The sequence below is a fragment of the Myotis nattereri genome (genome assembly GCF_964212035.1).
Source record: "Myotis nattereri genome assembly, chromosome: 4".
NCBI classification, from domain to species: domain Eukaryota; kingdom Metazoa; phylum Chordata; class Mammalia; order Chiroptera; family Vespertilionidae; genus Myotis; species Myotis nattereri.
In genome coordinates, this window is record NC_138079.1 from 52,150,001 (window position 1) to 53,037,500 (window position 887,500).

The following is an 887,500-nucleotide window of genomic DNA, read 5'->3' on the forward strand; positions in this document are numbered from 1 at the left end:
GCCAGGCACCCCAGTGGGGACCCCCATCCTGATCCAGGACACCATTCAGGGCAAACCAGCCGGCACCCACCCATGCACCAGGCCTCTACCCTATATAGTAAAAGAGTAATATGCCTCCCAGCACCGGGATCAGCGGAGCCACGAGGCCTCCCAGCACCAGGATCAGCGTGACAGGGGGCAGCGCCCAAACCCCCTGATTGCCCTGCAGCTCTGTGTGTGACAGGGGGCGGGGCCACAACCTCCCTATCCAGCCTGCTCTGTTCATGACAGGGGAAGGCGCCCCAACCCCCTGATCAGCCCTGCTCTGTGCCTGATGGGGGGGAGCTCCCCAACCTCCTGATCGCCCTGCGGCTCTGTATGTGACAGGGTGCGGCGCCCCAACCCCCCCCCCCCACGGGCCCTGCTCTGTGTGTGACAGGGTAGAGCCATAACCTCCCCATGGGCCCTGCCCTGAGTGTGAGAGTGGCGACGCCCCAACCCCCTGATGGGCCCTGCTCTGTGCATGACAGGGTACAGAGCCCCAACCCCCCTAATGGGCCCTGCTCTGTGGGTGACAGGGGGTGGCGCCGCAACCTCCCCATCGACCCTGCCTTGAGTGTGACAGGGGACAGTTCCCCAACCCCCCAATTGGCCCTACCCTGAGCGTGACTGAGGGTGGCATCACAACCTCCCAATCGCCCTGCTCTGTGCATGCCAGGGGTTGGCGCCCCAACTCCCCAATCGGCCCTGCTCTGAGCCCAACCAGGGGCTGCACCTAGGGATTGGGCCTGCCCTCTGCCACCCAGGAGCAGGCCTAAGCCAGCAGGTCGTTATCTCCCAAGGGGTCCCAGACTGCGAGAGGGCACAGGCCGGGCTGAGGGACCCCCCTCCCCCCGAGTGCACAAATTTTTGTGCACTGGGCCTCTAGTATATTGATATATATATATATATATATATATATATATATATATATATATATATATATATATATATCATAAGAATGATATGTAAATCATTTACTTTCTTATCAGGTCAATACATTAAGTTATAGAGATTCACTTTGTTTTATAAGGCAACTTGCAACAAGATATATTTTTCTTCAGTCATGAAAAAGGACATCATCTTGCAATGTTTCTTATTATAAAAGAGTACTGTTCATAGCATTGAGATAGTTTGGCCAAAATATGCCCAGATTTCAACATAAAATGCAGTTTTTGACTTATATTAAAAGTGGATCAAAATTAGATCATTGCTACATAACCTCCCCCCTACCACCAATGAAATAGAATGAAATAAAATCAATCTTTTGACAACTTGGATAATTCAACCATTTAGTGGTTAATCATCTCATTTTAAACTTGAGGGGGGAAAACATGTTGTGTATAGATGTAAGTACAGATTCTTAAAACTATTTCCCTAAATGCCTGGCTGGTGTGGCTAAGTGGTTGAGCATCAACCTATGAACCAGGAGATCATGGTTTGATTCTCAGTCAGGGCACATGCCTGGGTTGCAATGAGTCTCTCTAATCATTGATGTTTCTATCACTCTATCTCCCTCTTCTTTCCTCTCTGAAATCAATAAAAATCTATTTTAAAAAAACAATATCCCTCAATATTAATTATCTACTTTTAAATGAATGTTAAGAGGTCATTTCATCACAGCTTTTTTTAAAGTAATGTAAAAATATCCTAACTTGATGTAGTATTAAAATATTTTTTTCCTTTTTTTAATAAGATATATTGACAAAATAAATGAATTTGAACATTTGATTCTTCCTTCAAATAGGATTAGTCCATGTTATTAAAAAGGATTTATTTTCTCCATTACTCAAATGGTAGCAAATAATTATAAGAATAAAGTAAATTAGAGGTGAGATCGATGTAATTAGAGCTCATTGTGATGTATACCTCAGGTCAAGGAGTTTCTTGCCAAACCTAAGGGAATATTAACGTGAACTTTTAGACTATTTTGTAATTTAAAGAAATGTTCAGATATTGTCACGTGATTTCATGGCATCTCTCACTATGCTATATAGAGAATGTTCTCATGGAGGAGAAGTAATTTATATACCCTTTGCAGCCTAAACTCTCTTATCTACTTTCTGCTCATCTGTCTCCCCCCAAAATTATGTTTTTTCCCCTTTCATGGAGTATTTAATAGCCTTCACTTTCATCTGATCTGTACATGATAGAATCAGGTGGGCATTATTTTTCTTCAGAGTCTAATTATGTACTATAATGAAATGTACTAGATTTTCCCTGGTCTGTGCTATTTCTCCTAATTTAAAAGCATCAAATAATTATGTTTACCCTAGGAACAGAGAGAATAAACTTTAGCTTGATCCAGAAAAGAGAATACATGTCTCCATGAGATACAAATGTTAGAATGTTGTGGCATACATAGGGATCATTTACTTGACTGGCTCAGAAAAGTTATCTTAGACTTTGAATATTCAATTTTTTGCATTCACCTATCTTGAAAACATTTCTAACATCAACTATATACTTAGCATATCTCTTTTGTCATATTAATAATGACAATATTCATCAGTGAGCAAATAAAGCTTTTTTGGTAAAACAAGGAAAAAAATTCTCTTTTATTAATAAAGAGCAACAACAAATTGATTCATTACTTGTATTAACTAAAGAATTGATTCTAAATAACTTTTATTCCTAAACTTTAACAGAAAACATTGGCAGCCCTGGCCAGGAGGCTTAGTTGGTTGAAGCATCATCCCATAGACCAAAAGGTTGTGGGTTTGATGTTTGATTCCCAGTCAGGGCATACAAGAGGCAACCAATCAATATCTCTCTCTCTCTCTCTCTCTCTCTCTCTCTCTCTCTCTCTCTCTTCTTCTTCTTCTTCTTTCTATAAAATCAATAAAAAATATCTTTAGGTGAGGATTAAGAGAAAAAAAATAAAAAGCTGTCAAAACTACCTAGAGAATCTACCTTGTACAAACCACTGCCACTGCCCCTCTCTGGAATGAGAGAGTATATGCTTGTATATTCACATACATACACACACTTGTACATGCCCAGGTTTATTTATACACATTGTTATATCAATATCAGGTAAAACCATTGTGCTGGATTAACAGTTTTATTTATCCTGAAGATTTTCATTTTAATTGAAGCTTCTATTGGAACCCTGATGGAAAACTATAAGCTCTGAGTCTATTCCAAATTGAACCAAACTCCAGATAATGTACCAGTAGTGAACAATAGTAACTACAGTGAAGGATCTGAGGTGCTATTTATTTCTAACTAACAGACAGCACCTGACAGTATTTGTGTATCAACTGTTATTTAGGTCCTATGAATGCTAAGCTGACTTATTTAACAACTAATAGCCTTTTACAATTAATCATGAAGGGTGTAAAAACTTTGGTAAGTAAAATCATCCAATTTGGCAAGGGGCATCCACACTAATAAAAGACAAACACGCAAATTGACCGTACCTTCGCTACGCCTTAAGCCATGCCCACCAGCCAATCAGAGCGACTATATACAAATTAACCCAACCAAGATGGCGTCCAGCAGCCATGGAGCTGGAGCAAGCAGGAGGCTTGGTTGCCCCAATGATGGAGAAAGCCAAGCTTCCTGCCTGCTGCGGCCAGCTCTGAACTCCACTCAAAGCAACAAAGTTTCAATTATAGAAGGTAAATAAATCCCAGAATAAAAAAAAAAAAGAAAATAATAAAGGAGAGGCTGGGAGCTTCCGTTGCCGGGGGAGCTTGGCCAGCCTGAAAACGGCCCTCAGCCCCTCACCCAGACTGTCCAGGCACCCCAGTGGGGACCCCCCACCCTGAAGGGGGTGTGGCCAGCCTGCAAACAGACATCAAGCCCTCACCCAGGCTGGCCACGCACCCAAGCGGGAACCCCACCCTGATCCGGGACACCATTCAGGGCAAACCAGCCGGCCCCCACCCGTGCGCCAGGTCTCTATCCTATATAATAAAAGGGTAATATGCAAATTGACCCTAACAGCAGAATGACTGGGAATGACTGGTCACTATGACACACACTGACCACCAGGGGCCAGACGCTCAATGCAGGAGCTGCCCCCTGGTGGTCAGTGTGCTCCCACAGGGGGAGCTCTGCTCAGCCACAAGCCAGGCTGATGACTGCCAGCACAGCGGTGGTGGTGGGAGCCTCTCCCGCCTCCTCAGCAGCACTAAGGATGTCCGACTTCAACTTAGGCCTGCTCCATGCTGGCAAGTGGACATCCCCCGAGGGCTCCCGATCTGCCAGAGGGATATCTGACTGCCAGCTTAGGCCCAATTCCCTGGGGAGCAGGCCTAAGCCAGCAGGTGGTCATCCCCAGAGGGGTCCCAGACTGTGAGAGGGCACAGGCCAGGCTGAGGGTACCCCCCTCCCGAGTGCACAAATTTTTGAGCACCGAGCCTCTAGTATTAAAATAAAAGAATTTATGCCATAAAATATACTGGAGAAGTTTGTTTTCAAGATTGTCAAATGCAATGTCATAAATTTATCACCATGAAGATCTTCTAAGAAACTTTTTTCTCATATTAAGATGAGATTTATAAATAACCATAATTCAAAAAATTTTAAATGTGTTTAAGAAGGGCAGAGAAGCCTATTCTTTGAGCTATCGCTCCAGAATGTCAGTGCAGGTAAAGAGTAACTGCCATGGGTAGGGGTCCTACATAGGCACTCTTCTACCGTTACCCAAGAAAACAAGGTACACAAAACTCTCATCCCTACTAAGAAAAATAAAGCAGAATGTAGGTGATAGATACCATTTAGATGTACGCCACAGAAAAATCCTCCTTAATCAGAATTTTCTGCCTATCATGTTTATCGCTTTTATTTGAATTCAAATTTATTCTTTAAAACTAAATACTAAATGTGTTTCATTGGTAACTGATGGAAAGCAAGTAAGGAATTTCATATGGCTTTTGATAGTCATAAAAGCAGGTCTGCCACACATGGTAACACAAGTTGTACCCTGTACAATTACACATAACAATGAAAGAGGGCACAAACCTAGCTCCCACTCCATGCAGCCTGGCAAGATGCTTCTTTCTCTGTTTTGGAGTAACACAAAAGTTCACCATGCTTGAAACCCAAGAGTCTATGTTTGTGTGGAGGGGATATACCAATTCACATAATGGTATATATGAAATATCAGAGATCTTTGTTTAAAAAAAATGTACAGCCAATCTCAAAAGTCAGTTTAAACTTGTTTTGAGTGAGACAAACTTGACCTTTAAATTACATAAAACCTGGAAATTTTGAAAACAATGTCTTTTATGATACCTAATTTCTCATAAGACACCACAATCCCCCATTACTGAATCCCCTTAACCAAACTGCTTTACTATTTCATAACTAATGTATTTTATGATTATTATACTTTAATTATATTTAAATTTCTTCCAAATGGTTATGCATTGATGTGTCACCAGTATATCCATATCCATAATAGAGTTCTAAATACAAAGACACTCACTTTTCTCATGTTCACCAGATCAAAAACAAAAGCTGCACTAAGAAAACCTCTTTGAGAGAAGAGAATGTCTAGAATGTGGCAAAATTTTCAAATTGAAGCATTAAAGAACCTAATTTGGCCTATTTTCTTAGGTTATTGATGTGCTAGTGCTAATCTTGCACTAGGTCAGGGTTAACCCCAAGGAACAAGCTATTGAGCTTTGCTAATATCTTTGTGGTACTTGTCAAAAACAGTCTGTGACTCTGGTTTGCAAGACTCACTCTCAAATAGTGTTTTCTGTAATAAATGCAATAAAAGAAACATGGATATTTGTTCAGGCCCTGTATAAAATGCTTTTTCTTTATTGAGCAATTAATATTGACTGAGTATCTACTATGAAAATACATTTGGAGTAAAAAGAAGGGTTTAATGAAAGTTGATTTTATAGATTTACCTATCCTCTCCTATCACCTAAAAAGATGTTTAGCACCACTTAGTAGAAAATATACTTATTTTGTGCTGTGTGTTCTTGTGATAATCTCCTATATTCAATGAGATGGTCATAGAAATTAGTTTCTTTTTTTTATTGAAGACATATTGGATATTTTAAAAACATCTTCAAAAATATGGGAACCTTTTATGTTCTTGCTTATCTTGAGAGTGCCAGTGAATTACAGAAAATCACAAGAGGTTATATGACGTATGGACTCCAAAGCAGTATTTTACCATAAAAGCATGGAACCCTGCTGGCATATGTAATTTAATGTGCACCATGCCTCCTCTAATTCAATCAGGTCTCTACATCCCTTCTTTTATATTCCAATTGGATTTCATGTGCTAAAGCCATCAAGATTTTCAGGATGAAATGAATGCTTGTATTAATCCTGCAATTTCCATTTAAAACACAGCATCGATTTGATTAATAAGGTTTGATGCTGAATAATTATATGGCAGATATGTAGGCTATAGGAAAACCACAGATGTGACCACCAGCAAAAGCCTTGTGGGAGAAGGAGGTCAAAGGGAAGCAATGGCCATGACTGAGGTGATGAATTCTTTGGCTTTTCTTTTATGCAATTAACAAGCAGGGCTTCTATTAATTTGCCACCCCTAGAGCCTTGACTGGTCAGATGTGTCTGGGTCAAGGGTCACAGGAGCAGAGTAGGGGTCAGCATCACAGCAGCCCTGAAACAAAATGGGAAAACTAAAGAAATCTAAATGATATGGCTGAGTATACATTCTGCAGTACAGAGGGGATTGGGAGAAAGTGCATCTCCTTAATGTTAAGATTGCTGTTTTAGAATAATAAAAATGTTCTGTGCACATTTAATTCAAAGTAATCAATCTAAGGTGCAGTGGTTGAGCATCCAATAAAAGAAAATCAATGTGGTCTCTACAAGGGAAGACAAACAATGCTCGCTTTTACTAAAGGGATTATAGGTTAACATTTATTCAGTGTATTGTAATCTGATGTCAAGTGGTATAAAATCAAGCCAACAATCCATTACCACCCGTTATAGGCTAGGTGCTGATCTCATGCAAATTGACTTTCATAGAACTTATTAAATCACTTCTGTGTTCTACCTATGAGACATTTTTCTACAGTGATTGAACTTCATTTTCTTTCACAAATTGAATGAAAATATATTAAAAAATATATTTGTCATTTCTAAACAAAGATTTTTCACAACTTTCTTATGCTGCCAGTCATTTATTATATATTGTATTACATGATGTTTCTGTGAAAACAAACTAAAGAATTTGGTCATGATACTGGACCTGAATTATTTCCCTCCAAAATCTTTTTATTTCAGTACTGCATATATCATTGTACAAGGTCACCTATTTTATAATACTTTGAGATAAAGTGCAATTCATTTCCAAATTTTGATGGAATTTAGATTTCCCTAGAATTTAAGAGAAATAATTTATGCTTCATGAGTACTATTTATGTTCCTAATTTTGAGTTTATTTTCTGTAAAATAAAAGTCTCTAATTCATATTGTCAACCTTGTGAGAACAGGATTTTTTAATAATATGTTTCACAAAGTAGAATATATGAGTTCCACAATTTTGGAATTAATAATTGTTGAAATTATAAGTATCTTAAATATAGGTAACCTAATTCATTAATGTTTTCATTTATTGCATCTACTCTTTGCTTGAGCAATAAAGATTTATAGTGATTACTGCACCTCTCCCCCCCCCGCCCCACCCACCAAAATGTGGTGATCTTTTGAAGTATCAGAAGAAGTTAACGATCTTTCATTAAACATAATAAAAAATGGCTAGCAAACCTGTCAAAGTTAGCATTTTTACTGAAGCAACTGTGCTTATTGTTAGAATTGGGGCCACTTTTAAGTGTAAGGAAAATCATTACCACATGTTTGAAAATATTGGTGATATTTTGCAGATTGCATTACTCTGCAGCCTGGTACTACTTCAAAACATTTCAGAATTACTGGGCAGTAGAAAGGGAAATTGAATTTGACGCTATTTTTATTATAAAAGCTAAGTTTAGTTTTATTACCCTTGCTTTGATGAAAACTTTTACCTTTTTATTTGTTTGGAAGTAGAAGTTTACCTATTCTGTATACAAGACACAAAGAAACAGATGGCCTATTACTTTAAATCTTATCCACAAAATCCAATATATGTATGTGTGTAAAATATTATTGTATTATTACATTATCCATAAATTAGTATTTTTAGGCATACTAAAATTTGTAAAATTTTATCACAAGAATAGCTGCCATTATTATCTTTCTTAAATATTGTGATTTTTCCTGATATTTAAATCAAAATAGATTATACTTTTGCTGACTCTGCATAATAAAACAAATATTTTTAAACACATTTGCTTTATTATAGTAACTAATTGGCGATTCTGTTATTGTCGCCCTGTTTTGCATTTTGCAAAGTAAAATAAATGTTTCAAAGAATCCACTGAAATCATCTTATAAAGCCAATAAATCAAATTGGAAATAAAAGCAAAATGATTATTTGGTCAGTAAACCAATGGTACTTACTCGAGCTATTAGCTTGCCTGTCCAAGACCTGAATTTGGTAAAATCCATCCCATTTAGATGAAGCACTCTGAACTGATGAAATGGAGAACTTAAAATCTAACAATACAATTTGATATGACCTTGTAACATAGCTTGAAATGAGATCTTTTTGGTCAAGTGTTGAATTCACTCTGAAACAATAGATCACTGGTATTTAAAATTAAATTGAAAAACAAAATGAAAGGCTAGTAAAACATGTCAAGATATAGTTATTCATCTTCAGACTGTGAATACTAAACCTGGGTTCTCTCCAGTATATGGATTTTACTAGGATTTTTCATGAGCCCTGAATTTTTTGTCTCATTTGTGTTAACAAAATAAGGTAGAAACAGTTGCTCATTTCTACTGTTCATAAACTACATTTGATATTCTGCTTTTTCATTCTATAGCAAAATATCATGCTTTAAATAAATAAAAAGTAATCACGTACCAAAAAATGCAAGTGAGCCTTGTGGGGGAAAAAAAAAGGTTCCTTTTCATTTTTATTTGCAAAAGACTGACTTGCTTTAGGGGATCTAGATAACACAAAATCACTCCACAACCAGAAACGATGAATATATGAACTCTGGGCTAACAGTAATGGTAAAAATAATTTCAAACTGAAGGCAAAACCACTTCATTTTGTGCACAATGTCTGAATGCCTTCCACTGGATTTTAAATAAAAAATGGAAAACATTTTAGCAAATAGAGAGAAGCAGAGAGTATATGGCACTGAGAGGCATTTTTGATGTTTTTGCATTTTTGTGCAGAGAGAGCCATAAAAGGTTGCCAATGGGGTATTGTAAAACCACAGTTAACAGTGAATTTTAGATAGATATAACCAGTTAAAGGTGATTGAATATCAAGGGTTGAGTAGTGCTTATTATACCTGCTGTTGGGAGACTTCAATTCATTATTGTAACAGAATGAAAACAGCATTGCTGCTGTCCAGGACATGCTTGTAGTATTGATTGGATTTCTCCAAAGTCTTCTCTTAGGATGCAGAGTGCAGTCAAACATGCACAAACATCACTCAGTTCCCCTGATTCTGTCATGTGCTCCTTGTACCTCAAACTAAAGCAGCCTTAAGACACAGGAAAAAAAGCTTCTTTATTTGAAGGCAGACAGGGCTCTAAGCCTGACTCCAGGCGCTATGCAGATGTGGTGACCTTTCTTCCAGAGACCAGATTTTACACTCAAATTGTCATTAAGGCTTGATTTTCCCTAGAGGTTCCCAGTCAACTTGTGTTCTCTCTCCATTAGGGTTAAAAGTCAGAGTGGCACCATGCCCACTATGCATACTAAATGAAATGGAAAATAAATAAAAGGGGAATGACCCTCCCTCCTGGAGAAATGGCATCATCCACAGTCCAGCCAGATGTAGTCAGGCCTGGTCAAAATTACACAAATCCAGGGTAAACACTGGCCAGAATTTCATAGGATTCTGTGTCTCTAGCAATGTATCTCTGAACTAAGATGTTATCCCCTCCTTTTAATTTCCAGAACCAGTAATAACTACTGACTCAGCCTATGTAGATCTAGAGACCCTATGTCTTTGTCACATCCTGTGGCTGTACCTATACACTTAAAATAATTAATAGTATAGGAACAAAGTTAAAAAAAATATAGCCTATAAGATAAAAATGAACTGATTTGGGGCCTTTAATTATTAGAATAGCAAAGTAAGTATATACATCAATAGAGTTAACTGATAAACGAGGTTGTTGTTGTTTTTTTCTTGCTTATGTAGGTTGCCTGAGGATAAAATAACCTTAAAATTGCCACGATCTCTCAATCTCATAATGCAGCTCATTTTAAGGTTATCTCATACATTAAATTTGGAAAGAGAAAAATTTTCTGAAGTCCCAAATGAATCAGCCTAACATTGCAGGGATGGGAAATATTCTTGACCTACTGATATGTTGTGTTTACCCCCACAGATCAATGCCAAGAATATGCTTCACCAAATTGGAAACCCTTCTGCTTAATTAAGCACCTCTTGATTTGCAATGCCAATGCAAGCAACTCTATTTTCTCCTTAAAAAGGGGAGAAATGGTGAGAACTGAAATTTTTCATAGAAACATTTCTTAAGACTTTTGGGAATCTAATTCTAGGGAACCTGAGAAGTGAGCAGAGTAAATCTCAATCATATCAGACCTGTAGATGAAAATAGCAGCAATAGATCTGAAACCAGGATATACTCCGGCATCTAAATATGAGATCTAGTTTTAGTATCTGTATGACCTGATGTTTTTGTTTGTTTTTATTCACAAGTCTTGATCTCACATTTAAAATGGTGTTTTGTATCTGAGGAGATGCAGAACATACTATAATGTATACTGTAGGTAGACTTTTATCAGAAGACATAACTTCTAGTCCTAACTCCATTATTTATCTTATAACTTTGAGCAAGTCACTCTCTCTCTTTGAACTTTTTATTTTTAATCTGCAAATTGAGGCTAATAACATATGCTTTGACTATTTCTCGAGATTGTTCTGAGACTAAATGACCTAATCTATATGAAAGTCAGTGGACAATTATGAAAATAAGAGAGAGAGAGAAAGAGAAATAGTGCACCCTACTATTATCAATTTGCTACCTAAAACTTAAACTGTGTAAGATAAATAAAATTCCTCCTGCTAACCTTAAGTTCAATCATGGCTTCCTAGATCACTTTTGCCTTTTCTCTGCTCCAAGTTTCCCAGAAAAACCTTTCTAACAAAGTGCCAACATCATCTTTAATTAGATGATTCCCAAAGTCAAGGTCATCCCCCTTGGTGTTTTGTTTCATACCTCAACCCCTGTGGGTTTCATGGTCACATAACTAGCCTGGCACTGTTCATAAAGCCTAACTAAAGAGAAAGATCCCATATTCTTACCTTTGAGCAAACACTCTGTCATTGCTTTTAAAAATATATATTATTATGTTTATTATTATTAATGTTGACGGTATAATTTCCATTCTGCCCCAAACTACATTTTTAGCTTGCCTTCAACCTTTTATTTCATGATAATGAAACCAGTGATTACTTTTTTCTAATAATTTTCAGAAACACTCATGTATTTTAAAAGTGTTTTTGAACTGTTCAACTGGATTATAAGCTTGAAAGAGAAGGAGTGTTTCCTGTTCAGGTTCTGAGCTTGGTCCCACAGATGTCACAATAAACAATCCTCAGCTTGTCATGATGGAGTGTATGCAGTCTTTGTCTTTACAACTAATTTAAAGGTCACTTACAACTTCTCATCTGCTCTCCCAAGGTACAGAGAGAGAAGCTAATTCAATCCTCTCCTTCCCCAAAAGGATTCTCACAACTTCCCATGTCCTCAAATGGCAATTGCATACATTACATACAATGTTTAATCAATGAACATTCCATTCACAATCCTGACTCCTACCACATTCTCATCTACCCCACCTCCCAGCCCTGTCTTGTTACAGTAAACCAGTTCACAACCTTTGAGGACAAATGAAAGTAACTACCAGTTATTGGTAAAGACCAACTATGCTTAAGACCCTTAACATACATGATTTACATTTATTTTTTTTAAATATATTTTGTTGATTTTTTACAGAGAGGAAGGGAGAGGGATAGAGAGTTAGAAACATCGATGAGAGAGAAACATCGATCAGCTGCCTCCTGCACACCCCCTACTGGGGATGTGCCTGCAACCAAGGTACATGCCCTTGACTGGAATCGAACCTGGGACCCTTCAATCCCCAGGCCGACACTCTATCCAGTGAGCCAAACCAGCTAGTGCAGTGATGGCGAACCTTTTGAACTCGGCATGTCAGCATTTTGAAAAACTGTAACTTAACTCTGGTGTTGTGTCACATATAGAATTTTTTTTGATATTTGCAACCATAGTAAAACAAAGATTTATTTTTTTGATATTTATTTTATATATTTAAATGCCATTTAACAAAGAAAAATCAACCAAAAAAATGAGTTCGCGTGTCACCTCTGACACGCGTGTCATAGGTTCGCCATCACTGAGCTAGGGCATGATTTACATTTATTACCACAAACTCTTTCTGCAGATGAAAAAGTTGAGTTTCTAAAAGATAGAATTTACGCATGCCATAAAGATAGTAAAGACCTGAATTAAGGATTCTTAAATTGTTCATCAGGTCACTCTGACTTTGAATTCTGTAATAAATTTCCTCACAGCTCAGAATATTGACTTCCTTCACTATATATTGACTTCCAAAATCCCATTTCGGGGAGCTTACTCTTATACACATCTTCATTCCAGGATGCTTCATTACTCATCATTACTCATGTTCTGCTTTCCTGTGATCATTTTCTAGTTTCCTGAGATTATGCTTTACAGTTTTTCAGAGCACTTTTGCATAAATAATCCCATTTGATGATCATGGGAAACCTAAGCAATACTAGACAGGTGTTAAAAGACACATTTTTTTCTAATCTCTTCACCTTCTTTTATCAAGTCCTCCCCATTCATCTCCTCTGACCTCTGTTGGTCTGTTCCATGCATCCATGTCTCTGGTTCTATTTTGTTTACCAGTTTATTTTGTTCATCAGCTTCCACATATAAGTGATATCATATGGTATTTGTCTTTCTCTGTCTGGCTTATTAATAAACTAAAATAACAAGAATTATGACAAATGGCCGGGTGGAAGGAAAGGGACATTAGTTTGGAGGGTTGTAGTCTCATATACCAAAATGAGGTTTATTCTCTTAGCTTTATTTGTCCTTGGTTTAAGAAGATAGGATTTACTAGATGGCTGCAGACTGCTTGGCATCTGGATTTTCTAGATGGCTGCAAACTGCTGTTTAACTATCTCAGTTTCCCTAGAAAGCTACTGTTTAACTATCTCAGGCCTGTTCAAAATTACACAAATCTAGGGTAAACACTGGCCAGAATTTCATTGGATTCTATGTCTCTAGCAATGCTCTGAACTAAGATATTATTCCCTCCTTTTAATTTTCAGAACCAGTAGTAACTACTGACTCAGCCTATGTAGATCAAGAAACTCTGCAGTCTGTTGTAGGACTGCAGTTTCCAGGCCTCCAGCACCTTGGATTTAAAAATGCTATATTTTACCTTAGAGATAACATGCTAAGGTTTGGGTGATAATGAGTTCAGCTTCTGATAGCAGCAGGACTGTTAAGTAAGTGTTTGCAGTTTTGTAGTAAATAAACTTGTTTTTTGGGAAGGAGGGGTGAGAAGGCACTAAGGTGAGAGCAGTTTTAAGAGCATCAAAGGGTTTAGAGTGTGGGCCTTGGGCTCTAAAGGCTCAGTGAAGGGTCCCATAGCTCATCATAGATGGGCTTTGTGAGAAGATAAAAGTTGGGAACCCAGAGGCAAGAGTACCCAGCGAGCCGAAGAAATGAAAGAATTTCTTATCATAAAGGAGATAAGACATTTACAGTCTAAGGTAATGGCTTGACTTTGTGGGATGAGAGTGAGTCACATGAAGTATATTAACCACACCAGAGTAATGAAGACCTTAACAAGATACCAGTTAGAAAATTTACTATCTCAGAGACATAAAATGCTTCACATAGACTAGTGCCTTATGCCTGTCTGGACTATCTGATGTCCTTAAAAATCTGTCCTTATGGGCATGGTCCTACTTATATGTCAAGAGATATGTATGGCTCTTTTTAGAATGTGAAATGATAAATCTGTTATATCATATCCTAAAATATAACAGTATCAAGGGCAAAGTATGCATTCTAATAATAAATTTTTATACTTAAATTCAATATTGTCATGTAGGTGATTATAGTATGCACACTTCTTACTTAAATATAATTTACTCACAATATTGGCATAGTTTTTGAAAAGAAGAAGCAGTAAGAATATTTTAGTGAACATATCTGAAATCATCATTAAAATATTTATCTTTAATATCTTAGAAAAATCAGTGTTTTATCATCTCCAACATTTTGTAAAATTAAGATTAGAGTCATAGATACTCCTCACAGTTGAATTTCTTTTCCTAACACATGAAGTAATTTTTTCAGAAAACCTAAATAGTTGTAATATATTTAAATAAGGAAAATCATACATTATAACAGAAACTTTTGTCTTCTGGGCTAGATTAAGCCACCACAGGGCCATATTTACCCTCCCACATGAGATAACCCAAAAAATGAACACTGGTTTTTAAGACACTGGACATGGGGGGGAGGGAGGCGGTGTAGCGGGGAAAGTGATCTCTGAGTGACAGGGAACAAATGAGACAAGCCCTTTGGTTACCCCAGTCATGGCTGGGAGAGTTTCTGGCCTGTGGTGCAGGAATGAGGAGGTCAGGAACTCAGCAGACTCCCTGAGTTGAGGAGATGGAGCTGCGGGTCCCGGAAACCAAAGGCAGATAAAGTTCACAGGGCAGGGTACCAGAAAGGAGGAAACTAAAGAGAAGCCTGGAGATCTGGAGAGGATCTGCCTGGGGGTTCTCCTGGGTGCCGAGCAATTCACGCTCTGAGGACAGTACTGGGAGCCGGGGAAAGAGGCAAAGAGGAGCAGAGGTAACAGAGCCGACCACTCTCAGGACCAGACTGGAAAACGACGATCCACAGGGCATTGGGCAGAATAATAAGGAAGACCTCGCCTCAGTCCTGGTGTTCCTTAGCCTGATCATTGTCTGGGCCAATAAATCTTCAAAGAAAGACCCCGAAGTATTTCTAAGTAATCCAGCTGCATCACAAAACATTTCACAAGAATACTTATGGAAATACAAAAATATCCCGCACCCAACACAGTACAATTAACAATAGCTGGCATCTAATAAACATACTAGGGAGAGAGGTCCGAGGTGGCAGTGGCCTAGAGAATTCTGAAATCGCCCCTCTCGTGGGCTAAGTCAAAGCTACACATACTTAAAGGACAATTACTCTTACGAGACAACTGAGGGCTGAATTAATAGCATTTAAACAAACAACAAGAAAAGGAAGCCAAATAGAAGAAGGCCTGGAAGCCGCAGGAAATTTCCAGTAGCTGCGGGATCTTTCTGGGGCGGAAGAAGGCAGTGAGTACCCTGCTTACGTGTATGTACACACACACACACACACACACACACACACACACACACACACACACACGGCAGCTGAAGCTTTCTTTGGGTGCAAGATCACCACAGTGCACTCCCAGCATTCCCAGGAAGAAAGCAGCCACGACAGGCCCTCACCACACCCATGGGGCCTCCCTGCCCAGACCTGCTCCAGCCGGGCCAACTAACGTAGTGCCCAGACAGCGTGAGCACCTGCTCCATTCGCAGCGGCTTCCCCCAAACTACCGGGCGCACAGAGCCTGCACAGAGGTCGCTTCCACACAAGACCACTTTCGGTCCAACAAACCTGAGACAGTGTAGAGAGGGCTGGGGAGTCGCGGGAGCTCTCCGGGGACCGTGGGAGTTCTCGCGCGGCCGGTAAGCACCATTCTTCATGTCCCCCTCCATCTCCGCAGGGTCGGTGAGGCTCTGGCTAACCTGCAAGGTTGCTGCACGTTCACATCTGAACCCAATCAGCCCCAAGCAAAGGGAGCAGGCAGGAGGATCAACAGGGCCTTACTGCATGCACCTGGCCTCCCTGCCTGGAGCCACTCCCGCTTGCTGGGTGGGTCTGTGTCCTGGATGCTTAGGTACCCGCTGGGCTGCCGTCAAAATCACTGGGCACGCACAGTCTACAGTGGTCACTTCTACATAAGGCCACTTTTCCACACTTCCGGCTAAACTCATCCAAAAAAGGAAAGAACCCAAGTAATAAAATCATAAATGAAAGAAAAGTTACAACTGACACCACAGAAATACAAAAAATCATTTTAAAAAAATACTATGTATAATCATATACTAAAGTAATCATAATACCAATCATGCAAAGAAGGAAGAACATACCCATAAACAGGAAAATAAACTATTAAATCAACTCAGACTTGGAAGATGTTAAAATTAACAGGCAAAGACATGAAAACAATTTAGTATAACATTATTCTCAAAAAGTTGAGATATGAAAATATAAAAATATCTGAATCAAACTTATAGAGATGAAAAAATATTTTAAAAACTAAACAGAGCATCAGTAAGCAATGGGACAACTTTAAGTTACCTAGTATACATTTAATAGGTGTTCCCAAGGAAGAGGGAGGGAATTGAGTACAGCAAGTGTTGGCAGTAGTGTATAGGAACTAAGATTTTCCTACACTGTTGGTGGGAATTTAAATAATACAATCACTTTGAAACAATTTTCAGTGTAATAAAAAGTTTAAAAAAATAACAAAAAAACCTACCATATGATCCAGCCATTCCACTCCTAGATGTTCATCTGAGAGAAATAAAGTATATGTTCACACAGAGACTTATGTACATACTAGGGGCCCAGCGCACAAATTCGTGCACCTTGAAAGGAACTGTGGGCCATGAGGCTACGATGGGCACAGGGGTGAGTCTCGGCCCATCCTCTGCATCCCCGCCCGGTCCCTCCCACTGCCGCTCCCACATGCTGACAGTGCCGGCCCCACTCGCACCTGCTGCAGCACGTTGCAATTGGGGCTGGTGCCAGCAGCGGGTTCAAGTAGCAGTTGCTGCCCTGATCGCCCCTCGGGAGCAGGGGGAGGTGGAGAAGCCCTCAGGGATGATCGGGGCCGGCAGCCACTGCTGGCAACCGCTGGTGGCACTGAGCTATCGGGATCAGCGCCAGGCACTGGCAGCGGGCATGAGAGTGCCAGCAGCAGGTGTGAGCGCCCAGCGGGACTGTGGTGCATGGGAGCAAAGAATTTTCAGTAACCACCAGAGGCTCGCCCCAATGACAGCTACTGGTGCCCCACCTTGGTCTGGTGCCCATGCTCACCTGCTGCACCATCCTGCCACAGCCGATGCCCACCATGTTCTGCACACGCCCCCTGGTGGTCAGCACATGTCATAGCAGCCGGTTGTTCGGTTGTTCAGTTGTTCCGCCATTGGGTCTATTTGTATATTAGGGTTTTATATAGAGAGATTTGCATAACTTTTATTTGTAATAACTACCAAATGGAAACAATCCAAATTTGCATCAACATATGAAAAGATAAAGAAACCCTAGTATATCAATATGAAATACTACTCTCCCATAAAAAGGAGTTAAATACTCCTTCACACTACAAGATGAATCTGAAAATAATAAGCTAATGAGAGAAGCTAGATTTAAAAATATATGATTCTATTTATCCTATATAATAAGAGCCTAATATGCAAATAGACCAAATGGCAGAACAACCAGGACAACCAAACAACTGAACAGCCGGTTGCTATGACGTGCACTGATCACCAGGGGGCTGTGTGGAACATGGCGGGCATTGGCTGCAGAGGGATGGTGGAGCAGGTGAGTGACGGCACCAGACCAAGGTGGGGCGCCAGTAGCTGTCATCAGGGCTAGCCTTTGGTGGTTACTGAAAATTCTTTGCTCTCACACACTGCAGTCCCACCTGGCACTCGCACCTGATGCCAGCCCCGGCCCCGCTCACACCCACTGCCAGCGCCGGCCCTGCTCGCACCTGCAGCCAGCACCAGAGCCACCGCTTGAACCCACTGCCAGTGCCTGGTGCTGGTCCTAATCACTCAGTGTTATCAGTAGGTGCAAGTGGCAGCTGCCAGCCCTGATCACCCCGAGGGCTTCTCCACCTCCCCCTTGTCCTCAGGGGCAATCGAGGCAGCAGCCGCCACTCCCACCCGCTGACGGCACCAGACCCGCTCACACCCACTGCTGGCACTGGCCCCAATTGCTCCACACTATCAGCAATTGCAAGCAGGGCCAGCGCTGTCAGCGCATGGGAGAGGTGGTGGTGGGAGCAGGGCTATCAGCAGACAGGGGATAAGGGGCTGTGACGGGAGGGGCCAGGCGGGGCCATGGAGGATGGGCCAAGGCCCACCCCTGTGCCTTCCGCAGCCTCGCAGTCCACAGTTCCTTTCAAGGTGCACGAATTTGTGCACTGGGCCCCTAGTGTTATATAATATGTAAACAAATCTGTTGTGACACAACATAGATTAGTGTTTCTGTGGGGTCCATATGGGGGAAGAGATTATAAGGGGCATGAGTACAGTTTTAGGGGTGATGGATATGTTCGTTTTTACTATAATGATAAATGAGTTCACATAGGCATGAAAACTTTTTAAGTTTTTTACCTTAAGTTTATATTATGTCAAGTATATATTGATAAAGCTACTTTTACAAACCACATACACATAAAAAATGAAAGTTTCACATGAGAAAAGGATATTTTTTATAATACGATTTTATAGCACATGACCAGACCACTTAAAATCTGCTTCACCCTTTACCTCTTCTTCTAATTTTACACTTGAGTTTTTAATCATATAAAATCCGATTTAAGAAAAAAATTTGACAGAGAATATATTTTTCATTACATTGAAAGTAAATTTATAGACATTTTCTCCATGTTTATTTTTTAAGTAAATAATCAAATGTGTTCATGAATAACTCATGCTCAATATTTTATATTCAGGTCACAATATGTATTTAATATCTATGCCACAATTTGTTGGGGAAAATAATTTACTAATATATATTTGAGGAAAAAGAAAAAGAAAAAATGGGTTTAAGGTATAATTATGAGACTGCAAAGAAAATTTTGAGGTTTTAATATTCTTTTATGGCAAATACTTCGCTGTAATTGAACATTACAGCAATTTAGAATTTTATGTTATCTCAGGACAATAGACCTAGGTAATTGTGAAATCTTAGGTGTGAATTGTTGCTAGGGATTTTAATGCTCTTTACCAGAAGATAATTTCTGGAAAATGATCTGTTTCAGAGAATATTGCCAATGGATAACAATCAGTGAGAGTCCTATCATGTAAAAAGAGGCTCCTATAAGATTTTCTTCCTCTAGTTTTTTCTTCTTACAGTTCATTTTTCATATTGCTTCTAGAGTTTCTGAAATAAAGATTTGATCATGTCACTCCTCTATTCTAAAGCCTTCCATAATTTTGCAGTATTTGCAAGTTCTCATTTAGAATATGCCCTTCATTATTTTCCACCACCACTAACACTACCGCTTATTCATTCTAAGTTTTAGCTACAAAGAACTTATAAATATTTTTTATTTATAAATACATATATAGTGACATTATTCTCTTTGTATTTTATAAAGGTCACTCCTCTGCTGGGTGGGAAATGAATTGCCGGAGAGTGAAAAAGAAGGAAGGGAAACTATAGCAGTAACCCTGGTGAGAGATGCTAGTGACTTGAGGTAGTGTGGTGGCAATCAATGCTCAGGGAACTCCTTGCAATGGCTCCTCCTCTGCTTTTACACCTAAAGATTTTCTAAACAATATACAGGAACCTACATCCTCATTAATACATTTTTCCCAATTGCCAGGCCATGTTCCTTTTTTCTACCAGCGTACCTATCCCAAATCAGAAGAAATATTTGTCACTATGCTTTATTTCCCAAGACTTTCTCAGGAGCTGCTATAAAGCTACTTAATATCTTGGTCAGGGTCCCCTTAGGAAAATCATGACACACTCAAAAGGAATAACAGAAGAGAGTTTAACCACAGGGCTCTTACAAGGCATGAACAGAGTTACATGAAATTGATAAGGGAAAGGGAAGCATCTGGGTTAGACAATCTTAAGGAACAGTTAATCTTCCAAGTTTGATGGGACAAAAGAAGAGAGCATTACTGGAATCTGGCATGTCTTAGAGCTACAGTGCCTCCAATTGAATGCTTGAGTAGAAGAATTCAGCCACGGACACACTTCTCTTAGAAGGGAGCACAGAAAAATAAATGCCCTGACTTTACTCTCCACTGACCTAAAGGCAAGGGACACTGACTGATGCCATCCTTAGAGTCTGGGCTCAGGGACACAAGGCAAGTCAGACAGGTTGACAGTGGATTTGGAGAGGAAATGCAAAGCTGCCAGCAATTCAATATAAAAACTAGATGAGTCACTGAATTAACAGATGACAAGGTGAAGGAGAATCCATACATGGAAAGAGAATAGAAAACTTGGAGTTTTATGGGCATCTTATTGTCTGACTGCAACAGGGCCAAGATAGCAGCTAAAAGTTAAATTACAGGTCTCTACAAATTCTGCATTAGTCCTTCATGAAGTTTTTTCTTAAAAACCACCTCGTTCAGAATTGACTAGGTTGCATATTAAAACAAGATGTCTAGGCACTGCGTTAGGCCTACTGAATCAGAATCTCTCAGGATAAGGACCAGCATTTGCATAATTAACAAATTCCAAGACTGATTCTGACTAATTTCTTTCATTCTTTCTTTCTTTTTGAGAACTATTGTTCTGGATATTTTTTAAGTTATAAACTTTATAAAATTGTAGGCAATTTTCCCCAATTTATCACTTTACACTGGCTCCAACCTTCATGATAAACTGTACACCTTAGTTAAGGTGTTAGTTTTAACCTGGAGATAATGTGAGACAAGCAAAATACTTACTGCAAAAGAAAAACAAGTTGCCAGGCTGTGAGCCCCTTGATTCAAACTGTCATTGAATCAAAAGGAAATCTGCATCCAAGAGGCATATTTCTTTCCTTCTTCTTTTCCCATGCAGAGTGAATCTCAGGGATGTCTCAACTCCCCAGCCCTATGTCACAGACAGGTGGTCCGGAACCAGGCTTAGTGATTACTATGCACCCTGCTCCCAGAGGTTCCGCAGCACTTAGATTAGCAAAGCAAACTCATTTTCAAGAAACTTAATGGTGATACTTCATCAGGTATTAGCAAATGGCCCCCCTAACAAACACATCATCAGAAACAATGTTGGCAAAATCAGCGAGTGCCAACTTGAGGATGACAGCTCAGTTCCTAACGGAGCACCACCGGGGACTCATTATGAGGTGGTGGGAAACAGGGATGGAAGCACTTCTAGGGCCACATGTGTGGGACTGATGCAGCCAGCCTCCCAACCATGGCGCTGCAATCCGGTACACTGAAGAAATATCTGTGATGGGAATTGGAGCTGTGTGACATTGACACCAGACACCAGAATGTTTTCTTTTCCTTTTTGCCATTACACACACACACACACACACACACACACACACAATTGTGAGGAATTTTTAAAATACGAAAATAGAATCTATACTATCAAAGAATTAGCTTCCTATACTGATAACTAAAGCACCATTAAAAATATATTGTATCTTATTAAACATCTTTTGGTCAGAGATGTCCTTATATGTTATCTTACGAAGGCATTCTGAGTGTCTGTGAGATTAATTAATGCTTACAAATATTTCAAAATACTTTGAAAAAATATTAGTTGGACATAATTATAATAGCAATACTATTACAGACAGTCCTCAGATTATGTTGGACTCAACGTACATTGTTTCATGTTTATGTCACCATCTCCCATCCTATATAATAAAAGGTTAATATGCAAGTTGTCCCCTCAACCAGGAGTTTGACCAGGAGGCAGGGACAGCCAGCCAACCTCCTGCTTCCCCTCCCTCCCATCGGCTCTTATCAGGGTGGGCCTGCCAGACCCCACCTGTGCACGAATTTGTGCACCAGGCCTCTAGTTTATTTATTTTTTTAAAAAAAGTTCCATCATTTTGACGTATGTACATATGTGCTTTATGTTTTTTATTATTTATTTACCACAAGTAAAGGTCAGGAATTGTTATCTTTCTTTTAATTTTTTTTACTGTTTCACTTCATTACTGCTGTGTATGTGCTTCATGTGAGTGATGTAGGTGCTTATGTAGGTGGTTCCGACTTATGGCGAAAATCGCTGTACATCGCACCATAGGAACAGATCTCCAACATAAACTGAGGACCTACTGTATTACCTGGTACATGTTGAGTAGTTATTTTGTTTCACAAGTACTAAACACTTTGCAAAAATTCTCTAATTTAATTGTTTAAACAACAACTTGGTATTATAGGTGTGATTTTTTTTTTCTATTTTATAGAGCAAATGAGACTTACCAAAACTTTTGGCTTAAATTCCCAAAATCCTAAAGTTTATAAGTGGCATAGTTGGAATTCTAATTGAACAACGACAAGCCCTATGTTTTTGGTTAAAATAGTCATTCTATACCATTCAACTTATATCAACTTTAAGTTCTCAAAGATCAGTATAATTCTAGAAATATTTACACTGAATTTTAAAAAACGCTTTCAAGGTAATATGTGGAATGTTACATATATGAGAATTACAGGGTAAAATTCTAGGTTTTGGAGTCTGACCGCTGTACAAATAAAAATTATGGTAATAATTAGCTACAAGGCTTTGATATATTTGAAATGTTGCTATGAGTTTATAGAATGTGTATTGAATACATATGACAGTGTAGATATTCATTCAATAGAGACCATTATTTAATGGATTATGTAGTATCCATTTTAAAACTCAAGGGAACATTTCAGAAAGTGAACACACTTATTTATATTTACTAATCAGCATACTAACATATTGTCTTTCAGAGAAAAAGAATGTATTAGAATTCTGGATGTAGGAGGATCAGTCTTACAGAATAATTATTTTTCAGCTTAAAATACATGCCATTTTACCTTCAATTTAAAGTATATTTTTATTCACTAATTGAGATTCTTAAATCTGAAGCTGCAGGTCAAGATCATGGTAGAGAAGCAGATATGAAAAATGATGATGGCATGTGAAATGTAGACGTGTTTATAGATTGCTTAGGTGAAATGAGATGTACTTAAATAGAGCTGAGGAAGTCAAGGGACTTTGAAACAATGATGTTATTAATGTGAATTGTGAAAAAAATGGGAGGATAATGTCAAGATGTAAGGAGAAAAAGATTGTGATCTATATATTGAAATTACAGAAGCAGAAAAGGATCATGGAACTTGGTAGACAAGAACAATAAAGAAAATAGTTTACTGAATTTTTTAAGATACTGAAAAAAAAGTTTGGAAGCTGCAATAGAAAGAGGTTGGCTGATTCCCTAACCCAAATAAGCCAGGAATGCCAGTGTTTCCGCTCTTGAATTTTCAAGTTATACTGGAGAGAGCTCTATAACAAAACAACTGGTTCCATCATTAACTACAAAGAAACCAGCCACTCACTAGTCCTAATCAATGTTTTAATTTGTCTTTAAATTGACTGCATTTCCATAAAGCTGTTTCATTTCCTAAAGAAGGGAGCCCCAATTCATATTTAGTATCTACAAATAATCTCACCTTAAGTGACATCAAGACCAGAAGCAATGAACTTCCTCAACATCTCTCCCATTTCTCTTCAAAACTCAGCTTCTTCACCCATCTTCTCCTCTCTCCCTCCTATTGAAGATAAAGAAGTAATTTAATTGTGACCCTTCTCCACCCTCTGAGAGCTTGTCCCAATAGTCATGTACCATTTCTCTTCTCTCTCCCTCTCCCTCTCCCTCTCCCTCTCCCTCTCCCTCTCCCTCTCCCTCTCCCTCTCCCTTTCTTTCTCCCTCACCTTCTCCCTCTCCTAGATCCTTTTCCTCAAAAGGTAAGACTGCACACATGCTAGTGCCTCTGATCCCATCACCATTGCCCTGCTGGATGTTCCCTTTACTGGTAGATTCCTCAAAAGATCATTCTCAGAAAAAGAGCCTCTATTTCCTAATGTTTTCTTTTTCCACTCGCTCCATTGATCAAGGGCTTCACTCTCTCAGAGACGTAATAATAATCTGCCAAATCTAAGATTTTTTTCTTCTATCCTTATCTTGAATGTTCTGTAGAATTTTTTCATCACAGTTCTCGTCCTGTGGCTTCCATGATGCTGCTCTCTCAAATTGATTTTTTTTTAGGCCTTTTTCTTTTAGACTGTTATTTCTCATTCTGCTCCCTAAATAGAAGTTCCCAGTTTTTATCCCTGTATGTTCTTTCCCTTTAAAACCACCTATATTAGACTGGCTTTAACTATCATTTCTAAACAACCATCACGTACATCACAAGCTTTCTCTCACTTCAAAAATTCCTTCCAAACATCTCTAAAAAGATGCCCTACAAGCACCACACACGAAACCCAACACCCTTCTTGGATCATCCAGTTTCACACTTGGGGCCTTTCTGATTGCAATATCACCTCTTTTCCTCACATTCAAATAGATGCTAAATCCTATGCATTCCACTTTTCTAATATCTCAGACAATCACTTCTCTGTTTCTATCAGCACTCACTTCACTATCTTCCATCTGGTAGTAAACAATATGTTTTAAACAGTAACTTTAACAATTGGACTGTGAATTTAAAATATTGGAACTTAATGAATATAAATATGGTAAACAAGTCTGGGGTTTCCTCACTTCAACATCTTCTTTAAAGTCTTTTCCAGTCTCTCACTCTAGTCTGCCATAAACAGCAAGCTTCCAGAAATACTGCAAAAGAGAGAACATTCTTGAGATTCCCAGAACCTTTTTATTCTTTTTTTAAATTAATTGATTTTTTTTCTTTTTTAGAAAGAGAAAAGAAGAGAGAGAAGCATCAATTTGTTGTTCCACTTATTTATGCATTCATTGGTTGATTCTTGCATGGGCCCTGATCAGGTTCAAATCACAACCTTGCCATATCGGGACATTGCTCTAACCAACCGAGCTACTTGGCTAGGACATCACCCTTTTGTCAACATTTGGAGACTCTCTTAGGTTTTTAAAAATACATTTTTTATCAGTTTTAGAGAGAGAGGAAGCGAGTTGAAGAGAGAGAAACATAGATCAGCTACCTCCTGCATGCCCCCTACTGGGGATTGAATCCAGTCATATACCCAGATGGGGAATCAAACTAATGACTTCTCAATGCATAAGATGACACTCAACCAACCGAGTCACACCTGCCAGGGTGAGACTCTCCTAGATTTAAGTAAACCTCTGGCTTTGCAAATCTCCCAGCGAGGTGCCTGCCCTCTATAGGCATTTTCCCTCACTGCTTCTCTAGTCCCTCTTTAAAATTCATCACCCTCCCTTTTTTATTTTAAATCATGGTATTGTGGAAGGAGTTTGAGATTTGGAAAAGACTAATATCAAATCCCACTGCTGCAAATTACTGATGCTGAGACTTTGGAGAAATATTTTGTAATATTTCTGTTTTTTTGAAATCTGTGAAAAGGGTTGATAACACCTATCTGAGCATAATTGGTGAAGATCAAATGAATTAATATATGTAAGGCACATACCACACAATGTAAACACTCAAGAAACATAAGCTCCTTCTAATTTGATATCAATTTATATTAATGTAATACAATATCTGGTACTATTTGATGGTATCCCTTCGGGAGTAACAATATTGTATTGCAGACAAATCCTGAGTGGAGGTGTATCTCTGATAAACACAGTTGGCATATAAGAAGGTTCTTCCTACCATTCTTTAAAATAATTCCTACTTTGATTTATTCTGAATCATTTTTATGACAATGTGGATAAAATTATTTTTCTGTTATACTTTGCTTTATGATGTCATTTTTTCTAACCAGATGAAATCAGGAGTTGAAGTGACTTTGAAAGAATGAGCATGCTAGTGAGGTTGACTAAAAGCTGGGCGAGGATGAGGGGGACAGGTTTGGGGTGAGAGGTGGCAATTTTGTCAGACAGATGGCAAGGGATAAACTGAGAGGCACAAAGGATGGGCTGGCAGGCTCAGGGACCCCCTTATCTTAGCCAAGATTCAAGGAAATGTGGAGGTGTGAAGAGGATTGAAAACTCAGGTGGACAGTCTTTCTTAACTAATTAATTAGTCTTGCCTGAAAGAAAACACACATACACACTTCCATGTTAAAAAAAACAACAACAAAAAACAACAACAACAACATAAAACCCCAACACTGCAGATCGTAATGTTGTTTGTTTAAGACTCTGGATTACGCTTGGCCATAACAGACTGCAATGGATACTCTGTGTGCTACTTTTCATCTCAAATTTTGTGCTTAACATGTGAGCATATGATTCATATTCTAGCAGTTTATTACCATCAATAAAATTATCTTGGGCTAATGTTGATTTCAAGGTAGGTTACATGTCTGTAATTCTATCTTTACCGCTTAATATTTTTTCCTCCTCAGGGTCATGTTTTAAATGTGACCTAAAATAGCAAAGTCTTTGAAGAGTCTTCAGCATTGTGGTCAGGTTCGCAGACTGTGAAGCCAGATGGCCTAGTTTCGAAAGCTATTTCTACCACTTACCAGCTACATAACCTTGGGTACTAGTATTCATTTCACTTCTTCTAGCTTCAGTTCTCTTATGTGTAAAATGGGAATAATAATGGTAATCTCACAAAGCTAATGAGAATAGTCAACAAATTAATATATATAAAGTCCTTAAATCATGCCTGGCAAGTAGTTTTAAGTTAGCTACTAGCCTGGCACCTAGTAAATGTTACATGAGTGTTAGCTATTGCTGCTGCTAGAAGCTGTCAGAGTAAATTCCACATGCTATATTATTACTTTAAAAACAGTACACTGATCTATCCTCATAGAGGAATTTATTCAAGCGTGCCAGATAAATGTCTAAATACACTTACTCATCAAACCAAACATGAGTTTACCCCAGAAGTTGAAGAGAAGCACAGTGAAAACAATCATTTTTTAACAGAAAATTGTTTATGTTATAGTAACTTAATATAGAGTTAAATACTTTATAAAAGCATTTGGCAGACTCTGATGTTGATCAAGTTCAAAAATAATGTGAGAACAAAATAAAAACATTATTTAATGATTTATCAATTCACTCACTAAGCAATTAACTTATGCTTGCCCTACACAGAAGCTTGAAGAAAACAAAAAGAAAAATAAGAGCAATTTCCTACCTTTTTTGGAGTTATAATCCAGTAAGGAAAACTCAGATAATTAATTTTAAATCGTGGTCCTGAACACAATGATAGTCAAGTGTGAAATAATAGGGGAACATACAGAAGGAAGTGATGTGTATTTATGGGAGTACTTGGTGATGGTGTGTGACTGGCAGAAGGCAAGCATTTATCGCTATCCTTAAGTTAAATCTCTGGTGTATAGGAAGGGTAGACACTCATGGCATCAATAGTCTCTCGTTATTATACTTAAACTTTTTTCAGCCCAGCCTGTGAAAAAAGACATAATAACATATAGACTTGACCCCAAAACACAAAGCATCCAAAGTCTTCAAATTTAGTAGGAAAAAATAATTAGACCAAAAAAATATTAATGGATTATATTAATGCAACATTGTAATTAATATTTTGAATGTCTGGGAGAAAAAATTTCCAAAACTTTACTGCAAAGCACAGACAGAACTTTAGGAGAATCATGTGAGAAAGTTTCTCCTTGACGCTTATGTTGTCCCTGGGATAATGTGATCTGTCAGGGCCCCCACATAGCAATGAGGGCTATGGAAGTACACAGGTAGACACTCAGCAAGACAGGAAGATAGGTCTTTTCTGGCTATTGTTCCCACAGTCAGTCAGCCCCCTTCATACAGCCATCCAGCTCCTCAGTGGCCACGTGTGAAGTCCCAAAGCACAGAGAGCTTCTTGGTCTCATTCAGCATTATCCAGCCAGAATGAATCACAGTTTTTTGTTTGTTTTTTCTTGAAAGGAAAATCTGTAAGAAAACAAGTTCAGAAACTGAAATACAACCTGGGTAATATTAAGTGGGTTTTTAAAATATATAAATATCTTTTCAAAGTTTCTTAACTTCACTAGATGGAAGATACACAAATTTAAAGTATTTTATAGGTTTCATAGTATAATGTCAAAACATAAACTACCACTAGGCATACATACTTTTTAAAAGGCTAAGCTTTTTGATCATCATAAGGTTCTCTAACTGTGACACTTCCACACTGAGTGTAAGCTTAGGAAGTTAGGAAGATAAAAATCTTGGAGGCCCAAACCCTGGAAATTTGAGTAGCATCCTGTGGTAATTCATTCACTCTGATGCTAACATCAGTACTGTTGCTCTAATTATAGACATAATTAAAACAGTTAATCACTGCTATAGCCAATTAGGAAACATAATGCAAAGAGAGATTCCATTCATAATAACAACAAAAAATATAAAATACAAAGAAAGACAGTTGACAAAAAGTAGGCAAGATAAAAATAAGGAAAATTATAAAATAATGTATGTATTAAAAAATAAAATAAATAAAAGAAAATAAAAAATAAAAACTTTGAGAAACTAGAGCACCTTATGATTGTCTGGCCACATTAGCTAAGGTACCACTCTTCTCTATCCTGCTAGCCCTATTGCTATCTAAAAGTTCAGATGCAAAAAATGGCTTTGTCTGAAACACAGGGATGTCTGTTTCCTTGTTTGTATATTTATTTTCTGTCTTGGAATGCAAAAATAAGCTGTGAAAGCAAGTAATTTTTATTTCATGTTACTCATGTCTGGCACACATTGTAAGAATTCTTAACATGTAACAAATTTTTATATCCCAATATATAAGATAAATTCTTGCTGCAGAAAAATAAAAATTTAAATGCATACATAATAAATACTAATTGCTAATAAATAAAAAAGTTAAATTTTAGTGAGTAGCCAAAAATATAAATTGAAAATACATGAGATAGCATTTTGACCTCCAGTTTTTGTAAATATATATTCAAAATGTAAATTGTGTAAGCCCTTTCATTCAATAATTCTACTTCCCATGAAGGAATAGGAAGTTTACCAAAAAAAAGAGGATGTATATAGATCCTCAGTACAGAGTTCTAATAGAAAAATGGAAAAACCACCTAAATATCCATCAGTGTGCTAGCGACGGCCATCTGAAGTAATAATATGAAGACATTAAGCATTGTGCTTCGATGGATAAAAAATGTTTTGGGAAAATATACAGAAAACTGATGGCAAAAAGACCAAAACAGGATGCCTATAGAGTTCAGATGTGTGTGTATGTGTGTATGTGTGTGTGTATACACAAACACATCAAAACAAATAAAGACTCTCCCTGGGTGTTGCAAATTTTGTTTCCTTTAATATGCATTTCTTTATATTTCAAAAGGTCTACAGTGAAAATTACATTCATATTATAATGTTAAAGTCAATTAAAGTTATTAATTTAAACTGGAGGCCCGATGCACAAAATTTGTGCAAGGGACTCGGCCCTCACAGCACCAGCTTCATCCAGAAGGACATCCGGAAGGTCGTTCCACTATCTGGTCTAATTAGCATACTATGCTTTTATTATTATAGATTGCCAGTTATCTTATTTTTAAAATATAACTTAGAACTTAGCTCTTGAAATGACAGCATGTAAAAGAGAGTGTTGTCTGATGTGTGTAGTCTAATCGTTACATCGGAGAAAATTTACTCTCATACCTATTTTTACTTAGTTTTAAGTTGAACCGTGTAAAATTGTTTTTCAAGCTTTAGCACATTATGGTAGTTGGTTTAATATTTTCCCAGGTTAAAATGCAAGTGTTTCATTAGTGTGCTTTGGTACTCTGGGCCCACATTCTTGCTTTAGGAAGAACCAGTAAACTATGACCCATTAACTTAGATGGCAACTGAATGCTCAGCTAGTCACATTAGAGTTGTTACATTTCCTCAGCATAGAAATCAGACATCATAATTGTTTTAGATCTTTACGAATATTGAAATATATCTCCTCTCTGGTTCTTAATGATGAAAGGTAATCGCTGAGTCTTTAGAACACAAGAAGGCTCAGAAGAATTTATTATCAACGCCATATACATTTCATTATTATTAATTTTAGATATGCCTTGATATTATTTTAAATGTGGATACAATTAGATAAGCCACACTTACACCAATGGCAAAGTTTATATATCCTTTTTGTTTTAATACCTCATAGGCACTTTGACCCACCAAATTATAGACCCCTTTCTAAATCTCATTGTCAAGGTTCATTTTCATTTCTTAATTCAGTATAAAAGGCAAAGTTCTTGCCATAGTCACTCCACTCCATATCACCACACTTGAATCACTATGGTCTTCTGGAATCCATCCATGGCAAGATGAATGCCAAGATCTTCGTAGATAAAATATCCTGATCTTGTAGAATCTAGACTAAATTCATTTCTAATCACACAGGGCTTGCTTGGGTTATGTTCATTGAGTCTCAGACAACATATGCAAGATCACCCACTAGGTTGGAAACCATAATTCTGACACAACTATACTGTTCTAAATAATCTTAAACATAATGAATTTGAAGATGGTAATTTTTCTCTGGATCAGGTTGAGGTAACTCTTTCTCTGTTCCTGACAAAATCCTGTGATTATCTCTAACTCCAAATCTTTGCAAATTAAAGTTTCTCCCCAACCCACTGAAATCCTAGAATAGGGAGGAGGAGTGAACATGAACAATTTCTGCCCTGCCCCTCCACCCATGGGGAATTTTGTGGCTTTTTATAAGTTTCTTTCAGTTTGCTGCCATTGAACCCTCCCTTGTTACCTCTGCTAATGGTAGTTCAGCCCCTGTCGTGTTCCTTCGCCCAAGTGGTTTAGTGAAATGGAGTCACTGAAGAGAAGACTCAGGGAAGGTTCCCTTCCTCAGGGTTCCCATTGGCCCTTTACACAACATGCAGTCACAGTTTGCTCTCTGCTGGGCTCTCTCCTCATCACTGTGTTACTCTGGAAATTCTCCCTGTAGGGGGCAGGGGCCAGGTCCTGTGGCCCTCAAATTCCAAGGAATTGTAAAACTCTTCAAACATTTCTTTTGAAGGAAACCCTCTTCACTTGATAGGGGTAAGGGAAAGTGCCACAGTGAGGGGAGGATTGTAGGAGTTAAATTGTCCTTTCCATTTTTTCTCTTCCAAAACCTACAGATGGGCAACAGACTAAGGCTGCAGAAATTGCTTCACAGTCTTCAAGTGGTACCGAGATAGCACAGCAACTTGCTTGGGGATGTGAACAGGGTTGGTGCAAATCCAACTGAGACTTCTGCTTAAACTCCAAAACAACAGGAATGGCAACATTTACCATTATCTTAGATACATGTATAATATTTATTTATATACTAGAGGCCCAATGCACGAAATTCATGCACAGCTAGGGTCCCTAGGCCCGGCTGGTGATCAGGGCTGATCTGTGGGGCGACCGGCGAAGTGATTGGGGGCCCCCCACTGGCACCCACCTTGACCGGCCTGGGGCCTGCGGGCTGGGGGCAGATCCTGCATTGAGCATCTGCCCCCTGGTCAATGCACATCATAGTGACCCGTTGTTCTGCCATTTGGTCGATTTGCATATTAGGCTTTTATTATATAGGATACATGATACTCCTGTGCTTCTATATTACATATGAATGTATTCAGAGTGTGGTGTATCTAGGTATCATAATATAGAAATAGATAAATTTGGAGGAGAGGGACAGAGAAAAGTTATATGAACCCATATAATATTTAAATCCTAGAATAGGACTTGGGGCAGCATTAAGTCTTTAACATAACTTTTACATCAATTAATTGTAACATTTTGAAAGTATATTCCTAATACCTCTGTCTGTAGCTATAACTCTCACTTATCTTTAGGACCTAACTGAGCATGTTAAGATCTCCATAAATCTGTTCCTCTGGTCTCAGTCCTGACATGGAAAACTCTCTTGTAAGGATACTTATTTAGATTTTGGTTAAAGTTTTGAAACTTGTGAAAAAAAAACTTGAGGAGGTGCCAGCTACTAAAATTTTTTTTAATCTCTGGGTAAATCCAGTTCAAATATCCAATTTTTAAAAGTCCATGCATCATGAGAAGTATCTCCATGAAGTTCTAGTGCCTGTAAGAAAATAATCCGTGCAGGGACATTCCAAAGGTTTGTATTTGACCTTTCTTTGGTTTTAATCACTGAAGTTCTAGACAGCTTAATAAGTTGAAGGTGCTGGGTCACAGTCTAACTTAATGAGGCCTGCTGCAGAGACTGGGCACCTCTGATTGCTCCCATAAGTCTTAGCACATCTGGTGTACTGTCCTTGGATGAGAAATGTTTTCCATAACTTTTCTCTTGTTCACTACCCTGCATATAAATTGTTTTTATTAACCCGAGAATGATACAGCACTGTATATTTGTGTGAGCTTTTGCCATTTTCAGCTTTATCCTACAGAAAGAGAGTTGATTGTTTTCTCCAAAAAGGAATTAAACACTGTTTATCACCAATGTCTTCTTTTCTATTTTTCTACCCTTACTTAATATGGGTCAAACTAACCTTCAGTTTGACATCAGATTAAAGAACTAAACATTGTAACAAGACTCTTCGAGACAATTTACAATATGCCATAGTTGTGGAAGAAAAGAACCAGATAAAAACAATAGATCACTTTTAAAGACTTTTTCCATAAGACAACATATCCAGATGTAAATATCAAGGAGATTCAATTGTATAGGGAAATATATATATATATACACACATTTGGGTGATTGGCACATTCCTTTGTCCAGAATGATAAACAAATTGATAGACAATCTATTCTGTTTTATTTCAGGATATTTTACAAATCTAATGAAAGCCATATTTCTTCTTTCTTTGCTATTTCCCATATGGATACTAGTAGCATGGAAGTTGATCCAGATGGATAAAACTACAGTTTTATAGGATGGTGTTACATCTGCATCCTCCACCTTAACCTTAGTCATGAAGAATGCATCTCAGGGCCCTTATAGCGCAGTAAAGAAAATTGAGTGTCTTTATAAAGAAAGTGGACCAAAGACAACATGACCATATTTTTACTAAGGAAATTCTGCAGGTGGAAGCAGTTTGTATTGGAATCCATCTTATCTCTCTGAAAGCCAAAATATTTGCATACTGAAGTCATCTGCCATCCCATCATTGACACTTATCTTTTGAACAGAAAACATTGCTTGCATTCTTCTCTGATTAACCCTGTCTAACCTAAATTCATACACAAATACCATATTTCACATAGCATTATATTAAAAATATAAAAAGAAGAGGAAGTAGCTAGATGGTGTCAAAGGATAGTTAGTCATTCTATCAGACACAAGGTGAAGACCAGTTCTGGTCATAATTAGGTCAGCTCCAGAGTAAGCAGAATGTCTCTGGTATCAAGCTAATGGAAGCTTTGGAAAGAGTAAAAGTAATATTCTAGTTGTATTATTTTTAATTTGACTACTGAAATGTTGAATAAAACCTGCGTATGTTTTTTCCTATGTCATGTTATATGTCACTAATGTAACTCTGTACAAAACACTGGTTTTGCCATATCACTTTAACATTAGCAAGATTCTTACTCTTGTATATTCTTTATTCAATTAAAGGACACATCAAAGCACTCATGATTTTTGTTGTTTACATTTTACAACTCAACCACTCTTTCAGATTTTCCTTTCATACAACTCATTTGTGAAGGAAGCTTCATGTGACTCCAATATAAAATTCTTAGATTAACATTTTTAACAGCTTTGTCCATTCCCATAAATCTAGATACCTGACATATGAAAATGTAGGTATCACCCAAATCTACCTGCCATTCTTCTCTTTCTCATTCATTTCCTCACTGATATTCTTACCTAGACAATATTAAAGTGCAATTTCTTATAGTTCTTCCTTATACATTGCAAGGTCACCTTCTCCATTATGTATTTGCTACTTGATCATTTAGCTATCTAATCACAGGCACATATAAAAATTTTATTTTAAGTTTTATATAGTACTGCCCACAATTCCACACCTTTAAGGATACCTCAATTAGATATTTACAGAATTCTAAGATTCTAATTTGCCATCATAATTGTATAAAGATCAATACTGAAAGAGCCTCAAAGACTTTCTATTCCATCTCTTACATTTGCAGCTAAGAAAAATGCTCTAGGTGGCAAAGACGAAATCAAAACACCAATCACTATATTTCAAGTTCACAGCTCTTATTGCAACAGCTTGCATTTACAACCCAGAAAAACTGCTGCAAATTAGTCCTCTGCAAATTATCAGTCTTAAAAATGTCAGTATTCTCTACTCTACTATATTAGGGTTCTCCAGAGAATCGAGAATCGGAATCAATAGCATAAATACAGATATCTATAAGAGGAGAATTATTATAGAAACTGGCCCACATAATTACAGAGGCTGAGAAGTCCCACGGTCTGCTATCTGCAAGCTGGAGTCAGGGATATAATCCAGTCTGAGTCCGAAGGCCTGAGAACCAGGGGATCTGATCATGTAACTCCCAGTCTAAAGGGTATAAGTCCCAGAGTTGGAAGGCCTAAGAAACCAGCATATCTAGTGTTCAAGATCAGGAGAAAATGGACAGTCCTGTTCTAGAACAAAGAGAGAATTCACCTTTTCTCTACCTTTTTGTTCTTTGGTCCCTCAACCAATTGGATTATGCAAATCCACACTGGTAAGGGGATCTTTTATACTGATTCAAATGCTAATCTCTTCCAGAAACATTCTCACAGAGACACACAGAAATAGTGTCCACTGGGTATCCTGGTCAAATTGACACATACAATTAACCATCACAACTGCTCAGTTCTTCCTGCAGATCCCAAGCCATGTGCTTCAAAATTTGTCAGAATTCCCTGCCTCATCCTTACCCCACTATCTTCTCAGGCATACTTATTCATGTTTACTACCTATCTTGAGTCTACTTTTTTGTCTAAAAGCCATCCTCTATGCATTCTTCTCCAAACCACTACAGCCATTTTAATTTTAACTGCCTCCATTTTAAAAGTTCCTAAAAATTCTTTTAACTTCTCAGACTAGGTAACTTCCTCCACCAGTGTTGATAGTATCATACTTCTGTTGATAAAAGCCACAAATATTTTTGATGCTTCTTATGAGTTAGTCTCTGTTAAAACCCTGAAGATACATATCGCCATGCACCAGCTCCTGGACTCACCTATCTCTTGTCCCAGTGCCCATTACACAACTGGCTCTGAAGGGGCTCTGACCAACTTCATGCAGGTACTCTGACGGCATGATGCCATCACAAACAGAGGAAGTTGAAGAATTGGAGATAAGAAAGTTTTGAGTAGAGATATTTTGATATATAAGAAAATATATTACTTATATAAAAACGCTTGGAGTTTCCTAAGTGATTAAGAGTGGTAACGATGTTTTTGTTATGTTAATATGGTGACCTTTGGGAAGCATCTAAGGATATGACTGATTGTGACTGAAGGACTGGAACTTTCAGTCCCCACATTCGCCTTACCTCTAGACCAGGAGAGGCATTGGAGGTCAAATAACTGATGGCCAGTGATTTAATTAACCATGCCTATGTAATGAAGTTTCCATTAACAACCAAAAGGGTAGGATTCAGAGAGCTTTCTGTTTTTTTGGTGAATAGGTCTCACCTTCAGACCTGATAATATTTTGAATAAAGTTTAGAGAGATGAGGCTGAAAAGAGAAGCAAAGGCCAGATCACGAAGTTTTAAAGACTACTTCAATACACAAAGGATTTTTGAATCTATTATCACAATGGTAACCTGAAAGAGGTAAATCTCAGTTTCAATGTGCTTTAAAAAACACACAAACATTAAAATTTAAGATAACTAATGAGATTCCTGCATTTGAAGGCAGATCTAGTTCCAACCCTCAAGGCATAAAACTCTTAATTTGCTTGTGTCTTCTGCATACCACTCTCCATTAAATCAATATTAGAGTCCTAGCTGGTTTGGTTTAATGGATAGAGCATAGTCCTGCAAACTAAAGGGTCCCAGGTTCGAGTCTCACCAGTGGCATGTACCTTGTTTACAGGTTTGGTCCCTGGCTTCAGAGGCACATTCAGGAGGCAGGCAACCAATCAATGTGTCTCTTTCACTCTGTCTCTCCTTCTCCCTTCCACTTTCTAAAAACCAATGGAAAAAAAATGTCCTTGGGTGAGGATTAACCTAAAAAGTAAAATAAATAAGTAAAATCAATATTGGAGACTTGAGATTTTATTATGAGTGGCTTCAGAGAATTTCATAGTAGGAATGCATTTTAAAGAACATCTGGTTCAAGTTTCTTAGCTTTCAAATTTTTTAATCTCAAAAACGCACTACAATTTACATAAAAGTTATAAAAATAAAATAAAGAAAATAAATATCAAATAAAAGTTTTCATATAAATTAAGATTCTGAAAACCCAAAAGTCTTTATTTACCAGACAGGGAGGAATATGAGCAAAATGAAATAAGAATACAATGATAGAGTATGATGTAGATATTTCAGATAACTGTATTGAGTGTGCTCCATGACCTTTGCAGCAGGGTTCAGGATCGGAAGGAGGGGCCAATGCACAAATGAAAATGCTATACAAGAAATATAAATTTAGAAGGCATTGGGGGCCAGTTGGAGCCTCTTTCTTGAAGCGACACACAGCTTTCTGGCCTGGTCCACTATTTATTTTCTTGAATACACATTTGCCTTTTAGCAAAGTATACAGTCATATCAAAGGTAAAGTTTGGTAAATAGTAAAAGGATTATCACATTAGGGAATTGCCTTGAGCCAGCACTGTCTCAACAGACAAGGTGCTTAGCACCAGCCCTGCTAAAACCCAGGGTCCATCAGCCTTCCGTGTTCCTTGGTGCACTCTCATGATAGTATCAGCAAGCAGTGGCTTCCCACAGTGTGCCTCTTATAAAAATATTTAAATTCTTTTTCTTTTTTTTTTAAATTGAGTTCCATATCTGTGAGCTCATTTGTGGTTACTAATACATAGAACCAAACTGGATGCAGTTGGTGTTTACAAAAATTAGATGATCATCAGAATCACTGGGTAAACTACTAAAACATTGAAATTTTGGTGTTCTACCTTACAGTGCTTGTTTTTGTATGATTGGTTTTCATTTGTTTTGGTCTTTTAGTTTGTCTGTCTCTGGTCAGAAAAATGATTTAGGTGCATTTATTCAGCAGTTTATCTAATATTTAATATTTGTCAGGAACTGTTCTAGGTGCTAGGGATATAGTAGTAAATAAGCCTATTTTCCTAATCTCATAAATCTTATATTCTAAGTAACATAATAAGAATAGGCATGTATATACTCTTAATGGCAACCTGATAAAATAAATTTTACCATTTTCCAAGGTTTAATTAAAGTTCTAATTGGTGATTTAAAGAAAAGATACTGATTCATTTATTAACAAAATCAAATCATAAAATCACAATATCTTCCAATCTTTTATTACTTCTAATATTTAGAGCAATTATACTCAATAGTCTATTTATATAAGTCACTTTTATAAATTCAGTTTTATAAAATCATGTGAATAGAATAGCTTACATAAGTTTTACTCAATTAATATTAAATTATTCATTGACATTTCAATACACTTCAAAATAGAATGTAAAAAAATTAAAATATTTATGATAGGATTCATCTATTTTCTTTATTCTATGAACTTGACATAGCCTTAATACATACCTTCTCCTTTCTACAGCACCTCTCAAAGCTGTCTTCTGTTTTGTGTTCATTTTTAAGAGCTGATCATCAGAGGTAGGCTTATAATCTGAAATACAACATAAATTGCTTAGGACAACCATTTCATGGCCTCTTGCCATGACAGAATTTTCCCTAAGAACTTTGCATTTTTTCCTTTTGAGTCACGTCAAATAGTTTCTTTCACTTCCACCCATCCTGGTCTCATCCACTGGGTGGCCAGCATTACTGTCTGCTTAAAAGCAGCTGGGGGAGAAAACCACCCTGAATAACCTCCATTTTTATATAAAAATTATAACTCCCAAGAGACCGGAAGCACTGTAATGCTGACTTTCTGACCTCAGCCAACTGTTGTGGCTGCTCACAAATGAACCCACCAATAAAGAGATTAGAAAAACTCTGGAATGTGGTTTTTGGCCAGAATAAACTCAATCTAGATAAAGGGAAAGAGACTGTCCATTTTATTTTTCAGGGTAATGTCTACCACATTGAAGCACTAATGAATACTCAGACACACTAAGATTTTTTTTTTTTTTTTTTTTACATTCTTGGCTACACATTAATTTTAGGTGGACATTCCTTAATCTAAGGTTCTTTGAGGGTAAGCAGCTGCACTGTGGAATTATTCTGGTAGTTAAACAAAAATAAAAGTGTTCTTCCTTTTGAAATGTTTAAAATAAATTCTTTAGATATTAAAGATGGAGCCATGTAGCATTAACTAAAAATATTCTCTTATTAGAACAAGTTCTTCTCATCTATTTTGTTTATTCAAACACTAGCACCCGGCGCACAGATTTGTGTACATTGAAAGGAAATTAATTAGAAGGTGGCAGGCAGGGTGGGACTGAGCAAGATGAGCCAGACATGCCCTGGAGCCAACCTCCAGGGGTCCCTCCCCAGCCAGCGCACTAGGTGGTGCTGTAGCTTGAAGTGTGTCTACGCAATGAGCCAGGTCCCTCAGGCAGTTGGGGTCCCTTGGCCTAGCCTGCAGGGATCAGGCCAAAACTGGCTCTCCAACATCCCCAGAGGGGTCCCAGTGTGAGAGAGGGCACTCTGCAAAGTTGCTATCGTACAGGGTATGGAACACAAACACAAGTTTGCAGTAAACCAGATTCAGAACAGACAGTGCCCCAGCAACAACATAACCCATGGCCAACGGTATAATTGCGCGGCCCCACGAGGAATCAGGTTCCCTTCTCTCTCTGGTTTCGGAGTGCGTTACTCAAGAACTGCCACTGCCAACAACTCCACAGCTCCTGCATCGAGCATCTGCCCCCTGGTGGTTAGTGCTCATCATAGAGACTGGTCAGATGGGCAGAGGGACACTTAGCATATTAGCCTTTTATATATATATATATATATATATATATATATATATATATATATATTAGAGGCCCATTGCACGAAGAGATTTGTGCAGTAGTCCTTCCCTTCCCCTGGCTGCCAGCACCGGTTTTCCTCCGGCACCCGGGACCCAGGCCTTCGCTCCAGACGGAGCCTTCAGTCTTCACGGCTCCGGATGGAGCCTTCAGTCTTGGCTCCGCCGCTTCGCCCCTATGTATGCAAATTAACTGCCATCTTTGTTGGGTTAATTTGCATACTCTCCTGATTGGCTGGTAAGCATAGAAGAGGGATGGTTAATTTACATGTTTGTCTATTATTAGGTAAGATTTTATTCCATATCTGCTATGTGAAAGGAACTAGGTAAAGTGCTGATTTGTTTGATATAAAAAATTAAATCCTTTGTTAGCTGAGTAATTCACAGCAATTCCATGATCATCAACCTCTTCCAGTAGATTACCGAATTTTTATTTAGAAAAAGAAAACTTGTTGGACAAATTCAAATGCATAATACACTTAAAAACCGGGTTCTCTATAATAACTTATGGGCGGGAAAAAGCCCTAGTGCTGGCAGAGTTAATAACTCATATATTTCACAGGAACAAGTTTGTTTTGGGATAGCTGAAACATAATAGTCCCTAATGATTTTTCTTTCAAATCTTTCCTGTAAGCATACATCTGCTCGTTTTGAGATTTAATTGTAGATACTGCCTACATTGGCAGGAAAAAAAAAAGTGTTCTCTTCAAAATACCTCTCATTTCCCATTTAATCAAAGGACTGAGTTCATTTGATCTCAGTTCCACATTGCTATTCACACTTAAACTTAAAGGCAACAGGCTTACCAAGTAGGAGTACTACTTGGCATTGATGGGCAAGTTTCACCACAAGCATAATGTTGAACTGCTGGGCTCGTCTTTCTTATTGAACTGTTTGCCAAGGAAATCCAGTCCATGATAAATAGACAAATGTCTGAGATCACTGTGGCTCATTCTCTGATGAGGCAGCTGCCTCCATGCTGTGTTTGTTGTTCGAGGATATTGTAAATACTAATATTTTATAAGCGATAGTGCAGTTTAGAAATGAATCTCATAAACATAATTCCCTATTTCCCAGTTTTCAAAAACACAGAGCCTGAGCGAATATCATTAGTGGTCAGTCTGTAGATTCGGTTCTCAGCTCCATGGGCTGTGATGGGCAGAGGAAATTTGGGATGTGCAAAGTCTTAATCACTCTGTCTCTCAGAAAGTCAGGGAACTTTTGAGTTCACGTAATTCCTTCTGATTTAAAATGACAGGCTATGGTACCTGCATTTAAAATCGATAAAAAGTGTTACAGCATAAATTAAAGAAACCAGTTTGAAAGGATAGGCTAAGAAAAAAGTGTTGATTATTAGGAAGGCGCCATAATTATTTATTTTCTTTTCAAGGTGAAACAAAAGATGTTATATCATATGGTGTACAAATCATTAATTGAGGGTATTCTCCTAAAATGCTAAACCTATTAAGTCACATTGTGTTTGGACCCTCGCCTTCATTTTGAAGTCTGATCTATATCTATGGTCTCTTTCTCCCTATGTGCTTATTTCTATATTCACAGAACCAAGCCTCCTCTGCTCCATCTTCCTTCTTTCCTTTTCTCTCATAATTAACTTGTCTTCTTTGAAGGAGGTAACTCTTCTACCCACAAGTCACTTACCTTGGCTTGCGAAGAAGTACCTCTCCTTAAAGGGTGCTTCTCAGTATGTCCAGTTCCTGGAATTGCAACAAAAAATAAAGATGCCAACCCCCTTTTAAATACTGAAGACTGAGTTGGTAAATTTTATTAGGTAGCTCAGTGGATATGCAGGCAAGTGGAATAAAGACAAATAAAGTCCACATCTTAAATCACGGAAACCAATAAAAACATATGGATTAGATCATGGCTAAGACAGACACTATGTAAGAGTAATAATGTAGATGAAAATATTTTGCAAATTCCACAGCACTGTACACACATTACTGTGATTGTTTTTCCTTTAAGACACCGCAGTGAGAGTGAATTGAATAAGATGCCAATTGCCTATTAAAAAATGTAGCCTTAATTAGAGTTTGGAACCCCCGTCTTTGTATGAAAGGGCAATAATGATGGAAAGACCTGCTACATGTGGGATCTTTCTTTTCTTTATCCTCAGTCGGTGATGCTATTTGGGTAATAACTGATGAAAGGACGAGGGTGCCAACCACTTTGCAGTTAAGTGGCTGATTAAGGCCCAAAGCAAAGCTGCCAGGAGCTTGGGTCTCCCAGCTTTAAAGTGACACATAAGAGCAATTAGAATGCGGCTGGCTTTGCTAGGACATATTTAAATTTGGACAAAAGTTTGGGCCAGTTATTATTTCATGTTAATATATTCTTCTCTAAGACAGCATCAGAGAGAAAGGGACATCATTTAGAGCATAAGAAATAAATTAGAATATTACTTAGATTCTCTGAATTCAGATGTGAATAAAAAGAAAAACTATAAAATCATTTCTATGTTTGCATTCATAATGGGGACACTACATGTAATTAGATCTCCTAATCCTAGAGGAAAAGAGAATAGGTGCATGAAGCACACTGCTATCCAAGAGGAGAAATCTCTGAATTCTTGGGCATATTGTCACCTGCCTGTCATATTGCACAAGTGTGACACCTAGCCCAGAATGGCAAGGTTTTTAGAATTGTTATATTTCAACTTGGGACAATCATTATTGCATTTAAATATAGCTGCTCTAGGAGCACAGTGAGGAAAAGAGATTCTTTCTGTGTTTAGAAAAAAGGTTTGAAGTTGGTGAGGGAAATTAGAGAGAATTAGAGAAGATGAAAATTATAACACATGTTCTCCATGTATGAGGGAATGGTAGTTGGAGAGAGTAGATGACTTAAAATCACAGCTCTAATGGCATCTTAGGGTTGTGGGGTAGCACAGTCCATTTATACTTTGCTCTTGTGATTTATGATGTCACCATTAAACCCCTCGATGGCATTATATCCTTGTAATTTGCAGTTGCCTAGCATTTTTTCTATATACAACTCAATAACTCATTGTGTAGCTATTTCACACACACATAAACATACACATTAGTGTGAATATGTGTGTGCTGAATCTGTCGTCGGTGGAAACCATGACTTTTGATGTAATAATAAGTCTGGTTAATAAAAGGCAAGAAATCATGGGCTGGATATGTAGTCACTGCCTCCCCAGCTTTGTCATGAAGCATCATAAGAAGACATGCACTGTGTGTTACTATAAAGAGATTTCACTTAGATTTTGTATATATTCTTATTAAGAATTAAATAAGCAAAACTGTCTGTAAGGTCAGCCAAAAGTCATCATTACAGGAAATGTGAGATTGCACAGAGATAAAGAAGGAAATACATTCAATTCACCTCAACATTACAGTAATAGAATTAGAAAATAACAGGATTAGATATATTAAACCTTCAGGGCTAAATTCTTCTGCCCCAGGAGAAATATGGTTGGGTCTCCTCACTGTCCAAGAGGAATATCTGTTTCCTTCCAGAGTCTGGCCCTGGTCAGTAATTGTAACACCATAAATCCAGGAAAGAGAAAGTTTGGGAACATTTGCTTTAAGACTATAATACAATGAGTCATTAGTATGTCTGTGTGTGGTGGGGGTGGGGGGTAGGGGGGAGAATGAGAGGTGGTATTTCAACCTCTCTTATTCCAGCTTTTAAACCGACTTCTGTAATTATTCTCCAATGAAAACATGAATGCCGGCGACTTTCTGGAGAGTTATTTTTATTTCTCTTTGAATATTTTAGCTCCAATACTAGATATGCACTGCTGGAGCTCTGAGTATGCTGTTCTAAAATACTATATTTATAAAATGACCCAAGAGCACATGCTGCCTGGATTAAATTTATCCCAAGATGAGAGGTTTTATCTCTAATCATCTGCTTGCTGACAAATCTGGGCGCATCTTGTGCAGGTTTGATGGTTGAGATGCGCAGGCTAAAGTGATCCAGATCCTGGAGGGGCATCCCTTTGTCTTGCCTTTGCCTTCCTGAGACATGGAGATAATGAACATGGCTTCTCTGAATTCATCATGATTTAGAGTAACATCCTCACTGAATGAGACTGTTAGTTTGATCCCAGAAATAGTGGGATGCTCTTCTTAAAGCAGCATAACATAAAAGATGGCAAAATTATTTAAGTTCTCAGGAAAATACTTCTTAAAGATATAGAATAGCTTTTTCACAATGTGTGCAAAATCTATACCAGGCATAATTTTGAAGAGTACTTGTTTCTGTGGAATTGTATTCATATCTATTCTGTGGCCCATGTCACATTATAATATTATTTTTATTTAAGCCTCATACTAGACTATGAGCTCCTTGAAAAAGGGAACCTCTGCTTGCCATTTTTATGTTCCCTCCAGAATTCCACTCAACTCCAGGCACATTGTAAGCATTCACTAAATAAGTACACCTTGAGAAGGATTGGTTGCTTCTCTGTGTTTGAGACACTTAACGGTGGATGATACATCCCTATTACCAGCAGCAACTTCTTCCATGTGGCTGCCTTCCTTTGCACTTGGGGTTAGTGACAGAAGTCGAAATTGGGATTAGATCCTGTGTCTTGCAGATCTTCCTTCCATGGAGTGAGGAAATCAGCAAGAAGAATACTCATGACAAGCTCAAGATTCCATCCCTTCTCTTTGGAAGCTTTTAATGCCAGTAAAGAAAAATAATAAATGAGAAACTCTTAGCATAGTTTTGGAGTGAACATAGAATCATTTGCTTTTCTGCTAGATTAGGGCCTAAGCAGCTTTACTGCCGGCTACATTTCCCCCTATGGGTTATTTTCTTTTCTATTAAGTAATTCCCTTAACGCCCAGGAAGTTAAAGATTCTGTTGAAAATAGAGTTTATGAACTCTAAGATTCAAAGCCTTACTGTAATGGTTGTTTTTTATCTTGTAATCTTAAAGAACTACCAGCCTAATTAAATATCTCTCTCATATTTAGTTTAGTGATATTTCTAAGGTTATGCATATTTGAGGATAGATGTCGTGCTATAAGAATCTCACTCTGCAGCACTTTCTCCCTCATTTTGCTATATTATCTAAAACTTTTGGGGAAGCTATCCAAACTTTTGTCTTTTTCTAATTCTTATCCCAATGCAAAAATCATTGTAGTAGCTCAAGAAGAAGAAAGAATTAAAGGTATGTCAAGCCCTGACTTGTTTTGTTTTCCCCTGTGGCTGATTTAAGCATCATCTAATTTCCAAGCAACATTTTAGAGATGTATGAGATTGTCCACCAAAAGATGAAATGCTTTTAAACATATTTTGTGAATGCATTCAATACTTCTTCACTAATGAAAAGCATGCATTACAGTTTTTGTCAAAGGCAGCAAAAATTATTTTTTTTTCATTTTTGAATGGAGATATGATTCAATTATAAAGTAATCTTGATTTCTTACATAATCAGAGAGCATTATTTACCAATTATTCCCTTTCTTGATCATGATAAAAATCATAGACTGTTCTTTGAACCTTTGTTAATTCCAGTTGTCCAAAGTCTTACTGGCCTTGCTCAGGGGGAGAGCAGCTTTTGGAAATGGTATGCTGCTCTTCAATATCATGGTGATGTATTATTTGAAAGATGACAAGTTTTAGCACTTTAGAATTTTAAAGAAAGTTGCCAGAATAGATACAGTGTGTGTGTGTGTGTGTGTGTGCGCACGTGCGTAAAAGCACGCACATGTGTATGTAATACTAAAATGAAGAGACATCTATTTTGGTAACAGCCATGTACTTGGACCCATCTACAGTTCGATTGTACATCAGTTATGATGTGTCTCTTTCTAACAGCAAGGATACTGATCTTGATGAATAGCTAAAAGGTAAGATCATTCTTAAAGGTGTGAGTGATTAATAATGGCCATGCATAGATTTTTTTCTAAGAGTGTAAATAAAATATATCATTTCCATGAAGGGCAGGTGTTTGGCAGAATGATTCATAGTGCATTTGAAAGCATAAAAAGTCAAACCCAGGGTCTCTCCTAAGCATGTCAAAAAGAAAGCTGGTTTATTCATTTGAAATATTCTAGTGGATGCTGAAATAAATAAGTGGATATTTTTTAAAAAGCATATGCTATAGGATACTGGAGATAGAACTAAGATTTTTATTTACCAGTAATTAAACAAAATAAAAAAAATTATCTTTTGATAGCTAAACAATCTATAATAATAAAAGCATAATATGCTAATTGGACCAGACATCCTTCCAGACATCCTTCCTTCCAGACAAAGCCACAGCAGGTGGGGCCACAGCAGGGGCAGCAGAGGCCTCCCAGGTGCAGTAGCGGTGGGCGGGGGCCGCAGTGGCAGTGGGCAGTGGGGGCCAGGGCCAAGGCCCTTGCACAAATTTTGTGCATTGGGTCTCTAGTAATAGAATAACAGGGAAAGATAAATAAAAATATAAAAGTAGCTTTTCTGTACATAACACTTGAATCATATACTTCATCCAACCAAGATTTACTATGTAACTTTTAGATTGAAGATTCCTGTGGGAAGCTACAGTATTAGCATAAAGTTCGGCTCTATTGTGCTTGGCATTCATGCCAAAGTACATGGGGTTCTATTAAATTATCACAACACAGTATAAGACTGGGAAAGATGTTCTTTGAAACAGAAGAATTATTCCAGTGGTAATATCTAAGTACTCTGCTAATGGCCTAGAGCAGTTGTCAGCAAACTGTGGCTCGCGAGCCACATGCGGCTCTTTGGCCCCTTGAGTGTGGGTCTTCCTAAGGCTTAGAGTACCCTAGTTAAGTTAATACCACTGTACCTACCTATATAGTTTAAGTTTAAAAAATTTGGCTCTCAAAAGAAATTTCTATCGTTATACTGTTGATATTTGGCTCTGTTGACTAATGAGTTTGCCGACCACTGGCCCTAGAGCACATGATATTTTGACAATGCATAAGAAAACCAGCCTCATGATGCTGCAATACTGCATGTCATGCTCTCCTATGGCCCCAGTACCACAGAGATCGTGCATGTCCCAGACAGAAAAAGTCTTAAGCCTGGGTCAGGTAGGATTCAACTTTCCTTCCACAAGTTACAGTTAAATCAAGGAGCATCAGTTTTGTCTTTCTATCATCCAGTGAAGGTGAAAAAGCAGATAATTGTCATCATAGAGTGTGTAAAAAGAAAACTTGACTGTCAAGAATCAAATGCCTGTACCCACTAGAGATAGAAACAAGTCATCATGTCTACTCTTTTAAGAATGAAAATTCACAATTCACTGAATTTTTTAAAGTCTGTATTGACTTAATATCTTAGAAAAGATTTCATGAATGTTATTTTCCTCATTGGATGCCTCTCCCTGTAGGGACTAGGGCATATCTCCTAGCATTGATAGAAGGCATGGTGACATTCTCTCTCTGCAGTTGGCATGGCCTTCTCCCTGTGTTCTGTGGCTGCCAATGTTTCCTGCAAGTCAGAGCTTATATAGATAAGCCAAGCATAAGGCCTATTGATGGATGGAGATATGGCAAATATACTGACACCTTAGAAGCATTACTTTTGACTGTGAAGGATAAAACCATAAGAAATACCAAAAGATTGTGTTATACATGAGACTTCGCTATATCAAGGACTTATCTGTATTTTTGGAAACTAAACTCCCTTTGAGAAAATCTAAATAATCCTATGCTTTTCTGACTTGGATACAGCAGAGTCTGCCCTCCCACTCTTTTAATTCTTTCTCTCTCAAAATACACACGTCGAGGATCATTTTGCCGCTGGGCCTGGGGTGCAGATATGTGTGTCCATTACAGGCATCGATTTTCTGGATATCCTAGGCTTCCTGAAGTAGGAGGTTTTAAAATTGGTTCAGTCCTACTCTCTAATACATTTCAGGACTTGGGAACCTTTGGATAAATGTGGAACATGTTGCTTATAACACATGTTCAGTGTGTCTCCAGAATAAAAATATATAAATAATTATATATTACCAGATAATATATCATTCTAGTGAGACACTGTCATGTGCTGTACTTAAGTTCTAACTCAAAGTTATAATGTCTCAGTGTAAGTAAAAATGAAAATGCCAGATAACTCACAGAAATCAGACTGAGAAGGTAATAGTTAGGAAGATAGATAATGGGAGATAGCTACAGAATATCCAAAGTTCCTTTTTTTAAAAAAAAAATATATATATATACTAGAGGCCCGGTGCACAAAAATTTGTGCACTCGGGGGGGAGGGGGGTCCCTCAGCCCAGCCTGTGCCCTCTTGCAGTCTGGGACCCCTCGGGAGATAACGACCTACTGGCTTAGGCCTGCTCCCGGGTGGCAGAGGGCAGGCCCAATCCCTAGGTGCACCTCCTGGCCGGGCTCAGAGCAGGGCCGATTGGGGAGTTGGGGCGCCAACCCCTGGCATGCACAGAGCAGGGCGATTGGGAGGTTGTGATGCCACCCTCAGTCACACTCAGGGTAGGGCCGATTGGAGGGTTGGGGCACCGTCCCCTATCATACTCAAGGAAGGGTCGATGGGGAGGTTGCAGCGCCACCCCATGTCACGCACAGAGCAGGGCCAATCAGGGAGTTGGGGCACTACCCCCTGTCACTCACAGAGCAGGGCCCATCATGGCGGTTGGGGCTCCTTACCCTGTCATGCACAGAGCAGGGCCAATCAGGGGATTGGGGCACTGCACCTTGTCACACACAGAGCAGGGCCGATCAGGGGTTGGGGAGCTCCCCCCTATCAGGCACAGAGCAGGGCTGATCAGGGGGTTGGGGCGCCTTCCCCTGTCACGAACAGAGTGGGGTGGATAGGGAGGTTGTGGCCCCGCCCCCTGTCACACACAGAGCTGCAGGGCGATCAGGGGGTTTGGGCGCTGCCCCCTGTCATGCTGATTCCGGTGCTGGGAGGCATATTACCCTTTTACTATATAGGATAGAGGTCTGGTGCACGGGTGGGTGCCGGCTGGTTTGCCCTGAAGGGTGTCCTGGATCAGGGTGGGGGTCCCCACTGGGGTGCCTGGCCAGCCTGGGTGAGGGGATGATGGCTGTTTGCAGCTTGTCACACACCCTTCAGGGTGGGGGTCTCCACTGGGGTGCCTGGCCAGTCTGGGTGAGGGGCTGAGGGCTGTTTTCAGGCTGGGGGTGACTGAAGCTCCCAACCGCTCCTTTTCTTCTTTATTCTGGGCCAGCTTTAGCTTTGAGGCTTGGCTCCAGCTCTTAGGCCTCCGCTGCTAAAAGTAGGTTTCTGGCCTTTGCTTACAATGTTGCAAACCTGCTGGCTGAAGCCGGGCGACTAAAGCAGGTTTCTGGGGTTTTGTTTAGCTTCTATATTTGTTACATAGTTGCTTAGAGTTGCAGCTCAGAGGCCTGCAGCGGCAGGCGGGGAACGTTGGAGTCCTCTGTCACTGAAGCAAGCAAGCCTCATGTTAGTTTCAAGCTGCCTGGCTGCCGGCCGCCATCTTGGCTGGCAGTTAATTTGCATATTGCCCTGATTAGCCAATGGGAAGGGTAGCGTTCGTACGCCAATTACCACGTTTCTCTTTTATTAGATAGGATATATATATATATATATATGTGTGTGTGTCTATATATATATATATATATACACATATATATATATATATATATATACACATTTCATAAATATACATATTTAACTAACCCAACTTTGATGAGAACACACTGATCTGAAAGACAGATGCCATTTTAATATAACGTGGGTCATAATATAAAAAATCGCATTGTGGCCTATGGAGAAAAGAAATATACTAACCAGTCATCAATCAGACAACTAAACAACCACTTCGAACCTTTCTCAACAAATTGTCTTTATTTCTCTTGACTTTGCCTCTAGAAAGTGAGGGGGAGCTGGTCCTTTCCTCCTTTGTCTCTCCTGTCTGCTAGGCTGCTGCGGGAGTGAATGAGTCTATGCCAGTGGTTGGCAAACTGCGGCTCTCGAGCCACATGTGGCTTTTTGGCCCCTTGAGTGTGGCTCTTCCACAAAATACCATGTGCGGGCACACACGTACAGTGTGATTGAAATTTTGTGGCCCATGCGCAGAAGTCGGTTTTCGGCCTGGGTGAGTCTATTTTGAAGAAGTGGCATTAGAAGAAGTGGGTGTACGTTCGCTGAGGTCGACCCCTCAGATTGAGGACATTTTTAGCAAAGGCCAGCTTAGGAGCACCCTAATTAAGTTAATAACAATGTACCTACCTATATAGCTTAAGTTTAAAAAATTTGGCTCTCAAAAGAAATTTCAATCGTTGTACTGTTGATATTTGCCTCTGTTGACTAATGAGTTTGCCGACCATTGGTCTACGTGACTGTTTCCCACATCCCATGTGGCCTGGGTGGTTAGGGATTCTGCTAATTTTCCAGACTTTTGCCTGTAGGGATTCTTCCCAAGTCTCCATTCCTCTCCCTTAAAGGAATCTTCAGGGAACAAGTGTGTGCCACTAACCAACAAGCAAGTTCAGAGAGAATGAACTCACCCTAGTTGTTGTCAGGGCCAAGTGGCAAAATGAGACTCATAGGTTAAGGACAAGATAACAATGATATGATATATTTATTTGCAACACAAGTGAGAGAGAATCAACTAATTGAAGTGGTTAAGACACTGCCATACTCACATTTGGTTTCTCCAAAGGGCACATTCTCTCAAATCTATCTCTGATTTTATGCCTTCTGTGATGACATGAAGGTTCTTTCATTTATTTTTATTTTCCTTTTTTTCATCTTGCTCAGACCTTCACCACCTCTCTCCTGCCAACACCTCAACTGCTCAAGATCTAGGAAGACTCCAGGGTTGCTTGGGCAAAAATCTTTCAACGCTGAGGTCCCTGACTATGGAGCCACCAATGGTTTCCAGATTTAGAACATGGTTATTATTTTCTTATCCTCTTCTCTTGTACTTCTCCATACTTCCTTTCTCACCATAGTACCATTTGCAGATTAGCTCTCATTTGAGAGCCAGCTAGTTTCAGAACTTAGTGGATCAATGAGTTGCTCACCAAATGACCAGGAAAGAGATAATCTAGTAGAAAGTAGTGTAAGAAATTAGTTTCTTTTCCCTAGAATCTGCCCATTTATAGTCATCAATACAATGTATTGTACAAAAGGGGGAAACTATTCTTTTTTAGAGTTGTAATTAGCACTTCCATTCAGAATACAGTCATACTTTAATTTTAATGGGTTGTTTTAAATGCATTTTGTTTTATTCCTTTGAAATATGCACCATCAGACCAAACAGGTGTTTTAGTGAGAAGAGTGTTTACAGAGCAGTTCAGGTGAGGTATTCCCAGATTGACTGGATGCAATTTTAATGGCACAATCATCCTCAGGTGTGTGCTAACTCCTACTATATTCCAATGACTTATTTATCAACATCACAGGGTACAGGAGGATTTTCCTCTCACTTTAAATTTTTTATAGTGATTTGAAATCACCAGAAGAAAAAGAAAGAGGAGAAGGAGGAGGAGGAGAAACCAGTGAAGAAAAATAAAATCACAGGAATACATTCTAAGGATGCTAAACGCTACTTCAATTAAATTTATCCCTTTTGTCTTCCAACTCACAAGCCTCCCTTTGTGTCATCATGCTTCAATATACTTTTCAGTAAGTCTAAAATGTAAATAATACTACATGTTCAGCATCTGAATGTTACAGAAAACTTCTCCAAAATGGTCCATATGTTCTTCTAGAAAAATCAGCAGTCCTGACAGTGAACCATGAAATATTCTGGAGACAAATGGCAGAGTGCCAGTGTCTTAAGGGACAGCATTTTCCACTTTAAATAACAGACAAAATAAAGCTTTAAAATGTTCTTGGTGATGTATGATTCAGTAAACCCTTCAAGGCAATGTAAGGAAAACCCTTTCTTCTTAAGACTGATGTTGGAAAGAAACAGACAAAAATTAAGAATTGCTCTGCCAGGCCACATAAAGAATCAATTGATGTCTTTCTGAAATTCAATGAATCGATAGATTGTTCGGAACCAGGCCACACACACTGAGAGTGATTCTGTGTATGTACATAGTAGATACCAGAGATCACACAAAGCTCTTCAGAAAGCCCTGGGCACAAACATGCATTAAAAGAAACTAAACTGTATTTAACCAGAAATAAAAACAGCCTGGTTTTTAAAAAACGTCTGCAAATGGGGACATTTGACAAGGATAAACCAACAGTTAACTGAAAAATAAGCAATTTACAGGTAAATATCAAACATTATTTTTTCATTTCTCATGTGATTTTTGTCATTTCTAGTTCACTTATCCTGTCTCTAAAAATGGCAAAATCTCTGTTATAAAATAATTTGGATTTAATTGACATTCCCCAAGGCAAGAAAGCTGGTAGTATAATAATCCTTTTGAAAGCAAACACCCTTTGATGACTACAAAATTCAAGTATGATTAGAGAAATTTTTTTTGGTCATTTTACTAAAGTCTATGTGACCTATGACACAAAACTCCTTAGACATAAGCTCTGTCTTCCTACAGTAACAACATATCTCTTTCCATCTTACCAATAATTGTATTTTCAGATCTACTGCCAGACAGTAGGCTACCCAATAATATTAGAATAGCCTTGCTGGAAAAGATCATGTCTTACATTTTTGTTCTGCTCTATAAAACCCAGCCCAGGGTTAGTCATGTAAAAGTCAACAAACACTTCATGATTCATAATAACTATTTACCGAGTATAGTTAGCAGGTAAGAAATTAAACTGGTAAACAAGAGAAGGTAAGAATTATTGATACTGTAAAAGTAATTGTCACTGGAAAATCAATTCATAGCAATAGTAGTCATTCTTCGTCATAAAGATTTCAACCTAAAGAAAATAGTGCCACCAACCAATTCTTTGGTTGAAGTGAAAGTGCTAAGTGGGTATGACATTTCCTAAGATGATTCACCAAATTAATTTTTCAATATTGTTTTTTTTTCTTTCTCTATTTTCATTATTGAGAACATGCATATCTTCCTCCTTTTTTACTAAAACAAGTTCAATACTTCAGTATATGTAAAATTTAATAATGACCTTTCTCTATGACTAATCCTACTCCATAATGATCTACTATTTAAAATTGAAGTATTGAATTTTTACTTTCAATACATGGTCTATACCACATTGACTGTCATCTATCCATGTATGTTATTTAGATATATATGCATGCCCCATGTCCACAAGAGTATTGTCCTTTATGCTAATGAGCATATTTCTAATAGAGCATGAAGAACTTTCCCAGACAGAGTAGGAGCTGAGAAAAGTTTCCTACATTTGGTTAAGATTTGAGCTCACCATTCTATGCCTTGCCTTTGAAATCATTTGAAAACTGTGATGCTCATTACATGTAAATAAGACTTGTGATAGACATAAATGATTATTGCATCCCATTTAAGCAAATCTATGGTAATAGACAAAATAGGTTAAGGAACTGAACTAGAATGGATTTTTCAGGTGATATGTGTACAAGTCCCAGGTGATATACTTATTTCCCAACGAAACCAAAATTATTGATAATCATCATCATTATTTACCACTACTCTACCAGCACAACCAAACATGCTAGATTACTAAGTCCTTGGGAACTGAAGCCATACATTACTCATTTTTCTATCCTTAAGTAAATAGCACATAGTAGTACTCAATAAATATTTATTGGGAGATAAACAAAAATCTACATTGATTTCCCTTCGTAAGCTGACCTAGTCATATCTGAGTCAACACTAATCATGTAATTTCCCTTCTTCCACAAATTTTACCAGAAATTCTGTGACAATAACAATTACCTTTCCAGAGTTGTGAGCCCTACACAGGAAATCTGTTCCCTGGTTACAAGGCTACACAGATCACTTTGCTCATTCTTTTCAAGGGAAACCAAGCAGGAGGATATTGCTGGCTTTTCTTTTCAATCATCACTGTAAGAAAAAAATAATAATTTATCATCTTCATTTATGAAAATATTACATTAAGCAAAAACAGGAATGAATGACATTATTTAGAAAAAAGGATAAATATGGCACTCTGGAAAATGAATGGTTGAGGAGAAAAAAATAAAGTGAAGATGCAAAATTTAAAGCTTGTGAAGAGAAGACGAAAAGTCCTCAGCAGTGCCAACAAGTGCTTAGAAAATGGCTACAGTTCAGAAAATAAGACATTGTCATAGCTTTTTAAAACTTAGATTATCTTTTGAAATGTGATTATGTATATCTTCAAGTTTAAGCTACAGAAGCATGTGGAATAGAGATTACTAAAGCTTGTAATCATATTCTGATTATACTAAAATAAAGTCATTGAAAGAAAGAGATAGTTTAATCCTTATTTCCAGTTCAAAACAAGATAATCTTCCATAGCCTCGCCATCGGGTGGATTCTGGGAGATAATTATCTTGAATGTTCAGTTCAGGTTCTTTATTTCAGTGCAGGAGGTTACTACAGGCTTTAGAGTCCAAGATACATAAACTTTATTGTTATTGTTGCCCATTTGACAAGGTAGTATCCCAAATGAATGGACATTGGCCATTCAGATGGAAAACAAAAGGCTGTTTATCAGCTGGTTAATTGCACTCAGATATGAAATAAGATTCCCAGCAGTGAAGCTCCCTCACATTTCTATTTCTCACCTAAATTATAAACCACCTTTGAACAGAACCATTTCCAGCATCTAGGTGTTTATCATAATAAAGCACATCTGCCACAGATGACAGCTGACCTTTCAACTTTGGTCAGCACTTGGGCAGCTGGCACAGCCACAGGAAAGGGGTTGGATACCAGTTTCCTGGCCCTGTCATTTTCCCTTTATTTGTATGGTTTAACTCCGAGATGAGGACATAACTAAGTAATGCCGCAGAACACTGAAAATACTCCTTGCACAAAATGAGTCTGGTGAATGCATTTACTTTCCATCAAATTTTCTGAATTTTGAAAAGGCTGGGATTTTTGTTGCTGTCAACTCCTTTTGTTACTTTTTTTTTTTTTTTTCAAATTTAGCAGCTGGTAAGGATTATTCATTGTATAATTTTTTTAAAAAGTGGTTACTAAAACATAATTTATTCTGTTTAAATTCTTAATCATAAAGATGTCAACCTAAAGAAAATAGCTCCAGGCCCTGGCCTAGTAGCTCAGTTGGTTAGAACATCGTCCAAATACGCCAAGGTTGGGGGTTCAATCCCCAGTTGGGACACACACAAGAACCAACCAATGAATGCATAAACAGCAAATCGATGTTTCTCTCTCTCTTTCTAAAAATAAATACATACATATTTTTAAAAAAGAAAATAGTGCCATAAGCCAAATCTTTGGCTGCAGTGAAAACCAAACACTTAGATCACCTAAGAATCACCAAAGATTCTTATCTTAACAATGGAAAGAGATTTAAACATAAGGCTTTATCTTTCCTCTGTGAAGTTTTTGGACAAAGCTGGATGATAAATAAAGGGCAAATAAAAAAAGCAAATGTAAAACACCCTCTGCTCTAGTGGAGAAGCCTGAACTCTAATTGGAGTGGAGAAACCACTGCTAATTGACTAAACACCTTCAATAGATACCACACTCAAAGTATTATTATATACATTCCCTGTTCATGTGTGGACTTCCCAGTTTGTGCACAAACCCTCAGTGCACAGGGATCACAGGTTTTAGAAAATAGCCTTCTAGATGGTCTGCATACCTGGTTTTGACTCATGTGAGCATCAGAATAATGACTGCTTTCATGGATACATCTAGCCCAGCTATACAATTTAAATAGCTATTAATGTCATCTCAAAAATATTAATATATTTTTATTTCTATTAGCACATATATGACCACTTATTGTCCAAGAATTCTTTTAACATATGAAGTAGTATAAGGCTAATCATCTACTTAGAGTTTAGTAAATAGATGGCTGTTCAGCATTCATGCTGCTTCCTATTGATCCTTCAGTTTCCTTTTTGGAAATCTCCTCCCTCTTCATGTGTGTAAATTCAATACCACTGTTTGCTCCCTCCTTTCTAGACTACCCATAAAGAGTATTTACGCCCAATCCCACCTGACCATGCCTGTTCCAGCTATTGGAAAGTTATTGTGGTTCCTACTTCCTAAATCTTATCCTTCCTGAATTCTCTTGGATCATGATCTGTAGCCTGCTGTACAAGTTTCCTGTTAATTATGTGAGCCTCCATCTCCACTAGTCTATTGCTTATATGAAAGAACCATTACTGATATGTAATGCATGTAATTATGAAAGTTTGTAATGCAAGATGTCATGTGATATTGGAAATGGAACTGACAAAAACCTCCAAGGTGTTTAACGAAAGAGGAATCAGCTAACCAATAGAGGATAATAAAAATAGTGACACTTAGGGAAGAAACGGATTTTAATCAATGTAATAGGATAGACGGCAACCAATGGGCAGGGAGAAGGGGCAAAACGTACTCAGGGGACAATGAATAGAACAACTCAGATGGAGTAGGGATTGTGCTCAGAGTGTTCTTCCTGCCACAAACATTGGTTTAGTATCTTCTACTGTTGGGCACTGCCGCGACACAGAGAGCATTAAGATCAGAGACTTGCCGCTGGGGAGCATAAGGGCCAGTCATCTCAAGTAGAGAGGGATACTCTTGGAATCCTATATAATAAAAACCTAATATGCAAATTTTCCCTTCAACCGGGAGTTGGAACGCTGGCTATGATATGTGCTGACCACCAGGGGGTGGCACGGAATATGGTGGGTGTCAACGATGCACTGCAACCTCTCTCCAGCTACCTGGGGTTGGGGGTGATGGGGACGGAGGTGTGGTGAGAATGCGGGGTGTCCACCAAGCTTGCTTTCATGCCCCCTGACATCCTCCCCGGGATGCCAGGGCTTACATGCCAGGGAAGCACTCAGGTGCCGGACACCCACAAGGAGCCCACAAGGCATCTTCTGGGTGAGCTGGGCCACAGCCACGGGACCGCAGGGGCTGGTAGGGCTCCCCGTGAATTTGCTCAGGAACCAGTCTGCAAGGCCTGCTGGGAGAGAGTGTGCTGCCTGCCCATCTTCTGTGCAGCACCGCTGGGTGACCCAGAGGCCCACGCTGCCCCCAAGCCTGCAGCATGTGGCCATGCTCACAGCATTTCCATGTGGGGACTCAGGCACCGTGACTCAGGCGGAGGGGGGAGCACAGGGGCCCAGGGCCCAGGAGCTGCCCAGGGCCCAGAGTTTAGCTGGGATCTGCCCTTCCACACCAGATGCTCATGCTTCAATCACCTGCCAGGCCTAGGCACTGCACCTGTGCACAAATTTCATGCACCAGACCTGTAGTGGGTTAATAAAAGATTTCTGACTACTGCTCCAAAGCTATTCTGTGACAAAACAGCATCTTCTCCAAAGCAAATGTATGATGTTACCAACGCATTATTTACATGTAGAAAAAGGAAAATAAATGCTAGATTTAAATAAGTGCATTTAAAACTGTAATGAGCAGACATTTGAAACCTTCAAAGGTAGAAAGAACTCCATAAAAAGTGTGAGAATTTCTAGCTTCGATTGCTTCCCACTTTAACACTTGGAGTTAAGTGCAAAAGCATTCATAAAAAATATATAGCCTATATGTGAAGAAATTTTAATTTTACAATTGTGGCTGCTTTATGTAATTCTCTGAGTCATCAAAGACTGCTTCTTTCTTAGCTAGTTTCTTAATCAAATTTTTTTCTTTAGGGCACAGGTAAAGCAAAGATGATTTCTGTGGGCCATCTTATTTATATCTTCTTTTTACATCTTGCTATACTATGGTATTTAAAGTTCCATTACATGTAAAGAGTAACTTCCTACTTGGTAATCAAACTGAACCTTCCCACTGGAGGCACATGGGTAGCAAACAGTCATAGCAGCTTAGTGGAACAGCTTCCCTGTCTCACATAGTTGAGGAGATGAACATATTTAAGCATTTCATGAAGTATGAGGTATAGGCTACCCACATAGAGTACCTGTGCCCAATCCCAAGGGCTGCTAATCAAGAATAACGCTCCACTTGACCTTAACTTAGAACAATTGTCAATAGTGATGATTTTTCATGGTTGGAATTAAGCAATAATAGCCATATGGATATAACCTAATTTACTTAATCAATCTTTTACAGTTCACATTTAGGTTGATTCCACTTTAATTACCTGGATTATCCGATTATTTATTTTGGATAGATTCCAAGCAGTAGAATCATTAGTATATACACATTTTCTTTTCTTTTTTTTATTTTACTCTTGGGGCATTTGTTTGCTTTTTTCTGCAGAAAAATTATGCCAATTTATATTGAAACTGCACTGCATAAGTCACTGATACATTGCCTTTTTAATTCAAGTTTAGGAAGAGGAAGGACATGGGTGGGTCACTCCAGGTGTGGCATGAATGTCTAATCAAAATTTCATTCTCAGTCAGAAAAGTGGTAAAATAAAGTTTACATTGCCAGGTTATCAAATCCCATCCCGTCTCTATTTCTCGGTGTTTGTTATATTAAGATAAAATTTCTCCTTCATGAATTTTAAAAATAATATAAATAGAAAGTAATAAATTTTCCTAAAATATCATCAAAGAATTTTGCTTCTCAACATGAGGTTCTCCATTCAGCATCTATCTATTTATTGACCTATCTATTTATCTATCGAATTATCTGTCATTAATGCATGTATGTGTGTAGATATGTATCTATGTATGCAAAGGGAAAGTCAAGGCTTGGACATTTTCCATCTATAGCCATCCTCACCCCTGTGTCTTTGCTCCTTTTGCTGCTTTTGCAGCATGGTTCTTTCTCCTCTTCCAGAGCTATTCTAAATGCTTTCTTCAGTCTAGAGTGTATACCCCACTCTGCCAGCCGCTTCCCGGGCTACCTGGCTTATAGTGATCCTTTGCTCCACTCCTCAGCCCTGACACTATATCATTAAAATCTAGATCATTATTGACTAAAATACATATACTACTATAATTTGGATGAATAGATTTCATAAGGAAAGCATTTATCACCTACTATTTATAAATGATTGTAGGCTGGGAATTTTATCTCTTCTCTTGACCACTTTGCTCTTTGTCATTGGCGGGGGGGTGGGGGGGGGTGGGGGAGGGAAATAAAAGTATTCACAGAAATAAATAGTTCAGAAAATAATTACCTTATTCATAAAATATGTTAATATTTCTGTTATTTCAGGATGGGGATGATCAACATAGATTCTATAGTTTTAAGATTCTGAGATTTTTTTCTTGAACTCTCACCAAGAATTGTCAAGATATGACTGGCCCCACAGGTGATTATTTTTTTTAAATAATTTGAATTTCTCAATTGTAGAGTAAATATCTTGTTAAATATAAATGAAAACAAATTTAGTATCTTCATTTTTAAAAGGTTCTAGTATGAAACAGTTACTATTCAAACATAATTATTCCTACTTTCTCACTATTATTATACACACACATATACACACACATACACGCTCACACAATCCACAAATAAACTTCTGGTTTAAAATAATAATTACTCTATTAGCATTAAGAAAATATTTTTATGGAACACCTAAGTAGTAATCTTTAATTTGTAGTCATTTGAGCCCTTCTTCGTCCCCCCAAAAAAGAAATTGTTTTTTTAAATGTGTTTACATTTCATTTTGTTGGTTAAAAGTTGAAATTTGGCCTCCTATTTTCACTCAAGTTAAATCTTTATACAATGTGACTTCCATAACTATGTATTGCTAATAACTAAAACCAATATAGACTAATCATGAATATTAAAATAATTTTATATGCGACTTTCAATTTTTTTTAAAATATATTTTATTGATTTTTTACAGAGAGGAAGGGAGAGAGATAGAGAGTTAGAAACATCTATGAGAGAGAAACATCGATCAGCTGCCTCCAGCACATCTCCTACTGGGGATGTGCCCGCAACCCAGGTACATGCCCTTGACTGGAATCGAACCTGGGACCTTTCAGTCCGCAGGCCGACGCTCTATCCACTGAGCCAAACCGGTTTTGGCAACTTTCAAATTTAATAGCTATAAACCTATCAATATCTATTTTGACAAGACGATTTTTAAAGTTATTATTTTCCTTAGGAGTTTTTTTCATGTAGACCAACATGAAAAAAGTAGCAAAATAAAACGACTACAAATAAGGACTCTCTATGAAACATTCCAAATATTGAATGTAACATATCTGTTTGGACTTCTGAAATAAGTACTCAAATGTTGCAGTTGAAGTTATAGCCACTGTGCATGAAAAATAAAAATATAATTCAGCAATCTTGCTCACTTATTTGTGCAAATATATATTTCATATGCAATCAAGGAAAAATTTCATATCATCAGTTTGTCAAATATTCTGCAAATCAATGTCTTGAATATTAAGTTGGAGTCTACATGACTGTTTCCTGTCAAGTACTTTCAACTTCCAAATTTTAAGACTAATTATTATCCATATTTGATAATAAAATGCAGGGCATTCGTTCATGTCCACCCTTTTAAGATTTTTTTTGTTCTTTGCAGCAGCCAGGAACAAATAAACAAAAGATATAATCAGGAAATTAACTTCCTCCTGTTTTTCTTGTTTTATTTCAGTTCTGCTCTCTCCCTTCTTTCTTCATTTCTCCCAAAAGATTTAGAATGTGTAGTTAACACCTGCTGGGGTGGTAACAGCAGTTGAGCTTTGCCTTAAAGGTGCCCTGTGAGTGCTTAGAGTGACACAGATCACGGTCTCTACACTCCTTCTGCTGTTCATTGCCTGGTTACGCTTGGCATGAGCAGGTTGGCCACAATGAACTATCTTCATGCCCACCAGGGCCAGACCTAGAAATGTGGGGCTCTGGGCCGCTGTGTCCCTTCCCCAGCCCGGCGGAACTGAGAATAGAATCTTTGTCCTCCCACTACAGATGGTCAACAGACTGGAGTGTGCCAGTAATCTGAGAAGAGGCCAGGCTAATTTTAATTACAAATTGCTCCGTCACTTCACGTTTGTTATCTCGCTGTACCTGTACATGCAACAGACAACTTAATATACATTCTTTAAATAATCATCAAAACCTTTCCGGCTTCAGCACTTTCCACCTTTCCCTGGAAAGCCTGTGCGTTTGTAGGGATTTACAACTGCAAGTGCCTGAAGTCAAGTTTCAGTGCCAGCAAGTGTGGGGTAGATGGAACTTTAAAATAAACTGATCAGGCATTGGAACAACAAAGACAGGAGGATTAAGGCTGTCTGTGAAGATGAAAGTGTAAAGAGATCTTGGGGGAAAATAGCTTGAGAGGAGCCTTTTAAAAATCAAACAGAAAACTCCCATCACTTGTCTCTTAGTTCTTTTTAAAAATTTTAGCAACATGTGCAAGGAGTTTTATTTATCAAGTCAAATCTTCCATTCTTTACATTTTTTAAAAGGAAGTCAGAAAAAAGCAAGTTCATAACCCTTCAGCAGTTTACCCAGTTATGTAGCATTGTTGTCACTAGAAAAAACACTAAATAACTTGATAATGTTTTCAGCAAAAAATGCATGGGACTGGAAGGAAACCTCTGTGCCCATATGGAAATGCTTAGTTGCTTCTTCTATATTGAACTCGTCTGTGCATTCATAGAGAACTTATGACATATTTCCTTGTTATGTATACATTTTTTTTTTGTTTAACAATGCCAAAAAGTGATAACTTGGAGACTGAAAATTATCCTGACAGTCACCTGTCATTCATTGTCCTTTATTCTGACAACCTCAGGCATTCAGGCATGGATTTATGGGTTTTCCCTTCTCGTGCTTTATTTTTAAAGGAGTTGGGGGATGGGGAAAAATATCAGAGGATTCAGTCCTGAATAGACTTTTGTTTTGCTCTTTCTTTTACCTCTTGACTGTGTCAAATGCAGTGTGTCTCTCATGCAGTTTCTCTCTTTAGAGAGCCTCGGCTGGGCCAGCTAGTTAGTATTCAGACACAAGGCAAAGAGGATAAAATTCTCTCTGCTTGCTGAGACTGCAAATCAGCAATTAGACTAAAAGCAATGTATTGGAGAAAGAGGGCCATCACAGACATCATTGTTGACTGGAACCTGCCAATGTAACTTTAAAATTGTAAAAACTTCATAGCAGGGAGGAACAGTCACTTAGAGGCATATAAGTTGGTTAAGACACTGAGGCAGTATTCACTACAGACATTTCTGCTGTGTAATGGACTCTGTGAACTGTAAGATTTTCCATTAATCTTGTTTACTTATTGTAATGAGAAGCAAATGGGTGAAATTAGTAATGGTGATAGAAAATTCAGCTTTTTATTGTATTGCCTGTTATGAAAACATTTTCTAGATTGGCATGTTACTCCCATTTTCATTTGAGCTCACTTTAAAGGATTGTAATGGGGGGTTGAAGGTTACAAACTGTTTTATGTTTGACCAAGCAATATCATGTAGCTCTGCTGAATAGTTATATGAGATGCTTAAACAGTATATGCCAGCCATTTCCTGGGTATTTATGATGGTATATGAGGTAATTCTTAAGACTCTTCTTCCTCCTTTTAATATAGAGACTTTTATGCTGGGTTTTAGCAACTGACACATTTCTTGTGCAAATGCTCAAGAACAGTTACTCTATTAAACTCTTATTATCTGATTCTGTTTTGTGATAGACCAATTTCCAGCGAGCCTTCAAGACTGTCTAATTGATGGGAGGTAGCAGGCAGACCTTCCTGATGTCATATATTTAATTCATCCCTTTTTTTCCTTTTACCCCCATTCTTCCAAACCAGCCGTGGGCAAACTACGGCCCACGGGCCGGATCCGGCCCGTTTGAAATGAATAAAACTAAAAAAAAAAAAAAAAGACCGTACCCTTTTATGTAATAATGTTTACTTTGAATTTATATTAGTTCACACAAACACTCCATCCATGCTTTTGTCCCAGCCCTCCGGTCCAGTTTAAGAACCCATTGTGGCCCTCGAGTCAAAAAGTTTGCCCACCCCTGTTCAACCATGTTTCCTAAAAGTGGATAAATGCTGGTCTGATGAATTTATTTTTACATATTCTAAAGAAAAAGAAAGGAATCTAGATTATTGACATTCTTTACCGGAACTACAGTAGACTAGAGTTAGCAGAAAAAACTGCTAATCACCACAGTTTTCGTGGTGGAAGCAATTTGTCTATAATTAGTAAGTTGATAAATACCAACAAAATGGGTGCTAAAATGAACAACTCTTGTGCTGAGAGACATTTGACTCTACATTGCACTTTGCATTTTGATATATGCAGCATTACATTTTGTTACAAAGAGCGACAACTTTAATGGCAGCTAAAGACTCTAATCTGTCTTCTGAAGGAGAGCACACATACATCTTAATATAACGGCTTCTTTTATAAAACGTATCTTTTTTTTTTTTTCAAGGAATGAGCAATGTAAGGATAAGAAATAAAGGCTGGTCTTTTATTTATTGTATATAAAATGGTGGCAAAAGATGGAAGATTTGTGTTGCTAGATAATGAAACACCATAGCATGTAAGATTAAACAATACCACCGATTTAGGGTAGATTCTTCACTGGAAATACCAAATTCACATTTGTTTGTAGACATTTGCTTTCTACGTTTCATATGACGTGCTTATTATACTAAATGTTTCAACCCCATATATAATCAAACTCATGACCATTTTGGTAAATTCAAACAAGGAAGTTTGTGTGGTGTGCTAAAGTGTGAGACAAATATTTAATTCAAATAAACAAGATACAGCATATTATATCTTTGAAACCAAATAAATTATGTCTGAAATGTTTTCATAAAACACTAGCTTTGTAAGAGTTTAAATCCCACTAGGTGCATTATACAATAAAGGGACGTGATAGTTTATAAGTGATTTGCTGAAATTCTTACTCTCATAAGAAAAAAATAAATATCAAAATAAGTTTAACCTGCATGATCTGATAGAACAAAAGAGATTATCCTAAGAAAGAAACTGTGAGGATATAAATAAAAATTATTTATGTTAATGTGGTTGGAAAAATACATCTTCCTAAATGCTTTTTAAAATGGTTAACGTGTTTGCCTGGCTGGTTTGGCTCAGTGGTTGAGTGTCAATCCATGAACCAAGAGGTCACATGTGTGATGCCTGGTTAGGTCACATGCTCGGGTTATGGGCCCAATCCCTAGTAGGAAGCATGCAGGAGGCAGACAATCGATGTTTCTGTCTCTCTATATCTCTCCCTCCCTCTCTCTCTAAAATCAATAAAATATATACTAAAAAAATAATAAAGTGGTAACATGTTTATAGACATAAATTTAGAAGCATCCTTATCTACAGCCACTTCATAGGTAACTTGATTAGCATATGTGTTTATTGCAGATCTCAGAGATAGAGATCTTGAACTGTCTTCATATTACAGACCATGTGGTAAATGGACTTATTGCTAATGATCAAGTATCTTCTAATAGAACCTTTAAAAATATTCTTGCATTTCAAAACATTTGACTAAGTTTGTTTCTTTCCTTCTCCTTAAACCATATGCTTTTGGTATTCTTAAATACTGAATGAGAGGTTAAAAAATGACCACCAACAAAATAACTGCATGTGTTGTTGTTGTTTTTTCCTCTTCTGAATGTTGTATAGTGGGTGTTAGAATATTTAAGACATTTCAAAGGCATGTTAACTATCCCAAATATGTCAGGGGAAGAAGAAGCTGTAATTCATTATTTTTCTGCAATGAATCAACATGAAAGAGAACATTTTAAGGGCCCAAGAAGCTTTGTTTTTATTTACAGTTTGTATCAATAATTTTATACTATGAGAATTTTCCTTATTTGATATATAGTATATATTTGATCAGTAACAGATTGATGATTATGAAATAAAAAGGTAAAGATTTTGAGAAAGTTTATGTTGCAGTTATTTGTGAAGTAGGTGTTCCATCTGAGTTATTATTGTTGTCATTGTTTTTCTTCATATTTATCCAGGTTGAAACCTGGGCTGCGTTTCACTGGGCACATACACCTTTAGAGATTACTTATTTATAGGATGGGATCAAAATTCATATTTGTACATGTAAATTTTTCATGGCATACTATTAGATGAAAACAAAGTAAATATTTTAATATTTAAATTTAATTTTGTGCCTTGGCTGGTATGGCTATACACCATTGGTTGGCTATACACCAAAACGTTGGGAGTTTGGCACATACCCACATACCCAGGGCACATACCTAAGTTGGGGGTTTAATCTCCAGTCAGGGTGTATGAGGGAGGCAAGTGATTGATGTTTCTCACATCAATATTTCTCTCTTTCTCCCTCCCTCCTTCCCTCTCTCTAAAGACAATTAAAAGGGAAAAAAGAAAGAACAAAGTTTAATTTTGTAACTCCTTTTGAAAAGCCTTATTTTTATTTACTTTTCGAAATCAAGAACAACACATTGAAAGAGAGTAGCTAAGCAACTTGGATCTGGTCAAATCTGCTGCCATTCTTTTCATCAATATGATTTAATTTAGTGTAGGTCATTTTCTTTCAACGTATTACTTCATTTAAGAGGTAGCAATAGTTTGCAAGTGGGGTATAACCTATCTTCATGGAATATCTATCGCTTTCTAAAACAAAGTTACACACAGTGAGCTACAAGAGTCTTTGTGCTTGGTTTATTCCCAGCCTTTTTTTTTTTTTGCCATTCAAAAACAATGCTGACACATGCATAAAATGACAAACAGCATTAGTGGAATAAAGGAGTTAAACCAAACCCAGTCATATATTAAATTGTTTTTAAAAATACTGACCTAAGCACCTCTATGAGATGTTATTAGTAAAATCTGAAGAAGAAGAAAACTTGAAAGTGAGATGTGCTCTCCTTTGCAGCCTGTATGATTGCTGATTTGCCATCATGTTTGCATGCAATGCTTTTGTCAGATATTATTTCAAGTCTCTTTGTCAAAGGAGAGGTTTTGAAGCCCTTTTCTGCATCTGGGTGACTGCTATTAGGGCTCAGGCCAAGCTTCCCTGGGCTATAGATACATGACCAAAATGCTTTTGGGGGGGAAAAAAAACACCTTTTGAGCAGCCCCTCATTTCCACTCACCAGGTCAATGCATATGTTTTTACATTTCAACATCAGCTTCAAACACCGCAACTGTAATTTAGTGACAATTTTTTATCAAGACCGAGTGTTGAACTCTTGCCCACTCCCATACAAACTAAAATCTAATACAACCGTTATGTCATCTTTCCTGGTATGTGGTGATTTTCTAGAATTTCATGATTTATAAAGCTCTTCTAAAAATAGTTGGCATTTCTAAGTAGAGGCTTCCTGACACTTAGTCCACTCAGAGTAAGATGGAGTTAAAAGAAGTTTAACTTTCATCCATTTATGTCTTCCTGAGAAGTTAAGCTAAAAAGTTATGGTAACGCTTTTCATTATCAGCCACCAAAATCAGGAAGAGAAATAATTGTAAAACATACAATAATAGAACTATTTTCTGCAAAGATCCAACTATGTGGAGAACTACTCAATTAGGACTTATAGTTACTTTTAATGAGGGTTGTTGTGGAATAAGTGGAAACATCTGTTACCCATGAACCACCATAATGGCTACACAAGAAAAAACAGTTCTCTCTTCCACTGATTGAGACTGGTCTTCATGGAACATTCTTATTAGTATGCTTAGAACAATCATGCAAATTTCTAAGCCAGATTAATTATTCGTGGCATTCCCAGGAGGTAATCCTACAGTCATTTTTTACCAAAGGCAGGGAACAGGGAACCCTTTCTCTGTACATATTTTATTATGGTAGGCAATGCCTAATTGTCCTACTGTATGTCACCCTATTTTACCAGCTACAGTCTGAATTCATTCCCATCCTCAACTTAAAAGTTTGAAACCCCCTAGTGACAGGAATATTAATGTGCCAACACTGTCATATCTATTTCAGCTCATACATATGCAATGTCTTTGTTTTCAAAGATTTATGTCAGACTTTGCTGAAGTGAGGTATTCTACCATTTTAGATAATAGCATGCCAAAGTGATGTTATCAGCCACATTCAGCACTCACTCAAGCAAACGGGAGGAGCATCCTTTCCTTCATGGCTTAAACTCATAGAAACTGTTATTTATCCTTATTTGATGAGAAAAATCTTTCAGGGGGAAATGTTGTATTTTTAGGAGAAGATTATGGCCATCCTGTGGATTATCTTTTAATTAAGAATGGATGATTTGTGCCCACTCTGCTGTAGCAAACGTCTTGCTGCTAATGAAGTTTAAAAAGACTTACTTTATTTAATTACAGCTAATCACCAGGGTAAAATGTGGAATGTTCTTTGATCCTACATGTATTGTGGCAATCCCTCTGGCAGATAGCATCTCCTCAAAATATTTTGAGTTTTTTTGGTCAGTCACATCTTGGCAAAAGGTGCAACCACCTTACACAAAGGAATGTCTTTCATCCCCTCTGTCGTTGCCTATCCTGGCATAAAAATTACATGGAATTTTTTTAGGTGATACTTTAGACAGAATACTGAAGTTTTCAGATATTTGAAATTTTACCTTATCCAATATTCAGAATAGAGTTCTTTGCTATTGTTCAATGATTCAAGTCAACCAGCATTATTGGGCATGGCGATGTACCAGGCACTGCGCTGGGCACTAGGAGTAGAAATATGAAGAGAACACAGGCCCACAACAAACCAAACTTCAAAGATGAATGACCTGTGTTCACTTTCTACTACATCCAGTCCACGTGGATATAAATAGGTAAATGTGCTTTAAACCGAGGGGCTGCTTTGACTTTGGTTTAAAACCAAACCTTTGTCTTTGGTTAGGTTTGTTTTTAATCACCAAATTAGAATTACTTGGCTTGCTCTAGGCTTCTAAGATAAAGCAAGGCTATCCTTTTTGTTTTACTTCCCTCTTGACTCTTCCCTTTGGAATCAAGTGCAATATATTAAACCCCATCTTTTGGAATTATTCCTTCCTGATAATAATCCATGTAAGAATAATGATAATATACATTATACTTATTTTAAGTACTACTTTTGTGGTTGGTTTTATTCTCAAAGAGATTATTGTTAAGAATACATACTAAGCCAGTCCTAATTCCAGGTAATATCTGTCTCTTATTATTTTGCCTTTATAAATACCAGATATAACAATTTCCAGATGAATCTAATTCTTTACTCGGCAGGTGTGCTCAGTGGTTGAGCATTGACCTATGAACCAGAGGGTCGTGGTTTGCTTCCCAGTCAGGACACATGCCCAGGTTGTGGGCTCGATCCCCAGTGGGGCGTGAGCAGGAAGTGGCCCCTCAATGATTCTCTCTCAGTATTGACGTTTCTATCTCTCTCCCTCTACCTTCCTCTCCCAAATCAATAAAAATATATATTAAAAAATAAAGATGAATTTATTCTTTAATATGCTTCATAATATTTACTATTTTGCATTTAATTACATTTTTCTGAAGCACAAGCCCATCTAATAATTAGTGGGGTTTGTGTTTTTAATTTCATAGAAGTCATCCTGTTTTTTCAAAAAATTACCTTTTATTCCTTTTTCTATGATTTGTTCTGTAGTCTTCAGTGCATGTGATTCAACAATGTAGGCTTATTCGATATAAGGCCCTCCAGGGCAAGGTCCTGTGGGCTCCCTGAGAAAGGAAAAAAACTGCGTAAATAGCAGAGGAGGGCAAGGCCTGTGCCCGGCAGAAGAGGGCACCAGCCAACTGACCTATTCCACCCCAACTGCAGACACCACTTAGAGACAGGATCAAAACAGCAGCTGAACAGAGTAGGTGGGCTGCTTTTATTTGGAAAACAAACCTGTTTTAGAAAATGACTACATTTAAACTACTCAAAATGAAAGAAATATAGGTTTATGACTTTACAATCAGCTAGTTTCAATAACACAAAAATAAAAGACCAGCAGTTCCTGAAAAAAATAATTCTCACCAAGGCAAATAATTCCTTTGAAACTATATATAACCTATTAAGTAATTACTCTATCATTTTTAACTTAAAAAAAAGGAAAACAAATCATCTGAGCAGAAATGCTTACTTCACATATCCAAATGTTTTCTACTTTGCTTAACAAATCTGAGTTTCTTTTTGTTTGCCAGGACTTTGAACAGATTTAAAGATTTGTTGTCAAATCAGTGCACAGGTCTCTACCTCACACGTAGGGTTCCATTATCACACAACAATGAGAACTCTCTTTCCACCACCTTACACAAATGCTTACACATATCTCTCCCTCCTTCTTTCACAGGATCCCATGCCCAGGTAGTATGTAATCTGCCACTTTACCTACAGCTCCCTGCATCTTAGTAGTAAGCAGTTAGACTTAAAAAATGATTAAGGTTGGAGGAAGTTCTTCAAAAATGCAATTGCCATGTCTCTACAAAAATTAAACATTATAAAGTAGGAGAAGCAAAACAGATTTTGCAGTTAGTTCCTGTAATATATTACACATCTGCAGTTTTGTCTCTCCATCGGGATGTGGGGTTGTGCTGAAGTCACATCCTGATAACATCTGCACAGTACTGATAGCTCTTGCTTTATTCTTTATGGTCTGCTGATGAGAGATTCTTTAACATCCCTTTAGTCATCAAGACCCCAGTTGGATTTCTTTGCCTGTGACAGACTTAAAGGTGGTCTCATTTACACTTGAGAAAATTTCACAATATAGGAGGATATTTTCAGTTTGATGTTTCATCCCTTCCCTTTTTTATCCAGATGCTACATTTAGCTTCTCAAATGAATGTCGATCTCAAAATAGATTTTTCATGAAATATATTTTGTCTGATTTTTGAAACACTATGTCTACAGCAGATGATTTCCCCCCTAACCGCCCCCCCCCCCCCGCAAAAAAAAAAAATTCAGCAAGAAATGGCACCTCTGCTTCTACTTGCACTGCAAGAACAGCTATGATACCTGGTAGGGGATAGGTGATTTGATATCCAGTACAGAGAAGGTACCCACTATTTTAAAGGACAGGATCTGAGCTGCTTCTGCTTTGCTAATGACCCCAATAACATTGGAGCTGAGTCAATAAACAATGGCATTAACATATGTATAAAAAGTGTTTGTTTTACGTTTCCAAGACTTGGCAAGTCCCTCTCCTGTTCCAGGAAGACTGAAATCTTAGAAGTTTTTTAAAGATAGAACCATGAAAAGTAATATAGGGTATCTATGTCAACAATTTTAGGATATCTGAAAGAATTATTGCTATCGCTGAATATACCTTTACTGATGCAGCCAGTATTTAACAGCAATATATGATAACTTTAAAGAACCTGATTACACATAAATTTCAAAGGTTTATCTGGTTTTGGTATTAATTTTTTGACCAATTCAGTGGAAATTTTTCTTTTCCCACCTGAAATTCATAGAGTTAAATAAGTTGTTTTACTGACATTCTTTTAAGAGTTGCAAGCAGAAAGCATATTTTTTTTCACTTTAAAATATTTGGAGATTTTTTTTATATGTCATTGATTTCTCATGTATTTCTTTTGTGGTTAAAGAGCGTGCTCTATAAGATTTCCTTCTGTTTTTTACTGTTGATACTTTTTAGCCTATCCTGTTGTCTCCCTTGGTGCACTCCCCATATACACTAGAAAAAGAATGGCTATTCTGCAGTTTTTGGTGGAGTGTTCTAAAACGCAATTTAGGCCAAGAGTGTCAATTATACTGTTCACATTTTGTATATCTTTATTGATATTTTTGTCTATATATTCTATCAATTATTAAGCATGGAATATTAAAAATACCCAATTATGATTGTGGATTTGACTATATTTTCTCTGCTTCAGGGATTTTGACCCTCCTTTATTAGGTGAATAAACATTTAAGATATGTCTTCCTGATGAATTGACCCTTTTATCATTATGAAATGCCCTCTTTATTTCTAGCAATACTCCTTGTCTTAAGGTCCACTTTGTCTGATGTTAATATAACCACACAGCTAGGAAATACAGATTTCATTTTTAAATGTCTGGCTATTTTTGTGGGTCAAATGTTTAGAAAGAGTTCATCAGCTTACCTGTCACCTTGCATTCCCAACAAGCTCCACTGCAGGGGAGAGCTTATGCTTTCTCATGGGTAAGTCCCAGCCTTCTGACACAGGACCAACTGGGGACAGAGGAATTAAACTAAATGAAAAATGAGTGAGGATGTGATATAATATAAACCAAAAATATAATCTTTATTATTTAGAAAATGAATTATTTTAATATTTTCTGAAATTTTGAACTCATTTATGAGCTGTTATGAAGTTGAATAGTATCTCCCTAAAACTTATGTCCACTGAGAACTTCAGAAGTATCTGAACATATACCTGTTCAGATACTACTGTATGTAAAATACAATAGTATCTGATTTTCCCCACCCCTGTAGATAATACTCTTCCTGCCTTTGAACTCACATGGAGAAAGATTTTTTGAAAAAGTACTATTATGTAGAATTTATATAGTCGTATAGTAATTCCACTTTCAGTTTGGTCAAATAAATATATTAAATATATTATTTTACATATCAAGTAACTTTGATAAGTGAAGAGGAGAAAGCATAAAATAATATTAGCAAAAATATTAATAAAATGCAAGTCAATCTAGAGAGCTAATTTCGTAGGGAAAAATCTCTTCAGAGTAGATTAGCAAGATAGTATCTCCAAAATACATAAAGCACAAGTTCCCAAATTTCACCTTGCCCCACTTTCCCGGTCTCTAGACTACTGGTTCTTTATGTGTAAGAGCGAGACATAGAAGATTTCCAGGTATAACTTTGTCCTGTCATATTTTAGTTGTATCTAGAGAGAAATCAAAGGCAAGAGTTGATCCATTATACCGCCACAGTGTTGATTTTCACTGTTCTCCCTGAAAGATGAGAGAGCTGGCAGAGCTTACTGCCCGTTTCTTCCTCAATGCACTTTCTGTCACAGCACTTATCAAATAAAGCTTCTGCTTTAGTTACAAGTATTTGTCTGTGTTAGGTATGCAGTCCACATGCCTTTCTCCTTGTAAACACTTGGATTAACTTCTGGATTTTGTTATCATGTGAATAGAGATCAGCTAATTCCAGAAGTTGCCAACTACTATAACATTTCCTGGAATTGATTTTGCATTACTTGGCATGAAAATTCTTTCAAGGATTCTTCCATTCTCAGAATTTACAGTCTACATTTGTGATTCTTTCAAGACATTCTAAATGTAAACCTCTAAAATTTGATTAGGGATTGGTAGTACTGGCCAAACCTACAATGTTCTGGAAAGTAAAATAAACACCTGATTCTTTTATGAGAACATTTACATCATATGCTCTATCTTTTACTGTGATCTGTCATGACCTATGTCAATCTAAATACTATGTAGATGGCTGGTTTCAAACAAAATACTCAAAGATTGAAACTTTTCCATCTCTATTGATAAGATCCTATTGGACATTTTCTCTTTGCCAGGTTTCTTGGACCCCTATAGTTTCCCAACTCTCTTCCTACTTCTCTGATTCCATCACTACATGCTCCTTTTTTCCTTACCCTAAGGTTAGGTTTCCTCTCAAAGATCTTTCTAGGATGTTTTTCTCTGTTATACTTTTTAAATTACTTTGAAAATAGTCCCTTATATATCATAGACATGCAATAAAATGTATTGCATACAAGGTAGAAAACGAGGGCTGTAAATAAGGCACACGTGAGGTGTTAAATGAGAAGGAACAAAGGGAAAAGTAATTTCCATCCAGATAAAAAGAGAAAAACATTTCAGACAGAATTTAAATTTTTAAATGATCTTGTAGTATGCAGTATATAGAATTTGGGAATGCAGGAATGGAGAGAAAGAAATCCAAGACAAAAAATTCAGCATAAGAATATAAAAAGTGCCCTCGCTGGTTTGGCTCAGTAGATAGAGCATCAGCCTGCGGACTGAAGGCTCCAGGTTCGATTCTGGTCAAGGGCACATGCCCAGATTACAGGCTTGATCCCCTGGTTGGGGGCCTGCAGGAGGCAGCCGATCAATGATTCTCTCTCATCATTGATGTTTCTATCTCTTCCTCTTCTTTCCTCTCTGAAATCAATAAAAAACATATTTTTTTAAAAAAGAATATAAAAAGTATCTTGTAAATAGTAAGAATTTAAGTGAGATTAGGGTCAATTATAACATGAAGTTGAGTGGTGAGAAATATTGGGAAGGTCCAGATCTGGATTCCTTAAGGACAATCACTATAAAGTTCAGACTTTATTCTCTTAATAATGGGAAATATTCTGAGTGTGTGAATAGGAGTCCTGCATCCACATGTAGTCTGAAACTATATCTGAGATGGATTCATAGAATGGGAAAACAAGGGTCAACTTAGGAAATCATCACACAGGATAGGTGAATGATAAGCCATGCTGGCCTGGAGTCAGCCTGCACTGGCTCGTGAGAGCCAAATGCTAAATTTTCAGGATTTTTGTGAGTCAGTTTTTACATACAATCATTATTAAAAATTAAATTATTTATGTTTATAAATAATAGAGGTAATAAATAGAGGTAATAAATACTCAAAACTACTCACTGAATACTTATTTTACTATTATCTATGCCTTTGAGGTTATATGTCTCTGTAAGATGCAAATAATATGAAATGGTGTACTGTTGTACACCTCTTCCCAACTCAGTGTTTAGTGACTTCATGGTGGTAGCTTGAAATCAGTCAGGATTGGAATATTTACACTATAGCAATTGACAAATGCTAAAATCACAATCATGATGATTTGTTTTGTTGATTTTCTAGATTTAAGAAAATAATGGAGAAAATTATAATAAGGTAAATTCAACTTAAAAAGTATGTCATACCTTTAGTTATTCCATTGTGAATAGCACAAAACTTTATACACTATAATTCTAATAAAAATTATCCAGAAGTTGTTCATGTCATTATTGAGTAAGTAAAGTTCCAACTTATGTCTTTACTTTTTCAGAAGGTTTATATCAGAATCACAGTTGTCATTAGTTGCAACCATAAGTTGGTTGGCTATGGGTACAAAAGTTTAGCAAATTTCAACAAAAGCATTCTGTGAGAATCAATTAGCTCTATGGAATTTACAGTAAAGAGTATAATGCATTTTTTTATAATTTTAAATTGGTGCTACATATGCTTTATATAGATAAAATTTATAATAAACATGTATATTTTTGTGTGCGCATATATACATACACATTTTGGGGGGTGGGGATGTCATTACACACTGCTGGCAGTATTACCTTAGCAGTAGAAATGGGGAGGAAGGCATACTTTCAAAAAATATTTGAAGGTGATAATAGAATGAAAACTAATTAAATATAAGGGGATGAGTAGTGATTCAGAGATGTGTGAAGTTCTGAGGGCATTGACATGTAGTTTGGGTAAATATGAAGCAGAGGTAGAAAAGATTTGTGAGGAATACTAGTTCAGTTTTTGACTGCTGTATAGATTTGGGAGTCATCGGCATTGAGAATAGTGCCAATGACTCCCAAAGGAAACCCTCCCGTTCTAGTGAAACACAGTTAAGAGAGGAAGACAGCAAATACATGATTATAGTGCAGTATGTAAAGTGCTATGGTAAAGGAATGCACCTTATGCTAAGAGAGCCAAGCCAAAAAAAGAGATGAAAAGCATTATAAGAGGCTGAGCAAATTCCATGTCCTGCCTCATGTACTGAAGGAAGATAGTGTATTTGATGCATAGATATAGCCAAAGAGTATCTGGAGGAAAGAGTACACAGAGGAAAGAAAAAAGGTATGGAGGAGAGGCAAAAATCCATCTATGCCAAAAAGCTTTAACTTTATTTTGTAGAAAATTGATAACTTTCAAAGGATTTTATGCAGTTATCACTTTGACAGCACTGTGGACGATGGATTAAAAGGATAAAAGCTTGGGAATAAGACCAGACAGAAGTCTTTCAAAGCAATTTTGGAGAGAAATGCTAAAGCTTTGAACTCAGGTAGTGATAGAGAAGTGGAAAGTTAGTTAAAATCATAATTACTTAGTGACTGGATGTTTAAGTAAAAAGGGTCAAATGACTTCCAGGTATATATTTTGGTTCAATGGATGGGTAGTAATGCCTTTTAAATAGGTAGCATAATTATATAATTGATCCTATAAACCAGGACAGATTTGGGAGCTAAAATTAATGGACATTATAGAATTTTTAAATTATCTTGCATTGACTAAAAATCATTTTTATATTATAGGTGGAACTATATACTAGCTCTACTCAATAATAAATTTCAAAAATAAAATTATTTCTAAAAAACTGTCACTTTTATTTTTATGACAAGAATATATCAGTTTGTTTACACACAGCTATGGCGTATCTGTGTACCATGATCAATTCTACTCCATATATGCCTACTCCATATGCCTGCTCCATAATTTTTATAATTTGTTAAGAACAGTGTTTTTACTATAATGCTGAATTCTCCACAATTTGTTTGAAAACTAAATAATGCAACCCAAGTAGCTTTTCATAGCACATTACTTTGTTCAAAAAATGTTACCTATTATTATTTTTATTACTATGAAATTTGTTTGCCCTAAGATTTGGAGTAAAGATAAAAGCAGATAACAATGTGTAAAGGTATCTATTCCAAGAGCAGCTGCAAGATCCTCAGATACCATGGTCACCACAGATACCCTCAGACACCACACAGCATAGAACTCTGCTTCACATCTGTTCAAATGTAAACTGAAGGTATCTATTTTCTCTTTTCTGCAGAATTTATGAGTGAAATTTTGTTTTTCAAACATAAGCACATTACTGGTTAATCATCTGTAGATTATGCCCCTTGAACCCTATGTCCTAAGAGTGGAATCAAATTGGAACTGAATTTCACATGCAACCTGGTGAAGAGAAGGTGAATGAATCCGTGAAGTTTTTTCATTGTCTTCTAGATCCCCAACCTTCCATTTATATTCCTCCTTACCCCCTCTCAATGGTAATTCCACCCACATATGCAGAAGCATTGAATTTCTAAGTTACTTTCTACCATCTCCTCCACCCCCACCCCCCCACATACACTCTCATCAAAAAAGGAAGAGATTTAATATCTGCCATTTATAGATGTTAACTGATTGATTGACTAATGGCACTTGAGTGTGAATGAGTTTCTGTAAATGCCTAACCATAGTCAGGCCTATGTATTTTGATCCTTTTGTCTCTAATTAGAACTGAAAAAACTGTATCCCTGTTAAAGCAATTTCAAGCATCTGAGAGAAGAAAGGCAAGAATGGTTCTGAGAGGTAAGGCCCACACTAAAGGTAAATCTGCTTGACTCCTTTTAGGATAATTGCGTGTGTGTTTTGGAGGGACAAAAGGCTTCTCCTTGAAATGGACTCTTAATCACTGAAGGAGACAGGTGAGGTTGTTAGAGACCTGTTCCTCAGTGTGTGGCTGCTGCTGTTTCCTGACCTCTGCACTGGCCTGGCGCCCTGCCACCCAGGACAACTATGTTTCTTGGGGTTTCTTTTACAGAAGCTTCACTTGATTCCAGACCAGATCATACACTGGGGCTGGAAGGAAATCCCACTAATGTAGGGTAGGTTGTCAGATGAATGAGTTGCAGGTAGATTATGGTGTGAGTTAAGACCAGCAGTCAAATTCATGGTTGTGCTCAAAGATGCTAAGTAGAGAATCCAGCTCTCTGGATTAATAAGATGCTCAAGGAGCCTGGACCAGACATCAGGAAGAAATCCAGGTCATCAGTAGGAGAAAGTGAAGGCATAATCTTCAAGATCAGGGTCCTAGGCAAGCCTGTGGTATTTGAGAAGAACGCAGAATAAAAGTACTGATTTGGAAACCAAGACTAGATGAATCATTGAGACTGTAGTCCCTGGAAACAGCTGCCACCTTGGGGTGAGGCAAGAAGGTTCCATATTCTGTGCAAGAATTCTTTTGGGGTCCTCCTCTAGTCATGCTACTTCACATGAACAAGGAATATACTATGCTAAAGAGAAATGCCCATCTGCAGCTTGTACCCAGAATCTAGACTCTTGCTCGGATGACCCTGAGCCTGTTTCTGGAGCCTGAACATGACCTTTCCTTGTCCATTATTTAAGTAACTGACAGCCCCACCTGTGTGGGCACCATTAGTGCTGAGCTGAGGCTATGAGGTGACTTTTAGGGAAAGAGGAAAGATAGACAGAGCTAGCATTTGGACAGGTAGTTCTAATTTCTACTCACTTGCACAGAAGACCCATCAAGGTGCAAAATGAAGCCGGAACTAGGAAGAGAAGGGTGAATGGCCAAGGGGCTCTCATTTGTGTTCTTGGGCCTGGTGCTTCGTATACTTCCCTGACCAAAGGAAAAAACTGACCCCAAAGCTTGAGATCTTCTTGAACTTCCAGGTAAGAATTAAGATGTTAGAGGACAGCCTGGCCTGTGTGGCTCAGTGGTTGAGTGAGCATTGACTCATGAACCAGGAAATCAGGATTCGTTTTGATTCCCTGGCAGGGCACAAGACCAAGTTGTGGGCTTGATCCCCAATAAGGGACAAGCGGGAAGCAATGATTCTCTCTCATCATTGACATTTCTATCTTTCTCCCTCTTCTTCTCTGAAATCAATAAAAATATTTTTATAATATATTTTATTGATTTTTTACAGAGAGGAAGGGAGAGAGATAGAGAGTTAGAAACATCGATGAGAGAGAAACACCGATCAGCTGCCTCCTGCACATCTCCCACCAGGGATGTGCCCGCAACCCAGGTACATGCCCTTGACCGGAATCGAACCCGGGACCTTTCAGTCCGCAGGCCGACGCTCTATCCACTGAGCGAAACCGGTTCCGGCAAAAATATTTTTTAATAAATGATGTTATAGGACACAATGTTTCTAAATCACAGCCCTTTCTCAAAAGAATTACCAGAATTTTCAAGTGTACAGGGTTTTACTTGTTTAATTAGTGCTTAATATTTTTTAAAAACTCCAGTTTGGGGGTTGTGAAAACAAATATCTGGGGCTCAGGAGTGGGAAGAGTCTGTGGTAGCTTCAGGATACAAGAATCCCCCAATGGCATTTACATTGAAGAAAAAAAAGTTAAGTGAATTGGAAGAATTTAGATCCACTAGTCTGCCATCTTTAAATAAAACTTACTTTCCTTATTGACTTCCTAGAATATATCCCTATGCTTTCTTTGGTATTTCTGGAAATGAAGTTTCTGTAAAAAAAGTGTGTTATTAGAATATACATGTTTATTAATTTGCATAATGTATTATTTGTGTTCATACTTTGCTTCTCATTTCTAAATGTACTAGAAGAAAAAATATATGTTTAATACTAATGTTGTTCATAATCCTATGTCTATCTGTGAGATACTATGATATATATGTCCAGAATTTGTCTGGTTAAAACACACACAAATCCTTGCTTTGATGTAAGGTTTTTCCCACAAGTACATAAACATTTTGAAATCATACAAGAGATGTTTAATGTATAAGATTGGTCACTTAGCAAGTTGATTTTTAGAGAAAATATGAAGGATACAATTATTAAATAATATAACCAAAATTTAATCAACCAAACAAGAATAAATACCATAAAATTAGTGTTGTCAATTTCAAATTAGTCACTTCAGGAAGACAGACATTTAATCCACTACTCAGAATATTTTTGGAAGTTCTCTTTTGGGAATTTTGGGTACCTTTGGTACAAATCCTTTGAAATATCCTAAGTGATGTGAATCTTCATCAATTGAGGTCAGATTTTATTTTTAGAGAGAGCAAGAAGCCAATCAAAGCCAAGGCTGCTAGATTAGACACATGATCAAACTGAGTTGTTCCACTTCTGACCAAAATCAAAGCATACTTACAAATCCTAGAATGGTGTGTTTATGTGGCTTTATACATTTCTACTGCATTGAAGACAATTTTAGATAAAAGTTAAAAATATGTTCTGCGTATCATTAGAATTTGTGATTAGCTTCCTAAGGTTATGATTTTAAAGAAAAATTACATTTGGGTATATAGCTTTTAATATACATTTTTTAAGTAGAAAGTTTTTATTTCCACCAAAATGAATTCTAGGTGAATTAAAAATATTTTTTAAATTAAGCTATAAGATTTTAGAAGAAATTACAGGTGATTAGCTGACATCATAACAAAGTGAGAACCTTTAAAGAACATATTGAGCCCTGGCAGCTGTGCCTCAGTGGTTAGAGTGTCAGCCTGTGCACTGAAGGGTCACAGGTTCGATTCCTAGTCAAGGGCAGGTACCTGGGTTGCAGTTTTTATCCCTGGTCCTGGTCAGAGTGTGTGCAGGAGGTATCCAATCTCTCTCTCTCTCTCTCTCTCTCTCTCTCTCTCTCTCTCTCTCTCTCTCTCTCTCTTTCTCTCTTTCTCTCTCTCTCTCCCCCTCACTTCTACTCTCTCTAAATATTAATGGGAAAAATATCCTCAGGTGAGGATTAATAAAACAAAAGAACATATTGATATAATCAATGGTTTAAAAAATAAAACAACAGAAAAGATGCATTTAGAAAATGAAAACAAATGGATAAAGAGGTTTAATAAAGCCACATTTCTTTTAAGTAAAAAACACCTTAGACCTAGCCAGTTTGGCTCAGTGGATAGAGCATTGGCTTGTGTACTGAATGATCTCAGGTCCAGCCAAGGGCACATGCCAGGTTGTGGGCTTGATCCCCAGTAGAGGGCGTGCAGGGGGCAGCCGATCAATAATTCTCTCATCATTGATGTTTCTATCTCTCTCTCCCTCTCTCTTCCTCTCTGAAATCAATAAAACTATATTTTAAAATAAACAACCTTAAATTCTTATACTCAGTGAAAGTAAAGAAACACTCTCCTAGGCTATGGGAGTATAAATTGTCATGACTTTCCTCTCGGGCAAATTGGTGGTGATATGTAAGAAATGACTGAAAAACATGTTATATTCTTTGACCTAGTAAGTTAAGTCATAAGAATGCACTTTAAGAAAGTTATTATAAATGCATGCAAAGATTTATATTCAAGTAACGTTTTTGTCCTAGTGAAAGAAAAGAAAATAATCTGATGTCCAACTATAGGGGATTAAATTAGTAAAAGTCGGTATTTCCATATATAACAGAATAATTAATGACAGGAAAAAGTTGATAATACACAGGTTTTCTAACAATAACACAACTACAACCATTTTACTTCTATAGACAGACAGACTAATCTATTTTCAAATACTCTTAATTCAGTCTTTTAACGAGGAACAGACCCGTGTGGGTGTGTATTATATATCCGTACTTTTGAAACACTCCCATGAGGCTATGCTGCACACTCCCTTCATTTCTGCATACAGTGTGATTTCTAGTCATGAACGTTTCCTCACTGGCAATGCCATAGACTTTAACCCAGCCTCGAACGAGGGCAGGAACCTCGCTGCCACCCGCACAGAGCTGCCTTCTTCGGTGGGCACATTGTACTGCTTTACTTTTTCATCCTGAGACATTCAGAGTAGGTGATTTAAAGTTTGTGATTATCACTTCAAGACTGTGTCTGTTTTTAATGACAATTTAAGTCACAGAGAACAACATTGCCCAATCTACCGATACCTTTTCTACACCAGATGACCACTTAAGCCCTATCTTTCTGCAGATCTTTGCACCCTCGCACATGTGTTTTCTTTTAGTTAATACTAAGAATATGATTTCGATTATGCATTTATTCTAGTGTGCTAAAGCTTGGGCTCCTTCATCATATTTCAGTTTTGTTTAATAGTTTATAGGGGTTAAAATATCTCCAATGAGGTAACCAAGCTGCATTCAACTACATAGCAGAGGGTATTTTCTTAGTACTTGAGAAGAAAATACCCAAAAGGGGTCCTTTTAGGAATTATGGAAACGTCTCAATTGGAAAAAAAAAAGGGGGGGGATTTTTTAAGCTGAAAAGTAGTTCTTGAGAAAAGGATAATACTGAAATATTGGAGATTTTTAAAGTTTGATTAAAAATGACATCTTTTATGGCATTTCAAAAATATTGATGAAACAATTTTTAATCATCGGGTTTATATTGTAAACTAAAGAGGTAAAATAAGTTGTACATTTGATTTAGCGTAAAGCTCTAGAAAAGTAAAAACGTTTTTAAAAATTTTATTAATATGAATAATCTTCTATCTAAACTATAGGTATGATACAGTTATGTTTCTCACCTTGGCATAAGGAGCAGTGTAGAACAGTAGTTAAGATGATGGACTTCAGAGCCAATCACAACCCATTTGAGCTGTGGTTCTACCACTCACTCCCTGTGTTACCTTAGGCAAACTTCTATTTCCTTCCAGGTACAAAAGGCATAATAATCCGTACCTTGAAAGTTCATTAAAAGATAAATGAAATAATATATAAAGACCTTTGTAGAGTTCTTGGCTCATAATAAGCACTAAATAAGTGGTGGTTGTCATTATTACTACTAATTATACTCATTTTAACACTCACTAAATATCATATTGTTCTCTTCTAAATTGTCCTCTCACTCAGTTATGCTGCCGCTCTAAATCCATTTTAATTTCGATATTCTCCTGAGACATCCTTTACTTTTCTGGTTTGTGTTGATCTCTAATTGCTCCTTGAAATATTCTTACTCCTTAGCCCAAATAAACTATAAACTACTAGAAATTAGGATGCCTTCTATTATTTCTGAATTCCTTAAATTTATTACTAGAGGCCCAGTGCATGAATTCGTGCATGGGTGGGGTTCACTCGTGTGGCCTGCGGAGATTGGGCCGAAACCAGCAGTCCAAAGCTGCCTGCCGCTCCTGCCTGCCACTCCCGCTCATCCTGGCCCAGCTGCGCCTGCCATGGGCTCACACCCAGTCAGTTCTGATTGGGAGAGGCTTGTGCTCACCAACTGTGAGCCCTGTGTCTGGCGCCCATTCCGAGGGGGTTCGGGGGGGGCAGGCAGGGAGGGATGCAATTTGCCCTCCAGGTAGGCAGTGGGTAGCCCTTGCCCAGATCCTGATCTGTCTCACTGACATTTGTGCTGGTTGCTAGGAGCCACCTGGCAGTCACTTTTATATTGTTTCTTCCTTGTGGAGCATCTAGGAAGGGGAAGCAGCCACGGTTACCCCCCTCCCCGCCCCCGCCCCCCCCCAGGCCAACTTCCAGGAGGTCAGCGGGGCTGTCAGGATTGTGCTGGTAGTGCCAGACCATCAGTGCCTGGACCATTATCTAGAGCAGTGATGGCGAACCTATGACACGCGTGTCAGAAGTGACATGCGAACTCATTTTTTTGGGTTGATTTTTCTTTGTTAAATGGCATTTAAATATATAAAATAAACATCAAAAATATGTCTTTGTTTTACTATGGTTGCAAATATCAAAAAAATTCTATATGTGACACAGCACCAGGGTTAAGTTAGGGTTTTTCAAAATGCTGACACGCTGAGCTCAAAAGGTTCACCATCACTGATCTAGAGATTGGACCTGCAGGACTACTGAGGGAGTAAGTGGCTGCCACCAGGCTGGTGGGCCGTTGGGATGGGTCTGTCAGCTCAGCAGCACTCCTGCTGTGGGAGCGCACTGACCACCAGGGGGTAGCTCCTGCGTTGAGTGGCTGCCCCCTGGTGGTCAGTGTGCATCATAGCGACTGGTCAACTGGTCATTTGGTTGTTTGGTTGTTCAGTTGCTTAGACTTTTATATATAGAGATATCCCTGTTCTTGCTATTTATTTTACATAATAAACCACAAAATTCTGTAGCTTAAAACAACGACCCATCTTGTTATGTCTCATAATTTTTATGGGTCAGGAATTTGGACAGGGTTTGGACAGGTGGTTCTTCTATCTTATGGGGTATTGACAGAGTCAGTTAGTGGTAGATGGCCTGGTGTGAGAAAGATTACTTTACTCACATTCTGGTGCCTTGGTAGGGGTGGTGGGAAGACAAGGTTTAGCTGGGACTGTGAACATACTAATGCCTGCATGTGGAGTGCATGCTGTCTCCAGCATGGAGGCCTCATGATCATTGTTGAGGCTCTTATATGTCAGCTCAGGTCAGCATGGCCTTATACAACTAAGAAGTCTTGCAGCGCCATCACCATTTGTTGAAGCAGTCACAAGCCCACCCATATTCATGGGGAAGGGGACACAGATCTCACCTTTTGGTGGAAGGAATGTTAAAGAATTTACAGCCATGGTTTAAAGTTGCCACAATCCCCTATGACACAGAGTCCTTTGAGAGTAGAGACTATGTCTTGGTCATATTAATTTCACTATCAATGCCTTGCAGATAGAGAGATATTTTAAAAATAAATTTTTTAAAAGAACCATAAGGCATAAACTTTAAAAAAATGATTGTAAACTTAGCCTTTGTTCATATTGTCCATAGTTAAGAAAAACAAAACTAATTATTTGAAAGGTTTTTTTAATACCAAAATCTAACCATCACTGAATTTTACTACCATGAAACCAGTGGCCATATTAAACATTCCCTTACTGACTCCTAAGCCTTGTTAGTTCCTATCTCAATTTTTTTTCTTTTTTAATTTTCACATACAAGTGTGTGTGTGTGTGTGTGTGTGTGTGTGTGTGTGTGTGTGATTTAAAGTCAGAAGATATGGTGTTTTCTTCCAATAATTCTGTGTAAGCCACTTCTTTACTTCAGAGCCAATTTTTATTCCTTTTTAATAATAATAATAATGTTGCATTAGATAATATTTAAGGTTTAATAAGGCTCTAAATAAAACCCTGCAATTATGGTTTGACTATTCTTACAATAATAATGGGAGAGAGGCATAGAGACATGGAGCGGTAGAAAGAATACTGGTATCAAACGAAAACGGATTTGGGGTCCAGACCTCCCACCTTCTAGTGGTGTAACTTTGGGGATAATAATAATTTCTCTTCTAATAAATCTGGAGGTTGTGGTAAATCTAATGAGGTCATATATATGAAAATATTCATACAACATTTGGGAACTTTTCTCTCTTTATAAAGGTGCAGAGTGGAAAGCCATATAGGGTTTTAGACAGAATCTGTCCTTATACTAAGCACAAGTTTGGAGCATTTCTGTGAACAGGCATCTAGGCTGGAATATCTCCAGGTCCAGAACCTGCAACTAAATATCACCCCCTTCCCTTGGAGGCTGCATTTCTAATCATTGAAAACATGATAATTCAGCCGCTGAGCCAGTGGAGAGAAATTATTCATTACTGGGTTCAAGCCAAGGTCAAAAACATCAAACCCCAACCATTAAGCAAAATGGTGACAGCCATGGTAGTGATGACCCAGAGTGAATATATTGCTCATGGGAAGCAAGGTCAGGACTACAGCAGGCCTGAAAAAGGTTGCCGAGTCCACGTCAGGAACACCAGCCTGCAGTCCAGAGATGTGTGTGAAACAGCACGTTCCAGGTGGCGTAGAAGAAAGAGTTCAGCAAAGGAGAGGCCAGCCACCAGCAGACAGGCACTGCAATGGACATCCTCGCTCCGATGGCATTTACAAGTTCTGTTTCTGTGTTTCAAAACTCCTTCTTCTTCCAGCCTACACCTCCTCGCCTTGGCAAATTTGGGAAAGACATGGACAAAAGATATATTTTCGCTTCCCTGCTGAAAAAAGGCAGTTTGCTTTTTGCCTCCCCAACTCAGAGTAGAGACTGTGCTCACTTCTTGAAATCCACCTGCTCAGTCAGCCCCTGCCCCACGATTGCTTTAGGCATTTATACTTTCACAGTCCAAGTAGAAGGATGCTGATCCCAGTGGGTTTAAGGACTATAGATGTTTTTAGAAGTTGGTACCTGTGTTCTCAGCAATGAGAATTGTTTTCTAACATTTCTTTAATTTGTCTAGGCTTAACAAAAAATAGCACTTGTATCAGGGCAACATATGAAATGCAGAGTTCTGTGTCTAGTGCCTAGGTAAAAAATGGAATTGTAATGCTTTACTTGGGGGACTACAATGTGTGATAATGTATAAAAATATAGAAAGGCATGGTTGAATTCTGTATCCTATTCTCTATAGAGCTGACTATAGGAATATCCACCCAGATATGAAAGTCAAGAAAGGGTCATGCTCCGCCTTGCCTTTGTTTAAGACACCTTCTTGAAGCCCAGTTTTGGCCAGCCTGGGCCGAAGATTCACATACAGCTTTGGGTGTCTGGGAAAGGCCTGTTTCATTAAGGCCCCTGAACCCTATCATGTTACACTTCAGAAGTAGTGACCAGCTTACTTAAAACAAAGAAGCTTTGACCTTTCTCCCCTCCTGAAACCAAAAACAGATGAAGTTAAAGCGACTCATTTCCGGCTTTAAATATGCTCTAAGAAAAAGTTTTCAAGTAGTGTAGGGCCACGGGATTTTGTTATGTTTTGTTCCGGGTTGTTCTTTTGCCTTATTTTGATTCTGTGTTTTCACATAAATATCTCATTCCCTTCTTGTCAAGGTCAACATATTTATTACTTATATTCTTAGTACAGCTATACTTCCTCTCTCTCTCTCTCTCTTTCTCTCTCTCTCTCCTCTTTCTCTCTCATCTGTCTTGTTTATAACCATGACTCTTGATATTCCAAGTTTTAAAACAGCTTGGCTTTCAGCAGCTAAATCTGACAAGGTCAGCATTTTTTCTGTTTATTCTGAGAATACTATTTACCCTCTGGCATTTTTAAAAAACAATTCTGTAAAACATCACTTGGCAAAAGTTTGTAGCATTCATAGAGTCTTCCATAAAGTCACATCACAATAAATGACAACTTCTTGCTCTGATTTTTGAACTCTGGGACAGTCATCTCTACCTGAGTATTTGGTGCCTAAGCAGCTACAGTAATCCAATTTTTTAAAATAAAATTATACATTTAAAATAATCTAAATGATTTAAAAATAATTACTTTCACTTCCATATGATATTCTGCTAACTTCAATAAAAACTAATCATATGATTCTTATCTTTTACCAATCTTCAGAAAATATTTCCATTAGAAATTACACAATGCATCATATTATTTATTTTAATTTATAAATGAGGAGAAAGAAATACCTTCAGTAGTCAAGCCATAGGGGAGGAAAATCTACTTTTGATCAGAACATATACTAGTATTGTGAGGCAGTTGGGGATTATAACATGCTTAAGGGGACAAAAGCTGTTTCAGAACTGTGGAAATTGAGAATGTTATTTGAAAAGAGCCTAACATATTTGTCAAAGATTCAAAGACAATCCACCAGGCCTGGGTACAGTTTTATGTTCACTAGAGCTACTGCAAATGCTTCTGCTTTAGCATGAACACATCAGATCCCAACAGCCCTTGGGACCAGGCTAAAAGCATAACTTCTAGCTGTGAAGTTTGAGTACAGAACATGTCTCCGTGACACTCAGAATTCCTCTCCACTGAGCTTGACGGTGAAGCCAAAGCATGGAATACCTTCCAATTTTGTTAAGAAGAATTGTATTCACGGGACTGTGAGAAGAAAACATTTAACTCTAGCAAACACACTGCTCGTTCAGAATACACTGCATTAACACATAGATGTCTTTTTAGTGGAGGTGAGGGTTGGAGTGGGGAGAGAGAGCACACATGTCATTGGGAATGTTTTGTGGTTTCTTCAAGAAGAGTAGGGAGGCTTGAATCTCTGGCTCAGGAGAATTAAGGAGCAGGTGATGCCTGGGAGGATAAACATTGCTAAGTCTGCATTTATTTTTTTAGCTCTAACTGCACATTAATTCAATAAGATGATCTAATAAAATAATGCATTTTTCAAAATGCTTAGCTAGCATTTTGGGAGGGTGGGCATTTTTATTATTTACCAAGGAATGCATCTTGGAACTGGTGAAGGAAGGAAGCTCTCGCTGTAGGCTGCTCTGGCCTCCAGGGGTCACCCTTCCCTTTAATGACTCTACAACAATAGTCAGACCCCACCCTACGGGACTTTGGTCTTTTAGCAATTTCTTGTGCCCTAGTAACTCTGAGAATCCCCGAGATTGCTTTTATGTTCAAGAACGTGTGCTGCTTGTCACTTTCTTCCTCAGACAGCCATCTGTCTCTGGCGGCCACACCCTCTGCCGGCAACCTCCTGCTGCCCGAATCTGACTTCCCTAAAGTCATTTCTGCTCTCCTCTTGCCAGTTTGTACTAAATGTAGACATGGGCTTATCTGGTTATTCCCTACAGCACAATCAATAGCAGGATGAGAGAGTTAGCAAAACTTGGCTGAAGGCATAAGGAAAACAGAAGGAAAGAAATTACAAGGAAAAAAATTTAAAAATAGAAAAGTAGAACAGGATACTTGATTTTTCTGACTCTCCCCCAGAGTGTGTACACTTCCACAGGCATTCCCTACAAAATGTCTCTCTTTTACCACCCCCCCCCCCCACACACACACACATACACACCACCCTTCTTAGTTCATTTTCCACAGGCCAGCTTGCTTCTCTCTCATCTGGAATCAAGACCCTCAAATCCTTTGTGACTGCCACAGACGGGAAAATTTGTTTTCCTAAAAGGAAACGTAATACGAGACACAAAGAATATAACCCTTTATGCTATCATATATATGCCAGCTTCTCTCTCCAATGCCTCAAACTTTCTCAGAATAAAATATTTGTGTTATCTTATTTTAGTCAAGATGGGGGAGGGCATAAGCTGTGTGATTTAAAAGGCAGGATGTTTCTATATTCTGTCATTCATTTCTAAACAAATATTGGCATCCACAGGGGTACCCTGTTCCACTTGAAAGTTAATGACTAAAGTGAAGCACCCAGGGTGTCTTGCGATCATGTAGAATGAAAAGAAATAAGTGATAGGCATAGACACACGTATAAAAGGATAAAGCATTTACTAGATTGTGGAGGCTGACAGGTTAATCAGTTCAGACCCTAGGCATTGTAGACTGAGGAACTGTTAGGAATTAGAAAGATGGTGAGACTTCTGGGGGGAAAGCAAAGACTAGAGGTGAAGTAGGAGATGGAAAAGAAACTGCAAAGCTGATCTCAGACTAGGTTTTTTAATATATTGCATCTCTGCAGCGAAATGGATTTCCTTGTTAAAGACTAGAGATTGATTAGAAAAAAATCAGGATGACTAACTCTGGGTTAGCCAGGGGCCAAGACCAGAGACACGAAATACAAAGTTCTCTGAGGCCTGACATTGTGCTTTCATGTGTCCTGTTACCCAGGAACTTCAATCAGGCCTTTAGGAAGGGCAACAATTTGGTGTCCCTGTGAACCAGTATAGTTAAAGTATTTGTTCACATGTATTCGAAGCAGGGCCTCATGAGGGAAAAATTAAGAAGGAAGTTTTCTATTGGCAGCAGCTTTTATATCTGACCCAAAGTTGAATACTCCCTTCAGTAAATCAAAAACATTTTGGAGACGACATTCTGGTGATCAACTATTGTTATCTGACCGGCTCATCCCCACTCCAAATAGTCTTTCTAAGTAATTTTCCCAACAGGATATTGAACTTTCCTTGGAAATTTTGTAATAAATTTAATTTCCATCCTGTTAATTTTTCAATGATGCCTCAATGTACCTTAGAGTCAAAGGCCCTAGCATCTAGCTGCTCCACCTTTCAGCATGACTTTGCCAGTCTCATGCCACTACCACCTGGAGTTACTGGTGGCGGCACCATTAAACATGCCTTGCTCTCCACTTACCTACATGATAGAAAACAAACAGTGCATGTCAGAGCACAAGATCCTTTCTCATGAGGACCCCCACTAAAAGCTCGTGAATTGAAATGGATAAAAGTGGTGGGTCTAGGGCACAAAGAACAGTGGAAATGGAGGTCAAAATACAGAAGATCTATATCCAAAATGATCCTCAACCCCAGTCATCTGGGTGTGATGAGTCAAATGAGGTTTGGGGCCACCTTTTTTTGCTGCTATGTCTTCAGAAGTATTTAGAAATTTTCCTGAGAAATGTGCTACTTTCTAACTCACTTAGGAAATAAAACTTTGAACATCTCAATCCTGTCATTTCATTAACATGTTTTGCATGTAAACTTCTAATTGGTTTCTTTATTCTCATTTTTAAAATGAATATATTCTTCTACATTAACATTTTATATAAAATCATGGTCTAGACATGTACATGTACTGCTAAAATTAAATCATCAATAATCACTATCTAAAATGAATTACATTCCAAAAGCTCTGGCTAATGATTTATCTCTTCTTCATGGAACCGATCTCTATCAGATTGATTTATGTAGCAGCCAATCATGTTTCAGTAAACTGCAGCATGCACATGCATCTTTAAGTGATGATAAGCTGTGGCTGTCCATTTGTTTGTACAACACTAGCAAGAAAAAAAAAAGAAATAAAAGAAGGAAAAAGAAAATCTGAACCTCTTTCAAAAGCCTCATATGATGACCAAATTCTCTAAGAAATAATAATGGTCAATTCAATATCAAAGTTCAGAATAACTGATGTAGTATCAAGCTTATGCAAAAATATTCAAAAATGATGAACATTAAAATGATGACATTTGATGCAGGGAATTATTTGCCTTTGCATGTTTACAGTGTTTGCTTTGATAGCAAGGTACCTTTTTGCACATTTACATTATTTGCTTTGATAGTAGATGCTTTTGTTAGTTGTTAAAGTGATTGACAACCTCATGCTGTTCTATTTAATTGCCTTTTCTGCAGTGCAAGGTTCTGTGTTTAGAAGACTCTGTTTCATAAATAAATCCAAATTGTGTGTGTGTGTGTACGTGTGTGTACTACAGAGGTTTCATTTCTCAAGCCAGTTCTATAACTGTTCAGCTACAGCTGTCGCCATATTTATCTGTATTTACATTAGAGTTCACTCTCATCCTTCATGTTTTTTGCCTTTTCTATGTTTAAGGAGATTAATGGATCTCCTTGTGAGAATGAAAGCCTTTTTATACAGCTCATCATGTTTGACGGAAGAGTGGTGGTATTGGACCTATAAGGTTTTAGTAAAACATTCAAACTTTCAAGGCCTAAACAATTATTCCCCACAAGACTATGTCTAAGATTTGAAACCTGTAAGGATTTTACATTCCACCTGAATTTATAGTCTAGCTTTTATATTTGTTCTCTCAATTATTAAAGGTTAGGTAGCAATTTTTTTAAGTTATCAAAATAAAATATAGAAATACTGCTTTTAAAGGGATTGTCACATGATAATTTCAAAAAGAATCTCTCATTGAGCATCTGGTCAATATTGTGGAAGATAACATATGTAGCTCAATAACATTAACAATATTTTTTAATCAACCTAAAAATTCAGTTCAAGCAATCTTAGAAGTTATTACTATTATGATGTCTTATTCTACTCTTCTTCAGGATATATTTCAAGATGGTTATTATTCTAATTTTTTTTACATTTACTCACTCTTGGTTATTTGTCGAAGGTCTAGATGATTTTTAACACATTTGATAACAAATTCTGAAATGGTTCTACAGGTCAACACACATGGTATAAACACTATGGTAACTGTTCCTCACCATGTGTTTTGAGCTTAAGTAAAAGAGACAGTGATTTTAGAAACAAAGAGATGGAGAAATGAAGTTCAGACTAGTGCTTTCAACTAGTCTGAGAAATAAAAGTTGAGTCATGTCTGGTTGTTTCCATTGTTAAATGAGGCAGGATGATGTGGAAAAAATGCTTAAATTTAAGCCCCGACACTGCTATTTTTACCTATGTGTGAATCTCTTAACCAATCTGGGTTGTTTCATCATCTATAAAACAGAAATACACAATATCCTAATATATAAAAAGCCAGGGGCCGTCATGACCGAAACAACTGGATGGACGACCAAACAGCAGGCTGCGTGGGATGACCAAGCCAGCAAGGGGGTTTGTAAAGAATGACCAAATGATGGAACATCAGGCTGCATGGGGTGACCAGGTCGGCACGGGGGTGAGGGACAACCAAACGACTGAACAGCAGGCTGCGTGGGATGACCAAGCTGGCGGGGGGGGGGGGGCAGTTTGGGGAGACCAGGCCAGCAGGGTGGGGGAACAGTTGGGGGCAAACAGGCCGGCGGGGGGTGGGGGGCAGTAAGGGGTGATCAGGCTGGCAGGCAGAGGCAGTTAGAGGTGATCAGGCTGACAGGCGGGGAAGTTAGGGGCGATCAGGCAGGCAGGCAGGTGAGCAGTTAGGAGTCAGAAGTCCTGGATTGTGAGAGGGATGTCCGAGGGGTCCTGGATTGGAGAGGGTACAGGCTGGGCTCAGGGGACGCCCCCATTCATGAATTTCATGTACCAGGCCTCTAGTCTACTTTATAAAAAAAAACAGCCAACTCTGAGTGACATGGAAGGACGAGAGTCACAAGAATAATATATAGCCTTCACTCCTCACATTCTGAATCGCCCTCTCATTGGGTAAATCCAACCTGAATCCAGAGGCCAGGGAGCTCACTGATGTACTTCATAGGGCAAGTCTCCAGGACAGAGGAAGAGTGAAGAATGGTGAAGAATAGATTATGAGAGATAAATGGAAAATACCAACATAGATATGAAAGAAAAGTAAGGCCCTGAAATAGATAATCCAGAGTTAATCATATTTTGATAATATAGTCAGAGCAAGACTATGGAGGAGGTACATATAGATGGAGCTCTAAAGAATAAGAAGGAGCCAACCACACAAAGAGATAGGCAGAGTGAATTCTAAGCAGAAAGAATATTATCGGCAATATCTTTAGGGCAGGAAAGATCTCTTTATGTTATGAGATTTGAAAGAGAAACCATGTGGCTTCATAAGTTAAGTTAAGAAATTTAGACCTAATTAATTGTGCAATGGATTTTAAACAGGAGAATGACATTTCGAAGGACCCTTCTGGATACTGTGTAAAGAATGAATTGAACAAGAAGAATAGGGGGAAATTTTTTAAAAGACAAAGAAAAAAATTGTTTAAACTAAGCATACAATAGATGAGATGTCACTAGGCAAAACCAAATGATTAAGTACTAAATAAGTCATACAGACCACAAAGCTTATAAGTGTTCAGAGAAAGGATAATGCCTCTCAACTTCAGTTAGTAATGATGGTTTGTGGAAGACAGGATTTAAGCTAGACCTTAAAGGCTAATATAGAATTAGAACAAATGGAGAGAAATGGGGTGCCATTTCCAGAATACAAAGTAATGGAAGTCGGGTAGTATTTGGAAAAGGATCAATGAAGCATTTTTATTTTTTTGAGAGAGGAGCAAAGAAAGATGGGATTGGATCCAGAAAAGAGGAGGATATACATGATTCTGGGCCTTAGTTAATTAATTATCTGCTTTTCCCAGATAAAGTTTAACTCTTAAACAGGTCTTTCAATAAGTTTGGAGAGATTTTTCAGGTACTTTGAACCCTAAAGAGGTAGGTACTTTTGGATTTGCCCTCTCAAATCATATCACATAATCAAGTTATCAGCTACAGATCCAGTTTAAAGCTGGCCCTGACTAATAATTCCCCAAGTCTTGCCAAGCCAATGGCATAAGTATTGATTACATTATCTGCTATTTTAGAGTATCCGCATCATAGCTTGCTTGGTACAGAAAACTAGAATGAACTAGTATTTTTTTTGTTCTTACTATTTTTTTAAACTTGAAATCTGATACAATTGATGATGGAAAATGAGTTGTTTTTTTTATTGGCATACAAAATACTAGGAAAAGTAGAGACACCAGTTATACAAAATTTCTAAGAATATAATTTTAGTTTTTAAAAGAGGACTACAGAAAGCTATTTTTGAGACATTAAAGCTTTAACCTCATTTGTGTACTGTGCATGTATATTTCATTTTGAATTGTTTGGTTATTTTTTTCCCTAGAAAATGGCATAAAATTTTCAATTGGTTGGTGTTTTTAAATTTCAGAGTGCATTTGTTTATTTTCATGTAAGAGGTGTGATTGTCAATATACTTAATTCTATAAGTAATATTTAATTTATCATATTTAATATATCAAGCAATCAATGATATAAATATTATATATTCACATGAAGAATGGAAGAGTCAGAGCATTTAAAACATTTGCTCTAGGTCACATAATAAGGACACAACTAAAATTTGAGTTGAGAAATGATTGAGGCAAATAATCTTCTTACATTGCTTATTTACAATACTTTGAACCTCCTTCTGAGGGCATCAGAGTCATTAATAAAACTCACAATAATCTCAATTCTCCTGTGAGGAAAGTGAAAAGTTATACATATGTTAGTATTTCACAATAAGGCTAGTAATGACCAAGTGAAATTAAGGTATAGAAAGCAAACTAGGAAACTCAGCCAAGACTCATGTTACAAAGTGGCTTCTTCACTTATGGGACCCAAACACACCTTCATTTGTAATTCTATTGTATCTGTGATTAACAATCTATCTCAATAGATTGTTAAGAAAATGAACAACTGAATATTAGTAATTCAAATTGGATCATTCTTGAAATGCTTTTGGCTTCCTTTCTATGCCCATCTGAATCCCTCACTTGGTTGAAAGCTGTGCTAAATTTCCACCGACTCCATGTAGGCTTCCTGACTAAAGAGACCATTCATTATCTTTTGCTGAGACTACCATGTCCCATTCTTTTGGGCAGCACTTTTTCCCTAATGAGTGCAGTCCTAGGGGGATAAATCCAGGTGCCTATTTTTACCTCCAAGAGATAGAAAAAGTTTGGTTCCTTCTGCCAAAACTTTCCTCTTACCACCACATTACAGCTTCATTTAAATGTGGACAACTAGATCCTCTTTACTAGGACTTTGAATCTTGAGCAGAGTAATACAAGAGCAGAATAGAAAACAAACAAACAAAAAAGACTAGGTAGACAGAGTTGTTTTGAAGGACCACCTCAGAAGCATACACAGGAATTTAATCAACATTTGCTGAATTAATTTTCCATGAGAAGAGTGAATAAGAACGTAATCATCAAGTAAGAAACTACTCATTGATTACACTTGCCCAATAAGATCTGAAAACATCAAAATGCAGACTATTCACTAATTACAACATCGATAAATATAGAAATTCTACAATTTTTTGCTAAACACTATACTGAAGACTTTTAGCTCATTATTAAAATCCATTAATACAACCAACAGAAGAGAGAGGAATGTGGAATTAATAGTCAAAGAAAAGTAAAATAATAAAATGGAGTTCGTCATGCCCCATGGCCTTTTCTGCAATATTTTAGTGCATTCCTTTGATAAGCAAATACCAAGATCACATTGCATTCATAACACACTAGGAACTTGCACAAATAGGGATTGATTTCATTTTTTATTATTCAAAAATTCTAAATGATTCTTTTAGAGTGCTTGTGAACAGCTTAGTTTGTGGTATTTGGAAAGTTCATTGTGTTGTCAATGATTTTCACAAATAAAAGAATACATAAAATGCAGAAAGCAGTGTACAGAGGTATAAATAAAGCATAGAAGTAATAACAATACTGCCTAATGGTATAGAACTTTACTGTTTAAAAGCACTTTAATGATTATGGTTCAAATGATTTATATTATATGAAAGGAATTAGAATGACTATGGAGGAATTAAATAGTCTTTAAATACCACTCATACATACATTTAGAGACACTACGTTTTCAGAAAAAAAAATACTTTATTCTCGATACATGGTATATTATATATAATATAGTATAGATTAAATTTACTATTATATATAGAAACTTTTAAAAATAACTTTGGCATAAGAATGTATTTCATTTTACTCTGAGTAAGTAAATGTTGGCATTTTACATACAAAGGATGATAGGAATAATATTAAAATATTACTTTTCATAGTGATGCTTAAAGCATTTGGCTTTCCTCCATAATTCATGTAATTTTTTCCTCTTTTAATAGCCATTTATATAACTATGTATGATGAAAGTTAAGAAGTGCCCCATCAGGAGGGGATGAAAGGCTGGCAAAACTTGAAAAATTATAAACTAAACAGAAGTGATGGTTATAGTCCCCCTTTCACATAAAAATATCATAAAGTATTTCCTGTTTTGTCCCATTTCTCAGTTGGAACATATTCTCATAGAGGGAACATGAATAGATTAAAATTTAACTTTTTCTTCTTTAAAAAAACATAAGCATAATCACTTCTGATTTCTTTTAAGTAGTTCAATAAACAATGAGTACTATTTTAAAACTACAGGCATTCCATGGGAATCTCTCTGGAAAGAACTAACTTATATTGGATGTCATTTTATGAATTAAGTTTATGAACAACTATAATCATTTTTGCAATATACAGTGCAGTAAAAACTAATTCTTACATGTCCCTTTTCATCCAGGGTACACAAAGACTCAAATTATATCTGTCAAAATAACCTAAGGTGATTTTTTTCTGTGTGAAAGGAGGGGATATTAAAATTGCTGATACTTGTCAGGAGTTTCCTAAATTTACAAATGATCTTCTTGAGGCCGAGTACACTGGGATGTCTTAGTTTGTCCTTAATAGGATTTTCAGATCATCTTCCCATATAAAGAGGGTTTCTGCACCGTAGATGAAATGTGTGTGGGCATAGGGAGAGGACAGCAAGCAGGTTTCTCAAACCAAGCTCTTGCTTGAAGAACTAGAGAACTTTTACTGAGAGCTTAGGAGGTTCACTCAGAGACAAAGGAATAAAATACTAAAATTATAATAACATGCCCTAGACATTATAAACTTGGGAAGAAGATAGTGAGAAATCATGAAGGGCTAGCCACACATACACTTCCATGTAGTCTAGAGGCAAATGTGCTGAAATATATTGACGTATATTAAGAAACAAATGGGCCCTGCACATTTGTTTCAGGATCATGTAGGAAGAGGACCAGGGGGCATGTATCACATTCTGGAGATGGGTGGGAAGGAATTCCAGAAGATCTACCTGTGTTGGCGAAGTGGGAGAAAATAAAAATGAATGATATTTTGTCTTGCGAAAGAAATAATAAAGAGGACGAGAGTAAAAGGTCACAAATAAAATAATATTCCTTTGTCAATAATATTTACTAACACGTATTTTATTCTATTTCTACCTTTCTTAGAGTCTAGGTCTCATAATACATATGTATACGGACAATAAGCCATTAATAATTTCATGCTGGAATAATATTTGCTTCTGTCCTGTACACATTTATACATCAGCTTAGTTGATATTCATATCCATCAACCACATTTTATGTCAGAAAAATGAGGCTTAGAAATACTAGTTTTTAGACCTATTAGTTGGAGAAATAAACTAGAACCTGAGTTTCTAATTATCTATTTTGTTTTAAATTAAGTAAATGAGTTTGGATATAAATTGTTTTTTTTTTCCTTTGAGTAAAGGAGAACTAGAATGATTCCGAAAGCTATAATACTAAATCTAAAATATTGTGGCTAGAAGGGGTAAATGGGGAAATAAAGGGGACATATGTACTATTTTCAATAATACTAGTAAAATATAAAAATTATATTGTAGTCAATATGTATTACATTATGAATATTTCAGCATGAGTAATTACTGGCTGCCTTGTTGAGACCTGCTTTTGCTCATCTAGCCCAACAACTAAATCCTTAAAAATTATTATCAATTTAATTTTAGTTTTCTTGAAGTAGAGAGGCAGGTATTTATGCAGTGTTCCCCCTGCTAATCTTCTAAAAACTCCTCTAGCTCTTCCCTCTCCCCAAATGTCCCAAACACAAGATCTCTCTCTCTCTCTCTCTCTCTCTCTCTCTCTCTCTCTCTCTCTCTCTCTCCCCTCCCTCCCTCCCTCTCTCCCCCTTGCTGCTCACACCCTACTGCTCCAAAAGCCTCACTTTTCATATATGTGACCCTTTCTGCTTCTCATATCTTCAGATATTATACCCTGACCCTCCACTCTAACCTCTTAGCTCTGGGAGCAGCTCCCCAGAATGCTGGTGGATAAAATTCCCATTACTTTTTATATATTGATCACCAAAATTCATTCCATTTTTTTCTAAATTTCAAATATTTCTTCTTGGGGGCAGTCACCTAATTCACAATGGTTCCTCTTTTCCAAAGATGGCTTCTTGATTCATGACTATAAAAGGAGGCTCTTCCTCTGGAATACAGATTATTGATTCAGGATAGGTGATTGTATTAAGGGCAGCTGATCCAAGCTAATAGAATCAGCTTCTCTTTCCCAGAAACTTGACACTTAAAAACTAGAGTCACAGACTGAGAGATGCTGGGGCTCACGCAAGCAGAGATGAAATGAGAAGAGTTACAAACTGAACTGCTTCTGCGCCCTCCAGAGCTTTCCTGCTCCCTTCCCTCCTAGGGTCTTGTTTACTTCATCCTGGGATGTCAGTGAAATACCCCATGTTACTAAAGTAAATCCCTAACAAGAGTTAGTTTTTGTTATGGATAAATCCATTTTTCAAAATCATCTAGACCAGGAGATGGCTGGTTAATTGAAATGTCTCTTCAAGTGGGAAATCATAAAGGTGTTGAATACGTCAAACCCTTTATTTTAACTTAAAATATAAAAACATATACATATTTACCAATTATTTTTATATCTTCTAATTGAAGTTTGCACTGTTATTCTTATACAAACCACAGCCAAAATACAATTACCGTAATTTCTAGTTTAACCTTCTTCAAAGTGAAATGGGAGCTTTAAAGCTAATTGTAAAGCAATCTGGGTACATAATCCTTCCAAATTTTAAAGATATTTTTCTGATTCATTGTTGTTTTATCCACACACAATTCTTGACCAATATTGTTTTAATCATTTGTCTTTACCAAGTTTCTCAAATATTTCATTTTGTGTTTTTTTTTGTTTGAAGTATCATCCTTTATTTTTTATTAATTTTTTTATTTTTTATTAAATGTATTGTGGTGAATTGATTAATAAGATCATATAGCAGCGGTTCTCAAACTGTGGGTCATGACCCCTTTGGGGGTCGAACAACCCTTTCACAGGGGTCGCCTAAGACCATCGGAAAACACATATATAATTACATATTGCTTTTGTGATTAATCACTATGCTTTAATTACGTTCAATTTGTAACAATGAAATTGGGGGTCACCACAACATGAGGAACTGTATTAAAGGGTCGCGGCATTAGGAAGGTTGAGAACCACTGTCATAGAGGTTTCAAGTGTACATCTCTATGTTACATGATCTGTATACTGCACTGTGAGCCCACTACCCAAAGTCAAATTATCTTCCATCACCATATATTTGTTCCCCTTTACCATTTGCTACACCTTCACCCACCTCCCTCTGGTAAACCATAGTGTTGTCTGTGTCTACGAACTTTAGTTTTATAACCCACACATGAGTGAAATCATATGTTTCTCAGCTTTTCTAACTGACTTATTTTGCTTGGCATGATATTCTCAAGGTTCATCCATGTTATCACAAATGGCAGTATTTATTCTTTTCTTATGGCTGAGTAGTATTCCACTGTATAGATGTAGCCACATCTTCTTTATCCAACCCCCTATCAATGGACACTTTGGTTGTCTCTATGTCTCGGCTACCATGAATAATGCTGCAGTGAACATAGAGGTACATATATCATTATGGATAAATTTTTCCCAGTTTCTCAGGTATATAACAAGAAGAGGGATTGTTGGGTCATATGGTAGCTCTATTCTTAATTTTTTGAGGAACCACCATACTGTTTTCCATAGTGACTGTGCCAGTTTACATTCACAATAGCAGTGAATGAGGGTTCCTTTCTCACAACTTCTCCAACACTTATTATTATGTGTCTTGTTTACAATGGCCATTCTAACAAGTATAAGGTGGTATCTCATTGTAGTTTTGATTTGCATTTCCCTAATAGCTAGTGAAGTTAAACATCTTTTCACATATCTATTGCCCAATTGTATGTCTTCTTGGGAAAGGTGTCTGGTCAGTGCCTCTCTCACATTTTTTAATTGGATTGTTTGTTTGGTGTGAGTTGTATGTGTTCTTTATATGTTTTGGATATTAACCTCTTGTCAGAGCTGTTGTTTGCAAATACGGTCTCCTGTTATATTGGTTGCCTTTTTGTTTTGTTGGTGGTTTCTTCTGCTGTACAGAAGCTTTCATTTAGTTTTAATACACACAACTCTCTTTTTTTTACATTAATTCATCAGGAAATAGGCATTAAGTTAGATAATTATAATACCACAACAGGCATAAATAGGTCGGGAGAGACACATACTTTACTAAGCATTCAGCTCACTGGTAGGAGAAAATGTGCACAAATGTGATAAAGAATAACCATCTAACACTAGCGTTTAGTATGCTGCGGGCATTAGTGCATTTTACAGGGGAAATAGAAGGCGCCTGTCAATCTAGAGAACTAGTTAAGTGGAGGTAGATTAGATGAGTATCCATTGGACTTAAAATCCAGAAAAGGTCTGGCCAACATGAGTAGGATATTCAGTACAAGTCAAAGGAAAAATGTTAAGTAAATGAAAATCCTGCAAATTTACCCTTTTTCACAATTTTGCATATATTAATAGTTTGATACTAAAGAGATAGCATGGCTCATTGAAATAAATCATAAGCAGCATTTGGGTTTAACAGTTACATTTACCCAAGCTGAACACATCTTAACAGACAAAACAACTACATTTTTCAATAACCAAACAACTACATACTTCATCTACTTCATTAAATTCAGGCAGAAAGAGTTTTAAGAAATCTTTTAGATTCTCTGAAAAAAAAAATCTGTAGTGATATTATTTATAATGAAGACTGCACTTTTCAACAATAATTATTATCTATTTCTTATTATGGCTAAAAATAGCTTTAATCAATAAGGGGTCATTAAAAATTACAAAATGAGCCCAACCAGCGGTATGGCTCAGCAGTTGAGCATTGACCTATGAACCAGGAAGTCTCGGTTTGATTCCCAGACATGCCCCTGTTGTTGGCTCGATCCCCAGTGGGGGGTGTTCTTTATATGCTTTGGAGGCAGCTGGTCAATGATTTTCTCTCATTATTGATGTTTGGAGGCAGCTGATCAATGATTTTCTCTCATTATTGATGTTTTTAATCTCTCCCTCTCCCTCCTCTCTAAAATCAATAAAAATATATTTTTTAGAAAAATAATAATAAAATGTAATTTTTAATTAAAAATATCTGTATATATATCACTTCAGACAATATTACTGGACACTCTTGCTATTAGTTTTATTGTATCTCTGACTTAGATTTTGTGTGGCCCTAAGTTTGTTATAAAATTGATACTAGAATGTGAAGTATGATTTTAGTTGACTGTGCTAGAGGATATAATAAAGAACATGGAATTGCCTCTTGAAAATTCATCAGATGATCTTTCATATCATTCGGTTGTAAATTTCTAAAATTCTATGGTCCTCAATATGTATTGATTAGTCTCTGAATCAGTCAGTAATTATGGTTTATTTGTGAAGTCTACACAACATTGTCCATCATCAATCCAAACGAAATATTTGTAATCTATCTGTATTAGAGGAGCAGCATATATTCAGAATACCTATAGGCAATTCAGAGCTAATGAGATTGTTTTAAAGGATTAATTGATACACAGGGTACCAAATTCCTAACTCTTAGCAATTGGAATCACCCCAAATTTCTTGATTGAACCATTCTCTAATGGAACTTCCAAGTTACACCCCAGTTCAGAATCTCTTGTGTTCATTTTCCCAGTTACAACTGTGTGTAACTTCAAATGAAAGAAGGAGTCACCAGTACTGAGTTCCTACTCTACAAGCCAACTGTCATCAAAGCCAAATCCACTGCCACCAAGGACTGTGGAGGTAGGAGTGCGAGGAAGACCAACAGAGACAGATGCTAAAGAAACAGTGGAAAGGGAAGCTAAAGCTGCTGATCACAGTGATGAGAATGCTGTGAGACACCACCAGAGGCAATGTGGAAAAGCTGTCATTTTCTGGGTCACAACAGGAGTACATGCTGGCATGTAGCAATCAGAATAGGGTGGCTCACAGTAGAGAAATAATGTCACACTGTCCAAGAGTGAACACACAAGTGGGACTGCTAACAGCAAAAGGATTCCCCACCAGCAGCTCCTAGGCTAGGAAAAGGACTAAGTCATTCATACTGTCTGTGGAACTCTCTGCAGGGCTCCATTGATCCTGTGGTCTGCACTCACGCATGTGGCTTGAAATACCTCCAGCTCAGTCATCTGTAAATATAAGCAAAGATTGTTTCCTCTCCCTGTTATTAGAAAGGACGATGACAATGACTGCACAGGCTCTGCAGGTAGGTAAGTGTTAGGGCAGTAATTTAACACTGTCTTTTACATATCCCTCCTTCACCCCATGAGACATTTTTGGGACTGAAATGCGATACCTTCATTTGATAATATACTAGAGTCCCGGTGCATGAATTCGTGCACAGGTGGGATCTCTCAACCTGGGGGTTGTGGGGGGAGGACCATAGGAGGTTGGTCAGCCACGGGAGGTTGGCTGTGGGAGTGCACTGACCACCAGGGGGCAGCTCCTGCATTGAGCATCTGCCTCCTGGTGGTCAGTGCGCATCATAGCTACCGGCCAATCAGCTGGTCGTCCAGTCGTCTGGTTGTAACAGTTGCTTAGGCTTTTATATATACAGATCAAGATGAAGGTGGGGGTAATATCTTAATCTGATCAAATCTCTATACATGTAACAAACATTCTGTGGATATTTCAAATGATACATTCATTAACTCCCACCCTAATACATAAGATGCCTATCTCTGAATCCCAGTGCTTTGTGGGTACTTCTCTCATAATGCTTACATTTGAAATATAGTAATTTGATCATCTACTAATTCATCCACTCAGCAAACATTTTTAAACACCTGTGCTAAGTATTGTCTTATCAATGAACAAGACAGAAAAGGTTACTACCTTCATGAAGTCACAGCTCAGGATTATAGACATTTTAAAAATTAAACAAATTATTATAAAAATCACAATTTAAATAAGTCACAGATACGAAGAAAGGCCAGTTGCCTAGACTATAGTCCCTTTGTCAAGACTGACTTACCAAGTCTATGTCCAGTAGCAAATGATATCTGGCACAGAGTAGATGCTTAATAAAAAAATATTTTATTAAATTGAGCTAATGAGTGTAAGAAAAATTTATTATAAGATGGTAAGAACAATTTAATTTGTGAAACTTTATAAGTAATGTCTTTTCCCTCCCATCATTATTTTGCTTTTCATTCCTTAAATAGTATTTGAATGTTTTTTTAAAAAAACTGTTTCTAAGAGATACAGACTATTTTTAATGTGCTAGATTTTCAGATATGAGCCATATTTTTGGAAATCTAGGGCAAACGTTTGCTGTAATCCACTGTAACATTTGACCCTGACTCAGAGGTCCCACTCTTTTTGATGCATAGGCTAAAATTCTATCCTGCTTCTCTTATTTTAGGTGAGGTGCTTATCAAACCTGCATCAGTTATTTAAAACTCTCAGATATACTTTTGAACAGAGCATAGGAGGGCAAAGAGAAAAAATGAAGCTGCCTTTTGAAAAGCCCTGACATCTATACATTCAACTGTTCTGAAAGAGTGAGTGATGCATATAAGATTCTGTTACCCTTGAGTCTGACTGGTGAGGCTCAGTGGTTGAGCATTAATCCATGAACCAAGAGTTCATGGTTGGATTCCTGGTCAAAGCACATGCCTGGGTTGCAAGCTTGATTCCCAGGACGGGGCATGCAGGAGGCAGCCCATCGATGTTTCTATCTTTCTATTCCTCTCCCTTCCTCTTTCTCTGAAATCAATAAAAACATATTTTTAAAAAAGGCTCTGTTACTTTTGGGAAATAGTTGGACTACAGAATGTAAGCTAAGTACTGTATCTCTTATGCCTTCCTGAGGTTTGCCTCTGTTCATTGGTATTTCCAGAGCTGATCATGAGTTCCTACAGTCAAAGAGTTAGTGCTTAGCACAGCAGGGGACCCAAACTCTGCCCCAACCCTCAAGACAGTATGGCTCAGTCCCTATGCAATGATGATTACTAATTATTTGGAATATTACTCATGGACAAATCTAAAAGTATCTATAAACCCAATCCTAAAAACTGTGAAAAATAATATACATACTTATTATAGGTTCCGTTAGTAAGGGACACAGGTTTACACATGCATCGTTACCTAAAAATTCTCTTCCAATTCTGTGCTTTGTATTTCCTTATTGCTTATGACCATCAGAGATGGATGATCTCTGGCAATACTAAGGGTCAGGAAAAGGTGGTGAATGGCTTGCTACTAAACATTTAAATCTGTAATTGCCACCATAAGGAATATGAGTCCGTCCACTGAGGTATACTCTTTTCTGGGATACTAGAAAACAAAAATATATTGCCCTTAAACCCTCAGGCAATTTACAATTTAGTGAGAAGAAACAAATATTACCCAAGTAATGCTGATGCAAGGCAGAAGCTAAATACAAAAGCAAAAGTATCAATGCATGGTCATGAGGGCACAAAGGAGAAAAAGGGAGAAGGGAGGAATTTGGAAGCAGAGACATAAGTCCAGCATCAGTGGACATTGGTGCCTAGTATCTGTACTCTGCAGGCTCTGATAACAGAATGAAGCAATGAGGACTAAAAGCATGGAAGGAGGCAGAATCAAGAAGATGAAGTACTCTGTTGAACAGAGGTGGGGGCAGCGATGAGATGGAGCCAACGATGGCATGGACTTCAGCAGCCACCAAGTTCACCCACTAGATGTCTCTAACCTTTGTAAAGCTGTATCTGCAGGGATTATTTATTTAGTTTAGGTTTGGGACATTATCCTATGAGAATCCCGATGCTTCGGTACATTTTGTCTTCAGAATTTAACAGAAAACTCTATCCTTGCCGAGGGTGGCATTTGCTGCTATAAATCACGACATGCTGGGTTTTAGTTGCAGCTGTAAGCTGAAATATGTCTCCTTTTAACTTCTACTCAGTGGTCCCAGTTCTGCCCTCAGGAGCTAACATAGATTAAGTTGCATCCCTCTTCCATACGGCAGCCCTTGAGCTGTCACTGTGAGACAGCGCCAAGTCCCTCAGGCCCTCAGCTCCTTGAGCTATCCATGTGGACATGGACTCTGCTCCCTATGTTGTCCTGGTCACCCTCCTCTGCACATACTCTAGTTTGTCATCTCTCTCCCAAGATAGGAAACCTGCCCAGGACACCAGTTTCCAGGGGACTCTGACTGGGGAGAGTAGCCAGCAACTGCTGCTGCTTCCTCCTGCCCTCTGTGAAGGCACCTGGAATTGCTAGCAGTCTTTTTAAGCAGCCCTCTCACTAGTGGTGCTTCCTGGGCTTACAGTGTACCCACACTTGCAGACAGTTATCACATAGACTCTGTAAATCCATCTGTTCCTGTGCAACTCCTTCTCATTTAACTTCAGAGTTAAACTATAGTACTTATTAGAACAGCAGCAGAGATGTCTATCACATTTCATGCAGAAAAGGAGCATTTATTATTGGCATTATACAAATTGCCAGCAGCTACTGAGCTCTTGTAGGTGCTAGATAATGTTCATCTTTTTCATGAATTGCATCCTTTTAAAAATTGCGCTATGAATTTTATCATAAAAATAATATGAACAAATAATAAGTCATCAAATAGTATAAAAGGATACAATATGAAAAAGTAAATCTTGTCCATATCTCAACTATCACAGAGTCCATATTTTGCATATCCTACCAAATTTTGTCTGTGCATATATGTCATATATCATGTTTTTACATAATATGTATAATACTCTTATCTTAGATATTTTCAATCTAACTAGTTCTAGGAAATCATTTTGTAACATTACACACAGAGCCATCTGAATCTTTCTAAGAGCTACATGTATTTTATTGTGTGAATGTGCCACAATTTGCATCTGCTTTAATTCTAAGGACAATCTTATGCATTGGGTCTCATTATCTTTACTAAACATACAAAAACCGAGGTTTAAAGAAATCATTACCTTGCCCAGAGCCATACATTTAAAACAATAACTCGGGAAAGGTTCAAGTGCATATTTGCCTAACTCCAGTATTTATCTATGCCAGCTATTCCTAAGCTCCCTAGAAAAATAATTTTCAGGGGTGGATTTCATAATACTTCACAAAAAGACTTTTTAAATGCAAAATGGGTTTTCCTTTATATTTTACAATTGGTACAATAAGATTTTAAAAGTGGCTTTAGCATTTTATTATTACCATAAATGTTAAAATAGCTCAGATTCCCGTGACCTAGTTCAGCCTCTGGAATCCAGGGATATCAACAGTAATTTCCCATATTCTAATTGCAGGATGAAATAATATAGTCCATATTCACGGGCATTGTTAACTTCTATACAATCTAAAATTTTTGTTCTGTAGGCACCTTTTGTTTTGTTTATTTTTAATAGAAAGTGTCACAGCAATCAGAAATGTCTCAAATCAGGTACTAAAAATCCATGTTTTTAAAAAATTTGTGTTTTATTTACAAAATTTTAATATTTTTATTTACCCTATTTCAGAAAACCATAGTTGATTCTATCTCCTGGACTCAAATGCCATCATTGTCTCTTGAATAAAACTGCTAATTGCATGCAGAAAATATTGAAACATGATTATGATGCTGCTAAAAGAATAAACATGTCAAGTGTCAACAAAATATTGTATGTCTGCTGTGTTTCAAACTGAGTCAAAATAGATTGTCTTTTCCGTGCCTATTTGAGAAAGTAAAAAAGATACACCTGTTTTATTAACACATTCACTGTGCATCAAAGCTGCTCATCTTTACAACAAATAAATTAAGATTTTTGGGTCCTCTTGCAATTCTCAGTTCAATCTGACTGACTCTGACACCTCTCTAATCAAATATATCCACATGATATTGTAAGCCCCATTATAGTACATTAATAGCTTGTAAAGTGAAATTGATGCAGCATGATGGACTGTATTCCTGAAGCACTGACAAACATCAATGATAGATGCACTAATGGATATGTTGAATTGCAATAAATATAAATGCAGAATAGCAATTGCAGAGCATTAAAAATGTCATCTTGTGAGTTTAGGTATTTATGAGGCTGAGCCAGCTGGAAACAAGAGTGGTGTGTTCCTATGAACCACTGCAACTCCGAGGTTCCAAAGAAAGCAGAAGGCCTTTCATCAGCTAGGTCAGACCGCCAGCAAATTGTTGTCACAGCTGTGCCATTGTCAATTAGGCCTCCAATGACTCAGCCCTTTGTTTTTTCCTGCTTGCACATCTCACCCCACCTTTTCCCTGGGCTTGGGTGCTTCACTCCTGCAACCTTTCCAACACGTTTCCCCTTGGTGACTCTCCTCACATGTTTTGATTCATCTCCCAGGCATTGATCTAAAACTCAAAGAAGTGACATTAGGAAAGCATCTCAGTGACTTCAAAAGACACTGCTATCCCTTCTGGGTTATTTTGGCATGTCCAACCCAACAGGCCAAGCAGAAATGCTCCACACTGCTACACATGTGCCTCTGATGTGTCCAGTGCACCTGCCCAGGCTTCCTGAAGCGTAAAGTCTTTGTTTAATGTCAGCAAAATCTGGCACAACAGCAGGGTCCAGGACACAGTGAAGGACAGGAACAACTCACGCGGATTTTTGTCATGCTCAGGCAAGAACCGTAGCATCAGGACCAAGTCACAGATAGCTATCGCAGAAAAGGAGTGGACCTACAAGTATATTTTTCTTGTAGCCAGTGGTTAGTTATGGCGTTTTTTCAAACATGCTGATGTGTGGTAGATTAAAATTTAGCAACACTGTTTAATATATGCCAATCTCAACCTCAGGTTTGATGACGGTGTTATAGTTACCCGAATATGCTCCTTTCATTTCTTGGGCTTTCATCTGCATCCAAAGTTTTCATAAATTGCCGTCACATATTAAAGTAAATTACTCAATACTTTTTGGAATCCAGTTGTTACAATGTGTTCTTGATGATGACAGAAGATTGTCAAACTGAAGTTATGTTAGAAAATTACTAGATTTGCCAAAATATAAATAAATATGTGGCCACTATAATTCAGTTTTTAATTACAAATTCAGTTTATAATTTACTTTATCAGGAAAATAAGTTAAATTGTTTGTGCTCATCATCACAAAACCATGATAACTAAACTCTATTAAACTTTGGTGACATTCCTCTGTCATTGTTATTCAGTAGAGGTAAACAACAGAACTAAAAAAACTAAAGAGAAATATGCAGCACAACACAATTCAGTAGACAGCATGACATTTTTAGTCTAAACATAATATTTCTCACCTAAAAGCCTAGACAAATCATATAAAAAGTAGAGGAATCACATAAACTTCACCGTCCAAAATATTTCCTGTTGGTTGCTTAATCAATAGTGAAATATGTAAAAACCATGTCCACCTTAAAAGGAAATTTTAATATAATGCTAAAATCCACCAACACTTGTATGGCTCATTTTGATTTTTAAATAGCTAAGATTTTAAAAATCAAGGCCTTTTACACCAAATTAGTAAATAGAAGGAAAATGTTCAAGAAAATTGAGAGTTAAAAGGGATAACTTTATTGGAACTCCCCCATTATCATTTGTCCTCAAATTTAGTTAAACAACTTTTTATTAAACATCAATTATAATCCAAACACTTTTTAAACTTTAGTAATTAAAAATTATCTCTCTACTGAGTAAATATTATTTGGATATCTTTTATTGTCAACCAAAGGCTATAAAGGGGACAAGCAAGATCCTGTACTCATATGGTCTTATATTATTTATGCCCGGGTAAGATGCAAGATAAACACTCTTTTTTTAAAAAGGTAAACCTTAAAAAATATTAGATAGTGATGAGTATAATGCAATACAAATAGAGTGATGTCAAATGAGGAAAAAGTGCTTTTTTCAGAATGGTGACAAAAAGCCTCTCTGAAGAGACTGATGTTTGTATTTAAAACTAGAAATGATGGAAAGGTAGTTACATGAAAACAAAGGAAAAGCATGTCAAGTATCAGAATCATTGGTGCAAATATCTTGAGGCAAAGACAAGTGTGGAAGTTTAAGGAACAAAAAGAAGGGCACTTTGACAGAACCATAGGGGAAACAAAGAGTGAGATGTGGTTATCAAGATAGGCAGGGCTAGATTAACTAACAATTTTTCAAAATATATTATTATTGATTTCAGAGAAGAAGGGAGAGGAAGAGATAGAAAAATATCATTGATAAGAGAGAATCATTGATCAGCTGCCCCCTGCACGCTGCACACTGGGGATCGATCCTGCAACCTGGGCATGTGCTCTTGATCAGAATCAAACCCAGGACCTTTCACGGAGGTCAATGCTCTGTCCCCTGAGCCAAACTGGCTAGGGCCAGAAACTTCAACTCAGAAAAGAGTTTGGATCTGATGATGAAAAGTCCCTGGAGGGTTTCAGCAGGGTTATGCCATAACCTGAATTATTTTTTTTTTTAAATATTCTAGAACAGAAGGAAGGGAAGCAGGAGAGAAACCATTTAGAAGACTATTGCCGAAATCCAGGTGGTTTGGGCTATGGTCAAAGTAGCAGAGATACAGAGAAGTGGGAAGATTCAGGATAGGTTTAGAAATGTTTTGATAGCAGGGTTTTTAGCACTTGTTCATAAAACTGATGTAGAGGGTAAGGAGAAGAAATGAATTATTCTTAGATTTGCTTATTTCCTTGAGCCACTTACCATTTACCTAAATGGGAAAGACTCAAGTAAGAGTAGATTTTGGGGAAAATAAAGCATTCTGATTTAGTGATGTTAAATTTGAGATGCTGTGGAGTAAAGAATTACCTCAAAAACTTGGAGAGTTAAAATTCAGCACAACCCTTAGAAAAGACTGGCCCTTCACCAGCTCCTGGGAGATAACCTGTACTCTCTTGGAATAACCTATCTATCTGTTAAGAGTGTCTTTGTATACCTGTAGCCTTGGGCAATGCTAGTTTATGCTAACAAGGTGATTTATGGTGAACACCTATTTTTGCTCCCTTGAGCCCTGGGTTTGACTTCTGGTGGAGCTGTGGACTGAGAAGCTGAATTTAGTCACATGGGCATTCCATATTTATGTGACTAACGCCCAACCAAAATCCTGGACACCAAGGCTCAGATGAGCTTCCCTGATTGGCAGTACCTCATATATTTTATCACACATTTTTGCCAGGAGAATTAAGTGTGGTCCTAGAACTCCACTACCAGAGAGCAAATGGAGACTAGTGCCTGATTTCTCCTAGTCTTCTGCATTTGTAACTTGCTGATTTTCACCTGTGTATTTTCATTGTATTAAAGTGTCACCATGAGTGTAAGAGCTTTCTGAGTCCTGACAGTCCTAGCAAATCACTGAAGCTGAGAGTCGTCTTGGGGACTCTAACTCAGATGTATATTGACTGAGAATCAAAGAGGAGATGCATATAGGCTGTTGGCTAAGTAAGTTGAAAATTATAGGAGGAATCAACTGGCGATAATGATTAGAGTCATTGGTACATGGATGACAGTCCAAAATGTGGGAGTGTCACCTAAGAAGTGTACCTAGGCATATCACCTAGAGGAAGTTAGCTGATTTTAAAGAAAAACAAGCTAAATTGGATTGAGTCCTTGCTTTTAGGAACTCACATTATTGGCAGGAGTCCAAGAGGACACAGATGGAGGTGGACACAGAAGCTACTACCTATAAATAGAGGAGAGAAAGTAGTAATCAGATGCCTCAGAGGAAGGCGCAGAACCCTGAAGACAAGGAGTAGTTTCCTGATCATTTGGAAAGGGACACACATGCAGAGAGGAAAAATTACTCATGATTTATTTAGTTTGATGAAACTAATATATTTACTGATTTGGCATTTGAGGAAGGGACTTAAAATACTGTGATAGGCAGAATAATGGATCCCCAATTGTTCACATCCTAATCCCAAGAATCTATAAATATGTAAAGGAAACTTTAAGAATATGGACTTTGGGCCGAAACCGGTTTGGCTCAGTGGATAGAGCGTTGGTCTGTGGACTGAAAGGTCCCAGGTTCGATTCCGGTCAAGGGCATGTACCTGGTTTGCGGGCACATTCCCAGTGGGAGATGTGCAGGAGGCAGCTGATCGATGTTTCTCTCTCATCGATGTTTCTAACTCTCTATCTCTCTCTCTTCCTCTCCGTAAAAAATCAATAAAGTATATTAAAAAGAAAAAAAGAATATGGACTTTGGGGTGAGATTATCCTAGATTATACATGTAAACCCAATGTAATTCCATGAGTTTTTAAAATTGGAGATGCTTTCCTAGTTGTGGTCAGAGAGAGATATGGAATGATGGAAGCAAGGTCAAAGAGATGCTAAATTGCTGGCTTTGAAGATGGAGGAAGGCATACACACATTAAGTGGCACAGGTGACCTCTAAAAGCTGGAGAAAAACAGGGAAATGAATTATTTTCCAGAGCCTCCAGAAAGGAAAGCAGCCTTGAAAAACCTTAAAATTGGTCCAGTGAGATCCATGTCAGATTTCTGATCTATAGACCTATATGATAATAAATTCATGTTGTTTTAAATTGCAATAGCAATAGAAAACCAATACAAATTCAGGAAAATATTGGTGATATTCAAGTTTTGCTCTTTTTGTCATGCACTTTATATAGTCTTTATTTTTTTTAAGAAATCTAAGGAAATAATATTTGAAAAACTCATTTTAGTTGTGATCTTCAAAAATTCAAGAAACTTAACAAGAATAACCATTTTATAATCTTTGAATTCTTGTTATAACATAAGATGCTTATTTTTTTTAAAAAAAATCAAAGGTTTTATGAAGATAAATCCTTGTTTTCTGGTGCTTTATTGAACAAAATAAACAATATCCAGACTACTGCAGCACCAGGAGTTCATGCTTAAGGGTGACTTTATATAAGTTTCTTCAGGAGGCCAAAGAAAAAGACTTTATAACCCTACCCCAAATCAACCAAACCAGCCTGCTTTGTATCTATTTTACATATTGTATGTCTATGGAAGAATACACTTTTAAAAAAAAGCTCTGTTGCATCTTTCAATAGTTGGAAAACTAGCAACCTGGATCATCTCAGATATGAAAAACTCATTAGACCTCTGGTAGTCTATTGTGAATAAAAATCATGGCCAATGGTACCATCGTACTACTTAGCCAATAATAAAATTTATCCAATTAGGACTCCTTTTCATGGAACGCCACACAAGATGAAAAAAATATGTCTTGGTTGCCCACAATGCCCAATGCAGTGTTAAATGATGTAAGTCACTACTTCCTATGTACATTGAACAGAATACCGATACCATGAGAAACTCCAAACCAAAAATTGTCAATATTCATATAAATTTTATGAAAACTGCATCTTAATACATCTCTTAGGGATTTACAATGCTTTTGAAAACTCTGTGATAAAGATGGCTATTTAACTTTGTTCAATCCAATATTCCCCAAAGTTATATGATCAACAAATTATTTAGAATGCGGTTTGGGAAACATGGTGGGAGGACATTCCAAGGAGCTAGTGTTCCTACAGAACACAATATTCAGAAATGCTTTCTTAAACTGTTTTCAGAAAAAGAAAATATTTTCAAACAGTTCTTTGCTTCAAGATAGTTTTACTCTAATTATGCTATTTTTCTTTAAAGAACTTAATTCTTTATTATAGATAAAGAAGTCCTGACATATCTCTGTGTCTCCATAAATGATGTGTGTGTGTGTGTGTGTGTGTGTGTGTGTTGTTTTTTCTTCAGTGGCTATCTGTCGATGTCTTTGTCACTGTCTCGTACTTGTTTCTGCTTTTTCTCTGGGATTGCCTTGGGTCTCAAGCCACTGTGGGAGCTGACTCTACTCTAAAGGCCAGTTCTCAGCCTCAAGGACACCTAGAAGGATAAACAGCCTTAAGGACACCTAGATAGGTTAACTTGGGAATATGGAAACATGATTCAGAATAGACATGCCAAGATGCTCTGAGCATATTGGCTCTTTAAAGAAGAGGAAATCCTTAACTCCGTCTTTCTCTTGGTTGACTTCTGTACCCTGAGCTAGCTGAGACAGAAAGCAGCCCTCTTTCAGCCCATACTAGAACACATTGTCAGAATTTTCATCAAGGTCATGATGGGAGATATGGCCCTCAAGTTATCTGACTATAGGGCAGTTCTGTTCCTTGAAAAGAATTTGTAGCCTGATGAGTTCCTTGTTTGAAATTCTGATAAGTAAATCTCTGTTAACTGAGTGATAGTACTGCTGCCATTTATATATTCCTAGATTTTAATGAAGCCATTAAATCCTTTTTTAAAAGAAGATACAGCCAGATATCAACCCTGACCTTGAGTGTCTCGTTGACAACCACTTTTCATATAATAGAAAACATAACTTTGAATGACAATGTTGGTTAATTTTCCCCTTGGAAAAAAAAAGTTAACCTCTATACTACTCAGTTCTCTCATCTGTGAAATGAGAGAATTTGTTTGGAGTGCTGCTAAGGCCCCTTACATTGCTAACATTTGTGACTAATATAACATAAAATGGTATATAAATGTAAACTTCTATTGTTCTCATTGTTGGTAATAATAAAGTAATTCCATGGACCAAAAATTATGTTGTATCTAATTTGTGTAAGGTGTTTATCTTAGCAATTTTGTGAAAAGGGTCAGCAAGGAAAACTGCTACTGAAACAAAACAAACAAAAAAAATAGAGATGTAATTATATACATAGATAAAATTTGTCAAATGACTCAGATTCCCACTTTAATGAATTGATATTCTCATCATCTTCTCAACTTCATAAAACAGTCTTAAAATCTGTGCTTTATTTTATTAAATATTGTGATACTTTTCGTAGGTATTGTTGACTTGTGTTCCATATACCTAAATGGAATTTTGTGTTCCTCTCTTACAGTTGTGTTCCTGAATAACCTAAGAAGTAGGCTTTAAATGTGACAGTTTGGGAGGTCCCTGAGAGGGACTTAAAGGCTTTTTCCTGTGCCTTCCTGTGAAAACATCTCAGAGAACCCCAACTATTCTAACGCTAGTCTCTCAGTTACTTTCTGATGCTAGTTCATCTTTCTTCCTAAAAATGAAGTTGGATCTACAGAGTTTCTCCCAGTAGCCTCCATATACCAGGTAGTCCAACTCTGATTAGTACATTCAAGTATTCATGACAATTAAGTATCTACTCTATGCCAAGGATTATGCCAGAGCCTAGAACCACAAAGAAGCAATTAGGGAGTTCAACATGTAGTTTCATTTAGCCAATGAATATAATTTAAATTTACAAATATTGGAACATGGTAGAACATCAGTCAATACTGTTGAAAGAAAAAATAAAAAGCAGTCCTTGGCACCTGTCTGCGTAGATCCTAAAAAAAAAAAGGATCGAAGGAAAACTACCCATATATTAGAAGGTAGTATCGCTTTATTCTAACTGATTATTATTCTGGTATAACTCATTGGCGTAGCATGAGGTAGTGATATTTTCATCCCACACCATCTTGTGCCACAATTGTTTTTCATGTTAAGTAAAGGACCAACAACAACAAATCCCTGGAGATAGTACAGCTTCCTGACAAGTTTAGTGCTAGAACTAGCCCTATGCAATTAACTAGTGCTCACTCTTCTTCACTGCACTGTGCTGAGGATAAAGAACAAAAGTGAGGCCTCAAGCAGGGTCATGTGCACATGGCTGGCACAAGAAAGCAGTGGCCAATGAGCTGAAGCTAGCAGCAGAGAGCAATGCAGCTGTGAGTACATGTCTGTACTGAGATGTTTTCCCTCTTCTGCTGTTCTAGTTATACCAGCAAGAGCAGAACCCACTAAGAGCTAAGGCAATGGGCAGGAAAGAGCATAGAGATATACGAAGTCTCTTGCTATAATTTGAAAACAGTGGTTTTCGAAGTGCAGAATAGTAAAGATTGAAGCTCCAAGAAGCATCCCACTATTGGTGGGAAAGAGGGATCATACAGTCTTATACATTTGCTTATTCAAAATATGCATTTCATTATTTTAAAAAGATATGATGATAGTATGCTATTATAAATGCACTTAATTTGAGGTGACAGTTTCCAGACTCTCTCATCCAAGCAAGAGCTTCATTATTTCTGGCAAGGATCCCAGAAAGGATCTCCATAACTCAAAAACTTACATATTACTTTGGTTCAGAACCAACCCTTGTACTACTGCCAAAAATGCTAGAAATGCACATACCCCCAAATCAATCTTAGCAACAACAATGGTTATAGCAGGTAGGTATCTAATTTCCAATTTCAAATAGACTTTATATTCAGAAATGTATCCATATATTCAGAAATCAGACTTTGATCACAAATAAAATGCAGTATTGGTAAATCTTTAGTAGAATTTGTCTACTTTTTATTGCACAAGACTTCTTCTTTTGTCCTTGTCTACATATAAAATTCATCTGTTCCACGTTTTTTTTAAAGTACCACAAACCATATTTAATGAAAACCCAAGAGCAGAGCAAATAATGCTCATTTCAGTCCTTGCTAATTTAAACAAAATTTTAAAATACTGAAGCACCAATAAAATCAATGTATGGAACACCTTAAATTATATTATTAATGTGCATACTTCCTATTGCTATCACTTAAATTCCTTTAGCTTTAAATTCATATTGCTAAAATAATATTCAAGTTTAATTTTTCAAATTATTTTGAAACTCAAGGGAGAACTCACGTGCCATGTAATGAACTGTAAGCTCTTTGAGAGCAGGGACCATATCCATTCATTATCTCATGTTCAGGCCAATTATACCCTCCACCTGAACATTGCTCACTATTGTTTAAATGAACAAGTGAATGGAAGAATGAATTTAAAAACACACACAAGAATTTAAACAATATCCTGATAATTCAGGCACAACTGTCCCTTTGTAGGAAAGAAAGGACGATTTAAAAGACTGGGTTATTAAAATTAATTGTCCATTATAATTGAATTCATAAGATAACTTGACTTAAATTCACTAGATAATTTCTCTCCAATTACAGACACAATAATCTGATATGGGCACAGTGCCAGCATGAACACTGGATCACTGTGATCACTCAGAATTAGCCCTGTTTTATTGGACTTTGTATTCTTTCCCAGAAGATAAGATTATTTCTTACCACTGTTTAGAATTATATTTATGTCTGCCCATCTCTATTTCTCTAAGTAACCAATATATTAAGCAAATGTTTCTATTTTGATCAGGACAAAATAAAATTGGATTAAACTATGTTTAGGCCTGATTTCTGATTAACAACTTCTTGTCTGTTTTTTAAAATTTGCTAAATTGCATATTTATTTTCTTGACTTTAAAGAGATAACTCTCCCTTAAAAAAAAAATCTGAAAACAATGCATAATGTTTATGATATCTTTATTCTAAGTTTATAATCAGCATTTTTTTATATCTAAAGAAAGAAAGAAAATCAGTCACAAAGGAAATAGAGAATAAATGCTGTTTAAAAACACAAAATAGTACTATATAGGAACATAGGGGAAAAAGTGAACTAAGATCTATTTAAAATCTTAACAACTCAAGTATCATTTCCTGACATAATTCTAGAAACCTCATGAAATATTTGTCCTTAATATAAACCCTTGTAACTTTCATGGTTGTATGGTTTTTAATTATTTCACAGCATGGCATGAACTTAATTCTCTAGAGGCAAATACTCATGAGTCCATCTTGATTACTTTTTACCCAGCATTTACTCAGAATAAATCAGTGAAAATAGCATATTAATATAACATTTCATATACATAGATGTCTTGGGTATTTTCAAAAACTCCAAAGATTTAAGTTTTCAAAAAAGATGACATTCCCACTTTTGTTCAAGTATTTTTGAGCTTCCTCTATAATTTCACTCAGAAACTTAAGATTCATTTTTGTATTACTACCCTAAGTATGCAAAGTTTAATAAATTATTGTCTTTGAATTATGGAACATTTTAAGAATTTAATGCAATAAAACTTAACTTACCTTAAAAAAGACTTATTTTCATAAATTCTTCTTTTTACAACCTTGGTTCTCTAGTCAAAAGCAATATAGAGACTTCCCTCTCTTCTCTTCCTCTTCTGTGAGACCCAGTGGGTTGACGGTTCCCTCTCTGTCTGTGATGAACACAGCAGAAGACCCAGGGTTTGTCCTCACTCCTGATGCCACACACCTTTTCTTGGCACTTCATTTGGTCCCAAGGGAAAATGCTTACAGAAATCTCCTTCTCCAAAATCTCTTGACAGATGGCTCTGCTGGCAAGAGCCTTAACTCTTAGAAGTGCTTTAATGGGCTTTTATTCTCCCACTTTGCATCTTCACAGGTTTTATTTTTTAATTGCACATTGGTTAATGCTTCAGTGTCCTAACTGGCCAGACCATCATTGCCCCCTTGTAGTACTCCCAGCGAATCTGCTTTTCTGTTTTTTATTTCAATAAATTTGCAAAGCTAGTTTTCTTTTAATATTTTATTATTTTTCTGCTCCTATACTCAGAAGCAGTTGTTAAAAAAGAAAAAAAAGCTCAATCACTTACTTTAAAGCACAAACTAAACAAATATTGAACCTGTTCAAATACAAATAAAGTAAATTTATATGGTCATTGATAAAGTTGTAAACCAGAAAAAACAACAAAAATAGCAATTTTTATCAACATCACATGTATTCCTCTGATAAGTGCCTTTGTTATGTGGTTTCTCTCCTCACCTCTCCTCCCCTCTCCCTTCCTCTCCTTCTTCCTCTCCCTCTTTGACATCTTTGGAGAAACAAGAAGACACACCCTGAAATTACAGGCTCATTGTCATCTCGATGATGTTAGTTATGAGAGTAAAGGGATAACCCAAGTCTTGCAGCCTTATCCTTAAATACGATAAAAAGCAGGATGATTTTCAAAAGACTAATAAGCGAATGACTATAAACTTAGGCAACAATTTTGAACCAATAATAAAATAAAGTAGGGAGTGACAGGACCATGGCAAACTAGAACACGTATGCCCATTTATCAACGATAGTGGCTGCTCATCTCCAAATAGTCACTTTCTGCGGAAACTCAAACTCTGCATTGTAAGAATAATGTTTTTCAATGGAATCCCCATATATAGATTTTTATGTGAAAAAAGATATTATGCTTTTTAAATGTTAGAGGATACTATGGGAGCTAATCCCAACACCTAAGGCCCAGCCTCAGCCCGTGTACTGCCATCTACTGACTTCTGATCTAGAACATACTGAAATGAAGCTAATGCCAATGCCAAAGCATTGCCTTTATTAATCATGAACTCCTTTCTTGTTTGTAAAAATTATCAAAGTGTAGACTTGTTAAGTTTTAAAAAAATAAGAATCCTTATTAAAAACCTTAGGAAAGGCATTCACCAAAAAAATAGGTAAATAGTGTGTGCAACATATAGCTCAAATCTGTGTGAGAAGGACCATGTTTACCAAAAGTAATAATACAAAGCAATTTTATGAAGTGAGAGTGAGAAACTTTATTTTATTTTATCTATATTTCTTTCTCTTTCCCTAGTACTGATCTATCAATAATTATTTTACTTTTAATTACACAATTCATGTTAAATACAGAAAGAATTTTCAAAAATTCCTATAATTCCATTACTATACTTTATTATTTATAATTTTCTTGAATGTATCTCTCTCTATATATATATACACATATTTATGCATAAGTACAATTTTACATACATGTATTTTATATTATATTCATATATAACTTAACATTCTTTATAACAATCACATACTGAATATATTATTTGATATATACTACTAGAAATATAATAATATATTATTAGTCTGTTTTTTCACTCAACATTAACTATAGTAACAACTTTTCCCTAGTTCAATAATTAATCTTCCACACGTGATATTTAAATGGCTATGCCATACCCAATTGTTTAGGTATAATTGACTTGGCTCATCCTCTATTACCAGGTAAATTTTTTCAATTTTTTCTTTACAATATAGTACCTATAATTAAGAACTGTTATCTTTGTGAACATTCTTATTATGTCAAAATATATGCATATTTCTTTTCCAAAGGTTGTGCTAATTTACAATCCTACAACTAACTGTGATAAGTGAATTCATTTCCCCGTATTCTCAACAGAATTAGGAATAATCTATTTTAGGTGGAAAAGAGATGAGGTAATATTTAAATTTTATAAAATAAAACTTATTTTCACATATATCAGCTGAATTACTATTTTGATTAATATTTTTCCTCTTGACTGACTGCAAACTGTAACATGGAGAAATGGAACCATCCAAAGAGATGTCTGTGGCTAAAGTACCTGACATCTGCTGGCAGCAGACACTTGATGCTAATCAGATGCTTCATGTGTCAACTGGACTGGGTCACAGGGTGTTCAGATATTTGATTAAGCATTAGTTCTGTGTGTGTCTGTGAAGGTGTTTCCAGAAAAGACTAGCTTTTCAATCAATAGACTAAGTAAAGCAGATTGCCCTCCCAAATCTGGGTGGGTATCTGCCAATGCCTTAAGGGTCTAAATACAATAAAAAAGCAGAAAAAGAAGGAATGTATTCTCTTTGCACCAGTCTTCTCCTGCCCTGGGACTGGGACTTACACTATCACTGCTCCAGTTCTCAGGTCTCCAGGCTAGAACTGAAACTATAACACTGGTTTTCCTCAGTCTCCAGCTTGCAGAGAGCAGACTAGGACTTCTCAGCCTCCTTTATCATATAAGTCAATTCCTCATAATAAGTAAATATATTTCTTTCTCTCTGTGTCTCTCTTTTCCTCTCTCTGTCTCTGTCTCTTGAATGACAGTTGATGATAGGTAGATAGGTAAGTAGGTAAGATAGATGCTAGATATCCGAAACCGGTTTGGCTCAGTGGATAGAGCGTCAGCCTGCGGACTGAGAGGTCCTGGGTTCGATTCCGGTCAAGGGCATGTACCTGGGTTGCGGGCACAGGATGTGCAAGAGGCAGCTGATTGATGTTTCTCTCTCATCGATGTTTCTAACTCTCTCTATCTCTCTCCCTTCCTCTCTGTGAAAAATCAATAAAATATATTTTTAAAAAAAAGATAGATGCTAGATAGATGCTTGCTAGATAAATGATAGATAGATAGATGATAGATAGATGATAGATAGATAGATAGATAGATAGATAGATAGATAGATAGATATCCTATATTTGTGACTAATGCAGTATGATTAAGATGGGAAAGTGGGGGAATTTGTCACCTAGCAAAAAGTTGGTAAACTCTTTAATAAACATATCCTAAAAATCAATGACTGATTGTAACATACTTGTAACTGGGAAGAGAAATATAATACTAAGATTAGTACCCACTGCAGCCTGTTCAGAAGTGCAAGTAATATATATTCTAGGCAATATTCTAGATATTCTGGAAATAAACATCCTTTTACAAGGCATGATTTTGGAAAGACCTACTTGGCTCAGTGGTTCCCATACACAGGGCCCTTTGTAACTGTTTTCATGTGCTAATGAATCTCTGACACAACTAAATCTCCCATCTGTGAGAAGTGATTCCTCTCAATGGACCCAGAATTACTGAGTGACATTAAACAAATAACTTCCTATATTTCAGTTTTCATCTGTAGGATGGGAATAATAATTGTAGTGCTTATACTTGTTATCATTAAGATTAAATATAAATTGCTTAGATGACTGCCTGGTATAGATAAGACCTATATAATTTTTGTTATTGTTATCACCACTGTATTTTGCAATACTCTCCTCTAGTTTTACAAACTAAAGTACATTATAATAATTTATATCTTTGATGTATACCCTAAAGATGAATTCCTTAGGATCTAGGTCTGCTTTCCTTCATTTTTATATTACAAAATTTAACAATTGCCTAGAGAATATTAGGCCCTGAATAAATGTTTCCTTAATGGTGGACAGGTAAGTAGACAAAATAAAACAATGAATGTATTTTTGGCCAAATCATATCAGGTTGAATCTGTCCTGTTGTAGTTACTTTTTCTGGTTTCTAATTCTAGTTCCAATTTTTACTTTTTAATTATTTGTACAGTCTTTAACAAACATATACATTTCAGTTAAATTGAAATCAACAAAGTTAATAGCTAAATTCAATAAAAATATATTGTACCCAAACATAAACAAGACACTCATTGTCATAGGGCTGTTTCCCTCAATAATAGCATGTTTGTCACAGAGGACCTAGAACATGACAACTGATACTATAATAAGAACATGTAAAATACTGGCCTTCACCTTAAGGGGAATATATTTAGTTTCATGTGAAGGACCATGATTTAGCTTGTAAATAAGAGCGTTATCAAAATGTGATCACTCGGGTCCTGGTTGACATGGCTCAGTAGCTAAGCATCGACCTATGATCCAGGAGGTTATAGTTGGATTCCCAGTCAAGGCACATGCCCGGGTAGCAGGCTCCATCCTCAGTGTGGCACATACAGCATCATCATTGATGTTTCTAACTCTCTTTCTCTCTTCCTTCCTCTCTGAAATCAATATATATATTTAAATGTAATAATTGGGGTCTAAAGCTGCTGTCTGTAAAACAGGTTATCAGTGTGAAGGTAGAGAACCACATGACCTAAACAAGTCAGCTGTTGAGCTTCAGAAACCTATGAAAATGCCAAAGACAGAATTCTGGTGTGTGATCCAGATGAAATGCACAACAGTTTTTAAGGTTAAAAAGACTGTTTCTAGTTTCCTCCTTTTAATCAAGGTAAAAACTGTTTATTCCACATATTAATAGTTCTGACTTACAGCCTGGCCGGCATGGCTCAGTGGTTGAGCATCGACCTATGAACCAGGAGGTCATGGTTTGATTCCAGTCAGGGCACATGCCTGGGTTGCGGGCTCCATCCCCACTGTGGGGCGTGCAGGAGGCAGCCGATCAATGATTCTCTCTCATCATTGATGTTTCTCTCTCTTCTCCCTCTCCCTTCCTCTCTCTCTAAAATCAATAAAAATATTTTTTAAATAGTTCTGACTTACTACATAGATGTCATTAATGTGAAAAACAGCTCAATCTGCATGGTCCTGAAACTGACAAATGCTAACTCAACAATGAACTTTTACATAGTTCAACCCATTTACAATTGAAATAAACACTGAAAGTTTTGTCTTCCATGTAGGGCAGAAAGCAGTGTGACTGCACACTCACTGAAGAAAGGCTATAGTGAATTTGAATGCTGAATATATAGCAAAAAGGGAAGTTATTTTATAAAGTTATTGTTTGCTTTTTGTACTCAAACCAAAGGAAAAATATTTTAGTCAGATAATCTTTAAGGGGAGTGTTGAAACCCTGTGGAAATGTGTAAGTAATTATCAGGGTGGTTCATATGCCCAGAAACTGGTCATGTTGTCTTTTCCTACATGTCCTAAAAGATGAATTGATTTTATTAAATGGCAGGCAGAAGAAGTTTTCATGTTGGTATTTAAATAGAATTAGAGAATATTAGATCTGAAAGGGAACTTAGAGCTCATCTGATTCAATTTCTTCCCTTTTACCGATAAGGAAGGATTGTGAAAATTAAAGTTGTTGAGCGATTTTGCCAATTTAAAAGTTAATAATTGGTACAAACAAAACTCAATCCAAAATTCAATTCCTTTTGAAATATTAAAAAAAAAAATACTTCCTTCTCTAGATAAAAGTAGCTTTGACTTCCAAAAACTTGAGAAGCTCAATTTAAAAATATCTAAACTTGTCCTGGACACTTTCGCTAGGAGCCATTATAGGAAATCATATGCCCTTCCAGTATTCTCAGTGGGTCACATTGTATAAACTGGGAAAGGATGACTGCATCTGAATAAAATAAATTAAAGTATTAACTGTGAGCACACTCTCACCTAAGACTAACATGTATCCACTTATTAAAGTATTAAAATTAGTTCATACTAACTCAAGTTCCCCAGGTGCACACCCTGGCGTCCCCACCTTCCTCATACCCCAGTCTTCCAATAATTCAGCAACAAAGGTGTTAAGTATTACTATGACAGGAGTCCCCAAGACCCAAGCCTAAGGCTGGATTCCATTGTCAGCATTGGTATTCATGGTTGTTAAATACCTTTATATTATCCCTGGATCTATCTCCTTAGTTTCTCTTCTATAAATGCTAAATAGCAACATTCACTTCAGGTACCCTTATATATCTCTATTTGTCTAAAGATAAACTAAGCATCATGAATAAGACCTATTCAATGAACTAACAAGAACCAAATGTCTAAATATATAATGGTTCTATTAAAAAGTCAGCTGAAATGCTACTCTGAAAAAGTCTAGGATAACTGTTGAAAGATGAAAAGACACTTCCATGTAGCACAACACTCAAACCAGATAGTCTAAGGTTTCCACTACCAATTTGGATACAACTTTGTACCCCTGCTTTAGTCCAAAAGCATGGTAGACAACTAAGAATATTCAAAGGCTGAGCAAGAATCCAACTTCTGCCTCCAAAATTGCCCCTTAATCCTGTGAAAATCTGGCCCATCAAATAGATGAAATATTTAGTTTAAAAAGCAGTCAGACTTGTAGTGGGAAGTAGTCAATGAACCCTTTCCCCTTGAGGGGGTGGGAGGGAGATAACAGTGAAACCAAGTCAGTGGTTGAGATTAGATAGAAAGAGGAAATTACAACTATAACAAAATATTACATAAAAGCCAAATCAGCACAGAACAAATAAAATAATGCATAACAGGAAGGGATCCAAACCAATACAAACAACTGCAAAGGGTCTTACTGGCAGGCTTTCAGACACCGAATTTGAGGAGGACAGAAACATTTAATTGTTGAGTAATACTTCTTAAATGATGTTTTACCTCAAGAAAATCACATCAGTGAAGAATGTGAAAATGGTTGGGCAGCTGCATCCATCCCTTCTAACGAAAGCCCAGCTGCAGGAAGAAAAGCCAGAAACAGAGAGAAGACAAAGAATAATAAATGAGAGGATGAGATCTATAAAGAAAGAGAGAAATTAAAATAAGACAGTGAAAAATTAAGCTGCAACTCAGAAATATAGGCCAGAAAAAAGGCTTTCAACAAACTGTAGTAAATGTAATGTTTTTAAACTCAACTATTGAAAACAAGTCTTTCTGAAACTAATTAGTAAGACCGGCAGACACTTGGTATTCTTGTCTCAGTGGTGGAATGACTGCAAAATAGTACTATGCACTCACCATGTGGGCTCCATGTTTGCTAAGAGCTGTTTATAAAGTGGGTATAACTGATAAAATAAGTGAATAATTGGATATTTTCCTCTGATATCTAAGACAAAGTACAAAACCTCCATGGTTCTCTGATACAGCAAAAAGGAAAATATGGTTTGTATCTAAGCAAAGTATATAATAAACTTTATATTAAAATTACGATAGTGGTCTAGAGCTTTAAAATCTCACAGTAAACAAATGTAGACTGTGAGAGGCAATTCAGCTCAGGGGATGGGCAGAGCTAGCAGATTACCTGTATTTGAAACCCATTCTGCCACTTCCTAGTTATGTTCTTAGTGAAGTTCCTTAACCTCTTTGAACCTCAGGTTACCGACAACTGAAATGAGAATAATAGTACCTAACTCACAGGATTATTGTGAAGAGTAAATAAGCTAAAATATACAAAACCCTTAGTAGAGTGCTTGTCCAGAGCTCAAAAAATTTCTCTCATTTTTCTGTGTATCATGCATGCCCTCTATGGTATACTCCAAAAGGTCTGCTTTGATTTCTTTCATATTGAGTGCCTGTTGTTAACACATATAATATGTTTAGTAAATAAGTAAGTATTAGATGACCTGTATTAGGCACTTTTCCTGGACTCAACATTGCAGGGGGGAAATATGGACCCTGCCCAAAAGGTGTTTATTCAGTGAAACAATCTGTGACCAATTCCAGAGAGTACATCTTTGTCTTAAAGTGGGTAGTAGAAAGATCTAAGTTCATCTGATGTTAAAATGCAGGGTAAATCAGTGAGAACTGGGGTAATTGCAGAAGGCTTTGGAGGAAGTAGAAAATAAAGTGAGCTGTGGAAGATGTGTGTAATTGAGACAGACATAGAGAAAAAAACATGTGCTTCCTGCTAAAGGAAATGATGTTAGCAGGATTATGGATGAATATGGGGTGTATTTGAGACTAGCTTGCCTAAGTGAATGGAGATTTTTGGAGACAAAATGGGAAATGGGGCTTTTTTGTAGAATTGGAGTAAACTGTGGAAGGCCTTAAGAGCCTGAGGAGTTTTTACTTGAAATATTATGAGATAAGGATTATGTCTTATAAAGTGAGGTGGTAGAAACAGTGTTTCATAAAAATTGGCCCTGTTAAGGTATGCGGGCAGATCAAAATCAAGACAGTGTAGTATAAGAAGGTTTGGAGGATATTGCAGTCATGTAGGTATGACATGATGATGTACTAACTTAGGTTGAAGAAAGAGAAATGTAAGTTTTATTGTGAGTGAAATGACAGGCACTGGAGGGTTTTGAGCAAAGAGTGATATTATCTGATTTGTTTTTTAATAGGTCTCTCTGCACAGTTGAGAATACATTGAGAGGATCGGGAGGTAGAACAGGGTAGACCTGATAGGACCCCATTTAAGTAGTTCTCAAAAAAATGATGGTAGCTTGAATCTCATGTGACTGAAGAAGAGGTGGGAAGTAGCTAGAATTAATATATTGTGAACAGGCTTCTTAGGCAAGTGTTTTAGGCTATTACACAGGACTCTGCCCTTGGTTTAATGTTCTGCTGCTATAGTCTTGAAATTCTTAGTATGTTTAAATAAATGGCCCCACATTTTCATTTTGCACTAGGCCTCACAAATTATGTAAGCAGTCCTGATTGTGAACATAAAAATGACAGAATTAATTGATGTGTTGGAGTTTGGGGGTCTAAGGGTGGGGGGAGGAGCCAATAATTACCTTGAAGTCTGGGCCTTAATATTTGAAAGAATGAATTTAGTGAAATGGAAAAGACTATGGAAGCATAAAATTATGAAATTATGAGAAGGGATCAGAAGCTCAGTTTTAGACACATGAAATTTGAGATTTTTATTAAGTATCCAAGTAGAGATGTCTGAAGTTCACAACAATGGATATATGTCTGGAGTGACCAACATTTGGGTGGTATTTAAAGCCATTAATTTGAAAGAGAACATCTGCATAAGGAGTATAAATATAAAAAGAAGTCTAAGCACTGAGCCATGATGAGGCACCAGCAAAGGTGACTGAGCAGGATCAGCCACAAAGACATCAGGATACTTGGAAGACTGTGTTGTACTAGAAGCCGAAGAAAGAAAATGTATCAGGAAAATGCTAGCGACAGTACAAGTGAATCAAGTGCTGGGACTTGAGCACTGAATTTAACAACATGGAGGTCATTAGTGATAGCATTGTTTCCATGGAGAGGTGGGGTTTTATAAAAGCCTGCTTTGATTGGATTCAAGAGGAAGAGAAGAGACAGCTTAGGAACTATAAGCATAAGCACCTCTTAGAAGAACTTAGCTATAAGGAATGGAAGAGAAAGTAGTTGGAAAAGAAAGTAGAGGTCGATGCCATAGAGATATACAGGAGAGCTGGCTGACTAATCCAAGATGTGATTTTAGATTAATAGCTTGATTTTAAGTACATGGAGTTTGGGATTGTAATGAGTCAAATGGAAATGTCCATTAGGCAACTAGAAAGGTAGAGATAGATAGTCTGAGAAGAAGAATTGAGGTTTTTTTCATTGTTTAGACTTTATATTCACACAGAAGTCCAATTTTGGGGTTGTAGTAAAAATAAATTAGCTCATAATAAAAGTGTATGGAGAACAATGGAGGATTGATGAAATCAATATTCTGAGTAAAGTAATAAAACAAAATCAAAAGCACTGGACTACAGTCCCAACTTTAACTCCATTTAGGTGTAGTTGTATTTCCATTGGCAAATTAAGGTCACTACCTGCATAATTAAGTATGCACACAAAAGCTTTCCAAATTAGCTGGAAATTTTACACAAAAAGAGACTCTGTTATAAATGAGAAAATCTATTATTAGATCCTTTTTTTTTTCTTTTTTCAGTTTACACAGACAGGTTACAGATGAATGACCCTGTTTAATTTATAGCAGGTTATTTAAAAATAAAGCAGTCCAGAAAACCCTGCCTGCTACCTGACACCAAGGACTTCACCTTCCACTTGGGTTTCCATATCCTTCAAGCTGAGATTTTTAGAATTAGATGAAGATGCAAACAGAACGACATAATTTGGCTGAAGCATACCATTTGTCAAAATGTATGAAATACCAATGAAGGAAACGTATCAGCAATGATTGCTTTTTACCAAGGACTCAGCGAAGTCCTCACAGTTCTGGCCTAGTGTGACTTGTAACATTGCAAACAAAACTGAAGCGGTACTAGCTTTCTAAGCAAGAACTTGCCCCACATACATGCACACATATGAAAGAAAACGCAAGCCAGTCACACAGCCCTAGCAGTGGAATGAAAATTTAGGTCCTGTTCTTAGTAGAAGGAGAGTCAGTCAGGTTACTCATTGAAATGACACTGATGGCAGACAGGTCACTCCTCTGCAGGCATAGGGTGCTACAGCAAATGGAACAGTTCAGATGTGGGGGTTGGACGCTCATGTTTTCCTTTATTTTCCAAGAAGATCCCGCTGACAATGGTTATTGTCTAAGGATTGTAATCTAAGAAGTACTATACAGAAATATAAGAAATGACACATTGGAACTGACAAATGAGCTTTATTATGATTCTGACAGGAGCACCAAGGGACATTCTGTGACAGAGCATCAATGTTACTCCAGTAACCCAAAGGCTATTGCTCAGAGAGTTCTCCCCCACTTTTTGAAGCACTTCAATAAAGATCTCAAGAAGAGGACATGGGAAGCCAGCCAGAATATACTTGGCACATCCCTGCATCTTCTGGGCCCCAGAAGATGGCAATGATAGCAGCTTCACTTCAGCTCCTGAGGAGAGTGCCTTGGGAAATGAATCTTCACCAGAGAAACCAGCTTATCAATATTCTTGTAGGCATGCAAACAGTATTCTCTGTACTGTCATCAGCTAAGCCTGGATGGAAGTAATCGTTTTTTGGATATCCAAGATTTTCCAAACCCTAATTTCTGCTCACTTCTCTGATCTTGGCCTGGGCATTCAAAACATTCACCTTCAGACTTTCTCAACCAAAGTTCCTCTTTGGAGCCAGAAAACGCAGACAATAATTCAAGCTACAAAATTAAGACCTTTCTAGAGGCAAAAGAAACAGGTTTATTCATCACATACCTGTATGCTTTAGGGTTTAGTGCTTCTCCTGAATAAAGCTGGTCAGATTGCAACTGGGGTTAGAGGGTAGATCCCAGGAGAGTCAATCACAGATGTAGGGAGATAGCAGCTCTCTTTCCACTGTGTTGGGTTGGAACGAGGATCCCTGGAACCACGGGTGAGTGTGTTCCTTAGCCTGCAGAGGAGAGAATGAGACTACTTTACAAGGGGTGGAGCAGAACCAGTGTGAGCAAGAGCTAGAGCGAGAGGGCAAGAGAGACCTGACAACATCGTTTGAGTCTCCGAATCTACATGAAAGCCAAACCCAAGACCACCCATGAGCTAATTCGTTACATGAGCCAGTGGTTGTAATTTTCTTAAAATTACTTTGCAATGGTTTCTGTTACATATAATTGAAGAGTCCTGAATGATATCATAGGAATGTATCATTATAATTAGTCAACATATAGGAAAAACTCTTAAATATTTAAAGCGTTAGGTAAAAACAGCAAAGATATACCATTCCCCCTCCTAGCCTAATTTCCTTTTTCTTAATAATAACTATAATATTTTGTATCTACTAAGTGCAGGTGCTCTGCTAGGAATTTTACAATAACTAGCCCATGGAAATCTTATGAAGTAGGAATTATATCTATCTTAGCAACCTAAGAATCAGAGAGATTACAAAATTTGTATGAAATTAAAATTCTAGCAGATACTAACGAGAAGTGAGATTTGGCTCTAATTTTAACTGAAATTTAAATTATACTACCAGGCCACTAAATAACATTACTATGCCTATAGATACTAAAAATTAGTATATACATCATGGTAACTATCAGTCTTCTATCTACTCAGCAAATTTTTTATTTCCTTTCTTATATCAGAAGAGAAAATAAAATAATAACAGTTTAATAAAGATGACAGTTAAATCTAGAAAATAAAGCATAATATCTTAAATTGTTGTCAACGCTATATATTTGTGCACATTTTTAGAAGATCATATCAGGAGCTCATCAGAACATTATATTATTGTCCTAACTGAGACCCCTATAAAAATTAGAGAAAGTGTCATTCATAATTAATGCTGAGACCACAGGAGTAAACTAGGACATATAGTCACCCTATTTATTTAGCATTGTGTGGTGCAGAAACTGAAGTAGACCTGTGAAAGTAATTGACATGAGCCCTTCCAAAAAGAGAGATATTTTTATTATTATTATTATTATTATTATTATTATTTATTATTATTATTATTATTATATCAGTCTATATTTTCTGTTATTAAACTACTTTCACAAGCCAAGTAATACACTTTGTCTATTTAATCACTAAATATTTATTGTGTAACTGCTCTGTCTGTGAGCCTATAAAAACCAGGCTGCTCCATAATCCAAGTCTTAAGCCACTGCTTCAAGTTTGCCCATTTTTTTGGTTTTCCTCTTAAGGCCTTCTTCTTTTTTGGCATCTTAAGGAGTTGTTCTTCCTGTTTTCTCCACTATCTGATCATACACTAAGTGGGAGGAGGTCCAAATTGTCTCTCTACAGCTCTATTTCCATGCTCTTTTGCATAGCTGATTACATTCAGTTTGCAGAGTAAGACAATCGCTTACCAGTATTTATCTTTTTATTATTTGACATCTTTATGGGCTCAGAACTCTCCGGTCCCTATAGCATCTACGCACTCTCCACCTCCACCTCCAATTATGGCATCAGCTGACATCAGTAACAATAAGGCTCATGCACTCTCATGGCTCCCTCCTTGTCTGACTTCCATGTATAAGACACCCCTCGATTTACAGTTTAATGATTTTAGGAAAAAAATAGCATCTTATACATGGAAAAATACTGTATTTCCATCATATCTCATATCAGCATTCACCTTCCCAGATTCGTGTTCTAATGCTGTTAAACTGTTCTAACATCATTGATTATTTAATTGCCAATATCAGAAATCTTATTCTCTGTCTTGGATTCCCCCAACCAAAACTGAAAACTTGTTGGTGTATGTGCTTAGAGTATAGACAAACAAAAGATGGGTTTGGGAGCAACATTTTTTCATTGGTATTCTTCTGAATTGTCAGTGCAGGCTGATTTTTAATTAGTTTTGGTTTCATTTTTAATTATACAAACAATGTCCCTTTTATTGCCTCCACCCAGAGTGGACTGCTCCCACAGTTCATCCTTGGTATGCCACTTATACAACTTTTAAACACTTTAAAGGTATAAAACTCCAGCTTTACATACTTAACTGACTATGTACACTTCCACCAGGTCCTTCCACATGGACTTCAACTTCTGCAAATCCAAAGCCAAACTCCTTGGATCTCATTTCTTTCTCCCACCAAATCTGTCCCAAAGTTCCTCTTATTCTGAATCTTTGTGGAAAAACAACCCATGTACTTCTACATAAAACTGGCTTTTCTACTACTTTGGCCTTCCTCTTTCCTAGTCATTTTTCCCAATTTGGTATTTTGCACTTTATTTTTGGTTTGTTTCTTTGTATTTTTCTTTGGCTCCCATCAAGATAAACTATATTATTTATAATTAGCATGCAATAGCCAATGTAAATTGTAATTGTGAGAAGAAATCCTTATAAATAGCTGTGATATATATATATATATATATATATATATATATATATATATATATATATATATAAATGTGTCCTTGTTATAAGCAAAATAAATTTTACAATCTACTATTTATAAGTTTTTATTGCTGGTAGGAAAATAAAAATTTGGACTATCAAGAAATATCAATGACACGCTATTCATAATGGGCTTACTTAATACCTGGCACTAAATTTAGCAACTTATATACAGTATCTAATTTAATCTTTACCACAACCTATGACATAGACATTATTACTGGTAATTCACTGAAGAGAAATTTAAAGCCTGGAGACATTACATATGTTATACAAGGTCATGCTATTTAACAGGTTAAGCAGAAATTTGGACTCATTTTTTATTAATTGCAGAGATTGTGCTACATTAACAATTTGGTTAAGCTACATCTAAACTACTTGTATGTACTCCTTAAAAATATTTTTTGAGTAGAGAGAGAGATTGATAGTTACGTGACTATGATCACTTTCTCAACACTGGTATAGCAAATCACTAATCTTTGACACTTTCCTAAAAAGTATCAAGGAACCATTTTGGAGAGAGAGAGAGAGAGAGAGAGAGAGAGAGAGAGAGAGAGAGAGAGAGAGAGAGAAAGAAAGCATAAGGAAGAGAAAAGAAATAACTTCTCACTTCCTTGGTTGATGTTCAAAGTCCTGAGTCAAATGAGCAGGGAAAGTGTGAAAGCAACGCAGAATTTTCCTTTTTACTATAGTGACAGATGTTATCTTACCAAAATTTTTTACACTTACCTATTTCATTATTTTCATCAGTTTAGTCATGCAGCAGTGTTTGAAGCAGAAGCTGAATTCAAGGGAAATGCCACAGGCAAGAGCAACTTTTCAGGGACAAAGAGATTCAAGTGGTAATTCTCCTCTTGCAGATCCTGGCTGGGCCCCATCCCAGAAAAACACTTCTGCATCCTCAGGACCTCAACTGAGCTTGAATGAGATGCTGAGAACTTGAACTTATCCTACATTCTGGATTTCACATTTCTACTCCGAGTATGGACCAGAGGAAAATAATAAAAAATACAGCCAACTGCCAGAAACTTTCTGTCACCTCGGTGCATACATAGCTACTTTTTAGCTGACTGACTTTTATTGTTAGATTTTTTAATTGCTGTGTTAGAATTGTCCCTTTTCTCCTGGCAGTTTCTTAATACCACTTCGGAGAATCTTTTGTGCTCAAAACAGTGACAGTACCACAGAGATCCCTAGATAAGCATGAAAGCCTGGATCTAACACCTTTTTGTTGCTTTCCTCCTATCCAATAGGCCTGCTTGAGTATCTTGCTGTGATGATAGGAGGACTTAGAGGAATGCTTACTGAGAAAAAAACTAAGAAGGGTAGGAAAGCAGAGAGGAAGAAATTCTTGCCAGAACACTGATTTGATGACTGATCAAATCGCACACACATTATGTAACCAGAGAGCTTACAGTGGTGAAGACAGCAGCAGAGAAAGTGAGAGATGGAGAAAGCCAGCTCCTGGGCCTGCTTGGACAGCTGTGCAATGCTCTCCAGGAGGAAAAAGTAAGGAACCACAACCACTCACTCTTTATTCACAGAGATAGAAGAACAGTTTTGATCATGTCTGTGGAGTGCTTTGAGGACTTTGGAACAGAGGCCTTCTATTAATATAAATATTTTTCTATGTATGAGGTATGTGTGTGTGTAATTTCTCTTGAGTAATAGGAAAGAAAGGGAGACTTTCCCACATGACATGCCAAGTACATTTCATAGTCTCTGTGTGTTGTGTGCTCATATACGCAAATATTTCACAGGTAAGTTGCTTTCTGTCTTATGAGAAATGTCTGTTGGATGTATTGGGTTTTCAAATATCCATGGTACAAAATGGCAGCTTAACGCTCTTCACTCAGTGTCCAGAACACGAGCAAATCCCAGGGCTGAGCTAGTGATCCAGCTGAACTTACAGGCACTATGTCCTTACTCTTATGGCTCAGTAGCCTGAGACGTAATCTACCAAATAATTTTGGCATTCTTCAAAGTGATTTTCCCTTGGGGTAAGAAAAACACAGTTGGAATGATGCAAAGATATTTCACTGCATTCAACAATAAAAGGAGCATTTTAAATAAGTTTACTGAGACAAGCCTAATTGTTTTGTTTATGGTTGATGTTGTTTTTGTTTTATTTTGTGGTTATTTCCACTAAAAAGGCCAAAACAGTGTAACTTTAATCAAAATCCTTTTAAAGCAATTTTAACCTGATCATCATGATCTAATCTCTTATTCTTTCTTTTTAATCACTCAGGATTTGGGGAAAATACTTAATTTTCAAGTGAACTTTTATTAATGTTCATTATTGCACTGTTATATGTATCTTGACTTTTTGTTTCTTTTTTAAATTTATATGTCATTATTCTTAAGATGTGAAATACTACTTTTCTGTTTCACGTGAAAGAAAGAAGAAGACAGAGAAACAATCTGTGGTCGCCATGAACAGAAGGGACGTGTCAAGATCCTTATTTATTAGTCTATTCTCTTTTAAAGACATGGGGTTCAAATTAAATAAATAAATAAATAAAATATTAAAATAAAGGCACAGGCTTCAAGTGCTCAGGAAGATGACCTGGATGTTTAGTCCAGGGAAGCCAGTTAGCCTTTGAATTCAAATCAGAGTTTAACCAAGCTTGCAGGCTAAGTGATCAGGACTGGTATAAGACTCAGTTTCTTTCCCTGTAAAATGACACCACATCTTCAAGTCAGTGTGACTCAGGTTGAAAAAAAATATATTTTTAAGGCATTTAGCACAATTCTGGAAATAGTGACCATTCAAAAATAAGTCCTTAATATTTCAAACAGTAATATGTCAGTAGCAGTAATGGTACAGTCATGGGACACAAGACTATAGACTAAACTCAAGTAAGTCACACTTTTAAGAAAAATACTTACTGCCTACATAATGTACTAGGCACTGGGGGTCTCAATTAAGAAAAATAATATATGATGTCTGCCCTAAAAACTCTCTAGTTAAATGATGCATGAGAAATATATTTACCATACGAGAATTAAGGATCAAATGAATAATAAAGATAATAATAATAATAATAATAATAATAATAGGGGGTTAGAGGATATAGAGTTCATAGAATGGAATAAGTAATAACATTCATTATCTGGCCGAGGCCGGTTTGGCTCAGTGGATAGAGCGTCGGCCTGGGGACTGAAGGGTCCCGGGTTCGATTCCGGTCGAGGGCATGTACCTGGGTTGTGGGCACATCCCCAGTGGGAGATGTGCAGGAGGCAGCTGATCGATGTTTCTCTCTCATCGATGTTTCTAGCTCTCTGTCTCTCTCCCTTCCTCTCTGTGAAGAATCAATAAAATATATTTTAAAAAAATAAATAACATTCATTATCTGATAAAAATGCAGAATTTGGAGATTATATATATATATATATATATATATATATATATATATATAATTTAAAGAGAGGGAGAGATTTCTTCAATATTTGTATCCACAACTTCTCAACCCATATTTAAGATAAATAGTAATTTGGCAAAAACAAAAGCCATTTAATCATTATCTAAATATTAAGTAATTCTAGGAAATCAATTTCTATCTGATGAACTAAAAAAAGCCAATCATAAAAAAGAGAGTTAGTACAAGCAAGAATTTGAGTAGCCTCAGAAGCCCAACGTCAGGCATTACATTTCAATTAGCTTGTGAGAAATTAATTGGGATAGAAATCAATAAGAAATGAGGGAAGTGGAGCTCTTTTTAAACAAAAGTACAATTGGTCTATAATCATATAATCAATAGCCTCTTTTAGCTGTTGCATGGACAAGTGCCCAGAGCATTGAACTGAAGATTTTATGTATATGATAAATGAAAGAATCATTGGCTAATAATCATCTTGGTAATCATATCAAGTGGACTTATTAAGATAATATTGATTATTATTTTTTATTACTATACATAACTTGGTTGAGTTGCAGAGGTCAAAGATAAATTTATACTCAGAATGCTCCAGTCCTCTATTTTGCTATTATCTCATATTGATGAGATTTGAAAGTAAAGACTATTTTAAGATACTGATATATAGAGAGAATTTAATTTTATTACTTTAGATTTATTTATACATTTATTACTTCAACAAATGTCCTCAGGGCTGGGGATACCACTGTGCATATAATACATGAAATATCAATAAATCAATGCATATAATAAATTATAAATTACATATTATATAAGAATTGTTAAGTAATGAAAGTGGTTTTAAGAAAGATGAAGCTGAATCCTACATGAGCAGAGATTCTTTTTAAAGCTCTCTAAGGAGACCAAATTAGGTGAGAGACCAGGGAACCATGCATATCATGTGTAGGGTAAGATCATTTTAGGAGAAAGAACGAGGGTGCGATGACCCTAATGCTGAAGCAGATGCAGATTATTTAAGAAGAGCAAGAAGGCCAATATGTCTAGAGGCAGAGAGAGGTCTAGTAAGTTAACTTAAATTCTGCTCTCAGTTTGAAACTCAGAATTTTATTTTTTACTAGAGGCCTGGTGCATGAAATTTGTGCAGGAGGGGGTGGGGGGGAGTCCCTCAGCCTGACCTGCACCCTCTCCAATCTGGGAGCCCTCGGGGACCTCTGGCTCCTAACTGCTCACCTGTCTGCCTGCCCTAACCACTCTGCCTGCCTGCCTGATCCCCCTAACTGCCCTCCCCTGCCAGCCTGGTTGCCCCCTATTAACTTTTTTTTTTTAATCTATCCCCTTCACACATAGTTGTATTTGACTTCCTTATTGGCTTCTCCCTCTCACACAATTTTTCTCTCTCCTTTATGTAACACTTTTTCCTACTGACTCATCATTTATAAACTTTACTTTTCTCCTTATTTCCTACTTCTGTTCCATCATCCTTCTTCCCATCGTTCTCCTCCCCTCCCTCCCTCCCCACATTTCTTCTTTCCTTTATCTTTACCCCTCTCCTCCCTCCCCTTTTCCTTCCTTCCCACCTTAATTTTTTTCTTCACTTCCTCCCTCAGACCTGCTTTGCTCCCTCCCCCATTTCTTCCTTCTTCCCATTCTCCTTTTAAGCTCTACCGGCTCCCCTTTAAAACTTTTCTTCCCTCCCTCTTTCTCTCTCATCTTACCTTTCCCATACATTCTTCTCTACTTACTTCCACTGTTTTAATATCTATCTACATGCCTAATTATTCATTATCATTTATCTTTTTTTCTTTTCTGACTCCTACTTTTAAAATCTGTCCCCAGCACACAACTATACGTGATTTTCATTATAGCTCCTACAGTTGACTCACACATCCTCTTTCCTTCTTTAACTCTGCTCTCTACTAACTCCTTTTTAAAGTTCTTCCTTCCCTCCTTCCCTTCTTAAAGCTTCTGTTTTTTGGGGGGCGGGGGCATTAACCCCCAGCCCAGGGCTCAGCCCCGGCCAGGTGTTTACTGCCCCCCCCCTCCCCAGCCACCCCACTGCTGTCCTGCCCAATTCCCTGTCTGGGACGCCTAGGCTAGCAAGGGTGGCCGAGGCCTGCGTGGTCCAGGCACTGCTGCTGTGAAGCAGGAGTACCTCCGCCCAGAAGGCCTCGGACCATCCACCACTCCGTCCTGGACCTGTGGGCACCTCCCCACTAATGGCCCAGTCAGGGGACACCGCCTTCCTCCCATGTCTGGGGAGGGCTCCCGCTCCGCACTGTCTGCACCCTGCCCCTTGCCCCGCACACCTGCTCTGTCCCCTGACAGTCGTCACCCACGCCTGCGTGCAGCTCTGTGTTCCTTCCCTTTTCCATTCCTGCGTCTTTTTCTTGTTCCCTTTCTGCATTTCTGTTTCTCCTCTTGGCCTGTCTGCATGCAGGCCTGCCTTCCTCTCCCTCTCCTTTCTTATCCCCTCCTATCGTATCCTATCCTACCCTGGGCCTTGCAGCTGGCTGAGCAGAGGGCGGGGATGCAGCCTGCTCATCCAGTCATGACATGATGCTGTAGTGGACAATTTGCATATTCCTCTATTATTATACAAGATGACTACACTTGATTAACCTTGTTTTATGTATCCAAAAACTGCCAAATTATTATCTGAGTTATTTTCCAATATATCAAACTACAGGCCCGGTGCACAAAATTCGTGCACAGGTAGGGTCCCTAGGCTTAGCTGGCAATCAGGGCAGAGCTGTGGGGCAACTGGCAGGGTAATCGGGGGGTCCCCATTGGCACCCGCCTTGGCCAGCCTGGCACTGCCTGCTTGCTGGCCCTACCCCCTGCTGGTGGGGAGATTGGAGAGGCAGCCCAGCCCACTAGTCAGCCAGCCCCACCCCCTACTGCAGGTCACCCCACAAAGGGAGGTGACCTGCAGGGTGATGGGGGAACCCCGCTGGCACCTGCCTTGGCTGGCCTGGGGCCTGTGGGCTGGGGACAGTTTCTGCATTGAGCATCTGCCCCCTGGTGGTCAGTGCACATCATAGTGACCAGTCTTTCAACCGGTCATTCCGCCATTAGGTTGATTTGCATATTAGGCTTTTATTATATAGGATAACTAATGATACTTTTAATAAACTCATTTGAAAAGAGAAATCTAAAAGAAATTTCTCTTTCTTTAACACACTTACTAACATAGTGATTTCTTAAACTGAGGCCCAGTGATGACCTGGATCCTATCCAGACATATCTGAGCTTAGGAATCTGAATTTGTGATGGACTCCCAGCAGTTGCTGATGCATACAAGTTTGAGACTCACTGACATGGAGGAATCAATCAGAAAAATTAATCTATAGTGGCACACATGAGGAGTCAATATTTGCCTCAGAAACATACACCTGCAAAGCAGTAAGCACATAAATTGAGGCATTATCACAAAGACCCTTGGAAAATCAGTCTGGGAGTCCAGAGAATGGCTTCCAAAAATGTATGTTTGGATTGACCTTGGGAGTTGACTTCCCACACAGTCCTATGCACTGAGACTGAAGTAGATGCAATAGGGCAGCTCCAAGGGTAGAACTCGCCACCAGCCACACTTAGTAAGGACAGAAGGAGACCAGCTATGCCTTTCCCCTGTGAGCACTTCGGCTGTGGCCACCCTTTAGGTCAGCACACAGACACTTTAGCTTCAGACTTCTGCCTTATTCTCTTGACATTACAATGGACCCAATTTTCTGAACCTCTGCTTATTGCTATATCTTCCTGTCATCCTGTGACTATGAATTGCGTGTCAATAAAAGATGAGTATGTATTCAAACTCTACAGAACAGAATAAAGAACGAATGCAGACTTTTCTTTAAAAAGCTAGACATCAACATCCTTTTTCTTGCAGATAGAGACAGGTGAATGGAAAAATCTGATACCTGACATGACGGTGGGGCTCTGACAGCAATAAAGTATAACTGAGGATCTGCCAGCCTGCGTGGGGCTTGTTTGTTCACATTCTGGGCCAGTTTCATGAGAGGGAAAAATAGAATTATATATATTTTTTTCACTTGTAGAGCCATATAAAGGAAATGACATTTTCATTTGCTATATGAATAGTTTTCAATTATTTCTAAGTTTCCTTGAAACCAGTTTTTTAAAAATATTTCTGAGGATGTTAATCAATGTTCTTAAGTAAAATAAAATTGTGCTTTAATCTACATTTTCAGTTTTTCAGAGTATAAAGAGAACTTGGCAAAATCATCAGCATTTCCGTAAAATCCCAAATGTAAACAAAGAGTAAATACAAATGCCAGGAGTCTGCTAAAATTCGACAGATGTGTCTTTACCCAGTATGTTTTTTCTTGAATCAGGTTCTTCGCGCCCCCATGTCCCCCAGCCTCAGCCACGTGCATTCTGTCTCTCACTAGTGCCCTGAGGATGATGGTACAATGGTGCGCATTCATTGCAGCGGCATTTGCAGAACTATGGTTCAAGGTCCCTTTTTTGTTTCCTAGGGTAACCATTCCATGAGTGAGTGCTACTTGTCTGTAAGGATGGGCACTACAGAATTTTGACCCTCTCAGTGGCTAGAAATCTCTTTCATCCCCCAAATTTTTAAGGTAACCATTTTTCTTATACATAGTATAGAAGAAATTCATGGACATACAACATATTTTAAATAGCACGTTAGGAAAAAAAAAAAGAGAATATCTTTGCTTCCGCGCCTCCCCCCTCCCCCCCAACTTCCAATATGCTCACAGTTTCAGAGTGTTTGGCTGGAATTTACTTTTAATTTATAATTGTTGTGAAGCAAAAATTGAATTCAGAATCTGTATAAAGTGATAAAGTAATTCCAAATAGCAGTTGTATTCATATTCATCACAGATCACCAAATGGGACTGATTATAAATGTACTGGGAGACTACCAGAAAGGCACTGTTGATTTACTTTATATACAAGATAAACAAGGCATATGCAAAATGAAAGCACAATGCTTACTGAATTGTAAGTGATTAAACATTAATGACTGTAAAGCTTAGTCAAACAGAGAAAGTCTTAAAGTCTTCCACAGTACATCATGGTGAGTGTCAATGGATAAAGCAGAATGCCAATATTAGTTGGAATGTTCTTGAAGAGAGTTAAGCTTTGTCAATAGCTATAAATGTACATGTGCCAATATCTTAAAGGCTATCGATCTCTACACACTATTTGTAAAGGCTTGATTAGTCTGACTGTACCAGAAATATTCTGGTACTGGTTGGTATTGAAAATAAACAAATCTGAAAGTAATTTTATATTCACTTATTTGGAGGGTTTTTGTTTTGTTTTGTTTGTGCCATGTGTATGAATTTTGGTGTTGATTTAGTCAAATATTTATTATCTGTACTAAAAGTAGAAAGAGAATGAATAAACCAAATATTTGTTTTCTTTCTTCATCGCCTTTTGACCAAGTGAATGAATACAAGTTTAAACAAATACCTGTCAAATATGAAATAAGTATTAGAAAAAAAGAACAAAAACAGTCTTACATCCTTTTTTTATCATCTCAAGGAAGTCTCCAAACTCCATCCTTGGCCACTTTGGACAATCACCTTGCAGGAAAAAAAAAAATGTAAGAATTCAGGATGGGTGGCATTGAAATCCCAAGTTCTGTTTTGTCCAGTGCCCCACTCCTATCACAGGTGAATTTGTGGCCTTATCTGACAGAAAAGGTTGGTTGACCCTGCTATTAAAATATCATTTCATTAGCCTCCAATACCCTTTTTACACAAGGACTCAGGGGAACAGAATATTTCCTACCAATGTGGGAAATTCCTAATAGTAGACGACCAGCAAGTCAGAGCATTACCAAAAAGGTATTGAGGACAGTTTAGAGGTTGCAAAGCATAGTTTGGATATATTTTGGAATTGACAGTGGATCCAGCATGAGATAATACTCAATAATAAGTTTTAGATTGTTAGGTGTGACGATGTAAGAAAATACTTCTGTCTTTTTTTGAGGGGAGGGAGGATGTTACATTGTCTGTGTAATATTTGATCTTGCCTCTCCCCCACTACCACTCCACCCCATTTCAGAGAAGAGTCATCAAATTCTTGCTGTCAATTCCACATCCATTTAACTGTAGATGTTTTCTGGTGACTATTTAGGTATTTATTTATCCAGCTATTGTTTATGGCTGATGTAAGAGAAAGCACTGCACTTGGCATCCAAAGACCTGGGTTCCAATCTTTTCTCTGCTGTTAAATCATACGACCTTATTTTTTTTAAAATCACTTAACCTATTTAAATGAGTTATTGTTGCTTTAACCTCTCTTGTCCATTACCTAGTTGTTTTGAAGGATCAAATGAAGCAGTAAATTAAAAAGTTCAACTTGAGATGAACCACACCACATCCTTGTGAGGTATCGTTGAGAGGTTCCTATAACCCTGAGAAAGTTGCAGGAAGAAATGCAAATAAGGGGTAAAGTTTATGAGCAGCATGCACAAAGTACAATAACTTTAACAACTGACACTGAATAGTTTTGAAGGATAAAGCTGTATTTTTCTGGGAAAATGCACTGAGTGTTCCGAGTTTGAGGGATAGCAGGGAAAAGGCCTAGGAGGAAGAAGAAGCTGCTCTACATAACAGATGAAAAAGAGCCTAGCCCGGCTGGTATGTGGCCGATTGATGATGTTCCTCTCTCACTGATGTGTCTATCTCTCTATCCCATTCCCTCTCCCTTCCTTTCTCTCTAAAAATCAATAAAAATATTTTTTTTTTTAAATTGTAAGAAAAAAAAGAATCTAAAACTGTGAGAGGAGAAAATCCTGAGTAGAGGAAGGAAGAGCAAAGATTCAAGGTAAAGTTCAAGATTTAAAAAATAAAATAATGGCATAAGGTCGCCTTTCTGTATTCTTCATTTTTTTTCTGCAATTTTTTTCAAGTTACTGAAAGCCTCATATATGTGGATTTTTGTGGAAACCAGTGAAAGCACTAAATTTCTGGTCCAGTTTGGGTTAAGGTAAATGATACCACATAGAGACATTAGAGGAGGTAGTATTTCATATCTTATGGCAGAGAAGACGTGGAAAAAAAAACCCCTCAGAAATGTATAAAAGTTGGATTTATATGACCAATCATAGGCTGTGGGTTTTGGGTTTTAGTCAAATTTACCGAGTTGGCTAATAAACCAGGAGGCTTCAGCTGGCCCAGCTACATTCACAGTTAAAAATAACATGGCAGTAACAAAAATACTCTCAGAGAGATTATAGTATTATGGGATATTAAAAGAGAGAATATCGCGTCTGGTTGAGGATATCAGGTTTTCATCTAAGAGGGGGATTTGAGCTTTTTAAAAAATATATTTTTATTGATTTCAGAAAGAGAGAGGAAGAGAGAGATAGAAACATCATCGATTGGCTGCCTCCTGCATGTCCCCTACTGGGCATTGAGCCCACAACCCCTGGCATGTGCCCTGACTAGGAATCGAATCTTAACCTCCTGGTTCTGAGCCCCACCAGCCAGGTGGGATTTGAGCTTTTTTAATTTTTATTTTGATTTATCTCATTTTGCTTGTTTTATATTAATGTGTGAGTAAAGTTTAAGGAAGATAAAGATATCTCAGTGAAGTTATTCCCCTTCAAGTGAATATCCAAATTTCACTATAGAAACCTAAAATTCACCCAAACTCTCCACCCCTACTTTATCTAAAGGTCTTTATTTATTCTTTCACTCATTAAGTCAAAAGAATTTTACTTTGTTTCTACTGTGTGCCAAAAACAGTGCTAGCCATTAAACTCACAAAAATAATTGCAGTACTGTCCTTCCCTCAGAAAGCTTATGCCTGAGGGAGAGGGCTTGTTGTCTTGCTTTCTAATGTATATTGAGCTCATAAACATCACTTCCTAAAAGCATTGTCTAAAGCCATCTTCTGTCTTATGTTAAAAGTTTATGGTAGGTAATGAAGGTTTTTATTTAATTCCATTCTCATCATTACTGACAAATATTTCTTGGGCATTAAAAAAGGATCACCTTTCAAAGATAATTTGAATTTTATACTATTTTTCCCTTTTGTTAGTAAAATACAACTTGAGATGAACCTGCAAAACATCAGCATTCTCAACTAAGTCATTAGGAAAAGACATAAAAATGAGATTGTTAAGGACATAAAAGTTTATAGAGAGGATGATTATAATTAGACTTTTTTGGTTGATATAGCTACAGTACAAGAATACAGTAAACTATGAACTCAAGAACCTAATCTTTCCTATACTTATATTTCTGATGGCAAATAAGTTAACTGTCATTTCAATTTTTGCAAAGGAATCCTTGCCTTTAAAAATGTAGAATCTAATTCAGCATTTCTTATTTTCTTTTGGATTATGGAATTCTGAGACACAGAAAAAAAAATCTAAATCCTTCTACAGAATAGTGCACATATGGATCTACACACAAAATATTTGTATATAGATTAGGGGATTTTTTTTAAAACTCCAGTTCTAGATAGTGGATGAAACAACCAAGTTCACAAATGATTACAATAAATGCTATTACTTGCAAGACCATGATATTTACAGGACTTGAACTAAACTGTGCATACTTTATGATCTTGGATCACTTTGTGGAGACTGTAGATATAATTTGAAAATGTGTTTTTTTAAAAAGCCAATCAAGAAGGAAGGAAAGATTCTGAGATACTGAAGGGCAAAGACAGTCTTTTTTATGTTATATCCCTGGAGCCAAAAGCAATCTCTGGCACATTTATAGGTGGTAGGTGCAAAATAACCTTTGTTGAAAAAAGCAAAGGTCATGGATAAGCCAACAACAAAATATTCATTCTTACAGTTTTCCGCCTGATACCTAATAGTTCTTATAATACTTCTAAGGTAAAGAGTCCCTATTAGATTCAGCCCCTTTCATCCCCAACTGCCTCTAGCAGGGTCTGGGTAGCCTTTGCATTTTTACTGTGGTTAGAGATCAACCCTATGGCCATTAGACCATGATCTCTTTTGTTTTAAGACAAAATGTTAGAGCTTAAGTATTGCTGTAAAATGAAATAATATCTTTGGCACTGCATTTAAAATAACAACCTGCCTAAAGGCAACATTTTCTTTCCCTCATCACACTGTAATTTCTATTTCACATTCTGCCTTTGTTCAGTGAGTCCCATCCCCAGACACTGTGAGGAAAAATGTAAGAAGGTAATGAGTGCAGAAACTGAGAGAGACAGGCAGTGCAGGAACAGGCTGTATGTTGTGTTTAAAAAAAGATTTGACCCAAAAGCAGTCACTAAATAGACACTGTGTTGATGATGAAGTTAGGAAAGGTGAACTAAATAATGCATTTTGATATTTTAAAGCTAATCCTCTCTTTATCCAAATATTTTTCATTCAAGAAAGCCATTCTTACCAAGAGGAAAGTTTTGCCTTTTCAGACATACTATTGTGGGTATGTTATGGGAATCTGCACCATGATTAGTCTATAGATTAGAGAAACTATATAAGAAAGAAATCCTGAGGCTTGAAATGATATCTAACAATGTGTCTGAGAATAAGGAGATGTTTTGCTACATTAAACAAGGTCTTAAAAGCTTAGATTAGGAATTAATAAACTAGGGTCAGTGATTCAAATCTAGCCGGTGGCCTTTTTATCCTCAAGCTAAGGGTGGTTTTAAAATTTTAAATGTTTGTAAAACAAAACAGAGAGAAATATATGACAGAGACCATATGTAGCTCCCAAAGCCAAAAATATTTATTATTTGGCCATTTACATAAGTACTTTGTTAGAAATACTTTAGATTCTAATGTACTAGTGATCAGTCTTAATGTGCAATTTTGGATTCAGTTGGAAATACCGCACTACACCAAAAACACTTCTCTTCTGCAGCAGTTAAATTGTGCCATTTAGAACCAGAAAAGATGGAAAATTTCCCTAGAAATAAATCAAATGTCCAAATTTCTTATTAATTTAAATCACTCTAACTAGAATTGACTTCCATATCAAGCATAATGCTTTAGGAATAAAGTTGCCCAATGATAATTTTTAAATTGAGCAATTTCTTAACATATTTTAAAAAAGCATGGATCTGAGATCCAAAGCACAGACTTTTTGAAAGCATTGAAAAATTCTTATACCCAACTGTAATATTCTTTCCTATGAATTCTTCAGAAAACATCACCTCTCTCCATGTTTTTGAATATGCAGTTTCACATAAAGATACTTAGGTATTTGAATCTAACAAATTTTCAATAGTATTTATTCAATAACATAAAACCCTTTAAATGTGCTTAACTACCTTGTGGATTAACTACATAGTTGAGAATTCAAGCTCAATTAATATAACTTTATCATTAAATTTATTACCATAACTGATATTCTTTTTTAATTAGTTTCATGTAAATCTAACTTTTATGTTATGGCACTAAAAATTAAGATTCATTTGGCCATGAGCATATAATAGAATGGTCTTTTACATCAAATAGGAATAAAATAATTTTAACAAATTAATTTTTCTAGTTTTTTTTTTTAATATATATTTTTTATTGATTTCAGAGAGGAAAGGAGAGGGAGAGAGAGATAGAAACATCAGTGATGAGAGAGAATCATTGATTGGCTGTCTCCTGCAGGCCCCCTACTGGGGATCAAGCCCACAACCCCAGCATGTGCCCAGACCAGGAATTGAACTGTGACCTCCTGGTTCATAGATCAATGCTCAACCACTGAGCCATGCTGGCCTGGCAGTTTTTCTATTTTAAACAAGTTATGCTTTTAATACAATGTCAAAGATGTCTTATTCCTTATAATGTGGAATTATTCATTGTTATTTTATCTCTAATTATGAAAAGTGGTATATAGAGAGAAATATAAGTACTATGAAAGATAATTTAATTAGAATGTATTCTCACAAACATAAGAAAGGTGTATTTTTTCTTTAAAGTGCATTTGAAAATAATTACAACAATTAAAAAAATAAAATTTCATTTTGATAAGTCCATGTCATGCAAGTAAGAAATTCTCCCCTATTTAAGCCTTTTTTTATTATTATTAAGTAGACTCTTTGCTATAATTTTAATTTGAGTTGTTCACTCTAATGTCTGGGATACCTATCTAGCTATCATTACCTATATATTTCTAAGTATTTTACTAGTAAATTACTGCCACTTTACTTAGGGAAAAATGTGTTTATTTAGTCTACTTTAAATCTTTGACAAACTCTACATCAAACAAGGTCAAGCCACAAATAATGCCCAAGATCAACTTAAGATCAAATAAAGATCAGTGAGTTATAATATGAATTTGAAATATTGTGGATCATTATAAAGGCTGCAAGGTTTCTTCTTCATTATTTTAAAATAAATGCACATCGTCTGTGGGTAAAACAGCCCGAAGCATTTTCTTTTAAACCATTTATTCCAAAAGATAAAATATCTCCAAAACAACAAGTCTTTGACATCTGTGACACAGGAGACATGCAGAAGTCATTAAGGGTTTCCCGAGGGGGTTCCAACAGTTGCTTCACTTTAGGGTGGGTGTGAGAAGGCTGGAAATTAAATTACTTTAAAATAAAGTTAGAACACTAAGCAATTTCCTGCTTTTGACTCAGTAGGGTTTCCCATGAGAAAAGAAAGTAGGCAAAAAGCTCAGACAGACAGACAAACATATTTACCCCTAGGTGGAAGGTACAAATTAAATTAGCCTGCTACAAAAGGGAGATGTTTTCTCCTTCTGTTCAGATGTCATGGTAGTGAGGAAACATAGTCTGGGGCCAAGAAAAATGGCACAAATGCATTCATCTGAGCTACCATTCATCCTGATCCAAGGTCTAAACAGAACGCATAAAAGAACAGCACTGTGGAAGGACTTCCTCTCCCTAGTTACCAAGTTGAAACTTGCAAAGGAACATGGGAGCAGGGGGTGGGTTCCTTCCAGAATGTTTCAATGCTGATGGAAGTGTCAGAGGTGGTTATGGAGTTAATGACTGAATCTGAAATCACATCAGTATAATTTGATTTCATATTTCATAGAAAGAGCTGTATTTACGGTACACAGTATGGTGTGTTTAAAGGTACATTGTGAACTTCCTTTCCCTCTGAAGCTGGAAACCAATATAGGCACTTCCAAAGAGTCAAGTATCTATTATAGCGCCTCATTAATATGCATGTTTTTGGCACTCAGTTTGGTTCAGCTGGTATGCTTTCCAGTATCTCATTCTTTATTTATATGAGACTAGGAGGTGTGACCTATGGAGCCAGTTGGCTGTCATGAATTGGAATATTCATTAAGCCTCATGAATTATGCATTAGGCTGCTTATAATACTGAGATCCACATTTGATCTAGCCAGAACTCTCAACTGCTTCCCATTCAATGGAATGATCCACATTTTGGTCAAACTATATATGTGTTCCATACACTGCAGTGTTTAGAACACAAGTATTTGCTATCCAGAAATGCAACTTGCATCTAAGTGGGTTTTATATTTTTTTATGTTTGAAGGTCGCAACAGACATGGTTCTCTTCCGGCTAACTATGAGTAGCATTCTTCTCTAGCCTGATTACTATTTCCATCTATTACTTCCCTTGCCTATAAAAGTCACCAATGACTGGTGAGCAGCTTGTATTACAAAAGATATGTAGCTATCTCATGGTGATACACACATAAATGCAAAGACAAATACAAAGGACAAGAGGAGTGCTTTAAAAAATGTAGCTTCTCTTATCTAAAATAAGGAAATGCTTTTACTGATAATCGTATCATTTTGTTGCTTTCTTTTTTTTATGAATAGGTATATCCAGGCCACACACAATGTAATTTGTAGTTTTTGGTGATTTTATAATATTTTATCAAAATTCAAAAACAATATTTTTAGGCATTAAGTGTTTTAATTTTTTAAATATATGCATCAATATTAAATTCATGCCTTGTTTAAATCCATACCTTTTTAAATAAAAAAAAGCTGAAAAGATCAACTGATAATGATTAATATAATCTCTTAAACATACAGGATGCAAAAGTAGGTTTATAGTTCTGAGTATGCAAAACACAGTTTATTCTTGTATCATTATTTATGAATTATTGTATTATTTTCTAAAAGAACTGGAAACCTACTACTTTTGCCCCACCCTATATTCCAATAAGTGTAAGTGCTAGAGCCATTTCACTTTTTAGATTCTTAGTACAAACTACTCAAGTTAAAATTTCCCCCACAAAAATATATTCTTAGAAAAAACAAGGTTTTATGTAATATGGATCTCAAATCTTTGATCACCATTCACTTTACAAAGTTTCCACTCCTTTTTTAATGTAGACCTGCCTGGGAAGGAATGTTTATTCAGGGTAGTAATTATTATCCATTAAAGTCTAAGACATAATTTGAATTTAGCCCATTCTGTTTGCTATATTCTGGAAGACTAGACTAAAGAATCTATAGCCAGTTTTACCAAAGGTCATGGGTGAGTCCTGGGTAAAATAGCATTGTTTACAGATTTTTTAGTGAAGAGATTAGCTGTCATTTATTTTCACATACCTAACTGAGGAGCTTTAGTGGTTCCCAGTAAGAGTGTGTTCTCTTCTCTTTCTTAGCCTGTCACATCCTTGTCAGTTTCAATAAAATTACTTACCTGAATTATGCAAATGAGGTTTTGTTATGTCCAGCTCCCATCATTGTTCATCTCCACTATAGCTGAAAATTCTAGCAGACCCCTTGCTTACACTGTCTGATTCCAGGACTCCTTAGGTCAAGACCTTTCAACCTCGGAGCTTGACTTATGCCACAACCATTTGACAAATCGCCCAGACCTTCACAAAAGCCGGTTGAGCTCCAGAGTAGCTGCTCTCTCTATACACCACTGTTTCTCTGTTTTGACATTTCCTTCTCACTTTTCCTCTCAGTAATTAGACAAAGAGAGAAAAAGACATTTGTGTTTCAAGAATGCTTTCATTTAGGACTGTGATAAATGGCTCTCCTTTCCAAGAAGCTGCAATCCCACTGCAGGACAGAAGGTTCCTTCACAAGGGGCCTGGGCAGTGGAGGCCGCCCACCAATGCCTTCCCAGACGTCAGCTTTTGCCTGCAGAGAGTGTCCACTAATCTCATCTGTATTTTCAGAAAAAAGGGGGAAATGTGTCCTAAACTCCCCATATTACTAGTAAAACTATCATGGTTGTAAATACAAGGACACTGAGTTTATAATATATGTTTCTAGGAATGTTTGAAAACAAAACTAGAACAAAAAGACATTGGGATTGTTTAAAAGTCATCTTAGTGCCCTTAAAATGTCTCTGTTCAATTACTAAATTCCAGATTATCATATATCCCCTCTCCAATGTGTTTCACATATCATCTTGAAAATGAATGAATGAACAGAACTATCAGAGATCTGGCATTTTAGTAGTCCATGATAAATCTGAAATATTTATGGGGAAGTTTTATTGTCTTATTTTAAAAATAAAATACAACTTTATCATGCTGCAAAAGGGAAAACTGGCATATAATTAAAAAATTAATAATGAGTAATTTATGTCAACCATGTTTTCATATCGGCTTCTTTCAAAATAGTGAGTTAATGTTTATTATTCCATTGGGGAAAAAAGATTGCCAAACATGTAAAATAATGGAAACTGCATGTGACTCAACAGTTGAGAGTTCTGATGAAGAATTAGTGTGTTCCTGTGCATGCTATAGTTAATCTGTTGCCTTTGTTCATGGTAATGCATTAATCAGAACATCACCACATGACATTCCTAAATGAGGCAAATCACCTCTATGATCTGACATCACACTAGAATTACTAAACCAACACATCCACCTTTAAAGCTTAAAGTATAATACACAGATTTATTCATAAATTAAAGGGGGAAAAGAAGAAAATGTGGGTTTTTTTTTAAATATTCATTAGAAATTGGCATATGGCATTTATCTGATTTATGGAGCACTCCATTTAGACTCACTAGTAAGTTAGTTCTGTGAAATTATGATACTTTAAATGTTTACCAAAGAGCATTATTTTTATTTTGCTCTATTTTTTAGTAATTAATAGATCTTACAAATAGCTCCTACTAATGTATTTATAATAATACTTATTTTAATAATAATAAAATGTGCCACATGATTTTTAAAAGCCAGTGTCAATTTGTGTAAACAAACTATTTGTGGTCCCTTTCATTTCCTTGTGTTTGGTTGTGGGAGCTAAAACAATGTAAGTGAATAAACACGCCAAAGCTTCTATCTCCAAATCAAAACAAAGCCAAAGGAGAATCAATTTCATTGGGATTTTTATTGAAATCTTTGTTAGGGAACAGGGTCTTTAAATGTTTCCCATGTAAAAGGCACTAGACCAGACAGCTGATATGCTTGAAATAATGTACCCTCAGGCCTAAAGGCCAGGATGCATTCCACTTCGGAGTTCTTTTCCAGCATGCGGGAATGCATTTAGTCAGAAAAGGAAACCATGGGAACTCATTTGGTAAACCTTTAACTGATCCAGTATATGCTTAGTTTATGGTTTCCAGTCAGTCTGTGAATTGCACAGAGCAGAGGTGAACCTGCTGATGCATAATTGAAAATGAGTATCAGTGAAACCTTACAGAGCCCATGTGTAAAGAGGAATACAGTTTAATGTGAAAGAAAGTTCATTATCTTTGACAAATATGAAGTAATATTAGATATATAAGTTCTCACTATGGTATAAAAACCTAGAAGTTTAAAGGTAAGTATACCCTAACTCAAAATGTATATGTGTTAGTATACGATTCTGAATATTTCTGGGACTTCTCTTTTGACTAGATTTTGTGCTCTCCAATAGCAAGACACTCAAGTTTTTAAAAAGTTGTTCTGTATAGTTTTAGTGACCTACTATTATATGCTTCTATATGAGTTTTGTCAACTAGGTAAGCCTACTTACCTCTGTTGCTATTACACAATGCAATATCTGGCTCTCAAAGAGAAATTACAAGGCATGACAAAAGGCAAGAAAAAAATACAATCTGAAGAGAGGAAGCAATCATCAGAACTAGACTCAGAAATGATATACATGCTGGAATTATCAGATAATTTAAAATAATCATGGTTAATATGTTAAAAGCTTTAATGGGAAAAGAAAACAGCATGCAAGAAAAGATAATTTATGTAAGTAGAGAGATGAAAACTCTAAAACAAAATTCAAAAGAAATGCTAGAATTAGAAACATAGTAACAGAAATAAAGCATGCCTTCAATGGACTGATGGGTAGGTGAGATGTGCCAAGTAAAGAACCTAGGTCAATAGAAACTTCCCAAACTGAAATGCAAAAGGAACCCAGCCTGCATAGCTCAGTGCTTGAGCGCCAACCTGTGAACCAGGAGGTCATGGTTCAATTCCCGGTCAGGGCACATGCCTGGGTTGTGGGCTCAATCCTCAGTGTGGGGCATGCAGGAGGCAACCAATCAATGATTCTTTCTCATCACTGATATTTCTATCTCCCTTTCCCCTCCTCTCTGAAATAAATAAAAATATATTTTAAAAAAACAAGTGCAAAAAGAAAAATGAATGAAAAAAAACAAAACATACAAGAATGTGGGACAATTTCAAAAGGTATAACAAATATCTTACTGGAATAGCACTAAAGGAAAAGAAAGATCAAAGCAGGAGGAATATTTAAAGTAAAATTGCCAAGATTAATGATAGACCTTAAACCACAAATTAAAACAAAGCAAAAAATCCTAGCTAGACATATCATATTCAAATGGCAATAAATGGAGGACAGAGAAGCCAGAGGAAAAGACACCTTATCCAGAGAAGAAAATAAATAAGAATTATAGTAGGATTCCCACCAGAATTCATGGAAACAAGAAAAGAGTGCCATATTTAAAGATCAGTGGTATACAATTGAGAGCCCAGAAACAGACCTACACAAATATGGTCAAATGATCTTGGACAAGGGTACAATTCAATGGAGAAAATATAGTCTTTTCAACAAATGGTGTTGGAACAAGGAGCATCTATAAACAACTGAACCTAAAACTCAACACTGTGAAACTTCTGGATAAAAACATGAGATAAAATCTATGTGACCTTGGATTTGGTGGTGAGTTTCTGTCTATAACACCAAAAGCACAATCCATGAGGAAAGATTGATGGGTTGTATTTTATTACAATAGAAAACTGATCTTTGAAGGATAACATTGTAAGTATGAAGGAACAGGCCATATTTTGATGATTTACAAAACACATATATGAAGGGGGGGATTATACCAGAATAGAACATTTAGGGATCAACAACAGGAGAAAAATGGAAGAATGGGCAAAAGATCTAAATAGACACTTCACTGATGAGAACATATAGATGGCAGATAAGGATATAAAAGGATAATTCACATAACTTGTCTTTATGAATATTATATTCCTGGATGGGTTCCTGGAACAGAATAAAGAGTAAAAGGTAGAAACCAAGGGAATCTGAATAAAATAGGTACTTTATTTAATAATGTATCAATATTGATTCATTACCCATGACAAATATACCATAATGTAAGATGTTAATTATAAGGGAGATTGTTTAAGGATATATGGGGTGGGGGAGGACTGCCTATACTAGTTTTGCAATTTTTCTGTAAACCTGAAAACATTCTAAAATAAAAATTTTAATAAAAATATGTATAAAAATGGATATATCTCTTTTAAGGTCACATGTGTACAAGGATAAGGGGAATTTCAGTCACTTTCAACTCTGAATGTGCCTTATTTTTATACATAATCATTTTTAACATACACTATCATTCATGATTCTGTTAGCAAATGCTTCAAGCTTTTCAACAATTCCTAGCATACAGCTTGACCTTTCATATTTTCATACATTTTGCCATAAGAAAAAAATGTTTCCTTGTAATGAGCTTGATCTTTTACTATGTCGCTTAGCACTGCGACTAACAAGGGCTGACAAGGAAGCATTCTCTGCCCTGACTCCCTCCTGCCCAGGCCCAGCCCAGGTCCTCTCCAGTGAGTCTGGTTGGGGCGACATGGGATAAGACAGCAACAAATAGAGCACCACCCTCTGTCCTGTGTTACTGAGACAACAAGTCTACAGTGGCCAGCGTGGAGAACATGGACTGGGTTTCAGCCAGGGAACTCTAGAAAAACAATGAAGTGAAATCAGAAACCACGTAGAACATCTATTCCTCAGTCTTCCCACTGTTAAATGATAAGATTTGAAATGGTCCCTCACTTCATCTCCTAATGAGAACACACCCCAAGGTAAGACCCAAGTAAGAAGTTCATCACAGACTCTGCTGGCAAGGTCAGTGGGATCCGGGTGCTAAATTACTCCCCTGAGATGCAGGAGCTGAACTGCTCCCAGAGTCATAGGCTCCTAGAGTGAAATGTCTTAGCCATATTCATGCCCTCTGTTCCCCCTCTCAGCGGGGACAAAGGGAGGTCAGAATAGGCCCCTGGAGGGCAAGAGTAGGAAAAGGGATGTGTGCAGTCTTTCCTGGGCAGACAAATATTCATTTTTATGAGTTGGAAGCCTCCGGCTCCCTCCCCTGAATCGGGGCCTGCTGCAGCTCAGGCTGCTGCAGGATGTATTCGTCTTTCCCTGCACATTATTATTTTATTGTTATTACTCTCATTCCTTTCTAACTGTGAGCCAATGAGCAAAATTATTTTTATTTACTCTGATTTTTTGGATGCTTGAATATATTACTTCAATATAGTTTATAATCCCTATAATAGCACATAATGGTTATACTTTAGACATTTAAAAGCAATTGGGCACATTCAATATGCTCATGACATATAACTTTATAATGCCCTATCTCTTTCTGTATTAAATGTTTCATGTTAATAAATTCTAGCCTATTTTGTATATTTCATATTTGAGTATATAAACTCATAAAAATAATAATAACTGGCATGAATTTTTCCGGTAAACTTATAGTGTGAAACTGTAATGGAAAACAGTTGCTATCAGAGGAAAAGCTCCACAATTGAGGAAATTAAGTAGAACAGAAAGATATCCTAAAATTCAAACGCAATAGGATTCTGAACAAATCCAAAAAATAACATCTTGGAGATACATTTAAATAAAACTTCTCCTAGTGTCAAGAAAGCAATATACCCTATGGCTGAGAGGGGTCTATGTGCAGATGAATCACCCTCTGTCTGACCCAGACTCCTGACAAAGAGCAATTTTTATCATAAACTAATCTTTATAATGCCACACCTTCAATGTCACCTGTGTCACTGAGAACATTCTTACAAAATGCGGACTCTGTCTTTTACAAGCTCTGCAGCCTCTCCCTTTGACAAGTCTAAAGAGAAGGATCAGTAACAAAGCATGATGGAGTGTGATGATATGACATCATCCTCAGAGGTGACCCAAGATCCAGGGCCAAACCAGAGCTCACATCCCTGGCACACATTACTGTTGTCAGCTGCAGCTGATCTTTTTGTCCCATCAAACATGTGCAGGGTGATGGAAAGAATGCATTCTGGTAGCTGGAGGAAGGGGCCAACCATCCTTGGAAGTCATTTTGAATAGGGTAGACTTCTGTTCTTTATTTTTCCAGAAGAAATGTATGTTTCACAGTACGTATGTAAGGAAAGTAGAGTGTGAAACTAAGGGAAAAGACACTTAAATAAACTGTCCAGTGGGGTTTCAGGAATTTAATAAGCATAATACAGTAGCCTTAGGTTTAATCCCTTGTGTCTGCACAAGCTAATCCTTTATTTTTGTGCTGAAAGATATTTAACAGCTTTTCTCTCTGGTCTCTCATTATTTATATCTCTCCCATAACAACATTCCTTTCTCTAAAGCCAAGCTGACTCATAAGAAAAAAAACTATTTTTTATCAGATCCCTCCGTAGGTCATGGCCAGCTTTGGTCTAATATGGTAACTATCATTCTGACCCAGACTTTTTTTTTTTCTCCTGAGATAACTTCACTCCATTTCTTTTTTGTTTTTATTTCCGTGTAAGTTGTACAGCATCATATTTAAGGAAAATACTATTAGCTATTATGTCAAATACCTCATAAAACAGAGGTTAACTTTCAGTAGGTGTTCAAAAAACAGTTCTGTTAGATAACAGAAATTTAGTTTTTAATGATTTGATCTGATTTCACTGGACTTTCTTAAACTACTATAGCTAAAATTTTCTTGTATAACAGCAAAACCAGAGTCACACCAATCCTGACATTTAATAACAATTCTCCAGTGTATTATCAAATGATTTTAATGGAATCTTAAAGATTCACTTTACTATTTCTTTTTCTATTGAAACTGGAGACTAACTTACATTACTACTAGAGTATTTGGGATTAAAGAATAAATGTAAGATAAGGAAAGGTTGACAAAGTCAGAGAATCATTCTTAGATTGCATAATTAATTTTTTAAATTTTTAACTTGTTGCTGTGGATGAAACAAATCATTTAATCAAGAAAATAATATTTTTACCCTTTGAAATTATCTTGCACAGAAAGATATAAAGATATAATTTGAAACATCTTTGCCTCAAGTGATAGAAATAAAGTAATTTTATAAGTTCATAAAACAAATATTTACTTTTTTAATGACAGCCATTTCCTCATTTTAATAAAGACAGCAATACTTTCCTAATTAATAAAGTTTGAGAAAGTATACACGTATTTTTTTTAAATTTAAATTTAGGTAATATTTTTAAAGTATATTACACATACACATGTTAATAATCCTCTAAATAGCACAAATGAAAATGTTTAAAAATCACTAAAATATGAATCAGCAAAATAAGAAAATAACTACAGTAAATATTTTTAAGATACTGATCTGAAAATTGAGTTTGTTAATACCACAAAACACCACAATGCAGGAGCTTCAGACTTAGCTAAAAATTTAAATGTAGCCCTAACTCCATCTGGCTTACTACTGGTATGTGGTCTGGGCAAGTCATTTGATTTCTCTAGACCTCTGTTTCTTATTCTTGAAGAACTGACAAAATTTTTGTATTCCCATTTGGCCTCCTACATTTTTGGAAATTATGCATTCATGTCCATTATTATAATGGTTATCTTTGAGTCAGCTGATAATTAACTCTTGAACATTGGAATAGCAGTCCCAATTGCTTGCAAAGGGTATCCTTTCTCATTGATCTGTGTTCCTTTATGGTTAGCTGTTGTCCAGGCCATGTTAATTGTAATATTTTGAATTACTGCCTTAAATATTTAGCATGTATTTTTCAAGAAAATCCAAATATTTTTTCTGTGAAATCTCCCCAAGTCTCAGTGTTGGAAGCCAATTTTTATAAAGGTTCTGGTAATCATAACTGCTTGCCTACTGGCCATATCTGCAAGCATGTATTTGGGAATCAGATATCTTGACCTAGATTTTAGCTTTTAGAAAGCAATTTACTTAATTTCTCTAAGCTTTAGTTATAGCTGTAAAATGGAAACCATGAACTCTTATGATAACTTAATGAGAAAAATCAGGTAATGAATTTTAAACAGTCCTCAATACATAGTAGTCATTTAATAAAGTTCTACAGCATAATATTCTTGAGGTTTATAAATATTAAACTTTATCCTCAGTATCCAATCCAGAGTGGTACTTATTAGGTAGCTATTAATAACTCAACAACTGTTAGTTGAATGAATGATTAATGTTTGCTGAATAGATTTTTGTTTACAAAACTGATCGTAGTCCACAAATATTTAATATGTAGTATAATAGAATTAACTGATATTTTCCATAAAGTTTGTGAAATTAGTATAAGCAATGAGTAGCTGTAAATTAATTCACTCAACTTGTAAAGCTATTCCTGGAAAAAGGTAAACAAAATTATACACTGCAGACAGTATTTCATATTTCAGTAGTCTACTTACTAGTGTTCTTTCCATACACGCATGTGATCAGTAGCTAAGGTGTAAAAGATCCCAGGATCTTATCCAAAGGGAGGGTAGAGAGGAAGAAATCTGACATTATAGATCATTTCCCTGGTTCACAGGAGCTCATAGTTTGATAAGAGAGAAAATAATGTACCCCTTTTAAAAAAGTATGTTTGAGGACAAGAAGTGGTTGGTTAGAGCAAGGATTATCAGCAGACACCTCTAAGTTTCCAAATAATGCACTGGGTTTCTGAAAAGTGCCCTTTTAAATCCTTTCCACGTGCACAGTAGTTGGCAACATGCACTAACCAGATCTCAAGGCTGAAGAACAGCCTGTTAAGTCAGTCTTTTAAATCCTCTCTTAGCGACATCTCTAAAGGTCATGGTTCTAAATTCATTTAGGTTTGGAATTCAAGGCTATTTGGATACTCATTCATAATCTTAGTTTGGATCTATTTTGAATTGATTTCCATGTGTGTTATAGTAAAAGAAGCACATTTTAGCTTTAGTTATGGGCTTAGTACATTTTTGAAGTTCAATGTCAGGTTCTATCATTTCTTCATGTAGATTATGTCCATATTTAGATGGATTCAGAAATGTAAGAATCCTGGTATTAACTGGGGCTTACCCTAAATGACCCAGTTTTCTGAGAATGAAGCCACTCTCCTACACTCTCCAGGGATGTGGCTTTGCTGAATTCTCTGAGAGGAATTTGGTAGCTATCAGCATGCCTTCTCTCATGACAAGAAGTAAAATTCATACATTTTATTTTGTGAACTTCCTAAAATATTTTCTTAATTTATGAAAATTAACTTGAATAGTTTCATTCCTCATTCAGAACTTTGACCCAAAATACATATAACTGCCAAAAATTTTATAATGTAGACTGCTAAATGGAACTAATAAATATTTCCTCACCCTAGCCAGTTTTGCTCGTGGATAGGGTATCAGTCTGCAGACTGAAGGGTCCTGGGTTGATTCTGGTCAAGGGCAGGTACCTAGGTTGCAGGCTCTATCTCAGGCCCTGAGGCAATTGATGTGTCTCTCTCACATTGATGTTTCTCTCTCTCTGTCTCTCCCCCTCCCTTCCACTCTCTCTAAAGAAAAAAAAAAAAAATCCTCGGATGAGGATTAACAAATTTTTTTTTTCTCTATCCCATAGCTCTTCTCCTATGTGTTAAGCTCCCATCTGTTTGCCTTTTGTTTTTGTTTATGTGAAGCTTTACATTTTGCCATCAAAATGTTATGTTGTGCTGTGTTAACTTGTAAGCTCAGACATAAAGATAATAAAGTATACACATTCATCAATATTTTAGTTGACTAGCTAGTAAAATCTGATTCAAAATTTTAGTGAGATGTGATTAATTTAATGAGATTGCATTAAGACTACGTGAAAGGACTGGTAATGTCTTAAAGGACAAGGGCCTAAACAAAGGTGTCTCTATGTCACAAGTGACAAGTGCATACACTTGTGGGATAAGAAGTCCAATTTCCAGAGAAGACTTTTTCCCATGTTGCCTTTCATGCTCCTCTTTATGGAAAATGCCTCCAACTTGGTGATCTAAGGATTTGAGCTAGTTGAAGGGTTTTCTGTACCTTCACTTTAATTTGGGCAATAAGAAGAGGGAATAATCAGAGAACTAGTAATATATAAAGAATGAAACAGGCATGTGAGTAGATGCCCATGTTTTAGAGTTTATATGAGGCAACTAGTTCTGTATATAAATGCTAATTATATAGTACCGTGGTTAACAAACACAGCTTATTGCGGATGTATTAGCTGCCACACTCAGAGATATATTATCATCATCTTTAGTCTCTTTATCATCATTGATTTGTTCTGCAGATAATGACAATGTTTTGGCTGTAAGAATGGGCCATTTTAAGGACAGTTTAAAGAGATTTAATTCTGTGGTAGCCAAGAGATGGTGTTACCAAAGTAGTGTCATTGCCTCAACCAAACAGTGACACCACTTGAATGCACTGTGGTGTGAAGCAAGGCAAGGAATCCTTTTTTTTTTCCCCTATTGTTCTACATATATTTGAATGCTAAATACACTGCATTTATTGAGTAAAAGTCAACTTATGAATTCACATCTGCTGTGTTCATAATCATATAGTGAGAGAAACACTTTCTCTGATTCTGATTGCTGCACTACCCTAAGATCTTACAACTTCAGAGTGTCAGTTTTGTCCTCTAACCATTTAAATATGATATATGTCCAAATTTTCATTTGACCTTAAATATGTGTGTGTGTGTGTGTGTGATATGTTTGCAAAATAGGTTCATAAACCACTTTTTGTAGAACCTTTAAGGCAGGGGTAGGTAATGTTCAGTCTGTGAACCGTATAAGGTCCTCTAAATCATTTGGTCTGGCCCTGCCAAGGCATTAGGGGTGAGTTAATTAAATTTTGGACCAAATATACCAGGTTAATTTTTAAGTTGGTAATTTTGTATGACCTGCGAATGATGTTATAAATATTCAAATGGCCCTTGGCAGTAAAAAGGTTCCCCACTCCAACCTAGCCAGTTTGGGTCGGTGGATAGAGTGTCGGCCTGCGGACTGAAGGGTCCCAGGTTCGATTCCAGTCAAGGGCACATGCCCAGGTTGCGGGCTTGATCCCCAGTGGGGGGCGTGCAGGAGGCAGCCAATCAATAATGATTATCTCTCATCATTGATGTTTCGATCTCTCTCTCCCTCTTCCTTCCTCTCTGAAATCAATACAAAAATATATTAAAAAAATAAAATTTAAAAAAAATAAAAATAAAAAATAAATAAGATTAAAAAGGTTCCCCACCTCTGCACTCTAAGGGGTGCTGATTCCTAGTTGCCTTAGAAGAAACTCAGATTCACAGGAGCCCTTAGCACATGTACAAAGGACACTTCTCTCAAGGGGGCAGAATCTGTAAGAGAGAATGACACTTATGCTAATATTTATGTATGTGTGCTGAAAGTGTACATATTCAATGTCAAAAACAGCCAAAAATCTATGAGTAATCTAAAATCAATAGCAAAGTGAGCCAAAAATTGACTGTGACTTTAAAACATTTTATAACAATCAAACATAAATGTCCAGAAAGGGTTAGACCTCACAATAATCATTAATACAATTCTGTACTTGTAGCCACTGCTCACAAACAGGCTTGGATATTATTTTCGCCAAGGACATAAACACTTGTCTTTGGACTGACTCCCATGTGGCAGAACCAGGGTAAGGCAGTTATTGCTATTCTGCAGCCCTTTGAAAAATCAACCCAAAAGAAAAACTCGGTAGAAGACCCATCTCCTTGTTCTTTCTCTGGTACACTACACTCAAAAAAATGAACTAACGTGAAAAAAGAAAATGAAAGAGGCACACAGAGAAACAAAGACAAATGCTACAGAAAGCAGAACCAGTGCTTCCAAACATCAAATCAGTGTTGCGCTTGTCTTGGAATTCCCCTAGAGTTACTTAGGACAAGAATCTGGTCCATGGAGATCAAAGCCAGGAAGAACAAAGAAAGTCAGAGTGATAAACAGCCTACTAGGAAGAAATCTCAAACAAACACTGGCAGCTTGTGGAATGACTGGGATAAAAATCAGCTGTTCAAACTAATCTCTCGTTTCTTCCATCAAAGTAAAGACAAAGCTTTCTGTGTCCCTGATGAGAGCTGGGCACACTCAGCCGGAGTACTTAAAGTGAAAGAACTATAATTTTTTTTAGCTGACTTATACTCACAATCAAATCAGGTCTTTCATACTTCCCTCCCAAGGATTTATTTTTAAAGGAGAAGCCATGTTCATTCTCACTGAAAACCCCCTGAAACTGAACGAACTAGAATTTCTGAACACAGTAGTCCCTCCCTTATCTGCAGTCAACTGCAGTCCAAAAATATTAAATAGAAAACTCCAGAAATAAACAATTCGTAAGTTTTTAAATAGTGCACAGTGCTGATGAAATCTCACGCTGCCCTGCTCCATCCTGCTTGAGACATGAATCCTCCTTTGCCAGCGTATGGAGGCTGTATTTGTTGATCAGATCACTGTTGAAGTATCCCAGTGTTTGTGTTCAAGGAACCCTTATTTTACTTAGTAATGGCCCTGAAGCACAAGAGTAGTGGTACTGGCAATGCAAAGAGAAGCTGTAAATGCTTTCTCAAAGTGAAAAGGAAAAAGTTCACTTAGTAAGGAAAGAAAAAAATTCACATGCTGGGGTTACTAAGATGTACACGAACAAATCTTCTATCCATGAAATTGCCTAATTTATAAATTAAACGTCCTCATAGGTATGTATGTATGTATGTATGTATGTATGTATGTATGTATGTATAGATCTAGGGTTCAGTATCTTTTGTGGTTTCAGGCATCCACTGGAGGCCTTGGAACATATCCCCCTCAGGAATAATAGGGGGACTCCTGTAGTATTAACCCTGCTAATTGCTCCATGATCCCAAAGCCTTTCTATAGTATGCAACACTGGTCTGACATAATATTTATAACAATAGACTCCTTGATATGCCTCATTTCCTAACTATCTGGACAAAGCAGGGTATCAAATACACTTACATCTCTATGTGGAAATAAATTATCTTTATATATACATACATATATATCTGACTCATTTTCAAAATTTCTTCACCCTTCTGCATAATGGAGGGTGGGTTAGAAGTGACTATAATTTACTCTAATTGGTTAACCTTAGTCCAACTTAATGATTAAAACAACCTTGGTAGGTAACTGTGATTCTGACTGGATCACTCTTGCAAAGTTCTCATCCCTGCCCCTGCTCCTCTCTGAGAAGACATCTTGGTGTGTAGGCCATGTAGCTTTGTGTTGGGTAAGAAATGAGAAGGGCAGGGATGAGGACACATTTGTAATACCTTAACTAATAATTAAAAAAAAAAAAGAAAAGAAATGAGAAGGGCTTTTCAATGTGCAAGGTTCCTTCAGGATCCTTGCAAGTCTCTGGCTGCAGAGTGGCTGGACTATCTGTTCCCTGGAGTAGTGACAACTGAGAAGCAACTTTAGCCATCCAGCGCTCTCCCTGTGACATACTGGCACTGTGTTTTAAAATATTTTTCACATTACACTTTGAACTAAGAATTTTAGATACATAAAAGTATATAAGGTTTGATACCATGATATTCTTTCTGGCTAGGACTTAACATGGACGGTGTCCCCCACCTCATGATTGCTGCTACAAAACTTAGAGAAATATTTCTACCCTGTTTCAATCAACTGTTTAACAGCTGATGTAGCAGTGCATTTTGTTTACTAATCTCCCTTGTGGCTCCCTCTAATTTTCCTATCTCTATTTTCTTTTTTGTTACATTTTTATTATTTTCAATTTTCTTTTTGTTGTTCATAAACGACTGAAAATCCTCTTTTGGGGGAAAATGAGAAAAAATTCAATCAAATTTCAAATTCTTTAAATATAAGTATTTTTTTTTTCTGAGCTTCAAAGAAATGGTTAGGATGTCTATTCTTTGATGCTCCATAAACATCTCAAGTTATAAACACAAAGTCAACCATAAATTTTTCTAAAATCATACCCACCCATGTCTATATTCCCTGGAATATTAAAGGTATCACCTTCTACCAAACTAACCAATACAGAAACCGGCATGTTATCCTCAAATTCTTCCCTTCCATTGTCCAACCTATACTACCAATTGTACACTCTAAACTTTTTAAAATATATTTATTTTTATAGAATTATCACTAGCACTATCTTCAAAGACTCTTAGCCATAGTTAAGTAGATTCCTACATTATGCTGCCCACTTCCCTTCATTCTTTTAAAGATAAATCCTTACACAATATTATCATACCATTTCCCTGCTCAGCATTTCACTGAACACCCTTCCTGTCCCTTCACCATTGGGCCCTGTCTTTCTCTCCAAAAAAATGTATGTGTGCATGTTTTGAACTTGTTGTATTACTTACAGACATATATTTAAATAACATATTTTGTACCTTTTTTATCAACATTTTAATTAAAAATGTAATAAATTCATTAGAGAAGTGAAGAATTCAGGAAAAAGTGATAATAAAAGTATTTTTTTAACTTGTCAATACATGAGTCATGGTATCTTCCTTTTAAAAAATGATTGTAAAGCCCTAGCTGGTTTGGCTCAGTGGATAGAGCGTCGGCCTGCGGACTCAAGGGTCCTAGGTTCGATTCTGGTCAAGGGCATGTACCTTGGTTGCGGGCACATACCCAGTAGGGAGTGTGCAGGAGGCAGCTGATTGATGTTTCTCTCTCATCGATGTTTCTAACTCTCTATCCCTCTCCCTTTCTCTCTGTAGAAAATCAATAAAATATATTTTAAAAAATGATTGTAGTGAAATTAGATCAAGTTCCACTGGTGATAGTCAAGTTTAATAAGTCACCTTCAAACCAGTTCTTACTAACATATCAAAGCTATAACTAACATTTTAAAAATAAATGTTAGGAGAAAAAGATAAAAATGAAAAAAACAGAAGAGTAGATATGTAAGATTATGTCAGAGGGAGAAATCAAGAAAATACTTTTTAAAGAAGAGGAAAGGCCATGAAGAAGATAATTTAGGGTTGAAAGAAATAGATATTACCTTTGTTCTTTTTTATTTTTCCTTTATATATTAACGAGTTTTGTCTTCTCATAACTGTTTAGCTGAATATACTTGACATGCATTCAATTTTGCTTATCATCCCACAAAGTTCATACATTTAAATTTTATTATAAAATTATTACTTAATGTGATTTTCACACTGTGTTTTAGCTAATATAAGACATATTTGAGAATAATATCCAATACATATTCCTAATAATTTTTGAACATGAAAGATTTCTGTGAGCTTTTTTTATTTTTTAATTAAATATTTTACTTGTCATGAGATACTTGGTTTGTCTTTATATGACATTTTTATTGAATTGAATAGTATCCTGCCAAAATTCATATGTACCCCAAAACCCAGAAAATGTCCTTATTTGAAAATAGGTATTTACAGGTGTATTAGTTAAGATGAGATCACGGTGGATTGAGTTCACCCTAAAGCCAATAACTAATGCCCTTGTAAGGAGAGAAAACTTTGGACAAAAACACATACACAGTGATGATACCATATGACAACAGAGACAGAGCCTGGAGCTGTGCTTCCATAAACCAAGAAACACTAAGGATTGTCTCCTGCCATATAAGCTGGGAGAGAGGCATGGAACAGATTCCTTCCTAGAGGCTACGCGGGAACATAGCCCTGGAGATCATTTGATTTTAGACTTCCATTCTCCAGAACTGTGAGAGAATAACTTTCTCTGATCATTTGTTATGGCAGCCCCAGGAAACTAATACAATAATAAAATTATTCTTTACATTAAACTACTCTGAGATTGAGTTGTAGAAGAGGTTATGATGAATTTTGTTGCAAAAATCAAACACGTTTTTAAAAAGTTACTAGAGGTAAGATTTTATGTAGAGGGGATCATTAACGCCCTCAAATTTATTATTTCCTTGCCCTAAAACTGGAAAAAAAAATCAGAAGAGGGTTTATAATACCTATGTAATTGAAACAGGACAACTGGATGTAGTAACTCAGTTCAAGGATAGCAGATTCTCTTACTTCCATCCAATTCCCAGCCCTACCCCAAGGTAACAGGTAAAGCTCATAAGGGTCATATGGGCTAAACACCTCTCAAGTGAACTTACCTTGGAAATACTTAAAAATAAATAACTTAAAAATGACTAATTTTTCAAAGGAAGAAAGGACCTTGCAAAACACTTGCTTTAGTCCTCTTGTTTTAAAGACAAGAAAACTAGGTTCAAAAGAGCTTGAGTAGCTTTTCTTGGTTATACAAATAATTAGTGAAAGAATCATAGCTTGCACCCGGATCTACAAACTTTTCAAACTGTATTGTCTTTCTACTGCAGCTACCATTTGTAGTGTCTGGCATTGATCTAACAAAGTTTCCCTCACCATATCTCATGTTATAAGAGATAGGCAAATGTGTTTTCTTTGGTTTTGCTTTTAGTGAATCTCTATTTTTAGGAGTGTTCAAATGATATTTTTAATACGGTAAAACATTCTTATAGATAAATAATACATTCAGCTTAACTCTTCTTTTTCTTAAGAGAATTGTAATGGTGGCAGATGCTAGACTGACAGACTTGAAGACTTGTTTTCAAATTATTATTACCAGAATATTTAGCTCACAAAAAGTACATGAAATAATTTCATTGATGCTTACCAGGCTAGATCATTTTTAAAATGTCAATGTATTGAGAGTAGCTTTATGACAAAAATTAAAGCTACAAATGGTGTCTATATCCAAGAGAGATATTATAGTAAAATACACACACGTAGAAATGTGATAAAGCACGTGCGCACACGCGCACGCGCAAACACACACACACAAACACACACACACACACACACACACACACACACCAGCAAACATTCATATGTATAGAAATGACTGAAGCAAAACAAAATTGTTCACTTAGAAATCTACCATAAATTTGAAGTTGTAATCAGTGGCTAAATTCTAGTCATGATTGATGCCAGAAAGAAAAATAATGGCTAAGAGAATGTAATTAATCACTGTATTTACATAACTATCATTTTCCTATGTAAAGAGCTACCCTGGTGAGTGTTATAACACTTGTCAATTAGTTCTAATTAGTGTTTCTGCTTCTAAATGTTTGACTCCACTTTCACATACAATTGTTTGTGATCTTAACAACTACTGTACTACACATGTTGGCATGAGGCCTGCTACATTTTAAGCATAACTATCCAACCTCAACACCCCCAACTCAGTCACGTAAGCAGCACCATGATGTCCTCTTTGTAGGTATGGCAATTTCCTGGACTTGATATGGGCATCTAAGAATGACCCAATGTTTTGACTGTCTGCATAAAGACAAATTAAACTTCTTCCTCAGATATCCCACAGAAACAACTAAAACTTCATTGCAAAAATTTTACAACAATCCAGCCTCTGACTTGGTCATCCCTTCAACGGTTCTCAACCTGTGGGTCGCAAACAATGAAAATACATCCTGCATATCAGATATTTACATTACGATTCATAACAGTAGCAAAATTACAGTTATGAAGTAGCAACGAAAATAATTTTATGGTTGGGGGTCACCACAACATGAGAAACTGTATTAAAGGGTCGCGGCATTAGGAAGGTTGAGAACCACTGCTTAGAAGATCTACAAACAACTCTGAGAGCAGAGGTTTAGAGATAACTAAATAGAAAGACATGTCAGCAAGTGAGTTGTACACATAGTGTGGAATGAACTTTCTCCTTCATGAATAGATTTGTAGTAAGTGGTGAATATCCAAGATGTGAATACCATATTTTATATATCTTCCTTACCAACAGAATTATGCTTTTTTGAAACTGACAATAGGCATACATTATTAAAAACTGTTCTGAAAGTAGAGTGATTTCATATGTAACAAAATATTCCTTTATCCAGTTTTGTAATATATTCTCATTGCTTTTTATTAAAAACTAGAGGCCCAGTGCACAAAAATTTGTGCACTTGGGGGGGTCCCTCAGCCCGGCCTATGCCTCTTGCAGTCTGGGACCCCTCAGAGGATGTCCACCTACTGGTGTAGGCCTGCTACCTGGGGGATTGGGCCCAAGCTGGAAGCCAGACATCCCTCTGTCAGCCCGGCAGCCCTTGGGGGATGTCTACTTACCAGCAGGGAGCAGACCTAAGCTGTAGTCAGACATCCTTCATGCTGCTGAGGAGGCAGGAGAGGCTCCCGCCACCACCACTGAGCTGGCAGCCATCAGCCTGGCTTGTGGCTGAGCAGAGCTCCCCCTGTGGGAGTGCACTGACCACCAGGGGACAGCTCCTGGATTGAGCATATGCCCCCTGGTGGTCAGTGTGTGTCATAGTGACCAGTCATTCCCAGTCGTTCTGCTCTTAGGGTCAATTTGCATATTACCCTTTTATTATATGGGATAGAGGCCTGGTGCATGGGTGGGGGCCGGCTGGTTTCCCTGAAGGGTGTCCCAGATCAGGGTGGGGGTCCCGCTGGGGTGCCCGGCCAGCCTGGGTAAGCGGCTGATGGCTGTTTTCAGGCTGGTCACACCCCCTTTAGTGTGGGGGGTCCCCACTGGGGTGCCTGGCCAGTCTGGGTGAGGGGCTCAGGGCCGTTTTCAGGCTGGCCAAGCCCCTCCAGCGACGGAAGCTCCCAGCCTCTCCTTTTTTTTTTTTAATTCTGGGATTTATTTACCTTCTATAATTGTAACTTTGTAGCCTTGAGAGGAGCTCAGAGCCGGCCAGGGCAGGTGGGAGGGAAGCCTCCTGCTCGCTCCAGCTCCGTGGCCATGGCTGGCTGAAAGCAGGTGTCTGGGGTTTATTTACCTTCTATAATTGAAACTTTGTTGCTTTGAGTGGAGCTTAGAGCCACCGCGGCAGGTGGGAAGCATGGCTTCCTCCATCATTGGGGCAACCAAGCCTTCTGCTTGCTCCAGCTGCTGGCTGCCATCTTGGCTGGGTTAATTTGCATATAATCGCTCTGATTGGCTGGCGGGCATGGCTTAAGGCATAGCAAAGGTAAGGTCAATTTGCATCTTTGTTTTTTATTAGTGTAGATACAAGCTTCCAAGAAATTTTCATTAATATTTTTAACTTTTAAAATGTAATTTATCTGTTGAATAATATTTATTATTATATCCAGAGGTCAAAAATTTATTAGTGAAAGTGCACTTTTCATTCCCATATAAAATATAACCAGAAATCAAAATTTATTTGAGGAAACAATAGGTAGAATTAAGTAGTTATGGGAAGATGCAGAAGATGTTTAGGTTTTGTTTTGCTTTGCTTTTTTTTGTTAGACTTTCAGTAAACTTAAATATTCCTTTTATCTTTACAGAAGATACATGATTGCACATGATAGGTTTGAGATAATAGCCTTGATTATTTTTGATAAAGAGTTATACCAAATTATGTTTTAGGTTATAAATTACTGTAATAAAATTGTTAAACTGATATTGTAAATTGTTTTACCCTTTTTGGAAGAAAATTTGCAATTTCTATTAGATATTTTTAATAACTATCATTTATCAAATGCTCATCATATACTAGGAACTGTTATAAGCAGTTACAGCCATTCTTATAACACCCCTATAAGGTAGGTACTAATATATTTCAATGAACCAAAAAAGGCATTAATTATAAGAGACATATTTATATTATGTATATCCAAGAGAAAGAAAAAATAAAACTACTGTGAATTTTACTATGTATAACATTTTCTTGTCCTTTACAAATTTTACTTTTTGTTACTCAAAGAGCTCTTTTATGTTTATGCCTTGACTTTATCATATATTACTCCTATGCATACATAACACTGAATATATAAATTAAATCAATTGGTTGAGATCTTTACATTTGGGGTCCAACTCTTCTTAAATACTTTTTGACTCAGAGTTAGCAATGCCTGTTTTTTTCTGACAAAAATTATTTTCTATTCCATTAAGATTGTTGGTGATACAATATTCTTTATAGAATTTTCTACTATTATCTATATGGTTTTCTTCCAGGCTTTCGATACCCATTTGTTAAGTTTTGTTACTGGTACTTTCTATTTAAATGAAGGTACCACATTTTCAAACAACTACCGGGACTCAAGGTCCTGCCTTCAAGTTCCTTACATGGCTCATTGAGGGGTTAAAGGTGTCCAGTCATGGAGCGAGTATCAATCTAAGTCCACATATGTCAACAGTGACACCTATGTCATGCTGCCAGCTGACTGACAATGATTGTCAAAATGGCATCAATAGGGAGCTGGATTCCAACCTCAGAAATATTAAATTATAAAAATAATTGACATACTAAGAGCAGAAATCATTAGCGACAGCTTTGTAAAGTAATCTGTAGTCAGATTGTGTGAATACTATACTCATTCAAGAGGTAGACATGCAACCTAGCTTTTCTACTTACTAGCTACATGACTTTGGATAGGCTAAACTTTTTACTCTTTATTTTACTTATCAATAAAATGAATACTAGTATAATAACAGTAATCTTACCTTGCAAGATTATTTTGAGAATTAAAGGTAGTAATAACAAGTTACTATGTATGGTATTAGGTGAGTACTAAACTTATACGGTGATCACTTTGTAAGTTATATAAATGTTTAATCGCCATGTTGTACACCTGAAACTAATATTATGTTGTATTAGAGGTCTGGTGCATGGGATTCATGCACTGGTGGGGAAGTGTGGCCTGCAGGGATCAGCCCACTATGGGAGCACTGCTAATCCCGGTCAGCCAAGTGGCTGTGGACCCGCCTTCTGAGCAGCTACTCCCACTGCAGGAGTAGCCGCTCATCCCAGTCAGCTGAGCAGCACTCCCACTGTTGAATGTCTGCCTCTGGGTGGTAAGTGCGCATCATAGTAACTGGTCAACCAGTCATTCTGGTCATTCTGCTGTTTGGTCGCTGTGCTTTTATTATACAGAATGTCAATTTTAATTAAAAATAAAAGAAATCAAGAAAATAAGTAGTAATAAGGAATCCACTTCTGGGCACTTATTCTATAGAAATACTAATAAACATACAATCCTAATATATAAAAAAAACAGGGGCCATCACGACCGAAACAACCAGACAGACTACCAAACAGCAGGCTGTGTGGGGCGACCAGGCCAGCAGGGGGGTTAGTGAGAGACGACCAAACAACTTAACAGCAGGCTGCATGAGGCAACCAGGCTGGCGGGGGGGCATTTAGGGGTGACCAGGCTGGTGGGGGGGCAGTAAGGAGCAACCAGGCCAGTGGGGGAGGCAGTGAGGGTCAACCAGGAAGGTGGGGGAGGGGCAGTTAGGGGCAATTAGGCAGGCAGGCAGGCAGGTGAGCAGTTAGGAGCCAGCGGTCCTGGATGGTGAGAGGGATGTACCAGGTTGGAGAGGGTGCAGGCTGGATTGAGGGGACCCCCTCCCCCCACTATGCATGAATTTCATGCACCAGGCCTCTAGTTATATATAAATATAGAGACAAATATACAAATGAAAGGCCATTGCTTTTAATATTGAAAAATTAGAAGCTCCTACATTTCTATCAATATATTAGTTGCATAAATTAAAATATATACAATCACCAGAGTAATATAGCTATTAAAATAATGAAATAAGTCTACAGGTGCTAACAAAGAATAAGCAAACTATATTAAATGAAAAAGCAAGTTTTAGAACAGAATGGCCCCATATTTAAAATAAATGAACAAGCAAATGAATAATCATACACATGCATACATAAGTTCATGAGTGTATATTTGTATAAATATTGTTTTTTTAAAGTCTAAAATAATTTATAATCAGAAAAACAAAAACTACTGTGAGACTATACATTATATGTACTTATTATATGCATTAGGTGTATATTATAAGATAAAACCACATACCTGTAAGATTTTAGGAAAATAAAAGGAATGTAACAATCTGAACAATATTTTCCCTGAACACTTTATCAAAAATAAATTACCTTGGTCAAATTTTTTTATATCAGTCAACAGTCACTATATATATGTCAGTGTATTCCTTCAACATCCTTCAACATTCCTTATTCTCTATATCCTCTCCCATATATTTTATATCTAAATAGGGAGTTTTCTATCCCCAACATCTGCTATCTAACTGTAGCAGATGCCCCCACCCCTCATAGTAGAAGCAGTCCTATTAAAAGATCTGGCCCATTTCTGAGCTCATCCTCTGAAATGTGAATTTAAAAGGCCGCTTCTAATCACTTACACAAGTGAGGTTTGGGAAACTGCCCCCCTCTGCCTGGAATCCTGCTTTTCCTGTGTTCTGATCAAGTAGAAGACAGAGCCATAAAGGTATTTGATATATGGATGCTCTCTTCAGAGCCAAGCCACAGACCTTATCATTAAAAACACATTTTGAATTTGTATGTGTTTTTCAAACACTTCACTTCCAGGTAAGCAAAATTTATTGTATAAAAGCACCAAAAGTAATAGAAGCTAACAGATGAACAAACAGAAAGATGAGATGACATATTATGCTTAGAAAATATTTATTTTTTAATGTTAGCTCAGAGTAACACATGAAATACTTTGTGTACTGCCACTGACAGGAAGGAATTAAATAAGAATCTTACAGTAACCTGCAATCAGCAGCATTTCTGCATCTCCATTTCATTAAGGCATCTTGGCTGTCAACTAAGGATATGTTTTCTCTCATGAAACTCTGTATATTCATCTTTAATTGATTCTTTTGTACCATTACTAAAAGGTAAGTCTCTAAACACAAACATTGTGACATCTTTATTGTTAACATAAAGGTACAAATAGGTACAAGCCTTTGGAAATGTAACTTAGATCAATATACCTATGCAGATTCCTGAATTAATATCATAATAATACTCTGGAAAACTAAGAATATTGAAATCCTATATGGGATTACAACTTTACTAAGTGGTTTACAAGGATTATCCAGTGATACTCTGTAAACCTACTCTCCAGGAAGGAACAGGAAAAGTCTAATTGGCAGCAATTGCCATTTCTATGGTGTAAATGCTACTTCCATGGCTGGTTTGAAGCTAGTAAAATTTTCATATCCACATCTCAAAATTCCTAAATAATTAACAGTAGGCCAGCTCTAACACATGATCACATTCTATTCTCAAAACAGAACTTTATGATAGAAATTGTTACCTGTTTTTGTAGATGTTTAAACTGAGATAGAAATTAATGAAATAATTTTCCCAAATTTGCACTGTTAAGTGGAGGCCAGGGGTTGTCTATCTTAGCTTTATGCTTTTGCATATGTATTATAATTCTAATCTGTTTCAGAGAAAAAATGCAAATTAGCAACCAAAGAATAAACTAAATCAGAAAGAAAACTCAAAGCCAAACTTTCCTCTGGTGTGCTATTTGCCTAGAAAAACCTGCCACGGTAACGGATTCAAATGGGGTGTATCACTTAGCAGTTAAAAAAATACTCTAGCCTGAAAACAGAACTGACAAAGCTTTAGTACATACTTCACATCATTTTTAAAAGTATTTTTTAAAAACTGTGCTTAGTAGCTACAAAATAAGAGTTAATTAAGTGTCTATAAAGTTGCTGGGCCCATACTCTGGTGATATTTTGGTGGAAAAAAGTGAATACTTCTCCTATAATTATTATTAATCATTTAATAAATGTCATGCCTCAGTATTATAAATATTTCTGTAAAAGGGTATAAAGAATAACTCTCACAGCAGATTTAGCAAAATAGATCAGAGAAAAGGAGATTTAGAAAGAACTGCAGGGATGACTTTTCCATATTAATTACAAACATTATCCTTTCAAGGAAGTCATGGAAATGAAGCTATTTCCAAAGAAAGCTAATGTAGTAGAAAGAAAAAATACTGAGATGTAAATCACTTGGCACTGAAATCTGAGTGTGAATCCCAGTATTTCTACCTATGATTTGTATATCCATAAATAAGTTGCTAAGTATTTTTCTGAGTTAAAATAAAAAAGAATTCCTGACCAAATTCAAGTGCTATGATAATAACAGCTCATTTATTTTTTTATCAATTTGAATGTGGAAAGTGATTCACATGCACTGTTTCATATAATCCCCTTTACTCCATGAGGGAGTTTCTAGCTCATTTTACTGATGGGAAGCTGCTCTGTGTAGAACACAGCTATTAACTGGTAGGAGAACTCAGAGCCCAGGCTTCTCTTCTCCAGATCTCCTCCACATTTGGTTCACATATAATGAGCACTTCTAAAACTGATGTGATGATGTCATTTCCTGCAAAAGGTTGTGGTTTCTTGAGATCTGGAGCTGTGTCATGTTCCTGCCTGTGTCCCCAAGTATAGAAACACACTAAATGTGTGAATGAATGCAGGGATGAGTGAGTGTGTTATTGATAATAGCTGATCATAATCAATACTGTGAATACTGTCATAAATCCCGAATCTATCTCTGTGTTATGTTAAATATTTTGAGAAAACCTTGTGAATTCCAAAGAAATGAGTTTGGGTAGTGATTGGTAAACTAATTAATAACATTTACCATCCAAATATCAATATGGTAATGTGTTTGCAAGGGATTTATTAGAAACTATTTTTCTGCTGAGTTGTAATTGAAAGACCTTTGAATACTTAAGAAAACATTTCTTTACCATGCCCTTTTCTATATTTTAAAAATGTAAAACTTAGTCTTATGTCTGCCTCTGACTACCTGTCTGTAGTTATTGACCTGGAAAAGGACTCACAGTGGGATGTTTGAGGGAAAGAAGATACTGTTGAGCATAAGTCTCCATGTCAACCTTAAAGGTCAAGAACAGGATACTTTAATGGAATTTTGCTTAACTTCATTTCTTTGTTTCATTTTTTAAGCTATTTCTAGAGTTGGTATTTATTATTTTGAGCTAATAAGACCAACAATACTAGGATGATCTCTGTTTAGCAGTTACTATTTCTATTCTGCTACATCCCACATACATGAAGCCTTGTGCTCCAAATCACAGAGAGGTGAACACAATTCATTATCTTTTAAAAACAAAGTTAACAACACATGCCCTACTATAATGGATTAGAATGCCATGATTCTTTTTTATAGGGCAAAATATATAATTTTCCTCATTATGAATTATCCTAAGCTTTAAAAAATATATATATAGTAGAGCCCAGCTGGTGTGGCTGAGTAGTTGAGCATTGACCTGTGAACCAGGAGGTCACAGTTGTATTCCCAATGAGGGCATATGCCCAGGTTCCGGGCTCGATCCCCAGTGTGGGGCATGCAGGAGGCAGCTGATCAATGATTCTCTTTCATCATTTATGTTTCTGTCTCTCTCTCCTTCTCCCTTCCTCTCTGAAATAAATAAAAAATATATTTTAAAATATATATAGTAGATAAGCTTAATATACATTGCCACTAAATGTTTAATCAGTTAAATGTGTGTTATTTTCTCTATGCAACTCCTATGTATAATATGGTATTGACAAAGAAGACAGAGAGGGAAGTGGAAGGGAAAGAGAGAATGTGTCCTGTTTTGTCCACCTCTAAGCATTAATCTAGTTTTTTAGCATTAAACTGAGCACTGTCACACATAGTACTATCAGTATAAATAGAGTCTTTGGAAGAGAGATTTGCAAGAGAATGTAAAGGAATTATTTTTCCCTCAAGAACTAGCAAGCATAATTTATTCACTGGAGGGGGGACAAGTTAGGATAGTCCATAAAGATTCTTGTATTTTGTAAAACCAGCAACACAAGCCCCTCACCCTTTCTTTAGCATTTAATCCAGTGAGTATGTTTATCAGACACATTAAGAGGTTCACAGTTTCTCAAACTTCTTACAGATGAACTCTAGAGATGGACTGTGAATCAAAGTTTTGTGCTATGTCTTTCTTGATAAAGCAGATCATGAGCATGCTCATTATAAAGCAACTCCATGGTTGGCATACCGAGAGTATTGGCCCTGACTGAACAGATGATGAGATTCTATTACAGTCCATCACATCCATAAGCTGGGTCCTACTAGACAAAGCATTTTATGTTTAGCCAGTTTCAACCAAGAATAACATAATTACAATTTCATATTATTTTGTTTAACCCCAGGCTCTAGATTAAGAAATCTGAGCTCTGGTTTCCCTTAGGACTCACTCCTCAAAGATTTGAAACAGCTTATAAAAAATACAAAGATTGGAGGCAGGGATGGGAGGGAGAAAGGAGGGGATCATCACAGCCAACATGACATCTTTGTGGAGTCATCTGATTCTGTCAGCACAGTAAATAAAAAGAGTGTAATGAAGAACAATTGGGTTATTTTACCAACCCCTTATAGCTTAGCCTACTAGGGTTAACTGTTCTGGGAAAGAATTCAAAAGAAGCAGAAGAGTCCAATGAAATTTCAGCCCTTACTCTGCCAGTTAAAATGACCATCCTGCAGGCCAGGCTTACTGGGGATTCCGGAGGAGAGTTCTCATCTACTCTAAGGGTCACTGGATTTGGATATGGCCAACACCCCTGGCACTAGAACTGTAATCTGATGAGAGAGCTGCAAAAAGATGAGTTCCATTTCAGCAGCTTTGTAAAGGGCCATAAAATATTGTTGTGAGGAAAACATCCTGGCTGGCTGGCTGTTTCCTTTCCAGACTTTCCTTGTAAGATACTGTTCACCAGACTAGAAATGATATAAATCTGTGAAACAAGCTTATCAGAGGGTAACCAAGAAGTGATCCAGCAATGGACTCAGCAGAACAGAATGCTGGAAATCAGTTCTACCAAAAAGGAGATAGTAGAGTAGACTCCATTTGGACATCTCAGATTAGAAGTGGAATATTAATGGTACCATGAGAAGCAACAGCATATTAGACATTAATACAAGGTAGCAACGGTGCATGAATGACAGGGTTTGCTTGCTCCAATCAATCTATGCATTGATACATCAGTGTATGTGCTGCACTTAGGGGAAACACTTCAAATTGTTATGTTCAAGAAAAGCAACTAGCTATATGTACTCTACAAAATAGTATTAGTGAATAAATAAACAAAATTAAAGCTAACAACACTTTAGAGTAGAAAGATGATCATTCACATCAAGAATCTTCAGAGTATTCATGGATGAAGTAGAATTTAAGCCAGTCTTGATAAGTAAACAGATACAAGGAATCAAGAAATGCATTAAATATAGTCCAGGTGTGGTAATGGTCTACATTACAGGAAACTAGAAAAGCAGAAATACTGGTACATAAAGCCTATCTACATGTGTGTGTGGATGATGAGTTGTATATAATGACATATAACAGAGACGCATATGTTGAGATTCATCTATTTATCTATCTATCCATCCACCTCTTTCTGTCCCAATTCTATTTCCCTTTTCTTGGCTAAAGCACCACTTACTAGTTTTGTGACCTTGGGTAAGTTAGTTAACCTCTCCTAGTTCTGTTAATTGCAATATGGAAATGATAATCATCCCTAACTCACTGAGTTGTTGCATAAGTTAAAATAAAGGCTTGAAACAGAGATTGGACCATCGTAAGCACTCAAAACATGTTTGTAACATAATTATTTCTATTATCATCTCTTTAGGTCACATATCCTTCATTCTCTTATGGTCCTTTCACCAGACTTTGAGCTCCACGAGGGCAGAAACTGTGCCTTATTCAGTTTGGACTCTCAGCATTTAGCACCTTCCCAGGTGCATAGTTAGTGCTCATGATTATCTCTTGCATATTGGACTGGTTTCTAACGCTATTCACCATATCCACATTTACATATCATGGAATTTCTAAGTTCACATGCTCACTTTCTCAGGCTTTCTCTTCCTAGATGGCTCTATGTTCTCCATCCTTTCCTGAAGTTATTGGCATTCTTCTCTATTATTATACTTAGTCTAATGGTTATCATGATCCACACTGTTAGTTTCACCCATAGAATTTCAGAGCAAGTAGAAATTACTGTAATCAGTAATCCATGATTCTGGCTCTGACCTCCCAATTCCATATAACAAGTTAGGCCTGCTCAAATGTGAACCCTGAAAATAATCTAAATAGAGTACCTAGTTAGCATGCCTTGTAAGTTCTACACCATCACTTATATTTCTACATTAAAACAATTGGTTGCCTATAGAAGATAAAGTACCATTATGCCTGCTTACATCCTGGAAAAGATCTATTAGCATCCACACATTCTGGATGGTTTAGGCTAAGATAAAAAATTATTTTCTTTTCTAGCTATTTAGATTACCAAAAAAGATAGCCATGTAACATTACTTTGCCTTTCCTGACTTTATAAAGTTGCCTGCTTGTTACCTTTTTTTATCTGAAGCCTGTAGGCTGATTCTAATTTGGCCCTGCAAAAAAATCTGTTTGGCCCTGGGCTGAGGGAAGATGTTAATTTTCATGACTGTTTTAGAACACATCAAAATTCAGTATGCATTTTTTTTCAGGATTTCAAAGCAATATGCTTAAAACATGCAATTTAGAACTAGAACATATACAGCATTTAAAAATATTCAGGTTCTACCAAGAATCCATCCGGTCTATTATTGCAATAAGTAGGATACAAAGATATCTTTATCTGGTTGTGAATGAAACTATCTACTTAGAAAAAAGTTCAAAGTAGAATTTTATCTCTTAATTCTACAGAGGTTTTCTATCTTTAACAGAAATTTGTTGTAGTTGAAAAAAGAGAATTTATAAAATTGAATATGCATTAAGTCTGTCTTTAAAAAATAATTTTAAAGAAAATGGTTTGTAGTCCTTAATATTTGTCTTTAATATATCTTAAGCAAAACTTAGCTTAGTCAACAATTGTAACAAAAGTGAATGAGAATATGACTAATTTCACCATGAAAGTCTGTTAAGATGGCTATGCTGAACATTTCCCCAGGTTCATCCATTGAAAAAGTAGGTTTACAGTTGCAAGTACCTGAAACACAGTCTATTCTTGCATCATTATTTTAATTATTGTATTACTTTTCATACCAACAACTATAAACCTACTTTTGTCCAGCCTTGCATTTATGCTCTCTTAGGTCAAGCAATGGTGACTCCTTCCTGAGACCAGTAGGTAAGGACTTTTAACAAAGGTCTGAAAGAAATTAATTTGTAATTATCCACCTGTGTACCAGAATGCATTAATAATCAGTCTAAACGAATCTGATCCTCTTGGGTTTGCATTGTCCTGTCCTGCAAGAATACCAGAAGTTGGAAGCTGATTGGAAGTGTGGTTACACATGTTAAGTTGTTTTTAGTTGAACCAAATTAATGTTATTAAAATGCATTCTGTTACTTTCTGCCCTCCCAACCAAAGTCTACATACTTCTAGTATCAAAAGGAGATCAAGGATGAATTATTGAATAGTCCTGTATTCATGTAAAGACTTCAGAGAGTTCAGTTTAAAACATAAAAAGCTGGAGAGAAATGTGCAATTGTAACTTTTTGGGCCATTTTCTTAGGTGAAAACTAGCTGCTGCTGGCTTATCCACTTTAATGTTGCTCCTAAAATGAAGCAACAACATATAGCTTTTCAGAGGCAACTAGATGTCTATCATGCATGGTTGTTTTGTTTTGTTTTTTAATGTTTTGTTTTTGCATAAAACTCAGCTATTGCTGAGGCATTAATACTTTTTGGAAATTGATGCTCTATGAACACAACAGTTAACATCATTTGAGGGTCTACTGTGTGCCATTCTCTCTGCTAAAATTTTTATATATATATCGTCTCATTTAATTTCACAATGACGCATAACATAAGTACCATTGAACTCTCCATTTTGAGGCTCAGAGAGGTAAGTAGTCCAACAAATCACAGGTAGAAACAATTAAAGCAGAAATCTGAACACACACAGAGTAACCCCAGGGCACTCACCTAACTACCAGGCTACTTTGCCTCACTTTCATTATGCTGGTAGTATAAAAAACTGGAAGAAACCTTAACTTTTTGAAACAACAAAACCAATTCTAACTAAGTGAGATTTGGAGAGATAGGTAAGTGGGTGCAACACCAAAGCAAAGGATGGAGCAATGGAGCCTTAACAATAGCCAGCGCATGAGAGTTTACCTGGCAGTTACCTGCCTGTTTGGATGTGCTTCATGTTAACATATTAGAAAAGCAAAATTCAGATGAGACCATAAACCTGTGGACCCTGGGAAAGGCAGCAACAAGAATGTACCTAGCATGCTACCAAAGAAATAAGACAGCACAAGGAGACATATGCCTGAGGTTCTACGGGCGGGTGCAGGAGTTTCAGATTGCAGGAGGCCAAACATGAAGGTGCCCACTGGATCAGCATTGAGCCTAAGTATTCAAAATCTTTTGGAAGCTTTCTTGGGAATGGCTTTCAAAGATCACGGTGCAAAGCCACCAATACTTCTGAGGGGATTCACACAGTACCAGGTAAGTTAAGTACTTTATCAGGTAAATTTTAAAAAAAAATAGTTGTTTGATTTCTGTAAATCAATTGAATTTGATTTATTCAATTTATTCAGGTTGATTTCTTTGAATCAATTGAATCGAATTTAGTTTAGTGTTCACAGTTGTATGAGTTTTCGAAGGCTTCCATAACATAATAGCGCTAACTGGGTGGCTTAAACAACAAAAACGTATATCTCATAGTTCTGGAGGGTAGAAGTCCAAGATCAAGGTGTCAGCCAGATTGATTTCTTCTGAGGCCTCTCTCCTTGGCTTACAGAAGTCAGCCTTCTTGCTGTGACTCCCGTGACCTTCACCCTGTAAGTGTGCCTTCCTGCTGTCTCTTCTGTTTTATCCTAAGTTTCCTTTCAGGTAAGGATACCAGTCAGATGGTCTTAGTGTCCACCTGAACAACCTCATTTTAACTTGATTACCTCTTCAAAGGCCCTATCTCCAATTACAGGCACATTCTGAGGCACTGGGAGTTAGGTGCTCCAACATCTGAATTTTGAGATGACTCAATTCAACCCATAACAACAGTACACACCAAATTATGAAATGTGTTCTGATTTTTTTTTTGGTTGATTCAATGTATCCAGCAAGTCATTAGTGACACACAGACTTAGAATATTAACAATAAGTAAATAAATAGATCGATAGATAAAATGTAAACAAAAAGAAATAATATTGAAAGTCATTTTAATTAAACAAATAAACCCCCAGTATTGTTGCCACATTCTGGACACTATTGCTTTACTATATTTTAATTAAAAGATAGGCTCATTGGATAGATTCTTGAAATAGCCCAAATTCTTTGTATGTAAAATTAAAAAATAAGTAATTGCTGCCATTGAAAATCTATGGTGTTCTGGGCACTGGGATAGATCTTTTAAACACATTATTTCACTTATTGTCACAATAGCTCGAGGAGGTAGAGATTATTATCCCTGTCTTACTAATAAAAACCCCAAAGCTTAAGTATTTTAAATACTCTTGCCAAAAGCACATGCTAGTAAGTGATAGAGCCTAGATCCCAACACTAGTCTGCTTGTCATGAAGGCTCTTGTTGTTAGTCATTCAAAGCTAGTAATGCTCAATTCTGTCAGATGAAATATTTTTATAACTGTGTAAGAATATCAAGGGTAAGAATCATGTTGCAAATATAAGTTCTCCTTACAGTTATTGATTACTTGGATATACTAAGTACTGTGCTAGACACTGAGGTTAGGATAATGAATAGGACATAATCCTTCAAGGAACTCACAAACTGGTGAGAAAGACAGACATTTACACAAGGAACGGCAATGGAATGGAGTAAGTCCTAGAGACTTTTATTCAAGCAGCATGTTGCCCAAGGCATTATTTATTAAAAGGATAAAGGTATTCTAGATTATAAGATACATTAAATACTACAGTAATTCTTACCATAATAAATGTGAATATCATTTTAAAATAAAAAAAATGACTAGACAAATGTCAAGAAATCCTGCTTTCATGTTCTTAAGGCACAGTTCTATCACATTCTATTTCAGTAAATTACAACAAAGCTCAGCTGAACTGTTTCATTTAACTTCTACTATAACATTTTTACAAACCAGTTTCTGATCAATGATGCCTTGGCTGTGAAACTGAGTACATAGTATTACTTATCCTCCTATAGTTTGAAATCCAGCCCTCTATTTACCAAGCATAAAGGCAAATGCCAGTTAAACTACTCTTAGTTCCATCTTTCTGATGTTCAAGTGCAGGAACAATTATCTCCATCAATATTTAATGGCCTAATCCTAAGCAGAAAGTGCCACCGTGTAGGCAATAGTCCTGTTAACATGTTGTTAATTTTCAGGCATAGAGGCAGAAATGGACTATACAGTTACTGAAAATGCACAGCAGTACATTTCCCCAAGGTAAAATTCTCTTCGCAGTCTCCAGTCTACCTTCACTGATAATAAGGGAATTAGAAACATTTCAGAGTTGTGTTCAGTGGGTTAAGCTTGTTCACTCTTTAAAATTCATGGAAAGAATAAAGCTTTCTACTTCCCAGTTTTTTAAAAACAAGGTTTTGCATCTACCTAATTCAAGCCAAATATCTCATGACCCCACCCACCTGCAATTTTATTTTATTTGCTTTGGTCTTTTTCTGATTTAATGGTTTAAATGACCTTTATTATGTAACTAGAATCATTGCCTAAGATTTGTGAAATCTAGACCATTGTTGGATGTCAATTAGAAATCTTCCTCTAAATGCCAACATTAAAAAAATATCACAAGAAATTTTTAATGCAAATTATTTTTATAGCTACACCATGAATAGAGAGAATTTTTGTAGCGTAATAATTTCATTGAGAAGATCACTGTGTTGACTGTTTATGATTAGCTCTCTTTCTTTCCCAGTTCTTTAAAAAAGATTAAAGACTCGGGTGGAGGGATGTAGGAGGAAATCTTCCATTAAAACCTTCCTTTGGGAGAAAACTTAGAGGAAATGTGGGCAGAGAAATCATGTCAATATTCAAAGAGCAAGAGTAATGATAGAAGAAACAAAATATCTTTATATGTTTATTAAGAGACTAAATACATTCCTGGCAGTTGTATTTAAGAATGAAGTTTCTGTTGGGAGTCTGTATAATATTCTTTATTTCAGTCAGTGTATACTTAATTTCTAGTTGGTCCTTTATCACAACATCGAGGGTCTCATTAGATTTCTTGTACATCTCATTAAATTTATCAGCAGTCTCTAGAAGACTCTTGAAAGACCTCAAAAGTGTGGTTTTGAATTCTATATCCAGCAGCCTGCTTTCCTCCATTTCTGTCATTTGTGTCCTGTTTCTTTGTCTCGGCATTTTTTATGCTTCCCTGTGTTGATAGAGTGGCTTTCTGTGCTCAGTGTCCCAATTACCTGAGGTAGACACTCTGGGTGCACCCCCTTGTGGTCTTTGTGCGCAGTCTTGTTGTAGCTAAGCCTTGATTGTTGTAGGTAAACTGGGAGGGATTTGACTTCCAGGCCAATTGGCTGTGAGAATCAGCTGTGTCTGCAGTGGGAGAACTTCTGTCCTAGATCTCTAGGGCAGTGCTAATCTAGCCTCTGCATGAGGCTAACCAGCAAATGCCTCCATGCAAGGCTTGGGCGAGATGGGTCCCAGGGGATCAACAGGGCAGGCAGAGCAAGCAGTTATGGCTGCTCTCAGTGTCGTCCCCAGAGGCTCTGCCTCTCAGTGTCCCAGCAACTGCTGCAAACCTCGGAGAGAAAGCTGCCCTCGAGTTCCGACCGATGCCAGACAGTCCCGCTTCTCCAGTTTGAGTCTGAGTCCCCAGAGACTCGCCCAGAACTGGAGCTCAGAGCCTGAGACTCCCTCCCGATTGAAAAAGACAACCATGTCCTCAGCCGCCAGCCCACTCCGCACCTTAGTATTTTACTTCAGCACCGCACCTCCTCTGAGTCTTGGTATGCTTTTCTCTTTTCTTCTAGTTGTAGAATTTCCCCTCAGCCAGCCTTCCTGTGGTTCTGGGTGATGTCCGTTCCATCTTTTAGCTGTATTTTTGAAGTGGTTGTGCGAAGCAGCAATCTCCATGGTTACCTATGCCGCCATCTTGGTATTTCTCATTCAAGTCAAAGATTTGAAATACGAAGAAGCAAAAAACACCCAACAGCAAGAGAAAGAAACTCAGCTACCTACAAGGGAATACCCATACGACTGTCAACTGATTTCTCAACAGAAACTTTGCAGGCCAGAAGGGAGTGGCAAGAAATATTCAAAGTGATGAATACCAAGAACCTACAACCAAGATTACTTTATCCAGCAAAGCTATCATTCAGAATTGAAGGTCAGATAAAGAGCTTCACAGATAAGGAAAAGCTAAAAGGGTTCATCACCACCAAACCAGTATTATATGAAATGCTGAAAGGTATCCTTTAAGAAGAGGAAGAAGAAGAAAAAGGTAAAGATACAAATTATGAACAACAAATATACATCTATCAACAAGTGAATCAAAGAATCAAGTGAATAAATAATCTGATGAACAGAATGAACTGGTGATTATAATAGAATCAGGGACATAGAAAGGGAATGGACTGACTATTCTTGGGGGGGGGGAAGAGGTGTGGGGGATGGGGGAAGAGACTGGACAAAAATCGTGCACCTATGGATGAGGACAGTGGGTGGGGAGTGAGGGCGGAGGGTGGGGGGGGGGAACTGGGAGGAGAGGAGTTATGGGGGGAAAAAAGAGGAACAAATGTAATAATCTGAACAATAAAGATTTAATTTTTTTAAAAAAAGAATGAAGTTTCTATTATCTTTCTTATGACTTCAAGTTTGACCTTAAAAATTATCTAAGCTTCTGTAGGTCCAATACAATTGATTTTAAACCCAACTTAGTTATGATTTTCCACTGAAGAGAACATTTCTGCAAGTTTCCCTCTTAAAGGTGATGTATTCCTTAAAATGCCTTCAGGCCACTTTATTTTTCTTCTTTTTCAATACCTCATGAGTATCCAGTTTTCAAGTACTAAATAAATGTCAAACAGCTTGTCAATAAAACTCAAATACATTTATCCTAAGTATAAAGGTAATAAATATCAAATTCTTCAGTGTGTTCCAACTGGAGTAAAAGCAAGAAAGTTTGATCAGTTTATAGATTTGAGGGGAAATGACTTCATGTTTTCATACAATTCTCTAGTTCTTGCAAGGAGGGGTGCAGAATGTCCAAATAATAATATTTCTTGTTCCTTTGCCAAATCCAGTACATAAGTACTATGTTTAGATAGTGATCTGCCATGTTTATGTAGCAGAACTCAAGTGCAGATATCTCTCATCTGTCAGAAGCATGGTCATGCCCATAAGCCTATCTGTTATATAAATTATTTGGGGTAGGTTAGAACCTTTCTCCATAAATGTTCATCAACTAAGAAGCAGGGTCAGGCCTAATGTAAAATGGAGGAGCAGGTGGCTGTCTAAAATTCTGCCCCTTTCTATTGCCCTCCATCAGGAATCTAGTGACTCTTCATTGGCTGGTATCTTTCATTCCACATCTCACCTAGACAATGGTTCTGTTCATGACCTCCCTTCATTCATTCAACAAATATTTATTGAGCACCTAGCATGTGTTGTCAGGCAGTGTTCCAGGTAGGTATTTGGGTTTTATCAGTGGATCAAACAGAGATTCCTGGCCCCAGGTAGCTTACAGTCTAGTAAGGGAAATAGAAAATAAATAATGTAACAAATAAGTAGCTTATATAGACTGCTAGCGGAGAATATGGCTATGGATAAAAGAAAAGTAACGCATGATAAAGAAGGTGAGGATTGTAGGAGTGGGAGGTGTAGGGAGAGCATTGTTGTTTCAAATAGAGAGGCCATGATAGGCCACACAGAGAAGGTAGCTTCTGAGTAAGGAAGTCAGCCAAGTGGAAGTCTGGAGGAGAGCTCCGAGGAGGAAAAGACCAGTACCCACAGGGCATAGGGTGTGCCTGATGTGCTTGAGAAACTACACAGAGGCCACGGTGACTGAAATGGAGTGAACAAAGAGAGAAATAGGAAAAGAGGTGCGAAAAGAAATCAGGCTGAAGAAGGAGTAGAGATCTTGATAGGCACTAGGAGTAGCTTTGGCTTTTAATCTGTCTTGAATCTCATTTCACAAAGTTCCATGCTTCTTTGAGGTTTAGAGCTGATGAGATTGACAATATATTTTGTTCATTCATTTAACCCTTTATTTATCAATTCACTCAACAAATACTATTCATAGAGGTCACAATACTATTAAGTATGATAGGCCTAAAGTTGCATGACAGGAAGAATATAACAGTAAGCAAAAGGAGACATAACCTCTGTCCTCAGGGAGTTTATGATCTAGTGAAGAAGACAGACAGGACTGTGGTAGTCACAGGAGCTATGCTACGAAGCCAGCGAAGCACAGGGCCATGATGCTGCGGGAAACTGGAGTAAGAGAATTTGACTTAGTCAAGAAGGTCAGAGACCACTGTTTTGAGAAAGCAGCCATTAGGTGGCAAGTGAGAGACAAATAGTGACTAGGCACTCTAGAAGTGCTTAGGGCAGCGGTTCTCAACCTGTGGGTGGCGACCCCCTTGGGTGGTCGAACGACCCTTTCACAGGGGTCGCCTAAGACCATCGGAAAACACATATATAATTACATATGGTTTTTGTGATTAATCACTATGCTTTAATTATGTTCAATTTGTAACAATGAAATTGGGTGTCACCACAACATGAGGAACTGTATTAAAGGGTCGCGGCATGAGGAAGGTTGAGAATCACTGGTTTAGGGAAACAGCAAGTGGCAAGCAGAGGGGGCTGCAGGAGACTGAAAGAAGGTGGACAGTGGTTGGAGCCCAGAGAGCTGGAGGAATATAACAGGGATGAGTCTGGAGAGATGGGTAGGAGGGTGGGGACTGAATGTGCTAGGGCTCAAAAACCACAATAAGCAGTTTGTCTTTGTCCTAAGCTCAATAGGTAGCCAGTAAAAGAATAAAAAATAAAAATAAATTAAGTAAGGGAGTGACCTGGTCAAATTTAAGTTTTACAGATCACTAATCCATATTTGATATGTATTAGTGAGTTTAGATAATTCCTCTAAATAATTTGTGTGTATTTTATGGGAGCCTATATAGATAATCCTGAACCCAGGCAGATCCTGGTGAGAAATTTAATTAAAGCAAGCTGATGAGAAAAAATAAGTTGGATAGCGAAATTATTGAGCAGCCCAAAAATTAAGTCAAGGAATAAGGCCAGATTCTATGTATTAAGCCAGTAAAATATGGCTTCCATTAAATTATTCAGATGCCAGTAAAGAACAAAATGTTCGTTTAGAGTGAGTACTAAATTCCTTTCGTTTTTTATAAGCATTTTGAGGCCTAACAATGTTAAATGACTTTCCCAAGGTCACAGAGAAATGTCAGAATAGTTCATCCAGCATATATTGCTTTAAAAAACTAAAATGCTTTCCACAGTGGCTGCACCAATGTACTCCCATCAACATGTTTGTTATTGATGATAGCCATTCTAACAGGTGTGAGGTGATACTTCATTGTGGTTTTCATTTGCATTTCACTGATGATTAGTGAAGTAGAGCATCTTTTCAGATGTCTATTGGCCATCTGTATGTTCTTTTTGGAGAAGGTTGTCCAGGCCCTTTGCCAATTTCTTATTAGTAAATTGGGTTGTTTTCGTGGTGTTGAGTTTTATAAGTTCTTTATGTATTTTAGAAATTAACCCCTTATCAGATGTATTATTGGTGAATAAGTTCTCCCATTCAATGTGTTGTCTTTTCATTTAGTTGATGGTTTCCTTTACTGTGCAAAAACCTTATAGTTTAATGTAGTCACATTTGGGTTTTTTGTTGTTGTTGTTGTTTTGCTTCCCTAACACAAGGAGATATATTGGCAAAAATATTGCTACAAGAAATGTTTGAGATTTTACTGCCTATATTTTCTTCTAAGATTTTTATGGTTTTGAGTATAATATTTAAGTCTTTAACCCATTTTGAGTTTATTCTTATGTATGGTGTTAGTTGGTGGTCTAGATTTTTTTGTTTTTGTTTTTGTTTTTGTGTGTGTGTGTGTGTGTGTGTGTGTTTTGCATGTATCTGTACAACTTTCCCAATACCATTTATTTAATAGACTGTCTTTACCCCATGTATGTTCCTATCTCCTTTGTCAAATATGAATTGACTATAAAGGTGTAGATTATTTCTGGGCTCTCTATTCTGTTCCATTGGTCTATGTTTGTTTTTATGCTGGCACCATGCTGTTTTGCGTGAAATGGCCTTATAGTATAGTTTCATATCAGGTAGTGTGAGACCTCCAATTTTGTTCTCTTTCTCAAGATTGCTGTGGCTATTAGGGTTTTTTTTGTGGGACCTGGAGAGTATTATGCTCTGTGAAATAAGCCAGTCAGAGAAAGACAAGTACCATATGATTTCACTTATATATGGAATCTAATGAACAGAATTAACTAATAAACAAAATAGAAACAGACAAATAGATACAGAGAACAGACTGACAGCTGTAAGTGGGGAGGTTGGGGGCTGGGTGGAAAAGATGAAGGAATTAAGGGGGAAAAAACTCACAGATACAGACAACAGGATGGTGATTCTCAGAGAGAAAGAGGAGTCAGGGGAGGCAGAAGAATATAAAGGTGTGATAAATGGTGATGAAAGGAAACTTGATTTGGGGTGGTGAATACACAATACAATATACAGATGATATATTATAGAATTGTACATCTGAAACTTATATAATGTTATTAACCAATGTCACCCCAATAAATTCAACTTAAAAAATAAAATAAAACTTAGATACATTTTTTAAAAAAAGAGAAAACATTTAAAAAGTAAAATGGACAAATTCATCAAGGTAAAACCAGGAGGTGTGGACATCTTAATGACTCCTAACTCTTTTGTTTTTAACCACTAAAACATTATGGAACACTTATGTCCATGCAGCCTTAAAAACCCTGCTGTTCTCTGGGCACAGGTCATAAATCCCAGTCAACAGCCTCATCTGCAATATCCTTCTCAGAGCTGTATATTGAGTCTCCTCAAATCAGAAGAAAATCTGTGTAGTGTGTTCCCTTCCTCTCCCTCATCTTCAGCACTAACCCCTCCCACCATTACCACTGCCATACACATTTAATTCAGTCAACAAATATTTATTGAGCATCAACTATATACCAGGTAGTCTGATAAGATGCAAAGATTTTAAAAATGGAGTAAAAACAGTTTATTCAATAAATAGCACTGGGAAAATTGTACAGGTGTATGCAAAAAAATAAAATTGGACCACTAACTTACACCACACACAAGAGTAAACTCTAAATGGATAAAAGACTTAATATAAGTCATTAAACTATAAAAATCCTAGAAGGAAACATAGGCAGTAAAATCTCTCAGAGTAATATTTTTGCCGCTATGTCTCTGAGGGCAAGGGAAACATAAAATAATAAACAAATCGGACTACATCAAACTAAAAAGCTTCTGCACAGAAAAAGTAACCATCAAAAAAAAAAAAAAACAAAAAAGGAATACACCATATGGGGGAAAACAATTGCTAATGATTCATCTGACAAGGGGTCAATCTCCATATATATAAAGAACTTATACAACTCAACCAGGAAGACAAAATATCCAATTAAAAAAAAAATGGGCAAAGATACTTCTGAATAGATACTGCTCTAAAGAGGACAGACAAATGGCCAATAGACATATGAAAACATGCTCAGCATCACTAATCATCAGAGACATGCAAATTAAAACTACAGAGAGGTATTACCTCACACCTGTCAGAATGGCTATCATCAAAAAATCAACAAATGACAAGTGCTGGTGAGGATGTGGAGAAAATAGAACCCAGTAAAGCGCTATTGGTGGGAATGCAGACTGGTGCAGCCCCTGTGGAAAACAGTATGGAGTTTCCTCAAAAAATTAAAAATGGAACTTCCATTTGACCCAGTGATCCCACTTCTGGGAATATATCCTAAGAATCCCGAAACGCCAATCAAAAAGAATATATGCACGCATACATTCATTGCAGCGTTATTTATAATACTAAGATCTGGAAACAGCCCAAGTGTCCATCATTAGATGAGTAGATAAAAAAGCTGTGGTACATTTATACAATGGAATACTACATGGCTATAAGAGAAGGAACTCTTACCTTTTAGGACAGCATGGATGGACCTGGAGAATATTATGCAAGTGAAATAAGCCAGTCAGAGAAAGATAAATACCGTATGATCTCACTAATATATAGAATCTAATGAACAAAATAGAACCAGAGGCATGAATACATGGAACAGACTGATGAATCTCAGAGGAGAGAGGTTGAGAGGGACTGGATAAGGAAGGTGAAGGGATTAGCTAAAGAACACATAAGCATAGCCCATGGACACCAACAATAGTGTGGTGAGGGCCAAGGGAGGAAGGGTGGCAGCTGGGTGGAGGTGGGCAAAGGGGGACATCTGCAAGAGTGTCAACAATAAAAAGGAAGCAGGAATGACATAAGTAACCAGTTCTGATGAACTTTGAAGTTTACTAATCAGACAGGGGTGTAGGGATATTTCAGGTAACAGAACTACACATATAAACAGTTACTTCAAACAGTGTGACACCTACAGCATGGGGTGGGTATAGGGAAGTAAAGCATGATAAGACTACAAAAGTAGAGAGGACATAAGTCCTAGAAGAAATTTTATGCCAGTCTAAGGATTTGGAATTTTCTCCTTAAGGCAATAGGAAACCAAGAAGGCTGATTATAGATGTGCCCTAGCTGGTATGGCTTAGTGGATAGAGCGCTGGCCTGCAGACCAAAGGTTCCTGGGTTGGACTCTGGTCAAGGGCACATACCTTAGTTGCACACCTCCCCAGCCGGGGCCCAGGTCAGGAGGCAACCAGGCGATGTGTTTCTCTCACATCGATGTTCCTCTCTGTCTTCCCCTCTTTCTTCCACTCTCCCTAACATCAATGGAAAAATATTCTTGGGTGAGGATTAACAACAACAAAAATAGATGTAAGATGTACGGTAAGATAAAGAAAAACTGATAAGATTTGCCTCTGTTATAATTTATAAATACCATTGTATTATTAGCTTAGTTATTATATGCTTTACCTATTTCTGGGAATATGTTTCTTGAATTTGATAACTACATTGGCATTCATTCTAAATTGTCATTGTCCTGAAATAGTAAAACAGTCATCATTTTAATTATACTAATCCACATTACATCACATAAAATATTCTCTGTACAAATAAACTGATATTAGAACTGGAAGTTACCTTATTTCTTAAGAGTATCAAATGGTACTCACGTAATCTGAGAGTTAAGTGTTCAATTCCCGTCTAAGGAAAAAATTACTGACTATAAAAAAAAATATGTCAATAAAACAAAATTTCACAGTGTGTCTGTTTAGAGCAGCGGTTCTCAACCTGTGGGTCACGACCCCTTTGGGGGTCGAACGACCCTTTCACAGGGGTCGCCTAAGACCATCGGAAAACACATATATAATTACATATTGTTTTTGTGATTAATCACTATGCTTTAATTATGTTCAATTTGTAACAATGAAAATACATCCTGCATATCAGATATTTACATTACGACCCATAACAGTAGCAAAATTACAGTTATGAAGTAGCAACGAAAATAATTTTATGGTTGGGTGTCACCACAACATGAGGAACTGTATTAAAGGGTCACGGCATCAGGAAGGTTGAGGACCACTGGTTTAGAGCATGTTGGAAAACAGTGCATAGGTTTAAAAAAGAAAAAGGAATGTCATGATTAGCAATAGTAAGCCTTAAACAAGATAGCATTGAGTAGATAGACCTCCCAACTCATTACAATCAGAATGACCTATGAGTCAAAAACTGCTGCCTAGAAGAGCTGACAGAGTTAGACTAAAAATAAGTTAAAGAAAATTGCATAGGCCATACCAAATCTCCAGGAATTATCGAAGAGATAATGGGAACATCAGAAGTATATTATTATTGTACAAGAGCAAAACTCTACTACATACACACACACCACACAGACATATTTGAGAATCATATAGGACAATAACTGAAAAAATCTATGAGTATTATGCATTCAAGAAATAGTCAATAAAGTATTCCATTAAAAAAAATCTTAAAATATTTAAATTGTCATTCCTTGAATGTTACAGTGTATATCACTGCTATTTTACCTACTGTACGTGCATATTTAAGGATCCTTATTTCTCAAAGACGAGCATTCTGGGGACAAACAAGGGGTGGGGGAAACCACATATTGTTTGAGTTATAATTTGGCCATAAACATCTAAAATTAATGTTCTTAAGATAATAAAAATGATTGGCGATGAGAAAAGGAGACCATATTTTTACATTCTAATTTTAACCCAAAGAGAGAAACCCCAGCAGAGTTGGCAGAAAAAGCAATTGGAAAGGATTCAACTCTTCCAAATATTTATCAATACAGAAATGGTTTTGAGCACACGTGGCGAGGAAATCCTACAGACTGAGTTGGTATGGATTAAAGAAATAACATAAAAAATCGTGGAGGTTTAGTCCATGCAGAAGGGGAAGGATTGAACTGCCCTAAGAGGCCTATACTTATAATACACTACATTAGTATACTAAATTCCTAATTTGCTACTTACTAGCAAGTCTTCAATATAACGTTTATTTTTTTAACAAGGTCATCCATGAATCAATCAACAGTTAATACCAAGGGCAAAAGAAAAATCACCCAAGGACTGCTGCAAAAGCTTGCAAAAACACCAGTTGATCACTAGTGATCATTGGTACAGCAAACTTCTGTCCCTTTAGGGATTTGCCTAACCACAGACTTTCTCTGGAACCAAGCTCAGAATGCAGCAGCCCTTTGGATCTTCGGTAACCTCATTAATGGCTGCCCTGTGCTCCCTGTCTACTTTTAATTTCTTCTAGTAATAGAAATACTTCATAATGGAAGATTTAATTAACTGAGTTTCCAAAAAGCTATTTCCAGTGAACTGGGAACATTAGCTTTAATTTTTATTGTCCAAGAATGAAGATACCCTTTTTACAACAGATTAAATGCAGCAGGGAAACAACATTTTCACCACACTGAAGTGTGGGAACCCACTGGCAAAAGTCAATGGTGCTGCTGAGAAGACGAAGGCTATGCGAGTGTGGTCTGAGGGGAGGGGCCTGCTGGAAGCTTCTCGTCCTTTCCTTAACTCCTGTGGCTCCTAACATGGCTCACTCCTGCCTGTCGGAACTCTACCCTGGGTGAGGATCAGCTTCCTACCTCCGGGAGCAAAGCATTGCAGTGAGTGTGCCAGACAGAGGGTCCTTTCCTCGCCTCTTTCCCCACAAACATATAAAGGTATTACCAGCCCCGTTAGAGACGTGCCTTACAGCTAGGGCCTGTTTCCAAGAAGTACATCAATGGGCAATATTAAAGTCGGGGGAAGAAAAATCAGCATGACCTTGCAAAACAGAGAGGTCTGAGGTCAACCAGCTGAATTTTTGTGCAGAAATTTTTTCCACAGCATTTATTAATGTATCATCTTTGTGCTTGGCCTGACATAACGCTTATCATACTCATAATTTGGTTTATTTACCTGACAAACGGATGAAGCACCCAGTGAGTCATCCCAATCCCTCACATACACACATATTTGGGGTAAGCATACACCCTGTTTAAACTGTGTCTTTAAAAACCCTTACGGAAATTAGGAGCTGAATATTACTACACACTAGCCATTTTCAAAGTGAATATGCTTCACAGAGTTACCTTTTCCCCTTGTTTACCAAATGAAATTAGACCACATGACAGTCTAATACCTTGTGAATTTTACTTATTAGATCAGATTTGGTTTGAGTTATGGAGGCATATGCACCCAGAAGCACTAAATGCCCTGTGAAAAAAGCAGAAAGGTGGCTTAGAGGTTTATGGCATCAGTAGCTTTTCATCTGTGAAAGACCTGGGTTCAGTTCTTTGCTTTTATCCTGAGTAAAACTTACTTTCATGGCTCTATCATGTCTTGTATAACACACACACACACACACACACACACACACACAACCCCCCCCCCCCAAATTGTTGCTTTGCTTCAAATGTGGAAGCTGAACAAAGAATGTAGCCATATGTTGCAAATTTCCATACAAGTGGACATCACAAGTCTTGATCCATTTCTGACTCCACTATGCACAGGTTAGGAAGAGAAACCTATGTGTGAGAGGTCTACAATTTACTCCCCTATAAAAACAGAATAATTTTCATCCATATTACCCAAAGAATACTTGATACAATTCACAAGAACCAAGCTTTAGAGACAAACACAAATCCCCAAATCTCTGATTTGGAAAGGTTTAAATACTGTAGCTTTCTTTGTATTTGGACCTCTAAAGCAACTGATTTAAGAGTTAACTTTTGTAGGAGTTTACTGCTCCCCCAAATAATTCATTACCGATGGTTATTCTTTCTGCCTTTGCAATTAATCAGGTTTGAAAGTGCTTCATTTGGTGCATTTGTATTGTTTAAATAAATCTGGAAACACTAACCCTGTCACATTCAGGGGTCGAGTGTGGGAATGGATCTGTAGGCACAGAGGGTAAAATACTTCAAGGCGTATCCCCAAGAGATTTCCAGCTGGACAATCAGAATTTATTTTCCAAGAGGAGGGTATCTTCGTGCAAGTGAGCCTGTGGTGTGTTTTAAGGTCTCCTTAACCTGTCTCGGCAAATCGCATAAATCATGGCAATAAAGTCTTCCCATTCAGCATGTTAGGGATAGGGAAAGCTGACCAGCTTTTGACCTCTTGTTTGGGGCCCCAGCTGACCCTAACTTAGAAGTTCAAGCGGTCAATTGCAGGTCACTGAGGGCAGTCTCGGCGCCTTTTTAATTTCACTTGGGCTACAAGGTTACATTTATGCAGCACAGGTATTTTCCTAGGTTTGGGGATGTGCTGCTTATGGAATCACACCAGGATGACCAAAGGAGGGGGAGGGGAGGAGAGAAAGAAAAAACAAACTTTAGGTTGGTGTCCTCCTAACCAGCCCCACTTTAGTATACACCGAGTCGGTCGTTTATCAGTATAATGGATCTACAGACAACCTTAAACAATTGTCAAACATTCTTTTAAAAGCCATTAGTTTTTCAACTAATATATATATCTGTTTTGTGCATTTGTTGAACCCTTCACTTGTCACTGAGAGCGGCCTGTTAAACTAAGCAGAGGCCTGATCAGTTCTCAGTGAGCACAGAGCCTCAGGGTTCCCCTGGGTCAGCCACAAGATTTATGAGGCCCAGTGCCAGTATCTGATTGGGGCTGTTAGTGCTAAAGAAAGCTGACACTTCCTCCCTTCCCCTCCTCTCCAGCTCAGCACACAAAGTCCAGTGACTTAACTTGTACATTCCCACTGGCTGCCTGAGAGGCAGCAAAATTGATGACCTGTACAGACACCAAAGTGGACATCAATAAAAAAAAGATGGATGTGGACGAGTGGAGTGACATGCCTCATTGCTGAGGGGATCGGGGAGGGAAGAGAAAAGGTTAAAAAAACACTGGAAAGTTATTTATATAAGCTTCAAGGACAAGGATTTTGTCACTACTTGCCTAAGAATTTGCTCTTAAAATATTTTTTCCTCTGGCTTCTATCCTTCTCCCATTGGCAGTGAAGTCTGGGGACCTCAGCAATTACTAGATATTTTTATTTGTTGGCTTATGTTCAGAAGTTTTTATTAATTTTTTTGGTCACCAAAGAGTGATAGCATGATATGGACTGAAAACTATTGAGACATATGCAAGAAAAATGTAAGGTACATGCTTGATGAAGCATTACCATTGGCTTCGTCATTAATAAGGATAGTTAAAAGCTGAGCAGATTGTAGTTTCTATAAACTAGTAGAGATAAGTGCTCTAAATACCATAATCTTGAAGCATCTCCCAAGGAACTGCCCTGAAATAACAGGAACTGTGCTCTTGAAGTTGGAATCCATGGAGTAGTTTACAAGTGGAAAATGAATAAAAGTAACTGGAGTAGACATTGGTATGCTGAGTGCTTTTCTATTTTAAAGAGCTGGTGACAAAAATTATTTGGTGGCTTAGCTTGCGCTCCAAATCAGATCCAGAAAAAGACAAGTAAACTGAATAAAAGAATTATTACCTTTTCTCTTTCATTCTTGATGTGTTTATTTGTCTTCCAGGATGTTTTCTGCATGCTTATGTATTATGTAAATGAGGTCTAAATCTAAATGTGATCAGTGAGGTTGGGAGTGATTACGTGCTCGACTGTATCACAATATTTACAAGTGATCTTTCCATACTAATTCTGCCTCAGTTGGCTGTTTTCTTCAGTAAACATGATCTGTTGGTCTTCTATCCAATAGCAGAAAATTGAAAAAAATATGAATTTTATTTTTAATAATTTCAGGTGCTCCAGGGGACAACAGTTTATATTATGTTAAGATAAACCCTTTTTAGGTTCAAAATCAAGATAGAAAAATATTGATGCTGTTACACTGTCCCTGTGTGTACAGAAACTAAGCTTGACATCTTTAGGAACTTGAGTTTGAAGTTCTTATCGTTTCAGCCATGTAAAAGTGGGTCACTTTCACAGTACACAGTCTAATGACTCTTCCTATTCCTGGCTATGGCAGTAGGATGGGTTTTGCACTAATGTCACAACAGGGCTTGTGACAAAGTGAAGAGAGGAAGTGCTTACCTCTGATGATTCTGTTTACTAGCTCAGAACAGCCATCTTATCCAGAATCAAAAACCCTAAATGAGGGTGTCTGTGAAATTCACACTTGGCCATGAAGGCTTACTGTTCAGGCTAGAGTAATATCAGCCAATTTTTGTTAATCATCATTTCTGTTCTATCTTAGCATATAGGACACTGTCAAATGTGACATCCAAAAATGACACTGCCAAGGGGCTCAGGGTCACCTGTTTGGGAGAGGATGTGAGGTCCTATAGGGTTTAAAGTAACTGATTCTTCAAGGGCTCACTCTGGATCCCTCTTCTGCCAGGACACTTCTAATCTTCTCTTCTTATTAAACTGACAATATGGATTTCCTATTAGCATCAGGTAGTAACATGTGAAATTTTTTTCAAGCTGCTCAGGATTGGAATCTAGTATGTTCTTTTCTGGGTGGTCAGACACATGTCTTTTCTGAGGCATCTTGGCTGGAAAAATCCCAAGCAGAGATCATTCAGATATATCCGAGTAACATGGAAGAATTCTGAAATTCTTAATTCAGGGTGTAAGTATGTAAGAAGATTCTGAGACCACTCGGGCTAAAATAACTGGGTCCTGCTACCCAAATGAACCTACAAGTTTGAGGTATTAAGCTCTGACTTCAAACTAATGTCAAGCCCTGACTGGTTTGGCTCAGTGGATAGAGTGTCGGCCTGCAGACTCAAGGATCCCAGGTTTGATTCCGGTCAAGGGCATGTACCTTGGTTGCGGGCACATCCCCAGTAGGGGGTGTGCAAGAGGCAGCTGATCAATGTTTCTCACTCTCTATCCCTCTCCCTTCCTCTCTGTAAAAAATTAATAAAATATATCTAAAAAAAAAAAAACTAATGTCAAATTGTTCTGATGGCTGACCTTGGCCTTTTCTGGGCTGGAAATAGATGTCAAGTGAAGGTACATTTTTCTAGCCTCCTGGAATTCTGTGAAGTGACATTCCAGGGTTTCTCTAGTTTGAAGCAAATAATTGTTTCTGTCTCACTTGATCTTGAAGAAGCATCTTAACAAAGTCTCCTTGGTGTCTTTTTATGTAATACAAAACTTTCCTGGAATTTGAAATAATATTGTTATTCTTAAAAAGCATGCATTTTAGCCTGGCCAGTGGTTCAATTGCTTGGAGCATCATTCTGTACACTAAAAGATTGCAGGTCAGGGCACATAACTAGATGTCGGGTTCTATCTCTGGGTCAGGGCACGTACAAAAGGCAACAGATCTCTCGTTCTCTCTTCCTCTCTCTCTCTTAAAAAAATCAGTAAGAACATATCCTCAGGTGAGAATTTTAAAAAAACATGATTTTTATCAAAGAATGAATGTACCTAAAATATGTAACAAAGATTTAAAAACAATTTAACTGATAAACACCAAAAGTATGCCAACTCTGATTGTTTTTACTAGTTCTCTCTCCATAAGAAAGAAAATCATAGTAGAATGAATCAAATCACTACCACTTTGTTGATATTTTATATTATTTCTCAATTTAAAATATCAACCATTATAACAATTATGTCTTAAACCTTTAAAAAAATGTACTAAGAATTAAATTAGAGAACCAACCAATGCTGGTAGTTTAGTGGAATCACAAGTGAATTCTCTTGAATTCATTAATTAGAGTGGATGTCTCAACTGAAAGATTGAATTGTAAAGTTACTATCTCAACCTAAATTTCTATTTGATATGTATGTAGATAGCCACATACTTCATTTTCCTTCCTGAAGATAGATGATAAAATGACCAGATGCCAACACAATATGATAGTCCAGCCAGCTGTCTCCCATAAGCAGTGGTCCAGGCATCTTAATAATTTAGTATAGTATACACCATACCATCCAGAACGTCTCTCAGAATTAAAATAGCAAAAAAATCTAGTGTCAAATGGTTTTATTCAGAAAATATGGTTTTGTCAGTCTTCCGTCATTGACAAATAAAGCATTATCAGAATGGACTAGCAGAGGATGCTTTTGAAGCTTTCTGTTTTAAAAACTATTTGCTTACTTCCTACCAAGCAAGTTTATACTCAGTATCTACTCGGTTTCTAGTGGTTGGGCATTCCTGGCATATAAGAACACTTCATAGGGACCTCAACAGCAACGAACCACCTAGTGTGCTGCCACGGCAAGATAGTCTTTTGCCACAATGATCAAAAATTTCATTTCCACTCAAAACATGTCTTAATAAAATAAGTGTTTGCTTTGGAAATTCCTTCTTAAGCTATTTGAACTCCACCAAGTAAAATATTTATTTGGCAAAACTACTATTTTATAAGGAAAATATTTTTCAAAGTACATGCAATTAAAGAAAGCCTGTCTACTTTTTAAATGGAAATAGAATCAGTTACTTTAAAATATAAACTTCTATTGCTTATTATTATTATCATTATTATTATTACTTTTATAGGAAGGAAGAGGGAAAGGAGAAGGAGGAGGTGATAGAGGAGGAAAGAAAAGCAAAAGGTATTTCATTTTTTGCCCAAAATTATCAAAGGCCTTTCTTCATGCATAGTTTCACTGAAATGTGCATATTACTTCTACCTGGGATTCTTTAGCTAGTTCACTGAAACCATCTGTTAATAATTTTGGACAAATAGTATAACCGAAGTTGAAAAGATGGCAGTTATGTAGTTCATTTAATTAAATGGCTGCCTGCATTGATTCATTAAAGAGATGTATACATCATTGCTAGAACAACAGAGTACCCCACTCTGATCACGTAATCCACACAACCACCTTCATAATCCATGTGGACCATCCAACTTGAATGTAATGTTCAGGTGCTCATAGTCATTGACAGTATAATCATAATCATCTGCTGGTTACAACAGACTTCTTTGCCAGGCTGGCATCCAATTTGTATTTTCCCCCCAGATATAGCCACTATTCAAAAGCACAGAAATTTCTCTTTTTTAAAAAAAATTACTTTCAAGCACTTATTCTATTCTTCTGTGATTAAAAAAATATCTATATTGCAAACTGTGGGTAATACTTTGCATTGTCTATTCCCAGGATAACTTTTTAAATTATGTTGTGGCTCCCGATTGTGCAGCTACTCATTTGACTAATAAAACTTACACCTCGGTAAACAGCAAGTCTGCATATTAGATGAGAAGAGGGTGTGCAGTAAAAAAACAGTTTCTAAAAAATAAGAAAAATAAATAAGAGAAATGCCTGCAGTGCAAATTGGAGAATGGGGTTTTACCCCCTATTCCAGAGGGTTGCTTCTGTCACCAAGATTTCTCTCATTTCTATGAATTGCTTTTTTTCGATTAAGATCTTCTGGGGAAATAAAAGCAGAGTAGAGCAGAACTTGCTAGAGATGACAGATGGCTCTTCTTTAATGAGTTATAAAATAAAAGTGGTATCCCACGTTTTACTTTATGGAACACAGAAGGAAAATGTTAAGCAATGCTATAGATTTTATCTAACATGCCTATTTTGCCTATTTGTGGAAATATTATCATTTTACTATTATGATTATTAACACATTTCTAAGGAGCATGTCTATTAATCTTTAAAAGATTAGGTAAATGCAAATCCTATCCAAGTCCTTTTTTCCCCCTAAGCTATTATTAAGAATGAATGTCCTTGCGCTAACTGGTTTGGCTCAGTGGATAGAGCATCGGCCTGCAGACTCAAGGGTCCCAGGTTCAACTCCGGTCAAGGGCATGTACCTTGGTTGTGGGCAGTGTGCAGGAGGCAGCTGATCGATGTTTCTCTCTCACCGATGTTTCTAACTCTCTATCTCTTTCCCTTTCTCTCTGTAAAAAATCAATAAAATATATTTTTTTAAAAAAAGAATGAATGTCCTTAAAGGGAAGCATCTAGTCAGTAAAGGGGTAAATTCACAGGTAAATGGACTAGTTGTAATAACATAAGGGGTTTTCTCCAGCCAAATAAATCTTCCATTAACAATAAAGAACCTTATGTTTTCTACTTTATGGCAGATATTCAATAAAATATTTCTTATGAAAATTTAACAAAGCATATTTACTTTAGTGAAGTTACAGGTAAAAACAAACAAAACTAAAAAAATAATAATAATAACACACCTGTTACTATACTGTCAATTTCCTCTACAGGGAACATTACTTTTTTTTTTTTATCATGATGATAACCAGAGGCTGGTGCACGAAATTTGTGTATTGGGGGGAGGGGGCTCCCCTCAGCCCAGCCTGCACCCTCTCCAATCTGGGACCCCTCTCACAATCCAGGACCACTGGCTCCTAACTGCTCACCTGCCTGCCTGCCTGATTGCCCCTAACTTCCCCCCCCTGCCAGCCTGATCACCCCTAACTGCCTCTGCCTGCCAGCCTGATCATCCCTAACTGCCCCCCCTGCCAGCCTGGTTGCCCCCAACTGCTGCCCCTGCCAGCCTGGCCACCCACAACTGCTCCTCCTGCTAGCCTGGTTGCCCCTAACTGCCCACCTGCCAGCCTGGTCACCCCACGCAGCCTGCTGTTCAGTCATTTGGTTGTCCCTCACTAACCTCCATGCTGGTCTGGTCGCCCCATGCAGCCTGTTGTTTGGTCGTTACTGTTACTGTGATGGCATCCCAGACAATTTGCATATTCCTCTATTGTTAGTATAAATGATGATATAGTCATTGCAAACAAACAAACAAAAATCACTAGAAAGCCCAACATCAACCATAATCAAAATTCTGGTGAACATTCTTTCAGAATATATGTATCTGGGACGGGGGCGGGCGGGGGATGGCCAGGGACACACACACATACCTATGAAAGAATTCATTCTTTAATAAATAAAATTATATTATTCTACAAGCTATTTTTAAACCCAATAGTACGTCAAAGACATAATTCCATGCTAATATAGATCTGTAGCAAAATTTTAAATAAGTACATAGTAGTCCATTTGTTAAGTTACTTTATCATCTCCCCATTGCTAATATTTTAAGTTGTTTCAAATTACCCTTTAGCTTACACTTTTTGGTATGACTTTTTAGTGTATATTTCTAGAGAAAGAAAAATTAATACATTTTCTTTTTTTAAATATATTTTTATTGATTTCAGAGAGGAAGGGAAAGGGAGAAATAGAAACATCAATGATGACAGAGAATCATTGATCAGCTGCCTCTTGCATTGACTATACTGGGGATCAAGCCTAACCAGGAATTGAACCATGACCTTCTGGTTCATAGGTCAACGCTCAACGACTGAGCCATGCTGGCTGGGGGAGAAATTAATACATTTTAAATATTTTGGTTTTTTTTGTGTCTTCAAAAACTCACTTATATTCTGTTTTTCTTTTTATGGCCTACGTACTTAGCTTTCATTGTTTTTAATTTTAGGTCCTTGAAAACATTATACTGTTCAAATAGCAAGGGGTCCAAATTTTGCTTAAGAAAAGAAAAAAAAAAGAGAAAACCCTCAGAATGTACTTATTCATATGCTATTACATGTAATATTTCCCCCTCAAATAATTCAAAAATAAAATGTCTCCTTAGATATTTTTATCCTTCTTGCACTTAATATAGAATATAAGATCTTTCAATCTTAAAACAATTTAAAATGTATAATGATTATCTTCTTTTTAGACTCACAGAAAATAATAAGGTTATGGAATCCCTCAAAATCAAATGGTTCAAGAAGCTTCTAGATCATATTTTTAGTTATAAGAACTAAACAACCTCAATTATACTTTCTTATCATATTGAACCTCTAAGCTTTTACATCACTAGAAAAGCTTAGTGTTATATTTTAAATTAATCTTACTATGTAGTTTGTTTTGTTCACGACAAAGATCAGGAGACTCCCTTTTCCTATGTCTTTAAACTAGTACATAACTTCTGTTTAAGGGCCTAGTGACAATTGTAATGGATAATTTACAACCTACAGGACTTCTGGATTAAACAACAGAGGTTCTGTAAACCAACAGGCTTCAGACTTTGGTGAAAGCACCAGTAATTTGTTTATTGCCTTTTCTCAGTTTCTCAATTACAATTGATCTCTGCTAAACACTCTACTGTTGCTAATTGTTTGGAAAGGGAGAAAATAACTTAATCTTTATAGGCAGATTCTAGCCTAGTATTTGTCCTTATAATTCAGTGCGATAATCTCACCTAAGCACAGATAAATGAAATCCATACATCTAACCATAACAAGTACTTTCAAATTTAAGGTATAAACAATTCAAGTTGAAGTAGCTGTGTTTGGACCAGAAGAAATGGTGACTGATTGTATCTGATATTGAGCCAATGACAGACAAACAAGAGCACTTGATTAGAGCTCTTGTCCTGCCAGATTACTATTTGAATTCTACTGATAGGAGTTTAATCAGGACTTAATCTTCTTATCATGTCTAGGGTGTTGACCAACTTTAAGTACTTAACATAATACAGAACCCCTGCCGGCATTTCCACTTCAAAGTCTGAGTGCAGTGGTTAGGTGTCTCCTAATCTTTTTTTTCCCTCTTAATAGTGTTGAAAAGAAATACTTGTCCTCATCAACTAAGCATGTCCTAATTTTGTCTGTTTAACTTCTAAATTGTTTGTTTTAGAAAGGTTTGGCTTATTTATTCTAAACCTTCATTTTCTTGCCCCACCATGGTAGAAATTGAAAGTTTATTCATTATACACATCTATATGTATGTGTAAAGCATATCCTGATTTACAGTTTAACTTGTGAATTATTTGTTTTAGAAAGGTTTGACTTATTTTTTCTAAACCTTTATTTTCTTGACCCAACATTTTCAAAATTAAATATACACATATACACACATACATATATGTGTGTTTGTCCAATAGGTACTTTAAATTCTAGCTTCTTGCTTTAATACAGTCTGTTACTGAATGTCCAACTGGACATGTAGTACATTAAAGAACAAAGCAAAATTATCCTCAGGTATATATATTATAATACACACACACACACATATACATATACATATACATACACACACTGAGTGGCCAGTTTATTGTGACCGGCCAGATTATTATGACCACCCATCAGTACTTTGTTGGGCCACCTTTTGTCTTCAATACTGCAGCGATTCTTCTTCGCATTGACTCCACGAGATGTTGAAAGGTGATGTGAGGAATCTGACACCATGCCTGATGAATAGCACTGTCCAGTTCTGTGAGATTTGATGGTTGTGGAACCAGCTGCCTGATGGCTCTTTTAACTTCGTCCCACAAATGCTCAATTGGATTGAGATCTGGTGATTGTGGGGGCCACCTAAGCAAGGTAAAGCCTCCCTCATGTTCTTGAAACCACTCCTGCACAATACGAGCACCGTGGCATGGCACATCGTCTTGTTGGAAGAAGCCATCTCCATTGGGATACACCATTAACATGATAGGATGAACTTGATGAGCAAAGATACTTAGGTATGATGTGCTATTCAGACGTTTATAATGACCTGGCCCTCTAGCAACTTCAGCAGGAAATTATAGCTAATTTGCCTACAAACGTCAAGTGGTCATAATAATCTGGCCACTCAGTGTGTGTGTATATATATATATTAATTGATATCAGAGAGGAAGGAAGAGGGAGAGAGAAATAGAAACATCAATGATGAGAGAGAATCATTGACCGACTGCCTCCTGCATGCCCCGTACTGGGGATCAAGCCCACAAACCTGGCATATGCCCAGACCAGGAACCCAACCATGACCTCCTGGTTCATAGGTTAAGGCTCTAACACTGAGCCATGCTGGCTGGGCTAGCCTCAGGTTTCTTAAACATTATACATTACAGGTAAAGTTCAATGACAACTTTTATATATTACTCCCTGATTTAGCATTTTACTTTTCCACATTAAAGTTCTTTCTTTAATCCTTACAGCAACCTAATGAGAGAGAGCAGCTATGTTTACTATTCATTTGCTTTAGGTTAAAATCACGTATTTCATTATAAGGCAGTGGTTCTCAACCTTGGCTGCACATTAGAATCACCTGGGAATCTTTTTAAAATCCTGATTTCTGGGCCTCATCCTCCAGAAATTCTGTTTCTTTGTTATGGAGTGGTGAGGTCACAACATTAATATCAAAGAAACAGAATTTCCAGAGGATGAGGCCCAGAAATCAGGATTTTAAAAAGATTCCCAGGTGATTTTAATGTGCAGCCAAAGTTGAGAACCACTGCTATAAGCTATCCTCCTGAAGACTAGCTACCCATAATTTTCTTTTGGTTTCTTGTGGGATTTTTTGGCCTTAATGAAAATATTTGTCCTGTAAATTGTTTTCATTTCTCCACAACAAACTGGTTACTTTTTAAAAAATTAAATTAAATTAATGAAATTGATACTCCAAATAATTAAAACTATGTAAGCCAAATATTATGGATCTAGAAATGAGAATTTTTACAGTTGGTGTTTAATATACTCTTATTAATATTTTAATTACTTCATATGTTCTAAGTCTGCTTCACTTTATATCAGCACATAGCAAAATAATGCATAATACCTCTATTTTGTCTAATGTACTTCAACTGGAAGAAGTAACATCAGAGACAAAAGATATTTTATTATTTGGAAAGATAGGTAAGCTCAAATGTTCAGCTCAATTTAAATTAATCTTTTATAAAAGAAATTGTTTAGAACCAAATAGAACAAGTTCCCCAAGTTACATTTTGCTCAACTCAAAATACTATACTTTGGAAGCTTTATCTTTATGTTGTCTTCTCTGAAATAAGTTTATTCATTCCTAGCTTTAAATATACCCATAAGGCTAATTCAAATGCTAAATATCCAACCGTTCATGTTGCAACCATGTGTGATTGACTTTACTAGGATATTCCCATTTGAAATAGAGACTTGAGACCAACTATATACTTAAAAGATAAAGGAGGCAAAGCACTTTAAATGTTCCTTCAATTTTCATAGAAAAAATGTCCAGCAAATTTTTACTATCTCTACAAACACGCATAGACATTACTCTGTAGTATCTCATTTAACTAAGAAGGTAATCTGCAATACATGCCCCTGTACTATCATATACATAAAATTTAGAGATCAATTAAATAGGTTGTAAATGAAACCTTTTAAAGGACATGTATTAATGATATTTTATAAGCCTATTTTAATAACGTATTTTAAACAAATATAAAACACAAAAGTTGATTTATATAAATAATGTTCCAATCTTGGAGTTTCTGATAGATAGGTTTAATTAAATTTAAATTTGGAAAGATCGTGCAAAATGGGCAAAATTGAGCTAAATAACAATGTTGGTGAAGTAGCACTGAGGCATAAACAGGGAAAAATAAAATAAAATTCTATTATTTCTTGACTATGAATGCTTTCTAAAGTAACTCAGATGCTTCCATTTTATTTGAATATTGCTTTTTGTTTCCTCTATTTCCTCTGTGCTTAAAAACCACAACACAGTCAATCAGTAAACAGGATCATTACTTCTAAGTGTTTCAGATTCTAAATCAAGGGTTTCATTTAATTTTCCTAGCAGAATAATGCATATAGATGAGGATGTCAAATAGCAAATAACCTGTATTAGAATAGCGTTTACAGTGCTTATGGTAAGCAATCAACATTATTGACTTAGCTCAGGAATTTAAAATACTGAAAAACACTAATAGAATAAATTTATTGGAATAGAGAAGTCCATCACTGTGTTAAAGATTTGAAATAAAAGTGAAATGCATTATATGATTTTGTGTTTTAAAAGTACATGTGCATATATAGATATGCACGTAGATGGATAATGTGGGCATTATTGATTTAAATTCTCTATTGGGATTAAAGAGAGAATGCCTAGTTTCATTTCAATGGTAATGTTCATATTCATTATCAATATGATAAAATACAAATTGGTGGCTCTGTAATACAGATTTAATGCCCCTGCTGAACTTTTTTCCATTAGTAGCTAATGGCTATTCCTGTCTACCTTCTATGACTCCAAATGCTCATTTCATCTTTTGTTCTGTGATCATGGTGGTTAAACAGGAAATGATTTTGCAAAAATAAAAAGAAAGAAAATATTCTACTTTATTTTAAAAGTGATAGAACTTGCATCTATAAACATGTCTTTAATCTATGCCTTCCATGATGTGTCAGCATTCTCAAAAAGAATCTTGTTCTGAGTTTATAAAATATAAGTGAAATATTTCATAACTTGGAATAGTAAGAAAAAAGCTTGTAGAAATTATTAAAGTGAAATGTTTTGCTCTCAGAATAGTGTATATTTAGTGTATATAACATATATACATAAGATAAGTATCTCCTTTCCTTATTAAAATCTTTTGATCATGATAAACAGATCTGTTCATTGAATTGCTTTTCTCTATACTTTATAGCAACAATTTATTTTTAGGATGGCTTTCAACTACTAAGTCAGATTTATTTTAAAGAAAAAAGAGTACAAAAACTCTTCTTAATTTATTTTAATTAAGCCCATTGCAATAATTCATAGGAAGAAAATAATTAAACATTGAATCAGGAACAATTAAAAAATCAAGATCATTTTCTTTTTGCAGTTGAGTTCCCTTAGTCAACTCTTTTTCTCAAAGGCTTTAAGTTTTAAAGATTTTTTTCAGTGAAATAGCATAGTTTTAAATGAAATTATAATGCAATTGCTTAATATTATTGCACATCAACTGTATACCAGACACTATTCTAAGTACTTAATGTACCTGCATAATTTTCCCAAACTTATAATACAATACAAAAAAAAATAACCCAATTACAAAATAGTTACTGGATCCAGACATTTTTCCAAAGACTTACAAATGCCCAAGAAACACATGAAAGATGCTTAAAATTATTAGCTATCAGGGAAGTGCAAATCAAAGCCATAATGAAATTAACCTTCACACCCTATCCTATCTAATAAAGATGGAAATACAAATTGACTGTAACTTTACAACAAAGATGGCGGCGCCCACAGCCAATAAGGAGGGAATATGCAAATTGGCGCAACAAAGTGAGAGGCGGAAAGGCGGCTCTGGGCCGGAGTCAAGGCGGTGCCGGCAGCCAGGGGAAGGAAGGCCTATTCTTGCACAAAACTTTGTGCATCGGGCCTCTAGTAATTTATATAATCAAAATTTCAGGTAATAGCAAGTGTTGGCAAGGATGTGGAAAACTGAAACCCACATCACTGCTGATAGGAAAGTAAAATTGTACGGCTCCATTGGAAACAATTTGGCATTTCCTTAACAGATTAAACATAGGGTTATTATATGATCCAGCAATTCCATTCCTAGGTATATACCCAAGAGAAATGAGAGCACATGTTTACACAAAACTTATGCAGATGTACATTAATAGCCAAATAGTGGAAACAACCCAAATGTCTATCAAGTGATAAATAAATAAGTAAAATATAGTAATCCATACAATAAAATGTTATTTGACAACAAAAAGGAATGAACTTCTGATACATGCTACAGCATGAACTTTTTAAATATTATGCTAATGAAGGGAAGTTAGACACAAAAGATGACATATTGTATGATGTTATTTTTATGAAATTTCCATAAAAAGAAAATCTATTAAAATAGTAGGATAGTGGTTGCCAAAGCTTGAAGAGGTTGGGGGAATGGACAGTGACTGCTAATCATTAAGGATTTCTCTCTGAAGTGATGAAAACGTTCTAAAATTTGTTTTGGTAATGGTTGCACAACTCTGTGGAGATATTTAAAAACATGGACTTGAACACTTTAAGTGGGAAAATTGTATGGTATGTGAATTTTACCTCAATAAAGCTGTGAGCTATATATTTTTCAAAGACAGCAAGGACAGAGAGGTTATACAACTTGTGAAAAGTGACAGTGAGGAATAATCCTGACTGAACCCATGGAATCTGGCTCCAAAAATACACCACTAAGCTTACTGGCTCGTTGATGGCAGTTTTGCTCTTCAATGTGATGATTGATTTCATTGAATCAAGTATTTTGTTTAAAAAGCCACTCCCCAACCTGGCTCTAAATGCAAGTTTTCTGAATAAATACAGATGGGTAGTTCTTTCTATAATAGAAAGTATGACAATGTTGACTAAGTCATTTCAAGGTATCATATAGTTAATGCTGAATGCTCAGATTCTTAATAAATCAGGACAACCTGCAAGGAAAGGAGCATATTCAATTGCTAACAACAGCAAATTCTCCATAGATACTTAAGAGTTTCCATTTTTATTACCTTATCACAAAAGATTTGCAGTGTTTATTTATTTATTTAATTTCATACCTACCACCCAGACACCTCATGGAGCCTGTCTCCTGGGGCTATAACAATTCTTGACCTGTCATCAGGATGCAGACCCCTCTGCTTTCAGAACTCATCACTGCCATTTTGGACAGAAAGTCCTGTCTAAAAATTATAGGACTATAGTATGTTATCCTATCTAATAAAAGAGAAACATGGTAATTAGCCATACCTCTGCTACCCTTCCCATTGGCTAATCAGGGTGATATGCAAATTAACTTCCAGCCAAGATGGTGCCGGCAGCCAGGCAGCTTGAAGTGAACATGAGGCTTGCTTGCTTCAGTGACGGAGGACTCCAACGTTCCCCCTCCTGCCGCTGCCGGCCTCTGAGTTTGCAGTTTGAAACATTGTTACGAATATAGAAGCTAAACAAAACCCCAGAAACCTGCTTTCAGCCAGCCGAGATCTCAGAGCTGGAGTTGAAACAGTGTTTCGATTATAGAACCCAAACAAACCAGATACCTGCTTTCAGCAGCCGAGGCCTCAGAGCCGGAGCCAAGCCTCAGAGCTAAAGCTGAATAAAAAAAAGGAAAAAAGGAGCGGTTGGGAGCTTCAGTCACCCGCCAGCCTGAAAAAAGCCCTCAGCCCCTCACCCAGGCTGGCCAGGCACCCAAGCGGGACCCTCACCCTGATCCAGGACACCCTTCAGGGCAAACCAGCCGGCCCCCAACCATGCACCAGGCCTCTATCCTGTATAGTAAAAGGATAATATGCCTCCCGGCACCGGGATCAGCGTGACAGGGGGCAGCACCCAAACCCCCTATCTGCCACAACCTCCCTATCTGCCCTGCTCTGTTCGTGACAGGGGAAGGCGCCCCAACCCCCTGATCAGCCCTGCTCTGTGCCTGATAGGGGGGAGCTCCCCAACCCCCTGATCGCCCTGCGGCTCTGTGTGTGACAGGGTGCGGCACCCCGACCCCCTGATTGGCCCTGCTCTGTGTGTGACAGGGTGCGGCGCCCCCACCCCCTGATCTGCCCTGCTCTGTGTGTGACAGGGGGCAGTGCCCCAACTCCCCTATAGGCCCTACTCTGTGAGTGACAGGGGGGAGCTCCTCCACCCCCTGATCGGCCCTGCTCTGTGCATGACAGGGGGAGATCCCCAACCCCCTGATCGACCCTGCTCTGTGCGTGACAGGGTACGGAGCCCCAACCCCCCTGATGGGCCCTGCTCTGTGAGTGACAGGGGGCAGTGCCCCAACCCCCCTGATTGGCCCTGCTCTGTGTGTGACAGGGGGTGGCGCCGCAACCTCCCCATCGACCCTGCCTTGAGTGTGACAGGGGGCAGTGCCCCAACCCCCCAATAGGCCCTACCCTGAGCGTGACTGAGGGTTGCATCGCAACCTCCCGATCACCCTGCTCTATGCATGACAGGGGGCGGAGCCCCAACTCCCCAATCGGCCCTGCTCTGAGCCCAACCAGGGGCTGCACCTAGGGATTGGGCCTGCCCTCTGCCACCCGGGAGCAGGCCTTAGCCAGCAGGTCATTATCTCCCGAGGGGTCCCAGACTGCGAGAGGGCACAGGCCAGGCTGAGGGACACCCCTCCCCCCCGAGTGCACAAATTTTTGTGCACCAGGCCTCTAGTAACACTTATAATATAATATGTAATAATATAATGGCATTTGTATCATTTTTCCTTTTGAGAAATACAGTTGTATTTACTTAATTTGGATTGATAACATTTTTATATTTATTAACTATGATTCATAAATTTTGGTTTAGGGACAAGAGTTCACCACTTGAAGAGATAAGACATGTGGGCTTTAGTATCCTTTAATTTTTCAAGAGACTTTTTAAACTTTTGGATGGAAATACTGATGTTACACACTGGTTATTTTGAAACAGTGAAGTGACTTTCAGATCAGATGGGATCTCTACCACACACTTGTAAGTACAAAGCGGTAATCTAATCCTCCTAGCCCATATATTTATAAGAAAACATAAGTGCCTTGTTTGCCTATTTGATCTTCCTTTACTTTATCCCTAAGAGCATTAGATTTCCATTCATTTCTGTTGGGGCTGAAAAACCTAATTCTCTGCTGCAGGCTAGACCGGGGATATGCCCCATGAAGCAGCAACTGAGAGCCTATTTCTTGTCACATGTTATTGCTGCTGCTGCAGATGCTCAGAAGAGCTACACCTTGGGTGCCTCCCATCGTGGTTAATAGGCATTTATTTGGGATCGTTACCACAGCAGCTAGAGAATCCCTGTCTGCAGGGTTCCCCAAAAGACACGATTTTGTATGACTACTGGTGCGAGCCTCCTGTTAATGATGGCAGCTCCAGCCACTGTGTTCATGAGTGGGGCACTTCTTATAAATCCTGTTCAGTCCATGTCAGGCAGCTGGTATGACAACACTCAGTTGGATTTTTTGTTTTCCTACCTGCTAAGCATCTTTATATGTTTGCTTAGTATCTTTAAATACCATCATTCCTAATCTGAAAAGTTTATGTTACTATACAGAATTTTTTTATACTAGATTCGGACTAACTGCCAAAAATAAACAAATGAATAAGTATTTCTTAAGAAATCTCAGAAGTGCTTGTGCTTTCAATTAGATTTAGACCAGGACAGATTTTTGTGCTCCTTCCTAAGAGCAAATTTAGAGAGAAAGAAAAGAGGCATTAAGAAGATTTTTCCCTCCAGGAATTTTTAATATTATTTTATTGAAATGGGAAAGTACAAAATGTGAAATGCATTCAAAGTGTCATCATTTGACTCTAATTATCAGTCTGCATTTGAATGCATTTTATCAGTACCACAGGTTCACTATCCTTTACTCACAATTCTAAAACCCAACAGATCTAAAAACAAATATTTTATAAAGTGATTCCAAGATTCATTTTTGTGGCAAAAACAGACTCAAATTGCATGAGGCTATTTATCCACTTAAAGTGAGTGCTCATATATGTTATTTCAGAAGTACGAACAAGTTTGTTGTCCATATGTCGCCCCAGCCCCACAGGCAATGCATGTAATACATGGTATATTCACTTTCTAAATGCTAAAAATTTTAAACTATGATAGCACATCTGGCCTCAAAGCTTTCATATAATGGATTGATAACTACACAGCTGAATGTCAGTGCTAACTTAGGAGCTATGCATAATGTGTCATATATATATATATATATATATATATATATATATATATATATTTCCATGAATACTCAGAATTGAAATAAGTCAAGAACCAGGAGAGAATTAAGAATATGTTGAACTTCAAGCTCAACTCATCATTGTATTATGTAAAAGAAAACTTAAAACATAATAAATGAACAAAAACAGGATAGTGGCTAAAAATATTCAGGCACGTCTGTAAAAGGGATCCAGGCAGTTATGAAATGATACAAGTATAGAGCATTTCATGATATGGGAAATGTTGACAGTACATTATTAATGAAAAAGCAGGTTAGCAACAGTTTGAATAAAATGCCACTTTTGCAAAACTACATATATACAGATATAGAAATTGCTGTGAGCAAATATATAACAACTAGATGCCTGGTGCACAAATTTGTGCATGTGTGGGTCCAGTGAACCCACCCTGATCGGGGCCGTTTGGGGCTGGGCTGGCCAGGAGGAGGGGCTGAGGGAGGTTGGCTGCTGGCCCTGCCCCTGATTGGAGTCCAATCAGGACTGGGCTGGCAGGGGGTGGGAGAGGGGCTATGGGAGGTTGGCCAGCAGGCCTTGGTCTCGCCCCTGATCAGGGCGGTTGGCCAGCTGCAGTGTGCATCATAGAGACCAGTCATTCTGGTCGTTCTGGTTGTTCCGGTTGCTTGGCTTTTATGTATTTAGATATACTAATGGTTATTTCTGGATGATGGTTTTTCAATGGTTTTGATTTTCTACCATTTGGTTTTTCTTTAGTTTCTTTTTTACCATAAAATTTTATTGCTCCTGTATTTTCTCAAGCTTTCGTTTGTTTGTTAAGAAAAATTAAGAGTACATGAAAGAAAAAATTTGGACACATACTTGAAGGAAAAACAAATAATAACTGAGCTTCAAATGCTGAATGATCAGTCACTTGCCCTTCCCTAGCTGTGTATATGAGGAGCTGGTGCAGTGCTTGTTTGCTCTGGTGGGTAACAGTTCATCTCATGAAAAGAGAATTACACAGAAAAACACAGAGAAACTAGCATTTATGGGCTGTGCTTTGTATATAAAGATGATGTTATTGACTCCCGGACACTGAGGAAACTTTAGTATTTCTTCATGGCTGCAATTACCCAACTTGGGAAATAAACCAGACACCATAGCTTCATCTAGAATGATAGCTAGAGACATAAAATGCTGTGGCTACCATTTTTTTTCAGCTTCTATTGCATCAGCAAAGCAATAATATGCAACCCTAAACTCCCATTCTCTTTAAATTGTATATGTTCTTTAACTAAACAATATTTCAAATTTAAGAAGTAAATATTACTCTCACTCAGCACACTATATGTGACATCATCTTTGTTGTTATACTACAATATTTTAATAAGCATATAAAATACCATTTGATTGTAGTGCTACAGAAGGAAAAATTTTCAGTGAGAATAAGCCATCAATTTAGCCTTCTGTGATTTTATATCCTTGAACTTTGAAGGCCAATCTAAATATTGATCTAAACTGCTCATATCAATCTCCAGGACTCCAAAACACATAACTCCATATGCAGCATAGTTCCTTCTAGATTAAGGCTAATAGGCCAGGTTATAAAGTATTTTGTTAATATATCAGCAAAGACACATTAAATATCTTTTGTATACATAATCTCTCCTTCATTTGATGTCCAAAGCACAGGTCTTGCCCTGTCCTTGGAGAACTTATATTCTACTTGGGAAGAACAAATATTCATATATGGAAAGTAAAATCAAAATACAAAAATTCAAAATGATGTAAGTCAAGAGAGGTCTCAAGGATGCACATGAATAAATGCCAAATATGTGCAAGTACTTCTAAGTCAAGCATTGTTGATTCCTCGGGTTTGGAGATGCATAATGCAAGAGCATGAAGGAGGCTGGGTTTTGAACTTGCCTTGAAGAAACTGCAGGATATGAGCAGAGAGGGGGATGCACATTGCAGATGGGGAGAATAGTATGGATCAAGATTCAGAGGAGTCAAGGACAAGGATGCTGTAAGATTCCCTGGGAGTTTACTATGTGGCTAGTATTGTTATCTCGTTTAATCCTCACAAAATCTCTTTGAGATTAGTACTACTATCAGCCCACTCATGACCACCCCGCCTAAAATGGCCTTCCCAACACTCCCATCCCCTGCCTCTCATTAATAGTGTGATTCATTTTCTTCATAACATGTTCATTATTGAAACATATCTCATTTATTAACTTATTTACTCCTTTAATGCAACCTCCAGGAAGGCTTGGACTTATTCAACCACCACATCCCTCATTCCTGAAATCATTCTTGGCCCCTCCTCATCACAAAAGTCCTTATGAATGGAATCATCTCCTTTTCCATATGAGGACCCTAATGCACTAAGACAGTGGTTCTCAACCTTCCTAATGCCGCGACCCTTTAATACAGCTCCTCATGTTGGGGTGACCCCCAATTTCATTGTTACAAATTGAACATAATTAAAGCATAGTGATTAATCACAAAAACAATATGTAATTATGTATGTGTTTTCCGATGGTCTTAGGTGATCCCTGTGAAAGGGTCGTTCAATCTCCAAAGAGGTTGCGACCCACAGGTTGAGAACGGCTGCACTAAGAGGTTACATAACTAGCCCAGTACCTCATGGTTAGGGCCTGGATTCAGAGCTCTCCTTATTTAAGAACTATATGTTACACTACCTCTCATTGAACCATTAGAAAACAAGTACGTCCTTTTTCAGAGAATATACAAATTCTCTTAGGTTTCTTGTTTTAGTTATTTATTGCTAATTGCATCCTAAAAGTAGGAAATACAATTACAATGAAAGGTTAGTGTCATACTATAAAGGCACTGATTTTCAGGTTAAGATTTCTGAATTTTATTATAATACATTATAGAATGTAAACAGATCTGGGGAAAATTAATGCATTTGTTATGTTGTAGAGGTTGACATGAGGGAAACTAAGCTGAAAACCAGAACTCTGTAAGATTGCTGAGGACAGTCATGAGCACACTAAATTCTAGACTAGGTTTTAGCAGTGTGTATGGAAGAGAGAGAAAAAACAAGAGGAATTACAATGAAAAAAATTATTTTTGTTGTGCAAGTCTCTGTGCCTGAAGTCTCCCCCCCCCCCCCCCCCCCACTTCTCTATGGAAATCTTAGCCTTCAAGACCAGTATAAATCTAGACTCTTCTGGGATTCCTTCTTATGGAAGGAACTCCTCCAGTAATACCAGGCCTAAATGCTTTGAGGCACTTCGCTCATGTTCACACAGTGCCACACTAGCATGTGATATAGTTAATGGCATAGGGAAAGAAACAAATGTGTAGGTCTTCCCGGTGCTTCTTGAGAGAAGAAATATTTTCTTCATTTTAGCTTCAGCATCTACCACAGTACCAGGTCCTTATGACACTAACATTTATTACATGGGCAAAGCAGATGCATGCCCTGAGATTCTCAGGTCTGGGTGTTGGCAAGAGTTGGCTATTCTGACAGAAATAGGTGCTCCAGAACTGGGCTGGAACAAAAGCTTAGGAGTTACTGATATATACAGATGCCTAGAAGAGGAGTTATGGAAGGAGGACATCTGCAACTTTAGACATAATTATTAGCTGAAGTGACAGTCAGGGAGTCAAGTTGAAATGTTTCACTAGGAGCAAGTAGGATAGTGAAGTTCTGAAGGCCAAGACGGAAGATGTGGGAATTAAATATTATTCACATAAAGATGAAACCTGAAGATCTGAGAGTAGATGTAACCTTTAAATTCACAGCAGCTGTAACAACAAGAGACCAAAGAGCTAAGAGCTAAATCATGGCATAAACCCACAGGGAGGAAGCAAAGGGAGAGAGAGCTATCCTGTGGAGAACCACAGAAAGAATAATATAACATAACCTCCTTGTCTATTTTTATGCAAATTTATTTTACAAAGCTTCTTTTTCCAAGTAATGTGTGTACTTATTTTTACATTCAAAATTCAGCTTTTCTGAAGATAAATATTGGTAGATATCAAGTTTCTCTTGTCCTCTCTGCCAGGTTGCTATCAAATTGTGAGTATATTGGCATATAAGTATGTGTCAGTGATGATTAATATAGTTTAAGATTTTCATCTCATCAGATATTACATATTTACAAAAGTTTGCACAGAATACACTAATAACAAGGAAACTGTGAACTTCAATAATTTCTCTTGGTTATAATAACCATACAAATTGCATTTTTAAATTATTCTAACAGATATTCAGTATCAAAAGATTGTAATTCACCAGCAAGGTATAAAATAGGTATTAAAACTATTTCTAAACTATCATATAGGATGATGTATGAAACATTTCACATAATAGCAGACTAAGTATCATAAAATATTAATTAAGTACCAAAGTAGTCATTAATACTCCTCTTTAACAAAAGGCAATTTCACAGCCTCATTTACCAACTAGAATATCTCAAGTCTACTTCATAATTATGCTTTTTATTCATCTCTGTAAATTCCACTTAGTACTTTTTGGCAATTTTTTAACATAAATGCCCTGGATGTTGTTAAATTGGATTAGCAGCTCTATATGTAATATATATTATATGTATATATTTAACTGTAGGTGATTCAACCTGTATTGTGGCAATCACTTTTTAACACCCTATTATGTGTTTAGAATTTATTTTATTACAACTAATTTTTAACCTCAACATTTTTGCAACATCTCTTTATGATGTTAGTTTTATAAATAGAAGGATATGGAGAACTAGGGGTTGTGGTCAGCCCTAGTTCTCTTCACATTGTTTTGGCCTGAGGCATGCCTGAGGATGGAATCATTTCAGGAGGATTAGAACCCAGATAAATAACCATAAAAGTCTTGCAACAACATCTCCTTTTAAAAATATACATTTCCAACAATGCGGATAGAGTATCAGAGTAAACAACTTCATTAGGCATATGAAAGCACATTTTAGAGAAAGTACATTTGGCTGAAAATTATATGCATCTTTCTGCATCAGCCTTTTTTGAATTTAAGGACAATCTTTCAATTAACTGAGCCTGCTGCTACATACTAAAATGTAGTCTGAGTTAACAGCAGTTTGATTGGACATTCAGAATTACTGCTCCTGGAAGTTCTTAAAAGGTCACCTACTCCTTCTCTCTGCACTTAAGCAATTAAAATTGCACTTAAATATGGGACGAAAGGACAGAAAGGGAAAAGCAGATTTATTGAAGACAAACAATAGGACAAGCACCATTGGTACTAGGATGAATAAGACAAGGCCCTCATCTCAATGAGTTCACAGACTAACTTGGTTTATGGGCATATAAACAAATAACTAAGAGAAAGCAGGCAGTTTTTGCATAGCACCTCACACATAAGTGATCAGTAAATAGTGGTCCCTATTTTAGCTCCTAATAAAGTGCTCACCAAGTGCAAGAAGTCATCACTAATGTACAATAGTCCAGAGAAAACATGCTTACATTTCAGTCTGCAGGATCTCAAAACAAAGTGATGTTATTCATTTATCCATGCATGCATTCATTCATTCCTGAAAGGCGCTAATTACAGTGCGGTGACTAAGAGTAGAGGTCATTGCAACTGTTTGGCTTCCAAGCTAAACTCTAACACATAACTAACTACCTGTTCCCTTATTAGCAAAACAGGGAGGTAGCTACTTCACAAGGTTGTTTTGAGAGCTGATACATTTCTATAAATTGGTACATACAAAAGTGCCTGACACAGAGAAAATGCTTTAAAAATCCAGTGATCATTATGTTTATCGTATTAATATCCAGTGTTTACAGAGCAAAGTACTAGGTGTTCTTTGGAACCAAAAACGCTACACCAGTTGTCCCAACCATAACCTCGGTGTCTCCCCTCACTCTCTGTGCCTGTCACACAGCATTCTTTGGCGTCCTTGACCTTGTCACAATTTGCTCCTCCAGCCCATAAACTGTACTCATACTGTTCCTTTTGTCTGGAACACTCTCTTTTTCTATTCAGGACTAATTAATTCCTTGTATTCAGGTCAACCATCCCTTTCTTGAGAAGCTTTTCCTGACTGTTTAGTGTAAATCTTGTTTCTTTGCTCCCTGCTATCATAAAATTGAGTCCCTTCACTGCACTGCCAGTCAATTGCTCTGTGATACTTTGATCAGTGTTGGTCTTTGCTACCAGAGGATAAGCTCGATGAGGCCAGGCCTCTTATCAATTTTTCTCAAACTTGTATCCCAGTTCCTTGTGCAGTGCACAGTGCAGTACATAGTGATCCTTCCATAAGCATTTATTGAAAGAATCAATGAGTGTACTCACATATATTTTGATTTTAATAATATAAAAATTTCCTACTTTAAATCTCCCATAGTAAAGACCAAGTCAGGCTACTGATGCAAAGAAAGCAGCCACATGAACCTACAGAATGTGTTGTTCTTTAGCCTAAGGCCATAGATATGATGTCTCATCCAGGCCTTTGATCATGTGCACTGAGCTGACAACTGGTGGGTCCATATAGAAAACCATAACCTAGAGCTCTCCAAGGAGAAGCCTCTGACACGCTATCTTTGCATTGGCTGTTATATTTAATATTTGTTAATATTAAACCCTCATAAAGCAAATCCTTTATGAATTATTTCTTAATTCATAAAATTGTTTTAAATTGTAATGCCATACATATATTTGGTAAAACAAAAATTTAAATTACTAAAGAATGGTATATAATGAAAAGTAAAATATTCCATTCCTAAAACATCTCCAATTCCATTACCAGAGGCAACTTCTTTCAACAATTTCTATTACTTCTTTTTACAGTGATTATTATTATACTTATAAATAAAATATTTATAACTCTAAGTCTTTATAACTTTTAGTTAGAATCTACTAAGTTCTTGCATACCTGAAACTAATATAATATTGTATGTCAACTATTTATACTAATAATAGAGAAATATGCAAATTGTCTGGGATGCCGTCACAGTAACAGTAACGACCAAACAGCAGGCTGCATGGGGCAACCGGACCAGCAGGGGGGTTAGTGAGGGACGACCAAATGACTGAACAGTAGGCTTTGTGGGATGACCAGGCTGGCAGGGGGGGCAGTTGTGGGTGACCAGGCCAGCAGGGGGTCAATTGGGGGCAACCAGACTGGCACGAGGGGCTATTGGGGGTGACCAGGCCGGCAGGGAGGGGTAGTTGGGGGCGACCAGGCCAGGAGGCAGACGTGGTTAGGGGTGATCAGGCCAGAAGGGGGGGGGAATTTACAGGTGATCAGGCAGGCAGTCAGGTGAACAGTTAGGAGCCAATGGTCCTGGATTGTGAGAGGGATGTCCGGGATTGGAGAGAGTGTAGGCTGAGCTGAGGGGACCCCCAACTGCTCCTCCCTGCCAGCCTGGTCACCCCCAACAGCCCTCTAGTACCTAAATTAAAAAAATGGTTTTTAAATGGAAGGATTAAATGTTTCTATTTTAAAATAAAAGAATATATATATATATATATATATATATATATTCGACTAATTTCTACTATGAAAAACAGACCAATTATAGTACCTCTCATGCCTCCTCTCCTTCTAATTCTTGTTTTTGTTAGTAATATTGTATAATTCTAATTTTTCTAATAGCTATATTTTATCATATATTATTAACTTCAAGCCTCTAGTTAGTCATTATTCATCATTGTTAGATAGTATCTATTTACTATACACTATATAAGATAAGGAAATTAGCACACCTACATTTCCATCTCTGCTGTCTATTTCTTACCTTATTCTATTGGCTAACCAATTATTCATATTATCAAGGTTTATAATATTTACATTACCTTACATCCTACATTTATTTTAGCTTTTTAAAATTTGTCTGCAGATGGATTTAAAAATTTGAAAACAATATATAGCATTTTTATAATCATTATTATTATACAGTTGATTTTTACTATGAAATTAATTAAGGAATTTGGGGTTTTTCAGATTTTTGTAAGATACTGGTTTCCATTTAATTTGAATCATTAGACATCTGCCAAAAAACATGCAGAGACAATATTTATTTCAAATGTCTTTTGAATAAAGTACTCTCAGCATCCTTTGGGGATATAGTCGAAGGACAGATAAGGTTAGCAAAACAATCTTAAAACTCACTTTCTAGTTTTATTTTTAGTAGTAATTAATAACAATTTTATTTGGGGGGTTGTAAAGACTAAATTCTGCATCTTAATAAGATGTGTTCAGTAAGTGTCAGATTTAAAATTTGGTATTTCAAAAGCAAATGTTTAAGGCCCATTACAAAACAAGAGGGGGCGGGGGACATAGGAGTGGTGGTGGTAGTGACCAAATCCTTACTATGAGAAGGAAAAAGGACAATCTAGTACCCTTTCCTTTATAACTTTAGTCAAAAAGGTAACAATTGTATGTAAGTTTAAAACCTTAAACCAACAAATAGTCAAGTTTGAGAAATTTTGAGAACCTTAAAACATTAACTCAGGCCTTTAATTTGTTTATGCTATATACTGATGAAATTGGGGAAGTTTAAAGAACGTATTACAACATGTGTTCTGAAGGACACACCATGATGTCATTTCCTGGCTACAAGAAATTAGTCTGACCCAGAATTACACCTCTTACATTCTTAAATAAGATGAATGATAAGAACCAAGCAAGTTCTCCATCTATATTTGCATCTGACATCCAGAAAAACAATTCAAACCTTTGGTTTCCTAGAGCATCAGCTTTCTACTTTGGAGACCATATATATCACACAAGGCAGGTAGAGGAAGTAAGTATTTTGAATGATAGGCTTTGGATGACAAAACAAGAATGGTGGGATTTTTTTTTAAATAAGCATGAAAGATTATTTTAAAATTTTAATTCTATATATTCAAGATGGAAGAAACCAGGTTTAACTGCTGTTAATTTTATTTGGTTTTATTTTATTTTACTTTATTAATTTTTGGAAAATTGGCCACCCTTGAGAATGAGCAAATATGTTACCATGTAGGTGTGGAAAAATGAATACAGTCATGGGTTTGAGAGAAAAGCTAGCCAGAACAAAAGAAGTATCAACTTCCTTACTCTGTACATTGCAGACCAAATCTAGATACTATTTAATTCTAGGCATGCCATTTTAGAATATAATATTGATAGAGTGTAAATGATCAACATTCTTATCTCATAGTTTCTTGACCTTTTTTCATCGTCAAGGACTTGCCCTCCAACTTTCCTTTTAGCTTCCTCCTCCCATGGACGATGGGAGGCAGAGTACATCGCTTATCTATGTTGATTGTCTTGTCCCAATCTCTGGCTGCACATTAGTATCACACGGGAGGCAGTAAAATATATCCCTGCTTGAAACTCACTCTAGAAAAATTACAAAGGATTGGGGTGAAGGGTGGGAGGAGTGCTGGGCACTTTTAAAAGCTCCACAGATGTTTCCAATGTGCAAGCAGAGCTGAGAATCCCTGTCCAAAACAGATCCTATCGGCTTCTCGGACAAGGGTTAACATTTCCCTCTCAGTGCTGAGATGTGCTTTCTGAGTTCATGCATTTTCAAATTCTAATTTATTAAAGTGCGAAAATATACTAAGCTACTTAGGCATTGTATTCTGGGTAGTTTCTCAAAACATTAACTTATGCCCCAAGAATTTATAAACATCATTTCTCAGACAAGGAGAAAACACTCTTGGGTAATATTTTGATAGAAGCTTTCAAATTCAGTATTGTAAATATAATCGATGAGATGGTTTTTCATAGGTCAAATACTAAAAGTGTTTGGTGATTTACATATAGGTATTTCAAAATAAGAAAATGACCTAGTGAAACACTGTTCTATTTTGTTTTTAAGAAAGCTGCTTTGGCATGATAGTTTTTAATTACAACATACACTCTAGGGTTGAATGTCTTAGAGGAATGAGAAAGTCTCATATGCATTGGCTGATAGAAGATGACAGAAAGGATGTAATTAAATGTAAAATAAATATATGCTTTGTTTTCTTAAGGATGAAGCAAGTGTTAAAAACTGTGGTAGATCTTTTAATCTGTTGCTATGCCAACAGAAAAATTTTAAATGGATTCAAGAAATGGGACAATTTTCAGGAATATAAGCACAACCTATTTCAAATAAGTAAAATTGTATTCATATTATCCTCCCAAGGGGATAGAGTCTTAAGGGAATTAGTGTAGAATTAATGGATCAGGTTTTTTTTTTTCCTCTAACCACAGCAGACATGAGGCACAAAATCTCAGGCTATATTTCTCTCAGATGTAGACCTGAATTTAGGTTAAACTTTTTGAGGATTGTGGGCAGCACTGTTCCCCAGTGTGTAGGTAGCAGGACAGCTTGTTTCTACCATTTTAAGACTGACTAACGCACACAAGAAATAAAAGTCAATAAACCTCGACCTGTATTTGTCTGTATAATACCAAGATGATATAGTTTTCCAATATAAAAACATCTTAATAAAATACATCTTTTTGCAAATCACCAGCATTCTTCCTGAATCAGACAAAGATAGGCATTATTTTTCCAAAGAAGAAACAAAGATTAAAGTAAAGGATGACCTGAAATCTATGAATTATAGAGAATTAAAATGATAAATTCCTTCAAGTTCCATTTATATGAGATAGGACTTTAACAATTGGATATTCAGTGCTATGATCAACTTCATAGCTTTCTCACAAATAAATACAGGCATTTCTCTTTTTGAGGGAAGTTATGTTTATTAAAAAATATATTTAAGAAAACATTTTAGTACATGCAGAGGGTCTTCCCTTAAGTGTAGAGCAAGTCAAGTATAGATTGCCTCCACACAATAAAGATGAAAATTTAGTTCAACTGCCTTTCCTGAATGTATTTCTATAAAGAGAGAACTAGATAATTCACAGTAATTAAAAAGTGTTTTCAATTAAATGCTTGTCTGTGTGGGTGAGTCTGTCTTATTGCTTATGAGCAATAAAAGAAAAACCTTTACTTCAGCTTCTTTCAAATGTTTATTTTTAATTACTTAATTATCAAATGGAATGACTGTGAACTATTATTTTTTATATTGTGATTATTTTGTTTTGTTCTGAAGCTGAGAAAACATCTGAAAGTGAGTAGCATAAGGAGAGAAGTGGCATTCCTTTTTTTCCACTAGGTTTCTATCATCTGCCCTTAGTTTTTGCTTTATTTTTTAAACAGGTGGAGCTAAACAGATCCACAAATACACGGTTTGAGCTCATCTCTAAATCCTGAGCACATTTGCCCAGAGAGAAGGATTACCTGTTGGCTATTGGATATCACTGAGTTTTACTTCATCTTTGTTTTCTGAATAGTGAGCCACCACTATTACCTTCATAAATCCTATATAATAAAAGACTAATATGCAAATCGACCAAACAGCGGAACAACTGGTCACTATGATGCGCACTGACCACCAGGGGGCAGATGTGCAATGCAGGAGCTGCCCTCTGGTGGTCAGTGTGCTCCCACAGGGGCAGTGCTTCTCAGCCAGAAGCTGGGCTCACAGCTGGTGAGTGCAGAGGCTGTGGCGGGAGCCTCTCCGGCCTCCGTGGCAGTGCTAAGGATGTCCAACTGATGGCTTAGGCCTGCTCCTCATGGGGAGCTGGCCTAAGCCATCAGTCGACATCCCCCGAAGGCTCCCAGACTGTGAGATGATATAGGCCAGGCTGAGGGACAACCCCCCTCCCCGAGTGCATGAATTTCATGCACTGGGCCTCAAGTATTACATAATAAATGACAGCTTTATCATTACATCAGTGCCCTTCAGCAGTCTTCTAACATGCTTATGCATTTATCTAAGAAATATAAGCTCTACTTACACCTATTTCTATACTTAGTGTACATTATTTCCTGGAATATCTAAATACCATAGGTACAGTGGTAGCTTATGTAAGTTACCAAAAAAAAGTAATAAATTTGGTGAACATACATGATCATTATATTCTTAAACATGGTTGATTGATTGTCCTATCTTATGTCACAAAGTGTGTCCCACTTCCCCACCCCCCACCCCCATTAAAAAAAACAAAACAAAAAACAGTAGCTTTGGGGGAAAAATAATTCATGAGTATGGTTGAATACATACAGGAAATTTTGATCTATACTATTGGCATTCAAACTTTTTAACTTCAGAGTACTTTTATTGGGAGAAGAGTCCAAGATATAAAAAGATAAACAAACAACAATGACCTTCACTGTTGGCTCTCCTGGCTCACTAGGTACCTCCAAACTATCTACTAAGGATAGTTTGAAAACTGCTAGCCTTCATTTTCATTATATTTGTTTTCTATATTTTCCCTTTCAATGTGGAGTACTATACATTTTAATCTGTAAAGATTTAGAAATGCCTTCACCCTCTCAGTTATATTAGAAATGATATTTCTGCATCTTCTATCTCATGTTTTATTCAACCTGCCCATGCCTCTTTCCTCGTCTGTAAATGAGGATTAGAATAGTATTTAACTTTTGCAAGTATTATATTTATACATTAAAAATAATATATAATTAACATTATTTAATATTTCATAAGCACATTTATATATTACCTAGATGTACTGTATGAGATAAGAAACTGTATTTTTATTTACATGTACAAAGTGCTTGGGACAATCAGCAATAAATAAAGCATTTGTCAAATACAAAAATAAAAGCTTAAGTGGAGTTGATACAACTTATAAGTTTGAAAGTAACATGTTTTATATAAAAGGCCAAAATATTATTTTCTATTTTGTTTCTAATTTTATGCTTTAGGCTACTCTATAGTTGTTGATTTGCAAGGTTGAGCTGCACCAAATTCGAGTTGAAGTACTCAGGAAATGACCGTCCACAGAGCTTTTATTTTCCATAAATGGACATTTCCAAAAGTCCAGAGGCTCAGCCACACACGGTTAGATATCCGGGGTTCATTCCCCTCACGGCTGCTCCCAGTCAATCTCATCTGCACTCATCAGGCGCACGACACTGTAGCTTGTTCTCATCAGTCTGGTCTGTCAGAACTCTGAGGAGCTGAACATCATCTCCAACCTAGTGATTTCATTGTTTACTCTTTTTCAGAACATTTATAACATGTTAAATATGACAGCAGCCCTGGGCCTTCAGAGACACTTCTGTTTCTACTTCTCTCTCCTACATTTTGTTTACTTTATATCCTTTAATGAGGATTGGGATCCTGATTGGTTTAACTCTTAGGATAACTCCAAGGATCTTTTTCTTGGGAAGGGGTAGGAAGAAAGAAAATAATTTATGTCAAAAATTTCTTAGTGGCTTAAAAATCTAGATAAACATGAGAGTAAACAAAATTAAATGCATGAAAATAGAATGCCCAAGGCCAGAACGCAAAGGCAAGTGCCTAGCTGCCACAAATGTCAAACTGTCTTTTCTTCCTGTATTTTTCTCATAAGTTGTTATATTTCCTGTTTATAGGGTTATTTTCGGGGCTTCTAGTATCCTTTATATGATTTTGAGTAAATTTAAGTGCTGCTCAGGTATTCCTCATTTCATGACAAAAGCAGTTCAGACCACAAAGCTGCGATCTTGAGAAATTCATAAATGAAACCAAAGTTCTGTGTGAGAACCCATAATGAACTGCTATAATTTGGAGAGATCTCACACAAATATTATATTCCAGAAAATGTTATAACAGGACCATTCACTGAGTATCCTGGGTATTTCAATAGAAACCCTTCCTACTCTTTCTATTCAAGGAGTAAAAATAAAATTAATACAATTTTCAAAGCAATGAGCCCTTCTACTTGAATGTACTTAAAAAAAAACTTTTTTTAAAACACTGTGTAAAAAAACCATTATCCTATAGGAGACATTCATAATTGAATGCTTAAAAATTGATATAAAACATTTCTAAAACTTGATAGGTTAAGAAAACATTTCTAGCGTAGCTGGCATGGCTCAGTTGTTGAGCATTGACCTATGAACCAGGAGGTCACAGTTGGATTCCTGGTCAGGGCACATGCTCAGGTTGTGGGCTCAATCCCCAGTATGGGGCGTGCAGGAGGCTGCTGGTCAATGATTCCTTTTCATCATTTATGTTTCTATCTCTCCCTCTCCCTTCCTCTCTGAAATCAATTAAAAAATATTTTTTTTAAAAAGAAAACATTTCTAAAACTGGGTGCTTAAATTCTACTAAAGAGGGAGCTCAAGTGAGGCCTAAAGATGTTTTTTCTTCCTATATTCTATCTAAAGTCATTGAACAGAAATCCTAACATTTTAGCTAATTATTTGAAGAACAAAATTTAATTATGATTCAACATATGTTTATTAAGCACCAACTATATGAAAGTCCCTGTGCTAAGTGTTGCACTAAACTCTGGGAGGTGCAACAGTGTACAAATTTTTCTAGATAGCATTCCTTCAAAGAACATGGAGACTAGCCAATAAAATATTACATTTCCAAAAATAACTATTATAATACTATCTAGTGCTTACTAAGTAAAGGCTATCCTCTAAGTACTTTACCTGTATTAATGCATTTAATCTTCACCACAACCTTGAAGTTTATATGTGAGGAAACTAGGCACAAAGAGGTTAAGTGACTGTCTGAAAACCACAAAGCTATCAAATGACCAAGCCAAGATTGAACCCAATCAGCCTAGACCCCAAGTCCACACTCTGAACCTCTGATCCTCTCTATTCTGTCAAACAAAATTGTTCATTATGCCAGATAACAGTTAAAGAGTGCAATAAGAATTAAGAAAAAAACCTAAGAATTAAGGGCTCACAGTGAAAGCATCTCCCACTTGGGTTGGCTAAGTTACTGTAACAGGAATTTGCATGAGGCACACCGAAGTTGGCTTTTCCTTGTAGTTCTTGATCAAGGTGTTATATTTTAATCATCTCAGTCACTGTAATAGTCTCCTATGTGTCTTAGTCCATTCTGGCTGCTACAACAAAATGCCATAGGCTGGGTGGCTTATACACAACAGAAATGTATTTCTCACAGTGCAGGAGGCTAAAATATCTGAGATCAGAGCGTCAGCACGGTTGGGTGAGGGCCCTCTTACAAGCTGCAGATGTCTCCTTAAGTCCTCACATGGCTAGCACTCTGGGACCTCTTACAGAAAGCAACTAATTTCACTTATGAGGGCTCTGCCTTCATAACCCAATCACCCCCACACCAATACCATCACCTTGGGGATGAGATTCAACATATGAATTTGGGGGTGGGGGACAGAAACATTCAGACCAAGGCACTATTTTACATGGTAGTTCATTTTCATTTACTGAGCGTAGGAATTATTACTTCCATGTTACAGGTGAAGAGATGAAGGCTCAAATAATTTAAATATTTTCCAACGCTCCACCATAACTAAGTTGCCGAGAAGAGTCTGAAAGATGAATGTTGAGTTAGATCTTAAAATAGAAGTATTTTAACAAGTAAAAATAGGGTGTAATTTTAGGCAAAGGTTGGATAAAGCACAAGATTCAAGAGCAGATAGGGTAAAAAATTGTAGGAGGAAGTTGTGAGTAGTCTACTTTGACTGGTATATAGGATTCATCTAAGAGATAAGATGTTGGCAACAAGAAGTATGAGAATGAGACTGGAGAGGTGTTGGTGCTGGCCATAATAGACTGGAAGTCCTCTTGTGCAAGTGGTAACTGAGGCTCTGGGAAAAAGCAAAATTGTGAAGGGAGATAAAGCAAGACTAGGGTTATAGAGGGAGGCCAAGGGACATGCAGGACGGGAAAAAGAAGAGAAAACCATGACTAAAATAGGAAATAGTCATCGGATAAGAAATGCAGAATAAGATAGCAGTGCCCAAGAAAGAAAAAGATGATCTCAAGTGCTTTTACACAAATACACACACACACACACACACACACACAGTGTATCCACATTGATTCTTTAAATGTCATTTACTTACACTATACAACCTATCCTACAAAACAACTTTATAAAACATCATCAGCAATTGCATATGGATTTGAATTTTTTCTTGTCACCAAAAATTTTTGAAATTTTATAGGAACACTAAGCATGGTAATACTTTATTTTCTCCAACATACATCTGGTAATTTAAAGAAAAAACACACAGTATTTATTTTAAAAATACAATGTAGCCCTAGCCGGTTTGGCTCAGTGGATAGAGTGTCAGCCCTCGGACTGAAGAGTCCAGGTTCAATTCCGGTCAAGGGGGCGTATCTTGGTTGCAGGCTCGATCCCAGGCCCTGGGTGGGGCATGTGGAAAGCAACCAGTCAATGTTTCTCTCTCCCATCGATATTTCTCTCTTTCTGTCTCTCCTCCTCCTTTCCACTCTCTCTAAAACTCAATGGAAAAATATCCTCAGGTGAGGATTAACAACAACAAAAAATACAATATAATAGTTATGTGACCTGACCTTCAGTCAATCAACATGTAGTCTTGGTAGTCAAGTCCTATATCCAGATCCTTTTTCTCAATTATCTTAGGTAAGAGACCTTCAGCCCACACCTCTCAAAATATCTTTTCAACAAAAAGAGTACTTTACCCCCGCCCCCAAAAAAGCTGTGTGCCAATTGTCTTCTGGAGTTTCTGATTTCTTTCCAGCTCACACATGCTCACACATGCTATTATCCTAACAACTCACCGAATCCTTAGCAATTTTAAAAATACACACTGTATCCCAGATATTAAAATCACACTTACCAAGTTTAATAGAATGTACTGAAAGCAGCATTGGAGTACCAAATGCACATCAATTTTTATAAAGATCTTCCTCTGTCTACTATGCAACCTAAAATAGTTTTCTCAAAAAGAAACTTCTTTTCTCTTGCCTTCTTAATTCATCCTCTCCCTCCTTTCTCCTGTCTCTGTTTTTCTGCCTTTGTTATTCTGTGAAAAATTGAACATATTATCACATTGATATTTCTCCCTAATGATAGCAACATTTATTCCTGGAGGGTTTCTTAGCTAACTTGTTTCACCTGTGGCAGTTTCAGCTAAATCTCAGATCGGAATTTCTATACCTATCTAAACGGATCCTTTCTCATCCTGCCCCTAGGCCTCAGAGGTATGGAATCCACGGTGTGTTCTGATGTTATTCAACGATAAGGCAGGAGCAGAGATTAGATGTGTTCTGAACTGTATTCATGTTCTCTTTTTGGTTGCCTAGGAGAAGGAAGAAATCTTTAGAAAAATATTTCAGAAAATCTTTTCTGAGTTGATATGTAGTGCATTTCTCCTTTTTTATGCAAGGTGACAGTGTGTGTGAGATGTAAAGATGCGTTTGCTCAGGCAATTACCCCTTGTTGATCGCAGATTATTTCCTCTGGCAAACTCGAAAATAACTTGTTGGTGTATAAGTTACTGCTGTTCTGGGATGTAGTAATTTACTCTCCTGCCTTTTTTATGAGCACATTTATTTTAATCAGTAGAGTTCAGAATAGCTCTTTTTCATCTAGCTCCATCTTTTTTGGAGTTATGCACCTTCTAACATATAATGAAGGAAGGTCCTTTTGCACACACAGGAGAAAAGAGGCATGATATATTACTGGGAAAAAAATGGTCTTTGAACAGGAACTCACATCCCATGATCTTTGTTTTCATGTTAAAAACACAATTTATTCTCTACAGCTCTAGCCAAATTATTTTTCTTACAAAAACAATGTTTCACCTCACAGAGCAACTCAACCTTATCTTTCATTCTGGGGACTGATAACATAGAATAGTTACACACGTAGGGTGAAGAAGAACATGAAAGAATTCAGGTTGACAAAACCGATACAACTTTTAAGAAATATTGCAGGTTATACACACTACTGAATGCTTACAGGATAAAAGCAAGCTGGGGAGTTTTACGCCCTTCACGATTTTGCAGATGAAAAATGAAAGAGCCAAGAAAAGAAAAAGATAACTTTCCCATGGCAGCTTGGAAGTTTAATAGAGATCAAACAAATATTTTAACTAAGATCCCTAGCCTCTCCTGTTACACAGTTTCTCTTAAGGGGAACCCTTAGCCACCTCCTCACAGAGCTCTTGCTAATTCTAATAGAGGTATACCCACTTCTGGGTAATTATATGAAAAATATCCAAAGACACTAATTCAAAAAGATATATGCATTCCTATGTTCTTTGCAGCATATTTCCAATAACCAAGATATGAAAACAACCTATGTGTCCATCAATGGATAAATAAGATGTTGTGTGTGTGTGCATGGGCTTGACAGATCTGCTGCTGATTCTTTATGTTCTTGTTACTTTATTCTCCCAGTCATAAAGATGAGCAAACTCATCTTTACATCTCACACACACTGTCACTTTGCATAAAAAGTATAATATGCAAATCAACCGAACAGCTGAACAGTGGAAGGGCCTTCCGGATGACCTTCCAGACGAAGCCAGGGCTGCGAGGGCCTACTCTTGCATGAATTTCGTGCAGTAAGCCTCTTGTATATATGTAATATTTCACATATACATTCCATATATATATATGTATTCCATATGTGTACATATGTATATGAAATGGAATACCACTTAGCCATAAAAAAATGAAATCCTGCAATTTGTGTCAACATAAATCAACCCTGGGGATATAATCCTAAGTGAAATAAGTCAGAAGGAGAAAGACAAATACTGTATGATTTCACTAACGTGGAATCTAAAACAAACACATAGGTACAGAGAACAGAGAGAAAGGGTGTTTGGGATGATGGAAGGAGTAAAGGGGGTCAATTGTATGGTTATGGACAGTAACTAGACTCTTGCGGGTGATCACTTTGTAGCATATACAGATGCTGATTTATAATGCTGTATACCTGAAGCATATAATTTTTTTAAAAAGAGGTGTATCATTTAGTTTTCTCTGGAACATTGTAACAATGACCATGTTAGTGACTCAACCACTCCACTAAAGTATTTCCAAGGGAAGTGCAAAGTTTTCCTGATTGAGCACAGATACCAAAAGCTGAGAGCTGTGCATTCTCTTTTTTAAATATATTTGTATTGATTTCAGAGAGGAAGGAAGTGGCAGAGAGAGGTAGAAACATCAGTGATGAGAGAGGATCATTGACTGGCTGCCTCCTGCATGCCCCACACTGGGAATCAAGCCCGCAACCTGGGCATGTGCCCTGACCAGGAATTGAACCATGACCTCCTGGTTCATAGGTCAGCCACTGAGCCACACCGGCTGGGCTTGACAGCATCTGCTGCTGATTCTTTATGCTCTTGTTACCTTATTCTCCCAGTCATAAAACACTAAGTAAAAAGTTTCCTCTCATCTTGAGGTTTATTAAGAGGACAAAGGAAAACTAAAGATGTAGGAGCATTTGGTTTTCTTGAAAATAAAAGGAAAGTAATTGGAAAGCATTACTTCCTTGTGCTTCTATAATTTATAATGCCAGTTCAACATACTAGTACAAACACATTCCTGATGACATTTTCATCCCGAAATCACATGCATCAATGCTATATATAAAAATGTTAATAATTAAACAGAACAGCAGCAAAGGTTTTTACTTCTTTTATTTTTTGTTACTCCTCACCTGAGGATATTTTTTCCATTGATTTTTAGAGAGTGGGGAGGGAAAGACAGAGAGAGTGAAGCAATCGATGTGAGAGAGACACATCTATTGGTTGCCTCCCACACATGCCAGGACTGGGGCCTGGGATCAAGCCTGAAACCACAACCGAGATATGTGCCCTTGACTGGAATCTAACCCAAGACCCTTCAGCCGCAGGCCAACGCTCTTTACATTCTTGTTATTGTTGTTGAATAAGTAGAAATTCTCTTTATCTGACTAGCAGTAAATTTGCTTCCCATGCCTTAGAATTAGATGATTGCAAGGAAACAGCCCAAATATATGCTGAAACCATGGTGGTGTTTTTTTTTAAATATATTTTAAAAGTAGTAAGTTTACAAATCTATTCTCCCTAATAAACTGTTGTAAAATCTGGAAATATATACTAAATCAATGCTTTGTTTTTTTTAATATAAACCTTGTGTGAAGAGAAAGTAGAGAATGATAACTATATATACACTAGAGGCCCAATGCACAAATTTCATGCAAGAGTAGGCCTTCCTTCCCCCCAGCTGCCAGCACCGGTTTCCCTCTGACACCCGAGACCCAGGCTTCTCTTGCAGCCCCAGCTTCGTCCAGAAGGTCGTCCATCGAATTAGCATATCATGCTTTTATTATTGTAGATATGTGTATATACTAGAATATATATACACTGAGTGACCAGATTATTATGACCACCTGAGGTTTGTAGGCAATTAGCTATAATTTCGCACTGAAGTTACTAGAGAGCCAGACCATTATAAATAGGAAAGCAGGTTGTTTTACCACGACAGTAAAAGTGATTTTTTCTGAAGATATGGATAAACAACGTGATTTAACAGCCTTTGAACGTGGGATATATATATGTATGTATATATATATATATATATATATATATATATATATATCTACACTAATAAAAGAGAAAAATGGTAATTGGCGTACAGCGATACCCTTTTCATTGGCTAATCAGGGCTATATGCAAATTAACTGCCAACTAAGATTGGCAGTTAACTGCCAACAAGATGGCGGCTAATTTGCATATGTAGGCACAATGCAGGGATGCGAAAGGGAAAGCAGGAAGAAGCCCCCTGCCACTGACAGTGATCGGAAACCCAGGGGGGAGCTAAGAGCTGGGGGGCAGGGCAAAGGTGGCCCTGGGGCCGCCTTTGCCCTGCCCCCCAGCCATGATCGGAGAATCAGGCACCTTTGCCACCCTGGCCAGTGATAGCAGGAAGTAGGGGTGGAGCCAGCGATGGGAGCTGGGCACGGTTGAAGCTGGCAGTCCCAGGAGCTAGGGGTCCCTTGCCTGGGCCTAAAGCGAAGCCCACGATCGCGGCGCCCCCTGCTGCCACTGCGGGTCCCCGCTGCCTGGGCCGGACACCTAGGCCAGAGGCATTAGGCCTGGGCAGGGGCAGAGCCTGCAACCGCGGGGAGCTGGGGGTCCCCTGCCCAGGCCTGACACCTCTGCCGGAGGCCTCAGGCCTGGTCAAGGGGCCAATCCGGTGATTGGTGATCAGAGGGTGATGAGGGTCAACTCCTCTGGCTGAGGCATCAGGCCTGGGTGGGGGGCGGAGCCGGGGATTGGGGGGATATGATGGTCCCCTTGCCCAGGCCTGAAGCCTGGGCCAGAGGCCTCAGGCCTGGGCGGGGGCCAGAGCCAGTGATCGGGGGGAGATGGGGGTCCCCTGTCCAAGCCTGACACCTCTGGCGGAGGCGTCAGGTCTGGGCAAGGGGCTGATCAGGCGATCGGAGGGTGATGGGGGTCAATGCCTGAGGGCTCCCAGTATGTGAGAGGGGGCAGGCTAGGCTGAGGGACACTCTCCCCGCCCCCACACCCAGTGCACGAATTTCGTGCACCGGGCCCCTAGTATATATATATTGAGTGGCCAGATTATTATGACCACCAATCAGTACTTCATTGGGCCGCCTTTTGCCTTCAATACTGTGGTGATTCTTCTTGGCACTGACTCCATGAGATGTTGAAAGGTGATGTGAGGAATCTGACACCATGCCTGATGAATAGCTCTGTCCAGTTCTGTGAGATTTAATGGTTGTGGAACCAGCTGCCTGATGGCTCTTTTAACTTCGTCCCACAAATGCTCAATTGGATTGAGATCTGGTGATTGCGGGGGCCACCTAAGCAAGGTAAAGTCTCCCTCATGTTCTTGAAACCACTCCTGCACAATACGATCACCGTGGCATGGCGCATTGTCTTAGAAGAAGCCATCTCCACTGGGATATGCCATCAACATGATAGGATGAACTTGATCAGCAATGATACTTAAGGTATGTTGTGCTATTCAGATGTTGTTCCACACAAATTAAAGGGCTCAAATCATGCCAGGAAAACATTCCCCAAACCATAACATTGCCCCCACCAGCTTAAAGGATTGTACTCATACATGTGGGGTGCATGCTTTCATGCTGTTTCCACCAAATTCTCACTCTGCCATCTGCATGATGCAACTGGAAAAGTGATTCATTGGACCACATGACTTTTTTCCAATGCTCGACTGTCCAATCCTTGTGTTCCTGTGAGAATTGGAGATGTTTTATCTTGGTAACTGCAGACAGCAAAGGTTACTGCTGTTCAAACACAGCAAAGGTGTTTGAACAGGCTTTCGGCGTCCATATCCCATATGATGCAGAGTATGGCTAATTTGCCTACAAACATCAGGTGGTCATAATAATCTAGCCACTCAGTGTGCATATATATATATATATATATCCCACATTCAAAGGCTGTTAAATCACATTGTTTACCCATATCTTCAGAAAAAAAATCACTTCTACTGTTGTGGTAAACAACCTGCTTCCCTATTTATAATGGTCTGGCCTTCTAGAAACTTCAGTGTGAAATTATAGCTAATTTGCCTACAAACGTAAGGTGGTCATAATAATCTGGCCACTCAGTGTATATACATAAATGTGTATATATGTACACTGTATTAATATATAGGGTGTCCCCCAAAAAATGTATACACACTTTGAATAATTATAAAGGCAGTGTTTATTAAAAATACATTTCATTTTCATAATTGAAATCAGCTGTTAAAAGTATGTATACATTTTTGGGGGTACACTCTGTATATATCAATTATGTTTGTAATTAGTTATTGTTCAAATAACTTGTTCAAAAAATAATATTAAATATACAATTTGAAACATACAGCCTTATTTGTCTAATTTCTAATAATTATAAACAATTTAAATTTTAATGTTATAAATATCACTTCTGTTACTTGACTGATATTTAAAAGTAATAAAATTGGTAGGAATTATTTTATTTTAATGATGTAATTATCAAACAGTTTGCCAATAAGTACCATAAAAGACTCAAAAAATTAAGAGTAGCTAATTTATTTAATGTGGAAATTATGGGAAATTAAAATATCTGGGAGATTATATCTTAATTCCCTGATCAAATGAAGTTGAGAAAAGCAAAAAAGAATAATAATAATATAAAAAACAGAATTACCTCATAGAGATTCCAAGAAAAAAATAAAAATAAAATAGATAAAACAACATAAAAAGCCATAAAAACTAGTAGTTTTATCATAGAGAACATTATCTCACTGATATAATATATAACGTGAAGAACACTAAATCACATCTAAAAATTAACTTATTTTTTTTTTAATCTGGAATCCAGTCTAATATCACTGTTTTGGGTAGTTTTGCCAACACGAGAGCTGGTTTCCCAAGTGACTCAATTTCATAATTTTAATACCAACCAAGCTATATAGGACATAACAATGACCAATAAGAGTTAGATATTGGTCCTAATAAAATTTTAATTATATAGTTGGCCAGACAACTTTCTTAAACTTAAACATATCAACTTACCTAAGAGAGATATTTATCTATGAGAATTAAAATTATATACATTGAAAAGATTCTTACACATTACAACACTAATTTGGAATACTTAATACTGGCTTCATAAGAGTAACGGATCTAAATACCATGAGCTACATTATTATCTACATTATTATCTGTTGAAAAGGCAAGTGAGTTTGGGAGGGGGTGGGGAAGATCAAATAACTAATATATTATGCATCTTGTATCAGAAGATAACATTTAGTGGCAGCAGTTAGGGGCTTGGATTTACTGTATGGCAACCATGGTTTGGTGGGTCATTAGGTGTTTTCAGGTATGTAGAGGCTTACTAGGAGGGTGAATATTTAGGCTTGAATTAAAGCAACTGCAAATTCAATAACAGCAGCTCGAGGCAGGAATCTTCTAAAAAAAGAGAATGCATACAACAGAGCTGCAACAAGGGGGCTGAGCAATAAGGAACTAGCCTTTGCTATTCATGCTTTCTCTTCCTTCCTGTTGTTTTTGACTGATGGTTATGGGGAGGAATAGAATTGCTCCAGGAAAAACTCTGTCTAGTAGAGAAAGGGGGAAAAACACACACACAAAAACCTCCATCTGCTTGGTGATGAAAAATAGTCTGAAGCCCAGCAGCTTAGGTTAGAATTGCTGGACAACCCCTTGGGCAATTTGTGGAATATTTTAGCCTAGGTTATCGAGAGAGAGAGAGAGAGAGAGAGAGAGAGAGAGAGAGAGAGAGAGAGAGAGAGAGAGAGAGGAAGAAGGAGATGGAGGAGGAGAAAGATAATTTCCCATCTATAAAAATGAATAATAACCTTGTTTGAAGATTAAATATACAACCCTTAGAATAATGCCCGCTAGATAATAATTCCTCAGTACATGTTGACTAACATACCAAAGGCAAACAATAAAGCAGGAGAAGCAGTGGTGGCAACAACAATTATCTGCTTTCACAGAACACGATCTGTTTTCCTTGGGGGAGGCTGTCTTTGAAGGAGGCAGCGTGACAGAGTGGAGTTTGCCTTGTGGTGGCTCTGCCATCACCTTGTTGTGAGTCGCTTACTATCTGTATATGCCTTGGTGTTCTTATCTAGAAAGGAATTTCAGTTTGATGATTTCTAGGCTCTCTGGCAGCCATGGCATGGTTTATGCTCATGAAGACGGGTCTTTTCTTATGTTTTTCTTTCTACCTCTCAAAGGATGCAGACAAGCAACCAGAAGCAAGTGGAGGGTGGAATGTTGCAATGAAGTAGAATTAGGTTCTCAAATGGGATGTCATTTAGTTCCTAGACTCTCAGAACACTCTGCATGTGTGTTCTTAGGCATCTGTACCCACAAACCATATGCACTAAAGAGTGGTGTGCCTTACCGTGGTGCTCTGATACAATAAATTCCCACCCCATAGTGAATTTTTAAATCGAGACATTTATTTTATTTCATTATCATGCATAAATTGTTACTTTATACTCGAGTGCCCGGAGGTAAATTGAAGATGTGTATACAAAGTGAGACTATTCCTCTAATAAAATCACTGACATGTTAAGAGGGTTCCCATTTTAGTTATTTATGCTGTTTTCCTTCAGTTTTAAAGATGACACTATCCTTTATTACACATTCTGGATGTGTCTTATACTTGTACAACGTATTTTCTTTCCATGACCCATTAAAGTAGCATAATGCTTTCTATATTCATGCATCTCTTAGCACACAACCTATAGTTTTAAATATTTTTGCCTTCTCTCTCTGAGGGAAAAAAATTAGTTTTGTAGTGAAGAAAAAATCTTAGCCAATTATGTCATTTTTTTTTTAATCTCGGTTTCAACTTAGCATTATCTTGGGCTTAGTAGTAACAAATGATAAAATGACAAATAAATTCTGACATTCCCTGCATAATCTACATTCTTGGCCATCGAATCTTCCCTTTACCAGCTTCGTAAGAAATGTTTTATAAAAAAAGAAAACCTCAAGCATGACTGCCAATCTAACCCATGGCATTATGTGTGTCGTGCTGCCGAAGCGCACTTGGAATCCAGAAGTACAAAGTGCCACAATTCGTCTCCTTGTGACTCATGGCACCAGATGACAAACAAGTCTCTGTCCTCCAACAGCCCCAGAAACAGTGGAGGATCCGTGTGGGTGTTCGTGGCGTGAACAGACCAAGTGGGAGGCAGGAGTCCAAGACTCAGGCTTCCGGCACATACCAGCATGCTGACAGATGGCATGTTCTTGGCCAGAGTCCAAGGATCCTGGTCACCTAGTGAACTTTCCCTGACTCGGTGGTATGTCAATATCCCAGACATCCAGGGGCACAGGCCTCACTCATGAATCATTCTGCTAGAAGCTGCCTCTGTGCCTGTTTTCTGAATGAATGCTCATAAAGGTATTTTTCCTCAACCAAGAAGACTGTTTAGCACTTTGTCGCACAATTACTGTGGGTTATATCAACACAGAAAGTAAGTTTTATAATTCAGCCCTAATGAATTTTTTGACCCATAAATCAATAAAGCTGTTATAGATTGACTAATAATATTTGCTTCCTGAAAGCATGTATGATATCAACAAGGTCGAGTTTACTGTCATTTTTAATAGGGAAAAAAAAAAACCTGTACTCAAGGGGCATTTAACATATTTTGACAAGGTGACCCACAATTATCCATTAACATTGTATTTGTCTAAGCTCTACTGCATTGATATGCAGGGACCATGTAATAGTTCACTGATATCCCACTTGGGGGTGGAGAATAAGGCAAGAGGGACCTTTCCAAGGTCTTTCACAGCCAGAATGCATTTTGCTATTGCTGTATTGATTAAACATTTGGATAGTTAATCAACACAGCTCAGCCCTTTTAAACTGCCATATGCAGTATACCAAAAAAAAAAAAAAAAGAAAAGAAAAAAGGAAAAAAGAAATGCCTGGAAGATAAAACATGGGGATATATTTTTTCTTATTTTCAAATGTAACAGAGAAAGTATGTCTTTCCAGACAATAAGGCTATAATAAAATATAGTGTCCAATGTGGTCTTGAATTAAAAGATATCTGGACTTTTCTTACTGTTTTGCTTGATTTCATTTTTCAACATTGTAAGTGGGTTAAAATCTCACACTCGGTAAGCATCACGTTGTGTTCTTTACAATCATCTAAGTTCAGTCCATGCATGTTTTCCTTTTCAGATAGAATATTCCTCAGATTAAAAGTAGACCTCACTGGAGTTTCCCATTTGAAATTTACTGGTTAGTTTCTACCCCTAGATTTGCCTTTCTTATCACATGTACCAATATTCTGATATCTTCTTCCCTTCTATAACTATTCTCAGTGCACTGTCTCATTTTCTCTATTAGGAAATCTAGGTATCCATCCATTTTTCTATGTAGAAAACCCTCAGTTTGGCTTCTACTTATTTCCTTTGTTTTCTCTTTATTTTTTTAACTGATAATTTTTTTAAGCTGAACAATTATAATCCTCCTTTAGGAAATCACCAATTCCTGCCATTCTCCCCTTAAGCTTCTTACCAACTGGTAAGGAACAGGTTATATACCACTCACCTCACATTCTGCCAGATGGATCTGTTTTGGATTTGAAATCATATCCTCCACTCAACATACATAATTCATGTGCAGTTGTGGTGAGTTACATTAATTTACTTCACCTGTTTATTTGCTGAACAATTTCTAACATTTTACTTAAACCAGTTTTTCCCAAACTTGTGTGATCATAACAGTCACCAACTCCAATCAGAACTACTAGATTATATCGAAGAATAGGACCCAGGAATGTATAGGTTAACAAAAACCTTGGGAGATTTTCAGAATCAAGAAAGTTTAGGACCCACTGATTTAATCCATTCTTCATTCATTTATTTCATAAGGCCATAGATACTCCAGCTGACTTTTTACACCATCTTCTTACACTGTACACAAGAATAAACTCAAAATGGATTATAGCCTTAAATGTAAGACTTAAAGCCACAAAAATCATAAATGAAAACATAGGCAGTAAAATCTCAAACATTCCTTGTAGCAATATTTTATTCTGATATATCTCCTTGGGCAAGAGAAACAAAAGAAAAAAATTGGACTATATCAAATTAAAAAGCTTTTGCTCCATCAACAAAATTAAAACACAACCCATTGAAGAGAATAACATATTTGCCAATGATACATCTGATAAGAGGTTACTTTTTAAAATTTATAAAGAACTCAACTCAACATGAAGAAAACAAGCAACCCAATTAAAAATGGGCAAAGGACTTGAATAGACACTTCTCCAAGGAAAACTTACAGATGGACAATAGACATATGAAAAGACCTCAACGTCACTAACCATCAGAGAGATGCAAATTAAAACCACAATGAGATACCACCTCACACCTGTCAGAATGGCTATCATAAACAAACAGCACGTATTGGTGAGGACGTGGACTGTTGATGGGAATGCAGATTGGTATAGCCACTGGTGAAAACAGTATGGAGTTTCCTCAAAAAATTAAGAATAGGCCCTGGCCAGTGTGGCTCAGTTGGTTGGGCATCATCCCATGCACTGAAAGGTTGCTCCATCCCTGGTAGGGGGCATGCAGGAAGTAGCCAATCAATCAATGTTTACTTCTCACATTGATTTTTCTCTCTCTTTCTCCCTCGCCCTTCCTTTCTCTCTCTCTCTCTCAAAAAAAAAGGGGGAAATCAATAAAAAAAATGGAACTGCCTTATGACCCAGCATTTCATTTCTGGGAATATATCCAAAGAAACCCAAAACACTGATTCAAAAAATATATATGCACCCCTATGTTCATTGCAGCTCTATTTATAATAGGCAAGATTTGGATCAGCCCCAGTGCCTATCAATCGGAAGATGAGTAGATAAAAAATGTACCTTTATACAATGAAATACTGCTCAGCCATTAAATAGAAGGAAAGCTTATCTTTTGCAACAGAATGGATGGATCCAGAAGATATGCTAAGTGAAATAAGCCCGTCAAGGCAAAACAAATACCATATGATTTCACTAATGAACAAAATAAACTAACAAACGAAATAGAAACAAACTCAGAGATAAGGAGAAGAGACTGACAGATGTCAGGGTATAGGCCTAGGCCAGGTGACAGGAAATAGGTGAAAGGGTCAGGCATCAAGAGGGAGAGGGTAGCCCTGCAGCAATAAGCACTAAGAAAGTAAGAACCCAGTGTGGCAGCCTGCAAAGAATTGAATGCCACCAACAATCATGTGAGCGTGGAAGCAGATCCTTTCCCAGGCAAATCTCAGATGAAACCACAGCCCCACCAGAACCTTCATTGCAGCTTATGAGACTTTGAAGCAGAGAAGTCAACTAAACTGTGCCCAGACACCTAATCACAAACGCCATAAGATAAAAAAATGGATTTTTTTCTCTTAATTGCTAAGGTTGTAGTGCCTTTATTACATACAGCAGATTAATAATACAGAGTACTTTAACTTTATAGCCATTGTTATTTCTGACTCCCCTGAAATTTTGGGATTCTGATTTAATGACATAACTATCGAGTGCTACCATTCCCATTTACCATCCTCTGTTCATTACACTATATTCCAAAGTGTGCCATATGAAGTACATATTTTAACTCCTTATGCAATAAAAATAACATTCATGTGTATTTCTCACCTGCACTTTCTCCAGAAGAAGCAAGCTTATCATTCATAAGCTGGAACAGCACAAATAAGTTTGTTTTCAGAAGTTTGAGTTAAATGAAATCAAGTAAACGCCCTGTTTATCAAATCAAAGAAAATAGACTATTTTTTCTACACAAAAACGAGATTGCAGATCTAGATTATTGGGCTTTGTTAGGTTTAGAGTGCTTTCTGTATAATTCTTTCAAGTTCATCAGAAGCTTCTATGGGCCCTAAACCCATTTATGACCAATGGGTGTACATTTGTAAAAGTGTTGCCTGCAGATGAACCTTCAGAAAGTAACCCAGGAACAAAGCAAAAACTATTGATACAACCAGGAAAAAAGATTGTCATCATCTGTGCAGTCTCTTAATCAGCTTCAGCCAAGGAAGGGGTTGCAAGTAGTGGGGGAAAATAACATAAAATGCATGCACGCAGAAAACTTATTATGATCACGATGGACGGGTTCCTCAGTTTGCTAAAAATAGAGATCCCATTGTGTAGTAATTATATCCCTAAAGATTTAGAATAAGATGAGAATCTCAGAAATAGGTCAGTTTTAACTGGAAAATATGATTCTAGTCTTTAAAAAAAAGACTAGAAAATTAGTGGTGGCCATTAATTTCTTGTTATTTATGAAAGCACTTTGGGAACAGGGTCCATTGAGTCTCATTTCCTTTTTATGGAAACAGACACCATTATTCAATTTTGTCCTATCTTTTTATTAATAAGTGTAAAACACCCCAAGGGAGTTTCAAAGCTGTGCAGAAACCAGGAGCAATATAATATTTTACACCTATGTGCTCTCACGCAGCCTGGAGTCCTCCAAACCACACGGAGACCAAGCAAGACTGGTTGGTTGGTTCTGTCTTCTGAAGGGACACGTGATGATATTACTGGAGCAGCGGTCTCTGAGCACAAGAGCTTACCACAGCATCTCACATTGTTTTTCTCTTCGAGTGTTCTTATTTTGTGTTAAGAATGCCTGCTGTAGGTACCTCCTTTAAGATGCACAATTCTGTAGGAAGATAAGAACATCCCAAACTGAACTTCTTAAAAGTAACTTTTTAGAGTATCTTCTAAGTTGAAAGTGTGATTCAATAGAATATAGTGACTGGATGAGGAGAAAAAAAAACTAAACCATAAAAAAGGGGGAAAGACATAGAAATTATGGAGAAAATTTATAAAGAAAATTAGCCTGCCTTCACTCTGGACTGGCTAAAGACATACCAAAAGATGTCACTCATATTTAACCCTCAGAACCTTTGCTGAGGTCAATCCTCTGAAGAAACTGGGTTCTTTTTGCAGGCTGGTCACAGATAACAACTCTAATGCTGATTGGTGTTAAAGTCTATTTCAGTCATGATACATTCTAATGAATAACTAAAAATTGTGAGTAAAAACTCATAGAATAGAAGGGTTAAAATAGAATAATTCTCACTTAACTATATTACTAATTGAGAAGACTCTGATCCAAGATTTTGTGCCCAATAAACTGGCTGACCTTAACTACTACATAATAAATCCTCCCTGATGATGAACTGGGGCGAGATAAGCAGGCAGCCAACAATCTAGAACTTTGATCATAAGAAGGTAATTTTACTGAACTACCAAAGCTCACTCAAGAAGATAGGAAGCTGAATCTCTGTCTCAAGAGGTTACTATTTGAGATTTTGCAGCTATCAGTCAACTTCCTCCCTTTGAAGTAGGAAGAGTAAAAATAAATAGATGACAATAACATGGAAGGAGAAGAAAGGAGATTTTAAAAGGATGAGAGAAAGAATGGAAATAATTTAAGAGAACCCAAATGTTAAAGTAATTTTAAGTGTTACGATTTTATTGGATAGTGATTATGTAGATTGCATTAAAGGAAGCACTGTTGAGAATATCAAAGACGTATTAGCTGACTTGACATCTGAGCCAAAGACCCTGCAATTTTACTGGTGTGATATAAGACTGTTAGTAATTTTGCTGTTAAGATATATTAACAGAATTGCAGATCTGCCAAAGGGTACAGCCAGGAAGGAACATGCCTTGATAAGGTGTCCTTCTGTAATGGATGCTGCATCCCGGTCTGCAATCCGGACTACAGAATGTTAACTTAAACTATCATTTCACTCTACTTGATCCATAATAATAATAATGAAGTGTGAAAGGTTATTTATCTTGAGATTTGATTTTTAAATAATTTTAAAAATAAGGATGATCAATAAAATATGATGAAATGAACACTCTGTACTTCACTAAACGGTTTAATTAAGCATAGCTATATGTATGTGAGAAAACTACAAATAATATAGACTATTGTTTTGATAATAATTAAGGAAGTAAAATCTTAGCCATATATAATTTAGGAATACACCTGCATGGTGGTTTTGCCCAAGGATTTTCTCTTTTCATAATCCTGTTCCATTTTGCTCATTGATAGTTTTACATAAGCCCACATATGTGACCTGAGTGGTTCTACTTCCTACGTTGCCCATGCTGTCTTGTGTTAGAATATTGATACTCTCTTGTCTCTCTTTCTCCTGGGACAAGCCAAGGTAGAAAGCAGGCCAATGCCATTGTTTTAAGAGCTGAGTAAAATGAGAGGGAATGTCTCAGGTGAAAATTAGGAAAAGCAAAGTCTACTGTTATATCTACATGAGAGTAGGACAGCAAACATGGGAACAAATCTAAGGTGTCAGGGGTCAAGAGGAAGATGGTCTACAGGCACACAATGAGGACAGGAGTACAGTAAGAAATACAGAAATGTTGCCACACAATGATTTTGCTGTCCCTGGCCCCTGGTCACATAGTGTGAGACATAGTATGCTCAGTGATTCATAACCCTAGTTGTGCATTAGAATCACTCAAGGGCTTTTAAAATCCCCAATCCCAGGTACCACCCAAGACTCCTAATGTCAGAATCTCTGGGACTTGAGACACAAGCAAGCACTATTTTTAAATATAATTGATGTGATTACAATATGTAGCTCATGCTAAGAACCACTGGCATAAAGGCATATATAAGTGAATTATTTTCTTTTATTGGAAATTAAAAGCAATAGGAAAATCTTAAGTCTTTCTGTCACTGTTTTAAGTTCACCATTTAAAGAGTTTTCAACATATGGGGTTTTATGGCTCTTCTATTGCTCTTAATCTGTTACATGAAACTTGAAAATGTTTATTGCCTCCAATGCACACTCTTCAATGTGTGCTTGTTGTCTATTACCTAGGTACAAGTTCTCACTCTTTCTTTCTTTACACACTTTTTTTTTTTTTTTTTTGCATCAGGAAAAATACCTGCAAACCAATGTTTTGGTAAAAAGACAATATTTATATGGAATATCACTCCCCAAAAACATCTTAGAATAAGCCTAGATTATAGCTGCAATGTCACTTTCTGCATTGACCTATCAAACGTCCTCCCTGACAGCAGCCAACCAATATTAGATTGTTGAATAATTTGAACTATAGATGTGGGTTCAATAACAAAGTCACATGTACACAATGTACTATAAATGGCATAAATTATATGAAAAACTTGTGAATGAAATAAAACTGGAAGGTTGTTCAGAAGAAAAGCAATTGGGAAGGGAGAATCATAAATTATACCTAAAGTAAACAATAAATCTAGGTTAATTGACAAAGCAAGAAAAAGTTATTAGAAACGAACTGTACATAGGCCACCCTTGGGTCTCAATTCCCCATGCTCAGAAATCATAAGGTATTCCCTATTTCTCTTACAGCTCCTTAGTTCTTGCCTTTAATAGTCTCTGATTTGTTTATATTATCCTTAAATTAAATCATAAAAGCACAAAAATACTTGATAATCCTGTGTATTATGTCATTGACATACTCTAGTATCATATGCGATTCTCTCCAGCAGATATTGTTAGTTGTTTTTAGTGTATTTCATGTTTGTCTACCCATGTCTCTCTTTCTTTCATTTTTGCCAATCACTCAAACCTCATTTTTGCCAATCACCCTAACCTCATTTATGACTCCTCTCCTGAGATGACTTTTCAAGGTCATGTTGAATTATAAATAGATCTTACAAGGTTCATGTTACCTCTTCCAAGTTAGAGTTTTCCATGAAACTTTATGAGCATGTTCCATATTTTATCATCCAAGTCATTGATAAAATGTTAAATATTACCACCCTAGACAGATCCTGCAGAACATCATTTGATGTGTCCTTTTAGGTTGCCTCTGAAACATTAATAATTTCTGATAGAATATGATCCTTGAACCAGTCTGTACCCAACTAAGAACCAGAGCTGTATTTCCCTAGATTGATAGTGCTATTTTAAATCTATATGCTACAACCCTGAGGAGGAAATTTTGTCCTCTTCTATTCTCTCTCAGAGATTTAAAAAAAAAAAAAAGAAAAAGATTTTTTAATTTCAGCAGCTTAAAACTGACCGGTCAACATATGCCAAACAATAACCCAGGATAATTTAGCACTGTTCATAAACGTGATATTTCCAAAAAGCCATGAAAAAGAACTCCCCATTAATAACTCTGACTATAAAGGTTCGTCATGGGCTACTATTCTCACCTCTTTGAACTTAATGACAACTCAAGTCAATGCCTTCCTTTTTTCCTTTGTTGCAGCTGCTATTGGGTTGGAAAAGACTGTTGTTGGAAAGGACTGTTGTCCAGGCTCCAAGAAGTCCAGACAAGGTCTCCAGAGACTCTATTTTTTCTCCAGATCCTTTTACTGACATTAATGATGAAGCAGCTTTGTCTGTGTCTCTGCCTTGGTTAGCAATGCCTTAGTGACAGGGCAGCTCCAGATGCATTAGATCAGCAGCTGATGCCATCATGCGAACGTCTAACACTTACTTTAGGTAGGTGACACTTCTTAATATTCAATCCTGTCTTCACGATGTCGACTTGTCCCACCACACAGGGTGTTCTTTTTAGCATTATTATTGGGATTGTTAATATTTTTGCTTGTGATTTCTCTAAAGGGCATTTTTTAAAAAGCATAATTATTTACAACTTTTAATGCCAGGAGGTCAGTATAGTATGCCTGGAAGAATATGCATCACAGAGTTATTGTTTAGAAATGGTAATTAATTTTACAGTCAACAGTAGTGTGACACACTGTCTCTGACTAGACGTCCATTGTGGCTTTCTGCCAGCCCTTTGTAAGAATATTAATTGACGTCCAGCACTAAGCAGCCTCTTTGCTGTGTTTTTGAATGAAACAACATGCTTTAAATTAAATACCATCTACACTCACATGTTAAATATCAGATTTTGTATCTTGATGTCACCAAAATACAGTTGGTTTATATCTTTATATTTCCTCTTTTTCCCTCAGCTTTATTAAGGTGTACAATGAGGTGTTTTGTTACTTTTCCTTTTCTGTTTCCTTTTTGCTCCTTCTCCTCCATTCCTGACTCTTAAAAACAAAACAAAACAGCCTATTATTTGCTTTCCCTTCATTTTAACTCACTGCTTTTCTTCTAACCTCTTACAATATGTGGTGGTAGGAAATATTCTGCAAATACTTTGTGTCTCCAATATTCCCAAACATTTATTCCTAGGTTGCTGCTCCTTCTCTTTCCAAGGTTTCCCAAGTAACAATACTCAACAGTTTTATTTTATTAATATCATGGATGATGTGCTCATTAACACAGCAAGGATGTCAGATTAGTTTGAATGGCCAGCATTTAAAAAAAAATAAAATTCAAATTCAAAATGACCTTGACAGATTAGAGAACTGGGCCCATAAACAGGATTTAGTTTCATGGGAGAAAATTCATGATTGTTCACACTGAGGGGACAGCACTGTACAAATAAAGGAGAGCAGTATGGTTAGCTAACATGAGTGTGGAGTGGGAAGGGAGGGGGCCAGCTTCTACGTAACAGCCAATTGCCAAGGGGATAAATTAGTCATTAAGAACCCAAGATGGCGGAATGTAGAAATGAGGACATCACATGGCCATGTTAAAAAACAAAAACAAACATACAATCTCTAGTTTATTAGATCTCTGTTAGGATATATACGTATATATCTTAGTAATCCACAGCTGTTATAATAAGGTGGCCGGAAAAAAATGAGACAGAAAAAATAATGTTTTAAAAATGAAAACTCATAAGTACAGGTATGCATTCTCTCCACGTTCACACAAAAATCAAATGATGAAGTTCATAAGATATTCATTCCCTGTTTTAAAGCAAGTCTCTTCATCTACATGATTTAGAGAAAATTGTCATCTGAATCCATTATCCACATAATAAATACAATTTTAGGTCTGACTATAAGTACCTTTCTTTTTTGTTTTCTTTATATACCAGTGGAAGACTTTCTTCATTTAAAATCTTTCAGGAAACCTCCATATTCCTAAAAAAGGGAAGGAGTCTGGAGCCCAGCCAACACAGTCCTCCTCTCCCACCAGGGAAACACTGACCCCAGCTGAGGTCAGGAATAAAGATGGGCTTCTTGAGGGTCAGAATCAGTACCAACAGCATTATTTGAACCCAAGTCTGTGATCCCCCAGTTCAGGGCTCTATCCATGGAATTTTATTGACTCCTGAAAAACAGGTCTTACTTGCGGCGTTTTTCAGTTTTGCTGATCACGGATTTGTTCCAGTCCCCCTTTTATGCCGTCTTTTAAGTTTCTTCTCTCATGTTCTCTCACTTATTTCCCAAAAGCCATTTGTTATGTAACAGATACATATGTGTTCCTGTTTATAAATACTATACAGTGACTAAGAAAATACGGGGAAATGAGGGGGAAAGTGCCTATGACACTCAAACCGCAAATGTTGGAAACGCGCTCAGTGTCTTGGGGGCAAAGGTCACAAACGAAGGCCCCAATTGGTATGCAGCATGTGATCCTGTATCATAGGATTTCATACCATCTGTTTCCCTCTCCGTTTTCAGTCTATACAAAATTTGGATGCTTGGTGCCACAGAGGATAACCTGGGGATAATCGGTAGGGCACCAGCATGACTCTGTGATGATACTGCAGAAAGCAAGAAGCTCAACATCAAATTCATTACCCGGGAATTGAATCCAGGGAACATGACTTCATTAAAAAGTATGACTTTATAAATAACTACACATAAACAGACTGCTTTGCCTTAGAGACTAATATATTTCAAAATTATTATCTACTTAAAATATTTACCTAAAAGAATTCATAATTAGCTTTCAATATTTAAACAGTACATTAGAAAGGGAATGTTTATAAATATCAGAAATAAACGCCACTTCATTACAATATGAACATATGCTCACACACCACATCCTGGCTTTTGAATTTAATACTGATATGGTTTACTATATCTGTTTCTTTTTTTTTTTCTTAACTGACATAAGGGTTCAGATAATAGCTAATATAAATTTATGAAATGTCAAATTTAGAAGACAGTGTTTGAACATTTGTCTTACGGAGAGTATTGTTAAATTTAACTTTTATTAACTCAGAAAAATCAAAGAGAAATATGGTGATGCTAGTGAACCTTTGAAAATCTTTTATTTTATCACTTTTAATGCATGTTTAATATTTAACATTCATCTTATTACAGACAGGAATTGTGAAATGCTTGTGCTGTCTCTAAACAGTTTTAAAGTTCAATGCACAGTCACAATTCAGAGGGGAGATTTCACACATTTATGGAAAATAAGCCATTTTTGCAGTAAAGTTGCAAAGTGTGAAAGAATTCTTGTTTTATCTGCCTTACTTATCATGTTTATGAGTTATTTTGCCTGGAAGTAAATTGACAAGTTGTCAATGAACAATAGACAGTGCCCCAGCTAGGCTTTTCACAGGTTCAGATGCCTTTGGGCAAAAGGGCTAAATCTGTAGTTGCAATCTAGCATATGGAGCACTGAAAAAAGTGGCAACGGGGTGAGAGACATTCCCTGTGAAATGCATGCGGTCTTGCTCTCTAACCAATCTGCCTGGACCACTGCACATTATGAATTCATGTCCCATTGCCTTGCTGTCCAGGAATAGGATTGCTTACCTCCATATAACAACTCATTTCTGTTTTATCCCCAGTGCATTTGGTCCATTTTGTCACCTTGAACCATTTTATTCCTCCAGACAATTATTATTAAATATTCATCTTAAATAATAAAAGACCACTTCCTCATTTTAGGTGAGTCTCTGTTGGAAACTTCCCACACAGTCTCAGAGGAAGGAAAACAGTCTCAGAGTCCCTTTTCTCTGTGGTTCAGGGTCGACCTTAACTTCCATCTCTGGCCATCACATATTAGAATCACCTTGCTGTAACATTTCATGCCTTTTTCTCCCATCTCAATTTTCCAGAAAGCTATTTTTGAGCCTATTTCATAGTAACTCAGGCAGCTGAATAAATTACTGGAGAGCTAAGTGGTCTTTCAATAGATGGCACTCTTTGTTCTGAATCGGCCTGAATACTATTTTGCTACCTCACTCATGGGCCAGTTGTTCTTTGAAGCTCCTGCCCGCCCTGCAAACCAGTCTTGAGAATACAGTTAGGGTGTGATTTGAAGTAAAAGCTAGAGCTGAGATTTCTACTCCACAGAAACCAGGAGGACCACAAAAGACACAGCCTCGTCAGGAAGAGTGTTTTTAGAAACACTCTTGAGGTTTGAATATAAGGATAGCCAGATCCAATGCCATTGGGGATAGATGGAGTCATAGAGTCAAGAGTTTGAATGTAGCTCTAGTTTTATCATCATAATTAGCTAGTTTATTAATATTCATAAAAGGAATAGAGCAAAGGGGAGACCAGACCTTATAAATATGGTCATCTGGGCAGCTTCACCAGGAAGCTATAGCTTCATACTACCCAGGGAACCACCAACCCATTCCCTGCAAAGCACTGGGGGGAAGGGATCAAACAAAGGGGGAGATAATCATATGTGCAGTGAAGTTGGGGTGACTTATGGAAGGTACTCGCCTATCAGTCTAGCCTGGGAAAAAGATCATTGGCTAAAAGAGTGCTTGAAATCTTGGAAGGGTAAAATCCCCCAAAGAGTTATATTTCTATTGCCTCCTGTTCCCTCTTGCTCCCTTGCTCTGTGACCTGCACTCACCCGTGTGTTCTCTCTTTATAGCCATGTGGCCTTACCACCAGCATGACCCAGTGCCATGCAGACCTCACACACAGGACGCTGTACTGGACAATACTTTAATATGAAACAGAAACTCTGACCAATGGTCTTAATCCTGGCCCTGCTGAAGATAAGACTGGACTTCTTCCATGGTGAGATGGACGGAAATGGGAACTTCATTTAGTATCATCAATAAAGCTTTCCAGGAAACCCCATCCTCCCAGGGGGAGCCTCAGGAAATTTTTTCCCATGTGGCACACCAAGAATTTCACTTCCACCAATAAGAATAGGAACAGAGAAAATACATGTAGGGAAGAAGCAGTGTGGTAGATAACTGGGAATTCACTACCAAATCTAAAGGTGATCACTACTAACCATTATGGGCCATGATGTATGAGGGGATCAGGCTGGAGGCTGAAGACAAAGGAGGAATATATTTCTGTTCTCTGGTGGCCTCCAGCTATCACCCCCACTTCTCTGCCCTGTCTCCTTATTTACTGACAATTTGACACCTGGTTTGGAATTCTTTCCTACTTCCGCCATTGTATTGAGTCACTTCCACACCAAGTAGATAATCCTTTCATTACTTTAACCCTTCTCCCTTGAGATCTACTCCAGGCTCCATCTCCATTCCACTTCAACAGCTCAATGTCTTGGCTATACCCCAAATCTTGTCGCCACTTTTAATGGGACCTCCTACTGTTTCCATACTGTTATAACTTATGTCTCCTGCTACTGTATTAAAATCCACTCTTCAAACTCAGCAAGTTCTCCAACACTTCATGCCCTTCCTGTGTTTGTGCCCAACTCTATCTACCTTCCTTATTGTTTATAATTTTAATGAAAATATTACCCAAACTCCCAATGCAGTCACTCTCTACATGTGAAGTATAGTGGAGAAGTACAGTTTCTCTAAAATCAGAGAAACATGGGCTCAAACACTGGCTTTTGCCACTTTGGAAAAAACTGCTGTGCCTCACTTTGGTCACTTAGAAACTGGACCCAACAATTAATAAATACTCTGTCTATTGAAAAAGTCTATTTCCAGAGGCTGCTGATTTAATGAGGTGACAGGGTTAAGTTCACTTCAGATCAGTCTCCTCCTCCCCTTCTCCTTCCCTCACTCTTAGGTTGTGCCCAACCTGCAAATCCCTAATCAGGGATTCATGTTTGTACCCATTTTTATCTGCTACTTCTCCTAAGCTGCTGAAGGCACCTGGGGAAAAACCTCAGGACTAAGCTATTAACCTTGCAAATTTAGGAACTCCTCAAACTTTGGCACTATCCACGATGATTGTACCTTTACTTGACTCCCTTTCCAAGTCCTCACACTTGCTAATCCACTGTCTTCAAGCCTCCTGCCCAACTATCTCTAAGAAGATGGGTGTGTCTCGTCCATTTCAGTGCATATGGAGTTCATTGAGCATCAGGTATCTCAATGCCCACCCCCCGCTCCCATCTCAATATACACTGGGTGGCCAGATTATTATGACCACCCCATCAGTACTTCATTGGGCCACCTTTTGCCTTCGATACTGCAGCGATTCTTCTTCGCATTGACTCCACGAGATGTTGAAAGGTGATGCGAGGAATCTGACACCATGCCTGATGAATAGCACTGCCCAGTTCTGTGAGATTTGATGGTTGTGGAACCAGCTACCTGATGGCTCTTTCAACTTCGTCCCACAAATGCTCAATCGGATTGAGATCTGGTGATTGTGGAGGCCACCTAAGCAAGGTAAAGTCTCCCCCATGTTCTTGAAACCACTCCTGCACAGTACCAGCACCGTGGCATGGTGCATTGTCTTGTTGGAAGAAGCCATCTCCATTGGGATACACCATCAACATGATAGGATGAACTTGATGAGCAACAATACTTAGGTATGATGTGCTATTCAGACGTTGTTCCACACGAATTAAAGGGTCCAAATCATGCCAGGAAAACATGCCCCAAACCATAACACTGCCCCCACCAGCTTGAAGGGTTGTACTCATACATGTGGGGTGCATGCTTTCATGCTGTTTCCACCAAATTCTCACTCTGCCATCTGCATGATGCAACTGGAAAACGTGATTCATTGGACCACATGACTTTTTTCCAATGCTCGACTGTCCAATCCTTGTGTTCCTGTGTGAACTAGAGATGTTTTATCTTGGTAACTGTAGACAGCAAAGGTGTTTGAACAGGCCTTTGGCTTCCATATCCCATACGATGCACTGTACAGCTAATTTGCCTACAAATGTCAAGTGGTCATAATAATCTGGCCATCAGTGTATAGCTATCATTATCCGTTGTTTGCTGTTTCACCTTTTTGGAGAGTGGTACCCTATTCCTTTCGAAGGCTAACTCATCCACCTATATCCTTTATATCATTCTCTATCTATGCAGAGTTGCCATGCAGCACTCATAAATATTTTAAGATGCCCTTAATGCTATATTGGACCAATTTTAATGTCAAAATAGAAAGAAAAAAAAAACTATCTCTCCTTCTCTGTAACTTAAACTTTACTCGGCCTTTGCTTTCAACATCTGCCCTTTGCCAGTTTTTGCAATGATTTATAGGAATAAAGTGATTTATTTTTATTTCTTCCCCTTATCTTGCCTTTGGAGGTTGTGCTAACAAATGGGAAAATGGCCAGGAGGGAGGAAGATACCAAGCAAGGGAGAAAAGAGTTTGTCAAGAAAAGCCTATAAAATGAAATATGTAAGCCAGATAAGAAAAAGTTGAATGTTAATCTCTTTGAAAACAGATAGACTCTAGGATGAGCTCAAAATTAATTAAGACAGACAACAACTAGGATTATGAAAGTATGCCCCTCATTGTTTAAATTTATTTCCCCATTAAAGTAGTATTATCCACGATGGATAGATTAACAAAGTACTACAAAGCTTATTTTTTACATCTGAAATATAAAAATGAATACCATAACTTTATCTCAGCCCTGAAAAAGAGGCATTCCAAATCCCATCTAAGTCTCCAGAAACCCACATGGAAGGAGTAGTTCCTCCTGGGACGCTCTCTGTGTCCACTTAAGCAAAAGCAGCTTTCCACAGTGTCAGTGGGGAAAAGGTCATTGCCCAGGTCCCTATGGATTTATCTACATTATATTTGCATACTTACTTTTATGTTTGTCTTATATCCTGTTTTTTTCTCCCTTTGTCCAAATATTCAATTCCTGTTTTATTTGCCTTTGTTTTGCTTCTCCATCTCCTCTTTCTTTCTTATTTTAACACCATTTTCCTGTTGCTCCATTGACTCCAAGGAGGGAGTTAAGTGGGATCATATGGCTGACTCTCTAATTTTACAAATGAAGAAATTGAGACCCAAAAGGTTTAGTGACTCACCCAACATCTCATAGCAGTTAGAGCAGAATTTCAAGGTTAAATTAAAAATCTCTTGAATAACCCTGGATTCTTTCCATCACAGCCTTAATCTCTGCCAAACTGGCTTTCAGACATTTTTGGACATAATGAACATAAACACAGTGAAGGGATATAATAGTGTCAGGATATATGTCTCAGGCATGTTTGGTGAGTGCAATGAGCTCCTAATATGCCCACACTTTCCTGTTATGAAAAGATGCCATAAACCTAGCCAAGTACCTTTGCTGTGTCCTGCTTGCCTATAACTGCCTTTTTGTCAGCATCTCTGCCCCCACCCCTCACTGCTGTACACATGAACATATGTACCCTTCTCAACACTCTATTGAATGCTACAAATAGTCCCATGCCCTTCATTCCTCTGCTCTTCCTATTCTCCATGGCATTTATTACCTTGCAATATATGATATACATTATGCAATTATTATGGGTATTGTTTTATTTTTCACTGACATCTCTCTTTGAAGCTATATAAGCTTCATGATGACAGAGATATTTTTCTCTTTTATTTATCAGAATATTCCAAGCACCTTTAACAGTGCCTGTTGCATTGTAGGTACCAATATTTGTTAAATGAATATATTGAATGAATGAATCAGAATGACTGGCACACATAACACTTCTTCTTCAGGTTCCTAGAGACCTGAGGGTAAGATCAAAACCAAAAGGAATTTATTATGCAAAATAATTAAATTGTTCCACTGTGTGCTCTGCTGAGAGAGAGAGAGAGAGAGAGAGAGAGAGAGAGAGAGAGAGAGAGAAAGAGAGAGAGAGAAGTGAGAGAAAGAGGTTCAGGAGAGGAAGAAAGACAGCTGAAGGGAGATGTTAATAAAGTATTTATATTAAAAATTGGGCAATTTAGCCTGGCTGACATGGCTCAGTGATTGAGCATCAACCTGTGAACCAGGAGGTAACGGTTCAATTCCCAGTCAGGGCACATGCCCGGGTTGCAGGCTCGATCCCCAGTGTGGGGTGTCCCTCTCTCTCTCCCTCTCCCCAGTGTGGGGTGTCCTTTCTGAAATCAATAAAAATATTTTAGTGGGGAATTTATAAATGATATACTTTTAAAGTCTAAATCATGAAAGATGAGTTTTTAGGTGCAATGATTTTTAGTCCTCCCTGTTGGGACTTCTGGTACCAATTTATCAAATCTCTCTCTTCAGAAACAATTGATATTTCTCAAGTAGAAATAAAAAGATCATATTTGTTTTATTTTTATTGCTGGCAAAATATGTTGGGAAAACATAGTCTGGAACTAAGTATAATTGGGCTTCCTACTTGTAAGACCCTGTGTCAAAATTTCCCATGTAGTTGGTCACAGGAGGAACAGCTGGACAGCTACTGACCTCCTTTCATTGAGGTAGAGTGGGTTCTCTACACGGCTCTCCAAAACAGGAGGAAAGAAGCTGAGTCACTGGCAGGAAGGAGAGCTGAGAGGAAACCCACAGCCAGAGATGCACATGCTCCATGATCTTTTCCTCCAACTCTGTGAGAGAGGGTGACTGCAAGCTTTCCTCCAAATACTACCAAGAGGGCAAAAGTTCCTATTTAATGAACCATAAATTTCAGAAGTTTCCTACGACATTTCACCAGGTCACAACTTTTCAAAAAAAAAAAAGATTCTACAAACATAAGGTGCCAAGATTATTTCGGTAGTTGACCCCAGGACATGTCTGTGCTGACTTCTTGACCCCCGCCCCTCTTTAAAAGAGGAAACTGGAGCCAGAAAGCATCTCTTTATACACACTGAAACAACCCACTCAGGCCCATGCATCTGGAGTAAGTACAGATAACATTCCCTTCCATAAATTACAGAAAATAAATAAAGGTAAAATGCAATCATGACATTATATCTAAGAGAAAAACACATATCACAAGTAACAGGTGCAGAATTATAAATGGTAAAGCAAAGCTAAGCGATGAAAACAGAAGTCTCTCCAAGAAATAGTTTGCAATCATTAAGATTTCCTTTTTATCTTCCAAAACAGCTCTTCAAAAATCAGCAAAGTTTCTTGACCAGAGCATCTTTGTCACTTTTATGAAATTATGAGAAGGCATGTGGTTTGTTGGAGTCAAGAAATTCTGACAACTGCAGTGCTCCTTGAAGTTTTTTTTAAAATTAGACTCAATCCCAGGACCCAGGATTTCTGTTAATTGACTCATGGTTCCAATTTGTGGATAACATTAGTCTTTAGCAGGGAGCCACAGAAAAACTATTATTCTCTAGAATTCTGGGGATCAAGATAGATCCATTATCATAAGATATAATGTCTGTGGCTTAAAGAAAAATGATGCCATAGTCATTTCAAAAAAGCCAACTACTATTTAGTGTTCTAAAATATATATTTATACAGATATGGTAGGCTGAATAATGCCCCCCAAAGATGTCTATGTCCTAATCCCTGGAACCTGTAATTATGTTACCTTACACAGTGAAAGATTTGCAGATAGGGTTAAATTTAGTATTTTGAGTTGGTAAGATTATCCTGGATTATTTGGGTGGATCGGTTTAATCACAAGGGTTCCTATAAGAGGAAGTTGAGGTCAGAAAGAGGAGAAAGTGATGTAACTACAGAATCAGAGACTGAAGTGGTGCTGCCATGAGCCAACAAAGTCTAGCAGCCTCTATAAACTGAGAGAGGCAAAGAATAAATTTTCCCCTGGAGCCTCAAGAAGGAACCAGCCCTGCCAATACCTTGATTTTAGACTTCTGATCTCCATCTGTACAAGAATAAATTTGTGTTGTTGTTTTATTTAATTTTTATTTATTGTTTATAGAAAACATGAGAGGAAAGGGGGAGAGGGAGAGGAGAGGGAGAGAGAGAGAGATCTGTTTCCATTTATTTATGCATTCATTGGTTGATTCTTGTATGTGTCCTGACCAGGGATCAAATGCATGATCTTGGCGACATATCAAGACAATGCTCTAACAAACTGAGATACCTGGCCAGGGCCAGATTTGTGTTGTTTTAAGCTACTAACTTTGTAGTGCTCTCTTATACCAGCTATAGTAAATTTATGAAATAGGAAAGTAAAATTTGACAGGAAGCTTTTCTAGGAAGAAATGAATTATCTCAGTAAAGGATTTCTTTAGGGTAAGAAGAAACCTGATATGAATTTAGCAGTTATAAGAAGGCCACAAGTTCTTGATTTGTGTTTTGTATAACAGTCTAGATTGTTGAGAAAAGGAATGTGCAAATAAAGCTCCTCTGGAATTCCCTAGCCTTAATTCACTAATTAAAACACAGGCATACCTGAGCATCTCAAGCCCTTCCCAGCATTTCATTTTTTTGGGGGGAAAATCTGAAAAGTCCACTTTAAAGCTTGTATCATTAGTAAGGTCTACATTTAGAGATTCATATCTGATCCTAATTTAAAGACACCTTATCTGACTAGATCTCAAATTCATATGTGGGTGTTTTTCCTTAGAAGAAAGGCATATGTGAATAATCCTCAAGTATGTTAAAGTAATGGCCATAAATTGCTTTTCTCTGCCATTCAACTGAATTACTCTAACCATATGAATACTGTGTTCTACATGTGTGAATGAAATTCTTCACACAGAAGAAGTATAGGCCTTGCTAACTTGAAGAATGAAGACAACAGCTATTGCAAATCTCCTTTTCAGAAAATAATTTGGATTTATTCAACCATTGTGGTTTCATTGCAGTTAAAATTGATTGCAATTTTGCATACATGAACAAGTATTGCTAAGATTGCAGTGTCTTGGACCGTGAGGTTGGGCATGACCATCATGTAAATAATTAAGAATGCCTCATAGCACAGTGACTCAACTTCTTTTTATGGTGGTCTTTTCAATGGTGAATATGTATATGTGCTTGAATAGACACAGATATTATTGTGGCCTTCTTTCTCCTAAGACTAAACATGGATTAAAACAACCGAATTTATTCCATAGTTTTTTATAATACACATTCACTGTGCTTTGCTGCCCCTTTTTCCAAGAGTTTCTTATCTTTGTGTTTAGGAATAGCTCTTCTAATTTCTGTTACATGTACTATATCATCTTACTACCTACAGCTTTTGTTGGGGCTACTATAAATTTCTAATTGGGTTCAGTTAAGAGGTGCTGTTGGAGAACTTCATTATGAACTCCAGGTAATAGATAATTCTACAAACCATCTAGGAAGTTTCTAGCATGGCAGGAATGAGGAAATCAGGTAGCAGACATGTCCACATCTAGCACATGTACATATCTAAACAGCAAATATAATTATGTAATAATTTTATCCCATTTTTTAGTTCAAGTTAAGAACCACTGAGAGCCACTAGTAGGGCTTTGTGTTTTAACTCTACAGATGGTCAGGAGCTCAGCAGGGTGTTTAAGAGATTTTGTTGTATGCATGTCTGAAAGCATGTGGATTGGAATCAATCTCCTCGGTCATGTATCCATTCAGTGAATTTACAAGTAATGCATGTCTTATTATTGTTTTAAACAGGATTCTTTTTTGTTTGTTTTTATCATCAGCAGATATAGATAACAGCAAAATAGTAAAAAAATAAACATAAATCTAACAGTTACTTAATATATAAAATCAATTGTGGGTTTAGAAGGGCCTTAGAATATAGGAATTAAATATGTTCTGTGGGATCAAATAGATTTGGGTTTAATTATGGCTTTCCAGATTAGTGAGCTCTAGGAATTACTTACATCTTTTTCTCATCTGTCAAATGGAGATGAAAATATATAATTTTTAGGATTATAAGTGTTATATACACTTAAATCAATAAATGTAAAGAGCTTAACATTGTGCCTTCCATATAGAGAGTACTCAAAATTTCAAAACAGTTAAAATTTTCAATGTTATTAATAATAACATTTAAAAATATTGTTAAGTTTACTGGATTGGCTTTTAACCAAACTTAAAAAGTTTATTTTTGTCACTTAATGAAGAGTCTAGAGATAGGGGAAATCAGGAAAAATGTAGTAGATAGAACATTTTCAATGTCCCAGGCTCCTATCTTTCTCCCCAGGGACCCCTAAGTATGACTCTTGTCCTCTTGATTGCAAGATGGCTCAAGCTTCCTCCTTGCCCCCTCTTTCAATATTATGCCAACATTTCAGGCTAGAAAAACAAAATGGCCCATAACAGTTAAATCTATCTCCCTTTTAAAGAGTTCAACAAAAAGCTCCACCCAATTATTTTGCTTATATCTTTTGTTTGTTTGTTTTCCTCACCTGAAGATATTTTTTCCATTGATTTTTTTTAGACAGAGTGAAAGAGAGAGAGAGAGAGACATTGATGTGAGACACATTGATGTGCTACACATCGATTGGTTGCCTCCTGCACACACCCGAACTGAGGCCAGGGAACAAATCTGCAACCCAGATCAACCCCCTTGACTGGGAATGGAACCCTCCACCCCTAGGTGCTTTGGTGTGCTCTAACCATAAAACCACACTCTCCAGCGCTATAACCACTGAAACCACCGGCCAGGGCACTGTTGTTTATATCTTATTGGCCAGAAATATGTCACATGTCCAGCTTCTGCTTCAAAGAAGCCTAGGAAATATAGCTTCAGAGAAGGCTGGGATCAGGATTCTTTTAGTAAAATGGGGGTAGGGAGGCAGTGAATATATCGAATAGGAAATCAATAATCACTGCTGTATTATTTGATGACTTCATGTAATAAACCAAAGGAATCCAGATGCAATAAAACTAACAGAGAACCAATGACCCCTCACATAGTTAACACTCTTTTTCTTGACTTTTCTTTAACCACAGATAGATAATTTTTGTGGTTTTCTTGCTAATTGTTTCACCTCCTCTAAGGGACCCTTCCAAAATAGTGGCCATTAACACTGAGCAGTAGGGTTCAGAATGGCTTTCAGTTGTTTTGTTGAAATCCTGTTTAAAATTAGGAGTATAGCATATATCTGTATCACTGACAATAGTGTTGTTTTAATATGATTTGGGGTTTTTTCAGCTATTGGAAATGCCAAAATTGTTTTTTAAGAAATATTTATGCAACCATGAAGTAGAGAACATGATAGTAATCAATTAACATAAGATTGGATAAGAGGAAACACTAAGGCTTATGATAAATGATGTATGAAAGAATGCTAAATTAGACTTGTCAGACGTAATTAGAAGACAATTGTGATTTTTCTTGATGTCGATATCTTATGTCTGACAAGGGTAAAACACCTATACTAGTTGATATTATCTGAGCAAAAAAGAATATAGTTAAGCAAGAGGGATTATGTAATGCTCTCAATAGATTTATAGGAAATAATGAACCCATTATACTTTAATGTCTTATAAACTACCAAATTATTAATGATCTGGAGAGACTATTTGCACTTTCTCATTTAGAAGTTGTTCCGACTTTAATTAAATATCTTCATGCAACAATGAAGCACTCTTTCTAGCTCTCTGCGTTGCGCATGTGGATTAATGGGAGGAATACCCATAGAGTTCTGATGTGCCCTTTCACGGAAGTGACTACAATGCCTCCAAAGCAAAATAAGTATACTGATGGGGTCAGGCCTTGGGAGTTGGGGTTAATGCTGGGAAATGTTGAGAAGAAGAAAAGAGGACATGATATTGACTCCTTCCCTAACAAGTTATTATCTGAAGTTGCTTACAAAAGGTACTTTGAAATATAAGCCAACAAAGTTCAGGATGCCTTGGTTTCTTCTAAGTACTGTTGACCATGCTTTGATGTTAATAATATGGACCTAGATGTTTTTTATTACTTGTGTTATTTTCCAAAAGTATGCATCAGCCATTTCAGAGAATGTAAAACTCTGTTGGCAGACTTTTAGACAATGTTTTAAAAAGTATACTTCCTTCCTGATTCTACCAGAGATGAAGTTCTCTTGAATATCACTTTTCTCTGAAGTACTAAAATATTAAAACTTACTTGAGAGTGTGAATTACAGATATTTTTCAAGTAAGACACTTAGTAATTTAATTAAGCTACATTGCTAAAATTAATTTGAAGCTAGCAAAAATTATAAAACATTTTGCTATAGCAATTATGGGGAATTGTATGTATTCCTTGACAAGTTTTCAAATTGAACAGAAATATCTGCCTTGTTAGAGATTTTTTAAATGTCCTGGCTAAGTTTTCCTTAATTATTTCTCCCCTTCTGTCAGCTGTGTTATTGCCCTACTGGTTTAAAGGTTAAACAAAGTACTAGATCTGTCAAAGTGAGTGAAACCAACTGGTGAGGAGCTATCAGAAGGTAATCAGGGCTAATAGGTACATAATAGCTAACAGGGTCCTGTTTGCACTCAGATACATCACCACAGACAGAACACAGTTTTCACTGATGTCCTTGTTAAAGAAAACGTGGAGCACTCCAGCTATTCTGTGGTTAAAACCAAGGGAGCAGACAGATCTCACTCCCTTAAGCCCATGCCCAGGATAAAGGGCTGATAAAACTCAAGCTCTAAAAGTAGTAGATTGAAATTTGCATTTGTGTAGTGAAACTATTGTTTCAGAACAGAAATTGCAAATTGTGCCCGTATCCTGTGTTAATTTTTAAACTAACAGGATTCCCACAAAAGATATAGGCTTCTTTCGAAGATACGGAAATCTAGTGTCTCTCAAAAGACCTTTTAAAACAGTACTTACACGAACACCTGATTTAAGCAAAATAAATCAGATGAAGGGAGAAAATATGAAAACACTAATAACAGAGCTTGTAGGCCTAAAATTCTTCCTGCATTTTTTTTTCTTTTTGGTGCTTATGATCTATTTTCATAAATTACTGCTTTCCCTAAACAACTAACAAACTAGGTGTAAGCTCTAAGCCTTACTAGTCGTTTCCTACAACAACATCTATACTGTAACTGCTGGCTGCGTGTGATTTTACTGCTTCATCATTTTGACAATTATCTGTTGTGGCTGAAGTGCTTGCATAGCTTAGTATAAACAATAATGCATGGCATTAAAGCATTTATTTACTGTGTGGTGAAACGAATTCTTTTTGGTAGTATTTGCAATAGCTGACAGGAAATAAAATCTGAGATACATGCAAGAAACAATGGGCCGCTTACAGTAATAGCTTAATCTTTTAGAGGCCAGTGAATAAGCTCAGAATAAAGCTTTAGTTTTCAGTTATATGTATCTATAAATCTTGGAGTTTAACATCATCTTCATGGATAACAACCATACATGTATCTCCTATTTATTTTGCGTAAGGTTTGTACAGACTGCCCCAGAACTGAGTTCAGAATCTGCAGAACTTGGAAAATGGCAGTGCTTTCTCAGCATCTAAAGCCTTGGGAGAGTCTTTTGAGTTCTTCCAGGGGGTCGCTAATGCCAGGATATTTTGTTCAAATAAAATGATCTGAACAAATTGGGAGCCAAAGCAAGTAGTAAAGGCAGAAATGACAGCACCAAGGCTTTCCCATCCCACCCCACCACATTTTGTGGGTATCAGAAAAACATGACAATTAAGGCTGCAGTAGCTTTAATTTGTCAGCTTGCTCTCCAAGCCAACAGGTTTCCAAGTCATATTTTCATAGACATCACTTTCTATTGTAGTGTTGTGTTTTATAAGAGAATCAGAACCATAAAGTTAAGCAGAACTTTTTTCCAATGTATTGTTCTGTTGTGTATCTGAGAAACTTCTGCTTTGTTTGAAACCTGGTTTAAATGAGCTCTTCCAAACATTCTCACAAGAAGTTTGAGACCTTTAGCTCACAGAAACTTGGAGGATCACTGACAATTCTCCTTCGTCAGATCAAATTCCCAAGCAACAGGTTGATTCTTTAAATCTGTATTTACACAAAATAAATTTCTTAGATCTGATTAGAATTCACTCACACACACACACACACACACACACACACACACACAACATGAATCAGCATTACAGGCAAGTTTCAAAAAACATCCCTTTGGGGGGGGGAAAAAAAAACTGCATCATGTATTCCCTCAGATATAGAGAATCTAGATTTAAACAAGACTGGTTATTAACCAAAAACATCATATATGGAAAGGTGTTTGTTTTTCCACCTCTGCGTGAGCATGTGTGGATGCACTTGCCCACCGATGTGTGCACACCTAGGAAGGACAATCCTAGTATTTAGGAAGAATAAAAATAATCTGTAAGATGGAATAGAAAAGACATCAAGCATCAGTCTACTACACCAAAATATCTCATGTGGGAGGCTATTCTGGTGCATGAAATCATCACTCAGTTAATGGGATTATAGCCATGATCTTCTGAGAGCTAATGGTGATATTCAAATATATATATTTGAATGCATCATCTGTTTCACCTTGGCATGAGTCAGTTTATTAGTTGTGTGGTTCTGATGAAATGGAGTCAAGACAAGGATGCTAGGGAAAGGTCAAGAGAAGGAGAATTTTCCCACGGGTGAAATTTTGGGTACACCATCTCCCTGAAGAGAAGTCTCAGCACATGGGTATAAATTGACTCTAGAGACTGAAGAGTCTATAGGAAACTGAGGCAATGATTCACTAAAAATAAATACTACAACTTCATATTTTGCTCTCTCATTATGTATAGTTTTTCCTTCTCTCTTTATCTCTGTATATGTATGAATCTAGATATACACATATATTATTGAGGCAAGCCCATGAATATTTGTATTTTCACAATATTTATATTTTCCATTATTACTATTTACAAAAATCTGCCTTGATTATACCTGTGAAGTAATTTATATGCAAATAGCATTTACATTAATTAGGACAACATGACTATTTTTCTCCTAAAATAATATGCAAGTTTATTCCTAGCTCTCTCTTTTTAAAAGAAATCAGTTATTAATATATGTATGCCAGTTCCTATTGACATAAACTCAAGTCTTATAAAAGGTGGCAAGTTAGACAAAGAATCTATCTAATCTAATAAAAGAGAAACATGCAAATTGACTATACCTTTGCTATGCCCCAAGCCACTCCCACCAACCAATCAGAGCGACTATATGCAAATTAATCCAACCAGGATGGCAGCCGGCTGCCACGGAGCTGGAGCAAGCAGGAGGCTTGGTTGCCCTGGCAATGGAGGAAGCCAAGCTTCCTGCCTGCCCTGGCTGGCTGTGGCCTCCACTAAAGGCAACAAAGTTTCAATTATAGAAGATAAATAAACCCCAGATACCTGCTTCCAGCCAGCCTCCACTGGGAGTTTGGGTGGCTGAGGTCATGGCCAGCCTGCAAACAGCCATCAGCCCCTCACCCAGGCTGGCCAGGCACCCCAGCGGGGACCCCCACCCTGAAGAGGCTGTGGCCAGCCTGCAAACAAGTCATCAGCCCCTCACCCAGACTGGCCAGGCACCCCAGTGGACCCCCACCCTGCAGGGGCTGTAGTCAGCTTTCAAACAGCCATCAGCCCCTCACCCAGGCTGGCCAGGCACCCCAGGTGGGACCCCCACCCTGAAGGGGGTGTGGCCAGCCTGCAAACAGCCATCAGCCCCTCACCCAGGCTGGCCACACCCTCAAGGGGGTGAGGGTCCCTGCTGGGGGGCTTGACCAGCCTGAAAACAGCCATCAGCCACTCACCCAGGCTGGCCAGGCACCCCAGAGGGACCCCCATCCTGATCCGGGACACCCTTCAGGGCAAACCAGCTGGCCCCCACCCATACACCAGGCATATAATAAAAGGGTAATATGCAAACTGACCCTAACAGCAGAACAACTGGGAATGACAGGTCACTATGACACACACTGACCACCAGGGGGCAGACGCTCAATGCAGGAGCTGCCCCCTGGTGGTCAGTGTCCTCCCATAGGGGGAGCTCTGCTCAGCCACAAGTCAGGCTGACGGCTGCCAGCACAGCAGTGATGGCAGGAGCCTCTCCTGCCTCCTCAGCAGCACTAAGGATGTCTGACTGCAGTTTAGGCCTGGTCCCCGCTGGCAAGTGGACATCCCACGAGGGCTCCCGGGCTGCCAGAGGGATGTCTGACTGCCAGTTTAGGCCTTATCCCCTGGGGAGCAGGCCTAAGCCAGCAGGTGGACATCCCCCAAAGGGTCCCAGACTGCAATAGTGCACAGACCAGGCTGAGGGACCCCCCACCCCCCCCAAATGCACAAATTTTTGTGTACTGGGCCTCTAGTCCTATATAATAAAATGGTAATATGCAAACTGACCCTAACAGCAGAACAACTGGGAATGACTGGTCACTATGACACACACTGACTATCAGGGGGCAGATGCTCAATGCAGGAGCTGCCCCCTGGTGGTCAGTGTACTCCCACAGGGGGAGCTCTGCTCAGCCACAAGCCAAGCTGACGGCTGCCAGCACAGTGGTGGTGGCGGGAGCCCCTCCCGCCTCCTCAGCAGCGCTAAGGATGTCCGACTGCAGCTTAGGCCTGCTCCCCACTGGCAAGTAGACATCCCCCGAGGGCTCCTGGGCTGCCAGAGGGATGTCCGACTGTCAGCTTAGGCCTGATCCCCCAGGGAGTGGGCCTAAGCCAGCAGGTGGACATCCCCCAAGGGGTCTCAGGCTGCGAGAGGGCACAGACCGGGCTGAGGAACCCCCCGAGTGCACAAATTTTTGTGCACCAGGCCTCTAGTATATATATATATATATATATATATATATATATATATATATAAAACCCTAAGCAACCAGTCAACCATTCAACCGGTTGACAGTTTGACCGATTGCTATGACACACACTGACCACCAGGGGGCAGACGCTCAACACAGGAACTTCCCCCTGGTGGTCAGTGTGCTCCCACAGCAGGAGGGCTCTTCAGTGAGCTTACGGAGTGGTGGTGGGCACAGCAGGGCTGGGATGAGTGGGAGCGGCTGGCACCTGGCCTGGGCTCAGGCTCCTCCCAGGCCCCCTGCCACTTTGCACACTACTACATCCCTCAGGAGATGTAGGACTGCCGGTTTTGGGTTGAAACCAGCAGTAATTGGGCCAAAATCGGCAGTCCGACATCCCCTGTGGGGTCCCAAGTTGCAAGAGCATACAGGCCAGGCTGAGGGACCCCACTGGTGCACAAATCCATGCACCAAGCCTCTAGTACAGCCGTGGGCAAACTACGGCCCGCGGGCCGGATCCGGCCCGTTTGAAATGAATAAAACTAAAAAAATAAAAGACTGTACCCTTTTATGTAATGATGTTTACTTTGAATTTATATTAGTTCACACAAACACTCCATCCATGCTTTTGTTTCGGCCCTCCTGTCCAGTTTAAGAACCTATTGTGGCCCTCGAGTCAAAAAGTTTGCCCACCCCTGCTCTAGTATAATGTAATATAATATAATACAATATAATTACTAATACTCAATAAACACTGTTGACTGGTGATCTTTTTCTTAGATCACATTTCAGATATTATAAGTATTAAATTATCTATTAGGAAAATCACTTATTAAACTATTTCATGGGTTTATATTTATTAAAATGTTTAAAGCTATTAATGGCAGCCTACCTTCCATAAAAATTTGAACAAGCAAAATAGAGACAGACTCATAGATAGAGAGAAGGCTGATAGCTGTTAGGGGTCTGGGGGTGAGTGGAAGGAATTAAGCAAAAAAATAAAAGAGAACTCATTGATGTAGACAACAGTGTGGTGACCATGTGGGGAAGGCGGGGAGTGGAAGTGGGCATGGGGGGGATAAATGGTGATGGAAAATTTTTTTAATTTTATTTAAAAATTATTTAAAACATTTGTAATCACTTTGAAGTTTTAATATCCTCAATCATTCTTTAATATTTACCCTAAATGATTTAAATATGTCAAAAATCCTGACTTCTGAAATCAGGGATGGTGGGGAGATAATGATCTCATATTAAATATTAGGTAGTTTTTCCTAGGAACAATTGCAATGAAAACATGTATCACAATTAATATTTTCACTGAACCACTTCCACTACTCTGCAGTATTTTTTTTTTTAAAAAAAGGAACATCTTCATAAAAAAGCAGACAATATCATCTCATTACCTACTGAGGGGCCACATTGTATATCATGAAACTCATTGAGAATAACTCACACTCAGCATTCTCTTTTTGCTGGGCACAAGTTCTGGGGTAGAAGGAGAAGCAAAATGGGTATGTTGATCATAAAATCAGCTAATATGTTTCATAGATAAGTCTCTCCAGAATACTGTTCAGTTTATAACAGCTAAACAACATCAAAAGACCTGAGGCTTAAGTACAGAAAGCCTGGAGCAAAAGAGCTCAAGTTATAAATGGAATCACTTCCATATATCAAACATAAGAGAAAAGTGGGGAGGGACAGAGAAAGGATTTTATAGAACAAAGAAAAGTGAAAAGGGTTTAATTGTTTTATTTTCAAATGGCCCTTTCCCTGTCCTTTTTCCACAACGTTCTCATTGGCATTGCCCTTAGATAGGCTTGGGAAAATGTTATTGTCTTTGGGGGGGGGAAAATTGCCACCTGTAAGCCATTAAGCGTGGGATAAAATCAAGCCTGAAAACTGCCAATGGTCCTAACGTTTAATTTTAAATGAGAGGGGAACAAGTCAGAGGCAGATAGTGGCTCAATGAATCCAAGTCCCAAAAGAGAACATTTGGGATCCTCGCATTTAATCAGGCCCACCACGTTGCTTGAGCCTACACCTGCAGAATGCATTGCCTTTGATATTTGTTCTCTTGGATAATAAATGGAAGTAAAACTATAGGGACTGGAACTATGCAACCATGGTAATGTTAATATTTAATCGGCAAAAGTATAATTATGTCATCTCTTCACAGGATGAAAACATTCCTGTATTTTTAAAAAATCCCAATTTGCCATCTCCAATCATTCAAGTTAAAACTTTCAGAATCTAGTTTCCCCACTGTTTTTTCCAGCAGATTGGAATGGTAGGGAGATGTAGAACCTAACGGTGGGATTTTGATAGCTTCTGTAATGCTGAGTTTCTATGTGTGATAATTGCCCTTTTCGTCAAACAGAATTGCTCATGACTTGTAACACAGTAAAAAGACTATTGTATAAAACATTCATATAGAAATTAAAACAACTCAGAGCAAAGTAATTTTGGAGCTTCTCTCATGTCAAGCACTTCAAACATTGCATTTGCACTTTAATTCCACCTCAATTGCACTTAGGAATTATGAAATCAGCTTCCAGCCGGCCTTATTACCTAGCATGGAGTCTCAGAGGTATCCCAACAAAATGTATTTTAAAGTCTGCTAAGTGCATTGCAGAAAAGTGATGCAAATTAAATGCTCCAATTAAGCAATAACAAATGTGTCTTTTTCTTAAATTTGATAATGAACATTTCAGAAATATTTAGAAATATTCTAGGGTATGTTTTTTTTTTGCCTCATTTATAGACAAATACTTCCAAGATTCACTCCATGTTGGTAATACAGAGCACATTTAGAGAACTAATGGACTCATTTAAACTAAAGTATTTGACATTCAATAAAATATCATCAGTCAATAAAATATCAGACATTCAGCAGTATCTTAAGTAGAACTACAAACAATATGTTCTTCCTCCTATTTCTCAAATTCCTTTCCAAGAAAACACTATAGTCCTTTTTTCTTCTCTTAACTCCAGAACTTTTCTCCATCAATTACTCATATATTTGTCAGTATCTTCATAAAACCAGCTTCTCTCTTTAAAAGAAAGTAAAGTAAAACAGGTATTTAAACAAATATCTGTGCACAAAGTTTATAGAGAAGCACCACTGACAATAGCCAAAAGGTGGAAATAACCCACATGTCCAACAACTGATGAATAGATAAACAATATATGATATATCCATGTAATGGAATACTACTTAGCCCTAAAAAAGAATGAAGTGCTAATAGATATTACACATGGATGAACTTCAAAAACATTATGCTAAGTGAAAGAAATCATACATGTACTGTATTTTGCATTTATATATATTATCCAGAATAGGTAACTCCATGGAAACAGAAAGATTAGTGGTTCCAGAACCTGGGGAAGTGAGGAGCAGGTAAAATGGGGAGAAGTTACTAATATTAGTTATTACCTGGCCAGCATGGCTCAACGGTTGAGCATCCACCTATAAACAAGGAGGTCATGGTTCTATTCCCAGTCAGGGCACATGCCCAGGTAGTGGGCTCCATCCCCCAGTGTGGGTCATGCAGAAGGCAGCCGATCAATGATTCCCTCTCATCATTGATGTTTCTATTTCCCTCTCCCTTCCTCTCTGAAATCAATAAAAATATATTTAAAAAAATATATTATCAATTTTGTCCTGCTTATTAAATCTCTAATAACAACTTTTGTATCTTTAGTGCATTAGACTCTAAGTTCCTTCAAAGAGGTGACTGTGTCTGTCATGTTCACCCATTTATGACCCAGTATCTAGTATATTTTCTAGAAAGTGGGTACTTAATCGGTATTTATTGAGTTAAAATTTATTAGAAATTTGTTTTTGCATTCTCTCTCTTCAGCATTTGACATTATTGAGCATTCTCTCCCCTCTTGACTTCTATGACATCACTACCCTGCCTACCTTGTCCAACACTGATTATTTTTCCCTTTCCCTGGACCTCATACCTCAATGTCCTCAGGAGTTCATCCCTCTGTGCTTGTGTCATCTTACTCTATATGCTCACTCAAAGCAATCTCTTCAATCTTCCCACTTTTACCTACTATTAGTCAATCTCAATTTTTTCACTCATCTTAATAAATGTTACTCATCTTTCAGGTCTCTGCCAGTTGTAACTTCCTCAGGAAAGGCTACTCTAGGCCTCTCCATCAACCTTGAAAGATAAGATTAGATATCCTTTTTTATTTGGTTTTTCTTTATATCATTGTGTACTCACCCTGTTGTGGACTTTGAATGGCATTTGATTACTTACTTACTTTCTCTCCAACTAAGCTTCATAAATGAAAATGAGGATTATATCTTGTTTATTATTATACCTCAACCGCATAACACACAATGAAAAATCAGTTAACAAATTAATGTATCTATAGCTCCAAGCTCTCTTCTAAGACATTATGCAATACCTCTAACAGCTTATTGACTCTCCTTTAGATGACCTACAGACACTCCAAACTTGGAGATGAACTTATCCCCACCCACACCCCTGCCGAACTTTCTAAATTCCTATCACAGTAACATTGCCCTCCACCATGTTAACTAACCGAGATATCTGAGAGCTCGCCTCAGTCCTCATTCGAACTCTAGGTCCCATTTTTCTGTCTCTAAGTGTGTGTGTGTGTGGGGGGGGGGGGGGAAGAGACATATGTAACACTCTTTCTAATACTTTAAGCAATAAAACAAAATTTAAAAAAACAAACAAACCTGTTTTCTATTCCCAACTGCTCTGCCACTACATTAGTTCTGATTCTCATTCACTATATCTCCCTTGAATTATGAAAAAAAATCCTTAAAATGTATCTTCCTTCATCCAGTTTTTACCCCTCCAACTCAGCCTCCTCACTACCACCAGAGTTATCTTTCTAAACAGATCACATCACATCAGGCTTTAAAATCTTCAGTGCTTTTGTATCAGCTATGCAGCGGTTCTCAACCTGTGGGTTGCGACCCCTTTGGTGGTCAAACGACCCTTTCACAGGGGTCATCTAAGACCATCCTGCATATCAGATATTTACATTACGATTCATAACAGTAGCAACATTACAGTTATGAAGTAGTAACGAAAATAATTTTATGGTTGGGTCACAACATGAGGAACTGTTTTAAAGGGCCAGGAGGTTGAGAACCACTGAGCTACAGGATGAAGAACATTTTCGTATAGCACAGAACATGCTCCAAGACATGGTTCACATTTACCTTTCTAGCTATATTCCCCATCCCTTCCATTCAAAACACCTTATCTTCCAGCCCATACTGAATTAGTCTCTTGTTATAAAACCTATGAAGTTTGTTCATGCACATGTCTGCAAATGTTCTTACCAAAATTTTACTCATCTTTCAAGATCCAACATAAAGATCCTAATCTCTCTGAGGCATTCCCCAGCCTTTCTAGAAAGAGTTCCTTCCTCCCCTCTTTGTTCACTTATAGTGTGCCATGGCAATGCACTCTAATTATCACTTTGCACTGATCACGTAATAATTATTTGTTTCTAAGTCTTTCTCCCCACCCTCTGAAAGCCAGATAATTCTGTACAAGTCTTCTTGGCTTCTGTTGCAGTGCTGGATATAGACTTGATGCTCAATGAATGTTTGATGAATGAATGAGTGTATGTGTGTATACATACATGTATTTATTTACATATATACATATATATAATACATTGAATATGAAAGTAAATTTGATTATATTTAATTTAAAGTATATTTGTAATTTAGTACATCTGTGCATTTCCAAGTAAACGTTACACATTCTGAAATAGTTATTAAAGAATTCACACTATGGACAGATGGTAAAGAATAACTGAGAATCCTGAAGGATACATATGTGCTCACACATTCTCCTTCATTCTCTCTGCCTCACTTATGCCTTCCTGGCCCCACCAAGCCTGTCACTTTTCATCTTCCCACCCTGCCAATTCCCATGATCAAAGAAGGCAAACTGAAAAGGGTGCCATTGGAGAGGGTAATGGGTGTAGAAGGGCCATGGAGTCTTAGAAGTTTGCAAAGTGTACTGTTCTATACAAGAAAAAGAAAATGCTGTAAAAAGCACCTCTATTAACCAACCATGACAGCTAATGAGTTTCCCAATACCAATCCATTATGTCTGATAATAGATTGAGATATGTTGCAAATTTCACAGGGAAAAAAAAGCACTCCATATTTCCCATCTAATCTGTATCCGCTGTGACATAAAAATACATGTCTGTTCTTCCCTATAGTACCTTTAGAATGGGTGGTAGCTTTTGTTTGTTTTTTTATCATTTGTTTGTTTTTCTACCTGTGACATTTTATTGCTCACAGAATAGTTGTTAAAGGTCAAAATATAAATAAAGCCATATGCCTTGATAATGCTTCAGTATCACTCCAAATAGTCTGAATTTAAAGAAAGTCTCTTTTTTTTTCAAATAATGAATAGCATGATAGTTAGTATAGATAAAAACATCCAAAAGAAAATATTAATGTTATGGGGGAATATGATTTGGAATTACATAAACATAACAGAGGGAGAAAAAAGCTACTAATTAGAGGATCTTTATCACTGGTTTTAAATCTGTAATTGAGATTCTAAAAAATCTAAAATCTAGATTTAAAAACCTAAGAGTTATTTTGGGAGATTAACATAACCAAATTATCAGATGATTATGAAAATACTTCATCACCAATTCAATTCACTTGTTATTAATGCACTATCTCTATATGGTGGTTAAGCCCATATATTAAAAAATTCAAATCAGAAAGAAACACTAAGATTTAGAATTAAAGTATTAATATCCAAATTAATGTCTTAGAAAGCAATTTAGAAAAGTAAGGTATAGTTACTTTTATTGTTATTAAGTTTTTAATACATTCTTAATTGCTGTCAACAAAAATTAATGCATGTCTTCCATTTTTCTTCATGTTTAAATAACAACAGCATCCACAGCAACAACAACAAATGCAAGTAATCATAGCACCAGGTCTCCCAAATCTGATGTTGCCCTGGAGTGGCCAACTCATTCATATCTGTGGATAGGACCATAGATCAAGGTGGCATAACTACTAAATAAGTTCCACAAATGAGGCTATTGAAACAAATAATAAAAGCAATAAAAGTAGATTTATTTCTGAGCAAAGAGAATTGAAAGGGAAAATGAAAAGCAGGAAGGAGATGTTGTGAGACTGAATTTCAGGTAAACCTATTATAGACAAGGGGGACTTGTTGGCATGTGATCTTTTCTCATACCCTGTGTCCTTAACTTCTATTACTGTGAACACTCCAGTTCTTTAAAATACAGCTACACCATTCTTTTCAAGATTAATATATAAAGGAGCAAAAGATTGCTCCTGGGCTAGGACCCTGTATGCTAAGTTTCAGTCTGGAGCACATTTTTATAGCTGAGTTATAAACCTTTGAAAATAGGTGTTTAGAATGGAAATGTTAAGAGACCCCCAACTGTAGTGGCACAAATATACTGGCATCATTCATCTAGAAAAGGCAGCTATAGTATGAAAGTTTACACTTCAGATAAAGGACTCTGGAACATGGTCAGGTTGTGTTCTGCCAGGGATTTAAACACCTTTTGGAAAAAGTTATGGTGATAGGGAGGTGGGGTGAAAGAAGGGTGGAAGTGGGTCAGGGAACAGGAGAAAAAGCTTGATATGTCATTTGGATGTTATTCTTTTCCTGAGGTGTCATGGAAATTTCTTATAACAAACTGAGCTAACTAAAACTGCAAACAATAAATAATGACTGGAATTATGACATTATAATGAATTTTTACTGTTCTTACAACATACAATACTATTTAATATATTATTTAAATAAAGTTATGTTGCCCTTATAACAAGCAATTTTTTATTTGGAATGCATATGTCCATATACCCATAGAAGAAAACAAATTTCACATTTATAAGAGTGGAAATAAAATGATGGACTATTTAGAATCTTCTAGATTGTCTACCTGTCTCTTTTTTCCTGTTTGGTTTGGAAGTAAATATTCATGTTCTTAAAGGTAACAGTTCTAGCCCTGACCGGTTTGGCTCAGTGGATAGAGCGTTGGCCTTCGGACTGAAGGGTCCCAGTTTCAATTCCGGTCAAGGGCATGTACCTTGGTTGCGGGCACATGCCCAGTGGAGGGTGTGCAGGAGACAGCTGATCAATGTTTTTCTCTCATCAATGTTTCTAACTCTCTATTCCTCTCCCTTCCTCTCTGTAAAAACAAAACAAAACAAAACAAAAAACAATAAAATATATATATTTTTAAAAGGTAACAGTTCTATAATAAATTTTTCCTAGTTTATAGTATCTCTTAGAATATTTGTGATATAGTTTAAAATATAATATATTGCTTCCAAATATGCCTTTCTGATATAACTTATCTCCTACCTGAAGTTTCTATAGATTTTCAGACAGCATAAGTCTTCTTTGACATAATTTTTTTTTTCTGGGCAGAAAACGTAATAATATGGTTTACAACAAGATAAATCTATGCACAATATCTGAGAACATTAAACTTTTAGTGTAAAAGTAGTGTATGGTGGTATAGTGAAAATTAGAAATTGGTATTCAAATACTCAGATGATTAAGTCATTCGCTTCTAAAGCCATTACTTGCCCAGAGAAAGAAGCAGCAAAGGAGGAGAAGGGAAAGGAGAATTCATCTGTCTCCATGGACAGATTATTTCAGATAAATTAAATAGATAACTGAGAAGGCTCTCAAGTTATTATTGCTCAAGGATCTGGAGACCCAAACGCAAAGAGAAGGCTCTTAACTTGTAGTAGTTGTAACTGACACAGTAATAAGTTAATGGAACTGTAGGTCCACTGAACACATCCTGGTATATTAATCCTCTGATTTAATTCAGGAAATTTAAACTTGTGGATTCATGTTAAATAATATAGACATTCCACATTATGTGATTCCTGGTAACAATCCAGACTAAGATTTTACTGTATGCCCTCAAAGTAGAGGAAAAAATAGCAACCAAATTTCTCAGATATCAGATACTAATCATTCAAGCGCTTATTCAAAGCTGATTGGCAAAATCCACAAGACTTGTTTTAAAATATTGCAAAACCTTCTTATGTAAATATTACATATACATACATCAATAGTTCCAAAGCTAATGTTTCAAATGACACACTTGAAAAATCTTAAAGTCTATTGTCTGAGACTGTATAAAGGAAACATTTATGGTGGTTTTAAGAAACAAACAAATTTTCTACCCTTTGTTGTTATATTACAGAGCTGTGAAATTTCAGAATAATTAAATTAAGCTGTTGTAAGTGATTATGCTGCTCAGTTAATATGCATCTATAATAAAAACTTAGCTATGATTCAGACATCTAAACTTCCTGAAGGGAAGACAGCATTTGTGTTTCCTGTTCTTTCCCCAGTCTTGCTGCATGATTCAATACTGTCTTCATTAACAGATAGAGACACTGAACTGAGAGTTGGGAGGTTAAAAAAAACTCCCAGCTGTTCACCTCTAATATGAACTTAGTTGTCCATATTTTTAGGATTCCATATTCATCCTTTCCAGGTGTTTCAAACAGTTAAAAAACAAATAAAATAAACATGTTAAATAAACATCTCAATTCCTCAGTGATTTTAAATGCTGTGAATTTTAAGAAGGTAAAAGTATTGCTGAAAGATTTTTTGAGGGGGTCACAGAACCATTCTATGGATCTATTTGTGGCTCTTAAGATTTAATAATGTTGCTGGAGGAATTCATTCCTAATCAGGAAATGTGTCATTTGCCCTTGAGCATGGTCTATGGAGTCTGAGAATAGTGCCAGGCACATGCCATAGGTCATGTAAGAAGGCCACCTTGTGACTAGCTGTTATAAATAAGGGCTCTGGGGTCAAACCTGTCTGCTCTTTGAAGAGGCTGGGAGGTTTCACCCTGAAAGTAACACCAGTCCTCAGTCTGAAAACCAGGTCCCCAAGGACACTCTGGGCAAGCACTTTCAAACAGCTCAGAGTGAGAGAAGAGGCACAGCAAATGTCAACTTACATAAACTCATAAGAGAAGAGATGAGAAAATAGTGTCCTTTTTCGCAAGGGCAGAAGTCTTAACTTTCTTAGGAAAAAAAAAAGTGCAAAAATGAGGGCACACTCAAAATATGTAAAGAAGTGGGCAAGGCTAGTAAATAAGTCCAGGTGTTGGCCTTCATTATAAGTGGACAAAGAGTTTAGATTAAATAACCTGCCAAAAAGAGAAGGAACATCAGTTTAGCTTTCCCTATCACTGACAGGGGTTGTTTGGAGAGGCTATGAGCTTTTACACAATGGGGTCAGTAGGAATATCAGTCCTAGTAAAGAAGGTGCAATACATAAATTGATTCATTATAAAGACTTAGTACAATGTCACTGTTATTTATAGGAAAATACACTCCAAGGAAAATGCATAATTCCATAGCCCAAAGGATGATGAAATGTAAATAGCCCCCAAAGGTTAATCTTCCGATGTCTGCCCTGACCAATTCTCTCTTGAATTCCTCAGGCCCAGGACATTATCCCCAGGGTCCTCCTCCTGGACCAGTCCATCATTTCCATTTCATTGAGCTAATAAAATCATCGTCTCCATTACCTCTTCCATTGCCTGTCATTCTCATGTCTTATTCATGTTTTGCACTTACACTTATTCATGTTTTACACTTTATATCCCTTTCCCAGAATCCTGAAACCAAAGTTTGCTAAACCAATTATACAGACAGAAGCTGGACAGGATCATTTAGGTTGCACCCTTATGGTCCCAAAACATCTTGCATTAGCAATATTTTTACCTACAAAAGTTTTGTCAACCCTGAAGAGTTGATTTCACATTACTGTCCTGAGAAAGGTATAAAGTACTCTGTGTATGTGTGTGTGTGTGTGTAAATAAATACATATATACACATATATGTACATAAGATCAGTAAAGCTTTTGTTTTCTATTTTAAAGTGTATTATAATTATTACAGTAGTATCTACAGATAGCTTACTGACATGTATGATGGATTATTTTTATATATAAACAAGACTTTGGTATATATTTATTTGAGCCACTTGTAACAACTCTGTCACCAATATCACCACTTAACAACACACAACCTACAGTAATAGGGAACTACTGCTCTTACTATTTGGGACCTGCCTGCGTTTGGTCAGAAAATCTGGCCTGAATCATCATCTCCACCCAATAGAAGTGCTTATCATGGTGCTTTCACATAACATCTGGACATTGGCATCAGGTGAATCTGAGTCTCACCCTTCTCAGAGTAATATTCTTCCTGCCTTCTCGGCCATCCATGCCACCTCAAAAGGGCACTGTCCACTCACCTTGCATTATTACACTGACCCTTCTTTGAAGACACCAAAATATATCTGTATGGGCCCCAAATCCTCCTGGCTCTAGTATGGGAGAGAGTTAAAAGGCAATTATATGATGAGTGCTAATGCTGAGAAGATGTGGCAGGAAAACCATCTTTTTCGTGGCTCTTGGATTATGCCATGTGAGCAGTTCTCCATGTAAGCAAGTTTGGCCAAAATACTCTTTAGTAGGAGATACTCATCAAAAGTAGGCAGACTTGAATATAGAAAGAAGTATAAATAGACCTTAATTCTTGCCTAGCAGTCCACTAACTTAAATTTGTACCCATTGAGGAAAGAATTTACTCCCACTGAAGGAGGTGGTGCTAAAATAAAAAGAGTTCCCACACTCCAGGAACCCAGTGATCATGTCTGAGGCAAGAGCCAGAGATGACCTGTTTATTTCAGAGTGCTTAGAATAATTGGACGGCGTGTGTCTGTGTGTTTACCCATCCTATAGTCTTACAGCTAGCATTCCAACATAACCGCCAAACTTCGCCCGGGAGTACTTCTGAGTAGGGTCAACTTTTAGTTAGTTTTCCCCAGAGAGTCCCAGATTATACCTATTAACTTGGAGAAATAATCACTACTACCGTTCATGCTCAAAAGTAACCTAGTTTGTTAGACAAATTATATATTAGCTCTAATTATAAACATTATCCCCAAGTGTTAAGCACTACAAAATACCATATGGGACCACAACGTGTGCATCCTATGTCAGGTTTTCTTGACTGATGACAGTGGTTCCCTAAGGGTCTCCCTAAAATGCAGATTCCTAGACCCCGATCCACATTCCTAGGGAGAGTCTTGGGAATGGCTATGCTGGATACTAGGTGCTACAGGTGACTCTTCTGAGCAATGAAGTCCAAGCACAGCCATTCTCGAAAATTCTGTAGAGTCTTGTCCCATGGACTGTATTTCTGTGTAGCACCGCCATTCTGTACACTTCTTCTTGCTCCTTTGCCTTTGGAAGGTGTCCCCTTCCTGAACTTCCAGACTATTCTTAAATCAGAAGTGCTTCTGCCCCTAATTTGCCTCATGCCGCCCTCACACAGACTGTCCCATATAGAGATCTGGCTGCCCCAGTGGTATGCTGGGATTAGCTGCTACCAGTGCTTGAGAGTTGGTGTTATGTTGGGAGCTTGAAATTAGCCATAGTGAGAATTTTTATACCATTTGGTAAAAAAAAAAAAAACCTTTCCCCACTGACCCTATCTATCCCCAGAGCCTCTTGTTAAATATTAACCAGCACACCACTAGCTAAATATTTACTGCTAATTATTCTATTACCCCCTTAGATAAACAAAACATACAAACAAAACATCAAATGTCCCCTACACAGAGCCAGCCCTTGTTTTAGGCATATGGGATCAAGGCAGAGAGAAGATTCCACCACAATTGTGCATTATCTCCTATGGCATTTTATTCAAAATTTTTCTTTTTCTAAATATAAAATGTTTAAGTTGTAGAAAGTTTACTTCAAGTTCAAACTGTGCTGAATTTCAGACTTGTGTAAAAATATGGATATTAAAATATTATTTTTGTTACAAATCAGTAAAAGTAGATATAAAAACAATGCACATTACAGAAATACCACATTTTTTTAATTTTTCTTAGTCCTATATACCCCAAAATATCTATCATTAACCCTTTGGTTTTTCGCTATGTTTTTCATTTTATTATAAACATCATTCCACATTAGTGAATATACTTTTACACATAAATATAACAGATGTAATATTTCACTGTGTGAACATAATTTGATTTATATGATAATCTGATTTATACATATTTGCTTAAACTATGTTATTAAACTATGTTATTAAAAATAGCACTAATATGAATGTTATTGAACATATTTTTGCATGCATCTTTAACTGCAATCAGAATACATTTATTGAAGAAGAATTGTTCTGTTAAAGTGTATTTATTTTAATACTTTCAATAGGTACCATTAAATTACCTTTCCAGAAAGGTTATATCAGTCTGGTTACCTAAATCACCAGTAATATGTTAGTTATTTATCTTCATTATTAGATCATTGCCCGCAAACCAAAGGGTCTCAGTTAGATTCCTGGTTAAGTGCAGGTACCTGTGTTGTGGGTTTGTTCTGGCCTAGCTCAGGACACATGTGGGAGGCAACCAATCAATGTGTCTCTCTCACATAGATCTTTCTCTCTCTCTCTTTCCCCCTCCCTCCCTGCCTTCCTCTCTCTCTAAAAATCAATGGGAAAAATGTCCTGGGGTGAGGATTAACAAAATTAGATATATTAACAAAATTAACATCCTATCTAATAAAGGACAAAAAGGGTAATTAACCATACCTTCACTATGCTTCCCATTGGCTAATCAGGGTGATATGCAAATTAACCGCCAACAAAGATGGCAGCTAATTTGCATATGTAGGCGCCAAGCGATGGAGCGAAGCCCGCTGGCCCTGGGCAGGTGCAGCGAGCGAAGGCCAGTGTGGCAAGTGAAGAGCGAAGCCGCCCCTCACCCACGGCGCCGGCCCTGCCCCCGGGGCCCGCTCCACTGGCGCAGAGCTAAGCGCAGAACCACCACCACCCCCCCCCCACCCCACGCCGGCTCCACCCCCGGAGCCCCAGTGGCCAGCACAGATTGAAGCCTGCCGCGCCGGCCCCTCCCAGGCAAAGAGCGAAGGCCTGGGTTCCAGACACCAGAGGAAAACTGGCGCCAGCAGCCAGTGGATGGGGCCCTCGAGGGGCCTCAGACTGTGAGAGGGCACAGGCCCGGCTGTGGGACCCACCTGAGTGCACAAATGTGCACTTGGCCTGTAGTGTATGTATATATATATATATATATATATATATAGAGAGAGAGAGAGAGAGAGAGAGAGAGAGAGAGAGATGACATATATATTTATTAAAATAGAGATGCATATATATATATATAAATAATATATATTACTTGATTATCTTCACATTCTCCTGCTTTGGGGTTCTTTTCTGTAATTCTACAGTTTGAATTTCTTCAGTGAAATTACCATCATTAATAAAATAAAGATGCTGAACTTTTATGAAACATTCATTAAAGTGGCTTTGGATTAAATATAACCTTTTAAATTCTGATTTGAACCTCAAGCCAAAGCAAATACAGAGTTTTCTCACTTATGGTCAAAGCCCCACAGTACTTTTTCTTTTTTTAAGAACATATTCCAAGCTTTCTGCAATAGGGTCATCTGCTATTGTTAATACTTAAAGGGATGGAGGGAAAGAGAGCAGGGGGGGGGGGAGAGAATGAATTGTGTTTATTCTCTAAGAAAACTAGAACATTTGAATTTTATATTTTTACTAGAGGCCTGATGCACAAAATTCATGCAAGAATAGGCCTTCCTTCCCCCTGCTGCCGGCACCGGCTTCCCTTTGGCACCTGGGACCCGGGACCCGGGCTTCCCTCACAGCCTTGGCTTCCTCCAGAAGGTCATCCAGTCTAATTAGCATATTATGCTTTTATTATTATAGATATTCTACAGTGGTGAACATAGTTCAGCCAATAATCACTGCCTAGTAAAAAAGGGCAGGGTGTTTTTTCCAACCACACAAAACAATAGCAACCCATACATCCTATAAAGACAATTTAAAAGGCACTTAAGCATAGTTAAGTTAGTGTAAATACTTAAACCTTTTATATGCATAATTGAGGCTCCCTTGGATTTCAACCCACTTCATTTCTTAAATAGCACATTATTATTTGCCTAGCGGAAGAATTGTCACATAAATATTGGTATTGTACTTTAAGGAAAAAAAAGACTTAATTTTCAAGATGAATATTCACTGATTTCTGATATCTTTGATAGTTCTTCAAGTAGGTAAGTAAGCTCTGTGCCTAAGAATATGTCCAGTGATTAAAAAACTAACCTTGCTCTTGTTGGATGTTGCTCATTTAAGCATGGAAGAATTAATACATTTCTTATGTCCAATAATTCCTAAGATATAAGAGATAGTATAATCCTGACTCTATTTGAAGATACATTTTGTGGAGAAATAAAATATCCAAAATATAGTAAAGCATGACTCAAAATTTTACCTACCTCTTACATGCATGTATCAAATGTTCTCTTTACCTTCTAGTTTGACCATGGCATTCCTGAGCCTCTTATGTGGATTAGAATGTTATAATTATTAAAATAAAAATGTGTTATGCTCATTGAATTTTTAGAATGTTATAAAATGAACTCCTTCAGTTTATGAAATTATTCATGCTGGAGGCAAACCCCTTTGTATTTTATGTCAGAGACCTGGTGAGAATCTTCAAATAGAAATAGTAAGAAAGAATATCTACTGATTATAACAGATTTTCCTTTGAATGAAAATCCAGTGTTTTGTTTACAAAAAAGAATGTCTTACATATCAAGCAGAAAAGCCTGATCTTAAACAGAACCCTATAATAGTTGTAGCAGACTCAATTAGCAAACCTCTGAAAAGAGCCAGAAGAAAACATAAGATTTCTTCTATCTTTCTGTTTATGTCACATTCCTCACTATATCTAAATCCAAACAGACATATTTTTCCATCAGTGTTAGTCTACAGAAAATTTAGTGAATAAAACAGAAGCTTCCCCCTCGAAGACAATGAATTTTGACCTCCCAAACATCTGTTAAATAGAAAACTGCAACAATGAATATTAAATTGAATAAGCTGGCTTGGGGTTTAAGATCTCGTCCCTTTTTAGGTTTAATTAAAATAAATTGCTTCTTCCTTTTTATTCTTTTTATGGGAACTTTTTTAACTATTAAATTTGTTTATATGAGAAGAAAGTTAACTAGAGGTTAAAAAAAATTGAGGTAAAGTATTAAGCAAATTCTAAAATACCAAAGTGAAATTTTATAATGAATGACAAAATTTATAAAATAGTTTGACAAAATACTTTTGAATGACCCAAATTCCTAAACATATGTCACCAATTATAGTCACCAATTAAATTTGAATCTTCATTTGTCGAGGTTCTCAAAAACTGGTGATAATCTAGAACAAACAAGTTTTGAGCATGTACGAGAAAGATTAAACTGACTGCAGTTTCTTTGCTAAAGGAAATTCACTGAAAACCTTTCATTCTAATTTGTTATGGAATGTGGAGCCATGTTTTGTTTCTTTCCATCCTCTGTGTGTGTGTGTGTGTGTGTATACACACACATATATATTAATCTGATTAAATAATTAAATAATCAGAGGAGATGACTGATACCTTCATGTCCTAAAGGGCTTTTCCATAGGTAAAGAGAGCAACTGAGGGAAGTCAGGATCCAGCCAGCCCTATGTAATAAGAAAGCCTGCCCCAATCACTGGACAAGAGTGATGACACCAGAACTGAACCCAGAGTTGGTCTAAAATGAAGAATACCAGTGTGAAGGTCACAGATGTTACCATTAGAGCAATGTAGATGGAGTTTGGTTTCTTTTTTTGTTGCTGTACAAATTTTAAGCAGGTTATATAATATCACTAAGCCTCCATTTCTCTTCTGTAAAATGTGAATTAACAATAGTGCTAATTCTTAGAGCCATATTGAAAATTCAATGAGATTATGTTAGTAAGGACATTAGCACTTGGCTAAAATAAATGTTAGCATTTATTATTATCATTTACATCCAGCATATAGTAGTACACATTCAGAAATTCAGAAAATCACTCCAACTCTTATGCCTTCTCTTTCCTCTTCCCCTTCCTCTTCCCCTTCCCCTTCTCCTTCTTCTTGTCAATCCTTACCTGAGGATATTTTTTCTATTTACATTTTTTTTGTTTTGTTTTAGAGAGAGTAGGAAAAAGGGAGGAGTGGGAGAGAGAAAAACAATCATCAATGGATGTGTCAATCAATGTGAAAGAGACATATGGATTGGTTGCCTCCCCCATGTGGTTCGAATGGGGCCAGGGATCGAACCTGCAACCTAGGTATGTACCCTTGACTAGGAATCAAAACCATGACCCTTTGGTCCTGGGGCCAATGCTATAACCACTAAGAAAACCAGCCAGGGCTCATGCCTTCTTGAACAGAAATTGCTAGAAATGGATTTTGTATTTTCATAATTATTTGAGACTGTTTCTGCACTTTTGGCTCCAGCATATTTGGGCATTATTTTAAGAGAGGGTGTTCTGTAAATGAAGGGAGACTGAACAGTCACCCATCCCTCCCTATCTCACCCAACTTGGAGAGAGTTGATTCTACAGACTTGTATTCAGAGTCTTGAAGGCTGGGAATCTATAGGGTGGTTGCCTGGATATGCCTAAGGGTCTCTGAAGCATATGGTCTTGTGAGTTGATAAGCCATTAGGTGGTGTCATGGGAAAGGCCTCAAAAGGCCCACTGGCCCAAGCATGCTTCCCCTACCACTATCCTGAGGTGTCATCAACTAATTATGTAAGAAAATGTGGGTGAGATGCTCAGAACAGGTAGCAATTCAGTTTTTTTAAATGCATGCCTATGCTACCTGGAAGGGGCCCCCAAGAGCAGATTAACATAAATTAATTTGTCATATTAGCTACCTGACATTTGGGTCCCTGAGGGGAAGAGCAGGAAATTTTGTGTGAGAGGCAGAGTGGCAGGGAGAAGGGTGAGTGCAGATACCAAGAGCAAAGGGTAGGAGGGAAAGCCTCTGAAAAGACAGAGAGGGGCCTCAGGATTGAACTTCACTGGACCATGTTGCCCACACTTGCCCTGGAAGCAAAGGATCGCTTTATGGAGGTGCCAGATAATTGAACTAAGTCCTTGACAAAGTCCCAACTGCTCAGTAAGAAAAAATAAATCATTGATTGATTGCAAGTTGAATCAGCCTGAGAACATTCAAGAGAAAGTATTTTGCCTATATTACATTCAATGCTTTTTAGTAATATGAATATTTCAGAAAAAAATGTGATTTGTCAGCAAAGGATAACATGGTTCTGGATAAACAAAAGAGAACTCCACTCAGAAAAATTCCTTAGCCATACAATGTTACAAGTCAAATATTGCTATCAGTTTCCCTTTTGCCCCCTCTGGCATAGATTTGGTCACTGACTATCAGCAAAATACTAGATAGGAAGCAAGGTGGTATGTATCCATAACAGTCCAGAACATATCCCATAGAGCTAGTAAAACCTTAAGTAGTATTAAAAGAACCACTCTAAAATGTTTAAATATGTTGCCCAACTGAAATTTTGTTCATTTATCAAAATGCTAATTAAAATTTTTGTAGCCATTTCACATCATCTAATTTCCCACAGGAAAGGTGAAACTTGAAAGGTCATTACAGGTGTGCCTGCTGTGAAGTAAGTATAAAAAGTATTTTTTAATACCCCCTTTGCTCTTAGCGGGTTCGCCACGTGTCAAAAGCAAACAGATAATTAATATTTTGGAACCCAATAAAGGAAACTAAGGGAAAGGGAATCTGTTTCATAAGATAAAATATATTTGTTCATTTTTAGTCAAATATTTTTCTTTTTTGTAAAATAATCGTGGGGATGCAAAACTATTTTCTCAGCAGGAAAAGAAATATCTGATATTCAGATTTGAACTAGTTGACTAGTTATGAGGTGAGGCAAAAGTAATATTTGCATCTCTTTAAATACTTGTGTATATATTTGTCATCACTAAGTGAGGCTTTGTCCATTTATCCAAAGCAAACTTCAGCAGAATTTGAGAAGTGAGTCAGAACATCCCTAGGAGCCAAAAAGGCCATTTGCTCTCTTGATCTTTTACACAGTGGAATCCAAGCATAATCAAAGGACAGCAGTATCCTTCACTATTTCAATAAATAAACATGAGTGAAAGAAAAACATGCAAAAGAATCTAATGCCTAAAAATCCTTTGTTGCATTACATATTCAGCCTTGAGCACTCATTTTAAAAAATACAGCTTAGCCTTGGGAGACATTAATTTTCAGGCCATCTAGTCAATTTCCGACAAATGTTGAATGGCTAATCATTAGAATAATTTTATAGAGCTTTTTGTTGAGTTGTTTTCAGTCTTCAGTTAAATGATTCACCAATGGAGTCAGCAGTGAACATTGTTATCATTGGTATAAAATCTTTCTGTTTTTCATTTGGGTGTATAATTTTGTTATTCTTATTCTCTCAGTTGTGTTGCTAATGAGTACTAAAAATACTTGTTGTATAACCGCTGTTATTCATCACTGAACACAGAATTTAGAAACTTAAAAAAACACACAACAACATTGACTAGAATGTTGAGACATGAGAAATACACTGGAAATGACGTGGTTTTGTGGGTGAGCGACCCTATTAAAGCACATTCAACTTTTGTCATTAGGATATTAATTTCATGCCCAGTTTATAGGGCGATGTGAAGGAGTGAATGAACTTCTGCCAAAGTGAGTAATGTGGTCCTTTCTCACTGCTAAGATCAAGACCAATACTTTCCCAAGTAGTGTTGAGTAGCAATGAACTTCGTCATCCTTGTGAACAGAGCTTGACAGACATTGTCAGATTCTCACTCCTGAGGTATCATTGTCATTCACTCCGCATTAACCCTGCTAGAGCTACTGCTGGATTTAGCCTTCAAAGTCTCCTCGTTATTTGACAAGTTAGAAGAGATAGTGGAACTACTAGTAATTGGGGAACTACAACTCCATCCCAGCAAGTGACCTTGTCCCCAAACTGAGCTCTGGCTGGCCCCAAGTAGAACACCTTAATTGGCAGAGTAGTTATTATGGCAGCTCCTCAACAGGCGCATTTCAGGGAAGGAATGGGTGAGAAGAATTTCAGCTCAATGCAGTGCAGGTGAAATGCTGATAACTCTATCTGAGGCTGGCATATTGTGTGCAAGTGTCACTAGTTTGGGATTTAGCTCTGTCACTTATTTCCCATCTCAAAGAAGAACTTGATTTCATGCTTCAAAAAAATCAACTGCAAATGAATGAGTAGCGAATATATTCAAAAACATTTTTAAGTGGGAGGTTAGGTTCCCTTCTGCCCTCCTATTTTAAAAATCTGATCCCTCAGCATAAAGTCTGATTGATATTAACTTAATATTCAAATAACTTCGTTCAAAACTTTCAGTATTTACACTTTTCAGACCTCTAGATTCTTAAGTACCATCTGAAGCTGGAAACTACAAATAATACAGAGACTATTTCTTGATTCCTGATAGTTTATTCTCATGATCAAGTAGGTTATATATTTTAGATCTCACTGGAAAGCTCTGAGACCTAAAAGGTTTGAATACTAATGAGAAGACTTTCATAAATACCTTAACCCTGCCACAATTAAAAATAAATTAACATGCAGAAGTTTGTTCAGAACTTTAATTAATGAAACATCTCTTTGGTCACTTGTGTATGAAATATTCAAGTTCTAGGGAATATTTTGAACTACTGCTTCAAGTCTGTTTGGTTTTCTAAAAACCAAAGCCTAATTATATTAGTTGTTTGACATACAGAAAAATGTGTATCTTAAACTCATTCCTAGGATCTAAAATATCCCTTTATAACATAGTTACCAAGGGCAAATGACACAATGCTCCTCTCCCTGCTATTCAAAAAGAAAAAAAAAAGGTCCAGTTTCATCACCATGCACAACTTACAGAAATGTGCAACAGAATCAAAAAAACATACATGCTTATTGCTTCTCCCCAGAATAACTCAACATACGGCAGGAAGAACTGGTTATCTGAAATGTTTCCACATACTTCTTAAGGGAAATACTATTTGTACTATTGTTTTTATACTTAACTTACTGATCTAAGTAGAATTTTAAATTCCTAGTAAAACTTCAGAGTGTTTTTAAAATTGTTTTGCATTCTATATGCAAAATAAAAAGAAGAAAAGAAAGAAAGAAAGAAAGAAAGAAAGAAAGAAAGAAAGAAAGAAAGAGGATCTATATTACCCTCTGAATTTGTGTGTGTGTGTGTCCAAGCAGTCATTCAAAATACTTAAGGCAAAGGATAAAAGAAAAAAATAAACTTATCTTCAAATTAAAGTATGAGATTGTTCAGGTAAAGGTAGCTGTATAAGTCTAAGTTATCCAAATTCACTAGATAATTTTGTAATCTTTTCTTTTTCCACTGTCAAACAGACACAATTTGGATTAATTTAATTATAGCAAATAAATATAAAAAACTTTCTAGTCTTTGAGGTATAATTCCAAATATAACATGATATATTCTTTAGTCTCATAGCTTCTATGATTGGCTCTCAGGAATGAAAATTTTCATTGAATTCATTTTTTCATTTCTTTTACATTAAGAGTATCAATCCTGGACTCTTCCTGCTGCAGAGGAAAAAACAAACAAACGAACAAACAAACAGCCCAAGAAACCTTCAACTCCAGGCACAATAGTTACAACATTAACAGACTATAGGAACCCGAGACAGTCAAGTAGACAGAGGGGCCAACAAGCCCAATCTGTCCAGGACAAGAAAAGGGTCCTGGGCTGTAGGACTTTGAATGCTTAGAGGTCAACCAAGGACAGAGCACCATAGCTAATCTAATATAATGCGTTTTCAAACTTTCTCCAAAGCAAAACAGTTATTGGGGAAATAAAGGACGTGATGAAAAAAAATTTTTTTTTCAGGTACATCTTAATTTTTTTTTTGAAACTCTTTTTTTTCGTTTTTATTTTTTATTTTTATTGTCTAAAGTTTTACATATGTCTCCTTTTTCCCCAGTTGACACCCTCCCTCCCCCCCCCCCCCCCCGCAGCCATTCACACCACGGGCAAGCCCCCACCGCCCCAGTGTCTGTGTCCATTGGTTATGCTTTTATAGTGTTAGTCTTAAGAATATGGAGAATGAGGGCATGTAAGGCATTTTTGTATTCTCTCCAGTCGCCTTTTATAACCATTTCAATGTATCTTCTACCCCTGTTTTTAAACACTGCCAAGCTTTCATTTAAGGTGCTGGAAATATTGCTGACACAAGAGAGCTGTGCTTTATAGAGAAGTAGGAGAAAGCTAAATACAGTTGTACACATTCCATAGTTTTTATCTAAATAAAACACAATGGTTAGCTACACTGTTTGCTTTAAAAGTCTCTTAAGATTCCACTTTTTCCTCATGGCCACAAGCTGGCAAATTGTCTTGAGTAATCTAACATGATGCTGTAGCCTGTACCTATAAAAAAAGAGAACTTATCAGTGTAACCGGTAATGGTTGAAAGATTAGTAAGGAGTAGGGTTGTGGGCAGAACATCCAGTAATTTCTTCTCAGTAGTCTTTCTGAAACATCTGAGATACACAGCCATAGTCCCCGCTAAATTAAACATTTCAGCCCAGCTTACTAGCACCACAATACACAGGTAGAAGTAATAAGTAATAATGAGTTTTGGGCCATTGAACACTGTGAATTTTCCCAGTGTACTGCAATTATAGAAACATCTGTGCTAAATAAGTTCCTACTGAAAGCTAGGAGTGTTTAATAATCCTCACAATTTCTCATTATCAACCCTAATAGAAGAGAGAGTAAACTCTGCAAAAGTTTACCATTTTCAAAGAAAATTGCCAGCAATGTGATCATTTCTGGTACCACATTTCCCTGGACTATAAAAACACCAGAGACAATCTCCTTGGGAAAGAACATTAAACAGTAGCTTTAATAACATGTACCAGAGCACAAGGCAAATAATGCCACTTTCAACAGCCAGGCCATCCGGGCGAGGGCATCCCGGTGCTACAACCTGACAATTAGGAGATTGATGATGCTCCTCAGCTCTCTCTACGGCTGCTGACAGGAGAGAGGTGGTCTAAAAATACACATCGCTTTCCTGGACCTGTCCTAACCACCAAGCCCCCATGGAAATAGCTCCACACCTGCTGATTGCTTCCCACAGGGCTCATTCCAAAACAAGTGCAGGTTTCAGAGTGAGGGTCTGAATAACATTAACAACCACTAATGGCTGCTGGCCAGCTATTGTTACGAGAGGAATGTCACCCCTCTGGAGAAATGGGAGTGGCTTGGATGTATCAATGGTTGAATAGGCGCCTCTATAATTAGTTTGGGAACAATGCAGCAGATATTACTTTGGAAGAAGGTAGTATGTGAGAGCCAGTGAATGACCTTAGTTTGTGGAGAAAACCAGACAGAACTCATCACAGAATATGACTGCTGCATTATTAGCAAGGAGAAAAAGCGGTTTGCATCCCAGTCTGTCAAAATAATAGTTGGTTGGAGTTGTATGACTGAAGCAATAGTTTCACTGATGCCAGACCAGACATTGAAATCTTCTTTAAAACATGGTTAAGATGCTTCAGAACTGTGATGGTTAATTATACATGTGTCACCTTGGCTGGGTCATGGTGCCCAGATATGTGTTTAAACATTATTCTGGATGTGCCTGTGATGATAATTTTGCATGAAAATAACATTTAAATAACTGGGCTTTGAGTAAACCAGGTCATTCTCTGTAGTGGGGGGTGGGCCTCATCCAATCAACTGAAGGCCTTAATAGAAAAAATCATTGACCTCCCCTGAGAAAGGGGGAATTCTACCAGCAGACCGCCTTTGGACTTGATCTGCACCATGGGTTCTTCCCTGGGTCTCTAGCCTGCTGGCCCATCCTGCAAAATTTTTATTTACTGGCCGCCATAAATGTGTGAGCCAATTCTTTTCTTTAAAAAGTATTTTTTATTGACTTTTTGAGAGAGAGAGAGAGAGAGAGAGAGAGAGAGAAACATTAATGTGAGAGCAAAACATCGATTGGCTGCCTCCTGCATGCCCCCTACTGGGGCACCAAGCCCGCAACCCCTGCATGTGCCCTGACTAGGAATCAAACTGGCAACATTTCCATGCATGCAATGACACCCAACCAGCTAAGCCACACCAGCCAGGGCACCATTCTTTAAAAATCAATCAATCAATCCTATTGGTTCTGGTTGGTTTTTTTTGTTTTGTTTTGTTTTTTATTTTGATTTTGTTTTTTTGGAGAACCTTAATACTGAAACAAAATCAATATTCTGTTTCTATGCAATCCTTCTATTTTTTTGCTAATATAGGCAATGTCTAATATGTATTATGTGCCAAGTATATTATGTGTGCATACATGATTCTATTATTATTTTCATTTGACAGACGAGGCTTACAGAGGTTGGTCCAGTTGTCTAAGAACACATGACTAGTAAGTGATAAAAGCAGAATGCAGGTCCAGGTCTGGCTCTTTCAGAGCCCAAACTCTCCACTGCTATGATGGACTGCCCTTCCAATAAAGTGATAGCAAAAAAAGAGAAGTAATTACAATTCAAAATATACACGTTTTATCAGAGCCAAGAGTTTTATCCTTAATCACCTTTGTTGCTTGCTTTGCAAGGAAGGAGCCTGAGGCTGGGCTTCAGCCAGCCTGCTGCTCAGTCCTGCTTGCTCAACAACGGGACACATTTCATGACAAATTATTTATGCTCTTTGGCCACTGCTTCACTCATATGTCAAATGTACATGACCCTGGGAAAGTCCCTTAACCTCTCTGGGCCTCAAAAACTTTTTAAAAATCTATTAAAAAGAAAGGAAATTCAGGCTATTGATCAATAGGCTTCCTTCTAGCCTAGATGGTAAGGGAGCCTCAGTTTGAATAGAAAGTTATTACTTGCTTTAAAAATTCTCTTGAGAACTAAAGAAGAATAAATTTTAAAGTGTGGGAAAAATGAAAAGGCATTAGGCAGATATTTGATCTTCTAAAAATCGCTTAAGAGAAAATACTGCCTTGCTTAATGTGGGAATACAAGTAATAATTTAAATGAAGTTTTGATTCCTGTGATTGCAATTCACCGAGCATTTTCATATGGAGAATTGAGTTTTTTACTGCTTAATGGAGGTGCTGCATTCTTGAACTCTTATCATTATAATACATTTCCATGAAGTTCTGGTCCTAAAACCAACCCAGAATGACCTATCCCTCTGCTTCTTCCCACTCTCTTTTCCTCTCAATTGTCCTATGAAGACCAGCCACTCAGAATATCTGCAACATCACATTCGTCTATGTCATTATTCATGCTTGTTCTCAAATTTCATTTCCAATAGATAGTAAATGCCATGAAGGCAAATAAAATACCTTTAATTCTTTGATTCCCACTGCCTAACAGGACATAGCAATTACTTATAAAATACATGCTAATACTTGTGAAATTAGTAAATTAATGATTGAGATGTTTAGGTCAAATTACTATTCCAAATGACTCAAGTTGATATTTTTAAATTATTGTGATACCTGATTTTTCCTGAGCATTTTTTTTGTGCTGGCTTGGTCCTAAATGATCGTATATGATGTCTCAGTGAATCATACTGCATAAGGTAAGTGAAATGTGGTTTCACAAAGCCTTTTTCTTTTGTTTTTAATTTGAAGATGTGAATTTTTAAATTTTTTTATGTTATTTTGGTAAGAACACTTAACAGGAGATCTACCCTCTTAACAAATTTTGAAGTGTGCAATACAGTGCTTGGCTCTGTATTGTAGGTCCAATATTGACTGTAGGTTCAATATTATACAGAAGATCTATAGAACTTAGTCATCTTCCTTAACTGGAATTTTCTTCCTGCTGAATAGTAACTCCTCATTTTTTCTTCTGCCCAACCCCTGGCAACTACCATTCCACTCTATGATTCTATAAATTTGACTATTTTGAATACCTTTATTGCCTGGAATCAGACAGTATTTATCTTTCTATGACCAACTTATTTCACTTAGCATAATGTCCTCAAGGTTCACTTATGTTGTGGCATATTCCATATTCTTTCTTTTTTATTTTAAAGCTGACTAATATTTCATTGTATGTATATACCACATTTTCTTTACCCATTCATCTGTCAATGGACATTTACGTTGCTTCAACATCTCAGTTACTGTGAATAGTGCTGCAGTGAACACGGCAATGCTAATATCTCTTCAAGACCCTGATTTCAGTTCTTTTGAATAATCTCAGAGGCGGAATTTCTGGATCACAGGGTAGTCCTATTTTTAAATTTTTTACGGAAGCTCTGCCCTGTTTTCCATAGTGGCTGTACCATTTTGCATTCCCACCCACAGTGTATAAGGGGTCCAAAATCTCCACATCCTCACCAACTAACAGTTCCCTATCCTTCCTACATCTGGTTCTTCAAATTCTTTTCTACCTTAGGAACTACCCCAATATTGTCCCCATACATTTTCTTTTTTATTTAGAGAACTCCAGTTCTGCTGCTTACAACCATGGAGTCCTAATTGACACACAAATTCTGCCCCGGGGGAGAATTCTCTTTGCCCATTTCAAGCACCTGCTATTATTTTTGTGGCCCACAGGTCAGAAGCATAATAGAAATGCAATTCACATCCTGGGAAGTTTGATGCTCTTCTCAAAAGACTTGTTTTCAATCAGGATCTGTGACTTGGATACAGCAAGCAAGCACGCAGAGTGAAAAATGTAAGGAGGCTCTCACTGTCATGGCCACACAAGGGCAAGTCAGGTCCTGAGAGGGAGTATCTCCTGAAATGTGTCCTACATGCCTTCTTGCCTCACCCTTGTCCAGCTATTGTCAAGCTATGTTTAGAATCAGAGGTTTGTTTCTTTGATGAGGAAATGTTTATCACTATAGGACCACAGAACTTTGTATTACAATGTCAAGGTTACAGAAGGAGTTCTGGTCTGAGGATCTGGAAGCATCAGAGGCTTCACAGGACACGCGAGAATTTCGAGGCTCTATACATGGCCGTCTCCTACTACAATCATACAAGGCCTGATTCACACACGTTCCAGGGTATATACTGGCTGGTGCTTTGTCACAATACCGAACAGTTAGAAAGAAAATGAGCTTCCCAAGCAATTTCACAAGCACAAAATGATTTAGGAAGACTGACGGCCCCTGAGGCTTCACCAAAATGGGGGAGGGAAACGTAGTTGCTCTTTGGAGAACTAATGGGAAATGGAGCAGGGAAGATTTCAATGGGACTTGAGTAGGAACTTCTTAATTAGGAGAGTGATAAAACACAGGAGATTTTAAAAGAGACTGTAAGTGAGCCCTCGAACTCTTGAGGGCTTTATAAAACACCTATAAAACCATCTCTCCTGTTAGTCACTCACTGGCCCTACTAGATAATTTGTATTCCATAGCTTAAAACTCTCTTTTGGGTGGTTTGCCCACATGCCTGATAAGGGTTCAAAACATTATTAACACTAGAAGAAATAACTACATTTAAAAAATAGAGAGACATAGATACACATACAATATTTCTATAATATTGAATATACTGTTTGCCTCATACTTTTTAATATCATGTTGGTGATAATATCTATTTCATACATTACTGGCTTTTATCTCTACTAAAAGAAGTCCTATAGCTGAAATGTTTCATGGATCAACAGAGCACATAGGAAAATGAAATATGTAGGTCTTGTATCTGTAATAAAGTTTTTGAAAGAAAGAGGTCGTATCTTTGCTTGGTCCAGGCAGCTGGCACATGTAGAGTAAAAAAAAATCAATTAATCGGAGTTAAAATTTTAGAAATATGATTATACCATCATGATAATGATACTATAGTAATATGATGCCAAGTACAACACTCCTAAGTAAGATATACATAAAATTAAAAATTAATGCAGTGGCTTTATCTAGAGCTCCTATTTCCATGAAGAGCTGATGATAATCCATAGGACAATCACTTTCTTTTGCTCCCTTTCTGTTACTACATCTGTTCCTCTTCCTGAATTTCCTTTATTAATCATATTTGCTTTTCTCTTCAGAGTTATCTTCTATTTCTTTCTTGCCCTTGTCTCATATTCAATCAGCCTATATCTTTCATTGTTCCACTTTCTCACAAACGTTGCTTCTTTCCGATTCCCCTAAAATGGACTTTTTTGTCTCTCACTGGACTATTGCAGTAGCCTCCCATTCTCTAACCATCTTAGTTTTTCTTAAACTTTCTTTCAATCTTTTCTTCATGATCCAAAGGAGTCTAAGACTCCCCATTAGTTCAGAGATTAACTACAAAACCCTTTTAATAGCTTTCACATACCTCCATCATTTGGCCTTCATAGAACTTATTTTTCCAATCTTATCTTTATTTCCTTTTGTTCATGAATTACTTACAGTTTACCATTTTGAACTCACACTTTTCCTCTTAGATAACTTCATTCATGCTATGTCCTTGTATTAGAATGCTCTTATAAATCCTTCGCAATAATTAAATCACAGTTAAAACCATTTATTTTATATAGCATTTCTCAATCATACCAGACAGAAGTCCTCTAACCATAAAACTATTTCTGTACATCTTATGAGATAGATATTACAATTACTTATTCTCATAACTTGTGTGCTTATTAGATCACAAAATCCCTGACTAATTCATCTTCATTTTCTCATATGGTAGACTAGCAATATGCTTTGCATTCAATAGATAAACAGTGACTTGATGGTTATGAATTAGTATACGTCTAGCTGGTCCTTAGACTTTTTTTCTCCTTAATTGTACTAAATATTGGAGTAATCATTACACCATTTATTCAACTGTGTACATACTCAAGGGCTGCACATTTTCTTAGGTCTTACGCAGGTTAATTACCTATTTTCTTAGTATCATACAAAGAAGGAAAATCTGCCACCTCATTCTCAACTCCCTCTATCAGCCCATCTCTTCCTAGCCCAGCATCAAGATTATTAGTCAAAGTGTAGTGTGCCCGTAGGGTTTTTCCTTATTCAGGGGACCTCTTGAGGGCAGAGGCCCTCCAGGACTTGCCTGGAGAAATGCTGTGTGTTGGCGATGCTATGGTTACCTATACTCCTCAGTTCTGAGGATTATTAGACATAAGCAGCCATTTCATTCACAGATGCCACAGAACTCAGATTTCCAGCAGAAAAAAAAATACACACAAAAAGGAAGTATCACTGTTCATTAGACTAATACTGAACTTGATCTGTCAACTTGATAAAAACATTTGCCCTGCTCACTTTTGAAACTCTGGTGAGTCAGCTTACTGGGAGCTCTGGCTACTACCTACTATTGCCTTGTTTTGGTAAAAAATAAGTCAGAGCAAATAGTCAATGCCAACATTTCTTTCAATTCTAAAGTTTATGAATAGATGCTTTGTTCTGCATGGAATTATATGATTTAAAAGGTAAAGCAGAATTTTATTTAATTTTTTAAAGCACTTAATTGAAGACTCACAATTCCAAAATTCCCCACAAATGCCTTATCTTACATTTTAAGTAAATGATGTATTATTTTCAAACAAATACTATAGTATGTAAACTGAAGCTATTTGTTCACAAAGAATATAAAAATCTTTAAATACTCCCCCTTCAAAACTTAGAAAAACAGTATGTATCATTTACTTGAATTAATTAAGACAAGTGAAAGAACAAAAGCAGAGACTATTCATAAATTACATGACTAAACAACATAAAAAATAATTGGTAAAATGTTATGATAGGGATATTGTAATGATTTATTAATGAGTAAAGGAACAAGTATTTTTAGGGGGCATGATATTAATTGCATGTCATATGTCATATTATTTGAGGAATATTTCTCTATTGGCTATTTTCCCTTAATGACATGATATTTAATAAATGCCATTTATCTAAATATTATGCATGACAAAAAAAATTCTATTAGTTTATTTCATGGAGAAATACTTCTATCTATAATAATAAAAGCATAATATGCTAATTAGACCAGACTTCCTTCCGGACGACCTTCCAGATGAAGCCGGGGATGCTAGGGAAGCCTGGGCCCCAGGTGCCTGCAGGCGACCAGAGGGAAGCCTGGGTCCCCGGTGCCAGAGGGAAGCTGGTGCCAGCAGCCAGGAAAGGAAGGCCTACTCTTGCACGAATTTCGTGCATTGGGCCTCTAGTTTAGAATAAAATATAATGTGAAAATTGGACCTCTTTCAGCTTCAAAGTGATCCAATACCTAAAGTACCTAATGTTCAACCCAAATAAATTCAGAGTAGCTTTTTTTTAAAAATAAAAATAAAAATAAGTCTTTATTGTTCAGATTATTACAGTTGTTTGTTTTTCCCCCCATAGCTCCCCTCCACCAGGTTCCAACCCCACCCCATGCCCTTACCCCCCTGACTGTCCTTGTCCATAGGTGTAAGATTTTTTGTCCAATATCTTCCCACACCCCCCTCATTCCCTTCCCCCCAAGAATTGTCAGTCTACTCCCTTTCTATACCCCTGATTCTATTATATTCACCAGTTTATTCTGTTCAGCAGATTTTTTATTCACTTGATTTTTAGATTCACTTGTTGATAGATATGTATTTGTTGTCACTTTGTTGTTCATAATTTTTATCTTTACTTTTTTCTTCTTCTTCCTCTTCTTAAAGAATACCCTTCAGCATTTCATATAATACTGGTTTGGTGGTGATGAACTCCTTTAGCTTTTTCTTGTCTGTGAAGCTCTTTGTCACTTTGAATATTTCTTGCCACTCCCTTCTGGCCTGCATAGTTTCTGTTGAGGAATCAACTGACAGTCATATGGGTACTCCCTTGTAGGTAACTAACTGTTTTTCTCTTGCTGCTTTTAAGATTCTCTCTTTGTCTTTCACCCTTGCCATTTTAATTATGATGTGTCTTGGTGTGGTCTTCTTTGGATTCCTCTTGTTTGGGATTCTCTGTGCTTCCTGGACTTGTAAGCCTATTTCTTTCACCATGTAGGGGAAATTTTCTGTCATTATTTCTTCAAATAGCTTTTCAATATCTTGCTCTCTCTCTCTTCTTCTGGCACTCCCATAATTCAGATGTTGGTGCACTTGAAGTTGTCACAGAGGCTCCTTACACTATCTTCATATTTTTGGATTTTTTTTTCTTTTTGCTTTTCTGGTTGGGTGTTTTTTGCTTCTTCATATTTCAAATCTTTGACTTGATTCTTGGGACCCTCTAGTCAGCTGTTGGATCTCTGTATATTATTCTTTATTTCAGTCAGTGTATGCTTAATTTCTGATTGGTCCTTTTTCATATACTTGAGAGTTTCACGAAATTTCTCAGAGGTTTCTACAAGATTTTTGAGTAATGTTATAACCATGGTTTTGCACTCTATATTCAGTATTTTGCTTTCATCCATTTCTTTCATTTGTGACTTGTTTCTTTGTCTCTGCATTTTGGCTGCTTCCCTGTGTTTGTTTCTATGTACTGAGTAGCTGCTAAGTCTTCTTGAGTTGATAGAGTGGTCTTGTGTGGTAGGTGTCCTATGGGGCCCAGTGGCTCAGCCTCCCCAGTCACCTGAGGTGGACGCTCTTGGTGTACCCCTTTGTGGGCTGTTTTCACAGTATTATTGTAGTTAACCCTTGATTGCTGTTGGTATCACTGGGAGGAATTGACCTCCAGGTCAATAGGCTGTGATGACCAGCTGTGTCTACACTGGAAGATCTGTTGTACAGGAGACATCCTTCTGGGGCAGAACTTGCTTCAGTGGGGCTTTGGTACTCACTGAGTCTGCCCCTTGAGTGTGTCTCTTACGGATGTGAAGATCTGTAATCCGGTATGGTCTCACTCTGACCAGTAGGTACACTGGTTCTTGGATCTCCAAGGAGGTGCAAGGTCAGCCACTGTCTAGGGCCGCCCAGCAGAAGCTACAGAGACATCTGCAGATTCCTCCCTTTGTATGGGATTTGGAAGTGCCCAGATGAGGCCCAGCTATGAAGCAAGGCCAGCAGGGCTTTGGGCCTTCTTTTGGAAGCTCTGGGGCTCTCTGACCCATCTGCAGTTTGACAGGTTTTAGGACATTCATATGCAAAAGTTGATGCACACAGCTTGGGTGGGGTTGTAAATTGGGTGGGGCGGGGTCTCTGGGAATCACCAGGGCGGAGCAAACAGCAATGGCTGCCAGTCGGCCCTGAACTGGAAAAGTCCCCAGTTCTCTGAGTCCTGTGCCCCCATGCAGGAACAATGATTGCTGCAAACCAATCTAAGAGAAAGCCACCCTCACGTTCCTGTCCCGATGCCAGACAGTCCAGTTTCTCCCCGTATGTGCCTGGGTCCCCCAGAGTTTTGCCCGGAACTGGAGTTCAGAGCAAGTGGGAGCTTGTATCTCCCTCCTGATTAAAAGAGCAGCACATCCAGGTGCCAGCACTTTCCACGCCTCTGCACCTCCTACCAGTCTCAATGTGCCTTCTTCACCTCTCTAATTGTGGAACTTCCACTCAGCCAGCCTTCTCGTAGTTCTGGGTGGTAGTTGTTCTGCCATTTAGTTGTGGTATTGATGTGGTTGTGAGAGGCAACAAGTACAGGCGCTTACCTATGCCGCCATCTTGGTTCTCCAGAGTAGCTATATTTATAATGAAATCATTCTCTTTTAAAGATTGTATTGAAAATCACAGCTTTCCTCTTTTTAGGTCATGTCCTATAAGTAAGTTAATAAAAACCAGCTCTAACAAAATGGGACTTGATTGATTCCCTTAACTGAAAATTTCAAGGCATGGCTGACTCTGCCATGATTGCCCTCAGGGCTCCAAACTACTAGTATGTTATCTGAGTGCATTTTTTTCCTCCATCTCTCACATCCATTCCTGCTGTTAGCTTCAGTTTCTTCTCCACCGATTGCTTAAATGACTTCAGCAGGTCCCCTTTCACTGTTTTTCTCTGTCATAGAAAAATCCTAGCAATAGTCTCGTAGCATTTCATTTGCTGTAATAGAATCACATGCCCACTCCTGAAGGAATTGTATGGTCCCAAGAGAATCTGGGGGTTTCATTCATCAGGTCTGAATCACATGCTGTCCTTGGTGCTGAGGCTCTAGTCAGCTCCACCAAGATCCCAGGAACTGCTTGTGGGAAGGGCTAACTCCCTCACTAACATGGAAGTGGGGTAAATGAATGGTGGAAAGTTCAAAAAGCACAAATACCTACTATGAGTAAAAAGAGCACACTCTCAACACTCTTGTTCATCAAGGAGCCTAGAAGTAATGCCACTTCTACCAATGCCACATCTACCTGTCACAACAGAACCTGAATAATACCTCGTTCTCTTCTGCATCACTGTTCTAGCCTCTTTGCCCACATGTATTCTACTCCAATCTCTTCTAAGCACTGCTAGGATTCAGTCCTAATTCCCCAACATTCCCTGCATGGTCAGCCTCTTCTCAAAAAGAGTGACTCTCTCCTTATCACTACCTGAGCCCCCAAAACCCAGTTTCTTTTTTTTTTTAATTTTGTTAATTCCTTAACTGTAATGGCCCCTGCAACGGAGCCTGTGCACATTCTCTACTGACGGCCTAGACCTCTCTTTCTCCTTTCTTCTATTTGCTTAGTGAACCCCTATTCATCTTCAGATATTAATTCAAACATTGTTTCTGCAAGGAAGTTTTCTTAACACCATTGCCACTGGGGTCAAGTTCCCCTACAATACACTCTCATGAAACATATCCTATCTAATAATAGACAAACATGATAATTGATCATACGTTCGCTATGCCTCCCATTGGCTAATCAGCAAGACATGCAAATTAACAGCCAACAAAGATGGCGGTTAATTTGCATACATAGGCGCAAAGTGGCAGAGCGAAGACTGAAGGCGGCTCCAGCCGGAGCGAAGGCCTGGGTCCTGGGTGCCAGAGGAAAACCTGTGCTGGCAGCCAGGGGAAGGGAAGGCCTATTGCACGAATCTTTTCGTGCAACAGGCCTTAGTCATTTAATAACACTTACTACAGCTTTTATTTTGTATGTATTTGTAGTTTTTCTAATCAAGTATGAATATTTTTCCCTCACTGAAGTATAAGCTCCATGAGGATAATAATATATCTATATTTGCTCACCACTATATCCCTGTGCCTAGCACATTGTCAATACTCAATAAATAAATAAATGAAGGAGTAAATAAAGATACTTTATTACAATGTGTCTCAGTTTCTTATCTAAGAAATCTCAAACTATCATCCACCTCTTAAAATTCTCTGAGTCTAATAAATGCTCTACATTGTGGGTGGGTTAAATATTTTTAAGTAATACTTCTGAAGAAGCCACAAAAGAAAATGGTTATTTAGCCACTAGATCATATAGCTAATGAGTGAATAAAAAGCCTTCAAGTTAGTGAAATTTTTCCATCCAAATTATAATAACTAGTTCTCCATTTCCAATGATGTGGCATTATACACATATTCCACCCTCAAATAAGATCATTTAAGTTAGTTTGAAATCACTCTATAAGTCATTATTAGGACCATGAACTTCTTTGGGATGGGTGGGACCATGGCTAACAATGGAATGAGACAATTAAATTTTGTCCTCTGTACCCTTCCTGTTGTTTGCCATTTCTCTCGCATTTTGGGGCCATGCACATCCCATTATCTGCAACAAAATACCCAGTGCCTTCTCTCTCCTCATTGGTTATCCTCAGAGCCCCAACCTACTGCAAGAGAACCTGAGTAATACCCAGTACACACACTATGAATCACCATCTTCTCCTTCTCTGCAGAAACTTACCTGTCCTTGCTTCTATTTCGTCACAGCCTTGATCTTTACTGGGTGTCAATGGTTGTAATAGGTTATTAACAAGAAAACTCATCCTTTCTAATATGTTATATAGTTAATTAATGTTACCTCCCTCAAGATAATAGGGCATATGTCCTCTTAAAGGCTTTTAAGAAATGACAGTAATGGTGGAAATTTCAGGCACCACTGCAGACTGATGAGGGAGACAGATTTTAAAGCATGTGGGGGCCTCTCATTGATCCTCAAATTATTCCATGTAGGCAGCTGCTGACTCTGCCCATGAGTAAGCCAGTCTCTCTCTGGAGAACTTTATAAACAGCATGAATTTCACTGTTTGACATGGGTGAAGCATAGTTTTCCCTGAAAAGAACTGCTTTTAAGGTATCATCTGTTTATGAAGCTGTCGTTTAGATGTTCTCAAGACTAGGACGACCTCACTCTGAGATCAAACAGGTCAGTCTGCCCTAGGAGACTGATGAATTTGGGGTATCTTTGAGCAGCCAGCTGATTTACTTATCATTTTCATTTTGGATTCCAATTCAAGCATATCTACTGCTAGAAATGAAAGAGAACACTGAAATTCCCATGGTGCGCCCTGCTCACCCGGAACATAATCCTCCCCACCCCTCCATCTGAGAATCTTGTTGATATCAGGGAAAGTCACCGTGTGCAGAGAAGGGAGACACATGCCAGGAGAGGGAAGCCCATTATGCAGCTGAGAGCTAATTTTGCTTAATCTTCTTGATCTCCATAAAGAGCACTCTGAGACCCCACAGGATTTAAACAAAAAAGATAAAGATGAAGAGGGACTGCTCAAGCAGGGCCAATGTGAAACTTACTTATTAAGGTCGTCCATCACAGCGTGTTTACATGCCTAACCAAAATTTAAAACTGCCTGATTGAGAACAGAAGAGGAAAACCGATTGCTGCATCAAGGCAAAACAGATTCACTCCATCCCGACATGCTTACATTTAGAAAATAAGACGAAATGATATGGCCACCATATTAAACACTTATGCCTCCATTTAAAATGAAAAGAAAGATAAGTAAAAGCATAAATCTGTGACCCTGGGTTTATTCTTCAACAGGAACCTCATCTTAAAGGAGAATGCATGCTTAAGAGCAGAATTAATATTAAAGGCACCTTATTCTTGACTTTTCTCCACTGCCTTCTGGGGAGAAGAGAGCTGGGCAAGAGAGTCCAAAAAAGGCAGAGGGAGAGGGGCTTCACACAGCTTAATGAGATCAGCTTCGAGAGTAGAACCATTGAATCAGAATATCAGCATTGAAAAAATACCTTATAGGCCTCCAGCTCAAGCAAGAGGTAATGCATTTTGTGCTTGAACTCTTCCAGCGACAGGAAGCTCATCACCCCTCAGGCATCCCATTCTAGTTTTGGGTAGCTTAGCACAGTAGAAATTTCTCCCTGGTAATATTCAGAAATCTGTGACCTTGTAATTTGTCCTTATTGGTCCTACTCTGCCCCTTGGAGCCAACCACACAGAATGAATCTAATATTTCTTGAAGAGTATGGACCTTCAAATATTGGAAGACAGTTTTCTTTGAATATCACCAGCTTTTCTTACCTGTTGGCTTAATCTGCAGCATTATAGCTATAATATCATTGCTTGAAAATTTTCCAAATGGCCCGAAGTTTCTCTGCATTTAAAAAAAAAAAGTTTCCCTTTCTTATTTGAGAGTTAGTTAACCTGTAGTATTGTATACTTGGACTAACAATTTTGGATGTTATAAAATTAAAAGTATTTGTTTGAAGAGCAGGGTAAATGTAATTAGGTATGTATTTTTGAGTCCTCTATGGCACTCCCCCTTACACATGAGGGCTTGAAAATTCCTGGAAGGAATGAATGAAAAGTCCTTGTATTCTAAGATTTGTATAGATTTTGACACCTTACAAAGGGATTTAATCAATTATCTTACTGTCACAATAAACAAGAAGTCATAGAAAGAGGTCATATTATCCCTATCGCATATGTAAATAAGAAAATAGCAACTCAGAAATTAGTGCATTTTGAAGAAAAGTCCTCTATTTAGACAAAAAAAAGTTTGAATTTACTCCACCCTACGTTACTGCAGCATACACTCATAGAATTTCAAAAGGACAAGGTTCCTACAAAATGTCTTTGCATTATAGACAAGTTGCTAATTTTTACAGTTCATTTTTATTTTAATATGATACTTTTTGGTTGAAAGAGTAATACTCTAAAATATTTTTCCTGATGTAGTGAAAAAGCCACAATAACAAACTATGCTTGCATTTTTAAAAAAAACTATTTTTTTATCTCAAACTTTTTTAAGTTTTATTTTTCAATTACAGTTTATATTCAATATTATTTTGTATTAGTTTCAGGTGTGCAGCATAGTGGTTGTATACTTTACAAAATGTTCCCTGATATTTCTAGTACCCACCTGGCACCATAGTTATTATATTATAGATTATATCCCCTATGCTGTACTTTACATTGCTATGACTATTTTGTAACTACAAATTTGTTCTTAATCCCTTCACCTTTTTCATCCAGTCCCAAATCCCCTCCCCTCTGGCACCAGTCTTTTCTCTGTATCAATGAATCCATTTCAATTTTATTTACTCGCTTATTTTGTTTTGTAGATTCTACATGTAAGTGAAATTGTATGGTACTTGTCTTTCCCTGACTGGCTTATTTCACTTAGCATAATACCCTCTAGGTCCATCCATGCTATAGCAAATGGCAAAATTTCACTCTTTTTTTATGGCCAAGTAATAGTCCATTGTGTAAATGTACCACTGCTTTTTCTATCTACTCATCTTTTGATAGGCACTGAGGTTGCTTCCATGGCTTGGCTATTGTAAATAACTCTACAATGAGCACCGGGTTGCATATATTCTTTCAAATTCGTGTTTGGGGTTTTTTTTTTGGATACTTAACTGGAAGTGGAATTGATGGGTCATACAGCAATTCCATTTTCAATTTTCTGAGGAATCTTCATACTGTTTTCCACAGCGGCTGCATCAATCTGCATTCTCAGTAACAATGCACGAGGGTTTCCTTTTCTCCACATCTTCACCACCATTGTTGTTTGCTGATTTATCGATGATAGCCATTCTGACAGGTGAGGTGGTATCTCATTGTGGTTTTAATTTGCGTCTCTCTGACGATTAGTGACACTGAGTATTTTTTCATATGTCTATGGGTCATCTGTATGTCCTCTTTGAAGAAATTTTTATTCAGATCTTCTGCCCATTTTTTAATTAGATTATTTTATTTTAGTGTTAAGTTGTATGAGTTCTTTATAAATTTTGGATATTATCCCCTTACTGTATGTGTCATTGAAGAATATGTTCTCTTTTCAATAGGTTGTAATTTGTTGATGGTTTCCTTTGTGGTGCAAAAACTTTTTTGTTTGATGTAGTCGCATTTTTGTTTACTTTTTCTTTTGTTTTCCTTGCCCGAGGATAAATATCAGAAAAAAGAAATGTCTGAGATTTTACTGCCTATGTTTTCTTCTAGAATTTTTATGATTTCAAGTCTTACATTTAAATCTTTAATGCATTTTGAGTTTATTCTTATATATAGTGTAAAGTGGTCTAGTTTATATATTTATATATATATTTCCCAACACCATTTATTAATAGGCTATTTCTATGTTCTTGCTTCCTTCATCAAATATTAATTGAGCATAATGGCTTGGGTTACTGGACTCTCTATTACGTTTCATTGACATAGATGCCTGTTTTTATGCCAGTCCATGCTGTTTAGATTGCTATAGCCTTGTAGTATAGTTTGATAGGTAGTATGATACCTCCAACATTTTCTTCTTTCTCAAGATTTCTGTGGCCTCTGGGAGTCTTTTGTGGGACATATAAATTTTAACCTCAAAAGTTTAACAATTAACATTATATTTATAATAAGAAAATCACTCTTTTTTAAGGGAGATATATTGAGGAGAAAAATTCAATCTCATAAATCTATTAAATAAATATTGATTGAGATTCTATTGTGTCCAGAGTAATTTAGAGTAGTAAAGAGGGACCCAAGAAAGAAACGATGGAGTCCCAACCACATAGGTAATAACAGTATGTGAAATAAGGACAGTATATGTGATAATGGGATGAAATTTTAGTGTGGAGATTTTCTGGGGAAATATTTAAAGGAATGGTAATTAGAGGATGGAAACAAAGTATATTCCAGAAAATTAGTTGGTTGTTGAACTACGTAAAATAATTTCGTATGTCTTGTGTTCCCTTCGCTTTTCATTTCACATCTATTTCAGGTAACTTTTATCATAACTAAATCCATGCATGCAGCCCAAAGTCCCTGGGTTGAGGATAATGGGGGAAGGAATACTTGTTCCACAATGGCAGACACTCCTGTTGTTACTGCCCCCAGGAGACTTAGGAACTTGTTGCTGTTTGCACCAAATTACTGTGACAAGAGTTTTCTGTCTCACCAGCAACTTGCAGAGTCCATTGGAATCATTTCTGGGATGCCCAGGAGGAGTTCTCACCACTTGTCTGCCCAGTGACTACCACTTGTCTGCCCAGTCCCAGTGCATTGCGGCCCGTCAGCTCTCTATCTTGCTCTACCACTGCTCTTCTCCCAGCTGTGCACCTCACCATTATGGGGAGAAACTCCTCCCAACTGTGTTCAGGCACAAAGAAACCTATTCTAGGTCGCCTATGTCCATCCATCACCCCTCCAATTCAATAGCCCCAATGAGGCTTACAGTGAGCCTTGTCAGGGTCTCACACCACTTACTCATCCTGTCTCACTGAAAGTCATTTGTAAACTACTTTCAACTCTCACTTCCTACCTGATGATCCCAAATCCTTTAAGTTAGTCATTGTGCTCATTTCATAATTCTTACATTTTTTTGTATCTTTTCCCCTTTCTCTGTGAAATGTGTCCCAGTGTTCCCTTAAAGTCCCTACCAGTACCATTTATTCATGATGAATTGTTTTTATTTTTTTAATCCTACAGATAAAAGGATTTCTTTAGTTTCCCTAATATCCCACAAATATTTCATGAGTAATGCATGCCAAAATGAGACTCTCGTTCTGGTAGATAGTGGGTGGCTTGGCCTATGTGACATCAAAGCATCTGCAGTCTGATAATATCTGTTAGATACCTGGGCCATGGTGAACTGATTACTGCAGATAAAGGCAAGAGGGAAGGACATTTTTGGCTTGATCCCATACCCCCTGTATATGTGCTGTGTTACCAGGCAAACTAGCAAACCTCACATAACAATTTGGTATAACAAAATTGTGATCTTGACACAACTCATACAACTACTGAGTATTAAACTAAAAAAGAAAAATATTGCAACAAGCACCATCACCGTTAATTTTATGTGAACTGCTATATAAAATAAAGAATATTTCATTTAAATGAAAGTCACTTCAAATTTAGCAAATTCAAAAAAATGTTGAATAAATCTTAATCAACTTCATAATCAAGCTCCAATATCATACAGTTCTAGGATGTACTATATGATGTAAATGGCCTTCTCAAAGATTATTTAAAACTATGAGATCATGATTTCCTATATTTTGACATAATGTATTTCCTATATTATGCTTCCTCACTCTCAACTTGGTTCTGCTCAAATTCAAAAGGATGGACTGCAGACCTTGAAATAGTCTATGAGACTCTCAAGTGGAAGAACCCCCATCTGTCAAGGTCTTTGCACAGCATATCTCACATCCACCAGATGTCCAGAATATGGTCACCTCTCCCATTCGAGTGCTCCCTTTGTCAGCCCCCTCTAGTGGCTCTCGTTTCAATGCTAGTCTTTAACTTGTCCGCTCCTGACTACAGATATTCCCATTCTCCCTCTGGTCTCTATTTCCTTTCAGGTATGATCTTTTCAACGAATCTTTATTCCCTACAGAAGAAATATTTTATTATTTCCAGAACTCTCACTTGCTCTAAGGAAATCTATTTCAAGATCTTCTGAAGAGTTGTGTCCCTACTCACCCTTAGAGGACCCCATCAATTTATTAGGTCCTGGGTAAAAAAAAAATTAGAAACAATGCACAAGGCTAATAACGGTGAGATAACTTAATAGATATAAATGTTTCACAAAGGTGTTGCACAAGAAGAGGCTTATTAAGTAGATGTGTGAATCTGGAGGAGGGGAAAGAGTAATTCTGTTTAATAAGACGTTTCCAGAATTATCTTACTAATTTGCTGAGGTGCAGGTACAGGCCATACAGCACTTATAAAGTAATTAGAAATCCTTGATAATTGTTTTTTTAATTAACATCAAAAAAATTTTTTTAAAAAAAACTGCTACCCATTCCCACTTCCCTTCTGGATTAATTGTGGTAGATTCAGGAAAGGCAGTTTATGCACAAGAGATTTTTCCAGTCCAAATTACAAGGTGAAGATGAGCAAATTGGATACTCCTGTGTAATTTATGAAGGCAGGAAGAGTTCTTTTATTCCCACCCCTTTTTGTGTTCCCAAGAAACCTGCTGACCATTTCTGACAAACTTTTGCTCCCTTATTATGGGAGAGAAGATCTCAATATAGACACTTGCTTTATCCTCGGCACTTAATGCCATGTTCCATCCTCAATTATTGAAGGCCATTGAGTCACATAAGGCCAACAAAGAGAATTCTGATCATTAGCAGTGACGACAAGGCCATCAGCATAGCTATAATGAGACCTGGTCCACAGAAACAAATAAGAATATTACTGTGATAAATCCAGACACTTCATACTGCAAGCAAATGACTGATCACTCAGAGACCCAGAATTGTCCCCCCATGTGTTTAGGCTTCTATTTCATTTCATATCAGCATTCTGCCTGCCCCCATGTTCCTCTAAGCCAAGAACAATTCTCTCTCCCAAAGAATGACTGCTCCACCAAAATTGATCCCTTCCTCTCCATCAGAATCTTACCAAATTTTGAAGTTTACAATTAAAAGTGGCATCTACTGGGAAGTAATTTTCTTCTCTGAGAATTTCACCAGCTACTTGGCTTGACACTGCTCTGTGTCAGTTTTTAATCTTCCATATTCTAGTATGAGAAACAATACTACTGCTCTTCCATTCTATTTTGTGCCTAGGAATTGAGATTTGCTTTGGGATTGGATGGAAAATACAGGAAAGAGCCCAACCTTTTGCATATATATATTTTTTAAAAAAGGCAATTTGGAGAAATGTAAAATGTCCTGTGTGTGTCATCTCTTGCTTCTTTCATGGCCACTGAAGGAAATGAAAGGCAGATTGTCACAATGGCAACCAATGATTCATAAAATAAAAATATATGCATAACTAAATGACCATACATCCTCATTGTCCAAGGACAGCCTTGGCTAATGCCTACAGCTCTGACATAATTATTAAAAGTGCCCTTTTTCACCCTCAAAAATGTCCCAATTTGGACAATAAATTATATGGTGGCCATATTTAGATTCAAGTTAGAAGAGAGAAGCCTACAAGCTTCTTAAAGTGACCTTGTGAGTCAATATGAGGTTTCTGCTGGCACTCAACCTCAAAAAAATACTTCAAGGACTAGGATCTGGTTTAATCTGTTTTTCCCAGGTTTTTGCCTTCAAGAATAAAATCTTTATAACTTCATAATTAAATATAAAAATCATCCCAAACTACTCAAAGTTTTCAATCTAGCTAAAATCAACAGAGATTGAAAATATTAAATGACACATCACCAGTTTTCACCCATATTCATAGACCCAAAGGACTTGGCTAACTGTCCCATACTCATTTATCCTTTTAACAGATATTTTCGTGAGTACGAGGGACTGTGCTAAATGCTATGGTACACAGAAATCAAGCCAGACATGGACACAGCCCTCATTATAGTCTATAGAGAAGGTAAGAAATGTAAATGATAAATGTCCACAAGCAGGGAAACTATGCAGTACTAAGTGAGCTTAGTGGGAGGGGAGATGACATTGTTATCAGGGGACACGGATGTATACTGGCATTACCATCCTGGTTGTTAACATTTAAAATACTTCCAAATTCTCTATTTACTTAGGCCACAATCAACTACGATGTCCCAACATGAGGCCCCAAAGCAGGCAAGAGTCCAGTTAGTAGCATTTCTGGTGAGGAGAAAGGAGGGGGATAAATAGCCGCCGAGTAGACTGAGGCAACTGTCAAGGCGGTGGTGAGCATGGAAGCTAGAAAGGTGAAGGACCTGCCCACTCCTTGGGAACAGCCACGGTGTTGGTGGGCCTATAGAGGGTGGTGCTGGTGTCAACTTTGTCAGCAGTGGTCTGGGCCTGAGCTCTTTCAATCAAGTCATCTAAGAAATGCTGGTTTCCAGATGCATTCCCATCCATAAAGCACGGGCAGCACACCCAGCTGCCTCCAGCTGCAGCAAAACAGCAGGTTCCAGGGGCCTGGTGACCATGTCATTTTATTCACTGTAGAAACACATTTATGTAATTGCTGTGCCATATTAGCCCCTTGATTTTTACCAAGGATCACTATAAGAAATGACCCTATGAATACATTTTCTTCATGTTCTCTAAAGGCCACGATTAAAGGTGGTTTCTTTTATTATAGCAATCCGGGATTAGAATCCTGTTAGCGTTTATTTCCGGGAACATTTTCCTCTTACCAACTGGCGTATATTCTTTTATTAGAAAATGAATACTACGTGATTCATGGAACTTCTTTATTGGCCTTTGTGACCTGCACAGGAACTGAATTTAACATGCAATTGCAGAAACTATCCTTAGCTTCGATTTCAGATCCAATAATTTCCTCCCCTCCTTTATATGGCTCTTAGTACTTTAGCCTTATTTTAATATCATATTGCATATGTGAAACCCACATCAAATCTTTCTAAAATAAGCAGCATACAGCAAGTATCAGATATCTGTATGCATATATTACATATTTAAATATTTTGAAATCTTAAAATTTTCATGACAGTGTTAAACTGATGCAGTACTTACTCACCTTAACTCTCACTCCCTAACAGGCAGTCTCATAGGACTCATAAGACTCCATCCTATCTTGAGTGCCTACTACAGTTCTTGGCACATCTTTGTTGAATAATGGAGTAAATGAATACCACATTGAAAGAGTATTATTCTCAAGATTGTAATGGGGGAAAATGCCAGTATAATGATGTCAAAATACCTTCATTTACTAGTATCTGAACTAAAGATGTAATAAATATTGCTGAAAGCAAATTAATCACCATCTGTGACCAGGAAATATTCTTTGATTATTTGGATATTTCACAGCACTTGATAGACAGGGATTTGAACTTCAATGAAACTTAAAAGGAAAATCCTGTCTGTAACTAGAAAGCAAAACTTTCTACTTAGCAGGAGGATGCCCAGTATGTCTGCATCTCAAGGAGCCTATTCATTTTCAGTTTCCAGGGTTGAGGTCCCCCTTTGGAACTACAGCAAATTAAGAGGTGTGCGGTTCTTGATGCTTTATCTCTCTTACATTAATAAAGATTCATCATGTTTAAACATGTTAGCACAGCTAGCCCAGGGACGTGGGGTAGGATGCCAGCTCTAATGTGAAATTAGTTGTGTGAAGGCAGCTCTGTGAAAAATCGTGGAGAGAAATTGATTGAAAATGAAAATGAGGTGTCTTTTTAGGAAGATGGCCTAGAAGCCTGACAGTGTGAACTGACAAAATAAGGTTAAAAATACAATCAGAAAAGGCTGGCCTCTGTGAGATTCAAATAACCCATTTGCTACTCTCTACAGAGCAACTGCATTAAGAGGAAGAGAAATCATAGCTACCAAATCGCACAGAAGATGGCTTTCAGAAAATGCTCTGTGTACATGAAAACAAAAAACAACAACAAGAGATTCTTTTCTTTAAAACCAGTGATATCTTCTCTCTCTCTCTCTCTCTCTCTCTCTCTCTCTCTCTCTCTCTCTCACACATGCACATGTGCGCACACACATGCACACACACACACACACAGCTTTTGCCTAGCTCCCTCCATCTTTGACATACCTAAGAACATATCCCTAAAGCTTTCTCAGCTCTCTGATGGGAGCCCTCCAGCAACAGGAGCCTGCTAATCTCTGCCTCCATTAGCTGTGAAGCTTGGCTCCCTCTCTTATTCCTGCTTGTGTCAAGTGCTTACATTTATAACTTATTTTAACCACTTACCATGATGGCCTGTGCCTATAGTCATCCCTCATGATTGCTAAGGAGAATTAAGGCATTACCTGGGTGCCAGGTACTCCATGTTCGTGGTGAGAATTGCCACGTGCCGGCTGTAAGGATAGAGAGTGGAACCTGCACATTTGTCCCAAGCTCCCTTCTGAGGAGGACAGCAGCACACAGAGGGCACACACAGCGAATCAGGCTGTAATGAGCCACAAACCGCTTGTTGTGAGCGGTTCACAAGCTGCACGGTGAGTGCCACTGCCTTGGGGTAAGTCGTTCTCACAAACAAGGAGTCAGGACCTCCAAGGGCCACATTCATTTGCTGTAATTTCTTCATGCCAGATAGAATTTCCTTATGTTTCTTCTCATATTATATTCAACTAAGATAAAACATTTGGGGCCAATTGCATTACTACAAATTCACCTTATGGTATACCTATTCCATGTAGCTGTTTAAATTAATCATGATAATAGGAGGAGGAGAAGGAGGAGGAGGAAGAAGAAGTATTTTTTGCTTATGTGCTACGAACTTTATGGGCATTATCCCATCGGAGCCTTGTGCCAAGGAAGCCCGGATTATTTGTGCCCCCATTTTTTAGTTTTCGGATAAAGAGCTAAAATTTGAGCACTTGGGATTTTAAGTGTGGCCATGATGAGTCAAGGCTTAGTTTACCGAAAAGTGAGCATTTGTAAAACACAGATTGCTTTTTTGTAGCTCTCTTACCTTTAACCCCAAACGTGGCAGTGGGGCTCTCACCCACCCACCTGTCCCTGGCCATGCAGCACTGCCCTTCATTTAATTGATCATTTTTAATAGAAGGAAAAAAGATTATTACACAATCGGGCAAGACATCTGTCTGTAAAGACATGCATGTATCTAAGTACTCAAATTTATTTAAGGATGTATGTGAAAGCGTTAGATGTTGTCAAACACTATACAGCATAAGTCACGCTGCCTTTGGTGAGGGGTACGTTTCTTACCTCAAGGGTCTGCTATGAAGCCATTAATCTAAAGAGGGAACAAAGCTCCAGGCACTCTCAGAGGCTGGATCAGTTACGAGTGGGAATCTGGGTATTGAGTGAAAGGGAAAGGCATTTCGTAATTTCCTTTTATCCCCTTCTCCCTACCCATGACCAGCTGACAAGCTGAATAGCTCCTGTGGGTGACTTGATCAGGAGGAGTGCGTGGGGGAGGCTGAGGCAGACAGCTCTCCCAAATTAGCCCGCTGCCAGTCTTGGTTCGCTGGCACTTTGACACCAACGTTAGGACGCAGAGCTTTACTGCAGTGGCACTTTGGCAGGATACCATTTCACAAGGAGCTCCCAGCTCCAAGAGGGAGAACAGGCCTGTTATTACCGGATGCTTTAAATTCATGGCCCTTGCAAATGGAGAGATGTGTTTGTCAAGGAGTCCACATTTAAAAGAAACACTTGATGTTGACTTTTTGTGTGGGTGCAACTCACTTAACCCGCTGAGGTCTCACATGTCAGCTGAGAAAGAGCAGTGGTTAGCTGGATTCTAAAAAAGGAATGATAAGGATTATAAATTATCTTCTAAAACCCAAATTTACTCAAGAATGCACAATGGTAATAAACATTTATAAATGCCAAGAATATAAAGTATTTCGTGCGAAGGTTGATGTTAGATTGTACCTATTTGTCATAGGATTTCACTGGAAGCCTTTTAAGTAAATTCCTGCAGTTCCAACAAATAATGTGGAGGTTGACACAAATGCTGTGATGTGTTGCAGATGCTATAAGCCCTCTAACACTGTGAGTGTGAGCAAGACCAGCAGGACCCTTTTTTAAGTTGTAAGCAGACACCATGGACCTCAAAGTGTGAAGGTTAAACCTAAGAGATGTGAAGTAACAAGACCAATTATAACATGAGAAGTTAGTCTCACTGTTCTAGAGTCATAGTCTTTGAAAGTAAGGAGTTGACTTTAATCAAATTCAACTTAACAAATTAACCCAAGACATACTCAACGATGACTGTTATGGAATGAAAACTAGCCATAATTGGTAAGTAGTTTACAATATGATTAAAACTGCAATTACCTTTTCATCATCATATTTCTCACTATGATTCCTCCAGTATTTGAAATCAATATGAATATAACCAGGCATTCCCAAACTTTGCGCCAACATGCCCCAGCATTCCACAGTGAATTCACCATAGGATAATTTTTAATTTTAGAGAGAGACACGGAGCTACTCTATGTCTGTCAGAATATACCCCACACACTAGCTGCTTGAGTTTGTTCCCAGTTTAAGTGTTAGATTGCCCTAGATTCCTTTTGATGATATCACATCTTTGTGACACTGGGCTGCACAAAGCAGCTCTGAGCAAGTACCACACAAAAATCAATGTAGGACGTGGAACAGAAACTGAGGCTAACAAGGTCTAATCGGATTCTCAAGTTTGAGAAGTTGTGCAGTGCTCTGAAGACACACATCTCATTTGTATATAAAATTAAATAAAAATGAAATTTAAAAATACATTTTTAAATTTATGTACATCTTAAAATGGCCACTAAGTTTTTAGGATACAAATACTTAATAAATGGTTTGCACCCAACCATTAAATGGAACTGTAGCACATTTCTTTTGGCCTGAGAATGCTGAAAAAAATTGATGAGACACTAAAAGCACTGTGAACCAAAAAAGTTTGAAAACCTCTGATGTAACGTTTTTCTAGATCTTTCTCCCTCTCCTACACACACACACACACACACACACACACACACACACACACACTGATAAACACAATTAAAGGGTTTGCCTCTTTTTTTCCATTCAATGGATATTCCATAGATATGTATTGAACATCAAATATATGCTAGACATTGAGTTAGAGGTTAGAAACTCAGTGTGAGTACAACTGATGGTCTCTGTTTTCATGAAGTATAAGCTCCTTGAGAGACAGGGAGCTAATGAACAAGTCAACAAACAAACACAAAATGCAAAGTGTTCTAAAGAATAGGAAAGGGTTTCTATCTAGATTTTGCTCTAACTGCAGGGCCTCCCTTTCCCATTTGCCAGCCTACAATATTATGCTTGGCTTCCCTCCAAAAATCCCCGAGACGTTCTTAACACCATACATGCCCACCTGCTCACCGACTGTAGGCAACATCATAATTAACACCCAAGTGGCATGAGAGAGAAGACCAGTGAGAAGGGGCTCTGGCCATACACATAGTCTTGAGGCAAAGGGACAGAGGTGTGTGGGACAGGGAGTTTGGATGAGGTAAGAAACTCAGGAAAAGAAAAGGGGGACTGAGTGGGGGCAACCTTAGGACAAGCCACATCCTCAGGGAGGACCCCTCGGACGATCTGCTACTCTAAGGGGCCAGTGGTTCCAGAGTGTGTCCCTTTCCACCCAGCTGCGTCTGAGAGCAAAAAAAGAATACAATCAAAAGTCAGGAGGATGCCACTGAAAAGAAATATGGGAGATTTGACATTTGGCCTAAATTAAGTCCTCTTTGTCCTTGATGCTCAGACAAATAAAATGGTGCACTGAGAATCTCCTACACAAATGTAGGCTTTGCTGCTACCCCTTCCTGCTCCTTACAGAAAGGATGCCTGGCAGTATGAAAGGCACCACCAATACAAACCAGAGCTCATTTAGAGCCCACAGGCCCATAGCTCCACAGAGAGAGAGGATTAATATGTCCTTGGCAGAAATAGCTGTGTCTCCACATCCCTCACCAAAGAATCCCTGAGAAATTCAAGTAACGGGGAATTTCACCTAGAATCAAATTCTCTACCTCTATGTATGCATCCTTACTCCAAAAAGATTGTGCCTTATGTGAGAAAGTCGTGCCAGAACAAACTGTTGGTGAGAAGCCTTGCCTCTCCAAAAAGAGTGAGATTTCAGGACTAGAGTATCTGTCCTCTTTATTAGTCTTGTGTGATCTTAGCAGTGATACTTGATAAAGTCAGTCCTTCAGTGCCATCAGAGGAAGGATAGTATAATCTAAGTTAGAATTTAGAGCCTGTGAGGGGTTTTTGTTAGACTCCTGTTACAAGAGGAGAGCAGGGAAAATGAAACGATCCCCTGCCTACATTTAACAAATTAGGGTTGTAGACTATCCTGGGCCATTAAGACTTAGAGCTGTGCAAATCACTCCATGCTTTCTCAGCAAGGGGACTAGAGCAATTTGTCTTACATGGGGAAAAAGTAGAAACGGAAGGACAGGAAAAAGGCAATTTGAAAGGTGGTGTGATGATCCGCCACCTCAAGATACTGAGACAATGCTGCTTGTGGTTTCTGCCCTGCTGCAAAGATAGCTGTAATTACGGAATAATCTGCCAGCCTGCGAAAGCTCATGAACCTTCTGGGTGGGAGCCATGTTTATTCCCTCATTGACGCATGGTGTGCGATAATGTTGGCCGTGCCTCTGCTATCAGGTGTTCTCAGCTGCTGGGGAATCATCTATACGGGTGTGTTCTCTTTTTTCATCTGAATCAAGAGTCCTGCACAAGGAAAGCGGGTTTCAAAAGGAAAAGGGGAACATTGACAAATGGAGGATTTTTTTTTTTTTAGAGAAAAGAGTGAAGTTTTTATAAAGCATTATCATGCTCAGCACACAAATTAGCAATTAACTGTATACTGCCTGGTTTTGTTCTCTGCTTGAACTGCTGAAATCTAGAGCTGGACATGACCTTAGCCCTCATCTAGCCCAACTCTCTAATTTTAAAGTTTAAGGAGAACACTATGGAGCCAGATTTTGAGATTTCTAGACTGGTGTTTGACCCTCTTCTGCCTTTCTCAAAGGTTCTAGAAGACAGTTGAGTTTGAGATTTCAAATGTGCCTGTGTGTCTTCATAACAGTGCTTGAGTATTTACCCCTGATAAATTTTTAGTTTTCTTTTCTCTTTCTCCTGTAAGTTTAAGGAGAAATTGTAAGAATGAGGTAAATCCAGACAGAAAGTATGGTATCCAGGCTGTGGGTATTTTTCTTTTAAAAAATTAATAATAACCAGCAATTATTTAATGTTTACACTATTCCAGATACTGGGGATAAACAAGTGGGCGAAAGTAGACAGTGTCCCTGTGATCAAAGAGCTTATAACCTAGTGGAGTCATACACTATTTGTAAAAAGTAGAAACTGACATTTACTGTTTTTTATGTGCCCAGACACACTATAAATACATTTATCTCATTTAATCCTAACAAAAAAAAATGTAAAGTGAATAAGACTCCCTGTATTGGCATCATCCCATTCCACACATGAGAAAAACCAAGTCACCATGAGTCAAGGTCTGCAAGGTTTGGCCAACAAAAATTAAGAGGCGGGATTTGAACAGGAAATTTAAAGCCAGTCAGCTCCCACTTGTTAACCACCATGAACTATGAATAGGAAACAAGATAGGAAATGCACAAATGCTATTAGAGAAGCCCACAGTATTACATTCTCCCTTTCAAAGAACTAGATTTATAACTTGAAACTGTTAACCCTACATCATGGACCTCATCAATCTGGCTTTAAAAAAAAGTGAAATCTAATCTGAAATGAGAGAAATCATCAGAAAGGACAATTCCCAGATCTACAAGACATTTTGTGACAGTGGGACAAAACACTTCTCATTTAGGTCATGTTACCTTTTCATGGGCAAACCTCCACGATGACTTATCCCTTTAGACATTGGGCAGGCATTGCCATCTGCCCACTTCATGGTCTGAGCAGCTCTCCTTCTTGTCACCATGCCATTAGAGGAAGCATCTTCCTATGAACTTAAAGGTAGGGTGATATACTGTCCTGGATTGCCCAATAAGGCATTCCCCCAAAACACAGACTTGCAGTTCTGCAATTGTACAGTCCCAGGTTCTCCCTACTCATGCCTCAGTCTGGCATCTGAGTGCATGTGGAGCTTATACAGCCCACATGGGTGGAGCAAATTCTAGCCCTGCTGATCTCTGGGTATCCAATTCTGTCTTCATTGACTCCATGGCTAATCTGAGCTGGTGAAAATTGTGGTGCTTTTTCTTGGCAGTAATAGCACCCAGTGACAGCTCTCTGGTGAAATGAGCCATCTCTCCTAATTATAGGGCCTCTTTGGACTATAGATTGCCTGAGCTCTGCATGTGTCTTTCATTTGAGCCTCAACATGCGCCGTCTGCTCTGCAGCCGCCCTCTGCCACAGGTCACTATGACAGTCACCTTAGTAACTGCCTTGGGAATTAGCCAGACAACAGCTTCAGCTCCATCCCACACATCTGAGATCATGTCTCAGGCTGTGTCTGCCTGAACAAGCCATCCGGCCATATTTCCTCTGCTGCAGCCACCTCCTGCTAGGAAGGATTTTCTATGAGAAACTTCCTCCCAGAATTCTAAATACTAAACATGCACACTGACCCTCTGCTGAGTCTTCAGTCTGAAGCCATGACCCACAGTCTCACTACCTCTCCCACTGACACCAAGGGCTTAAACCCCAGAGGTAAGCCTGGACATTAGTGTCTCAGTTCCTGCATCTGCCCCTTCCCTCTTCTTTCTAGCACTCCCTTCACCATCAGAAGGCTTTATACTTCCCCCTAATGAGAACTTTGCTTCCATGTGCTCCGTGTCTCTGCGGTGGAACTGGCACGTGGAGTGGAGCTTACAGAATTGAGAAAGCCCTTCTACCTAAGAGCGTTGTCTCTATTTTGAAGGATTCAGCCTGAAACTACAAATGCTATTGGTTCCGTGGATAAGGAGTTACTAAGCAACTTGCTGAACACATCAGCAATACTTTCAAAAACATTAACCTCATTTTGCTTTTTTAGTTGTCTTAATTTGGCACTGGCTTTCTTATTTTTTTCCTCTATTCTTTACTATTATGATAGCAAGTGAATCTATGGAACGTTGCCTTCATCAGATTGGCACAGGAGGACAGTAAAAGCCTCGCACTTGAAGGGGGGTGACATGTAAAAGATTATCTTCCCCCTACCCTACCAGCTACAAACTACCCATTAAAATAGCAAGTGAGCCCTGGCCAGGGTGCTCAACAGTTAGAGCGTAGGCCTGCACATTGAAGGGTCTCAGGTTCAATTCCTGGTCAAGGGCATGTAACTGGGTTACAAGTCCAGTCCCCAACCTGGGTCAGGGTGCATGTGGGAGGCAACTAATAGATATGTCTCTGTCACAATGTTTCTTTCTCTCTCTCTCTCTCTCTCTCTCTCTCTCTCTCTCTCTCTCTCTCTTCCTGCCCCCCCCACCACCACCACCACTCTCTCTAAAATCAATGGAAGAAATATCAATAGCAAGTAAAAGATATCCATGTGACTACCATTAAAACGGGTTATTTACATTCATTTCTTAAATAGGCTTCTTTTTATTTTTTCTGTCATAGGAAAAAAACAAAGTTTTTTATAAGTATGATAAGACCCCTTATTTTCCTCACCAATAATTTCCATTTCAGATACAATGCTGTATCTTGTGATGGTTTTTCCACAAGATATTTGACACAGAATATTACAGCTGACTGGGCCCTAAGAGATCATCTAGTCCAGTCCTTTTTAAACATTTTTTTAAACTAGCAGAATTATGAAATATTACCTTTCCCCCCAAAAAAATCTTGCTCCAAATCCCATATTAAACAAGCAATGGTACTATACCCTGGTTGAAACAAGGATAGAGTGTGGGTGCCTAGCCCCCAGGGGCCTCTGATACGTGGGCACAGCAGAATCCTAAAGGGTCCTTTTGCCAAGCATTGCCAACCACCAGTGAGGGCCAGGAAACCTACATCCAGAGAAGCCTCTCACCTCCATAGGTCACATGGCAGGTTCGGCTTCTTGACTCTCCACCATTCATGCTTGGGTACATTTTGGAGTATTTTAACCTAGGTTTGGTGTTTTATTAAAGGTGTGTGTGTGTGTGTATGTGTGTGTGTGTGTGTGTGTGTTGGGGTGGGGGCAGTGTTGTTTGCTTTTTGTTTGGGGGGTTTTATGCCTAGTTAAATGTTTTCCAGTTATTTCAGGAAATAATTTTTGTTTTTGGTTTAGTGGTGATATAAATTTAAAAAGAGAAAGTGATTTGATTTTTAACAAATCTGTATTCAGAAAAAGTTATTAAAACAAAAATACAACTATTTACCAGCACCTCTTTCAATAGGAAGTTCAAAAACTAAGATTCTGAAACAAGCCAAATGAATCCCAAGAGAAATTTCAAGAAGATACTTTCCCACTTCAGCAAATCATTGTTTGACATAAAGCCAGTAGAATAGAGTTGGGGATTTAAACAATAATATCAGAATAAAGGGGAAAAAAAAGTTAACCTGGTTGTCCAGATGACAAAAAGGTGACAGCTGTAGGGTTGGGGGGATTTTCTCTCTTTTAATTTCTGAGATTTGAACATGCAATAAGTTGTCTTATATTTTAGAGGACTTTGTGCCAAGCTTTAAACTTCAGGAACTACGAGTTTTCAAAGCCATGGAAGATTGATTTCATGTTTTTCTTTTACAACATTTTGATGTGGACTTGGCGAAGAATGAGGTTCCTGTGCTAATTTCCTCTTGCTCTATGTAATTAGTCAGCATTTGAAATGAGGTAACAGGATATAATTGTCTACTGACCACCGCAAGCCCATTTGTTTATGACACACTCTCCCGGCTTTTAGATGTACAATGTTATTACCCACCTCTTCATTTGTGTCACTGTCTCTTTCCTCTTTTTTAATTTCTCCAGTTCTCCTCTCCTCACTCCCCGCTTCCTTTGTGGGCAATACAAGAAAGCACTTTTCTTTCCAGCTGGCAAGGCATTAAGGAGGTCTGAGGAGGGTGTACAGAGTGACTTACACACTCCCTGGAGGCCAATTACACTTGGAATCCTCCTGATCTGCCCTGATCAGGGAGTGGGGCTTCCCCTCACAGCCTATTGTGCTCGTTCTGAGCCACCTGATCAGCCAGGTCCTACCCAGTATTTAAATTAGGGCATCACCAATCCTGGACCCATGTCAGGGCCTCTAGGTAACACTGGGGAATAAATTAACATTCTGCTCTTCTTCCAAAGCCACATGAACACCATTATCAGAAACCCATCAGCAATAAAGGGGACTGTTATGAAAGTCTCAAGAAGAAAGGGGATGGAATAGCATCATGTAAATGTGTGCCGTTGCACTGTGCCTTAATACAAAAATTACATGCTACCTTTGTTAGGTTTGGTGGAGGGACGATTAAAATTTCACATGGCATCATGTTATGTAGCTAGTAATGTAAGCTTACTGCAAACAGTTTTTTTAAGTTTGCCAAATATAGCAAAGGAGGAAAAGAAGAGAGGGAGAGAGGGAGGGAGGGAGGGAAGAAGGAAGGGAGGAAGGGAGGAAGGGAGGGAGGGAGGGAGGAAGGAATATATATGCAGCCTTTATTTATGTGTCAGCTAGAATTGTAATGCAATGTTAGTGATCAAGCCAGTTTAGAGGAACACTTGCATTCTAAAGCAGACAGGAAAGAAAGGCTATAGGACAATGACTAATAGGCAAGTTAGCAGACATCAAACAAACTGGCTTTGAGTAAGAATTATGTGAGAAAATATATGTTTCAAAATCAATAGCAAGGCACTTTACAGAATTTTGGAAAGTAAAAAGAAGGACTTTGAATTTATTGAGGACAAATCTTGGCAGGACATCATGATGAAATGCTTTCATTTTACAGCACACACACAAAATTCTTTGCTGAAATGTCCTGCATTCTTTTTGTTTTGTTTCCCAAGACAATTTGTGATATTGCTACTGAAATTGCGCAGTGAATTTCCACAATAAGTTTCATAGTCCTTCTCATTCAAAATACATGTCTATTATGTAATTGCATCTACCTATATAGCACCCATTTTACTTTCACTACTTTTATAACTTTTATAATGTCCTGAAATGATAATAAGAGGAGGGAGTGAAATGGTATTCTTTCAATAATTCAAACAGCTTTTTAAAATAGGCAACAAAAACAGTTTTAGGTAGAATATATTGTCATTCTTCTCTCAAAAGAAACTGTATATAACAATAATGTGAAAAATATTCAACTTGCTATTATTTTATAAATGTACAAATCAGAAATGATTACTTTTTCATTCTATAATAAAAGGACAATACAGTTAATATAACTTCCAGAATTTTAGAAACATTAAATAAATTTATTTTAAAAATGAAAGTAATCAAATTTTATGCTGATATCAGAGTATATTTTGCATCTTTTTTTATAAATGAATTTTTAAAAACTGCATACTCATCTTAATTTTTATTATCTTTCTGCAGAGCCCAGATTAAGTAACAATAGCAGTAAAACAATGCCAATAATAAAAATAACCAAAATTATTTCAAAAGTATTTTAAATCTAATTCAAATTTATGACAGATAGAGAAATCCTAAGATATGTGAATATTATTAGTTTGAATTTCTGTTCCAAAAGTACTTAGACATATTTTATCACAATTTATGTTTGTAAAATAGTTATTTAATATATAAAGAGTTCAGATAAATTAATTTTAAAAGTAGCATCTCAACAGATAAATGGGCAAATATATGAGAGGAAGTAAATAAATAATAAACATGAAAATATTTCATTCTTACTAGTGATTACATAAATACAAATAACATCAATAAGATATTTATAACAATCAAATATACAAAGACTTAAAAATGAAATTGCTGATGAAAGCATAGTGAACAAGCAATTTGACCATCGATAATACCAGCCTTAAAATTTTTCATACCTTTAGTTAAGTTTGCTTCTTGAACTATATATTAAGAAACCGATACAAAATTCAGGCAAAAATTTATATACAGCAATTTTTCTTACATATTATTAGTGTAATAAAAATGTTATTACTTAAAGGACAATAGAATAGTGGCTTAATGGATTACACTGTATAATATGCACTATTATGCAGCTACCAAAATCAATATTCAAGAAAGTTTTGTGGAATGCTTATAACATGCTCTTAAATTTTAATTGCAAGATTTAAAACTGGGTATACAGATGAATTCCAATCATATATACATACATATATGGAGCATTAAGTCTTAGAATTCAACCCCCATGCTATGAGGAAGCTCAAGCAGTCCCAAGGACAGGCTCAAAGGGAGAAGGGCCAAGAGCTCCAGTTGGGCCAAGTCTTACGCAGCCATCCTGTCAAGTTCCAGACCTGTAAGGAAAGCCATCTCAGACCTTCCAGACGAGCCTATTTGCCAAGCGGAATATCCCCAAGTGACCTCGGGCAATGTCACAGAGAAGAAGAAGGAATGCCCAGTCAGTCCTGACCAAATCTCAGATTCACAGAACTCTGAGGTACAATAACAATATTGTTAATAAGCTAATATATAGATATAGATAGATATAGCTGTGGATATGGATGAAGATACGTAGGTGGGAACCTAAAACAAATGACTGGAAGAAAATACTCTAAAATAGTAATAGTGATTATCCTTGGATGGGATGTTTATCAATAATTTTTAATTTGCTTTTGTGCTTACCAAGTTTCCAATGATAAATATGTAATACTTTTATTAAAAAATATTTTTAAAAGAGAAAAGTGCATTAATCATGATTGTTTAAAACAAAACACATCTGTAACATAATATATCCAGAGAAAATATGGCATTTTGGGATTTAAAAAACTTAACCAAGTTATTATAATTTTAAAAATAAAAATGTTTTGCCCTAACCGGTTTGGCTCAGTGGGATAGAGCGTTGGCCTGTGGACTGAAGGGTCCCAGGTTTGATTCTGGTCAAGGGCATATGCCTTGGTTGCGGGCACATCCCCAGGAGGGGGTGTGCAGGAGGCAGCTGATCGATGTTTCTCTCTCATTGATGTTTCTAACTCTCTATCCCTCTTCCTTCCTCTCCGTAAAAAAATCAATAAAATATATTTTTTAAAAAATAAATAAAAATGTTTTTCATAAATGTTTGCTACGTAGAGTATCTCTTAAAGAATCTGATCAAATTCAGACAATAGCAAATGATCATTTTAAACATGGGTGATGTTAAGCTCTGAGATCTTCAGTGATGATAATGTACTCACATAGCACAATCTACTTTGGGGTTAGTGAACCACATTATTCAACCATCAGTTCATGGACATTTCTAGTTTTGTTCACTAGTTTCATTTTAAATTCCCAAGATCTGAATTAATTGCAGGTGTCCACTTCCAACAGGGGTGTAGTCTTGAAATTATACATGTCAGTGCATCTCTTACATCATGTCACATCCTGTTATGTTTCTTTTCACCATAAACTGGCATAACACAACATGACACATGCACAGAAATACATTAACATGCTGTGAGACATCAAAAAATGAATACTAAATTTTAGCAGATAATATGGTAGAGATCCTTTGAGTTATCTGAATTCTTCTGAGCAACTTGGTTTACTTTATTAAAGTTGGTTCTTGAAAAAGCTGGTGGTGAAATTGTTGTAGTTGATCCTAGGAGGCTTCAACTTAAGTTTGAAGGTTCAAAATGTTACTTGAGAACATAGCATAGGGGAAATATTTACATTTAATCAGATAGCATTGGGAAATGCTTTAGTATAAGTAACTCAAACCATCAGAAAAGTATGTAGGATTTGTATTTTAATGGAATAATGGGCATGGCTTCACAGGACAAGAGCACTATTACAGAAAGAATATTGTTTTAATGTACTGTACAACCATGAGGCAGGATTTACAAACAGCATGCTCACAATGGCCAAGTGGTCAAAAGAAACAAATAATAGAAGAAGGGCAGGCAAGGATCCCAATAGACAGGACAAGGCATGCCTAACAGTGTTCAGGTCCAGCCTATTGTTGCCTTATGGGAAAAGGTGGGCCCAACGTCCCAGGTCTCCCTGCTCTTCAAGAGAAGAGGTCAGTGCAGATGTTCAGTGTGTGGAACATATTAATTTTCAAATGTTGGCAACTAATTCATAGTTTTAACATATGACACAGGTTAAACAAAACATACCAGTGAGCAAAAAACAAAGAGCCGCCCAGGCTATACAGCAGACTAACTTTGCCCCATGATTTTCAATATGAACAAACCACCCTTATGTCTGCTGCTCAGACATAGAATAATGCTAACCACAAATAAAGCTTAAACATTCCCATTGGAGAGTCAAAGCTTTATCTGAAAGTAATTTTATACCCACATGTTCCAAAACTTACTGTGAACCCAAAATTCCCAGCTATACTTTATAGTAACTTCCACTGATTCTGCTAAGGGGCCTGGGGACAACGGACCCAGGAAAGACGGAGAAGTAGCTCTTTGAATTCACAAAACCTTTGAATTATAAAAATTGTAACCTAGTTTTGTAACTTTCATAAAAAGATAGCACACTTTGTAGACTTGCAATTACGGTGACATTTACTGATGAGCTATTACATGCCAAGTACTATGCTAAGGGTGGGCATACAAAGACGAGCAAAGCCTGGTCCAGCCTTGTCAACAAATCTTTGCCAAATAGTGTGATTCCTGCTCTACAAGGGGAAAGCGCAAAGCAGACTTCCCTAAAAGAGAGAGGGACCAAGTCCACGTGGCCTGGAAGAAGAAAGCTTTGCAGAAAAGGAGACACTTGAGCGGGTCCCACCCTGAGGACTGGAAGAGTATGGCCAGTGGGGAGCCCTACAAGCACAGAGCAGTAAATTACAACCCGTGTGCTGCGAGAATTTTTAAAACATGCAATACCTGACTATTTAGTCAGGAGCACTGACCTCTTTTCCCTTAGATTGTAAAATAAAAAAAAATTTAAAAAAATGACAACAGCTAACACAACAATAGCCATCTGGTGTGAATGAATCAAAATTAAACCTAGTTTTGGTCAGACTGGCAAAAAAAAAAAAGACATTTTTTGGTGCGCCACAGAATTTTAGTAGTTTATGTGTTTCATAAGATGAAAAAGGTTGAAAATTGCTAAATTGCTGGATTATAGTATCAAATACTTCAATTTTGATTTATAGCATGGATAAATGAAAAAGCAAATTTCTTAAAACATGGATAAATAATGTGTGAATTAATATTACCTCTATTTACATTTCTATTATCAAAATAAAAATGATTTTATTTATTCACACAAGTTTATAAAGAAAATTATTAAGTACATACATTTTAAAAGATGGTAAAAGAAAAAGTCAGTCTCACCTGACTATCACTTAATTGCTGACCTACAAATGATGAAACATAGTTCATTAACATTGGGCCGAACTTGAAACCAACATCTAGAACTTTTCTTATTGAAGATCTTGTTTAGACTGTCTCATCAATAAAATTGTTCCACCGAGCCCCTTATTAGTGAGGTTCCGGCGGAGACTTATTCATATCTTTTTTCTTTCAAGGCAGCATTAAATAAAATGTGTGTGAAAGTTCAGTGTTCAGGTTATACTCTGAGTACAAAACCACTCCAACTCCCCGTGGGCAAAGGGCAGATAAAATCTGCCCAAGGACAAGCTCAGCTAAAGCCTCCATCTTCACGAAGTTGATCAGACCTGATGGTGTGTTCTTCCTAGCATATAACTCTCATCATCACAAACATCACACTGGCTCTCTTTTATCCCATCTGCCTTCCAAATACAACAGAATCTAAGTCTTCATCCCTCTTTAAAGTCAAACTGGATGTTATTCTTTCCCACACCCTGGGGGACCCAGTTACAATTCTTGTTTTATTTCTCACCAAATCTCTAACCTTTCTCTTTCTTGGCTCTTTCTCATCCGCCTTCAAATCAACAGGAACTTCAAAAGCCATTTTAAACAAATATGCCCTTGACCTCCATTTTATTCCAATTACTATTGTGTGTTTTTTCTTTTTTCTTTTTGCCATTTTCAAGTGAGTGATCTCTACTCCGTGTTTCAATTTCTGCCATCTCCTATAAAATGGTTTTCCTATAACAATGCCCCTAAAAAAAAAAAAAAAATACATCCACCTGAGAACACAAGCTCTCTCCCTCTCAGTACCTGCAGTGACCTTTCCTCCATCCTCAGATCATGCTGAACTTGTGAGCTGCATGTGGCCCTGGGACCATGCCTCCATACGGAAATAGCATGCTCCTCTTCCTACAGCTAAAATTGCCCCTGGCGTTTCCCCCATGGCTCCTCTTCACTTTATCATTTTATCTGTGGATGTTTCCTAAACTTGGTCTTTTTCTTCTGTTTGGAGAACAACATTTCTGAATTAACTTTTACATGTGCAGATGTAAAAGTTACATCTAATTTTTATTACCACTCTGGGGTTTTCACCCAAGTTCTAAACTCATATTTTCCTGAGCTCACAGAGCACCATTTTTACAAAAATGGCATGTCAGAAACCACATTCATTTTTTTATAATCCGGACTCTTTATAAACCAGCTCAATTTTAATATCAAAATTTGCTGCTTCTCACAGATTAAAATCTTAGAATCATAAATTAATTCTCTTCCTTTTATTCCAGAACTCAAACTCTGATCACATTCCTTTAGACCCTTATTTGCAATAATAATACTGAAAAAACTAAGATATACATATGTAATTCCTCGAACTCATGTCATCATTTCTATTCCGCCTAACATCCTCCCAATTAGAACCCATCGTAATTAAATTACTGAAACAGCTATCTTACTTTATTTTCCTTCCCCACTTACTCATTTCCAATTCATCCTTCCACATACTGCTAAATAAATATTTTGATTCTTGCCATAACTTTTAAATGTTCATTATAATTTGTGTGAACTATTGATGGTCCAGGCATGCACATGTGCTTCCAATTTATTGGCTAGGCATCACTAATGGTTTATTTTCCTTCTGGATCATGAACCATTGATTGTAAAGGTAAAAATGACCACCTGTGAGGTCTCCTGGTACCTCCATACTGATCAGGATAATTTTGGCTTAGCCTACAATAGCACTCAACCCCAAAATCTTAGTGCTTCCAAGCAAAAATTAGAATTTTAGAGAACCTGCTACTATGTATTTGACACCTTCCCAGTACTTAAAAACTTGTGAAGAGATCAGTGATGATATTCACCAAATGTGATCTTTAGATATTGTCTAATGAAATGTGTCAACAAACAGAAGATCTGCAAATTTAGTAAACACATATTTTCCAAATGATCAAAGCATGATGTTCTGAAGTCATGCACAGGTAAAAGATTCATTCAAACTGCAAGATAGCCAATGGATTTTAATGAAGCCAAGTACAAAAAGCTGGTTAATATTTCAGATTCCTCATTGCAACACTTTAAGAAACTACCACTAGCCAGGTTCAAAGGAGAATATCCACAACTCTCCAAGAGGCAGTTAAAATACTCTTCCCATTTCCAACTACATATCTATGGAACATCAGATTTTTTTCATATCCTTTAATCAAAACATTATGTCACAACAAAGTGAATGTAGAGGCAGACATGAAAATTCAGCTATCTTCTGTTAAGTCTCACATTTAAAAGATATGAGAAAATGTAAACTATGCTACTCTCCTCACTAAATTTTAAAGGGGTTTGGAAAACATAGTTATTTTCATAAAATACATGTTATTGTTAACATATATTGGTTTGCTATTATTTTTTTAATTAAAAAATTGTAAATTTTTTTTCTCTATTTAAATCTCTACTAGAGTAAACATCAATAGATACAATCCACATAAACAAAAGGTAGTCAGATTCCCAATACTTAATAGTGTTAAGGAGCCCTGACACTAAAAAGTGTGAGAATCATTGACCTAAGCCTTCAACTTTATTTTTTCTTTTTGTCCCTGTGAACAAACGGTCCCTTTTTGTTGCCTGAACTAAACCTTTTCCTGCTGATATATTAAATACTTTTTATTTATTTGGTCATTTAGTTTTTTGTTTATTTATTGCTTCAGGGGCTAGTCATTTTATTAAGCTCTAAATTAATTCTACCAGTTTTTTCAATAAATTGTTTGGATTTTTAGGTCTACAATGACATCACTGGGCAATCATGAAAACTGAATCTCCTTTCTAAACGAGGGCTCTAGTCCTATTTGTTTATGTCATTGGCCACTACTTCCAAAACAATAATAAGTAATAACAGTGTGGCATTTTCATCTTTTTCTAACTTTATTAAGAACATCTCCAGTGTTTCTTAGCAAAATAAGATAGTGATTGTTGGTTTGTAATGCAAATGCTCACAATCTTGGCAAAGTATCTTTCTGGTCCTCATTTGATAATAATTTGATCAGAAGAGATGTTAAATTTATTTAGATTAGGCGGGGGGTAGTAAAAAGAATAATGACTCCAAAGATGTCCTCATCCTAATCCCCAAAACCTGTTACTAGATTGCTTTGCATAGTGAAACGTACTTTGCAGAGGCGATTACATTAAAGGCCTTCATATGGGGAAATTATCCTGTATTATCTGGGTGGCCTCATTATAATCATAAGTATCCATATAAGATGGAAGCAGGAGGTCAAAGTCAGAAGACATGATGACAGAAGAAGTGACTGTGAGAATAAGAGGAAGGGGACAGGAGCCAACGAATGCAGGAGCCTTTAGGGGCTGGAAAAGCATTAAAAACAGATTCTTCCCTAAAGCTGCCATAAAAAATGCCATCCTGTCGACACTTTCATTTTAGGACTCCTGATCTACCAAACTGTAAGATAATAAATTTGTGCTGTTTCAAGCCATTGAGTTTGTGGTGATTTGTTACAGAAGCAATAAGAAGCTAATATATTAAGCATCACTCATATTACTTTTACTCTGCAACCTATGACATAATTAATTATTATTTTGAGAAGTAAATGCCAGTTTTGGTGTTTCATTATTTTAATATACTTCTACATTTTATTTTCTTTAAAATATTTTTTAAGTATATTTTATTGATTTTTTACAGAGAGGAAGGGAGAGAGACAGAGAGTCAGAAACATTGATGAGAGAGAAACACTGATCAGCTGCCTTCTGCACATCTCCTACTGGGGATGTGCCCACAACCCAGGTACATGCCCTTGACCGGAATCGAACCTGGGACATTTCAGTCCGCAGGCCGACGCTCTATCCACTGAGCCAAACCGGTTTCGGCATACATTTTTTTTTTCTGACATTTTTGAAATATTTGCAGCTGTGCATTACATAACAGTGAGATTAAGCTGTAGTTTGTACTGCTGTACTAACTTGTTATCAAAGTTTACTAGCTTCATAAAATAACTTAAGAAATGTTTTCTCTTCTTTTATGCTTATATTCTATCAGAATTTCTAATCCCTGCAACTTTGAACACAAAATCTTAAAACCTGAATTTACTTCTTAATTTTTTCCCAACAGTGGTAGGTTTACTTAAATTTTCTGCCTCTTTTCGACCAATTTTGGTAACTTATGCCTTGTCAGGATCTTAACCTATTTCATTGAGAATTATAAATTCATTAGCACAGAGTGGTATGTAAAATTCTCTTACTATTTTTAAACTCTCTCATCTACTGATATATATACTGATATATCCCCTTTTTTAACTTTTACATTTAGCTTTCCTTTTTTTTTTGTTCTCGACTAGATATGCCAAATGTTTTTCTAATAGTTTTTCTGCCTTTTTTGCTGTTGTTTCCTAAAAATAAATTGCTGATTAAATCAGTTCCTGAGTTTCTTGTTATTGCTTTGTTGATTTTCTTCAAAATTTTTGGGTTAACTATTAAATTGATTGATTTTCATTGGCATTGAATAAGCAAGGAACTCCAGACTATAAATTTGCCTTCAAAACATTACTTTTGGAATACCACAGGGGTTTAATTTAAAAAGTTGTCCTTATCTTTCTAAATAGCTCTTTAGCAAAATGGTCTGATTTTTGTTTCAATTTATACAACTAAATTATATCATTGCAATGCCATTTAAAAATATAGCTTACATAGTTTCCACTCCTTTCCTTTAATTAAGATTTTGAAGGTGTGTGTTTACTATATAATCACTTTTTGTAAATATTTCTGAGGCATTAGCAAAGAAACTGTTGTTTCTATAGAATACAGAGCTTTTCTATAGATTATATGTATGTTTTATAAAATGTTTAGTGTATACATACCATGTGTCATATATAAGACATAGATATAGGTATAATTATTATGTTGAGTGCATTTTTCAAGTCCTTTAACTTGCTTATATTTTTACTTTTTTATCTGTCAACAAGAATAGTGTATGATGGTGTTTGTCAGTCACTCCATGTATTTCTAACACTTAAGCTGTGTATAGTTTGATATATCTTTATTACATGTTTAGTTACTTTTTTCATGTATATATATGAAACTAATATATATTTAGTTACATGTTTCATGACTGTTTATAACTTTATTGCATATATTAGCTTTTATCAATATAAAAGCATCACATTACATGCTTTTTGTTCTAGAATTCTATTTTGTATTAAAATTATATAGCTTCTTCTGTTCCTTTTTTTAACAGTCTGATGCATCTTTGTCTATAACTTTATAGTTAGCATTCTCTTTCATGTTGTTTTGTATGTCGTCCAAAAAATATATTTGGAGAAGTCTACAGCCAGCCTAAATTTTGTTCTTTATAGGTAACATGATTTTCCTGCTAATACTTCTGAGAATTTTGTTCTATTTTAAAATAAAATAATTTAACCAATATAAGTATAGTGAAATTAATATTTTAAGTACTTCATGAGCTATTTCTCTTTTAAAAATTCAGATCTTACTTTTGCTAATAAGTATTTTTCTGTTATAGCTATGCTTATTACTTTTTTTCATCTACTCTATTCTCTCTTTTTATATATGTAGGTTGGGTCAGATAGGAGTGTCTATATTACTAATTTTTTCATTATCTTTAATTATTTATACTTTATCTGAAATTATAATATTTTATCACCTCTATTTCTTTCATTTTTTATTTTGTAAATTTGATTTTCTTCCTGCCAATTTTTTGTAGCCTGCTTTCCTTCAAGTTACTAATTCAAAAGTTGTGTTTTTTATATCTACACAATACTTCCATATCTCAATTTTGTTCTATCTATAATTGCTTGTTAAGATCTAATAAATAGTTTGCTAATCTCATTGCAAAAATGAATCAGAAATTTTCTATAATTTTTTCATATTTCAGAACACAGATGTACTACAAAGACTATACCCTCTACCTCTGATTCTACAAGGAAGTTACATGCTTTTGATCTCAAGTAACTGCCTGCTAATATTTACTGCCTCAGGTAGTAATCTATTCAATACCAGCCTTCTGAAGGAAGGAGCCCCAGTGTGTGGTGTTATGCAATATGTGGCCATCCTTCCCACAGCCTGACTTCAATTTTTAGGACTCTGAAAGAGGAAAAAGAATATTTTGAACAGATCTGAGAATACTGGTAATATCAAACCAATATAATATAATATTCAAAGAAATGGAGATACTATTTGAGCAGAAAGTCATATTGTGTACACACATCTTTTCCCCCTCCCACCTAAAGTCCTTGGAATGATAGAAAATATACTTTCTAAATGATTTCATGTACAAGATAAATGAGAGTGCCATTAGTGTGTACCAGAATATCTCAAGAATTATTGACAAACATAACCAATGACATGTGCAAGAGAGAAAAGCAACCCCAGGGTGCTCTGGGCTTAGCAAGAAATGTACCTGGAACTCATTCGGTTGATTGCCGATTGCCCAGAACAGTGGGTGGCAGGAGCGTTTGCCTGAAAGCTGCAGCTAAGGTCTGGAAAGGCAGCACTTTGGCCCACATAGCTCACAATGCACAGGAAGAATGGGAATCCCCTATTCCTAGAAGAACCTGCACTATGCATACACCAGTATGTATGGTCTGTCCCCCAGAATCACCAGACACAATCTATAAATTGTGAACAGGGATATTTACACACAAAGATGAGCAGAAAGATAATCACCAAACATTTGAGGAAGCCATCAGCAGGATAAAGACAACAAAATCACCAAATAAAGAATTAACAGCTAAGAATTAAAAGTTTGCTTAGCAGAGCAAACATTTCAGGCTTATGCCTATAATGGTACCAAACCCAGAGGCTTATATAAGAAAGTCATAGTAAACACTTCCCAAAACAGATAATCTTCATGAGCATAGAAAAATAGGGAAATGTAAAAGCCTACCCAACATATTCTTCAAGAGTAGAAAAATCATGATAGCAAAAATTGGACAGGGATGAGATAATAAAAATTATAGTCCAATTTCACTTATTATATAAATTCAATAATTAGATGAGTCCTACAAAATAAAACATTGTTATCAAGTAGAATTTATCACAGAATAAAAGGTTGATGTAACACTATGGAATTTATTGCAATGATTCAGTATAAGAAGTAGATTAAAAGAAGAAAATTATAAGATAACCTCAATCAATGCAAAGAATATTTAATAAAATTTAACCCCCAATGTTGATTTGAAGTGGTGATTAAATGCTTCTGCCACTCAGAAACCCTATCATCCACAAAAATAAGTCCATTTTTATTGGGTCATTATCTACCATAATCCCCACTTACAGAGGACAGCTACTGCTAATTTTCTAAAGAATTTTGGTATTCCCTGACCAATGTATTTCTCAAGGCCTCATTGAAAAAAATGCTCTCTGGACTTCTTGAGAAATGTTAAAGACTGTATGAGTAGGTTACACATAATTCTGCTGCAATATTTCTATCCATCCAATTATTTTTATTCCTTTCCTTATAAAATAGCCAAAAATGTCTGGTATCTCAACTTCATTTAATGTTGGCCACCACAAAGAACAGATTTCAATCAATCATCAGAGTAAGCTATTAGAACCAGTCCCTGCTTCACTGCATATTTGTAAGCCCCATGTGCTCTGCTTTGTGGTTATTTGGTATCATCCTATGATTAGAAGGGAAACTCAACTGAAAGACTGGAACATCTTTTACTTTTAAACATTTGCATCTGCTATAATATTTAGAACAGTATCTTGTATAGGTCAGATGTTAATAATTATTTTCTTATTAATTTAATTTTAATAAGTAATAAAGGTTTGATCCACATCTGACATAACATAGAAATTAAACCTTTAAAATAGTCATAAGAAACAAATAAATATTTTTAAATATGTATTTTTATTGATTTCAGAGAGAGGAAGAGAGAGAAACAATGATGATGAGAGAGAATCATTGATCAGCTGCCTCCTGCAAGCACCCCACTGGGGATCAAGCCCACAACCTGGGCATATGCCCTGACCTGGAATCAAACTATGACCTCCTGGTTCATAGGTTGATGCTCAACCACTGAGCCACACCGGTCGGGCTCGGAGGGCTAGGAGAGAATATTTTCAAAACATATATCTGATAAAGTATTTGAAATCAAAATATAAAAAGATCACTTAAAACAACAAGGAAACAAATAACCCTATTAAAAAGTGGGCACAACTGAACCGGTTTGGCTCAGTGGATGGACCGTCGGCCTGCGGACTGAGGGGTCCCAGGTTTGATTCCGGTCAAGGGCATGTGCCTTGGTTGCAGGCACATCCCCAGTGGGGGGTGTGCAGGAGGCAGCTGATTGATCTCTCTGATCGATGTTTCTAACTCTCTATCCCTCTCCCTTCTTCTCTGTAGAAAAATCAATAAAATATATTTTTAAAAAGTGGGCACAAGGTTGAAACAGACATATATCTTACCAAAGAAGAAATACAGATGACAAATAGCCAGGACCTCCTGGTTCATAGGTTGACACTCAGCCACTGGGCAACACTGAGCAGGCACAAATAAATATTTTTAATAAAAAGTTTTTATGTATTCAACTTTATTTTAACCCATTGGACAAATAGGGAGGCATTTGTTTTTCTCATTTAATTATATTTTAAGGTCTAAGTCAACCTTTTTTCTGCACTTGGGACCTTCCTATCTTCCAACAAGCCAAGGTCTTTGTCACCATAATGGCTGCTATGTAAGAGCCATAACATTCAAAGTGAGATGTAGAGTGCGGAACCCTAGACACCTGGAAAAGCTAATGCCTAATTCCTTAATAACCACAACTGTGAGCTGTGTAGCTGCCATTGCATAGCAGTACATTTTCCATTATCAGAAATAATGAACCAGATTTCCCCAGTACCCACTTGACTAGGGTAATACATTTGAGGCTTTGTGGTAGAAATTAATGATCTTAGTAGTACTCCAGTGGCCTGGAATCCTTAATGAACATCCCAAAACACTTTACCTAATGCTGAGAAGAGACATAAGCACTATGGGGAAAAAAGAAGCCATAATTACTTAGCTTTTTATTTAAATCACCTTACAAATTGTTTAGTCTATCCTTACATAATTCGAAGTGTAGACTTTCTTACTCCTGAATGTGTCTTGGTGTTAAGCACATTACATGTCCTGACACATGTGATTAGAGGGGTGGGAAAGAATATGTATTTTAAAAAGTATCCCTTCCATTAATATTTGACAAAGGAGGCAAGAACATACAATGGAGTCAAGACAGTCTCTTCAATAAATGGTGCTGGGAAAATTGGACAGACACATGCAAAAAAATGAAACTAGACCACCAACTTACACCAAACACAAAAATAAACTCAAAATAGATAAAAGACTTAAACCTTAAAAGTAAGATGGGAAACCATAAAAATCTTAAAAGAATCCATAGGCAACAAAATAGCAGACATATCTCATAGCAATATGTTTACGCATATGTCTCCTAGGACAGTATGGCGAACCTTTTGAGCTCGGTGTGTCAGCATTTTGAAAAACCCTAACTTAACTCTGGTGCCGTGTAACATATAGAAATTTTTTGATATTTGCAACCATAGTAAATTTTTGATATTTATTTTATATTTTTGATATTTATTTTATATATTTAAATGCCATTTAACAAAGAAAAATCAACCAAAAAAAATGAAAAATAATGAGTCTTTACTTTAGCAGAGCTAACTTATATGCCATTGGCCACCCACCCAGTTCTGGTCTATCAAATGCAAAAGGAAAGTTATAATTAGCATTTGAATGGGGTAGAGCTCTGTAGATAAGAACTTGCTTTTGATTTAAAGTCATTTTAAAAAACTGCCTCTATCTATAGAAAATTAGCCTTGAAAACTTACCTTACCACCATGACATTTTTTAACTTAGTTTTGAAGTCACAGGGCAGAATCTGATTCATACTATTAATGTCTCTTTGTTCTTGGTTCTACTGCTTTCTCAAAAATGCCACAGGCAGTTCACTAGAATGACTAATTTACTGGAGAAGTTATCAGAGTCCAGTCAGTTGCAACTATAAAATAACTCAAGTAAGACAATGGTGCCTGCTAGCACTCCATGGCAAAGCTTCCTGCCCAAAACTATTGATTCACCCCGACATATTTGTCCATGAAGTTAAAGAACTCATCTAGAATGTCCTCTTCATAATCAATTTGTCATTTCTGTTATAAATTAAGAAATTAAAATAGGAGAGTTTTTTAAGGTAAAACAAAGTCAAAATATTTTTTACATCACTCAAATGAATTTTTCATCACAAAATTTAAATACTTTAAATACTATTTATATTATAATATTTAGAAGAAAAATGCTTTCCCTGTGTTAGTTTCAAAAGAAATTCTTTGTTGTATTTTTCCAGTAGGTGTGAAATATTCAAGAATTCATGTATATGTACTATTTGCCATTTTTAATTTTAAAAATTATCATGAGCATAACAAGAAATACTAATCTTAGGCTTAGAATATAAATATAATAAAATTATAGAAATTATCACATTTGCTATTACTATTACAGTGCTGCTACCCAGATACATGAATTTCCAATGGGTTCTGTTAATAAACTATATGTTACTTTTTTAATTTTTCTTTTTTTCTTTATTAAGGTATTAGATATGTGTCCTTATCCTCCCATTGCCCCCCTCACCCCCCGCCCCCGCTCATGCCCTCACCCCCCTAGTGTCTGTGTCCATTGGTTATGCTTGTATGCATGCATACAAGTTCTTTGGTTTATCTCTCTCCCTTCTTCCCAGCCTCTCTACCTTCCCTCTGAGGTTTGATGGTCTGATCGATGCTTCTCTGTCTCTGGATCTGTTTCTGTTCATCAGTTTATGTTGTTCATTATATTCCACAAATGAGTGAGATCATGTGATATTTATCTTTCTCCAACTGGCTTATCTCTCCAGGTCCATCCATGCTGTTGCAAATGGTAGAAATCCCTTCCTTTTTACAGCAGCATAGTATTCCATCGTGCAGATGTACCACAGTTTTCTAATCCACTCATCTGCTGATGGGCATTTAGGCTGTAATCCTATATAATAAAAGGCTAATATGCAAATTGTCCCTTCAGGTGGAAGTTCAACCTATCGAGAGTTAGATGTGCACTGACCACCAGGGGGCGACATGGAACATGGTGGGCATCAGCAACAGGGCACACAGCCAGGGGAAGGGAGGCCCCCCTGGCTGGCAGCTGCTAGGGACCCTACCAGTGCACGATTTTCATGCACTGGGCCTCTAGTAAACTATATTTTAAAATAACTCACCCAATATTAATTGAGCTAATATCCCTCAAACATTTTATAACTGATTTTATTCATATAGAAATTGAGAAAATTTAGTCTTCAAATAGTCATTCAATATTCAGAATTATTGTTTCCTTACAACATTAAAGGTATGCTGGGGTCCAGCCCCAGCAGGTCCAGGGGTCCCCAAAGGTGTGGACGGAGTCGGCGAAGAAGGAATGACATGGAGACAGCGTTCAGTGATCAGCAGCCTAGCCAGGATCTCTAGCCAAGTTCTGGTCGTGATCAGCAGCCTAGCCAGGATCTCTAGCCAAGTTCTGGTCAGGATCTCCAGCGAAGTTCTGATTAGGATCTCCAGCCAGGTTCTGTGGCCATGTTCCCTCGCTAGGTTCTCCAGCCAGGTTCTCCAGGTTCTCCAGCCAGGTTCTGTAGCCAGGTTCTAGTAGGTTCTCTTGCCATGTTCTATCCAGGTTCTGTAGCCAGGTTCTGTCTCTAGGTTCTTCAGCCATGTTCTGTCTCTAGGTTCTGTCTCTAGGTTCTGTGTCCAGTTTCTGTCCAGGATCTTTTGCCATGTTCTCTCCAGCAAAGTTCTTCTGTCTCTAAGTTCTGTGTAGGTTCTGTGTCTAGGTTCTGTGTTCTGAGTTCTGTGTGCTGTTGTCTTGTTACATCTGTATTTATACCAGTTGATTCAATTCTATCAATTTCTATTACAAAGGTTAGGGCGTTTCTTATCTCCATTCCAGGGAGTAAAGATTATGTAGCTTAAGCATGATTGTTCATAGTTAAAGTGATTAATTACCCGCCTGGCACTTAGTTGAGGGGTTTTATTCCCTCCCTAACTTCAGGGGAAAATCCCTACCTGGGGAAACAACCTTTCTCAGAGAGGTGGCCTTGGTTAAAACACATAGTGCCAAGAAGGTGAGCAAACATATTAAGAACAGTATGCCATATATGCCAGGTCCTTTGAAACAGCAAGGATGGACCGGCTCCCAGCAAAGGTAAAGGATGTGAGATTATGCAGTAGTTGTCAAATCATTCAAACTTATAGTACCTACCTTTCCTGAAAACTGCTACTCAAAACCAAATTAAGTAAAGAGAGAATAAGATTAGAATGTAAATATAAATAGAATGAAAGAAAATAAAAATTAGAAAAGTGACATAATATAATGCTTCCTGTCTCAAAACTTTTAATATTGTTTGTTGCCCCTCCCATTACTTAGGGTTGGGATGGGTTAAACAAAGACATTGGAAAAGGCTCAGAAATGTCAGCTCGAACATCAAAAGAATATAATTCCGTCAAAAGCTTTCATGCCCTGGGCCCAGTCCCCAAGTCCAGCCTCAGCTCTTAATCTTCCCCAGCTTCACTTGTTTTTTGTTAAAATATTGAACTCTTTTAAATTCCCTAAACATGACAGACCTTTGCCCATCTTCTTGCCTTTATGAATAATGTTTCCTCTTACCTGCTTCTGATAAATTCCTGTTTGACTATGTTTTAGCCCAAATATAACTTTCTCTTGGAATCTTTCTCTTATTGCCCCAAACAACCTATCTTCTCTTTTCTTTATGTTCCCACCATGTGTTATACAGGTAAATTAGCAGAAATGCTCTCATTTACTCATTTTACCATAATTGTGTTCTTATCTTCCTCCTCACTAAGCATTTCTTTTAAGAGCAAGAATATATCTGATTCATTTTTATATTCATAACATTTATTATAGTTCCTGGCACACTATGGATGATCAATAGATTCTTTAAGATTAAAATGAGGGAATTAAAATAACAAAGTTATGAATTCTGCCTGAAATTTCATAAAGGATGTTTTGAAGTGGGAGATTAAAAAGTATATATAAATAGGGCTTTTATGAGCATTTCTAAGTGGAGACTTCAAAATGGCAACTCTAGAAACCATAGTTGCCATGAGACCAAATTCAGTAAAGGGAGATAATACTATGCAGATAGAAGAACGAGGACTCCAAACGGACCCATAGGAGTTCTACTTTTTACAAATTTTAGAGGAGAATAAAGGAGAAAAAGGAGTCAACCACCAAAGAGATGAGAATGAAGCCAGGTGAGTGTCCTAGAAGCCAAGTAGAGTCTTTCGTGAGGAAGGGGATGGTCACCTCAGTGAAATATTGCTAAGAAGTAGAGTAGAATTAGTACGTAAAAGAGTTCCTTGGACTGGACAATGCGGAGGCTTTTAATGATGTTGACAAGAGCAATTTGTTTTCAGTGGGGAGTAGACTGGAGATTGAATGGAAAGGGAAGAAGTGCAGATAGCACACACAGTTAAATCTTTTGTGAAGTTTGGTTGAGAAAACAGGGCAAGAAATGGAAAGGGTCCAGCGAAGGGGATGTGGAGCCAAGAAAGAATTGCTTTCAGCATGGACAATACGAATGATCTACTGGAGGGGGAAGATTGATACTGCAGAAGTTAACTCAAGGAGAAAAGACTCTGTGTGGGAGGAGCACAAGCAGAGGACTTGACGGTTGTTCAGAGGAGGTTCACTCTACCTGTGAAAGGGAAGAAGGAGATGCGTGGAAACAAGGGGGCTCCTACATACGGTAGCAGGAAGATGAGAGCTGTTTTCACCCCCCAGCTCAGAGTCATAATTAATCCAATTTTCTTTAGCTCATGCTAAAGCGGTACAGTTTACATCTGTCAGTCAGGACAAGCTATGTTTTGCAGGGGTAACAGACAAAGGCAAAATCTCAACAGCTAACAATAACAAAAATGTATTTCTCAGGCACACTATTGTGTAGACCACAAGTCAGCTGTGACTTGGCTCCACTTTGTCCTTTATCCGGAACTTTGCAGATTGCCATACAAAGGGAAAAGAAAACGCCCTGGCTCTTAGGCTTCTGCCTGGGAGTGACACACCTCACTTCTCACATTTCATGGACCAAACCACATCAAACGGCCACAGCAGACATGTATCACCTTCCTGTAGGAAGACACTGCAGAGGAAGCCACGGAGTATGGGCAAAGAGTGATGCAATCTATGACGTCTTATAGACAGTTCATTCATGTCTTTCAGTTAAAAAGTCTAAGGCAAAGCTATTATCCCCAATCCAGTCATGTATCTTTGTTAATCCTATGACTATCTATTCTCCATATCTTTGCTGGCTAGATTAAAATGAGTAACAATGACTAGTGTATTTTAGAGCCTTTACTGGGCTATTGCCACCACCGAAACTGGCATCCAGCTCTAACTCTATAGTCTTCCCTTTGATAGATGGTCACAGATCATTTCTGCCATTCACTCATTCAATAAGTATCTATATACATATATAAAATCCTAATATGCAAATAGACCAAATGGCGGAACTGAACAACCAGTCACTATGACGTGAGCTGACCACCAGGAACATGCATGGAACATGGCAGGCGTTGGCCGCAGTGGGATGGTGGAGCAAGTGAGCAAGGGCGCCAGACCAAGGTGGGGCGCTGGTCACTATCATTGGGGCGAGCCTCTGGTGGTAACTGAAAATTCTTTGCTCCCGCATGCCGTGGTCCAGCCCAGCACTTGCACCTGTTGCCGGTTCCAATCGCTCAGCACTGTCAGTGGGTATGAGTGGCTGCTGCTGGCCCCAATCATCCCTGAGGGCTTCTCCATCTCTCCCTGCTCTTGAGGGGCAATTGGGGCAGCAGCCACTGCTTGCACCTGCTGATGGCTCTGGTCCCACTTGCATCCGCACCTGGCACCAGCCCAAATCACTCTGTGCCATCAGAGGGTGCGAGTGGGGCCAGCACCATCAGCACATGGGAGTGGCGATGGTAGGAGCAGGGCTGCCAGAAGATGGGACCAGGGGCTGTGGCGCAAGGGGCCGGGTGGGGGCATGGAGGATGGGTCAAGACCCACCCCTGTGCCCACTGCAGCCTTGCAGCCCACAGTTCCTTTCAAGGTGCATGAATTCGTGCACTGGGCTCCTAGTTTACTATATGCTAGTTATGCCATGAAGGAAATTGTTTTACTTTACATTGGATAAATAGGTAAAATATCATCTTTATGATAACATTCATGTGGCCGAATATCTTCTAGGTTTGAAATAACTATAGGACACATTACTTGTGAAATCTGAAAGCTGGCTACTAAATTAAATTATGCATACTCTACATTTTAGGACAATTAATAGCTTTTCTCTTTCTTGGAGAAGAAAGAAATACTTATGATAAATTCTACCCTTTGATATCATGCCTGAATTGTGTCATTTTTATTCAAAAGAGCAGTAGAAAAAAATTTATCACTCGATTAATTAGATGATTGTGTAGGATGCATACATTTGGGGAAACATTGTGAGATTAAGACTTGTTCTGCTAAGGTTCAAAATGCAGACAGATAATTTTTAAATTACAGACTTCAATGACAGATAGAAGAAAGCAAGGTTGAACTAGCTCATCTGTAAATGAAGAAATATAAGGCTTCCAAAGCCTTCCATAAATTAAAACACCCTCACTGGTAACTGACCAGCATAGCAATAAGTTAGCAGAAAATTTTCTAGCAAATATTGTTTACCCTTTTTAAAAAAAAGTTCTTTACGGCATTTTCCTATATTTAAAATGATTCCTGTCCAGGGCACATTGCTACTTTGTATTCCTCTTGATATTTTCATTTAAAAGAGAGCTGCTGTGCAAAATAATGTCCTTGTCTGTCCCTTTCTCATACAAACCTCCAATCAAATTTAATAAAGCTAGTTTGATACAATGCCAGCCTACACTTGGTTTACCCTTGGTCGACTTTAATAGGGTCAAAAATATTTTCGCATTGGCAGTGTACGCATTAATCATTTTTCCAGAGGATTTAGAAAATTGGAAGAGACAAGGCCAAGCAAAATTTTAAATTAATTGGGCCTACCCCAGCCTTCAGGGTCACCTTGTGGCAGTTGTCCCACATTTTCCAGGTCATGGAGTTCCTGTGTTTCCTACAGCTGCCATGAGGGGAGATCCATGCTGTGGGCACACAAAGGTGAAAGAATTTCTCTCAGAAAGTGCGAATTTTCCTACGGCAACCACAACAATTGCAGTTTCCAGATTGTCGCCAGACACCAACCACTTAAATAATGCATGCTCGGCTGACGCCTCCACTTGTGCATTTTCTAATCGAGTAGTCAGGAAAATTTGCAAACACTCTGTCATTTACCATAAATCCGCTGCCTACTTATAACCACAGAGTAATTAATTTTAGTACTGCTCAGAATTATTAATTTCAGCCAGGAAAAATCTGTTTTCACAATTGCTATATCCCCCATTTTTTCCCCTCCACCAATATTTGTCAAAAAGATTGAAGCAGTTTTTTATATATATATATACAGGAAGATTTATTCAGAGTAATGTTGCTGAGAGTCTGTGTGATAGCAATAATGAAATCTATATTTCTGATTCTAATCTAGTCTCATGATCGCAGGTGTCTGACTGACTCACCTGATGAAGATGGCAACATACAATAAAGGCTTTCCCGAAAGAAAGGATATGTGGCCCTTAACTCCTTGCTATGGGATAGGCAACCACCACATGGTTTGGCTCTTCTAATGCAAGGTAGCAATGGGCTACCAGGGGCTCTCAACCTGGGGGTCACGACCCCTTTGGCAGTAGAATGACCCTTTCACAGGGGTCGCCTAAGACCATCCTGCATATCAGATATTTACATTATGATTCATAACAGTAGCAACATTACAGTTATGAAGTAGCAACGAAAATAATTTTATGGTTGGGTCACAACATGAGGAACTGTATTTAAAAGGCCAGAAGGTTGAGAACCACTGGGCTATACCCTCTGTGCAGAAAGTACTTTCAGCTTTGTGGAAAATTAGCAAACATTTTTCACTTGTTTAAATGATTCTAGCACTTGACAGTTAAGAGAGTAAGAGTCTTTACCAAGGACAACAGTACCTTGCAGTGGAATGCACACTTATGAATACACTGGTATGAGAATCTCAGCAATCATGTGTATCTCTAACATACACAGAATGAAAATTGAGCATTAAATAGGGTGCATTTTATTTGGTAAAGCTAAATCTGGCACTCTCTTACTTGATATTAACTTCCTGCTAAAGCAGCTGCATAATATGTCACCAGACTGTCCATATTATAAATATGTAATGAGCATGAGAAAATTGGTACCGCTTTGTTTGACTAATGGCCAGTTCTCTCGCTGTTAGTAGCAGGAACACATAGCTAGCACAAGTACTGGCACTTTAATTGCCATGGAAGATTTCGTTTCCGCTTTCCACTGCATGAGTGATCAAGAAAAAAAAAATGAAGGGAAAGTAAACTAACATCTAGAGATGTAAACATGACTCACTGGGAAATCAGACATGGTTAAGTGAATTCCAGGATGTTTGTGGTTATCTGGGTCTAAACACTGCTGATAGTTCTGACTACTCTTGTTTTTAACTGTTTTTCTTCTGGGTGGTTCCCAATCCAAGTGCATTCTTATAAAGACCATCAACCTTTTTTATGGACAGTCGGATTGCATACAGCAAGGAAGTGATGTAGTCCGAATTAATGAAATGACCTAGTAGAGTGCAAACTGCTCTTGCCAGACTGTGATCTAGCAAACGCTGATTTAGGAGCGGAGTTGAGAAAACCTGACATTGTCACCACCTTTGTACTGTACTCCTTCTTTGTAACCCAGGAGGGTCATTCTGAGATGGTGTTGTATTAAAATTTGAAATTCCTAAAAAGAGGTCACATGAAGAAGGTCATAAACATAGAATCTGTCAGAAGAAGAATTTTTTAAATAAGATAAGCTGCTTGAACTTCAGAATTCTTGGGAACCCTGAGGCACCAGACACACAGTCCCCCTGGAAAGCCGAGAAGTAAGATACAAACACTCCATCCATGCTTTTGTTCCGGCCCTCCGGTCCAGTTTAAGAACCCATTGTGGCCCTCGAGTCAAAAAGTTTGCCCACCCCTGGCCTAGACCCTTGGCCGTCAGTGTGCGGTCCGGGCTCAGCAGGCTCTGCGGCACCTGGAGAGCTGTTGGAAGCGCAGATGCTCCAGCCCCACCCAGACCTGCTAAATCAGACTTTCCTGTTAACAAGACCCGGGAGACGTGTGTGCACTTTCAAGTCTGAGAAGCACTGGCCGAACACAAAGCCCAGGAAGGTAAGGACGTTTTACAGACGTTACACAAGTCATCGCCGAGAATCAGCTTTCCAGCGCTCTCCCAAGGAACTAAGTGCTTTCCTGACCTACACGCCTTTCCCTCACAAGCTTTTCCCACACAAAAATAATGTTGTTCCAGACACGGGTACAATGAACACATCTTCAATCAACTTACTTGTATTTCACATCAAGGGTGGGCCCACGTGAAAGAAGGGAAGTGTGTATACTTAAAAGTCAAGCAAAGGAAAAGAAAAAACTAACATCTCTACAGTGCTATCAAAGTTTCTGGGTTTATATTCATGGATTTTCTCGTCTCTTCTGATCTGGCCTCTTGTTTAAAGCGGTAGATGCGGCAAACGTGCCTTGGAGCTGGAATCTTGTATCTTCTTGGTTACAAAGCCCTGAATATTCCCAAACTGGTGAAACAAAGCCCATCGTATTTTTTGTTTTCAATTCTTTAATTTCCTGGGCTATGATAAAGGTTCATGAAAAAAAAAAAACACATTTTTTATCATTGTGATAAATAATTCATGCATTGTGTAACTAATTCAGAAAAAGAACAAAGTTCAACTCCCATTAATTAGTCATTACAATCTACTGACTTGTACAATAATAACAGCAGTGTTTCTGGCATAAAAAAAAAAAAATTAAGGAGTTAGGCCCAGGATATGGAGTAAGGATACAGGACTTTTCAAAAGACATGATTTTTTGCTAGAAATATTTGCTACTAAATTGAGCCACCACTGAGATACTCTGTTATTTAATAGTATTCTCCTCTGTTAATCACAAACACTTAAACTTTAATCATATTTGGTTCAAAGCACCACTGTGCTGATCCTCACTGGATTTTGACAGCAAACTGAATTCTTGTTCACAAGTATAGGATTTGTTTAGCTGCAGGCATCTGTGTTTGGATTACAAGAATGCTGATTGGTTCACTGCCAGGGGCACCCAAAGGTCAAGCTGTCCTTTTAAAAATCTCTCTCTCTCTCTCTCTCTCTCTCTCTCTCTCTCTCTCTCTCTCTCTCCCCCCCCCCCCCTTGTCTCATTAATCAAAGTTAAAAGATAGAGGAAAAGCCAATGGCTACAAATCATTTAATTCTTTTTCAAGGATATTTTTAAAAGTGGAATTCAGTGTTGGTGTGGGGTCGAGTCAATGTGAGTACAGATCACACTGGCACACTTCTGACAGGTGACCTGAAACCTTTCAAACTGACATCTGTCACAGAGACAGACACAAGTGTTTTAGCCTGAGAGCTTGTTTTCCTGACATTTCATTTTTCATCAGATTTTGAGAGAAAGGAAAAAGATGAACTTGAAAAAAGTCTTGCCAGGGGCAGAAAATAAGATCAGGTTTTCTGCAGCTGCCCGACTCACCTTTAAAGGTTAGAGGTCTAGCAAAAGTGAACAAAAAAGATCTCCGTTTGATGTGATTGGATAAAAAGGACATGGTATTACTTTAAATATGTTTCTCAGGCTTGCATAACCATGAGGCAGCATTACAGGAGAAATGGAATCCGAGTGAGATTATATATCCATTTTAAATCCCAATTTTAGAGTTTAGTCATGGAGTAAATCAAATCCAACCTCACTATTCATCTGGCACAAAAGTGAAATCCACAGGTGCATGAATTTTCTCATGAGCTGAATAATTTCCTGCTCCTCTGGTATTGAAATGGCCAGTGAAATTTAGACAAGGTACTGAAATTCTTACTTTGGACTGGAGATATTTCTACATTATAATACTTACCTCTTTATCTTGACTGAAGAATATTAGGGAAACATATGCCATTGAGTAATAGAAAGAGCCCCAAATACCTGGATTATAGTCTTGGCTCTACTAAAAGTGTGATCTTGGGCAAGTGACATTTCTATTTCAGTTTTATCACATGTAAAATAGGGAAAATTATATCTATCTTGGGGAGTTCCAGTGAGGACAAAATGGGATCATGTATTTTATATTGCCAAATATAAAACAGTATATCAGTGAGTGGGAACCCTATTATGCTCATGTGTTTGTTTTTTGGGTTTTTTTTTTACTTATTCAAGTGCTTAACACAATAGTTGACCTAAAATTAGCATCAATAAGTGGCTCTTGATTAGAAATGAAAGGTACTACTTTCCTTCTTACCAAAAAGCCAATGTTTTTAACTGAGTCCAGGAAACTTTTCTATGAGGAAAGCATGTTTGAAGGTTGGGTAATGTATTCCTATAGATTATTTCCAAATACAGATGTAGGAGCAATAACTTTGGAATTCACTAAGAAACTAAGCATATATTAGACTATATAATTTTCAAACCCAAAAAAACAGGCAAATCAAATTTACTGGGACAGAATTGTTTACATTTTCTAACACAATGGCTCGTATATTTCTAACTGGCCAGCATTTCCTTGAGTATCAAATGAGAGTTTTCAGCCATAATGCTCATCATAGTATAGATTCTGAGAAGGTACAGAATTTGCTAGCTAAGTAGTAGGAGCTAAATATCCTGGATCTGGCCAACTAATTATAAAAGTCAAGCACATCGTGAAAAGTACACCATCGAAGCAGTCTCAAATGCTAATTTATGTCTTCCTGACAACCTTTCTCTACAAAGAAAGGACATTGCATAATATATTTCACACATTCATGATACTTAACATATGTGCGTATTATTAAACTGTTCAATAAGCTAAATGGAAAGTATATGACAAGGTTTGCCCTGGTTGGTGTGGCTCAGTTGTTGAGCTTTGTCCCATGCACCAAAAGGCAAAAGGTCACCAGTTCAATTTCTGGTCAGGCCACATGCCCTGGCTGTGGGCTCAATCCCCATGATATCTCTCTCTCTCTCTCTCTCTCTCTCTCTCTCTCTCTCTCTCTCTCTATCGATAAAAATATTTCTTTTAAAAAAAGAAAGTATATGACAAGGTTAAGATCCTCGGGCCAGAAAATAATTTGGGTCTGACATCTACTCCTATAGGTAAATTGGGATCCAGACTTTAATTGATAATCCCACTTTTAATCTTATTTTTTATTCTACTTTTTAGCACACTTCACATTAATATATACAACTATATGAAAGGAATGTATGCTTCATATCAGAGAAATCTAGTAGTATATATTTTAGAATATGAAGCAATAAAACATAGTATTTGTCTGATCCTGTTTCTTACTTCAGCTACTCAGTTTCTTTTCTTCGTTTAAGTAGAATCATAGACATTATACTACATGTTTAAATTCCTGGTAAAAGAGACTCTACAAAAACAGTGAAAATAACTTGGATCAATTCTCTTAAATCTTTTTTTTCATCTCATTCAAGTGTCCTGAGAAGTTGCCTGATTTTTATAGTTCACAGTCAGTCTGTATCATTTTCCTGACAAGCCTGAGAAAATGTTTTTAAAACAAATTTATTTTCGTTTATTTTATGAGATATGTTCTGCCTGCTTTATACACTCAGTAGTTGTTTTGATGATAGTTATTTTAGTACTGATCACAGAAGACTGCATGAAAATGTTAATCTACACCACCTAGAACCATAAGATTACAGAACCAACTGACGAACAAGTATGTAAAAGTTTCTGCCAGTAAACGTTGTAGTACTTTGAAGATTTTACCAGTCTTACTTGACTTTCTAATTTATTTTTTAGATTATAAATATATTGTCCTGAATCATAATCTGTATCTTTTAACATCCATTTTTGCATTTCTTGATGTGATTTCCAATATTAAGATCTTAAAGAGACAAGTATATTTTTTTATTATTTATGGGCCTGTGTATAATCTGAGACATATAATCTGTACTTTCTGCTTCCTTAACATTTATTTATTCACAATTATACAACATTTAGGCATTGCAGTTTACAAGTGCTACTTGATTTCCAAGAACAGGCAGGACCCATTTATGGGACTTTTAAAGCCATTCTTTTTCAAAACAAAAAGTTACATTGTTCTAATGTCATGTGAACTAAAGTGCCAGAGTTCAATTTCAGTTCAGAAGTACAAATCCAGAAGATATGAGTGGGTTTCCAATTTAGCGAAATATTTGAGATTTAGTTTCTGAACCATAAAAGAGAAATGATGCAAACAAAGTAACACTTCAGAGATATGAACAGACAGATGTTTCATCCCCGGGGCAGCTTTGGACAAGTAGACAGGACTGTTACTTTAACTTGTCCTCCATGCCCCACTCCTAAGTGAAGAAAAGGGACACTATGGACTTAGCACAGTCTCTATCTGATCAGGAAGACAGCCTGCGGCACGACCATTAGAATTTGTCCACCTCTGCCCGTGCCCCACCCCTCCCGATCTATATCACCTCACGTGAAGGCAATCTTCATCTACTGGTGAGACTCGTGAAGGAGGGAGCTTTACTTCTATCCCTTCATTTAAGGCGATGTTGGATAAAAAACTATCTTCAGCCTTCCCTGTGCCTTTCTTTTGTATTCTGTGCCAATCTCTGACTTTGTCAAGGAAATGTCCCATTTCAGGCATTTACTTCTTAAAACATAGACTTGTTCATTTTTTTTTTCTTTTCTTATTACTCAGCAATATATACATGTTGTGGAGATAACTTAGAAAATAGCCAGGAGCATACTTGCTTTCAGCCATTTTTTTCTAAGCCTGTTTTAAATGCATGAGGACATACAAAATACACAACCTTGTATTCAGCTTTTTCCACCATAGCATAAGCATTTCCCCATCATCAAAAAATTATTTTTAAAGATAATTTTACTGGCTGCATAACATCCTCTCAATATAATATCAATGGTGTGCCTGTAGCTTATGTCCTTTGTCTTTTTATCCACTTACCACTTCGTAAGCTTTTGAAAATCATTTTATATATCATTATAGATTAAAATTAATCTCTGGTTCTATTAAAAATATTTCCAATATTATGACTTGTATTTTAAATTACTCAAGACTTTTTGATGTATAGAGGTTTTTAATATTTATATTGGCAATTATATTGATCTTTGATTATTTTTATTTTTGCAGTTGCTAATTCCTATTTATTTCTACTTTTGTTTTTTGCATTGCTTTTTAAGCTCGGAATTTTTTCCCCATATAGCAAAAAATCAACTGTAATTTCTTCTTGTTTTAAAAAGTAATGTTTAATATTGATTATTGCTGCTATGAGTAATGAGTACATGGAAATTCATTATATTATTCAACCTACTTTTGTATATGTTTAAAATTTTCTATATTAAACAGAAAATTTAGGAATTGTTCTGGTTTCCTTTCATCTTATAGAGACTTACTTTCTACTAAATTATATCTTTTCTGGGCTCTGATGAAGACTGTGCTGACTTGAAGTAAAGTGTTAATGAATAATAGTTCCTGTTGTTCCCAAAGTTTAATATCCACAAGAATCACCTAAATAATTTGTCATAAGATTTTACTTCGAAAGGGCTGGTGCAAGGCCTAAGAATTAGATTCTTTTACAAGCACCAGGAGTAATTATGCTGAGATAGCCTATGGACCACAGTGGAATTATATGCTCCATATTTTAAAATTAGATGAGCTATTTCAACACATGGTGTTGGAACACTTGGATATCCATATGCAAAAAAAGACTCAATCCATATATTTTACCATATAAAAAATTAACCCAAAATGGATTATATAAAAAAATTGAAAATAAATGGATATAAACCTAAATGTAAAACCTAAAACTATAAAACTTCTAGAAGAAAAATAGGAGAAAATATTTGTGGTCTTAGGTTATGCAAATATTTCTTAGTTATGACAGAAAAAGCATGAACCTTAAAATAAAAAATTGATAAATTGGACCTAATCAAAATTTAAAAGTTCTGCTCCTTGATAGGCAATCTTATAAGAATGAAAAGACAAGCCACAGACTGGGAGAAAATATTTTCAAAGCACATATCTAATAAAATACTTGTATACAGAATATATTTTTTAAAAACCCTTAAAATTTAATTTAAAAAGCAATAAATGAACAAAATATCTGAACAGAAACTTCACCAAAGGAGATATATGGATGGCAAGTAATCACATGAAAAGATGTTCAACATCATTAGTCATTAGAGAAGTGCAAATTAAAAACCGCAATACATAACCATAGAATGGCTAAAATTTTTAAACACAGGTAAGAATTATCAAGGACTGGAGGAACTGGAACTCTCATACACTTTTTGTAGAGATGTAAAATGACACAAACACTTTGGAAAACAATCTGGAAGTTCCTTAGAAAGTTAACATATACTTAGCATATGATCCAGCCATTCCATTCCTAGGAATTTAGCCAAAAGAAACGGAAGCATATGTCAACACAAAGATTTGTACATAAATGCTCACAGTACCTTTATTTATAATAGCCCAAAACTGGCAACACAAGTGTCCATCAATAATTGAGTGAATAAATAAGTTATTGCATATGCATACAATGGAAAACTACCCATTAGTAAAAAGGAGTCAACTATTATGTATGCAATATTCATGAACATAAAAGTAATTATTCTCAGTGAATGAAGGCAAACAAACAGAGTGTATACTTTACAATTCCATTTTATAAGCTGTGGTACATCTATACAATGGAATACTACACTGCTGTAAAAAAGAAAGAACTCTTACCATTTGCAACAGCATAGATGGACCTAGAAAGCATTATGCTAAGCGAAGTAAGCCAGTCAGAGAAAGATAAGTATCATATGATCTCATTCATTTGTGGAATCAAATGAACAACATAAACTGATGAACAAAAATAGACCCAGAGACATAGAAACATCGAACAGACTGTCAAACCTCAGAGGGAAGGGAGGGGAGGGTGGAGGGGGCAGGGAAGAGATCAACCTATGAACTCATATGTGTATATGTATAACCCATAGACACAGACAATAGGGTGGTGAAAGCTTGGGGGGGGAGAGGAAAGGGACATATGTAATACTTTCAACAATAAAGATTTATTTTTAAAAAGTGAAGAAAAATTCTAAACAATGCAATTGAATCTGTAGTGACAGCAAGCAGATCAGTGATTGCCTGGTGGAAGGGAAGGGGTGGAAGAGAAGAGAGGAATTACAAGTCACAAGGAAACTTTGGGGGATGAAGGATACCTTCCTTATTTTGACACTTTTATGAGGATACAGACATTCAAAAATAAAACAAATTTGATTAGAGATTATGAAGATAGTGATCTACCTGCTTTCCTTTCCCTTTTACCCACTTCTGGGGTAACTCAACCTCCTGGGTTGATGATCTTGGAGGAAACCAAACATATGAATTCCCAGAAAAACTCTGCAAAAGTGAAGTATAATAAATGTGTTTTGTTTTATTTTGTTTTATGGTGAGCCCATGGAAAGTCAGTCTGCCTAGAAGGTGTTCCCCCTGTCATGCTTTGGGTTCCCTCGGAAGAAGGCTTTGTGTGGGATTTTTATCAGGGAGCGTCCTTGTGGAAGAGAAGCAGCAGGGTTGAGTGATGCAGATCTGAAAGCTTCAACTAAACCCATAGACTCTCTGGAGCTGAAAAGGCAGTAATATTTAGAGTTAAATCCAAACAGATGGTAATCATGTGACTAAAAGTTGTGACATGCATACTAGAGAGCAATGAGTTTCAGGTGAGGCTTGATCCAATGTTCAAAGGATATCACCAAGTGCCCAGTGTCTTGCTGTCTGTCTGTCCTGCCCTACACACATTTTGCTCCATGCCCAGGCTCCATTCAGTGGTCTGCTCAGTCCCAGAATTATATGACAGAAAATGAAGGCTGTGGTCACATACTTCACATCCTCCCACCAACTCCAGTGGAAAAAAGATCAGAATTCTAATATGTCCTGTGATAAAGAAAAAGCTACTCTAAATAAAAATTTTTTTTTTTAATCCAGCCAACATTTCCTTACATCTCTTCAATTGGACTATGTGCCCCTATCTGAACCAATTTCCCCAGACAGGAGACTGGACCAGATTTATTGGCACAATCCTGAAACTTGAGTGGAACCAACTCCTCCAAAATGGAGAAGAGGGGATTTTCACAGGGAACCTATGAGTACCTGTGTTAAGAAGTAGATGTAACAGATGCTGAGCCACAAACAACACTAGTGCTCTAGTGAGACTGCAATGATTTAAACAAAAACACGAGCGATGGGGGAATTTTAGGGACAGAGACAATAAAAAGGGTATTTTTTGCATATAGGAGCCACTTGATGGTCACTCTAATTTCATCACAATTGGCCAGCTGACCCTGCTTACTCATGCACAATCTGTTTTTACTTTCCCCATGAGAACATATATCCTCATCCTTTTGAGATAAAAACTACAAGAAATGTCAAAAATGAAAAAAACATTTTAAAATTAAACTCTATTAAAGAAATGCTAGTTCAAAAAAGACATAATTGGGCTTTCTAAAACCTGGCAGCTCCCAAACGCCAACAAGTTTTTCTCTTCGCAAGTCTGTTCTCAGCCATTCCAAGAAAGGAACAGAGAAGAACAGAGCTATATCATTTTGATGACAACCCACTTCTAATCCACAGGATCATATGCCTTTGCACCCTGTTCAAAGGAAACTTGGCCTAGAAAAGAATTAGTTTCATAACAAACCAGTCACTCTGAGAATAGAGGTGAGAAGAGATCGGGTGGAAGACTCAGAGACGTGTTGAGGGGTTGGCGAATTTTAATTGCCGGTTCAGATGCAGCTTCATGATTGTGCACAATGACCGAAGGGACTTGGCTTCTGGTTTCTCAGCCAAACTCTTAATTCAGGAAGTAACAAAATCTGGACAGTCTTTGGTCCTTCTTGAGACAACAAAAAACAAAAAAAAAAAAGGAGATTTTTTTTTTTTTTAGTTACTGAGGCAAATATAATCATTTCAAGGAAAATAGATTACTAGAAAGGTCATCACCTGCAGCATCGTCTTCGTTATCCTGGTCTAACATTAATTAAGTGCATGGTTTACAAGACATGCCAAAGTCTCTCTCGTTACAAAGCTTAGAACCCAGTACATGCATGCATGGTTGTATTGGCAAATGAAGCTTAGAGAGATGTCAGACAGAGGACGGCTATAAAATTGGAAAGCAAAAACAACACAAAAGGCATTTTATTCTGAATAAGAATTCCACTTCAGGCATGATCAAAATAATATGAGCTTGATAGCTGATTATAAGGAGATTTAAAGATTACGATTCAGGAAAGTGAAGCCGAATGCCAAAAAACTTTAAGAGGAAAATCATGTCACATGGCAGAGAGATCATCCAGTCGATTCTCTTTCCCATAAATGTGTTGCAATGGCGCTGTTCTTTAAGCCTCTTTAATTTCTCCTTCTCCTTCCACTTTCTCTTAGTAGTTACCATTTCCAGCAAGTTTCACACCTAAGGAGTTACTGCCGTTAACGAAGCAAATGGTAGTAATGAAACTCAAGCTGCAAAAAAACACACACCTGTGTTAACGGTCTACGTTTTAACAAAGCTTCTTAAGACTACGGACACAGGGGTGAACATGCATAGTGCTTACTTTCTCATGGTGCTGTGATGAAATAAGCAAAAAGACATGAAAAATTAGTTGCATTCAACCAATCCTTCTCCCTCATCACCCTGTCACCCAACAGACCACTAAATACACCGGAGAATGATTCTGGGAAACTGAAGACATGCTCCTTTGATTCTCTTGATTTTCTCTCATTTCTGTGAATTTAATTTTCTGTGTGAGCATGTGTCTGAGCAGGGGCAGACAGATTGGTGCAGGGTTTCTTAAAAACAATTTTTTGCTCCATCAGACACAATATATTCTGCTGAAAGAGAAGAAAGCTCTATACCCTGTGGGGGGGGGGGAGGAGTTTCCCCAACAGTTGGTTCCCTCCAAAACTTTACAACAGAAGAAGGCATCCCTCTTGGGCGATTTAATTTAATCGTTATGTTTTTAGCTTTGTTCTGGGGGAATTAAGCAACCATCAGCTGCACTTCATAGACAAATACCACTTTTTGGTAGATAGAATACAAAACTAGGAATCAGAAAACCAAAAAAGGAATCCTGGCACAGTGCTGGGTGATTTCATCTCCACATGCCTAAATTTCCTGTTTGCAAAATGAGATAGAGCTTCCCACTCGTCACTTCTTTCTTGGAGATGCTGTGAGGACTAATAGTCTTCACTCTGAGTTTTTTTCTGCCAAGAAGCAGATTTTTAATGGTGCAAAAGACGCATCTTGATAAGTATGGAGAGGGCAACAGAGACATGATTCTGTGCGACAGTAGATAGTTACAAATAAGGCATGTTCTGTGCTCTTGAAATGCCCGTAACTCAAAGGGGCATCACACATTAAAATAAATCACTGAACACAGCAAATGTGAAGATACACACGGAACATGGACATAGACCAAACTGAGCTGAGTCTTAAGAGGTAGAAGACCCTGGAGGTTAAATTCACAGACTCCAGATCCCAATTCGGAAACCAGACTTCTGGCTGAGTGAATTTGGACACGTTACTTAACTTCACAGTGCCCCAGTTTCCTTATCTGTAAGAAGAAGATAATAATAGTACCTCCCTCATAGAGATAATATACGTATATAATGTTTAGAATAGGCAATGCCTGGCATGTAATGCGTGGTATTGTTACTGCCATTGTTAGAATGAAGATTAACCAGGCAAGTTAGATGGGAGGGGCTCGCTCTGCAGGCAGAGGGTCCAACAGGAACTGCAGGGAACAGAAACAGCACAGTCGGTTCCTTGGAACCATAGAAATGCTCTATTCCTAAAGCATGAAAGACCAGGAAGATAAAGCCGGTGTGAAGAGTTCATGGAGATCTTTACCCTGAGCATGGACTTTATTTTATAGGCAAGAGAGTGTCACTAAATGATTTTAGATTCAGAAATAACATGGTCAAATTTGTGACTCAGTAAATAATTAAAGGAAGATGCTGACAGAATGTGGTAGATGGTTTGCAAAATGGCCACAATTATTCCTTCCCCTGTATCTACTCCTCTTTACAATATGTCTGTGGATGGAATATAGCCATTTAATATGTGTTGGCTTTGGACTTGCTTTGTCTAATAAAATGCAAACAAGTTATATTGTGCCAGTTCCAAGCCTAAGCTTCAAGAGGCCCCCTGTTCCCTCTCATGGAGCCCTGCCTCCACAGGTGCACAAGCCCACACTCACCTGCTGGAGGTGAGGGCACATGGCACCAAGACAGACGGTCTAGCTGAAACCACCCTAGACCAGCCGGCCCCCAGCTGACCTGAGAGCCGGCCACAGAGCCTGCCAAGACCAACCACTCAGCTGAACCAGCCTAACTGCCAACCTGCAGAATTATGAACTAAATACACAGTTTCAGTTTTAATCCATTAACTTTGAGAAAGGTGAAGGGATTAAGCAGAGAGAAAAAAAAAAAAAAAGACCGGTGGACCCAACAATAGTATGGTGGTTCCTGAGAGAAGAGGGGATGGAAAGAGGTAGAAGAAAGCATAGGGGGGATAAATGGTGATGGAAGGAAATTTGACTTGGAGTGGTGAACACACAGTACAATGTACATACAATGCATTGTAGAATTGTATACCTGAAACCTGTATAATTTTATTAACCAATGTCACCCCTATAAATTTAATTTAAAAATAAAAATGTTTTTGGAGAGGGTTGGTATAAGCAATACCTAATTGACACACATAGCACAGAATCTTTTAAATGACTACATTTGAATATGAGGCCTGAAATGATTAATATACTCATGTACATGCTGATGAAACCATGATGTGATAATAATGATACATTTTTATTAGTAGGGAATTTTTATTAGTGTATTTTGCAGTGAGCTTTCATAGGAATTATCTATTATTCAAAACAATGAAATAATCTGAGACAGGTATTATTGTTGCATTTCATAGAGAGGCTTGGTGGCATCCAATAGGAAGTGGGGCTGGAATATGGAACTTCTGATATCTGGTAGATTTTTTAACCATATCACTCTGCTTCCCCGGGAAAAGAAACAAAGGTCTCTTTTATTTCATTTATGCATTTATTCAACAAATATGTGAGCATTTTCTAGGGATAGGCATTGTGCTGAATACTGTGAATAGAGTGGTAAATAAGCCAGTCATAGTCCCTGCCTCTGTGGAGTGTTAGTGCGGAACACAGGTGGGGAAGGAGACAAGTACTAGACAATGTGGTGAGCGCCATGATAGCAGTACAGGGTGTTCTCGGAGCTTAGGGAATCGGGGAAGCTTTCCAAAAGGAGCAAAATCTAAACTGAAATCCAAAGAATGACTGGAAATTGGCCAGGGAAAGAGAGAGGGTTAAATGTTCCAAATGAGAAGGAATAGCATATGCAAAATCACGAAGGTCCTCGTGGCACATTCTTGGAACTGAAAGTCACCACTCAAGTTTATAAGCTGTTCATACATAACATGAGTGGGGAGAGGGAGGCAACAGCTGAAATTTGACCTTACAGGATTCATAGAAAATGGAGACAATGGGAAGTCATTGAAAACATTTTAAGCAGGACATGACATGGTCAGCTTTGCATTTTATTTTATTTTTTTAACATAGGTGTATGTATTTCAGAGAAGAAGGGAGAGGGAGAGAGAGAAACATCAATGATGAGTGACAATTATTGACCGGCTGTGTGGGAAGCTGCCTATTGTCTTCACTAGCAGAGAGGTGTGGACAAGGAACCGGAAGGCTGGTGATCCTTGAAGCCTTTGCAAAGGGCAGGGCTGTGCACCCACTGTTAGTCCAGACAATGGTAGCTGAAGCACCTTCCCCACTTATTATTATGTAAATCCTTGCTGGTAGGCTAGTCTGCCTGTTATTGGAAATTGTCTGCCTAAGGGCTATGGGTGTATCCCAAACCAATAAAAGGTTGAGGAGGCCTGAGCACCAGTGGAAGTCCTTCCCCTTGAGTTGGACTTGCCCGCCTGGCCCCCAGTATTTCCAAATTATCTCTTGTCTCTTCTCTTTCATTTGTGTGCGGCTCCTCTTCCAGATCCTGAACCCTGAACCACGCTGGACGTGGGGGAACAAACATTACACAGGCTGTCTCCTGCGTGCCCCACACCGGGGATCAAGTCCACAACCCAGGTCATGTACCCCAACCAGGAATCAAACCTGTGACCTCCTGGTTCATAGGTCTATGCCCAAATACTGAGCCACGCTGGCTGGCAGTTTTGCATTTTAGAATGATAACTCTGGATAGGGACAGAACTGAGAGAGCCAGGGAGTGAGTAGAGAGACCATTTAGGACAGTGTGGCACTAAATTAGGTAAAGGATAATGATGCCCTGAGACAGGATAGGTGGCAATAAAAACAAAGAAAAAATGAATAGAACTAAAATATGTTTAGGATATAGACACAGGAGGCTGGTGTGTGTTTTTTAGATATTGATGAGAGGGAGGCCCACCCCAGATGGCTGCCTTGAGCAAGATACTGAATGGTGGTGTTTTTCAATGGTTCACTGAGGTGGGAAACTTGAATAGAGGTGATGTCTCCAGGCAAAATTGAAAAGTTGAGGATGGAAAAAGTTTGTCTGAGACTCTGACTTCATTTTGAAGTGAAATTGCTGGGTAAAAAGTGACCAAGCAAAGTCTATAACTAGGACAGCTCTGGTCTCTCTGTAGCTATAAATCAGGCCCGTTCTTTGGGTCAGCAGGATGAAAGGGCCAGCGCTTCAGGAAACCATCTCTTCAAACACTCCCACACCCACAGATCCTTTCTTAAGGGACAATTAAAATGGACCACAGTATTCAAAAGGCAATGCTCAGGTTAACAAAATCAAGAAATAAAATAAGAATACTACTTAAGAAAGTTAACCCTGGTTCTAAATATGGCTCCTAAGCATGAACGGAATACATTTAATTGCATTTCCAGGTTACCCACAAGGAAAAGGGCAGTATTTCCACTCACTTACCTAAAAGGAGCATATGTGTCTTAACTGATAAATGTGTTTAGATGAAAGGGGCCAAAAAGGTTGTTATTTATTGGAAAATACCATAACTGGAACCACTCAGGCCATATTTTTTCTTACTACTTTTCTGAAATTTTCTTTGAAGGTCGTGGAGATGACCGACTGCAAAGAGGTTCACAGTATTTGGGGTTATTTATGCAACTTCTTGTGGACATACAATTTAAGCTGGACCCGTCTGATCACTCTGGAATGAGCCCTGGCCAAGGGGTAGGGATTAATCTGCCAGGAGACAGTCTTCGATAAATTATTTGGGTGAATTTTTTTTTCCTTTTTCTGGTTTAAAACATTTTCCTCCAATAAATAATCGAGTTGTACACTGGAAAATGAAAATGACTGACCTCCTCCTCAGAAAGAAAAAAATCTGAAAATGGAAACTGGAGAGTTTTCTCTTCTAGTGTCTACTGAGTGGGGAAATGTACTATTTATTTGAAATACCAGCAAATGGGCTCCCACGTAATGAAATATTTATTGAAATTGCTTCTTTGGCCCTCTACAGTTGCTGATAGGGTTTAACGAGAGTCAGGTAAGGAATCCAGAATGAAGGTATGCCTATTTATTTATTTATGGTCCGAGCAGCTTCGACTATAAGGCTTACACTGGGAAATCATACAGGCAGGGCCATACATGACTGACAATAATAGTTATTTTCCATTTTCATTGAATTGTTTGCCATAGCTCAGGAAAATCAATCTTCAATGATTTCTATATTTACTTGGTTCAGTACTTAAGCCTTTACTCTGTTGTTAAGATATATTTATGTTAGGTTTCATTAAATGTTGAGTATTTATTGAATATTCTTTCACAATTCTATCACTAATACCTTCATTCTCTCTTTTTTCTTATTGTCTAGCTTTTGTTTGTTTACCTGTTTGTTTCTCTAGCCTTTTTATTTTTTGAGAGTCAGTTTTATTTCACTAACTTAAGCTAAGGCCATTTTCCATCCCTTCTTGCTTCGGTCAAGATATATCAATCCAGCCCTGACCTGGGTTTCTCCATGGTTAGAGCAACTGCCAGTACACTGAGGGGTCTCAGGTTTGATTCTCAGTCAAGGGCACATGCCTGGATTGCAGGTTGGATCCCCGAACCTGGTGTGTCCAATAGGCAACCAATGGTTGTATCTCTCTCACATCAATGTTTCTCTTTCTCTCTCTCATTCTCCCTCTCTTTCTCTCTCTCCCTCCCTCCCTCTTTCCCTTCCACTCTCTCTAAAAACAATGGAAAAGATATCCTCAGGTGAAATTAACAACAACAACAAAGATATATCTATTCAAATTAAGACTATGCCTTTCAAACTGTAACAATAAGCCTGAAAAAGCAATTTCAAAACAATTCTTAAAATAAAACATCTGTATAAGCTATGCTCAGAAAGAATGAGAAGTGTCCAGCATTCTAAAATCTCATGTATTCCAAATGAAGACATTCTGGGGAGAAAGGGGTATCTCTGATCTTCAGAGAACACTGGGTGATACTGGGGTTGTGTGAATTTTCATGAAGTTTATCATGATTTATTGAGAGAGCTTGAGGAAGTCACTAACCAGAGGTTATAAGAAATGGTCTCCAGCATTATTTCAAAAGCATTCCAACATGTTTACTTTTGCTATTTCTGGATTTTAGAAAGCTAATAAATTAATAGAAACATAGAACTTTACAGTTTAAAGAAGCCTTACAGACTATCTAATCAGAGCTCCTCAATTTATGAACAAGGAAATGGGATCCAGAAGCATGAAGTGAATTGAACAAAGGCACATAGATAGTTAGTGGCAGAGGAGGAACAAGAATCCATGTCTCTTGACTCCTATGTTAGTTTTTTCAACAACATCAGACAATTGCACCATAGTCATCACACACAGAACACACACACATGTGTACACACTAGGAAAACCAACTATATACATGAGTCTAATGAAGTTTTAAAATATCACACATGGTTTAAGCAAGCTGCTAACTCATGGCTTCCATGTGTTTCAAACAGTGTAATGGAGGCTATAGTGTACCACCCAAATCCACCCTCCAAGACTAGGCCCTCATTCCCCTAACTTCTGCGTGTGTTGGCAGTGAAAACTCTCAACAGAGACTCTCATCTGGATTTGCCTTGCCTGAAGAAGGCTGAGGTTACAGCCTTGCATTGAGGGACTGGGCAATACCAGGGTGTAAAAGCCCAGCCATGCTACCCCAACTTGGGGGTCTTTCCAGCTCCAGAGCTCAGCTTAGGCTTTTGTTGCCACTTCATTACAGTTCACCTTCTCCTTTTCTTCAGTCCGTTTCTTCATCCCACCCCCAACAGGTGTTGATCCTGAGAGTTCGACTCCCCAAAAATCTGCCTGCCTGAAAATCTTCATCTCAGAGTCAGCCTCCAGAGAACCCAACCAGAGACATACAATGTCACGGTTAAGAGGATGGGTTCTAGAATTAGACTGCCTGGGTTCGAATCCTGGGCCAGCCACTTTCAAGCTGCATTCCCTTGCTCAAGTTACTCTTTAAATCTCTTTTTAAGCAATTTTTCCAATAAGAGTAATATTATAACCTTCCACACCAGGTAGGTATATATTATATGAGATACTCCATGTTGAAGTTGTAGTGTAGTGTTTGGCATAGACTAATTGGAAGAATTAGTCAGGATTATAAAGGAAACAGATTGCACATTCAAAATAAAGGACTGTTTACAGGGGTGTGGGCAGAGCTAAAAGAACCAATAAGGAATGGTGAGACATACAGAAACTAGCAACGGTGGAAAGCCAGTACCAGCCCAAAGCCTGCCAAGCAGTCAAAACAATGTTACAGATGTACAGCGTGATGTATACAGCCTGCAGAGAGCTGGAGCAAAAGAGGCAACCTCCAACAGGTGCAAAGCAGGAGAGAAATCCAGCCCTGCCAGACCATGTCGAGGAAGTTAGAGGATGAGGATAAACACAATGGGCCCTCCCCCTTCCTCTGATTTCCTGCTGGCCCACCATTGGTCAAACACAACCAGAAGACAAAAGGAAGGCAAGAGATGCCAGGAGAATCAATGTGTAGGGCCCAGCACTGCCACCCTCCCGCTCTTCCCCCACCCCACACATCCAAAGAACAGAGCAGGACAACACAGGGCAGAAATGGGTCTAGAGGACAACTGATAACAACCAGTACGGTGGTCCTCAAATATTAGCTATTACCCAATTTCTGCAACCCCTGACATTACCTGTATACCCTGTTTTTGTAGTCTTGCTATTTATAAAAACTCAAGCTAATTTGAAATTTAATTATAAGATAGAATTGAATTTTTAAACCAGTTTGTCCAATCAGTCCAACCAGCCCATTAGCCCAATGTTTGGCACACCATACATACCCAATATATGTTAGTTGATCAATTAACTAATTGGTTTAATATAAATCAAATTTAAAAATTTTATCAGGAAAAGTAAAGAAAACTCTTTAGGAGATAAGATTTGATTGCCAAAGTCTCAATATACTTTCAAGTTCCTGAAGAGTTTTAGAATTGTCAGAGGTGACATTCACTGCGTTCTTTAAAATAAAGTTATCAACTAAATGCAAGTTCAAATTGTTATTATTTCTCACCAACAGAATGAAAGTTCGCAAGAATAAAATCCTACATACAAACAAGATAGGTGACATTAACCCCCAAAAAATAATTTTACTAAAGGCAATAAAATAAACTCCATTGATGGGAGAGTTCCTTATTTGGCCTGGGTTGAGATCTTCAAAGGATATTTTAAAAAAAGGAAAAGAGAATTGCCTCTTCTCTCAATAAGAAGAAAGATAAGGTGGGGACTAGCTCTGGAACTTTGGATATGCCACCTATTGTTTAGTTTCAACTTTCTCCTCTGCAAGCCAGAAAAAAAAATGTCTGCTTCATAGGACAAAATGATATGACTTAGGTCATATCAAGTGCACAGAAGTGGTGGTGCAGTTCCTATCCCAAAACATATGTGCCTGTGTGCACACACACAGCTGCCAGGGACCTGCCTGTCTGCCATCAAGGAATGCTTGGATGCTGCCACTCAACAGTGACTTGCTCTACTTCCCCAGGGATCACAAAAAGTGAGAGATCTCTAGCCCGCCTGGCATGGCTCAGCGGTTGAGTATCGGCCTATGAACCAGGAGGTCATGGTTCGATTCCTGGTCAGGGCACATGCCTGAGTTGCAACCTCGATCCCCAGTGTGGGGCGTGTAGGGGGCAGCCAATCAACAATTCTCTCTCATCATTAATGTTTCTATCTCTCTCTCCCTCTCCCTTCCTCTGTGAAATCAATAAAAATATGTTTTTAAAAAAGTTACAGAAATCTCATAAGATTCAATCTCCTAATTCGACTATGAATTTTTCCAAAGTGCTGAGCCCAGGCCTTCACCAAGACATGCAATCAATGTTCTCAACCTGGGATCCATGCGGTCTTTGAATGTCCCTGAAAAAAAAAAAAAAGGATGAAAAACGTTGTCTTGTTCATGAAAGATGGTCCACTAATTACATGGGAGCCTCAAAGAAGTCCCTGACCCAAGAAAGATTAGGATCCTCAGCCCTAAGTATCAAACCTAAGCAGCCACCCTAACCACACCCCAGCTGCTAGCCACTCCTCGCCTGGCCATGGAGGTGGTCAGTGTCCCCCACCCATTAACCAGCACTCCACATTTCCTTCACAAGGGTAAAGTATGAAGTTTTTGTCTGAATATGGTGGCTTTACTTCCTAAAGCTTGACTATCAATTTACATAATTCAGTTTTCAGCATATGTAGTCAATTCTCATAGACCAATGTCCCTTTTTATTATTATTTTAGATTTTGCTGAAGCAAATCTTTTGATTGCCTGAAGGTTTGCCTGCAAGTTTTATGCAGTGGAAGTTTTAGGACATAGGTTAAAATTTATGAAAATCTCAATTCTATGAGTTAAATGCAATATTTTCATGTTTTGAAAACAGAAAATGTTTCACTAATAGAGTAGTTCTAAGATTTGTAAAATAATCTAGCCTGTATTTTAATTCAAGTATAGTTAACTGGATGTTTCTATGATCTTGAAAAACATATTTTCTAATTTCTAATTTAAATTCTTGGTTTGGGATTTCTTAGATAAAGAGAAGGGGAATTTCTCTTTTGTTTGATTAGTATAATGACAGTAATGTCATTCAATTATTTCATCAACACTTATATAACACTCTTTAATGTACCAGGTACTCTTCTAAGATTTTATAGCTATTAAGATTATTATTTAATCCTCAAAACAATCCTACGAAATAGGTAATATTATTATCCCCATTTACAGATGAGAAAACTGAAGCACAGAGACAGTGGTTAAGCAACATGCCCAAAGTCACACAACTAATAAATGGCAGAAATGGGATTTAAACTCAGGCAGAAACAATAATAGCAACCACAATAACATTAAGAACATCTAATAGTTATTGAATGTATACTCTGTGCCAGGCATTGGACTAGGTATCATCCATGTGTTATCTCATGTAAGCTTCATTATAACAATACTAGAGGCCCGGTGCACGAAATTTGTGCACAGGGTGTGTGTGTGGGGGGGGGGGGGTTCCCTCAGCCCAGCCTGCACCCTCTCACAATCCAGGACCACTGGCTCCTAACCGCTCATCTGCTTGCCTGCCTGGTCACCCCTAACTGCCCCTCCTGCTGGCCTGATCATCCCTCACTGCCTCTGTGTGCTGGCCTTATCGCCATTAACTGCCCCCCACTGCCGGCCAGGTCACCCCCAACTGCCCCCCCCCCCTGGCCTGGTCACCCCCAACTGGCTCCCTGCCGGCCTGGTCGCCTCTCATGCCCCACCCCCCCGCCAGCCTGGTTGCCCCACACAGCCTGTTGTTCAGTCATCTGATCATCCCTCACTAACCCCCCTGCCGGCCTGGTCACCCCACGCAGCCTGCTTGTTCAGTCATTTGGTTGTCCCTCACTAAGCCCCATGCTGGCCTGGTGGTAGGCAGCCATCTTGTGAGGGTGTGAAGGCTAATTTGCATATTGTATCTTTATTATATAGGACTAAGTAGGTACTAATTTTAGCCTAATCTACAAATGAGCAAACAAGCTCAGCAATGTTAAGTAATTTGCCCAGGACCACACAGCTAGTAAGGGACAGAGGGACGACTCAATGCATGTTTGCTGTCTCCACAGCCTGGGCCCTTAATTACAATGTTATAGAGAGCTCAATAAAGAGAGGTTGCTAGGTTCTGTCAGACAAAATAGTATGAAGATTTAGTAAGAGATTAACCATCCCCTCATTCTGAAAGGTCCAACTTGCTTTTTGTACTGAAAAGGCAGATGAGATTTGATCTTTTAGGCAGCGCCCTGCTTGCAGGCTCCCCTCTACTCCCACATGTTCTCCCAAGCATGCATTGCCTTCTAGCTGCCATCCCAGAAGCAGAGACTTCAGAAGGAGTGTTTGGGGGAGTCAAATATGCTGTGCTCAGATATCCTGCCTATGGGCTGTGGGAATCAGAGGCGTCAAGAAGTCACAGACACAACCTCCCAGCTTGTTCACAGCAGCTGGCGACCTCCACCCCCACCTACAGAGTCCCCACAGGTCTTCCCCCTGGAGGCTGTTGTTAAACTGGTCTCCTGGCCCTGGGGGATGAGAATCTGGGCCAAGGCATGTGACAACCGAATAGCCGAAGTCAGCAATGCAACTAATAAAAATGCACTTCAAAGGCGCCATGCCTCCCAAAGCTGCTTCACACATGTATTGTCACATTTTTGTGCTTCCTATGGGGATTGTTAGAAGCTGAAACTGGTTCCAAGCTCTATTTGGCACTTCTGAGTTTTTGTATTTACTCTTGGCATTATTATTACATATTGCATTTCCTATCACGGTTTTTCATTTGTATATGAACTTCTTCTGTTTACTTAGCAAGAGAATGATACTTTCTCAAAACCTGCATAATTCTACCTTGGATATTTTAAAAGACAACATTATTATCATCTTGTCACAAATATTGATAGTTTTGCCCTCGGTTTAGGTGGAACCACAGGCTTGGTTTAAATATGGTTACATAAGCTTCTCTAAGACATATACACGGAATGAATCTTCTTCCCCATATTCACCCCCCCCAAAATGTACAAGTTAAAGCTCTAATGGCCAATATGGCAGTATTTGGAGATGAGACCTTCAGGAGGTACTTATGTTTAGATGAGGTAATGAGGATGAACCAGTGCCTTCATAAGAAGAGACAATAGAGCTTTCTCGGTCTCTCTCTTCACTTCCAAAGAAGAGTGAGCACACAGCAAAACAGCAGCTTCTACGAGCCAGGAGGAAAGCTCTCACCAGAGCCAATCATGCTGGCACCTGATTGTGGACATCTAGCCTCCAGAAGTGTGATAAAATAAATCTCTGATATTTAAGCAATCAGTCTGTGGTATTTTGTTATGGCAACGCAAACTGACTAAGATTTATAAAAATTGCCCTGGCTGGTTTTTCTCAATGGTTAGAGCATCCACCTGCAGGCCGAAAGGTTGTGGGTTTGATTCCTGGTCAAGGGCAAGTACCTTGGTTTCAGGTTCCCCAGCCCTGGTAGGGGAATGTGGGGGAGGCACTCTCTCTAGAAATCAATGGGAAAAAATATCCTCAGGTGAGGATTAAAATAAGTAAATACATATAGACACACAATGTAACATATATTCTATAGACACCCAACATTGATATATGTTTTTATATAGATAAATACTGATACATGTCAGAAAGTAAAGAAACTTGCTTTTGGATAAATAAATAAATACAGATACCCAGAAGTGATCATCTAATACCTAAGGGCATTTCAGCAGCAGACATTTAAAAATGAGAAATTTTACCAAGAATGGGTTGTGAATCAGGCCATGCAGTACGATGGAGAGTCTAATTGAAGCAGCCTCAGACATAAACTAGACAGAGATGGTACGAGACAGGAAAGGACACCGTCCAAAGAGCCATTGATAGTGGCCACAGGTGGTGGAGGGGAGGAGAATGCTCTTTCCTTAAAGCTTCCACTGTGAAGTTGTGTAAGATAACAGGTAAGTAATAGGAGGCAGGCTGTTTGTGGAGGGGGACATCTGTGTTTATGATTGAAGAGGAAGAAGATCCAAGTTTACTTTTGACAACTTGGCCGTTTGTGCCCTGGCTGTGCCTGCTCTGCCACTGGAGTGCATGGTTGGTGTGAGAGCAGAGCTCGGCTCCAGCAAGCTTGGTCTCTCTATTGAGCCCCTGGTCAGTTAAATGGCTCTGCTAAGAGGTACTATTACGTTCTGGAACAATTATCAATGTTGGAAAAGATGGAGAACAAACCTTCATAGGCAATCCCAAGAGAAACTTTCTACAGAGTCATAGAAAATAAAGAAAGGGATTTTTTCCAAGAACAAAACAGGTACTTCATTCAATAATTTTGGTGTTAACAATGCTTAAATAGTGAGGGGTTTTTTAAAGAGTGCTATTAAATCTTCCAAATCCTTTTACAAAATTAGTCAGAGATATTCACCTCAAACTTTCTATATTAGCCTGGTGTAGGCAAGAAAAGTGATGGTCCAAGCAAGGAAAGGTTAGAAAGAAAATCCATGATGCATGCAGTAACTCATCCAACTTTAACAGGGGCAGACACAATTCCAATCTTTAAATTTATGACGGCTTTTCTACACTTTATCTTTGAGAGCTATTTTTTAATATTTTATCTTAAAGTTTAATATCAAAAATATCAATTCTGTTTCTACCCTACAACTCAAATTTCTGAGACAAATGAAGCCTATTGAATCCATCAAAGTGGAGGAGACTCGCAGAATTGCTGATCTTTAGGGTTGTTCCTTAAAACTAATTGGTTGGCTGAGGAGTCAGCCAGACTGCAGACGACGACTTTGGGTTTTCTGGGGAACAAGTCCTTGCCACTGAGTAATTCAAACACAGGGTGAAACTGAAAACTCAGACCAATATTCCTCTAACTTTTTGCTGTAATATTTGATAAGTTCCTAGCAGTTAGCATTTTAGATGTTTCTAATTAGACAAAATAGAAGTAGATTTCTACCCACATGGGCTCAATGAATGATTTGCTAAATTCCCATATTCGTTGGCATTTTCTATTGAGTTGAAATAATTGCTGCAAAATAGATGTGACAATTCTGAATTTTAAAAATTGGGGCTGACTAATACCATGATTTTGGAGCTATTTAATCCCTGGAAGACCTGGTGCCCTTCTAGTGAATGGACTTTTTCTTATCAAGCTGGGTAGAGAATGATGAGTCAGTACCAAACTACAAGTTTTCAATCACACTTATCTAGTAGTTACTATGTAGCAGACATTCTTTAAATGTATTCGCATTATAGGTCTGTAATCCCTTACTCATTACTCTAAAATTCAAAAACCTTTACAAAACAGATTTTTTTTATCATCCAATTGGCAGCAAAACTTAATCAAACTCATTTGGCATCAACATCTGATCTGATTTTTAGCAGCAGAGGTGTTAATGTTTGGTTACTAATTTGAGCCCCAGATTCCATTGGAGTGATTATGTAATATACATATATTACATAACATAAAAATATAAATCGCGTGTACTATATTACCTTTCTCAAATCTAAACAGTTCTAAACTCCAAAACACTTGTGGCCCAAATTCAAATCAGAAAAATCTTTCAAGTCTTACAACAACCCTCTAAAGTAAGTGCTTTTCATATTCTTAACTTACAGATGAGAAAACTGAGATAAGAAGAGTGTAAACATATTGGGTAAAGTGACACATGTGGTAAGTGTGACTGTGCAGTTTGAACCCAGGCAGCCTGGCTCTGGAACCCATGCTCTTAATCACTACACCACTATGCCACTTTGACTGACCTACTAATGGCGTATCTTTTCAATAAATATGTTTTTGTTTTTATTCTTATATATAGGTTTTAAAAAGAGGGAGAGATAAATATTATCCTTAGATATGATTAATAGCCACCTATGTTTTCGTCAACCCAGGTCCAGCTAGGAAAACAGTGTAATTCATTCAAGGGAATTTAGTTTGGGGAACCAGTTACAAAGGCATAGGGAGAAATTAAAGGCCTAGCAAGGGAATATAAGGCAACCCAGAAATTAGCAAGACTCAGAAAGCTACCACTTCCTCTATAACTGAAATAACAGGTGGCAGTACCAACAGCTAGGAGCTAAGGTCAGCAAGAGTTGCTGACACCAGAGACTGGGGTGCTGTCCTATAAAAGCAGCAGTCAACACCCTAGAAATCAATGCTCAAAGCAAGATGGTGGGGATAAATAATCTGGCTTCTGCCTTTTTCCTGTCCTACAATCTCTTGTAAGTATCTCCATTGTCCAAATCTAGCTAGAAGCCAATTAGCAATAGAGTCTGGAAAACATCATTTTCAGAGGTTAACCATCTATGCTATAGAACAGAGAAAAAGAGCAAAAAATCTGGACCTAATGGCACCCCCAAGAGATACTGCCTCTACCACAGTCCTGCATCACAGGTATCCATGCAATGGCCATGGTCGGGAATGACTGGACTGGCAGTTGACATGTCACAGTGACTCAAAGGCAGCCAGCCCACCCATGCTAGCACCTGGAGTCTCCCTAAATGGGAATTTGTATTGGAAAACCAGTTAAAAATCAAGGCAGAAGCTAAAAGAAAACCAGCAGGTAAGAGTTGGGTTCACAGCAAACCAAGACCATGTGTCAACCAAATGATGAGAGAGCAAAACACTTTGTAAGCAGAGAAAGTTTGGCAGCAGAGAGAAGAAAACAGCAAACCAGAGTGCAGCCAAGGTGCGGAGAGAGGGAGAGAGAAGCACTAGAGAGCGAGAGGCAAAGGGAGAGAGACAATGAGACTTTGGAGAGCTGGTCCTGGTCCTGCTACCTTTTCTCTTTTTTATCCATCCATGCAAATCCATATAATAAACCCCCTTTCTTGTAAGGTAACACTCGTGAGTCTCTGCACTTGCAAGTAACTAAAAACTAAAACAAACTTCTGAGAAAAGTGAATTAACCTGTTGTCTAGTCTGGAGGGATCAACACACCAATTGGTGGAAGCTTCAGAGAGACTGTTTCTTTCTAGCGGGCCATAGATGTGAACCAGCTGCCTCCACAAACAGCTCGGTCTGCAGGGAGACTTTCAAGCACAAGCCACCAGGCACATGGCAAGGACCCAAGCCCAGGACACAGTGCTGCCTGAACAACCTCCACGGCCCTTCCAGCCCCAGACTCAAGCTTCTGATTCCAGGTGAAAATTCTGCATCTTGAGATCACTGAGATGGCTTTCATAGGCTAAGAAAAGCATCGCCTTCTAAAACAGGATTCTGCCTTTTGTTTTCCAGTTAGAATATTTCCCATCCAGCACTTTGCCATCTTGAGCTTTTTTTCTTTCCAATAGGAAATGACAACCCCAACTACAATTTTAAAGTTCAGCAACTAATGTCTTGAGTGTTTTTTGGTTTTGAGAAAAGAAACAGGTCATTTTGGCACTGATGTTTTTTTTCCATTAGTTTTTAAATTCACATGTATTTTTTTGGTAAATTTAGTTCATATGATTTTGATTTATTTACTCTTAGCTCCTTAAAATGTGTGGTTAGCAATTTGATGACTATGCACCTTCTAATTAGTCTGTCTCAGAACCAGAAAGTCATGTGTTGCCAGCAGGACCAAAGTGAAATCCAGCAGACACAGATTTGGATACAAATCAAAAAAAGCCATAACATTCAAGATCATTCTAAACTTGGCGGCAAAAGTTCTCTTGTTCCCAAAAGTTACAGACAAAACAAGTTCCAAGTAGAAAGTACTTAACAAATGTTTCTTGCAAACATGTGGTGCACAGATAGATGGCAGTGGGACAGCTGCCTCTCCCATGGCTCTGCTACCATAATCGCATTGTGACCAACTTGTGCTTATGGAAGGGTGCTGCTTCTCATGAGGTTGCGTCTGCATCCCCCCCAAATCTGGGATCTAGTCAAGAAAGCCAGCCAACCAGTTGTGTAGCAGAGTGTAAACCAAACTGCTAGCAGTCGATAGAGTGTTTCTTGTTCAGAGAATTAGATAATGTTGAGTGTGGTAGGAACCTTAGACATCATCATCTTGGCCAATGCTGCACTTTACTAATGTGTTTTAAAAGGTTGTTTTGACAGTCTATGTACATAACCTTTAAAATTCAAATGACATTGGTCCAGGCATGAATTTAATTATAAAACTCAAAGCGCATATGGAGCAAAGAGAACATTTTCTTGGGAAACCTAGAGAATTGTTGTATGGGGGTTTTTCCCACTTTGGCTTGAGACCCATGACATGGAAGTAGGGTTCCTCCTTTAAATGTGTTAGAAAAAGTGATAACACTACCGGGGTATATAAAATGTATATTTTATATACAATTCATGTTGATAAAAATTCTAAACCTGTTTCAACATATCTCTATGTGCCAATTTTCTGCAAGCCAACATTTCATAAATCATATTCAAAACAAATACCAAAAATATATGACTTACATAATTAAACACTTATGTGTTAAATTTACACATGGGCATAGCTTTTTCCAATTTAAAGATATTTGTTCATGCCAGGGTCTACGTATTCATCAGTGATTGGGGGGGGGGGGGGAGAAATAAGTCCTTACCCAAAAGTCCCTTCTTGAATGAGTTCTGTGATTAAAGGTTTGAGGCCGCTGCCCTTGTGTTGCTTTGGATATCTTGCAAGTAAAGACATGGGCCTAGCATAGTTCTGCTTTTTGGTCATTCTCTCTCCCAGAAGTCCCTGATTACCCAGCCCCATTTACAAGCCTTAGTCTTTCTGATTGAGTTTCTTTTAACTACTAAGATTGATGATGGTTTGTACAGGCATTATCCTGGCCACCCAGCCCCCAACAAAACTCTTCCATTATCTATGTCATCCATCATCCTTCCTCATCATATAACAAGGAGGAAGCACAATCTCAAAATATTCAATAGTTCTTAAGACCTCTTCTTTTCTGTAATGTAATAATGTACTTTCTATTTAAAATCCTTTTCCTCACTCTCTTACCTACTAGTCTTTCCCTCCCTCTACCTAAACTGTACCCTATACTTTAGGACCCTCGTGAAGTCTCACCTACTCCAGGAAGGTCTCCTGAGCCTCCAGTCCTCTGTGATATGCCTCTACTTTGAACCTCTAATGTGCATACTCTGTCCCAACCAGTTTAAGCCTATGTTGTGTATAAGCTTAGATTTACTTGAAATTTTTCATATATCGGTCTTATCTTCCTAACTAAATTACAGACTCCTGTGAGGAGAGAATTATGCTTTATACCATTTTCATATTCCTACAGTAATCAATAGAATGCAGAACCCAAAGTAGGTATCAAATACATATCAGCTAATAGGTTATAAATATGAAAACTCGTGTCCACTTTACAAATGATAATGGAAGATTATTTCTTCAACTAGCTAGAGCAGATTCATTTTATCTATCATTACCATTTATAAAATGTTATAAACTTTGCAATAAAAATTATTCCTTTGAATAATATATTAGCTTAGCTAACAAACATATAAGGTGGTGATCCTGGCCTTCCAGGAGTTAACATTCTCATGAAAGAGAGTCATGTCAATAAATTAAGATGCGATGTAAAAACTGCTCCCAAAGAGGCAAGGTCTACCATATGAATGGCCAGAAAGAAATAAGCAATTCCAAAAGGTTCTAATCAAACTCTATAATCTAATGACTCATGCCCAACACAATTTTCTGGATACAAATTCTGAGCTAATTTTTTTCCCATTTGTCCTTACTATATATAACCAGAGTGCTTTTAAACAATAAGATTAACTGTATTAAGGTTCATAGCAATAGACACTGGAGATAAGAAATAACTTAAAACATCATAATGTAAATTGTATTTGAATAATCTAAATTTGGAAAACTATATAATGTAAAGTCATATTAATGAAAGTATTGTAAGTTTTTGATTCAAAATAAAAGCCACACTTACCTGCAGCATCTGTCTACTTCAATCATGTTACTTACTGTGGTTTTGCTCTTTCATGCCTATGCAATTCCTTGTACATATGCCTGGGGACTGGCATAGGTTCAGTTGGCTTTTATTCAGGCCTATCTTTTGGTAAAAATTAGTATAAGATAGAAACTCTATCTTTACTTATTTTGTAATCTTAATGCTACATGACAATGTCAAGATTGTGCTGCAGATCAGTGTTCACATCAAACACTGTGTCTCAAAACTCTTTGAACTTATTGTGGAATGCTCTTTTTTTCACATCTCCTTTCACATTTCATGATTTTACTATCCTTGTTATCTTTGTATGAAAATATGATAGTTAGATTTCATTTTCTCCCAGAAGGAAGTGGAATGGAGCTCTGACATAACTTGCTTTGAAACAAGTTCAGCAGATAAGTAGTGGCTGGTAGCAGACTTACAGATCTGGAAAAGAAATTTAGAATATCAGCTTCAATAAAGAGAGGCCAAAGAGGAAGTAGAAATAAGTATGAGATCTAGAGGGAAAGGGAAATGGGTATTATCTCTTCTTGAATTTTCTAAAGAATGGTTAATAGTTGAAGCAAAATATATATATATAGTGCTAGGAAAATGGCGGAGGTGTAAGCGGACGTGTCCTGTGCCTTGTCCTGGAGCAGATAAGGGTGAGCAGCTGAAATGGGTAACATTCAGCCCGAATAGGTAGAGGATTTTCAGCTGAGAGATTGTCTGCAGCTAGGAAAGACTGAGAACCCCCCAGGGAAAAAAAGGGACGGTTGGAGACTGCGGCTGAGGCCTCTCCTGGTGCGCCAGCTAAGCAGCGGAGACTGCGCCATCTTGGGTGGTTGTTGCCGGCATCCAGAGACCAGCTACTAACCTGGAAACAAGGGATCTCAAGCAGCGTGACTGCGTGAACTCAGACGAGCGCTGCTTCTTCTCACGGAAAGCGCAACAGAGAGAGATCTACATAACCAAACACCTTGAGAAGAGAAATCATGGTGAAACAAAGAACCAACCCAAATATGAAAGAAAAACAGGCATCATCAGAAAAGGAAGTAAACGAAATAGAGGCAATGGAGGCAAGCAACCTGTCAGAGAAAGAATTCAGAGTAATGGTCATAAGGTGGATGAAAATTATGGAAGACCAATTCAACAATATGTGTAGGAACCAAGAGGAAATGAAGAAGAACCAAGAGGAAATGAAGAGAAACCAAGAAGAAATGAAAAACGACATCACTGCCATAAAGAACTCAATAGAAAGCATCAACAGTAGACTAGAAGAAGCAGAGGACCGTATCAGCGAGCTAGAAGACAAGGTAGAAAAAAATACCCAAACAGAACAGCTTCTAGAAAAAAAAATTAAAAAGCAGGAAGAGAGCCTAAGAGAACTCTGGGACAATGCTAAACGAAACAACATCCGAATAATAGGGGTGCCAGAAGGAGAGGAAACTGAGCAAGGAATAGAAAACCTGTTTGAAAAAATAGTAACAGAAAATTTCCCTGATATAGGGAGGAAAAAACTCACACAAATCCAAGAAGCTCACAGAGTCCCAAACAAAATGAACCCGAAAAGACCGACACCAAGGCACATAATAATTAAATTGGCAAACACCAACGACAAAGCAAGAATCTTAAAAGCAGCCAGAGAGAGACAGAAAGTTACCTACAAAGGATCCCCCATCAGACTAGCGACCGATTTCTCAACAGAAACACATCAGGCAAGAAGGGAATGGAATGAAATATACAAAGTCATGCAAAGGAAGGGTCTGAATCCAAGAATACTATACCCAGCGAGGCTATCAATCAAAATTGAGGGTCAAATCAGGAGCTTCACAGACAAAAATGGTCTACGGGAGTTTATTACAACCAAACCAGCAATGCAAGAAATGCTAAAGGGTCTGCTGTAAATAGAAAAAACAGGAAACAAAGAAGGAACACAGCAGTAAAGAACAAAAATGGCGACTAATAAGTTTCTATCAATAATAACTTTAAATGTAAATGGATTAAATTCCCCAGTCAAAAGGCATAGGGTAAATGAGAGGATAAGAAAACATGACCCATATATCTGCTGTCTACAGGAAACCCACCTCAGAAAAAAAGACGCACACAGACTGATGGTGAAGGGATGGAAAAAGGTTTTTCAGGCCAATGGAAGTGAAAAAAAAGCCGGGGTAGCAATACTTATATCTGACAAATTAGATCTCAAAGTGAAGGACATAAAAAGAGATCAAGAAGGCCACTTCATAATACTAAAGGGAGCAGTCCAACAAGAAGAAATAACTCTGGTAAATATATATGCACCCAATATAGGAGCACCCAAATACGTAAGAAATCTTCTGGAGAAGATCAAGGGAGAGATTGACAGCAATACAATCATAGTAGGGGACCTTAACACACCATTATCGCCACTGGACAAATCCTCTAAACAGAAACTCAGCAAAGAAACATCAATTCTAAATGACTCACTAGATCAGATGGAATTAATTGACATCTTCAGAACATTTCACCCCAAAGCCACAGAATATACATTCTCCTCAGGTGCACATTTGTCATCTTCAAAGATAGACCATATATTGGGTCACAGACAAAGTCTCTTCAAATTCAAGAAAATTGAAATCATATCAAGTATCTTCTCAGACCACAAAGGCATAAAACTGGAAATCAACTACAACAAAAACAATCCAAAAAAATCAAACACATGGAGACTAAATAGCATGCTATTAAACAACGACTGGGTCACCAGTGAGATCAAAGAAGAAATAAAAAACATCATGGCAATGAATGACAATGAAAACACAACAATCCAAAACCTATGGGACACAGCAAAAGCAGTCTTGAGAGGGAAGTTCATAGCTCTACAAGCCTACTGCAAGAAACAAGAAACAATGAGAATAAATGACCTAACTCTACAACTCGAAGAATTAGAAAGAGAGCAACAAAAAAAGCCCACTGTAAGCAGAAGGAAGGAAATAACAAAGATCAGAGCGGAGATAAACGACATAGAGACCAAAAAAACAATACAAAAGATCAACAAAACCAAGAGCTGGTTCTTTGAAAGGATAAACAAGATTGATACACCTCTAGCCAGGCTCACCAAGAAACAAAGAGAGAGGACCCAAATAAACAAAATCAGAAATGAAAGAGGAGAAATAACAACAGACCCCATAGAAATACAAAGGATTGTTAGAAAATACTATGAACAACTCTACTCCAACACAATAGACAACCTGGAGGAAATGGACATATGCCTAGATAAATACAACCTTCCAAAACTTAACCAGGAAGAATCTAAAAATCTCAATAGGCCAATAACTATGGAGGAAATCGAAGCAGTAATCAAAAAGCTTCCAGCAAACAAAAGCCCGGGGCCAGATGGCTTCACAGGGGAGTTTTACCAAACATTCAAGGAAGACCTAAAACCTATCCTCCTCAGACTATGTCGAAAGATCCAAGAGGAAGGAACACTTCCCAGCTCATTCTATGAAGCCAACATCACCCTAATCCCAAAACCAGATAAAGACAATACAATGAAAGAGAATTATAGGCCAATATCCCTCATGAACATAGATGCCAAAATCCTCAACAAAATCCTAGCAAATCGGATCCAGCAGTACATCAAAAAGATCATACACCATGACCAAGTAGGATTTATCCCAGGGATGCAAGGATGGTACAATATCCGCAAATCAATAAACATGATACATCACATAAACAAATTGAGAGAAAAAAACCACATAGTCATATCAATTGATGCGGAAAAAGCATTTGACAAAATCCAACACCCTTTCTTGATAAAAACTCTCAGCAAGATAGGAATTGAGGGATCATACCTCAACATAATCAAAGCCATATATGACAAACCCACAGCCAACATCATAATCAATGGGCAAAAACTAAAACCATTCCCCCTAAAAACAGGAACAAGACAGGGATGCCCCCTCTCACCACTCCTGTTCAACATAGTACTGGAAGTACTAGCCATTGCGATCAGACACGAAGAAGAAATAAAAGGCATCCAGATTGGAAAAGAAGAAGTAAAACTGTCCTTATTTGCAGATGACATGATACTGTACATACAGAACCCTAAAGACTCCATCAAAAAATTATTAGACTTAATAAATGAATTCGGCAATGTAGCAGGATACAAAATTAATGCTAAGAAATCCATGGCATTTCTTTACACCAATAGTGAACTTACAGAAAGTGAAACTACAGAAGCAATCCCATTTACCATTGCACCAAAAAAATTAAAATACCTAGGAATAAACTTAACTAAGGAGGTAAAAGACTTATATGCTGAAAACTACAGGACACTGAAAAAAGAGATAGAGGAAGACATAAACAGATGGAAGAATATACCGTGTTCATGGATTGGTAGAATCAACATCATCAAAATGTCCATACTACCCAAAGCAATTTATAGATTCAATGCAATCCCCATTAAATTACCAACGGCATATTTCACAAATCTAGAACGAACGTTCCAAAAATTCATCTGGAATAAAAAAAGACCTCGAATAGCTGCAGCAATCCTGAGAAAACACAAAGTAGGTGGGATCTCAATACCAGATATCAAACTGTATTACAAAGCCACTGTTCTTAAAACAGCTTGGTACTGGCACAAGAACAGACATATAGATCAATGGAATAGAATAGAGACCCCAGAAATCGACCCAAACCACTATGCCCAATTAATATTCGACAAAGGAGGCAAGAGCATACAATGGAGTCAAGACAGTCTTTTCAATAAATGGTGTTGGGAAAATTGGACAGATACATGCAAAAGGATGAAACTAGATCACCAACTTACACCATACACAAAAATAAACTCAAAATGGATAAAAGACTTAAACGTAAGACGGGAAACCATAAAAATACTAGAGGAATCCACAGGCAGCGAAATCGCAAACATATGCCGAAGAAATTTCTTCTCTGATAATGCTCCTAGGGCAATGGAAACTAAAGAGAAAATAAACAAATGGGACTACATCAAAATGAAAAGCTTTTGCACAGCAAAGGAAACCATCAAAAAAACAACAAGAAGACCCACTACATGGGAGAACATATTTACCAATGATACCACCGATAAGGGTTTAATTTCCAATATATACAGGGATCTCATGAAACTTAACAAAAGGAAGATAAACAATCCAATAAAAAAATGGGCAACGGACCTAGATAGACACTTTTCGAAAGAGGACATACAGAAGGCAGAAAGACATATGAAAACCTGCTCAAAGTCACTAATTATACGAGAGATGCAAATCAAAACGACAATGCGTTATCATCTCACACCTGTCAGAATGGCTATCATCAACAAATCAACAAACAACAAGTGTTGGAGAGGATGTGGAGAAAAAGGAACCCTTCTGCACTGCTGGTGGGAATGCAGACTGGTGCAGCCACTGTGGAGAACAGTATGGAGCTACCTCAGAAGACTAAAAATGGAACTCCCATTTGACCCTGTGATCCCACTCCTAGGAATATATCCCAAGAAACCAGAAACGCCAATTAGAAAGGATATATGCACCCCTATGTTCATAGCAGCACAATTCACCATAGCTAAGATTTGGAAACAGCCTAAGTGCCCAGCAGCAGATGAGTGGATTAGAAAACTGTGGTACATATACACAATGGAATACTATGCTGCGGTAAAAAAAAAGGAACTCTTGCCTTTTGCAACAGCATGGATGGAACTGGAGAGCATTATGCTAAGTGAAATAAGCCAGTCAGAGAAAGATAAATACCACATGATCTCACTCATTTGTGGATTATAGAGAACAACATAGACTGATGAAAAAGGACAGACCCAAAGACTGAGAAACAGCGATCAGGCTATCAATCCCCAGAAGGAAAGTAGGGGAGGGCGGGGGTAAGGGGAAGAGATCAACAGAAGGACTTGTATACACGCATATAAGCCAAACCAATGGACATGGACCACGGGGGGATGGGAGCATGAGTTTGTGTGTGGGGGGGAGGTTGGGGGTTAAAGGGGGGGATGAGGACACATTTGTAATACCTTAACTAATAAAATATATATATATATATATATATATATATATATATATATATATATATATATATCACTGATGTGGTTCTACATATACAGAGGAAATATTTAAGACAATTATATTACAAAGGAAAACAGGAGTTAATCTACTTAGTATCAGATAAAGCAGACTTCAGAGCTAAGAAAATTACCAGAGACAATGAGAAACATTATATCATGATAAAAGAGTCAATCTACCAAAAATACATAGCAATCACAATCCTAAAAGTGTATTCACCAAACAGGGCTACAAAAAATGTGATGCAAAAATTGGTGGAGCTAAAGGGAGAAATCGACAAACTACAAACATCGTTAGATACCTCAACCCCTCTCTCAAACAATTGATAGAATAAAACAAAAAATCAATAAGGACATTGAATTAATCAATACTATCAGCCAAGAGAATTTAATTGACATTTGTTGAACACACCACCCAATAACAGCTGAACACAGAATCTTTTCAGGTACCTGTGAATTATGTACAACAGACCATATCCTGACCTGTAAAACAGAATTTAACAAGTTGAAAAGAATTTAAATCATTTTGAATGTATTCTTTCACCATAATGAACTCAAACTGATAATCAATTAGAAAAATAACAGGAACATCTCCAAGCATTTTGAAACTAAACTACATACTTTCAAATAATCCAAGGGTCAAAGAGAAACTCTCAAGTGAAATATTAAAAAATACACTGAACTGAATTACAATGAAAATACAACATATTAATATTGGTGGGATATCACTAAAGTGGTGCTGAGAAGGAAATTTATAGCACTAAATTCACATATTAGAAAAGAGTAAAAGTCTCAAGCAAAAATTGAAGCTATCATCTCAAGAACCTAGAAAAAGAAGACAAAAATAAACCCAAATCAAACAGAAGGAAGGAAATACTAAAGATAAAAGCAGATGGATGAAATAAAAGATCAGAAAAACTATAAAGAAAACCAATGAAACAAAGAGCTGTTTCTTAGAGAACATCAATAAAACTGACAACCCTCTACAAGGCTGACAAAAAAGAAAGACACAAATTACCAACATCTGGAATTAAACAGGGGATATCACTATAGACACTGAAGACATCGAAAGGATATAAGGAAATAGTAGGAACAACTTTACATACATAAGTTTGATGACTTAAACAGATCAATTCTTCAAAAAAATACTACAACAGCTCATCCTACATGAAACATACTTTGAGTAGTCCTATAACTATTAAAGAAATTGAACTTTTTAAAAAATATACGTTTATTGATTTCAGAGAGGAAGAGAGAGGGAAGAGAGATAGAAACATCAATGATGAGAGAGAGTCATTGATCAGCTGCCTCCTGCAGGACCCACATAGGATTGAGCCCGAATGTGACTTGACTGGGAATTAAACCATAACCTCCTGCTTCATAGGTTGATACTCAACCACTGAGCCATGCTGGGTGGGCAAGAAATTGAACTTTTAACTTAAAAATTACCTCTTCCCTGCCCAGTTTTCCAGGCCCAGATGGTTTCGCTAGAAAATTGTTTTTTTTAAAAAGTTCAAACTTTAGCTACCAAACTTCTGAAGAATAATTAACACCAATTCTATGCAACCTTTTTCAGAAAATAAAAGAACAGTTCCTAATTCATTGTATGAAGCTAGTATTAATTACCCTGATACCAAAACCAAATAAAAATAGTACCAAAAAATAACAACTACAGGCCAATTTCTTTTGTGAATATAGAAGAAAAAAATCCTTCACAAAAGATTAGCCAATAGAATTCAGAAATATATATTAAAAAATTATACACCATGACTAAATGAAATTTTTCCAGAGATTTAAAAAATGGTCTATATTAATCAAGGCAAATCATTTGACAAAATTCAACTGGGGATTTTTTAAAAACTGAGCCCTGGTCAGTGTTGCTTAGTGGTTAGAGCGTTGGCTGGTGCACCAAATGGTCAAGGGTTTGATTTCCAGTCAAAGGCAAGTACCTGTGTTGTAGGTTCATTCCGGTCCTGGTCATGGGATATGTAGGAGGCAATGAATCCATTGTCTTTCTCATATCAATGTTCTCTCTCTTCTCTCTCTCTCTCTCTCTCTCTCTCTCTCTCTCTCTCTCTCTCTCTTTCTCTCTCCCTCCCTCCCTTCTTCTCTCTCTAAATATCAATGGGAAAAATATCCTTAGTGAAGATTAACAACAACAAAACAAAAAAGCTGTCCAGAGACCTGAAACAGAGGTAAAATTCCTCAACCTGATAAATAGCTAAAGCAATTTTGACAAAGAACAATAAAGTGAGAGATATCACTTTGATAGTAAGTTTTACCACACAGCTACATTAGTCAAGACAGTGTAATGCTGATGGAGAAATAACTATGTAGATTAACGGAATAGAATAGAGAACTGAGAAATAGTACCACACCTGCTAGTATATGCTCAACTGATTTTTGACAGTGGTAAGAAGGATTTAGTGGAGGAAGAATAGACTTTTCAGTTAGTTCTGAAGCCACTAGATTTCTATAGACAAAACAACACTGAATAAAACTGTGACCTAAACCTAGTATCTTATACTAATATTAATTCAAAATGTATAACAGACTTGTTTCTAAAACTTTTAGCAATAAAACTTTCAGAGAAAAATAACGTGGGAGGAAATTTTGAGGATCTAGGGCTCAGCAAAAACAAACAAATAAAAAAAACATGATCTGCCCTGACCGGTTTGGCTCAGTGGATAGAGCGTCGGCCTGCAGACTCAGGGGTCCCAGGTTCGATTCCAGTCAGGGGCGTGTGCCTTGGTTACTGGCACATCCCCAATGGGGAGTGTGCAGGAGGCAGTGGATCAGTGTTTCTCTCTCATTGATGTTTCTGGCTCTCTATCCCTCTCCCTTCCTCTCTGTAAAGAATCAATAAAATATATTTTTTTAAAAAAAAACACATGATCCATAAAAGGAAAAGTTGGTAAACTGGTTTCTTCATCTATTATAACAACCAAAACTGGAAACAACCCAGATGTCCTTCAATGGGTGAATGTTAAAACAACTTGCCGTGCCCTGGCCAATGTGGCTAAGTGGTTAGAGGGGTGGGCAAACTTTTTGACTCGAGGGCCACAATGGGTTCTTAAACTGGACCAGAGGGCCGGAACAAAAGCATGGATGGAGTGTTTGTGTGAATATAAGTTCAAAGTAAACATCATTACATAAAAGGGTACGGTCTTTTTTTTAAAATACTTTTATTCATTTCAAACAGGCCGGATCCGGCCTGGGAGCCATACTTTGCCCACGGCTGGGTTAGAATGTCAGCCCCCACATCTAAGGGTCATGGGTTTGATTCCTGGTCAAGGACATGTACCTAGGTTGCAGGTTCAATCCCTGGCCCGGTCAGGGCACATGTGGGAGGCAATTAATAAATGTGTCTCTCTCACTTTAATGTTTATCTCTCTCTCACTCTCTACCCCACCCCAATCCTTCCCTTCTACTCTCTCTGAAAAAAATAAAAATGAATGACAAAAATATCCTCCAGTTAGGATTAACAATAAAGTATATTATATATATGTATATATATACATATATATGTGTGTGTGTGTGTATATATGTATATATATATATACATACACACACACACACACACACACACACACATACATGCCATGAACTACTACAACTTAGCAATAAGAAAGGAACAATCTGCTGATACAAGCAACAACTTGAATGATGCTCCAGAGAATTATACTGAGTGAAAAAAAGCCAACCCCAAAAGATTGCATACTGTAGTATTCTATTTAACATTTTTAGAATGACAAAACTATAGAAATGGAGAACAGTTAAACACAGAACAGGAGGGGGGCAGAAAGGGGCAATATAAGAACTCCTGCCCAGCCGGTGTTGCTCAGTGGTTGAGCATCGACCTATGAACCAGGAGGTCACAGGTTCGATTCCTGGTCAGGGCACATGCCCGGGTTACGGGCTCAATCCCCAGTAAAGGGGTGTGCAGGAGGCAACCGATCCATGGTTCTCTCTTATCATGGATGTTTCTATCTCTCCCTCTCCCTTCCTCTCTGAAATCAATAAAAATATTTTTTAAAAAAAGAACTCCTTATGATGAGGATATGTACTATATCTTGACTATATCAGTATTGATGTCCTGGTTGTCCTATTTATACTATGCTTTGCAGTATGTTAAAATTGAGGGAAATAGAATACACAGGATCTTTCTGTATTATTTCTTACAACTGCATGTGCATCTACAATTATCTCTAAATAAAAAGTTTAATTTAAAAATAACTCAAAAAATGACCGACTTCTTTAAAAAAAAATAAAACACAAATAAATGATACATCAAAAAACCATGAAGAAAAAAACTATTCTCCTCCTTTCTGAAGTTTCTGCCTAGCAATATAAAACTAGAAGGGAATCGGGAGCATTGGAAGAAGTAACATACATGAGCAATAAGTAATCTTAAGCACTGTATTTTGCTATACATTTAGTAAATTTTAAAAATAGGTTAATTGTATATAGACAGTGATGGAATAAATTAGTACTATAAAAGAATATAATTAATAAATAGGTACCTATATTTACATTGAAAAAATGTATAAAATATAAAAAGAATAAATTTCACATTTTATGTAGCCCCAAAGTAAGAATGTATTCAGGATAGTCATTGTTTAAATACACATGTATTTTTGTTTCCATTAAATTATCCAGTAATTTAAAAATAGGAAAGATGAAAAATAAAGTAAAAATAAATTGAGTCTAACATACTTTGCATTTTAAAAATGTCAGAATTCAAATATTTGTGATAAATACCATGTACATCACACATCATGTAAGTGCAGACTTACAAGAAACATGCTTTCAACCAAGATTATATTGTACCAGACCTGCCTCAAGACAAGACCAAGTCATAGCATAATTAGATCACAAAATAAATTACCTAACTTGGTCCTGTTGATTAGATAGATAGATGAAAGATAGATAGATGATAGATAGATAACAGACATTAATGCTACACAGTTGGTTTAAATGTTTTGACTAAACTGAGTTATTTTTAACTGATTACTTTTAAATGTGAACCCATTTAGTCTACAGAGAAGAGTGATACAGAGAGCAGATACTAATTGGTTTGTTGTTTGAGTGAAATGGTTGAGTTAGGATTTCAGTAACGTAGTTAGTTCAGTCAAAACAGTCATTCTGATCCTGTTGTATAGGTATGTCTTAATGTGTACAGAATCATAGACATTGTGAATAATGGCACTAATTTTATTTTTAAAAAGTACTTCAGAAATTTGAAGTTCCTTTTTTACAGATCTTTAACAATATTTTGGAATTAAGGAATAAAGAAATGGGAAAAATCAGCATGTCATTAAGTCCTATCTTTCTTTCCTTCCGATTAAACCCTGAAATTCCACTTTTGCATTCCATTCCAACTTCAACCATCCTTGTATTTATTATATGAAATCTTCTGTCTGGTCTCTATGACACTAATTGATTTTCCCTCTAATCCATTCTGAACCCTGCACTTCTTAAGATAGATTTTTTTCACTCCTCAGTTTAGGACTCCATCATGACTTAATACGGTCAATTTCTCTAGCCTTTCTCAACCTATTCCAATCCCCCTATTTACTGAGAGTTGCTTTCTGCAATTCACCAACAAATACACTTTACTTCAGACAAGCAAGTGTACTTGTCCAAAGCCCTCATGTCTGAGATTTTCCTGACATAAAATATTTATTTACCCCACATCATTATCTTCATCCTTCTAATCACTATGCCACCCATACTTCAAGACCACCATCTTCAAGAAATCATCCTGATTTCCCAGTTCACAGTCCAAAATTGTTCCTTCAAGTTTATACTGAGTTATGCTTAGAATCAGAGCCATTTGGCCATTAATTGTTCTCTTATTCACTCATTTATTCATCAACTCTGCAGAAAGATATTGAGCACTTATTTATGTGTGAGATACTTTGCTAATTACAGTAATTCTTTCAAATCCCTTAGTGTTTATTTTCCATTATATATTTGGCAAATAAAATGGATCATGTCTTATCTTTCTTTCCAGACTCCTCAGTACCCAGCAGCATAGTTGGTATGTCGTCATCACCATTAATATCACTGACATCAAACATTAATTGAGCTGCTTCTACCTATAGTCAGTGCACTCCCCAGTGCCGGATGCTCAAAGAACTAAGACATGGCTCTGCAATCACTGCTTAGGTCTAGAGGAAAGTGCCAAATGGATGGCATGCACTATAATGTTAGAAGAGCTAAGGAGCACTGAGAGAACATGACAGATGTGGTAGGGCTCTTAGTGTCTTATGTCTTCATAGTGTATCCTCAGGGCTGTACCCAAATCTCTCTCTCTTTTTAAATATACTTTTATTGATTTCAGAGAGGAAGGGAGAAGGGAGAGCTAGAAACATCAATGATGAGAGAGGATCATTGATTGGCTGCCTCCTGCATGCCCCACTCTGGGGATTGAGCCCACAATCTAGACATGTGCCCTTGATCATAATCAAACCCAAGACCTTTCAGTCCACAGGCCAATGCTCTATCCACTGAGCCAAGCTGGCTAAGGCCAGATCTCCTCTTCAGGGCTGATGTACCCATTTCAGGCTGTTGGGAATATAATATCAACTACTATACCCCTCATTAGGAGTTATATTTAGCTACAGGGCACCAACCTGCCCAAGGTTACCCCCCTGAAGCCAGCGACTGGCTTATTTGGGGAAACAAAGGTTCTGGCAACTTTGCCTCAATTTGAGTCAGCTCGACAGGGCCATCTAGCCTTAGAGTACCTGTGATGATCTGAGGCCTTACTTATAACTCCAATCTGCCCAGTACTGCCTTGCTGACTTCTTTAGAGGTATGTATCCCAAGACAATGCCCAATGAAACTTCAGCATGCAACTCCCTATCTCACAGGCTGGTTCCAGGGAACCTGATGTCTGTTCATGCTTTTGAAATAAGAGTATGGTTATTTACATGGTTCTAAGCTGAAATAAAGTCCTGGCTTAGAACACTAGCAAATAGATGCCTTATCGCATAACTTCTCCAAAGTTCCTGGCGTGTGCAGAAATGTTCATCTCTCACAAATGAAGATGCTAAAGAGTAGAAAGGAAACGTCCAAGATCACACACCTAGGAAATAGTGAGTCCAGGCCTCTAACCCAGACTTTCTCAATCTTGCTCAGTGTTCTGCCTTCACCGAACAGTTTGGAAAGTGGCCTGGTTCAAGAAAACAATGTGGACATCAAAACAGGCAAACTTGTGTTTTCCTTTCTACCAGTTATTAACCATGTAACTTTGAGCAAATTACTTAACCTCTAAAGAATTCAATTTTCTAGGTATCTCCATGCGTGTAGAATGAACATGAGAAGTGATAGTGTATAACATCAAAGAAGTTTATGGTATCAGATTGTAGAGAACTTGGAATGTTTTCCTGACCATCTCATTGAAAGGAGCCTCTTGTTTTTTATCATCTCTATTGAAAAAGATCTCTTATTCCTCTAGGATTCTATAGTCGGCATGTTTCTTAGAAACATACTTATTTTTATAGTTATAGGCCTTATTTTACATTATTGACTTTAATTTGCCAATCAGTGTGTAATGTCCTTAAGGACCAGAATGGTCCTAGACATCTTTGTACTTCTCTCAGACCCTAGATACGTGCTACAGAGTAAATGTTACATTGATGTATATGGACTTTGCTGAATAAACAGGTGTTTTAGTGGGTTATGCCCATCCCAGTAGGTTGTCATGCGAATGAGAGAAGATAATGTGTTCACCCTGAGAACAGGGTGCTCTGGAACACACAGAAGAAGAGTAAGCAAAAGGAGCAGTGAATTGAAACATCCAACCTTCCCAATAAAAGAATGTAAAACTATGGATGTTGGAGTCTACTTGTACCAACAATCAACTAAGCCACTCATCTTCATGGATAAGGGTGAGAAGTGAAGGGGGGAACAGGAAGTGCTGCCAAATACTATTCATTCCTGGAAAGCATGGAAACAAGAGGACCAGGAAGAGAGTTCCCCAACAGACCACACTTCCAAACAATCTCTGTCAAGCCAGAAGTTATAGAAAATACTGTCACAGAAAATTTGATAAGGAGTCAGCAAAAGAATTGTGAGCAGCCATAGAATTAGAAAGCATGACTCTGTACAGGTCCAGTCAGAATAGTTTTGTGATTTTTCCATAGCCACATTCAACAGCCCAGCTGTGTGATGAAAGAAATAATATAGTAAAAATGACCCTGGATAGAGAAATTCTCTTCCCTTGATTGATTCCTTGTGCATGCTCATAGATTTAAATATATATGACAGTCAACTAATTATAAATATTAGCATATTAAATTCTAGGTCTTATCTTCTGATCAGAAAGCTGTTAAGAGAAAAAGCTCTGTTTCCAAATCTTAGCTATTGTAAATTTTGCTACTATGAGCATAGGGGTGCATATATCATTTCTGATTGGTATTTGTTTTCTTAGGATATATTCCTGGAAGTGGGATTACTGGGTCAAATGGAAGTTCCATGTTTAATTTTTTGAGGAAATTCCCTACTGTCTTTCGCAGTGGCTGCACCAGTCTTCATTCCCACCAGCAGTGCACAGAGGGTTCCTTTTTACCACATCCTCACCAGCACTTGTCGTTTGTTGATTTGTTGATGATAGCCATTCTGACAGGTGTGAGATGGTACCTCATTGTTGTTTTGATTTGCATCTTTCAGATGATTAGTGACTTTGAGCATGTTTCATATGTCTCTTGGCCTTCTGTATGTCCTCTTTCAAAAAGTGTCTATTTAGGTCCTTTGCCCATCTTTTGATTGGATTGTTTATCTTCCTTTTGTTAAATTGTATGAGTTCCCAATAAATTTTGGAGATTAAATCCTTATCGGAGATAACATTGGCAAATATGTTCTCCCATGCTGTGGGCTTTCTTGGTGTTTTGTTGATGTTTTCTTTTGCTATGCAGAAGCTTTTTATTTTGATGTAGTCCCATTTGTTTATTTTCTCCTTATTTTCCATTGTCCTAGGAGCTGTATCAGTAAACATATTGCTACAAGATATTTTGCTTCCTGTGGATTCTTCTAAGATTTTTAGTTTCCCATCTTCCATTTAAGTCGTTTATCCATTTTGAGTTTATTTTTGTATATGGTGTAAGTTGGTGGTCTAGTTTAATTTTTTTTTTGCATGTATCTGTCCAATTTTCCCAACACCATTTATTGAAGAGACTGTCTCAACTCCATTGTACGCTCTTGCCTCCTTTGTCAAATATTAATTGAGCATAATGGCTTGGGTCAATTTCTGGGTTCTCTATTCTGTTCCATTGGTCTATTATGTCTGTTCTTGTGCCATCACCAGGTAGTTTTGAGGACAGTGGCTTTGTAATATAGCTTGATATCTGGTATTGTGACCCCTCTAACTCCGTTCTTAGATTTGGAAACAGCCTAAGTGCCCATCAGCAGATGAGTGGATTAGAAAACTATGTTAGTACTACAGAATGAAATACTACGCTGCTGTAAAAAAAAAAAAAAAAAAAAGGAATTCTTACCATTTGCAACAGCATGGATGAAACCGAAGGGCACTATGCTAAGCGAAATAAGCCAGTCAGAGAAAGATAAATATCACATGATCTCACTCATTTGTGGAATGAACAACATAAATTCATGAACAAAAATAAAACCAGAGACATAGAAGCATCGAAAAGACTGTCCAACCTATGAGGGAAGGCGGGGGGTGAGGGGGCAAGAGGTCAACCAAAGGACTTGTATGCATGCATATGAGCATAATGGACACAGACAGTAGGGGAATGAGGGCATGTGCTGTGATGGGAGCGGCCGGGGAGAGGTCAATGGGGGAAAAGGGAGATTCATATAATAATTTAAACAATGAAGAATATAAATTTTTTTTTAAAAAAAGGGGGGGGAAATAGAAAAAGCTCTGCAGACTGGTAACCCTGGGTTTGAGTCTAGTCCCTACTCCAATTAGCAGTATGTGTTGGGAATGTTATCTAACAATACTATACATATACAATAGTGCATACCCCTTAAATTATAAGACTTAAATAGGATAATGCATAAAGCATTTAGCATAGTGCGATAAGAGATGAATAAATGTTAGGATATATTAAATGGGGAGGAAGAGAACTTGAAACTCACACAAATAGATACTGCTTGTTTTAAAGGTTATCATAATTAGATAAAGGTAACAAAATACCACTTCTCATAATTCATAATTAAATAAAATTTACTTGTTTATTGTTTGCTTTTCTGAATTATAGATTTCATGAAGGCAGAGACTTTCTGTTTTAGTCAATCATTGCCCAAACACAGTACCTAGCAATAGTAATGCTAATTACTCAGCTAATTATTTAACATGAGCATGGTGTTAAGCTAGGATAGTGATCACAGAAATACTTTGTTAGGAACTTCCCCTTGTCTGTCCAGATCACACTGATTAAACAATAAATAATATAGCATCAGCATAACACTTTTCTATTGTCAACCAGATCTGTCCCCTATTCCTGTTGACACTGTTATCCTTCCCTGTTCGATTCTTGAATCCTCCTATAACTTTCCCCAAACAGTATCATCAGCAATAGGGGAAAGTGTCTATCTTTTAACCTTTTTTTCTGAAATTGTGATAGAGTATATAGATAAATGTGTGTTTGGTGGAGTTATCACTTTTAAAGCAAAACTAAAGCATCTTTTAAAGTAAAAATTGTGAAGGGATACCGGATAGCAGATGGGCAAAAGCAGCTGAGACAGGAAGTGGCTGTCTTCTCTGTTGCCTGTCACGGTTGTGTCAGAGTTTTCAGCGTTAGGGGCTCATTTTTGCTTTGAATGCATGAGAAACAACTAGAGGCTTCACATCTGCTTTTGGAAACTATTGTTTACTGGAAAGGGCTTCTTTAATTTAACATTGGTTGACTACAAACAATACTCATTTATTTCCTTATTGTTCTTTCTAGTAAATAACACATCATACCTAAAATTGGCTGACGCAACCCTGAAGGTCTGTGATTAAAACGTTGAATACAATCTGCCATCATCACTGGCCTCCCCAGCACACAGGGACTCCTCCTCCGGGATCTCCAACAGCACCCTCTTTTCGGCACAGTTCTGACCACATTCAGCTGGTGGAGTTCACTGTGCGTGTCCAGCTACTTGTCTTCCCAGCTTGTTCTTGAATTTACTCTCAGAATGCATCCTGACCTATAGTGGCTTCTGTTAGGAATTAAACATTATACATTTAAAGGATGGGACAGGTGGTGGGGACAGGATACAAGGGGTCAAATGGGGGGGAGGATGAAGGGGACATATGTAATACTTCCAACAATAAAGGTTAAAAAAGAAAATAAATAAATAAAAATAAGAAAGTTTTAAAATAAAGAAATTTTAGGGGTTTGATTTAAAAAAACCCTCTTGACTGGCTTAAATGTTTTTATTTACCTCATTAATTTTTGCAAGTCTCTGTTAAGAGAAAAAAAAAAAAGAGGATAATTTCCAAAGTATTCCTTTACTTCACATTCAGTTAAATTTTTTAAATATTTGGAAAATTTTATTTTGGGGCGACATAGACACAGCCGCCAGGTGAGTAAAGTGATTTGACCACCGACTGACAGAAAACAAAGCCACCACATCAGAGGGTCAGAACCAGCAAAAAACAAGAGTGATCTCCTCTGATGAAGACTCTCTAGCAGAATTAGGTGAGTGAGTCCTGGCTCATACGGCAAACGATCATTCAAGGAGCAGTTAGTTCAAAGACAAAGGGTAGACACATATTTCTTAGAGAAACGACCATATACACAGAAAGAAATTATCAGCATCAATAGGTCAGAGATAAAAAATAATAACGTATAGTCAGATCCCCAGGAAAAAAAAACACACAAGTTTATGTTCTTTGCTCAGAGGATGCTGATTGCCACAACAAGAGAATACCTAGTTATAGCTGTTTGTTTCTCGAGGAACAATTATAAACTTTAAAATTAAAGCTATGATTCTGTCATTATTTCATATTGTTACAGTGTTTATTACTTATCATATACTATCGTCTGCATAAATGAGTAAAACCATTTTCTAAGAGACTGCTGGAGTATTATTAATTTAATAGAAGCAATAATTGACCCAGTGGAATGCTGGTGGTCTCAAAGAGTTAAAGTATCTTCCGAAGTGTTATGTATTTCAAAGAGGGACTTTTTTAAAAAGAAGCAATAAACATTTTTAAAATGGTTAAATAAGCACTCGTGCAAAGTCTACTCTGTACAAAGCACCATATTAGATATTTAGAGAGACATCCAGAAACATTACATTTTCAATGGGAAAGTTAGAAATAAACACAAGTAACTTTAAAACAAGGCAGAATATAAACATGTTACATTGCCCCATAGAAGGAAACAGGAAAGATGTGTTTAGTTTCAGAGGAGTTTGGGGTTGGGGATGGTCTTCAAAGAGCTGGAAAAAGTGCTTATCTACTACTAGTCATTAAAGAGGGTTTTTTTATTAAAATTAAAATAAATGCCATCCAGAAGATATCATGGACAGGAATAAATGATGAAATACAACCAAATGCTTAGGCAAGCAATTTCTTTTGGATTAGAACCTCAAGGTCCCTGGGCAGACCTGAAGCTAACCCAGCCCTGCTTGTCAGGTGAGGGTGGTGGTGCCTGGGTCATGTTGGCCATTCGGGCTGAATCAGCTTCGGGGTGACTGTTCTGGATCTCCTGCAAATGTCCATGACCATCAGGACAGACACTTATAGGTCCTCAACTCTAAACACAGAAGTCCATGAGCCCAAATTCAGTGATCATGACTAAGGCCACACGTGTGCCCTTTGTAAGGCTAATCTTCCCCCTCCCTGCATTTCGGACCTTTAGCGCACTTTGTACGTTTATTTACCTATGGCTTTAAAAAATCATGTAACATTAACAAGGAAAACGACTATTATAAATATTTAAGAAATAATGCAATGTTAAAAAATTAAAGTTTTTAGGTTTGTCCCTCTACCAATCTCTAATTGTATCGTTATACCCTCCTTTTTCCCCCACAGAGTAGTCCTAATAGTTTGCAGAAAGACTTGCTTGTGCACAAGTTTTGAAAATAGGGTCTAAATCGAAAAAATAAATTGAATTTGAGAGACTCAATCACCTAAATGCCAATAAAAACCAACAACTAAATTTTAACAAAGGTCCAGCAGCCTTCCTTCTACTGGTCTTTTCCTAAATGCTTAGTGTGCAGTTCTGACTGTAATCTAATAATTGCTTTTCTGATCCAAATATCACTAATGTTTAGCACCAGAATGCAAAGTTGGATGGCCCGGCCACCTCCTCTCAGTGAGAAAAACTGATCTGCGCACTGGCCAGGCTTTGAAGAACCGGGGAGTGAACTGAAGGGAGCCTCCTTCCACTAACACAGCAGCAATGTGTTTTCTGTCTCAACTGAACTTCCACAAATTTGTAATTTATTTGGGAGAATATGTTGCAGATAAGCAAAAAAAGGCATCTGGAAACCGTCTTGCCAAATGGTAACTTTCTGGAAGGTTCCTCATTTAGAAGTAATTTCTGGAAAATTTCTTGATTAATACAAATCCGTGAACAAACTTAAAAATGATGGCTTTGTTATTGCTTTGGCACAATATGTTAACAACACTGTGAGTGCTGCCAAAACTCTGAGCGTTCTTTCATGCGGATTATGGTCTTGTTTACAGATCCAGCTGCACTGAGGCCTTGTCCATGGTGGTAACCTAACAACGTTCCCAGTGGGGGTGCCCATTAGGGGAGGGGAGACTAACTGAAGTTTAGTTTGTTTAAATTGAGCAAGAATGCACAGCGGCACTCAGATCTTTGGGGAATGTGTTGGAAGCATACCCTTTCGGGGATCTGTTTTCACTTATTTAAGGGGGATGTTTGCATTGCTCAAAAATTGCAGTACACAAACTTGCCATACAAAATGCCTTCCAAATGTTTACTGCGGTCTATACAGAAGTGAGCAAAAAGCACAAATAATACTAGATTGAAGTAAAACACTAAATGAAAACAAGTAATTCCTGGCCTCTGAAATTTGTATTAATTAAGAACCTACTTTCTGTTACATATATGTGTGCATACATGTGTAAAATATATATCCCCAAGTATGACCATTTATTTACATTGGATAGGAAAGATAAACAAAACTCATTGAAGAATATGAATTTGGAATTGTGGGAAACTGGTTTCCATTAATAAGACACATGCAAATATTTTCTTTTTATTGGTTCACATAGATTTGTATACATGAATTTTATTGGGACTTTATTTTACAGGTTCTAATGACAAAATAACAATTCCTTTCTCCCCCATCGTCCCTCCCCCCCCCCCCCGCAAAAAAAAAAAAAGATGTGAGAAACAACAGAATTACATATTTTCCCACTTTTGATAAAAAAAATTTAACAAGGCTTTAGTTGCTGCATGTTATTGCCAAAAGGAATCAGAGATATGAATTGCCTCTTTGTTAACTTTCTGACACTTATGAAGCCCTAAATGAAAAAAACCCTCTCACAAGAAACTTACTTTTTCAGCTTTCTCTCCTTTCCGGTTCTGGAGAATAGTAATGACCAAGGAAACCTCGGGCTACCGTGCTCCCTCAGCCGAACTCAGGTCAATAAGGGCTCCTCACAGTGTTTCCTCTCCGGCACCAGCTGGGAGGCCACTGTGCTTCTGTCAGGTTCAAAATGTACCAGGGTCTAAGCTGACCTCTTGGCTATCATTTAGGTCAGAATAAAATTCTCCTTGGGGAACTCATGATTCACACAGTTTTCAGTCAGTTTTACCAAAGTAATTTCACTAGAGCATTTATTTTTTACTTTAATCAAAAGGTAAAACACCAGTGAATATTTTTTAAAACATAAAGCTATGATTTTCAGTTCTGAAGAAAAATGAATTTTAATATGGAATTTCAGTATAAATTATTTTTAATATCAATAGATCAATATTTTTTGGCCAATAAGTAGTAATTTTTTAATTAAGTACTATAACATGTTCTCTTGCTGTAATGTAGAAATCTCACAAATATGCAAGAGAAAAATTATGAAGTTACCCATTTTCTTTTTTTAAAAAATATATTTTGATTGATTTCAGAGAGGAAGGGAGAGAAAGAGATAGAAACATCAATGAAGAGAGAGAATCATTGATTGGCTGCCTCCTGCATGCACCCTACTGGGGATGGAGCCGGCAACCTGGGCATGTGACCTTGACGGGAATTGAACCCGGACCTTTTAATCTGCAGACCGACACTCTATCCACTGAGCCAAACCAGGTAGGACTGAAGTTACCCATTTTCTGTGAAACTGTTCAGTCATCAACATCTGTGCCTTCATCTTTAGCATTCTCCCTGCACATGGCATTCTGAGTAGCTCTATTCCTGAAGAGACAGTGTATTCCCCACACTGCTACCGGCTTCAAGTTTAGTGATGGATAACAAGGGATGATGTTTTCATCATTGGTTTACAGAGCCATATTTATTTTTCCTATCAATAAGTTTTATATCCCAAGATATAATTGCATAACTTTTTAAAAAATGTTTCACAACTAAACATGGTTTTTGAATTAATATTAAGTAGTATAAAGCAATATAATAAAATATTAGGGCAAAGATCACAGCATCAACCTCCCTAGATTTTTATACCAACTCTTCTATTTACCAACGATGTGCCTTTGGACCAGTTACATATCCTTTCTGCCTCAGTTTCTTCATCTGTAAAAACAGACTTACTAATAGTAACTTTTCCATTGAATTTTTTTGAGGGTTAAATGAAATAATGTACTTATGGCACTCAAAAAAGTGCCTGGCACAGAGTAAACCCTTAAGAAATACAAAACTGATTCTGAATGGATAAGCCCTTAATTTTAGTTGGGTTAATTTTTTTAATTGTTTTAGTGTTTTCCATATTTTAAAGCTGTTAATAGGTGAATATTATAAAATTCCACAGACCTTGTTGACACAGAATTACTAAAGGCATTTCATAATGGTCCTGATGGTGTCAGACAGCCAAATCTGGAAATATTTAGAAGCCATTAAGCTTATGAAAGACAGACCTGACTAAACAATTTAAAAGCAAGCTTCTTGGTATACTATTTTTTTAAAATCTCATAAAGATAACATTGCAAGGTTAAGACAGAATAAGGAATAAATTTAGGACATTGTCCTGTGGACCTATAACTAATAATGAAGATAAGTTTTATATCCAAGTATTTTTCAGAATATTGTATTCATTACATAGTTGTTCTTTCCTGTGAACTATTTTTTTGCATTCAAAGTTTAGAATGTATCCTCTACTGACAACTTCATTTTTAAATACAAATTGAAATAAATTCATTTTTTAAGAAAATGTTTAATATCTAGAAGAAACTGTCCAATGTGTCCATACTCTAAAAACTGAGTTTTTTTAAAAAATGTTGTTCATAAGGCTTTAGTGAATTAGCACCAGGGATGCCCAGTCTGTGTTTCTGGGCTGCAGCTTCATATTTTCAATGCTACCTGGGTTGAGACCAAGCCAGTTTCCTAAAGGGGACGGGCTGGGAAGAGATAGGGACACTCCACCACCATCTCAGGGTTATACGGTTAAGCATAAAACATTTCATAATCCTGTTCATTATTCTTAGTTACCTAGGTGAATAGGGCATTAGGAAAAGAAGCACCTCTTTAAAAACATACTGTTATTTATAATGTAATGATTGAAAAATAGGATTTATGTTTCAGTTTTTCTAGAGATGAGCTATAAAACCTTTTATCAACTCATGGGATAAAACTGCTTCATGAGCCACACGGTATTTAAAAGTACCTGTTAGATATAGTCCCATAACCTTTTAGTCGCAAAACCTTTTAAATAATTTATGCATTTTGTGCAGAGTGGCACCCAATATTTTCTGACGAGATTGACCAGACTGTGATATCTTTTGGTGGGAAGCTGAAAAATTTGGGGTAATGAGTTAGAGCAGCATGCATGAGAACTACAAACCTTTCTCCTGAAATTATAAGTTCATCCTAAACATTGCCAAACCTTTGTATATACTAATTTTATAAATGTTTATCAAAATCAGTTTTTTTAAATGATCCATTCTCTATGCTGTCCTTTCACTTTTATTTTCTGAGTATGGAAATGGAGTCATTGAATCCTGAGAATTCAGTCATTTTGGAGGAAAAATATAAAGTATTCTTTACCATAGTAGTGAATCATTTGTAGCTGAAGGCGGCCTTTGTTCTCAGGCACCGGGTAGACTGCACTTTCATAGCCTAGTGCCTTCTACCAGAGCCCCTTGATATATTCACATAAATGATGGAAGATGCATGAGACGTGAAGGTGACATGTGCAGTCTCCAGGAGGAAACTGATGCCCTGGTTACTTGCTAAGGACCCACCCTGACGTTAGCCGCACACGCAGCTACCCGCCTGCCCGCCCAGCTGGAAGGAAGGTGTTAAGCAGCAGCTGTCAGAAGAAAAGAGATAGGAAAGGGAGCAAAGTCTCTCCAATTCACAGAAATAAAAACTGTTAACAAAAATCTCCAGTACCATATGCTGAGAGCTGCCTTCTTTGCAAGCCTTCTGACTTCCTGAAACTTCTGGAGCCTTCTGGCTTATCAGTTTCAGGGCAATGCATTAGTCAGCCACTGCCTGTGACTTGAACCAGAACAATTTGAGGTTAATTCACCTCTCGCAGCAATCATAAAAGTTTGTTCGTTCATAGATTCAACAATGAAATTGTTACTGATTAGTCCAAGTCAAAAATCTCCACTTCTGTCATTTCAAAACAATTTAATTACCTTCTTCTCATGCCATATATATGCCCCATTTGCCAAGACAAAAAAGCTATTATTCAACATGGAAAAAACAGTGCTGTAGCAAGCACAGTAACTTTTAATGTTTTCACTGCGGAACTGTCGAAATGTGAACATTCCCACCCCCTGAAAAATGAAAGTATAGAACTATAGTATAACCTTCACTTTTATAGTAAGAGGTTCCTAGAATATGACAAAGAAAACATAGCAATTTCACCCAGGTCATAATTTAGTATAAAATAAAACAAGACATTTAAACCCAGGGAGGAAAAAAAATCCTGAGAGTAGTAGAACTATCAAACTATGTGTGCAATTTCCTTGTGCTCAAATTGCATTTTCTCCCTTCAGTGTTATACGGAGCCGGGTCTTGCCCTCTAGATTAGAGACTTTTGCATTAGAGGAAACTAGGTTATGTCTTTCACTGTCAGAGACAGAAATTATGAGCTGGAGTGCATTTTAGCCAGTCACTCTGAAAAACGTTAGCCCCAGGGGGCAATAATTAGGACTGTTTTTGTCAGGTGACTGCATTTTAAGCAGTGATGTGTTGGAGAATCTAGCTGAGGGGTTTAATATAAATATAAATATTTTTTTCAGTCAGCATTGTGGCCTTTTTTTTTTTTTTTTTTTTGCTTTGCTTTTCATTTCTAAAGTAAGCACTTTTCAGGAATTATCAGCTAAAATGCCCTACAGTTTAGTATTGTGGTGACCCAATAATATAACAGCCAGCAGAAAATGATACTCAAGCAGTCTGAGGAGTTAATGCATAAAAACTATCAACTAACCAACTAACTCATTATGAGATCATCACGCATTTATGAACAGAAATAACTACCTGTATAGATTGCATATAGGAGTCTAAACAGAAACGTGTAACAATTTTACTTCTAAATTATGTTAGTTATTTAAGCAGTAATCTAATATTGTAGTTTCCATAAACATAAATAAAAAACATAAGAATGTAAATGTATGGGCTTTTGGATTACTTCAAGGTGGTGTGGCACATGGGGTCAGGGTCCCATAGTTGGGTGGGTAGCCTAAGAGTTAGATTATTATTTATTTAGTTGTCCAAATCTGAAAAGACTCCTTTTGACAAGAATGGATCATTTTAATATTTGTTCCCATTACAAAAGCATTATGGGAAGATGGGATGAATGGAAACAATCTCCTCTCCTTTAGCTTATAAACCTTAATAAAGACCATCCTTTTGTTCTTACAATAACCCTATCTTTACAAATAAATGAATCACTTTAGATTATGACCCTCTCAAAACAAAAGATCATGCTTTTTATAGATTCTTAAAAATACCACATAGACCTTCCCTTTGTAGTATAAATAATGAATAATTGTTAAATAAAGCCTTTTCTCCTAAAAAAAAATAGCTTTATTTTCTATCACATGAAACAATAAATACCAATAATTCAAAAGAAACTAATTTTCTGGAATTAAACATTCTACCTAAAATGGGTTCAATTGGAAAATTTTTGTCATCATTTATTATAACCAATTATGAGAATTACATCTGGATTAATGTCAGAAACACAACATACCAAAGAATAAACTTATGCAGTGTAAACACATTTCCCCACTGTGTAACTCATTTCACCTTGCTCTGCAGCTCCCATATTGGTATCTTCCCATTTGAATCTTAAAGGACTGCTGGAAAAGACGGCTTTAAACTATCAAGGCCATTTCTCTCCTCTCAAGGGATCGCACCTCCCTCTCTATCTCCCAAGATGGTCTCTGGGTATAAGATGATTGCATGTCCTCATTGTGACAGGATAAGGACTTCTGGCTTGTGTGCTAGCATCTGGGTCTTTGCTCAGCTCCACTGATCTGCCCCTCACTGCACCAAGTTAACTGAGTATCCTGTGTTACCGCCCATATGTTATGTTTTGCACTGCCTGGTGCTCTGGGCGTCTGGAGAGGGGAAAGTCACGGCACCATTCTCAACGGTCTTCCATCCTGCTACAGGTTTCTGTGGCAGGGTCTTAACCCCAGCTTCTTGCATTCCACTTAACAGGAGATTCAAAAGCTCATGTAATCCCTAGATTCCCTCATGGGCCATGGGAAGCCAAGGGCATTATTGAGCCCTCTTATCTGGATGCTTCTTCCAATCATTTCTAATTTTCCAATCATATAGTGCTGTGCCATGATAAACACGGAAGTTCAAGAAATTTGACATTTCCCCATAATAGATCCTAAAACACATATAATCCTACAATTTTAATTGGATTTTTCTGCAAGTCCTCCCATTATCCCAACCTAAAGTTTTTGAATTCCATGACGTATAAATTTAAGGATATATATATAGCTTTATTTTCTATCACATGAAACAATAAATATCAATAATTCAAAAGAAACTAATTTTATATATATATTTAAATTATATATATACATATATTTCAGAGAGGAAGGGAGAGGGAGAGATAGAAACATCAGTGAAGAAAGAGAATCACTGATTGGCCACCTTCAGTGTACCTCACACTGGGGATTGAGTCTGCAACCCAGGCATGTGCCCTGACTGAGAATCAAACCATGACCTCCTATTTCATAGGTTGACACTCAACCACTGAACACACCAGCCGGGCTAGGATACACTTACCTGACCTCTTGCCATTCTGTCTTCTCTTTTCTTCAAACTATAAATATCATTTTCTGTCAAGAACTGTCACATCACATCCTCCTTCTTCCCTCAGTTTAATTCACTTGCCCCTTCACAAGCTCAATAGTAGTAAAGAAGCCTCAGGAAAAGAACCAGACTATCAAGGAGAGAAAAGACAACGGGAAATACACTGGAAAGTATGTTGCCTCTCAGTTCTATCTTTGTTCTCTGCCCTCTTTTGCACCTCAGGGGCAGGAAGCCTCCAAAGCTACACTCCCCAGGCTCCCTTGCCAGGCGGCTTCCTATTAAATTTTGCCAGTGGGAGGCACTGGCAGGAAACTGGAGAAAACAAGAAGCCATTCTTCCCATGTTCTAATGGAAATTTCAGCAGCAGCAATAGTAACAGGTAAGTGTGGATCCAAGTTGTACTCGGCCCCGAAAGTCAGCAGCCTCGGCAGCAGCACAGGGATTCCAGGTAACACGGCTTTCTCCTTGGGCCTCCAGGCCTAGAAGCCATAGTACTTTTATATGGGTACTACTCTCTAAGTAACCTTACCCCATCAGTGCCTCCAGCCTTCCAATACTTTGTAACTATATTCAATTAACTCTGGTTGAAATTCCTCAAGTGGGTTCTGTTTAAGCACTGATTGATACCAGAAATATGTCAATCATATGATCTGTATTACACTTAAAGTCTACCTGTTGAAGTATTAGTTTTGTGGGTTGTTGTTGTTGTTGTTTTTACAATGGCTGAAAAGAATTTGAGGTAGACATTTGGAGTAATATTTATTAACCATCATGACTGACTGAAGAGAATTTTTACTCTTACAAGGTAATGATTCCACCGAGACCTAATTGGTGTCTATAGCAGAGAATGAGAAACAGGGGCGACTATGACTCAGTTTTTTGGTCTCGTATTTTCATAAATCACGGTTGCCTATAATCTTAGTAAACTGTCTTTGGGATTAGGTAGGAATACCAAGCACATTTGTGAAGTCTTGTTCTCTCACCTCACTGATGATCCCACTCGCTTCCCGAACCACATGTGGCAATTAAAAACTTTTGTCTTTCTTTCCTGCTCCACCGCATGTGCCGCTGCCACTCACTGACTTCCATGTTTCTCTTACTCTGAACAGATTGTAGTCCAGTGCACCGAGATGCCATTAATCACCTGCAGTAACCAGGGAATGCTATGGTCCAAGGACTCAAAGAGCAAGTAAGGTATACACACACACACACACACACACACACACACACACACCACTCAATTACTCACCCCCATTTTCCTTTCAAGTCAGGGGCCAGTTAAGTGGAGGAAACAGGTTTACTTTTTATCTTTATATCTCTAGGCCTGTTTTATACCAAAGTCAAAAGCCACGTGAACAACTTTTAAGATTTTTATAAACTTAGAACCATAGAATTATAGAATAAAAAGAGCATTGGAAATCATATGTTCTACCTCCTCATTTACAGATGATTATCTCTAATACTCATCACTCCTATCATCATTTTTTTATCTTCGCAATGGTATATGAACTCCTTAGGGAAATGTGATTTTTATCTTAACATCCTCTGTGTCTAACATGGTGCCTAAAACACAGGAAACATTCAATAAATGTTGTTGGAAAGAAGAAGATGAATGGGTGAAGAGTGAGTGAATGACTGAAGGAATGAATGAGGTTTAATATCCTGTCCAAGAATACACAGCTCTAAGCAGCCTGTGTGTCCTAATTCCAAGCCCAGTATTCTTTTCATTGGCTCTCTCCTGTTTTAATATGTTTATTGTTTTCTCATAAGACGAGGTTTAGCCATTTTGCCTTCGGAGTAATGTAGAGACATGGGTGAGACAGGAAGAGATGCTGTCCCACCTGTCAGACAGGAAAAGAGAAAGGAAGGGATCAGTTCCTAGCACAGGTTCAAAAGCAACTGTAAAGTCCCCAGGATCAATTGAAAAGCAGAAAATTGGGCAAACATGATAGGGAAGTAATACTGGACACAGCTACACTATAAACTCAATGTCCACTGGAGTCCCTCTGTGCCCACTTACAGGAAACGTACCACATATCCATCCTGAATTTTCACCAGGATAGAGAAAGTTCAAAATGTCTACTATTTTTCCCCAGGAACAGTACATCCCACTTATACAAATTAAAAAACAATAAAAGACCATAAGATATGAAACTGTTCTTTCAAAATCCTAATGCTCTAGAAGCATAACTGATTTTAGTGTATAATATTTAGGAAAAATACAATCAATTGTTGCTTTCTCAACATGTATAACTTGTAAACCAAAAGAACACACAGAAAATTAGGAGGATAAAAAATACCACGAAAGATAAATACTATTAAAATTCTGATACAAAAGAAAACGCTTCAATTCCTTGCTGGTTATTTTAAATCCAACTGCAAATCACAAACTACATGTACGTATAAGACCCAATACAAAATTGTATACACACACTTAGACCTAGCAAGTTGGTATAAAATTAACACACCACCATGCATAGGAGAAGAGCCTGATCTGCCACCGTTTGGTTACATATTTCAGTTTCTCCCGATAGGTGATGAAGTAGAAATATGACATTTGATATTATCACTGACGGTTAATTCCGTGAGCATTTTAATATTTTTCAGACATCCCAAGATTTATATTTCCCCTCTTCAAATGAAAGAGAAAATTTAAATACCAAGTCTTTCCTTTCTTTTGAAAAAATAAATGCCATAATATACCTTCCAAGGTTAATCTGTGTCCTTGCACCTCCAATGAATGCATGGCAAGAATGTGTTTTATTGCTCTGCCATATCTAAAATTGCTTAGTCTATACTCTCTTACACACATCATTTTTCAAACTCAGACTTCTACATCTCATCAGAAAATAGCATTACACTAGATGCAAAGTGAATGACTACTAACTCATGTTCTAGGTACATGTGCTATCATTCACCAAATTAGCAAACCCATATGTTTTTGGTTGAAGAAATAATCTTGCAGGGAGGGAGCACTGTTAAGATACCATAGACTTTGAATGATTCTCTGGCAAACTGTCAAGTAGCTTATTCTGGAAATTGTATCTTCCATGGAACCCTAGCCCTCACCATTTGACTTGTAATGGACATCATCAGAAATAAACAGTCTATGTTCACAGCCTCTGCTTTCTATCTCTTAATTCTCAGCCTGATGCAGTCTGGTTTATTTCTCCTGACTCCAAGATGTGCTAGGTGGAGTGGCTAGAAGGAGCCTATTACGGGTTGAATTTTGTCTCCCCAACATTCGTAAGTTGACATTCTGACCCACAGTACCTCAGAATGTGACCTTACTTAGAAACGTGTTCTTGGCAGATGATATAGTTCAGATGAGGTCCTTAGGGTGAACCCTAGCACAACATGGCTGGTGTCCTCATAAGCAGGGGAACTGTGGACAGAGATCAGCACGTACCCAGGGCAGACACCACACAAAGGTGAATACAGAGGTCAGGGCGATGCACCCACAAGCCAAGGAATGCCGGAGACTGCTAACACACCACCACGAGCTGGGCGAGAGGCATGGGGCACATTCTCCCTCACAGCCCTCAGAGGAAACTAATCCTGCTGACACACTGACCTTGGATTCTAGCCTCCAGAACTGGAGACCATACATTTATGAAATTTATGTTATGTAAACCAGTGGGTGGTACTTTGTTACAGCAACCCAAGAAAACTAATAAAAGCTTATCCTAGAAAAGAGCAAAGCTGGACCCTGAACTCACCTCTTCGCTCAGTGAAGGCTTTCCCCAAAGTTCCATGTTCAACCCTCTCCTCTCATGGAAATCTCAGCCATTCCACAGCTTCCACCATCACCTTGAGACCAAGCATTTTCAAGTGCACCCCAAACCTGCTGTTACTTCTGGGTAAATGATATCTTGTCAGTTAATGGAATTACCATCCACCCAGCCAGCCAAGCTAGATGTGAATTATATTTAACTCTTCTTGCTCCCTCAGTCCCTGCACCAAGAAGTTCCAATTAAATCTGTGAAAATCTCTCATCCTTTCTGGTTATGCTGATGTTGCACTGGTTCAAACCCTCACCCAACTTCTCCCAGGAGTCTTGTAAAGGTTCTCTCTGCCTCCAAGTTACTCTTCACACTTTTTTTAAAAAAAAAAATGTATTTTATTCATTTTTTACAGAGAGGAAGGGAGAGGGATAGTTAGAAACATCGATGAGCGAGAAACATCAATCAGCTGCATTAAGCCACTGAGCTATAGAGGAAGTTTGTTGCTGGTGTGCAAACTAGATTATGCTGATTTACATCCATCAATGAGTTTTATAAGTCTGGTATGTTTATTCCAATTCACACACTAAGGTGTGCTGATCTGAGATTAAATTGCCAATTTGAAAACACGTATATTGTGGCATTTCAGTTTAGTAAGATAGTATGTACTTTGAGAAAATGTAAAACAAAAATAAATGAATACTATACATGTTGCAAGGCTCTGTTCATTTGCTTCTCCTTGAAGATCATCCTAAACCAGGGGTGGGCAAACTTTTTGACTCGAGGGCCACAATGGGTTCTTAAACTGGACCGGAGGGCCGGAACAAAAGCATGGATGGAGTGTTTGTGTGAACTAATATAAATTCAAAGTAAACATCATTACATAAAAGGGTACGGTCTTTTTTTTCAATAGTTTTATTCATTTCAAACGGGCCAGATCCGGCCCGCGGGCCGTAGTTTGCCCACGGCTGTCCTAAACTCTGCCCCTTCCCTTTTTCTCACACTCCTTTTTCTTGCCTCTTCACAGAGGTTTCTTTTTATCTTTGGCATCTCTCCTTATCTTACAGTTGTTTGTGTCTTTTCCTTTCAGTCACACAATCCAAGTAAACTGTAATCTGCTTAAGGTCAGGATCTGTACCTGATGCATTTTTTTAGTCCTCCTAAGCACTTCACTCAAAGTGTGAGGCCATTGTCTGTGCTCAGTAAATGTGGGTGGAATGAGCTCAGTCACAGAAAGTAATAAATGGATTCTTTCATAAATGTACCATCTCTCTGGAAACCCTCAGTGCTCACATTTTGCATTATGAGCTCATTTTAGAGTGATTGGATGCCTTTTATTGGCTAATGTCTGCCATGTGGTAATGTCTTCATTTGCTGAGTTGATGTTCCAAATCTTACAATTCTTAGTCATAATTATTAGTTTTCCCCCTGAATTTTGTGCTTCATTGAGGTTTTAAAAGGTAGAATTAACCTCCCAGCTTTTCCTCCATAAATTTATAATTTCATTGTGATTTCATTGCTATATTGGCTTCCATTTCTGAGGTTTGTCCAGAGTTTAGGTGATTATGTGTCTGTTGTTTTTCTCTTCTCACAAACGCAGTTATTTCCTCACAATCTAACTTGCTCAACTTTATAGCAATAGACACAGCTACATGAAAAGGAATTCTAAATATTATTTACTTAGAAAAGATCTATCTTAAGGGGAATGGAACATTTTTCTACTGGTGTTAAATTATATCCGAATTTATGAAAATAAAGACTCATTCACCTAATAATCTTCCCTGCTTTGGAAGCTGTTTATCTGGACATAGGTCAACATTTTCTGCAGAACACAACATTGTAAAAAGTACATTAGCACATTCTTAAGGGATATCTTAAGCATAAAATTAGTTTAGCTACCCAACAATATGGAAATTTGATTATTTAACTCGAACTGGAAATATATGTAACTCAATATAACTCAAATTTCATTGAAGTTATGCATGATTACATAGATTAAGAAATGTATTTGGGGATTTATCATTTCTCAGTATTGGGTAAAGCTGTCAGAGACATTAGACTCATAAACTACTCTACATAATTGCTTGTAAATAGATACCTTTAAGTACTTTGTAGGTGGGAAACCACTCATCTAGAGCGTCAGAAACGCTGCTTCAGTCTGGATGAAAACTAAGCTTAGATTAGTCACAGAACTTCTTAAGACACTCTGGGGAAAACATTGGAACACAAATTTTTACCTCAGTTTGTCCTTTGCAAAATTAACGTATAAAAGCTTACTTGGCTATCTGTCTTTAAATGCCTCCAAACCCAACACCTAGACCCACCCAGCTACCACCCCGAAATGTATCCTTTCTTCAAACTGTGGAACCAGTTACAGCCCCATCAAAAGGAGACAAAGGACTTGGGCCAGGAACTCAGTAGCTCAGTATCAAGTGGGCCTTGCTTCAAGTCTTCTAATAACCAGACTTGCCCTTTTGCCTTTAATAAAATTGAGCTTCATATGTGGTTTTAGAATAGCATCCCATTGCTCCCAAGTCTCTGATCTGATTTGCTTCCCATTAAGCTAGCTTGTTCTCAAAGTGTGCTCCACAGGCAAGAAGCATAACCATCACTCAGGAACTTACTACAATGCAAATTCTTGGGCCCCAGTGCAGACCTCCTGAATCAGACACTCTTGGGGTAGAAATTAGAAATTGATATTTTAACAAACTCTCCAGGTGATTGTGATGAATGCTCAAGTTTGAGGACTACTGGGCTAGTTCCTTAGCTTCAATTCCTCTTATTTCCATATGCTCCTCCACTCACTTCCCGTCTTTCTTCCTTAATAGAGCAAACCTCTGTAGCAGGAGAGATTTTTATGTCAGTGTTAAGTATGTGATTTTTGGCAAGAAAGAGAGAGGTTGAAAAGGGAATAGTAGTATGCTTTGCTGTGCAACATACTGTGGAAAATCTATAGTAAATGCAACAAGTGAAAAAAATTGTTAAGGGGCAGAGATGTCAAAAGATAAATTTAATAAGTCTTACTCAAAGTTAGGGCAATACTCCCCCTGCCAGAGGCGTTTTTAGAGGAACACCAATAAAATAAAATAAAACGTACTTTACTTTTCTGGGTTATGACTTTTTTTCAAATTCAACATTACAGAGACTGCACCATGTAGTGACTAAATTAATACTTAGGTTTTATAAGAAAGTGAACTGCCTGGTTCAATGTATTATGGGAAAAGAAGAGCATTGACTGACAAGAATCAATAACCCTATTTCATCCTACTCTACCTCTTCTGAGATACTGTTCACTCAGGTACCCCACTCCTTTCATCTGTTAGCCTCCTTCTTCCAGTGGTTCCTTCTCCCTTGGTTTGTAAATCTATGGACACCAGCACCTCATCTTTTAAAAGTTTCTTTTCACAGCCCCCATAGGCACTACCCTAAATATGGTCTTCTGTTCACAGAGAAGTTTCTATAGAATGAAATCTACTATCAAAATCTCAGCTCAGCACCTCTTGTTTATTCCTTTGTAGCACAGCTCCAGTCCTTCCATGGAAAGGAAGGGACTTCTACCACCATGTCCATCAGTGACCCACTTATCAAACCCAATGGATAATTTTTAGGGTTTGCCTTATTTGGTCTTTCTAGAGTATAATTCTTCCTTTTGACCAATCCTTCCTCAAAACACTTTTCTCTCATGATTTCCATGGCATGAAATGCTCTAGTTCTTCCTCCCCTGTCTCTATGGCTATTTCTTCCAAGAATCCTTTTCATCTCATCTACTCCAACCCTCCTTTTAAATATTGAGCTTCCCAAAAATGCTATCCTTGTCCGTCTTCTCTTCTCACTCTACATACCTCCCAAGCAGTGTTACCATCTACTACCATCTCTCTTCTGTGTTTCCAAACCTAGTTTTTCCACAGCATTATTCTGTCTTCAGACTCTTAAATATAAATTCCTGGTAGATTATATTTATCTGAAAATGCCAACGGATGTGACTCATCTTTCCCTCAAAACTCTATTTGATCTCCATGTTATATCTCCCACTCATTGCAAAACTAGAAATTTGGCCTTTATTTATATTTATCCTATGTTTATCCTTCTCCTTTAACCCAATATCAAATCAGTTTATAAAAATGACATTCTCTCTATCCTTGCTGTACTGCCAGTCCTAATATGCGCTATCTCTTGCCTGAATTATTGCAAGACCCATAGCTTGTGTCTATTCCCTTTAAACTTTTGCAAATGATATAACATATAAATGAGAAAATTCAAGTGCATAAAATGTGTCAATAGTTTCCCCTCAAAGACAAGATAGAATCTATTGCCTCTTAAGTGCATTCAAACTTCTTAATAATTCAGTAAATTCATATCCAACCAGGCTGACTTCTACCTACCGTCGTCCCATTCTTGTAGTTTCCATTATACATCTAATTCTCTGAATCTACAGTGTTCTTTCAACCCTTTGTGTTTATCACCATGAATCTCTGTGCATAATTCTATCACTTCACTCACAATGTTATTTTATAATTATATTGGTGTATCTTTCTCCTCAAGCAACTCCTTGACAGCTAGGACTATATCTTTTTTTTTTTTTTTTTTTTTTTTTTTTATCCCCAGATACTACCACAATGCCTGGCATATAGAATGTGATCAATAAATGATGGTTCAACAAAATGGGTAACTGAATAAATGCCATTCACTACTTCCTCTTGTACAAATAGAACACATCTTACTCTTAACATTTAACTGAAATTTTACTTCTGTGAAAAATTTTCTGGTTCCTCAAGCAAAACTTAAGGATTCTTTCCCTGCACCCTTTACGTATTGGTACACCTCAACTGGAGCACATACCACATTTTATTCAAGAAGTTTGCATGGGTGATTCTTCTAGTAACTGAATATAGCTGGGCAGAAAAAAAAGAAGAAAATAAATCCAGACCACAACAAGAAAAAAAATCTAAACTACATCTTACTAAAGAGTACCAACTCCTAGCAGAGAAAAGCTAAAAGTTAATCTCAATCCAGAACTGTTTTTATGTATAGAGTCTATTTTATTCATGAAGCTATTCAACTTTCTTTATAAATGTGCAATTTAATAGCCCTTTCAACTCTTGTTGCTGATAGATATCTGCACTAGGTGGGTACAAGGGAAATCAAGGTTCTGATGTTCAAAGGGACGAAAGAGAGACTAAAGAACTCACTACCCAGCACTTACTCCTGACTGCACGTGTTCCATGCAACACAAGCACAGCTGAGGCCACTTCTCTGTCTTCAATGCATGGCTCTATGTCAGTGGTTCTCACCCTTGGCTGCACATTAGCAGCACCCGGGAATCTTTTTAAAATCCTGATTCCTGGGCCTCATCCTCCGGAAATTCTGTTTCTTTGTTACTAATGTCGTGGCCTCACCCCATAGCGAACAGAATTTCCGGAGGATGAGGCCCAGAAATCAGGATTTTAAAAAGATTCCCAGGTGATTCTCATGTGCAGCCAAGGTTGAGAACCACTGCCCTATGGGAAGGGCAGGAAAGGCATTACAGAAAATATTATCATCACGATTGTGATAAACTATATACACTTGTTCAGCTTTATTATTTAACATGGAGCCTAACATGTCGCCTTTTACCCAGTTAGTGATGCCAAGTATTTCTAAAGTGAATAAATTAAATCATGTTATAATGTCAACTGCATATTCCTGGTTATTAGATAACAAGCATTTCCCTCCTATTTATTACTCTTGCCACCGATGCTCTGAAAAATATGACCACGCAATTTACCATTGACTGGAATTTAACTCGGGATGGCTAGCTACAAAGTCCTGAAAGGGACATGTTTAAACTTCTTACTAAACCAGGAAAGACACACAATGCGCATCACAGTGTGAACAGCTTATTGTCCTTGTGAATGACACTATGTTGTCCCAGTCACTGTCATGCCTGTCTACCTTCGAGGAGCTTTCAATTTAAAATGGAATAATCCTATGGGGCTGTAATGCAGGGTCAGTTGAGGGAGGAACCAACTAAGTAGTTAAGCCACTGTGGCCAGGCACTGCAGCCAGACCATCCTTGGTTTGCAAACTGGCCCCCATGTTCTCCTTGGAGAGCAAGGAGAAGACTGTAGGCCGACCACTCCAGACTGGTAGGTGACAGGCTTATTTAATAAGCAAGGGAACTTACTTGTAAGGCTTGTCTTGGATTCTGCAAGATGAGTAGGTCTCTGCACCCGCCTGCCGGAATTTTAAAAGTTTATACACACTTTTACAGGGTTCAGGCACGTATTCAGCCCAGCACCTCGCTCTCCCAAGCTGCGTCCTTGAGCATGGCTCCCGCTGTGCAGGAATTCGTGCTTGTACCGGGGCCAGAACCCACATTCCAGGCACGGGAAGGGGCGGAGCCTCCAGTTGCCCAGGTGGAGCACACAGTTAACCAGCCTCAGGTGCTCCCTGTAACTTCCTCCCACAACCTTGAGAGGAACAGGGCTTTTTAAAATGGCCAATTTGAGCATTTTAAAAGCACAAGGGCATTCCGGGTGGAACGGGTCACCTGGCAAGGGCACGGAGGCTGGGATTCCAAGTCTCCGGCTAAAGGAAAATCAAGGTTTCTTTCTGGCCCTGTGTTTCCTCACCACAACATTGAAGAAGAAATCGTAGTTTCTGTTTAATTTGTTTACTTGTGCACACATCTGGGTGATTAGCAGTTGCAATTGAGGAAGAAGAGTGAAAGCTCTAAGCCAGTGGTTCTCAACCTTGGCTGCACATTAGAATCACCTGGAAATCTTTTTTAAACCCTGATTCCTGGCCTTATCCTCCAGAAATTCTTTCTCTGTTACTGATGTTGTGGCCCCACCCCATAACAAAGAAACAGAATTTCCAGAGGATGAGGCCCAGAAATCAAGATTTTAAAAAGATTCCCAGGTGATTGTAATGTGCAGCCAAGGTTGAGAACTACTGCTCTAAGCCAAGTACAAGACGGGAAGCCTGGGGTGTGGGACTTTGTTCGGCTGTGAGGCTCATGAACCATAAGCCATCAGGACACTTAGCATCTCCAAGCCTCAGTTTCCTAAACTCTGGAACCAGAGGAGCATCTAAGGGCCCTTCCAGCTCTAAACACCCACCGCAGGATGATTACCTGGGTTCTTGCCTCTCCTTGTGTGTTACTCATTAGCATCTCCGTGGGAGCAATAAAAGGGAGAGATTAAACCAGCCAATTTTGCTGCTCATCAGCTCTCGGGAAGGTTTGATGAACCAGGAAGCTGAGGGCTATCTGTTGACTTCAATTATCGACACATTCCCTGTCCAGCATTACAACACAGATAATCAAGATTTTACTTTATTTTTCTGTTGGAATTTCTTTTTTAGTACCTTTGAAATTACTTTCGTAATCCTTTTTGACATCTCTTTATAGGTTCACAGGGTCCTAGAGGCCATCATAAAAATCTTTATATTAAACACTAGGTACTGTATCACACGCTAGAATAATACATGTTTCAAACCTGTGTTCTGCTCACACAAATCAAACGTTATTTCCCATCCAAGCGACTGGAATGTGGCTATTAAAATAGACAGACAATACTGTTTATAACATCAGGGTCACAGATAATGACCATAGTCTTTTCATACCAATAACCAATATTCATGTTACCTTTATGTGCCCGGCACTGTTGTAAATGCCTTATATGCTAAGGGCTTATATTATTGTCCCTCATGAGCTGAAAAATGTTAGGATTAGGGTCTCAAGTTCTGGACAGTACTGAATGTTATTTCTTGCTAAAGGGTAAAAGCAGCATAGTATTTTGTAGATGCAGCTGTAAACAGGATGAGCTGACAGAAAGGCAACATGAAGAAATCAACATGTAATTGACCAAATAGTGTATATGTAAGAAATGGCTAAGGCTCCCTTTGGGGAGGCAGAGCTTGGATATCAATTCCCTTGTCTCTTTTACTTGCTGCAAGTAAATAAAACTACCTTGTGACAACCACCTCTGGTTTTTACTAGAGCACCCCAAATGGCAACCGCCGCCCTGCCCCCGCCCCCCCCCCCCCCCCGCGCCCCCGAGTCTGGTAACAGAAAGAAGGCTCCACAGAGCAAGGATTTCTGTTTTGTTCACTGCTGATTCCCCCAGGATCAAAGAACAGTGAGCTGCACTATTTGGGCACTTCAATTTTGGTGGCTTGTCTCCACAACCCACACTGTTTTCTGCCACGTGGTGACTGCTAAACCGATGCTGCATCCTCTGCGAAAAGCCGTGCTCTGAGGGAGGCTCCAGAATCTGCCCCCATTGTTTACCACCAGAGTGACCTTGACAAGTTATTTAATTATTGGATGCCTGTGTTTCCGTCTATGAAATGCTCATCATACTAGCCTTACCTCATAAAGTGGTGGGAATTAGTATCTCTTGCTGTATAACAAGCCACCAAAAACAATGACATCAACCACTTATTTTTGCTCACAAATCTGCCAGTGGGGCGGGGCTCAACACGGGAAGCTCATTTCTGTTCCACACAGCATCAGGAGTGTAGTTCCCACCCCCCACCCCCCCGACTCCCCTCACCCCGAGGGCAGGAGCATCCGGTCCACCTACAACAGTGATGGCGAACCTATGACATGCCATCACCTCTGACACATGAACTCATTTTTTTGGTTGATTTTCTTTGTTAAATGGCATTTAAACATATAAAATAAATATCAAAAATATAAATCTTTGTTTCACTATGGTTGCAAATATCAAAAAATTTCTATATGTGACACGGCACCAGAGTTAAGTTAGGATTTTTCAAAATGCTGACACGCCGAGCTCGAAAGGTTCGCCATCACTGCCCTACAACATGGCTCGCTCACCTGGCTGGTGAGTTGGTGCTGACTGCTGTCTGTTCTTCTGCAGGTAGCCTGGACTTCCTCACGGCAGACCAGCTGGGTTCGAACAGGGAGCCTCCCCAGCAAGGGAGCCAGGCAGAAACTGCAGCCCCTCTTTTACCTGAGCTTTGGCATTCCCATAGCATTGCTTGGGCCCTGCTCTATTCGTCTGGAAACAGTCACAGAAGCCCACTCAGTTTCCTGAGAAAGAGGCGCAGACTCTGCATGTTGTTGAAGAAGTGGTGATGTTCTGGGTGAACATGCAGAGACGAAAAGTGGTTGTGGTCATTTTGGGAAAATGCAATTCGCCACAACCTGTGCCCCCTGAGTCTGGTTTTCCTCAAAGGAAATTTGTACTTAACTAAAGAATGCTTGGAATGTCCAGCTCCTCTGTGACTGGGTAAAACTGCCCTATCTAATGACATGGGATAGCAGGGTACTGCTCACTCACCCCCGCAATCGTGTGTGAAGGTTGATATGGGGTTTTCCCAGGCCCCTTGGTAAATAGGTAGGGAGTTCCCAGGCACTGGACCATGGAAGCTAGAAGGAAACCAATTCGTGTAGCAAACTGAAAAGGTGAAGTGGAGACACAACCAGAGAAGACACTGATGAGCACTGAGGAAGGAAAACATACATGTGTTTATTGAACCTCTGCCTTAATGGGTACTTCACTTAGCTTATAAAATCTTGCCTTTTCAGTGATCAAAAGGTTTTAAGCACTAGGGAGCTTGAAATTTTCACCATGTGCCATCTCTTTATTTAATCCTCCCAGGAATCCCATCAGTGTCATGATCCTCACAGCATCCAATAGGACTATTCTACTACCGGCTTCCCTTGAGGGAGTAGCATGGCTTCAACCTCAAATGAGGTGCATCTTCCTCAGAGAAAGTGTTTCCAGCCCAGTATTCTAAGTGCGCTGATTGGGCTGCCTCGGGTCACATGCTGCCCACGTCGCAGTGTCAGGTGGGAGGAAGGTAACATGCTAATTGGTGCAAGAAAATAGCAGTACAGGGTTAGGCATCTCAGTCATGTAAGCTTCTCCAGGCAGTTTATAGAGAGGCTAAAGGAAATGGGCTCTGAACCGCCTGTCCTTTACTTTTCTTCACCCCAAGTAATGTTTGTTTCTAACTTTTGTTTTTCTCTCCAAACCAATTCCTTATCTATAATGAAGTATCTCTTCTCATCTGATTCTTTGAAATCCTGAAGCATCAGAAGGATGTTTTTATAAAATGGTTCCATTTACAAGTAATTCTATAGCAAAACCCCTGAGGATCATGATGCAGTGAACTTTTAGTATAATATTCTCTTGGTTATAATAATTCAGCCATTGTAGCTGATATTATAGGATCCCTAGTTTAATGAGAATTTTGCTGCAAGGCATCCAAAATCCATCCAGTGCACTTAAGAAAATCAGGTAAAACAGGTGTTTCCTCAATTAACAATTTAGAGTTTTGTTACATGAAAAATAAGTGAACCAAAATAGAAGATAATATTCCTAGCAAAACATAACAGCACTCTACATTTCCTGTTTTCCCAACGATCTTGACTGTATCATTTCATGTATACATTTTTAAAGTAATTAATTTAATGCATGCTTTCCTAAGAAAAATAGCCCCCCCAAAAAATCATTATTTACAGCAACCTCACATTAACCAGCATGTGTTTAATCAAAACAATCTGTCAGACAATGAAGTGTAGTTTTTAACTTCTAGAAAATTAACATAAGTAATATCGTTAACTGAAATTTCTAATTTTATGAAAAATCTTGCTCAAATATTTAAAAATAAGTGGTATTCCTGTTTACAAATATTTTTAATCATGTTGTTTCTCAAGTGAACGCATTGGCAGTTTCTTTTAACTTTGGCAGAATCAGAACTTCTCCCACGTCATACAAAATTTGAATCCTTTGGTCATATTCTACTTATAATTCATTGTTGATTGCTCTCAGAAGGCTAGCATCTATTCTAAAACACTACCCAAGATAATTCTCACGATAGAACAAAGTGAAGTTTGATTCCATTCCCAACTCCCTAATTAATTTAAACAAGTCATATGAAATCCAGTCCTCACGTTTTCCTAAATATTACAGCTATAAAAAAAAAATCTGAAATTACTTGGAATCCTAAATCGTTTATCTGAAAACATGTCAAAGTATCCTCAGAGAAGGCCTAAGGGAGAGAGACAAAAGACATAGACAACCGTTGGAGGAGCTGTGAGTGTATTATCAGCGAGGCCTGGCTTGCTCTGGTTTCTGGGTCCCCTGCCTGCTCACTCCATCACTTCAGGACACCAGATTTGAAAACCAAATCAAAACATTTCCACTTTCATCCTTTAAACAAATCTAGTAGTTTAAAGAGAGCTTTGTTTATAGTTAGGGTGACTGTATAATTTATCTCCCAAGTCAGGACACCTTTGAGAATAAAAGGGGACATTATTTATAACTAAGCCTGCTCAACAGACATAAACTAGGACTGTCCTGGGCACGTTGGGACGCAGGCTCACCCTATTCACAGATAATGGTAACTCGGTCTCAGAGAAATTAAGCTCAGAAAGAGCACTTGTTCCTTGAAACTGTCATAATACTCTGCACTGTGCTGCCCTTTTTCCTGTTATTTAAATTTCTAAACTGTTGTTGGCATAGGTCTCAATCCTTGCACTTGTTTTTTTTTTCTTCTTCTTCACTAACCTACTGTAGATTCTCCCTAGTTTCTTACATACTCACCAGAGCCCTGGCAAAATATATGACAGACATAATCAAGTGGACACAAACTCTGGACAGACAACAATCACCACCAAACCATTTCTAAAAGTGCATTGTAATATCTCCTAAAAACTTGGGGATTTAACTGAGTCTGTCTAGAATGGGGTGCATAGGATTTTAAGTGATATTCCCTGAGCTAAATTTTCTCCCCCAGCATTGCTCAAAGTAGCCTACTTCAATCTTAGCCCCTGTGGATCCAGAGTTCCCTCATCAGCGAGGCTTATAGTTGGCTATATACTTCCCCCAGAGTTCTCTGATGACTGGGTTGTTGTTGTTAAATTACATGAACCGCTCCAAAGGAATCAGATCTTGGGATAGCTCCAAAGGCAGGTTATTTTCCTTTCATTCCCAATTGAGTCAGAAAAATTTATTCATTTACTAGTCAGAAAATAAACTTGAGGCATGTTCCTCAGGAGATCCATGTGCTGTACCTTTTTATGGCAACATGCCACATGTTCATCAGAAAGGAATACTTTGTCACGTGGCCCAGAGCACAGCTGCTTGGGCCACAATTCACTTGGAGCTTGTAAGGTAGGCAAGGCTGAGTCCAGAAACTACTGCAGAAAACGGGCCCAGAGGGAAGCCGTGCTGTGTTCCAGGCCATGCCCTTCCTTCTGGCTTCACTGAAGGGGTACCTCCGCGCACACCGGGAGGCGCTGGGCCCTGAGACTTGCTTTCCACCACAAGAACTGGGGGAACCACAGGTGTAGATAAATCTTTCCTGTTATTTCCCCTGCCTTCATACTCCAAGACTACAATCCCTGCTTCCTCCTCCGCTCCCACTGCTCCTCCCAGTGTCTCCTAGAGCTTTGAACTGCCCGGCCCCCTTTTGATTAAAACTGGGTGAGGACACTGGCTATTCCTTGCTCAGTCCTGGCCATTTTCACTGAAGAAATCTAACCATTTCTTCGATTACAAGCCTTTGTTGTCAAAAATAAGCAACGCACACAAACACCTCACTAACTGTTTTAGCAGAGTTGAAACTTTCCCCTCAAAGTAAATAGTCATAAAGGCAAGCATGGGCCTAATTTTTTAAAATATACTTTTTATTGATTTCAGAGAGGAAGGGAGAGGGAGAGAGAGATAGAAACATTAGTGATGAGAGAAAATCATCTATCCGCTGCCTCCTGCACTCCCCACACTGGGGATTAAGACTGCAACCTGGGCATGTGACCTGACTGGGAATCGAACCATGACCTCCTGGTTCATAGGTAGATGCTCAACCACCGAGCCACTCCAGTGGGACAGCATGGACCTAATTTTTTTTCTTTTGCGTTTCAAAGTATTTACGTTTACGCCTTGAATCGTTGATGGTCTAGGAATGAGTTAAATGATAACTAAAATAAAAACTTGGCAATTAAAGTATTCAGGCAATTAAGATTTCATTCCTCTCACTGGGAAAAATATCACCATTATTTGAAGCTTACCAAAAAAGATTTTTTTATGGGCATATTTTAGCCTACCACACTGTAAACAAACATTTTTATGGGTTCCATTTATATTAATAAGGCAGTAAAGGAAGAAACTTCAGTTTAAAAAAAAATCATAACGTGGCAGAAGCCGTAGGAGCCAATGACAAGAGGAAAGAGGAAGCGGCGCCTCCTGGTTCTGCCAGGCACACGGCACTCATCCTGCCTCCGAATCCCATTTGCCCTTCCTTTCTTTAGTTGATGTGGGAACACCCTGACCAGTCTCCGAATGAAGGGCTTGATGGCTCATCATGTGAAAAGCTATTAACATATCCACAGTTGGCCCTGAGATATGCTTTCAAGAATTTAGAAGATTTGCCAGCCACCGTTTGAATTTTTCTTCAGAAAAGTGCACTTTTTATTAGCACCCTCCTCCCTACTGTGGATAAAAATGGTTTCAATATTCTCGTGGGAAAAAGAAAAGGGGGGAAAAGAGCATTCTCAAGAGCCTCTGCAGAGAGAGAAATTGAGTTTCTGGCCAAGAATGAAAATGGGAAAGTCTGAAATGTTTAGTGCTTCTGATTAAACCTTCAGTGGTATATTTCTCTTAGACAAAGCATTTGTCATAAGGAGCTTGTCTGCTTGAGTATGATTTATGTGGCTGGACTGAAATTAGCTGAATAATTTATGCTATTTATTGTTCGGTAAAGTTTCTTTTTTTAATAAATAAAGAATGCTGTGTTAAGAGAAGGGGGAATAGTGGCAAGTGTCAGTAGTGTGAGGAGGGAAGGCGTTATTTTTTTCCCATGTTGAAAGCTAATAAAGTGTATCTAAGAGGAATGGTCTCCACACAGAAGGGCAGGACTCTAATGGGTGAATATTGTCAGCATTTTCAATGAAACCAATTGGCTAAGAGAAGCTGTCAAACAGGTGTGAAATGAGGTAAAATTACAACCGATACACTTTCTTTTAAGGTACTTTGCTTTGTTCCTTACAGTGCCTTGCAGCAAAAAAAAAAAAAAAAAAATTAATTTAAATACTGAAAATGGAATGCAGTTATATTGATTTAAATTTGCTGAGAAAGTCTTGGGCTCTATTTCCTGCAGAAGAACAAGAATGTGTGTGAGTCTGTGTATGTGCTCGCATGAGAGTGCCGTCAGCTTTTCTGCTATTTATGAGTGAGTCGCAGTTTATTAGACCCTACCACAATGGGCATTAGCATAAAACACATAACTAGAATTGTCAGTTTATAAAATTTTCAGAATGTATGATTATAGTTCTGTTCTTACTGTAAATTTTTACATAGCTCTGGTGATTTATCCTACCTGCCACAGCACCGGGCTCGTATTAGACTTTGGTTGTTTTCTTGTCGGGCCCTTTTTCTTTCTTTCTTTAGGTTACCATTTTTATCACATAAATTTTATTCCTGGAACCTATGCCAAAGCCAGAGTTATAGACAAAAGAATGGATGGATGAGTGTGCAGAAATGCATGTGGCTCCGTTCAACTGAAACAGTTCCATAGATAACTTACTGTAAGCTATGACTAAAAATATTTGAAATGTTTACAGGCTGCATAATATATATGTTTGACATATTAAAGGAGACTTCTATCAGCTGCTCAGTAACCATTCCAGAAAAACGCCTTCAAAGAACTCAAGCAAAATCACAGTCCCTCATCTGCAGTGCTGTTTCTAATTTGAAGGCAAATTCATCTCTGACATACAGCAGATTCTGTGCAGGTGGAAGCAAGCCCCTCTCTGCTCCTCTCTCTGCCAGTCAAATTATGTCATCAGTGAAGGATCACTGGTTTTTAATGATACGGTGGCCTCCATACTGAGCAGCATTCCTCGCAGAGCAGTATGCATAGCCAATAAAATGGCTGTCACCAAATTACAATTGACACTTAACATCACTAAATCTGCAGTGTAATTCCTTGTGACAGTTGTGTAGGTATATTAGAAGAAAATAATTTACTTCAAACCCAGCATGTTAGACACATTTTCCTGAGCGTAATTCATGTCACATTTACAGTAGCCAAAGCAAGCAGTCTCGAGGCAACCTTAATCTGGGAAGAGATCATAGATACTAACATGTTCATTGAAGTATGATTATTTATGCATGCAATAAACAAAGCTAGAGCAGTTGTTCATTGTAGGTTTTAATTGTTATTGGGGGTTTTAATTGTTATTGGGTTTTAAATGAATATTAGTCTCTTTTGCTGTAGGGAATAAGAAAAACTATTAAAAAAAAAAAACAAAGCCACATTTTACATGGAAAACAGGCATCAGCTAAAAAGTCTTATTTTTTTTTTTTTCAGGATAAGATGGACATTCACGTCACCATCACCCTACTCCACATCTAGATTGTATCTGGACTTGACATTCTATGCTGATTGCCATGTGACAAAAGCAGACCCAGGCAACGTCCAAAATGCAAGCAAACTAAACCACCAGCAGCACCATGTCTCTTCGCTGGGAGTAGTAACACTGGAGAACAAAGGTTCGGGAGGCAGGCAGTTTCTTCTGGAACACTATTTTGATACATTCGTCTGCAGCAGATCTGCAGAGAGACCCTTCCCTGGCCTTATAAGCATACATAAATAAGTGACAGCGTTAAAGGTCTCCACTCTTCAGAATGAAGTGGTTTGAATGTCTGGCGAAATGGGACCGCAAAAAATTCATTCCAACTTTGTCTCTAGGCAATTCACCTTTGGCCCAGTGATGATATGAGTCTTTCTGCTGATGGCGGAGATATAATAAGTCAGGTCAGGCAGTCTGTAGAGGCAGGGGCCTATTTGTTAGCGGAATGAGGCAGGTGGACTGTTCGAGGGGAGATTAGCTCATCCCACCGTGATAATTACCGCACCGGAAACCCTCCAGGTGACACATCCAACGCGGGAGCCGCACACCCAGTCCTGGAAATGGGCATGCCCGGCTCGTTAAGTGGTCTTAATTTAGAAACTCCAAATTTAAAAACACAAATCAGTGAGTGATAATTTCCCTGTCCTTTCATTAAGACGTTAAAACATCCCCAGCAAGTGCCTGCTCACTGAAGAAGGAGTGGCTCCGCTGCCAGGCGCAGGCATGAGCCCCCACCCGGCCTCCTCGCTGATGTTTTTATCCGAGTGGGGACCCGCAAACAAGAACTATGAGAGCCCACTTGCTGCTCGCTGAGATCTTTCCGGAGGTCTGTGCCATTTTCTGAATGCGGCCTTTGAGAAAATAATTTTGAGCGAGTTGTGTATTTTCCAACACAGAATCACCGCGTTTCAGCTGTCACCGAAGAGCAGAAAGGGAGAAGGGCTCCTCGGGTTCTTTGGGTTTTTATATAAAGTTTGAGACTACGCATTTTCCCTCCTACCTCGCCCTAACAGTGGCTCGGGCTGCTGAATGCTGTGGCCATGCCAAGCAGAGCTGGCTCTGTCACTGTGGCAAACCGAGGGCCAACGCTAGAAGCTCGTGGGTTTTCTAGGTGAGTGAAGATGACCCGGGAAATTCTTCAGCGGCCCTGGTCCCTGGAGCAGACTCCCGAGAGCAGCGGGCCCGGGAGGTGGCAGGCCCACTGCCTGACCACAGCTTCCAGATTTATCCTGTGGGCACCAGGAGAAGAGCTTCACCATCTCAGTCAGAGGGGCAGAGAGCAAGGATGATGTTCCCAGGGATTTCTTAGAGGCATGAACTTATCAGACCTTTATTGGAAATCAAAGTTTTGAGCAGGCATTCTTAAGGATGCATAATGAGAAAGTATTTCACACGTAAAAGCAGAATTGTGAACACGGATATTGATATAATGCTGGGAGCCGGTCCATCCTTACTGTTTCAAGGGACCTGGCATATATGGCATACTGTTCTTAATATGTTTGCTCACCTTCTTGGCACTATGTGTTTTAACCAAGGTCACCTCTCTGAGAAAGGCTGTTTCCCCAGATAGGGATTTTCCCCTGAAGTTAGGGAGGGAATAAAACCCCTTAACTAAGTTGCCAGGCGGGCAATTAATCACTTTAACTATGAACAATCATGCTTAAGCTACATAATCTTTACTCCCTGGAATGGAGATAAGAAACGCCCTAACCTTTGGAATAGAGATTGATAGGATTGGAATCAACTGGTATAGATGTAACAAGACAACAACACACAGAACCTAGACACAGAACCTACACAGAACCTAGAGACAGAACCTAGACACAGAACCTACACAGAACCTAGAGACAGAAGATCTTCGCTAGAGAGAGAACATGGCAAAAGATCCTGGACAGAAACTGGCCACAGAACCTAGCGAGAGAACCTGGCTGAAGAACCTAGAGACAGAATCTGGCTACAGAACCTGGATAGACCATGGTGAGAGAACCTGACTAGAACCTGGTGACTGAACCTGGCTGGAGAACCTGGACAGAACCTGGCTGGAGAACCTAGCGAGGGAACATGGCTACAGAACCTGGCTGGAGAACCTGGAAAACCTGGCTGGAGAACCTAGCAAGAGAACATGGACAACAGAAGCTGGCTGGAGATCCTAACCAGAACTTCGCTGGAGATCCTGACCAGAACTTGGCTAGAGATCCTGGCTAGGCTGCTGATCAACTGAACGCTGTCTCCGTATCATTCCTTCTTCGCCAACTCCGTCCACACCTTTGGGGACCCCTGGACCTGCTGGGGTTGGACCCCAGCAATATAACAATCTTGATAGAGATCAAGGGTAAAATATATTTAACTTTATCAGGAATAAATGATTTGAGTTTTGTCTTTAGTGCCTTTCCACTGGGGGAAAAAAAAATGTCAATTTTATACTCTGAGGCAGCATTAAAGTTATCATTGAGTGAGGCCAGAGAAATCTTGTTGTGCTCTCCTGTTGTTTAAGGTCCATTTCATGGTGAAAACAAACAGTGTGATAACCCCCGGAAGGATGTTTCTCATAGAGTGAATTTGGACCACCTGCATTGAGGATCCTTGTGAAAAACAAAAGACGAAAAGCACCGCCTTCCTCTAAGACCCTCGCTATCTGAGGATACCCTGCCAGGACAGTTAGGAGTTCCCAGAGCCCTGATACAGTAGCACCCACCCCTTTGTGTCAGCCCCACCACCATGCCTCGCAGCAATACCCAGAGCAAGAAAAGAAGTCAAATACAGTAACTCCTTCTGCAGGAGCAGCCATCTACAGAAATTGTACAAAAAGCCACTCATGGATGATGGCAGAATGCAGCATGAAATCATGGACACGTTTATCAAGTAACTTAATCTCTATTTTGAAAACATTACAACTGTGTTATTATTATGTGATCTTGACATAGAAAAATGCCTTCACACAGAAGGAATACATTAACTGAGGGCAGGTGGTATCTAATCTCAGTGTCCTGATTCTTCCAAACCAAGTCATGTGACCCCCATTGCCAAAACAAGGCTGGTTTGGCACAGAACATATGGCCTGTTGCCCCTTTATTAGGAACAGCTGATTGCAAGAAATTACTTTCTGAAATATCAAAGTTAGAATACTTTTGTTTAAAAAGACATTACAGATTTCTTTTGGATTATAGTCCCTGTTTTAAAAGAAAGTTTTGTCCTCTGTAGGAAAGAGAATTGACTGTAAACACACACACACACACACACACACACACATATCACACACATATCACAATCACACTCCACAATCCACATATAAATACACCCCAGCCATTTCATCCTATACTCAACCTATCCTTCACCACACACACATACTTAGAAACTATGATTCTATTCCCAGTCCTTAAGACTCTATCACACTAACACTCAGTATTAATTTTCAAAATGAGCACGTCTTTCTGAAATTACATGTTGAATATCAAATAAAGACGATTTTAGTGTTTTCAAGGCCAGACCAATATCATGAATAAGTCTGAAAAGGATGAAAGTCAAATCATGAACTTGTATGGCTTTGATAACCAAATAATTTCAGTGATTAAGGCAGAAGTGCGCTCTGGAATAACATTTGCACCATGATAAGGAGCAGCACTTATGTGGGGAGTTCTTTTCCACTGACATAAGACATCAGCAAAAGAAAAGAGAAAATGCTTATTATAAAAACAATTCTTCTTCATTCGCTTCGATATGCATAAGAATAATTTTTCAAATGGAGAGAATAGAAGGAAGTTCCAATTCCACATGAGAATGCTATTCTAAAATTTATGAGGTCTCAATTATATAATAAATTAAATCTTAATTTATACCACTGATAGAAACATAAGACATTGATTTTAACACATTATGTTTCTCTTCCAAAGGGGAAATGTAAGATAAATTATTTCCTCTGCATGTCTGGATATTTTAATTTTATAAAATAATCAATAAACAACAGATTATCCCCTTCAAGGCCAAAGCCTCAAAATGGGCAACATTTCATTATGATCCACATTTTCCTGTTTATCCCATATTACATAGTATATAATTTTTATTCAAACAAGTTAAAGAATAAAGATAACTATATTTGTAGCATTGTTACATTTAAGTTTATAATATATAATATATTTGAAACTCATTTAGTTTATTTTTTTAAAGAAAGTAAAAAATAAAATAAATAAAAAAGAAAGTTAAAAATACATTTAAATAAAAGATTTTAAAAAAAACACTAATCTCCACATCATATGTCATCAGGGAAATGCAAATTAAAGCAATCAGATAGCAGCCATTATCATGGCGAAAATCTGAAACGCTGATAACACCAAATACTGGTGAGCATGTAGAGCAACAGGAACTCTCATTCATTGCTGGTGGGAATGCCAAATGGTACAACCACTTTGGAAGATAGTTTGGTGGTTTCTTACATGACTGGACATACTCTTATTATACAACCAAGCAATTACACTTCTTGGTATTTAGTCTAAAGAGTTGAAAAAGGGTGCATACAAAAACCTGCATGCCAATGTTCATAGCAGCTTTAATCAAAATTTTCTAAACTTAGAAGCAACCAAGATGTCCTTCAGTAGGCAAATGGATAAATAAAATGTGTCACATTTTAATAATGGAATATTATTCAGCACTAAAAAGAAAAAAGCTATCAAGCCATGAAAAGATGGAGGAAACTTAATTACATATTACTAAGTGAAAGAAGCCAATCTTAAAAGTCTCCAAACTGTATGATTCCAACAATATGACATTCTGGAAAAGGCACAGTAAAAAGATTAGTGCTTGCCAGGGATTGAAAAAGGGTTAGGATAAAGAGACAAAGCATGTTAGGATGGGGGAAACATCCTGTAGGATAGTACAATGATGGATAACGATATCTAAACCCATAGAATGCACAACACCAAGAGAGAACCCTAATATAAACTATGGATTTCAGGTGGTTATGACATATCAATGTAGGGTCATAAATTGGGACAAATCTACCACCTAATGGGGGTGTTGCTAATGGAAGAGGCTATGCATGTGAGGGGGTAGGGATATATGGGAAATCTCTGTACCTTCCTCTCAATTTTGCTGTGAACCTAAAACTGCTCAAAAATTTTTTTAAAACTGTCTTTCAAAACACATTCAACATTTATTCTTGAGATAAGTATAAAATACATTTTCTTGAATAGTTAAAAATACTGAACAGAAGATTAAATTTGTCTAAGTCAGTCAAGTTAGAAAGTTCTAGATTTTGCCAAAAATTAACTTTACATAATTATAAATAAGCAGTTTTGAAGAAGTTTACATCATCCTTATATAAGCTTTTAAGATTAAAGTTACATCTGTCTACTGCTATGTAACAAACCACCCATATAACGTGTCATCATTTTTCATTATTTTGTGGGTCAAGTTGGGCAATTCTTCTGCTTCACATGGCGACAACCGGTGATTTGGTGCTATTCCGCTAGAGGTTGCCCTGGTCTGGACTCCTCACTCGCATGCTTACTCTGAGCCTGGATGGGATCGCTGAAACAGCTGGAGGTTGGCCAACATTTGGTTTCTCTCCCTGCTGTCTCTCCACATGGCTAGCTTGTGCTTTTTCACAGCAGGACAGTCTCAGGGTAATCCTATTTCTCACATAGTTGATCAAGACCCAAGAGTGAGTGTTCCAAGAAGCAGGCAGGAGACCCTTTTCGTTTCACAGCCTAGACCCAGAAACTGGCAGATCATCCCTTCCATTATGTTCTATTGGTCAAAGTAGTCACGGAGCTCACCCAGATTCAGAACTAGGAAACACAAAGCCACTAAGCCACATCTTAATAGGTAAAATGTCTAAGATTTTTGTGGCCATCTTCAAACTGCTACAGCAGAATGTTTTATTTTAGAATTAAACTGTTTAAAAAATTTCCTACAAAGAACACGTTCTGTACCTAATTTCCTTGTTGGGAAATCCCAATTTTCAGGACCCATTTCAATGTTCCCGGTTAGAGAATAACCAACAAAGACTAAGTCATAGGAAAACCTAACTGTAGAACTAACTATGTGACACATGGAGTACACAGCCTAGTGTGCCAAATCTAAAAGTCAGTCCAACAGAAAAAGTAGAACCCCTTCTACGTGTTGTAGTTAGCATTAGTCCCCCTAATGAAACCAACCTATTGCACATGTGCATAGCCAACCCTCCAGTGCCAAGCAGCATCCACTGCCAAGATCAGGCAATGTTCTTCAGAATGTAAGCAGGTCTCTGCCCTGGCTGGGTAGCTCAGTTGCTTAGAATGTCATCCTGACATGCCAAGGTTGTGGGTTTGATCCCCAGTCAGAGCACATATAAGAAGCAACCAATGAATGTATCAATAAGTAGAACAACAAACCAATATCTCTCTATCTATCTATCTACCTATCTATCTCTCTCTCTCTCTAGCATGTTAGTTAATTAAATCCAATGTATATAATAAAAAGTACAATATGCTTGACTAACAATTTAAAAGTAGCATGCTTTTGTTTAAGTATATTAAGAAGTAGATAAAAATTCAACTATACTGACATAGTCTGTTGTAAACAAAAAGTCAACTGGAAAGCTATTATTTTCTCTTTTTAATATTAGTTTTTAAAATATTAGACTCATTTTGGTTCCTATACAAGAATTTGATCAGATGGATGCGGTATACATAACTGTGAAGAGTGTCTTGGGGAAATTTGGGAGAATTGTTACCATGTCTATGTGCCTCCTCAAACTTGTTGCCTTTCAGTATCACTGTGGTGTATTTCTTATCCTTAAACAATAGTCCATCATAGGTATAAATTAAACAATCTATGACTAAGAAAACAGATTAAAACTGGATAGTGTCTGACCTCTACTGCAGTTAGCAGTATTGAGCTGCGATAGATCCCCTGAGTAACTGAGGCATAACACTCATCTTATCTCTACATCCTCACTCAATTAAATTAAATTAGAGATGCCATTACTATCTGGAACATTGGTTTTCAAGTGCGTCCCCTGGACCAGTAGCATCAGTATCCCCTGTGAACTTGTTAGAAGTGCAAATAATTCTTAGGCACCACCCCAGACTCACTGAATCAGGGACCTTGGGGTGAGGCCCCCCAATTTGTGTTCCAACAAGCCTTTGGCTATTTGGATGCACGCCAAAGTTTAACCCTGACCTAGAACAAGTGGAAATGCCACACAGCACCCTGGAGGAGTGAGAAGCTCAAACCTCTCAGGCAGGCAGGCAGGCAGCCCACAGAAGCCCCGGCAAAGAGACCATCGATTCAGGTTGCATTATTAATACGGAAGAACATTCTAGGGGTAGAAGTGCTTTCTTCAGAAAAGCAGAATTGAGAGAAAACTTCAGTTCCACCTCACATTTGTGGCATATTGTGAGAGAGAATCTAGGCTTTGGAGCCTGCCTGGCCTGAATTGGAATGTTGGCCCCACTACTTACTGGCCGCTTGGCTGGTCATAGGCAGGAAACTGAACAACCCCTCATCTGTAAAATGAATCTGAAGAGTTGTTAAGTGAATCTGTCCTTGTGGGGTTGTGGTGAAATTTTATACTTATTCCATATAGAGGTAAGCCCATCACAGGAGATTTTATTTAAACAGTATGGTGGTGGAATAATTAACCAAGAAATTATTTTGTTTTTATTCTCCCTTTGTTTTTCCCCACCTTCCCACCTGCCATTTCCAGCCAGGGACTGGGTTTTGTGCTCTCCTGGCTCTGGGATGGGTTGCAAGAGAGCAGAATGCACCAGCTGGAGGAGACAGTCGCTCTCATTGAAGAGACTGTGCCGAGTGTCCTGGGGGGACAGGAGAGAGGGGAAGTGGCTTTGAGGAGAAGAGCAAGGGGCAGGCTTCCCACGTCCTGAAAGCACATCAGAGACTGTGGGGCTCCTGTGAGGAGTGGGATCCATGCACAGTTCCATGGTGGTGTGCGCAGAGGTGGCGAGACCCAGGCTTATCAGGGAGAGAGGGCTCTGTGCGGCTTATAGGACCGGATTCCAGACACTGGATTCGCAAAGATTCCTGGCACAGAAGCAAAGCAGCAAAACCTGCTAACTGAAATAGACATGCAGACCAAGAGACAGGGTTTCTAAAGGTAACTGCCTCCGTGGGCCTGACGGGCAGAGAGAAGGCAGTACTCCTATGCAAGTCCCACAGGGCCTTTGCACAAAGCAGGAGGGGGAGAGAGTCTCCAATCTGACTGAACTTCCCTTCAAGCCCACAAGATGGCTTGGGGATGGTTTGTAGTTGGCACAAAGTAATTTTTAAAAGGGCTATTTCTTGTACATGTGAGTTTGGAGACTGATAATCATACCTCGTGCTATATTTGTTATTAACAGCCACTTTACCTTCATATTTACACAGACATATATCCTGTTTAGTTAATAAAAGCAAAGGCCTTCGCACGTACCAGAGAATGGGAGGGCGCCTGCATTCCTCTCTTATCCTTGGGAAGGAGAGCAGCGGTGTGGGCCTCTGCCAAAATCCACCAAATCCTTAGATGGGTAGATTTAGCAAATGTAGAGTAGAGACTGTTCAAACCTCATTTGAGTCTACATTATTTTGGGGCTTAAAATCCCTTCTTACAATTAAATTATTTTTATTTTCTTATAAAATTATTTGTATACAAAAAAGGCTCATTGCTGTTTTAATACAAGCCCATTTCATACTCATTTATGCCCAGACTCATCCCCAAACAGCTTGATGTTTGGCTTTTGTGCCATTTTGGATGTGTCAAAGAAAGCATGCAAACATCCAAAATCCTGTACCTTAAGGGAGAGTTACTTTTTAACATCTTAGTAGCATAGTTCTTAACCAAAGTGAAATCAAAACTTTCTCACATTCAAATATATGAACTTTTTTGGGGTGGGAGGGGAGTGGAAGTATTTACCAAATACAAATTCCAAATACCTAGATGTTTTATCCTTAAAATCAAGCATGTTTCTGAACCATTTACCCCACAACCTCTCAGCTTCTGATAATGGAATATAACATTTGCCAGTCATTCAAATTGTCAGTATCATGTATTAAAAAGTTGCATAGATAAATTTCAGATTAGCTGCTCTGAGATTCTTGCTTTTATTACTTCAATTAAACTTCTTAAAAATGAAAAAAAAAAGGCTCATTGAACAAGGTTCTCTCATGATATATAAATATATAAAGACCAATAAGGAATTAGCAAACCCCTTCTCCATGAGAACCCCTGACCAATCGGGCTGAGGTAAGAAACATATTCAACTGCTACTGTTAACATCAGAACTTGTCATAAGTTCTCTGAGCACATGTGTGGTAAATTGCAATGTCCATGTTACTGTGTAATAGAGGAAAGAGAAACATCCCTGCATAAGAAGGAAATAAAACCTGACCTTCATGTTCAATCAGATGACCTTCTAAACATGATAAAGCTCTAGAACAATAAGCTATTTGAACACACTGGCCATTGAAGTTCTTTCCTCAGGAATTGCTGAACTGCTTCAAACCTAAAATTACAATTCAAGAAAGTACAGTTTAGTACTGGCAAAATGCAATTAAGTAAACTGGCCAATTCAATATAATTTGCTAGTATCTGACTCACAATTTGAGATATGTTATCTGAGGCAATTATGTTGTGACATTGGATTTACCCATATGTTTAAATTATTGGTGGTGACTAAAAAAGTGACTCAATTAGATCAATTCTCCTTTCTTAATCTCTCAGGCAAAGCAAAACACCCTCTGTATATAAAAGGAATACTCTCTACCCTTCCATACGAGAGAAATTCATTCTCCCATCTTATACCCTGTGGAGTTTCTCCCTCTGAGGGTTTGACAGCCCACAGAGGGCAGAGTTTGACTAATGATTCATAATCATTTTATTCTAGAGTTTTGCTAGCTGTCATTCAGGGGCCAATGAAAGGCATCCAAACAATTAGAAAAGTATGAAAATATAAAAGGTTCAAAAGAGGCACCATGGATGGTTGGTTAATAATGTGAGACTCTGGGGCCAACCCGCTATGTTGGTTCAAATCCTGCCCCAGCCTTTGTGGCTATGTAACCCTGGGCATGTTGCTCTCAGCCCCTCCATGAGTTGGTTTCCTTATCAGTAAAATAGACAAAACTCATGGCGGGTAGTGAGAATGAAGTGAATTAACATTTGTAAAGTGCTAGAACAGTACCTGACCATAAAAAGTATTATATAAATGATATCCAAATGAAAGAATAACTAATGTTTATTAGACACTCCCCTGAGTGAAGGTGGATTAGGGTTTCTTCAAATCTTTATTTTCTTTCTTTACAAGAGATATATTTACTTCATAGGAGATGGGGTAAACTCTTTAGGAAATGATATCTTCTATTTATGTCAGGGTCCAAGGGTTCATATAAAGTTATAATGTTTGTCCAAGGAATTTAGTACGGCTAAGCTTTCCCCATACAAACAACGTATAGGTTGCTGGGTTTTTGTTTCTACTCTTTGTGTTGTTGAAGTCCAAGTTGGACTAGTTCTAACATGCCTTGTTGGAAAACTCTAGGCCAAGTTTCCAAAATGAAAGTCTTATTCCAAATTTACTTGGTGGCCACAAATTTTTACATAACAACGTCCGGGGCTTTGGAGGCCAGAGATGTAAAACGCAGTACTTGCTCTCCAGAAGCCGAATTAAGAATACAAACAGACACAAAATAGTTAAAAACAATTTTAAAGACTCAAATTCGACTAACACTTAGGATCTGATTACATGAGAGTGCTTTCACATTTGTTATCATTTTCCATCTGCTTTGTTAATATCCCCATTTTATTTTTTAAGGCAATAAAGGTAAAATAACTTGCTTCCGGTCTAAATTGAAACATTATTTTCTGACTCCAAGCCAAGGTGTTTTCCATTCTGCCAAGATAACCATCCAATCTAAAGATAAAATGTGATTTGGGAATTCAAAGGAAAGAGGTTCGAAGTGGATGAAAACAAGCAAACAAAAAAAGAAAATCTCACGAGGAAGGAGCTGAAAAGTGGATTTGGGGAGGTGAATAGGAAGAAAGGGCCGCTATGGCAAGTGCAGTACAACCAGGAGAATGTGAAGACGGGTCAGACCCAGCCGCGGGGGGCGGCAAAGATGGTTCCGGAATTAAGGTGGGGGGAGCTCAGGCAGCAGAGCTGAGGCGTGAGGTTGGGACTCCAGGCGCCTTGGCAGGCTTGAGCGGGGGAGTAGGTGCATTCAGTGATGTGCTCAGGGGCAGAATTAGAGAAAGGGGAGAGGTGGCCAGGAAAGGTGCGAGGGGCTGCAGCATTCATTCCAGCAGGTGACAAGGTATGCAGTTGTCTGATGACTGTGCAATGGAAAGGAAGTCACATCCCAGCACTTAGTCTAAAGGGAATAAGCTGAAGAACTTACTAATTATGAAACACAAGGGGGGCAATCACTTGAAGTGTGGTAGGGCCTTGAGCCGCAACCCCTCGGTGCTAGAGATTCTGTTGGTAATAATGGGAGCGCTGGGTCCGGGAGCGAGAGAGGCACCGGGCCTGGGGAAGACAAGGGACAGCCTTTCATTTGGAAGGAAACAGACACCACACACAGGAGACTCCGGGGAACCAAACTGAGTTTAATGCTAAGTCTGTTAAGCTCCACGGGACACCAGGACACACGAATGCCCATGTGCTGTACGAAGCTGTACAAGAGGACGAAAACTCTGGCGAGCAGTCAGGGTGAAAATATACATGCAAACGTCACCAACACAAAGACGAGTGTGGAGATGAGTTTCAGCTACATAGAATAAGTGAACGACTGTGAGTCACCAAGAGGAGTTCCCATGTGCCCACCTCTTGCTCTTCTATTTCTTAGTTAACACTAAAAAATGTTCTTTAAGAAGAAAAAAAAGCATCTGACTTCTAAGGAGCAGGCAGGAGGTGGGGACACTCTCATTATCTACGCATTCGCTTTCTGTTCTATGAGAGGAGTAGCCACTCTTTCTCTATTGAAACCCCTGGAAAAGGAGCACATGAGAGAATTAAAATGTGCTAAGAAATGTGAAATGCTAAAAATGGCACATTAGCATTGGCTGTATAAGAATTTCAATGTTCCTGCCAGCTCAGATACGGGCAATTTTATCTTTAATTACCAAAATAAATGTAATTTAAAATTTTTCTTGCATACCTAAAGTCAGAAAATGAAGTGCTCTCTTAAGGATAATAAAATGTCTTGATCTAAATTGGACAAATTATAGTATCAGAGAACCTTGAGTGTTGGAAAGGAGTATCAAAGAAATCTAGTCCAACGCCCTTGGACGACATAGCAGGAGGTGTTTGCAAAGCCACTGATGGATGACAGCCAGGTTACAGGATTACTTAGACATACATCTTGTCAGCAGCCCTCACGCATCACCCAAGAACCTTATTCGGTCTGCAAAATGACCAGGTTCTGTATCGTAGATTGTCATAGACCACAGCAGTGTCTAATTCTGACAATAACCTAATTTAGGACAAAAAACAAAAAAGAATCTTGGAAAGTTCTATTTCTAAAGTTTGCTCTAGAAAATGCAAATCTGGCCCTGACCAGTGTGGCTCAGTTGGTTTGGCGTCATCCTCTGTACTAAAGGGCCTCAGGTTCAATTCCTGGTCAGGTTCAATTCCCAGGTTGAGGGCTCAATCCCCTGTAGGGCTACATGTGGGAGGCAGCCAATTGATGTTTCTCTCACATTGATGTTTCTCTCTCTCTAAAATCAATAAAACATATTTTTTAAAACAAAGAAAATGCAAATCTGTTCTCTCAGGCTGGCAGGAGGATCCTCAGAAGTAGTCAGAGCAACTGAACTACAGGGAATCGTGTTCCTCTTTCCCCACATCTGGTATGGATTTATAATGATGAAAAAAGGAGTCATTTAAATTAGGCATGTGGATTTGTGCCTTGACCTTGTTAAGTGAAAAGTAGGTGTTACCCTCATGAATTTCTGTGAAATTGGTAGTAAATGTGTAAAAGTCAAGGCCCCCTACAGAATATTAAGAAGCCATGTGTTTGAAAGGGGAGAAACACCAAATGCGAGTACATTTGTGCATGGGATATGCAGATACAACTTATATGATTTATTGCAGTTTTGAAGTTGGTCCTTTTTTATATAAGAAAAAATACATAAGGAAAAGATGGAAATAAGTGAAATTAAGGGAAAGCTTCATTGTCAAATATTGACCAGATCCACTAGCTACAGATTTCCAAGACTAGACCGATAAAATATGAATGTAGTATAAAGGAGATGAGACATTAAGAATAAGTGCTTTTCTTAAGAAGAGTTTGCCATGAAGTTTAAGAACTTCTGTGATTATTTTTGGTTTTTATCCTGGAAAAGATTATTTCACTCAAGCTTTAAAAATTCAAATTAAACTTCTAGACTTTTTAAATAGACTTTCTTGCCATCTTCTTTAGCTCAGTAATTTAATGTTTTGCCCCATTCCTACTTTCTGACCAATCCAGCCCTTCATTTCCATCATGGATCAGGACTTTGTATGATACAGAGAGTTCTCCGAATAGATTGGGCTCTGTCCTTCACTTTCAGATAGTTTTATGCAGAAAAGCCACATGAGTATTGCCTTTGCCTTCTGCAGCCACCTTTTCTTCTGCTTAAAGAGTACAGGTTCACAGCCAGGCCTGGATCTTATTACAGGTTTTAAGTTGAAGTCTATACAGTGAAAAGAACTCTGTTTTTATTTCTTTGGAATTATTGGCTTTCAAAGCCTTTGAATTCCCTGAAGATAATTACTGTTTTGGCCCATGATTTCTCTGATATTTGATGCCTTTGGGTGGAATAAATTACCTATTGAACAAGGAGGATTAATTGGTGGTCGGGAGCCAATGTATATGCCCCTTGATTTATTTTTTAAGTGCCCTGCATACTCTGACCAGCTGAAGCATCTAATTGTTCTAAACCATCTCTTCCAGTACAACTTGCAGTTGGAGTTTAGACTACTGGAAACTTAAAAAAATAGGGGAGCGTTTTGGTAGTTTTGTATTGTCTGTGTTGAGGGTCCCCCTGGTTCTGTGACATTTGTAACTCCTCAGGGTGACCACATTGCATTCTAATATTCTGAATAAGAATTGTGCAAACCTAAGATACCCATGCCCACATCCAATCTCGTAAAACTTATCAGAACTCACACTTAGAAATAAAGTTCCATAAGGTTAACTCTATCAGCACTCAGCCTCCCTTAGCCATTTCACGAATTCCTCTTTGAGTAACTGCTTTTTTGTGTTCATATTTGTCTTATTAATTCCGTGAAGCTAAGAATGCCTCAACAAAGTAAAACATTAGCACCAACTTTTACAGTAAATTGTTTTGTGTGAATGAAAGCTTGTTAAGAGTGTAACTCTGGGCAAAATCACCCAAAAGTAGTTGGGTAAATGTCATGAAACATAACATCTGCATCTCAAAAAATGCATTCTGTCTGCTGCTGGGAAATTGCACAAGTGAAGCAATTTCCTAATATTTACATATTTATAGCAAGTGCCTATCATGCGAAGGCTCAGCTCACCTGCAACCCTTTCATGTTATGTGAAATGAAACATGCCTCATGCCTGGGTGTTCTAATAACCATGATATTATTCTAACAATTACACTATTTAATACCCTGGATTAGTCCCTCTGATAGTGCTATTAACTGTCACTATACTCGATAATAGGTGGCTTCATCATTGTTATGACATGATCTTTCCTACTGTTTGTTGACCTTTCAATACTAGGGGGAGGGGACGCTCCCAGCCCCCCCAAACCTTTAAGCAGCTACTGTAAAGCTGCAGTTTAATTCTCAGCTGGAATGTTTAGAAACCCACGGTGCTAAATACCTCGGTGGACTGCTTAAACACCAACAACAGCCTTATGGGGCCTTAGCCGACCTTAAACACATCTTTTTTTGTTGAGAATATTGCATTCTGCCACAATTCTGTGGGCTAACCCTGGGCTCACATTAAATATACCAGCCTCATTGAAGCTTACTGAATTGAGTTGAGTTGTTCTTTGTTTTATTCTCTGGCGGCTTCGCCCCCAACTGGGACTGGGCAGCCTTTCTTCCAGTGGAGCGTGCTTTAAAGTAACCCAAAGAAGAGGAGGAGGGGGGTGGAGGAGAAAAACCAAAAGGTGCAGCGAAGGCCCATAATTAGTCTTGATCCTCCAAGTCTAAAATATTTTAACGCCAGGTTTCTGATTGCAGCACGGCAAAGTGGATTTGGGAATGCAGAAAAGTAATTAGGTCTGTGCATTGAAGTGTGGAGAGCATTTAAAAGTGAATGGGTGGTTACTACATTCTTGGCAGGCTGTTTTTTATCTTTTCATGCTCTGCTGTTGTTAGAGGTGATGGGTTTATTGCAGTTTTTGCACTCTGGAGGTGGCTGTGTTTTTCTTAACCTAGCCTTTTGCTCTCCATCTCAGAAATGAATCCTCATGGTGTGCGGAAGAATGAGGGAGATTTAAAAAAAAAAATAAGAACAAGGCACACTGGCCAAATATTATGCAGTGAAGCAGAATAAGTTGGGAATAAACCTCAACGCCGCAACAGGTCACTTATAAAGATTCTGGGTTTAATTAATGACTCACTGAGCACAGGACCAACTGGAGACAATGGTCACCCCGAGGAGAAGGAAAACAAAACCCGTTATTCTCTAACCGTGTTCACAGAGCCATCCAGCTCTCGGGGGAGAGGCTGGCACCATCGTGTCACTCTGAGTCCTGGTATAAAAGATACGGACCATGAGTGCCTGCGCAGGGAAGTGCATGTGTTTGCTGACTTATTTCAATCTATAGAGCTGCTGCAATTTGCTCAGATCACAAGTCTCAGCCTAGATCTTGCCTGCTGGCAGTCAGGTTATCATCAATGCTGTAGAAAATTTATGTGCTTTTCTTTTTCTTTTTTTTCCCCTTCTTTTTTTTTTAATAGCCGAGGTGGAAAGGGGGAGGCTGTGGTAAGAATTAATAGAATTCAAATGGCAAATTTTAAACTTCCACAAAAGTTTTGTGTGTGTTCACGTGTGTGTGTGTGTGTGTGTGTGTGTGTTACCTTAAAGTGAATGTTACAAAATGTATAGGCTTGTTTCTTTAGCAATGTAGACCTACACAGTTATATGAGGCAATTTGGTCATTCCAAAAGCATTCAGTGAGCTCTGGATTTGAAAAGGCAGAATCAGGTCTCGCTGATGGAGAACCAAATGAAGTAAACAACAGGTAGGTTATGGTCTTTGTTGTTGTTGTTGTTTGAGGGTTTGGAGTTTTTCTGTTTGTTTTCATTTGAGAAATGTGCCTTTGAAAGGCCTGAAGCCAAGACCAGTATATTTATGTCCTCAGGCAACTGCTTCAACACACTTGAAACTTGGACAGATGAGTTCCTCGCTCTTTAACACGTTTTAAGTGTTGTAATCAGTATCTTAATTAAGTGCTGTTCTACCATTATCTAGTCTGCTGTATGAGAAGTGTATTTTCTTAGCCACAGACAGCTCTTAGCGTATTGGGTTTATCTCCATTTCTAGCCAACAAGAACGAGCACTTCACTCTGTGACATGTTATCACTGCAGCCCTGGCTAGACTCAAAGTAGTTCTCTCACCTCAAGTTTTCCATGAAAAGATTAATACAGCAGTGATACTGCTTACAACCTTCTGTTTTTAAGTCTTCCAGAAGATACAAATAAAATATGTGATCTGATACTATTATAAATAAGATTAACATCTTCATCACAGCCTGTCCATAACAGAGAAAACTTGGGAATGGCATTAATATCTAGCTATAAGGGATTAGTTACATAAACGATGATCCATCCATACAGTGGAATGCTACACAACCATCAGGGGTGATGTTTGGGAAGACTATTTAAAGACCAGGGAAGATTTTCAAAATATATTAAGTTTAAGTTTAAAAATCAGATTACAAGGCAACATGCATAGTATAATCCTCTGTGTCTGTATAAAATGAGTAGTAAGTTATGTAATATATTTAAATACATAATCTTTTTTTTTTTTAAGTAAGCTCATTTTTAAGAAAAAAAAATATCAAACTTATCCCTGAGTAGTGCAATTCAGGATGATTTTATTTTATTCTCTGGGCTTATCTGTATTTTCTAGAATTTATTTAATGAATTTATAATAGGACAACACAGTTGTGTAACAAAGAAACTATTAATAAAAAGTCATTTAAATAGAAATAACTTACCAAACTATGATATTTAATTCTCCACACGTACTTCCTAAAATACTCTTTATGATCTGTCCCTCAGAGTGCCAAAGGCAAAAGCTAAAAAATAAAAAAGTTTCCTCACCCACATCCCATATTTATCATTGTATCTTAACATAAGTTTCGCACAGTATTTCCAGAGGACCCCTCTCAAGTTGCCTAAGAGGCGGAAAAAGATTCCAGCATGCCACAATTACACTGTGTTTTACATTTAGAAAAAAAAAAAACAAGTGAGAAAATGCCCCCCTCCCAATCTTTATGCCTTGAGGCAGAGACTAATCACCACTAGATTTTACTCTGACTGGCCTGTAGCACTGGCGGGGGGTTGTGCTCTGCCCTGACCCTCCCCAAGCCTGAAAAGCCAGGTCCACAATATTTCCTTGTGTTGAGGAAATATTCCTTCTTGGCTTCCTGTGTAGTCCTCATTATGCAAATGGGAAATAGGCACTAGCTTATCCAGGTCAGATGCATAATGTGTATAAATAATTGCTGGGGGGAATATGTGGCCCAGAGAGTGCATCTAAAGCCAACAGCTTAAGAAGTTTGTGTCCAGCATAGATGCTGACTTGCTGGGAGCCCATGGGAAAATTGCTTCAACTCTTTGTGTTTCATCTTAAAATAGAGAGGGTAGGAATGTTGACCCAGGCCCCAGGGAATAGCGAAAGATTGTGAAGCACTTCAAAAATTCTGGTATCAAAGTAATAGGTGCTATTTAGGGAAAAGGTCATGAAATAATCAAAGACCTCCTGCAACCTCAATAATAACACTGTGATTTGACAAACTGTGATCTAGGCATAGTTGAAAAAACCTAACTAAATTCAAGGGAAGGGAGGCCACATTTATAGACATTTGCCATAGTTAGAGACTTTCTGATGTTTTTTGCAGAAGACTCATTATTCTCCTAAAGCAGAATATACCAATCAGATGTTTGTGCAGATTCTCTGGCTCCACGTGGTTTAGAAAAGAATCTCACGCAGAGAGGAGTTACTGAGAAAGTTCTTGAAAGCTTCATTTACTACAAACCAAATTGAATCCAGCAGGTGGAAATTAACACGTGGGCTAGACACAACCTAGGATCACAAAAACACACATGGAAGCCACAAGAGGCTGGAATATAGTGCTGCCCTATAATTATGTGGCTTTTCTGCAATAGTCACTGTAAGCTTCTGTGGCTTCCATTTAAAATACCACTAAGAGTAATTGGCAGCAGCATATTTCTGGTCTCGATCCAATCTCCATCTCCCTTTCCTGCTGGGCACAGTACCCTCCTACAACCTCTGATCTAAGTGCAGACAGTGCCCCAATTTTAGTCTGTCATCATATTTTCTAGATTGTTTACCAAATTTTCTATGTGGTCAAAGAAATAGGACTGGTGGTGACTTGCTATCTTCCATGATTTGGGTCATAGATTTCAGTCACCATCGTTTGCCCACACAGGGAGATGTGGAGGAAATTCTGCAAAAGCCAGTGTAGGGGCTGGAGCTGTCTTTATGCCTCCTGGACTTTCTAGCCTTAAAATGATTCAGAACAAAAGAATGATCCCTGCCTGTATGTCTGATACTCTGTTGAATTAGTCAATCATCAGGTCTACCTAGTGTATGGGCTTTGGAATCAAACAGACCTGGGTTCAAAACCCAACTCTACTTCTTAGCAATGTGACCTTGAGTAAGTAATTTAATATTTTCTTACTTCAGTCTTCTCACCCATAAAACAGGGATAATAATTGCTACTGCTAATATTGTAAAGGGGTTAGAGATGAGCCATATAAGTATTTAACAGAATGCCTGTCATATAATAATTATTCAATTAATGTTGACAGCATTGTTAGCAATATTACTAGTAGCTGGTTTTCTTATTTGGTAATAGAGAATTCTGACATTCAGGATGATTAAGTGGTCAGCAAGCCAGGATCCCAGTCCAGGCACTCTGACTGCAAATACATGCTGTTTCCACTCACCTTCACTGTTTCCCTCTTTGGGAAATAAGAGTCAGAGAAGCTCAGAAGGACATGCTCACAAATCTGCTAAGATGGTCTAACCGCCCACATGCAAGGATCTCAAAACATGAGTCCAGGCATATAGAAATATATTCCTTTATCCTCAGCAACATTACTGCAGCCTCTCTCATGGTGAGTAGTACTGTGTTGGTCTCAAGCCCGCAGTAATAATGCTCGCCCGGATACTCAAATGAATTTCTCAGCACCAAGGGCAGAAGAGAGAGCAAAAGTGATCAATCCTTTTTTCCTTCTTTTGGTGAAAAAAATCCATGACCTCTGTGACCCTCAACCCAAAACCATAGCCCAAGGCTTGGTATAGCTGAGTGTGGAGGGGTGTGAGGAGGGCTGATAATGATGAACTAGGAGCAGAAACAAAGGCCAGCAAACACTGAAAGAAGCTCAGAGAAGGGAGAGAAGGAGGGGGCCTGGAAGCAGAGAACAAGACACAGAAAAGGGACTTGGAGAAAGAATGAATAAATTGTTTGCTTGTGCTGTTTAGCAAAATCAGCTAAACTTGGCTTTCAAAAAGTTTCACACAAAATCATTTCCACTGATTATTTTTTGGCACAAGAAATTTTGTAAAATTTGGAAATTCACAAAGTGACACAATTTGCTAAAAATGCCATTCAACACAATTTGATATAAACTACCAAAATGTTATTATAATTCATTAGGAAAACTTAAAAATGTGAGAGTGTCCTGAAAACTTGGATTGTTGCCACAAGAATCACTGGCAGCTAAAAACCAGCATAAGAACTAAAATGCTCAGTCTATCTATTCACAGGCAAATGTCATGTGTCTTTTGTGTGGTTAGCTTCACTTTAATATCCTGGAGAATTTTTTTTAATTTTTATTTATTGATTTTTAAAGAGAAAGAAGAACAGAGGGAGGAAGGGGGGGGGGGAGAGAGAGAGAGAGAGAGAGAGAGAGAGAGAGAGAGAGAGAGAGAGAGAGATTTGCTGTCCCATTTATTTATGCATTCGTTGGTTGCTTCTTGTAGGTGCCCTGACTTGGGATTGAACTCACAATCTTGGTATATCAGGACAACACTCTAATCTGGCCAGGGCCTATCCTGGAGATATTTAATAGCCAGTTTTAGCCTTTCATTGTATTTTTCTCGAGTCAAATCCTATAGTCCTTACACATGTAGTCAATTCTATATAAAATCCATGTGACCCATTACCAGCAAGGAAGCCACGATTACTATTACAACTGAGTTCTGAAGGTCTGAGTCTAGATTCTACTGCCCCATTGTTAGAACTGGCCTATGCCTCTGTGTGTGTGTGTGTGTGTGTGCATTCTGGATAGGATAATAAGTGGTTAGCTTCCTAAAAGTATCCAGTGCTCCTAATATAACTCTGAGAGGTATATATTACACAATGAAAAAAATCCTGAATGAACATCAGACAGACTAGAAGGCTACTGCATCCTTGAGGGAAAGTATTTTGTCTTGACCATCTAAGAAAAGATCTTAGCAGGTAGTAAATGCTCAGGAAGTTGCAGGAAAGAAGAATGGAAGAAGAACAGGAGGGAGGGAGAAAGAATGAAAGGGAGGAAGGAAGGAAGTCCAGTTTAAGTTCAAATACATAGTAAAATGAACTTGGACAAATTGCCTTTTAAAACATGTTTTCTTGTATATAAATGATAATAATACCTACTACCAATATTATTTAGAGTCAGGGCTACATGGTTTATTTGAGGTTTTCATATACACATTATGTTATTAAATCATCATATTATTTTTATTGTTATTGCTATCATCATTGTATAAGCCTCTGTAATAATGAAAAACAATTTGTCTTTACTCAACACTCCCAACTACTCTTTTGATAACTCTCACAGGCCTATCCATGTTTTGTAGCTCCATGTTCTCCATCTTCCCATTCCTAATGCCATGTGGGCTCCTTCTTTAGTGCCCATTCTTTAATCACCTTCTTTACATTTGACAAATTCTGATAAATTCATACCAAGGTGTCTGAAAATGTGTATAAGCTCTTGATGTCCATTGCTAAGCCCTGAATTATAAGAACTGTAAAGAATAAAAGCACATTTCCCAAGGTCCCTTGCAGCTAGAGTTCCAGGCGCATTCTGGATTTGTCTAGAGAAATGTATTTATGGCTAATTTGAAACAGAGGAGAGGCAATCGTCCTGCGGCAATTGCTCTGATAGCAATTGACAAATAAGCTCTGATAGTCATGCATGCTGGCAGTGGCTGGGGTCCAATTTCTTCACATTGCTCTTAAGGGTCTTGGGTGAGAGGCAAGCAGCTGTAGGCTGGGCTTTAGATCTCTAATGCTTCTATTGCAACATTAGTGGGACAACCAGAAAGCAGAACTTAAGGGCAGTTCCCTGACTTCCACTCCTCTAGCCTTTCCCAGTGGTTTCGTGGATTCATAATCCCTGTATTAAACTCCTCTCTGCTTGAAACACCCAGAGCAGTTTCACTTTTTGGCACTGAACTCTGACTGATATGGCAATTTAATGATTAATACAGGTTCCAGTCAATCATTCTATCCTCCCTACTTCATAACTATGCACACATTTTCCTGCTGTGTTTTAATTTTTTTATTTTTATGTTTATGTCTTCTACTCTATTATTTCTCTTTATTTGAACATCCAACTTCACCCTTGTTGCCAAACTGAACTTTTAAAAATTCAATGTCTCAGTCATTTTTCTATCCTTAGTGCTAATGTCAATACATAGTGCACAGCAGGCAACGCAATAGACACTGGATAATATGCTTGCATTCCTCCTCGGCCTACAGGAAGGCTTGACCCTACATATAAATGTATGAGTTGTTTGCACGGTATTATTAATGCTCTAAGAAAAAAAGAGAGACTTTTAAAATATCTCTGCACACAAAAAATCTAGCTAATTTATCTATTCTATTTATCTATCTATCCTCATTCACAGCTGTGTGTGCAAGTAAAATGCACACTAATGCAATTATCTACATTATTCTGTATTTAAAACAACTCTTTTAAGTAAAAAGACTAGCAAACTTGGGGAAAATTGTATTTACAATATAGGCAAAGAACTAAACTCTCCAATCTAAAAAGAAACCAAGGGATGCAAAAAGAAAAAAAAAAAACAACCCTATTAGCAAAATGAGTAATGGTTCACAAAAAAGGAAATACAAGTGACTCATACACATATGAAAAGATGTTCAAATCACTCCTACATAGAAAAATGCAAATTAAAACTACATTAAGATACCATATTTCACTATCAGGTTGGTAAAAATCCAAAAATTTGACAGCCCCTAGGCTTGGCAAGATAGAAACGGGAACAGTGATTCATTGCTGGTGGGAGTGTAAATAGGTATAATCATTCTGGAAGGCAATTTGGCAATATTTATTAAAATTAGAAATGCATATACTCTTTGACTCAGCAGTTCCAATTCCAGGATTTTTATTCTACAGATACATTCTCACATGAGCAAAAATCATGAATGTACAGGGTTATTTACTGCAGCAGTTCTTGTAATACTAAAAGATTGGAACATTCGAAAAGTTAATTAATACAGAACTGTTTAAATAAGCCACGGCACATCCAATAATGGGATACTGCTCAGCCAAGATTTTAAAGAATGGCAAAGTGTCATAGAATCAATATGTAAGACACATTACATGCGGGGTTAAAAAGGACACAGTAGGCTGCATTTGTTTAAAAAGTGGGGAAAGAAAAAGGTGTTAGCATTTGTTTATATAAACATTTTTTTATGTATCTGTATGTCTACACAAGAAGCTATAACAGAGGTTATCTATTTTCATGTAGGGGTGAAAGTCAGCAGATGGGGACTGATGAGAAGGAAACTTTTATGTTCAATTTTAGTCTCATTAAAGTTTAGATCATGTGCATCTATTACTTATTCAAAAAATTAAATAAATGTTAAATATAATTATTAAGAAAAAATGGGGGTATTTCAGTCTCATTATCTGTTTGGTCAATTCCTAGCATCTAAAGGCACAACCCTCTGCCCTCTTCAGAAGCTTGTAGGCCAGGAAAGAGAGACTACAGAGTTTAAAGAGTGAAGTGATTGCTTACTGAGCACTATTTTTTTTTTTAATTTATTGGAAATACATTGACAGAGTCAGGGAAAATAGCCTCTTCCTACTTAGAAACATTCCCATATTAATTTTATATTGGTCTGACTTAATAATTCTCTTTTTCAAAATGCAAACACAGGGTACATTTCATACAAGTATCTTGAAACTCAGTGTGCATTATTTAATCCAATAATATTTAAAGAATAACTGGTATCTGCTGAGGGATGGGTATTCTAAACTAAAGGAATGAGAAGGGCATGGAGGGGAAAACCCACACCTGTAGGAAGGGAAGGCCTGTGTGAAAGTAGCAGTGAGCAGACAGCCCAGCAGCCAGAGGACAGAGGAAAGGGCTAAAGAGAGAGAGGTGAGGATGGCTAATCAAAAGCCTGCTTCACGTTTTTTAAAAAATCATCATCCAAGGATATGTTGTTGTTCTTTTAAGTTGAGAGAGAGAGAAAGAGAGAGAGAGAGAGAAACATCAATGTGACAGAGGAACATTGGTCGATTGCCTTTCGTATTTGCCCCAACCAGGAACCAAACCAGCAACCTAGGTATGTGCCCTAACTGGGAATTGAACCAACAACCTTTTGGTGTACGGGACCATCCTTCAACCAACTGAGCCACCCCGCCAGGGCAGGGCTATTTCAGTTTTGCCTGGAAGCTTGCTGGTGAAGCTCCTGGCCCACAGATAATCAGTGCTCCTGCTATCTCTTACGTGAACCCTACTTTGCAAATGCTCAAGATTATTGAGGAACCTTTGCTTTTCATACAAAAAAACAAGGAGTAGCCCCTATTTAGCCTCATGGGTTTGCTTTTCTTTCTTGTTTTATACAAAAAGCTGTACATATTTAATGTATATGATGTGATGAGTTTGGAGATAAATACAGACCTGTTAAACTACACCCTGATATGTGCCAGAAACTTATTCATCACCTCCAAAAGTTTCCTCCTGCCCTCTTTCTTTTATTTATTTTTTTGAGATAAGAACATTTAACATGAGATCTACGCTATTAGAAAATGTTTACCATATACAGAACAGTACTGCTAACTATATATGCACTATATTATACAGTAGATCGCTAGGATTTACTCATCTTTCATTACTGAACTGTGTACCCTTTGATCAACTTCTCCCCCACCCTCCAGCCCTGGCAATCACCATTCTACTCTCTGCTTCTTTGAGTTTGACTATTCTGGATGCCTCATATAAGTGGGCTCATAGGTTTCTAATATACATGCTGTGTTTCAAAATAAGACCTAGAATAAGAATTGCTTTGTAGTTTTTTCCCCTTAAATCCTACAGTAAAATTGATAGCTATTTAAAGAGTAGAGAATTAGGTAAGAGTTCACATTGTGAAAAACATGTATTTTGGATTAGTCTTGTTATCACATAGGATGTGCATGTACATAAATATCATTTCTGAACCAGCTGGTTCACTTGAAAGCCCAATTTCAAACTGTTCAATACTCCCATTAATAGCAATTGCTTACAGTGGGACATCTGCTAAATAAATCCAATGATAGTAAACAAAATAAGTTCAATCAACTCTACTACTATCATTTTATAAATACCATGCCTTTCTGCTGTTTTCTGAAAAAAAGTCGTTGTGCCTACGTTATCTAAACCAATAGCAGTGATGGATCAAACTTACATTTAAATGCTTTCAGAGTAAGTTGTCAGCTGTGGAGAATAGCACAGGTTCCCATGTATTGCTCCAGCAGGTGGGTATTTAGCCTGGTGGCAAGGTATGTATGGTGCTGGCAGGATTGTGGCTCCATTTGAAGGGGTCGCCAAAGTTCATGTCTGCTTCAGCATAAATTTCATCATAACTTTAAAGTGTTTTATATTATTGAAACTCTGTAGAGCATGTGCTCTGGATATAGAGATGATATGATGCAGTCATACTTTTCCTACTTGTTCAGATGATATGATACATGGGAAATGCATTCATGTTCATTTGTGCCAAGTTCCCATAATACAAATATCCGTGGCATGGACTACTGGTGGCTGGTTGGCCTCCTGTCTGAGAAACAGGAGGGGTGTATGAAAACAGGGGGCCCTGATTCATAGACCCTAACATGTTAGAGGCAGAGGGGACCTGGAGCTTGTAGAGACCAAACCCAATTTTTGCTGATGAGGAAACTAAGTCAATAATTATATTTACAACGGCTATTTATCTTTAAAACACTATTTTTAATATGTTTTTTTTTTAAAAAAAAAAAAAAACTATGGCTATAGGGATGTAAGTGGGGGGAAAAAAACAAGAAATGGGTAATCCACACAGGAGGAATGAAAGGGTTTGTTAGCAGTGAGATTGCCACCATTCTGTAGATTTGGGAGGGAGGGGGCTTCATCTATTTCCAAGAATAGAAAAGGCTGCGGAACAACCATTGTACTGTTTCATGGAGGCCGGCAAATGAACAGGGAAAGCTGCCTGCAACCTAGGTCACTTGCTCCCACTCTGGCCAGGATTCCCACTCAGGAGTATTGACTCCGCTCCTCCCTGCAGGCCCACGCCCAGCGTCTGCCTCCACACCCTGCAGACTTCAGCCAGTCTGCCTGTCCTTACCTTACTCCAGGGAGGGGGGTCATGATGAAGGGTTGTTTCCACTGCTGATTCCTGAATAGATGTGTATGAATAAAAATTCCTCAAAGCAACGCTTTCTTCTTTGCAAGATTTGTCTAAAAATAAAGGTTTTAGAAAGAAAAACTTTTAGCATATAATATCACCCCAAACATTACTAAAAGCAGCATATCAATGACAGGGTTTAATAGATCTGAATATATTGTTTGGACTCCAGCCCTGAATATTAAGATGATGGTCTTCCATTTCAGCACATCTAATTTCCTTTTTACTTGCCACAACGTGACCACATCATTACTTTATAGTTACTTTTTATTCTTTTGGGGCTAACATATGATAAAGGGAAAATCACTCCGCCTACTCATGATGTGTTGTAAGGTAGAAGGGGTCCTATTTGCCAGACTGAACTCTGCCTCTAACTTGCTACATAATATTGGACAAATAACCTTACTTCCCTGAACCTCGAATGTCTAAAATATAAAATGAGGGCTATGTCTTCTGTAGTTTTAAAAAACTCTGTTGCGGTTTGGAGCCAGTTTTATAAAATTATCACTGTGATTACTATTTTCATTATTCAGGTTGAAATCTAAGACCTACTTGTTGGGATCACACTCAAGCATTTCGACTTGGCAGTGTTCAGCTAGCCTTTCGCGGTTTATCTGGATGGGCACATGCGATGGTTAAGATGTCTGAAGAAGTACACAGAGTTTTCTGCGGTTGACTTTGATAAGACAAAGTGCTTTCTGCAGGGTGTGATTCGGATGAGCACACCAGGACACTCAGCCAAACTCATCTGAACTATCCAAACCCCTTGATTCTGCAAACTGGGTTGCAGATCTTTCAAGAACAGGCTTTCTCACAAAATTGTTGGCACTTTCTCTCCCAATCCCAGCCAGAAAAACAGTAAGCACAGCCTTTCTCATATCATTTTGGCATTTCTGGTCTTGGTCCAGGCTGGAAAATTGAAGTGCAAAAGCACTTAACTGAACATTTCAGAAGGTAAAGAAATGTTCAGTTCAAGTTTAGCTCTCAAATGGACAACGGGTTATTCTTTTATTCACTTCATCAGAACCCGAGATGGCAAAGAAATGCCGTGATTTGCCCTCAGCTTTTAAGGTTATCTACTCTAAGTTACATGTTAGAAGAAGAAAATGCTGCTTATGTGCTTCCGTAAAGGGCTGCAAGCAGGCTGTTGGCTTGTGTTAGAATGTTGCCTGGTAATCTCAATTCAGGTATCTCTACTTCAAACCTGGATTGAATAAATCATTAAAGAATTTTCATTAGGAAAACTTAAATGATGACTATTTTGAAATATATACAAACTTTTGATATATACAACTCACTAAAGTTAATTTGAGCATAAATATGCAACTTAATATACACTTGCTTTTAACCATTCCTCGTCTCCCCCATATTAGCAGAACCCTTAGTCACATTTGTGTCATCTCTGCCTCGATTCTAGTTTCGTTTGCCTCTACTCTCACTTTGTTCTCTGCTGTGTACAGGTGCAACTCTCACAAGTTTGGCTCCAACAATGACCCACACTGTTCGAAAGCAGACTAGGAATTTCATTTTGTAGAGCTGATACTCTAATTTGGGAAATGTCTGTTTTCAATACTGAAATTGTTCAGGTTACTATCTTCAACACATAATCATTACCCCTAATTTGACATCTAGCTGTTCTTTTTGCTATTTATTAATTTTCAAGTTTACATGACCCTGCTCCAGAGTAAATGCCTGCTGAAAACACCCACTTCAATATTTCTAAGATAGGAAGAAAACTTCATGACTTGGATAGACAACAATTTACCAATGAACACAAAAACCAATAAGCACAAAAGAAAAAAAATGTATGAACTAGACTTCATCAAAATTTAAAACTCTTAAAAAGACACCAATAAGAAAATGGAAACGCAAAGCACAGACTGAAAAACATTTTTCACAAAACACATATCTGACAAAGTACTTTTATCCAGAGGACATAAATAATTCCTACAACTCAACAAGACAAACAATACAATTAAAACGGACAAAAAATTTTAACACTTTATAAAATAAGATATACAAACGGCCAATAAGCAAATGAAAATGTTTTCAACATCATTAATCAGTGAAATTAAAATTAAAATTGCAATGAGAAAACACTACATCCACACTAGACTAGCTAAAATTAAAAAGACTAACAACACCAAGGGCTACTGACAATGTGGAGCAACTAGAACTCTAATATATTGATAATGAGAATGCAAAATGGAAAATAGTTTGACAGTTTCTTATAAGTTTCTTATAAGACGAAACACGCACCTGCATCTCAATAATCCCACTCCAAGAGAAATGAAAGCATATGCCTATGTAAACAATTGTACTTGAAAATTCATAGCTATTTTATCCATAATAACCAAAAATAGGGTGCGGGGGGATTCAAATGTTCTTTAACAGGTGAATGGATAAGCCAATTGTGTTACGTCCATACAATAAAACACTACCAAGCAATTTCTTAAAAAGAATAAACTAAAATAGACATCATGAATGAATCTCAAAAACATACCGGTAGTGCTAACTGAAAGAAGTTAGACAAAAAAAAAAAAAAAATTCAACATAGTGTATAAAATTCTCATCTGTAGGATTAGAGAGCAAATCAGGACTTTCCTGGAACATGGGGTTGGGGGAGGCAGGAGAGTGCAACAGGGAGGCTGACTGATATAAGGAACATTTATAAATTTGGGAGCTGATAGAAAAATTCTGTCGTGATTTTGGTAGTGGCTTATAGGTATATATATTTGTCAAAACTCATTAAAGTCTATACCTAAAATGGACACACTTAGTATATGTCAATTTTACTTCAATAAAGTTGCTTTAAAAGATTGGTGTGAACAAACCCAAAAGCCTACCACAAGTTTCCAAAGGTTTTATGCATCTCCCCACGTCCCACATTCAGTGGGAATAGAAAGACTGTCAACATGTGGTACAGAAAACATTTTCTTCCTATTACTTAAAAGGCCTTTCCACGTAATTGCTTCCTATTAGATATCTTTTCTCCAATACTGCAGCAGCTAGAGTTAAAAACGACATGTTTTTCACTGCTTCAAAACCAGTTACGTGTGAATTGTGTGTTACGAGGTACAGGTACTTAAGCAACTTAACATCTTTGATCTTTAAATTACTTCATCTGTAAAATGGGAATAACAATATTTAGCTTACATGATCAATATCTATCTTTTCAACAATATGTTAAGTACAGAGAAGTGTATTAATAAATATAATAATTATCATTATAGCTTGACCCTTGCACTCTTGGGTAAGATTCACATACCCACATTACCCCCTCCAGAGCTTTCTTCCAAGCGGTGATCACATTAGACAAGGCAAGTAAGACCCACAAACATTTAGTTTATTATTTACAATGACTTCAAACTCAGAAGCCTACACTACAGGTCTGCAGGTCTCAACATGTGTATAGACACACAGTCCAAGTCAAATATTTTTACACAGAATACAAATTCCTGTCTTTACAATCTCATCATTTATTGCTTCACAAACTTCTCCACAGACTTTCTTACATGATAAAACTGGCTAGACCATTGTTTTCCACATTTTTTAAAATTGTGATAAAAATACAGATAACATAAAATTTACCATCTGTATTAGTTTGCCAGGGCTGCCATAACAAATACCACAGACTAGGTGGCTTAAACAACAGAAACTTATTTGCTAACAGTTCTTGAGGCTGGGAAGTTCAAGATTAAGAAGTCAGCAGACTGTTTCCAAATCTTAGCTATTGTAAATTGTGCTGCTAGGAACATAGGGGTGCATATGTCCTTTCTGATTGGTGTTTCTGATTTCTTGGGATATATTCCTAAGTGCCCATCAGCAGATGAGTGGATTAAAAAAACTGTGGTACATCTACACAATGGAACGCTACGTTGCTGTGAAAGAGAAAGAACTCTTACCATTCGCAACAGCATGGATGGAACTGGAGAGCATTATGCTAAGCGAAATAAGCCAGTCAGAGAAAGATAAATATCACATGATCTCACTCATTTGTGGAATATAATGAACAACATAAACTGATGAACAAAAACAGATCCAGAGACAGAGAAGCATCCATCACACAGTCAAACCTCAAAGGGAAGGCAGGGGAGGGGGGAGGGTAAGAGATCAACCAAAGGACTTATATGCATGCATATAAGCATGACCAATGGACACAGACACCAGGGGGGTGAGGGCATGTGCTGGGGGGTGAGGATGGCCAGGAAGAGGTCAATGGGGAAAAGGAGACATATGTAATGCTATATGTAATACTTTAAACAATAATTTTTTAAAAAAGAAATCAGCAGATTTGGTTTTTTCTGAGGCCTCTCTCCTTAGCTTGCAGATGGATGCTTTCTCACTGTTTCTTCACATGGTCTTTTCTCTACAGAACTATAAGACCCTGGGTTTAAATGGGGGAAAGAAATTGATTGTGAGGAGGTAGGAAAAGCCTTTCCAATATAAGTCAAATTCCCCTTATTTTTCTCTTGCTCTTTCAAGACCAAACTTGGAGCTCTGTCATTCTATCAGTCTGAAGTCCATCCTCTTACTGAATTTTAAAAGCTATTGGTTGGAAGGTAGTGGCTGCAAGATCATTTCTACTATAGATCTACTTTAAATAGGTAATATTAAAATGTTCCTATTTTAGTTCTGGAGAAGCAATGGTTAGCAAAATAAATCTGACTTCAAGAAATGTAGAAGCAGTTACCATGCAGTGTGATACCTGCCACCACAAGGGAACATTCAAGGGAGCTATGGAAAACCATAAAAATGGCAGCAGTCAGGTGCAGAAGCTCAGGCAAAGATTTTTGATACCTAATCAGCTGAGAAATCACAGTCATGGTCAGTAATACTCACTGAGTGTTTACTGGAGCCCAGGCATCACTCGTAAGTCCCACTCATTTAATCTTCATAATAGCCCCTGAAAGGTACACCATCATCATCACTATCATCCCCATCGAGGCCCAGGAAAATTAAGGATTAGGACATGGGAGCCAAGATTTCAATCCAGGAAGAATCATTTTAGAGCCTGTGTTTTTAACCAGAGCACAAAATAGCCTCCCTGAGAGGAGGAGAGACACAGGAGCAAAGACCTAAAGGGAGGAGGAAAAGCATGTTCCATTTGAGGATTTTGACATTAGACGTTCCATAAGGTTCAGCAAAAAGCACAAATGTAACAGGACGGAGGAGAAAGGAGACTGGAGAAGCAGTCAGGGGTCAAATTGTGAAGGACCCTGCAAACCTCATTAAGGAGAAGGGAGTTAACCTGAGGACTTCAGGGAGCCATTAAAGAGTTTAGACAAGGAAATGATAAGGCCAGATTCACACATTCAGGAAATCACTCTAAGGGTGGTTTGAAAAATTGATTGAAAGGAAGTAAGACCCGAGGCAGGAAGATCCATTAGGACATTTTTGCATTAATCCACCAGAAAGATAACAGTAACCTAAATAAGTAGTGATGGTGATGGGGGACAGAATAGAGAGATGTTTAAGAAGGAGAACTGATAGAAACTGGTGGTTAATTAGCTGCAGACACGGAGAGAGAAGGCAGAATTGGCATGAGTCTGCTCTATCTTTTGGCCACAGGATGAGAACACAGACAGGACAGAGTGAAGGCACTGTAGCTGAGGAGTCCAGTCAGAAGCATGCTGCTTCCAAGGGGCCCTAGGAGAGCCAAGCAGGTGGTCTAATTGATCTTTAGATCTGCACATCAGGAGTGAGAGTTGGGCTAGAGATGTTGATGGGAGAATTATCAGTTTACACAATTCTGCGTGGAAACCAAAGTTGTGAGTGAACAGACCAAGGAGAATGAGCGTAGTGAGAAAAGAGAACCTGGAGCTGAACACAGGTAGCACTGTCATTTAAGGGCGATGGGGAGCTCACAAATCAAGCGGAAAAGCCACTGCCAGGAAGGCAGCTGGAAAAGCCACAGAACATGGAGTCCCAGTTTCACTCTCAAAGGATGACTGGTTAGGTTTAGTTACGCACATCAAATCTTCGATGCTTTCAAATCTTTAAAAAAAAAAAATGGAGGTACTGTTGAAGCTGGATGGGGAAGAATGTGGTTGACAATTCTGCCACTAAGTTACTGAACATTAAGACATTCTGTTGAGGTGTGTTCTATACTAAAAATAGAAATATCAAACTGCATCAATTATACACACTCATTCTCAACTACCATTGAATTACCTTGATGACTGTTTCATGGAGAAGGAAGAGAGATGAAAAGTACCTCTTCTTTTAATTACTAGAAATCTTTTTGGTTATTTAAAAATAGTTGATGCATGTATTTTTTTTGTTACAGAGCATAAAAATCATCTCATTCAGGTAAAGTATATCAAGAAAGTTCAGTGTAAAGCTATTAATTTGTCAAAATGCGTTGAAAACTTGGAAATTGATTGAGAGAGAAGCATTGTCAATAGTTTATGATAATTGGCTAGAGAGCTCCAAGCAGTCCTTACAGGAAGCAAGAGGAGATGTGGGAAAACAGAGAGCTGTAATCTGTGGCTGACCTCTTTTCCACTTGTATTTACAGCCTCGTTCATTTTTCTCTGTCAATGGATATATTTTGGCTCACTTAAGTGCCATCCTTTTCAATTATAGCCAATCTGTTGTGATGAACAGGAAATGATTCCAAAAAGCCAAGTGGGAAAGTTGAGATGGACCAGAAACTGTGCAACTCAGTGAAACCACAGGGGATCTTATGAAACAGGAAATTTGCATGTGATAAAGGAGAAATACTATAGGAAGGCAGAATATTATTTGGTCATGTTATGAGGAACTGTTGTGTTTGCTATAAACTTAAACCTTTTTCAGTGGAGTGTTTAAATTCATGAGCCTTTTTGTAATAAAGCCACAATACATTTTTCTGTCGGCCCTCCACTTCCTGATCTTCCTTTACTCTGATTTTTCTCGTTCAAACTTATGCCTTCTTTTAGCCCTAATCTTCCTGTGACAGCAGCTTGGAAATTTCAAGCTCTCTCCATTCACGTTTGCCACCCACCCTACCATCAACACTTCACTCACTGATCCTTGGGTTTCCAGCTCTGACCTGGCATAACCTTGAGGCAGTCTTCCATGATTGACAGCAGTTACATTTACAGTCTTGTTTCTCAGAGACAGAGAAAAAGACCAGAAGATTTGCAGTGGCAACAGCCAAGGTATTTTATGTAAAGAATTGTGGGTTATAGAAGCTTTGCTAACTTGTACAGGAACCAAAATTCAGGTCATTCTTAATACAGATAAGCCACGCAGCATTCTGTGACCTTTCTGGGTTTTCTTTTGGAGATTGTTGGTTTTTTACTGCTTCTTCTAGTCTGACTGGTATTGTTTGATGGGGGGAGGGGGGTAAAAGGGAAGTAGTGGAGGTATGGGCAGTCTTAATCCCACTGCCTTACTTCTCTCCTCTGCCCAAACTTTCTGTTCCCTCTCCTGTCTTTTCCCCCCTCATCTTTCTGAACCCTCTTGTCCTAATTTTCTTTCACCATTCCCCGCCCCTACCTAAATACGGAAAGGCAGGGTAAAGGTCAGAGCAAGGTCAGAGCAATTAGACTTGGTGGGGACACTATTCTGGTTCTTACACACATAGACACATACACCTTAATTTGTAAAGCTTAAATCATAATTTTACAGGAAGAAAAAAAAAGTATTTCTTTCTGGCATTTCAACCAGAACAAAAGTCACTGAAATAAAGCCTTTTTTCAAACTCAATTTATCATTAGCATTGCCAGCAATATCAGTTCAGCTTTAAATATGACTAAACCTTACAACCTATCCCATGTGTTTTCAAATATCGTGTTGACAGAACACTCTGGGCCTTTTTTGTAATGCAAAGAGCAGAGCCTACATCTGGGTAGGCACAAATATTTTAGGTTATTCTCCTTTAAAATAAACATTTGACTGAAAGCTCTAATTCTGATTGCATATATGCCTTAAACTCTACTTTAATGCTGACATAAATTTTTAGGCTGTTGTTTGACTGGACTCATAGACTCCCATTTCTTTCTTTCTTCTTCTTTTTCTTTTAATCTTTTAAATTCAAGGGATTTTTTAGACTCTACAAAAATATGTCCTTCTCTGTAAAATCAGGAATACCAATGATCTCACCCTTAGACTGAAGGAATGGCTCCTGCTCGGGGATTAATGGAACTCGGAATTAGGAATTGGTTCTCTGAGGGGTGCTATTTTGTATTAACAAGGCAAAATGCCAAAGTAAGAGGTAAAGTTGTATTTTCTCAGGACCAAAATGTATTTCCCCTTTGTTCCTAACATAGTCAAGAAAAAGAAAATTGTTTCTGTATATGTTTTAAGATTTTGTTTCCTTCAACTTCTGAGTGCTCTCTTTTAAGTATCTGTTGGTTTATCTACAGAGAGAGAGAGAGAGAGAGAGAGAGAGAGAGAGAGAGAGAGAGAGAGAGAGAGAACAGAGGCACATATCAAGACAGAAGGTCATTGGAGGGGGCATGCAAAATTAAAGTCTTTTTAAAGGCATTTTACACAATGTTTCAATGGTTAAATCACTCTTGCTACTCCTAGATAACAGTCCCTTTAAAGCAAGGATACATTGGACTCCTATGCTGCTTATACTATTTACTCTGAACCTTTATATTTGCATTTCTAAATTTTATCTCTCATCACAACTACATTTTATTATTCTGTCTCTGGAATAGTGAACAACGATTCCATTTTTTATGAGATCAACTGTGTTTTAACAAAAGTCTTTCCGGAGGGGTGTGAAATCAGCTCACTTGATTTCAATAATTTCTCCCATTTACTTTTCCCCTTCTCAGCATCACATTCGGATCCTTCATTTTGTCCCTCTCTTTGGCAAAGCACAAGTGTGGCTTGGAATGAGGGGACTGTGTGGTTGCCAGGGTGACCCCAAGGACCTGTTATTGCACATATGGTTCTGCAAATGGAAGTTCCTAAGTCGGACCCAATGGCAGGAAAGAACATTTGCAAACTCGCCCAGGGCAAAGCTGGTGTAAAGTTTCAGATAAATGTTCAGAATTAACCACCTCCTGTTACTCCTAAGGTACAAAAATAATTCCATGAAAATAATTTTCAGTTTTTGTATAATCTTGCTCCCTGATCTTTCTCTTTTCCTTAAAGAAGAAAAGAGCACACTCATAGCTCTAAAGGGAAGAACATTCTTTGTTTTGAGGGGCATTCATAACAGATTTGATTAATGTGTGCAGGAGACTATGTAGATGCTTAAGTGCAAAAGGGTTTAAAAGTTCCCATTTTAATTATTGAAGGATTGGAATCAGCAACAAGTTAGCCTGGGGCTCATGAGTTGCCACTTCACATCAGTGAGTCCAAAACTGATTTGCAATATCTTCTAATAACATTTTTACTGTTTCTACAACTTTATAGCTTGCAAAGATACTATATTATTAAGCCTCCTTTAGGACAAGCACTGACTGGAAATACCAGAGCAGAAGAGAGGTGTGTTACCAACATGCAGTGGGCAATCTGGGTTCCGTGAGCCCTTAGAACAGTGGTTCTCAACCTTCTGGCCCTTTAAATACAGTTCCTCATGTTGTGACCCAACCATAAAATTATTTTCGTTGCTACTTCATAACTGTAATGTTGCTACTCTTATGAATCGTAATGTAAATATCTGATATGCAGGGTGGTCTTAGGCGACCCCTGTGAAAGGGCCGTTCGGCCGCCAAAGGGGTCGCGACCCTCAGGTTGAGAACCGCTGCCTTAGGAGAACGTCTTGCTCTGTGCTTTTTCCAGAATTCTGTGCAGGTTTGTTATGATTCCATATCATAACAAGCAGAAGCAAAAAAAGTATTCACCAATTTAGTATATGTTGGGTGTTTTTCACATTTTATATTTGACAAGTAGTATTTCAGCTTAAACTGAATGGTTATTTAACGTTATATGGATTAGAGTTATTTTGGTAAGACTTGGATAAGTAATGCTACTGCTTTAAAAAAAACGACAATCTGGTCAAGTCATTGTATTATTTTAAACTCAACAAAAGTTTACTTAGCATGTCAAGACTTAAAAAAACAATATTTTCAATTGTTATATAATGTGGTAAGCATTTAGTATCCTATGTAATAAAAGCCCAGTGACCATAACGGCAGAACGACCAAAACAACCGCTTGACCAGTCACTATGAGGTGCACTGACCACCTCTCGGTCCCTTTCCCCGGCTGGCAGACTCCTATCATCCGATGGCGAATGGGAACCTGGGGGTGGGTGGCCAAGGCCCCTGCCCCGCCAGTCGCCCCACACACAGAGGGCGACCAGCAGCGGGAGTGGGGCCAGTGAGTGGGCGAGAATAGCTGACCTCTTAGTCCCTCCCCTTGGCTGTCAGGCCCCAATCTCCTGCCGGTGAATGGGGACCCAGAGGTGGGCGGCAGGGGATGCAGGTGGCACAGGCCAAAGACCCGCCCCCTGGTCACCCCCCACACAGAGGGCGACCCACAGCAGGGGCAGGGCCATGAGCGAGAGAGACTGGCCGACCTCTTGGTCCCTCCCTCCGGCCATCAGGCTCTGATCACCCGATGGCAAACTGGAAACCCGGGCAGGTGGTGGCCAGCTGCTGGCAGCCGGGGAAGATGGCAATGATCGCAGGCTAGGCCTAGAGACTGTACCCGTGCACTAATTTCGTGCACTGAGCCTCTAGTTAAATATAAATTGATTATCAAACATGATTTTCAAGATATTGTTAATTATTTCTAATTTTACAGCTTCACTTAAGATTAAATAGAAGAGATAGTTCAATTCACCAAGTATAGTCAGGTATAATAATTTGCTTAGATATATATTTCAAGATCCACTTGATAAACTTCATTCACTATCATAACCATAAAAAATTATGAAGATTGTTTAGAATGTTTAGAGAAAGATTATTATATAAAAATCCCCAGTCATACATAATATCTGAACCCCAAAAGAGTTGATTCCAAGTCCTATAGCAACTTCAAAAAGTCCAATGTTCCTTGTATTATATCAAGAATTTTATGGACACTCTATCACATTGTGTTTGGGGAAAAAATAGGATTAAAGAGTAGAATGAAAATCATTTGACAGATGCTTCTAGTTTTAGTTTGGACAGTTGGCATTAGAAACAACATTTGTATCTATCTCATCTTGTTTGACAAATATCAAGATATGTTGTTTTAAACACCAAATTTTGGTATTTAGGAATTTTCAGAAGTGTGACTAGATCTTTTAGTTTGAATGGACTAGCAGCACATTTGCTCATTCTGTCCACTTAGTAGGCAAAATATTGGTAGATATCAGATTTACGACCAGCCTTACCCCCATTTAATATCAGTCTAGTCATTGGATTCTTCCCCCATGGATTGCACCATCTATCTACACCTACTAATCTTGATTGACAGGTACTGCTAACACTTCCCCTTCAGATGACTACCCAATGTTTAGTGTAGAAACATCTCCTTAGGATATCCAGATCCTGAAACCATCCGTATCAATGTAATGAATCACTTACAATACAAGTGCCTGTCAATTTTCCCCTCCAGTGACACTCCAGATTTCAATGTTTTAATAAATATCTGCATTCCAATATTGAATTATCTTCTGAAGATACTAGATACACATGATTATGTTTCTCATCCAAGTTGATCATAATTTAGTGTTCTATCTGAGGATGTCTGATGTCTTTAAACCCATACCTGGGCAGCAACCCCTCAAGAGCCTATTTCCAGTGCCACTAGATGCCTTATACATTCATGTGGGTTACACATACAAAATACACACAGTACCATCATGCCACAATTTAAGTATTTTCATCATCAATGAAAATTCTGTCTAGATAGCATTTGGATATAAAATGGGGTTTCCTAGGAGAAATGAAAGGAAAGGCCCTTGGAAAACATAAAAATTCTATGTACGTATTTATCAACATAAAGTATAATTATTTTGCATAAATATCAATCATCTGGCCTCTAAAATTCATTTTCAAAAATGTTTATTAGTGGTTCTGTAAGAATAATGGCCAATTCTCTCAATAATCCATTATTCATATCTATTGATTAGAAGTTCTTAAAGTTTTTTAAATTACTTCCTATTCACCCATGGGAAATGGCTATTCTTGTAATGTCTCCAGTACTTCCTATTGACTAAATTCCTAGTCTTTATTTTTATTGTTAGAGGCAAATTCATTTTGTTTCCTTAATTTATAAGTGGATTTACTTTTTTCTACAGTATCTCTTTTAAATTGATACACTTATCTTGTGTGGACCCATCCTTTTTCTCTAGCCCTTTCTGCTGGAAGCCACTCTTATTCTTATTTTTTGATGCTTTTATCTGTATATCTTAAACACATATATTTGAAATTTTATCCTTTACAATTCTAGTATACTTTTCTCTTGAATGTAGTTATATAAGCTTTCTTTTATGAGGATATATTGAATGCTTTCTTTTCATAGTTTGAAAAAAAGAGGTCCATAGATGGGCTTTAAGAAGTCCAGAAATCCTCTGGACATTTATGCAAAACCTGTATATGTTCATTTGTGGAGAAAATCCATCCATTTCAAAAATTCTCAGAGGGTTTTGAGAGACAAAAGAACATAAACTCCTAGTGTGAACAGTCCACAGCCCACACGTCTCCCACATACACCGCCCCACACAGCTCTCCCAGCCCTGGCTGTTCTGTCCTCTCTAGGTGGCAGCTACATTTCCCTTAGCTAAGAAAGGGGTTAAAACTGACTCAGAAAGACACCCTCTGCCACACAAGTGTTAATATTTAACAAGTTGCTGGTTCCCATGTGTATCTCATTCACCTCCTCTTTTCACGGACCAAGACCAGCCTTAGTTTTGCAGCCAGGGCAAGGGGAGAGTTTTGTCATTGTAAAAATTGCAAAGAAAAGGTTATATAGTGTCATTTTTTATGCTGTGACTGGCCTAAGAATTTACCCATGGCTATTTCCAAGGAATATGCACTACAAGTTCCAACCTGATTTCCACTTGGGTCCTGCCTATGTAGGTCATTCTAAGAAAAGGCAAGGAAACATTTTATTTCGTTATTTTTTAGCTTTTCCTCTTAAAGATCAGCATTTAGTTATTCCAGCTCTATAACTCTAGGCCAAATCTTTCTTCTGCTTTCCAGACTCATATATTCAACTCTATGGTCTTTCTCCATCTGGACACCCACAGGCATCCCTCCCTTTCCCCCTACATCCCTGCCTACCCCAACGCCACAAAGATAAGAACTTTCGCATTTATATTTGGTTACCTGTCTAATACATGCTTGGTCCATACTGGAGGTCTATGAATGTTTGCAAATACACAAATAAAGGTAACCAATTTCAAACCAGCTTTTTATTTAACCATTATGTTTAATTCCTTGTTCTGTCAATGGATTATAATACTTCTTAAGACAATTTTTACTAAATTCGCACATAATGAGCATAAAATAAGAACATGGCCATACGTTTCTTAAATTTCTTAGCTTGGGTCTACGTCACATACTAGGATATTAAAAGTGGACCATTTCTATCTTAGTTGGAGTATGGATCAGAGAACATTGATTGCAGATAATCCCAGTTTCAATGTAGAGTGGTGTACTACTTATGCATGGAATCAGCATGCATTTTGACTTGCAAAACAGAAGTAACTAGACCAAGTTTGAGATTGCAGAGCCCATTGAAGAACACGTCTGGAGAAAGGTGTTAGAGTGCTGCTAGGGCATTTCCCTCCGCCGATGGGGGTGGGGGTGGGGGGGGGGAGGCTGCCTGCCCTCACCTCCTGTCAAGTGAGAGGAGCTTGTGTGTGTCTCCCCTGGAGTGTAGAGACCCAGCAAACTGGTAATGAAACCACACAGAAAAATAGCCTATAAGGAAGAAATTGGTTGAAGTGGCTGGTGACAGTGAAGAAAGAAAGCTTTATTAGAAATAAATTGTGATAATAAACATGAGAGCAAAGGCAAAGATGTATAAATATTTTCCATGAACCAGATGTTGGCCATAAAGGAGAGAAGCAGGCTGGAGCCATTTTAAATTTTGTCTAAGAGGACCACATGAAAAGGTGATATGATTCTCCCAGGGGGACAGGGGATGGACTACTACATGCCCTGGGGCTGGAGGAAAATGTAGAACAGGCAGCTGGAAGACAGAGACTCATTGCCTTTATCATGGGAAGTTTACTCAGGTGTGCCCAATGGGATGACTTTCAAAGAGATCTATAAAAATATCCCCAAGAAAGATCAGCTTGAAACAACCAATGAGACCAAAGAACCTCAATGTCAGACCAAGGTATTTCCTGCCTGTTCCCTCTCTTCCTTCCCCCTCACAACTCTGGAGGAAGCAGAGGCAGCCAAATGGGGTGAATAAGGAGAAAAGAAATAAAATACAAGAACATAGAGTTTTTCTCCATATCTGCCCGCCACTGCAGACTCCAAGCCAGAACAGGTCTAAGCTGAGGGAGGGCGGGGAGGGAGGAATCCTTAATTTGATATGAAGTGTGTGCTTTTGCTATGACATGGGACTTGAAATGAGAATTGGTTTTATGACAAAATGGACTAGAAGGCTTTTGATTTTCTGAGGGAGACGAAAAAGGCATGGGGCCTGCCAATATTTTCTCCAAAGGGCAGGTAAGACCTATTCAGAGCAGGTTTGAATGAACACAGGAAAAAGGAAGCACTTTTAGTTTTATCATACATCCTATGGGCTCCTATTATTTCCATAAATTATTACCATCAAAATAGTTAATGTTAGTAATGTGGTAATGTCAGGACGTGAAATATTTTCTCTGAAAAATAGTGATTCCTTACATCATTCAAGGTTGCAATTCTAAATTCTATATCTTGCAGTTATGGGAGCAATTGATGGCAATATCTCCATATTTGTCCATGAAAATATTTTTCTTGACTTTAAAATATATTTTATAATAATATAAGTAAATGTGCCACCAAAATATGTTTCATTAAAACATTTTATCATGTAACCATGTTGAAAATGGTTCATTTAAATTTTGTTATTATTTAATAGGCTACATTAAATTTACCAGCGGGCACAATAACAAAATATATTATGAATTATCTTCTAAAAGCAGATCTATAATTTAGTAGGACAAGATAGATTTTCTACATATTGTAGATAAAAAAGTAGTAAACATTTTCGATGATAATGATGTTCGGTTTATAAATCATTATTTAACACATGCTAAAATATAAAGAGCCCCTGAAGAAGTAATTTTAAAATGGCATATAAGAAGGCTTGTTTGCTCATACTGTGACTAAACTTAGTCTCACCATCCACTTGGTCTGTCATATCCTCTTAAAGTGGAAAGTAGACAGCCAGATATAAATTCTGAGAAATAGTTCATCCTAAACAGAACAGAGTGCTGGATAAAAGGGTTCTTCCAAGTCACATCCTGGCATCAAGTATGTCTGTAAGGCAGAAACCAGGTAGATGAGAAAGGAGATAGACTTGGTTATTCGATTGTCTGTCTTCTAGTCACACTGCACTGAGCATTTGCTACTCCCAATTTCTTCACACCCTGGCACTTCTGTGTGTTGTCCTGATGGAACCTTTGCTTTTGCTGCTCAGTGGGCCTTTAAGGCTCTAAAAAAACCTTATATTTCTACAGATAAAGTGATGCAGAATATATGCCAAATTAAGGAACCATGGAGGGTGGGGGGGTGAGTAGGAGAGGCTGGGGGATTGACAAGGGGGAAAAAAAGGAGACATATGTAATACTCTTTGTAATACTTTAAGCAATTAAAAAAAGAGAGAGGAAAAAAAAAGAAACTATGCCCTGCCAATGTGGCTAAATGGAGAGAGCATTGGCCTGTGCAGCAAAGGGTCTCGGGTTTGATTCCAGGTAAAGGGCACATACCTGAGCTGCAGGTTCAACCCCTGGCCCAGTGGGGGCACATGCAAGAAACATCCAATCAATGTGTCTCTCACATCAATGTTTCTCTCTCTCTCTCTCTCATTTCCCTCTTCTCTCCCTCCCTTCCACTCCCTTTAAAAACAATCGATGGAAAAATATCCTCAATTGAGGATTAAAAGAAACAGTTATTAGAAATGGAAATGAGTGGAAAACAGAGGAATTGGGAATACACCCTATAATGTCATCCACTAAGACCTTGGGGAGGGAAGCGGGGATTGCCCAATACTTGTTTGGATTCTCCTGCGCTACATCACAGGCCACTGCCACAGGTCACCTTCCTGGCCAACTTTTCCCAAAGATGCCATCTGTCTACTTTCCTTTCAGGTTTATGCCAGCACAGTGCCACCCAGAAACTTTGGCCTTACCTTGGAATCTCCTTTGCTCCCACTGAAATTTCTAAAGGCTCCTCAGTTTTGACAGGATTTTGGGTCTTCTTTTAGGCTCTTAACATCTCTTATAGTGACAACCTGCCCTCCACTTTTATATTTACTCATAGTCCTAGTTTAAATCATAGCCATGTATTTCCTTGAATTTATCACTTGCACAAATACACATTCACATCCACACACACACTCTTTTCACAGGTGTACTCACAACAGAATCAATTTAAATACCTTCCCAAATCCTGCCTTCTCCCTCCAGCAACCATCCCCCAACACTGGCCTCTGCTACTTCTCTTGCTTTCTGCTGGGAACTACCTCAGCACAGGTGTAGGCCACTCCTGTGGTGGAGAAGCCAAGGGAATATCCGTGCTCATCACCAATTGGTAAGGAGAAACCCTGGCTTTCCAAGCAGCTATCCAAAAGTTCCCAGGAGTTAATTCGTCTGAGTTAAACCAATAAAATACAGGAGGTGGAAAAGAGCTGTTAGATAAATGCCAGTATATCTGCAGTAGACCCTCAGGAGATTCACTGTCCCATACAGCTTCTCTAGAGACATTCTACATGACTTAACCAAACCTGTATCTTTTGTTGCTGTTCCACAATGCACCATGTGGATTTGCTGTTTTTCTTCCCTGCCTCCCTTAAAATCCTTAAAATTTCCCCCTCTCTCTCACTTCCTTGAGATTGCACCTTCCAATAAACCATTAGCAATTATCTGTTGTTGTCTAAGGAATCCATGTACAGGGAGTGTAAAATAAACTATTTGCCTTGATCAATTTACTTTATTATTTGACAGTTTTTTCTCATGTTTAATGTCTCTTTTTAAACACCAAATGGAGGGCAATTTTAGCTTTTTATGTGGTTCACTTTATTTATAAATGTGTGTCCTGAAGATTTCAAGATATAATCATATTTTATCAATGTAGTATATATTTTTAATCATTAATAATTATTTCCAAAGATGACCTAGCATCATTGCATCTGACTAAATGATAAAATTAGTTGGAAGGTCAAGAGGAGGGTCTTCTGAGATAATCAGAATCAAATCTAGATTGAATTTGCTAGAGCTGATGTCACTTCAAACTGTTGGATTTATGTGCATAAGGATTGAGCTGGACGTTTCTCCTTTTTATGTTGTATTGAGTTGTTCTTTAAATTACAGAATACAGAATTAAATGCTCAAAGAAGAAATCTTTTGAGTTACAATGTCCCTGAATCAAATGCTGTAAAGATGAAGTAGCTTTGCTGTTATGTCTGTCAAAGCCTTTTAGCTGTACTTCACATTTGGTGCCTTTATATTTGTTCTTCTATTTCTATTTTGTTAAATAAAATGTTGGAACCTATACCAAGAAACACAGATTGTCCATAACAGCATGAGACTTGGACTGTGGTTGGAAATAATTTAAATGAAACATTACATGAAAACTGAAGAAGTTTCCAACTTCCCAATTTAACTTGTGTATAAATTATACCCCTCCTCAAAAATATTGTAACACAAGACTATTACATTAAGACATCTGGGTTTCTAAATATATGATAGGTAGATTATATTTGTGTATAGGTTATATTTTAAAGGGAATAAAAATTAAATATATCCTTATATATTTTTAAAAGATTACTAAATCCCACCAGAATTAAGTATCAAACGTAGAAAAGTCCCCAGAACTTAATGATTGCTTAAAAAAATTCTCACCTAAAATATAAATTATGCTTTTAAAGAGAATCCTTACTCAAAATATACATCCTATGATCAGATAAAGGGCATTCAATGATAAAGATGTAAATAATCATGCAAATGCTTTTCCAGTTGGACAACTAGAAATATTCATTTTATTCCACAGTTCTCCAAAATGCTGTGTTGCTTATCAAGTTTTAAAATAACTGCTTCCGTGTCCACATTTTGGCAGCCACAAACTATGGCGTGACTAGAACTTTGCTCATGTTACTTTGGATTCACAGGCTGTGTCTAAATGCAGCCTCTGGGTTGGATTGCTGCATGCAGAATCTAGCCAAACTGGTTGCAAGATTTTCATCAGATGTTAAGATATCAAAAGACCCAATTATTAAAGACATTTTAAATCTATAGACCCAGATATAGTCTAGGTCAAGGCTCAACATATGCCACAGAATGACAGAAGACATTTGAAGACTGATGCAACTTTTAGAGTTGATAACAGCTGACCCTGATTGGTTCTAAAAATTGGTCCTGACATAATCACACATTGTGCTACCAAAGTTTCCTAAAGAAAATTATCTCCAATTCTGGCAGGGTGGCTGGTGTTGTTGGAGCATCTTCAAGTATACCAAAAGGTTTCGGGTTCAATTCCCAGTCTGGGCACATACCTGAGTTGCCAGTTTGATCCCTGGTCTGGGTGTATATGGGAGGCAACCTATCAATGTTTCTCTCTCACATAGATGTTTCTCTCTATATCTATATCTATTTATCTATCTATTTCTCTTTCTTCCTTCCTCGCACTCTAAAAAACACTCAATGGAAATGTATCCTTGGGCGAGAATTTAAAAAATAGAAAATTATCTCCAGCCCAATTATGATCTTCCCTGTAGGGGCAAGACACCAACAGAGAAAACAGTAGATATACCAATAGGAAAATGTAATGAATAATGTTATGCTCATAAGTTAGAAGACTTAGATTAAATTAACAAGTTTCTAGAAAACAATAACTTACCAAAACATACTCAATAAGATAGTAACAATCTGAGTAGTCCCATAATCTAAAGAACATTGAAGTAGAATTTAAAACCTTCCCATAAGAAAACAATGGGCCCAGATAATTTTATAGGCAATTTCTACAAAACTTTAAGGGAACAAACAATTCCAATTTTATAGAAACTATCCCAGAGTATAGGAAAAACAGAAAAGCAAGGACAACTAATTTTATTAAATGGGTTGGAGGAAGATTCACCTATGGCTTCAGCATGGGGAGGGAAGAGTAATCCTGGTGAAATCTAGAAATATAGCTACAATGCAACCCAACTCCTAGTAACATTATCATAAATCCTCACAGTAAAGCCCTATTAAATTAGTTCCTATTACCTGATACAATTTGTCCTGCTTACAACAAAAAATTCAAGGATGCCAAAAGGCAAAAAAAAAAAAAATATCCCACAATCTGAAGAGATAGAGCAATCATCAGACCAGACTCAGATATGCAGAGGAGGAGGAGGAGGAAGAAGAGGAGGAAGAAGAGGAGGAGGAGGAGGGGTGGGAGGAGGAGACTCAGGCTTCCAGAATGAGTAACTGAGTGGATGGTGATATAAATTAATATATAGAAAGAGGAACCAATTTGAGGAGTGGAGGTGGAGAGTAAGATAATGAGTTCAGTTTTGAACAAATTGAGTTTGGATACTATAGTCATATCCACGTGGCAATGCTCAATAGGCATGAAAGACATCAGAGATAGTAAAAGAACAAAACAGTAGTTTCCATAGTAAAGAGAAAATCAGAATATACTCTGATATTGTTAAGAAAAGTTTGGTGTCAATAATTATGATGGTCAGAGGCATTTCCTGGGAAATGTGCTGTCCCAGGGAGGGGGGAGGGGGAAGTGGGAGAGAGTATATTGTTAAATTTTCATCTTAATTAATAATACTGTATTATACATTTGAAAAGTTGCTAAGAGAGTTGATCCTAAAAGTTCTCATCACAAGAAAAACAAATTTGTAACTATGTATGGGGATGAATGTTAACTAAATTTATTGTGATCAAGGTATACAAATATCAAATGTTGTACACCTGAAACCAACAATGTCATATGTCAATTATATCTCAATTGTTAAAAAGCAAAATAAAATTGCAATTACTGGTGTCAAAATGATGAAGTCTAAATGAGTTGAGAATGCAAATTTGGAAAGATATACTTTTAAATTTTAAATGATTATGTCTACCCTTTCTGACTCCAATGAATGTTTCTCTTTATTAGTTATGTATACATAGAATACATAAAACATGGTTAGAGTGGGTAATCTAAAGTCTTTAGTGTATAAGTTCTTCCTGATAAACCAGAACAATCCAAACAGCAGCAACAGCAACAGCAACCCCAGGTCTAATGGAAAAGTGCAGGTGGCCCAGTACTTTAGACCCCTCCATAAACTCCTGATGAACTCAGGTGACAAAGATCAAATGAGCACTAGATGCTGCTCTAGTTTTTCAGACTTCAGAGTAACATTTAGGAAAAGTTTATATCTTCCTAGAGGTGCACAAAGAGATTTAACTCAATGCCTATGACAAAGAGTGTGAGAAAGCTGCCAGAGTTTCAAAAATGGGCTTTTAGATAAAATATTACAGAATTGACAGTAGGATCCTGGGATCTCTTGCTTTGATTTTGTCTATGTCTCTAAAATGCACCATGCTTTTAAATGTTCTAAGCAATTTCCTTGGCACCTTTTGACATTAGCTGTTGTCTCTTCTAATTCCCTAAGTTCTCTCTCCTATCAAAATTTACACTTGTTGCTTCTCTCTCTATTGTTTCCTGCGCAGTGCAGAGGTGGAAAGACTCCAAACGCAGAAAGACCTAAAGGTGTGCCTTTGTCGCTACACACAGTACATTGCACTCTATTTTTCTTTAGTTACAGAGTCTCCTTAAGAAAACACTCACAACAATTATGCTTCATTTATACAATAAAAATAGCTTTCTGTATTAAGCTGCTACACTTGTTGGTAAAGGGTGTTGGTTTTTAACTAGTATTTTTCTTGAACACACATCTCTGACTGAAACTGAACTTTACCGCCAAGATATTAAAAATCAGCTCTTTTTACTTTTCTCACTTACTTTCCCAAACAGTATCAGTTAATTTCTAGTTGCTAGAAGATCTAGGATTTAGGAAACCAAGTGCTGCTATTTAATTTCTTGTGCTTCTCTAAAAGCTTAAGGTTCAAAAACATAACAACAACCTTGGCTAATGGAAGCTGTCCTTTGACTCAAACATCTATTTTAGCACTTAAGATGAACAGGCACCGTGCTTATGCAGTTACGATGTACATTCCTAGAGTGGAATAAACTATACCCTATGTGTACATTCAAATTAGGTATTCAAATGAGTAGTTTTATAGTTTCACCGACTTTATCATGCATAATTTTAAATGACATAACTATGTTCAAATGGTTGTATTTGAAGGTTAAGCTGCCACATGAAAATCCCTTTGTCATATTCTCATAATAAATGACTGGTTCTAATGTTATTCGGCGAATTAACCTTTGCTGGAATAATCCTAAACCGTGCTGATTTTTGTTTTCCATAATATTTTAGTGATTCTCAATCTACCTCACTTTTATAAATGGGTGTACAAAAAGGTCACACCCTTCCGTGAAAGGCCTGTGATTCACTTGCACTAGAAAAACACTAGACAGCAAGAATAAAGAGGAAATTTGGTTGTGGGGGGTGTCAGGAAAACAGCTTTAGTTTCACCAAATTGATCAGAGCTGCAATGCTATTACTTCAAGTCTCCACCTATAGCTTGCTGTCCATTCTTGAGGACTTCTCTGATCTCTTCCCAGAATTTACTGTTGGATAATTACCAGATAGGGTCTGAGCAGATTGGGTCTGAGAACTCTCACCAAACATTGATAATCATCTCTGTTAATTACTAAGCAATGTATTTGCTTTCTATGACAAATAAATGAGTGACTTAAAACAACACAAATGGATTATCTCATAGTTCTGGGAATCAGAAGTCCAAATGAGTCTCACTGGACTAAAATAAAGGTGTCAGCAGAACTGTGTTCCTTCTGGAGATTGTAGGGAAAAAATAATTTCCTTGCCTTTCCCAGCTCTGCCTTAGTCCCTTTGGGCTGCTAGGACAAAAATACTACAGACTAGATAGCTTATAAAAAAAAATGGAAATTTATTCCTCACAGTTCTGAAGGCTGGAAATCCAAGAACAGAGAGCCAACACAGTCAGGTGAGGGCTCCCTTCTGAGTCACAGACTTCTCTTTGCTTCCTCACACAGCAGAGGGGCTGAGGAGCTCTGTGGGATCTCTTTAATTAGGCCACTAATCCCGTTTACAAGGGCTCCACCCTCATGACCTAATCACAAACCAAAGGTCCTACCTCCTAATACCATCACATTTGAACATGAATTTTGAGGGGACACATTCAGACCATAGCAAGCTCCTAGATACCACTCACTTTCCTTGGCTCATGGCCCCCTTCCTCCATCTTCAAAACCAGCAACTTTGAGTTCTTCCTCATGCTGTTGCCACTCTGGTTCTCTCTTCCCATTCCCTCTTCCACTCTCAAGGAGACACGTGATTACACTGAACCTGCCTAGATAATCCAGATTATCCCTCCACTTTAAGGTCAGCAGATTAGCAACGTTACTTCTACCTGCAGCCTCAATTCCTTTCTATGTAAATGCACATATTCAGAGGTTCTTTTAATAGGACCTGAACATTTTTGGAGAGTCAATATCCTGCCTATCACAGGCAGTAAACTATTACCTAGCATTATTTTGACAAGTGCTATGATACATCCTCAAAAGTAATGTAAGTCCCCAGGGACACCCAACTCTGGCATCCCTCTTACTCATTAACAATCCCACAGAGATATGCACCCCTGAAGTCCCTTTAGCCACCACTAAACAATGGGTCAGACTCTCCCACTCACAACTTTGCCATGTACTTGCCCCATGGGCACCTCAGCACTGTGAGCTGGCACTAAACCACCTGAAAAGAACAGAACAGGGATGGGGGGCGGGGGGAAGCTGTATCATAAAGCTTGAAGGCCAAGGCAGAGGATCTTTAAGAAGAGGCAGAGCTCAGTCTCCCAGTTCTTGTGTCTCAGAACTCTGGTTCTGGACACCCTCAATGCCTGTTTTCAGAAGCTGCCTGTAAACCGTTGACTATTCCAACAGCAAAAATGTCTGAAATCCCCTATGTTAGTTAAGGTAAAAACTAAGTCACTATTATAACTTCTTTCTAACAATTAAGTAGAAGTTTAAATCTCTCTGACATTAACAGTCTACCTGATGGAGCAGCTCTGAGCACAATACCTTCATCAGCCCAGATTCCTTTCATCCTGATGTTGCTGCATCATCATTGTCTTCATCTGCATGGTCAACAGGTGGTTCCCTCCAAATCTGTTTCCATACCACAGGAATAAGAAACAGGGCAAGTTTAGGGTGAATAACTTTTTCAGCAAATGAGGACATGACTGCACTAATCACTTCCCTTCACATTCAGAACTTAATGACATGAACACACCTAGCTGCAAGGGAAGCTGATAAATGTAGTCTAGCTAGACAGTTTTAACATTTACTTGCGGCCTGCTTTGTGCCAAATTCGTTAAGCACATCATTCTGAATGCTTGTTCATAACCAAATGAAGCAACCAAGGCTAAAAGTAGCTACATCACTTGCTGAGGATTACTCAGAATAGCTGGGGCTGAAACCCATCTCTCTGGCCACAAACCTGTGGTTGTTCCACAGCACTGTGCTATCTCAGAGCCACATATACTGCTTTGCTTTGCAGAACTTATTTGTTTGTGTCTTTTTTTGGAGGGGGGAGGAGTTGAAAAACATCAAGGTTAGATCTGCCTCTTTTCTGAGTTCCTCATCTACCTATCTAAACATTTCCCCTACACACTCTATGCTTTCGCTGGCCAATACATAGTCTTGAAATTTATTTTATACTTTGTCATATGCATTCAGTGAAGTGCTGTGTTCATTTATAAAGCAAATCTCTTAATTTTAAAAGCAGACAATAAATCATTTTATTATTTTCTTATTTTTAAAGCGCTTAATTCAAATTCAAATCTTCCTTTCTTTCTTTCTTTCTTTCTTTCTTTCTTTCTTTCTTTCTTTCCTCCTTTCTTTTTTTCTTTTCGCCTATAAAGGGGTTTGATTTATTTCTCCAGAGTGGCCCACTTGGATGAAAGGAGTTACTCTCTAAAGCAGCGGTTCTCAACCTGTGGGTCGCCAACCTGTGGGTCGCGACCCCTTTGGGGGTCGAACGACCCTTTCACAGGGGTCACCTAAGACCATCGGAAAACACATATATAATTACATAATTTTTTTTGATTAATCACCATGCTTTAATTATGTTCAATTTGTAACAATGAAAATACATCCTGCATATCAGATATTTACATTACGATTCATAACAGTAGCAAAATTACAGTAATGAAGTAGCAATGGAAATAATTTCATGGTTGAGGGTAACCACAACATGAGGAACTGTATTAACGGGTCGTGGCATTAGAAAGGTTGAGAACCACTGCTCTAAAGGCAACACACACAGAGGCTGAGAGTTAAGGATTAGACCCACATCCTTACACAAAAGGAAATGAAATCAGAACAAGATTAAACAGATGAGGGTGAAGAGAATTAATAGGTGTAGAAACCCTTTTTAAAAAAAAAAAAAAAAGGAGTTTACTGTAGAACATGGCCCCTTTGAATATCTGAGTAGGAAAGACAGAGTATCCTGCCTGCCCCCTCCTTTACTAATATATTCATTTGTCCTTTCTCTGCTGTTTCATAACCATTTATATCCACTTTCACGAGCTTTCAGTTTCAATTTAGAAGGTAGCTACTCAAAGACAGAGTGACGATCTTCAATTCCCTCCTCGTCCTTCTACAGCACTTTGCACACCAAAGGCATTTTGAAAATGTTTTTGGAACTTAAGTGTAAGAGGTATGAGTGAAAAACCTTGAACAATACCTGTATTTTTTAATCTTTTTCTACAGCCCAAACAGAAAATAACCATCTGTTGGTTACAAATCTGAGGATAAGTTCCACCAAGGATGCCAGATGACTATCTGGGCATCAAAGGGCCTCCAGACCTGGTTTTCCCTCTCAGGTGCTTAAAACAGTAGCTCCTACCACCACCCCACAAGAAGGCCAACAACATGTCCTTGTAAAAACTAAAATACTTTTCTCAAAGCTGCATATCTTGTCAAAATCATTTGCCCACATCACTGCAATCTGTGTGCAGGGAAGCCTGAAACAAGTCCATGTTTGGAAAGCAATAGAAAGTACAGGGGGTTCTGAAATTCATAAGCCTGGGAGAGATGATTCACAGAGAAGCTGTTCTTGGTTCTTCCAAAATGAAAAGCACTCAAGGCAACAGAGCAGGGGCTGCTCGCCTAGGCTGGTTCTTATTGACCTAACTTGACCTTGTATCTCAAGTTTGAATTGGGCCTCCAACTAGACCCGGAAACCACAAGCCCCCCTCCCATGACCAACTTTGACCTAAACATCTCTCCTCCTCCCTGAAGAAGTATAGCAGAGAGACAGCCAAAAGTTAGGCCTAAGCATTTGTTTCATTCAAGGTTTAACACCAAAACAGTTATCACAGCCCTCCTTCCTCCTTTTCCCAATAATTTGCTCATTTCTCATCCTTCACATTTCATAGGTGTCAGTTCCTATTACAAGTGATTGATAATTGGTTATTAATTCCTTTCTATCTCCCAGAAGTCACAATAATCTGAGCACTAATGACACAATCATAGCCCGAGAAGGAAACATGGATGGGCAGAACTGAAATTACAGTGTTTTCTTTCCTGTGTAAAAATTATAACATCACACGTGACATGGGTGTAGGTCACAGTGTTCAATCTATAAACAAACATTTTATTCCATTTTGAATTGTGTTTTTCCTTTCTTATTTCCCAAGCAATCTCTGTGTTCTCAAGACATGAAGAGGAGGAAAAAAAGCAGCATTACTATTCAGGAATTATGAATTTCCTTGGCTCCAACTATTCAACTTTAAATATTTACTTGGCAACTGATTCAAATTCAAATAAACCTGCAGTTATTAGGTAAAATAAAGTATTCCTCATAATTCAAAACACTCCTAAAGTGGAGAAATTTCTCAACTGATGTCATTTATATTTCCACTTTGACCCAGAGTAAGTTGAGTCACTCATTACTGAATGACATGTGGTTAAGGCCAACTCAGAAGAACTCAGTCAAGGAATGTTTTTCTTTGATGTTGCTCTTGACTTCCCAGAGTTTGTAAAACGAAATCCTTCCTGAAAAACAGTGAATCTGCATGGTGTGCGTGCATGCGTGCATGTGTGTGTGTGTGCACGCTCGTGCATACAGCTAGTTGACGGATGCTAAGCATATTCCTATTTTATTTTTTTTCTTCGTTTGCTTTTTTAATTTTATTTTATTACTTAAAGTATTACAAAGAGTATTACATATGTCTCCTTTTTTTATTCCTAACTATTTTAAATCAATTCAAAGAACTGGCAACTGGAGAAATTACTAACCTCCTCCACCTCATACCATTTATTCTTTTTGAATTCCCTCAAAGTGGTTTAAAGAGAAAAGCCCTTTAATTACAGTAGATGCTCAACAGATATTAAAGTAACTGTGATAAAGGTGCTTTGTCCCGTATTTCAAACATGCCATGGAATACCAGGAAAAATGAACTTTGTGGAGTGAAATATTCCATAAATTAATGTTCTCGTTCAGAAAAGAGCAGACAAATTACAATATTAGTAACACAGATGGAAGCCTCTCTTTCTGCAGCAAAGCTTCCCGGACCTTCCACTGCTCTGTGGGTCAGACCCTCAGCCTGGCTCCATCTCCACCGCTCTAAGTGGTGGAGGCTGTGAGATGTCTCGCTGTGGGGAGAGGAAGACTCCAGAAGTGGTTTCGGCACTGGCTGCAGGTGCCTCCGGCAACCATATCCCAACTGAAATCAATCCAGAATAAAGACTGTCCTCCTTTCCCTGTCCGCATGAGCTGTGTGCGGACCAGGTTCTGGAGCCTGGAGCTCTGACGGGCCAACGGAGCACCCACAGCCCCGTTAGTGCTGAGGACTCTGGAGAAGAGCTGCTCTCCTCACATTCTTCCCGGAGTGAGGCGGGCAGAGAGGCCACACCATGCAACTCCATGCAATCAGCCAGCAAGTATAAAATTAGTGCCCTTACCCAAACCTGGACTCTCTTCTCAGGAAACTTAGGCCTAGTAGGAGGGTTTACGGAGCCTGCGGAGACGTCAGCCTTGAGCCCATGTGATAAAACCAGAGCAAAGGCCGAGGCCAGCCCGGATTCCAGGCAGCAGGACAGCAAGCACACGGTAGAAGGCTAGGACTTTGGACCGGAATGCCTGGCTTCATGTCCCTCCACCTTGGCACATTCCTCAACCCCCCTCGAGCATCCACCTGAAAACGCAGAAGACAGAGCAGTGCCCCCTCCCTGGACGGTTGTAAGAATGAAATGACGTAGGACATGCCAACTGGTTAGCCCTGAGCCTGGACCAAAGGCATGGCTAAGTGGGAGCTCTGATTCTGGGACACATCACACAGGTGCCTGGGCACTCTGGGCTCAGAAGGTGAGCCCACCACTATTTGCTTATTTCTCTGCACATGACTCCACCCCCCCCCCCAAAAAAAATTAAGAGCATACGAAATGGTGGGGGAGACGGTGTAAATATTTATGAATGATATCAAGCACTAAAATTTCGACATCCAATTTCTTTTCCTCAGTCACCAGTACTAGTATATCAATCAAGAGAAGAAACTCTCTCAGGTTATTGGACTGTCTCAGGGCACATGTGGCCTTTGTCTGTTTTACAAATTCCCCCCAAATTCTTTTCTAAAATGGATGAGACTATAATTCATGTTTAATGTGCAGAAGAATGATAAGAAATGCAAAAGTCTCTTAGGTGATATAAAAATTGAAAATGCTCCATAAAAGAGACCCACTTAAATGTCTGACTGGTAAAAGCAGATGTCGTTAACAAATTTTTCATTTGTCACACTCCAGGACATCTCTCCTGCTCGCCGTGCCCCTGCGAGTCCCTCCCTGTGCTCCCTGGGAGCGGGACAGCATGGCTAACTGGCTCCTGCTGGCGCTGCTGCTGGATGTGTGCAAATCTGCCTGCCCCAGCCTCTGCTCCCACTTGCACAGAACCATGCCTCCCTCTGCTGCGTCTTACAGCTACCCTGGGAGGGACGTGACCAAGGTCACCCACCCAGGTAGGTGCACAGCAAGCACAGACTCCTTCCTGATGACTCCCAGTCCCGTGCTCATTTCACAAGACCAGGCTTGCATTGCGAGGCAGCAGAGAGAATGCCGCAGGGCTGACTTTTAGCCATCAGATCTTAGATCAGAATCTTGAAAAGCCTCTGGGTGTTGGGTATCATTTTGGCCTCAGATCCTCTAAGACCTCTATGGGAATATCCTTCACGATGCAACTCTGGCAAGCCTCACTCAGCCCAGGACTGCTGAAATACTGCCAGGCCCACCAGGATAGGTGGGACAGGATGGCTCCTTGCTCAGACAGACTGAGCAGGTGTCTTGGAATTTCAGGAACCCCGGCCTGGGAGGGACAGAGGGGGCCGAGGGCTGGGCTGCTGCTCTGCCGCTCATGTCACACACTGAGCTGCCTTCCCTTAAGTGCTGCCAAAGTTCTTCAAAGTCTTTGAATGAAAATCTTCATAAAGCAAACACGGAAATCCATTGCCAGCAGTCACCAAATGCCGGTGCCTTGACGAATGGCCGACCTGCCAGCATCTGAGAAATGTGCTGTGCTGACAAGTGACTCTTGCAAAGGGGCCCTTTTAAATGATGTGTGTACCCACCAGTGCACTACACGTGCGGCAGTCTGAGGATCAATGAGGCTACTTACTAATTAAAGCGGAGCATCAACCCCTGTGCTTAGAAAGCATTTGGGGAACCAGCGCCATCAGCTCACTTAAGCTCTCGGAATCCATGATTATAAAAATGAGTCAGGCTGTGCTGCGGGCCAGCTGACAGGGCCCTGAGCTGCCACTGGGAGTGCAGAGGCGCCAGCGGTGGCTGGAGGAGATGCATCCTGTATCCTCATGACTCTGCACCTTGCCCACCCAGGCATCCCACAGTGACTCTCCTGAAAGGCAAGGGAGGACAGCTCACGGTGGATCAGAGTGCCTGCATAGAAAACCAAATCTCCCCTTCAAAATGCATGTGGAAAATTTGAAGTTATTGCCTAAATATATTAGGATGAGGAATCTCTCTAATTATAAAAATCTTTGGCAACTTAAGCTAAAATTCTGCAGAAACCCTCAAGTATATTTTAGGGGGGGGAGGAATTTAATCATCATTTTAATGAAAGCTACATCCTCCCCAAATGCACTTCTCCACAAGACACCCAAACTAATGCCCTCAGCAAGTTTTAATATCTTTTTTTGTATTTCTCCTCTTTTTTTTACATTTTTAGTTTTAATGTTTATATTGAAACAAAGAGTAGTCAGAGAACATTTCTTTCCAGAATAATTGAAAAACAAACCTTTGTATCACTGGCTTATATATGTATATATAGAATACATGATATATATTTATATGAAATGTAGATAAAATACATTATATATGAAGTCTATATTACATTAAATATTATGATATATAATTTTATGTATCATATATGATATATAATTGTATAATATATAATATAAAAGTTTATTATGTATTTATATATAATAGATAAGTATGTATATACATGTTTATATAATAATTTATATATAAATTTATTTTACATATGCAGAGTCCAATGTCTTTACAGGAAGAGGTGACACGTCTGTGTTTTCTATCACCTTTGACAAAATATCAAGGGCCCTGGAGGAATGAGATGCATTCCCTAGTCCTCAATTTTCATATTAGTACATGGGTTTGAGCAGCTAAGAGTTTGCAAAGCATAAACCTGCAATCCCCGCCTGTTCCTGGAGGCGAAAGTGTACTCAGCTCACAGGCACAGACCTCCCTCTGAGGGAGAAGTGCCGTTTTATACCATGTTGATGACTAATATTTCAAGTGCATTTTGCAGACTCATTTTACCAGCATTCTGTTGTTTCAGCTGAACCATTCATGCCACAATATTTTTATAGGCTCTGAAGCTGAAAAACGTTCCCATCCAGGCAGGATATATGAACCTCTTAGTTTTCTGATGCAAAAGATTATCCTCTTGCAAAAGAAAACCGCACTCCTTATGCTGGCAGGTGAATGGGAGAGTGGAGATTGAACAAGGACATGAAATATAGGTAGTACTTCTGAAGTGCCTTATGTTGCAGCATATGTGTAACAGCTGCCTTTATGCTATGCTGAGATTAAAACAGTGTTTCCGACCTGGGGTGGGGCATGGGGAGGCTTCTAGGAGAACTACAGGCCACACAGAAGGAGCCCAATACCCCCATTAGGGGCTCATAGTCTTGTAAAGGCCTTATTTCCTACTAAGCGTGGTGGATAAGAAGAGATGGAGTTCTAGAGACAGAGACGTGGACTTGAACCCCAATTTCACTCCCTGTCCAGCCATAGACAAGTTACTTAAGCTTGAGTAGCCACAACTTCCTTAATAAATAGAATGGGGATAATTACAGTTTTGAATCCTGGTTCTGCCACTTGCCAATTGTAAAACAGACAAGTTTCTTAACCTCTCTGTGCCTCAATATCCTGTCCTATAAAATGGGAGTACTAATAGTTCTTATTTTATAGGTGAAGACTGAATGGTTAAGAGAGGGAAAGCTCTTAGAATAGTGCTAGCACATAAAAAAGCTGTTTCATCTCTAGCCAGTATGCTCGGTGGTTAGAGCCTCAGCCCTCACACTGAAGAGTCTTGGGTTTGATTCCCAGTCAAAGGCATGTACCTGGGTTGCAGGTTTGATCTCCAGCCCTGGTCGGGGTGCAACCAAGCAATATGTCTCTCTCACATTGATGTTTCTCTCTCTCTCCCTCTCTCTATCTTTGCGCCCCACCCCCATCCTTCCTCCTTCCACTCTTTCTAAAAAAAAAAAAAAAAAAAAAAAAAAAGAAAGAAAGAAATCAATGGGAACAATGTCCACATGTTAGGATTATCTAAATAAATAAACAAATAAATAAATAAATAAATAAATAAATAAATGCCGTCTCATATGGTTCAGAAAATCCAAACTTAAGAGAGTCCTCCCGGAGATCAACCAAAGGACTTATATGCAGGCACATAGGCCTAACCAATGGACACAGACACCAGGGGGGTGAGGGCATGAGTGGGGTGAAGGGGGTAACGTGGGGATAAGGACACATATGTAATAACTTAATCAATAAATAAATAAAAATTAAAATTAAAAAAAGTGAAAAGGAGCCAGTAAACCACTTATGAAAAATCAGTGAATCAATAAAGTGATAGTAAATAGCCTTTAAAAAAGAAAGAAAGAAAGTCCTCCCAGAAAAGATGAAGAGGGGAAAGAAAGAAGCAAAGAGCTGGGACAAAGAGAGGAACAATGAACAAAGACTCTTTCCCCTGCCTTTGAAGAACTTGACCACACTGGCTTCTTTGGAGTCTGGTCTTAGGGCCTCTCCTTCTGAGCAGAGCTGCCAGGCAGGGTGACAGGTCCCCAGGAATTGACAGCTCCTATAGTTACAAGTTGTTTCTTCAATTACTTCACCCCACAACCACTTGAGATCCACCAAACAAAGTACTTTTCTACAGGCATTGATATGGAAAAAAGGAAGACAGGGAACTGGCTGAGACTAAATGCGAACAAAAATAATTTTTAAGCATTTAAGATTAATCAGTGGTAACAGAAAGAATGTTCTAATTTTTATTAGCTTCTAGAAATTTCTCCCATAAGAACACACAAGAAACTAGTCATTGCATGTAAATGCCATATTAAGTGTGAGACTCTGGGAGCTCTTTAAACTCAGAGTCTGAGCACTTCTTTTAGACGGCTAAAATCCTCTACTAAGTTTTGAAGATAAAGGAGAACCAGGAAAAAACTCAGAGAAAAATAAACCACCCTCATCTTATTAATGCTCTCTGACCTCATCTGTGAGATGGAGGCATACTACTTACAAGCCGGCCAGAAGGACAGGCCACCAGGGCAGTGCCAGAGGTTCCAATCCTAAAAGAACAATCTCCCTGACATTTGGAACTCTCTAAAAATATAACCAGAGGAGAAACATAGGTACAGAACCTCTTCCATGAAGAGTATCACATTCAGTTGAAATACATTATTTGATAATCCTAGCCAGGGAATAGTTGATATCTAAAACCATACCCCCTCACCATTCTCCCACTTCAGACACAGCTGCTTCCCACAGCCAATTGGCCTGGAGGTCAATTCCTCCCAGTGATCCTACAACAACCGAGGCACCAAGAGTGCACCAAGAGTGTCCACCCCAGGTAACTGGGGAGGCTGAGCCACTGGGCCCTACAGGACACCTGGCGTGCAGGCCACTCTATCAACACAGGGAAGCAGCCAAAATGCGGAGACAAAGAAACAGGTCACAATTGGCAGAAACGGAGGAGGCCAGACGACTGGATGTAGAGTTCAAGGCCACGTTTATAAGGTTTGTCAAGAATTTTATGGAAACCGCCGATAAATTTAATGAATCCCTCAAGGAGTATGGTGAGACCATGGAGGTCATGAAAAAGGACCAATTAGAAATTATGCATACACTGACTGAAATAAAGAATACTTTACAGAGATCCAACAGCAGACAAAAGGATCCCAAGAATCAAGTCAAAGATTTGAAATGCAAAGAAACAAAAAATACCAAACCGAAAAAGAAAAAAGAAAAGAGATTCAAAAAATATGAAGATAGTGTAAGGAACCTCTGGGACAACTTCAAGCGTACCAACATCAGAATTATAGGGGTACCAGAAGGAGAGAGAGGGCAAGATATTGAAAACCTTTTTGAAGAAATAATGACAGAAAACTTCCCCCACCTGGTGAAAGAAATGGACTTACAAGTCCAGGAAGCGCAGAGAACCCCAAACAAAAGGAATCCAAAGAGGACCACACCAAGACACATCATAATTAAAATGCCAAGAGCAAAAGATAAAGAGAGAATCTTAAAAGCAGCAAGAGAAAGACAGTCAGTTACCTACAAGGGAGTACCCATCCGACTGTCAGCTGATTTCTCAACAGAAACCATGCAGGCCAGAAGAGAGTGGCAAGAAATATTCAAAGAGATGAATAGCAAGAACCTGCAACCAAGATTACTTTATCCAGCAAAGCTATCATTCAGAATGGAAGGTCGGATAAAGAGCTTCACGGATAAGAAAAAGCTAAAGGAGTTCATCACCACCAAACCAGCATTATATGAAATGCTGAAAGGTATTCTTTAAGAAGAGGAAGAAGAAAAAGGAACTCTTACCATTTGCCACAGCATGGATGGAACTGGAGAGCGGATAAATACCACAAGATCTCACTTATTTGTGGAATATAATGAACAACATAAACTGATGAACAAGGACTGATCCAGAGACGGAGAGGCATTGATTGGACTGTCGGGCCTTGGAGGGAAGGTAGGGGAGGGTGGGGGCAAGGGGGAAAGATCAACCAAAGGACTTATATGCAAGCATATAGGCCTAACCAATGGACACGGACAACGGGGGGGATGAGGGGGTGAGCGGGGAGAGGGGGGGTAGAGGGTACACATATGTAATATCTTAATCAATAAAAAATATTAAAAAAATAAATAAATAAAATAAAAATAAAAATAAAACCATACCCCCTCCTTTCTGGAGCCTCGGCTGGGAAGCCTGCAGTTCCATGTGGTCAGCTGCCTAGGTTTGTGTCAGAGCAGAAATGATACTCCAGCATCCAAATCATGTCCGTAGAGAGACATGAGTGGCCTCTCCTTCCACCTGTCCCTTTTCTCCTTCCCACTGCATGGAATTCGACATGTAGGGAGCCATCTTGGACCATAAATATGAAAATCCTGCTCTAGGGATGGCATAGCAACAGGCTATAGGGAGCTGAATCCCTCATTCCATGGAGATACCATACCAGCCCGGGACTACTTATATACTGGACTGTTAAGGGACAAACGTTCATTTTGCTATTTTGGGTGGGTCTCTGAGGCACTAGTTTCATCTGTGTTCTAATTAGGTAATGGGAAGATGGAGTGAGATCCGCAAGAGGTGCTCTTGAGTTATAACTGAGCATAAATTGCCTGCAAAGGAGGAAAGGTCTAAGTAATGCAGGGTTTTGCTTTGCTTTTTGCAGCCAGAGCTGAATTGCCATGAACAATAAAGAAGAGACTGAGCCTGAAAAATAGCCTCCTTCTCAGCTCTTCCCACAGACAATGCCCAGACTAGTCTATATATAAATATGACTAAATATTTAGAGAAGATCAACTTGAAGGCAGAGGCCCTGGGTGCACATCTCAGTTTTATCCTACCTTCCAGGCAGAGTTTTGAGATGTGAGATGTTTGTGAAAGTACTTAGGAGAATGCTTGCCAAGTATTTTGGACTCAGTAAATGTTACTTTCCTTGCTTCTTGATAACTGCCTCCTTTTTTTATAATGAACATGAGATTTCTGATAGAGGACCTTGGCCGTATTAAGAAATGCTTTGGAAGTTCCCTACCTATGAATGCATGTCATAGATATAAACAAAGCCAAATCACCTGTGAATTACTGACAGGCCAACTACAAATATCATTTGCAATTAACAAATATGAGTAAGGCTTTCTGAAAATTTTATTTGGGAACAAATGGGTGAAAGTTTAACCCCAGGCCAAGAAACAAAGACATTCATTAGGGACTCCTAATTTAATTTTTCAACAAAAGTCTCTTTCCTCGCTGAAGCATTGAAAGGAATGGTCTGAGTCAATGAGCCCTGCAGTCTAAACTGAAACTGGAAAAGAAGAAAATCTGATGCAGAAAAGTCTCTTTCATTTTAAAAGTCATCTTGCCATAACGTCATTGATTCGCCCCTCACTCATCTGGTCGTAACACCTGCAATGCATCCAGTAGACATTCACGAGCACCTCCTGGGACCCAGGACCTGCGCCAGGCTCTGAAAATACCAAGACAAAGCGCTTGAATATGTTCAATCCACTGGGAGATGCGGCCAGAAAAGGGCTCGACATTCCAGCTGGGTCTGGAAAGTGTGGGAAGACTTTGCGATGGGCAGTAGATATTCCTGACAGTGAATTGATTGTGGATTACTAGAGGACACCGAAGAGGACTGGGGACAGAGAGACAAGTTACAAGACGATTATAATCAAGACAGAGAGAATAAAGACCTAGGTTAAGGGAGTGTTAATGGGGATGCCAACGACACAGAATTTAATGACTAATTAGATGTGAAAAGAAAGAAAGTAGATGACTCCACAGTTCTTGATTTGCTACATCATGTAGGTGGCATCCAAATAAAACATGACGAATAATGAAATAGACAACATAAACCTAGAAGACACCAAGTCCTCCTTTCCGATCATGAGTTTGCAGTTCTGTAGGTCATATCCAGAGGGAGATATCAGGGAAGCTGCTGGAAGTAAAGCCCTTGAACTCAGGAGAGAGGTCAGGCTGCAGGTTTGGGTTCGGAAGTCTTCCTCACATTCATGGTAGCTGCAACAATGGGAGGAGATGAGAGGATGCAGGGAGAAGGTGTACAGAAATAAGAGGTGAGGATCAGAGACAAAACCCTCTATAGTCTAACATCTAAGGAATGGAAAAGGAATGAAGAAAAGACTCAGAAGGGAGAGACATAGAACTGGGGATTTCAAAAAAAAAAAATAGAGGGAAATCAACATTCTCAAATACTGCAGAAAGGTCACTGAGAATAAAACTGAAAATAGGCCAACAGACTTGGCAACTAGGAAGACACTGTTGAGCTCTGAGAGCAGTTCTCATGGAGTAGAGCCTGTAGTGTAAGGAGAGGAGAGAGAAGGGAGCACACAGGACGTGAACTTGGCGAGACTAAATTACTTTCAAGAAATTTGGTGGTAAATTGAAGGAGGGAAATTGAGTACTAGCATGAGGAGGAGGTCATGCCAAAAGAAAAGAAAATTCAAGACGGAAGAAGATTTAAAACAAGTTTGCAGACTCATCACAAGAGACCAAGAGAGAATGAAGTATTGGTGATTCAAGAAGAAAATAAGTGATGGAACAAGATCTGGAGCAGGAGAGAATGGATGGGCTGTCAGGCCCTCGCCTGACTTCTATCTCTCTTTTAGCAGGCACAAGCCTTGAGTTCCAAAGTTCTGCTTTTGGCTGACTGCTATTTGTAATAGTGATAACAAAAAACTAACCTAGGTTGGATCCTAGGTGTCCAACATACCAGATTGAAAGGTACCAACCCAGGAAATCTAGAAAGTCCAGTCACCTTCTAACTCTATGAGATTATGACTCTGGCTTTAGAAGCCAACCCTATTGCCCATACCTATATATGTTCATCTCTTATGACCTTAGCCCCTAGCCTCACCCTCCACCCTTTATTCTGGTTTGTTAGGCAAAACACAGGCATTGAGTTTGACTCCAAGTTTCATCACTTACTCCTTGTGTATTACTAGTATAGGCCAGGTATGTAATCTCACTGTGCCCCTGTTTCCTCATTTGTAAAATAAAGATGCTTTCATGCCTCAAAGCTGATCTTTTTAGTTATCATGACAATTCACTTCTAACTATAAAAACACCTTTACTTCCTAAATTCTTACAAGTGAAACAACTATGTTTTCATGACTCAGATATTCCCTGTTCCTCCCACTGAAATGATTGTTTTTATATTGTAAATTTTTCAGAAGCAAAAAAAAAAAAAGTGAGGAGCCCCCTCTAGATAAAACGCAACTCAGACTCTACCATTCTCAGGAAAGGCTGAAGGATTGTTGCGGTAGGCTGAACGGGGGCACCCAAAATATCCAAATTCTAATCCCTGAAACTTGTTACTTTATATAGAAAAAAGGGGACTTTGCGAATGTCCTCAAATTAAGGATCCAGAGATGGGAGCTATCGTGGATTATCCAGATGAGCCCAAACTGCAATCACAGGTGTCATAATAAGAAGGCAGGGGAGAACCACTCACAGAGGAGAAGGAAGCCCAATAACGGAAGCAGAGAGAAGCAGAGAAAAAGGAAGGGGCCGGGGGGGGGGGGGGGGCGGGGGGGAGGGATGCTATCTTTGAAGATGGAGAAAAGGGCCAGGAGCCAAGGAATGCAACTCCAGAAGCCAGAAAAGGCAAGGAAACGTATTCTCCCCTAGAGCATGGACCTGCAGACACCTTGACGTTAGCCCAGCAAAACTGACTTCAGATTTCTGACACCAGAATGCCAAGGGAATCTCTTTGTATTGTTTTAAGTCACTAAGTCTGTGGTAATTTGCTACAGCAGCCACAGGAAACTATTGCAACGGTGTTCTCCTTTCTGAGACGTAGAAGGCAAGTAAGTTATCAAGCCCTCTCCGAGAGAAGAAGGCAGAAATCAAGTTCCCAATCCTCTTTTCATTTCTGGACCACAGAACAGGACCTTCTAGAGCACTGGCTAGTTGTTTACCCCACCCCAGAGCAGCCTCTCGGCCTGTGAGAGAGGATTGTTCGTTCTCCTCCAAATGGGAGTCCAAGAGGAGATTCGCATGTGCTGCGGAGAATGGTTTTATGTGTTTTTTAATCAAATGAAATTAAGATAATAATTTCAAATATTACATACAATAAAAAGGTAATCAGACTAAGTTAAGATTACACTTTTTATTTGCCCAAGAAGCAGGGAACTTCCAGCTTATTTGTAAGTACTAATAAAACCTGCAGTGTAAGGAAGTGGTTTCCAAACACAACCCATAAAATAAGGATGTATTTAAAATGCTGTTATTAGATAATTGCCATTCCCACAAACTTCCCCTCATGCATCCTGGCAGCTGATCACACTCTGAAGGAAAAGGAAGAAATGGTTTTATGTGTAGTTTTTTTTCTTCTTCTGACATTTTCATGAACAATAAGATCATGTCATCAAGAAAAACCTGCTCTCAGAAAGAAAAAAAAAATTACTTAAATTTTGTCAGGTGGTCCTAGGGGAACTAATGAAAAATGTACTTCTTTCAGGAGGGTCTCTGGATGTCTTAAAGAGGCGGCCAGCATACAGAAGCCTGCAGATGTCTTGCTTTTACAGTCCACCTTCCTCTGAAGGAGTAAGTAAAAGGCATTGTCTGAGTTGTCATAAAGAGTGGTTTATGTGCCTGGATAAAAGCCTGTCTCTGTTGGTCCCTGATCCACTTGGATATACTATATCCTCACTGAGCATCCCAGAGACTGTTGGTGAAAATTCATTTTAAACACTACTTATACAATTCTCCATACTTGAAAATGTACTATGAACAAGGAGATTTGATTCATACAAAACATCGAAATCCTATTTTCAATTTGATATATCAAACAAATATTGAGCCACCACTACCACCCATGTGCAAGGAAATCATATAGCTGCTGAAATTGGGGATAATGCTCAATAACAAATGAGTCACCTGCCTTGATTGAGAAAAAGCAATCTTTTCTAAGATAAAGACAGAAGGAAGCATGTAGGCAAGAATATTCAGTTCAAACTTGACCTCTCCTGGGGGCATTCTGGGTTATACTGCACATCTGTTATTTCACTCTGCCTTAGCCTCTGCTCCCAGATTGTGGTAACAATTTAAGAGGTTTCGTTTCGCAGGCTCTCCCCAGATCCAAAATTCCCAGCTATTCCCATTTCTTAAACAAACTATTCCAGTATCATAAATCATTGAGGGCTAGCCTATATTTTTGAAGTGTGTTGGAAAAGGGGGTTTTTAATTCTCTGAGGTCATAGTTCAAAAGCTACACATATCAAGAGTAACTATCAAGTATATAAATGCCCCCCTCAAATGCACTAAGAATGACTCTAAGGCCAATGTTCTTCTTTAAAAAAAAATATTAGAGAGTAAACATCCCCAAAGTTGCTTTCATCTAACCAAACTTTAAAAATCTAATTTGAATCTCTGTACTTGAAGTGCATGTTATTTCTATTTGTCTTTGGCTTTTATTTTTTTAATACATTTTATTGATTTTTTACAGAGAGGAGGGAGAGGGATAGAGAGCCAGAAATATCGATCAGCTGCCTCCTGCACACTCCCGACTAGGGACGTGCCCTCAACTAAGGTACGTGCCCCTGACCGGAACCGAACCTGGGACCCTTGACTCCGCAGGCTGACGCTCTATCCACTGAGCCAAACCGGTTAGGGCTGTCTTTGGCTTTTATAACTCCCTGTTTATATATCCAATCTTCTGAACAATTTTATTCTAGAAAGAAGGTTGTGGAGCTCAAGAAAATCTTATGTGTAAAGGAGGTATCTGACTTGGGTTTATAGTCTACTAAATTACCAACGATAACACTGAAAAACAATACAACTCCGGAAACTTAAAGCACCCTGGTGTCATGGCCTTCTGACAAATCTACAAAACATTCTGAACCCAAAGAGATAAACAATCGAGGTTATAATTTCACCCCACCCAACGCATCGCCTGTAGCTGAGTCAACAGAAAACTGAGTGATATCGTATCACAGGGTGGGACAGCCACGTGTGTGGCTGCAGAATACCATTCTTTCCTTTTCCTGTTAATGTTGTCAGTTATGAAATGCTGACTTGGAATGTTCTTATATTTAAGACCTGTTCAGTGTTCTCTCTTTTTCCTCACATTTATGTTAGCCCTTTCCTTTAATTATCTTGATGTTGTTATTCTTGGCAAGGCTGCCCTTTCCATTATGGTGTATTTACCTTCTAAACAGTCCCTACTTCCTCCTTATCTTTGTGAGCTTATTAAAATCTCCAGCTCCAATTGCTCACTTCCCCTCTTCTGAATATCCTCACCTTCACAGCTCACTTCTCGTTCTCTCTTTTCAACCCTTCTTTCAACTCTTACCCTGGCCCTCTCACCCCTTTGGAATAACAAGTTATTTCCTCTTTCATTTCCTCTTACAGAAGATGTTTTTGGACCCATTCCCAAAAATCTTTGGCATGAAACCATACTCATGCCGTTCTGTGTTTCCATTGGGCGCATCGCCAAAGGTGTTTCATCGTCCCCGAGCCCTTGGCCTTCACACCAGCTTAGGTCTGGCTCTGTCAATCATGTTCATCCCCAGCCCGCATTCCAGGAAAGCCACGACTGTGGCAATAGGACTGGTGAGTCTTGCTCCCTCTGGCAGCAGGCTCTGTGTTCATATCACTTTCAGAAAGTCTGTATGAGGTATGAAGAATCCAGACTTCTTTTTTCTCTTGTGAGTGAAAAGGTGATTAGATGAAGGGAGGGGCTGCTGAGCCAGCAGTATTTGCCCAGCGGAGACGTGTTTCTCAATTTACAGAATAAGTGTATTATCCAATCACTTTTTATTCTTCAGGGGCAATCCAGAAAGAAGTATGCTTGGCAGTTTCACCCAAGCTGGAGAAAAATATATTAAACAAAAAATCTACCTAATATTAAATGTTTTCTATTTTAAAATTAAAAAATGAAAATTGAGGAGGCAGAATCATGTCCATTTGTTTTTAATGGGGGATGGAGTGCTTTTACCTATAATGATTATATCAAACAGATTAAAACCTTTACCATTCCTTACTGGATAGTGTGTTGAAGTGAATGAGTAGTTTCACAACACATTTTGATATTTGTTCCTAATATTTATGTATCACTAATACAATATATTTAACAGCTAGAGGACAGTGTCTTGAGATGAAGGTGTTTCTCATGTACTGAGACAAAAGACAAGAAGCTACAACAGTGTCCTGAGTCATGTTACCCTAAGTGGTCTCTCCACATTCTACATGTAGTGCTCTGGCAACCAAGTAAATAAACATGCATGAAAGCTCACATTCCAACTAGTGGCATTGGAATCTGGTGCCCATAAACAAATGCACTCAAACTGAACAAGTAAGTTTTTTCCTTTGCTTCAAAACATTCTACATTCAAAATCCGAACCTGGTCTATTTTGCAAAGTTTGATCGGTTTAGTTTGATTTGGTTTGGTTCACAGGGCAAAGAGCAGGGACAAAAGAGAAAAGGCTGTGAATTTTAATCTAATTTTAAAATATTGCTGAGTAAGTAGGCTGTTGTCTGGGCCAAGTTATAAACATTTCCTAAGTCACTCCAGTACATTGTTGTTAATAGCATTAAAAATGCAAAGTCAAAGAGACTCCCAATTCTAATGGTATTTGCCAACCAGCTGCAATATAGCATCTTCTTTCAATCCAAAGACAATACTGATGAGAGCCCAGAAAAGATCGCATTGCTTTGAAGGCATGTGCTCAGCACACAAACAAGCCGCAGGAGGGGCAGGAGGAAGAGAGAACATGAGGGATCGGAGGCGCACTGCTGAGCACTTGTTTGGAGGAGGAAGGCTCAGCGCCCATTCGTCCACCTCCACAGCCCGAGAGTCAAAAAGGAGATCAGACCCCCTCCCGGAAAGGAGCAAGGGCCCAGGCCAGTCCACTAACAAGGTCCAATCTGCAGAGCTCACTCCTGTGTGAGGCTGAACAAAAGCGGTGGGAAAATATTGCAGAACAAGGGAAAGAGAACAGCTTCCACAAAACCCAGAGAAAGAGCCAGCAGGCCTTCAGTTTATCACGTGCTGGCTGCCTGAACTTGGACAGGGTACCTAAACTTTGTAACCTTCAGTTTTTGTGAGAATTAAATAATGTATTAAAAAAAAAAGCAAAAAAAAAAATGTTGTGCCTAAGATATAGTAGTCAATAAATGTTAGTATAATGACTTTGATTACCAGTGATTATTACTGAATGCCTGTTCTGACATTTAAAAAAACATCATATATCCTTTCCTATTATCATGCTGCTTATCTTCTAGTATAATAATCTATATAATAAAAGCCTAAGTGACCGTTATGGTGAAATGACTGGAACGACTGGTCACTATGATGCGCACTGACCACCAGGGGGCAGACGCTCAAAGCAGGAGCTTCCCCCTGGTGGTCAGTGTGCTCCCACAGGGGGAGCGCCGCTCAGCCAGAGCTGGGCTCATGACTGGCGAGAGCAGCGGGAGCCTCTCCCACCTCCACAGCAGTGCTAAGGAGCAGCGAGCAGGCGGGTGGTAAGGAGTGAGGGGTCCGGACTGCTAGAGGGATGTCTGACTGCCAACAGGCGGACATACCCCAAGGGGTTCCGGACTGCGAGAGGGCGCAGGCCGGGCTGAGAGAACCACCCCTCCCCCCCCCCCAATGCATGAATTTCATGCACCGGGCCTCTAGTTAATAATAAAATAGTTCTGCTCCAAGAATGACAAAAATGGTAAGCAATATAGTAATATTATCAATGGAGTATTGGGAGAAAGGATCATGGGAATTTCATAATCATAGTCAAAGTCAGAGTTTAACTAAAACTATGTCACCAACTGGATTTAATAAAAACTTTTTTAAATTAGACTTTTACACCCAATATTTAAGAACATAATTACTAATATACCCAAAAATATAAAAATGGTAAAAGCATAATGACCTCTGAACACAGACACCACATAAATTGCTTAATGTGGAATATAGAAAATTCAAGGAACTTAATTTACCAAGATTTGTTATAAGAAAAGTAAAGTATCAATACAATAATATCAATCCTAAGTTAATAGCAGTCCTGATGTTCTAATAGTTATTATGTCAGAATTGCTTTAACTTCTCCCATGCATAACTCTAATTTTACTATCAGACATCTTTGCTATTTCATTTAATGTTATCACATTTGTCCTTTTACAGTAATTCTGCTAATATTGACACATATTTTATTGAGGAAAAACACAATTTTTAAGCTGACTTTTGGAATATGGTTAAATTGATTGACCTTTCTCATCCATGTCAGGGCTGAAGAAGTCAGTCATCTAAACTAAGATGATGGAGCATTTGCCCCAAAGTAAACCTGTTCCTGAGGTTGCTTGAAGTGTCATGTGCTGCTGCTTCTGTTCTGGACCAATTTAACAGAACTAGCTGATGTTTTTCCTAAAAATCCTTGAAGATGCTTGTTTTGCTCTGTGTATACTGACTCCTCAGGCAGACAGCCATCCTAACAAAGTGTGCTAGCATCTTACAGTCATAGTGTTCTTGAGAAAGTCTGCGCACATAAATGTAGGCAGGTTGTCATCATGCCTACCTGATATGACAGGAAAAAAATAGGGATTTTACCTAATTATGAATGTTGAAACTACATGATTTTATGTCCCCTCAAAAGTTCTAAGTAAATAGATACTCATTGAAACAGATCAGAGCATATAACAATTTCCAAGTGTTCCACTGCATCAGATGCTGAAATAGAATCCTCCTTTGTTTCCTAAGATGATCTGTCTATTCTTTTTTTTTTTTTGTCTATTCTTATTTAGAGAAGCCAAAAAAGAAAAATAACTTCTTATTCCACACTAAGTACCTTTTAAAGTCATGAATTGCAAGGCCTCCTTGGACCCTCTTCTATCTTTCTAGCTCTCTCTCCACCAGTAAAGGCTTTTAAAAAATGGAAAGGAATATCTTTATGTTCTTCCTAACTGTTCCCCACTGCCTCCTTCCTTTTGATGGGTAGGTTGGTGCTACCGTCAGCAGTCCAATTCTCTATCAGCACATTTTAAACTACACTGAAAAAAAAAGAAAGAGGAGAAAGGAGGTATGTCAGAATCCAGAGAGCTGACCACACTGGCTTCAACTTTGCTAATTGAAACACAACTCCCTGGAGCCATTGGTCCACAACGTTTATGTCCATAACTGTGTGTGAAGAGTTTGGAGAAAGAAAAATAGCAGGAGAAATACCAAAGTCTCAGATAGGAGTAGCTGATCACAAAAGATTTCCAGAGTGATACCAGGCAACATCTCACTCCTGTGTGAGGCTGAACAAATGTACAGAGTGCTAGTCAAAATAGTCTTGGGAAGCAAACAGTGCTGAGTTATAATCAGGCTCTATCCCCAGACAAGGTGCTTAGTTCTCTGAGCCCACTTCCTCATTCACTGACTATGAATGATAATACCTTGCTATTTCTGTTGTTATATAGATTAAATTAAAATAAAATATGTGGAGTTCTTAGAATGATAATTGATCCATAGTAAGTACTCAGTATTAGCTGTTAATATCATCATCATCTTTTACTTGACTCATTGTTATGCATTTCTCATTTCTCCCAGTTATGTCAACCATTTCAAAAAAACATGTTTAAATACATGCCATGTGCCAAACAAGCACTGCAGAAGGATTTGTGATACAAAAAGTAACTGAAATGTGGAGGTTGTGGCTATAGGGGCTCACAGTCCAGGGATGAGACAAAAACATAAACAAATAGGCACTCAACCTACTCGTGAACACATGGCACAATATGCCCTTATTTCTGCATATGTCTCCACGAACAGTCTACATGCCCCTCTAAGTCAAAACCCCTGTCTTAGTTTCTTCCATATCCCAGCACCTAATCTGGCCCCTGATGACTTGTACAATAAATGCTTGTAGAACAAGCAAATGAATAATTGAGTGCTTTGCATCTGTAACCAATAGAGCTTACTCCATCTGTAGAGATGGGTGGCCTCGCCAAGGAGGTCACATGTGAGCTGGGTCTTCAAGAATAAGTTGAAGTTCAATAGGTATAGTGTAAAAAGGCTTTCTGGGGAAAAAGAACTGTATAAAAATTCAATTAAAAATTCTTTGAAGGCTAGAGTTCTAGTTTTAAATTCTCAGGACCTTGAAGAATGCCTGAACAATAAAAGTTATCCATAGATAAATGAATATCTGCAATAACTGATATTTGTTTGAGCACTTAAAGGTGATGGGCACTATTCATAATGTCTTATGGTACTAACTCATTAAATGCTCACAATAATCATATGAGATAGGTACTTATTCTACTTAGGCACAGAGAGGTTATGTGATTTGCTCAAGTTCACACAACCAGAAACTAGCAGAGTCAGCTTTCAAACCCAGATAGTCTGAATTAATACCCTATAGTCTTATAGGCTCTATTACCTCTATATTTATCCACACCATCATTTAACAACTACTGTTACCTACTTTGTGTCAGGCACTGTTCTAGGCACTGGAGTAGTGCTTACCCTTGTATTCTAGTACAGGAAGACAAACAAAAAACAAAATAAATAAGTAAACAATATAAAATATGAGACAGTGATAGTGCTATGTGAAAGAATAAGGAGAACTCGGTGAAGGGGAGATGATCCATTTTAATGACAGAGGTCAGGGAAGGCCTTGCTGAGTAGATAGCATTTGAGCAAAGACTTGAAATCGGTGAAAGAGTGAGCCCTGCGGAGGTCCAGAGATAAGAACAAACCTGGCCTGTCGAGGAATCACAGTAGGCCAATGTGGCTGAGGCAGAGAGAGTAGAAGAAGAGGTCAGAGAGATAAGAGATGGCCAGATCGTGTAGAGTCTTAGAAGCACTGGTTTATACTCAGTAGTGAAAATATTATACAGTAGTTGATTTTCTTGGCCTCCCCACTACCTCCCCAGCCTTCTTCCCTAGCCTGAGTTAAGCAACAGGACAGATTTTATAACTGCCCCCCACCCGTCCTGTTCTTTGCACCCAAAGAGACTGAGTCCACTTTATGGTGCTCACAAAACTATCCCACCTTCTTTGGATCCCTTTCTGCATGCAATCAAATATAAACATGGGCGAAACAGAATCATTACTGACATACACAAAGTCCCTGGGCCTTTGAATAAGTTGCTGAGTCTAATAGACCGGAAGTTTAGGGATGGGGAGGAAGAAGGATGCTTACTTTAAAACAGCTGCTCTAAGCTTGTAAGCATTTCTGGGTGACGACTTCTATGACTTCACCTCACCCCCTTCACAGTGCTCGTGGGCAGGAAGGCTCATTTAGTTAAAATGTTTGGGATTTTTTTTCACACATTTTATAAATGTTTCAAATAAATTCCAATTTTTTAATCCAGAACTTAGATTTTATTTTATCTCAGTTTTTAATTCACAATTTGAAACCAGCATCCCATTTTGAGTGAAAATATTCTCCACTTATCTCTCAAACTAAACCACAAAGATTAAATTTGACAGGGAAACTTTATAATAAGATAAAGGCAGATGTTAGTAACCAGATAATTAATAATCTTTAAATTCTATTATTTTAATAATTTTTATTTATAAGAAATCTGAAATCTCCAAATTAATGACACTTTTAATTGTGTTTATATAGGTAAAATTTACACACAATGAAATCTACAGACCTAAAGTGTTAGTTCAATAAGTAAATGTAAACCGTATAAACAACAACTTTTAAATAAAGGTATAGAAAATTTCCTTATACATCCTTTAGTCAGTCCCCGCAACCCCAAAATAGCTACTGTTCTGATTTTAAATCTCACCATAGATTAGTTTCAATGAGCCCATTTTCAAGTGTATACTGGCCATCTACCTGTCTTCTTTTTGAAGTACCTGACCTAGTCCTTTGCTGGCGTTATTGATATGTAGGACTTCCTTACTTCTTCTTGATAAAAATCACCTGGCTTAGATATTTTTTAAAAATAACTTATTCCAGCCTACTGCATGCCTTTCTTTTCTTAATGATGCTTTTGATTATCAGAAGTTTTTAATTTTTGTGATGTCTTGTGTGATCATTTTTTAAATTTTGTGGGCATCCTTTTTCCACTCTCTCTTAGAAATCTTTGCCTGTCCCAAGTTCACAATGATATTCTAGGTTTTCTTAGTCCAGAAGCTTTATACTGTCATCTTTAAGCTTATACTCCACCTCAAATTAATTTGTATGTAGTGTGAGGGAAGGGTCAAGATTTTTTTTCTCCTTACATTTACCCATCTGTTCCAGTACCATTTGCCAAAACTATTTTCCATTCCCCCATTGAACTGCAGTGGTATCATGGTCAAAAATCAATTCACCATATGCAGGGTGGGGCAAAAGTAGGTTTACAGTTGCAAGCACATGAAACACAGAATTTATTCTTGTATTATTATTTATTAATTATTGTATTCTTTTTCCACATGAACAACTGTATCTATTTGTAGACTCTAATCTATTAATATATCGCTCTATCCTTATGCTTCATTGCTATAGGTTTATATAAGTCTTAAAATCAGGTAATTTAATTCCTCTAACTTTGCTTTTTTTCTCTCTCTCTCTCTCTTCTAGGCACTTTGAAGTTCCATATAAATTATAGAATAAGCTTTTTTCTCCCAAAGGTGGGAAGGCTATTGCAATTTTATTGGAATTGTGTTGACTCTATATATCAATTTGGACTGAAGTAACATGTCAACAATATTGAGTCTTCTATTTGTGAACAAATTATATTTTGCTTTATTTAGGTTTTATTTAATTTGTCAGCATTGTTTTTGAAGTTTTTAGTACAGAAGTCTTAAACATCATTTGCTAAATTTATTTCTACTTATTTTATGAATTTGATGTTATTGTTTCCTTAAATTTTATTTTCAAATTATTTGTTACTATAATATAGAAATACAAATAATTTATTCTGTTGACCTATCCTGTGACTTTACAAAAATCACTTAGTTCTAGTAATTTTTGTGATTTACTGAAGAATTTCTGTACACACTATTATAGCATCTGAAAATAAAACAATTTGACTTGTTTCTTTTTAATCTTTATGTTTTTCATTCCTTTTAATTTAACTTTTTCTCATTTCCTTTATTTTCTCTCTTTTTAGCTTTATTGTATTAACTGGGACCTCCAATGTAATTTTGAATAGAACTTCAGTCTTTCAAATAACTTTTCTGACTCATTCTTTTTCTCCTTTGTTTTAAAAATTGTAGTTCAATGTGTCTTATACTACTTGATATTTTTCCGTAGATCACCCAAGCTCTGTTCTCACCCGCCTATATTTTCTTCTCTGTGTTCTTCAGTTTAACTAATTTCTATTTACTCCTTGAAGTTTACTGACTCTTCTGCATTGTCCAAATGGTTTGTTGCTAATATAGAAATCTTTTCTAAGTTTGGGTCAGCTTCTAACATTTTATTCTTTAATGTTATGCTTTTAAATACCATAAACTCTTTTAAACCAAGAGTTCTTTAATGTGGAGTTCTTTTGTTTCGTTTTATTTTTTCCAGTGTCACCTCCTCTGGGAAATATTCACCATTTCTCCACAATCAACTTCACAATTTGATTACCAAAGTTATCAGATTTTTTTTTTCTGTGCTACACTGCATCTTTGTGGCCAATTCCCTGCTTCAATTATCTATTTTTGTAACATGTGGGTTTAACACTGGGAGGTAAAGAGACACCACCACCATGCACTTTGCTTTCTGTGCATGAACTGAATAACAGATGCACAGTGAGCAATCACCGACAGGCATTGAATAAAATGATGTGATTGGTCACTGATCATGAGTGCATCTGTTTTTTACGTCACGCTTTGTGTACTAAAAGCTAGCAGCAAAGTCTGTATTTTAGAAATTACTCATGGTTAACAGACCGCAGTAACTGAGATTTGAACCATGTTGTTGGGGAACTGGTGTTATCTAACTAAACTGTGGTAACTGAAATTCTTGCACATCTGAACCATGCAAAGTGAGGACTGCCTGTGTTTAGAGGCTTGGTTTTCCCACTGATTTGATTTGGCCTAAATTTAGTCATTTTGTGTTTTCTTTCTGCATTAATGAATTTTATAAAACTTCTAAGCAAAAAAATACATATAAATAAATAAATAAAATTAAAAAAATAAAACTTCTAAGCAAAGGATAGAGCTTAATTTCTATTTCAAATCCTTATTTCACCAAGTGGCAAAGCTTACCATCAGTCAATGCAGAGTTCCCTTATTGACGCTTGTCTGGGTCCTGTGTCCGAATCCAAGAGTCTTCTATTATGCCAGGATGTAGTGAGTGAGGTAAGGGAGATTTCTGATCTCCAGGCACCAGCTTCTCTCCACACCAGCACACGGTGAGCATCGTCTGCCTGCCTGGACTTGGCTCTCATAGGGGTCACCACGCCTTCCCTTCCTCATCTTGGCTGCACAGCTCTTTTCAGGTGCCCTGGTCCTGTGGGCAGGTCTAGCAGCTTTCTGTGATTAGAAAAACATTCGGTGGATCTCCAAGCCAGGCTGGGATGCTTAGGGTCTCTATAGAAGTCCATGTTAGGAGGAAAAGGTCCTCTCCTTTCTCCCTGTCATGGGGTGGGTGGGGGGTAGACTCTTGCTCCTTTTCTAAACTCTTCCTGGAAAAGGGCACCGTCTTGTTCTTGGCTCTCCAAAACAACCTGGTATTCTACCAATGGCTGTCACCCGCGCTAGGGTTCAATTCAAGAAGCCCCTCCTCAGGGCCTACCAACATCCCTCCAGCTTCAGCCTGATCCTCTTGTATTCAGGGGCCCTTCCTCACCAGCACACATTACAAGATGAGGAAGGATCCTTACTGTTCTTCCAAATCATCTCATTGTATGCCTGGATCTTTCCAGAACTCAAAAGCCAAGAATTTGATTCATTTCCCATGACTACCATGAGGGGTTCTCCTACAGTGACCCCTTCTCAAGCAGCGGAGCCACAAGATTCCAAATTGAATTGGAAAAGGGTCACGGGGAAAAAAGAAATGGAAGAAATCACACAAGCTAGTGTGTTTCCTAAATTTTACCCCACAGCTAGAGAATAAGAAACACATTGCTGTATGGTAGTTATGAGCTTACACAAAAGTCTGTCTGCTTCTTGAGCTCCGTGCCTCAGCTACCCAGTCTGTGATATTTTTCTTATACCCACTCAAATGGATATTATCAGACAGTTCTTAAACTAATAGTATGCTCCCTTACAAAAAGCACTTAGGGGTTTTTTCCCACATTAACAAACAAAAATAATAATAGCAACAACAAAAAACTACTGGGCTAGAGATTCATGGTACACGGCAACTTGGTCAACCATTTATACTGCATTGAGAAACTGCCATGGCAGTTTTTGACCCCTACTCACTCATATGAAGGAAAAAGGCCTTGATGTTCCCCTGAGTTTTGTCTTAACTTCCTGGACTGAAGTCCCTCTGTGCCTGTCTTTTGCATGGATACCCTTCTTTATTTCTTTCACCTAGCGTGACTACCAGCGACTCCCTTTCAATTGGCCAAAAACCACTGTGAGACAATCTTCCACCAACCCCCTGTGAGCAGCCCAGTGCCCAGTGAAAACCCAGAGCAGCCTCTTCTTCAAAGAGCAAGAGAGCTCTGGACAATAAGTTCTTAATCATTCATTCCAGAACCCTTTGAGGCTGCAACACTTCCTATTAATTCCATAATAGTAAAGATTACTAATTAACTTCACTAGAAACCGTCTTTTAAGCCCTTTGATGGAATTATACCTTTTTTCTAAACTTTAAATAAAACTGAACCAAGCAAAAGTTGTTTATTTACTTTGTTTTGTTTTATTTTTAAAGAGAGTTAGGCAGTGGTTTTCTTACAGTTTCCAAGTGTACTGCCTTTGGTAACTAATTCTGTTATTGAATAACACTTGGCTTGTTCTCTCTCTTCAACATCAAAAACAATGTGGTCAAGTATTTAACTATCTTTTTGAACTACCAAAAACCCCAAAGATTGGTGGATGAGAAGAAATAAAGCACCATCCCAACCTACTTCTTTCCTGACAGACATAATGCTATCCCTCTCAATTCACCAACTTCGGGCCCTCTTTCAGAATTGTTCCTGAGTGCAAACGATGTCTCTTATCCCAATTTGGAATTCAGCTAAGACAATTCTGTATTGCATACGTCCTGACATTACTTTAGGCACTCTGGTGCATGTAAAAATAGAAGGTAATGTCTGCTTGTACAAATTGCAGCAATCCCATCACATTTCAAGGCTGATATCTACTTTCCTGTGAAGACCACATCCTTCTCTTTCTCTGAGCTCAGAACTTCCTTGCATCAGCAGCTTTTGCAGACTGCATTGTCTCCCATCCTTTGTAAAAGAAACAAGTCATACAAATGGCAAAGGCAAAATAATAGTAATCATAATCGTGAATAATGAGCCAGGGAAGGAAGGAGCCACAATGCAAAAGAACTGAAATCAAACCCACTGGCTATCCTAAGAGATCGTAAATTATAGGGATCCAAGCGCTTTGTCTGGAACTCACATTTACTTTATTATCCCTTTTGATGACATCAGTTACTCTTCACTTTTTGGATACAGAAGACTCTGTAGAGTTTCTGAGATGGGTAGCAGTCACAGAGAGGATGGGAAGCCCAGAGTCTTGCTACTCAAAGTGTGTTCCTGGACCAGCAGCGTTAGCATCACCTGAGACCTGTTAGAAACGCAGAATCTCAGGCTCCACCCAGACCTGCTAACTCAAAACCTGCCTTCGAGCAAGATCCACTGTGTGACTCCTCCACACGCTAAAGTTTGAGAAGGTCTAGCCTATAGCATTTGATAATTTGAAAAAGCTTTCAACACTACCTGAAGTTCCTGGTTATAATTCCTAGACTGTGAGAGAGAGAATTTATAATGCATGTACACATCTTCCCTGCAGTACAGCAGGAAGCCCTTCTGATTTGTGACTGGAATAAGAAGACATCTTATAAGACCTGTCTCTACTGATATGAATTGTCCGACAGTGAAATTTTTCATGTCATATATGCTTCCACTGAAAGAAAAGAATTTATGAGCTTATCAAATTTAAAATAGTTACACTTATTTTAATAACACTTAACATGAACATGAATTATGCAAAACCATTAAGGACAGAATAAGGAAAATAAAACTAGTTCCTATAAAATAACCTCATCCCCCAAAAGGTGCCCAAAACAAAATCATGGACCAACATGACTTTCTTTTTTCTCTTTTCCAAAATATCCTATTAAGTAGATTTAATTTTGTTTTTCAGGCACATTTCCCTTGCCAAAGAATGATTTTGTGATATGCTTAAATCCATATGGATCATTCGACTATAAAATGGCCATGAATAATAAAGAAAAAGACCCATTTTTTTTTCCTAAAGAATTTACTTGAGGTGACAAAATAGACTAAAATGAGGCTATTGCAAGGGTTAAACTCAGACTCCATGTCCTCCAAAAACCTAATGAAATGTAGGCCTTCTGGGAAGGATGGAGAAAATTTTATAGAAAATGAAGACTCTAAGGAAAACAATCTCCATGGGTAGTTCAAGAGGAATGAGAACCTATCTATAGCATTCAAGATTCAGGTTATAAATGAGGAGAAGTTTCCTGACAATTAAGATTATTAAATGTATATATTAGCATTAAATGGGAAGTTAAGAGGATACATGTTAATAGAGCTTGCCTCCTGGAAGTCACAGAGTTGATTTATTCTTATTGGGGTTCTTGCTTTAATAATAATTGTTACTACAAGGATGATGATGATGGCACCAATGACAATTGAACACTAACAGTGTACCAAGCACTGTGCTTCATACTTTACATACTTTGTATGTGCTATTATTATACTCATTTAACAGATGAAAATAACTGATTCTTTGAGAAGTTCAATGACTTATCCAGAGTCACAAAGGTAGTCTGTGGTAGAACCAGGATTCATTCCCAGGCAGCTTCCCTCCAGAGTCAGCACGCTGAACCACTGACACACAGACTGGGGCCCCAAAGTTGGGTTAATGTGTTTTGCTGCAAAGAGATTTAAAGGGAGACTCTAGTCAATGTTGGGAAAGGCATTAACATCCAGCTAACCAGGTGGTCTAAACATCTCATTTGCTCCTGGTCTGCTCAATGTGTCATCAGTCACCAGGAACAGCCCACCAAGCTGAAATCTAAGTTAGGCTGCCTCAGGGTGTCCATATGCCATCCACATGGCCCTCACCATATCAACACCTAGAAACAGCGCTGTTCTGGAGACATTCTGACCCTCATTCTCTACTGCACTAGCCAACCTTGATCTGTCAACATGCAGTATCCTAGAGCAACACACACACATCGTCTCTCTCTCTCTCTCTCTCTCTCTCTCTCTCTCTCTCTCTCTCTCAATTACACACCAACCAAAATCACAAAAGTTTTTATCAGAAGGTACCAACCGAAGAGCCTGAAACTGAACTGATGCTATCATTACAATAATATAAATGCAATGGATTTAATGTTTCTAGTATCTACCTTGGTCAGATAAGGTAACATATGGAAGACCCAGCCATCATTCGGTACATCAGATGTACTCAGCAAATGTTGGTTCTTTCCTTTGCCCCATCCTTAATCAGATCGCTCTTGCATATTTTATTTTACTTCTGAATTGGAGAGTGGAAAGGCATGGTCCCTTCAAAAAAAGCCAAGTATATTCCATTGTGAAGGCGACAGAATGGAGTTAGAAGTGACAGGGCAGCAATGGAGATATTTACAGGGTGCCTCCACTTGATAAAAGGCAGCTCAATTCCACAAGAGAAAAGGAAGATGAGTACAAATCAAGACAACACAAGATAGCAGGAGAGAGCTGAGAACTATAATAAACTGCGCTTGGCTGGAAGAAACCACGAGTCATTTGAAGACGCTGACTGCCTGGACTCTACCGGGCTGTTACCAGTAGTTTATTATAAAAGGAAAGTACTGAACTGACCAAACACTATGAAGGTGACTCAGATGTTTACGGGAAGCTTCAAATGGGCTGATGGATGTGAGTTCGGATAACAGTTTACCTTAGAAGGTATATCACTTGTACAAAGGTTTCAAAATGGATTTGTTAGTTACAGGGAAAATTACTAACTTATGTATTAACTTCTTAAATTACATTTTATCTTATAAGAGTGTTCCTGTAATAAGTGAGATGTCCTGTTTTTCTCACCCTGGAGGCAAGTCTAACATCTGTCTCTGTGCTCCAGTGAATGAGTAGAAGGCAAACTATCAAAAACAAATGACGTTCTCCCTAGCACAGTGGTTTTCCTTTTTGAAACTCATGTCCTCCTTTGATAGGTATCAAAATCTCATGCCTTCTTGTAATGTTCTACAAAACCCAAAGCAAAGTGAATATTGTTATTTACATTGAATCAAAGAAATGAAACAAAGTGATGCTTTGTCTTCGCCCCACACGGTCCCTGCTGCCATTGGGGTAGTGGAGGTGGCCGTATAGGGGTGTAGTGCACCCCAGCTCACTTCTGCTTGAAAAATAATTACTCTTGTACTTATTCTGAAATACTGCTGGCTTCCAGATAAAAGAAATATTCTCACTGGCCAAATCACAAAGTTCTAATCTGGTGGACTCTTACTGAATACCTGTGGTTTCACAAGAACCCTAATGAAGGTACTAAGAGAAATATATGAGCTCATTTAGTTTAAAAATAATTAATTCTAAGCAACTGCATCTGCACATTTTGCAAGGTATCTGTTAGTCATCCTAACTTTTGTGAAGCATTTCTAACATTGCCCATATTCTACACATTGTTAGAACATTTTGTAGGTTGTCATTTTCTGTCATCATCTAGGATTCAGAATTTGTTCCCTGGAACATACTCAGAGTATTATTGGCTCTTATGAGGTACATCATTTCTTTATATGGAGTGAGGAGGCATCCTGGTACTGAAGGAGTTCAGAAAAGGCCCCCCAAGATGTGCCACTTTGGCATGTGGATTACTTTGAGCTGAGGGTATTGAACTGAGACCCTGCAAGCTCAAGAGAGACTTTTTACGTCTCCCTTTAATGAATCTAAATTGGGGGCCCTGCTCATAGTAAGAGTTAGTGCCTGAAGGACCTTTCTATGACCTGTCTCTAGGGCAAGGTAAACTACCCCTTACTGAGTATCTGTCCTTATCATCCTGTGAATGACCTTTCTCCCCTCTGAAGCCCCAGGTGCCTTGCCTCACCCTTCACTCAAAATGCTATATGCACCTCATTTTACCTTTCTGTCTCTGATCCTCTCATATGTATGGATGTGGGGTTTTCAAACATACATATGTAATTAAATTTGGTTATTTTCTTGTGTCAATCTGTCTCGTGTTGATTTAATTATTGAACTGTCTGAAAGAACCTAAAAAGGTAGAGAAAAATTTGTTTCTCCCCCACACTATTAAGACGGTTCCAAAGGCTTTGATGGTCAGATACACCCACATTCAAACCCTGAATCTGTTGCTATCTGGATGACCTTGAGCAATGTTCCTTAACCTCTCTGAATCTCCATTTCCACATCTGTAAAATGACCTTAATAATTCCTCTCTCACAGGACAGTGTGAGAGCTAACAGAATATATTTAAAGCCTCTTTGCACAGTACCTGGCACATAGGAGGTACTTAGTGTAATTTTTGAGTATCAAGTTATGGAAAAGATTTTGTTATTAGCATGATTTTTAGTACACATGATATTCTTTAAGAAAGATAATAGGTTTTGAGCTTTTAAAATGAAAAGTACTATGTGTCTAGATTTAATGAAATTTGATCTTTACTATCATAATAGTGATCATTTTGAAAGAAATTGAAACATTGTTACCTAGGCAATACCCAAAAGCTAATTCCCCAAGACTGAGTGAAAGGAGATGCAAAAATTACTTTGATAATTGCCAATTTGTTTCCAAATGCTAGTTTTCTTGTCACATTACATAAATTAACTATACAGTACCTGCCACTAGTGTATCAAATCTTTGTATTTTTCCAATGTACCAACTAAAGTTAATTTAGAACAGCTATCTAATATTATCAAGACATTAGGAGCTCTGATTTTTTTTTTCATTTTAGCTCCTCCATGCACATGGTTTGGTCTCTCATTGGTCCTGAGGAACCTAATTTTCCTGGCGTGAATTCTTCCCTTCTTACCCTCACCCACAGGCAGTCACACTCTGTTCAGGAACAAGCAGGGTGGGGGGGGCACATACCCTGGTTGTGGGCTCCATCTCCTGTGGGGGTGGGGGGGCATGCAGGAGGCAGCAGATCAATCATTCTCTTTCATCATTGATGTTTCTCTCTCTCGCTCTCTCTCTCTCCCACCCTCTCTCCCTCTCTGAAATCAATAAAAAATATATATTTAAGGAAAAATTAAAAAATACTCAAGGATTACAACAATGGAAATTAAAATGTCAATTTTAATCCTAAAAAACAAAATGAGAAATTGTGATTCGGATTTGTTGTCAAATGAGGTTTTTAATGTATATCCCTAAAGGGGAAGGCTTCCTCCATGAGTGTAAGACCTATTCCTGTAAGCTTAGTTCACAGCAGAAAAAAAAATCCACAGAGGAAAGAGGAAGGCAGTGAAGTCAAGCACCTACCTGGTCAATAAATGACTCCCAGTCCCAGTGGGAAAAGTGAGAAAGGAAGAGGATGAAACAGTGTTTCCTTCACTGCTTTTCCCAGGGAAGGCAAATTCCCTCCTTTGTATGGAAGAGTGGGGAATAAAAAGCATTTGGTCTTATTATCCACACTTTATAGACAAGCCAATTGCTGTTCCAGACTGTAACTTACCCAAGTCACAGAGCTGGGAGGCAAAAGAGAATTCAGGATCTGTCACTATGTCACATAAATTGTTTAATTCTTACAAAGGTATAAAAGGATCGTTGGAGAGAATACAGATATGATAAGAGAAGAAAATTAAGAGCATCCATCATCACCCATAGCCTTTGCGTATTCTCGGGGTAGCCTTCTGCCCTTATGTGAGATGGCCTGTCCGAGGAAAACCTTGAACCAGGTTATTACTGGGAAATTTCTGGAGGGAGTTGGAGGACAGGGAGATGGGGCCCAGGGCCTGGAGAGTAAAGCCATGAAGTAGATCTGCAGACTCCTGAGACACACCACTCCTAACACCTGCCTGCCAGAAGTCAGCCCTCACCTCGGCAAAGTCAGCAGTGGACCCCCGCCCCTGTCCACTCCCCCTGGACAGCTGAGCGAGCTCCCTCCCTTTCTCTGGCACCAGAAGTTGGGAAGCTGCCTCGTCCATCAGAGTCCTTTCTGTTCCTGAGGTCTCGGACCTGAGCTTGGGTTGCTTGGTCATTCCCCTTCCGCTCCCCAGGCACCTAGTTGCTTCCAGTGGTTTGGGACTACTTCCTTGTTTGGACATCTAGAATTGGGGCTCCTTTTTTCTTAAATGTCTATCTGGCTTCTAGCTCACTGCTTGCTCTGATCCTCGTTCTTTTGTTTCTTCCATGGATAATCCTAACACCTGGCTTTCAGAACTAGGGCGAATATTCCCATTCCAGCCTGCTGACCTCTCAAACCAGGTTTTGCCCAGAGCCTCGCCCATTCCCACACCTACCCTCTGTCCAGACCTGTACCCAGACCTGGATCTCACAGTCCCAATGCCCCCTCAGTGTCCACAGTCAATCAGTAACTCTCAATGTCCCCAGGTTCAAACCAGTCTTTTCCACTTCCATCAAGAGCCTGGTTAGAACACAAGGATTAAAGACATTTCCAAACCATATGTCTTCCACTCTAATTTTTCTTACTGAGAAGTGGCATCTGTGCCCATCGCCAGGAGTAGCAGTCAGAACACTGCTGCCCACTGCACCTTGGTATCTGCATTGCCAAGGAAAACACATTGCAGTCAGGCACTGGACGGAATAACATTTTATTTACATAGAGAAGAACAGAGAGAGGTCAGCTTCCGTGGTGGGCATCGTTGCCCATGGCCAGTGGCCACTCCTGGCAGCCTCGGGACCACTGGCCTCCATGCACACCTCTTGTGCCACAGAATGAAGACCCCTATCCCCTCCCCAGTGCCGATAGGTTAGAGCAGTGAGGTTGGCCAGGTGCCATATGCCTTGAGCAAAACAAAGGAGCACATACTGAGTCTGAAACAGGGAAAGATGTGCCCACACAAGGTAATTAGTGTAGCACACGCTGTGAGGACTCTCAATCTCCTGGTGAGGAAGGTTCCAGGCCCTAAGTCCACTCTTAGGCACAAAGGCACAAAGTCCACTCTTAGACTGCCTCTCCCCACAGTTCTACTTTCGGAGTCACTCTACTTAGAAATGGTATTGTTTTTATTGAGTCTATCAATGTGTTATCATTCCATTTCCAAAAGCAGCATAAGTGTATCTCAGTGAATGGATTATTTTTAGAAGATGTGGATCTAAAGAATTTTTGTTCTGAATTTGTTTTCAGCTCCATCTCTGAGACTCTCTTACACTTACCTGAGGCCATCACTCCCCCTCTTCCTGAACACAAACACTGACTTGGCATGAGACCATAACCCAAGGGCTTTAGACTGTCATAAGATTATAAACACTAAATGGAATAAATCTTATTGGACAGATTAGAATGATCAGAATTAGAATGATTATGTTAGAATCAAATTAATAATTAAGTTAAAATTACGGATTTGGAAAATTAGCTATAAAAATGTTCAGATCAGTGACTGCATTGAGAACTTGACTAGCATGTTTGTAAGTTTTCTAGAAAGAACTTAAAGAACGGGCCCCTACACTCACACCATGTCTATGTTCCATGTAGTTGCTATGGAATGAACAACTCTCCTGGAGGACATTTCTAGCTAGAAGTCAATGCACATAAACTGCCCTCCCCACTCCGGACATATTTCTGTCCTGGTAGCAAGAGAGGTTGAACCACAGAATCTGAATCCAAGTGGAGGTGGGGGATACATTTTAAACTCCTTCATTGTCCAAATGTTCTGACTCAGGTGGCTTTGGGATGTGTCCCAAAGATCTTAAAGAATTTGGGAGGGAAAAACCCATCATATCATTGGAATGCACTGTGTTTTAAACTCAACTTTGAAACCACTTCTTAGAACTGCACCAGATAGGAGCACCTTCAAACTGGCCGCATACAAGCACGTGTAATCAGGTAAGCACCAGATTGGCTCAGTCAGTGGGAGACTAATAGAATAATGGGATTTTACTGAGTAAGCACATGGCTTGTTAAGCTGCGGTCCCTGGAACCACCAGCAGCAGTGCAACCATCCCCAGGGTCTAAATCAGGGGTCCTCAAACTACGGCCCAGGGGCCACATGCAAATACAAATATTGTATCTGTTCCCATTTTGTTGTTTTTTTACTTCAAAATAAGATATGTGCAGTGTGCATAGGAATTTGTCCATAGTTTTTTTAAAAACTATAGTCTGGCCCTCCAACGGTCTGAGGGACAGTGAACTGGCCCCCTGTTTAAAAAGTTTGAGGACCCCTGATCTAAATGTTAGCAAGGGGCTGAAGACACAGTTTCTGAAACAGGTGAAGAATCAAAGTTCTTTGAAATCTAGCAGGGGGTTAATGTGTCCTCAGGCATCATTGGATCTAACTTAAGAAAGACCTCAAGGGTTATGTGCTTCACCGCTGCAGTTTCTTTTAATGCAGAGCCCCCTGGCCCAAGACACAGGCAGAGGGGAGCTCTAGAAACCATTGGGTCTTCCCGACTGGGGAAGTGGCCTGGTCTCATTATCTAACACAGCAGCACCATCTTCATCCACATAGTAGGGACGGATAAACAAAAGAGGCCTTTCTTTGTGGTGCCAAAAAAAATAAAAAAGATCCACTTCTCTTTTCCCCTGTTCAAACGCATGGGATTTTATAGCTCAGTGCTAAACCAGCTCAGTACCTGATTGAAATAACCCAAGAGGAGGATACGGAGGGAAGGCTGAATTCAGAATGCTCTGTGAATGTACATCTGTTTTATATGAGACACACAATCTGTCTCATTCCAACCTGCATTTCTGGGTCACTTGAGACATTTAAACTGCACTTATAATTAACAGCTATTTTTAAACAGTGAAAAAATAGAGCACTGGTAAGGTACAAAAGCATTAAAATTGCCCCAGTTTCGCTTTTCAATAGGACACACCACCGCAATATGCTTCAAGATCAAAGAGAGCTCAGAAAAAGAGAGAGTGAGAGAGAGAAAGAGAGAGACAGGCCGATCAGTGGGGATAAATTGTTCCCATTATGATGGTGTAAGAATAGGGTTCTTTCAGTTGAAACAATTTAATAACCACATTCATTACATTGGTGTCCACTTGGTTTTATCTGAGCAGTTTTTGCATAACTGGGGAGCGAGTTCAATTGAGCTTATTCTCTAGAAATTAAGATGTGCGGGGTTTGACATTCAGAAATTAAGCACTAATAGTCGGCCAAGCAGTTGCCTCGAGATGTCCCCTGGATGTACTGAGATCTGCCTGCCGCTAATTATGTCAAATGCAAATGCATTCTCTGAAAGACCTGCCCCCAAATTTTCGTCAGCTCATTTTAAGGCAGTTAAGGTTATATTAGGGTGATGATGGGATGCCAGGGTCTCTTCTTTGGAATATGTGTACAGAATCACTTTGCAAGGCATCACTTGCTTAGCATCAGTATAGCGTTGCCATCTGTAAACTTGTTTTACCCTTAGCTATCCACAGAGCACATCTTTCAGCACACTCCTCGAGTATTCTGTGAGATCAAGACAACCCAACAGAATCACCGCAAACACTGCAAGTGCTGATTTGACAAACAAGGGGATCATTGATTTAAAGGAAGGAAAAGTCACTAATTTTCCAGGGTGACTTCAGCTGTGGGTATCTATGCACTAGAAAAGGGGGTGGGGGGGCTTTTTTGTCAACCAGCTCTCCTGAGCGCGGTTCCATTTGCCAGTTCTCTACTGCACTGTAGAGCCTAATGTGTCATTTGAAGTGTACTTTATCCTAAAGTGCTATTTTAAAAAGATATTAGGAATGGGGCTGTGGAGAAATGCATACAGAAGAAACTCCAGGGTTTACATATGATGTATTAGACATACACAATCCATTCTTGTCTGCTCCCCTCACAAGGAGCTAAATCACGTACAGGAACATTTAGAAGACATTTCCCAGCACACACTAAATCCTTCTTTGTTTGCTTACCGCTGCCAAACAAGCAGAGAGTAAAGAATTGTTGGAACATACATTGGGTGGCAACTTCATAATAGCTGCACTTCTTCTTTCCTTCCTTTTGCCAGAAGACAAAGTGTAAAAACTGAGAAGTCCCCCTTACCTCCGCAAAGCCTCTTAAATTATGGCTTTTCCAGGGGCAACTGCACTTCTCTCACTAGACCATTTCCCCAGATGGGATTTGCAATATAAAACCACCATAGATTGGCTTATTGAGGAAAGGAGATAGACTTGTACAAATCACTGGGAAGATAAATAAGCTATAGAGATCAATAAATAAAAGCCAGGCGGAGAGGAAAAAATCAAACTCCGGCATTCCAGACCAATTAAGATGTTATTTACTGCCCATGCGATTGTAACTTCGATGCTCTCCTTCCTCGTTTTCACACCATGCGCATTTGTTTTGCTGAGAGAAAGATATATAACCGATGTGTAAATAGAAAATGATATAGATAGATTTTATGTCCCATAAAACTGTTAATCTGTGCTCCACATTAAATATAAAGTACATTTTTTATTTAGACACTGCACTGGTATAATTAAAATAAAGTATGCCAGCTTTATTTTTTCAGTAAGTCATTTCCAACCATAGAGATCAAATAACAGTGCAACAGCAGCATGAAATGTAGTTATAATAGCCTGAGACCACATTTCCTGAAACTAAAACATGGGCGATAATAGTGTGAAGGTACAAATTAAATGCAAATAAAACAGATTCCCTATTGTTGCTAATCCCTGGATTGGGTTTCAGTGGGGAAATTTAGCTGTAATGTTTAACTGCTTTATACAGTAATCAGTGACATGTTATCAGTTATATTTTGGGATCTTTAATGGAAACCGCAGTGAAGGGTTTAAGGAGACTACCCGTTCTCCTTTCAAGAAGAGAATGGAAGTGGCCTGAGGCAGATCAAATAGAAACGTACTGCCCAGACTGCCTCCTGGGCACATGGCAGCTGGCAAACCCTCACTGACTTATTCCCTAATTGATGTACATTTTTCTGGCAACTACTTTCATTCGCCAGCAGACGCTTCTTTCGATTTCAAAGCTGTGTCACACCCTTTTGAGGGTGGCTGCTCTGAAAACATCTCACATTTTAACACATTTTAAGGGAACTCCGATTTCTGGGTTTCTTGCGCTGCAATGAGCCTACATGCCACAGAAATCAGGTGTGGCTGACACACATGTTTTCTAAAGTTGAAAAATACGACTTAAAGTGAGCTGAACAGAGCTGCCTTTCCTTTTGGCTCAGTTCCACAGGGACCTTGCTACAGGTGTTTACAATGGTTGTTGAGCAATCGGCTTCTCGGGTTTTTTTTTGTTTTGTTTTGTTTTGTTTTTAAATATATTTTATTGATTTTTTACAGGGAGGAAGGGAGAGAGATAGAGAGTTAGAAACATCGATGAGAGAGAAACATCGATCAGCTGCCTCCTGTACATCCCCCACTGGGGAAGTGCCCGCAACCCAGGTACATGCCCTTGACCGGAATCGAACCTGGGACCTCTCAGTCCGCAGGCTGACGCTCTATCCACTGAGCCAAACCGGTTTCGGCACTTCTCGGGGTTTTAAGCGCGCTGACACAAGTGATGTTCTGGGGAGACATGGCCTTACTCTAGAGCTTTTGGTAAACAATCTCTAATCTTTTATAAAATGACATTGGTCTTGTAATTCTATAATTTACAGCTCTCAGATTTCAGGAAAGTTCTGGGCACATTACATTCTTACACTCTGTAACTACAAATGCCAATAACGGTGTAAGCTAAGCAAATAAATAACTATCAGAGACCTAACTCTGCAGCCCCTTCCTTTCCTCAAAGCCTTATATGTCTGAAAGGATAAAGAGCCACATTTACACAAGTTAGTCCAAACGTCATCCTTCTTCTCCCAAATAAGGTGCTCATGGTCCCAGGGGCACATGAGCTGATGATGCACTGGGGCACCAAGGAACCACCCGAAGATCTGTTTTTATTCCTTTATATTCGAAGAAGAAATAAAGCTTTACTAACAGCATAAGTAATATTATATAATAGTGTGGTTTAGAAGATTTACACATATTAAGGTGCATACTCAAAATTTTAAAACCATTTTCATGCATGATTTTAAGAGACTACGAGGCTGGAGACTGCTATTAATCCTTCAAATATCAGTTTGAGAAAGAACTCCCAGAGACTCCATGTGGTAAGCAGACTAATGCCCGCCCCTAACATGTCTAAGTTCCATCCTCCAAAACCTCTGAATGTGATGTCTTGCACGGCAAAGAGACTTTGTAGGTGTGAAAAGGGTATGGACCTTGAGACAGGGAGATTACCCGGGATTATATGGGTGGACCCAATGTAAACACATGAGTTCTCAAAGGTGGAGAGCTTTTCCTGGCTGCAGAGAGAGAGAGATGTGACGATGGGAGAGGGTCAGACAGATGTCACGTGAGAAGGCAGGGGCCATGAGCCGAGGAAAGCAGGCAGCTAGAAGCTAGGAAAGGCAAGAGAAAGATCCTCCCCTGAGCCTCCAGAAGGAATACAGCTCAGTCAACAAGTGATTTTAGCCCAGTGAGACCTCTGACCTACAGAATGTAATATAATAAATCTGTGTTATTTCAAGCCACTAAATTTGTGGTAATTTGTTATGGTAACAATAGGAAACTTATACACTCCATCTCCCTAACTAATTTTGTATACTGGAGTATTAGGACAGAGCTGAGTACTACATCCAATAGATTCAGGTTGCACTCACTTAAACATTTTTGGTCAACATTTTTCGTTTATATCACTAGGGGAACCAATAGCAGCAAGGTATGACATGAGAAGTTGACAAAATATTATTTGCAAAAATGAAAATAATATTTGCAAAATATTGGAGCAAGCTCTTTGGTCAGGAAGAGGTGAGAGTTTTCAGATATGATCTTGCTGCTATCTGAACCTTATCTGCAGTGCCACCAAATATTAAAAGAGGGAAAAAGGTGGCCTTGGAATAAGTTGCATTTCCCCCAAATCTAATGCTGTTAGAGGTTTTTAAAACTCATTCCTCAATATTTGAACTTCAGAAGGTAAAATCTCTAGGAATGACAGTATTGTGCTGGAAACATTAATGTGCCAGCATGAAATAATACCATTCCGTAGGAGGTAATAAAGGCATGAATTATGTCAAATTGTATTTGGTTCACGGATGTTACTGTGCCTCTTATGGGCAGATACAGCTAACAGGCACAAGAACACCTTCCTGTCTCCCTCAGAAAATTACAGTCGTGTGCACAAATATCAGTCTAAGAAATTAGGGGACTGTTTGTGGCAAAATGAAAATGTGCCATGTTATAGATACACCTCCTAAGGATATGAAGTAACTCCGTTACAGCGGGACATAATTTTTCTCTTGATCTTGCTCATAGTAGAAAGAACCATTAGACCATTCACATTACAAGTGGTGGCTTCCACTTCTGCCAGGTAATATAATTTACTAAATGAACTTGCTGCTATGCCATAGAGTGCTCCATTATGGATTCTAGCCATTAATTGGTTTGGGGTCATTGGCCATCTCCATTAATGTGAGGAATCTATTCTTCTTTAAGTAACATGTTTACTAGCATCTCCTATTGAAAGGGGCCACTCAAACACTATGCATCATCACGCATGTGCCGATGTACATGTGTATTGGTTTTCCTGTATTTATTTATTTAGGGGAAGAAAACAGGGTCCTTTCTGTAAAGTTTAAAGAAAGTATTATTAGCACTATTGTGTACCAAAGTTGTCTAAAAGTCTGGGGAACATGTGAAACTCCATAAGCCTCCTCATGACTTAACTTTTGGAGCTGAAGCACGAAGTGGGGACAGCGTCCTTACCCTTCTGCAGATGCATGAGATGGCACTGCAGACAGGACCATCCCTTCTGCTGCAACCTGGGTAATAATGTGCTCAGTTCATCTGCACAGCATAGAGTCATCCTCTCAAAAAGTAATTCGCTTCTTTAAAAACGGGAAGGAAAATAAATATGGCGCAGTAAAATTGTTGAGCAGAGGAATCTATCTGGACATTTCACAAAACATTTCATTATGCTGACAATTCCCAGAAGTACTCTCAAGAGTGCTTTAAGCTGAGGATTACGGCGCAGGAGCTGATGGACTTTTTTTGCAGCCCCTTTAAAAGGCAGTGAACCGTTTTTCTATTTTATTTAAATAATGCCCCTTAAAATGGATTTTTAGAGGTATAATAACTCCTTAAGAGTCAGTTATGCTAAACAGTTTCTCTTGATAGAAATGTTGTAAAACTCGTTAACTGCACAATTTCAGATGCCGGCTTGGTGAACACTAACTGACATGTGAATGACCAGAGTTTGTAAAATAAATTGCAATCGTTGTTGTATCACACAGCTAGCATTGCATGAGCTGGAGGCCACGAGGGGCTCCAACCTGACAGAAAATTACTTCAAGATGAATGAAAAGTGCTTGTTTCTCTTTATTAGTTTTTAGAGAACAATGAAAATGTTGAATTGTTTACAGAGGGCTGATTAAATGTGGTCAGTGGGGCCATGTCCCTACTGCTAACTGTTGGCCTCCCCCTCCCGCTGGCCCTCAACCTGCACACTCACAGGCCATGTGATGCCAGCTCCCAGCCCCCATCCTCTGCACCCGGCCACATGCATCTTCTGACGGGCTATTATGGCTGCACATCTGTGTGTGAAATGTGCTCGTTCTGACATTCCACGGCTGCCCGGAGCTGCGAGGCCTTTGTTAGGTAAAGCCCTGTTGTCAAGCCCAACAAGCAGGTCATGCAATTTGCCGGACACTGCGGCAGAAGCAGCCCGGATGAATTGCTTCAGCCTCAAACAATGCTCGGTTCCACATTGGAATACATATCTATTTCTTTCATGGCACAGCACTCTAAAGAGTCATGATTTTGTGTTTATGAGGCTGTGATTTAAATAGATATGTACATGTTGCTAGGGTTAGACTACCACAAAATAGCCTGTTTGTTGTATTTACTTAGGATAACTGCTGTCTTATGGCTAAAGGAAAAGGCATGAAGTGCTTTCACTGGTCATTTGTGGTCTAAATCCCATTTATGTTTTACCAGAACGCACAGCGAGGGAGAAGAGAGGCACTCGCTACCATTTTCGCTGACGGCTTGGTTTACTTAAAGGGGTGGTCAAAACCAGGGCATTTAGGAGGATGTTGCGGAGGACGATTCTCACTTTATATTTCCACAAAGTAAACAGCCCTTGATGGAAAGAAATATGAGAACTCATTAATAAGCATATGCCAAGCAGGACAGAAACAGTCTTTTTACCAGACCAGACTAAGTGAATCAGATCCAGAAGATGTTTTGGCAAACTAAAGCATTAGGAAAAGCAAATCACTACCCTTTCAGCGCAACATGCAGCCTCCCGTGGCCCATCCCCTTCCTCACTGCCAGCCTCTCTCTTACACATGTGTATGTGCGTGCACACACACACGCACACACACGCACGCACATGAGGACATCAGCAGTAATCGGGAGCAGTTCAAATGCTATTTGTGGCATTCTAACACAATACAGACCACACACCCCTAATGTGTGAGCAGGGTTCTCTTCTCCTCTTTGCAGAACATGCGTTCTGAGCCTATTATGTGTATAAACAATGGCATATGTAATTACCTTTCCAGGGTGGCAATTATTCCTCAGAATCAACAACCAGATTTAAAGCATGTTCCCCCAAAAGACATTCAGGGATCAATTCTGGGTCAATTACGTCAGGCTTTGATTTATCACATGGTGTCAGGCCATGTTAAAAAAAGAAAGTAAAAAAAAAAAAAATCAAACAAACACTCTGAGGTAAAGGCTAAAGGTTTGATTCAACTGGTTTGTTCCAACTTTGCTTTCCCTCAATTGCTCTGCTTTCCCCATCCTTAAAGCAATTGTGATTTGCTGGGTTTTATCTGTTAGACAGTTTGCTGTTTGAGAAACTAAATGCAGTGAATCTGGACTACATCCAGATGTGAGCTGCCCCCACACACCACCTGGCACTGGAAATTTCTCCAGAGAGTAGGGGTTAATAATTCAGGCTTTGGGATCTAAGAGATCTGGATTTACATCCCCATGATTAAAACAAGATACATATCACTGCAGTGGGTAATACTTCAAGTGGTTGTTGTGAGGTTTAAGTGAAATAATTAATGATAGGATATGTGTAAGGCACTTAGCTCAGTGCCTGGAGCATCGTGAGTGCCCTGTGAATGGAGTGATTGCCCTTCCATTGATGAACAAGCCATCGGAGAGGTGGGACAGCCCTCAGGACCTGCCCCTGTGTGACAAGGACCAGGGAAGCAGTGGCTGTTGGTACAAATCATAGGGCTGAGCTGCTGAGTCCAAAACTGCAGCTAAGAGGTCCAATGTAGAGGACTAGACTATATATAAAGTATCAGATGATAAACTACAAACCAACAGCAAGCTTACTCTGTTAGCAAGACTGTTCTATCTTTTATAGAGCCTGATGAACCGTAGATAAAAAGGCTACTTTACACACCTTGGTTACCAAGTGTTAACTGAACACATACCTGCTATGCACCAGGCACTGTGCTAGGCACCAGGAATACAGAGATGTTACTTCTAACAAAACTCCCAGGACAAAAAAATAAATATCTACAATTTAGTGCAAAACAAGTTCATAACTCAGATTATTGAAAGCTACTTCAGGCAAATTTAAAGTGACGTAACAAACATACAATATCACCAGGGTTTGGGAGCTGGGTGATTCATCCTACTAAAGGTGAATCATATAACTAAAGTTGTTGGTCAAATTAGAATACTCCTTTACTGAGAAGCAAAATGAAAGTTTTCAGAAATTAAATAAAAAGGGATTATATGAGAATTCTCATCAAATTCTTTAGGGAACAATATAATACCCCACTCAAAGAACACTTTAAATCAATTTTCTGTGGAGTAGCATTATTTATTGAACAAGAGGGAAACAGCAGTTACACAATTCATTTCTCAGACACACACAGTACTATTGGCAGTGTGTACTGGCAGCTTAATTAAGAAGTCTGTTGATAATGTTAAAACGCTGGCACATTTTCAATTCAGATGGACACTCTCAAGACAAAGACATGTCGATTGTTGGCGCATACGTAACAAAATGTGTCACAGACACAACATAAAATGTCTAGTGTCAACAATCATATTAGTGTCTCAACACTGGAAAAATCATGACTTACTCCCAGATCAGAACTAATTTTTTGGAAAACGTATATAGTCACTCAACTTACAGAACATAGAGGACAACACCATGAATACTGAAATAGCCAAATTTTCACACACAGCCATTTTCCAGGTCTGTTTGGCTCCTGTCCTGCCCTGTCTTGGGTCCATGAGTAAGGACCCCAAGCTTGATCCAAACCTTCCCCTCCTCCCTGCTAATAATTCACTCAGGACGGCAGGCCCCTAGGCATTCAAGGTAGAGGCCTATTGAAACAGATGTGATTCCGTCACCCCACTCCCCACCGATGTACAAACATAATATAGTTTTCCAACAGACACTCTACACCTACAGGGAAAAAGGAATTTAATTCAAGTTAACTCCAACTATAATGTGTTGATATCTCTAAAGTCTACAGAACATTTTTGAAATCAACAAAAAGGATCCTACCTATCAGAAGTCCAAAAAGAAATGGAATTAAGGTCCAAAAAGAAATGGAATTAAGATGTCCTGAATTGTTCACATTAGAAGTTTTGTTTTGTTTTTTATTAAAGGAACTTAAAATACTCAGAGAAATATACTCTTCCATTTGTTTCCTGTCTTAGAGACACACTTAGTAAGAACAGAAGGCACACAAAAAAATGTTCATTGAAACGAATAAATCTATGGACGGCAGGGACCACATCTTATTTGTCTCCTTCCCTCTCTCATGTTCCTTCTCCTGCTCCGTATAGTGATTCACATGTAGTAATTACTCAATTAAATTGAAAAGCCAATGCATGTTTCAATTCATGTTCATTTGGAAGGGTTGCGCTGATTTAAGGAGCAACTGAGACGAAATTTCCTGATTTCTGGCTAGTGAGGCACACACTGTCTTGAAAACTTTCTTTGCTGAAGCTTGCGTGCATAGCCCCAGCATCATTAACTGCTGGCAGCGGTGGCATTCTTAGGGTCTTCACTTGTTTCCATTTTTGTTGAAGGGAGCATGTTGATTCTCCAACGGCTGTTTTTCTAGAAAATGTGAAAGGTGATGTGAAGCAGGTACTTAGTGAAGCGGATGCTCAGCCTGTCCCTGTCCCACAGATAGTACATCTGTGAACAAAACGCAAACACATTATTAATCCAAGCCTTTATAAAACAACTTCTCACAACTACAATGACTGGTCTTTTGCTGATCACTAAAATTATTTAGCTCAACAGTTCAAAAACACAACAAAACTACAGGCTCTTTTATGGTAAATAAAAGTTTGAACAGGATTAAACTTTAATGCTGTTTAAAGTGTTCTTTCCTTACCTTAAATAATGACTTTCAAATCCATGCCACCTCCAGGTGTAGATCCACGTGTCACAAAACCAGAAACACCACATGTCTGTGCATTTCGAAAATAAGGTTTCCCTACCCGAGCAGTTTCTGTCATTTCTTCCTTGCCTTGATAAACAGGAATAAAATCCCTCCTGAGGTCCCAAGACCTACGCCTTCGTGACTAAAGTCCCTGCCTGGGTCCCATCGTTTAGCACCAAAGTGGATGGCTGGGAAGCAACAGCTGCCGATGGAGAAGCCTGTGATGACGCGATCTGGCCGGGCAGGAGCACGCTTTCCTCGGCAAAGGCTCTGAGCTAACCAGGTGGGTAAAAGGCAGGTACAAACACTGCCAACACCAACCCCAGTGGGGGCAAAGCCCCCGCCACCATGAGAGCAGCATGCTAGGGCCCAGGTAGGTTCCACCTTAGGCATATCCGTGTGCATATCCATGTACATGTATATTAGTAACACTATTGTAGACCAGGAATGACAGACACCTTTGCAAGAAACATTTCTATTTATTCACATCTCTGAAATGTTCCAAGCAGACCCATAGCAGTGAGAGGTAAAGCCAGCAAACACATAGGTAAGCTTAGCCTTAACACAATTTATTTACTAATTTACTTTATTTATTTGGGTTTTAAAAAAATAGGCCAAAAGCAATTGCATATGTGTTTATAATGCCCTTTAGCCCATGAGCAAAAATGCCATACTACATGGACATTTAAAATCCACCTGGAATCATTTTAGGTTTTATCCATTATCTCAAACTTGTCACTAAAGCATGTTACCTCTTCATTTGAAATGTTTTTAGCAGTCCCTTCTTCTAACTTCTACTAAGTTCCCCTCCCCGCCCCCCCGACACCCCACTTCCTTTGTCAGACCTGGTTCTTCTCACCCTGGAATGTGGCAGCCCCCTCGCTGTTCCTAGATCTCCTCAGCCGTGGTATCAACTCCTTCCAAGTGATGCTGTTTCCCCTGGGCCTCCACTTCCAACATTCACCCCAGGACCCCTCTGAGCTCCTGTCCTGCCCTATGGCAGTCTCCACTGAAGAGGCTCAGAGTAGCTGTGACCTTCGGCCCACCTTTACCAGGCAGGCAAAGGAGCAACCACCTCAGCCCGCCAGATAGCACGACTGGAGTTCCTTTGGCACTACAAATACACTGAATGTGCTCCACACTCCTTCATTACGCTTTCTCCCTCTATTTCCCTACTAACTCCAACGTATTGGCCCAATCTTCAGAATATTATAGTGTTAGGACCCCAGATTCTATTCCAGGACTCCTGCTGCTGGCTGGGATCAGAATCCCCACTGCCATTCCTGACACCACCATTCCTGACTCTGAATCTCACCTGTTCTACTTGCCCAAACCTCCTGAATTGGATCTCCTCCAACACTTTCCCTGAACCACTCTCAAGGTCATCACATCCTCTTGGTCACTGAGGACTGGTTTGCTGGCCAACCCTAGTGCAGCCAGGCTACCAAACTCTGATACACTTAATCTTGACTTCCCCCTGCCCTCTGACAGCCTATGTTGCTGAGATATTCTTCCCAACCCAGACAAACTCTAACACTATAATGTTTTTGAAGCATTCCACTACATTTCCTAGTCTCCAAGATCAAGTCTCCACTGCCCTCTCAGCTCATTCAGAATCTTTGTTCGTCCCTTCTACCTTCTTATTTAGCTCTGCCTTCTTAATCACCTCAGTTGTGACATGATCTAAGAAGCATTCTCCAAGAAACAAATCCTCATTGACTTATCCCTTATCTGGATTCCTCTGGAGTAATCAATATCACACGGTTTAAGCACTTGGTTTTCACTAAATGTTTTCATAGATATTAGCTCTGCAGACAGACTGCTAGTTCTCTGAGGACTTGGAGAAAAGTCATATCCTGTGCATGCTATTGACCTATACTGAGAGAGCAAAGTTCCACTTCCATCTTCTCTCTACCTTTACTCCACTCCCCAACCCACCCCCATGGAAGTGGCTGAATCAAGTTACTGGATTCAAACTAAACCTTGTTAAAAGGAATACGGCTTTTGTTATAATGAGAGGAAAGGTTCAAGTTTTGGCTTCTGAAGGATGTGCTCTGTTTGGAGTTTGTCTCTTGGGGTTCTCCTTTTGGATTGCTTCTCTGTACTTCTATGTCACACTGAGAGAGCAAAGTCCCACTTCCATCTTCTCTCTACCCTTACTCCACTCCCTTCCTTCAGCACCGGCCCAGGTGGGTGGGAAGCTTGGCTTCCTTTGTCGCCTGGGTGACCCAAGCCTCCTGCCTGCTCTGGCTGGCTCAGTGGCTGCCACCATCTTTGTCCCACTAATTTGCATACTCACTCCTGATTGGCTGGTGGCCATGGCTGTGGGCATCTAGAAGGGACAGTTAATTTGCATATTTCTCTTTTATTAGTGTAGATACACACTATATACATATGTACATAACTTTGATGTACTACTTGAAAAGAAGTAAATACTGAATGTAGGATATCCTGAAGTCATAAGATTATCTGTCACTTGTCCAAGTCTGTGGCCAAAACTTCACTTTGAAACAATGCCCTTAATTAGCATGTGATGCAGACACTGACAATTTTCCCCATCTCCCCTTCTCCTTTATTAATAGAACTCCTGAATTTTGAGAAGTAAATGGCCACAAAGAGTATATTTCCAGGCCTTCCTGGCAGCTAGTATGGCTGGCAGGATGTGAGTAGAAGTTAAAAGTCCAACATCTAGGGAATGCCTTTAAAGAGAATACTTATGTCCTGACTGGTGTGGCTCAGTTGGTTGAGCATAGTCCTGTACACCAAAAGGTCACTGGTTTGATTCCCGGTCAAGGCACATGCCTGAGTTGTGGGCTCGATCCCAAGTAGAAGGCAGGCAGGAGGCAGCTGATCATGGTTTCTTTCTCACATCAATTTCTCTTTCTCACATCGATTTCTCTCTCTCTTCCTCCCCCTCCTCTCTCTCTAAAATCAATTTTTTAAAAAAAATATTAAAGAGAATTCTTATATATCTTTAGACATATGAATGAGGCAATCAGAAGGTAGTAAGATGGAAGTTTCTTTCTCCCTTACCCAGCAGTCTAAGCATAAGCAGTTGGAGCTGATATACTCCACTTTGTCAGGGAGCTCCCTCTAACTTGTTTCAACCACTGTATTTTAGAATCTCTTAACCTGGATATAGGTTAGGCTGCTGTAACAAATATTGCATTATAATTCTAGCTCTTACTAACTATTCCAACATTGAACAAATTATTTAAACTCTATGAACTTGTTTCTTTTTTTTATACCTACTTAACAGGTTGTTGTTAGCAAATAAGACTGTCTTTTTTTCTTTTGCTTCCCATTATATCCCCAGCTTCTAGCACAGATCTGCATATAATAAAAATTAGTTATTCTAGCTATTTCTGTTGATATACTGATCTAGAAAAATAATGTCATACTTTAACAACTAACCATTAAGTACTTCCAAAAAACTACACATTGAAATACAACTAATCAATATGTTGTGCATTCGAGATGTGACATTTTCCTGACCCAAATCTTAGAAAACATGATCTAACAAAAGGTTTTGTCTGACTTGTGAATTTACTTATATGAAAATTCTTATATGTTAAACCATTGGCTGTCAATTTAAAGAACTGACTTTACTTTTAAAAACAATCTGCTTAAATTGGGCAGCCCTGGAAAGTCAAAGGCACACAACCCCAACATTATTGGTTCTGTCCCCTCTGGTTTTTATCACAAGGTTCCATTTATGCATGCATATTATGAAAAAACTGGTTTTATAACATATTTATGGTTGTGAATTGGTATTATCCTAGCTCAGAAGCTCCTGAAAAATAATTCTTACGTCTTCCCAAAGGAAGATGAGCACTTCTTGCTTCTACAAAAATAATAGGAGTGAGTTTTCAGTAAAACACATTCCTCCTATTGAAGAGTACTTAATAAACACACATACACACCTGGTTGCTTTCATTTCACAAGTGGCACCCATTTGCCAGTCATCAAAGTAATACAGTCTGATCTAGTGAGGTGATGGATTCTGACAAACTGTGTAAGCCTGTCATTAGGGGAGGAGAGATTATAGTCTCTATGCAGGACATGATAGTGCTTAAATTTCTCATCCATACAGCCTATGAAACACAGGGGAAAGCAACAAGATGAAAATAAAGTTGAACATAAACTTACTGCTTCCCTCTTCAATGAATGATATGAGTTGGTCCCACTCTATACTTTCTGCTTTGTATACATACAGCTCTATTTCTTCCTGGCTAATATAAAGATCTTTCATAAAGGACAAAGATTATGCACAAATTTTACTATTCAGTAATTTAAGTCTAACTTAATGCCTTGTGCTTCCACTTTTAAAATATTACTTTTCCCTCTTTTACTCTACCTATCTATATAGCCATTTTGCTTCTCTCTAATTTTTTACTTACGTATTTAAAATTCTCATCAGGATGAAGATTACATCTAGAGTAAAATTCATTAATTAGGCGAACTGAAGAAGACAAGTTTGAATTAATGAAAAGTCTTGAGTGTGGGCTACTGTCAAAAAGATCACGATAGCAGCAACATCTGATGTTTGAGAGATACTACATGAAAATCACCGGGCTGACCACTTTACACCCATTATCTCATTGAGTCCTCATGAAAGTCCAGGAGGTGTTATCATCTCATTTTCACAAATTAAAAAATAAAACCTGAGCAACATTGTGTAACTTGCTTAAGGCCATGTAGCTAATGAGTGATAGAATTACTTTCAAACCTGAGTCTGACTCTGAAGTATATGCATGATTTTCTCTACCACACCAAACTGCTAGGTCTTCCTTCAATCAGAAATAATAGTAAAGCAATATTTCAGATCAGGTTAACAAAACTCTAAAGCATTAAAGAACCTTGCTTTAGTGAAAAAATGAGAAGTTGAAATTAGCTACTTTAGGTAGGTAATAATTATCTGCCATTTATGAAGTACATACTCATACCAGGCACTTTCGACACATTAAATGTAACCCTCACAGCAACCCCATAAATTAGATTGCTGTCTTCATTTTGCAGATGAGGAAAGGTTCTCAGAGAAGCTGAGTCATTTGTCCAAGGTCACATCGCTGGTGAGCGGCACGGTCCGCACCGTGCATTCTGCACACCACTCTCTCCCCCTCCTGCAAGGCCTTTCCCTGGAGTGCTTGAAAAGACTGCTTTGAAAGTAATAGTGCCACCCCCACCCCCCTGTAATTGTATTTATACTATGTGTTAACCCAGAAAAGCTTTCCTTCAGAGACAATGCAAAAGTAAACTTTAACCCAGGCCCTGCCCTCATTATCATAAATTCCCAAATTTAGTGAGGTCCGTGTTAATGGGTTTCACTGTATATAACAAAGAGTTTAATAGTCACTTAGACCTGCTCTATCTCTATTAACAAATCTAAAAAGCCATTCAATGGTAAAGGGAGGAAGAGGAGTAACCTCAAAACTAAAACAGATAAGAAGTGCCTGTAATTTGTACTCCAGCAAAATAAAAATAACACATAACATATGCCAATACAACAATATAGTAGAGATGCCAATATATGACAACAAATTCAATCCTACAAGTTTAGTGATCTATTCATCAATTAAAGAAAATTAATCCTAATCAGATGTTCATATTAAGGAATATAGCCATAGCAAATGGGCAATAATAATTAAAAGTCCATTTCAAATCGCTTGGTCAGCAGCAAAAGGATCTAACAGAGCCAGACTGCCCGGTCCTTTCTGCAGTGCTGTCTAAATGTGCACGTTGTGTTGAAATTCCTGGCTGTTTATCACGGCCCCCCTTGCCACTCAGTCTGTACTGGTTTCTAATGAAGATGTGCGTCCATGTGTACCCTGAGTGAGGAGAATGTACAAGTGTGTAGGTCAGGCACATATCTGCTGCCAGAGCCAAGTCCCCGACACACAGTGTGGGTTTTCCCACACAGGTCTTCACAGTGTAGCAGATTCCACACAAATTCTACCAGCCTCCGAGGGGTGTTGGGGGGGCCTACTTAAAGCAGTCAGGATCCCACAGCTCAGTCAGATTGCATGGAGGTTTCTTCTTGTCCTTAGGTCAACTTGTAAATGAGCTACCACGGCCTCTCTACAAGGGAAGTAGCCTTGGGATACAAGCAAAACAATCGAGGTGGAGGGAGCCCAACTAATGTTTTAGGCCTGGTGCCCTGTGGGTAGGTGGTGGAACCAGATTTAAGTCAACAAGCATTTATTTCTCACAATTCTGCAGGCTGATCAAGATGAGAGCAGATTCATTTCTTGGTGAGGGTCCCCTTCCTGGCTGACAGCCACCTTTTTGCTATGTCCTCTCAAGGGAGGGAGGGACGGAGGGAGAAAGGAGAGAGAGAGAGAGAGAGAGAGAGAGAGAGAGAGAGAGAGAGAGAGAGAGAGAGAGAGGAATCAAGCCTCTGGGAAGTAAGATTTGGAAGAGAGGACTTTAACTTTTTGCTTTGTATACACTATTGTATCTATTTAGGTTTCCAAGCAATTCCCCAAAATTGAGAACCCCCCTTCCTCTCCTGGGTTCTGAAAAAGTTAAGAATACAAAAATAAAAGAGATGAGAGGCTAAAGTATAACCTTGATTACTAACTGAGACCAGAGTAGAGGAAGCAGCTTATTGTGAAAGTCAGACCAAGCTCACTCCAGCAGTCGCCAACCGGTGGTCCCCGGACCACTGGTAGTCTGTGAGGTCTAAAAGGTTGGCGACCACTGAAAAACCATCAACTCAAGCCATCTCCACAGCCAGGCTCATGCGAGGGGGGGGTCTTCCCAGACTCAGGGAAACTGTGGGCTCTCCATAGCTAGGCCCTCCTCTGGGTAAAAAGAAGGTGGCGGTAAGCTGAGCTGGCCCACTTATTCACTCCACATGTGTCAGTTATGTAAGTCCCTCTCCCTGTAGGGCAGAAAGTGGTCTGTGAAATAGGAGTGTAGACTTTGCCTGTGACGGTAGTGTCAGTGGTGGCTGAGTCTAGATTGCAACAGGTTAAAGAGTAAATGGTGAAAAGGAAGAGGCAAGAAAGTAGACAACTCAAGAAGAATTAAAAGAAGGAAACAGAGTAGGGAATTTGGGGAAGGATTTTTTCAGGAAGAGGCCAAAAAATGTTGAATATGGCAAGTGGAAGGGACATCATGATTTCCAGCGAGAGTCTGGGCACAGCGATGGAATACAGGCCACGAGAGAAGGGGGATACCTGTCACTGAGATGTGAATAAAATGGAAGGAAGAGGGAAAGCCATGTGATTCGAGGCAAGGATGAAGGAAAGGAAGTTGAGTTCATATCATAGGATCAGTTTTGCAAGAAAAGTGGAGAGAGATTCTGGGGCTAATGCCAGACAACAAAATTTAGACTTGCAAACTGCCACGGGGCTGGCTGTGCTAAAGTCATGACAAAACAGCAAACCCAAAACCTACTTGTAAATGTTTTATCACAGTGTGATACTTTTGAGAAATTACATGATTTATTATTTATAAGACATTGCTTAGATTAGTATTGATGTATATGTACTCTGTCTCATTCACCATCGTGCATCATAACATTAGTTGATTCACATGCTCCTTTGTCCCCGGGAGCTCTGAGGAATAAAGTTTAAGCTTGACTGGCCCTGTGCACTTTTTCATTGCAATTCTGGCTACCATCACACAATAGTCCCCAAATCACCATGCAGGATAGTGGAAAACCAAATGGACCAGAGAAATTGGAAAGATTCATAGTCTAAAAATCTGACTCCATACTTGTAACTGATAAAGAAATTTCTGCACTGAAATGTTTCCGTATTCCCACTGATCTATTTCCATGTTATGGTTTCAATGGCCACAGAAATCCTTCTGGTAAACAAATTCTTCTGGTGAACAGATTTCTGTGAGAAGAAGAGGAAGAGCTTCATATCTTATAAGGGTCCCCAAAGTTAAAGCCTTTCTCAAGTATTTCTTTCTTTAATCAGATTGTAAAGTTATGTTCTAAGTCTCCATTCCTCAGTGGGATTTAGCTTTACAACCCACTTAACTAGCAGTTTTTGACATCATTTAGGTTTGGCAAAATGTGTGCTAGGGCCCCTCCTGGGCCTTCTCAGCTGCTATTAAAAGTTATACTGCATTTGGGTAAGTGTGGAGACTGGCACCACAGAGGATCCATGATGGTGATTATCATGCAAATCGGCCTCCTGCAAGTCCAGCTCCTCCGAGGAGGCCCTCCAGCTCTGCGCCCCCAGTCGCCTCATTGTCCCCAGGATAAAGCGAACCATCTTCACTGCTGACACTGGATGCTGCCGAGATGGGATCTCCTGGCAGAGATTAGTGAGCAGCAATGAATCTTTCACTTGGGGTAGAAATATGATTTTATTTAAGAAAATAACTATCATAATTGGGCTTCTGTCACTTTAAATTTTAATGGTGAGAGTAATATGGAGGCTTCTGGAACTTTAAATTATGGCTTTCAGAAGCTTCACACTGAATCTTTCAATTATTCTCTGTAAGTACTTTCTCAAAGCATGTGCCACCATGACATTGATATCACAATTCAAATCTAAATTCAAAACTGACGGCAAGGCTATGAGCTATGTGCTGGCGCGCCGGCTGCCTCATTTTATCTTTGAACATCTGAGCAGGCGAATCAAGAGGCGCTCTCCCAGAGCCCAGCCAGCTGTTTGCCAAATATTCAAATACCCTGGCATGCAGAAGAGCCTTTCAGATTTCCCCACATCAAAATTAGCGACGGCCCCCTATTTTTCTCATTAGCTTCTGGCTCACCTACACGCTCCCACACAGGCCCGCCTGACTCCCTGGGCTGCCGTGGCTCTCCTCGCTCCCTCGCCTCCCAGGTGCCCCACTCCAGCACTGGGTCCCGGGTGTGCTGCAGGGTGCAGCAGTTCAGACAAAACCAGGCTGGGGGATTCAAGCCCGTGTTTCCTTGAAGTGGATCTGAGAGAGGGGCTGAGCTATTTGTAGTAGCAGGAAGACAGAGAGCAGAGGGAGTGTGTGGATTTTATTTAAAATGCATCCATTAGGGCTGGAGCAAAAAACAAACAAACAAACAAAAAAAAAAACGGGATGGGGAAGACAGCAAGGGAAAGGAAAAAGGTGTTCCTCTTTTATTTTGCTGTCTTAACTTCCTTGTCATGTGCCTATTTTCTCTAATCATGTTAATGGTTTATCTTCATAGTAAAACAAATAGAAATATATATATTTATTTTTAGGATGAACTTTAGACTGCTTCAATCATTTTAAAATGAGTCCTCTACCTCAGTAAGGACAGTGCCAAATATACAATGGTAAATAACTAAATCCAGCTGCACTAATGAATCTACGACGAAAGACAACCCTTACTTCACATTCTGTAGGTCCTGGAGCAATTTTCCTCAGCCAGCTAACTGAGGACCGCGCACCCGGGGAGTTGAGCGGGAGCAAGGGAGGAAGGTGCCACAAGACAGCAGCCTCTGCCCAAATGGCTGGTCCAATTTCCTGAAGCTGGACCCCAAAGCCCGCGCTCCAGCTGGGTGAGGGGGTTCCTCGATTCCTTCAGGAAAAGTGGGTCTTTACGTGCTCATTTCCTGTGATGTGTTTACACTTGCACAGAAGGGACACAGCAGGGAGGCTTTCAGGGCACATTTAGGGGGAAGCCAGCCTCACAGGAGTTGTGAATGCCAGATGTCAGCCCAGTGCGAGCTGCTGAGTGCTCTGCAAGGAGGAGGCGCAGCCACCAAATCACAGTCTGAGAACACTCCACCGTCCTGATCCAGAGCCTCTCCTTAACCACAGGCAGAGCAGGGTAGAAATTGATGTCACTTAAAAAATAGCAACAATAATAAAAGGAGCTGCTAGCATGAGTATAAAAGTTATTTGAGAACCAGATAGGTTGATGGCATTCCATTTCTGCCAGTCCAATATATTCATTCCATCAACCCAAATCATCATAAAGCAACTAACTTACTTCTGGGAACCACAGGTGCAAAGGTTAGGAAGAGACCCATGTGTGGAATGGCCGTAGGGTTGTTGATTGACATTATTCCCTGAAAACGGCCTCAAACACTACTTTGCGCTGAAATAAGGGCTGTGATGCCCAAGGAGTCACTCTTCTAAGACACTGACTATGGACAGAGAGACACAATTTTTTAAAACTCACATTGATTTTGGTTGGAGCACAAAGCAGTACAATTACAAATCCTGTTTGACTTGAATACTTGAGGCTTATGGAGTGTTTCAAACACAAAACAGTTCTACATAAATCATTCATCCAAATATTCACTATGCCCCCATTACATGCCATGGAATATACTTTGATGAGCCAGTTTGGGTTAAAGAATAATCCTCTGTAGAATTTAGTACCATGGCATGTCCCTTCATCTTGAAGTTCCTTCACGTCTATAAAAGTTCTCTCCCCCTTAGAGGGATCTACATCTTGGATCACTCTGTCCATTTTACCAACTTCTCCTCTTCTTCCTCAATCCTGTCCTCATTACACTAACTCGATTGGGGTTAGGGGTGAAGGGTAGTACATGAAAACCATTTGGAGAACATTATTTTTTCAAACTGCAAAGACACTTCCCACCTCCATTTGAGAATCATTACCTATATGAACCACTCAGTATTTCTAGCTGCACTAAATCACATCACTAAGAGTTTGGGGGTGAGAAAAATAAAAGACTAAAAATCTCTGTACTAACTACTTCCTCTTGACATTATCTACTCCTGAGACTTCAACTATCCCTTAAATGCTGATATTTTAAAAACAACATTTTAATAAGCCCGATCCATATATGCAAATGCCTAGTGGGCGTCTGTTTTCAAATAACCTAACAAACTCAGTAAGCACAACCACAGATCTATTACCCTTAGTTTTTTACTCTTCCCTTTCTTTATAGTATCCACTCAGTGGGTACTTCACACTCCCCACTCCCACTACACACACATCAAATCTGTCGCCAGATCCTTTCTCTTCTTCCTCAGACACATCGTAAGTCTACCATGTGCCATATCCCACCTGGACCTCTACAATAGCCTCCTCACTCCTTCCTACCCTTCCTACTTCAAATTAGTTTCCACATGCTCCTGATTCCTACTGGTTAAAGCAGGAACTCCAAGAACACAGAAAAGCATAAGAGAAATACAAAATGACTTCTGATAGCATACAGACCTACTTTTAGAATATATTTTTAATAGGTCTAGAAAAGTAGAATTAACAGATCAACCTGGGGTTTTAAGTTAATATTGAGTTTGCTTTCAAAATAAATGTTAGTATAAGATCTGAACAATTAAAAATTAATTCAGATAGTATGCAGATATTTTTAAAAACATAAAAGTGGTACATCAATCAATAAAGTTTGGGAAGCTTGGTCCTACAAAATAGGTCTAAACTTCTAACCATTTTGGCTCAGTGGATAGAGCGTTGGCCTGTGGACTGAAGGGTCCCAGGTTCAATTCCGGTCAAGGGCATGTACCTTGGTTGCGGGCACATCCCCAGTAGGGGGTGTGCAGGAGCCAGCTGATCGATGTTTCTCTCTCATCGATGTTTCTTACTCTCTATCCCTCTCCCTTCCTCTATGTAAAAAATCAATATAATATATATTTTTTAAAAATAAAAATAAACTTCTTAACATGATATTGCAAATGTTACACATCCTCTTCATCTCCAGGAAATGCCTCCTCCCACATCCCCTACACTCTACTTAGACCTTCTAGGTATCAGCTTTGCTATATATCAAAACACCCCAAACCTACTGGCTAAAATAATATTTTATTTAGTCCATAATTGAGCAGATCATCTGGGTCTTTCTGACTGGGCTGACAACAGATTTCTCCTGGACTCTCCCATGTGTCTGGGGGATCAGCTGGTAACTACATGGTCCAAGACGATCTCACTCACACGTCTAGTGGTTAGTAGACTGTCAGCCAGAGCCTCTGCCCTCCTGCAGGTGGCCCTTGTTCTCCAGCAGGATAATCTAGGCTCATTGACAATATGGCCTCAGGGTTCCAAGCACAGAAGCCCCAATGCATAAGCACTTTCAAATTTGCTAGTGTGCACTGGCCAAAGCAAATCACGTGGCCAACCCAAACTCAGAGATGGGAAACAGACTCCATTTCTTAGTGGAAAGATCTTCAATATCACATTGTCATGAGTTGGGTGTAGGGAAGGGTAGAATTTGTGACCACTCTTGCAATGTACCACTCTTACCATGTCCCAAAAAATACAAGGTGTATTCACACACATGCTCATGTTGTTCCCATCACCTGAAATAAATTATCAAACTCCTTCTGTCCTTCTGGAAAATTCTTACTTCTTGTCCGTCAAAGTTCTGTTCAAACATAGCATTCCCTAACACCTTCCTTCAAATTAATTATGCCCTCGTATGTTCCAATGATCCCTTGCATATGCCTCTATTATAGCATTCAGTGAATTGTATTATAGTTATTTATGTTTCCCTAAATAGACTGTCTTTATACCACCAGCATCTAACACAGTGCCTGGCAAAGAACAGACATTAAATAAATGTTCCCTAAATTGAATTGAATTGAATAAATTCAAAACAAAGCTTAAAGTCCTCCTCAAATAAGCTCACATATAAAAGATTGAAGGTGCAACAATACAAAACTGGCTTTATGTGTAAGTAGGACCAGTTAGATCAGGGGTGGGCAAACTTTTTGACTCGAGGGCCACAATGGGTTCTTAAACTGGACCGGAGGGCTGGAACAAAAGCATGGATGGAGTGTTTGTGTGAACTAATATAAATTCAAAGTAAACATCATTACATAAAAGGGTGCGGTCTTTTTTTTTTAGTTTTATTCATTTCAAACGGGCCGGATCCGGCCCGCGGGCCATAGTTTGGCCACGGCTGAGTTAGATCCACCTCATCTCATTTAAAGGCCACCATATTGTTGTAAGTCTAAAAACGTTTTGCTGTAGTGCACAGTGCACAGGTTTTAGAGTCTGAAACACTGGGACTCAAAGCCTAGCTCAGGGGTGGGCAACCTTTTTGTGAGTGCGTGCCAAAACCATCAAAATCTCTGACTCAAAATTCTTCTGCGTGCCAACCCTAATTTTTTGAGAACATGTTACACCTACTTGATATCTCTTAAGGTGTACGTATGTGAAGAACCTTGAAGAAATAATAAAATTCATTCAAGCGACAAAAACACTGTATATGATAATGAAAAATACATTTATTTTTTAATGTATACATGTACACTGATAGTCCGACAGAAAATTTTATGACTCCGTTTGATATTATCAGTGGGACTTTTGCTGCTGCATCACTGATGACAGAGATTTTACATCAGAGATATGCACGAGCTACTACTTTCATCCGTCAGGCTACTCCTATTACGAGACTTAACAAAATTCATCACTGAGAACAAAGATTCACAAGCGTATGTGGATGAAAACATGGAGAGTAACGCTGTTGAAAAGTTTTTTAAACAGAAAAAATTTTCTGGAATGACATTCCAAGTCCTCAATAGTTCGTTTTTGACACCTCTCTCTGGTACTCCATCTCTAATCACTTTTTTTCAATGTTTTCCAAGTCAACTCTAAGGTCAATAAATTTCTGCTTCCAAATTGAGCTACTCTAAAATTCAATCAACTGCATTTCAAAGTCAGCCTTGTCTATCCATGAAAACATTTGTAAGTTTAGTTCCTCCAGTTTCGTGCTGTCTGGAAACCTCATGAATTTTGCTGTCTCTTCCAGTTCTCTGAATTTCGCAAATCTTGAGAAGAACTACTCAATAGTTCACTCAATGATGTTTAAAAACAGCTTTTGAAGGCTTTGACAGTCTGTTCTGTCATCTTTTGGGAGGTCTCTGATGTGCCTCTTAAGTTTTGGGAAATATCTAAATCTCTCACGATCCACATCCCTCTTAAAGACTTCCAGTTTCTTTTCAAAAGCCTTTATGTAACCAAACATAAAATCAAGTGTCTTGCCAGTTCCTTGTAATTTAACATTTAAGTCATTCAAATGTTCACAAAAATTGTAAATGGAAGATTATAAGAGAGGGTTTCGTGTGCCAGCAAAAGTTACTGGCGTGCCATGTTTGGCACGCATGCCAGGGGTTGCCCACCCCTGGCCTACCTCTTTTTGTGATCCTGACAATTCACTTACTCTGCACCACTCAATACAGATGTTTCAAGGAAGGACTTATCACAGGGCCTGCCACATACCAAACACACATCAAAACCCAGAGACTCCTACTAGAAAAGCAAATGACCTGGGAGGGGGCAACCTCAAGCCTTTATCATTAATATCTGAGGAGAGTAGGAGAAGGGTAAGAAGAAGAGCATGAAAGTTAAAGGGTAGAAATTAAACAACTTTACAATTTTACTGAGAGCCAGGCTTGTGGCTATAATTAAATAATTATATCAGTTTTCAGGGATCCCCTGCCACAAGGTATACAATGACTATCTCTTGTTTTATATATTTTATTGGTTTTTACAGAGAGGAAGGAAGAGGGATAGAGAGCAAAAAAAAATCGATGAGAGAGAAACATTGATCAGCTGCCTCCTCCATGCCCCCTATTGGGAATTGAAACCGGGACCGTTCTTCAGTCCCTATGCTGACGCTCTATCCACTGAGCCAAACTAGTTAGGGTTATTTCGATTTTAGAGTACTCAGAAATCTCTGCATAATTTTGCTGGGTATCAAATACGGAGTCAACATTTACACATGTACTTAGGCAAGACTACTAGGGAAAGCCTTAAGAAAGAAAAAGTGTTGTTTAAAATGATGGTACTCTAATCTTGTTAATTCATATTCCTGTATCTATTCACTTTTACATTTAAAATTGGTAGTGGGGTAAATAAGGTGTGTGTTTTTCCCTAACTAAAGATAACAATTTTTAAGTGAGAAAAATGAAAAGCATATTACAAACACACAGTTCTACACTTCAAATTAAGTCACTTCTATAAGAAATGTTACATTCAAATCAATATAATGTGAGTTTTAAAAACACAAATCCTGTTTCAAAGTTAAGCCAAATCTAATACATTTTAGATAAAATCTTTAAACTTCCGAATTCCAGGTAGAAACCTCAAAGAAGGAATCTCTATAGTTGTCTCTCCTGAGGCTTCTCACATCTCAATGGCAGCTCTGAAACATTTCCGTGTTAGTGCACACTAAATCGATGTGTATTTGTTGATACCTAGCCCTGTAAATGAATCTACAGCATGTCCCCTGCGAGCTTTCATCCCAGGTACACTGTAAACTTCCTGGTACCCAGGATTCTGCTTTCTGTATTTTCTTAATCCACACCTCTCTTCACTCCCAGCACCCAGATTACATTCAGTAAATATTCATTTATGGCTGACGAGGAAAAAAACATAAGTAACATTTGCTGATGGTAAATCCCTTGGTCCATTCAGGTTCAGATCGAGACCTCTAGAAACCCTAAACACTAAAAAATTATGTTGCTCCTCTCCATGCACATTGCCGTCAAAATAGACTAACACTAAACAATAGGTCACAAAACTTATATGTTCAAATTACAATAGCCTCTGCTAGCAACATTTTAGGTAAATTCATCAAAGGCTGGACTCCTCCCTCATTCTTTCCCTTCCCTATTATGAGAGAGGGAGGGAGGAAGGAAGTGAAGGGAAGGAGTTTCATCGCTTGAGTAAGCAAGTACACAGCATGTGTCTCTGATTTCCCTTTGCTTGGTTTGCTTTAGGGTACCCCAATTCTGGATTAAAATCATAAAACTATGTCAGGATATTAATTATGGGTATGTATGCTAGTGTCAAAAGAGGAATCAAATAACAGCAGATATATATTTTTTTCCTCATCCAAGGATATGTCTCCATTGACTTTTAAAGAGAGAGGAAGTGAGAGAAAGAGAAACACTGATGTCAGAGAGAAACATCAATTTGTTGCTTCCCATACGCGCCCCGGCCAGGAATCAAACCTGCAACCTAGGTATGTGCTCTGATTGGGAATCGGACCCTCAACCTTTTTGGTGTATGGGACAATGCTCCTACCAACTGAGCCACCTGGCCAGGGAAATCCATATGTACATTTAATGTTGCCCTGCAAGTGTCCAAACTCTATTGTATAGCAGAACAGCTTAACATAATATGAATAGAAAAAATGCAACATTTGGCTTTGTCTGAGGTCACAATTGTATCATAGTTGTATATAGAAAAGGAGGTGCAATAAATGATTATCAGCAAAGCACACAAAAGCACAAGTGCTTTGCATTTTATTCCATTAAACTCCAATATTTGATAAAGGCAACAAGTACCAAATTATATTTGGATAAACCTTCTATAAATAATGTTTTCACAGCAGTCACAAAGTCTAGAGTATAGATGCTAATTACAGAGCCAAATCAAAACCATCATAATTATAATTACCATAAAACTAAAATATTTTCACTTATAATTTGATTCTCATATCCATAGTAACAGATATTAGTTAATATTTCATTAAATTTGAATAGTCTTTATGGTTAGATATAACAATTTCAGCTGATCTACTCCCCCTTTTATATTTTAAAACCTGAGTGTGTGTCTCATGAGCTGAACACTTCATTTTTACATACCCAGGCAGACCTTTGTCTTATAATTTTAAAAAAATGTTTGGATACTTAGGAAAACAGCATAAAAAAAATCAGAAATATCCTGTGATTAGAACTTTTCTTCTAATTATAAAGGAACTTTAAAACAGTAAGCTTCTTAAACCTTATACTGACAGTGAAGTGCAACAAGAATGCAAATTTAGGAATGAAATAAGGTAATTTAGTGCCTTGTCGTGTGATCATTTCTGATGGTCCTAAGATGTGTCCAATATTTTAAAGAAATAAAAAGATTTCCCTTAGTGGCTTTGGTCTAAGAGTGGAGGGTGTATTGTGTCCATTAAATAGGAAACCAAGGATTATTTGAACAAATAATATTATAGCTCTGTGAGATGACTGATGGTCTTTGCAAAGGCTCAGACTGGTTCCATCTTTCTTGAAATTTTTATCACTGATTTGTTCTTACTCATGTGCAGTCACCAAGACCAGCAGAGGTAACAAGTGTTTGATGTATGATGCGTGAGCCACTTTTGTCATACTGCATTTATTTTCAGCTGTACTCAAACTCAGTACTATTTGTATGTTCTTGGGCTTTAGTTTTTTTTCTTGTTTCTAGCGATGGGTCAAACAGATATGAAAATTATAATAGCACTACCCTCTAAAGCTCTACCAACATAAAATATATCTGCTTCCTTGTAAGAGGCGCCTTTCCATCGCAAATTAAACAAATAACTAAAGAGCAAATACCTGAATATAAGAACTTAGTCTTTGTTGCCTTATTTGCACAGCTTACACATCCCCTACCTTTTAGCATGATCCATTTCAATTCAATCCCTATTTTACAATCTGTAGCACGCCACAGAACTTCTCTTCTAGTTGAAAGGAAATTTCAAGGGAGGAGAAGTATGGAAAAACACATTTAATTCATCCTATTGAAAAGGGACGATTCTAAGTGTTTTCTGAGCACTTTTGCATCTTCTCACAGACTGCAAATCCGCTTAGATATCTTAATCAGTGGTTAGAAACATATCCTTATTGGTAACATATTCATGAAAGATGGTATGTGTATGAGCTGCAAAATGTTTGGCAGGTACCCAGGAGTGAAAAAAAAAAAGAAAGAATATGGTAAAGAATTGATGAAATAGCTTTGTTTGTACCCCATTCATTTTGTAAATTTTCTATTACTTCTGTTTGCTCTATATGGAAGGATAATAGACAAACAAGCAGAATGTCAGACTTCTGTGATTTGATTTCATCTATATATAGATACACACACTGTACAACGATGCAGGATGGATGTATGTCTAGACACAGTGGTGACTGTAAGGACATATATGCATTCTCATCTCTCTGAATTTCCCTATTCGGGATATTATTTTATGCAAAGTTTAGTGCTCTTTTGTTTTAACAATCTAAGCACTGCCTAAACATTATTTCACAAAATCGAGAGTAGATCTTGACAATTAATTTCTACAGTCAGTGGTCTTCTCAAACTGGGCAACTCCCCTTGGAACGTAGGAGCCACAGCAGCAGGCTGTGCGCGAGAAAGAGCAAGACAATTCATTAGCTGATTCTGCAGCAACTCAAAGTGGTGGGGGATGTCAACCCCTGCTCTGGCGCTTCAATACTAATGAGAGTCATTGCATATTCATAACCCCAAATACAGTCAGTTTCTTGTAAAAAGTTTTGTCACCCAGGCTTCATGGCAAGAGCAAAGCACTGCACAATTCGTGCGGTGGCACTTCCGCCAAGTGAGTGCAAGAGCAAGATTGATTGTTTTTCAGCGTAGCCTGACGGGGAACTAAAAGATGCTGCCCCAAGGGTCCTAAAACTCCGGCTTAGTTTGATTGCAAAGCCCTGAATAATCAGAGAAACAAAAAAGGAGGCTGTGGTGGTGAATGTGTATGTCTATTACATACATATACATGCATATATACCATACATAAGTATATATTTATATATAAAGAATATTTCAAATAAGGAATCTAGCTTATTGAGTGTTCACAGTAATTATCTGTAAGGAATGTAAAACCACTCACATCATTTCTTATCATGTTAAAAGGAGGATGGTGAGCCTTAGTAAACTTGTTCTCACAGTTGCAGAAATGCCCTGGTACATATCTTAATGGAAACAGATTTCTAAAATTGTCTGAAGTTTCCCGTCATTATCAATACCAAAGCTTAGGGAGCTGAACCTGTCAGCTCTGCCAAATCTAGAGCTACCTGGAATCCAATTCCTCAGGCAGCTTTTTATGTTGTTGTCACTGCCTCCCTTGCTTTATCATCCTCATCATTATGATTAGCTTCCAGAAGTAAGCCATTCGGTGTGCTTGCCAGGAAATCCTAAGGGGCTAGCGCTATACCATTTGACCCCAAAATACCTGTCTGTTTGGGGTAGCTACCAGCATCCCCTCGAGTCAGAGAAAGGAAATGTATGTTTCAGCACCCACTTTGAAAAAGCCTTGAGCATTTTTTCACTCGTAATGATGTCTTCAGCTGGAATGCCAGAGCACGTCCACATTTCCCTGACAGGCATACAGTCTATAAACTCTCCATAAAAATTAAATAAAACAGGACAGTGAAAGGAAAGTTTCTAAATTTGATCACACTTGAGTTGTTCAAAGATATTTCCAGATGCATAGTGTATATAAATATCTGCATAGCTAAAAACAAATCGGGGATATTGGGAGGGTGAGGGGGGGGGATAGAGGATGAGGTGTTGTGGGGGAAGGGGCTCAGCAAACTGTTTTATATCTTAGTCACAGACACACAAGCTTCAGAAATAGAAGGATTTGTGTTTATGATTGATTGAGGTAACTGATTATCCACAGATATTTTAAGTGTGGAGACATTAAATTGTCAGCTCTATCAGTTTGATTGCAGTAAAACATGAAAACATTGACTTTTGTCTAGTTAGAGAAATTTATTTTTCCCAGAATGACAATCCTTTAAGTAGACGCCAGGCAGCTTGCCAGATTTCTATGTCATACACTGAAGTTTGCAAATGCAACCCATATTGTCAAGTATTTTTCAAGGTTCAGTGAATGGTGCATAGGTCTTTTGCAAATAGTCTTGTAATAAACAGATTCCTGCGTTATGCCCATTCTTTAAGCCTGAGAAAAGCATTTACTCATTTTTTGGGGGACGGAGAGTGGGGGGAAGACAACATCGTAGTTTTGTATTCATGAAGAGTATGTTACCAGCGCTCCTCAGTTATTTAAAGTATCTCTCAAAAATAAAATAACCCTCTTTGGACCACCACTTCTGAACAAGTTTGATTAATATGGTTTTTTTGTTTGTTTGTTTTTAAATATATTTTATTGATTTTTTGCAGAGAGGAAAGGAGAGAGATAGAGAGCTAGAAACATTGATGAGAGAGAAACATTGATCAGCTGCCTCCTGCACATCTCCCACTGGGGATGTGCCCACAACCCAGGCACATGCCCCCGACCGGAATCGAACCTGGGACCCCTCAGTCCGCAGGCCGACGCTCCATCCACTGAGCCAAACCGGTCTCGGCTGATTAATATGTTTTATAAGCCTGAAATAAATGCTCATCATAACTGTCAGTAAGCTGACAGTTTTCAAAAGTCTTTGTTCCAAGAACGAGTGATTTGTCTGATATTCTGTAATATACCATGTTCCAGCCTAAAAGGAAGATCAAGTAAATTCTACTAAAATTTGATTGCCGTTAAACCGGCTTTGTATTCTGGAACTTTGCGTGCACTGTATGTGCACACACTATTTTCTAAAATAAAAACACCACAACTTATTTGTTATTATTGCTTGCCAGAGCAACTCTGTATTTCATTGGGCAGATCTGTGGTTCCAGTGTTTAAAACCTAGTCTATTATAAGAATAAAAAAAATGTCAGATATTATATATAGTCAGTCTTTTTAATAAAAATCTGTGACTGGGAACTTATCCCTAGGCCTGATGATTTAAATGAAAACACCAATCAAAAGACAGATGTGGCCATTGATTTCTACTGAAACACCAATATCTCTGTATTTGCTACATATTTTCTAAGCATTTATTATGATCATTAAAATACGGTATGTTCTAAAGACCAGCAGACCACTGAGCTCTCCGTGTCGGAGTTCCGCAGACAACAGTAGCTAATGCCTGGGGGGAAAGAGGGTACCCGAGCAGCTAAGCCCGCTACACCAACCGAAATAACACTTCTCCCTAACTCCTTTGGCCAGCCACCTTGTGCCCTGGAGCACTGGATTGGGTGGCCCTTCTTATCATATTTTACAGAGTAATAACTATTATAAGTAGTCATTAAATTATCCATTCTTCTACTCTTTTGTTCCAACTACCACTGATGCTTTATTGCTGTTCTGTGGCAGAGCTTTACAAAGCACCCTGTCCATATAGTGCCTACAATTACAGTTCCTTTTGTCAACATGCTTCCCCCTTGATTTAGTTCCACCTATTTTCACAGCGGGCCTACCAATGTTAAAATTACAGATCCTTTTCCATTTAACATCTCTTTGTTTAATTTACATTTTTCCTAATCTCTAAGAAAGGGTTATTTTTACAGTAATTGTCCTTTTTACTCCTATATCATCTTTGTCCATGAGAAGTCACTTTTCATTTATTTTCCAAACTGCCAAGAAACCACATGTTCTGTACATACGATCATTGGTTCATTGCAAGCATTACTGCTCTTCTTCATCTTGATAGATGCTTTCATTCTTTACCTGCTCTCTACACCAAAACTATTCCATGTCATTTCTGATATATTGTGGCAGTTCTGAAAACAATATTCTTTCACGTCTTATACACTAACTTCCCCACTTTGTTATATCTCATCACTTACAAGATTTTAGTATTTAACTCACAAATTAGATCAAAAGATGATGACTTGTTTTGTTCCCTTTGTTGGTTGTTTTTCCTTTAAGGACACTAGAATGCCCTTGCAGCCAAACTAAAACACCTATAGGCTATTCACATGCTGATAATAATCTCACAGTTTGGGTATTGTACAATATTTTCTAGACTTTCCAATTCTGTTCCTTTTGAAGTACTATACTACATAGGGATTATGATGTTAACTTCAGGAAACACAGGGAGATGGCTCACAGGTCGGGTTCCTCTCTGACATTATGGGTGCCATTTCCAAGAAGTATATAGATGGCACTGACTCAGTACAGCTGTTGAAGGGGCCACAGGATGATGCTTTTAACATTGTCCCTTTGTTCTCTTGTCAATCCTGAATCGTTTTTTCATTATCTGCTCTCTTAAAGTTCACTACAGTCTTGCCTTTCTCGTGATAGCAGCCACCCTTATCATGATGTATCAACTTAAACTAAGATTTCCAACTTCACTCCTGCCTATGCTTCATTCTGGTTGCACCAATAAACCTAAATAAAAAGTAAGCTTTATTGCCGTTACCTAAATAAGTTCCTTCATACTACCTACAGGCAGTCTCTCTTAGACTTCCACAAGCCCTGGGGGCAAATACAGACTTTGCCCCAGTGCCTAATTCTATCCACATGTTCTTGTAAGTGTATATCTCTATTTACCAACTATATCTGCACATTAGTAATATTTTAAAAGGTAACTTGTCTCTTCTTACAGCTAGTGAATATAAGATATGCCCTTCTCCATATAATACAATCACTATATGTATGACTATTTACTCTCTCCCCATTCTTTGCTGGAAGAAAAGATCACTTTAGTGCAGGGATTTTCAAACTGTATTCAGGAGCACATCAGGGGCCCTTTTCAGAAGAAAATGAGTGAAGGGGGATACCAAATAGAATGTACTCCAGCACACCATCACTTTTTTCATAACTTTTTATTTTGAAATCATTTTAAACTTGCAAAAAAGTTGCAGGCTTAGTACTATAAAGAACTCCTGTACATGCTTGACCCAGATTGTTAACATTTTGCCATAACTGCTTTATCATTCTTTCCTGCCACCCTCTTCCTCTCTCTCTCTCTCTCTCTCTCTCTCTCTCTCTATATATATATATATATATATATATATATATATATAGATAGATATAGATATATAGATATAGATATAGATATATATATATATAATCTTTTATTTTCTAAATTGTTTGAAAGCTACAAACACCATGTTCCATTCCTCTAAATATTTCAGTAAGGCTTTTCCAAGAACAAGGATGTTCGCTTACATAAATTTAATACCTGCATGATGCTATTATCTGATTTAGAAATGAATTTAAATTGAGTTAATTGTCCCCCAAATGCCCTTTACAGCAACTTTTGTTTTTCTGGTCCAGAATCAGCCTTCCTCTGTCTTTCACAACATTAATACTTATGAATAGTACCAGCAATTTCCTGTATTAAAATCCCCCAGTTTTGCCGAAGCTGGTTTGGCTCAGTGGATAGAGCTTCGGCCTGCGGACTGAAGGGTCCCAGGTTCGATTCCAGTCAAGGGCATGTACCTTGGTTGCAGGCACATCCCCAGTGGGGGGTGTGCAGGAGGCAGCTGATCGATGTTTCTCTCTCATCGATGTTTCTAACTCTCTATCCCTCTCCCTTCCTCTCTGTAAAAAATCAGTAAAATATATTTTTAAAAAAATTCCCCAGTTTGGGTTTCTCTAATATTCCCTCATACGTTTTTGGCAGTATATTATACTAGAGGCCCATTGCATGAAGAGATTCCTGCAATAGGCCTTCCTTCCCCTGGCTGCCGGCACCGGTTTTCCTCCAGCACACGGGACCCAGGCCTTTGCTCTGGCCGAAGCAGAGACGCCAAGCCTCTTCGGTCTTCAGTCGTCTTCTGTCTTCAGTCATCTTCAGTCTTCAGTCTTCACTCTGTGCCTGCGTATGCAAATTAACCGCCATCTTTGTTGGGTTAATTTGCATACTCATCCTGATTGGCTGGTGGGCATAGCGGAGTGACACCAATTTGCATGTTTCTCTTTTATTAGTGTAGAGAAGTGATGTTGTGTTCTTTTTGGTGTGTTGCATCAGGAAGCACATGATTGGTTTGCTCAATATTGACAATATTAACTTTAACTACTTAAATAATTAAGGGGGTGTCTACCAGGTTATTCCGTAGTAAAGTTCCTATTTTTCTTTGTAATTAAAGAGTAACTCATGGAGAGATACTTCTAAGACTATAAATACCTTTGTCCTCAATAGATTCTCACCCACTGGTTTACCTTCGCTGATGATTTTGTCTGATAGTTAAAATGGTTGCATTTACCACTTTTCTCACGCTTAATGGTTGGTATTCTATTCCTTTATATTTGTTTGTTATAAGTGTGGACTCAAGGATTTTTTAATTTAATGAATAAAAACTTCTTGACCTCATTATTTTGAAGCTCAAAATGTCTCTGATTTGGCCAGTGGAAACTCCTTTATTCTGATTCCTGTGAGTTTTTTGACATGTCCCTATCATTTTTTGAGCTGAAACATCATTTTTATTGATTGATATTTGGGATTGGTTTCCAAACAATGCTTTCAAAAGTTCGAAACTCACATGAAATCAAAGCAGTAATCAAGAAATTCCCAGGAAAAGAAAGTCCTAGGCCAGATGGCTTCATAGGCAAATTTTACTAACCTTTCAAAGAAGATCTAACACCTATGTTCCTCACACTATTCCCAAAAAAATTCAAGAGGAGGGAAGACTCCCAAAGTCATTTTATGAGGTTAACATTATCCTAATTCCAAAACCAGATAAAAATACGACAAAGAAAGAAAATTATAGGCCAATAACCCTAATGAACATAGGTGCTAAAATACTAAACAAAATAGCAAACTGGATTCATCAGTACATGAAAAAGATCATACACCATGATTAAATGGGATTTAGTCCAGGGATGCAAGCTTGGTACAATATCTACAAATCAACATGTGATACACCACATAAACAAAATGAAGGATAAAGATCACATGATCATATTAATTGATGCAAAAAAAGTATTTGATAAATTCCAACATCCATTTCTGATTAAAAAAAAAAAACTCTCAGCAAATGGGGAATTACAAAAAAAGATACCTCAACACCATAAAGGCCATCTATAACAAAACCACAGCCAACCTCATACTCAATGGGCAAAAATTACTAGTATTTCCCTTAAGATCAGGAACAAGACCAGGATGTCTGCTTTTATACTTTATTCAATATATTACTGGAAGTTCTAGGCATAGCAATCAGATGAGAACAAATAAAAGGCATAAAAATTGGAAAGATCAGAGGAATTGAATAAATAGACTTCAAGTCATGTGGCTCTTGTGAATTAATATATATAAGTTTGAAACCCACTCTGACAAAAACAACCATTTTTTTTCTCCAATTTTCCTTATTTTGAGTCAGGTTTGTGTAAAAGTACCTAGAATATAGAGGAGATTAAGAGTAAATGATGGTAGCCCCTTTGTTTCTGTGGCCACATTGGCCAACATGATGTCTCTCCAAAATGCCAGGTATGCTCATGTGCACCCACTGTGCCCTTTTCCTGGGAACCTCCTTCCCATGCACCTAAAGGGCTCACTCCCAAATCTTCAAGTCATAGCTCAACAGCCCCTTCTCAGGAGGCATTCCCTGACCACCTTCATGATATTTAAAGCACTGTTTGAAAACCCCTTCGATAGTAACCTCTTCATTCCTAAAGCTTCATTTCAAAGCAAGATTTAAGATGACAATTAGGTGCAAGTCGGAAGCATGATCTTAACCTTTACTGGCTTATTTCACCCTAGTGGATTGACAAACTTTCTAAAGTGTTTTTGCTGGTGTACACATAGTGCTTCTGGGAAATGGAAACAAAGTTGATGTTACCCACCCTGCTGCTTCTGATTTCTTTGATTCCTTCTTCAATTCACTTCCTTATTTCATATAATACATCTACTTCTCTATCACTTTGCTATGAATTAATCTAATTTGAAAGTTGTTTTCTCCTATATAAAAGCAATAATAAAGAAGAATAATGTAGAACTATTTTTCTTTTCCTATGGAACACTCTCTAAAAGAAAATCTTTTTAACTATATAACATTCATAATTTCCTTTTCCCAAGTAAGTCTTTAAAAAACAAACAAACAGAAAACCTTCAACAAGTATCATAGATAACAGCCAACATGGAAGAGACAGCCATCGGCTTTACAAATAATCAAGTGCTTTCACTCACATTCATCAGAGAAACACTTTCCCTGAGCACACTGCATCAATAATACAATTCAACATGACTGTGTTTCATAGATCAGGGTTAAAGGTGTCCTTGCTAAAATACACAGCAAGTTCTGTCAATTACTGAGCTTGCCCAAAGCAAACTCAATTAAGTGGTTACTACCATTAGTTTCTTAGCAGGTCTTAAGTTTTTCAACTACTTAGCTAGTCTGTTTCTAAAACTACTAACGTACTAAAAACGTTCAAAAGGATATTATTTCCAACTGCTACAGTAAGGGCATATAGGGTGGCTGACTTTTCCCTTCAATGTTTGTTTTTTATTACGTTACCTAACAGAAATCTTTTAAGTAAGATGCTTCAGCAAAGCAGAATCAACACATTTTTCAACATTGTAAATAAGTAAATGTTTACAAGCCACAAAATGATGACCCACCTCATTATATGATTCTACAAACAGTAGATAATTTTGATAGACTATCAAGAATGGTTGTGCATAAACTTTAATAACCTCAAAAAACTTGTTTGCAGCATGTCAAGATCTGTTAAGCACCTTCTAAACACAAATATTCATTTTATAATTCATTTCTGGAATTTTAAGTTAGGAATGGATGACTTCTCATGAGGATCGTATCTATCCTAACCTTTTTAATGTCTTAATTTAGCAAAACCAAAAACACATTTGATCAAAACACATTTTAAGCTATTTCTCAAAATTTGTACACAGGTATATTTCAAAAACAATTTATTTAATGTGTTTCTGGTTCATTTATACTTTGCACATCAAAAGGTGTTTTTATAAGAGTGCTCTAAAACGCCTTATAAGATTGGGTTTTATAATACATTGAAACACATTTTATAATGCATTTAGAGAGAGAAAGTTGCTCTAAAAACTTGTGACTCAAAATTACTAATTTGACATGAATGGAGTCTACACGTGGCCAAATATTTCCATATTCTCAACCAACTTTTAACATTTATAACTCTATAGGCCAAATATAGGTACAATGTATGAGGACAGTGGGGAGGGGGGTAAGGGCAGAGGGTGGGGTGGGAACCAGGTGGAGGGGAACTATGGGGGGGGAGGAGAGGAACAACTAATAATCTGAACAATAAAGATTTAATAAATAAATAAAAGACAAATATAGCTACAATGTAATTGAAGGATATTTTTCACCTTATCTAGGCCGCATTTCCAAAACTGTGTTCTCTGAAACACTCACGTCTCAAGAGATGTCCGGAGGAGTGCATGAGTAGAAAGTGGTTAGGAGTATAGTCAACAAAGTATGGGAAGGGCTGAGACAAATAAAACCAAACAGATTTCTTTACTAAAGATTTCTTAGAACCTTTATGTGCATAATGAATATTCATGAGAAAGATATAGGAAGCAATGTTTCTCAAACTTATTTAACAATGTAACTCTTTTAATAAACCTCTTAACATGTTCTGTAAAAAATTTGGGCCCTGGTCGTTGTGGCTCAGTTGGTTGGGTATTATCCCATGAAATGAAATTAAAAGCTAGCTCTTTGAAAAGACTAATAAAATTGATAAACTAGCTAGACAGGTCAAAAAAAAAAGAAATTATCAAGAACAAAAATGGAAAAGGAGAAATCACCATAGATATTATAAACAAAAGACAATAGTAAGATAAAATCATGAATTATTTTATGCCAGTAAATTTGAAAATTTAGATGAAATGGACAAATTCCCTGAAAGAAATGAGTTACCAAAGCTGAGTAGTTCTACATATTTAAAACTTTATCACAAAGAAAACTCGAGGTCTAGATGGCTTCACTTATGATTTCTACCAAACATTTAAGGTAGAAATATGAACTCTAAAACACTGTTTCAGAAAATGCAAGCACAGTAAACAAAAGAGAATGTGGGGACAAGAGGGAGCAAACCCTGTAAGGAGCCACTATGAAGCTCCAGTTGACTTTCACCATATGGAAATTTGGTTCCAGTGTTGTCAGATCATTTTTCCCCAAAAAGAAATCTGCCCAAATCAAAACGACAATAGAGTACTATCTCACATCTGTCAGAATGGCTATCATCAACAAATCAACAAATGACAAGTGCTGGTGAGGGTGCAGAGAAAAAGGAACCCTCATGCATTGCTGGTGGGAATGCAGACTGGTGCAGCCACTGTGGAGAACAGTATGGAGTTTCCTCAAAAAGTTAAAAATGGAACTTCCATTTGACCCAGTGATCCCACTTCCAGGAATATATCCCAAGAAACTAGAAACACCAATCAGAAAGGATATATGCACCCCTATGTTCATAGCAGCACAATTCACCATAGCTAACATTTGGAAACAGCCTAAGTGCCCATCAGCAGATGAGTAGATAAAAAACCGTGGTACATCTACACAATGGAATACTACGCTGCTGTAAAATAGAAGGAATTCTTACCATTTGCAATTGCATGAATGGAAATAAAGAGCATTATGCTAAGTGAAATAAGCCAGTCAGAGAAGATAAATATTACACGATCTCACTCATTTGTGGAATATAATGAACAACATAAACTGGTGAACAAAAACAGATCCAGAGACAGAGAAGCATCAATCAGACCGTCAAACCTCAGAGGGAAGGTAGGGGAGGGTGGGGGTAAGGGGGAGAGATAAATAAAAGGACTTGTATGCATGCATATAAGCCAAACCAATGGACACAGACACCAGGGGGGATGAGGGCATGAGTGGGAGGGGGGTGGGGGGGACAACTGGGGGATAAGGACACATATGTAATACCTTAATCAATAAAGAAAAATATATATATATATAAAAGAAAAAATAATATTTTTTTTTCAATTTAAAAAAAGAAAGAAATCTGCCCAGCCCATAGGGTTCAGGGTTGAGCACAGACTCATGAACCAGGAGGTCACAATTCAATTCTAGTCAAGGGCACATGCCTGAGTTGCAGGCTCTATCCCCTGTGGGGGGAGTGCAGGAGGTAGCCGATCAAAGATTCTCTGTCATCATTGATGTTTCTATCTTCTCTCTTTCTCCCTTCCTCTCTCTGAAATCAATAAAAACATATAAAAATGAGATAATAGAATTAAAAGTTCTTTGTGTGATACCTATTTCTTTAAAAGAGAAATCTGGAAATTAAGCTTTTTATATGTATTTTCCCAATTTCTGAAATACTTCCCAAGCAAAAAGCACTTCTGTGGGTCAAATTCAGCCTATGGATTTACAACATCTGGCACAGACCACAGATTTAAAACATCTTAAAAAAAAAAAAAAAAGACTTTCTCGCCTCCCAGACTTGAAGAAAATTCCCTGTAAGAAAGAAAAGAAGAATCAAAGGAACAATGGACAGATTGTTTTTACAAAAGAACAGAGGCAATCTGCATCCCATGTCCTAGGCACAGGAGGCAGGAAGCTCACACAGAATTAGATGGATACTGTGAGAGGCAAACAAGGTTATTAGCCCCACTGCATTTCCCAGGCCCCCTCCAGCCGCAAAGAGACTTCGACAAGTAGCTCTCTCTGAGAATTCTCCATGGTCTTAATGGAGTTCGGGGACCAGAGAAAGATCGCGCTCTAATCAGCAGCATGAAAATTGCAGGAAAAGTTGCTCTGCCAGCTAAAATCTTGTGGATGAGAATGTGGGCTAAGTCAGCAGCAATGGGTGGCCACCAAGTAACTTCAGAAACAAAATGAAGGATGACTATTTCAACAGATGCCACCACTGTGGAAAGACGGAGATGTCCAGTAGGACCCGCCACCCCCACCCAAGAATTAACAGAGCACTAGGAAAAGGTAAGAGACCCCTCATTAACATTAAAATTTCTGTCATCTGTGCAGAATATGGGTTCAAAAATAGAAACTGAGTTATAAAAAAATAACAAAAAGCATACTTTGAACATGTGACATTATAGACTGAGATACATTTCCATCATCTGCTGCAGGCAAAGAGGTTATCAAGGGATGGTGAATCATTTTGTTTTATTTACTTTCTTTAGATGAATTATACCAAATAAATATTGAATTTGATAATATGCTCTCCAGATAGGCCACAAGAGCATAAGACCCTGAATCACTACTACTCGGATTACAGAACTAAGCCCTTCAGATGACCTCTGTAACAATTTTACTAGATAAACTATCAAACACACTTATTAAGTTTCCCAAACTCATCTTCAAGGATAAAGTGATTAAAATTCATTCATTCTTCAACTATTTAAATAAATATAATAACAATACGGCCAGAATTTATTGGCTTACATTGGAAAAAGTACAGGTTTGAGGCATTAACAAGGAGGAAGCAGAAGTTGTCACAATGTGTGTGTGTGTGTGTGTGTGTGTGTAAAATTATATTTCTCATTTTTCAAAAATGACCACGTAGTCCTTTAATTTTCAGAAAATAATTAGAAAGTATGTGTTTTAAAATAGAAGCCATCTTTTCAATTATTGCTTTAGTATATTCTTAGAAATTTAATTGCCTAGTTAATCATGATTAATACTTAGAGCTACACTATTGCAATTACCCCAATCATTCAGGCAAAGTTGCCTACTTTAGTGTGAGTATTCTGAAAACTAGCCAAGTGCTTCCCGCAGCTGTGGCACAACAGGACCTCTGAGGTTCAGTTTTCTTCTCTGTAAAATGGGGACAAATACCTGCACAGGCTAACATTTTCGAAAGTATCTACCCCAGTGTCTTATACAATAATATTTGCTGGTTAGCCACCACTGACTTCACTTCTAATGGCCTCTGAAAGAGCTAATCAATGAAATCTTTCTAGGAAAACAATCACCTATTCCATCACGGTACTGCGTACTCCTCCACAGGTAAAATAGTGCAAGCTGTCCTTGAACAACCACTTCCCATTCCTACTACACTATTTATATTAATAAATGCAACTGGGTAAGTGCCTACGACTTCTCCAGATCCTGTTCAGCTCTGCTTTTATATAAGAAAATATTGAGTGCAATGAGTCCATATTGCCTCTCTGCTCTCAAGTCTCTAAGTGCGATGCTATTTAGAATAAAATCCTATTACTTCATTGTGGTCTATCGGCCAAAGTCTCATCCTTATTTCCTACCACTCTCCCCTCCATCCACTATGCTTCTTGCTGATCCTTGAACACACCATACATATGCCTTTACACTTGACTCATCTTCCTGCCAGGCACATACTGTCCTGAAACTGACATATTTGTTCCCCACACTTCATTCAGATTCCCACTTAAATATCACCTCTGTCAAAAAAACTTCCTTGACTACCCTTTCTAAAGTAACATACTCTTATTTTCTATCCCCTTCATCTGCTTTCCCCGCCCCATAACAAATCAAATATACATTTATTCATCTGTTGCAATGTAAGTTCCATGAGGATTGAGACTTCATCTCACTGACTATATTATATCTCCAGAGCCTGGAACATTGCCTGGCATACAGTGACACAGAGCCCAAGCTGGGTGGCTCAGTTGGTTGGAGCATTGTTCCGTACACCAAAAAGGTTGCAGATTCAATTCCCAATTTGGGCACATACCGGGGTTGCAGATTTGATCCCTGATAGGGATGCATACAGGAGGCAACCAATCAATGTCTCTCATGTCTGTCTCTCTCTCTCTCTCTCTCTCTCTCTCTCTCTCTCTCTCTCTTTCTCTCAAAAAAAAATTATAAAATGACAATGAATTATCATTGACAGTGAATCTGTTTGAATTAACTAAGTGGAAAGATTTGAATATTCCAGGAAAGCTTTCAGCAAATGCTACTGACAGTGGAATAGGAGTAAGAGGGCCTGAGCAGTAGATGGAGAAAATTATCTTATTTTGTATCCCACCCTCTGTCTCTCCTCGTCTTCTTTCCCTTCATGTTTCCTCTCTCAGTATCTACCCACTTTTGCCACCTCTTTTCCTCCTTCTCTTTTGCTTCCTCTGCCACAAATTGTTTTTCACTTGTATGTTGCCCTTAAAGAGGATTTTTCCTCCTGTGAATCAGTAGTCTCAATAAAAGAAAAGCTCTCTAATGAGAAACTGTTAAGAGTATATTTGACATTCTGCCCTGGCCAGGTGACTCAGGTAGCTGGAGCACCAAAAGGCTGTGGGTTCAATACCTGGTCAGGGCACATACCTAGGTTATGGATTCATCCTAGTCGGGGAGCATATAGGAGGCAACTGGTCGATGTTTCTCTCTCTCTCCCTTCTCTCTCTCTAAAATCAATGTAGCCCTAGCTGGTTTGGCTCAGTGGATAAAGTGTTGGCCTGTGGACTAAAGGGTCCGGGTTCAATGCCAGTCAAGGGCACATGCTCTATGGGGGGCGTGCAGAAGGCAGCCGATCAATGATTCTCATCATTAATGTTTCTATCTCTCTCCCTTTCCCTTCCTCACCAAAATCAATAAAAATATATTTAAAATAATAATAATAAATAAAATCAATTTAAAAATATGTCCTCGGGTGAGGTTTAAAAATACCAAAACAAAACAAAAAGTGTATATTTGACATTCCTTTACATGCCAAGGATAACACCAACATTGTCATCATCAGTATCAAGTCCTCATCATGAAGGCAACAAACTGAAGCAAAGAATCATGAGGCCATTCCCTTTCACCTGCTACATCAAGAATTCTAAATGCTAAGTCTAGTACTGACCTGGCACCGTATAGTTATTACAATATTATTGACTATATGATTATTTTATAACTACCAATTTGTACTTCTTAATCCCTTCACCCTTTCAACCACTATGCTATAGCCCTAAAACTAATATAAAATATTACATGCCAACTATAATTGAAAATTTAAAGAAAAAAAGAATTCTGAATGCTTTGGGATTTCATCTGCTTAATTTTCTTCTCTTCTTTCTCCAGAATATATCTTTAAAATATAACCAACTTTTTTTAGCTTTTCTGAGGTATAATTAATATTTTTAATTACACATATTTAATGTATATATTTGGTGAGTTTGAACAGATGCATATACCCATGACACTATCACCATAATCAAGCTACTATAAATATATCTATCATCTCCAAAAATTTCTTTATATTCTTCTGTGGTTTTGTTTTTGCTCTGTGGTAAGAACACTTAACATGAAATTTTCCCTCTTAACATATTTTGTGCATAATAATATATTGTTAACTATAGGCAGTGTTATACAACAGACAACATGTTTGACTTCTATCTCACATTCCATTACAAAAAACTATACCACATCCAGTAACATATTTTCCAAAAATCTAATGCCAGGCTTAGATTTTTTTTTAATTAAGTTGACCCTGGTGCTTATCAAAATAAATGAAAACTGGCAAGCAGTCCCATAGGCTTATAAATAATTGTGTATATGTGCCTCACCCCACCCCTCACCAAATGACACTGAGCTTGGTAATTAAGTGCACTTTTTAAAGAAAAATTCCTAATACATTAGCAGCAACCAACAAAATAATATCTATTAATTTCAGTCAAGTACCTCCCAAAATTCAGAAGGTTGACTTACTCATTTTGAAATCCTTCTGTAGAAGGTTACAGTAGAAGATGATTTCTATAATTCAAAATGAATCTTGAGAAAGTAAATTGTAAATCAAATTTTAGGAGAAATTCATTGTGAAGTTCATGTTTTTCCCATTAATCCTAGAGAACAAAGAAAAATCAAAGCAAAAAACATGGATTTAATTTTTTAAATATCAGGCATATTTACAAGTGGTAAGGCATTAAGATTTATAAACTACATGATGACCTACTTAGAGCTAATCAATATGTTCAATAACAAACAAGATACCCAGTCTTAAATAATTTATTCCATTATATTGGTAACTATGCTTAAATTAATTCCAACTATAACCATAAGCTCAAGACTTAAGAGAAAAGTAAGTTAATTCTATAAATTAAATATCAAAAGCCAAGGGTATTAATCTTCTCCATGTCTTTCCCTGTTTCCTTTTTCCAGTTTCCCATACCCACATCCCCTGTCTCTCTCATTATACATTCAAGTCTAGAATACTATGAAGTCTGATAGGGTTAGTGTAAAATGTGTATAACTAGCAGTGTGACCTTATTATTCATTTTTCTTAATTCTAAAACTGAAGGATGCTAATACCCATGTAAAAGACTGAAACAATATATATGCCCCAGTGCATGGATTCATTCATATTGAAAGGTAATTAATTAGAAGGTGGCCAGCGGGAAAGGACTGGGCGAGATGGGCCAGACATGCCCTGGAGCCAGAGCCAACCTCCCGCAGTCCCTTCCCCAGCCAGCCGCACCAGGGGTGGTGCCACGGGCTCGAAGGGTGTCAGTGGAGTGAGCAGGGTCCCTCCAGCAGGTGGGGTCCCTCAGCCTGGCCTGCAGGGATCGGGCCAAATCTGGCTCTCCAACATCCCCCAAGACGTCCTGGATTGTGAGAGGGCAGTTCTCGGGTGACGCACCCTGGAATCGGGCTCCCTCCTCTCTGGTTCCAGGGTGCGTCACCAGAGAACCACTGCTGCCAAGTCACCACAGCTTGGCAACTCGTGCATTGAGCATCTGCCCCCTGGTTGTCATTGCATGTCATACCTACTGGTTGGACGGATGGTCGCTTAGCCTTTTATATAGAGAGATATGTCTCTCCTCACCCTTCACCAAAGCTGTGCATTCACTAACATATACTCAATATAAAATGTGAAAGTACAGAATGTAAGAACTATTTGTAATCATTTGTATTAGTTCCACAACATATTTACTAATAGTAAAGGGATAGGTCCAAATTTATGTTAGCAGCCTAATGTAGCTTAAAACAAAATACATCTTCCTAAAGCAATGGTTCTCAACCTGTGGGTCGTGACCCCTTTGGGGGTTGAACGACCCTTTCACAGGGGTCGCCTAAGACCATCGGAAAATGCATATATAATTACATATTGTTGTTGTGATTAATCACTATGCTTTAATTATGCTCAATTTGTAACCATGAAAATACATCCTGCATATCACATATTTACATTACAATTCATAACAATAGCAAAATTACAGTTATGAAGTAGCAACAAAAATAATTTTATGGTTGGGGGTCACCACAACATGAGGAACTGTATTAAAGGGTCGCGGCATTAGGAAGGTTGAGAACCACTGTCCTAAAGAATTCACATTGTAAAATAAATTATAACCCATAAAAAGTAAGTATTTAAAGGACAAAAATCTAGAACAATACTAATAGCAAAATATTCTGCTTTTCATGTTCACTAACTTGGTGTTAGCTTAATAAAATCTGACATTACTATCAGCATAGTATAATAAACATGAAAAGGTGCCCAATGTACAAAGAAAATATGAAAATCCCTAATGACAACAGCAAAAACAAAAATTATGTTTTCTCTTTTCCTTTAACATGCCCTCTGTGATAGCTTGAGAACATATGACCCTATTATCTACATACTATAATAAAAATAAAATTACCAGTGTGCCTAGATGGAGACTTCAAAAATAACTAAGGAAAATATTTCTCTGTACCAATAAAAGATTCATCATACAAGACCCAGTTCTCATTTCCTTATGTTAAAAGCTGTATTAAATGCAGATGAACAAGAAAAAAATACCTAAATAACTCTCAGAAGTAGCATACATAGATATTATATCTTTGTTGAAATCTCAAATCTTACATTATCTAAAGATTTAAATCACTCTTAAAATAATTTCTTTAAAATTCTAAACTCATATGGTGTTTAACTTTTTTAGAAGTGGATATATTCCTAATAACATGTTTGTATCTTATGTTACTCATATAAATAAAAGCATACAGTCATTTTAGGGATTAGTAGAAAAACAGACATCTGCATGGAACATTTCCCTCATTAGATATTATCATGTTAGCATATTTTTCCTATTTCTGATTTTACTACAAAATAAAATGAGCTGATTTTTATCCCTAAGTTTCTCTATAAAGTATATTGCCAATAATGCAAAGACTTTAATTGCACATTAGAAGAATCTCATGTTCTGATAAAAAATTACTATAGAAATTAGCCCAGAAGAGACTTTATAACACAAACAAAATTCAAGATAAGATTATGTCAAATTGGCAAACTAGTTACCACTTATACCAAATACAACTTTGAACATTACTTTTAATTAAAAGCTATCTTTTTAAAAATTCCTGGCAATTTCACATGAGTCATTAGTGTGTTAGCCTCTTCCTAAATTAGTACCAAACTCAATCAGTTAAAAAAGAATCAATTCACAAAAAAAGTGAAGGAATGGGAAAAAATATTCCATGCAAATGGAAATGAAAAAAAAAAAAGCTGGGGTAGCAATACTTACATCTGACAAAATAGACTTCAAGATAAAGGCCATAAAGAGACAAAGGACAGTATATAATACTAAAGGGATTGATCCAACAAGAAGATATAACCCTGGGAAACGTATATGCACCCAATATAGGAGCACCTAAATATTTTTTTAAAAAATTCTTGGTGGACTTTAAGGGAGAGATCAACAGCAATACAGCTATAATGAGGGACTTTACAACCCCACTGACATCACTGGATATATCTTCTAAACAAAAAATTAATAATGAAACAGTGACCTTAATTGACATACTAGATCAGATGGATTTAATAGATATTTACAAAACATTTCATCCCAAAGCAGCAGAATATACATTCTTCTCAAGTGCACATGGAACATTTTCAAAGATGCACATGTTAGGACACAAAATAAGTCCCTACAAATTCAAAAATATAAATCATATCAAGCATCTTCTTGGATCACAATGGCATGAAACTAGAAATCAACTACAATTTAAAAACTCAACTGGAGGGTGCAGGAGTAGGCTGGTAGAGGTCAATGAGGGAAAAAGAAAACATGTAATATTTTTGACAATAAAGAATTAAATAAGTAAATAAATAAAAAACTCAAAACATTCAAACACATGGAGGCTAAACAGCATGTTATTAAACAATAATGAATTACAAATAAGATAAAGGAAGAAATAAAAATTTACCTGGAAACAAATGAAAATCTATGGGACACAGCAAAAGCAGTCCTAAGAGGAAAGTTCATAGTATTTCATGCCTAACACGAGAAGCAAGAAAAATCTCACCTAAAAGAACTAGAAAAAGGACAACAAGAAAAGCCCAGAGTAAGTAGAAGGAAGGGAATAATAAAAATGAGAGCAGAAATAAATAACATAGAGACTAATAATAATGATGATGATGATAATGAAAGAGATTGATGAAAGCCAAGTGCTGGTCGTTTGAAAAGATAAACAGACTAATGAACCTTTAGCCAGACTCATCAAGAAACAAAGATACAGGACCCAAATAAATAAAATCAGAAATGAAAGAGATGAAGTAACAACTGACATCACAGAAATACAAAGGATTGTAAGAAAATACTATGAACAATTAGATGCCAAGAAACTGGACAACCTGGGCATAATGGACAAATTCCTAGAAATATACAATCTTCCAAAACTGAATCAGGAGAATCAGAAAACCTGAATAGACCAATAACAACTAATAAAATTGAAGTAGTGATCAAAAAACTCCCACCAAACAAAAGTTCTGGACCAAACAGCTTCACGGGTGAATTTTATCAAACACTCAAAGAAGAACTAACACCTATCCTCCTCAAACTATTCCAAAAAATTCAAAATGAGGGAAGACTTTCAAATTCTTTTTACAAGGCAAGCATTATCCTAATTCCAAAACCAGATAAAGACACAACAAAGAAAGAAAATTATAAGTCAATATCCCTGATGAACATAAATGCTAAAATCCTCAACAAAATATTAACAAATCAGATCCAGCAACACATTTAAAAGATCATACAATATGACCAAGTGGGATTTATTCTGGGGATGCAAGGCTGGTACAATATTCACAAATCAATAAGCGTGATACATCACATAAACAAAATGGAAGATAAAAATCACATGATCATATCAATAGATGCAGAAGAAAAGTTCTACAAAATCCAGCACCCATTTATGATAAAAACTCTCAGCAAAGTGATAATAGAGGGATCATACCTCAATATAATAAAAGCCATATATGACAAACCTATAGCCAATATACTCAATGGTCAAAAAACGTTTCACTTAAGATCAGGAAAAAGACAGGAATGTCAACATTGTGCTGGAAGTCCTAGCCACAGTGATCAGACAAGAAAGATAAAAGGCAGCCAAATTGTAAAGGAGGAAGTGAAGTTATATGCAGATGACATGATATTGTACATAGAAAACTTTAGACTCCACACAAAAACTACTAGATTTAATAGTTTTTAACAGATTCCTCATAGTTAAAAGAAAGACAAATAAATGTTTTAACTAATGTTCAACAGGTTAATGTCTAATATTAACTGTTTCTGGAAATAACAGGTATGAATAAATACTTGTGGTATTAAACCAAACTAACCTGAAACAACCAATAAAAATAAAAATAGAAACAAATAAGTATCTTCCTGTCACTTCCAAAAGCTAAATACAATATCACTTAAGATAATAAAAATTTATATTTACCAAATTATAATAATATTAGACAACTGTTGATCATTAGGTAAAAAAAAAAGGGGGGGGTGGAGGTGGTTACTTCTACACAGAATAAACAGTAATACCATGCTTAGAGTGCAGTATGTAGTCCCTAAAAAACTCAATACTATATTGATTAAGGATCTAGAAGTGGATAAAATAATTTTACAATTTTCCATTTTAACTCTTAAAATCAAACAATTAAAAATTTAATCTGAAAGTTACTTCCTTTTAAATGAAGCACTACAGTGATTTCTAGAATTTTCCTATTTGGATAAAACTATTTCAAATCATAGCTCCTAATAATTTAATCTGTCATCAGAATTAAATAGCTGTGGTTTTCATTCACAAACATATTATCTAAATACATATTTTTATCAATATATAAAACTTACACCATCTATACCATCAAGATGATTAAACCAAGTTAAGGGCCGTGTGTCCTATAAATTTTCAAAGAAAAAATTTTTTGCTGGTAAATGTACCAATGGTCAACATTCAGTAAATTAAAATAGAAATACATTTAAACTGCTACAGACAATCAAGGACCAATTGGGATTAAAACATACACACTAAAGTACATAAGTATGCTTAAATAAAACTATATTTAACAATGCTTTAGTATACTCTTAAAGACCACACACACACACACACACACACACACACTATCCCTTTTAACATACAAAGGAATTAACACTATCTGGCGGAATAATAGAGTTTGGGTATGTTAATTTGTGAAAAGCAGACCTCACTCAGCCACTGTTCAACTTTAAACCCTGGCATAGCATGGATAACCTACTTATGGACAATCAAGAAGTTAATTACTACCACCACCCCCACTGAAGATCATTTGCACAGTTTGAGTTTAAAATGAGACTAATTTATAAAAATTATATTAGAATGCCTATGTCTTCTTTATAAATAATTATAAATAATATAATTTAAATAAACAGAACTAAGAGATGGATCAAAAGTATTATATTCATTAATATTACCTGAGATTATTAACCAAAACAGAATTATAGATAAAAATGAAATGGATTAATAAAACCTGTTAAGTTACACTAATAAAATTAATCACCTTTAATGTTTCAATAATTATATTTTTCAGGCAATTTTTATGTAAAATTGTCAATCCTGTCACATTTATAACTTGTACAAGATTTTTAAATATAGATCAAATTTTAACCAGTTCAGAAAGTAAAATTTTTTTTAAATCACATAATAATTTCTGAAAAGTTGTTAATAATTTGTCAGTGTCTCAGATGCTAAGGTTGTTCATCTCACTCATTGTTATATTCTCAGAACCAAGCATAGTGACTAGAGCATTGCAATTAGTAAATCATATCAAGCTAAACATATATTTTTCAGGAGTCTGAGTCAAATTATTTTTAAGAAGATTTCCCACATATGTAATACCCTTTGTAATACTTTAAGCAATAAATAAAAAAAAAAAGAAGATTTCCCATCCTGAACATTTTAGTGCATGTATGCCTATGTGGATTTTTCTGGGAAGAGAATCCATATTTTTCATCAGAGATTATATAACACCAAAAATGTTAAAAGCTATAGAACTAAATAAAATATGCACATGCTACCCTGGCCAGTTTTTCTCAATGGTCAGAGCATCGGCCCATGTACTGAAGGGTTGCGGGTTCAATTCCCAGTCAAGAGCACATACATCAGTTGCAGGTTCCCCACCCCAGTAATGGTGAGGTGGAGGCAACCAATCAATGTGTCTCTCTCACATCGATGTTTCTCTCTCTCTCTCTCTCTCTCTCTCTCTCTCTCTCTCTCTCTCTCCTCCTCCTCCTCCTCCTCCTCCTCCTCCTCCTTTCTTTCCCTCTCCTCCCCCCTTTCCACTCTCTCTAGAAATTAGTGAAAAAAATATCCTTGGGTAAGGATTAAAATATCTATCTATACTAATAATAGAGGAATATGCAAATTGGCTGGGATGTTATCACATAACGACCAATCAGGACGGGGGCAGGGCTGCGGCAGAGAGCTCTCAGCACACCTGCACTGGGGGGTCTGAAGGGCAGGAGAGGATTGGAGAGCAGATAGGCAGTTAGGGGGATCAGGCCAGCAGGGGAGCAGTTAGGGGCATCAAGCAGGCAAGCAGGTGAGCGGTTAGGAGCCAGTGGTTCCGGATTGCGAGAGAGATCCTGGATTGGAGAGGGTGCAGGCCAGGCTGAGGGACTGCACCCCCACACACACACAAATTTTGTGCACCGGGCCTCTAGTGTGTATGAATATAGGTTGTGCTTCTCAAACACAAAATAGAGGGCAAAGGCACCTCTAGACATAGTTCAGAAGAGAAAGGTCAACTCTGGAAGAAAAACAAAGGAGTTTTTGGTTGTGTGTGTTTTCATCTGTTTGCTTGTTGCCCTTGTTGTTTTGCCTATGCTAAACAAAATTAAAAGATTAAAAGATTGCTACAATTCTTCATTTAGTTCAACTGACACAAATGCAGCCACTGAGACAGTCATAGTAAAGCACAGTTTAGAACTGAACCTACCAGGGTACATAAAATATGTTTCTAGATAATTCTTGTGGAATCCAGAGTTTAGCTTATTAAATATTCCTTTTATTAAATTTTGGAATACTTGCTTGGTATAACTCAGCAAAATAGTGGCTAAACCTCACATAATAAAGTAGGCTAGATTTCACATTAATTCTCCCATTACATCCCACTTAAAATCTTCTTTTACACATATGTAAGTAATACCTTAATCAATAAAGAAAAAAATTAAAAACACCTTCTTTTAATTCTGAGCATACCTATTTGTAGGTGAATACCATATAGCCCTGCCCAAGGTCACTGTATGTGCCCGCCCTCATACCAACTGCAACTAAAATGCTGCAATTCCACATCAGTACATTAAGCAAGAGCTAAGTTTCAGATTTTACACTGTCTGATTACTAAGATCAGATTAGCCCACTACTAGTGGTTTAGTCACTGTATTAACTACAGTATTAAATCTCTGGATGCAATGAAAGTTAATGCTATTTTTATGTTGTGCAAAAAAAAAAATCATTCAGTCTGTTTTCCCTTTTTGATTACAGTTCATTTAAGGAAAAAAACGTTGCTGTATGGCTTGACAATGTTTTATGTGTCTTCAGCTGATAGAACACACAAAACGTTTGAATAGGCCCATTTATTTGAGCAGACGTATTAAATAATACTTTAAATGTGAACATGCATGTCATAAATTTTGTAGTCTCTTTAAAGTAGGATAAATCTGGTATTTAAAATAGTCTTTGTTCAAAGCCATTTTTTTCCTAACAGTCATAAAGGGACTGATTTGTGCTGCATGAACAATGCCAGCATCATCATTTTAATGTTATCCATATGGGCTTCTAATAATAGATAAGAGTCTACATTTGTATTATATGTCTTAGAGACATTTAAAATCTAGATAAGGAAAGGCTGATTTCATTGGCCCCATAGTTAAAGGAAAGCAGACCCTAATTAAAAGAATTCTGTTCTGAATTAACTAGTTTGACATGTGCTAATTGACAGTTCCTGTGAAATGGTTCTAATTAAAGTCAATATGTCTTTTTCAATTAAAAGGAAATTAAGAATATACTAATATACATTAACAACTTAATCTGCCTTCAATATCCCATACATCAGCTGCTCCCCCCCCCCAACATTATTGGAGAACCATCTGACATGAATCATCTACTGTTTGCTTATGGTATCTCAGTAATACTTCACACGAGCATAGCATTAGTATATGTCCCCTTGAGGAAGAAGATAACCTGCTTTACTTTTCAGAGCTTCCAACTCTTCAGTTCATTAAAAATAAACCCACCTTTTTTATTCCAAAAAATGGGCAATCTTAATAAAAATATTTGGTAACTAAAAACAAAGACAAGTGTTCTCAATTAGTTGGTCTTTTTACTACAGGCCTTAGAGGTAATTGCATTCTGCTGGAAAGAAGGCTGGACTATGTTTTCATCATTTGGCTTGATTCAAAGCAAAGCTTGATTTGAGCAACATGCAACAGAAAACATCTTTCAAATCATGTTCTGTTTCCCAAGTGAAACTTTGGGGAAATCTCAGGTGGGAATACTTTGCTTTGTATATACAACAGGAAAATAGAAAGCAAGATTGCTTAAACGCCAGCACTAACAGAAGGCCCATCATATTCATTGAAAATGTAGCATTAGAGAAGCTGTTTATAGCAACATGATTAAATATTCAAATATGCATTACCAAAGCTATGGTGTTAGCAATTTTAATGCTAGTGAAAGTAATATTAAACTCAAGCATCAATACTAATGTACATAGCATTAACATCACATGGAGAACCATGGAATAGATTAAAACTATTTGTTTCTTCATAGATGATTATAATTTAGACATTTTAATTATAAGGAAAAGATTTTTAAAGAAATTTTTATACTATCAATATACTATAAGCAATCCTTTCATATAATATATCTTATATTTTGATAGTTCCATCACAACTGCCCCTTTTTCCAGAGTTTAAAATTCAACCATAAAATGTGGCTACTTATAGAAATAGGAAATTATTTTACTTAATTTCACCAAAACTGATTTATTCATATTTAATACAGATCAAAGAAAAAGATAAACAGGTCACTTCCAGGTTTCCACTTTTATTCACTCACATTTTTAAGAGATTAAATTTGCTATCACCTGGAGCATTCTGGGTATGTGTGAGAGAGACAGAGTCAGTCAATCAACCCAAGACTCTCATTGAAAGCATTTTTCCCAAATGTACTCTATTGTTCTTTTCTGAGTACTTACCACAAAATCTTTAATGAAAATCATCTTAAGTGGGACTTTAAAAGCAGTTGAAATCTAGCGAATTTCCAGAATGAGTAAATGCATATTAAACCACGTTCAAAAAAGCACCTCCTTACAGTTATAAATACAATCAGACTCAATAGTCAAAATGCAGTGCTATTTATCACCATGTGGAGCCCCTAGTCTGATTTTTAATCCTAGGATCTTGCTCCTCGAGCTGGCATAGCCTGGAAATGCTGCAGTAACAGTGTGTACTCAGCTTTTCTAAATGGGAGAGAAGCCAATGCAGCAACTTTTCTGCCCAATTAAAGAGAATTGTCTATAGCAGGCCTACACAACATAAGGCCTGCAGACTGCACATAGTCATGAAGCAATTGTTCATGACCCACCCACAGATGTGAAAAGGGGGAGCAAGTAGAAAGACAGGCAAATGGCACCCCTGTCAGCAATAAGAGCCAAGGCTGTTCCACAGACTCCACCTTTCAGGTCACATGTTATGATGACAATAACCCGGATCTAAACTTGGGATGAAAAATCAATGTGGTATGTCAACCCTTCCAACAGAGGTATGTACTGTACCAATGCTGGGCTACTGTAAAAACTACCTAAAAAGCAGGAAGAATATTGAGCTGAAAGTTAGGAAAACCTTGTAGCATTCACCTGACAGCTTATATTTTTTCAGCAGTCAATAAATATTTATTGATAACCCCCATGGTTTATATTTTCTGTAAGAACTTGTGTGTACCTATTTCTCTTGCCCCTGTCATTCAATTATAAATGGGCAACCATAAAACTTATTGTCCAAAGGGAGAGGTATCATGGAAGATGGCAAGGGATGAAGCTCTAGAATCAGTCCCTCCACCAAAACAATTAATGAGCTTGTAGGAACTCTTAGAATAAACTATTTCAGAACTCTGCAATCTAGTTGAACACTTGAAGCATACAGGGGAGTGCTTGACAAAAAAAAAGTGCCTGGTAAATTTTGGTGGGTTTCAACATTACTCATAGCAGCCACAATCCTCAAGCCCCACTGAAAAAAAAAAAAAAACACAGCGACAATGTCCTGATCCTGATGTGGTTTTTCTGGCATCATGGTGGACAATGGGAACCTTCTCCTCCAAAAACCAGGGATCTGTATTTTGATCTACTTGGAGTTCGCTAAGGGGTCAGCACAGAAGATTCACAGGTATTGTTGAAGAAAGTTAGAGAGTCAGAATACCCTTTAAAAAATTGTTTTCTCTTACCAGGTCCAGGCATTTAAGAAAATCTCTGTCAAGTCACTGACTAACCACAGAAATAAAACACATAAGTTTCAGTGAGCACACATGACAAGGAATACAGTCTTTGGGGGGAAAAACAGTAACAATTTGGTAAAGTCATTAAACAAATGAACAACTGCAGCCTTCATCAAGTAACAAAAGCAATACTTGATGTAGAGGAGAGAATCTGATCCTCAGAATTACATTATAATATTCAAACTGTTCAGGTCTCAACAAGAAAAGAATAAAATTTAAAAAAAGAGTAAAGTATGACTCTTTCACAGGAAAAAAATGAAATGGGCAGAAACCATTCTGAAGAAGCCCAAACATTGAACTTAATAAACAAAGACTTAAATTGATTGCCTTAAATATGCTCAAAATGCTGAAGAAAACTATAGACAAATAACTAAAGGAAATTAGGTAAACTATGTATGAACAAGTAAGAATAATCAACAAAGAGACATAAATTATTTAAAAGATTAAAGTTGAAGCTAAGTTGGTATCAATTCAAACTAGATTTTTATAAACTTAGGATGTTCATTGTAATCCCCAAGAAAATAAAAATGTACATAAAACATTATTATCAAACTGTTGAAAGACAAAGATAGAGAGATTCTTCTAAGCAGCTAAGACAGCAATTCATCACACTTTGGAGAAGTGTCTATTCAGGTCCTTTGCCCATTTTTTAATTGGAGTGTTTGTTTCCCTGGTGTTGAGTTGTATAAGTTCCTTATATATTTTGGAAATTAACCCCTTATCAGATGTTTCATTGGTAAATATGTTCTCCCATACAGTGGGTTCCCTTTTCATTTTGTTAATGGTTTCTTTTGCTGTGCAGATGCTTTTTAGTTTGATGGAGTCCCATTTTTTTCCTTTGTTTCTCGTGCCCTAGGAGATGTATTACCAAAATATTGCTCCAAGAGATGTCTGAGATTTTTATTGCCTATGCTTTCTTCTAGGATGTTTATGGTTTTGTGATTTACATTTCAGTATTTTATCCATTTTGAGTTTATTCTTGTTATGGTGTAAGTTAGTGGTCTAGTTTCATTATTTTGCATAAACTGAAACAGTTTTCTCAACACTATTTATTAAAGAGACTATTTTTACTCCTTTGTATGGTCTTGCCTCCTTTGTCAAATATTAATTGACCATAGAGATGTGGGTTGATTTCTAGGCTGTCTGTTCTGGTCCATTGACCTATATGCCTATTCTTACGCCAGTACCAGGCTGTTTGGATTACAAAGGCCTTGTAGTATAGTTTGATATCAGGTATTGTGATCCCTCCAACTTTACTCTCTTTTCTCAAAATTGCTGAGGCTATTCAGGGTCTTTTTTTGGGTCCATATAAATTTTTTGGAATATTTGTTCCAAATCTGTGACGTATGCCATTGGTATTTTAATAGGAATTGTGTTGAGTCTATAGATTGCTTTGGGTAGTATGGACATTTTAATGATGTTTCATTCCATGAACACGGTATAAGCTTCCACTTGTTTGTATCTACCTCAATTCCTTTCTTCAATGTCCTATAGTTTTTCAAGTAGAGGTCTTTTACCTCCTTGGTTAAATTTATTCCTATGAACCTTATTTTTTTGTTACAATAGTAAATGGATTGTTTTCTTAGTTTCTATTTCTGAGAATTGACTGTTGGTGTATAAAAATGCTACCAACTTCTAGATATCAATTTTGTAACCTGCTACTTTGCTGAATTCATTTATTAGATCTAGTAGTTTTTTTATGAAGTCGTCATGGATTTCTATGTACAATAGCATGTCATCTGCAAATAATGACAGCTTTACTTCCTCTTTTCCAATTTGGTTGTCTTTTAATTCTTCTTATCTGATTGCTGTAGCTAGGACTTCCAGTACCATGTTGAATAAGAGTGGTGAAAGCAGACATCACAGAGAAGGAACACTTTATAAAACTTTTTATGAGGTCACCATTAACCTGATGTCAAAGACAAACAGATATCACAAGAAAACTACAGACCAATATCTCTTATGAATATATACACAAAATTCCTCAATAAAATACCACCAAAGCAAATCCAACAGCACATTTTAAAAATTTATACACTATGTCCACGTGGCATTTAACTCAGGAATGAATGGTTGTTCAACATATGAAAATCAATCATTATAAAACATACCACATTACAGAACGAAGCAAAGAACTACATGCTCATCTCAATACATGCAGAAGGAGCATTTCACACCCTCTCATGATATTAACACTCACAAACAAGATAGAATGGAATTTTCTTAACATGATAAAAGATATTTATGAAAAACCAACAGTTAGCATCATACTCAATAGTGAAAGAATTAAAGCTTTCCCTAAGTCAACAAGAGAAGAATGTCCATTTTGACTTCTGATACTCAACACTGTAGGAAGTTCTAGCCAGAGCAATTTGTCAAGCAATTTGTCAAAAATATAAAATATACCCAAATTGATGATGCTTTTTAGGAGTAGAAAGAAGTAAAACTATATTTGCAGGTATCATAACTCCATATATACAAAATCCTGTAGAATCCACACAAAAACTACTACAACTAAAAAGTGAATTCAGTAAAGTTGTAGAGTAGAAGATCAACACACACAAGTCAGTTGTGTTTACAGCAGCAATAAACAATCTGAAGAGGAAATTAAGAAAACAACTCCAAGCGGGCTCTGTAGCGCAATGGATAGCGCATTGGACTTCTAGTGAAGAAAACAATTCCATTCACAACAGCTTTCAAATGAATAAAATGCCAAGGAATAAATTTAACCAAGAAGGTGAAAGACATTTGTTGAAAACTACAAAACATGGCGGAAAGAAATTTAAAAAGACCTAAGTAACTGGAAACGTATTCCATGTTCATGAACTGAAGACTTAATCTTAAGATAACAATACTTCACAAAGTGAACTACAGTTCTTTAAATTTACATGGAATTGCAAGGGACCTCAAATAGCCAAAACAATATTGAAAAACTAAAACACAATTGGAAGACCCACTTTTCCCATTTTAAAAATTAATACAAAGCTACAGTAACCAAAACAGTGTGATACTGGCATTAAGATAGATATAGACCAACAGAATAGAATTGAGAGTCCAGAAATAAGCCAAATCTGTGACTTTGTTTTTTTTACAAGATCATTCAACAGGAAATAAGCATTTCTTCAACAAATGGTGTAGGAGCAAATAGATAATCACATACAAATAATTAAGTTGAATCTGTATCTTATTTCTTATGTAATATTAATTTAAAATAAATTAATGGCCTAAATACAGGAGATTATAAAACTGTCAGAAGAAAATACAGAAGTAATTTTAACGTCAGATTTGGCAATGAATTCTTAGATATGACACCAAAAGCATGAGCAATAAAAGTCAAAATAGACAAACTGGGCTTCATAATTAAAATCATTTGTACATCAAAGAACATTATCAAGAATGTGAAGGAACAAGCTAGAGAATGCAAGAAAATATTTTCAAGTCATATACCTGATAAAAGATTAATATTCAGAATATAGAAAGAACCCTGACAACACAACAAATAGACAACCCAAATAAAAAATGGGCAAAGCACTTGAATAGACATTCCTCCAAAGATTATATATAGCCATACAAGCACATTAAAAGAATTCAACTTCATTGATATTTAAGAAAATGCACAAGGAGAAAACACTTCTCATCCACTAAGGAAGTGTTAATCAAAAAATAATTATTGGCAAGGAGAAATAGGAAACCTTGTACATCACTAGTAGGCATGTAAAATGGTACAGCTGCTGTGGAAAACAAACAAGTTGGCTATTCCTCAAAAAGTTAAACACAGAATTACAATATGACTCAGAAATTCTGCTACTAGGTATATAGCTAAGAGAAATGAAAACATATGTCCACACAGAAGCTTGTACATGAATGTTTATAGTAGCATTATTCATAGTAGCCAAAAGATAGAAACAGCCCAAGTGCTCATCAGTGGATAAATGGATAAACAAATTGGGGTTGTATGTATTGTCTGTGTGTATACAAAAGAGTGAGAACCTCTTCAAAAATTCTAACATGTGAGCCTTAAAAGTGCACTATTTCTATAATGAAATGTAAATGTTTACAGACTTTTCACCAAGAGACAAGAGAACCTAGGCCTGTTCAAGAACATGTAATGGAGATAAGTTAAAGCTCCTAATACCTACCCTTTTATTCTATTTGGAAATAATAATTTATTCACAAAGTTATCAATCTTTAACATTAACTTTTAAGAAAAAATAAATTTAAATAATTTTATTTAAGAGAAATTTATTTAAGAGAAAATAAAAACACTACTTACTCAATTAATTATAAATTATTCTGGAAATGTTCTCAAGCAATTTTTCTGAAAGTATTTTACAACATTAAAATCAGAAAAATAATGTTTTTTTGATATTATAAACTAAGTACAGTATACAATTCTAAAAACTATTGTAGAATATAGATAGCATTATTGCTAAACATTATGCATATGATCCGAACAGAAAGAAGAAACTCAATATCCACATGCTAAAAGACCAGGAGAAAAAAAATGAATTATTTCTCCAAGACTAAATATCTATTTTTTACATATTAGGTATCCCCAAAAGTTAATAAAAATCAAAGTGAAACAAAAAGAAACTCTAAGTTCCTTTACTCATTCATACACAGTAATATGAAATAAACACAAAACCCACATTTCATCTTTGTCTTTATGTAAATAATTAGCAACGCATTCTGTTTATGTCTTGCTTTGATCAAGCAGGTTTGTCTGTGAGAAAAATAAACTGCTGTTGTTAATGCTAGCTAAGCCCATCCTATAAATTCTAGAATCCAGGGAAAATAAACTTTGCAAGAAATCTACTTAAGGAATTCAGAATTGGGCAAAAGTAAACTTGATTTGGGGTGATGAACACACAATGTAATATACAGATGAGGTATTATAGAATAGTATACTTGAAACCTGTATAATCTTATTAACCAATGTCACCCCAATGAATTCAATTAAAAAATTATTTAAGTTATCATAACAACAAAAGGAGAAATCAGAATTGGAAACATGGCATGGGTTGGCCCTTGTAGAAAGAACCCCCACCTCTTTGTCAGAATTGCTTTTATTCATTACTTTGGCTGTTATCTTCTTCTCTCTCTACTATGTCTCCCTACCTTGAGTATTCTGAAATAGTCATCTTCTTTAATATATGCATTATGGGAACTATTTGCTCTGTTGAATAGGTAAATATGTTTTCTACATTTATTTGTTCGTAAGTTAAAAACAGAAATACAAGGTGATTTTCAAGTCTTTCTGGCTTTGCCATATAGAGTAATTGTTCCCAGGCATTATTAATTTACACACCATGACTTTTGTGATATTTTTCTCTTGATTGTTCTTGTTAACTAAATATTCATCTTTGTTATCTCAAAGGACAATAACTTGTTTCCTAATTCTAATTCAAGATTCCTGGGTGCATGATAAAGAGACAGTCAACTCCCTTGCCCAAAAAAGAAATATATTATATGAAGGTACATGGGTCACTTTCTAAGTGTTTGTTTTAGTTAGCTTCCGCTTTACTGTAAAAACACGTATCTGCACTAAATGGTACAGTTTTTCAATAAGGCTGTTTACATACTACATGAGAAAAAATCCAATGACTCTGAAATAGTCTGCCCAAAGAATAGACCTCTAAAATGTAGCCCTTTCTTAAATTTTTGTAATACATTCAGTAGAGTACTTTTTTAAAGAGATATTCTTTCACATGCTTCAGTGATTAGTAGTAACTTTAGTCATTCCCATAGACTGTGGTAGATACCAAATATCTCAAACGCCCTGTTTTCTGGTTGAGTTTCTATTAATGCAAAGTGTAGGATGTGCATGAACAATGATGAAGCAGGAAATGACTTGGATAGCAATGGAGATATTATGCTGTATTTGTTTAAGTTGCTGTGTGAAATGCAAACCTTCCCACTTCCCTCATCACCAGAGCTGTAATTAAAACTCGGGCTCCCTGAAACCAAATATAAAGTTGTGTTCTCTTCACCAACCTGTCAATCTTTCAACTCATTGGTTTGCAAGATCTGGGCAAAGTCATGCTCCTATTTTAAAAATGTGGGTGTGCCGAAACCGGTTTGGCTCAGTGGATAGAGCGTCGGCCTGCGGACTGAAGGGTCCCAGGTTCGATTCCGGTCAAGGGCATGTAACTGGGTTGCAGGCGTATCCCCAGTGGGAGATGTGCAGGAGGCAGCTGATCGATGTTTCTCTCTCATCGATGTTTCTAACTCTCTATCTCTCTCCCTTTCTCTCTGTAAAAAAATCAATAAAATATATTTTAAAAAAATAAAAATAAAAATGTGGGTGAAAGATCCTACTTTGGCAAATTCAATTAGATGAAAAATTGAGCCTTCTCTCTTAGTTCCACATCACTATGGAACAGTGACAACTGCAGGGCCTTCAACTGTTATCTTGTTGAACACTGTTTTTATTTATTAATTTTTAATCCTCACCCAAGGATATGGATTAATTGATTTGAGAGAGAGAGAGAAAGAGAGAGAGAGAGAGAGAGAGAGAGAGAGAGAGAAGAAGAAGAAGAAGAAGAAGAAGAAGAAGAAGAAGAAGAAGAAGAAGAAGAAGAAATGAGAAAGAGAAAGGGAGAGAGAGAAACATCCAACCATTACCCCCCACATGCACCCCGACTGGGATCTATCCTGCAGCCTTTTGGTGCATAGAACAACGCTACAACCAACTGAACCACCCGGCCAGGGCAACACTGTTTATACTTATTAATTTTGATGTGTGTTTTATTGTCTCCACCTATAAACTCATATTTAAATGTATATATACTATACTCAAGTATATTCAATGTAATACATATTTATAAATCTAAGTTGATGTAACCTTGACAGAGGTGACATCATGAATGTAACAAATATCAAAAAAAATTCCACATTAAGATTTTCATTTGCCCTGGCCAATGTGGGTAAGTTAATTGGAGCATCATCCTGTTCCCCCAAAGGTTGCCAGTTCAATTTCTGGTCAGTGCACATGCCTAGGTTGCAAGTTTGATCTCCAGTAGGGGCATGTACAGGAGGCAATGGGTTGATGTTTCTCTCATACATTGATGTTTCTCTCTCTCTCTCTCTCTCTCTCTCTCTCTCTCTCTCTCTCTCTCTCTCTCAGAAAATCCGTAAACCATATCTTCAGGTGAGGATTTAAAAAAAAATAAAAGATTCTCATTAGCTTTACCACCTTCCTCATGTTTTCACTAAACATGTCAGTAAATAGCTACACTGCATGATCTCTCATAATTTGAATCAAGGTTCAATTAGAAAACATTTCACCTTTTTTTAATTGATTTCAGAGTAAGGGAAAGGGAGAGATAGACACATTAATGATGAGAGAGAATCATCGATTGGCTACTTCCTCCCCACTGGGGACCGAGCCCACAACCAGGCATGTGTCCTGACCAGAACCAAACTGTGACCTCTTGGTTCATAGGTCAAGCACTAGGCCATACCAGCAGGGTAAAACATTTCACTTTCAAGTTTGCTAAACAACGCAAACCTTTCAATGGCATGTATGCCATTTTTGCACTTAAATTTCTGTGCTCTTTTTTTAAAATAACAAGTATGCTTCGAAGTTTCTTTAAAAATAATTTATAGCAAAAAAAATCATAATAATAATATCTTTGTGGCTATCCTGAAAATTAACTTCCCTTGGAGCCACTCAAAGTAGTCTAAAAAAGATTTAATACTTTTTCCTGTATTTCTCTCTGGTTAAAATGTTATATATAATATGAGTTAAAGGCTAACAAAAACAAGTAGGAATGAAATTACTATTAATTGTGATGACTTAAGAAACTCAAAATGATTAAAACAATTTTTCTCATACTTTTTAAAAATTCTTACCAATGCTTAAAGTTACAAGTAAATGTATCTTGGGGGGAAAAAAAGAATTTTTCCAAAAGCTACAGATCTCTTTAAGGAATCTGTAGATTTAACTATGACTTATATATTTCTAAGCTATTCACTACATATTAATATTGCCTCCATATTTTAACTTGAAAAAATGCATAGCAAAAGATCTATCTGGAATATATGAAATACAAAGGTTCCTTTAGGTGGCATGCCGATAGCAGATGCAGTTCTAGTGAAACACCTGCCCTGCACAAAGAGGAGTACAAGTGAAACAAACATTATAAATCAAACAGAAATGAATGTCATTGGATAAGGGCTCTTCAAAGACAAAAATATATCCTAAATCAAGAGTCTAAAGTGCCCTCGGCGGTCCCGGATCTGTCTCTTGCTTCAACAGTGTTTGGACGGAACAGACCCAGGGACACCCCTTCTTCCAGCCTCTGACCACTCTACAGCATCATAGCCAGTCACCACCTTCAGAACCAGCTCTGAGACCAGCCAACACACCAGTTCTCTACCTTAACTCCTTATTGCCCAACAGCCATGAGCTCCCAAATTCATCAGAATTATTCCACCGAGGTGGAGGCTGCAGTCAACCCCTGTCCACCGGGCATCTGCGGGCCTCCCACACCTACCTCTCTCTGGGCTTCTATTTCCACCCTGACGATGCGGCTCTCGAGGGCGTGGGCCACTTCTTCACAGAGTTGGCGGGGAAGCACGAGGGCACGGAGCGTCTCTTAAAGTTGCAAAACCAGCGCGGTGGCCACATTCCCTTCCAGGGCGTGCGGAAGCCTCCCCAAGATGAGTGGGCCAAACTCAGGACGCCATGGCAGCCGCCCTGGCCTTGCAGAGGAACCCGAACCAGGCCCTGGTGGAGCTGCCGGCCCTGGTTCTACCTGTGCAGACCCTCGTCTCTGTGACCTCCTGGAGAACCACTTCCGGGATGAGGGGCTGAAACTCACCAAGAAGATGGGCGACACCTGACTCACCTCCGCAGGCTGGCCGCCCCCAGGCTGGGCTGAGCGAGTATCCCTTCGAAAGGCTCACCCTCAAGCAGGACTAGGAGCCTGTGGAGCCCCGAGGCCTTTGAGGGGCCCCTCTGCATCTCCTAGTGTTTGGCTTTTGCCTGAGCCTCTCCCCAAAACTAATAGCTATTTTTTTAACCACCCTGAAGCCCTCTCCCATGCATTGGACCAACTGAAAACAATAACGTTTTTTCCAGAAAAAAAAAAAGAATCTACACTAATATCCACAAATTATACTTAGGTAATTTTTATCTATTTTACTAAAAAGACTATATTTACTATAGTGTTAGTGTTATTGTCTAAAAGCCTTGTGACTATATATATATGTTGCCCTTTAGGAGGGAGCACTAAGATTAATTGGCCTGTGTTTCCTACACAAGTTTTTCTTTGATTAAGAGAAAGGTGAAAAAAAGAGGAAAATAAGCAAGATGAAGAGGAGAAAAAGGAAGAGAATGTATGGAAAAGCACTTTAAAATAACTATTGCAGATCATCAATCATCTTTTCAAGTGAAAGAAAGGAGAAAAGGTTTGGTGGAAAATAAAATAATTTCAGTTATAAGATATATCTTATAAAATTGTTTCATATGTGTGAATGTATGTGTGTGTTCCTTCAACCAGCTAATTATAGAAAAGGGATGACAAACATGGGTGACAGAAATAAATGCTGTTGATCTACTTCTGGCAACATGACAAAGTGAACTGTTCCTGCTCCAAACAAAGAAATGCTGGATAAAATACATACCAAAAATTAATGCATAGCTTAGAAATACCCAGGCTCCAGAAACAAAGAGAGAACTCAAATCCCAGCGCTACAAGAGGAGCTGACAGCATGACAATTTAGGAAACTCTACAGAGCAGAAACAGGACCTAAGAGCTAGTTAGCTGAGGTGTAATGTCTGTGTGTAGGGACAGAATATATGGTTTGGGGCCCACATAAGTAGGAGAGTTAGAATGAAATAACTGAGATACTATAGTAAAAAATTCAGAAAATCAAAAGATTGTTTATTCCATAAAAAGAAGTATTAAAAGACTGGTCAGTTTGGCTCAGTGGTTGAGCCTTGACCTATGAACCAGTCAGGGCACATGCCTGGTAGAGGGCATGCAGGAGGCAGCTGATCAATGATTCTCTCTCATCATTGATGTTTCTATCTCTCTCTCTTTTTCTCTTCCTCTCTGAAATCAATAAAAATATTTTGTTAAAATAACTATTAAAAATAAAAACAGAATCTCTTCTCACAGCTCAGGAAAGCAGCAAGGAAGCTGGTTCTCTGCCCAAAGCTCTAGGTAGGAAAAAAGTTTCCCATGAAAGAGTAAAACCTAAAGATAGGATTGGGGTCCAAATTTACATTATATGCATGGTATGGTAATCCCATACCCGATAAAAAACAGATCCTAATAAGGAATTTTTAGATACTATTATGGTATGATTTCCAGAAAATATTATTAAATGAAAAGAGCTGTGTGACAATGTGAATAGTATGCATGTGTTTAAGAAAGAAAACACAAATACATAAACACACTAGTGGCCCAGTGCACAAAATTCGTGCATGGGGAGGGGGGTGTCCCTCAGCCCGGCCTGGACCCTCTCCAATCTGGGACCCCTCAGGGGATGTCCAACTGCTGGTTTAGGCACAATCCCATGGACATCCCTCTCGCAATCCGGGACCACTGGTTCCTAACTGCTCACCTGCCTGCCTGCCTGATCACCCTTAACCACTCTGCCTGCCAGCCTGCTTGCCCCCAACTGTCCCCCCTGCTGGCCTAATTGCCCTAAACGCCTCTGCCCTGACCCCGCCACCATGGCTTTGTCCAGAAGGACATCCGGAAGGTCTCCTGGAAGGTCTCTCGGCCTAATTAGCATATTACCCTTTTATTAGTATAGATAGTTGGCTCCATTTAAAAATAAACAAAGGGGAGATCAACCAAAAGCTAATTAAATTACTGCCTGTGGGAAAGACAGTAAAGGGTAAAAGGGAGAATAATAGAAGCTAGACTTCTCTAAATTTATCTTTTTTTTAGATATGACTTTAAAATAAGGTAAATATCTAACATAATTATAAAACAAAATTGAATCAAGAATTTAAAAAGCAATTTCTAAAAAGTGAAAGTAAAATGAAACAAACAAATCTATGTATCGAGTTGATGGCCTAAAAACACTGAGAGTAATTATTTCAAATTACTTCAGAATAGAGTAATTATATTGTAAATACATAGTGGGATTCACTTCTAGGAATATATCCTAAGAAACCTGAAACACCAATCAGAAAGAATGTATGCACCCTGCTGTTCATCACAGTGCAATTTACAATCGCTAAGATCTGAAAACAGCCTAAGTGTCCATCAGTAGATGAGTGGATAAAAAGCTATGGTGCGTTTATATCATGGAATACTATGCAGGAGTAAAAAAGAAAGATATCTTACCCTTTGAGACAGCATGGAGGGACCTGGAGAATATTATGGTAAGCTCAATAGGCCTGTCAGGGAAGGCAAGTATCACATGATCTCACTCATATGTAGAATCTCATGAACAAAATAAACTGATGAACAAAATAGATCTAGAAACATAGAAGCATGGAACAGACTGTTGAATCTCAGAGGGAAAGCAAGGGGCGAGGGAGTGGGGCGGAGGGAGGTGGGTGAAGAGATCAACCAAAGAACTTGTATGCATTAGGCATAGCCCATGGACACAGACAATAGTGTGTTGAAGGCCTGGGGCGGAGGGCAGAGTGGGTTAGAAGGGGTCAATGAGGAAAAAAGAGGGACATATGTAATATTTTCAACAATATTTTTTAATATGTTTTATTGATTTTTTACAGAGAGGAAGGGAGAGAGATAGAGAGTTAGAAACATCGATGAGAGAGAAACATCGATCAGCCGGCTCCTGCACATCTCCCACTGGGGATGTGCCCACAACCCAGGTACATGCCCCTGACCGGAATCGAACCTAGGACCTTCCAGTCCACAGGCCGACACGCTATCCACTGAGACAAACCGGTTTCGGCCAATAAAGTATTTTTAAAAAATACTTTAGTGGGATATACAACAAAGACCAAAAGAACTGCAAAGAAATTTTAAACAATTTCAGTAACCATATTATTAGTAATGGCATTGGTGTTGTTACACTGATATTAATATACAGAGAGCAAATAATTGTATTAACATCACTAGGAACCAACATTTTCAGCATAAGAAAAAAAAACCACAAAACCAAAAGAAGTAAAAACCCCATACCCCCAAATTTGAATTGAAAACATCAGGATAAATTCAAAGTATTTTTTCATTTTAAAAAAAAGTTCATATTTCCTAGATATTCATATTTTCATTGAAAAAAAACCTAGAAACAATGACAAATCCAAGGCATTGAGCACCTCATAATCCAGACTGTGGTCTCTAAATATCATTTTTGCACTAAAAAGTACTAGGATTGCATAGTAAAACAGCTGGATTTAGATCTGGGGCAAGAAACATAAAATGAGCCTGAAATATCTTGCTATACCAGAAAACAAGGAATCAAGGGTGAATGAATGGTGTTGTATCACAATGCTCAGTAGCTAACTTGAGGTGGCAGAAGATGGGACAATTTTAGGGAAAAGATTTCTATTTCAGTGTATTAAAATATTAAATATGTTTAATATTCACATGTTCATAACAATAAGGAATAAAAACTCATACTTGTCTTTGGAGTATGCTAAGGGACCGATGTATTATCCTTAATACTGAAAATAAAAGGAATTCTGAAGTAAAAGAAAGAATCTTGCATTTTTCCCCTACCTTTTATTAACTGTACTTCAGAGTAAATGAATAGTTGATGAGGGCAAATTCTTATTTACAGAAATATTACAGCTAATAAGTGAAAAAGAAAGTTAGATTTTACAAATCTGAATGGCATGACAAATCAACAATTGCTAAAATCATTAGGTTAATAGCCGATGGGGAACTTTATAATGCCTATATCAGGCTGGTAATACTTGAACCTTCTAATCAAACTTAACATCACACCCACATAAAAAAGAGCAACCAGATGATATCTGCTTCCTGATAAGATGCAATAGAAAGTATACAACACCATCAATGAAATATTCTTGTCAAAAAAAAATCAAACTTCTGTAAGCTTATAGACCGAACTACTGGTTTACAGGAAACAGAGGAGATAGAGTAACGTATTTACCACCTAGCAGTCAATTAGCAAAGCCCTGAATGTGGGTGTGCAGAGAGCGTTACAGGGCAAGCCTGAAACTGCTGTCCTGAGAAAAATCCTGTTTGCAAGGCTGGACCTTGACTGGTGTCTGGGAACGTGGATCTCAGCAGGGTTCCCACCATTCTAGGAACTGATAAGAGTGCTCAGTGTGCCTCTTTCCTTCTGAGAGTCTGGAATTTGGGTGCCAAGGATGCCTAAGTAACCTGTTTTTACCTCACAAATATATTACATAAAATCTTCAACGATGAACTGTGTGGAGAATGCGGTTGATGCTGAGCACCTGCTTTCCATCCTAGAGTCTGGAATTTGGGCTCTAAGGATGCCTATGTAACCAGCCTCCAATAAAAACCCTGGGCACTGAGTCTCCAGTCAGCTTCCCTTTTAAACATCTCACATGTGTTGTCACAACTCGTTCCTGAGGAAATTAGATACATCCTGTGTGACTTCTCTAGGAAAAGACTCCGAAGAGGCTGTGCCAGGCTTCCTGCTGACTTGGCCCCCCTTCGCCTTGTCCCTTTTCTGACATCGCTTTGTATGCTTTTGCTATAATAAATCGCAGCCATGAGTCCCACTATCTGATAAATGCTGTGAGTCCTCCCAGTGAATCACTGAAACTGGAGGTGGTCTTCGGAAACCCAAACACAGTGGAAACTTTTCAGATTAATAAGCTGATTTCTTCAACAAATAAATTGCACAAGGGAAAATGAGGGAAAACCTATAAATTGCAATTCAAAAACCATAAAACTTAAAAGAAATTTAAATAAACTTCCAAGTAATTGTTGTACAACTCTGTGGCATTTATACTCTTGAAGTCATTTAAATTTAAAACTGCACTAATACTTTTGGAACATTTTGTGTAAGTAACCTAAATGTGACTCAAGAAGAGTATCAAAAACTGAATATATTCCTAAACATCAAAAAAGTTAAATCAGCAGTCAATTATCTATCCACGAGAAAGCACCAGGCCACAAGAAAACCTCTATTGAGGCAATTATACTTTACTGTCAGGCATAAATGGAAACACAAATGAATGGGCAGATAAACCGTGTTGGTGGATGGGAAAACTAAGTTTCATAAAAATGTCTATTCTCACTAAATTACTCTCTAAATTCAATTCCAATAAAAATCCCAGGAGGATTGTTAACAGAACTTAATACCATCACCCTATAATTCACATGGGAGAAAAAAGACTGAAAACAGAATGATTTTGAAAAAGATGAACAAGGTGGGATGATTTACCCTAACAGTCATCATCATATCATAAAGCTCTAATAATTTAGATGGTGTGATACTGACACAGAGATCAACAAATCAACTGCACAGAATAGAAAACCCACCCATATACAGCAATTCGGTAGATTAAAAATGGCAATACAAATCAGTGAGGAGAGGAGAAATTATTCAAAAATTGGTGCTTAGAAAATTAGTAATATTTATGGGGAAAATTAATTACATCTCGTAAATGTATTATGAGATCACTGTCTCATAATATAAATCCCAGGTAGATTTAGAAAACCTAAATCTAGAAAGCAAAATTATAAAACTTTTAGAAGGAAAAGCAGGAAATGAACCATATGGCAGCCAAATAAGAAAAGCTTGCTTAAGCAGGACCTAAAAAAGTACAAGCATTAAAGGGAAAGGCTGAAAGGCTGAAAATTTTTACACAATAAATTTTTAAATTTCTAGGCGTCAAGACACCATAAACAAGTAAAAAATACAAGCCACAAAATAGGACAAATTTATAATGCATCATCAAAAATGAATTAATAAGAACTCCTAAATCAAAAAGAAAAATAATTTAAAAAAAAATAATGTGAATAGACTATTCACAGAAAAGGAAATCCAAATGACCAATAAACATATGAAAAGCTGTTCATCTTCACTAAATATCAGTAAAATAAAAATTAAAACAAAATAACATATGACACTCTATGCTAACAGTATTAAGTATCAGCAAGGATGTGAAGAAAGAAAATCTTACATACTATTAGTTGAAGCTTAAATTGGTATACCTACTTGAAGGAATTATTTGGTCACATCATGTAAAGTTAAAAATGATTACAACCAACAAATGCATACCCTAAAGAAACTTCACACATGTGTGTATAAAAACAAGCATAACCCTATTACCTACAGCATTATTTTAACATTTAAAAGTAGAAAATAGCCTAAATGTGCACAAATTGGTGTGTCATTGTAGATAAACCTCAAATATAATATTGAGTGGAAAAAGCTCCAGAATATGAATAGTGTGATGCCATTAGTATGAATTTTAAGAACATGCAAACAATGGTATATATCAGCACTTCTTCAATGATGAAAATGTCCAGTGTAGTAGCCTAAACCACATGGGGATACTGAACATTTCTAATGTGGCTAGTGCTACTGAGGAACTAAATGTATTTTATTTTATACTAGAGGCCTGGTGCACGAGATTTGTGCACTCGGGGGCAGGTGGGAGGGTGTCCCTCAGCCTGGCCTGGGCCCTCTCGCAGTCCAGGAGCCCTCGGGGGATGCCGTCAGTCGGACATCCTTAGCACTGCCGCAGAGGCGGTGGTGGGAGCACCACTGCTGCTGCACTCACCAGCCATGAGCCATGAGCCCAGCTTCTGGCTGGGTGGCACTCCCCCTGTGGGAGCGTACTGACCATCAGGGGCAGCTCCTGCATTAAGCGTCTGCCCCCTGGTGGTCAGTGTGTGTCATAGTGACCGGTTGTTCTGCCATTCAGTTGATTTGCATATTACCCTTTTATTATATGGGATTTTAACTTATTTACTTATTTATTTATTGGATTTTAACTAATTTAAATGTAAATAGCAAGATTTGACTAGAGACCACCATCCTAGCAGAACAGGTATATGCTATAATTTATGGGCACATACATACATAGAAATATGAAAACTTGGAGGAAGGAAACACACCAACTTCCAGATAGTGGCTGCCTCTGAAGAAGTGGAGTGGGCCGGAATGGGGTGTGAAGAAACTCAACAGTTTTTATTACCTTTTATTTCTTTAAAAAAACAAAAAATATAAAGCAAACATGTCAAATCACAAACATTTGTTAAAATAAAATTAGTCTCTTTTTTTTTCTTTCAGTATGTTTGGAAAATTTCTAATTTACTTTTTCTAATATTTCCAATTTTAAATGCTTTATTTTAGTTTGAAATAGTTACTAACTTAAATTTTTAAATAACTTCCTGAAAGTAAATAGTATTTAAACCTTTGTTATACCAGCAGAGCTAAACCCAGGGGATCAACTATCATATGTATAGTCTCAATAGATACACATACAATTAAGTAAAACAGTCAAGAGAGCCAAACCTCTGATACAATATACTCATATAGCTCCTATCTTACACAATTTTTACAATTTATTTTCAAAAGTCCAACACAGGCATTTCAAAAATGTATTATTTTACTTAGATTCTAAATATAACAAATGGACAATGTGTTCATCTTATAAATTAGAACCATTAAAACATATTACATAAAACACTGAATGTAGCGCTGCACCAGGAGCCGGGGCAGTTTACCTTGCGCTCCAGTTCCAGTCCGTCTTAACTTGCTGTGTTCTCGTCACCTAAGTTTCTTCATTTGTACAAGATGAACTAGAGTCTCTGAATTCAATGTCAATTTTTTAAGATGACATTTAAACTTTTAATCAAGTTTCATTTCTTTCTAAAAATACATACCTAGTAAGTTATTTGGAATAATCATTCCTCTATCAAAACGTCAAAAATCTACACACCAAAAACCCAAGTTCCCTTAGTCCTACCTCTCGTTGTCCATAAAACAGAAAAAGAGAGAAGACAGTAAGTACATGCTCAGCTAGTTAGTGATCCATGGCCTTCAGAGAACCTCATTCTTCAGAGCAGGAACCTTTGCTACTGGGTGGATGATTCTCTTGTGGATATTCCAAGATCCTCAACAGAAAATGTGATTCTCTATATAAGTTGCATCTTTGCTCACATGAATGTTTTTACCTCACAAAAATTTAAAACTTATACATAGTTCCAATGTATATGTGTACTTCATTTTATAAAAATACTGAAGATCTTTCTAAGAAGGAAAGGTAAATACAACGACTCTCATTTATAATATTAGCCAGAGATCTCAATTTATTCAGTGCTCTCCCCATGTTATAATGCATCCAAAGAATGTGGAAGAATTGGGTCTCTCTATGCTATTCATCCACACAACTTTTAATTACATCATTAAGAGTGTGACAGAAATGTCCAGATCAGAAGAGAGAAGTTTGACTCTTTATGATCTGTTCTGACTAAACTGTATGGCTGGTATTAAATGGTGAGACTTTGGGAAAATTTATTTTGGATGTTGGTACAAATGGCGGGAAATGACGGTAATTATCTCTTACCTTTTAATTTTTTTGTGACAAAATTATTGAGACATTTCTGACTTCTATCATCTTTCATAAAATACGTATAGAACTGCCCTGGCTGGTGGTGCTCAGTGGTTAGCATTTGGGTTCTAAAATGAAGTAGTTGCTTTATACCTTCTTGCTAACTCATTAAAGTATTGTACAGCTGCTAATGTATGTTTATACTGGCATTGCTGAGTGGGCCTTGGGGATACAAAATCTGATTTCAGAAAAAACAGAACTTAGTTCAAATAAAAGAACAACTCTCTCCAACTGATAAGATTCTTACTAAAAGAAAACAAAACACTAAGTGAAAAACACACTGTGATATCTCCTGTTAATCCTCTACAATTCTCAAAACATTTTTTTCATTTATTTCTTTTATTTCATTTATTTCTTTATTTCATTAGATATAGGGTGTCCCAAAATTCACGCAATTCAATTGAATTGCAAATCTTGCGTGAATTTTGGGACACCTTATATTTCCATTTCACATTTTCTCCTATGGTGGCTAATCTTTGTTAGCTTATTTGTTTATTGTAGGTTTCAAAATGTAATCCTATTGTTTCAAAGTACATTGAATTAAGTATTTAAAACCAAACAAAAATAACATTTCAGAATATTATCAAAGATCTTATCAGAAAGGGAAACAAATGTAGGAACTATGAAGTGGGTACTTTTCTTATCCTGTGTAATAAAAGGCTACGTAATATGCAAATAGACCAAATGACGGAACCACCGAACAACCAGTCACTATGACGTGTTCTGACCACCAGGGGGCATGTGCGGAACATGGTGGGTGTCAGCAGCAAGCAGTAGAGCACAAAACATGGCGGGCATCGGCCATGACTAGATGGTGGAGCAGGTGAGCGGGGGCACCAGACCAAGGCAGCCAGTCGCTGCCATCAGGGTGAGCCTCTGGTGGTTACTGAAAATTCTTTGCTCCTGCATGCCACAGTCCCGCCCGGCGCTTGCACCTGCTGCCAGCACCAGCCCTGCTTGCACCCACTGCCAGCGCCTGGCGCCGGCCCTGATCACCCCTCAAGGCTTCTCCATCTCCCCCTGCTACTGAGGGGCGATCGGGGCAGTAGCCGCCGCTCGCACCCACTGGTGGCGCCAGCCCCAATTGCTCTGCACCATCAGCAAGTGCGAGCGGGGCTGGCGCCATCAGCACATGGGAGTGGCGGCAGTGGGAGAGGGGCTGCTGATAGACAGGGACCAGGGGCGGTGGTGGGAGGGTCCTGGCGGGGGCACAGAGGATGGGCCGAGACCTGCCCCTGTGCCCACCGCAGCCTGCAGCCCACAGTTCCTTTCAAGGTGCACGAATTCGTGCACTGGGCCCCTAGGAGATTTAGAATGTTACAGGTCAATAATTAAGTAACTTATTTTCATACACTTGTCATAAAACTTAAATGTCATAATTAATCAAGTTTATATTCTTCTTTTAAGAAGAGATAAAGAAAATAAATAAGGTGATCATCAAAACCTTTATCCCATATTCTGGGAAAGACCTGGTTAAAGCAAATAAAATGAAACTGTGTCAGTGACCTACTACCTAACTTTTTTTTGTAGTTCACAAAATTTAAATAGGTTTCAACTGGAGGAAAAAAAGAGCCCTGGCCAGTTTGGCTCAGTGGATAGAGTGTCAACCTGCAGACTGAAGGGTCCCGGCTTCAATTCCAGTAAGGGGCACATGCCCAGGTTGTGGGTTCGATCCCCAGTGGGAGGCCTATAGGGAGCAGCCAATCAGTGATTCTCTCTCATCATTGATGTTTCTGTTTCTTGCTCCCTCTCCCTTCCTCTCTGAAATCAATAAAAAAATAAAAATAAAGAAACATTCATTCAAATGACTTCTACAGCATATTAACTTCTATAATATATTACAGGCATAAAATGACCTTTAAGTCTTGGGCTCATGAGAACAATAATTTTGCACTTATGATAAATATTAATAATGTTATACAGACCTACAATAGACTTGGTGTCTCTAGAATTGAGGTGGTGTAGACACAGTAGAAAGACCATTGAACTGTTATTTTCCAATATGCTATTAAGTAGATGATTTACAATTTGTAGTATATTAAAAAATTATAATCCTGATTTGTATTTGTATGGAACATTAGAGTTCAAAACATTTTCATGTAGATGATTTTTATATATGTTTTTATTGATTTTTTTTTTTTAGAGAATGAGAGAGAGAGAAGGAGAGGTACAGACAGATAGAAACGTCATTGGTCAGCTGCCTTCTACACAGCCCCCACCAGGGATCAAACCCACAACCCGGGCATGTGCCCTGACCAGGAATCAAACCGGCAACCTCTTGGATCCAGGGTCAACCCTTAACCACTGAACCACATCGGATGTGCTCGTGTAGATTACTTTATTCAATCATCCCAATAACCCTCAAGGAGAATAAGATCCCCATTTTACTCATGAGAATCAGAGACTCAAAAAGAGAAATTTTCCAAAGAGCACATAATTTCAGAAATGGGATAGGAACCCAGATATTTTTATTGCAAGATAATACCTTTGTTTTCATCTTTACTTCAGCTTCTTTATCTTTAAAATGAAAACCATTATATGTATATGATGCAGTTTTTCATTTATTCCTCAAGTATTTAGTATCAATTACATGACAGGCAAGATTAAATGATATGCATGAAAGTACATTGGGTGCTGTATAAAAACAAAAACAAAACATCCACACACAAATGTAGGATGGTAACAGTAAAGAAACTTGGCTTAAAGGACATAAATACCAAAGTTGATAATTTAACCCACAGTTATTAAGTTTCTTTGGGCTCCCTATGATATGCATCTGAGAAATCATCCTGATACACCCAGTAGATAAATCTATTAAGGCAGATTTAAGGTAGATTAGGATAGTTTGGTAGGCTATTAAAAATTTTTAATGAAACAAAATAACATTTTAGGATGCTGAGAGGACCCTTAATTGTTATTTCTATACTGAATTTTGGTAATAACATGCTTGATAGTTAATATCACATCCCCATCCTCTACTAAAACAATGCTATTTAGAGCCTCCTGTCTGTTGCTATTGCCCAGTAACTCTTAATGTTTTAATATAGAGATACCCAACTCTATTACATTTGTGACCTTTTATAGGAAAGGACTCTACAACAACTGTTACTACACATTTTGTTCAACATAACACTTAAAATACAATACACTGTGACTGAAAAAATACACTAAAATAACATTAAGAAGTCTAAACTAGGAGAAAGAGTTTCTAGAATATTACTCATCTCTGATGACTAAGTACAAACTGACATTTCTCCTAGCCAAGATTTTTTAAAAAATCCTATTTATAGAAACAAAAACTGAGCATTACTGTACCTAAAATCTGAATGTTAAGAATCGGGGTTTTTAAGAACAAATTCATACTCACAATTATTTATAGTAATATATATGTCCTAATAAACTCCATATAAATGACATAGTTCAAAAAGAAAATGTGGTCTATTTATTTGGAAACAGAACTACCTACATACATATTATTATAATAGTTGCCACATTATCAAAAACTAAAATTTTTTTATAATACTTCAACTTTTAACTGTTTATTTTTTCATGTTTTAAGGTTGGAAATAGATTTGTTTTGACTAGTCTCTACTTTTTTGTTAATGAACACTTCCATATTGTCCTATTTCTGAAGAATGAAAGCTACACGCAAAAAAAAAAAAAAAAAAGTTGTTTAATTCACAACTTCATTTTCACATATTCACTACACTTAATTATCCAAGGGAAAATTTCTAGGCAAGTAGACTAGTCATTAAAATTTTAATCAGATCAAACAAAAGTAATTTTATTGTATTACTATCCTCCTTTTTCATTCAACAAGAAGAAATTTACAAGTTCTACTGAAGAATTCCTTGATCTAAGTTAGAAAGTATTCAATCTAGGGCCAGATTATCATTCTATGAACTTCAAAATTTTTTTCAAGAGTAATATAGTATATTCGTAAGTGGATTGGCACACACAGTGATGGAGGCTCCTCCAATGAATCCCAATAAATTCTCATCTTCCATCAAAAACAAAGGAAATTGTTTAAGTGAGCAAAATGTAGATTACAGTCATAGCTAAAACACAAGAATAACATAGTGCTCTCCCTCTGTGGCAAAATAAAGCTTCTACATATCCTTAGTTTAAAAGAGAACCCGTGATTTTTATACTTCTTCGACCAAAATAAGTATGTAAATTATAAAATTAAACATTTGGAAAAGTCACAATACTTCATTAATAAACAGATGAGATGATAATACAGTTAGTTGACCCTTGAACAACATGGGTTTGAATTTTACAGGTTCACTTATAAAAGATTGTTTTTAGTATATGCTTAACTTTATGTTTTTGTTGTTTTCTAAAATTGAATATACTTTTAAATCATTTTAATTTTTTAATTACAGTTGACATACATACAATATTATTTTCAGGTGCACATCCCAGTGATTAGACATTATATAACTTACTAAGTGATCACCCCAATAAATCTAGTACCCATTTAACACTATACATAGTTATTACAATATTATTGACTATATTCCCTATGCTGTACTTAATATCCCATGACTATTCTGCAACTACTAATGTATATTTCTTAATCCCTTCACCTTTTTCACTCATCCCCCCCCAACACCATTCTCATCTGGCAATAGTCGAAATATTCTCTGTGTCTATAAGTCTGTTTCTGCTCTGCTTATTCAATTATTTCATTTTTTAGATTCAACTGTTGATAGATATGCATGTATTGCCATTTTATTGTTTATACTTTTACCTTTTTCTTCTTCTTCTTAAAGAAGACCCTTTAATATTTCATGTAATGCTGGTTTGGTGGTGATGAATTCCTTTAGCTTTTTCTTGTCTGGGAAGCTCTTTACATGCTCTCCAATTATAATGAGTACCCTGATATCAAAACCAGACAAGCACACTGCAAGAAAAGAAAATTACTGGCCAATATCCCTGATGAACATAGATGCAACAAAATATTAACAAACTGAATTCAACAATACATTAAAAGGGTAATACATTAAAAGGGTCATACACTACTATCAAGTGGGATTTATCCCAGAAATATGAAGATGGTTCAACATCCACAAATCAATGTAACATAAACATTAACAGAATGAAAGATAAAATCATATGATCATCTTAATAGGTACAGAAAAAGTATCTGAAAAAATTCAAAATCCATTCAAGATATTAAGGATACATACCTCAACATAATAAAGACTATATATGCAGGCCAAACATAATAACATACTCAATGGTAAAAAATGAAAATTTTTTATCTAAGATCAGGAACAGGACAATCATACCCACTCTTATTCAACATAGTACTGGAAGTCATAGACGGAGCAACTAGCCAAGAACAAGAAGTAAAAGGCAGCCGAAACCGGTTTGGCTCAGTGGATAGAGTGTCGGCCTGCGGACTGAAAGGTCCCAGGTTCGATTCCGGTCAGGGGCATGTACCTGGGTTGCGGGCACATCCCTAGTGGGGGATGCGCAGGAGGCGGCTGATCGATGTTTCTCTCTCATCGATGTTTCTGACTCTCTATCTCTCTCCCTTCCTCTCTGTAAAAAATCAATAAAATATATTTTTTTTAAAAAGAAGCAAAAGGCATTCAAATTGGAAAAGAAGTAAAACTACCCCAATTTCCAAATGACATGATAATATATACAGAATACCCTAAAGATTCCACTAAAAAAAATTACGATTAATCAAAAAATTCAGTAAATTTGTAGGATACAGTATCAATATGTAAAAAATCAGTTGCATTTCTGTACACTAACAACAAACAATCAGAAAGTGAAATTAATAAAACAAACCCATTAAAAAGCACATCCAAAAGAATAGCTAGGAATAAATTTAACCAAGGAGGTAAAAACTCTATACAACACTGAAAACTAGTTGGTCCGACAGTTGTGGTTTATTGTTAAGCTAATTAACACTGAAAACTATAAGATATTGATGAAAGAATTGAAGAAGACACAAAATGGAAAGATAGTGTGGGTTCATTGATTAGATGAATTACTATTGGTAAAATGTCCATACTACCCAAAGCAATCTACAGATTCAATAAGATCCCTATCAAAATCCCAACGGTACTTTTCCCAGAAATAGGAAAAATAATTTAAACTTTGAATGGAATCACAAAAGACCCTGAGTAGCCAATGCAATCTTGAGAAAGGAGAACAAAGCCAGAGGCAGCATGCTCCCTGATTTCAAACTACATTTCAAAGCTATAGTAACCAAAACAGTATTGTATTGGCACAAAAACAAACACATATATCAAAGGAACTGAATAGAGAGCCCAGAAACAAACCCATGTACCAGAAATATGTCTTTCTGTTTCCACCTGGGATCAGCTGGCTCTCTCCTTTAGACCTTTAGAAAGTTCCCACTTGATGGCCTCACTGGCCTAGTCTTTTTCTCTCATTCAAGGCAGAACCAAAGTAATATATTTAATAGTAGTAAAAGTGGCAAAAGGACCAGTGGAACAGAACAGAGAACCGAGAAATCAACCCAAGCCATTATGCTCAATTAATATTTGACAAAGGAGGCAAGAGCATTCAATGGAATCAAGACAGTCTCTTCAATAAATGGTGTTGAGAAAATTGGACAGATACATGCAAAGAAATGAAACTAGATCACCAACTTACACCATAAAAATAAACTCAAAATGGATAAAAGACTTAAATTTAAGACAGGAAACCATAAAAATCTAAAAGAAGCATAGGAAGTGAAGTAGCAACATATGTGATAACAATATCTTTACCCATACATCGCCTAGGACAATGGAAACTAGGAGAAAATAAACAAATGGAACTACAACAAAATAAAAAGCTTCTGCACAGCAAAAGAAACCATCAACAAAACAACAAGAGAGCCCACTACATGGGACAACATATTTGCCAATGTTACATCTGATAAGGGTTTAATCTCCAAAATTTATATGGAACTCATACAACTTAACAAAAGGAAGATAAACAATCCAATCAAAAAAATGGGCAAAAGACCTAAATAGACACTTTTCAAAAGAGGACATTCAGAAAGCCAAGAGACATATGAAAATGTGCTCAAAGTCACTAATCATCCAAGAGATGCAAATCAAAATGACAATGAGGTACCATCTCACACCTGTCAGAATGGCTATCATCAACAAATAACAAGTGCTGGCGAGGATGCAGAGAAAAAGGAATCCTCATCACTGCTGGTGGGAATGCACACTGGTGCAGCCACTGTGGAGAACAGTATGGAGTTTCCTCAAAGAACTAAAAATGGAACTCCCATTTGACCTAGTGATCTCACTTCTGGGAATATATCCCAAAAAATCAGAAACACCAATCAGAAAGGATATATGCACCCCTATGTTCATAGCAGCACAATTTACAATAGCTAAGATTTGGAAACCCATCAGCAGGTGAGTGGATTAAAAAGCTGTGGTACATTCACACAATAGAATACAACGCTGCTATGAAAAAGAAAGAATTCTTACCATTTGCAACAACATGGATGGACCTAGAGAGCAAATAAGCCAGTCAGAGAAAGACAAATATCACATGATCTCATTCATTTGTGGAATATAATGAACAACATAAACTGATGAACAAAAATAGATCCAGAGACATAGAAGCATCAAACAGACCATCAAACCTCAGAGGAAAGGCAGGGAAGGGTGGGGGAGATGAGGTAAGAGATCAATCAAAGGGCTTGTATCCACGCATATGAGCATGACCAATGGACACAGACACTAGTGGGGTGAAGGCGTGAGCTGGGGAGCAGGAGTGGGCAGGGAAAGGTCAGTGAAGGGAAAAGGAGACATGTAAAACTTTCAACAACAAAGAATTTAAAAAAATATAGAGAGAGATCATGAAAAAAAAGAGTGGCAAAAGGAAATGGACAAACAAGGGGATATGATGCTAACTGCCCTTTGAATACGGGTTCATGGCATCTTTCATACCTCAAGATCCTGATGTACTTTCTCCCTAACATTGTAATTCACTGAAGAAGAAAAAAAAGACAGAAATACCAAGTTTTATAGCAAGCCAGAGAGTTCTTCAATCCTAGAAACAATATTTGGCCAGATACAATATAGTTTGGAACTGGGAAAAACCTTAAAAATTGAGTTCTAGCCTTCATTTTATATATAAGAAAACAGATTAAAAGAGGCTCAGTGACTTAGCCAGGGTTAATTTTCTTAAGTTTAATTCTTAAAAAGAAAAAATATATATATTTTTCAAGTTTTTCTTTAACAATTTTTGTATGAGAGAAGAAAGTAAAGATCTACCCAACCTTTTTAAATACAATCTTTTAAAAGTTGCCATTTTCTAATTTGTCCAACACAGTCTGGTTAGAAGTCAATAAATAAAAGGAAATGAACTTGTCATTCTGTTTAATTAAAAAAAAAACAGAAGAGAACTTTGTTTATCAACAATACAATAACGTATACTCGCAGCAGTTTTCTTGAATCCAAGAAATTCAAAGAAAGGAAAACAATGGCAAATGACTTCCCAAACTTCAGGGAAATATTTTTCTTTTAGAGTTAGTTTTCTGAAGAAAGTAGATAAAGACAAAACCACCGGTGAATTAATATAGTCTCAGAAAATTCTGTTTGAAAAATAAATGTGTTTGTTTTATTGTTCTACACGAAAAAAAGAAATCAGACTTTATGAAACACACTGGAAAGTCCCATCCTTTCCATGTCTATCCTTATTAGTACAATACAGAAATGAAAGCCAAGGTATCACTGGCTATGATCCAAACTGCATGCTTTGGTTCCCACTAGGACTTACACTAAACTTCTTATGAACTATTCTATTTTCCATTTAGCTGAGTGATTTCTTATAATTGCTACTATCCCAAAGAATTGTACTTATAGTTAAATAGCCTATAGCTCATACTTTGTGTTTGGAAAAAAAATTTTTGCCCTGGTTTCACTGTTTCTTTCACCACCTTTTCTAACCTAAAGTGTCCCAAAACTTTATTAACAAATATTTCAAATCCAAGGGTGAAAATATACCAAAATTAACCACAATAGAAGTTCTAACTCTGTCGTAGTTAGATAAAACAAACAAGATAAAACAGACTAGTAATGCAGACAAATATGATAGCCAAGGAACTAAAGAAGAATCTTTAAGCCAAGTTTTAATGCCAGAGAAGGTAAATCTAACATTCGCTTTTATTATTATTCCTAGAATGAATTCCTACTCTAAGCAAGAATAACAACAGCAGTAAATCTAAAAGGAGACAAGAAATTTTGAGGAAGCCTAATTATAACTTCTTTTCTTCATAATACACAGCAAATCTTAACACTCAATAGATAACATACACTCGGAGAAGAGCTCATTAATTAAAATATCACACTAGCTGCTTAAAGGCTGCCTCTGCCTCTGGTGATTTAAGAGGAACAGACATATACTGCCTCTTTTAACAGCCTACAATTGCCTATAGTTTTTCTATCAATAGTTTTAATCTTCTTTGTTGTTTTGATAAACTTAGTCTTTTTTAAAAATATACTTTGCAATCAATTTTGCAAGTATTTGTAACAATAGGTTCAATTGTGGACCTCCGTCCCTAAATGGAAAAGTCATTCTAAGTTTATTTTAGGTAAAACATGAATTTATTTGGTTGCTTCATTTCCATACGTAGTTGTTATTAAAATCCTTGCACTTTTATAAATTTCAGACAGCAAGACAGAAAGAGAGAGTGAGAGAAAGACGGGGAGAGGGCTTTGTAATAGAATCCTGCCTGAGCCAACTCTCAGTAGTCTTTTGGCAAAAGGCCTGTGTATGAACTATTTCCAAGACCTCAAGTCTGAAAGACAGCCAAAGGCTCCACAAAAGAACAGGTTCTAAATGGCTTATTACCTTTCACCTTTGACCTTTTACCCAGTTGCCTCATACTTTGTGAACTTGAAATCTTGTGAGAGAATGCTTTGCCATCCTACTATTTACAAACAACCTATTTATTCTACAGGAACAGTTTGGCAAGGACATATCCAGGTCACCTGGCCTGGATTGTCCCAGAAACTATGTGCCTCAGACTCTTCTTAAAATTAAGCCAAAACTGCAACATTTTGACTGGTTGAAATCAGTATTGGACTGTGTAACAATCATCAATCATTTAATTCATTTTTATGTTGCACACTTCACCAAACGATTAACACAAAAAATGTAAAAGCAATCATACTTGTGTTATGTGGTATAAATTATGCCTTGCATGGAAGAGAGAAAAAGCATAAATTTTTAACCTGAATATTACAAGTTAATCTCAACTATTATACTACCCTAGATCTTGCTAAATTTACCAGTTCACAACAAAAATTACAGTCTTGCCGAGCCAGTGTGGCACAGTGGTTGAGTGTCAACCTATGATACAGAAGGTCACAGTTCAATTCCTGGTCAGAGCTCATGCCCAGGTTGCGGGCTCAGTCCCCAGTGGAGGGTGTGCAGGAGGCAGCCAATCAATGATTCTCTCTCATCATTGATGTTTCTATCTCCCTCTCCCTTCCTCTCTGAAATCAATAAAAATATTTTTAATAAATCTTTATTGTTCAGATTATTACAGATGTTCCTCTTTTTCCCCCCATAGTTCCCCTCCACCTGGTTCCCACACCACCCCATGCCCTTACCCCCCACCACTGTCCTCATCCATAGGTGTAAGATTTTTTTTTTTAAAACATATTTTATTGATTTTTTACAGAGAGGAAGGGAGAGAGATAGAGAGTTAGAAACATCGATGAGAGAGAAACATTGATCAGCTGCCTCCTGCACATCTCCCACTGGGGACGTGCCCGCAACCCAGGCACATGCCCTTGACCGGAATCGAACCCGGGACCCTTGAGTCCGCAGGCCGACGCTCTATCCACTGAGCCAAACCGGCTTTGGCCATAGGTGTAAGATTTTTGTACAAACTCTTCCAGCACCCTTCACACCCCCTTCCCCCTGAGAATTGTCAGTCTACTCCCTTTATATGCCCCTGATTCTATTATATTCACCAGTTTATTCTGTTCCTCAGATTTTTTATTCACTTGATTTTTAGATTCACTTGTTGATAGATATGTATTTGTTGAACCTTGTTCATAATTTTTATCTTTACCTTTTTCTTCTTCTTCCTCTTCTTAAAGAATACCCTTCAGCATTTCATATAATCCTGGTTTGGTGGTGATAAACTCCTTTAGCTTTTTCTTATCTGTGAAGCTCTTTATCTGACCTTCAATTCTACATGATAGCTTTGCTGGGTAGAGTAATCTTGGTTGTAGATTCTTGCTATTCATCACTTCCAATATTTCTTGCCACTCCCTTCTGGCCTGCATGGTTTCCATTGAGAAATCAGCTGACAGCTGTATGGGTACTCCCTTGTAGGTAGCTAACTATTTTTCTCTTGCTGCTTTTAAGATTCTCTCTTTGTCTTTTGCTCTTGGCATTTTAATTATGATGTGTCTTGGTGTGGTCCTCTTTGGATTCCTCTTATTTGGGGTTTTCTTTGCCTGGACTTCTAAATCTATTTCTTTCACTAGCTAGGGGAAGTTTGCTGTCATTATTTCTTCTAATAGGCTTTCAATATCTTGCTCTCTCTCTTCTTCTGGCACCCCCATAATTTGGATGTTGGTACGTTTGAAGTTGTCCCAGAGGCTCCTTACACTATCTTCATATTTTTGGATTCTTTTTTCTTCTTGCTTTTCTGGTTGGGTGTCTTTTGCTTCTTCGTATTTCAAATCTTTGACTTGATTCTTGGGATCCTCTAGTCTTCTGTTGGATCTCTGTATATTATTCTTTATTTCAGTCAGTGTATGCTTAATTTCTGACTTGTCCTTTTCCATTTTTTTTTTTTGGCATTCTCATTAAGATCCTTGAAGGTCTCACTAAGTTCCTTGGAATGTTTCTAGAAGATTCTTGAGTAACCTTATAACTGTAGTTTTGAACTGTAAATCCAGTAATTTGCTTTCCTCCATTTCTTTCATTTGTGACATGTTTCTTTGTCTCTGTATTTTGGCTGCTTCCCTGTGTTGATAGATTAGCTTGTGTAGTAGGTGTCCTATTGGGCCCAGTGGCTCAGCCTCCCCAATCACCTGAGGTGGACACTCTTGTTGCACCCCTTTGTGGGCTGGGTGTACAGTCTTGTTGTAGTTAAGCCCTGATTGCTGTTGGTATCCCTGGGAGGAAATGACCTCCAGGCCAATTTTCTGCAAGGACCCGCTGTGTCTATAGTAGGAGACCTGCTGTGCTGGAGACACCCTTATGGGGCAGGACTTGCATCAGTGGGGCTTTGGTGCTCACTGAGTCTGCCTCTTGAGTGTGTCACTTATGGATGTGAGGAGTTGAAATCTGGTATCTGACCACTGGGTACACTGGCTCCTGGATCTCCAAGGAGGCGCAAATTCAACCACTGTGTGAGTCCACCCAGCAGGCGCTACCACAAGATCTTCAGATTTCTCCTCTTTGTTTGGGGTTTGGAGATTTTGGAGCTCTCTGACCCAGCTGCAGTTTGTTAGGTTAGGCTGCAAAAGGACAGGTGATCCATTTGCACCACTGGGCACAGTTTGGGTGGGGTTGTAAATTGAGTGGGGCGGGGTCTCAGAGAATCACCAGGGCGGAGCAAACAGCGATGGCTGTCGTCAGCGGTCTCCATGACTCCGCGCCTCTCCACGCCTCTCCTCGCGTCTCAGTGTCTCTGTGTCCCTGAGTCCCCGAGTCCCGCACCCCCACAGTAACAATGATCCCTGTGAGCAGTTCTGCAAGAAAGCCACCCTCGCTTTCCAACCCAATGCCAAACAGTCCAGTTTCTCCCCGTAGGAGTCTGGGTCCCTAGAGTCTCACCAGAAATGAGTTCAGTGCAGTCAGGAGCTTGTATCTCCCAATTGAAAAAAACCACACACCCAGGTGCATCCCGGTTCGCGTGCCTCTGTACCTCTGCTCTTGGCACCTCTGCACCTCCTACCCCGCCTCAATGCGCTTTTTTCTTTTCTTCTAGTTGTGGAACTTCCACTCAGCCAGCTTTGCCGTGGTTCTGGATGATTACCGTTTTGTCTTTTCATTGTAGTTTTAATGTGGTTATGGGGGGCGGCACGTACAGGTATATACCTTATGCCGCCATCTTGGTTCTCCAGAATATTTTTTTTAAATCACACAATCTTTCAGTTAGTTATTCATGTGTTTTCAAAACTCAGCATTTATTTTAGTCAGATTTTACATTAGGCATTTACCTAAAGAAATTACCTGATTAAATTCATTACCTCCAGCATGTTTGAACTGATCCTTCAAGGCTGCTGCTTTCATTATTTTGGTGATTCCTTTCACATAGATAATATAATTAATTTAAGTCTCACAAATTATTAATGAGTATAAATATAGTCAGATTTATTTTTTAAATGTGAAAATTTAAGAATGAATAAATTAGTGAGCAATCACATTTCAAAGGGTCCTTTATTATTCAATGAATTTATTTTCAGGAGTTATTTTATTAATGTCCTTACTGTACTCAAAATATAATTAAATTTGCCAAAATATTATATGCCCACAGCTTATCAGAAATATCAACTATTTTGAAATAAGTACAATGTCAATGAATTTTCTTAATTGAAGAAAACTGTATCATTGTATTTACATATGTATTCACCACTAAGGGAAAATTAATTGCACTGATGACAGGAGTGAAGTTGATTTAATAATTTACCACTTGATAAATGGTAAATATGGTTTTTAATTTTGGAAAAGAGCTTCCGTGTTTACTCTAATGATGACAATGATGATGATGATAGGTAGGTAGCATTTATTGAATGTGCTGAACACTGCTGTATGTACTTTACATGGATTATCTAATTTAATCTTCATGACAACCCTATGAAATTGATACAATTATTATTCTCATTTATAGAACAGGAAAGTGAATCAAAGATAAATTAGCAAGAGAAAGACGGAATTTGAACTTAAGCAATGTGACTTAATTGCCTCTCAAACCAGGGATGACTCTTAGAAAAAACTTACTAAATATACAAATAAAGTAACATTTTGAATTATAATACTTGTATACCACTTTATACTTTCTTTATAAATCACCTACATAAATGTTTCATTTCAGTTTCACAATAATCCTGTGAGGTAATATCATCATTCCTATTTTACAAATGAAGAAGCTAAAAGTAAGAAAGATTTCCCAGCCAGCCTGGCTCAGTGGCTGAGTGTTGACCTATGAAGCAGGAAGTCATCGTTCGATTCCCGGTCAGGGAATATGCCCAGTTGAGGGCTCAATCCTTAGTGGGGGGCATGCAGGAGGCAGATGATCAATGATTCTCTCTCATCATTGATGTTTCTATCTCTCTCTCCTTCTTCCTCCCTCTCCAAAATCAATAAAAATATATTTTTAAAATTAATTTAAAAAATAAAAGTAAGAAAGATTAACTGATTTTTCTAAGGTCACTTGGCTAATAAATTAATAGTGTGAGAATGCCAACCCAGGTCTTTTAAAATCAGGCCTTATGGGGATTTTCTTTGTAATTAAATGTATTGGGATGGCATTGCTGATCTCTACCAGCTAGATACCATTAGCTCCCCGAGCCCCAATTGCAGAAGCCAAAAATGTCTCCAGGCATTGCCAAATATCCCTTGGGAAAGCAAAATCATCCCCACTTGACAACCACTAGTTTAGACTATCCCTCCTGCTGAAAACTAAAAATTCAGAACTTTTATAAAAATAAAATCACCTTAAAGCACTGAGCTGACATTACAGGGAATTTTCAAGTCAAATTCTAAATGAAATATCACACCCAGTGCTATCTTTCTAGTAAGTAGAACATTAAACACCGAGCCAATATTGACTTGAGGACATTTGTTAACTGGAAAATTTAAACTTCAATTCATAAACATTGAAGACAAAGAGCCCCACCTAAGGAGGGGGTTGTCTAATAGAAAATCCTCTCCATATTAAGTTGGACCTCAAAGGCAATACCTAGAATGTCCTACCATTCACAGCCTCACCCCTACGACTTCAGTGAAGGTTACTTTGGCACTAAGAAGAACAGAGGGGAAAAGGGAAAGGAAATGAGGAGGAACCTCTATAATCAGATACAAATAAAATTAAATTGTACCCCTATCTTATACCACTCAGAGAAAAATTAACTCAAAATAGATTAAAGACTTAAATATAAGACCTGAAACCATAAATTCCCAACTTTCCGCTACCAAAAATATTTGGTCACAGGCTGGCCCTTATGCATATTTGCTGACCAAGTTCTCATTACCTTAGTTGATTAGGGAACCTCAATTAGAGATTTGGGTTGAAATGGTCCTAGATTATTTGGCAAAAGCAAATGCAAATCCTCCCTCTAGGAAGGGAACTTTATTCTAAGCCTCCAAATAATTTTGCAAAAGCAATAAGAAAGATAACCAAGCATGCAAGGGAACAACAGCACAATGGACAAAAGCCTACATAAATAAAAGACAACTGAGAGGAGAACCAAGATGGCGGCATAGGTAAGCACCTGTACTTGCTGCCTCTCACAACCACATCAAATTTACAACTAAAAGACAGAACAACTATCATCAGGAACCACAGAAAAGCTGGATGAGTGGAAGTACTACAACCAGAGAGGTGAAGAAAGTGCATTGAGACTGGTAGAAGGTGTGGAGGCACAGAAATGGCTGACACCTGGTTATTGGGAGGAAGATACAAGCTTCCCACTTGCTCTGAACTCCAGTTCTGGGCAAGACTCTGGGGAGCCCAGACACATACAGGGAGAAACTGGACTGTCTTGCATAGGGGCAAAAAAGCAAAGGCGGCTTTCTTCCAGACAAAGGTGCTCACAGTGGTCATTGTTCCTGCACTGGGACCTCTCCAGTGCAGGGCTGACTGGCAGCCATTGCTGTTTGCTCCACCCTGGAGATTCCCTGAGACTCCGCCCCACCCAATTTACAACACCACCCAAGCTGTGCCCAGTGGCTTTTGCATATGAATGGCCTGTCCTTTCTCACCCTAAAACCTGTCTAACAGGCAGCAGCTGGGTCAGGGATCCCCAAAGCTATCAAAAGAAGGCCCAAGAACTGGCACCAGCACCTTGCTTCACAGCTGGGCCTCGTCTGGGCACTTCCAAACCCCATACAAAGAGAAGGAATCTGCAGATCTCACTGTAGCTCCTACTGGGTCGCCCCAGGCAGTGGCTGACTTTGCACCTCCTTGGAGATCCAAGAGCCAGTGTACCCCATGGTCAGTGTGAGATCATACCAGATTACAACTCTTCACATCCAAGAGGAAGACTCAGTGAGCACCAAAGCCCCACTGATGCAAGTCCTGCCCCATAAGGGTATTTCCTACACAGCAGCTCTTCCATTGTAGACACAGCTGGTCCTCACAGCCAATTGACCTGGAGGTCAATTCCTCCCAGTGATACCTACAGCAATCAAGGCTTAACTACAAGACTGTGCAGACAGCCCACAAAGGGGTACACCAAGAGTGTTCACCTCAGGTGATTGGGGAGGCCAAGCCACTGAACCCTGTAGGACACCTACCACACAAGGCCACTCTATCAACTCAAGGAGACTTAGCAGCTACCCAATACATAGAAACTAACACAGGGAAGCAGCCAAAATACAGAGACAAAGAAACATGTCACAAATGAAAGAAATGGAAGAAAGCAAAATACTGCATATAGAGTTCAAAACCACAGTTATAAGGTTACTCAAAAATCTTCTAGAAACCTCCGAGGAACTTAGTGAGACCTTCAAGGATCTCAGTGAGAATGCCAATAAAAAAAATGGAAAAGAATCAGTCATAAATTAAGCAAACACTGACTTAAATAAAGAATAATATGCAGAGATTCAACAGAAGACTAGAGGATCCCAAGAATCAAGTCAAAGATTTGAAATACAAAGGAGCAAAAAACACCCAAATGGAAAAGCAAAAAGAAAAAAGAATCCAAAAATATGAAGACAGTGTAAGGAGCCTCTGGGACAACTTCAAACATACCAACATCTGAATTATGGGGGTGCCAGAAGAATAGAGAGAGCAAGATATTGAAAAGCTATTTGAAGAAATAATGACAGCAAACTTCCCCTAGCTAGTGAAAGAAATACACTTACAAGTCTAGGAAGTGCAGAGAACCCCAAACAAGAGGAATCCAAAGAGGACCACACCAAGACACATCATAATTAAAATGCCAAGAGCAAAAGACAAAGAGAGAATCTTAAAAGCAGCAAGATAAAAACAGTTAGTTACCTACAAGGGAGTACCCATACGACTGTCAGCTGATTTCTCAACAGAAACTATGCAGGCCAGAGAGAGTGGCAGGAAATATTCAAAGTGATGAATAGCAAGAACCTACAACCAAGATTACTCTACCCAGCAAAGCTATCATGTAGAATTGAAGGTCAGATAAAGAGCTTCACAGATAAGAAAAAGCTAAAGGAGTTTATCACCACCAAACCAGGATTATATGAAATGCTGAAGGGTATTCTTTAAGAAGAGAAAGAAGAAGAAAAAGGTAAAGATAAAAATTATGAACAACGAAGTGACAACAAATACATATCTATCAACAAGTGAATCTAAAAATCAAGTGAATAAAAAATCTGAGGAACAGAATAAACTGGTGAATAGAATAGAATCAGGGACATAGAAAGGGAGTGGACTGACAATTCTTGGGGGGAAGGGGGTCAGGGGGTGTGGGGAAAGATTCAACAAAAATCTTACACCTATGGATGAGGACAGTGGCGGGGTGGTAAGGGCATGGGGTGGGAACCAGGTGGAGGGGAGCTATGGGGTGGGGGGGGGCGGAATGCACCAGTGTGCATTTCCACCAGCAGTGTATTAGGATCCCCTTTTCTCTGCAACCTCACCAGCATTGTCATTTGTTGATTTGTTGATGGTAGCCATTCTGACAGGTGTGAGGTGATACCTCATTGTCATGTTAATTTGTATCTCTCTGATGATTAGTGACTTTGAGCATGTTTTCATATGTCTCTTGGCCTTCCTTATGTCTTCTTTCAAAAAGTATCTATTTAGATCTGTTGCCCATTTATTGATTGGGTTGTTTGTTTTCCTTTTGTTAAGTTGCGTGAGTTCCCTGTAAATGTTGGAGATTAAACCCTTATCGGAGATATCGTTGGCAAATATGTTCTCCCATGCAATGGGTTTTCTTGTTGTTTTGTTGGTTTCTTTTGCTGTGCAGAAGCTTTTTATTTTGATGTAGTCCCATTTATTTATTTTCCCTTTAATTTCCATTGCCCTAGGAGCTATGTCGGTGAAGATATTGCTTTGGCATATATCTGAGATCTTGCTGCCTGTGGATTCCTTGAATATTTTTATGGTTTCCTGTCTTACGTTTAAGTCCTTTGTCCATTTTAAGTTTATTTTTGTGTATGGTGTAAGTTGGCAGTCTAGTTTCATTTTTTTGCAGGTGTCTGACCAAGTTTCCCAGTACCATTTATTGAAGAGACTGTCTTGACTCCATTGTATGTTCTTGCCTCCTTTGTCAAATATTAATTGAGCATAGTGGTTTGGGTTGATTTCTGGGTTCTCTAATCTATTCCATTGGTCTATATGTCTGTTCTTGTGCCAGTACCAGGCAGTTTTGAGAACAGTGGCTTTGTAATACAGCTTGATATCTGGTATTGAGATCCCTCCTACTTTGTTCTTCTTTCTCAGTATCGCTGCAGCTATTTGGGGGTTTTGTTTGTTTGTTTTTATTCCAGATGAGTTTTTGGAGAGTTCTTTCTAGGTCTGTGAAATATGCCGTGGGTATTTTAATGGGGAGTGCATTGAATTTATAGATTGCTTTGGGTAGTATGGACATTTTAATGATGTTGATCCTACCAATCCATGAACATGGTATGTTCTTCCATCTGTTTATGTCTTCCTCTATCTCTTTTTTCAACATCTTGTAGTTTTCTGAGTACAGGTCTTTTACCTCCTTAGTTAAGTTTATTCCTAGGTATCTTAATTTTTTTTGGTGCGATGGTAAATGGGATTGTTTTTTTAGTCTCTCTTTCTGTAAGTTCACTATTGGTGTATAGAAATGCCATAGATTTCTTGGCATTAATTTTGTATCCTGCTACTTTGCCAAATTCATTTATTAAGTCTAATAATTTTTTGATGGAGTCTTTAGGGTTTTCTATGTACAGTATCATGTCATCTGCAAATAATGACAATTTTACTTCTTTTTTTCCAATTTAGATGCCTTTTATTTCTTCTTCTTCTCTGATCGCTATGGCTAGAACTTCTAGTACTATGTTGAGCAGGAGTGGTGAAAGCAGGCGTCCCTGTCTTGTTCCTGTTCTTAAGGGAAATGGTTTTAGTTTTTGCCCATTGAGTATGATGTTGGCTGTAGGTTTGTCATATAAGGCTTTTATTATGTTGAGGTATGATCCTTCTATTCCCACTTTGCTAAGCATTTTTATCAGAAAAGGGTATTGGACTTTGTTAAATGCCTTTTCTGAATCAATCGATATGATTATGTGATATTTGTCTCTTAGTTCGTTTATGTGATGTATCACGTTTATTGATTTGCGGATATTGTATCAGCCTTGCATCCCTGGAATAAATCCCACTTGGTCATGGTGTATAATTTTTCTAATGTAATGCTGGATCAGGTTTGCTAGAATTTTGTTGAGGATTTTAGCATCTACATTCATCAGGGATATTGGCCTGTAATTCTCTTTCTTTGTGGTGTCTTTATCTGGTTTTGGGATTAGGGTAATGCTGGCTTCATAGAAAGAGCTTGGAAGTGTGCCTACCTCTTGAATTTTTTGGAATAGTCTGAGAAGGATTGGTTTCAGCTCTTTGAATGTTTGGTAAAACTACCCTGTGAAGCCATCTGGTCCAGGGATTTTGTTTGCTGGAAGCTTTTTGATTACTGTTTCAATTTCATCAGTAGTTATCGGCCTATTCAGGTTTTTTTATTCTTCCTGATTGAGTTTTGGAAGCTTGTGTTTTTCTAGGAATGTGTCCATTTTGTCAAGGTTGTCCAGTTTTTTGGAGTAGAGGTGTTTATAGTATTTTTTTTACAATCCTTTGTATATCAGTAGAATCAGTTGTTACTTCACCTCTTTCATTTCTGATTTTGTTTATTTGGGTCCTCTCTCTTTGTTTCTTGGTGAGCCTGGTGAGAGGTTCATCAATCTCGTTTATCCTTTCAAAGAACAAGCTCTTGGTTTCATTGATCTTTTGAATTGTATTCTGTGTTTTTTGTTTTTTGTGGTGTGTTTTTTTGGTTTTGTTTTGTGTTTTTTGGTCTCTATGTCATTTATTTCTGCTCTGATCTTTATTATTTCCTTCCTTCTGGATACTGTGGGCTTTTCTTGTTGCTCTCTTTCTAATTCTTTAAGTTGCAAGGTTAGATAATTTATTACCAGTTTTTCTTGTTTTTTGAGGTAGGCCTGTAGAGCTATGAACTTCCCTTTCAGGACTGCTTTCATTGTGTCCCATAGATTTTGGATTGTTGTGTTTTCATTGTCATTTGTTTCCAGGATGTTTTTTATATCTTCTTTGATCTCTTTGGTAACCCAATCATTGTTTAATAGCATGCTATTTAGCCTCCAAGCGTTTGATTTTTTTCATTGTTTTTATTGTAGTTTATTTCTAGTTTTATGCCATTGTGATCTGAGAAGATGCTTGTTATGATTTCTATCCTCTTGAATCTGAAGAGACTTTGCCTGTATCCTAATATGTGGTCTATCTTTAAAAATGTCCTGTGTGCACTGGAGAAGAATGTATATTCTGTAGAATATACATATGTATATTTGGGGTGAAATATTCTGAAGATGTCAATTAAGTCCATCTGATCTAGTGAGTCATTTAGGATTGCTGTTTCTTTGCTGATTTTTTGTTTAGAGGATTTATCCAGTGGTGTCAGTGTGGTATTAAAGTCCCCTACTATGTATTGCTATTGATCTCTCCCTTCATATCTTCCAGAAGTTGTTTTATGTATTTGGGTGCTCCTGTATTGGGTGCATATATGTTTACCAGAGTTATATCTTCTTGTTGAATTTCTCCCTTTAGTATTATGTAGTGGCCTTCCTTATCTCTTGTTATGGCCTTTACTTTGAGATCTATTTTGTCAGATATAAAAATTGCTACCCCAGCTTTTTTCTCATTTCCATTTGCCTGAAAAAAATTTTTCCATCCCTTCACTCTCAGTCTGTGTTCATCCTTTGTTCTGAGGTGGGTCTCTTGCAGACAGCAAATATATTGGTCATATTTTCTTATCCATTCAGCTACCCTATGTCTTTTGATTGGTGCATTTAATCCATTTACGTTTAATGTTATTATTGATAAGTACTTGTTTGTTGTCACTTTTATTCTTAATATTTGTGTTTCTTCTTGCCTTTCTGTTTCTTCTTTTTAAAGAAGTCCCTTTAGCATTTCTTGCATTGCTGGCTTGGTAGTAATAAACTCTCTTAGCCCTTTTTTGTCTGTGAAGCTCCTGATTCCACCTTCAATTTTGAATGATAGCCTTGCTGGGTATAGTATTCTTGGATTCAGTTCCTTGCTTTGCATCACTTTGTATATTTCATTCCATTCCCTTCTGGCCTGGTGTGTTTCTGTTAAAAAATCAGTTGATATTCTAATAGGAGCTCCCTTGTAAGTAACTTTCTCTCTCTCTCTCTCTCTCTCTCTCTCTCTCTCTCTCTCTCTCTCTCAGCCTTTAAGATTCTTACCTTGTCATTGGTATTTGCCAATTTAATTATGATGTGTCTTGATGTCAGTCTTTTGGGGTTCATCTTGTTTGGGACTCTATGTGCTTCTTGGACTTGCATAGTTTTTTTCTTGCCAATATCAGGGAAGTTTTCTGTCATTATTTCTTCAAACAAGTTTTCTATTCCTTGCTTCTCTTCCTCTCCTTCTGGTACTCCTATTATGCGAATATTGTTTCATTTTGTGTTGTCCCAAAGCTCCCTTAGGCTCTCCTCTTGCTTTTTAAATCTTCTTTCCAGTTGCTGCTGTGTTTGTGTTTTTTCCTACCCTGTCTTCTAATTCACTGATGCGGTCCACAGCCTCTAGTAGTCTACTGTTAAGCCTTCCATTGTGTTCTTTATTGCAACTATGCCATTCTTCATCTCCTCTTGGTTCCTTTTCATGTTGGTGACATTCTCATTCAGCTTCTTATTATGTATTTGTCATTGAGTTGTGTGTATTTGTCATCCAGCCGTTTGAGCATCCTTATAACCATTACTCTGAATTATTTCTCTGATATGTTGCTAGCCTCAGTTTCATTTAACTCCCTCTCTGGTGATCTTTTTTTCTTTCCTTTGGGGATTGCTTTTTTGTCTTCCCATGTTTTGCTGTAATGTTTTAATTGTAGATCCAACTGCTTTGCTACCTAGGCTCTTTTGGGAATGGTGCTACTGGTGTGATATCTCACGTCTCCTGGGCTTGGTAATCTAGCGTAGCTCCCTACTTGAGCTATTTGGGTTCTCTTGATGTATGCCTATGAGTTGGAAATGCACAGCTGCAGTGTCTAGAAGTCAGCCGCAACCATGGAGGGCAGTGTCCCAATTTTTGCTGTCTTATGCCCTTGGTTGAAGTTTTGCATGCCCAGCGGAGACTCACAGTGGCACTGAAAGAGCATGCAACTGTAGTATCCAGAGTTCTGCAGCTGTGGGGTGGGCAGACTCAGTTTTTGCTGCTGCACCTGTGGTGGATAGGCGCACGCTCCCAGTGGTCCCTCACAGGGGCACCAGTGGTGCATTTGCCAGCTTGGCTTACTGAAGCACTCTGAAGGGTCCTGGCACTGAAGCTACATAATTGAAGCGTCTGTGGGAAGTTATCCAGGGTGAGTGAATTCAGAATTTCTACTGTCAGGGGGAGTGTGTCCCTATTTGTCCAAGATTGCACCTAGCGGAGGGCTCACAGCAGCTCCCACGAGCGCTCTGTCATAGATGAGCTCTAGGTGCCTGCTCCTTGGAAATGCACAACTGTGGTGGTGAGTTAGCCGGCGTAGTGCTCTGACACACTCTGAGGGGCCCTGGTGCTAAAGATGCATAGCTGGGTTGTCTGTGGGCAGTTATTCAGGAAGAGGGAATTGAGAATTTCTACTGCAGGACAGCACGCCCTTGTCTGTTCAAAATCACACCCAGCAGGGGTTTACAACGGCATCCAAGAGCTGCCTATGGAGTGGTGTGCCCTGGAAGTCTGCACACTGGAAATGCGCAAATGTTGGAAACATGTGAATGTGGAGTCCGGAGTTCTGCCGCTGGGGCGGGGGAAGTTGCACTTACTGCTGTGGGAGCGGTGAACCCTTGGAGGCGGAAGTTCCAGGGTCCACGGGTCTGCGGGTGGGGCAGCAGGATTTTGGTTGGAGTGGCTGCTGGGTTGCGGGCAGTGTCCAAGACCTGTCTGGGTGGTGGTGCGGATGAGTTCCTAGAAGGGGCAGCTCTCCCCTTCACGATGTGGGCTCTGTGCCCGAGTCCCACAGTCTGGGGAGTGCCGGCAGCAGTGGTGGTAGTCTCTCCCTGTCCAAGAGAGCCTGGTCTGCCAGCCTCTGCAGCTCCTGCCAGATTTAACTGTCCCTCACTCACTCACACACACATCCACACACTCTCCTTTCATCCCCTCACTCACTTCTTTTTTTTTTTAATTTATTGCTTAAAGTATTACAAAGGGTATTACATATGTGTCCATTTTATCCCCCCGCCCTAGACAGTCCCCTAGCCTCCCCTATCCCCCAGTGTCTTAAGTCCATTGGTTATGCTTATATGCATGCATACAAGTCCTTTAGTTGATCTCTTACCCCCCTACCTCCTGCCCCCCAACCCTCCCCAGCCTTCCCGCTGCAGTTTGACAATCTGTTTGAGGCAGCTCTGCCTCTGTATCTATTATTGTTCAAAAGTTTATAATGGTCTCTATTATCCATGAATGAGTGAGATCATGTGGTATTTTTCCTTCATTGACTGGCTTATTTCACTTAGCATAATGCTCTCCAGTTCCATCCATGACATTGCAAATGGTAAGAGTTCCTTCCTTTTTAGAGCAGCATAGTATTCCATCGTGTAGATGTACCACAGTTTTCTAATCCATTCATCTACTGATGGGCACTTAGGCTGTTTCCAGATCTTAGCTATGGTGAATTGTGCTGCTATGAACATAGGGGTGCATATATCCTTTCTGATTGGTGTTTCTGGTTTCTTGGGATATATTCCTAGAAGTGGGATCACAGGGTCAAATGGGAGTTCCATTTTCAGTTTTTTAAGGAAACTCCATACTGTCATCCATAGTGGCTGCACCAGTCTGCATTCCCACCAGCAGTGCACAAGTGTTCCTTTTTCTCCACATTCACTCACTTCTTATCCCTCACCTCTGTCCTGCTAGCTGCCATCTTTTTTTTCTTATATAACATTTTTAAAGACTATGGAATAGCAACAAAACAATTTTTAGATATAATATAAATAAATCTTATTTATTAAAGAAACTAAGTTAGAAAGCATGGGAACACTGACACACTGATTACTCTGCTTTACATAGGACTAGAAAGTATAACAGCACAATTCTGTGATCCTTATTTATATAAATTTTCCCTTAACTTTGATATTTTGCCTTTGTTGGAAACACAGAATTACTTTATCATATGCAATTCTATTATTAGTAAGAGGATCTCATAATAACTCTGTTACACAACTGGGGCCCTACATTCCCATGCCTGAGAATTTTCAATGAAGGGACCTCACTTTTACTAAGGTAATAACTGAATTTTGTTCAAGATTCTCAAATTTTGAGTATATCACATTAAAAAGCACTCACTTTATTTTCAATTGCTTGGGTGGATGGGATTAAAGAAAATGCAGCTGTACTATAAGAATTTTCTGCTACTCAACTGCCAGTGTAGTTATACATGAAGCATTCTTATTAAGTCAAAAGAGAACAGAGTGCATTTCAAAGCAGAATTGACCCCCTGGATTCAGTTTTACCAATGGAAAGATTCCAGTCACTATAGACTCTTTTCCCTACTGAAAAAGAGACCCTCTCTACTAATTACCATTAAAATGCTCCACATTTTTAAGTTTGCAGCATCATGGCCTCATTACAAATTAGGTATTTAGAGAAAACTGCATTTCCTTTAAAAGAAAATGTTAAGTATGTACAATTTCTCCATCATGCATTTTTTAAATACTAACTGTTCTTGCAACCTTGACTCAGGCAAATTTTCAAGGAGATTATAGAGCTGATATAAGTATGAGTTTTATGCCTGATGGTAAATTATTCTAAAGATTTTTTTAATGTGAAAAATGACATCATCATTGTGAATTCTGCTCTGGAATACAAAGGCAGGAATTACATTGCGTTGTTAAAATGTTAGCAACTACATTTCATTTTTTGAAGAGGCAATTTAGTTTTCTGAAAGAAAGACTTGATTATATCTCTTATTACTGTTGTAAGAATTTGATACATCACAAAATATAAGAGTTACAGCATGTGCCAACTATCAACCAGGAAAAATGAACATGATTCATAATTCACTTTGAGAATGTCTAGTTAGTCAATCAAGTGATTTGTAATCATGAAGGCTGCCAGAAATTGGATGAATAATGAGCCACAGTAAAACCCCTGGATTTTTTTAGTATTCTTATTTCATTATGTGACTTTTATTGCTATTTTTAATCTCTGTTTCTCAGCATCACAAATTAAATCACATATTTACTTAGAATTTTTTTCTACTAAATAGGCTAAAGGATATACAAGTTGAATGGCCAGAGTATTTAATGTCTTCCTACAAAATTAAAAGTCTTCATGTTTATAGCTGGAGCAAAGAAAATTGCATTCCTTCCAACCTCCTCAACACTTGCCTCATTTTATCTAAATTATTTAGTGAATATGCTATTTCAGCATAGCTCATTCTAATTCAGTATATTTTCTTAAGTTGTTTTATATAGTCTAAAACAAATAAAATCATTTAACAGAATCTAGTTGTTATCAGAAGTCTTAAGCTTGCTTTTAATATTTTAATTGCATAGCATTTCCTCAGCTAAAATTATAATATAAGCTGATGGCCAAAGAACATTTTACCTCTAATCCATATAATCTTATTAAATTATAAACAGAGAAAATATAAACCAACTTAAAGCTTGGCATATTATTAAAAGGATGTGATAAATTAGTGTTTTTCAAAATGTAAAACTACTAAGCTATGTAAGACTTTGTCATTCTGATAATACTGACCATTAGTCAGGAGTGTATTACATAAGAACTACAGTTTAAAGCAAATGGAACTTTAAATGTGATAACCAATAGGCTCATTTTTTACTTCCTTTTCATAATTTTCAAGCAGAAGGGTCCTTTTCCAACTTTAGATTGATTATGACATGACACCAGAGCACATGTGGGCCTCTTTAAAGAAAGTAATAGAGTCCTTGAGTCAAGATCTATCATACTCATTATTGAAATACTAGAGGCCCGGTGCACGAAATTTGTGCATGGGTGGGGGGGACATCCCCTCAGCCCAGCCTGCACCCTCTCCAATCCAAGGCCCCTCAGGGCATGTCCTGAGGATCGGGCCTAACCCGGCAGTCAGACATCCCTCTCATAATTCAGGACCACTAGCTCACCTGCCTGCCTGCCTGATCGCCCCTACTGGCCCCCCTGCCAGCCTGATCACTCATAACCACCTCTGCCTGCCAGCCTGGTTGCCCCCAACTGCCCCCCCACAGCACGGTCGCTCCTTACTGACTACCCCTCACTGGCCTGGTCTCCCCCAACAGCCCCACTCTGTTGGCCTGGTCACCCCTTAGTGCCCCCCATGCAGGCCTGGTTGCTCCCAATTTCCCCCCTGCCAGCTTGGTCATCCCTCACTGCCCTCCTCTTCTGGCCTGGTTGCCCTTAACTGCACAACCCTACTGACCTGGTTGCCTCTAACTGCCCCTCCTGCTGGCTTGGTCGCCTCTCACTGCCCCCCCCCCCCACTGGCCTGGTTGCCACCAACTGTGCCCCCTGCCGGCCTGGTCACCCCACACAGCCTGTTTGGTCGTCTGTTTGGTCATCCGTTCGGTTGTGATGGCCCCTGGCTCTTTATATATATAGATATTTGTGAAAAATCAACTACCTAAATTTTATGGGTAAATTTCCAATAATAAATGTTTGGTTGTTCAAGATAACAATATCTTAAACTCCAAGAAGCCAATATGATTATAATGAGAACTCAGGGAACTATTTTCTACATTGAATGGCCCCTGAAAAGTATAGCAATACTCCACCTTAGAATTACTTTATCAGTCCTGTCATACCAACTATGAGAATCATCTTTTCTTTAAAAAAATTTATCTTTTCTTTCCTATCAAGATTAACCAACCATTCCTTCATTCATTCACTCAGTCATTCAAAAATGTTTATTAAGAAGCTACTATGTTCCTCCTTGTGCTAAAAACTGAGGATATAAAAATTAGACACACCACCTTTTTATTTGTCCTTAAGAAATATATAGTCTAGTTAAAAAGAGACATATAAATAAGTGCAATAAAATATAGGTTCTAGAATAACCTATGTACAGGAAAGGCTTAAGAAGGTAAAGTTCACCCAGCCAGCGTAGCTCAGTGGTTGAGCATCGATTTATGAACCAGGAGGTCACAGTTCGATTCCTGCTCAGGGCACATGCTTGGGTTGCAGGCTCGATCCCCAATCCCGGGCATGCACGATGCAGCTAATCACTGATTCTCTCTCCTCATTGATGTTTCTGTCTCTCTCTCTCTCTCCCTCTCCCTTCCTCTCTGAAATCAATTTTAAGATTCACTGGCAGAGGTCAGTAGTCAGGAAAGGCTTCAAAAAAATAACAAAGCTGAGTCTTAAATGAAAAGTTGCTACTTACCAGGAGCAAAGAGGAAAGATCATAATGGTAAGAAGGAAAATATAATGAAGATTAAAAAGTACCAAATAACAAATCATGGTAGGATGACTACAAGCTATTTAATCTAAGACCGACATATAAGGAGTATATATGATATTAAGTGGTAAGGGAGGGCTGCCAGAGGTAAGCCTAAAGCAGTACGCTATGGCTCAATAACAAAAGACCTTGTACACACACTAAAGAGAACACAAATCATCTAGTGGGGAATTTGGAAAAATTGAAATAGTCCAATCTTAATATAGAAATACTCAGAGCCTTTGTGAGGAAAAGAAAATTGTACAATAAAACTTTTTCTCAAATTACAGTGCCATGTTATTACCTCTTTTAATTTTATGGCCTCTTACAAAAAAACATATAGTACAGATAGTAAGGCTGGTTATAATCATGTAATGTCATGTACCTGTAGTAAAGGAACCCCTTCTTACAGTTAGGCCTTTCATCTGCCTTCAGTGAGCATCAGTCCTACCAGTCTGTGACCTTGGGATTTGTTTATACCCTGAAAGAAAGAAAATAAAAATGTAATAACAACAGCAACAACCCAAAAAAAGCAGAATACTAGCAAAGCAAGACTAGAAAAGAAAATTTACTTTGACAGCCTGACAAATAAATGACTCAATTGAAAACAACTAGAAAAAATGAGGATCAAAGCAACATTAGTAACTGTATCAAGTTATTTCTGTATACTCCCATATGTTTACATATATTCTTGAATATGTACATAATTCATGGTCAGATAAGATTGGGTCAAATCACAAAAGTACTTAGTAGAGTAAAATGAAGTTATGATTATTAAATATGCATTAAATGATATTGACCTGAACTACAGATTGCTAAGCATATACATGACTAACTCTTTTAAAATTAAACATATGTAGTCATCCACTATATCTCTGAATAGCAAGCATTAATGATGGCTACCAGTTGAAAGATCAAAATGGAAGAGAATTTTCAGATTGATAGTGAAATTTCCTGAAATCAGTAATATGTTTTAAAGTAAGTCTAGAACAGGTCATTCTGTTCAGCCAATATTCATCCAAACAAAAGTCATGAATTATATGTTAGTTAGCATGTGTTATATGGAAATAAGAATGAAGGTGAGAGAGAAGTTAATCAAACTACTTTTAGGTATATTCATAAACACCAAATTATTATTTCCATTCTTTTTCATTGTTAGGTTATTTCTGTGTGATCCTTATACTCAAGTAATAAAGCATTATGGTTTAATATCTCATAAAACAAAATTTAAACCAACCTATCACTTGATAAAACAGAAAACATAAAATAATACTAGCATGATCTTTCCTGTATAAAAATGACATTGACTCACCATCCGTAGAGATGAGTTTCAAGTTGTTTTTCCACAATGGAAATGGACTTGCTGATCGAGCCAGTTTCCTTGCCAAAGTTCCCTGGTGAACGAAAGCTTTTATCTGCAGGATGAGTGTTAGTTACCAGTAGTTACAGAAAACAACTAAATTAAATAATTAACATAGAAATTAAACTTTTGCCTTGATCCCAAGCCACTATGTTCTGATGGCCTACAAATAAAGCCACAGAAATATATAAACACTGTATAATACTTACATACAAAGTTGCACATGCATTTCCTTAGACACATTCACTGTATTCTATATTTACTGAACTAAAAATACAATCAGAGCCTGACCTCTATCCCTAAATAAAAATCTTCTGAGGTGTCTTAGATAAAAGAGATTGCTTCTGACATGTAAAATCAGAAGTATATAATGAAAATGCTCCAAACATGAAAGCATGTCAATTTTACATTCCTCATCACAAGTAGCAATAACTGAGGAAATTACAGAATATTTTTGTTAATGTTAGCGATATTCTCAATAGCATTAAGTGTAATATGACTACAGGTAAAACTACTTTGACATTTCCAGAATTCTCAAAAATATGTCAACTTGTTATGAAGAAAAATATTTTTGTTACTAGCTACAGTGTTCATTCATACTAATACATGCAAAGGTTTTGTAATTAAATATTTCTGATATGAAATTTTATCAGTTGCCTGCTCAATCTCCATATGAGTTGAAGAGCTGGTTAAACATTACGCAAAGACGTAGTTTTTAAGTATAAGTAAAAATAATGTTATGTGTTTCTTTATTATCTAAGAAAATAAAAGATTAGATTAACATCTGTTAAAGATCAATGAGAAAGAGTTAACAACTAGGCATAATTCAACAAACTCACAATGCTAACTATCTATAAGCAAGGCACTCACTACATGGGGGTTCTGTGAACAGGTGGTACACAATCTCAAAGAAATCACAATATTAGTATTATTAAAACATTCCATCTTCAGTTCTATATACTTGTTTGCAATAACAAACAGCTAAATTCTAACCCAGATCCTCCGCCAAAACAAAGGATGAGGTGGAAAAGCATGGCAACATACCAGCTCATTGCAGCTACCACAGGGATGAGGCCCTGGGGCTCCTCTTGCAAGTGAAGATAAGGAAATTTCAATAGAGATGTTGAGAACATCTGCTACAACCTGTAATGTAGGTCTACTGTCACCTGTAGACAAATAAACTTTGTTAATGTTAAGGCACTAAAAGTATTTCCAATCACAATTCCATTCTAATGAATCATTCTCTTTAACAACTCTGTGTTACATTCATTACCATCATCCCACTCCAACTAACTGAAATTGAGTCATTCACTGAACTGCAAACCCTACAGTTCCTCTTCATTTAGTTTCCCATTTCCACAATGCCCAGCTATGCACCTTACAAATTGTAAATTTTTAATAAATGTTTGATAAATTGAAGTTAACTAGTCATCTTACTCCCTCACCTGTTACCCCCCCCCCCCAATAATCACTTATTCTAGCTATAGCCACCATTCCCGATGAAAAGACAGGATTATTAGTCATTCTGTAAACATTTTTGCTTGAACACCTATGGGGTACCCTGTTAAGTACAATGAATACTAGTGTAAGTAACAGCTGATTCCTGTCCTTAAATAACTCAATCTAGTAAGAAAGATAAAGATGGAAATTAGCCATTATAATATCCTGTAATCAGTTTATAACAAGTTTTGTAGAAAGTGCTACAGATACTAAAAGGAAGTGAAAACTGGCTTAGAATAAAAGCTTTAGAAAGGAAATGACATGTGAGATGATTACTAAAGAATGAGTAGCTCCTGGACGGAGGGAGAAATACAGAAAGGGCACTCTCAGTGGAGAGAAGAGATGAACAATTATAGAGCTGCAAAAGGGCACATGATATTCTGAGAACTTCAAGAGACTTTTGGGAAAGTAGCAGATGAGAAGAAAAAGACACGAGAAATATTACAGAAATGCCTTATTATGCTAAAAAGCTGGACCTCTGTCCTGACTGAAGGAGGTAAGCCAGGAGAATGACGTGATCATTGAAAAGATGTTGAAAGCAATGGGGAAGATGGGAGGAGGGACAAGACTGAAGGCAAAGGACCAAAGCAGACAAGACAAAGCAGGTATGACCTAATGGCTTATGTAATTACGGTGACCCAATTCATCACTAATGACCATTAGGTCTGTTACCCCATATATCTCAAATTTAGATTTAGATTTAGAGAATACAGACTCTAATGTATTTTCGAAAACTGTTTATGTGATACGATCTCAATGAAAAATCATGGCAAGAATTACAAAGAAATTACATCAAGATGCCAAAATGTTAATAATGACTAGTTCTGGGTAGTGGGCCTACAGGTCATGTTTTTCTTCTTGTTACTGATATATTTCAAATTTTCTACATGATAATATGTAAAATATATCCTAGGGCAATTGCTTGAAACTTAGCTAAAACTGGCATTAACCCTAAAGGGCCGGAGCCAGGATTCCTTGACAACATAATTGGCCCCGAAACCTCCCTTTAGCACCAAGCCCATCTATATATAAAAAAAGTCCAGTGACTGAACAGAAAAACTACCAGAATGACCAGTCGACCAGTCGCTATGACGCACACTGACCACCAGGGGGCAGACGCTCAATGCAGGAGCTGCCCCCTGATGGTCAGTGCGCTCCCACAGTGGGAGCAGCCACTCAGCTGACCAGGATGAGCAGCACTCCCATAGCGTGCCGATCCCCACAGGCCACGCTCCCCATCGGTGCATGAATCCCATGCACCAGGCCTTTAGTTATACATAAAATGCTCATTCCTACATTAGGATCTAAACTCATGTCCTTTTTGTTTCTTCTGCAACATCTGCTTGCCCTGAATGCCTACCTATATCCCAATTTGATCATACCACCAGCTATACCCATCTTGTACATACAATACCAATAGCTCATTATATGCCCCACACATCATGATATGCAATCACCTTTTATTGAAAGCCTTTTTGAACAGTTCTCCAATTTGTTCTTCCAACAAGATTTTACAAGAATACTAGTGCAAAATCAGTCCTATTCTAGAACAAATATTCACACATGAGTCAGCTATAAATATACTAGTGGTCTGGTGCATGAATTCATGCACATTAAAAGGAAATTAATTAGAAGAAATATTTTAATATTGCTATTCACCCTTTCTCTATAATAGAAGTGTCAACCAAATTCACAATCGACAATGACAGATGGAAACATATACGTGCGATTGGCGCCAACAAGAGTTTTATATGTATTGCGCATGCGTGAGTCAACTTAGCCTTTTATAGATATAGAATAAACTTACTTAATCAGACCTGCTTTCTGACTTAGCTAAACTTTTTCCAGCCCAGTGAAGCACACCAACTTCTTTCAGGTAATTGACAGCAACACAGCAGTAAATATCAACACAAAGCAGATTATTATTGTAGATCACGCAGGGAGAACAAAGGTTAAAATATTTAACTGCAGCAGTGTTTGACTATACTCTGCACAGTGAGAAAACCTGCCGTCATTTTCAAGGTCCACCATTTCTTACTTCTTTTCAGTTGGGTGAAGTTTCTAAGCTTTCTAAATCTGTTTTCTAGCTAATGAGAAGAAAATAGGATTTCACCAAGTCTCCTATCTACCTACTCCAGGACTTCTGTGAGGATCAAATGAGGTGAGGCATGGGCAAACGCTTCACAAACATTTGGTTAAAGTGTAAAATGTTTGCATCTGGCTATAAAGCAAGTTGTGTTCCTGGGCTGAAGAAACTCCAAGGAGGCTAGACACTAGAGAGAGGAAGCCGGGCGTTGCTACATGACATCATTACCCAAAGCCCACAGCAACTGTCTCTGGGCTGGCCATGGGGTCTCGGCAGCATCAGCTGCGATTTGGTGGGGTGTCGCTCGCTCTGGGATAGTGGCAGGGCCTGTTTCCCACTTGGGGGAAGTCAAGCATTGCTTTATCGGCCAGGTCCACACTGCTGCTTCTTGTAAATGGCAAGTGTGCGTCATGGCAGCTCCTGTGTTGAGCATCTGCCCCATGGTGGTCAATATGCATCATAGCAACCAGTCAGACAGTGGGAAGGACACTTAGCATATTAGTCTTTTATTATATAGACTAGAGGCCTGGTACACGAAATTCATGCACTTAGGGGGGGGGTCCCTCAGCCCAGCCTGAGCCTTCTTGCAGTCTGGGAGCCCTCAAGGAATGTCTGGCAGAGTGGTGCTCCCCCTGTGGGAGCGCATTGATCACCAGGAGGCAGCTGCTGCATTGAGCATCTGCCCCCTGGTAGTTAGTGTGTGTCATAGTGACTGGTCGTTCCGCCATTTGGTCTATTTGCATATTAGCCTTTTTTTATATAGGATGTGCATATAATTATACTGCTGATTTGATAAACTGCAAATTATGTAAATAACCACTACGAAAGTGTTTCCAAATCTATTGTCTTAGAAAAAAATTGCCTACTGCTATGGGTTGAATTGGGTCCCCCCCAAAAAGATGTTGAAATCCTAACTCTCAGTACCTGCAAATGAGACCTTGTTTAAAAATAGGATCTTGCCGAAACCGGTTTGGCTCAGTGGATAGAGCGTCAGCCTGCGGACTGAAAGGTCCCAGGTTCGATTCCGGTCAAGGGCATGTACCTGGGTTGCGGGCACATCCCCAGTAGGAGATGTGCAGGAGGCAGCTGATCGATGTTTCTCTCTCATCGATGTTTCTAACTCTCTATCTCCCTCCCTTCCTCTCTGTAAAAAAATCAATAAAATATATTTAAAAAAAAAATAGGATCTTTGCAAATGATCAAGATAAGATAAGGTCATTAGAGTGGGCTCTAATCCAATATGACCAGTATCCTTATGAATAGGGAAAATTTGAACAGAGAGGACACCATATGAAAAGGAAGGCAGGGATTAGGGTGATTTACATCTACAAGCCAAGGAACACCAAAAATTGCCAGCAAATCACCACCAGCTAGGAGAGAGGCATGAAATGGATCCTCTCCCTCACAGCCCTCAGAAGGAACCAACCCTGCCAACACCATGATTTTGTACTTTTAGTCTCCAGAACTGGGAGATAATAAATGTCTGTTGCTCAAGCTACCCCATATTTGCTACTTTGTTACAGCAGCTCTAGCAAAATAATATACCTACTAAGGGAAACCATGATTTTTTCCCTGAAAGCCACTAAAGACAAAACCATTTTGAAGAAAGATTTCAAATCAGAAATAATAAAATTCCTTGCTATTAAGTTTTCAATCTGGTAGCAAAAGTGCTATTTAATAGCTAAACCAACCTACTGCAAAAAAAAAAAAAAAAAAAAAAAGCACCTCTCAGATATGAGTCATCCTTCATCCTCTAGTACCTTTTATACATACAGCATCACATAAACTCTGGAGAATATCATTACCCTATAAATACCAGAACATGAGAATAACATGAAATTACATAGATGTCCCTTTGTTTTGTAAGAGTGTTGTTCTATGGAATTGTATGTACCTGTGAGAATCTAATTAACCTATAATAAAATCATAAGGTAGCATAATGAGTTACTTGATAAGGAGCAATCAAATCAACATGGATCAGGAACGGGCTCTGGAGTGACATACTTCAATTTGAACTCCTGCTCTGTTACTCATCAGCCATGTGATCTATGCAAAAAACTTAACCATGTTTGGACTTCAAATTCTTCATCAGTATAATGGAAAATTTATATTTTACATGAATAGATCAAATAATATATGAGATGTGCTTAATATATAATGATGATAATGGGGTTTTAATAGTTTTATAAAAAGTAACAGTCACCCAAAAAAGAAAGAAAGAAAAAATAAAATTCATAAATTAAGGGTTTACTTTTTTCCTTTATTTGGAATTTATTGGGGTGACACTGGTTAACAAAATTATATACTTTGCTAGAGTAGGACAATAATTAGGCAAGCTTATATGAAAATAAAAGTATTGCCTTTGGCTACTTCCTTACTATAAAATGTAGGACCTTCAAAATCTTTCAACCATTTGCTAAAACTCAAAACACATTTAAACTTATTAATATTGGAACTGAAATACAAGTAGGATATTGGTGACTTTGAGCTCTATCATAGACATCAGTTGTAATGTGGCTTTCAAAGTTCTTATAATAACACTCCTTTATTTCCTCATATCACTAAGCTCTAGCCAGTCCAAAAAAACTACAACTTAGACTGATATCAGACTGACATAATCCACTGTAACCTTATACCAGGTATTACTGCTGTCGTTTTTGCCTCTTTTTAAATATAAAACTTGTTAAATTAAAATATACACCTCAAAAATGTAACTAGTTGAAAAGGGACTTATTTTGGAATTTATATACTCATTTTGAGAAATGTGTAAATAATGCAAAACCCAGTTGATCACCAAAATTCAAAAGGACCTTGTTATATCTTATAAGCATTCTACACAAAATACAAATTATATTTCCACTGCTAATCATAATAGTACTTATAAACTAAAATTTATATCTACACCTACACATTAAATAGAAGAAACTAAATAATTAAGTCCAAAAAGACTGCAAATATTATAAAGAGAATGGTAATATTTTTGTTAACCTTTTTATATAAAGGTTATCTTTCTACATTGGTCAAATCTGTTGGAAAATATATCAATAATCCAATACTTGTGAGAAAGCCAAACAGTATTCATTCTTAGCATCTTTTACACTTTGATGAACTATAAATACATATTGAATGCTATATTAAATTCAGTAATATTAGCATCAAAGTAATGTGGGGTCAAGACCAATCATAGGTGTTTTTCTAAATATTTATGAAAATATGTTTTGCCTTCATACTTTGTATAATTCCTAACTTAAACTCATATAGATTTTGTTAGTTGAGATGTAAAAAAGAATGAACCTCCTTCTTGCTAAATAAGCAACATAAAGTCCACTTTTCCAAAAACATTGTTACACAAGTATTTTATTTTTTACTTTTTGCAGAGAAATAATTAGGTTGGCATACTCAAGTTAAACAAAATTACTTATAGTATGAAGAAAAATTCTTAGGCCTTATATTTTTTAAAAACTGACTTGAAGTTAGCAACGGCCATATTCTATTTATTCAAGATACTCTATTAAGAATACAATATCATTTTGATTGACACCAAATTATAATTCTAAGATTTTTTTCAAAAAGTGAAGAATAGAAAAAAACTAAATATATTTTCTTTTTTCTTAAAATACTAATATTAATAAATATTAATAAATAACACAAATACATTACATTAAGAAAACATAATCTATTAAATTATTGGCAAAAAGACCATACTGATTATTATACCCCTGAAGGCAGGGATTTTGCCTTTATCTACCTCATATACCTTAAACATGACAAGAACTCAATAAAGTGTAATTTTCTATATCTCAAAAACAATAAGCACAACAGTAACATAATTATCCTAAGAATTATGGGAAATAATCCTAGTGAGCAGGCAAATCTAACATTAATAGAAGAAAATTCTATGTCTCTTACCATAGACAAATTCTGAAGTCACAGCTAAAAATTATGCATTGGTTGTGTCAACAGAAAATATACAACCAATGCCAGTTTTGAAATAATCTCAATTTGATCTAAAGTGAAGTCATTAAGAACTGAGTAGAAAAAGTGAAGATATTAAGAAACTATAATCCTACTATTCTAAATGGCAAAAAAATAAATAACCTTTTACCATGTTCTGTTATTTCTGTAAACACCACATAACTTTTCCACAGAGAGCAATTTTCACTAAGAGAGTAAGGTAACACATGTGGATTGTATATGGACTATCCATTCTCATGTCTCACTGGGGTCATTCTGGTTTTGCATTGCTGATTTGGTGGTTAAGATTCCATATTCTCGCCACCATCAGGCAGATTCATATTGTGATCAGGAAGAAAACAGGTTAGCCAGGGGCTTGCTTCCTGTACCCACACCTTTTCTCATGAATTTCATAAACGTGCTAGAGCAACATGGGGACATTTAACCAGTGCAAACAATTCCTTACATTACATATTACAGATGTTCACCAGAATTTTCAACTAGACAAGAATTACCTTGTGAAATCTTTACACACACACACACACACACACACACAGACACACACACCTTTCCTCCAGATAAAAAATGCTATAGAAACGAAAGAAATCATATTGATCTAAGCAAATAAACCAATAATTTAGGCTAAATAAAAGGGATATCTGATTATGTTGGATCTCTCCTCCCCAACCTAATATGCTAGGGAAATGTTCTTACTAGAAGCTGCTGAACACATAAGATAATTGACCTAAACTACTCAGAAAAAAATGTTATGTGGTTTGCTTGTTAAAACGCAACCACCCTGGAAATATTTATAGCATTGGCAAAGCCCCTATTAGTAGCTTCATCTGCCCTAAAGAAAAATGATTCTATTATTACAAGTTTCCAAGTATGTATTTATAGAAGGAAGCAAATAATTTATTAAACCAACTTTTTGGTCTTGAAGCAACAGATTTTGGAAAAGGTGGTTTTACAATAAGATACATAACTCCACATCTAGTTATAATGCTATTTTTTTCATAGAAGAGGCATGATACTGTGTGAATATTATGAGTCAAGCCTACTCATCTCAACTAAGAATGAATTAAATTTATTAGAGTGAAAACCTGAGAGAAAACGTACATGCATGTAATTCTAAATTGCCAGTTTTAGAATGGGGTTTTTCTCCAAAGGGATTTTAAAATGTGTTTCCACGTTATTCTATTTGTGCTGCTTTCACTTTAGCACTTGGTAAGTTGGTTGCTAAACAGAAACAAAAAGCAAACTTATTTTCAAATAGAAAGTGGCTTGTGATTTGACCATAGAATAAGCTATATTTTTTAAAAAATCTGTCAAAGCCCTAGCTGGTTTGGCTCAGTAGATAGAGTGTCAGCCTGCTGACTAAAGGATACAGGGTTTGATTCCTGTCAAAGGCACATGCCCAGGTTGCAGGCTCGATCTCCAGTAGGGGGCGTGCAGGAGTCAGCCAATCAATAATGCTCTCTCATCATTGATGTTTCTAACTTTCTCTCCCTCTCCCTTCCTCTCTGAAATCAATAAAAACATATAAAATAATAAAAATATGAAAGACCTGTCAAAGTCCTGACTGCCAAAATATAGTGAAATTGAGATACATGTACACATAAGGAGACACTTGCATTTTCCTGGTCCAGTTACCACACAGAGATCAGAAAATTAATTGTAAAGTAAGGTGCCTATCGAAAGCCTCATCATACCCAAACTATTATTCTTTCCAGAAAAGTCCAGAAGGGAACCACAGGCTCTGCAGGACACACAGTGTTCTTTGATAAGTAACTTCCAGGCTGATATGGCTGCAATATTTTTACCCACAGAAAAGGTATTCTAAGAGGAAAACTTCCCTGCATGCACAATCCCAAAATCACACAAGCCTGCGGATAGTCCAGAGCAGTGGTCAGTCAGCTAGTACCCAAAAGCTGACAATGTGAACTAAAGAAAAGAGTGCTTGAATGGAAGTCGGGAGAACTAAGTTTTACCAGTATAACCAGCTCTGGGATTTACTATTCTGTTTCGGGCAAGTTAGTTAACTTCTCTGGGCCTCTGTCTTATGTTTGTTTTGTTTTATTTTGTTTCATATGGAAAACAAGCGGTAATCAAAAAACCTTTTGCAATTATGGCCAGGAGGCCATCAGAAAACATGTAGACCTATCCCCGACTTCACAGATGAGGACAATAAAGCAGAGGAACATACCCAGGCATTTAAAAGGACAGTTCACTTATGTCAAAATTCTAGACCATGTAAAAAAAGGTACTTATAAGGCAAAAAGGATTAAAATCATCAAATTTAAGATGATTATCATCTTTTCAGGAGGAGCTTCAGTTGTACTGGTAACATTTCATTTCTCAAACTGAGTTTGGAGTACATGGAGTTACATGTATGATTTTTTTATTTTTTGTTTGAAATAGTTTCTAATCATTTTTTTTAAGTAACCACCAAAACATCTTTAACCAAAACATTTCTCTGAAAATTTAAAGGTCAATGGAAATAGTATGTGGTTTCAAACATTCTCCTGCTGAATTTGAAAGGTAAATATCACTGTGTCCCCCTAATATAAGAAACAAAAGTGAAATCGGCTATAAATAAATACACACACACACAATCTTCCAGCTTAGTAAAATATAAACAGTACATAAGTGGCACAAAACACGAAATAAACTGTATTATTAGTATCATTATTGCCCATTTAAGGATATTGAGAGAGGCCCTGGCAAGGTAGTTCAGTTGGTTAGAGTGTCGCCCTGATACCCCAAGGTTGTGGGTTTGATCCCGGATCAGGGTACATACAAGGATCAACCAACAAGTGCATAAATAAGTGGGACAATGAGTTGATGTTTCTCTTTTCTCTCTCTCCCACTCAAATCAATAATTTCAAAATGTTAAAAACATATATATTGAGAGAAACAATAATAATTTGTACTCCAAACATGCCTAAGATAAATATATTCAAGAGTCACATCTGAGAGCATCGTACTCCATCATCAGGTTGTTTGTTTGTTTGTTTGTTTTTACTGAGACAAAAAATAAACTGCAATGATTTACCTAAAGTAAGCAAACACTTTTCCAAACCTCTACACGAAACTACCTGTAAAACTAAGTGTCTCTAAAATCTCTGAAATTTTCCAACAAGAAAGTATAGGTCATTCAGCAAAATATATTTACTGTATACTACCATAATAGCTATTTAATTGTTATCATTATGATGCAGATATATAATGGAAACAGATGTTCCTTTTTCCTTTCAGCAAAGCACAGGAAAAGCTCAAACTTGCTGATACTGCATGGACTACTACCATAGCACAATAAAGGAAAAAAGACATTAGCACATGACAATATTAGTTTTTACTACACAACTAATTGCATAAAAAGTATAACTTGAGATCATTAAATCAATATAATTTTCAGCACTACAGAAGGGAAACAAGTAGATTTGTATAACCAGCCTATTTCACATCTGCAGTTGGGAAAATACTTCTGAGAAATTAAGTATATGCAAAATACTACCACTACTTTCAGAACACAAGGAAAAGATTGTTGTTCTGTTTTATTTGCTCATGTAACATGAATTGGAACGCTGCCTCTACAGAGGAATTTTTTTAAACAGTGCCGGTACAGAGTGAAAGAACCTTTCTAGAAAACAATTTGGCAATCAATATTAAAAACCTTAAAATACAGTCTATACCCTCAGTCCAAGTAATTTCTATTCTAATAATATATCATAAGAAAATAACCACAGGGATGATTAAAGATTCATTTAAAATGTTATTCATCATAACTTTATTTATAATGGAAAATTAAAATCTAACTCTCCAGTGGTAGAATGACAATTAATTAAATTATATATGTTAAAACATTATACAGTTAATATAAATGACTTTAATAATAATTTTAATTATATACAAAAAATTTTATTCTACTATACAAACTGAAAAAAGCAGAATATGAAGTGATGTCTACATATTTTTATAAATATATTATATATAAAAACATAGTGTTTGGAGGAAAAGGCTTAGAGAAAATACACAAAATGTCATTTTTAACTTGTGAAAATTCTCTATTATGAGCAGATACTACTTTTTAATTAGAAAAGTGATTTTTTCTTTAAACAATTAAACAATTCTATTTCTATGCTCTAATACTCTCTGTCCTTGTCCAAAGTTACTGAAGATTCTTTGGGTCAAATAATTCTATAAATATTTTAGGTAAATTGATTTAAGTTACATTGATATGTTATTTGATCCTAAAATCTGGCATAGAAAGAAAAGTATTTGTCAATTACATAGACAACACATTTTTTTATCCTGAGTTAAACAGAATCTTTACAAAATAGAGAAAAATTTTATAGGATAAACATTATAAATGTTTACTTAAGAGCTATTAACATAATGTGTTTTCAGTCACCATGTCAAGGAAATTTTTCAATTAAAAATATTTCTAAAGCAAATAGAGTACCCTATTAATTGCTCTCCCAGTTTGCCAATAAAAAGTTTGACACAGCTTTTGTAGGACTCCTAGTTTCATGATTGTATTTTTAAGAGAAGAAGCTGATTTGTCTTAGGCTATTACTGTCTACTACTTCTAGAAGTCTTAAGGAAAGGTGGGAAGCAGCAAATTCTGGCAATCTGCCTAAAGAGAAATCAATGAAACAAATTAATCCTTCGCAGGCTGCAATGACACAGTAATCCATCATTCAGAGCTGCTTTTATATACCAAATCAGAGAGCAGAGGACGGAGCCCTGGGGGACATCAAAGACAACAACTTACACCAACACTGGGAAAATACTGAGGAATCAGTTTATTTAAAGAGGATAGATTTCAGTTGATTGCCTATTTTGTCAAAGATTTTTTTCTTTCACAGTGTGGGGAACCCAAGGCCCAGTGACTCTATCTTCAGAATTCAGTACCATATATGCTTGCTGACATCAATAGGGATGAATGTTTATAAATAATTAGCATCATTAATCAGTATGAACAAATATCTGGCTAAAGTAATATTACTTTTTCCATTAAACTTCCAGGTGTTAAATACATTCCCAATTTTCAGTAGGGACTAACTGTAAATTTACATAATAATCTACAATTTAACTGACCAATTCCTGGTAAACCACATTTGAGATATTTTTTTACACATAAAATGTAATCATTTAAGATGTGTATAACTTCCTAAGTACTGTGTTAAGTTTAAAGACTTGAAAATTTTAATTTCATCTCTTGTGGAATAAATTTTAATAAGCAAATCAGATTCTAAATCAATAACTTGTTTTAAAACTATAAATAGTACTTTGGCTTGTAATTATAGTTGACAGTGCTGAAAGATAAATTTAAATGTGGTTTCTTTTTTTAAAATAAACTTATAATCAATGTATAACCATACATTCACACTGAGTATATTTATTTATACATATACAAAAACATATGCATCTAAATTTATTGGTGCTTATGTAGAAATTTATGCACCTGAGTATGTTTTACTAGAGTAATGCATTCTGAATGGAAGTATATTCCCTAGATGAAAACTAATGAGAAAAACTATAAAGTCAAAGTATATTACTACTGTTAAATACATCATTTTCATGGTTAAATGTGAGGAATTAGTGAAAGAAAAGGATTTTCAAGAAATAAACAAGCAAAACTTGTCACAATGGTCCCAAATATCTAATCATAAACCCAAAACAGAAAAAGAAGGTGAAATAAATGCTAACTAGTCAATTTTTGAATGGCATCTTTGATTCTGAGGCCCGTGGCCATATGATTGTAATTCCTGGCTATGCTGATGCATTTTTAATTCAATGCATGGATCTAGTATTTATTGATTTAATAAGGTTAGGGGTATTACATTGTTGCTGCTACTGATGAACTGTCAGCAATTTAATCTAGTGAAATCTTACAGAGGAATATATATATTTTAGAGTTGTGAGAGACACTAAACAGCTATGTAAATGTAATCCCTTCATTACCCAGGACAGTGGCAAAAGCAATGTCCCTTCTTTCCCAGACTGCTTTGGGCTCCAAACATTTTCTAAGAGGTTGGCTACCAACAGGCTGAGGTGACACTGAAAGGACTGCAGCAATGTCTTGCAGGTACTCCTTCAAAACGTTAGCCACAGCATCACTGATGCAGACAGAAAAGAAGGGAGAAAATTTACTTTCTCAAAAGCCATTCTGCCAAAAATACAACCAAAGGAGATAGGCTTTAAAGGCTCTATCCAAGTAAGGAGGTATTATGTGATCCAGAATTTAAGGGGGGGGGGGGGGGCACGGGCAGGAATCCACCTGTATTTGCTGAAACAAACACTTGGGGACCATCAGAAAGCTTTCTGCGCTGCTGTGCTACCCTGCTTGTGGGCTTATTTCCCCAACCTGGACACCTGGGAAGCATGTTGTGCTCCAGCTTTTCCCTGACTTTGAAGAAATGGATAACCTAAGAAGCGCACTGTTGCTGGGGTCAGTAAAACTATGCTAATTGCTGAACCTAATTGCTTCAAGCAGTCCTGCCTCTGAACAGGGAGAGCACAGTGGATGGAGTCAGTCTGTTCCTAATAAAATGAAGAAGCACTGAATTAAATTCCCAAGGAAGGCACTATAAAAGTTTCCACAGTGTAACCAAATGACTTCACCTCTGCTATTACCCCTAGGATGACATCTTTGAAAGAAAGCAGACCCCAGTCAGGCTCCATATTCATAAATTGGCTGAGCTTAGGCCAGTGAATCTGGATTGATTTAAAAAGGTTTTTTCATCCTTCCAATCAAATGAAGTCATTGTTAATTAGATGCTTTCTGTTAACAATGTCACTCTTCTCCACATTACCTGCTCACACTTGCAGCGCCTCTAGTGCAACATCTGGAGCACCAGTCCCCCTGCCATGGGTCCTCACGAGTTTGGCGGAGGCTGGTGGTATTTCCGCTGCTCGATCCCTGTCTGAAGGAAGACACGGCTCAGTGTGCTGCTGGTGAGACACATCCCAACTTTCCAATGTGAGAGGCTATAAAACCATCGCTAGGGAAACTCTTCTCCCAGACTCTCTTTAAAGGGACTACACAGCAGTGTCTCTGTGCTGTTGCCGCTTTGTAGATGGGTGTTTTAGAAAACGCCTAAGGCCACAGTCAACTCCCACTGACCAAGCTCCTGCTCACACTAGACAACCGGGTTAAGGCTGCCCAGCCGCGCCCGCCCGGGGCCTGGCCACCGACCCCTGTCGGCCTGAGGCGGACTGGCCGCTGGAGGCTGGGCCACTGGGAGCAGCCCCGAGGGCGCGAGGCACAGAGCGCTCTGGCAGGAGAGAGGAGGGCGAGCCAAGGGCTCTCCATCCACCGGGTCCCTGAGCCTCACCACGGGCAGAGGCTGCCTCACACTCCCTCGGGGCCCATTCCAAAGAAGTTTGCGTGCGCCAACCCCACCCCGACCCCCACCGCGTCGGGCCTGGCCTCCTCCTGGGATCTTCCGGGGAGCAGGCCTGGGTCTTGGTCGCTGCGGGATGGGGCCCTCAGCACCGGCCAGGGGACGGCTCCTGCCGTCCGTCCAGGTCCCGCCCGGCGCCCACTCGCGCCCAGTGCCCGCAGGCGACCCCGCGAGCGAGGCTCCGCGCACGATGCGCTCCTGGCTTCGGGGAGCTGCTCCTGCTGGCGTCCGGCGCAGGGTCCAGTTCCCCGGCCTCGAGGGCAGGAGTGGAGGCTCCCGGGCCCTCCCCAGGCGGCCTGGTTCTCAGAGCGCTGATCTTTCCCAAGGGAGCGCCCTGTGGGTGAGGACATGAGGAGCCACGCGGAGCAGGGCCCTGGCTGCTGGAGGGACGGTGCCCCCCGCGGCCCTTGCGGCCCGGACCACGCCGATCCCAGCGCTTGGGGGGACTGGTGGCCTCCAGGGAAGCCTCGGGACCCGCCGCCAGGTCACCGGCTGCTTCTCGGCTGGAGCTCCTGAGCGGGACCCTGTCCCTGGCTCCGGGGGGCCTGGGGACAAGACCACGGCCTTGCAGGCCTCCATGGGTGGGGCTGCGGGGGCACGGGGGCTCCCTGGCTCAGCGACAGTGAGTCCCGACCCCCTAGACCTCACAGAGGGCAGAGTCGTGCTAGGGGAGGTTAGGCGGCGAGGCGGAAAGGCGCGTTGGGACTAATTGCATTTCTTCCCGTCCTTGACCCCAACGCGTCGTCCGTCCGTCGTCCGGTGACAACGTGCGCCTTCTCCACAAGAGGGTTTGGGGAAAGTAAGTTTCTGGGGAATCTGATCCCTGTTAGGTGGGACCCTGGAGGAGGGCAAAGAACAGCGGCAGCCGAAACACCTGCGAGTTCTCAATACAGTCTAATATGGACGTGAGTGGAGTCATGTCTCCTTCCGTTTCCAGGGGAGCTCAGACCTGACGCGTCAAGATTATCCCTCTCCAACGTGTCAAACAGGGTACCTGCCAGGGACACCTGCGCCTGTCCCCCGGGGCTTCCCCTTTGCGAATAGAAAAGGCGGCCTGATATTCTGTTCCACTTAGTGCTTGTGTGGCCGTAGCGTGGAGGCCTGAGCCGTGCGGGACGCTGCTCTGACCCTCTGGAGACTAAACTAGAACCGCGCAAAGGGAAGGCAGGCACACAAGCGGGCGGCGCTGGGAGGTGGCGGGCGGAGCGAAACCGGGGTGGGGGGCGCGCAGGCTGCTCTGACCCGCGACGCCCGCTCCTGCGCGGGGAGTCTCAGGACGCTGCGGGCTGGCGGGCCAACAGGGCCACGTGCTCAGGGGCCGCTGGGCTCCGGCTCCGTGTTTCAGGGACACACACACACACACACACACACTCACACACACACCAGCGCCTGCCTCTCTCTGCTAGCGCTGGAGTTCCTCTGAGGTGGTCCGTTCAGCGGAGCCCCCTGCGCTCACACTGGCTGAGGGGGGGGTGGGGGTGAGAGAGCAGCTGGGGCGCCCGTCCTGTGGGGGCGCAGCCCCGCGCAAGGTTAGGGCTAAGTGACCCAGCCTGGGAAGGGCGGTGTTCTCACCGGCCCGAGGGTCCTCCCCGCCTTCCAGTCCTGTCACCTGTCACCCCGAACTCCCCGGGTCCTCGTCCCGCCCCGCTCTCCGTGACCACGCGACCTCCAGTGCCCGGGCCCCGGGAGCCAGGGCTTCCCCCTCCCTGATACAAACTGCACGGGCGCCTCTTTCCCTGCCTCCGGGTCCTCCTCTCATCCTCCCACCCGGCGATGCCTTGCCAGTGTTTGGGGTGGTTGGTGTTCTATCAAAGGATCGCTGGCGTCTCCCCGTCAAGTCATTACGCCTTTATCCCCATCAATTACCCACACCTCAGAGGGCTGCTATTAAGAGCTCAATTGAGCTGCAAAAGTAGAGATCCCGTTTCAGGCAGATGTTGTCACCTCCCGCAGAGATAAGCAGCCCCTGGGACCCGGCCGGCCGCTTCCCCAACCGCCCGAGCAGCGCTGGGCCAGGCTCAGCGCTCGGGCCGCGGAGCTGGCGCTGGAGCTGGAGCGGGCGCCGCGCCGGTGCTCCCCGGACAGGCGGGAGCGGGGAGGGCCCGCTCTCAGACCTCAAGCGCAGCGCCTGTCCTGGGGAAGTGTCTCCAAAGTTGTGCCGGCGGCGAACCGGGCGCTTTCGCCCAGAAAGGGGTGGGGGGAGGGAGAGGGCACAGTTGAGAGTTCATCTGGCTGCCGCCGCCGACACACCCTCCTTCCTCTTCCCGCCGCTCTAGCCTCCTTCTTCCCCGGTAGCGGCCCCAGAACCCCTGGGAAGGAAGGCCGGGTGCTGCGTGACTGCTGGACTTAGAGCTAGGGAATCCGGGACAGAAGCATGGCTTTTACACAAAGGGGACCCCGGGACCGCCGCGGCCTTTCGCCCAGATGTGTCCTTCCCCCCTCTCTCACCCCCAGTCACTCCTGGGGCCGCGGGATGGGCCCGCACGCGGCTGGGAACCCTGGGGGGCTGAGGGGAGCGGAGCGGGAGGACGTGGCCTCGCGGCAGTCACTGTGCAAGTGGGCGCTTGTGTGCGGACGGCCAGCTGAGTTTGTAGAGGACTGCGTCTCTACGCACATGTGCTGAGAGCGTTTGCCGCTTTCCTCCTGACAGTGGCCAGAAATTTAGCCAAGGCTAAAGGAGATTAATTTCCTAGCACAATCCAATTAAAAGATTTCTGAAGTCATCTTTGGCAAAAATGGGAGGGCGGGTGCATGGCTAAAGAGGGGACTGGTTTTGATGACAGTGATGTATCGCCTGGGCACAGCGAGCGCTGGTCGCTCTCTCCTGCACCCGCGAGGTGACCAGAGCATCCCCGTCAGTGCCTCCAGTCCAAGCCGTCTCCTTTCTGAAAGACAGCCATCCATCACGCCAACCTGGGCAGAAGAGAATATGCGAGGGCCTGGGGTTGCTTACAAGCACCATAGACTTTTTTAAGTGCTATTAGATTTATGGTCTCTTTTTCGAGGCCCATCCAGAGTAATTAGCACATATGTTCTAAATAGATGATAGTTTTGTGAGCAATAAAGCAATTACCCATCGTTGGAGCTGACAGTTCCTCCAACTAAACTCCAACCAGCAGCTAATTGGAAAAGTCATTTCAGCTCCATTGTCTGCAATTAGTCCTGCTAAACTACTACACCCCAACTAGCTGGTTTGAGGTTAATTTATTCAGTGTTGTATTTGCACAGAGAAGCCATTGCCACAAAGGGACTTGCCTTTTGCCCCTCCGAACTGCGCCCTGGGACTAGAGGAGCCGGTGGCAGCCAGAGGCCAATATTCAGGGGCTGGGGGCCGGTTCCCAGGGGAGGAAGTGCCTGACCCGGCCTCAGCTTCAAGGTCAGTGTCCAGTGCGCTGAACCAGCTGACAGAGAAAGCCATTGTTTCTCCTGCTGGGCAGTAACTAGAGGAAACTCTTCAGTTCCCGCAACCAAAACCTTACTTTATAAAAAGGAAAGTCAGCACAGAAGAGCTGACTGGGTTCTGAGTGCACCTTCTAGGCACCAGTTCTGACCCTAGGCTACGTGTATCTCCATCCCTAACGGATAAACACAGATTAAAAAACCAGCCCAAACTGCCCAATTCCAAGCCCTCAGCTGGGAGAGGGAGCCTCCAGTTCTTGGAATAGAAAGAAAAGACCAGACAGGGCAGGAAGCCCTGCTTTGCCTTCGTCCTCTCTGAGTACAAGGTCACTTCTCCCCTTGAAACTGGTGTTGCTCTGTGACTTTTTTTCTTTTTCATTTTTCCCTTTCCCCTTCTTCCCTCCTTATCGTTTTTTTTTTTCTTTCTTTCTTGTCTAAAGTTAAGCCCAATAGGTCCACGATTTGCGCCAGTGAGTGGAAAAAATGTGTTAAACGTTGGTTTGATGCCCCACCGGAGCTTCCAAATATCCAGTGGCTGGGATTCTTCTACTTAATTTAATCTTTATTGGACAGGGTGGCTCCTACACTCATATTCACCAGGAAACCTGGGAAATGATCTGTTGGTGTTCAGAAAGGAGGGAGGGAGGGAGAGAAGTTAAAGAGGGATTAGTCCTCTCCCACCCAACCTCGAACGTTGTCACTGTGATTTCTGATAGGCTGAGGGTAGGAGCGGAGGGGGCTCAAGGTCCCAGCCCAGACAGCCAAGGGTCTCTGCGATCTGCAGCAGGGGGCCGGAAGGCTGGCAGGTTGAGATGGGAACTTGTAGCCCTGGTAACCGAGTATTCCCTTAAAAGAATTTACAGCTAAGTGTCCCAGGCTCTGGAGCAATCTGAATTTTAGTTAGAAGAACACGGGGTTTGGGGGTGGGGAGAGACTTCTCAGGAGGTAAAGCCGAGTGCTTTCAGTCCCAGAAATCTAACGTCCTTTTTCTGGAGAGCCATTCATACTTAACAACCTGAGGGCTGTCTCTCCTTTTTGAAGCAAACACAACACCACCTAAAGAAGACAACTTAGGTGGTATTTCAGTCAGCATAGAATTACTAAAATAATTCCAATTTCAAAACCAATTGTAATCAATTGCTCAACTTCAACGATTTGGAGATACAAACCTATAGCACACACACACACACACACACACACACAAACTTAAATTGCATAAGGTCAGCCTCTTGTTTGCCACTTACTTATTGTGTTTTAACCAATTTGATTCCAAGAAAGACCAAGAAGAAAAAATATGGGGGAGAGATTGAAAGTAATAGTCTCATCTTACCCAATCACCTCCCACCTGCCACACAATCTCTGCCCTTGAAGAGAAATCCTCCCATCAGTGTAGCTCCCAGTTGAAATAAGATGTCTTCACTAAAAAAACTGTCCCTCGTGTTCTCAATTATTTGCTTTTTTTTCCAGGACTTAAATATGACATCCCAGAGAGTGAGGGCAAGAAAAAGCTGAAGGGAGAACCAGTTGAAAGTATCACCTAGACCTGGTAGAGAATGCTAATGTGGGTGTGCATGCATACTGAAGTATAAGGGCAAATAGAACCACCCAATCAATAACCCACCAAATGTGTGGGAAACATTTACATCATGCAAAAACTCTAAGCACATGTGTGTAAAGATGTAGTCATATGCAAACTCAGCTAGCTGTCCACATATGTACCCACTGCTAAAAAGCAGTTTCGTTGCTCCCATAGTTTCTTTCCATTAAGAGCGATTAGAAGATATCTATTCAAAGTTGCTGATCCAGAGAGAAAATAAGAGTAGATAAAAGGAGATTTCAAGTGACCTCCTTGTCCCTTTCACACCAACCTTAGCCCTAGACTAGCCAAGGATCAACTAACACAAAAGCCCTTTCCTTTTTTCTTTTCAGCTTCAGAAGATTTCATGCAAACGGTTAACAATAAAACATAGAACTATCCTGGAGTTTTGTTAGATCATGCATTTGAAATACCTTATTAACTCCTCCCATAGATGGGCTAGGTTTATTATCCACTTCTGAAATGGGTAAATAAAATATACATAGTGTAACAGAGGGCATAATTATTTACTGCTCCATGTGGTTTGTATCAGTGGTGGACTATGCTCATTCTTTTTCATCTAAACTTTACTTAAATCCCCTTTCTCCTTACTGATGGAGACTGATGGAGGACACTGTAATAAACATATCTTTCCACTGACAGTTTAGAAGGAAAGGTTAGGGTTATTATTTAGATCAACTTTCTGATAGGTAGGTACAAGTGAAGCATGACAATAGTTACCAACAGATCTGCTGGCTTTGTGAGCCAGTACTTTCCCACTAGTTTATTTTATAGGCAGTGAAGATTTTAAAAACTTAACCATACTTGAACAGTCCTTAATCAATGAATGTCCAATTCAAATCTACTTCTGATGGGCTAATCCTGTAATAAAAGAAATCTGTGTTCTGACAGGTAATTATTAAGAAAAATGATAATATAGTTTAGTTGATTGTATTGTCAGGGTACTTTAATAAGCGTCAAACTCCTTTTAAAACCAAAACTTTTCATCCAAACCCAACCCATTTTCTCTTGGAAGAAGAGCCTTGCAGTCAGTCTTCACTCAAGTGTGGCATTTAAAATGCGTTTTATAACATAAACTTCTCCATTTTCTTTTTTGTACAAATGCATTTATCTTTTTTATTTTTACAAAAAGTAAAATTTGCACCACCCCACCCCTTTCACTGATGTGCTATGAATGATTGTCACTTTTCCTCCTACAAAAAGCTTGTTTTGCATCCAAAGGTCAACACTTGCTCTCCTGTGGCTGGCTACTCGGGGACCCTCTAACTTGGGGCCCAAGCAGAAAGGGGAAGTACTTCCCTTATCTCTGTTTTCCAAAACCCGTGCTTTAAATGGCCAGTTTGTGATAGAAAACTAAACTGCTTCTAAAGTAAAGCACTTATCTCTGAGTGTTTCCACCCAAAGGTGACAAAGAAGAAATGCCCAGGCTACCAGAGTTATAGTGAGTACAGGAGTCTGCTGGATCCGTTTCCAACTATATGAGCAGGGTAAGAGCAAGCAGTACAGCCCACTCCCAACTTGGCCTTTCCACCCTTGTTTTCAGGTTGTCAAAGACAGAACTTTTTACAGTTGGGAAGCTACAATACAGACTGAGTTCAACCTTTTGGGAGGAGGTTTCTGACACAGGCCAGGCTTTTGTTTGTTTTTTTAATAAGCACGAAACATTAGGCAGGCATTCCAGTGGCTTTCTCTCTTCCCTTTTCTTCAAAATATCTATGCAAGACCATGTTAAATACATCTTCAACTGCGTCCTTCCCAGCATTAATCTCATGCCAACGGAGACTAATTGATTCGGCACCTTTAAAATAAGCTCTTTGGGAAAGGTCTGTAATAAGATCAGAAGAACTGACCTTTCTCCCAGTGATTGCAGGCATGTTCATCTCTCCAGATGGGCTTGATAAAACAGGGCTATTTCTGTTCTGTGGTCTCTCTAAACAGAGTAATACCATTTTTAATTATTTAGAGGGTAGGGAAGAGGTATGGGAGAGAATCTTTTTTGGGGGGTGGGGGGGGAGAATCTTTTACACATATCTGGTTATTTGTAGGATCTCAGGGCTCTTGAACTAGATTTTGAAAATATTTTTTACAAGGACACCTTTGTTCAGTGTAATTTGCCAAAAAGCCAAAATGAATGAACCAGTGAGTTTCGGGAAAGCAAAATACCAATATCAAAGATGTCATAGGATTAGTGAAGAATGATTCAGCATTCCTCAAAAGAAAGATATTGGGGAGGGGGTATTAATCAGTTGGAAAGTCTGCATAGATCAGACTCTGGGGCTGGAATGCAAGTCAATGCTGAGATCTCTGCTTCTCTCCTCCCACCAGGTCACAACTGTTTACTGGCTGTCTGGCTAGGAGAGATCAAGGATTGTATGGAAGTTCTTTTAAAAGGTGATTAAGGCTAGGGGCCATGATGCTAGCAATCTGAAAGGGGCAGTGTAAGTTTACAGCCTGATTCCTTCTCTTCATCTGTTGGGCGAACCACACTGCAGACTTTGTATGCAGTGAAGTAGCCTGTAGGAAACAGGAGGGCAGAGAAAGACTTAAGGAGGGAGGCCCAGGAGTCCAGGCCCTGGGAGGCTTTTCTGATCCCGAGGAGACGCCTTGCATAGGGCCAAGGAGATAGGGCCACAGGGCTGGCGTCTCAAGTAGGGTGCTGGGGAAAGGGCCACAGCCTGAGGTTATGTGCGAGAAGGAAGGGAGAGCGATCTGGAGAAGAGAGGGCGAGTGAAAAATGGGAGGAAATTTGCAACTGCGTTTTCTGCTTCTGCAGCTGAGTGTGCCTGGACACGTGTGTGGAATTGCACACTGTGGGGACCTACGTGCTTCCACAAAATATGGTCACTCTTCTATTAGGTGCCCTACCAAACAACAAGAGTATCAATCGGGCGCTAGGTCCGGCGTGGCAAGCTGAACCAGTGACAAAGGCCAGCCAGAGCTCCCCAGGAGTCCCCAGGACCCTCAGTCCCTCCCAGAAGCCATTTTGCTGGTGAGGCGGTGAGCACCAGTGGAGGCGCTCTGCGGGTGTGAAAGCGCAGTCAGGGCGAGAAACCGAGGCCTGAGTGTCGCTAGGGCTGGACAAGTCCCAGAAGGGGACGGCGCCTCTCGGAACGTTTAGGTTTCTTCCTGCCCCCTTTCGAGACAGAAAGTTGGCGCATTCGTTCCCTGCCCCAAAGCCCAGGGCTTCCACTGCTCCGCGCACCACCACCAACAGCAGCCACCCTCCGGGGCAGGGGCTGGGGGCTGCACCCCTCCTTCCCTTCCTTTCGGGAGGAGCGAGGGCCACGCCGCTCCCCATCCCCGGGTCACGCGGGATCCCAGGGGCCTCTTCCAAATTTGGAAGCTCAATATGGGGGCTGGCGGGAAGAGCCCGCAGTGAGCGCGGGTGGGCGCCGCTGTTCAGGCAAGTTTCAGCTCATCCTCCCGCCAAGCCTCGCCCCCGCCCTCGCCCCCGCCCCCGCCCCCACTCCCACCCCCACCCCCGCCTGCAAGGCCGGACGAGGCCAACAGCTCCAGACGGGCTCATTCCCGAGCCCCCGGGCGCGGCACCGGGCGGGCGTCGGCTGCCCCCGCCCCCGCCCCGCGCGCCCGCCCCGCGCGCCCTCTGACGCAAACGCGCGCCCCTGCCCCGCGCGGAAGGAAGCGCTGCCGTTGGTTTTAATTCAAGCTCTTGGTTTCACACACGCCCCCTCGGCCCCCACCCCGCGAGGTGACCCCTCCCCGCCCTCAGCCCTCTCGCTGCGGGCCGGGAGCCTGGCTGGGCTGTGGGGCTGCGGACCCGGGGCCCCCTCGCCGCCGCTGCCGCGGGTCCTCCGCTGGAGAAAGCGGCTCCGTGTCCCTTTTCATTCCCTGACACTATCGCCCACATCAAACAGGCAGCCACCGATGCCTTGCGTTAGGGGATCCCGTTACTAACGGCGCCCGCAGGTGGGCGGCAGGAGCCGAGCTCGCCAGGCCCCGCTCGCAGCCGGGCAACGTGCGGGCGGCCCGCTCCACCGCGGCTGGAGCTCGGCCCCGGCGGGCGCGGGGGCGGCTGCGCCGTGCAAAGTCTGCCGTTCCGCGGCCCCCTGTCCCCTGCCTCCGCGCTGGAGGCCCCGTAGCTGATTCCCGTGTGTGTTGGGGGGCGGGGGGTAGAAAGTGGGGGTTGGGGAGACCTGCTTTGATTTTGGACTAACGCTCGGCTGCGGCGCGGCGGCGCTCTCCCTGCCTCTGCGCGGCTGGGCACCGGCCGGGCGCGGGCGGCTCCGGAGAAGGCCCCGCGGAAAGTTCTCGTCCCGCCCTGGCTGCCTGGACTCCGGCCCCGGCCTACAGAGGCCACTCGAGCCCAGGCTGCCTCCTGGCCTGCCCGCGTCGTCGACCCAGAGTTCAAAAGAAACCGCAGTCATTGCTTTACTTGCCTGGTGCGGCAGGACTTGGCAGAGTCTCGCTTCCGGTGCCCGCGGCTCTCCGTCCAGGGTGCGGGGGCGGCTGGGCCTGCGCGCCGGCGGCCCGCGGACCTTCCACTCCCTGGCGCTCGCGCTCGCCTCCGCTTCCACTCGCTCCGTCTCCCTCCTCGTTCTCATTCCTTTTCTCTCTGTCTCCCTCTCTGCCTGCGTCCTCTGCCTGCCCTCGGCTGCTTGTCTCTGCACTGGATGGAGAGTAACATTTAGAATGCATGTATAGAACGCTGGTTCTTGTTCTCTCTGTCCTTTTTTTTTTTTTTTTTTTTTGTCGTGTTCATTTCACCTTTTAACTGACCAGGAGACGTGAGCGCGTTTATTTGGGGAGAGGGACAAGGGCCAGGAGCCCCCGCTGGCCCCAGTCGCCTCCTCTCCATCAGCCGCGTACAATGGACCGCCGCTTGCCGAGTGCATTGACTGTTCCCATTATTCAGGCTGGAGGGGCTGCGGGGCAGGCACAGAAAAGCCTTTATTCTGCTCTTTAAAATCGTCGCTCCTCGAGAAGCGGCCGCCAACTCACGACTCAGAGGTTGGAGAGACGGGGAAGCGCCAAACGCACCCCCAAAGCGCAGCGCTTCCCAACCCCCTCCCTGGTGGAATTTAAAGTGAGAACGAGTATTAAAAAAAAATCAAGCCCTACCTCGATCAATACAGCGTGGCCATTTACTCGCACCTTTTATCTGAGGGCGTGTTGAGGCTCGGGGTGCTGGAGCTGAGACAAACTTTTACGCTCTCCCGAGTAGAGGGGCGGGCGGGCGGGCGGACGCGGCTCCCACCCCCGGCGGCGGCGGCGGCGGCGGCGGCGGCTTTGTCACTCCGAGCCGCTCCGCGCCGCCTGAGCCTGCCTAGGGGAGCGATCCCAAAACGAGGGGGGTGCGCGTGTGCTATTGGAGAATATGTAACTAACAGAAGGATCATTTTCCCCTAGTACGGTCTTTCAAGTAAAAAAAAAAAATCCATTGAAAGAATTTTCAAAGTGTTGTCTTCCTTTGGAGAAAAGGCTCGGGCTGCCTGCGGAGAGGGGAAGGAGGGCCCGGCTGTGCGCGCCCGGGCGCGGCTCCCGTCCGCTAGGTGGCAGCCGGAGCCAGCGATTTCCGCAGGCCCGCGGCCCGCCCCCTCCTCCCGCCCCCCCTCCCGCGACCAATCGCCTTCGGGAATCTCTCTCTCTCTCTCTCTCTCTCTCTCTCTCTCTCTCTCTCTCTCTCTCTCCCCCCCCCCCCGTCCCTCCCTCCCTCCTTCCCTCCCTTCCTCCCTTTCTCCCTCTCTCCTCTTTCTCTCTCCCTCCCACCTGCCCCTCTCCCTTCCCTTCTCTCCCCCACTCCCCTTTCCTCTTTTTCTGACTCGGCCGCACTAACTCCCCATCCCACCCCCAACAATATGAGGACTTATTACTGTATTCTTAATAATTATGGAAGCGTTGTTTGGAGTTTGGGACAGCCTGGGGATACCAAAGCGGGGGGGGGGGGGCGGGGGGGGGAAGAAAGTAGAAAAAAATCAAATTGATTGGAAAGTTTATTTTTTAAAATCAACTCTGGGATCCATCGGAACGGTGAATTCTGATTGATTTTGTGGCAATAGCTGCAAATTCCACGAGTGTCCTGTCGTAATTAAACCTTTTAAAACCAAGTTATACTAAGGAGCCAAAAAACAGGAGTCTCTATCTGCCTCGTTTCTTAAAAGGATATAAAATAAACGCAGTCCACACTTGGGTTATGCTTCTATGTGAAAGAAGAAAACAATCTAAACCCAGTGTATTTCACGAGTCATTAAAATGGTGAGAGTTAAATTCCCATATAAAAAATTCCTAACATTTTCGATGACACTGTCTTCAAGCTCATGAAACCTAATCTTAAAAACTTTTCATAAGAAATCGACATTATTTCCTTCTAATTTGCACGTTGCGAGGCATTCTCCCCCTCGCCATCCCTTCCCCCCTCTGGCGTTCGCGTGTGCGTGTGCGTGTGCGTGTGTGTGTGTGTGTGTGACCATAGACGACCCATACTAATCAGGTCTCAGAGTAAATAGCAGAGCAGGGCGATCTCAATGTAAATTGCGCTTGTCAGAAGCACACCCCCTCCCTCACTTTCTCTCCTCCTCCCCTCACCATCCCCGTCAGTAGGTAGCGGGGGGGGGGGGGGGGGGGCAAAGAGGAGGGGGCGGGATTCTCCAACCAATGGCGTGCAGGAGGCATGGCTAACCTTAGCCTCCCATTTTCTCCTCCCTCCCCCCCCTCCCATTCAGGGCTCTGACCAGTCAGTCTCCTTTGATTATCAGTTGCCAGCAGCCCTTCTCCTGGCTCCTTGACACGAGCTCCATATAAGGCAGCGATCTCCATAGAAACGTGTCAGTTTCAATAGTAGTGTCAAAGTTCACTATATACAGACATTCGCGCAGATCCCCCTTTCGGAAACATTGCTCTGCGAGTCCTCCCGATTAAACGCATTCAATTTTGGGATCTCTCTCTCTCTCTCTCTCTCTCTCTCTCTCTCTCTCTCTCTCTCCCTCTCTCTCTCTCTCCCTCTCTCTCTCCTCTCCTCCTCCTCTTCTGCCTCTCTCTTTCTCAGTCTCTCAATCTCTCTCTCTTCTTTCCCTCGCTCTCTTCTCTCCTTTTTCTCTTTTCTTACATATCCCCTTAGTTGTTTCCCCGTATTCTTTTTCTCTCTCTCCTTTTTCTCCCTCCTTCTTGTCTTTTTTACTCCATTCCTGCAGAAAAGAGAGGGCTAAACTTAAAAAAAAAAAAAAGGAGGAGGAGGAGACACCCCCTTCGTATTCTTCTTATCGTTATTTTATACATATATGATTTTTTTTGGAGGGAGGGTGTTGGTTCCCGGCTGAAGAGCACTTATTTAAAATACTAAAAAAAGAACATTTTTGGGCGATCTCCAGGGTTTTTTTAACTAGCTCTGTGTGTTATAGCAGAAGAAGCAGAGGAAGGAGCAAGAAAGAGGAAAAGAAGAGGATTATTTATTCGACCTACTTTGGATGTCTCTCTCGCCTTTTTTTTTTTTTTTTTTTGCAATTCTTTTCCTTCTGAATTTTATTTTTCCTATTTCGCTGTGAACTCGTCGCCGGCGTGAATTATCTCCTATTTTTCTTCTTTTCCATCACCTCCCCAAAGAAGAAGGCACTGAGAGCCCGGCGCCACCGGCACAACAAAAAGAGCAAAGTGTGCGATCCTCCTCGCCCGCCGCCTCTCGCTTTCCAGCTCTGCCTTCCTGAATGGCTGGCAGCGTCCGGCCCTGGACCTGGCCCCCCGACACCAGCGCGCCCTGATCTCCGCCATCAGCCTTGCCCCGCGCCCCGCTCGGCTCACCGAACTCCCCTCCATCTCGAGCCCAGCGAGGGCTCCTGCCGGGACAGCGGCGGCGGCGCGGGCGGCCCCCGACCCGGGCTCGCGCTCCGGCGGCGGCCCCGACTCCAGCTCGGACTCCGGCCCGGGCCCCGGCTCCTCCAGCGGCGCTCGCCGCTGCAGCTGAGGCGGCGGCTCCAGCGGCGCCCGCAGCCCCGACCTCCTTCTCCGCCGCCGCCGCCGCCGCCGCCGCCCTCGCGGTCTCCCTCTGTGTCGGCTCAGCCCGCGCTCAGCGCGTAGCCCGAGCGGCCGGCGGGCGGGCAGGCGCCTGGCGCGGGTGAGCGAGTGTGTGTGCGAGTGTGTGTGTGCGCGGGGGTGCGGGCGAGGCGGAGGGCGAGTGTGTGCGCGCGCCGTGGCCCATGCCCGCCGCCCCCGGCGCTGCGCCCCGCGCCGCTCCCGGCTGCCGCCTGTGCCATTTCTGATTTTGCAACTTGGGGAAGAAGAAAAAAGCGAGAGAAGGGAGCTTGCTCTCCGGGGGGGTGGGGAGGGGGGGAAGGAGAGCGTGGCCCCCCCAGGATCGGAGCGCGGGGGGAGCGGGCGAGGGGAGCAGGGGTGTTGCGGGGGGGGATCCTGAGAGCCTGGGGGGGGGCTGCAAAAAGAGAGAAAGAAAACAGCAGGAACCACAACAAAACGCCAGCAGGGCGGGCGGGCGCGCAGCAGCAGCGGGGCGGCCGAGGCAGTAGCGGCGGCAGCGGCGGCGGCGGCCGAGGCAGCGGCCGGTGCCCGGCTCGGGCTCGGCTCCCGCGACCCCGGGGCGCCCGGTGGGCCCCCCGCCCCCTCCCCCTCCCCCCTTCCCCTTCCCCTTCCCCTCCCAGCGCGCCCGCGCGCCCCGTGGCCCTCGGCGAGCAGCTCGGCTCCCCCCAGCGCTCCCCGGGCCCAAAGATATGGCAATGGTAGTTAGCAGCTGGCGAGATCCGCAGGACGACGTGGCCGGGGGCAACCCCAGCGGCCCCAACCCCGCAGCGCAGGCGGCCCGCGGCGGCGGCGGCGCCGGGGAGCAGCAGCAGCAGGCAGGCTCGGGCGCGCCGCACACTCCGCAGACCCCGGGCCAGCCCGGAGCGCCCGCCACCCCAGGCACCGCAGGGGACAAGGGCCAGGGCCCGCCCGGCTCAGGCCAGAGCCAGCAGCACATCGAGTGCGTGGTGTGCGGGGACAAGTCAAGCGGCAAGCACTACGGCCAATTCACCTGCGAGGGCTGCAAAAGTTTCTTCAAGAGGAGCGTCCGCAGGAACTTAACTTACACATGCCGTGCCAACAGGAACTGTCCCATCGACCAGCACCACCGCAACCAGTGCCAATACTGCCGCCTCAAGAAGTGCCTCAAAGTGGGCATGAGGCGGGAAGGTGAATATTTCTTCTCTGCTTCTCTCCCTGAGCTTCGCCCGCCTTCCCGGCCCTCTTTCTTTCTCTCTAGCAGAGGTGGCTGCTGTATGGGGCTGGGGCTCCTGCAGTCCTGGCCCGTCCCAGCTTCCCCTGTCCCCGCTGCCTTCCTCCCCCGGCATCCCGCCCCCCCCCCCCCAGCTCGTTGCCGCTGCCTCCCCCTCCCGGCCTGCGCTCGTCTCCCTGGCTCCTCCATCCCTCTCGCTGCCTGCTCGGGATTGTGTCCCTGGGATCGTGAGCTGTGGCTTAAAATCCCCTTCTTCCTCTGTCTTGGATGTGCTCGATGTGTGTCTCTTTCCCGCGTGTGCGTGAGGATGCTTGCGCTGTGCTGGCATGAACTTGGGGAGGGTGCTTACTTCCCCCAGAAAACTCTGTGTCTGTGTTTTTGCATCTCACTTTCCCCTCCATCTTTTCCTTCCCTTTATTTGAAATGGGGGAGGGCTGGGGACTGGAGTGCCCTGAGTAGATTCATTGCTGCATCATCCTTTTGGAAGCTTAGCATGGAAAAAGAGGAGTGAGATTTATTGCACTTGTAGGTCTAATTAGGGGAGGGGGGGCGCTTCTGGCCTGTTCACTGGTTCCCTCTCTTCTTCATGGAGCTGGGGCCGCCTCCTCCGGAGCTGTGGCCTTGTTTTCACCCCTCTACTTTGAAAGGAAAGTTTGTGACTGAGCCGTGCTTTCATAGTTGTGTCATTTTTTAAAAAAAAAAGCATGATACTCATTTTATTTCTTCATCAAACTCCACCCTCTGCTTAAATACTGCATACAAATTACAATTTACAACGGCATTTACCGAACCTTCTGATTTGGCTATAATGCATAGATAGACTGCAGCTGGCATGAGCTTCCACATCATTTAATCCCTGTGTTGTATGGCTTTGGTTTCTTTTAACGCAACTTTTGATGTTGTATTTAGATATGCTTCATGTTCATGTGGCAAGAGATGCAGCACTTTTCTTATAAATATATTTAGCCATTTACAGTTAAAGTTTATCTCCTGACAATCATTAAAGATGTCTTATAGTCAAATTAGCGAACCAGTCAATTTTGCAGAATGCAGATTACTCCTTCTTGTAATTGACTTTAAAATTATATTTTATATGCCACAGGAAAAGAAATTGAATTCCTTCAGATCTCAAAGAGCAGGCAAATATGACGACTTCATTTCTAGCTCCAGGAAGATTTTGTAGGCATCTGGGGGGAGGGGGGAGAAAAAACAACAACTTTGAATTGTGCTGTCATTTAATTGAAAAATAACTGCCAAGTTCAAAACTATAATTAGAAAAAAGTATTCTAGCCATTATGTTTCAAGATCTGAAATTGCATTGGGACTCGCATTAAAAATGGAATCAAAGCAAACTTAAGAAAACAGTGCACAACCTGAAATAAGACAGCTACGTGTACATGGACATATCTACATTAATTTGTTGGGGGGAGAGTTCAGTAGCCCTAACTTTTCCTAGAGTTGTCTTTGTTTACATGGCAATTTAAAACGTTGGCACTGTTGAAGTAAAACATACACATTAAAAAAAAAACTTTGGTCAGCTTTAAGAACTCAAAGCATGCTTACGTTTTGCATTCAGATGGTTAATGAATCCAGTGTTTTTGCAGTTGCAAGCTCGTGCATTCACTGGGCAAAAGCTGGCTGCAGGTTGCAGTGGCACCACGCAGGACAGACATTAATTATATTTCCTACTTTTCCCCATAATGTTTGGCTACTGTAAGTTCAACTTTTTTTTGAAATTTTTCAATTTTCTGTTGCTTTTAACAGCGAGAACTTTGTGTGGGGCGATGGGGAGGAAAGGAGAGGGGAGGGAAGCAGGATACTTGTTTTCTACTGAAAAGTTGTAAGTGATTAGTAGCATATGTAACTTGTATCTATTTTAAGGGTAATTCTATGGCATTTTTAGAGAATATGAGAGCATTTTGAGCAAAATGTTGCTTGCTTGCAAATGAAGAGGCAGCTAGGCATTTGCCTAGAACCACAATCTTTCTCTGGTTCCTCCTGTTTGTTTTCTACACTGATTTGTTTCATTCTGGAGGGGGTGAGTGGGATTTCATTGATCTGCGTGCTACTCCTTGGTGGTAGAGGGGTTGGGTGGGACTTTCTTGGGCTTGCGGGGCCTGGGGGCCCTGAAGTCAGGCCTAGTTCTGGCGGGGCTGGGGTGACCAGGTGCGCAGGCGATGGACCGGCGGAGCAAGAGGGCCTCACCCCAGGTTTCCTGCTGGTGAAGGCCATAAGAGCGAGCGCGAGAGAAAACGCGCCGGGAGCCTGTGACTGTGGGAAGAGCCTCCGCATTGTGTCGGGTGCTCTGCAGCGCGGCTATGTCCGCAAGCCCCCTGGATGCACATTGCCTCTTTTCTCTCTTTCTTTTTGTCAGCGGTTCAGCGAGGAAGAATGCCTCCAACCCAGCCCAATCCAGGCCAGTACGCGCTCACCAACGGGGACCCCCTCAACGGCCACTGTTACCTGTCGGGCTACATCTCTCTGCTGCTGCGCGCGGAGCCCTACCCCACATCGCGCTATGGCAGCCAGTGCATGCAGCCCAACAACATCATGGGCATCGAGAACATCTGCGAGCTGGCCGCGCGCCTGCTCTTCAGCGCCGTCGAGTGGGCCCGCAACATCCCCTTCTTCCCGGATCTGCAGATCACCGACCAGGTGTCCCTGCTCCGCCTCACCTGGAGCGAGCTGTTCGTGCTCAACGCGGCGCAGTGCTCCATGCCACTGCACGTGGCGCCGCTGCTGGCCGCCGCCGGCCTGCACGCCTCGCCCATGTCCGCCGACCGCGTCGTGGCCTTCATGGACCACATCCGCATCTTCCAGGAGCAGGTGGAGAAGCTCAAGGCGCTGCACGTCGACTCGGCCGAGTACAGCTGCCTCAAAGCCATCGTGCTGTTCACGTCAGGTGAGGCTGCGGTCGCTAGGAGGGCAGGCCGCGCGGGGAGCCGCCGCAGACTCCCTTCGGCCGGGGCCGGCCTTCTGCCCCGCCGCCGCGCCGGCCGGCCTCGCCGGACCCGGGGCCTGGCCGCCTGGCCGGGACCTGCGGCCCCCGCGCACGGACGCGGCCGGTGGCGCCGCTGCCATCTTGAGAGCGTGGCGGTGCGGGAGAGGCGGCGGCGCGGAGGCGGCAGCGGGCCTAGCGGCCTGGACCCCCGCGCGGGGCGGCGGCGGGTGCGTGTCTCGTGGGGGAGGCGGTGTTGTGGATCGTCTGGCTGCGCGTGGGTGCGGGGTGCTTGCGTGCGTGTGTGTGCGTGTGTGTGTGTGTGTGTGTGTGTGTGTGTGTGTGTGTGTGTGTGTTTCTGGGGGAGGGGAAGGAAGGAAAGAACGTGGGAATGCGGCTTTCTCCTCTGTGTGGCACGCTCCCTGGATGAGTTTCCTGATAGAGAGGCGCGCGCACACAGACATATACACACACAGGTGGAAAGAGAAGAATACGCACAAGTAAATCATAAATAATCCCGTTTTATTGCTGCCTGATTTTCCCTTATCGGAAACCATTCATGTTTGCAGTTGCTGAGGTTATTGAGGGTCGTAAAAAACGGATTCGATCTAAACAAGAAAGATAAAAACAAAAGCAAGACTGTAGAATCCAGAAGTGCGGTGGGCTCCCCGCCCCGGAGGTAAATCTCATCGCCATGCAAAACACTTGAACATCGGAAATTTAACAGAGTGCCTTAAAAATATCAAATTAAATGTGGGCGGCGGTAACATGCATGTTAACAATTTCTCTTATGATAGATGGTTCAAATTAACTTCCAGGAAAGTGCATTAACATTGCCTTTGAAGGCTCTGGTCTGAGCCTCTGAGAACACTGCCCGCCTTTTTTATTATTGTAACCTGCAAGAGGGAAACATATAAACACCCGGGACAGCAGGTAATGGGGGAAATATAAACAAAGCCAGAAGGGACGCTGGTGGGGAACAGAGCTGCCCAGACTGGGGCTCAGCCTTGCCCACTGTGAGGAGGGTTAGCTGCAGTTTTACCTCCAGGATTGCCACTATTGTTTTTAATTCCTCCATTCCGAGAACAAATAAACTATCCTAATAAATCTAGCCTAGAACCAGGACACCCAAAGGCCAAATTAAAACCATTCTTGAGCAGAGGTGGCGAAACCCCTTTCCCAAGGCCTTGTTGAACAGTAAGAGGTGGTGTAATCTATCAGTATTTCTTGGCTTTCATGCGTGAAGAATCGTATTTACGTTGTATTAAAATGACTCTTAAATTTGCACAATATTGTAATGTAGCAAATGTAGTATTAATATCGATCTGAGCAGCAGATAATTTATTTAGACAAGAGCATCTCATTGGTATGCAGGGTGGCCAGAGCTGTGGACTTGGACTGCCCCCCTTTTACTTTCAGTGCAAATACAGGTCTGCTAGTGGGAGAGGGAGTTATTCTTTGCAAGAGGATAAAGTGAGAACCTTAAAACAAATGGAAGATTTATTGAATAGCCTCCGTGGTGTTTGAATGCGTTTTATCTTAATAAGTCTTCTTGATAGAAACGTGTTTTTCACAAGTGACAAAGAGCCTGGGAAGCAATGACCAGGCTGCCTTAGTGCTGGCAGGCCTGGGCCTGGCTGGCTCTCCACTCCCCGGCTCTTTAGCCAAATTAATCAGGAAGCAAGCCAGTGTCAGGGAGGCTGGGGTTTTTAAATCTCATCCAGTGAGGTGTCTTGAAGCAGATATGTGACTTGAAGCTGGACAGAGGTCTTCTCAAGAAAGGTCTCCCCTCCCTTGTCCTTGTCCTTCCTAAGGTTCTTTGAACTCCCTTGACTTTTCTGATCCCCTGCCCTTTCCCAGAGAGAGGCGAGGACTGTGCAGGCTGCAGAGTAGACTGTGGAATTACTTAGCTTTTCTTTCAACTTTTCATCCTAAAACATCCCTGTGAGAAGTGTTTCTTAAAAAAAAAAAAAAAGTCCCAAAGAAGTTTCTTCAAGTCTTCAAGGTGCAAGGGGGAGGCAAGAAGTGAACAATAACATTATTTTGCTGGAAAATTGCAAGCAGAGTATCTGAAAATGGAAATAGAGCTGTCAGTAGTAATTCACCCCCCTCTTTCATACAACACATTTCCACTTTTGACTAAACTTGTTTTGATTGCCAGCCAGAAGGGAATTCATGGGAAGCCTTCTCAAAGTCATCCAACTTTTGAGCAAACTTTGAATGATGGAAAAGACAGTTTTAGACATATTGTCCAATGAGGTTTGCTCCGGTTAAGTATTTGAAGCTGGCACAGGGGTTCCCTGTGGTGGTTTTCACATTTGGCCTCCGGATGGTATGCTTAATCCTTAATATTCTGGACAGCATCCAAAGGCTAGGTCATGACCTGAACTTACTTTTTTTAAAAATTCATTAATTCATACACCTAAATATTCCCTCAAATAAATGAGACCTTCCCTGAAAGGAGCCATCTAGTTAACATAAATACAATAAATCCATTTTCAGTACAATAATAACTTTGATTTCTAGTTATGGCAGCTGATTACATCTATATTTCCTGAACACTAAACTCTTCTGAATGCACAACATGAAATACACTCTCTGCACTACAAAGGCTAAGCCGGGAGGGCCTGAACAGTAATGGTTATTTATTTACATAATTTCTTTTCCATATACTGTAGAAGAAATATTGAGGTTTCCCACATTGACACTGCCATATAAAAAGTAAGACATGGATTTTGCACATGCTGACTCCTTTTCTGATCTGGGGTATATATAACTCAGGGCGTATAAATATGGACTACATTACACCCCCTGCTCACCTTGCTTTGCTACCACAACCGCCCCATCCATCTAAGAGCTCACACCGTCTGTCCACAGTTGAGGGAATCCTATTGCAGGAATATCCAGAGTGGGGATGACTATCTACACTGGGAAGCCAGGCCCGGACTAGGGCCATAGGGCTTGCTTCCTGGCACCTGGCAGTCCGCTGAGCTACAGGCATTCTGCCTTCAAAGGAGGAAAGATATCAAAGCAGCCAGCACAGGGCCCAAGCAAGACTTTCCTGGGCGTCTCTCCCTTGGAGTGGCCTAGCTGGGAGAAGGGTAGTGACCTTGCACTCTGGGGTCCCTCGTCATAAATATCAGATAAATATTTTAGGGACCTGAGGGGATGCCATATGGGTCTTTTTAAAAAATCTGCTGGGGTATCAGTGGGTCCTTTTCATTTTGCATTGTCTGAGGCTGAAAGGGATCCTGACGTATAATGGGCAGATAATGCATGTAAAGCAAGATATATGTAAATATGAGTCTGCATGCATGGTGGCTATTCAGCAGAGCCAGGTTAGCAAGCAGGGCCAAGGGCAGACCTCAGGGTCCCTTCTCTAAGCAGCAAAGCCCCAAAGTGCTCCTGCCCTCGCCCTGCTAGCCATAAAACCTGACTGATTTCCCAAGGCAGGCGGGTGTGGATGCACCCTAGCAGCTGGCTGGAGTAATTAGACATCTGACAGGAACCCAGTCTGGATCTGGGGTCAAAGGACACTTGCCTCAGAAGTTCTTGAATCATCATCACTACTTTTATTTGTATTTTTGCTCAAGGCCATAGCCTTGTAAATGAAGGTGGTATAATGTTTTGTAAGCCCCGGTTCTTAAAATATGAAGACATAAAGCTCAGAAACCCAGCAGACACAGGTTTCACTTTGAATCATTTGCTGTGTCTTTGTAGGGTCACACTTGCCATTCACAAACATATAATGTCCTTTTAGGGGCATCGCCACGCATGGATTTCTTCCCAGATCTATATATTAGCAAACTCTGCCTTTGATCTCTAGTCAACCTCCTGACTGGCTAAGGGTTCCTCTGTGATCTTCCTGTTTTTGAAATATTCATTATTAATATAAGAAACAACACAGGCATTTAAAGTAGGAAGCCTTCATCTCATTCCGCTGATTCCACCAGCCCCTCCATTTGCTTGCCTCCAGCTAGTTGATATAGTATGAACTGCTGTCTTGAAATATTTTCAGGAGACCAAGAGGAGCCTTGGTTGATGTGAGATAAACACACAGGTTTTGAGATGCCGTCCTTGCGTGTAGGCCCCCCCCCCTCATTGGTCCTGTAAAGGAAGCCTAGCTCCCCAAATCCCCCCTCAACTCCCCATCTTCCAGTTTGAAGCAGCAGCAGCTGCTGCTGCCTCTAACCCAGCTTTGTGTCTGATCACGAAAGATGTCTCCTTTCTGCAGCCTGGGGTCACTGAGCCACATTCTTTCTGATTATTACACAGTTTACAGAGATGTGACCAATTTTCAATTACTTGATCTAAGGCACAGATAGCAGTGTACACCCTCACCAAGGCGTTGCTGCGGAGTCCTTGCTTGCATGGATAGTGGATCTCAAATCCTCTCTTGCTAACGCCTGGGCTTGATCGGATTCCAGGCACTGCCAGCCCATGATTCCTTGCCTGCTCTCAAGTGTTTGTTCACTACACAGTCCAGGTGCTCCTTAAGGTTTCTGGTTGGGGTCATTTGTTGGGAGGGGGACCCCACGGAGCCTTTAGGAACTGCCTTCAGGCTGCACATTCAGGGCTCCTGAACACCCAGAAAGCAGCAGGGAGTGGGACCAAAGTCCTCCCTTTAATGAGCACAGTGGAAGGACGCCCCCCTGGAGGCAGAGGACAGGTTGCTACCACAGCAAACATGGCTCCAGCACCTTCCGTTACTTAATCCAAAGGTGAATGCGGAAAAACAAAGGGATGAGAGAGGTTGCTGCCTCTGCATGTGTGTGCTTCTCTCTCCAACTCCCCTAGGCTTGGTGGGGGTTTGGTTTATTTTATTTGTTTTGGGGCTGGTCGAGGAGTGGGGAAGCATGGATGGGTGGATTTCTTCCATTTTCTCTTCTATTTCTTTTTTTCCCCTTTTCTCCTCAAAAAAAGATTATTTTAATGGCTTGCTGTTTGTGCTTTTGCTGTTCACTGACCTAACCATGTGCCCACTCCCCTTGTCTTTCCTTCCTGGGGCTGCTTGGGCAGATGCCTGTGGCCTGTCGGATGCCGCCCACATCGAGAGCCTGCAGGAGAAGTCTCAGTGTGCGCTGGAGGAGTACGTGAGGAGCCAGTACCCTAACCAGCCCAGCCGCTTTGGCAAACTGCTGCTGCGCCTGCCCTCCCTGCGCACAGTGTCCTCCTCAGTCATCGAGCAGCTGTTCTTCGTCCGTTTGGTAGGTAAAACCCCCATCGAAACTCTCATCCGTGATATGTTACTGTCTGGGAGCAGCTTCAACTGGCCTTACATGTCCATCCAGTGTTCCTAATCCTTGGGCACTTCCCACCTGCCCCCACCTCCTTAGAGACTCAGAGGACCTGCGGGGGCCATGGACTCCAAAGCCTGGGGGACCGGGCAGCTGATGCAGGGTGCAGCGTGCGTGCGGGGCAGGCTGGGCAGGGGGGAGGAGGGCCGGGAAGGCAGGAGCAGCCCACCCTACAGAAATGCAACCCAAGCTACAATCCAGGAGAAAAAGAGACTCTTTTAGGATCAGATCTGTGAACACATTGGAAAGGAAAGGAAAAGGACCTTGTGTCTGGTGAGAAAAAGAAAACAATCTTTGGAAGAGAGGACCATGAGAATTTTAATAAAACAGAAGGAGACTAATGGACCTTCCAGGATTTATTGTGGACGGATGTGGATATATTCTGTACAGAAAACAACACATGGAAGTGGACTGAATCCTATGTAGAAACACACACGCACCCCCAAACATGGTTATTCATTTTGTAAGATACTAGTCTTTATTTTCATTTTTTGTAAAATTTAAACATCGTATGCACATAAAAAAGGAAACAAGAATTAGGGGAAAATAACATTTTCCAAATAATTATAAAAAATTGTCCTGTGTCTATGTATCTATATCTGTTTTGTATTTTTTTCTGGTTCCAAACCAGATTTCCTGTGATTCTATACTAATAATTTTTGATATAACCCTTTGCTTCTTATAATGAGTGCGATATATGTTGTCAAGGCTGTTCTTCAAGAATTAAAATTGAAGTGAAAATTTAAACAAAAATAAAAGAATTTAGCAAAACCCATGCGTCTGGTTGTTTGACAGATGTCATCAGTGCAAAAGAACACTCCAATTAATCTCCACTCTAATTCTTACTAGAAGGCGGGGGGGGGGGGTTAAGAGGGGGAACCTTTTAAGGTCTATTACCAAGTTGGCTAGATTTATTTCCTAAACCAAGTCACTGCTTGGTTTTGTAAATTTAGAGGGCCAGGCTCTGCGTGGGCCATTGTGGTCCCGGACGACAGGGAGCCTTGGTTGCAAATATCCCATGTGACCTTGTGGGTGGTGGTGATGGGCTGCTGGTGGGCTGCTAGAGGGCCTGCGTGCAGCTGGGCCTCAGGCTGGCAAGCCTGGTCATATGGCTGGTCCAGGCTCAGGTACTACTTGCTTCCGGGACTGCATGTGGGTCTTGCCTGGCAGTAGGGGTGTGAAGCACTAGAAGAGGGGGGTCAAGGGAGGGAAAGCTTTGCTCGGGCTCCTCTGTACCTCATGCCTGTGATGGGAGGGTCTGGCCTCTCCCTAGCCCTGGGAGAGGTGGGGCCTCAGTGCTGGGAGCGCTGGCTTTGCTCCCTCTGTGGTCCCCTGCAGAAGTGGCGAGGGTTCGCCCTTTTCCATACCCTGTGACGGGTCCCATGCAGGGCCCTCCAGGTGTATTGGGTGGGTGGAAGGGCCTTGCTGTGGCCTTAAGGGTGTTGTGGGCCTGGGACCTGGGAGTGGGGGAGCTAGGCTGGAGCAGGTCCTTTTCAGAAGGGTGTTTGGGTCCTAGTGGCCCCGTCAGGGCAGCACCCTCCCGCCAGGCCTCTCCTCGGGTGTGCTGGGGCTGCTCTCTCACACAGCGTTCAGAGCAGGGCTGTTTTATAAATCACAGGCGGCACTTCGAGAACACACACTGCCAAAGGAGCTTTTTCTTCCCGTATTAATAAAGCTAGATCTTTTAAAATAACACCTCTCAACCGCCCCCCCCCCCGCCTTCCCCAGCCCCAAACAGGCCCTTTTCAGGCTAGCGCGTCACTTTTAGAAGCAATTGGCAAAGTTTTGCTTTCAACTTGCTATCTAGAAGTCTCCAGGTCCCCACCCCACTCCTTTAAAAACGCATTAAGGAGCTCCTACACTCCAACCAGCTTGCATTACAACCAGCTTGGAGTGTGGATACTCCGGGCAGAGCACAGTTCAGGCAATGCCCTGCGCTCTGTGGAGAAGCCCTGCAGGTCCATGATCCCAGCCAGCCCGCCTGCAGACTGCCGGAGCCCTACCACAGGGCGTGTGGAGTGTGGAGTCCCTCCTGCCCTCCAACTGGTCCCACTCTGAAATGTCCCTCATCCTCCCCACTGCACTCAGGAGCTCTGTCTTTGTACCTAGGGTAACCCAAGGCAGTTGGGTCAGATTTAACCACTGATCGCCTCCCAAGAAGTCCTCGGGCTGATGGAGGAGCTGCGGGGATTGGGGTGGGATGGGCTGCAGCCAGGGCGCAGGGTGGGGGAGGGGGGAGCCAAGCTGTGTCACCAAGAGCTCCCCATCTTTCCTGCTTTTCTCCAAATGAGATGTAAATATATTCATTACAGTGTGATCCCTCTGATGAAAACAGATAAACATTTTCATAGGTCAGAAACGTATTTTTTCAATTAATTTCAATATGGAGGCCCAAGCTCAAGGCACCCAGTGTGGGACTGGCCAGAAACCGAGGCCTGGATTGGAGGAGGCACTTGCTCCAGGGCCCAGCGGTGTCAGTACTCACTTGCCTGTGCCAGGCAGGCTGGCATCTCACCCACTGCCCACTGCCTGGGAGTCCCTGGGGCCTTGCCCCCCCCCCCCAAAGCGCCAGCGCAGGAAGAAGAGCAGCCCATCCCAGGCCTCAGAGTTCCCCACAGGCTCAGGCTGAAAACCGGGAGGCCCTGGGCTGGGCCCCAGGGAGGAGGAAGGGGTGCTCCGCGCCTGGGCTGGGCCCCAGGGAGGAGGAAGGGGTGCTCCGCGCCTGGGCTGGGCGGGCAGGCTGGGGCTGGCAGCAGTGCGCTTCCCCTCTGCTGTCTGCGTGGTGGCTGGGGCAGTCCTCGCCGGCATTACACACAGAGACAGCCGCCTTACGAGGTCTCTGTGTGTCTCCGCCAGAGAGACAGAGCCTCCCCGACCGACTCAGGGGCCTGGCGGGCCGGCGTCCGCGGGGCAGGACAGGCGGCTTTCTCTAGCTGTGCGCCGGGAAGGGTTAGGAGCCCAGATCCAGGCATCAGAGCCACTGTGAGCCTCTGGCCACCAGGAATCGCCCTTGGGGCTCCGATCTACAGGCTGCGGGGCAGGGCTGACCCGTGGGCCCAGGCGCGGGGCCGCCCGGCAGTGGGTGCCGAGGGCAGCTCCACAGTAGCCAGGCTGCCCCTCTCGGGTCCCGCGCCTCCTCGGCCCTGGAAGCCACCGGGCAGAAGGCGACGCGGCGCAGGTGGGAGTCGCTGCCTGGGTGGCCGCCTGGAGCCCCCCCAGCGGTGAGCGGAGCCCCAGGGGGAGCCGGCACCCGGTGTGCGGCGCAGGCAGGGGAGGCAGCCGGCCTCCCGGACGCCCGCCCAGCGGCCTGGGCCTGCCTGGCCGCCCTGAGGAGTGGGAGCGGAGGCTGGGTGACTGGGCGAGGCAGGGCCCACGGGTCCCACGGCCAGCGACCTGCATCTGCACAGAGCGGCCCACGCAGGAGGACTCCCCTCTGGAAACTACCTGTGACATATGCAAGTCAAGCGTCCCCTTTCCCACCGGAACACCGGAGCCACCAGAACTCTAAGGGCTTGGAAGTCGGTTTAAACCTTAAAACATCAGAAAACATCAGAAAGGCCATCCCGGGCGCGCTTTCCTGCGGGAATCTCTGGGGAGTGTGGCTGCGCCTCCTCCGAGGCCCGGACAGGAACCGGCGCGAGGGGTTCCAATACGACCTTGCCCCCACGGGCACACCCCAATCTGCTACCAGGCGTGGCGGGTCCCCAGGGCGGGGTGGGGGTGGGGGTGAGTGTGGGGGTGGGGCAACGCGAACAACCCTGCGTTTCCAGGCCCCTGCCCCTCCGGCTGGTGCGGCTGGTGCGGGTTGGCCCTCTCTGGCGACCAGGTCCCAGAGGCCTCACCGCCCGGCTGCGCGTTCGGGGGGCACTGGAGGCCCACCTGAGCTTGTCTGCTTGGAGCGGGCAAAAAGTTTATTTTTTTAAATCCTCCTCCTCTTCCTCCTCCTCTTCCCTCTCCTCCTCCTCCTCTTCCCTCTCCTCCTCCTCCCTCTCCCAGGCAGTCCTTACATCTCCCACAGTGTAGCGTCACCTCCAGAAGCTCCTTGGTCCCTCAGGACAAATCGCCTGGGCGCCTGCAGAGGGGAAAGCATGCAGGAGCGTGGGTGGGTGTGCAGGAGTCACAAGTGGCAACTAATAAAACTCTTGTTAGAGGGCCTGCTCGGCGTCCGCCGCGTCACTGCGCCTTTAACTCGGAAAGCCAAAGAGTTGTATTCCTAAATGAGTTAAAGACCCATTTACCTCTGTCGTGTTCTATTCATCAAGCCACAAGTTGAGAGTTCCTAACATGAAACTATTTGTTTGCTTACACAACCAGCTGGGCGCAATTTCACGTCTGAGATATCTATCTGAAAGCGCCTCTCATTTATTATCTCTCCCTGTCAGCGAAGCCATTTCCCAGCTCCCCCTCCCCCCTTGGAGATTATTTATTTATTTGCCTATTTATTTACTGATTTATTTATTTGTGGTGGGACTTCTTTGCCTGGGAGGACCTGGGCGAGGAGGGCTCCCCGGGCGCGACTGCTGCCTGCGCGGCTTGCGGGGCGCCCCGAGCTGGGACGGGGTGTGGCAGAGGCGCCCTCGCCGCCACCGCGGGCCCCGGCCCGTGTGCGGGCGGGCGGGCAGCCGATGGGCCTGGCCAGACACAGCTGCCTGTCTCCCTGGATGTCCCCCTGCTGGCTCTCCCCAAAGGAAGCCTCAACCACCTGTGCAAGGCGAGGATGGAAGGGAGGTGAGGGAGGGGGGCGAGGGAGGGGGGCCGAGGAACCTCTCCCGGAGTTGGGGGCCCAGGACAAGGCTTTGAGATAGGCTTTCACAAAGCCTCACCTAGTCCCAAGGGGCCAATTTCCTCTTCGGGCCCGGGCCGGAGCTGGAGTGAGTAACCAAGATGTAAATAGTTGTGTGATGGGTTGGGGGAGGGGGCAGCGCATTTATTGTGTGTGCGGAGGGGAGAAGGCTGCACGTGGTTTCAATTTTAAAGCACAAAGAAATAACATGCAACGCAGAAAAGAGGTTTGTGAATGTAATTGAGAGGAAAGAAAACAATTAACACGGTGCAAGGTGGCACACTCCACCCCTCGCCTTCTCTCCTGCCCCAATTTTGAGAAATCCGGATCTTGCCCATAGAGTAGGTCTAGGCAGTTGGTTCCGGCTGATAAGGGAACCTCTGATGGAGATCACAGTGATGGGTGGATAATGGTGTCTACCCATCTCCTAGTCTGCTAAGGCCTTCTCCAACCAGGCTGAAAGCAAGGGATCAAATCCTCAAGTCCAGCGTCTTAAACGTCCCCGGTTGTAAAGATGGAAAGGAGAAGGAGCGTCCGCGAGGGAGGGGAGAGGGAGAAGGAGAAAGAGATAGCGAGGGATTTCTGTAAGGCAGGCCAGGCTGGTCTCTGCAGGCTATCCTATTGTGTTGATTTACGAAGACATTTGCTGTATATAACGTTTAAGGCTGATAATATCATTGCGCAGCCAGATAAATAAAGCGTTGGCCCAATGGTGGGGTCAGCGATCGATCTCTGGGCTCAGAGGAAAAAGGAGAGAGACAGGGTCGAGCACGAGGCTCTGTCTGTGTGCTTGTCAGTCGGCAGGCGGGAGCCCGAGTGTGTGTGTGAGCGGCAGGGTCTGCCAGAGAGAACCACGTCTTCAGCGGGCCAAGAGGCTCATTAGCATTCCCAGCCCATGGACCTGCGCTGACAACTAACAGAGATATCCCGCTCACCACCCGGCCTCCTCTCCTTTTGTCTTCAGATCTGGAGGAGAAAAAGATTTCTCGGTGGAAGCTGGAGCCTGAACTTCCATGTGACTGTTGGAGATTCAGGCTTTTTTTTTTTTTTTTTTTTAAAGGAGGTTCCAGGATCTTGCCTGATGGTTCACTCTGCTTTTAAAAAAACTTCCTCCCTAAAGAAGGAACTTTTTTGCTTTTCTCTCTCAAAGTGTAACATGCTGTGGAAACTCCAAGCTTAAAAGAGAGAGAAGATGTCCTCTGAAAACATTTTGCCATTTCTCCTTGTTGACACTGCGGAGAGGTGGATGTTTATATGTTTGGCTCACATGCACATGTGAAGTTGGTACTTTCAGTTAAAGACTTCTAGAGCATAGCAACCAGGGATTGTTGGAGCTTTTTTGTTTCTCTTCTTTTTCTGCTTTTTTTTTTTATCATGATAAAGTTCATTTTCTTTTCTACAATAAATGTCCTACTTTATCACTCTCCCTTGTTTAAATAAAGTACATTGTTCAAAATTAAATGGACCTAATTTTGTATTAACTATCAGGAAGAAGCAATTTCATGAGGCCTCCACTACTTTAAGAAACATTTTAAAATGAGACTCATTTATGAAGCTTTAATCACCTTATACCTATTTTGGGGAAAGTGTCTGTTAGCCATATCACACAGGAATAAATATGTATCCACTTTGCTCTCCTGGATCCTGTGCCTTCAACTTCTTCTAAGGAGGCAGGTAGTTTTACATCAGAGTGTACAAATTATCCCATGTTGACAGATGTTTGTCACTTAGTAACTTCTTTCCAAGTTTTCCCCCTCCCCTACGCCTTCTTTCTAGCTTGCTTTGTTGTTTTAAAATATGCATGTCTCTCACTGGAATGCCAGTCACGAGTGCAAACTTTGTGTCCAACCTCCCACATGAAATGATCCTTTTAGAGGGAACTCGATATGTCTCAATCTGCACTTCACTCAAAGCCTCTGGGCACTGGCCACTCACTCACTGGTCCTGGCTCCAAAATAACTCAGCAGAAACGAGTTTCCAACCAAAAATCCCCTCGAATGTCTCCCAGGGAAGAAATATAGCTCCTATAATTAAAGGAGGCAACGGCCAGAGGGGGAATGCAGCCGGCAGCCAAAAAAAGTAAGAGTTTTATTTATTTGCTGATTGAACTTGGTTTGTCATAACCAGCAGGTTTATCCACACTGGAAGTGCTGGAGGTTTGTACTGTGTGTGCATAAGAGGGAGAGGTGGGGAGGGAAGAAAGGGGAAGAGAGGATGATGTGGAATAGGCAGAATGAAAGAGTCAAGGGCAACAACATTGGGAGAGAGAAAATGATCTCTGTGGACCATGTAATGTAGGACATTTCCTAACACCAGATTTGCAGATTTGAGTAAAAACTTGCAGCTGAGAAATATGGGGGTTGGGGAACTCAGAGGAGATGAGGGGATAATTGTAGTTAACTCCTAAATGTGGGGTATCATCAGGAAAAGGAAGACTCCGTTTTCCCTAGAAAACTAGTGGGACAGCAGGAAAATTATGAGCTGTGCTGTGTGTGGCGGTTTTGGTGTGTGGGGGGCGGAATTATAACCAGAGGAACTGCAGAGAAGGGAAGAAGTTTCAGGACTCAAAGCAGAAGTGTCATGGAGCTAGGAGCCCTCCACCATGCTTGGCAAAAGTTGCCTAGTAAGTGTGGGGTGTGAAATCTTCTCTAGAAGACACCAGGCTTGCTTCTTATTTTAATGATGTTTACCTATTTGAGCTGATTCTGGCATTAGACTGCAGATATAGGATGATTGGACTCACAGGATGAAGAGCACCTCCCAATCTCTTCAGACCACCCCCCCCCCCCAAAAAAAGCTTCAAAACAGAAGGAGTACTCAGCCAGGGCAGCTCATTTCTATTAAAAAGGCAAAACTTTAGCACTGATGAAAAACAGATGAATTTTTTCTCCCTCTCTCTGAAACAGTTACTCTCCTTCACTGATGTGAAGTGACGTCAGCAATGCCTGTCCTATCCCCTTGGAGAGAAGGGAGTGAGGAGGAGGGGATGGAGGGAAGGAGCTGGGAGAAAGGGCTACAGAAAAAGAGAAAGAGCCAGGCAGAGAGAAGAGGATGGAGGGAGGGGTGGGGAGGCGAGAATGAGAATGAATATCCTACACTTTGGGGCCAAAATTCCACAAAGAGTGGGCAAAACAATGCTTTAGAAGCTGGTGATTGATAGGACACCTTTCTCTACCCTCACCCGATCTACATATTCTAACATATGGAAAGCTTATAGGCCCCGTGCACTTATAGAAGCCGATAATGCATTAGCTCTCAGCAATATTTACAGCACCACTTTTAATACACACCAGATGGTTCGCGACTGTGCCGCCTCAGCCAGCTACACTCCTCGATTTTACTCGGCGGCACTTTGTTGCAATTACGCTCCATGCTGAGACCAATTTTATTGGTGACCTATTTTTCATATTTGCAGCATTTTCTGTTTTGGTGTTTTGTTTTGTTTTTTAAATCCTCCTCTCTGGCCTTTTTGTAAGGGCGGCGCTCAAGAAGGGAGAGCTTAGGAGGACGGCAGGGCTGTCTAGGTGGATATTAATATTTATCATGATGTTACCTACCTCGGGCTTCAGTAAGTAAACCGGATAGACATAAGTACTCCGGTCATTATGTTTGTTCACTCACCCCCCTGTCTGTCAGACCCCCACGGACGGTCTACCGGCGCGCTGGCCTCAGAGTCAATACCTCGGACCATAAATATTGTATTCCATTAATTATCACGCCACCGGCTGCTCCTGGGCGCCGGCATCCTCCAGCGACGCAGGGCAAATGAGGACGCGTCCTGCGCGTATTGCGAGGCCGGGAACCCCGCCGCAGTCTCCACGGGGCCTGGGAAGTCCCGGAGCCCAGCGCCTGGCTCACCTCGCCGGGCCTGCGGGTGGAGGGCCAGGGAGGGGGTGCAGCGGGGAAGCCCGGCGCCACCGGGAGCGCTCAGTACCTGTTATCTCGCCACGCAGAAGGCCACAGGGAGAATCCCATTTGGCACGCAGGGAAAGGCTTTCAACTTTATCTCCTGCCATGTAAATATCCCCGAGTGCCCGGCTGAGGGACTTTGTTTTGCACAGAACAATGTAAATATCGTATTTGCTGCAATGCAGGTGTGCTCTTCCTACCTAAACTCCTCCCCCCTTCGCTTATAGTAACTCTTTATGCCCCCTTCCTCTGGTTAAAAAAAAAAAATATCACAGATGTTTACTTTATTGATATAACCTATACCATGGTTAGGCTGAGAATAATATGCCTCAGCTAACAGTCATTTAGCAAATAATAGAGGCGTTCTGGATGCTTTCCAACGCTACACATGTACTTGGTCATAAAATGATACGTGAAAAAATTAACATCTGCTTTCCTAAAATAAAGTGTGCCAAGTAGCTTTTTATGAATGCTTCCCTCATTTTAAGAAGAAATATGGAGAGATAAACGGGGACCCAGATGTATAGCATATTTATAATGGGTTTAGGAGTTAAAGGTAGCTATTCATTGCACCAGCCATTTAAAAACTGACGGTTTAAAAGCTACTTAACCCCAGACATCTTCGAATCCTGAAGAGTCTTCCAAATTTTATTTTTTAAAGAGGAATTTACTCTAATTTAATTGCATTTCAAGGCAGAACTCTGTGCAAGTCAGGGCCCTGCAGCCTGGCCTCCGCCGAAATTCCAACTTGCCTTTTATTCGCCTACTTTCTCAGCGAGGTTCCCAGGCCCTTAGCAGGCAGAGCTGAAAGTTGAGTTGGGCTCTTTTTTGTTGTTGTTTAATTCCACTATTAGGAAATGAGGCCTACCTTTGAATTATTTCATTAGGATTTGGCCTTTTGGGGGAAGGGGTGGGAACCATAATCATTAGTGGCTTTTTATTATTTCTACAATAAATGGCTAGATTCTTTGTTGAATAAGCTGCTTGAATGTTTTGCAGATGTTCTACTTAGACCAAATCTGACCCCCTATTTCCTCCCAAATAAGTCGCTTAAACTCTCCCACCGGTGCGAGGACTCCGCCGCACCCTCCCCATCCCGGCAAGTTTATAAAGTGTAGGCCATATTCTTATGAAATTTCCACCTCGCTGCACACACGCACGCACACAGACACATTCACACGCACTCCCACTCCCACCCACTGCGCTTCTGAGCGTGGCCGAGGGGAAAGGAGGAGGAGAAAAGACCCGAAACCGGTGAGGCGGAATGGCAAGGAGGCGGGAAGCCGCGCAGTGGTTACACCCCCGAGCGGGGGCGCGCCCTCCCGGGGCCCCTGGCCCCCCTTTGAGCCTTTGGTGGAAACGAGGGGGGTGGCCCAGGTCTGTTTCCCCCAAAGTGATGGGAATCTGGGTTTGCCCAGCGCTCGGGGCGCCCGCCTCAGGGGCTCCGGCCGCCGGGAGAGTGGGGGCGAGGCCGGGAAGCCCTCAGGCAGCACCGCCCCGGCGGCGGCCGCGCGTGGGGACCGCGGGCGCAACAAAGGGCTCCGTGGGCGCGGGCACGTGACGGGCCCCAGCGCCGCGCGCGGGCCGCCGCCGGGAGGGGCCGCCCGTCGGGGTGCCCGGGGGTTCTGGACCGAAAAGGCGCCGCACCTCCCTCTCCGGCTCCCCCTGGAAAAGCACTTGGGGGAACTGCGTGCGGGAGGCCGCGGGGTGGGCCGGGCGGGGCGAGGCGGCCGGCGGGCGGGAGGTGGTGGGGAACGGCTCCCTTCTGAGTGACAGGACTCCTTTCCAAAGGGCAAGCAGGAGAGGGTGAAGCAGCTCCTAATGCGAATGGGAGAATGTTCAAGGTTCCGAAGAGTTGCTCCCCCGCCCCCCTTGTAGGACAGGGATCTTTTTTCTTTTCTTTCGTCTTTCCTTTTTCCTTCCTTCCTTCCTCCCTCCCTCCCTCCCTCCCTTCTTTCTTCCTTCCTTCCTTCCTTCCTTCCTTCCTTCCTTCTTCCTTCCTTCCTTCCTTCCTTCCTTCCTTCCTTCCTTCCTTCCTTCCTTCCTTCCTTCCTTCCTTCCTTCCTTCCTTCCTTTTCATTAAGGTGTGACGTGCCTGTGCAAACGTGTCTTGTGTGTGGCAGGATAAAGGATGAACCATTAACTTTAAACAGTCTTGTTGGGTTGATAAAAAATGACTGGAAGCTTTTCACATGATTTTGAGACTCACTGGCCAGAGTGCTTCTGGCAGCAGAGGGGTCCGGGTGGCACATTGGTGAGACAAACAAAGGACTATCTGACAGAGCTCTCCCTCACCCCAGTGACAAGCCTGTCACATCTTTACCCCTTACCAGAAAGGAGACGGGCTCCTTGTTTCAGCCACCTCCCAGGTGATTGTGAGATGGCTCTGTGAGAAACCAGCTTGGGGGAGGCAGCCTCCTCTCTCGCACAGAGTCTTAGAAGCCTGCCTGTACTTATAATTTAACCTTAGAAACACGTGGATTCTCTCCCTTCTCACCCCAGCTTGTTTTCCTTAGTTACTGAAGGGCCTGCCTGCTGGAGAAGAAAACCTGCCTCTGAAATAGATTGAAACCCACAGTTCCAGTTGTTTGTTGTTGTTACCGTGATTATGATGGTTATTATGTCATCCCCTCCTTTTTGCACTTGATCTGATGAGAGAACTTTTTAAAAGAGTGTGAAATGAAGGACACAAAGACAGTATATTAATGAAAAGAAGAAAGTGGCCCTTTTAATGAGAACTAAAGAAAACTCAAATGTAGATGAAGTGTACCGTAAAAGCTGCTTCAAAGTCTATCTTAATTCCCTTGGGCTCAGCCATCACGAACGTGTGATAATTGGGAGTTCTCTCGCGGAGGTGCGGTGGCCACGGGGTGGGGAGGGATGCAGATGCGCCTCCCTCCCCGCCCTGTCATTCCAAACACTTTGGAGACCTGACAGAGCCCAGCCCTGGCTACTTTGCTCTCAAATGCTACCTTTCCCTTCCAAGTAATTTTTCTTTCTCAGCAACAGCACTCACCTCACCGAGGGCGATTCATCCTCTGCCCCCCCCCCCTGCTGGTTGGTGTAGACTAGGCCATATTCTAGGTTTTGACTATTATTTTGTGATCGACTCTGTTTAATTTTCTATTTATTTTCGGACCTCAGCCTTCCTGGATCACACAAGTCCCCACAAGCAGCACAGCAATAAATCCGAACAAAAATAAGACGGATTTCCTCATCGATGTGTAATAAAGTTAAAGGACATTGTTTTGTCAGACAAGCGCTAAGTAGAAAATAAATCTCAGAGTCTGGGGAAACAAACGGAGCGCTGCTGGCATGTGTGTAAATTTACTTTTAAAAGCAATAAATCAATGTTAAATTAAACAGCTGGGTACCCTGTCGAGGGGAAGGTTCCCTGTTTAAGAAGACCTTGATGGGAGAAATGTGCTATTTAACAAGACACCAAAAAAAGTTAAATTTTTATTGTTATCCGAGGGAAGACTGGCCTGGGAACCTGTCTGAAGCTCAGAGAGGAAGCCGGAAAGAAGAGGCAGCCTGAATTGTACCTACTTTCCATGCTGAAGTCTTGACACATGTTTTTAGCCATAAGGAGACAAGGAGGTTTCCTAGAACCCTTGTAGATATTTTGTAAATTGTCGACGAAGCTCTGACATTCCCTCTGCATTGGCTTAAGTTTGCTGGGTGGGATGGGATTTTTGTAGGATTCTTTCTGTAAAATGCTGTAACCTATGGAGATATTTTAATAAGCACTTGGAGCATTTTCTTGTCTCATGTTTCCTTTATTCTCAATGCGGATGTTTTACACAGTAAATAGCCTAGAAGGAAGATAAAGAGATCTGTTATTTCCTATCTATTATGCCTGTTTTCATGGAGAAGCAAACCTGAGACTGAGTAGCATTTAAAGCTCAACTGTAATGGTTTAATATTTATTTTCAAAGGTTTGTGTTTGTTATTTTTTTTTGGGGGGGGGGTGTATGTGTATGTGTATGTATGTGTGTGTTTTCTAAACAAAATACTTCACTGGGAAAAATTGTATGTGTGGGGTGGAGGCAGGGCAGAACAATAGAAAACCCAAGCTCTGGCTCGGTGGTCTAAGAACAATGTGAATCAATGAGTTATTACAAAGGCAATATTCAATAGCAGGAAATCAGGAGTAGTTTAAGGCCAGCATGTCTGTACACTGGATCCTTCCAACCCCAGTCTTAAAATGAAATTCCAAAAAGACTCAACAGAAGTACTTTTAAAAGCAGACATATTTCTGAGATGAGCCCTCTTAGCCTTTTGAATTTAGATCGACTGGTTTAAATGAAGAATATGGGGTTCTTGTTTATACAGAAACCAGCAGATTACTCTTTACTGTCTTCATACCATAATCCCAGAAGCATTGTCTTGTTAACCCAGTTCCTCAGAATATCATGTAATTGGGTACATTCATTCAAATCTAAAAAATAAAAAAGGTCTGTTTTACCCCCAAAGCCACAAACCAACAGGAGTATTTGGTCGCATTCTAGCTACCTTTGATTTTCTTCAGCCTAAGGAAATATCTAAGATGCAGTTTCCTGTGGAAGAATAAAGTTATGTGTGATGTTTAGCAAGCAGCATTCAGTTCCCATGACCATCCATGGCTTGTTCAGGAACTCGGTGGCTCATGCCACTGGAGATAGCTGGAATCGCCTGTCAGGAGGCCCTTGGGCAGCCTTGTAAACTCAGAATGACTTCTCAAACCCTGCTGGGTCTTCCCTGCGCTGTGCTTTCCTCTGCGCTGAAGCCCTGGGAGTCATGTCAGTCCAAGGTGAGCCTTTGTCCCCATATGGAGAGGAAGGTGCAGAATTAGACACGAGGCTGGTTTGGGGGTTGAGGGTGCTGGAAACGGGAAGGCAGCTTTTTCTAATTAAAGACAATAAGCAACCCTGTGAGGAGCTGTCCTTTAGCCTTAGCTTGCGGCAGGAAGGGTCTGTCTCACCTCAGTGGTTAAGTTTGTTTGAGCTGGCTGCTGGGGTGAAGAGCAGAAACCTGCAGGCAGCGCTGGGCCCAGGTGAAACTGGGCCTGTGCCGGTGGTTAAGTCGCAGCAGGTGCATCTTCAAGTCCTCTCTTTGCCTCCCAATTCCCTGGTCTGTCTGTACTCTGTGCTGGACTCCGGGGCGCATTTTGATTCTAACTTTGCTTGCTAGATGGCGCTCGGTGTCTCAGGACCTTCCATTTCAGAATTAAAGCCGCTTTTTAGCACCGTTGTTCTCAACTACTCGTGGGCATTTGATTAGCACAGTGCTGGTAATGCTAGTATTGCCGTTGTTTTTTGTCACTCTTGTTCACTTTATGATGAAGGTAGCATCCAAGTAGGAGCTGCCCATCTTCATCTGTATAATAAAATTGAGTGCAACTGTGCACCTGAATTTAAGGCACATTTATGGCTCAATAGCTCGGTCTGATACATTTTAAAGCACTTCAGTAACTTTTCCTTAAGCAATCTGATTGAGGTTCTCAGGAAGAAGATAAATCAGCAAGTCCAGACGGGCATTTACAATCCTTGAGGTTTACCACCAGGGTCCTCCTCTGGCTCCCACCACTACTGCCCACTCCTATTTCAGGATGAATTAAGCCGGTCATAGGGAACTTACTACTCTCACTTATCACTATGGTATATAATTAATCGATTCTAAAATAATTATAATTTGTTTAAAGCCCAGATACTAACATTTATGTCCATAGTGAGATATGTTTTAATATTAGTAATACAAGCTGCCAAAAAGCTTGTTTCCCATGAAGGATGATTTGTGGGTTCTGATGTATATTTACTTTAATCACTATTCAAAACACTTTTTTGGGGGGTTCCTTTGTGCTGAAGCACAATGCGATGGAAAACCAATAGTTCTCAGTTTCTGATGGAAAACATTAAGACGAGCCAAAAGGACCTGTGCATTGTTTTGTCCAGTGAAGATGTCACTTTCACAGCACCCACCACTCTCCTATTGTGTGTCCCTTAAAGAAAAGGTTGCAGGTAAGGAAGGCAAATGAAAGGAAAGAAAAAAGAAAGAACACCTCGATGCAGACATATCACAAACCCTTTAACAAAAGAGAGTTTAACTTGTTCTTGCGTTTAGGATTTAGAGAGCCCATTTGTATAGATATGTTCCACCTTTGGGAAAATCAATAACAATCAAAGCCAAGCGGTTTGGAAACCTTTTGTCAAAACTTGACTGCTTTGGTAAGGAACCCCGCAAAGTCTCTCTCTAGGTGTTAGGCTGAAACTAGCAGGCGCTGAAAACCTAAAGCGGAAAATTTACAACTTGATCAGCCCCAGCCACACACCAAAAAACCTGCTACTGGTGCAAACATATGTTCCAGATTAAGTTAAGCAAATGGCTCTCCTTTTCTCAGGGTTGAAAGTTGATCATGAAAATTCAAATTTGAATGAGTTGTGCTTCCAGTGGATCAGCGGATCCTCAAAGGTTTATAAATCCCTCCCAACTCTTAACTCAAGAAAGTTCACATATTTTATTACCTTCTTGAGAGCCTAGTTTAGACTCTCCTGCCAATCTAATACAATCGGGTATTACTTTCTGGGAACACATATAGTTTTAAAAGTGGCTAAGTGAAAAACTGGGTGCGTTCTTCCCTCTAATGTTAAACTGCTAATGTGTAACTGAATGGCTCTAATGCTTTGTCTGTTTTCTCACATATATACTAACTTTAAAAAGCAGAAATTAAATGGTTGAATTTATTTTAAAGTTACTTTAAAGTTTGGTTTGCCAGAGGAATAGGTGATTTTTTTTTTACAGCATGATATAAAATAAAGCAGTGTTCCCAAAGCCTTTAATTATGTTGAGGAAAGGAATTATGGTGTTTTTTTTTTTTTTTTAATGGGGGTAACTGTCTTTTGCAACCTCACTGTGGTTATCCAACCATTTCCCAGCTCAATAATTTGAAGATCAAAGTGGCTACTAAGATGTCTTATAAGGAAGTTTAGAATTCACTTTGGACTTTCTACGACAGCTAGCTCCCTGGGTGAGTTGCAGAGGGTGGAGCAAGGCAGCAGACACCTCTGGTCCCTTTCTATCTAGTCTCGGAGTCCCCAGTAGTTCCCTCTCCTACCTCCCCGTGTCATCCTGCAGACTTTAACCAATACTGTCATGTTGAAGTTTGGTAGTTATTGTTTACATTTCTCCCTTTCCCAAGGGGTCTTGGCAAGTGTTTAAGAGATTATTGATTTCCAAGAAACCAAATAAAGAAGGCTGTTCTTTTATAACGTATGAAATACACACTTTTCTTTAACTAAGTAGGCAGTGTATATTTGACATTGACAAATGAGCAAGAGACAAGGAAACTTATTTTAAAGGACGTTTTAGGGAAAAACACGGATAGAGCAGCTGCAATCCCCTAGAAAACGAAAGTTGGAATTAAAGGAAAAGCTTGATAAAAGGGGAGGGGATGCTCTCTATCCTGTAAAGTGTTTTAAAGTTCATTGAACACAAACAGGTGGTGAGCAAACATCACTGGAGACGCTCCTTTTGGGGGAGGGGACCTAGTCACTATGACTCAGTGTTTTATTATTATTATTTTTAAAGAACTTCTTGTACTTCTTTTCTCCACATTTTTTTTTCTCTGACAAAGTGGTCCTGAAATATCCACCCAGGTCTGGGAGTTTCTGATTTACTTTGAATAACCCAGAAAAGCCATTCTGAAATTGAGTCAACAATGCACTTTTTCTAAAAGTAAGAAATTCCTGATTATTTAAATAGACATCTTAGCTACCCCATCCTGTAGTTCATAAGGAAAATCCCCAAGTGAAGGAAAGAGATTCCCCAAAACCCAGATTGAGAGAAAAAGTGCTAGGCACCCAGGAGTTCAGTGAAGTGCTCTCTCTCCCACCCGCATCTCCACAATCGCCCTGCACCACTAAAGCAAAGCGCTGCGTCTGGCCCCACACCCGGTCCCCTGCTTTTGCTCCTGAACCTCTGGCAGGTGAGAGTGAAATATATTACTTATCCAAAGATGGAAGCTCAGTTCATGGACCAAGCTCCTGAAAATTACACCAGCGAAAGACATGCAAACATTAGGGAGAGATTTCAGTTGCTGGTTCGGATCTTGGGAGGTGCACCCCAGGTTAGGATATGCGAGTCTCCGAGTTAACTATTATTCAACAGGTCCCCGCTGCTGTCCTGCACACTGCAGCTGCCAAACTGCCTCATTGTGACTTCCCCACCGTTTTTTCGTAGGAGGACCGCGCCGCTAGTTTAAACAGCTCCCGCAGTGGCCCAGTTTCTCTAGTAGCATGGACTTGTCTTAGTATTTGAGCAAAACGACTCTTGTGACTTAAGAATGACCAAAGTAGGAGGAAAAATTATCTTTGGGGGAAAACTCAACAGCGACTTTGCACACTAAAAAGGGGGCAAAAACTTTGTGTAAGCAGCGCTGTATGAGAAAGATTGTTAACCCATGAAGTATTTAGTAAAATGTGTGTCTTAAAGGACATGAAATTACAGTGTTTTGAAGCTAACTTTTTAAGTGGAGGAAGCACGAAAATATTTTATTGTAATATTATGTCAAGTGGAGAATAATTTTATGCTGAAATTGTTGTAGTGCATGTTACTATAAAAAAGCAAGTTTGAAATCGGTTTATTAACCCTATTTTATAGGAGAGAAACCCCTTAATTTAAGATACTAGGGTTCTCTCTATTTTTCACCTTCCCAGCCCTTTCTTGTGAAGTTTGGATTAAGTTGGTTTGAAACTATTTTTTCTACAATTGATATTTAAATAAAAACTTGTTTCTGGCCATCTCGCCTGCTCTAAAAGTAATATTTTTGCCTTCAAAGTCAGGTCAAGGGAGTAGATGACTAGAATAGGGTTGCAGTGGGAGGGAAGATATTTCACTCAAAGCCAAAAAGTGAGATGAGTGTCAATAAGGCAAAGTGCAATTTGAAATCTTTACACACCAGCCTTGTCCTAGGAGTGGTGACTTGAGTGTTTCCAGGGAGACATGAAGGGAAAGATACCGCAGGGAAGTGATCTTCCTTTACCATACTCCTCTTAGCGCGACAGCTAAAAGGAGGCAGACAGGGAGAGTGTTGAGATTCGCAGGTTGGAGTTGGTCTGCACGTAGGAGGCGAGGTGGTGGTGGGTACTGAGCCAGGCGCGCCCCCTTTTTAGTGCTGTCAAATAAGTGGCTGTCAGGCTCCTCAGCGGGCGCCGGCTCGGGCTGCACAGCTCCCTCCCTCGGGGAGGCGATTAGCGGGTACCTGGGTGCGCCAGCCCCGCCGACGGCTCTGACCCAGCAGCGCCTGGGGACCGAGGGTCGGTGGGTCTGGACGTACGTCTCCGCTCACACAGGTCTCCCGCGACGGAGATCATCAGCCCAGGGACAAAGTACAGACCTCTGGCCCTGGAGCGGCGCGGATTTGGCCAGCTATGGGGTGGTAGTGAAAAGTTGGCCAAAGAAAGTTGTGGGGTAAGACTTCTACCGCGAAAATGACGGAGAGTGGCGCTGCTTTCATTATAAAGGAGATGCAAATTCGGGGAGCAGGCAAATGGCGTGTTAACTCCATTTGGGGCACTGTTAACACCAGGCAAGACTCACCACCCATACAGTGCATACTTAAAAAACAACAACAACTCATAGTCGCTTTGGGCTCAGATCCTAAGATTTTAAGGGCTAGTTTCCTATGGTGAGGTAGTGGTGGGAGAGAGCAGTCAGGGGCCGATTCGGGGGTCCTGGGGGAGGGAAGGGGTAAGGGGCGCGCCGGGCGCTGTCCATGGTGCTGGGCAGACCGCGGCTCCATCTCACTGTACCCAGACACAGCTCAGGTGCACTTGAGCTGAAGAGAAACCAACAATCCGCGCGGCTGAGAATTTTTTCTCTCCCCGCGAATGTGGAAAGTACGCACGTGGAGGTACGATTTCAACAGCACTCTAGGGGAGTTCTACGTCCTTTCGCAGCCTGCACTGCTTAGGCAGACAACGGGGTTAACTGGTCATTTATAGGATGGCTTCCTCCTTAAAGCGTTCCGTTTTTTCGAAGTAATGTAACCATCGATTCTTGATGTAAAAGTGAAGAGGAAGGCGGGAAGGAAAAGGGTGATTTGAGATTTTAAACATATCTAAAGGCACCTAGCTATTTCCAGATCTGATAGGATACAAAAGCACAGCACGACTTAACATGAGCTTATTGAGAAAATATTTAAAATACATAGATTCAATTTCATGTCAATAATTCTCTAAAAGCCACGTTGGCCAATTGCTGCATTTATATATTTTTTTTCAGCAAGAATACAAGGAGCGACATACCTATTGTAGTGTATGTGTGTAAATTTGAAATGGCTAAGACTTTATTCTAAGTTCTAAACAACTGCAATCTATTAACAGATTGTGATTTCTTAAAAGACAGGTGGCCAGAAAGAAAGCAGGATACAGATACAAATTATTTCAAATTTTCATAAAGAACTAAATTGAAACATAGGCTACCTAGTAGATGAATCACTTTAAAAATGTTTTTACACAGGTGTAAAACACATGCTTTTACAAAAGTGTGTGTATACGCACATATATATAATCATGTGACACAATTGCAGGTAGAATACTATGTTTGGTCAAACTAGAAATATGAAAAAAAAAACAACAAAATTTATCTTAATTGTGTTAATCATGAAAACGTTAGTCTCAGTAACTTGAATCCATGTGACAATGAAGAAGGGAAAGGACAGGAATTCAAACAGCTGACACAATGATCAGCAGCAACTGACAGCATCTCATATGATATTTGATATCAAGCACTAGATCAATATTTGTGAGATCAATGCAATTTTAATGGTTTTCTTTCAAAACTGTATGAAAGCCAAATTGTGACACTGTGCTAGGGTTATTTTTAGAGCTGGTTATTCCAGGGGATGATATTAAGTAATTTACTGAGGCAAAGCAAAAGCAAAAAAGGAATTAAAAAACACTCACAGGCAGGCAGAAGGGGTCAATGCGGGGGGGAGGGGGGGTGAAGGGGGACATATGTAATATTTTCAACAATAAAGATTTAAAAAACTCACAAAACACACCCCTAAACCCACAGCACCATAACAAACCATTGATATTTCTTCAGTTGATAAATCCTGATTATGTAAGTACCCAGGAAAATTATAAACATTTATTAGGAAAACATTGGTGATTAAAAACAAACAAAAAATAAACCTTTGGAAAAAATATTTGGAGGTACATGAAGGTGAACTGGATCAGAGATACTTTTTTCAGACACAATGGGATTAGGTGGCACTAGAGCCAAAAGAAATGAAAAATGGTAAAAAGAGAATACCTAGGCCTTTCAGGGCCAATCCCTTCATGTGTGGAATTCAGTGGGAAATAACAGATTTCTCTGTGTCCCAGGCAGAGTATAAAACTGAGAGCCTTCCGTCAAACTCACAGCCAAGTTCCCATAAAGGTCAAATAAAGAAAAAAAAGTAATTAGGTATACATGTTGCCTATTACTTCCCCTTTAAGAATTTATACCTTAAAAAATAGAATGCAAGTTCATCTAACTCAGAGGCACATAGGTCCTCAACCTATAAACCTTTAAACAGTCATCTAGGAGGATTTTACTAGTACTTTTTATCTTTGTCTTTATTTCTTAGACAGTAGCATTAATTCATTCGCTTACCAACTCATTTTGTTTGATAAAAATCCTAACCTTATGTGTATTTGTTTTTGCAGACTCAATTTTGAGGAATTTTCACCAAGAAGAATCCAAGATCTTCAGTACAAATAGCAATTTCTGGGGAGGTAGATGATGGGGGTGGCCCAAGTGGGAGTATAACTAGGTGAACATTTCAGCAAGGTGAGATAGGGTGACTACGGGTAGTGTTCCTGATAAGCAGATTTTTAAACTTTTAGACTAAAAGAAAAAAAAGTCTTTCATTTGTAATTCAACTTTAATTAAAAACTTGGGGGAAACTTGAAGTATTTTAGGAAACTTCTGATACCTGACCTAAAGACCGCTCATCCTTCAAGGTAGAGAATATTTCAAAACTATGCAATTCTTAAACTTTTCCGCTCCATGTTTCTTTTTCCTAACATTTTTCTTGATGACAGTATAATGCCTGATAAACTGTGATGATACAAACAAATCACTTCAAATAAAAGGCATTTTTATTATATGCTTTTAAATGAAACTCATATCTAACTAAGCCCTTGTGCAGTAGAATTAAATCATGCACCCAGTGTATTCCTGAATAGCCTAGGTAAAGTTGTATTTTCCAGGATTTTAATAACTTACAACGAACAATCACTCTCTGCATGTGTCTCTATGCTCCATTGTATTTCAAGTCTGGCAGATTGCCTACAAACTAAAGACACCAACAATTTAAATAAACTTTTCTTTAATGATATAAAGCCACTTTATACACAAACATACATTAGATACAAAGAGAATCTACAGATACAAATGAACTTGAGGCATTAAAAATTTTTATTTCAATGCCTTGCAGAATTTGAACATGAAAAATTTATTAAAAAGAAAGTAAGTTTACACACAATCCTGATGACCAACATACACTGAGTACCCACTATGTTACAGGTACTGAAAAGACATTCTATATATATTATCTATTTCTGGTGAAATGGGCATATGCATTTCATGGCTGAATATGTATATGTATGTGGCATATATACATATTTTTCTATTAGGTCTTTAAAATAACCCTGAGTTATTTCAAAGAAATAAACTTTATATTCAATTGTAGTTAATTCAGACTTCATTTTGGCTAAGCATAATTTGACCAATAATTTTTCCCCCTCATAGCATGAAGGGCAGTACTTAGAATTTAAAAGTTTAGTGTTCCCAAAATGCTGCTCTTCTTAAGTCACTTTGAAGTAATGCTAGTGAGTCTAAGATCCAGATCTACATGTTAATCTCTAGTTTTGCCTTCAAACAGAATTCAGTTACAAAGAACTTGGAAAGATTTTGAATCTATTCAGGAGAGGAAAACTCTTTAATTTTCTGAGGAGTAAAAACTCCCCAAGAAACTTCATATAGCTTCTTAGATTTTGCTTAGCATACGTGATAAAACATTGATTGTTGCAGTTTGGTGACCCATGAAATTTGGGGGTTAGTTTTCTCTTCAGACCAGAGCATATAATTATGCAAATAAAGAGCTGTCACTGATCTAGTGAAATACTCACAAACACATGCACTCTGAAATTGGACAGAAAAGTGAAAATGGTTGGTGATGTGATGGTGCCATGATTTGTTTTCCTGCCAAGTTTCTATCCAAGTTCATTATTCAAATTGTAAACTTTAAAAGAGACATATCATTCTTAGGGTGTTGGTTGTCTTTTCATTTCAGATTCTTTGTATTGGTACTGCAGTCTGGCTGCAAAGTACAGTTCAACATTATTTTACCTGTGACAGTCTCTCATATTACCAGATGTAATAGCCAAGAAAGAAAAAGCTGAATGATCTGGAAAGATGCAGGTCCTCCCTTGATTTTTTTCCTGGAAACATGTTTCATGTCTGTTTTAAATAGAACTCAACTCCAACAATAAAAAAATATAGTGAAAGTTTTTTGACAAATCTCAAGGCAAAGAATGGGAAAAGTTTCCTAGAAGACCTCATGGATTAAGTCAAATTTCCATTTTCAAGATTTTTACATTCAAGGGGAAAATTCTGGTCACTGCATGATATCCACTTAATGGTTAATCTTTGAGGATGATTTTCTCCTACCTAGCAATTAAAGCCCACTATATAATATTTGGTGACTTTAACCTTTATGGTTCATTTACAATTACTGCTCCTCTAAAACCTTTGTGCTAAGAATTAACAAGAGTTCTTCAATCTAACCATGCTCTTTGGCATTGAGGTCTCCCAATTCCAAAGTTACCGTCGCACAGACTGTTGCATAATTTCAGATGTCATGGAGAGTCCCACTGATGAAATCTGAGAAGGCTCATGTCAGACCACTGACTGCTAAAGACATCACTACATGAAAGATCAGTGATGTGAAACTTTAAAAACATCGATCCAAATGAATCAATTAAATCAACATTCATCCCTCCTAAGTGTGAGGTTTAAAACTATCATTGTTGCTTTTTTTATAACCCTACATAGATTTTGAGATAAGCGCTGGAATGCTTTGATGGTTACTTCTATTCTTGAATCTCCGTTAATCGACTTTGTGCTATTTCCCTCTTTTCAACATCTTCCACTTGGTGTACATTCTTTACTTTTAGTACAGTGCATGACAGTTGCAATGCTTTAAATCTAAAACCGTCTAACAAAGCTGACACTTTAGGTAGGGTAGCTTTAAGCTCTGTGAAGTGTTGATTAAAAACCCTTTCCCAGACTCAAACTGATCTTTTTGGAGATTAATAGAATATTAGATAAAAGGAAGACGAACAATTCAAGAGACTCCCACTCGGTCACTCCATACAAGGAAGGAAGGAAAGTATTCAATTTCTGAAAGGGAGTACCTCCTGGAGTCTTTTATTTTATATTATTACAGCCCCTATTAAGTAATCATAAAATAACCACCACTACTTTCCCTCCCTTTTCTGGCCACCCATATTTCAAAGATGAGAATATCACACATTTATTTAAAGACTTTTTTTTTTCTCAACAGCGGCATAGGCAAAGGTTTGGAGAAATTTTTAGGCTTTCTGTAAAGTAATATTTCTTAATGAATCAGGATTACAGACACCAAAATGAACCTGCCAATTTACAGTTACAGACAGTGATTATGAGGAGACACAAATGTTTGGATTGAAACTCAGATAATCCAAGAAACATTAAAAAAAAACCCCAAAACAACCACTAACTTATTAGCACTGATAATATAGTTAACATATTTTGTCATCCACACTCTCTCAAAGGAGTTATAGGTTTTGAAGAAGAAAAAGCTGTAAAATAAATATAAGTAAGATATTTTCAGATTAGACTGTGTAATACATCAGGGATTTATATTGGGATTTGGGAACAATTTAATCTCGCCACACTCCTTTTGGAAAAAAATAGTTGGTTACTGTATACTAAGGTGTATTTTATAAAATGATTAACAATGGGTTCAAATTTCCTTGTAGCTAAGGAGATATTTTAGATATTAAAAACAAATGTATTAAAAAATGGTAGCTTTGTGAAAGGTCCAAGCCAAATAGTGACTCAACCAGAGTTAGGATATTATCTTACAGCAACAATAATAGTAATACTAAACAGCTATAAGGTTTAAAATATTGATGAATGGTATCCCATCATGCAAGTTTCTGCTTTTATTAACATCTACACATGAATAAATGAACTTTTGAACAAGAATAACACACCACTGCTTGTTGGGAAAATTGTTTTTATTTTAAAATGGTAAACAGAAATATATAATATATAGGAAACTCCTGTGCTTTACTTTTGGTATACACAATAATGTAATCCAGGTTGAAGCACAAGGTGGAAACTTGAGAAAAGAACAATTATTACAAGAAGACTCCCCCTGCCCCCTTCAAATATCATAAAAACTTTTAATGGCTGCCTGGTTAGGTACCTTTAGAAAGTTCCAAAGCATTGCAATATCTAGCTTTTTAAGTTTTAACAGGATGATTCTGAATCTCAGATTTATCAACAACTCTGCTCCCCATTCCACTTGCTGTAAGAACCGAGTATATAATTAAAAAGAAAATCCACATCCTAAATGTAAACCTCTACTCTCCAAAAAAACACAAAACAAACCCTGTCTAAAGAAACCAAATTGGGGAGATCAGAGCAAAAATATTAACACTTGTCGCCTCGAAGCAGAAGAGCTGCTACCAACTGATCATTGTTACTCCAGCAAAATTGTGAAGATATTATTACATTTATACCAACAGACCCATAATCAACAGGTTAAGAAAGTCTACATTGCAAAGAATCTTCTCAGTTATCAGTTGGAGGTCTGGGATGGTTTGCCTAGCTCTCTTCCAGTGGCCATAGCTCAGATTCACAAGTAGAAATTACATTTACACAGCTTAAGATTGCAAATAGCTCTATAGATAGTTAAATAAGGCCTAACAACCCAGTAGTTTTAAACTATTAAAGGCAATTTAACAGTGATTTACTCTAGTTAAAAGTAACGGTTTTTTAAGAAGAGAGGTGAGAAAATCTAAGAAAACAGGAGTAATTTGGTTTATAAGCTGAGCATATTTACTTTGCTCTAATTCAGCTGCAGAAGCATCACAGATTTAGCATCTCATAAGTGCTGATTTAAAAAAAGGCAACAGAATTAGTTTCCCGTGAATATTTTCATGTTTTGAAAACACAGTTTATAACACTTTGAAAAATATATTCAATCTACATCAATTCTCAAATCCTCTCAATGGAAGTTACCTCTTTCATACAGTTCACCATTACTTCTAGAATAGAAAAGACTGCAGACCGAAGGGCTTGGCATTGTTGGGGTTACACATTTTAACTTATCCAGAAGCTATATAATATGATGTTTTGATTTTTTCCTATGTTGTTTCTAAAATAACATGGAAAGTATATGCATATATGATCATTGAAAAATATCACTTTAATTTGCCATTCTTAAAACTACATGAACTAATAACTATATTTGTATACCAAAGATGTTATCAATTTTAAAACGTTGCTGAAATCAGTTCATAATATAAAAACATTTTACTCATGAGGTGGTTATTTTAAGTTATTTTTTTTCTGAGGAGAGAGATAATTCTAAGTCATTTTGGGTACATTTTATCATGTCCTCAAGTAAGGCGGTCATATTGTTGCATACACTTCACAAACAAATGAAGATTAAATTCAGATCCTCATCTATTAGAAACAGAATCCTCACTAGGTAATTAAATTCTTCAAGTAATTAAAATGATAATGTTAAGATTTAATATTTGATGTAAAAGTCAGCAAAATCTTAACTTATTTTACCTCTTATATTTCACAGTGTTGGCCAGATCTTAGCTGGATTAAAATAGTTAATAGCTGAAACTGTAGGGCACAACCCTACAGAGGAAGTGGACTGCTAAAAGTTGTATCTCTGGACTGAGAGGAGAAAAATCTTTCACAGCAGGTCTTTCCCTTTTTGTTGGAGCAGAAAACTAAAAGAATCATTTTAGCCCACTTAGCCTTCCAGAAGGAAAGGCTCAAGAGAGCACAGGTACATTTTCCTGATGACGATAAAATTCTGTCCCTAAAAGAGTCTAACAGTTACTAACTCCATGAAAGATCAGAATAGATCATTCTAGTTAAGATTAACAAACTTTACCCACATTAAGATTAAAAAAGCAAAACTTAAGTATGCTATCTAAATTACAATGCCACTCAATATACATTATATTTAAAAAGTAAAGTCAATTCTAATGATAAAGTTGGAAATTCCATTGAAAAGGGGGCCTTCACACATGTACTTATTTGTTCCACGTTATGGTTTTAGAGACTTGTGTAAAAAATGTCATATTCAACTGGCAAAGCTTTTCAGCTGTAATGTGCATTCAGTACTTCATAGATTTTTTATGCAAACTTTTTCTTCTGGTCTGGAAATAAAAATAGATCGTTAGGGAGAGAACCATTTGCGCTCCCCAAACTACAGTACATCATGGCATTCATGCTCTGAATTTAAATTTGGCTTTTCTGGGTGCGAGGGGGGTAACTTCCTTAAAAAAAAAGAGGCCTAAGACGCCCTCAGTGAAAAACCTACTGAAAAGGGAAGTTTGAAGTCTAGAATAAAAGTTTGCTTCTGCTGGGAGAGGGGAAAAAAATAAACGCGATTAAGGGGGGCCTGGCCGGGGCGGGGAGGGGAGCGGCGGCTGCGCAGCAGCGGGTGGTAGGACCGCGCAGACGCCGCGCACCCCGCAGCCCCGCGGGCCGGGCTGGGGCAATTAGAGGCGCGGGCGCGCGGGGCAGGCGCTGTCAGCCTGCATCTGAGCGCTGACGGGCAGCGCGAAGCCGAGCTCGGCCCGCAGGAAGCAGACCGGTGAACCCATATTGCTTTGACAGTTGCACTCATCTAGAAATAATGCAAAACGCTATTTAGATGTATATATCATGACCCTGTGCTCTGGGAAGAAAACAATCTAATGAGGGGCTGGGCGTCTGCTCGCTGGCGACGAGCGGCGAGGGGCCGGCGGTGCAGGCTCGAGTGTGCGTCCCGGCGTCCCGCCCCGTCGCGCTCGCGCCGCTCTCACAGCTCTTCGTGCTTGATGCGGTGCGAGCGCCGCGCCAGCGCCGGCTTCAGGGAGCTGCTCTTGGCCTCAGAGGCTTCGGCAAAGAATTTGAAAATAGACGGGAAGCTCTTCCAGGAAGTGAGCTCGTGACGGTCGGTGCCTGCAAAAAACACAGACTCGGTTACGGGGGCCTCGTTCCGAGCCGAGGCGCAGGCTGCGGGTCCTCCGCCCGGAGCCCACCCGAACCCCCGCCCCGCCCCGCAGTTCCAGCCCCCGCGGCGCGCGGCCCCTCCAGACCACACCTTTACCTGCGGGTCCACGCGGCCCCGGGCTCGGAGCAGAGCTGACAGCTGCCGAATCCGCGTCTCCCCAGGCGGCGCCCGGGGCGGCGATCCCGAGACCTCCGCCGCCTCCGGCCTCAGCCCCGTTGTGCCCCCGGCGCGGGGACGCGGCCGGGACTTCCCCGCGGGTCGCCCGAGGCGCGGCCAAGCGCCCCGGGCCTCAGCCCCGCAGGGCCAATGGAGGCGCGCGGCGGGAAGGGCCACTCCCTCTCCCGCCTCGAAACCACCCACTTCCCCAGGCTCTGCGCGCGCGCGGGGATTGGTTTCCCCTGTGCGCGAAATGCGGCTTCTGCACCCACCCAGGGCACCCACGTTTCCCAGCTTTCCAGCAGGAAAACTCAAATCGGATTTTTCTTGCCTCTCCAGGAAGCTGCTGTTAGGCTCGCCTCAGCGAGGTCACTGGACCAAATTGTATGGGATGCTTAATGAAGGGCCAGATGCAAAAGACACTTTGCCTATAAGTGTCCCAGAAGGCTACATTTTTATTTTTATTATTATTATTTTTTACAGATTTTAGGGGGCAGTTTTTGAAAAGCTAAGAAAAATAATGTTTCAAGGCAGTGACTACTAAAAGAGCATCTAGACCTTTTTTTTTCAGGAGAAATCCAACTTACAAAACACACGCTTGTCAATTTATGGGGTTATTTTACTACAGCTTCTCTCTGTGGCTTCAATTTAATAGTAATGTACAATATTCTTCAAGTCAAATCTACCTACAGTTTAACAGGCAAACAAAACAGATGTAGACATAACAGGTGAGGTCATTAATCTGTTTTTGACTCCTTGTGATAGCTCATATCATTTCACCAGTAGGTTCACAACTGAACAATTTTTACATTAAAAAAATAAAAATAATAATAGTAAGACTCTCCCATAGAAATAATGAGTGAGTAGCTTTAAGACAGTTGAAATCTCTTCCTAGATCACTCAATTATGCAGAGAGATACTCCCTTGAAGTCTCCAGATTCAGGGCCTCTGTCTGATACTTTAACATTGTTAATGATAATTCTTTAGTCTGTAATAGTAGGTCATTGCTATGGTTACTCTACAATGGTGCAACACTTTGCTTTCCCCTTCAGCTATTTGCTGAGACCTGGTAACCACATTTGTTGCCTAGCAACAGTTTTGTGACAGTATCACAATCCCAGAGTTACAACAATAAGGATGCTATGGCTGCAGTTGACCAGAGAGCAGAAAGCTACAATCTGTGCATGTGACTTAGTTGTGGGAGCTGGCCCTAGGAAAGAACCCCTCTCTTTATAGGTCCCCTCACAAGGATGCTCTCTATCCTCTTTTCCTTTGCAGATCCACCTTATAAACCCACATTTGAAACTAGGATCCAGTATTGAAGCCATATCCTTGAGAAATATCTCCCAACACTACTGTATTCAGACTTTTTTTTAAAAAATCAGATCATTTCTCTATATGCTTACTCATTTTTAGCAAAATTAAATGTTATTCAATGGGAGAGAGGGTTTATCCTGGCAAATCCTAAAAGTGGCTGACTGGATTTTGACAAGTCTTTTTTTAAAAAATATATATTTTATTGATTTTTTACAGAGAGGAAGGGAGAGGGATAGAGAGTTAGAACCATCGATGAGAGAGAAACATCAATTCAGATGCCTCCTGCACACTCCCTTCTGGGTATGTGCCCGCAACCAAGGTACATGCCCTTGGCCGGAATCGAACCTGGGACCCTTGAGTCCGCAGGCCAAACAGGTTAGGGCGATTTTGACAAGGCTTAACATAATTCTTGGTATAAGAAATTACACATATGCCTGTCTGCATCAATAGGTGTGTAAAATTTCAAGTTCTTTAAAGTATATGTAACATCCAGATATTTATCATTATAATTTTGAATTTGGAGGCATTTATATTCTCTGAACCCAACTGAGCAGTTCTACACATGGTCAGACATATCAACTTTATATACAATATTTTGTGGGTATATCTAGAAGGAGGCCCAGTTTCTGGAAAGGTTTATGAAATACCTGCCCCTATTTCTATAGTGCTTGCAACTCTAGTTTCATTTCAACAATAACTGCTAACTGCACTTATAATGATGATAAAATATTTTAAAATCAATTGTATTTCTTCTTTTTGAAAGTCTATTCTCAGTTGCATACTTCATGGCTAGCCCCAAACAGAGTAAGAAAAAAAAAAAAAAGGTGTTAATTGTCTCTTTTCCTTCTCATTTCCCATGCTTCCATGCTCATTTGGCATTTCCTCCATAGTGATCACACTTACACTTACTAGTGTTACCAAGACTATGATCAATTTGTAAGCTATCTCACGGAGCTCTTCTCATAATTCCTTCCACCCCCCGAAAACCAATTCAATCTATGAATCTAGAGGGACCTGAGGAGTCAATGGTCTGAAGCAATTTTAACTCCTTTATTTATTTTTTTCTTTTCTAGTGACAATCTTTCTGAAGGATGAACAAATTTCCCTGGTGATAAAATCACTACAAAGGCTTTTTAGTTTTAGCTTATGATTACACTCTGCTTGATTAGTCCTTGGCTGAAAAGACCAAAGTCCCTGAGATAACCAAGTATCTGCACTGGCTCTCAACATTGACTCTTGTAATTTAAGAGTATAAATAATGAGAATGTGTACTCTGTCAGAGGAAGGGAAATTGCTAAGAATAAAAGTAATAAGCAAGGTGGGTTAGAAACTGAATTACAGAGAATGGCATGGGGGAGGGAGAATTCTCCCTAAACGAAGGAATATTTTATAGAAATAATGGCTTACTTTTTAAAATTTTTGAAAGTAGATTTTTAATAATTTAAAAATAGCATTTCTACATTAGGTAAATGCATGTCCATCTGGAACTGCATATACACATTTCAAGAACATGTTTTAAGACCATTTAAAAATTCAGGACCAAAGTTCAATGAAAATACTTACAAATTTATATGACTATCCACCCATGGCAATGCTTAGAGAATGGAAACTTTCAAGAGCAGCTTTCTAGTATTTATAGAAAGGAGAGGAATACAGATACAGAAACATCAATGATGAGAGAGAATAATTGATCAGCTGCTTCCTGTAGTCCTCACACTGGGGTTCAAGTGAGTCTGCAGCCCGGTCATGTGCCCTGACTGGGAATCAAACTGTGATCTCCTGGTTCATAGGTCAGTGCTCAACCACTGAGCCATTCCAGTTGGGCCAAACATCATTTTCTTAATATAGAGAGGCCCAGACAATGTAGGGAATAAAGGGTTTTCTCATATTTAAATGTCTGCCATGTTCTCAGGGAATGATTTTTTAATCCTTTGGATTGAGAGGCTTGTTCGTATTGGATAAGTCACCTTTGGTCTCCCAATCCATAAAGTCAAGTCAGTATTAAAAGAAAATGTACAGGATCATAGTGCTTTATTATGAAAAAGTGCTTTGCTCAGTCTCAATCAGTGGTTCTCAACAGGCATAGCAGTGGCCCCTGGGGCGTTTTGGAAATTTGCAGTGATGTTTTTGGTGGTCAAAGCATTTACTGGGAGAAGGCCTGGAATGGCGGACATCCTGCAGTTTGCAGGGCAGTACAGCACCATGTATTGTTCTGTACCCAACATGGATTTTAAATATTCTACCAGCTATATGTACATGTAGCTGAAAAACTTATTTATAATTAGATGGGCTTAGAATTTAGATCTGTTTAACAAACAGTCAAAGTATTTTTGGCATGATTTTAACAGACACAGAATTTCCCAGGAATCCAACCATCATGTAAACTGAAGGGATTTTGTACTTTATGTTGTTCAGAACATTACCAAGAGTGGTTTACCACATGAGAAAATCTCATCCCCAATGGCATCACTGTCCACTGCACCTGAGTTGCCAATAAACACACCTGCCTTTGTAGCTCTCAAATTCATGGTGATGCTATCCATTGGCCCAAGTATCTGACTACCATATTATGCCTTCTCATGTAGCTTTTTCTGAGCACTTTAAATATTGATATGCACATTATTTTTATTATAAGCTTCTTTTTCTTTTAACCTTCCTATATGTTTACTAGTGCATTACAATAGTAGATGGGTTATGTTATTTTTAGATTTTATTTCAGGATAGTAAAAGCAATGAATAATGTTGGTTGTAATGGAAGGTATTTAGATGATCAAGGGTCAGATTAAATAAAAATGAATAGTTAATTCTTTTTTTTTATCACATTAGAGATTAATTTTCCTTATAATCTGAACCCTAGTCTATCTCTTTTATGCTTATACAGACAAGAACATGTCTTTTATTTCTCTTAATGTTTCTTCTAAAAATACTGTTTATCAATGATGTTGTTCAGTGTGAAATAATCAAAAGGTAGGGGAGAGGGGACCTTCCAATTAAAATACTACACTGAATATCTACCCTTTATCTATCACTTGTTTTAAAACATGAACTGCAGCAATTTTCAAAACTGTAAAGATAGCACAAATGGTCGAAAGAATTAGGAACTTTAAGTATGAAGGATGAAACTATGAATCATATGAGAAAGATAAAATTGCTAAAATGTTTCATTTGTTTTCCCAAAAGACTATATATTTAAGAAAAAGTGTCTTATAATGGAACTGAGAAAGAGGGAGACTACATTTATGTAATAGCATTTAGAAATTAAAGAAAAATGGGTGGAAATAGCACTGAGAGTAGAATTCTCAAAGAACAAGCTAAGAGAGAAGAAAACATTGCTGTATCTTCTGTCTGGTCTATTCCCCTTACTTTTTGTGATGGCTTCAATCCAATTGTTTCTTATAAGTCTGCTTTGTCCACACTCCTCTTCACTTGGTCTTAGTACTTATATTGGAAGAAGTAGGTTATTTACTTCTTCAATGAATCTTTTATAAATTGAAGAATTCTCTGGGAAAGTAATCATTCTTTAAATGATATTATTCACACACACACACACACACACACACACACACACACAAGATTTGCTAGAGATGAGGCTTACTAATACAATTGGATGGATGGTCTAAAAGTAAGTTCTCACCAAAGTGATCATTTGGAAGAATTCCTTGGTCAGCCATTTATTATTCTAATTATTGCTAGTCACCTTATTTTTACATGGTCCTAGACCCGTGGTCAGCAAATTGCGGCTCGCGAGCCACATGCGGCTCTTTGGTCCCTTGAGTGTGGCTCTTCCTAAGCTTTAGGAGTACCCTAATAAAGTTAATAACAATGTACCTACCTATATAGTTTAAGTTTAAAAAATTTGGCTCTCAAAAGAAATTTCAATCCTTGTACTGTTGATATTTGGCTTTGTTGACTAATGAGTTTGCCGACCACTGTCCTAGACCAAAAGGTCATGGAATAATTTCTATAGTCTATCCATAATTTACATTTGAGGGGAATGGCCTAGAATAGGGAATATAACTGTTTATAAAGTCATCTGTGAATATGAAGTATCATTTTTATATCTTTGTTTCAGGGTGGAAAAGCTAGCATGTGCCCTAACTCTCTCATTGACACTCCCTCTCCTCTACCCCCTCACAATGAAAGAATTAGTTTTTAAAGCAAAAGAAAATGAATACATTTTATGTTTCCTATGATAAAAGGTGAGAGAAAAAAACCTAGAAAGATATGAAACATTAACAGGATAACCTGTCTATGATATTTTCAAAATGACAGGCTTGATTTTAAAAATTGATCTTTAACAAGAAAAAGAAATATGGGCAATTAGGAAATAATGAAGACCCTGTCAATATAGCTATGTTGATAATAACAGGTAAGGGAATTCTTGAGAAAATCTAATATATAAAAATCAGGAGGTCTGTAATATGCATTACTGAGTCCCAGCGGGATTAGCTAATGAATTTATGAGCTCACCAGCAGTTATTTTTAGAAAGTTATAAAGAATTAGAGAAATACCAGAGCACTGAAAAATAATGTGCCATCTAAAAGATATAAAATATAACTACTAAAATTCATTTTAAAATGAATTCTAGAGCTTCTAAGGAGAACATCATTAAAAAATCCAAACTTTCCAATATTTGAACAGTGAAGGGTGCCTAAAGGAGACTCTCCCAGTTAGAAGGCACTAGTGTGGACTCAGCCACACTGGGGGCAGGTAATAAACGGAGTGGGGTGAGGTGTTCACGTGGCTCAGGAAACATGTTGCATTGCCTTGTTAAATTACTTGTGTAAGATATAGGCAAGTCCCTTACCGCTGCTAACCACTGTTGCAAGCCCTGTAAAGCTGAGACTGTTGAGACCCTAAAAGAAAGTCATCAAGCTTGACCAGAGAGATAACAGGTAGGCTGAAACAAACATAAAATCAGTGGTAGAAACTTTTAGGTCATTTGCAGCTTCTGGAGCAGTCTGTCCTTTCCTTCAGCCTCTTGTCAATCTCTCTCACATTGAATCTGGCAGACCCCTCTAATAAACCATCTCCTAACTAATAAAAAATGGACACATTTTTATTGCTTCACTGAACTATTAAACCCAGAAAGTTGGTGTAGAAGTGTGCTTTCTTTGGTTTTAATTCTTGTCTCACACAGTACTCTTACTGTTGCCACAAGCTTGGCCTCCATGGATATTGTTTCCCTTTAAAATGTGAGCCCAGGGATGGGCAAAAGCTCTCTTTTCCCACTTTCCCTTTGTCATTTTCAAAAGTAACTTTAACAAAGAATTGTAAGAGCCGAGTACTATATAAAGTAATGCAAAGAACCAAACAATAGTTATTTCGTAAGTACAGGTTCCTGATTATTCCCAACACAATCAGCAAAGAGCTGAACTGGACCTCATTCTAGAATAAACTGTCAGAAAGGATTGGCCCTAGCTGGTTTGGCTCAGTGGACAGAGTGTCGGCTCTCTGACTGAAGGGTCCCGGGTTCGGTTCCAGTCAAGAGCATGTACCTTGGTTGCAGGCTCGATTCCTGGCCAGGGTGAGTGTGCGGCAAGCAACCAATGGATGTTGGTTGCCTCTCTGTCTCTCCCTTGCCCTTTCACTCTCTCTAAAAATCAATGAAAAAAATAAAAGTATTTTCAGGTGAGGATTAACAACAACAACAAAAGGACTGTTTGTTCCTATGTAGGTAGGTGTGGCTTATGGCTGCTAGTTTGTGTGTGTATGTATGTGTGTGTGTGTGTGTGTGTGTGTGTGTGTGAGAGAGAGAGAATAAACTACAAAATACTTATTTCTAAATAAAACAAAACCTTTACTAATCCAATCTAAATTTTTTGTTGTCCTCCTCTCTCAGTTGTGGATTCTACTTTATATTTTGTGAGCAGATACTTTTACCGGAGGTCCTGTGATTGGTTAACTTATACAGTCATACATGTATTTACTGTATGTCAGGTACTATTTCTGGAGCTGAGATACAGTGGTGAGCAAGATATATAATGGCTCTGCTCTGCAGCACACATGTTAGTAGGGATGACAGGCAGAGAGTCAGAAGCACTGTGAAGAGAACACAATAGGAGGATGTGAATAGATGAAGAGGAGGAAGAAAAGGAGGAGCAGGAGGAGGAGGAGGGACAAGGAGGTGGTCCTCAGGTTCTCAATTTAGATTGGATGGAGAAGACTTGTGACCTGAGACCTGAATGGCAAGAAGGCAGATGAAGTCTGGGGCGAGTGCTGCAGGCAGAAATCTGGAAGAACAAAAGCAGGGGCTCTGAGACAGAGCTTGTTCCGTGGAGAAATGGAAAAGTTGGAGTGACTGGAGAATGGCAGGTGAGGGGGAAAGTAGTATTAGATGATTCAGAGAGGTGGGCAGCCTCTAAGCCATGTGAGGGCTCACAGGCCATAGTGACAAGTTTCAATTACATTCCAAGTGCAATGGTCTGTTTGCAGAGTTTCAAGCATTTTAAAAAGTACATTGGTTGGCGTGTGGTGAGTGGATTGTGGGGAGTTAGAATGATGGATTTAACCCTTCCTGACTGCATTTGAAACTCCTCCCACCGATACAACGTTCTCTGGGGCTCACTCTTCTACTACACTTCAGAATATAAACCCACATACTGCTAGTTTGCCTGAATGAATGAATGAACAAGTGATAGAATAATAGTGATATTTAGTAAGAGGTGAGAGTCTAATCTATAATATCTATAACAATAAAAGCATAATATGCTAATTAGACCAGATGTCCTTCAGGACAACCTTCCAGACAAAAGCTGGGACTGCGAGGGAAGCCCAGGTCCCAGGTGCTTTACAGAGGCTGGAGGGAAGCCCGGGTCCCGGGTGCCAGAGGGAAGCCCGTGCCAGCAACCTGGGAAAGGAAAGCCTACTCTTGCACGAATTTCGTGCATCAGGCCTCTAGTACAATAGTATTTCAAAGTAGTGGGTAAAAAAATGGAGTTGAAGTAGAAACAGAGTTTTCCTCAACAATCCTGCTCTTTTTATATGTGCTGATATGTCTGGTTTCTCAGCCCTTAGAAGGAATGTAGTGGAAAGGTATTGGGACAGGGACTAAATGTAGCATTCCATTTCTGCATGCAGTCCAAGCTAACTGGTGGGCTTATTTTCCAGGAAGGCTTTTCCATTAAGGTTTTCATTTCTCTGAATGGACACAACATTCTCTTTACTTGAGCTCAAAGCCTCTCAGTCATCTTTGCTTTTTTCCTCTCCCTTGTTAGCTGCCTCCTGATCCAGTCAGTTACCAAATCCTGACCAGTACACCTCAACAAAGTTTTTCAGTCTCTTTCTTCCTTTTCACCCCCCACTGTTATCACTCTAGATTTAATGACCTATCATTTAAAATCCAGAAACATCCTCCTAATTTCATTGCCTTTAGTCTCTCCTTCTCTATCTCATACACTATCTACCAGATGAAAATTTTAAAGTATAATTTGTCTTATATCTCTTCTTTGCTCAAAAATATCCAATGGCTCTCTTAATTTCTCAAATTAAGTAGAAATTAATTAGGTTTAAAGTCCTTCATTCTCTGGTTCCAGTCTTCTTTTCTGGGTTCATCCTTACACTCTTCTTTTTTTTAAAAAAAAATATATTTTATTGATCCTTTACCTTTACAGAGAGGAAGGGAGAGAGACAGAGAGTCAGAAACATCGATGAGAGAGAAACATCGATCAGCTGCCTCCTGCACATCTCCCACTGGGGATGTGCCCACAACCCAGGTACATGCCCTTGACCGGAATCGAACCCAGGACCTTTCAGTCTGCAGGCCGACGCTCTATCCACTGAGCCAAACCGGCTTCGGCTACACTCTTCTTCTATACTGGTAAGAATCCTCTATTCTCCCAGGCCCAGATCAATTGACATTGCATAAACCTTTTCAAAATCTGAGAAACTGGGCATCTGTGATTCTGGTGATTTTGAAGTCCAGCCAGAGAAGAGATAACCACTGTAAAGGTTTTGAAGGCAAGGATCAAACTTGATTCATGTTCAACACAGATTGATAAAATATACCTTATGCTGAAGTGTGTGCTGGCTTTCAGAGTTACGAAACAAATTCCTCTAAAATTGTTATGTAATGGCAGTTGGATACTCTATAATTAAAGCTGAAGGAAGTAGAGTGTTTTTCTTGCCTCTCCAATATACTGATGAGGGGATCCACAGTCCATTAGCAACTAGTTGATAAGCACTGACAAATAGTGAAAGTATCTCCTAGATCTCTTTAGCTGCTAAAATGTAAATATAGCTTAGAATCAAAAGAGGTTAGGAAAGTGTCAAAACAGAATTCTCAGGGAGTCAAACTTTAACTGTTCAAGAGCTTGCAAGATGGAGCTGACCTGGTCCAAATTTAGATGTAGACAGAAACATATCCTATCTAATAATAGACAAACATGGTAATTGACCATACCTTCACTATGCCCCTCATTGGCCAATTAGCACGATATGCAAATTAACTGCCAACAAAGATGGTGGCTAATTTGCATACTGCAGGCAGGACGGGCCAGCACGAGCCGCCATCTGGGCCCCCGTGTGCTGCCTAAGCCACGCCCCCAGCCGGGACCCCTGTGTGCGGCCCTGGGCGGTCGGGACCCCCGTGTGTGGTCCTGGGCGGCGGGGCTTGGTGGCGCGATCAGCCTGAGGAAGCCCTATTCTTGCAGGGGCTACTGGGGGCCCGATCAGAGACACAAACATGCAGGCCCGGCACCCAGCAGCCCCAAGCCCTGCCGTCACGGTGCTGGGGCTGCTGGGGGGATCAGACACAAACCTGCACGTCCGGCACCCAGCAGCCCCAAGACCCACCACCTTGGTGCTAGGGCCTGATCGAAGACACAGATCTGCAGACCAGCACCCAGCAGCCCCAAGCCCTGCCATCAAGGTGCTTGGGCTGCTGGGGGTATCAGAGACACAAACCCGCAGGCCTGGCACCCAGCAGACCCAAGGCCAGCCACCACGGTGCTAGGGCTGCTGGAGGCGGGATGAGAGACACAAAACACAGGAGGGCCCAGCACCCAGCAGACCCAAGCCCTGCCACCATGGCGCTGGGGCTGCTGGGGGATGGATCAGAGACACAAACCCGCAGGGGGCCCCTGAACCCAGCAGCACCAAGCCCTGCCACCACAGTGCTGGGGCTGCTGCGGGCAGGATCGGAGACACAAACCCGCAGGGGCGGGGCTGGCACCCAGCAGCCCCAAAGCCCACCACCTCGGCGCTGGGGCTGCTGAGGGCAGGTTCAGAGACACAAACCCTGCGAGCCCTGCACAGGACGGGTGCTCTGCTCCAGGTGGAGTGCTTTCCCTCCAACCCAGCTCTCCCTGGGAGTCCGGCGTGGAGGGCGCTCTCCCTGGGAAACCGGAAATCCGCCTCTGGGGCGACTGTAGCAGCCATGCCTGGCGAGCCACAGAGAGGGTGACCTATCCATGTGGATGTGTACGCTGGTGGAGGCCACACAGCTGCCATAGTGGAAGTTGTCCTTGATGTAGGAGAGGGGGTAGTGGGGATCAGAGTGGGCCAGGTTGGCAATGGAACCCCAGCTCCCCACCGAATGACTAGAGCACACGGTCCTCAGTCACTTCCTGAGCAGCATGGTGGAGGCCACACAGCTGCCATAGTTGAAGTTGTCCTTGATGTAGGAGAGGGGGTGGTGGGGATCAGAGTGGGCCAGGTTGGCAATGGAACCCCAGCTCCCCACCGAATGACTAGAGCACACGGTCCTCAGTCACTTCCTGAGCAGCAGTCAGCCCCGACCGGGGATCAACCCGAAACCTAAGTAGGTGCCCTGGCAGAATGGAACGCAAACCTTTGCTGTAGCAGAGGAGCTCCGACCCACAGCAGGGGCCAGGGCAGCTGGCGAGTGCAGCTGCGGTGGTGGGAGCTTTCGCAGAAGCACTAAGGAGCAGCAAGCCGAGCGGCAGGAAGCAGCAAACAGGTGGGCGGTAAGGAGGGAGGGGTTCCGGACTGCGAGAGGGCACAGGCTGGGCTAAGGGACCCCCCAGCCATCCCCAGTGCACGAATTTCATGCACTGGGGCTCTAATCAAATATAAAATAAAAAGATGTGGAAAGGACCGTAGATAAAATTTCATATGAGAGTTTCATTTCACAGGTAAAATCTAAAGTTTAGAGAGGTTGTGATAGGCCGAAGTTACACAGGTATTTTGCTGTAATATAGTCAATATTTATAAATCAGTTAAGCACTGAAAATGAAAACAATTTTCAGTAGATGAACATCTAATTGCTTTAAGCTCCATTTCAATATTTATTTCCTCTAATAAATCACCTTTACTTCACACCAACTACTCCCTTTCTTTATGTTTCAGTATTTTGTATATGGTGTGTATTAGATTACCATATACTTGCTTTGCTTAGCTAGTCATTCCATGTATTACAAATACCTTGCTTTATCTCTAAATCCTTTGGAGGTAATCCCTTAAAACTTTTTATTTCAGAAATCACGATTGAGGCTTAATACATGTTTGTTGTATAAACAACTGTCTGGGACAGAATTCATCAGAAAACTGATGCTGGTTAAATGTTATTAAACATATAACAAAACATAAAATCACAGAAAATTTCTATTGCCTTTACACTACTTTGATGATGATTTCCATTTTGAAATTAAGGAAATGGAGATGTATACAGAAGATCATGAAAGTGAAAACTTGTGAATTTACAAAGCAAAGCGCTGTTGGTATTCTGAAGACATTATTTTGTATTGTTTTGTCAGATTTTCAAAACGACAGCTCTTTACTTTGTAGTCAACAGGAAGAAGGAAGTGGAGAAAGGGGGAGATTGTAAATGAGTCATTACAGATTATCCCAGTCACTTAATGATTTGAAATTGTAATAAAGCTTACAGGACAATTTTGGGAGAACTAATATATTTACAATACTGGGTCTTCCAATCAATGAACATGCTATATACTGCCATTTATTTAGATAATTTTTGATGCCTCTTAATAAAGTTTTATCATATTTTCCCAAATTGATACTTTGTACTTCATTTTTAGCTGCATTAATTCATAATTACATTTTTATTCTGAGATAATTATAGATTATATTCAGTTGTAAGAAATAACACAGATTGATCTTCTGTGTTCTAATTTCCCCCAATGGTAGTAACACCTTGTAAAAACCTTAGTAAAGCCCTGGCTGGTGTGATTACGTGGGTTGGAGTGTCATCCTGTACACCAAAATATTGCAGGTTTGATTCCCTGCAATGACACATGCCCAGGTTTTGGGCTTGATCCCTGGTAGGGGAGTGCAGGAGGCAACCAATTGATGTTTCACTCTCACATCAATGTTTCTTTCTTTCTCCCTCTCTCTTCCTCTCTCTATAAAAGTCAATATATATTTAAAAAAAACAATCCCATAGTAAAATATGACATCCAGGATGGTGACAATGCTACAGAATATTTCCATCAGCATAAAGATCACTCACATTGCCCTTTTATAGCCACACCCATTTCCCTTCCAAACCCCTCCTTTAACCCTCACAACCACTAATCAGTTTTGTTTTTTTTAAATATTTTTATTGATTTAAGAGAGGAAGGGAGAGAGAGATAGAAACATCAATGATGAGAGAGAATCATTGATTGGCTGCCCCCTGGATGTCCCCTATTGAGGATCGAGCCCACAACCTGGACATGTGCCCTTGACTGGAATCGAACCTGGGACCTTTCAGTCTGCAGGCTGGTGCTCTATTCACAGAGCCAAACCAGCCAGGGCTAATCTATTCTTTATTTCCATAATTTTGTCATTTCAAGAATCCTATATAATAAAGAGCTGATATGCTAATTAGACCAAACAGCAGAATGACCATCCGGACATCCTTCCAGATGACCGTCCCGATGATCTACCGGACAAAGCCGGGGCTGCGAGGGCCGGCCAAGGCAGCTGGGGCTGCGAGGGCTGAGCCCCTTGCACGAATTTCGTGCATTGGGCCTCTAGTGTCATATAAATGCAACCATACAGTAACCTTTGAGACTGGCTTTCCAAAAAATTTAGCTTAATTCCCTGGAGGTTTTCCTAGGTTTTGTGTGTATCAAAAGGTTGTTTCTTTTTATTGCTGAGTAGTATTCTGTGGTATGGATATACCACACTTTAACTATTCCCCTGTTGAAGGGCATCTGGGTTGTTTCCAGTTTTTTGGCTATTATAAATAAAGCTGCTATAAACATTCATGTACAAATTTTCATGTGAAATAATTTTCATTTTTCTGGGATAAACGCCCAAGAGTGCAACTGCTGGGCTGTGTATTAACTGCATGTTTAGTTTTCCAAGAAACTGCCACATTGTTTAGAGTCATTGAACCACTTTACATTCCTTCCACTAATGTGTAAGTGATCTAGTTTCTTTGTATATTTGCCAGTGATGTATTAAAATTGGGTAGACTGATTCCTCCCACTTTAATCATCAAAATTGTTTAAAGTATTCTAGCTCCTTTGCTTTTCCATATAAATTTGAGAACAACCTTGTCTATATCTATTGACCTTGCCCCAAAAGGTATCAGCTTGAACTCTAGAGGATCCAGAGACTAAAGTTAGTCATGCAGGTGGTCAACCATTTTATTTCTTCTAGTCATATATTTAAAAAACTTTAAATTATACACTTAATAGCCTCAAATGTATTCATACCATTAACTAATTTGATGAGTAAAATATCACATAAAGCAAATTACAAATAACATAAAACTGCCATAAAATTACATTTTCAATGATGCAGTTGAAGAAAACCTAGCTGTTAGGTAATATCATCTACCTGCTGACCACTGGTCATGAAGTCTCCCTGTCACCTGATGATGAACACTGGCAGCTTCTGGAGCAATGGTTCTCAACCTTGGCTGCACATTAGAATCACCTGGGAATCTTTTAAAAATCCTGATTTCTGGGCCCCATCCTCTGGAAATTCTGTTTCTTTGTTACTAATGTTGTGGCCTCACCCCATAACAAAGAAACAGAATTTCCGGAGGATGGGGCCCAGAAATCAGGATTTTTAAAAGATTCCCAGGTGATTCTAATGTGCAGCCAAGGTTGAGAACCGCTGTTCTGGAATGTCAGTTATGCTCCTAGAACTGTGATTTCTTTTCATCCTGGTTATGGTAATATTGAAATAAACTATTTTTGTTATCTTCAACCTCCAAGTCTAGAGCTTTCTCACGCTCGCTGGTACTACTCGAATTTCATTCCCAGATCTCTTCCCCAAAGCATTTCCTCTCTGACTGTACTTTAAAAAACATCCCATAATACAATGGCTTTCTATATGGCAAGAATCCTTAAAGGATTCTGAACTTATTTACACATACCATTAATACATATAGAATAACATCTTCAAGATAAAAATGAACTGATTTTAAATTAATACATATATTCACAAATATGGCATATAAACGTAGTGAATTCTTACTATTTATTAATTTAGAAAATGACATGATAACATATTAGATAGGACTGATTACTTTAATACCAGGTAATATTTCAGAGTATCAGGATAGAGAAAACTCATGAGCACTTAAATTAACAATAAGTTCCAACTGGGCGGGGGGTGGTGGAGGTGGGAGGGCGTCCCTCAGCCTGGCCTGTGCCCTCTCGCAGTCTGGGACCCCTCAGGTATGTCCGCCTGCCGTGGGAGCCGCTGCGCTCGCCAGCCATGAGCCCAGCTTCTGGCTGAGCAGCGCTCCCCCTGTGGGAGCGCACTGACCACTAGGGGGGAACTCCTGCGCTGAGCATCTGATCCCTGGTGGTCAGTGCGCATCATAGCGACCGGTTGTTCCACTGTTTGGCCAATTTGCATATTATGCTTTTATTATATAGGATTATGAGTCACTGCATTGAGGTGATAAATGCAAACCAGTTGTGGAGAACAGATGCTTTTTTTGCTTGTATCCTTCATGTTTACTACACTACAGAGTAGTAATCCAGAGGACATCAGGTGACCTGATAGTCTGTGATAGTCTGGCTTTGTCAAGAGACAAAATTAAGCACATCTAAAGGAATGGATGGATTGTTTCTCCTTTAGACAATTGTATTTTTTAAGATAACTATATTATTTTTATTTTTGCCCAATGAGAATTGAGCAATAGAAAGTCTGAGCTTATATTCTATGGCAAAAACTTGGGTGACAGATTATTTTTGACATTTTGGAGTCATTAATATGCTTTAATATCCATTCAAATTGTGAAGGCTAACAGGATATGTGCCCAAATAGATGGCTCTTCTATTTTAAAAAGGTGTGTGTAGTAGGGTGGAGGGGGTGGGGGATGCCTAAAGGAATGTCTGGGAGGAAGGGCCAAGATAAAAAAAAAAATAGTGTTGACTTTACTCTGATATGTGCATAAATAGATTATAGAGGTCCCAAACTGGATGGCACATCTATAAAACTTTCAGCCTACAAGCCTACATATGATACTCTAGCCACAAATCATCATCCATAAACAGCCCACAGCATATGGAGAATTTGTAAAATTCAATTTTAAGCAAGTTGATTTAAGTTGTAATATGATTGTAATATGTATTCCTAGTAATTATCATCATCATTAAGAAATGAAAGTTAAAGGAGTATTTACTATGTTCCTAGCACAGGATTAAGCACTTTAATACACTAATTAATGTAAACCTGAGAATGATTTTACCAAGTTGGTATTACTTTCACTTTGCTGAAGAAACTGGAGTCTGGTGAGGTTATGGAGTTTTCTAACAATCACAGTGCTAGTAAGTATGAACTTAAAATCCATGAATGCGGGACTTAGTTTTGTTCAACCTTTATTCCTATTGCCCTATAGCAGTGCTCGACGCACAGAGGCTTCTAACAAATATTTGTTGAAGTCATTGAGTCCAAATGCCAACCTCTTAAACTCTATAGTACAGGGCTATGAGAATATAAGCCTACTGATGGTTTCAGTTTAAAGCAGATGACTGCTTCTTTTTCTCTTGAAGTAATGAGACATACTGTATCAACTTGTGTTGGTACAGTAAGTGGAAAAATGATAGCTATCTTCGGTGTACCTATGTGGACTTCTAGAAGATATTTTGGTACAACTAAGAATTTTTTTCATTTTCATATTCTTTTCTTGAGCTGGTTAGCTTAAGTGTATAAAAGATTGGGTTTAAATAGTAAATGATTCACTTAATTTCATAAGGATAAATATATTTTATTTGTGATTTCATTATCTATCTATCTATTATCTATCTATCTATCTATCTATCTATCTATCTATCTATCTATCTCTCAATCTCTCACAACTGTAGACTGAATCATTTAAAGGATTCAGGAAAGTCCACAATTACTTCCTGTTTACCAAAGAGGAGTAAAATTGGAACATATGAATGGCCCAACAAAAGAATAGCCCCAACTGGAAAGTTTTTTTCTTAATGATGGGTCAATATTATACCAAAGATAAAAAGTATACAAACATTAATGCATTATCTATTTAATTTCTGTAGGCATTCAGAATGCCTTCTGAATTCTTCTCTTCATTTCTTCTCTTCATTTACTTATCAATTTCATCTTTTAAAAGACAGATGAAAACCTGCTGTAAGATACAATTTTCTGATAATGCTTTTAAAGGTGGACACTAAACACGTAAGTTAGTGTAGCAGCCATGTCACCAAATAAAAATGATGACCCATGCCACAGTGACATGATAAGGAAGTAGTCAATGCAATACAGAGTGTTACTGTTAATGGCATAGGTTAGCATGATACCGCTAAGATATCTCTGTATTCTGTTTTTCTATATGTATCATTATCTTTTTTTGCTAAAACATCAATGTGAGTGTATCCTGAGTATAGAAGATGAGCATTTGCTCTTAGCTGACAACAGATAGCAAGCTTTCATAAACCATGAATGCAAACCTATTGGAGAAAAGAGCCTCAAGGTCAATGCTCCTAATCTGAGAGAGTCAATCAACAGGTCATTTCCTAAACATGAGGTTTCTCTGTAACCATTCCAGACTAGTATTTTTCAAAAAAGAACAATTTTTCTCAACATAGCACATTAAGCTTCCAGTAGTTGTAACACGGAAAGCAACATTTTCATGTTTATGTAACTCACATCTCTTCTTGACATGAAATAATAGCCAAAAGGATAAGGGCAGCATCGGCCTCAGTGAAATAAATATACTGAACTATATAAATTTCTTGTTTCTTATCTTTTTTTTTCCTTTTTTTTTATTATTAGTTAAGGTATTACAAATGTGTCCTCATCCTCCCCATTAACCCCCAACCTCCCCCCCCGCCCCCCCCCCCGCCGCCCCGCACACTCATGCTCCCATCCCCCTGTTGTCCATGTCCATTGGTTTGGCTTATGTGTGTGTATACAAGTCCTTCGGTTGATCTCTTCCCCTTACCCCCGCCCTCCCCTACTTTCCTTCTGGGGATTGATAGCCTGATCACTGTTTCTCAGTCTTTGGGTCTGTCCCTTTTTTGTTTCTTATCTTTTAAAAATTTATTTATTTTTGGCATTGATTTCACAGAGAGGAAGGGAGAAAGAGATAGAAGAGAGAGAATCACTGATCGGCTGCCTCCTGCGTGGCCCACACTGGGGATTGCAGAGACCAGCCTAAAATTATTGCTGAAAGGTTACAAAATCACCCTCTTTGCTTACAAGATGGCTGCATATTAATCATGTGTCCTTGGTGACTCTCCCAAGTAAGGAGCTTATCACATCAACAGGGCACTCAATAGTCACAGGTAACACAGCCAGCTCTGTTCCTTATGAACTTGTCAATGATAAAGACAGCCTAAGAGTACTTTATTCCCAAAGAATTGGCAAAGCTTCCAGAGAATATTAAAAATTATAGTCCCAAAAGGACAGTTCAGTAAAAATTCACCAACACTTTTTATTATGAAGACTACTAATATGAGTCATTACGTCCCAAGGCAGCAGAACTAATGAGCACATAATAATAATTTAAATTCTATGACATTTAAACAAAATATATGACAACGAAGTAACAAAAACAGGCAATGAGCCTAATGTTTGCTAAGAGTAAAAGGAGATAATGTAGCATTTTTTATTTGAGTTGGTTCAGAAAGTACGTGACCTCTATGGTGAAGCCTGTGGTCCTTTCTATGTCCATGCATAGGCACTACTACACCACATAGTAACGGAGAATGATGTGGAGCCATTTGTTATGGCTTCTGTACCTCCTCAGCCTGAAAAGCCCTCCCTTCTTGTGTCTAGACTTCTTTCTTAACAGATCACAGGAATGTACTTCCTACCTTAGAATGCCTAGCTGTGAGAACATCCATAAAATGCATTTTCCTCTCTTTGATATCATTGTATTTCTATTGCATTGTCCTTGTTCCTTTTAGCATGCTCATGTGTCCCCACATTTATTAGTTATCTTGACCGCCTATTGGACTGTTAATGCCTGTCTGTTCATTGAATTACTTGAAAATACTCTTGGCATAAGAACCCTCCATTTAAAAAACAAAACAAAATCAAACCCTCCCCTGATAACTGCAAAACTTTTATCACCACTTTCCTGTTTAGAAACTTTCCTTCTTAAAACCATTGATTAGTTTTCTGACTGAATCTGAGATCCATTTTTCTGTTCTTATGCCGGCAGCCTTCTGTTGCTAAAAGACACTGTTACTTTCCTTCCTCACTGGCATGTTAGCCATAGTTTCAGATTCACATTCCTATCATCACTCTACTTCTCTTTGTGTCTGCCTCCTCTTGAAAATATGTTTGTAGCTATGGTGCAGTGGAGAGCACTCCAGACTTGCAGATATAACCTGTGGGTGAGATGTCCAGTTCTAACACTTTCTAGCTTTAAGATTCTGTGCAAATTATCTGGCCGAGTCTCAGTTTCTTTATGTATAAAACTAGAGGCCTGGTGCATGAAATTTGTGCAGGACGGGGGTGGGGTCCCTCAGCCAAGCCTGCACCCTCTCCAATTTGGGATCCCTCTCACAATCCAGGACTGCTGGCTCTCAACCACTCGCCTGCCTGCCTGATTGCCCCTAACCTCTTCTGCCTGCCAGCCTGATCACCCCCTAACCACTGCCCTGCCAGCCTGATCAATGCCTAACTGCTCCCCTGCCAGCCTGGTCACCCCCAACTGTCCTCCCTGCAGGCCTGGTTGCCCCTAACTGTCCTCCCCTGGAGGCCTGGTAACCCCCAACTGCCCTCACCTGCTGGCCCAGTCACCCCTAATTCCCTCCCTTCCCAGTCTGGTCGCCCCTAACTGCCCTCCCTTCCCAGTCTGGTTGCTCCTAACTGTCCTCCCCTGCAGGCCTGGTCCCCCCCAACTGCCCTCCCCTGCCGGCCTGATTGCCCACAACTGCCCTCCCCTGCTGGCCATCTTGTGGTGGCCATCTTTGACCACATGGGGGCGGCCATCTTGTGTTGGAGTGATGGTCAATTTGCATATTACCTCTTTATTATATAGGATGAAGATAATAATAGCACCTATTTCACATCTTTGTTTTGAGGAGCCTATGAGATGATATATGTGAAAGTACTTTAGTCGTATGCATTCTAAATTACCATCCACATGTAAATATTAATGGCCAGTTTCAGATATATGAGATTTGTGTGTTCTTTACTCTCTAGATACATCCCCTCTAAGAGCTTGTTTTCTAGTTAATACTATCATTTGTGTGTGTGTATGTATATGAAACTGGATTGAACCAATTTATAGGACAGCTTTATAGTTACATCAGTAATAGAAAACTGAATGCTTTGCCATATATCCACCCATTTTCCTCACTTTTCTCACTATGTTGAGTGATTCTATCATTCTAAGTATTTGAGTCTTTAAACCTGGTATCACCTTCAAATAGTGTTTAATGCGTATAGTGGATGCTTGTGGATTTTTTTTTCTGCTGCCCAGCATATTCCATGCCTTAGAGAATATTACAGAATGTAAGTGGTGGTGGGGAACAGATGGGAAGTTTCACCATTTACAACCATTTAATAGCGCACAGGGAGGAGACAAAAAAAGTGGTTGGACTGATGTATTTCCATCACTTCTGGAGAAAACAACTCAGTCAGTGATGTTATATTATAGGTCTGCGGGACAAAGAGAACATGATGATTTCAAGTTCAATGAAGGGCAAGCAGTTGCAATAGCAGAAGTAGGCAGCCTCAAAGTGTGAAAAAATGAGCTAAAGGCGTATTACCACTCCCTCACTTCCTGCCGTCACTCTCCAACCCATTCTCCTGTTAAATGTTTGTTGTGACACTTACACTTACTAGCATTTGAAATACTATTTACTTCTTCATTTACTAGCTTTTCTTGTGGGAAGGCTTATATTTTACTATCCATCTACTCTGACTACAGTGTAAGCTCCTTCCAGGCAGGAACTCTGCTATGTCTGTTGCCGGAAACCATCCCAGTGCCTGGAACAGTGCCTAAAACAGTGCCAGGCTCAGAGTAGGCATGTAGTCAACATTTGTGGACTGACTGACCAGTTAAGTCTTCTGAAGTAGTGGGAGCTCAGTAAATGTGAACTGAATTAGAAATGAAATACAAACACATTCTGAGATAAGTACTTAACTACAAATGTTATGTTTTCCAGAGGGAAAAAATATTATTATAAAAAATTAAAAACATTCTTTAAATGCTTTTCAAAAAATATAGGTGCTAAGTACTAAATAGTAAAAGTGACAAGATATTGTACATGTTGCTTCTAAACTTTTGATAAGTCTGTTATCCTTAGTAACCCAATCTTTTGGGTAAAATGATCATTAAAAATATGATTAAGTTTCTGGAAATACAAGAAGCCACGTATCTGGTTAAAAACTGAGTTCAACGGTGTTTGTGTTACTCGGACTCTTACTAAAAAGAGCTGTTTTATTCCATAGAAATAACCTGAAAGATTCATGTGCTATTCACATTTATTTTGGAAGAAGTATAGTAAAAATAAATAAAATACTATTTATTATTTAGAATTTTACAATATTTTCACATTTAAGTAGAGTTATTATTTTTTGTGAAGGTGCTTTTTTTTTTTTGTCCAAACAGTATAAAGTTGTGTTATTCCCAAAAGTATTTTGACTCAAATCTATTGTGTTCTAGGGTGAACTAGCTTCCTAAAAGCCTCATCATATTGATGAATAGGCCCACTGCCTAATGATTAAGAGACAAAGATAGACGTTTCATGGAGACTGAAAATAATACAGGGCTAGTTCACCCCAAACACATGGGAGTTGCCTAGATGGATCAATTTTAGACATGTGGTGAGTTCACAGCAGTGAAGTCTGTTAAATTTCTGTCTATTCTATTTTCTTAGCAGTAAAAATTATGAAAGGGAGAGGGTTTTGATGAAATAGGAGAAAAGGTAATTTTTGAAAACCGAAAATAATTTTAATGGAGCTAGGTATTCTGGAAACTGTTTTCTTTTTTCTCTCTCTCTCTTTAAATTTATGGGGGTGACATTGGTTAATAAGATCATACAGGTTTCAGGTGTTCATATCTATGAAACATGACCTGTATATTGCATTGTGCTGACCACCCAATCGAATCTTCCTTCACCAAATATTTAGCCTCTTTTACTACCTCCCGATGGGCCCTTCCCCTGGTCACCACAATGCTGTTGTTGGTGTCTATGAGTTTCAGATCCCACATGTGAGTGAAATCATATAGTTCTTAGCTTTTTCTGACTTATTTTGCGTAGCATAATATTCTCAAGGTCCATCCACATTATTGCAAATGGCAGTATTTAATCTTTTCCTATGGCTGAGTGGTATTCCATTGTTTACATATACCACATCTTCTTTATCCAGTCTTCTATCAAAGGACACTTTGGTTGTCTCCATGTCTTGGTCACTGTGAATAATGCTGCAATGAACATAGGGGTACATATATCTTTGCGAATGTTTTCAAAATTTTTGGGTAGATACCCAGAAAAGGCGTTGCTGGGTCATATGGTAACTCTATTCTTAATATTTTTAGGAGTCTCCATACTGTTTTCCATAGTGGCTGTACCATTTTACATTCCTACCAGCAGTGAATGAGGGTTCCCTTTTTCCCACAACCTCTCTAACACTTGTTATTACTTGTCTGGTTGACAACAGTCATTCTAGCAGGTGTAAGGTGGTATCTGTAGCTTTGATTGCATTTCTCTAATAGCTAGTGAAGTTGAGCATCTTTTCATATATCTGTTGGCCATTTGTATGACTTCTTGGGAGAAGTGTCAATTCAGGTCCTCTGCCCATTTTTAAAAATTGGATTGTTGTTTGTTTAGTGTTGAATTGTATGAGTTCTTAAATATTTGGATATTAACCCCTTGTCAGAACTGTTTTTTATGAATATCAACTCTTATTCGGTTGGTTGCTTTATTGTTTTGTTGTTGGTTTCTTTTGCTATGCAGAAACTTTTTAGTTTGTATGTGGCTTTCCAACTTTCCCAGCACCATTTATTGAAGAAGCTTTTTTTTTTTCTACATTGTATGTTTTTGGCTCCTTTGTCAAAATCATTTGCCCAAGTACTAGTGAATTCTACCAAACATTCAAAGAAGATTTGATACCCATCATTCTCAAGCTCTTCCAAAATAATTGCAGAGGCAATAATTCCTAACATACTTTATGAGGCTAACATACCTTGATACCAAAACCTAGAAAGGATAACACAAAAAAATGAAACTACAGACCAATTTCTCTATTGAATACAGATGCAAAAAATACTAAACAAAATACTAGTAAATCAAACAACAGACATTAAAAAAATAATACATAATGACCAGGGACATAAGGATAGTTCAACATACGCAAATCGATCAATGTGATATACAACATTAACAAAATAAAGGATAAAAGTCATATGATCATATCAATAGACATAGGAAAAGCATTTGATAAGATACAACATTCATTTATAATTAGAAAGCTCAATAAAATTGGTATAGAAATAAAGTACCTCAACATAATAAAGGTCATATATGACTAAACCTTAGCTAACATCATACTCAATGGTGAAAAACTGATGGGGGAAGTAAACAAATTACTTCACAAAGAATTGGTTATTTACAAGTAAATCATGTGATGATTTCTTTGGTATTTATTGCAAGGAAAATATCTTTCCAGATGAGTGTATATGCTTTTGCTTTTCAAGTAAAAAAGATATTAGCTATTTTTTCTTCCTTTGATGATAAGAAAGCTAGAGATAAATTTTATTTTATTTTTAATCCTCACCCAAGGATATTTTTCCATTGATTTTTAGAGAGAGTGGAAGAGAGAGGGAAAGACAGAGAGAAATACTGATGTGAAAGAAACACATCGATTGGTTGCCTCCTGCACGTGCCCCGAACAGGCCCCGGGCTGGGGAGGAGCCTGCAACCGAGGTATGTGCCCTTGACGGGAATCAAACCTGGTACCCTTCGGTCCGCAGGCTGATGCTCTATTCACTGAGCCAAACTGGCTAGTGCTAGAGATAAATTTTATATTAAATTAACACAATTATCATATCATAAGCTGATAATTATCTATATCTCTAAATATATCTAAAATAAAAGTGTTTAGAGGCACAAAGATATAAAATCTTCATACCTTTATTTTAACTATTATGTCTTTATAAATGTCTTATTTATTCAGGCTGACCAAGGAAATAAAGGACAAGGTACGGAGAGAGGACTAAGGTATACAATACAAATAAAAAACAACTATGTCTTCTTAAAGTTTTATTTCACAATTACATTTGAAAAGCAGAACTGTCCTATATGTCCACTGCTGTATAAAATTATTACACAAGTTCCAACTTAGACTCTTCTCTAAAACCTGTCATCCTATTAAAAATGGGGATCTCAATAGCTTTTAGCCCCATGACAAAAACAAGGGACAGATTAAAATTTCAATAACATATTTTGTTAAAAAATCAGAATTTCATAATCTTTTGAAACTCTATAGCACTTTAATGGAACTTCTAATAGTACCTAACATTTGACAGGATTCCACAGTTTGGCTCCTGCAAAGTGGTTTTTGACAGCCAATGTGCACGAACCAGGATCTACACTGAAACTTGAATTTGAGCCACTTAGACATTATGATGTTGCCCAAATGTGAAGTGGTTCCATTGGCAATACCATATCCTCTCTCTGAAGCATGAAACTGAGTTGGGGGATATTTAGCTACCAAACTAACAGACCTTATCTAAGTCTTGATCAGACAGAAAAAAAATTGAGAAAGACTTTCTGGCATCCATTCTTTGTGAAGACACAGAGAAACCAAATGAAGTTAACAGCTCTACAAAGGCTAGAAATTGTGGTGTCCTAGAGACTTCATCATCACTGCCATATTCATTGATGCCAATGGACATTTATTGAGCTCTCACTATGTATTAGTACAATGTCAGGGGCTTTACTTAAAATGGTCTTGAAGGTCATGGACCTTATTTTATGGCTCCTTATAATTCCTTGTGCCGGGCACAGGGTTTTTGAAGATAGCAGATATTCAGCGAATATGTATGGATTGTAGGAATGAGCTTGCTAGAGGCTTACAGTCTAATTGAGTGATCGGATAGAGGTGACTTGTTTGCTAGCAAGAACAGTAACCCAGTTTTACTGTTTCTTTCTAGTACATGTCCAGCACAAAAAAGGAATTTAAAAATAACCAGTTAATCAATAATGTGCAAGTAATTTTATAGAAAACATTCATTGAGCACTTACTATGCTTTACCTGCATTACTACATTGAATTCTCACAATGTGGAGATACCATATTGTCCCCATTTTAGAGATGACATAGCCAAAGTTTATAGGGGTTAAGTAACTTGCTTAGTTACTGAGATAATAAGTTGTACAGGCAGACTTGCACTTGGGCAGTCTTCACTAATGATAGTGTACACATAAAAAGGTAAACAATATTGTGAGGTAGCCTTTGTTAAAGGCTGGCTGAACAGTAGAGACAATAAGTCCTCTAACTTTAGAATAAGAAGCAATTACTGAGGACTGGGATATGGGAACAGCTTTATGAAAAAAGTAGAACTTGAGGTGGGCTTTGAAAGAAGAGTAAGAATAATTAAGTACGGAGGAAGCAAGAAGACAAATGAACAAAGGAGTGGATGGAAATGCTCATAATGTATTTGGAGATCAGAGTTAGACTTACGTGGATTGAATGAAAGATTCATATAGGAGGGTGCTAGAAAACCTAATTAGAGATTTAGCAGGAACAAGGGAGTTAAGGATTTAAAAGTTTGGGTTTCATTCTTTAGGCACAGGGGAGACAACAAAGTTTTTTTTCATAGTGAAAGCTGCTTTTTAGGGAGATGTGTAGGATACAACAGAGGACAAGAGCTTAGAGACCATGAGATTCGTTTGGTAGAGGTGAAGAAGACTTGGACTGGCAGTGGCAATGCAGGATAATTTTACAGATAAAAGAGAAAGTAAGGACCAAAAAAACATGACTGCCTTGATGCTGGAGAGAGGGGTGAGTCAGTATCTGTGGTTGATAATGTCACTGTCAGGAATGGGGATGTTTAGGAAGGGAAGTTGGTTTTTGGAGAAGTACTAAACTTATACTCTAAAACACTTGTTTCCTATGGGTTTAAGGCACTTAAAAATCAAATCAGAAATATTTGGATACTGTTATAAGCCAGGAATTGGACCAAATGGTAAGCAGGTAAGATATGGTCCCTGTCTTCACAGACCTTGGAGTTTATGAGGAAAGTGAGGCACTAAAAAAATAATTACAGTAACACTAATTAATTTTTTGATGGTGGTGAAATATTGAGTATAATGGAAGCACATGTTAAGAGGGTATATAGAATGTAGTCTGGGATTTCCTTGAGAAAGTGACATTTAAATAATGGGTGATGTTAATAGTTTGGTGCCTCATTTTAGGGATAGTGATTTGTTTAAGACAGGTTATATACCAGATGTATCAATCTTAATACCTACTACCAACCACCGCTTCTAGTAAAACTACATTACTTATATAGATCTGCTTCACAGGACAGCAGTAGGGACCATCTTTTATATGTCATGACCCTGCATTGTCCATCACAGCTGATTGAACCAGGAATGGACACTGATCTAAGTGCCGCTAGTTCCTAGGACCATCACCTATGGTCTGAAGCAAAGAGATGAGAAAAAAAATAATTTTCTTAAGAATCTGAATGGGAAAAACCAAGAGATTGGTGGAGGATTGCAGCTGAGGTAAAGTCAGAACTGGAGACACATGAAGACCATGTATTTGCCAAAGTTCTCAGTGGGCAGAAAGAGTAAGGAAAAGGAAGAAGCTGATCAATACACAGTAGAGAGGAATTACAGAGAGAGACAGAGATTCCTCTAGAGAAATACCATGTGTCCATAAGAGATAAATGGCAAGAGAGTTGTTTCATACAGCAATATTAGTTATCAATGACTACAATCCCAAGATGATGAGTACCGTCACAATAACCCATAATGGATTCCTTTCACATTAGAGCAACATAATAAAGTCTAAATGACCTAACTTAACATTTCAGTATAGGGTTCAGTTTTATATATTTTCTGTAAGAATCCTTTTTAGGAGACAAACTACAAATTCAACCCAAGTTATCTGAGTGGGTCTCTATAGTTGGTAGACAAAAGGGCTTAATTAAAGCACATTATCCCCTCATGGATAAAAGTAAACTACTGTATTGAGTTCAGCTACTAGGGTAAATTATGATATATAAAACAAATATGTTTCCTACCTTTAAATGTCCTTAACTGTCATAATTATAGCATGCCTATCTCAACACAGATGCATCCGATATATTCTTAGGAAGATTGCCACAACTGTTGATACTTATATTGAAGTGTTATTTTGCATACTGTATACCATACACATATACATATACATGAATATATTTATGTATACCTAACTAAATCAATTATACAAATGTGTAAACAATTATATGACTTCCTCACAATTCTGCATGTATACGAGAAACACTGAGATGATAACCCCCATATAATTATGATCTCTTCCCATGCAGCCTTTTGAGTACATCACTGGGTATATAGATGGCAGATTAAAAATTTTATCTTTCTGTCCAAGTGAAAGTAATTTGTTTCCAGATATAATTTCAACAATGAAGAAAACTTTCTAAAGGAATAAAGGTAATATTTTATAATACTAACTGCATTATTTAAAACTAATTTATTTTTACAGGCATACCTAGGAGATATTGTGGATTGGTTCCAGACCACCACAATGAAGTGAATATTGCAAGAAAGTAAGTCACATGAATGCCTTGTTTCTCAGTGCATATAAAAGTTATGCTTATACTATACTGTAGTCTATTACCTATGCAATACCAATATGTCTAAATATGTATGTATGTACTAATATGTACATACCTTAATTGGGAATACTTTATTGATAAAAAATGCTATCATCTGAGCCTTTAGTGAGTTGCAATTTTTCGGCGAGTGATGAAGTTTCAACAAAAATGAAGTTTGCTGCCTTGATTGACTCTTCCTTTCAGGAATGACTTGTGGTATGAGATGCTGTTTAATACCATTTATCCATAGAACTTCTTTGAAAATTAAAGTCAATCCTCTCAAATCCTGGCGCTGTTTTATCAACTAAGTTTATATAATATTCTAAATCATTTGTGGTCATTTAACAATTGTTAAAGCATCTTTACTGGGGAGATTCCATATCAAGAAACCATTTTCTGTGCTCATCCATAAGAAGTAACTGCTCACCCATTAAAGTTTATCATGAGATTGCAGCAACTCAGTCACATCTTCAGGCTGCATTTCTAAGTCTATTTCTGAGATTTCTACCACATCTGCAGTTACTTCCTTCACTAAAGTCTCAAACCCTTTCAAGTCATCTAGGAGAGTTGGAATCAACTTCTTCTAAACTCCTGTTAATGTTGGTATTTTGACCTTTTCCCATGAATCATAAATGTTCTCAATGACATCTAGAATAGTAAATCCCTATCAGAAGATTTCCAATTTACTTTACCCAGATCCATCAGAGGAGTCACTATGGCAGCTATAGGCTTATGAAATGTATTTCTTAAATAATAAGACTCAAAAGTCAAAACTGCTCCTTGACCCATGGGCTGCAGAGTGGATGTTATGTTATTAGGCATAAAAACAACATTGACCTCATTGTGCATTTCCATCAGAGCTCTTGAGTGACCAGGTGAATTGTGAATGATCAGTAATATTTTGAAAGAAGCCGTTTGTTCTGAGCAGTAAGTCTCAATAGTGAGCTTAAAATATTCAGTAAACCATGTTGTAATTAGATGCACTGTCATCCAGGCTTTGTGTTCCATTAAAGAACACAGGCAGAGTAGATTTAGCATAATTCTTAAGGTTCCTAGGATTTTCGGAATGGTAAATGACCACTGGCTTCAATTTAAAGTCACCAACTGTATTAGCCCCTAATAAGAAAGTCAACTTGTCTTTTGAAGCTTTGAAGCCAGGCACTGCCTCTGGCTATGAAAGTCCTAGATGGCATCTTCTTCCAATAGAGGGCTGTTCTGTGTCTACTGAAAATCAAATCTGTTATTTAGTGTAGCCACCTTCATTAATTACCTTAGCTAGAGCTTCTAGATCAGCAGTTCTCAACCTGTGGGTCGCGACCCCTTTGGGGGTTGAACAACCCTTTCACAGGGGTCACCTGAAACCATCGGAAAACACATATATAATTACATATTTTTTGTGTGATTAATCACTATGCTTTAATTATGTTCAATTTGTAACAATGAAATTGGGGGTCACCACAACATGAGGAACTGTATTAAATCTAGATAATTTGGTGCAGCTTCTATATCAGCACTTGTTGCTTCACCTGGCCAACCTCTGCTAGTTTCATACTTTTTGGCAGTGTCCTCCCCTCTCTCAGTCTTCACAGAATTGAAGAGAGTTAGGGTCTTTCTCTGGAGGTGGCTTTGGCTTCAGGGAAAGTTGTGGCTGGCTTGGTCTTCTATCCAGACAACTAAAACTTTCTTCACATCAGAAATAAGGCTGTTTTACTTTCTCATCATTTGTGTGTTCACTGGAGTAGTACTTTCAATTTTCTTCAAGATCTTTTCCTTTGCATTCACAACTTGGCTCATTGTTTGGCACAAGAGGCTTAGCTTTCAGACTATTTCAGCTTTCAACATGACTTCCTCACTAAACTCATTTCTAGCTTTTGATTTTCAGTGAGAGATATGTGACTCATTCTTTCACCTGAACATTTAGAGGGCATTGTAGGGCTATTAATTGGCCCAATTAAAATATTGTTGTGTCTCAGGGAATAGGGAGGCTCAAGGAGAGGGAGAGAGATGGTCAGTTGAGCAGTCTTAACATACACAACATTTATAGATTGTTTGCCATTTATTTTTTAAAAAATATTATTTTTAATCCTCATCTGAGGATAGGTTTTCACTGATTTTTTTTTTTTAAGAGAGAGAGGAACGGGGGAGGGAGAGAGAGAGAGAGAGAGAGAGAGAGAGAGCAAGAGATCAATGTGAGAGAAACACCTACCATACCAGCCACCTCCCGCCCGCAACCCAGTTATGTGCCCTGACTGGGAATGGAACTCACAGCCTTTTTGATATATGGATGACGCTCTAACCAACTGAGCCACGGGTCAGGGCTAAGTTTGCCATTTTACATGGGTGAGGTTCGTGGTGCTCCCAAACAATTATAGTAGTAACATCAAATACTACTGATCACCGATCACCATAACAAATAAAACAATAAAAAAGTTTGAAATATTGTGAGAATTACCAAAATGTGACACAGAGACAAGAAATGAGCAAATGCTGTCAGAAAAATGGCACCAACAGACTTGCTCAATACAGGGATGCCACAAACCTCTCTCTGTAAAAAATGCAGTATCTGCAAAGTGCAAAAAAGCGAAGTACATTAAAACAAAGTATGCCTGTACTATAAGAGAAAAGCTTACCAAAAGCATCATGATCAATAGTGCTCTGATAAGCATCAATTTAGTAAGGGAAGTGTTACAAAACATGTTCCCTTGGTTTCTAATATACTTTAAAAAATAACATGGATAATAACATGACAAATATATAATGATATAAATTACATAAATAAATAAGTTGCAGAAAAAGATATTCCAGTTCTACCCTTATGACACATATTATAAGACCTAAATAATAAGAGTAGATTGAAGGCATCGTATCATTTTGGAATTTATATTAATGCATTTTTAGTGTCATGTGTATACAGGAACTCACCTTACACATTCAGATTTAGCTATATGCTTAGAGAGTTGATGTAACGTACTTAAAAAAAAACAAACCCAAAAAACCAAGGCTTCATTTACTTCTTTTAATGCTGAAGATAAAAATTAGTGCATGTTAAATAATTTTATTTTCAAGAAAAACAAATGAGTCACAGATAAGAGATTTCGCAGCTCATATAACTTCTTTAACTTCTGCACAGTGCTTAAAAGTTGCTATACATATCCCAAACAGCATTTCACATCCACCTTGAAGACTAGAATATGCCACTAAGATATTATCCATGGTTCAAAACAAACTTGGACAACACCCAAGTCTGCAGAAATGAAACATGAAGTAGAAGAACCCGCAAGACTGGAACCCAAAACATCGATGGCAGAAACATATAGATAAGAGTTCTAACTTCCAGAAAACACAAACTAATTTTTATTGTTTAGAATGTGAGCTGATAGAACAAATGGGAGAAAGACACATGGTGTCCTATTACTACAGAAGCATTTTCCATGTTAGCGCTTATTTTACACAGAAAACTGCAAATAAATAATGATAAGAGATCATAGTGTGTCTGATAATCTGTGACAACAATTCTAACGCTGTCGGTGTAGCCGCTGGAGAAACCTGCACGTACTGAGCCCTGACCCATAGAGTCTTTTATCTGCATGTGTACTCTCCACAGGCCACGCAAATAAAGGCCAAATGATAATTTACACATGAATCAACTTTCTCTGCAGCACAGGCACCAGAGACGTTTCTTTCTCTGTTACTCAGAGAAAGGCAGCCGGGTCTAAGCTTGTCTCACTAGAAATCATACAAGTGAAACTGCGATTTGCAGGAAAATGGCAGATCAGCAAAGGGAAGCTGTTCTGAATGCTTGATAAAAATGGAAGCCACAAAGGACTAGATGAATATTTAGTTTGAAAGCAGTCCTGACAGTAACAATGAATCTTTATCCTATTCAAAACAGGTAGTGTCATACAAACTGAAACGCAGATACAATCCTGATAGCAGATTACACAAGATACCTGGGTGGGTATCTTTAAAGACTTCAGCCTTCATTTGAATAAATGTAGACTGGTGGATCCTTTGCATCTAGATCTTATTCAGAGTACACACAGTTATTTTACATGAATGTCATCTGGAAGGTACACTGCCCACGTTGATAATGAGAAATAAATCAGGCTTGTTCATGAAAAACTGGGAACACATTTTATACCAAGGAACTTGTAAAGGGAATTTATACAGTGTATTTTTCTTCAATCCAGACCCCTTGGTGCCTAGGTCAACTTTACAAATTCATCAAACTATCAAACTACTGCTATAATCTTTCTTTTAGGAATGTATAAGTGAACAATAACTGTCCTGGCTCATTTAACAGAAGAATGGAGACTTATTATTAAATTTGTGTTAATAGGCCATTCCAAAGATGACTATGTAATCTAATGAATGATAGGTACCAACTAAATCAATAAAATTATTTTTTATTCCATTATTACCACTTTTACATCTGACCCCTAAAATGCCTACCTTTCTACTCAACAATGCATATCTATATCCCTAACTTTCTTCAAATTTGGTTCAAAACTCACTGTTCAGGAAACTTTCCCTTTCGTTTCGGTGTGGTGCTTGGATATAGAAGAGCATAAGTAAATGCTGCTAGCTATGTACATGGACTCTTAACACAAAATGATAGGCCAAAATCTTAAATATACATTTTATTCATGAGTTGTAAATATTAGAAATGTGGTACAATTTCTGTTTCATAAAAGGAAATTGTAAAATTTTATGGTTTTAGAATCCAGAAATAGATCTGTAAACCCCATACCACAATTCACACTCTGAGTCAGCCAAAAATATGAAAAGTTATGAGTAAGTCACATCAATTCTTTTTGATGGATTGCATACATAAAAAATTCTGACAATGAACAGTTTTTGACATTACAGTGGAACCACGGTTCTTGAACTTAATTAGTTCCAGAACGCTGTTCGAAAAGCGATTTGTTCGAAACCTGAATCATTTTTGTCCCATTAGAAATAATGTAAATTGAATTAATCCATTCCAGACCCCCAAATGATTTCCTGTTTTAACATTTCTTATATACAGTACATGTCTAATATACTGTTTAATCTATAAATAAACACTTCTTAAATTTATTGAACTACCCCCTACTAACCTTAAACGAATTTTTAATCACTGCCTCTGAAATGCTATAACTGGCTAACTGCTTTTTGTTTTTCCAATCAACAACAGTTTTTCTACCTATTCAATTGCCTGTGATTGTTCTGTGAGCACTTTCACACCCTTAGCAACATTAGCACTCTTGATGGTCTCTTTATTGTTTTAAAATTATACTAAGCATTCTCTCCTTTGTTGCCTGAGAGACGCTTTTTGTCATGCTAAGGTATCAGCATGGACATTATGCTAAGTGAAGTGTCAGAAAAAGAAAGACATATACTATATGATCTCACTTATATGTAGCATCTAAGAACAAAAGAAAATAAAACCAAGCTCATAGATACAGAGAGCAGATTGGCGGATGCCAAATGTGAGGATGAGGTAAAGGGAGTCAAAAGGTATAAACTTCCAGTTATAAAATAATTAAGTCATGGGGATGTAATGTACAACATTTCACTGTACTGCATATTTGAAAGTTGCTAAGAATAAATCTTATAAGTTCTCATTACAAGAAAAAGAAATTCTGTAAGTATGTATGTTGAAGGATGTTAATTTGAATTAGTGTGGTGGTCATTTATATATATACTAGAGGCCCGGTGCACGAAATTCGTGCACTGGGGGACGGGGGTTCCCTTAGCCAAGCCAGCCCCTCAGTCCGGGAGCCCTCAGTAGATGTCCTACTGATGGCCACAGTCTGGCAGCAGAGGCTCGATGCAGGTGTCCTGTGTGTGTGTGTGTTTGTGTGTGTGTGTGTGTGTGTGTCTGCTGGGGGCCTGCCCCCAGCCACACCTGGGAGGCGCCCCTCTCTGTTGATCTCTCAGGCTCCTGGCCTTCACTGCATGTTGTACTCTCCCTTGAGCTGTGGCAAGGGTGGGGTGCCCTTTCCTGCTCTGGGATCACAGCAGTGACCCAGGGGCAGGTGCACACAGGGGCTGGCTGCAGGCCGCCCTTTCCTGCTCTGGGATCGCAGCAGCGACCCACGGGGCAGGCACACACGGGAGCTGGCTGCAGGCCCCCCTTTCTTGCTGTGGGATCACCAGGGCAACCCAGGGGCAGGCTGCCCTATCCTGCTGTGGGATCCCATCCGTGATCCCATGGGCAGGCAGGTGCACACAGGGGATGGCTGCAGGCCCCGCTTTCCTGCTGTGGGATCGCCCACCGTGGCGACCCAGGGGCAGGCACCCAGGGGGGCTGGCTAGAGGCCGCCCTTTCCTGCTCCATGATCCCAGGGAGGACCCAGGGGCAGGCGCACATGGGGGCTGGCTAGAGGCCGCTCTTTCCTGCTCCGGGATCGCAGTGGTGACCCACGTGCAGGTACACACAGGGCTGGCTACAGGCCGCCCTTTCCTGCTCCATGATCTCCGGGGCGATCCCATGGGCAGGTGCACAGGGGAGCTGGCTAGAGGCCCCCTTTCCTGCTCCGTGATCCCAGGGACGACCCAGGGGCAGGCGCACATGGGGGCTGGCTAGAGGCCACTCTTTCCTGCTCCATGATTGCTGCGGCGACCCAGGTGCAGGCGCCCCTTCCTGCTGTGGGATCACCCCGGCGACCCAGGGGCAGGCGCACATGGGGGCTGGCTAGAGGCCCCCCTTTCCTGCTCCGTGATCGCTGCTGCGATCCCATGGGCAGGCGCACAGGGGGGCTGGCTAGAGGCCCCCCTTTCCTGCTCCATGATTGCGGTGGCGACCCAGGGGCAGGGGCACACAGGGGATGGCTGCAGGCCCCCCTTTCCTGCTCCGTGATCGCTGCTGCATCCCATGGGCAGGTGCACAGGGGGGCTGGCTAGAGACCGCCCTTTCCTGCTGTGGGATCTCTGGTTGCTCATCCCTGGCAGGGGCGGCCAGGGAAGAGGCGGAAGCCGGCCTCTTCCATGCCCCGCTCTGGCTTCTCCGATCACTGGCAGGGGGTCAGGCAAAGACTGCTGGTTCTCCGATTCAGTGCCAGGGGCAGTGTCTCCCAGCTGCCTGTGTTTCCAATCACTGTCCTTCCCCTATGGCCTCCCATCATTGCGCCTCCGTATGCAAATTAACCGCCATCTTTGTTGGCGGTTAACCGCCATCTTTGTTGGCAGTTAATTTGCATATCACCCTGATTAGCCAATGGGAAGGGTAGCGGTCGTACGCCAATTACCATGTTTCTCTTTTATTAGATAGGATGTGACACACATCCTATATTATAAAAGCGTAATAGGCAAATTGACCGAACAGTGGAATGACCGGTCGCTATGAGGCACACTGACCACCAGGGGACAGATGCTCAATGCAGGAGCTGCCCCCTAGTGGTCAGTGCGCTGTCACGGGGAGCGCCGCTCAACTCAGCTAGAAGCCAGGCTCATGGTTGGCGAGCACAGCGGTGGTGGCAGGAGCCTCTCCCACTTCCGCTGCAGGCAGGTGGTAAGGAGTGAGAGGTCCTGGACTTCGAGAGCCCCAGATTTCGAGAGGGATGTTTGACTGCCAGCTTAGGCCTGATCCCTGCCCCCCTACCCCCACAGGTGGACATCCCCTGAGGGGTCTCAGACTGTGAAGGGGTGCAGGCCTGGCTGAGGGACCCCCCCCCCCCCAGTGCACAATTTAGTGTGTGTGTGTGTATACACACACACACACACACACACACACACACTGAGTGGCCAGATTATTATGACCACCTGACGTTTGTAGGCAAATTAGCTATGATTTTGCACTGAAGTTGCTAGAGGGCCAGACCATTATAAATAGGGAAGCAGGTTGTTTACCACGACAGTAGAAGTGATTTTTTTCTGAAGATATGGGTTAACAACACGATTTTTAAAAAAATGTATTTTATGGATTTTTTACAGAGAGGAAGGGAGAGGGATAGAGAGTTAGAAACATCGATGAGAGAGAAGCATCGATCAGCTGCCTCCTGCACACCCCCTACTGGGGATGTGGCTGCAACCAAGGTACATGCCCTTGACCGGAATCGAACCCGGGACTCTTCAGTCCCCAGGCCGATGCTCTATCCAGTGAGCCAAACCGGCTAGGGCAACAACGCAATTTAACAGCCTTTGAACGTGCGATGGGTATATATATCCTGAAACTAACACAATGTTGTATATCAATTGTACTTCAATTTAAAAAAACCCCTTCACAATGAAATATCACCTCACAATTGTTAGGATGTCTTCTATCAAAAAGACAAGAGAAAAAAATGCTGCAAGGATGTGGAAAAAAGGGAAGGAACCCTTGTGTACTGTTGATGGGAATGTAAACTGGTACAGCTACAATGGAGAACAGTAAGTTCCTAAAAAAACAAACAAAAACAGAACTACCATATAACCCAGTAATCCCACTTTTTGCTATATATCCAAAGAAAATGCAGTCAGTATTTTGAAGAGATACTTTCATGTTCATTGTAGCATTATTCTTAGTAGCCCAGGCATTAAAAATAACTGGTGTCTGTCAACAGATGAATGGATTAAGAAAATGTGGAGGTATATATAATGGCATATTATTCAGCCTTAAACAAAGAAGGAAATCTTGCCATTTGCAACAATATGGATAAATCTGGAAGGCATTATTCTAAGAGAAACATGCCAGATAGGGAAAGACGTATACTGCATGGTATCACTTATATGTGGAATATAAAAAAAGACAAACCCACCACAAACAATGAACCAAACAAAAAACACCAGTGGTTGGCAGGGACTGGATGGGGGTGGGAGTGGGGTGAGGATGGGGGGAAATAAGGAAAGATTGGTGGTGGTGGTGGTAAGTACCAAGGAAAAAGGAATATTCGTGAGAAATGGCTACTGTGAGGACTCTAAGAATACATTAAAAAAAAAGTCATGCCATAATTTAGCAAGTGATATTCATTGGTTTGTTGACCAACTTATAGGTAAATTTATAAAACAGCTCTTGTACATTTCATGACCATTTGGCATGACAACCTCAATGTCACTTACTGATCTCAAAGAGATAAAGCTTGGATAGTGATGGGGGAGCAAAGAAAGACAAAATGCTCATGATTGTACAATTAACTTCATAAAATATTTGATGAATAATCTCAATTACTAAATTTATTTTTCTATTAATATTTTTTACAAGTAGGTTTAGTGCTTTTTTGTTGTTGTTAAGAAAAAGTTACCCTAATTTAAAAAGTGATTCACTATTGTGTTAAGTTAATGGTACTTTATGTGGAAGGCATAAAGGACTATGATCTATAAAAGCAAAGCAGGTGACCTGTCCACATATATAAGGATAACAAAAGAATGGGGATAGGATGTTGGGTGAAGGAGGGAATCGGGGGGGGGGGGGCAAGAAATCAGGATCTTATCAAATACCAAACAAAGCTAGAGAGAGAGAAAAATGCAAATTTGAATCCATTTAATTTAATGTATTTAAGATGCTATTGGTAGTTCTTTGTTTGTTTGCTTGTTTTGCTTTTGAGTTTTAGGAACAGAGGGCAGCATAAGTATATAAACCTAGTGATACCCCCCAACTTCATTTCCCTATGTACTCTGTTCTTCTTCATTACATTTGGTAAGACCAGCCTCTTATCAAAGTCATCTCTCCTTGTCTTATCATTCATCCAGTTCCCTCCTTATTGATCATCAGACCATGAAACAGACAATGGATAGCTTTACTAGAGTCAATATATAATGTGGATATCGCATCTACTCAATCTACCAGGTCTGTCGATCTGCCATGGGGGAAACTGGATTGGCCTATAATTTGATGTTCACAAAAGCAAGCTGATAATTACACAGAAACTTGTGATCCACAAATGTGTGAATAATGATTTTGGATAACACTGGTACTTTCTAAAGTATCTAAATTAAGTTGATGGGACTATAACTTTAAAAGCCATCCTAATTTGCATTTGTAAGCAAAACACCAAATCTGTATCTCCCCAATTCTGGTTTTCCTTATTACTGCTATATTTCTACCACATAAAAAATGAAAATAAACACCTATTTGCCAAAGCAAATAACCTTACTCCTTAAACTTGCAAACATATGAACAAAATACCAAGCAAAAAAAAAGTTATCTTTTTAAAAAATATATATTTTTATTGATTTTAGAGAGGAAGGGAGAAGGAGAGAGAGAGATAGAAACATCAATGATGAGAATCATCATTGATTGGCTGCCTCCTGCACACCCCCTACTGGGAATCCCATAACCAGGGCATGTGCCCTTGACTGGAACAGATTCCGGGACCCTTCAGTCCACAGGTGGAAGCTCTATCCACTGAGCCAAACTGGCTAGGCGAAAGTTACCTTTTTTAAAGGTGATAAAACTAAAAACTTGAAGGGAATAGTTTCAGATGACTGAACCATAACATAAAAATGGTAAAACTGTTGTTCACCTGAAACTTATATAATGTTGTTAACCAATGTCACCCAAATAAATTTAATTAAATAAAAACTACTGTCATGTATGTGGGAAGAACTAGTTAATATCTGGGACATTCCTTTTTTACACGTGACTGACAAGGTAAGGCATGAGAGGCTCCTTTTTTCAAGTTTGAATGGGACTGATGGGAGCCAACCTAGTCTTGCAAAGGGTTACTTAGCCATTGGGGGAAAAAAAAGAGGATAAAGCTGAAGTCCTAAATTTTCAAGGCAACATCATTAAGCTGTGGGTTCTTAAGAAAATGTCATTGAAATTCTTTAATAGAGAAATCAAGAAAAAGAGAAATTGCTTTTCAAATTATGTCTTTGTTGTTATGCTGGGTGCCTGAAAAACTTTCCCCATCACAGCAGCAAATAGTTGATTTGCATACTTTGGAAGAAATCTGCATTGGTTGGAAGTGACTAAATCTAAGGATGTATATTATATACCCTATGTTAGTCAATGGTCATACTAGCACACACTGTTTTTAGATCCTTATTTTCTAGTCAAATAACTTCTAGTTCATATCAGAAGTCTCATGTGCTGGTAAAAACAAATTTAAGTCATGTACTAGTATATGCTATTTTTCTTTGTTACCCTAAAACTTCTCTCTGATCTCTGGAATATTTCCTTAAATAAATATTTATAGATAAAGCATGGCTAAATGCTAAAATTTTACTTGCAATTTTCCTTTCCAAACTTATTCCTCTTTTACTTCTTCATCTCTGTAAATAACACCACCTAGATGTTCAAGCCAAATGTCTAGAAATCACCCTTCATTCTTCCTATCTTCTCACTCACAGATGTAAATGAATAAGATATGGACACTTCTTCCTACCTCTACTGGCACCATCATCCAAGCCACCATAACTTGCGTAGTCTCCTGCAATAGCTTCTAAGAGAACATCCATAACATCGATCAAGCGGCTGCCTCCCACATTCTTACTCCTCTAGCAATACAATTTCTCTCTAGAAATCAGATACTCTCACTCTCCAACTTGAGAACCTCCAGTGGCATCCCACTGTACTTATAGGACAAAGCAGAAATTCAGACTCCAGGTCTAAAAGTCCTTGAATAATTTGGGCCTTGTCTTTATCTTCTCCTTATTCTTTTTGTTCCTTTCTGTTTCCTCAGTGTGTGTAGAATGAATCTGTGGATTTGACGTAGCATGATTCAGGGCCACACACCATGTCTGTTAGTCCCACTTATAAGTGCCCTCAATATCAGTAAGTCTAAAAAAACCCCACAGCAGATTATATTTATTTCCACAAAATGAATGTTCACACAGGAAAAATCAAAGCACAATTTCATACTTTATTTGTTTTACTTATTTATGTATACCGAGTAATGGAAGATTATAAACATAATATGTCTTGTGCATTTCTAAGTATGAAAAAATCGGGAGTTTAAACAGAGACAGACTTTCTCAAGGATGGTAGTGAGTCCCCTGTCTATAATAATAAAAGCATAATATGCTAGTTAGACCAGACAGTCGAACAACCTTCCTGACGACCTTCCAGATGGGACTGCAAGGGCTGAGGCAAGCCGCCACAGCTGTGAAAGCCAAGCCCCTTGCATGAATTTTGTGCATCAAGCCTCTAGTTTATATATAAACTACAATGGTGATTGTACACTTCACATTGCTGAAAAGTTCCACATTACTTTCATTTACAATTGTACTATGTAAAAATAACTGTACTAAATATATTTTTCTTACTTGGGGGTTTTGTAAAAGTGCTTTGCAAGAGGAACATGATTTTCTTTTGGTTCTTCACAGGAGCATCCGGAATGGCCACTGTTCCAGGACTTTCAAAATGCTGACTGATTATACACTTGAAAATGATGAATTGTTTTCCTCATTAGTAAGGGAAGCATTAAAAAAACTCTTAAAACAAGATATTTTGCATAGATTTTATCTAACAGGACACTGGCAATTTCAACCCTTCCAGAATACTGAAGTAGCCAAATTAGTTTATGGAAAATGAATATAGACTGCCATTATTACTATTATATCAATTGTTACTGAGCAATAATCGTCAACAGTAATTTTACAGTTTCTATTCAACTAGAAAGTATAGAATATAAAGAATCATAATAGGGAAATAGAAAATCCAGCATGAATTTTTTTATGTGAAGTAAAGAATACAGATAAAAATAAAATGTAAAATGAATGATGAAGTAGGATTGCAATGTTATTTGAGAATTTGTTCTAAATGGCAATTAGAACTGAGAACTCATCTCCTTAAAAAACTTTATGTATAATTGAAACCATCCCCAAGATTTGATTAATACCTAATAGATTTACCACTCTAATAAGATATGGAATACACCATCAGAGTGTATATTTTAAAAATAAAGCAAAATTTTATTTATAGAAAAATATCTTTAACATGCAGTAGCTGTTAATTTTCAGAAATTGTGAATTGACTGCACAATTTTTCAAACAAGCTCTTATACTGAATAAGAGACTCAAAGCTTGGGAAAAATTTCACTGACTTTTAAAATTTTTAGGCTGATTGGTTGGAAGGTGAGATAAATGATCATTTAAACTTAAAATTTAAATGAGAGAAAAGAAAAAACTAACTTAGAAAAAGGATAAAGGTAGAAGGTAGCTCTTATACTGAATAAGAGACTCAAAGCTTGGGAAAAATTTCACTGACTTTTAAAATTTTTAGGCTGATTGGTTGGAAGGTGAGATAAATGATCATTTAAACTTAAAATTTAAATGAGAGAAAAGAAAAAACTAACTTAGAAAAAGGATAAAGGTAGAAGGTAGTATAAAGAAAGATAGTGATGTTATTGAATTAATAAAACATATTTATTTCAATGGAAAGAACAGTAAAGTATGTAGGTACTAGCTCCGGACATAGTAACTTTGGGGAAGAGCTGAGAAAGTCTTGCTCAAGATCAGTTTATTTTTCTACTCTCTTCCACAGGTGGGTCTAAGTTATGTTGAGAATTATCTCCAAATCTTAAGGAAGTACTTTATTATGTTATTATCAGTTATTGGTCTTCTAGATAACATAACATACTCACATATGAAAAATCAAACTACTCTAAGTCTCTCCCTGGAGTGGCTTGGGCATGATAACATTCAATATTTTTAAAATGATGGGACTAAGAGCAATATGAACAAAAGGGTTAACCACATTTGGGTAGTAGTTTCAGAAAAGGGAGTGGCAGACATGTATAGTCCACTGATATTCTAGTGCATAGAAAGCTTTTCTTAAGATAATGAGGAAAAGAAGGGAAAAAAAGATGGTGAGTAAGGAGTACTTTAAAAAATAACCACAGAATTTAGTCCATAACTAAACTTAAATTTGAAGAAAAGAGAACTTAAAAACTCCTTATTTACAAGTATGATTTGGGGATTAACTATTATTAATCTTTAAATAATTTAGAAAACGACAGAAAATACCTATTTGATTTGACTCTATAATCACATTACCAGAAACAGTGTTTGACTACAAAAGTTATTCTCAGTCTCTCTCACCTCTACTTGGTCTGTCTGTCATGATAGCCACAGTGGAAATTAAACCATACCAAACCAGTTTTCATTTTCCTCACCATACCAATGCATATGAAACAGGCATCTCTAATACTGAAATGTGACTCTTTTCTAGTACCACTTGGTAAAGAAAAGGTTTTCAAAATTAAAGAAGTAGCTTTCCTTTTCTTCTAGTTTCATGAAGTTTTTCTACTTTACAACCTGGATTTTATAGAGAGCCAGCAGAACCTACATCTCAAGTGTGAGGGAATTTTAAATTAAAAATTTTAAACGGAATGTTTTGAAGCAGCACTGCTCTCTGATACTGATGGTTTTGTTTTGGGATTACAGAATATAAAACCATTTCCTCAAGATAGTTTGTGTTCAGCATAAAATATTTAAAATGTCTCATTTCCAAGAGATCTGGTGGGAATTCATGACAGATGTGTTCTTTTTTTTTCTTTTTTTTTAAAAAACAGCCTTATTTTGTCTAATTAGCACTGGTGATTTACCCTTGGCAGTATAAACTTATTGAGGGGAAAGAAAAGTAGACCAGCTTCTTTGGAGAAAAGAATAAACTGGAGATAAAATGGAAAAAAGGCACCTTTTTAAAAGGTATTTTGCAGCAAATGCCCACAAACAGCCCTCGGAGAGTTCACTTATTTATGCATCAGCATATGATCAATCCAATTGCCTTTGGTCTTGAACAGAGAAAACTTCGGTACAAAGCATTCTCCAGGTGTTAGTTTAGGTTTGTCATTATTTCCTATTTATAGACTCTGTCTAGTAAAAGAAGACAAATTACTGTAAGTGAGGGTAAACGTGATTAAATGAGTCCTCTGAAGATAAGAGGGTGCATGGACAAGGGTCATTAACACAAGTGGCCTCTCTGGGCCCAGACCACATTTGTATTTTGTGGATCTGGAAAAACAACAACAAAGCAAGAATAATTTCTACTACATATATCCAAAGAGAAATCGTCCCATTTATCTAATAAACATTTTCATGCTTTTGTAGTATTTTAATAACACAGTGATAGTGCCAAAATACTCTCAGAATACACTTAGAACAATATTGGAGAAATTATTCATCCTAAGGAGTCTAATCGGGAATGCTGAAGAAACACTTATAATCAGACTGGATATAAGTCCTAGAATGTAAATTAGTGTATGCCAAGATCATCTGAATCAAATGAAAAGTTGAAATTTGTAAAGTTTCAATCAAAACCTCTCACTCTTTCTTTCACCTGATTGTAGCCCCATATGGCAAGGTCAGCCCTTTCAGTGAACAAACAGCTCAGTCGCCTCCAGTATAGCTGTTATCTTTCTCAACAAGGGGAGACATTTGGCACAGCCTAAAGCTGGGGCATGAACCCTGGCTAAGCTTAAGACATTTATCTGACAGCATCAGCTGACACTCCACAAACACATTTGCTCTCCATGACCTCAGAGCATTCGTGATTAATCAAAAATGTATCTTGAATCTTGAGAACAAGCTACAAGCAGGCACACACAAAAAAGAATATGCTCTCGATCTCGCTTATCGACTCCAGAGTTATATTGAATTTAGAAATAGCAAATAGAATAAAATAATCAATATGTTCTCACTTGTCCATGGAAGAGCAAACTTTATCCCTCAAGCAAAAGACATTGATCATGTAAATGTTTCAGAAATGCTTTCAAACTAAAGAATGCAAAATGTACAGGGCTTACTGGGGGCGGGGAAGGAGAACTACCCAAGAGGAGCTTTGGCTTTAACGTAAAAACAAAAACAAAAACTATAGCTTGAAGACATAAAGTATATGTTTATAGCATGCTATACTTTAAAAAACCCGTGTGTTCCATTTAAAACCTTTTTTGGTAACATGTTGCCAAATGTTCTTAATAAAACATTACAAGAGACTTTAAAACATAATGAAGGAACATTATTTGTGCAGAGAAAACCCGTTGCCTCATTTTAAATGAGACACGTTATAGCATATCCCCTATGCACTGTTTACAATTTATAATTTATAATTTATGTCTCTTGGTTCAAACGCACTATTTTCTGTAGTCATCTGCTAAGTAATATGATTGGCATGTGAATACTGTAATATTCTGTTTCCCAAAACAGCATAATTTAGTATACTTTTATTTTCATTGGTACTTTTCACTTTCTAATAACAATACTAAACTCTAATTAAAGCAACGGGAAACAGAAGTCATATGCCCCACCCTTGATAATATGAAAATGATGATTATTTTAAAAAATCTCTACATTTGAACTTATTAAATCCCATTCTTGCCTGGTTACCCACTGGTTAGGTTACAGTCGTTCACGATCCTATGGCAGATCATTCCACTAAAGAAAAACCACATGTCCTGGTCCCTGTTGGCATGGCAAACCAACTTTCATAGCATGTGCTCACTCTATAAAATGGTGGTACTAATTAGAAGATATAAACTCATGCTGAGACATGATATGAATCGGCTTTATGTATCTACTAAGCTCACAGCAGTACTAGATTTATACTGTTGTTGCTTTAAACTAACACTAAACAGAAAATTCAACGTCTAAATCTGTATGATAAGAAAGCAAAAGTGATTGAGTTGAAAAACCAAAATCTCAGCCCCTCATATTTGGTTTTACTTCAAAAATGTTTCCTGTGCACTCAGAGGTTGCCCAGCACTTCTCTCCCATATGTTTACCTAACTTAAATTCTTCAAACATGAATTGCAAGTACCAGATAGCACAGCTGTATGTTTTGACATCCATGGTGAAAATGAGCAGAAAATCTAACTGTTCCATATCAAGAAGTATTTTTACTAGTGCTAATGTGCCTTAAATACCTTGTTCCACAGATGAGTGGCCTGGCACCTGCTGCATGAGAAATAGCCAATTACTGTTCAGTGTCTCTAATTTTCTGATTCAATTAGCATGCTTCAGAGCTTTCCAGTTTAATTGCAAACTACTTCACAGTTAGCTCTCTGATTAATCATTGCCCATCTGCAAGCCATCGGAAAACTTAGTGGAACAAATTTGTGTACTTTGGAATGCTGGGAGCTTAGCAAATCAAACTTGTTTTGGTATATAAAGCTTTAATTTTGTTTGCCCTTTTCAGCTGCACTTGTAAGAAGCTCTGTACTGATTAAACAGGAAGTATGGACAATAATATGCTACATTATGCATATAATTACTGTAAATACAACCGAGATTGTAGAAACATCATTTAAGGTTAGGCACTAACATGAATGGAGAAGGAGGTCAAGAAAACACATTTGGAATCAATTTCTTTCCATTATGACCAAATGTAAGTATCAACGAAAAAAAAAAAAAAAAGCTGTGTGACACATAGTGATGTCATTACAGCACCTGTTCCCCTGAAGGCATTTTAAATTCTGGCTTTTCATGTACTCATAAAATCTTTCTTGTTATTTAATTAGTAGACTACTAAGTTTTATAAGCTTTGTTTACAAAACATATATTAGAGATTTTAAAGCGAACTGGCACCACATTGTTTATGCTTCATTTTCTAAGCTTTTTTGCTGGTCCCCTGAACATATGAATAATATCAGAAAACAAAACTGTTTTAATTGAGCTTTGGCTCGAGTTTAGATTATATCTTAACCCATAATCATGATTTCTTAATTTTGGAACAATAAAACATGAATTGCATATTTTGCTCCTTCCTATGAACAAATACCACAGAGGGGGCTCTGCATTGTTTGAGGAAGGAGGCTTTATAAAATGAACTCTAAAGTCCTTTCCAACTTTCAGTTTCTCTGGTTCACATTTTAAATTTGGAATTATTCTAATATAATTTTTTAAAAGCTTCCAAATATATCTACTGTAGAAGAGGTTTTATTTCCAAGACCAAATCGTAAGCTTGGGAGGGTGGGAATTATGACTGTAGCGTACCAGTGTATCTCCAGTGCCTCACAGAGAGCCTGCACATTCTTGGGGCTCAAGTAATATTTTGGATGAAGGAAAGGGAAGCAGAATGGGTCCTGAATTTTCCATGGAATGTCACAGTGTCAGGCTGGACACTGTTCTCCTTCTGTAACCTCAACAGGATGCAGTCATGTTATCTCATAAAGATGTTGACAAGTATCATCATTTTACAATTATTTGGCTGTATCAATAATGCAGAGAGAAGTGTGCTTTGCTAATTACAATGCCCTGTAATGATCTGTTATTAACAATAAACAATGAAAACGCAGAATCTTACTATCTTTTATGAAGATCCTTAACATGTTATGGAAATGTCTAAAAGCTGGAAGTTAAAACCCAACTGATAGCTCTAAGAATAGCATGTAAGCTGGAAAAATGGTATTTGGAAATTGCACAATGAAAAGATCACTTAAAATTTTTTGCAGATAGTCACAAATATTCAGTGTGAAGTGACTTTTTGACTTCCTTAACAGCAGATTCCATGAGCTCTCTAATAGTTTCTATTCTGTCTCCATTACAGGCTGTAAAACTCAAGTGGGCTGACTTCAAGCTTCTCTGAATCTCATAGGCAGCCGATGTAAGAAATGCTGAGAAGGCGTAATCTGATCACAGCAGCTCAGGCAAGTGAGCAGGCATGCTGCCACATTCTGCTGCCCACGAGCAGGAAAGCACGGCTGGAATCCCCACTAAGATCAAATTACAAAATAAGCTTTGTGGCCAGGCGGGCAAGAGAGGCTATTGTGGGGTCATGACATAAATCAGGGACAAGCCTGGGCAAAACTGGGCAGTCAAAAATCACATGTTCTGTGCCATACTTACAGCACGGTTCCCCATGGAAAATAAACTGTTAATGATGTTCAGATTTTTACCTCAGGAAGGGCAAATGGCTCTCCCCACACAAGTACCCACCAATGGAGCCTTATGTTTAGAAATAAGCAATTAAATCCCACACATCAAAGAAAAACAATGAGCTGTTCAAAATGGAATTTAGCCAAGGAGAGGCCAAACTGGGCCTTGGTCCCTGTCCTGGGGTTCTCAGTCCTACCTCCACTTCTAACCCACTGTGTAGCCGAATGTCTACGTGTATCAGAAAGTAACGATGGAATGAGTGGATAATGAATGAAAATGAATGCAAAGCACATTGAAAATGCTTAACGGACCCAAATATGATTTGAGAGAGAGGGTAGCACATCTTGGGCCAAGAGAGCCACTTCCAGAAATAATCCCATTATGCAAAAAAGAGCAGAATATTCTTTGGGAAGCTGGCTGATACAGATGGCTCTAATATGGCACCAAATCCCATACAATGGTATTTTTCTACAGAGAAGCGTTACTTTTTGTATATGGTTCCCAAAGCTAAAGGTGCCATGATAGAAATTACATTTAGTTCCTGAGACGTTTCAACATGATTGTCTGTGTTGTACTAAATATGAAAGACAACAAAATTACAGAATAGAGCTAGCCTTTCAACAGAAGAAAAACATAAAGGTCCGGTAGAGATTTCAGAGGAGAAGATAGCAAGACCCCGAGAGAACTACTATTTGACAAACTTTTGCTGAGGTATCCATACTTCAGGAGTGCAGAACTATTTCAAAAACAAGCAAGCAAAAACATAAATGCAGTGTAACCAAGGCTGTTTGGTAAACAAATAGCAGGCATACCAACAAGCCCATGGCAAACCACTTTGTACGTACTCCCAACAGGGGCCTCAAAGAAACACTTCTAGATGGTACAATGTGAACTGTGAGCCAGGTATTGGCTTTTCACTGTACCCCATGATGCACAGATGAATTACCATCAGTCATACCTTTCTTAGACATAAAAGCTATATACCTACCTGTACACTACAAATTCAAAGAGTTTTTAACGTTTAAAAGGCAAAAGATAAGTGATTATGAAGTTCTTAAGATTTTTAAAAAGTGAAAATAAAAGCAACAAAGTAGTTGCTTTTAGATAGGGAATCTTACAAGAGATGTGAGATTTAGCATCTCCTGTACTTTAAGCCTATATCTTATTGATAATTTAAAATTATAATTAGTGTTCTGGGGACTGAATGCTACACAGAAAACTAAATATGCACATATGTATGAGATGTGAGATGCTGCTGCAGGAGAGAAATACCCTATTTTTAAAGCCAAAAAAAAAAAAATATCTTGCTGAAGTCTATCCTTTCATTTATATGTCTCATGTAAATTACACACAATTTTAAATCTTTAACATGTTGAAAATGGCCAGGTCTCATGCACTTCTCCTTTATCACCTCCCATTTTCACTTGGCCATGGAAATGCAGACTTTTTAGAGATATTTAGGAATTAAAAGTTATATAGTTTGAATTGAACCAAGAAATGACCCCCCCTGTAGAAATAAATTTTTATTTTTATAATCTAGTAAAAAAAATATAAATTTTCTCCTCTAAAGGCATTTTCTTATGCAGTAACACCACAAAAATAGCTTAAGTTTAAAATAGTGGATTTCCCATATGGTTAGTCCACAGCAAGATAAAGTTGTAAATGAGGGGACTATGTGAAGAAAACATAAAAAAGCCTTAAGGGCACATACAAAAAATGTGATATTGCGTGATTTACATACACAATTTTATTCTCCAAAATTCAAAGAGAAAGCTTAATATGTCATAATTTAAATTGTATTTCACATCAAATACTCCTGATTACGTATTTAACTCTAAGATCCATAACTCAATTTAGAGCATAATGTGGGAGAGGAGTTAGTAAGAATCTAACCTTTTGCATTTCTTGACTTTTTTGGGCTTGTGGTAATGTTGTATTTATAGAGATTCTACACTTTCAAATTTAAGTCTTGAAATGTCAGAAAAAGCTGAGATCTCACAGAAGGTGATTTTTAACAGTCCTTAAAAGTAAAGACTTTATGATCTTCTGACAACTGGAGCTTTCACATTATAAGATTTAAAATTTTCAGTCCTAATATTACATAAGCACACACACTGGTGCACTTTTAAAGATTCCATCGTCTTTGATAAACTTGGAAAGAAGAGACAAATAATAATACAAAAGTTGTGAAGTTCAGCAATATTGTACAAGTACAAATATAAAAAAGTAAATACTTAAAAAGTCTTCTGTATTTAAACATGGTCCTTCATAGAATATATTTTCAATGTAAAAGAAATAACATTCAGTTAATTTTTGATTATTTATAGTAATAAAAAAATGGAAACCTCCCAGTATTTTGAAGCTGGAACATGGATGAAGAAAGAGATCCAGAAAGGTTAACTGATATAAGATCATACTGCTACTTTTAGAGTTATATCTAGAATATACTAGGTCTTTTGTCTCTAAATTTCTCCCATAGCTAAAATTTTATAGATAATTCTTAGAATTAATTTATTTTCAATGTACACTACTACCATCTGTGTGACCAGCACAAGTCACCATGTAGTTTTCTCAGCATCTGAAACTCAACAAATATTTTTCCACCACCTACTATGAGCCAGATGTAGAGATTACAAAAATGATAAGAAATGAGTTAATCTTATTCTTGGGTATTATACAGTTTATTGAAGAAGAGGGAGATGGAAAAATAAGGTAATAATTTGAATAGGAAGGCATCAAAATCAAAGGTGACATTTTATTTTTTATTTTTATTGATTTGAGGAGGGAGGGAGGGAGGGAGGGAGGGAGGGGGAGAGAGAGAGAGAGAGAGAGAGAGAGAGAGAGAGAGAGAGAGAGAGAGAGAAAACATCAATTTGTTGTTCCACTTATTTATGCACTCATTGGTTGATTCTTGTATGTGCCCTGACCGGGATCACACCTGCAACCTGATGCATTGGGAGGAGACTCTAACCAACTGAGCTAGCCAGCTGGGGCTGACATTCAGCTTCTGATGACCAGGATTAAAGAGAGGGTCTGGACTAACTGATGTCTAAATCCCTTTCTTAAAATTTTTTCGTTTTTTCTTAGATGGGCTTTTTAATAAATAGATAATTGATAAGATCAAAATTTCTAAATATTGAAAGTGATCTTAGTGGAGCACAGTGATATGTTTATGAATAGATGTAATGAACATTGTGAAATGTCAGGGTTTTTTTTGGTATAAGCCTTCAAACGGTTATGTGCATTGTAACTCCAACAGGAACATTTAATACGCAGTGCTTCCTTTTCTTCATTAAGAAAAAGAAATCCCTAAAAAAGGAGCTTTTATTACTATTTATCTCAGAATTAGTATTCCAAGGAGCACATTTTGGGTAACAATGCTCCAGACAACTGTAGTATTCTCTCAACTGGGCTACAACAACCGATCCTACACACGCACTGGCTAGTTCATCCTCCTAGAATGTTGCTCTCATCAGGTTTCTCTGTTCAGAAACTTTCAGTGAGGCTTTGTGGCCTATAAATTTCAAATTCCGCAGATCCTCTAGATCAGCGGTTCTCAACCTGTGAGTCGCAACCCCTTTGAAGGTCGACCCTTTCACAGGGGTCGCCTAAGACCATCGGAAAACACATATATAATTACATATTGTTTTTGTGATTAATCACTATGCTTTAATTATGTTCAATTTGTAACAATGAAAATACATCTTGCATATCAGATATTTACATGACGATTCATAACAGTAGCAAAATTACAGTTATGTATTAGCAACAAAAATAATTTTATGGTTGGGGGTCACCACAACATGAGGAACTGTATTAAAAGGTCATGGCATTAGGAAGGTTGAGATGAGAACCACTGCTCTAGATGCTGCCTGCATATCCCTCTTCAAAGTTATCTCTTACAACATCCTTAAACTCCAGCCATGTCACTGAACTGACCAAGCTCTTTCTGTCTTGGATCTCACTACTTTTCTTTCCCTAGAATGCTTTCCTGTATCCACAAAATACTGATGACTTCTGTGACAAAATTCAGTTCAGGCTCTATTGTCTCAATAAACAAAATAGTATACAATCTCTGATTTGTTACCTGAACCATTTTCTATAAAATTGTTATAATCTCTTTATATTGGTATTGCTGTTTTATGTGTATATTATGCCTCTTTTGGCTGCATTAGTAAGCTCTCTGAGGTCAGACACAAGGCCTGCATGCCAGATGACCACATTCTTTTGTATAGACACACCTTGCTTTATTGCTCTTGCAATTTTTACAAATTGAAGCAAGACCTTCCACAAGCAAAAAGATGATAAGTCACTTTATTGTAATATTTGCTTTATTGCTGTGGTGTGGAACCAAACTTGCGTTTCCTCTGAGATATGCTTATATCTGATATTTTGTAATGGTAATGGTGAGACTATTAGTGAAAAAATAAAAACCAGAGAAAAGAAAAGAACTCAAACTAGATACATAGTGATTTAGAGAAATATTAACCAATTTTTCCAAATGTCAAATGGTGACTGCTCAGGCAAGAGTTTTCAACTTTGTTGACATATCCTACATGTATACTATAATAGAAATATTTGTTAAATATTAAAACACTACTATTCAATGTTTTCTTAAGTACTTTTAAATAGCACCAGATTTTTACACATAAAGGACGTTTGTTTCAAAAGAGATTTCTACCCCAATGAAGAAATTTTAAATAAGAAAGGTGATCCAGTAACATATTTTAAAAGGTCATCTATTGTAATTAATAAATTAATTTAATTTAATTACAGAATATTTAACAGTTTCTTAATTTTAGACTATGGTGTATCTTTCTTTGGGAGCTTCATAAATGATTTGGTCTTGACCCTTGAAAAAGTGACTGTTGCACCATAGAATTTGTCACTGCAATCATCAATTATTCTGAAATTTTGGTAAATATAACCTCAAATGACATAAAGCCATAGTGACTTTCTACCTCATGAAAAGTTCTTATTTTTAGATATTAATTTTCTCATTTTAGTAACTGAAAGAAATAGCTCTTGAATTGAAGTTTTGATTAAGTAAAAAGGTTTCTTTTAAAAGTAAGATACACATCTTTAATCACATGTGAAAATTAACTTTTTAAAGTATAAAAATAACATTGCCCTTCCTGAATGTCTGAATATGCAGTATTAATTTTTTACACATTGTGTTATATTTAAGTTTTGTAACTCTTATGAATATAATTAATTATGCTTATTATTGGCATTAGTATGTGTGTACTCTTTTCCTTTTATTATTCCTTGTTAGAGGAATGGGAAGATATGAGCTATGACAGCAATGACACTGTTGATCTCTTCAACACTTTACTCGAGGGCCTAGGACTCTACCGACACATGCTAGTACTCAATAAATATTTGTAAGTAAATAAATTTCTAGAATATATGCTCTATGTGAAAAAAAGAATATATTACACAGTTTCTGAGTTAAAAATCTGGCCCTTGGAACCCTAGCTGATTTGGCTCAGTGGTTAGAGTGTCAGCCTGTGGATTGAAGGGTCATGGGTTCGATTCTAGTTAAGAACACAAACTTAGTTGCAGGCTGTATCCCTGGCCTTAGCCAGGGGATGTGCAGAAGGCAACCAACTGATGTGTCTTTCTCACATCAATGTTTCTCTCTCTGTCCTCCTCCCTTCCACTCTCTCTTAAAAAAAAAAATCAATGGAAAAAAATATCCTAGGGTAAGGGTTAACAACAACAACAAAAAAAATCATGGCCCTTGGATTTAGATTTTTATAGCCGTGTGACCTGTCCAAATCTATTTCTTCACCTGTGAAATGGAATAGTAATAAAATCTGCATCATATAGTTATTGTGAGGATTAATCCACATAAATACTTGCCCATAGGGAGCCACTACTAGGTATACTGGTTAATAATGCGGATTTTTTTCAATAGATGGAGTTACACATATGTTGATATATATGTGATTTGATATGTATGCTACTTTGTTGTATTGACAGCAAGCTTCAAAACTTGCTGAAGGTGTTAACATCATAGATATTTTTATGCTTAAAAATGTTGAATTTTGTGCCAAAAAAAGAGCATTTGCGGGAAGTTTTAATTAATTACTTTATTTTGAAGAAAAGTGCTGCTGAAAGTTATCGTATACTTTGGAAGCTTATGGTGAACATGCTCCATCTCAAGATACTTGTGAATGCTGGTTTAAACGCTTTAAAAGTGATGATTTCGATATGAAAGACAAAGAACGTCCAGGTCAACCGAAAAAGTTTGAAGATCAACAATTATAAGCATTACTGGATGAAGATGCGTGTCAAACTCAAAAACAACTTGCGGAAAGATTAAATGTTGCTCAGCAAACCATTTCCGATCGTTTACAAACAATGGGAAAGATGTTAGAGGAAGGAAACTGAATGAACGACAAGTGGAAAACCGGAAAGTCATCAGTAAAATGTTGCTTCAACTGCACGAAAGTCTTTTTTGCATCAAATTATGACTAGTGATGAAAAGTGGATTTATTTTGATAATCCCAAATGCACAAAATGATGGGTTGATCCAGGTCAACCATCAACATCGACTGCAAGGCCAAATCGCTTTGGAAAGAAGACAATGCTCTGCATTTGGTGGGATCAGGAAGGTGTGGTTTGTAATGACATTCTAAAACCAGGTGAAACTGTTAATACTGATTGCTACTGACAACAAATAATCAATTTGAACCACGCTTTGATCGTGAAATGACCAGAATGTGCCAGAAGACACAGCAAAGTAATTTTGCTTCATGAGGACGCACCATCACACACTTCAAAACCAGTTAAAGACACGTTAAAAGATCTTGCCTGTGAGTATTAACCCACCCGCTGTATTCACCAGACCTTGCTCCTTCAGATTACCACTTGTTCCAATTAATGGCACACGCACTTTGTGAGCAGCACTTCAAAACGTATGAAGAAGTGGAAAATTGGGTCTCTGAATGGTTTGCCTCAAAACAAGAAAAGTTCTATTGGGACGTTCTATTACCTGAAAGATGGGGGAAATGTGTAGCTAGCGATAAACATTACTTTGAATAAAGCACTTTTGATGTTTCTCTTGAAATTATCGTGTTTTCTTTGATTACAAAACCTGCATTATTAACCAGTGCACTTAGTATTATCATCATCAACATCATCTTCATTTGTCTCATTTGCCATTCATCCCTGTTCCAAGAATGTAGCATATGCTCAGTAAATAATTGTTAAGTGAAGAAATGAATCATCAAAGTGCAACTGTCTGCATACACAAATAGGGTTGACTGCTCTCAGGATACCTGCAGGCAAGGTTCAGAAAAATGGCAGTTAAAATACACACACATCACTCTAAAATTATGTGACTGAATTTCTCTTCCTTGAACCTGCTGTTTGGAGATCTGGTTACAAGTCGTAGTCATTCTCTAGTCCTTGGAGAATAGGTGTTTTTTATTTTTATTTTTGTTGTGAACTTTTGGTAGTGCCTAGCAAAGAGGTTTGTATCATTTATATTAAAATTATATAAATGAAAAAAATCCCTATTTAGTAACCAAGTCACATAGGGTAAACTTTGAAAACAAGTGAACATAGATTATAGAATGGGTAAATGTTAGAACTCTTATAACTACATTATCTTAACAAATCCAGTTTGCAGCATTTATATTTCTTGCAAAGTTGCTATACATTGAAGTATCATAGTGAGAATTATTACTTCTACAGTTGCTAACTTAAAACTGCAGTAAAAATTGTGTAAACAGCAACTAGAGTTATATTCTGTAAACTGCCTCATTGTGAGTGGACAACAAAAATCAATCTCAGGTTGTATGAGTTTGAAATATTTATTTTGTCACTGACAAGATCATTTTATATCTTAAAATCATTGTATTTCTCATCAGAAATGTCCTATATTAAATGATACTGATAAATTTTCTAATTCATTTTGAATTCCCTTCACTATGGAAAGGCACTATTCGCCCTCGCCGGTTTGGGTGAGTGGATAGAGGGTCAGCCTGCAGACCGAAGGGTCCCAGGTTCAATTCCAGTCAAGGGCAGGTACCCCAGTAGGGATGCATGAAGGAGGCAACCATTAATGTGCTCTCTCACATCGATATTTCTCTCTGTCTTTCCCTCTCTCTAAAAAAATCAATAGAAAAATATCCTCAGGTGAGGATTTAAAAAAAGAGAAAAATGAGAAAAAAGAGAAAGGCACTATCAGATTATAAAGTAGCCTTCTTATAGTTAAGTCATATTAATTTTTTTAATTTATAAAATAAATATGAACTTTAGCAGCAAAGAATTTAGTATTTATTAAGGCAAGATGAATAGTGAATAATTATTTTAACTGGGTACATTCTTTGTGCAATTGTTTTGTTTTTACTGTATTTTCCAGATTCAAAACAAAACTTAAAAAAAAAAGTAATATCCATAAGCCCTTATCTTCTTCATCACACTGCCTCCCACAAATAGACTGGAAAAAAGAACTGCTGGTCCTAAACACCAAAGTCAGTAATTCTCAAATATTAGCATAGACACTGCAGACTAACAGATCCTGGGCCTCAACTAGGATTTACTTCTGACCTCTCAGGGAGCAAGGGCTCAAGACTTCACATGTGTCATGGTCAGAGGAAAGAAAACCAACCACTATTCATTCTTCTATCTAAAATCTAAAATCTAAAAATTTCCTTCTAGTTTCTATTTTCCTTCGTTCCCAGGGCTTGAATATGGGGCTCTATTTGCTTCTCACATGCATATCCAAATTTCTTGGAGATTCCAGAAACAAACTCACACTGAGGCAGGACCAAGGTTGCTGAAATTCCAAGTCTTAAACTTGAAAGGACTACTAACCACACAACAATTTAAAACATAAATCATCTCTCTCTAACATCATAAGAATTGCTCTAATAAATTGACTACTAATATGTGTTAGGCACTGAGCTAAGTGCTTTACATACATTGTCAGTTTTTTTCATGTACAAAATAAGCCCAACTTGCTCTGGCTGGTGGCTCAGTTGGTTACAGCGTCGTCCCCATTTGCCAAGGTTGTGGGTTTGATTTCTGGTCAGGGCACACATAAGAATCAATGAATGAATGTATAAATGGGTGAAACAGCAGATCTCTCCCCTCCCTGCCCTCTCAAATCAATAATAAAAAGAAAAAAGCCCAAACCCGAATACTTCTGCAGAAGCAACAGGGTGGGTAATTCTGATTCTGAGTTTGCTACTGTTTTCTTAGCAACTGTGGAATGGGTCTCCTAAAAATAAATGAAGATTGCCAAAGGCATGGTGAGAGAAGACCCAGATGGTCAAAAGATGTTTTTTCTTTAATCCTCACCCCAGGATATGTCTCCACTGATTTTTAGAGAGAGGAAGGGGTGAGATGGGGGAGAGGGAGGGAGGGAGGGAGAGAGAGGGAGGGAGAGAGAGAGAGAGAGAGAGAGAGAGAGAGGGAGAATAGGAGAGAGAGAAAGAGAGGGAGAGAAATATGAATCATTGTTATGAAAGAGAAACATTGATGGGTTGCCTCCTTTATGTGCCCTGGCTGGGGATCAAAACTGAAACCTTTTGGTGTATAGGAGGATGCCCAAACAACTGAACCACCCGACCAGGGCTCGAAGGATGTTTTTCTTTAACCAAGACCAACTATAACCTTGGGGATTCCAACATACACATGAATAATCTATCCAATACTCTAACCTCTCCATTCCTCGATCATCAATGACCTCCCGCTCCACTTCAGTTACCCACATTTAATGTTTACCTCAGGTCACTGCAGCACTCTTCTGAAATAATAAATTTAGACATTCCCCCAATATGACCACAATCTCCTATCTTTGTTACCACATTATTCAAATAACTCCCTTTCCCAACCTTAAAAAAATCTTGTAAGACTTCTAGTCCATTCATTCTCCTTTTCCCTACTAGCCTTCTTCTGTTTTCACTTCCCTCCTTAACTGCTTAGAGTCCATGGTCCAACATTTCAATGTTTTCCTAAACTGCCTTGTCCCACTGTCCATTAAATGTGCTTGACTTGAAAACCCCAAAGTTCGAGGAACCCAGCTGACTGCCTTCCCTTTGGCTAACAGATTATTGTCCTAATAAACAAGTCATCAACCACAACTGGGTCTTCAGCACTACTCAGCCGTTGCATTATGTAATCATAGATAACTCTCCATATGCTATGATTTAAAGGTTAAGAAAATCATAAAAACACGAAAAGAAAAGGGAATTTGTGTATAACTGTGGAGTGGGACTTAAGGCACACATACACAAAAAGACCTAAAGCTACAGAAAAAAATGATTGACATTTTCTGTTCCATACAAATTAAAATGTTCTGTAAGAAGAAAAACACTCCATATGTAAAACAAAAAGATAAAAGGCAAACTGGGCAAAAATATACCACATATAACAGGATTGCTAGCCACCATGTATAAAGGATTCGCACAAAATCAACAAGGAAATGAAAAAGATTCAATTAAAAATAGACCTGGTAATTTATAAAAACAGATATAAATGGGCAATAATTATATATAACAATATGTTCAACCTTTCTGCTTATCAAATAAACATAGAATTGAGACTTCTTTGTGGACTAGCAATGATTACAATAATTAATAATGCTTTTACTTTTCTAGTATTCTTTCCAGTGGTTCTCAACCTTCTGGCCCTTTAAATAGTTCCTCATGTTGTGACCCAACCATAAAATTATTTTCATTGCTACTTCATAACTGTAATGTTACTACTGTTATGAATCATAATGTAAATATCTGATATGCAGGATGGTCTCAGGCAACTCCTGTGAAAGGGTCGTTTGACCGCCAAAGGGGTCGCGACCCACAGGTTGAGAACCGCTGCTTTAGACCGTTCATAGCATTTGACACTGCCGACCAACCCTCTGGCTCAGAGCATTCTCTTCCGTTTGGATTTCTTTCCTCTGATTTGATGCTTAGTTTTCAGATGGCTCCTTCTTTGCAGCTCCTTATGGACCTCACTGAATATGTCCTCCTAGGGTTGACTTCAATAGTTCTATTACTTGCAAATCTCTATCTCTTGAGCTTCGGTCTATATATCCAATAGCTTACTGTTCATTTCTACATGGAAGTCTTGTAGGCACTGCAAACTCAGCATGTCAAAACTGAACTCATCATTCCCTCACAAACAGAATTCTCTTCTCATCTTCATTTTCTCTGTTAATGAAAGAATGTCAAAAAGACTGTCTAAACCAAGAACTTGGTACAGCCTTAGATGCTTTTCATTCCATCACTCATCAATTCAGGGATTGATGAATGTTCACAAAGTATTTTCTCCATTTCCACTGCCACAGTCAAGTTACCCAGCCTCCTCCAATACATCCATCCCCCTTATCACAGTTATATGTCATATTATATTCCCTTCCTTAGGATCCTTCTCCCAAGTTCTTTCACAAGGTTGGGAAGGATCTCTATGATCTGGCTCCTGTTATACTACCCTATAACCATGCTTCCCCCCCAGCAACATTGGATTTTCTTTGGTCCTAAAATGTACAAAGTGTTCTCCTGCCTTTGTCTGGAACCTGGAAAACCATTTCTGCACCCTTCCCCCATATGCAATTCCACTCTCATCAATTGGAAATGGCTAACTTTTATATTTTTCAGGTCTTAGCTATTTGAGAGCAGTGACTGTTTTTTCATTTTAGAGTTGTCTCCTTAGCACCTAGTACAGAACCGTAGCATCTAGTATGGCACATGGCAGGTGAGGAGTGGCTGAACCTAAGTGAATGAGTATTGTGTCAAAACCCAAGGCACTGCATGAATCACGTTGGCAATATAAAAGGGGTGACGAATCATTAAAAGTCTAGGTGCCACTGACCAGAGTAGGCCAACTGTTTCCCCTTATTGCTAAGACACATTCTCCCAGAAGTCTGCTTACATAATTAAAAATTAAAGATATTTATCTAAGCCAGTCCTTAGATTTCCCCTCTTCTCTTTTCTATTTTTAAAAAATGTTTTTATGGGTTTTTTTTCAGAGAGAGAGAGAAAGGAAGGGAGAGGGAGAGAGAGAAATGTCGATAAGAAACATCGATTGGCTACCTCCTGCACACCCTCTACTGGGGATCAATTCCACAACCCGGGCATGTGCCCTGACTGGGAATTGAACCGGCGGCCTCTTGGTACATGGAATGATGCCCAACCAACTGAGCCACACCAGCCAGGCATCCTCCCTTCTCTCTCTCTCTCTCTCTCTCTCTCTCTCTCTCTCTCTCTCTCCTCTCAAGCCCTGCAAAAATGGGTCAGAAATGTGGTATCTAGTAGGTACCCACAATTCTTTATGTCCAAAAATAAATTAAAAATCTTGCCCTAGGAAACTTATTTTTTCTTCTTGGCTTGTAATGGTTAATGGCATCACCAATCATCACCTTGCAAAAGTAGGAATTACTCATCTCTCTTTCTCAACCTTTCTATTTAAGCAGCAATTAAGTCATAACCTCTATGGCCTAGATATTTATTCCTTCTTCTCTCATGTTTGTGATAATCACTGATTTAATTCTCATCATGTCCCCCCCTATAACATACTCCTAACTGGTCTCTTTTTTGTTTAATCTCTTCTCTTCCAGTCTATACTCACGCTACTACCACCAATTTGATCATGCTAGTGTCAACCTTAGAAACTTCTGATGGCTCCCCATATCCCTAGATGATAAAGTCCAAGACTCCTCAGCAGAACCTCCTCTATCTTATGGGCCTCATTTCCTCTAACTCCTCATCTATGAGCTCTTCTGCTTAGCCATACTAAACTTCTGCCATTCTCTGAACCTATTCTGTATCCTGTGTCTGGGCCTATGATCTTATTTTTCTGGGTACAATGCCCTATTTTTCTCTAGTCATTACTTCTGGAAACAGATCAAATTTTACTTCCTGTGAAAATCCTCCCTAAACACTCAAGCTAAGCTAGTGACTCCCAACTGTGCATTCATAGCACTTTGCATATTTTTCCAGTGAAACACTGATCACATTCTTTGTAATGATTTATTTACATACTGTTGTGGAGACTGGTAACTGTTAATGAAAACCTTTGCTAAAATAATCATAACATGGATGCCCGACACATTACATTTCCCAGCATTCGCTGCAGTTAGGTGTGGCCATATGACGAAGTCCTTTCCAATGCTAGCAAGTGTAAAATTGATTTGTGCCTTGAAAAAAGTGGGTATGACTCCTCCATGTTCATATCTTTCCCTTCCTGTGATCCAGAACACTGATGAACCTATAACCCCAGCTGAGACCATGAAGATGATAATATTAGGCGATGGCAGAGAAAGAGGATGGAAGGGACCTGCTCTCTGTTGGTTTGGGGCAGAGCTACTTGCCCATTTGGAATGCTCACCTTGGACTGTTATGTGAGAGAGAAATAAACACCTATAAGCTGTGTGTATCTTGGGTCTTTTTGTTAGAGCAGCTTAGCTTTACCTTAGCTCATCTAGGCCTTTCTCTTCTTTTGGTTTGTTTGAACCTTAAGAGCAAAGCTGACTTATATTACTTGGTGTGCCCTGTAACAGCATACCGTACTTAAATTAATGCTAGCTGAAAGAATGCAAGGAAATTATTTTCAATAATTTGGTATGTGGCACCCAATTTCTAGGCCTTCTTCTCTATCAGTCTCTCCAATGCCCATGTCTTTTTTTTTTTTTTAATATATTTTATTGATTTTTTACAGAGAGGAAGGGAGAGAGATAGAGAGTTAGAAACATCGATGAGAGAGAAACATCGATCAGCTGCCTCCTGCACATCTCCCACTGGGGATATGCCCGCAACCCAGGTACATGCCCTTGACCGGAATCGAACCTGGGACCTTTCAGTCCGCAGGCCGAGGCTCTATCCACTGAGCCAAACCGGTTTTGGCCAATGCCCATGTCTTAAAGCTGTTTTTGGTCTAACTGCACCATCTTGACTTGTAGGAATCTCCATGCATGAAATCTTTCGAGAACCTCCACCAAACTGACCTGTCCTGTGTTCATTCTTTGAGTGACTGCACTAAATAAGTGACCTATTTGAAGAAAAAACTTAAGATGACTCTCATGGCCAAGCCACATGGATTCTGTGAAAGTAGATAAGTGGATTCTATCCTCTCTCTTCACTTTCACTCTCATCACATTCATTTAGATTTCATTACCTTTTGCAGGGACTTGAATAATGACCTTCGAACTGCATTTGCCCTATCTTTAGCCTTTCCTTCAGAATATATTTTACTGATAGTGGCTAGATCAATCTTTCTGAAATAGAGCTTTTTTTTTCCTTTTTTCTTTTTTCTTCTTTTTTTATTATTATTAGTTAAGGTATTACAAATGTGTCCTCATCCTGCCCATTAACCCCCAACCCCCCCCCCCCCACACACACACACTCATGCTCCCATCCCCCTGTTGTCCATGTCCATTGGTGTGGCTTATATACATGTACTGAAATAGAGCTTTGATAGTTCATTTCCTCCCTCAAAAACCTTTGATCCCAGGGTTTAAAGAAAACCTCCTCCCTCCTTAGCCTATCATTTAATGCTCTCTTAACCTTATTTTCCTTATCCTCCATTCACACTCATGATGCATCTATCAAACGTCCTTGCTCTTGCCAATGCATATGTAACATACTCTACACTTTCAAACCCTTGTCCATGTTGCAATCTTAGTTAAAATAATCTTTTTTCTGTTCTGGGAATCTTCAAATCTTACCAATTTTCAATGTTCAACTAATGAACCTCCCCTCCTCAATCACTGAATGTCTTGTGGATTGTATAATCTGACAGAATAACATCTTCCAAATTTCTCCATGACTTATATCAAGATCTCCATGGTGATCCTCATTCCCTTTACCCTTGAATCATTAAATTTATAAATTTTTATCTTCTCTCTACTAAGAACAGAATATACTGCACACACAGCAAACACTCAATAAATATTGTTGCATGGATGAGGATACTATTATTTTAACATGCTACTAATTCTAGACATTTATATTTTACCACTGGTCATAGAGAGACTCATCTGTGGAATGTTGTGGTGAGAGAAAGTGGGAAAATATGAAACAAAAAAAGTTATTTTAATGGGAAACACTAATAAAAAAAATACTACAACGCCTCCAGTCATAAGGCTCTCTTCTCTAAGTTAATTTCTCATTTAAAAAATACATGTTTGGTTAGATCTTCCTTTATGTCGAGAAAAAGGATAATGCATCTCTGTGTACATATTTATTTAGTTTTTTTAATCTTCATATTTATGTTTTTTACAAATTTTATACTGTGAAACATTTCTGTCAAATCTGTTTGAATTACTATTGCCTGTCACATTTCTTTGCTCTTCCCTCTGGGCTTTGATACTTTCTATTCAGGGTGGAGCAAAAGGAGGTTTACAGTTATGAGTACGCAAAACACTGAGTTTTTTTCTTGTCTTATTATGTATTCATAATTGTCCATATGAAAACTGTAAAATTACTCCCCCACCTCCCTATATCTCTCCCCTTTACAAACGGTTGGGAGGTATCTTGTTTTGGTATGTGGCACCCGGCTCCCCTGCTCATCAGAGAGTCCAATCTTGTTTAAAACTTTCCTTCCTGGAACACAGGCATAAAGTACATAAATGGCTACAAACAAGTACCTATCTATAATAATAAAAGCAAATCGACCGAAAAACCAAACAGCAGAACAACTGTCCGGACGACCTTCTGGATGACCACACTATGACATGCACTGGTGCCAGGGCAGCCTGAGTGGGGTGATGTGATTGGTCAGGAAACCCGCCATTGCCCCACGATCACCCCACAGAGGGTGCACAATGATCGACCTGGCCTGTGGCCACAGAGGGAGACCCAGGCCACCCAGTTGGCAATGCTGCAGTGGGTGGGTGGGGCCTCCCTCTGTGGGGCAATCGATCTGCGGACCCCCACCATTGATTGCCCCACAGAGGGAGGCCCAGGCCAGTCAAGTAATCATACCCCACGCCTGTTGCCCACAGAGGGAGGCGTCCAGCTGGGGAGAGGGAGCAACGCTGCATAGATGGCAAGCAGTGGCAGTGGCAGGGGTGGGGCCAGCTGCCGGCAGCCGGGGGAAGGAAAGCCCCGATAGGCCCTGATCACTATCCAGGCCTAGGGACTACCTGAGGAGTCCCGGACTGGGAAAGGGCTAAGGCTGGACACCCCCCCCCCCCATGCATTAATTTCATGCACCGGGCCTCTAGTCAATAATAACATTAAATGTAAATGGACTAAATGCTCCAATCAAAAGACATTGAGTGACTGAATGGGTAAGAAAACATGACCCATATATATGCTATCTACAAGAGACCCACTTCAGAACAAGGGACTCATACAGGCTGAAAGTGAAGGGATGGAAAATATCATTCAGGCAAGTGGAAATGAAAAAAAGCTGGGGTAGTAATACTTATATCTGACAAAATAGACCGCAAAGTGAAGGCCATAACAAGAGACCACGAAGGCCACTGCATAATTCTAAAGGGATCAATACAACAAGAGGATATAACTCTGGTAAACATATATACACCCAATGCAGGAGCACCCAAATACATAAAAAAGACTTCTGGAAGATATCGGGGGAGAGATTGACAGCAATACAATCATAGTAGGAGACTTTAATACCCCATTAACATCACTGGATAAATCCTCTAGACAAAAAATCAGCAAAGAAACAGCAATCCTAAATGACTCAATAGATCAGATGGACTTCATCAGCATCTTCAGAACATTCCACCCCAAAGCTACAGAATATACATTCTTCTCAAGTGCACATGGGACATTCTCAAAGATAGACCACATATTGGGACACAGGCAAAGCCTCTCCAAACTCAAGAAGATTGAAATCATATCAAGCATCTTCTCAGATCACAATGGCATAATATTAGAAATAAAATACAATAAAAACAATCACAAAAATTCAAACACTTGGAGGCTGAAGAGCATGCTATTAAATAATGATTGGGTTACCAAAGAGATCAAAGAAGAAATTAAAAACATCCTGGAAACAAATGACAATGAAAATACAACAATCCAGAATCTATGGGACACAGTGAAAGCAGTGCTGAGAGGGAAGTTCATAGCATTACAGGCCTACCTCAAAAAATAAAAACTGGTAATAAACCATCCCACTCTGCAACTTGAAAAATTAGAAAGAGAGCAACAAGAAAAGCCCAGAGTGAACAGAAGGAAGGAAATAATAAAGATCAGAGGGAAAATAAATGACATAGACACACACACACACACACACACACACACACACACACAAAAGATCAATGAAACCAAGAGCTGGTTCTTTGAAAGGATAAACAAGATTGATGAACCTCTAGCCAAGCTCATCAAGAAGCAAAGAGAGAGGAGCCATATAAACAAAATCAGAAATGAAAGGGGTGCAATAACAACGGACCCCACAGAAATACGAAGAATCGTAACAAAAAAAAATACTATGAACAACTCTATTCCAACAAACTGGTCAATCTAGAAAAAATGGATATATTCCTAGAAAAATACAACCTTCTAAAACACAATCAGGAAGAATAAAAAATGTGAATAGGCCGATAACTATGAAAGAAATTGAAGCAGTACTCAAAAAACTTGCAACAAACAAAAGCTCTAAGTGCCCATCACCAGATGGCTTCACAAGGGAGTTTTATCAAATATTAAAAGAGGAACTAAAACCTATCCTTCTCAGACTATTCCAAAGACTTCAAGAGGAAGGCACACTTCCAAGCTCTTGCTATGAAGCCAGCATTACCCTAATCCCCAAACCAGATAAAGACAATACAAAGAAAAAGAATTACAGGCCAATATCCCTCATGAACATAGATGCCAAAATTCTCAACAAAATTCTAGCAAATCGATCCAGCATTACATTAGAAAGATCATACAACATGACCAAGTCGGATTTATTCCTGGGATGCAAGGATGGCACAATATCCGCAAATCAATAAACGTGATACACTACATAAACAAAGTGAGAGATAAAAACCATATAATCATATCAATTGATGCAGAAAAAGGATTTGACAAAATCCAACACCATTTCTTGATACAAACTCTCAGCAAGGTAGGAATAGAAGGATCATATCTCAACATAATAAAAGCCATATATGACAAACATACAGCCAACATCTTACTCAATGGACAAAAACTAAAAGCATTTCCCCTAAGAACAGAAACAAGACAGGGATGCCCACTCTCACAACCCCTGTTTGACATAGTACCGGAAGTACTAGCCATGGCGATCAGGCAAGAAGAAATAAAAGGTATCCAAATTGGAAAAGAAGAAGTAAAATTGTCATTATTCGCATATGACATGATATAGTACAGAGAAAACCCTAAAGACTCCCTCAAAAAATTACTAGAAGTAATAAATGAACTCGGCAATGTAGCAGGATACAAAACCAACACCCAGAAATCTATGGCTTTTTTTATATACACCAATAATGAACTCACAGAATGAGAAGCTAAAAAAACAATCCCATTTACCATTGCAACAAAAATATTAAGATACCTAGGAATAAATTTAACCAAAGAGGTAAAGAACCTGTACTCAGAAAATTACTGGACACTGAAAAAAGAGATAGAGGAAGACATAAACAACTGGAAGAATATACCGTGTTCATGGATTGGTAAAATCAACATCATTATAATGTCCATACTACCCAAAGCAATCTATAGATTCAATGCAATCCCCATTAAGATACTAACAGAATATTTCACAGACCTAGAACAAACTCTCCAAAAATTTACCTGGAATAAAAAAAGACCCAAAATAGCTGCAGCAATCCTGAGAAAGAAGAACAAAGTTGGAGGGATCACAATACTAGATATCAAGCTATATTACAAAGCCACTGTTCTCAAAACTGCCTGGTATTGGCACAAGAACAGACATATAGACTAATGGAACCAAACAGAGAACCCAGAAATAGACCCAAGCCATTATTTATTTATCTAAGATGCACCTACACTGAATTTACCTGAAAAATAAAAAAAGTCAGTATTAAGAAAAAAATTGTAAATGGAAGATTATAAGAGAGGGTTTCGCGTGCCAGCAGAAGTTACTGGCATGCCATGTTTGGCACGCGTGCCAGGGGTTGCCCACCCCTGTCCTAGGGCAATAGAAACTAAGAAGAAAATAAATAAATGAGACTACATCAAAATAAAAAGCTTCTGCACAGCAAAAGAAACCATCAACAAAACAACAAGAAAACCCACGGCATGGGAGAACACATTTGCCAATGTTATCTCCGATAACGGTTTAATCTCCAACATTTATAGGCAACTCATACAACTTAACAAAAGGAAGATAAACAATCCAATCAAAAAATGGGAAATGCCGGGAGCCGGTCCATGCTTGCTGTTTCAAGGGACCTGGCATATATGGCATACTGTTCTTAATATGTTTGCTCACCTTCTAGGCACTATGTGTTTTAACCAAGGTCTCTGAGAAAGGTTGTTTCCCCAGGTAGGGATTTTCCCCTGAAGTTAGGGAGGGAATAAAACCTCTTAACTAAGTGCCAGGCGGGTAATTAATCACTTTAACTATGAACAATCATGCTTAAGCTACATAATCTTTACTCCCTGGAATGGAGATAAGAAACGCCCTAACCTTTGTAATAGAGATTGATAGGATTGAATCAACTGGTATAAATACAGATGTAACAAGACAGCAAGAGACAGAGAGAGAGACAGCACCTAGGCACAGAACCTACACAGAACGTTCTCTAGGGACAGAAGAACTTTGCTGGAGAGAACATGGCAAAAGATCCTGGACAGAAACTGGCCTCAGAACCTAGAGACAGAACCTAGCGAGAGAACATGGCAAAAGATCCTGGACTGAACCTGACTACAGAAATTGGCAAGAGAACCTGACTAGAACCTGGTGACTGAACCTGGCTGGAGAACCTGGACAGAACCTGACTGGAGAACCTAGCGAGGGAACATGGCTACAGAGCCTGGCTGGAGAACCTGGAGAACCTAACAAGAGAACATGGACACAGAACCTGGTTGGAGATCCTAAACAGAACTTCGCTGGAGATCCAGACCAGAACTTGGCTGGAGATCCTGGCTAGGCTGCTGATCAACTGAATGCTGTCTCCGTGTCATTTCTTCTTCGCCGACTCCGTCCACACCTTTGGGGACCCCTGGACCCGCTGGGGTTGGACCCCAGCAGGGAAAAGGACCTAAATAGATACTTTTTGAAAGAGGACATACAGAAGGCCAAGGGACATATGAAAGCATACTCAGAATCACTAATCTTCCGAGAGATACAAATCAAAACAACAATGATGTACCATCTCACACCTGCCAGAATGGGTATCACCAACAAATCAACAAACAACAAGTGCTGGTGAGGAGGCGGGGAATAGGGGGACTCTCTTGCACTGCTGGTGGGAACGAAGACTGGAACTTTTATTTGACCCAGTAATCCCACTTCTAAGAATATATCCCAAGAATACAGAAACACCAATCAAAAAGGATATATGCATCCCCATGTTCATAGCAGCACAATTTACAATAGCCTAAGTGCCCATCAGCAGATGAGTGGATTAGAAAACTGTGGTACATCTACACAATAGAATACTACAATGCTGTAAAAAAGAAGGAATTCTTACCATTTGCAAGAGCATGGATGGAACTGGAGAGCACTATGCTAAGTGAAATAAGCCAGTCAGAGAAATATAAATATCACATGATCTCACTCATTTGTGGAATATAAAGAACATCATAAAATGATGAACAAAAATAGATACAGAGACAAAATAGCATCAAACAGACTATCAAACTTCAGTGGGAAAGCAGGGGAGGCTTGAGGTGTGGGGCAAGAGATCAAGCAAAGGACTTGTATGCATGCATATAAGCATAACCAATGGACACAAACACTAGGGGGGTGAGGATGTGTGCCAGGGGTTGGGGGAGGCCTGGGGCAGGTGAATAGGGGGAAAAGGAGACATATGTACTACTATTTATAATACTTTAAATAATAAAACTTTCCTTCTTATTAACCCAAGCATACTCAAATCATTTTATATACCACTAGTGGCATGGTGCACAAATTTGTACACATTAAAAGGAAGTTAATTAGAATATTTTAATATTGTTATTCACCCTTTCTCTACAATGATAGATGGAAACACACGTGTGCGATTGGTGCCAGCGAGAGCTTTACATGTATTGTGCATGCGCAAGTCAACTTAGCCTTTTATAGATATAGTATAAACTTGCTTAATCAGACCTGCTTTCTGACTTAGCTAAACTTTTTCCAGCCCAGTGAAGCACACCAACTTCTTTCAGGTAACTGTCAGCAACACAGCAGTAAATGTCAACACAGAGAAGAATATTATTGTAGATCACGCAGGGAGGACAAAGGATGAAATATTTAACTGCAGCAGTGTTTGATTATATTCTGTGTAGTGAGAAAACTTGAAGTTATTTCCAAGGTCCACCATTTCTTACTTCTTTTCAGTCAGGTCAAGTTTCTAAGCTTTCTAAATCTCCGTTTTCCGGCTAATGAAAAAAAAATAGGATTCCACCGAGTCTCCTATCTACCTAACTCTAGGAATTCTGTGAGGATCAAATAAGATGAGGCATGGGAAAATGCTTCATAGACATTTGGTTAAAGTGTAAAATGTTTCCACCTGGCTATAAAGCAAGTCGTGTTCCTGGGCTGAAGAAACTCCAGGAGGCTAGTCGCTAGGGAGAGGAAGACGGGCGTTGCTACGTTCTATCATTACCCGGATGGACACTTAGCATATTAGCCTTTATATATGTGTGTGTGTGTGTGTGTGTGTGTGTGTGTGTGTATAATTTAAATAGCGAAATAATCCTACAAATAGCAAGCTAAATGAAAATCTCAGCTCACATATGACTCTGAGCCTATATATTTTTAAATACGTTTCCTCATATACAACTACAACTCCTTTCTACTTCCTATAGAATTAACTTGTTCAATTTGTGTTTTTGTGATGCCTGCATAATGAATTCAAATAATTAACCATCCAAGTGAAAGTTTAACCTTAATGAAAACAAATTTTAACAAAAATAACACAGGGAATTAATTTCTAAGTCACATTGTTTCTTACCCCTCCAGCATACCACATTTTTCCTGCTAATACTGGCTCAATGCAGAATTTTATGCTGCAACATGTAAAAAAACCAAAAAAATTTTATTGAAATAAAACCCCTACTAAGCTGGTAGACTAAAACATATCTTAATACAGATACTATTTTAATTATTCTTAATTAAAACCTTGCAGAGATTCTGTATTCATATTCTAAGGGAAGTTCATATTCATACATGCAAAGAAGCAGTTTGCTTCAGGGATTAACCATTAAAAATACCTTGAGCAATGAGATCCCATATTAAAGACATAATCTCAGAGATATATTACTTCATATAAGAAACTTGCAATATATTCCTGAGTGACCCTTGAGGGGTACTTTGGTAAAGGTGATTTTCAGAATTTGGAGGCTGAGGGAAGTGAAGTTTGTATATTTGGCACAGTCAAAAACCATGCACTGACTGCTCTCAAGATGGAACTCAAGGTTTCTCATTTCTAATTTTGTTGATTTTCCTTGAATCATAATTTTGCTTTCACTTATTTCCAAATTGGCAGCCCCAATGCACTGAATTTATTAATTAATTCACCAGACATTTCTAAAATGCCTGCCTACTCTGTGCCAGGCACTGTTCCAGATGCTGGAGTTATAGCTGAGCAAAACCAACAAAGCTTATAGTTCAGCGGTGGGCAGGGGAGGCCAACAACAAATCATAAACATAACAAATCTCTCAAATACATAGAGGGTTGGTCTGTCATAAATGCTACAGAAAAACACAACAGAACAAAGAAGAGGCAAGGATGCAATTACAATGAGGTAGTTGGGATAGGAATCACTGAGAAGGTGACAGGTGAATACAGATCTGAAGGAAATTAGGAAGTGAGCCCCGTGGACATCGAAGGGTAGACCATTCTAGGCAGAAGCCATTGCAAAGGAGTTGAAAGAAATCATTCCTTGCATGCCAGTGCCTGTGGAACCCAGGCAATAACTAGTCAAAGCAAATCTCTATAAATGAATATTGTAATATTTGTGGTTACTTCTTTTATATTTTAGTTAACATTAATCTAGAAATTATTTGCAAAATACAAACTATATGCTAGGCATTGAAGAAATAATGATGAAAAGATAGACAGTTTTCATCCTCAGGAAGCTTAGGTTAGTGGAACTAACAGTACTATGCATGATGGTAGGGGTAGTGGAGGCTGCCATGGGGACAGAGGGTAGAAACACCTCCCCCAGATTGCAGAAGATGGGGTTTTAGAGAGAAAACTACCAAAGATTAAAGGATTTTCTTTCAGCTCCTGACAGCATAGACAGAAAGGATCGCATATAAAATCAAATAACAAATGCTTCACCTGTATTTTATCCTTGCAACACCGTATAAGGTATATCTCATTATCATTGTCAGGTTATATGGGAAGGAGTAGAAGTGCAGGGTGGTTGGGCAACTTGATCGAGCTCGCATAGATAGGAAGTGGCAGAGAAAGGATATGAATTCAGGCAGTATGGTTCCCGAGTCTTACTCTTAACCACTATCTTACACACTCTGTGAGCAGCATGCCTGTAACAGTTCATTAATAAATAAAGACGTCTGGGTATTTTCCAGCTGCTTATAGGTAAGGCTTGTTGTGGACTATCTGAATAGTTTGATTCTAGAATGAGTTTTTATCAGAATGACCTAGAATTCAGAAAGTCTGGTTTGTTTAAAAATTAAAATCAAATCATCTTGTTCATACTGTGGTATGAACTTCTGACACTGGTTTTCACTAACCCATTAATGTAACAAGTTTGCACAAGGAGCCGCTCTTTGGAATCCTCTCCCGCGTCTTCTGATATTCTCAAATGGAGAGCAGCCTTTTTTTAATTTGAGTGCTTTCTACTAGATTTTGTCAAATGTTCAAATTCCATAAATAAATTTAAAAATGTGTCCTCTAGAGCCCCAGCTCTGCTCTCAAATACTACCTTCCCAGAGAGACGGTGGCTTGGCTTTTCTTAGAGTCAGTGAAAACACCAGGGGTGTTCTGGACCAAATTACAAATCTTATGCCTTCGTCCAGGTTACCAGGGAGTTGTCAGAAGGGAACGATTTTGAGTACAGACTGCTCTAGGTGACAAATCTAGATGGGCTCCGAGCAGAGGCACGTGTGGGTGGGGGAGTGGGCTGTGGAGCTTTGCAGAACTAGTATTCACTCTGCTGGGTTTCTAAGAGCTGATGAGTTCCCATTTTCATCATGCACAGCTCCCTGACCAGACAACTGGAAATTCTAACTGGGGATCGCACAAATTCTCTCTGTTGAAGAAACAACATTCTCTGACAATGATAAGTGACACAAATTCCAGTTGGAATTCTTAGAAAGACAAACAACTGGAAGAACAACTGTATATGAAAATGTGGAGACAGCAGGCTAGGGAATTAGAATCTAATCACTTTTAAGACCATGGGTACTTGGCTAATAATACCTATAGCAGAAAGCCATGAATGATTGAGCAAAGACTATATGACTATTTATACAGCTTACAAGTGAATATCTGTACTGTATAACTTGGCTGTTTTCAGGTATAATGTATGTAATAGAACAGTGAAGCATCACGTCTCCTAACTCATTCTGAAGGTTTGATCCATCAAAACAAATGTCCTAACAGCCTCCCTAATGCTGGAGACAGAAAATGTTTGAGAAAAGTCACATTTAGGTAAAATTTCAACTGGAATAGGAAGAAGTAAGATTTGATCAACTGGATTTGGGAGTCATGCTAGTTATAATGATAAAGGTAAAAAAGAGGTCAGAATAGGATGAAAGAAATTTGGTAAAAATGGTGATCAGATTAACACTAAATTGAAATGGACAGAAATATGATTGTATTAGTGTTACCACCTCACAGAATGAAAGGATTCATGATGAATTTTCTACTTATAAAGAGAGCTCAACTTATTACCAAAGGAAAATATTGATCAGGCTCATAGAGATGGCAATTAAATTCAACAGTTGTGATTACTAATTTTCAGTTCTATCTTTTAACTTAATCCCATGTCCCTCTCAAAGTAAATGTTTCCATCATATATAAATAACAGTTTTTAAAGTTATATAAATAAAAATACACAACAGATTTTGTAACTGCTATTTCTGAGCACTATTATACTGGTCTGAATTTATATTGAGACATTACAAAAATGTTCTAAAACACTAGATTGCCTCTGAGAGATAAAGAATTCATAAATTTATAATGGTAACCAAATGAAAATATAGAGTAAACTTTCTAAATGAAAATATGGCTCTCCTAACGAAAGGCTGAAAAAACAAGAAAATGTAATGTGCATTAGATTCCTATTGTGGGAAATGTGTTTGTATCTAATCTAATGCTTGCATACATTACTGCAATGCTTTGAGAACAGAGTAACAATTGTAATTTTGCTCTGAATCAAAATAACAGAATCTGTCATTTGACATGCTGTAGTGTATGTACTTTCATTATTGTTCATAGAATAATTGTATGCTTCTTTTTACTCTTATTTTGTAGCAGTTTATCTCTTTAAAAATGCTACTCAAACTATCTTCAGCAGGAATTTCAAAGTCAAAATCAATCACTATGTTTTAGTAGACGTTTTCAATACGCCCATACATATGCTTATGCGTATCTGTTTTGATAAAATGTGATTCTTACATGCCTAATATGTTATTTCACCACAATTTGCATTGTTATAATAGGTTATTGATTGATTTTCAGTTTAAGGGACTGAGGTAGTATTCAGTAATGACTGAGTGCTACCAAGTTTATTCCAAGTGCCCAAGGTTCACTCACCCCAAGCAATTTAGTCAATAACCAATTTTTATATTTCTATCTCCTTCAAAATTCTAAACCAATAATTCCTGTGTTTTTTAAAAAATTATTTCAGTATCAGACTAACATTTCCCATGGAAATCAATATGGGTGCGATCCATTAGCCAAAAATCTGCAGTACTGCAATGCAAACATATTAAAAATATTGATCTTGTAAAGCTACTGATGTTTTGATTGACTTTAATGTTTGTAAGCAGCAATAACAGAATTTCAATGACTGAAACAAACTTTTGATTAAAATTATAGATTTTCTTGGAGGGGGGTGTGTGCTATTCTACTGGTTTAAAGCATATCACATGGCTTACTTGTCTGTCATAAATGAGTGCAGTGAGACATACTTATCCAACCCCTTATTTGTAAGTATTTTAGTCTATCATAGCTTACACATCTCTAATCTACTTTGAACTGCTCTGACATTTCAATTCCACTTCTTATTATATCACATAGTGAGGCGGAAATTTCAGACTGAGAATGGCAGGAATTGAGAGCTCTAATCCCTGTTTGGCTATTATGCAACCTTTGGAAAGGCATTTAACTCTCAGTTTAAATTCCTCAAATGTAAAATGAAATTAAACCTTGGGAATCGATGAACATTTTTATTAAATTCTGAGATCAATGGACAACAAAGACCATAATTTCTATATACAACAGGTTATTTGACCCAAAGATATATCCTTTAAAGAAAGTACACAATTTTGCAGCTACTTAGTAATCATCTAGCAATGCTCTCGTTTCATATATGAAGAGATTGAGCCCCCAAAGGTCCAACAGTAAGTTAAGGAACTTCTCAGAGACCTTTCCTGACAACCTTATCTGAAACATACCAATGAGCCCCAACCAGCCACTCCCCCACTGTTTAGCTTACTTAATTTTTAAAAAATGCATTTTTATTGACTTTATTAGAATTATATTGGTTAATAAAACTGTATGTTTCAGGTGTAAAGTTCTACAGTATAGTATCTATAGATTGATCTATATTGTATTATGTGTTTACCACTCAAAATCTAGTCTCCTCCCATCACCATTTATCCCCCCTTTACTCTCTTCAACCTGGCCCCACCCCCCTTTCCCTCTGGTAATTACCATGCTGATGTCTGTATCTATGAGGTTTTCATTTTTTTTTTCTTAATCTTAACACCTCTATGTGAAATATTATATCTATTTATACCTATACTAGAGGCCAGATGTATGGATTCGTGAATGTATTAGAAGTCACTGAATTGTATAATTTAAATGGTTACAATGATGAATTTTATATTACATGAATTTTACTTCAATTAAAAAATGTGACCAGAATTTTTCTTTTTTTTTTTTAAAATATATTTTATTGATTTTTTACAGAGAGGAAGGGAGAGAGATAAAGAGTTAGAAACATCGATGAGAGAGAAACATCGATCAGCTGCGTCCTGCACATCTCCTACTGGGGATACGCCCGCAACCCAGGTACATGCCCTTGACCGGAAATGAACCTGGGACCTTTCAGTCCGCAGGTCAACGCTCTATCCACTGAGCCAAACCGGTTTCGGCCAGAATTCTTTTTCATTTTATTTATTATAATTCTGGGGAAGAAAGATATTAGTGAAATAAATTCCTGCTGAAATTAAAAATTGGATAGTACCATAAGTGCTCTTCTTAAATCTCATAAAATTCCTATGTTTGTTTGATTAGGCTTGCCTCCCTGACATGGGAAATTACTGAATCATCTGGATTGTTAAGCATGTTATCATAAGTATATACTAGTATTTACAAATCTGCCAAAACAAAACAAGAGAAAAATGAGGAAATAAATCTACTCTACTCCAAATTCACTAGAAGCTGAGCAACTCTGCTTTGCTTTAGACAAGTGAACAAAATCTTACTAAAATGTAGAGAGAGATTTAAATTGTCAAATCCTATCTAATAAAGAGGGAATATGCTAATTGACCCTCACGCCATTGCAAAGATGGTGGCGCCCACAGCCAATAGGGAGGGAATATGCTAATCAACTGCCCCACCCTCAAGGATGGCAGCACCCACAGCCAATAAGGAGGGAATATGCTAATTGACTGCCATGCCCTCAAAGATGGTGGCACCCAGTCCCCTCAGCCCCCCAGGGCCGGCCTGAGGCACAAGCAAGCCTTGAATGGTAGCTGCCCAGCCGCCCAGGGACACCTGAGGCTCAGGTAACCAGGGCTGGCCAAGGCTTGTGCTGCCGGCAGTGGCAGCAGCAGAGGTGTGATGGGGCATCGCATTCTCCTGATCGCCGGGTCACCTACCGCCCCTGAGGGCTCCCGGACTGTGAGAGGGGGCAGGCTGGGCTGAGGGACACCCCCTCCAGTACATGAATTTTCATGCACCAGGCCTCTAGTAAATAAATAAGTGAAGGATTTATATTAATCCTTCTGGTTTTGCAAAAGCAGCCTTTTATTCTGCCTATGGGATACAAAGCAAGATCCACTTAAGATTTGGAAAGTTTGAAATGAAGTAAACTTACCAAAATATTCACAAAGCACCTAATTACTTTCATATATATTTCATAATTACTATAGTACTGTAGTACATTTGATTTTAATATATTTTAATTTTATTTGAAGAACTTTTTCTTTAATGTCTTCTCCACTATTTTATTCCCTCCCTTTTATTGTAAAAATATTTAGACCTATCAGAGTTGTAATAGTAAAATGATTGCCTATATACCTGTCTCCTAGGTTCAATAATTGTTAATATTTTGCCATATTCACTTCATCTCTTTCATGTACCTTTTTTCTTGAACCATCCGAGTTAGCTGCAAACAAAATAAATTAACAACTACAACTCAAGTGCTTGTTTTCTGTCAAAGTCACAAGAGTAGCACTGGGATACTTTATTATAGTCATCCGCCTTCATAACAGCAAATGTTGGAAAATGCATTAAAATAATTATCTTGATTTTTCTGTAAAATTTCTCACAGTACAAGAAGCACAATGAAGGCAACACCTTCTATTTCTTGGATACGGTAACATACTTACTTCTAACTTAGAGACATTTTTCTAACTTGAAGGGACCCCTGGACCTTTCATTTAAGATCTTCTCTTTTCTAAGTCTCACCTCCCATAAACACACGACACATACTCAAACATTCATTCTGATAGCCTTGGAATGTAAAGCCTGGCTGTGTATAACCCACATCCGGGTATCAATTTTATGTTGTAATCTAAATTTCCGTTGCAGGCTACTTTGTCTCAATGAGATCATAAGCTCCTTCAGGATAGTATCTAGGCCCTTTTAACCCCATGGTTAGTGTATACTAAAATTCTTTCACAATTTAACTAAAATCTTCATAGCATGATACTTATTATCAAAAGAATTTAAATGAATTATAGATCATATACATTTACCACTATTGTGTTATGTGTGATAATGTGCTATAAGCCCATTCAAATTAACACTATAGTCTGGTTGACAATTATTTTTTGTTTCACTGGATCTAATCTCATATTTTCCAGATGAAAGAATTTTCATGATTAAAGAGTTCTTACAGATTGTCTAGATCAATCCTATGTTCCCAATCCTATGCTTTTTTAAGTGAGGAAACATCTACAGAAGTTAAAAGACTGCTCTAACATTATAAAACTTTTAAAACAAAAAACCAAAAGTAGCAATAAATGAGTCAATACATCTAATGTGCTTAGATCAGGGTCTGGTTGATAGGGGCTTCAGAAACATCTGCTTCAGAACCAAGGTTTATGTATGGTTAGTTTAGTGCATTTTCCACTAAAACACACTACCTGACAATTCCACAGTAAAACAAGGGAGACTGCCATTTGGGGAGCATGTTATGCATTCTTTTATGAGCAAGAGATACATGACAGACAAGAGACCAGGCAAAGGCTGTTGTCAGAATTGTCAGAACAGGCTCTGACTAGTCTCTCTTCCCTGAGGTCACAAACTGGCTGCCTGTGGGCCTGACCTGGATGGTACCTGTTTTATCTGACATATAATGGTTTTGAAAACTTGTTAGTTACAACACTAAAACAAGAGAGACTTCAAGCAATGATAACAGATTCTGCCTTCTTTGGGAAAACTGAAACATCTGACAACACGGAGCTTGCACACTTATATTTAACTTATCAGTTGGTGTTTGAATTTATAATTCCTCAATTTAGGCCTTAATTATGAGTAAGACACAGATGATAACTTTGAATCACATATTAAGAAATATACTACTTAGAAAATACTACGTGGTATTTGCTAACTATACCTATTTTCTAGCCATACCTAAGTACCTATTTCCTACGGGAGGAGACAGATTACTATAAAAGGAAAAAGCAAAAGTCACTGCAATGCTTAAAGGATTAATGACAATTTAACCAGAAAATCCATGTGAAGAGGAGAGCCCACTCCCTGGATTTCAGTTACGTAAGATATCACTGTATTTTTCTTTTATGGGAGACACTGGTCTAATAACCTTGATTCATGTGTTAGATGAAATAAAATGACACAACTTATTTGGAACCAATTTATCCCCTTAAATTAAAAATAGTCCTTAAGATCTGAAAATATTTTAGTTAGTCTGCTTTTGACTGGAACTAAGCAGCTATAAGAAAAACATTAAAAATAACAATAGGTCACAACACATTGAATACCCTCCCTCTGCCACCTGACGCTTTTTGGTGCTAAAACATATGCTCTGCCACCTGCAGATAAAAGTCACACACTGAGAGTGTATATTCTGACGAGAATTACTGGTTTCAAGTATGCCTAGTGATTTTGGACAGTAGCACTTAAGAAACCTTCAATCTGGCAGTTTTTTTCACTGCACATTTTCTAAAGCAATCCTACAACTTAAAGTTGTACAAGTTTTAGGATCTGGCCTTTGGAAGAAAACAAAATGAAGTGAAATAAAAAGGATCCTAGGGTAGCGTTTTGATCCAACTGAATATATACATCAGATATACCCCCCCCCCCCATTTTGATGTCCCAATGACAAGGAAACAAAGGTCATTTGGATTTTCTGGCAGAGTAAAATTACCTGTTGCAAGACCAAGACAACTTCTGTTCCTAAGCACACTGGACAATCTGTCATAGGAGTTAAAAATTATTGTTGCTCCATAAGGAATTTATTTTCCTATTTTTATATTTCCTTTACCTTTGCCTGCTTTTCTTTTTTATCTTATTCTGTATTTATGTATTTATTTACTTAATTTATGTATTTAATGTTTCGCCTTGTTCCAGAAAAGGTTGGTGGCTTACAAAAAGGACTCAGGCAGGACTTCCAGAAATGACAGGTGAAGAGGACGATAAATCCTCTCCCAAATACTAAAACAGTCAACAAAATTGTCAACCAGGTGAGCAGTGTAGAAATCAACTAAAAGCAAACATCACACTGAGAAGTGTTTTCATGAAAACCGCCGACTACGGCAGCGCAGCGGCAGCCTGTGGCGGGCAGCCTGCGGGCACAGCAGTGTCTCCAGGTGCGACTGGCTGTGCAGACCTGCAGCTTCACTGCTAGAGGACTTGACTTGATGTGGAGTAGAAGGAGAAAATCCTGTGCCCAGTGGAGTTACCAGTAAATAAAGCAAAGTTGGAAACTAACCACAAAAACCTGTGGCCCTCCTACCCTGAGGTAGTGATCTCAGTTGGGATGCGTGGCAGACCAGTGGACTAGCCAGAAATTTAACAGGGAGATCCTGGCCATGAGAGAGCTACTGAGGGACTGGATGAACCCCTGGCACACCTTCCTGACTGGGAGGCTGAATGTGGGCACAGAAGTCCCAGGAAAGCCCAACAGAAAGTAAAAGCTTGAGGTAGGCTTGAAAAACTGGGTGAACTTAGAATATACTCTGCAACTCACATCCACATCCACCCACAAAGCCTCACTCCCTTGGGATGACTGAACAAAACTCTGACCCTTAAACTATGCAGGCAAAGGAGTGAACTCTAGAAAGTCAGACTAAAATAATAATTTTTTAAAAAAGGAATAAAAAAAAAAACCATACAGAAATATCAGCATGCACACATCCTGAAGGGGAGACAGACCTACAGATTAAGGCCAGGCAAGTTTCTTAAAACAAAACAAAACAAAACAAAACAAAACAAAACAAAACAAAAACAAATGAAAAACAGAAAAAAATATCAGCAACAACAATCCTCAAGGGGAAATTTCAGAATCTCAACTTACTCTCACCACTCCTAATCAACACTACAGTTTACAGACAGTGGAGTAAGGCAGGAAAAGAAACTAATGGCATGCATATTAAAAAGAAAGTTCATAGATGACATGGTTCTATATGTAGGAAATCCTAGATTTTACCAAAAAAATTCTAGAACTCTTAAACACATTTTAGCAAGCTCACAGAATAGAAAAATCCATATGCAAAAATGAATTTTAATTCTTTACACCAGTAATGAACAATTTGAAAATGAGTTAAGAAAAGAATGCCAGCCCTAGCTGGTTTGGCTCAGTGGATAGTTGGCCTGCATACCAAAGGCTCCCAGGCCCCATTCCAGTCAAGGGCACGTACCTTGGTTGCAGGCTCCTCCTAGCCCAGGCCCTGGTCAGGGCTCATGCAGGAGGCAACCATTTGGTATGTCTCTCTCACATTGATGTTCCTCTCTCCCTCTCCCTCCCTTCCTTCAACTCTCTCTGAAAAGCAATGGAAAAAAATATCCTCAGGTGAGGATTAAAACAAAGCAAAGCAAGCAAACAAACAAACAAAAAAGCACTTTGTCTAAAAGATACCTGTAATAGCTGTAACATGCTGTTGAATATAATTGTTTCTTTAACAATTTGATTACAAAACAGAGAATACAATTTAGTTAAAACATTTCTGCAAGGGTCCAGAAATGTCTAGTTATTGGCTATCTGGCTCTATTTATCCCAGTTTTATATGTGGCTACAAAAACCACTTGAACTCCTATTAGGTGGCATTTAGTTTAACAAATTTATTTTATTTAAAATGAGGTCACCTTTATTTACCACGTGGCCAAGTTTGTCCAACAGAACTGGCTGTGCTGCCCAGTGAATGCTCCCCAAATGCCTCGGAAATTGTGAAAGGCCTTAGATACCCACCTCTCCAAATCCACCTCTTTACAAGTAATTTTTAAGCTCACTGTCACCACAATATGAACTACACTGCAAAATATAAGCTTGTAGCATATTCATGTTATTCATGAGGGAATGACCTAGATTAAAAAAAACATAGTTAATCTTTAGTCTGAACCATCCCCTCCCACTCCATTTTAATTCCACAGTGTTTACAATGTGTCCCTGGGGAGCATTAAGAGTCCACCCTTCAGAATTTTTTCGGGGCATGAAATTTCAGGTAAAATTGCTGGTGCAGAGGCCTAGCAATATAGGGCATGGCTTATGGCTCCATATATTGTTCTGGAACCCTTACTCAGGAGAATATTCCCACTGGGGTTTTCCCAGAAAATATGACGTGGAGGAGATAGCCTTGATAAGCACATTAGTCAATCTTGATGGTTCTCCACCCCATTAGTCACATCGCCACACCAGAGTTACACCAACTGCAGACAGTAAAATCATCTTAACATATTAATTTCCCATATGACACATCTGATTCCTGCATTATAGAGCCTCAGTTTTAAATAAAGTTAGACTATTGCCTATATGATCACAATATTCCATTTAACTATAAAGAAATTCCATGCTCCCCTTAATGAATTTTTACTATCTATAAAAGTGAACCAAGAGGATTTTACTCTACTTATATAAATATTGCAATCACGTTTGTTTACTCTGAAAAATGAAAGAGTGAAAAGTGTATGAGTACACTTGAATTTCTTAAATATATGTGTAATCCAAAGAGAATTTTAGTGAAAAGTACAAATGTGAGGACAGCAAAAAGAAAAAAGTAGTAAATGTCCAGCACTTACAGATAAAACTGAAGCAAAAACTATAGCTAAAAAATTGTTTTTAAAGCATCTTTAAGTCTTTTGAATTCACGTAGAGTTTACCACTAATATAGAACTGCATTCTGCTGCAATCCCCTTAAGTCATCTTGTTAAATTTTGTCACAACATGTGTTACTGTAGTTCTACACTTACCTTTGCACTTTGTAGTGAGCAGCAGAGCAACATAATTAACCACTGCTAGGTAGTGTTTACGTTAGTTCTCAAAAGGTTAAGAAGCTGATTATAGCTAAAATCAGCTTTGCCCGAGGCTTCAGGGGCTCTGTGTAATCAAATTAGACAAGCAGGGCACAGTGTCACCTAACACAAACCAGTGGCACTTTCTTCTTTGCTTTGACCCTTTCCCCCTTTTTTATTAGGGGAACAACTCATGCTTTGTGCTTTTACCAGATAATTTTAAAAGACTTGTTTCTAATAAATTTTGCATGCAATCTCATAAGATGCCCACCTGTTTAAAAGTAATGAGAACAAGTAGAAAAATCTTTGGAAAACATTTTTGAAAAAAATCCTGCTTGTTAAAAAAGAAATCTACATTTAGAGAGATTGCGATGTTTTTGAAAGTATTTTCTGAAAAGGCAGATGACAACATGACCACGTGTACATGATTTTCCAGACATTTCCTGGCTTTAGACAGACTGCCGGTTTTGCTCTGCAGTACATACACCACACAATGGTTTATCTGCTCCCAGAAGAGCACAGAGAACTCCATAAACCTGATAGATAAGGCATTAGCACTTCTATGAAACCATGGGCAACCCATTCTACTGAGTTATAGCTCATCCTTTCTTTAGCTCTACTCTTTGATGTCAGGCAGGGTGAACTGTGTAATGGACACATTCAAGGAAGTTTTAATAAGGTGAGGAGAGAAGAGCAAACCAGCCCACTTTAGAAACTCCCTTTCCACAGGTTCTATATTTAAATGCAATAACAGTATCAGTCAAATCTAAATCTTGCTACCTCTGAGCCTAAAAGGAACAAAAGCACTAAACACTAAAGAGGTATTTTTTAAAAAATCTATGGCAAATTTAAATAAAAATCTAGAATCTCTTAACAAAATTTATAAATCATTATTAAAATAATAGGTAACATTTGTTACATCTTTATCTTCCTACATTTGACTGAATTTTTGGTTCAAATTTGACATAGTTATTACTTTGCTTGAAATACAGAAATGAAATGAATATAAACATCCCACAAATGAGTGATCAGGAGAAAATGAGTTTTGCTAATGATTTATTCTGGGCAATAAAATCAAAACTTGTTATTTTAATTGATTAAGTCATAAAGAGTTCCTGGAGAAGTCAGATCTTGCTATTTGCACAGTCAGACAATTTCTGCTAATCCAGCAGTACTTAACAAATTCACATGTGGTTAGCTTGTCTTGCCATAGCTGTATATCACATTTCTGTGCTGCAAGCTGTGCAAAAAAAATCAATATGCCAAGTTTAACAAAAGGACAGGAAACATGATGTTCTCCTATATTTTCAATGAACCTCAAATGACTCTGCTGTTCATACTCAGTACAATTTATGGCAGAGAAATGTATTCTTCAATGAAAAAACCCCACAATGGAATGAATTATATAAATTCAGAACTGAAGTTCTGCCTTATTCTATAGTAACAATTTATTTAGAAGATTCTGACATTCTGATTCAATGTGCACAGTACACTCAGCCATTCACAAGGCATATTTTTTTTTTGATGAAGGTTAAAGTATATTCTTTAGAACAAAGAAAGATATACTGTTCTATTTATGGTAACACTTTGATATACGTATTTAATTTGGGTTTTGGAGACCTTTTCAAATGTCTCTTTTCACATGTGAAACCTAGGGCAAGATGGTATCTATTAAGCAAATGCTTTCAATTCTAACATGAAGAAAAAAAAAATCCCCAGTGGATCCTGAGCTACTGCATTGGTTAATTGCCCCTAGATTTTTATATATTCTTTTACTGCTGCAGAAGAACATTATGTGTGGAAGTAGATTGGGATGAAAATGTTAAGAATGAGGTAGGAGTGGTCAGGACCAATAGGTCATCACAGAGCCGTGCCACTCCTGCCTTCTCAACTCAGCGGCGTGGAACTAAGTGTGCCACAACAACCAGTAAGCTGGACTTCAGCCAAAGGGTTCAGAACTGTCCCCCCCACCCCACCCCTACTAAAGTAAAAAGAGAATTGGCATTTGGAATCTTCCAAAGGGCCATACATATAGGAAAATAAGAAAGCAAAGGTGTCCACATATACAGGGGAATTCACTTAAACATATGGAAAATTCTTTAGGAATTTTTCTCCATTCCAATGAGCAACAGTAAATGGATTAATGGCAATTAGCTGGGGAGAGCATATCAGTAATCAGTGTTGAAGGTTTACTAGTAAACTGATACAAAAAAACTCAGAATCACACTTATGTTAACACAGTAACAGAAATTATTTATAGGACAATTTTCATTTATAGATTATTATACCATTTAAAAGAGGATGGGCATAAAGTCCCCAATTAGAAAATAAGTATTTAATGATTTTAAGTGTTGAATAATATTAGTGCTGCTATAAATGATCATTTCAGTATAATTTATATTTCAAAATAGAGGATACAACATGGCTCAGAATAGTGATAAGAAGTTTTTGTATGGATATTCAGAAACCTAAAATACCAGGGCTTGGAAAAATAATATACCAAGCTATACAAGTAATAATGAGATGTGTATTAGACTCTTTAAAGTCTGCTACCTCAATTAATGGTCACATATAAATCCCAGTTAGTTGTATGGCCCTAGTATATAATCTATACTCAGGAAATGAGTTAACATGTTTGGAAAATGCTTAATTGCTTTAAAAACAACAACAACAAAAAGGTCTATCCATTTTACTTCTGGCGAGTGGTTTATTACTTACAAAACCTGCCTAAACATGTTACTGAGTTTATGCATAAGTGGCAATGCAAATTATTTTTCATCTTTATAGATTTTATATTTTCTAACTTCTCATGTCTCTAAAGGCTCTTTGGTAGTAATGCTTTCCTCATCACTGGAAAACATCTATTAATGAGATTTCTCTATCACTTTATTGCCAATAAATCAAATCTAAAGATTCACTTCCGAAGTCAATTCCTGGTCTCTGATCTCGAGGCAACACTGCCATTTCAGTCTTGTGTCTTCTTTAGACGTGGCTTATTTCTTTACACTCTCACATGGAGCACTATGTATTTAATTTAGGATTTGGAGACCTTTTCAAATGTCTCTTTCAACATGTGAAACTTAGGGCGAGATGGTATCTATTAAGCAAATGCTTTAAATTCTAACACCAAGAAAAAAAGATCCCAGTGGATCCTGAGCTACTGCATGGTTAATTGCCTCTAGATTTTTACATATTCTTTTTTTAAAAAATTCTTTATTAGTTAAGGTATTACAAATGTGTCCTCATTCCCCCCCCCCCCATTAAACCCCCATCCTTCCCCCGCCCCCCACTCATGCTCCCATCCCCCCTGTTGTCCATGTCCATTGGCTTGGCTTATATGCATGCATACAAGTCCTTTGGTTGATCTCTTCCCCTTGCCCCCTCCCTCCCCTACTTTCCCTCTGGGGATTAATAGTCTGACCAATTTTTACATATTCTTTTACTGCTGAAGAACATTATGTGTAGAAGTAGATTAGGATGAAAATGTTAAGAATGAGGTAGCACTACTTTCTCTAGCACTACTTCATTTGTCCAGTGTTGCTGATATCCTTACTTCTTATCCTTCACAGGAGACTTTCCTATAATTTTTACACACCTCAAAATGTTGGGATCTTCACAAAATTATCCTTAGTTTTCTACCACAACTCTTATCTATAGGCCAGAATAAACCAGGTGCTGCAAGCTAAAACATTTGGTGTGTTTGAATTCTTAGGTCATGCAGTGCATATTTAATTTGGTTTGAATTAGGGCTTTTGAAGAGAATCTCAGAGCTGGAAAAGATCATGGAAATCGCCCACCTAACTATCTAATATTTAAAATGATGTGTGGTCCAGAGAAGTTCACTAACTGGCCCGAAGCCACATATTGGTTAGCGATCCTTTCCACACTCACATTGTACTCTTTAGTCTCTTGTAATTATTATGCTCCTCAAAACAGAACTGGGGAGAACCATCAATTAATACATAAATTTCCTACAGAACAAGTTTCTAATACTTTCAATGAACACCTTCCTTCAGCTTCTACTGTTAAGCCTAAATTGAGCCTTTTCAACATGACTCCTAGGTCTTTTCCTTTCACAATTCTTTCTGTCTTACCAGCTAAAAGATGTGTGCCAAGGCTAGCTTGTCCACAAGCTGCTGTGGCCACATTATTTCCTTGTAGAAATTGTTTAATTATCTTTCCCAAGTGAAACTGAATTTCAAAATGTCCATCTACCTCCAATAAACTAAAATTTGAACTTAGCATTTTCCTACCTGTTTTGTTCCCTTCCTATACGCAACGCAGATAGATATAACATCCACTGGCTTCTATTTCTAGTGCTCTGAAAATCCATGTGGGCTCCCATTCTTTAACAAAGCTGCATTTCCCTTCCCTTATGTTTCCCTGGGGTTCCTTTCTCTCTCAACCTAGAGAAGATGTGCATCATTTTGTTGTTTACCCTTATCTAGTCAGGGACCATGCCTTTTACTTTTCAAACATCTACAAGATACCATTGATGAATCTTTGTAAAATCCATCTAATTACTGAATGGCAGTCTATAGCCACATGCTATTGCCATCACTTAATCGTCAACTCTATTTCCTCATATTCTTTAATTTTAGAAACATAGAACCTTACAATTGAAATAGATATTAAAAGATTCTTGAGTATAATCCTTACCAAATGTAAGAATTACTTTTATCAGACTCTTGAAAAGTAGTCATTGAGTCTTTACTTAAATGCTTCAAAAGATAGAAAGCTCATTAGTTTACAACGCAGCCCATTCCACTTCTCAAACAATACAAAACAATACATCCTAGGGCATTATATTGAGCCCATTTAATTTCCATAATCCATAATCAGAGTCTTTGTCATAAAGTAATCAGAGCATCATATATTGTTCAGGGTTGAGAACAGCTACATCATTACGTCTTCTGTGAGTACTTTGGTGCTGCAACTTTAAGATATGGATGCTATCTACTAGATTTCAAGAGCTGTTCCTCCCCACTGCCTTCCTGGTGGTACTGAATACCTACCATCAACTGTACAAAATTATTCAAGGGAAATAATTTCAAATTTTTATCTGGGCCATTAAAAGAAAAATGGAAAGCCTCCAGCTGACACTAGTTCTAGTTCTAGAGAAACTGGCTTCTGTATAACGTTTAGTACCTTGTAATCAGGAGCCTACTCAGTTATGAGTATATAGGATAACCTCTGACTTTAATATATTAACTTTCATATTGCTAAAAACTATACATTCATGAAACTTTTACTAAAGAAATTATGTGTTCAAGCAATTGTGATGTACAATCCATGTTTTACATTTCATTCCTTTTAACATCATTGATTCTGGGGCAAATATTAGATTGACTTTTTAATTTGTCATTTTGTGATGCCTCATTAAAGTAGGTGTATACATAATCTTACCTACATGTGTATATTATACTTTTGAAATAAACACAATGAAGAACATTATATGTTCATAGTGAACACAGCCTAAGGCCCTGTGGTAAAAGGCATAATTTTGGGAAAAGTAAGTAAATAAATATGGTCTATTTTTAATGGTAAAATCTTGAAATTAAGCAAATATGCTAACTGCCTGGACTGGCTTAACTTTGAGGCTGGTTTAAGGATACTTTTAAATTTGATAGGTTTAGAAAAGGGGAAGGTGTGAGCAGAGGGGTGGAACCCAGTGAGGCAGCTCTGTAAGATGAACTGCTGGTAGGGTGAAGCGACTGGTTACAGTAATAGCTGAAAACCATAAGTGCTACAGGCTTTGAAGTCAGTTCAGCTTTGATGTCTTGCTCTCCTAGCTAATCATAAGATAGGATGAAAAAAGGAAAAAAAAAATAAGACTTTCCAGTACTGTCCTTGGTGTCATTGCTCAGGAAATCCTAATATGAAAAAAGATCAGTGTCTGACTGAACTCTTAAGTAGCACTGGTCTGCTCTTAATAAAAAGTTTTAAATCATTGATGCAATCATTAAAATTATTTGTCAGTTTGGGGCATGCATATGGATACGCAAAAACATTCTTAAATTTGTTATTAGAAAATGTCAGTAAATCAATAAGGAAAAACATATCAATGATGATTTGAGGTTGTCACTGTGCTCAAAGTATTACTTAGATCAGGTTATACAGATGGGCTTCTCAACCTTGAGGAACTTACCTGCTGAGGACAGATGACTGCCTGGAAACAGTCTTAGACATTAACTAGTACAAACCTGAAGTTCAGAGAAGCTGGCTTGCTTCGGAAACAAAAGATGAAACTGCCAAGTACATACATACATATATACACATACATATAAATTAAATGAATCACAACCAACAGACAGCATGTAGAAATAAAGGGATAAAAGCATCTTGTGAGTTGTTGGCTACAAGAAGGGAATTTCAAGCTTAGACAAAGCATTGTTTCTCTAACTTCAGTCATTTGTGTAACACCTTTATGCATTTTTGCCATATGTACAAACTACCAGTACTATTAAAATATCCAGTATTTTGTTTGTATCAACTTTTTCTATTTGCATAGTCCTAAACAATAACATCCATTAAATGGGTTTCATGTATTATTCATCTTTTTCTAATACATATTAGAATAAACAAAGAACTACTAAAATAAAAAATAGATCACCCATGAACCACCAGTAGATGTATAAAACACTGACATGGAGGATTCAAGGAAAGACCATACCCTAATTATTTCTTGTGGCACTTATATGAGAACTATAATTTTAATGTATGTACTCATTAAGTATTTAGATGCCCATGTGTCCAGGGACCCAGGATAACTTGAATTTTACATTTTCTTTTCTTTTCCATCTTAAAACTTTGTTTAGTTATTAGAACCTCCCCCAGCTGAATTGATAGATAATACATAACCTATAGTTAAACATTTCTATCTATATATATAAAAAGCCAGCAACCGGAATGCCTTAATGACTGGTCGCTATGATGCCCACTGAGGCCAGCAAACTGGCCCAATGGGGGGGGGGTGTGGGGACGGCTGGCCAACCTCCCACAGACCCTCCCTCAATGGGCCTCCACCACCCCAATCGGCCTGCAGTCATTCCCCTGAGCTGGCCCTGCCCTTGATTGCCCTTCCCACCCCAATAGGGGGTGGGGCTGGCCAGCCAACCTCCTGCAGCCCCTCCCCCCAACTGGTCCTGCCCCCAATGGGCCCTCACCACTCCACTGGCCCACGGCCCCTCTCCCCAGCCAGCTCTGCCCCCAAGTGGCCCCCCCACTCTGATCATAGTCCCTCCCCCAGGCCACTGGCCCCTGATCAGCCCTCCCCACCCCATTCAAGGGCGGGGCCAGCCGGCTCACTGCCCATAGCCCCTCCCCATGGCTGGCCCCACCCCCGATCAGCCCCCACCACCTTCATCGGCCCACAGCCCCTCCCCCCCAACCGCCCCCCACACACCAATCAGGGGTAGGGCTGGCCAGCCAACCTCTCACGGCCCCTCCCCTGGATGCTGACCCCCGATTGGCCCCCCTCACCCCATTTGGGAGCAGGGCCGGCTGGCCCACCTCCCATAGACCCTCCCCACAACCGCCCCCCCCTCCCAACAGGAACGGGGCCTGCTGGCCAATCGCCTGCAGCCACTCCCCCCAGCCAGCCTGGCCCTGATCTGCCCCAATTGGGGCCAGACTGGCCGGATCCCACCCATGCACAAATTTGTACACTGGGCCTCTAGTAATATATATAATAGTAATAACAGTCTGAGACCACAGTAGTAACATAAAAAGTTGAAAGGGAAAAGTTTCCTTTGGCTCTTTTTTAATAGTGCTGTCTTGCTGCCTATTGCTCTAAAGGAAAAAGAAATGTTTGTAGCTTTTCTAGGTAGAAAGAAGCTATAGAAACAATTTTACAAATTTAATGACTTTAATGGGAAAAGGAAAAGAATGATTCAAGTTCTATGGCATTCCTCTTGTGTATGTGTTGGTATCACGTAATGAGATGATGAAGAATCCGAAGGCATATACTGGAAGAGAGGGGTTAACTATGTCTCATGGAAACAAATGTTATTTTCTATTAAATTCTTATCCTTTAAGTGCATTAGAGTTGACTGTAAATAAAAACAAAAGCCACTGGTGGGCAATTAAATTTGAAGAAGTGGCCCATAAAAAGTGGAATATTCAGTATGTATTAGAATCAGTTATACAACATCTGATTTAATAGTTAGATATTAAGCATTCCTCTTATAATACATGTTAAATAGCCTCAACAAATCATTTTCTGTAATGTAGCAAAATGACAATTTCAATGTAGTCTAAGGCTGGTAGGACAAGAACATTAAAGCAAATTAATCTCTAATCTTTTATCTACACTAAAAGGTTGAAAATCTGCAGGCATTTTTAACAAGAACTTTAAAATGAATTTGCCATTCCCAAAGTCATCTCACTAGACAGGAAAGAGGAACTTGGCATGTGACCAATAAATTATGAGAGAGCAACACTTTGGGGTTAGAGGGCACTGATGACTTCAACAAATCTCACCAGCTAGGGCAGCAGATTAAGCCAGGGGATAGGATGCCCTACAACCTTAACCTGTTAATACCTTTAAATTCTTAAGAATGACCTCTAGTCTGCTCTTTCATATTAGTTGTTAGTTACACTAATTACAGCTTAACTGGTATTGTTGGTACCAGTTTCCCCCTCAGAAGACATGTAGAGAAAGGTTATCTCTAATAGCTTCAAATAACTTCAGCTAAATTCTGTTGTACACATTAGGAGCACTTACTTCCAGTTCTGAAAGGGTCTTTTATAGACATCAAAGGAAAGACACTAAAAGCAATGTGTGTTTGTGGATTCTATAAAGCATTTCAGATAGGAAGCTGTAAAAATAAGAACAGTAACTTCTCCTGTGACTAGAACTTTAGAATAGTTTAAAACAAGGTAATTTATTTTTTATGTTTATTTTTAACAGATAAGGGCTGTGTGATTTCAAATATAAGGAGCTAGTTATATCTTAACCATGCAAGTGAAGTAAAAATACTTAGCCCATGAAATTCCCTCAAAATTTATGGTTTTTAGAAAGGAATAATGCAATTTCTATCATGATCTTTTAGAACCGTTTTAAGTTCAACATTTACATTGATGTTAACCTAACATTATATGGAATTGTGCAGAGATTCCAAGCCCATTTACAAAGATTCAAATACCATCTGTGAAGTTGCAGTAAATTATTCTGTAACATTAATCTTTAAACCAGGCACTAAATCAGAACAGAAACATACCAAAGAGATTTAAAAAGCAAGGGAGTCAACTGAATTATTGAGATTAATGTAAATAGTTTTACATATAACAGTTTACAGGTTCTCAATATTGCACTATTTTCACTTTGAATGAAACATATAAAATTACATCTTAAAAATAAATTACTAATATCTAAGTGATACCAGTATCAAAGATCTGTGAAAATGATGACTGAAGGGTGTTGTCAATCTACATGTGAGTTAAGAAATACAATGACAAAATTTTGAATATATAAAATAGATACAATAGAAAGTAACTATTAATGTTAAAAAAATAAACTTTACTTTACAAAAGAATATCTTTAAACCAAACCTTTTGTTCTTACAGGATGCTGACCAACAGAATTTTGACTTAAATGAAACTTTTTGGGAAAATGAAGACAGATCATTAGAGTATGTGTTATCAAATCCAAAATGCTATTAATTTTCAGATTCTTCATTACCCATCACTTAAAAAGAAAAAAAAAACATTGCCAATTTAGCTATGACATAATGTTTTCTTATCACATTGATTGCAAGATATATTCAAACTTTAGGTAGTTAAAATTGTATCTTGTAATCAATGAAATGCAGTATTTTATTATACATAGACTTGTCTATCAATATATTTAATGAATAAATTGTTTTTGTGAGAGCAATCCAATTGTGAAATATAGTCACTGGGTGATATAAAATAAGTTTATTGTATATAAAACACTGAGAGGACATGGACCATCTATTTTCTATCTTCTCTGAGGATAGAAAAGGAGGAAGAACAGCTAATACATTACTGATTTCAGTTTGCTTGTCTAATTTATTGATTAACTAATGTCCTCACTTCATCCCACTAAGGATTTATGGTAAACTAGAGGCCTGGTGCACGAAATTTGTGCATGGGGGGTGGTGGTGGTGGTGAGAGGTGTGTGTCCTTCAGCCCAGCATGCACCCTCTCCAATCTGGGACCCATTGGGGGATGTCCAACTACTGGTTTAGGCCCAATCCTGGGATTGGACTTCTCACAATTCGGGACCAGTGGCTCCAAACCGCGTGCCTGCATACCTGCCTGATTGCCCCTAACCGCTTCTGCCTGACAGCCTGATCGCCCCCTAACCGCTTTCCTGATAGCCTGATTGATGCCTAACTTCCCTCCCCTGCTGGACTGATCACCCCCAACTGCCCTCCCCTGCCGGCCTGATCATCTACAACTGCCCTCCCCTGCCAGCCTGATCGCCCACAACTGCCCTCCCCTACCGGACCCACCTCTGCTGTGCGTGTGGCCATCTTGTGATGACGTTAGGGCGTGATGCGTGAGGGAATGACGACCACCTAGGCCAGTGGTCGGCAAACTGCCGCTCGCGAGCCACATGCGGCTCTTTGGCCCCTTGAGTGTAGCTCTTCCACAAAATACTGACTTCTGCGCATGGGCCACGAAGTTTCAATAGCACAGTATGTGCGCGCCCGCATGTGGTATTTTGTGGAAGAGCCACACTCAAGGGGCCAAAGAGCCGCGTGTGGCTCGCGAGCTGCGGTTTGCTGACCACTGACCTAGGCTATTAATAGTAGAGATAAGAAGATCATATACATTAAAATAATTAAGGAAATAAAAAGGAAACTTGAACAGGGGGAAAAAAACAGATTGTAAGAACCTATGTTATTTTGATTAGAGATAGAAATAATTTATAAATAACAAAATAGGCCCTAGATTTTAATTTTTCACTGTTATTTTAAAAAGGTAAAACATAATATATTTATCTGTGAGAGTTGCGGGACACTTTTGCCTTAAGTATAGGATCCTGTTAATTCCAAAGAATTCCTATGAAACAGAATATTAGAATCTACTATTAAGTGTTGAAAGATAGATACCAAATGAAAGTATGGTCGAGAGAAATTAATTACTGGGGAGAAAAATAACCCCAAAATATCAGTAACTCTCTTGCAAAGATTAATTTGGTTGTACCAATAGATAAAGTAGGATTAATATGAAGACTAGTGGACAAAGTCTGTGTATGTTCAAATGTTAAAACTGGTCTGTGGAACAGATGCTACTAAACTATCTCAGGATGTGGGTAAATGAGTGAGTACCATCCCAGTGGAAGGTGCTAACTGGAATGAATATGACTGCAAGCAGGTTCTCCACAAAGTAGGTTTCACTCAGGCTCTATACAATAATCAGTAAACATAGCCAAAAATGATCTAAGGAACTGTGTAACATTTAGATGCATTTCAGCATCGTGAACTCGAATAACAGTCTACTGATGGATCAGTTCAAGTGTTTAAAGTGTAGGACCTTCTTGTATTTAGTCATCCCACATTTTTTGTTCTCTCTGTATGCTTGTGGCATATACATTAAGTTTTCAAAGAAACCAGAGAAACTGACACAAGAACAACTGTGGTGGACATGTCCAAAAACCCTTCTCTGAGGAAGGACTCCTCCACAACGCACATAGTCCTTGTTGTGCTAGCAATTACACTGCCATACTCCAGCCCCAACCCCCATTGATATGGCTGGCCCAGCACAGCCATTTAATCTCTCTGGTTTCAGTGATTAGTTTAGGGATCATCACTGTACCAAAGCAGGGCCGACCAGAGTTTTCACTAAGATTCTCATTCGATGCTAGAGCTTTTTCTGTGGGATGATGCTGAATAGAAGATGCTGCAACTGCTTGTAGCTACCCTTCCTTCCTAAATGCAAGAAAGAAAGAATCAGGCCAGTAGGCAAGCAAAATAAAGGAGATGAAGGGAAAGAAAGTCTTGATGACAGAGTTTGAGCCACAATATCTAGTAGTACCAGTAGTTTACCCATTTACATGAATAAATTACTTCTGTTAGAAGCTTGAATTGGACTTAATGTAAATTACAATGAAAAGAGTTTGTATAGTAAGTGAAACAAGTAGATTGTATTCTACTCTTCGACTTTTAAAAAACGTGAGACTGATATCCACGTATGCATATCTGAATCTATAAAATAATTGTACAGTGGTGGCATTTTTTAATGTTAATGTGTGTTTAAAGGCAAGAAGTTTCTGGATTATCCACGTAAGTGATACAGATAACTAAAAAAGGGTAGGTAATCGAAAGTAATTTGTACTCAGTTTTCTAATACTTAAAATAATGAAGAGAGGAGGGGAGTGGGAGGAAAGAAGGCATTTATCCTTCTGATTATGCTTTCCTAGGCACAATTAAAAGTGGTTTGCACTTGTTGAGAACACAGGAGTTTGGATGTGGGGAGAGGGGGAAAGGGGCACAGAAATGTACTAGTACCTGAAGAAAAGTGGACCAAGGTCACAGTGGTGCTGCAGACAGTGCCATGAATAAACAGGCCACTCATCAACAACTGGGAGCTAGGAATAGCTATTTCTCTTGGGCAAGACAGCATAAGTCATAATAAATGATTTTCCAGAATGCATTTTCATAAACTATAACATTTAAACCACTTTAAGAACTGACAGGAAAATAACTGTCACCTAGCATTAAGAGTCGGATGAGCTATATTCCACCTCAAGTTGAATTATAAAGAACTCTAATAACAATATCTCCGTGTTCTCAGAATAATTACCTACCCCCCAGTTCCTAAATATCCTTATTACAACCTCAAATAGTAACTTTTAAGAAACCTTAAGTTAGGCTATGTACCTTCTGGCTATTCTCTGTTGGTGCTAAAGGTCTGAGAAAGCACTTGACCATTGGAATGCATCAAATGTGAGTCTGCTACTATAAGCAGACTTCTCACAGTTATTCACCTAACAACTGTTTCATTATATGTACTTTGGGGATTTCCAGAAATAATATATATTAGTAAGAAATAGATCTATTAGTACTGGATCCTAATAGACTTTTTGGCCTGCCTTCAAAACAAAATTAGTCTACTGAAATAACTTATGCTAAAAAGTGTCACTCCGTAATTAAAGACAAAGCATGCATGTCAAGACTCATGAATTTATTGATGGCTTCTGACACTGGTGAGTTTGCATGCTTTGGGAAAAAATTAACCTTCAAATTTTACATTGATACTAAGGACTCATTATAGAAGGTTTGTAAGGATTACCATATGTGTTAAAGCATTTCAATATTCATGGATGTAAGCAACATTGAACTTAATAACAACCAAAGAGCACAGGTTTTTAATTTTGCAAAAAAGAGCATTACTAAGCACTACATTGTTCTTTATGCCTAAGTAATTTTCAATAATGCTTATGGTTTTTTTGTTGTTGTTGTTCTTGGACTGACTCTGTACAGGACTATTTTAGTCATTCCTATATACCATGAGAATAAAACAATGAAGTAATTATTTGTCTACAGTCACTTGTTTGATACACAATATACAGATATCTATTCTCCCTTGAGCATCATGCTAAGCACTCTCTTGTGTAGTGAGCTGTGGGCAGAGACAGCATGACAGAGGCAGAGACAACGAGCTTTCTAATCAGACATTATTTTTTATAATCAGAGTCAACTAGGCTACTACTTAAGATGTCTTTGGTGCCTGATGGTTTTTTCAATTACCAAACCCTTCCCAGGGTTTCTGATGATACTGTAATAAACTTAAAGGAATTTATTAACAACTTTTTATCAAAAGCCTGGTGGAGACAAGTGACTCTTAAGAACAGGCCCGTGGATTTGCTAACCATGAACAACATTAGATTTGCTGACTAGCAGTGGCAAGGCAAACCATCAGGAAGAGTTATGCCAGTACAAAATTATTTTAATTCCTTAGATCTTACTATTAAAACTTAGGCTGTCATAAGTCAATATAAGAACCAGCCACATGAAGAATGATTTTGTGCCCTAAATGACAACAATAACATCAACAAAAGTATTACAATTAAATGATCTATTGGGTTGTTCAATGTTTCTTTAAGATTGACATATTAATCTTTACACTTAATGGTAAGAAGATACTTCTTCTAATGCATTTTGTAAGACTCATGTAATTATGTTCATGTACTGAGAACTATAACTTTTTTGCTGTGACTGTCAGGATTTTAACCACCACATTCAACTCTCAATTGAAGTAACTAATCGTAGCCCGATTTTCACTCGAAACAAACTCCTTTCACTTTTCCTTCTATTACTGACTTTGGGTCTTTCCTCTCTCTCTTCTCACACCCTCAACTTAACTCCTAGCCATATTTCAAGTACAGTGGGGCCCTGACTTACAAATTTAATTCGTTCCGAGACCGAGCTCGTTAAGGAGCTCGTTAAGGAGCTCATTAATTCAAATTATTCTATCAACTCAATGCAAAAAATCTGCCGAGAGACAGCTGGTATCTCAAAAAACTGGTCAGTCAAGGCCCCACTGTATTAGCTCAAGTTGTCCCTGCTCTTAAGATTGTTCCCAGATATGCCTCACGGAATCATGTGCTTCTTCCTCTGTATTGTTCTCCTGCCTATTCCTCGAACACTGGCGACTTGATGGGGTGACCCCTATTTTCTCACTTCTTTCCTCTAACCTATGTATTCTTCGTCTAGTTCAGAATCTTCAGTGCCTAGCCCAGGCGTGGGCAAACTACGGCCCGCGGGCCGGATCCGGCCCGTTTGAAATGAATAAAACTATTAAAAAAAAAAGACTGTACCCTTTTATGTAATGATGTTTACTTTGAATTTATATTAGTTCACACAAACACCCCATCCATGCTTTTGTTCCGGCCCTCCGGTCCAGTTTAAGAACCCATTGCGGCCCTCAAGTAAAAAAGTTTGCCCACCCCTGGCCTAGCCCTTAAACAGTGCTTAGTACACATTCAATCACCGAGAGGGTACAGAGGTCTAACTCTGCTGCTTGCTAGAAAGTGAGAACATAGAACCTGGAGGAAGAGGAGGAGTTGGTTTGAGGCCACAGCAATGATGTCTGGGAGATGGTCAAAAGTTGCTATGCTGGGCATTATTATTTTGCTGCCATGTTCTGGCATATTACCTTTGATCTACATGGCTCATATTTTGCATAATGTATTTAAAATATGAACATTAATATATATATGTGCTCATGTTTTGTTGTTTTAAATCCTCACCTGAGGATATGTTTTTATTGATTTTAGAGAGACAGGAAGGGGAGAGAGGGAAACCTTGATGTGAGAAACATCAATTGGTTGCCTCTTGCATGCACCCTGACAGGGGATCAAACCCCCAACCCAGATATGTGCCCTAGCTAGGTATTAAATCCACAACATTTTGGTGCACAGGACAACACTCCATCAAACTGAGCCACCAGGCCAGGGTTATATGTGCACATATTCTTGAATAACAAATGAGAAACCAAACCACTGCTCTATTTATACTTTCAAAATTTAATAATATTTACAAGAATATTCGTAGTATAAGAATACATGTAGTCAGTCCTAGCTGGTTTGGCTCAGTTGATAGAGCGTCAGCCTGTGGACTGAGGGTCCAGGTTCCATTCTGGTCAAGGGCACATGCCCGGGTTGTAGGCTCGATCCCCAGTAGGGGGCGTGCAGGAGGCAGCCGATCAATGATTCTCATTATTGATGTTTCTATCTCCCCCCCCCCCCCGCTTCCTTTCTGAAATCAATAAAAATATATTTTAAAAAAGAAACAGAATACTAGTATGTGTAGTCAGATAATATAATTAAATGTATATGTATATTTGTGTTTAGGACAGATGGAGTTTTATAGGTGAGTCGATAAATGCATATGGAGGTAAACATGCTAAAGATTTATAAGATGTTCCACTGAATAAATAAAATCATTATTGTCCTCATTAAAACAATGATAGAAAATCTATACTTGCTTTTTAGTAGAAAGTGGTATTTCATTTATGTGTGGTTTTATTTCAACTGCAGTATCACTGGATCAACTGTGAGAAAATATTTAAATCTCACAAATTCAAGCACCTTCTGTTTCCTAAATGTTCACATGTTGTATATATGTGCACAGAGAATGTTCACCAAATAAATTGTTTACTGACTAATGCAAGAAACTCAGTTTAAAAATAAAAATGATAATTTTTTTTATGAAGTGTGCCATTTCTGGAAACTCAAATAGAAAGGATAAGGATTATTTCACTTTTCATTTAAAAGCATAACATTTTTGTTAGTATTTTACTTAAAATTTCTTGGCCCAGAAGACAAAAATTTATGGCTTTAGATTAACTACTTTAATGACGTGACACAGAAGGAGCAAAACATTCTTTTCTACCTGTGGTGTTGGGGTGATTGCCTTTTCAGGAGAGAAAAGAACAACAGATAAATCTTTGTTTGGTAGGCCTATTCCCACCTCTCCTCTTTAGTTTAACTCTCAAAGGTAATATATATTTAGTGAGCAGACAGGTGCCATAAAAGTACGTCTGAAATGAGGTAACCATTTATAGTATTTGCATGCATTTAAAGACTCATTATTACAGGAAAAAATGATTTACATTTCATATACTAAGCAAACGTACTAAGTGTCTACTTAGGTTTAGCAATTTCTTAAAACTACCTATGAAAACAATCAGTGTCTAAACACTTGCTATTAGCTGTTGCAGATCTGCTTTTCATAAATATAACCCAATCACAATAAATTAAAGGCAAGTCACTTGACTGTCTGGTCACATTAGCTGGATGAAATTCGTGACTGACAATGCTGAACAGAAAGTGACAGGGTTTTCTCAACCGGTTTACATATCAATTTTTCTGGGGAAAGCAGGAATATTATCTTTATCAAAATATCTAAAATTTTCTTCCTAAGACAATTCCTCTGAATCTCACTGATGAGAGTTCAATTGTTCTACTCTTAAAATAGATAGAAATAAGTAGGCACTGAAATTCTTCAACCCATAAAATTATTGGTTGGGAGGTAAAAATGTTATTTTTCTTGAAGTTGTCCAACCCTGGAGTGGGGACATTACCTATGTGAGTGCCTAGAGACAAGATGCAGATGTGGGGCTGCTTAACTCTATAGCTAATGTCCTTTCCTTCCCATCACAACTCCTCCTTTACATATATTCACTTTTTTGTACAAAAAAAGAAACAAGTCTCTCTGCCTTCCTATGCCACCCCACCCCCCAACCCCCAACGCACATCCACATTTCCTTATATCAGGAGTGGTAGGTTTATTAATTGAATTGTGTCCCTGCTCCTCCAGTGTGTGTGTGTGTGTGTATGTGTGTGTGAGAGAGAGAGAGAGAGAGAGAGGGAGAGAGAGAGAGAGAGAGAGAATAGTCATAACCTCCCAGCACCTCAGAATGTAACCTTATTTATAGATAGGTTCTTAACATAGGTAATCAAGTTAAAGTAAGGGCATTAGAGTGGGCCCTAATCCAATGACTGGTGTCCTTATAAAGGGGAAAATTTGGACACAGAGACATGCATAGCAGGAAGGCAATGTAAAGAGACAACAGAAGATGGTCATCAACAAAGGAGGAGAGAGGCTTGGAACAGATCCTTCCCTCACAGCCCTCAGAAAGAACTAACACTTGATCTTGGACTGCGAGTCTCCAGAACTGTGAGACAAAAAGTTTCTGTTCTTTAAATGGCCCAATCTGTGGCACTTTGTAATGGAAGCCCTAGTAAATTAATATAGTAGGCTTTGGACATAAAAACTATAATGAGTGGGCATTCAGTAAAGAAATAGCATGAATAAAGGCAGGACTGAGCTTGCATTTGGGAGAGACAATTGAGACCACAGCAGATGAGAAAGGAAAGATTAAGTGGGAGTCACTGCATGAGGACTAGTGTCACCCGACTCTGTAGACTTCCTTCCAATAATCTGTATTCTCATAGCCTCCATGTTCAATCTGTGGTTTTGTTCTTATTCATGGAGACTCATTCAATTATAGGCTGGAAACAAATTCAGAGATCATTCCTTTAAATTACATAATGCTGTACAGGTTTTCACAAATCTTTATCTAAATCCCTCATCATATGTTCCCTTACAAAGTGGTCATTTGTCCTAGTATGCATTTATTAATATACTAGATGCATTTATTAATATACCACTGGCTCCTAACCGCTTGCCTGCCTGCCTGCCTGATTGCCCCTAACCACTCTGCCTGCCTGTCTGATCACCCTAACCACTTTGTCTGCCTGCCTGATTGCCCCTAACCCCTCTGCCCGCCTGCCTGATCGCCCCTAACCAAGAGCCTGCCTGCCTGATCATCCCTAACACACACTGGAGGAGCAGGGACACAATTTGCCCCTAACTACCTCTGCCTGCCTGCCTGATCGCCCCTAACCGCTCACCTGCCTGCCTGATCACCCCTAAACATTCGCCTGCCTGCCCGAAGCCCCTAACTGCTTGCCTGCCTGCCTGATCGCCCTAACCACTCGCTTGCCTGCCTGATCACTCTTAACCACTCTGCCTGCCTGCCTGAAGTCCCTAACTGCTCGCCTGCCTGCCTGATCGCCCTAACCACTCGCTTGCCTGCCTGATCACTCTTAACCACTCTGCCTGCCTGCCTGAAGTCCCTAACTGCTCGCCTGCCTGCCTGATCGCCCTAACCGCTCGCTTGCCTGCCTCATCGCCCCTAACCACTCTGCCTGACCACCCCTAACTGTTCACCTGCCTGCCTGATCACCCCTAACTGCCTCTGCCTCGGCTCTCGCCACTGCAGCTTCGTCAGGAAGGACGTCCGGAATGACAAACGTCCGGAAGGTCGTTTGGCTGTCTGGTCTAATTAGCATATTATGCTTTTATTATTATAGATAATACAGTATTTAGTCTGAATTGGAAAGGCTTACATTAGAAGTGCTTCCGGGCCATTACAGGATACTGAGCTAAATATACCCAGACAATTTAGAACACTAGGAATGACCTATTAGACAAGTACTGTGGCAAGGAAAAATCTTGAAAGTAAAGTGGCTAAGGGGAAGGTGTTTCATAAATTCTGAAACTGCAGATCTACAGTCAGGGTACCTTTTGAAAATGTGATTAAGTTATCATCACTATCTTTAAAGAAAATGAACATATATTGTACAAATACACTATTCTGTTTATACTCTAAAGGGGCCCAGTGTCTTCAGGTTAAAAATACCTGCCTTGTCTAAAGAAAACAAGATAAAAGAAACACTTGACAAGGAAACATTTTCAGAATGGCGGTGAAATACTATTAAGCAAGTGGTCGGAATTTATGCTTTTAATTGAGGGAGGGGGCAATCTGGCAGCTTTGAAGACTTTGGACTGTTGTTTGGCATCTGCCTCTACTAACTATTCCACTGAAAAAGTTGTCACTAAAGATACCAGTGGCACAGCTGTTAGTGAAATGATGTATCTTACTTGATAGATGTTACTTGATCTCTGTACATTTGACACTGTCAACCACCAACACCACACTTGGTTTTCTTCCAACTCCAAGGGTGGTTCTTTCTCATTTTTGAGGGATCTTATTATCAATCTTCAATCTCTGAAAAGTATGAAATTTTTAAATATCAAGGTTTCCCCAAGGTCTAGCCTTTTCTCTTTCAAGAGCACCAGTGATGGAAAATCTCATTTTAAATGATGTAAAGGCTGATCAGTGACTCATAAGTACCTGCCTAAACCAAGACACAGCAGCTGTGAGTGGTGCAGCTGTACAGGTGCTGAGGCAGACCCTGGGTAGACAGACCCTGGGAGCCATTACCATTTCTCCAAATCTGCAGGGGCTGCAGAATTCAAGGAGCAGCCTGGCCCACAGCCTCCTAACAGCCTTTAGGAGCTGGATGTTCACAGCTCAATTGCAGTCATTCATCCTGGCAGTAAGCACTGCCTGACCCTCTACGGAAACATCTCCCTTCCTAGGCTTTCCAGAGGGCTGTCTAGGCAAAGGAAGGAATGTGGTTGGTGCTGTGTGACTTTTAGTAGGATAGCACAAAGGTAAGTGATTAATCACCTATTAAATCTAGGGCCAACCAATTGAAGTTTAGCTCCACTTTCACTAACCTCTCTTTCTTCAGACACTGAGAACAACAACAACAACAAAAATTACATACATTGAAATAAATCAGAAAAACTAGAAAAAATAAAAAAACTTGTTCTTTGAAATTACCTATGGATGACTTCTTTGTAAGACTGATTAAGAAAGAAAAACTGACAAGACTAGTAAGCAAAAAGAACATACACTCAGATATAACATATAGTAATAGATAAGTTATAAAACAATAAATATCACATGCAGAGATATGGCACCAGATGTGGGAAAACACAGAGTCTGAATGGTATTTGTTTAGCATATGATGACCAGAACTGACCGGTGTAGAGGTAGAAAGCCAGAAAAGACCAATTTTATAGAAGAGATTCGAAAAGCAACTTAAGATGTACCATCATAAAAGCCACAAGAGAATGTGTATCACCTATCACAAATATACTCTAAAAAGCCTATGAGCTCAAGCCCTGGCCAATTTTGCTCAGTGATTAGAGCATCAGCCCATAGATCAAAGGATCTTGGGTTTGATCCCCGGTCAAGGACACTTACCTAGGTTGCAGATTTGATCTCCAGCCCCCAATTGGGGTGTGTGCAGGAGGCAACCAGTCGATGTCTCTCTCTCCCCATCCTTCCACTTTTTCTCTAAATATCAATGGAAAAAATTGAGAATAATTTTTTTTTTTTTAAAAAGCCTTAAGAGGTTTTTTAGAAAGAAAGGGAAATTCCCAGGGATTAAACCAAATGGAGCTCAAAAGCAGAGAATTACGCCGGAGCTGAGCCAATGCGGTCCAGTTTGCCAATCTCAGTAACTAAGGGGTCTAAAATACAATGACGGTGGCAGGACAGGAGCTAAACCTGTTAGACTACATAAGGTGGAGATGTGAATTGAGACCCCCATTTTAAGCTGGGGCACTCTAAAGAAAAGGTGAACTAGAAAAATACCGCATCTTTCAAGAAGGAGAGAACAAGCAACATGGGTGTTTCTTTAAGGACTCCAGGTAGGCTCTGTGTACCCCTCTATTCCTTCCTCAAACCTTCCCCTGAAGGGAACTAATATCCTGGACTCTGTGTCTGGGTTTACACGAAGCTTTACTTGTTCTGATAAAAGTGGTATACTGAAAGTCTACTGGGCCTTGAGTTTTTCACTCATTATTGTGTATAAAAATTAAACCCTGTTTACTAATAACCACAAGGAATGAGACACAATTAACATTCAATTAATAAAAAAAGAAACAAAATATCCGAACCATCTATGTATTGTAATGTATTTTAAAACCAATGCTAGGTAAAAACAAAAGGAAAAACACAAAGCAGAATAAACTTCAATTTCCATTCCTAAGTTTTTAAAAATTACTCCCACCCTATGACCCCTTCCTACATATGGATTCTTAGCTTCTTTCGACAGTGAACCAGAACTAATGCTGAAGCCCCGACGGGAGCGCCAGGGATGTTTCCCAGCACGGCTCTCCCCAGAAGGACAGGCCCTCAGTTGGAAAGCCTGGGGGCGCCCGGAGTGGTGCTGGGGGCAGAGAGGAGGGCACCTCCCTCAGGGAAAGGGGCTGAGGAGTACAAGGGTGTAAAGTAAGGTCCCCCATAGCTGGGGGGACCAAAACGGAGCTCCGATGCTAGGGGAAAGCATACTGTTCCCCCTGGGAAAGGAGGCCTGGCAACCCCCACCTCCTCCGGTGGACAGAAATCATTAGTTGGCAGACTGCCCATCTTGCTCCGGTTATAGAACCAAACTTGGACCAGGTCCTTCCGCAGCCGAAGCTGCCCAGCGATGCGGCTCATTTGCTGGGCTGTGGGCTTCGGGCACTGCAGGAAGAATTGCTCCAGGTTGTTTCCGATGCGCCTCTCCCTGCTTGCCCGTCTCCACTTCTGAGCCTGGTGCAGGATCATCTCCATTCTGCATAAGCCCAGAAGGTTCTTGGTATCCACTTCCTCCAGCCACTTTCTCAGCAACGGGCGCAGCTTCCACCTGTTGGCGAGGCTGAGCTGCTGGGCCTCGAAGCGGCAGATGGTCGTCTGGCTAAGCACCTTTCCAAAAAGAGCGCCCACAGCGAACCCCACGTCGGCCTGCGAGTACCCAAGGGTCATCCTCCTCTCTCTCAGCTCCTTGGCCAGCTGTTCCATCTCTTTCTCCACGGCCGAGAGGTCCTCGGGCAGCGCCAACCTCGGGATGTACCGCAGGGCGCTGAGAGGCCCACGGAGAGTTCCTGCCGAAGGGCTCTGCAGCCAGGCCCCCGCCTCGCCAGCTCCGACCCGGGCCTCGCAGGGCACCACCCCGCCCCGCAATTTGTATGACGGGGGATTCAGGGGCACCGCCCACACCTCAGGGCTCGGGGAGATTCCCATCTGGATACCCGGCCTGACCATCAAACTGCCAGGGGCCGCATGGGCACTCAACCAAATTGGAGTGTCAATACCCACTGGCATTGGCCCTCTGGGCCCGCCCCCACCACCAACTAGCTGAGGGGACAAGTGGGAGGGCTTGCGCTCCGCCATGGAGTAAAACCACACCCCACGCAGGAAGTCTGGTAGGAACTGGTGGCTCTCGAGGCTTCACAACAGCCACCTACCTGCCTTGCCCTCGAGCCCCGCCCCCCAGAGGGTGGAGATGGCAGTGCAGGCAAGAGAAACAGGCCAAGGGTGTGTTCCGTGGTGGGGAAATCCAATAGACCCACCGGTTAAGTCTTAGGGTCTCCAGGGTAAGGAAATGCGTCCTCTACCCTGAACTTTACTTCCAACTCCCTCCCTGAGCTTTGCACCTCCAAGCTGCCTGGGATTCCTTAGTCACTGCCTCCATCCTATCCCTGAAGGGACCTAGGTATTTACTTACAGCCCTTCAGAACTCGGGTATCTTATTCCTTTCCTCCACATGGTTTGAACGACCCCATTTGGCTTCACAAACGTTTGTTAAACGTATCTATATGCCAGGTATCTCTGGGACTGGCCTTCATTTCATTAACTGTCCCCTCATGCTATCTTTATGGTCACAGTACTGCCAATAGTCTCTCCTTTGCACACGTTCATGCCCTGTGTCCCAAGAAACCTAAACATCGCTGCCTGACTTTCCAGTTAACATTAATTTGCTGTCAGATTCTACCCCTCACCCCCACACTTTGCCAGATTCCACTCTCTCATGGGGCCAAGTTCTCAACTAATTCCATGTTTCTCCCACCAGCCCTTAAAGTCCTTTGCACCTCATCCTACTTCGGCTTCCAGGTTCAGAATTCCTGCCTATAATGGAGACCTATGTGCTTCATCTCCCTTCCCCTCTGGAGGCAGGTCTCGGACTGGCCTCACCAGCTCTTCCCCACTGACTGCTCCCTGCAATACCTGACTCACCAACACCAGGTTCCCCTCATCCTGTATCCTTGCACATCAGAGACCCAAGAATCTTAGAATATTTTCCCCTCCACTATGTCTGCAGCTCAGGCACCCAGTCTTAGGGCATGGGTGGAAAAAGCCAATGAGGGATGGGGAAGAGAAGAAAAACATCAAGTTCAAAGCTCCTAAGAGGACAGTGACCTGGGCTGGACAATCCCGTTCACTCTCCAATTCAAGCATGATGTGTTTCTGCCACCACGTCCACTGAAATTGGTCTTCTAGAAATCATTGGTGACATTCCAACTGTCAAATCTGATGGCTTTAAAAAAAATCTGTATCCCACTATACTTCTGTGTAGTATCGGACAATGCTGACTACTCTTCTTGCTCCTTCTCCTTTTTAAATTTCCATGAAATGCTGGTCCCAGCCAAATCTGTATTTCAGACTTGACTTTTAATGTCCAGTTCTGTATTTCCCAGTGCCCCAAATAAAATTCATTATCTGCACTTCTACACCTGCTTTCCTCCAAGGCTCCCTAAGCTGGTTAATGGCATCATCATTGAAGCTTAAACCTAGGAGTGGTTCTTGACCTTGCCTATACTTTGTAGGGAATCAAATTTTACTTTAATAGGTCTTCTAAAACATCTGAACTCTAGCCTCATCTTACTGTTTTATTTTAGGCCACATTACCGGCCGGTAGCTATGATGCACACCGACCACCAGGGGGCAGAGGCTCAACGCAGGAGCTGCCCCCTGGTGGTCAGTGCGCTCCCACAACCAACCTCCCGCAGCTAGCCAACCTCCCATGGTCCCTCCCCAGGTTGGCAGGCCCAATTGGAACTAGGCAAGAGGGCCCCAATTGGCCCCGATCACTGTCCAGGCTGAAGGACCCCACCTGTGCACGAATTCGTGCATCAGATCTCTAGTAACATCATAATTAACTTCCTCTGCACCTCCTTTCAACTGTATCTTGCATACCGCTGTTAGAGTAATTTGCCAAAACCCAGACCAAACCTGACCAAATGAAAATCTAACCATGTCATTTTCCTCTTAAATTTTTTTTCAAAATCCAGCCCCTCTTCCCCCAGGCCACAATATCAACAATGAAACTCCTGAGTGTGGAACATGTGGCTTTTCACCATTTGGCCCCTCCCTTTTGTCCTCCTTTCTTCTCTCCATGCCTCCCTCTGCCAATTCTTTCCCAGCTTCATCTACCAAACACCTCCAACTCCCTGCACCCCACCTAACTGCATGCTCAGTGAGAATATCCCACTTTGCACTAAAGATGCCATGCTTTCATGATTATTACATCTTATTCATGCTGTTCCTTCTGTCTGAAATGACTTCCCCCTGCTTCTTGGTCTCAATCTCTCATGTCATTCGGGCTTCTGATCTAATGTCATCTCATTAGACACACTCTCTAAAACAGCATCTATCACACTCTGTTTCCTTCAGTATCCTTTATTTTTTATTTTTTTTTGCATTAGCAGTATTACCATCTAATATATAATTGTTTGTCTATATGTTTATTGTCTGTTTCCCTGCTGCCAAGAGAGTAGGGACTATGCCTAGTTCACTGCTGTCTACAGTGCTTACAACTGTGCTTGGCTCACAGAAGGTGCTCAGTAAACATTTGCTGAACAAATGAAGCATCATGTATTTCTAGTCACCTTTAAGATACAGGTTAGAGGTCACTGTATGATAAAGCCTTCCCCCAGGCAGTTAGTTACTGCTTTTGTGGTTCTCCCTTTGACATATGTTTTCATTATAACATTTATCTGAAATTATTTATTTTATGTCTCCATCTTTCCAACTAGAGTGTGAAGTACTTAAGGGCCTTATTATAAAGCCTGGAACATAATAGAAACCTGACTGATATACTGTCCAATAAAGATTTGCTTAATGAATGAATGAGTTTTCATCTTTACAATTCTGAAAGTAAATCACATTTAGCTCCAGTTTAACCATGAGAAACTTGACCTTCCCATCCTTTCTCTCCTGTACCAGAATAAGGTCCTTAAACACCTCTTTCAAGAGGTTGTGGATATGGCTGTGTATGTGATGATTTGTTTGTTGTTTGCATCTCTACTGCAATTACAGTCAGAACGTGTCTGGTTCACTGTGAAATCCTCAGCACCTGGAACTACATCTGGCACAGAGTGGAAAGCCAGTTTAATGTTAAATAAATGAATCTCTGCAGTGTTAATGGTGAAAAGATCTCCATATTTCTTTGTGATAAGTTTCAAGATGATGGTCTATGAAAAATAATTTACAATATATAAAATTTTGCTTAAGAATAATTTTGCTCATATGTACTCTTTCCAGGTCTACCTACATGCTATTTTTTTTTTTCAAACTTACAAAGCAACTAGAATGAACAGAATGAAAGATCACAAAGAGGAGAACAGAGAGCAACTGTATAAATTAAGGCCCACATATGGAAACCAGCCCCTTTGCAAAAAAGCACCACAGAGAAAAAGCTCAGTTGTCTAAAGCAACAGTTTACTAAAAATATTTTTAGTGAATTGGACAAAAGTTCAACTGAACTTGAGGAAAGCTTATTATATTAACTGAGCTGAAACTTAGTAGCTAAAACCATTTACTAATTTAAAAAATAAGGCTATATTGACTTGAAGTGTTTTAAAATTAACTTGGATGCTCTTAAATAAGGCTTTCTCTGTACTTGGTCAGATTTCATCTGCCAAGGTGCCTATCTCCTGGTTTATGCATATGTGCTGTCACAAGTAAAAGCCCATACTCTTAAGGGAAGTCTTGACATCTCCTTAAAAGTATATTTAATGGGCTATGGAAATGGGGTGATCTGGGAAAAAAGGCAGGAGCACATTTGGTTGGAACAGAAATAGAGTTCAGGGGAAGGCAGGTGATGGGGATGCCCCAGACAACCAGCACTGTATGGGCTTTGGTGCTTGAAAAGCTAATCCATCACCTTCAACAAATACGGAGGCCTCACAGTAAGTGATTAGATTACAATGTAAGAAAGCAGCTCAGTCTTATCCATAGGGAATTAAGAAGTAAGGATAAGAATCACAGGATCCCAGGCCCCATGTATTTAGAATCTAAATGTAGAGTAAAGAAACTGTCAGAAAGCAGGATGGCTACACTTGCACAAGGAAAAGTTATCAGTTTCTATTATTAGGATCCTGGAATTAAAAGAAGTTAACTTGTAAGCAGAAATGCACCAAGTGTTAGTATATGCATTATTAGGCTCTCCCTAACTATCCTTTATTCCAAGACGGCATGACCAACTGCCAAGATCCACTAATGGTTAAGAAGCAGGGAATAGTGGAGGCCAGGTTAATAACAAGCATCCTTGTAGGGCTTGGCTCAAGTCTCCTCTCTTTGGCAAGCTCTGCCCATATTCTTAGGACCACAGTGATCTCTGACCCCTTTGAACTCCCTGCCTTTCCACTCTGATACCCTGGCTGCCCTAAACAGTTAGCTGCAGCTTCATGTTTTAGCTCTCTATGTAGGAAATATGGAACCTCGCAAACAGACATTACAGATATGATTTCTTTTGTAGTTACGTAAAAACGTGCTAATGCACATGCTATCTTCAATGCTCTTAGCATAGCAAGTGTATAAAACACCTGATGTGAGGGAAGTCTGGCTTTGACTTACTCCATCATGCTGATCAATTATCTCATTGGTTTGGAAGGTAATCTTTGCTTCCTCATTTCTCCAAAAGCATCTCTCCCAGAGCTTCTCATGCTCCAGATAAAGGACTTAAGAATATATGTGAATTAATTTTTGTACAAGGGGACAAGCTATAGTCCAGCTTCATTCTTTTGCATGTGGCTTTCCAATTCTCCCAGCATTATTTATTAAAGAGGCGTTCTTTCTCCATTGTGTGTTTTTGGCTCCTTTGTCAAGAAGATGTGCTACATATACACAACGGAATATTACTCAGCCATAAGAAAAGATGAAATGCTGCCATTTGTGACAACATGGACAGACCTTGAGAGTATTATGCTAAGTGAAATAAGTCAGTTAGAAAAAGCTAAGAACCATATGATTTCACTTGCATGTGGGATATAAAACTGAAACTCACCCTTCCCCTCCCCCTCCCCCACCCCTACCCCAGGGGCATTACCACAGGCTTCCTCACTCCCAAGCTCAGTCTAAGACCTTACTTTGCCTCTATGACTTGTTTCTAAGCCCACTTCTCCTAGGAACTGCCTCTTCCACGTCCGTGGTTTTATACGTAAATGTTCTCTTGTAGTTGGAGTCTTGGCTCTGAATTCTTTTGGAGCCAGCATCCAACCACTGAGGTTGCTGAACCCAGGTCCGGACTGAAACCATGGGTTTAACACCCAATGGCCCCCCCTTGGCCCCCACCCCAGTTCTACCTACACTAGGATTCTACTTATTCTCCCCTCTCCACTGCTTCCGCCTCCTTCCCTCTTCTCAACTGAATTTGTAATGTTTAAGAAAAAAAAAAAAAGAAAAAAACCCCTGAAACTCACAGACACAGACAGACAACAGCACGGTGGTTACCAGAGGAAAAGGGGTGAAAGGCAGTAAAGGATAAAGGGGGCCAAATATATGGTGACGGAAGGTGAACTGACTTTGGGTGGTGGGCACACAATGCAGTAACAGGTCATGTATCAGAAAAATGTATACCTGAAATGTATATGACCCTATGAACCAATGTCATCCCAATAAATTTAATTAAAAAAAGAATATATGTGAAGTTTCATTTTACATATATGTGAAATATGTCTCCAAACACACACACACACACACACACACACACGCCAAAAGAGCCCAACTTTTTTAATGTGATTAACTCAACAGAGCAGACCAGATGTAAGAATGGTGTAAAAGTTAGAGAGGGTGATGGTGTTAATTTTATAGTTTCCCCCACTCTGCAGAGGCCCTAGAACAGGGGTGGGCAAACTTTTTGACTCGAGGGCCACAATGGGTTCTTAAACTGGACCGGAGGGCCGGAACAAAAGCATGGATGGAGTGTTTGTGTGAACTAATGTAAATTCAAAGTAAACATCATTACATAAAAGGGTACAGGTCTTTTTTTTTTTTTTTTAGTTTTATTCATTTCAAACGGCCTGCGCGCAGGCAGTAGTTTGCCCACGGCTGCCCTAGAAACTCAGCACTGACACCAAAGGGCAGGTGTAGGTCCGTAAGAACCACATTAATCAAGGGGCAAAACAGAAGGCAAAGGCAGGAGACAAGATCCAGAGACCGGCCACTGGGAAGTCCCGCTCTGAGTATAAGAAGCAAAATCAGGAATTCAGTAAAACTGTGGCAGCTGAGTACAGAAGAGTGACACTTTCCACCTCTCAGTGAGACAGTTAGCACCACACATTACAACAATTTAGTTCACTAAAACTACTTCAAAACAACTGAAGTAATTAAACTATCAATCCTTTGTGTGGATTTTTAAGTAGAAAACAGTGTAAGACAAAGTGAGACATCAAAGACATGTTATGCAGTTAAGAAAAAATGACACCCAAAGGTAAATTACATACAACAAGAACATTAAAGTTGTAATAACACAAAAAAAGAGTTAATCAAGTCAGTGTAGGCATTAAACAGAGTCATTTATTGCTCTATGAGATAACTCACAAGGTAAATAAAAATTAACACTGTTCTGCTGAGGTGATAACAGGAGCAGGAGCCAAAGGACAGTGATACCAGATGCTTTTTTTTTTTATAAAATATATTTTATTGATTTTTTACAGAGAAGAAGGGAGAGGGATAGAGAGTTAGAAACATCGATGAGAGAGAAACATCGATCAGCTGCCTCCTGCACACCCCCTACTGGGGATGTGTCCGCAACCCAGGTACATGCCCTTGACCAGAATCGAACCTGGGACCTTTCAGTCCGCAGGCCGATGCTCTCTCCACTGAGCCAAACCGGTTAGGGCCCAGATGCTTTTATTCTTACAAAATATATAGAGAAAAGTTAGAATGTCGCCAATGTAGAATTTCCTTGATTTTTTTAATTTTAGATAAAGACTGAAGAACTTTTAAAAGCAAGAGAAACAGAGACACTAGTATCTTTTTTAAGAGGAAAAAAAAACTTTCTGCTGTTATTCTTCTTGTCATTTTACTCATATATGATACAACAACATAGACCACAAAGAGATTTAGAGTATACAGAAAAAAATCTTCCCTTTTATTTTATACATCTGTGATATTCATGAGCTATGAACTTCTGGTGCTGTGAAGTAATATTAAATATAAAAACCCCATGGCTTCACCAGAAGTGAAGAATTTAAGTATCTGCATAAGGCAGGAAGAGCAGTTGAGTTGAGTAGGGGTGGGTTGAAAGGCACTATGGTGATGAGTCAGGTATATTCATAGATAGACAAAGTTTAAAGCAGCAGTTCTCAACCTGTGGGTCGCGACCCCTTTGGGGGTCGAACGACCCTTTCACAGGGGTCGCCTAAGACCATCGGAAAACACATATATAATTACATATTGTTTTTGTGATTAATCACTATGCTTTAATTATGTTCAATTTGTAACAATGAAATTGGGGTCACCACAACATGAGGAACTGTATGAAAGGGTCGCGGCATTAGGAAGGTTGAGAACCGCTGGTTTAAAGGTTCTTGTTATGCCAGGCAAGATTTAAAGACATGGCTTAGGTGACTTTGCCCTGAAGTCACCTAAAAGCTTTATGGATGTTCCTGCACTGATTACTGCAATTGGGGCGCACTTCTACATTGGAATCTGTGCTTCGCTTCCACTGTAGAGCAGGAGATGCACAACTGCTTTAACATGAAAATTTTCTATCATGCTGCACAGTAAAATACACTTAACAGTACTGAAAGCTTATGACTAATGCAACCAGTAATTCAGGATGTAGCATGGGCTCAGAGAAGTGAATGAGAAGTAGACTAAAATTTCTGTTTACAGGAGATAATTCTTTTAGATACTGAGAGAATTAATTTTTGTTAACTAGATTTCCAATTAATTGATTTTGGTGCCATTATATTATAAGTTTTGGGCCTCTGTGAATTCCCCTGGAATCTCCTTTAGACACTATGAACTGAAGCAAGAGAAACAGAGACCCTAGTATCTTTTTTGGGAAAAACAAACAAAAAAAGAACACATTCAGTAACATGACATGCAGTAATGACCATGAAAAATTCAAGAGGCAGTAGCAGACTTAAAATGACAAGTTCCAATACAGTAACTTCATCTAAATATGTAGATTAAAAACTCCGTGTAGCATTTTAAACCTGACAAAGCCCTTGGCTTTCGACAAAGAGGCAATAAATTAGCTGATAAAATGGAATTCTCTTTCAAAGTCACATCACTATGATTCTCAAGGTCTTAAAGACATACAACCAGGCTATCAGCTTCTCTTCTGAGTAACACTCATGCCCAAATCCACATTTATGTGCCTAGAGTCCATGTAGCCCCCAGTAGCTGCTCTTCATTCTATGTGTGTGCAAATAACATCAGACAGATGAAGGTTTCCTCTTCTGAAAGCCTCAGAACTTTAGGAAGCAATTATAACAAACAAATTGTCAATGGAAAACTGAAACCAAGATTTCTATTGTCATTATTTATTTAACGTGAAGTTTACTAACATTTTCTGAATATATGACTATACATTCACATGGTTCAAGAAGTACACCAGGATATACAGTGAAAATATGCATTATTTATTTTCATTTTGTTGCCTATCATAGCATTAATGCGGTCAACTTCCAGCTAGAATTTGACATTTTGCTCACATAGAATTTCTTGTAATAATTTAAATTCAAGGAAAACATTTGTCTTTTAAGACTGACAGAAATGTAGATGAAACATAAAGGAAGAAGCCAATGAATTTAAAGAAGTTTCTCATAAGAATATGTGATAGGGAGGTGTCATTTTGAAAGGAAGGCAATGTACTAAGGAACTGACAGGCGTTGTGGGAGAAGAGGGAAGAATAGGACAGTAGCAGGAAGAAGAATGAAAGGAAAAGAGTCAGTGCTGAATTTAATAGGTTTAAGAGAATGAGAAATAAGGGAGGATACTGAAGAATAGAAAAACTGAGAAGTTTAAGTACTATACTTCTTCTGTAGAAGATATATTGGGAGGCTCCAAGAGTTACTCTATAATGAGACATCACTAGAATCAGGACTTACATAATATAGAAAATACAAAGACAGAAGCAGGAGAGAAATGATAGAAAGTTTCCTCAAATATTGAAAAGTAACAAACAATTTCTCTAAAACTATATATAGTAGTCGACTGGCTGGATAAAATAACTACCATGCGTTGCTTTGCATAGAAGTGTGGGACTATAGAAATGACTGTACAAGCTGAAACCAATAAAGTAATAATAGTAATAATGGGAAAAACTAGGGTTGTTCTGTGGTCTTTATTTTTTTGCCAAAAGATTATCAATCCCTTTACTGTCAGCAAAAAATAAATAGGAAAATGAAAAAAAAGTAAAAATAGTTGTATTCAGTACACCACAATTTAAAACTTAGAAACATTGAGAATTAAGATACTTTATTTTCTTCTTTCAGTTTTTTAAAAATTTATTTTTAACTAGTGGCCCGGTGCATGAAATTTGTGCATGGGGCAGGGGTGTGTGTGCCCCTCAGCCCGGCCTGCACCCTCTCCAATCTGGGACCCCTTGGGGGATGTCCGACTGCCGGTTTGGGCCCAATCCCACAATCTGGGACATCCTCTCGCAATCCAGTACCGCTGGCTCCTAACCACTCCCAGCCTGCTTGCCCCTAACTGCCCTCCCTTGCCAGCCTGCTCGCTCCCAACTGCCTCTCCACCACTGGCCTGATCACCCGCAATGCTCCCCGGCCAGACTCCTCACCCCCAATTGCCCCCCTGTCAGCCTGATCGCCCCCAACTGCCCCCCCCCCCCACTGGCCTGATAGCCTCTAACTGTGCCACCTTGCCAGCCTGCTTGCTCCCAACTGCCCTCCCCGTAGGCCTGATTGCCCCCAACTGCTCCCCGCTGCCGGCCTGCTCGCCCCCAAATGCCCTCCCCTGCTGGCCTGCTCGCCCCCAACTGCCCCCCCTGCCAGCCTGATCACCCTTAACTGCCCCCCACTTAGCCGGCCTGCTCGCCCCCAACTGCCTCCCCCTGCTGGCCTTCTCGCCCCTAACTGCCATCCCCTCCTGGCCTGATAGCTCCTAACCGCCTCTGCCTTGGCCCCGCCACCATGGCTTTGTCCGGAAGGTCTCCCAGTCTAATTAACATATTACCCTTTTATTAGTATAGATTATAGTTGACATACAATATTATATTAGTTTCATGTATACAACATAGTGATCCAACATTTATATACCTTATGAAGTGGTCACTACGGTAACTCTAGTAACCATCTGTTACCAAAGAGTTATTACAATATTATTGACAGTATTCCTTATGCTGCAAATTACATCTCCATGACTTATTTTATAACTGGAAATTTGTACTTCTTCATCCCCCTTCCTTTTCCAATAATTTAATTTATTTTTTAAAATTTATCTTTATTGTTTCTCCCATTGACCCCCTACTCCCCACTCCAAACCCCTCCCCAGGCCTTCACCCCACTATTATCTATGTCCGTGGTTACTTTATTTCTTTATAAAAACTTATTAAGAGTAGTTTTAACAGTGCTTGCCTTCTTGTCATATAACTTATGATACAGTTCAAGCAAATCTTTTCTATGCCTTGGCAAATTATCATACTCCTAAGTCAGAGCAGCTTCCAACATTTTATCCTTTACACTTCCAATGTCATGAAATATCTCAGAGTTCATTTGATGTGAAGTGTTTTTGTTTGTTTGCTAATGTCATTTCCTCTGGGACATCTTCATCTTTTTTGTCACAAACACTTTCTAATTTCATTTCCAGCATTTCATTTCTTTCCTGCACTTTTATCTTTGTTGGCCAAGTCTCGCTTTTGATCATCCACTTTGTAAAATGGAAGTTAGTGCTATCTGTGTATGAACTGAATATCAGATATATAGTGGTAAGTCAGCGACAGATTTTGACAGAAGTGCTGACTGGCCATTGATCATAATGTGCCATCTACCATTTAGATAGAAATTTGTACTTAATGCAATCATTCACACTTAATATATTGTGGTAACTGAAATTTGAACTTTTTTTCCAGGGGAGTTGGTGTTATTTAGCTAAACTATGGTGGCTGAAATTTGTATATACTAGAACTTTGCAAAGTGAGGACCACCTATATTTTGAGTCCTAACTATATGCCCAGTACTATTTTAATAGTCCTATGTAGGTTATTTCACTTAATTCTGACAAAACCCAATATGTTGGTTTTAGTATTATCTACATCTTATAGATAATGTGAATGTATATCTTTATCTGGCCATATCGTAGAATTCTCCACATATTTGGGAGAATACAAATTTCCCACGGTCATGATAAATCTAAAGCTCTTCATCATAAATGTTGGTTATGGAGTTTGAAATGAAAAGTAACATATTCATCTGGAACATATATTTAAAGTAAAACATAATAACACGAAATGAAGGTGAAAATTTAATTTAGGGTTTCTTATAATAGTCTCATTTACAGAAATCATTGTTACACAAACTTAAAATTATGTTCATGTGTCTTTGCCCAAATTTTCAACAACTTCTACAGTATTTTAGAAATTATAAAATTCTGTAATATAACTAAATTCTGTCAAGGATTGTGCCATGAGATTTTTCAAAATATCTGTAAACTAGCTGGTACATGATTACTTTATTTATTAGTATAACATATTGAATACTTGTGGTGAGATATGTATGACTGAAGGGGATATTAACAGACAATATGGACAGAAATACTAGTACCAATTCTCAAAGAATATTTGCACATGATATATTAGTTAAATCCATTTTGATGACTAAAAACTGAAGTCACTGGTCAAACAAATTATCTCTCAAAATTTATAATTAAATATAACTATTTTCCTTTAAAGTAAGATTATATTTTAAGAATATGATGAAATAGCCCTAGCTGGTCTGGTTCAGTGGATAGAGCATAGGCCTGCAGACTGAAAGGTCCCAGGTTTGATTCTGGTCAAGGGCACATGCCCAGGTTGCAGAATCGATCCCCAGTGGGGGGTGTGCAGGAGGCAGCCCATCAATGATTCTCTGTCATCACTGATGTTTCTATCTCTCTCTCCCTCTTCCTTCCTCTCTGAAATCAATAAAGAAATATATTGAAAAAGAAAAGAATATGATGAAACAAAACCTTAAAAAAATACCCCTTCTTTTAAAGTACTGATAATCAACTTAGAACATCTTGGGATTTTATAAATAGAACATATTTGGCCTATCCATGGTGTCTAATGTTCATTTTGAATTTTCACTTCATACCAAAGTATTTATTTTAGATGTTGTGAATCATGTCTAGAAAGCAATGCAATTTCTCTGGTGAGGTTTCTTTTGGTTTATTTTTGCCAGCAGATACATTATCTCTGGTGATTTGATGTCTCTCAGTGACAGGACAGAGCTGGCAGGGAGGGTAGGGTGTAGGTGGGAGCAGACAGGGACTATGTCAAGAGAAGAGACCTTGTGACTTGAGGGTGGCATGTATCCCATAGTCAAAGAGAAGTAAAGCTCAGTGGACTCAGTGAACACCACAGGTCAGGCAGGTGCAGGCAGAGACTGTGGGCTGGGGGAGATGTGATGCCAGAGGCTATAGGAATCCCTAGGTGGGGAGACTGAAGTCAGGAGGACACAGTAGACAAAAACTGTAAGAGTCATACATAGAGACTAGACCAGATGTGAGACACACACACACACACACACACACACACACACACACAGAGAGAGAGAGAGAGAGAGAGAGAGAAAGGGAAATACACACACACACACACACAGAGAGAGAGAGAGAGAGAGAGAGAGAGAGAGAGAGAGAGAGAGAAGGGAAATACAGACACACACACACACACGGAAAGCCATCAAGAGCAGTGACCCAGACAGAACTTGACACAGAGGTAGAGAAAAAGAGGACAAGTGAAGCACAGCCATGGCAAGGAGACCAATACTTATGGTAAAAAGGACAAAAGTTTCTGTCTTAGGTACCAGTGATCCTCAACTTACTTTTCCAACAATTAGGAACATAGCATTAAGAGCCATGAGACACTGCTATGGGGACAGTAAAAGTAACAGCTCTTCCAAATTATTTCATAACATAACTTTCAAGTACAAATTCATATTATTCAATTATGTATCCCAAAGCATTCAAAAAATAATTAGTCTTACAATTTTTTATCTTTAAATGGAAGAGTTAGCTCAGTAAAAGGAGATTGCCACCTTTACTGCCAAATTCTTCGAAGGATTTTCACAAATTGGTTCAGAAAGCTGTAAAAAACATGGTGGCTATTTTTAATTTTTTTAAAAGTGAGATTTCTGGAATGAAACTACTTATATTCACTGTGATTATTGGAAAACTGAGAGTCAAAATCACGGGATCACATTGGACCTGATTAAGTATGCAAATATTGGTGATCTACATAAATACCATATAGAATTTAGATAGGTTATTTTAAATGATTCTTTAAATCCCCAGAATTCCTGATTCCAATTAATTATCATGAATGATTCACTGAAAGCACAAGAATTTCTGGTGGTCAACTTTTAGAACACTTATCCCTTAAATTAACTAATAATTATTAGGTAGCATAGAACAATGAATAGGGAAGCTAACTGATGAATAACAGCTACAAGGCCAATTCTAGAGTAAAGAACAAAAACTGCCTGAGAAGTACTATTTATTTACTGAAAGCATCATTTAAAGGATTAAACTATCTATCCTTTGAATGAATGCAACAATTCTTGTACAGTACATGGAGTCAAAAAGTGAGACAGTATCATATATGCTAAAATGTCCTGACTTTTAAGGTCTGTTTGTAAGGCAAAGTATAGATTTTCAATTACCTAATTAACTTGAGCTGAGTCTAAAAACATATTAGACAACTCAACTTGTCTATACATTCTGAATGACACCACATTCTAGAAGCAATTACTGCAGATTTTTCATTGCTATCTTTAGAAGGAAGTGATTATTCACTAACAAAGAAGAGATATAACTCCTTAGTGTCATTTTCTCAAGACATATTTTCAGCAATAAAGTGAAGTGAATATTTAGCAAATATTCAGTAAGTTTAGCCAATGTAAACAGTCAATCTGGATGAAATTAGGGTTACATTAGCAGGTTTTCTACAATTCAAATTCACCTAGAAATTACTAATTTCCCACTGTCTTTTCTGGAGGGGAAATAAGGCTTGACAGTTTAGGAAAATGTTATCAGCAGTCCCCTTCTCCTATATTCACAACCAAGACAAGATCATCTAAATATAGTCAGTTTTCAAGTTTAGTTCTTAACTCTTAAGAGATCTACTAAGGCTCTTTACCCCCCCTCCCCCTACATCTTGCTGCTGCTGCTTCTTCTTCCTCTTCTTTTTATTTTTTTTTAAATATATTGTATTGATCTTTCCACAGAGAGGAAGGGAGAGAGACAGATAGTCAGAAACATCGATGAGAGAAACATCGATCAGCTGCCTCCTGCACATCTCCCACTGGGGATGTGCCCGCAACCCAGGTACATGCCCTTGACCGCAATCGAACCCGGGACCCTTTGGTCCGCAGGCCGATGCTCTATCTGCTGAGCCAAACCGGCTTCGGCTTCTTCTTTTTTAAAAAAACATTTCTGCTGTTATTGTTCTAATTGTGAGGTGCCCTAATTCACACCAAGTGTTCTAGGTAAGCTGAAACAATAGAGAAAAGCCTGTCTCAAGCATGACAAGAACAAGGAAAAATGGGAATAATACAAGTTCTGGGAGGAAATATGTTGATAGGCACATAAACCACATCATTTAGTGAATTTAGGTTCAGGCAACAGGTGAAAAATTAAAGCTGTGGGGCAGGGCTTTCCATCCTGTGTGCCTGGTGGTCACAAGTATATAAAAATATTGCCTCCTCATCCTGCAAGTCAGCCAGGAGGGCACCATCGTCTCACCTGGACATAAGCAACCCTGCCTGTGAACTCCAGAGTGCTGAACAGATGTTATACTTTTCTATGTGTGTTGTGTAAGGAAGAGTGGGATAGGTATAGCCTTAATAACTTGCTGGTAGCTATACTTATGGTTACCATAAACCTTAGGGTAACATGGGTCTGATGTGTTGGTCAGGTTTTCAAGAACTGAGGACAAGAGACTATGGGGAAGGAATTAGGGCACAGATTTCAGAGCTGAACAGAAACCCCGAAGTCTATGACAAGGATCTCTGAAGTCAGGAAGGCAATACTGTTGTTTTTATCAATGGGAGGTGGTAGAGGTCAGAACTAGAAGGACCATCCTAGAAATGTCATCTTCTCAGTGAGGTCTTTCCTGCCACCTCCCTAAAAATTCAAATCCTCCCCTACACATACATATATTTCAGGCCCTTTCTTCCTGCTTTATATTTCTCCTACCAACTTCCACCATCTAACATACTATATTCTTTCCTATTTATCTTGTTTAATAACTGTCTCCGCTACTAGATGGTAAGCTCCATGTAGGACCTTCTCTCCTGTAACTACCTGCTATGTCTGTCCCTGGAGCAGCTTCAGGCCACGGCAAATACTTGCAGAATGAATGCACATACCCAGAGCTGCGTGTAAGGAGCACAGCTGGAGGGAGCGGGAAGTCTAGGAGCCTTAGCAGCAGCCTTAGCAGCAGCCTGGCAAAGAGCAGCCTGTCAGTCATGCGCCAGCCAAACAAGCTGTGTCCAGACTTGTAAGAAGTCCGAAGATGTCAATGCTCTGTAACCTTGTCTGGTTTCCAACATTCAGGTTTTGCTTTCCTTTCATTCACCCTGGGAGAATGCCTCCTCAGACATGGCCAAAAATTATATTAGCTATCTTTGGGGAGCAGCACACCATACAAGATCACTTCTAATTTCATCTTTACTGCTACCCAAATGTTGCTTTAAGCTTTACTGTGCCCCGACTTCTTTGACCTACTGAGCATTTTTCTTTCCACTGGTAGTTTGCCTTTTGATTTTGTCACTATATTTTCTACCTTTCTGTGACTCTGGTTTCTGTATAGTATTTTGTGACCATATCAATGTCACAGAAAACATAGGAAAACAAAAATAACTAAGTTATTTATTGTTTAAAAATAAAATTAGATAAGGAAATGGAAAGGAGAATATTTTTAGAAATGCCTTTTCACTCCTATAGGATCCAAATGATCAATAATAGTCTTAAAATAAATTATAACCTTAAATTCTAAAATGCCTAATGAAAATACATAGCACCACATTACTTTTTACAGTGCCTTCCTTCTGGTGAACTCAAATACCCCTCCAGACACTTAAAAAATTATCTTCATAACATTTCTATAAATGACCATATATTTGCTGTTGCCATTTTATAACAAATGTACAAACAATCAGTGTGGGCTATACTCTAAACCAGATCCTATTAACCTATTACATAATTCTCTGAGTAACAGTGTTTTTAGCTGACTGATATTACTAGTAGGAAACACTATTAATAAGAAAAAGTGGGGCACTAGACACATACTCAAGATCCGTCAGAATTCCACCATTCACTATATGCTATGACAACTGAAAAGTCAGACTTCATTTTAAGTAGAAGGTGCAACATTGCCCACTCTTAAGCATGGCATTGTCAAGTATTACATTTGCTTTCAAAAGGAAAGTAAGAACAATATAACTATAGTGAAATAATTATCAGTGACATTTTAAGTATAATTTAAAAACTGTATTTTATCTATTCTTAAAATATATAGTCATAGGTAACAACATTCATAAAATTAAACTATTATGATCAATAGATCTATTTTTATATAGAGGAAAACACAAGTTTTTGTGTTTTCACTCACTCCTATAGGATTAAATTTAGTAATTACTACGTTTTTAGTAATAATGGAAAAATAAAGTATTAAATGAATATGTATTTTTACAGGAAATTTTATTGCTATGACCATGAAACTTCCAGTCAAAAGATAAGAAGCATATTACAACAACAAAAACTCTATAATGTTGAAAGCTGGAAAAAAAAGACTTCGCTAAATTGAACATATAGTTTGAATACCCATTACTAACCAGTGTTCAGTACACATATTGAAATCTTCAAATAATACTAACATTTTAAATTGTAGATAACAGAATTATTGATCAGAGAATTTCAGGTGATTCAAATGTACTTCAACAACCTTTGGTTATTTCCATTTGAATTTCCTGCCATCACCAGAATTGCTATCACCTCAATTAAGTAGGTCATAAAACAATTTCATCATTTTTTCTCCTTAATTGAATTCCCTTTCCTTTTCCCCTATTCTAGCAATGGTATTTTCATTATTCCAGTAACATTTCACTGGAACTTACCATTGTCTCTTCCTTTCCTATTAGCCTCCACAACCCATCTATTTATCATCAAGGAGTGTCGAGTCCTATTTGTTAGGGCTCTCCCACCCTCGCTGTTCCCACTGCTGCCTCTTCAGTACATGCCATCAACCTCATATACCAGCTCTATCACCACAGCCTGCTGAGTCTACTGTTTTCTGGCTTCTCACTTCCCTCAAATCTTTTTTAAAACCTCATTTTGATTATGTTACATGCCTTGTTAACATTTTTGTAAGGATTCTTTAAGGGAAATCACTGATTTTGATTGAAAGCTGTTCAGTTTTTATAAGTTGGTGTGGAAAATACTGGGGTGCCAGCCCTAACTCTTTTATCATTTGATGCAACCTAATGTTGATACCAGCTTCACAAGAAAGAACCTACCCACTAGCAGAAGGCCAGGAAACAGTTCTTTAAAAAATGTGTTTTGTTTTGGGGGAAAAAACAGTCATGACAACCTATTGTTGACTGCTATGTCCCCAGTACCTGGAACATAATAAATGTTCAATAAATACTTGAAATAGGCAGGGGAATGTATAGGGAATCTCCTCCTCATTTAAGCCAAATGTGTTGGAATAACATCCCACAGGGAATAGAAGGTTACAGAGAGTAAGTTCTGCCCTAAGAAAAATTGGGTCAGAGAAGAGCTGAATAGTGAGATGACTTAATGTAAGATCAAATGAATGTGATAAGAAACTTAGTATCTTCTCTCTGATAAATTGTACAGCCAAGTCTAATGAGGCAGTAGGGGAACAAGTAGAGCAGTGGTTTTCAACCTTGGCTGCACATTAGAATCACCTGGGAATCGTTTTAAAATCTTGATTTCTGGGCCTCATCCTCTGGAAATTCTGTTTCTTTGATACTAATGTTGTGGCCCCACCCAAGAGGTTCTGGGTTGGCAGGAGGTGCTCACTCTTACACCCCTGTCCTTGGTAGCTTGCTTGCCTGCTGCTGCCATTTTGGCCCCACCCCATAACAAAGAAACAGAATTTCCAGAGGCTGAGGCCCAGGACTCAGGATTTTAAAAAGATTCCCAGGTGATTCTAATGTACAGCCAAGGTTGAAAACCACTGAAGTAGAGGAATGAATTGTCTTCAATGAGTTTTTTAGTGCCTTTTTAGAAAGAGTTGCTCTTAACCCTAAGGTATCAGAGCAAAAATGAGCTTTATAAGGTTTTAGTCTCAAAAAAGTTAAGGTTGCTTTTACTTAACCTTGAGACCACGAGAGCTGAAGTTTAAACCTATTGCATTAATAATTATCTACTACTGTGGAACAAATCACCCCAAAATTTGGTAGCTTAAAACAAGACACATCACCCACAGTTCCTGTGGGTCAGGAATCTGAGCATGGCTTAGCTGGATAATTGGAACCGGGTCTCTCACAGGCCACAGTCAATGTCTTGGCTGGGGTTGCAGGCATCACAAAGCTCAACAGGGACAGGATCCTCTTCCAAGGTCACTCATGTGGCTGTTGGCAGCCCTCAGGTTCTCATTGGCTTTTGGCCAGAGACACCAATTCCTTGCCACATGGACCTCTCCACAGAGCAGCTCACAACATGACAGCTGGCTGCCATCAGAGAGAGCAAGTGCGGGGACAAAAAAGAGCCTTAGGCTTGCCAACATTCACTGGTCTTACCATGTTCCCCATGACCCTTACGCAGCAGGCTTGATAGAATGGTGAAAGGATTTTTTGAAGACTCAGCTATAGTGTCTTCTAGGATGAGACAATGTCCTCTAGGAAGTGATATTTGCTCTAAATCAGCATTTAATAGACTGTCTTATTTCTCCCAGATCTGGGACTGAAGGGGTGGAAATGGGACTGGCCTCTCTTCTTATTATCCTTAGTGACTAGCAAAACTGTTCCTTCCCAGTCCCATGATTTTAGGCTATAATGATAGTGAAATTTATTTATAACAGTTCTTTACCTAGTACTTAAAATGTTGTCCAAATTATTTCCTTCAAATGCATAAACATGTCTGCAACTCTAAATATGTAGTGATTCACTCTCTCCTCTGAATGCTGCTTGGAGAAGTTCATGTTCAAAACTTCTGCTTATTTTTTGGCATCTATGGTCAAACCAAGCCCATTTCTGTTCTGTAGCCATAACCAGATATCATCGCTCAATTTGTGTTTACTATCAAGAATGGTTGAGAATGGTGAAAGCCAAAACCAGAAGCAATCTAGAGATTAGAGACAAAAGTACAAAGTCTGTAGGAACCAGTGTTAGCCATCCATCCACGGTCTGGAGCCCACCTGAGGGGCTCACCCTCCACTTCCTTCCTTTCAGTAGCAGCCAGTTCTGCCTTCGTTTCCTGAGAACATCTTCATATCCATTCTAGCACTTATTCCTTACATTACTGTTTCTTCTGACTAAAATGCCATCCTGTATATCTTCTGACAATCCAAATCCTAACACACAAAGTCCAGCCAAAATCTTTTGCATGAAAACCTTTTCTAAAGACTCTATGCCACAGCAGTCTCTTTTTCCCAAATCAGAGACTTGACTGCCTATTGTATCACTGAGTTGGTACTCAATCAGAGACAAATATTCTGAGATCCTGCATGGCTACCCAGTCCTTGTCTTATAATCAACTTTTAATTTATGGACATCTTGTTTTCCTAAGCTTCAACAGCAACTGTCTTCAGTACTCTCAGATTGTTTCACCTATTCATCTTTACGGAATTTGATGGTACACATTTTTAGCTACTTAACAAATTTCTGGTAGTGGATCAGACCCGTGCCGTATATTATCAATAACTCGTTTGAAGATTCAAAGCAGAACAACATGCTTAATTTGCAAAACAGAATTCCACATTTCATAAGCATATTCTTTTCACCTTAAAAAACACACAAAACCCATACATCTCATCAAACACATACCTGCAGAGACTCGAGGGCAGTCAGGCAGCATGGACTCCACTGAAGTGTCTAATGGTTCTGAGCTAGAGACCCAATTACAGCAGTTCTGCAATGTAATAGAGACAATTTCCTGTTGAAGCATAATTTAAGCCAAGACCAACTTTTCAGGTTGTAGAGATTAATTTATCCACGAGAAGTATATTCAATTTATTTTTCATACACTATAAAAGGTTTTCTTATGCAAACAGTCAGTAATTATTGATGACCTACATGACTGTGAAAGTTTATCTTCTACAATTCTGCAAATCATATGTGTTGATATTGAGAATACAGGTGACCTTCATTAAACCATCCTATCTAATAAAAGAGAAACATGGTAAATGGCGTACGACCGCTACCCTTCCCATTGGCTAATCAGCAAGATATGCAAATTAACTGCCAGCCAAGATGGCGGCCGGCAGCCAGGCAGCTTCAAACTAACATGAGGCTTGCTTGCTTCAGTGACGGAGGACTGCAACGTTCCCCGCCTGCCGCTGCAGGGCTCTGAGCTGGCAGTTTGAAACATTGTTACAAATATAGAAGCTAAACAAAACCCCAGAAACCAGCTTTCAGCTAGCCGGAATCTCAGACCCGGAGTTGATACAGAGTTTTGATTGTAGAACCTAAACAAACCAGATACCTGCTTTCAGGAGCAGAGGCCTAAGAGCTGGAGCCTCAGAGCTAAAGCTGGCTCAGAATAAAAAAGAAAAAAGAAAAAAAGGAGCAGTTGGGAGCTTCAGTCACCTGCCAGCCTGAAAACAGCCCTCAGACCCTCACCCAGACTGGCCAGGCACCCCAGTGGGGACCCCCACCCTGAAGGGTGTGTGACCAGCTGCAAACAGCTATCACCCCCTCATCCAGGCTGGCCAGGCACCCCAGTGGGGACCCCCACCCTGATCCGGGACACCCTTCAGGGCAAACCAGCCAGCCCGCACCCATGCACCAGGCCTCTATTCTATATAGTAAAAGGGTAATATGCCTCCCAGCACCGGGATCAGTGGAGCCGCGAGGTCTCCCAGCACCGGGATCAGTGTGAAAGGGGGCAGCGCCCAAACCCTCTGATCGTCCTGTGGCTCTGTGTGTGACAGGGGGTGGGGCCACAACCTCCCTATCAGCCCTGCTCTGTTCCTGACAGGTGAAGGCGCCCCCAACCCCCTGATCGGCCCTGCTCTGTGCCTGATAGGGGTGAGCTCCCGAACCTCCTGATCGCCCTGCGGCTCTGTGTGTGACAGGGTGCGGAGCCCCAACACCCCACCCCACGGGCCCTCCTCTGTGTGTGACGGGGTAGAGCCATAACCTCCCCATCGGCCCTGCCCTGAGTGTGAGAGTGGCGGCGCCCCAACCCCCTGATTGGCCCTGCTCTGTGGGTGATAGAGGGCGGCGCCCCAACCCCCCCTCCCCACGGGCCCTGCTCTGTGTGTGATGGGGTAGAGCCATAATCTCCCCATCGGCCCTGCCTTAAGTGTGACAGTGGCTGCGTCCCAACCCCCTTATCGGCCCTGCTCTGTGCATGACAGGGGGCGGCGCCCCAAATCCCCAGTCAGCCCTGCTCTGAGCCCGACCAGGGGCTGCACCTAGGGATTGGGCCTGCCCTCTGCCACCCGGGAGCAGGCCTAAGCCAGCAAGTCGTTATCTCCCGAGGGGTCCCAGACTGCGAGAGGGCACAGGACGGGCTGAGGGACCCCCTTCTCCCCCCCAAGTGCACAAATTTTTGTGCACCGGGCCTCTAGTCGTATATAATAAAAACCTAATATGCAAATTGTCTTCTCAACGGGAGTTTGACCACCAGAGGGCGGCATGGAACATGGCACGTGTTGGTGATACACTGTGACCTCTCGCCGGCTACCTGGGGGTGGGGGTGACCGGGACAGAGGTGTGGTGAGAATGCGGGATGTCCGCCGAGCTTGCTCTCACTCCCACTGCTACCCTCCCCCAGGAGGCCAGGGCTCGCGCACTGGGGAAGCCCCCGTACTCAGGTGCCGGGCACCTGTGAGGAAACCACGCTGCACCTGCACGGTGTCATCTGGGTGAGCCAGGCTGCAGCCACCGGGACCACAGGGGCCGGTTGGGCTCCCTGTGGTTTCGCAAAGAGCCAGCCTGCGAGACCGGCTGGAAGATAGCGTGCTGCCTGTCTGGCTTCCATGCAGTGCCGCTGGGTGGCCCAGAGGCCCACGCTGCGCTCTGGCCCGCAGTGTCCGGTCGCACTCACAGCATCTCTGTGTGGAGACTTGGGCACTGTGACTCAGACCGACGGGGATGCTCAGGGCCAGGGGACCAGGTGCTGCCCAGGGCCCAGAGGTCAGCTGGGACCTGCCCTTCCACACTAGATGCTTGTACTTTGATTGCTGGGCAAGCCTAAGGACTGTACTCGTGCACGAATTTCATGCACCGGTCCTCTAGTGATGTAATATATTTCCAAGAGAAGGCTAGGATTATAATTAAAATAAACTAAAACGGGTGTCCATTATTAACTTTTATATAGAAATTAATATTATTTTGAACACATGAAAAAGTAGCTACATTTTAAAACTATATTCTTTGTCTTTGTAATACTAGAAGAAATAGCTTTTATACTTACTCCTCAAAATCTGGCCCTTATAATGATACCATCTCTTAATTTTTACTTCAACCTGGATCAATGAATAATGTATTAAAGAGTTCAAAAGAAATACAATCTGGTGAATTGTAGTGGTGTGTCTGAGGACACAAAGCTTTCAATAGTAAAGATAATAATAACTTACAATTCAGACAAATGAAATAAAAATAATTTATATTCCTTCCATACATTTTAAATCTGATTTTAAGTCTGGCTCAAAAAATGTGATTAAACTCATATATATCTCTTAAAAAATTTCCAAAACACACACACACACACACACACACACACACACACACACACACACACACTGAATTTCCAAACAGATTTTATTTTAAAAGAAATCATCCCATCAATCATGTTGGAAAAATCGCTGATTGCCATTCTGGTAAACAACCACGTATTGTGTATTTTTAGATGCTTGCTGCCCTGGTTGTGCACCATGGAATCCGTCCTCACTGTGGAAAGATCCTTGACTGGTAGATCAAGTGTCTTATTGTGTTTCCTTAATTCATTCTGTCTGGAAGAAGATGTCAGCTGTGTTGCAGTGAGGAGAGAATTTCAAAGGCCCCAGTCCCCACCAATAAAGGCTGAGGAATGGCTTTTGAATAGATTTGTCAAGGCAACCCTACTGTTCTGGGACCAGGGAGAGCAGGAATAACATAAAGGAAGGGTTGCTGTATGAGATTAGAAAGTGAAGTTCACAAAGCATGGCAGATTTTTGTAAGAAACAGTAGATCAATGAAACTATTGAACTGTGTGGAAAAAAATCCATGAAAACAAACACAACATCTAGTAATGTTCTTAAATGCTTTCTCTCTTTTTTACATTTAAAATGGATAAAATATTAGTGTTTTCTTGTATTATAAAAGCTTGGGGGTTTAAAGTGGATATGTATTCTTCTTGCACTCCTAATCTTAATTAGCAGCTGAATGCAAAATTATACAATATAAAAGAACAGAAATTATAAAAGAAATGGTTTTTAGAAGATATTTCATACATTTGAAATAAGTCAAATTAATATTACTATTGATAGAATACCACATCAGAGAGTTCTGGATAATGCAGAAGATTAGCAGACAATTAGCCAGCTTTTATATACAATGTGACACTTGCTTGTAAGAAATAAGTATTCTCCAAAGCAGTGTCAAGATATGTAAATGGATGATTTGTTTTATCATTCATCACAGCCCCTAATAAATTCAAAAATCATGACTTCTATAGGTACTAAAAATAGGCTCCCAATGATACAGGGAGATAGCTTCAATGAAGAATGACTTTCTCTTTCTCTCTCTCTTTCTTAAACAATTCAGTCTTTTCAATGACAGCAATTAGCACTACCGACAGACAGGCAGCGATTAGGCATATATTTTAATTATTATTCATCCTAGTAGTACCTCCAAATCTGATGAAAGTCAGCTATTACCCAGGTGATATGTCACTCTTAATACTGCCCACATACACTTCACATATGTAAAACTATGTCTTATAAGATATTTCTAGTATTAATAAAAGTGATGGTGCATTACAATGTGCAGGCGATTAATCATTTTTTAACTCCTACCACTGAATTTAAAAAGCTGAACAAAATGGATTTTATCCAGGTCACTTTTAACTTAAACATTTAAAGCAAAATGTAAGTTAACATTTTATGATTCTGAAATTTGTTTATATCTATGCATATGTTTGGGCTTTAAATTTTTTTTAAAATTATGTTTTTATTGATTTTAGAGAGAAGGGAGAAGGAGAGAGAGACACATTGATGAGAGGGAGAAATATTGATTGGCTGCCTCCTGTAAGCCCCCGATTGGGAATCTAACCCGCAACCTGGACACGTGCCCTCTTGGTGCATAGGACAATGCTCAACCAGTGAGCCACACCAGCCAGAGTACATGTTTGGGCTTTGCTCTCTCATAAAAATAGGGTAGAAAAATAAACATGTTATAGTTAAAAGTATGTACAAAAGTTCTCAGGAATGACAAAGTACCTGTATAGAATGGTAAAGGTTTGATACCAAAAATTTTATCAGGGTATACATGTGTATGTGTGCACTTGTGAAATCTTTATCCTCCCCCAACCCGCCCTGGGAAAAAATATATAGAAAACTGGGCAAAACAAGCTAAAAATAGGTTTTCCATGTCATAGAGTATAATGAAATAAAATAATGTAAGCACACTGGAAAATATATGTAAAGAAAGAAGTATGAGAAAGACATACAGCCATAATATATTAAGTCAAACTATCTGAAATTCTATCTTACCCAATCTAATAAAAGAGAAACATGGTAATTAGGCATACGTCCGCTAACCTTCCCATTGGCTAATCAGGGCGATATGCATATTAACTGGCAGCCAAGATGGCGGCTGTCAGCCAGGCAGTTTGAAGCTAACATGAGGCTTGCTTGCTTCAGTGATGGAGGAAACCAACGTTCCCTGCCTGCCTTGCCGGCCTCTGAGCTTGCAGTTTGAAACATTGTTACAAATATAGAAGCTAAACAAAATCCCAGAAACCTGCTTTCAGCCAGACGGGATCTCAGAGCTGGAGTTGATACAGTGTTTCGATTATAGAACATAAACAAACCAGATACCTGCTTTCAGCAGCGGAGGCCTCAGAGCTGAAGCCAGAGCTAAAGTTGGCCCAGAACAAAAAAGAAAAAGAAAAAAAGGAGCAGTTGGGAGCTTCAGTCACCTGCCAGCCTGAAAACAGCCCTCAGACCCTCACCCAGACTGGCCAGGCACCCCAGTGGGGACCCCCACCCTGAAGGGTGTGTGACCAGCTGCAAACAGCTATCATCCCCTCACCCAGGCTGGCCAGGCACCCCAGTGGGGACCCCCACCCTGATCCAGGACACCCTTCAGGGCAAACCAGCCGGCCCTCACCCATGCACCAGGCCTCTATTCTATACAGTAAAAGGGTAATATGCCTCCCAGCACCAGGATCAGCTGAGCTGCGAGGCCTCCCAGCACCGGGATCAGCGGAGCTGAGAGGCCTCCTGGCACTGGGATCAGTGTGACAGGGGGCAGCGCCCAAACCCCCTGATCGCCCTGCAGCTCTGTGTGTGACGGGGGCGGGGCCACAACCTCCCTATCCGCCCTGCTCTGTTCGTGACAAGGGAAGGCACCCCAACCCCCTGATCAGCCCTGCTCTGTGTGTGACAGGGTGCGGCACCCCAACCCCGATTGGCCCTGCTGTGTGTGTAGGGTGCGGCACCCCGCCCCCCATGGGCCCTGCTCTGTGTGTGACTGGGTAGAGCCATAACCTCCCCATCGGCCCTGCCCTGAGTGTGACAGTGGCGGAGCCCCAACCCCCTGATCGGCCCTGCTCTGTGGGTGATAGAGGGTGGTGCCCCAACCCCCTGATCCGCACTGCTCTGTGTGTGACAGGGGGCAGTGCCCCAACTCCCCTATTGGCCCTACTCTGTGTGTGACAGGGGGGAGCTCCCCAACCCCCTGATCGACCCTGCTCTGTGCGTGACAGGGTACGAAGTCCCAACCCCCCTGATGGGCCCTGCTCTATGAGTGACAGGGGGCAGCGCCCCAACTCCCTGATTGGCCCTGCTATGTGCATTACGGGGGTGGTGCCACAACCTCCCCATCAACCCTGCCTTGAGTGTGACAGGGGGCGGTGCCCCAACCCCCCAATCGGCCCTACCCTGAGCGTGACTGAGGGTGGCATTGCAACCTCCCAATCTGCCCTGCTCTGTGCATGACAGGGGGCGGTGCCCAAACTCCCCAATCGGTCCTGCTCTGAGCCCGACCAGGGGCTGCACCTAGGGATTGGGCCTGCCCTCTGCCACCCGGGAGCAGGCCTAAGCCAGCAGGTTGTTATCTCCCAAGGGGTCCCAGACTGTGAGAGGGCACAGGCCGGGCTGAGGGACCCTCCCCCCCCCCCCCCAGTGCACAAATTTTTGTGCACCGGGCCTCTAGTCCTATCTAATAAAGAGAGAATATGCTAATTGACCCTCACACAAAGATGGTAGTGCCCACATCCAATAAGGAGGGAATATGATAATTGGCTGCCACGCCCTCAAAGATGGCAGCACCCACAGCCACAAGATGGCGGCGCCCAGTCCCCTGAGCCCCGACGGGGCGGCAGGCGCTGGCAAGGCCGAGTCCCCCAGTTCCCTCAGCTCCCCAGCCGCCTGAGGTACAGGCAAGCCTCGGATGGCGGCTACCCAGCCACCCAGGGCAGCCCGAGGCTCAGGTAACCTGGGCCAGCTGAGGCTTGCACTGCTGGCAGTGGCAGCAGCAGAGGTGTGATGGGGCGTTGCCTTTCCCTGATCACTGGGTGCCTCCCAGACTGTGAGAGGGGCAGGCCGGCCTGAGGAATGCCCCCTCCAGTGCATTAATTTTCATGCACCAGGCTTCTAGTCAAATATAATTTCCTATTCTGAGATGTGTTCCTATAGTTTAGAAATCAAATCTCTATCACTGTTCTAATGCTTATTCTATTCGTCTTCTCAATGCCCCAGTTTGCCCCAGACTCACCCCAGTTCTTCAGTTGAGATGAACGCTAGCAAAGTGCTGGCGACAGAGGCAGTTCAGTGGGAAAGCACTATTTAGCCCTGGCAAGGTGATTCAGTTGGTTGGAGTGTCGTCCTGTATGCCAAAAGATTGCGGGTTCGATTCCCAATCAGGGCACACACCTTGGTGGGGGGTCCAATCCCTGGTCAGGGCATGTATGGGAGGCAACTGATTGATGTTTCTCTCTCATATTGATGTTTCTCTTTCTCAGTTTCTCCACCCATCCTCTCTCTCTCAACATATTTGGGTGAGGATTAAAAAAAGAAAATAGATGCCCTATCTAAACTTAAAACATGCTGGAGTGAATGCCTAGTCCCGGGAGATCTATTCTCAGGTGCCCAAGCAGACAACACAGGGCATACTGGACTAGAGGTACCAACAGAGCCTTGCCTGAGCCTCATCCCAACCAACAAGCATAAAGAAAGAAGCCCTGGACCAGAGCCAGCATATGAGGATGGATCATGTAACCAGAGTTTCTCTGGGTCTGAGGGAAAAAGAGAAAAATAGTCACTATAAGTGAGTGTTTCTTAAAGTTAAGTGTTTTCAATTTAAAGGTCTTTTACTCTGAAATGATGACCTTATGGGATTTGGGGGTTGCAAATTGTCTTCTTTATAAAATCCAAAAGCTTGGGAACTATTACTAATGATTAGAAGTGCCTTTGACCACAATACTGAGTGACTCTCTTTGACATGTGAACCAAGGGTTTGCAATATTTTAGTGTAGATATGAAATGAATTAATTTTTTTAATAAAAGTATATTATGTTTAAAGAGAAAATAGATAGTAGGTATTCCTATGCAAGGTATTCGATCTTTAATGTGGCAGGTATTGTCTCCTCATACAACAAGAACAATTCACCAGTCTGAGTGTCCAGCACCGACACACAGAGCTGCATGGCGATAGGTAAGGGTTCCTGACTTTTTAAAATAAAAATTATACATTTAAGGTATATAACATGATGTGATATACATGTATATAGTGAAATGTTTTCTTATTATAGTCAAGCTAAATAACAAATCTCACATAGATTTGTGTGTGTGTGTGTTGAGAAAAACTGAAGTCTATTCTCTTAGCAAATTTCTAGTGTTCAATCCAATACTGTTAAGTACAGTCATCATGCTGACCATCAGGTCTCTAAACTTAGGTAACCTGCATAACTGCAACTTTGTACTCTTGGCCAACATCTCCCCATTTCCTTCACCTCCCTGCCACTGGTAGTCACCATCTACTCTCTTCTGTGTGTTTACTTTTTTAGATTCCACATATATGTCAGATTATGGAGAATTTTCCTTCCTATGTCTGGCTATTGCACTTGGCATAACGGTCTCCAGGATCATCCTTGCCCATGCAGCCTTTACATCCTGGAGCCTGAGGTGAGAAGTGTCTCTTAGGAGCTGCCTTTGGCCACCTTTGACCTCTCCTCATGAGGCTGGTTAGTATGTGCACTGGGTATTTTGGTTGGGAGTAGGTTTCACTTGTAATAATTGCCAAAAGTAACCCTCTCTGACCTTCTTTCTTTAAAGGAAATTGTTATTTTACAATTATACAAGTAATACAAAAATATAGTACTTAACATTCTTTATGTATGCTAATGAACAGGACTGAAAAATCAGCTTTTTATAGAAAACAAGTACTTAACATCAATAACTTTAAAATATTAATTTAAACTGGCTTACAAAACAAAAGACAGTTTTACTAATTTGCAATCTAACAGGAATGAGTGGGCAACTTGTACTACTGTCCTACTTTCACATTTTAAAGCAGTGTTGGGTGAAATAATGTAGCCAGTCATGAGGCCGAAAGCATTGTGGCTTCATCTATAACGCGACTGCTATTTTTAGGGAAGACATTCCAGTTTGGCTAAGGTGTTTTTCTTGGGAGGGATATTTGCAAAATATCTCGGTTTCTGAGATGATTCTAAATGAGGCTAGAGCAGGAGGCGAGGAGGAGGTGGATGCCAAGGGACACAAAGGCTCCCCTACCACACCTTCTCCTAATCCCCGTGCTCAAGACAACCATCCTTTCTGTCTACTGACCCCAGGCTTGTTTGTCTTCATTATTTCAAGGAGTCTCGCAGAATAGACAAGGACTAATAAAGGTGAAAGAAGAGAGGATGGAGTTTCATCCTAAGTGTTGGAAAACAGTGGACTCTTATCTTGCCAAACCACATAAACTATCTACAAGGCGGGGGTCACACATTTAGTGAGTTCTTACAAGGACACCTGGCATAGTCTTCTATAGTTTCTCATTTTGTTCTTGCTTTAGGGATGAACTCTGAGCAGGGATAATTTCAAAGCTCCATCAACTCTGATCTAATAATTTTTATCTTTGGGATATTATAGTGTTTTCTATAATAATACATTTCATTTATTTAAATAGTACCATTTGCTTTTCAAGGAGTTTTTTTTCTTGCTCATCATCTTTGATTCTCAAAATAGTTCAGGAAGTAGATGGAATAGAAATTATCTCTAATTCACAATTACGAACTAGGCCCAGAAGAACAAAAAAGTGGCTTTCCCAAGACTATAAGTCTAAGCAAAGTATCTGGTACATGCTTGATCTCTAATTATTTATTTACCTAATGAGTAACTAAGCCAGAAACATAATCAAAATTCAGTTCTCCTAACTCCCTACCCATCCCTTTTGTAAGATATTTTGAATAGGAAAATCATTCATAAAACAAAAAGAAAATACAGTTCATGTATTTCACATTATTTGGGGATGTGAAGGTTACTATAACAACAATAGCTGTGATTTATTACACTTCTTTACAGTGCCAACAATGTTTACAAGGTAGGTTTTATATTTTAGAGAGAATATCCAAGATATTAAACAATTTGCCCAAGACTACAGTTAGGTAGGTTTGAATTGAGCTGGGGTTTGAATTTTGGTATGTCATAATGCAAAACTCTTCATGCTGCTTCATGCCAAAGGCATAATCAAGGGAGTTGAAGGAACTATTTCAAGAGATAGGTCATTTGTAAAATTTTATAACATTAGAATGTTTTTAACAAAGGCTATTAGCAAAGAAATAATTGGCAGTTTTGATTACATTAAGAGGCTTTAAATTACTGCCTATTTCAGTCAGATGAAATCCAAAGAATATATTCTGATTTTGGAAGGGGACACCTTATCTAGTTTTAGTTAGAAATACCTAAAAAAGTAAACCTAAATAAATAGTGTTATATTGTCATCTAGAATGAGACACAAAGAATGCCCAGTTGAAAAAATAATGAACAGGATGTTTCTAGTTTGGGACAGGTCCTAAATTCCACATGGGCTGGAAGCTGTTCATGTATCCATTTGGACAGATAAATAGCACACAAAAAAGTATCAGCATGAAATACATAAAATGTCTCTAGAAAAAGTTTAAGCCCTTGGAAGAGACAATTAAGGATTCAGATACATGTAAAAGAAGAAATATAAAAACTAATGTGGCCAGAAAACACCTGGGAGTTAGAATAGATGAAAATAAATCCACCTTTATATGTTTACAGCATTATGAGGAATGGAGTAAAACTATTTTGGACTTTTTATGATAAAGGTACTTTTTCTATTGGGAAATGACAAAAACAGTGTAAACAGATAGGTGGTATTATGATAACACCACTATGGGATTATATAGCCTAGTCCTAGTTTTTGAAACTCTTCCAATGTCAACTCAGTCCTTACCATGCACCATGAGGACTGGTAGATGTTACCCACCACAGCTATGGTGAGAGGTCAGCTGAATAAATGTCTGGGTGTTCCATCAACAAAAACTGAGAAAAAATCTAGGTCAACCAGCTTATTCATATAAGCATGTGATCTGACTAAACAACTGCTATAGCATGATGTGGCTGATGTCAATTGCTTATAATATCAGAAAGGTAAATATAAATAAAAACTTCAGCTGTTTATCTATAACTAGAAGTCTGGTGCATGAAATTCATGCACTGGTGGGGTCCCTAGGCCTGGCTGGCGATCAGGGACGATCAGGTTTCCCGCCTCACCACTTCCTCCTTCCCTCCCTGCCTGCATGCTGCCACTGCACGGTTCCCTGCCTTCCCGCCTTCATCCTCCTCCTTTCCTCACTGCCCGCCCTCAGTTCCCCGTCCCAGCCTGGGACCTGGCCCCAATCAGGCAATTGGGGCCTGCCGGCTTGCGGGGGCGGGGGGGAATCCACTACCACAGAGGGCAGGCGGTGGGCCAATCAGGGCCTGCCAGCTGCAGGGAGAATCCTGGGAAGTTGGCTGCTGGTCCCAAGGAGGGAGCTGGCCCTCGGCCCCCAGGGGAACGGGGCCATGTTCGCCGCCACCCCCTCCTCTCCAATTTCCCATCCCAGCCAGGGGGCTCGGCCCCGATCAGGCCATCAGGGCCTGCAGGCTGGGGATAGGGACCAGGAGGTTTGCTGGCAGGCTCCATCAGCAATCAGAGCCTGCAGGCTGGGGGCAGCTCCTGCATTGAGTGTCTGCCCCCTGGTGGTCAGTGCACATCATAGCAACCGGTCGTTCCAGTTGTTCCATCGTAATGGATGTTTAGGCTTTTATATATATAGATAGAAATAAGGAAATAATGGGCTGAAAGTTTTGTTTTGTTTTAAGTGGTAGCATAGTCAATGAGTCCCTGTTAGTTTTCAAGTTCACTAGCCCTTAAAAAAATGACAAGAAGCTTTCTTAACTGGAGGCTGGATCCTGACCAGCTCTAGGGTTTCTTCTACCTCAAGAGTCTGGCAAAACACTATTTCTGCTTTTTATTTCTTCTCCCCCTACTGGCAGTGGTGAGTCAATCCACTTAAGAATTCAGGGAAGGAGGAGACCAGAGTACAGCCAAGTTTCTTTCTTGTAATTAAGTGCACCAGTGGGAAAATTAAATATCAGGGGCTAATAACCTCTTAACAGATCATGACCTTCTTCAGCCAAAGCTCCTACAGTATACTGTGTGCATATGTAATATTCTACAGCAAACCAAAAAAGGCAAGAGGGCTTTCAAAGTATTTGTTCTTCAGAAGGGTTTTCTCTTATTATTTCAAATATGTCTAGTTTTTTTTCTATTCCCTCTCAATGTTCTGCCTCTAGAAAGGGCATTTGAGGGTGGGAGGTGATATATGTTGGTGGGGGGGTCAGGATATAAGGCTCACGCTCATTCATCTCAGCATTGGAAAAACCCAGTCTCACCTCTCTCATCCACTCTCGAATGGTTTTGCCAGCTTCTTGATGCCACACATTGTGAACAGAGTCTGTCAGTGCCACAGCAGTTACCTTGCTTTTTACATCTGCTTCTCGTTGAATCATCTGTTTCAAAAACAGAAAATAAAATATTGGCTATAATTTTTTTCTAGTGGGTGCAGCCTGCTTAGTCATAGATAATAATATTGTGTTAAAAATACAAAAGCAATATGCATCTCTTGTTCCAAGTTACTCTTTTTTTTTTTTTTTTTTTTTTTTTTTTTTTTAATTTTTTTATTGCTTAAAGTATTACAAAGGGTATTACATATGTGTCCATTTTATCCCCCCGCCCTAGACAGTCCCCCAGCCTCCCCTATCCCCCAGTGTCTTATGTCCATTGGTTATGCTTATACGCATGCATACAAGTCCTTTAGTTGATCTCTTACCCCCCTACCTCCTGCCCCCCAACCCTCCCCGGCCTTCCCACTGCAGTTTGACAATCTGTTTGAGGCAGCTCTGCCTCTGAATCTATTATTGTTCAAAAGTTTATAATGGTCTCTATTATCCATGAATGAGTGAGATCATGTGGTATTTTTCCTTCATTGACTGGCTTATTTCACTTAGCATAATGCTCTCCAGTTCCATCCATGACGTTGCAAATGGTAAGAGTTCCTTCCTTTTTAGAGCAGCATAGTATTCCATCGTGTAGATGTACCACAGTTTTCTAATCCATTCATCTACTGATGGGCACTTAGGCTGTTTCCAAATCTTAGCTATGGTGAATTGTGCTGCTATGAACATAGGGGTGCATATATCTTTTCTGATTGGTGTTTCTGGTTTCTTGGGATATATTCCTAGAAGTGGGATCACAGGGTCAAATGGGAGTTCCATTTTCAGTTTTTTAAGGAAACTCCATACTGTCTTCCATAGTGGCTGCACCAGTCTGCATTCCCACCAGCAGTGCACAAGTGTTCCTTTTTCTCCACATCCTCTCCAGCACTTGTCGTTTGCTGATTTGTTGATGATAGCCAGTCTGACAGGTGTGAGATGGTACCTCATTGTCGTTTTGATTTGCATCTCTCGGATGATTAGTGACTTTGAGCATGTTTTCATATGTCTCTTGGCTTTCTGAATGTCCTCTTTTGAAAGGTGTCTATTTAGGTCCTTTGCCCATTTTTTGATTGGATTGTTTATCTTCCTGTTGTTAAGTTGTATGAGTTCCCTATAGATTTTGGAGATTAGGCCCTTATCAGATATGACATTGGCAAATATGTTTTCCCACACAGTGGGTTTTCTCGTTGTTTTGTTGATGGTTTCTTTTGCTGTGCAGAAGCTTTTTATTTTGATGTAGTCCCATTTGTTCATTTTCTCTTTAGTTTCAAGTGCCCTAGGAGCTGTATCAGTGAAGAAATTGCTTCGACAAATGTCTGAGATTTTGTTGCCTTTGGATTCTTCTAGAATTTTTATGGTTTCCTGTCGTACATTTAAGTCCTTTATCCATTTTGAGTTTATTTTTGTGTATGGTGTAAGTTGGTGGTCTAGTTTCATTTTCTTGCATATATCTGTCCAATTTTCCCAACACCATTTATTGAAGAGACTATCTTGGCTCCATTGTATGTTCTTGCCTCCTTTGTCAAATATTAATTGAGCATATTGGTTCGGGCCGATTTCTGGGCTCTCTATTCTATTCCATTGATCTATATGCCTATTCTTGTGCCAGTACCAGGCAGTTTTGAGAACAGTGGCTTTGTAATACAACTTGATATCTGGTATTGAGATCCCACCTACTATGTTCTTTTTCAGGATTGCTGCAGCTATTCGGGGTCTTTTTTTATTCCAGATGAATTTTTGGAGAGTTCGTTCTAGATCTCTGAAGTATGCCGTTGGTATTTTAATGGGAAGTGCATTGAATTTATAGATTGCTTTGGGTAGTATGGACATTTTAATGATGTTGATTCTACCAATCCATGAACACGGTATGTTCTTCCATCTGTTTATGTCTTCCTCTATATCTTTTTTCAACGTCCTGTAGTTTTCTGAGTAGAGGTCTTTTACCTCTTTAGTTAAGATTATTCCTAGGTAGCTTAGTTTTTTTGGTGCGATGGTAAACGGGATTGTTTTTATAATCTCTCTTTCTGAAAGTTCACTATTGGTGTATAGAAATGCCTCAGATTTCTTGGGGTTAATTTTGTATCCTGCTACATTGCCAAATTCATGTATTAAGTCTAGTAGCTTTTTGATGGAGTCTCTAGGGTTTTGTATGTATAATATCATGTCGTCTGCAAATAAGGACAGTTTTACTTCCTCTTTTCCAATTTGGATGCCTTTTATTTCTTCTTCTTGCCGAATTGCAATGGCTAACACTTCCAGTACTATGTTGAACAGGAGTGGTGAGAGGGGGCATCCCTGTCTTGTTCCTGTTCTTAGGGGAAATGGTGTAAGTTTTTGTCCATTGAGAATGATGTTGGCTGTGGGCCTGTCATATATGGCTTTTATTATGTTGAGGTATGATCCTCCTACTCCCACCTTGCTGAGAGTTTTTATCAAAAATGGGTGTTGAATTTTGTCAAATGCTTTTTCTGCATCAATTGATATGACCATGTGGTTTTTTTCTTTCAATTTGTTTATGTGATGTATCACGTTTATTGATTTGCGGATATTGTACCATCCTTGCATCCCTGGGATAAATCCTACTTGGTCATGGTGTATGATCTTTCTGATGTACTGCTGGATCCGATTTGCTAAGATTTTGTTGAGGATTTTGGCATCTATGTTCATGAGGGATATTGGCCTGTAATTCTCTTTCATTGTGTTGTCTTTACCTGGTTTTGGTATTAGGGTGATGCTGGCTTCATAGAATGAGCTTGGAAGTGTTCCTTCCTCTTGAATTTTTTGTAGTAGTCTGAGGAGGATAGGTTTTAGTTCTTCCTTGAATGTTTGGTAAAACTCCCCTGTGAAGCCGTCTGGTCCTGGGCTTTTGTTTGCTGGAAGCTTTTTGATGACTGCTTCAATTTCTTCCATAGTTATTGGCCTGTTGAGATTTTTAGATTCTTCCTGATTGAGTTTTGGAATGTTGTATTTTTCTAGGAATTTGTCCATTTCCTCCAGGTTGTCTAGTTTGTTGGAGTAGAGCTGTCTATAGTATTTTTTAACAATCATTTGTATTTCTGTGGGGTCTGTTGTTATTTCACCTCTTTCATTTCTGATTTTGTTTATTTGGGTCCTCTCTCTTTGCTTCTTGGTGAGTCTGGCTAGAGGTTTGTCAATCTTGTTTATCCTTTCGAAGAACCAGCTCTTGGTTTCATTGATTTTCTGTATTATTTTTTTGGTCTCTATGTTATTTATTTCTGCTCTAATCTTTATTATCTCCTTCCTTCTGCTCACTCTGGGGTTTTCTTGTTGCTCTCTTTCTAATTCTTTGAGTTGTAGAGTTAGCTGATTTACTACCATTTTTTCTTGTTTTTTGAGATAGGCCTGTAGAGCTATAAACTTCCCTCTCAGGACTGCTTTCATTGTGTCCCATAGGTTTTGGATTGTTGTGTTTTCATTGTCATTAGTTTCCAGGATGTTTTGAATTTCTTCTTTGATTTCATTGGTAACCCAATCAATATTTAATAGCATGCTATTCAGCTTCCAGGTGTTTGAGTATTTTGGGTTGTTTTTATTGCAGTTTATTTCTAATATTATGCCATCGTGGTCTGCGAAGACGCTTTTTATGATTTCAATCTTCTTGAATTTGGGGATACTTTGCTTGTGACCCAATATATGGTCTATTTTTGAATATGTGTCATGAGCACTTGAGTAGAATGTATATTCCGTGGCACTGGGGTGAAGTGTTCTGAAGATGTCTATTAAGTCCATCTGATCTAGTGAGTCATTTAGTATTGCTGTATCTTTGCTGATTGTTTGTCTAGAGGACTTATCCAGTGATGACAGTGGTGTATTAAAGTCCCCTACTATGATTGTATTGTTGTCGATCTCTCCTTTGATATCTTCCAGAAGATTTTTTATGTATTTGGGTGCTCCTGCATTGGGTGCATATATGTTTATCAGGGTTATATCTTCTTGTTGTATTGATCCTTTTAGTATTATGAAGTGGCCTTCCGTATCTCTTGTTATGGCCTTCACTTTGAGGTCTATTTTGTCCGATATAAGTATTGCTACCCCAGCTTTCTTTTCTTTTCCATTAGCCTGAAAGATAGTTTTCCATCCCTTCACTTTCAGTCTGTGTGAGTCCTTTCTAATGAGGTGGGTCTCTTGTAGACAGCAAATGTATGGGTCATGATTTTTTATCCATTCAGCCACTCGATATCTTTTGGTTGGAGCATTTAGCCCGTTTACATTTAAAGTTATTATTGAAAGGTACTTGTTTGTAGCCATTTCCTTTTTTGTGTGTGTGGCTGTTTTCTTTCTGGGATTTTTATTTCTTCTTTTTACACCAGTCCCTTTAGCATTTCTTGCATTGCTGGCTTGGTGGTGATAAACTCCCTTAGCCTTTTTTTGTCTGTGAAGCTTCTTATTTCCCCTTCAATTTTGAATGATAGCCTTGCTGGATAGAGTATTCTTGGATTCAGTCCTTTGCTTTGCATCACTTTGTAAATTTCCGTCCATTCTTTTCTGGCCTGATGTGTTTCTGTTGAGAAATCATTTGATAATCTAATGGGAGATCCCTTGTATGTAACTTTCCGTCTCTCTCTTGCAGCCTGTAAGATTCTCTCTTTGTCCTGAACATTTGCCATGGTAATTATGATGTGTCTTGGTGTGGGTCTTTTCGGGTTCACCTTGCTTGGGACTCTCTGGGCTTGTGTGACTTTTTTCTTCCCCACCTCAGGGAAGTTTTCTGATATTATTTCTTCCAATAGGTTTTCTAATCCTTGTTCCTCTTTCTGTTGTTCTGGCACCCCTATTATTCGTATGTTGTTTCGTTTCATGTTGTCCCAAAGCTCCCTTAGGCTCTCCTCCTGTCTTTTAATTTTTTTCTCCAACTGAAGTACAGTTTGGGTGTGTTTTGCTTCCCTGTCTTCTAATTCACTAATTCGGTCTTCCGCTTCTCCTAGTCTACTGTTGATACTTTCAATGGTGTTCTTTATTGCAGCTATATCGCACTTCATTTCTTCTTGGGTCTTAGTTAAGTTGTCGATTTTTTCATCTGTTTCTTCTTGCTTCTTGGATAAGTTGTCGATTTTTTCCTCCATCCGGTGTATGCACTCTAGGACCCTTATTCTGAATTCTTTTTCTGTCATGTTGTATGCCTCTGTATCACTTAGCTGCTTTTCTGGTGAGTCCTCCTTTTCTTTCCTTTGGGGATTTCTTTGTCTACCCATGTTTGATCTCACTGACGTATATAGATATTGAGTCGTTCAGTGGCTGCTCCCTAGGTGGCAGTGGCTCCTCGGGCTGTGGTTGCTCCTTGGGCGGTTGTGGTAGCAGCTGCTCCTCTGTTGTTAGCGGGTCTTCTGATGGGTGCTGTTCACAGCTGTTGTGGCTCTTCTGGCTGGTGGAGGGAGGCTTCACCCACAGCAGCTGTTCCTCAGACAGAGCGTGTGGAGATCAGGAGGCCGCTGTTGCTTGGATCTGCTTTCTGTGGGGAGAAGCCGAGTTCCTCTGAGTTCACGTAGTCGCGCTGCTTGAGAGCCGTTGTTGCCGGGTTAGTAGCTGGTCTCTGGATGCCGGCGACAGTCACCCAAGATGGCACGGTCTCCGTGGCTGTGCCGGCGCACCCCAAGTTACTCTTTCTGCATGGAATACATGCCTTATTCTTGTCCGGAGATATGAAAAGACCTCACATTTTATTTTAAAAAGATAATTTCACTTAAGTCTTAGAACTGTGCAGCTCCGTTATTTTTCATGTGGTTTGACAATTCAAGGATTAAAGGGATCATAGGGGGGAAAAAAGAGGATGCCCTTGGGGTTTCTTTCACCAGTTTCTTCTACCACTTCCTATTTCAGTGTTTTAGGGAAGTTAGTACCTGCAGCTCACTGTTAGCTACAGGACTAATTCATATTAATTTTCAGTTGATGGCACATCAGCAAAGAAAGATACCTTGCTTTACTAGCCTGCTCTTCACCATGGCTTTATAATTCCTTGGTGTTTTAAATGTCCACAAAGACCTTCCTCTTCAAAGCATAGCAATATAAATCTGCTTTCTAATATACTTATTTATGTTGAGAAACTATTCACTTTAACTTCTTTCTGTAGAATGTTATGACTAGAAAATTAAATGGTTATAAAATTTGAAAAAGAGTCACTTAAGAAATTGAAGAATTCATCAGTGGTCTACAAGATAAAGAAACTGAAAAATAATAGTTCCAGATGAAAAGAATCATAAAAAGTTTTAATCTACTAACACTAGTGACCCTAATTTAACAAATATAAGAAAGATTAATAAAAATTAGTTAAAATACAATAAGTAGAAGCTTTGAATTTCATAGCATGTTCTATTTCCTTATATCATATGTTTCTTTCTCCCTCTAAAGAAAGTGATTTCTCTATCACCTACTGTTTATTTTATGAATTGTATATAAAAATATAGTATCACATTTAAACAAGAAAGCATTCTGAATGGTGATGAAATCTCGTAGGAAAAAACATTGCAAGCTATACTTCGGATATCAAACGATGCCTGTTGGCATTCTAAATTAAAAATGTCTCTCATGCTTTTAAGTTTCTTTAAACCCTGCATATGCACATCCCCTTCCACTGAGCACTACCTAAGAGGAATCTAATTCACGTTAATGCTGCCTCAGCAGCATCTCTGCACCTTAAATCTCTGTTCCCGGTGTTTTCTGCTTATATGATGCGGAAATCTTAAAATCAGTGTCGGTTATCAACATGTAATATTACTACAAAAATTCACCTTGCAATACCAATAATTTTTTTAAGAACATAAAATAATATGCTAATTCAATTCTTCACATTCATTATTAAGTAGTTTGCTACCTTCTTCTAGATTTTATTTTAAAAATAGACTCTCATTGGATCATGTTGGCACTAGCATATAAAAATTTAAACCAACATCAGATAATAAAAAGCAAACTTCCACAACAGTGACTCCATCTGGCTTACAAAGAACTTACATGCCCTTACTCTAACAGTAACACTTTTGAAGATCTCCGGTGACTGTTGCTGAAGTTACAAAATAAGAACATGCTCTCTGGTATTCTAAGAATATGATTTCACTTTAAAATATTGACCTTGGATTTTGTTGTTAATAGATGCCAATTTATTTATTGTCTGAAGATACTAAATACTGAGTATTGTTGGTGAAATGATAAAAAAAAAAGTGTTAAATAAGCTGAGGATTTAGAAGCAAAAGTAGAAAATCTGGGGATTAAAATTCCAAACCTGGAAAAATATTTAGTTGTTACATGTATTAATAGAGAAAAAGAACTTTGGCCTGTTTGTCCATAGGGCTGGCATTGCATACAACAGATGTGATGTTGTGCAACTTTTCTTTACATCACATCAAACCATATTATAATCCAGCATGACAACCCCATACACTGTTACAGTATTTTACATCTTAAAAATCAGTTTATATTATATTATTAAAGGTGGGAGATGGTTAAATTACAGAGAATCTCAATGGACAGCTGCTTACAAATGAACACAGTAACAAATAATTTCAAATATTTGACTGTTTCGGATTAGAATTGTAAATCACTGAAAATTTTAACAGTTTAGTTTCTCAGACTATTGGCCTCTGTTTCAGCCTCGCTGCAACCTCATCTGCTAATACTGGAACTACCTAAAACCGCCACTTCTGTCCAAAGCCTTTGTCTGCTTCTTACATTTGTTAGCCTGGTTCATGCCTCTTTCCCCTGCACACCCCCCTCCCCCTTACTGCCTGCATTGGGGATAAGCACTGATGAAAAGTGTAGAGAATGGCAATAGTGAGGGTAGTCTGAACACAGGGATAAGATTGTTAAAGAGACAGACTTTAGATGGAATGTAGCTAAAGCAAGGAATAGGTGGAGGCCATAATAGTCTAGAAAACCCAGAAATCTGAAGGTAAGGAAGCCTTATCACCAAAGTCTTACTAAATGTCAATCATATGAACATCTTTGAAATTCCTTGAAAAATTCTGTTTATATAAGATACAAACATTTTTCTGGGAGAAGATCCTTAGTTTTCATTAGATTTTCAAAGGGATCTGTCTCTAAAAATGATAAAGGACCATGTGATCGCAATGTCTCCATGCATTCTTGAATGAACTATGAAATACCTGTTAAATGATCTCTTCAAACAATTACAATTATGTACATGAATTTAACATCTATATCAATATTTCAAACAGAAAGGATATTCCATTTTTGTATTTGTATCTTCAATATGGTATCAAGTTCTGGATGAAGTGATAAATATCTTTGACATCAGCATCCTGAAGTTCCAAGGTTTAATAGGCTATGTATATGGTAAGGTTACAATATTGCTTGTTTTTATTTGTGTATGTATAGTATTTGATTATATCTGAACAGCACTTCACAAATTTCAAAATGAATACATATTCATTCTCACGTTATTCTGAAATAATATGAAATATATGCAAAAGTTGTATTATTTTTATATTTGAAGAAGAGGAAGCTGAGTGGAGAAATTGGTTAAGGTTCACACAGATACAAAGTGACACTTGACCATGACTTTTGTTCTGTGTTCTTTCACTGTATCACATAGATGTTTCTCAGTAACATACCATAATCCTATCTAATAAAAGAGAAACATGGTAATTGGCGTACGACCGCTACCCTTCCCATTGGCTAATCAGGGCAATATGCAAATTAACTGCCAGCCAAGATGGCGGCCAGCAGCTTGAAACTAACATGAAGCTTGCTTGCTTCAGTGACGGAGGACTGCAACGTTCCCCGCCTGCCTTGTCAGCCTCTGAGCCTGCAGTTTCAAACATTGTAACAAATATAGAAGCTAAACAAAATCCCAGAAACCTGCTTTCAGTGAGCCGGGATCTCAGAGCTGGAGTTGATACAGAGTTTCGATTGTAGAACCTAAACAAACCAGATACCTGCTTTCAGGAGCAGAGGCCTAAGAGCTGGAGCCTCAGAGCTAAAGCTGGCCCAGAATAAAAAAAGAAAAAGAAAAAAAGGAGCAGTTGGGAGCTTTAGTCCCAGCCTGAAAACAGCCCTCAGACCCTCACCCAGACTGGCCAGGCACCCCAGTGGGGACCCCCACCCTGAAGGGTGTGTGACCAGCTGCAAACCGCCATCATTTCCTCATCCAGGCTGGCCAGGCACCCCAGTGGGGACCCCCACCCTGATCCAGGACACCCTTCAGGGCAAACCAGCCAGCCCCCACCCATGCACCAGGCCTCTATTCTATATAGTAAAAGGGTAATATGCCTCCCAGCACCGGGATCAGCGGAGCTGAGAGGCCTCCCAGCACCGGGATCAGTGTGACAGGGGGCAGCGCCCAAACCCCGATCGCCCTGCGGCTCTGTGTGTGACAGGGGGCGGGGCCACAACCTCCCTATCGGCCCTGCTCTGTTCGTGACAGGTGAAGGCGCCCCAACCCCCTGATCGGCCCTGCTCTGTGCCTGATAGGGGGGAGCTCCCTAACCCCCTGATCGCCCTGCGGCTCTGTGTGTGACAGGGTGCAGTGCTCCAACCCCCTCCCCCCACGGGCCCTGCTCTGTGTGTGATGAGGTAGAGCCATAACCTCCCCATTGGCCCTGCCCTGAGTGTGACAGTGGCGGTGCCCCTACCCCCTGATCCGCCCTGCTCTGTGTGTGACAGGGGGCGGTGCGCCAACTCCCCTATTGGCCCTACTCTGTGAGTGACAGGGGGGAGCTCCTCAACCCCCCTGATGGGCCCTGCTCTATGCATGACAGGGGGGAGCTCCCCAACCCCCTGATGGGCCCTGCTCTGTGCGTGACAGGGGGGAGGTCCCCAACCCCCTGATGGGCCCTGCTCTGTGCATGACAGGTGGCAGCGCCCCAACCCCCTGATTGGACCTGCTCTGTGCGTGACAGGGGGTGGCACCACAACCTCCCCATCGACTCTGCCTTGAGTGTGACAGGGGGCGGTGCCCCAACTCCCCAATCGGTCCTGCTCTGAGCCCGACCAGGGGCTGCACCTAGGGATTAGGCCTGCCCTCTGCCACCCGGGAGCAGGCCTAAGCCAGCAGGTCGTTATCTCCCGAGGGGTCCCAGACTGCGAGAGGGCACAGGCCGGGCTGAGGGACCCCTCCCTCCCCCCCGAGTGCACAAATTTTTGTGCACCGGGCCTCTAGTCTATATATACAAAAAGCCAGCACCCATAACGCAGTAATGACCGAAATGACTGGTCGCTATGATGCCCACTGCAGCCAGCAAACTCAGTCAGATCAGGGGGTGGGGCCAGTGGCCAACCTCCCGCCATCCCTCCCCCCGGGCTGGCTCAGTCCCCGATCAGCCTGCAGCCCCTCCCCCGCTGACTCCTAATAAGGGCAGGGCAGGCTGGTCAACCTCCTGCAGCCTCTCCCCCCTGGCCGGCCCTGCCCGGCCCTGCCCTTGATCACTTCCCTATGCTGATCGGCCTGCAGCCCCTCCCCTCAGCCAGCCTTGCCCCTGATCACCCCCCTACCCCAATAGGGAGCGAGGCCGGCTGGCCAAGGGGCAGGGCCAGCCAGCCAACTGCCTGAAGCCCCTCCCCTTGGCTGGCCCCGCCCCAGATTGGCCCACCCATTCCGATCAGGGGCAGAGCCAGCCAGTCAAACACCCATGGCCCTTCACTCCCAATCATGGCCCCTCCTCCCAGCCACTGGCCCCCGATCAGCCCCCCCATTCATGGATGGGGCTGGCTGGCCCACCACCCACAGCCCCTCCCCACAGCCAGCCCCACCCCCATCAGTCCTCATGACCCCTATTGGCCTGTGGCCCCTCCCCCCAGCCAGCTCCGCCCCCGATCACCCCCCCCCCCACATCAGTCAGGAGTGGGGTTGGCCGGTCAACGCCCCCCCCCGCCCTTCCCTCAGGCTGGCCCCACCCCTGATCACGCCCCCCACACCAATAGGGGGCTGGGCCAGCAAACCAACCTCCTGCAGTCCCTCCCCCCAGCCAGGCCCGCCCCCAATGAGCCCCCACCACTCCAATTGGCCTGCAGCCCCTCCCCCCACCAGCTCCATCCCTGATCACCCCCTGACACACCAATTAGGGAAGGGCCTGTCCAGTCAAACTCCCACAGCCCCTCCCGCAGCTGCTGACCCCCGATCAGCTCCCCCTACCCCATTCATGGGTGGGACCGGATGGCCCACCACTCACAGCCCCTCCCCATAGCCGGTCCCGCCCCCAATCACCCCCTTCACCCTATTCAGGGGCGAGGCCCACTAATTGCCTGCGGCCCCTACCCCCAGCCAGCCCGGCCCTGATCGGCCCTGATCGGCCCCGATCGGTGTGGGCTGGCCGACCTCCTGCTGTCTCCTCCTCCTGATAGGCCGGGCCCTGATCCACCTCGATTAGGGCTGGGCTGGCTGGACCCCACCTGTGCACGAATTTGTGCACTGGTCCTCTAATACTCATATAAATGAACTCATTTGGTTAATTCCCTTTTCATGTGTACATCATTTCAATGACTTGGACAATTATTTTTCAATGGTGAAAAAAAATCCAAGTCTAGATCAGTAAGGATTGTTGAGAAATCATGCTGCCCAGATGTGTGGCTCCATAGCTGAGCATCCTGAACATTAGCCTATGAACCAGGAGGTCATGGTTAGATTCCCAGTCAGGACACATGCCCAAATTGTGGGCTCAGTTCCCAGTGAGGGCTTGTAGGAGGCAGCCGGTCAATGATTCTCTCTCATCATTGATGTTTCTCTCTCCCTCTCTCTCAAATCAATAAAAATATATTTAAAAAATCATGGCAAGATGGGAATTAACCCATGATCAAAAATAGACCATCAACAGCATTTAAAAATTATCATTACAGTTCTAAAATAAAAAATGTCTAGGATAAGATGGAAAATTAGTATTTCTATAAGCCATATTGATGATTTGAGAATACAAAACATTTGATGCTGTCACCTGATATTTTTGCTTCCTTTTCTTAATTCTACCTATTGATTTATTCATAGTCTTCTCTCTTGGTTTATAAACAGTTAGTCTCTTTCCTTCATGGCATTGCATGATCCAAGTCTGACAAAAGCTGAACTCACCCAATAATTATCAAGATTCTGAACAGATTAAAAACACATACCATCCATATGCAGGCTCATCTTGTTATTAAATTTTTTTATGGGGTTGAAATTGAAGAGAAACAAGAAACCTTCTATTGTTGTTATTTTTTTCTTCCACAGTAAAAGTAAGACTTTAAACATTAAGTAACTGCAACAAGATAGAAAAGCCAAGAGTATTTGTTGAGAGTATTTTCAAGATGAAGACCAAAGGACCAGAGAGGTAGCTGCTGTTCCTTCGCTCCCCTCCTCGTGCTCTATGGCCCTCCCCCAGGCCTGCTATTATCCCTCCCCAGAAATCATGTAGACCTTTTCAATCCACCCAACTTACCATGCTTTCTCCAAGGCCCTCAATGACGTACCTGCCTCCTGTCTTCACAAGTACCCGGCCAAATCCAAATATTTCCTGTCACCCTAAAAGTTCCTTATTTCTCTTTTTGTACCTACAAGCTGTTGTAACTTTTCCCTGGGTTTCATTTCTTCCAGAACTCCATGAACTACTTTTAGCAAAGGAAAATATAAAGGCTTTTTAGTTCTACAAAATTAAATTAAAAAGTTGCCATTCATTTGTCTTAGCTTAAACCTGTGGGTCTGGACTACCCTTTGGCAGTCAAACGACCCTTTCACAGGGGTCGCCTAAGACCATCCTGCATATCAGATATTTACATTACGATTCATAACAGTAGCAACATTACAGTTATGAAGTAGCAACGAAAATAATTTTATGGTTGGGTCACAACATGAGGAACTGTATTTAAAGGGCCAGAAGGTTGAGAACCACTGGCTTAGAAGCTAAGCTTTGAAGGCACGGAGATGGTGATGTTACAGGGAAGCTCTGCTGTGTACTCGTTGGAAGTAATTTCATCTCTCTAGCTGAGGGCTTTGGGTTTTGGAAATTATGAATCCAACGTACTACTAGGGTCAATACTCCCAACCTAAAGAAGAAGTGAACCCAAAACTAGGTTGTCTTTGACCAAACCTAAGAGAAGAAATGGCTAATTTCACTTTCCCATATTTGTGGCCCAGCAGCCCTGGCTCTCAGAATAAATAGGTCTTATATTTTCAAGTCCAAGAGGACTTCTTAAAAGAAGCCAATGTGAACCGAGGGTAGGAATGTATATATGTGCATACAGGCCCATATTTTATTTGCATATATAAAATGTTTTAAACATGTTTTTGAGGGAAATGTTTTAAAGTCTTTCATCAGCAAAAGCCAATACCTTTTAAAAAATTCTGACATGTGTTACACATATGCACTGAGGGTTACAGCATGTGAATCACTTGTACAGGAAAGAATATTCTGAAAGAAAATCAAATAATGCATGTTTCCTTTAGATTAGGATCTGACACCAATGTACATTTATAAATCTGAAGATCATTACTACTGTATGAGCATGAATGAATCATCGCTCTGGCTAACAGTATGATTGAGGTTTGAGATGTCTTTCTTAAAAAATATATATGTATATAAATAGACTGGCTCCCTCTAGAGCTCCTGGAGTTAAGATTTCAGATTAAGTTGTTCCAAAGGTTTGAAAAGTAAGAAAAGCTGGCATCTTTTCACATTTTTGTTATGAAGATTATAGTTATATTCAGTGATTCTACTTGAACGTAGTCTTTATGTGGTTTGATACACTATGATATTTTACCACAAACCTCTCCCATCACTTTACACTTCTGTCTGTACCTCCCCTAGTGTATGGCACACTGCCTTGCGTGCTATCTGTCCCACTGGGTTAAAAATGTGCCCTGGGCCAAGATGACTAATCAGCTGACACCAGGGTTGGCAGAGTCTTTCCTGTTAATGTCTTCCTGAAGATTCTTTTGCACACGTCAATCCCAACAGCATGCTACTCACAGAACAAACATCATCTCTGCTGCAACACTGAAACCTTGGTTCTGTCATACAGGCTCTTGAAGTACCTCAAGTGATTACAACTGAAATACACACGCTCTGGTAAATGAAATATGAAGACTAAACTGCCCAGCAGAAAATTCAGACAAGTATGACATTCAGATCTCACAGTTCTGCATTCACATTTCTTTCTTTCTTTCTTTTTTTGAAAGTAGAAACTTTCATGTAAGTAGTCTTCATAAGGAGTGTGGTGGCTCGGTTCAAGACTTAGGAGTTAGATTCCCTGGGTTCAAATCCCTGCTCTGCCACATCTAGTAATATACCTTGAGTAAATTATTTCAATATTTTCTGTGTCTCAATTTCAGCATAGGTAGGGGAGAGAAGATAAAGAGACCTAACTCATAGAGTTATTGGGAGATGAACTCAATACAAAGCAACTAGCAGGGGACGTGGCACATGGTACACATTAAAACAGGTGATCCCAGAAAAACACAGTGCAGACGACCCCATAGGTATAAACTAGGTACATTCTCCTTTCTGGATGTAGAGGGCAACAGATGCATAACTAAGAATGCATTTAATGACAAATATTTTTAAAAGTTATAGATCTATAAAGAAAAAAATTATGAAAGATTGTTTTCCCTTAGAGTATGGTTCAATAATTCTAAAACCACCTGGCCAAGGAGTTGTAAGAACTGATTATTGTGTCTGTTTAAAACCCTGTAATTACAGGACTACGCTAGTAATAGCACTGTGCACTTGGAAATAAAAACGAAACTGCTGCCCTAACCGGTTTGGCTCAGTGGATAAAGCGTCAGCCTGCGGGCTGAACGGTCCCATGTTCGATTCCGGCCAAGGGCATGTACCTTGGTTGTGGGCACACCCCCAGTAGGAAATGTGCAAGAGGCAGCTGATTGATGTTTCTAGCTATCCCTCTCCCTTCCTCTCTGTCAAAAATCAATAAAATATATTTCAAAAAAACCCCAAACAAACAAACAAACAAAAATGGAACTGCTGAAGCCACACTGTGGTCAGCCACTCTCCTGCCCAGTGGAGCCTCGGCTTAGCAGTGCTGGGCTGTCAGGAAGACAGTCCCTTTACTGCTTGTTTTCTACACAGAGGGAATGTAGCTGAAAATATTTTTAAAAGATAATCACAGATATGAAGAATGTCCAGAGGAAGGCAGTATAGTGTTGTAGTTAAAAGTATGCATAGGCTTTGGAATTAAATGTCTTTATATTTTACTTTTGGTTAACCATTATAAGAATAAAAAACAAGAACAAAGTTATGACCTCATAGGGCAGCTGAAGGATAAATGAGACAAGGCATGTAAGCAATCAGTACTGTCAGCGACCACTATTACCCTGGCATTCATTTCTTTTTCTTTTTCTTTTTCTTTTTTTATTGATTTCAGAGAGAGGAAGGGAGAGGGAGAGAGAAACATCAATGATACGAGAGAATCAAGTGGCTGCCTGCACGCCCACTACTGGGGATACCGTCTGCAACGTAGGCATGTGTCCTGACCAGGAATTGAACTGTGACCTCCTGGTTCATGGGTCGATGCTCAACCACTGAACCACACAGGCCAGGCTTGACATTCATTTTTAATTTCTGAAATGTATCCTTCCTTTTAGATATAGTATCTATATATTCTTCAGTGACATCAACATTGGTGCTGACAGGGTAGCAGTTATGAAGTGTCCAACAACTACTACACCTACTCCTCCCTCAATTATATAAAGTGATTGTGGCTTGCTTAAATATTTGTAAATGAAATAATTATGCATTAAAAGGGTTACCATACATTCCAGTTAGCCCAGGACAGCTCTCGTTTATGCCCACTGACCTGGAGTAATGATTAGCAGTGTCCTCTTGCACTATTAAAAGTGTTCTCGTTTGGATGATAAATTATGTGGTCACTGTAATCATAAATGTAACACAGAAGTTAAATGTTATCCTAGCAAATGGATAAATCTTATAAAGTTGCAGCGTGCGCAATGTTTAGCAATTTAAGCATATAGCCCAAATCTGTATAGTTATTGCTCTAAAATAACCATGTCGGAAAACATACAATAAATATTTCCAAAAATTGCTAAGTTTAAACTTCAGGGTAAGCCTGAACGCTGAGCTGAGCTCCTCACAGATGGACGCAGCCTCACACCCTGGGTAGGTAAACACGGCCAGCTGGAGCCCACTGCAGCCACAGGATAGGACAACATTCTCTCTTCCTGTGCTTTGAAGCCACAGCTTCAATTCTTACAAACTTTGTCTAATTTCAGGAAGGAAAGGGCTCTCCACAGGCAAGGACCCCGAGGGATAGGGTATGTAAACTGAAACTCCTCGGGTCACATGCATTTATGAAGATACGTCTCCAGCCACCAGTTAGGGAATGGCAAGTTATGATTTATTATTACAGGCAGCTAGGAGAGAGCAGTAATAACTTCCTTTTCCTTTCCTGACTGGACCATGCTGCCACGTGCAGGCTCCTTCAACAACAAAAAAGCATGTGTATGGTAGGTTGGAAAGAAAAAAAAAAACAACACAAAAATAAATATTAAGTGATTGACAATCTGGGAGTTGGGAAAGAAGACCACTGCTTTACAAAAATACATATTAGAAAAAAGGCAACATTTTGAAAAACTTAATCAAGAAAAGAGAAAATTAATTGTAAGGAAAAGTAAAAGAGGTCACATTAAGAAAACAGTGTAAAGGTTGATCAAAGTGACTTATTTGATTAAAATGTTTTATCATGTAATATTATAAAGACTGGTAAGTAGGCAAGATACTATGAAATACAGATTTGAAAATTGTAACAAGTATATGTATATGAAGTGGATATATTGTAAAAATATAAGGACTAAACACTGCCAGTCCAAGAAAACTAAGGCAGGCTTAGCAAAGGAAACGTTTAAATGGTGGCATGGTCTTATGGAAGAATGAGAAAACTTACTAAAATTTTATAAATGCACTATTTAACAAGAAATGTTTCTGATGCAAATAAGTAGTAAGCATGTTCACAATACTCAGTTTAAAAATCACTTATGAGTCTTTATTAATAGGCAGATACTAAAAATACTTTGGCGTGTATATAGGCAGAATTTGTCAATCATTGAATGGTTTAAAACTTGTGGCAAAATATTTCATTAGGTTTGACAGGGGCAGGCATATACATTCAGCTGGGAGAGTGTTAATGTCCTTAAGTTTTAAAGTATACCATTTTCTTGTGGTATGGGAAAAAGAAAGGTAAAGGGATAAGATTTCCTGACACAAAGATATACAGTAGATAAACAGAGTATAGGAGATTATGTTATTTAACAAATTTCTCTTGAAAGCATTTACATTAGGTGTGAGGTAATGGATATGTTGATTGGCTTGGCTGTGGTGAATATTTCACAATATATACAGATATCAGGGTCATTTAGTAGTACAACTTAAATATCTACAATTAAAAAAAAAATCCTCACCCAAGGATGTTTTTTTAAAATTGATTTTGGAGAGAGGGAAAGGGAGGGAGAGAGAGGAGTGAGAGAAAGGTGAGAGAGAAACATCGGTTGGTTACCTCCCTATGCACGGACCGGGGATCAAACCCACAACCTATGGTATGTGCCTTGACTGGGAATCAAACCTGCAACCTTTTAGTATATGGGACGACATTCCAACCAACTGAGCCACCTGGCAAGGGCTACAGAATTTTTATTTTTTATTTTTGGTTAATCCTCAACCACGGATATTTTTCCATTGATTTTTTTAGAGAGAGTAGAAGAGAGATGGAGAGATACAGAAACATGACAAACATTGATGTGAGAGAGACACATTGATTGGTTGCCTCCTGCACATGCCCTGACCAGGGCCAGGGATTGAGCCTGCAACCAAGGTATGTGCCCTTGACCAGAATCGAACTCAGGACCCTTCAGTCTGCAGGCTGATGGTCTATCTACTGAGCCAAACTGCCCAGGGCCACAATATTTGATCGTCCATGACACCTTACTAAAGCTGAAAAAAAACAAACAAATAATTCTTTACGTTGAATTTCCTCATAGAAGTTTGGTGTATTTAAAATTTTACTGAAGTTTAAAAAGTAACTGAATTTTTTATTAAAATATATTGAAAATGATATAGGTAATTGGGACCTGTATCATTTTCAATATATTTTAAAGACTGTATACTCTGTTACCTGACATAAACAGAGAAAACAGTATTCTAATATCTCAAGTATTCTAGGTAATACATTATTACTATACTAGAGGCCGAGTGCATGAAAATTCATGCACTGGAGTGAGGGGGGTCCCTCAGCCCGGTCTGCCCCCTCTCACAGTCTGGGAGTCCTTAGGGGCGAGAGGCGACTTGGTCATCAGGGGAAGGCGATGCCCCCATCACACCTCTGCTGCTGCCACTGCCAGGAGCGTAAGTCTTGGCCGGCCCTGGCTACCTGAGCCTCGGCTGGCCTGGGCGGTTGGGGGGCTGAGAGGACTGGGGGCCACCATCTTGTGGCTGTGGGTGCCGCCATCTTTGAGGGCGTGGCAGTCAATTAGCATATTCCCTCCTTATTGGCTGTGGGTGCCGCCATCTTTGTGATGGCGTGAGGGTCAATTAGCATATTCCCTCTTTATTAGATAGGAAAGTTGAGGAAGATGTGATTTGTGACCCTTTAGGGTAGAAGGCAGGTTCAGATAAGTTCTATAGGAACTCTGAACATTCTGAATATTTATATATAATCTCATTAGATAGAATAATTTCTTTTTAAGTATACTGGTAATTCAGGGAATATGTAGCTGTTTTATAGATGAGGAAATTGATGCTTAGAGAAAGTAAGTGACGTGCCCATATGGTGTCACAGCTAGATCTTTTAACTCCAAATCCTGTGTCATTACACCATGACTACCTGTATATATCACCCTGCACTTTCTGTCCTGATAATGATTATATTGGTAATGATTTGCTCACTGTCTTTCTTTCCCACTGAACTGTAGGCTCCAAGAGGACAGGACCATCATTGCCAGGAAATGCCACAGCCCCATTCCTTGCACATATATTGGCAGAGAATAGATGCTCAAAAATTATTTTTGGAATGAAGGTGCTATTTACAGAAATTGAATCAATCAGGGAATATAATAGTTAGGAAGTTAGAGCAATGTCTGGTTTGGCATATTTAGAAGTAGACCACAGGTAAGTAGGGTTCTCCAGGAAACAGACTCTGAGATAGATTTTTGCATGCAGGGTATTTACAAAGGAGTGTCCTTAGGATCAACATCTGAGGAAAGGAGTGGGACAAAGCAGAAATGGGCAGAGGGATTTCAAGGTGAGATGCAGGTCCAGTGACCAAACCCCAGGGAAACAGGACAAACAATCGACATGAGAGAGACACATCAATTTGGTTGCCTCCTGCACATGCCCTGACCAGGGCCAGGGATTGAGCCTGAAACCAAGGTATGTGCCCTTGACCAGAATTGAACTCAGGGCCCTTCTGCTATCGTTAAACTCTGGACATAAAATGACCCTTCAGAGTCATTCCAAGATGGCTTTGTTTTTAATCTCCCACACTGCTCTTTGGATGCAGGCCCCACAGCAGCCAAAGCAATCCCTGAAGGGGCCTACTGCTGAAAGCTGTCTGCTGAAAGCACTCCCAAGAGCTGGGGTGGCAAGTTCTTTACTGAAGGAACAACTGACTGTGTGTCACAACATCTACCCCACGTCATACCGTCCATTTAAATCTAAGTCATTCTTCCAATCTGCCCAGCAATCTTTGTCATGTTGGTGCACTTAAGATTACATTATGATTTAATGCACTAGTATCTATGAGATCAAGTAAGTCTCAGATTTTAGATCCCACAATCTAATCCATATTATCTATCCTATCAAATTTTGTGTTTTCCCCCAACCAAGGGCCATAAAGGGAAAAACAGACAGGTAAAAGATGAAGAAGCATTGACTATTGAAAAGCGTAAAGAAAATCAGTTAGTAATTTCAAAAATTATCCTATAAGTCCATTGGGAAATAATTTTATTTTCTGAATTTCAAATGAAGTATATATGTCAGATAATGCAAGGTATACTTGTGATTTCAAACCTAAATGCTCCAGGGTACAAAATAATCCCAACCTTCAAAGAGCACATGCAGTCATTACTACCAGGGTCTGCAGTGATGAACTCCAACCTGGTAGTGTTGCTGGGGAAAGGAAGAGTGGACACAGACAGGCTTCCCTGTAAAGGAGCTGGGTCAGCTTTTCAAATCTCAGCCTTTAATCACTGGAACATAGAGAAAGTAAAGACTGTGCTATAGAAAATCTGACACAGAAGACATATGAGATTTTGATTCTTTTTCAGATCTTACTCTGTGCCCTCAGATATTTCTGAGTTTTTGCCTCTAGAAATTCAGAATAAACTTCAGTTCATCATGTTTCTTCAATGTAGGCTCAGGTTTATGCAGAAATCGTGTGGTACTGATCTAATTTGTATATATTGGAGGGTTTGCCTTAGCTTTTAGATTCTAGTACAGGCACTCACCCACTGACATAGTAGAGCAGGACCACCTAGATGCTGACATCCATTTTTAAATGGGAAAGTGACATCATAGTAATAAGTATTAGTCACAGGCTTCCCACCTTGCTTCAAAATATTTGAATAAGTATCGCCAGGTGGCTCTTCTACCGAGGAACTTATGGAATACCTGCAGCTGTGTACTGCTTAAACATTCAGGTGAATACTGTTACTGGAAGAAATTTATATTCAACTCACTACCTATATGGGCTACTTAAATGCACACTCTACTGACCAAATATAGAACAATCCTTGTAAGCTGGAATTTTAAAATATGATTCTGATTATGTTGTCATGTTTCTTATGAAAGCACATCTCATTTCTAAAATGATAACAAAAGACAATGGGAGTAAATGATTTGAAATATGTTCATTTGAGATAGGATATTTTGGGATTGTATTTACCACACAAAATCATATAAATTTTGGGTGGAGGAAAAGATGGGGTTGAGACAAAAGTAGCAATTCGCACCTCAATGAATCTGTACCTTTATTTCACATGCATATATACTACATGCAGCAAAAGAGCACTTCTGATTTCAATACTAGTGAACCACCGACAACAGTTACTATACACCAAGTGTCCTCTATCAATATCCACCGTAATGGAAAACACCAGAGTAGCACTTCTGATCACTAACAGGAGGAGAACCCTGACACCTCTCATTGAGACATCTGATGACAGCTCTGATGCAAGATAGCACTGAAAAATTTACACCGAGGAAGGGTTTATGTGTGAGTGAAGGAGAATTATTCTGTAGGCTATTTTTTAAAATTCCATTTTTTCTTCATGTGTCTGTTCATTAGCACTTCTTTGGGGGCTATTCCACTAGTTGAATCAATGATTTAGAGTCTACATTCTGCTATCGTTAAATATTGCCTTAGTTACATGAGTATAAAATAATTCAAACAGCAAGAACCTAAAATAAATATACTTAGGCAATACAGTACAGAATGTTTAATAAGCAACGGTATTTATCATGGTAGGAAGCAGAATTTCTGTTACATCACACCTTTTGTTAAGTAGCCAATTTAGCCAATATGAAATCCTATAAAATGGCAAAGAAATAAAAAAGAGTCAGTAGTTCACTAATTTAGAGAGTCAATTATATGTCACTGCTTCTTATCAGGTTAATTACTTCATTTGCATTTTTGGAAATTTAAAGCAGTGCATGAAAGGTGACAGATTGACAGCGCTGCAGACTGAAAGTCTTACACTAATTTTCCCGAATGTTAATAATATAAAAGGCAATATACAAAACAGAATTGCACATAGGTTTTATTTAATGAGATTGTAAGTGTGGAAACGGGAGAACAAGAGAGGTGCTTTCAGCAAAACTTTACCGAAGAGGTCAGTGGGGGATAGCTTCTATGTCGTCCTTAGGCACAGATGTATGAAACAGTGGAGGTCAAATATCAACAAAACGCCAACGTGCTTGAAGGGAGGAGAGTGAGTGATGTTCAAGAGAAGTTATAAGAAAAAATCTTGAGTGAAAAAGAAACAAAGTGACTACTTTTGGGGAAAGTTATCATAATCAAGAGTGTAATAAGAGGGTGGAGTGGGAGGAGGAAGAGGAGATACTGCCTTAGACAAAGCACAAAAGAAGAGAGAGCACAGGAATGATGAGCAAATGTTGAATTTCCATAGTTCTGATCCTAACCCACTTTCACAGGAACCCAACCTGTCACTTCTTACTGTGGGTGTCATGATGAAATCTACCATACTACTTTCTGTCACCAAGTTGTCAGGAAAAGCAAAGCTCCCCTAAATCTGTCTCTCCCCACACAACCACCAGCACATACTATGATCTATTAGTCCCTTCCTCTTCAAACAGAAAGGACAATAAACTCATTGCTGAATTTTCCAGTACTTAAATTAAAGGTTTCTAAAAGTTAATCTGATATTGACACCTTTTTATTATTTGTGGGAGGGATGAGTGGGTCCCTATAGCCGTAAAACTTACATTCTAATAGTCATGAATGCAGTGCACTTATATCTCCTGTGGTCTTTTACATAAAAGAAGAAATTTCCAGTAGCATCATGGTTTACTGAAACCAGTTTAAATATTAACTCTGATATGAGTCTATCTATAATACAGAAGAATGAAAAGTGGTCAGGAACATCAGAAATTAGTTCAATTCATTTTCATCCAGAGGAGGAAACAGGTGAAATGACTTAGATGCAACCTCTAGTTTCAACAAACCTGGGACAAGCCAGCTGTGACTCCGAGTTCCACAACTGACAATGCCTCTCCTTCACTCTCTACCACTGTGCACTTCCCGAAAGCACACGTGCCACTAGTTAACTGATGTGTCCTAGAGCACTGCTTCCTTGTAATACTACAGGCTCCACAGTGACATACTATTATGCAAGTTTTGGAGTTTACAGGTCACCAAAGTGGTTTGCACACATAAACTGCTTTAATTCTGTGGACAAAATGGCTGTTGTTCTGTTCTTTTTTCTGACCAATTTGGCAGGTAGTCAGTCAAATTGGTTTCTTCATGTAGACACGGCCTTACTATGGAAATGAATGTGAAAACATTCATCTTTGTCAGAAATTATGTCAAATTATTCAAATTTATTGGTGAGTTACAGCAAACATCCCAGCTGATGAACATCTCAGTCATATGTTTTTTAGAGAACACTTATGGTTCGGAAAAGATAACATTACAATGCGCTCTCCCATTCTGAAGCAAACATGTCTAGAGAGAAGACAGGGTCTGTTATTCAAGATCATAATTTATCTGAATCATGAAACTTCCATAGATGCCCAGCACTGGGAGTATTAAAACGTGTCCCTTCAGAGAGTGTCGCTGTTGACGATTAGCTACCGCACAGTGGAGTGATGTTCATGTTATTCTTTGCTGAACTACACTCGGCCAATGTCTCAAAAATTAATGCACATATATCAAGATCTGAAATTAACTTTTTATAGCCAAAAGCAACGTGCTGCTAGGAGGAGAAAAACCTACTATAAGTGGGCTGGAATCTGATAGCTTGTAGTTGGTGAGTACCAGGAAAAACACACACCAACACATCAAATTGTAAAATTTGAATGTAACAAAAGCTGCCCCATATTGATTAATCAGTTTTGTTTATGAACTGATAAGGTCTAACTAGGTGGAATTTATTCTTAGTAAGTGACAGATGTTTTACTAAAGATAAAGATGACCCTAAATCAGCTCATGGTCTTATGATGTTATGTAGAAATAATTAGACAAAGAAAAATACTTATAAGAAAAATAACAGACATTTCTCTCGGAACTGTGTATAAACCATGAAAGTTTTTTTCTAAGAAATAAAATAAAAGTAGTCATGCTTAAATGCATGTTATTCAATACACTATCAAATCACTTTGGAAAATTAGAACAGAAACAAAATCAACACAGACTAATACACTTATCCATATCTCTTTGAAAAAATGTAAGACATTTCTAATTAAAATACCCATTTAGTGGAAGCCAATTTGGGGTACCACAAAGCAGACGTACTTTACAGATTTTATTGAAAACTGTCCATGTGCTTACGTGATATTTTACTGGGGCTCAGATCAAGCTTCACAATACTAGCAACATTTTTTGTCCTTTTTTGGTCAGGATGTAAAGCATACGCCATGAAAACGTTAAAATCTGTAAAAATATTTTATCCTAATTACTCATGTTAAAAAATCAGTATCTTTAGCTAATAAAAACAAGGTATGATTTAACTACATGTTTTCATATATATAAAACATATGGCTACAGCTCTAGGGGAGAAAAATGTGAAATTTTAACAGTTTTCTCATAGACCTGATTAATTAGGAGAACAGGAGAAAATACTTTCCTATATTCTATAGGCTACTGATTGCTTTCCCTTTTGGGAGGACAGGAAAAGAGAGTTTTATTTTCAAAATAACATAAAAAAAAATCATTAATGTCCTTAGAGAGGTAGTAGTCCTGTAGTTTGAAACCTGAGTATTTAGGTCTAGAATGGGCATTAAGACTCTAAATAAATGATAGTAACAAATCTATCTATCTATCTATTCTCACCCAAGGACATGGGGGGGGGGAGAGGGAGAGGGAGAGGGAGAGGGAGAGGGAGAGGGAGAGGGAGAGGGAGAGGGAGAGGGAGAGAGAGAGAGAGAGAGAGAGAGAGAGAGAGAGAGAGACAGACAGACATGGGAAACATGGATCGGTTGCCTTTTTTATGTGCCCCAACTGGGGACTGAACTTGAATCCGCAACCCAGGTATGTGCCCTGGCTGGGAATTGAACCACTCTGGCCAGGCACAAATCTTTATATATATATATTTTAACATATATTTTATTGATTTTTTACAGAGCGGAAGGAAGAGGGATAGAGAGTCAGAAACATCAATGAGAGAGAAACATTGATCAGGTGCCTCCTGCACACCCCATACTGGGGATGTGCCTGCAACCAAGGTACATGCCCCTGACCAGAATTGAACCTGGGGACCCTTTAGTTCACAGGCTGATGCTCTATTCACCAAGCCAAACCGGTTAGGGCACAAATCTTTATATTTTTAAGATCAAACTATAATTGTCAATTGAAAAAGTTTCATTATTTTGTTACTTTATATCAAATACTAGCTACAGCTCTAATCTATAAATATAGTAATGAATGATAGCATATCCATTTTTCTCTACTAACTTTTAAGTGATCAGCTGGAACAGAAGATTAAATAGTCTTTAAAATAGTTTATAAGAACCTTTGAACTAAGTACATGCTTCAAAATTACAAATGGGATCACTGAAATTTATATAATCAAAAAAGTACCAATTATTGCTACTTGTGCTCTTCATTCTTACCCTTTGCTTATCTTTCTCTTGACCTTTATCCTGATGAATCACACTAACTTTTAAATGCTTTCTCTCACTTGATTTCTAAAGCTGTTCATCACACTTGCTGGCTAGAAGCACAGCTGGCAAGGGATCTAAACCTCATCACTGGGCAAACTTGCCCTTCTGGTTTTGCCAAGAATGACATTTCCAAAAGGGAAAAAAAGTTACTGTATGAAACACGAGATACTTTATTTGTGAGAACCAATAACTCCACTCCCTTTGTTAGCACTACATATATGCATTAGAAATAAAACCAAAATAACAAAGAATTAAATAGCCTAGTTCTCTAAATTCAATTGTTAATTAAAGTAGCAGCACAGAAATCAGCTGAGTATTTTTACTCATTTTCTGAAGAAAGATGCAACTGAGGATAAGCAGTGCCCCCTAGTGTCAATAACCACAGACAACGAAAGCTAAAGCAAAGTTGCTAATGTTAACTGAAATAAAACTATTAAAAATATATGCATGTAATAAATTATAAATTCATCATTAAATTTAAAATTTTGCATGTATATAAAGTCACACTTTATAATCATTTATTTAATACTGATTCACTCAGGAATGCACGTTCTCCTGTAAATACACACACATACACACACACACACACACACACTATACACAGAGTGACATGGCCAAGATGTCTCTAATATTCCAGGCAGCTCAGAGAAAATATTCCACCCAGCACAGCAGGCCATGCATGAAGCGGGTGTCAGCAAGCCCAGCAGAATCACTCACTGTGAAGGCGTTTAATAGAAAGTGCTGAATACACAATACAGGCAGCATGGCCTGAATGGCTACAGTGGAATGGTCAGAATGGAGTCCGAAGGTTTCAAACCTGTCTGAAATTGTAATTAAACCTGTAATGAGTGTTTAAACCTTTTTTGTTGGTGGTGATAGGAGGTTAGTATGTTTAGTTTATATTGGAGACAGCTTTTGAAAACACTATAACTTTTACTGTGCATATTTCAAATACTGGATCCTAAATCTTAAATACAAATAAACAAAATACACATCTGTCTTTAAGAGAAAATGCAACACAAAATTCAATATTAAAAAATAATACATATACTTTATGGAATTTAAGTTGGGAACTAATTTTTCTGAACTAACCTATAAGAAAACTTAAGTCATTTTTAAAGACCAATGAGGCATCTATAGAGTGGTATGTGACAGAAAGATAGTTAGCTTCTTGTTTTAGAAAATATTGTCTAAGTCACTAATGTGTTTATCATATAATCCATAAATGGAAGCAAAACAAAAAACAACCCCATGGAAAAAACACACCATACGATAAAATGATAAACAAGAAAGAGAAAAAAGCCATGAGGACTAGGTATGTGTGTACATGTATACATATACACACACACACACACACATATATATATATATATATATATATATATATATATATACAAAAGAAATTGCTAACGAAAAACCAATTAATAGGAAAACTACTGATTACTTTTATTTGCATAAAAGTAAAAGAAAAAAAATAGTTCATGCCCATTTATATAGAAAATTGTTAACTACTTTTCCACAAAAATCAATAATGCATATACCGCTAGTTCTGCATTTTAAAAAGCAAAGAACATAATTAGGCTTTTTAACAGATTCCAATGAGCATTTACGTTGCTCCTTCTTTAAAATGAGGAAGGTGCAAATGCAACAGTTTAGTAGGCATAAAACAATGTCCACATGATAAGAATAGATAGGTATTTAGGATCTTTATAGTAACTGTTTGCTGACACTTCAACTACTTAAATTTAGAAAAAAGTGTGTGTGTTTTTTATTGTTTTTTTTTGTTTGTTTGTTTGTTTTTTAAGTTTAACGTAGGCCAGGTTAACATCCTGGTGATTAAACAGTAATTTCCTGTAAGTCTTCAACAGGCAAAACCATCATTTATTGGAAGCTGCTGCATTTTTTAAATCTCTTTTACAAAATTTTGCTTTTATGGATAGTTACAGTTTCAGCTTTAGTTCAACTATAGAATATCTACTGATTATCTGTTATTAATCTAGGCATAAAGTGATATGAGATTTTCAATCCCACCCCAGAACTCACCTATATTACTTCCCAAAAGATCCAAGAAAAGGAGAGAGTAAGTTTTGAAAAGTAAGAGATAACGGAACATCATTAAGAAAAGCTGTCATTTTTTGAGACAAAAATTAAGAATTTTTTAGACTTAACCCAGAACATCTCTATATATAGTTTTAGGGACATATGAATAAATGTCCAGAGCCAGCTTTTTGTTTTTGTTTTGGGGATGTGGAGAAAGAAAAAAGTAAGTAAGACCATGCCTGTTGCATAAAAAAAGATAATGGGTTAGTAGTATGAAGATGTGAAGCTGTCTGGTTTGTACACAGCTGAACAGAAATAATGATGAAGCTATTATTAGTCCTACTAAGTTAAAACAAATGGAAAAGGTTTGTAATCCATGCACTTTATGCCATCGTTATATCTTATTCCTTTTTAGAACATCTCAGATAAAAGAGTTTGAAAATATATGTATAAAGATACCAACACAAAAATAAATTTTACAATGTGAGCTTTTAGTTTTAACTGCTTAAAGCCTACATAAAAATATGGAAATACAAATTTTCTTTTGCACATGTGTTCTAAACAACTCCAAGTGAGAAGATTCTTTTAAAGTGTTTAGAGTCAGAAGAAGAGTATAAAAGATAATTTCAAAGGAAGGTATTTCCTTAACATATGTATATTCATTTAGTATCTAGCAAGTGACTATCTCTTCATGCATATGATATCTATACAGATTATTCAGTAAGAGTTTCCACAGACTCAGACACTCATACATATGTATCAAACAATTGAGCATAATAAATTTTTAATCAACAACTCTCATTATACGAAAACATTTTCTTCAAGATGATAAAACAAAACTGTACTATACTTTCAGGGTTGATTCAATATTATTAAAAGTTAAAAAGAACAAATAGAACATAAAGCAAATATTAGTCTTTTGACATTACTTCTTTAGCCACAGTATTGTAAATATCATTTAGAGCTTATATTTACCAACCATGTTAATACTTGCTTACTAACAAAAATATAAGGTACACTTACATTATATTGGACAGGAGTAAGGAAGAGTATGAAAAAGGAAGTAAACTATTATTTTATTTAAAATTATATAATATTTTATTCCTCAGAAAAGTAATACTTTTGTATAAAGCAAAGTATATCGTATTTTACTGATATTTTAAATATTTTATATTGAAAAATGTACAACTTTTGCATATAATGTCAGTTAAAACATAGTGACAATTAAATCTTAAGTTTTAACCAGCCAGAAATATATAACAATATCCATATGGAGTTACAGGAAACTTATAAGCACATCCTTCATGGTGAGATATCAAATTTTATTTCCTTAAACAAACAAAAGTTTATTTTTGAGATTTTATGAAGACACCTTTTACTATGTAATTAATGATTAATGATTTTTACTACACAGTTACTGTGGTGTTATTAGAAATTCTCAGACTCTCAATGCTACACTGAAAACATGGAACATTCTTGAAATCACCAATAAATAAATATATGACACTGTCAAAGGGAAATAAGAGAGCTGAAATCATTGTATCCTTCCTTCCATGATTTAAAAATGATTACTCCTATATTTGAAAATCCATTAGCTTGAAAATTTTTTAGCAATTTCTTGCTTTATCATCAGATATGGGAAAAAATCATAGATTTCACTGGACAACTTTTTAGCAGATATTTCACTGTCTTTATGCTTCCCAGCATCTTACAGCAAAGCCCTCCAGTTTCCCAGAAATGTTTTATGAGAATCTGAATGCAGTGAACATACTTCAGACGTACCCTCTACATCCCTCCATGGGGGAGTCCGGAGAACTCAGGTCCTGGGCAGTGCCCGAGCAGCAATAAAACAGCGGGCATCACACTACATTATACAGAGGCCTTGTTCCTTTTTTTGCCCAGCAAATACTGAATTATATTTCTTTAATTTGGGCCTATACAGGAAATGGATAATGTCGTGTAAATTCGGGGGAATAAATATAGCAATTGTGACTAAATTATATAGCAGAAAGTCTAACCATCTCAGGTGTGTATTTATTCTACTCATAGTTGCTCATGGACACTTGTAGTAGGGGTAGACGTTCAGTCCTATAAGGGTTTAAGGAGATCCACTGTACACTTGTTGGTTGCATGCAGTCAATGGTTCTTCCTCATAGCTAAGTAAAAGCACTTTCCAGCATCTGAATTAGCTTTATTTGATCATGAGTTGCTGTGAAATATAGACTCTTCTGACTTCTGAGGTAAAAGAGCTCCCTCCACTCATGAGATTATTTTACATCTAGCAGAAGCTTAAGATATATACTCATTCATTCAGATATGCAAATTTAACCACCAGAGACAAGTAAATTATGCAAGATGATGTACGCTTCATTTTAGCTGGGAAAAATCTGCAAACACTATACAATTCCATTTCAGAGAGCTATACTTGCACCAAGTTGTGATGCACTGAACAAAAGTTGCAATGTAATATCCATTTATCCACAGATCGAATTCAGCTTTGAAGAGCTATTTTTAAATACTTAAAGCGGGTTTTCATTTCAATACTTTTATATGCCTTTTTCATTGGTATTCTCACAAATGATCTTCTCAAACTACCAAACTTACATTAAATCTTCAGAAAATAATTACATCTTTATTTTATGAATACTTTTTTCATATTTATATACAAATATGATTAGCAATTTTAGACAGCCTAGTTAAGCCCTGCTCACTCACAAATCTAATTTTGCCAATGTAAGACCATAATTTCTAATATACATTACTTATATTAATAGTAATTTTGTTTACCAACACTTCTACTTGCTGAATAAATTTTATATAACTCATGTATATACCTCATTAATGCTATAGCTTTAAAATAGCAAGTGACATTAAAAACTTGACTTGATTAGCCTTTGTGTAATAAACATTTAATTCACTCCAGGTTTGTTTTAAGCCAGGAATTCTAGCATATCTAAAACAAATATGACTTCTAATATTTTACTACAAAATTTTACAAACCACGATTATGAAAGTACAAAATAGCTCCTGTGGCTTATGATGATATACTGAGTGATGCCACAGTGAGACCACTGATTGAAATAACTGATGCAATATTTTTCTGTTAATTTTAATTTCTATACTTTAACAATATTCAAAAATAATGAAAATAAAACAGCATATATAAAGTGTCCTGATCTGTAGTAAGTGTTAACTAAATAGGCTTCTTGGAAACATTAAGAAATTCTCGTAGCAGAGTTTAATTACCAATAGCACAATAATCAAATTCAGCCATAACACACTTCAAAATCTTTGCCAAAAGTAACCCTTATAAATTCACATGGGCTTTGATGAAACAGCAAGCGGTCAGGAGGAGGACACTGCCCTGCACCTTGACAGAGCTTACGTTTGTCTCACTAGTTCCTCACTAAAGACCTAGAAATGAGTTGGTGGTAATGGGCATTTTCTTGATAATTAGCTGTGTAGGCAAATATGTTCTTTGGCAAACAATATAAATGTTGATTTAATGACCAGCTGATAAAGAGTGCTAAACTGCAAAAATGCAAAACATTCATTGCTCAATTTATCAAAGATTTGATTGAAGACTTAATCTTTAAACTCAGGGTTCCATGGCCACCAAATAACACCCTCCCACAAAAGTTATGATATAATGAAATATTTTTATCCATAATTGATATGTAGTGGCTTAATACTTTCCATATTTGATAAGTTTTTACTATTCACATTAACATTACTAATGATGAAGAGTAACAGGCAAGTCATTCAGGACCCTAGATTTATAATGAAACTAATAAAACTTTTTATTTGCCTAAACACATAGAGCAGTGCATGTCACACTGAAACTAAGAATCTTTATCAAGCGAGCAAAGATAGTGGTAACCTATCACAAAAGCAGTATGTTTTAGTTTATATCTAGGCTTAAGATTTCATCTTTAAAGAACATAGTTTTAAGCTGGAAGCAAGATACACTGTTTTAAAAACAAAAAAGCACAAGATAAATGGCATAGACTGTGGCAATTTTCTTTAAAGTAGCTCTTTAAAATATAATCTACTCTGCAGTGCACTCAAACTGCAGAAACATCCAAATTAGGGGGGAAAAAAGAGAATTTCTTAGCCTTGCAAAAAGAAAAGCCTATACTCAAAGGAACATCTGAATAAAATTGAGACATCTGCAGTAAAGTTCTACCTTCTCCTTAGAATGTTTGAGATGAACTCAGTGTAACACTGTCTTCCAAGAAAAGACAAAGTGATCAATGCAAGAACACATCAGGCTGCCTTGGACAGGCCAATCAATGCAAGAAAGAACCTTGCCCAGGGCCTTATGCAAATAGAAGCACGTCCTGCAATCTGGGAAGGGAACATGCGCAATAGATCAATTGGATCTAAAAAACCTTACAGCTATATCAGCTTGAGACAGTAAATATATACTGATGAATACCTCGCATTTCCCGTGAATTCTTAAAATGGGTTATTTTCGATTGCTAGTTAAAAACTCTTCCTGAGATCTAGAGTGCAGCAAAGAGGAAGAAGACATCATGGGAGAAACACTCAGCATTACTTTTGAGAGTGTGCAAATAAAATTCTGACTTCTTAAAATTTCTTGGCATAGCTGAATTTTGCTGACATTTCAGGTTAAATTTTTAGTACGTTTGCAAGACATGCATAAATACTTGTTTTATTTAAAATGTTCTTTTTCAAAGACCCTGCTATGAATTGCTTAGAATTGTTCTTGACCCAATCAAGTCTTAGTCCCTCTGACTGTCTGACAAATTATATGGATTCTATTATAATAGCACTAATAGGGCTCTAGGAGACTGAAAGAGGGCTCTAACACAGCAATCAGATATGAAGGGATCAGCTTGCTTGAGACTATATTGTAGATCTCAGAGAAAACACAAGTGTCACCAAATGTTAATAATATGCTAAAGATATCTAATATATTACTACGAACTTAGTATTTAGAAAGATGTACTAAAATGTATATAAAGCATAATGAAAATATGAGGCTTAGTCTGTAATAATGGTTGAAATATTATTACATAATTAATGGTATTGGACTAGATGTTTTCCGGAGGTAAATGGAGCAGTAATACAACAAAGGCAATACAATGGTTAGGGATCTCATTTTATTATAATTTACAGGGCACACTTTACAAAAAAAGTCAAAGTTTCTTTGCTGTTAACAGACAGGCCATTAGAAACTGTTAGAAAACCAACACTTAGAATTATAAAGCACCCCTAGAAAAAAAGCCCAGATAGGGACTTTTACTGTGGGGGAAAGTTGAGTGCTGTATCTTTTGACCCAGTGCCTCTCCTTTAGAAGATAAACATCAAGTTCTCTTTCAATCAGATGGCTGATTAAATACAGAAATTTTGAGATAAAATGTTATAAGGTAGATATCAAGATTTATGGCTATTTAGACATTAACTAGATATATTAGAAATAACACCTTTTAATCATTTGACTCACTTATAAAATTGGCACAAAATATTAATTGTAATTTTTATTGTATTCTAATGTCTTCAATAAACTTTGTTATGAGAAAAATTCAAACAAAGCATGAAAAACTAAGAAGAAATCTGAATACACTAATAAATAATTAAAACGGCAAACTAATTTCTAGAGGATTTGAGATTTAACTTATTGAGTTAAATCACAGAAAACTTTGGGGTTAGCTTTGGCTACTTCCCTTAATTAGACATTTCAATATTTTCTTAGTTGGTCTTCTGCATTCAATGATCAATTTCTATTAGTGGTCCTTCCAAGTATCCTAAATTTCAGTGTTACAAACTGCACCTCCTACACACTCAAAGCATATTGACTCTAAATGTCCCTGTTTTCCATCTTAAATGATCCACTTTATTCATTCTTCCATCTCATTTTGTCCTATATATGGTTTTATATGAATGTCCAGGCTCAACTTTCTTCATTTTGACTCAACACAACACCATCTGAGATCTGCTTCTGATAATTAATTTATATGTTATCTAGGATCAACAAGTATTTCTTGTGTATATACTTATTATATATACAGCTGGGCTAGGCAGCATAGTAAGAACCAGAGAAAACAATGGTTTAGTTATTCATTCTTTGCCAGTTAAGAAAAGGATTCTGAGGTACCTTAAAGCAAAGAAAAAAATAAAAACAAAACTATGAATTAAGAAACTGAATAAGGGTTGAGGCTGGGAATAATGAAAAACTAACCATAGCTCTGGGTTTACAGGAGACAAAGGTAAAAATGCCTGGTAGTTTTTATTTTCTGACAAAAAGAGTATTATCAGTTTATCAACAGAAAAAATCTTACTAATACTGGCAGCAGACAAATTTACTATATGGATCTTTATCATAACAACCTCTGGACTACCACCCCACTTTACAACTGTCTTATTACATTACTCTCTTTATTTAAATGTGCTTCCTGATTAGACTATAACCTTCTGGAGGTCAGGGGTTTAATCTGTTTCCATAGCAGTTGTACAGAGTGAGATGTTCAACTGAATATATGAACGAATATTTTTAATAGTTTTCTAAAGCATTTCTTGTTTTAAAAGCATAATATTCAATTTTAACTCCAAAAAAATAATTTCCATAAAGTCAAACTTACTAGTATATGGTCCAGGTGACTTTACCATAATCTAAATTCATTCAGTGGAAAAGTACTAAAAACCTGTAACAAACAATGTGAGGGGAAAAACAATTCACATACACGTAGGGGTTAAAAGTCCCCAATTCTAAAAGTTAATATCACAGTGGCTTAGTAAAGTATCTCTTTGTTTCTCTAGTCTCATGGAAAGTTTTAGACCCATAGTGTGATCATATGAGAGCCACAAGAACAGGAAAAAAGAGAGTTCTTCTCAACTCATTTTCTTTATTACCACAGAAACCTGGTAATGAATGTGTCAAGGATAAGCCCTGGGTATGTAAACAACCTCAGAATGCAGTATTCGACTCTATCCCGTTCTGACCTATGCCACATGAATTAGACTTCTGTCTTGATTCATCATTTCATAGTCCTTCAGATTCTATTTTATTTATTTCTTTTTTTCCTACTGCTATATCCTTTCTCAGGAAAGGATTCCATTTCTAACCCTCCAGCCAATGGTTGAAGCCTTAGATCTTCTTTGCTGATCCTTTCCCAAGTGCTGAATCCTGTTCTTGTTTCCCCGTCCTGCTCCATGAGGCAGTAAGGTGGGCTTGGCAGGAAAAAGTATTCAGAACCAATGACTACATTCTATTTGCTCAGTTATCACCCAATGCCTTGATTTTCTGTCCCCTACAACCAGATTACACCTCCTGATTCAACCCAGGTATGACTTCCATCCTTGTTTCCCACACTTTACCCTAACATGAATCTAATATGCTTTGAGTCTGAGTCTACCTGGCACTCTTGTGTTAATTTGAATAAATTATTTAATAAATATTGAGGTCTAACCTCTAAGGTAGGTTGAATAGTTCTGATTTCAATACCCCCCCCCCCAAAGAGCTCTTTTTAATTGTGGTGTCAAATCAGAGGTGTCACTGTGGTTGGGAATCTTATTTGGGGGAATGCTCATATTGAGTGATCATCATAAGGTTATAAGAACAGAAAGAAACAACCCCGTCATTACTTGAAATGTGTTTTTCTACAGTCCCTCTTAAAAAAAAGCTTACAATAGTCAATCATACTCTCATATCTACAGTAACATACAAAATCTCTCATTAAGATCTTTTATAAAACCAATGGAAAAAGAAGTATTTCTTATAGAGAGATTTATATCTAACAAATTAATATGTCAATGTCTCTAGGTACTCCTTCAGATGCTATTATGCTAATTTTACCAGTGATTTCCTGGCAGTCTTTGTTGAATTAAGAGATAGAGTGTCCAATCTCTCAGCTGCATAGATACAGGGCAGTAAGACCTGGATGCAACCCATCTATAGAGATATTAAAAAAGCTTCTTGCAAAGGCAATTCCAATGGACTAATATGGATCTTTTACTCTACAAAAGATTCTTATAAAAGATTAGTGATTTTTTCCCCCTCCATTTCAGCCGCTGAACAACCTGATCTTGATATGACTGAGGGATATAAACATTAAGGAGCACATTAGGTTCATGGTGGAAAATATCTATCAAGAATGGAGATCAGCCCCAACTGGTTTAGCTCAGTGGATAGAGCATCGGCCCATGGACAAAGGGGTTTGGGGTTCGATTCCAGTCAAGGGCACATACCCAGGTTGCGGGCTTGATCCCCAGTGGGGGGCATGCAGGAGGCAGCCAATCAATGATTCTCTCTCATCATTGATGTTTCTATCTATCTATTGAACTCTCCTCTCTGAAATCAATAAAAATATATTTTTTAAAAAAAGAATGGAGATCATACATAATCGTGGAAAATGAATGTTTTCCCTTTAAGATCAGGAATAAAAGGATGTCCACTCTAGCTGTTTCTATTCAGTGCAGTAATGAATAGAAACAGGCAATCAGGGTGGGCTTCCTCAAAGAGCACACCTGCGCCTTTTCCTTCTCCTTCCCTCTCCTCCTCCCAAGCACAGTACTTTTAGCTTCCTGACTCCTAAGTTCCAAGGGCCCTTCCTTTACCTCCATAACTTGTTTCTTAAGCCCATTTCTTGTAGAAATTACTTTTTCTACCTCTGTAATTTACCAAATAAATGTTCTCTTACAGTTAAAAAACAAGAGGCAATCAGATTGGAAAGGAAAAAGTAAAATTATCTTTAGTCACAGATTATATAATCTTGAAAGCCCTAAGGAAGGAATTCCCCAAAAAACTACTAGAATAAACGAATTCAGTAATGTTGAAGAATACAAGACCAATATACAAAAGTCAGTCTTATTTCTATACACTATCAATGAACAATCTGAAACTAAAATTAAAAGAACAATTTCATTTAGAATAGAATAAAAAAAATACTTAGGAATAAATTTATCAAAATAAGTTTAAACTTGTACACTGATAACCATAAAACTTTTTAAAAAAGTATAAATAAGTGGAAAGAAAGGCCATGTTCATGAATTAAAAGGCAATATTATTAAGATATCAATATTATTAAGATATCAAATTGATATACAGATTTAATTCCAATCAAAATAGCAGCTCCTGAAACAGACAAATTGATCCTAAAACTCACATGGAAATTTACCTAGAACAGCCAAAAATCCTATATAATAAAAGGCTATTATGCAAATAGACCAAACAGTGGAATAATTGGAACTGAACAACTGGTCGCTATGAAGTGTGCTGACCACCAGGGGGAGTGTGTGAAAAATGGCAGGCATAAGCTGCTGTCATCGGGGTGAGCCTCTGGTGTTTACTGAAAATTCTTTGCTCTCATGCGCTGCGGTCCTGCCGGGTGCTCGCACCTGCTGCCAGCGCTGGCCCCGCTTGCACCTGCTGCTGGCGCCTGAGCCACTGCTCACACCCACTGCAGGTGCCCGGAGCCGGCCCAGATTGCTCAGCACTGTCAATGGGTGTGAGTGGCAGCAACTGGCCCCAATCACCCCTCAGGGCTTCTCTACCGCCCCCTGCTCCTGAGGTAAGATTGGGGCTGACAGCTGCCTTTTGCACCCATTGCGGGCGACAGCCCCACTGCTCACATCTGCTGCTGGCACCGGCCCCAGCACCTTTAGTGTGTGCGAGTGGGGCCAGCACCATCAGCGTGTGGGAGCGGCAGCGGCAGGAGCGGAGCTTCCAGCAGACAGGGAACCGGGGGCCGAGGCGGGAGGGGCCAGGAGGGGGTGTGGAGGATGGGCCAAGACCTGCCCCTGTGCCCACCGCAGCCTTGCAGCCCACAGTTACTTTCAAGGTGCATGAATTTGTGCACTGGGCCCCTAGTCTTCAATAAGAAGAAAAAGTTGGAGGATCCACAATTTCTGATTTTATTTTTTTATTATTTTTTTAAAAAATATATTTTATTGATTTTTTATAGAGAGGAAGGGAGAGAGATAGAGAGTTAGAAACATCGATGAAAGAGAAACATCGATCAGCTGCCTCCTGCACATCTCCCACTGGGGATGTGCCCGCAACCCAGGTACATGCCCTTGACCGGAATCGAACCTGGGACCTTTCTGTCCGCAGGCCGACGCTCTATCCACTGAGCCAAACCGGTTTCGGCCACAATTTCTGATTTTAAAACTTTCTGCAAAGCTATGGTAATCAAGCTGGTGTGGTACTGGCAGCAGGACAAGTATGTATATCAATGAAATAGAATTGAGAGTACAGAAGCAAACCCTTATATTTATAGTCAGAGGTTACTAAGATTAAATGGAAGAGGAAAGAATAGTCTTTTCAACAAATGGTGCTGAGAAAAAGGAATATCTACATTTAAAAGAATTAGGTTGAATCCCTACTTCATACAATGTACAACAATTAACTCAAGTGACAAAAACAAAAACTATATAAACTGGACTTCATAAAAAAAATTCTGTACTTCAAAGAACATCATAAAAAAGGTGAAATGATAACTCACAGAATGGGAGAAGATACTTGCAAATAAAGTATCTGATAAGGGACTTATATCAATATATAAAGAATTCTTACAACTCCACAGTAAAATGACAACACAAAAAATGGACAAAGAATTTTAATATGGAGTTTCTTTTGGGGTGATGAAAATATTCTAAAATTATGTAGTGGTGTTAGTTGTACAATTCTGTAAATATACCAAAAACCATTGAAATGTATACTTTTAAAGATAAATTTTATGGTATGTGATTACATCTCAATAAATTTATATTATATCTCCATAAACATATGTAAATTATATCTCAAAAATTATTTTTAAAAGTTAAAAAATGAAAGCAAATAAGAGTAAGCTAATTATTAAATATAAAGTAACTAGAGGCCCAGTGCACAAATTCATGCAAGGGTAGGGTCCGGCTGGCCTGGCCCCATTTGGGGCAGATTGGGGCTGGGCCTGTCAGGAGGAGGAGATGGCAGGAGGTTGACGGGCCTGCCCGCCCTGATCAGGCCTGATCAGGGCCGGGCCGACTGGGTGGAGGAGCCACGAGTGATTGGCTGGCAGGGGTGGGGGGGCCGATTGGGGATCAGCAGCTGGGGGAGGGGCCATGGGAGGTTGGCTGGCCAGCCCCACCCCCGATTGGTGTGTGTGTGTGTGTGTGTGTGTGTGTGTGCGCGCGCGTGTGTGGGAATCTGCGGCGGAGCTGGCTGGTGGGAGAGGCCAAGGGCTGATCTGGGTGATGGGGGCTGATCGGGAATGGGGCCAGCCATGGGGAGGGGGCTGTAGGCCGACCGGCGCTACCCCTGAATGGGGTGGGAGGGGGGGGCGTTTGGCAGCCAGCAGCCTGGAGGAGGGGCCATGGGTGGTTGGCTGGCTGGTGGAGTGAGGGGGGGCGACTGGAGGTGGAGCTGGCTGGCAGAAGGGGCCATGGGCCAATTGGGGTGGTGGGAGTCCATCGGGGCGGGGCTTTCCGGGGGGAGGGGCCGCGGGTGGTTGGCCAGCTGGCCCTGCCCCTGATTGGGGTGCGGGGGACCCATTGGGGGTGGGGCTGGCCAAGGAGAGAGGCTGCAGGAGGTTGGATGCCGGCCCCGCCCCCTATTGGGGCAGGGGGGAGCATCAGAGGTGGGACTGGCTGATCAGGGTGGTGGGGGCCCATTGGGGGCAGGGCTGGCTGAGGGGAGGGGCTGCAGGTAGTTGGCTGGCTGGCCCTACCCCTGATCGGGGTGGGGTGGTGATCAGGGGCCGGGCCAGCTGGGGATGGGGGGGGAGGGGGCGGTTGGCCAGCTGCCCTGCCCTCCATGGGGTGGAAGAGGCCAATCAGGGATTGTTCCGGCTGGGGGGAGGGGCTGTGGGAGATTGGCTGGCCCACTCCAACCCCATGCTCATCCGGTTCACTGGCCACAGTGGGCATCATAGCGACCAGTCTGGTCGTTCCGGCATTCCGGTCACTGGCTTTTTGTATATATAAATATGAAACTCATGATTGGAAATGAAGTGGAAAGTTTCCTAGACTTACTCTTCACATTGCCATATTACATTATGAAAATGCAGTTATAACTCATTTTAATAATTTTCTTCTTTAACTGAGAAGTCATAGGGAAGCAAGCTTCTCAGTCAGCCTTACAGTTGGGGACACCAGCAGAGAGGAAACTGACTATATAAGACTAACACCAGGAACAAAAAGGGTAATACTGTCTAATGTGAAAGAATTCATCAATATTCAAATGGAGGGTAGGAAAAATTAATTATGTTCAACTAGTAAAAGAGTTATTGTTAATGCTTACTCTGCATATTGGTCAATTGATGGAACAGATATCAAAGAGGGTTTGTGTGGCTGTAATATGTATTGTTCTCAATTTTGAGGTGGGGAGGGGGGGAATAAGAGCAAAATTAGACTCTTTATCCTCAAGTTGTTTCTGGGTGATTTGGGTAAGATAATATTTAGAGATAAAAGATAACTTTTAAGAAAAGTGAATTAGTATATACTAAAGTTTTAAATTGTGAAACATAAATACTACAGAAAAAGGGGGAGTTAGTTGGGAATACTTTATAAAAAATCTAGCACGGAGAGAAATTCTTTCACTTGGGAAGGAGAAATGGCATTAGCAAAAATGAGAATGAGTATAACCAGTTGGCATTTAGACTCACATTCAACTAACATTAACTTAATTCCTAGTAACCAAGAATTTTCTAATTTAATCCTCAAACTCTGCTATGGGTACTTAACAGAAGAAGATAACAATAAGGGATCTGACCTAATTTATCATAATTTGTAGGTATCAGAACAGGGATTCAAACTGGGTCATTTTCTTCCAAATTTCTTGTTTTTATACTACACTGGGCTTGAGATCAGGGGTAGAGGTTCAATGAGATAGAAAAATGGCAGTAAGAAAATTAAACTGGAACTGGAAATTTTTATTTGGAAAAATACAGTAAAAAAGAGATAAATTATTCAGAGGGTCTTAAAGCCATAGAAAGCAGATTTCAGAGAAGAAAATCTGACAAAAGGTGTTGGTTGGTTAGATATAGAACAAAATGGAGGAGATGACATAAACATTAACAAATTGAGTTATCCTTCTAACGAGTGGGGTCTCCTGATACATATTAAAAATTATTTAAATAAAAGTTTTAAAAAAATCAAGCCTCAGTACTTAGGTAGCTCCTGTGGAGCTAAACAAATCACATCTGTATATGTAACTCTTTTTCTTTTAATACTCTGAATTGATATCCCGTCTATAATAATAAAAGCATAATACGCTAATTAGACTGGACGTCCTTCCAGATGAAGCTGGGGCTGCAAGGGAAGCCCGGGTCCTGGGTCACAGAGGAAAGCCAGTGCCGGCAGCCGGGGGAAGAAAGGCCTACTCTTGCACGATTTTCGTGCATAGGGCCTCTAGTTTATTATATTAACCACAATAATTAAATATTCAGTGTGTGCAAACATTTTCCCCAAATATCTATATATCTGCATAATCACTGTTCACTATCTGTTGTGCTTGGATTCTCTTCATACCCACTTTGCTATGCCTCTATAGGTGTGTATGAGGAAGAATATATCCCTGGTACTATCCTTTGTTCTCATTCAATGTGAATCTGACTCCTTAACATCTCTAATGTGTGCTTCTTCCTTACCACTCCCCATTACTTCTATGATGGTAAAATCCTTCATTGGCTCTTACTTGGACTCCTGCAACTGAGTTCTAAATTTAGTGTTATCAACAATCAATCAAGAGATGGTATCTACACTATATGCAAGGCAGGGATAAAACTGAATAGAGGAGGAAAATAATAATATAACCTCTCATTCCTCTCTAAGGACCATACAGAATAATTAGCAAAACAAAATTCTTTTCATATAAAATTAGAGAATTAAGATAGCATGCCATATAAGTTGTAATCATCCCTATTCATATCACCTAGGAAGCCACCTCAGAAATTCAAGTTATATTCCAAATAGCAACTTATTTTCAGTGAATTACCTACATTTTAAAGTAGGTTTTTAAGAAGCATTTCGGCCTGGATAACTATAATATTATTATAGCTCAACTAGAGGCCCAGTGCACAAAAATTTGTGCACTCGGGGGTGATGGGTCCCTCAGCCCAGCCTGTGCCCTCTCGCAGTCTGGGACCCCTCGGGGGATGACCACCTGCTGGCTTAGGCCTGCTCCCCGGGGGATTGGGCCTAAGATGGCAATCAGACATCCTTCTGGCAGCCCGGCAGCCCTCGGGGGATGTCCACTTGCCAGCAGGGAGCAGGCCTAAGCTGCAGTCAGACATCCTTAGTGCTGCTGAGGAAGCAGGAGAGACTCCCACCACCACTGCTGTACTGGCAGCTGTCAGCCTTGCTTGTAGCTGAGCAGAGCTCCCCCATGTGGGAGCGCACTGACCACCAGAGAGCAGCTCCTGCATTGACCATGTGCCCCCTGGTGGTCAGTGTGTGTCACAGTGACCAATCATTACCGGTCCTTCTGCTGTTAGGGTCAGTTTGCATATTACCCTTTTACTATATAGGATAGAGGCCTGGTGCACAGGTGGGGGCCAGCTGGTTTGCCCTGAATGGTGTTCCGGATCAGGGTGGGGGTCCCGCTTGGGTGCCTGGCAAGCCTGGGTGAGGGGCTGATGGCTATTTGCAGCTGGTCACACCCCCTTCAGGGTAGGGGTCCCCACTGGAGTGCCTGGCCAGCCTGGATGAAGGGCTGATGGCTGTTTTCAGGCTGGCCACACCCCCTTTAGGGTGGGGGGGTTCCCACTGGGGTGCCTGGTCAGTCTGGGTGAGGGGCTGAGGGCCGTTTTCAGGCTGGCCAGCGACTGAAGCTCCCAGCCTCTCCTTTTTTTTCTTTTTCTTTTTTTCTTATTCTGGGATTTATTTACCTTCTATAATTAAAACATTGTTGCCATCACTGGCGCTCCCAGCTCTGAGGTCGCGGCCGGCTGAAAGCAGGTATCTGGGGTTTGTTTAGCTTCTATAATTGAAACTTTGTTGCTTTCGGGCTCAGAGCCAGACTGCAGCAGGCCAGGAACCTTGGCTTCCTCCATCACTGGAGCAAGCAAACCTCATGTTCGCTTCAGCTGCGTGGCTGCCGGCTGCCATCTTTGTTGGCAGTTAATTTGCATATCTCTCTGATTAGCCAATGGGAAGCATAGCGGAGGTACAGTTAATTACCCTTTTTGTCTTTTATTAGATAGGATTTTTCTTTGGTTTATCCCCCCTCTCCCTAATTCTTCATTGCCAACAGCCCAACTTTTAGCTATTCCCATTGATCACATTAAGTGGATATCCTACCAATATCCAATTTATTTTGTTCTTTGTAGACAAAATGTAAACAGTGCCTCTTTAAGGTCATAGTTAGGTGATGTCATTAAAGGTAAAAATTCTTTTAGTCCCATTCCATTTTCTCTTTAGTCTAAATCCAAATCTTGCCCTAAGCAATTTCAAGAGATCAATTCAGAGTAGACTGAGGTTGAGTGTCCTCATAGAGTTATGTCCAAGAACTAGTCCTTTATCAACTGCTGAAGGTCAGCTTAGGCTGCCTGAAGGCTAGTGAGCCCAGCATGGAACAATAGCAGGAAAACAGAGTTCCCTTCATTCCTTAATTCACATGCAAGTAAGATGCCAATCAAGTGCTGACAAGCATGGAGAAACTGAAATCAAAAGTGGGTAGAGATGCACTTTCAAAAGGAACAGTTTTCACACATTTCTAAGTGAGGTTTTTAATGGTGGTTATGTACATACCACTAGTAACATGGAAAAGCAAGTAGAAGTAATTATAACAACACTACTTTTATATCAGCTGAGATGATTCAATAAACTAATAAAATATATTTACTACAATTGTTTAATAAAAATATCAACACTCTCTTTGACTAGGAAAAGACATGTGAATGCAAATTGATTTATTGAGCGCAGCAAACAGAGAAGGTAAGGTGAGCTGAGATTAAAAACTGGTCATTAAGTAGGAAAGCTAACACATTTCCAATTAAAAGAAAATTTTAAGGCTGCTTGATCTTGTAAACTATCACCTAGGAAGACAAGAGCAAAGGACTCTGAAATGTCCAACAATGGAAGCAATGGAATCACTTCATCAAAGTGGCTGGTGAAAGAGATGATGAAAAGCTTACAACTGCATTGTTTTTTAATGACAGTTAATTTCCAACAAATGAGATAAAACTTAAACAAGTAATGCAGGCAAAAGTAAGTTGCAATATTTGTAGATGTCTTTCTGAATGAATTTGGGAAATGCATTCTGATTTTGACAACTAATTCTATCAAACAATTTCTAACACAGAAAAATGTAAGTCTTATAATGATGGTTTAATAACAGTTACTTTATATATTGGCATTATTTTTTATATTGACATTATTTTAAATAAGATAAAGATAACATTGGGCAGATATGTTACTTTTAAAAATTGATTATCAATTCATAAAATAAGTAGCTCTTCCCTTTTGCCTCTAATGACTGAATGTTGGAATTGCTTCCAGAGCTATCTTATCAACAACCATTCTTACTGGAATCACAGAAAGTTTAGAGAATTGGAAACTTGAGCTGTTACCATCTGATAAAAATAAAAGCTGTGAAAAGCATATTTTTAGCATCACTTTTCTCATTATTATAGTAAACTGTACACTGTCTTTATGAGGTTGGACTTGATCACATTCCAAGATTTACTACCATAAAATGAACATTGGTTTTGAAAATAAATCTTGTAAATAATGTATCCTTCAGGAGAAATTCAATACTTTAAGGCACAATAAAATCCTAAATTATGTTCTCAGTTTTCAAAAACAATAATTAGCAAAATATGAAAGATCTGCAACATTTTGTGCTCTAAATTTAGAAGTAATTTATTTTCAGATATATATTAGCAACACATTTAATTTTAAACTATAATTATAAACAATTTAAATTTAGTAAGCCACAGGATACATTTTAGAGTAACTCCTAACTGGTACCTTCTTGTCAAACAGTAAGCACTCTAAATAACTGCATATATTATTGAAGCTCTACTATCTACACAAGTTACATTCAAAATACATTTTCTTAAAACTCACGACCTAAACAAAAAGAATGTAAATTTACATGAGAATGGTAGAAAAACAATCTTCATACATTCAAACATGAAGTTACAACTTACGACTATTCCATAAGGAGTGTGTGTGTGTGTGTGTGTGTGGAGTTTTTTTGTTTTTGTTTTTTTTTAACTGGAGTACACCTTTATGACACTTTTAAAAAGTCTAACTTTATTGAAATCCAAAGGACTTAATATTTGATGTTTATAACATTTATTAAGACAGAGATCTAAACTATAATTGAAGATGATCAAAATTTACTTTCTTATAAAGTTAATAGTAACATTTTAAATCTATGTAAAATAATTTCAGATATTACACTTAAGTTAAAAAATCCTGAGAGAGTGAATATTTGTCAACATTTTAAACATCATGATTTTTCCCTTAAGAGTATTGGGAGAATAGGTAATATTATTCAGCTTTAAGCAAAAGGAAAGGGCTGAAAAATATTTCAATGTCTTTTTGTTGTATCTTTATCAATGTTGAATTTTAAAAATCCTTTTGAAATTAAGTAGAAACATAATGGCTTTATATATTAATCGACTTGTCAAAATTTATGTAAAACTTATCAGTGCACAATATTATGTTTTTTATAGGAATCCATATCATTAGGCCAGAAACCACTTTTTCTTTAGTTGTCACCATCTAACCCCATTACATACCCCCATCTAAGTTACCGCACAAAAAGTAGCAAATACATGAAGTTGAGATAATCATCATTAATGTTTAAAAACCTAAACAAGGTATATTCCATTAAATGGACTTCTCACGCCTGGTGTTGCCTGACAGATATGTGATGTGCCAGTGGTTATATTATATTCCTCCTACCATGCATGCACCTCCTGCTGAGACAGCAGCCTACAGAAGCTGACCCCACTGAGACCATCTTGTCTCTCTGACAAAGCTCCTTTTTAACTTCTTACTTACTGGTTACTTCCTGTGATGGAGGAAAACTTTAGCTCAGCTTGTGATAATTTCACAGGCCCTGAGGACCCTGACCCTAAATAGCTTCAAGGTCAGAAGTCAAGTCTTGTTCTGAAACATCTGTGTGCTTTATATTAAAGTGGAACAAAAGTAGAGAAATATTCACCAGTGTGTGACAAGAAGGACAGGCAAAACACGAGTGACACACTAGTCATCTGTTACTCTGGCATCTTAAGTTTATTTTAAAAACTGTCCAAAACTTACTTAAATTCCAAATATGATGTACAGAAGATTTTTATAAACTGTCTTAAAGTAAAAAAAAAAAAAGAGAGAGAGAGAATTGATGTGTTACAGAAATCTTAAATTTGATTAGTCTTATAGGCTTTCATACATATTTTATTACTCTGTCAATAAAATATGTTTTAAGCCATTTAATGGTGTGCAAAGAAAACACAAGCTACATATATGAAAGCTGTGTGTGTGTGTGTGTGTGTGTGTGTGTAGGATTAAAAGAACTATTTAAAAGAAAACATTCACATTTTAAAAAGTTATCAGAACAGTTTGTTAGCTATCTTAATATTTCCATTATATATTAAAATAAATTCAATAGAGGTAAAAGTACTTGAAATCATTTCTAAAAAGTAAAATCAATTGAAGAAATAAACAATTTAATTCATTTCGTGATCTTAAGAGAGCATGAGCATTTGAAAATTTATATCAGCAAAATTATTCTCTGGTGTCACCACCAGTTATATCTAAACTAGAAGCCTGGTGCACAAAAATTTGTGCACTGGCGGGGGGGGGGGGGGGTGGGGGGCGTCCTCTCAGCCCAACCTGTGCCCCCTCACAGTCTGGGACCCCTCGGGAGATAACCACCTGCTGGCTTAGGCCTGCTCCCCTAGTGGCAGATGGCACGCCCGATCCCGCGGTGCCTGCCCCGTCTCCCCTGGTCACATACGGCAGGCCCGGATCCCGCGCTAGGGCGGGCGGAGGCTTGGGATTGTGCTGCCCCCCGCCCCACCCCGCACATGGCAGGCCTGGATCCCGCGCTGGGGCAGGTGACGGCTGGGGATTGTGCCGCTTGTGCAGGGCGGCGCAGCGGGATCTGCCTGCAGTATGCAAATTAAACGGCCATCTTTATTGGGTTAATTTGCATACTCTTCTAATTGGCTGATGAGCATAGTTGAAGGTACGGTCAATTAGCATCTTTGTCTTTTATTAGTGTAGATCATGTGGGTAAGCAATAAGGTGTGGGGAAGTTAAAAAGCCATGGAAATATATCTAATTTCCATGAAAAGAGAAATACATAGCACAGCTTAGACACAAAAATTAAGACAACCAATGCTGTGCCTGTGTTCAATGTCCACTTGAGGCTACTGGATTTAAAATTATCAAATGGACTTTAATCAAATTAATCACTTTATTGTAGCACTGGTACCTTCCTGTGACGTAAGGGGTTATGGGCATAAAGGCACAAATTCTTCAGCAGTGTATTTTTAATACTGATTATATCTCATTAATCATTCACATTGGTACTTGTAATATTGCAGATAATACAGACAAAATTCAGAAATCTTGATCATTTTTTCTATCATGTACATGTAATCTTAATTCAACAATCGGATTATTTTGAAATGCAAATATTTTTGCACCCAACAGAATAATGGAAGCTTTCTGATAGTTTTAATTAGGTAGATTCTGACCAAGTGCTAACTTGTAGAGATAAATCAGGTAAAGGTTATCAAAATATCAACCAATGGACACAGACCACAGACAATAGGGTGCTGAAGGCCTGGAGTAGAGCAGGGCAGGGAAGGGGCTAGATGGGGGCTAATGGGGGAAATAAAGGGACATATGTAATACTTTCAACAATAAAGAATTATTTAAAAATAAAAATATTCCCAAATATTCAAAGGGTCTCTTGAAATTTTTAACACTTTACAGATATATGTGTGTATGTGTGTGTGTGTGTGTGTGAATGAATATATATATATATATATATATATATATATATATGTCAATGATATACACATAAGACAGGAAATATAGATATCATAAAATGTATAGAAACTGGGGCTATAATGTATAAATTAAAAAGTTATGATTAGATAAGGAACAGGCAAAAAGCATTCTGATTAGTATTTTAAAGCTCTGCCAAAATAAAATACTTAAGTATAGTCTTTTTAAACAGAATAAAATTATTTACTCAAAAGGCAGTATTTTCATCCACAATAAAGTGATTTAAAGCAATTATGCCAACAAAAAGGGAATGGAGGCGATAAACCTACAGAAAGTTTGGGGATCAAAACTAGAGTTAAACGTGCACTTACTAGTTCAACAAAAGCAAGTCCTCCATAGCTGTGAGCAACAAAAAATACATTTTCAGCTGCCGACTGGGCTATGAAATGGTCCCACACATAGATCGCATGTTCTTCAGGAGAACCATTTTCCTGTAAAAAAACAAATATCATATATGAAATACTGTATCTAATTACTATCAGAGTCATCAAAAATTAAGTTATGTGCTTGCTTATATAGCATAAGAAATAAGATGGTTATGGCTTATTCAAAATAATAACACAAAAGGACTACTTTAAAAATTCAAATTAGAAAATAAATTAGTATTATACTATTATTAAAATATTGCTAAACTTAACTGCTACTATAATCTTTTGAAACAAAATATTAAAATAAGCACATTGTTGAGAGAATAGTGCATTCTAGGTATATCTGAGATATTAAAATATATCTAAGGATATTCATTGCATAGCAGAAAATTATAGTGGTCTTATGATAAAACTGTAACACTAAAAAATTCAGGTATAATTCTTTATGTGTATCTGAAAATATATTAAATTATTTGAACTATACATTTTTAAGTGTCTCTGTAAGCTGAAAATAAGCAGAAATCAGCAACAAATATTTTTCTATTTATATCATTTAAAATATACATTAAAAAAGAAATTTTCCATACAATTATTTTTCTAGAACTGGGAGAAATCTAAACATATAAACCCAAAGCCTGTCATATTTCCCTAAATTGTTAAACCTTAATGCATGTATGCATGCTGCTTTAATTCCAAAAGTTTTATAAGAACTTCATTTTCTTGTGTTTATTTCTATAACGGACACATATTGTGATAAAACCTGAATAATGTGAAAAGGGAAAAAAACAAAACCTAAAGAGCTAAATAATACTGATTAGAAAGCAAACTGCTAAAAACTAAACATCATGAAAATGTTTTGTACAAATATTTCCTGGAAGCTTTAACACCAAAAGATAAATTCCCTAAGAAGGTCCATATGAACTGTTTCACTTGCCACCTAAAAGCTGTTGTTCCCTAATATCTATCTCTGCCCTAAATTTCTCTGGATAGCTGCAGACCAAGTCATTTCCTCTGGATGTCCCAAAGATAATTCAAACTCAACCAATTCAACACTAGGCTAACATCATCCTCTGTGAACCTATGTCACTGTTTTTGCTCCCCACCTCCAGCTGAATTCTGAGAATCGTATTTTATTTCTCTCCTCCTCAAACTCCACATATAATCAATCATTAAAATGCTGTTGATTCTGTCCCCAATTGTCTCTTAACCCATCCACTTCTTGCCATTCTCATTTCCTCTGGCTTAGTTCAAGCCCTATCACTTCACACGTTGATGCTGGCAATGGTCTCCAGCCCACTTTCCCTGCTTCTAGAATTGGCCATTTAAATGCTCCTCTGTCTAGTTCTGTAGTGAGGACAACTTTTCAAAAATGCAATATGATCATGTTGCCACATTACTCACTTCCTGCTTACAGCCCTTCAAAATTTCTTCATTACCCTCAGAATCAAGTTCAAACTCAGTATACATGACATTAAGACCTCTCATGATCTGGCTTCTGCCTTGAACTATGTCTTACTATTGCCCTGCAAAACACAATGATCCAAAAGACACCCATTTCCCACCATGAGAGACAACAGAGAACACTCTCTGTGTTCCAACTGCAGGAAGCAACTTGCAGTAACCTATCTGCGCCATACTTTTCTTGTCTCTGGACTATTTCCTTTGTTTCCAAAGTGACACCTGTGCCATGCCTTCACTTCACTCACCTCCTTCACCTACATAACTACTACTTATCTTCAGAACTCAACTGAGGCATCACTTTGTATCAAAAGTCTCCCCAATTATCCCCCAGGATATGTAGTGTCCCACAATAACATCTGTGCATGCTCCCATTATTGCATTGAATGATTTCTATTGCTAATTGCTTGCTAGATTAGCAAATTCTTGAGACCAAGAGCTGTGTCTTGTTCATTAAATCTTAGGGTAATAAATGAAAAAAATATTTATCTTCAGGATGATTACTTACAACTTTGTAGTCATATACAGAAATACAAATTGTATTGGGAGAACAGGTCTAACTTCAGACAATCCAGACAAAACCCAGACACCTGGTCTTCATAGTTTTATCTCACAATGAAAGAAATGTATAGGGAATATAGTCAATAATATTGTGATAACTATGTGTGGTGACAGGTGGGTACTGGAAATATCGGGGAGGGTGGAGACAATTTGTGAAGTATATGACGTACACCTGAAACCAATACAAAATAATACTGAAAGTTAACTGTAATTGAAAAATAAAAAATGCAAAAAAACCATTTCCAATACCACCACCACCACCACCACCACCACCCCAAAAGAGAAAGAAATGTAAACACAAAACAGATGGAGTTTCTACATGCTATGGCTGGCAGAGCTAACACTCTTAAAAACCTGTGATGGTAATAAATTTCTTTTATGAATTGACAGAATAAAGACATATAGAAGGTTAGATTATTCTGTTCCCATGATACTCTGTACTGGAAGTGGATGTGTAAGGACAAGAAGAAGCAAGCCATGATCCTGCTCTTTAATGTGTTTGCAATTTCGTGAAGGTGTTACATAAGGATATAAGGGGCGGTAGTATCTGAGAAGTATTACATTCCCTACTCCTGACACCAAGTCCAATGGACACATTATAAATCCATATGGTCTGACCTCAGTGAGGTTCTCCCCACTTTCTTCTCACAATCACCAATTCTTTGAGAACCTACCTGTCCCATCCTTTCCATTCCCACCTCAGTTTGGGTCCTCTTACAATAGATTCCTAAGTAGTCTAATTTCTTCTACTCTTTCCCTTTAATCCTGTCTTTCTAGCCTTTCTTCTCACTACTTCCTGAGACGTTATATAGGCTCCAGGAAAATTTGGTTTTCACATTAACAGTCTGTAAACGCTAGACAAAACTCTATCATGGAATTCAGTCTGAGATCTCACAGATAATGCAGCTCAGATAAGACAAAACCTAAAGGCAGAGAGCACTTTCAAGGCAGCATGTTCCATAATCCACATATATAAAGTGATAAAGACTATAAATGCTACTCGGGGTGGCAGCAGAGTGAATGGAAAGGGAAGGAATGAGTCAATGCAACAGAAGAATTAGCAAAACTTTGTGACTCACAGCATATGAGGGAAACTGCCAAACAGGCCCAAATGACCCATCTATGACTAAAGGAGAGCTAAGAACAAACACTTCTTTCCACTGTTCACATATAAAGACTACTGTTTTCAGAGATTAGTATTATTGCTGTTTCTTTTCTATACTATAGGGGAGACAACATCTGTTTAATAATGGCCTGTCAGCAGTAGCAAAAAGAAACCTCAAGTATTCATGTGCCCTAAGTACTTAAATATTTTCAGCACCACTCTAAGAGCATTGCATTATTCATTAGTTTTAGGTTTTAAAAGCAAATTTTCTAAAAAGTTAAGAACTGATTGAAAAATGTCTACAATATCCACTTATGGGGTCATCTATAAGCGCAAGTAAATAATTTGGGCCACACTTGACAGCCATTGACCCTACAAAATACATGGTAGAAATGACAGGTTGCCTTTAGGGCAGCACCATTGGTGAAAGCTTCGCAGCAGTTCCAGTAGCAGCCCACATGGACTTCCAGGAGTTATGCCCTTTGGCCAGGGGGTGCTAGCTCAGCAATGAGGGAACCAGACTTAAAAGTCTTACAGCCCACAGAAGCCAATACCTCTTGCAACAACTCCATAGGCTTGGCTTCCCGGGTTCCTGCCTCTTTGGAACATGCCCAATTACAAGAATCACTACCCCCGGGGAAGATCAAAGCTATAGTATGTATAGTCTATATCTCCTTCTAATCCAGTTTACCGATCCAAAGTGATTTTCTACCATAGGCAATGTTGCCTACCAACCACTCACTTACAGTGGATGGTGTGGTATGCTTCCCAGATCTCCTTTTAGTTATATGGCACTCATTTCCTGAGCTGTGGGAGTATTGGCCCTGATTAGCTTTAACTGAGGCACTGACTAGGAATTGTTCTCACCCAAAGAAAGTTAAATTGTCTAAATTAACAGTCCCACTTCTGAGGCAACTTATATTCAATGACTGTTTGCAATGATGTGGATCTATAAGGATCCTATCTCTTGCCTCAAGAGCCATCCCAGATGCAGAGGTCAGCATAGATTTGGATGAGGCCTTTGTGGCGACTGTATGGCAGGGCAGTTCAGATCCTCCTTCGAAATTCCTTCCCCCCGCCCACTCCCTTACAAGTGAGGATCCCAGAAAACTCCCCAATGAACTTCCAGCATGCAACTTCGCCAAAATCTGTTACCTGGGAAACCCAATTTAAGACACTATCTTATCAGGTTACCAGCGACAGAGGTAGAAAGTTAACTGAAGGTCAGATTCTCATCTGACAGATGGGGAAAGGATTTTGCCAACCTTTGACACACAACATCTTACAAGAAATACACAGAAAGTATTTACATCTATTTGCATGCCTGTTTAAAACTACTGCAAAATATTGTTGGCTTGTGTTTACCTGTCAGCTCTCCTATTAGTTATGGTAGGTTAAATTTACTCCTGTACTATTCATTGGTTCTTCTCTATCCTGCTTTTTCTTTAATCTGCCAAGTCATTTCTCCTTCCTTCTAAAATATAAGGTTTTAAAACCAGATTTGGAGTTAGATACTCTTTCGAATTCAAACTATAAATACAAGGCATTCTACAGGCATTTAATAAAGGACTAATGATACCAGGTCTAATGGCAATGATACCATTGACAAAATATGAAGTGAGTTTCAAAAACCAAGACAAAGAAGTGTTAAACTCCATTTAGGAATCAAGCTTCTAGTAATCTGTAATGTGGCAATGATAGATGCTCAAAGATGTTCATCATTGTCTCAGTTATAAAAGCAAAAATCTGGATAAAGCTTAAATTCCAGTAATGCAGAAATAAATTTTAAGTAAATTATAGTTTATCTAAGGAAATATTATATAGGTATTCAATGAGTTTACAAAGTAAGACACGCAGTTCGTCTAATTTTATATGTGTTATAATTCACTAAGTGAAAAGGCTTGAAAAAGACTAGAAGTCAAAAATATTAAAAACAGCTGAGCTGCCTACGGATTATGGGATTATGAATATTTTCTAATTTTAGCTTCTTTACATTTTTTCTGAACTTTCCAAAATTCTACATATGGCATGCTTTTTATAATAAAACAAGTAAACAAAAATCAAATCCTACAGGCTTCTTAGGGAGAATCAGCATCTGAGCAGCATCTCTGAACCTTCATGTACCAAATTCCAGTACCTGGTCTGATCCCACCACACATTTCCAAGGAGCATATCAAAAGGGCTGCTTTAAATAGGTTTAATTACGAGTAAGAATTGATAGCTAAAAGTTTGATAATAACTAAACAGAAAAGCCAAAAAAAATTAGAAGAACACAGAGTGCGCAACAGCCCGAGATACCTGTTACTGAGCAATGTAAGAGCAGTACTGCTGTTAAAGCCCAGCAACTGACAAGAACAGTAATGATCCTGAGTCATCAAAGGAAAGTTAATGATGCTATGTGAATTCCATTTTTTGAATTAATTAGTTTTATTCAAAAAAATTTTAAAAAATGATAAAGAACATAAACCTCAGTTATAAAAAACCTGGCTTCCATTCTGTGACTATTTCCCAAGGCTTTCAAAAAATGATGGCTTTTTGCTATTCACAGTGTTTAAGAGAGCCAGATCCCCATATTCTTAGAAATATGGGGATGTAATATTCTAAGATGTAACACATTATGCCAAATATTTACTGCCTCTGACAACAGTTAAGCACAATAACTGTAGCACAGGAATTAATATACCTGGAGTGGTTTTTAATATATATTTCTGACATACTACATTACTAAAATCACAGTTTTATAAATGAGGTGATGCTGTTCCAAGGTAAATTTGTGTCATTCCAACCCGCAGCCCACATTGTGTCCACATCATTATTTATTTATAAACCATAATCCAGCAGGTGTATATTACCAGCAGTGTATTTTGAGACTAAACAGATTTCAACATGAAAGACTTTCTAATATGCCTCAATTACAGAAATGCAAACATACTAAATCTATTCTACAGGTTCTCCATGAATTTCACATTAGAGTTCATTTTGTATTGAGTAACTTCAAGCTGGATGATTTTAGAATATGCAAATGCACAAAGTGCATGAAAAGAAAATACGTAAATCCATTAATTAGCCTTTGCTGGTGGCAGAACGCATAGGACACTTAAACTGTGGAATTCAGCTGTATTTAGAGTACAGGTTGAATTTCCTGATGTACTCTTGCCATCATTAATCGTTAAATGCCAAATAGAATTGATGCAGTAACCAAAGCCTTATCAACTATGCCAGATTCTACTACATAGGCATTGCAAGGTCTGCATTTATGATGGACTACCTGTGCTGATAACACATGGAATTATCTAAACAACATTTGCATATTTGCGTAATTATTTCCTAAGGTTAATTAGCTCCTGTAAAGCACTTCGCCCTTTGAGACTGCTTACAGTGACAGGTTCACATATTTTCTGAACCATTGCCAAATCTGACAGATTTTCCTTTGGCTTACCTGTTGCTACAAAGTTCTAAAATAAGTGTGTTCCTATAATACATGCTTTAAACTTATAACTGATGTTAGGCAAGGTAAAATAAAAAATGTAATGGTTGTAAAAATGACCAATTTTAAAAATTAAACTTCAAGATTATTTTATTTTACTTCATATAATTCGTTCTGTAGTTATACTGGTAAGCATTATCTACTAAGAAAATATCTTTATGAATAAGAAAAATCCACTGTTTTTTACTTTAACACATACCTATGTCACTGATTTCAATTGTGTCATGTATGTCACACATACACACCCCACTCCACCAGCTACCTTATTTCAACCACTGAAAATATCATCTGAAGAAACAATAATATAAATATTTACCTTTTATGATAAAATTTACAAGTAAAAGTTGTTTCATTTAAAAAGCTAAGACTTTTCATTAAGCAAAATATAGCTCGATAAAATCCAAATGGAAGGTAGATATCCAAGGAAGATGAATTTATGAGGATGCAAAAATATAAGTTACCATCTTGCACACATAGGTATAAGACGAAATAACGTTTATATTTTTAGGAATTGGCCAGTAGGGTACTCTTCCCGAAGAAATGAAACACAAATACCATATGGCCCTAATTCACAAAGACACACAGAAGGGAATTTATGCTTCAGCTTTAAACTTTTAGATTCTGCGATTTAAAACTCCTTTGTACATGAATAACACAGACATTAGTGTAGAAAAAATACATTCATAAGAACACTTGTGGTTAAAATATATTTTATAATGTTACATGAGTTGTAATGTAATTTTAATCCAGTAAAATAATTTGGTTTAAAATTTTCATTTTGGCATATTTTAAATGTGCTTTTACAAAGTGTGTGCATTTGTGTTTAATGATGATGAAAGGACCAGGAGTATGTATGAATGCATAAAATCTGATGGTATAGCATACATATAATGAAAACATCTTCAAAAATAAAGAACCATTATTTGGTCTCTAGTATTAAATTGAACCATATAAAATTACCCATATTAGATATTTTTAATCTTAAGATGGCAATTTTATAAGATTCAACTTAAACATAATGAAAATAGATAAAAGAATCTATAAACTGGAGATATCTTGAAACTATAAATTTTCCCTATCTTTTAGGTATCAAAATATTATTGACAGCCATCATCTTGATGATAGATTCAAGTCTACAGTACTTGTCAATATGGGTATATTAATAATTATAAATTATTATGAACAGAACCCATTCATAATGAATATAACTGACATAGAATCAGTATTCAGACCCATATCAAACATATTTGAATTTCAGCTATTTCATGCCTAACATATCCAAAAGTAAACTCTGCATTACTTTCCAACTCCCCGGGGCCAGCGAAGCAGCGGAAAGCCTCAGGGCCCTGGGGCCGGCGGAGCAGCGAAGCCTCACGGCTCCGGCTGGAGCCTGGCCAGAGCGCCGGGTTCCGGAGGAAAACCGGTGCCAGCAGCCAGGGGAAAGGAAGGCCTATTGCACGAATCTCTCTGTGCAACAGGCTTCTAGTCTAACAATAATTGTCCTGCCCACACAAAAGCCTCAGCTCCTACAGTGTTCTCCCAAATTGGGGCAAGGAAAAGAGACACTCAACAGTCATTGGAAACTGTTACCCTCCAAGAAGGAAACACAACTATGGTTCTCTTCCCTTGAAATCAATGCCAGGAGAGAGGAATTTGGGGGATCTGTGGCTACAAGTGCTGTCAGCCATCAACACTTAGAGGAGATGTGGAAATGACTGCTTCAGTCTTGTGGGGGTCAGGGTTGAAGCTACAGTAAAACTACAACCATCTTCTTATATAAAAACCCTGGGTGTAACATCACGACCCTAGGTGCGACCAACTGGAAGGAAGTCAGTCCTGCAGGGGTTGTCTTGGAAAAGGCTGCGTCCTCTTCCAGCTGTTTCCTGGAGCTGTTTCCCCGGAGGGCGAGGTTTCAGGCAGGAACCCGCCCTCGGAGCTGAGCTTGGAAGTACTGAGTCCTGGGTTGCCTTGCCAAGGGCTGCGCCCTCCCGGAGCTGTTTCCTGAGGGAAGAACCCAAACTCCGAACGCCAGGAGCGCCCAGGGGCAGTCAGTCCTGCGTTGCTTGCTGGGGGTGGGGGGAGGAGGTCACGGCATGTTAGAACTCTGGGTCTGGCCCAACGGGGGGGCTTGGCCGGCCTTCAAACCAGACCCTGACAGTAGGGAGGCAGCCCTATTCCTCACAGAAGCTTGCTGTCAGTGGCCTGCCAGCCAGGAACCCCATTCACCTGCACTCCGGGCCCTGAAAGGAGGGAGGAGGGAGCCCCATTCCTCACGGAATCCACAGGTGGTCAGCTTGCTGTCAGGGGCCTGCCAGCTAGGAATCTTATTCACCTGCATATCTGTATAAAGTTTTAATACATTATATTAGAGGCCGTGGTGGTACTGTTTTACCCACAGCGTCTACAGGAATTGCTGCAAATTTACTTCTCCGTGGAAGCACCTTTCATTCCCAATATAAATTACCGATTCATTAAATGAAACTTCAATTTCTAGACTCGATATAAACAGTGAAGTTGCTAAAACTATTAAAAAGGCCCAATTTCTCATTATTGATAAATGCACCATGGCATGCAGTCATGCTATAAACGCCATAGACAGATTACTAAGAGAAATTATGAGTCTGAATGTTGTATTTGGTGGGAAAGCTCTCCTTCTTGGAGGGGATTTTTGACAATGTCTCAGTATTGTACCACATGCTATGGGATCGGCCGTAGTACAAACGAGTGTAAAGTACTGCAATGTTTGGGGATGTTTCAGAAAGTTGTCTCTTACAACAAATATGAGATCAGAGGATTCTGCTTATAGTTAATGGTTAGTAAAACTTGAAAATGGCAAACTTGATAGCAGTTTTCATTTAGGAATGGATATTATTGAAATCCCCTGTGAAATGATTTGTAATGGATCTATTATTGAAGCTACCTTTGGAAATACTGTAACTATAGATAATATTAAAAATATATCTAAACGGGCCAATTCTTTGTCCAAAAAATGAGCATGTTCAAAAATTAAATGAAGAAATTTTGGATATACTTGATGGAGATTTTCACACATATTTGAGTGATGATTCCATTGATTCCACAGATGATGCTGAAAAGGAAAATTTTCCCATCGAATTTCTTAGTAGTATTACTCCTTTGGGAATGCCGTGTCATAAATTAAAATTGAAAGAGGGTGCAATCATCATGCTATTGAGAAATCTCAATAGTAAATGGGGTCTTTGTAATGGTACCAGATTTATTATCAAAAGATTACGACCTAACATTAGTGAAGCTGAAGTATTAACAGGATCTGCAGAGGGAGAGGTTGTTCTGATTCCAAGAATTAATTTGTCCCCATCTGACACTGGTCTCCCATTTAAATTGATTCTATGACGGTTTCCCGTGATGCCAGCATTTGTGATGACTATTAATAAATCACAAGGACAAACTCTAGACAGAGTAGGCATATTCCTACCTGAACCCGTTTTCGTACATGGTCAGTTATAGGTTGCTTTCTCTCGAGTTTGAAGAGCATGTGATGTTACAGTTAAAGTTCTAAATACTCCATCACAAGGGAAATTAGTCAAGCACTCTAAAAGTGTTTTCACTCTTAATGTGGTGTACAGGGAGATATTAGAATAAGATTAATCACTTTATCAGTCATTGTTTGCATCACTGTTGTTTTTATATGTTTTTGTTGTTTTTATATCATGTTTTTGTCATTTTTATATCATGCCTCTGTTGTTTTTATATCCTTTTGTTACTGTTTATTTATTAATAAATTTATATATTATTTTCATATACATTTTACTAATTTCCTTTCATCTCTCACACCACTTCTATTATAGAGAAAGGGCAAATAGCAATATTAAAATATCTCCGCTAATTAATTCGCTTTTAAAAATATATATATTTTATTGATTTTTTACAGCGAGGAAGGGAGAGGGATAAAGAGTTAGAAACATCAATGAGAGAGAAACATCGATCAGCTGCCTCCTGCACACTCCCCACTGGGAATGTGCCCACAACCAAGGTACATGCCCTTGACCGGAATCGAACCCAGGACCCTTGAGTCCGCAGGCCGATGCTCTATCCACTGAGCCAAACCGGTTAGGGCAGGGGTTCTCAAACTACAGCCCGCGGGCCACATGCAAATACAAATTGTACTTCAAAATAGATATGTGCAGTGTGCATGGAATTTGTTCATAATTTTTTTTTAAACTATAGTCCGGCCCTCCAATGGTCTGAGGGACGGTGAACTGGCCCCCTGTTTAAAAAGTTTGAGGACAACTCGGTTAGGGCAATTAATTTCCTTTTAATGTGTACAAATTTCGTGCACCAGGCTACTAGTTACTTCAATACTGAATAGAATAACATGTAACTTTCAGAGAACAAACTACTTCATTTCACAAAGAAGGTATATTTTTCATGTGAACCTGGACCATAGTATTTCAGAAATAGGTAAACTTTTTACTCCCAAGGGCCATTTGGATATTTGTAACATCATTCAAGTGCCATACAGAACCATCAACTTAAAAAGTAGCCTGCTATATTTGGTAAAACATTTAATTAACTCACCCCCAATGCCTTGGCAGTGCCCGACCAAATAATTTTGAGGGCCTTATACAGCCCGCAGGCCAGACGTTCCCCACTCCTGAATTTTACATAAGAAACACTCTGTTCCTTTTTCTTAAAGACCATTAGCCAATTGGTTCATTGCTACAAAGAGCAGGAAACGTTGGTTATGCTCACATAGAAGGAAGGATATTAAATATGTTTTAACAAGGCAGTATAAAGTAATTAGGATTACAGAGATGGAACCTGACTATCTAGATTTGAATTCTGGCTCTGCCATATACTAGCAATTTTCTTAAGTAAGTTTTTAAATCATTCTTTGCCTGTTCATCTGAACATATGTTGACACTGGGTCATCAAGAAAAGTGTAAATTATTTTTAGTATGTTCTATCTACAAAAGTGAGGCATTACATAGCATATTTTATAAAAATTTATGGAGGAGGAAGGGAGGTAACCTTCAGGGAAGCAGGTATTTCCTGGGGGCTTTGGGGAGCTTAGAATTTTGTGTAGCAGGACAATTATTGTTAGATATTAGTAAATCAAATGTAAATGCTTATGATTTGATAGCTATGCTTTGTAAGACACATGGTAAGCAGACGGAAAGATTATTTACTTACAAATTATCAGAGACAACGTTCTCTCTCTCTCTCTCTCTCTCACACACACACACACACACACACACACACACACACACACACACACACTAGAAGACTTAAGTCCTTATCTAGACAGTGCCACTGAATGAGCTTTATGGCTTTGAGTGGTAACTAACCTATTGGATATTCATATTCCTCATTTATACAAGAAAGGTTAACCTGAGAGACTCTAAAATTATAACTTTTTTTCTCATAAAATAAAGCAAAAACTTTGAGAACAAAGAGAATCTGAGTTGCTATCCTATAGGGAGGTTGAACTGAGGAAAAATAAGAAGCCCAGCAAACAGCACATAATAGATGTTTAGTTCCTGTCAGGATATACTACAAAGTTGTAACTGATTTATATACTTGTTATAATTATTTACTTTGTCATAAACCAACTTCTGAAAACACCTTAAAATATACTAATAAATTTATAACAGTTTAAATGTATTATAATAGTATCTCTATGTATTGTAATAAGACCTAATTCATTCCAACATATGTGGATATTCTAAATTTGTGAAAAATAAAGACAAGGTAGCACTTCTAGAATTTCTTTATTAGAGGTCAATTTCATCTTATGATTTTAAATCTAGACATTAAGTTTGGCTTTCAACTGGTATTTTTAAACTACTGCTATTATAGATTTGAATTAGAAATGATTTTACTTCAGTAAGACAGATTCCCAGGAATAGACCATTGGTTTGAAAGGTTCATGCATTTTTAATTTGATGTTAATAGACTGCTGTCTTACATTCCTATCATGCTGTGTGAGAGCAACCTTTTCTTTACATCTGGTCAACAACAGGTATTACAGTCGCTTCAAATTGTTGTCAATTAATAGTTGTAAATATAAGTACTTTGATATGCGTTTCCTTATTGATTGAGATGTTAAGAAACTACTAAAAAAACAGGGCTTAGCACAATATGCCTTTTTCATGAAGTTTTGTCTATCTGTGTAGAAGTAAATTTATTGAAATAGTTTAACTTAAAATACCAAACACCTTTTAACTTGTCCCAATTAGTGTAAAAGATTTAAAGTATCTATTTTAGAATGTTTCTATCTTAAGAGATACATTTTGCATATTGCAAACCTAGATTTCTCACCATCAAAACAATTAAACTGAAAATTTAACACATTTGGTAAAATAAATTGTTATATATATATATATATATATATATATATATATATATATTTAAATATATTTTATTGATTTTTTACATAGAGGAAGGGAGAGGGATAGTTAGAAACATCAATGAGAGAGAAACATTGATCAGCTGCCTCCTGCACACCCCCTACTGGGGATGTGCCCACAACCAAGGTACATGCCCTTGACTGGAATCGAACCTGGGACCCTTCAGTCTGCAGGACGATGCTCTATCCACTGAGTCAAACCGGTAAGGGCAAATTGTTATATTTTATCAGTAGTTCAGATTTTAAAACAAAGGCAAGTATTTTCTGTATTGCATCACAAACCCAAATGCAGAGAACAAATTTACCAGGATATTGTTAAGATTTCCTATGTATAGCAAACAAGTTGTAATTTATTTATAAGCAAAATATAAGAAAAATAGACATTTATTTTTACATATTGAAAATGCATACACTAAAATATAAAATTCTTAATATAAAAATAAGGGCAGGCATGCTATTTTGTTATTAATTATTACAGTAATAACAGTGCTAGCATCTACAAGGGGTTACCACTTAGCTGCTCCTGATAAAGCACTTTACATGTGCTAATTCATGCGATCCTCAGAATAACACTATGAGGGAGGTACTATTATGGTTCCCACTACATTGATAAAGGCACAGAGAGGTTCAGTACTTTGTTTAAGTTCAATTCCAGACTAGAGCAAAGGACGTTTGAGTTGTAAATCCCTACTTTTAACTTGTGAGTTACCCTAACTCTCCCTCTGATCTGCTATTCTCCATAGTGCCTTGCAAACTGATTTGTACAACAGCTTTCGGTTTAACTTGCACTTAAATGCTTTAGAAGAAATGTAATTTAAAACAGTCTGAATACTTTTCTATAAGAATTGAAGGGCAGTCATTTAACTTCTATTTGCAACATGATGAAATCATTGAAACTAAATTACCAAATTGAAAAAAAGAGATCAATTAGTATGTCCAATCAAGAAATTCTAAACTTTTTAGCTTGCTTCCTCTTTGGAGACTAAGTATTATTTCCTTGTTCTCTCTGGCATCACTAGTCAAACCACATACACTTTCTCTGGAAAATATGTAATTTTTTGAGACTAAATCCACAAGTGACAAATTCTATAAATTGGAGTGACATCATGTAATAAAGTATGACTATCAGATTGTTAACACACAAAATTTTAAATTGAAAGATGAATGATAAAGTAAAAACTGTAGTCATTTGAGTAAACGAGGTAATCTCAATTTAGAATCACAGAACAAAAGGATTCAACAAATTCTCAGAGACTACAAATATTCTCCGGGCTAGACTGTCACCTGGTGACCTTGCTGGCATCTAACTCCTAACTCCTCTAACAGTATTTGGAAGTGCATTGTTTCAAATCAATAACTAATTAACAAAGTACAAAAGAAGTTGCACTGTTTCCTTAGCTCCTTGTTAAAAATGGCTTTTGGCAGCACATGGCAGAAAGGTCGCTTTTATGACATCTCCAGGAGCCTTTCAACACCCTGCCTCTGTCAGATTAAATTACTTTTAGCAATTGTCATAAGTTAAAACAGAAGCACATTTGTTACAGCAGGCTGTCATAATGACATGGTGAGTAGTTGTTTTGATATGAATTTCTTCCACTGACCTCCTATCATATCTTAATGTTTGTGGTTGACCTAACTGGAAAATTGGGAGCACGTCTTAACTCAGAAAGCACAGGCCAAACCTTGGGGGTCTTGGGACAAGACACCAACAAATAATTGAAAAAACAATTTCCACAGATACTTTGAAAAGCAGAGGCTATAAAACAAAGGAATGTATAACTTGGAAATAAAATTTAAGACAAAGTTATTCTTAACACAAAAATACATTTTTATCCTTCTGCATTCATAGCTGTCAGATTTACAATGATGACACACCTAGATGCATGCATCTGATGAATGAAATATATTATTTTATTAAAAGTTACTTTCTTCTTTCACTGTGTTGTACAACTGAAACTAATATGATGCTCTACATCAATCACACTTTAATAAAAAAACAAAAAATTTCTGCAAAAAATACAGAATGTAAGAAAAATTAAATTTTCTATTGTGTTCATAAACATGAGTTATGGAATTACCATTATACTGAACCAAAGGAAACATGTAATATTTACTATAGGAAATATTTTAAAAAATCTTAAAATGTAAATCTTAGTAAATAAGAGATATATGTCTTTATTGGCTGAACAGGCTCTGTTTAAAGCATCATAACTTTATAAAATTAATTACTAATAATTTCTAATCAAATAATATTCTTTCTAAATCTGTATTAGAATAGAATATAAGAAAACTCTCATAATTGAGGATTATAATCCTATCTAATTAAGAGGGAATATGCAAATTGACTATCATGCCGTCACAAAGATGGCGACGCCCACAATGGAGGCAGAGGTTCCGTAACACAATATGGCTGCGTCACAGCAGAGGCCGAGTTCCTGTAACGAACCTTAACAAGCAATCAGCAGGGACCTGAGGCTGTATGGTGCTGGGCTGGGGCAGGGGACCTGAGACTGCGCCCCTCCCCCGGTGGGGCTTGACAAGGGTAGGGCCAGGCAGGTCTGGATCTTGCCCAAGGGAGTGGGGCTGGCTGGGTGTGGGTCTCGCGTGATTTTGAGGCCGCGGGTGGGCAGGGACTTGACTCTGTGTCTTGCAGCGTGCCCCAGACTCTGACAGGAAGAAGATTTTCATATACATTTTACTAATTTTCTTTCATCTCTGACACTTCTGTTATAGAGAAAGGGCAAATAGCAATATTAAAATATTTCTTCTAATTAATCCCCTTTTAATGTGCACACATTTCGCGCACCAGACCACTAGTCTATATATATATATATATAAAAGCCTAAGCAACCGTTTGACCATTTGACTGGTAGCTATGATACACACTGACCACCAGAGGGCAGACACTCCACACACAGGCATGGAAACATGGAACAGACTGATGAATCTCAGAGGGAAGGGAGGAGGAGGAGGGTGGGAAGATATTAACCAAAGATCTTATATGCATACTAGAGGCCCAGTGCACGGATTCATGCACTGGTGGAGTCCCTTGGCCTGGCCTGCAGGGATCGGGCTGAAATCGGGCCTGTGCCCTCTCGCAATCTGGGACCTCTTGGGGGATATCGGAGAGCTGGTTTCGGGCCTCTACTACTTATATAAATCCAGTAATAGGTAAGATACCATTTTGAACAGTGATTGACATATGTGAATTTTTGTCCCAAAGGTAAAATATTTTTATATTTTATTTTTTCCTATTGCTATAAATCTACTTTTTTTTTTTTTTTTTTTTTTACTATTTTAAAATTTAAGAGAACTTCATAGAAGCTGAAAAAAATACTAGGTGAAAACAAGGCCAGCACAAAAGGACAAAGAAAATGAAAAGGCATGACATTTTTCAAGAAATCCTAACCCCATGAAAACAGTGATAAGAGCAGCTAACATTTTTCATGGGCTTACTCTGAATTAGATATTGTATTAAATGCTTAATATGTTCTAATTCATTTAATCTTCATGATACCCTGGGCAGTAGCTACTATTATCTCCTTTTTACAGATAAGGCAACTGATACTTAGAGAGTTTAAGTCAATTGCCCAACCTAATCCAGTTAGTGGAGTTTCTTTGACTTCAGATCCCATAATCTTAAATTAACCCTACAGTACTTTTTATGTAAACACACACATACACACACATGCTCTGTTTAAACTCCTATAACGTTATAAAATCAATTACTAACACACGTTTGCATTACACACATACAAGTATGTGTGTATGTGTGTGTGTATAAGAACAACCAACTCTTTCTAGTTGTAAAAATAGACCTTAGGCCTGAAAATGACCTTCAGATGTTCTAATTCACATTATACCTGAGGAAAAAGCCAGTTTCTTATCCAATTTGTATCTGGAGAACAGTATTTACAACCAGAGCTTCCAGTGCAGCTGGGAGGGGCCATGAAGACAGCCAGCAAGAAGTGGGGAGGCATGTGGGCATTTGTGAGGTGGGCAGTAACTGACCTGCTCAAGTATCTGATGGGATCTTTCCTATGACCAACTGCTATGAACAGCAGAGGGCCTGTAGGCACTTGAGGGCCAGGAAAGCTAGTTCCTCTTGCTTAGATCATGTCATTGAGTCTTCTGCTCCTGGAATTGACTATGACTTTGCCTCTATTATTTTTCTGAGAACTACGATCTAAAAATAAAAATTTTTGGCTCTTTTAGGAGTAATTATGATTATTTGCAAATGTTGATTATTTTTGCTATATAGCAGAATGGTCAAGATTAATACTATGTACATTTGTCATTCGGAGTCAATATGGACCTCCCCTGCCCCCCCGCGCCCCCCGAACCACCATACACTAGCCTTAGTAATTAACTGGGCAAAATGTTCCCTCAAGATAAGTGTTGTGAAGATAACTGCACAGTGGTAAGAAAGTTCCCATTTAAATAATTTTAATTCCATTGTTTACAACACATTTTTAAAATTAAATTAATATATTTTAGATTAATTGTGTTTGTGGTTAAATATTAGGGGTGCTAAATCCTTGAGTATTATTTTTCCTCCAGGAATATATTCTGTAGCACTGAAAGATAAATACTAAACAGAGTAGAATTCACTCGTTTTGTCAGATGATCTCAATTAAGTATTTTTATATTTCAGAGAATGTTGTAGACAGGATACAACTGATTGATAAAATAGAAACTGGTATTCCTTTGCCTTATTGAGACAAATGGAAAAATCTTAGTAAAGTAGCTCATTTTAAGGATGGTAGAAGAGGTTATTTAAATAAGAATCATTTCTTTATTTCATGGAATCATAAAAGTTTAGAAATTATGACCTCCCACTTATTTCCATACCTATCCATTTTACAGAAGAGCCCCAGAGGTTCATTATTTCTCAATGGTCACTGTGTAATTTCATTGGTTAAAATTTCACTTCTCACAAAGGTATGAACATGAACACATCTTACATTTCATTTTAAAAATAAATCTTTAAAATGATTTCAACTACCTTACTTCTTGATTCTCATTACAACCCAATGGAGTAGATAGGTCCTGGGAGACCTCTTACATTCCTTCCTTTTCTTTAAACCTCATTTAATCAAGTAGCAGCACATCCTGCTCATTGGTCATCTTAACACTATTTTTAAATTGACACCCAAACTACTTCTAAAGTCCACTATTTCAATTGTCTAAGAAATAAAATTAAGCACATATGCATTGGCAAGTGATAGAATAAAAAGATTGGCAGTGAGAGCTGATAGTTACATAGGTATTTTATAAAGCCAAATATTTATTATAAATATAATTATCAGCCCACTTGCAAATATAAAATAATTATTCTAGAAAAAGAAACACCATACTGTAAAAAAGTATAATCCTATAACATAATGTCTATGTTAATAATGATAAAGATGGGAGGAAGGGAGAGAAAGGAGAGAGATTGTCGTGGTGATAGTATAATAGGGCTAAATTTCTAACCTTAAATTCCAGTGTAGGAAAGGAGAGAATAGGAAATTAAAACAAGGGCTATTACTACATTGAGGCACTGGAGATACAAATGCACAATAAAATGTCAAAAATTAAGTTGGAATGACACTGGCAAGTGTAGACAGATCTTTGAAAGTTCAGAACAATACTCAGAAACAAAAGCAAGAATGTAAGAGTTCAACCTATATTAAAGATAGCACTTCAGTGGGAAAAGAATTTTATTTTTAATGGTGTTAGGACAACTGATTAACTGTTTGGAAAAAATTTAAAGGAGATATAGCTAATAATAAACATAAGAACAAATTTCTAGTGAATAAAACACTTAAATACCATTGAAGAAAGGATGGTCTTTTGAATAAACAGGTTTAGTATAATTATCAACATGGAAGAAAATGAAAATGGATTCACACTTCATTTCAAACATAAAAATCAATTCTAGATAGAACGTAAACTTAACTGTGCAAGTAAAAATTCTAAAGGACATAAAAGAATATATAGGAGGACATATTTGTGACTTCAGATAAGAACTTTTCAAACAAGGTATTAATGAGTAAACCATACAGCATAAAATTTTATTATATTAAAATTAGGAATATTCTCAAAAGATTTCTAAAGAGTGAAAAGAAGCCGAAACCGGTTTGGCTCAGTGGATAGAGCGTCGGCCTGCGGACTGAAAGGTCCCAGGTTCGATTCCGGTCAAGGGCACGTACCTGGGTTGCGGGCACATCCCCGGTGGGGGGTGTGCAGGAGGCAGCTGATCGATGTTTCTCTCTCATCGATGTTTCTAACTCTCTATCTCTCTCCCTTTCTCTCTGTAAAAAAATCAATAAAATGTATTTAAAAAAAAAAAAGAGTGAAAAGAAAAACCAGAGTGGAGGAGTGATCTATAATATGCAAATAACATCTACAAGTCAGTAAGAATAAAAACAGTAACAAAATAGGCACAAACAAGCTATTCACAGATGAGGAAACATAGATGACAAACTAAAAATGAAAAGATACATAACCACATTAATAATTAAAAATACAAACTAAAACCACAATGAGCCCTAGCCGGTTTTGCTCAGTGGATAGAGCGTCAGCCTGCAGACTGAAGGGTCCCAGGTTCAATTCTAGTCAAGGGCACATGCCCGGGTTGCGGGCTCGATCCCCAGTAGGGGGTGTGCAGGAGGCAGCCAATCAATGATTCTCTCTCATCATTGATGTTTCTTTCTATCTTTCTCTCTCCCTCACCCTTCTTCTCTGAAGTCAATAAAAATATTTTTTTTTTAAAAAAAATTACAATGAGATGCCATATAATAGTCTCCAGATTGACAAAAATCTTTTAAGTCAGATAACACAAAGATTTGTGAATGATGTGAAGCAAAGGGCATGGACATATGACTGAACAGAATAATTCATACAACTACTTTCAGAAATAATTTGATATTAACCAGTGAAGTTTTAACCCAGTAATTCTATACATTAGTACAGAATATAGGATTCTTACAGATGAGCACCAGGAGGTACATGAAGATGTTCATTAGAAGCTTAGACTGTAATAGCAAGAACCTGAAAATACAGCACCAATGTCCATCAATAGTAAAGTGGATAAGTAAATAAATATCATGAAGAAGAATAAAGGAATTATTGCTAAGCATATAAATGGATGTTGTGCCAAAAAAATAAATCCCACAAAGCAAATAAATACGGTAAAAGCAAAAGATAAAACCAAATAATAAGTATATTTATAAAAAATATTTATTTAGTAAATTAAAATGAAAAGCAAAGGAACACTAATTCTCTAGCATGTGCCTGGAGGAGGTTTTCTAAGATACTGTTAAGATTTTACTCTCTATTTATTAAGTTGTGTAGGTATTCTAATGTTCATCTTATTATTTTTAAACTTCACGTTTGTTGTATACTTCATAATAAACATTTAAAATAGTTATCCTATATAATAAAAGGGTAATATGCAAATTGACCCTAATGGCGGTATGACGGAGAATGACCAGTTGCTATGACGTGCACTGACCACCAGGGGGCATAATCCCATGCAGGAGCTGCCCCCTGGTGGTCAGTGCACTCCCACAGGGGTAGCTCCGCTCAGCCACAAGCTGGGCTGACGGCTGCGAGCACAACGGTGGTGGCGGGAGCCACTCCCGCCTCCTCGGCAGTGCTAAGGATGTCCTCCTGTGGTTTAGGCCCATCCCTCATGGGCCTATGTCAGCAGGTGGACATCTCCCAAAGGGTCCTGGACTGCAAGAGGGCACAGGCTGGGCTGAAGCACTCTCCCCATCAAGTGCATAAATTTTCATGCACCGACCTTCTAGTATATTAATAAAATAATTGAAAGACTGGATAAAAATATAGGTGAAAACTGAGTACAGGGCCAGGTACATCGCCAGATATTGGGATGAGGAATATGATATACCACACGTTACGTTAAATATTCACTTTCATTTTCTTCACATATTGTGAACCCAATTACAGAAAGATTTATAATAGTTATGTTAAAATGAACACAATCAACAACTGAACTCCAGTTGTGGTTCAGATATATAACAAGCAACTAAACAAAAATCACTGTATTGGTTTTGAAAATCAACATATTCTTTAGGTATTACTTTTTATAAATCAGTAATTTTATTTCTGTGCATTTTCTTTTCCCTTTACTTGTTTTCCTGAACTTCAACTGTCCTCTTTTAGTTCTGATAACTTAAGATATATTTTAGGCAACACATCCTCCAGGAAATTTTCCATGGATCTTCTACTCCCACCCCATGACCATGCCCCCAACCTAAGTACTATTGTCAATCTAGCACATCTCTCCCTTATTGCGTCCCTATGGTAAAGATCATGTCTTGCTGATCCTCGTATCCCAAGTGACTAGCACAGTGCTGTTTAATACGTAAGTAAATGTTTAACAACTTATTGGTTGAGGTATTTTTTTTTTAACTTCTCTAAAAATATCATTTGGTTAGCTAACTAACAATGGAATCATACACTTACCAAGGACAATTAGTCAAGTTTGATGTAGACTCTTTTTGGCAGTAATAAAAGCATAATATGCTAATTAGACCGGACATCCTTCTGGACAAAGCCAGGGCTGTGAGGGAAGCCCAGGTCCCGGGTGCCTGCTGGCAGCCAGAGGGAAGCCTGGGTCCTGGGTGTTGGAGGGAAGCCCGGGTCCTGGGTGCCAGAGAGAAGCAGTGCCAGCAGCCAGAGGAAGGAAGGCCTACTCTTGCACACATTTTGTGCATCAGGCCTCTAGTAAAATATAAGTTACACCAATCTGCTCAGAGGCCATTGTTTAGTACTAATGCTGTATTTAGTCACATCATTAATGTCACCCTCTTCTGAGTCTATTCTAGATTCCCAATCAAATCAAGCACATTTAAGTGTATTTAATCTAATAATGTACATAAGGTAACACAAAACAAAAGATATTACCCAAATCACTGGATTTATAATATAGTTATAAAATTTCTCTTATTTAGAAAAACATACTCTTTTGATCACAAATAATCCACTTATATGTAACTAGAGGCCGGTGCACAAATTTGTGCATAGGTGGGGTCCCTCGGCATGGCCTGGAGGGATTGGGCCAAAAGCAGCAGTCGAAAGCTACTTGCTGCTCCTGCCTGCCGCTCCCACTCATACCGGCCCCACTGCGCCTGCTTCGGGCTTGCGCCCAGTCAGTCCTGATTGGGAGAGGCTCACACATCCACAGCGGTGCTTGGCAGCCGTGAGCCCTGCATCTGGTGCCCATTCTAAGGGGAATAGGGGAGGCTGGAACACAATCGGTCCTCTGGCTGGGCAGTGGGACACCTTGGCGGCCTGGGATCCAGATCCATTCCGCTAACATTTGTGGCAGTTGTCGAGAACCACCTGGCGGCCACTTTTATATCGTTTCTTCCTTGCGGAGCGTCTAGGGAGGGGAAGCAGCTGCGGTACCCAAGGCTGACTTCCAGGAGGCCGGTGGCACCGGTCCATTGATGCCTGGTCCATTCTCTGGAGATTGGACCTGCAGGACTACTGCGGGAGTGAGTGGTTGTTGCTGGGCTAGTGGGCCACTGGGACAGGTTGGTCAGCTAAGCGGCACTCCTGCTGACCAGGGGGCACTGACCACCAGGAGGCAACTCCTACACAGAGCGGCTTCCCCCCTGCTGGTCAGTGAGCGTCATAGTGACCGGTCGACCGGTCATTTGGTTGCTTATGCTTTTATATATACAGATAAAGAACTTGGAACTAACGTATATTACAATAGTGGTCACCAACCTTTTGGACCTCATAGATCACCAGTGGTCTGTGGACCACCAGTTGGCTACTACTATATTAGAACATATAAATAAAGACAGGTTAAATATTCATATCTTTACCAATATTCTTAATATTAAAATTAAATGTTGTAAGTTATCACTTCTATAATAATGATTTATAATCAATGTTATTTATGCCAGAACATATTTACAAAATCAACTATCTATACATTCTTTGTTTAACAGGTACATAAGTCATATCGGGTTTCAGTGGCAATGGTTCAGTCTGATGATTAAAACAGTAACAATATTTTCAGGTCACAACAGTGTCAACAATAAATTTCCCAGAAAGTCTTAAGCAGCTTGACTTACTTCCTTAACCACAAAATAAACCAGAGACTCCAGTGTAAAGCAAATGATAATCCTATCACTGACAACCTGGCTAAACAGATTTTCATTTAAGCCCTGAGAATGAAGAAATAAAATAAAGCTAAGCCTTTCTTTTAGATAATTAGATATCTACTTTGTGGAGTAAATATATAACCTCAATAATATCCTTCATTTGGAAAAGTGCTAAAAATTACACTAAATGCAATATAAAAGTGTGCCGTGCCAGCACAGCCAAGGGTGTGGTGAGCCTGAGGAGGAGCGGTGAAAGATTAAAAAAAGACAGCCAAAGAGATTATAGCTGGGTTTGGTGGATCTCCTGTGTCTGGATGACTCCACAGAGAAGAATCCACCCAGCAAGCTGAGGCTTTATTTTATAGTCAGAGATAAACAAGGTCGTGGTCAACATAGTTACAATGTTCTTGTGAGTTTCACTTGTTTTGGCAGCACTTGCTGCATCTCCCACAGCACATTAGCTACCCAGGAAGGATTGAGGGTGGCGATAAGGTCAAGCTTAATTATGCTAAGAGGGCTGTGCCCCCTAAGCTGGGACTTGTTTGTGGCTCTGCCACAGGTTAATCTGAGGCTTACCTCTAGAGCCGCTCCCTACATAAAAGATGGCAAAAAATAAGGCTGTGTATGGGTATGTGTTAGGGTACACATTCATTTTAGCACAGATATAAAATTAATAAACCAAAAATCATTTGGTGGAGCCAGCAAAACAAAAGAATAGTTAAGGAACATTAAATGGTTTGGCAGTTTTGAAATGCTCTTTATATGTTTAATAAGCTTCATTTGTGCTAAAATTAAGGTCAAAACCATTCAAAAATCAAGAATAAACACCACTACATTAGTGAAAACTGAAATATTACAATTCCCCAAATGTATCAAAAACATCTACAAAATTAATTCCTCTAAAGTGGTGAAATTTTGAAGTGGTTTATAATATTTAACAAAAATTGTCAAATAACATCATATAAAATAACTCATACTGCGAATCCTATATAATAAAAGGGTAATATGCAAATTGACTCTAACAGTGGAACAACCATTCGCTATGATGCGCACTGACCACCAGGGGGCAGACGCTCAATGCAGGAGCTGTCCCCTAGTGGTCAGTGCGCTTCCACAGCAAGAAGCCGTCAGTTGGACATCTCCCAAGGGGTCCCAGACTGCGAGAGGGCGCAGGCCAGGCTGAGGGATCTGCCCCCCCAAGCCCAGAGTGCACGAATTTTCATGCACTGGGCCTCTAGTTATATAAAGTGAGGTTCTCAAAGTAGGAAGTATCACTTGACTTCAAATTATACTACAAAGCTACAATAAGCAAAATGGTATAATTATGGCAGAAAAACAGACACAAACGGGGACAGAAGTGAGAGTCAAGAAATAAACCCACACATATATGGGCCAGTAATTTTTGACAAAGGAGCCCAAAGCATTCAATGGTGTTGGGAAAACTGTAAAGACACATGCAAAAGAAGGAATCTAGAGTGCTATAAGAGACCACACATAAATTAACTCAAAATGGATTAAGGACTTGAATATTAAGGACTGAAATGATAAACTACATAGAAGAAAATGTAGGTACAAAATTTATGAACCTTGATCTCAGAGTGGTTTTCGGGAGCTTGATGCCAAAGCAAATGAAGTTAAAGAAAAAAAAAAATGAAAGGTGTTGGGGTCCTGTCCCAGCAAGTCCAGGGGTTCCAAAAGGTGTGGACGGAGTTGGCGAAGAAGGAATGATCCGGAGACAGAGTTCAGTTGATCAGCATAGCCAGGTTCTCCAGCCTGGTTCTAGCCAGGTTCTCTCTTTATTGTCCTGTTACATCTGTATTTATACCATTTGATCTTAATCCGATCCATTCTACTCCAAAGGTTAGGGCGTTTGTTATCTCCATTCCTAGGTCACTACTCTACTGTTCTGTTAAGCTACAAGGAAGTAACAGAAGGAGATTATCCTAAGTAAAGATTATATAGCTTAAGCGTGATTGCTCATAGTTAAGGTGATTAACTACCCGCCTGGCACTTAGTAAAGGGGTTTTACTGATTTATTCCCTTCCTTAGTCCTGTTAATCCCTAACTCCAGGGAAAAATTCCCACCTGAGGAAACAACCTTTCTCGGAGAGGTGACCCTGGTTAAAACACATAGCACCAAGAAGGGGAGCAAACATATTAAGAACAGTATGCCATATACGCCAGGTCCCTTGAAACATATGCTGTGCAGATGTTTCTTCCCTGCAGCAACTGTGTCAAGCAGCAAGGATGGACCGGCTTCCAGCAGAAAGGGACTATATCAAACTAAAATGTTTTTGCAATAGTAAAAAAAAAAATCACCAATAAAATAAGCAACCAACTGAATGGGAGAAGATATTTGCAAATGACATCTTAATTAGGGGTTAATATTGAAAATATATAAAAAATCCATACAACTCAATAACAACAAAAACAAACAAACAATTTAATTAAAAAGGGGGCAGAGGACCCGAATAGACACTTCTCCTAGAAATATATATAGAACGCTAACAGATACTTGAAAAGATGCTCAACATCACTAGTTATAAAGGAAATGAAAATTAAAATTCAAATGAGATCCCAAATCACACTGTTAGAATGGTTAGTATCAATAAGACAAGAAATAACAAGTGTTGGAGAGGATGTGGAGAAAATGAAAACCTCTTACACTGGGAATATAAACTGGTGCTACTCTGGAAAACAGCATGGAGGTATCCCAAAAATTTAAGAATAGAGCTACTATATGACCCAGCAATACCTCTTCTAGGTATCTATTTTAAAAAATTGAATACACTTATTTGTAGAGATATATGTATCCCTATGTTCATTGCAGCATTATTCACAACTAGAGGCCCAATGCACGAAAATTCGTGCAAGAGTAGGCTTTCCTTCCCCCAGCTGCCAGCATTGGCTTCCCTCCGGCACCCGGGCTGGCTTCACCAGGACCTGGGCTGGCTTCCTTCCAGCCCCGGCTTCCTCAGGAAAGACATCTGGGAGATGTCTGGTCTAATTAGCATATTACCCTTTTATTATTATAGATACCCAAGATATGGAAACAGCCAAAGTGTCTTTTAATAGATGATTGGATAAAGAGAATGTGGTACATATATACAACAGAATATTACTCAGCCATAAAAAGATGAAATATTGTCATTTGTGTCAATATGGATGGATGCTGAGAGTATAATGCTAAGTAAAATAAATCAGATGTGAAAAGACGAGAACTTACAATTTCACTCATATGTGGGATATAAAACAAAAAGCTTTAAATTAACAAACAAAAGAAATATACAAATAAAATAACAGACTCACAGATAGAGACAACAGAATGGTGCTTACCAGAGGAGAATGGGGGTGGGGTGGGTGGGAGGATAAAGAGGGTACAGGGGGTCAAATACAGTAGAAGTAGGCTTAGTGGGAAACACAAAATAGAGTATTCAGAAGTCATATTATAAAGTTGTACACCTGAAATTTATATGTTCTTAACCAATGTTATCCCAATAAATTTAATAAAATTAAAAATAGAGGTTCTCATCGCAATAATAAGTTAGATTTAATAAGGTAGTTCTCAAACTTTAAAATTCAATGTGGTCTATGATTAATCATTTAAGTATCTGAACTTTACTATTAATGCTATATTAATAGTTGTGAAAGGACCCGTAGAGTCCTCACTGAAAAACACATTTTCGCCGAAACCGGTTTGGCTCAGTGGATAGAGCGTCGGCCTGCGGACTGAAAGGTCCCAGGTTCGATTCCGGTCAAGGGCATGTACCTGGGTTGCGGGCATATCCCCAGTAGGAGATGTGCAGGAGGCAGCTGATCGATGTTTCTCTCTCATCGATGTTTCTAACTCTCTATCTCTCTCCCTTCCTCTCTGTAAAAAATCAATAAAATATATTTAAAAAAAAAAAAAAAAGAAAAACACATTTTCCCTTTCTAGTACTCCTACAATGTACACATGAACTGCTTCAAAATATTTACCACAATCGGCCTAATATCAGAGTTGCTTATGAACATTTTAGCCTCCCTATTGGATTATGAGTGAGCCTCACGGAGAACAAGAATTCTGGCTTTTCTATGCCCGTATCACACAAAAGGCTGGGCAAGTATGACATTTGTAAATAGGGCTCAACTGAGCTGCAATGCAAAGAGATCCATTCAAGGTGGTGCCACTCAACAGGATATACTTTTTTTTTTCCAGTTTCAAGATACATTTGATATCCTGGCTAATTTCATGTGCTTTAAATAGAAACTTCATTCTCCTCCCACTTTTTATCTTTAATATCACTTGGGTCTTGGTACAAAAATCAATGAAGGTACAGTGACAAAATACAACCTATAACTGATATTGTACTTTTATCATACTAATAGTTATTTTAGATATCTTAAACGTGCCTAAATATTTTTCAAGTAAGAGGCATTATGCAAACAATGAGGGCACTTAGAGGCCAACATCTCAATTTAATACACTTATTTAGTCAATACTTCCTAGAATTACTATCTAGAGACCTACCTCTTTTCAACAACATCACATATGATACTGGAAGAAATTCAAACCTGCTCTCAATGTGGTTATTGAGGAGTCACTACCTGCCAAGCAGTAGGCAAGTGATTTTTGTACAATTTATGGGGTCAAATATGGGATAAAATATAAGAAAGAAATTAACCACCATTTCATCTCTACTAGGGCTATCCCACAGGCCATATTCATAGTACATAGCCTACACACAGCACAATTCTAGGGGGTGCCAGATAAGAATTATGTCCCTTTAGAGTTGTGCAATGAGGCAGGCCTATTTGATACCATATTCCATCCATCTACAATACAGTCAATTCTGAAAGATACCAATGTTTTATGTACTATCAAGAAAAAAAAGTCACCAAATAATCCATAATGTGCCCTTAAGGTTTAATATGCATCCCCAATTCAGAAATGTTAAAATGTGATAAAAGGCTTTAAAATCAATGAAAAAAGATAATATATGTAATCTTTAATTGACTGAGCTATATATGCATAAAGAATAGCTTTTCTTTGATGGCATTACTGTATATGCAGGCTGCACAAAAAATTCTGAGGGAATTTTCTTCACTCTCTGTGAAATCAAAACAAAGAACATTAGGAGTGAATTAAGTATAGTTAACATCATAATTCACATATGATGCATCAAGATTTTCAAATTTATATTGTTCCTCTTAGATCTTAAAATAGATTATGTGAGAAATATTGTTTCAAGTAACTTTTAGGTTTAAATCTAAATTACTTAATGCTCATTTATCCTTTTCCCTGCTTAATAATCTACACACACACACACACACACACACACACACACACACACACACACACACAATACTCTCTCTTTTCCCTCAATCCACATCAACACCATCAGCTACAAAGGACAGAGAAGCCACTTCTGAATAGGAATAGAGGAAAAAATCCTGTTTCTAATATGATAATTTCAATAATCAGAATGGTAAATAGAACAACCTAAATACCAGTACCAGCTTTGTCACTAATCACAGTGCAATCCTGAACAAATTACATAATTTCTCTTAATCTCAGTTTCCTCTACGTCTAAAAATAAACTAGTTGAACTTGTTATGTCTCTGAAAAATACCTACCAAGTTTCAGTTACTATCTTTTGGCACCTTATTCTGGTAGAATCCTTCTCCTATAAGTAATATTATTCCTAAATATACTCTATATAAAATGTAAACAAATATGGGCTGATTGAATTGTATACATTCCTTTTAATTGGAAAATATGCCTCACTGCCAAATTTACAATAGCAGCATTGCATAAAACCTGTTTTCATCTTCTCAATAATATGGAAACTTCAAGCATATCAACATTTGCATCATGGGGGTGCCAGAAGAAGAAGAGAAAGTGAGCAAGGAATTGAAAACCTATGTGGAAAAATAATGACAGAAAACATCCCTAACTTGGTGAAGGAAATAGACATACAAGTCCAGGAAACACAGAGAGTCCTAAACAATATGAACTGAGAGAGGCCCTCATCAAGACACATCGTAATTAAAGTGCCAAAGGGTAACGACAAAAGGAGCTCGCACAAGACTGTCAGGTGATTTCTCAAAAGAAACTTTACAGACCAGAAGGATTTGGCAAGAAATATTCAAAGTGATGAAAAGCAAGGACCTACAATCAAAATTACCCTACCCAGCAAAGCTATCATTTAGAACTGAAGGACATATAAAGAACTTCCCAGAAAAAAAAAAAAAAAGCTAAAGGAGCTCATCACCACCAAACCAGTATTGCATGAAATGTTAAAGGGTCTTCTTTAAGAAGGGGAAAAAAAAGATAAAAAAATATGAATAGTAAAAAGGCAATAAATACCTACCAACAATTGAATCTAAAAAACAAAATAAATGAACAAGCATAACAAAAACAGATTTACAGATCAGAAAACATTTGACAACTGCCAGATGGGAGCAGTGTTGGAGGCTTGGGTGAAAAAGGTGAAAGGACTAAGAAGTACAAATCAATAGTTACAGAACAGCCACTATGTTTGATGCCAGATGGCTGCGAGATTTACTGGGATGATCACTTAATAAATTGTTTAATGTCTAATCCAGCCGTGGGCAAACTACGGCCCGCGGGCCGGATCTGGCCCGTTTGAAATGAATAAAACTAAAAAAAAAAAAAAAAAAAGACCATACCCTTTTATGTAATGATGTTTACTTTGAATTTATATTAGTTCACACAAACACTCCATCCATGCTTTTGTTCCGGCCCTCCGGTCCAGTTTAAGAACCCATTGTGGCCCTCGAGTCAAAAAGTTTGCCCACCCCTGGTCTAATCACGGTGTTGTACACCTGAAACTAATATAATATTTTATGTCAACTGTAATTAAATAATAAAAAATTATTTAAAGCAAAAAAAAAAAAAAAAAAGAAAAAAAGAGTATAAGCATGTAAAGGGATCCTGAGACCTAATAGTTTTGAGAAGCATTGATTATAAACCATTTGGGATAGACCTCACTCAGCCATAATTCTCCCCATAGTTCCCAAGGAAATGGGTGTATGGAGGAAAGAAAAAGGAAAGGGGATATACAGATATCCCACTGGTTGTTTTCATATGTTAATTTATCTCATTTATTACTTACAACAGCCTAATAGTTATGATTATTCCTATTTTACAGATGAAGACACTGAAACTCAGAGAAGAGTGGTGACTTGCACAAAATCATAGCTTGTATGTGACAAAATTAAGATTGCAGCATGCATCTCTTTGATTCTAAAGTTCTTATTCTTTCCACTGCATCATATTTATGGCAGAATCCACACATCAAAACTGGCCAATGGCCAATTAAAACTCATAAATGCAGAGATTTGGTTTGTTGTTTTGTCCTAAATCTAAAGACCTAATTATTTCATTGATTTCCTTTTTTTAATCACTTTATTGGGGTGACATTGGTTCACAAAACCATATATGTTTCAAGTGTACAACTCAACAAAACATCACTTGCACACTGCACCATGCGCCTATTGTCCAAAGCTAAGTCACGCTGGATCCCCATATCCTCCCTTTGCCCACCTCTGCCTACTCCCAATCACTTCACCTTTTTTCATTCAGCCCCTGGGTATGCCCTTGGCTGGAAATCGAACCTGTGACCCTTTGGTGTACAAACTGATGCTCTAACCATGTACCAGGGCAGACTCTACACTTTTAATCTCACCTCTACACTATCTCTCCACAGTGGGTATGATTCTGAAAGTTATTCAGACACAAAAACAGAAATAAAAATAGTTATTATCACAATCTGCCTTAAATGACTATAGGTTTTAAGTTCTTTTGAAAAAATGTAAAGGCCTTAGAATGTGAAATATCAAAAAAAAATAAAAGGCTAATTGCAAATTGTCCCCTCAAGAGTTCAACCGACTGAGAGTTCGATCAAGTGGGAGTTCAACTGCTAACTATGACGTGTGCTGACCACTGGGGGTAGCTCAGAACCAAGGAAGGCCCCGGCTGGCAGCCGGCAGCCAGGCCTAGACATCCAACCCGTGCATGAATTTCATGCACCAGGCATCTAGTATTTAAAAACATAAATTCTTATATTGATTATTAAGTTACTAATTAACATGTTAAACACCCAGCCTGTTTTGTCTTCTGGACGGAAAGTATAGTGTCAGTCACCGGTGACTGACTGGGCGCTTAACGTGTTAAGGCAATTTTTTGTTTTGTTTTTTCTTTCCGATTATATTTTAAGAGATTTTGGACTAAGGAAAAAAAAATGGAAGAGAGAAAAGATGTAGCGTAATTGGGGTATTCAGTTTCTGAGGAAAGCAAAATCCAGTATGTACAGCAGCAACCCCTTGTGGTCTGAGGGGGAAAAATAGTGTATCTATAATTATGGGGGTGAAAATATGTTTTTAAAAAGAATATATGTACATATTTAGCCATTTGACTCAGTCTCAACCCAACACATTAAAAAACAGATGCTTTAAAAAATGATCTGTTGGCAAGATGCTTGTTAAATTTTTATCTGTTGAAATATTAAAATTCATTATGAATTAATTAACACATTATACAAAAATAAAATATTTTTGTTATATCGTTTTACAAAGTATTATAACCACTGGTGATTAACACTGGAAATTTTGTGTATCTTGATATGTATTGCTCAAAAAGAAACTAAATTTATAGGATTACCACTGAATTGATGACATTTTCTGTCTTCACTCTTGAATTCAGTTGGCAGATGTTTTCAAGAACAAAAAATTCTGTCTTATTACAAAACATATTAAGCAGGTTTTCATGCCAGGAATGTCTGACATGATGTTTATTGCCTAGACCAAATCAATCCCCTTATTAAGCCATAATATATGCCAGAAAGTACATTATTTCATATTTAAGGAAAGTTGTCACATGAAACAGTAGGTACTTCAATCTCTCAAGCATTGCTCCTAATACATTAGAAATGTGCAATATAATCCAATAGTGAGTCATATCTATTTATAGTCATTTTGCAAGTAAAATAAAATTACACTTTGCTAATCGTAAGATTTTAGACCTGGATTCTACTTTACTTCTTCCGGTACATACTAGATATTTGCTAAAATTTGAAAAGAGATTTTGGCTATTTACTGAATTCCAGAAAAAAAGAAAATTCAAATACTTGTATATACTAGGAAAATAAAAATGGTCCCAGAGGTTAAATAATCATTATTGTAATATAAATAAATTGAATTTCGTTGCAAAAACATCAGGTAGAAAGTACTCCAGTGGCATTAGCACAGAAGAGAAGAGGCAGAGAGGAGAAGAAAGGATATTTATCAGCCTTCACCAATATTTTGGACATAACCCAAGTCAGAATATCAAAAACATATTTTTTTAAAAGAAAGCTTCAGTTTATTGGAGTTAGCTGTTTCTGAACAACTGCAAAAATTCACATGAATCCTGAAAAAAATCCGTCAGAAAACTAGACACCACATATCTTGCATGTTAAGGAATAAGATTTTTGTCATGGATGTCAACAAGCAATCAATTCATAAATATTTGAGTATCTTCAATGTGTAATGCCAGGCTCTGCCAAGATTCCTATTCTGTGAATGTCTCCTCCACATCTGAATTTTTCCTTGTGTGGCCATATAATTTCCTCTCCCTCCTCCACTTTAAGCATTTTAAAAAAAAAATGCTCTGGTCTAATCATCCTCCTTCTTTACTTCCCATCACCATAGCCCACAACTAGGCCTCTTAGGGAAGAGACAATAAAAAAGTTTTAACCCAGTATTTCATAGATTGGCCTCAAATCACTTTTGCATATATCCACCTATATGGAATACAAACTATAAAATTCTTCTAATTGGTCTTCTTTCTTAGTTGGAGTACTTGTCTTTCTATGGTCCCGTTTGATGCCAGAATAACCCTCATTCCTATGCTGCAGGTCACATTATCTAGGTATCGCTAGAGTAAGGCTTAGTCTTTTTGTTCTGGTCTCCTTTCAGGGGATTGGATTCTAAGTGTGGGTGTAGTATCAGTTCCTTACTTCCTCACAGTATGCTCTGTACTAGTGTGGAAACTGGCTCATATCTACTTCTCCATAGGGATTGACATGCAATTCCAAAATCTATAAAGCATGCTCAAAGATCTAGAGGGTTCTGGGAAGATCTAGTGGGAAGGCATGAAAAATAAATTGGTAATATTAATAATATTATGAGACAAAGACAATGTTTTAAGATAGCACATGACAAATTCCATATAAGTTAACTAAACATAATAACTTCCAAGAATCATATTAAGGAGAGGTTACTGACTATGGTGTGTGGAGAATGTGGGATATCAGCCTGGAACTATAAGATGGATAGAATCGGATTAAGAGCAGTAATAGGAAGCAAAGTTACAGATCCCAGAAAGCACAAAGTGTATATAGGGTACAAGTACAGCAGTCTGCCTGTATTCTTATCGGCAAGTGTGTAAAACAGAAATAGCAGTAGGTCAAAATAAAATATTTCCATTTTCATCCATAATTTTAGCACCAAGATGATGTAGATAAAAAGGAAAACAGAATATCCAACTTTTATATATTCAGATGAAAATGTATAGCTCAATCAAGGTATCAAATATATCTTGACATACTTTTTACCATTAATTTTTAGAATTTATTCTAAGCCACTAGATCGGGGAGCAATCATGTAGCATGCTTTAATAATGCAGGGCATATTTTAAAAAGCAGTAATGGTTTGGGATTTTAATCCTGGCTCCAACACATTATTAACGAAAAATTTATTGTGAAGGTCCTACTCTATAAATATTCATTATGAAGGCTCTGTTCTAGGCTCTGGGGATGCGGCAGTCAGCAAAACAGAGTAAGTGCCTAAACTCATGAAACTAAGTTTTGATCAAGTTTCCTCATCTGTAAAATTAAATCAATATTAGTGATTCTATTAAAAGAGAAAACGTATTTTAATATAATACAATTTATTTATTATTTCTATATTATAAATATATTACATATAAATTGTTTATAGACATTTAACAGTGTCTATTAAGTGATAACTGGTTAAAAAATCTATATAATAATCACATGTATTACTATATCATATCAGGATTTCATTACAATTGGTTTAGTTTTCATATTTCAGAAACATATTTTTGTTTTCAAACAGAACAATTTAGTAAAAAAGAAAGGGAGCAAGAATGTACATTAATTAGAAGCCCTGGTTTTAAAACTTAGTTCTACCATTTTATTAGTTAAGTGATCCTAGACAAAAATGGACCATCTGTGCATCAGTTTCCTTAACTATAAAATAAGGATAAAATTATTTGATCCACCTACCTCACAGAGTTGTTTCAAAGAATAAATGATAAATTTCTAATGTAAATGTTTATATATAAATAAAAGTTAATTTATCCCCATCATATGCCATGTTTTGTGTATGAAAATTATAAACCCTTGTAATTTAGATAGAAGAGTACTAGAAGAACTTATTTCTCAAGTGGATCAAAATTACCCACGAATTAAAACCCTATGTACAAAATGAAGCATTCTTCTCGTTCCTACTATAAGATCATGCCTTACTACATAGAAGTATGTTTAAAGCTATCAGCTTAACTCTGTTACTTTACCCAATTCTAGGAGATATTAAGAGAAAGGTATTTATTAAGAAAAATAACATTTTTCATAACTAAGACTATCAAGTATAAAGCTGTGTTACTTACATGAGACTATTTCTGTCTTTTAGCCCTTTTAATGGAAATCTAGACTGTTAAATGAAATGGGAAAAGAAAGAAAGAGGCAAAAAGACATAATAAGGAAAGAAGTAAAAATGGCAGAAGTGTAAAAGAGATAAAAGAATTAAAGAAAATGACAAAGGGAAAGAGAGCAAATCTTAACAATGAAGCAACATAAAAAGACATTGCTCCTTGGTGTAAGAAAAAAAAAAAACTGATGCTGGGATAAACTAAACAGATGTGAAAAAAAGAATAAAGAAAATGCACACATACAAGAGAACAAAGAAAAAAATCAAAGCAATGGCGACAAGATAAAGACAAAGTAGAAAAGAAGAGATAAAACCTACTAGACAGATGTCAGACATAGATGCTTAATCTGTACATATCATAGGCAAATAAAAGAAACTGTGTAAGAAGAAATAAAAAACAATACCCAAAATCACTTGGTGTGCATTTCACATAAGGAAGTGAATACTCATAATGATTTCTCTATTTCATAAACCTTACATAATCTGCATTTGGGATTTGGATATCAGAGACAGTTTTTATAAAAGTCTGCCTTCAGATAGTGGTTGATAGACTGGATCATATAACAAAAAGCTGAGGACAATCTATAGAGAAGGAGATATGACCCTGATGCAGTCACAGGAAGAAAGGCAGTAACATAACTGCATTAGGAAAAGCAAGCTCCTTACTGATTCCAAGTCTAACTGCTCCCCCACCCCAATAATATATTGATTAACAAGATGCTTTTCAGAAATTTAAATATTATAATCTGCAAAACTTACTCTTGGCTCATTGTTTGATGTGCTTTGGGTATTCTTGGTCAAGAACACGTTTTGGGGTTTTGAGAATTGATACGTGGCTTTCACTACTATTTACATGTCATAACTTACTCAACAGAATGACATATAATCAAATGTCTTGAATACTTTGAGTACCATTCTCAGAAGTATAGTGATTATGCCTTGAACTAGAAGTATATTCAAGAAAATAACTTTGAAAGCCATGTATTTCCTGTGAAAGGTAGTATAAAATAGTTTATTTTTATTAATGAGCTTTTAAAGTAAATGTAAAAATAGCTCAAGCTGAATAATCTCAAACTTTAATACTATCTTATTGTATAATTTATAAAATGTTAATTATCTATGTTTAAATGTTCTGAATTGTTCACTTTGGAAGAACCTATCAATTTACTATTTTACATACCCTGTAGCATTTTTTACAAGCTTTACTATTAAATTATATTTCTAGAATCCATAAAAAGGGCTTTGAAAGCTGCATGAGTCTGTTTCATATATATAATACACAGTGTATATCAAGCAGAATGTGTCAAAGTGCAAATAAAATTGTTTGTGCCCCCTGCAGAATTAGAACTCCTTGGGCAGTACTGCTGTAACGATTTCATGCTGCTAGCATTACAAAGTGCAAAGGTTCACGGGGCAAGAAAAAAGCAAATGACAGAGTTCCCTTACTACACTATCCCCAAATATTCTAGCTTAAATATTTATTAAGATATTAATTACTCTTCCCACCACTATCTGCCCACAGAAGTTAAGCTGAGACACGGTGGATGGGTGGTTGCTTGTAGAAAAACAACACATTAAAACTATCACCACTCGAGATGAAGACTGAGTTTCATGCAGTGCATTATTAACTGCTTTTGAGACTTATATAAACTATCACACTGATATAAGAATAATGTGTTTGTAATTTTGATTTAAAAAGCAGAAACATTAAAAAGTAGCACCCATGGAAAATAAATGGTTAAAAATTAAGGAATTAACAGCTTCTTTCAAAAAATAATTTATATGAAGTAAACATAAGGAAAATAATGAAGAAAAAGTAATGATCTTACTTATTACTTACTCTGATATACAACTGCATCATTTCTTTTTCTCTTTGAGGGTTACGATACTTCTCATAGAAATCACGTCGCTTCTTTGTTTCTTTAGAGACTTTATCTTTTCTTTCCCGTTTTTCTGCTGGTTCATCTGAACTATCAGAAGATGACTGTATATGTATCTTCGGCTTTTCTACTTCAATATAGTTTTCATTGGGATTCAAAACTATTACTCCATATCCTTCCTGTTTAGAAAGAAAAGACAGCTTAATTTAATCCTAGAAACCAATTCATAAAAGTTTTTTTAAAATTCCATGTTAATTTATTTGTATATTCATTAAAACATTTCTTCATAAAAGATTATAGTTTTAATTTTTCCAAAAGAAAGGTGTATAAAATTGTTTGCCTGGGTTGTTTATGTAAATAACCATACATTATTATAAGAAGACGTAATTTTAACATAAAGATTATAAAGTTTAAAATGTTTAAAAGGTGCTTCAGATCTTCTAGAACCCTAAAAATAATTGAAATAAACTGTGAATTAAAAGTACACTTTCAAACGACATTAATATTTATAATATATACTTTGAGAAAATAACCTTTGAAACTGAAGTTCAAGATTCAAACTGCATTTTGTTGTATTTTTCTTTCTTTTACAATTTGTGATTCAGTAAGCATTTTTTGTTTGAATGGTAAAAAGGAATAATATAATCTAATATTTATATATGTATATTATAATATGTATATTGTCATAAACATATACATATAGTGTCTACCTCTGTTCCTTGGATTTTTTCCCCTCTCTTCTTTCAGAAAGCCACACAAATCATAAAACAAAATAAATTAATCTTAGTGTAATGTATGGCAGCAACACTTTAACCCTGAAATTGCTTTCTTTTAGATTTTTTAACTACCATAAAAATCTCTTTTCATAAAGAACTAATACAAGGAAACAAGTTTCAAAATTTAAAATACAGCTCATTGAGCTATTAAGCCTTCTAAACATTTTAAAAGCATATTTCCCTGTCTGATTTAATGCTAGCAAGGCAAACACTTCTATGGTTATCATTAAGAAAACTTTGGTATTTATATTGTTAGACCTCATGGAATATTCTACCATGAGAAAATAGAGAAGGGTAAACAATTACCACTGACAAGCATGCACAACACACATTTTTGAAAGAATTATGTATCTTGTCTTTTCTATTCAATTCTGTTCTGTGGGTGTCCCAATTTTGCCTTGCACAATCCTGTAAGGTCATGCTTAAAACATGTATTATACTGTGATAAAAACATCAGAGCTACAAAACATAAAACTTTAACAAATCATCCTTACTAAAAAAAAAAAAAAAAAAAAAAAAGTAAATACATTTCCAAAACTGTAGAATCTTCTACTTCGTTTGAAATTACATTTTTACCAAACTAATATATAAGAAGATGATTTTAAAAAACTGATAGCAGTAATAATAGCATAGACTCAACTATCTTATTTTTAAGTATGCTATACTGTTGCATGTACTTGTTTTTGTTTTTTTAACAGCTTATTTCACAAACCAAGTACAAACTTCACTGGGATCCTTTCAACTCTACCCCCATTCCTCAAGAGATAATATTATTGTCTAAAACCATGGTTTAGAGACTTTGAAGATCATTTAAGTTCTGATTTTAGTGATAGGACTGTTAATTAAGATATAGTTGTCTTACATACATGAAAACTATATAATGTGTACCAAATTGATTAACAATATCCCACATATTCTTCAATATATGTTTGACTAGAACTTTTAGATACATACCTCTTTCATGAAAGCCTTATAAAATACTTTACAAGACTTTAAATTTAAACATTCTACATCAAAGCACAGAGAAGGCTTTTTTTTTTTTTTTAAGTTTCTTAGCTGGTAAAACAAAGTTTTACCAACAAAAGATATTTTATTTGGTCCTGCTTTATTCTAATCTGTATAGCTATTCAAAAGTCTTGTAATTCATTGTGATCACTGTCAGGTAGACAGATTGTCACTTGGTGATTTTCTACAGTTGGACACACTTGACTAGTTATTAAAATCACATTTGAAGGAATTCCTACCCCTCTTCCTTGTGCCTCTTACAACTTTTCACGCCCTTCTCAAATTTCAGCTATAACTTCTCCTCCCACCAAAAGTAAGTTAAAGAACACTGTTGCACTCTGCTAAACAGGGTGAAATAGAGGCATTCAGTACACTGTCTCTGGTGTAGGGAACATAGTCAAAAAAGGTCACCATAGGCCAAGAAGAAAATTGCCTCCTTACTAGCTTCTGTACCGAGAGTAAGTGGTCTCCTGTCATGTTTCTTCCCTGCCTTCTCTGAGTGAAGTGAACTTTAAATACACACACACACACTCTCTATCACTTACACATGAGTCAGAGATGAAAACAGTGATATACTATATTTTAATGATAATTTCAAAAATTTAGACATGATAACAAAGTGGGACTTAAATTGGTAGAACATTAGTATCCTCTGCAAAAGGAATGAATTCCCAATAAAGACAAATACTTCAAACAAAATTTTTGAGTTATAGGAATTACAATTCTTACCCTATTTTATAAGTTAATCACTGGAAAGATTTTTGTAATTATCAGGTTTATCTGAGCAGAACTTTATACTTCAATTTTTAGAAATCATGAATTGGAACATTATTGTGTCTATTTTATTTTAAATGGATTCTGAAATTTGATGTGTCCCATCTAAATAAGTATAAAACAGACACACATAAATCATCAAAGTAGTATTTGTCTAAGTTATTGATTATGTAACTGAAAATTACATGACTCATTTGTCCAATTTTAAAAAGACACAATGTCAATTTTCACTGAGGCACCCAGAGATGAAAAATGATTCTATTTTAAAATCACCACTATACAAATCAATTAAATAATTTTTTATTATTTTTATTTTAACAATGAATGTTTCTCTTTAAACAAATGAATTATTTAGAAAATATTTTACCTTTTAGATATTTCATACTGTCAATTTAATTAAGGTAACAAATATTCAGGAACATTTTCCACAGAAATGAAAGCTAATTTTAATAAATGTCTTCGTTGAAAATTTAATTACCATTCCATAAAATCTTACATTTTTCAATTAAAATTTTCTGATAAATTAATTAATGCAATATTCACAAAGACCATTCATAACCATATTATAATGAGTAGGAAAAAGCTAAGTAACAAAGGTAACTATCCATTTATGTGCTCTAATCATAGATATACAGTAAAATTTCATCTTTTTCTTCTCTCTGTCACATACGAACACTGTCAAACAAGTCCCTTTACATAATAAAACTACAAAGATTTTTGCCATGTCAACCTTAAGATATGGAAGTCAGAAAGTTAAAGCAGAAAACACCAGTAGTTAAATTTACCCACTTAAGGTAGAATAATATTAATTTATATCTTTTTAAAAATCAGAATACCGTTCAAAAAATAAATTCTATTCCTAGTAACTCAATTAGTACACACAGAAAGAAGAGAAAAAAGATCCTATTTTGACCTTTAACAAATGCACTCATAAAGTTTTTCAAAACTACTGTAAAAAATCTGGCATCAATTCAATATCATAAAAGAACTTTGCATTGCCATTCTAACAAGGGGCATTTTAAGTATTCTAATACTTACAACCTTAAACATTTTATATTAAAGTATTCCTTTTATATTTAATTATTCCTTAAGCATGCTAAGTTGCTCACAAGATGAAAAGTTAGGTCATTTCAAATATACATGTAGTTTTCTGTTATCTTTAACAAGATAGAATGATCAAACTGATTATCTAACACTGTACAACTAAATAAATAAAACTTTTAGCATCTCTCATACTGATTTACCCAAATCAATTCCAATATCCAACATTTCAAGAGACAAAGCTTACATGAAGTTGTAAATTAACTGTCATTTGACCAAGAAAGTAATAAAGAGGACAGATACTGGTAAAAGTAAGCTTTATCTCTTTAATTTGTCTAATTGCATTTCTCTATTCTTTTTTATAGCTATAACTGTAGTTTCATTTTCAGATCAGTGTTCATATGGTATAACCATAGGATCTTAATCAGAAATCCTCAAAATTTCATAGGTAGATATAGCATTTTATTCAGCGCAAGTACTTGCTGTGATTGAAACAAAATATATAGGCCTCCAGGCCTTCTTTACTTTGAAGTCTAGAGATGCACTTACTAATAAGTAATAGTTCATTTATCATTTAATCAACAAATGATGGCTTAGGTCAGAGAGGTCTAAAACAAAGAGGTGGTGCCAATCACAGAGAGGAACTCTTGCTAAAGAAATTAAACTAGAATAGAAATGTACTTATCAAGAATATTCTACACTAGATATATTTTTTAAATGCCTGACCAAAGCAGAATGTACTTTTGACCCCAGAAGAGACCTTGCTAAAACTGAAGATTTAGCCAAGTTAATTTACCTAATAATTACCAATTATAAAGAAAATTAAAAACAGGAGCAAATTCTATATCTTTTCAACTCTTCTGTGGTTGGCTAAATAAAAAAAATCAGCTGAAAGTACTGAGCTCTGCGTATTAACCTTCCAACACGACAAGCCACATGTGACCAAAGGGGTCAGGGGCCAGAGTAGAATCCTTTGACCTATGGAACTATCCATTTTGGTCTTCAGGCAAGGCTCTGTAAGAGATCATTTTACACAAATTTATCACTCATATTTTTCAAGTTCAGCATTCTATTTGCTTGGGTTGAAAGAAGATAGGTGTTCTTCCTCAAGGGAAATGAAATCCAAAGTGTTTATAAACTACATTTACCCATGGTTAAAATGGACAAACCACTGTCCATTCATCTTTCCTGAAAGATGTATGCTGTGTTTATTCTCATCTTTTTCACAAGAAGGTATGCACATACCACTGTTGCAACATCCTACATGCAACAGTGAAAAGAGGTTATGACAACCTATCAGAAGTCACTAGTGGAGCGTTAAAGTAAACATAGCTGTTGGAGCTGCAGCTCTGCTTGAAAAATGCCCCCTCCATTATTTCAGCAATTTTCTCAAGACGTGACCTGGGACTGAAATGCCTGAAATGTCACTTGACTCTGTTTTGTGCTTCTTCCCAATGTGCATTTAGGTAACAGCACCCTACTAATACCTTGTAAATTGTTTGTCACAGCCATGCTTCAACCTGTAGCTACCTAAATTCTAATGTATACTCCATAGTATAAAAATACCATAATGTGAATCAACATAGACCAACCTAGTAAGTTTGCAGCTTCAAATAGCTCATCAAGTTAGTAAGTAAAAGAAAACATCCTACAAAAAGTTTTCAGAGGACCACCTGTTGTCTATTATTTTTACATAGCACTTACTCATAAATCATAACACAGGGTAATTAATCAAGCTGTCAAAGAGAAGGTCAAAGGTTATATGGTAGAGTCAGAAGGTCATGCATGGGCTGATAGAGGTCAGGGTCACACTGCATTCCTCATTATCAAGTTGGGATGAGAGACGGCCCAAGCAAACAAAAGTGAAAGCAGATGGAGAAGTGAGTGGATAAAAAAAAGAGAGAGAGAATTTCACAAACAAAAAGAAAAGTGAAAGAAGACTGTCAGCTGCCTTCAAGTAGAGAATAGAGGAGAAAAGAAATAAACTGAAATGTGCTCAAAGGAGCTCAAAAACATAAAGAAACTACAATTTTATTAATTAAATAAGTTGAATATAACTTTTCTTGGCCATCTGATTAGTGCACACTAAGCAATATTAGAAAATATATGTTTGCTATCTTTAGACCTTCCCTAGTTAATGTGCTTAAGATAAATAAGGTAAAGGCAAAGAGTTTTAAGGATAAAGTATGATTGCAAAAAAAACCACAAAAACTTATGAGGGGTTTTTTTTTTCCCTTTAATAATGTTTCAGGGTTATAAGAGAGATGCAAATAGTTTTAAGCTACAGGATAGATAATTTTTGAGTATGATATAATGATATCTACAAACATAAACACATCATAAATGTCCTTCTGAATAACAAAACAGTTATAAAATATTCTATTATTACGCTGGCCTGAATTAGATGCAGAAAACTGTGCAAAATTAGCTGTCACCCTTTGCTCAAAATCTTTGTTAATCTCATTTTGAATGTTTGCAGCTTTATCAACACATGCATCAATGTCAGCTCCTTGGTTACTGAACCGCTGTAGTTGGAAGAAGATATAATTAAAATGTTTTGGCACAGAAAAGGTGAAATTGTATCTTCCCTTGTTCCCTTAGGAGTCTGTAAAACATGAAGGATATATTGACAAACACACACCCTTGTCTCCGGTTCTGACATCCCAGGTCATCCAAGAACTATTTATTTTAAAATATTCACTTTGCACTTTACCCATATTTTCACCTGCTCTTCTTCTAACTTTTACTAGGTTTTAAAATATTATGTTGCTTAAATGTCACAAATTTCTTTTCATATTCATATTCAATATCATATTAAAGCATTGTGTAAAATCACAACAGCATTCTAAAAACATTTACCATTCATTATTCAAGACAGAAACATACTTGAATACAGCATTATGAAATTTTTTATATTCTTTGCTTCTCATTTTTATAAAAAGAAATATTCACCCTCTCCCCTACATTAAACTGAAAAAGAATTACAAGCTACAACTGTTGCCCAGTCAATAATAGATCAAAATCCTTAAATGGATATAGACACACCTCCTTCATTGCATGGTTCCATGTGGACTTGGATGGACAGACAAATTTATCTCATAAACTTTACTGTTCTGCATGCTAGTTAACATCTTTATGTTTAAGAGTACTGAATGGAAGTCCAATATTCTCCTAACTTATTAAATTGCATCATAAAATTGTGTCAATCTCAAAATATTATCTTTCACCCAATTAGATATCATAATATATGTTTACATTTTTAAGTTACTCTTAAAACCTGCTTAAGAACCATGGTACACAAATCACTTTATCTTAACATATGCCACCTTTCTTTTTTTCCCCAAATTAAAATATCGTATTTTAAATATTCTTGTTGTTTCAAGGGTATATTAATGTTTTGCTTGTAGTTCTCAAGTCCACTTACAAGGATGTGGACATAATGAACGAGATCCCATGTATTCAATGAG

At 38.7% G+C, this 887,500-nt stretch overlaps 3 protein-coding genes and 2 long non-coding RNA genes across 9 annotated transcripts in view; 2 read left to right on the forward strand and 3 right to left on the reverse strand.

The window, feature by feature from the left end:
- Nucleotides 1-26,872: 26,872 nt before the first annotated feature.
- LOC308517530 lies at nt 26,873-621,772 on the reverse strand. Of its 4 annotated transcripts, XR_013995843.1 has the most exons (18): nt 621,368-621,772; nt 620,686-620,915; nt 610,702-610,812; nt 597,385-597,506; nt 596,293-596,395; nt 595,366-595,461; nt 571,922-572,074; nt 538,587-538,720; nt 459,712-459,798; nt 436,392-436,504; nt 137,536-137,598; nt 126,020-126,194; nt 70,051-70,139; nt 67,554-67,660; nt 52,872-53,000; nt 40,766-40,821; nt 37,714-37,798; nt 26,873-27,982 (listed from the first exon to the last, which is right to left on the reverse strand). It is a non-coding gene; the product is annotated as an uncharacterized lncRNA (long non-coding RNA). The 4 variants fall into 4 exon arrangements; XR_013995844.1 differs by lacking the exons at nt 26,873-27,982; nt 37,714-37,798; nt 40,766-40,821; ... (6 more) ...; nt 459,712-459,798; nt 621,368-621,772 and adding an exon at nt 503,948-505,302 and having other exon boundaries at nt 620,686-621,252; XR_013995846.1 differs by lacking the exons at nt 26,873-27,982; nt 37,714-37,798; nt 40,766-40,821; ... (6 more) ...; nt 459,712-459,798; nt 538,587-538,720 and adding an exon at nt 503,949-505,302 and having other exon boundaries at nt 621,368-621,540.
- A 2,957-nt stretch (nt 621,773-624,729) lies between these two features.
- On the forward strand, nt 624,730-634,471 carry NR2F1 (nuclear receptor subfamily 2 group F member 1). 2 transcript variants are annotated; one of them, XM_081088715.1, is made up of 3 exons: nt 624,730-625,420; nt 627,838-628,365; nt 633,421-634,471. In XM_081088715.1, the coding sequence occupies exons 1-3, from the start codon at nt 624,961-624,963 to the stop codon at nt 633,699-633,701; spliced, it is 1,269 nt and encodes a 422-aa protein (XP_080944841.1). In that variant the 5' UTR covers nt 624,730-624,960; the 3' UTR covers nt 633,702-634,471. The 2 variants fall into 2 exon arrangements, with proteins under 2 accessions (XP_080944841.1, XP_080944842.1); XM_081088716.1 differs by lacking the exon at nt 624,730-625,420 and adding an exon at nt 626,390-627,176.
- Nucleotides 634,472-643,555: 9,084 nt separating this feature from the next.
- LOC308518407 lies at nt 643,556-646,151 on the forward strand. The gene is made up of 2 exons (XR_013995942.1): nt 643,556-643,644; nt 645,870-646,151. It is a non-coding gene; the product is annotated as an uncharacterized lncRNA (long non-coding RNA).
- Nucleotides 646,152-659,040: 12,889 nt separating this feature from the next.
- Nucleotides 659,041-887,500, reverse strand: part of ARB2A (ARB2 cotranscriptional regulator A) — a 387,607-nt gene continuing 159,147 nt past the window's right edge. Inside the window, exons 7-11 of the mRNA XM_081088717.1 lie at nt 880,398-880,616; nt 843,660-843,779; nt 795,941-796,057; nt 783,648-783,732; nt 659,041-660,663 (exon numbers count right to left, since the gene is read on the reverse strand). Of these exons, the coding sequence (XP_080944843.1) occupies nt 660,521-660,663; nt 783,648-783,732; nt 795,941-796,057; nt 843,660-843,779; nt 880,398-880,616 (684 nt within the window). The 3' untranslated portion in view covers nt 659,041-660,520. The remainder of the gene's footprint in view (nt 660,664-783,647; nt 783,733-795,940; nt 796,058-843,659; nt 843,780-880,397; nt 880,617-887,500) is intronic.
- Nucleotides 761,765-763,883, reverse strand: POU5F2 (POU domain class 5, transcription factor 2). The gene has a single exon (XM_081088718.1). It carries the CDS (start codon nt 763,576-763,578, stop codon nt 762,559-762,561), a length of 1,020 nt encoding a protein of 339 aa, XP_080944844.1. The 5' UTR covers nt 763,579-763,883; the 3' UTR covers nt 761,765-762,558.

Coding starts and splice junctions, on each gene's coding strand:
- NR2F1 (XM_081088715.1), top strand. CDS start 624,961: ATGGCAATGGTAGTTAGCAGCTGGCGAGATCCGCAGGACGACGTGGCC. Junction 625,421..627,837: donor AGTGGGCATGAGGCGGGAAG/GTGAATATTTCT, acceptor TCTTTTTGTCAG/CGGTTCAGCGAGGAAGAATG. Junction 628,366..633,420: donor CATCGTGCTGTTCACGTCAG/GTGAGGCTGCGG, acceptor CTGCTTGGGCAG/ATGCCTGTGGCCTGTCGGAT.
- POU5F2 (XM_081088718.1), bottom strand. CDS start 763,578: ATGGCGGAGCGCAAGCCCTCCCACTTGTCCCCTCAGCTAGTTGGTGGT.